The 1,007,051-nt window shown below is 53.1% G+C and overlaps 311 protein-coding genes and 6 non-coding genes across 317 annotated transcripts; 161 read left to right on the top strand and 156 right to left on the bottom strand.

Moving 5' to 3' along the window:
• Positions 1 to 349: 349 nt before the first annotated feature.
• On the top strand, positions 350 to 2,051 carry J3D65DRAFT_383726 (GPI anchored serine-threonine rich protein). The gene is made up of 5 exons (XM_066795794.1): positions 350 to 607; positions 658 to 901; positions 952 to 1,276; positions 1,369 to 1,417; positions 1,726 to 2,051. Exons 1-5 carry the CDS (start codon positions 494 to 496, stop codon positions 1,750 to 1,752), a joined length of 759 nt encoding a protein of 252 aa, XP_066655632.1. The 5' UTR covers positions 350 to 493; the 3' UTR covers positions 1,753 to 2,051.
• Positions 2,052 to 3,344: 1,293 nt separating this feature from the next.
• On the bottom strand, positions 3,345 to 5,400 carry J3D65DRAFT_383591 (purine-cytosine permease). The gene is made up of 4 exons (XM_066795791.1): positions 4,872 to 5,400; positions 4,603 to 4,819; positions 3,786 to 4,553; positions 3,345 to 3,726 (listed from the first exon to the last, which is right to left on the bottom strand). Exons 1-4 carry the CDS (start codon positions 5,121 to 5,123, stop codon positions 3,389 to 3,391), a joined length of 1,575 nt encoding a protein of 524 aa, XP_066655631.1. The 5' UTR covers positions 5,124 to 5,400; the 3' UTR covers positions 3,345 to 3,388.
• Positions 5,401 to 6,825: 1,425 nt separating this feature from the next.
• On the top strand, positions 6,826 to 8,622 carry J3D65DRAFT_625723 (DNA-directed RNA polymerase-like protein III subunit Rpc34). The gene is made up of 2 exons (XM_066800368.1): positions 6,826 to 7,398; positions 7,456 to 8,622. The coding sequence occupies exons 1-2, from the start codon at positions 7,169 to 7,171 to the stop codon at positions 8,243 to 8,245; spliced, it is 1,020 nt and encodes a 339-aa protein (XP_066655630.1). The 5' UTR covers positions 6,826 to 7,168; the 3' UTR covers positions 8,246 to 8,622.
• On the bottom strand, positions 8,439 to 10,776 carry J3D65DRAFT_383712 (alkaline-phosphatase-like protein). Its single transcript, XM_066795793.1, has 3 exons — positions 9,319 to 10,776; positions 8,979 to 9,269; positions 8,439 to 8,924 (listed from the first exon to the last, which is right to left on the bottom strand). The coding sequence occupies exons 1-3, from the start codon at positions 10,499 to 10,501 to the stop codon at positions 8,632 to 8,634; spliced, it is 1,767 nt and encodes a 588-aa protein (XP_066655629.1). The 5' UTR covers positions 10,502 to 10,776; the 3' UTR covers positions 8,439 to 8,631.
• Positions 10,777 to 11,744: 968 nt separating this feature from the next.
• J3D65DRAFT_625718 (26S proteasome regulatory subunit rpn11) lies at positions 11,745 to 13,048 on the bottom strand. Its single transcript, XM_066800367.1, has 3 exons — positions 12,802 to 13,048; positions 12,404 to 12,654; positions 11,745 to 12,352 (listed from the first exon to the last, which is right to left on the bottom strand). Exons 1-3 carry the CDS (start codon positions 12,862 to 12,864, stop codon positions 11,794 to 11,796), a joined length of 873 nt encoding a protein of 290 aa, XP_066655628.1. The 5' UTR covers positions 12,865 to 13,048; the 3' UTR covers positions 11,745 to 11,793.
• Positions 13,049 to 13,147: 99 nt separating this feature from the next.
• Positions 13,148 to 15,979, top strand: J3D65DRAFT_625717 (uncharacterized protein). The gene is made up of 4 exons (XM_066800366.1): positions 13,148 to 13,450; positions 13,505 to 13,805; positions 13,856 to 14,397; positions 14,445 to 15,979. Exons 1-4 carry the CDS (start codon positions 13,256 to 13,258, stop codon positions 15,663 to 15,665), a joined length of 2,259 nt encoding a protein of 752 aa, XP_066655627.1. The 5' UTR covers positions 13,148 to 13,255; the 3' UTR covers positions 15,666 to 15,979.
• On the bottom strand, positions 15,780 to 17,321 carry J3D65DRAFT_383470 (uncharacterized protein). Its single transcript, XM_066795789.1, has 2 exons — positions 16,314 to 17,321; positions 15,780 to 16,112 (listed from the first exon to the last, which is right to left on the bottom strand). Exons 1-2 carry the CDS (start codon positions 17,053 to 17,055, stop codon positions 15,895 to 15,897), a joined length of 960 nt encoding a protein of 319 aa, XP_066655626.1. The 5' UTR covers positions 17,056 to 17,321; the 3' UTR covers positions 15,780 to 15,894.
• An 11-nt stretch (positions 17,322 to 17,332) lies between these two features.
• Positions 17,333 to 18,557, top strand: J3D65DRAFT_553159 (uncharacterized protein; the record flags this gene model as incomplete). The annotated part of the gene is made up of 2 exons (XM_066797115.1): positions 17,333 to 17,810; positions 17,893 to 18,557. 2 exons carry the CDS (start codon positions 17,333 to 17,335, stop codon positions 18,555 to 18,557), a joined length of 1,143 nt encoding a protein of 380 aa, XP_066655625.1.
• A 2,473-nt stretch (positions 18,558 to 21,030) lies between these two features.
• On the top strand, positions 21,031 to 23,860 carry J3D65DRAFT_383481 (uncharacterized protein). The gene is made up of 2 exons (XM_066795790.1): positions 21,031 to 21,559; positions 21,610 to 23,860. Exons 1-2 carry the CDS (start codon positions 21,240 to 21,242, stop codon positions 23,456 to 23,458), a joined length of 2,169 nt encoding a protein of 722 aa, XP_066655624.1. The 5' UTR covers positions 21,031 to 21,239; the 3' UTR covers positions 23,459 to 23,860.
• A 2,680-nt stretch (positions 23,861 to 26,540) lies between these two features.
• J3D65DRAFT_552852 (uncharacterized protein) lies at positions 26,541 to 27,234 on the bottom strand (the record flags this gene model as incomplete). The annotated part of the gene is made up of 2 exons (XM_066797097.1): positions 26,541 to 26,761; positions 26,817 to 27,234. 2 exons carry the CDS (start codon positions 27,232 to 27,234, stop codon positions 26,541 to 26,543), a joined length of 639 nt encoding a protein of 212 aa, XP_066655623.1.
• A 276-nt stretch (positions 27,235 to 27,510) lies between these two features.
• J3D65DRAFT_625698 (tRNA synthetases class II core domain (F)-domain-containing protein) lies at positions 27,511 to 29,381 on the top strand. Its single transcript, XM_066800365.1, has 3 exons — positions 27,511 to 27,927; positions 27,975 to 28,429; positions 28,477 to 29,381. The coding sequence occupies exons 1-3, from the start codon at positions 27,613 to 27,615 to the stop codon at positions 29,318 to 29,320; spliced, it is 1,614 nt and encodes a 537-aa protein (XP_066655622.1). The 5' UTR covers positions 27,511 to 27,612; the 3' UTR covers positions 29,321 to 29,381.
• Positions 29,379 to 31,137, bottom strand: J3D65DRAFT_625694 (D-isomer specific 2-hydroxyacid dehydrogenase). The gene is made up of 3 exons (XM_066800364.1): positions 30,496 to 31,137; positions 30,405 to 30,444; positions 29,379 to 30,229 (listed from the first exon to the last, which is right to left on the bottom strand). The coding sequence occupies exons 1-3, from the start codon at positions 30,674 to 30,676 to the stop codon at positions 29,410 to 29,412; spliced, it is 1,041 nt and encodes a 346-aa protein (XP_066655621.1). The 5' UTR covers positions 30,677 to 31,137; the 3' UTR covers positions 29,379 to 29,409.
• Positions 31,138 to 31,312: 175 nt separating this feature from the next.
• J3D65DRAFT_625691 (uncharacterized protein) lies at positions 31,313 to 32,606 on the top strand. The gene has a single exon (XM_066800363.1). The coding sequence runs from the start codon at positions 31,590 to 31,592 to the stop codon at positions 32,442 to 32,444; it is 855 nt and encodes a 284-aa protein (XP_066655620.1). The 5' UTR covers positions 31,313 to 31,589; the 3' UTR covers positions 32,445 to 32,606.
• J3D65DRAFT_625688 (amidase signature domain-containing protein) lies at positions 32,549 to 34,887 on the bottom strand. Its single transcript, XM_066800362.1, has 3 exons — positions 34,563 to 34,887; positions 33,082 to 34,474; positions 32,549 to 32,977 (listed from the first exon to the last, which is right to left on the bottom strand). Exons 1-3 carry the CDS (start codon positions 34,601 to 34,603, stop codon positions 32,711 to 32,713), a joined length of 1,701 nt encoding a protein of 566 aa, XP_066655619.1. The 5' UTR covers positions 34,604 to 34,887; the 3' UTR covers positions 32,549 to 32,710.
• Positions 34,888 to 35,562: 675 nt separating this feature from the next.
• On the top strand, positions 35,563 to 36,615 carry J3D65DRAFT_625683 (uncharacterized protein). The gene is made up of 3 exons (XM_066800361.1): positions 35,563 to 35,931; positions 35,978 to 36,315; positions 36,362 to 36,615. Exons 1-3 carry the CDS (start codon positions 35,761 to 35,763, stop codon positions 36,450 to 36,452), a joined length of 600 nt encoding a protein of 199 aa, XP_066655618.1. The 5' UTR covers positions 35,563 to 35,760; the 3' UTR covers positions 36,453 to 36,615.
• A 338-nt stretch (positions 36,616 to 36,953) lies between these two features.
• J3D65DRAFT_625677 (major facilitator superfamily domain-containing protein) lies at positions 36,954 to 40,018 on the top strand. Its single transcript, XM_066800360.1, has 4 exons — positions 36,954 to 37,577; positions 37,825 to 37,987; positions 38,034 to 39,083; positions 39,138 to 40,018. The coding sequence occupies exons 1-4, from the start codon at positions 37,391 to 37,393 to the stop codon at positions 39,574 to 39,576; spliced, it is 1,839 nt and encodes a 612-aa protein (XP_066655617.1). The 5' UTR covers positions 36,954 to 37,390; the 3' UTR covers positions 39,577 to 40,018.
• A 648-nt stretch (positions 40,019 to 40,666) lies between these two features.
• On the top strand, positions 40,667 to 41,572 carry J3D65DRAFT_625670 (Mss4-like protein). Its single transcript, XM_066800359.1, has 2 exons — positions 40,667 to 41,128; positions 41,205 to 41,572. Exons 1-2 carry the CDS (start codon positions 40,983 to 40,985, stop codon positions 41,539 to 41,541), a joined length of 483 nt encoding a protein of 160 aa, XP_066655616.1. The 5' UTR covers positions 40,667 to 40,982; the 3' UTR covers positions 41,542 to 41,572.
• J3D65DRAFT_383080 (peptide methionine sulfoxide reductase) lies at positions 41,566 to 42,784 on the bottom strand. Its single transcript, XM_066795788.1, has 2 exons — positions 42,367 to 42,784; positions 41,566 to 42,243 (listed from the first exon to the last, which is right to left on the bottom strand). Exons 1-2 carry the CDS (start codon positions 42,623 to 42,625, stop codon positions 41,870 to 41,872), a joined length of 633 nt encoding a protein of 210 aa, XP_066655615.1. The 5' UTR covers positions 42,626 to 42,784; the 3' UTR covers positions 41,566 to 41,869.
• A 1,330-nt stretch (positions 42,785 to 44,114) lies between these two features.
• J3D65DRAFT_382884 (calcium/calmodulin-dependent protein kinase-like protein) lies at positions 44,115 to 47,110 on the bottom strand. Its single transcript, XM_066795787.1, has 5 exons — positions 46,857 to 47,110; positions 45,938 to 46,477; positions 45,758 to 45,808; positions 45,413 to 45,657; positions 44,115 to 45,346 (listed from the first exon to the last, which is right to left on the bottom strand). The coding sequence occupies exons 1-5, from the start codon at positions 46,869 to 46,871 to the stop codon at positions 44,200 to 44,202; spliced, it is 1,998 nt and encodes a 665-aa protein (XP_066655614.1). The 5' UTR covers positions 46,872 to 47,110; the 3' UTR covers positions 44,115 to 44,199.
• Positions 47,111 to 49,452: 2,342 nt separating this feature from the next.
• J3D65DRAFT_625652 (histone deacetylase 3) lies at positions 49,453 to 51,603 on the bottom strand. Its single transcript, XM_066800358.1, has one exon. It carries the CDS (start codon positions 51,307 to 51,309, stop codon positions 49,813 to 49,815), a length of 1,497 nt encoding a protein of 498 aa, XP_066655613.1. The 5' UTR covers positions 51,310 to 51,603; the 3' UTR covers positions 49,453 to 49,812.
• A 177-nt stretch (positions 51,604 to 51,780) lies between these two features.
• On the top strand, positions 51,781 to 53,608 carry J3D65DRAFT_625649 (inhibitor of growth proteins N-terminal histone-binding-domain-containing protein). Its single transcript, XM_066800357.1, has 3 exons — positions 51,781 to 52,139; positions 52,187 to 52,434; positions 52,483 to 53,608. Exons 1-3 carry the CDS (start codon positions 52,088 to 52,090, stop codon positions 53,404 to 53,406), a joined length of 1,224 nt encoding a protein of 407 aa, XP_066655612.1. The 5' UTR covers positions 51,781 to 52,087; the 3' UTR covers positions 53,407 to 53,608.
• A 625-nt stretch (positions 53,609 to 54,233) lies between these two features.
• Positions 54,234 to 57,336, top strand: J3D65DRAFT_382840 (cell polarity protein-like protein). The gene is made up of 3 exons (XM_066795786.1): positions 54,234 to 55,537; positions 55,587 to 57,032; positions 57,084 to 57,336. Exons 1-3 carry the CDS (start codon positions 54,317 to 54,319, stop codon positions 57,156 to 57,158), a joined length of 2,742 nt encoding a protein of 913 aa, XP_066655611.1. The 5' UTR covers positions 54,234 to 54,316; the 3' UTR covers positions 57,159 to 57,336.
• A 1,467-nt stretch (positions 57,337 to 58,803) lies between these two features.
• On the bottom strand, positions 58,804 to 61,234 carry J3D65DRAFT_603436 (N-acetylated-alpha-linked acidic dipeptidase-like protein; the record flags this gene model as incomplete). Its single annotated transcript, XM_066798213.1, has 2 exons — positions 58,804 to 60,260; positions 60,313 to 61,234. The coding sequence occupies 2 exons, from the start codon at positions 61,232 to 61,234 to the stop codon at positions 58,804 to 58,806; spliced, it is 2,379 nt and encodes a 792-aa protein (XP_066655610.1).
• Positions 61,235 to 61,941: 707 nt separating this feature from the next.
• J3D65DRAFT_646064 (benomyl/methotrexate resistance protein) lies at positions 61,942 to 63,776 on the bottom strand (the record flags this gene model as incomplete). Its single annotated transcript, XM_066802253.1, has 4 exons — positions 61,942 to 62,190; positions 62,267 to 63,089; positions 63,151 to 63,503; positions 63,582 to 63,776. 4 exons carry the CDS (start codon positions 63,774 to 63,776, stop codon positions 61,942 to 61,944), a joined length of 1,620 nt encoding a protein of 539 aa, XP_066655609.1.
• A 3,473-nt stretch (positions 63,777 to 67,249) lies between these two features.
• On the top strand, positions 67,250 to 68,646 carry J3D65DRAFT_625629 (3' exoribonuclease family, domain 1-domain-containing protein). The gene is made up of 2 exons (XM_066800356.1): positions 67,250 to 67,693; positions 67,786 to 68,646. Exons 1-2 carry the CDS (start codon positions 67,395 to 67,397, stop codon positions 68,258 to 68,260), a joined length of 774 nt encoding a protein of 257 aa, XP_066655608.1. The 5' UTR covers positions 67,250 to 67,394; the 3' UTR covers positions 68,261 to 68,646.
• A 417-nt stretch (positions 68,647 to 69,063) lies between these two features.
• J3D65DRAFT_382108 (fungal-specific transcription factor domain-containing protein) lies at positions 69,064 to 72,317 on the bottom strand. The gene is made up of 5 exons (XM_066795781.1): positions 71,980 to 72,317; positions 71,843 to 71,931; positions 70,789 to 71,736; positions 70,156 to 70,741; positions 69,064 to 70,101 (listed from the first exon to the last, which is right to left on the bottom strand). Exons 1-5 carry the CDS (start codon positions 72,133 to 72,135, stop codon positions 69,217 to 69,219), a joined length of 2,664 nt encoding a protein of 887 aa, XP_066655607.1. The 5' UTR covers positions 72,136 to 72,317; the 3' UTR covers positions 69,064 to 69,216.
• A 1,815-nt stretch (positions 72,318 to 74,132) lies between these two features.
• Positions 74,133 to 75,959, bottom strand: J3D65DRAFT_603432 (serine carboxypeptidase S28-domain-containing protein; the record flags this gene model as incomplete). The annotated part of the gene is made up of 3 exons (XM_066798212.1): positions 74,133 to 74,173; positions 74,223 to 74,656; positions 74,710 to 75,959. The coding sequence occupies 3 exons, from the start codon at positions 75,957 to 75,959 to the stop codon at positions 74,133 to 74,135; spliced, it is 1,725 nt and encodes a 574-aa protein (XP_066655606.1).
• Positions 75,960 to 76,085: 126 nt separating this feature from the next.
• J3D65DRAFT_382318 (uncharacterized protein) lies at positions 76,086 to 77,153 on the top strand. The gene has a single exon (XM_066795782.1). It carries the CDS (start codon positions 76,212 to 76,214, stop codon positions 76,884 to 76,886), a length of 675 nt encoding a protein of 224 aa, XP_066655605.1. The 5' UTR covers positions 76,086 to 76,211; the 3' UTR covers positions 76,887 to 77,153.
• Positions 77,154 to 77,313: 160 nt separating this feature from the next.
• On the top strand, positions 77,314 to 79,997 carry J3D65DRAFT_625613 (4-coumarate-CoA ligase). The gene is made up of 5 exons (XM_066800355.1): positions 77,314 to 77,739; positions 77,942 to 78,695; positions 78,874 to 79,111; positions 79,210 to 79,313; positions 79,440 to 79,997. The coding sequence occupies exons 1-5, from the start codon at positions 77,376 to 77,378 to the stop codon at positions 79,684 to 79,686; spliced, it is 1,707 nt and encodes a 568-aa protein (XP_066655604.1). The 5' UTR covers positions 77,314 to 77,375; the 3' UTR covers positions 79,687 to 79,997.
• Positions 79,753 to 80,492, bottom strand: J3D65DRAFT_382487 (uncharacterized protein). The gene has a single exon (XM_066795784.1). It carries the CDS (start codon positions 80,395 to 80,397, stop codon positions 79,879 to 79,881), a length of 519 nt encoding a protein of 172 aa, XP_066655603.1. The 5' UTR covers positions 80,398 to 80,492; the 3' UTR covers positions 79,753 to 79,878.
• On the top strand, positions 80,412 to 81,127 carry J3D65DRAFT_625606 (uncharacterized protein). The gene has a single exon (XM_066800354.1). It carries the CDS (start codon positions 80,587 to 80,589, stop codon positions 81,097 to 81,099), a length of 513 nt encoding a protein of 170 aa, XP_066655602.1. The 5' UTR covers positions 80,412 to 80,586; the 3' UTR covers positions 81,100 to 81,127.
• A 629-nt stretch (positions 81,128 to 81,756) lies between these two features.
• On the top strand, positions 81,757 to 82,095 carry J3D65DRAFT_625603 (uncharacterized protein; the record flags this gene model as incomplete). Its single annotated transcript, XM_066800353.1, has 1 exon — positions 81,757 to 82,095. One exon carries the CDS (start codon positions 81,757 to 81,759, stop codon positions 82,093 to 82,095), a length of 339 nt encoding a protein of 112 aa, XP_066655601.1.
• An 852-nt stretch (positions 82,096 to 82,947) lies between these two features.
• J3D65DRAFT_668101 (uncharacterized protein) lies at positions 82,948 to 84,730 on the top strand (the record flags this gene model as incomplete). Its single annotated transcript, XM_066803085.1, has 2 exons — positions 82,948 to 82,968; positions 83,021 to 84,730. 2 exons carry the CDS (start codon positions 82,948 to 82,950, stop codon positions 84,728 to 84,730), a joined length of 1,731 nt encoding a protein of 576 aa, XP_066655600.1.
• Positions 84,731 to 85,593: 863 nt separating this feature from the next.
• On the bottom strand, positions 85,594 to 86,814 carry J3D65DRAFT_603428 (uncharacterized protein; the record flags this gene model as incomplete). Its single annotated transcript, XM_066798211.1, has 2 exons — positions 85,594 to 86,495; positions 86,676 to 86,814. 2 exons carry the CDS (start codon positions 86,812 to 86,814, stop codon positions 85,594 to 85,596), a joined length of 1,041 nt encoding a protein of 346 aa, XP_066655599.1.
• Positions 86,815 to 88,056: 1,242 nt separating this feature from the next.
• On the top strand, positions 88,057 to 91,412 carry J3D65DRAFT_382091 (uncharacterized protein). Its single transcript, XM_066795780.1, has 2 exons — positions 88,057 to 90,821; positions 90,868 to 91,412. The coding sequence occupies exons 1-2, from the start codon at positions 88,278 to 88,280 to the stop codon at positions 91,219 to 91,221; spliced, it is 2,898 nt and encodes a 965-aa protein (XP_066655598.1). The 5' UTR covers positions 88,057 to 88,277; the 3' UTR covers positions 91,222 to 91,412.
• A 5,587-nt stretch (positions 91,413 to 96,999) lies between these two features.
• J3D65DRAFT_382078 (uncharacterized protein) lies at positions 97,000 to 101,808 on the top strand. Its single transcript, XM_066795779.1, has 4 exons — positions 97,000 to 97,402; positions 97,448 to 99,817; positions 99,865 to 100,005; positions 100,052 to 101,808. The coding sequence occupies exons 1-4, from the start codon at positions 97,096 to 97,098 to the stop codon at positions 101,536 to 101,538; spliced, it is 4,305 nt and encodes a 1,434-aa protein (XP_066655597.1). The 5' UTR covers positions 97,000 to 97,095; the 3' UTR covers positions 101,539 to 101,808.
• Positions 101,809 to 102,577: 769 nt separating this feature from the next.
• Positions 102,578 to 104,078, top strand: J3D65DRAFT_668097 (C2H2 finger domain-containing protein; the record flags this gene model as incomplete). The annotated part of the gene is made up of 3 exons (XM_066803084.1): positions 102,578 to 102,743; positions 102,794 to 103,191; positions 103,245 to 104,078. The coding sequence occupies 3 exons, from the start codon at positions 102,578 to 102,580 to the stop codon at positions 104,076 to 104,078; spliced, it is 1,398 nt and encodes a 465-aa protein (XP_066655596.1).
• A 951-nt stretch (positions 104,079 to 105,029) lies between these two features.
• J3D65DRAFT_381962 (uncharacterized protein) lies at positions 105,030 to 106,373 on the top strand. Its single transcript, XM_066795778.1, has 2 exons — positions 105,030 to 106,251; positions 106,334 to 106,373. The coding sequence occupies exon 1, from the start codon at positions 105,203 to 105,205 to the stop codon at positions 106,208 to 106,210; it is 1,008 nt and encodes a 335-aa protein (XP_066655595.1). The 5' UTR covers positions 105,030 to 105,202; the 3' UTR covers positions 106,211 to 106,251; positions 106,334 to 106,373.
• Positions 106,374 to 106,703: 330 nt separating this feature from the next.
• Positions 106,704 to 108,015, bottom strand: J3D65DRAFT_625570 (uncharacterized protein). Its single transcript, XM_066800352.1, has one exon. The coding sequence runs from the start codon at positions 107,536 to 107,538 to the stop codon at positions 106,816 to 106,818; it is 723 nt and encodes a 240-aa protein (XP_066655594.1). The 5' UTR covers positions 107,539 to 108,015; the 3' UTR covers positions 106,704 to 106,815.
• Positions 108,016 to 109,774: 1,759 nt separating this feature from the next.
• J3D65DRAFT_381503 (acyl transferase/acyl hydrolase/lysophospholipase) lies at positions 109,775 to 112,479 on the top strand. The gene has a single exon (XM_066795776.1). It carries the CDS (start codon positions 109,996 to 109,998, stop codon positions 112,225 to 112,227), a length of 2,232 nt encoding a protein of 743 aa, XP_066655593.1. The 5' UTR covers positions 109,775 to 109,995; the 3' UTR covers positions 112,228 to 112,479.
• On the bottom strand, positions 112,464 to 114,392 carry J3D65DRAFT_625561 (pyridoxal phosphate-dependent transferase). Its single transcript, XM_066800351.1, has one exon. The coding sequence runs from the start codon at positions 113,997 to 113,999 to the stop codon at positions 112,731 to 112,733; it is 1,269 nt and encodes a 422-aa protein (XP_066655592.1). The 5' UTR covers positions 114,000 to 114,392; the 3' UTR covers positions 112,464 to 112,730.
• Positions 114,393 to 114,418: 26 nt separating this feature from the next.
• J3D65DRAFT_625558 (peptidyl-prolyl cis-trans isomerase H) lies at positions 114,419 to 115,456 on the bottom strand. Its single transcript, XM_066800350.1, has 5 exons — positions 115,338 to 115,456; positions 115,269 to 115,285; positions 114,985 to 115,213; positions 114,819 to 114,925; positions 114,419 to 114,764 (listed from the first exon to the last, which is right to left on the bottom strand). The coding sequence occupies exons 1-5, from the start codon at positions 115,353 to 115,355 to the stop codon at positions 114,572 to 114,574; spliced, it is 564 nt and encodes a 187-aa protein (XP_066655591.1). The 5' UTR covers positions 115,356 to 115,456; the 3' UTR covers positions 114,419 to 114,571.
• Positions 115,457 to 116,269: 813 nt separating this feature from the next.
• On the top strand, positions 116,270 to 118,671 carry J3D65DRAFT_625553 (uncharacterized protein). The gene is made up of 5 exons (XM_066800349.1): positions 116,270 to 116,445; positions 116,499 to 116,559; positions 116,613 to 116,663; positions 116,712 to 116,793; positions 116,844 to 118,671. Exons 1-5 carry the CDS (start codon positions 116,364 to 116,366, stop codon positions 118,233 to 118,235), a joined length of 1,668 nt encoding a protein of 555 aa, XP_066655590.1. The 5' UTR covers positions 116,270 to 116,363; the 3' UTR covers positions 118,236 to 118,671.
• A 1,104-nt stretch (positions 118,672 to 119,775) lies between these two features.
• Positions 119,776 to 124,135, bottom strand: J3D65DRAFT_381426 (uncharacterized protein). The gene is made up of 4 exons (XM_066795775.1): positions 120,874 to 124,135; positions 120,630 to 120,827; positions 120,134 to 120,580; positions 119,776 to 120,084 (listed from the first exon to the last, which is right to left on the bottom strand). The coding sequence occupies exons 1-4, from the start codon at positions 123,938 to 123,940 to the stop codon at positions 120,008 to 120,010; spliced, it is 3,789 nt and encodes a 1,262-aa protein (XP_066655589.1). The 5' UTR covers positions 123,941 to 124,135; the 3' UTR covers positions 119,776 to 120,007.
• Positions 124,136 to 124,299: 164 nt separating this feature from the next.
• Positions 124,300 to 125,199, top strand: J3D65DRAFT_625547 (uncharacterized protein). Its single transcript, XM_066800348.1, has one exon. It carries the CDS (start codon positions 124,331 to 124,333, stop codon positions 125,168 to 125,170), a length of 840 nt encoding a protein of 279 aa, XP_066655588.1. The 5' UTR covers positions 124,300 to 124,330; the 3' UTR covers positions 125,171 to 125,199.
• A 2,303-nt stretch (positions 125,200 to 127,502) lies between these two features.
• Positions 127,503 to 129,231, top strand: J3D65DRAFT_553404 (uncharacterized protein; the record flags this gene model as incomplete). The annotated part of the gene is made up of 4 exons (XM_066797132.1): positions 127,503 to 127,812; positions 127,859 to 128,111; positions 128,160 to 128,475; positions 128,779 to 129,231. Coding segments are annotated over 4 exons (1,332 nt in total), but the record flags the coding sequence as incomplete, so codon positions are not given.
• Positions 129,232 to 131,112: 1,881 nt separating this feature from the next.
• Positions 131,113 to 131,910, top strand: J3D65DRAFT_697052 (histidine phosphatase superfamily; the record flags this gene model as incomplete). The annotated part of the gene is made up of 2 exons (XM_066804038.1): positions 131,113 to 131,288; positions 131,375 to 131,910. Coding segments are annotated over 2 exons (708 nt in total), but the record flags the coding sequence as incomplete, so codon positions are not given.
• A 786-nt stretch (positions 131,911 to 132,696) lies between these two features.
• J3D65DRAFT_381006 (mannan endo-1,6-alpha-mannosidase DCW1 precursor) lies at positions 132,697 to 134,541 on the bottom strand. The gene is made up of 3 exons (XM_066795773.1): positions 134,176 to 134,541; positions 133,422 to 134,125; positions 132,697 to 133,366 (listed from the first exon to the last, which is right to left on the bottom strand). The coding sequence occupies exons 1-3, from the start codon at positions 134,258 to 134,260 to the stop codon at positions 132,794 to 132,796; spliced, it is 1,362 nt and encodes a 453-aa protein (XP_066655585.1). The 5' UTR covers positions 134,261 to 134,541; the 3' UTR covers positions 132,697 to 132,793.
• On the bottom strand, positions 134,140 to 134,868 carry J3D65DRAFT_381035 (uncharacterized protein). Its single transcript, XM_066795774.1, has one exon. The coding sequence runs from the start codon at positions 134,822 to 134,824 to the stop codon at positions 134,354 to 134,356; it is 471 nt and encodes a 156-aa protein (XP_066655584.1). The 5' UTR covers positions 134,825 to 134,868; the 3' UTR covers positions 134,140 to 134,353.
• Positions 134,869 to 135,048: 180 nt separating this feature from the next.
• On the top strand, positions 135,049 to 136,637 carry J3D65DRAFT_625536 (snare protein-like protein Snc2). Its single transcript, XM_066800347.1, has 3 exons — positions 135,049 to 135,621; positions 135,946 to 136,177; positions 136,227 to 136,637. The coding sequence occupies exons 1-3, from the start codon at positions 135,511 to 135,513 to the stop codon at positions 136,247 to 136,249; spliced, it is 366 nt and encodes a 121-aa protein (XP_066655583.1). The 5' UTR covers positions 135,049 to 135,510; the 3' UTR covers positions 136,250 to 136,637.
• A 482-nt stretch (positions 136,638 to 137,119) lies between these two features.
• J3D65DRAFT_625531 (acetylglutamate kinase) lies at positions 137,120 to 140,329 on the top strand. Its single transcript, XM_066800346.1, has 2 exons — positions 137,120 to 139,566; positions 139,724 to 140,329. Exons 1-2 carry the CDS (start codon positions 137,191 to 137,193, stop codon positions 140,018 to 140,020), a joined length of 2,673 nt encoding a protein of 890 aa, XP_066655582.1. The 5' UTR covers positions 137,120 to 137,190; the 3' UTR covers positions 140,021 to 140,329.
• Positions 140,330 to 142,684: 2,355 nt separating this feature from the next.
• Positions 142,685 to 144,143, top strand: J3D65DRAFT_380980 (uncharacterized protein). The gene is made up of 4 exons (XM_066795772.1): positions 142,685 to 143,030; positions 143,291 to 143,394; positions 143,746 to 143,802; positions 143,913 to 144,143. Exons 1-4 carry the CDS (start codon positions 142,871 to 142,873, stop codon positions 144,042 to 144,044), a joined length of 453 nt encoding a protein of 150 aa, XP_066655581.1. The 5' UTR covers positions 142,685 to 142,870; the 3' UTR covers positions 144,045 to 144,143.
• A 1,525-nt stretch (positions 144,144 to 145,668) lies between these two features.
• On the top strand, positions 145,669 to 147,534 carry J3D65DRAFT_668082 (uncharacterized protein; the record flags this gene model as incomplete). Its single annotated transcript, XM_066803083.1, has 2 exons — positions 145,669 to 145,734; positions 145,786 to 147,534. 2 exons carry the CDS (start codon positions 145,669 to 145,671, stop codon positions 147,532 to 147,534), a joined length of 1,815 nt encoding a protein of 604 aa, XP_066655580.1.
• Positions 147,535 to 148,297: 763 nt separating this feature from the next.
• Positions 148,298 to 151,898, bottom strand: J3D65DRAFT_646049 (uncharacterized protein; the record flags this gene model as incomplete). Its single annotated transcript, XM_066802252.1, has 15 exons — positions 148,298 to 148,667; positions 148,730 to 149,340; positions 149,386 to 149,513; positions 149,561 to 149,633; positions 149,681 to 150,124; positions 150,149 to 150,311; positions 150,342 to 150,458; positions 150,480 to 150,511; positions 150,536 to 150,850; positions 150,872 to 150,897; positions 150,931 to 151,009; positions 151,031 to 151,177; positions 151,202 to 151,354; positions 151,376 to 151,687; positions 151,782 to 151,898. The coding sequence occupies 15 exons, from the start codon at positions 151,896 to 151,898 to the stop codon at positions 148,298 to 148,300; spliced, it is 3,087 nt and encodes a 1,028-aa protein (XP_066655579.1).
• A 265-nt stretch (positions 151,899 to 152,163) lies between these two features.
• On the bottom strand, positions 152,164 to 153,366 carry J3D65DRAFT_625517 (putative nascent polypeptide-associated complex subunit). Its single transcript, XM_066800345.1, has 4 exons — positions 153,323 to 153,366; positions 153,128 to 153,209; positions 152,745 to 152,918; positions 152,164 to 152,664 (listed from the first exon to the last, which is right to left on the bottom strand). The coding sequence occupies exons 2-4, from the start codon at positions 153,171 to 153,173 to the stop codon at positions 152,411 to 152,413; spliced, it is 474 nt and encodes a 157-aa protein (XP_066655578.1). The 5' UTR covers positions 153,174 to 153,209; positions 153,323 to 153,366; the 3' UTR covers positions 152,164 to 152,410.
• Positions 153,367 to 162,002: 8,636 nt separating this feature from the next.
• On the bottom strand, positions 162,003 to 170,243 carry J3D65DRAFT_625499 (putative pre-mRNA processing splicing factor). Its single transcript, XM_066800344.1, has 2 exons — positions 164,852 to 170,243; positions 162,003 to 164,739 (listed from the first exon to the last, which is right to left on the bottom strand). The coding sequence occupies exons 1-2, from the start codon at positions 169,977 to 169,979 to the stop codon at positions 162,350 to 162,352; spliced, it is 7,518 nt and encodes a 2,505-aa protein (XP_066655577.1). The 5' UTR covers positions 169,980 to 170,243; the 3' UTR covers positions 162,003 to 162,349.
• A 214-nt stretch (positions 170,244 to 170,457) lies between these two features.
• Positions 170,458 to 171,171, top strand: J3D65DRAFT_668077 (60S ribosomal protein eL34; the record flags this gene model as incomplete). Its single annotated transcript, XM_066803082.1, has 4 exons — positions 170,458 to 170,481; positions 170,541 to 170,554; positions 170,645 to 170,768; positions 170,989 to 171,171. The coding sequence occupies 4 exons, from the start codon at positions 170,458 to 170,460 to the stop codon at positions 171,169 to 171,171; spliced, it is 345 nt and encodes a 114-aa protein (XP_066655576.1).
• A 1,373-nt stretch (positions 171,172 to 172,544) lies between these two features.
• Positions 172,545 to 174,960, top strand: J3D65DRAFT_603405 (uncharacterized protein; the record flags this gene model as incomplete). The annotated part of the gene is made up of 4 exons (XM_066798210.1): positions 172,545 to 172,626; positions 172,676 to 172,717; positions 172,795 to 173,812; positions 173,883 to 174,960. The coding sequence occupies 4 exons, from the start codon at positions 172,545 to 172,547 to the stop codon at positions 174,958 to 174,960; spliced, it is 2,220 nt and encodes a 739-aa protein (XP_066655575.1).
• A 143-nt stretch (positions 174,961 to 175,103) lies between these two features.
• On the bottom strand, positions 175,104 to 177,530 carry J3D65DRAFT_380170 (uncharacterized protein). Its single transcript, XM_066795770.1, has 2 exons — positions 176,833 to 177,530; positions 175,104 to 176,734 (listed from the first exon to the last, which is right to left on the bottom strand). The coding sequence occupies exons 1-2, from the start codon at positions 177,185 to 177,187 to the stop codon at positions 175,248 to 175,250; spliced, it is 1,842 nt and encodes a 613-aa protein (XP_066655574.1). The 5' UTR covers positions 177,188 to 177,530; the 3' UTR covers positions 175,104 to 175,247.
• A 3,417-nt stretch (positions 177,531 to 180,947) lies between these two features.
• J3D65DRAFT_553921 (uncharacterized protein) lies at positions 180,948 to 181,724 on the bottom strand (the record flags this gene model as incomplete). Its single annotated transcript, XM_066797155.1, has 2 exons — positions 180,948 to 181,196; positions 181,329 to 181,724. The coding sequence occupies 2 exons, from the start codon at positions 181,722 to 181,724 to the stop codon at positions 180,948 to 180,950; spliced, it is 645 nt and encodes a 214-aa protein (XP_066655573.1).
• A 3,375-nt stretch (positions 181,725 to 185,099) lies between these two features.
• J3D65DRAFT_380180 (uncharacterized protein) lies at positions 185,100 to 187,353 on the bottom strand. Its single transcript, XM_066795771.1, has 6 exons — positions 187,141 to 187,353; positions 186,854 to 186,993; positions 186,408 to 186,637; positions 186,199 to 186,246; positions 185,705 to 185,958; positions 185,100 to 185,333 (listed from the first exon to the last, which is right to left on the bottom strand). Exons 1-6 carry the CDS (start codon positions 187,143 to 187,145, stop codon positions 185,237 to 185,239), a joined length of 774 nt encoding a protein of 257 aa, XP_066655572.1. The 5' UTR covers positions 187,146 to 187,353; the 3' UTR covers positions 185,100 to 185,236.
• A 1,261-nt stretch (positions 187,354 to 188,614) lies between these two features.
• Positions 188,615 to 189,634, bottom strand: J3D65DRAFT_625467 (uncharacterized protein). Its single transcript, XM_066800343.1, has 2 exons — positions 189,097 to 189,634; positions 188,615 to 189,035 (listed from the first exon to the last, which is right to left on the bottom strand). The coding sequence occupies exons 1-2, from the start codon at positions 189,357 to 189,359 to the stop codon at positions 188,699 to 188,701; spliced, it is 600 nt and encodes a 199-aa protein (XP_066655571.1). The 5' UTR covers positions 189,360 to 189,634; the 3' UTR covers positions 188,615 to 188,698.
• A 1,521-nt stretch (positions 189,635 to 191,155) lies between these two features.
• J3D65DRAFT_603401 (uncharacterized protein) lies at positions 191,156 to 192,174 on the top strand (the record flags this gene model as incomplete). The annotated part of the gene is made up of 2 exons (XM_066798209.1): positions 191,156 to 191,194; positions 191,242 to 192,174. 2 exons carry the CDS (start codon positions 191,156 to 191,158, stop codon positions 192,172 to 192,174), a joined length of 972 nt encoding a protein of 323 aa, XP_066655570.1.
• Positions 192,175 to 198,870: 6,696 nt separating this feature from the next.
• On the bottom strand, positions 198,871 to 199,525 carry J3D65DRAFT_379828 (uncharacterized protein). The gene has a single exon (XM_066795768.1). It carries the CDS (start codon positions 199,409 to 199,411, stop codon positions 198,941 to 198,943), a length of 471 nt encoding a protein of 156 aa, XP_066655569.1. The 5' UTR covers positions 199,412 to 199,525; the 3' UTR covers positions 198,871 to 198,940.
• J3D65DRAFT_379830 (kinesin family protein) lies at positions 199,526 to 202,897 on the bottom strand. The gene is made up of 4 exons (XM_066795769.1): positions 202,558 to 202,897; positions 202,236 to 202,472; positions 201,953 to 202,187; positions 199,526 to 201,904 (listed from the first exon to the last, which is right to left on the bottom strand). The coding sequence occupies exons 1-4, from the start codon at positions 202,746 to 202,748 to the stop codon at positions 199,640 to 199,642; spliced, it is 2,928 nt and encodes a 975-aa protein (XP_066655568.1). The 5' UTR covers positions 202,749 to 202,897; the 3' UTR covers positions 199,526 to 199,639.
• Positions 202,898 to 205,144: 2,247 nt separating this feature from the next.
• Positions 205,145 to 206,990, top strand: J3D65DRAFT_379766 (uncharacterized protein). The gene is made up of 2 exons (XM_066795767.1): positions 205,145 to 206,549; positions 206,685 to 206,990. The coding sequence occupies exons 1-2, from the start codon at positions 205,317 to 205,319 to the stop codon at positions 206,871 to 206,873; spliced, it is 1,422 nt and encodes a 473-aa protein (XP_066655567.1). The 5' UTR covers positions 205,145 to 205,316; the 3' UTR covers positions 206,874 to 206,990.
• Positions 206,991 to 208,372: 1,382 nt separating this feature from the next.
• J3D65DRAFT_603398 (C6 zinc finger domain-containing protein) lies at positions 208,373 to 211,007 on the bottom strand (the record flags this gene model as incomplete). Its single annotated transcript, XM_066798208.1, has 3 exons — positions 208,373 to 209,741; positions 209,790 to 210,733; positions 210,789 to 211,007. The coding sequence occupies 3 exons, from the start codon at positions 211,005 to 211,007 to the stop codon at positions 208,373 to 208,375; spliced, it is 2,532 nt and encodes an 843-aa protein (XP_066655566.1).
• A 1,413-nt stretch (positions 211,008 to 212,420) lies between these two features.
• On the top strand, positions 212,421 to 214,055 carry J3D65DRAFT_646044 (FAD-linked oxidoreductase-like protein; the record flags this gene model as incomplete). Its single annotated transcript, XM_066802251.1, has 3 exons — positions 212,421 to 212,452; positions 212,608 to 213,051; positions 213,107 to 214,055. The coding sequence occupies 3 exons, from the start codon at positions 212,421 to 212,423 to the stop codon at positions 214,053 to 214,055; spliced, it is 1,425 nt and encodes a 474-aa protein (XP_066655565.1).
• Positions 214,056 to 218,385: 4,330 nt separating this feature from the next.
• J3D65DRAFT_571751 (6-phosphogluconate dehydrogenase) lies at positions 218,386 to 220,341 on the top strand. The gene is made up of 3 exons (XM_066797640.1): positions 218,386 to 218,578; positions 218,627 to 219,313; positions 219,361 to 220,341. The coding sequence occupies exons 1-3, from the start codon at positions 218,552 to 218,554 to the stop codon at positions 220,168 to 220,170; spliced, it is 1,524 nt and encodes a 507-aa protein (XP_066655564.1). The 5' UTR covers positions 218,386 to 218,551; the 3' UTR covers positions 220,171 to 220,341.
• A 98-nt stretch (positions 220,342 to 220,439) lies between these two features.
• On the top strand, positions 220,440 to 222,623 carry J3D65DRAFT_571747 (putative peroxisome biosynthesis protein). Its single transcript, XM_066797639.1, has 2 exons — positions 220,440 to 220,840; positions 220,900 to 222,623. Exons 1-2 carry the CDS (start codon positions 220,538 to 220,540, stop codon positions 222,172 to 222,174), a joined length of 1,578 nt encoding a protein of 525 aa, XP_066655563.1. The 5' UTR covers positions 220,440 to 220,537; the 3' UTR covers positions 222,175 to 222,623.
• Positions 222,624 to 222,853: 230 nt separating this feature from the next.
• Positions 222,854 to 226,435, top strand: J3D65DRAFT_697006 (uncharacterized protein; the record flags this gene model as incomplete). Its single annotated transcript, XM_066804037.1, has 5 exons — positions 222,854 to 222,977; positions 223,022 to 223,367; positions 223,418 to 225,119; positions 225,186 to 225,482; positions 225,551 to 226,435. 5 exons carry the CDS (start codon positions 222,854 to 222,856, stop codon positions 226,034 to 226,036), a joined length of 2,955 nt encoding a protein of 984 aa, XP_066655562.1. The 3' UTR covers positions 226,037 to 226,435.
• Positions 226,436 to 229,406: 2,971 nt separating this feature from the next.
• Positions 229,407 to 229,824, bottom strand: J3D65DRAFT_625427 (uncharacterized protein). The gene has a single exon (XM_066800342.1). It carries the CDS (start codon positions 229,701 to 229,703, stop codon positions 229,491 to 229,493), a length of 213 nt encoding a protein of 70 aa, XP_066655561.1. The 5' UTR covers positions 229,704 to 229,824; the 3' UTR covers positions 229,407 to 229,490.
• Positions 229,825 to 234,179: 4,355 nt separating this feature from the next.
• J3D65DRAFT_625419 (RNA-binding protein 8A) lies at positions 234,180 to 234,872 on the bottom strand. The gene is made up of 2 exons (XM_066800341.1): positions 234,577 to 234,872; positions 234,180 to 234,453 (listed from the first exon to the last, which is right to left on the bottom strand). Exons 1-2 carry the CDS (start codon positions 234,862 to 234,864, stop codon positions 234,202 to 234,204), a joined length of 540 nt encoding a protein of 179 aa, XP_066655560.1. The 5' UTR covers positions 234,865 to 234,872; the 3' UTR covers positions 234,180 to 234,201.
• Positions 234,873 to 235,458: 586 nt separating this feature from the next.
• On the bottom strand, positions 235,459 to 236,189 carry J3D65DRAFT_668064 (Endoribonuclease L-PSP/chorismate mutase-like protein; the record flags this gene model as incomplete). The annotated part of the gene is made up of 4 exons (XM_066803081.1): positions 235,459 to 235,620; positions 235,693 to 235,860; positions 236,071 to 236,084; positions 236,147 to 236,189. The coding sequence occupies 4 exons, from the start codon at positions 236,187 to 236,189 to the stop codon at positions 235,459 to 235,461; spliced, it is 387 nt and encodes a 128-aa protein (XP_066655559.1).
• Positions 236,190 to 236,860: 671 nt separating this feature from the next.
• J3D65DRAFT_668063 (phosphoribosyltransferase-like protein) lies at positions 236,861 to 237,632 on the bottom strand (the record flags this gene model as incomplete). Its single annotated transcript, XM_066803080.1, has 2 exons — positions 236,861 to 237,018; positions 237,080 to 237,632. The coding sequence occupies 2 exons, from the start codon at positions 237,630 to 237,632 to the stop codon at positions 236,861 to 236,863; spliced, it is 711 nt and encodes a 236-aa protein (XP_066655558.1).
• A 1,689-nt stretch (positions 237,633 to 239,321) lies between these two features.
• On the top strand, positions 239,322 to 241,451 carry J3D65DRAFT_553053 (P-loop containing nucleoside triphosphate hydrolase protein; the record flags this gene model as incomplete). The annotated part of the gene is made up of 2 exons (XM_066797108.1): positions 239,322 to 241,034; positions 241,089 to 241,451. 2 exons carry the CDS (start codon positions 239,322 to 239,324, stop codon positions 241,449 to 241,451), a joined length of 2,076 nt encoding a protein of 691 aa, XP_066655557.1.
• A 525-nt stretch (positions 241,452 to 241,976) lies between these two features.
• J3D65DRAFT_553368 (glycosyl hydrolase-like protein) lies at positions 241,977 to 244,091 on the top strand (the record flags this gene model as incomplete). Its single annotated transcript, XM_066797129.1, has 2 exons — positions 241,977 to 243,715; positions 243,935 to 244,091. 2 exons carry the CDS (start codon positions 241,977 to 241,979, stop codon positions 244,089 to 244,091), a joined length of 1,896 nt encoding a protein of 631 aa, XP_066655556.1.
• An 874-nt stretch (positions 244,092 to 244,965) lies between these two features.
• J3D65DRAFT_603389 (uncharacterized protein) lies at positions 244,966 to 245,444 on the top strand (the record flags this gene model as incomplete). The annotated part of the gene is made up of 2 exons (XM_066798207.1): positions 244,966 to 245,018; positions 245,153 to 245,444. 2 exons carry the CDS (start codon positions 244,966 to 244,968, stop codon positions 245,442 to 245,444), a joined length of 345 nt encoding a protein of 114 aa, XP_066655555.1.
• A 1,296-nt stretch (positions 245,445 to 246,740) lies between these two features.
• On the bottom strand, positions 246,741 to 248,526 carry J3D65DRAFT_625402 (Bax inhibitor family protein). Its single transcript, XM_066800340.1, has 4 exons — positions 248,021 to 248,526; positions 247,723 to 247,962; positions 247,551 to 247,674; positions 246,741 to 247,501 (listed from the first exon to the last, which is right to left on the bottom strand). Exons 1-4 carry the CDS (start codon positions 248,314 to 248,316, stop codon positions 247,145 to 247,147), a joined length of 1,017 nt encoding a protein of 338 aa, XP_066655554.1. The 5' UTR covers positions 248,317 to 248,526; the 3' UTR covers positions 246,741 to 247,144.
• A 991-nt stretch (positions 248,527 to 249,517) lies between these two features.
• J3D65DRAFT_625397 (uncharacterized protein) lies at positions 249,518 to 252,074 on the bottom strand. Its single transcript, XM_066800339.1, has 3 exons — positions 251,713 to 252,074; positions 251,125 to 251,643; positions 249,518 to 251,027 (listed from the first exon to the last, which is right to left on the bottom strand). Exons 1-3 carry the CDS (start codon positions 251,927 to 251,929, stop codon positions 249,778 to 249,780), a joined length of 1,986 nt encoding a protein of 661 aa, XP_066655553.1. The 5' UTR covers positions 251,930 to 252,074; the 3' UTR covers positions 249,518 to 249,777.
• Positions 252,075 to 258,338: 6,264 nt separating this feature from the next.
• J3D65DRAFT_603386 (uncharacterized protein) lies at positions 258,339 to 258,821 on the top strand (the record flags this gene model as incomplete). Its single annotated transcript, XM_066798206.1, has 1 exon — positions 258,339 to 258,821. The coding sequence occupies one exon, from the start codon at positions 258,339 to 258,341 to the stop codon at positions 258,819 to 258,821; it is 483 nt and encodes a 160-aa protein (XP_066655552.1).
• A 732-nt stretch (positions 258,822 to 259,553) lies between these two features.
• J3D65DRAFT_379245 (uncharacterized protein) lies at positions 259,554 to 261,300 on the bottom strand. The gene is made up of 3 exons (XM_066795766.1): positions 260,931 to 261,300; positions 259,783 to 260,673; positions 259,554 to 259,730 (listed from the first exon to the last, which is right to left on the bottom strand). Exons 1-3 carry the CDS (start codon positions 261,075 to 261,077, stop codon positions 259,596 to 259,598), a joined length of 1,173 nt encoding a protein of 390 aa, XP_066655551.1. The 5' UTR covers positions 261,078 to 261,300; the 3' UTR covers positions 259,554 to 259,595.
• Positions 261,301 to 264,257: 2,957 nt separating this feature from the next.
• J3D65DRAFT_625382 (uncharacterized protein) lies at positions 264,258 to 265,187 on the bottom strand. Its single transcript, XM_066800338.1, has one exon. The coding sequence runs from the start codon at positions 264,872 to 264,874 to the stop codon at positions 264,311 to 264,313; it is 564 nt and encodes a 187-aa protein (XP_066655550.1). The 5' UTR covers positions 264,875 to 265,187; the 3' UTR covers positions 264,258 to 264,310.
• Positions 265,188 to 265,384: 197 nt separating this feature from the next.
• On the top strand, positions 265,385 to 266,470 carry J3D65DRAFT_625378 (uncharacterized protein). The gene has a single exon (XM_066800337.1). The coding sequence runs from the start codon at positions 265,594 to 265,596 to the stop codon at positions 266,437 to 266,439; it is 846 nt and encodes a 281-aa protein (XP_066655549.1). The 5' UTR covers positions 265,385 to 265,593; the 3' UTR covers positions 266,440 to 266,470.
• A 1,102-nt stretch (positions 266,471 to 267,572) lies between these two features.
• Positions 267,573 to 270,098, bottom strand: J3D65DRAFT_603382 (uncharacterized protein; the record flags this gene model as incomplete). Its single annotated transcript, XM_066798205.1, has 1 exon — positions 267,573 to 270,098. The coding sequence occupies one exon, from the start codon at positions 270,096 to 270,098 to the stop codon at positions 267,573 to 267,575; it is 2,526 nt and encodes an 841-aa protein (XP_066655548.1).
• Positions 270,099 to 270,737: 639 nt separating this feature from the next.
• On the top strand, positions 270,738 to 272,909 carry J3D65DRAFT_625374 (maintenance of telomere capping protein 1). The gene is made up of 2 exons (XM_066800336.1): positions 270,738 to 271,348; positions 271,464 to 272,909. The coding sequence occupies exons 1-2, from the start codon at positions 270,802 to 270,804 to the stop codon at positions 272,417 to 272,419; spliced, it is 1,503 nt and encodes a 500-aa protein (XP_066655547.1). The 5' UTR covers positions 270,738 to 270,801; the 3' UTR covers positions 272,420 to 272,909.
• A 172-nt stretch (positions 272,910 to 273,081) lies between these two features.
• On the bottom strand, positions 273,082 to 273,421 carry J3D65DRAFT_668053 (uncharacterized protein; the record flags this gene model as incomplete). The annotated part of the gene is made up of 2 exons (XM_066803079.1): positions 273,082 to 273,286; positions 273,357 to 273,421. 2 exons carry the CDS (start codon positions 273,419 to 273,421, stop codon positions 273,082 to 273,084), a joined length of 270 nt encoding a protein of 89 aa, XP_066655546.1.
• A 408-nt stretch (positions 273,422 to 273,829) lies between these two features.
• J3D65DRAFT_696996 (uncharacterized protein) lies at positions 273,830 to 277,652 on the top strand (the record flags this gene model as incomplete). The annotated part of the gene is made up of 6 exons (XM_066804035.1): positions 273,830 to 274,823; positions 274,920 to 275,746; positions 275,792 to 275,830; positions 275,877 to 275,981; positions 276,028 to 276,569; positions 276,623 to 277,652. The coding sequence occupies exons 1-6, from the start codon at positions 274,328 to 274,330 to the stop codon at positions 277,650 to 277,652; spliced, it is 3,039 nt and encodes a 1,012-aa protein (XP_066655545.1). The 5' UTR covers positions 273,830 to 274,327.
• Positions 277,653 to 278,217: 565 nt separating this feature from the next.
• Positions 278,218 to 280,489, bottom strand: J3D65DRAFT_625365 (uncharacterized protein). Its single transcript, XM_066800335.1, has 3 exons — positions 280,206 to 280,489; positions 280,047 to 280,156; positions 278,218 to 279,997 (listed from the first exon to the last, which is right to left on the bottom strand). The coding sequence occupies exons 1-3, from the start codon at positions 280,264 to 280,266 to the stop codon at positions 278,639 to 278,641; spliced, it is 1,530 nt and encodes a 509-aa protein (XP_066655544.1). The 5' UTR covers positions 280,267 to 280,489; the 3' UTR covers positions 278,218 to 278,638.
• Positions 280,490 to 312,832: 32,343 nt separating this feature from the next.
• Positions 312,833 to 315,448, top strand: J3D65DRAFT_625362 (photolyase). The gene is made up of 2 exons (XM_066800334.1): positions 312,833 to 314,423; positions 314,475 to 315,448. Exons 1-2 carry the CDS (start codon positions 313,009 to 313,011, stop codon positions 315,022 to 315,024), a joined length of 1,965 nt encoding a protein of 654 aa, XP_066655543.1. The 5' UTR covers positions 312,833 to 313,008; the 3' UTR covers positions 315,025 to 315,448.
• J3D65DRAFT_677371 (NAD-dependent malic enzyme 1) lies at positions 315,449 to 317,624 on the top strand (the record flags this gene model as incomplete). Its single annotated transcript, XM_066803643.1, has 3 exons — positions 315,449 to 315,686; positions 315,806 to 316,761; positions 316,821 to 317,624. Exons 1-3 carry the CDS (start codon positions 315,624 to 315,626, stop codon positions 317,620 to 317,622), a joined length of 1,821 nt encoding a protein of 606 aa, XP_066655542.1. The 5' UTR covers positions 315,449 to 315,623.
• A 117-nt stretch (positions 317,625 to 317,741) lies between these two features.
• On the bottom strand, positions 317,742 to 319,311 carry J3D65DRAFT_379062 (uncharacterized protein). The gene is made up of 2 exons (XM_066795765.1): positions 318,216 to 319,311; positions 317,742 to 317,913 (listed from the first exon to the last, which is right to left on the bottom strand). The coding sequence occupies exons 1-2, from the start codon at positions 318,979 to 318,981 to the stop codon at positions 317,861 to 317,863; spliced, it is 819 nt and encodes a 272-aa protein (XP_066655541.1). The 5' UTR covers positions 318,982 to 319,311; the 3' UTR covers positions 317,742 to 317,860.
• Positions 319,312 to 328,251: 8,940 nt separating this feature from the next.
• J3D65DRAFT_553010 (uncharacterized protein) lies at positions 328,252 to 329,087 on the bottom strand (the record flags this gene model as incomplete). Its single annotated transcript, XM_066797105.1, has 2 exons — positions 328,252 to 328,884; positions 328,953 to 329,087. Coding segments are annotated over 2 exons (768 nt in total), but the record flags the coding sequence as incomplete, so codon positions are not given.
• Positions 329,088 to 329,648: 561 nt separating this feature from the next.
• On the bottom strand, positions 329,649 to 332,422 carry J3D65DRAFT_625345 (UDP-glucose pyrophosphorylase). Its single transcript, XM_066800333.1, has 4 exons — positions 332,227 to 332,422; positions 332,016 to 332,144; positions 331,274 to 331,369; positions 329,649 to 331,223 (listed from the first exon to the last, which is right to left on the bottom strand). Exons 2-4 carry the CDS (start codon positions 332,112 to 332,114, stop codon positions 329,856 to 329,858), a joined length of 1,563 nt encoding a protein of 520 aa, XP_066655539.1. The 5' UTR covers positions 332,115 to 332,144; positions 332,227 to 332,422; the 3' UTR covers positions 329,649 to 329,855.
• Positions 332,423 to 333,341: 919 nt separating this feature from the next.
• On the bottom strand, positions 333,342 to 334,288 carry J3D65DRAFT_603372 (Dihydroneopterin aldolase-domain-containing protein; the record flags this gene model as incomplete). Its single annotated transcript, XM_066798204.1, has 2 exons — positions 333,342 to 333,560; positions 333,611 to 334,288. 2 exons carry the CDS (start codon positions 334,286 to 334,288, stop codon positions 333,342 to 333,344), a joined length of 897 nt encoding a protein of 298 aa, XP_066655538.1.
• A 233-nt stretch (positions 334,289 to 334,521) lies between these two features.
• J3D65DRAFT_651535 (armadillo-type protein) lies at positions 334,522 to 338,488 on the top strand (the record flags this gene model as incomplete). Its single annotated transcript, XM_066802446.1, has 6 exons — positions 334,522 to 334,686; positions 335,019 to 335,119; positions 335,168 to 336,074; positions 336,121 to 336,873; positions 336,919 to 337,342; positions 337,403 to 338,488. The coding sequence occupies 6 exons, from the start codon at positions 334,522 to 334,524 to the stop codon at positions 338,182 to 338,184; spliced, it is 3,132 nt and encodes a 1,043-aa protein (XP_066655537.1). The 3' UTR covers positions 338,185 to 338,488.
• A 492-nt stretch (positions 338,489 to 338,980) lies between these two features.
• J3D65DRAFT_658795 (uncharacterized protein) lies at positions 338,981 to 340,120 on the bottom strand (the record flags this gene model as incomplete). Its single annotated transcript, XM_066802550.1, has 2 exons — positions 339,680 to 340,120; positions 338,981 to 339,657 (listed from the first exon to the last, which is right to left on the bottom strand). The coding sequence occupies exons 1-2, from the start codon at positions 339,834 to 339,836 to the stop codon at positions 338,981 to 338,983; spliced, it is 834 nt and encodes a 277-aa protein (XP_066655536.1). The 5' UTR covers positions 339,837 to 340,120.
• A 295-nt stretch (positions 340,121 to 340,415) lies between these two features.
• J3D65DRAFT_625337 (mitosis protein DIM1-domain-containing protein) lies at positions 340,416 to 341,696 on the top strand. The gene is made up of 4 exons (XM_066800332.1): positions 340,416 to 340,805; positions 340,870 to 340,881; positions 340,990 to 341,019; positions 341,087 to 341,696. Exons 1-4 carry the CDS (start codon positions 340,625 to 340,627, stop codon positions 341,293 to 341,295), a joined length of 432 nt encoding a protein of 143 aa, XP_066655535.1. The 5' UTR covers positions 340,416 to 340,624; the 3' UTR covers positions 341,296 to 341,696.
• On the bottom strand, positions 341,551 to 342,859 carry J3D65DRAFT_625333 (60S ribosomal protein uL14). Its single transcript, XM_066800331.1, has 5 exons — positions 342,779 to 342,859; positions 342,609 to 342,656; positions 342,249 to 342,495; positions 342,091 to 342,168; positions 341,551 to 342,034 (listed from the first exon to the last, which is right to left on the bottom strand). Exons 1-5 carry the CDS (start codon positions 342,790 to 342,792, stop codon positions 342,002 to 342,004), a joined length of 420 nt encoding a protein of 139 aa, XP_066655534.1. The 5' UTR covers positions 342,793 to 342,859; the 3' UTR covers positions 341,551 to 342,001.
• Positions 342,860 to 343,065: 206 nt separating this feature from the next.
• J3D65DRAFT_625326 (FMN-dependent dehydrogenase) lies at positions 343,066 to 344,626 on the bottom strand. Its single transcript, XM_066800330.1, has 2 exons — positions 344,270 to 344,626; positions 343,066 to 344,200 (listed from the first exon to the last, which is right to left on the bottom strand). Exons 1-2 carry the CDS (start codon positions 344,510 to 344,512, stop codon positions 343,196 to 343,198), a joined length of 1,248 nt encoding a protein of 415 aa, XP_066655533.1. The 5' UTR covers positions 344,513 to 344,626; the 3' UTR covers positions 343,066 to 343,195.
• Positions 344,627 to 344,929: 303 nt separating this feature from the next.
• J3D65DRAFT_553021 (uncharacterized protein) lies at positions 344,930 to 347,224 on the bottom strand (the record flags this gene model as incomplete). The annotated part of the gene is made up of 2 exons (XM_066797107.1): positions 344,930 to 345,980; positions 346,950 to 347,224. Coding segments are annotated over 2 exons (1,326 nt in total), but the record flags the coding sequence as incomplete, so codon positions are not given.
• A 1,235-nt stretch (positions 347,225 to 348,459) lies between these two features.
• Positions 348,460 to 349,963, bottom strand: J3D65DRAFT_625316 (uncharacterized protein). The gene is made up of 3 exons (XM_066800329.1): positions 349,543 to 349,963; positions 349,000 to 349,490; positions 348,460 to 348,949 (listed from the first exon to the last, which is right to left on the bottom strand). The coding sequence occupies exons 1-3, from the start codon at positions 349,817 to 349,819 to the stop codon at positions 348,581 to 348,583; spliced, it is 1,137 nt and encodes a 378-aa protein (XP_066655531.1). The 5' UTR covers positions 349,820 to 349,963; the 3' UTR covers positions 348,460 to 348,580.
• Positions 349,964 to 350,301: 338 nt separating this feature from the next.
• On the top strand, positions 350,302 to 351,538 carry J3D65DRAFT_378636 (Alpha/beta hydrolase fold-1). Its single transcript, XM_066795764.1, has 3 exons — positions 350,302 to 351,043; positions 351,101 to 351,445; positions 351,502 to 351,538. Exons 1-2 carry the CDS (start codon positions 350,627 to 350,629, stop codon positions 351,443 to 351,445), a joined length of 762 nt encoding a protein of 253 aa, XP_066655530.1. The 5' UTR covers positions 350,302 to 350,626; the 3' UTR covers positions 351,502 to 351,538.
• Positions 351,539 to 351,575: 37 nt separating this feature from the next.
• J3D65DRAFT_677360 (uncharacterized protein) lies at positions 351,576 to 353,811 on the bottom strand (the record flags this gene model as incomplete). The annotated part of the gene is made up of 3 exons (XM_066803642.1): positions 353,422 to 353,811; positions 352,737 to 353,372; positions 351,576 to 352,687 (listed from the first exon to the last, which is right to left on the bottom strand). Exons 1-3 carry the CDS (start codon positions 353,504 to 353,506, stop codon positions 351,576 to 351,578), a joined length of 1,833 nt encoding a protein of 610 aa, XP_066655529.1. The 5' UTR covers positions 353,507 to 353,811.
• Positions 353,812 to 354,144: 333 nt separating this feature from the next.
• Positions 354,145 to 356,631, top strand: J3D65DRAFT_625305 (serine carboxypeptidase S28 family protein). Its single transcript, XM_066800328.1, has 2 exons — positions 354,145 to 355,234; positions 355,287 to 356,631. The coding sequence occupies exons 1-2, from the start codon at positions 354,627 to 354,629 to the stop codon at positions 356,485 to 356,487; spliced, it is 1,809 nt and encodes a 602-aa protein (XP_066655528.1). The 5' UTR covers positions 354,145 to 354,626; the 3' UTR covers positions 356,488 to 356,631.
• Positions 356,632 to 356,769: 138 nt separating this feature from the next.
• J3D65DRAFT_625302 (uncharacterized protein) lies at positions 356,770 to 357,791 on the top strand. The gene is made up of 3 exons (XM_066800327.1): positions 356,770 to 356,949; positions 357,033 to 357,289; positions 357,403 to 357,791. The coding sequence occupies exons 1-3, from the start codon at positions 356,906 to 356,908 to the stop codon at positions 357,729 to 357,731; spliced, it is 630 nt and encodes a 209-aa protein (XP_066655527.1). The 5' UTR covers positions 356,770 to 356,905; the 3' UTR covers positions 357,732 to 357,791.
• Positions 357,792 to 359,296: 1,505 nt separating this feature from the next.
• Positions 359,297 to 363,418, bottom strand: J3D65DRAFT_378585 (3-hydroxy-3-methylglutaryl-coenzyme A reductase). The gene is made up of 4 exons (XM_066795763.1): positions 362,830 to 363,418; positions 362,401 to 362,784; positions 359,907 to 362,353; positions 359,297 to 359,858 (listed from the first exon to the last, which is right to left on the bottom strand). Exons 1-4 carry the CDS (start codon positions 363,172 to 363,174, stop codon positions 359,501 to 359,503), a joined length of 3,534 nt encoding a protein of 1,177 aa, XP_066655526.1. The 5' UTR covers positions 363,175 to 363,418; the 3' UTR covers positions 359,297 to 359,500.
• A 19-nt stretch (positions 363,419 to 363,437) lies between these two features.
• On the bottom strand, positions 363,438 to 364,760 carry J3D65DRAFT_625295 (uncharacterized protein; the record flags this gene model as incomplete). The annotated part of the gene is made up of 4 exons (XM_066800326.1): positions 363,438 to 364,023; positions 364,087 to 364,271; positions 364,326 to 364,493; positions 364,584 to 364,760. Coding segments are annotated over 4 exons (677 nt in total), but the record flags the coding sequence as incomplete, so codon positions are not given.
• A 63-nt stretch (positions 364,761 to 364,823) lies between these two features.
• Positions 364,824 to 365,956, top strand: J3D65DRAFT_378267 (uncharacterized protein). The gene has a single exon (XM_066795761.1). It carries the CDS (start codon positions 365,114 to 365,116, stop codon positions 365,735 to 365,737), a length of 624 nt encoding a protein of 207 aa, XP_066655524.1. The 5' UTR covers positions 364,824 to 365,113; the 3' UTR covers positions 365,738 to 365,956.
• A 293-nt stretch (positions 365,957 to 366,249) lies between these two features.
• Positions 366,250 to 367,282, top strand: J3D65DRAFT_378260 (uncharacterized protein). Its single transcript, XM_066795760.1, has one exon. It carries the CDS (start codon positions 366,634 to 366,636, stop codon positions 367,234 to 367,236), a length of 603 nt encoding a protein of 200 aa, XP_066655523.1. The 5' UTR covers positions 366,250 to 366,633; the 3' UTR covers positions 367,237 to 367,282.
• Positions 366,903 to 368,917, top strand: J3D65DRAFT_378226 (uncharacterized protein). The gene is made up of 2 exons (XM_066795759.1): positions 366,903 to 367,249; positions 367,312 to 368,917. The coding sequence occupies exon 2, from the start codon at positions 367,397 to 367,399 to the stop codon at positions 368,660 to 368,662; it is 1,266 nt and encodes a 421-aa protein (XP_066655522.1). The 5' UTR covers positions 366,903 to 367,249; positions 367,312 to 367,396; the 3' UTR covers positions 368,663 to 368,917.
• Positions 368,918 to 369,043: 126 nt separating this feature from the next.
• Positions 369,044 to 372,433, bottom strand: J3D65DRAFT_668029 (uncharacterized protein; the record flags this gene model as incomplete). Its single annotated transcript, XM_066803078.1, has 1 exon — positions 369,044 to 372,433. One exon carries the CDS (start codon positions 372,431 to 372,433, stop codon positions 369,044 to 369,046), a length of 3,390 nt encoding a protein of 1,129 aa, XP_066655521.1.
• Positions 372,434 to 374,199: 1,766 nt separating this feature from the next.
• Positions 374,200 to 376,124, top strand: J3D65DRAFT_540478 (uncharacterized protein; the record flags this gene model as incomplete). The annotated part of the gene is made up of 6 exons (XM_066796720.1): positions 374,200 to 374,244; positions 374,294 to 374,602; positions 374,656 to 375,245; positions 375,295 to 375,578; positions 375,626 to 375,847; positions 375,895 to 376,124. Coding segments are annotated over 6 exons (1,680 nt in total), but the record flags the coding sequence as incomplete, so codon positions are not given.
• On the bottom strand, positions 375,940 to 377,704 carry J3D65DRAFT_378497 (uncharacterized protein). The gene is made up of 2 exons (XM_066795762.1): positions 376,608 to 377,704; positions 375,940 to 376,553 (listed from the first exon to the last, which is right to left on the bottom strand). Exons 1-2 carry the CDS (start codon positions 377,374 to 377,376, stop codon positions 376,228 to 376,230), a joined length of 1,095 nt encoding a protein of 364 aa, XP_066655519.1. The 5' UTR covers positions 377,377 to 377,704; the 3' UTR covers positions 375,940 to 376,227.
• A 16-nt stretch (positions 377,705 to 377,720) lies between these two features.
• Positions 377,721 to 379,450, bottom strand: J3D65DRAFT_625280 (transcription/RNA-processing factor Ssu72). Its single transcript, XM_066800325.1, has 3 exons — positions 379,401 to 379,450; positions 378,973 to 379,225; positions 377,721 to 378,690 (listed from the first exon to the last, which is right to left on the bottom strand). The coding sequence occupies exons 2-3, from the start codon at positions 379,164 to 379,166 to the stop codon at positions 378,033 to 378,035; spliced, it is 852 nt and encodes a 283-aa protein (XP_066655518.1). The 5' UTR covers positions 379,167 to 379,225; positions 379,401 to 379,450; the 3' UTR covers positions 377,721 to 378,032.
• Positions 379,451 to 380,795: 1,345 nt separating this feature from the next.
• Positions 380,796 to 382,085, top strand: J3D65DRAFT_543069 (uncharacterized protein; the record flags this gene model as incomplete). Its single annotated transcript, XM_066796725.1, has 1 exon — positions 380,796 to 382,085. A coding segment is annotated over one exon (1,290 nt), but the record flags the coding sequence as incomplete, so codon positions are not given.
• Positions 382,086 to 383,796: 1,711 nt separating this feature from the next.
• On the top strand, positions 383,797 to 384,821 carry J3D65DRAFT_603353 (glycoside hydrolase family 43 protein; the record flags this gene model as incomplete). The annotated part of the gene is made up of 2 exons (XM_066798203.1): positions 383,797 to 384,679; positions 384,736 to 384,821. The coding sequence occupies 2 exons, from the start codon at positions 383,797 to 383,799 to the stop codon at positions 384,819 to 384,821; spliced, it is 969 nt and encodes a 322-aa protein (XP_066655516.1).
• Positions 384,822 to 385,777: 956 nt separating this feature from the next.
• Positions 385,778 to 386,612, bottom strand: J3D65DRAFT_625274 (uncharacterized protein). Its single transcript, XM_066800324.1, has one exon. The coding sequence runs from the start codon at positions 386,312 to 386,314 to the stop codon at positions 385,895 to 385,897; it is 420 nt and encodes a 139-aa protein (XP_066655515.1). The 5' UTR covers positions 386,315 to 386,612; the 3' UTR covers positions 385,778 to 385,894.
• Positions 386,613 to 387,004: 392 nt separating this feature from the next.
• J3D65DRAFT_378209 (glycoside hydrolase superfamily) lies at positions 387,005 to 388,225 on the top strand. Its single transcript, XM_066795758.1, has 2 exons — positions 387,005 to 387,636; positions 387,694 to 388,225. The coding sequence occupies exons 1-2, from the start codon at positions 387,114 to 387,116 to the stop codon at positions 388,191 to 388,193; spliced, it is 1,023 nt and encodes a 340-aa protein (XP_066655514.1). The 5' UTR covers positions 387,005 to 387,113; the 3' UTR covers positions 388,194 to 388,225.
• A 1,527-nt stretch (positions 388,226 to 389,752) lies between these two features.
• Positions 389,753 to 391,816, top strand: J3D65DRAFT_552859 (chitin synthase-domain-containing protein; the record flags this gene model as incomplete). The annotated part of the gene is made up of 6 exons (XM_066797098.1): positions 389,753 to 390,320; positions 390,383 to 390,696; positions 390,776 to 390,949; positions 390,998 to 391,180; positions 391,232 to 391,541; positions 391,650 to 391,816. Coding segments are annotated over 6 exons (1,716 nt in total), but the record flags the coding sequence as incomplete, so codon positions are not given.
• A 118-nt stretch (positions 391,817 to 391,934) lies between these two features.
• On the bottom strand, positions 391,935 to 393,188 carry J3D65DRAFT_646014 (UDP-N-acetyl-D-mannosamine 6-dehydrogenase; the record flags this gene model as incomplete). The annotated part of the gene is made up of 2 exons (XM_066802250.1): positions 391,935 to 393,095; positions 393,132 to 393,188. The coding sequence occupies 2 exons, from the start codon at positions 393,186 to 393,188 to the stop codon at positions 391,935 to 391,937; spliced, it is 1,218 nt and encodes a 405-aa protein (XP_066655512.1).
• A 952-nt stretch (positions 393,189 to 394,140) lies between these two features.
• On the bottom strand, positions 394,141 to 395,266 carry J3D65DRAFT_603348 (uncharacterized protein; the record flags this gene model as incomplete). Its single annotated transcript, XM_066798202.1, is given in 3 exon segments — positions 394,141 to 394,737; positions 394,757 to 395,072; positions 395,133 to 395,266. The coding sequence occupies 3 exon segments, from the start codon at positions 395,264 to 395,266 to the stop codon at positions 394,141 to 394,143; spliced, it is 1,047 nt and encodes a 348-aa protein (XP_066655511.1).
• A 999-nt stretch (positions 395,267 to 396,265) lies between these two features.
• J3D65DRAFT_553256 (laccase) lies at positions 396,266 to 398,358 on the top strand (the record flags this gene model as incomplete). The annotated part of the gene is made up of 6 exons (XM_066797122.1): positions 396,266 to 396,559; positions 396,611 to 396,710; positions 396,759 to 396,884; positions 396,939 to 397,916; positions 397,973 to 398,146; positions 398,201 to 398,358. 6 exons carry the CDS (start codon positions 396,266 to 396,268, stop codon positions 398,356 to 398,358), a joined length of 1,830 nt encoding a protein of 609 aa, XP_066655510.1.
• Positions 398,164 to 400,166, bottom strand: J3D65DRAFT_378163 (uncharacterized protein). The gene has a single exon (XM_066795757.1). The coding sequence runs from the start codon at positions 400,105 to 400,107 to the stop codon at positions 398,635 to 398,637; it is 1,473 nt and encodes a 490-aa protein (XP_066655509.1). The 5' UTR covers positions 400,108 to 400,166; the 3' UTR covers positions 398,164 to 398,634.
• A 108-nt stretch (positions 400,167 to 400,274) lies between these two features.
• On the bottom strand, positions 400,275 to 403,868 carry J3D65DRAFT_571640 (uncharacterized protein). The gene is made up of 2 exons (XM_066797638.1): positions 403,175 to 403,868; positions 400,275 to 403,116 (listed from the first exon to the last, which is right to left on the bottom strand). Exons 1-2 carry the CDS (start codon positions 403,831 to 403,833, stop codon positions 400,422 to 400,424), a joined length of 3,354 nt encoding a protein of 1,117 aa, XP_066655508.1. The 5' UTR covers positions 403,834 to 403,868; the 3' UTR covers positions 400,275 to 400,421.
• A 132-nt stretch (positions 403,869 to 404,000) lies between these two features.
• J3D65DRAFT_625259 (molybdopterin synthase small subunit CnxG) lies at positions 404,001 to 404,816 on the top strand. The gene is made up of 2 exons (XM_066800323.1): positions 404,001 to 404,741; positions 404,794 to 404,816. Exon 1 carries the CDS (start codon positions 404,242 to 404,244, stop codon positions 404,500 to 404,502), a length of 261 nt encoding a protein of 86 aa, XP_066655507.1. The 5' UTR covers positions 404,001 to 404,241; the 3' UTR covers positions 404,503 to 404,741; positions 404,794 to 404,816.
• Positions 404,817 to 405,073: 257 nt separating this feature from the next.
• J3D65DRAFT_625258 (major facilitator superfamily domain-containing protein) lies at positions 405,074 to 407,591 on the top strand. The gene is made up of 5 exons (XM_066800322.1): positions 405,074 to 405,153; positions 405,207 to 405,513; positions 405,565 to 405,829; positions 405,882 to 406,199; positions 406,327 to 407,591. The coding sequence occupies exons 1-5, from the start codon at positions 405,111 to 405,113 to the stop codon at positions 407,374 to 407,376; spliced, it is 1,983 nt and encodes a 660-aa protein (XP_066655506.1). The 5' UTR covers positions 405,074 to 405,110; the 3' UTR covers positions 407,377 to 407,591.
• A 919-nt stretch (positions 407,592 to 408,510) lies between these two features.
• On the top strand, positions 408,511 to 410,429 carry J3D65DRAFT_696936 (FYVE zinc finger-domain-containing protein; the record flags this gene model as incomplete). The annotated part of the gene is made up of 5 exons (XM_066804034.1): positions 408,511 to 408,818; positions 408,980 to 409,193; positions 409,249 to 409,526; positions 409,581 to 410,154; positions 410,211 to 410,429. Coding segments are annotated over 5 exons (1,452 nt in total), but the record flags the coding sequence as incomplete, so codon positions are not given.
• A 2,113-nt stretch (positions 410,430 to 412,542) lies between these two features.
• J3D65DRAFT_603342 (uncharacterized protein) lies at positions 412,543 to 413,425 on the top strand (the record flags this gene model as incomplete). The annotated part of the gene is made up of 2 exons (XM_066798201.1): positions 412,543 to 412,568; positions 412,627 to 413,425. 2 exons carry the CDS (start codon positions 412,543 to 412,545, stop codon positions 413,423 to 413,425), a joined length of 825 nt encoding a protein of 274 aa, XP_066655504.1.
• A 464-nt stretch (positions 413,426 to 413,889) lies between these two features.
• Positions 413,890 to 416,490, top strand: J3D65DRAFT_377614 (uncharacterized protein). Its single transcript, XM_066795754.1, has 3 exons — positions 413,890 to 415,251; positions 415,301 to 416,006; positions 416,101 to 416,490. The coding sequence occupies exons 1-3, from the start codon at positions 413,983 to 413,985 to the stop codon at positions 416,118 to 416,120; spliced, it is 1,995 nt and encodes a 664-aa protein (XP_066655503.1). The 5' UTR covers positions 413,890 to 413,982; the 3' UTR covers positions 416,121 to 416,490.
• A 1,137-nt stretch (positions 416,491 to 417,627) lies between these two features.
• Positions 417,628 to 419,060, top strand: J3D65DRAFT_377616 (putative metallo-beta-lactamase domain protein). Its single transcript, XM_066795755.1, has 2 exons — positions 417,628 to 418,435; positions 418,488 to 419,060. The coding sequence occupies exons 1-2, from the start codon at positions 417,915 to 417,917 to the stop codon at positions 418,879 to 418,881; spliced, it is 915 nt and encodes a 304-aa protein (XP_066655502.1). The 5' UTR covers positions 417,628 to 417,914; the 3' UTR covers positions 418,882 to 419,060.
• A 780-nt stretch (positions 419,061 to 419,840) lies between these two features.
• J3D65DRAFT_377618 (putative cytochrome P450) lies at positions 419,841 to 421,950 on the top strand. The gene is made up of 6 exons (XM_066795756.1): positions 419,841 to 420,269; positions 420,324 to 420,452; positions 420,503 to 420,903; positions 420,954 to 421,034; positions 421,084 to 421,152; positions 421,204 to 421,950. The coding sequence occupies exons 1-6, from the start codon at positions 420,062 to 420,064 to the stop codon at positions 421,849 to 421,851; spliced, it is 1,536 nt and encodes a 511-aa protein (XP_066655501.1). The 5' UTR covers positions 419,841 to 420,061; the 3' UTR covers positions 421,852 to 421,950.
• Positions 421,951 to 422,390: 440 nt separating this feature from the next.
• J3D65DRAFT_696906 (fatty acid transporter protein) lies at positions 422,391 to 424,542 on the top strand (the record flags this gene model as incomplete). The annotated part of the gene is made up of 3 exons (XM_066804033.1): positions 422,391 to 422,861; positions 422,927 to 423,876; positions 423,926 to 424,542. Coding segments are annotated over 3 exons (1,926 nt in total), but the record flags the coding sequence as incomplete, so codon positions are not given.
• Positions 424,543 to 424,597: 55 nt separating this feature from the next.
• Positions 424,598 to 426,178, top strand: J3D65DRAFT_658764 (uncharacterized protein). The gene is made up of 2 exons (XM_066802549.1): positions 424,598 to 424,920; positions 425,053 to 426,178. Exons 1-2 carry the CDS (start codon positions 424,812 to 424,814, stop codon positions 426,066 to 426,068), a joined length of 1,125 nt encoding a protein of 374 aa, XP_066655499.1. The 5' UTR covers positions 424,598 to 424,811; the 3' UTR covers positions 426,069 to 426,178.
• Positions 426,146 to 427,326, bottom strand: J3D65DRAFT_625228 (uncharacterized protein). Its single transcript, XM_066800321.1, has 3 exons — positions 427,037 to 427,326; positions 426,753 to 426,980; positions 426,146 to 426,688 (listed from the first exon to the last, which is right to left on the bottom strand). Exons 1-3 carry the CDS (start codon positions 427,308 to 427,310, stop codon positions 426,189 to 426,191), a joined length of 1,002 nt encoding a protein of 333 aa, XP_066655498.1. The 5' UTR covers positions 427,311 to 427,326; the 3' UTR covers positions 426,146 to 426,188.
• Positions 427,327 to 476,846: 49,520 nt separating this feature from the next.
• On the top strand, positions 476,847 to 478,785 carry J3D65DRAFT_377480 (uncharacterized protein). Its single transcript, XM_066795753.1, has one exon. It carries the CDS (start codon positions 477,002 to 477,004, stop codon positions 478,628 to 478,630), a length of 1,629 nt encoding a protein of 542 aa, XP_066655497.1. The 5' UTR covers positions 476,847 to 477,001; the 3' UTR covers positions 478,631 to 478,785.
• On the bottom strand, positions 478,639 to 479,828 carry J3D65DRAFT_589546 (uncharacterized protein; the record flags this gene model as incomplete). Its single annotated transcript, XM_066797779.1, has 5 exons — positions 479,570 to 479,828; positions 479,465 to 479,524; positions 478,964 to 479,418; positions 478,837 to 478,919; positions 478,639 to 478,791 (listed from the first exon to the last, which is right to left on the bottom strand). The coding sequence occupies exons 1-5, from the start codon at positions 479,794 to 479,796 to the stop codon at positions 478,639 to 478,641; spliced, it is 978 nt and encodes a 325-aa protein (XP_066655496.1). The 5' UTR covers positions 479,797 to 479,828.
• A 573-nt stretch (positions 479,829 to 480,401) lies between these two features.
• Positions 480,402 to 482,035, top strand: J3D65DRAFT_552771 (general substrate transporter; the record flags this gene model as incomplete). The annotated part of the gene is made up of 3 exons (XM_066797094.1): positions 480,402 to 480,570; positions 480,617 to 480,918; positions 480,965 to 482,035. The coding sequence occupies 3 exons, from the start codon at positions 480,402 to 480,404 to the stop codon at positions 482,033 to 482,035; spliced, it is 1,542 nt and encodes a 513-aa protein (XP_066655495.1).
• A 1,605-nt stretch (positions 482,036 to 483,640) lies between these two features.
• On the top strand, positions 483,641 to 485,436 carry J3D65DRAFT_625222 (kinase-like domain-containing protein). Its single transcript, XM_066800320.1, has one exon. The coding sequence runs from the start codon at positions 483,707 to 483,709 to the stop codon at positions 485,027 to 485,029; it is 1,323 nt and encodes a 440-aa protein (XP_066655494.1). The 5' UTR covers positions 483,641 to 483,706; the 3' UTR covers positions 485,030 to 485,436.
• A 317-nt stretch (positions 485,437 to 485,753) lies between these two features.
• J3D65DRAFT_625219 (putative phospholipase/carboxylesterase) lies at positions 485,754 to 487,455 on the top strand. Its single transcript, XM_066800319.1, has one exon. It carries the CDS (start codon positions 486,155 to 486,157, stop codon positions 487,208 to 487,210), a length of 1,056 nt encoding a protein of 351 aa, XP_066655493.1. The 5' UTR covers positions 485,754 to 486,154; the 3' UTR covers positions 487,211 to 487,455.
• An 844-nt stretch (positions 487,456 to 488,299) lies between these two features.
• Positions 488,300 to 488,907, bottom strand: J3D65DRAFT_603331 (uncharacterized protein; the record flags this gene model as incomplete). The annotated part of the gene is made up of 2 exons (XM_066798200.1): positions 488,300 to 488,678; positions 488,738 to 488,907. 2 exons carry the CDS (start codon positions 488,905 to 488,907, stop codon positions 488,300 to 488,302), a joined length of 549 nt encoding a protein of 182 aa, XP_066655492.1.
• Positions 488,908 to 489,557: 650 nt separating this feature from the next.
• On the bottom strand, positions 489,558 to 491,047 carry J3D65DRAFT_377443 (uncharacterized protein). The gene is made up of 2 exons (XM_066795751.1): positions 490,533 to 491,047; positions 489,558 to 490,424 (listed from the first exon to the last, which is right to left on the bottom strand). Exons 1-2 carry the CDS (start codon positions 490,906 to 490,908, stop codon positions 489,868 to 489,870), a joined length of 933 nt encoding a protein of 310 aa, XP_066655491.1. The 5' UTR covers positions 490,909 to 491,047; the 3' UTR covers positions 489,558 to 489,867.
• A 1,645-nt stretch (positions 491,048 to 492,692) lies between these two features.
• J3D65DRAFT_377311 (uncharacterized protein) lies at positions 492,693 to 494,245 on the bottom strand. The gene has a single exon (XM_066795750.1). It carries the CDS (start codon positions 493,985 to 493,987, stop codon positions 492,809 to 492,811), a length of 1,179 nt encoding a protein of 392 aa, XP_066655490.1. The 5' UTR covers positions 493,988 to 494,245; the 3' UTR covers positions 492,693 to 492,808.
• Positions 494,151 to 495,260, bottom strand: J3D65DRAFT_377451 (uncharacterized protein). Its single transcript, XM_066795752.1, has 3 exons — positions 494,855 to 495,260; positions 494,562 to 494,803; positions 494,151 to 494,503 (listed from the first exon to the last, which is right to left on the bottom strand). The coding sequence occupies exons 1-3, from the start codon at positions 494,945 to 494,947 to the stop codon at positions 494,314 to 494,316; spliced, it is 525 nt and encodes a 174-aa protein (XP_066655489.1). The 5' UTR covers positions 494,948 to 495,260; the 3' UTR covers positions 494,151 to 494,313.
• Positions 495,261 to 495,344: 84 nt separating this feature from the next.
• J3D65DRAFT_625209 (Molybdopterin biosynthesis MoaE) lies at positions 495,345 to 496,753 on the top strand. Its single transcript, XM_066800318.1, has 2 exons — positions 495,345 to 495,865; positions 496,304 to 496,753. Exons 1-2 carry the CDS (start codon positions 495,730 to 495,732, stop codon positions 496,675 to 496,677), a joined length of 510 nt encoding a protein of 169 aa, XP_066655488.1. The 5' UTR covers positions 495,345 to 495,729; the 3' UTR covers positions 496,678 to 496,753.
• A 780-nt stretch (positions 496,754 to 497,533) lies between these two features.
• On the bottom strand, positions 497,534 to 497,956 carry J3D65DRAFT_529449 (uncharacterized protein; the record flags this gene model as incomplete). Its single annotated transcript, XM_066796660.1, has 1 exon — positions 497,534 to 497,956. A coding segment is annotated over one exon (423 nt), but the record flags the coding sequence as incomplete, so codon positions are not given.
• Positions 497,957 to 499,133: 1,177 nt separating this feature from the next.
• On the top strand, positions 499,134 to 500,152 carry J3D65DRAFT_625200 (uncharacterized protein). Its single transcript, XM_066800317.1, has 2 exons — positions 499,134 to 499,250; positions 499,305 to 500,152. The coding sequence occupies exons 1-2, from the start codon at positions 499,204 to 499,206 to the stop codon at positions 499,837 to 499,839; spliced, it is 582 nt and encodes a 193-aa protein (XP_066655486.1). The 5' UTR covers positions 499,134 to 499,203; the 3' UTR covers positions 499,840 to 500,152.
• A 162-nt stretch (positions 500,153 to 500,314) lies between these two features.
• Positions 500,315 to 504,647, bottom strand: J3D65DRAFT_377243 (uncharacterized protein). Its single transcript, XM_066795749.1, has one exon. The coding sequence runs from the start codon at positions 504,315 to 504,317 to the stop codon at positions 500,340 to 500,342; it is 3,978 nt and encodes a 1,325-aa protein (XP_066655484.1). The 5' UTR covers positions 504,318 to 504,647; the 3' UTR covers positions 500,315 to 500,339.
• On the top strand, positions 504,185 to 504,647 carry J3D65DRAFT_625196 (uncharacterized protein). The gene has a single exon (XM_066800316.1). The coding sequence runs from the start codon at positions 504,338 to 504,340 to the stop codon at positions 504,575 to 504,577; it is 240 nt and encodes a 79-aa protein (XP_066655485.1). The 5' UTR covers positions 504,185 to 504,337; the 3' UTR covers positions 504,578 to 504,647.
• Positions 504,648 to 504,842: 195 nt separating this feature from the next.
• On the bottom strand, positions 504,843 to 509,460 carry J3D65DRAFT_603324 (uncharacterized protein; the record flags this gene model as incomplete). Its single annotated transcript, XM_066798199.1, has 2 exons — positions 504,843 to 509,178; positions 509,231 to 509,460. 2 exons carry the CDS (start codon positions 509,458 to 509,460, stop codon positions 504,843 to 504,845), a joined length of 4,566 nt encoding a protein of 1,521 aa, XP_066655483.1.
• A 225-nt stretch (positions 509,461 to 509,685) lies between these two features.
• J3D65DRAFT_377213 (uncharacterized protein) lies at positions 509,686 to 510,816 on the top strand. Its single transcript, XM_066795747.1, has 2 exons — positions 509,686 to 510,115; positions 510,177 to 510,816. Exons 1-2 carry the CDS (start codon positions 509,873 to 509,875, stop codon positions 510,618 to 510,620), a joined length of 687 nt encoding a protein of 228 aa, XP_066655482.1. The 5' UTR covers positions 509,686 to 509,872; the 3' UTR covers positions 510,621 to 510,816.
• Positions 510,817 to 511,204: 388 nt separating this feature from the next.
• Positions 511,205 to 513,845, bottom strand: J3D65DRAFT_377217 (uncharacterized protein). The gene is made up of 2 exons (XM_066795748.1): positions 513,477 to 513,845; positions 511,205 to 513,370 (listed from the first exon to the last, which is right to left on the bottom strand). Exon 2 carries the CDS (start codon positions 513,350 to 513,352, stop codon positions 511,379 to 511,381), a length of 1,974 nt encoding a protein of 657 aa, XP_066655481.1. The 5' UTR covers positions 513,353 to 513,370; positions 513,477 to 513,845; the 3' UTR covers positions 511,205 to 511,378.
• Positions 513,846 to 514,233: 388 nt separating this feature from the next.
• J3D65DRAFT_625185 (alpha-galactosidase) lies at positions 514,234 to 516,582 on the bottom strand. Its single transcript, XM_066800315.1, has 3 exons — positions 515,712 to 516,582; positions 515,259 to 515,629; positions 514,234 to 515,190 (listed from the first exon to the last, which is right to left on the bottom strand). Exons 1-3 carry the CDS (start codon positions 516,179 to 516,181, stop codon positions 514,529 to 514,531), a joined length of 1,503 nt encoding a protein of 500 aa, XP_066655480.1. The 5' UTR covers positions 516,182 to 516,582; the 3' UTR covers positions 514,234 to 514,528.
• Positions 516,583 to 516,954: 372 nt separating this feature from the next.
• On the bottom strand, positions 516,955 to 521,712 carry J3D65DRAFT_377099 (uncharacterized protein). The gene has a single exon (XM_066795744.1). The coding sequence runs from the start codon at positions 521,531 to 521,533 to the stop codon at positions 517,208 to 517,210; it is 4,326 nt and encodes a 1,441-aa protein (XP_066655479.1). The 5' UTR covers positions 521,534 to 521,712; the 3' UTR covers positions 516,955 to 517,207.
• Positions 521,713 to 521,823: 111 nt separating this feature from the next.
• Positions 521,824 to 525,270, bottom strand: J3D65DRAFT_667991 (uncharacterized protein; the record flags this gene model as incomplete). Its single annotated transcript, XM_066803077.1, has 3 exons — positions 521,824 to 524,649; positions 524,788 to 525,169; positions 525,224 to 525,270. The coding sequence occupies 3 exons, from the start codon at positions 525,268 to 525,270 to the stop codon at positions 521,824 to 521,826; spliced, it is 3,255 nt and encodes a 1,084-aa protein (XP_066655478.1).
• A 932-nt stretch (positions 525,271 to 526,202) lies between these two features.
• On the top strand, positions 526,203 to 527,325 carry J3D65DRAFT_552880 (putative ER-golgi SNARE complex subunit; the record flags this gene model as incomplete). Its single annotated transcript, XM_066797100.1, has 2 exons — positions 526,203 to 527,238; positions 527,294 to 527,325. The coding sequence occupies 2 exons, from the start codon at positions 526,203 to 526,205 to the stop codon at positions 527,323 to 527,325; spliced, it is 1,068 nt and encodes a 355-aa protein (XP_066655477.1).
• A 1,032-nt stretch (positions 527,326 to 528,357) lies between these two features.
• On the top strand, positions 528,358 to 529,303 carry J3D65DRAFT_376916 (uncharacterized protein). Its single transcript, XM_066795743.1, has one exon. It carries the CDS (start codon positions 528,401 to 528,403, stop codon positions 528,959 to 528,961), a length of 561 nt encoding a protein of 186 aa, XP_066655476.1. The 5' UTR covers positions 528,358 to 528,400; the 3' UTR covers positions 528,962 to 529,303.
• A 64-nt stretch (positions 529,304 to 529,367) lies between these two features.
• J3D65DRAFT_625170 (uncharacterized protein) lies at positions 529,368 to 531,590 on the bottom strand. Its single transcript, XM_066800313.1, has 4 exons — positions 531,287 to 531,590; positions 530,873 to 531,232; positions 530,741 to 530,815; positions 529,368 to 530,688 (listed from the first exon to the last, which is right to left on the bottom strand). The coding sequence occupies exons 1-4, from the start codon at positions 531,515 to 531,517 to the stop codon at positions 529,645 to 529,647; spliced, it is 1,710 nt and encodes a 569-aa protein (XP_066655475.1). The 5' UTR covers positions 531,518 to 531,590; the 3' UTR covers positions 529,368 to 529,644.
• Positions 531,591 to 532,094: 504 nt separating this feature from the next.
• On the bottom strand, positions 532,095 to 534,272 carry J3D65DRAFT_553247 (Alpha/Beta hydrolase protein; the record flags this gene model as incomplete). Its single annotated transcript, XM_066797121.1, has 9 exons — positions 532,095 to 532,616; positions 532,666 to 532,961; positions 533,007 to 533,095; positions 533,148 to 533,283; positions 533,337 to 533,509; positions 533,562 to 533,632; positions 533,686 to 533,790; positions 533,843 to 533,922; positions 533,960 to 534,272. The coding sequence occupies 9 exons, from the start codon at positions 534,270 to 534,272 to the stop codon at positions 532,095 to 532,097; spliced, it is 1,785 nt and encodes a 594-aa protein (XP_066655474.1).
• Positions 534,273 to 535,797: 1,525 nt separating this feature from the next.
• Positions 535,798 to 537,599, top strand: J3D65DRAFT_552965 (cytochrome P450; the record flags this gene model as incomplete). The annotated part of the gene is made up of 3 exons (XM_066797104.1): positions 535,798 to 536,185; positions 536,241 to 537,323; positions 537,403 to 537,599. The coding sequence occupies 3 exons, from the start codon at positions 535,798 to 535,800 to the stop codon at positions 537,597 to 537,599; spliced, it is 1,668 nt and encodes a 555-aa protein (XP_066655473.1).
• Positions 537,600 to 538,878: 1,279 nt separating this feature from the next.
• On the bottom strand, positions 538,879 to 539,832 carry J3D65DRAFT_667986 (ferredoxin reductase-like protein; the record flags this gene model as incomplete). The annotated part of the gene is made up of 2 exons (XM_066803076.1): positions 538,879 to 539,513; positions 539,568 to 539,832. The coding sequence occupies 2 exons, from the start codon at positions 539,830 to 539,832 to the stop codon at positions 538,879 to 538,881; spliced, it is 900 nt and encodes a 299-aa protein (XP_066655472.1).
• A 1,407-nt stretch (positions 539,833 to 541,239) lies between these two features.
• On the bottom strand, positions 541,240 to 543,363 carry J3D65DRAFT_645993 (uncharacterized protein; the record flags this gene model as incomplete). Its single annotated transcript, XM_066802249.1, has 4 exons — positions 541,240 to 541,560; positions 541,594 to 542,380; positions 542,424 to 543,261; positions 543,312 to 543,363. 4 exons carry the CDS (start codon positions 543,361 to 543,363, stop codon positions 541,240 to 541,242), a joined length of 1,998 nt encoding a protein of 665 aa, XP_066655471.1.
• Positions 543,364 to 543,728: 365 nt separating this feature from the next.
• Positions 543,729 to 545,982, bottom strand: J3D65DRAFT_625146 (uncharacterized protein). Its single transcript, XM_066800312.1, has 6 exons — positions 545,674 to 545,982; positions 545,490 to 545,628; positions 545,257 to 545,441; positions 545,172 to 545,208; positions 544,674 to 545,124; positions 543,729 to 544,624 (listed from the first exon to the last, which is right to left on the bottom strand). The coding sequence occupies exons 1-6, from the start codon at positions 545,806 to 545,808 to the stop codon at positions 544,126 to 544,128; spliced, it is 1,446 nt and encodes a 481-aa protein (XP_066655470.1). The 5' UTR covers positions 545,809 to 545,982; the 3' UTR covers positions 543,729 to 544,125.
• Positions 545,983 to 548,734: 2,752 nt separating this feature from the next.
• On the top strand, positions 548,735 to 549,495 carry J3D65DRAFT_667983 (uncharacterized protein; the record flags this gene model as incomplete). The annotated part of the gene is made up of 2 exons (XM_066803075.1): positions 548,735 to 549,131; positions 549,182 to 549,495. The coding sequence occupies 2 exons, from the start codon at positions 548,735 to 548,737 to the stop codon at positions 549,493 to 549,495; spliced, it is 711 nt and encodes a 236-aa protein (XP_066655469.1).
• Positions 549,496 to 550,629: 1,134 nt separating this feature from the next.
• J3D65DRAFT_625141 (phytanoyl-CoA hydroxylase) lies at positions 550,630 to 552,330 on the bottom strand. Its single transcript, XM_066800311.1, has 4 exons — positions 551,434 to 552,330; positions 551,176 to 551,390; positions 551,034 to 551,126; positions 550,630 to 550,981 (listed from the first exon to the last, which is right to left on the bottom strand). The coding sequence occupies exons 1-4, from the start codon at positions 552,086 to 552,088 to the stop codon at positions 550,943 to 550,945; spliced, it is 1,002 nt and encodes a 333-aa protein (XP_066655468.1). The 5' UTR covers positions 552,089 to 552,330; the 3' UTR covers positions 550,630 to 550,942.
• A 380-nt stretch (positions 552,331 to 552,710) lies between these two features.
• On the top strand, positions 552,711 to 555,059 carry J3D65DRAFT_667981 (uncharacterized protein; the record flags this gene model as incomplete). Its single annotated transcript, XM_066803074.1, has 5 exons — positions 552,711 to 553,271; positions 553,352 to 553,613; positions 553,666 to 554,187; positions 554,318 to 554,524; positions 554,758 to 555,059. The coding sequence occupies 5 exons, from the start codon at positions 552,711 to 552,713 to the stop codon at positions 555,057 to 555,059; spliced, it is 1,854 nt and encodes a 617-aa protein (XP_066655467.1).
• Positions 555,060 to 557,753: 2,694 nt separating this feature from the next.
• J3D65DRAFT_667980 (fungal-specific transcription factor domain-containing protein) lies at positions 557,754 to 560,913 on the bottom strand (the record flags this gene model as incomplete). The annotated part of the gene is made up of 4 exons (XM_066803073.1): positions 557,754 to 559,506; positions 559,556 to 560,397; positions 560,488 to 560,593; positions 560,645 to 560,913. 4 exons carry the CDS (start codon positions 560,911 to 560,913, stop codon positions 557,754 to 557,756), a joined length of 2,970 nt encoding a protein of 989 aa, XP_066655466.1.
• A 1,394-nt stretch (positions 560,914 to 562,307) lies between these two features.
• On the top strand, positions 562,308 to 563,582 carry J3D65DRAFT_645991 (phosphopantothenate-cysteine ligase; the record flags this gene model as incomplete). The annotated part of the gene is made up of 3 exons (XM_066802248.1): positions 562,308 to 563,239; positions 563,276 to 563,384; positions 563,469 to 563,582. The coding sequence occupies 3 exons, from the start codon at positions 562,308 to 562,310 to the stop codon at positions 563,580 to 563,582; spliced, it is 1,155 nt and encodes a 384-aa protein (XP_066655465.1).
• A 213-nt stretch (positions 563,583 to 563,795) lies between these two features.
• Positions 563,796 to 564,726, bottom strand: J3D65DRAFT_376117 (uncharacterized protein). Its single transcript, XM_066795738.1, has one exon. The coding sequence runs from the start codon at positions 564,556 to 564,558 to the stop codon at positions 564,010 to 564,012; it is 549 nt and encodes a 182-aa protein (XP_066655464.1). The 5' UTR covers positions 564,559 to 564,726; the 3' UTR covers positions 563,796 to 564,009.
• A 1,140-nt stretch (positions 564,727 to 565,866) lies between these two features.
• Positions 565,867 to 567,644, bottom strand: J3D65DRAFT_645990 (uncharacterized protein; the record flags this gene model as incomplete). The annotated part of the gene is made up of 2 exons (XM_066802247.1): positions 565,867 to 566,988; positions 567,042 to 567,644. 2 exons carry the CDS (start codon positions 567,642 to 567,644, stop codon positions 565,867 to 565,869), a joined length of 1,725 nt encoding a protein of 574 aa, XP_066655463.1.
• Positions 567,645 to 570,345: 2,701 nt separating this feature from the next.
• Positions 570,346 to 571,590, top strand: J3D65DRAFT_376167 (uncharacterized protein). Its single transcript, XM_066795739.1, has one exon. The coding sequence runs from the start codon at positions 570,604 to 570,606 to the stop codon at positions 571,255 to 571,257; it is 654 nt and encodes a 217-aa protein (XP_066655462.1). The 5' UTR covers positions 570,346 to 570,603; the 3' UTR covers positions 571,258 to 571,590.
• A 1,563-nt stretch (positions 571,591 to 573,153) lies between these two features.
• Positions 573,154 to 574,361, top strand: J3D65DRAFT_376222 (uncharacterized protein). The gene is made up of 2 exons (XM_066795740.1): positions 573,154 to 573,778; positions 573,825 to 574,361. Exons 1-2 carry the CDS (start codon positions 573,335 to 573,337, stop codon positions 574,044 to 574,046), a joined length of 666 nt encoding a protein of 221 aa, XP_066655461.1. The 5' UTR covers positions 573,154 to 573,334; the 3' UTR covers positions 574,047 to 574,361.
• Positions 574,362 to 583,174: 8,813 nt separating this feature from the next.
• Positions 583,175 to 583,804, top strand: J3D65DRAFT_589495 (uncharacterized protein; the record flags this gene model as incomplete). Its single annotated transcript, XM_066797778.1, has 1 exon — positions 583,175 to 583,804. A coding segment is annotated over one exon (269 nt), but the record flags the coding sequence as incomplete, so codon positions are not given.
• On the top strand, positions 583,747 to 586,450 carry J3D65DRAFT_603307 (glyoxal oxidase; the record flags this gene model as incomplete). Its single annotated transcript, XM_066798198.1, has 4 exons — positions 583,747 to 583,892; positions 583,940 to 584,104; positions 584,152 to 584,454; positions 584,503 to 586,450. 4 exons carry the CDS (start codon positions 583,747 to 583,749, stop codon positions 586,448 to 586,450), a joined length of 2,562 nt encoding a protein of 853 aa, XP_066655459.1.
• A 181-nt stretch (positions 586,451 to 586,631) lies between these two features.
• On the top strand, positions 586,632 to 588,499 carry J3D65DRAFT_375269 (lipoic acid synthetase precursor). The gene is made up of 3 exons (XM_066795734.1): positions 586,632 to 586,755; positions 586,807 to 587,829; positions 587,890 to 588,499. The coding sequence occupies exons 2-3, from the start codon at positions 586,863 to 586,865 to the stop codon at positions 588,204 to 588,206; spliced, it is 1,284 nt and encodes a 427-aa protein (XP_066655458.1). The 5' UTR covers positions 586,632 to 586,755; positions 586,807 to 586,862; the 3' UTR covers positions 588,207 to 588,499.
• A 1,045-nt stretch (positions 588,500 to 589,544) lies between these two features.
• Positions 589,545 to 591,740, bottom strand: J3D65DRAFT_375760 (uncharacterized protein). Its single transcript, XM_066795736.1, has 2 exons — positions 591,056 to 591,740; positions 589,545 to 591,004 (listed from the first exon to the last, which is right to left on the bottom strand). Exons 1-2 carry the CDS (start codon positions 591,631 to 591,633, stop codon positions 589,789 to 589,791), a joined length of 1,794 nt encoding a protein of 597 aa, XP_066655457.1. The 5' UTR covers positions 591,634 to 591,740; the 3' UTR covers positions 589,545 to 589,788.
• Positions 591,741 to 593,423: 1,683 nt separating this feature from the next.
• J3D65DRAFT_667973 (uncharacterized protein) lies at positions 593,424 to 595,467 on the bottom strand (the record flags this gene model as incomplete). Its single annotated transcript, XM_066803072.1, has 4 exons — positions 593,424 to 594,146; positions 594,196 to 594,510; positions 594,556 to 594,998; positions 595,074 to 595,467. The coding sequence occupies 4 exons, from the start codon at positions 595,465 to 595,467 to the stop codon at positions 593,424 to 593,426; spliced, it is 1,875 nt and encodes a 624-aa protein (XP_066655456.1).
• A 962-nt stretch (positions 595,468 to 596,429) lies between these two features.
• Positions 596,430 to 598,604, top strand: J3D65DRAFT_375883 (major facilitator superfamily domain-containing protein). Its single transcript, XM_066795737.1, has 5 exons — positions 596,430 to 596,629; positions 596,674 to 596,818; positions 596,867 to 596,975; positions 597,022 to 598,150; positions 598,218 to 598,604. The coding sequence occupies exons 1-5, from the start codon at positions 596,569 to 596,571 to the stop codon at positions 598,403 to 598,405; spliced, it is 1,632 nt and encodes a 543-aa protein (XP_066655455.1). The 5' UTR covers positions 596,430 to 596,568; the 3' UTR covers positions 598,406 to 598,604.
• Positions 598,605 to 598,674: 70 nt separating this feature from the next.
• Positions 598,675 to 603,077, bottom strand: J3D65DRAFT_375630 (uncharacterized protein). Its single transcript, XM_066795735.1, has 8 exons — positions 602,791 to 603,077; positions 602,677 to 602,741; positions 602,436 to 602,629; positions 602,313 to 602,369; positions 602,172 to 602,261; positions 601,851 to 602,117; positions 601,616 to 601,796; positions 598,675 to 601,430 (listed from the first exon to the last, which is right to left on the bottom strand). The coding sequence occupies exons 1-8, from the start codon at positions 602,862 to 602,864 to the stop codon at positions 598,804 to 598,806; spliced, it is 3,555 nt and encodes a 1,184-aa protein (XP_066655454.1). The 5' UTR covers positions 602,865 to 603,077; the 3' UTR covers positions 598,675 to 598,803.
• A 789-nt stretch (positions 603,078 to 603,866) lies between these two features.
• Positions 603,867 to 608,462, bottom strand: J3D65DRAFT_625055 (uncharacterized protein). Its single transcript, XM_066800310.1, has 7 exons — positions 608,313 to 608,462; positions 608,199 to 608,263; positions 607,964 to 608,139; positions 607,778 to 607,912; positions 607,494 to 607,724; positions 607,199 to 607,445; positions 603,867 to 606,979 (listed from the first exon to the last, which is right to left on the bottom strand). The coding sequence occupies exons 1-7, from the start codon at positions 608,381 to 608,383 to the stop codon at positions 604,203 to 604,205; spliced, it is 3,702 nt and encodes a 1,233-aa protein (XP_066655453.1). The 5' UTR covers positions 608,384 to 608,462; the 3' UTR covers positions 603,867 to 604,202.
• Positions 608,463 to 612,036: 3,574 nt separating this feature from the next.
• Positions 612,037 to 615,642, bottom strand: J3D65DRAFT_625045 (putative coatomer subunit gamma). Its single transcript, XM_066800309.1, has 5 exons — positions 615,339 to 615,642; positions 614,930 to 615,288; positions 613,535 to 614,882; positions 612,701 to 613,489; positions 612,037 to 612,649 (listed from the first exon to the last, which is right to left on the bottom strand). The coding sequence occupies exons 1-5, from the start codon at positions 615,418 to 615,420 to the stop codon at positions 612,321 to 612,323; spliced, it is 2,907 nt and encodes a 968-aa protein (XP_066655452.1). The 5' UTR covers positions 615,421 to 615,642; the 3' UTR covers positions 612,037 to 612,320.
• Positions 615,643 to 615,770: 128 nt separating this feature from the next.
• J3D65DRAFT_375117 (phosducin family protein) lies at positions 615,771 to 616,838 on the top strand. Its single transcript, XM_066795733.1, has 4 exons — positions 615,771 to 615,908; positions 615,957 to 616,143; positions 616,189 to 616,540; positions 616,588 to 616,838. Exons 1-4 carry the CDS (start codon positions 615,850 to 615,852, stop codon positions 616,728 to 616,730), a joined length of 741 nt encoding a protein of 246 aa, XP_066655451.1. The 5' UTR covers positions 615,771 to 615,849; the 3' UTR covers positions 616,731 to 616,838.
• Positions 616,839 to 619,620: 2,782 nt separating this feature from the next.
• On the top strand, positions 619,621 to 620,748 carry J3D65DRAFT_667967 (uncharacterized protein; the record flags this gene model as incomplete). The annotated part of the gene is made up of 3 exons (XM_066803071.1): positions 619,621 to 619,722; positions 619,772 to 620,290; positions 620,350 to 620,748. 3 exons carry the CDS (start codon positions 619,621 to 619,623, stop codon positions 620,746 to 620,748), a joined length of 1,020 nt encoding a protein of 339 aa, XP_066655450.1.
• A 5,095-nt stretch (positions 620,749 to 625,843) lies between these two features.
• On the bottom strand, positions 625,844 to 626,777 carry J3D65DRAFT_625022 (uncharacterized protein). The gene is made up of 2 exons (XM_066800308.1): positions 626,030 to 626,777; positions 625,844 to 625,920 (listed from the first exon to the last, which is right to left on the bottom strand). Exon 1 carries the CDS (start codon positions 626,700 to 626,702, stop codon positions 626,331 to 626,333), a length of 372 nt encoding a protein of 123 aa, XP_066655449.1. The 5' UTR covers positions 626,703 to 626,777; the 3' UTR covers positions 625,844 to 625,920; positions 626,030 to 626,330.
• Positions 626,778 to 628,688: 1,911 nt separating this feature from the next.
• On the bottom strand, positions 628,689 to 634,102 carry J3D65DRAFT_374991 (uncharacterized protein). The gene is made up of 3 exons (XM_066795732.1): positions 632,893 to 634,102; positions 632,093 to 632,843; positions 628,689 to 632,050 (listed from the first exon to the last, which is right to left on the bottom strand). Exons 1-3 carry the CDS (start codon positions 633,966 to 633,968, stop codon positions 629,054 to 629,056), a joined length of 4,824 nt encoding a protein of 1,607 aa, XP_066655448.1. The 5' UTR covers positions 633,969 to 634,102; the 3' UTR covers positions 628,689 to 629,053.
• A 977-nt stretch (positions 634,103 to 635,079) lies between these two features.
• J3D65DRAFT_374964 (Sodium/hydrogen exchanger family-domain-containing protein) lies at positions 635,080 to 637,043 on the top strand. The gene is made up of 3 exons (XM_066795731.1): positions 635,080 to 635,398; positions 635,443 to 636,254; positions 636,303 to 637,043. Exons 1-3 carry the CDS (start codon positions 635,158 to 635,160, stop codon positions 636,957 to 636,959), a joined length of 1,710 nt encoding a protein of 569 aa, XP_066655447.1. The 5' UTR covers positions 635,080 to 635,157; the 3' UTR covers positions 636,960 to 637,043.
• Positions 637,044 to 637,127: 84 nt separating this feature from the next.
• On the bottom strand, positions 637,128 to 640,923 carry J3D65DRAFT_677291 (uncharacterized protein; the record flags this gene model as incomplete). Its single annotated transcript, XM_066803641.1, has 3 exons — positions 637,128 to 640,582; positions 640,629 to 640,679; positions 640,731 to 640,923. 3 exons carry the CDS (start codon positions 640,921 to 640,923, stop codon positions 637,128 to 637,130), a joined length of 3,699 nt encoding a protein of 1,232 aa, XP_066655446.1.
• Positions 640,924 to 641,688: 765 nt separating this feature from the next.
• On the bottom strand, positions 641,689 to 642,702 carry J3D65DRAFT_667963 (Metallo-dependent phosphatase-like protein; the record flags this gene model as incomplete). The annotated part of the gene is made up of 1 exon (XM_066803070.1): positions 641,689 to 642,702. The coding sequence occupies one exon, from the start codon at positions 642,700 to 642,702 to the stop codon at positions 641,689 to 641,691; it is 1,014 nt and encodes a 337-aa protein (XP_066655445.1).
• An 8,029-nt stretch (positions 642,703 to 650,731) lies between these two features.
• On the bottom strand, positions 650,732 to 652,503 carry J3D65DRAFT_696696 (uncharacterized protein; the record flags this gene model as incomplete). The annotated part of the gene is made up of 6 exons (XM_066804032.1): positions 650,732 to 651,288; positions 651,345 to 651,624; positions 651,724 to 651,775; positions 651,822 to 652,051; positions 652,143 to 652,294; positions 652,345 to 652,503. The coding sequence occupies 6 exons, from the start codon at positions 652,501 to 652,503 to the stop codon at positions 650,782 to 650,784; spliced, it is 1,380 nt and encodes a 459-aa protein (XP_066655444.1). The 3' UTR covers positions 650,732 to 650,781.
• Positions 652,504 to 655,976: 3,473 nt separating this feature from the next.
• J3D65DRAFT_534927 (uncharacterized protein) lies at positions 655,977 to 660,398 on the bottom strand (the record flags this gene model as incomplete). Its single annotated transcript, XM_066796700.1, has 4 exons — positions 655,977 to 656,657; positions 656,701 to 659,022; positions 659,059 to 659,269; positions 659,311 to 660,398. Coding segments are annotated over 4 exons (4,302 nt in total), but the record flags the coding sequence as incomplete, so codon positions are not given.
• Positions 660,399 to 660,676: 278 nt separating this feature from the next.
• Positions 660,677 to 662,221, top strand: J3D65DRAFT_624997 (uncharacterized protein). The gene is made up of 8 exons (XM_066800307.1): positions 660,677 to 661,089; positions 661,141 to 661,188; positions 661,242 to 661,273; positions 661,319 to 661,335; positions 661,404 to 661,415; positions 661,464 to 661,561; positions 661,615 to 661,631; positions 661,680 to 662,221. Exons 1-8 carry the CDS (start codon positions 660,891 to 660,893, stop codon positions 661,770 to 661,772), a joined length of 516 nt encoding a protein of 171 aa, XP_066655442.1. The 5' UTR covers positions 660,677 to 660,890; the 3' UTR covers positions 661,773 to 662,221.
• A 326-nt stretch (positions 662,222 to 662,547) lies between these two features.
• On the top strand, positions 662,548 to 663,005 carry J3D65DRAFT_553643 (putative translation initiation factor SUI1; the record flags this gene model as incomplete). The annotated part of the gene is made up of 2 exons (XM_066797144.1): positions 662,548 to 662,623; positions 662,713 to 663,005. Coding segments are annotated over 2 exons (369 nt in total), but the record flags the coding sequence as incomplete, so codon positions are not given.
• Positions 663,006 to 665,683: 2,678 nt separating this feature from the next.
• J3D65DRAFT_373864 (uncharacterized protein) lies at positions 665,684 to 668,276 on the top strand. Its single transcript, XM_066795728.1, has 6 exons — positions 665,684 to 665,960; positions 666,016 to 666,766; positions 666,820 to 667,043; positions 667,110 to 667,314; positions 667,381 to 667,686; positions 667,746 to 668,276. Exons 1-6 carry the CDS (start codon positions 665,872 to 665,874, stop codon positions 667,980 to 667,982), a joined length of 1,812 nt encoding a protein of 603 aa, XP_066655440.1. The 5' UTR covers positions 665,684 to 665,871; the 3' UTR covers positions 667,983 to 668,276.
• Positions 668,231 to 670,118, top strand: J3D65DRAFT_374814 (uncharacterized protein). Its single transcript, XM_066795730.1, has 3 exons — positions 668,231 to 668,349; positions 668,409 to 669,690; positions 669,752 to 670,118. Exon 2 carries the CDS (start codon positions 668,630 to 668,632, stop codon positions 669,686 to 669,688), a length of 1,059 nt encoding a protein of 352 aa, XP_066655439.1. The 5' UTR covers positions 668,231 to 668,349; positions 668,409 to 668,629; the 3' UTR covers positions 669,689 to 669,690; positions 669,752 to 670,118.
• Positions 670,119 to 673,260: 3,142 nt separating this feature from the next.
• J3D65DRAFT_374633 (uncharacterized protein) lies at positions 673,261 to 674,625 on the top strand. The gene has a single exon (XM_066795729.1). The coding sequence runs from the start codon at positions 673,521 to 673,523 to the stop codon at positions 674,403 to 674,405; it is 885 nt and encodes a 294-aa protein (XP_066655438.1). The 5' UTR covers positions 673,261 to 673,520; the 3' UTR covers positions 674,406 to 674,625.
• Positions 674,626 to 678,943: 4,318 nt separating this feature from the next.
• J3D65DRAFT_603285 (uncharacterized protein) lies at positions 678,944 to 679,972 on the top strand (the record flags this gene model as incomplete). Its single annotated transcript, XM_066798197.1, has 1 exon — positions 678,944 to 679,972. One exon carries the CDS (start codon positions 678,944 to 678,946, stop codon positions 679,970 to 679,972), a length of 1,029 nt encoding a protein of 342 aa, XP_066655437.1.
• Positions 679,973 to 680,252: 280 nt separating this feature from the next.
• Positions 680,253 to 682,145, bottom strand: J3D65DRAFT_603284 (histidine acid phosphatase-like protein; the record flags this gene model as incomplete). The annotated part of the gene is made up of 2 exons (XM_066798196.1): positions 680,253 to 681,572; positions 681,627 to 682,145. The coding sequence occupies 2 exons, from the start codon at positions 682,143 to 682,145 to the stop codon at positions 680,253 to 680,255; spliced, it is 1,839 nt and encodes a 612-aa protein (XP_066655436.1).
• Positions 682,146 to 683,924: 1,779 nt separating this feature from the next.
• On the bottom strand, positions 683,925 to 685,515 carry J3D65DRAFT_373801 (uncharacterized protein). The gene has a single exon (XM_066795727.1). The coding sequence runs from the start codon at positions 685,233 to 685,235 to the stop codon at positions 684,309 to 684,311; it is 927 nt and encodes a 308-aa protein (XP_066655435.1). The 5' UTR covers positions 685,236 to 685,515; the 3' UTR covers positions 683,925 to 684,308.
• A 1,001-nt stretch (positions 685,516 to 686,516) lies between these two features.
• Positions 686,517 to 687,595, top strand: J3D65DRAFT_667955 (uncharacterized protein; the record flags this gene model as incomplete). Its single annotated transcript, XM_066803069.1, has 3 exons — positions 686,517 to 686,670; positions 686,720 to 686,980; positions 687,033 to 687,595. The coding sequence occupies 3 exons, from the start codon at positions 686,517 to 686,519 to the stop codon at positions 687,593 to 687,595; spliced, it is 978 nt and encodes a 325-aa protein (XP_066655434.1).
• A 4,731-nt stretch (positions 687,596 to 692,326) lies between these two features.
• J3D65DRAFT_624973 (general substrate transporter) lies at positions 692,327 to 694,545 on the top strand. Its single transcript, XM_066800306.1, has 5 exons — positions 692,327 to 692,819; positions 692,866 to 693,160; positions 693,206 to 693,327; positions 693,372 to 693,749; positions 693,799 to 694,545. Exons 1-5 carry the CDS (start codon positions 692,611 to 692,613, stop codon positions 694,478 to 694,480), a joined length of 1,686 nt encoding a protein of 561 aa, XP_066655433.1. The 5' UTR covers positions 692,327 to 692,610; the 3' UTR covers positions 694,481 to 694,545.
• J3D65DRAFT_624972 (homocysteine methyltransferase) lies at positions 694,274 to 695,893 on the bottom strand. Its single transcript, XM_066800305.1, has one exon. The coding sequence runs from the start codon at positions 695,525 to 695,527 to the stop codon at positions 694,544 to 694,546; it is 984 nt and encodes a 327-aa protein (XP_066655432.1). The 5' UTR covers positions 695,528 to 695,893; the 3' UTR covers positions 694,274 to 694,543.
• Positions 695,894 to 696,425: 532 nt separating this feature from the next.
• Positions 696,426 to 696,551, bottom strand: J3D65DRAFT_t71. The gene has a single exon. It is a non-coding gene; the product is annotated as a tRNA-Ala (tRNA).
• A 1,136-nt stretch (positions 696,552 to 697,687) lies between these two features.
• J3D65DRAFT_667952 (uncharacterized protein) lies at positions 697,688 to 699,016 on the bottom strand (the record flags this gene model as incomplete). The annotated part of the gene is made up of 1 exon (XM_066803068.1): positions 697,688 to 699,016. One exon carries the CDS (start codon positions 699,014 to 699,016, stop codon positions 697,688 to 697,690), a length of 1,329 nt encoding a protein of 442 aa, XP_066655431.1.
• A 1,158-nt stretch (positions 699,017 to 700,174) lies between these two features.
• J3D65DRAFT_603279 (uncharacterized protein) lies at positions 700,175 to 700,774 on the bottom strand (the record flags this gene model as incomplete). The annotated part of the gene is made up of 1 exon (XM_066798195.1): positions 700,175 to 700,774. One exon carries the CDS (start codon positions 700,772 to 700,774, stop codon positions 700,175 to 700,177), a length of 600 nt encoding a protein of 199 aa, XP_066655430.1.
• A 343-nt stretch (positions 700,775 to 701,117) lies between these two features.
• On the top strand, positions 701,118 to 702,308 carry J3D65DRAFT_696641 (uncharacterized protein; the record flags this gene model as incomplete). Its single annotated transcript, XM_066804031.1, has 1 exon — positions 701,118 to 702,308. One exon carries the CDS (start codon positions 701,118 to 701,120, stop codon positions 702,306 to 702,308), a length of 1,191 nt encoding a protein of 396 aa, XP_066655429.1.
• A 241-nt stretch (positions 702,309 to 702,549) lies between these two features.
• On the bottom strand, positions 702,550 to 706,332 carry J3D65DRAFT_677278 (uncharacterized protein). Its single transcript, XM_066803640.1, has 3 exons — positions 703,815 to 706,332; positions 702,704 to 703,763; positions 702,550 to 702,626 (listed from the first exon to the last, which is right to left on the bottom strand). Exons 1-2 carry the CDS (start codon positions 705,998 to 706,000, stop codon positions 702,983 to 702,985), a joined length of 2,967 nt encoding a protein of 988 aa, XP_066655428.1. The 5' UTR covers positions 706,001 to 706,332; the 3' UTR covers positions 702,550 to 702,626; positions 702,704 to 702,982.
• A 522-nt stretch (positions 706,333 to 706,854) lies between these two features.
• J3D65DRAFT_553403 (aquaporin-like protein) lies at positions 706,855 to 708,286 on the top strand (the record flags this gene model as incomplete). Its single annotated transcript, XM_066797131.1, has 3 exons — positions 706,855 to 707,193; positions 707,218 to 707,518; positions 707,568 to 708,286. 3 exons carry the CDS (start codon positions 706,855 to 706,857, stop codon positions 708,284 to 708,286), a joined length of 1,359 nt encoding a protein of 452 aa, XP_066655427.1.
• A 229-nt stretch (positions 708,287 to 708,515) lies between these two features.
• Positions 708,516 to 709,498, bottom strand: J3D65DRAFT_373175 (uncharacterized protein). The gene has a single exon (XM_066795725.1). It carries the CDS (start codon positions 709,366 to 709,368, stop codon positions 708,646 to 708,648), a length of 723 nt encoding a protein of 240 aa, XP_066655426.1. The 5' UTR covers positions 709,369 to 709,498; the 3' UTR covers positions 708,516 to 708,645.
• A 1,924-nt stretch (positions 709,499 to 711,422) lies between these two features.
• J3D65DRAFT_667947 (N-glycosylation protein-domain-containing protein) lies at positions 711,423 to 712,709 on the bottom strand (the record flags this gene model as incomplete). Its single annotated transcript, XM_066803067.1, has 3 exons — positions 711,423 to 711,807; positions 711,860 to 711,915; positions 711,975 to 712,709. The coding sequence occupies 3 exons, from the start codon at positions 712,707 to 712,709 to the stop codon at positions 711,423 to 711,425; spliced, it is 1,176 nt and encodes a 391-aa protein (XP_066655425.1).
• A 319-nt stretch (positions 712,710 to 713,028) lies between these two features.
• J3D65DRAFT_373207 (uncharacterized protein) lies at positions 713,029 to 714,667 on the bottom strand. The gene is made up of 4 exons (XM_066795726.1): positions 714,238 to 714,667; positions 714,033 to 714,144; positions 713,871 to 713,981; positions 713,029 to 713,813 (listed from the first exon to the last, which is right to left on the bottom strand). The coding sequence occupies exons 1-4, from the start codon at positions 714,569 to 714,571 to the stop codon at positions 713,348 to 713,350; spliced, it is 1,023 nt and encodes a 340-aa protein (XP_066655424.1). The 5' UTR covers positions 714,572 to 714,667; the 3' UTR covers positions 713,029 to 713,347.
• A 28-nt stretch (positions 714,668 to 714,695) lies between these two features.
• Positions 714,696 to 716,082, bottom strand: J3D65DRAFT_624962 (putative RNA methyltransferase). The gene is made up of 2 exons (XM_066800304.1): positions 716,043 to 716,082; positions 714,696 to 715,996 (listed from the first exon to the last, which is right to left on the bottom strand). The coding sequence occupies exons 1-2, from the start codon at positions 716,064 to 716,066 to the stop codon at positions 714,752 to 714,754; spliced, it is 1,269 nt and encodes a 422-aa protein (XP_066655423.1). The 5' UTR covers positions 716,067 to 716,082; the 3' UTR covers positions 714,696 to 714,751.
• Positions 716,083 to 716,739: 657 nt separating this feature from the next.
• J3D65DRAFT_696629 (Phox homologous domain-containing protein) lies at positions 716,740 to 717,558 on the bottom strand (the record flags this gene model as incomplete). Its single annotated transcript, XM_066804030.1, has 3 exons — positions 716,740 to 717,052; positions 717,098 to 717,419; positions 717,481 to 717,558. 3 exons carry the CDS (start codon positions 717,556 to 717,558, stop codon positions 717,024 to 717,026), a joined length of 429 nt encoding a protein of 142 aa, XP_066655422.1. The 3' UTR covers positions 716,740 to 717,023.
• Positions 717,559 to 719,215: 1,657 nt separating this feature from the next.
• On the top strand, positions 719,216 to 721,445 carry J3D65DRAFT_667944 (uncharacterized protein; the record flags this gene model as incomplete). The annotated part of the gene is made up of 8 exons (XM_066803066.1): positions 719,216 to 719,327; positions 719,458 to 719,685; positions 719,732 to 719,957; positions 720,007 to 720,224; positions 720,272 to 720,459; positions 720,506 to 720,770; positions 720,817 to 720,890; positions 720,936 to 721,445. The coding sequence occupies 8 exons, from the start codon at positions 719,216 to 719,218 to the stop codon at positions 721,443 to 721,445; spliced, it is 1,821 nt and encodes a 606-aa protein (XP_066655421.1).
• A 657-nt stretch (positions 721,446 to 722,102) lies between these two features.
• On the top strand, positions 722,103 to 725,080 carry J3D65DRAFT_571508 (urea transporter). The gene is made up of 6 exons (XM_066797637.1): positions 722,103 to 722,242; positions 722,310 to 722,389; positions 722,505 to 722,537; positions 723,251 to 723,467; positions 723,534 to 723,661; positions 723,725 to 725,080. Exons 1-6 carry the CDS (start codon positions 722,181 to 722,183, stop codon positions 724,783 to 724,785), a joined length of 1,581 nt encoding a protein of 526 aa, XP_066655420.1. The 5' UTR covers positions 722,103 to 722,180; the 3' UTR covers positions 724,786 to 725,080.
• On the bottom strand, positions 724,849 to 727,031 carry J3D65DRAFT_624944 (uncharacterized protein). The gene is made up of 6 exons (XM_066800303.1): positions 726,865 to 727,031; positions 726,485 to 726,682; positions 725,966 to 726,344; positions 725,816 to 725,883; positions 725,571 to 725,753; positions 724,849 to 725,481 (listed from the first exon to the last, which is right to left on the bottom strand). Exons 2-6 carry the CDS (start codon positions 726,635 to 726,637, stop codon positions 725,341 to 725,343), a joined length of 924 nt encoding a protein of 307 aa, XP_066655419.1. The 5' UTR covers positions 726,638 to 726,682; positions 726,865 to 727,031; the 3' UTR covers positions 724,849 to 725,340.
• Positions 727,032 to 727,059: 28 nt separating this feature from the next.
• J3D65DRAFT_624941 (mitochondrial carrier domain-containing protein) lies at positions 727,060 to 728,860 on the bottom strand. The gene is made up of 3 exons (XM_066800302.1): positions 728,478 to 728,860; positions 727,684 to 728,431; positions 727,060 to 727,639 (listed from the first exon to the last, which is right to left on the bottom strand). The coding sequence occupies exons 1-3, from the start codon at positions 728,660 to 728,662 to the stop codon at positions 727,421 to 727,423; spliced, it is 1,152 nt and encodes a 383-aa protein (XP_066655418.1). The 5' UTR covers positions 728,663 to 728,860; the 3' UTR covers positions 727,060 to 727,420.
• Positions 728,861 to 728,988: 128 nt separating this feature from the next.
• Positions 728,989 to 730,021, top strand: J3D65DRAFT_624939 (complex I intermediate-associated protein 30). The gene is made up of 2 exons (XM_066800301.1): positions 728,989 to 729,155; positions 729,206 to 730,021. Exons 1-2 carry the CDS (start codon positions 729,074 to 729,076, stop codon positions 729,871 to 729,873), a joined length of 750 nt encoding a protein of 249 aa, XP_066655417.1. The 5' UTR covers positions 728,989 to 729,073; the 3' UTR covers positions 729,874 to 730,021.
• Positions 729,987 to 733,389, top strand: J3D65DRAFT_373095 (anaphase-promoting complex subunit 5-domain-containing protein). Its single transcript, XM_066795724.1, has 9 exons — positions 729,987 to 730,777; positions 730,823 to 730,916; positions 730,963 to 731,374; positions 731,420 to 731,543; positions 731,590 to 731,696; positions 731,746 to 731,882; positions 731,980 to 732,406; positions 732,473 to 732,704; positions 732,826 to 733,389. Exons 1-9 carry the CDS (start codon positions 730,099 to 730,101, stop codon positions 733,092 to 733,094), a joined length of 2,481 nt encoding a protein of 826 aa, XP_066655416.1. The 5' UTR covers positions 729,987 to 730,098; the 3' UTR covers positions 733,095 to 733,389.
• Positions 733,126 to 734,473, bottom strand: J3D65DRAFT_624931 (putative cytochrome c oxidase subunit VIa). Its single transcript, XM_066800300.1, has 4 exons — positions 734,234 to 734,473; positions 734,140 to 734,164; positions 733,815 to 733,974; positions 733,126 to 733,656 (listed from the first exon to the last, which is right to left on the bottom strand). Exons 1-4 carry the CDS (start codon positions 734,394 to 734,396, stop codon positions 733,612 to 733,614), a joined length of 393 nt encoding a protein of 130 aa, XP_066655415.1. The 5' UTR covers positions 734,397 to 734,473; the 3' UTR covers positions 733,126 to 733,611.
• A 238-nt stretch (positions 734,474 to 734,711) lies between these two features.
• On the top strand, positions 734,712 to 736,705 carry J3D65DRAFT_667937 (Endonuclease/exonuclease/phosphatase; the record flags this gene model as incomplete). The annotated part of the gene is made up of 3 exons (XM_066803065.1): positions 734,712 to 734,931; positions 734,981 to 735,690; positions 735,737 to 736,705. The coding sequence occupies 3 exons, from the start codon at positions 734,712 to 734,714 to the stop codon at positions 736,703 to 736,705; spliced, it is 1,899 nt and encodes a 632-aa protein (XP_066655414.1).
• Positions 736,706 to 738,024: 1,319 nt separating this feature from the next.
• J3D65DRAFT_667936 (uncharacterized protein) lies at positions 738,025 to 739,788 on the bottom strand (the record flags this gene model as incomplete). The annotated part of the gene is made up of 5 exons (XM_066803064.1): positions 738,025 to 738,348; positions 738,485 to 738,577; positions 738,692 to 738,724; positions 738,773 to 739,284; positions 739,782 to 739,788. 5 exons carry the CDS (start codon positions 739,786 to 739,788, stop codon positions 738,025 to 738,027), a joined length of 969 nt encoding a protein of 322 aa, XP_066655413.1.
• Positions 739,789 to 740,348: 560 nt separating this feature from the next.
• Positions 740,349 to 740,909, top strand: J3D65DRAFT_552923 (mating-type protein ALPHA1/MAT-1/A-1; the record flags this gene model as incomplete). The annotated part of the gene is made up of 2 exons (XM_066797102.1): positions 740,349 to 740,463; positions 740,515 to 740,909. Coding segments are annotated over 2 exons (510 nt in total), but the record flags the coding sequence as incomplete, so codon positions are not given.
• A 1,402-nt stretch (positions 740,910 to 742,311) lies between these two features.
• On the top strand, positions 742,312 to 745,340 carry J3D65DRAFT_373011 (putative integral membrane protein conserved region-domain-containing protein). The gene is made up of 2 exons (XM_066795723.1): positions 742,312 to 743,075; positions 743,128 to 745,340. Exons 1-2 carry the CDS (start codon positions 742,618 to 742,620, stop codon positions 745,211 to 745,213), a joined length of 2,544 nt encoding a protein of 847 aa, XP_066655411.1. The 5' UTR covers positions 742,312 to 742,617; the 3' UTR covers positions 745,214 to 745,340.
• Positions 745,341 to 746,371: 1,031 nt separating this feature from the next.
• On the bottom strand, positions 746,372 to 747,566 carry J3D65DRAFT_624916 (40S ribosomal protein uS4). The gene is made up of 4 exons (XM_066800299.1): positions 747,438 to 747,566; positions 747,248 to 747,346; positions 746,959 to 747,192; positions 746,372 to 746,894 (listed from the first exon to the last, which is right to left on the bottom strand). Exons 1-4 carry the CDS (start codon positions 747,500 to 747,502, stop codon positions 746,714 to 746,716), a joined length of 579 nt encoding a protein of 192 aa, XP_066655410.1. The 5' UTR covers positions 747,503 to 747,566; the 3' UTR covers positions 746,372 to 746,713.
• A 125-nt stretch (positions 747,567 to 747,691) lies between these two features.
• On the top strand, positions 747,692 to 748,720 carry J3D65DRAFT_624914 (60S ribosomal protein eL21). Its single transcript, XM_066800298.1, has 3 exons — positions 747,692 to 747,865; positions 747,915 to 747,962; positions 748,024 to 748,720. The coding sequence occupies exons 1-3, from the start codon at positions 747,762 to 747,764 to the stop codon at positions 748,352 to 748,354; spliced, it is 483 nt and encodes a 160-aa protein (XP_066655409.1). The 5' UTR covers positions 747,692 to 747,761; the 3' UTR covers positions 748,355 to 748,720.
• A 219-nt stretch (positions 748,721 to 748,939) lies between these two features.
• Positions 748,940 to 749,973, bottom strand: J3D65DRAFT_553654 (rho3 protein-like protein; the record flags this gene model as incomplete). Its single annotated transcript, XM_066797145.1, has 8 exons — positions 748,940 to 749,052; positions 749,118 to 749,334; positions 749,380 to 749,501; positions 749,586 to 749,600; positions 749,655 to 749,671; positions 749,729 to 749,746; positions 749,799 to 749,849; positions 749,924 to 749,973. The coding sequence occupies 8 exons, from the start codon at positions 749,971 to 749,973 to the stop codon at positions 748,940 to 748,942; spliced, it is 603 nt and encodes a 200-aa protein (XP_066655408.1).
• Positions 749,974 to 750,328: 355 nt separating this feature from the next.
• Positions 750,329 to 751,908, bottom strand: J3D65DRAFT_372870 (pre-mRNA-splicing factor Cwc25). The gene is made up of 4 exons (XM_066795722.1): positions 751,659 to 751,908; positions 751,470 to 751,611; positions 751,355 to 751,421; positions 750,329 to 751,307 (listed from the first exon to the last, which is right to left on the bottom strand). Exons 1-4 carry the CDS (start codon positions 751,726 to 751,728, stop codon positions 750,456 to 750,458), a joined length of 1,131 nt encoding a protein of 376 aa, XP_066655407.1. The 5' UTR covers positions 751,729 to 751,908; the 3' UTR covers positions 750,329 to 750,455.
• Positions 751,909 to 752,145: 237 nt separating this feature from the next.
• On the top strand, positions 752,146 to 754,368 carry J3D65DRAFT_696557 (PCI domain-containing protein; the record flags this gene model as incomplete). Its single annotated transcript, XM_066804029.1, has 6 exons — positions 752,146 to 752,189; positions 752,235 to 752,393; positions 752,443 to 752,503; positions 752,555 to 752,950; positions 752,998 to 753,097; positions 753,160 to 754,368. 6 exons carry the CDS (start codon positions 752,146 to 752,148, stop codon positions 753,873 to 753,875), a joined length of 1,476 nt encoding a protein of 491 aa, XP_066655406.1. The 3' UTR covers positions 753,876 to 754,368.
• A 661-nt stretch (positions 754,369 to 755,029) lies between these two features.
• On the top strand, positions 755,030 to 756,689 carry J3D65DRAFT_553190 (peptidase C65 Otubain-domain-containing protein; the record flags this gene model as incomplete). The annotated part of the gene is made up of 7 exons (XM_066797117.1): positions 755,030 to 755,107; positions 755,158 to 755,244; positions 755,291 to 755,354; positions 755,402 to 755,661; positions 755,707 to 755,999; positions 756,047 to 756,526; positions 756,572 to 756,689. The coding sequence occupies 7 exons, from the start codon at positions 755,030 to 755,032 to the stop codon at positions 756,687 to 756,689; spliced, it is 1,380 nt and encodes a 459-aa protein (XP_066655405.1).
• Positions 756,690 to 758,524: 1,835 nt separating this feature from the next.
• On the bottom strand, positions 758,525 to 759,590 carry J3D65DRAFT_624895 (uncharacterized protein). The gene is made up of 3 exons (XM_066800297.1): positions 759,259 to 759,590; positions 758,910 to 759,129; positions 758,525 to 758,810 (listed from the first exon to the last, which is right to left on the bottom strand). The coding sequence occupies exons 1-3, from the start codon at positions 759,474 to 759,476 to the stop codon at positions 758,778 to 758,780; spliced, it is 471 nt and encodes a 156-aa protein (XP_066655404.1). The 5' UTR covers positions 759,477 to 759,590; the 3' UTR covers positions 758,525 to 758,777.
• Positions 759,591 to 760,038: 448 nt separating this feature from the next.
• On the top strand, positions 760,039 to 761,866 carry J3D65DRAFT_645958 (40S ribosomal eS27 domain-containing protein; the record flags this gene model as incomplete). The annotated part of the gene is made up of 4 exons (XM_066802246.1): positions 760,039 to 760,058; positions 760,169 to 760,280; positions 761,570 to 761,632; positions 761,684 to 761,866. 4 exons carry the CDS (start codon positions 760,039 to 760,041, stop codon positions 761,864 to 761,866), a joined length of 378 nt encoding a protein of 125 aa, XP_066655403.1.
• A 1,285-nt stretch (positions 761,867 to 763,151) lies between these two features.
• Positions 763,152 to 764,202, top strand: J3D65DRAFT_553509 (uncharacterized protein; the record flags this gene model as incomplete). The annotated part of the gene is made up of 3 exons (XM_066797136.1): positions 763,152 to 763,247; positions 763,436 to 763,557; positions 763,704 to 764,202. The coding sequence occupies 3 exons, from the start codon at positions 763,152 to 763,154 to the stop codon at positions 764,200 to 764,202; spliced, it is 717 nt and encodes a 238-aa protein (XP_066655402.1).
• Positions 764,203 to 765,579: 1,377 nt separating this feature from the next.
• On the bottom strand, positions 765,580 to 765,842 carry J3D65DRAFT_667924 (uncharacterized protein; the record flags this gene model as incomplete). The annotated part of the gene is made up of 2 exons (XM_066803063.1): positions 765,580 to 765,671; positions 765,725 to 765,842. The coding sequence occupies 2 exons, from the start codon at positions 765,840 to 765,842 to the stop codon at positions 765,580 to 765,582; spliced, it is 210 nt and encodes a 69-aa protein (XP_066655401.1).
• Positions 765,738 to 766,759, bottom strand: J3D65DRAFT_372543 (uncharacterized protein). The gene has a single exon (XM_066795719.1). It carries the CDS (start codon positions 766,590 to 766,592, stop codon positions 765,945 to 765,947), a length of 648 nt encoding a protein of 215 aa, XP_066655400.1. The 5' UTR covers positions 766,593 to 766,759; the 3' UTR covers positions 765,738 to 765,944.
• Positions 766,760 to 768,594: 1,835 nt separating this feature from the next.
• Positions 768,595 to 769,477, bottom strand: J3D65DRAFT_667923 (uncharacterized protein; the record flags this gene model as incomplete). The annotated part of the gene is made up of 3 exons (XM_066803062.1): positions 768,595 to 769,072; positions 769,149 to 769,246; positions 769,307 to 769,477. The coding sequence occupies 3 exons, from the start codon at positions 769,475 to 769,477 to the stop codon at positions 768,595 to 768,597; spliced, it is 747 nt and encodes a 248-aa protein (XP_066655399.1).
• A 211-nt stretch (positions 769,478 to 769,688) lies between these two features.
• On the top strand, positions 769,689 to 770,960 carry J3D65DRAFT_552718 (COX1 assembly protein-like protein Shy1; the record flags this gene model as incomplete). Its single annotated transcript, XM_066797093.1, has 4 exons — positions 769,689 to 770,022; positions 770,102 to 770,638; positions 770,701 to 770,806; positions 770,861 to 770,960. The coding sequence occupies 4 exons, from the start codon at positions 769,689 to 769,691 to the stop codon at positions 770,958 to 770,960; spliced, it is 1,077 nt and encodes a 358-aa protein (XP_066655398.1).
• J3D65DRAFT_624875 (centromere kinetochore component CENP-T-domain-containing protein) lies at positions 770,772 to 772,915 on the bottom strand. Its single transcript, XM_066800296.1, has 5 exons — positions 772,784 to 772,915; positions 772,442 to 772,733; positions 771,967 to 772,384; positions 771,296 to 771,916; positions 770,772 to 771,242 (listed from the first exon to the last, which is right to left on the bottom strand). The coding sequence occupies exons 1-5, from the start codon at positions 772,880 to 772,882 to the stop codon at positions 771,074 to 771,076; spliced, it is 1,599 nt and encodes a 532-aa protein (XP_066655397.1). The 5' UTR covers positions 772,883 to 772,915; the 3' UTR covers positions 770,772 to 771,073.
• A 144-nt stretch (positions 772,916 to 773,059) lies between these two features.
• J3D65DRAFT_553546 (U3-containing 90S pre-ribosomal complex subunit-domain containing protein) lies at positions 773,060 to 774,050 on the top strand (the record flags this gene model as incomplete). The annotated part of the gene is made up of 4 exons (XM_066797139.1): positions 773,060 to 773,354; positions 773,442 to 773,617; positions 773,647 to 773,762; positions 773,819 to 774,050. The coding sequence occupies 4 exons, from the start codon at positions 773,060 to 773,062 to the stop codon at positions 774,048 to 774,050; spliced, it is 819 nt and encodes a 272-aa protein (XP_066655396.1).
• Positions 774,051 to 775,032: 982 nt separating this feature from the next.
• On the top strand, positions 775,033 to 776,404 carry J3D65DRAFT_372454 (putative Rho GTPase Rac). Its single transcript, XM_066795718.1, has 7 exons — positions 775,033 to 775,216; positions 775,295 to 775,434; positions 775,484 to 775,516; positions 775,572 to 775,630; positions 775,686 to 775,866; positions 775,917 to 776,149; positions 776,196 to 776,404. Exons 2-7 carry the CDS (start codon positions 775,402 to 775,404, stop codon positions 776,254 to 776,256), a joined length of 600 nt encoding a protein of 199 aa, XP_066655395.1. The 5' UTR covers positions 775,033 to 775,216; positions 775,295 to 775,401; the 3' UTR covers positions 776,257 to 776,404.
• Positions 776,405 to 777,033: 629 nt separating this feature from the next.
• On the top strand, positions 777,034 to 779,477 carry J3D65DRAFT_624863 (uncharacterized protein). The gene is made up of 3 exons (XM_066800295.1): positions 777,034 to 777,198; positions 777,308 to 777,360; positions 777,419 to 779,477. The coding sequence occupies exons 1-3, from the start codon at positions 777,120 to 777,122 to the stop codon at positions 779,072 to 779,074; spliced, it is 1,788 nt and encodes a 595-aa protein (XP_066655394.1). The 5' UTR covers positions 777,034 to 777,119; the 3' UTR covers positions 779,075 to 779,477.
• Positions 779,478 to 781,254: 1,777 nt separating this feature from the next.
• On the bottom strand, positions 781,255 to 782,472 carry J3D65DRAFT_645954 (RTA1 like protein family; the record flags this gene model as incomplete). The annotated part of the gene is made up of 3 exons (XM_066802245.1): positions 781,255 to 781,264; positions 781,343 to 781,959; positions 782,152 to 782,472. The coding sequence occupies 3 exons, from the start codon at positions 782,470 to 782,472 to the stop codon at positions 781,255 to 781,257; spliced, it is 948 nt and encodes a 315-aa protein (XP_066655393.1).
• A 2,190-nt stretch (positions 782,473 to 784,662) lies between these two features.
• J3D65DRAFT_667916 (transaldolase) lies at positions 784,663 to 785,850 on the top strand (the record flags this gene model as incomplete). Its single annotated transcript, XM_066803061.1, has 4 exons — positions 784,663 to 784,701; positions 784,814 to 785,128; positions 785,180 to 785,563; positions 785,611 to 785,850. 4 exons carry the CDS (start codon positions 784,663 to 784,665, stop codon positions 785,848 to 785,850), a joined length of 978 nt encoding a protein of 325 aa, XP_066655392.1.
• A 414-nt stretch (positions 785,851 to 786,264) lies between these two features.
• J3D65DRAFT_645952 (superoxide dismutase) lies at positions 786,265 to 787,135 on the top strand (the record flags this gene model as incomplete). The annotated part of the gene is made up of 4 exons (XM_066802244.1): positions 786,265 to 786,277; positions 786,566 to 786,745; positions 786,803 to 787,051; positions 787,113 to 787,135. The coding sequence occupies 4 exons, from the start codon at positions 786,265 to 786,267 to the stop codon at positions 787,133 to 787,135; spliced, it is 465 nt and encodes a 154-aa protein (XP_066655391.1).
• Positions 787,136 to 787,245: 110 nt separating this feature from the next.
• Positions 787,246 to 790,797, top strand: J3D65DRAFT_624837 (uncharacterized protein). Its single transcript, XM_066800294.1, has 4 exons — positions 787,246 to 787,576; positions 787,643 to 787,803; positions 787,910 to 788,276; positions 788,326 to 790,797. Exons 2-4 carry the CDS (start codon positions 787,663 to 787,665, stop codon positions 790,461 to 790,463), a joined length of 2,646 nt encoding a protein of 881 aa, XP_066655390.1. The 5' UTR covers positions 787,246 to 787,576; positions 787,643 to 787,662; the 3' UTR covers positions 790,464 to 790,797.
• Positions 790,653 to 790,939, top strand: J3D65DRAFT_624835 (uncharacterized protein). Its single transcript, XM_066800293.1, has one exon. The coding sequence runs from the start codon at positions 790,696 to 790,698 to the stop codon at positions 790,924 to 790,926; it is 231 nt and encodes a 76-aa protein (XP_066655389.1). The 5' UTR covers positions 790,653 to 790,695; the 3' UTR covers positions 790,927 to 790,939.
• A 276-nt stretch (positions 790,940 to 791,215) lies between these two features.
• On the bottom strand, positions 791,216 to 796,581 carry J3D65DRAFT_658675 (uncharacterized protein; the record flags this gene model as incomplete). Its single annotated transcript, XM_066802548.1, has 2 exons — positions 796,212 to 796,581; positions 791,216 to 796,158 (listed from the first exon to the last, which is right to left on the bottom strand). Exons 1-2 carry the CDS (start codon positions 796,447 to 796,449, stop codon positions 791,216 to 791,218), a joined length of 5,181 nt encoding a protein of 1,726 aa, XP_066655388.1. The 5' UTR covers positions 796,450 to 796,581.
• A 135-nt stretch (positions 796,582 to 796,716) lies between these two features.
• On the top strand, positions 796,717 to 798,156 carry J3D65DRAFT_553416 (Pre-mRNA splicing Prp18-interacting factor-domain-containing protein; the record flags this gene model as incomplete). The annotated part of the gene is made up of 1 exon (XM_066797133.1): positions 796,717 to 798,156. One exon carries the CDS (start codon positions 796,717 to 796,719, stop codon positions 798,154 to 798,156), a length of 1,440 nt encoding a protein of 479 aa, XP_066655387.1.
• A 325-nt stretch (positions 798,157 to 798,481) lies between these two features.
• J3D65DRAFT_371917 (uncharacterized protein) lies at positions 798,482 to 800,384 on the top strand. The gene has a single exon (XM_066795717.1). It carries the CDS (start codon positions 798,808 to 798,810, stop codon positions 800,062 to 800,064), a length of 1,257 nt encoding a protein of 418 aa, XP_066655386.1. The 5' UTR covers positions 798,482 to 798,807; the 3' UTR covers positions 800,065 to 800,384.
• Positions 800,385 to 801,012: 628 nt separating this feature from the next.
• On the bottom strand, positions 801,013 to 803,572 carry J3D65DRAFT_371915 (sulfur metabolite repression control protein-like protein SconB). The gene is made up of 2 exons (XM_066795716.1): positions 803,033 to 803,572; positions 801,013 to 802,986 (listed from the first exon to the last, which is right to left on the bottom strand). Exons 1-2 carry the CDS (start codon positions 803,468 to 803,470, stop codon positions 801,160 to 801,162), a joined length of 2,265 nt encoding a protein of 754 aa, XP_066655385.1. The 5' UTR covers positions 803,471 to 803,572; the 3' UTR covers positions 801,013 to 801,159.
• Positions 803,573 to 804,680: 1,108 nt separating this feature from the next.
• J3D65DRAFT_603242 (kinase activator) lies at positions 804,681 to 806,432 on the top strand (the record flags this gene model as incomplete). The annotated part of the gene is made up of 3 exons (XM_066798194.1): positions 804,681 to 804,974; positions 805,025 to 806,030; positions 806,092 to 806,432. 3 exons carry the CDS (start codon positions 804,681 to 804,683, stop codon positions 806,430 to 806,432), a joined length of 1,641 nt encoding a protein of 546 aa, XP_066655384.1.
• Positions 806,433 to 807,941: 1,509 nt separating this feature from the next.
• J3D65DRAFT_624825 (mitochondrial distribution and morphology protein 34) lies at positions 807,942 to 810,431 on the top strand. The gene has a single exon (XM_066800292.1). The coding sequence runs from the start codon at positions 808,271 to 808,273 to the stop codon at positions 809,981 to 809,983; it is 1,713 nt and encodes a 570-aa protein (XP_066655383.1). The 5' UTR covers positions 807,942 to 808,270; the 3' UTR covers positions 809,984 to 810,431.
• A 562-nt stretch (positions 810,432 to 810,993) lies between these two features.
• On the top strand, positions 810,994 to 812,711 carry J3D65DRAFT_553202 (TLC domain-containing protein; the record flags this gene model as incomplete). Its single annotated transcript, XM_066797118.1, has 4 exons — positions 810,994 to 811,198; positions 811,256 to 811,569; positions 811,650 to 811,937; positions 811,992 to 812,711. The coding sequence occupies 4 exons, from the start codon at positions 810,994 to 810,996 to the stop codon at positions 812,709 to 812,711; spliced, it is 1,527 nt and encodes a 508-aa protein (XP_066655382.1).
• A 1,191-nt stretch (positions 812,712 to 813,902) lies between these two features.
• Positions 813,903 to 816,463, top strand: J3D65DRAFT_677235 (uncharacterized protein). The gene is made up of 3 exons (XM_066803639.1): positions 813,903 to 815,118; positions 815,249 to 815,929; positions 816,053 to 816,463. Exons 1-3 carry the CDS (start codon positions 814,330 to 814,332, stop codon positions 816,239 to 816,241), a joined length of 1,659 nt encoding a protein of 552 aa, XP_066655381.1. The 5' UTR covers positions 813,903 to 814,329; the 3' UTR covers positions 816,242 to 816,463.
• A 1,251-nt stretch (positions 816,464 to 817,714) lies between these two features.
• J3D65DRAFT_624816 (uncharacterized protein) lies at positions 817,715 to 818,172 on the bottom strand. Its single transcript, XM_066800291.1, has one exon. It carries the CDS (start codon positions 818,065 to 818,067, stop codon positions 817,837 to 817,839), a length of 231 nt encoding a protein of 76 aa, XP_066655380.1. The 5' UTR covers positions 818,068 to 818,172; the 3' UTR covers positions 817,715 to 817,836.
• Positions 818,023 to 818,124, bottom strand: J3D65DRAFT_t70. Its single transcript has one exon. It is a non-coding gene; the product is annotated as a tRNA-Pro (tRNA).
• A 288-nt stretch (positions 818,173 to 818,460) lies between the features above and the next one.
• J3D65DRAFT_571427 (ketopantoate reductase PanE/ApbA C terminal-domain-containing protein) lies at positions 818,461 to 820,341 on the bottom strand. The gene is made up of 2 exons (XM_066797636.1): positions 820,089 to 820,341; positions 818,461 to 820,042 (listed from the first exon to the last, which is right to left on the bottom strand). Exon 2 carries the CDS (start codon positions 819,925 to 819,927, stop codon positions 818,707 to 818,709), a length of 1,221 nt encoding a protein of 406 aa, XP_066655379.1. The 5' UTR covers positions 819,928 to 820,042; positions 820,089 to 820,341; the 3' UTR covers positions 818,461 to 818,706.
• Positions 820,342 to 820,489: 148 nt separating this feature from the next.
• J3D65DRAFT_553286 (Sas10/Utp3/C1D family-domain-containing protein) lies at positions 820,490 to 821,374 on the top strand (the record flags this gene model as incomplete). Its single annotated transcript, XM_066797123.1, has 2 exons — positions 820,490 to 820,670; positions 820,722 to 821,374. 2 exons carry the CDS (start codon positions 820,490 to 820,492, stop codon positions 821,372 to 821,374), a joined length of 834 nt encoding a protein of 277 aa, XP_066655378.1.
• Positions 821,375 to 822,735: 1,361 nt separating this feature from the next.
• On the bottom strand, positions 822,736 to 824,561 carry J3D65DRAFT_677231 (uncharacterized protein; the record flags this gene model as incomplete). Its single annotated transcript, XM_066803638.1, has 2 exons — positions 822,736 to 824,504; positions 824,552 to 824,561. 2 exons carry the CDS (start codon positions 824,559 to 824,561, stop codon positions 822,736 to 822,738), a joined length of 1,779 nt encoding a protein of 592 aa, XP_066655377.1.
• On the bottom strand, positions 824,549 to 825,258 carry J3D65DRAFT_624810 (uncharacterized protein). Its single transcript, XM_066800290.1, has one exon. The coding sequence runs from the start codon at positions 825,205 to 825,207 to the stop codon at positions 824,623 to 824,625; it is 585 nt and encodes a 194-aa protein (XP_066655376.1). The 5' UTR covers positions 825,208 to 825,258; the 3' UTR covers positions 824,549 to 824,622.
• Positions 825,259 to 825,975: 717 nt separating this feature from the next.
• On the top strand, positions 825,976 to 829,019 carry J3D65DRAFT_371793 (uncharacterized protein). Its single transcript, XM_066795715.1, has one exon. It carries the CDS (start codon positions 826,086 to 826,088, stop codon positions 828,684 to 828,686), a length of 2,601 nt encoding a protein of 866 aa, XP_066655375.1. The 5' UTR covers positions 825,976 to 826,085; the 3' UTR covers positions 828,687 to 829,019.
• Positions 829,020 to 829,264: 245 nt separating this feature from the next.
• Positions 829,265 to 829,370, top strand: J3D65DRAFT_t75. The gene has a single exon. It is a non-coding gene; the product is annotated as a tRNA-Pro (tRNA).
• A 637-nt stretch (positions 829,371 to 830,007) lies between these two features.
• J3D65DRAFT_624806 (putative sulfate adenylyltransferase) lies at positions 830,008 to 832,143 on the bottom strand. Its single transcript, XM_066800289.1, has 4 exons — positions 831,938 to 832,143; positions 831,703 to 831,885; positions 830,939 to 831,645; positions 830,008 to 830,858 (listed from the first exon to the last, which is right to left on the bottom strand). Exons 1-4 carry the CDS (start codon positions 831,958 to 831,960, stop codon positions 830,218 to 830,220), a joined length of 1,554 nt encoding a protein of 517 aa, XP_066655374.1. The 5' UTR covers positions 831,961 to 832,143; the 3' UTR covers positions 830,008 to 830,217.
• An 806-nt stretch (positions 832,144 to 832,949) lies between these two features.
• J3D65DRAFT_571416 (Phosphoadenosine phosphosulfate reductase family-domain-containing protein) lies at positions 832,950 to 834,447 on the bottom strand. The gene is made up of 2 exons (XM_066797635.1): positions 834,123 to 834,447; positions 832,950 to 834,063 (listed from the first exon to the last, which is right to left on the bottom strand). Exons 1-2 carry the CDS (start codon positions 834,280 to 834,282, stop codon positions 833,315 to 833,317), a joined length of 909 nt encoding a protein of 302 aa, XP_066655373.1. The 5' UTR covers positions 834,283 to 834,447; the 3' UTR covers positions 832,950 to 833,314.
• Positions 834,448 to 836,384: 1,937 nt separating this feature from the next.
• J3D65DRAFT_603232 (uncharacterized protein) lies at positions 836,385 to 838,219 on the bottom strand (the record flags this gene model as incomplete). The annotated part of the gene is made up of 3 exons (XM_066798193.1): positions 836,385 to 837,934; positions 837,982 to 838,097; positions 838,152 to 838,219. 3 exons carry the CDS (start codon positions 838,217 to 838,219, stop codon positions 836,385 to 836,387), a joined length of 1,734 nt encoding a protein of 577 aa, XP_066655372.1.
• A 639-nt stretch (positions 838,220 to 838,858) lies between these two features.
• On the bottom strand, positions 838,859 to 839,392 carry J3D65DRAFT_553584 (mitochondrial 37S ribosomal protein uS14m; the record flags this gene model as incomplete). The annotated part of the gene is made up of 3 exons (XM_066797141.1): positions 838,859 to 838,921; positions 839,037 to 839,208; positions 839,286 to 839,392. The coding sequence occupies 3 exons, from the start codon at positions 839,390 to 839,392 to the stop codon at positions 838,859 to 838,861; spliced, it is 342 nt and encodes a 113-aa protein (XP_066655371.1).
• A 102-nt stretch (positions 839,393 to 839,494) lies between these two features.
• Positions 839,495 to 842,222, top strand: J3D65DRAFT_624792 (uncharacterized protein). Its single transcript, XM_066800288.1, has 5 exons — positions 839,495 to 840,083; positions 840,184 to 840,325; positions 840,379 to 840,663; positions 840,710 to 841,091; positions 841,142 to 842,222. Exons 1-5 carry the CDS (start codon positions 839,912 to 839,914, stop codon positions 842,132 to 842,134), a joined length of 1,974 nt encoding a protein of 657 aa, XP_066655370.1. The 5' UTR covers positions 839,495 to 839,911; the 3' UTR covers positions 842,135 to 842,222.
• Positions 842,223 to 842,288: 66 nt separating this feature from the next.
• Positions 842,289 to 842,371, top strand: J3D65DRAFT_t76. Its single transcript has one exon. It is a non-coding gene; the product is annotated as a tRNA-Asn (tRNA).
• Positions 842,372 to 843,223: 852 nt separating this feature from the next.
• Positions 843,224 to 844,741, bottom strand: J3D65DRAFT_371525 (o-methyltransferase-like protein). Its single transcript, XM_066795713.1, has 2 exons — positions 844,129 to 844,741; positions 843,224 to 844,077 (listed from the first exon to the last, which is right to left on the bottom strand). Exons 1-2 carry the CDS (start codon positions 844,638 to 844,640, stop codon positions 843,309 to 843,311), a joined length of 1,281 nt encoding a protein of 426 aa, XP_066655369.1. The 5' UTR covers positions 844,641 to 844,741; the 3' UTR covers positions 843,224 to 843,308.
• A 614-nt stretch (positions 844,742 to 845,355) lies between these two features.
• Positions 845,356 to 846,751, bottom strand: J3D65DRAFT_553925 (uncharacterized protein; the record flags this gene model as incomplete). The annotated part of the gene is made up of 3 exons (XM_066797156.1): positions 845,356 to 845,883; positions 845,937 to 846,181; positions 846,349 to 846,751. The coding sequence occupies 3 exons, from the start codon at positions 846,749 to 846,751 to the stop codon at positions 845,356 to 845,358; spliced, it is 1,176 nt and encodes a 391-aa protein (XP_066655368.1).
• A 256-nt stretch (positions 846,752 to 847,007) lies between these two features.
• J3D65DRAFT_624784 (ubiquinone biosynthesis protein coq4, mitochondrial) lies at positions 847,008 to 848,239 on the top strand. The gene has a single exon (XM_066800287.1). The coding sequence runs from the start codon at positions 847,102 to 847,104 to the stop codon at positions 847,963 to 847,965; it is 864 nt and encodes a 287-aa protein (XP_066655367.1). The 5' UTR covers positions 847,008 to 847,101; the 3' UTR covers positions 847,966 to 848,239.
• J3D65DRAFT_624782 (PDCD5-related protein) lies at positions 848,048 to 848,989 on the bottom strand. Its single transcript, XM_066800286.1, has 3 exons — positions 848,895 to 848,989; positions 848,685 to 848,791; positions 848,048 to 848,632 (listed from the first exon to the last, which is right to left on the bottom strand). Exons 1-3 carry the CDS (start codon positions 848,916 to 848,918, stop codon positions 848,344 to 848,346), a joined length of 420 nt encoding a protein of 139 aa, XP_066655366.1. The 5' UTR covers positions 848,919 to 848,989; the 3' UTR covers positions 848,048 to 848,343.
• Positions 848,990 to 849,591: 602 nt separating this feature from the next.
• J3D65DRAFT_603225 (uncharacterized protein) lies at positions 849,592 to 852,155 on the top strand (the record flags this gene model as incomplete). Its single annotated transcript, XM_066798192.1, has 3 exons — positions 849,592 to 849,818; positions 849,917 to 850,547; positions 850,593 to 852,155. 3 exons carry the CDS (start codon positions 849,592 to 849,594, stop codon positions 852,153 to 852,155), a joined length of 2,421 nt encoding a protein of 806 aa, XP_066655365.1.
• A 2,396-nt stretch (positions 852,156 to 854,551) lies between these two features.
• On the bottom strand, positions 854,552 to 854,638 carry J3D65DRAFT_t69. Its single transcript has one exon. It is a non-coding gene; the product is annotated as a tRNA-Pro (tRNA).
• A 455-nt stretch (positions 854,639 to 855,093) lies between these two features.
• On the top strand, positions 855,094 to 855,986 carry J3D65DRAFT_624775 (uncharacterized protein). Its single transcript, XM_066800285.1, has one exon. The coding sequence runs from the start codon at positions 855,588 to 855,590 to the stop codon at positions 855,804 to 855,806; it is 219 nt and encodes a 72-aa protein (XP_066655364.1). The 5' UTR covers positions 855,094 to 855,587; the 3' UTR covers positions 855,807 to 855,986.
• A 66-nt stretch (positions 855,987 to 856,052) lies between these two features.
• J3D65DRAFT_371457 (integral membrane protein-like protein) lies at positions 856,053 to 857,782 on the bottom strand. The gene is made up of 2 exons (XM_066795712.1): positions 856,996 to 857,782; positions 856,053 to 856,948 (listed from the first exon to the last, which is right to left on the bottom strand). The coding sequence occupies exons 1-2, from the start codon at positions 857,527 to 857,529 to the stop codon at positions 856,094 to 856,096; spliced, it is 1,389 nt and encodes a 462-aa protein (XP_066655363.1). The 5' UTR covers positions 857,530 to 857,782; the 3' UTR covers positions 856,053 to 856,093.
• Positions 857,783 to 860,541: 2,759 nt separating this feature from the next.
• On the bottom strand, positions 860,542 to 861,964 carry J3D65DRAFT_645936 (G protein-coupled glucose receptor regulating Gpa2-domain-containing protein; the record flags this gene model as incomplete). Its single annotated transcript, XM_066802243.1, has 3 exons — positions 860,542 to 860,766; positions 860,801 to 861,325; positions 861,377 to 861,964. The coding sequence occupies 3 exons, from the start codon at positions 861,962 to 861,964 to the stop codon at positions 860,542 to 860,544; spliced, it is 1,338 nt and encodes a 445-aa protein (XP_066655362.1).
• A 4,025-nt stretch (positions 861,965 to 865,989) lies between these two features.
• J3D65DRAFT_371383 (uncharacterized protein) lies at positions 865,990 to 867,163 on the top strand. The gene has a single exon (XM_066795711.1). The coding sequence runs from the start codon at positions 866,100 to 866,102 to the stop codon at positions 866,766 to 866,768; it is 669 nt and encodes a 222-aa protein (XP_066655361.1). The 5' UTR covers positions 865,990 to 866,099; the 3' UTR covers positions 866,769 to 867,163.
• A 1,512-nt stretch (positions 867,164 to 868,675) lies between these two features.
• J3D65DRAFT_371347 (uncharacterized protein) lies at positions 868,676 to 870,536 on the bottom strand. The gene is made up of 6 exons (XM_066795710.1): positions 870,412 to 870,536; positions 870,103 to 870,351; positions 870,022 to 870,050; positions 869,480 to 869,966; positions 869,137 to 869,430; positions 868,676 to 869,075 (listed from the first exon to the last, which is right to left on the bottom strand). The coding sequence occupies exons 2-6, from the start codon at positions 870,214 to 870,216 to the stop codon at positions 868,821 to 868,823; spliced, it is 1,179 nt and encodes a 392-aa protein (XP_066655360.1). The 5' UTR covers positions 870,217 to 870,351; positions 870,412 to 870,536; the 3' UTR covers positions 868,676 to 868,820.
• Positions 870,537 to 872,146: 1,610 nt separating this feature from the next.
• Positions 872,147 to 874,252, top strand: J3D65DRAFT_371302 (O-methyltransferase-domain-containing protein). Its single transcript, XM_066795709.1, has 3 exons — positions 872,147 to 873,193; positions 873,256 to 873,620; positions 873,728 to 874,252. The coding sequence occupies exons 1-3, from the start codon at positions 872,363 to 872,365 to the stop codon at positions 873,888 to 873,890; spliced, it is 1,359 nt and encodes a 452-aa protein (XP_066655359.1). The 5' UTR covers positions 872,147 to 872,362; the 3' UTR covers positions 873,891 to 874,252.
• A 310-nt stretch (positions 874,253 to 874,562) lies between these two features.
• Positions 874,563 to 876,475, top strand: J3D65DRAFT_624754 (cytochrome P450, variant). Its single transcript, XM_066800284.1, has 3 exons — positions 874,563 to 874,839; positions 874,914 to 875,624; positions 875,707 to 876,475. The coding sequence occupies exons 1-3, from the start codon at positions 874,614 to 874,616 to the stop codon at positions 876,165 to 876,167; spliced, it is 1,398 nt and encodes a 465-aa protein (XP_066655358.1). The 5' UTR covers positions 874,563 to 874,613; the 3' UTR covers positions 876,168 to 876,475.
• Positions 876,476 to 876,986: 511 nt separating this feature from the next.
• J3D65DRAFT_624750 (extragenic suppressor of the bimD6 mutation) lies at positions 876,987 to 879,128 on the top strand. The gene has a single exon (XM_066800283.1). The coding sequence runs from the start codon at positions 877,138 to 877,140 to the stop codon at positions 878,890 to 878,892; it is 1,755 nt and encodes a 584-aa protein (XP_066655357.1). The 5' UTR covers positions 876,987 to 877,137; the 3' UTR covers positions 878,893 to 879,128.
• A 158-nt stretch (positions 879,129 to 879,286) lies between these two features.
• On the top strand, positions 879,287 to 882,465 carry J3D65DRAFT_651439 (amidohydrolase). Its single transcript, XM_066802445.1, has 2 exons — positions 879,287 to 880,532; positions 880,579 to 882,465. The coding sequence occupies exons 1-2, from the start codon at positions 879,351 to 879,353 to the stop codon at positions 882,241 to 882,243; spliced, it is 2,847 nt and encodes a 948-aa protein (XP_066655356.1). The 5' UTR covers positions 879,287 to 879,350; the 3' UTR covers positions 882,244 to 882,465.
• J3D65DRAFT_624743 (40S ribosomal protein uS15) lies at positions 882,392 to 883,777 on the bottom strand. The gene is made up of 7 exons (XM_066800282.1): positions 883,602 to 883,777; positions 883,391 to 883,532; positions 883,294 to 883,326; positions 883,197 to 883,229; positions 883,033 to 883,057; positions 882,914 to 882,968; positions 882,392 to 882,848 (listed from the first exon to the last, which is right to left on the bottom strand). Exons 1-7 carry the CDS (start codon positions 883,626 to 883,628, stop codon positions 882,708 to 882,710), a joined length of 456 nt encoding a protein of 151 aa, XP_066655355.1. The 5' UTR covers positions 883,629 to 883,777; the 3' UTR covers positions 882,392 to 882,707.
• A 220-nt stretch (positions 883,778 to 883,997) lies between these two features.
• J3D65DRAFT_t77 lies at positions 883,998 to 884,114 on the top strand. Its single transcript has one exon. It is a non-coding gene; the product is annotated as a tRNA-Leu (tRNA).
• A 437-nt stretch (positions 884,115 to 884,551) lies between these two features.
• J3D65DRAFT_645931 (fatty acid desaturase-domain-containing protein) lies at positions 884,552 to 885,828 on the bottom strand (the record flags this gene model as incomplete). The annotated part of the gene is made up of 2 exons (XM_066802242.1): positions 884,552 to 885,730; positions 885,784 to 885,828. The coding sequence occupies 2 exons, from the start codon at positions 885,826 to 885,828 to the stop codon at positions 884,552 to 884,554; spliced, it is 1,224 nt and encodes a 407-aa protein (XP_066655354.1).
• Positions 885,829 to 887,224: 1,396 nt separating this feature from the next.
• J3D65DRAFT_624737 (uncharacterized protein) lies at positions 887,225 to 888,939 on the top strand. Its single transcript, XM_066800281.1, has 2 exons — positions 887,225 to 888,035; positions 888,089 to 888,939. The coding sequence occupies exons 1-2, from the start codon at positions 887,718 to 887,720 to the stop codon at positions 888,749 to 888,751; spliced, it is 981 nt and encodes a 326-aa protein (XP_066655353.1). The 5' UTR covers positions 887,225 to 887,717; the 3' UTR covers positions 888,752 to 888,939.
• Positions 888,756 to 889,499, bottom strand: J3D65DRAFT_371050 (Rpp20 subunit of nuclear RNase MRP and P-domain-containing protein). Its single transcript, XM_066795708.1, has 2 exons — positions 889,336 to 889,499; positions 888,756 to 889,284 (listed from the first exon to the last, which is right to left on the bottom strand). The coding sequence occupies exons 1-2, from the start codon at positions 889,397 to 889,399 to the stop codon at positions 888,761 to 888,763; spliced, it is 588 nt and encodes a 195-aa protein (XP_066655352.1). The 5' UTR covers positions 889,400 to 889,499; the 3' UTR covers positions 888,756 to 888,760.
• A 212-nt stretch (positions 889,500 to 889,711) lies between these two features.
• J3D65DRAFT_553311 (uncharacterized protein) lies at positions 889,712 to 890,446 on the top strand (the record flags this gene model as incomplete). Its single annotated transcript, XM_066797124.1, has 1 exon — positions 889,712 to 890,446. The coding sequence occupies one exon, from the start codon at positions 889,712 to 889,714 to the stop codon at positions 890,444 to 890,446; it is 735 nt and encodes a 244-aa protein (XP_066655351.1).
• A 411-nt stretch (positions 890,447 to 890,857) lies between these two features.
• Positions 890,858 to 893,460, top strand: J3D65DRAFT_370867 (uncharacterized protein). Its single transcript, XM_066795706.1, has 3 exons — positions 890,858 to 891,179; positions 891,232 to 891,281; positions 891,333 to 893,460. Exons 1-3 carry the CDS (start codon positions 890,986 to 890,988, stop codon positions 893,066 to 893,068), a joined length of 1,980 nt encoding a protein of 659 aa, XP_066655350.1. The 5' UTR covers positions 890,858 to 890,985; the 3' UTR covers positions 893,069 to 893,460.
• A 1,908-nt stretch (positions 893,461 to 895,368) lies between these two features.
• Positions 895,369 to 897,653, bottom strand: J3D65DRAFT_553871 (cytoplasm to vacuole targeting Vps64; the record flags this gene model as incomplete). The annotated part of the gene is made up of 2 exons (XM_066797152.1): positions 895,369 to 896,475; positions 896,526 to 897,653. 2 exons carry the CDS (start codon positions 897,651 to 897,653, stop codon positions 895,369 to 895,371), a joined length of 2,235 nt encoding a protein of 744 aa, XP_066655349.1.
• Positions 897,654 to 898,620: 967 nt separating this feature from the next.
• Positions 898,621 to 899,195, top strand: J3D65DRAFT_603214 (reactive mitochondrial oxygen species modulator 1-domain-containing protein; the record flags this gene model as incomplete). The annotated part of the gene is made up of 5 exons (XM_066798191.1): positions 898,621 to 898,672; positions 898,734 to 898,760; positions 898,822 to 898,851; positions 898,905 to 898,995; positions 899,051 to 899,195. 5 exons carry the CDS (start codon positions 898,621 to 898,623, stop codon positions 899,193 to 899,195), a joined length of 345 nt encoding a protein of 114 aa, XP_066655348.1.
• Positions 899,196 to 899,349: 154 nt separating this feature from the next.
• Positions 899,350 to 901,006, top strand: J3D65DRAFT_370999 (uncharacterized protein). The gene is made up of 3 exons (XM_066795707.1): positions 899,350 to 899,512; positions 899,590 to 899,919; positions 900,012 to 901,006. Exons 2-3 carry the CDS (start codon positions 899,632 to 899,634, stop codon positions 900,564 to 900,566), a joined length of 843 nt encoding a protein of 280 aa, XP_066655347.1. The 5' UTR covers positions 899,350 to 899,512; positions 899,590 to 899,631; the 3' UTR covers positions 900,567 to 901,006.
• A 72-nt stretch (positions 901,007 to 901,078) lies between these two features.
• J3D65DRAFT_624723 (uncharacterized protein) lies at positions 901,079 to 902,389 on the top strand. Its single transcript, XM_066800280.1, has 3 exons — positions 901,079 to 901,253; positions 901,338 to 901,601; positions 901,678 to 902,389. The coding sequence occupies exons 1-3, from the start codon at positions 901,152 to 901,154 to the stop codon at positions 902,149 to 902,151; spliced, it is 840 nt and encodes a 279-aa protein (XP_066655346.1). The 5' UTR covers positions 901,079 to 901,151; the 3' UTR covers positions 902,152 to 902,389.
• Positions 902,390 to 904,498: 2,109 nt separating this feature from the next.
• J3D65DRAFT_370803 (SUR7/PalI family-domain-containing protein) lies at positions 904,499 to 907,079 on the bottom strand. The gene is made up of 2 exons (XM_066795704.1): positions 906,768 to 907,079; positions 904,499 to 906,712 (listed from the first exon to the last, which is right to left on the bottom strand). The coding sequence occupies exons 1-2, from the start codon at positions 906,961 to 906,963 to the stop codon at positions 904,599 to 904,601; spliced, it is 2,310 nt and encodes a 769-aa protein (XP_066655345.1). The 5' UTR covers positions 906,964 to 907,079; the 3' UTR covers positions 904,499 to 904,598.
• Positions 907,019 to 907,950, bottom strand: J3D65DRAFT_370841 (uncharacterized protein). Its single transcript, XM_066795705.1, has one exon. The coding sequence runs from the start codon at positions 907,817 to 907,819 to the stop codon at positions 907,196 to 907,198; it is 624 nt and encodes a 207-aa protein (XP_066655344.1). The 5' UTR covers positions 907,820 to 907,950; the 3' UTR covers positions 907,019 to 907,195.
• Positions 907,951 to 907,981: 31 nt separating this feature from the next.
• On the bottom strand, positions 907,982 to 908,654 carry J3D65DRAFT_624714 (uncharacterized protein). Its single transcript, XM_066800279.1, has one exon. The coding sequence runs from the start codon at positions 908,641 to 908,643 to the stop codon at positions 908,188 to 908,190; it is 456 nt and encodes a 151-aa protein (XP_066655343.1). The 5' UTR covers positions 908,644 to 908,654; the 3' UTR covers positions 907,982 to 908,187.
• A 1,653-nt stretch (positions 908,655 to 910,307) lies between these two features.
• Positions 910,308 to 911,799, bottom strand: J3D65DRAFT_624711 (40S ribosomal protein eS4). Its single transcript, XM_066800278.1, has 4 exons — positions 911,727 to 911,799; positions 911,062 to 911,484; positions 910,669 to 910,963; positions 910,308 to 910,606 (listed from the first exon to the last, which is right to left on the bottom strand). Exons 1-4 carry the CDS (start codon positions 911,738 to 911,740, stop codon positions 910,553 to 910,555), a joined length of 786 nt encoding a protein of 261 aa, XP_066655342.1. The 5' UTR covers positions 911,741 to 911,799; the 3' UTR covers positions 910,308 to 910,552.
• A 197-nt stretch (positions 911,800 to 911,996) lies between these two features.
• On the bottom strand, positions 911,997 to 913,434 carry J3D65DRAFT_624704 (uncharacterized protein). Its single transcript, XM_066800277.1, has 4 exons — positions 913,298 to 913,434; positions 912,986 to 913,243; positions 912,201 to 912,932; positions 911,997 to 912,150 (listed from the first exon to the last, which is right to left on the bottom strand). The coding sequence occupies exons 1-4, from the start codon at positions 913,350 to 913,352 to the stop codon at positions 912,083 to 912,085; spliced, it is 1,113 nt and encodes a 370-aa protein (XP_066655341.1). The 5' UTR covers positions 913,353 to 913,434; the 3' UTR covers positions 911,997 to 912,082.
• Positions 913,435 to 913,436: 2 nt separating this feature from the next.
• Positions 913,437 to 915,683, bottom strand: J3D65DRAFT_624698 (D-lactate dehydrogenase mitochondrial precursor). Its single transcript, XM_066800276.1, has 4 exons — positions 915,351 to 915,683; positions 914,146 to 915,199; positions 913,908 to 914,095; positions 913,437 to 913,859 (listed from the first exon to the last, which is right to left on the bottom strand). Exons 1-4 carry the CDS (start codon positions 915,618 to 915,620, stop codon positions 913,725 to 913,727), a joined length of 1,647 nt encoding a protein of 548 aa, XP_066655340.1. The 5' UTR covers positions 915,621 to 915,683; the 3' UTR covers positions 913,437 to 913,724.
• Positions 915,684 to 916,302: 619 nt separating this feature from the next.
• On the top strand, positions 916,303 to 920,474 carry J3D65DRAFT_370659 (uncharacterized protein). The gene is made up of 7 exons (XM_066795703.1): positions 916,303 to 916,709; positions 916,767 to 916,914; positions 916,967 to 917,733; positions 917,788 to 917,940; positions 917,995 to 919,302; positions 919,353 to 919,490; positions 919,537 to 920,474. Exons 1-7 carry the CDS (start codon positions 916,638 to 916,640, stop codon positions 920,323 to 920,325), a joined length of 3,375 nt encoding a protein of 1,124 aa, XP_066655339.1. The 5' UTR covers positions 916,303 to 916,637; the 3' UTR covers positions 920,326 to 920,474.
• Positions 920,475 to 921,313: 839 nt separating this feature from the next.
• Positions 921,314 to 928,079, top strand: J3D65DRAFT_624692 (RNA dependent RNA polymerase-domain-containing protein). The gene is made up of 3 exons (XM_066800275.1): positions 921,314 to 921,988; positions 922,035 to 922,188; positions 922,415 to 928,079. Exons 1-3 carry the CDS (start codon positions 921,777 to 921,779, stop codon positions 927,581 to 927,583), a joined length of 5,535 nt encoding a protein of 1,844 aa, XP_066655338.1. The 5' UTR covers positions 921,314 to 921,776; the 3' UTR covers positions 927,584 to 928,079.
• Positions 928,080 to 928,504: 425 nt separating this feature from the next.
• J3D65DRAFT_667869 (RAVE subunit 2/Rogdi) lies at positions 928,505 to 929,650 on the bottom strand (the record flags this gene model as incomplete). The annotated part of the gene is made up of 2 exons (XM_066803060.1): positions 928,505 to 928,954; positions 929,009 to 929,650. 2 exons carry the CDS (start codon positions 929,648 to 929,650, stop codon positions 928,505 to 928,507), a joined length of 1,092 nt encoding a protein of 363 aa, XP_066655337.1.
• Positions 929,651 to 929,741: 91 nt separating this feature from the next.
• Positions 929,742 to 931,250, top strand: J3D65DRAFT_624687 (SUR7/PalI family-domain-containing protein). The gene is made up of 4 exons (XM_066800274.1): positions 929,742 to 930,137; positions 930,190 to 930,490; positions 930,541 to 930,723; positions 930,780 to 931,250. The coding sequence occupies exons 1-4, from the start codon at positions 930,128 to 930,130 to the stop codon at positions 931,024 to 931,026; spliced, it is 741 nt and encodes a 246-aa protein (XP_066655336.1). The 5' UTR covers positions 929,742 to 930,127; the 3' UTR covers positions 931,027 to 931,250.
• Positions 931,251 to 931,723: 473 nt separating this feature from the next.
• On the top strand, positions 931,724 to 933,442 carry J3D65DRAFT_603205 (tetrapyrrole methylase; the record flags this gene model as incomplete). The annotated part of the gene is made up of 2 exons (XM_066798190.1): positions 931,724 to 932,021; positions 932,070 to 933,442. The coding sequence occupies 2 exons, from the start codon at positions 931,724 to 931,726 to the stop codon at positions 933,440 to 933,442; spliced, it is 1,671 nt and encodes a 556-aa protein (XP_066655335.1).
• Positions 933,443 to 934,526: 1,084 nt separating this feature from the next.
• J3D65DRAFT_370564 (uncharacterized protein) lies at positions 934,527 to 936,774 on the bottom strand. Its single transcript, XM_066795702.1, has 3 exons — positions 936,070 to 936,774; positions 935,041 to 936,021; positions 934,527 to 934,771 (listed from the first exon to the last, which is right to left on the bottom strand). The coding sequence occupies exons 1-3, from the start codon at positions 936,656 to 936,658 to the stop codon at positions 934,656 to 934,658; spliced, it is 1,686 nt and encodes a 561-aa protein (XP_066655334.1). The 5' UTR covers positions 936,659 to 936,774; the 3' UTR covers positions 934,527 to 934,655.
• Positions 936,775 to 938,298: 1,524 nt separating this feature from the next.
• On the bottom strand, positions 938,299 to 939,876 carry J3D65DRAFT_370534 (uncharacterized protein). The gene is made up of 2 exons (XM_066795701.1): positions 939,597 to 939,876; positions 938,299 to 939,136 (listed from the first exon to the last, which is right to left on the bottom strand). The coding sequence occupies exons 1-2, from the start codon at positions 939,781 to 939,783 to the stop codon at positions 938,478 to 938,480; spliced, it is 846 nt and encodes a 281-aa protein (XP_066655333.1). The 5' UTR covers positions 939,784 to 939,876; the 3' UTR covers positions 938,299 to 938,477.
• Positions 939,877 to 940,672: 796 nt separating this feature from the next.
• J3D65DRAFT_696439 (uncharacterized protein) lies at positions 940,673 to 941,417 on the top strand (the record flags this gene model as incomplete). The annotated part of the gene is made up of 2 exons (XM_066804028.1): positions 940,673 to 940,788; positions 940,842 to 941,417. Coding segments are annotated over 2 exons (675 nt in total), but the record flags the coding sequence as incomplete, so codon positions are not given.
• A 355-nt stretch (positions 941,418 to 941,772) lies between these two features.
• On the top strand, positions 941,773 to 942,921 carry J3D65DRAFT_667864 (uncharacterized protein; the record flags this gene model as incomplete). The annotated part of the gene is made up of 2 exons (XM_066803059.1): positions 941,773 to 942,033; positions 942,088 to 942,921. 2 exons carry the CDS (start codon positions 941,773 to 941,775, stop codon positions 942,919 to 942,921), a joined length of 1,095 nt encoding a protein of 364 aa, XP_066655331.1.
• Positions 942,922 to 944,641: 1,720 nt separating this feature from the next.
• J3D65DRAFT_370503 (uncharacterized protein) lies at positions 944,642 to 945,923 on the top strand. The gene is made up of 4 exons (XM_066795700.1): positions 944,642 to 945,017; positions 945,105 to 945,160; positions 945,218 to 945,357; positions 945,429 to 945,923. Exons 1-4 carry the CDS (start codon positions 944,897 to 944,899, stop codon positions 945,907 to 945,909), a joined length of 798 nt encoding a protein of 265 aa, XP_066655330.1. The 5' UTR covers positions 944,642 to 944,896; the 3' UTR covers positions 945,910 to 945,923.
• Positions 945,924 to 947,928: 2,005 nt separating this feature from the next.
• J3D65DRAFT_553105 (uncharacterized protein) lies at positions 947,929 to 949,217 on the bottom strand (the record flags this gene model as incomplete). The annotated part of the gene is made up of 6 exons (XM_066797113.1): positions 947,929 to 948,018; positions 948,072 to 948,565; positions 948,601 to 948,738; positions 948,793 to 948,907; positions 948,979 to 949,077; positions 949,128 to 949,217. 6 exons carry the CDS (start codon positions 949,215 to 949,217, stop codon positions 947,929 to 947,931), a joined length of 1,026 nt encoding a protein of 341 aa, XP_066655329.1.
• A 228-nt stretch (positions 949,218 to 949,445) lies between these two features.
• Positions 949,446 to 950,637, bottom strand: J3D65DRAFT_624662 (uncharacterized protein). Its single transcript, XM_066800273.1, has 3 exons — positions 950,502 to 950,637; positions 949,842 to 950,448; positions 949,446 to 949,788 (listed from the first exon to the last, which is right to left on the bottom strand). Exons 1-3 carry the CDS (start codon positions 950,594 to 950,596, stop codon positions 949,702 to 949,704), a joined length of 789 nt encoding a protein of 262 aa, XP_066655328.1. The 5' UTR covers positions 950,597 to 950,637; the 3' UTR covers positions 949,446 to 949,701.
• Positions 950,638 to 950,812: 175 nt separating this feature from the next.
• Positions 950,813 to 953,790, top strand: J3D65DRAFT_645916 (uncharacterized protein; the record flags this gene model as incomplete). Its single annotated transcript, XM_066802241.1, has 8 exons — positions 950,813 to 950,952; positions 951,205 to 952,187; positions 952,394 to 952,422; positions 952,473 to 952,504; positions 952,554 to 952,644; positions 952,712 to 952,758; positions 952,812 to 952,912; positions 952,964 to 953,790. The coding sequence occupies 8 exons, from the start codon at positions 950,813 to 950,815 to the stop codon at positions 953,788 to 953,790; spliced, it is 2,250 nt and encodes a 749-aa protein (XP_066655327.1).
• Positions 953,791 to 954,462: 672 nt separating this feature from the next.
• Positions 954,463 to 956,802, top strand: J3D65DRAFT_624651 (catalase-like domain-containing protein). Its single transcript, XM_066800272.1, has one exon. It carries the CDS (start codon positions 954,626 to 954,628, stop codon positions 956,351 to 956,353), a length of 1,728 nt encoding a protein of 575 aa, XP_066655326.1. The 5' UTR covers positions 954,463 to 954,625; the 3' UTR covers positions 956,354 to 956,802.
• Positions 956,803 to 957,350: 548 nt separating this feature from the next.
• On the bottom strand, positions 957,351 to 958,259 carry J3D65DRAFT_370093 (uncharacterized protein). Its single transcript, XM_066795699.1, has one exon. The coding sequence runs from the start codon at positions 958,141 to 958,143 to the stop codon at positions 957,523 to 957,525; it is 621 nt and encodes a 206-aa protein (XP_066655325.1). The 5' UTR covers positions 958,144 to 958,259; the 3' UTR covers positions 957,351 to 957,522.
• Positions 958,260 to 958,304: 45 nt separating this feature from the next.
• Positions 958,305 to 960,353, top strand: J3D65DRAFT_624644 (uncharacterized protein). Its single transcript, XM_066800271.1, has 3 exons — positions 958,305 to 958,483; positions 958,559 to 959,465; positions 959,513 to 960,353. Exons 1-3 carry the CDS (start codon positions 958,408 to 958,410, stop codon positions 959,883 to 959,885), a joined length of 1,356 nt encoding a protein of 451 aa, XP_066655324.1. The 5' UTR covers positions 958,305 to 958,407; the 3' UTR covers positions 959,886 to 960,353.
• A 322-nt stretch (positions 960,354 to 960,675) lies between these two features.
• Positions 960,676 to 961,941, bottom strand: J3D65DRAFT_624640 (HAD-like domain-containing protein). The gene is made up of 2 exons (XM_066800270.1): positions 961,615 to 961,941; positions 960,676 to 961,545 (listed from the first exon to the last, which is right to left on the bottom strand). Exons 1-2 carry the CDS (start codon positions 961,621 to 961,623, stop codon positions 960,820 to 960,822), a joined length of 735 nt encoding a protein of 244 aa, XP_066655323.1. The 5' UTR covers positions 961,624 to 961,941; the 3' UTR covers positions 960,676 to 960,819.
• Positions 961,942 to 963,311: 1,370 nt separating this feature from the next.
• On the top strand, positions 963,312 to 966,389 carry J3D65DRAFT_370075 (putative membrane copper amine oxidase). Its single transcript, XM_066795698.1, has 5 exons — positions 963,312 to 963,847; positions 963,896 to 964,799; positions 964,925 to 965,149; positions 965,201 to 965,840; positions 965,914 to 966,389. The coding sequence occupies exons 1-5, from the start codon at positions 963,500 to 963,502 to the stop codon at positions 966,221 to 966,223; spliced, it is 2,427 nt and encodes an 808-aa protein (XP_066655322.1). The 5' UTR covers positions 963,312 to 963,499; the 3' UTR covers positions 966,224 to 966,389.
• The last annotated feature ends 40,662 nt before the right edge of the window (positions 966,390 to 1,007,051 follow it).

Here is a 1,007,051-nt window from a genome sequence, read left to right as displayed (position 1 = left end):
TTCAACCACCACCACCACCACCATGCCACTCCATCGTGACCTACCCTTTTGCGCTCGCTGCCCGCTCTCATCCTTCACCCCCCTTGGCGCCTCTGTGGCCTACCTAGGTACCATACCCCTCGCTGGCTGCCACTGCCACTGCCACCGCGCCGTACCACCAAGCCAGCACAATCTCCGCCATGCCTCCGCCTTCGCGACTCTTTGAGATTAGACTGTGCTCATCCTGCCTGCCGATACGACGGTGGGGCCCACTGGCACTGTCCGCTCCTCGGCTACGCGATGAAGGACCGCCGCGCTGACTTTTGTGAAGCATTCATTTATCCAACCCTCGTAGCCTCTTTCTTCCTGTCTTGAACACCACCCAAACATCAACTTTTCCAGAAGCTCTCGTCGGCTTCGTCCCTTCCTTCCTGCTTCTTGACCTCGCGCGCCGACAGTCTTTCCTGTCAACAGACACTCTTTACCCCCAGTCCTTCATTCACCCAACATCAACATGCTCTCCAACGACTTTTCCCTCTTTGCCCTCTTCACGGCTGGCCTGGCCACCCTCGTCAAGGCCGAGGACCTGCCCAACGGCAACGCCATCTACCTCCCTGGTACCGGCTCCGTAAGTCAATCAATCTACCACCGCCCTGCAACGCACGCTGACCATTGCAGATCGTCCCTGTTGGCAAGCCCTTTGACATTACCTGGAACCCGACCACCCCGTACTCCGGTGGTACCGTCTCGCTGTACCTCTGCAAGGGTCCTTCTTCCAACTGCGTCACCGTCGGCTCCATTGCTACTGGCACCGAGAACGATGGTCTCTACTCGTGGACCCCCGAGACCTCGCTCGCCGACAGCAACGGCGACACCGGCTACGGCATGAAGATTGTCTTCGACTCCAACGGCGCCTACCAATGTGCGTATATCCCTTGAACCAGAATCAAGACCTCGCTGACATGTCCTCAGGGAGCACCCAATTCGGCATCTCCAACAAGGGCTCGGCCTCCAGCTCGTCGAGCTCCAGCGCCGCGGCCAGCACCACTGCTTCGGTCAAGGTCGACAGCGTGACCTCGTCCGCCGTCCTGTCCGCCTCGTCGGCTTCTTCTGAGCGCGTCGTCACCGAGACCCTGACCGAGTTCACGACTTACTGCCCTGAGGCCACCACCTTGACGCACAACAGCAAGACTTACACCGTCACTGGCGCCTCGAGCGTCAGCCTCGACTGCTCCAACGGCGGCTGTGTTGTGACCCGCCCCGTCTACACCAGCACCGTCACTTCCTGCAAGGACTGGTACGTCCACATTCCACCCCCTGTGCCATGCAAAAGCGAAAATAAAAACAGACCAAGACCACAAGACAAAGAAAGCTGATAATCCCTCCCAGTGCTACCGCCACCCCCGTCGTCTCGACCCCTGCCGTCTCCTTCGCCACCTCGACCAAGTCCGTCGCCACTACGGCCGTCACGACCGTCCCCGCCGTTGTCTCCAGCGTTGCCGGCAACACCAAGCCGGCCGGCTCTGCTCCTCCTGCTGGCAACACCCAGCCCGCCGCTTCTGCTCCCCCGGCTGGCGCCACGACGCCCGCTCGCGTCCCCACGCCCGTCGCCGGCACCCCCGTCACCACTCCCGGCGCGCACTACACCGGTGCCGCCTCGGCCGTCAAGGTCGGCGGCGTCGTCGGCATGGTTGCCGGTATGGCTGGTGCCTTCTTTGCGCTCTAAGCGGCTCGTTCGTTGCGGTTTCGACCGATCTGGAGAGGATGGGATGAGGAGTGGGAAACGAAAAAAACGTGTCCGGATTATTGCTGTTGTTGTTGCTTTCTTCTTTTTTCGGCTCTGGCCCCATCATCGCCGCGCGCACGCGCGACACACGAACCGCGTCCATCGATGCCTTCCTTCTCTTTTCTCGCATTAGTCTAGGAAGGAGGGCCGCGGAGATGTGGTGATATCCTCGTCGAGCTGAAACATTCTTGCTGCCAACGAATTTTCTCTTCTTCTTCTTCGTCTGTATATCCTCTTTTTCCGTTTGTTCGTTTTTTTGTACTTGTTCTTTTTTCTCTCTGCTATACCCAGCCACGCCACGCTACGCTACATACGTAGGTAGCCCAACTCGCCGCAAACATCTTTGGATGGGGACGCGACGCGACGGCACTGGACTGGACAGTCGGTCGGTCGGTCGGTCGTGTCAATGAATGTGCTACGCTACCTCTCTTGCCTGCTTCTTGTTGCTTCTGGTCACGTTTTGTTTGTTTGTCTTGTCTGCTTATCTGCTTGCCCGTCCTGCTTGCTTATCCTGCATGCGATGCATAGCGTCTTGCCGTCATTTCCGTTACAACTCCCGCCGCTGCTTTGCGTCAAGCGGCGCCCATGTTAACAAAAACACGATGGCAGCACAAGGCAGACTCGAGGCCGGTCGATGGCTCTTGTAATAGTAATATGGCACGCCACGCCGGGAGCGCCCCAGCGCCTGCCTTGCCTGACCGCAGCCAAACAGACGATGTACGGTACGGCAGTCAGTCAACCCCATACCCAGCGCCGCTCTCGCATTGGCCTGGCCGGGTGGGAAGAAGAAGACCGTCCGCGCCGACGCTGCAGATGTACATTTGCTGCGTAGAGATGTAGAGATGGAGACAAATGATGTACGGGCGTAGACTAGAGAGAGGACAGGAAGAGGGGGAGAGAGAGAGAGAGAAAGAAAGAGAAAAATAGTAATCCATAATTCGTAATACGCACGAGAGGGAGATGGAGAGGGTTGTGGATGGACATACAGAACGAAGGGGAGACTGTTGGCCCTGTCATCATTGGCTTTCCTGCGCCGCACAGCATGCCCAGGGAGCGTTCATCACAACAGATAGCCACATGGGGGGAGCAGAGCATTGATGCATGACCAGCCGAGCTGGCCTAGGTAATTAGGTATCTGGGATATCTACATACCGAGGGAAGACACGTGTCTCATCAACCGCCAGGCTTGCCGAACCATAGACGAGAAGACAAGAACAGCAGGAGAGCAACAAAACCGACAATGACAATGACAGCAACAACAATAAGTATATATGATGTGGTATCTCGGCAAAAACGACGACGACGATGACAACGCAAAGAAATGCTACGACCAAGCAAGCATGCCATGCTATGCCATGCTATGCCCCACCCAGCGCAGAGATGCAATCAAGATGATGATGCGATGCCCAAGCACCTATCCCATGCCCGGAAAAAGACGTCCAAATGTGAAAGAACAAACGCGTGTCCGACTGAGAGGAGATGCATCCACCGGCGCCTTGCGTGGGTCCGTCCGTCCATCCTTCTATCCGTTTTAATCTTTTGATCACGCCCAACAATCGTCAGAGACAACAACAACGACAACAACGACAACGACAACCAGGCGCCCATTCGCCCCTGGCAGCTCTACCGGCCAAACATCTTCAACTCAACCATGCGCAACGGCACATACGCGACAGCAGCAAAAGCAAAGCCGAGCTCAAACCCAACATCGCCGCCAATGCCGGGCAAGCCAGCGTGGCGGGCGATGGGGCCGATAAACCACGTCTGCGACATACCGGTGACCATGCCGGCGACGCCGAAGCAAAAGGCGAAGATGGCCGCGATGCCCGGCGGCAGCTTTTCGGGCTTGTCGTAGTCGGCCGGGTCGTAGCCGCCGATGCCGCGCTTGAAGAGGAAGTGGTCCGACACGGCGATGCCTTCGTAGATGGCGAGCCAGTAGCCGATGAAGTTCATGAAGTTTTCTGCGAGGTTGCGTTAGTTGGGTGCGTGTGATGACGAGGAGAGAGAGGGGTTGGCTTACCGAGGACAATGTTGAAGTGCGAGTAGCCCGGGATGGCAATGGCGATGTAGACGCCGGTACCGATGCCGGTCCAGACCCACCGGGGAATGTGGGTGGTCCAGCGCGCAAAGACTTGCACAGTCAGGGCGATGGAGTAGATGTTGGGGCAGTTGTTGGCGATGATGGACAGAGCCAGGATGACGAGGCAGAACTCGCCGAACCGGCCCATCTTGTAGACGAGGACGGCGGCGAGCAAGCCACCGGTGCTGGAGCTTGCGTATCCCTCTGCGTAGCGGTTGTCACCACCGTTGAGCTGCGTGGCAGAGTAGACGGCGACTCCGAGCATCTGGGTGAAGAGGAGCGGAAAGATGAGACCAAGGTATGTGCTGACAAAGACCTTTCGGCGGCTCTGGTTGCTTGGCTGGTATACGGTGTAGTCGGCCGCGTAACTGGCCCAGCCGGTTGCGAAACCGTACACTGTGCAGCCAAAAGAGAGGACGCCGCCGAGCTCTGATTTGCCGACTCCCATGGGGATGGACTGAAAGTCGCCGCTGTGGGCAAAGACGCCGAGGGTGATCAAAAACACAATGAATGTCGGGATCCAGGACCAAAACTCGTAGGCGTGGACAATCTTGTAGCCAAAAAGTGTGACGAGGAAGGTGCAGACGGCAATAATGACAATGCCAGCCCAACCAGGAACGTCAGTGTTTACGGCGTGAATCAGCTGAGCACCGACGATGGAGTTGACGGAGGACCAGCCCATGCAAGCCAGAACGTTGAAGCAAGCAACTGACGTGACGTTAGTCTAAGAAATTGAGACGGACACCTAAAATCTTACTGAGCTTCACTCCATACCAGCCGTACCAGAAGCGGGAGAGCACCATCTGGCGGAGACCAAAGATGGGCCCAAAGCCGGAGAACCAGCAGACTGGAATGATTCCGAGCAGGTTGAAAAAGAGGCAGACCAACATGGCGTCGGCGACGCCCAGTTGAAAAAGCTCCGTTCCCAGGATACCAATGGCAAAGGACGAAACGACCATGTTTGCGGAAAGCCACTGAAGCCCCGTTAGCAGGAGGGCAGGAGATATTTGGACCGCGGGCCATTACCATGGTGCCAACATTCAAGAGAGAGGTATCGGTGCGCTCATTTTCAGGCACGCGCTCAATGCCTCTCTGCTCAATGTTGAACTTGCCGGCCAGCCTCTGCATGCGTGCGTAGAAGCTGTCACCATATTCGAAGCTCTCGCCAGGCACAGCATTGCCTTCGACGGTGTAGGTCGGGGTGCCGTGCTTGTTGGAAGAGTCGGCGGAGCCAACTTCGGCTTCGGCGGCCGACTTCTCGACGTCGAAGAAGGCCATGGCGCGACGCGGGGGACGCGAGGTCGCGAGGAGTTTTAGTGTCGAGGCTAGCCAAAGCTCCGCGAAGGAGTTTGATCTTCAGCAGCCTGGAGAGGGTGGTAGCCAGGCAGGGAACCGGGGAATTGGGGACGCGGGAAAAGAAACCAGGGAAGCAGAGACCGGCAGGACCATGATTAAAATAACAAAAGCGATTGACCGGGTTCGCATGCAGCTGGCGAGCAGAGAGGGTGCAGAAGCGGATCCAATTTTTGCTCGTCCCAATCGAAGGCAGTGATAAGGTAAGGCCGAAAGCCCGACCCTGGATCAGCAAATTAGCATCGTCTTGGGGCCAGCATTCGGCCATGCAAAAGCCTCGAGGCCGGTCGCCACGCGCCACTCGCGCTGGCTGCGTCTCAACATCGACATGCCACCGTGACTTGCAAGGATGACGGCAACGATAGGCGCAGTCTTGGCCGCCAAACAGGGCAACTGCCCACGCTGAGGATGAGCGGTGGACCTTGACCTTTCGAGAGCCTTGCCCGTCGCGTGATAAGCCCTGCGGCGTACAGCATCGGATGCATTTTGATGTTTGGCGCTTTGGCGTAAACGGCAGGCCGAGCCTACCCGACCGAAACCTAAATTGCCAAAACTGCCCTGGAGACGTACCAAGCAACGGGAACTTGATTGACCGGCCAGGATCCATGACAAGTTTGTTCCAACCTCAACCGGCCATCATTCAGGAGCTGCATCCCCTCGTCCGTCGTCCAAATGTGCGAGCAATCGCAGATCAGTGGGACGGCATGCGAGGAGCGGGCCCGGCCGACGCTCCCCATAAGCAGTGCACGCCTATCGACATGTTGCTCCGTATGGTGACGCAAGGCCGCCTCCAGAGTCCAGAAGCTTTAGATACGTCCGTCGGGGTTGACCGACGCATGGAATGGGAACACAACATGAATCCTCCTCTTGCCGTCGGCCATGTGCACAGACTGTCAACTACCCCAGATTCCCAAACCCCTGGAACTGCAAACACTGTGGGGATCCATCCACTCTCTAGTGGTCATGGCTGTTACTGTCCCCGGCCTTTTGGGACATGCAGTCTGCACTCACCCCGCTCGCAGCAGTGCGATCGTCAGGGCAGCCGCTGTCGACTCCATTCCCCGTGAAGGATGATTGGTCACCTGGAGTGCCATCCTAGCGCGGACTGATAGTGTCACTGCAGATTGCCTGGGCAACTACAGCTTGCTGATGACTCGCTAGCTTGTTGTACCTGTGCTGTAGACTTTGAATCACGCTGCCGAGCTGTGTGATGTGCCGGCTGTTTCGCAGTGTTGAAATCCTTGACTTGATCTCCGCAAGGAACAAGGGACAGCGAGGGTCGGGAGAATGTCGTGCGAGTCCAAGTTACATCCAAAAGCTTTGGACTAGCAGACGCAGCGCTTGGCTAAGAGACAAAGTAAAGTCCAAGGTGTCGATCAAGTAAGCATTGTGGAGGTCTTAAGCGAATGTGGCTGAATGCTTCTTTTCAGCTTTTGTCAATGAGTTGTACAGCACTAGCTTCTGGGCTTAGATATCAGATGAACAAGAAGCGAATGAAGCGAACGTTGATTGGCAGTAGAGCTGAGTCCGGGGAAAAGAGATTGCGTAAGAGGAGTCCCCTTTGAAGTTGAGGGATCCTAGACTGCATCAGCAAAGAATGAGGCTGTAGGTTTCAATAAAGCAAAAGCACATATTCATCCACCTGCTAGGATGTAATGGCGAGATGATGATCGAGACGGCAAAGGTCTTGGAGATGACCGGCGAGAGGTACTGATCTGGGTCTTGACTTATTCAGCAGGCACTGGGATTGGTCGGGGTTTTGAAGGCCGATTCTTCACCGCCTTGGCTGGGCACGGACCCTCTGCTGAATTTCCTGGGTGGTCGTCTAGGAATAATCGCGTCGCATCTTACTTGACTCTTTGATTCTGTCGCGTCCACCACCAACACGCCTCACACGCTCCGACAATCCTCTCCATGGTCGACAGATAGCCCGATAGCTTGGCCTCCGTCGACGAGAACACATCTTCAAAATGGCGAGCAAAAAAGACCTACTCTACGACAAGTGCGCCGAGCGCGAGCCGGGCACCATTTTCTTCCAGGAAGACCTCGTTCTGCTCAACATTGCCAAGGATGTCGAGGAGCTGGTCATGCTGTGCCAGCTTCTGGTCGACTCGCATCTGTTCGAGCTCCTCGAGTCTGGCCAGAATACATGGGACCGGACGCTATGCTGGCGGCTGCGGACGCGCGAAGATGCAAACAAGTGAGACGGCAAAGCCCACCACGGCAAGCAATCATGCTGACCCTAGATGCGCTTCAGACTGCGTTCCATGGATCCGAACGAGCGCGTAGTATATTCGCACATTTCCTCGACCAGCGACCAAGGCATGTGGACGCGCACAATCAAAGCCAAGACCAACTTCCACCAGACCGTCATCAACAAGGCGCTCAAGTCGCTCGAGGGCAAGCGGCTCGTCAAGTCCATCACCAGCGTCAAGAACCCCGGCCGCAAGATTTACATGCTCGCGCACCTGACGCCCGCCGAAGACGTCTCGGGTGGACCATGGCACACGGACGGCGAGCTCGACGTCGAGCTCATCGACACGATCGGGAGTGTCATCGTGCAATGGGTCGAGGGCGAAAGCTGGGTCGAGCAGCCGCGCCCGGTTGTGAGCAAGGAAGCCATTGCGCGCAAGAAGGAGGCCGCAGCCGCTCGCAGACACGACCCTGCAGCCGATCCGCCAAAATACAAACCTCCGACAGGTCGCGCAGGACGCCCGCTTGTTCCGCACCCCCCGGGCTACCGCAATTATCCCACGGCGTCTTCGATCCTGGACTTCATCAGGAACAGTGGCGTCATTGAGGGCGTCGTGATTCGTGAGACGGACCTGCGCATGCTACTGGACAATCTAGTCTTTGATGGTCGTTTGGAGCGCATCGGCGCTATGGGATACAGGAGCACTAGACAGGCTCCCGACGACGAAGAGCCTTGGGGCAACGGCCTTACGCAGGCGCCTTGTGGACGGTGCCCGGTCTTCAACCTGTGCGAAGAGGGAGGACCAGTGAGCGCGAGCAATTGCGTCTACTTCGAGGAGTGGCTTGCGCTATAAGCGTCGACGGCACTTGGCCTGTGAGGCGGTGCTCATTTCAAAAAAAGGAATCATTTTGCATAGCGACGGCGTTTTGGGGGATATCATTAAGGGCGACGAGCGAAAAAGAGAGTCATCAACAGGTTTGCATAAAAGGGAATATACCAACAGCCAGCCGGCCCAGCTCGGCTTGCTTGCAGCTTCATTCAGCGAGGTTTAGTCCTTTTATAATCTTGTTCTAAAATGGAACCCTTTCCAAACTGATCTGAACATTATACTCGAATCCACACTGTTCATACAAAAGGAGGCCAAATGGCAAAAAAGCCCTCCAACGCCTGACCTGACCGAGATCATAACTACAAAATCGAAAGGAGGTCATGGGAAACGATCAATCTGCGATCATTCATTTACACGCCGCAAACCTCGCACCTCTTGTGCTTCTTAAAGTCATGCTGGTAGTGGTCGAGATGGTCTTCCCAGCCGTGCTCCTTGTCTTGGCTAGGAGGCGCTCCCATCCAATCCACCGCCTGGCCCAAGGCATTGACGAAGCTGGTGCCCTTGGCCTGCAGCTCCTTGGTGATGGCTTCAACGTCAACGTCCAGGTATCTGCGCAGGAAATCGCCAACCTCGGTGTTCTCGTGGTTGCCGACGAGCGGGGCGGCGGCTTTGCGCGACGACGCGAAGATGTTGACGTCGGCAGCTGGGTACCATTGTCAGTGACTGTGGATTATGTGAAGGAATGCGTCCGACTTACCAGAATGGCCGTGCGTGCTCCATCCGATCTGGCTGCGACGGCTGACCATGTCCGCAAATGTGTACGGGGCGAGTTCTGGTTTTTCTACCAGGCTCTTGATTTCGCTGTCAGCGGCATCGTCAATGCCGAGGCCTTTCTTGACGTTCTCCCGGACCCATGACTCAATGGCTGGCTTCTTGGGCTGGCCGGACAGGAAGCTGTGGTAGTTATGGGTGACACGCTCCGCCGAGTGCGAGGTATTGGAGAGGACTCCAGGGTACCAGAGATACTCGGGGTAGGTGGAGTGGAGCTCTGCAAAGGAGTTAGCGGCGCACGCGATATGCAAGGGACAGGAACGTACGGCGGGCAGTAGCGAGACCTCCGGTCTCGTGGTCGCTCGTGCTGACCATGACACCCTCAGTGTCGTCCTTCTCGAGGAATTCGAGTACGCTAGTGAAGGCCTTGTCGTACGCCAATACTTCGTGTACCTGAGCCGCAGGATCGTTGGCATGACCGGCGTGGTCAATTCGGCTACCCTCAATCATCAAGAAGAACCCCTTGTCGCTGTCCCTGGTAGCGTCACTCAACGCCTTCATGGCCGTCCTCGCCATTTCATCCAAAGACGGGTAGATGTCTGCCTCATTGCGGCGGTCAATCTCGTAAGGAATATCCGTCCTTGCAAAGAGTCCCAGCAGAGGGAGGTTGACGGCGGTGCCCTCCTTGAGACCATCGAATCCACTCCTGCTGTCGACATAATCGAAGCCTTGCTCTTTTGCATACGCAATAATGTCCCTATCGTCATCGCGGCAGGATCCTTCGGTCGAGTTCGGGAGGAAGTGGCACCTCCCGCCACCCAACATCAAGTCCACCACGCGACCCAACGGATAGTCCCCGACCATTTGTTCAGCAATCCTATCTTCCTCCGACCGCATGTTCACATGGGCCGCAAAGCAGGCGGGTGTGGCGTCCGTAATCCGCGTCGTGACGACAAGTCCAGTCATGTATCCAGCCCTCTTCGCCGCCTCCAGCACGGTACCGCAGGGCTGGTGGTCTGGCAGCATGGAGATTGCTCCGTTGTAGCTCTTGTGTCCGCAAGAAAAGGCCGTGGCTCCAGCTGCGCTGTCTGTGATCAAGCTGCTCGAGCTTCGAGTCCTCGACTGTCCAATCAAGTGCCCATCGAGCATGAGCGTATTGTCGAAAGGCTCCGCTTGTTCATATTGTTTGAAACTCCGAGTCAGACTCAAACTCGTCGGACCCATTCCATCCGACACCATGAATATGAGGTTCCGCTTGCCGTCAGGCACTGGGGAGGGCGCCGACGTGGTGCGCTCCTTTTGGACGACGACGGCGAGGATGATTACGATGGTTGTGGCGAGGAGGGCCCAGACGAAGAGGCCAACTTCTCGGATCTTTTTCCATTTGCTCTGGGGAGGCTCAAACTTCTGGGTGTGCTCCCCAGTAAGCAGAGCGTCCTCTTCGGCCAGACCACGGTCGTTGGTGTGCTCGGAGGAGGCACGACGTTGCTCGAATAGCGGGCGCGCCATCGCGAAGGCTGCGGATGTCGCGCGTGAGTGATGACAGGCTCACTGGCGATGGGTTCAAAGGCTCGCAGGTGGGACAGGTTCGTAAACGCTGTTAGCGTGGATCCATAGAGAGTCGGGTGCGGAGTGGTTGGTCTCAGAGGAATGCTCCGGGGGCGACGCCGATCCATCCCCAGTCTTGGCGGTCAGCTGCCCATACACAGCGACCATCTGGCGGTCACGCAACTCCAAAGCAAGTCGAGAGCCAAGGATTTTGCTTTCTTACAGATGCACATGTTGGTCTTGTACAGGAGCAGAAAATGTGGCTCGTCCCATGTACCAGTACCTGGCTACGCAGCGGTGTGGATTAAATAGTGCCAGGTCGACCTCCCCTGCAAGTAGTAAACGAGCGAGACTTGATCCTGGTATCCTCACGCCCCACAAGGCTCTCATATCGACAAGAAGAAGAGCCAATTGGAGTAACGCTGACTGGAGCGAACCTGCTTCACCACTTCAGGTACCAATACAATCACCCTCAGAGCAAGCAAGACACTAACCCGCCAAAGAAATTCGAAATGTGCAAGAAGACGGAATACCAATACGCGTGCAGGCACATCGAGGCCCACGTTGAAATCTGCAGGCACAAATGCTACATCAAACAGCATCGAAAACAAAAGAAAGGACGGAAAAACGTCATGCAAATCGATCTCTACTCCGAGACTCCACAAATCGCCAACGCCAATTCCTGGCTCTACTTTGGCCGGCCAGTGACATGGATTCGAGCAAGCCTGGCTAGTAAGAAGCAAGAGTTGGTTGTGGACCGTTTGGTGATACGATACGACGAATGTTACGACTGCTTAGGAGAATTCATTGAGATTCAGCCGCGGGAAAGACCAAGATTTCTCAAGGTCGTGAGTCCACGGTCGTAAATGGTCGACACTCACCGGGAATTTCGGCTTGGCTTCGCATGTCTGTATTTCGGGATTGAGCGTTTTGTTCTCGCAGCGACCATTTCGGCATTTTGAATGAATTTGCAAAGCAACCTCGAGATTCCATAGTGGCGCTAGCCACGGTCCGTAATTGGATCTATCCTGTCCTGTCCGGCGCCCCATGCTGGAATTTAAGCACAAGAAAGAATTGTCGTTTACAGCTCGTCGTCGACCTCCATCTCCCCGTTGACCGCGCCGTTCGCGCCGCCGTTCTTGGGAAGACAGGCTTCCTTGTCAATCATCTGTCTCGACACGGCGACGATGTTGTCCTCGATCAGCTGCTGGCCGACGTCCTCAATGTCTGCAAATGATGGTCAGCGACAGTTTTCAAACCAAAGGGCAATACGCACGCTTCTTGGGATCCACCTTGCCCACGTATCTTGTCTTCAACTGGTCCTTGGACAGCTCCGTCTCCTCCTTGACCCTCTTCTCGTAACCCTCTGCCAAACCAACCAGCTTCTGCAGCTTGTCGACGTTCCTGTCACCTTCTTGCTTGAAGTCGGCCATCTGGAGAGCCTCCGTCCAGACGTGCTTGTGGAGGTTCATCAGCATGTTCTCCTCCAGGCCAGTCTTCCTGTAGTTTATGCCTATGCTGTAGTAGTGCCTGTTCAGGCCGTGGATGAGCGCTTGGATCGAAGGTTTGTTGAGGTGGCCGAGGTTGGACGTGGTTTGACGCGGCTCGTGGCCCATCATGAGGGTCTGAGCGCTGATGAGACGGAAGGCATCGATGACGACCTTGCCCTTGACGGATTGGATAGGATCTACGACGACTGCGACGGCGCGAGGAGTGAGTTGCTCGAAAGACTGCTGAGTGTTGATATCGACGCTGGAAAGCCAGCAGCCAAAACCAGGATGCGAGTGGTACCATCCGACGACGGTCTCTGGCCTGCGGAGGGCTGTTAGCTCCGCAACATCTTCGCTCCAAGCACCTGCTTACCGTCCCGTCTGTCTCAGCATGTCCATCATCTTGGTTTGGAAAACAGGATCCACGGCCTCAACACTGACACCAGTACCGCTCTGAGGCATGGCGAACACGTCTACGACTCTGACGGTGTAGTCGTCGACAAACTCTCCCAGCATCAGACCCATGACTTCCATGGGCACACCGGCGCGACCGTGCCTAAGCATCTTGAGGAGGGCGAGGGAGGATATGTAGACGGTCTCGGAGTTGTCGATGAGGTTGGTATCCTGCCGTCATCGTCAGCGCGGTCCAAGATGGCCAATGTTTGTGGTGAGGCAACGCGCGCACAAAGTACCAATCCGCGTACCATCCGTGTGGGTATGGGAATGCCTCCATCATTCTAGAGACTCTGGGCGATTACGGGGAAAGCATACCTGAGCTGGGCCGGCATCTCGCATGCCCTGCGCGGCGGCGAGCATCCGGTTTAGTCGGTCCATGTTGTATGATGCTATTTGTGGGGCGAGAATACGAGAGAGGAAGGTCGAGCAGACGAGGATTCGAGAAGCGGAGGAGATGAGAGAATCTTGCGGTGATGGCCGGGGAGTTTGTGGTGTCGCGATGTGGAAGAGTGGATGCAGTTCAGTGAAGGCGTCAGTAGCTTCGGCAGCTTGGGTCTGAGGTACGGAGGTCGGCGAACCAGCGGCGCCGACGCGCTAGCTGGCTGACCGCCCGCGCTAGGGCCTTCTGATGTAGGCGCATGTTCGCGCGTCCAACGCCCCAGGCTGCTTTGCCTTCATCTCTTTGCAAGGGCGCACTTTGGAGCTCCCTCAAACCTCCCTCAAACCTTGTCCTGTTTGCTCTCACCTACAAATCCGCACAGTCGCAAACATGGTGGGCGCCGGTCCTCCCTTGGACGAGTTCAACACCAATGGAAGCTCCCAGCCCAAGAAGGTCGCTTACTTCTACGATTCTGATGTTGGCAACTATGCATACGTCGCGGGTCATCCGATGAAGCCGCACCGTATACGCGTCACTCACAGTCTGATCATGAACTATGGCTTGTATAAAAAGCTCGAGATATACGTCAGTGTCCTTGCCCATGGACCACGCTTGAGAGCTCACTGACACTGGGGACAGCGCGCCAAACCTGCCTCCAAGTTCGAAATGACCCAATTCCACACGGATGAATACGTGGACTTCCTACAAAAGGTTACGCCCGACAACATGGACAATTTCTCGAAAGAGCAGAGCCGTTTCAACGTGGGGGATGACTGCCCAGTCTTTGACGGTCTTTTTGAATACTGTGGAATCAGCGCAGGTGGCAGTATGGAGGGTGCTGCTAGGTTGAACCGCGGCAAGTGTGATGTGGCTGTCAACTGGGCGGGCGGCCTCCACCACGCGAAAAAGAGCGAAGCCAGTGGCTTCTGCTACGTGAACGGTACGTTTGCCTCGGCTATTTGCAGAGCATGCAAGCTGACTCTGCGGCAGACATTGTCCTTGGAATCATTGAGCTCCTCCGTTTCAAGCAGCGCGTTCTGTACATCGACATTGATGTGCACCACGGCGACGGTGTCGAAGAAGCATTCTACACGACCGATCGCGTGATGACGGTATCTTTTCACAAGTATGGTGAATACTTTCCGGGAACTGGCGAGCTCCGCGATATTGGTGTTGGAAACGGCAAATACTACGCCGTCAACTTTCCGCTCCGGGACGGCATTACGGACGAGACCTACAAGAGCATCTTTGAGCCAGTGATCAAGGCCGTCATGGATTGGTACAGACCCGAGGCAGTCGTCTTACAATGTGGTGGAGATAGCCTGTCGGGTGACAGGTTGGGCGCATTCAACCTCAGCATGAAGGGCCATGCAAACTGCGTACGCTTTGTCAAGGGCTTCAACCTGCCGGTGTTGGTTCTCGGAGGCGGCGGATATACCATGCGCAACGTTGCCCGGACGTGGGCATTTGAGACTGGCCAATTGGTTGGTTCAGAGTTGGGTCCAGACCTCCCCTTTAACGACTATTATGAAGTAGGTACCCAGCACAGCCTGTCTCGAGCCATTGCTAACCGAAGCAGTACTTTGGTCCCGACTACCAACTAGATGTCCGACCCTCAAATATGGACAACGCCAACTCCCCCGAGTACCTGGATAAGATCCGCTCGCAGGTTATTGAAAACATCAAGCGCACCGCTTTTGCGCCCTCTGTACAAATGACCGACGTCCCCCGTTCACCGCTCATGCCCGGTATGGATGACGAGGCTGAGGACGAGATGAATGACCTCGATGAAGACGAAAACCCGGACGTCCGATACACCCAGCACCGATGGGACAAGCGGGTAGAGAAGGAGGGTGAGCTTAGTGACAGCGAAGACGAAGGAGAGAACGAGCGGCAGGGCGTCCGGAAGCAGCCCAGCAAAAAGCGCCGCATGAACATTATGGACTACCCGAATGCTCACGCAGAGGACGGAGACGCCACTCCGCTGGACAGACCAGGAAGTGCCAACGGCGCCGAAGACACAAACGACGCACCAGACACGGGCAAGTCGTCAAAGAGGGACAGCCCATCTGCAGGTGCCGAAGATGCCGCATCGCGAAGCCAAGAAGGCTCAGCAGCTGCATCTCCCGCACCGGACGCTGCAACTGGCACAGGCGCGGCCGACCAAGATGGTGATGTGGAGATGTCTAACGCACCCGAGGACGAAGCTCCCGGTACTACCGCAGAGAACTCTGTTTCGCCTGGCCCAGCGGCTCCTGCAACTGAGGAACCGTCCTCGGCTTTGACTCCTCCGGCCTCCCCGCCTGCAGCTCCTATCCAAACCGAATCAACAGCTGCTGAAAGTGCGAATGTCACCGCTGCAGAATCACCAGCGGCTCCCGAGGCGCCGGAGGATCGCTCGTCCCCGCCATCGAATGAGGCGTCAAAGTCGGAAGCTACCGGAGCCCAGGCTTCTGATTCTCCAGGCGGTCGGGGATCGACAGCGCCGGGCGCTGCAGATGAAGATGTAGAAATGGGAGAGGCCGAGCCTGAGACAGCACGGGACTCGGATCGTGAAGCAGCACCCGAAAAGACCACCAAGGAAGCGAGTGAGCAGGTTGCGGAGAAGCATGATGACGTGGCTGATGAAGAGCAAGACGCGGCCAAGCCAACGCAAACTGCGTCGGCAGCTGCTGATGAAAAACAAGAAGACAAGAAGGAAGCCTCACCGTCCAGAGGAGAGGAGCAAGAAAAAGAAGAAAAGAAGGAGCAGGAGAAGTCACCCCAACTCCCCAGCAAAGCTGGCGAGGGTAGCGCATAGCCGTGTAAATGTGCGGATGGTGGGTTGATGAAATTTTCCTTCGGTCGTTCGGTATGCTTCACTTTTTCGGTCAAGTCAGGTCACGATACCAATGGCGTTAGCTAGGCTCGTCGGTGGACGTGGCAAGGTCTACGTTACAAAAGGAATCGATTTTTTACTGTTGGGTAGATGATGACAACGGAGAGCATTTGTGAGATTGAGCTTTGCTAGACAGAAATGGAATAGCTGTCTACGATTGCGGCTGGTGTCGCGGCGGCAGGAGCTTGTTGAAGCTTGCCAATGCCTGATGCCTGTCCCGTCCTGACCTCCATCCACCTACATGTGCATAGCTTGCTTGTCTTTCACTCTTCGAGCTGCTCCAACAAACATGGTGAATAAACGGTGAGGTGGACCAGTCAGCTTCAATGGCAGCTAGACGACAGGTCCATATCCATATCGGAACCCAACCTTGACGATATCAGCACATTTCTGACAACATCGCAGATGCTTCACTTGATTGCGGGTGATTGAATGCAACTTTCCCCCGTTTACTCTGGGCGGCCATCAAGCAAAGTGGCATCTAGAAGCCAACGAAACGTCACTGGTTCGGCCGTCCGACCGACGGCGACAGGTGAGGCTCAACGGGAAGAAAGGAAGAAGGCCCTTTACCGCAGGCCCGGCCACGGCCCGCCGCGCCCATGACCGAATAACAAATGACGATTGACCGACCGTCCTTGGCATTTGATTCATTCACCCTTGTTGAGCCATGGGGACGGGAAAAGCAAAAGCTGAAAGATGTTGTGCAGCCCGACCTGCCGGACGACGTGGTTGCGGGCAAAAGGCAAAGAGGGTCTCTTTGCCTTTTCGCTGTTCTTGCTTTTCTCGGTCTTGCGCCAGAGCTGGAGGCTGCCGAGTCCCCTCCACGCCCGCCATGGCGTTCTCGTGTGCTCTGTCTTCTCTCCGATTGACTGGCACCACAGAGAAAAGCGCCACGAGAAGTAGTTCGGTATCCGTTGGACGCAACCAAGAAAAAGCATTCTCGTCTTTGGTTGGTTGTCGGCATGTCTATGGCCTGGTTCCAGTAGTTCCAGACTTGCTTGCCCGGTTGCCCGCCCTTCCCCACCGTGCCACCAAATCGTGGCTCGTGGCCCTCGCTCGGTCCCTCACTTTTTTTTTCTTCGCGTCTTTCTATGCGCGTCGTTTGGTTGGTTGGCATCTTGTGGGCTTGCGCGCTTCTGCCGTCGTCGTACCGCGTTTGCTTTGCTTGCACTTTCGTCTGACGTTCGTCTTCTTTGTCGGTCTCCGTTCTTTTCGTTTCTTCCCTTCTCTTCTCTCTTACTCTCTGTCTCTGTTTCTCTCTCTCGTCTCGTCTTCTGGAGCCCTTGGCCAGTTGCTCCACCAGCGCTTGCATATCCACAGCCTACCTATCTACCTGTCGCCACGCAATGCATTCCTCGCTGTACCTTGGCCATCCAGTTGTCCCTCAAGACATATGAGCACCCAAACGTGATTGATAGACTGTCCCAATTCGACTCCTTTCACCAGCAGAGCAGAAGCCCTCCAGAACCGCCCGCCCGCCGTTCAGCGTCGTCGACCAGAACGGCTGCCCTTTTTACCCCCTGGTTCCGCGTTCCCGGGTTCTTCACGAAAGAGACCGCCATATCGATTTCTACGCCATGGACGTCACCATGCAAGCCGTCAGTCCGGCTCTAAGCGCCTCCTCCTCCTCCCCCTCGTCTATCGATTCCCCGACGTCGACAACGAGCTACGACGGGGCCGCTGCCACATCGGCCCCGTCCACATCCGCGTCCCCCCCTCCTGGCGCGCCATCCTCGCACCTGTTCGAAGTGCGCGAGACGCCCTGGGCCGGCCGCGGCGTCTTCGCGACGCAGGACATTGCGCCGGGGACGCACCTGTGGACGGCGGAGGCGCCCAGCGCCGACGTCATACTGCGCGAGTACCGGCGCGAGCTGTGCGGGTGGTGCTTTGCGTACGACCGCGGGCGCGAGTGGAAGCTGCGGGACAACGGCGTGGGGTATGCGTTTTGCGGCGCCGAGTGCCACGACCTGTGGTGTCGGCACCAGGGCGATGACGGCGTGGCGGCGTGGAGGGAGGTGGAGAAGCTGTGCAAGGGCAGGCCGCGGGAGCAGGAGATGGTGGATGCGGGTACGTTGGCATTGCGCTCGCCGTGGGAGACGGCAACAAGTTGATAACAAGTTGGATGTCCGGACTGACGACGATGCCGCAGATGCCCCTGTCCCCACGGTCGAGGAGATAGACGCCGCGTGGGAGGTTGCCTCGCGCACCGCCGCTCTCATCCTCACGGCGCGCAAGAGCAAGACGGCCAACAAGCCCTCCAAACGCGCCCTCGCCTCGATCCTCAAATCGCCCGCAACGCCCGACACGCTGTCCTTCCTGCTCAGCGGCATCCTCCTCCGCGCACACCGTCCCTCCTCCTACGCCGCCCTCGACGCCCTCGCCTCGAACCCAACACCCTACAAATCGACCATCGACCTGACGCAACACGTGACAGCGTACCTCCAACTCGTGGCCACAGTGCCCGAGGCCCTGGTCGCCGCGACGACGCCGTCGACGTGCCGCACGCTGGCGGCGCGCGACAGCCACAACAGCTTCGGGCTGCGGTCGCTCGACGACCCGGACGGGGCCGAGTTTTTCGGCTTCGGCGTGTGGAGCTCCGCCAGCTACTGGAACCACGCGTGCGCGCCCAACGTCGGCAAGCGGCGGGCAGGGCGCGGGTGGAGCTTCTGGGCCGCCGGCGCCGTCGGCGCGGGCCACGAGCTGCGCATCAGCTACCTGGGCGGCGAGGGCGGCAAGATGGAGATTGCCGAGCGGCGGGACACGCTGAGGCGCAATTGGGGCTTTGAGTGTGCGTGTGAGGCGTGTCGGCCGTAGCGCTGTGCTGGTTTTGGTGTTGGTGTTGGTGGTGATGGCTGAGGAGTTGGACGACGACGACGACGACGACGACGACGACGACGACGACGCGGATGAGGCTTTGATGTGCCACGCGAGACCAACAATAGGTGGCGAGGGGACACAATGACTGCGATGACAACGAAGCCTACGACGACGACGCTGACGAGGAATAGGCATCAGATGGGACGAACCGCGCCGTGTGCGACTGCGACATGCTGTCAGCGCAGAGGGCTGCGCAAAGTACCACACACTTTTACAACAACAAGACAAAACTCCGTGGACTGAGCAGTTGGATATGTAGAACACAAGTAGAGATAGATGGACTTGGATATAAGACAAAAAGAACAAAATCTAGACCTACCATTTGACAACCCCCTTGGCCCTCTCATTCCACCACCAAACCCTTCCTTTGTGTGCAGAGAAAGAGGAGCGGGCGCTGGATGAGTCTCCTACCGGGGAACGCGACACGCCACGCCACGACGCGAACGCGGCGCGCATGTAGATTAGTTCAGGAACGCAGATTGAGATGGGTATCTGCCAAGGAAGGCAAGTGGCTGAAAGGGCAACCTAACCCACGGGCCACGACCACGACACGGGGTACCTACTACATTGCTTGGACAAAGATACAGAGATAGCGTGGGGGTAGGAGCAGAAGATGATGAAGAAGAAGAAGGGGTCGACGACGAGGCATGAAGAGGGCGGAGATTGCGCCGTCGGACTGCGGCGTAGGGCAAGCATGGGAAAGGAAGTTAGGGGGTGGAGCGGGGGCGTTTGCTGCACGCGATAGGGACATGGAGGGATGGATGGGGGTTGTGGCAGCATGTACAATGATGGCGGTGGCGCTTTGTGAAATTTTTTGATCATCAGGCTGATGATGGATGCTTTGGAGGCCTGCAAAAGAAGCGAAGGAGAAAAAGGCGGCGGGCACGTTGAATAATGCTCCGATGAGATGCCGGTTAGGAGGTCAGGGAGAGCTTGTCTGGGGGAAATTCGAGAGGTGGTGCAGTGGAGTGGAGTGGTTGTACTGTGATGGTGGTAGGTGATAGGTGGTAGGTGGTGGAGGTGGCATTTTTGCCGTGATTTGCTCCAAGGGCTGCCGTGGCGGGCTGGCTGGCTCTGGGCAGGCGGGCGCGGCAGGCGCCTCGACTTGTCTTGCCTGGTTGCCTGATTGGGGATAGGGGCGCTGGTCCGTCTTCCACGGCATGCCTCAGCAGTGCTGCTGCTGCAAGGTCGGCAGGTAGCGTGAGGAACGGGAATGAAGATGTATCGCGTCGTGTGTGTATCTCACATTTTGACGACAAGCTTTTTGCTCGAGCATGGCCGGGCCTGCTGCGCGACGCGAACCCTTGGATACCGCGCATCGAACGGGCGACATGCTAAAAAGCTAAAGAGGTGCACGGCACGTGGAGGAATGACGCAGGCAGGATGCAATGGATCCGTCGGGCGGGCGTGCGGTACGGTACGGTGCGGCAAGGTACGGTCGCAACAGTGATTGACAGCCAGGAGACTTTCACAATCCAGTTGGTGGCTCTCTTTTAGCCTCGTGCTATGCCATGGCATGGCACTATGGCATCAGATGGCAGGCGTCGTCAGCACCCGTTTCAGAGCCGAGCGCGTCGAAACGACATATGGCGGATCGAGGTTTCGTGCGAGCCGCCGCTGGTGCTCGACCATGTTGCAATTGATGAGCAGCCGGCCAGGCCAAAATGAGGGCGGCGCGCCTGGTCGTGGATTCATGGATGGGACTTGGGAGTAGGCCGCCCGCGTGGGGGGCAGTCCGGATATTGGTTCTGGCTCTGGCTCTCTCTGGCTCTCTCTGGCTCTCTCTGGCTCTCTCTGGCTCTGGCGGGCGGGCATTGCAACTGAACCGGTTGCCAGTTGCCACCCTCGGCTCTCTGCTATTTTCGTCTCTCAACGGCTACCTGGCTCTGGATGCATCATGTACATTAGCAGAGAAATACAGTGCGCGGTACAGTGCATGACTGCGACTCTGCCCTCGCACGCAATAGCAATAGCTGCACACGAGAGGCCTGATCATCTCTGCCCTGCCCTGCCCTGCCCTGCCCTGCCCTGCCTGAGTGAGTGGGTGGCTCCTCACCACCCCGACTCCGACTCCGACTCCGAGTCGACCACCGACACGACTTGACACCTTGCCCAACTTCAATCGCTCCGCTCCTCTCCTCCCTTTCTTCATCCCCTCGCCACTCTTCTCCGTCGCTCCATCCAACCATCTCCTTTTCATCGCCCTCCCTCATTGACCTGACCTGACCTCCCACGCCTGGCCTGCGCAGCCTTCCTTACTCGCGTCCGCTCGCTAGCCCGTCCCCCCCGAGCCCTGATCCCTTTCTCGCCCGCCAGCTGCAACCGGCTCTCCCCCAGCACCCACACCATTGCCTGCCCACACCGCCCACTGTTCATCCGCTGTCCCAGACTTCCCTGCGCGCGCCATTACGACGACCTGCAGCGCAAAGCCTCCCGCTGCGTTTCACCCTCCCTCCTCCCTGCCCGACAACACTCGCACCCTCCGCCCGGCCATCCTCGCAAAGCCAGGCCCACCGTACATTATCTCCCCCTACCGCCTCCGACGCCGTCAAGATTCGGTTTCGCAAGAACTCAGTGCGAGGGGAGGGGCTCAACGATCCTCATGCTCAACCCGGAGCCATGAAGTCGCCTCTCTCTGCACGTTTCCAGAACATGAACCCAATGAAGCTGCTGCCCATCAAGGCAAACTTCTCCTACGAGAAGCTGCCCGGCTACGACAACGGCAATGGCGCCAAAAAGTACCGCTGGCGTTCTCCCAGCCCTGGCGGCGACCGCTTCACCCTCCCAAAGCTCAGCTTCTCGCGCGTCATCCTCTTCGCCGTCACCGTCGTCTTCTTCGTCGGTCTGCTCGCCACGAGTGGCTACAGGCGACACCAAAACATGATACATCACCAGCAACCTCCGCCAAGAGAACTCTTTCCGTGGGAACACTTCCCCAGGTGAGTCGCCCCGACGCCATCGCCCTCGACGCAAAATCTAACTCCTTCAGATTAAATGGCTACTACAACGGCCTGCGAACCCTCGTATCGCTCAAAGACCACACCCCTGAGCAGCTCTTCGTCCGCCCCGACTCGGAAGCACCTCTGGACACCTTTCCATCCGCCACGCAAAAGGCCAAGTTCAACCTCCCGCCCGAGCCTTCGCCGTCCGCCCGCCCATTCCCATTCAGCCCTTATCCTCCATACACATCGCCCGAGTACCTCAAGGAATTCTTCCCCGTGCAAGAATGCTATCTCGACGAGGGCTTGAAGACGCCGACGCCCGACATTTACGCATACCCCGGCATCCCGCAAAACATGACCAATCCCTTTTTTGGATCCTACGAGCAGCTCGGCATCGCCCGCGACATGTGCTACGAGCGCTACGGCCGCCTTGGTCCCTACGGCTACGGCTACTCGCCCGAAGAGGGCGGGTTCGGCCTGGCAGACAACTCGGAAAATGTTGGCGCCGAGAGAGTCTGGGAAATGATCAACCCGAAAAAGGTGGACTACAGAAACGTTGATTGGGGTCGCGCGCAGCAGGACTGCTACGAAAAGAACAAGGTCCGATTCGACAACGAAGAAGCGACTTCATCAGAAAGCCACCGCCAAAGCGGCAGCAAGAAGACGAGGTCTCGGACTGCCTACGTGCTCCGTACCTGGACCGGTTATCAATACACAGAATGGCAAATCATGACGCTGCGGGCCATGATTAGCGAACTGTCGCTCAAGTCCGGCGGCGAGTACGACGTCCACCTCCTCGTGCACGTCAAGGACGACAGTATTCCGATCTGGGCGTCCGATGTTATTTACCAGCGCACGCTGGAGGAAAACGTGCCCAAGGAATTTTGGGGCATTGCTACTCTCTGGTCAGAGCAGCAGATGCGTACGTACTACCCCGAGCCTTTTACCGACAACCTCGAAAACGACTCGGGCCTGCCTGTGCACAGCGTCTACCGCGGCGCCCACTTTGCACTGCAATGGTTCTCCCAGCAACACCCTGAATACGACTTTTTCTGGAACTGGGAGATGGATCTGCGCTACACGGGTCACTATTACGAGTTCCACGAACGCCTCGGCCAGTGGGCCAAGCGCCAGCCTCGCAAGGGCGCTTGGGAGCGCAGCTCCAAGTTTTACATCCCCGACGTCCATGGCAGCTGGGACAACTACACCAAGATGGTCGAGGAGGAGATTGCGCTCGGCGACGACGAGCCCGTCTGGGGTCCTCCTGAGTACAAGGCCAGAGAAAAGGTGCCCTCACCTCCCGGCACCAAGCCACCTACATCCTACGAGGAGGACAACTACGAGTGGGGCGTTGGCGAGGAAGCCGATCTCATCACCTTTAATCCATTTTTCGACCCGGAAAAGACAAACTGGGTCTTCCGCCACGACATTACCGGTTACGATCTCTCTCTTCCTCCGCCGCCCCGCCGCGTCGCCATCATCACCGTGTCGCGGTTGTCCAAGCGTTTGCTCAACCTCATGCATGAAGAGACATTCCGCTACCGTCACACCATGTTTCCCGAAATGTGGCCGCCGACGGTGGCCTATCACCACGGTCTCAAGTCCCTCTACGCGCCGCACCCCGTCTTCTTCGACCGCAACTGGGATCTGGACTACATGAACCAGATTTTCAACTACCCTAAGAAGGACGTCGACAGCCCCTTTGGCTGGGGCGAGCACAACTTGCTCGGCAGCTCGTTCTACTACAACTCGGGTTTCTCGGGCGCGCTCTTCAGACGATGGCTGGGCGCATCCGAAAACGGCGAGGGCGGTCGCTATGAGGAGGAGAATGGAAGCGGCCGCATGTGCCTCAGCGGCGTCTTGTTCCACCCGATCAAGTTCGAGAGAGGCGACTAAAACAGCATGCCGCGGGGGAATGGGTAATAGTGTGTGTGCGATGCGCCTCTTTTGTTTTTTTGGTTGTTCTTTACGTGTTATATTCCGCCGCGCAGCACATGTCATAGACCATGCGAATTATCTTTCCGTCTCTGTTCGTTGTGGAGCGCGCTTTTCTTTTCTCATTTTCTTCCTCCTTTTTTCCGACTTCCCTCCCTCCCTCCCTCCACACCCACCCCCTCCTCTTTCTACCTACTTACCTCGTTACTCTGGCCATTGCGCGCGGGTTTTTGGGGCTGACCCTTTTTTCCTTTTTCTTCTCTTTTTCTCCCTTGTTCCACCACACCACAATCATAGGGCCGGAGTTTTGGATGGAGTCGCTTTTTTTGTTACTTATACTTGTTGGCCGCCGTCCGCGCTGTCTCGTCTTGTCGTCGTCGTCACCGTCATCGACAAGCTACTATCACAACCACGAAGTTTACCAAAACTGCGGAAAGCGTACGGACGGACAGACGGATAGGCGGCCAGACGTCGGATCGACGGAATGGGATGGGATGAGATGAGATGCCGTTGATGATTGTCGACGCAGACGGACGCAAGACGGAAAGAGAGAGAGAGATGAAAATGGCCCGAGGGAGCTCAGTGCGGACGACGTGTCGACGCATCTAGCGCCGGGAAGCGGCTTCTCCTCGGCGTCGTCGTCGTCGTCTCCATTGTTGTGATTATTGAGTCGAGGGTGTCGAGTCGAGTCGAGCCGTTCACGTCGTTGGCTACTACTCTCTTGGTTGCACTTGTTTGCGGGGAGGAGCTGCGAGCTGCTCTGAGATGGGAAGTGTGGTGTGCTTCTTGGATGAGTCGATGGATGGATGGATGGATGCAGCGGTTCATTTGGGAGGAGGGAGAGTAGGGGGTTTGGTCAGTCGGTCGAGTCGAGTAGTCGAGTCAAGTCATCAACTTTGCATGTGCGTCTGTCTGTCTGTTGCTGGTGCTACTGTCGTCGGTGTCGGTGCTATCATTGTCGTCAAGGCATCGTCCGCCTCGATTCTTCTTTTTCCCCTCTCTCCGTTTCTCTGTCTGTTCACAACACATTTGGGTGAGGCACGTGAGGTTGAGATCGAGGTCGAGATCAAGGTCAATAGCAATGTTATTGCGACGAGCACCAGCACCAGCACAAGCACCATCATCAGTGTCTCAGCAACAGGCGGCCGTCGTCGTGTGTAATATAGAAGGCCTGCCAAGTAGTAGTAGCAAGTACCGCGTAGCAGAATAGTAGGGGGAGAGGGCAATGCGATCCAATGGCAATCATGATCACCAAGTTCCGCTTTTGCGCGTCCGCGTCTATCTTTCATCTTCGTCTTCTTCTCGGAAGATTCTTGTGCGATGATTCTTCTGTGGTGGTGACATGGCTACACACACGCCGTACTTAATCAAACCGCATCTTGCCCTCTCTCTCTCTCTCTCTCTCTCCCTAGTCCCCACAGACGTATAATTCGTCCGTTCGCATGCCAGCACGACAGGTCATGTCAATCCAACTTTGCGTCCTTTAGTCCTCATACTCCACGACCACAGACATGTGCAATTCATTCACTTCATCTCATTCCATCACTTCAAGTCGACGCATGCGATACCTCCACATACTCTGTACACCAGCAGACCCACCACAGTAGAAAGACCGCACTATCCAGCCACACCCGACATTTCCGCCACAGCAGCAGCGGTCGTCACCGGCCATTGGGGACGCTCGGCCAGGAAATTAAAAGACGCCGCGTTGTGGCTGGCCGGCTGGCCGGCTGGCTGGCTGGATGGCGCTCCGTTACGCTCGCGCTCATTTCGTTAGGATACGGGATGGTCGGTCGGTCGGTCGGTTTAGTTTAGTACGGTAGATGAAACAAATTTCCTGCGCTGCGTTGCGTTGCGTTGCGCCGGTGGCGGTGCCACAGCGAGCGAGCGAGGGGCGGGAAGGGAAGGGAAGGAAGGACAGGGAAGGGTGGTGGGGGGTGGAATATGACCAGGTGGGCGCATCCTGGAGGTACAGTATGAAGGTATACTGAAAGGGGAGGGTAGGAGAGGGACAGGAGTGAGCGAGGTCATGTATCGTGAAGGAGCGCTGTACATGTACCTGGCGGGCATCTATAAGGCGGTGGTAGGTGGTGGTAGGTATGTAGGTAGGTAGGCAAGGGAGTGTGATAAGAGATGCGTGGGTGGCTGAGTCTGTTTGCCTAGTATGGCCGGTTTAGTTTTACTGCACTGCCTGGCAGGGAGGGATGGCAAAGGAAAAGAAAGAAAGGTGGTTGCGGGCATCAGCGAGCGCAGTGTGGTGGCTGATGTGTAATATGCCATTGGATGTTTTCCTTGCCATCAGCCATGCCATGCCATGCTATGCCGCCCACGCAGGAAAGTTATCTATGGTGGATGGATGCCAGTCAGAACAGGGAGCGAGCCGGCGGGCCGGAGGTGCATCCGTGGATCGCGGAGGATGGTAGGGGAGGGGAGGGAGCAGAGAGACGGATTGTTTCTATATTTCGACTGCTTGTTTGTTGGCCTGTCTGCCAAGGTAGCTAGCTATTCTGCACACGCGCAGGTCTGGCCGCTGCTCGTCAATCCACACTGTATTCGCCAACTCTCGCGTGCTAACGATGGTCGTGAACGGCAACAGCGGTGCTAAAGTGATGAAGAAGCCATGATAGATCGCGAAGACAAGGCAACGTCGTGTAAAAGGTGAGAGAGCCTCTATGCAAGACATGGGATGCTGTTTAGTAAAAGTCCGTTTACCCATGCTTTGCTGCCCACGCCCGAAACTCCTAAACGGTCTGGCGTTGGCGTTTTACATTGCAACGCATGCATCGGCCGCTGCTGGCTGCCTGCTGCGGACCCTTGCATGTCGTCTCGATCGGATCGTGAAAAGATGGATGCGCCAGCGTGCCGAGGTCTTCTCTGCTATACCTGTCGCTGCCGTTGCGACGGAGGTCGGCTTGCCGTGATCGCGTTCGTCTCGTCTCGTGACTTTGCCATGGTTGGCTGGCTGGTTGCTTGTTGCGGCTCCCCTGCTGCTGGATACTTGTTCAGCCTTCCGACCTTCTATTCAATTATCCGCCCATCGACGTCATGTCTGCGGCTTTCCGCTCGCTGGTTGCGGCACCGGCGCCGCGTCCGGGGCGCGCTCATCGGATCCCGGTGCCCATGAAGTGATGCCGCGCAGGGACTCGACGTATCCCAGTTTCTGCCCACGCAGCAAGCCCGTCGCGTCTTGCACAAGTCCGTACACCAGGCCGAGAAGCAAGCCCATTTTGGCCGTGCGCGCTGCCGCGGTGATGGGGAGACGATCTGCGGCCGCCGGGTCAGCCTCTCTGTTTGTCTTGATACCGTTGTCAACACTTACTCCACAAACTCCAAGCGCCCGCCGTCCCGAGCCCTGCGACCACCGTGCTGCCAAAGTCGCCCCTGGCCTGCTGCTTGTAATCTTCTCCCCCTAGCCCCCTGAGCCGGTCCACCGCCTGCTCGCACATGAGGAACCCGCACGCCCAGAAGCCCGTCTTGAACCCCGCATACAGCCCTTCCCGGATGCCACCCCACAATGCAATGTAGTTTTTGCGCTTGTGGTAGAGGAACCAGCCTGCGGGGTCGTTGGGCAGGCGGTGCGCGTTCTCGGCGCGGAAGCGCAGCCCGTGGGTTGTCACGCCTTGCGAGAGGCCGAGGAAGAAGCCCGTCATGGCGCTGATGGAGCCAATGGTCATCATGCGCGCCTCATAGGACATGGCGAGGCGGCTGTTGAGCGCCGGGCGGTGCAGAGGGTCCATGTGGCCTGGCTCTCCAGCTACAAAGACGCCGTCGTTGTCTGGGTGTGGAGTGGGGAGCCCGGGGGGCATGATGGCTGGCGGAGAGCCTCGTTGCGTCATGGGAGCATTGTTTTCGGAGGAAGAGGGCGACTTCCAAAAGTTGAACATTGTCAGGGTCTCAATCAAGAGTGCGTTGCCTGACGGGTCTGGAATCCAGTTGCCGTCAAGCTGTCGATGGAGTGATGGTAAAGGCGGTGTGTGGATTGGTGGCAGAATCTTTTGGGCAAGCTACGACTCATCACAGCCGACGAAATCCCCATACTCAACCCCGCCGCGCCTCCAATTGCTCTGCTCTCCACAACCCACTACGCTCTCCGCCCTCTTCACAAGCGCTCCAAAATGGTCGGCCAGCGCGGGCCAGTTCCTGTCCCCGTCAAGGACGGCGACCGCGACGTGACGCAGATTATCCTCGACCTGCTCGCCGAAAAGCCCCAGATCCGCTCCAATGTAGACCTCCCGCAGACATCGCAGCAGGACGTCAAGGCTGCCTTGGACAGGCTTGCCTCTAGGTCCATGGTCACGTACCAGACGGCCGAATCAGAGCAGGTCCTATTGACCAAGGAATCGCAAACAATAGTGGACGAGGGCTCCCACGAGTGGAAGGTGTGGGACGCGGTCAAGAAGCATGGCAAAGTCGGCATCAAGGAGCTTCCGGTACGTTTGAGCAAGTCTCTAGACAAACAAACGCTGAGATGGGACAGAGCGTGGTCCACAACGCCGATGTCAAGATCGGCCAAGGCACCGCCTTCCGCAACAAGTGGATAAAGAAGGACGGCGACTCGCTCGTGCCGCTGGTGGACGAGGTGCAGGACACTACGCGCGCCCAGCTGCAAATGATTGCCGAGACCAGGAGCGTGGCCGAGGCCAAGACGCTGGCCGACTTGAAGAAGAGGAAGCTCGTCACCACCTCCAAGGTCTTTACATACACGGCGGAAAAGGGCTCCAAGTATGCCAGGGAGATTCCAGTCGAGCACACCGACCTCACGGCCGACATGCTGGCCGACGGCTCGTGGCAGACTGCCTCGTTCAAGCCGTACAACTTCAATGCGCTGGGCGCATCGCAGAATGCGGGCGCTTTACATCCTCTGATGAAGGTGCGCGCCGAATTCAGAAACATTTTCTTCAACCAGGGCTTCGTCGAGATGCCCACATCACGGTAGGTCAAGCTAGAGGGGGGAAAGAGCGGAAGGCTAACGACAACAGCTTCGTCGATTCTGGCTTCTGGAACTTTGACGCCCTTTTCGTGCCGCAACAACATCCCGCCCGCGACATGCAAGACACTTTCTTCATCTCGGACCCTGCCGCCGCCGACCTTCCCCGCGAGGACACTGCTGCTGAAAAGGCCATGAATGAGATGGAGGAGGGCTCCCGCCGCCTGTACGCCTCGTCAGACCCCGAGAAGAAGATCAAGCCGCGTGACTACGAACAGTACTGGAAGAACATTCAAAACGTGCACCAAGACGGGGCCTTTGGCTCCATTGGCTACCGCTACCCGTGGTCCAAGGACGAGTGCCTGCGTTTGGTGCTGCGCACGCACACGACGGCCGTGTCGACGTGGGTGCTGCACCGACTGGCCGAGGACCCGCGGCCGGCGCGCTACTTCTCCATCGACCGCGTCTTCCGCAACGAGACGGTCGACGCGACGCATTTGGCCGAGTTCCACCAGATCGAAGGTGTCATCGCCGACTTTGGCCTCACGCTCGGCGGCCTGCAAAAGTTCCTCGAGTCCTTCTTCGCCCAGATTGGCATCACCAACCTGCGCTTCAAGCCCGCCTACAACCCCTACACGGAGCCGTCCATGGAGATTTTCGGCTACCACGTCGGCTTGGGCAAGTGGGTCGAGATTGGTAACTCGGGCATGTTCAGGCCCGAGATGCTTCTGCCCATGGGTCTGCCCGCGGACCTGCGCGTGTACGGCTTCGGTCTCAGTCTGGAGAGGCCGACTATGATCAAGTACGGCGTCAGCAACATTAGAGACCTGCTGGGCCACAAGGTGGACCTGAACTTCATCGAGGGCAACGCGGCGGTGAGACTGGACAAAAACTAGACCAAAGACGTGTAGACGACAATGGGGTTATGACATAAAAAGAATTCAAGAATTTTCAACACATGTGATTCCATTTGACTTTTGTCCATCTACAGTTTGGCCTTGTCGTCGAAAAAGTGCAAGTTTACCGGTGTCACAGCCTTGCCCGTCTCAAAGAAATTCACAATGTTCTCAATGCCCAACCGCTCAAAGCCAATGTGGCTCTCGACCGAGGCGCCGGCCGTGTGGCTCAGCAGCTCGACATTGTCCATGGCGGCGAGCTTGGGGTTAACGCGGGGCTCGTCGTAGTGAACGTCAAGGCCGGCAGCCTCCAAATGACCGCTTTCGAGGGCCTGCACGAGGGCGTCCTCGTCAATGAGCTTGCCTCGCGCAATGTTTATGAGGCGGGCGCCCTTCTTCATGCGGCCAAAGTGCTCAGCGCGGACGACCTTGTCGCCTCCAAAGGGGGTCGCGACGACGAGGGCGTCGGCGTCGGGCAGCATGTCGTCAAGGCGGTCGTAAAACTTGGCGTCAAGCGGGCCCTCGACGTCGGCGGGCAGGCGGCGGATGTCGTGGTACAGAATGCGCATGCCAAAGGCCGTGTGGGCCTTCTGGGCGATGCGGTGGCCGATCTTGCCCAGCCCGATGATGCCCAGCGCGTGGCCGTTGGGGTTGTGCGTGATGGCCGCGATGTTGCGGTTGGCGGCGACGAAGCGGTCAACCTGGCACGAACGCGCGCTCAAGCTCGACCAAGTGAACTTGCGGAACGTCGACAGGATCAGCCAGATGGCAGCGTCGGCGACGGACTCGGTGCAGGCGGCGGCTGCGTTGCAGTAGATGATGCCGCGCTTGGCCAGCGCTTGCGTGTTCACCCAGTCAAAGCCCGCGCCGGCTGAGGCGTAGATTTTGCATGACGACGGGAGCAGGGCGCTGGTATGGATGTTAGCTTGGGTTGGCAAGTCTCTCCGCAGGCATCGATGCTCGGGGAATGTTCTTCGACGTCTGGCGTGATGTCGTAGTACCGTGCGGGAAAACTTTCCCGATTCGGCGTGCTTGTTGTAGTCGAGATCCGTGGAAGTCGAGATGGTAGAAAAATACGACGTACATGAGCTCCTCGTCCCAGTTGCCCATTTCACCTCCCGTGTCTGCGAAGCGTGTTAGCTGGAGGCAGAGGAGTATTCATGGGGCCATCATACTCCAAAATGGTCTGTACATGGCAACAAAGTTACCAAACTTCTTGTCCTTTAGCGCTTGCTTGAACTCATCCCGGCCCATGCTGTAGCTCCGACGGATCTCGAACTTGTCCTGGAGCTTCTTGTACGGCTCATGGTTCCATTTGATGTCGTCGCCGAGGTGGAGAACAATTGGGTTGCCCATGGTGGATTTGGTGAATAACGCAGACGACGAGAAACAAGGCGGAGAGGTTTAAGATGGACAACTCATGATGGCAACAGCTGGAAGGCGCAACCAAGTAAATAAGAGCATCCGGAAACTGGGTTCCAAGGGTCCATGGCGGAGAAAGCGTTCCCCACGGGCTCCTGGTCGTCGACAGGCGGAGGTGCAGCTCTCCCCGGAAGTCATAGCTCCATGTCGTGTCGTGCAGCAACGTGAGAAGGCATCGGGCCGGGGCAGATGCCGACGCCAAGCATATGGTAAGCGAGTCCCCGAATCTTGAACAAAACGGCGTCGTGGTGTTGTTCCCTTTTCCTCTTCAGAAAGTTGAACACCCACGAAATTTGACGCCTCGCTCGCGGCTGTCCAGTGCTTCCACTCTGCCAGGAGCTTCGGCTTCTGATGGAACGGACTGCGCTGCTCGGCTGCGTGAGCGTGGGGTTGTATTAGTTGGGGAGAGCAAAGTCTTCCCGTTTATCAAGAAGCAGCATTTTTTATTTCGGTAATTTGCTGACTCCCGTTAAAACGGTACATCCAACGCCTGCCCTGAATGCCTTGATGCCTGAATCCATGCTCCCCGGCCATCGCACGTCATGCATTATTTTCCCCTCTCCCGCTCTCCCGCTCCGCCCGCCACACGTCCATCCCAACGCCACCAACTGTCAGACGCTGCTTCACCATTGCATTGCCCTGGCTACCATTCCACGCCGTCCCAATCCGCCATTGCTAAGACCTCTCACCCGCCTGTCGCTCTTTATCTCCTGTCCACCTCGCCGCTCCTCACCAACCGTCCAGATGGCTGCATAAACGTCCAGGTCGCAAGCCGACCGCCTTACCAACGCTGCCCTCGTGCTCCTCTACCCAAATCGTCCGTCCGTCCGTCTGTCTCGTCGACACCATGCCCGTCCTGGCGTCTATCAAGACGGAGGCTCCGTCCGCGGGCGCCTACACGCAAAAGACAACGACAACAACAACGGCCGTCTCCAAGACCACAATTCCAACCCACCACCACCAACCGCAACCGCAACCGCAACAGCCCTTCCGCCTCTTCGACCTCCCCGCCGAAGTCCGCCTTCGCATCTACGAGCACGTCCTCCTCGTCCCGCACACAATCGACCTCGACCCGTCCAACACCTACACACTCTCCCCACGACTACGGCTCCTACTCGCCTCGCGCCAGCTCCACGACGAAGCGTACCGCGTCTTCTACGGCGGCAACACGTTCCGGCTCTTCCCCGTCCACGGCCGCTTCTTCCACACGCGCAAGCCGCTGCTCGCGCGCCTGTCCCCGCGATGCCGCGCCGCCATTACCTCCGTCGAGCTGCGCCTGGGCCCCGGCTGGAACGGGCTGCCCTCGGCCTGGGGCGACGTCGCCAGCCCGCTGCTCGGCCTCGCCGACGCCTCCGCCTGGCGCAGCCTGCGCATCTTCGTCGAGTGCGACCCCGCCGGCGACGACGTCTTCGCCGGCTTCCGCCGCAGCGACGACTTCTTTACGCGCTTCTGCGGTGACCTGCTCGCCGACCTCTTTCCCCGCGTCCCTAGCATACGCAGCGTTGTCTTTGATGGCTTTCCTGGCGTCGCCAAGGACAGCCCGTTGATGGTCGAGTTGATCCGCGTTGCGCGCGCCGAGGGCAAGCGCATTGCGTGGGGCCCGGAGAGGGGCTGGGCGAACGAGAACGTCGTCAAGGAGTTGGAGGCGAGCATTGCGTCTTTGCGGTTGTGGGCGGGCCGTTTTGCGTCCATGGGACACTGAGGGTAAGTAATTCTGGTTTCTGGGATGTATGGATGGGCGGCATTGAGCGTTGATCTTCGGGCGTTTGAGCATTTAGCGGTGTCGTTTGCTTGATTGCATTTGAACTCATGTCAATTTTTCGTAAAGCCTATAGGTAATGACAAAGTCTAATGACAAGGTCCCATCACTTGCGCTATGACACTTATGGATCGGGAGTATCAAGCAAAACAGGAACTCTACTCATCATCAATCTTTCCCTGCCTCCAACAACCACTCCCCACTTCTGCTCAATCCACTTCCAAGAGCGCATACCGGCCCCCATTCTTGTCGAGGGCATCCTCGACGCGCTCCATGGCAGCAACGACCTTCTCCTCCTCGAGCCGCTGCCCGACGACCTGCACGGCGACCGGCAGGCCCTCCATCTTGATCGAGTCGTAGTGCGCGTAGGCGCCGCGGGCGACGCCGTTGAGCTTGCGCGCGCTAAACGACGCCGGCAGCGCGTCGAGGACGCGGTCGACGTGCGTGACGGGGAGGATGCCGGAGGTGTAGTCGAGCTGTGTGCAGCAGTCAGTCAGTCAGCCGGCCAGTCGAGTTGTGGTTTGATAATGCGCTGCGCTGATGTGGTGAGATGACAGGAAAAGGAGACGGCCAAACTCACCAGGTTGAAGAGGAACGTATAGCCGCAGCTGCTGACGGCCTGCTTCATCCCATCGTGGGGAACAGCGGGCGTGGCATTCGGCACCGTGATCAAAAAGTCCATCTGCGCTTCGTCGCGCCACCACGCATGCCAGCGCGCCTTGTACGCCTCGCGCTGCGCAACCAGCTGCCACTGCTCATACGCGCTCTTTGCGTGCCAGCCGCGCAGCAGGTCCGCCCACAGCGCATCGCGCTGCACGTACTTGACCCACAGGTAGTGCAGGTACTTGAGCGGCCGCGGCAGCCGCACGTAGAAGCTCAGCTGCGCTGCGCCCGCGTCGTTCCACTCGCCGGTCCGGAACCACGAGAGGAAGGTTTGGCAGCCGTCCGAGTTGAGGAGATGCGACGCGATCTTGAGCGCCTCGAAGCACGACGGCGGCGTCACGTCGTAGACGTCGTGGCCTTCGGCGCTCAGCGCGGCGGCCACTTGCTGCAGGGCTCGCGCGCATGCCGGCGAGGGGTCGACGACGCCGTCGGTCCGCAAGACGCCTACGCGGAACTTCTTCTTCTCTCGGTACTCTTCTTCGATGTGGTCGCGCCATTCGATGGGGTGCACGGAGTGGTCGTACTTCCACGGCTGCATCTGGATCAAGCTCCGCGTGAAGTACGAGAGGTCATTGAGGGTGCGCGCCATGGGGCTGAAGACGCTCGCAATCCCCTCCTGACCCGGCATACTTGTGTCCATGCCGGCTTTGGGCCAGCGTCCGGTCGAGCAGCGCAGAGAGTAGCAGCCGGAAAAGTGCGCTGGCACGCGTACCGAGCCCGCGACATCAGATCCAATACCAATGCGGCTGCCGCCAAAAGCGAGGAGAGCCGCTTCACCACCCGTCGATCCACCAGGAGAGTACTTTGAGTTGTGCGGGTTGGTCGTGCGACCCCAAACGTCGTTGGTAGACTCGAAGGACAGGAGCGTAACGGGCAGGTTCGTCTTGACAAAGGGAATGGCGCCAGCGTCCTTGAGGAGCTTGACCATGGGTCCGTCCTTGACGTACGGCTTGCCGGTCTTGCTCGAGTATCCAACGCTGACGTCGAAGCCGCGCACCGCGATCGAGTCTTTGAGCGACACGGGGATTCCGGCCAAGGGCCCGTTGAGGTTGACCTCGCCATTGACGACCCACTCTTCGGCCTCCGGGAAGAGGATCTCGGTCAGACAGTTGGTCTTTTCGTGCGCCTTGATGGCGACTTTGCCGTATGTGCGCAGCACATCGAGAGGGCTGGCGACTTGCTTGTGGACGTCTTGTACTAGCTCTTGGATGGGTTTGCTGAGGATTGTTCGTTCAGACGGCGACAACGGGTAGAGGTAGTCGCGCGGCAGAGTTGCAATCTTGGAGGCGCGATGGGACTGCTTCCGCTGGCTGTTTACCAGTCAGTTGTGAATTCAGGGCACGCGAGTCGTGAGGCGTGGGGAACGATGCGGGGTCGTGGAGAGGGTCCAGCACGTACCAGTCGCGCCTGTGCTGAAAGTAGTCGAGCGGGTAGACCATGGTGCTCGAGGCGCTTCAGTTGGAGTCTGGCGAAGTAACGCGGAGAAGGAACTGGATCATCTCAAGCAATTGAGAAGCTCGAGAATGAAGAAGGGGCTGCTCGGGAGAGGCTCAGCGAGCCGTTGAGCTATCGTGTGGAGTGGGAGCTTATCACGCCCGCCCTTCCGCGTCGACTTGCCCTTTTGGTTAGCTACAGATGTCAATCCATTTTGACAGACGACTTATGTTCTCTCTTGCAGCAGCTCGTCTTTCGCAGTTGCGAATTCTAAACTGATTCTTTCAACAGCCTTGTGTTACTTGTTCAACTCCGGCAGAATTTGCGCCTTTAGTAAGAATGCCCCTGTGCGCATAACAACAAGCGTCATGGAGCACTCATTCAGATGATGCGCCGTTCCGCGCGCGATGGATCTGAGTCGAGACCTCTGCGTGGCTCTCTCTCCACTGCAGCAAAGCTCCTCCACCAGCCATGAACTGCAACCCACAGGTCGGCAAGCCTCAGATCTCCCGCGGAGCTGCGCTGAGACATCCGGATGGCCGCCTCGTTGACTAGGACATGGAGACAGATGTAACACCACGAACGAGAAACATACCGAGGTGGCTGTGCAGCGCGAGCTGCGAGCGATGGTGGTGTCTCGACTGGTTGTCGTTGTCGCTGGCTGTTTGTGGTGGCCCCGGCGCCAGCTGCTGTCCCCAGGCGTTAAGCGCCGCGCTGGTGGGCCGCAAACCCTTGACCAAGATCTAGACGTTGCTTCATCTGGGGCTGCCAGATCTAGTCTGTCGTTGATTTTTCATTGGTTCATGGGGCGTCTGTTGAAGATGGCCGTGAAACCCTCCCATGGCCGTTCAACACCATAGCAGCAAGAATAGAAACAGTCCGTGCCGTCTGAATCTGTCTCTCAACTACGGTGTGTGGATGGGTATAAGAGACGAGATTCTCGGCTTGAGGACAAGATCCAGCAAACCATCAACTTCTCATCTCAGCAAACAGCCAGCTTTCTTTCCTGTTTCCTTGCTCTTTTCGTCATCTCCTTCTTCTCTTTCTGCAAACACTCCTTGAAGCTCCTTCAGCTTAAAGCACTCCTTAATCTGCCGGCAGAGTCCGACTCTTAATTGCTTTGACAGCATTCTCTTTCCACGGTTCATCTTTTACTTCCATCATGCCTGTTCCCGCCTACGGAGCTGCTCCTTTGAGCAAGACCTTTGCTCTGGTCAGAATTTTGGAGCTTGTCAGCATGATTATAGTTGTCGGTATTGCTGCCAACTTTGTCAACGACATTGTCTCGAGCGGTATTGAGCCACCAAAAGAAGTGGTCGGCACCCTTGTGGTGGTATGTTAGCCGTTTGCCGAGAGACATCAAAAACTGACAATGACAGACGTGCTTGGCGACTCTGTATTGCGCCGTCAGCATAGCCTTTTTCTGGTCCGAGGCCTATCTGGGCCTTTTCGTCATGGCAGGCATCGACTTTCTCCTTCTGATCGCCTTTATCGTTGTTGCCGTCTGCCTCGGCAAACCAGTTTCATTTCTCAACTGCTATCGGCTCTCGAACGCTTCCAACTCGCAGACAGCTGCGTCGGCCTACGCCTATGTGACGTCGATTGCGTCCAAGCTGAACGTCAGCGGTTCGCGGTTGAGCTTGGCATCGTTTGCGGGAGCCACAAAGGCAAACTGCTTCGAGACCAAGACCATCTGGGGCCTGAGCATCGCGCTGTGGTATGTTCATTGGTTGAGGTTGGGAACCATGACTGACTCTTTGCAGCATCCTCTTCAGCACGTCGTGCATTCTCCTCCCCACGCTTTTCATGAAGAACAAAAAGGCAAATGCCGGCCCTCCCAAGGACGAGCCCTAGACGGATAGATATCTGCGGGGAATTGGGAATTGCAGATGCCGAGAATGCGAAACTCGGACTCGACCCGTGTCAAGCATGATAGGAAACTTGCGGAAGTTGAAAAAGACTCAAAGAACGACGGTAGGAAAAAAAAAAAAAAAAAAAAAAAAGGTTCACGCGGAGGATGGAGGCGTCGTCAGATTGGACGCTGAGCATGGCGCGGCGTTGGATTTGGTTTCATTGGTTGTCGCGTTGCATTTTGTCTCGCTTTCGGTTCGGCTTATGGGTTGGCAGGGGAGTACCAGCGTGGTCTAATGTAATAGCAGGATCAATATTACAGGTCGCGGCAGTTGATTGTTCACATGGAGCGGAGGATGAGGAAATTTTTTGACGGGCGAGGGACACAGCAGCACCAGGCCATAGCTCTTTGCCCAAAGCAGCTAGGGCGGGCAGGGAAGCAGGCGGCTCTGGGCCCAGAAGAAGGCGGCGGCACCTCTGACCCCCAGCTATTACTCGACCACAATTGAATTGTACAACTATCGCGTCTACCGTGCAGCTCCTCTATTTTCTCCTCCCTCCGCCCGTCGCCATTCGCCCAGGCCAAGCCCCACCACCCGCCCGCCTCCCGTACCTGGTGCCTCAGCATCCCGGAACAGGCCTAGATCGAAACCCGCTACCCGCAACTCGTCCTGCGCCGTCAGCCCAACCAGTCTAACCATCACGCGCCCACCTGCTTTTTTTCCTTCTTCCGTCGTGGCGTCTGGCTAATCCACCCTACCCGAAAGACCTTCCGCCGCTTATTCTCATTACTAAATTTTTGCCTCGTCCATCCTTTATTCTCACCTTCTTCACTGCCTCCAACTCCCGCTCAATTATCTCGTCCCACATTGCTGCTCAACCTCGACCACCTTCCGGAAACAGCCCGAGGACAACTGCACATCACATCCCGAGCAGCGGTCATGTCGCTCGTCCACCGCTCGGGCTCAATCGAGCATGTCGAGCCCGGCTGGCGCAGTCGCTCCGTCTCGCCCGCCGGCAGCCATCGCCGGACGCTGAGCTTCAACCCCGTCGACGGCGGTGCCTGGAGCCAGCCAGCCCACGAGGAGTTGGTCCCCCCATTCGAAGTCAGTGGGACCAAAAGAGCATGTGAGTACCACTTGTCCCACGAGAACGCTTGCCGCTGTTTTGCAACAGGCAAATGTTGGCGAGGAAGAGCAATTGGGGCTACGGACAGCCTGGCGCGATTCGCACGACGACGGCGAGACGTCGCCGTGGCGGTTGGGTGTGGTGGGGAACGCGTACGGGCTGGCGGAGCTGCTGGCAAATGACGGAGCGGGCGTTGTGGCGCCGACTTGTACGTGTAGCGCATACTGACGGCGTTGAATGTGTTTAGTGCAGGTCGTTGCCGCCATCGTGTATTGCCTCTTTGCTGCAGGCATAGTCTTTGGGTATGCGGCGCTCAAGCCCGTGCTTATAGAAGAGGGCGTGTACAGAGATCGTTGTACGCAGGACGAACTGGAGAACGGCGCACACGTGTGCTACGAGCAGGAGTTGAGGTACGTTGGTCGGATCTTTGAGGATTTCTCTGCTAAATTATTCCAGACTCAACTTCATGTTCACCGTTGCTGCCGTATCTACCAACGTTTGCGCTCTGCCAGTCGGCGCGGTCCTGGATCGTTTTGGCCCACGAGTTTGCGGCGTCATTGGAGTATTCTTTCTCACGATAGGCGCTCTTTTCTTCGCATTGGCAGCAGACGCATCGTTTGACGGTTATATACCCGGCTATCTATTTCTCGCGCTCGGTGGTCCCTTTGTGTTCATATCTTCCTTCCAGCTCAGCAATACCTTCCCCAAGTATTCGGGCTTGATTCTGGCCTTACTGACGGGAGCATTCGACACCTCTTCTGCCCTCTTCCTGGTATACAGGTTGATTTACCAGGCAAGCCAGGGCTCCTTCACCCCGAAAAAGTTCTTCCTCGTGTACCTCGTCGTACCCGTCTACCTTCTCATCATCCAGCTCACCCTGATGCCGCGCCACTCGTACGAGACAGTTGGCGAGCTCATTACCCGCAGCGGCGATGCCGCAGCCGACTTCCACGACTCGGACGAAGACATCTCGGACCCAGAGATGGTCGAGAACCTGCGCATCGCCCGGCGCCGGCGCCGCGAAAGCGTCGCTTCCGAAGTGACGGCCCTTTTGGGCAACAAGGACGCCGTGACTGCACAGACGCAGACGGAAGAAAAGCAAAAGGAGGCCAGCGGCGTCTGGGGAGCACTCCACGGACGGAGCGCCGCGCAGCAAATCAAGTCGCCCTGGTTCATTCTGATAACGCTCTTCACCGTCATCCAAATGACGCGCATCAACTACTTCGTGGCAACAGTGCGAGCGCAGTACGAGTATCTCCTGGGCGACTGGGACGCGGCAGTTCAAGTCAATTCGTTTTTCGACGTGGCGCTGCCCCTCGGCGGCGTCATCAGCGTACCCTTCATTGGACTGGTTCTCGACAACACGAGCACGCCATTCGTGCTCAGTTTGCTGGTCGTCATTGCCACAACGATTGGTGTCTTGGGCGTCATTCCGCAGATGTGGGCCGCCTACGCAAACATCTGCCTCTTTGTTCTGTATCGGCCTTTTTACTACACTTGCGTTTCGTAAGCTGCCCTCTATTCCTCCTGACTGACCACCTACTGACTGATTCTCCACAGCGACTACGCCGCCAAAGTCTTTGGCTTCGCCACCTTTGGAAAGGTTTACGGCCTCATCATCTGCCTCGCCGGTCTTCTCAATTTTGCGCAGCCGGGTCTCGACGCCCTCACGCACCGCGCCTTCGACGGCAACCCGGTCCCGATCAACGTGCTTCTGACGGTGCTTGCGGCCGCCGTCGGCACCGCCCTCGCGCTCTTTGTCTGGCGTCGTAGCGGAAGGCTCGAGCGCGAGCGCATCGAAGCGGAGGCTGAGGAGGCCCGCGAGTGGCTCATGCCCGGTGCCGACGGCGGACGCGTTAGGGGCGCCATTGGTGGGAGGGGACTCGCAAATGCCGGGACGGGCGCTGAGGTCAGGCAGGCGGATCTGGTGGGGAGGATTGATTACGGGGCCATTGGCGGCAGTGTCGCCGTGGGGAGTCCGACGGGGTCGACGCCGTGAGGGCGATGTGAGGGGGTTTATCTGCCAGGGAGTGGTATACACGAGAAAAATAACAACACAATTTGCCTACCTTCGAGCCCTCGTTCTTCTCGTCTCTTTGTTCCCGCCAGACTCATCCCGTCCGGTCTTCTGCTGGGGTGATGTTCTGTCGAATGCGTTGGCAGACACCAGGAGCATTCATATCATGTCACAATTCCAGCGAACAAGCAGTGCGTGGCATGGCTTTTGCTTTGAACGATCAAGCGTTCAGCATACTCCGCATGGCGATGAAGAGCAGCTGAAATCTCATCCACGCATGTCAATACGCTTTCGAATGCGCAGTACAGAAAATCAGGGCAAGCACCGAGAACTGGGGAGGGCCAGCCAGGCAGACGAATTTGTTCATAGCTCACTATCAAAACATAAGAATGGAAAATGGGGTATTTGGAATATTCCTCCCGCTTTGCACACGCCACACGACACCAACATGCGAAAACAAGCAAGCCTAGAACGCATCATCAATCGAATCGTCAGCAAAACTGGCAACGACTCAAACCACCGACGCGGGGGGAGAGAAGAAATTTGGAATTGAATTTATGTAGGATGACCGGGGGACGCCACCACCATCAGCCAACGAAAAGCACAGCTCGCCGTTATCGAACGAGCAGAACTCATGGCCCTTGCATGCAAGCATGCGGTGCGTCAATCAGACCCAGCCGTCGATTGGCGCCGCTGCCCCGCACGGCTTCTGACATCATGGCGGGGCTGCTGGCTGGCTCTGCTGCTGCCGCTGCAGGCGCTCCACACAGCAGTCGTTCTTCGTTGACGTCCCGTCAGCGACAGATGGGTGTACGGCGAGTATTTGGAAAACAGAGCGCCTCGCCTGGGGGCGTGGGTGGGTCAGTGAGCGCGGAAGCGTCGGAGCTGGAGATGTTGAGGTGTGGATGGGAGAGAAAGAAAGAAAGAGAGGGCTGGAAGGGAGCTTGACAGCTACCTTACGTAGCCAGCTCGGGAGGGAGGGTCCATCGTTGTCGTTGTTGTCGTCTACATATAACAACGTTGGCCCGCTGCCCACTCTCCCGTCTTCTTTCTCTCACAATTGAAAGCCTGGCAATCAATCAATCTGCTTCGCATCCTGTCAGCCTAATTGATTGATTGATTCGACGGGGCCGTTTACGTTCTGCTCATCCCATCCCATCCCGTGCAGCAGACTCGACCGCCGCCTCGGGTTCCTTTCTCACCTTGCGTACGGACAGCAGCCAGCGCAGCAGCCAGCTCATCCATTGTTCGCCGTTGATAAAGTGAGCAGACTAGCCCGCCCTCTCGCCCTCCTTTGACACTCCACCATTCATCTTTCACTCTCAACTCGTCCAACCCTCTCATCTCCAAATCGACCTGTCTGTTGTCGACTCAGACTGAGAGAATTAATGACAGCTCCCTCGGCGCCACGACCGCCCTCGACGACCGCCTCCATAGCCGCTGCAGTCATGACGACGTACCACGGCCAGTGCGCCTGCGGGCAGACGAAGTGGGATGTCAAGCTCGAGCCGGACCAGGCGAAGCATATTCTTTGGTGCGTCGCCTCCCTCTCTCTTCTCTCCTCCACACACCCCCACACCAAAACCCTCACTAACCACGCCCCCACACAGCCACTGCAACACCTGCAAGTCTCTCAGCGGCAGCACCTACACGCTCAACCAAATCATCCCCAAGTCCGCCCTCACCTTCACGTCCGGCGGCGAATCCCTCAAAAAATACACGTACGCCGGCGAGAGCGGTAGCCCCGTGCACTGCTACTACTGCCCCAACTGCACGACGCACCCGTATCACCACCAGACGGTCATGGGCGACGACAAGATCGTGCTCCGGACCGGGCTGTTGGAGGGAGCCGAGAAGTTTGAGCCGGCGGCCGAGATCTTTGGGAAGGTGCGGTGGGGCTGGGTTAAGGAGGTTGCCGAGACTTTTGAGACTTTGCCGCCGGAGTAAGGGAGGGGAGACGGGAGTCACGGTGGGGGGAGAGGGGACGATGCGGAGTTGAAGGCGTAGAGGCGACTTGAACGGACGTGGAGTGGAGCGCTGAAGCCACCGGTGATGATGCGTTTGCTAGCAAATTGATGTCTTTTCTTTCACCTCCTGTGCAACGTCGAGCGCGCATGCGCCGGACCTTTAAACCCTTCTCCCCAATTGTTGCCATTGCACCCTCCACGTTTCCCGGACGGAAAGCGTTGATGCTGCATCCAGCAATCCGGTCCTCGATATGACAACAATGCTCCTTCCAAAACAAAAAAAACCTTTCCCGCGCCTCTTTCCACAATCACAGCTGACTCTCGCCCTCCGGCCTGCTCAACGGCGCCAGCTTCCGCTCAAAATGCGTCGGACACTCATACCCGCCAGGGTTCTTATCCAAATACAACTGATGGTACTCCTCGGCGCCCCACCACCTGCCCGCAGGGACGACGTCCGTGACGATCTTGCCGCCCCACCACTCGGCGTTGGCGCGCGCCGTGACGTCGCGCGCGACGGCCTCCTGCTCGGCCGAGTGCGTGAAGATGGCGCTGCGGTACTGCGGGCCCGTGTCGGGGCCTTGCGCGTTGAGCGTCGTCGGGTCGTGGATGCGGTAGAAGTATTCGAGCAGCGTGCGGTAGGAGAGGCGGGTGGGGTCGTAGGTTAGTTGGAGGGCTTCGGCGTCTGTGATGGCGAGTTTTTGTCAGTCAAGCGCCCGTCAATCGGGTTCAAAGGCGTTTTGGAAAGGGAGGAGGAGGAGCATGAAGCGAGGCAGAGGCAGAGTGAGAAGGAAAGAGAAAGACGTACGCCCCGTCCGCCCGCCGCACACGGCGCGATAGTTCGGGTCCTCCGTGTTGCCCCCCGTGTACCCGACTTTGGCGTCCAGTAGCCCTTTGCCCTGGAACGTGTGTCTGTACTTGTGCTCGACGCCCCAGAAGCAGCCGGCGGCCACCGTCGCGATTTCGTACTTGGTGTCAGTGCCGCCACTGCCATTTTCGACGACGCGCAACGAGCCGCCCGTCGACGAGAAGGGCCGCATGAGACGCGAGAAGAGTGTTGATGTCATGGTTGTGGTGGTGGTTGTGCTGGTGGTGGTGGAGGTGGAGGTGGCGAGGTACACGGCCAAGGCGAGAGAAGACAAGAAGACGAGAACAGAGAGAGCGAGACCGGAGGAGGGGGCGAAAGATCTAGATCTAGATCTGTTCGAAGGCGTCGCTGTCGTCGTCGTTGTCGCGGTACAGTTCGGCGTCGGCGGATAGAGAGGCAGAGCAGTCGGGTGGTGGCGACAGAACTGGAGCCCGCGGCCGAGACGTCCAGACGTTTGATCTGCGAATCCCGCGTAGTCTCAAATTTGACAGACTAGGAAGCTGTTTCCAATGCGCAATTCAGCAGAGTGCAATGAGCAGGTGAAGAGCGGAAAAGTGGTCGGCGAAGAGAAGTCGTAGACCAAGGTATATAGCTTTTTGCCGCACGCACGCACGCCCGCACGCCCGCGCGCACTGACTCAGCTCCATCAATTGCACCACCATTTCGCTATCGGATTGCTCCATTGCGCCGATGGCGTCATGGATTTCGCCGCTGCCCTCATCCTCCTGGTAGCCCCAAGGGACTCGAGACGAAATGCGGTATAGCCTTGCTGCTAGTAGCGTGTGTCAACCCCGCATCTGACAAATCCCCGCCTGTTTGTTGCCCGCCTGCTGATGTAGTGTTGCGAGGCAAGCCAGATGGTAAACCCCGTCGAGGTATATGTGTACAGTATACATGTATTGGAAAATCTCATGATCGCTGGGGATTGAATCAAGAAAGTCGCTCCTGGCACTGTGGCTGCGCCTAAGCACTTGAAAATGCGCGGATGAAGGAAGCTAGGGAGCGTCAATCCCGCCGTAAGAGCTGTCATTCATCAACGCGAAAAGACCAGCAAGTCTCATTCTGCCAACACCCACGGTGTTCCTGCTTGTCACGGAGCATGTCACTCAAATTCGTACAGCAGGCAGAAGAGAATCAACTACTTCCGTCCTTCATTCTTACTGTCTACCGACACTTTGCTCTGCCCTCACCAGCCGCTCATCATCCTCATGCTCCATGAAATCGCCGTAGTAGTCTCTCATGAATCAAAAAAAGAGAAAAAAGGGGGGGACTCGCTGCTGAAACCACAAAAGCAACAAAAGGAGGGCAAAAAGGGAAAACATGGAAAGAGAGGAAAAAGAGAGGGCGCCGTGTCCTTGCCTTGCCTAGCCGCATCACGAATGTGTGATGAGAACCCGCACTGGAGTTGGAGAAGGGAGAAGAAAAAGAAGAGTGGGAGTATCGATCCTATTCCGTTTCCACCTGTGTTACTGCCTGGTCTGAGATTCTGCATGCTCCAAACATTGAGGCAGCAGGCTCTTCTGAGAATACTTGTGGTGTGTTCGTCTATCGCAATTGGGTGGTGGAACTTGAGGCAAGCAAAGCCTTCGCAGGCAGTGCTCTAGAGAAGAAAACAACTCGTCTGTCGAGCTCGTGCACATGCAGGTAGCTAGCTGTGCGTCTGTCTGTTGGACGCTGGATAGCTGGTCGATCCTCGTCTACCCAAGCGATGATGGAAGACTATACGAGAGAGTGGAGTTGTGTCAAAGGAATGTCGATGCCTGGGATTTGTGCTCAAGGACCTGTTGCCGCGACTTGTTCACGCAAGCTGCTAGGCTCCGGCTTTCGCTGCCGCCTGCCTAGGAGCGTCGCATTGTCGAGGCTCAGTTCAAAGGGTCCCTTGCTGCGCACCTGGCGCTTTGCAGCGGCTGCGACACTTGGAGAGTGCTGCCCATATCCTCGCTGGCCCGCGCTGGTTGCTTGCTGCCGTGCTTGCGCCGCCGCGCTAAGCGATGTGTTTTTCATCTTTTGCTCCATGGAGCTAACGTCGGCAGCCTGGCTCTTAGGCAGCTTGGCGGGCAGGTCAGTGGCATTGGCGTTGTATGGTGCGCTTTGGGCTTCCTCCTCTTCCTCGTACAAGTCTTCTTCGTCCAGGGCGTTGAGGCTATTCATGGGGTTGGCACCGCGGTACCCTTGCTTGAAGTTCTTGCGGCGCTTGCCCTCTTCCTCCTGTCTATGCACGGCATAACTCACGTCAAAGACTTCGCGCAGGTTGACGGCACCAGGCGAGCGGAAGTCCATCCGCCGGCCACCGGCGCTGGGAATGTCGTCTAGGTATGCAAGTTGGGCCGGGGGGATGTTTGATGCTGCAGGCGGCTGCTTCTGGAGCGGCGTCGCGAGCGGGGGCGCATCGGCGGCTGCGTGAGTCTCTTCCTCCGACTCGCGGATCCAGGGATGGTTGAGGAATTGCTTGATATCATAGCGCTTTTCGGGATCCACGGTCAACAAGTGCGACACGAGATCCTGAGCCGGCTTGGAAATGTCGTCCCACCATGGCGACAGGAACGTGTACTGTCCCCGCGCGACCTTTTCGGTAAGAGTCTGGATGCTCTCGTCGTAAAAGGGAGGAAAGCCACACAGGAGCGTGTAGAGCACGCAGCCAAGGGCCCACATGTCGACGCTCTTGGAATAGCGCTCATCCTTGACGATCTCGGGAGCCGTGTAACCAACGGTGCCGCATGGCGTCATCGTTTGGCTGTCCCAGATAACCTTGGACAAGCCAAAGTCGGCAATCTTGATGGTGCCGATGCCGCCTGCACCAACACCCTTGATGTACTCACCCTCGTCCGCCTTGTCTTCCTCGTCAGAAGACTTGGGCTTGGGGTTCTTTGTGGGGATGAAGGGTGCTGGGTAAAACAAGAGGTTCTCAGGCTTGATGTCACTAGAGGCATGACGTCAGTACCATCGTGGAGACGAGCCAAGGGACAAAGCAGGAAGCATGACGAACCGATGGACGACTCCGGCCTCCTCGTGCAGGTACTCTAGTGCCTTTGCGACCTGGACGATGACGTGACGTGACAGGTTTTCGCTAAAGTACGTGAGGCGTACTATTTGGTGGAAAAGCTCTCCGCCAGGGCATAGTTCGAGGACAATGTAGTAGTACTGACTCGACTCTGAAAAGTCGACGAGCTTGACAATGTTTGGATGGTCCAGCTGCCGCATGATTTGGACCTCCTTGAGAATGTTTGCTCTCTGCGCGAACAAGTCAGCCCGTGCCAGAGGAGACACATATGGAGGGGGTGGGGATGCGTGTCCTCAACCGCCAGCACGCTCAAGTCAGTGGTATGCGCACCTCCACGGTCTTGGGGACCTTTTTGACATCCGGATGAAGGTGTTTGTCGCCCTAAGCCACCACCACGTTGGCACCAAGTTGCAAAGGGATGACGACAGAATGCGCAGCAAACACACCGACAATTGGACGCACTAGCGACGGACGACCTGGAGGAAAAACGGAAACAAGACGGCCACATACCTGGTTGGCATTCATCTCAAACTTTCGGACGACTTTGATGGCACATTCGGGGTATTGGCCCTGGCTGTCCTTTGCGCGGTAGACGTTGCTAAAGGCGCCGTCGCCCATTTTCTCGACCAATATCCATCGGTCGAGGCCGGGGTATCTTGGCATCTTGCCTTTGCTCTCGCGTTCCTCGGCGACGATGCGCTCGAGCACCGAGGGGTCGTAGTTGCCCTTTTTCTCTTTGGCGGCAGCTTTTGCTTTGTGGTGATCTCCAGCGGCTCGTGCAGCAGCGTCACCTGCGCGAGCTGCGACATTCTGGTTGTTGACAGCGGCAGCTGAGTAATCTGCCTGCGGAACGTGCGCTTGTTGCAACGGCTTGTGTTCGACAAAATTGGGATCGCTCACGGCATAGGCGTGGTCGCCGGCGGGGGCTGGTGCGTAGTTGCGCTGCTGCTGCTGGTGGGCGTGGACGGGGGAGACGTTGGTGGTAGGCTCGCCATGAGGCGAGTGGGCGGCGCGAGCCTGCTTCCCATGGCGCAGGAAGTTTTTGAAGTTCTGTATCGTGGCCATGTTTAGTGTGTGGAGGTGGAGGTGAAGGACTAGGCCGAGCAAGATGACAGGACAGGGCGTCGTCGGGCAGTGTGGAGCGAAAGAAGACGGCGAGGGAGCGGTGAGGGGGTGACAGGAGCGGAGACAAAGAGAAGTCGGGCGGTGGTGATGGAGGAGTGGAAGAGAGAGGACGGCTGAGGGTCGTCTTGAGGGAAGGGTATGACGAGTGGGCGGAGGGCCTATGACATAGGTCTTCCAGGCAGGGCGCGCGTTTCGGGTGGCAGCGAGCACCGTCTTGGTCTTGGTCCGCACCCCTCCAGATCCAGGTCGTCCGGGCACCAAGACGCCCTCCGCACGGCGTGGGCTGAAGCAGGATTATTCTCACCTCGATCATCGGCATGTTGTCTGCCTCTTTTGCTCCGTTTCACTGACTTCAGTTTGGGGGTCGGGCGAGAGCCGCAGCAAGGCAAAAGCAGCTGGCGTGAGGCGGTGCAGCGGGTGCTAAGGTAAGACGGCGGAAGCGCAACACGCTGGCGGCACGAGAGGCAAAAGAAGGATGAGGTGGTGTTGTTGATGCGGCTCTCTGGGGGCCTGGCAAGCATAAGAGACGGGCGACGGGCGGGCGGGAGATGGGCACAAGTCATAAGTCATATCTACGTCTGGCTCCGGCCAGGAGGGAGCACTGGATTATCAGGTATTGCCCTTTTACCACAAGAGCAGTGTAGTGGTACCTGTGGACGCCACAAAGCGACGGCGGCGGCGGCGGCGGCGGCGGCGGCGGCGGCCGACTGGCCAGAGGGGAGAGGTGTACATGAAGCTACAATTCATGGACATTTGCCATTTGCATTCGTCCATTCCCCAGGCGGACGGATCCAAGGAAGGCCAGGTAGCGGGCAGCGGGCAGTGGGCAGTAAAAGACACCCGGACGTGATGGACCTGCATGACGTAAGCCCATGCCTCTCCACATGAGGTCAGGTCCCTGAAGTGAAGCAGAGGCCAAATATTCCTTCCCCAGTCAACTTCCTCAACGCCTCAGCTCCACCACCGCACCGCACCACCTCCAGTCTTCCACCCGTGCCACCTGAACCGAATGCTCCCACTCGCCGTCCGCGCCAGCCAGCTCCTTCGCCAACTGAGGTGAACCGGATACCGCCACCCGCAGTCAAACACGTCACCGCTTTCTTTTCTCTCTCTTCACTCCCTCATCCCCCTTACCGCCCGTCGCCCGCCGTTGTCTCCTTCGAGCCCGTGGCTGTTGGGCCTCATCTCGGTCCGATGCATGGTGGCATCATGAGGGTGACGTCCTCGCTGCATTCCTGGCATCCAAACCAAGGGTCCTGTCGCTCGTCTTTGCTGCCCGGGCATCCGATCCTCTGTCGTCAGACTGGTTGAAACGGCAAGGATCATCCATACAAGCCCAATGTCACTGGTTCTCTTCGCCTCGCCTCGCCTCAGTCCTGCTCCCGCCAAGTTCGTGAGGTCCTGAGAGCTGGTGACGTGAGACTTGACGTTCGGCTCAGCTCTGTACCGGCATGCGCTGCGCTTGCTTTGCCATGCTACCATTCCTGATCTTCACCACTACGTCAACTCACTACCGCCCATGGCCAATTGTCGCCCGCACTCGAGGCGCACCGCAATGCTGCTGTGCACAATTCTCTCCCACCTTTCATTCGCCAGTCCCGCCTTTTAGTTTCTCCCTTCTCGTACTCCCACGCCTAGTGCCTGCACATTGACTCAAGCCGTTCCAGTGCCAGGTGCCTGACCAAAACAAATCGAGCCATGTGCCAACGACCCAACGCAACCGGATGCTCCCCGATAGCGCGACTTTTTGCGCCAGGCTTCAATTCGCGAAGCGCGAGGGCTGGCGCTCAAAACAACGGCCCTGCCACTCACCAAGCTGACAGGCCATCCAGTAGCAGCATCGGCCCACGGGCAGAAAGCGCACTAGCGCGAGCCCGGCGCCGGGAACCACACAGCAAGCGTGGGCCACCTGCTGCAAGATTGCATGTTTGAGCGGCAGAGATGATCCCAGGGGCACCAACCTTGCCGCGCTGAGTCCTCTGCTGTGTGAACGCGTGCTCCGGGGAGAAACAAGCACGCCAGACTTTTCTCCTGCCTGTCTGGCGCCATTCGAAGGCTCACAGCTCAGAGCGTTTTGCTTACCAACATCCCAGATGCCAGCCTGCAAGGGTCTTGTACATCCTGGAGCTATGGCCACCACGCGAGGCTGCTTATAGAGCTGCACAAAGTCCACCACCTTCTCCACCCCCACCGTTGGTCCCCTCCCGAGCCCGCACCCCAGTTTGTTGTCATTGGAAAATTCCGTCCGTTCCGACCTCATCTACCTGCCATCCTCTACAGCCAGGCCACCATCCGGCAAGGCATACCAACAAGAGTACGGACGTACTACCGCAGCGCACTCGGTCTCGTCCTTTCAGATGTCCGATCTCTTCAAGCCAACCAGGGGAACAGTGCACATGAGACGACATGTTTGGCGCTTTGCAGATGACCCCGCTGACGACGTGGCGTGCTCGAGCTGGCCACGGCCAAGAACGTGTCTTAAACACATGCTCCAGTCTGCAACAGGTACTGTACTCTCTACATGAGCTCTGCGCCAGTTTTCGAACCAATCAGGGCTGTCGAAACCGGTGAAACCGCCCTTCTTAGATCTGATGGTCAACTCAAGGCACTATTTATCATTATTCATGTTTTCTCTCTACAAATTCATCCGTCTCACGCCTGGATACTTGCATCCAGCTAGTGACCCGCCGCAAAACAAGCTCAAGACGTCTTGACCGAATGAATTGTCGGTTGGTCAAGCAAAACCTTCCGCGTCTGCCTAAGTTACACTACACTCCAGCCGCAGCTTGTGCAAGCGGGATGCTTATTGAGTAGAAGAGCTTGGCATATCTGCAATGTTCATTCGTTCAATCATTCGTACATTGATTCATTCGTTCGACTAGCCCAGCTACCTTCGCTCACCCATGTTTACTCTGAGGAGACGCTTTCTTCGAATAGGCCTCGCGCGAGTATCCCTTTTCGAACGCTGAGCAGTGTGGATCTAGGCTCTTCTCCGATTGAAAAATCGGGACCGTCTTTTGCGCCCCTAATTTTCTGTCTTCCTCTTACCTGTCAGCAAGCACAAACCCCGGATCTGGTGGTCGAGGCGGACAGGACGGCATGGAGAACGGCGATGAGGAAAGGCAGATGGAGTGTGAAGCAACTGTCGATGCTGCGAATGGTACTGCGTTGGCGCACTCTGCTTGAATTTCCATTATTTGTATTATAGCCAACCGACACGCAACTCGTCTTCTTCAGCAACCCGCTCTGCTCTGCCGGCTCTAGTGCACAATACTCCTATACTCGCCCCGCCGCCCCGTCGCGCGCTCCTGTTTCCGCCGCTTAACCTCATCCTGAATACCTCTATCCTCCAGCTCCTCGCGAATCTCAGCGTCGACCTCCTGCTTGGCGCGCAGCACGGTGCCTAGCTGGGGATAGCGGGCCATGGAGACGACCGGGTGGTGCATGACGCAGCGCAGCTGCTCCTCGCAGCGGGCGGCGCAGTTCTCGAGGTCGCGGCGCTCGTACGTCTTGGGGTGGGAGAGGCGCTTGATGTTGAGCTCCGGGTACAGCAGGCCGGAGCCGTGCGAGGGGCCCTCGAAGGCCTGGCGGTAGGGGATGAAGCTGGGCAGCTCGTCGTGCAGCGTCGCGCCGACGCACAGCGCCGTCTCGTGGCACCACGTGCGCGCCACGTTGCGCGGCGTGTAGCCGCCGCCGCCCAGCACGAGGATGGGCAGGTTGTGCGCCTTGACGAACTCGACGCACTTGCCGTGCGCCTTGATGTTGAGGTTGAATTTGCCCAGCCGGTCGCCGCCCAGCGAGTCGGCGCCGCATTGCAGCACGATGACTTGCGGCTTGTACACTTCGATGGTGCGCCCCGTGATGCGCCGGAACAGCCACTCGTAGTCTTTGTCGTCGATGCCGTCTTCGAGCGGCACGTTGAGCGAGAAGTAGGCCCCGGGCTCCGTGTACCCCTTGGGACCTGTGTCGTCGGGTCCGCCGGTGCCGGGGAAGAACTCGCCGTACTTGTGGTAGGAGAGCGTCATGACGCGGTCTGTGTTGAAGAAGGCGGCCTCGACGCCGTCGCCGTGGTGCACGTCAATGTCGATGTAGAGCACCCGCACGTACTTTTCCAGCAGGTGCTGGATTGCCAGAACGATGTCATTGACGTAGCAGAACCCCGATGCCTGTCGCTTCTTGGCGTGGTGCAGGCCTCCGGACCACGATATTGCAATATCGGACTGGCCCGAGGACAGCGAGTGTGCCGCCTCGAGCGTCGCGCCCGTGCACAACGTCACGTAGTCCCAGATGCCGTCGAAGATGGGGCAGTCGTTGAATTCATCGGTGAAGACGTAACGGTTCAGCTCCTCGCGGTGGCGTTTCTGTATGTCGGCCGGAGACTTGATATAGCGCAGAAAGTTGAGGTAGTCATTGTCGTGGAAGCGCGCCAGCTCGGACATGGACGCCGGTAGCGACTCATTCAGGTCCATGGCATAGTGTAGACCGTACCCAAAGACCAGTTGCTTCGTCAGCTGCAGCCGCCATGGCTTCATCGGGTGTTTGCTGCCAAAGTGGTGCTGCTCCACCTCCGGGTTGTAGTGGAAGGACACTGTGTAGCCCTGCGGCCGCTCGATGCCGTTTTCTTCGGCCTCCATCTGGTGCACGCGCTCCTTGTCGGCCGCGTTGAGCTGCTTGTAGCTGAGATACTCGACGCTCGTCGTCAGCGGCGATGGGTCTGGCGCCACCCATGCTTGGACGATTTCGTTGTTGAATGCCATTTCAGGGAAGCTGGGCGGACTCCGCCCTCGCGCTGTCTTTGCGCAGAGAGGCTACGCGTGATCAGGGCCAGTGCTGGTTCAGATTCTTGTAGTTTCAAAGCCTCGTGAATGATTCCTTGCTCTTTCTTGGTTTGGCAAGCGATGGCGTTTAGGTTGACGGCTGGCGTGTCAAACTGATCGGCGTTTATTCCAACAGCTTTAAGTTCCTTGGCTCGGTGTTGAGCTTGAATGGGTGACGTGTGAGAGGGCCGACTTGTAGAACAGTTGCAGTTTGGTAGGTGAGGTTTGGTAGTGCGACGCCGGCCAGGAACCAATCTGGGGGATCGTTCGGAGATGCCCAGACGAGATTGACGGCGGGCGCTAGGCCCGTTTGGGATGCGGCTACGCTTACCGAATCTGGATTTAGAACACCCTGGCACGTGATGAGAAGCCTCTCTCAGCCAAATGTCGCGGCGATCAACATTCACGACACTCGCCTCATTTCCACCAACTGCATCACTGACACGCCGACGCTTCTACTTTTTGGTGAACACTTTTCGCCATCTGTGGCTTTCACTGCGAGCGTTGGTGTTTCAAAAATCTCTTCTGTTTTTCGGCAGTCGCCACAGACGCCTCGTCATCCATCAATCAAGTGGTTTCGCTCATCGCGCCTTCATCTTCACGTCATCAACCTTCATTCGTCCATTCGATCTGCTCTCAGATCGTGTCATTGTGCCACCGTCTGCCGGAGTCTAGGAGCTCGTCCCTCCCTGAAACACCAGCCACCTAATCTCTCACCATGGCTCTCACCGACGATCCGGCCTCGGTGCTCGAGATGTTTATTCACGATGGTTCGTCTTTGGTATTGGTCGATTTTGTTCCTACTGACGCTTTCAAGTTGCAAATTTGCCTGCAGAGGTGACCCACTTGTATGAAGAGATGCAAGCCAAAGAGCAGCAGATCCAGGCTTGCTCCAACACAATCGAACGCCACGACAGCAGTCTCCAGAAATTTGTCAAGCTCAACACGAGCTTGGTGAAAAATCCCAAGGAGGAGGCTTATAGCAAGATAATCCTCCAAAACTACGACAAAGCACAGCTGCTCCAAGAGGAGAAATGCGCCTTGGCCGAAAAGGCTGCTTCACTTGTACGTTTCGTGTTTTTGTCATAACGCTGCACAACTGACATGGCACAGCTGGACCGCCACGTGAAGCGCCTGGACGTCAAGATCAAGGACCTGACAACAGACGGCTCCATAGCGCATGACCCTCAGCTCCCCTCTCTTTTGCGTGATTCACCTGGAAACCTTGTGCCCCCTGTTTCCTCGAGCGCAACAGGAGCCAACACTCCCATTCCTTCGCTTTCCAACACCAAAGTATCGCAACCGCTGGCAGCCTTGACGATGCAAAGGCTGGCACATGCAACAGGCCAAGCACGAACAGCAAGCTCTCCTGGAGTCAGCAGTTCTGGGACAATTCTCAATCAGAGCAACATGCCCCCTGGGTCAAACCTAGCAGCTGCTCAGAACAGGCAGCGAGAAATGTCGGTGAGCAGTGACACCAAGCGTCGACGCCTGCATCTTGGGTCGCTTCCCCCAGCTAGTTCCTCGCTCGCACGTCAGTCTTCAATAGGTCCTGGAACGCCCAAGGTAGCAACACCAGGTAGCCGCGCGGGAAGCGCCGGGCCGCGTCCTACGAAGAAGACCAAAACAGTGCTGCCTGGCAAGGCGAATCGCAAGAAGATTGGAAAGGCAGGCATCTCGAAAAAGTCGGCGCGGAGGCTCATGGGAAGCACGCGAGCATCACCATCGACGACGGGCGACGACGAAAGCATGCTCAGTGATGGTGACGGGTCGGATGAGGACGCGCCGGCGCTGGGTCACGATGGGGCAGCAGACGACGAGGGAGGCGACATGGAGGAAGACGCGGACGACACTGCATACTGCATCTGCGAGCGCGTCAGCTTTGGCGACATGGTCGCCTGCGACAACCCGAAGTGCGATATCCAATGGTTCCATTGGGAATGTGTGGGGTTGGCGCAGGAACCAAAGGGCGAGTGGCTGTGCCCCATCTGCGATCCCAACTCCAAGTACGACAAGAAGAAGAAAAAGATCCGGTAAGGCTGCGTCAGCAAGGGCACGATTGGAGAGCGAGATGTGTGCCATGAGGCATGATTGGTGTTCGCTTAAAGGCGCTGGCAGCAGATGGCGCGCGGCGACGACGTCCGAGGGCTGGGATTGGCGATGCAGGCGGAGGACGTGTAGACTTCGAAAATTATACCCATAGCGAAGTGTCCAATTGAGCAGACGTTCTAGAAGCAGTGCCCGTATACGCGTTGGCGGAGATGTGCCTAGCGTCCGCTGAGAAGGGTGCACCAAACGGTCCTAGGGAGAATGATTGCGACTGGGGACCCCTGGCCCCCGCGGCGTTGCGCAGCTTGTGGGAACCATAGCATTCTCCCTTTTTCCTCAACACCCTTTCTCTCCTTTGCATCTCAAACGCTCTTCGCCACAACACTCGTTAGGTCTCTGTTGTTGACGTTTGGACCGGGACCTCCCCCCCAAAACACCGCACGCCACACAATTACATACCGCCCTTGCAGCCGCTATCGATTGCGCCGACCCACCGACCAAGCAAGCCCCCTGACGCCGTGGGCCATCCCAAACAGCTCCCATTCTGTCACCGCTGACAGAATCCCTCCTCCTCCTCCCGCGCTGCTTGTTGGACCGCTCCGGCCCTTGCCATTCGCTCGACCCGTCCGCGCCGTTGTGCAAGTCGCGGCTGTTCCTGAACTAACGCCCTCGCCGCGCGCCGCCGGTCTCGCACCAAGGGCGCCGCTGCATTCTATTGAGCAAGCGTCATAGTCCGTTTGTTGTGCTCAATATCGCACACTGCTCCTCGTCGAATTTGACATTTGAATTCGAATGCCGTCGGCTCTCAAGTCGCGACTGCCGCCGCTCTGAACCACCAACTCTTGCACCAGGGGGACCTTGTTGCGGCTAAGCGCATACTCCAAACACCGCAGGCTTCATGGCTGGTCACAGTCCGGTATCCCCCATCTCGGTTGAGAATGCCAACGCCTGGTCTCCACCTTCGAAAAACCTCTACGCCGGAGCCATCGACAACCCATACTCGCCCAGCATATTGCCCACCCCTCGAAACCAGCTCGCGACGCCGCCTGCTTCCATCCACACTACCATAAGCAACGAAGGAGGGATGCCCAATGGCTTGGCAAGACCGAACGGGCAGCCTTCGCCGCCCAGCTCCATCGCTCGCTCGAGCGACGGAGGTGGATTGTACGCGCGCAGTCTCCGGGACCGAGAGAGTATAACCAGCCGAAAAGCCCTGATGCTGGAAGAGTCGCTGTCGGACCACTACCGCATGCTCAAAAGCTACTTGGCGCCATACCTCCGCGACGAAAAGGGCAACCTGCGTCCCAATCGCGCCAGAGACAAGCTGCTCCGCCTGTCGCCCGTGCAGTTCCAAGAGCTGAGCACCGACGTCTACGACGAGTCGATCCGGAGAGAGGACGAGCGAAGAAAGGGAGGCCCGAACAACCCAAACAATGACACGCCGAAATTCTTGCCGCCGAAGAGCAATTACCATCCCAAGCGCAACCAGGCGCGGCAGAAGCTCTCAACCCTCCCCATTGAGCGCTTTCGCCAACTTGCCACCGATGTCTTTTACGAATTAGAGAGACGCTTCCCTCACTTCGTCGATCGCGCAGACCTCTCTATACCCGGCAGTCCTACTGGTAGCGTTGCAAGCAGTCGGGGCCCCGGCAGGAGGGGAACACCGAGTTCTGGGAGCATGGGAAGAGGGCCACCTCCGCCTGGCTACCGTGGGCCTCCTCCGGGTCCTCGCGGACCAGGTCGGGGTCCTCCAGGTCCGATGCCGAAGCAATCACAATCACAGTCAAACACCATTGTGCCCACCAAGAGCACGCTCGTCGAAGACGACGATGATCCCAGCGGCATAGATGATGATGATGAGGATCATGACGCGTTTGGGCTGGAGGATGCTGTCCGGAGAACTAGCCGGAGGACCTCTGGCAGGAAGAGCGCCCCGGCTCAGGACGTAAGGCAAAAATTACTCCCCAAAAAGGCCGAAGCTCACCCTAAGCAGGACAAGGTTGTGGCGGATCTCAACCTGGAGATAATTCAACTCAAGGAAAAGTTCGAGGAGCTTGAGCTCAAGCTGAAAGACCGCGACGCTGAGATTGAGAAGCTGAAGACGGAGGAAAGGGACAATGTAACAGCTGCTTCGTCGCACCCAATTGCTTGGCACTGACACTTGACAGGATCTCAACAAGAATGCGCCGGACGATGACATGGAAAATAAATTGAGCCACGCACAAGAAGTCAACGATTCTTTGAGGATTGAGCTTGAGCAGGTCAAAGCCGACAGCGAAGCAAAGGCACGGGAGTTGCAAGTGCAGCTGGACAAGTTGGAGCAAAATCGCGGTGCTGAAAACGACAATGACTGGAAACAGCGCTATGAGCTGTTGGAGGCAGACTTTGAAGAGCAACAAAAGGCTACAGAAGAAGTCCGACGGGAGGCTTTTCAATTCCTCCAGGAAATGCGTTCTCTTTCCGAGAGAAGCACGTATCATCTTGAAAGGGAGGAAAGGCTTCAAAACCAAGTCTCTCAACTGGAGGCTGAAATCAAGGAGTGGAAGTCCCGCTTTGCCCGCGCAAAGGCCCAGGTTAGGCACCTCCGGGCCTCTTCAGCTAGCACCACCTTTACCCAGGATGCGTCTGTCCACACCAAGGACGGTGGAATCATTGACCCAGCCGGAATGGTCAAGGACGTCCACGTTACCAAGTTCCAGCTCAGCATCGATCAGTTATTGCAGACTGCCCGCAAGGCCGATCCGCAAGACGTTGTGGAATGCATGAAGGATGTTGTCAGCTGTGTCAGGACCATTACGGCAGACGTCGAAGTGGGTTACCACTCCAGTGGCGGGGAAAGCGATGACGAGGGCCACGCAAAGAAGCAACAGAAGCTCAAATCTCGGGTTTCTGCTACAGCGAGTAACCTCATCACCGCTTCGCAGAATCATGCAGCCTCGGCGGGTCTTTCGCCAGTGTCTCTCCTCGATGCCGCAGCGTCGCACCTGACAACTTCCGTGGTGGAGCTCATCAAGACTGTCAAGATCAGACCCACTCAGCCAGGAGAGGAAGACTACGAAGTTGTCGAAGCCCGGCCTACCCATTTGAGCAAAAGCTACTACGGCATGGCAAATGGGCGCCACTCCCGTCATGCGAGCGCCGTCAGCATAGACTCGACGAGGTACAGTCGGTCCGTAACCGGCTCTCCCCGTCCTTGGTCATCGAGAAAGTCTGAAGGACCAAACGGTCACCTCAATGGGTCTATTCCTATCGTAAGGGAGACGAGTGGCTTGGAGGAGATCAAGACCTACCTTCAAGACCAGACCACCGACCTGGTCAACAGCATCCAACCCCTGGTTCAGGAAATCCGCACCGCACCTTCCAACGGTCCTCTTCCCCAGTCCAACATTGACACGTACGTCAACGACATCAGCCGCACGGTCTACGAAATCAGCTACAAGACCCGCGAGGCTATCGAGAATGTCCACAACCCGGCGCTGTCGAAGCATGCCAAGCCTGTTGTTGAAGTGCTCGAGGACTCTCGCGAAGGCCTCGTACAGGCCTCGGGCGACAACGAGGGCATTCAGAGGGAAAAGATTCCACCGCTCGCCTTCAAGATTGCGCGGGCTACAAAGGTATGCAACAATATTACGAGAGCATCTTATTTGATACTAACAGCTGTCCAGGAACTTGTCATCCGGGTTGAGCGCATTGACAACCGGGAACTGACCGAAGACATGAGCGTCTCGAATGATTTTTAAGAGCGCCCTTCTTCGCTGCCGCCGAGCCTCCACTGAGCTTGTTCTTCACAATCATCCTTGGCATTGTCCTCGTGGCATGCGTTATCAAGGTTTTCTTAACACCACATCCAAGACCCCCTCCTCCTCCACCTCCACCTCCACCACCCCCGCATATTCGTCTTCGTTCTTTCCACTTGCTAGCCTACATGCGCGTATAACTGATATTGTAAAGCCTGTTTGTGTTGCGTTCTGTACAGTCGTCTTTTGGTCGTTTTGGTTTCGTTTTTACTCTTGCCAGTGCAGTTTCAGCGGACGAGGGGCGCTTCCTTATGCGCTCACGTACACAACGTACCTCTCACCATTTTGGCCCGTCACATCATATTTCCCATCTCCATGGTTTGTAGTGAGCAGCAGCATGCATTTTCCCCAGCGCGCGAAAATAAAAAGGTTCTTTCGGGGGCTCGGCGGTTTTCGTCGTGCTGGCTTCTTCGCACGGATGGATGCTCCCCATCAGCAGGGCTTTCTCCTTTTCCTCTCTGTTATTGAGGGAAAAGTTTGCAGATCTTTTTTCCTTTCTTCTCCTTTCTCCTTTTTGTCTCCCGTCGTTTTGTTCTATCCGGATCAGGAGTTGAGCGGCTGGCTGGCTACTATGGACACATTGACACTTTGCTTTGGAGGAATTCTCTTTTTCTGAGTCCTCCTGTTTCTTTTCTCTTCTCTTTCGGGGTTGGGGTGGATGCCGTTTCAACCAACAAACTGACTGCTTTCGAGATGGAGATGCCACACGCAAAACAGAACAGGATGCAGCCTTGTTGTCGCAGCAGCAGTATACCATGATGGGCCCTCTTTTTTGGTCGTCTAACGTCGGGAGAAGGAAAAAGTCTTGTAGTAGTCTAGTCACCACCCTCCTTCCATTTCACCCTTGCCGTCTTGGCCACTGCGGTCTTATTAGAGGACGCAAATTAATGTTTTTGTTGTTGCTGTTGTTGTTATCTTTTGTCACACTCATTCGTTCGTTTGGGGCACTCGGTGGATTCTGAAAAATTGTGCTTGCCGTCAGTCGTCACATCATTTGCATACACATTGTCGATTCGTTGCGGGACAAAATTGCTACGCGATGTCTTGTCATCTCACTTTTTCCCATTATATACCAATTCATTCTGCGCTTTGCCTTTTCGACGTCATCTCTTCCGTCGCGCGTGGTGCAGATGCTTCAGACTGGCTGATCCCCGTGGATGGGAAACGCCAAAGCGCCCGGTGACGATAGAACCTGCCAGCATTAGTACCTCGACGCTGTCTGCGTTTTGCGGCTTTAACGGTGATCTTCGATCGGACACACATTGCAGCCACGGCCATTCAACAACAAACGCCCGCTCGCGGATAGCACAGGCGATGGCGCCGGCCAGCAGGTTCCAAAGCACAGCGGATACTCCAAAAAAAAAGACTGACCATGCTTGTGGCGTTGGTGACGATGAAGACATAGTGTTTCAAGGTGATGTTGATCCAATACCGTGCAGGTTGCATTTTGGTTCTACGCCTCCTAGCCAATCCAATCCGTCCCTCATACTCGTAGAGTCATTCCAAACCTCATCGCCGTCCGTTGCTTTCCTCCGTCTGCAAACACTTCCACTATCTTCAATTTACCATCTGCACAACTATCCGCAAATCACTCCTTTAGATGCTCAGCCGCGCTCTTTAGCGTGCCTTCGATAATACCAGCCCACCTCTTCGCGTTCTCCAAATCGCCCGCATCAACCGACTCGACCAAGCCCGGGAACGTAGCGCCGGCATAGCCGGTCCACAAGCCGGGAGCAAAGACGACGTGCTTGAACCACTCGCGGCCGTCGAGGCCGTCCGGGTACAGGAACTGGCGCTCGAGGTACTTGTACTTTGTGTTGACGGCGCGCACGCTGTAGTAGAGCTTGACCTTCTCCCACCACTTCCACCACGGGATGTCGTGGTCGTCGATCTCCTGCTGCAGAGCGGCGGCCGTGGCGTCCGTGTCCGACGCCGCCTGCTCCAGCTTGTGCAGCGCCTTCTTGACCCCGCTGAAGATGGACGACGTGTCCCAGTCTTTGGCGCCGCCCTTGGTCGAGGCCGCCGCCTTGGCTTCGACCTTGTCGAGGTACGTCTTGAGGCCGATGGCGTAGTCGGTCGCGTTGAAGGGGATGATGGGACGCTCGATGACGTCGGCGGCGAGGAGCCCGTAGAGCTGGGTGATGGCGACGTGGTATTTGAAGCCCGGGTCGCCGAAGCGTTCCATCCAGGCAAACGAGTCGTAGTTTGAGTGGTAGTGATACACGGCCGATTTCGAGTTGGTCGTGAAGCCCAAGTCGACCGAAGGAATACCGGCGTAGTCCTGGAAAGCGGTAAAGTCTGAGCCAGAGCCAATGGTACGGATGTTCTTGTCCCAGACGTCTCCAATCGTCTGGTTAACGACCGTCTGGTTGGGCGACAGCACTTTGGAGGTAGCTTCAATCAGTGCCTTGTTGAGAAGTGGGGCCGCCGAGGTGGTAAGGGACGGGCCACTGGCGCCAACATCAATGTTGATGTATGCTACGGCGGCCTCGGACAGCCAAGGGAGGTACTCTTCGACCCACTCGGTCGATCCGATCAGACCGTACTCCTCACCATCCCAGCTAGCAATGACGATGGTGCGAAGAGGCTTCCAACCCTGCGAGAGGGCGACTCCAAAAGATCGAACAATTTCATTCATGACGGCCGAGCCGGAGTTGGGATCTCCTGCGCCGCCGGCGATCCAGGCGTCGCGGTGGTTACCCAAAACAACCACTTCGTCAGATATCGTGCCGTTGATGACGCCAATGACATCCCACTGAGGGGTCGTGACGTATTCTTGCTCATTCACAAGGTTCAGAACGACATTGTCGGGAGAGGGACCAATGTTGTACTTGATGCCCTTGTATCCAAGGCCACCGCCTTGCCAATACTTGCCAAAGCTATCAGCCTTGGGCCCATGCCCGTGCAAGGCCTTGAGCAGCGGCAGAGCATCAACATAAGAGATGGGAATGGAGGGGATGGTGGGGATTTTGCCCTTCGTGTCCTCACGCGGGGCACCAGGCTTGGAAGGGTAGCCCGGAGTGGTAGGGTCGCCAGGTTGGACACCTAAAGTACAGTCAATAGATTGGTCTGGAAGAGTAATGTCGCCAAATCTTACTCAAGTACTGAGTGCTGCCCCTCTGGACGCTGCTCGGGTTCCTCGCAGGGCCTTCTGGATAAGTCTTGTAGCCATTTGCTTCGGTGACCTCGCCATCGTCGCCGGGATCAGAATACAGGACTACACCAACCATTCCCAGGTCCTCGGCGCGCTTGACCTTCAAGCCTCGGAAGATACCGCCGTACTTGGCAAGTGCAATCTTGCCCTCCAGGCTTACATTGGCCTTGATGAGGTCCTCAAAGTCCCAGTACGTCCCGTAGTTGACGTAGACAAAGGGGGCTGTGACATTACCAGACGCACTGTAGCCGTGGAAGGTGGGGATCCTATCGACGAGTCCGCTGGTGGGGTCTTCTTCCAAGACGTCCTCCTCCAAGCTAGCTTCGTACGCGACTGTCCACGCCGACGTCTCACCATCGCGCTTATCCTTGGTGCTCTCCTCCAATAGCGCCAGGCGGTGGCCGGCAGGATAGTTGAGATAGGTGTCGTAGGCGACAATGTCGACTTTCGAAAGGCCAAACTCCTCCCATTTCTCCTTGGTCCATACAGCCTGGCTCAGGTTCTTACCAGCCAGGTGCGGTCCGGCGGTGTAGTACTTGCTCCACTCCCGAGCTTTTTCAGCGTCCGGGGTGGTCTTCAAAATGTCTTCAAGCTCCGCAAAGCTTATTCCCTCGGTCCGCGGCCATGAATCGCTCAGACCCGGTGGCGAGCTTTTGGAGAAGGGCGTTTGGTGCGTGGAGACGGCGCTATCGCCGGGGAAGAAGGGAGGCAGCAGGAACAGAGAAGCGACGACGGCTCCGAGTACAAATGCTGGGACAAGGGCGAGGGTGTAGGTACAGGCGCGGCGGAGGTTGTGGTGAGGATAACGAGGCGGACGCGGAGCTACGGGTACGACGGCAATCAACGGCGTGTGTTCGTCGGCCATTGCGGCTCGCTTTTCGGCGTCGGGCGTGATCATCAGGGGCGGAAGCTGGAGCACGAAAGGATGGCAGGACTCGGCTGCTCCATGGATCGAGGGAGGAGCGGCGAGGACGAGGTATCAAATAGTAGAGAGCGGTGTAATCCGATGGTGTTGACGATTTGGGCGGCGGGAATGACGTGCACGACAAGTCGTGGCCGGGGAGCTAGCTAGCTCAGGCCGTAGGGTGGGGGGTCCAACGGCATGCGGGGACCCAAGCCGAGGCGGCGATAGCGAGACAAAGAGCTTGTTTCGACCTCACTGTTTGCTCCTATCACATCTCGTATCCAATTTAGACATGCTCGACACGGCAAAATCCAACATCATCCTCCAAACAACTTGTGGACAACCATTGACCGGCAACACCTTTTCATGCATCAGATCCTCTCTAATGCAGTATGAGAGCAACTGTCGACCTCAAGATCACGCGAACAATTCACAAGGGCACGACATTTCTCCCCCAGTGGAAAGAGAAGTGGAGAAGGGCGCTAAGATATCTTGGAACCGGCGTCGATTTGGTACCTTTGCCGCCTAGAAATAATGCCATTTTCATGCACATTTGCACGTACAAGGTTGAACTGGCGTCTCTGACGCTCACGTCCTGCAGCCTCTGTTCGTCAGAAACACAACTACCACCCAGGCTTTTCACCTTCGCCCCGGACAAACAGACACTCCTACAGCTTGACAACGAATCTCGTCCGCAACATGGCGCCGTACTTGACAAACAACAGGGGAATAGGAATCAGGGCAATGGCGACAAAACCTAGTAGTGAATTGCCCCAACCTAGACCCAACGCACGATACATGGGCTGGCCAGCCAGCGGGATGAAGGCAGCAAAGACCGACCGCAGGACCGTGTTGGCTGCCATGGCGCTGGCGGCGTGCATCGTGTAGACGTCTACCAGGTATGTATTGGGAGCCATCTTTGTCGCGAGTTAGCAGAAGACATTGATCGGCCATCATCGCACGAACAAGGGAGATGGCAGAGCAAAAACTTACAAATAAGAGCATCAGTCCAAACCCAATGAATCCCGTACCTATTATGGGCACGATATAGTGCACCTGGTATTGCACACACCACCCGTAGATGAAGAAGCCTATTGGCATCATGATTGCGCCCGGGAACATGAGCGGCAATCTGTGCTCAGGGGCGAAGTCGCCTTTTTCCAAATGCGCGCGCGCGGTGCGGTTGCCAAAGACAGTGAACGCCCACTGACCCAACACGCAACCAACGCCCACGCCGAGGTAGGTGAGTCCCGCGATGCCTGGACTGAAGCCATACGACGTTTCGAAGACGGTCGTGAAGGTCGTGAAGAGGATGTAGAGGTACGAGTAGGCGACGGCCACGTACAGGGAGAGCAAAAACACAATTGGCGAAAAGAAAAGCATCTTGGCCGGGCGGATGATGCTGCGGAGAAAGAGGGCGCGGGCTCCCAGGCCAGAGTCGAGCTTTGATCGCAGCGCCGTGTTGCCTGTTTCCTTGCGCAACCGTCTGACTTTTGCATTGAGAATCGCCACTGGGTACGTCTCGCGCATCAGGATAAAGCCGGTAATGGTGATGACGCCAGTCGCGATACTGACGACCCAAAACACCCATCGCCAACTGACGGCCTGCGCAAGGAAACCACCTCCCACAGGACCGATGACGGGAGCGATGGTCGGTCCAGCGACCCAAATGGCCATGGCCGTCCCGCGATCTTTTGGGGGCATGAGATCAGCTATGGTGCCGCCTCCCAGTGTCAGGGGTGCACCACCGGCCATGCCAGCCAAGAAACGAAAGACAATCAACATGGCGAGGTCTTTGCTCAAGGCGCAAGCAACCCTGAACGACGTCAGCATTCAACCACCATCCAGACCAAGGGATATGCAGGGCAGTGACTTACATGAAGATGATGAACAGAACACTGCACACATGATACAGTGGCAGTCGACCATACATTTCGCTGAGCGGCGCAATGATCAACGGTCCAAATGCAAAGCCGAGGACGTAAATGGACACCACAAATCCCGCCAACACCTCACTGTCGGACCCAAACTCCTGCATCAGCTCGGGCACGCCCGGCGCAAACATGGACGATCCCAGCGGTATCAGGAACGTCAGGGCCGAGACGACGGAAATCATGAGCCACTTGCGGCCCTTGGGCCAGTTCATGGGATTGGCCGGGTCGTTTGGTCCATCCCAGTCGACGACGTTGGGGTCTGCTGCGTAGGGGTCCTCGGCCGCGGGCTCGTATCGCTCAGGCAGGTTGAGTGAGCTGGACGCCGTCTTGAAGGACGCCGTGCTCTGCTTTTCAATGTCGAGGTCGTTGTCGACCTCGATTGCGCTTTTTTCCATCCCATCTCCTCTTCGCCGCCGCCGCTCTTGCTCTTCCAGGGCGGCCTTGTAGATGCCATAGTCGGACGTGACGAGCACGGCGCCCCTGGTGCTGGCGCTGGACCGCTCCTCGGATGCGACCTCGTACTTTTCGTCTTTGTCTGAGAGAGACGTGTCGGAATTGAAGCGCGCCATGGCCGGCTGCGAAAGTTCACTGCAGCGGCCAGAAGGGGTCGAGGCGGCAGAGGTCGGGGAAAAGTGGCAATTGAGCTAAATGGGGGAATCTGGGACTCGGAAGGCTTGCTGCCAGCTTTTATCTAATGCTACCTGGCAGCAACAGCAGCTGCAGAGGCAGGCTTTGGCTTGGCGGTGCCAGTGGTGTCGTGATGAGGCTGAGACTAGCTTCCGTCGCCGCGGGCAGTACCAGTGCAGGCAGCATGCAGGTAAGCTGTGCGGCCTACAGATGCAAAGGGGACGAAATGAATGGGCGCTCTTGCCGTCACCGAGGCTGTGAAGACGGAGGAAAGAGATGTGCGCCAAAAGGCAGACGTTGACGCGGCGCAAACGTAGGCAGGGCGCAAAGAGATTGCATGGCAGGGTGGCTCTTGAAGCAAAGCAATGGAAAAAAGGACGGCGATTGTGTAAAAGCCGGGAAGTCAATTTCTGGCGGTCCCATGGCGTCTCTGCTCGTCGTCCCATTCCACAGGCTCGGACAGAGCACGAAGCCAGATGCCGAGCTGGCGGACGCTCCCAACCACCTGCAACCCACCGCTCGGGCGATCTCCAGGATGCGCGTAGCACAAGGCACACGGGCCCCACCCTCTGCTCCCTCTTGGTCGCCTTTGCCGAACTGAACTTGGGGGTGATGAGCAGTGGGGAAGGCAGAGGGCCAAAGCCACCAGCTCCTCGACCCAATTGGGGCCCGCGAGCAATCACAGCCGAGCCGCCTTCACCAGGCCATGGAGATGCGCCACAAAACCACCACCATCATATCATCACCAATGGCTGATGGATGGCTTCCCGTCATGCGGACCGTCGCGCGCGTGCCGGTTAGCCGACTAGCGCGGCGCTTCTCTCCGTGTGCGACGTCGGATGGTCGCTGCCATCTTCAATCCAAGAAGCAGCATAAAGAGTCGGAGAGAACCCAAGTCTTGATAGTTGAGGGGTCAATGTGTCGCTGCAGGTTACACGGATCAATTGTCGCTTCCACGTGCCTTGCAACTCGACTTGTGCTGTCCCTTTTTCTGCAAACGGCCAACTTGTGCCGCACAAGCTGACTGCTTGCGGTCCTTGTTCGCGCCCTCGGCCTCCATTGTGGCCGAAACAAGATGCTGACTGGCTCATCGCTCTCCCATGATGCAACGGCAACGCGGCCGTCCGGTCCTCTGACACAAAAATTATGCCATCGATAGCGATGCAATCTTCCTGTACCCGCTGTCGATTTTTTGTGCTGTTGCAACCACAATGCTGCTGTTGTGTGTTGCGAGCTTCGTATCTGTGCACTTCACGAGCAAGCTGCGGCGGCAATCCTGCCCGACCGCCATCTGGATTGCGAACGTCGTTGTTGCGGTCAAAGTCTCCGGCGAATTTTTCAGCGTCATGTGCTCTGCACGCTGCCATGCAAATGCTCGACGCACAATATCTGCCCGCTGTTGTTATCCCTGTGACGGTCTCGACTCGCCTAGGTCACGTCATTATCAGTAGCAACCTCCTCTCCACACCTCTCCTCGATCTCTGCGAAATGGATGATCAAATTGCTCAATCCAGAATCGCTTACCAACTGTTAGGAAGCATTCAGCCCCCTTGCGTTGCTAGCCGCACCAAAAGCCAACATGCCACGAGGTGTGAGTCTTGTGCCACCGTCACTTTTCAATCTTGATAACAACCTTGACAATCTCGTTTTTGCTTTTGCTTTTGCAGCGTGGCCAGCGCCTGTGGTGCGCCGTCAAACAAGAACGTGCTGCCAACCACTGGTCGAATGTCGTGCTCTTCGATAAACTCGACGAATCGCCAATTCGTCTCTGCACTCCCACATCCATCGACTCGAACTAGGTACGGGTCAGCTTGGGTCTCGGATCCTCTGTCGGCATATTCAATCGTGCGCCAGTCTTGCCTCCTCACCAAATGAGAGGAATCAACCCTGACTCCCTGCCAAGTCGGCACGACAGGTCGCCGTTTTTGACGCTCTTCGACCATTGCTCAGTGGTCTAGGAGCCGTCAGTGTCCATAAAATGATCGACGCCTTTTCCTGGGAGCCTTTTGTGATCAACTTTGTGCTTGGCGCCGAGTTCCTTGACAAGCTCAAGCTTCTCGTCAGACGAAGACATTGCCTTGACGGTAGCACCCGCGGCTGAAACAGCTCGTCTGACATCAGCATCGTAATCGGACGTGCCGTCGACATGGCGCCATGATGATCAACGAGCAGAGCAGAAGAAATACGCGGGACCAAGTGACAAAACAAAGCAGCTATCGAAACTCACCTGGTTCGCCAAGCGGCTCACACCGCCGCTCCCCTGAGTCCACACGGTGACTCTGTTTCCTGCCGCCATCGGCCCTTTGAACAATGGTGTGTTGCTAGAAATCAGCTCTGTTGTGGCGTGCGAGGCCGCCTCGGCCAGACTGACACTGGTCGGCGCACGCAGCAACACCGCATTCTTCAGCACGATGTATTGCTGCAAGAAGCCGTCGCATTTGCCAGCGCCAAAGCCTTCCGTCTGAGAATGTTCCCATCACATCTGCCTGTTTGGGTGAAGCAAGACGTGTGTGCCGACGCGTTCTGTCCAAACTGGGCCTGTCTATTGTGGTGCAGGGTACGTCTCTCAGTCGGGCCAGTGGTCAACTACAAATCTTCCGTGGTGAAGCGATATGGCAGCCATGCGAATGAGCGCCTAGCCGGGTCGGGTTCCGGGGTAGAACGAGAAATTTGGGGGAGTTTTCTTGGGGCGTCGATAGTCCATGTGCGACTTTGAGCGGTCATGACAATTTTGAAAAGTGGTGGGATGAGATGCCTAGGGCAGAGATAACACGAGAACTTTCCGAGCCTTATGTGGACCAGGATTGGACGACACCATCAAAACAGTCCAGAGAATGTCTCGCTTGATATGCCCTTCAGGTTTGAGCTTGAGAACGTAAATCTGGGCCGTCGTCTTCCGCCACAAACGGAGTCCAAGTTCGTGTCCCCTGGAGTGTTCAATGCTCCATTTGGAAGAGTTGGACAGCATCAGTGCAGCCCCTTGATTGAAGGTCATCATAATTGTCTGGAAAGTTCCTTCCGCGGCCAGGTCAGCCAAATACATGGAAGTCACACCACGTCTTAAGTATTTCGAAGCTGCCGTTTCGAACGTCTCAGCTCATGGGGGGTGGCGCCCACGCGCGGTGACGAATGGATCGGCGCCATTATGGGAGGACAGTGACTCTAGGAAGAGATGGAGGTAGATAAGTAATGCAAATAACGATGGCGATGGAAATGAAAGCCCGCCATTGACGGACGAACTGGCGCATTCAATGTTGCTGTCTGACACCTCACAAAAGTGCGATGAAAAGGAACACAGCCGGGAAAGAAGAAGAAAAAGCTAGCGGAGCGCGTCAAACGTCACCCCACTTTACGCTAGTTGCTAGCGCCGTCGATCACCCGCGTCGCGGGCAAAGCGAATTTCATCAGCCTTACCACCAAACCTACCTCCACCTCCTCAACTCCCATAACCACGCCAGCACCACGATACCCGCTTTCTCCTCGACTCGCCCAGCTAGAGACTCCTTCTAGCATCCTCGCTGCGCCCCTCGACGCGTTCTTCCTCCCCTCCGTACTTCCCAATGCCTCTCGACACATCGGCCTACTCGCTCGCGCTGCTCCGCCTGGACGGCCGGCGATGGAACGAGCTGCGCCGGGTGAATGCGCAAATTAGCACGCAAGCCGCAGCCGACGGCTCCGCATACCTGGAGATGGGCAATACGAAAGTGGTCTGCGTGGTGACAGGACCAACAGAGGGTCGCCGTGCACCGACGGGAGCGGCAGGCGGCGGCGCGGACGGCGACAGGGCAAATATCGAGGTCGAGATAGGTTTCGCAGGCTTCAGTGGGGTGGATCGCAAGAGGAGGACCAGGGGCGACAAGTGAGTCTCATTCTCCTGCACTGATGTCCTGGACAGATGCCAGGCCGTGGATAGGTGGATGGATGGATCTTGACTGACGCTTCACACCGCAGACGCACCGCCGAAATGCAACATACACTACACTCTGCCTTCGCCTCGACCCTGCACACATCGCGCTACCCACACAGCACTATCACCATCTCGCTGCACATCCTCTCTCAAGACGGCTCGCTGCTCGCCGCCTGCATCAACGCCGCCACGCTGGCCCTCATCGACGCCGGCGTGCCCATGTCCGACTACTTGGTCGCGTGTACATCAGGAATCGTGTCCAACGACGCCAACAACGAGGGCGCGGATCCCTTGCTCGACCTCAACGCCCTCGAAGAGTCCGACGTGCCGTTTTTGACCGTTGCCTGTCATGGCGACACGGAGCGCGTGGCCGTGTGCGTTATGGAGACCAAGGCACCGCTGGCACGGCTGGAGCCCATGTTGGCGGTGGGCGTGGATGGGTGCAAGCGGATGAGGGACTTGCTGGATGAAGTGGTGAGGGCGCATGGGCGGAGGATGGTTGAAGGGAGCTTGGGTTGAAAAAAAGAGAGGAGGAGCAAATCAAACCCATTGGAGTATTTTGGTCCTGTTAGCGATGAGTACGGCAGGTATATACATCAAAAGAATCCACGGTGGATGGTATCAGGCACGTTCCTCTCGCAAGGGTTCAGGAGCAGCCCAGGCACCGAGTAGAAACCACCCAGTCTACCAAATCAGAGCACATGTAGGCCAAAAACACAATCACAACCTAGACATCAAGCATCATCTCAAGCATTCATTCACCCTCAAACGGGTCATATCATTTCTCTTCTTTCCGCAACCGACATACGCCATATCTGAAAAACTCAGCCCCATCAATTTTTTCATCGCTCGCCAGGCAAACAGCCCAATGAAGATGAGACAAGAAAGACGAAAAGGCTCCAAGGAAAAGGAAAGGAACAGAAAATAGACAAGAAATGAAATCGCACAAGAAGAAAAAACGCCACAGCGCTCAACGCCGCCATCGCCATCGCCGCCGCCACCACCAGCAACGTGGCGAACCGAACTTTTTCTTTTCTTCTCCGACACGCACGCAAGACTCACTATTGGAAGTAGAAAGGGGCGTGGTTGAGAAAGGGCAGGGAAAAAATGGAATAGGGACAAGGAAAAGTTCGGAGGAGATCGCCACCACCGCCGAGACTTCCGCCTGAGAGGTTGTTCGCCACCAGAAGGGAAACGAGGCCAGGAGAGGGAAGGAGAGAAATGGGAGTCGGCAGCAGCCGACCGCGCGCGCTGAAGGAGAGAGAGAGAGACGCCAGAGCTGTGGTCGCTGGAAAGATTGGGGAGAGAAGGAATGGGGAGGGAGGTAAGGCGAGGTGAGGTGACCGCAACGCAGGATAAAGAGAGCAGCGCGGCGGCGGCGGCGGCGGCGGCAAATGAAACAGGAAAACCCGTGAATCCTCATGAAGGAAGTGTTGTTCCTCAATCCATCAGTCCGGCTCCTGCCTGGGTCCATCTCAACAGCCATTCGTCGGCGCCATCGCGTCCCTCCTGTCGACCCCCTGACACGCCGCACACTGGCACTGCGGATGATGTACCGACGCAGTGCCATGCGGATGTGGATGCGGATGCGAGTGGGGGTGCCAATTCGGCCACGCGGCAGTCGTGGAGCCATCGCTCAACGAGAGACCGACGTCGAGATGGTGTTGGCCAGGGGCAGCGCCGTCCGCAAAAGCCGCGAAGCTGGGATAGCTCATCCACGACGTGTCGGGCATGGTTGTCGCGGTTGGCGCAGATCCGGCCATGGTCCAGCCATTGTGCAAGGCCTGCGCCGGCGCCATTTGCACGGCGGCGGCAGCGGCGGAGGCGTTGGAGGATCCCGAGAGCGCTGCGGCGCCGTTCATGACCATGGACGCGCTGACGTCTGCGCTGCTGGGAAACTGCCACACGCTGCCCGTCGTGCCGTTTGGCGGCGGAAAGATAGGCGTTGTTGAGAAATCGCCGTTGCCTGATGAGTCGGACTGCGGATCTGAGAGTGGCGAGGCGTTGCCGGCGTTGACGACATTGCCGTTCAGTTGGGGCGGATCCATCCCGGCGTCTGAGGCCCTGTTGGGTCGAGTTTGCGAGCGCTGGCGCGGCCGCTTGAAGGATGTTTGCGTCTCGCCGTCGTCGGTTGGTTGACGCGAGGCGGGGACGATTGAGTTGTCTCGTGGCGGGCTCTTTTGGTTGATTTCAGAGAGGACGTGTTGGAGGATCATGCACATGCGCTCGGCTGGGCAAAAGGTGCTGGACATTTCGCCCAGAACGACGACCATGCACTTGATGAATTTCAGGATGTTGTTGCGCTCCTTGGTCTCGCGCACAGCGGCGAGCTCAGCTACGAGTGCGGTGCACGCAGTTCCCTAGAAAGGTGTTAGCACGATCTCAAAAAATGAAAATCTCATTGGTAAACGTACAGCGCTTGCCAAGGCTCCACAGAATATCTGCCACAAGGGAAATCGTTGTCGGTACTGCCAAAAGTTCTTGACGACGGCAATGGCGTGCGACGTACACGCCTTACGGGACGACACGGCTGTGCTATCTGCGGCAAATTCCTTGGAAGCCGGGTCCTCCGACTCAATGTCCTCGTATCGAGCAAACGGTCTGCGGAGCGAGATGTGGACACAGTGATATTGCTGGTGGAGAATGAAAAAGGCGCGGTGGCCGTCGCTGATATTTTCTTGCTCCCACTTGAGCTCTTGAGGAAGACGTGCGTACCACAACGTCAGCTCCTTGTCCAGAACAGCCAGCTGGCGGTAAAGATCTCGGTCGGCTGGGTTGGGCGAAGGGTGTTTTTGCACAATGTCGGATGCTCTGTTTCCAATCTCCATCAACTCAATGAGTGCCTCGTAGGTTTTGGTTTCCAGTGACGGCTCGGAGCCGTTGGGCATGCACGTCCCTAGTCGTTCGAATCGTTTGGCCAAAGTGTAGACTTCCAGATCCGCCGTTTTGATTGAAGTTGGCCGGCCGAGAAACATTGACCAATACTTGTCGAATACGACGCTGATACCATTAGTACACTCATGGGGACAAGACACGGAAATACTCACCAAGCCCAAAGTGTGAGTGAGCGGACCTCGCTTTCTCTTTCTGACAGTCCAGAAGCCCGCGTGTCCAGGTGGAGTCCAACGTCAAAGGCAAGCCTGACAGCCATTCCTGACAGCAACCAGCCAGAATGATCCCGCCCTACTACGCACTCGCAGTTGGCTAGCAACAAAAGCGCTTGTATCTGAGGTATCCCGCCCGGCGTCTCCAGCTCTACGTCCAGCATGAATTTTGCCTCGTTGTAAAAGGTGCTTTCTCGCGGAGCCACAGTGAGTTTTTGAATGTCCGGTCGTGACTTATCCGAATACCGATACGCAACGGATAAGATGGCAAGGTGGAGGAAAGGCGAGTAGAACTGAGAGCGGCCATGCTCATAGTCGTGCAAGAAGGCTTCCTGGTGAACGGTGTGCAAGACAGAGTTGTAGTGCCCAAAGAACAGGTCAAGGAGGTATTCGTGCGTCTCCTGGGGCAGGTGCTTCAATGTCTTGGAGCCCCGCCGGGTGTGGTCCAACCGCGTTTCCTTTGCCGCCGTGGCGTTGATGGCATCCGACCAGTTCATCATGGAGCCAAAATATCGAACGCAGCCCGTCGTCGGATCCAACCCCAAGTGTCCTCTGCTTGACAAGACTGTGCTCACAATGCTCCTGCGCTCCCCTGTTGGCAAACACAGCTTCGTTTGTGGAACCTGCCGTAGAGCTCGCTCATCTATCGAAAAGTCTCCGCAAGCACCGTCTTCCGACTCGCTCCGCCCATGCTCTTCGCCGAAGCCATTTGTAGACAACTCCGAATCGCTTTTCCTTCGCTCCGGAGATGTATCTTCGCTGCCTGGAAGGCCGGGCCTGATCTTTGGGGGGTGGATCGCAGGTGGCGGCTCGATGCCCTTTTTTCGTAGCAGCTCCTCGAGGAGAGCTATGCGGTCGGTGAGGGAGGCGACGTAGGCGCGCGATATGGGTCTTGTAGTCGGAGTGTCAGTTACACAAGCTCGCAAGCCACGGAGGAGGGACAAACGGCGCGCGGCCTCGGTCGCGGCGGTTAGGGGCACGCCGCGGCACCACTTACTTCCTTCGCTCGTCGTCATTCTTGATGACGCAGGCAGCGCCTGTCCGCTTGCAATTCACACACTCCTTCTCTCCCGGGTTGATAACGCACTGGAGGGCGTCAGTCGTCAGTTACCAGGCGCCTGGAAAGCAACCTACGCGAATACGCCGATCTCGACACGACGCGCACGCAATCGAGGCCCGATGGCGCGCTTTTTGCGCTTTGGGGACAGAAGCTCCGTTGGAGAGACCCTCTGGAGCGACGCCGTTGACGCCGCCGACGGGCTTTGGGACCTTTGTCGCCGAAACTTGCATTTTACGTGGGGAAGTGGATGTCCATTCTCAACGGGTACTGTTGTGTCACTAAACGTGCGCTGGTGGGCCTTATAACGGATGCGGCAGTTGGTGCAAATTAGGAAAAGCGTGGATCCCGCAGTATTGCTGGCCTTCGCCACTATATCACCACCTGCGACCTTCTGCCTCTGCTATATACAGTGGGGACCCATGAGACGGGCCCCAACCCTCTTGCCTTGCTCTGCACGAGCCTCGCAGCGTAAGGGACGACCGGTTTGATCCGACATGGCTTTCCAAAGGCGACATGGAATTAACTCTGCCCCTGCTTTGCGACGATCGGTCCTAACCGTGAAATATGTCCCGAACCGCGCGGGAGAATGGCCGAATCAGACATTGCTAGACGGGTCGAGCGGCTGGGAAGGGTCCACCAAGGGTCTCGAGCTATAGCTTGGTCGCTTGTTGACATCTGTAAGCTTTGACAAAGCCCACGGACGACCAACCAGTCTGTTGGCCTCGTTGCGACGGCCTTGGCCTGTGGCTGAAGCGGACAGGTGGGCGCCCTGGAGCCTGGTAGACGGACTACGTCGTCTCTCCAGGCATGCCCAACTGTTCCACCTTCTCCACAACTTCCTCATATCCACATGTGCCATGTCCTCTCTTTCCTATGAAATGACCACAAAGACAACACTCCTACTACCGGCTACCGAGACGATGAACCAATCATCTAGCCAGTCCAATACGAGGCGCAGAACAACGACCGTTTGTTCCTTTCTTGGGCCCGCGACCAAGACCTGGAACCCTTGTCTCCCCCATGCCAGCGAACTGCTCCACGTGCAGAGCTGACATAGCGTCTCGGTCAAGCTAGCAGGCATGTCGAGGGAGAGCCGCCAACCCCTGATGTCAGTGGCCACTCATGAGCAGACAAAGTCGATATCAACAGGCCCTGTTCAGAACCAGAATCACCCCATGCACGCAGACCATGCTTCTCCACGCGCGCATCAGGTTGCATGTTGGGCACCAGGCGTCCCGGACCGAGACGCTGCTGCTCACCTTTTTCGAAAAAATCCCGGTCTTGAATCCCCCACACAGGCAAGGGGTCGTGGTTGTTCGGCCGTTTAAACTATCTGCCAGCGGCCCAGGATCCGGGCAGCAGGGACTGGACCGACGCTTGTGGGAACGCCCTCTTGGGCCCTCGATGGCGATCTCCTTGATGCGGCTGTCAAGATCGGGACCAGATTGACGGCCGAGAGTTTCCACGCGTGCCACACTCGAACCACTCTCAGTTGCACTTTTGGAACTCCCCGGTCTTTTGCTCCTTCTCACGTGGTCCTGAAGCAAGGAGAAGATGCTCGTGGGTTGATTCTTCGTGCCGCGAGAAGTTGAATTTCGATACGTCACTGCCGCTCGACATTGTGATCAAAGGTATTCGGTGCGAGTGTCACCAGAACGGTGCAGAGAATGTAGACATTTTGTCCCTCTCACGATTCTAGAAGCCCGCGCACAAAATTCAAGGCTCAACACAAAAGCAGATGGGTGTTTGTGATTTGCGGACGCACGCGAGAATGCCGGTTGGCACGTGGAGAAGGTTGAAGATCATGGTGTTTGGCGGGGGACAAAATCAGACCATTTTCATGAGTCGCCAATTTAAAGTTCAAGGGATCCCCGTTTGCGCACGACATCCGCGAAAGCTTGGTCCGGCAAGGGAGCAGAGGTCCTTTCTGCGACTGTCCAACGCGCAACTGCGAGTTGCGAGCCTGTCTCGCGGATAAGACCTTGGCTTTAGCGGAGCTTGGAGGCTTTCACCCATATGGATTTGACATGAATTCGCGTATTATTTGCTCATCGGGACTGGCGTCGACCTTGAATGCTCCCCGTGCCCAAAACAGTAGCACTGAAGACTGGGATACATCTCCCAAACCCGGGAGAGAGCTCGTGGCTCAAGCGTGCACGACACTGAGGATATCATGCGGTCTGAATTGCGAAGACGAGATGCGAATAAGAGTCCGCACATTGGGCCATCATTGTTGCAGCCTTGCCTGCTTTGAATTCCGTTCTGAAACTGCCGGTCAGCATCAAGGTACAACATTCTGATTACTGAAAGAACATACCTCTGTAGTTACGCTCAGAAGACCACTCTTTGAGCCATTCCAACACAAAGTCATGCTCTGCCTGCTGAGCACTTGCTACTGGGGAAGGTGGGAGATCCGGCTTAGTCTCATTGGGAAAGAGGCCGTTCTCATCCCAGTGGTGAACAGCATCCTGAATCAGGATAAAAGGCTCGCTGACCGTTGAGGTCCTGTTAGGCGCAACGGAGGCGTGGGGGGTAGCTTGGCGCCAGGGATCAGCTTCTCCGTCTACAATTGCAAGGCGAGGGTAGCTAATGTCGAAGCCTCCATATTTGTTGATAGAGTCAACATCTGGTGGGGTCGTGATATTGAACGCATCCCGGCAAACAATGGAGAGATAGTCAAGGTCAAGCAGACGGGATACCAGGGGTAGTTGGTCACTCGGCACACCGCTACCGGTCTGAAGGTAGCCCCATCTGAATATCCGAGTCAGCCACATATTCGGAATCACAGCGATTGGACGACATACTGGGTGCAATACTGATACGGCCAAGCGCGCCAGGTCTGAGAAATGTCGTCTTGCGCATAGTACGTGGCGTTGTGGTTGGAAAAGCAGTAGTCCTGCGATTTGCCGACGCATTGGGAGACTTGGGTAAGGTTGACATAGCCTATGAAGTTTAGCAAGCGAGGCGCGAGACGAGACGCTTGCTCGGAGTATCCACCGGCGTCCAGCAAGTCGTAGGCCGTGGAGTTCAAGGCTGCGGTGCCGGGATACAGCAGTGAATCAGAGGTAATGTTGGCGCAGTATTCTGAGAAGGATGGGTCATTTTCTTCCGGATCCCAGTTACGGCTCTGCCAGCCGGAGATGCCGTAGCTGAGTAAATTGACAAAATCGTCATTGTAAGTCAAGTTTCCAAGCCCAAAGGCTTCCTTGAGCTTGGCCTCGTACGATGTTTGATTTTTGCCAATGAGGATGTTGTCCACCACATTGGTCAATTCCTGTGTGGTCTTGACACAATTTTGTGGAGCATGCAGCCTCTGAGCCTCGAAATACTCCCAGTAGTCATAAATAGCCTCCGTCACCCCCGAGGATGAGATAGCGCCAAAGAAAATCTCAGGGTAGAGTTTGCGGAGAAAGGCGACAAAGGCGCCGGCGTATGAGCCACCGTATGCAATGTAAGGCGTGTCAGGAGCGGTCAAGGTGAGATTGTCAAGACCGGGAAACCGAACATTCTTGGCGAAGTAAACGGTGTCGGCCAGAGCTTGGTCGGTGGTCAGGAAGCGAAGGTTTTCGGTGCTAAGGTCCGGGACCGGCCAGCTCTCTCCGTAGTAGCGATGCTCCAAAACAACGCCTATTCCATGAGTGGCCTTGGCCAATTGGTAAAGAATACCCTTTTGAAGGAACGGCAGGCGACCCTCTCCACTTGTCTCTCCGCTCTCGAGCACAATGACAGGTCCACCAGTTTCGTAATGTGAGGCGTCAAACCAGTAGCGCAGGCTGAATGTCTCATTGCTGTGCGGCTCGTATATTGAGTCATTGTGGAAGTGGTCTATCGGCACCGAGATGTTGTAGGCAGGGTACAGGGTGGTCGGGTCTACATCGAGATGGTTGGTCTTGGTGCTAGAGGACTTTGTCTGGATGGAGTCAGTCGGCCTGGCAAGGAAACAGTTGGGGCCAACGCAGACCTGTTCCCGGATGTCTGCAGAGAGACGCGAGACGCGGAGAGCATGTCCAGTATGCAGGAGGCAGAGCAATGCCGCGAGACGGGTCAAAGCCATGATGATGACCCAAACGTGTGGCGTCTAGCTCTTGCAGCAAGGCCGGCCAAGGGAGCGACCAATTTCAATGTTGGATGTGGACGAGCGGGTGGGGAGGGAGATCGCGGCATCATGTCGAGCTGGCATGGGTGCGATGATGTAGATAGAGGGCTGGTCAGGTCCACAAGTCGGGTGGTTGGTGCTAGACCCCAGCTGGAAGGTCCATGTCGGCGGGCTAGCCTGTAGCGACCAAGTCTGGTGGGTCCTCGGCAGATGGTCTGGCTCTGGCCTGGTATACTCAACAGTCACCACCTTCGGCCTTTTTCTTCGAATCTCCATCTCCACGACTCTCCAACTCCTCAGTCCAACTCTTGGTGGCCATCGAGGGAGCGTTTGTCTCCCTTGCTTGATCGTGGTCGGGCTGGCAGCTGCTGGGTTTGTGGAACAGCCGCCTCGTTTCTTTTGCTGACAGAAAACACGGTACCTTGCAGCTGTGGATCGGCGCTTTTGAGCCGCTCCGATCCTCTCACGGCTCTTCAGTCTGCGTTTGACCTTCCCTTTCCTATGCTCCTCCGAGCACTTGACTTGCTGTCTCGGGGTAGCCAAGTCGTTGTCGCTAAAGCAAACTGTCGGCCTTCCAATCTCGATTACGCCTTATTCTGCCTTGAAGATTCGAGAAATGACTCCTCGCACGTTTTGTGTCTTCAGGCAGTGACACCATCTATCTCCCTGCTCTTGCTCTCGGTCTTTTTGGGTGGATTCGTCGTGGCCGAGGGCGCGCCGAAACTCGTCTCTCGAGGAACGGCATTTCCGATTCCAACGATATCCGACATCTCTAGAGGTCGGAAGAGCAGGAACTGTCTTGGGCGACAGTCTGGAACAGGATCAAATGAACTCGCTGTTGCAAGAGTCTTCGGTCCACAGAAAGCCGATCCAGCCGCCGACTAACATTAATCGAGCCGTGGCTATTTGCAAGAGGTTGGAAGAACTTGTTCAAGGGTATCAGCTCGTGCTTTCGCGAGACCTGCCCTTTCGAAATTACAAGAAACGGGATCAGAAAAAGAATTAGCACTCTATTTCTGAAATTCCAGAGCGAACAGCAATAAGTATACTCACCATGGGGCCTCGGCCGCCAACGCACCGTAGCGGCTCGCACCGCCCGCGTGTCCTCCCCGCTTCCCGTCCCCACCACCCCACAACCCCACTCCAGCGGGTATCGTGGCTACCGACGACTGTGCTTTGATCATTTACCTCCTGTCAAAGTACCTCGAGCATTCGGCGGATACAGCGGAAAAGACGCGCATTGTCAGTCACTGTCGACCGCTTTCCCAACTGCACTCGTGGCAAGAAAATCAAACTAACAAATCGACCCAAGTCGTCCTTGGAATCGGGAACTCTTGCCAATTTGGAAAGAGCAAGAAAAACAAAACCACAGTCATGGTCCTCGAATCTCCGCACCCTCGTCTCGTCCTCCCAGAATGCAATGTCCTGGACTACCTTTTTCCTTCTCAATCGGCTCCGCCCCTGCCGTCCTCGTGCGAACCGGCCCTCCGCCCCAATGTTGACGAGAATGAACCCATATTGCTCGATGCTGCAATGCTGGAGACGCAGTCGCTTACGGCGGGGCAGATGCAGCAGTGGGTCAAGAGGTTTGGTTGTGGGTTGGAAAAGCTTGGAGTGAAGAGAGGGGAGATAGTGCTGGTCTACACGCCAAACCACATATACGTGCCAGTGGCGTACATGGGCACTGTCGCTGCTGGGAGGGTGTTCAGCGGCGCCAATCCGGCGTACAAGGAAGATGGTGCGTTAGGCGCTGTACCTGTTTGCTTTTCCTTGCCGGTGAATGGTGATACTGAATCGTTGGACTTACATGTCTGACCTATCGCCCTCCTCTCCTGCACATTGTTGATCTTTGGACTTTTGCTTCAAAGATTCTTGTCGGGGCTAGACGTAATCTGCTTGGAAGTAAACAAAGACCAAACGCTAACATGGCTCGCCGTCAGAACTTGCCCATCAACTCTCCAACACGTCAGCCCAAGTGCTGCTCGTGCACCCCTCACTCATCCAAACGGCCACAGTCGCCGCGAACAAGGTCGGCCTTGCCACGAATCGCATCTTTCTCTTCGATGATGTCCGAAAAGACCCTGTCAATGGCATCCGTGACTGGCGCGACATGATCGGAACGCCCACCGAAGCCTCGACTTACCAATGGCTCACCTTATCGCCCAGCGAGGCGCGCAAGACGGTAGCAACAATCAACTACTCATCAGGGACGACAGGACTACCCAAGGGGGTATGCGTGACACACGCAAACCTCATCGCCAACACGGCGCAAATCATCTACACGCGCACCATGTACAAGGAGCGGCCGCTGCCCAAGGAGCGCTGGGTCATGTTCTTGCCGCTGTACCACGCGTACGGGCAAATGTACGCGATGCTGCTGGCCATCAAGCTGCGGGCGTCGGTCTACGTGATGAAGAGCTTCGACTTTGGCGCCTTCCTCCAGACACTGCAGGACCGCCGCATCACCGATCTGCAGATTGCGCCGCCCATTGCCGTACTGCTGGCCAAGCGGCCCGAGCCGGCGCGCTTCGACCTGTCCAGCTTGCGCGAGATTTCGTGCGGTGCGGCGCCGTTGAGCCGTGAGCTCGCTGAAGAGGTGTCGAACCGCTTCAACGTGATAATTCAGCAGGGCTACGGCATGACGGAGCTGACGTGCGCTGCTATAACTAACCCTGGGGGCAGGCGGGTCCACGAGTAAGCGTTTTCTTCTCCTCTTTGTTGGCTTCTTATCCGCATGTCCTGCGAACGGGAAAACGGTGAGAAGTTGGACGTGAGATGGGATGAGATGAGACGGGAGAATCACCACCTCCCATCAGCTCCCCTACCACCACACGCGAGGAACCAACAGGCTCACAAAGCTGACCTGCTCCAGCACCGGCTCCGTCGGCCAACTGATTCCCAACACCGAGGGCAAGCTGCTCGCAGAAGATGGCCGCGAAGTCGGCCCCGGCGAGCCCGGCGAGTTGTATGTGCGCGGTCCCAACGTTTGTCTGGGTTATTGGCGCAACGAACAGGCGACGCGCGAGACGCTGAGCACCGACGGCTGGCTTCGCACCGGCGATGTGGCCGTCGAGCGCAACGGCTTTTTCTGGATAGTCGATCGGAAGAAGGTGCGTATAATATAGCCCGCAGCGCCTATAACCTTCAGATGCATGCCCGGGTCTGTATGTATGTGTGGCCGTCAGCTGACTGACTGATTGCTCGACAGCAATTGATCAAGGTCAAGGGGTTCCAGGTCGCGCCGGCCGAGCTGGAAGCCGTGCTCCTGGAGAGCCCGCACGTCGCCGACGCGGCGGTCACGGGCGTGCAAGTGTAAGTCATGTCTCGCATCTCATCCGATCCCCTCACCGGCCCACCGCACCGGACCCGATCCCATCTCGCCGTCTCCTCTCTCCTACATACCCCGCTGCCGCTTACCAACACTGAACCCCTGCCTAGCAACGAGCAAGAATACCCGCGTGCGTACGTCGTTTTGAAAGACACGGCGCGCGGCCGCGTCTCAGAGCGCGACCTCCAGGCGTGGATCGCGACCAAGGTTGCGCCGCACAAGTGCTTGACGGGCGGCGTGGCGTTTGTGGATGTGGTGCCCAAGCTGCAGAGCGGGAAGATCATGCGCAAGGTCATGCGTGAGTGGGCCAAGAGGGACGCAGAAGGGGTGGGCAAGACGGTGCGGGCCAAGTTGTAGAAGGTGAGTATGGTGAGGGCGTGTGGTCAGTTGCAGAAGAAAGAAAGTGGAAAGATTCGAGCAGGCTGCGAATTCAAAGAGCTGTGGTTGGGTAAACAATGAGCTTTCTCTGGCTCACCCGGGAAATTTAGATCGAGTCCTGTTGTTTTGGCGTAGTGGTAGGCAGGCAGGTGGGTAGTAGGTACGACACACTCAACCACACTCCTTATTTTTAGCTCCTTTGGTCTCCGGCAAGCCACTGTAGCATGGGAGATTTACTATATGACACCATGTACAAGCCGCCAAGCACAGAATCAGCCGCACTTGGGACATGGCCACAAAATGCTGCAAGTGAATGGCTCTATTGCCATTGGAAGCCAGTTCAGGGGGGCGAGGTATTACTTTCTGTGGGCGCTCGACCAGACAGCCCGGGACGCCGTCGAGCTTGGGATGATCGGCAAGTTCCCTGCAGGAGCTCGAGACAGCGGAGCCCGCCGACGAGAAGATCGCCAGCATGGAAGCCACGTCGATCGGGGGGCAGCGGGCGCGGACATGAACTCGAGCACGGGAGATCGGCTCTCGGGTGGTCAACAACAAGGTATCGAGCAGGATGTTGCTCCTGATATGCGTTGACGTGAGGGAGAGAGTCTGGATGGTGGCAGAGAGAGAAGAGGACGACCACAAAACCATGGGAGGCAGAGAAAATGCCTCGCGGAGAGTCGACGGCCTCATCACATGCAGGAATGGAGGGCCTTGAGCTGGACCCTTATTCGCTCGCAGCTTCTCGCTTAGCTCAGTCCGGAGCTTTGAACCAAAGGGAACGCCTGTCAGGGATCAGTGTCAGCTCTCAGCTCAAGAGAGAGAGAGAGCGAGAGAGAGAGAGAGAGAGCAGTGGTCAAGTGTGGATCAGAGGGGCGCGACATGTCCGAGTCCAGAGCCAAGGGATGCGCGGCCCAGCTCAGCTTGGCCTTTTGGCTACGGACCGATCCCGAGGCTACAGCGCGTCAGGGCTCCTTTGGTGGGGTTATGGGAATTCTAGCGCTGCGGGGGCGACAGTCTCTTGCTTCTATTCCGCTGGCGTGTTTTAGCGTGCCGCTGGTCGTTGTTGCGGAATGGAGGGCAGTTCCAGCTGGAGCTGCAAATGTCGAAGCATTGGGCGTGGAATGCCACACGGCGGGGGCTGTTCGTGCAGCCATGCTCTCCACGGACGATGAAAGCGTAACGCACATGCTTTCGGGGGCTGTTGGCGGTGGACAGCGGCATGGGGAGCTGAATTCAATCAACGGCCATAGCTCGAGCTGCCAGCTGTCAGTGTTGCGCCGCATTCGACGGCCGCGAACCCCAATGTCAGCCCAGCCGCTGCGGTCCGTCTGTCGTAAGCAGCAAAGGTTGGTTGTAATCCCCGATGGTTCCCCCATCTTACGGTCAGACTAGAAATGGTGGGCCATACGGCGAGGGTGGATGATGTTGGCCGGCATGAAACGCGGCCGCCAGACGAGCGGCGGTGCAACGCCTGTCAGAGACACGTAGGTGCTGGCGGAGAAACAGCTGACGGGCGAGATAGAGTCGAGCAACTGGGCCAGAGGAACGGTTTTGCGTTCGACATGGATGTTGCACGGCAGCCAGGTACACTGGGTAGGGTTGGTGGTTGGAGTCCGGGTAGCTAGTGCGGAGCCGTCCGCCGTCCCGAATTGCCAAATTGGGATGCCCATGCCACCCCTCCACCCCTCTCCGCGCCATTCCTCAGCGCACTGACGTCCGTTTACAACCTCATCCAGCCCCGGCGGCTGCTCTCTGGATCTGATGGGGAGCCGGAAGTGGCTCGGCGCCCTCTGTCCGCCGTGGTGCCGTTACCAACAGCTCCAGACCATCTCCTGAGTTGCAACGGCCACGGCGAGTATATATGTAGGCAGTCGGCATGGCAGCTCTCCCTTGGCCCGCCAGCAGCAGCAACAAAAAACCCCAAAACATCCTCCTCTCCTCAAACCTCAGCAAAATCATCCAATCATGTCGACCACGACCATCTCGACCCCTCTGCCCGCGGGCGTCACGCCCGAGCAGGTCATCAAGGCTCTCCACAACCACGAGTTGATGATCAAGACCCTGACGCCGACGCTCATCTCCCACGAGCTCGAGTCTGGGGATCCCAGCAGCACGGCCACGTACAGCGTCACCGACAAGAAGCCCATTGGGCAAGCAACGTACAAGATCACCCTGACCACGGTCCCGGACGGCCTCGACTCGCTGATTGACGCCAAGCCGCCCACGGGGCAGCTCAAGGTCGACAGCAAGTGGAGGGTCGTCGACGGGCAGCTCAAGGAGGATGTGGACATTGACGGCAACATGGTCACCAAGAAGATGGCCAAGGGCAACGTGGAGAAGCAGCACCCGGAGCAGCACGCCTCGCTGCTGGAGGCGGCCAAGGCCTAGACCAATCGCGAGCCAAGGAGTCGAGCCAGGCGACAGGTCGAGTCGGCGGCCAAGCAGGGACGGACGGAATGAGCGAGGATCGAGTCGGTGCCTGATGGATGGGAGGGACGAGAGGAGGGAGCGTGTATCAGCCCAAATCAATGACGATGCTTGGATCTTGCGATTGAATCCCGATGTTAATATTGTGTGCGTGCCTGAGTGAGTGACCTGGAGACTTTGATGGCGGGGCTTGGGAGACGAGGGGCAGCGGTGGGCCGGGGATGACCTGGTCGCCAGAGGGCTGAGCGGCTGGGAGAGCAGCGTGGGCCACTCGCGACCCTCTCGCCGTGCACGCGACTGGCAGCTGCACAGTGGAGTGCAGGACAAGGCAGAGGGTGCAGATGTGACGGGGCGTTGCATGCCGTGGCAGTGGGCAGCAGTGGTGTAGGCGTGACGAGGACGTCAGAGGGCCAGATGAGTCGAGGTGGTTGGTCTTACAGCCCGATCCCATGTCATTGCGCATCGCCGTCGTAAGGTTGCCGTGCCCGCACACTCGACTCGACCAAATCCCATCGTCACCTCTTCTTCCTCCTCCTGTGTGCATATTTCTCTAGCCAGTCTCTGTTCCCCTGGCGCATGAGTCGCTGCCTCGTTTTCCTCCCGTTTCTGCCTCGCACTGCCCAGCTGCGCCTAAATTCCCCCCTCCGGCCGACCATGGAAGTCAACGCTTGCTGAACTACTTGTGCCCTTTTACATCTTGCTCCCTCAATCGTCTCTCCCAGGCCTATCCGTCGTGGGCTCGACGCAGCCTTGCGTCACACTCTTATGCGCTAGCGCCTGTGCGACTTTGCGCTCACTCCCCGCCGCATCACCATGCCGGGAGAGGACCTTCTCGTGAGTAACTTCGACACTCAACTTTCTGCCCCCGCTAACGTAATTTCCCCAGGATATTGGCCTCGACGGCCTAAACACATTCGTCAACAGCAAGTACTACGATCGAGCTTACGACAGCTTTCCAGCTGCCAAAAGACGTCTTTCCCGGCTACGGCACAGACGCCGCAGTCGCGGCCAGGCTGACCAGCAAGAAGTCGTTATCGACAAAGATGGTCCTGCTCCCAGAGAGGCCGAGTTCGACAGCCACGGCCGAAACTCGCAATGGGACCAGGACCGAGGGGGAAGTATGGAGCTCGTTCGCTACGAAGGCCGTGAAGATGACCGAGGGGCAGCGTCGCCGCCGCCGCCGGCGCGGAGCCAGCGCGCAAGGTCCTCCGTCTATGAACAGGAGCGCTTCAGGGATCATTCTCCAAGGAGCATGCGTGATTATCGACGGGACTACGACGAAGCTTCCCTGCGCGGCCCGCGCGAACCGTCCACTGTCTACCACGAAGACCGGCCCCGGGAGCAGCCCAACTATCGAGTCGAAGCCGAGCGGTATGACGACGACTTTTCCCGTCCCAGACGTCTGCGTCGCCCACCGCCTCAAGATTACCATTACCGTGGACGGTCGAGAGAACGACCCCGGGACCGATCATATGACCTTGACCTCTCAGACCGACAGCTGCTGTCACGCGAGATCATCACAGAAGAATACTGGCCTCCCACAACGCAGCAACGAGCACGAGCACGCTCCGACTACGCGCGGACAGAAGCGCCAGATCGCACGCGCGCCCTCTCGGCCAGCGGCCTCCAGCAAAACCGCGAACCCTTCTCCAACCGCTACTACCAGGACGACACGGACTCGGAGGACGAGACGGCGCGCAACCGCAAGGACTTCACCCGCGCCTACGTCGAGACGGCCGCCTTCAACAACGTCGAAGCGGCCGCCGCCCGCGCCAGAAGTGGCCGCATCTCGCCAGCCACCACGTCCGACGCCGCTCCAGCGCATTCTGCCTTCCGCCGCGCCCGCTCGCGTTCTACCCGCCGGCCCACCTTTGTCGAGCCCTTGCCGTCGCCCCCGCGAAGTCCCATTCCCGGGGCCCGTCCCGTCAGCGACTACATGCCAGCTCCACACCCGCGCGCGGCGGCGGCGGCGGCTGCCATGTCGCAGAGCCGCGCGATGATTCTGCGCGGCGAGGGCGAGGGTGAACTCGACGGCGAGTCGTCGACCGTCGCCGTATCTCGTCGTGCCGGCGCGGACGAAGTGGGATATCGAAGCGGACCGCGGTCCTTTTCACACTCGCACCACAGCATCGACCGCGCCGAGTGGGACAGAGAACGAGACAGAGACATCGACCGCGTGCGCCGCGGCAGCGTGCGCAGCGTCCAGTCATCAACATACCCAACAGCAAGACGACGAGGGGAGCAGCAGCGCGAGCGCGATCGCGAACTGCTGCGCCCCCCAGCAACAGCAAACACGCCGCCACCTCCGCGAATTGGCGGCAGAAGCAGCAGCAGGCCGCCAGCTGGGGGAATAGCGTCGACGGCGCTGGGGGCGCTGGCGGGCGGGTTCGTCGGGACGGAGCTGAGCAAGGGAAACACGCTGGCGACGGTGGCGGCGGCGGTGGTGGGAGCCGTCGGCGCGCACGAGGCGGAGCGCAAGTACGAGAGGCGCAAGGAGAGCAAGGGGCGGCGCGAGGATGCGGGCGCGTATGCGGCGTTGGGGAGCGAGCGCGAGCGCGACGAGTGGGACTGGCAGAGGCGGCGGAGCAGTCGTTGATTAGGTCGGACAGAGGTGGGTGGGTGAGTGAGAGGTGACGATGTGTGTGATATCCGCCCATCTACCGGACCTACCGGACCTAACCAGAATGCGGAAGCTTTTGGAAGTGCGCGGTGTGGTGATGCCCTGCGGATTTGCGTGCGCAGCCTTGACACGTTTCGGCACCTATTATCGATCTTGTCCTTTTCTCCTATTTCTTCACTTTTCTTCCACTTGTTTCCTCTCCTTCTCCTTCTCCTATCCTTCCCTTCTCGTCTTCATCTTCCATTTCTTCCTCCCCCATTCTCTCTCCTATCTTCGCAGTCTCGGCAGTAGTAGTCCTCCAGCATGGCGTCCGTGGAACCCTTCCCTTCCGTTTGTTTGTTGGCCGGTCAGAGTCGCCGAAGAGAAAGAAGCAAGCGCAGAGATTAAGAGAGAAGGTCAGATATTTCCCGGCTCGCTTGATTCATACCTTAGATTGCTTTTTTCGGGGGTATGCGGTATGAGGCAGAGGAAGGGAAGAGGAGCAGGGAGAAGGGGGAGGGCAGAGGATGGATAGATGCCGGCGATCAGGCTCCGGCTCCGTGGCTGGGCGCGAGTGTGTGGATGGATGGATAGATGGATGGATGGATGGGTGGATTGATGGACGCATGAGGCGTGTGGGTCTGTCTCCCTGCAGACCTTACTTGACGAATGCTGCCGTATTTACATGTTAGGGAGGTAGGTAGGTAGGCAGGCAGGGGGAACCATTGTGTATGTCTGTAATATGTGAATAATACCTTGATGTGTGATTTTATTTGCAGCGAGTGAGGGCAGCAGGACTCAAGAGCGAAACTTCACTTGGCCCGCTAGCTTCAGACTGAGATAATCTCTCATCACGAGCGTCAACCCTCACATCCCTCTCTCCTCACTCCACTCCCAAACACGACATCCAGTCTGTCCTCTCTACTCCACACAACCTCTCCCCCTGCCCCTCTCTCTTCGTCTCCAACCCCCTCCCCCCTCCTCGCCCTCCTCACATACCTCACCCGATGCAGCGGCACCCACTCCTCCTCCGTGCTCTCCGCAACCCAGCGATCCGCACGCACCTCCTTGACGCCATCGAAGCGATCCGCATACCCAATGACGTACGCCGCCGGCCCGCCCAGCCCGTCGTCGTGCGCTATGCGCGCCAGCACGTCGTGGATGGGCCGCAACTTGGCGCCTGCAGTGGCGGCAGCGGAGTCACTGGTCACGTCACGGGAGCGGGAGAGAGACGCGTTGGGCGGGGTGAGTGAGAAGGGGACGGGGGTTGTTGGGTCGGCGGGCGGCATGCGCAGTGTTGCTTGCAGCGCGGCGATGGCGGAGAGAGGCAGCGCGACGTTTTGCGGCCTCGTGGCGTCGAGATGGGTGGTGAGGAAGACGCGGCCGTCGTCGTCGCCATCACCGTCATCATCATCATCATCACTGATGGACGACGCATGGCGGACGCGGTGGTGTGCCAGCGTGCCGCACAGCGGCGCCACGTCACCGCGCGCCAGCAGCCGCGCGTTTGCCCACACGCCTGAGCCCGCAGCTCTGACGTGCGGGGCGCAGTGGGCGACGAAAGACTGCAAACTGCATTCGAGGCGCGTGGGGAGGCCTTCTTGGTCGGGGTCGGCGAGGAGGGAGAGCTGCAGGCCGGGGAGCTCGTGGGTGGGGTCTTTTTGGAGGCCAATTAGGTAGCGCCAGGGGGTGGAGGCGCGAGAGGGGGCGAGTAGGAAGGGGTACGGGGTCAGAGTGAGGTCGGGAGAGGCGGCGTGGATTTCTGCGGGGTGTTAGCGTGAGTGGTCATGAGATGGGGCGATGCTAGTGGGGAGTGTAGTGTTGGTGGAGTCGGAGCGTGATGGTGCCAGTGCCAATCAAAAAGGCGTGTGTTGTCTCAGAAAGTGTGGGTGGAAATGGAGAGTTGGGTCTGCTCGTGATGTGATGGCTGGGGCAAACAAACCGGCGCACAAAACGAGGATACACCTTGCAAGCCACGTAAAAAAGCGACCGGAGAGGTCGAGATCCGGATTCGACTTGTGTACAGCAACAGCGATGAAAGCTTTGTGGGTCTGAAGAAATGCAGCAAGACGGGAATCCATGGTGGTTGAGGAGTAGGGAGCGAGATGAGCGATGGACGATGAGGCAAGCGTGCCAAAATGGACGTTTATACGTTCCAAGGCTCCTTTTGGCCCCAGCAAAGTGATTCGGGAGGATTCATCATGAGTCACATTGGGTCAAGTTGAATGTACTGTAGGTTGAGAGGGGAGTCATGAAGGCGATGGAGGGTGTTGTGCTGGTTACGACAAGCAGGCTGGTCCTAGAGCAGATCAGGATGGTGTGGTTGAAACAAACGTCTGGATGAGGGATAGCCGCGTATTGGTGGCTGTAAGGAGGGGGGCGTGGAGCCGTTGGGCTTAGTTCTGGGAGTAATGGTGCGTTGGTGCTTAGTCACATGGCCAAGGCCTCGCAACCCAGCAGAGCAGAGCAGAGCAGCGGTGATGTTTCAGCGGCCGAAAAAAGGAAACGCCTGGTTTGGCCTTGAGCAAAAGGCTGTTGTGCCATGCATGACGGCGCCAAGGCAATGTAGCGAGGAATTATTGCTTTGCTCCAGAAGTCTTTTCTTCTGCTTCTCCAGCGGATTCGCCTCAGGCACGAGCACGAACCGCTCCAGGGCGACCTAGGGTGAGCATCAACAGGACAGCGGCCAAGGCGACGTGACGGACGGGAAGCAGGGAACCCCTTATCATGGGCCGGCGGATGACATTTGGAGCTTGGAGCCTCACATAGCACCTGAGTGGCCTCAACTGTCCTGTCTTGTCTTGTCTTGTCTTGTCTTGACTCTTGTCCCACCCTCAGCCTGAACTCTGTCGCTCGGGTCGGCTTCCATCGCCTGCAGCCTGTGTCGCATCTCGGTCTGTGGCCAGCTTCCAGAAGCCCTGTCGAAAAAAGTCGTCGGCTTCGATAGCTTCCTTAGCACCGCACCGCATCACACATCGCATCGCATCGCATCGCATCGCGTGCCCCAGTCCCACCTTGACGTCCCGTCCAAGCCAAACAATTCCCCGCCAGTGACCAACCCGACCACGGCCTACGACGCTTCTCCTCTCAACACCACTCATTCCTATCCTCCTCTCCCTCGTCGCCCTCAGGTCGCTCTCCTCATCGTCCCGACTCCTCCCCGCCGGCTGCTGCCGTCCGACCGTGCTGTCCTATCCTGTCCTGCCCTGCGAATTATCCGCTCCGCTCCAAGTTCCCCTCGTACGCCCAGTCCCACTGATCAACGGTCACCGCTTGTCTGCCAACACCCTCGCCTGCCCATTCCTTCCACACTCCGGCCTATATAGCCGTCGCCCAGCGGCTTCGTTTCAATCGTCGTTACTCCGTATTCGAGCAATGTTGCAACAGGCGTTTCTCTGACCTGCTTCCACCCCTCCCCGCCTTACGTAACCCTCCTTGGTCGCCCTCCTGTCCCTCCCACCACGACGACGACGCGTCGACTCCTCTCACCATTCCTCCCGAACCCCACGCCCCTCGCCTCGCGCGACGACGCCGTCAGCCCCAGATGCGGCGACACCACCGGGCCCATGGCCCGACCGTCTACGCCAACAAGATGAATGGCGGCCCCGTCCCCGATCCTTTCGCCTTGATACGCGCTTTCGACTCCGAGACAAACCCCACCAAGCCCGTCCGCCCATCGCCTCTGGCCGCCTCCACCATCCAGGGTCTGCCCCTCGAGCTCATCGACCGTCTGCGCTCCTTTCCTCTCTTCCAGTCGGCTCCCGATTCCTTCCTGGCCGCCATCGGCGCCCACCTGCGCCCCCAGCTCTACTCGCCACACGACACAATCATATCCGAAGGCGACGATGCCAAAGCAATGTACTGGCTGGTGCGAGGCGCCGTCCGCGTCACCTCGCGCGACGGCGAGAGCACCTTTGCTGAGCTCAAGCCCGGTGCCTTTTTTGGAGAAATTGGCATTCTGATGGAAATACCCCGAACCGCCACCATTGTCGCTCAGATGCGCTCAATGGTCGTCCGTCTGGACAAGGGAGACCTCAAAAAGGAGTTGCCCGGCTTCCCCGAGGTTGAGCAGTCCATCCTGGACGAGGCCAAGGAGCGATTGGCCATCCTCGAGCGCAAGAAGAAGGAGCTCAGAGATTCCAAGAAGCACAACCGGGGCCCCTCGCGCAGCGTCAAGCGGCACCGGGAGACGACTGATGGTGACGTGGAAATGGGCGAGGCCGGCGAGCTGCGCGACGGAGAAGTCGTTGTCAACAGCAAGAAGCGCAAGTCTCCAAGCCCTGGTCTGGCCGAAGCAGCCGCCGCCAGCGCGCTCGGGAGCGGCTCTGTCAACGTTCGCCAGCTGCTCAAAGAAATGCCCCTCTTCTCCAGCCTGCCGTCCGACATTTTGCACTTTCTTGGCCTCAATGCCCAGCCCAGGACTTACCCACCATTCACCGACATTGTACAACAAGGCTCGCACGGCCGCGACGTCTTCTTCATCATCCGCGGCGAGGTCGAGGTTGTCATTGAGACGCCGCCGGATGAAGCCACGCGCAAAAAGCAATCCAGCCCCAAAAACATTCAACACGTGATTGCCAGGCTCAAACAGGGCCAGTATTTTGGAGAGGTTGTCAGCTTGGACCTGGCGCCGACGCGGACGGCCACTGTCCGGTCAATCGCGCTGGTTGAGTGCTTGACGATTGGCGGTGATGTTTTGAACCAATTTTGGCAAAAATGCTCGCCTGAGCTGCGCCAACAGGTCGAAAACACGGCCAAGGCCCGCCTCGAGGCGCGCAAGGTCGACGTTCCGGGCGAACACGACACGGCCATGCCAGATGTTTTTGACGGCACCCCTGCCATCAACGAGCTCGCGCTCAACGACCGGGCCCCAGAGCGGAGGAAGAGCCTGCCGGCCGTCATGTTTACCGAGACGTTTACCGAGACCAAGGACTCCACCTTTCCCCTGAGACCAAAGGAAGATGATTTGCTTATTGACCACTTTGACCCCGACCCGTTCCTGAATGTAGACTTGGAGAATGCACGCTCGAGATCTCGGCGGGCGTCCCTGGCACCACCAACGCCAGGCGCACCCCCCGTGCAAGAGCCGGCCCAGGAGACTCTCAAGGGCCGCGAAGGACCTGCTCGCAGCAGCCCCAGCCCAACGAGAAACGGTTTATTACCTTCCCCGATCTTTAAGCAAGAGGAGCGTTTGACTCCCGAGCGCTCCAGCTCTTTTAAGCGCCAAAAGTTGGTGCGTAGGCCGAGCCGCAGGGGTAAGGGCTCCCTGCCGGACGTCATCTTGGTCAGAATCTTTCAATACCTTGACATCAAGGAGCTCATGCATCTGCGTCGCGTGTCTATGCATTGGCTCAAGATCCTGTCTTCATCGCCCAGTCTTTTGCATACGTTGGACCTTGCTCCTTACAATCGCCGCATCAACGACCAAGTAATTACCAACATCATTTGCCCCTTTGTCGGCCAGCGCCCCCGCTACGTCGATATCAGCAATTGCTTCCACCTGACAGATGAAGGCTTCACTGCGCTTGCCACCGCATGCGGCGCGAATGTCAGATACTGGAGGATGAAGTCCGTCTGGGACATTACCGGACAAGCCGTCCTCGAAATGGTGAACAAAGCCAAGGGCCTCGAAGAGGTTGACCTCAGCAACTGCCGCAAGGTCGGCGACAATCTCCTCGCCCGCGTCATTGGCTGGGTTGTGCCCGAGCTGCCCCCTGGCTACTTGCAACAAGCGCAGCAACACCACATGAACGGACGCTACGGACGCCGGATGCAGCAGCAGCAGCAGGTTCAGCAGCTCCCGCCTGGCACCGTCGTCGGTTGTCCCAAGCTAAGGAAGCTTACCCTAAGCTACTGCAAGCACATTACGGACCGCAGCATGGCGCACATTGCCGTCCACGCGAGCACGCGCCTCCAGGAGATTGACCTTACGAGATGCACGACCATAACAGACCAGGGATTCCAGCACTGGAGCGTCTACCCTTTTCCGAACCTTACCAAAATTTGCCTTGCCGACTGCACGTATCTTACGGATAATGCCATTGTATTTTTAACGAATGCCGCAAAGAACCTCAAGGAACTTGATCTTGTAAGCACACCGGCTTTTGAGTGACTTGCAAGCGCTGATGATCTAGTCCTTTTGCTGCGCGCTGTCCGACACGGCCACCGAGGTCGTCGCCCTTGGGTGCCCGTCGCTCACGCACCTCAACCTCGCCTTCTGCGGCTCCGCCGTCTCCGATTCCTCGCTGCGCTCCATATCGCTGCACCTGCTCGAGCTCCGGTACCTGTCGGTGCGCGGCTGCGTGCGCGTCACGGGCACGGGCGTCGAAGCCATCCTCGAGGGCTGCTCGGACCTGGACGACTTCGACGTGTCCCAGTGCAAGAACCTGTCGCGGTGGCTCATGAACGGCGGCGTGGCGCGCAAGGGCCGCGGCGTCAAGTTCAGCACCGTCGCCGACGGCCGATGGCGCGCGCCCCGTTGCTTATGAATCACCGACCTTGAAAAGAAAGAAAAGGAGAAGCAACAGCAGACACCCAGGCCGCGCACGCCGGCGGCCAAACAACGCTGGCTCGGCCTGGGACGGCGGTTTGGCGGAGGCGGTTGGCGTTGGTGGGGGTGGTGGCAGCGGCGACGGCCGTCGCGGCGCGGCGAGAAAAAGGTCATGAAGGAATGATGAATCTTTGGAGGGGGAACAAGAAGAGAAGAAGGTTCTGTTCCCCGCTACTACATGAATGTTGCACTACTACTACGATACCGGCCATATGACATGACCATGGAAGGAGAAGGATCTGGGACAAAAGGGGTGGGGCCGGGGCGGGTTTTGGCTGGTTGGAAGGAAGGTTGGTCGGAGCGGCATGACATGATGATGCATGCCCTTGTCCCCATCCTCATATTTTGCGATTGAGTGTTGGATGTCATTACGTTTTTGCTGGGAGAGGGGTTCTTTTTGGTTTTGGGACACTGCTTGCTGTACTACCATCACACACATCATCGTTCGTCGTCATCATCATCATCATTACCCGGGGTCTGGCGTCTCTTGTTGGCGGTGTTGGTGTTGGGCAAGAAGAAAGAAAGATTTGGATGCCTCTTTTATTTTCTTCCCTATGCTCTTTTTCTTCGCTGTTCGTTTTTTTCTCCTTTGGTCTTTTCTCTGTTTTTTGTTATTTTCGACATTTTGAGTCACGACGGACAAGACAAGCCTCACATACCATAGTTACCGCCTCTTTTTTGGTTGTTTGTTGGTTTGTTGCATGATGAGTGGATGGTGGATAGGGGGCGCATTTGGATGGCGTTTTTCGTCTTCTTTACTTGCTATCTATCTGTCTGTCTGTGGGACCACGGTTTGGATGATGGATGATGGACTCTTCTTTCTCGCACTCTCTCTCTCTCTCTCTCTCTTTTTCTCTCTCTCTCTCTCTCTCACTCACTCACTCACTCCTTCCTCTCTCTGCTCTCTTTTTACTTCACGTACAGCCTAGCCTCTACGCGCGCTTCATAGCCGGTGCGCGTCTCTCGCCGTTGGTGCCACTGCGCAATGGCATGCAGGCTGTCTGCAAATATACATACGTTCACTCTCCTGCTATGTGGCCTCATCAAGCCGCGTCCTGGGCTCCTCGTTGTTGCTTATATTCTTTTGACTGTGTCGGCTGTCTTGACATGCATGAGATCACTGCATCCGTCCGCCAGGTATTCAAAATTTGGCTATTTTGTCATTCTACCGGTTATCATTCCAACGTGTGTCGTTGCGATCTGTCTGCCTGTCTGTCATCTGGTGATACCACGAATCACCATTGCTCGCCTCATCGATTGATTGGGGGGAGGGGGGGGGGGGCTCAATACATCCGTGTATCTGTCTCTCATGCACTCCCCTGATCTCCGTCATCGTCATTATCAGGGATGGTGGCTCGAAGAGAGGCGACTCTGTATTGCACAAAGATAGGCAAGCATCTGGTTTACGGAGACGGGTTCATGGAAATGGTTCTTTTGTTCTCGTTGGCTTGTTTGTTTTTTTCTGGGTTGGGTGTGTTGATGATACTGGGCGTGTGGTGTTGAGATAGCTGGGCGGGAGGTGAGGAGTAAAGGCTTGAACGCAAATAGGGACGGGTAGGTAGTGAATTGTCTGCCTGCCTGCCTGTTGCGTGATGTAACATGGTGCCCATCATTTTCTACATACCTACCTCCCTACCAACACACCTGCGCTCTTGCGTCGCGGATACCGCCAGTTTTGGCGCCCAGTGCGCGGCACCATAGCCGCTTCCAGCGTGAGGAGAGGGGGTTTGCTTGACACTTACCAGGCCAGGGACCTGCCTGAAGGGCGAAAAGGGGCAAAAAGAGCAACACCACACCACACAGTGGTACACGTGTGTCAAGAAGAGAGAGACCTCCCTCCCAGTATGGAGGGGCCATGATATCCCTGCAGAGACTCAAGAAAACCCTGGGAGGAGCTCTACAGCTTGAAAGAGCAGGGGAGGAGGCGGACTATATAGTTGTGAGAGGCGAGGAGAGGCGGCGTGCGCACATGTCTACCACGAGCGCTGACTTGCCACCAAGCAGGTCAGGACGGGAGGGCGGGTGACCGGCCGGCAGCGCATGTGCCTTTCTATATCTCTCTCTTTCTCATCTTCGATTTGCTGGCGCTCTCTCTTCTCTACAAAGGATGCCTCTTGCACTGCACCTTGCATGTCTCCTGTTCGCCAACCGTGGACTCGAAGCGAAAGCGACGAGTCAAAGGAGAAATCTACTGGGCTCGCCTGAGCACTTGCATCAAGTTGACTGCTGTGTTGGCTTTTGCATTGGCAATTTGCTATTTCGCCCGTCGTGCCCGTTCCCGTAGTCTCATGCCGCGCCAGCAGCAGTGGCATCAACAGCAGCGGTATATGGCCCTCAGAATCACTGCAGCATGATGGCGTTGATAGTCATGTCCGCGAAATAGAAACCAAAGAGCAGCTTTCCTAGGTCAGCAGCGAGAAAGGCACGCAGAGTGGAACGCAGCCATCGCGTCGCCCAGCGAGCGCAGAAGTCGGTCGATTTTGATTGCTCTCTCCCAGTAGCATTTCTCGGATTTTCTGTTCTGCGGGAGAGAGAGAGAAGGAGAGCGAGTCCACGATGATTGAGGCAAACGCAGGACACTGCGTTTTTATAGTCGAGAGCTGGACCGACCACCCTGCGCAGGCGATGGTCAAGTGACGGTCTCGCCCAAGCGACAGAGTACCAGAAGTCGAGGGGGCTCTGGCAGCTGAAGATCTTGTGAGCATCAACAGTAAAGGCGCTCGTGTCAGGAAAGATGAACGTGTGAAGGGACCGGCGTCGACTGCCTGGCTGCCTAGGTGGCGAGCCGGAGAGTTTGACACAAATACCTCTCCACACGCCGTCGTTGCAACGCGAGAAAGTCCGCAAACAGACGCCTAACGGTGAAGATACTGCGAGTGAAAGGAGTACACTGCGGGGATGCTTCTATCTTGCAATATGACTTGTCTCTCCTTCGCGCGACCTGCGCTGACTGCTTTGGCTTAGGTACTGCTTTCTTTAGGTAGCCAGCATCATCTTGCCGACACAAACATGCACGGCGTCTCATCATGGCACTGAGATCCAGCAGCACACCTTGACGGCGAGCAACGCATCGCTGTATTGGTGGTCAGCGTGTACAAACTCCTCCCCTCTCCGTCGAGTTCTGGATGACAAGGCCAAAAGAAAAGACAGTACTTCGTTTGCACTGTCTCTCGCTGGATCGAAGTAACTCCTGAATAATTGATAGATTTAAGAGCTGCATGAGGGCCAGGAACACAGTCGTGGCCAAAGTCACAGGCACTGTCACAGGCAGACCAACGTCCGGGCGCCATGAAGAGCGGAAGTGTCAACATATTGGCTTCTACTGCACAGCCGCTGCTGCGGCGTTATCAGCGTTTATTGCACATCAAGTGTAGGCATTCAAGATACGCCTTGGCTCGTGTGAAATGGATAAGCATGATATCTCCGATTTCGCGTATTTTGAGTTGGCGCGTCACACGCGGCTCTAGGCGACGATGTATGCCAGAGAGTGCGGCTCTGGTCAAAGTCAGTTCTCGTTGAGACAGCCCGGGTGCAATGTTAGGACTGGCATAAGAAGTCGGAGTCATGCCGGTCGATACAGTTCTGGTTGATTTGCGGATGATGAGAACAAGCATCGCTCGATAATGGTGCAGTCAGCCATATCCGTTTGCAACAGATACCCAGCATCCGGAGTACCGTAGATATTGTTCGGTTTCTGAAACAAAGCGGCTGCTCTCCAAATTTTTTTTCTCTTGGGTTGAACAAAGCGGTTGGTGTAGCTGGGAATGACCTTGCTATGGCATAGCATGTCCATGAGTTGGGGTCTAGCTACCCCATGTGACAGGCACTCATAGAGCGTGATTGGCGAAAACGCGTGGACTAGACAAAGTTTAAATGGGCGAGCCAAGAAGGGGGCCGACGTGCGCTGTCATCAATCCCATTCAAGACTCGGGTTGCCGAGTCGCCGATATTTGTGTAAAGACGGCTGTCTTCGGACGGCGAAGGTCCGAGAAGAGTGTCGACAGGTCAAGGCGAGCGGTGGAGATGGTGGCGAGTTTGTTGCCCTTGGCCGCCCCCTGTCGGCTGGAAAGCTATAGCGAGATGGGCATGGTAAAAAGGGGTTCAGGGGTGGTTTGCCAAGGGTGAGTGACAGTTGAACGGGCTCGCGAGAGAGGTTGGTGATTTCGCTTACCTTGGCAGCTGGATTGAGCGTGGTGGTGCAGGAAAGGGATGTGGTTGTGGACAGCAGGCAGCGAGAAGCTGAGCAACTGTCGTCTGTCCAATGAGGATTCGAGGTGGGTGGCATCTTCGATTCGAGGCCAAGATTTGAAGGTGGAGGACCTGCTGGGATGGTGTTTGAGTTTAGTTGGTGACTAACGGGGTGGATTTGGTGGTGCGTGGCTTCTTGCGAAACCCAGGAACAGTCGACGGGTAAGCCGAGGGGGGCCGTCTGATTGGGGCGCCAGGGGTGACACGGCCAGTGCAGCTGACGTCAAGTGGTTCCAACCAGGTAAAATTAGTCGTCGCTCGTTGGGTTTTTGGACAAAATATGTCGAGTGAGCGACCGGGAGCTCCCTTCGAAACTCCCACAGCTATCCATTCTCCTGCCGCAGCCGTGGCTGTGCGAGACGGGCTCAGGAGTGCGGCACAGGACAAGGCGACAAATTGCCCGCGCAGGCCAGCCGTCTTGTCGGTCTGGCGCCGACGGAGCGTGGTGCCGCGCAACAGGCGGGTTGAGATGATGGAGGACGTTGCGTGGCATCTGCAGAGGGCCATGTCGTGTGTGTGTGGGTGAGGCTGGCCAGGTTCTGTTGATCCGCAGGGGCCTGAGCGATCAGCGTCATCGTTGCGGTCATCCATGTCGGTCGCTCATGTTGCGACGTGGATTCTCTGGCTTCGTCTGGTGTTAGCTCAGGAACAGCAGACTCGGCGTCGTTGCGCAGCCGCCAGAAAACCGGCTGGCTGCTCGACGGGCGCTAGAAGGTATAAGATAGACTTGACAGCGCGGCCCTGGCAGTAGAAGCTGAGCTGTCTCAAGGCGATACATGTGAGTTTTGGCTGCCGCGTTGGTTAGGTTGTGTTGCGGGGGGCCCGGCGCTAACGGACCAAGCACAAGCAAGCTGCATGCCTCTTGGCCACTTCACTCTCCCCTCCACCTCCACCACCTCCCGATCGCCCGGCTCCAGAGCTTCCAGAGCTCGACTGACATCGCTCGCTCCTCTCGTCCCCCATCCACCCCGTTCCGCCCGCCGCCATTGATCCTATCCTGCCCTTCCATCGCCCTTCGCTTCCCCCCATCGTCCACCACACAACATCAGCTCCCGCATAGGCCGCCGACCTCTGTGCGGGCGCCATGGCTTCGAGAGACGAGGCCGAGCTCAAGCAGCAAGGGGCCGTCGAAGCTGCCCAGGACCCCAATTCTTTCGTCTCGGCCGAAGATGCGGAAAACAAAGTCGTTGAGGAAGCAAAGAAGGCCGGAGGCGCCGCTCTAGCCTTTGATCCTGATGCTTCCCCGGAAGAGAAGGCTGCCCAGGCCAGATCTGTGAGTGCTCTGTCCTCGTACAACGCAAAGGCGAACCAACTCCAGCTTTGGAGCTTGACTGCCCTTTGCCCCACCTCGGCCCTCCACGCCCGCGCATAGCAAGCTCGGAGACAGCTTCCTCGTCCACGTCCATGGCCCTCTCGCGCTGAAATTGGCGCCTGGTCGTTGCATTGCTCAGAGCACTGACGCGTTTCTATTGCCAGCATGTCCCTTCCGACTTTCACCACGAACATAAACCAAAAGCCACCGCCCTGGTCTCAGACGCGGTAAGTCGATGGATCCCCAAACGCCATGCGTCACCTTTTTCGCCACAAAACCACCGTCCCGCTGATCCAAATACAGGACGACGGCACAGGTCCGGATTACAACCTTCCATCCACCGACAAGGCTGTTGCCGCAGAACCTCCCACGCCCACCACCGACAAAGCCGAAGCAAACGGGCACGCACCGGAAGAAGATGACGAAAAGCGTTGGGAAAGGGTTGGCTGGGCACCCCGATTCGGCATGCCCGGCGGAGATGTCGAGGACGAGGGCTCATTGCTCGATCATCAGACGTGGATAGAGGGCAAGCTGGACGAGAAATTCTATGGAGGCATGTGCATGTGGCATGTTCCATCAGGAAGATCAAGCTGACTTTCTTCAGATTGGTACCACAATGCCGGCATCATCGTTTTCACGTCCCTCATGACGTACATTACAACGCTGCTAGGCGGTGGACTGGGCTGGATTTTTATCATCATGGCCTTTTGCGCCACATATTACCGCACTTCCATACGGCGAGTGCGTCGCAACTTCAAGGACGATATCAACCGCGAAATGTCTCGCCAGCGCTTGGAGACGGACACTGAGAGCCTGGAGTGGATCAACAGTTTCCTGGTCAAATTCTGGCCTATTTACGCACCGGTACTTTGCGAGACCATTGTCAACTCTGTCGACCAGGTCCTCTCTACCTCGTGCCCGGCTTTCCTCGACAGCTTGAGAATGAAGCTCTTTGTCCTGGGAACAAAGCCTCCGCGCATGGAGCACGTCAAGACGTATCCCAAGGCACAGGATGACATAGTTTTGATGGATTGGAAGTTTAGCTTCACACCAAACGACGTTTCGGACCTGACGGCACGCCAAATCAAGAACAAGCAAAATCCCAAGGTCGTCCTCGAAGTCCGCCTTGGAAAGGGCATGGTCAGCAAAGGTCTCGACGTGATTGTCGAAGACATGGCTTTTTCAGGCATCATGCAGCTCAAGGTCAAGCTTCAGCTTCCGTTCCCTCACATTGAAAAGGTCGAATTCTGCTTCTTGGACAAGCCGCATATTGACTATGTCTGCAAGCCTCTTGGTGGCGACACTTTTGGATTCGACATCAACTTTGTTCCCGGTCTCGAGTCGTTCATCCAAGACCAGATTCACGCCAACCTGGGACCAATGATGTATGCGCCGAATGTCTTCCCGATTGAAATCGCCAAGATGCTGGCTGGAAATCCAGTGGACCAGGCCATTGGTGTCGTACAGGTCCAATTCCACGGAGCTCAAGGCTTGAAGAATCCCGACAAGTTTTCTGGAATCGTTGACCCATACGTCACTTACTCTGTCAACGACCGCGACGAGCTCGGACGCACCAAGACCATTTTTGAGAACGCCAACCCCAAGTGGAACGAAACGCACAACATTATTGTCACTTCCCTCACTGATCAGTTGACTTTTCACGTGTACGATTACAACGAATACCGCAAGGACAAGGACCTTGGCCTTGCTTCCTGGTCACTCGATAAGCTCGAGGAGATTCACGAGCATGAAAACGAAGTCCTGGAAGTCATGGCCAACGGCAAACCCCGTGGTATTATCCACGCTACTATCCGGTTCTTCCCTGTGCTCGAGGCCATGAAGACTGAGGATGGTACCGAGCTGCCCCCACCAGAGTCCCTCACTGGCATTGCCAAGTTTACGGTTGAACAAGCCAAGGAGCTTGACGGCAGCAAGAGCATGATTGGTCAGCTCAACCCTTATGCGGTCCTGCTATTGAATGGCAAAGAGATCCATATTTCCAAGAAATTGAAGCGCACAAACAACCCAATCTGGCCCGACGCAAGCAAGGAAATGCTCATCATGGACAGGAAAAAGGCCAAACTGGGACTCGTAATCAAGGACGACCGCGACCTGGCTGCTGACCCGATTCTCGGCAAATACCAAATCAAGCTGGAAGACATGATGCGCATGATGGAGGAAGGCAAGGACTGGTTCTCGTTGGCTGGCGCAAAGAGTGGACGTGCCAAGATGACCCTTCAGTGGAAACCCGTCGACCTCAAGGGCTCTCTCGGCGACTCGGCCGGTTACCTTAAGCCTGTTGGTGTCATGCGTCTGCATGTCAAAAACGCACGGGACCTTCGCAATGTTGAGACCATGGGCAAATCCGACCCATACATCCGCGCCTTGCTCTCCGGTATTCAAATCACGCGCACCGTCACTTTCCAAAACAACCTCAACCCCGACTTTGATGAAGTCCTTTACGTGCCTGTTCACTCTGACCGCCAGGTCATCGTGCTTGAGTGTATGGACGAGGAAGGCATCGGCAAGGACCGGCCTCTTGGTCACATGGAACTGGCCGTCAAGAATTTCTTGCACAAGGAAGAAAATGGGGAATATGCTGTTCACGAAGACAAGACGATCAAGTCTGCTGGGCTCAAGACTGGTCCCACGGCTAGCTCGAGGGGTGTCATGAACTATTCGGCCTCGTTTTATCCATTCTACCCTGTCGCTGATCCCGAAGAAGAGGAGAGCGACAGCCGGAGCAGCATGGACACTCGGAGAGGTCACTCTGCCAAGCCCAGCAACGCATCATCCCTCCCTGACACGCCACTTCGAGCCGAGTCAACGAATGGTAGTACCACTGATCTTGCCAAGAAGCTGGCGGAAGGCGAGAAGGAGCAAACGGAGACGGCTCTGCTCAAGAAGGACTCTATCGACCTCAGACCTAAGGTGGAAAAGCTTGTTCTCACCCCGGACAACCTCCAAGAATACGGTGCGTTCTGCAGTCCCATGATCAACATCATTTCTAACAATGCGCAGAGTCAGGTCTTCTGGTTTTCAAGATCCTTGAAGGTGAATTGACAAAGACGGACTGCTACCTCGAGGTTCTCATGGACGACAATGTTTTCCCAAGCTACACGTCTACCAAGATTCGATCAAAGCAAATGACTTTCAACGACAGTAAGTGACACCAACATTCGACTCTTCATTCGCTAATCTCTTGTAGTCGGTGAGGCAATGGTGCGTGAACTCGACTTTTCACGAATCACTCTCCGTCTCATGGAACACGCCGACAAGAAGGGTGAAGGTGAAGAGGACCATATCCTTGGAAAGCTTCAAGGCGCAACATTGGACGTGCTCAAGCGCTGCCTCTACACCCCAACCCAGCTCACTCTTCGAGACAAGGAAGGCCATGAGAGCAAGGTCACCGTCTCTCTCAAGTACATGCCTCTCAAGATGGAGCTGGACCCCTCCGAGTCCTTCAACAACAGCGGCAACCTCCGCGTCGACGTCCTCGACGCTGCTGATCTTCCAGCCGCCGATAGGAACGGTTACTCTGATCCTTACTGCAAGTTTGTTCTCAACGACAAGGATGTTTACAAGACGAACAAGCAGAAGAAGACGTTGCACCCGGCCTGGAATGAGTTTTTCGAGGTGCAAGTGAGAAGCAGGACTGCTGCGAAGTTCGAAGTCGTTGTATACGACTGGGACTTTGGTGACAAGGCCGACCTCTTAGGTTCTGCTCCCATTGACCTGACGCAACTCGAGCCGTTCAAGCAATCCGAAGTAACACTCAAGCTGAACGGCAAGAGCGGAGCGATTCGACTTAAGATGTTGTTCAAGCCTGATTATGTCTTGCGCTCTCGCCAGGGCTCATCGACGTTTAGTGGAACCTTTGCCACGCCAGGAAAGGTCATTGGAGCACCCGTCAAGGGCGTTGGAAAGGGCGCGGCATTCGTTGGCGGCAATGTCATCAAGGGTGCTACCTTTGTCGGCGGTGGGGTGGGCAAGGCTTTCAACTTTGCTCGCCGCCGCAAGTCTCAGGGTTCTCCAGACTCGGACGATGAAGAGGTACCTGCTGCCGTCGCGAATGGTGAGCATCCCCCCAGCACTCCGCCCCAGATCAATGTCGACGGCCATGAACGGGACACCCCTGGCACTCCACACTCTCGCCATAAATCTGTGCACGCACCGTCCCTCTCGGGAGTAAGTGTCACGCCTGGCGCCGGCGAGCTCGGCATTGCCACCATCTCGATTCTCACAGCCATGGACTTTCCCGCGTCGGCCAACGTGCGCGTACACATTTCCAAGGCCGATAGCAAGGGCAACATGAAGGAAGTGCACAAGACCAAGGACCACAAGTCTCCCAACGGCGCTGTCGACTTCGACCCGAACCGCGAAACTCTACGCACCCAATGCGCGGCGGATACGCAGTTCAAGCTGACGGTGCGCGACCACTCGACATGGAGCGCTGATGCCGAGCTTGGCGAGGCGCTTTTCTTCCTCGACGACCAGGGACAGGGTGGCGAGAAGATGATCAAGGCTGGGCCTGGCTCCGTCCTCTTGAGGACAAGTTTCGTCCCTGCAGATCAAGTAAGCATGCAGGCAGACGGGGCAGGCGGGGCAAAGTCGGTCAGCCCCAAGAGCGTGAGGCGAGGTGTGTTGGCCATGGGAAGCCGAAGGGACAGGAGCGTCACGCCTAGTGGGCACTAAAATCGTACGACTTGAATGCGAAAGGCGTACTCTGGTTTTGGGAATTGAGTGGCGGGATTGGAGTTTGCGCATGAATAAAATATCCTACCCGTGTTGGGTGGATGGGCGGTTGTGTTGATATGGAGACAGACGGAACTCTCGGCTCCCTTCCTTTGTGTCCGTCTTGCTAGCACTGAGAGGCTTCCACGGTGGCCTGGCGTATTTTTACCTGTCCTTTTCTCACTTTCATTGTCTCCTTGTAAAAATGTCTCCTCTTGTCGCGCTCTTAACTTTCTACTATACCTAGGTGAGTTGGAGGCCGATGAGGCTCGAGTAATGGATTCCTTCGTATTTCACCAACATTCCATCCCATCTTCTTTTGGGAGTTAGAGAAGAAGCACTTTCCATTGGTCATGTAGGTACGCAAGGAGTCCCACTTGCTGTGAAATTTCTCTTGAAAGCAGAGCAAGAAGTGAGAACTATGAAGGTCCTTTGGATTGCTTTTGCAACTTTTGGGCGCCCTACGTCTTCCTCGCGAGAGAAGTCGGCAAGGCACCTGTATGTTTCCAGCCCACAGCGCTGCCTCGCTACAAGACGCAACGAAGACAGGCTGCTCCCGTAAGGGACTTGAATGGGGTCTCCGAGTGGAGCAAGTAGCCGGTATACTGTTGCGTGAGATATTCTACATGTGGGTGCTTGATAGAAGCCAACTTTCACAATTGAAGGTCAACGCCACTCGTCATTGGCGCATTTCCATAGCACGCCCTGCTGAGAGTGGTTGTCGGATGGCATGGAGTCGAGTTGGTCCGTCGTGAGTTGAAAATCCGGTTGCAGTGGGGTTTTTCCGATCCGAGCGACGCTAGCGTCATGACTAACCCAGGTCCGTCGTCACCACCGGCGTTTCTCATCGCGCCTTGACATCGCCGCGAGCCTGACCTAACCACTCCAGACCTTCTCCCTTGACCGTCCCACCCATTGCGTCCATCGCCATCACCGGCCTCACCCGCTCGACCTTTGCGCCGTCAAACTCCTCACCCCAAATCACTTATCAATCGTCAACATGGGCAAGAAGAAGAGGCACCACCCAGACGTCGAGGAGATTCTCTCGCGTCCTTGGTGCTACTATTGTGAGCGCGACTTTGATGATCTGAAGATTCTCATCAATCACCAAAAGGCAAAGCACTTCAAGTGCGACAGATGTGGCAGGCGGCTGAATACTGCAGGTGGTGAGTACGTCCAGCTCAACAGCTTGACCTCACGACTGATAACAGCCCAGGTTTGAATGTCCACATGACACAGGTCCACAAGGAATCCCTCACCCAAGTCGAGAATGCCATCCCGAGCCGCGCAGGTCTGGAATATGAGATTTTTGGAATGGAAGGCGTCCCCGAGGAAGTGGTTCAGTCGCACAACCAACGCGTCGTGCAGCAGTACTACGAACAGCAAGCAGAACACCACGCCGCCACTGGCAACCCTCCTCCGGGCAGCGGCACTCCCGGCTCTGGACCTCCAAAGAAACCCAAACTCGAGTCGAAGATGGACTTGAAGGCACGGCTGGCCGCGCACAAGGCCAAGAAGGCAGCGGAAGCTGGAGGGAGCAGCGGCGATGTGACGCCCATTACTGGTGCGCATGGTGGTCAGAGTCCGGCGCCAGTCCAAAGCCCGGCAACTTTCGTAAGTCAACCCAGGCGACCTTTTTTCAGATGGCAATTGACAGTGATGAGCAGCAGGCAGGTTCGCCAACGTACCCGCAACCGCAGATGCCTTACTCGGCACAGCAGGGCAGTCCGGGACAACCAGCATATGCGCAGCCATACGCGCAGCCAGGCTTCCCGCCGCACAACCAGTATCCTCAACAGCCACTTTCGGGCTTTCCTCCCCAGCCTGGATATGGCACTCCAACCTTTCCAACTCCTGGCGCTTCCCCCTTTCCAGGACAGCAATTCCCGCAAGCATCCGGCCAGCCTTACCAGGCACCATTCCAGGCCGGTCCTCCTCGCGCCCAAGGCTCGGGATCGCCGCCCGCAAACTTTCCCTATGGTGCTCACCATCCGCCAAACCGCACGCCTCCAACCAACCCTCCGCAGCCGGCACGACAGGGCAGCTTGCCTGCAGCTCCCAGCCTCCCGCAGCGTCCAAGCTTTGGAGCACCGCAAGTCAATCAGTTCCAAATGCAGCAGATGCATCAGGGCCACGTCCCCGCCGCTCCGGGCGCGCGTCCATCTCAGAATGGCCAACCTGCATCTTCTATTCCCGGGCTCGAGGCATCTGTGGACGAGCTCATTTCGAGCGCAGGTAGGCAAGCAGAGAGCGCCACTCCAGCAGCCAATGAAGCGGAGAAGAAGGAGCCCGAGACGGGCAAAAAGAAAAAGGACAAGGTGCCGACCAAGTTGGTGTACTCTGACAACGATTTCAGTCCGGAAGAGAAGATGGCCCGGCTGCCCAGGTACGCATTCAATCCCGAAGCTCGCAGAGAGGGTGAGACAGTGATTGGCACGCTCGAGCCCCCTGTGACTGGCGTTGTGGTTGGGCAAGATGACGTCGTGGATTCAACGGGATAGGTATCATCACGTTCCGGGCTGGGTAGCCACCTGAGGCCCACGAGCTCTTTGCATATGCTCCCGGGCTACGTCTTACGAAAAAAATCGATGTGGACCGGATGCATTCTCTCGACGCCGCAAAATCCCTGCGTATTGCGAAACATGAACTATGGTCCAGAACAAGGACAAGGAGCAGCTGAGAACAGCTAAGTTTGCTGGTACTGATGAGACTCAATACGCTGTTCTAACATACGGCCGAGGACTATCTTATTCGACCAGTTGCACGGCATCCATGGAGCAAGCAGCACCGCAGCACTACGGCAACGACAAAGCGGGCCTGAATTGTTTATGAAAAAAAGGACGGGGATATCATCCAGTCGGTTAGTCACGTTTCCTGGCAGCTTCGTGTCGGGCAGGAAGACTGATGATGATTGTGGCGTTGAGGAGACCGTAAGAAAAGCCGCGCACTACTTCTACTACTGGCGCTCGTGCGGCATGGCATACTATCTCAACCAAAAAAAGGTGGCTGTCCTTACTCCCACTTTTTTCCTTTCCTTCTCTTCTTCTCTCTTCTTCCTCCTCTTCCACCCCAATCACTCACTCAATCACTCCCCAGCATGTAAGTCCTATCAAACGGTTGGTCTTTTTTTCTTCTTCTTCCATAGTCTCCATCGCTGCTTCCCTTCTTTGGGAGTCTTTTTTGTTTCTGGGCGTTGGCGGGTGGGCTGCGTTCTTCTTTTTGGGGAATCTCAATTTTTGATTGAATCGTCGTCGTGCTTTGTCAACAGGCTTTTGTGATCCAATGTAAGTGATGCTACTACCTATCGCTTGATGGTAGACGCGGGCAGGTAGGAAGGTAGGCAGGCCGTCCTGGGTATGGTTGTCTTTCTGGCACTGCCGTGGCGGGCTCCACGCGGCCGTGCTGTGGGCCGTCCCGCCGATGATGTCGCGAGCCCGCCGGCCGCTGTTGTATACGCGATGATGGCAATAGGGGTTGGAGTGTGGTCGAAGCAGGCCCGCTTCGCTACGCTACGTCCGGCTTATATCTCTCTTCTCCCAAGAGTCTTTCTGCGTCCCTTGCATTTGCCTATCTCTTCTCTCGATACGTCCGCTTCTTCGATTTTGACCCACCCCCCCATGCATGCATGCATGCACGCATGCTACATGGGACGAGACGAGACGAGACTGGACAACATCAGATCAGACCGGACCGTTGCGGCGGCGGGTGGTGGTCGACAAAGCCAGATGATCAGGTAATGCAGAAGGTAGAGCACTCTCAAACTCTCGCGGCTCAAGTTGTTCAATCTCCCAGTTCTTTTAGTCCTTTTCTTATCTGCCTTTTCAAGACGTCGACGTCTCTGTCGCACCCTGCCCTAGCCTGTTTTGCCCTGGCCCCCCTTTTCTCCTTCTTCGCTGCCAACATTGCACTGGCTTTTTTCCGGCCAAAACACATGGCTGGCTGCTCGCTCGCTGCCGTTCCGGTTTTTCGTCGCCGCCCCTTTCCCTTTCCCTTTTTCGTCCCTGGCCAAATGGGTTTCTGTTTTGCCGTTGTCCGTCTGCTGCGGCTTTCATTCCGTTATTGTTGTACCGTGAGAGAGCATGTCGTCACTTTCGCTCTCGCTCTCTTTTCGACTCTGTTCTTCTCTCTTCTCTTCTCTCCTCTCCTCTCCTCTCACCGCGTCTTCCTCTCTCTAGTCATACTCGACACGCACCCTTCACACCTGGCCCTTAGCATGGCCTTCAGCTCTCTCACCCTCACCCTCACCTTCACCCAACTCGCCAACCACCGGCGGCTCCAAACACCACACCTCCCTCAGAACCGCCTCGCCCGCCCCATGCCAACACACCCACCCCAAATCCTCCGGCACGAGCTCGCCCCGCACCAACGCAGCGACGCGGCGCAACTCGCGCAGACCGGCGGTCGTGCAGCGCGCGCAGCTCTTGAAGCCGCCCGTGCTGTCGTAGGTGTGTGCGTGCGTCGGGCTGAGCGGGATGTACAGGAGGATGGTGGGGATGTGTGGAGTGGGCGTGAAGAGAGGGGTCAGGGTTGCGGAGATGGAGGTGGAGTGCGAGGAGGAGGAGGTGGTGGGCAAGGGGATGGGGATTGCGTGCATGGCTTTGGGGGCGCTGTCTGCGAGGGGTGCGTGTGTTAGCTGGCTGGCTCTCTGGTCGGCTGGTTGGGGTTTGGACGACGGTAAGTGTTTGGAATAATGGGATGATGGGAGGGGGTGGGATGGGACGCGGCTGAAAAGACCACTCTACTGACCAACGACAAGACTCCTCGGCCGCCACGCGCACCTCGACGTCGAGCGCTCATACACCAGCACCGGCCGCATCGCCTTCTGCCGCCGCATCGTCTCCTCGCCGGCCTTCTTGTCGATTTCATCGTCATCCTCGTCATTCAGACTCAGCCGCTGCCGCGGCGTCGCCCACGACTGGTCTGACCGCTGCCGGCGATGGCGGTGTGGCGTGCACTGCTGGTTGTTCACCATCTGCGGGGTTGCGTGCTGTTGCGGCGTTGCCCACGACTGGTCTGATCGCTGTCGGCGGTGGTGGTGGTGGTGGTGGTGGTGCGGCGTCGTCTGCTGCGGCGTTGCCCACGACTGATCTGACCGCTGTCGGCGGTGCAGGAATGCGCCCTGCTGCTGGCGTGGCGGCGTCTGCATTTGCTGCTGTTGGCGCTGCTCGTCCATTCTCTGTTGGTTCTCTCGTTGTTCTTGTTGCTTTTGTTGATGAGCCTGCTGCTGCTGCTGCTGCTTCAGCCTCTCTTGAAACGCCGTCTCGTTCGTCCGCGCTTGAATCGTGTGCAGATGTCTTTGCCGCCTTTCCCTTTCTCTCTCGCTTTCCACCCATTCTTGCTGCTGCTCTTCGCTGCGCAGATGTTCCGCGTCGTCTTCCATGTCGTCTTCCACACGCATACCACCACGCATACCACCACGACCCACGAACACATCCTGCACGCCAGGACCTCCCAGCATCGGCGCCGCCGCCAACGACGACAATAGACTGCGCCTCTTCGCCCTCTGCCTCTCCCTCTCCACCAAAGCATCAACACCGCCCTGGCCCGCCACGTACGGCGTCGGCGGCTTGTACGCCCACAGTACGGCCTTCGGATCGACGTGTGTCGGCCTCTCCGCGTCGTCCCGCGCCAGGCGGTCGTAGTGGTCGATGTCGAAGCGGACGCGGTCCTGGCGCTGGCGCTGGCGGACGCCGAGGAGGTCGAGGTTTTCGAGCTCGAGGATGGGGTGGTGTGTGTGCCAGGCGGTTGCTGATGGCGAGGGAGATGGGGAGATCGGCGAGGCTTGTGCGGGTGTGGGAGTGGTGTTGACGTTCGTGTCCGCTGCTGTGGTGGTGTCGGGGGGCGTGCTGGGCGCGCCGCCGTCTTCGCCATCGTCGCGTTGACCACTGTCGGCATTGTTTCTCTCGTCAGCGGTAGACGGGGTGGCAATGTCCATATCCATGTCCACGTTGCTGTCTCCATCCTCCTCCCCCTCCTCCTCAACCAAACTCTGCAGATCAACCCATTCGTCAAAGTTGACGCTGTCGTGCAAGGCGGAGGAGGACAGCAGCGGAGAGCGCGGCGGCGGTGCCGGTATCACGACCGAGTGGGCGCGAAGGTCGAGCGGTATGCAGATGTCGGACGGTGGTACGCCTCCGTTGGCGCAGCATTTGGGGATGGGGAAGGAGGTCATGGTTGGTCTGATTGGCGCGAGTGGTGGAGGTGATTCTGGTTGGCCGTGGAAGGCGCTGGAGCTGGCTGGCTTGATGGATGAGTTGGTAGATTGATGGGCAGAGGCGTAGAGGATGGTGGTGGACGAAGAGGATGGATGGTATTGGAAGGGAAAAGGTATTTTGACTGTGGCTCTTTTGCTCGACGCCGCAACTGACTCTCGGCGTGAAGGTCAGTGTTTACGCATCTGGAGGTTCTTCCTGCTTCCGGTGCTCGTGAGGTAGGCATACTGCTTCGCATTCTTCCACGCATACTAACAACAATGACAGTCCTTCTGCATGCTTCCGTCTGCTCGATGTTGAGGGACAGACAGACTGCTTCTTGCATTACCTGTGCCTGGCTCTTTTGTTGCCCCGTCTGGCCTTGAGCTTTCCACAGCTCACACTTGCTCCATCTGTCGAAAACACCTCAGCCTTTTGTTCCTTCCACTCCAGCCAACCCACACTCTTGTCGCTCGACACACCCAGCAAGAATATCGTACACGACCAATCCGAGACATACAACCAAGCCGCTGGCCGGCGGGGCAAAAGAGAAAAATCTAGCTCTCAATCGGCTTGTCAAAGACAAACAATTTCCTCACGTTGCCGGCGACGCGGCGGAAGCGAAAGCCCGGACTGATGCTGTCGAGCTCGATGGTGGCAGCCCACTCGCAACAGGAACAGCGCTTGGAGCCGGCGTCGTGCTTCTGGGCGCCAAAAGCCGTCGGCACGTAGACTTCTTTTTCGCCAGCCCAGGGATACCGCGGGAGGTCGACTGTGCTGAGGGGAGGCGTCTTTTCTGCTGCGCGGATGTATTAGCACGAGTCATATGAACGAGGGGGAGAAGAACGGAAGTCAGGGAAGGTGGGAGGGCTGACCTTGGACCTGGACCTCGGCGCGGTCCTTGAGGCAGACTTCGTCGGTGGAGCGTATGAAGACGACGACCTCGTCCTTTTTGCCGCGCAGGCTGGAGGTCGAGGAGCCGCTGTTGCGGCGGAAGGGGTGCAGCCAGCTCGACGACTGCGAGGACGTCTTGGGGGAGGACCCAGCTCGGAACGGGCTACTGTGGTGGCTGTACTCGTCGGGCGAGTGCGTGTGCAAAAGAGCGTCGTCCATGATCATCGACGAGGTTTGGTACGGGTCGGGTACCGGTGAAAGAGAGGGTCACGTGGACGGGGGTACGGTGAACAGAAGCAGGTAACGGCCGACAGGCCAGAGGCCGGCGACTCGGATGCTCCTTATACTGACCGTGGATTCGGTCATGCGGCGAGCGCGGTTGGTGTCCAGCTTATGTGACTGGCTGGGATCTGCGCCCTGGGGACGGCGTGCTGAGCCACGCGGTGACAGCACTGGACGACAGACTGATATTGGTGCATGGTAGCCGTCGACCTGTTCGGCATCAGCAGCATAGTGGGTGCCGAAGAAATGATGGCTGTGGGTGGGTCTGGCTGCGATGGTGGAAGTCAGCGCGACTGTGGTAGCGGACGACATCTCGCCCGCTTCAAGTCGCCCACGGCATCAAACGAGTGGCCCCTAGATGTAGGCGCATCTCTTCCGACAAGGCTCGAGGCTGACAGCAGACGGCAGACGGCAAGGCAGAGACGGGTCAATCAGGCTGCCTCGCGCCCTTCGATCCCTGCAGTCGTCGACCACTCACACGCCTCACACCCGACCATCTGGACAACCGCCATCGTCACCTGCGCCCTGACAAAGCCGCTCTTCGAAACATGTTGGCCTCGACGGTATGCGATTCCCTGCAAGGCAACGAGGCAATTTTATGCCTCCTGACAATACGCGAACCACATGGCCAATGTCAAGTCAGCCATTTGCATGCGTCATCTTGCAAACCTTCACCTTCCTTACACGACGGCGCAATTTGCCTCCTCGCGCATTGTCAAGAGACTCGGTCAGTCCAAGGAGCATTCATCAACCCCTGCAACGACGTCTTCGTCCAAGGAGCGTTCATCAGCTCATGCAAGCAGACCGAATTGCGGTGGCGTCTGGGGTCCCAAGGATACAGCCTCGCCCCGTGTCCTCCATTGCCTACTGACGGCCTCCACACCACTTGGCCAGTTAAAAGACCACCCGCATCGCCCTCTCTGCATGTTTGGCTCGGTCTGCTCACCTCTCGCCACGCTCCCCCACTCAACCCCAACCGACTCGATCAAAGGATTCACAGGCTACTGGACCGCCCTCTCATACGCCGGCTGGTCGCCGGCCACACCCCACAATGACTCGACCTCTCTCGCTTCACAAAAAAGCTGACGTATCCGACTCGGACGAAAGAAGCCCATGGGCTCGCAAGACCATCCTGTCGCTCGATGGTGGTGGCATCAAGGGGTACTCGCAGCTGCTCATCCAGAAGCGCCTCATGTACCGTATCGAACAGATTGAAAGAGGCCTCGTCCCAGGCCAAGACGTGTCGGACCCCGACCCCAAGAGGTCGCAGTACTATGTACCCAATAACAGCAGCGAGGACTACGGGTGGAACCCGACGCCACTTGAGCCCCTGAGCCAGAGGCAAGCAAGAGCATTGGAGCCGGCAGACACGCTGGCCGACAGTGTCAACAAGACGTTTTCGGGAGACTACAAAGCCACTGCCTTCAAGCCGCACCACTACTTCGACTACTGCGTGGGCACCTCGACGGGCGGGCTGAGCGCCATCATGCTGAGCCGCATGGAGCTGGACGTCGAGACGGCGCTGAAGCAGTACGACGTCGTCGGCAACCAAGTCTTCGGCCACCCGCGCCTGGTACCCAAGTACGTTTCGGCGTCGTCGCTCGTGCAGCCCAAGTACGCATCGGCGCGGATGGAGAAGGCACTGCAGGACATCACCAAGGCCGCGCTGCTCGACGAGATGCAGCAGTGGGGCACCAGCGAGAAGACAATTCCCTTCCAGAGCGACGCCGAGCGCTCCCGCACCGTCGTCGTCGCCCGCGGCAAGAACCTCGCGCGCAAGACGGGCGTCACCTGGCGGCCGTATCTCTTTAGGACCTTTGACCACCTCCCGCCTGCACCCTTTGCGTCTCCGGCGCGCAACAACCAGCACCTCAACCCGGGCCATGCCCACCGCATGCCAATCTGGCAGGTGGCTCGTGCGACGTCGGCGGCGCCCACGTACTTTGAGCCGCTCAAGGCCGAGGGCTTCATGTTCAAGGACGGCGGGCTGGGGACCAACAACCCGGCCAGTGTTGCACTTCAAGAAGTCACGCAGCTACACGAGCAAAAACCTCTGCTACTTCTCTCCATCGGGACGGGGCGGGCCACAGGGAACGACGACGACGACTCAGAGAACGGCGAGGACGACGAGAACGCCGCGATCCCCGGCGGCCCCAAGATCCCCTCGATCCTGGAGCCGTTCTTCGAGAACCTGGCGGCTTTCAAGTTCATGCGGCACCTGGTAACCGAGACGGAGCAAGTGCACGAACACATGCTCAACCGGTTCGAAGACGAAGCTGCCGCCTACACCTCCTCTCCCCACACCTCCCACGACGCCCACCCCACGATCTACCACCGCCTCAACGTCTCCCCCGGCATCGGCCGCGTCATCCCCCTCGACTCCTGGCGCCCCTCGTCCTCGGGCAGCGCAACCAAAGCCGCCATGCTCGCCGCAACAGTCTCCTACCTCTCGCGCGGCCCCGTAGACGCCGCAATCCACCACACGGCCCAGCTGCTCGTCCGCCTGCGCCGCCGCAGAGCTGCTACCGAGCGCTGGGAGCGCTTCGCCGCCCGCTACGCCTACTACTGCCCCGAGCCCGCCTGTCCGGCGCAGGGCCGCGGCTTCGAGAGCCGCGCCGAGCTGCGCGCGCACGCGCACGAGAGGCATGGGTTTTGGGTTCGTGGAGGTGGCGGCGGCGGCGGCGGCAGTGGCGCTGGTGGTGGTATCAGGGGAGCAGCCGTGTGCGTCGCCGGCCGCGGATGGGCGTGCGGAGAAGAGGGGTGTTGGGACGAGCAAAACGACGACGACGATGACGAGAGTGGCGGTGGCCCACGCACTTTCACCGACGAAGCCGCCTACCGCGAGCACCTGGCGCGCGAGCACCGCATCGTCGACTGGAGCAAGTTCGCGTCGCGGCGCGCGGCCGAGGCGTGGCTGGACGGCGGGCGCATCGAGCGCAAGCGCGCGTGGCGGAATTTGCAGCGCGACGGCGGTAGGATGCCGGAGGAGGAGCGGGAGCATTCGTCTGCTCGGGGGCTGGGGCTGGAGAAAGGTGAGGGCGGAGGTGAGGCGGGGAGTACGGGGAGTATGGGGACTGCGGACACTGATGTTGAGAGGTTGAAGAGCGGTGGTGGTGATGATGCAGATGGGGACGTCGTCGTCAAGAAACTGCAGTTGCGCGTGTGGAGGGCGCTGCTTGAGAGTCGACGGCAGCGACAGCGGCAGCGGCAGCGGCAGCGGGAGCAGCCGTCCGATCGCGGTTCGTCTTCCTCTTATTCTGGGGGAGGAGATGGTGGTGGGTGAGAAGAGAAGATGCAGTAAGTTTGTTTTGTGGGTTGGGCTGTTTGGCGTGTGTATTTTGGATAGGGTTTTGGTAGCTTGGTTGGAGCATCACGACATGGCATGGCATGGCGCATGGTTGGCATTGGCTTGTACAGGTTTGCTTTTCTGTCTCCTGTCTATGTTTTTTTTGGTTCATGTGTGGTGGTGTCTAGGTTAGTTGTCGTCACAAAGCATTGCAGCTAGAGAGAAGTCAGACTCAGGGGTTGGTTGGTTCATCAAGGCGTCGAAGGGAAAGATAGGTTTCCAAGTCTATCTGCGGCCATGAACAAACGCTCCTGGAGCGTAAACAGGTCAGTGAACGACGGCTCCCTATCTTCACTTCAGCCGTGAATAACGTGCTCCCTATGGAAAGTCAAAGTTCGGGGCTTTGTCATTCTTTTCGCACCCCTGTATCATAAGCAGTCTATCATCAAACCTTCCATTTCCAATTTCCCTCACAACCGTCACGACAACGACGCAAAAACCTACGAGCGGCTCTTCTTCTCCAGCGCCAGCGCCCTCAGGCCCTGCAGCAAGTCATCCCGCAAATCCTCCCAGTCCTCGGCGCCGACCGAGACGCGCAGCATGGTGTCGTCGACGAACTTGTCGCTCATGCGGCGCCACTCGATGAGGCTCTCGACGCCGCCGAGGCTGGTGGCGTGGTGGAAGAGGTGCAGCTTGCTGGGCAGCGCTTTGGCGTCGGCCACGTCGCGCGTCCACAGCGAGAAGACGGGGCCGAAGCCGTTGGGCATTTGCGGCTTGAGCCACGCCATGTCGGCCGTCTGCAGCGAGGCGTGCTTGATCTGCGCGACGAGGCTCTTGACGAGGCGCGCGTCCTCTGACTGTTCGTCCGTCGACGTGAGCAGCCCGTGCAGCCACGCCACCAGGCGCGTCGCGTTGCGGCTCTGCGCCTGTACGCGCAGTTGAAGCGTCCGCAAGCTGCGCACGCCGAGCCATCCCTCCAAGCTGCCCATAACGCTGCCCAGGAATACGCGCTCGTTCCAGAGGCCCCAGAACCAGTCGGGGCGGGCCTCGGGCACCGCGAGCACGCCGCACAGCATGTCGCTGTGGCCGCCAATGTACTTGGTGCCGCTGTGCATGACGACGTCGGCGCCCTGAGCAAACGGATCTTGTAGGCCCGGCGGCCCAAACGTGCTGTCGACGGACAGATACGCGCCGCGCGCGTGCGCCTTGGCCGCAAACGCGGCGATGTTGTAGGCTTCGCCGATGGGGTTGAGCGGCGTCTCGACGTGCACGATGTCGCCCTTGCCCAGGCCGGCCGCGTCCCAGCTCTTCTCGTCGTGCAGGTCGACCATTTTCAGGCCGTGCATCTTGGTGTGCAGGCCGACGACGCCGTGGCAGCCGTGGTAGCCGGCGAGCTTGTTCTGCCCGATGGCGATGACGTTGGGCCGGAAGAAGACGAGCAGCGCGTGGAACGCCGACAGGCCCGACGTGTACGTGATGGCGCGGCCGTTGAGCAGCTTGCTCAGCAGCGCCTCCAGCCGCGTCGTGTTGGGAGCCGACAGCCGCGAATAGATGGGCGGGAAGTCGGTCGTCTCGGCTTCGATCTCGCCGTCGATGGCCGGCACCAGCTCCTCGGGTGCGGACGGGTAGCGGAAGGTTGTCGACACGTGCAGGGCGGGCGCGACGTCGGTGTTTTTGGTGTTGAGCCAGTCGTCGCCGTGGATGGAGATGGTGGCGGGCTTGTAGGCTGCAGGCGCCGGAGCGCCGTCGGCGGTGGTTGCGGGAGCCATTGGGTGGATTGAAGAGGAGAGTGGATGGATGTGACGAGAAGAAAAGGCAGTGGATCAGCGGCAGACGCGCTGAAGAATTAAAGAAAAGTAATCTTTCGTAGAAAAAAGTTAAGCGCCCTACCGTTGACAAGTAAACATGAAGTGTTGTAGTCAAGCATGCCGGCCAGGGCCTGACTCGTTAGGCCGGAGCCCCACGTCTCGACCCAGAATTAGTGGGCGTCGTCGGAGACATTCGCGCCGACTTGTTGGCTGGCAGCCGAGCTCACTGACCGGCCGTCATCGGTGACGTGACATGGGGCGTTGGGTTGGCGTCGACCCTCCAACACGACGGAAAACCAGCCGGCCAGCCGCCAGTGGTCATTGACAATTGACTCAATTGCACGTCAAAATCACAGGCACAGCAGGAACAACAGAATTCATGGCGGGGTGAAGTTGATTTTGTGCAAGACTAGTGCCAGTCTACGCTTCCTTTTGCTACCCCGCAGCCCCGCCAGCTGCCCCTCACTTGAGGCCAACCCCTCAAATGACCATCGAACCAGCAACTCATGGCATCATCACGTCATCAGAGGCATTTAGATCTGGCCAGAGTTGACAATCGTAGGCGCCTTCTTGTACTTGATGGCGCCCGAGCCGGAACCGCAAGCCTCAATGGCCCTGATGGTGCGGAACGAGTCGACGTCACCCTCGGGGACGGCGCCGAAGACGACGTGCTTGCCGTCGAGCCAAGAGGTGACGACGGTGGTGACGAAGAACTGAGAACCGTTGCTGTGGGGATTGGGTTAGCCACGTCTCGCGTGTACAAAGCAACTGGTGTCTTACGTGTTGGGGCCGGCGTTGGCCATGGACAGGAGGAAGGGCCTGTCGTGGCGGCGCTGGAAGTTCTCGTCGGCAAACTTCTCGCCGTAGATGGAGCGTCCACCGGTGCCCTGCAAAGAAAGCCGTCAATACGATTGTCTGCACGAGTGTAGGAGGGAGGTCGACGTACGTTGCCGCGGGTGAAGTCACCACCCTGGAGCATGAAGTCGGGAATCACACGGTGGAACTTGGAGTCCTTGTAGCCGAAGCCCTTCTCGCCGGTCGCAAGAGCACGGAAGTTCTCGGCAGTCTTGGGGACGACGTCGTCGTACAGGTCAAAGTTGATGCGGCCAGACTGCTCCTTGACGGCGCCCTGGCTGATGACCTTGCCCTTGGAGTCGACCTGGACCTCGGGGCCCCTGTGAGGATGAAGTCAGTGGTGTGGGTGGCAGCTTGGGGGCGGTGGCACCATACTCCCACTCGCAGTCGAACTGGAGGCCATGTTAGCATGATGTCAGCAGGGCAGAGGGATTGGCAACGTACGAAAACCTTGACAGCCATTTTGTTAAAGGTAGAGGAAAAGTTTCTGATGGAAGAGATGGATGGACGGGAGGAGTGTGTTGTTGTTTGGAAGAGGAGGCGGGACGAGGGGCAGATGGAGGGGCAGAAAAGACGTGGACCCCCGCGCAGGAAACTCATGACGGGCCGGCACTAAGCGACAAGGGGTTAGCGTTGGTGCACGTGATGGGGGAGAGCTCCGGCCGGGGGGCGGTGCAGAGGAACGCCGCAGGAAAAAGCTGAGAGCTGCGCGGGCCCGCATCAAGCCAGACGTCAGGACTGCCAGACGTCACCAATGACGCCGGCGCTGCGCTGCGCTGTACTGTGCTGCTGTGGCCTAGCCTGCTCTGCTACTCCTACATGCTGCTGACCACTGCACCGACTGCTCGGCCACGACCATGACAGCCATGAACTGTGGCTGCCCGAGCTGGCTGCAACTCAAGCTGGAAAACAAGCCGGAGCTCCGTTGGGCGGGGAACGCCGAGTCCATACCTGGAAGAGGACTATGCCGGATGGCTCGAGGTGAAAGATGAGAACTGGAGGGAGCTAGAGCGGACAATTGGATCTGAGGGATGAGATGGAATTCTTGAATGATGGAGCAACCAACGGCCAAAGGAACCAAAGAACTGGACGGAAGCACTGGCCAGATCACGTGATGGATGCTAGCATTGCCTGCGGTCGGGTGGACTGCCCTGCCGCGGCAGCCCTGCGCCTGGCTCCTCGGCGAGCATGCAGTGCAAACTCCAGTTCGACCATGGAAACTCTAGTAGAAATGCAGGAACGGCGCCATCGGTCATAGACTTGTCTGGAGCGTAACCAAATGCCCAGTGCCCCTGGAGCGCCCAGCACGTGGATGGGTTGAGGTCGGCACCGGCAGGGATCGGGCACCGCGGCAGGGAACAAGGACACTCTACCACTGCCAACAACCGCTGCTCACGACCAATTCGCTGTCCTCAACGCTCCCCCCCGTCCACGACCAGTCCACCCCGCCGGCTTGCGCATACCGCCATCATGGACTTTGACAGCCTCAAGGACAAAGTGAGCAACCTCACAGTCTACGACCTCAAGGCCGGCGTGCGCAAGGTTCAAAATGGTGCGTCCACTGCCCGAATCCACAACCGCAGCACCCCGTCTGATGCCATGCAGCCGTCATGAACTACACCGAGATGGAGGCCAAGGTGCGCGAGGCTACCAACAACGAGCCATGGTCGGTTTCTCGCATACGGACAGCTGCCTCTCCGCAAGGCTAACCGGCTACAGGGGCGCCTCGTCGTCGCTCATGCAGGAGATCGCCAACGGCACTTACAACTAGTCAGTCTCTGGATCGCGGTCCCCGGACGCAGTGCTAAACTCGTGCAGTCAACTCCTCAACGAAATCATGCCCATGATCTACAAGCGCTTCACCGAAAAGTCTGCCGAGGAGTGGCGCCAAATCTACAAGGCAAGCACCCTGCCATTGTCCGCCGCCACACCTTACTGACCCAACACCAGGCCCTGCAACTGCTCGAATTCCTCGTCAAGAATGGCTCGGAACGTGTCATTGACGACGCTCGCTCCCACCTCTCGCTCCTCAAAATGCTGCGCCAATTCCACTTCATCGACCAAAACGGCAAGGACCAGGGTATAAATGTGCGGAATCGCGCCAAGGAGCTGGCCGAGCTCCTTAGCGACGTCGACCGCATCAGGTCAGAGCGCAAAAAGGCACGGGCTACGCGAAACAAGTACGTTGGTGTTGAAGGCGGTGTGGGCTTGGGAGGCGGCTTCTCGGGCGGCAGCCGATATGGTGGCTTTGGCAGCGAGGAGCACAGCGGCTATGGAGCATACAGCGGCGGCGTCTACGGCGACGGCGGAGGCTTTGGCGGAGAAATGGACAGTGGCTACCACGGCTCGGGCTCGAGCAGCAGGCGGGATCGCTTCGAAGAGTACGACGAGTACGACGAGGGCGCAGTCGCCGCGCCAGGCCGGAGACAAGCAGACACGCAGCAGCGGGCCGGCACAAGAAGAGAAGCTGGAGGGACCCCCGTCAAAAAGGAGGAGCCGCCCAAACCAAAACAACCCGAAGTCGACCTCTTTTCCTTTGACGAACCAGAACAAAGCTCCAACGGCAAGGCGCCCGCGTCAATGGCAGCAAACGACTTTGGATCCTTGCAGTCTGGCGGAGCCGACGACGACGACTTTGACGACTTTCAATCCGCAACCCCCGCGCCCGCTGCGAGCAGCGCGGCTCCAAAGCCTGCTGGCAGCAGTTCGTTCGTACTGCCTCCGCCCACCTCCACCACGCCGCAAATCGCGTCGCCACAGCCGCGCTCCGGCACGCAGTCGTCCAGCATCAACGACCTCTTTTCCAGCATCAACTCGCCCACCACCTCCGCCTCGAGCACCGCGCGCGTCACGCCGGCCCTCAGCTCCGCCACCAACACGTCGTCGGCCTTTTCCCCGCCGCCGCAACAGCAACAACATCAACAATTCCAACCCCCCAAACCCGCCGGCTACGCCCCCTCGGGCCCCAACTACTTCACCAGCGTCCCCGCCCTCCAGACCCACTCGACGGGCGGCCCCTCGACGCCTGGCGGCGCCGCCTCCGTCCTCTCTCCCACCGGCAGCATCGGCAGCAACGCAACCGGCGGCGGCGCCAAGAAGCCTGCTGCCGGCGGCGACGCGTTCAGCGATCTGCTCTCCGGCATTGGCTCCAAGAAGCCCGCAGCGCAGGGCCAGAAGACGACGATGGCGGATCTGGCCAAGCAAAAGACGAGCACCGGGCTGTGGGGTACGCCCGCCTCGGCTGGCACGCCTCCGGCCGGTGGCGCTGGTGCTGGTGCGAGCGGTGCTGGCGGCGCTAAGGCGTCGACGGGAAGCAGTGGGCTAGACGACTTGTTGGGTTAGATGATTCGTCCGTTTCTTTTGTTGGTGCGGGAGATTTTGGAGGATGGAGACAAGACGAGAAGAGTCTGCTCTGGGGTTGTCGTGTCGTACGGATCATGCTGGCCTCGAGAGCTGTGACTGAACGACAGGACAGGACAGGACAGGCCAAGTTCTGATTGGCCGTGCCTTGTGCCTTATGCCTTGTCATGGTCTTCATAGTCGCCGTTGCTGTTGTTGTAGACCGATGCTGGCACAAGGAGGGGGACATGGGGGGACATGGGGGGATACGTCATGCGTATGGATTGATTGATTGATTGATTGACGGAATGGACGGATGGATGGATGGATGGATGGTCACGCTTTTAAACCCCCTTTCACCTTTTTAAGTTTTGATGTTTTTGGACTGAGGAGGCTGAGGTACTATATTATATTACATTATACTATGTGTATTCTTCTATACACCTTCTACCTCTAAATCTCCTGCCACTACTTCTAAAATCCCTTCATCCTCTCCTCACGCGCTTTCCGTCGTGATTCACAGTCAAATATTGGCCGAGGGCTGATTCCCACTTGTTGTCACCAATGTGTAACGCCATTGTTGTTTCCGGTTTGGCGCTGAAAGACCAAACAAAAAGCATCTCTGGTGGCCTATGGTACCGGCAGGCATCTTGCGTAGAGCACGCCCGCACGGGTCAAACAACAACAACAACAACAACAACAACAACAACAACAACAACACAAAGCACAAGAAAATGGATTTAATTGCACATGCAGCCGACGTGACGTGATGAGATGAATTTGCTAGAAGACTGGCAGACAGCTAGCCGATTGGCAGGCAGGCTGGCTCGCTACTCTGTTCAACTCTTCCTACGTAAAGTGCCTACGTAGACAGATGGGGCGATGCGGAGCGTCAGCAATGATGCATGCCGTGCCATGACGGACGATTGTCTGCCAGCCCAGACAGTCTGCATTCCCGTCTATCCGTCCGTCCGTTCATCCCGGCCGTCCCGCTCGCCATTGCGCGATGAGTGAGCCCCTGACATCTCCCGGTGCATGGCTACTTTCCTCCCCACGTAGCACGCAAGAACGTATATGTGGACGTCTCCAGTCCTTCCGCACATAATCCCTAAACCCCTTCCTCCCCTAACCCCTCCTCTCACCCCTCACCTCATCAAACCGAGAAAAAAAGCAAGACAGCAAACAAAAAACGAAAACGCTTGTCCGAAACGCGCGCCGCTAATTCCACCCACCGCCCCACGCACTCCCAACGCCTGGTCGAAGAGCAAAGGAAACACAAACGAAAGGAGAAAAAAGTGCCTGCCTGCCTGAACGAGACGAAGAATGAACGCAAAGGGAGGGGGAAAGATGGGGTTAAGTGGGCTGAAGAGTTAAAGGGAGAAGGGAGAAGTGACGGGAGAGAGGGACGGAAGGACGAGTCGTCGTGTAGTGCTTTTTGATAGGTAGCCTGGGAGCGTGCGTACACGCCGCTGCTGAAGCTTCCGCTGCGGAAACTTCCGCCACAGCAGCGCGCGGAGACATACACAGCGTCCCAATGAAGACAACGCTGCCTGGCAGGCCGATCGACCGAAAGATTCGTGCGGGAATGCTGGTGACTAAGAGAGAGAGACAGGTCCTCCCATCGACGTCGACGTCGTAATGCCGAAAAAGTCCGAGTAAAAAACTTTTTTCGCCGCCAAAAAAAAAAAAACAAGCAAGCCGCGGCAGATGAAAACGTTGAAAAACATTGGGCTGAACCATGGATGATGATGATGACGACAATGACGACAGGGTGCTCAAATCTTTCGTTTGAAGGAAATCAGTCGCGCTAGTTGAGTCGCTGCCGGTAGGGCGCTGGCAAATCGTTCTCGCTCTGCTTGGCGTTAGCAAACAGCCATTTGAGGTCGTCTAGCCAAACTTACCTGCGTCGGTCTCGAAGCCGAGAGTGATGTCGTCGTGCTCGCCCGGGTATTCGGGCATGTCCAAACACGCAAACCGTCTCTTCGCCGCGTCCACGTCGCTGAGCGGCATTTCGTCCTTCTTGCGCTCCCTGGGCAAGTGGAACTTGGCGTCGACCAGCCTGAGACCAAACCGGCCCTTTTCGCCCTTGCTTCCCTTGAGCTCGACAATCTCAAACACATCCATGGATTTGAGTTGGAAGTTCATGGCATCTGCGTGGCTAAAGTCCTCCATGAAGGCGAGGAGTTGGGTGACGTTGGCTTGCTGGATGATTTGGATGCGCACCGTGCATGCCTCCCAGCGCTTGTAAATAGGGACGACCATGCGGCGACGCGAAATAGCAAGGGTGGAGGCCACGCCGTCGTATTTGACCTGGAATCCGGTGACGGCGAGCTGGAACTTGTGGAGAGCTGAAGAAAAAGTTAGCAGATTGATCGGGAGGCGGTGTTGGCAACTTGCCCTCGTGGTTGGGAAAGCTATAAGAGCGAATGGTGGCCGAAGTCTTGAGCGTCCGCAAGAAGTCGGCAACGGCCTCGGGCACGTTTGGTTCGGATCGCTTGCAATCGATGGCAGCATTTGCGTCGTCCTGGGGCAGGCGTAGCATGTGAACGTGTGGGCCTCCACTGTTGTCCAGTCTGATGAGCAGCTCACCCGGACCTACATCCATTAGTAAAAGCAAACACGACACACTGGGTCGTCTTACCAAGGTTCAGTCGATCCGTGATTGAACCGCAAGTGTGCCTCGTTATGATGCGCAGTTGCTCGGACAGAATCTTGAACTGTTCCGTCTCGTCTTCCTCTGGTTCGCCATCCATCACCTTGACATCCTGCCACTGGAGCTTCTTGACAATGTCATGCCCTTGGCTGTACACTTCCTTCATGCCCAGCTGCTCAATGTTGAATGCCGTCATTGGAACTTGCGCAGCGCAAACTTCATCACGGCCGACACGGAGACCGTTGAGGACCTGGAACAGCTGAACTCGTTCTTTGATCTCGTGGAATGCAAGCGAAGCGGTGCAGGTTTTCCGCTTGTCTTCCTTGATTCTCAAAATCATAAGGGGCACATTCTGGTCTGCGGGGTCGGCACGGAACTCAAAGACAAGTGGTCGCGTGCCATTGAACTCATGACTGACGCTGCTCAGAGTCTTGTTTCGCGGACTCGTCACCATCAGGAGACGGTAGCCGCGGTGCAACTTGCGCTCTCCGGTACCCTCGTTGAGGGTTAAGAACTTTTCAAAGACACGCACCATGGAGCGCTTGACTCTGTCGGGTGGGAATGCAGCGGCATTCTCCGGATCCTTGTATTGCAAGTCTCTTAGAGTTACGTCGTGAATCAGCTCTTCGTCATGACGAGGCTTGAGACTGGCCTCGACTGTGCGTGTGTAGTCCCAGATTCCCCAAAGCATCCTGTAGTCCTTTTCGTTCAGATCCACGCTCAGCGTGAAACCGCGAGGGAGGCGAACAAAAAGGCCCCGCTCGCGAGTCTTCCATTTGACACTGTCCCAGGTGACGCCCTTTTTGGGATCACTCTGGACGCACACTGTAAGCAGCTCCGTCTGACTACAGATGCCAACCTTGACTTGCCAGCTGTTGGGCTGGCGCATGATTGTAAGGACGCAAGGCACAGAAATCTTGTCGTCGCCCTGGTCCTCAATCATGACGCCTACTTGCGCAAAGATTCGCCCATAGCAAAAGTCTTCCTTGGTGTCGGAGAGAGGCATGACGGTTCGTGGATTGATTTGGCGTTTTGACGAGTCCATGACAATCGACCTGCTCTGTCCCGAGAGCACGGTTTCGGCATCTGGAGAGAACGTGGGATAATCGACCCAAATCGACTGATCCTGGCCCTGGATGAGCGCATTGGTCGGAGGCATGACGCCATTTCGAGCGACCGAAACCAAGAGGCCCTTGAGGCTGCTTAGAGCAGCTTCTTGGTTTTCAAAAACGTCGCCCATGTCGGCGTCCCCAGCAGCCCTGGCAGCCTCGGCCTTACTCGGCGTACTCCCGTACACTCTGACGCCTGGATGCGTGTCAATGACCTCGGTCAAAATCCACCAAGCCTTTGCCAGGTCGACATGGGCTTGCGTGAGGAGCTGCTCCTCTTGATTCAGCGGCTGGCCCCTCGGCCTGTTTCTTATCATAACTTCCAGACCTGCGCGGCCTCTCAGGAACCACCAGCTGGAGGCGCGAATCCACTGAAGCGGGGTGTACTGTGTCATGGGCTTCTTGACTTCGGCCGTCAGGCGAAATACACCCTTCATGTGGGCTACGCGTTCTCCAAAGTCGTCAAATGCGGCATCGCCTGCGGAAACCAAGTCAGAGCGGTGGCCGGACGATGTCGTGCTCCAGGGAGTGCGCTCCATGAGTTGCTGTGCGCGCGGGGGCTGCTTGGGGATTTCGACGTTTAGGGCCGGCGATTTCATGTCGGGCAATTCTTCTCCAAGGACAAATGGCTCCGGAGTATGCTTCACGCTACTATCAAAGTCGCGTTGAGTGGGCGTGGGAACGGTGGAATCGAAGTAGCCGTGAGGGGGAGGACGAGGCGCCAGGCCTGATTGTTGGGCGGAGGGGGGCGAGGAGAATGGACTGGGGCCAAAGTCGCGCTGCGAGCTTGAAACGGGAACGATAGGGCTGGTATTAGAGGCGGACGGCGAATGTAAAGCAGTAGATGAAGACGACGAGGGTCTCCGGCCGGTGGGGTCGTCAAAGGGGTTGGGCAGACGGGGTGCTTTGGCCAAATGGCCGCCCTGATCGTAAGAGGGTCTTCCGTAGGAGTTAGACGACATTGACTGCGGCGATCCCATTTCAAGCGTGCTCGAACTGGACCCTGAGGCCAATCTGGCGTCCTCGGCCGGTGGTTCTACTTGATGGACGGACCCCCTGCGAAGTGCCTGGCCCTCGTCGACGCGCATTTGGTGTTGGACCCTGGCAGACAGAGATTCTGCGACGTCGGGCTCCGAGGACAGATAGTTTTGCAACTCGTCGTGCAAGTTTGTATAAGAGTCGGCCGAGGCGACCTTTTCAAGCTCTGGGAGTCGAGGCAAGTCTGGGTCTTCCGGAGATTCAGGCATCATTTCCGACATTCCGGTCTGGGTGCGCTTCAATGGCCCTGGGCGGAAATCTGGCTCGTCGAGTGGTTGAGATATGGAGTCTTGGCTCCGGTGTTGGAGCTTGGCCGCGTCGTCGTCAGCCTCGGACTCTGGTGGGGCTTGAGGCGGCGGAGACTTGGGGCGGCTGAAGCGCTTATCCAGACCGGGCGAGAGCTCTCCCCACGACGCATGGCCCTTTTTGATTTCTGGCCGCTCGAGCTTGTGTGAAACGGTAAGGGAACGGCCCAGCTCGCCGTCGTCCAGCTTGCGGCCTTCCTTGGCGGCCCTTGCTGCGACTACGCGCCTCCGCGAGATTTCAATTGGAGGCGTATCAGACTCGTCGCCCCCCTCGCCTATGATCTCGGGCTCCTTGTTGAGAAAGCCCACGGTCAAGGTCTTGGCCCTGGGTCGTGACGGGCGGTCCGATCCGCGCATCGAGGATGGTAGGGACGAGGAGAGATTCTTTTGGGACGTGTTTGCCTTGGATAGCAACGAAGCGGCGGCTGGCCATCTTTGAGCAGCGGCTACATCTATACGAGGCGCCTTGGGAGAGCCCTTTTCGGTCGAGGGCTTGAGAAAGTCGAGGACGTCTTGCTCCATTGCCTGCTTGCGTTGAGCCTTTTCGGCGACATGCTCCTCCGTCTGGAATATTTTGCCCCTCCACTTGCTCTTGGAAGACATGATGAAGTGTTTGGTCGTGTCGTCGGCAATGGCGAGAGGAGCAGAGGGGGGTAGGTCGGCGGATTCGCGGTGAGGACGACGGGAGAGAGCGAGAGTGGGCCACGCGACAGGGCAGAGGAGATTGCGGTGGATTTGGAAGCGGATGGAGACGAAGCCAAGGGAGGGCCGTCGCAGAGAGGGCGTGAGCGAGAGAAGGTTGGGTCGCGGGAGACAAGAGGCTGCGAATGGCGCAGAGTGGTGGTTATCGTGCAGTCGGGGCGGGAGGCTTGCTAGGTGCAGGTGGGCTGGCAGTTGGCCAGGGTCTCCACTACAAGGCGTGCGGGCCGCAGCACTTAGGTTGCACTTGACAGCCCGGCGGCGAAGCAACAAGCGAAAACGAAACCAACGAGAATGGGTGGATGGACGGATGGATGCTTTTCGAGCTCGCTGGCTGCAACGAGGTCATCGACAGGTACCGTACAGGCGCCGTGGGCACGTGTTGTTTCGTCTCCTGAAGTCCAGTCCTGCTGTGGTTTCAACCAAGGTGACCGACTCCACACCTCCAACCACGACCACGACACGACACGACACGACACGTCCTCTCCAACCGCGCGGTTACTCCCATCACGACCTCTTCTCCGCCCGGCCGCGTCCTGCTGTCGTCACTCTAATTTTGGACCTGCCGCCGCTACCCTTCACCTGTCCATTTCTCCACCGCCATGTTGTTCCTGTGGCTGTGCGCCGTGTCCTGGCATCCATCTCCGCTCCCAAGCCACCTGCAGGCGTCTGAGCTTGACACCGTCGCAGCCCTACACGAGGGACAGTTCGAGAAAGTTCAAAGAGACGGCCCTTTTCTCGCGCCGCCCAAGCCAGAATTACGAGCTGCGAGTCTTGGCCTTTTTCTCGTCCAGCTACGACACCATCCATCGAGTGCGACCAAACCAGTGCAGGGTCACAAAGGGTCTTCCCGCCGCGTTTCAGCAAAGATCTGGCGTGGGCGTCAAGCCACAGCTGCCAGGACCCCCTGTCCCTGTCTGCACCCCTGACTGGCACTCAAACACCACCGGCGAACCATCACCAAATGTTTTTGGGCCAATGCGAGAGAAAAAAACTTCCTCGCCAAGCATCACCCGGTTGACGCGTTTGCTATCTATCTCCCGCAGACGCCAATCTCGCACTTCCCATCTCAACGTACGACCCATTTCCGCTCGTCCCCACACCTCGAGTCATCGAGGCCTCGAAAGATCCTGAAATCTACGATTGTCAGGAGTCGTGTGGGAGCCAAGCAAAAAAATAGAAAAACGAACCGCATGTGATGCAATTCTGCCACGCCGTTGCCAGGGGGCATTTGCCTGGTCGACACTATTGCCAACCTATTAGAATGGCCGCAGAGCACAAGCCTTGACCAGCATTCGTTCGCCGCACGGGTGCTTATCATCGGTCGACGCCTCGTCCCTTTTGCTATGACCACGTCGGAACGCCTAAAACGGAGAAGCCGACCCCAGAACAATCCCGCCGCCGTATCTGAGGACTAAGCCTTTGCTTCCCTGCAGCATACGGATACGGCTTTGAAGCCACAACTGTCTCTCGACCAAACAGCCAGCCTGAATGCTTTTTATAATCGGTCGGATGCTGCATCCTGTCCGAGGACTCCAAAGGTCTATGAAATTGCAACGAGCAATTCGATTACCCTTTTCGGCTTAGCGTCAGGATAGCACTAGCGAGCCATCACTACCTCTTGGAGAAAACGCTAGCTTGCACGGGTATGCGACTTGTCTCTCAACACCTAGCGCCATGTAGTGTCATCACGTCATGCGCCGGCAGTGTCATTGCTGCCTGATAAACATATCGGGCAACATCGTCTCTTGGATTTGAAGAACACGTTGCTTTGTGTTCTGTGTCACGCAGCTAGCACCGATGATCCTCTATGAATGACGTCGTGCTAATGTCGACCAGCAGCCGACGGCTATACAGACAATTGTCCTGCTGTCTTTCGAAATTGTCCGTTTTGTCACCGCTCACCCGGAAACCAGCCGAACAACTAGACGTCTTCATGACTGGGCCAGGGTCGGCCGGCCCCATATCCCGCGTGCGACCATCACATCAACCACGCCTGCAAGGCACTCTCGTGCCGTTCCGTCCGTCTTGGCCATGTTGATGCATTCCACGACGGCAAAGGCTCAGCTCGACCTAGATTGCGTGTCTCTGTATGCCGAGCTTCGACGAGACTCTTCAGCGATCGGGAAAACATTGCCCGATTATGCTGTTACGTTTTGCCAGGTGCAGCAAAGATCATGCAATGCTTGGTAACAAACTTCTCGCTTTTCAAGTTCAGCCCCCGATCTTAAGCATCCCTCTAGCCTTCATCTTGCCTTGTTGGTCGCTTTAAGTCCTCTAATCAAATCCTAACTACCCGAATGGCCAGTTCTACAGGTGGCCTGACTGTAATTTCGAAAGAAGCAGAATTGTGTGGATAAGCAACGGCAAGAGGCGGAAAGTGCAGCAGGCGGTCCCATCGGTAGTTGCTCGTTGGGATGAGGACTCGACCCGGCAATTGAGGGGAAGTGAAACCTTAATGCTCCAAGCTTTTTTTGAGCCCAGGTTGGCAACAACGGTACGGTGCGCTCTCAATCGAGGAAAACGTCTTCACGATGAAGTCCGTTGCATACTGGTAACTGGCGTCATTATACTCAAGCACTACTGTAAAGGATCCTTCTAGAGGCCAGCCAGAGCAGATGCCGAATCGGCATAGTTTCAAAATGCCGCGTCGGCAACTCATCGGCTCGGATCGAAGCGACACTCAAGCCCTACCACCTCGTCCATCACCACTTCACCGAATCTCGTGCATCAGATTCCCTTTTCATTCGATTCAAACTGTCCAGATGACATGCTGATTACTTCTCAGCAAATGCAGGCACGTCGTATTCGTCTGCAGTGGTGCGAAACTTCATGAGTCGCTTGTAGGATGCATCGTTCCGCGCCCAAGACGTGATCAAATTTGAACATGACTTCGGTGTTGAGGACGACTTTTCCATTGGACATCCTTCTCGCCGTTATTCCCGCCTCCCTGGAAAAGCACGAGAAGTCGCTTGCCTATGATGGTTAGCTAGTATCAGGAAAACTCACTCTTTCAGGGGACCAGGGTTCTGACTTCGACCTGCATCGTCCCACCTCGGGTCGACGCGAGTCGCATTTCAGCTGCGGAAAGCATCAACTTCAGTTTGGGATCATGACGACGAGCTGCTGAAATACAGCAACGGTGGAAGAAGCGGTAAGCATGTCAGAGTCGACCAAGGGACGGTACAGTTGAATGCGGTTTGGAGGGCATTTACCTTACACCAGTCCAGAGGATTCCGCGCACTTGCATGCGGGCACCCTCACAAGTGCGGAAGCTTTACGTACCTATAGTTGAAGATGTCTTGGTGGCGTTACCTCTAAAAATGTCTTTAGGTAATTAGCCAAAGGCTACTACGAAGCCGCTTGGCCTATATCACCTGCGCCGTCCTGGTAACCTGAGGTCTGCAACACAACGGCCCCCCACTATCCTTGATTTTATAGTCATTCCTTTACCAACACACTCATTATGCGGATTTACATCGGTCTCTGCCTGTTGATCTGGACTCTCCAAACTGCCTATGCCGCCATCACCGAGGCAAATATCAAGACTTACCCCAACACGTTTGCTTTGGAGTTCCCATTCAATGGCGTCAAGGACCTCTACTGGACTGGGATGAAGACCCACCGACGCATCTGCTTTGCTGCTTCACCCACTGGCAAGATCGGATTTATCGCGTATCTCGACGCAAGCGGAAAAGGAGTCCATGTGCAACAAGTGGATTTGAAAACCTTCAAAGCCATTGGGAAAGCCTTCACTGTTCCAGACGGGAGGGAAGGTATGTGAAAACATTTCTGCATTGCCCAGGTGCTAACGGAAATCAGCTGGTGGTCTCGTCGTTCCGGACGATGATGTCGGTTTCGCTCTCTTGACAAATGAACCGCTGGCCCCGGGTACTGCCGATGCTCCTAAGGATAACGTGCCCATTCCAGTCTTGTACAGAGTGGTAGGCGGCAACATCGCGTGGAAAACGTACCTCGCAGGCCCTGGTGTACATCCGGAAGAAGGCTTGGGACAAGCCGTGGATATGAATGGGGACCTGGTTTGGTCTCCTACAAAGAAGCTTTTCGCCGCATAGTAAGATCACATGGTCGCTGTTATATGAGTCTTTCCTAACTGCCGCAGCTTCGTCATCAGCTACTACACTGGGAAGTGGACCGGCCACTTTGCGGATTCGATCGAATACGTTGATGAAGATGGCAAGTTGCAAATAATCGATGGCGCCACGAGCGGAGGCGGCTGCAGTCACAACACGGGCATTGCCTTTGCGGAGGCCGACGACGCCCCGTTTTGTTCAGCCTGCTCTGAAGACCAAAAGGGCGGCGTCTGGCTCAACACCAAGACCCAAAACGCGGGGCCTCCGTCCCCTCTCCTCTCCAAGGAGCCCTTCATCAACGGCATGTCTGGAGAACCGTTCAATGGCATGGGTGGCTCGTGGAAGGTCCTCGTCCGCCTTGGGAAGACGCAGCAGTACGTCATTACCTGGCTTACGCGCAACACGCAACTTCCCAGCTCGGGCGAAACGACGACAGGAGGGGAGCAGCCGCCGCCAGAAACGAAGCAGCCCACTACTGAGACGAATACGGAGACGAATACCGATCCCAATGCCGTAAAGCCTGAAGATACCACCCAACTGCAGCAGCAGAACACGGAACAGTCCACTGACCAGACGGACAACACTGGTGCAAAACTACGTTTCGTCAGGCGCGCCAACAAGAAGACAAAGACCAATCAAACACCAAAGGGGACAACCGAACAGGGGACAACCGAACAACTGCAGCAGACGACTGACACTACTGATACCACCGATACGACTGGCGGAAAAGGAGGTGGCAAGGGCGGAGGAGGGGAAGGCGGCGGCGCACCACCACGCAACGTCGCCATCGCAATCCTGACCGACAAATTCACCGTGGGCGCCAAAAACATCATCACCAAAGGCCCCGCCGACCACTTCAACGCGCACGTCCAGGCCTTCGACGACAAGACCATCCTCTCGACGTACGAGGAAATTACCAGCCCGCAGTGCGTCAAGGCGGCCGGATGCCTGGGTCAATTCACTGGCACGTACTTCGCCCAAGTCGACACCACGGCCAAGGTCGTTGGCGAGCCATTCAAGAGCACCGAGATCACCGTCGGCGGCGATCTGGTCTTGCTGCCGTCGGGCTCGATCTGCTTCCCGTACGTCGCGATGAAGTGGGACTATTCGACGAAATACGACGCGGCGCCTCAGGGCCCGGTCAAACAAGACCCCCTGACCGAGAGCAAAACGACGACGGAGAGCACGGATGGCGCAGGTGGTGGCACTGAAAATGGCGGTGGCGCCCGCTTCCGCCGTCTCTTCCGCCGTCAACAGACTCAACAAACCCAGCAAACCAAGAAGAAGCCCTCGTCTACCACCGGCGACAACAAGATCACCGTGCCCTTCAACGGCGGCGGCGGCGTGGGCGACGACTTGAACCCCCCTGGCGGCGGCGGAGGAGGCGGCGGCGCGACTGGAACGCAGCAGCTCAGCTTCGCGTGCGTCAGTTCGCCCAACGGCGGCGGTGGAGGCGGCACGACGACGGAGACCAATACCAATACCAACACCAACACCAACACGGAAGGTGTCCAGACGGAAGAGCTCAAGACGGACCCCAATCAGGGCAACGTCAAGAAGCCGACGGGAGGAGATACGACGCTGCTGGACAACAAACAGGAGACGCCGCAGGATCAAACGACCAGTATGTTTGCACCCTTTCTTCTCTTTTACCCACCTCCTTTTCCTTGATTCAAGGAATGTATGCTGACGATGTACGCTTGATACAGACAACAACGCCCTGCACAAGCGCCGTCTGCGCCGCTTCTTACGCCGTTTCTCGTAGTCGGGGCTTTGGATGAGCTGACATGTCAATTCAACGGATGGATGGATGGATATGTATTCGTATGTTTCGGACGACGAGTCGACGGCCTCCTTAGCTACAAATATCGGGATTGGTTGTAGCCAGTGCGATGTGCAGATGACAGAGTTTGCGCCCATAACCAGAGGCCTCATCGACTTTTGCTCTGCAGTTTAATTTGCCTCCGTGTCGCTGTGTCCCAGATTCGTCGTGGGGGTTGTGATCGCACCACGAGTGTTGAGGAATGATACCTACCTCCAAGTGGCACCGTGACAGAGAAGCAGACGAGCCAATCAGCTCGCCATCGCGTCTTCGCCCTCGCAGAAGCCCGTCGATACCGAAAGGTGAGTATCGCCGCCGAGGGAAAGCCGCGACGGACAAATCGGCAAATGAGGACGTCGACAAAGAGAAGGCGAGAAATGGCCCAATGAGGACAGACCATGTCCAAATCCGAAGTGAACACTCAAAAGTCAATTGGATTTAATCAAATCAAGGCATATCAAACGACCAACAGCTCCAAAGCCAACCACAAGCCCTCTCCAGACGAACCCGCAAAACGCTGGTGCCACCGCAGCCAGGAGTGAAGGAAAGGTGGGGCTTGCCGCGGGGTCAGAACTGACATCATGCTCCTCCACCGCCGTCCCTCCCGAGCTCTCCGTCCTCCAGTCCTCTCCACACCGCACAAGCCAACGGCGACGTAAACCAACCTGACCAAGGAAAACATCCATCCGGGTTTCCCGCCCACAGGCCATTCTCCGTGTCCACTCCTGTCCGGTGCAGTCCAGTCGAGCCAGTCCATCCGTCAGCAGCTTCATCATCATCATCATCGGATGGGATCAATCGGCCTGAAGAAGAGCCTCATCCAGACCCGTCGGACGGATAGCGCCGAGCTCGGGTCGTTGCTGCTGCTGCTAACCTTCGAGGTACATGTAGCCAGCCATTGGCTAGCGTGTGTGCCTTGATTATCTCGACCCTCTTTTCCAAAGCCCTGTCCTGTTTTCCTTCGACCTTCGTCCTCCCACCTACATACCTACCGCAGCTGCCAACCCAATCCAACCCCCAAATCCTCGCAGCGCTACGTCCTTCTTCTGCACGTTCCCCCCAGTCCCCACCGTCCACAACCACGACCCCAGCCAAGAGAAGAAAAGAAAAAGAAGATTTCTCCGAGAAAGAAAAGCATTTGAACTTCTGGGATGCCGCCGCCCACGCCCCGCATCTTCATCGTGCGCCACGGCGAGACCGAGTGGAGCCTCAACGGGCGGCACACGGGGTCGACGGAGCTGCCGCTGACGGCCAGCGGCGAGAAGCGCGTACGGGCGACGGGGCGCGCGCTGGTCGGCGACGACAGGCTGATTGTGCCCAAGAATCTGGCGCACATGTGAGTTGGCCATTAGTTGATTCATTCCCCTGAGAAGAGGAGGGAGCCGGTTTACAAGCACACTGGCTGATACGGAACCTTTGAAGCTACGTCTCCCCCCGCCACCGCGCCCAGCGCACCTTCGAGCTGCTCAACTTCAACTGCGGCGCCCCTCTGCCCTGGCACCCGCACACGCCCTCCGCAAAAGACGCCGCCGATGACCCGCCTCCCCGCCAAACCCACGCCCACATCACCGTCACCCCCCTCATCGCCGAATGGGACTACGGCGACTACGAAGGCCTCACCTCGGCACAGATACGCCAGCAGCGCGCCGCCGCCGGCCAGCCGCCCTGGGATATCTGGCGCGACGGGTGCCCTGGCGGCGAGAGTCCGGAGCAGATCACGCAGCGGCTGGACCGGCTGATTGAGGAGATTAGGGGGCGGTGGCATGCGCCGTTTTTGGCTGGCGGAGGTGCGGAGGAGAAAGAGGCCGCGGAGGAGGCAGTAGGCAGAGGCGACGTGCTGATTGTCGCGCACGGCCACATTCTGCGGGCGTTCGCGGCGCGCTGGGTCGGGCGGCAGGTGTACGAGAATCCGGCGCTGCTTTTGGAGGCCGGCGGTGTGGGGACGTTGAGGTGAGTTTGGCGCCTTTTCTCTTCTCTCGTGTTTGCTGTTGTTGTGTGTGGAGGGTGGAAGGTGGACGATGTTGATGCTGACGACGAACAAACCGCAGCTACGAACACCACGCCCTCAACGAACCGGCCATCCTGCTCGGCGGCGCTTTCGTCGTCGAGCCCGAGCAGCACTGAGGCTCCTTTCGTCTCTGTCTCTGTCTAGAACAAGTCTTTCCCCGAAGACTTCCACAGAGCATCCATCCTAGCATCCCACGCGTCCTTCATGCATGTGTGTTTTGACGCTGCTATCGGTGTGCTACGCTACTCCATAGAGAGAGACATATATGCAACTGTATTACTCGAACTAGCCTTTCCGAGGACTAACTACTACATACTGCTTTATTTACTGCCACACACTCGACGAGAAAGGAAAGTGAAGAGACAAAGAAAAGGAAAAGAAGAAGGAAAAGGCTGACCTGCTATCGGCCAAGGCGCTCACGTGTGGTGCAGGCGGTGAGGATGAGGAACTAAAGGACGGCAAGGGGGAGGGGAGGGGGTATTCATGTGCATTGTGGTAGTCTTTGATGACGATGCCATAGCAGCGCCAGTGAGGAGTGTGATGGTTTATGTAACAGGACAGGACAGGACAGAAAGATATGCGTGTGAAGGTGTACCCATTGTCTACCTTGCGTGCCTTGGTCCGCTCCCAAGAGTGTAGGTGCCTAGTAGGGGGTAGGGGACATGACAAAGAGGAGAGAGAAGAAAAAAGTGCACCACGACGGCTAGCCAAACAACAACGCGACTGCAACCGCAACTGCAACGGCGGCAGGAAATACAAGGCCAGAAATATTCAAGAAAAAGCACGGCAAGAATCTTCCCCTCTTCTCTTCTGCAAGCGCCGTCGCCACCGCACTATGCTATTAACCACCAAGCGCCGCCAACAATTCCACCCAGAATGATAATGGTAAGGAACGAAGCGCCGGCCCTGTCGCCGCCGGTGATGGTGTCGATGGACGTCGGATCTTTGGCGCTGTTGGAGCCGGCGTTGGGGTCGCCCTTGGACGTGCCGCCCGTCTCGTTGGTGACGGGGCCCGAGACCTTTGCGATGAGCGCCGTGCCAAACACCTCGAGCGCCGCCATCTGCTCGCCGACGCCCGTGCTGCCGTCAAACGAGCCCGTCGTCCAGCGGAGCCCGCACTGGTTGCCGTCGTCGCCGCCGGTGCAAGTCTTGACGGCCGCCTCGCGCGAGGATTGGAGGATGGGCTCGAGCTTGGGCGTCGTCCAGGGCGCGACCTTGGTCGTGTAGGCCATCCAACGCGAGATGTAGGCCTTGAAGGAGCGCTGGTCGACGTTGCATTTGTTGTTGGGCTCGCACGCCACTTCGGACAAGATGTTTTTGCCATCGGGAGTGAAGACGCTGCAGCCGGCAATGATGCCGTCGACGCGCTCGCGCCAAATGTTGTTCACGTCACCCTTTTCGGCAGACTGTCACAGTGTCAGATTTTGAAGTTTTGAAACAACGATCAAAAGTGTTTCTTACCACGTTCCACATGGCGGCAGCACCCGCCAACATGACACCGGCATTGTAAGTCCATTGAATGTGGTTGATTTGCGAGCAGTTGTTGGTGTCGTCGGTTCCGTCGAAAAAGTGGTAGTCGTCGCTCATCAGGCCAATGGCGTGCGTCCAGTCCCAAGACTTGACGGCCCACTCTCCGTAGGTCGTGTTTCCCGTGTACTTTTCGAGGCGAGCGGCAATGTTGAAGAAACAGCCGGTCGAAATGGTGTTTTTGTAGTTGTACCCGTTGTTGAAGGTGAAAATCTGCCACTTGAGACCTCCTCCGCACGTTGCCATGTCCCAGCGCGCGACCTGGGTGTTGAAGACGGCCTGGGCCAGGGCGAGCCAAGACGGTTGACCCGATCCCGGATCAGGATACTTGTTTTCTGCGGCAGACAGGGCAGCAATTCCCCAAAAGGCTTGATCATCGTTTCCCAGTGTCTTTGTCTGGTTGGGTGGCATAAAGTCATTGTCGGGGCCGACCTGGTGCATCATGCCTTGAACGGTGATTTCGTTGAACTGGTCGTCTTCGGTGTAGAGAAAGTAGTCAATGAGAGCGCCAAACATGGCACCTGCCTCCCACCAGTAGTATGGGTTTGGCAGGTTACCGGGCACGTCTCCTGGCCTGTAACCGGTGTAGTATTTGGTCATGCCTTTGGCGGCAGTCTGCATGCCCTGCTTGATCGAGTCTAAAAGTGGTCAGTCGGTTGTGTGACGAAGGAAAATAATGGGCGCGTACTGTCATCTTGCCAGTTGATGGTGATTGCAGCATTGACGGTCGAGGCGCCGATCAGGGCGGACCCAGCGAGTTTGGATAGCTTCATGGCAGAGTTTATGTAACGTCAACCCGACGATCAATTCCGGAGGACCAGTATGAGAGCAAGGAGGGTCTGCGCGCGCGGGCGCAGATTGTATTTTTATCGGAATTTCGACGCAAGCTGGGGCGCAGGGCGAACGGGAGGATGATGGCGTAGGAGTCGATGGTGGAGTGCCTGGGCTGGTGGGTGGGGATGGCGGGTGCGCAAATCCGGGGTGACGCGCGGGCCGGGTAGGCTGACGGGCGTTGAGGAGTGGAGACGCGGTGGTGAAGGTGATGACAGCGGGACAAACGGCGAGGTGGTAACGAGTGTTTGTGAAGTGTTTCCGAGGGCTCTGGTGATGAGAAGTACAGGTTGCAAGGCCGGCAGGGGCAAGGAGGTTGCAGACTCAGGCTCAGTCTGCTCGCAGTTGCTTGGGGTGCCTTGGCGGGCTGGGCAGCGACGGGACCTAGGATTGCATGCCAATGGCGGGTGTGTCGTGGGTGGTCGTGTCGTGTCGTGTCGCATCTGTGGCTTTTTGCGTCTTGCCGCCGTCGCAATTATTGGCGGCGCATGATGGCGATTTGGCATGTTCGCGTCGTCTACTTCACTTTTCTTCCTGATGCGGCGACAGGACTCAAGTCCAAAAACGGGTGGAGCTGCGGTGTCTCCAAGCCGTGGCAGTCACGTGCCTGCAGCTCGGCTTCTTGTCGCTGAGTCAGCGCCTCTCCCTCTTTCTGCCGGCGGTCACCGCCGTCGCCACTGCCACTGCCACTGCCACTGCCACTGCCACCGCCAGGCAGCTCCAGCCGCCGCCCAGCCCCAGTCCCCAATAACCCAAGCGGACCGGAATGAACGAATAAACCACCAAATCATCCAACTTAACCTCGACTCGCCCGCCTCTTTCGCCCTTGAAACTCCATCTCCCCGACCCTAGCGACCGCCCCTTTCATCTGCTCAGTCACATACATAATTCTGCCCCAGCCCGCCCTCTTGCATCGCTGCGACCGACTCCGCGACAAAACACGAGACGCTGTCCGCACGGCCTTTCAGCCCGCCGTCGCCGTCCGCTCAGCCTCTCTCCTAGCCCCAAAGCCAAAGCCAATCCACGCCATTCGGTCACATCACTTCTGCCGACCGGCCCTCCACCCTTCCAACCCTCTCCTCCACAACTCACCTCCACCACCACCACCACACAAGAGATACCCCGTCATACCGACGACACAACATCCAACTATCATCGCCCAACCCTCTCCGCCTAATCCGACGTCTTCAAAATGGCCGACCGCGAACCGCCCTACGACCCCTACATTCCCAACGACGGCCACGCCGCCAACACCAACAACCAACAAAATGGCGGCAACCAACGCACTGCTGCCCTGCAGGCTGTACGTTTCCCTCGCCCTCTCTGCGCTTTCGCGCCGCCCTCGCTCGTCCCAGGAATGCAGCAGCGAGTAGCTTGGTCCGAAATATCGGTGTAGCCTGCGACCGCGTCTCCACAACTCGCTCGACTCCTGGAAATGCGTCGGTTTCGCCGGCAGCAGCGACTCTTTCGCCCAAAGAGGCTGTGCGTCGCGAAGCGCCCGCCTCCGAACTTCCAGCCTCGCACGCCGCTCCTTTGACCAACGGTTCTGCCTAGACTTGCTACTCGCTGCTGCCCTGGATGGCGACCACGCGTCGCACAACGAACCACGTACTGATGACTTGCACAGGAAATCGACAGCACCGTCGGCATCATGCGCGACAACATTAACAAGGTGTCTGAGCGCGGTGCCAGGCTAGACTCGCTCCAGGACAAGACGGACAACCTCGCCGTTTCTGCCCAAGGGTTCCGCCGCGGCGCCAACCGCGTGCGCAAGCAAATGTGGTGGAAGGACATGAAGATGCGCATGTGCTTGGTCATCGGCATCATTCTTCTGCTCGTCATCATCATCGTTCCTTCTGGTAAGTGAGCTGCCCACTCTTCCCAAACCTTCTGCTGACTGTGCCGCAGTCGTTGCTACGAATAAGAAATAAGCTACGATACGACAGACACGGATACACGGATACGCTACCCCCTCGGTTTACTCGGAAGATGGCATGTGTGATGACGGACGGAATGAGCTCTTTGAGGCTCATCACCTCGACGAGTGTAGTCTTACGTATTTGGCGAATATGGAGCGAATGGGTTCTTTTTGCTGCATGCAGTTCCGACTTGTAATAATTGATGGCTCTCTCTACGCGTCCTGACACCCATGCATGTTGTCGAGAGTTGGTCCTCTGGCAGCGACCATGACGGCAACAAGGTGCACACAAACATTGGCCTAACAGCGTGATGGATGACGTCGTCGACCAATCGAGCAACGATTGGCCATTAGACGACTACGTGAAACTCCCATTACACGACCAAAATATTGCCCGACTGCGCAAATGAGCACGTAGTCCTATATCGGAGCCCGAGCAGCTTCGAGCGCTGCCACGGAGACATAAACCCGAGTGCAATGAGTACACGAACTGGCCAGGGAGAGCGAGATTCTTCGCCTTATGACCGAGCGCTAGCTGCAGGTTTCAGCAAGCAGCGTGTGCCGAGAGACGGGGAGCAGTGTACAGTACATGCCAATGTGGGGAGCTAGCCCGATAACGCTGTGACGGCCATCGTAAAAACCCACCCGCGTGAAAAAACATCGTACCATAAGTCCAGCTCGCTCCCGCGTCCTCTGTTCCCTCTCTCCCCTCAGCTCCCGCGCAATTCCTGCTCCCTGCTTGTCCTGTCCCAGTCGATGCTCCTCTGGGCTGCTGACAAGCCTCGCATTCTCCCCGGAGAGAGATAATTCTCGTTTGACCGCAGGGTTCGTACGGCGTCTCGGGCGCTCTCAAGTCTTCCACGTCAGATCTGATAAAGTCTAGCTCTCAGGAACAACCCCAGTCATCCGAGAGGCACAGCTTCGACAACACCAAAACTCTCCTCTCCACTCAAAATGCTGTCCCTCCGCTCGCGCGCAGCCGCCGCTGCGTCCCGCGCCGCCTCACGCAGAGTCACATCCTCTTCGCTGCGCGCCGCCGCTCCAGCGGCCCTCCAGTCATGCGCCGTCCGCCGCTACACCACCTCGAATGAGGGTCGCCAGGAGGGTGCTCGCACTGCAATCATGAAAATTCTCAAGGACGTGGGGTCCAAGAGGGAGATTCAACAATACTTGGCACAATTCACCTCGGTTCAGTCGCAGCAGTTTGCCGTCATCAAGGTCGGTGGTGCCATTCTGACGGACCACCTGGATGCTCTCTGCACTGCTCTGCGCAACCTGACCACCATGGGCCTGTACCCGGTCATTGTGCACGGCGCTGGTCCCCAGCTGAACAAGATCATCGAGGACGCCGGTGTCGAGCCTCAATTCGAGGAAGGCATTCGCGTGACGGACCCCAAGACTCTGGGAATTGCCCGCAAGCTTTTCCTCGAGGAAAACATGAAGCTGGTCTCGGCTCTCTGGGCCGAGGGCGTGCGCGCTCGCCCCATCACTGCCGGTGTCTTGACCGCCGACTACCTGGACAAGGAAAAGTGGCAGCTCGTTGGTCAAATCACCGCTGTCAACAAGAAGCCAATTGAGGCTGCCATTGAGGCCAAGGAGCTCCCCATCCTGACCTCCATGGCCGAGACGGAAGAGGGCCAGGTCCTCAACGTCAATGCCGATGTTGCTGCTGGCGAGCTCGCTCGTGCCCTGGAGCCCCTGAAGATTGTCTACCTTTCGGAGAAGGGTGGTCTGTGGAACGCCGACACCAAGGAGATGATCTCCACCATCAACTTGGACGAGGAATATGACCAGCTCATGGCGCAGCCCTGGGTCAAGCACGGCACGAGGTTGAAGATTAAGGAGATGAAGTCTCTGCTTGACGACCTGCCCAAGTCCTCGAGCGTTGCCATCATCCACCCCTCTTACCTCGAGAAGGAGCTCTTTACCGACTCGGGTGCGGGCACTCTGATCAGGCGCGGCGACAAGGTCAAGAAGGCCGAGAAGATTTCCGACTTTGAGGACCTGGAGAAGCTCAAGGAGGTCTTGATTAGGGACCGTAAGGGTCTCGACGCCGAGGCCGTCGTTGAGCGCTACGTCAAGAGCCTGTCCCAGCGCCCCTTCAAGGCGTACTTTGACGACAAGATGGAGGCTCTCGCCATTGTCCTGCCCCCTGACGAGAAGTCCAAGACTGCCCACCTTGCCACCTTCACCATCACCAAGCAGGGCTGGTTGACCAACCTGGCCGGCAACATCTTCTCCCGCCTGCAAAAGGAGTTTCCCAGAATCATGTGGACTGTCGACACGCACGACGAGAACTTGACCTGGTTCGCAGAGCGTGCTGATGGCTCGCTGCGCCACGGTGAAGAGATTCTCTTCTGGCACGGCATTACCGACTTGGAGGAGGTTCGCCAGCTGATGCTCGAATTCAAGCAACACGGCCGCTCCATGTTTGGCGACATCAACCTCGAATCTCAGCTGCACCGCGCTGCCCAGTATGCCCAGAGCCTGAGGCAAGGCGGTTCGCAGCAGCAAACCCGCTCCTACTCGACCACCCGCGCCTTGTCCCAAAACTCGTCTCCCTTGACTGCTCGCAGGGTTCCCGTCATCCGCCAAACCCCCAACTCCCGGGGCTACGCTACCAGCACCAACCCAAACCCTCCCTACGGCATCAAGTTCAAGAGCAAGGACTGGCCCTCCAAAGTTGCCCTCATCGGCGCTCGTGGATACACCGGCCAGGCTCTCATTGACCTGATCAACAACCACCCTCAGATGGACCTGCGCCATGTCTCGTCGCGTGAGCTCGCAGGCAAGAAGCTCCAAGGCTACACCAAGCGCGACATTACCTACGAGAACCTCTCTCCTGATGACGTCCGCCGCATGGCTGAGGAGGGCTCCATTGACTGCTGGGTCATGGCTCTGCCCAACGGCGTCTGCAAGCCCTTCGTTGACGCCGTCGACGCGGCCGGCAAGCCCGAGACCGTCATTGTCGACCTGTCGGCCGACTACCGCTTCGACTCGAACTGGACGTACGGTCTGCCCGAGCTCGTCGACCGCTCCAAGATTGCCAACGCGACGCGCATCGCCAACCCGGGCTGCTACGCCACGGCGGCGCAGGTCGGCATCTCGCCGCTCAAGCAGTACCTCGGCGCCACTCCCACCGTCTTTGGCGTGTCCGGATACTCGGGTGCCGGCACCAAGCCCAGCCCCAAGAACGACGTCAACAACCTGACCAACAACCTCATCCCCTACAGCCTGACGGACCACATCCACGAGCGCGAGGTCTCGACGCAGCTGGGCGCCGAGGTGGCCTTCATCCCGCACGTTGCCGTGTGGTTCCAGGGCATTCACGTAAGTACCAACACCCAGTCGTCATCTCACCCACCTTGAGTCCCGATCCGCTCCACCAAGTGCCGCGCGGATCAACAAGCTCCCGCCTCGCCCATCCATCCATCCATCCACTCCCTCGCCACCGCACCACACACAACGCTGACCCTCGCACGCACAGCAAACCATCTCCATCCCGCTCAACCAAACGCTGGCGGCGCGCGACGTGCGGCAAATCTACCAAGACCGGTACGCGGGCGAGAAGCTGATCAAGGTGGTCGGCGAGAGCCCGCTGGTCAAGAACATTGCCGGCAAGCACGGCGTCGAGGTCGGCGGCTTCGCCGTGCACTCGTCGGGCAAGCGCGTCGTCGTCAACGCCACCATCGACAACCTGCTCAAGGGCGCGGCCACGCAGTGTCTGCAGAACATGAACTTGGCGCTGGGCTACGGCGAGTATGACGGTATCCCGTTGGAGTAAGGGGAATGTGGATGGAAATTTCAAAATCAAAAAAAGAGAAAAGGAGGCGAAAATGTTGTTTCTTCTGCAGCAGCAGCGGCAGTCTTGAATGAGCGAAAATAGCGTGCGCGCGCGTGGAGGGAGCAGTCGTGCGGTGTGGCGGATGGATTTGGCCACTTTATTCTCCTTTGCCTACCTACAGTAGGGCACGATGCTCGCTCAGGTTTGATCGAGACATCTGCCGAAAATTTTCTTACTTGCTAGCCAGCCAGCCGCTGTCCGGTGGTCAAGAGGTGGATGCTCGTGCTTTTTTTTTTTTTTTTTTTCTTTCCCTCCCCCTTTTCTCCTTTGCTGTTGCTTGCTTGCTCTCTTGACTACCTACCTAGCCGGGGCTTCACGCCTACTCATCTACCTATCCACATCTCATCTACCAGACTTTTTCAACAACGTCCCTTGGAGTCTACATTTGGCACCATTTTTTTTCGCTGTTTGACGTGCTGTGTGTGGTGTTTGTGAATAATGAGTGGGTACAGGGAGAGAACTGACGGTGTGCAGATGGGAGAGGCGGGGGATATGTGATCGTATATGTGTTGATGGAGGGGACGCAGAGGTTTTGGTTCCTGTTGGTAAGGTATGTATGGAGACAGATAAATGCAGCACAAACAATCCATGTACCATGCAGCGGCCCCAGTAGTACATGCACAAGACCACCAAGCTACATGTGAGCGACGAAACGAGATGGGACGACAGCCTTACAAACGGGACCCCCAGCCTCCCCCCGTCGTACATACACACGCCCGCGTACCTGTCTATCTGTGCCCCACCAGCCAGCCCAGCTCTTGAACCTCAAACTCGGCTTCCATCCACAGTGCAGACTGCAGACTGCGGCCTTTGGTTCGTTTCTGGTGTCTCTACCACCCGTACCAGGCGGCCGGGAGCAGTCGGTCCGCCATGCCCATCACATCACATGCATCACCGTCACCACCACCACCACCTCTCCCACTCTCCTCCACACCCACCTTCGCTTTTGGGGATGGTACGGAGGTATGGAGGTAGGCTGGTAGCGAGCGCCTACGCACACACATACATACGCGCCGGCCGGCCCACCATCATCGCCCTACATCTCGCCTCGCCTCGCCTACATACCCACAGCAACAACAAGCCGAGCAGACAGCACAGCGCCCGCCCGTTCGTTCGTTCGTTCGTTCCGTTGCTGGCTGGCTGGCCCCGCCCACGCGCCGTGCCGTACCGTACCGTATCCAACGCACATCACACATCATGGCCCCCAACAACCAGCACCCCAGCCACCGGCGAAGGCGACGTCGAAGGCGGGCGTCTGCACCACCCACCCACCCACCTACCAGCACAAAGGGCAGTTCGCGTCGCACTGTGATGTTCGCCACTGCGCGAGGTGCATGGATGGGCGATGGGCGGCGGGCGGCTGAAACGCGACATAGGCACGCCGACTGTCCTACGGAGCCAGCCTATAGTGTGCGCCGATTTGCTGAAAGGGCCGTCGGGCGTCGGCTGCTGCGGCGGAGTGACTGACTGACTGACCGTTGGTTGCGCAGTGCTGTGCTGTTGCAGCGTGTTGTGCAGACACGCCGGGAGGCAGGCGAGGCGGAGGTGAAGGGGCGGGGACGCTGTGCGCACTACCTAGGTACATGTCACAGCAGCACAGACACAGTACAGTGACTCTACTCTTTCTCCACTGCGGTCGGTCTGCGTATCTGCACCGGTTGTTGCAAGCGACGGACGCGATGCGCGATCGGTGGGTGGGTGGGTGGGAGACAGAACCAAACCAACCCATGCCTAGGTAAAGTGGTAAGATATGTACAGCACCTACGGTGCCTATAGCGTGGCCCCATTGACGAACAACGGGCAAGTGGAGCCATGCTGGGTGGTGTCGGTGTCCATCAGCTCCAGGCAAACGGGCGCACACAGCGGCCAAAAAAGAGTCTTCTCGTCTGCGCATCCCGTTTTGTTTCCCGTTTGCCACGGACGGAGGGGCGGGAGGCAGTTGGTGGGAGGAGGCTGCAAGGTACAAAGCTTGACCTGAGGCGTGCCACATTGCCGTGTGTGGTTAGACTGGGCGATCATTCGGGCGAGGGTAGGTAGGTTCATGTTGTCGTGGTACGACGACGACCAGTACATGTACCACTCGGTCGAACTGCCACGCTGCATGACAGGAGAGAGGGAGAAGAGGCTGCGGGCCAATGGCTTATATTCCTGGCTCCACCCAGTGCTGTATGTACGAGTGTTCAGTCTAGTCTGCACACCACCTCGACTTGACTTATTCCCCGATCGCCATTGCCACAGCCAGAGAGACAACCTCACGCTTCGCTTCCTTCGACACCGGCCCGTTCGTCAGCTTGAGGCCCGGTGGTTCTGATCTGCTCTGCTTCTTATCTTTTTAGATTGGGGCTAGCCTGTGCACACCTCTCCTACTGCACGACCTGCGAGCTTATCACCACCCTCGCCCACTCGCTCGTATCATAACCGCCTCTCTGACCACCCTACCCGCTCTCTTTGCCGTCCCTCGATTCCTCCATTCCTCACCCAAGGCCCAACAGGCAAAAAGGCTCTTTGACTCAGCAGAGACGGACGGTTGGCGCGCCGCCGTCATTGTCATTGTCTCGTCGTCCGGTCGTTGACGTCGGTCCACATTATTTACCTTTGGACTGCTAAGGTACCTACATTACCTACATCTTGGCCGCCCTCCTTCCTCCGCGTCGCCGGGCCCCGACACCACTCAGCCTTCCAAAACCCGCACCACCTGCTCCATCTGCGCCGTCACCAAACAACATCGTCGCCGACTCATCGCGTCTGCCGGGCTTGTCACCACACCCCCGTATCGAAATATTCGCCGCCATGAACCGCTATTCGCGTTACGACGAAGACTCCTACCGTCTGCCCGAGGGAATGACGCGTGTGGGCTACGATGCCGACGAGCAAAAGTACATCTTCAGAGACCGCTCGGGCAATGAGTGGGCTAGTCGCAGCGGCGAGGCCTACGGCAAACTTGAACGCAGTAAGTCTTGACCATCACATTTGTCTCTTTGCTCTCTCAACTCAATCACTCCACTCTCCTTCTGCGTCCTCATCTCCTCCACAACCTCGATGCACCCTCAGCTCGGATCTTTGGAGGCCGTTTGCATGCACTGCGCAGATCGTCGCCTGCCAGCCACTGGTCGGCTCGGCTGCTGTTGCTAGCTTCTCGCCACTACCACAAAACACCGCTCCCGTTGCGCTACTTTAGACTACTGGCTAACCAAACGCTGCGTCGAACAGTTGGTTGGGACGGTGGTCGACTCCTCAAGACGTCGCCTACTTTCAGCTCCGGCAAGGCTCCTGCCACCGACTTCTCAGAGATCATCGGCGCCGACGACGACAAGGTACGTTGCCATGAGCGCCTTGTTTTTGTTTTCATTTTGCTGCTTTGGCCGCTTTGTCTCGGGGCTTTTGGCTGTCGCATTCCGGTCATCTTGTCTGTCGCGTGCGCTGCCAGGGCTGCGTCTCGTCCCTTGCTTCCATTGTCTCGTCTCCTCCCCTCACTTGTCCAACATTCCCTGCCCACAAGACGACGGCCCACCTCAGACGGGGAAAAGGCTGAGAAGTGGTTCTCCCGTCTGGGGATGTGGGTGTTGGGCTCATCTCACGTCATGTCATCCCTCCTCCTCCACTGCTGCCGTCCGTCCAGTCCAGCATTGTATCCAGCTCGCTAACCACCACGGCTCGCCTCACAGGCCTCGACTGGCGACCCTACCAAGAAGAAGCGCCGCCTCAATCCCTTCCTTCTCCTCGTAAGCGACCCTGTCCTCCATGCCAGCATTGATCGAACCACTTTCCCGCCAATCCTTGCTCGTCGATTTCCACCAATCATGAACCAATTACTCACCACTTTGTTCTACAGTCTCCGATCCTCACCATGCGGTCCAAGATGAAGGCGCGTCGCGATTCGAATGCCTCTGCGTCCACCATGCGCAGTCCCACGTCGACCATTTCGACCGTCGACTCGGAACGCAGTCCCACCTCGCCCAACTAGACGACGCCTTTCTGTACAGTTACGACGTTTGCGCAACCGCTTAGCTTTTTATGTACGACGATGTGGCATCCTGCCAAAGCTACCACTCCGCCTGGTCTGGTCTTGCCTTGCGTCGAGTCCTGTTTGCGCACCGTCCCTGTTTTTGCGTCGACGTCAGTCACGATTTACGAGTGTGGTGAGATGGGGCTGGGCTCGCAATGGGTCGTCCCTGGGTCAGGAATTCTTCTTCGCTGTTCTCTTCTCTCCCTACATCCACCACCCTTTTGTGTTTTCCTCTGCTTCTTTTCTTCCTCTTCGCTTACGACTTGATGCCGGGATATGATTTCCCAACGTTGACACGGTTGGTTTGGCTGGTCGCGTGGGAACGCAGTCACTTCCTGCGCCACACCACACCACTCCTCTTCTCCTCTTTCTTCATCTCGCCTTGACGACGTATTCTTTCCCTTTTCTTTCTTTTTTCTATATCCGCTCTTCTCCTTCTTTCTCCTACGAGCATTACTCTTTCTCTCTCCTATAGGGCACCCTCTTTTCCTTTGGTTGGCTTGGTACGCTGGAACGCATCTCCATCTTTATTCTTATCATCACCCTCTTTGCATGCCAAGCTCTCTATCTTTAGCTGGTCAGCTAGCTAGCTTGCTTGCATTTTCTTGGTTTGATTTGGTGCATTCATTTGCATGGGCATTGGGCATTTGCATGGATTGGTATTTCTCGCCGAGTGCGAGAGGGGGTGAGTGAGGGAGGGTTGTGGGACTGAATCGTGGATGTGGAGTGGAATTGACTGTATTGAATCGGATCTGTGGGTTTGAGGATCAGTCGGTTGATTCGCGACTGTCGGAAATGTGGTTTGGGGTGGGTGAAAAGTGGCGGAGTAGGTAGTTAAAGTAACTCTTAATGTGTCAAACAATGATCACAACGCGTCGTCTGCAATTGATGCCTTTGGGGAATTCTTTGCTTGAAACTGTTCTTACCGTGATCAGCCTCTCGAATTGGCTCAAGCAGACGTCGGCAGGAGATTAGATGTGGCACTGCATGACTACCAGCGGTGGCGTCACTGTGGCTGATGTGCGCTAATGCGAGTGCGGCTCCGTCTGTTAGTGACCCTTGGGTCTTATTACAACCTCCAACAAATATCCCCCGTCCATCGCTCTCCCACTTTCGCAAAGAGTGGGCTCACACGTCTTGCGCCTTCTCCACTCCCTGTTTCGAAGCATCCAAGGCATGATCTACAGGCGCCGCCTCGCATAACGCGACTGCTGGGCTCGTGACGGGCCACCGAGCCCAGTTCAAGCACCTCCAACCGAACCAGACCGGAGACACTCTCCACCACCCCTCGCCGATTGCACCGGTTGTGCTCCTTAGAGACGACCACGCGACTTCGATCCGACTCGGCGCTGGGCGCTGCGCGCGATCGACCCTTGTTCGATACATCACCACCGCCACATCTGTCTGTCCGTCGCGGCTCTACAGCTTTGGGTCTGCGCCGATAGCCTACCTTACTTGGCCCCCGACCCAACAATTCGTTGGGCGGCTCATGTTCTTTGCGCTGGTGCCGACAAGAGCCACGCCATTTTACGAATCATTCGCCTTGTACAGTCTATAGATCGAGTACCTCGCAAAGGTCGCCATGTCGGAGGATAAAGCGAGCGGGAGCGGCAAGGGCCAGGGAGCCGCGCCGAGCTTTGCGGACGTGGTAAGTCTTACATATCTGGGCGCGAGGAAGAGAACTAAGAGCGCATGGCAGGCCACCGGCATTGTCGACGAGTGCCTGCGCAACATCATCCACGAAATCGTCCTGTCGACGCACCGCGACGAGAAGCTGCAGCGCATGCAGTCGGCCGCCACGCTCGCCGAGCAGGCCGCGATACAGGAGCACCAGGACAACGCGGAGAAGTCCAAGGGCGCCAGCAGCGCGCAGCCGCCGTCGGTCAAGATTGACACGCCGGCCGCCGTCTACGACAACGGCCGCGTCACGCTGCGCGGCAATCCGCTCAAGACGACGCCCGACATCATCTGCCCCTGCTGCAAGCTGCCTCGCCTCATGTACCCCATCGCCGGCACGGGCGCGCAGATGCCGGACCTGTCCAAGAACTACTGCAACCGGCACCCGTTCGTGTCGCGGCAGGGGCACGACATCTACAACAACCCGTTCCCGACGGACATGGCCAAGACCAAGAAGGAGCGCGAGCTGATCAAGCGGCAGGAGAAGGACAACACGCCGGGGAGCCAGGACACGGAGGGCACGACGGCGGCGGCGGCGGCGGCCGACCAGCCGGGCAGCCAGCAACAGTTGTCCAAGCTGGCCGCCGGCGGCAAACCCGCCTCGTACATCCCCTGGCACACGTGCCCGAATTGCAAGCGTAGTCTGCTCATCACGCGCTTCGCGCAGCACGCCGAAAAGTGCCTGGGCATCTCGGGCCGCCAGAGCAGCAGAAACGCCATGGCCAAGCTCAACAACAACAACCACGGCACCGGCAGCGCCAACACGCCGCTGGGCAGCCGCGTCGGCACCCCCGTGCCCGGCAGCGGCAGCCAGGCGGGCGGCGGAGGCAAAATCTCGCCCGTCAAGAAGGGCGCCAATAACGCTGCTGCCAATGACGACAACGACAACGACGACGCGCGGTCCACCGCCGCCGCCGACATCACGCCTAAGAAAATCAAGAAGAAGAGCAGCTACGTCAAAAAGGCGGACCGCGAGAAGGCGGCCGCGGCTGCCGCTGCGGCTGCCGCCGGCGGCGCAAACGACTCGCCCAAATCAAACACGCCCTCGTCGTCGTCGAACCTCAACCCCCACGCGTCGTCGAAAGACGCCCAGCGCGCCGGCACCAAGATCCTGAAGCTGAAAGCGCCGAGCGCGGCGGCGGCGGCGGCGGCGGCGGCAGCCGCTGCAGCGGCAGGCGGATCGGGGTCGAAACGGCCGCCGAAGGAGAGGGATGAGGGGAAAGAGAAGGAGGGCGGGAGCAGTAAGGAGAAGGCGAAGTTGTTGGCCAAGGAGAAGGAGAGGCAAGGCACGCCGCTCGCCGGCGGCGGCGGCGGCACCGGCAGCTCGACGGCAACGGGCCTCAACAGCAACAACAAGCGCGAGCGCGAGCGCGAGCGCGGCGATCGCGACAAGGCGGCGCAGCGGAAACAGCGCGAGCGCGAAAAAGAGCGCGAGCGCGCGACACCCAAAACGACATCCAAAACAACAAGCGCAGCGACGGCAGCCACATCGGCAACTGCAACAGCAACGGCGACGAGCGCAACAGTCAAGGGCGAAGACAGCAGCGATGCGGACGGCGACGTGTTTGTCGACGCGGAAGAAGCGGATGCGGATGGAGACGAGGACGGGGGGGAGGAAGAGGAAGAGGACGAGGAGGACGAGGCGAGCGACGATAGTAGCAGTGATGACGATGATGAGGATGGCGCGCCGTTGCGGAAGAAGGTTAGGCTTGGTAATGCTGGCGGCGGGGGAGGAGGGGGCGGTGTGGGGAAGGGTGGTGGTGGTGGGTAGAGGGGGCGGAGTGGTGGTGGTGGTGGGTAGAGAGGGGGAGAGGGGGGGCATGGGCAGGGGGACGAGGGCAGTAGGGCACTGCACGGGCACGGCGTTTGTTCATACCTATCGTCTTTCTCTTTACTGCATCGTTCGTCGTTCGTCGTCGTAATTCTACATCATCATCATCATCATCATCTTCTTCTTCATCCGTCGACATTTATCATTCGTGGCGTTTATTTGGGTTGTCTGATGACAGTTTTGGTCTCTCTGCTTGCTTGCTTGCCTACTGCTGCTTGCCTGTTTGCTTATTCTCTGCCGCCGCTGTAGTACTTGGTCCACCAAGGGAATAATATTGCAGGGAACAGTGGTGGTGTGTTGGTAGACTACCTATATAACGTAGGCAGCGAGTAGGGTAGTGGGCAGTGCAGTGCAGTGTAGCAAGCACTCGCCCAACGTAGCAAACATGATGAACAGAGTCTTAAAAGTAGTACGCAAACTGACTGACTACTCCACAAATGTCAAATACGTTTAGACGTAACCCGCACCCGCATCCCCCCCCCCCCCCAGCGTAGAGTGCGCCAAGTACTGCTTCATATCGAACCCACCATCAGACGACCGGAAAAACACCGTGCCATGAAGCCAAACGCCATGCTCATCCCATCCCATCCCATCCCAGCCCAGCCCATTCCAGTATCCCTTCAACCCCCTTTGCCCCTGACCCATGCCCGTCCATCTCCGTCCGTCCGTTCACCCCCCCTCAACTCCACCCACCTTAGCCCTCTCAAGCCCTCCCCTTGACAGCCAACGCCACATCCGCAAGCGCCTCCAAATCCAAGCGGCGATAATCCGCGGGAATGAACTCGCCAACGACAATGCTGTGCACGCGCATCCAGGGGTGGTAGTTCAAGCCCGGCAGGAGCTTGGGCGTGATGAGGAAGTACTGCGACGTGTGCTCGCGGCAGGCGATCTGCACCATGCGCTCGTGCACCATGCGCTCGTTGCGCGGGTCCATGCCCTGGTTGATTTCGTCGACGACGCGGAACGGGCTGCGCGCGAGCGACTGCAGCGCCATCAGGTAGAAGATTGTGCTGACGGCGCGCTCGCCGCCGGATTGCCGGTGCGATGTTAGGAGGGAGAGGGATTCGTGTTCGCTGGGCCGTGTTAGCTGCTTGCGTTCTGTGTCTGTGTCTGTGGGTTGTCGACGTCGACTCACCGGAACTTGACTTGGATCTGGATGGCCCATTGGTCAAAGTCGTCGGCCTTGTGCACGCTGACCTGGCCCGCGCAGCCAATCTGCTCAAAGTTGTACGAAAAGGCGGCGCTGATCTGCTCGACGAGCGCGTCCAGCTCGGGCTCCCACGTCGCCTTGATGGCGTCAATCTGCTCCTGCAGTTGCTCGAGCGCCTCGTCCATTTCGGCCAGCTTGGCCTGCTTCTCCTCGATGGTCCTGGCACGTTTTTCGTACTCGCGTATCGCGTTGGGGTCGCCACCGTGCAGCAGCGTCAGCCGCGTGCCGAACGACTCGATTTCCGCCTCCAGCTCTTCCATGCTGATTGTTTGCTCGACGTCTGCGACCAGCTCCACCTCCTCGTCCGTCCGTGAGTTGACCAGCCGGGAGACTTGTTCCCTGAGGCCTGTAGCCGCCGTCTTTAGACGTTTCCAGTCGGCGTCGAGGGCTTGCCACTCGCGCTGCCGCTCTTCGACCAAGGCGTTGACTTCCTCGTTCCTGGCTTGGATGACTTCGCATTCGGAAATGGCCTCGGCCTCTCGGATCTGCCAGTCGTATAATATTGCTTGGCAATCCAGAAGTTTTTGAACGAGTTGCTAGCAGCGTCAGCGAAAGTGTCTAATCACGAGGCGCAAACTTACAGCGTAATCGATCGAAGCTTGACCCTTTCTAAGAGCAAGCTGGTCGATTTGAATGTCGAGATCAAGCATTCGTGCACTTGAGGTGGCAAGCTGCTCCTCGATGCCAGCCAACTTTGTCCTCTGCCCCTCTGGATGCTGTCAGCTTGAGTAAACATTATCTTGGCAGAAAACCTACCGAGCTTCGTGGGGAGGGCAGCAAAACTGGAGTGTATCTTCTGCCGCTCGCCCTTTTCATGCTCAATTGTTTTCTGCCATACATTAGAACAAGTCGTAGACGAAGCTCCAGCGCACAAACCCTTTCATTCTCCAGCTCACTATGCCTTCCCCTGTCGGCCTGGCGCTCGTCTCTCAACTCCTGGAGTTGGTTCGCGATTTCCTCGAGCTCGTGGCGAATCTCGCGAATCTTGTCCCGAGATTCCTGGTCCGCACCAGTGTCAACCGCTTGGTCGGTCCAAACCCTGGCGGCATTGACTCGCCGAGTCATGGTGGAAGTCGCGGCATCGCCATACTCTTTGCGTCGAGACACCATGTAGCTCACGCGGCCTGCAACCCACTTGCCGATGCCAGACTGGACCACTCTGTCGAACTGCTGCTCACTGTGAGGTCCGCGGGCGACCGGTGTCTGGTGCAAGCGGACGGTATCGCACAGCATAGACAGGACAGGTTCTGGCCCTGTCAAGCAGTCGAGAATCCATCCCGAAAACCCAAGGTCGGTGATGACCTCCTGACTCAAGGGCGACTTCCAAGTGGACAATGGTCTGACAGCCTCCCTGATGTGGACATCTCTGAGTCTCATTTCGGCCATCTTCTCGCTCAAACGGCGAAAGTCTCGTTTGTCAGTGCAAGTAATGGCGCACATGTCGCCCTTTTGAAAGAGCGATTCGGCGGCATCGGCGAAGGCTGGGTCCTTGACTGAGCATGTAACGCTCGGCGGGCCGAAGACTTCGCTGCTGAACTGGTCTTGGTTTTGCTGGATCCATTGCCAGGCTCTGGCAGTTTCATGCGACATTCTCTGGAGCTTCTGTGTTTGTCGTCCGGCTTGAGAGTTGAGGCTCTCCATCTCCTGCTCGGCTCTGCGATTCTCTTCGGTCAACTGCATCTGTCTGTTCTTCAACTCCCTCGCAGTCTGATCAATTTCGCCGATTCGCACATCAATCTCCCGCATCCGACGTGCTTTTTCGCGAATCCTTTCGTTGAATTGTGCAGCGTCAAACGGCTCGGGCTGTTCCTCCATTTGCCTTTGGAGGCTCTTGATGTTGGCTTCGATTCTGCGGATCTCCTGCGTCTTTTCCTTTTCCATGCCCTTTTCTGCCTCAATCTCCCTTTCCTTGTTTTCAATCTCAGCCGCAATGCTTTTGAGTTTGTCCACTTGGACATTTGCATGTTGATTGAGTCGAACAACTTTCGATCTTTCCGCCGTCGTTGTCTTCTTTACTTGCTCAAGGTAGGTCTTTTTCGACTCCATCTCGCGCAAAGTTGGTTCGACTTCGTCTTTGAGCGCAACAAGCTCGTCTTTGGACGCCAAGGCTTTTTGTTTGGCTTCACGCATCTTTTCCATGGTGACCCGGTAGTTGACACAAGGACGGATCCGTTTGTACGCCTCGAGCTTGTCCTTCAGCTGCTGCTGCTCCCGCATGCGGTCGACGTCGGCCTTTTGTGCATTCTGCCGTTTCTCGAGACTGGACAAGTGCTCAGCTTCTCTGTCGCGGGCGTCCTGGTCGGCCTTTTGTGTCTTGCGCAGCTCCTTGAGCTGCTCATGGCGCTGAGTCATGTGTTCCGGAGCAGCGGCACGCTGCGTCTGCTCGAGCAGCTGTACAGGGCCCAGCGCAGCAAATTCGACGACTCGATCCTGGGGAAGGAACTGGCAGAGGTTGTCGATTTGGATGGAGAAGGATTTGCAAAGCTCCGTGATGCGCTTGTGAGGGGTAGGCTGGCCATCCAGGAAGAAAAACGACTTGTTGTCTTCTTTCTTGATGATGCGTTTGATGACTGGATTCCTTCCTCGCGTCTGTGGGCCGCCTGCGAGCTCAATCTCAATCGCTGCCTCGGTTGTTCCGTTCTTGACAAACTCGCCAACGCTTTTGGCTCGTCCCAAGTGCTGCGGGCTCCATCCGAGCCCCAGGCAGATAGCGCAGACCAGTGTACTCTTGCCGTTGCCGTTGGGACCAATGACCATGTTGAGAGAGGAACCACACTTGAATTCGCTGGACGTATAGGTGACAAAGTTGGTCATCTTGATGCGGACCACGGAGCCTGGCTGATGCGGAGGCTCATTCTCGTTGTCGTCGCCCGTCGCTCTAGGCTGGGTTCGAAAGCTGTTTGGCAGCACTGGGCCACCCGGTGACTGTGGTGGGCGTTAGCACATCTCAAGGGCAACGGACAGACGTAAGAATTACCTCGGGCGCATCGCCGTTTGTGTAGCGCGGCCTCTTGGCCCTGTCGTTGGCTTGAGAAGCGTACGAGTCCTCACCCTCTCCATCTTCAACGTCTGAGCTTGAACGGCGCCGAGCCATGGTTGGCAGAAGCCCTGGGTACGGGCAGAGTAGAGAGGTTGTATGGAGAGCGGGAGGTTACGCGGACGCGTTCGGTTCGCGTCGAGCACTTGATTGGGCAGGGAAGGAGATAAGATTGATTAGATCGGCTGCAAATCGTGACCGGCTGACCTCACCACCAGTTCGCTGAGACATGCGAATCCATGAGATGATTCCTGGCGTAGAGTAGTGCAGTCACGATAATCGACAACTGATGGATCACCTCTTCGGCAACCTCAACATAATGGACCGAATCATTTGAATTCATAACGTCCCAGCAACGAGACGGCGCGTCATTGCCGACACGGCTTCATCCTCAAGTTTACATGTACATGACTGGAACGAGGATTTGAATTCGTGGTGCTTTTCCCGTCGCCTCAACTTTCCCAAGCAAGTCCGAGGAAGCAATCTCACACGTCGAGCAGATGATGATACCCCATTCGTACATCCGCTGCTATGGACTATTCCGCCAACCCTAGCACGATGTGACTCGTCTACTCGACCTCGGCCTTGCCCTCAAAGTTCTGGCCCTCGACGAGGTCGGGGATGTCGTCCTCGTCGTCGTCCCTCTTCTCGTCACCCTCGCCCTTCTCCTTTTGCAGGTTCTGGTAGCTCTCGGCGAGCTTGCGGAGCGATGCCAGCGAGTCGGGGCCCAGCTGGTTGAGGATGCCGGGGACGAGCTCGGTGAGCTCCTTGTCCTCGCCGTTGCCGTAGATGGCAAAGGTGTTGGCGTTGACCGAGGCGTGAACTGCAGCGTGTGAGTGACATGCCCCACAGCAGGGTTTGGACGCGTCCGATGCATCCGTGGAACCACGGCCATTCACTCACCCTTGGGAGCCGCAAAGTGAATGACGTTGCCGTCGCTCTTGAACATGTTGACCTCCTCAATCGCCTGGATGGGCTGGACGTTCAGCTTCTTGAGAGCGCCTTGGAGCTTCTTGTCGTCAGTGCCACCGCTCTTGTGGACCTTCTTGACCTTCCTGCGCGGAGTACCCTTGCCTCTGTACAACAACCATTAGCTATCCCATCCTGTCGAGTGGCCGAGATGAAAGGTGTCGGAAAAGGGTGTTTTTGCAGTCCAGAGTGGAATGTGATGCGAGTTTGTAGGAGCTTCTTACCCTGTTCACGTCATCGTATTAGCGGGGCTCTCATTGAGTGAAACAGTGCTCCAAGGCTGGATTTTGGCTGTAAAGAGCCGGAATTCAACGTACCAATGCGCACAGAGGCCTGCATCCGCGCGAGCTTCGCCTGATCCATGATTGCGGGTTGGGTGAGAGTAGAGGGTTGGGAGGGCTAGAGCAGCAAAAAGCGACGTCAGCAGGCGAGCAAGTGAGACGAACGGGCGGCGGCGAGCGATTGACGACGAGCGCGCGATCGGGCAGGTGGTTGCAGGGGCGCTGGCGTACCTGGAGTTGTGGATGAGGCGGATGGGTTGGAGGCGCGAAGTTCGTGATGGTTTCAACAATCGGCTTCCTGGGCGGCGTGTGCGGCCTCGCTTAGGCGGCTCCCTTTACCAACACCATGCCCGCGATGTCCCTCGACTGATCTCTGCTTGCCTCTACAGCGCAAAAATACGATTCACACGCCAGCTCCACCGTCACTTCGGGGTACGTCGTCCTGTCGCAGAAAACTACCTGTTTCGTGGATGATGCGCTTCGGTCAAGTCGTGGAACAGAAACGCCGAGACGCTGAGCTGCCTCACCAAAACTTCCGGGACCTCTTCTGCATCCGCGCTCTTCCACAACATGGTTGCCATCTTAAATTCAATTCGTCCGTCTTCCAAGATGCGCATTCTACAATACGACCATTTCTCGTTCTGGGGGAGATTGCGACTATTGCAGTGGTTCTTGGTCGTGCTTGTTTCTATTTTCGTCTAAACGGCTGTGGTTGATGAGGTCTTCTTTTTGACTCTGCTGGTGTCAATTTCTTCTGGATGGGAAAAAGTCAAAGGTGATCCGCGCGAAGCCTGAGAAAGAGCAAAGAGAGGGCTGTTCAAGCTTGATTGCTTCCACGAGTCTGTCTCAACGTCGAGCAAGTCATGGGCGCGAAAGCACTTTGCATTTGGACATTGCTCTACAGTACAAAGTCGACGCGCAAGCTGAGGCGTCATGAGGCTAAGGGGTGTCTTCCCAGTTGGATGCTTGTCGCGACTTGACTGCTTCATCCCGCGCTTACACCCCCGACTTTTGACAAGGAATGCCATCCCTGTGGCGGCGCACATAGCGGGTGGTGCCAAGACGCACTACACGACGTGGGATACACCGAGGAGTCGAGGCACAGGGCTGCGTCTGATGTTGCCAAGTCATGATAGGACGGGGACGGAAACGAAATGTGGTTGATGAATGCTGATAGCCGCAAAGCAAAATGACCGCCCAAACGCCACCGGCAAGTCAAAAGGAAAATCATCAAGAAGCTCTGTCCGCGAATCGTACACTTCAAGACGCCGCAGCGAGAAGGAAAAAAGTCGTGTGTTATATGCCTCCGTACTGACTCCAACCAGACTGCTTGACCATCCTCAGGCTTCGTTTTGTCTCGGCGATACCGCAGTGCAGATCCATAATGACGAGGGCAACCACAAAGGCGCTAAAAGCTGCCAGGAGCTCGAACATCTCGAACGTCGGCCTCGGAGACTTGGGATGGTTTCTTGGCTCGAAACTGCTCTTCAATCTCGACAAAGGCGGCTGCGGCGCTAATGTTGAACTGGGCAGCAAGGTAGAGGGCGTAGCGGTTGCGGTAGCTGCTCGTGATGGTTTGAGTCGAGGTAAGGGTTGCTGTGCGAAGTGAGTACAGAAATGAGCAGGTGAGGAGAGTGAGACGCTACTTGTTGGAGGTGGACCACTAAGAAGGGTGGGTCCTCGAGCTTGAGCCGGTACAGTTGGAGGTGGCGAGGAAAGAGTAATGGAAGGAGTAGGCATTTAACGGAGAGGTGGGAAGAAGAGGAGCACGGCGGAAAATTAAGGCAAAAGGCCCTTGGGAGATGCAAACAAGAAAGCGACAGGGTCAAGCAGAGGTACGAAAAGATGACGACGGACTGCAAAACTTGTCACTCGGAGTGGGGTATCGAGAAGAGGATTATATAGATGCACATCACGATGGTTCGGCGGTGAGGAAGTAGTACGCACCCCACACTAGAGAGGGACGGAAGGCTCCCCAGGCGAGGGCGGGCGAGGGGGAACGGGCTGCACGCACCGTCGACGTAATTGGGATGGGGGAAAATGACGCTGGCTTGCGTTGTAGATGAATGGCAGTTTCAGGGCCAGAGCCGCTGTCAGAAGGCCACGAGAAGCGTTGGAGTTGAGAGGCGGGCAGTGCAGCCGTCGAAAACCACGCAGTCGACGATGCCGAAAGAGGCCAAGGTTGACGGCGGGGAGCATGCGTCTGCCGGCCAACGACTCGCGAGACCAGGGTCAAATGCCAAATGCCTCATCAGCTGCACTGGCTGGCTGTAATATTTGACGATGGCCGGTGTGCCAAATTCCAGGAAGTGGAGAGGGCGAGCAGAAAGGCTGACCTGCCAAGGCACAGCAACAAACATCATCAGGGAGTGGAGAGCTGACAGCGACCATCCATGAGGTGAGGCCTTCCACGAGCATCCGAGCGATTCACCTCGACCCGTCGACGTCTGGGGCGGATGATCGTCGCCGGGGTCAAGTGAAGTCCAGAGACAAGGACATTTTGATTGCGTTGCGAATAGCCTCAAACCCAAATTTGGTATCGAGTACCTCTGCGCGCATGCTGGCCAACCATCACCTTGCATCGTCGATTCGTCATGGACGAGGGTTGGGTTTGGACTGCAGGCGGGCGAGAGTAGCATCGCATGCAGTGCGACTGTCCGCTATTCATGATGGCCTCCGCTGAGGCATTTTCCCCATCCATCTCAGCCCTACAGCACGGCGTGAGGAAATTGTTGCTACATGATAAAGGCGAGGCGAGGCGAGGCGCGCCTCTGGTGTTGGCACTGCAGAGCACTGCCTCCCGATAATCCCTCATCTCGGGCCTTTGTCTACAAACCCCCTCCCTCTGGTACGTATTGTATCGTCTGCTTCCATCCTGTGACGCAACCCGCGGCTAACGCTGGTCGTCCTTCCTCCAGCACAGTAGCCTCGGGCCCAATCGCGTTTATAGCGCAGCCTCCAAGTCTAGCGCGCTGTCCCACGGCCGGAAGCCAAACGGCATCCCTCACACGATACAAGCACCCGACACCACCGCACCAGCAACCGTCATGCTCTGCCTGTAGATCGAGAGCCACCTGCTGTCGTCTCCTGATCCGTCCAAGGCCTCGTATTCTTCCCTATTTAGCTCCCTCTGCCCCGCCGACGGCTTGAGACCCTTTTTCTCGTCTCTCAGCCACAGCCACCACCCATTCGTCAGGTCCTCTCCCGCGCCACACCCTGTCTGGCCGCTCTGCTCTTGGGTCCGCCTCTATTTTACCTACAGTACCTGCTCACCTCTGCTCCTCCACCTCCATCTCACTCCACTCCACTCCACTCAACCTCACCTTTCTCCAACATCCACCATGCCTTGCTTCTACAGTCAGTATCTTCAGCGCCCGTGTCCTTGCTGCTCAACTCCCTCCCCTCGTAGCTCTACCTATTCAGAGTAAGTCGTCCTCTTCAACCACTTGCTCTTCTCTAACGTCGCCACAGAAAACGTCAGATAGACAGCAGCGGAAGCAACCGTCGTGGATCCCTCTCGACCATCGCAGACGCCTGCCCTGCCTGGTTAAAATACTCCAAAGGCTCTTCGGCACAGCAAAGTCTTCGACAGTACAAGTAGCATCGAAAACATCATTCCCTCAACGCCTCAACCTGCTTGCTACTGAACTGCTGTCTGCTGTCGCTGCCCATGACATATACGAATCCTTCGACTCTCCATCAACCACCACCATGACGCCTCTCCTCGATTTTACCTCCGATCCCGATTCGCGCCAACGGCCATGTGCCCGCCACAAAGCCACGGCTCTGTCGCACCACAACAGCTTGTCGCCTCGAACGCCTTGAACGCCACAAGTGTCTCCGGCTTATGACGTACCGACCACCACCACCACCACCACCACCACCACCACTCGCCTCGTTGACCACTCCGCCATAATGGTTGCTCAGCAGTAACGATACGCTTGTTTTTGTTTCCTACAACCACTTCCTCAAGACGATCCACGGGTCCGGCGTGTTTTAAAAGTAAAAAGGTTTACTGGGTATTGTCTGTTTGCTTTTCTGGGTCTTGTTTACGGTTGGTTCAGCGGCTGTTTACTCCTCGTCCATGGGTTATCATGTTTTGAAGCCGGGGTGTTTGAGCTGAGGTCATGTTGCACAACAAAAAGCTCCCTTTTTACGTCATTGAGTGTAATCCCTAACACACACCTATTCCCCCCATGACCCCACTCGCTCTGTTAATGTCTTTAGTCCTTGGTTCTACTAAGAAGGATCATCTCACCGTCATCATAATCAAGACAACTCTTTCCAGGTTTTGGTTTGGCTTGGTTGCGCCGATATGCAGATCGTGTATCACAAGATGTTCGCCCGGTGGACGAGTCATTCTGCATCGAGGCGCTTCCTATCCCCTTTCTTCCCGTCCCTCCAGTCCCTCCTCCCTGCAGCTACAACACCACCCACATATGCCGCCGCCGCCGCCGCCTCGAGTCAAGCCGTGCGACCTGTGGTCGTCGGCGGCAAACCCAATAGTTACGCTCGCTCGCTCGCTCGCCGCAGCGGCTCCCGTCTTCTCTCACCCAGCCAGTACACACGCTCCTGACCCTCGTGTTTACCCTCCTCCCCAACCAAACACGCGCCCTCATCAGCCCAGCGATACCGACAACCCGTCCCACGGCCGTCGCAATCGGGCGGGACAAGCCTAGCCTACCAATCTAGTCTGGCCGCCCGCGTGTTGTTGGCCTTTTGTAGACCCGGGTACCTCGCGCGTTGTACCCTCCAAGAGCCGCGCCCTTCCACCCGCCACCCTCCATCATCTTTTTTCTTGCTCGAGTCGAGTCGAGTCGACGACGTGCGCTGCCAACAACATCGAAGCGCAGATGCAGACGCCGACGCTGACGCCGACGCCGATGACGCTGCCTACCCTAGGTACCCTACCCGCCTGCCTGCTTGCCTGCCTGCCTGCCTGCCGCCGACCTGACGCAGCAGTTTGGCGCGTCCACTCGTCCACCTCCTCTACCTACCTACCAGGACCCCTCGGCGGACCGACCGACGCGCCCAGGCCTTCAAGGCAGTGTGCGCGTCGCGTCGCGGCGACGGCATTGGCTCGCTCGCAGGCAGAGCCCTCGTCTTCCCGCAGGCGCGCTGAAGAGTCGGCGCGCCGATCGAGAGATGGGCATGGGCATGGCATTCACCTCCACTACCACCATTACCATTTCTGCCCACCACCATATGTACCCGCCCACCCACCACTGACAGCGCGCCGGCAGTAGCGCGGCGACGTGGCCGCGCTGGGTGCCCGTCCCGCGCCTCCATCTCTGGCGCTGCGCTGTTTGATCTTGGGAGTGGAAGTGAGATGCTCGAAGACTGGAGTGGAGGATTGCGGAGCGTGCTGGTAGGCAGGTCATGGCGCGTCCGTTTGTCTCGCTCGCTCGCTGTCCTTGCTTGCCCAATGCGGTAATGGGATGCGTGCCGTACGCTCGAGCAACCGTTACTTACCTACTGTATTGACCGACTCACTGACTACACACCGCTGCGCTGCTGTATCGTACGGTATGGTACGTACCATAGACTCGCCCCGCTGGAGGCAGCGGAGAGAAGCAGTGAACGCGCAGAGGCGCGGCCAGCCTGCCCGCTCGAACCCCACTTCCTCCCATCCATCCCCGCAGCTCTACACACATACCTACCATGTATGTAGCCATGCAAACACGACTGACTGACGGCGTGCGGGCGGCCTGCAGGTACATCAGTTCTGTACCTCTCTCTCTCTCTCTCTGCCGCCGCTGACCGAACTGACTTCTCTTACAGCATATCAATCAATACACGCCAAGACGTACCTACCTCCCCGTCTTCTCGAGTGTCAGCAAATCTCGATCCAGCCAGGCCACCCCACCCCACCGCACACCCTCCCGCCCTTCTCTCCTCTCCTCTCCTCTCTCTCTCTCTCTCTCTCTCTCTCTATCTTTTACCCTTGCCCGTTCCGCCCTCGCGCACGCCACACACGAGACCCTGAAAACCCTGAAAACCCTAACTCCATGACGAGGAGAGCTCGCCGCCAGCCAGCCAGCCAGCCAGCGCACAGGAAAAAGATTTCTCGATGGCCCTGCATACACGCACGCACGCGGGGCTCTTTCGTCCACGCACCCCATCTAATCCAACTCTGCTGTCTTTTGGTTTCGACAGCTCTTCCCGCGTGGTGGCGTGGCGTTAGGTCGTCAGTGTTGCATCGGGTAAGCCGCTGATGTCAGAGATGTGAGGGAGGGCGGGACGGGAGAGTGTGCGTGTTTTTTTCCTGCTGTAAGAGGGCGGCCGTTGTTGGGTGGCTGGCTGTGAGAAAGTCGCAAGAACAGTGTCAGCTCTGCTCTTTTGTCGCAGAAGAGGAGAGATGCAGGCTTCCACAGGAGCAGCCATGGCAGAATCACGTCTTCTCCGCTGTCGCAGCCAATCGCTCTATAATCACGAATCCAGCACGCACCCAAGAATCAACCAAACCCCCCAAAGCGCAAACCTGCCTGTCTGCTTACCACTACCTATCTGCATTTACGCCTGCATCCGCCCGATCTAGCCCACCACACAACACACAAACACAAAATTAAAGCCTCGGCCATCCTTCCTCCCTCCCTCCCTCCAACCATCACCTCCAGATCTACCTATCTGCCTATCTGCCTATCTGCCATGTGGTACGGAGGTACCTGCAGACTTTTCACCCTGCAGCTGGGCTGGGCTGGGCTGGGCTGCATATACCCTGGGTGTGCCCCGCCGCCTTGCCATGCCATGTCATGCAAGCCCTCCATGCCAACCTCTGTCGCATAAGCCATAAGCCACACAACCGCTGCCGGGCGGGCGAGTGAGTTATCTCGATGGCTGGCGGCTTGGTTATCGTTTGCTTATCTGCTTGACCGATGGGACTGGCAGAGAGCGATGGTTGACTGACTGGCGGCGATAGTGCATTGTGCGCTGGCTGGCTGGCCGGCCGACTGACTGACTGACTGACTGACTGATGGTCGGGTTTCTTTCAATAATGGCCAGACCTCCCTCTTCTTTCTTCCCCGCGGCTCGCTCGCTCGCTCGATAAGCGGCGCTGCTGCTGCCGTGTACGTATCTGACTTTCTCATTTTCTCTCCTTTGGAACGAACCGTGTGGCGTGGCGTCCGCTGTTTGTCGCTGTGACTTCTGCCCTGCGCGGCAGCCCGCCCGCTGGAGGCAGTGGTGGCGCTGAGGCTGGCGCGGCTGACTGGTCTAGGCTTTGGTGTCAGCGTCGTGGTGGGTTTGTGAGTTGTGGATGGATTTATCGTGCGGCCTTCTGTGCGATGGGTGGTCGTCTACTTGCGCAATGTCTTCTTGCGTCTAACCCTCATCATGTCATTGTCACGCCTTGAGGGATTATTCCCCAGTAAACTCTTTTCCTGTTGTTGTCAGTGTGCCAGAACAGTCCCGCAGTCTATTACGCATCTGTAAATTCGTCACAACCCGCGGAGATAAAATGCCATTGTCGCAAAAGTACAACGGCGAAGGTTGTGGGAAGCTGGAAGAATTTATTGAAAGCTGGTATGATGTGTGATGATGCGGAAAACGACCAAGTAATCAACTTGTCTATGATTTTTGTGCAGAGAGATGATCGGACGTCGGGAAAAGCGTCGGTGGGAGAGTTGAAAGGACGGCGCTGAGCGGCAGCGACTTTCCCGAGCTCCACCGTGTTGACGTATCTAGTTGCCGCCAGCATCCGCTCAGCCACACGCTCTCAAGCCTCACCTAATAGACCATTGACATCTTGATGTCAACCAATAGTTAGAGCAGATTCAGACCCACCGACAGGTGGCTCTGACAACTGTCCATAATTAGTTCAGGCACGTCCAACATCAAACCCGAGCCTTCCTTGGCAGCTTGCGCGCCATCACCACTCCAATCCATGGTGTTGAGCATGTACGACGACGACGACACCCTACCGTTCCCGGTCCTGTGGGCAATCATTCGGCGGCTTCGTCGCAAGCGTGAGGCGGCAGACGAATTACGAAAACGTCGCCACCACGTCATCCCAGACAATTCCCTGGACACTACTGCAAGCATCGGGGGCGACGAGTGTCGACGTCGATTAGTCTTCACCGCGCAAACACCACCGCCACCACCGCGCAAGCACCACCAAGTCATCGAATCCACCCCGCCATGTCCCCCTCCAGCATGCGACCCGCAGCCACACACGCGGCGAGCACCCGCAGCTCTTCACCGTGGCAAAGCCGAAACCAAGTCCAACTCCAACAACAGCAAAGTACAGAAGAAGATCAGGACCAAGGCCAAAACCAACGGCTCTCATCAATCACGTCTACCTCCGCAACTTCCCCAACCTCAAACCCACCTCCACACCCAAAACCCCGCACAGAAGGAGAAAAACTGCCCAAACGCCCCCTGCGCAAACCACGCCATGCGCTAGCCGATCCGCGGACGGCGTGCAGCGTGAAGGCGCACGTGCCGATGGGGGTGCTGGCGGACGGTTTGAGCTATGCCGCGGAAGACGAAGATGGGGATCAAGATCAAGATCAAGATCATGACGAGTTCGATGATGAGGCAGGCGCAGCGACGACAGCAACGACGACGGCATTCCCGCGCAAAGACTGGAGTAGAGCTATGCGTACGTTCACTTCTTTGTTTGCGTTTACACCCCCCCTTCTCGCTGTCCCAAGCAAGCAGAGAAGCAAGCAAGGAGGCTGACGGCAAACGAGGACAGCCAAAGACTTTGATAATAGCGCCGCGCCGTCGCTTTTCTTGGATGCGGCGTACGCTGCTCGTCGCATTGAGGCGCTGAAGGCGATGCGGGGGAAAGGCGTCGCGGGGCGGTGAGGTGAGTGAGAAGGGGGGAGAGGGAGGAACTGTTGTGTGCTGAGGACGTTGGGGGATGAGGACGAGGACGAGGAGCATTCATGGATAACCCGACGACGGCTTTCACCTATTTCAAATCATGTGCATCCCACATCTTTTCTTGCCAATCAACTCGCATGCATAATGTACGAAGAAAAAAGCTCATTACCAAATCAAAGCCACTGCCTCCGCTCGCTCGCTCGCTCGCTCCGCTGACTGCCTTCTTCAAAAGAAGCGTGCTTCTGTCTGTACTGTTACAATGTTTTGTTGGCTCGCTGCACCCATCAATCCATCCGTCGATCCATCCAGCCAGAAAACGACTCCAACCAACGCCCTAAACGCTCAACCCCGTCCATTCCACCATCAATCCGGAGAAACGGGAAAAGAAACCACACATCATCAAATGCCGCAAGGCACCTCGACCACCACCGCCTACTCAAACTGGTTCTCGCGATCGACCCAAATGTCCTCGAGCTCGGCAAAGCTCATAAAGTGCAGCGGGCGGTGAATGTCGTCGTAAAACGCGCGCGGCGTGTCCAGCTTGACCTCGACCGGCTTCTTCTCGACCTGGCCGAATGCCGAGCCCATGAAGCTGTAGTTCCACTGGCCCGTCTCGGGCACCAGGAAGTAGCCGCGGATCTTGTCCGACAGTAGCAGCTGGCACTTTTCGCCGAAGCTGGTGCTGAAGCCCGCCGGCTGGTCCGAACTGAGGTCCTTGTTGTCGGCGCCCCATTTGTAGCCGTCCGGCGTCAGCGCCCACGCCGAGAGCGACACGGAGCCCGGCGTGAACGAGACCGTCATGGTTACCGTCTTCTTGTCCCACGTCGGGTGCTGGTTCATCAGACGCGCGTGCTGTGTCACATCCATTGGGCTCATGTATGGCAGTTCGTTTCCTGCGACGGTGTGGATGATGCCTAGCGGCTCCATGTCCTTGAGGTACTCGTGCTGAGGAAGCTGGTGCGGCAGCTGCACATCACGAGTGTTGCCGACTTGCGGAATCATGACAATCGTGCGAATCTCCTTGACTTGGTCGTTGTCGGGCGGAGAGTTGCCGTACAGATAACCCGCGACTTGGACGCGGAGATCGGCAATCGTGATGAACCTCTTCAAGACGTTCTTGGGCACAACGTAAGTGTAGTGGTCGTCCTCGCGCACGTCGTCGCTGCTAATGTAAATGTTTCCGGCCCTGGTGCGCAAATTGCTCGTGGCAATGGCACGGCTGCGCCACTCGGTCTTGGACGAAAACGTGGCCTGCTCGTACTGAGAAGTAGTCGTGACAACAATGTCCTCACCGTGGACGTTTTGGGTCTTGGTAGTCACAGCAGTGAGCTGCTGCTGCTCTTGCTGCTGCTTCTCAATCTCGGCGGCCTGTTGACGCTGCAGCGACGGGGCACTAATCTCCATACCGAGAATAATGTCACGGACTTCGCTGCTCGTCAGAGATGAGGTATTGACGTTGTTCTTCTTTCCATAGTCGTTCAAGATCAAGTCACGCAGCTGGACTTCGACCTTGATCCAGTCCTCATCCGACAGCGTCGGCCAGATGTGATGCTCTTGGGTGATGACAGTCTTGTCGGGCCGGAGGATAAGCTTCGTCTTGTCTTGGTTGACGTGCAAAGCACGCAGGATCAGGATCAATCTGGAGAAGGCCGTGTAAGACGAAATGGTCTTGAGCCACTCGTCGTACAAGTTGAAGAGAACCATCTGTGGCTCCGTCGCCTTGAGAATCATGTCTCCCAGCTTCTCAACCTTCATGGCAGCTTGGAACGGCAGTTGAAGCTCCGAGGCACGGATGGAGATGTTGGGGAAGTCGAGCAAGTGGACCTCGAGGGGATCCAACAGACCCTTGCGGGTGACAATCAGCTGCTTGGGCTGTTCCTCAACCGGCAGAGATCTGATCAGAGCAGCCACTTCTTCTGCCGTCTTCCACTTGGCAAGCTGGCCGAGACGCTTCTGGCCAGCCCAGACACTGGTGTGAATAATCTTCAGGAACAGCTGTCCTGTTCGGGGGTTGAAGATGAAGATGGCACCGTTGATGGGCTTTGTTGTCAAGTTTCCTTCAAATGTCTTGTGGATGGTAACGCGGTAGACGTTGGTGTCGTCGATGAACAGTTGAATCTGGTTGCTGAAGAGCTCCGAGTAGTTTTGAGAGTTCAAAAACTCCTGGTTGCTCTCAGACGCGTAGAGCTGCAGACCCTTCCTGATACGCTCACGCAAGACATAAAGAGCCGGGTTGGCCTTCATAATCTTGGCCATGGCCTGCTGCACAAGCTGCTTCAGACCAGGGAAGTACTGGCCGTAAGCAGAGTAGAGATTGTACGCGAGGTCAATGCCAATCATGAGACCGGTCGGGGATGGGTAGATCGACATGCTGTCCGTAGTGTAATCGAGGTACTTGGCGCGAACGTAACGCTCAATATCGTGAGAGTCATAATCGCCGTACCGCAGCTGAACATCAACCCAGAACTTGTTGGTCGTGGTTGCCGTCATCGTGTCCTTGGTGTCGAAGAGGAGCGAAGGTGGCGAGACGCTCCACTTGTGCGAGGCAAACAGCAGAATATCAGCACAAGAGCTGTTCATCTTGTACGACTTTCTCGGGTGAATGGTCTCCTTTTGCACGGTTTCAATGCCAAGAGCCTCGAGTTCCTGATCAAACACCTGGCACAGGTCCATCACAACCGATTCGTGAATCTTTTGCCACAAATGGGCGCGGAAGATCTGGATGAGCGAGATCTTGAGCGTGGGAATTTTGCCGTGCAAGAAGATACCGGTCAAGTCAAGCTGGACCTGGAAACCGACGTAGACGTTTGCGCGGTTGATAGCTGTGGTCAAGTTAGTAAGCTTCAATGTGATGAAGAGCTGGAAATCACGGGGAAGTCGGGGAGCAGTTGTGATTTTCAAGGGGTAAAGTTGGAGAAACATGGGAAAACTTACTCGGCGACCACCACAGCGTGAAGCGACGATTGGGGATCTGGTTGAGACCGGATCGCTGCGCGTTGGTGAGCTTCTTGAATTTCATCGACTCTTCGAAACCACTGTTGTGCAGCACAAGATGGTCGTGCCGCAAGTAGAGCTGGTCCTGATCGACACGGAAACCAGCCCACTCGGTGGGCTCGGATTCGAGGACAATGTCCTTGGCCACGAAACTCTGGGCCTCGGCGATGCGGCCAACACCTTCCAGACTGGGACAAGCAAACATCCGGTACGTGCCTCTCTCCGTGTTGTCAAGTGTAGCATACTCGGCGGCCGTCATCTCTACAGTATCCGCCTGCTGCTCCCTTTGGAAAACCAAGATGTGGTTCGGTGTAACGACGAGGTCCTCTTTGCCGGCGCCAATCTTAATGCGGTAGAGACGGTCTTGGCCGTTGACGATGTTGAAGGCACGGCGAGGTCCTCCATCAGGACCAAGGAGCAAGTCACCTTCCTTGACGTCTTCGACTGCGACCTTGGTGCCATCGTGCCGCAGCAGCAGCGTACCCTTGGCAAGACATGCCTTCTCCCAGAACAGACCTTCCCACGACGGGAAAGCAGTTGCCTTGAACAAGGTGTGCTCGAGAATGGTTTCAACACCACCAAGAGCTTGGATAACGTCGGTACGGTAGGCATTCAGGTTCCAAAGTTTTCCATCATGCCGCTGGCTCGTCCACCAGAACGGATTGCTCTTCATGTGCTGGTAAATCTTGAATTCAGTACGAGCGCGGAAACCCTTGTCGAAGCTGAGCGTGCTGCGGTCCTTCTGGAATAGCGTGTTGATACGAGGCAGACCACGGTCCCAGGAGTCTTCGAGATCCTCAAGGGTCAGGCGACGGTTCTGCTGGTTGGCCTCGAGACGCTTCTGAGAGTACTCGGTCCACACACGCTGCGAGTCGATGAACTCGGCTTCCCAAGGGATGATGTAACGGAAGATGTTGGGAATCAGAGTCTCCTCATCGTGGGACATGCCAGAGCGGTAGTGAGTGACGCCGGTGTCCGTTTGCTTAGACCAGCGCTTGTCGCTGGCGGGAATGAGAATGTGAGAGCCCGAAATCATTCCGAGACCACCCAGCTCCTTGGGCGTGTAAAACACAGCAGGAGGGAAACGTGAAGGCATCTTGGAATTGAGTCCAATCTTGACACGCGTCTGGATCTTGGTCTCGCACTTGACGATGGTGTCGAGCAGGTTGACCGTCGACGCAGCAGCTTCACGGTAGTACGTGAAGAGTGCAATCAGGGCCGTGTTCCACTTGTTTGCAATCTTGGTGAAGGTAGTGGATCCCGAGGACATCAAGATTTGCCTGATGCGGTTGTTGAACTTTTGAATGTCCTCCTCCGTGACCTGCAAGAACGCATGCGCCGTCCTCTCCTTGGACGAGTTGTCAACCAGAGACCACACGCTGTCCTTGACAGGGAATTCATCGTTCTGGTTGCGGATCTTGGGCAGGATGCGGACCTCAAATCCACACATCGAGAAGAGCAAGTTGGGGTTGTCTCTGCTGTAGACACTGGCAAATGTGTCATCCCAATCAATGGTCGTAACCGAACGAGGCAAGCGATTCTTGAGATCCCAGAACACAGCGCGACCAAGATTGACATCATGACGCATCAGACGCATGCGCGAGTCTCGGGGCCAGCACTTCTTGTTCTTGTAGCCAATGACGTTTTCAAAGTTGGGATCAGGCTGCTCGGTGAGGAAACGCTGGATCAAATCTCGGGAGTCGTCCGCGGAGAACCTGAAGAAGACCCAGATTCTGTCAATGTACCGAGTGTACAGCCTGATGGGGTGACGGGTCTCGGTGGCCTTGTCCCTAAACTGAAGGAAGTCGTTGGGAGCATTGGGCGGGCCAGCAATCTCACTGGCGCGCTGCAGACCAAGGAGCAACAGGTCCAGCATCAAACCGTAGTACTGGAAGACGAAAGCCGAAAATTGCAGACCGCGAATCATGCCGTAGCTGTTGGTGTGGTTCATGTCCTTGTAGTTGAGCTGAACGTTGTTCTTGGAAGTAATATAATCAGCCAAGTTGTGGTCCATGATCAAGCGAAGGAGACGGTTGAGAAGGGTCAAATCAATCTTTTCGTAGACCTTTGACAGTTTCGTCTCAATCATCACGTTGCATTCGCCTTCCTGGTGCTCCCACACATTGTCGAGGTTGTTGATGCCTTGGGCCCACTTGTATACCAACAAAGGCGGGACTTCGGAGTCGGATGGCTTGATCCACGGCGGGAACAAGTGCCGCTGGTCAGCTTGGTACCACAGATATTGGTCAAGGTAGGCGTCGGTAATCTTTTCAATAGGCTCGACGTCGTACACCGGGTTGATGTCGCTGTAGTTGTCGTTCATGTCGATCCCGACCTCCTTGAATGCACGCTGAGTGAGCAAGAATCGCTTGATTCTGGCAAGCGTGGTACCAGGCGAGTCGTAGGCTTGCTCGATGAGCGCCAACTCCTCTCTCTGACTCTGATTCAAGCGACCCTTGACGGAGTAGGCCTCCCGCAGGCGCTCAAGGGCCAAGATGAGAATCTTGGTGTCGTGCTTGTACGAGACACTGGGGAAAGGAATGGGCTGGAATTTCCTCGACTCCAACCAGTGGACCATGGTTGTGTAAATTGCAACGGCTTCCTCGGATGAAACGTACGGGCCGTCCTTCATGTAATTGTGCTGTCTCTCCTGCTCTGCCTTGAGCCACAGGCGAGTGAGACGACCCAGATTCTTCTTTGCCACGGTCTTGTCAACAGTAGCACCTCTCCGGATACGCTCACGGTTGTAGTGGGCGACTGAGACCCACCAATCGGCCTTGCTCTTGACGTACCGCAGAATGATGTTTTCAATAGGCGCCGGCAGACCAGGTACCTTCCAAGGGATGTTACTCTTCCAGCATCGCCATGCTTCCGAGAGATGCTGCAAGACAGTGTTGACCTTGTTCTGCTTGATGCCTTCAGGCATCATGTCTAAGAGATCAGCCATGACGGAAGCACGAAGCTCCAAATCAAAATGCGACTCGACACGTTGCTTCGTAACACTCTTGGCAACACCTTTGCTGTGGCGTCCTTCGAATTGACGAGAAAGCAAGTTTCCAAGCCAGCGCTCCAACAGAGGAATGATGCCGCGCATGAAGAACAGCCAGGTCCTCCAAGCCGGAGCCCAGAAACCGCATCCAGGACCCTTTCCAACCGGACCCGAGTTAAACCTGTAGTAAATCAAGTGCTTGAGATCCTTGCAGGTACGGATCTGGTGCATGAGCTTGTACTTGTACCGGTACATGCCCGTCAATTGGCCAACGTGGTTGAAGGCGTAAAGAATACCGTCTGCAAGTTGGAAAGCATCAATGTTTCCCAGCCGGTATTGGACTTGAGCGTCGACAATGAGCTTGGTCAAGCGCAGGATTTCGCGCATCAAGTGGAACGCGTTTCCGAAACGAGACTTTTTGCGCTCCTTTGTCGTGAGCGTCTTGATGGGCTTGAGGTTAAAGTTGTAGTCGAGGTGGAGGTAGGTAAGGTTTTTGCGGTGGATGAGGAGGTTGAGCATGTTGAAGCCCTGCCTGCAAACCTGAAGACCAGCTTCAACCCAATCAATGGTGGTCTGCTGAAAGAACTTGGTGCCCTTGAGCGTCTTCATCAAGCTTTGATTGTTGAGGGCCTTGGGCTGTTTCTTGTGCAGCTCATTCAACACATATGTCTTGAGAAGCTTCTGGTAAGAGACCCGGACCTTCACGGGCTGGCCCTGAGGCACGTGTTCGAGGTACCACTGTTTTACGAGCGGCACATCCTGGGCTCGGACCATGCGGCCAGAGCGGCGGTCGAACGGATACGGTGCCCACCAAAGAGCAATTGCAGACGAGGTGTCCTCGGTGTAAAGCTCCTGGTCCTCCAAGAACGGTTCAATCTCTCCCGGCAACTCAAAGTCGTCCTCCATCTCGTCGCCAAAAATCTCATCTTCGTGAGAGATGGTAATGTTCTTCGGGGCAACTGACCGAGATGAAATGGGGTTGATGACGGGGTCGAAGTAAAAGGCCGGCAGGCTGGGGTCCTCAGCACGGACATAGACGACTTGAGGGTACGAGTACCACGAGACCTTGACGCTCCTCGGGAGTGAGTTGTACAGGAATGGGAAAGCAACGCGGTATTCCGTCCGAATCGGTGCGCGGAAGATGATGCGCTCAATCGCATTGAATTCGCCAAAGTCTTCGTCATTCGGGTCAATGTCCTTGTACAATGGCTCGAACCGTGGACCACCGGGGATCGCCACATTGAGAGCTTTGGCAGTGAAGAAGCTGTTCAAGTCGAACAAATGAAAGTAGTTCTTGTCCACCAAATCGCTCAGCAGCTGATGGCTGAGGCGATACAGCGTTGCCATTTGAGGCAAAGACAGGTTCCAGGTCTTGTAGCTCGGTCCATTGACGTGTGGGGTATCAAGAAGGGGGCGGTGATCGTAAAACCATTCAAAGACCGGGCCATCCTCATTTTCATCGAGCTCCATCTGAATTGGCTCCAGCGGCTCGACGTCTTCAATGTTTTCTGACCACGAAAGCGGAGGCTCCTCGTCATCAAACGGCGGGAACCGCATTCTCTTGAAGTGTCTTCGGTCGCTCTTTTCTCTTCGCATGCACACCCACATTGTCGCCCATTGCGCGTGGAATACTGGTTCAATGACTCGTGGAATCTCGTTCACCAGCGTCAAGCAGCCGTTGACGTGGTACAGCACCTTGACATCTCGCTGACTTTCCCAAGGCATTGGCATGTTCTCAAGAAGCTTCAGCACCGCATGCGGCATAAATTTGAGGGCACCCAAGTAGCTGCGCTTGTCGCTGCTAAACTTCTTTTGAGAGACGTCGCCAATGTCCTTGACGATTTTCCTCAAGTGCTCCGGCGGCATATCTGCCTTCTGAGTCTCCACAAAGCCACCCTTTCTCTTTTCGCCAAATCTTTGCCTTTGCATCCGGAGCCATTCCTTCTTCTTTTGCGCAAACTTGGCGACATGGGGATCGGCGGGCGGCCGGTAGCCCGGAGGCGGCGGTGCGGACATGCCTGGGGGAGCACCTGGCGGAGGAGGGGCTGACCACCCAGGTGGAGGCGGAGGGATAGACATGGTGATGGGTTGGGAGTGTGGGGTCGGGTGGAGAGTACGGGGAGGTTATGTACACGACGCGATTCGGGAGTTGATGTCGAGAGCTCGATGGTAGTGGAGGCAAACCAAGCCCGGTTGCCCGAGGTGGCCGTCGGCGCCTGTGGTGTGCAATGCAATTGGCGCGACGAGCGATGCAGTCGAGCGTGATGGAAATGGACGGTGGATCGAGCTTCACCCTCACTCCGGCGTGATGGGTTGCGTTGCAATGGGGCGAGCGACGCGTCTAGAGTGGCGTCGAGATGCGACTTTGGAAGATTTCCGCGATGTAATCCGAGCTTGGACCAGCCGTCTTGGCGGGGGCTAGCCCTTTGGGTAAAGGGCGGAGAATTAAGCGAGCGTTCGCACGCAGTCGTCTGGAAAAACATCTCGACAGCGGCCTCTCTTCGCGCGACACCGACGACAACCACAGGCCGAATCAAACGACCTCGCAACCGACAAGATGCCGTCCAACAGACTGACTTACGTATGTCCATCTTGAGAATTGTCGAATCTGTCTTGCAGTGCTAACCCAACTTTCCACAGCGCCGTAGGAACCCGTAAGTCTCCAGCGCCCGCCAACGACGAACCCGCCCGAACCGATCAAGCCTTTCTCCCTTGCGAATTTGAAACTGATGCGTCCGATGCAGCTACAACACCCGCTCCAACAAGGTCCGCGTCATCAAGACCCCGGGTGGTGCTCTCAGGTACCTTCACCTCAAGAAGAGGGCCGCTCCCCCCAAGTGCGGTGACTGTGGCTCCAAGCTCGCCGGCGTAAGTGCACCTCGGATTCCTCCATTACGAACATCGGCCGCGACTTTCTGGGGAAAACGGCAAAAAGAGGCGTACGAGGGAAAATGATGCATGAGGCAAGACGGGAAACACACCAGACGCGTCGCCACTGCAGGGAGACGATTGTGTAGCCTGAAGCCATCCAGAAATCGCGGCCGAATGTCGATCAAGGCTCGAGCAAACGCTGATGGATCTTGACCAGATTCCTGCCCTCCGCCCCCGCGAGTACGCCACCATCTCCCGTCCCCAGAAGACCGTCCAGCGCGCCTACGGCGGTTCGCGCTGCGCCAACTGCGTCAAGGACCGCATCGTCCGTGCCTTCCTGATCGAGGAGCAGAAGATCGTCAAGAAGGTGCTCAAGGAGACCCAACAGAAGAAGCGCTAAGCGGTTGGAGATGGTTCGGGGAAAACTTTACTTTGAGCGGTCGGAGTCAGCGGGAAGATTCATCAGGATGGGCTTCATCGGCTTTCGGGCGCAATAATCTTGTGTCCCACGTCAGTTCCGTCGGTCATGGGAGAAAAACGGTCGGACTGTGGCATGAATAAAAACGATCTCCCAAAAGTCAATGCACGCGCAAACATTCCGGCCTTACCATGTCTTGTGTGCTTCATTTGGCTTCGTTTCATGGATGAAAGCTCACAGACAAGATGTCCCCAAAGGTTCTGGCTGCGAGAAATGGATGGTTTTGAGCTTCAACCTCGACTGCATTGGGCTTGGTCGATTTCTGTTGCTTTGAAAGTATTAATACTGACTCTAGCTCTGCAATAACTCCACCTTGTGGCCGAACAGATTGTCAAATTTTATCATCAAAGCGCAGATTCAGTTCCTGGGCGTCACGAGCAGCAGGGAGATTTCCAACTCGACTGGTCGACACGGCTCACATGAGTCCAACTATGAGAACATAGTCCGCAACATCATTGGACCCAAATCTATCAGTGCAAGGACGGGAAGCCTTTCCGGGTTGTGGCCAAGCGTGGATCCAGGCTGGCGACGCCCAGCGTTGAAATTGCCCATCAGACTCCAATCAAAACATCGTCATAAGGCTCGTCTCATTTTGTTGCCGCTACTATCGAGCCACACTGCGACGAAGCGCCACGCTCCTCAAATGCAACCATAGACAAGCGGCAAGTGAGGACCTTGGCTCCAGCAAACTTGGACGAGCGGATAGGGAGCAATAGGAGTGCCTCGTGATCCCCAAATCGGATATGTGGTCAGCAGTTGCGCCGCCTCCAGCCACCTGTGTCCGCCTATGCTGAAATGAAGACCCTCGAGTTCAGCCGCCCTGGTATGTGTCGGCTATGGTCCGTACGTGACATCACCACCACTTTTATACTCCTCGGTCTTTCTTTCGCGAGGCTAACGGCCCCATGCATATCATTAAGCGGTAAAACGACCTCGTACATGTAGTTTGCCTTGCTGACGATTAGCGCCATGCAACTTCCATTGGTCAATTTGGAGAGCGACGCGGCAAACCTGCATTTGGGGGCCAGCACAATTCCCAGCCGCTGGTCTACATCATGCTGCCAATTTCCCACAGGTTTGATGACCAAGGCTGAATCCGCCCCCAGCCTTGCGAGGGCACTGGTTGGGCGTCTTCGATTTGGTTTCTTGCCGGGGGGAAGCCTCGCCGGCGTCCACGGACATGGCGCAGCCTCTTCTACTCTTTTTATCATTGACAGCCTCGCTTCCGTTGCTCACGCCCAAACCGCAAGCCTTGCCTCTCAGGAATCTGTTCGACATCGGGTTCTCCGCACCCCATGGCGGCCCTCATGGAGGCCAATGATGTCCTTGCATGGGTGAAAGACGTGTCGGAAGTCGCGTTCAAACTTTCGGACGCTTGTAAGCTCTCGGCCAGACAACATTCGATTTGCTGACTGACATGATACAGGTGAGGCCGTGGGTGGTGAATTTGACGGTCTCAGTCGCGATGGTACGACACGTCCAGAAATCCGACCGTATCGCTATAGCAATGCAGGCAACGGCTTGTGTTGAACTGACCACGATCAGTCTACAAGCTTGAAAAAGCATTCCGCACAGTCAAAAGAGACTCCAAGATAGCAGGGTCTCCCTTCTGCCTAGGAATCCCACAACACAGAGTGGAGTTCGAGCAAGTCATCCAAGACTGCCACTGCAGTTTCCAAGTCTTGGACCGTATCCTTCAGGGAAATGCCATCTCTCAGGATGTATCACCAAAAAGCATCGATCCTCTTATCCAGATCGGCCAAGAGCTTCGAAGTCATACCACCAGGCTCAAGGAAGTCCACAGACGTACCAAGATTGCCTCCGTAGAAGTTCTCTATGGTCAACTTGGGACCCTTATCAGGGACATTCAGTCTGGAAAAAGGGACCCTCATGTTCTTGCAAGGATTGTCAACCTGGACGCGCTTTCCAGGGAGATGGAAACGATCCCACCCAATGCTCTAATTAGTCCAGATGAGACCAAATCACTTGAATTTCCCCCTCGGCTTCAAATCCCCCAATCAACGATTCATGAGATCAACACCCCTACCCCCTCTCCAGGTTCACGTTCCCCGGTAGTCCCTGCGCAGCTAAATGAGGCCAAAGCACCGGCACTACCCTCTCAAATCCAAAAGCCTCGATCACCCGTACAACAGAACGATTCGACTCATCATCTCCTTTCGCCAAAATTATCTTCTTCGGCGCTTCCCACGAAGGAACGCTCCCAGAACTATCGACCACCAACAGTTGAAGATTGCGAAGATGCGGATGAGGATGTTTCCGCATATCCACCTACGTCAGGATCTGCATCTCAGCGACCGTCTGATAGCTCGGTGGAATCCACTTTGCGGAGTTCTAATCAACCTCCAGTAGGGTCGAAAGGTGCTACTGCCAATTCTCCCTCGTCGCCCGCACCGCCACGAAACAATGGCGACTTCAGCCCACCGAAACGAGCCGATACAGACCTTCTTAGGACAAAAAAGCACAAGGAAAATATCAAAGAAGATATCGAGAATGTCAAGGAAAGAATCAAAGAGATGGAACAACAAAAGAACCTCGAGCACTTGTGAGTAAAAAGCGAACCTCGATAAAACCATCTCAACTAATTCCGTCACGCAAAGCCGTGAATTTTGTAGACGCTGGTCTGCAGAAGATGCGCTGGGTGTGCAGCAAGAATCCAGACCTTTACCTGATCCTACACGACGAACCTTTTTCGTCAAGCCTTCCGGTAGAATTGTGGAAAAGGGAGGAGGAGTTCCCCTTCGAGACAGCAAATCCAAAAATTCACTTCACCACGAACAGCGTCCGACGCCGCCATTGAGACGTAGTTCTACTATGGATTCTTTCAACTCCTTCCATGACCCCCGTTCGCCCCGCGGAAATTACTCCGACATCGATTTCAATGCCAATAACGTAGAATCTCCGAGGCCGGAAGCGCACAGAGCATTCAGATATGAGCCCCCTGTTGGCAGCTCTGCTGGATATATGCCCAGTTCCTATGGAGCGACAAGTAATGGATCCAGCGGCTACACGCCCACAGCATATGGGTCTCCAGGCTATGAACGTTGGAACAACAGCACCAACAGCTTCGATTCCCCCAGTCTTGGGTCTCCAGGGTACTTCAGCTCGTCCAGCTACAATCCCACACACCTTGCACCCTCCAGCTACGGTAGCTACGGGCCTTTCAGCCACGAGCCCTCGAGCTATGATTACTCAATAGGTAACCCGAACGACTACGACCGTTCTGCAGCTAGCAGCTACGACAGCTATGACGGCTATCCGCGCCCACAGCACACATCGCACTTCACAAACACTACCAACGCCACATCGACAGACCCGCGATACGTCCCCTCCTCCACCGACACTTCGTCGACCCAGCCCTTCTTCAACGTCTCCCCCCGTTCTTCCACCTCCTTGACCCCCATCCCCTCACCCACCGGGGCCACAACAGACAATAGTCCTGTTCAGATCCCCACAACCTCAACTAAAGGCAAAGAGATCTTCAACAACTGGATTGACTCGCAGCAACCAGCCCAAAATTCGCGTCACCGCCACCGTGGTCATCGGAACCGCAACGTCGAACCCGAGCCAATGGACCGCGACAGGTATCCGCCACCACTGCCGCCGAAGGAAGTGGACACAGAAGCGAGAGCGGGACGGAGCGGCGGGACGGGGAGTCGGCGACTACCCGCTTGGGGCGCGTTCAGGAGATGAGGTTTGTCAGGGCGTCTTGGTTGCTTGTGGCTGGAAAAATTTGTGCCACTTCATGTCTTACTTCGCTTTGTTCTGCCGATTGATTTGTTTGTCTTTGGCTTTTCTATTAATCGCCTATCGAAGCGTGGAATGCTCCCCATCTGCTCTGCTGTCCATTGTTGCGTTCCTGAATTTATGAGATACTTCTACCTGGCCATTTTCTCGCCGTCACGTACAATTGGTTCTACGAAGCCAACCACTCCAGATTCCATTACCATGTCACAATGTTTGATAACAAGCCTTGAGTTCTAGATGTTGTCCATGCGCACAAAACCATGGATTTTATTCGCGTCCCAATTTTTGGACTTAGAGCGGGCTTTTCCCCTCGTTTTCCTGAGGAGATTCAGCAGTGACCAGTGCAGATTTTCGTGCGGACACAACTGATGTCTCATGTGGACGTCGCAAGTCTGAACATGTGCATAAGCAAAGTCCCAGTCGTCTTGTTCCTCTGGCACGTAGTCGGTTCTTTGGAGAATGAAGTCATAGATCCTCTGTCGGAATTCGAGCTGGTAGACTCTGCTGCTGGCGAAGCCTTCGGAGAAATACTCTAGGGCGTAGGCGTCGTCCTCGATAAATCGCTTGTATTCAATGCCGTGAGATACTGTTTCCCCCTTCGAACAGACAAATCCAGCCTTTTGAATCAGGCCAGAGAAGAGGACATTCTTCAAGTTTCTGTTCACATTTTGGGCCCTGATCAGTTTGAAAATGGTCCACCAAACAGGGTCTTTTTCGTGCCTTTCCACGTGAAGAACAATGTCGATCAATTGTAGCTCACGCAGTCTAGAAGCGTACGATCTGAGGAGATCTACGAAGGACGGAGCAATCGATTGGATGCCGTTGAGGAGGAGGATTTGGAGGTCTTTCCATTTGGGAAGTGATAAATCAAGGCCGATGGTGACAATTTTGCCATTTTGGCTCCCCCACACATTCATCAAACTATCGTCGTCATCGGGGGCGTACTCTCGAGTCCCGTTGGCGATCTTGAAGCAGAGATGTTTGACCCCCTGAGCAGCAATAACCATATCCTGACCAGGTCCGCCCAAAAATTCAAGCTCGACATCGTCTCTACCAAGTTCAGTGTAGATCGTAAAATCCACATTTGTCGCTTCCGCGACGCTGTCAAGAAACAACGAGTAGTTGTGTGGGCCGTGGGAGCAGACGCTTCGCACCCCGAATTCCGGTTCTGTCTTCCACCATCCGATTCTCTTCAAAATTCGCTGCATTTCTGGCAGCCTGCAATCAAATTCCACTTCGATGTTCTCCAGTCTCTTTCCGAGGGAATTGCGCCATCCAAAGAAGCGCATCAGGTGAAGGACCTGATCGTGTTGATATGGTCTTGAATGTTTCCAGTGCGCTCCCGACTTGGCCCTGACAAATCCGTAGAATACCTCTGGAGGATGATGCTCACGAACATTGGGCGTGCGATGAGAGTTTGCCAGTAACCCTAGCACGTCGGAGCTTTCCACAGGGCCAACGAAGGAGCGCAGATTTGGCATATTCAAAAGAGCTTTCTCGAACTTTTCAACCACGCTCTGAAGGAACTTCTTCAGTTCTTCGTCGCCCGCCGCCGTGGATTGCTCACAACTTTCACAAAATTTAGGCAATGGATCTCCTCTTTCATAAATTCTGGTTTTCCATGCTTGGCTCAAATAGTATTGTTCATTGGCCCCTTCATGTCGACGCTTTTGGTATAGATTGCGATATTCTTCGATCTTGCTTCGTGACCATTGAGGAACTGTACATACCGAATTAGAATTGGTACAAACCAATGGTACGACGCCTGTCTTCCGACACCACCGACCTATTTTCTGATACAAGAACACGAGGACTCACATATTTCTTGACAATCAGGGAGAAACCTTTGAAAAATATCCGCCAGGGGAAGCGCTGGCAACCGGACCAATGTCAGTTGCTTGACACACCGGGCAAGCGGAAGATTCTTGGATATCGCAACGGTCCTCTCCCAATCATGAGGCAGCGCAACTTTCAAGTCTTGAAACAGAAGCGCGTTGGCTCCCGGAACGAATATCTTGGCGGCAAGACGCAGACATTTGATCGTGTCAAAGTCCAGAGGACTCATGATCAAGTCGAGAATCTCTTGCGGAAATGAAAGCAGTATTTTGCCCGCATGTCCGCGGTCTCTTGATTCGACGCCATGATGGGTCGAAATCTGATCAGGATCAGACATCGCCGTTGCTGGACCGGTCTTTGCAGAAAGACAGAAAAGACCTGGGGAGAGTGATGTATCGATGTATAAATTTATATATGTGAATTCTTCTGCAGGTAACAGCTGCCGTATGGCTGCCTATTGCCAACAAAGAGACATGAATGACTGTGGTGTATTTAAATTGGGAAGCTTTGCAAGGCTCCACGTACAGGCCCCACACCACGACATCACGAAGTCTTCTGATTGGTCTTCGACGAAGACCTACGCCGGACAGCGGCTACTCCAAGCGCGCGCAACTGGAACAACATTGGCTGTCGACGCGCTCTCAGCGGCGCAGCATTCTATGTAAAGCGCACAGCAAGCTCGCGTGAGATCCACCAACCGACTTGACGCACTTCTCAGCATCGAAACGAGGACGGACCAGAGCCAGTTAAACCGCCAACGTAGGCAAGGGACGACTATCCTGATCTCTTCCAGAAATCGATAACCAGCGCGTCAGCAACGAAAAAAACTGCAAGTCAACCTTTGGCCGGCAAACACAGAGGACGGGCGGCACAGCGCAACGCAAGGGGCGCTGCCCAACCAGACCGTCACAGAATGAGGTTCAACTGCATCCGCCAAATCTGCTCAGGCCGGAGAATTACTGGTTTCTGGGACAAGCTTGTCGAATGCGTGGACGCATGATGCCAACATGTGTAGGGTTGGATCTAGATGCGTGCAGGCCTGCCGCGCATGAAGCCGACCGGGCCGACGCGCCCATGTCGACGAGACAAGACAGATTGACAAATGGACAGTTCGTGCCGTTCATATTTGTCCGGGTTGGTAAGTTGAGCATGTTTTGACTGTGAAGACGTGGACAAGGACATGGGGATTGAAGCAGAGTCTGGTTCCCGCGGCGAGCTGATGACGACTGCAGGTCGTTCTTTCTTGAGACCAAGGTACTTCAGCGATGTTCCATGCCCGGTGGGCTAGTAGGAGCTGGAAACACTGGAGAGCTAGCTAGTCAAAATTCATGTGTCATGGACGGGTGAGCGGCTTCTTCAACTGGATGCGCTTCGAGTGTTGCTGGTTCTTGTAGGACTAGGAGCACCCCTTCATGACAGTGACCAACAGCTGTGGAGCATGGCAAAAGGTCAAAGCATTCCACGCACGCACAACTGCCATAACCCGTCAGATACAGCGCGATGTAGTTGGCCGTCTGGGAGCCAGCTCCAGTTACCGTGCTCTGTTGCTCCGCGTACCAGGCACGACGCCCTCGGTCCGCTTTCTCCACCCGCAAACTCCACGGCAGAACAAGCAGCAGCAGGGGCCAGTCTCAATCTGAGCGCACCCAGCAGCGTCCCGAGTATCACATTGTGGCGAAGAAGAGGAGACGGTGCTGCGGCCACCAACACCACCCAAGGCACGCCGGGTCCACTATTCCCACGTTGCAAGCTCCAGCTTCTATACCTCGCCCCTGCTATACGTCGCCACCTGACACTTCGCTGCCGTCCAATCACCCTGCTCTGTTTTGTGGCAATAGTTACTTGGCACAGTCGGGAGGGGCTTGCCAGTGCGCTCTTTGACGCCTGTGGACAGGATAGGATTGTTTTCTCAGAGGCGAGCACGGCCTGTGCTTTGCTGCAGGTAGACGGACAGCAGTGAGGCGCGCCGCGCGACCTTCGGAGGACAGAAGATGAACAATCACGCAAGCATCCTGGCTAGCAAGGGCTAAACCACCCATCCATTGCACTGGACATGTGGATGCTGGAGCGCTCGACAGCTCGCTGGTTTAGCGGCCGTTTCTCGACCCTTGACACAGAAACTCAGTAATCACGGGCCCAATGACATGGTGCCATGGCTGACCAGCGAGGGTGACAACTGAGTCCAGGCTGCAAGCATTCCATTTTGACATTTGATAGGCTCTCCTGATGAGTCGTTCTGACCGGTGGACGATAGTGGTCCTTCTTCTGAGCCGTCGAGGAAGGACGACCCCTCACAATCGCCGACCGGTCGACCTCGCCTCTGTACATGGCTGAATGCGTGCAAGCGATGCATCAGCACGGACCCAACAGCGGCTCTCGAAAGAGGGGCGGTGACGACTGCTCCTGGTAGAAGCGCGACCAGAGCCGTACGAATGTCGCGGTATGATGGGTTGTGAGGACGGTCAGGGTGGCGGATGATTCAGACGATCTGGTGGGCCAGAGCTGTACTGGTACGTGGTCGAAAGGGTAGTCGGAATGTGACTGATGCTCGGTGCGAGGTGATAGACACTGCAAGTTCACGTGCGTAGCTCGTGAAGAGCTCAGCCAGCAGTGGCCAATAGATCCTTGGATCTTCGATGTGACAGGGCTGTGACACATGCCAACTTGTTTATTCCCTTGTCTTGTGTCGCTGGAGAGGTTGCAGGTACCTCAAGAGGCGACGCGGTTGGCGCGGCAAGGCATGTCGATTGCCATGTTTGGGTACTCGGGAGGTGGCTGGGTCCCGTCATCGACTTGATCTCGAACTTGGAGGAGCTCTGGGTGGGACGTGTCCACAAGCTTGGCAGTCAGTCCTCTGCCTCATTCTAGGAAACCCGAATACTAATTCAGGATGGCGGTGCGATGGCGCTGTCAGAGAATCCGAGGGTTGGCTCAGCGAAAATAGATGGGAATCTGCACATTAGCACGAAGCCTTGGGACGACTCAGATCCAGGCCAACAAAACAGCTTCTATCCGGAAAACTGGCATGGGTTTCTGGAAAGAGCGGAAACAGAGGCTGTTTACAATTATATACCAGGCCGCAGCGTATTCGGGTTTGTCGATCTGACACGATAGTTCTCTTTCTGTGAAGAAATCAGGCACCAGAAGATGCCCAGACTTTGCTGTTTTTGACAGGAAATCGCGAATCCAGGCTGCAAGCCCAACGGTTGAGAGTAATATACAGCGATGGACATTATGTGCGGATTTCGCAACCAACGCGCATATCCATGGATCCGTCGCATCTACCGCGTGACGGAACAATTGTGAATGCGATTTCTCGATAATGTTGTTGTTCAGGGGTCGCAGCGAACAGTCGTTTCGGCCGTTGTTTCGTGCATGTGCAGACCATCAGGCCAAGAGATGGAGCATCCGCACCCAAGCAGGCAAAAGAGCGACCACAGCGAAATGGCCCCCCGAATGGCATATTCCTTGCTCATGCGACCGGACCCGAGTTGACATGGTCGATGGATCCGCGGACCGGTCCGAAGGGAAAAAAAGTTCAAACGTTGAAGCGAAGGAGAGTAGCGAAGTGAAAGGAGAAACGCACCGGCGTCGAAGCAGCGGTTTTACGGACGTATGGGTTTGCGAAAATCGAGATGGAAAAAAGGCTGATTGGCTACCAGCACCGAAAGAAGACGTATATGTGTAAACAAGTAGGGAAGACTACTCCCTAGTCTACCGACACCACAAAATGGTCAAAAAGCGGATCTATGCCGATGCCGTCTGCTGTTCCGGGGCGCGTCTGCCTGGCGACTCTCCTGTGCCACCCCCTCTCGAATTGCTTATTAACGCGATCGCCTAGATGGCGAGCAGTGCCTCCCCCTGGTGCCTTGCCAACGTTGTGGTAAAGGGGTATCGTTGTGTGGGAAATCCCTCAGAAACCAAGTTTCCGAGTTTCCAAAAGCGAAGGCGAAGAGCGGGAGGACGCGGATCGGGAAGGATGAGAAAATAACGGTAAAGCGAAATGTCCGAAAATATTTACAACGGGGTTAGATGGGTAATTGCAAATGCTCTAAGGGTTTGAAATGACCGACTTCTGAGACAAGTTGGCAAGCTGGTTATTGAAAAGTCACCGGTTGGCTGCTCGAGCTGGCCAAGCCGATAACCTCCTGCCCAAAGGTCGCAGGCCCGGTTTCATCTGGCTCTTGCGTGATTGATTCCAATTCGTCCTCGGCAGGTAGTTCTCCAGCTAGTTCGGCAGCTTTGTCCCGGCAAGCGGCGGGCGAGAAGCCACTGCCGACTTTGGAGGAAATGATGCGCCACTTGTCATTGTCGTACTCTTGCATTGCATTGCGAAGTTTTTGAATCTTGACGCAAGAATTAGCTTCATGTAATCCACAAATCCAAAAAAAAATGTACGTTTCAGCAGCCCGACAAGACGCAAGTTGCCTCAGAGCAGCATCACGACGTCAGGACAAGCTTTTGGAAGGAATACGCACCATTTCGTCCGTCCACACTGTGGTCTTGGCCTTGAGTTTCGTACAGTACCGCACTTGTAATGTGCCAGAGCTGCGACCTGGGAAAAATTCGGCGATTTGCTTCCATGTCAAATTCTTCTTCTCCTTTAGGTCCACGAGAAGCTGGTCGTCTTCAGGGGTAAACTTGAGCTTCGGTCCACGTGGCCGTGGAGCAGGCGGCGGCATTCCTTCTTGGCCAACGACGCTCGGGGGGCCGTGGGAGGTTGACGGCGGCGATATTTCTCCAAAAATACCTCGATGCAGTTTATGAGGCGGTCCTTGATTCGGTAGTCGGTGATGGTGGTGTGTCTGCAATTGCGGTTGTGCCGGGTGCGGTGGCGCAGAAAAGAATGGGCCATGCTGACTGTGGGGTGTCATTGTAACGGGTTCCTCGGGGCTATGTAGACCATATTGGAGATCCAAGTGTAGTTCATCTCCAGGGGGACTTCGTTTGCGGCCCCGCGGCGGATACTGATATGGATGTGTCGGAGAGACGTAGGGAGTCTGTGGCTGGTGATGGGCCATCTGACGGATTGGAAAGGTCGGATATAAGTTGGCGTGGTTCTCGGGCGAGGTGGTAAGGTGGACCAGTGTGTGTTGGTGCTGATGGCCATGGTGATGGAGCGTCTGGTGGGTCGGCGCGTGGTCCGGAGGTAGAAAGGGGTTTTGAGAAGGCTGTGCCAGGCCATAGTGATGGAGGCCATGCTGAATGTCAACGTTTGAGGATTGGCCTTCTTCTCCCGGGTTTTCGTGCACGGTGTACTCGAGGGAGAAGTCTCGATAGGATTTCGCCAGCGTTGCAAAAATGCATGGGGACTGCCAGAGCGGATTAGCTCTGGCAGGCTGCCCGTGTAAGACCTGAGCCAAAGTCTGCTGGAATTTCCCGGTTTGAGGCTCGGGGCCTGGGGTGAGGGGAGGCGTAGTAGCCGTGGTGGGCAGCGTTCAGGGTGTATCGCACGTGTTTGGGGTTCCCTTTCGCGTTTTGCTATAGCATAGCAGACGAACAGTCAGCGGGCAAGGGTTTCGTCCGGCACGGCAATAACAGGGGAGCTATCGGAGCGACGAGCGAGTAGTCGTTTGCGTCAGTGGTCGAGAGGGCGGTATGCGTTTTATCATAGCAGTGGCGCAGGTGGACGGTCCAGGAGCAACAGTGGTCAGTGTCCAAGAGAAAAGTGGCATCGAAATATCGCGGACTGGGCCTCTGTTCTCCACGTCCAATCCGCAGCCCTGTGCGATCACAACACGGCACAGAGGGTACAAGTTGCTCGAGCAGGCGCAGACGGCCTTGGTTCCTGAAGAGTGTTGCGCGCGAGCGCGCGCGAACGCTGGGCCCGGGCTGGACCAGCAACGCACTCCACCGCGAACAGATGCTGCGGTGATCATTTGCCTGGATCCGCAGTGGCCCAGTACCGATCCTCTGAGCCATCGCCGTCTCTGGTCATGTTGCAATGGCTGGGCGCACAAGATTGAAGGCACCGAGAAGACGACCAGAGCGACCGTACCAGAGCGACCGTGGCGGTCATTTTCTTACCTCTTGCCTGGAACGGCTGCAGCATCGCACTCTGTCCTCGACCACGCCGCATGTTGCATTGGGGGAGAAGTCTCACCGTCAGACGGGGTCGAATAGGAGGCGAGAAAACCGTTGCCGGCAGCGGGCCATGCCGGGGTGCGGGAGGCTTACAGCTTACAGCACATTGCGTCGTCTCAGAAACAAGGCGTAGGGAACAACTTTTGAGCGCGGCAGTCCCAAGCTGGAACGGGCGAGGCTTGCGGGCTGGCTGCGACGAATCCAACCTTGGGGTACGCAGGCCATCTTCATTGCACCGCAGCAGCGGCACGGGACCGCAGACGATGAAGTGCCGTGGGATGTGGACTTGGCCTTGGCCATTGTGCGGGCCATTGCCTCTCACTGACGCAAAGGGTCGCGGAGGCGAGGGTCAAGTAACCCAGACGAAAGCCGTTTCAGGCCGCACTATATGCGACGCCCCGGTCTATACTGGTCAAGGCAGCATAAAGGCCCTGTGAAGATCACCGCCGACACGGCCTTCGGTGGAGCGACACGCCGAGAACGCGGAACTTTTGACTTGTACAAAAGCCTCCAAATAGCAGCTCATGCGGCATGCGTGTAAAAGGCTGAGCGGTTGAATGTTTCGGCGACGAATGAGCCATGAATCGAAGGACGAATCTGACTCGGCGGTGGTCGAGGTGAAGGCCCGGCCGCAGCGTCAGCGCGGGGGCGCAAAAGGACAGCCAGGCATGCTGGTGGAAGCATGATGCGGGCGTAAGTCGAGCGCCATGACCGTCCGTCCAGATGAGGTACCGACAGAGCTTGAAGACGTTGGTCAGGGGAGATGATTGAAGGAAATGCCAGGCTGTAGAGTGGAAGGCGAGGAGGAAAGCTGACGGAAAATGGGCAGGACGGGAGTTGAACCAAGGTGGGCACGTGAGGCGCTAAGAACGTGGATGATCCCAAAATCCTCCAAGGCCTTGATCACCGTCATCGCATCGCCATCAACTCCCATCCAAACCATCCAGATGCCATAATCCATTGTCAGCAATATAATGTTGGCGACCCGTTCAGCTTGCTTTCCAACGGTCCCGCCCGTGCGCGCCTGATGAGCAGGGCACTCAGGCACGCTTCCCTCCCGTGTCTGGCGGGCCGTCAACGCCTTGACTCTTCACGGCACCGCCTGGGCCTGCGGCTGGTTTCTACCTACAGTGCTTATCCAAGCTGATGGGCGCGACCAGTAGAGCTCACTCATCCGAATATGGAGCGCTGCGTCTGCGTTTGTTCACGTCGCTTCGGCCCCTGGACCACGACGTTGAGCTTGTCGGCACCGCAACCGAAGCATATCTTCGCTCTGAACGCTCCCAAACCGGCAACACCGCGGGAAATCAGACTTTCTGACATCCCTTGAACTCTGGACAGCACTTCCTGTCTCAGAGTGCGATTTGTTTTTCGGATTCTGACCATCCGGCAGTTGTGATATGGGCAATCGCTGTGCCGGGGGCCAAGTCCGGCTTGCATATTCACAGAAATAGCCTTTGATGCCTTGGGACATGATTCGACCGTGCTCTACACCCTGTCCAAGCAAGTCCTCTCCTCCGGAATCCGACCTATCCAGTCGGCCCCCCTGGAGCTCCAGCCGCTTTCATAGAAGACTAAACCAGAGACGGTGGATTCCAATTTGGCATGTCTAAAACGGCCAATTTGACCCCAGTCTCCCGTCACCGGCCCAGGAATTCGAGCCCCGACAGCTTGGGAATGTAACAAGGTCGTGGAAATCTTATTCGCCATCTCGCGTAGCTGCCGCGCTGCTGCTGCTGCTGCTGCTGCGCCGCCGCGCACTGCTCTAGAGCGAATGTGGGATCATGACTCGGATACGCTTGCAACACTACACGTAGAAACTTTACTGGACAGACAGACACATCTATCGCCCAGGGAACGTCAGGCGACTAGAGCCGGCGCTGCGCTCGAGGGACCATGCACCGATTCGACTCCCGCCAGCCTGGTTGTCGAGGAGCAGGCCAGGCAGGGACAGGTGGATGGCTGCAGGAGTGGTGGGAAGAGAGCAAGCAAGGGTGAAGAAAAGCCAAAAAGACGCAGTAGAGGGTAAAAAAAAGTGCAGAAGCAACCAACAGCAGCAGCAAGTTTTTTGTGTTGCCCAGATGCGGAATCCCGCACCTCGCCATCCCTTCCGACTTGCTGTGTGCGTTGATATGTCGTGCCGTCCCAATTAGAAGAATGACCACTGGTATCATCATACTCGCCCAGATTGCCCAAAAATAAAAAAAATCCAGATGCGTGCCATGTGTTATGAGGACTGATGAAAGAAAGGGAAAGGAAAATGAAAAAGACCAGAGAATGCCCAAAGACTGGGATTCGCCAGCTACCAGCACCACCCGTCTGCCTCATGACCCAGGAAAGAAAACTGCCTCTTGTCAGAACTTTCCGCCAAAGTGTTCCTTCGCATACTGTTCGCAAGCCTGTCCGTCCCAAGTCAGCTCGTCAAGTCTCGTTCCAAAGCTTTTGTGGCAATCATGGGACAAGGCGGGCCAAAAGCCAATGTGTGATAATCGCGCAGTTCGCCGGCCGCCTTGGGCATGGTGCTGTGTTTCTTCACGACGCCACAGCTGCTTATCTCATCCGGGCTGGGGAACGCTCTTTGCTGGCCGAAGCGCGCAACCGTTCTACGACAGCACGGCTCGTCTGACACGCGTTGAACAAAAGGGAGAAATGAAAGGAAAGAAATCTGCATGAGCAACCGCGGGCACAATCAAGCGCCTCCTCTCGCAGAGCAGGGATCCGAATGGTCGATAGAACAAAGACGCGGGGAAAATGATTTGAGCGCACTCACCTTCGCAGGCTTGCCAACCTTGGCCCCAATGACTTTCCACTTGCTAGCTTCGTACTCTTTGATGGCGGCGAGTAGTGCGGCGCTCTGTTCACTCGCGGGCAGAGAGGAGGCCCGCCCTTTTGATCAGCCGAGCTCTTTGTCTTCCGCCACAGTCTCACAAACAGCAGTTCATGCGGTTGTCCGGCGGGCGCGGGATGATGAAGATTCTTTTTGGGGCTCACCTCGTCTTCGGCGAACTCGGCATAGTGCATGTCCTACAGCGTAACGGCGACACAGGTCAGTAACGTTGCGCGAAGAAGGGCAAGCCCTCTCATAGTCTGTGTGTATGTGTATGTGTGCCCGTGTGAGAGAGGGTCGACGTGTCCGAGACTCTTGCTCAGCTCTTTGGCCGCCGAAGAAGCGCAAACGGACGGAAGAGGAAATGGAGGGTGACGTGGAGAAAGACTCATGGGAGACAGACAGAGGAGGTGGTGGGGGACATAGGGGTAACGTACCTTGTACCAGTGCTTTTTCACGCTGCCCTCGGTCCGGGTAGGAAAGGTCTACACGCGCGCAGCCGTCAGTCCCCACCGTGTAAGTCGATACGTCACTTGGTCCGCGTTGATCGCCTTCTTCAAAAGCCCGCACCTGTCCCCCTCTTCTTGACCACAGTCGCCCTCATCTTACGTCTCCCCTCACACAAAGAGCGCGGGGTCCGCCTTACCTTTGCAATCTCACTCCAGCTGTTTCCTGCGTCCCTCATAATCTTCAGCCGCTGCTCCTCGGCCGCAGTCCAGGGCGTGTTCGTCCTCCCCTTTTTCGGCGGCGGCGGCTGTACCGCCCCAGCGCCCGCCACCACGCCCCCTTCTGCCATTATCGCCGGGTCCCCTCCTCCTGGCCCCCCTCCTCCACCCGCTGCTCCGAGTCCAGCCGGATCCGTATACGCTGTCGTCCCTGCTCCGGTCGCCGTCACGCTCGCCGGCGCAATCGTCGCCGTGTTGGGCGCGAGCTGCGCCGTTGCACCGGTTACTGCTCCGGACGCGCGTCGTTTGCGTGGGTTTGTCGGTGATCCGCCTGCTGTTGCCGACGTTGATCCAATGGGTGCAGGCTGCTGAGCGTAAGCGGTGCCAGCAAAAGGGTCAACCACAGCGGGTGCCGCCGTGGCATTGCCTGCTCCGGCTGCGGCAGCAGCTTGTTGGGAGGTAGCAAATGCGCCGGGCCCGGTTGCGCCGAATGAGTCGCCAGAGACGGTGAGCTGGGAGGGAGAAGCAGAAAGGGGTGTTGGTTTGAGGTTGCGTTTGGATGACGACCTAAGTGGACATGTCAAGTTAGACCTATCGGAGACAAAAGAAAAGGTACAGTCGAATACGTGACTGCTTGTAGCGCGAGGTAAAAAGTTGTCGTGAATAGATTCGTCTCGAGTCATGCTGAAGAGTTGTAGACCGGAAAGTACTCACGACATGGTTATTGACGCCGCCTATTGGTCTGTTTAGTCTGTTGCTGAGTGTTGACTTGTCTGTGACTCCTCTTTCTCGCAACAGTTTGGTTTTCTTCTCTTTCCAACGTCCTCACGATAGGGCTGCTGCTATCTCGGCGCTGCACCTACTTAGTTTCCGCAGCTCATACTGCGCACAGCCAAGTCTTATTCTTAATAGCCTACCGAGCCCGTAATCAACGGAGCGGGCCGGCTGCGGTTGAGAAGTGGATTTTAAATATGCTTGGTCGGGACCGTTTTCGTCGGATTTGACTTTGTTCTGTTTTGAAACACGCCGAGGGGGAAACAACTGGTCTTCGGCAGTGCTTGTCCTTCTTTCGGCGGCGCGAGCGGAAGTGTACTCGGCGTAGCAACCCGGCAAGTCGTGGTTGTCAATGATGTCCGATGTGGGAAAGTTGCTATTGTTGGCCAAGTGAAGTGACGCTGATCCAGCCTTGCAATTTGGTCCAACTGCGGCTCTTTTCTTGTCCGTCCAGTCGTTCGCAGGACAGGGGACTTTCAAGGTGTCTCTTCCTGGTCAGAGAACCAACATGTCGACTGCGCAGCTGCAGCAGGTTGAAGTGGTTGCGGGGATAAGGATGTTTGGTTGCGTTGAAGGCGCAACACGTACGGAGTCAGCAAGTCAAAGGAGGGGAAGGGACAAGGGAAGCTGCTGCGATTCGGCGGATGGGTGAGAAACGTGACCGACAGGGTAATTGGACTGGCAAAACGACGGCTACAAGCGGTTAGGGTATCGGGAGGTATTCTTTCTGGCCAGTAGCGGTAGAAGATGGCGCTGCCGAGACCAGCAGCAGGGACGCTAGACGAGCTTGCGAGTGCTGCTATGGTCGTCGTGGATAGCGTTGCTGGTAGCGCCGGTGGAGCAGCTGGCGGTGATGGGCCGAGTGGTGGTGATCTTGGAACGGCGGTCGATCAGTGACGCACTGCTTTTCGACTGCTTCTCATGCAGCAAGGGGGCGGAGGGGAGGGGCCTCAAGAGCGAGCTAAGACGCGGGAGCAAGTCAGATGAGGTTGAGAGGAAGGCGGAGGAGGCGTAGAAAGAAATCAGCAGAAGTCAGCAGAAAGACGAAGAGACGCGCGCGACACTGAGCGACAAGGCCAGACGAAGGCAGGTATGTAGAGAACAGAGGTCGCCGAGAGCAATCATCAGCAGCAAGCAGCAGCGGGTGCGCACGCGATGATCCAAGCCCGTACGCGCAGCCAGTTGCATTTTGCGAGCAAGGGTAAGGCAAGTAGGCCTCATTGCTCTCTTCCCCTCTGACCTCGAGACCGGGGGCTGGCGACAGTTGGACAGGGCACGCAAGCCAAACATGACAAGCCATGTTCAGGCCCCTTCCGCATTCATACACCACATCATTCATCATTCAAGAGGCGCGTTTCGTGTTCGGAGACCCTCCGATGTTTTCTGGACTGGTAACTCATGCCTCAGGTTGCTGTCTCTGCCCGCCGGACCGAACTCGTATACAGAGTTGATGCTGCCGGGTAATGATACAACTTGCCACCAGTTGCTCTGTCCCTGCCTACCTGCTGTGCGATCCAGTCGCTTTGTCAACGCACGGGTTTTGCCTTGAGGGCACGCGGATTCCGGCTAGCCACGCACGCGAGCGGTGCGCCGGCGCATAAGCATGGCCCGCGAGCAAGGCCTGCCACTCGCTGGGCGCAAAAAATTGGACATGGTAGGGTCTAAGTGTAATTGAGAGCGGACGGTGCGGAGACTCTGAGAAGGGAGGGGAAACGAGGAACATGTGTTGTGGGCAGAAACAAATACAGGCGGATCGTTTCCCTCTGGTTCCGTCTCCCTGTCGGTCCGCCCGAGGGCATAAAGTCGATCTCGGAAGCGGTCCATCGGACTGGACTCTACTCGTGGCCGTCAGTCGTGGCTTTGGTCATGACGCTGCCAGGATGCCGGGGCGCCGACAGGTGGTGATGTTTCTGGCGTATAGCAGGAGTAGCGGATACGCGGGATCGTGCCTGACGGAAGCTGGGAAAACGAGGTAGACAATACCTCCGGCCGACGTCTTGGGATGTGTGGTTTTGGATAGTGAGGGGTGGGCGTGCGGGGTAGGTCTTGGAGGGTGGTGGCGGCTGGGGATCCATTGGGCCGTGGGCGCGACGGTGCAAGCGATAGGACGGCGGGCGTTGTTGCAGCGACGACGCTCGTTCTCTCTCTCTCGTGAGCATGCAGACCAAACCTGATTGTCGTCACGCGCGTCCGCCAAAGCCGCAGCGCAGGCGGGCGTCGCCGAGCCGTGAGATTCTTCATGCAGCGCGCGACAGGCAGGCAGGCAGGCTGGCTGAGGTTGTGCGGCATCGGGTTGCTGAGGTCAGGTCAGGTCAGGTCAGAGAACAGCCCTACGAGGACGCAAACAGAAGCAATGGGCTGAGCCTGCGTGTTGCAGATTGCGAGTAAGGTGACGAGTCTGAGGCCGACGGGCGTGGTGTTCACTCGACGTTGGCCATCCATGGGGGAGGGGAGGTGACGTGGGGAGCGAGCTAAGCCCGAGGAGAGTTAGTCCCGAAGTCGCTCGCTTCCGTTGGTCGTCGTCGTCGCTGCGCTGCGCTGCGCTGCACGGCACCTCTTCATCCACCACGCACGCACAATGCCTCCTCCCGTCCAGATCGAATCATCATGCTCTCCAGCCTCGTCCAAAATGCGCTCCAGTCCATTGGCTGTTGCGCCACCGCATCTGACCCTTCACATGTCGACCAAACACGCCGACGTCTGCGCCATGGCAATGCTGACCAATGCCGCTCTCGCCTGTCGTCGCAGCAGCAAACAACGCCCTGCCTCGTCGTCCATTCATGGTGACATTTGACGTCTTGTTTCCCGCCGCCACACCTCTCGCCGACCCTTGAGACGGCCGTGGTGCCACACGTACGTTTGAGCCTCCTCGCTGCCAAGAAGGTCGACCTCGCGCCGTCGAAGGAGCGGACAACGAGACCGTCTGCCTATCCACCTGAACCAGAGACTGTCTGCAGTCGCGCAATGCCATCGCTCGAGACGTGTTCGGTTGCCGTTAAACTTTTGGCACGCACGTTGCTTTTTCGCCTGTCCCGCCCGTCTGCCCCGGCGCAGAGAGGACCGACTCTGGACCTGCACCTCACCTCTCCCCAGCGACAGTGACATGGCTGAGGTTAAAAAAGAGACACAGCGCGGCCCGCCGTGCGGCCAGGCTACCAACGCATGAGATTTCAGACATGGTTATATTTTGGCTGCACACGATCCACACGTGTTTCTCCATTCTGCTAGCGCCCGGCGCATCAAGGCTTGTTCGTTATCCCAGGGTCCGCAATCAGTCCCTCGCATGAGATGGGATACGGAGGCTCTCTAACCGTTTAGAAACTGCCTCCAGCCCTCCTCAGAACAGCGACTCCCTCATGCGCCCGTGCTTCAGCTTGCCCACGCTTGACTGCCCGCGCTTCCCAGGATGCCCCCCAGCCTAGCTTTCAACCGCCTCGCCCTACTGCCGGGACCCCCAGCCGCACTACTCGAAGCGGAAGTGCGAGAGACACAGCTTCGTCGAATGCGCGCTGATCCCGAGGTTTGCAAATCCTTGGTTTTGTTGCAGCTCCTGGCCGCATGGCTGTTTTGGAAACTCAACCTACATCATGTCTTTTCTCCAATCATGATGCGCCTAGGACACTCTTGAACCGGCCGTCAGAACAATCTTAGCTTGCTTGGTCCGCCGCCCAGGATCTATAGTTATATATGCACCCACCTCTGCCGCAGTCTTCCCTTCTCCAAAACGATAATTTTATACTGTCCCTCTGTCGGTTGAGGATTCGGCTCCAATTCCAACTTGCGTTCGTTACAGACCCACTGGCTGGGCTTATCAACGCACATTGCTGGCCAATCGATACACTACAACATATATCCAGGACCTCACCGACTAAATCAGATGGCGCATCACCGCAGGAACCCTTCTATAGCCTCGTTCAGTGATATGGAAAACCCCTCGCTGTTGAGATCCCGCAAAATGTCAACCGGAGGCAACAGGTCGTGGTCTGAGGAGGAGGTCAGTCAAGCTATTCCTCTCGCCTAGTTCTTACTGACTTGTACCAGGAAACCTATCTGCTTCAGACGCGCATGCAAAAAATGCCTTACAAGCACATTGCCCAACACCTGAAAAAGACCGAACTAGCTTGTCGTCTTCACTTTCACCAATTGAGCCATGGCTCACACCGCCGAAAACGGAATGCTTCCATTTCCTCCTCTGGTACTGCCGTGTCCATGGGCTCCACCGCGGACAATTCCCCCCGCTCGCAATTCTCTCTCCCCAACGACTTGGTGGAGGAACCTCAGAACATCACCCCTCCTCGACAGCAAACTCCAATGACGAGGCAAAGCCCCTTGCATCAACACCATATGGAAATGTCCCCTGCCCAACAGCAAAAGATAATATTGCCACGTCTCCATCCGAGGCTCATTACTCCTCAGCAATCTCCGGAGCCTAGAGCTGCTCTCCGCGTCGACACTGGCGTTGGAAGTGCCAGACCTGGGTTCCCCTTCCACCACCATGGCTTCGCTCCTCCAGGCATGCAGCCGATGCGCATGTCTAACCCCAGTTCCCTTAGCATGGACACAAGACTGTCCGACTCCCGCTCACACAGTCCCATGTCATCAGTCGGACCAGTCGACACTGCCCGCCTCCGTTCAATTTATGAAGCGCACCGTTCAGCGTTTTGGGCCACGATTGCAGCAGATTACGGTCCTGACGTGTCAGCCGCTCAGCTCGAAGACATTTGGAAAAGGGGCGGTATGAAGAGCCCTCTTGTCCCCAACATGGGTATGGGAATCCACGTCCCACGACCGCCGACGCCTCCTGATGCTGAAGGAGTGAGTCCCCTGGAATCGGGAAGACAACTGCACGTGCCACCAGGGCAAAATAGATGGTCATCGGTGAACAGTGCGGATCGAAGACCGCTTGAGCGCTCATTGAGTGAGCAGAGCGTTCCCGTTGCTGCGCTGCTCACCGAGGACAGGAATCCCCGGTAATGGGCCATGTTACGAGGGTATGGCGAAAGGCGTTTGGGCGCAAAGGAAGGCTTCGTTGCCGAAATGGTCACAACGGAGTTTCAGGAGTTAGATCTGATCGTCGTATTTGGAGATTTTTCTCGTCTTTCTCGACATTCTTTCAGCAGCTGATGAGATCAGCTTTTTTCCACAGCTTATCGCCGCTCGCTTGGGCTTAATTTCCACCTTGTATAATTTTTCTACCGCATTGTGGTAATACCCCGACGGGCGGCCAGTTCTACTTTCGAATTTACTCACGATTGACGAATGATGGGACCAACAACAACGCACTGCGAAACGTGGGGATGCATGATGGCGGAAAGCAATCATCATTTACTCGACAAAAATTTGCAAGTTTCGCTACACCTGGCTGCGAACGCCAGGCTATCTTGTCTCGGACACATTTAAGATGGGGGTTGCAGAGCCAAACCAAAGAGACGGGAGCAGATGTGACGCATGAACGAGGCGATCGAAGCGATTCCCATACTCGACCGGATATATGATGAACGGTTTGAGAGACGGTCACTGCAACCGTCGACCTTGGCAGTCACTCATCGTCAGCTAGTCGGCATGCTGGACTCTCAAGACTGAGCCGTCATCAGGATATTTGACAACGTCAACAATCCCTCAGCAGTCAGCACCTTCATCGGCCTGTCTCTGTTGCCATGTACGGCACACTTGCATGGTCGGCCGGAGTCGTGCGTCATGAAACGATCCGCCAGCCACGCTCCGTTTTAAGTCGAGTCGTCGGGCTAGCTTTTCTCATCCTTCGTTCGTTCCTTTGACGCAGACGCCAAGCCAGCCACCCCGTGAGCCAAAACGGCGACCTGGGAGAGTGGGCCATTCACAAGAGCCGCATAGTCAGCCGACGTGCGGCATGTCAAAGCTAAACGTAACGGTCTTTTTCAATCGTACTTCCGAGGCCTACTGGCACACACAGAGCTTCATGAATGAGAGCTTGGCCAAGCTTTTTCGAGACTCAAGCACTCCAAGACGAGACAAGCTTTTCCTGCCTGCCAAGGAGAGCTTGATATGGGAATTTTTTGAAGATGGGGTCCAGCCAATTGCTGTGGAAGGATTCGTACAGCGCAGAATATTCAGCTCTCTACCACAACCTCCCGAACACGAGACCGACAATCACGGGTTCTTTCTTTTCTCTCGTATCTCCCTCATCTCACCGCATCTTTCGCAGTCTACGCTTCCCCACGCACAACTTGCAGGAAGACGATGCCCTTGCCAAGTTTTGGTCGTCTCTTGGCTGCTCCCGAGCTAGAACTTAGCGCCCGCAACTCAACCCATTCCACCCTGCTTGCCCGCTTCCGTTACCTTAACGTAACCCTGCTAGCGTCCGCAATCTGGTCTGCCAACTTGCCCGGGTTCGCCGCTAATCCCATACTGGACTCTGGTAGGCTGTCGGCGAATCGGAGTTTGCAAGACGTACGAGTCTCGGGGCAAGGGGTCGCACGAAGGCCGTCTCCCTGAAACGTGGAAGCGTGGGAGAAGCAGAGCGAGTGGACATGCTGCTTTGGGTTCTAGGGGGGTTCGCGCGCCCGTCGTGCTCATGGCGTGCATACGAGGATCAAGGTTGGTTGAAGGTACCTTAATCCTACCAATCTGCTGGCCACGAACAACCATAACCACTAAGCCAGTCCCTGACCGACACCGACTGATGAGCTCAGAGACCTTGTCAATGCCAGAGGGAAGGTTCCGTCGTGGGCAAATCTTTCTTTTGTGGTCGAGATGCCGAGCTGAAAGAATGACTCGTAGTCGTTGGTTTTGAAGCTGCTGTCCAGTTGGCTCAGCGCTCGTTATCCACCGCGTGGTCTGCAGACCGCCCGTCGATATTGCTTGCAGCAAGACGGTCTCCGCTACAGGTGATTCGCGCGGTCGTCGGCGCGCGAGTACTTGCGTGGCAGGCAATCAAGCAAGCAAATTCAACGTTGCGACTGTCTGCGTAACTGAAGTGTACGAGTGGGTCGATATAAACTTCTGACCCATGCATGCATCCAACGGTACGGAAGATCCCTCCCTCCTGCATCTTCCCCCTTCACAACCACCACCACGCACCCCACAGAGATGTCCTGGTTGCATGTACAAACGCACTTGGACCCCATGGTTACCCGCCCGCCCGCCCGCGCGCATCTGCACCGTATCCTCCCGCGCACATCACGTACTCGCTCTACCACACCTGTGACGACATCCCCACGTGCCTTTCTGCCCTGCACGCTCGCTCTGCTGTCGATTCCTCCCTCGCTCCTCCTTTGCTCCATCTCCTGCCATCTTAGCTGCCGCGGCAACCCCAACTTGCTCAATCACACGCATCACGTCACCTCTTTTCATCCTTCGCGCGATGAATAAGGTAGGTGAGTCGAGTGCGCACGTGGGCTCCATCCTGTATGCACGCACTCGCGACTTGTCCAGTTTTATCCCAGGAAAGTGAGCCGAGCAGATGACACACAAGAATTGGCGAGGTGGGAAAGCGAGCGGCGCAGATTCGCTCCTCAGAAGAGGGGTTTGAGAGCGTCGGAGAGGGGTGCATGTCTGTCTCTGGATTGATCGGCGATTTGGCCAGCTTTGCGGCCGACCTTGAAAAAGAAAGAGAGGAGGTTAGACAGCAGGGGGGCTGGCTGGCCAGGTCACTGGTTGCGGTCGTGTTCGAGATAGGTGCCGCGAGCCCCCAGCAGCGGGAAGTGGTTGTAGGGTCCACTCCAACCCGCAAAGCTGATTGTTTTTGGGGCCAGCACCACGCAGCCTTCTGTTTGCTTTCTTTTTGCTCGGCCCGTTCATGACGAGCGGCAATGGCAACTTGGCAGAGCTTGGTGGTGGCTTGCGTTGTTCTACGCCCATGTGGAGGGACGCACACGCACGCGCAAATCCGACGAGTGGACCGGGTACACCCGTCGTCTGTTGCCAACACACACAAGAAGAAGCAACAGCCGTTCTCTGGCACACGTCCCACCCGGCACCCGCGTCTTGGCCCCCCTTGGGCCAGCTTCGCGAAAGATCTAACGTCGAACGTAGTGCGCGCATCAAGGTTTAGGGGCCGCTCGACGGAGAATTTTTGTCGAGTTTCATTCGGCATCCCATTCACCATCCATCTTCCTCCTCGTTCAGGATCCTCGTTCAGGAGAGGAGGTCCTGTCCGCACGTCTTGGCTCTCTTGCAACTCAGACGGTTGGGAGGTGGAGTGCGAGGAGAGCTTCAGCAACGGTTTCGCACCGTGTCAGTCCTCGTTCCCCTGAGTAAGTGTCTGCCGCTCAGGCTGGCGGTGGTGGGCCAGTCGCCGGCAGCGTAAAGGAACCACCGTGTCGTCGGTGGTCGGTCACTTGGCTGATACTTGGCCATCTCGACGGCTAAAGAGTGGCCAAGATCACTGATGTCTTGTGTGTGAAATATCATGCCTATGGACGATGGTGCAATGTAAACTGACGTTTCGCGGAGAGGTGGTTGAATGATATGCTGGCCTTGGCGTTGGAACGCCGTGGCGGGCTTGAAATTTTGGAATTCCTGCGGGAAAAGAGGTGGTGCAACGTGAAGTGAGGCTGAGGTAGACGGTAAGATTTCTACTGGTGAGTTCTGCACAGGTATTGCTGAACAGGGTAGAGGATCGAGCAATTAAATTTGGCAAAATTTTGGACCAGCGGTTCTATCACCTCGACCAGACGTCATCGGCATTCCGCGTTCAATGGTTAGACTTGGCAGAATTGATAACCTGATTTCGACCTTTTTCGTGTCGTTCAATTTGAGCCCGGTTTGGGGATGTGACGGCAGAGTGAAATGAAATCACCCCAGTCGCATGGAGGGGAGGCTCGCCCCCTGCGCGCGAGTAGGATGCCCTCGACCAACTTTTCCAGAACAAACCAGCCCTATGCAAACGGGTCTATGGGCAGGTGCTTGTGTCCGCTTCGAACTAAAACAGCGGCATCTCTGCCCCTCCACTGAAGATCCTGTCTCCAAGGAGACAATGTATGCGACTAGCCTGCCTCCTGGGTCATCCGGAAGTCGGCGAAGAGAGGGACACACGCCGACGCTTTGAGGCCAAACAGCCGACGACACTATCACTCCGTCGACTACTGCCGCCAAGCGTTTAGAGTCTCTGCAATGGAAACGCGGGTTCTGTGTCGACTGGTGCAAGACGTGTCTCGCTTGGCCCCGCCGCCCACCACTCACACCGCCGACGGTCGACGACGCAGCTCCCGCAGTATAAGCATCTCACTGCTGCTGCCAAGTGTTTCGAGCGGAGCGCCAGCGTGGTAGCCTGGCCACTCAGCGGCCGCATAAAGCCGCTGATCACGCTCTGGGCGAAACGATGAGCCTTGGGGACCACCTTTGGTGATTTGCATATCCAGATCTGAAGTGGCCCCCGTAACGGCCCAACCGCCACACTCTTTCTTTGCACTACTGCTGCCAAGTCTTGGAAGAGGATGAAGTGCTAAACGGACACGGCGTTTTGCTCTGCCTGCTGCGTCGCGAAAGGGAGAAGATATGCCGCCCGCCGCCTAGGACCGTTGCAATGACGTCGTCGACCAGACTCAGCAGGACTTCCGATGACTTTCTCAATCCTCCCACGGGCGAGCTGCGGCTAGGGAGGAGGTGATCTGAGAACCAGTCGTGCTATTTCCAACACAACGGGACAAAATTGCGAAGTGACGAAGGGCCCATTACTTTTGTTCAAACAAGCTTTTGAGCCTCGCCTGGGCCACCCTTGCCCAGAAGGCAATATACGCAATCGTTGAAAATCGAAATAGACCCCTTCAGCCTCACGGCCCTTCAATCACAGGCGTTTGGCGCAAGTGTTTTACTGTGCCGGGCCCGCCCGAGCACGCACCAAGACTCGCTCGCGGCACTTTGGACAAGGCTTCCCCATCCCTCCCTCAGACAGACGCTCCTTGAACAGAACTTCGACCCGATTCGTCCCTCTTACTAGTGCTCATTCATGCCCTCCCTCCTCCAGGACCCATGCCTTGCTGCGGATCGGCAGCCAGCCAATCGTCGCGCTGCTTACCCGGGAGCTGCTGCGCATTGAGCCTGCTGCGATACGTCCGGACCCTGAGGATGGGAAACGCGCCGTGCCTTTCCCGTGGCAAAACGCCTCACTTGTTGTTCAGGGAATTTGGATGCATGTATGCAGGCAGGCATGCATGCAGGCATGAGCGAGGAGGCAGAATATCCATCTGGCTGATTGACTGACTGACAGTGGCGCAGTGGGAGAGCGAGCAATGAAGCGGTCAGGGGGTAAAGTGCCACTGCGTACGCGTCACACCAGCACGCAGAACACCATCCAACCCCCCTCTCACTTTCTCAACTGACCCGTTTGATGAGAAAGAAACAGGTATTTGGTCGAGAACAGGAGCTCCATGCACAACCGAGCCGCGCTGACTTCCCCCATCTCCTCCTCTCCCTCCATCTCGTCCCCTCTCGACGTCACCGCGTAAGAAAATGGCCTTACATGATGGCGCATGAACCACACTGCCGACCCGGCATGATCGACAAGAGCAACCCATGAAGGAGTGCGACGTCACCGTCATCTAAGCAGCGGCAAGACCGCCTGCAGCCGACCTTCGTTTCTCGGGCTCGGTCATTCCCTCGGCCCAGCTCAGCTCAGCTCAGCTCACCTGCCCTCGTCCCTCTGCCCTCTTCACTGCAATTCCAAGCTCCTCGTACGAGAAAACGGCCAAAAAGTGCCGAAACCGTCCACGCCCGAAGCTCCGGAGCGAAACTTGATTTCGGCCGCTGCCCCTGCTTGCCTGCCTCCCTGTCTACCTCCGTGTCTCTGCGTCTATCCATTCGCCATGCCCGTCAACTAACTCATCCACCGCTGATAGAGCCAAGATACGCATGCATGAGCGGGCGATCAGCGGCTAAATGCGTTTATCGTTCGTGAAGACAAAGCAGATTGCATGGGCAAGATGAGTGAGTCGGTGAGTAAGGAGCCTAGGTACATCCATATAGGTAGCCAAGACGAGGCAAAATCAGAGGGAAGGAAGGCTCGGAGGGAGAGCAAAAGTCAGATCGATGAATTGGGGGAAAGACATGCATGTATGCAGAAAGACAGAACATTCAAGATTTTCCATTTGCCCACCGACCCACCCATCCATCCCCTCGCTCATCCACCCCATCAGTCTCGTCGCGTCCCCGCGTCGCGCCCTCACGCGTCTCCTTCCGCTCACTCACTCTCCCTCGTCTTCGCAGCATCCCCTGTCCATGCATGCCACTCTCCACACCCACCCCCTGCTTCCTCGTACCAGACGGCACGGCATACCCAGCACAGCCACAGCCCAAGACCAAGCAGCGCACAGCAAACGCCGACTCCCGCCGTGTGGTTTCTCAAATGGTGATGATGGTGATGATGCGGCTAATCGCGTTTCCGTTTCACGCAACGGAGTAGACTTTGCTTTTGCTTTCGACATGTTCAGTCAGTCAGTTCTGCTTGGCAAAAGATGGGAGGTGGCGTAGACGCAACAGAGGTGTAAGGTGCGAAACCGGAGGAGGAGGAGGGTAGAAAGGTGGAAGGACGAGGAAGCAATAGCACCGGCGGTTGAGGACGAGGGCGTAAGCAAGCAGACAGTAGTCCTTGTGTGCTAGGTATGGTAGACAGACAGATGCAAGCTCTATGCGTGAGCAGCCAAGAGAGAAGCCGCCGACTGGCCATTGAGGTGGCCGACAACGGCGCTGTCTGTCCGTGGTAGACGCGCGAGAAACGGACGCATGTATCGGTATGGCATCAACTTCATTCACTGGACCGAGCTCACTTCGACTCGACTCCATTCACGGCAAATTGATCAGCCTGGTAGCTCGAACTTAAAACGGGAAAACCCCACAAGACAAGACGAAAACCAGCAAGCAAGCAAACAAACCACCCCGCCCAACCAACTCCACTCCCAAAAGACTCCGCCCACCACCCCAAACTCCCTATAGTGCCAGCCAGACAGCCAGCCAGCCACCGACGCCGACACCGCGGCCAAACCGATGATGATGATGATGATGATGGATCCCTAAAAAAATGCGCACGCGAGCAAGCAAGCAAGCCAGCCAGACTCCTCCTGAATGACTCCTCGCATGGGATGGTGTTGCGTACATGTGTTTGGAAATGCCGCCCGCTCGTTGCAGAGCGAGGAATGAGGACGTCTGGCAAGCACGCGTAGAAGGAAAGAGAGATAATGAAAAGAAAGAAAGGGTTCAAGAGCAAGGGTAAGCCAAGCCGCAGGTAAGCAAGCATACGGATGGACAGACAGCCACGCCCGCATGCTCGTGCCAGAGCAAATAGAGGCAAGAAAGGGAGAACGATGACAGGCAAAAGAAGACATGGCGCGAAGAATAAAAAGAAGCGACGCCCACGAGGGCAAGGCAAGGAAAAGGCAAGCAGAAGAGGAAAAAAAGAGGAGTTGACGACAGACCGGCGGGAACTTCATCCTCCTACCAAATATCTACCTCGCCTCGCCTCATCTCACTTCCACACGCCCTTCTCCGCCCTCACGCTCCCACCACCAGCTGCTCTCGCCCCGCCAATCCGCAGCGCCCGCGCATCCAAGCCAGGACGGCCGCGGTCCTCGCTCAGCGTGACGCGCCGCGGCGCCTGGCCCGGCGCGCCGTTTTTGCTAATACTACTGCGGCGCGTCTGTGGGGGCGACTTGACGTTCCGCGTGCGAATATTGCCTGTTGAGGCAGTCTTGTGGTGGTGGTTGTGGTGGCTGGGACCGCCAGGCAGCCCGCCATTAGAGCTACGACGCATCGACGTCATGGCCGATCGAATACTGCGAGCAGCGTTCTGGTCTTTCGAGACGGAATCAAGCCACGACTTTTCGTCCTCTGAGCTGGGCGCGGAGCCCTTGTCCGAGTCATTTGGCGTGTTATCGGCGGACGAGGTGGTTGGTAGGGCGACGTTGTGCAACGGTGAGCGGCCGTGGGTCCTGCTGCCCTCTGCGTCGCGGAGTGGTGATATGTCCGAGTCGGACGAAAAGGCTGGGAGGAGAGATTGAGGTGATCCGGAGCGCGCCTTGGAAAGGAAGCCGGTTTGGAAGCGGCTGTTGCGGCTGGGCTTAATGTCGAGGGAGCCAAGGTCAGGAGGTGCTGGAATGGGAGAAGAATCGAGACTCGTGCGGACTGGGATGCTTGAGAGCGGAGGAGTGCCGGCGCGCGATGAAGTGCTGGACGGGGTGTAATCAAGGGCTTGCGGCGTGGCCTGAAAGTCTGCAAGAGCGCCGTCTTCAACGTCGTCCCGCCAGCGCACCCCACGCTTTGCGACCTTGGTTGGAGATTTCTTCGGCGTTACCTTGACGCCTTTCCTTGGGGCACCATACTTTTTCCGGCGAGGAGAAGACATGGCCTTGGAGGGTGACTGATTTTCGCTCCAAACGGGAACGGGAAGCTTCATCGGTGATGGGCCCATCAACTTGGTTGGATTCCTCCTCTTTGGTGTGCCCTTGCTGGTTGGCGGGAAAGCCTCTATAACGGGGAGACCACCCTCCGGCTTGATTACCTGTGATGCCGCATCAGAGCAAGAAGAGATTAGCTTGCCCAACATCTCCTTGGCTGCCCTGACAGCATCTTCCTCGCTCATGACCATGATTTGGCCGAGAATCGCGACAGTCTCAAAATGCGCTTGGAGCAACACCTGGACGACGGCCGCATCGCCTCCTCTCTCTTGCTCCAAAACAGCCATGAAAGCCTCTCTTTCGGCACACGACCTAAGTAATTCTGCCTCCCTCATCAAGCTGGCAACATCACTGCCGCAGTTGGCACTGTCAATCTCCCTAAGTTGACGGATGCCAGTCTGAAGAGCAGTATCGAGAGCACGATCCCATGCGCTTCTTGCGAGTTTTTGGTGGTAATGTTGTCTGCTCGCCTCCAACTCTGCCTGAATCCCCAGGGCTGTCTTTCTCATGGCGATGAGGCTTCGTGGAGGCTCCTCGTCCTCTCTTTGTTCGCAGACTGCGTCGAATCCAGCAATCCAGGCCGAAATCATCGAGATGCGGCGCTCAACTTGCCGTAATTTTCTCATGGTGTTGGCGCGTTCTTGCTTCTCGGCAGCGCAGTTTTCGAATGCCGTGCGAATCCTGGCAATGCCGTCCTTTGCGATTCCCTCCCTCTTCTCACTCTGTTTCTTGAACTTGACGAAAGAGGCGCCTTCAAAGTCCTTCATCTTTTGTTGCATCTCCTCAATCAGTTGTCTCTGCTCGTCAATCTTCTTGAGGTAATCCTTGACGTGGCGGTTGACGTTAAACACATTCTTGGTGACCTTTGTCTGAATGTTCTTGGCCCGGTTGGCGTAGCGTAAGGTATTTTGGCTCTCGTCAAAATGTGCGCTCGAAGGACTAACGCAAACAATCATGACAGTCTTGCAGTTACCACCGAGCGAGAACTTCAAGAGGCGAGTGAGTTTTGAATTCCTGTAGGGGACGTGGCTGTGTTTGCGGACATCGCAGAGCGCATTGATGCAGCTTCCGAGGGCCAGAAGCGATTTGTTGATGTTGGCGCCTTCGACAAGACGCTCGCCGCGGTTCTTCGTGGCACTAGCACGCTCACTGCCGGCCAAATCGATGATGCTGAGAGTGGCCATGGTGTGAGGTTCGTTTACTGCGGCGTTGCGATCTTTTGTTGACACGTTGATCTGGAGAACGGCATGCGAACGAGAAGATGTTGCGTTTGCTTCGGTAGGAGACATTGTGCGCCATTGATTGCCCCTCATTATCATTTCCATGACTTCGTTGACCTACGTCACAGTTAGCGATGAGGCGAGTATGTCTCGGGAGCTACCCACATTGTTGGGGTGGTGGCTCGAGAGTCCTCCAACTGACACGGTCGAGTTTGCATCCTCTCGCAGTGTCAGCCCTGCTTTGCTGCCACCTGGCACCAGCAGATCTCTAATTGTCTCGTTGTAAATCTCCAGGTAGGAAAGTGAAATCTCAGTCTTTTTCGTCTCCTGCAAGTCGTTTATCCTTTCAAAAAGCTCTTGCATGGTGAGGAAAATAATTCCCGGCTGTTGAGGTGTGCCACTGCCCTTGTTAGACGGCCCAAAGAGTCGTGGTTTGTCAGTCACCTACGTGATTGTGTGGGTCTTTCCGCATCCAGTCGCGCCATAGGCAAAGACTGTCGCGTTGTATCCGTCCAGCACATTGTCGAGCAGTGGTTTCGTGGTAGCCTCGTAGACGTCGCCTTGGGTGGTATTTTGGTCAAAGACCTTGTCGAAGGCAAAGGTCTGATCTTTGACCTTTTTGCCTTGTGGTACGACGGAGCGGGAAAAGCGGTGGACGGGGTTGTCTTCTGGGGGATCGAAAACTCTGAAAGTAAACACAGCAGTCAGCACCCAAGTGTTTGTGTCGTGAAGGACGGAGAGGGCCAAGATGATGTACGGAAAGTACGTACAGACATCTATCATCGACGACCCGGACAACGGATCGCAAGCCTTTGGAATGGAGCTTGGGGGGCGCCGCTGCAAGACTGCCGTCGCCGAGGAACAGCGGACCATCGTCGGTCTTGACGAGCTGGGCGGCCTCTCTGATGGTGAATGGGCGGACGCGGACGCAAACGGATATGGATGAGGCCCCGTCTAGCATTTTGTCGGTGGGTGGGAGGTGGGAGGACAAAATGAGGCAGCTGTCGTCGTGTGCAGCTTCAAGAGAGCCGTCGGTCGTCGCTGTTGAAGAGAACCAACATCGGCCAGCGCGCAGTGGGACCCCTGTCCTTGGCCGGCCGTTGCCCCGGCATCCACCCACCCACCCACACCCACGCCCACCACCGCATCCACACCTCGTCACCCACCCACCTCGGTCCAACCCGGCGGCCTTTCTCTACTCAGTTCCTTGAAGTCGAGTCCATGTCTCATACCAGATTCTTTGGCCCCTTTTGCCAGTGTCTCTCGGTCTCGAGGCAGCCTGCCGCATCGTAGCGACCGAGGAATTCTCCGGGGAAGTGAACAAGCACGCTTCCCCTTTGGGCCTAGCGCGGGGGACCTGCGTTAGCGCGCTCAGACCCTGAGACACGTCGGGTTGCTGGAGAGAATCGTCATCACCGCCCTCGCCCTCCGCCTGACTGCCATCACGCGTTGGACATGCAAGGAACATCTTGGCCACCTCTTCGACGACGACCTTGGGCCAAGCCGACGTCATCAGAAGCATGAGGGACCCGACGACTCTCCATCCGCGACACATCGACCACGGAAACATGCCATCGGACGTGTCGAAATCATGCAAAGTCCAAAGCGAAGACTGGAAAGACGCTTCACGATGAGCACATGGCAGAATCTTCATCAATCATGACAGCTCTTTGTCGATCCATCTCGGGAACGACTCATTCAACATCAACCGAGGCTCCACGGAAAGCGTCGTGAAGCACAGTTGACTGCCCCGAACGCGAAAGCTGTCCTGCTCCGACAGAAACGTGAACGTAGCTAAGCGCTGTCAGCGAGAACACTCGCAGAGCCGTGTCTTGCTCTCAGACGGATGTTGCCTCAGGAATATATACCACCTCTCTTTGGCCGGCTCGCAAACGTCATAACAAGCAGCGCGGGAAACACAAAGGGCGTGGGAAATGCTGTGGGGCTTAATCTGTTTAAGCGCTGAAAATCTCCAGGGTGCCTGTCCTGCAGGAAAAGCTTGACTGTTTCCCGTGCCTGCTATGTATACGCGCATCCCGAATTCAAGAAGAGGCACCCGAGCCGTCTCGTGTATCTCGCAGATGATGGACATGGCAGGCCGGCGCCTATCTGCCCCCCGCTTGGAGAACGTAGGACAAAGAGTGGACGCCTTGGCGGCAACGGCAGCCCCCGACGCGCACCAAAACAAAGCATGCTGCTATTTTGGACGCTGAGCTTGGGCGGTGAAGATGTTGGCGTTCGAGACTGTCTTGGTCGATAATGGTGCATGTCTATTCGGTCAGCGTTCTGCACGTCTTGATCCTCTTGGAGCCAAGTCCTTGGTTTCCTTCGCCCAACAAAGGTGCCAGACGATCCAGAATCGTCTCTGATGGTGGAGCTTTGCTGGTTTGAACAAGTCCAGGAAGCCTGGAGGTTGAGTCGCCGCCGATGACAAGTTCAGAGGAGGCGGCGTGGCTGCCACGAGCGACTGGTGCTCCCGTGGCCAATCAGTGCAAGCGAAAATTACCCGCTTGAAACCACGGCGGCGGCTACGCGCTGGTGCCACGGCCAACCTCGCTCCCTCAACACCACCTGCATCCACCAAGTCCACTGCTCGTCGCTGCAATTTCTGCCCGTCTGCCGCTTTTCATACACTTCTGATACATGAAAGATGATCCGCACGCACCCTGCAGCCTGCTGTGTCTTGAGAACCGCGCCAGCTTCCTGCCACGACGTCCTTGACAAACACTGACAGCCACTGGTCCCGCTGCCCTTCACGGCCTCTCCCAGGATGATGCTGCTCAGGCCATTCGCTTCGTCCGGAGAGCCTCATTTTGGTCGAGTCTAGCCGTGAGCTCATCTTACAATGGTCAAGTGCAGACATGGCCGAGTCCGCCGGGCCGCCTATTCCTGGTCTTGAACCTCCAACATCAGCCGATCTGGAGCGCCGTTTCAATGTTTCTGTACGGACCAGGGTCCATGTGCAGTTTTTCCGACGAGAGAAGAGAAGCTGCATGGTCTTTGGGCAACCGCTCCGAGGCCGGGGCAATCTCCCTGGCGGCGGTCGTCGGGCTGTCTTGTGGTCAAAGGAGCACTTCACATCGGTCGACAGTCGCACCGCATGCTCGGCTTCCATTGGCCCCCATGACTGTCTCTCCGACAGACGTGATTCGACGGGCGGCCTTTGTCCATTCTTAAGCCTCATACATCCGCCCCATGAGGCGCAACCGCCCTTTGTCCTCCGCCGTTTGTCTCCCTCGGCCCTGTTTCGTCAGTGTCAAACAATGCCATTTACCACCTAATACGCTTTGTTTCTTTCTCCTTGTTGGCATTGTTCTACTTTTCTTGTCGTGCTGGCCCTCGACGCATATATTGACGTGAACCTGATTTTCACTTTTACTGTTTCACTTTTCACTTTCGAACATTCACAGTATATCAAGAACAGTCTCTTCACGACATTCTAGAATTTGGAACGAGCTGGCTCTCCTCCACCAAACTACTTCTTCAAACCGACCCTCCACCTACCTTCGCTTCCTTAAAACCCGCCATCATGCAAACTCTCTCTCTCAGCGCCATTGCAACCTCTCTCTTCGTCGCCCAAGCATGCGCACACACCTGGATTGAGCAACTGGCCGTCATCAGCACCAACGGCAGCTACGTCGGCAACTATGGATACCCTCGAAACTACTTGGCGCGCACCGACCCTGGCTTTAGTGGCGACAAGGCACAGTACCTCCTCCCCACGGCGGAATCCGGTAGAACTCGCATCAACTCACAAGACTTGCTCTGCCGGGACTCGCAACGCAAGCAAACCCAGTCGGAAAAGTGGCCCCGTTTGAACGTCGCTCCTGGAGGTTACGTCGCCATGAAGTATGCCGAAAACGGCCATGTCTCGTTGCCTGACAACCAAATCGGCAAGCCTGAAAAGGGTGGCACCGTCTTCATTTACGGCACTCTGGAGCCCAAGGACGACGAGAAGATCATGGACGTCCTCAAGTGGACCACTGACGGCAGCGGCGGCGACAAGCGCGGGAAGCTCCTCACTTCGCAAAACTACGACGACAACCGCTGCTACCAGATCAACAGCAGCCCCATTTCGACGAAGCGCCAAAAGGAGTTTCCGGACCCGATTCCCGGTCAGCCCGGCACCAACAACGAGCAGTACTGCGAGACGGACGTCCAGATCCCCAAGGACCTCACCAACGGCAAGTATGCTCTCTACTGGGTTTGGCAGTGGCCGACGGCTCCCAACATGGACCCCGGCCTCCCTGACGGCAAGGATGAGTGGTACACGACGTGCTCCGATGTCAACGTCGTGTCGAACGCAGCCAAGGTGAAGACGTTTGCGGCCAATAGCGAGCAGCAGCAGTACAAGCTCGAGCAGCAGGACCCGCAATCCACGGCTCCGGGCTGGTTCAAGGAGCGCACCGCCCTCACCACCGACGTATGGAAGGGCATGGTTGTCTCGACATCATCTGGCTCTTCGCCTGCCCCGGCCGCCACGACTCCCAGCACCTCTGACGCCTCGACCCCCAGCTCCGTCGCCTCGTCAGCGCCTTTGAAGAGCACTCCGGCTGCTGGCAACGGCGAAGCAGGTGGTGACAACGCTGGCCCGGCCACCGTCACCGTCACCATGACCGGCAGCCCCGCCCCCGCCGCCACAGAGTACATCACGCAAATCCTGACCGTCACGGCCGGCGCGGAGGCGACCGCCGCCGCCGCAGCAGCTACACCCGCCTCCAGCAACACGACTGTCGCCGCGCCCACCCTCAAGTCACGCATCGTCGGCCGCCGCCCGCAACCGCTGCCCGGCGTCCCCTTCATCGGCGCCGAAATGCAGGCCAGCTCGTCGTCCTCGTCCTCGCCCGACGGCGCCGGCATGAGCTACCTCCACCCCGTCGCGCCGCCCGCTGCCTCGTCGTCGACCGGCGCCTGCGACGCGGCGGCCTGCGTTGACGCATCGCAAAAGGCCAAGGCTTCCATGACTCCTTACGTGGACCACGACGGCGAAGAGCAGAAGAAGAGCAGCGCGGCTGCGGCGCGCGCCGCTTTCCCGTCGACGCTCGTCGTGCTGGCCGTTGTGGCTGCCGCTGCCGTCTTGGTGTGAGCTGAGCGACTGGCTCGCCGGCCGTAGCATTGGGCTGGCTTGGCTTGGCTTGGATTTGGACTGCGTGGGCTGGATACCGTCTCCCTCTTTTTTTTTTCGCATTGGCATTGCATAGCGCGCGCGTCTTCGCTTGGGCTGTTTGGCTTCTAGTCGTTTGGCGCCGGCGCGTCGTCTCGTTCGTCGTGGCATTTCCTGGCGTTCGTCCGTTCGCTCATTCGTTGGTCTTTGTATATTTACCCCTTCCCCCTCCCTCCCTCCCCTGCCTCGCGTCTTTTACCCACGGTGCTGTCCTGGCGACACACACATCCATCACTCATCCATCTCTCTTTGGCTTTGCTCTTCCTCTTCCTTTCATTTTCACCAGATTGGGAATCCCGCAAGGGCTGGGAGGCAGACATGGCAGACACGTACATAGCCAACGTGGCGAATTTCCTTGGTCCTATTTTTTCGGTTCCTTTTGCAGTGGTGGTGGGTGGCAAGGGCACGAACGGCATGAATTGATGAACCCATATTCTTATGCACGTGTTTGCAGTGATCACAGTGCAGTCAGCGGACCGTTTTCCAGCTCAGCTACATAAGTAGGTATGGAGTAACTAAAGTAACTAGCAGCCGACCCGACACGACAGTGCATGCATGCATAGCTAGCTAACTGGCTACTACCTATCCCGTCCGTCCGTCTGTCCGTCGGCCCCCCACGCACGCAAGCCCATCATCGAACCTAGGCAGGAAAAAATGCCAAAGAAATGCTACCAACGCAAATACAACGGGTCAAACGCTCAGAGGAGACGAGTCCAAAGCGAAGATTGAATTGCATGGGTGGTGTGCGTAGGTGCGTCCGATGCCACAATGCCCTGCAGGTGTGGAAGTGCGGGCGGGGGACATGACCGCATCCGCATCGCATCGTGAAACGCACCCACCGCGTCTCGCCGCGCCGCTCAAAAGGAAAACATCTGATGAATGAAGACGTGAAGTGAACTGTGGTGGAGTAGAGTAGAGAGGTAACGAACTGCAAGATACCGTATGCGGCGCGCGCGCAGAGAAGACGAGGCCGTGAGTGATATATGTAAAAAGTGCGAGCTGAACTGAACTGAACTGAACTGAACAAGCAGCAAACGCCGCCAGGGAAAAAAAAAAAAAAAAAAAAACGTAAATGCGCCGCGCGCCGTCCATGGATGGATGGATGGATGTACAACAAACAGGTACGCAGTCAAATCGCTTCGCGCCAAGCGACAACAACGCGGAAGACGGAGAATATGTAGAAGAGAAGAGAAGAGAAGAGAGAAGGGCGAAAAACAAAAATCGTGGTATCATCAAAGCTCCAAAACAATCAACCGACCAACCAACCGACCGACCATTCCATCCGTGCATCCGTGCCTTTTCCGTATATGCCAATCAAATCCATTCCAGCCCAAGCCATTCGACTGCCCACGTCGCCTCATATCTAATTATTTTCGCGCCCAATTACAATACCCCGCCATCTACGGCCCGCGCCCATCAGATCAGAAGCGGTATCCCGAGTCCGAAAAGAAGATGGGGTCGTTCAGGATGCTGCTCATGGGGTCGAAGAAGTCGGTCGTGTAGTCTGCAAAAGGGCCGGGACCAGCCGGTCCGTTGCTGCTCGACAGGTCCGCGCTGCCCATGCTCAGACTGTTGTTCATGGTCGGCAGTGACAGGGTTGGCAGGTTTGGATCCAGCGACGTTGGCAAGGAGGTGGGCACGACGATGGACGAGGTGGGTGCGGCGGAGGAGACGGCGCTGAGGAGCGATGACGGCCCGCCGAGAGGCGTCGGTTGATGTACATGTGCCGATGTTTGTGGTTGGTGCTGCTCGCTGCCCGACACGGATGCATTGGATCCGCGGCCTGGAGGAGCGGGCGTCGTTGAGGATGAGGTGTCCGGGTCGGTGGGATTGGCGACTGCGGCGTCCAGGTTGCTGACCTTGCCTCGGAACTTTTCGCGCCAGTGCCATAGCGAGTCGAAGACGACAGACATGCTCATCCGGCACCGTACCTTGAGCTGAATGTCGCCTGCGCCATTGTTGCCGCCGTGGGCGGAGCGGAAGGCTTCGACATCGGCATGCTTGGGGTTTCCCGAGCCGCTGGCCTTCCACAGCTGGGCCAGGACTTCGGCGAGACGTTGCGGGAGGTCGTTGCCTCGCACAGAGGTGTTGCGGATGCAATTGATGAGCCGCGTAAAGTTGGATCGGGAGGCGGAGAGCTGAGGGTGAGGGATCGTGTTGGCAAAGTTGGAGTTGAGAAGTCGGTGCAGCGTAAAGCCGGATGCCACCATCATTTGCGTGATGTAGTTGGTGGTATAAGGCAGGGTGCCGGCTTCATCGAGGCTGAAGATGGACTCGAGGAATACGTTGGTGGCCAGGAGGAGATTGAGCAAATCCTGGTGCCAGCCGTGCTCTTGCTTGTTGAAGAATGCGTAGAGCTGCAGGTTGAGCCGTACGGCTCGGAGATGGAGCAGGTCGAATTCTAAATGGTCAGTCGAATATCTAGCTTTGGACATGGAGGTGATGCTGCGCGGCATGACGTAGAGAAGACTCGGGGAAATGAATAGATTGGTATTTTGTCTGGCAGGGTTTGCAAAATACTCTGAATACCTACCAGTGAAATTGACATGTCTCAGCCGAGCTTCGAGGTCGTTGAGGTTGGTCGTCTCGTAGCTGATGAGGATGGACTTGTCGTCGTAGAAAGATCGGCTCCCTGAATCGCTGTACAGAGCTTTGGTGATTCTGGCGGCCGAGCGCTCGAGCATGACGTGATTGACGAGGCTTTCGGGCAGTCTATCCATGTGGTCGTGCTCAAAGGACAGTGCCGAGTCGAAGAGGGTGGTCGACGGTTGCCCACTGGCTACCGAGACACTGTTTCACGTTGGCACCAGTGGCTGCAGAAGGGGAATAACGACTTACCAGTGAGCGACGGTGTTGCACACGGCCCACGTGGATAGGCGGTCTTTGATTTCTTCGTCCCTCAACTGGACGTGGGTCCTCGAAAAGTCTTGGGCGTGCGAAGGCTGATGCAGGCCGTGGTGCATCGCAACATGCATCATGACGCCCGAGAGCATAAATGTCTCGTCAACGGTCGTGTTGCTCGCTGGCAGCGGCCACGTGCACAAGAGACATAGCGCTTTGACAACATGGTAGTTTTGTGGCACCTCGGAAATGTTGGTCCAAACGAGCGCACGGTAGGCGGGGGTCAACTTGTGGATCAGTCTCTGGTCGTCCTGGAAGTTGCGGTCTTTGGGGTAGTGCCGCGCAGCAACGACGAGAATGGTCCAAAACAAGAGCTTGGACTGGATCATGTACGTGTCGACGCTCTGGTTCGGATCGAGCAGGGGCAGGAACGGGTGGTAGTTGGCAAAGTACTCGGCGAAGAGGTCCTCGGCCTGTTGCTCGGTGACGTACACGGGCCCCAAGTTGTACGCGTGGTTTCGACCGGCCGACTCATAGGTGCCGCCGCCAAAGCCGTGCTTGAGGCTGACGAGCGAAGAGACGGCCTCGTCGTGTGATCCTCCGGTGTATTGCGGTTGTTGCTGCTGCTGTGCGCCGAGGAAGCTCTGAAACATTGACGGCTGGGTGTTGTCGTGAGCGGGCATGGCCTGTGGTGGTGCGGCGGAAAAACCGGACGACGGAGTCAGACTCACACCCAGCGACGCGAGCTGCTGGCGCAGTTGCATCTCCCGGTCCTCCAGCTCCTTGACTCTAGCCTTGAGGTCTATGGCTTCACGCTCCATCTCTGCGTGACGGCTGCGCTTGCCAATGCGCTTGAAATTGGCCGAGACTTGACATGTGAGGCTCTGCTTCCTGCATCGCGAGCAGGGCGTGAAGGGGTCTTGGACGACGTCGCATTTCAGCTGCGGGGTGTTAGCAGGGCAAAAGTACATGTAGGCAGAGACGGAGGGAATTGACCTTTTGCTGGCGGCACTCGTTGCAGGCGCGCTTCTGGGCCTGCTTCTTGACGCTCGACTGGCCGTCGTCGTCGTCGTGCAGGCTGCCGGGCGAGCTCTCGAAGCCGGCGGTCGACTGGGAACGCTTGAGGCCATGGCGCGGGGTGGGCGGGCTGTTGTTTGAGTGCGAGTGGAAGGCGGCGAAGTGGGTGCCGTTGGTGGGAGAGGTGCTGTGAGCCATGGCCGGGGCAGCCGATGTCGCTGTGGCTCGCGTTGGGGAGCGCGGGGTGAGGGAAGTCGAGGTTTTGGCGGCTGAAGCTCATGCAACAAGGTGGTTGTTCAACCTAACGCGGCAGGGCAGAGGGGCTCGAGGTGAAGAAATTCCCAGCAGACTTGAGCGTCCGGCGCCCTGGTGGATTGCCAGCCCGGGTCCTAGCTCAAGCTGCCCGGGCTTCGTAACTCGTCGCGAAGACGCCATGACTCTACTGCACCGACGCATGCAGGGAGGGTTGAGTCCATCAGATACTACAGGAACAATGTGCCTCATGCTCTCATCATTCACAGCACCTCTTGTCCTCGTCCTCGTCCTCGTCCTCATCCTCGTCCCCTTCGCCCCCAACTCGCGCCGCACCGCACCGCACCGCACCGCACCGCGCTGCCTCGCCACACCGCATTTACGGCGGCCGATGGCAGCCATCAGACTCCCTGATATTTGATCGACACGGATCAGATAACTTTTTTTACGCTTGGGCCGCCGACCCCATCCAGAGCACGTTTTGCGACAAAATGGCCTCCCTACGTCACCTCACTTCCTAACCCAGTTACTCTGCCCGCCCTTCGCCTTCGCTTTACGTATCAGATTGACTGTCCCGACCTGCCCCATCGCTTCTGCTCAATTCCACACCCCTACGGCCCTGCTTTGGTATCCCTACGCGAGAGGAACATGCCGTCCGTCCAGGTGGACCTCGACGAAGAGCTGCCATCCGAGACTTTCAAAAAGTGGACAATGAGGTCTCGCCCGCCTGTTTGAATGAAACGGCGTTACTGCAACGTCTCGGAGATCGAGCGGAGATTCGGACGCCATCCATTCCGTCCGCCGGCCCATTCTCCCTGCCACGCTTCTCAACACCACGACTCTACAACATTGGTCTCATCTGTATACACCACTCCATTGGTGCCCTTCCTGCGATGATCACCCATTCCAGAATGTCTTGTAGAAGACGCCAGGCGTCCAACTGACTCCTGCATCGTCGACCGACGAGATCCGACCGATCCAGCAACGATTTCCAGACCCTTGGTTTGCTTCCACCCGCCGCCAGTCGCCGTCTCATGTCCATTCCATGGTTCGCGAGCCCTATCGAACCTCGCTACGGCAGCCTGGCATGACTTGGAGCTTGCTAGCCCAGTCGCCAACCATAATGTCGTCACGCCCTGGTATGCTTTAGCCGCGTGAGGGGTAGCTCGAGATAGGTTATCTTTACCCTCACGCCAGCTAGGCTTAAGAACCTCGTCCCAGGATACAGAGCTACGACGAGCCAGCAACTGCCAGAAAACGGCGTGGAATTGTTTTTGTCAGAGTTCAAAAAGCCATAAATGTTGTCTCGCACTGTCCAAGCCTACCGCTTCTGCCCTGCACCCCGGCAATCGCTGCTCCATGGCGGCCCGGAACGGAGGAGCCGCATCAGGGTCTACACAGCGCCTCTGACGCTCCATCGACTGGTACATCACGGCCGCAGACTATACGTCAAGCCCAGCGAATCCAAGTCGGCCACTGTCGCGACGTCTCCCGAACATGATCCCTTTCTTAACCATCCACCCGCCGTGGAGCCTCCCTCTCCCAGTCTCCCGCAACACGTGCTCTCCTATCTTCCCTTTTCTCAAATAGTGAAAACTTATCTCATAACGCTCGCCCTCGCAAATCCCTTTCTCTATCGTCTCTGCTTCTCTGCGCTCCATTTGCTGGCCTATCCGCCGCTCCCTGTCCTTGATCCTGACAAGAACCGCGCGCTCGGCTACATTTTGAAAAAGACGTTTTACTCGCAGTTCTGCGCCGGCCAGAGCAAGGCTGAGGTCGAGCGGACGGCTGCCAAGGTCAGAAGCGTCGGATACGATGGCCTTTCGTTGGAGTTTGCGCTCGAAGTGCTGCTCGACGACATTGAGGGCAGCAGCGCGGACAAGACTCCCGCCGCAGACAGCAAAGAGACGGCGCGCCAGATAGAGACGTGGCGGGACGGGGCGCTGCAGACGGTCGAGATGGTGCGCGAGGGAGAGTTTGCCGCGCTCAAGTGAGTGCATCGTCTGTTCCCGTCCAATGCCTCGAGCCCAACTGATACCGCACAGATGGTCTGGCCTAGGTCACCACGCGCTCCACCTCCTCAAGCAAAACCAGCCGCCAACGCCGGCCATGGCGTCCGCCCTCGACGCCGTATGCGCGCTCGCCTCGCAGCGCCGCGTCTCCCTCCTCCCGGGCGCCGAGGAAGAAATCACAAACCCCGGCATCGACGCCTGGACGCTCGCGCTCATGGCCAAGTACAACCGCCCGCCGTACTCGTCGCCCGCCCATCCCGTCATGTACAACACGTACCAGGCGTACCTGCGCAGCACGCCGGCCAAGCTAGCGCAGCACCTGCGTCTGGCGCGCGAGGGAGGCTTCGTGATTGGCGTCAAGCTCGTGCGCGGCGCGTATCTGGCAAAGGAGCCACGGGGCGCCATCTGGGCAACCAAGGAGCAGACGGACGCGGCATACGACGGGCTGGCGGCCGAGATGCTGGAGCGCAGATGGGGAAAGTGGCTGGAGATGTCGACGGATGGCGATGGCGCGGCTGCTGCAAAAGACGGCGAGCAGGAGTGGCCGCAGCTCGCCGTCATGCTCGCCACGCACAACATCACTTCAGTGCGGCGGGCACAAGCACTGCGCAACCGCCTGCTCGCCTCCAGCCGGCCTTCCCCGTCTCCTGAACTCGACCCCGTCCCCGTCGCCTTCGCTCAGCTGCAAGGCATGGCCGACGAAGTGGGCTGCGAAATCATCGCCACGGCCGCCGCCGCTCGCGCCGCCAACGCCGCTCCCTCCCTCTGCTTCCCCGTCGACGAGCCGCCCAATCGGCCGCTGGTCGACGTGCCGCGCGCCTACAAGAACATCGTGTGGGGCACGCCGGGCGAGTGCTTGCAGTTTTTGCTGCGGCGCGCGCAGGAGAATCGCGATGCGGTGGGCCGGACGGAGGGGACGAGGAGGGCGATGGGCAGGGAGATTGTGAGGAGGGTTGGGGAGATGGTGAGGTGGAGGGGTTAGGATGGGCTGGGGAGCTGAGTGGGGATTCCTGTGGTTTTGCTTTGGGTAGAGGAGACGGCGGTGTCAGTCAAGGGAGAAGAGGTGCCGACCTCGACGCAGGTAGCTGTGCTTACGCTTTCAGCGGCATGGTGTCTTTAGAAGCGTCCCCCGATCAGTGACCTACCCACCTCCAAGCTTCCTGCGTCCTTTTTCGCAGGTGGCGGAGACCAAGAGGACGGAACCAGATCTAGGTCCCGACGCAGAAAACCGGCCACGACGGAGGAGAAGAAAAAGAAAGGCGCAAAGGACGGATCCCCGAGTTCATCCCTCTTCCGCCAGCCAGCCACCTCAGCACCTCGGTCTCGGGCCGCGCCTCGGCTCGGTGCGAGACACTGCAGTGACGCAAAGCCTCTCTGGCATTCCTCTCTACTCTCATTCCGCCATGTTTCCCATGGAATAGATAGCTAGAGGCGGACGTGAGAGACGGAATAAAAGAACGAATTAAATCCGCATCCGCTATGCCGCGCAGCATGTACAGTACAAGCGAACCGGCCGGCCAGCCAATCGGTCAACCACCTAGGTACATAGCACCCGCGCGGGCTTCCTTACTCGCCCGCGCGGCCGGGCGCCGAACGCATGCGACTACTGGTCCGGGAGCCTGGGAGGGTGTGTGTGGTGGACGTGTGCCCGTGGTGTGTGTGGAGCGGGCCGACCGACGTGCAAACGGATACGAGCGACGAGACGAGAGGGTCCGACAGACAGACGTGCCTGCCTGCCTGCCTGCCTGCCTGCCTGTACATGTGCCTGGCCGGACCTCAGTGTGCACATATTGTGCACTTGCAGCTGGCAGATGGTGGTTGGCGAGTAGCTGTGTCAGTCGACCGGCGGGCTGCCGAAGCAAGCAGGTCGCGCCGGTGGTGGTGGTGGTGGTGGTGGTGGTGCTGCTGCTGTCCCAGGCGCGTGCGGGTGTGTCGTCGCGTATTGGACGAGCTGGCTGGCTGGCTGGCTACCTGCGTGGTGATGGTGGAGAGGCCAAGACGACAAAACGGGGCCGCGATGGCGCGGTTGGCTTGGGCCGGCTTGGGGCAGACTGCGGCTCGGCTATCGACGTTGTTGACGTTGTTGGCCTGGCACCGTGTTGTCTGTCTGTCTGCTGCTTGCTACCGCACGTAGGATGGCGGTCTGGCATGCGTACGTAGGTAGACCAGCAAGCAAGCAATCAGAAAACGGCATGGACGGCCATGGCGGCTCCAGCATTTCGGTTGGCGCCGCTCATCACTCGCTTGCGTGTTTGATGGTCAACAAAGTCATGTCGACGGTCGTGGTGGATGGAGGTGGAGCAAGCAAACGGGCATCGTCGAGCGCTGGCTCGCTGCAGGGTCCCGGACAAGCACCACACGCGCCATCATCATCATCATCACGGCCGTCCGTCCGTCAACCGTCACTCCTCTCCGTGTCGCCCAACATTTTCGGCAAAGATGGACAGTGATTCTCCAGACAAGCCGAATCAGATAATTCTCGGTCAGGCGCGCGGGCCTGTCCGCAATCCGCTCCCTCGGCCGCCAACCCGACGCCATCCCCGAGACGGCAGGCCCGCCAGGGATCATGGTTTTTCTGATTTTCCGAGACACCACCACGACCACCAGCGCAGGTACCGCGCCCGCTCGGCGAACGACTGGAGGAAGGCTTCTGGTGTGCGATCTTCGATCCCTGACGAGAGGGTCTGGGCATGAGTCGTGCGTTGCGCGCGTTTGATGTGCAAGAGGGGATCATTTCATTCCACGGACGACAATTTTTTTCTTCTTTCCCCTTTCGACCTTCCTTCCTCTCTGCTCTTCTTCGACGTCTACCGTTCTGTTTCATTGGATGGCGCGGAGATTGACAGCTGTACAGCCTGCGCATCAGGACTGGCAGGTCGGCTCGAGATGGGTCGCGGAGCAGGTCTGAGGAGGGTCCACGGGTTCGTCGAAGATGGCGGCTGCTTACCTAGCTACTGTGCGGGACTACTGAGCACCATGATGTTGCTTGTTGTAGGAATCTGTAAGTGAGCTTGGACGAGGAGGCTGGCTGTCTGCGCCCGTAGAATGCCAGTGGCATACCGGCATCTTGCTGGAGGCTGCATGCAGAGGATTCCTGGTCTGAGCGTCAACAACAAGTCTCCAAACTTGGATGGGTATGTTTCTTTCCGAGGGTTTGTTTGACCAGTTGTCTTTGCCTTTCTTCTCTTTCTTCTTCGACGTATATCTCTGCTTGCTGGTCGATTGTTTTTGCCCTGTGCTCTCTCGAAGCTACTCGTGCGGTGCGTGTCGAAACAAAGAGCAAGCTCTGACGCCGCTGCTGGACAAGGGGACCTTTCATTCACCACTTCAGGCTGGAGCCATTGATCTGTGCTTGCTCAGCGTAGAGGGAAGATACGACCTGCTGTTTCCTTGACATTCGCTGTTTTCGCTTCGTTTGGGTGCTGTGGTTGAGCTTCATGATAGCATGAGGCGACGCTTTGAATCCGCCCATCGGTTTCCCGCCACGTCGAAGCGATTCTGCTACAACGCCTCCGTACCGTACGGGTGCTTGCCTGCCGCAAGCCCGCCAACAGGCGCTGCCCAGCGGCATCGACTAACCGCCTTCGCAGTCTACCAGCGCCCGCCGCACAGACCACACCCACCAACGCCTCTATAAAAACCTCCTGCCAGCCCGCCCAACTCCTCTCCTCTTCTTTTCCTCTCCAGCTCTCTGCCTTTTGGCTTAGGTACGACGCCCTCCTCCTCCACCCTACCTCCCTCCGCTTGCTAACGTGCTCGGCCAGATCATGTGTAGTACCTGTTCTGTTCAGTTTAACCACTGAACCAAGGCTACGGCCTTCTTCTTGGTTAACCCACTTTTTGCCGCGCGACGCGCTGCGCCACTGGGCTTGCCCATGCGTGGCCGTCACTGTGTCGCTCCCGTAGCACTACTGGGGGCTGACGCGAACATTGCCTTTTTTCTTTCATTGAGTCGTTCGCTTGATGCGGGCGCTTGGGGAAAGACCTGGATGGCCAGCAGTGAGAGTGAGAGGTTTGAATCAAGGCTGTAGGAGGCGCGGTGGGTGTGGAGATGGGCGAGGACGCTTTTGCTGTGAGCTGCAGCGAAGGGTCCGGCATTTGCACTACTCTATCCTGCTCCGCTCCGAGAAGGGCAAGTCGGCAGGCATCTCAGCGTCTTTGGAATCTCGGTGTGTCTCCATAGACCGGGTTTTCGAAGCCTGTCGTGAGCGCAACCAGCTACCTCACTGTACGATCTTTGGAACCTCGCGCCCGTGAAAGCTGGCCAGTGATGCCTTGCTCGTCAAAGACTCCAAGACGCCGCCCAATATCCCAGCTGTGCCGGCCTTTCCATGTTTTGACGCATCAGGCAAGTTCTGACCGCCGTGTTCAGAGCCAGCTGCGTCGAATGGGTTGACGGAACCTCGCGGTCAGAAATTGTCAGGCTCAGCTACGCATCTAACGTGCATGCGGGCTTCGCTCAAACTTCAATGGGCAGCCCGTCATCAATTCTCTCCGAGGACCCGCACAAGGCGAAAGCCACAGTGAGAAAAAAAAGTAGGATGCGCCATCCCGCAGTAGTGCTACGCGGGCGACACCATTGAGATCAAAAAAGCGCAGACAAGGCCACCAAAAGCAGCCAGCCAATGGAAGCCGAAGCAAAGAAGAGTAAGCAGAAAAGGGTACGCATTATATCGGGTCCCCGGAAAAAGGTGCAGGTGCATAAAAAGGGCCGGTGGATTGGAAAACAAAACGAGGCGCAGGGACGCTGGGGCGGGGGCGGTGAATGGGGGAGGGCATCATCAGGGACCCCTTCCGTGATGCGCTAAAACCGGGAATGAAGAAGAAAGAGTTGGCGGAGGAGAGTCTGGGGGGTTTTATATCGGTCTGCTGCGCCGTGCTGTTGATGACTCGGCGACCATTTGCGGTTTGGGTTGCACCCGCTGTTCCGTGCGATGCGCTGGTTCTGATTCTGGGTGTTCGGTGCAAGGCGCCATGAAGTGCGAGGAGCTGCTCATGCGAATGGTGTTGTTCAGGAGATGATCACTTCCCGTCACTTGGTCCTCTGAGAAGACCGTGTCAAATCTTCTTGGCTACTTCACTCCACTTCCTCTTCAAAAATGAAGCACTTTCGCTTCGTCGACTTCAACCGGGATCATCTCAGCTGACATTTCTCTTCAGAGTTTACCGCGGGAACGCTGCTAACGTTGTGTCGCCCCCAAGTGGAGATCGCATAGCCGAAAGCAGTTAGCGCGGTCGCGGGTCGAGCGGGAGGCGTGAGCTTGACCACCGCACCCATGCAGTCAGCCCTACGGCCGGTTACGTCACGCTAGCAAGACCACCCGACCGTCGTCACTTGGGCATCATGGCGAATAAATCTTGCTACCCCGCTCCTCTTGCGCTGTACCTACCGTCGCTTCACTCTTCTCTTACCTTGGCTACTCTCCCAATTCAGCTTTGTCCTTTCTCTACGTTGGTTTTATTCTATTGCTAGACACCATGGTGCAACCTCTGGAGATCAAGAAGGTAAGACAACCCTACAATGCTCGTTGGACGGAGACTTACAGCTTGTAGCTCGCCATGATCGGCTGTGGCAGCATGGGCGGCGGCATGGCCCTGCTGTTTGCCGAAAACGGCGTCGAAGTCTCGCTGAAAGATCCATCCGAAGAAACCATGGACCGCGTTGTCGAAACCGCAAAAAAGGCGCCTGCCATTCCTCAAGGAGCTGTCAAGAAGTATACAAGCTACAAAGATCTTTGCGCCTCGCTGGGCAGCCCCAAAGTCTTCGTCTTCTCCCTTCCGCACGGCAATGTGGGCGACACGGTCCTCGGAGACTTGCTGCCGTACCTGGAAAAGGGCGATATCATCATCGACGCCGGAAACGAGCATTGGGAGAACACGCAGAGGCGGCAGGGCAAGTGTGTGACCCGCGGTGTGCGATACATTGGCATGGGCGTCAGCGGTGGGTACCAGGCGGCGCGGGCAGGGCCCAGCATGTGTCCCGGCGCCGATGACGAGAGTTTGGATCTGGTGATGCCGTTGCTGAGAAAGGTGGCGGCAAAGGACAAGAATGGAAACCCATGCGTGGGCAAGGCTGGAACTGGCGGTGCGGGACACTACGTCAAGATGATTCACAACGGGATCGAGCATGGCATGATGAGTGCCATAAGCGAGGCCTTTGCCATTATGCAAAAGGGACTGGAAATGAGCGACGAAGAGATTGGAGACGTCTTCGAGGCATGGAACAAAGAAGGAGAACTGGTGAGACTTCCCATTCACTGGATCGACAGCCATGCTGACCAGCGCAGCGCGGGACGTTCCTGATCTGGATTGGTGCCGACATTTGCCGCGCAATTGACAAGCGCAACAATGAACATATCCTCGACACCGTCGAAGACAAGGTCGTCCAGGATATCACTGGCGAAGAAGGTACTGGCGTGTGGAGCAACGAGCAGGCCGTGTTCCACCATATTCCAGCTCCCACCCTGACGGCAGCCCACTACTTCCGTCTTGCCTCTGCGGACCGTGGACAGCGCATCCGCGCCCAGGAGAAATTCGGAGGGGAAATTCAGCCCCATCCCCTCAAACTTAGTGGTCAGGAGAAGAAGGATTTCATCGAGGCGCTGCGTCAAGCGGTGTTCGTCAGCTGTCTCGCCAGCTACATCCAAGGCCTCAACGTCATCGAGCGCGCGGACCGAAAGAACCACTGGAACATCGACTACCCAGCAGTTCTCCAGATTTGGCGGGCGGGATGTATCATCCAGGCCGACTACATCGCTGAGCTCCTGCAGCCCATCTTCAACGAGTACCGCAAGCTCGACTCGATCAACCTGCTCTACCAAGGCTCCATAATGTCGGAAATCAGCTCGAAGCTCAAGGCGCTGCGGACCGTCGTGGCCAAGGGCGTAGAGAATGATTTCGTGATTCCGGCCATTAGCGCGAGTTTGGAGTATGTCAAATACCAGACTGGCACGCATTTGCCGACCAGCTTCTACGAGGCCCAGTTGGACTACTTTGGTGCGCACATGTATGATCGCAAGGGCGAAAAGGGAACCGACTTGCCGACCGAAGGCAAGTATCACTACGAGTGGAAGCCGGCGAGAAGCTCCAAGGAGTAGGTCAGCGGTTGAATCTTTTGTTTGATGCGGAATTCGGGCGCCGAGGGACCATGGGTTTCTTTGAGCAACACAATGTCTAATGCAGCGAGTCGTTTGGAGTAAGAGAATTTGGATCTTTGGCGCATGGAACATAGACGATTGGATAGACAGATGAAAGTTTTGTTGTGCTTCTATTGCTGTCGATTCATGTGGCACGAAATGGGAGCCTCGGCTCCGGCGCGCAAAACGAAACCCGCGGCAACGTCACTCGCCTTAGCTTATCGCGCGACCACCACTCCACCTCTTTTCCGTCGCGTGTCCAAACCTTGAAGAATGCCCCCAGATCCATAGGACGAGACATCAATGGTTCAGCCACATCCGCCTTGACATGTCCTCCGCCGACTTTGCTGCCGCGCAAGCCCGCCTGCATGCTCGGCGACAGCAGCGCGAAGCCGAATACCGCGCCCGAATCGAAGCCCAACGCGAAGCTCTCAACACCGCCAACCTCTCGCGGCTCCCTTATCCTCTGAATCGAGTCGGCACTGCGGGCCTGTCTATATGGGAGGGTATCAGAGGGAGAGAAGGCACGCGGCCGGCGTTTCGCGTCGGCCAGGTCGATGCGGAGCTTTTGGATGAAGAGCTCTTGGAGCTGCTCAAGGGCCAGGTCGGCGAGGGGCTCAAGTACTTTGGTGTACGTACCTCCGCAGATTCGGAAGTCTTGGGATCTTTTGATAACTGACTGGTCTTCAGAATCACCTTGCCAGCGATTACTCGCCCGAGATTCTACTCGCTCTACGCGCCATCTTGTTCAAGCTCAGCATCTGGGACCACAACGCCTCGTACGGCGCCGCGCTGCAAGGTCTCCGCTACACTGACACGCGTTCCGACGATCCCGCACGCCCGCCCCCGAGGAGATGGCAAAAGAGTGCATATGGCCTGTTGACCGTGGGTGGGAGATATGCGTGGACAAAGTGGGAGGAATGGCTTTCGGCGCGGACGTCCGACTACGAGCTGCCATCTGCACGCGTCCGCCTAGCCGAACGCTTGACGGACTATCTCAGCACGACGCACTCCTTTGCCGCCTTCATCTCGTTCCTCGTCTTCCTGACCAACGGCCGATACCGAACTCTGGTCGACCGTCTGCTCGGCCTGCGCCTGACCCCCGCCTCATCCTCCATCTCCCGTGAAGTCTCGTTTGAATACCTCAACCGCCAGCTCGTCTGGCACGCCTTTACCGAATTTCTCCTCTTTCTCCTTCCTCTGGTCGGTATCTCGCGATGGCGCCGCATCCTCGCCCGCTCCTGGCGCAAACTCAAGACCTTCTTCTCGCGCTCCTCTGCCGGCGCCGATGACGACTCCGACGCAGGCAAAGCGGGTGAGCTCGGCTTCCTCCCTGAGCGCACCTGTGCCATCTGCTACAACGACCAAAACCCCACCGGTGGCACCGCCTCCGAGTCTCAAATGATGGCGCAGTCGGCGGGGACCGGCGGCGTCGTGGGGTCCACGGCTACCGATGTTACCAACCCGTACCAGGCCATTCCGTGTGGCTGCGTATACTGCTTTGTGTGTCTGGCGCAAAAGATTGAGGCCGAGGAGGGCGAGGGCTGGACGTGTCTGCGCTGCGGCGAACTTGTCAAGTCGTGTCGGCCGTGGGATGGCGACGTGCTCGTTGACCACGGCCGACCTACCTCGTCATCTGGCAGCGGCGGCAAGAGCGTCGGATTTGCGGCTGACGCTGACCTCGACGCCGACGAGAAGGCGAGCCTGCTGCAGATGGACCCAGCGCCAGTAGAAGACGAGCGCGACATCGACATCAGCGCGACAATCGAGACGCTCGAGTCGGTGGACGGCGAATCACGTAGCAGCTTCATGGAAGACAGCAGGCGCGTTGGGCTAGGAGAAAGCGAGGAGTGGACGCGGGCTAGTCGCTACATGGCTGGCGGAGCCGGGCGAGACAGCTCCGACGAGGACGAGCAGAGCGAAGAGTTGGACGAAGAAGAGGAGGATATGGGCTACGATGATTGATATTATTCCTTCGTCGATGATGTGCTGGTTCTGCGCTGCGCGCCTTTGCTCTGGCGTTTTGTTTGGGATACCCCCTTGAATATTTACGTCGTTTGGTCTGCACGTATCCTTCTGACTTGATGGTTCCGGTCTTTTTCTTCTTCTCGATTCGAGGGGACGGCCGATGAAAATTGGTACTGGCTTGACTTGACGCTTTTGCCTGCGTTCTTCAGGTGGCGCAACGCAGTTTGCCATGGAAGGCGACTGCGAGACTTGCTTGCGGGTCGATCACGAAGCTCACGGCTACGAAATGCAAGTCTTCATCTCCAAAATCATCATCACGACTCCCCATTCAGCCTCAAAGATGAACGAGGCTGATTTCGCTGATTCGTGGCGTTACTTATCTGGCTGCATATCTAAGCCATCCAGTTGCGGTGATGAGGCTGAGGTGCATGCAGCCAGCCACTGGGTCCTGCCAACCGGGGGTGGGGTTGTGGTTGGGGGCTGACGAGGGAGGAGGCAGTGTGCTGTTGCCTCGAGAGTCTACACCTTCTGCTTTCGTGCCTCAACACACACTCGCTGTCCCATTAAACGATTCTGTCTCTCTCCTCATCAACTGACACCGACCTTCAACCTCCAGCCAAGACGCCCTAAATTTGCCTTTGCTTGTCTTGATCCCGGTCCCGAATGTCATTTCAACATGATCCCGATCGATGTCCTCAGCCTTACGGCCAACATCATCCAGGTCGTGGATTTTGCTCTACGAGTGTCCAAGCAGCTTAAAGAGCAGTACCGATCTGCGGATGGAATGGTGAAAGAGAACAGTGAGACGCTAAAGGTCAGTACCAGAGCCACGTTTCCACTTCAGCCCACGAAGGAAGACCTATCGGAGACGGCATATCTGACATCGGCCAGATTGTCCACGATATGCGCAAACAGCAAACGTTGCTCAAAACGAGGCTGTCGTCGAAAACAAGTCACACCGAGGAAGAGGAAGACGTATTGCAAATCTCCAACCTTTACGACGAAGTTGCGGAGAGCCTGGAAACGGAGCTACGAGCTCTAGTTCTCCCCGAAGATACGACACATCGAAGAAGGCAAGTTGTCAGGTCGACCTTCCGCGCAAGACGAAGAAAGAGAGCGATACTCGAGATTCATGAAAGACTCCAGAGGTTGCAAAAAGCACTCGACTCGAGACTGATATCAATGGTCAAGTACGTGGCTCCTCGATCGCCCTATTGGAGACACAACTAATACAAAACAGGGGCGACAATTCGTATTTGATGACGAAGCTCGATGAAGTCGCGCAAATGGACAGAACCCTGCAAGCAGACACTTCCAAGCAGCTGTCGTCAACAGGAGACCGAATTATCGAAAGTATCAACGCAAAATCCATTGACTATAGTAGGATCGCAGACTTGTTTATCAAGTTTACGAAGGAAGAGCAGGAGGCGGACAAGGCGTTGCAAATCCTGAAACGCTTACAGTATTTGGAACACATGGATCGATACAACAACGTCAGCGTAGCTCACAAATGCACTTTCCAATGGATATTCGACAATGAAAAGCGTGGATTCCCTGACTGGCTTGAGCATCATAGCGGCATTTACTGGATAAGTGGAAAGCCCGGGAGCGGCAAGTCCACACTGATGAAATTCATCATGGACCATAACGAGACCATTCGACTTTTGGAATCGTGGGCTGGAGACCAGAAGATCGCCGTCGCGAGCCACTACTTTTGGACATCTGGGTCCAGCATGCAGCGCTCTCGTGAAGGATTTCTCCGCTCCACTGTCTTTCAGATCTTACGGCAACACCCAGTCCTGATTCCCAAAATTTTCCCACGACTTTGGCTGGATCGCGACGAGCGGGAACTAGGAAATATTTCACCCAAAATGCTGGAAGCCGCATTGTGTAAAATCGTGGATGAAACTGAAAGACCGAAAATATGTCTTTTCATCGACGGGCTCGACGAGTACGACTGTACTCAGGATGAAATCACCGGGCTTCTCAAGAGATTTGAGGATGTGCCCTCAGTCAAGCTTTGCGTGTCAAGCCGGCCGTGGGAAAAATTCGAGCACGCTTTTCACACCAGCACCAAATGCCGAGTCCACGAGCTAACCGAAGACGACATTCGAAAGTTTACCAGGGACACAATCGCCGAAAGCCCGGATCTCATGGCCTTAATGGGTACCATGTTCGATGAAATGACAGATCATATTGTACAGAACTCTTCAGGGGTATTTCTATGGGTGTTCCTCGTAGTCCGAATGCTCCTGAGCGCGCCAGCTGAAGGGGCGAATTTCAAAGATCTGTGGACGAAGGTCAACAGTTACCCGACTGAGCTGGAAGCACTCTTTGATCGCATTTACAAATCCATCAGGCGCGAACATCGCAGGGATACGGCGCGGATGCTGAAAATATGCTTAAAGTCGGAAACTCCCCCTACACTTGCGACTTTTCAAGTATTGGACAAAGAGGATGATCCAGAGTACGTCTTCAGAAATACCTTCCATCAAGTCTCAAGATCTGAGATAGATGATTGGAAGAACAGCCTGGAAAAGCGCATCAACGCACGATGCAAAGATTTTCTCCACGTTACTGAGAAAGACCTCATCGAAGGCGCTGAAGTATCAGTATATCGGGTGGAATTCTTGCACCGCACAGTCAGAGATTACCTTTTGGACGAAGTAATGCCTGAGTATCTCGAAAAAGAGCTCGGCGGCATATTTGATGCCAACTTGGTCAATGCCAAAGGTTCTTTGATGGTATTAAAGTGCTTGGACCTCCCAAGGCTGTTGAGGAGCGAGGATAAGAACACGATGAAGTATCTTGATGGATCATTGGACTCAGTACTTCGTCCTGCTCGGAGCTATGAGGAACAATGGGCTCGGCCATTGACGCGGCTAATCGACGAGGTTGACCATCTATTCTCAAGTTCCATGTCGTCGCATATTTCAGCCCAGGTGAGATGCAAACCCTTGTGTAAAACAGACCAGACCAGTTGAGTACTGACTCAGCGAGTTCAACAGGATCAACACTGGAGTAACTTAGTATCGATTCCCTGTCGCCTTTTCAAAGCAGCTGATATCCTTGACGTGGCCTCCCTATTCGCTTTGGATTGGTACGTCTTGGAAAAGCTCCAAGGTCGCCACGTCCAGAGTAAGGCCAGTTTCAGCGTCTTAATGTGTACTTTGCTACATTGCTTTGGCCCTGAGACAAGAATAGACTACCGCATGTTAGTAGTTGAGGTTCTGAGACATCAAGCAGACGTCAACGAAACTGTGCCTGGTATGGCGTTGACATTGTGGGAGATGTTCCTCAACGAAGTAAGTTTTTCTCGTCAGACTCCTAGCCTTTCATCCCCCAAATCGGTGATCCTGATCAATACTGCTAGCTCCGATGCCACTCAGCCAGTCCGTACGTTTGGATAGACAGCGTCGTCATTGGAGACATTACTACTATGCTGCTCATTGCTGGCGCAGATCCGTATCTTGTCTTACAGCGACAAGATCCTGGCTTCTCTTTTCACCTGCCAGGAGACCCGAAGACGATCGACGAAGTAGTTCGGAGTACGCTCCCATCTCAAACGACCAAAATTCTCCCCGTGCTGGAACAAAAAAGAAGAGAGCGAGCCAGCCTGAGTTCCAGAACCCTCTCAGACCCGGGCGAAGAATCTAGACCAACCCCACGGGCCACCACTGACTCCCCGGCACCCACGACTCCGCAACAGAGCCCTCTGGCGAAGATGCTTAGCGCCTGGAACCCTTTCAACCTCTGGCCGACTGCACCGACACAACAGCGAATGCTGGAAGACAAACCCACAGAGCACGAAGAGGCGTCGGCATCTCAGGGGAGCAGTCGGGTCGTCACGGATGCCTGATGCTTCGAAACAATTGATTTGGCTCTCTTTATGCATACAGTCTGTTTCCTTTCGCTTTTTGGGTCATAAATTGATCAAAGGGGAACCGGTTTATGTTTTGGACGGATTTAAGATCTTGAGGTGGGCTTCGAATGGATTCGTGAGGGCACCGAGAATGGACGAATCGTGTTCTGTCAGACAACGGCAAATGTATCGGTCCTAGCTGGACGTTCAAAACTTGGCTGAGAGACGGGAGAGGCTTATCCGAACAGACTGGACGTCACTTACTCCATTTTCGGGGCCGGACAAAGCCTGTTGAGTTTGGGTTGCATACGAGGCGCCTCCGCTTCTGTCTTCGATGGTGGAGCCTCTCGTGGCATTCCTCCAGCCCTGAAACCAGGGAAAGAATAACAGCATGGCGTTGGACGGATAACAGCATGGCGTTGGACGGAAGCTGTCTGTGTGGATTCAAACAAACTCGGACCATTGTCTTGTCTTTTCTTTCCCCTCAATTCCCTGTTCCAGAGCAGGCACCTCGTGTACGTCAAGCCCGCCCCCTTACTCCACGCTATCAGCGACGATGATGTGGTGCACTGCCAGTCCAAAATGGTGGTGCTCAGATTGTTTTGATGACGATGCTGCTAAGCAGCATCCGCTGAATTTCTCTACCTGAGGACTGCCACACGACACGAGCACCGCAGTAAAGGTCTTCACCTCCCAAGCAAACCGGGAAGTAATCGATCGCGTCATTTTCCGCCCACGCCAAAGTTCCCTTTTTCTCGTTGCCATCTTTTGCGTCGGCTCTGTTGCGTTCTGCTGTCTGCCTTCGTAGCGAGGAGGAGAGCAGGGAGCTTATATACGCAGCCAGCCAGCGGTCCCACATGCAAATCACCAATGTCTGGATTCGCGTCCCCGTGCCAATTGCGCATGGGTAATCTAGTCTTGTTTGTGATAAGCATGTGCCGCGCGGCTCACCGCACCGATGAACAGTAGTATTTAAGACGCCCTTAAGACCCCGTTGTCCATCTTCTTTCCACAAGCTTTTCTCCCGGCGCTTGAAGAACTCGCGCGGATCAAGCTTTGACTGTGCTGGATCCGGAGCTGGAGAGGTCAGGACTGAGGAGAGTGCACTGTTTGCCGCGCAGGTTTGATCGCTGAATATCCACTTGTTTTTGCGCTTGGTGGATGGCGGATGGCAGACATGGTAGGGTGGGGTTGCGCGTGGTGACCGCGTTCAACAAAGAAGATGGAAGAGTGGTGCTTGACGGCATGGGAGAGCAATGGCGAGTCGCTGGTTTTGCGCTGGTGGCTGGGTTGCGGAAGGATGAGGTGCGTGCCGCGGACATGACAGGACAGAAAAGTGTAGTTCTCATTCGCAGCCGCTTGCCAAAGTGTCTATCTTCGTAGAGTACCTTCCTCAGCGCCCTTTGCGCGGTTTGTTGTAGTCATCCAAGCAAGAGGAGGATGCGGCTTTTATACTGCCGTGGATTCGAAAGCCACATGCTGAGAGGAGGCGAAGGACATGTGCCCCTGACGTGCAGCAACTGCTGGCAGCATGTTACTCGTGGCTGGCACATGCTATCGCCGCTGCTGGGGTGGTATAAGAGACCTGCTGTTTGCAGCCGATGAACCAGGTCAATCCGCATCGCTCCCAGAGCTCTGCAGATGCATGCCGAAAGAAGGACGGGTTGTGTGGGAGCATCCGCCACCATGGCTAATGACTTGCCTTTTGCGCGGTGGGTGAGCGGGTAGATGTCAAAACGTCCACGTCGACAGAATCTCGGCATGATTCGCTCAGAATGATTTTCGACGAGATGTGGCGATGTTGACGCACCTCATCAACAATAGAAACGGAACAGGAGCTTGGATAGACATGGGGAGTGGAAAACTGAACAGAAAAGACAAAAGAAAAGCCAAGTCTGCTACATGTGTGTTCTGGAGCCGCAAGCCAGTGTTACGGTCGTTGAGTGGTGTATCCCTCGAAGTCCGGAACGCGGCTTGGAATGGATTGATTCGAGAGGTGAAAAGCAATGCTGAAATACTCGCGGCGGAGGGCACGAGCGCCGCATTTCCTCGCGCCTGACCTCGATCGAATGCTCGTGATGCGTCACCACAGGCTGCAGCCTGCTGCCTGTGACTGCATGCGCGAGGATGCTCTGCCGGCAGCTATAAAAGCGCTCTACTTCCGCCGCATTCTGAACACCAAGTCACTTCAACGAGCAAGTTGCGGAGCACAAACTTCGACGACCCACTGGCGCCGCCTGTGTCTTTGCGGCAAACCGCCTACAACGATCTGACTTTGTTCTTTTTGTTTCCTGCGGAGTTGATTTTGCATGTTTCCAGGGATTCTCTGGGGTTGGTGTTTGAATGCTCCCGGTGAATGGCAGCGCCAGGATGGAATGTCGTCGACAAACGTTAAGTGTTAATGGTGAATGAGTAAGAAGCGGATGGCGGGATCGAGAAGAGTGTGAGCTGCATAAGGGTAGGAGGTAGGGGAATGAGAAACAAAAGTCTTGTGTTCTTGAAGTTTCAGGTGACCAAATAAAAGGGCACAGAGCGACAAGCCGTGACGCTATGTTGTTGCGACTTTGTGAGACCGGAATGCCTGGTTGAAGACTGAGTGGAAATCGAGCGATTGGGGCATTTTATACTCGCAGAAAGAGGCGTAAGCACGGCTCCCGCCGCCTGACGGCCATTCAGCGGCATCGCTATCATGATCAATCGCCGCATGTGATTCGCCTTGCCCTGAGCGTTTCGCGCAGGTATAAAAACTCCGCTTCGCTGGCTTTGCTGCATCACTTCAACCTCCTCTACTCACCCGCCTCCCTCAGCGAAGGAATACTCAACAGCATGTGGGAAACTGTGGGAGTAAATTCCGGTTACATCGATACGCACCTTTCCTTCTCTTTGGCTTGCTTGCGCTTTTTAGGGGTAGGAGGCGAAATTCTCAACACTGGCTGTGCACGACTCGGAGACAGCGCAGAACTTCGGCATGGCGCCAAGATGAAGACATATGAGTCGATGTACTCATGATGAGTTTGAAGTGATGGAAATGACCGCTGAGAAAAAGCAAGGCGATTGCGATGCCTTCGCCGCCCCGAGAAACGACAAAAGTAACTGGACAAAATTTTCGCTTGTCCTGTCTCCCCGCAAAGAAGCAAGAGAGAAAATGTATTGTTGAGCAGAGCTGACGAAGACTGCTGAAATGTAGCCGCGGAGTCGCCGATGGGGTTTGCTTGCCGCATGACATGTTCCCCCTGACCCCTGACTCCGCCACAAATCGCCCTTGATCAGTTCAGCGCTTGTGACGGGGCTACATTTTGCATGTGGCTCCAGCCGTCCTGGATATAAAGCCTTGTCAGTTATTCCTGATCTGTCCAACATCCGCCGCAGCTCCTGGCCTGTGTCGCGTTGCGGAAACCCCAGCCCATGCGTCACTTTTCGGATGTATAATTGTTCAATCCACCTCTAGCTGCTACTTGGTCTTGCGTCTTGGAGGCTTATCAATGTTTTGCCTATTTGGCCTTCCCCCGCAAAATATGGAATCTGCAGCGACATTTTGTGGGGGCGATGTTGAGCAGTTGGAGTTGTCGATGACGACCACCACCAACAAGAATTGACAACAAGACTGAAAGCCATGAACAGTTGAGCAGATGGACACCAAGAGCAAAACACAAGTACCGAACATGAAGAGACTGACTCGTTGGCCGAAAAGCAACGCAAAGCCGGACCAGTATACGTAAATCCTCTGCCTGGCGTTTCCAAGGCTCTATACAGTGGCAGGGAGGACAATGTGCTTTTATACTTAAAAAAAAAAAAAAAAGGGAATCATCTGGCGCGGCGCGGTTGATTCCGTCAGCTGACTCCTAAATCCTGAACCCCTGACCGCGCACTGGGGCAGTTCGGAACGTGAACTCGTGACGCGCTTCCAGAAGTCGCTCGTCGGTGTTTCGTCTATAAAAGTAAGTGTATCTCCACTGCAAACTGCCAATTGCGCAACCATGTCTACGCAGGAAGTTGACAGTGAAGAGTTGCATTTGGTTGGAGGACTTCGGCAAAATGAACACTGTGTTCGCGGTGGCCGTGCCCTGGAATTTTCAGCCTTTGGATTAAGCGGAAAGCTCCAGAGTCTCATTATACTCGAGGGATGGAAAGCAGCAATATTCATTAGGAGTGGTGGAAGTCGTAATCTCTTGATCGTGCCGAGCGGCGAGATAGAGCCCTGATCTGATCCGAAGGAGGTCTGCGCTAACCAGCGGGCGGGAATTCCAAGAAGGGACAAAGAGAAGAAAGAGTGGCCATAAGGGGATAATATGGTCGCAGTATCATCTTTGCGTGCTCATTGCTCATCCAGCTTAGCGACGACAGTGTTGAAGAAGCAAACAAGCAAGCGGACAGATTGAGTGTTTATATACCCAACAAGCACATGAAAGCTAGGTTTAACACATGCCTTCAGCTACTCGAACAGCCCAGCGGCTTGTGAAAGACAGGTGACGAAATTGTCGCCTGACCCCTGAACCCCTGACTCTCACCTACTTCGCCCCCATGTTCGCTGTTCTATAAAACGCGACCGGCTCTGCCCAGAGTTTGAGCTCTATCGACACAATCCTGATGGGAACACAGGTTAAACTGAACAAAGATGACAGATTTCGTTGACTTTGTCGGCCGTGTTTCTTGCGTTTCCTCGACTTTCTTTTTTTTCGGGAGGGATCGAGAGTTTCCGGACATCGGAATCTGCGTTCATCGCATCAACAGCCCCCAAAAGCGGCGAAAGACCTTACGAGGACTTGACAATGACGCGCAACATCTTCCGCGCCGTTTGATCAATGGAAACCCTCAAAGCTCCCAACACAAATTAGAAGAGACAAAGCAAAGAAAGACAAACAGAAAAACAGTGAGGGAACGGCATTGTGATCTCTACTTCACTCCAAGTCGCATGGAGGAGAGAAGACCGCTGCGCTGTGGAGGAGAAGAGGGAAGAATGAAGACATCCCTTTTTATACCTACAAAGACCGCAGAATCACGTTTAGCACATGCCAGACCGCTAAGCGCTGGCCCTGCTGCCTAAGTTTAGTCCGAGATCCTTGTGACTGACGCATCGCTGGCATCTGACTGCCCTCGCACGCGCCGCAGACTTGATCCTGAATCCAGCTGGACAACGAGTGTAAATAGACCACTGGAGCACCTCCTTATCAGCTCATCACCGATGCACCTCCAGTTCAACTATGAAGATCCTGGAATCATCAACTGTGTCGCTGCGCCGGCTCTGCGCAAAATTCGGGACTTCTCTCACTGGGCGGGTTCGCCGAGGCGTCCTCACTTCCCCGACACTCTTCTAACTTCAGCAATACAGCGATGAACGATATCTGAGACCAAAGATACGACGGAGCATTATGCTATGGCGATGCTCAAAATCATCACAAGACAAGTATGAATCTTTGGCGTTGAAGTGACATCAAAACCCACAGGCCGCGGAGCGACGAACGACGAACGAAAAGAGTCAAACTCCCCACCGTCGTCACCTTGCCATCCCCACGCCAGGACTTCGACTTCATGGACACTGCTCCTCAAAGAGAGCAGAACAGCTTCTTTTATACCCGCGGTCGAAGAGGCGGCGGCACATGCGTCGCCACCGTCACTTGTGACACCGCTGTCACATGGATAGTATACTAGGCTTGCTACATGTGAAGCCCACAAGAGGTAGACTGTATAAAAGGGGCGTCGATTCCTCGCTTCGAAGACTCATCGGCTCCAGCTTCGACGCGCAGCACTGTACGGCCCACCGGGTTGTAACTGTGGTGGACACCTGAAACACTGGGACCCGACTTGTTTGGTGCGCTCAAGAGACCAAACCCTATGTACTTCTGGTGTTTGGGAAGTGGAGGCAAAGAGTCGCGCGCAGAAGAGTAGTTTGTGGTGTGGATGCACAGCAACATCACTGCACAACAATGACGAGCGTGAGGTGCAAAGATGATGAAGAACCCCTAAATCCAAAACATTATCTCAAAGAAGCGGAACAGAAGAACAACAAAACAGAGAGTGTCGCGAGAAGGTTGAGCCTCCAGAGGAGCAAAAAAGCAGTTTCAGTATGTCTTAGAACTCGCCTTGCCACTGGAAGACGACCGCCGCTATCCTGGCACTTTGAGAGGGAGAGGAGGTGGTCTTATATACCCGCACCGCAGTCAAAGTGCTGACAGCACAAGCTCAACACTGCAGCCAATTGCACACCTCCATCCTAGAAGCGGGCTGGCCCGTCCGCGCTCCAAACTCGACTTCCTGCTATAAAAGCCTCTCTCTTCCCACTCGACGGGAACGCATCGACATCGTGGCCGACTCTACTTCTCAAAACGACGGTGGGCAGAAGCACACTGGGAGCTGGCGGAAGAAAGTTCAACCAGAAGACGGACTGGGGAGGTGGTGTGTCTGGCTTGAGCAGACTCCTCTTTGAGTCTGAGCGCGCTTTTTGCGAGTAAGGCAGAAGCAGTAGATTAAGATGCTACACAGCGTCATCGGAGCAAAACGGCGGCAATCAGCAACGAGCGGACGTGATGGACGACGTGCAAACGCCACAGAGAGCCTGAGACTTAGAAGAAAGAGTTCTAGAGTCCATGGCGAGCGGCGGCGGAGCAGGAACGGAAAGACAACAGACACAGTGGCGTTCTCTTCCTCGTCACAAAGTACAGTCCTCTGGGGTGGTCGTCATGTATGTCGACTCCAGCGCTGGCATTGCAAGACCGTCAGGGGAGGGTGGCGATCTTTATACCTGTCAAACAGTCACCGCAGTCAGGTGCCGACACAGCACTCGCCGCATCGCATCTGTCACATGCTGCGCTGCCCGGTCTATCGGAACCTGTGGCTGGGACTTGGGGTATAAAAACCCCTCCCTCTCCCCCCCTACTTCACCGCTCAACAACCAACGCACCCAGCGACAGTTCGACAGCTTACCCAGTCAGAGTGTTTGACTGTCTATCTGCCCGTGTTGGCAGAACCACGCCTGCATGAAGTACTTTTGGAGGCAGTTTTGTTTTGTTTTGCTCCGCCATTTCCGCCCCCTGAGGCCAACTCAAATCTCAGCAAAGCAACGACAACGAGCTGCACCATTAAGTATCGACACACAGCACCACCGTCCCGCGACGCTGCTGAGGAGGAGCAGCGTGGCGTGATGAAGTTCTTCGGGGAATGTCAGACTGACTGACTGACTCCGCAGGAAATGAAAAGAAAGAAAGAAACAACAACAAGAACAAGAACAGTGACGGTGCCCGCAGGCGCGAAGCCGACGGAGCGACACAGTCGAAGCTTAGTTTACCACCGGGTCGCAGCTGGATGGCACGCAAGCCGCCAGTGTTGTTGATGGAAGGTTGTCGGTGGAGGACGAGTGAGGTTTTATATGCACTGACCGGGACACGCGCAGGCAGACAGCGGGACTGATGGCTGTCCGACCGCTGAAATCTGACCTCCTGATATCTGCTTCTGACATCTGAGCTCCTGACCCCCTAGCTCAGCCGCTGCAGACGCGGGTATAAAAACCCCCCTTCTCTCCCCCACAGAAAACCCAGCATCACAGCGATGGCAGCGTCGACATTCGTGCCACACAGTCAGTCAATATCTACTGTCTGTCCGTCCGTCCGCCTGCATGGTTGACCGCCTTTGTCACTTTTTCCTCCGTCCGTCTCTCCTCGCCACACACAAGCCGCGAAGAACTGGGCAGGAGACTCAGCACCATGGTATCATGGCACCATGAACCTCATCGTCAGCATCATTGCACAAACGACAGCATCAGCATCGCCATCGAGCGATTGAGGCACCGTGTTCTGGCCGGCTGGCTGGTCGGCTGTTGATAGGATGGACAGGAGTGCAGGACATGGAGGTTGATGTGTTGGTTCGGTGATTCAGTGACGTATGTGTATGCATGTACCTACGCATATAGGTAGGTAGGTAGGTAGGTAGGTAGGTACGTAGGTACCTCAGCTATCCAGAAAGCGCCTCCTTGGTCGGTCTGTGTCTTTTGCGCCTGGCTCCGTCATCTCGTTCATTGTCTCGCCTCGCCTGCCCTGCCTTGCCTGACAAACTGGCTGTAGACAGTCAGCATCGTAGGATGCCTGTCTTCATCCGTCCAAGCCCATTTCAGCGCAGCAGTCCAACCCCTCCATCCCCCTCCCACTCCCCCATCCCCATTCATCGCGACACTACTCCACATCACTACCCCTACCCTCGGGACTACGACTCCTAGCCCTATCCTCCGGACTGCGACTGCGGCCCCTTCCACCTGCACCGCCACCGCCTCGTCGCGGGCCGCCCCTGGCGCCGCCCTGCTTGGGTGGCGGCCGCACGAACGCGTAGTCGACGGCGATGGTCTGGTCGAGCAGCTTCTTGCCGTCGGCGCCCTCGATGGCGGCGCGGGCTTCGGAGACGGTCGGGTATTCGATTAGCACGTAGCCCTGGGGAGTGAGGTCAGTGGGGAGTGAAGAGCAAACAGCCAGTCAAAATGAGATGATGGAGGGGGAGGTGTAGGTGGTGGAGGAGGAGGGAGCAGGAAGTGGGGAGGAAGCGGCCGAACCCACCTTAACATAGCCCGTCCTACGATCCAGATTCAAATGCAAGTTCTTGATCTCGCCAAACTCGCCAAACAGGTCCGTGACGTCCTCCTCGGTGGCCTCCTCGTGCACATTGGTCGCGATGATGATCCAGCCCTCGATCGACCGCACCGCGACCGCGCTGCCGTCCTTGGTGCGCGCCTCCACCACCACGCCTTGTTGTTGTGTTGTGTGTTTGGCGTTGTTGCGCGAGGGTGACGACGGCGATGCTGGTGCTGGGTCCAGCTCCATTTGTGTGTCGTCGGCGGCGGCCATGCTAGGCAGGCGGTGTGTTGAGGAGATGAGAGGGGTGGCGCAGAGGCGTAAGCGTTTGCTATGCGGCGGCGGCGGCGGCGGCAGCGGTTGTCGTCGTCGTCGTCGTCGTCGTGGGTTGTGCAGGAGGCTGCTGTTTGCTCGCGGGTTTGCGGTGCGAAGAACGGAAGTCGGTGTCGTGAGCGCAGCAGTAGAGTCGGCCGTGTAGTGGGCGGACGAGGTCGATACGTGCTCGAAACGCGCTTCGCGGTGGATTTGCTGTGTCAATGACGCAGGTGGGGAGGGAGCGTGTGAGTTGGGATGCTGGACGAAGCTCCAAAAGCTGTGGTGGTCTAAACACGCGCAAGCAGCGGTCGGGCGGTCAGCGGAAAATGGGCTTGGCGTGGGTCGGCGCCGAAGCGCGGGGACCCTTTCCGAAAAAAGTTACCCGGCGAGAGATGACGAGACAACAAGACGCTCACTTCGCTGCATTGGCACTTTGATTCAATTATGGGTGTTTGCAATGGGACCAATTGCTCGAACATGATTCATTTCAAGTGTCATTGATGACTGCAAGACTACGTGGCTGCTAGAAGACTCCGATTGGCGTTTACAACCTTAAGCCTTGCCCGCAAGGGCAATGCACTCAATCTCAAGGGGGATGCCCTTGGGCAGCGCCTTGGCGGCGATGCAGCTGCGCGCGGGCTTGTGGGCAAAGAACTTCTCGTAGACGCTGTTCATCTCGCCAAAGTGGGCCATGTCGTCGAGGAAGATGTTGACCTGGGTCACAATCGAGAGTCAGCCACTTATCTGCCAACAATCGAAGGAAAGATGTGAGAGCGGGTTGCGCACCTTGACGACGCGCGAAATGTCGCTGCCGGCCTCCTCCAGAATGGCAACAATGTTCTTGCACGCGGCCTCCGTCTTCTGCGCAATGGTGCCCTCGACCAGGTTGCCCTGCGCGTCGGCGGGCATCTGGCCCGAGACGTACACCTGCCCGCCAGCAACGACGGCCTGCGACTGTTGTGTGTCAGCTCCAATCGCATCGAGGAATGCCCAATTGAGCGGCATGGCGCGTCGGCATGGTTGACTGATGTTGATGACTCTGGCGACACCGAGCTCCGGAGCTCGACGGCCTCACCGGGTGGGGTGATGTAGGAGGAGATTGGGCAGTGGATTAGTGCGGCGACGATGGCCGCTGCTGGGGTGGGAAATGTAGGCCAAACGTACATAGGGGCCGACGGCTAGAGGTAGATTGTTAGTCAACGGGAGCTAGACGCGGTTGACAAAGCCGAGGGGTGCTTACGGGCGGTGGCTTTGTTGGTGAAGACCTTCTGCATGTCAGACATGTTTCTGGTGGTGGTAAATTGGCGGAGGGGAGTGAGGATCAATCGCGGACGGGCGATGCGAGTGAGCGACGTGGTAAGCTGGCGGACGGGAGCGCGGGCGAGCATGGTACAGTGCAGGTTGGTGGTAGCGGTGGAATGCAGTCCAGGTGTCGGTCCAGTCACGACCTGAGCCGGCCAATTCTTTGCAGAGGGCCAATGGTGGGGCTGCCACGGCGGGGTAGCACCACGACCAGCCATGGACCCTTTGACAAGCCAACGTGTTTCTCCTGGTCTGTATGTATATTTACGCCCATGATGCTGTATGCAGTGGCAAGCAACACAAGTCTCCGAAATCTATGGTAGAAAGATCCAGGCCTCTCGTCCAGTGGAGAGGAAAAAAAAAAAAAAAAAAAAAAAAAAGGTCAAAAGGTCCATCGCTCCATCCATGCCATGCCATGCCATGCAGATAAGCAGCATCATCCATGTGAAATGTCAAGGTCCGGCAAAGTTTCCCACCCAATCGAGCACCCCCTTCAGCCCTGCACCGCAATCGAGATTTTCACACCGTCTACGCAGAGATTCCCACGGTCCGAACTCCACTGCTCGCTTCGACGCACTGTGATGACGCGGTCCGGATTCCATGCAGCGACCGTTGGGCGCCGTCCTGCCGGTTGGTAGTCAGACTGGCTCATTTACGCCGAGCTCTCCTCCTGGCCCGATAGCAGCGTGTACACGGGTGCGTCGAGCTTGTCGCGGCCCTTGAGGAACTCGAGCTCGAGGATGAAAATGTAGCCGAGCAGCGAGCCACCCAGCTGCTTGACGAGCTGGCCTGCAGCTGCTGCAGAACCGCCTGTTGCACGCCGTTAGCCACCCCTGCCTGCGTCACGTCGAGCCGCATTATCATTACTCACCAGTGGCGATGATGTCGTCGACAATCAGGGCCTTTTGTCCCGGCTTGATGGCGTCGGCCTGCATCTGGAAAAAGTCCTCGCCATATTCCTTCTTGTAGCTGGCCGTCTGGGTGGGGCCCGGGAGCTTGCCCTTTTTCCTGACGGGGACAAAGGACGCGCCCAGGGCGAGGGCCAGGCTGGGGCCAAAGAGGAAGCCTCGGGCCTCGAGGCCGATGATGACGTCGGGTTTTTGGGCGTAGTTGGTCGAGACGTGCAGCTCGAGGGCGCGCAGGAATTGCTTGTGGAGGTCGGCGTTGGCAAAGATGGGGAGAATGTCTTCGAAGAGGATGCCGGGCTCGGGGAAGTCGGGAAACTGGCGCAGGGCGGCCTTGAGGTTTACTTTAAGACTGGCGAGTTCGGAGGGGCCGGCGGCAGCGGAGGCGGCGAATCCTCTTTGGGAGGCATTGGAGGTCGAGGTCGAGGTCGGGTCGGGGGCGCTGGCGGGCGGGTGAGACGAGGTCGAGGGTTTATCAGCCTGGAGCCGAGTGGCAGCGGTGGAGGTGAGTGAAGACATGGCGGAGAGAGGAGAGGAGGGGGCTTTATGCGGCGTGTTATCTGCACGTCGGTCGGCGGAGAGGGAGGTGGTGGAAGCGGTATGCGCAGCGCAGAGCCTGTGGGATGGTGGATGTTCCATTCGCTAAGCCGGGGATGGCAGCTTGGGCGGGCCGACCAGCGCAGACAGAGTCAAAGTGCATTATTTGTGGAACCCACGGGCGCCCCTTTGCTAGTGCACCAGGCCGTCTTGAAATACAATAATAAACGGGACACGCAATGCGATAAGCCACGGCCGTGATGCAGTAGGGAGCGTCAACGCCTTGCCTGGCCAGGTCTCGGGTGACGGAGACGGAGACGGTGACGGTGACGGGCGGCTGTGATTGTGATGGCCGCCCTTTGCACCTCGACAGCCGCGGACCGGTCCATTAGCACGCCATGCTGCAGGCTGCATGCGCTGCACGATCCGCGGCGAGTCGGGAGTCAGGGATTGTCTTCACGACATGGCCCAAGGAGAAGGACAGCCGGCGCCGTGTCGTGTCGTGTCGTGTCGTGTCGTCGAGGCAGTTGGCTGACATGGAGCCCCAGACGCCCCACCATCACACAGGCACGTTCGCGGCTTGAGACACGGCCAGAGCAATGCAAGCCATGTATGTATAGCTTCAGGTGGACCTGTGACGGGCCGAAGTCGAGAGGGGTTCAGTTGGCCGTGCCGGTGAATGTCGCAGTGACGGCGCGACGAGACGAGACGAGACGAGCAGACCGGAGGCTCAGGCGGCGGAGGCGGACAGCAAGGCCGACACGGGGAGAGTGGCGAGAGAGGCGTCAGGTCGGAGAGCGACACGCAGACTGATGGTGACCTCTCCGTGCAAATTCGGGCGGAGTCTGTTGTAGAAATAGAGGTAGAAACAAACTCGCGCCTCACACCTTATTCTCAGCGCCCAGGCCGTACCGTAGCCGTTGGCCCGCACCTCGGGCTGGTGGCTCAGCTACCTACTGTACTGTGCAGTACTGTGGCGGTGCCCTCGGCATCCCAACCGAAGCTCCCATCCCAGCCAGACTCTGGCCTGTTCCTGTTCCTGGATGTGTATCCATGACTCTCTCAACATCAACTCCTATTGTGTCCAACTCCAACTGATCCAACTTTGGGCGGCTTGGCCTTTCCGGGAGCGCCGTTATCGTCCCTCCTGCGCCCACCCGGTCACCCGGTCAAGGGAACAGTCCAACCCATGTCGTTACGCGAGCCTTGTGGCCACCATGTCCCCCATCTCGCCCTGGCGTCACCTCTCTCCTTCCATCTGAACCAGGGCGAAATTCACACCATTAAGACCAAAGGGTAGAGCGCGGCACGCCCTTGAGCGCCGTCCAACAACGCCCCACCGTCTCCTTGGGTCCACACAGCCTTGCCCATGTGGGACGCGCGCCGGTAGACTGCCAGCGCAGGCAGGCAGGCAGGCAAACAGGCAGCGGCGCGTCTTTTGGATGCATCACCGCTCACTGGACCGCTAACTGAATCCCATTCCCTTCCACCTCCATCCTTTGCCCACCCCAACGCTTACAACATCCCTGGGGAATGGACGACCACCTTGAACGACCAAGCTATTTTGGCAGAGGAGAGGGCCGCAATCTCCCTGCTTCAGTGGAATTGGATGCGCGCATAGCCCTGGCGCGTCAGTTGTCTACCTTGAGCACCACGACAATGCCGGACTCGATGCCGTTTCCGTCCACGTCCAACGGCGATCGCGCCAACAACAAGACAGAAACCCTCGAATCCTCGCTCATCGGCAAGGAATCTGGCATCAAAAACCTCTACAGCGGCAAGGAAGATAAGCGGGGCAAATTTGACTGGCAGGACACGCTTCCCGAAGATATTGGAGAGCCCGTCGAAAATGCAGAGACGGCCAAGTGGGCCATCGTCGCCCGCAAAGTTCGCGTCTACAACGACCCTCGCAGAGTTCTCAAGCTTCACTCCGTCGTCATCCAGTCTCCACTTCTCAAAAAGCTCCTTCAAAAGGTTCTCCACGGCTATCCGGGCGTCACTCTCACCTTGAAGCGTCCGGAGTTTGACGGTCTCTTCAAGCCATTTATCCACCGTTGGTCGGAGCTCATGTCTGCCATCGACGAGCTGGATCCCGAGTCAGAAGACGAAAATGAACGCACTACCAGGGAGCATTCGCAGTTGCTCAAGGAACTCTTGGAGTCCGAATTCAAAGAAATCATCGAGGCTACCGCGGACATGAGGCTGAACAACGTCACAACGTTCGAGCATCTTTGGACTCTCTTTCAACCGGGCGATCTCATCTACTGCCGCCTCCATGGCCAAGATGCAGCCATGAAAATGGGCAGCTGCCTCTACGCCAAGGACGAAAACGGCAATCCGTACTTGCGCATGTATTGCAGCAATGTGGAATGGGACGGCAATCGATTCGGTTCGTCTCCCAAGAACATGAGAATCCCCGTCTTCAGCGGAACGCGCCCAATCACCGACCTTCCATGCTATCCGGTCGGCTTCCATCATGATCCAGAGGGATTGTGCTCCAAGCTGCTGGATCGTGGTGCCAAGTTCGAGACGCTTGCTGGTTGCCACTACAAGGCCTACCAGGGAATGGCCTGGAAGGAGAATCACGTCGAGAGGAAAAAGGACAAGTACAGCATCAAGGGCCGTGTCATGATTGACACACATGGCTGGAACCGGTTTGTCCCAGAAGAAGCCGTCTTCACAACGCCCTTGTCCTCGACTGCCGAAGGCTCCCTCGCGCCCCGGGCTGGAACGGACCTTGTGAAATGGCTGTCGATGCGCTCCACTGGTGTTGAGCACGTTACCGAGGAGGATCTAGGCACGGATGATGGCATGCCGGATGGAGGTGATTTCGCCGAAGAAGAGTCCCGGGACGCAAAGCGTGCTTCGCTGACCGAGGAGCAAAAGCTGATTGCCAGTCCCATTGTCCGCGGCTACTCTTTGCAGACCAAGCAGTGGCTCAAGTTTTTTGTCAACTCGGTCAAGGAGATTGAATGGCAGGTGGATGCCTTTGAGTCGCTCGTGCTTCCCTCCAACCAAAAAGAGCTCATCCTTGGCTTCACCGAAGCCCAGCGCAAGCATGTTGATGCGTTTGACGACGTCATTGAGGGCAAGGGACGTGGCATCATCCTGCTGCTGTGCGGACCCCCGGGCGTGGGGAAGACGCTGACTGCAGAGAGCGTGGCCGAGGAGATGCGGGCTCCTCTGTTCATGATGAGCGCTGGCGACTTGAGCATGGATCGCATGTCAACGGAGGCCAAGCTGCAGCGCATTCTTGAAATGTGCACCAGGTGGGACGCGGTGCTCTTGATCGACGAGGCCGACATCTTCCTCGAAGAGCGCTCCCTGCACGAACTCGAGAGGAACAAGCTCGTCACCATCTTCCTGCGCCTCTTGGAGTACTATGTAAGTCTCATCTTGGCAACAGGGGGCAGATGCATTTGCTAATACAACCCGCAGGAAGGCATCATGTTCTTGACCACCAATCGCGTCAAGACGTTCGACCCGGCATTCCAGTCGCGCATCCACATCTCGATCGAGTACCCCGAGCTTTCGATGGAGTCGCGCCGCAAGGTCTGGGACAACTTTCTGGCGCAGTCGAGTCGGCCCCACGACATCACGGACAGGCAGCTCCACTCGCTGTCCTTGATGAACATGAATGGCAGACAGATCAAGAACGTGCTCAAGACGGCGCAGCTTCTGGCAAGCCGCAAGGAGACCGATCTTAGCTACAGCCACGTGATGCAAGTGTTGGAGGTCACGCAGCACCTGCACAACGCAAACATGGAGACGGAGAGGACTCGCTCGAGCATATTTTGCTAGATTCGACGTCGATGGTCCACGGACGGGTAGATTTGCCGCTCAGGCGCTGCATGGGAAGGAAAATGGTGGCACGCGACCAAAATGGATAGATGTTGTCGCGGGCTAGATCGAGCGAGGAGTAGATACCTTTAGTTAGAAAATGGTGGACTTGGAAATTCAGCAACTCGTCTACGTACCCGTGAAAGTCCAGCTTTGTTTTGTGACATGTCCAACAAAAAGATCACAATCAGCCCCCAGCACAACTGTGGAGAAGAGGAGGAGAGGGTGGGTATCATCTGAGGCCAAAGCGCCGCCGAGAAGATGGCGGGGCAGCTGATCCCGACCACGGGGAACCTCCATCGACCAGGAACAGGAACCCTCGACACTGGACCTGTTCCAGCCTGGATGTCCGCCTCGAAATCGCTCAGACATCCTCTCTCTTTCCTGCCTGCCCAATGCCCTCTCGTTGATGCTCCTCCTCTGCGCCGCTCCCATGTGGTTTGATTCTTTCCATCGCCACCTCCGCCAAGCCTAGTCGTCAGCATCATGGCCCCAACTCGAAGACGTCTCGTGCTCTCTCCCGCTCCCACCGTTTGGCTTCTTTTCGCTCTCGTTTCCCTTTTGTTGCTTTCGACAGGCGTTGATGCTTCTTCCGCCGACTCTCAATCGCCAGAGATTCAAAAACATGCGCATTCTGGAGCTCAAACCCCGTTCGTGTCCTTGGACGACGTCACACCTCACGTCTCGCATGGTGGTGCCCAACGAGACGCCTCGACAGGACAGGACGACCCCGAACAGGCCGAATGGCCTCTCAACCCGCTCGAACAGCTGCACTATGCGCTCGAAACAATGCAATCGCGCTACTTTGAGCTCTGGCTCGGGCAATGGCCCACAGCCATCGACTGGACAGCCGCCGTCCTGGCCACTTTCGTCTCGGCCACGCTCCATTCGCTCACGCGGTCGTTGGAATACATCATTGCAGGCAGTGAGCAGTGGGTGAAGGAGGGGCAGCGCATTGAAAACGAAATCAGTCTGTACTTTTCGCAGGTGGTGGCATATTATTTCGGCGAGGACGCGTTTAGCTTGCGCATGGAGGCCTACGACGACATGCTGTGGGTGGTGCTCGGCTGGCTGGAAGCCACCAAGTTCGTCACCCTGCACGCCAGTCGCCACTACACGTCGTTTGGGCCCGAGACCAACTGGTACGGGCGCCAGTTTGTCGACGCGTTTGCGCACCGCGCGCACATCTTTTACGACCTCGCGGGCGAGGGCTGGGACACGGAGCTCTGCGATGGCGGCATGACGTGGAATCCGCGCCTGACGCCGTACAAGAACGCCATTACCAACCAGCTCTGGATCTCGGCGTCGGTTGGCATGTATCTCTATTTTACCGGGGACTCCAATACTTCGCCGTTCATGGCGAATGGGGATATCCCGTTTGCGCGCCCTCACGACCCGAAATACTTGCAAGCTGCCGTCGACGGTTATGCTTGGCTGCAGTCCTCCAACATGACCAACGCGCTCGGTCTGTACGTCGACGGCTTTCACATCCACAACTGGGGTAAGAATGGGACGATTGGCACCGGCAAATGCGACACGCGCAACGAAATGGTCTACACGTACAACCAAGGCGTCATACTCTCTGGTCTCCGCGGCCTGTGGGAGGGCACCGGCAGTCTGGAGTACCTCGAAGACGCGCACAAGTTGATCCGCAACGTCATGAACGCGACAGGCTGGCGCGGGACACCTCCGCCTCGTCACGACCCAAGCGACCCAGGGTCCTCCCATCCTCCACCGCGATGGGCTGGCCTCGGCCGCGGCGGCGTCCTGGAAGATCTTTGTGACTCTCGCGGGAATTGCTCGCAAGATGGCCAGACCTTCAAGGGCATCTTCTTCCACCACCTCACCTCCTTTTGCACGCCGCTGCCCCTGGAGCCGCTCGTCACAGGCCTGACGCACCGCGCCTCGCCGGCCGTGGCTAGCCTTCACCGGCAGAGTTGCAAGCTGTACGCGCCGTGGGTCGCGCACAACGCCAGACACGCACTCAAGACGCGTGACGACGAGGGCCGCTTTGGCGCGTGGTGGGGCGCACCAAGCGGCAGCGCAGCCACCGACAACCACCCGTTTTCCAAATGGGAAGACATGTTTGACGTCCATTTCCCTGTCGGCGCCGTCGATTATAGAAACAACAAGACGCTCCTCCTGCAACCGCAGCCAGAGGACGCCGAGGGCGAAGGCGAGGGCGAACCCGGAAGCATATGGATCCCGCCCCGCGACGCGCCCTCGTCCCCCTCTTCCACGTCTCCCCTCCTGCACCCGCCCTCGCTGCTCTCCCTGCTGCATTCCGGCACTGGCAGCAGCGCGGCCGACGTCCGCGGCTCCATCGCCGACGCGTCGCGTGCCTTGTCGGCTGGCGCCATGCGCAGGCGTCTCGGCGCGACGCAGTCTGTGGTCCGAGAGCGCGAGCAGCAGCGGATGCAGGATGAGAGACATGGAAGGAAAAGGGGCCAGACCGGAGAAGAGGACGGGTGGCCGTCGGCTGGCGTGCGAGACGCTAATGATCGCGGGCGTGGGCGCACGGTTGAGACGCAGGGCGGTGGTGTTGCGGTTGTGAGGGCTATGTGGGAGTTTGTGGATATGTATAAGCGCGAGGAAGAGTAAGAGTGGGTCTGAGAGTAAGGGTACGAGCGAGGAAAGAGTGTGAGCAAGCAGCGTGAGAAGTGTGAGTATGCTGTAATATCAAGTTTCCCACGCTTTGTCTGGAGAAAGATAACTCAAGTCGTCCATCTTCCTTACCTACATGCAACCAACTAACCCAAGCAAAGCTATCTTGGTGCCAGATATCTCATCAACCTATTTACATCCCCTCAGTCTTCTGTTCCGCCGTCTCGTCTCGTCTCGTCTCGTCTCGTCTCGGCACACCGTTCGCTTTCCCGTTGGCAGTCGCAAATGGCAATTATTCCCGCCCGTCCGTCCGCCCTGGCGCACCTCATATCTCTACAGTATATTGAGCTAGGCACCGTAGCGGTTCCGAGGGAGCGAGCGAGTACGAATGGTATGTCATCATGGCTCGCCGGCTGCATGGCTCGCTGGCTCGCCAAGTGAAACGCAGCACGACGAGTTTGCGTTCGTACGTCTGTCTGTCTGGTGTGGCCGGAAGGTAAAGGAAAGGCAGTTCATGATGGCCGGTCCTTTAGTCTTGTCGTCGCGCTGTCCGCACTCCGCTCTCCGCTCTGGGCGAAGTGGACGGAAGCGAACTGGTGGCGGACAGCCGGACAGGCGTACAGGCGGATAGGCGTACAGGCGGACCGGCAGGTAGGTTGGCAGAGGTTTCTGTTGATTTGCTTCGCTCTGGCTAAGATACTCTTATCTACGCATAAGTACTTCTGTCTGTCAGCCAACCATCCATTCATTCGTTCTGTCTGCAAGACATAAAAGGAAAGGAGACTGCGTCATTGCACCATGCGTACCTGTTTGGCTATCTCACACCACACGTCTCTTGAGCAACAACAACAACAACAGCAACGACAACACCATGAAACACCCCTCCTTCACCATCCTCCTGACGTGTCTAGCTCTCCTCACGAGGTCAGCCCAACACATTTCCCCTTCCCTCTCTCTTTCCCTTTCTCCTTCTCCTTCTCTTCCTTACCCCTTACCCCCCCCTAACACCCCCCATCCTCACCCCTTACCACACCAGACTCCGCTAACACTCCCCATAGCTTCACAAGCGCCACGCAATGCGTCCTCCTCGGCCCTGGCCACAAAGTCGACGGCGAAGCAACACGCAAATGCACCTGCACCGCGTGCCACAACGCGGGCGGCCGTCCTTTCTGCCCCAAAGTCATGGGCACCGTCTGCTGCGACCTGCGCGACAGCAAGTACCGCAATCGGGACAAGGTTTTTGAGGTTTCGTGCAACACGTGCGACCAGAAGACGCTGTATGGGCCCCGGCTCGCGAGTTGTGAGCCGGGTGACCCGCTCCCGGGGTGTGCGGCCAATGTTTGTGCGTAAGAGGGGCGTCGTGGGGAAAGGGGTTTATGGATGGCGGATGTAAAGTATTTCTCTTTTTCTTTTCTTTTTCTTTTTTTTTTTTTTCCGTGTCCCACACATCCTTTGTGTGGTTTGTACCTACCTCCCTACCTACCTACTTCCCCAACATCTAGGGTTGGTTAATTGAGGTTATGGAGCGACGAGCCGCAGCAGCCAACGTGCTCCAACTGCCACATCCGTCACAAGGAGGGTGCGTCGCTGCAAACTTTCCCAATACAGTGCGCTTCGAGGTAAACCGTTAAATAGAAAGCTTGGCCTGATAAGAAAAAGCCATCTATTATTCAGACTGATGAAACCCAATGACGAGGCCTTGTCGGTCTATTTGATGAACAGTCGGGGGCCAATAGTCTGATGTGTCTACGCCCTCCCTGTTCGGCGCAGGATTGGTACTCATTGTATGCGCTGTGGGTTCCCAAGCTTTGCTTCTGTTGTTCTCATATCCCCCTTGGACAGACGGTAAACTCATGCTCGATACAAAACGAAACGCGGAGACAATGGGGGAGTGTGGTTCAGGTCTTGGTAGGCCGTGGCACGCGGGACTTACATACTTGCATAACCCAGGTATACGTAGGTACCGTACAGGTACATGTACACATAGCATTCGACGATACAAACGAACTACGCAGAATTTTACCTTTTCCTTTTGAAGACACTCGTCACGAAGGAAGCCTTCTCAGCGATGCTGGGCGTTGCTGTCGCTTTGATCAGGTTCGTTACCTCGATCAACACCACCGCCGCCGCCGCCGCGAATGACTGCCTGACTGACCACCCCTTTCTTTCCCTCTCGCAGCCTCGTCGCCGCCGAACAATGCACCATCCTCGGCAAAACCGCCGTCGTCCTAGAGCTCTGCGGCACAGCAGCAACAACGACCCGACCGGCGCTTTCGCCAGCGCCTGCCGCAACTGCGTGTACGCCGACCATTACAGGACCGAGGTCGCGAATTGCGTGCCGCCAGCGAGCCCGCCGGCAGGTCCGGGGGGTCTTTGCCGGAGTAGTGGGGGTGGGTGAGTGGGCGGGTCGCGTTGGTGGGCTGGTGGGTTGCCGAGTTGGTATGGTGGTTGACTTGGGTGGATTGAAGTGAACTGATGAAGATGGGAAAGATGGGAGGTTGATGTTGCTGCAGGAGCGAGTTAGGTTTGAACGGGAAAGGGGATGCGGAGGAGGCGACGGTAGGGCGAGCGTGGCTGTAGTCGGTTGTCTGATCAGACGCGCAGGTAGACGATGTAGATAAGGCGGCCCCGTCCTGTTTATACTGTAGCTTGTGGATAGCAGGTTACATCAAGGCGCATTGTAAGCGCAGAGCGGTCTTTGGGCGGCATACATATATGTATGTATTTCATACGCACGCTGCTTGCGGGATCCACGAGAGACCATTCTACACATGTAGCAGGGCAGATTCAATGCCCCCACTTGCATTACTTGAATCGTATTCGTTGCCCGAAATACTGGGTGACGATTTCAGTTCATCTGCCATCGATCAATCGCTATAGGAGCGGGGAGAGAAGAACATGCGTGCGACTTGACCAAGTCACATCGCCAAAAAGAGAAAAACCCAGTCCAATTATGGAAAACGCCGGTGATGGTGACTTCTTCCCCTTCTCTCGCCATTCAATCAAGCCTCACGGCCATTCCGCTTCATGTCCTTCCATTCTTGATTTCTTTACTTCCTCCGCTGCTGCATGCCCAAAATCTGCACCAGACGGATGAAGATGTTGATAAAGTCGAGTTCGAGGCTGATGCTCTCCTTGACGGGGTCGCGGGGGAGCAGGCCGCGCTCGGAAAGGCGCGCGTGGTGCAGAATCTTCTGAATGTCGTACAGGGTGAAGCCGCCAAAGACGGCAAGGCCACCGTACAGCCACAGGTTCTCAGTCCACATCAGGGTGCGCGTCGCGGTGGCGGGCAGAACCAAAGGAGCGAGGCCAGAGAGCGCGACGATGGCGACACCAGCGAGGAGGGGGCCGCCGAGGTAGAGGTACTTTTCTTGCTTGGCCGTGGCACCGACAAAGGCGATAGAGCCCTGGTATGCGTTAGTGTGTGAAGACATGCTTCGAGGCGCCCTTGCTTACCATCATGCCAACAGTGTAGAGACCGGCGCGAGCGAGCAGGGCAGGCTGCATGAAGAAGAGCGGAGAGAGCAGAGCAGCCTGGGTCAAGTTGAAGGCAGTCCAGAGAGCGTACTTGGGGATGTAGCTGGTTGCCGTTAGCTTTCATCATGGCATCTCATGGAGCCTAACTTACTTGTCCGGGTGGATGGCCATGCAGCCGTACATGGAGCCAATGGAGCCAACGAGACCAAGACCAGCGACGAGCCACGGGTTGGTGGCCATGAGCCTGTAGCTCCAGCCACTGCGGTGAAGAGCGCTAGCAGCGACGCCGATAATTCCAATACCAAGGCCCGTGTGAAGGAAAGTCTCGTTGAGGTATGCGCGTTCGAAGATAGGCATGCCGCCATCCTCGCGGGTCTCACGGTTAAAGATCCTGGGTGTGTTGTCAGTGCCATCGTCCTTGCCTTTGTCCTTGTCGCTGTGACTCTTACAGGTTGGTGGCCAAAATGGCACCTCCGAAGATGCCCGCTCCGTACAAGAGACGCTGCTTGAAGTTGCCAGTCTGGACAGTCGGAGTGCCCTGCATGTAGGTACGACGGAAGGTGTTGCGGAAGACATTTCGTGATTGAGCAAAGGTGGAAGCGGCCGTGGTGCGCGAGGTGAAGAAGTTGGATGGCGCCGACTTGAGTGGCGTGTGGTGGAATGCGCGGATCGTGGTCGATGAAGCGGTCGGAGCCTGCTTCAGAGCGGAGGCGATGGCGAACGGTCGCCTTAGGATGAACGCCATTGTGGACGATTCCTAGGAAACGGAGAGGCGGGTCGAGGTGTGGTAGTGGTGTTGAATGGAGATGGATGTCGGAAGATGGAGGAAGTGAAGCTAAGGAAGCAGTCGAGTGGGTGACGTCGAGAAAAACACGTGCAGAGAGCTTGGGCCAAGGGCCGGGGTTAGGCGCCTAAGTCCAGCTTACAGAACCTCGTCGAATCTTCATCACCGTCATTGGTCTTCATCACGATTCCATTGACAAGCCATTGACGGCTCAGATTCCTTTGGATTTCACACTGCTGACTTGCATTTGCATGGTTTCTGCCTTCGATTTGGAGCACTCGCTTCTCAATGGACGTCAGCTGTCACTCGGGAATCCAATCTGGCAGCGTTTTCCTCCGACGACATGCTCCGCCACGCTGTATCTTACGACCTTTTGACGCGACTTTGAAGAAGGCTTGACGCGAAGTCTCGACTGGTCGATATGGTGACAATGAAGAGGAACGTCGGTTCCGCAGGGTAAACCCAGAAAATCCTCAGGCGCCTAATTCTCCTCCAAAGAGACCTCTCGACCTCCATTGGGGTGTCGACAGAGCTCTTCTTCACTCACCAAGCGCAACTGCTACACATGGCGATCTGGTGCGTCGCGCCTTTCCAAACTGAGGCTGGGTACAAGCCACCCAAATCCTTTCGGTCTATGGATCTCTGGATCTCTCGCGCGCCTGAGCTCTTTTGTTTCGGTTTCTGCAGTATCGTCGACAAAAACTTGGAAAATTCGACTCCTGTGTCAAGGACTTCTTCCGCAAACCTCTGGTTGATTTCTCACAGCCAAGAGCTAAGCCACAGCATAAGAAAATGCCTTGGTGACAGCCATCTCCGCAACAACACGTCCGTCAAACCCGGACATCAAACGGATGAACAAACAAAAGACTGACACCGGACTCCGAACCACTCCCCAGGAAACGTCTCTTAGTTTCAGATTGAATTTCGTCGAATATATCTGCCCTCCAATCTACACCCAGTCGGAGATTTTCTCCCTCGTTTGAGAGTTACCACACCATCCAAGCCACACGTACAAGAGCATCCGTGCAGATGCACGTACCCGCTAGTCTTCCCGTCAGTGCCAGTTGCCGTTCTTGGGCACTTCTTCGGGTTGAGTCCCAAGAATTTGCATCGTTGCATGCAGGTATCGCAGTAGTGTCAAATGGTCTGCCCACTTGTTAGCAGGCTTTCTCGGCAGACTTGTCGCAACCTGAAATGATTTGAAGGGTATGTACGACTACATTCAGCGTAAACGGACAAGAAAGAGGAGGGAAGAGAAACATCCTGGCATGCCTCAACACAACGTCCAGTCAGGCAATTGTTTCCGCGGGAAACACTGCTGCAAATTCAAAGCCAAAAGTCTCCCACGAGTTTGGTCCATTTGCTCGCTTCCTCGGGATGCGACGCCGAATACGACGACAGATACCCCAACACAAACATCACTCATGAAGCTGATCGGGCACGACTCGACTCGGTTGAATTCATAGACTTGCCTTTCTCAAGCGGAATCGACGGTTTCCTGGAATGCATGGGTCTCTTCTGAAGCGGACTCGGCGTACTTCTTTCCCGAGCACTGTTTGTGCGGTTGAGTCCTCGAGCAACCGTGCCAGATTCCGTTCCAGTTCCTATGGTGTTTGACCTGGGCCTGCTCTCCAGGTACTTTTCGATTCCAGGCGACGCTGCACCCATGCTCAGAGGTCTTGGGGGCTTCTCCGTACCTGCTATCCTCCTCTTGTAAATCTGGGGATCGTGTGGGCCTGCTCGTGTCCAATACACTTGCGAAAGCCCTTCTATGTCTTCTTCTGAAGTTTCCAAGCGGGTCTTGTTGCGTGTGTACTGATCAAGCATCGCTTCATTTGGAAGCAACCTGGCTTCAAAGTTGTTTCGGCCTTTGACCTCTTTAATCGCCCACTCTTCGATTCTCACTTCCTTTTCCATGGGATATGTCCATAGCCACCCACTGAGCTTTGGAACCGTGGGTCTCATCCAGAACGCCCCATCTCCAGTCTTGGTATCGTTCCATTCCCACTCTGGCGCCGATTGGCGTAGATATGGCCAGTCTATCCTTTCGCCAAAGGCGATTGAGCGGTACCCGAACTGCGGATGGTCCATTTCAGTGGTCCGATGTATGACAGACGGATGTATCGATTCGTTTGTGCGAAAGCTTTGTCCCTTGTAGAGCACCGGCATCCCCGTGGCCTCTTGGATGAGGAAGTTGACGTCGTCGTGGCTTGGGCTGGAGACTTTCTCATACGGTACAGGGAATCGAGGCCGACGGATCAGTCTCCCCTCCGTCTTTTCGTAATGGTAGCCACCTGGTGTCCTTACAGCATCTCCTCCGGACATGGGCCAACGAGACGCCATGGTTGTGGTGTCGACAATTTTTCCAGTTGCCCAGCTGCTCTTCGCCTCGCATTTGCGCCCTAGGAATCTTTTAACGGCGCGGTCATTGAATGCAAGCATCCCATCCACTTGATCGCACATCCACGCCAGGCTCAGCTCGTCAATATCGGTCGAATCCTCTGTCCAAGTGTCGACTTTACTGGTACCGCCGCCAACGTTGTTATGATATCCGGGGAACCAGCATTGTTTCAAGTCAGTGGTAACGTTTGAAGTGGGCAAATGCCAAAGCGTCGGCGGCAAAGATCCACGGTGTTCGTCCAGTGCAAGAGCATGGAAAGCGTGCTCAATGTCTGTGTTTTGGACTCGTCAGTCTTGTCTCAAGCAAATCCGTCCAGATGATTGAACGCGCCTCAGCCGTCCGACTGATCAACCAAGAGTCCGACTTACTCTCATTCAACGCCGTGTCGTGAAACTTGAACTCTTCATTCACGCACGGCGCAACCTTGGTCAAGGAGCTCTCGGGAAGGCCTCTCGAGCCAACGGTATCCCACACTCCGACCACTTTCACCTTGACGGGGCCGTCGTGCATCGCGTTGCGCAACTGCCAAATTTCTTCCGGTCCACTCTCAACATTCTTGACCCCTCCCGCCCATGTCCAAAGTTTCTTCAATACGTGTCTGCTCTTGTCGTACCCATGGTTCTCGACGCTCACGGCCGTCGTGTCCTTTTTCCGATAAATCTCGTACGCTCGCGGAAATAGGGACAGCTCCTCGCCGCGCAGGAGGCCCATCTTCGTGATTAGCCCGGCGACTGTTCGTGCAGTGTACGCGCCACGGCTGAAGCCAAAGATGAAGATCTCGTCCGGCGGAACAGGGGGCTTCGCAAGGGGGTCGCCAGGGGAGTAGTTCGCGGCAATAAACTGGTACGCAGCAGCGACGTTTGGTTCCAGCGTTGCACTCGTCACGCCTGCGGACTCGCGACATCAGCGCCGCAATCTTCAAGGGTAAGCAGTTTTTCCTCTCGGTCTGTCGGTACCTGGCAAGATGTAAAAGACGGGCAGGGTCAGCAGCTCGCTCGCGCTCGTCGCGTTGCCGGCTTGGTAATGCACGATTTGCTGTACGGGTCTCCGGTTGCCGTCGTCGCCCTCGTGTGCTATCATGCGCGCGAGGCGAGCCACGTTGGACGGCAGGCTGTCGTCGCCGTGGTCGGAACTGATCCACGTGCCATCGCAGCACACGATCAAGCGCTTCATTTTGCTGCAGCAGTGTAGCAGAGAGCTCGCGGGATGGGGGATGAGGGGTTGCGCGTGCGAGGGGGAGGGGCAAAAAAGTTGATTCCAAGGCTGTGCTCAGGGAAACACCAAGTTTAAAGGACGGCAAGACGAGCGAGCGCCCGTGTTTACGGGCAGCCGGCCGGCTGGTTGTTCCCGCTAGACGAATCTGCAGCGCCTCCGGCGATCGAAAAGAAACCCGCATCCCCTTTCTGGCCGGCCGGGGCAGCGAACAGGACGACAGCTCCTCCCAGGAAACAGGAACGCAATCTCGACCAGTATGTCACGCCACGGGTCCAATCAGGAGCGCCGTCTGGCAAGGACGTGGGGATGGTGACGGGATGGTTTTCCGGTAGGCTAAGGAGCCGGCGTAGCCCAGCTCGCCGCCACATTTTGCGCTTTCGGGGGGGGGGCAATGTTGCGCGGTAGCGGCGTGGGTGCCAATCATGAGTGGGAACCAGCAACGGAATGAGGACCCTACTTCCTGTTCCTTGGTGGAAATTGGACGGACGGGGCAACGATGGTTCCAAGAGCGCGGAGAGAAATAGGAGTATTCGCGCCCGCGAAGAGACGAAGCTGGAGGCCATTCAGATGTTGCGCGATAGGAGAGGGAGATGAGGTTACTCGTCGACGGCAGTATTTAAAGTGCTCGTTACTGACACTTGGTGCGTCGGCTCGATCGATTCCAGCGCTGCGGAACTAACCCGACCGACTCTTGCATTCCACCAACTGCCCCACCAGCCACGGATTCGTTTTTGCCTGAGACCACAAGTCTCCGCAGCATGGCGACGGCTGCGGCCGTAGGAGTGGCAGCAAAACAGCAGCCTGCTCGTCCAGTTGGCTGGCCGTCGGTCGGCATGCGCACATGGTCAACGTGGGCGAAAGCAGCTGACTAGCCCAACGTTGGAACACTACGCAGACCATCCTACCTGGAGCGATGACAGCTTTACCATGCGGATTTGTTTTACTCGGCCGTAGTCACCTCTTGTAAAGGTCGGGACGGTGCTGTGCGGCTCCATTTGACGCCACTTCTTGCCACTTTCGCGTTGAGGGTGTTCAGTCTTTCGGATCACATTTTATGCTAATTTTGTGGGTGTCACGTCTCTTTTCTTTTCAAGACCTCGTCACTTGGCTTCGGTCGTATCGGTTTGATCTTCATCTTTGGGTCCATTCGACTTTTCCTGGCTCTTGTGCGGCTCCTATCCTCTCCGCATTTTGCACCGGTATTTTCTCGCCTGCTACCAAGATTATGGTGCTCGACTGGCCTGGGCTTATCAATTTTGATCTTTGATCTGTATTCCTTTCATGATAGGGGGTTGCTGCTCGTCGGAAACGATGTTTTCGAGAGGAAACAGTACTCCTGTATTTGTCGCTTCGAAGAAAGATTCCGAAGGCAGAGATCAGACACAGAAAGTGCTCTCTGCACAGATGGTTGTCGTCCAACAGGTAGACTAGCAGCGAGACATCGACGGTGCTTTTTTCCACGAATTCAGTAAACTCAGTGTGGAGGAGGAAGCTCAACGAAGCTGCCCAGAAAGACAAGGATTTAGGGATGACCGTTTGTCTTCTTTACTAAAAGCGGGTTCGAAAAGCTCGGCACCGGGTCTCATGCCAGGACAACGCCGGAGGAGAAACAAAAGCCAGCTGTGGCGTAAAGCTGGGAAGCTGGCTACCTGAACTATGCCGCGTCTTCAAAGAGTGTCCATGATCTGGTGCTGGCGGAGCAGTGATGCGGTATGCCAAATCTCGATGACGTGAAAGCCGGCTGAATCTTTGGAGGTCTTCCGCTGCATGTCCATCTATTTTTTGGGACATGTCGCCAGAACTGCCACCAAGGCCTGGAGCATACCGATACATACTGTACAGCAAGCCCTAGCTTCACTTCTCACTGTTGCAACACCGAAGTACCCGGATGGCATCACATCAGGCATGTGCACTCAAGCCATGCATCATCTGGTCACAATCACCAGGAAAAGCCGCGGAAGAACTTCACAGCACGCAATACCAAACAAAAGAAAACAATGAGAATTGTTTTGAAGAACCCCCAGGCTCGGAACACTGCCCGAAGGCAGGCCGACCGCTGGGTACCCGCCCGCCCAGGATTTTGACGAGCATCCTTGACTCGGAGGGGGGAGTGGGAAGGTGCAACGCAAGAACTGGGGCAAAAAAGCAACGCAGGGGAGGGGAGGGGAGGACACAATACTGGAGAGAAAAGGTCTTGGGGGCGGCGGGGAGGCTTTTATACGTGTATCTGCGTTGGCGCAGCGGAATAAGCGAGCGCCTGTTGCGCCCGCGGTGGAAGTGGTTAGGCGTGGAAGGCATGGGAAGGTGCGCGTAGGCGCGTGTGGTGATGTCGGCGGTGCGGGCGGTGTCGATGCTCGCCCGTGTTCTTGTCGAGCTGATACACTTCTCGAATCCGCCACGTGTGTCCTCGCCAGTCACCTCAAACATGCTCTCCATTTCATGGGTCGTCTCATTTGAGCAAGTGGCTCCCGCCGCCGCCGGGTCAGAGAAAAGGGCAGCGCTCTGACTTGAATCACGGCAGTTGAAACCGCTAATTGAGTGCACAGGGAGTTCCGAGTATATCCAAGAAACCTCTCGCGATCCCAGACACGATACATTCGAACACGCAGGCAGAGTACCACAAACAAAACAAAGTCAAGGGCGGCCAACGACCCACGCCAAAAGAGACTTTCCCTCAATCCCGATCTATGACGTCGACGCGTTCCAACAACGAGATAGCAATGATTGATGAGGGCGGACAATGTTTTCATCGTTCAAACCTATGACGCAGCGAGGATCATCTTCATCTGGAGATACTGTGGAAAGCATCATTAGCCGGGAAGGATGAAAACGTGCTGCAAGACTGCTCACTGATTTGTTAGAACTCTATGGTGTAGACATCCATGGCTGCACAAAGCTCACAATCATCATTGACAGTGTCCAATAGGAGATTCTATTATCCACTCAGATCAATGAGACCACCCATCTAATTCAGGAAGAAGCAAAGCCAGAAGAACCAGTATCTGAGATACTTTGTCCATTCATCTGCAAAGGACAGACAGGCGTCTGTGAGTGACTGACAAGATAAGAAACAGCCAGCGAACAGAAGCGCCGCTTTATACCTCGAGAAGATGTATTACAGCACGGTGAGTCAACATGATCACGCTGCTCCTCCGACCATGCGACACCGAAGATGCCCGCACACCTGTGGTCCGAGCGCCACTTCTTTCATACATAAGCCATCCACTTCGCCCTCGACGCTCTCGCCATGGAAGGAGTTGCGAGCTACCGATATCAGAGGAGCGGCCTCGACTTTGGAGACACGCACTTCGTTGATGAGTACGAAAAGGAAGGGATGACTGGTGCTGGCTGCGCTGGAAAACACAGTGGCGACGTCAGCAATATCAGTAGGAGGGGGCCTGCAACATTGCGGTAACAGTGATGAAGAGCAGCACCGGCTTTTGCCAGTGTAAAACTTTGCCGATCCATCATGATGATATCTGCTATTGAAGAGAACTGAGCTAGATGATCTGCAGTGACGGACGACTGCTCCTTGGGCGTGACAGCGACAATGGATGACTACTCCGACTGCTCCCTGAGTTTGACCGCGACAACGAATGACTGCTCCCTGGGCACGACCGCAACAATGGACGACTGCTTCCTGGGCACGACCGCAACATGGATGAATGCTCCCTGGGCACGCCCGCGATAACGGACTGCTGCTCCGACTACTTCCTGAGCACGGCCGCGACAACGGACGGCTGCTCCCAAAGCGCAACAGTGATTGCGGTGGACAAGTCAGCGGACGAATACTCCCAACATGCGACAGCGTCACCAGGACATTTCCTCTCTGTCGACGCCAGCTGTGGCGCGGCAGCAGCGAAATTGAGACCAGGCAGAAGAACAAGGAGAACGAGGCTCAAATGCCGCCGCAATCCCGCATCTACCGGCCATCCAGCTCGCTGCATGTCGTCCAGTCGTTCGCCGACGCCACGCTCGCTACGCCACACTGCGCCTCGCGACGACCTCCATGACCACCACCGCCGCTACCACGACGCGGCGGAGTTGCAGACGAGCTTTGGGGATAGGTGAAGGAGAAGAGGCTCAAGCGATGCTCGCGTTCTCCACTTTTTGCTTGCTCCGTTTGTCATGCGTCATACGCGTATCGTCAAGGCAGAGGGCGAGATTGGACTGCCGCGCCCTGCCCTGTCGTCGCTTGCTACATCGCATCTGAGGCGTGAGATTCGCCCAGTGCTCTACCTTGGTAGCTAGCAGGCGGAGAAGTCGGAGATTCGATGGCTCATCCCGAGTCGAGGTGTAGCTCTCAAAGTCTGAGATTCACCACGCCTCCGCGCGCCTCTTGCTCGATTGAGGCTTGTGGGACGCCTCCTCTTTGCTTTAACACCAGTCGTTCCAATTCCAACCGGCCCTCGAGACAGGCGCATGCGCAGACGGACCGCACCGCACCGCACCGCGCGGCGCCGTTGCACGCTCGCGTTGAGAAGTGCAATGCAACTCGAAAACCTGCAGGCGGGTACCTACCTTACCCACCCTGCCCTGGGTGAGCAGAAAGGAAGCCATTGCACATGCAGCCAAGCGGCGCTGGTAAGCAGCAGAGCAAGACGGCATGGATAGCATCTCTGCCGCACAGCCAAACTAGACAACGGGAGCGCCCTCGCCCTCACCCTGCTCGCATCAACGATGATGCGCTCCAGGGAGCGAGCGAGCAGGCAAGCACATCCTCCATCCATCCTCCCGCTGACAGTAAGATGAGCGGCAACAGCCCGAGGGAAGAGTGGGGAGCGACATGCCATAGCGTGGTGGTGTTGGGAGAGCAGACAAGAGACGGTGCCGCAAAGGGCCGCTCCACTGCTATCTAGCTAGCTAGGTGCCTTGCCGGCTGGCTCGATCGCGCGGCTACAGCGTCAGCGTCAGCGTCAGTGGCAGGAGAAGGAGGAGGAGGAGGAGGATAGGCGGCGGCGTCTACGCCGCTGGCTGCACGAGGCGCATATGACATGATGGTGCTGATGGAGGGTGGTGGGTACCGCACCGCACCGTACCTCCGCTACCCTTCGGATCCTGACTGGCCAGGAGGTTTCTCCCCATCTTCTCGTTCGTCGCGAGCGAGCACGGCGCTTCGTCCCGTTGGGCAGGGGCAGTGATGATCATGATGGTGTGGTGGTGAGACGGGTGCTGTGATAGTGGCTTGAGGCGCTTGTACTGGATTCGTTGATGACTGACAGTGTTGTCGTGTGGTGTGGTAGTGGAGGGTGGCCAGGGGGTGAGCGAGGCAGAGGCAAATTTTCCCGTCGACTTCGGGCAGCACCGCTTTGAGTCAGGCTTTCCGCTTCGATAGAGGTTGTCCCGCGTGTAAACTTGCTACCTCAGTGGCTAATTCTTGGAGGGGGAGGGGGGGTTGTCGCGTCGGCTAGCTAAGGAATGACGGAAGATGACCAGACTGACAGACTGCGGCGTGGGAGAGCGAGGATCGAGATGAGCGCGACGCATGGCACGGATAAAGTGAAGACAAGAAGGGAGCGCCTGGGTCAATCGACATCCTCACGAAGACAGACCCAAGGCTGAAGCTGAGGCTGAGGCGTAGACTTGCCGCACGCCTCTAGTACCTGCTTTGCACCCTACGCCTCTCGACGAGGGGGCGCAGAAGCGATTGCCGCAGGCAGGACCAGGCGAAGCATCTAGATGCTAGACTCAGCGCGCCGGGAGGATGAAGGAGTCATTCAGTCAGTCCCTGCGTCTGTTTAGGCCGTCTGTCCGTCTGTCTGTGTTGCGGCAGCGGCTGGCGGCGCAGCAGACATGATCGCAGCAACTGTTTGCCTTGGTACCAGGCCAGCGGCTCCAGCTGGCTGTGACGTGACATCTTCTGCTGATGTCGCTTGACGCAATGTCTGCAAGGTTCTGGGAGGTGCGCTTGATGTTTGCTTGACAAGTGATGGAGGGTCGTATTGGAGCGTTGCGCTCCCTGCCCTCCCCCTGCCCAACTCGTTCTTGGTCGTCGTTGGTTTGATAAACGAAAGCCTTGACAGTTATCTTTGAAGTTGAGAGACCTAACAAAGGTAGTGACTCGAGTTGGAATCGTGGCCGAGTCGCTCAAGCGGACTGGCTGTAGAGTCACTGACCAATTCAATTCCAGGCGCTTGCGGTGATTCTGCAGCCCACGGTCAGACCAACTCAAGACGCCGTAGCTTGATTGAGCAATGAGGAAGTGTTCGGCATTTCTGCAGCCGCTGAAACCATTGACTACGCTTCTGAGAAGACCGCAATCCCAGTCATGCTGCACCTCCCAAGCCAACGAGCCGGAACCGAAGCCCGCAGATAGCGGCAGCAATCAGCACCTGACCGAATTCCTCACCAGCAATCCATCGTCATAATGGACAAGCTGCGCCTCTTTGCCGCTCGTGGCCTTGGCCGGCTGCGGCTCTTTCAAGCAGCTTGCTCATGCCCACCAACACGGCTCACGGCACGAGGCAGCTCTCTCCCAACGGCCGCAGTGTCAATGAGGACGCTCTCCTTACCGCTGGGATTCATGGCGGTGGCAACAGCGACAGTGTCTCTGTGCTTGATCCTCCCGAGAAGGATGGCGATCGCGGCTCGCTCCATGGCGCAGAGACGAGACGCAGTCGAGCAGGGCGCGGGAGAATGGGCATGCGCCGCTGCCACCGCATCGAGCCAAGTAGCCTTGGATCTCCCGCGCGGCAAAGCTGCTGGTGCTGTTGTGAATGGCGCAGGAAAGGAGTCTCGTTTGTTGCGCTGGGCTTGCCATGTGCCCGGCATCCAACACTCCGCCACTGTCCGCACTCAAGCCAACTCGATCCAGGACCTCTGCTATCGACACGGAGGAGCAATCAGATAGAAGTCAACAGGCCAGCCTCTGCGGCGCAGAAAAGGAAAGCGCAAGTGCCACAATCGGCATAAGCAAGACGAGACAGACAACAGACGAAAGAGGACGACGAGCAAATGAAAGAGAGCCAAGCGGCAGGTTCCAGAAGTTGGACGGCCCAGTCTCCAAATTGAGAGGCGCGCGACAGCGGTGAAATTTGGACTGACTGATTGACTGACTCCCTGAGAGCTGCTGGCTGGGCTGCACGCCCTGCTGCCAGGTCGTAGAGCTGAGACGGCCGTGGCCGTTCGTGGCCCCCCTCTGTGCAACCGCGGACGCACCCATCAATATCCCCCTTTCCGCGTCTAAAGATAGCACACCATGATGAACGCAGCGCGCGCTGAACGCCGGATATGCGCAAACCTTCCCAAAAAGCGAGACCCAGTGTAAAAGCTCGATGCAATTTGCCCGCCGCAATTCATAACCAAACCCTGATCGAGTGAGATGCCATTCAGGGCGTACATATCTCCATTCAGCGACAAAAGAACTACTACGAAAGAGCAAAATGCCACAACCATGACCGACCAAGCAGTCGAAAGATCATCAGGGTATCCAACGAGGGTATTGATGAGAAAAGGAGAATGCGAGACTTTTAGCGAGCGGTCAAGAGACGAACATCTAGCGATTGTAGGAAACGGAGGGTATCGACGAAACCGAAATTGAGAGAGATAGAAAGCCGAAACCGAAAGAAAATCAGGCGTGCGCCGGCACCCCTGTTGTAGTCATGACTTTACGAGGAGTTCCAGCTCACTCGCTCCGCAGCCATGCCATGGATTGCACTTCTTCTGTCGACGGGGTCCTCTCAAGAGGATGCGCCGACAGCACTTGGGGAAGGGGGGCGTAAGGGTTGCCCAATTTGGACAGAATCTGAGTGTCGTGCATCTGGTCTCGGGTCAGCTCCGACTCTTTGAACGACCACAGGGGATCAGCTTACCCTCTCCTTGATAATAGCAAACTTTGTCATGTTGTACTTTCCTTGCTTGAGCAGGTCGTTGTCCTCTTCAGTCCAAAGTCCCGTGTCTCGGCAGAACCTGGTGAAGCGCATCTGCAACTGTTCCACCGTGCAGTCTTCCTCCCTCTTGGCGAGAAACGCCTCTCGGACACCTTTCCAAGGGATGTCGTTTTCCACCTTGACCTCGAGCAGGAACTTGGCCATTTTCTCCTTTGCAATCGCGTCCTCCGTCTTGGGTTGCCTGTAATGTCCTGGACCGAAAGAACCGGCTCGCTTGAGCGTCTGACGTTTAATGGACCCAATGCCGGCCCCCAACTTTTTTGGTTTGTTTGGCTTGGAGGCTCCCTTTCCTCTCGAGTTGCTCCTCGAAGCCCCTCTGATAGGCATGTTGTTGTTCGCGTTGGACGAGGGATATGGCCGCAGGGGTACAGGCGCAGCAAAGTGCGTAGCAGTGACTGTACTGCTCTGAGAAGAGGTCGCAGTGGGCTGGCTGAATGGCACCTGGTGATTTCTTGGGGCGCAAAGGTTTCCCTGGGTTGAGCTGGAGAATCCGTGTACCAAGGTCGAGGGCCAACAATCAAACGCCTTGGAACCACCTTGGCTGACGGGACTAAAGGCACAGGGGCTGCTCCGTGGTCTAACCGGAAGGCTGCTGTTTGGAAGACTCGGCAAATCGTGAGTGGCAATGGAAAGCTCTGGCGCTTTCGCTGACGGGCGGATCCAGTCAGTGTACGTCTCGAGGACATTTGCGAAGGCTGCCAGGTCCTCAGTGGTGGTTGCAAAGTCCATGGCCATCGACGTTGGTAGTGATTGATTGGGCATGGAGGAAAAGGCGCCCGTGTTATTGAGAGAACCTTGGTAGGAAAAGTTGTGCTGAAAGCTGAGTCAGTTGTTGCGACGGATGGACGTTTGAGAGACGTACAAGCATGCTCGAAGGCCACATGGAGTTGTACATGTTGATTTCGTCCTCACGAACTCTGGCCGGAGTGGCAAGCGGCATGGGTGACTCTGAAGGAGACATGATTCCAGAAGACATGAATCTCCACGTCCGATATGCAGGCACCTTGGGGCGGATATGTAGATTCGGCTAGCTGAGCCAGGTTGTTATGAGAATATGTGGTGCGACTCACGGGGCTGGCGCCACGGACAGTTTGTCCAGCAAGCAATGACAAAAGGGCTGAGCAGCAAGGCTGAAGGGACTCCAGGAAATTATTTGAAAGGATTGGAGAGGCGGCTACGGGTAAAGAGGGCTTGCGAGAGCAGAAGCTTGGGCACATGTCCACACACAGAGAGTGAGGTCAGACTGCGATGGACCAGGGTGGGCGAGGGCACAGGCCCGATTTAGAAAGGTGGTGGAGCTGTAGAAGGTTGCGTCGCCAACGCTGGCGCCGCATTGAAGCTCACCCAGAGCCCCGGGCTCCATTTGCAGCGCCGCAATGGCGGGCATTGCACGCACGGCTTGACAGACGTCCTGGTCGCGCGTGCCTGGGCAGAACAAATGAGAGATGGGTTTCGAGATCGACGCTGGGGTTGCGGCGCTGTCGAGCAGTTGGCCTGCAGAGCGTTGGGTTGCGCGAAGGATGGGCATCCCGGAGGATGAAACGGCCTCTTGGTTCGGCAGCCGACGCGTGCCCTTTGGTAATGGTTACCTACCTGGGATCCAGTGTCGAGTCGTCATCAGTCAGTCAGTGTCATTGACGGGTGACGGACTCTGACCAACTTGGGACCCACGCCTCAAGGCGGCGCCGCCGCGCTCGACATTCCAGGTACACGACGGTTGGGACACGACTCTCACAGCTCTTGCATGCCTCGGAGGCGTAGAAATGGCGCAGGGTGGCTCCGAAGCCGACATTTGGCGGTCACCCGATGCGTTTGATCAGAGAGGCGGCGCCATTCCCTCCAGCGCAGCCACGGCTGAAGAGAACAAAATGAACAAGCAGAGCGGGCGTGGGACAGGCATATCGATCCTCCAACGGGGCAAAGGCTTCTTGGCGTCGATGATGGCGGACGGCGAAGGCGGTCAATTGAAGAAGCGTTGATGGAAGGGGGGACGGGTGGGATGGCCGTGGGGGCGGGCAGAACACTAGGTCACTGCACTGCGTCAGGTCGGTGCGGTTGCACTGCACACAGCCCCGGCCATTTTGGCCCTTTTGCTGATCCCATGGGGCTCATTTTGGCGAATCTCGGCCCAAAAATAGCCCCTTTGGACATGCCGTCAGACTAACCTGACTCGCGCCCGATTCGTCACCTCGACCGCAGTCTCCTCGACTCTCACCTCAGGCCAGGCCGAAGACACGACTGACGACCAATTTCCCCTCTGCATAACCCCGCTTCATGCTGTCAGGGCCATGTCGATTGATGATGCGTGCGCTCCAAAAACAACATCACTCCTGTCGTGTCCACCTCGACCCCGACGCCATGGTAGCTAATGTGGTGATAGTGCCACCCCGCAATCTCCAAGCCTGCAACCTCCCGCACCCATCAACCATCACGCATGCATCGACAGGGAGACGTCTTCAAATAGCACGTTTGCTCCACGCTCAGGGCCTCGCAAACCACCGCCTGCAGCATCGCCATGTCCAAACCAGATTCACGAGCGAGAAAATGACCACCTCTGCTGACTGCGGTGACCTCGAAACGGCATCCTCCACCGCTGCAGCTCGCGAAACACTCACACACGCATCAAACACCAAACACGCTGGGCTGCCGCTGAAGCACCTGTTTCATAAACGCTCCGTCCGCCTTGTCTAGATGCCACAATCAAAAAGGATAGCCACCTCGCCTTCGAGAGAATGGCGGTATGTAAATTCGCGGCGGCGCCGTCCGCAAAGGCCCACCCGTCTGAACCGCACCTACGTACCACCACGGCAGCTAGCGCATCCTGTCTTGCGCGCCACCGCAGATTGGATTGGACCCCGTCATCCGTACCGTACTTTGGTTGATGTACCCACCTCGCCCGGGAGCAAGCGCGTGTCGATGCAAGGGGCCGGCGGCCGCAACGACAGCCGATTGACCACCATCTACTATAGTTACTCTTCTCTTCCGCGAGACTCTGTGGCTGACACCAATCCCTTCACGCATAGATGGCACCGAAACGAAACATATGTATGCTTCATGTACGCATGTCTGTCTATCTGTCTGCACATGCGCTGACATCAGACGTCAATTGATCCTTCATCTATTTTCTGCCACACATATGCGCATCTATTTTCTCCTCTTCTGTCCGCGCGATCCACCTCAGAGCAGATCCTCGTTCGGCCAAACGCATTGACGCTCATCGATATATTTATATGCGTATTTCCCCGCGTCGGCGCCGGCCTCTTACCGACTACTCTACCCACACATGCACTCCCTCACCGCTCACTTCATCATCATCATCAACGCACGCTAAGATACGCGTCGTCTATTAATTCTTCTCTGTCCATCCGTCCGTCCGTGAGTAAGGTAGGCGACGCATGCGAGAGGGTGGAGAGGAGAAGTTTTGCTGTCCTCATCTTCATCATCACCATCGCCGTCGTCATCGTCATGGCTATGATAATCTTCCCTACACATATAGACTCACTTCTCTTCTGCCTGCGCCACTTTTTCTCGTACGGACTGGCAAGTCAGTGTCACATTCGCTGTCGACACATTCACTTACCCACTCGAATTTCTCCTCTTTCACTGCTCACAGCAGCAGCAGCCCCGCGCGTACATACACATGTACAAAGAAAACGCCCTTCCACCCTAATCCTGCCCCTCCCCGCCAGCGTCATCATAATCATCATACCGCCAGGGCATCAACTACTGACCGACTGACCGACTGACCGACACCCTGGCCCCCACCACCACCACCACCGCCGCCGCCCCGCCCCGCCCCGCCTCCATCACTTACTCACGCACACGTCCCTTCCGCCCACCCACCCGTGTTCTGTTCCTTTTTCGTCTTCTCGCGTTAAGCGTGTGCGCGCTGATCCCTTCAACCCTGTGGGATAGAAATATATATCTGTATGTGCGTTTGCTGTGACATCGCAAACAGTATGGGAAGGAGAACGGGGCTGCAGAGGAGAACAGGGATGCTAAGGAAAAGGAAAGAAAAGAGAAGAAGAGTGTTGCCGGCCAGAAAAGGATCTTGGGTACATGGTTTGGTTAGTGGGTTGGTGTGTGGGTGGGGAAGAGCTGACGGCGGCGGACTGGACTGGACTTGACTGGGTTGAACGGGGGAGGAGAGTATGAGACGGGAGGGGTTTTCTGGGGTTGGAGGGGTTGCAGCAGGTAGATATGGTAGAGCAATTCTTGTTGATTTGTTCGTTGTGTTTTCCATTTGTGATTTGCCGTGGCTCTTGTCTTTTGTCTCTTGTCTTGTCTTGTCCACAAAGTCCCTCTCTCTCTTTTGTAGGTATCCGGGCACCATGCTGTAAGCCACCAGTCGCAAAGACCGGCATGTATGTACCTCCCCTCCCGGCCCCGCCTTGCGGCGCCCATGTAGATGTCGCAAACGCACCCCAACCAGCCCGCTTCATCCAGCACATCACTCCACGATGCCCTCGTCCTCCAGGCCATACGTATCCTCGTAGCGCGGCCACTGGACATCCCAATCCTCCCACTCCAGCACCTCAACCTCGCCATCGCGCTGCACCTCACCAGCCCAGCGGAAAGCGAGCGCCATGCCCTCCTTGACGCCCAGCTCCTTCAAGCTCTTGCCCGCGCCACCAATCGCAGAAGAAGAAGTGGCAGCGCCCTTGCCCTTGCCCTTGCCTGTGCTAGGCCGACCAGGGCCCTTCTTCCGCGGCGCCTCTTCTTCGTCTTCCGCGTCGATGTCGTCGTTCTCGCTGCTGCCGATGATTTCGACCCAGCCTTGCTCCGCGTCCGTCGGGTCGACTAGGCGCGCGATTTGCAGGGCGCCCGGCGACGCGGGGAGCGGGCGGCCGTGCAGGATGTTGCTGGGATGTGTGTCGCGCAGGGCGTGCAGGAGGTCTGATTGTAGTGCCGACGAAGAGAGGAGCGGGTCAGCGTGGAGCAGGACTGTTGTGCGGTGGAACTTGAGGCGGAGAGTTAGGGTTGCGGGCGTGGGTTTTGGCGTGGAGATTGTCATTGTGGTGGTTGTCTTCTTGTTGTTGTTGGAGGAGGGGCCTAGGGGCTGTTGGAGGACGATGTTGGGTGTGCGCCGGGAGCGGAGTGAGGCAGTGAGTTGAGGATGAGGTTGCGCTTGTGGTTGAGGTGATCGAGTGGGTTTCGTCGAAATTGAGTATCGGAAGAGGCAGTATCGTGTTTGTTCGCAAGGAAACTCTTGCTGAAGAGACAGTTAATCGTGATCTCAATTGGCGCTGAAGACGCGTGCCAAAGACGCGTAGAGGCGCGTCACTCACCCCGGGCGAACAGCAATTGGACGAAGCGACGTAAAGGAGTGGAGTGGTGAAGACGGCAACGTTGGAAAATGGCAGACCAGGATGAGCAGCACGACGATGCAAGGGTTCAAAGGCAAAGGGCTCTTGATGCCTCGGTGGTTGGCCAGTTCGCCGCGGGCCCTAAAAGACTTGGCGATGCATCATGCATCACTCAATCAGTGACTGGAAGCTGCTGCGTTTGAAGTTGCAGGGATCGCCCTCTTGCCGCTTCCGGCCGCGAGTCAGCCTCATGATGTAAAACATCGCTCCCACCACCACCGCCTACACTTGACATCTACCCGCTTTTTTTCCTTCCGCCAGGACGCCCTGTTGTTGCACCACCACCACCGCCGTCAGTTGTGCTACCCCGAAGCGATTGAGTCTCGATCGTCTCCCGTGCTAAGCTATTTCACAGTCCGAACACACTATGCCGCCGCAACCACCACCGCTCCGCCCCTCCACCCTCCGGCCCATCATCAACACATGCCTCTCGCAGCGCTCCTCCCACACATGGCACCCCGCACCCTACCTCTCCCAGCCTCCACCGCGTCAACCCTACAGCACGAAGCGCACGCCCTCGCCCGCCTTGCCCAAAACCAAGGCGCGACCAAACAGCAAAGCCGGCGGCGGCAGCAGAGCGCCGCGCACGGCGGACCGTGGGCCCGCCAGCAAAGAAACGACGCAGACGGATTTTGGCGCGCTGGACGTGCTGGCGTCCATGCCGCCGCCCACCACGGCTATTGACGAGACGCACCCGGACGGCTTCAGCCTCAACTCGGGCATCGAGGTCGCGGGCGCCGGCGTGCTGCTGTATGGCGGCGAGGCATTCAAGTGGCGGCCGTGGGTGCGCGGGGAAGACGACGACGCGGGGCCCGATACGACCACCAACGCAGGCAGCGGCAGCGGAAACAACACCAGTCGTACCAGCAGTAGCAGCACCAGCAGCAACACCACCCTCCGCGACGTCTCCGGGCTCCTCTGGGAATGCGGGCGGCGCGCGTGGGGCGTCCTCGACGTTGCGTGGCCCAAGCCGGACTTGCTCATCATCGGGACGGGCGCGACGATTGTGCCCATCAGCCCGACGACGCGGCGCCACATCAACGACCTCGGCATCCGGCTCGAGGTGGCCGACACGCGCAACGCCGCCTCCCAGTTCAACCTGCTGGCCACCGAGCGCGGCGTCAATCAGGTCGCCGCCGCGCTGGTGCCCGTTGGCTGGAAGGAGGAGAGCAAGAGGGGTGCTGTGAGGGAAAGGGGGCGGGGGGCCCGGTGATGGAGGAGATGAGGTGGTGGTGTGCGGGGGAGGGAGGAGGGGGTTTCTTGGGATCTTTGGTGCATGGCATTGGTTGTAGGTGTGCTGGAGTACTGGGATTCTTGCAGTGGGTCATTGGGATCAGGAAGGCTTGATGAAACATCCTTACGAACATCCTGCCAAGACATCAATACTTAGGCAGGCAGAGGACAGGCAGGGCAAGGCACGGCGCTGGACGGACGGAGGATAATACCACACTCTCAACTTCACACAACAACAACAACGTCCGCTCAAAACAGGCACAGACCAATCAACCACCTCAATGGAGGGCCCAATCAATCAAACAGAACGAGTCCATCAAATGCAAGCAATCTAGATGGCCATCTGTTTTGAGCGTATGCAAATCTATATGTGTGCTAGATGCATGTAGGTAGGCTGTATATAGATCCGCAAATTGGCAGATCAACCAATCGAGCACAGCCATACCACACATGCCGTACCTCTGCCTTTCCCCTTGACCCACCCCTTCACATGCATGCCCTGGCCCCCCTCGGCCGCCTTGTCCAGCCTCCCCCCCGCCTTGTCGCTTCGTTGGATTCACGCACTGCTTCTTCGCCCGGCGACGGCATACCATACATGCCAGAATGGGCGGCGGATAGCTAATTTGCCATGCCTTGCCTTGTCATCATGACACCCTTCCTTCAATGCGTCCAACAGCCCAACCACTTCTCTCCTAAGTAGACAGGCAGGCAGGCAGGCAGGCAGGCAGCATATACACCCGTCCATCAATCGCCTTCACCGTCCGCTCGTTCGCTCTCCTTCGACGGGCTCCTCCAGTCGGCGCGGCGGCGACGGATGTCTCCAGTCACCAGAACAGCGGCGCGGCGGCAGTGGATAGATTGGTATGGATGGATGGGTAAGAAAAGGTAAGGTAAGGTATAGTGGTGGACGGACGGAGCAATGAATGAATGGTGTGGGTGGACATCCACATCTGATCCTTGCGCGTTCTCGGCGCGTCCCTTCTTCTCCCGTGGGTACCTGTCGTGTACTGTACAGTAGACACCGCAGGGTAAGGTAGACATGGTACTCAGAGCAGCGAATGCGGAACACGCGAAATACATGAATATTCAGTAATTCGGCGCCGTCCATCCCACTCACCCCTCCCGCCTGTGCTCCGGCCGCCCCCTCAGCCCCAAAATGTCCCTCCGCACCTCATCCGGGACGCCCGACTCGACCGCCGACGTGGGCGGCAGCAGCGGCGGCGGCGAGCCCGCACCATCAAAGCCGAAGGGACTGTTACTGTGCGCATGCGGGCGACGGTTGACAGACGAGTGAGGAGGAGGCGCTTGATGGTGGAGCGGCGGGGCGGCCGAGGACGCGGGCGGGAGGGGTGGCGGCGCGTGATGGTGGTGGTGGTGATGGTGCATCTGGTGATGTTGATGTTGCTGTGACGGATGCGGCGGCGGCGGAGGCGCCTGGTGAGGCCCGGGGGCGATGGCGCGGTAGTTTTGGCCGGGAGGTGCGCCGCTGTGTCCGTATGCTGTCACGCTGTATGCGCCGTTGTTGGGCTGCCCTTGAGGAGGGGGATACGGCCCCGTGTAGCCATTGACTGCGCCAATGCCTCCGCCGACGGGGACGCCGTAGCCAGCTGGCGCTTGGGGCATGGCGGCGTTGAGTTGGGTCATGCTGCCGGCTGCAGCTTGCCGCTGTTGCTCGGCCTGACGTTGCTCGGCTTGTCGCGCTTTTCGTTCGGCCCACCATTGCGTCATGCTCGCACTGCGCTTTTCAGACTTGACACCCTTTTTCCTGCTACTTGCGGTCCCATTTGATGCTTTGCCCGAGGGCCCAGGTGCCGGTGATGATGTCGGCCCGGCACCAGGGACGGGTTGGATGTGGCCATTCGGTTGAGGGGCAAGCGACGTATGTCCAAACGGGTTCTGATGGGGAGCATTGCTAGTGCCGCTCATGTAGCTAGGGTCCAGAGTGATGCCGGGCATGGGCGACATGGACGCTGGCGGAATATTGGTGTGTGGTGCATGTGTATATCCCTGAACCATGAATGGCTGTTGCTGTTGTAGAGGTTGGTAAGAGGGCGTTCCAGAACCTGCGCTAGGAGGAGGATATGGAGACTCGTGTCGTAGAAGCTGCTGCTGCTGTGGCTCCTTGTTGCCACTTTCGTTGGGTTGAGGAACCATGTTTTTCTTGTTGCGCGGGCCCTTCTTAATGCCCGCGTCTTTACGCTGCGCCAAGTTCTTGCTGCCAGGCGGCCTTCCCCTTCTCTTACCCTTGGGCTCCGGAGTGCCATAGTTGTCGTCTTGATCATCATCTGAAGCGCTCGTGGTCATCATGCTTTCCTCCCTCATCTCACGGATACGAGCAGGAACATAGCCCTGCTTTTTGACCGCATTGGCGGCCCTTCCCTTCTTTCTAGGTCGAGGAGATTCGGGTGTCTCGGACTCGACATGCTCACGTTTCCTCGTCCCTGCAGGCTCCGCTGCGTCGAATCTCTGTGCAGTTCGCCTCTTTCTCTTTCCGACGTCTTCCTCGCTTTGGGCCAAATCGTCGGCCGTGACATCTCTTGCGCGGCGATGTCGCAATTCGCGGCCTCCCACGTAGTCGGTCCCGATTCTCTGGCTGAACGGATCCTGAGTTCCAGGGGGTTTCCTGGGGTCAAAGACGTAGCTGTAAATGTCTGCCTCTTTTTGGTCGTCAAAAACCTTGGGATCAATTGGCTGGCGGCCGCCGTTTACGGGCTTGCGCGGACCATTGTTAGCGTGGACCGCCACGCGCTTGTCAATAGTCAGGTACTCGTCTTGCCATGCCTTGAGCGCAGCTTGGGTGTTTTCGGCAAGGGCAAAAAGAACTTCAGTCCTGCGCTCTGTCGGGGCGTGCTTTGTCAGTGCGGCAACAAATTTCTGTGCATCCGTCATGGGGGCGAAGCGAGTTTTGAGGACAAAGTCGGCCTGGTCCTCAATGTCGGATTCGGCGGGACTCGCCTCGGTCGAGGCAAATGGCGGAGGAACATCATCTTCATCTAGCTCTTCGTCAAGGTAGGTCGGCTTCACTCTCGGCCGGGGTGGAAGTGGCTGTTCGGCGGGTCCCATTTCGGCCATGGACTCGACTGCATCAGCGGCAGCGTTGTTTGAGCTGCGCGAAGATTCATCACTCTGGGGTTCAGCCGAAGGACCATCGTGATTTCGCGTTTGCCAATCGGGGTCAGGCGATTGTTGAGCGGGAGCATCTACGCGTGGCCGATTGTTTGCTCGCGGCTCGGTCTTGTCAGCAACATAGTCGTCGTCGTCTGATTTGGCGGCGGGTGACACGGGATGAGAAGCGGTGCTGTCCTCATCGGCAACATTGGAGAGCTTGTGGTGGCGAGTGCGACGTTTCTTTGGCGTGAGCTGCTTGTGAACTTTTGCTGGGCGACCCCTGCCACCTCGCCTGGGTCTTTCATGCTCGTGACCCTCGAGAGTAGGAGTGGAAGGGTTGGAGCTCTCGCGCTCAATCTCAAGAAACTGCTCATAGACAGTCTTGGCGCGCGGCGTGTCGTTTTTGCGGGAACGCTCCTGGTCCTCGTGTGCTAAAAGGATGGCTGCAGGGACGTTGTAGATGGTCAGGATGCGATCTCCGTAGTAAGCCGTGACGGGCGGAGGGCCATGAAGGCGGGGTGAAGAGAGCATGGAATTGTTGGAGGAGATGCGGGTCAGGCGACGGGTGGATTTTGAAGATGCAGAGGACGAAGTTGTGTTGTTGTGGTCATGGTAGTGGCTGGCCTGAGGAGAAGGCGTGCCGGATTCGGAGGTTTTGCCTTTGCCGCTGCGCGTGCGCATGGTGGAAGACTGGACGGGCAGCCCTGCCCGAGCGTCCAGAGACCGACGAGCGCGAGGGACAATCTACGCAACTGAACCCAGCAGAGCACAAGACAGCCAGAGGTCGGCAATGCGCCGGGGCGAGTGCGGCTGAGGGAGGCTCCGTCGTGAGGCCGTCGCGCTGGTGATGGGCCCCGGACAAACCTCGCAAGACTCGGGACCAGACAACAATAGGAGACAACGGGTCGCTGCAGCTGCCAACAAAATGCAGAGGCGACCAGCTCAATCGATGCGCCGGCGGCCGTCAGGAAGAGCAGACGGCTCGAGGCGGCGTCTGGAGTGCGGGTGCGGGTGGGCGTGGTGATGATGGTCCAGTGTCTCTGCATAGGCGAAGCATTTCGTGTCGTCCGTTGATGCTCAGCCTGGCCCAGCCAATCACATTCCCCGCCCTCCTGCGGCCTCCCAGGGATGGTGCAGCGCCGCTGTTGACACTACCACCACCACCACCACCTCCACCGCCACCACCACTCCCAGCTTCACTCTTCCCCAGGGCATCCATTCCCCACCCGCCATCATGTCCAAGGCCCTCTCCAAGGAGGAGCTCCTCGCTCAGTTTGACGACCTCGGCGACGACCAACTCGCCGCCGCTCCCCCCCAGAAGCCTGCTCCCGCCGACCAGTCCAAGCCCGAAGCTGAAGACGACCCCGTTGCTGAGCTCGCCGCCTTGGCCGCCGCGCGCCCGCCCAGCAGGACTACCACTCCCAAGCTCTCCTCATCCACCACCAACAGCCGCTCCCCCCGCCGCACGGGCATCGTGACGCCATCGTCGACTGGCTCGCCGCGAAACAGCGAGGACAAGGGCTCTGCCCAGAACCCTCCCCGCAGGTCTGGCGAGGGCACGCGTCCTTTCCACGAAGGCACAACTCCTGCGGCCGAGAAACAAGCTCAAGAGGACGAAGCCGCCAAGTCGTCTGGCGGAGGATGGTGGGGAAGCCTCACAGGACTGGCCTCGGCCGCTGCCAAGCAGGCCGAGGCGGCCATGAAGGAGATTCAAAAGAACGAGGAAGCTGTTAGATGGGCCGAGCAGGTCAAGGGCAATGTTGGCGCCTTGCGATCCTACGGTAAGTCGATGCGCTGGTACATTGCAACTCGAGCTCTGGGTTTCGAGCTGGCCACTACAGCTTCGAAACCACAGCAAACTGCGTTTGCTAGCAGCAGCTAATGGAGTTGACCTAGGAGATGAGCTCCGTTCTCGCGCCCTCCCCACCTTTACGCACCTCCTCCACACTCTCGCGCCGCCCATTTCTCAACATGAACGTCTCCAAATCCACATTACCCATGACCTCCGCAACTACCCCTCGTTGGACCCCATAATCTACGCCACCTTCTCCCGCGTCATGTCCCAGGTCGAAGGCGGAGACTTGATGGTCATTCAGCGTGGCTCCGAGTCCCAACACCGTCGCTCCTCCGAGGCTGGCTACACTGGCGGAAGCACAGCTGGCTGGAATGACGGTCCCTGGTGGCGCGACGTTGGCGTGCAACGTGACATGAGCGCAGTCAAAGGACTCATCGAGGGAACGAAACTTGCGCGTGTGAGCGCAGAGAGCTACTCAAACGACTTCTTCGCGGGCAAGGGCGGAGTCGAAGAGGCAGCCAAGGCGGCCAGCGAGATTCTGTCCGAGACAAACCCCGTGCGGAGCAGCGACATCTTCCTCTCTCTGCAGGCCATCAGCCACGGCGCAGCAAAGGACCTGTTTGCCAGCTCCACCGCCGACCAGGAGAAGAAGGACGCCGGCGGCGTCGAGGAGCCCGACGAGACGGACGACCTCGTCTCGTTCGCCGTCTACCTGCACGACCCCATCCACAGCATCTCCTTCCACAGCCTCTCGCAGTCGTTCCCGCAGAAGTGGGCCGACTGGCTTGACGCCAGCTCCCCGCCCGTCGAAGAGGGCGACGCCGACCCCGTCGCCCAGCTGCCCCCGCAAATCAAGGAGATCATCGAGACGGGCGGCGTCGACCCGCGCGAGTGGGTCGCCGAGTGGATCGAGGAGGTCATCAGCCTGGCCGTCGGCGTCGTGGCCCAGCGATACGTCGCGCGCCGCATGGGCGTCGGCGAGGGCGGCATTGGACGCGGCAAGGCGCGCGAGCGGGTCGAGGAGAGCGGCGGAGGCGAGGCTGCGCGCGCCATCTGATAATAAAGCACGGGCAGAAATCGAGGAGAGTGCAGTGTCTGTTTGACGTGATTTTGCTACTCGCTCTCTGATGTTTGTTGCAGTATGAGCACGCACGCGTGTACGGCATTATGGATTTGGGGTCAACTACGGTGCCCCTTGGTGTTTTGGTTCATCGTCGATTTGTTGTTCTTTCCTTGACGCCCTTTCTCATGTTCGATTTGCGCTGGGCTTTTTAAGGGGATCTTTGCTGGGTCTTTGGGCTGGGGTGGGACGTGGAAAGTAAGAAAATGGACACTATCACGCGGTCGTCCTGGTGGGCTTGATACGGGCTGAGTCCCGGTAGGCAAGATGAGGCAAGATACCTAGGTAGGTACGAATCACGCTCTCTCCGTGTGTGTATGCTGTTCAGTTGAACCGTTGTTCAGCGCGGTATTTGGCGTAGTGTTTTGTATGCATCGATCCAACTCTTTTCCCAGCCCTCTCCACGTCTCCTTTTCCAAGGTACCATCGCATCTGAACTGTGAAAGTGATTTTTTCGACGCCTGCCCGTCCATCCGAGTATGTATGCAAGTCAATCAGAAAACGCCCAACGCCGCAACATGTGTCAAGGAGAGGGACTCCCGTCCGCTCTCATCCTGCCCTCTCCCCTTCCCCTCCCTCTCTTCCCTTCACTCATTCCCTCATTTCTTCGCCCCCTCCTTCTCCTTCGTCTTGTCCTTCTTGCCGCCGCGCAAAATCTCCAGGTGCCCCGCCCGCTGCGCCAGGCTCTTCTCCGTCAGCGCCGTCAGCCCGCCCGTGTGCTTCTTGAGCAGCTTCTTTTGCGCGATCAGGTTGGCCTTTTTGGGCGCGATTTGCCGCGTGCCGCGGGGCTTGAGGCCGGATGGTCTGAGGGGGAGAGGTTAGTGTGTGCGGTGGTTTGATGGGATGGGGTGAGGTGGGGGAGAGAGGTACGCACTTCTTGCCATTGCCCTTCGCCGTCGCGGCGGGCTTCGCTTTTTGCTTGATGGTGCCTTGCGCCATTGCGTCTGTATGTGTGTGCGTTCCGCGGTGCTCTGAATCTTCCGTCCGCAGATTCTCGTGTCTCGAGTGACGTCGACGTAAGTTTTCGGAGTGTTGAGGCGGTGATAGCGATCGTGCGGTGGATACGGTTTTGTTTGGTGTGTCGTTGTTTGATCTGGTGTACATCTATCCATGGCCGCCCGCCGGGGAAATTGTCGCCCTGTGTCATACTGCCGCCGCTCACCGCCTGGCCTCTGCTTTTCGGGGGTGGAGCTGCGGCGCGAGTCACGGCGCTAGCTGTTTTGGGCACTGCGCAAGGGTTTTTCGCGGCCCCGCATCCTGGTTCTCGGTCGTTGATGCTGGAAGACCAAACATCGGCGACTACCAGGTCTTTTCTTTCTTGCTCTCACCGCCGCTGCTTGCGCTGATCGATTTTTGATCACTTTGAATGTTGTGTGGAGGACGACAGATGCTCCGCGCCCGCAGAACTCGCCAAACCAAATTTCTGTGAGGGAGCCGAGTCCGACAGACGGCTCTGACGTCAATCGCCCCAGAGCAACCGAACGGCCATGGATACAAAGGGCAGGTGACAAGCAACCCAAGCCAGCCGAAGCAGCTATGACATCGATCGCAGGGCTCTGCGGGGCTAAATGCAGCGACCAATGCTCACTTTATCCAGCTGAATATCCGGGCTGCAGACGAGTGAGTGGCTGCGCCCGCCAGACGAATGGCCGCCGCGTGCTGCGAAGGTGGAGATGCTTGCGGAAGGAGATGTACCGCCGTGGTACACACGGGGTGCGGACGGTGGGTCTTGACGGTGGATTGTGGGGGAGTTGAGGGGAGGCGTGAGTGGTGATATTTATCCCATCCTCACGCGGTGGTCTCGTGCGTGGTCTTGCTGCGCTCGTTCTATCTCGCTCCTCCACGATGCGTTTGCCCTTATGTCTCGGCTCTGCGTCGTTCCTCTGTGCTGCTGTGGATGCTCTTGGCCAGCAACAGACTGTAGCCTTCAATGGCACCGCCGACGACTTGCTCCTCGCCAGCTCGTCCGCCTCGGTGCGTTTGATCCTGGATGCCGCGGATTGGCCTGGCGTTCTGCGCGCTGCGGACGATGTTGCGCTCGACTTTGGACGTGTTACTGGTCTGAACGGCGCCGTCACCTTGGATGAGAGCAATGACGTCCGCGGGAATGCGTCGGTCATTTTTAACGTCACTGGAAAGAGCAAGTGGGATGTTTCTGGGGACGGGGAAAAGACTGCTGGTGTCATTATTGCTGGGACTGTAGGGAAGAGCAGTCTGATTGATACATTGGTGAAAGATGGCAAAGTCGACGTTTCTGGTGTCGAAGGGCAATGGGAAGCTTTTGCTTCGGGTGTTGTCCACGCGCCGATCGACGGTGTGGACTGGGCACTGGTGGTTGCAGGTATGAAAGCTTTCAGTCGAAAGAGAGGGGGAGAAAGCGTTCTCTGAAATGCGTCTTCGCGCTGCCTCTACTCTTGATCGATGCTAAAGTAAACAGGCAGTGACAAGCGCGGGACGATATACGGTCTCTACGACATTTCAGAACAGATTGGCGTCTCCCCCTGGCACTGGTTCGCCGACGTCCCAACAAGACGCCAATCCACCATCTTCGCCTCGAACACGACCAAAAAGCAAGGCTCGCCTTCCGTAAAATACCGCGGCCTATTCATCAACGACGAAGCCCCCGCGCTGACTGGCTGGATGAACGCCAACTACCCCAAATCGGAGTACGGCTCTGCTTTCGGCGCCGACTTTTACGCCCACGTCTTTGAACTCCTTCTGCGGTTGCGGGCGAACTACCTTTGGCCGGCTATGTGGGGGAGCATGTTCAATGTCGACGACGCGCGTAGTCAGCCGCTCGCTGATGAGTACGGCATCGTCATGGGCACTTCGCACACGGAGCCAATGATGCGAGCGACGAACGAATGGACAACTTTCGGCCAGGGCGCCTGGCAGTGGAACACCAACAACGCGTCCATATACCCCTTTTTCGTCGAGGGTGCCGAGCGCGCCAAACCCTACGAGGGAATCGTGACCATGGGCATGCGTGGAAGCGGGGACACGGCACTAAGTGCAGGTATCGAGACGGCCATGCTAGAGAACATTGTCGACACGCAGCGCAGTATCCTGGAAGATGTGTATGGGAATGTGACGGCTGTTCCGCAGATGTGGTGTCTGTACAAGGAGGTGCAGGGCTACTACGAGGCTGGGATGCGCGTGCCGGACGACGTTACTCTGCTCTGGACAGATGATAATTGGGGGAATATGAGGAGACTGCCGACGGGCAACGAGACTGATCGAAGTGGCGGGGCTGGGATCTACTACGTGAGTGAATGCTACCGACTTGTAGCACGACTGACTCGAGAGTAGCATTTCGACTATGTCGGAGATCCAAGAGACTACAAATGGGTATGTCCAAATGAAACGAAAGATTTCAAATCACTGACTGGTTCAGATCAACACGATACAGCTAGAGAAGACCTGGGAGCAGCTTCGTCTGACATACGAAAGAGGAGCAAGGGACATTTGGATCGTCAACGTGGGAGATCTCAAGCCTCTGGTGAGTTTCTGTCGAGCGCTTTCCCAAGCGATGCTGACAAGCGCAGGAAATCCCCATCAGCCATTTCCTCGACCTTGCTTACGACATCGACAAGTGGTCCACAGTAAGCACCGAGCACTGGCTCTCGCTCTGGGCCACTCGCGAGTTCGGAGCAGCCGTAGCAAAAGACACTGCTCGAGTCGTCGACGTCTACGGTAAGCTTGCCGCCAGGAGAAAGTACGAACTACTCAATTCCACAATCTACAGTATAGTCAATTACGAAGAGGCGGAGAATGTTCTTGGCGAATGGGAAACGCTCGCACGAGATGCTCAGTCGATTTATGACTCTCTGTCCGCGGAGGCTCGGCCTTCCTTCTTCGAGCTCGTGCTGCATCCGGTGCTTGCGGGCTTGAGCGTGTATGATATACACATCAGCTCTGCGAAGAACTTGCTCTATGCGGCTCAGGGACGGACGAGCGCAAATGCTTGGGCAGACAGGGTTTTAAGCAAGTTCAGATACGACCATGAGTTGACAGTGAGATACAACTCGCTTCTCGATGGAAAGTGGAACCACATGATGGACCAAACCCATCTTGGATACGTTTACTGGTAAGTAACGCCTCGGGAGCATTCATATCTTGGGGCGTCTGCTAACGAGCCAGGCAACAACCAATGCGGCAAGTCACGCCTCCCCTTCAATTCGTCCAAACACTGGAAGGAGGCCTGAACGGCGACATGGGAGTGTCGGTAGAGGGGAGCAAGGCGAGCGTTCCCGGAGACGACCAATGGCACGATCTCTCCAGCGACACTTTGACACTGCCCCCTATCGATCCATTCGGCTCTCGACGCTGGATCGACATATTCTCCACCGGAACACAACCCTGTTCGTGGAACATCTCCGCCGCTCCGTTCTTGAAGCTGTCGCAAAGCTCTGGCATGCTTGTGCCGTCGGGAAATGCGACAGAAACTCGCGTCTACATCACGATCGACTGGGACGCCGTCGCCGACGCTTCGGGCTCGACGACGATCAACGTCACGTCCAGCACCGGCTACGGGACGCAGTACACGGCGCCGAAAGTCGTTCTCCCTTACAACCGCACGGCCATCCCGTCGGCCTTCACAAACGGCTTCGTCGAATCCGACGGCCACGTGTCCATCGAAGCAGCGCACTACAGCGCCGTCGTCGCTGCGGAGACGGCCAACACCACCGCCGAGTGGACCGTCATCTCTTCGTACGGCCGCACGCACAGCGGCGTCGCTCTCTCCCCCGGCACGCTTCCCTCGCTCACCACGAAAACCGCTCCGGCGCTCGCGTACAACATCCTCACCTTCTCCCCGCTGCTCTCGTCCAACGCCTCCGTCCCCAACGCCAATCTCACGCTCTACCTCTCGCCCAGCATGAACACGGACCCGGCGCGGCCGCTGCGCTACGCCGTCGCCGTCGACGACCAAGAGCCGCAGACGGTGCAGTTCGTGGTCGACCGGCCGGACGGCGCACTGCCTGCGGGATGGGAAGAGGCGGTCGCGGACGCGGCGTGGAGGAGTCGGACGGGTTGGGTGGTGCCGCCAGGCGCGCACGTGGTGAGGCTGTGGGCGCTGGAGCCGGGCGTGGTGGTGCAGAAGATGGTGCTCGATATGGGGGGTGTGCGGGAGAGCTATTTGGGGCCGCCGGAGAGCTGTCGCGTTGAGTAGGCTACATAGGCGTAGATGACCTTTGAGTTGTGGGAAGAGGGTGTGTGTGTGCTGCTCAAGATATCCTTGCAAAAGCCTCTACACTTTATAGAGTAGATATCTACTCTAACTAAATAACCTAGGCGAGGTGCAGTTGAAATAGGTGGTTTAGTAATCCAGTAAGCCGTGAGGTAGGTACGTATAGACTAGGCACGGTTAGACTTCATCCTATTATATCTTAGTAATGATAAATACTACTAGTCAAACAACTAGGACTCTAGCTGAGATATAGGTAACAACCCCTATCTCTCTCTACTTACCATTCCTTACCAGGCTAGGTAGGCATCGTATCAACCAATTAGATGGTGCCCTACTAGCACTGCTCGTTCAGCTCCCGGTCATCAGTTTTCGCAGTCGCCTGCAGGCACAACACGGGCAGGAGCTGTAGGTATCGAAAGAAGTGAGACCTGCTGGCAACATAAGTGCATCTAGGGAGCATTCATTCATGCCTATCATAGCCCTCAAGAAGTATTCATTTGCCACTATGCCTGCGCTTAAGGAGCATTCATGTACCACCTTAGTTGCGCTCAGGAAGCAGTCATTCGTTGCCACAGACGAACCGTGGGTGTCTCATTTCTTTCAACACCCACCCTGGGAGGTTGGAAACGCCACATCATGATGCGAAGAGGGCCTGCCTTGGCGTCAAAGCCTTCTTTGCTTCTTCAAACTCTGTGAAACAGACGTCTCGGGAGTTGCATCTTCAGTATTTGCAATAACTGACGCGCTACCGTCGCCAGCAACCGAGATTCCGAGGCTTGGTAGGAAAAGTCGTGGCACACACAAGAGTAGGTAGGGAATCGGTATCACCGTCAGGGAGCATTCAAGCCGCTCTAGACTAGAGTGTGTGCTTAGGTTATTTAATCATATCCTATACTAGTAACGAATAGGGAGCAATCAAGCATTGATGTACCACATCATCGGCAGTGCGAAGAGGGCCTGCCTTGCCGTTAAAGCCTTCTTGGCTTCTTGAATTCCCGGGAAGCCGACGTGTCAGGAGTTGCATCATCAGCATTTGCAACACCTGACGCGCTACCGTGGCCAGGAACCGAAGCCGAGCCTTCCAACTCTGAATGATGTTGACTTTCCTGGTCTTGCGGGACGTCGAAGTTGAGATCGGGAGGGATTTCGTCAACGGCGGAGCTGATCCGCTTGAGGTGGTCGGGCATCCACTTGTCATAGATATTCTTCGTGAACTTGTAGGCCGTCCATTTTTCCTTGCCGTCCCGAGCCGTGAAATGAAACTTGTCGATCAGATGGCGGTAATACTTGGTCTCCTTCCCTTCGATTACAGGATAGTGACCGTAGATCCGTACAGTGTCATGGCTGTGAGAGATGGAAAAGGCCAAGATCTCGCGGTCAATCTCTTTCTCGCGCTTCACCAGCCGGAATAGTTCCACGACGGACCGCACAGCGAGCGTCGCACTGTGTGCATTCTGTCGGTCTGCAATTTCCAGCGCAACCGCTCCGCATTTGACTTCGCATGTGAGGAAGGGGAAGTACATATACCACGTCGCTGCGAAGTATGACTCGTCCCAGGCGGTGCCGAAGAAGGGGTCCAGCAGCTTGAGCTGATCTGCTGTGAAGGCCTCGCGCCGGAATCCTACAGCGTAATCCGGTTGCGGGCGTGGGTTCGTGATGGGGATTGAGTTGTTCCAGCCTGCGTTTGTACTTTCAACCAAGCACTTCAGATTCGAGGCCCCATAGGTTTCCAAGGTTTCCGCTGAAGGAACAAGGAGAAGAGAAATATCCCTGATCACTCTCGCCTCGTTCTGACTTTCGATCTTCTGACATGCAGATTTGAACAGATCGTCGGAAAAAAGGGAGCGCTCTGGCACAGCCTGTTCGCCAGATAGCAATGCCATGTACTTCATTTTGCTTTCCTGGCTAATGCCCACAACATCTTCGCGCATAAAACTTCCGTGAGAAGCAAGCAGAGTATCGTAACGTGAGTCTCTGTATTGGGCGCTTTTTAATTCCCTCGGCCTCTGGTCAGACTGCGTGGAAGGGGAAGCGATTGACGACGCCGGGGAATTCCGGCGAGGCGTCGAAGGGGATTTTTTCCTTGCGAGTAAGTGGCTCATTTTGCTGCCAGACTCGAAGAATCGCTGGGGCCAGTGTAGATGTTTCCGCCAATAGTCGATAGGATTATTGTAGGTACCGCTACTCTCGCTCGCTGTTTCCTCGTGCGGTGCTTCTGTCGTAAATGAAAGCGACCGCTGTCGCTCGTGTGTGGGCTGGTCCAACGTGGCTCTCTCACGAGAGCGCTTGCGCTTCTCGCCCGCAGGCTGCGTCAATGTGGGTTGCAACTACTACTTCGTAAGCCCGGTGCGCGATACCGAGGGATAGAAGGCTCACCCGATCGTCTGAGCCGTTCCTGTCAGAGGTCTTGAGGGGTGGGAGGGATTGCTGGACACGCGCGCTTCTTCGGCTGGGCGATGCTTTCTTGATGCCTTGATGTCGCTCTCCTATGAAACAGGTTAGCACGTACAGCGAACGGCTTGTGTGTCGGCATACCACGCGTCGGTGTTGCTGAGCGGTAGCTTTGCGGGCTTTGAGCAGAAGCAGGCCGAGCCATGACGGATGTTGTTCTTATGGGACGTTGAGGGACGGAGTGTGGAATACGGTAAGCGCCATGGTGGGGATGCGATTAAAAGCGGAAGCTCCCGTAAGGTCCCGCCACGCGGGCACGGGCCTCACCGTCCGTCCATGCAACTACTCCTACCCCGCTGTAGCGGGAACCAAGCTAGCATCGTTCATTCGTGCGCGTTTGCCATGTTTGCTGCTCTTATAGGAGTAGTTCAGAATGCATGTAGTTGGTGTAAAGTAGCCGCGAAGCCCTTTAATCTACCTATTCCGTACCATCTTATCTAATCAGCTACTCATGCCCCCCTAAAGGCTTAATTATAAAAGTTATAGCATATATAACCGCCTATTACTATAGTTAACACTTATATACTCCCTACTAGCTATCTATTAAATTAAATAGATGCTCTATAATAGAAGAGACTAATTCTATAATACCTAATATAGTTACTATTATTATATATGCTATAACTTTTATAATTAAGCCTTAGATAGATATTATCTAATTATAGATTTAGTAGGGCGTCTATATATATAATTAATTATATAATAAGGGGAAGATATTATCTTATCTATTTAACTATTTACTATCTTAGCTACTTATATAGGAGTAAATTAGGTAATTATAAAGCTAGTTTATCTATTTATTTATTACCTTATAATTACTAAATACTTAGAGTTTATAGTATCTACTTAGTATTAAGTATATATAGTAGGGTAGATTATATAATTTACCCCCCTAGAATAGAAAGATTCTAATACCTAAGAAATATAAGAACTCCTTAAAAATAAAGCTATAGTCTTAGCTAAAATAGGAAATACCCTCTTCTTTTATATAGTTAAGGCCTCTCTAGGGCCCCTATTATCTTCTATTAAGTCTATAAATAAAACTATACCTAGACCCTTATCTTCTTTCTTAATACTATAGAATTAGCAGATTATCTCTTTATATCTAGTCTAGGTATAGGTTTTATAGGTAAGGATATAGCTTATATAAGCTCTATTAAAGAGGGGTTCCTTATTTTTAGGGTTTTTAAGAAGTCTATACTTAAAAACTTCTAGGTATCTATTATAGTATAGGGTTCCTCTAATTAGCTAAAATATAGAAGAGGTATATAGATATATAATATATTATAGCACCTAGTAGAGTAAATTAATATAGACTACTAATAAGTATCACGGCGCCTAGTAGAGTAAATTAATATAGACTACTAATAATTAATAGATAAGGAGTAAGAGTAGTTATTATATAGCCTATATAGAATAACTATCTACTCTTAAGCTAACTAGAAGTAGCTAGCATATATAGAAGAAGTAAATACTAAGTACTAGATACTATAAAATATAAGCTATATATATTATAGTATATAATACTACCCCCCCCCCCCTCTCCCCTTCCCTCCTAGTAAGTAATATCCTTATTACTTAGTTATAGGTCTAACTAGCTAGTAGGTAAAGGTTTAGGTGCCTTTTATAATAGTATAAGATAATATTATAAGTATTATTAAACTTACTATTATTAGTATTATAAAATACCTAGTCTAGTAGGTAGTTATTCTAGTTTACCCTAAACTAGAGCCTACTATTAGTTAATATCTAGTAGCCTATAATCTCCTCTACTTCCTAATTAGTATCCTTATTCTTATTCTTATTATCTTATAGGGCTAGGCTATTAGCTAGCTATTACCTAGGTAATAGGTTATTACTAGTAATAATAAGGTATAAGATATTAAATTTATTATAAGTATATAAACTAGTAGGTAGTTATAGTATAGCCTAGTTACTATATATATTAGTAACTTAATATAGACTATTATTATTAAAATTAAGTATAGTAGGGCAGCTATAGAGCGTATATATATAATCTATATAGATATATATATATTTATCTAGTTTAATAATATAATTCTAATACTAGTAGTTAGCTTAAATAGCTATTTATTATTATATAACTATAAGACTATACTTAGTCTTATCCTATACCTATTATATAGTATAAGTAATGGCTTATATAGTCTATAGTTATATAGAATAGGTATCTATAATTAGTCTATAGATACTATAAATAATAGTTTTAGTATTAAAATTAAATTATAGCTTATAGCTATAATAAATATAAAAAGAGGAGTAGCTATTAAGGCTCTTATATAATATACTATTAGCTATAAACTAGGTAATAGATAGTAGTAGTTACTAATTATTTTAATAGAATCTAATAAACTATCTTAAGTAGTTCTTAAGGTCCTAATTAGCTTATTTAGTCTAGCTATTAGTCTATAGATAATAGCTAGTAGATAGCTTTAGACTAATACTAATAATATAAGCTAGGCCCTCCTATAGGTAAGAGATAAACTAGTTACTATAGTCTAAGATAATAGAGAGAGGGAAACTATATATAGTAAAGATATAGTCTATAAGTATATAAGCTATAGCTTTAGTAGTAGTCCTATTATTTATAGTATCTATAGTAATAAAGTAGTATACTTTACTAAAATAGTTATAAATAACTAGAATAGTATCTATACCCTTACTATATAGTAGTAGGCTAATAAAGTCTATAGTAATATACTACTATAGCTATAATAGAATAGGTAGTAGCTATAGCTAGCCTAAAATAGCTAGGTAAGCCTTATAAATATAGATATAGTTAGGGTAGTTATCTATAACTTAGGATATAAGTAAGATAAGGTAAGGAAACTAAAGTTAAGGTACTAGAAGGTTATATAGTTAAGTTTAACTAGAGTAGCTAGTAAGTAGCTACTTATAGATATAATATATAAGGAGGGGCTAGAGTTTAGTAGGTATAATAAAATAGCTATCTATAAAGATATTTTACTACCTATTAATAGTAAATAGTAAGTCTAGCTTACTAGTATAACACTTCTAGTTATTTATCTTAGTATTATCTATAATATTAGCTATAAGTAATTACTAGAGTATAAATATATTATTATTATTATTATTATTATCTATAGGAGCTAGCTCCTAATACTTATATATATTAGCTAAGAGCTTATTAGCTAGAAGTAGGGTTTAGTATTATATTTATTACTAGGGGTTATTAGTAGTAGGGGTGTCCTAAGGATAGTAAGTAAGTATATTAGCCTTAATATTAGTATAGCCTAGGTAATATATAATCTTAAAGTTATATTCTAAGAGGAGCTTAGCCTAGTAGGCTTAATAATAAGTTAGCTACTTAGTTATAGTAAAGTATCTTAATATCTAGTAATCTATAAATACTATAAATAGTATCTAGTAGGCCTTAAGATTAGGCTCCTATAGCTCTAAGGTATAGATAATAGCTAGGAGCTCCTTATTATAAATAGTATAGTTAAGCTTAGCTAGTACTATAGTCTTAGAGTAGTATATAATAGGGTAAAGCTATTACTTATTATTATACTAGGAGAGAAGGCTACTATTAGTCTAATTAGATAAGTCTATTTCTATAACTATCTTATAAGCTAGGTTAAAGTAGGTAAGGACTAGTACTATTATAAGAGTATACTTAAGACTATTAAATAACTATTATTTAGTATTAGTCTACTACTAATTAGTACCCTTATATATTAGCTATATTAATAGCCTAGTAGTCTTACTATAGTCCTTAATAAATTACTAGTAGAAATTAGTAGTGCTAAGAAAGGACTAGACCTATTTTACTATTATAGGCTACTCCTAAGATATAATTATATTAATCTTAGAGGGGTCTATATAAATACTATTAGTAGAGATAATAATACCTAAAAACTAGGTTTCCTAGATATAGAACTTATACTTATTAATATTAACTTATAAACTATACTCCTATAGCTAAGTAAGGACCTCCCTAATATATTATTAGTAATCTATAAGTATTTAGCTATAAATAAGGATATTATTAAGATATATAGTAGTATACTTACTAAGATAGTAGAATAGGTACTTATTAATTAACTATTACTAGGTACTAGGGCTATTAGCTATACTAAAGGGTATAACTAAGTACTTATAGGTACTATAGTAGGTCTAGAATATAAGTAGGTCCTTAGTCTACTTATCTATAATATATATTTAGTAGAAAGCCTACTTAATATTAAGCTTAGTAATATACTTAGTACCTCTTATCTAGCTAATTATCTTATCTAGTAATAGGAGGGGATAGTAGTCCTTCTTAATAAGTTTATTAAGCTTATAATAATTAATATAGAAATAAATACTACTATTAGGCTTAGCTATAAGTAAAATAGGTAAGGCTATACCTACCTTACTATTATAACTTGCAGATTTCTTATTATGCAGGTGAGGGCTAAAGGTAAACTGCTAGAGAATGCGTATATATCTTAATTAAATCTAATAAGTTAAAAGAATAAAATATAAAAGATACTTACTACCTATATATTTTCTAGTCCTTCCTTTATACTATTCTGCCTCTTGTCCTTTATATAAGGGTCCTTAGTTATTATTAGGTAAGTTATAAAGGTGAGGTGTTAATGGGCTGTTATGTAGTATCTACCTAGGGCTGTAGTAGCTAGTACTAGGCTGTAGTAGCTGGTGCTAGCCTATAGGTTTTAGCCTGAGCTATAGTAGGCTGCTGCCTAAGGTGAGGCTTGTGCTTCTTATAACTGTGTGATACTAGGTTTATCTATGCTGGCCCTGGTGCTTATATAGGCGCGTGTATGCCTATTATGACATGCCCCCCCTAAAGAGAAGCTGAAATTATAGGAATTAGTAGCTATAGGCGCTTATATAGGCGTAGACTTATAATATATAATAGTAGTAATTTAGTAATTTAAGCATTCTATATAGTTATAAAGTATAATTATTAGTCTAGGGCTACTACTATACCATCTCTTTTTCTATTACTATCTCTTTTACTGCGCGACCTATAGAAGGTTGCCATCTTACTTAGCTATATCTAAAGCTCCCTATTAAAGTACATTGTTGCCCCAGTCTAATTTAGCTATAATCTAGTAAACTAACTATTGCGCGCGAAGGTTCTAATAATTTAAATAATTTATACCCTACTAATAGTAAAGTAGATATTCCTAGCTGCTATGTACTTAATGTGTCTGCTACTTATTATAGTCTAGTCTATTAGGACTTATTACTATTATATAAGAGTTGCGGTGTTAAGTTGTTATTATATAGTATTATTTATAATCTATTATAGTCACCACTTACTTAGAGAGCTGTTTTAGCTAGTAGTATCTATAAGGACTATTATATAGAGTCCTAAGGTAAGTAAACTTTAATTCTATCTCTAACTATTACTAATTATTATCTAGGCTATTAAGTAGTATTATATATCTAGGTTTTACTACTTTATCGTCCCATCTTACCGACTAATATAATTATGGAGGAGGATACTTATATAAAGACTTAGTTAGGCTAGGCTTTACTTATTTAGCTAGGAATAGCTGTAGGCTTATTACTTTACCTATAGTATACTATAGTATCAGGTTCTACTTAATTAGTATTATTAGTTGTCACGCGAGGTTTGTTATCTATAGCTATATAGCCTGCTACTAACCAGCCTATTATGCTATATTACTACTAGTTTACTATCGCGCAGCCTGTTTTAGAGGAAGAAGGTAAAGAGCCTACTTATATATACTATTATTATAATCCTATAGCTTATTAGGTTCTAGTAGCTAAGTACTTGCTGCCTGCTACTTTATATGATAGCAGTAATAGTGATATTTATATTATAGTATTACTAGTTAGCTCTAATAAGGTGCCTATTAAGTAGGACTTTAAGTTAATACTTCACATCTCTTATAAGAATATAGAGAGTGTCGCGCGAGTAAGTTTATCTTACTAATATAAGGGATTCTTATCTAACTAACTATATAGGTATACCTTAGTAGTTCTAAAGCGTAAGAGCGCGCTGAGTATATCTTGGCCTTAGGTAATAGCATGTCTTACTTATATATTATAGTTTCTACTTAGTAATTTAACTACTTATTAGTTAAAACTTAAGCTAGCTTATATAATGCTTTTCTTATCTAGTATACTAGAATTAATAACCCTGTTAGCTATACTAAGTATTATAATAACACTGACACTCGCGCGTTTATTAGTTATTACTACCTGCCTAGTTTCTTATAGGGCCGCTGTGCTAACTGCCTTTAGGGTATAGGTAACTTAGACTATACTATTAGTAACTTAAAGGGTGCCAAGCCGCCTGCTTATTATAAGAGGTATAAAGATAAAATTTATATAGAGGAGTTCTAGAACTTATACTACTAAGCTAGGGTAGAGGATTAAGCTAATTAGGCTTTAGCTAAGTAAGATATCCTACCTAATAAGCTAAAGGATCTAGAGGAGACTGTCTTATATAATAATAGTTATAATAAGAAGAAGGGAAAAGGAAGGAAGTAAAGGGTAGAAAGTAAAGAAGAGGGAAGTAGGGGATAAGTAGTAAAAAGGAGAGACTAGAGAGTAGAAGTTAAGATTAATAGTATTTATATAAGGGTAGATAGTAAACTAATTAGTCTACTTTCTATATCTTTATAATATTTACTATAGGCCTAAGTAACTTATTTTATTATTACTTTCTATTTTAATCTATAGTTCTTCTTAGAGGAAGGCAGTCTTCTATTTTTCTAGATTTTTTAGTAGTCCTGCTATAGTAGGGTATAATGAGTAGAATTCTTTAATTTTCTATAGTATGCTGCTAAAAGAACTTATATTATACTACTAGTTATCTTAGTTATATCTAGTCTATTTAACTTAATATTAAAGCTTCCTATATAAGACTTAACTAGCTTAAATATAGTCTACTTCCTACTTAGGCTTGTCTTAAATAATCTTAGGTTCTAGTTTAGTATATTCCTAACTAGGAAGCTATTCTAGTTCAGCCTTATATAGCCTATTAGCGTGGAAAAGGTTGACTATCTTTATATATAAGGGAAGATTAAGGATATAGGAGGATCCTTCTATTCTTATAATCTTAAAAGGTCTAGTATTAGGGAAGTCTAATTTAAGGTTTAGCTAATTAGTAGACCATCCTATTTTCTTAATATAGATATAATCTCTAACTATAAAGTCTGGTATATAATAGTATTTATTAGCTTATTAGCGTATATACTCTTAGGATTTAAGAATAAGTTTCTTTATAAATTTAAAAGCTTCTTATCTTCTTTTTTATAGCATTTATACTACTATATAAGCTATCTTTTCTAGTTACTAGGGGGTCTTGGTTTGTTATTACTAGTTATAGTGTATTTAAGGGGAATATCCTAACTTAATCTTAAAGGGTAAAAGTCTAGTAGCTTTATAGGGAAGTATTACTTATATAAGGTCTATTAATAGTAGAAGATCAGACTAATTATTCTAAAAGTAATTAATAAAAGGTCTTAATCTTTATATAAGATGCTAATTAACAATCTCTATAATACTATTAGTTTAAGAGTAGTAGGATAAGTTAAAATACTGCTCTATACTAGTCAGCTTATATAGTTTATTTATAAATGCTAAGATGAACTGAGGGCCTTAGTTAGATAAGATAGACTTAGGGTTTCTATAAATATAGTAGATATATTTATAAAAGAGCCTAGAGACTCCTTTAGTATTAATCTTTTTTATATAAGGTAAACTAAAGGTTCTTCAACTTAACTAGTCTATAATAACTAGGATTATATTATAGCCCTTTTAGTCTTTAGGTATCTCTTTAAAATCTATAGCTAAGTATTACTAGGGTTAAGTAGGAATCTCTAGGGGTTATAGAAGGCCTAGGTCTTTATTATAAAACTCTTTTATTTAGCAGTAAATATAGCATCCTCACCTATAAATATTAATTATACAATTTATAGCTAGCTAGTAGTAATATTACTTAAGGAGTTTTCGCATCTTTATAATACTAGGATAGGTAGTTATATAGGTAGTATATAAAGTATTAAGCATTCTCATGTAGAGGTTATTATAATCTAGTATAAAGAGGGTACTATATTATAGTAAAAGACCATCTTTTAGTTCCTAACTATTTCTTTATTTAAGGTCTTTTAAGAGGGCTTTCTATCTCTAGAGTTCTAATTTAGAATCTTCCTAGTTTATACAGAGGAGTTTGTCTAAAAATAATACTAGAGGAGGAAGTTCTTATTCTAAAATAGAAAGAGGGATGATAGTCTCTAGTAGGATAAGGTATATCTCTTATATAGCCCTTACTTTTTCTTTTTAAGTCTTTAGGTCTTCTTATTTTTAAGTAAGGTAATTAGTAATGATATTTTCCTTTCCTAGTTAATAGGAGAATTATATATAGAATTCTATAAAAAACTTAGACTATCTAGCTTATTATTAATTAAGTTGTTATTTAGTAGAGTAGTACTCTAATACCTAATAGTCTATAATTGCGAGAAAAGGTTTTTTAAGGCTAATAAGTATTAGTCTCTATTCTTCTAGTCTATTCTTAATAGCTAGCAGTTCTTTATCTAAAATTCTATAATAAAGTTCTGCATCTGCCATTACCTTAGAGTAGAAGGCTACTAGTTTCTAATTGCGCAAAGGTTATTAGAGCTATATTAAAATACCTATAGTAACTCTATTACTTGTATTAGTCTCTATATAAGTATTAAGAGTAGGGTTATAATTAGCTAGGAGTATATTACTATATATTAGCTTCTTAAGTTATTAAATTGCCTCTTCTTCTAGGGGTCCTAGTTATTACTATTTTACCTTAGAGTATAGTTTCTCTAATAGCCAGCTAATTCATCTATAGTTAGGGAGAAATTATTAGTAGAAATTATAGAAACCTAGGAAGGATTAAAGAGCCTTAAGGGTTTTAGGTATTAGCTAGTTATATACGGGTTCCACCTTATCTAGGTCTATTTAAATGCCTTCTATAGAAACGATATATCTAAGGAACTTTATATAAATAACTAAAAACTTACTCTTCTTTAAATCCACCTATAGTCCCACCTTTTATAGTCTTACTAGTACTTTTTTTACTTGTTCCTCATACTCTACAGGGTTTTTAGAGATAATAAGTATATTATCTATAAAAGCTATAATGAAATTGTCTAAATACTTAAAGAGAACCTAGTTAATAAAATGTTAAAAGGCTACTAGTCTATTACTTAATCTAAAAGGTAAGATATAGTATTTAAATAACCTATATCTTATATAGAAAGTGGTTTTGTCTTTAGAATCCTTAGTAAGATAGATGCAGTAAAAAGCTTATTAAATATTAAGCTTAGTATAAATCTTGCCCTTTCTAACGCGCTAAAGCAACTCTATAATAAGAGGGAGGGGATGCAAATCCTTAGTAGTTTATTTATTAAGCTATTAGTAGTCTATATAAAATCTCTATCCCCTACTAGGCTTTTTTACTACCAGAATAGGAGAAGTATAGGCGGTAAAGCTTTTAGTAATAAAGCCTTTCTAAATATTCTTAATAATATACTCTTTTGCAGCCTTAAGCTATTCTAGAGATATTCTATAGAGAGGGCTAGGTAGAAGCTCTAGTAGACTATTATATATAAGAGATATTTTATAATTAACTCCTATATAATATGGTGGTAGCTTATTAGACTCTATTTTAGAAAATATATCTTAAAATTCCTTATAAGTAGCTAGTAGCTTAGAAGCTAGTAATTCCTTAGTTTCCTTATCTTTAAGAGCCGCTTAAACTTGTATAAGGTTAATAGTATAGATCTCTATTAGTATAACTTGTATTTTATAGATAGAAAGCTTAAAAGCATCTTAAGTTTAAAATTTAATTCCCTTAATAACCTATACTAAGGGAAGAAGGTATTTATTAAAGTTTTTATCTCTATAGTCTATATCTACTTGATGTTCTTTCTGTAGTTTGTTACTTTATATAGAGATTTTTAGTAGGTATAAAAGATGCTAAAAGGATTAGTTAACTAGTAGCTATTTCTAGACTAGTTTGTATTATTTATAGTCTAGAAGAATATTATACTAGTTAAAAAACTGTTACCTAAGAATCATGTCATTATGGCTAATATTATAAATAAAAGTATAAGTAGAAACTATTTAATCCTAGAAGTAGAGTTAAAGATGAAAGTAAAAATTAACTTTCTTATTTATATATTAGTTAAACCTAGTAATATTAAGCCCTTTACCTATTATTCTCTTTTTTATAGTACCTATAGACTGGAGAGTCAGTAGTAGCTTAGGGTGAATAAAACTTATACTACTAGTACTAGTATTAGCTAGGGTATGAATTTCTAAGGTGCGGCTGTTAGATATAATTGAGGTTTGTATGGTAAAGGGTATACCTCTAATAAAGTGACTAAGATTTGTGTGAGAACCCTTAATATGTATTACTCTAAGTTTAGACCTATAGTAGGAGACTTTACCTAGGTCTTATTATTTTCTAATAAAGACTAATCTCCTTTATTTATATAGATATCTTTAGCACTTTCTTCTTTAACTAACTCTATTGCCTTTATCTTAGGTTGTGGGTATTATCTCTATAAATAGCTAAACTAGCTATAGTGATTATACGGTCTAATCTCTATATAGACTTCTGCTTTGCCTTTATAGGTTATATTATATAAGGGAGCCCTAGATATAGATCGCGCCTAGGCATGACTAGAAGATAAAGTACTTATACTACCTAAGGTAGTTATCTTTACTTATTCTTATTATCTCTTCTTTACTTATTCCTTACGCGACGTGAGTGTTAGTTTTCTATAGTTAGAATAGTAGTTACTAAGACTTTAAGTAATAGGGTAGGCTTATTAGAGGTACTTATAAAAGTTAATATCCCTATCTTGCTCTATAGTAACTATATAGGTTTAAAGGAGAGGATCTATTATATTATAAAAGTCCTCTTTCTACTATTCTTAGGGAAGATCTGTATCTAAGGCCAATTATATAAAGTTTAATTAAAACTTCTAAAGGTCTATAGGAATATAGTATATAAGAGAGTATAACTACTTCTTTATATCCTTATATTTATATAGACTCTAGAGGAGGTTATCTAGGAATTTAAAGATATCCTTATCTAGAGTGACTTTATTAGCCTTTATATAAGAAGTAAGGAAAGGAGTTAGGTAATATAAGACTTCTCTACTAATATAGGAAATAATATAACCTATAATATTCTATTTAGTCTCCTCTGCTATATCCTTAGTAAAGTGATTGTAGTTTTATTTAATTTTATTTTATATAAGGAGGGTCTAGTATTTATATAAGGGGTCTTCTCTATTAGTAAGAAGAGGAGGATTAGGAACCTTACTACTTTAGTATTTCTTACTACTTAAAGATAAAGTAGAGGTTTTAGTAGTAGTTTCCCTTATATAGGTTAGAGGAGGTCTAAGAGTCCTTATTACTCTACTAGTAGAAGGATCTTAAGAGAGGGTAATAGGTCTTAGATACTAAGCTAATAAAGAGGGCCTAATATATCCTTCCCTTAAGGCTTCCCTTAGTCTATTAGTATAGTTTAAGAGTATTTACTTAAGAGCCTAGTTCTGCCTTCGCGCGTAGTTTAGTTGCTACTGCACTTAAGACTTGTTTAAGGATATAATCTTAGATTTAAATTAATTAATATCTAAGCGCGGTACCTTTATAAATACCTCTATAACTAGAGCTTAAACCGCGCAAGTTGACCCTAGGTCTTAGGTATATTCTTTTACCTCTGCTGCTAGGACTAAGTAGAAATTATATAGGAGAATAGGGGTAGGTCCTCTCTTATTATTATTTAATAAGTATCTAGTGTTACGCGAATCTTTAGTCCCTTTATATGAATCTTATTAAGTTAATTAACTAGTACTAACACCTTTAGTAGTACTAGATATATTAGCTTTATTCTTAGCTATACTGTCTTTATAGTCTTCTACTTAGAATGTCCCTTAAGTAGGTTATAGATAGGATACCTCCTAAATATTTATATACTACCCTATAGCCTTAACTAAAGACTTCTATAGTTAATATATACTTAATGCTCCTTAGTCCTTAGATAACACTAATGCGCCTAATAAAGACAACTTAGGTTTACTAGGAAAAAGTAATAAGCAGTCTTATATAAGACTATAGCTGCGCATAATGTTACTTAGGTCGAATATTATAACACCTTTATAGGTAAAGAAGTAGGATAGAGCTGAAACTTAGAATAATCTTTTATATCTATTATAACTTATAGATTTCTTATTATGTAGGTAAGGGCTAAAGGTAAACTACTAGAGAATATATATATATCTTAATTAAATCTAATAAGTTAAAAGAACGAAATATAAAAGATACTTACTACCTATATATTTCCTAGTCCTTCCTTTATACTATTCTGCCTCTTATCCTTTATATAAGGGTCCTTAGTTATTATTAGGTAAGTTATAAAGGTAAGGTGTTAATGGGCTATTATATAGTATCTACCTAGGGCTATAGTAGCTGGTACCAGGCTGTAGTGGCTGGTACTAGCCTGTAGGTTTTAGCCTGAGCTATAGCAGGCTGCTACCTAAGGTGAGGCTTATGCTTCTTATAACTGCGCGACGCTGGGTTTATCCGTGCTGGCCCTAGTGCTTGTGTAGGCGCGTGTACGCCTATTATAATACTTACTAGGCTCTAATATACTAAGATTAATACCCTCCTATATATATTACTTAATCTTAGCTAACTAGATATTATTAGTATACTAGAGTAGTATATAGCTAAGATCTTTAGGTTTAGTACTATCTTTTAGTTCTATATAGAAGTTAGTCTATAGATAGGTATAAGGGAGTAGGTTAGTATTATAAAAAGTATCTAAGAGGTTATAATACTTATAGGGGATAATTTAATAGAGGTAAGGTTTATTACTACTAGTATTAAAAGCCTATAAGATAGGCTCTAATAAGTAAAGTTTAGTATACTCTAAGTTATTAATAGGAGTAAAGGTATAGATAGAGTAGGCCTTAGTACTAAGCTATTATTAGAGTAGGACTATATTAAAAGCTATAATTAGTACTATATTAGCTAATAAGCTTATCTAAAAATAGCTCTATTTATTAAGCTAACTTATAGCCTCCCTAATAATAGAAATATCCTTAGTTACTTAGTAGTACTATTATAATTAAGAGAGCTCTCTTAGTAGGCCTACCTTATAATATATTAACTAGTATAGCTGGCTAACCTACTTAGTACTAACTTATATAGGTAAGATTAATAGTTTATTATAGAGAGGTTTACTATAATATAAGATCTTAATAGGAGTTATAGTAGTAGGCTATAGTAGGAGTAAGGTAGTATTATTTATAGATAGTAATAATAGTAAGGTATAGTTATTAGATAACTAGCTACTAGCCTAGGAGAGAGTTATAGTTATAGTTATAGGTATTATACTAGTAGTAGATATAGGTAGATAGACTATACTAGGCTATAATACTTAAGATAATATTTAAGTATATAGTAAGGATTTAATTAGCCTAGGGGCTATTTAAGGCTATACTAAAATATCCTAAGATTTAGCTAAAAAATTATCTTATAAATTAGTACTATACTAATATAAGCTATCTAACTTTACTCTACTAATCTTTAATAATATATATCCTAGATCTAGTATAAAACTAAACTGGCATATATACTCTAAGCTAATAAATAAATTATATAAAGGACTAATCTAGGTAATTATTATAGAAGCCTATAGATTAAAAAGTATAGAATCCTTCCTATATTCTAAGCTAAATAATAGCCTAGTAATAAGCTTATAGGTAAGATATTAGGTCTAGCTATATATATAGTTACTAATAGTCTATAGCTTATATAACTATTACTTCTAAGTACTAGTAGTAATAAGTTTATACTTAAGGGACTAGCTTATATATAGGCTACTAGTATAGCTAGAGTTAATAAGAATATAGATAGGCTAAGGTAGTATATTAGGATATATATAGATATATATAGTATAAGAGTAGTAAGAAGGACTAGAAACTCTATTCTCTAATTATATTAAATAACTAAAAGCTATCTTATAGGTATTACCTCCTATAGTAGTTTTATAGGAGGCTACTTATTTTCTAATATCTTATCTAAGTCTATAATATTACCTCTACTAATAATAATAATGCCTAGGTCCTTAACTATATCTATAAACTTATTAGTAAACTCCTCTATACTAGTAGCTACGCGGGTATAAATTAGCTAATAATATATAGGCTTACTATAGGGATAGTCCTTAATCTAGTACCCTAGACTACTATAATACTAATAGCTATAATTATCTAGTATAGTAGTATACTCCTATTTAATACTACTAGTAGCACCTTTAGTAGTAGGAGTAGCCTAATAAGAGGGCCTAGCTAGTATAGGTATATAGAGTATACCCTTATAGTAGTAAGTTATCTATAGAGTTAGTACTAGCTTAGCCTAGCTAATATTAGTAGCCTAGCCTAAGATGTATAATAGCTTAGCATAGCCCTTTATAATATTAGTAATAGTAATATTATAGAATAGCTTATATAGCTTATAGATTAGCTAATCCTTAGCTATATAGCTATCCTAGCTAGCACGTTAAGCTAATATATAGAATATATATAATAATATCTTAAAAGCCACCCTAGTACTAGTAATATAGTCTATAGTAGCTAGCTAAGTAATAGCATAGCTTTACTAGTCTATAATACTATATAAGCTATCTAATAAGGTCTAGATAGCCTTAGGGTTATTAGTATCATCTTTACTATTATTATTATTATTATTAATAATAGTAGCTAAAGTAGCCTTACTAGCTAGGTAAGAGTAAATATATATAGCCTTAGCCGCGTTATCTAGATACTAGCTACTATTAAAGAGTAGCTTATCCTTAATACTACTATACTATATATAGTAGTTATCTAGTATACTATTACTAGACTAGTACTTAGGATTAGTAAATTAGTATTAGACCTCTTAGCCTAGTATATTACCCCTATTATAAATTACCTATATAAGCCCTAGGACCTACTCCTAGAGCTACTAAGTTATTAGTATAATAATAATAGGTAGTTTATTATTATTATTACCTAGAGGGGTAATAGGTTAGCTAGATAATAGGCTAGTAGTAGCTAACTACTAGCTAGCTATTAGTATAGTTTAAGAAGTAGCTAATAGTACTATACTATTAGTAGACTAGCTACTCTTAGCTATTATATAGGTTATTAACTATGTAATATAATAAGACATCATGTCTATATTATTAATAGGACTACCTTAGTCTAGAATCTTACTTATACGCCTCTAGTAAGGCTATAGACTATAAAAATAATAATACCTAGTACTTCTAGCATATCTAAAACCATGGTATTTTAACCTAACACCTTATAGGGCATGATTAAAGTAAGAAAACTTATTAGTAAGGGATAGATAATAAGTCTTATCCTCTTATAAGTAGTAAGAGACCTATTAATAGTATTATAGTACCTAGTAGAGTGAATTAATATAGACTACTAATAATTAATAGGTAAGGAGTAAGAGTAGTTATTATATAGCCTATATAGAATAACTATCTACTCTTAAGCTAACTAGAAGTGGCTAGCGTATATAGAAGAAGTAAACGCCGAATACTAGATACTATAAAATATAAGCTACGCGCGCTGCGGCGCGTAATAATATAAGCTATAGATAATTAGTAACTATATATATAGCTAGACCTAATATCTTACCTATAAGCTTATTACTAGGCTATTATTTAGCTTAGAATATAGGAAGGATTCTATACTTTTTAATCTATAGGCTTCTATAATAATTACCTAGATTAGTCCTTTATATAATTTATTTATTAGCTTAGAGTATATATGCCAGTTTAGTTTTATACTAGATCTAGGATATATATTATTAAAGATTAGTAGAGTAAAGTTAGATAGCTTATATTAGTATAGTACTAATTTATAAGATAATTTTTTAGCTAAATCTTAGGATATTTTAGTATAGCCTTAGATAGCCCCTAGGCTAATTAAATCCTTACTATATATTTAAATATTATCTTAAGTATTATAGCCTAGTATAGTCTATCTACCTATATCTACTACTAGTATAATACCTATAACTATAACTATAACTCTCTCCTAGGCTAGTAGCTAGTTATCTAATAACTATACCTTACTATTATTACTATCTATAAATAATACTACCTTACTCCTACTATAGCCTACTACTATAACTCCTATTAAGATCTTATATTATAGTAAACCTCTCTATAATAAACTATTAATCTTACCTATATAAGTTAGTACTAAGTAGGTTAGCCAGCTATACTAGTTAATATATTATAAGGTAGGCCTACTAAGAGAGCTCTCTTAATTATAATAGTACTACTAAGTAACTAAGGATATTTCTATTATTAGGGAGGCTATAAGTTAGCTTAATAAATAGAGCTATTTCTAGATAAGCTTATTAGCTAATATAGTACTAATTATAGCTTTTAATATAGTCCTACTCTAATAATAGCTTAGTACTAAGGCCTACTCTATCTATACCTTTACTCCTATTAATAACTTAGAGTATACTAAACTTTACTTATTAGAGCCTATCTTATAGGCTTTTAATACTAGTAGTAATAAACCTTACCTCTATTAAATTATCCCCTATAAGTATTATAACCTCTTAGATACTTTTTATAATACTAACCTACTCCCTTATACCTATCTATAGACTAACTTCTATATAGAACTAAAAGATAGTACTAAACCTAAAGATCTTAGCTATATACTACTCTAGTATACTAATAATATCTAGTTAGCTAAGATTAAGTAATATATATAGGAGGGTATTAATCTTAGTATATTAGAGCCTAGTAAGGTAGGTATAGCCTTACCTATTTTACTTATAGCTAAGCCTAATAGTAGTATTTATTTCTATATTAATTATTATAAGCTTAATAAACTTATTAAGAAGGACTACTATCCCCTCCTATTACTAGATAAGATAATTAGCTAGATAAGAGGTACTAAGTATATTACTAAGCTTAATATTAAGTAGGCTTTCTACTAAATATATATTATAGATAAGTAGACTAAGGACCTACTTATATTCTAGACCTACTATAGTACCTATAAGTACTTAGTTATACCCTTTAGTATAGCTAATAGCCCTAGTACCTAGTAATAGTTAATTAATAAGTACCTATTCTACTATCTTAGTAAGTATACTACTATATATCTTAATAATATCCTTATTTATAGCTAAATACTTATAGATTACTAATAATATATTAGGGAGGTCCTTACTTAGCTATAGGAGTATAGTTTATAAGTTAATATTAATAAGTATAAGTTCTATATCTAGGAAACCTAGTTTTTAGGTATTATTATCTCTACTAATAGTATTTATATAGACCCCTCTAAGATTAATATAATTATATCTTAGGAGTAGCCTATAATAGTAAAATAGGTCTAGTCCTTTCTTAGCACTACTAATTTCTACTAGTAATTTATTAAGGACTATAGTAAGACTACTAGGCTATTAATATAGCTAATATATAAGGGTACTAATTAGTAGTAGACTAATACTAAATAATAGTTATTTAATAGTCTTAAGTATACTCTTATAATAGTACTAGTCCTTACCTACTTTAACCTAGCTTATAAGATAGTTATAGAAATAGACTTATCTAATTAGACTAATAGTAGCCTTCTCTCCTAGTATAATAATAAGTAATAGCTTTACCCTATTATATACTACTCTAAGACTATAGTACTAGCTAAGCTTAACTATACTATCTATAATAAGGAGCTTATTATAATAGGCATATATACGCCTATATAAGTACTAAACGCCCGTACTAATAAATACTATATCACGCGGTTATAGGAAGCACTAGCTGCACCTTAGGTAGTAGCTAGCTATAGCTTAGGCTAAAACTTAGGCTACTACTAGCTACTATAGCCTTAGGTAGATATAGTATAATAGCCTATTAATACCTTACCTTTATAACTCACCTAATAATGACTAAGGACCCTTATATAAAGGATAAGAGGTAGAATAGTATAAAGGGAAGGCTAGGAAATAGATAGGTAGTAAGTATCTTTTATATTTTATTCTTTTAACTTATTATATTTAATTAAGATATATATATATTCTCTAGTAGTTTACCTTTAGCCCTTACCTATATAATAAGAACTCTATAAGTTATAATAGATATAAAAGATTATTCTAAGTTTTAGCTCTATCCTACTTCTTTACCTATAAAGGTGTTATAATATTTAACCTAAGTAATATTATATATAGCTATAGTCTTATATAAGACCACTTATTACTTTTCCCTAGTAAATCTAAGTTATCTTTATTAGGCATATTAGTATTATCTAAGGACTAAGGAGTATTAAGTATATATTAACTATAGAAGTCTTTATTTAAGGCTATAGAGTAGTATATAAACTTTTAGGAGGTATCCTATTTATAACCTACTTAAGGGACATTCTAAGTAGAAGACTATAAAGATAGTATAGCTAAGAATAAAGCTAATATATCTAGTACTACTAAAGGTATTAGTACTAGTTAATCTACCTAATAAGATTTATATAAAGGAACTAAAGATTTATATAACCCTAGACCCCTATTAAAAAATAATAAAAGAGGACCTCCTCCTATTCTCCTTTATAATTTCTACTTAGTTATAGTAGTAGAGATAAAGGAGTATACTTAAGACCTAGGACTAACTTATATAATATAAGCTCTAGTTATAGAGGTATTTATAAAGGTGCCATATTTAGATATTAATTAATTTAAGTCTAAGATTATATCCTTAAATAAGCCTTAAGTATAGTAGTAATTAAATTACGCATAAAGATAGAACTAGGCTCTTAAGTAAATACTCCTAAACTATACTAATAGCCTAAGAGAAGTCTTAAAGGAAGAATATATTAGGCCCTCTTTATTAGGCTAGAGCCTAAGACCTATTACCCTCTTATAAGATCCTTCTACTAGTAGAGTATAATAGACTCTTAGACCTCCTACTATCTATATAAGGGAAACTACTACTAAGACCTCTACTTCCTCCTTAGATAAGAAATATAGAAGTAGGAAGGTTCCTTATTCTCCTCTTCTTACTAATAGAGAAGACCCCTTATATAAATACTAGACCCTCCTTATTTAAAATAAAATTAAATAAACTATAACCACTTTACTAAAGGTATAGTAGAGGAGACTAAATAGAATATTATAGGATATATTATCTCCTATATTAGTAGAGAAGTCTTATAATACTTAACTCCTTTCCTTACTTCTTATATAAAGGCTAATAAAGTTACTCTAGATAAGGATATCTTTAAATTCCTAGATAACCTCCTCTAGAGTCTATATAAGTATAAGGATATAAAGAAGTAGTTATACTTACTTATATACTATATCCCTATAGACCTTTAAAAGTTTTAATCTAACTTTATATAATTAGCCTTAGATATAGATCTTTCTTAAGAATAATAGAAAGAGGACTTTTATAATATAATAGATCTACTCCTTTAAACCTATATAGTAAGATAAATCGATGTAGATAGAGTAGATAGGTAGTAGAGAGTAGGCGCGAGGTCTATAAAGATACTAAGGTATAGGGTTAGCTAAACCTTAGTTATATAGTAGTATAAGTACCTAAGTAAGCTATAGGCTAAGTTAGCTATAGCTCTATATCCTCCCTACTACTCTACCTTATAATTATTAATTATTAGCTAATTAACTTGCCTTACCTAGTACTAATTTACTACTTTATAATATTATTATAAGGTTACTTTATTATCTCCTTAAGTAAGAGCCTAGGTTTCTATTCTAGCTAAAGACTTAAGCTAATAACTCTTCTTTTACTCTATTAGGTAGGTTTAGATTAAAACTACTATATATATATATAATACATAAAACCTAGTTACCCTATAATACTAACTAGATAGGTTACTAAAATAAGATATAGTACTATAAGTAGTATAGATAGCTATATCTAGTAATATTATAGCTTCTAAGGAATAGGTTATAATTAGTATAGAGGACCTTAAATTAATAAAGGATATAATTAATAAAGTTAGAGGTATTAAGAATATAATAATTACTAATAGTTAGAATAATAAGTACTAGGTAGTCCTTAATTAGCTTATTACTAACTACTATAATAAAGATAAGTATTACTATAAGTATAAAACTAAAGTTAATATACTCTAAAACTAACTAATAGCCCTTTAAAATAAGTATAATAAGTATAAGGCTTAGTAGCCTAATAACCTATATATAATAATTAATAACCTTTATAACTAGTTAGCTATAAGTAAGGATAATACTAAAACCCTCTATAATAAGGCTACTATCTACTCTACTAATAATAGTAGCTCCTATCCTAAGCCTTAAGTCTATAACCCTAATAAATTTAATACTAACCTAGAGAAGTATAAAGACTAGTATAATAAACTTAATACTAAGCTTTACCTTAATATACTTACTTAGGATAATAATACTAAAGTTATAGCCTATATCTTATTCTATCTCTCTACTAAAGTAGGTAAAGCCTTTATTAGATACTAAAAGGATAGTATTATTACTATCTTATCCTTTAAGCTAAAGTATAAGCTTAATTCTATATATAGTATTAAGAATAAGTAGGGTAATACTATTACTAAGCTTAGTACTCTTATATAAGGTACTACCCTACTAAAGGAGTTCCTTATTAAGTTCTAGTCTCTTATTATAGCTACTAGCTAGGATAATAGAACTATAAAGGAAAGCCTATTAGTTAAGCTCTTATAAAGTAACTACTATCTTATACTTACTTAATATAATAACTCTCTTAATAATATAGTCTCATTCCTTATAGAGACTACTAATACTTAGGCTACCTATAACTATACCTTTAGTACTAAGACCTATAAGGATAGAGATAATAATATATATACTAGTAGATATACCTCTTATAGAAGATATAGTAGATATAGAGGATTCTATAGTAGTTAGGGTAGTAGTACTACTAGTACTAATACTACTTATATAGATAATAAGGATATAGATAAGGATAAGGATATTACTAGTAAATATAATATATCTATAGTAAAGTACTATAACTATAATAAGCTAGGCTATATCTCCTATAACTACCTAGATAAAATTAAGGATAAGGTCTAGTCTATCTATATTATTAATACTAACTTAGAAAATAAGTAGCCTTACTTAAAGTTATAGAGTAAGGTATATAAGATAATAGTTTAAATAAGGATAAGAATAGATTAAGTAATAATAGACTCTCTTTATCCTACTCTTATATTATCTATATATATATTATAGGATGAGCTATCCCTCTTTAAGTACTAGTAGATACTAGTTATAGAGGGCATATATATATTAATACTTTATTAGTAAATTATCTCTATTAGTATAGAGTATATAAGTAGCCTCTAGAAAAGCCTTATATTATAATAGGTTTTACTAGAAAAGACTACTACTAACTTATATACTAATTAAACTTCTACCTAAAGGTAGGACTATATTATAACCTTTCTATATTATTTATAATTATACTACTTAGTAAGGATTATAATATATATATTAGCTAGGAGTACTAAAAGTAGTATAGCTTTATAATTAATATAGGAGCTGGCACCTTAGAGATCTAATAACTAGTAAATATAAATATAGGGTTACTCTATAAAGATAGTAAGCTATAGATAATACCTAAGATCCTAAAGAGGATTCTACTAGTAGAATCTAGCTAATTAAATAATAGAGAGGCTTACTAACTAATTCTACTAGTAGAATTAGACTAATTAGAGAGTAAGTTACTAAGTTAGCCAGTTCTACTAGTAGAACTAGATAAAGGTAAAATTCCCCTAATAGAAACTAATACTAGGCGCACTTATAGTAAAGAATTAATTATAGTAATAATCTAATATAAGGCTCTATTACTATCCCTATATAAGATATAGATAAAGTAGGATAGTACTAAAGATATTACCCCTATCTTATAGACTATATATAAGAGGATAGTTAAGAAGTATAGCCTAAAGGTCTATAGTACTATATTTATACTTATAGATAAAGATAAAGGATCTAAGATAATAGTCTACTACCTTATTAATACTAACTACCCTAAAGCTATTAATTAGGTATAAGGTATAAACTATATTAGCTAGAAGGACCTTAATCTTTAATAAGATAAGTACTCTAAGGAGGCTATAGACCTAAAGACTAAGGTACTAAAAGAATATTATAACTTACTTAAGGTATTTTCTAAAGAGGCCTCTAATAAGCTACTATCCTCTTACCCTAGCCTAGACTTTAAGATTAAACTAAGTAGTAACCCTAATAGTATTAGGTATAGATAGCTATTATATATATCTAAGGTAATAGCTAGTAAGGTAAAGTAGTATATCTAAGAGAATAAAGCTAAAGACTTTATTAAGAAGAACTTAGGCTAATACTAGCTACTATAGCCCTAGGTAGATATAGTATAATAGCCTATTAATACCTTACCTTTATAACTTACCTAATAATAACTAAGGACCCTTATATAAAGAATAAGAGGTAGAATAGTATAAAGGGAAGGCTAGGAAATAGATAGATAGTAAGTATCTTTTATATTATATTCTTTTAACTTATTATATTTAATTAAGATATATATATATTCTCTAGTAGTTCACCTTTAGCCCTTACCTATATAATAAGAACTCTATAATATTACGCGTACTAGTGCGCCTCTAGTATTTCTAGGTTTTAGTAATACCTTTCTCCTATATACTAGCTATATATAGTTAGTATTAGCTATAAGGAGTAGATAGTCTTCCTATATAGGCTTTATAGTAACTACTCTTACTCCTTACCTATTAATTATTAGTAGTCTATATTAATTCGCTCTACTAGGCGCTATAATACTATTAATAGGTTAACTTTACTTATAGAGGGTATTAATTTTCTATCTACTCCTTACTAATAAGTTCTCTCCTCTTATCCCGCCCTATAAGGTATTAGGATAAAATACTATATTAATAGATATACTAGAAGCTCTAGGTATTATTAAGTTTATAGTCTATAGCCTCTAGTAAGATATATAAGTAAGATTTTAGGCCTAGATAGTTCTAAAGGTAATAGAGATAGTTTATCTTATTATATCACGCGGTTAGTAAGCTATATAATAGCTAAGAGTAGCTAGACCTCTACTAGTAGTATAGTACTATTAGCTACTCCCTAAACCTTACTAGCAGCTAGCTAGTAGTCTTTAGCTACTAGTCTATTATCTAGCCCTCTAGTTATTCCTAGCACTACTAGTATAAGGCTTAAAGAGGCAAATACTATATTTAGCTAACTAAAAGTCTAAGGTAAGGAGAAAAGGAGAAGTAGAGTAAGAGAGAGAGTAGAGAAGTAGTTATAATAGGCTAATTATTTAGCCTACTAAGTAAGTATATAGTTATATACTTACTTTTTACTAGGTAGGATTCTAGTAGACTAAATCTTATATAGGTATAGGCCTAATACTACCCCTCCCTCTACTAGGTAAAGTCCCTTAAGCTAGAGAAGTAGTAGTACTAGATAGTTTATCCCCTAAATCTATCTAATTAACTAAGTTATCTAGAGGTAGTAGCTTATTTAGGTTAAGGTAGTAGTATTCTAGGATAAGATTCTTTATATAGATAAAGTTAGTCTAAAGGAGCTATTAGGGGTTAGTATTCTAGTTATCCTAATTACTAATAAAGGTGGCCTTATACTAGATACTAAAATACTTTATTTTATAGAAGTTAATAACTTTAGTAACCTCCTACTTACTATAAGGGCTATCCTTAGGGCTATTATAGATAAGGATATTAGGGCTAGCTAGCTCCTAGATCTAATTAAGAAAAGGGGCTAGGATAAGATAGAGTTTCTAGAAGTAGAAGATTAGAGTAAGGCCCTTAGTAAGCTTATCCTTTAGGATAGTAAGTTTATAAGCCTTATAATTAATAATATACTTAATTAGCTAAGGGCTATACTATTTCTAATCTAAGCTCTTACTAGGCTATATTATAGAGAAGTCCCTTATATCTATATAGATAAGGTCCCTAACCTTATAGTTTAGGTATAGAGTATAGTACTTATTAATATAGAGGGCTTAGTCTTCTTAAGTAGTATAGATAAGTATCCTAAGCTACTAGTTAATAGCTTAGGTCTAGGTAATAATATAGTTAATATAATTAACTCTAGGGTCTTAGTTAATATTTAGTAGTAGTAGCTTAATACTAATCTATAGGTTATAGCTATAGTTAGTAAAGAATAGTGATATACTAATAGAAGAGTTAATATAATTATTAAGTATAAACTCTATATAGGGAAGCTAGAATATCTAATTATTTTAATAGTAGTTAATAAAGGTATAGAGGATATTTTTAATAGACTTATTAGTTACCTTAGTCTAGCTATTAGTCTTAGGGTATTAGGTAGAGGAGTACTTAATCTTAATACTATAGTAGTTATAGATATACCTCTAGACCTAGGCTAATATAGTACTTCTATAGTTATTAATAAACTCCTTATAAAAACTATATATATAGAAGAGGTACTAGGTAATTACTTTATATAGAGAATTAATACTATTATCTAGTAACCCTTCTAGGATAATAGCCTTTATAAGATAGTTAACTATAATAAGGATATAGGAGTAGTCTTAGTTATAGAAGTAGGAATTAGAAAGGTACTTAATAAAGTTAAAGCTAATACTAGTCTAGTAGTAGACTAGTAGGTTAAGTAGTTAAAGGAACCCCTACTTCTTCTAGTTATTAATAGAGGAATAGTAGTAATAGGTATAGGTATAAGTAAAGGTTAAGTAGTTATTCTTTAAGTTAGGCTAGTAGTAAGAATAGCTAATAAGTTTACTTATTAACTTATAGCTAAAGTGGCTAAGGTATAGTAGAAGATAATAAGCTTATATAACCCTTAAATAGAGCTCTATATTATTAGGGATAAAGAGCTAGTTTTTTATAAATAGTTAGTTATTCTCTATTTTTAAGTATCCTATATAGAGATAGTAACCCTTCTTAATAAGGAGTATAGGGATTTTTAGGTCCTAGTTCTATATAGCTATAATAAGGTACTATATATCCTTATTAGTCTTATAGGCCTTAGTAATAAGTTCTTATAGGTAGGTAGTACTAGGTACCCTATAGCCCTCCTCTAGTAGAGTAGGGGGTATAGCTAGAGAGCTCTAGCTAGAAGAGGTAGGAGTAGTATAGCTTATAGTATAAGATATTATAGAGAGGTAGGAGATAGTAGGTAGTAAAGCTAGATTAAGATAATATTATTTTAGGACTATCTAGTATTAGTATAACTAATAGGTATCTAAATTATCCTAGAAAAGGTCCTAGAAATATCTTATAAGAGAGTTAGGCTTCTTACCTTACTTACCTAGATAGTATATAATCTTAAAGTTAAATTTAGATAGGAACTTAGCCTAATAGGCTTACTAGTAGTTAAGGTTCTTAGTTATTATAAACTACTCTAGGTTCTTATAATTAGAGAAGATCTTTACTAGGTTATTAGGTTCTATACTAACTACTTTAAGATACTAGGCCTCTAGTACTTTAATAATAGTAAGGAGCTCCTTATTATAGATCTTATAGTTATACTTTATAAGGGATATCTTCTTAGAGAAGAAGGCTACTAGGTAGAGCTACCTATTAATAACCTATAATAGTATACTAGTAGTAATAAAGTTAGAGGTATTTATTTTAATCTAGGTTTCCTACTTAGGGTTAAAGTAGATAAGAATTAGGGTAGAGGTAAATATAGTCTTAAGGGCCTAGAAGGTATATTTATACTTAGGGGTCTAGTCTAGGGTAGTATAGATATAGTACTTCTTTCTTAAAGGAGTAGTCTTTAGCTCTCTCTTTATAAGTTCTATAAGAGGGTAGGTAAGTAAGGAGAAGTCCTTAATAAAGTAATAGTAGAAGTTAGTAAAGCTAAGAAAAGCTTAAATATCCTTAATAAACTTTAGGATCTACTAGTCTAGTATTACCTTTATCTTCTTAGGGTCTATATAGATACTATTAGTATTAATAAGAAGGCTAAGATATTTAACTTCTTTTATATAGAACTTATACTTATAGATATTAATAAAGAGTTTCCTATTAAGGAGGTAAATAATAACTTTCTAGATATATTCTCTATACTCTTCTAGTATCTTACTAAAGATAAGAATATTATTAAGATAGGCTATAGCCTAAAGGTTAAGGTAGTCTTTAAAAGAGTTATTAATATAGCTTTAAAAGGTTCTAGGGGTATTATATAGTCTAAAGGGTATAATAAGGTATTTAAACTATTTATAATAAGTAGTAAAGGCTATCTTCTACTTATCTCCTATAGTAATCTAGATATAATTAAATATAGTAATAATATTAAGTTTTATAAAGTACTTATAGCCTTAGAGATACTAGAGAGTTTTATTTATATTAGGGATTAGGTACTAGTTCTTAATAGTAATCTTATTAAGGCCCCTATAGTTAATATAAATATAGAGGCCTCTACTAGGCTTCTAAATAATAAGTACTAGGGCTATAGCTAGAGAGGTACTAGATTAGATATACCCTTTATAAATAAGGTTATTAATATAATAGTAGACTACTTCTATCTCCTAAGGGTTAAGGGGCCTATAACTATAAGTAAAGAGGGGATCCTTTCTAGCTTCTAGGATAATCTTATAGTCTTTAGATAAATAGCTAGGGAGAGATTTAGCCTACTCCTAGTTAAAGATAGAGATAAGGTTATAGAAGTAGCTAGGGACTTAAGACTTTAGTTTAAGGAGTAAGAGTTTAGGTTTCTCTTTCTTAAACTTCTTAAAGTCTTCTAGAGTAATAGTATTAGTTATAGTAGAGTAGAGTTAGATAATAGAGTTAGTAGGGAAGAAGATACTAGAGTTATAGTTATATTTATAGATAAGTTAGTAGAAGAAGGTAGTACTAATAAACTTTATATTAAAAGTAGACTACTCCTTATCCTCCTATAATAGAAGAGTATCTATAGTAAAGACTTAGACTAGTTTTCCTTTAGTAAGGTAACTAGTATAGATATAATCCTTAGAGGAGAGGGTAATAGAGTACTATTTATAATTAGTAGTAGTATTATATTTAGAGAGCTAAGGGTCCCTAATAATAAGGGGAATATATAGGATAGTTATAATATAATAGAAGACCTAGCTAATATAATTACTAAGGGCTAGGTTTACTAGTATAATATATTTAAGGATAGAGTTAATTAACCTATTAGTATTAAGGAGCTTTATAAGTAACTAGAGTAGAAAAGTATTAATATAATATTTATATATATAACTTTTATTAATTATATTTACTTTAGTACTACTATTAAGTAGGATCTTTATAGGGGAACTATCTATTAAGGAGTAAAAGACTAGGTAGCCTCTAATTTAGAGTTAGGTAATATCTAGTATTAAAATCTTATAAGATAGTAATCTATAAGTTAAATCTTATTTAGTAAAGAAGGAATAGAGAGATATAAGCTATACTAGCTAAGAACCTAGAAGGTAACTATCCTTTAGGTTTAATCTTTTAATTTAGGGTTAGTAGTAATCTCCTTATTAGTAGAGGAATTATTAGAAGAGCTAATATCTATAAGATTTAGATAAGTAGGGTAAGGGTTAGGGTCTTAGGTAAGGTAAATAGGATTACTAGTATAGTATCTAGAGCCCTAGTAGTAGAAGTAGTAGTCTTAAGTAGTAAGCTTTATATAGCTAGTTAGATTAAGCTTCCTAGGGAATAGCTTAGGCTTATACTAGACTCTAGTCTAATCTAGAGGTTTTATAGTAGTAGGCCTCTATTTAGGGCTAGAGGGGCTACTAGTAATTAGGACTAAGGAGTAAGTTATAGGATAAGAGGGGTTATTTCTAGCTAGCTAGCTTTACTAGTATAAGGACTAGGAGTAAGATTAGTAGATATTAATACTAAGTATATTCCTTTTAATATTTTAGAGGATCTTAAGGGTATTAAAAGTCTAGGTAAAGATTAGATAGAGGATATAGTAAGAGAGAGAGGGATAGAGAGAATAGATAAAACTTTAGAGATATTTATTCTCTATATACCTAGCTTAGAACTAAAGGGTAAGAAGCCTTATATAAAACTAGGAGGTATTTTTATCTCCTCTCTAGTAGATAGAGTAGAGTTCTATATAGGCTCTCTTAACTAGGTTAGAGGTACCTAACTAGTATTTAATTTTATAAAAGAAGTTAGGGAGGGAAATAAGGTAGCCCTTATAATTATAATAAGAGAACTATTCTTATATAGAGGTAAAGAGGGGGTTATTAAGGAAGTAGAGGATATAAAGTATCCTTCTCTTCTCTATAGAGTAGAGGGGGGTATCTACTTCTAGTTTTATTTTAATAATAAAGTACTATTAGATATACTTATTAGGGTTAGTACTATTAAACTTCTCTAATAGGTTTATACTAGATTTCTAGAAGGACTTTAGTAGGATAATCTAGGTAGTAGTAGAGTCCTTATAGAGAAAAGAGGTTTCTTTATAGTCCTAGTTTAGAATATAGGTAGTAGTTACTTAACTAGTAGGGGCTTAGTTTATAGGTTCTTAAAAAGTAGTAAAGTAAGGTACTTAGGTTAAATAGCTAGGAGAAAGGTCTTTATTATTACTAATAACTTTAATATAGGGAATATTAGTAACTTTATTAATAAGCTAGTTCTATAAGGAGGTAACCTCTATTTCTAGTATTTAGATCTCTTTAAAGAGAGCTTAGTAATCTACTTTTTAGGCTAGTATAGTAGTATTCCTTCTTCCTATCCTAGTATAGAGTCTATTAATAGTATAGCTAAGACTAAAGTTCTTTTTTCTAAGCTTATTAAGAATATTCTTTATACTATTATAGGAGGCCTAGAGTTATTTAAAAGTTACTATTTCTTTAATAGTAGCTAAAGAGGTTCTAGAGGAGGAGGTATAGTAGAGTATCTAATAGTAGTTAGTAATAAGGTTCTAGAGAAATAAGAATAGGGAGGAGGTAGTATTTAGAGTTTTAGAGATAAAATTCTTAAAGGTATAAAGAGACTCCTACTTTAAGGGGAATAAATAGTAGACTCCTCTATTATAGATAGAGAGGCTAGTAAGGTTTAAGCTAGGATAAAAAATAGATATAGTAGTATAATTAAATAAGGAGTTACTATTATTATTAATACTAATAGGTTCTAAACTAGGGAGTAGGATATTAACTAGGTTTATATCTAGTTATATAGTAAAAGGGCCTTTACCCTTATCTAGTTAAGGTCCTTATTTATTAGTAAAGAGTAGGTAGTTAGAGGCTACTACCTTAGCTTTATTAATATTAAGCTTAAGTATATTAGAGGTTAGGGGGGCTAGTTTATTTAAAGTATTTTAAGTAGGGTCTACTAAAGTATTAGTAGTAGAGGAAGCCTAGGATAAAACTAATTAAGAGTATATAATAGGGGTATAGTATAAGTACTCTATAGAGTAATAAGGATAGGAGCTAGAGGCTTTAAAAAATATAGTATTCTAGATACTAATTAGTAGGGTAGTTTTCTAAAATAGGAAGTAGGGGCTACTTTAAATATAGTAGTAAGGTTATTAGGTAAAGTTAAAGAGACCTTAGACTTATATAAGGCTTAAAGAGGTAAATACTATATTTAGCTAACTAAAAGTCTAAGGTAAGGAGAAAAGGAGAAGTAGAGTAAGAGAGAAGATAGAGAAGTAGTTATAGTAGGCTAATTATTTAGCCTACTAAGTAAGTATATAGTTATATACTTACTTTTTACTAGGTAGGATTCTAGTAGACTAAACCTTATATAGGTATAGGCCTAATATCTTAGCTCTAGTTTATAGATTTTATATAGTTTACTTTTACCTATTTTATAAATATAGGCCTTATAGCTGTATAAGTAAATATAAGTAAGGTTTAGTTTATAACTAGTAGCTATCTTAAATAGAGTCTTCTAGTAAAGGCGCTATATTAGAGTATAGTTAATAAGATATATAGTAGCTATATAAATTTCTAGCTAGAGGTCCTCTAGAAGACTAGTATAAAGCCTTATTAAGTATACTATCTAAATAATCACCCCTCTAGCGCGTTTAGCTAGGTCTTAAACTAAGGTGTATAGTACTATTTATTTAATCTAAGTACTATTTTAAAGGAGTATTAAGTTAAATATAAGGCCTACCTTAGGTTTATTATCTATATACTAAATATAAATATTTCTACTTAGAGTATAGATAAAGGATACTAGCTTATCCTAGATTTTAAGCTAGTACTAGCTATTATTAGCTAGATAAGAGGTAGTAAAGTAGGTGCTAGTATCTAGGTTATAGGTATAGAATAAGAAGAGGTCTCTATTATAGGCTAGGGTAAAGTATATTATATCTACTATAATCTCTTCTTAAGGAGTAGGAAGATAAGCTATTATATATTTATTATTAGTAATTATACTCTTAGATCTTATATAGGTCTTATACTTATATATCCTTAGAATATTATCTAAGAGAGTTATAAGAGAAATACCTTTAATATTATCCTTAAGCTAACTAATTTACTCTTAGCTAATATAGCTAAGGAGTATATACTAGGCTTATAAGGGAAGAGTATAAGTCTAATTATTACTATTTTAAGCTATTACTAATATAAAGGGTATAGTTTTATCTATATAAACTTAAGGCTAGTATTAATCTTAGAGAGTTATTATTTTAAGATCCTTTATAATTAAAGTAAAGGCTTATTACTTCTAGAGTTATAGAACTAAGTCTACTAGAAGAGGTTTTCCTTACTTATTAGCTAGCTAATAAAGGATTTATAGAAGTAGCTAAGTAGGAGTATCTACTTAGAAGTATAGAATATAGCCTCTAGAATATATAAGATATAGTAGTACTTTATTATTTTAAAAGATTATATCCTCTTTAGAGTCCTAGATAAACCCTACCCTTTTAAGGCGTCCTTTAGAGATAATATTAATATAAAAGTCTAGGATATAAGTAATATTATAAAGGATTAGGTTCTAGGGGAGGCTATTTATATCTTATAGATAGAGTTTAATATATCTATAGGCTATAATACTAATAGTTCTACTCTCTATATTAACATCCTTATAGGATAGGAGCTTTATTAGTTAGAAGTTTATCTAGGAGTAATAGTTAATAATATATAGGTCTAAGCCTATATCTAAGATCTATCCCTTATCTAGGTCTATTTAAACTAAGTAGCTTTAAGTAATATACGCGTTTTCTTTATATAGTATAGAGGTTATAGGAGTCTTAATAAGCTTAAGTACCTCTTAGTCTTTAAACCTTTTAGATATATAGTCTATCTATTTAGTCTTAACTTTATTAATATAGTAGGCTAGTTAGTTCTTCTCCTCCTTAGTATGCTCTACTATAGGTTTATATTTATATAGGTTAATAATATTATAGGAGGCGCGTATTAGATACTATTTCTTCTTAGATTTATCTATTAGGTCCCTATAGGGCTTCTTAGGTTTAGTTAGCCTTATAGAGTCTATATTTATTAGCTTAGAGGAGTCTTTATTTTAGCTAGAAACTTCTTAGAGAATAGCTATATTATTAGAGTAAGTATTAGTAGAGATAAAGTCCCTTTTATATAATAAGTAGATATTAATTACCTTAGGAAGATTAAAGTTAGAGATAAGATCCTTTCTTATTTAAAGAGAGCTAGCTACTTCTTACTCTCTAGTATTATAAATAGCTTAGATAAAGTAGTCTATTATTCTATCCTTCTCTAGGAGCTTTATATCTACTATTTATTCTTAAAGATACTTCTACTTACTTACCTAATTAATAGGGTCCTAAGTCCTAGAACCTTTTTAAAGCTTATAAAGCTCCTTTAGGAGACTTATTTCCCTATAGTTACTAGTTAGGGTAAAGTAAGCTTTAAGAGCTTAGAGTTTAGCTTTAAGGGTTTCCTTTCTATAGGCTTATTATCTAGTAATATAAGAGTATATATCTATAATTCTATTAATAATAGTAAGCTTCTTTATAGTAAAATCCTTATAGATTAGAATTATAGCTATATATATCTTTTATTTAGCTATACCCTTAGGTTTAGTAAGATTAAGACTAGTATAGACTAGTTTCTTAGGCTTAGGGTAAGCTTTACCTATTATATAGAGGTATATATACTAAATAAGTTTATACTAATTAAGAAGAGTAATAGTCTAATTAAGCTATTTATCCTAATCTTTAGTAGAGTTAAGGATAACTTTTAGTAGTATAGTTATTTTTAAAGTAAGTTCTAAGAGTTCTCTCTATATTATATAGAAAATACTAAGAGAGTTCTTAAAATTACCTTAATAGGAAAGATCTTAGTTTTTATAGAACTAGGGTCTAGGTTTAAAACTCTAAAGATTCTATAGAATTTTTCTAATTAGGTATAGTACTAAATATATACTAAAGGAGAGGGGCCTTCTAAGAGGTTCTAATTTATCTATTTAGTATATTTTAGTAATTCTAGGCTTATAATAATTATAGATTTAGTAGGGCGTCTATATATATAATTAATTATATAATAAGGGGAAGATATTATCTTATCTATTTAACTATCTACTATCTTAGCTATTTATATAGGAGTGAATTAGGTGATTATAAAGCTAGTTTATCTGTTTATTTATTACCTTATGATTACTAAATACTCAGAGTTTGCAGTATCCACTTGGTATTGAGCACGTGCAGTGGGGCGGATTACGCGATTCATCCACCGCTCGATCTCGCCCGCAGATCGATGTCGCGCGTTACAGATCAGATCCAACAGGGGTAGAAGCCACCATGCGCGCCTTTGTTCCTGGCATGACGATGGAGCCCTCAGCGGAGCTTCATCAAAAGCTGAAACCCTTGTGCACAACATCGTCTCTTCCTCTCCTCACAAACGCGTCGTCTCCTCATGCGCGTCTTCCACCACCTCTCGCCCTTGACTCGATCTTTTTTGGTTCCAGTAACGACGAGGACAGCTCGCTGCAGTCCAGCTCTCTGCTCATCCATCTCCGCCAGACAATTTAGCTGTGCTACACCACTCGCCATGCCCGACAAACGCAAAGCGCCCGCGTCGTCCGGGTACGCCGACTCGGCGGGCTCCGCATCTAATAAACGCTCCGCCGCGTCGACGCCCCGCAAGGCCATCAAGACGGAGCCGTCGAGCGGCAGCGCCAATGGCGTAAAGAAAGAGCCGTCACCGGCCACCTCTGACCACGCGCGCGCCGAGGAGCGCGTCGGCATCGTGCAGCGCGAGTTCTACCCGGCCGAGATGAGCAACGAGCGGTGCGCGCAGTACAACAACAACGAAATCCCGCGGCCGATCGAGGAGCTGGAGAAGACGATCGCGGCGACGCAGAAGGCGCGCGAGAAGATAGGCGTCGGCGACGCCGTGGTGCATTGGTTCAAGCGCGACTTGCGGACCAAGGACAACAAGGGGTTGAGTTTGGCGGCGAAGAAGGCGCGGGACGCCAAGGTGCCGTTGGTGTGCGTCTTTGTGGTCAGCCCGCAGGACTACCAGGCGCATTTTACGTCGGCCATGCGCGTCGACTTCGATCTGCGGACGCTGGAGGTGCTGAAGAGCGATTTGGCGGCGTTGGATGTGCCGTTGTTGGTGGAGACGGTTGACAAGAGGAAGAATGTGTCGGCGTGGTTGGTGGGCAAGTGTGAGGAGTGGGGCGCGAAGCACCTCTTTTGCAACATTGAGTATGAGGTGGATGAGCTGCGACGCGAGACGAAGCTCACAAAGTCGTGTCTTGAGAAGGGTATCAACTTCTCCGCTGTACACGACGATGTCGTCGTGCCGCCTGGAGCGTTAAGCACGGGCGCTGGCAAGCAGTACGCCGTCTACAGCCCGTGGTACCGATCGTGGATGGCACATATCCACAAGCACCCCAACCTCCTCGATGAATGGGAATCTCCAGGAAAAAATCCACCAGAAGCGCGGAAGAAGTTCAAGTATTTGTTTGACAGCTCCATACCAGAGGCGCCGCCAAACAAACGTCTCTCGGCCGAAGACAAGAAGAAGTTTGCGTCGCTGTGGCCGGCAGGCGAACACGAGGCACATGCGCGTCTGGACAAGTTTCTGGAATCCAGAATTAAGCCATACAAGGACAAGCGAAATCTGCCAGCCGTGGATGGGACGGCGAAGGTCAGTGTGCACCATTCTGCTGGGACTCTGGCTGCGCGAACGAGCGTGCGCATGGCTCGGGACAAGAACGGGTCAAACAAGCTGGACGCCGGAAACGCGGGCATCATGTGCTGGATCAGCGAAGTGGCATGGCGGGACTTTTACAAGCACGTCCTGGCCAATTGGCCGTATATCTGGTGAGTGTCTGGCAGAGTGTTTTTCTGACGCCAAATCTGACAGTGCGACAGCATGTTCAAGCCATTCAAATACGAGTACACCAACGTGGAGTGGGAATACAACGACGACCACTTCAAGCGCTGGAGCGAGGGGCAGACGGGCTTCCCGATTGTCGACGCCGCGGTGCGCCAGATGAACGACATGGCGTACATGCACAACCGGTGCCGGATGATCGTGGCGTCGTTCCTGGCCAAGGACCTGCTGCTCGACTGGCGCATGGGCGAGCGCTACTTCATGGAGCACCTCATCGACGGCGACTTTGCGTCCAACAACGGCGGGTGGGGCTTCAGCGCGTCGACGGGCGTCGATCCGCAGCCGTACTTCCGCATCTTCAACCCGCTGCTGCAGAGCGAGAAATTCGACCCCGACGGCGAGTACATCCGCAAGTGGGTCCCCGAGCTGAGGGACGTCAAGGGCAAGGCGATTCATGATCCGTACGGCAGAGGCGAGGGCAAAAAGGCGCGGAAGGCCGGGTACCCGGAGCCCATGGTCGACCACAAGTCGTGCAGGGAGAGGGCGCTGGCGCGGTACAAAGAGGGCATTGGGAGGAATACGGCGTGAGCAAGCTTTTTCAGGTGTGTGGATTTTTTATTCTGCCATTCGTCCATGTCAACACAGGCGCATAGTTTGCAGCAAGACGTCCAATCAGAAGCGCCAAACGCTGTGCTGCAGAGCGGCAGCGCAAAAGTGACAGCGGTCGGCGCCGGGAAAAACGGCGGTGCATGTGACGATGAGCTTAGCTGTCAGCCCAAGGCTTGATTCCTTGCATGTAACATGGGCACGAATGGAAGCGTGCGATAACTCGGTCTGCTCTTGTCGGCGCAAAAGCAGGGCGCGTCGTTATGCGGGACGTCGCTACGTCATGGCGGGGAGCTTCTGGAGCTATAGCCAACGTAACTCGACCTGCGCGGCATCGGTACCCGGACATGCAATAATGTACCCAGCGCATCACATTGATAAAGCTTGATTGAAGCGCGCGTCGCCTCACGGTCCCCTGCTCTTCGAGGTGCTGTCCAGGAAGCCTTTCGAACAAACCACCGCTCTGGGAGCTTCTTCCTTGCTCCGACCCCGCCTCGCTGCCCCTGGATCCCGTCCTTTTGCATTGCGTTTCTTCATCTACTGCAACCTCTGTACATCTTCAACACCAGAGCTTCGTCGTCATGTCTTCCAAGTTTGGAAAGCTGCCTTTGTCCACTTCTGGACCTATAGAATGCGCGTTGACGGTAAGTTTGGACAGGACCTGTGTTTGTCTTCTCCAAAGAGCAAGCATCCGCACAAGAGAATCCCATCCCTCCCAAGCCATTCTCACTCCTCATCCACTTTCGATACTAACATTGCGTAGGGATCCGCTCTCCTCAACGACCCATACTTCAACAAAGGCTCAGCCTTCACTCCCGAGGAGCGCACCGAATTCAAGCTGCACGGGCTGCTCCCGCCCAACGTGCAGACTCTGGACGACCAAGTCAAGCGCGCGTACCAGCAGTACCGCAGCCGCAGCGATGACCTGGCCAAGAACACGTTCATGACGAGCATGAAGGAGCAGAATGCCGTGCTGTACTACCGCCTCATCCACGACCACCTCAAGGAAATGTTCAGCATCATCTACACGCCGACCGAGGGCGACGCCATCGCCAACTACTCGCGCCTGTTCAGGCGGCCCGAGGGCTGCTTTCTGAACGTCGAGGACCAGGACCGCATCGCCGATGACTTGAACCAGTTTGGCTCGCCCGACGAAATCGACCTGATTGTCGTCAGCGACGGCGAGCAGATTCTGGGGATTGGCGATCAGGGCGTTGGCGGCATTCTCATCTCTGTTGCCAAGCTCGTCATCTACACGCTTTGTGCGGGCATCCATCCCGCGCGGACGCTGCCCGTCGTCTTGGACTGCGGGACGAACAACGAGGAGCTTCTCAAGGACGACCTGTATCTGGGTCTGCGTCGGCCCCGGGCGCGCGGCAAGGAGTACGACGAGTTTGTCGACAAGTTCATCCGCGCTGCGCGAGAGAAATACCCCAACGCCTACATCCACTTTGAAGACTTCGGCCTGCACAACGCGCGCCGCATTCTGGACAAGTACCAGCCGCAGTTTGCCTGCTTCAACGACGACGTGCAGGGAACGGGATGTGTCACGCTCGCAGCCGTCATGGCGGCGCTGAAGGTGGCGGACGTCAAGTACGAGGACCTGCGGATCGTCCTCTTTGGCTCTGGCACCGCGGGAACGGGCATTGCTGACCAGATCAAAGACGCCATCGCCATCAACACGTCACGCTCCAAGGAGGACGCCGGCAAGCAGGTCTGGTACGCCACTCACTAACTCCTTTAATCTACCCTTTTAGTGACTGCTGACCTCGTCCCAGGTGCATCGACAAGCCCGGCCTCCTCCTCAAGTCCAAGCAAAAGGATCTCACCCCCGCCCAACTCAGCTACGCCCGCGACGACGCCGAATGGGCGGACAAACCGCACGGCGACTTGCTGTCAGTCATCAAAGCCGTCAAGCCGCACGTCCTCATCGGCACGTCGACGCAGCCAGGCGCCTTCACCGAAGCCGTCGTGCGCGAAATGGCCGCCCACGTCGCGCGCCCCATCATCTTCCCGCTCAGCAACCCGACCAAGCTGCACGAAGCGACGCCCGCCGACCTGTTCGCGTGGACCGCCGGCCGCTGCCTCGTCGCCACCGGCAGCCCCTTCGCCCCCGTCACCCACGACGGCCGCCAGTTTGAGGTCGCCGAGTGCAACAACTCGACCACCTTCCCCGGCATCGGCCTCGGCGCCGTGCTGTGTCGCGCGTCGCGCCTCTCGCCCGGCCTCCTCGTCGCCGCCACCAACGCGCTGGCGCAGCAAGCACCCGCGCTCGATCCCGCGGCCAAGGGCTCCCCCCGCGAGCGCGCCCTGCTCCCCGACGTCACGGCCGTCCGCGACATCAGCGTGCGCATCGCGCACGCCGTCATCCGCGCCGCGCAGGCCGAGGGCTTGGCGACGCAGCGCGGCATCCCGGGGGATGATGCCGAGTTGGATGCTTGGATCCAGGAGCAGATGTGGGAGCCGGTGTATCGCCCGCTGCGGCGCGTGGGGCGGGAGGAGGCGAGTCGGTTTGCGAGGGGCGAGGCGGGGAGCGCGAGTACGAAGAGGGGGGCGGATTACACGGAGGGGGCGGCGTGAGGGGGGATGTGTATGTAGGGTTGGTCAAAGTGAGTCAGTAAGTTATTCAGTGTTTGAGAGACCTTTTTTAGAGTGGAGAGTTCCTTCATTACTTCGTCTACGCGTCGTCCCATCCCATCCATCCCATCCCATATCTCAGTTTCTACTTTACAAATAATGTACAACACCCCCCCTCACCCCCTACTCCTCATACCTCCAACCCCTCGGCCTCTTCTCCTCCCTCCACGCCATCAACTCCTCATCTGCGCCGGGGTACTTCTCGTCGAACTCCTTCTTGCCCTTCTCGACCCGCTCGTCCCACTCCGCCTGCTCGCGCGCCTTCTCCTCCTGGCCCGCGTGCAGGCGGCCAAAGCGCGCCGCGAAGGCGTCTTTGGTCTCGGGGGGTGGGGGCGCGGTGGGAGCAGTTGTGGGCTGCGCCGTGGTGGTGGGGACGGGGGTGGCGGCGGAGGTGCTGGCGGCGGCGATGGTGGTGGTGCTGGGGCCGGCGGTGGGAGCAGTCGTGAGCTGCGGCATGTTGGCGGGCGGGCTGGGAGCAGCCGTGACGGCGTACTGCGCCAGTGGGTTGAACGCTCCATAGCCGAGCGGCGCGCCACGCGAGATGGCCATGAGTATGAGCGCGGCCTCGATGGTCTCCGCGTCGTGGGTCTGCTGCGCCTGCTGGAGCTCGCGAGCTCCGACGCCGAGAGCTTGCGCCTCAGCCCGGATGGTGGGCGCGACGGGCGTGCGGGCACGGGGAGCGTTCGACGTGGGTGTGGGGTGAAGCTCCAGAGGCGTCGACGAGCGGTGGCCGGTGGCCGTGGAGGCAGTGGACGACTGAGCGGGCGACGCAGGCGAGGCAGCCGTCTCCGGACGCGTTGTCGTCTCGTCCTGCGGCGTAGAAGCAGCCTTGCCCTTCTTCGCGCCCTTGCGCTTCGACTGGCGCTTGCGTGCTGGCGACATTGGGGGAGGCAGAGTGCGTTGGGGTGGTGGTGGTCTGGCTGGCGAGCTGGATTGCTGGGGCTGAGCGGCGGCGGCAGCTGCTCTCTGTCTGGCTAACTCGGCGTTGTGTCGTTCAAGAAGTTCGATACGTGCTCGGATTTGCCTGGGCGTGGGCTCTGCGTTGCTGGGGTTGGCGACGCCGACGATGTTGCTTGGACGTATGTGGAGCTTGGCGACCTTGCTGGGTTGGGGACGCTGGGCGGGCAGCTTCAACTTGACGATGAGAGAGGGCTTGAGCTGTGGATCGCCTGGTGTATGCTGAGCTGGGGTGGGTGGAAGAGGAGGAGGAGGAGGAGGAGGAAGAGCGTGGCGGTGGGCGTTGATATCGGCCTCCTCTTTGACAACAACGAAGCGCCCGTTTCGAACGCCGAAGGATGGCATGGCGAAAGACAGAGTTTTCAAGAGCTGGGAGACTTCGTCTGCTACGCAACGGTATTCGAGAAGAGAACTAGACGGACGACCGCTCTTCTTGCTGTCTCTTCTGCTGCTGGAACACTTGTCAGTTATGCCATTCTGGACGCGAGACTCTGGGACTGCAGCGTTGGAGCCCCATACCTCGCCGAATCCGGATGAAAGCTGGGCGATGAGGCTTCTAGAGCTCCTCTCTGTTGGCAATGAAGATGAAACTGCTCCAGGGTGGGTTGCCGGCTCAATATCGTGAGCGATTGGCCGTCAGACGTGGAGTTTAGGTTGTGGGCAGCAGCTGGGAGCGTGACGTGAGCGAGCGGGTCAAGATCCAACCCCGTTTTTACTCACAGAAGCTCAACGCTGGACAAGACCTTGCCAGGATGAAAGGAAGACGTTGCGGGTACGTGTCTGGAGAGGTGATCGAGAGGTTCAGGAGAAGAGCAGGTTGTTTTGTGCTCGTCACGGCGGGTCACTGGCTCCCGCCTCGCGTCGCCGAGTCGACTCAGCATCACTTGCACGCCAACATCGACACCAGCAAAGAAGAGTACGCATTTAGGGCGCATTCGATGACGGGTGATAAGTACTATCGACGCATGCTATTCAGAAAGCGTTCGTGGGGTTGAGGTTGGCGGGTATGGACACTGAAAGAGTAGGGAGAACCCGCTGGCTGACTACCATCTACAGCACAACGAGGCGTCCCCACGCATGCCGCTTTCCAGCAACGCGACAACAGCTCAATCCATCATTATCACCGCTTGGACAGAATCAACGGAGCCTCTCTCAGCGCCGAAACCCTTGCACTTCTCTGAGTTGCGCCTCAAGGGGAGAAATCTCCAACGAGACAGCTGGCCGACACACCGCCCGAAAAGACGACGTGCGCAATGAACAGGAACAACACAGCGCTCAAATGAGAGCCAAAGCCCTTCAACGACCTTCAAAGTCAGCAAGAGAGACCTGGAAGTTATCCATTCGCCGCATTCGAGTCGACTTTGGACTCGAACACCGCCAACGGCAGCACCGCTTCTTTATCTCGCCAGGCCCCTTCATCGTGGCATAATGCTCAATGATGCAGAGTATCGGAATCTAAAAGACAACAAAGCGCAAACACTCGTCGACGGTCGCCCACCACTGCTTGCCATCCAGACAGGAGGACAAAGTAGGTAGGATGGAAAGGTTGGAGAGGTGCACACCAACCCCAGAGACAGTCAAGCAAGAGGGTAAGTTGTGTCCATGGTTGCGGAATCGACTCTCTGCGACTCTATGAGAGAAACATCGCACTCCAGGGATTAAGTACACGTTCCGCTGGCGGCAGCCAGGCTTTCACGAGCCCGACGTTCACAAGCCGACCCACCGACCACCCGTCAGGAGACAGCGCACCGACTCCCCTTCAGCATGTGGCAAGGCAACAGGAAAGGCTAGGCACGAGGACAACCCGCTGACCGCATCGCGTGTTCTACGTCTGCCGCCTGCTCTAGGATAAAACGCGCGCCGCTCGCTGCGTCTTCTCCTCTTCACTTTTTCGACACTGATTGCAGGCGCACTGCTTTGCCGACTACTATCGACTGAACTTACTGGCTGCTGTGAGCGGCTGTGCTGAGGATCGAGACTGCGGTGGGCTTGGAGGGCACTGGGCATGGCGGTCTGACTTCTTGCTGTCGATTTCCTGGGATGGCGAGTGCTTGCAACATTGCGTGTGGAGAGGAACAGCATTTTTCCTTCGGCACATTGTCCGTCATCGACACACGATACTGCTACGTCAAGAAAACCTTCAAATTTTCTGTCAATCACTTGAGAGAGCGCGGAACAGGCAAAAGGTCCAAGTGCGTTTGATCGTAATTTGTCGTACTGTCTCCATTGCACATCTGTAGCCCAAAATTTCCTTGTGAGTAAGGACAGACATTCGAGTGGGACGCAATTCTTTCGAACGCACAAGTCAGATATTCACGAGATCGAAATCCAAGATAGTCACACGACTGGCAACAAATCTCGTTCTACGGCTCCTTCGTCTGTGGGCATAAAACCCCCCGTCCTTTCTCTCCCTCTCTCTAACTATTCGCCTTTGCAGCGATTGCTAACGCTCTGTTCAGAGATGTCATCGTGTATTACACTGCTGTGGAGGGTCCGGTGTTTCTCATCCTACCCGTACTTCTTCCTCATCTCGATTCGCAACCAGAGCGACTGTCCACAGTATCGCTTGTCTGGACAACAAGGCATCATGCTTCCGTCACATCAGCCATCATCAACATCCGACAATGCTCTCCAGCGCATTCTAGAAGCTAAGAGCCTCCTGGCAATTTCAAAGGACCGAAAAGACACAGGACCCACCAGTAGGATCTCCAGGGGGTGCTTTCAGTACTCGTGGATTTCGGCGAAGAATTTTGGAATTCAACATGTCTTTTGCAGCTGAAGGAAGCTAATCAAAGAATACAGGCGCGCTTTAGATAGCCACAGGAGACGCGCAGTCAGGATATCTCTGAGGCAGGTGGCCGTCACGGGCCCCGCAGACACATGCCACACGCGAAACTCTGAAGCCTGTCAACATTCTGCAAGCCCCATCTCCGCCTCCGCCACGTATAAAAACCACGACCACCGCCCTGTCTCGCTCTCCCCAGCGTCCATGTCCTGGCAAACAGAACACCTTGGCCCTTTCACTAAGGGCTAGAGAGGTCGAATACCTATTGTTGGGAGCCAAATCTATTCTGGATTGCACTTTCGGGGGGCGGGTGCTTTGTCTCTCCACGCGGAATTCCTACCAGGTTGGAAACCGGCATCATATTCCTCTCACGACGCTGCCCGTCGTCACTTGTCTTTGCTTCAACACTGCATTATAAAAAAGGTGGAACTTTGCCTCTTCAGCAGCCATCTCGGCGACTAGCAGGGATTGGAAGAAGAAATATGGGGACAAACGGGTCCCAGAGTCATCGCGACCCTCAAAACTTTTCGGGACAGCGAAAAAAATCGTGAATACCGCGGAAGGTCAACACTCTCTCGTTGATTAAGCAAACCCAAGGACTCAAGACACGCTTTATATACCTCTCCGGCCGATAGTCACAAGCTTCAAGAACTAGACACGTGCGGCAAGCGATCATCATACCGAGAATCGGCGCTCAGCGGTCAGGAGGTCGAGAATCAGAAGCGAAAATGACAAGATGGGCATGTATCGTCCACTACGACTCCACTCTCATAAGGTATAAATTGCTGAGCTCAAGTCAGTGCAACTTTCCTCCTTGCTATACTGCCTGCACACCTCCCAGATTGTGCGACAAAGCACCAGGGGAAATCCTACTGCCTGGCCGCAAGTTCGTTCAAACATTGTATTGCGGGCAAGGGCAGGTAGCATTTTCGTCCCTTTTTCGCTTCGAGGCCAGGAATGTGGCCATATTCCTACTCCGCCGCTGTTCATCTTTGTCCGTCATTGCTGCGACCGTTCGCCGCACCACGACGCAAAGCGATGACCCCATTGACTTGCCTGACTGCTGTCATAGAAAAGATAAGGAGGCAGACGTAGGCAGAGCACAACAGTATTGCTCATTGCGTGAGTCTTGCAGACAGTCTGAAATGCTCAGGGTAGAATCTAGAAAGAAAAGAAGAATCATGTCTGGTTGACGGAAGGAGTTTGCAGGTCGAACTGGAGCGTTTAAATACTCCAGGAGAGAGGTGATACGTGCGACTGCGCCCCGTCTACGTGCCCCTGAAAGATACCTGTGATGAGGAATAACGCACACACATCTCTTTGGCGCCTCCGGCCGCGTATAAAACTCCTGCTTCTCCTCTTGCAAGTTCTGCACACGTTGCAGATCGCAAAGCTGCACCGTTGGCGAAGGATCCAGCCAATTTCGACTTCCTTCGGCGCTTTTTGCAGAAAATTCGAGCTGAGGCTCTGCTCCTGATTTCTCGAAGTTCCTAGAGGCCACCGTCACCCCATTGTCCCGCCATCCACTATTATCGGTCCTCGCTGCGGCCACTCAACGCAAAAAAGCGCAAAACACAAAAGAAACTCCATCTTTTCTCGCCGCCCGGTTCCGCGAAGTGAGGGCAAGGAAAGGAGCATAGAGACAGTGTATGAGAGCTTGGGTCTTGGTGGTGAACAGGCAGTCAGGCTGTCCTGTGAAACTCAAGATCCTGTCGTCGTTCTGGTAGTCAAAAAATGTCTGCCGGTGGAGTTGACGACCTAAATACCCAGGAGGTGAGTGACACGTGTGACGCCCCCGATCATCAATTGCCCCTGAGCACAGGCAGTCACGACTCACAAGGAGCAATGCGCGTGCGGACTTCTTCAGCGCCCTTGGTTGCGTATAAAACTGCCCTCTCCTCACTCAGTCAACGGCGCAAGGAGCGGCTTTTGAGACTCGTAACTCGCTCGGAAAAATCAAAGTTGTTACTTCTCTTGTGCTTTTGGAGAGGAGGGATTTACTTGCATCGTCCTCTGCAAATCCCCACTCAATTACCAGCACTATTTTTTGCTACGTCACTATCCATCATTACCTGTTGATGCGGCGACCGTTCATCGCGCCAAAACACAACGAAATCGAGTTGTCAGAATGACTCACTGGCTCAACAAACAAGAAGCGGAAGAAAAGAAACATACAAATTTTGCGATTGATAAAGGCAAGCAGTTGTCCATCTGTACGAATCTTTGCGAAGTCACTCAATGTCCGACTGTCTGGTTGACAAAAGATTTCTAGCACAGGGAGGAGTGGGTTTAAATAGGCCTCAAGACGCTGCCAGATGCCCTGAAGGACGACACGTGCAATGGCGAGAAGCTCAGAGTCACAAGGGCAGAGTTGCGCGCCCAGCGCATTCTACGCCCTCGCATAAGGTATAAAACTACTCCTTCTGTCTCTGTTTGCTGACTTGTCTGCAAGCCTCTCAGCTCTTAATGACTTCCCTCGCGAAGACTTTTGTGACTGTCGGCGAACATCTTCAGCGGAATGACGACTGTTTTGTGTGGAGGCTTTGTGCAGAGGTGAAAACACATTCCTCTCCTCCAATTGCTTTCGATGTTGGGAAATTGTCGTGGTTCTTCAACGCAGCTAGACATCATTACGGTGCCTCGCCGCAGTCCTTGAATACTCAAAAACACTGCCAAATTGAAGCTTCGCCATGGCGAATTGCGCATGCAAAAGGATGGCAAGAAGAGGAGAACAGAGCGCACCAGTCGCGTCGTTGAGTCCCTACCAAACAAAGACAGACAGTCCGACTACCTTATCATCCTTCGAAGCTTTGTAACTCTGTCCGTTTGATGCAGGAATCCGTTGAGAAGGGGGTAGGCAGCTTTTATACTCTGCAGCTTCAGGGGCAAGAGTACCAGGCAAGGCAGCAGGTAGGGGTGTCACATGCAACGCCAGCCACGTCGACACGTCGACACAGTCGCGCCGAAGCAGGAAATGGAAGCCACTGCATCATAAAGACACAGCACATATGACTTTGCCCACGTCTCCTCTCTCCTTTAAGGTATAAAAGAAGCTTCTTGCTCTTAGCTATGTCCTTCTTCTTGTCATTCCAGCGCGCTGAGCTGTGTGGCAACCACGAGGCTATTATGCCACTGTTGGTGGCTCCATTACCGAAAAGGATCACTCTTTGGCTGTGGTGGTTGCTCTTTTCATAACCTTTTTCCTAATACTCTTCGCGTGGAGACGCAGATTTATACCTCGACGGCGATAGTGTTCATCATGTGTCCTTACTAGTGGACGGCGACACTGTGCCATGGAACCCCTGGATTGCTGTCTGTTGCTGCGTCCTCTGACTCCCCAGGAAGAGAAAGGAAAGAGAGAAAAGGCAGCCGACGGAAACCAACAGTGGGGATCCTTTTGAGCTTCTGCAACAGTGTCGCTGGCAGTTCTCCTCAGCTTTTGGAAAGCCAAGGCACTGCATCCGCAACTGGTGAGAGAAGTGCGAGGTCAGTTCCTACTTAAATACTACTCCTCTGTCAGGGGCTCCAGCCGTTACATGGGCCGCATTGCCCCCGCGCGCTAGAAGTAGGAAATCACAAGCGCTAGCCCTCCTTCAGCGTATAAAACCCCCTACACTCTCCCGTTGAATCTGCTCCCTCATCCACGACATCAGCGCTGGAAAGCTCGGCTCACCACAAGAAGCCAACCAATCGAAAACTGTCGGCGTCTACAACTCCTTCCAGACGATTTGACTGCGGTGGCTGCCGCCCGTCTTGCTGTGTCAGACGTTCTACCAGAACCCCCTTATCCTCTCATTTCCCCCGTCATAAAGCAAGCAGCGCCGACATCGTGTCCCGTTGACACCGTGCTCCAGCGCTGAGTGTCCTCGCCTGCGTACAACATCGTGGCAAAACGACGCCCCTGAGCTGCTCTCCCGCGAGAAGGGAGCAAAACGGAGATAGAAAGACACTTACACCCACACACACACCAGCTGCAGTCTGACTTTCCACCCAGAGAGTTCCTCCACAGCAGTGTAATCATGTCCTTGATCTCTTGCGAGCCCACTCGCCTGCGTCTGCTCTGCTATACAGGAAAGATTTGCCAGGGAGAGAGGCAGGGGGTTTATATACCCTGCACTCCACTCCACTCCGGTTTTCAGGAGACAGGCTGAAACCACTGCTGCCAGGTTCCGGCTGAGGAGGTGGTCAGGAGGCAAGCAGTCAGGGGCACGAGGGTGAGGGCGGCGGTCAGGAGGTCAGGGGTTCCGGCCGAGCACGCGTATAAAACCCCCCTTCTCCCTGCACTGCTTTCTCTGCATCTCATTACCTACGACGCTTATTTGCGCGCATGGGACTAAAGACGATACACTCATGCTTTACTTGGGAGACCTGCCAACTCGCAATTCTCACTTTCTTTTTGCCCTTGTCTTTGCCTCCCTGCCATACGCTGTCTTCTACCGCCCTTCTACACAAAATGCTATACCTCAGCGTTGTGTGGGTATAATGGCTGCTACCATCCAACGCCGTTCTCCCGCAGCGGAAAGCGGATGCGTTGGCGATGATAGGAGAGGAGGCATGAGCACGGTGGACAGACCGCGCCCATGTGGCCGGCCGGACACGCTTTGCTCGTCCCGGTCTTCGCCAGCGGCTATAAAACCGCCCGCCCTTCTACTTCCCCGATGATTCTTCTGCGACACGGCACAGCGCGCCCACCGCCCCAGGAGAATGATGGGACATTACTGGTGGCCCACTGGTCATGGCGGCAAGATTCGATGTGACTGTCTCCCTCCCCTTCTCTACTTCTGCCCTCTCTCTCGCCCCCGCACCGCACAGCGCGACGTCCTTTCACATCCGCAGTTTATCATCACTAAAGCAAGAGCCGCACATCAACGACACAACACTGCAACGACACCAATCATACCTTAACGTCGAGGACAACAATGACGACGAGGAGAAAGAGGAGGGAGGTGTTGGTGGAAGAGGAGGAAGAGTATATGGTTCACTACCTAGAATCTCCGCGTATGCCCATGGCATGGCAAGTCATAGCATGACGACATGACAGACGATTGGATAGACGACGGCACGACGACGGCTCGACTGGATAGACACGCTACGCACATCCGATCCAGTCCATGAGACTGGCCGAAACCAAAACCACCCGCCAGTCCACACACGCACGCACGCAACAAAAGCAAAAGCAAAGCGCTCACGGAGAAGAGAGGCTCGAGCTCGAGCTGAAAACAGAAAAAGAAGAGGCGAGAAGAGGCGAGAAGACACGACATAAAACGAAACCAAAGCCCTCACTCATTCAATCAATACCACCCATCCCCGGCATAGCCACCCCGCCGTATCCCCCCGCCGCCACCACCACCACCTCCATCACCAACCACGACGCCCGGCGGGACGTACCGGTGCGGCTGAGCAGCCGCAGCCGCAGCGAGGCGATCGCGCTCGCGTTCGCGCTCGCGGCCACCTCCGCCGCGCTCGACGCTGCTGTTGCGACTGCCCCACGGACTGCCGGCGCTGCCGGGGGGCCCGGCGGCGAAGCGCAGGCTCTGGCCGCGGCTGGGCGGCGGGCCGGCCATGGTGTTGCGCTCGGCGCGCGGCGGGTAGCTGGGACGGCGGGCGCCGCCGCCACCACCGCCGCCGCCATGGTGCTGCGGTTGTTGCGCGCCTCCCCCGGGGGCGTGCGGGCTGTAGTAGCCTTGGGGGACGGCGGAGGGGGTCGCAGAGGCCGGGACGCGCGGGTCGACGCCGGGCTGCGCGTTGCCTGCTGCGGCGGGCGTGATGGGCGCGGTGGGGTGCATGTGCGCGACTTGAGTGGCGAACAGGGGGCCGTTAGTCGGGCGGAAGCCAGGGGGCAGCTGGCCTGAATTAGGTGATGAATTCTGCGGCGTCATCATGGACGCGCCGGGGGCGTGGGTTTGATTGCGGCGGTGGGCTCCGTGGCCAGAAGTGCGCTGGCCGGGACCGTGACCACCGCCAGCGAGCTCGCTGAGGTTGGTGCCGGAAAAGGTTTTGATGGGAGGAGGCGTTGGGGGCGCGCTGTTGCTCGCCGAGGGCACGTTTGATGGAGCTGGCATATAAGACTCGCGCGGACTGGGGCGCGCAGAGCCAGCCATGGGAGAGTCTGCCGGCTCGCGATCTCGTTTGGGGGAGTTTTGGGCCTCGTGGGCCCAGTCGCGTTCAACGTATCTCTCCCTCACATCTTTCGGTGGCCGTGAGGGATCGGAAGTGGCGTGTCTATGAGGGCTGTGAACTTTTGTCGTATGGTGATGCGTTGAATTTTGCTTTTCTTTATCGCTGTGACGCCTGCTATGCTGCGCGTGTTGCGTGTACTCGTGGAACGGCGGAAAATACTCTCGGGGCGAGCCTGGGGGCGAATGCGATCGACGATGGCGGAGGGGAACATTTGGATTGTACGCTTGCGAGTGAGTGCGCGCCGGACGAGGGCGCGTGTATGCCATTTGCGGACCATCGTCTTCAGACTCGGAAGACGGCAGACTACGTGCAGAACGGCTGCTGGCGCGTCTGTATGCCTGCGGCCGTGGCCGTGGCGGTTGCTTTGGCGGCGGAGGGCTCGACGGCTGCCGCGAGTGGCCACCGTGGTGTGGGTGAAGGTGAGCATGGCGATGAGGAGTAGGCGTAGGATCCAGATCGTCGTCATCATCATCAAACTCTCCAGCTGCATCCTCGGAGACTGGCGAGGTGCTGCGACGATGGGCCACGGGGCTTCTACGTCGCGGGTCTTCCCTCTTTCCCCAGGGTGTCCAAAAGTGCTTGCTCAAGGTATTGGCGACTACACGGCCGCGGTCCTGCACAATCTCACGTGGCGTCCGCGTCTTGTAATCGGGAACACGCGTGTAGCGGCGGATAATGGTGGGACGGCCCTCGCGATTGCGATACAGGGGATTGCGAAAGTACGCGGCGGCGGCGGCATGGGTGCGGTCTTCCGGGGGAAGCTCTTCTTCGCCGTCACTGTCGACGATTTCGATGCGCGGGCTGGCCACGCCAGGCTTGGGTGGCTCAACGGCTTTGGCAGCCTTTTCGGCTTCCTGGCGCAAGCGCTTGGACACGTTCTCGTACCATGTGAGCATGTCATCATCGGGCTTCTCCGGAAAGGCCTCCTTTGGCAGCAGCTTGGGAAAAATCTTGGACGTGGCCGGGTCGACAATGTCAAACTGGGCGACGGCGTTCTGCAGAAAGGGAACGTGCTCGTCTGGACCGAGCAGCAGCTGGATGGTCTGCCATGTCACGAATCCCTTTGGCTTCAGCGCGGGTATAGAGGGTATTGCGTAGCCGTCCGAGTCCGGGGCCGGCTGGAGCGAGTGCAGACAACCGAGAGACTTGTAGATGAAGCCGATGGAGGAGGCGGGCGTGTCGAGGAAGAGGATGTCGTAGTCGCCGCCGACGGCCTTGTAAAAGGCAGCGAGCTGTGTGGGGGTGATGTCTGTGCAGTCCTCGGCGGGGCCGAAGTTGGAGGCCTGTGTGGGGAAGCGGAGGTCAGTGGAGACGGCCGTGATGCGATGCGACGGTGAGCGGAGCGTACCACGTAGTTGGCGATGCCGGCCAGCAGGCGGTTGAGCAGGTCGGTGCCGCACTTGTTGGGCTTGAAGAGGTAGCCCCAGAACTGGTGGGCGTCGGAAGAGGGCGATTCGGGCTTCGCGGTGCCAGTCGTCTCTGCCATGCCGGCTCGGGCGGTGATGCGACGGCTGGCAGCATGCAGGGAGGCCAGAGGGCCAGGAGAAATCTGGAGAGAGAGGAGGAGAGGGAGGAGGGGAGGAGGATGAGGGCCGAGGGCGGGAGACGCTGGCAGCCGATCAGAGCAGAGCAGCAGAGCAGCGCAGCAGCAGCGGCGGCGGCGGCGCGGGTTGGCAGACGGAGGTGAGCGACCTGAGCGTCGACTTGGGCCGTGGTGGTTGGTTCGGGTGATCAGCAGCCAGCCAGGCTCAATGCCTCGTACAGTACAAGTCTTGTCATCCAGACCCAGACCCAGACCCAGACCGGATCTCCCTCAGCGAACTCAGCCTGAAGCCCGACAATAAAAACCCATCACTCCCAGTCCCGGTGAAGCTGAAACAGCCCTCGATATACTCCCCCCCCCATCACCGATCGCTCTCCCGCCAACTCAGCCTCAGCGTCGTCCCGACCCCGTCTCTCCCTGTTCGTGCCTCTACCGCTGACATCACTGCCGCAACTCACATAATCGTCCCTGTTAGAGACGGTAGTGCTGCATCGCACCGCATGCGCCCGGCTAGAAAAGCCCAATCATCGTCCATTGCTCCGTTCTATTACATAGCACTAGCTGCGCCGTTCCATGGCCCCCGTCCTGTCTTGCAGACCTGTAGCGAGCTCATTCCATGCATCTGCCGTCTGCCCTTGAATATTCTAACACGTTTTGTTGACCGCCTCACCGGCCACCCCCCTTCCCCGCCGTCTTCGCCTCGCCTTCCCCTTAGTGCTCGAGCAGCCTCAGGCTGCCCTGCACGACGACGTTCTCCAGGATGGATCCCGGAGGAATGTCGATCGTCTGGCCCTCGGTCGCCACAATGATGACCGTGCCCTTGAGCGTGACACCGCGGCCAATGTTGACCGCTCCCGTGATGGTGAGGTGGTCCAGCTCGCGGATCTTGGGGATCGACGGGATGCGCGACTGGAAGCTCGACACCTTCTTGAAGTCGGAGCCGAGCTTGATGAGAGGAGCAGGACCGAAGCGGTTGGGGTCCATGACGAGCTGGCCGTGCTGCAGCGTGTAGAGGTCAGACTTGACGAGCATGAGGTCGGAGCAAGTCTTGACGGGCAAGAAGCGCCTGCGGGGCACGTTGACACCGTGCGCGTTGTTGAAGTGGCGGATGGCGGCACCGACGGCCGTCTCGAGCTGGATGACCGAAAGGTCGGCCTCGCCCTTCTTGTCGGCCGGGATGCTCTTCTCGTTGGGGATGATTTCCATGGCCAGCTCGTTGTTCTCGACAACGCGCTTGACGGCATTGAGGCTGAGCCAGATGTTGTTGGTGTTGAAGTACTTGAACTTCTTGATCGACTTGAACTCGTTGACGTGCTCCTTGGGGACCTGGGCGATTTCGAGAAGACGGACCGAGCCCTCGTAGTCGATGATGGTACCACCCTTGACGTCGGCCTTGGTCTTGTCCGTCAGCTCCATGATGTACTCCGACTTGGTGTCAGTCATGTGCTGGAGGATGCGGAGGTCGACGACGGCGCCCAAGTTGTCGGCGTTGGAGAGGAAGATGTACTCGATGCCGCGGTCGATGAGCTTGTCGAGGATGCCAGAGTTGTACATGGACTCGAAAACGTCACCGTGACCAGGGGGGTACCAGTCGGAGATCTGCGACGAGGCGCTCTTGGGCGCGGGGAGAAGAGAGTCCTTGAGCACACGGGGGTACTTGGACTGGTTGAAGGTCATGATGTCAATGTTGTGGCCCTCGTACTTCTTGATGATGTTGGCCGTGTCGGCGTCTGTGTTGAACGAGTTCATGAGGACAAAGGGAACGTTGACATCGTAGGTGCGGTTGAGGTACTCGATCTGACGGACCGACAGGTCGAGGAAGGACATGCCGTCGCGGACCTCAATGACGGACTTGGGGCCAACGCAGCCCATGGAGGTACCAAGACCACCGTTGAGCTTGACGACGGCAAGCTTCTTCAGGTACTCCTGGGACTGGGTGTCGGCGAGGTCGTGGTAGTCGACGACCTGCTCGGGCTTGGGAGGAGCGATGCGGGACCACTCAATGGCGTTGCCCTTGGCCTTGTCGTTCAGGTAGCGGCGGAAGAGGGCGAAGAAGTTGTCCATTTCCGTCTCGAACCTCTGTTGGGAGTTAGCATTGAGGCATTGTATGAGAGGTGAAGCGTGCTTACCTGCTTCTCAGCAGGGTCCTGGACGGTGTCGACGAGCTGGTTAAGCGCATTGCGCATCTGCGAGGCGGCGACAGAGGTGGAGGTGTTCTCAAAGGCCTGGTCACCGTTAGTATTGCCATTGACGTAGGTTTGCGCCATGGTGCCAGCAGCGTGCCACGAGCTTGTCAAGTGAGGTCCAGAGTCGAAGCCGGTATTTGAGGTGGCAGCCACATTGGGCGGCGAGAGCATGGGACGGGCCGGTGGGCGGGACTGAAGCACCAGGGATAAGGGGCTGTTACAGGTTTCCACGTAGAGTGTGGGGCCAAACAGCTGGTCCCGCGCCGAGAGTGGCCTCGTCAGACGGCATGGCGACGATGATCTGGATGGAGTCGTCGACGTGCCATGATCGGGGCCCATCAGGTGTTTCCGACAGTTGCTCCCATGGTGCGTGTCCGTGGCCCAAGCCCCAAGCCAGCGCACTCGAGGTGGCGGTGGACGGGGGGCAAGGCGGTGTCGCATGTGTTTATGGCTCGTGCTGTCATGATCGACGGTGGTGTTGAGGGGTGGCGGCCGAGGAGTGGGGTGGGTGAGGCGGCGGATGTTTACTCGCAGGCGAGGTCGTTTGCGAAGGGTTCGACGGGTTTTGAGCGGCCAATGCAAGTCGCACGGCGTCGGCGTCAAGCGTGGAGTGACATTGTGTTCAAGAGCGGCGAGTGGCACGCCGCTGGCGGGCAACATGGCGAGGGGAAAAAAGTTGGCTTACCATGTGAGACTGGGTCTTGCCATGGTGCCTCGAGAAGCCGTCGGCGTCACCGTCGTTGGTGGAGGGCTTGAGGCGATCGGGGATGATGCGCGAGGCCATGTTGATGAAGGTGGGATGCAATGAAGTGAACTGCAAACAGAGGGGCAGAAAAGTCAATAAGGGGGTGGTTTGGAATGGTCAGTCACGGAGCCAAGGCGCGGCGTCGACTTACATTGAGCGAGCGGTGATGGGTCAATGAGGCCGAGCCGAGGAGTTGGACGTCGGTCTCTGAGGGTGATGGGTGGAGTGTGTTGGAGGAGAGAGATGAAGGCAGGAGGGAGGGAGAGAAGATGAGGGAAGATGGCAGAGGGCCTTAAGATGTACGTGGTGGGTGGGTGGAGGGGAGAGCTCCGCGGTGGCCAAAGCTCCTGCGCCTGCGCCTGTCCTGTGGCCTGGACACTGACAGCGGAGGAAAGTCGTGGCCGGTTGTCACTGCGTCGTCTCGCCGACCGCCCACGCCCACACCACACCACACGAACCGAACTGACCAGGCCAGGGATGGCTAATTTTGGCGTGCGGCCTCCATTCACGCGCCGAATGCTCCACCACTGCCAATTACCGACTGCCGTCAACTACATCAATTGTTGAGCGACCGTTACGGCACTGCAGATTCATGACCCGGGCCGCCTGCAACCCAACCGTCACGCAACGCAGCCGTTTCTTGTGCCCTCTCTGCAGTGGCAACTCGAGCGCGCGTCGGCGGCGGCAAACTGCTGATCCCCTCCCCCTTGGCCCCTGTCGCCTGGGATGCTCGTCGCAAGTAGACGTTTCTCGTCGACAGCGTTGGATGCAAGCCGCCGTGCGCCCCGAAATTGTTGGACCGAGACGTCTGTCATTCGCCGCGGCCCTCACACGTGGGGGTGTCGAGTCTGATGCGCGGGAGATCGCCATCTCACGCTTCATGTTGCGCCCGACTCGCGACCACCAGCTGATGTTGTGCCCCTCGTCGGCCATTTTATCTACAGAACACTACCGTACCTGCAACGCCTGCCGCCACCTACATATGTATTTACATCCTTGCAGACACGACCTGAAAGCCTTCCCTCCATGCCTGCTGCCACCCGCTGCCCAGGAAACCGGCCTTGTCGCCCTTTTCGTCGCCTCGCCTCCGCTTCGGGCCATCTTTTGCTTGCGTGGCTTCGCTTGTTGAACATCACAACTGCGCCATTGTCTTGGTCGAAATTGCTCCTTATCTTTCTTGAATCTCCAATCGAGTCTACAGCCTTCAACAATATGGCGGTCGAGAAGAACAAAATAAAAGAGATTGGGATCCCTCGTCCGCAAGCCCTACTGGGATTCAGCCGTTGCCCAATATCCCCAAGTCCTGGAAATCTCAATCATGGGCGCATCCGCCAGAGGCACAGCTGAAGGCTTCTCCAAACGGATACGCACGCTTGGGTACCCTGCTTGAGGGTTTGGCAGGGGTGCGTCGAATCCAGAAAGGCATTTCAAAGCCAGCTGCTCCGCCAACGCCTCCAGCGTCTCGAACGAGCTCTTCTCCATGAGCTACGCCATGATCAGCAGTTCTTCATCGAATTTTGGGCGCACACTCTCACCTCCACGAGCCAAGACTCCATGTCGTAGTATTCATCGAGCAAGTCAATCGCAAAGTTGTCTACCCAGACATTGAGCACGACTACCTGCTTCTTCTCACGCTCGTTGCTGTTGACTCCGATCAAGGTGGGAACACGGACGTCGCGCAGGTACAGACAGGGCGCAAGTTTGACGATTGTCCTCCTGTCGTCAACTTGTTCCGGCGAGCGGTAGAAGATTTTCCAGCTCACGCCTGCACCAGCACCCAGCGTGCTACCCTTGGGAAAGTGAACGTCAATGGCACTTGCTTCCAGCGCCTCGTTCTTCTTCGGTGCCGTTTCAAGAATGGCGGCACTAATGACGGAGCCAAGTGTCCACTCGTCTAGCCAGTTCTTGCTCGAGGCGGTAGAAACGGCGCGTAGAACATTCTTGCTGAGGGTTCCGTAGTGGACCGTGCTGGAATCAACCTTGTCGCTACTGGCGGCAGTCTTGAATGGCGCCCTGATGGCCAAAGTGACTGAGATTTGCAAGGGCTGCTCCTTTTTCCTGCCCCAAATGTCAAAGCCGGCGTTGGCAACCAGGCTCAGGTTGCGGACGGCCACCTTGTCGGCGGCATGTGGCCATAGACTTTGAGCCTCGAGCTCAGTAATGAAGTTTGGCGCACCAAGATTGGCGCCGTGTATGAAGCGCTCATCGTCCATGTTGTTGTTGTTTTGATTGATGGGTGCTGAATTATTTCCCGCCGACTTTCCCCCGCCGCCATTACATCATCAGCGCGCTAGTCCCAGGAGAGCTAGCTGCCGACGCGTGAGTCGCGACTTGGGTTCTGCTTCATCAGATGCCTGTCTTGTCCATCTCTCGCCAGCTGCATCACCAACACACCGCGCTGACAACTGTTGCTCCAGCCCATGTCGCCCTGAACTAGTCGCCCAACATGCAAGGCAGTGTCGAGCTTCCTGCCGAAACTAATCCTCTCACCGAAAACATCCTCTTCCACGTGCTTCGCTCCGCCGCCTCCAGCGACCCTCACCAAATCCAGACGGGCACCAAGCAGCTGCAGCAGTGGGAGAAGGAGAGAGGATTTTACCCTTTGCTACAGGTAGGCCAACCTTGCCCAATTTCTTGCTTCGTCTTGGGAATTCTTTTCCTCACCGAATAGCCCCTGGGTCTCTTCCATGCAGACATGAAGCTTGGAGTCGTGGTCGATTCGCTCAAGCGTGGCCCAGATACTTGAAAGTTCGTCATGAGCCACATGCGTTTACTGTCAAGGTTGAGTGACGCGAATCGTACTTGTGCAACCCAGGAAAAATCAAATGCAACGCTGGTGCTCTCACAACCAAGCTCCAGATCATAGAGTTTGCACGAAATTGGCCAGGTCGACAGCAATAAATGCCTCTTCTCTCAAAGATCATACACTAAGATGCGTGTCAGACAGTTTTCATCGACAGGTCTCTTCCCTTTGAAGTCCGCTATCTTGCAATTATCCAGCTCAAGAATGGCATAGACAAGTATTGGCGCAAGACTGCCACCAAGTACGCATCTCGTCCTCCACCGACTTCAAGTTGCTAAACCGAAAACAGTGCCGTCAGCAAAGAAGACAAAACCGTCATTCGCTCAAGACTTCTCGAGACCGCTGCCAACGAAGCCGACCAACGACTCGCCCTGCAAAATGCGTTGGTCATTTCCAAGATTGTCAGGTTCGAGTTTCCCAACGACTGGCCTGATGTGGTCAACCAGCTGCTGGACCTATTGCGCAACTCTGTCGCCCCCGGCGCTAATCCCCTCTACTTGCACCGCATCCTTCTTGTCCTCCTCCACGTCATCAAAGAGCTCGCCACTGGTCGCACAATCCGGATGCGTTCAAACCTCCAGTCGATAGCACCCGAGATATTCCGCACCCTTGGCCACATCTATGTCGACAAGGTTCGGCAGTGGCAAAGCTTCCTTCAGCAGGGAGGAGACGACGAAGGTGGGGCGCTCGAGAACATTGAGCAGAGCTTGCTCGCAATAAAGATTCTGCGTCGCGTCCTGGTGGCTGGCTTTGACTTTCCCAACCGAGAGAAAGATGTGCAAGAATTCTGGTTCGTGGTCCGCGACCAGCTGGGCCAGTTTCTTGCTCTGGCGACGCAAGAGCCAAACCCCCTGGCGCAACCCGTGCGTGATCTCTTGGAAAAGCACCTCATGCAGCTGTCGAAGCTCCATTTGGAGACTGCAAAGGCGCACCCTGCTGCATTTGTACTGCTTCCTGATTCCATGGACATCACCAAGGCGTACTGGGGCCTGGTCCTGCAGTTTGGCGAGGCCTTTGGTGCCAAGTCGCCATCTGGAGATGCTCAGATTGGAACCGACGGTGACGCAGATGATGAGGGAAAGTCGATTCTGGAGAGGCTCAGCTTGAAAGGTCTGTTGTTGATCCGCGCCTGTCTCAAGATGGTCTTCAATCCCAATCAAACTTTCAAGTATCGACATGACCAAGAAAAGTCAGAGGTACGTGTCCACTCTCTATGCGTGGGACTATACTGAGTGTCTGCAGCAAGCGCAGGCAAAAGAAATTGTCAAGCAGCAGCTCCTGGGCGAAAACTTTGTCAAGGAGATGATGGAGACTGTCGTCACCCGCTACTTTGTCTTTCGCCCAAGCGATCTGCGGCAGTGGGAGGAAGAGCCCGACGAATGGGAAAGGCGCGAGGACATGGAGGGCGACGACTTTGAGTTTTCAGTCCGTTCCTGTGCTGAAAAGCTCTTCCTTGACCTAGCCATCAACTTCAAAGACCTCCTAGTACAGCCTCTGCTTGGAGTGTTTTACTCGGTCGCCTCGCCTGACAATGAGAACATTCTCTTCAAGGACTCTGTCTACACTGCCGTTGGCCTGGCGGCGCCCGTTCTTCATCACCAGCTGGACTTTGATTCCTTCATCGGCTCGACCTTGGTCCAGGAGGTACAGAAGCAAAAGCCCGGATTCAGCGTTTTGCGTCGCCGCATTGCAATCTTGCTTGGACAGTGGATCACAATCAAGGTGTCTGCAGAAAGCAAGCCGCTCGTCTACCAAATCTTCCAGCACCTGCTGAACAAGAACGACCCGCTGAACGACCACGTCGTCAGAGTCACGGCTGGGCGTCAACTCAAGAACATTGCCGATGACTGGGAATTCAGCATCGAGGCGTTCCTCCCATATGCCCCCGACACTTTGGGTCATTTGATGGCCTTGATTGGAGAAGTCGAGCTCACCGAGACCAAGATGGCGCTGCTGAACACCATCAGTGTCATTGTGGAGAGGCTTGAACACCATGTATGTCTGCATCTCATTTTGCGATATTCGCGCTGACCATGGCAGATCACACCATACGCAAACAGCATTGTCAGTCTACTGCCGCCGCTGTGGGACCAGTCGGGGGAGCAGCATCTGATGAAGCAAGCCATCCTCACCATCTTCGCCCGCCTGATCAACGCCATGAAGGCCGAGTCCATCCCCTACCACTCCATGGTCATCCCCATCATCCGCAACACCCTCGAGCCCGGATCCGACACGCAGGTGTACCTCCTCGAGGATGCATTGGACCTGTGGCACGCCGTGCTCGTCCAAACCCCTGCGCCGGCATCTCAAGACGTCCTTTCGCTGGCCCCGTACCTCATTCCGTCGCTCGAACTCGGCACCGACAGTCTGCGCAAGACGCTCGAGATTGCCGAGACGTATCTCCTGCTCGCGCCGACGGAGATGTGCTCTGACGAAATGCGCACCTCGCTGCTCACCTCGCTGTGTAAGCATCCACCTGACAACCGCCCGTCCGCAGACTGACTGACTGACTGACTTGCCACAGCATCCCTCCTCGGCTCTCTCCGCCCCGAAAACAACGGCCTCGTCACGCACCTCGTCGAAGTCTTCGTGCGCACCGCGCAACTGCTGGGCGGCGAAGCCGCCGTCGAAGTGCTAACGGGCGACATGCTGCGGACCGACTTCCTGGCCAAGCTGCTCGACGGGCTCAAGGGGGCGTGGGAAGCGCACCAGACGACAGGGCCGAACGCGCGCGCCTCAGCCGTCGACGGCATCGTCGAGACGGACTACTTCGCAGTGCTAGCACGTCTGGCCCTCGCGTCGCCGCGCATTCTCCTCGGCGCGCTGGCGTCGGTGCAGCCCGAAGAGCCGCTGCCGCAGCGCATGGGCTGGCTGCTGACCGAGTGGTTCGACCACATGGACAACGTCGCCAGCCCGACGAACAAGAAGCTCATGTGCCTGGCGCTGACGGCGCTGCTGGACGCCGCGCGCGACGAGTGGATGCTGCTGCGCCTGCAGGACCTGATGGCGCTGTGGACGGCGCTGCACGTCGAGCTGACCGACGGCAACGTCGACACGTCCGTCGACTGCCTCGTCTGGGAGCAGGAGCCGCCGCTGCTCGCCGCGCCCGAGGCCCCCGACGACGCGCGCCGCCGCGACCTCATCTACAGCGATCCCGTGCATAGGGTTAATCTGGTGGCGTGCGTGCGCGAGACGCTGGGCCGCGTTGTCCTGGGCTGCGGCGGCGAGGAGCGGTTTCGGGATGAGTGGCTCGTCAATGTGGATAAGGATGTTGTGGCGGCTTTTGGCCGGTTGGGCGTTATGTAGGTGCGTGGGTGACAGCACAAGACCGAGCCACTTCGCTGCTCGTCGAAGCGGTCAACTACATCACAGACATACAAATATACAAACCATCCACAGCTTCTTCCCTTCGGCCTCATCATAAGGAGATGGAATTGGTGTTGATGCCGAGATTGGCGCTACTGTGTACTTGTACATGTCAAACATCAAAGAGGAGACATCAGACACTGAAATCAAAAGTAGAAGATTTCTATTTTCTCACTAGCTGCGTTGACTTGTTGAACAGAAAGAAAACGAAAGGAGAAAGGAGACAGTAGAGCCCCCAAGGCTGGCCGACGTGCGTGCGTGCGTGCCGTGCCAGACTTGGGTGTACCCGCCCGCCCGAGCTTTTTTAGGTACCAGGCAGCTCTGACCTAGATGAGATGGTGTGAAAGAAGCGCCCTGGAGAACAGATCGGAAGAGAGGTAGCGGGGAAAACAAACGGGAGGTGAGCGTCGTGGGGGGTACATGAGTGCGGTGGTTTGCGGAGAGGAGATGGATGCTGGATGGAAGGGGAGTCTGGATGTTAAACGAACAAACAAACAGGTGTAGATTTAGAAGACGAGCAGGATAGCAGCGGAAGAGATGAGACAACAAACTGCGGAGCTCCTGGACAGACCTGGACAAAGGACGAAAGAGAAACATGACGAGAAGCAGTCAAACAAGCAACGCCAAAACAAATTGGACCATGGACCTCCCGAGGTGCGGCCTTCAGGCGGAGGAGTCTGGGTGTCGTCGATGGAAGTCCGCCGTGCCATCAGCTCAGTTGACCTTGGTTCCGTGGTCACGACCGCGTAGGTGCGCCAGGTGTGGTCGTGGTGGTGGGTTTGGCCCAGGGGCAAGGCGTGGCGCGTGGCCGAGTCTTCTCCATCTTCCCGCAGTTGCACTTGTCGCCGGGGTGCGCCCACGAGGGGAGCTGGCACCACGTGCTGCGGTCGTTTTCGTCGCCGTGGTAGAGGCGGTCGTCCTTGGAAAACACGCTGATGGCCTGCGGCGTGCTGCTGGGGGTGCTGGGGGTGCTGGAGGAGGGCATGTTGGCGAAGACTTTGTTGTTTTTTGTTGTTTTTTGGAGTGGTTTGCTGAGGATGGGAGGGCGTCGAGGGTTGTCTGTTGTGCCGTGGGAGAGAGGAAGAGTTGCTTGTGCAGTTGAGGTCAGGCACGTAGTGGCTGGAGCGTAAAGCGTGTGTGAGCTTTGAGAGCGTGAGGAGAATACGGTCGATGGTGTGAGCACAAGAAAACGGGAGGGGGCCCATATTGATATACCCTTGGAATTCGAGTTCTGCCCAGGGACCTCATCTGTAACCGGTTGAGAGGGACCCTCCCTTGGGTCTGAGGGCTCTGGGTAAAACTCGAAGCCCGCGCGTGCCAGGGCGCGAAGAGGTTCCGTGGCTTGGTTGCAAACCCAACCAAGGCTCTTCGGAGTACGGCTTGAATGCTCCCTATGACTGCTCTCTTGGACTCCTGAATGCTCCTGAGCACGTACTCTGGTCTAGGGCGGCTTGAGTCCGGATGATCCCCATCATGTGTCTGTTGCAGTGTATGAAAGCTCCTTGCCTGATCCCTACCAATTCATGGGGGACATGACCAAAATCATCCCTGACTACTCCAGGGGACCAAAGTTCACAAAGGGTCGAGCTCATGGAGACACTGCGGAGAAACCAATGACGAGAGGAAACCACAAATATGTGCCTCACCTCAACCCAGGGGTTTTGTCAGACTCATCTCAACAGATTGAGGTTTGAACCAAAACGTAACTGGGGTGCGCGAATTCGGATGTTTGGTAGCAAAGACCATGGCATGCGGTGCCTTCCCGGGGGAGGTTGTTGTTGAGTATTAATTAGCTTTGTTGGACAACTGGGAGATGTTTTCAAGGTGCCATGGATGTAATTGTGTTGAAGTATTTGATAGGATTCAATTGTAAGGGACATGACTTTTCCATTCGCGCTGAGCTCCTACTGTACAGTGATTTCTGTTTGGTCCGTTGACGCGATGCTTGGGACTTGGTGCCGTCAATCTCAGAAAGGAAGACACAATATCAAGTTCATCTTCTTGTGATACAGCGGTTGATGCCAGAAAGATGCATGTGATGTCGTGAGAACAGAATGATGTGTATGGTGAGCAGCAATGCCCTGGGACGTCGTCGGGGCGGCAGGCGACCAGGCAGATCTCGCGGCGATCAGATAAGATGGTCCTCACCAACTGAACCCAGCACCCTGCCCACCAACGCTTCCACACACTTCTCCACAACCACCATCAAGCCCACCAGCCTACTCCGCGTGCGCCTCACTCGCCCTCCAGCTCGAACTTTCTCTCCACAACTCCTGCGCACTCGCCACACGCCCAAAAAAAACCCGCCTCTCACGCGCCGTCCCAAAAACTCGACCCCCGCCGCTTCCACCAAAACCGCACCCGCAACCGCAAAACAACCATGGGATCCGTCGTCCTGCCCCACCTGCGGACCGGCTGGCACGTCGACCAAGCCATCATGAGCGAGGAGGAGCGGCTCGTCGTGATCCGCTTCGGGCGCGACTACGACCCGGACTGCATGCGCCAGGACGAGATTCTGTACAAGATCGCCGACCGCGTCAAGAGCTTTGCCGTCATCTACTGTAAGTGTCGCACCCGCGCTGTCAAGTGTGTGTATCTGGGAGGCTTTGCTGACTTGAGAGGCAGTGTGCGATTTGGGTGAGTCCTTGCTCGGTTTCGATTGGAAGGCAGTGTTGAATGCTGTGTTGGGCGCGTTTGGGTGTCATTTTTCTTGACTATGGGTGTGCTGACGCTGTGTGCGCGCAGACGAGGTGCCCGACTTCAACCAGATGTACGGTGAGTACCAGTCCGATCCACCCTCACAATCTTCCCTCCCGCCTTGCTAACGCCCCTCTCCGCGCAGAGCTCTACGACCCCATGACCATCATGTTCTTCTACCGCAACAAGCACATGATGTGCGACTTCGGCACGGGCAACAACAACAAGCTCAACTGGGTGCTCGAGGACAAGCAGGAGCTGATTGACATCATCGAGACCATCTACCGCGGCGCCAAGAAGGGCCGTGGTTTGGTCGTCAGCCCCAAGGACTACTCGACTAGATATCGGTATTAGCGTGGGCGTTATGGCCATGGTGGTTGCGTGCGGAGGGGCTTTGCTTGCGTGGTTTCGTGGGGCTTCAGGGCATGGGCGGTGCTTGCGGTGTTTTGGGGTTTTGGGTCTGGCTTTGGGGTTGGGAATTCATGAGGCATTTCGACAGTACAGGAGCTCCTGCTGGAGGTGCGGCGTCACAAGCTTGTGGGGTCAGCTACAGGCGCTCATTGATTGGAAGCAAGACATCAAAAGTGGTCGCGAGTTGCGGCTTCAGCAATCTTTCATGGCACTTTGAGAGTCGACCATTTTGGACGGACCATTTGAGGCTCTCGGACTGAGAATGTAAAGCCGTCGACAAGCGGTATTCTGAATTCCTGCTGGATTCTCGAGGCGAATGGCGCTTGCTAGTCGTATCTGCTGGTCTTCAACTCGATACGAGATCCCGGCCAGGCTCAATGCGTGGTGCGTTCGAAGTTCGAAGCGTCAACATCCCTATCCAAAACTCCCAACTCCTACACGGCTGCGCGCAAGACCAAGGTCGAATCGGATTGGTTTGGGTATTGTGAGTTCATTCGTTTCTTCGATCGCTACCGCGCAGTAGTAGTCTTTCCGTCGCCCACCACTATGAACCCCGGCCCTGGCGACCAAAAATGCAACATAATCGCCTGTGTTTTGAATTCCCACGAGAACCGATGAAAGGAGCCCCCCCTTAAGCTTGGATCGACGTTTACATGACAACACCCGAGTTGGAGGCGATACGCTGTCGAGGTTGTTAGAAATTGCCATGATTTGAGGCGTGCGCGTGCGGAGACTTACGGGCCACAGCTCAGCAGCCTCCTTGCCGACGGGGCCGGTGATGGCCGAACCCTTCATGTCACCCTTGGGGTTGACAATCTGCGTGAAATTCCGTCAGAAAATGTGTACCCAAACCCTCGAAACCGTCCGTTTCCTCTGTCCGCCCAAGTTGTACGTACCACACCAGCGTTGTCCTCGAAGTAGAGGTAGATGCCGTCGGACCTCCTCCAGGGCTTGCTCTGGCGGACAATGACGGCGGGCATGACCTTCTTCCTGAGCTCAGGCTTGCCCTTCTTGACGGTGGCCATGACCATGTCACCGACACCACCGGCCGGCAGACGGTTGAGGCGCGCACCGAAGCCCTTGACGGAGATGATGTACAGGTTCCTGGCGCCGGAGTTGTCGCAGCAGTTCATGACGGCTCCGCTATTCCACAGTCAGCCCATCCATCCTCGGCGTGTCCTTGCGCGTGTTCGTTTCGGTCGTTCGGGCCTTTGGTGTTCCTGCTCGTCGGGAGATGTCATCGGTGGGCAACGTACACAGGGAGACCGAGGGTCATCTTCAGCTTGTTGCCGGTGGCGGCGCGACTGCGAAATAAAACGTCAGCATCTCATGTGCAAAGCCATTTCCCCACGCTCAAGTCGGGCGATCCGCGCATTTCGGTCGACGGGCGTCCTCGAGGACGGAATTCGCAGCGGGGGCGACGTACCCTCTGGAAGCCATTGTATCGGTTTACGGGGATGTAACGGTCGGTGGGGAGGAGGGTGGTGCGTCGTCGCGGGGATTGTCGTCGTCGGCAGCTCCAGACGTATATCGAAAAGTTGGGTGCGAAGAGCCCTCGCTCGGCGCCTCGCTTATTCTGATTTTCCGCCGCGCTAGCCTGTTTGGGTCGAGGTGTTGCGCGAGGACCAGACATCTTGTGCGGGCCTCACCTCGTCAAACTCGCACACCAACGATCAGACACGACAAGACTTTTGGTTTCAACGCTCAGTGGATCTCCTCGTTTTCACTACCTGGACCTCGAACCGACGCGCAACGGCACAGCCCAATCATACCGATGATAGCACCATGACGGCTGTTTCCTGTGGTCTACATGTACCTTGTCTAAGTGGCTTCATGTCCAAATTCAACTCGAAGACGCCTTATCTCCAGGATAATCAATCTGCCTCAGCACATCACGGTTGCAGCCCTTGGTGTTCTGGATGCCTGCCAAACCCATGCTTTGATCCAGGTCTGCGAGCAGTCCTTGCATCACGCTTTTGGCTCCGACTTTGCCGGCTATCCCTAGGCCGTACACCCATGGCCTTCCGATGCAGACACCCTTTGCTCCCAGAGATAAAGCCTTGATGATGTCGACAGCTGTCCTGGCACCGCTGTCGAAGAGCACAGTCAACTTGTCGCCGACCGCATCGGCAATCTCTGGCAGCATTGACAACGACCCAATGGCTCCATCGAGTTGCCTTCCGCCATGGTTCGACACAATGATGCCGTCCACGCCGATTTCCGCCGCCTTGGCCGCATCTGCTGGATGCTGAATTCCTTTGAGAACAATTGGGCCGTCCCAATGCTTCTTGAGCAACTCCACCTCATCCCAAGTGTGCGACGCTCCTGAGAATGCAGTCGCCGCCCATTCTCTGCTGGCCGTGAGAATATCTTCGTCGACTTCTTTGCCGTGTTTCTCCTTGAATTTGCGCCTGAAGACAGGATCCGAAAAGCCGACCGAGTTGCCAACGCCCTTGACAAACGGAACGTAGCCATTGTCCAAGTCCCACGGCCTCCAGGCTAGCGTCCAGGTATCGAGTGTGACGACCAACACCGAAAAGCCGTTCTCCTTGGCGCGCTTCAGAATTGAGATGGTGATCTCGTCGTCCAATGGCCAGTACAGCTGAAACCACCTTTTGCCATTTCCACTGGCTCGTGCAACCTCTTCAATGGTGGAGCTCGCTGCTGTACTCATAATGTACGGCACCCCGAGCTCTGCAGCGATCTCCGCGACGCCCGTCTCTTTGTCTTCATGAAATATGGATTGTACCCCGACCGGCGAGAAGAGAAGAGGGCTATCGTATTGCTGCCCAAAAATCGTGACTCGCATGTCACGAGGTGTTGTTGGCACAAGCATGCGCGGGACAAGCTACAGATTCGTCCCATGTCAGCTGCATTGATGCGAGCTGCTGATGTCAAATCAAAAAAAAAGACTCACCTTCCAAGATCTGAAAGCAGCCCGATTTGCATCCATGGTGGCGCGCTCCCCCGCTCCACCGCCCACGTAGGCATAAGCCCGCGCGCTCAAGATCTCCTTCGCTTGGGCCTCCAGCTTGTTCGGATCGGTCGTCACGTCGGAGAATTGGCTTTGAAACATGCCCTTGGCGTATATCTCGTTTTGATATTGGCCATATTTACGCTCAGGCGGGGCAGATGCCACGGGAACCGTTGCGGAAGACATTGGCTGTTCAATGGAAAGCTGGACGCTGCTGAGAGTACAAAAAAGGCTGCGGATACTTGGCTACATGAACATTGAGGACGATTGCTGATTTGAATGATAGCCAGCCGCTCCTCGGAATTCGGCAGCTAGCTTCAATCTCGCAATGCGCGTATCAAGTTTCCGCTGCCGCCGTGTGGACGAATCGGAACATATGACGTATTGCGGGGAAGATCGGCATCTGCAACAAGCTCGCCGATTTCGCACTCACATGCAATGGAAGCACTCGACAAAGCCAACAACAGTGCGATTGATCAATGCAGAATCTACTTGCAGCGAAGCAAAAATCTAAACGTCGAAAGGAAATGAACAATCAAACAGAAAACAACGCCAAGCAACTCCTCGCTCAATGCACCGCCTTTTCCGCACCAATGCATGTTATCAAGAAACGTCGTTATTCACATACGCCATCAAGGCCGGCTCGGTCACGTACTTGGGAAAGTAAGCCAACACCCTGATGCCAGCCAAGATGATCGTTCCAGAGGTCAAAATGGCGTCCGTCAGCGACAGCTGGGGAGTGATGTAGAGCGGGCAGACCTCGTCCAGGTCAATCCTCTTCACTTGGCCGGGACCACCGTTGATCAAGGCGTCCTTGACCAGGGCAAACGTGATGGGGTTGTACAGCATGGCGGCGTGGCCGTAGAAGCTGCCGGCAAGCTTCCCAGGACATACCAGCTGCGCCTGGTTGTTTGTCACGCCCACATCGCGAACGTCGAACCTGTATCCCGAGCCGCCCGAGCCCCCCTGCGGTTGCACGATCTCGTCGAAGAGACCGGTGTAAAACGTCGTCGTGGGCACCCAAGCCGACCCAGAATCCTTCTTGCGCATGGCCTTTACGTAGTCGGCTGTGTACTCTTGCTGGATGACGGATGGATCGCAGGGACCGATGCCAGTAGAGCCGCCGAGGTTGACGCAGAGCAGATTGGCCATGACGGTGCCGCGGAAGTCGGCCGACACGCCGAAGAAGTTGGACACGACGTTCCGAGTGGAAGGCCAGAAGGTGAGGGCCCACTGCGCATTTGGACCACCCTGGGAATACGTGAGGATGCTGACGTTGCGGTTCGTGATGCCGGCAACGTAGTTGATGGCGTATGCGACGTACTCCGAGTTGATCTGCGCATCCGGGAGCGAAGCCTTAGGGATGTTGAGCCAGAGGGGATCGGCGTAGTCGACGTCTTTCAACAGCTTCGCCCAGTTGTGCTCAAAAGTTTCGCCGCCGTAGACGCCAGTGCCCGGAATGAGAATGACTGGCTGCTTCTGCCCGTAGGTGAACTCTTCAGGGAAGTAGATGATTTCGCGCAGCTCGGCCTCACTCAGCGAGTAGGGCGCGTCCTTGACGCCTTTCTGGGGGAATACTGGCTCAGATGGCTCCCGGGTGTTACTGTTCGTGACAGAGCTGGTGCCCGTGATGGGATCGACAACAGTCGTCAAGCTGCCCAGAGAAATTTCAGGGATGACACCGGCCAAGATCTGGGCACCGAGCGCAGAGTACCAGTTGGAAGGGGAAGAGCCCCAGATCGATTGAAGGGTGTCCACGAGCGCAGTCACGTTCGTCGGCGCCGCAATGGCTGGGATGGCGGAGACCAACAGGTTCAAAATGTCGTTGGTGCTCGTGGCTTTGCTGACCTGCTTAGACAGCGTGTCGACTGAGCCAGTGAGGGCCTTGACCAGTCCTCTCTTTTCCATGGCGGTGAGATCGTCGGTTGCTCCCATGAAGGCATCCGTGTCCGCCAGAGAATTGATGCCTCCCAAGGCTTCGGGCGTCTTGAGGAGATCGTCGGTCGGCAGAATGCCCGATTTCAAAAGATCACGCGTGAGGATGTTGAGATTCGGAATTCCATCGGTCAAAGAGTTGGTGTCGGCCACGGAGTGAAGGTCTGGGGTAGGCACGAGTCCTTCGCCCTTGGTCGGCAGCAGCCCGCTGGGCAGAAGACCTCGGGTGAGAATGTTCAGATTCGGAGTTCCTCCCAGCGCGTCAGTGTTAACGACCGAATGCAGGTCTGGAGTCGGAACAAGACCCTCGTTGCTGGTTGGCAACAACCCGGTGGGCATGAGGCCCCTTTCGAGAATATCCAGGTCCGGAGTGTCTTCAGTCAGAACGTCGGTGTCGGCCAAAGAACCCAGCTCTGGAGCAGGAACAAGCCCCTCGCCACCGGTCGGCAAGATTGCAGAAGGCAAGAGGCCCCTCTTGAAGCTGTTGGCAAGCTCAGTGATGCCGGGAATCGCATCAGTCTCAGAGGATCCCGTCAAAGCACCCGGAGCGGCGACCAATTCATCCAAGGCGGGTAGGAGACCCTTCTTGACAACGTTGAAGCCTTGAGTGACGCCACCCAGGGTAACGGAATCCACACCTTTCGTCAGGTCAGGGGTCGTTCCAGTCAAGGCGTCTGTGTTCGTCAACTCATCTGTACCTCCCAGAGAATCAACACCGGCCACATCTGGGGTAGTGGTAAGTTCATTGGTGGGCAAGAGACCGGATGGCAAGAGTCCTTTTTTGACGACATTGAAGCCTTGGGTGATTCCGCCCAGGGTTACAGTGTTGGCCAACGAGTCGACGCCCTTGGTCAGATCTGGGGTCGCTCCGGTCAAAGAGTCGGTGTTTGCCAGCCCGTCAGTGTTCGCGACGGAGCCCATATCCGTGTTTGTCAACCCTTCTGTGCCGGCCAGAGAATCAACACTGGTCACATCTGGAGTAGTGGCAAGCCCGTTGGTAGGCAGGATTCCAGAGGGCAAAAGTCCCCTCTTGAAGCTGTTGGCGAGTTGAGTAACTCCGGGAATTGCGCCATTGTCCAATCCAGGCGCCAGGGAACCAGGAGCGGCGACAATCTTGTCCAACGCAGGCAAAAGACCCTTCTTGACGATGTTCAGGCTGTCGGTAGCTCCGGTCAAGGATTCCGTGTCTGTCAGTCCATCCGTGTCGGTCAGGCCATCGACGGCCGTCAGGTCGGGAGTAGCGACGAGTCCATCGGTAGGCAACGTGGGAAGAAGACCCTTCTTAACGATGTTAAGGCCATCAGTGGTTCCGGTCAAAGCATCAGTGTTTGCCAGCGAATCAACACCCGGCAAATTAGGGGTAGCGATGAGTCCATCAGTGGGCAATGAAGGAAGGAGTGCCGGAGCCGCGCTGGCCGAGTGGAGAAGCAAAGAGCTAACAGACAAAACACTGCCGAGCGAACGCATCTTGACAAAGTGATGCAATGCAAGAACTGCGTGAGAGACGGAATCCCGCGAGAAATTCCAATCTCTTTATCGTGCCTACTCCCCCACACAAAACTTCCGTCGCCTTTCGCACGAAGCATCGATCATGAAACCCACGATGGGGCACTCCAGCCATGTGATCTGGCTTCTAGTCCATGCCGGCGTCGCCGCACCGTGTATCCAGGACTGGCCTCGACCATCCGTGTTGCCAGGCAGCTGCGCCTCACAATCAGAGCCGACTTGTACAAATTTCGTTCTAGGTGATCGATGGTGGAGAGGCTGCCATGGCCGTTTGACGTGCAGAGACCAGCACGCAAACTGCATTGTGGAGGTGGTGTAGCGCTGACGAAATGGGGTACCCCAAACGACACCGGCGTGCGCCACAGCGACCACACTGCTTCCAGCCCTCTCCCCTTTCATTTTTCATTCGCTCTCTGCTCCTGTTTGTTTCTCAAATCTTGTGCTTTTTGAGCGCATTCTTTTTTCTGCGCGGTCTTGAAGCTACTCCGAGACGATGCTGCCGCGGTCTATCGTGACATCTTTCTGCCCCTTGCACGGTGCTTGAAAGACCGCTTCGACGCCTTGGACCGGACTAGTTGATGATGTTGTCCTTTGCAGCTGCGCCGGTCTTGCTACTCGTCGACTCCGACGTCGTTACCCCAGCGACGACACCACATTTAATATTCGAAAACAGAGCGCTACTCGAAATCATTGCGAGATTTACTGACCATCGGAATTCACTGAGTGCTATACCAATCAAATTGCGCCAACCTATTTACAAATCTCTAGAAGGCTCAAGAGGTCATTTCGTCGTCCAATCTATCTCGGCACATTCTAGATGCTACCATTTACTCCGTTTGCGCCAAACCTCTTCTTGATCTCTGCTTGCACGGCCGTAGTGACTTCCTTCGTCTTGGCGTTTCCACCAAGGTCCTTGGTCACGATGCCGCTGGCACAAACGTTCTCGACGGCCAGCAGCAGCTTCTCGCTCGCGTCCTTCTCGCCTAGCCACGCAAGCATCTCAGCGGCAGTCCAGAAAGTGCCGACAGGATTGGCAACGCCCTTGCCGGTGATGTCGAAGGCGGAGCCGTGGATCGGCTCGAACATGGACGGGTTCTCCCTGCTGGGGTCCAGGTTTGACGTGGGCGCGATGCCAATCGAGCCGGCCAGAGCGGCGGCCAGGTCAGACAGGATGTCGGCGTGCTGGTGGATGTTAGCGAAAAGGTATGCGGAGAGAGTCAACCAAGGTTTACCAGGTTTGTGGCGACGATGGTGTCCAGAGAAGCAGGATCGAGCACCATCCGAGTCGTCATGGCGTCCACGAGCATCTTGTCGACCTTGACGTCGGGAAAGTCCTTCGCGACGTCCTTGGCGACCTCGTCCCACAGCACCATTCCGTGGCGCTGGGCATTGCTCTTGGTAACAACGGTGATCAGCTTCCTGGGCCGGCTTTGCGCCGTCTGGAAAGCGAAGCGCATCAGACGCTCCACTCCGTGGCGCGTGAAGATGGAGACTTCGGTTGCAGTCTCCCAGGGCTTGCCGCGGTGCGATCGTCCACCTTGGCCGGCGTACTCGCCTTCGCTGTTCTCGCGGATGATGACCCAGTCCAGGTCGCCAGTGCCGCAATTGCGCAGCGGAGATTGCGTGCCGCGGAACACCTTGGTCGGTCTGACGTTGGCGTATTGCTGGAAGGTTTGGCAGATGGCTAGACGCAGCCCCCACAGCGAGATGTGGTCCGGTACGTCTGGGAAGAATAAGCGATTTGCCGTTTTAACTTAAGCAGCTGGCCAACTCACCGGGTGCTCCAACAGCTCCGAACAAAATGGCATCGTGCTTGCGCAACTCGTCGAGTCCGCCTTCGGGGATGTAGTGGCCAGTCTTCTTGTACCGCTCCGAACTCCAGTCAAAGTTGGTAAAGTCAAACTTGAAGGACTGCAGCGTCTCCGAAAGGGTTTGCAGGACCTCGATTCCCGCCTCTACCACCTCTGGACCAATGCCATCGGCAGGGATAGAGGCAATCTTGTAGGTCTTGGTGGTGGACATGTTTGAAAGATGTTGTTTGGACTTGACCATTCCCCAACAGCCGGGTCGATCGCCTTATATGTCGACGGCGTCTCGCCGCCATCGGAGGAGCCACCCTTGTCCCGTCCACGTCTAAAACGACATGACGCAGCAAATGTGCTCTGGTGGCCGTCGAAGAGCGCGAATGGAGTGATCAGTTCAGGCTGAACAAGGTACCGAAGCGAGCGAGATGCAGGAGAAAGCTGGGGAGCGGCGGCTGAAAGATGAGCCGAGCGAATGTGCCACCCGCAGGCAGATCATTCTGCCGAACACCTTACAATAACGACTGGCTTCCTGTCAAATAAAACACCAAATTCTGTCCACAAAGCATCTCATCACAAGGAACAAGAGTCACCCATGGCATTAGCCCCGAACTGTTGGCCCTTAGTCAGCATCCTTGCCCGCATCGCCTCGGCCTTGTCCAGTCAGACACATCAACTCTTCAACACCAGTTTGTCACTGGCAAACTTTCCACTTGCAGCTCTAGACTCGCAATTGTTTACGTACTCTGGCAGCATTTCATCCAATCCAATGGCCTTCCTGAGCTTACCGTCGCCATGCGGACATCCCCGTTTCTCGTTTTTGTTGTCTGCGGGGAGACTTCTTAACTCCACGCGAACTAACGGCCCGCACTGAACGCCGAACTTGCCGAAGCGACGAGCCGCCTTCCAAGAGAGGCCATCCGTGAGGCACAGCATCCGATAAAAGCGGGGCATCGTGTGGAGATTTAAACCACCTCATGGTCACCACCATGGTGTCGGTACGCATCCGCAACGCAAAGCATCCAGTCTGCAAGAGCTCGGGTCTCAAGAAATCAGAATGGCTTCGACACCCGAAATAGTCTTTGTCCCAGGAGCATGGCAGCCGTCGGACTGCTTCGATCCGCTCAGGGCCATCTTGAAAGAGAGGGGATATGTGACTCACGCCGTCGACCACCCTTCTGTGGGGGCGGAACCGCCTACGGGGACTTTGGAGGGCGACGCTGCATCACTGAGACGGCTCCTCCTGCAGCTGATTGAGGAAGAAGAAAAGGATGTTGTTGTTCTGCTGCATTCGTACGGCGGTGTGGTTGGATCCTGCGCCAGTGAAGGCCTAGGACTCAAGCAGCGGAGGGCGGAGGGCAAGAAGGGCGAAATCCTCGTCCTCATCTACCAAGCTGCCTTTGCCATCCCCAAGGGAAAGAGCCTCATGGACATGCTACCCGGCGGAGAGCCTCTGCCGTGGATGCGGAACGAAGTAAGTGCTCCTGTCTGGCTCGAATGTGTCGAAACGCAGTCGCTGACAGTAGATCAGGACGGCCGCGTCTTCGTCGATGTCGACGCCTCATTCTCAATGCCCGACCTTCCGCCCATCAAGCAGCAGAAGTGGCACGCGCGACTTACGCACACGTCGGCAGGCGTCTTTGCCGGCAAATCGACGTGCGAGCCGTGGCACGAGATTCCGACGGCGTACTTCATCTGCGAAAGTGACACTATCCTCCTGCCGGCAATCCAGGAAGCGATGGCTGGTTCTTTGGGCGATGTGTCGATCAAGCGCAACCCGGGCTCTCACAGTGCGTTCCTCAGCTACCCGGAAATCAACGCTCAGCACATCGAGGAGGCCATCAGGGAGGCTCGGGAGAAGCTTCAGGGCCAATGAGTAAGAAAAGAGGAGCAAACACGTTAAATACGGCGATTGGTTGACTCTGCCATGAGGAACGAAGAAATTTCACGTTACTTTCATGTCTATCCAGCTCCATACGCTATGCAAATTCCACACGTCAAGCCGCCTACAACAGCGCAATGCCAGTAAACGTGCAGTTGTCATCCAACAGAAGCCTCGTCCTGCCACTTCCATCCAGATTCACCCTGTACAGACTTCCGCCCAGATCCGACACGTAGACATGGCCGTTCTTCGCATCTATCCTCAGCCCAATCGCCTCGTTGAACTTCCTCGCCACAATCTGGTGCTTGAAGCGCCCCTCGGTGAGTCCATTGAAAGGCACAGCCGCGCCAGACGCATCAATCTGGATGCGGTTCAGCGAGTTACCAAACGGCAGCTCGCCACGGTCGGTCCAATAGAGCGAGCTGGTCTCGGCGTGGAATTCGAGATCGATGGGCTCCGGCAGACCCTCCAGGACGCACTGGACGTCAGTTCGGGAGCTGGGTGACTGGCCAGGCGGCGTGGCGATGTTTGCGCAAAAGATGCGGCCCGTGTTGCTCTTGGGCAATCCCTTTTGCGTCCAGAAGAATTTGCCGAGCTGCGGCACGACCGTGATGCCGACGCACCACCGGCTGAGGTCGTTGCGTTGCGCCGCGTCGTTGCTGTCGCCATTTTGGATCAGGGTCTCGAGGTCCGAGCCGTCGAAGTTGCAGCGCATCACGCGCAGCCCCTCGCGGTCGCTGAAGTACAGCTTTCGCGAGGCGTGCTCGATGACGAGCTGCTTGGGCGTGTTGATGACGCCTCCGGAGACGAGAGTGCGTCTGTCGCTGCCGTCGAGGTTGGCCGAGTAGATGGCGCCATCGTGTGCGCCGGGCATGCCCATGCAGGTCCAGAAGATGCGGTTGTCGGCGTGAGAAACGTCGACGCCGTCTGGCAGCAGTTCGTTCTCGAATAGTGTACGCAGAATCTTGCCGTCGGAAGAAATCTCGACCACTCTTCCTTGGGAAAACTTGGTTACTGGACCAGAGAAGCCCATGTCCAGGGCAATCAACTTGGGGGATGGAGCCGGTGGTTGAGAAGCGCTATTGAAGTCGATGAGTCCGCCCTTGGAGCCAGGCTTCTTTCCCAGCTTGCCCTGCTCAAGGTAGGTTTTGCGCAAGAAGTCTACAGGGAAAGAAGGGAGGCCACGCTCCTTGACGTAGTGCTCCTCAATCAAGGCGACCGTATCAAGACCGACGACTTCAAATTGTCAGCTCCCAAAATCAACAGAGAAACGGAGTGCGCTTACTGTCCATCATCTTGCAAGGCTCGCTCTTCGGGTCGAGGATGATTTGCTTCCACATCGCATCCAGCTCATTGGGAACAGAAACGCCCTCCGCAAGAATCGTCAAAATCTCGCGCTTGATTGCCGCCCACAGGCGATTGAAGATGAAGCCCGTCGACTCCTGCCTCGCAACATACGGACTCGCACCGGTCTCCTTGAACCGTTCGACAAGGAAAGGAAAGATTTCGGGAGCGGTAGATCCGCAAGTCATGAGCTCGACGGGCATCATCGCAGGAGGCATAAAATAGTGAGTGTTGAGCACGCGTCGTTTGGTGACATTGTTAATTTTCCCAATCAAGTCGGCGGACTTGTACGAAGACGAATTTGTGGCCAAGATGCAGTCTCGAGGAGCGAGCGCTTCCAGCTCGGCGAAGGTGTCGATCTTGATCTGTCGACTCTCGGGTACGCATTCAAACGCCATCCAGGCATTTTGAAGGGCGGTTGGCAGATCCTCGTGGACAAACGCCCTGCCGGGCGTCCTGCCTGTGAACTTGACATAAGTCGGGAGATTTTCTTCAATGTACTTCAGCGCCGCGATGCGCTGCTGTTCGCTTGGCTCGCGAATGTTCACGGTGTACCCGGCGGCCACCCAGCACGATGCTTTCAATACGTCAGAGCGAGCTCTTCGAAGGAGTAGGGATTTGCCCACCGATCCGACGGCCAAGGACACCGCCTCCAAGGACGGCAATAGGTCGCGTCTGATATTCACGAGGAGGACTCCATGATTCGGACATTTTGGCGGATGACTTGTAATGAACCGTACGTCAGGAAGAACGTAAAAAAAGGGGCGAGAAGAAAAAATGTGCTGGGATCCCACGTCGGCGATGGGACGCTTCGGCGCTTTCTTATACGGACACACCGAGCAGACGAAGACGCGATGATTCTACAGTGACTTGAGGCAGCTGGTCACAGTGACGACTATTGACGAGCTAGCAGCACTTGAACAGAGGAGGATCTCGGAACAGCGCTCCGCTTCGCCTCGGACTCGGGGGGCGCCGAGGTTTACTTCGTTCACTGATAAATCATTCCACATTTTTCCTCGGGGAGACGGATTGTTCGATAGATTCAGGCTGGAAGATGGCGGCGTGCACCAGTCAGGTTCGGCCCGACGTTGGCGGTGATTGGTTGGGATGTTCAAAGACCCCTTTCTGGATGGTCAGAGCTCACGCGGATGGCTCTGGACCGATTCCAGAGAGAAGACAAGTTAACTTGATGACTGTTGTCTTTGATAAGAAGTTCTTTCCGGCGGTGGTACATTGATCGAAGAATAAATCTCGCAAAAGGGCAATGCTGAGCGTGGTCTTTGGAAGTGAGTGTGAAGGACCTGGGCGCCTGATTACTTGACTGACCGCATGTTCGTAGACCCTCGGAGTTTTTTCCGTGCTCGACGTACAAGAAGAGCTGGAGTGTTCATCCTCGTGCCAGGAGACTTGGAAAGTTGTTCTCTTGGAACGTTCCGCATGCTGGGTGTGATATCGCGACTGCCTCGTGCAGCTCCTGCTTTCTAAACTCGACCGCCTCATTCATTGGCGAGGGGATGGATCGACTTGATTCGGGCAGTTCCAATGCAAAGGGAGCAGAGCAGAAGCCATGATGGAGAATCGTCCTTTCCAGATTGTCCACGAACTCGTCGTAGTCTGCTCGCTGCTGCTTAGTTTCCTCGCTAGGTGATGTCATTGGCAGGCTGAGGAGGAGCGCAAGCCAGGAAGAGGAGGAGCATCTTTGACAGAGCTCTTGAGACTCTCACGGATCCCTTCTCGACCAGCACTCTTCATCAACAGACGGCATCTCTTACAAGTCCTTGCTTCAATCCGCTGACTCGATCAGAGCTGTCCACTTGTCGAAAGCTTCATCATGTTTTCCGCAGGCAGGATCAGCGTATTCCTATCTCTCCTCTCTCTCAATATCCTCTATTCGCACGGTCAGAATCTCGGCCTCCATGGGTCGGCCGCATGGAAAAGGGACCAGATGGCCCAACAAGGCTCTTATCCAAGTTTGTTCCCGTCCAGTGAGATGAGACGAGGTTGTTACTTCAGTATGCTGATGCGATCCCCAGACGGAAGTATGCCAGGCACCCAGACCATACCACCCATTCTCTCCAGTATATTGGTCAACCTGCCCACCCAGGCGTGGCCTTCATTCCTTTCTGAGCTGTCTGAGCAGTCTGAGTTGTGTCAAAGTGGGACTACCCAGCCTACCGCTGGATCTGAATCAGGGTTCACGGTTGAATCCAGCGGCGAAAGAATCGAGCCGGAGTACATCAAAATGCCTCTGGATCACTTTGATGGCGGCACAAATCGCACTTTCCTCAATCGGTATTGGGTTTCTGATGCCAATTATTTGGGCCAAGGCCTTCCGGTCTTCGTCTACGATGTTGGGGAGGCAAACGCAGAAGAATATGCACCGAACATACTTGGGAATGGGTCTTCCTTCTTCAGAAGAATGGTAGACGACTTCGGAGGGTGAGCAAAGACCTCGAAAACCCACAAAAGTCGAAAAGCTAATTGCCGATAGCATTGGCATCGTCTGGGAACACCGCTACTATGGAGACTCTAGCCCAGTCAACATCACTTCAGAGACACCAGCGAATGAATTCCGTTACCTGACCATGGCGCAAGCCTTAAAGGACGTGGAGTATTTCGCGACCCGCTTCTCCCGTCCCAAGTTTCCGAAAGTCGACTTGACGCCAGAGTCGACGCCGTGGATATTTGTTGGCGCGTCTTATCCTGGGAATCGGGCGGCGATGCTGCGGCAGTACTACCCTCATGTTATTTTCGCCGCATATGCATCGTCCGCTCCTCTTCAACTAGGCGAAGCGTTTGGCCCCTACTATGATCAAATCTACCGCGGAATGAATGCATACGGCTTTGGCAATTGCTCCAAGGACATCAACGCAGCAATTCTCCACATCGACACCCTTTTGAAAAACCCCAAGACGGCCGCCGCCTTCAAGAGGCAGTTTCTGGGTGCTCGTGTGGGAATTACGGTGCCGAGCAATGACGAATTTGCGCAAAATCTGTCCGGGATTTTCGAAGGTTGGAGGGACGTGGGCATGGGGCATCAATTCCGCAAGTTTTGCGACTGGATTGAGACAACTGACAATGGCACTATTGCCGGAGCGGATGGATGGGCACCAAGCCGCGGTGCAAAATTTGTCGTCGACCAGTGGGCTTCTTTTCGCAAGGAGCCACAAAATCAAACGGACTGGGACGAGGCAGCAGCAACAAGTTGGCGTTGGCAAACATGCACAGAGTTTCCGATCGGCTTGGCAACTTCAAACAACAGATCGATGCAGCTGGTCAGCTCTTTCCGGCCGAAGTACTGTGAGGGCCTGGAAGATCTTGGTATACCGGAAGACGTTGCAAATCAAATGTACGGTGGATGGGACATCCGACCCAGCAACACTTTCTGGACAGCGGGAGAATTCGATCCCTGGACTCCTTGGACCCTTTTCAGTAAAGATCCCGCCGCACCGCATCCAAAAATCACCTCCAAAATCCCGAAATGCAATGTGTCAAAGAAAGACGAGATCTTTGGTCGAATGATGCGGAACTCGGAGCATGGATTCGACTTCGGTGTTAGCCCGGATGCGGCTGTGACGAGGAAGCTCTTCACGGAGGCCTTGAAGAAGTGGCTCCCGTGCTTCAGGCCGACGAAGCGGTATCCAAAGCAAGAACATGGAGACTCGGCGTGGGAAGGAAAATCAGGGGTGTGAGATCAATGGGTGGCGTGGCGTTGACGTTTCCTTGACCTGAGACCTGGCATCGATTCCTTAGTGTTGATCGTTTTCGGGGTGGTGGCGGCGTGTGAGGTCGATGGGAGCCGTGGGGTTTTCTTTTTCTTCGCCAAAGACCTAGCCTCAATTCCTTTCAGAGTATTCTTTTCCAATTCGATGAAAGCATTCGCAACGTTGAGATAGCATGGTCTCGGGTGGCAAAGCTGTGATGTGACAAGTCGGAGGCGGAGAGCGGAGAGGCGGAGGAACAGCAGCGGAAAGCTTGGCGCGCCGGCGTTTGTCAGCACGGACCGCATCCGCATCGCCGCCCGCATGGATCCAACGCCTCAACCACTGCCACCACGTCTACTTCACGCGTCGCCTCTCCCCCGTCACATCCTCACCCCAAACCGCAACCATGGCCAACTACCTCGCATCAATTTTCGGCACCGAGCAAGACAAGTAAGCCCCACCACCCAGGCGCTGCGCATCCCTCGAGAGCGCAGCAGCAACGGCGCAAACAGCAGCTAACGGCTCTTCTGCAGGGTAAACTGCTCCTTCTACTACAAGATCGGCGCGTGCCGGCACGGCGACCGGTGCTCGCGCAAGCACGTCAAGCCGTCGTACTCGCAGACGGTACTGCTGCCCAACCTGTACCAGAACCCGGCGTTCGACCCGAAGAACAAGATGAACGCGAGCCAGCTGCAGAACCACTTTGACGCGTTCTACGAGGACTTTTGGTGCGAGATGTGCAAGTACGGCGAGCTGGAGGAGGTGGTGGTGTGCGATAATAACAACGACCGTAAGTGCCCCGGGTATATAGGGTGACGCAGAAAGGCGTTGCAGCAAAGACAAGAAGAAGAAGAAGAATAAGAAGAGAGAAGAGGCTAACAACTTTTTGGCGGGCGACGACAGACCTCATCGGCAACGTGTACGCGCGGTTCAAGTACGAAGACTCGGCGCAAAAGGCGTGCGACGACCTCAACTCGCGGTGGTACGCGGCGCGGCCCATCTACTGCGAGCTGTCGCCGGTGACGGACTTCCGCGAGGCGTGCTGCCGGCTCAACAGCGGCGAGGGCTGCGTGCGCGGCGGCTTCTGCAACTTCATCCACCGCAAGATGCCCTCGCCCGAGCTCGAGCGCGACCTCACGCTCAGCACGAAGAAGTGGCTGAAGCTGCGCGGCCGCGATGAGCGCAGCGTTACGCGGAGCCCGAGCCCGGAGCCCACCCGGAGGAGATATTGAGGAGGTGGGTGAGGCGGGGCGTGTGTCTGGAGTGCGATTGGGCTTGATCGATGTCTGGGTGGGTGGGGAGGGGAGGGGTGGGAGGACACAGACAAGCGGCTAGTCGTTGGGCGGATTGGCAGTATGAGCCTCGTGAAGCGTCGCCAGGAGAGGCACCGGACAGCAAGACAGGCAGACTCCTCGAGTCTTGATCGCACGGGAAAGACACCCACCCGCCGGCCACTCAGACCCACACCTACGCCTCAAACGAACGACGGCTTCCTTGCTTCTTCCTCGGTGGCGCGCCAACAGCATGCGAGCAGAGCAAGCAAGCGTCTTCCAACGAACGAGCCTTTCCTCCTCTTTCTCTGCCAAGGACGGCATCTATCTATTCACACATATTCTGGCGTTTTTCGGCGGCGCAGGTGCGGTGCAGCGGATCCAAAAAGCAAGCGTAGCGGAGCGGAGAGGTTTGGCAGTTGGAGTGGCTGACGCGCATGGATTGATCGACGGAGCGAGCAGTGCAGATAGATATCCAACGAAGTCTTTTACCTTTCTTTTGCCTTTCCTCTTTTCACCTTCGCTAGTGACTCCATGTCGTCTCAATACCAATCACGACCGCCGCAAGGAGGTGAGGACACTGGATGTATGGATGCGTGATGGATGGATATGCATATATTACAGTACACCACCACCGCCACTACCGCCGCCGCTAGGCCTACATATACATGGTTGTGCTGCCACTGCTACGACCAATACCAATACCACTATGCCTTTACCACCTACCCCCTACCCCCGATTATCCCCATCACCTCCACCCGCCGTGCCCTCCCGCCCGTCTGTCCGACAACCAATCAATGCATGATGCTAAACCCCACCCAACATACCCAACCCAGCCCACCAAAGGCAATGCTTCCTAGATAGAATGAACCGCAGGAAAAGTGACGACCGGAGGAAGGGAGGAGATGCTACGCGAGGCAAGGCAAGGCAAGGCGAGGCGCGAGCCACGACCAGACCAGGCGGTTCTTGTCTTTTCTCTTTCTCTCTCTGCACACACCATCCCCGTCCTTTTGTCCGCCCGTCCGTCCGTCTCAATCCTCGCTAGCCACCAGAAGGAAAAGAAAAGGAAAAGGAGAGAAAACACACCAATCCACCCAATCAGCCATCCAGCCAGCCAAGCCAAGCCAAGCCACGACCAGAGCTGCTAGCCAGACGCGACAGAAGGTGGAGGACAAGCAGGCAAACCCTCAAGGTCGCAGGCGCACGTACGTACGTACGTACGCACTCAATCCCGTACCGTGTACCGTACAGTACAGCAGTGCAGCAATGCAGTGCGCAGACCAGCAGCAAGCTCCCACTCCCATCCACCCCACCTCCTGGCATCGTGTCGTGTAGACCAATCTGACGCCGACCCGACTGATGACGAAAAACCACACGTGCTGCGCGATCTGACTATTGTATGATTATCTGACTGACTGACCGACGCCGTTCTATGTATGCACCTGGCCCACCGACGAAGAAGAAAAGCCTAGCGATGCGAAGAAGAAGGAGAAGAAGAAAAGAGAAGCGAAGAATCATGCTTGATGGGCGGAGGAGGAGCGCCACGAGATGCGGATGGCGGCGAAAGTGTTGGTTGACTAGTAGGATGGGATGGAGAGACCAAGACGAGCGAGGCACCAAAGCTCCAACGGTCGAGACACAGAAGGGCCAGAGAGGAAGAGAGGAGGCGGAAGACTCATGGCAGCGGGAGCAGCAGCAGCAGCAACAGCAGACGAAGAAAGATACAAGGACTAACGACGCTTGGCCGTCTCCTGAATGCTCGTCATGGCCAGCGTCGTCGGCGTCTGCGTGCCCGTCGGGGCGGGCGTCGACGCGCGCGACGGCGCCTGGCTGCGGTTGTGGCTCATGTGCGCGCGGACCAAGTGGCCGGCGGCGAGAGCACTGCAGAGCGACAGTTCGCCGGCCAGGACGGCCGCAGCCACGATGCGAGCGAGTTGTCGGGCATTGTCGCCGGGGCTGGTCGGGTGCGCGCCCCTGACGCCCAGGAGGTCGAGCATGGCGCTTTGCGGCTCGAGGATGGTGCCGCCGCCAATGGTGCCGACTTCGATACACGGCATGGATACGGAGATTTGGAGGTTTCCGTTGAGGCTAGTCTAGGTTAGCAGCGGCACTTGAAAAATCCAGTGAAAGACTTACTTTTTCATGACGACGATGCAGTTGCTGCTCTCGACGTTTTGCGCAGGATCCTGACCAGTGGCCAGGAAAATGGCGGTAACAATGTTGGCCGCGTGAGCGTTGAAACCACCAATGCTGCCAGCCATGGCCGAGCCGATCAAGTTCTTGCTTATGTTGAGCTCAACAAGTGCATCGACGTTGCTCTTGAGGACGTTCCTCACAACCTCTCCAGGAATAATGGCTTCGGCCACGACACTCTTGCCGCGTCCGTCAATCCAGTTGATGGCCGCAGGCTTCTTGTCTGTGCAGTAGTTGCCAGAAACAGAAATGACTGCCATGTCCTCGAATCCGCAATCGTTGCGCATGATGTTCAAGGCGTGCTCAACACCCTTGGAAATCATGTTCATGCCCATGGCGTCACCAGTCGTAGTCTTGAAGCGAATGTACAGATACGTGCCGGCCAGCGCCGTCTTGATGGTTTGGAGACGAGCGAAGCGGCTGGTCGAGTTGAAGGCATTCTTCATGACCTTCTGACCCTCTTCAGAGTCGAGCCAAATCTTGGCCTGGCCCGCGCGCACCAAAGTCTCAAAGCCAACGCAGGGACCGCGAGTCATTCCGTCGTTGGTGAGGACCGTGACGGCACCGCCGCCAGCATTGATGGCCTTGGCGCCTCTACTGGTGCTCGCGACCAAGACACCCTCGGTAGTGGCCATGGGGAGGAAGTAGTTTTGGCCGTCAATCATCAGCGGACCAGCGACACCAACAGGCAAGGGCAGGTAGCCAATGACGTTCTCGCAGCAAGCGCCGTAAACCAAGTCGTAGTTGTAGTGCTCGTAGGGCAGCTTCGACTTTTCGAGCAAGCTAGAAGTGTGGCGGGTGGCGTGGGTGCGGGCGACGACGGCACGGCGAACCTTGACGGCGCGAGTCTTGCTTTCCAGCGTCTTTTCCAAAGCGTAGCCGGGAATTTTGCCGCAGAGGGACAGCTCGATGACTTCTTCGTCAGTCATTTCAGCCGTCTTCTTTTGCTTGAGCAAGACTTCCAACTCGCCCATGGGACGAGTGGGGCCGGTTGGGACGTGGACATGTGGCGGAGGAACAGTTCCATTGGCAATTGATCCATTCTGGGCAGGCTCAGGCAACTTTGGCTCGGAGACTTGGAGAGGGGTAGGCGGAATGTTGTCGGGGCGGTCCACGAGGCTGACACTGCTGGGCGACTTGTCCATGACCTCGTATTCTGCCGGGGGCTTGTCGGGAGGCGGGTGGGACTCCTTGATGGACCATCTGGCAGCGTTGAAGAGGTATCCGTTGAAGGCCAAGCTGAGGGCCAATGCGACAATGATCCACTTGCTCAGGACAGGGTCCTCGAGGCTCTTGAGAACACCTTCGACAACACGACCGCCCATGCCGTCCATGAGCTGGTCCTTGTATTCGCCGGCGAAAAGGCCCGAGGTCGCCGCGGGAGCAGCGTAGTGAATCGACGGGTACTCGAGCTCGTACTTGATGGGTGCCAGAACAGTTACGAGGGTAGCAGTGTCCTTGTCCTTGGCAGCAACCAAAATGGTGTCGAGCGCATTGCCAGCAACCTTGAAAGGGTCCATGGCGGCAGGGTTGACCATGCTCGAGAGTCCCGAGGACGCAATGTTGGATCCGTAGCCACTGCGGAAAGGAATGGTTGCCAGGTTCAAGACGTTGACAACGACGAAGCCAGTAACCATGAGCACCTTGAAGCGGGGGATGCTCGTCTCCCTCATCTTCTTGCCAAAGCCCGGAATCTCGGTCGTTTTGGTGGTACCGTCGCCGTCGGTCGAGCCGTTGAGCTTGGGCCAGTCGTTGATGGACGCAACGTTTTCGGCAACGGTGCGGCTGACGCCGTCATCCTCCAACGCCTTGCGCAGCGCCACATGACGCTTGATGCGGTTGATTTCGAGCTTGATGGTCAGAATGGCCGTGTAAAAGGTAAGCAGCAAGAGGGCGTCGAAGAAGAGAATCCAAGCGGCCAAGAAGCAGAATTGGCGCAGGCCGCCCTGGACGCCAGAAAAGGCGCCAGCCACGAGGATGAGAATCTCGACAAAGTAGTCGCGGACAATCTCGAAGCCCTTTTCCTTGACGGCCGTCTGGACGGCGTACTGGATGGTGAGCGGGGCATTCTCGCCGCTGTTGGAGACGCGGCGGCGCGAGTCGAGGGACGCAGAGAGGACGGCCTTGGTGAGGACAATGGGTTTTTCGAATCCAATGGTGACGACCAAGAATGGCAAGCCCTCGGACAATAGGACCATGTTGACGGGGACGCCGAGCTTGGTGGTGACGGTCAAGCCAAACAAAAAGGCAAAGACGGACTGGAACAGCACCGTGGCGGCGAGCCAAAAGTTTGAGCCCAAGCGTCTCATGGAGAGGAACAGGGAAACAAACGTCAGGTGCATTGACAGGTATCCCAAGGCCATGATGACAATGTCGAGGGTTTCGGCATTCTGGCAACGGTTAGCGCCGTTTCGCTTCTTGTCGACGTAGTACGCACCTTGAGAAGGTCCAAAAACGAGGTCCAGGCGTCGTTGATGCGCTCGAGCACGCCGCCCGACTTGCTGGGATTCCTGACGGCCTTCATGATCCACTTCTTCTCCTCGACCGAGCCGTCGTCGGCCTTTTTGGCATCAGAGGCACCCACGGGGGCGGGAATCTCTTGCATGGCGGCGAGAAACTCGGGCGTCTCATCGTAGGGTATGGAAAAGGCCAGGGTGGTGTCGTGGGAGATTTGCGAAAAGGCAGTCGAGGAGCTGGGCAGCAGCTCGGCGGACGAGTTGCGCGGCAGCGGAATGGCCTTGCTCAGAGGCGCAGTCTGGGGGGCGTTGGCGGGAGTGGACTCGGGGAACAAGAGGGTCAACAAGGCGACGTGGTCGGTGTCCTGGAGGGTCAGCAGAGAGTTGCAGAGTTGAGGAATGCGCCGTACCTGCTCAGAGGCTGTGGCATTGTGGTCGTCGTCGGCCTGCCACTTCCACTCGGTTGCGGGACCAGTCCTCAGGACCTTGCTGCCGGCCAACAAGGTGGTGAAGTCGGCCTTGCCGAGAGAGGTGGTGACGGAGCTGGGGCCATTGAACAGGCTGCTCTCAATGACGCTCAGGTAGGTGGTGCTGGCGAGCAGGGCGGTAAAGACGATGGTGTGGATGGGGTGGGTGCAGGCGCGACGACACACGGCCTGGAGCAGCGGCGAGACCTGGCGGTCGTACCAGCTGGGGCGCGGCGACGACTCGCTGCCGCCGTAGACGCGCGAGGGCAGCAGTTTCGCACCGAGCATGGTGGTGTGGAGGTGGAGGGTGTAGAGGCTTCGCGCTGGACCTAGGACTCGCGGCAACGGGCGAAGTTTTGCGGTGTGGATAGGACGGGGACGAGTGGATGGAGAGGGCGACGAGATGGGGCACTCGGGTCGTCTTGTGGCATCGGGAGGGACGAGGGTCGTGGCCGTGGGTCCTTTGTGGGATTTGGGATTTCCGGTTTGGCAGTGGGTGGAGTGGGTGGAGGCGTTCGAGGAGCACAGCACGCAGAAGAGAACTGAAGCTAGGGGCGCGCGCCGCCGTGGGCTCATAAATTTATCGCTGCGTCGCAACCTCCGTCGGCCCATTGGGGATGCTGATTGGCTGGGGACCACACCGCCTCTGCTGCACGCTTCATCCGTCTTTGTTGGCTCTGCTATGTATTGTCGCTGTACCCTTGTTGTCGTCTTGCAGCACTCAGCCACGTCGGTGACTTGTAGTCGTCGTCGGCAACCGAGCCACTCCCTTCGACTCTGCCTCAACACCATCTATGTATCTACTGTACAATCTACATACACTCGGCAGATGACCTGACCTGACCCAGACCCAGACCCGGCGCCCCTGTGCGACGCGGATAATCCAGAAACCTGCCGCAATCGGTCGACGGGCATGCAACCACCCGACAACCATGCGCCCATCTATCCGCTCGCTCTGTTTTGTTTCTGCCTTGCTCCGCCTCTCCCTCACTAAATCTCGGGCGCCTTTTTCGACAGAGGCACGTCGCCACCAGTAATGGCGTCGACAAAGGCCAAGTCCGGCCCATGCAGCATGACGTGAAAGTGCTCGACGGCATGCACGCTCTTGAGCGACCTCCAGTTCTTGAACCAGATAACCTGCGCCTTGTTCAGCAGTGCCACCATCAATCACAAACGACATGTACGTCAGAATCGCCCTACCCTGTCGCTGTCAACCTGCCCGCGAAACGTCTGCGTCACGTAGTCGTCAATGGCCTGCCGCGCCCGCCCCGTCAGGTCGCCCGTCGCTGCGTCCTCCTCGAGTTCAAACTTTGTCCACACGACCAGATGCACTATTCTCTCGTCGACGCCGTACGGCCAGTCGTTGTGCAGGATCTTGATGTCGGCTGCACCTCGTCAGCACCACCAAACAATCAACGCGACCGACAACAGCGGCAAACCTGGATTGCTAAACGGCGGCCCTCGAGGCGTCAGATCGTCCCATTTCAGCCGCTCCTTTTGCACAAAGTTGACAATGGACCCGTGGTTTCTGACCAGCTCGTGCGTGTAATGCCTGTATCGGCGCAGCTCGCTGGGCTTGCGCACCAAGTCGCCGAGACGGTTGGATGCTGCCGTGGACTTCTCAGCGACGGCGGCAAACAAACGTGAGGTTGGGCAGGCCTGATGATGCGCACGGCTGGGGCGCCCTACCTACATACCGACAATGTCCTTGACCTGCTCCCACGTATAGGGCTGGTACTCGGAGTTGGGCGTGCCGATGATGCGGCGGTCCTTTTCGTTGCAGTCCTGGAGAAAGTCGGGGCACTCGGCGGTGCGCAGCTGCTCGGGCACGTTGACCTGCCACCAGGGCAGCGCAGTCGCGGTCGAGGCCATGGTGTTGATGCAAAGAGTTGGACGTCGTCCACGTCTCGTTTTAGTAGCACTGGTGGGCGGTGACCAGCTGAATCGAGCAACGCATCCGACGCCAGGCCCACGCCTTTTCGCTCTTCCGCCTATTCAGCGCACACCAACCCTCCGTCATGCCAGAGCCCATCCCATCGTGCTCAACCGTTGGAGTAGCTCGTCCATGCAACAATGCCCCTGACGGAGACGCGCTGCATTTGGCCGTTTACGAAACCCTCTCGTCCACTCACTGATCAGCCTGCTATCATGGACCATCCTTGTCCCGTATGTACCGGTGGTCCACTTCCGGTCCTGTGCCACGACCGATATTACATGTTGTGTGAGTATGTATTATGCCAATTGCATGCTGCACACGAACTTTTCAAGCGCTCCTCTTTTCCGACTGTTTTTCATTTGCATTGCTTCAATTCTCTCTCTCCTCTCCTGTCCTGTCTGTGCTGGTCCATTCCACTACGCCCATCACCCGTTCCTTGCCCCCCGCCGCGAGGACGTCGAATTCCACCACCATGAAGTCGCCCTCCCGGTAGTCCTCCATACCTACATACGTGCCTGCACCCACCTTCCTTCCGCTTCCAACGTCACTCGCTCGCGTCTCGTCCCGCATTCGCTCGCTGCAATCCAATCCACGCGCCCACCACCACGTTCATTCTCCACGTTCGTTCGTTCGTCCGTCTGTCCACCACCGTCAACGAGAAACCAACCATCACCGCATCCGCCAAGGCGCATCCGGAAGCCCACTCACCACCGCACTTCATACGTTGAAGAATTCCTCTTCTGCTCCCGTCTCTCTTCAGCCCCTCCTCACTCCCTCTCTCCAAAATATCAGCACCGCACTCGCATAAAGTCCACCAGCATCCAATATTCCCCGGCCCCACAGCACCGTCCAGCGGCGTCAGAGATATACAGGAAAGCCAACCGAACCGAACGGACTCGGACCAGACGACCGTAAAGTGCCTCACTAGACAGAGACAGGACAGGACGCCGTAGCGCCGCATCGGATTGCATCGCATCGCATCACATCCCGGCGCGGATCCCGTCATCCAGTTCCAGTCCGTACCTACCGCTTTAGGCTGACCACCTACCTACCCACTGTATCTCACGCCAAGAATTATACCCGATTACTCTGACCACTCCACCCGAGCCGACTCGACTCAATTTACCAAGAACGACAACAACAGCCGCGGGCAGGGGGCCGGCCTCCTTACTTTCTCCCTCGCTTGCCTTTTTTCCTATTCCCTTCTTTCTTGGAGCAAGCAAGCCGACAAGCGAGCAAAAAAAAAAAAAAAAAAATGGCCGTCCGCGACCCCTACTTCTGGAAGCGCTTCAGCGCCGCCGTGCACGCGAGCGAGGTCGAACAAGCAGCGGCAGCGGCGGCGGTGGCAGACGCTCAAACGAAAGGAAAGACGAAGACGAAGATAAAAGTGAAGGCAGATAAGAGCGCGGACAAGGATGAGAAGGCGGAAGGAAAGCCTGAAGAACCAGGATCTGAGGCAGCCAGCAGTACCAACAGCAATAGCGGCAGCGAGACGCCTGAAAAAGAAAAAGAAAAAGAAAAAGAAAAAGTGAAGGCAAAGACAGAGGAAAAGAGAAAACCGTAAGCTCCCCCCTTCCACCCCGCCCTCACCCTTCCCCCTCACATCAACCGCTAACACCACGGCGCAGCCCACCAGCACGACCAGAACCCTCCTGGCTAGCACGCCAACACGCCAAAAAGGCGCGGCGCACGCTCATCTGCTGGCTGTTCTGGCTGCTGTTCGCCGCGCTGGTCGGCGGCGTCGTCGCCGTGTTGTTCGTACTGCGCGGGGGACGGGGGCTGCGGCGGGTGGTGTGAATGGGGAATGGGGAATGAAGTGGATGGGACGCCGGATGGATGGATCGATGCATGTTCACCCATGTGTATATAGTCATGTTGAAGAAGGGCGGGCGAGGGGACGGGAGTGTGGAGGAGATGTAGATCATCTGATGGCTGGCCCCCATCCATGTCCAGGTCGCCTGTGTATACCCTTATATGTACATTACCTAAGGTACCATCATGCTGCGCCACTCAGCGGAGAACACAAGAACTGTGGAGGTCTCTCTCGGCGACGCAGCGGGCGGCGCGGCGCGGCGGCGCGGCGCGGCGGCGCGGCGCGGCGGGATGCGGATTACCTTTCCGCTATGACGCCACGGGGCGGAAATCGCGGTACCGCGTCTTACACGCACCGTTGGGGCCAGACGACATTTCAAATCAACTGCAGCCAGCCAGCCGGAGATAGGTGTTGCAGTGCAGGTCTCACGGAGGAACGGAGGAAACGGAGGAGCGGAGATGTGGAGATGTTGATTGGTAAGGCTCGTGTTTCTTGGGCAAGGAAAAGTACATGTAGGTACTTCGGTACGGTTGCTTTCTGTCTTCTTCTTCATCTGGCATCTGTTGTTTGTGTGGTTTGTTTTTTGTGTGGTTTGATTTGAGGTTGGTGATTTGGTTCGTATGCACTGAATCTGCATATGTATGGAGAACGCAAATGGCTGACTGACTTGTCGTAGATTTGTGCTCTTTCTGGCGCTCAGGTCCCTTTGAAGCTACAATACCACAACGACAAACAACACCACAACAACTCAACCACCCACCATGGCCACCACAACACCAACCACCACCCCCCAGATCCACGCCTGGACCCACACCACCGGCCCCTACCCCGAGTGCCTCACCCTCACCACCCTCCCAGCGCCCCACCTGCCGCCGCCGCCCCCAGGCGAAAAGGGAACCCACCTCCTCATCCGCACCACGGCCGCCGCCCTCAACCCCGTCGACATCCAACTGATGAACTTCCCGCTCTTCACGCCCTCGCTCCTCCCCTTCCCCCTGTCCTCCCTCCTCACCACCTGGCCCACCAGCGCCCTCTGGTCGCTCAACCCCCTTGCGTCCCGCGTCAAGGGCGTCGGCGCCGACTTCGCCGGCGAGGTCGTCGCTGCGCATGCGGGCTCGGGCTTCAGCGTTGGCGACCGCGTGTTCGGTCTCGTGTTCGCCCCCGGCGCGCAGCGCGGCGCCCTTAGCGAGGCGCTGCTGCTGGACGCGGCGAGCGACGTCGTGCGCCGCGTGCCCGAAGGCTGGAGCGATGTGCAGGCGGCCAGTCTGCCGCTGGTGGCGCTGACGGCGCGGACGTGTGTGGAGCGGTGCGTGGGCCATGTTGACGAAGGCGGAGAAGGGGACGGGAATGGGGATGGACATGTCAAGAGGAGCAAGAAAAACACCACGCTCGTCGTCCTCGGCGGCGCCTCCGCCACCGGCCTCTACACGACGCTCCTCTCCGCCGCGCGCGGCTGGCGCGTCGTCGCCACCTGCTCGCCCTCCAAGGCCGCCCTCGTGCGCAGCATGGGCGCCGCCGAGACGCTGGACTACACGTCCTTCTCCTCGCCCGCCGCGCTGCGCGCCGCCGTCGCCGCCCGCCGCCCCGCCGCAATCGTCGACTGCGTCGGCGGCACCGCCCTGCTCGCCCTCCCCGGCGTGCGCCGCTACATCACCATCGTCGGCGACAAGACGTCGCGCAGCGCCGTGGGCGGCGCTGCGACGTACGCGTGGAACCCGCGCATGGCGCTGCGCGCGCTCGCCAGCAGCAACGCTTCCTACCTCCCACAAACGCTGAATGCGTGGATCCCGGCGTTTGCGCGGCGCTGGGTCGGCTTGGGCGATGAGGCGTACGCGTGCGTGAATTTGGAGACGCGGGGGGACTGGCTGGATGAGTGCGTGGGCGTTGTTGAGGCGGCTGAGGGCGGCGCGAAGGAGAAGATTGTGCTTGATTCTGTGTACGCGTTTGAGGATGCGAGGAGCGCTTTTGAGAGACTGGATAGTGGGAGGTGTCGGGGGAAGGTCGTCGTTGAGATACCAGGAAAATAGGCGAGATGATAGATGGGTGTTGTGGTCGCGGCGGTGGTGGTGGACAAAATAAAATAAACGCACATGGCATGAAGTGATGATGAGAGAAAGAATAATTTTGGTCTCCCCATTCCGCTTTGCTTGCTCCATCGCCTCCTCCTCTGACCATACTCCACAACCCAACTAACTATGTACTCACTGTACGTACGCTATTACGCCAACGCTAGAGTCGTGTCACTCCTTTTCCAAACAGTAACCCCTTACCCTACCCCTGACAGAACAACCAGGAAGAAAAATTGCCGATTGATTCCACAAGTCTACCGTTCTTAACGAAATTACAGAGAAGGAAAAGGAAAAGAACCACTCAAGACACACCAACTCCCCGCCGCCGCTCGACAGCAATCAACGGCGCGAGCTCGAGTCGTGCACAAACTCGGCCGCGCTCTCAAGATGCGTCCCCGCATTGTACATGCCCGGCTGGATGCTGTCCGACGCCTTGTGCTGGTGCACGTAGCCCGTGCTGAGCGGGCGCTCGCTGCCGCGGCTCGACGCCCCCTGGCGCGCCGCGTTGGTCGTGCTGCTCTCGCCGCCGCCGATGCTCGACGCTGCCGACCGCTCGGGCGACGGCGACGGCTCCGACGACCCGAACGGCAGGCTGGGCACGCGCTCGGCCGTCGACGGCCGCAGGTAGTCGGTCGTCGTCGGCTCGTCTGGCGCAAAGTCTGATAGCTGGTTGTCGCCGTACGACGAGTGCCGTTTGGAGCTCTTGCGTGGGATCTCGGGCGCAGTGTGCAGTGACGTGCCTGATGACAGTCTTGAGCTGGCGTTTGATGCCATTCTTGTTGGCAATTCGATGCCTCCTGCCGTCTCGATTGGTCCCAGCGAGGGTGCTATGCCCGACGCCCGCGCTTCGTCCAGGTCAAACGAGTCGCTGTCGTCTCCAATCAAGTTTTCACGCTCCGCGCTATCCCGACCTCTGCCTTCTTGGTTCCGAGAAGAGTTTGTGGTTGCGGAATCGCTGGAAGAGGTCGAGCTCCGGTTCGCGCCAGCCGTCGTGTCGGGATTGTCGCGATAGGGCTCGGGTCCGACGGCACCCAAATGTTCATCGTCTTCCTCCAGAGCCATCATGTGAGGGGCTCGTGTGCTCCGCACCACCTCGAAGCCCTTGCCCTTGTCTTTTCTGTTGCCCCCAAACAGACCTTTCAACCAACTTCCTGCCGAAGCTACAGGTCCCATGGGATCGGCAGGTCCAGTCTTGAGCTTTCGGGTGGGAACGCCCTCTGCTAGAGGTGGTCCTCGGGTCACACCGTAGTAAAAGTCTGATTCTCTTACAGCATAATCTGTTCTTGGTCTCCGCGTCTCGTTGACGTTTGGATCAGAGTCGTCCCTTAGAGTCCGAAGATATGCAGGAGTGAGACTGCCTCCAGTCTGGGCCAATGACGGACCTTCTCCTGCATCGGCACTCTCCACACCTTCGGGAAATCTGTTGGACCAGTCCCCGCTTCCCCATGACGCTCGACTGCGAGCTCCAGGAGTATAAGCTGCTGGATTTTGCTCCTTTCGCGGCCTAGGAGGGCGATAGTAAGGATCGGACGAGCCTATGACGACAGGTGCGCCTGTAAAGGTTATGCGTCGAGATCCAGCGGCCGTCGATGCGCTGCCGCTAGGGAGAAACGAATGTGGAGTGGCCATGCCACCAGAGGCCCCGAGTTCCGGACTTGCCTTTCCAAGGCTTACATCGCCCCCTTGGCTGAACCGATCAAAGAACCCGCTGATCCGGCCATCGGTACCAGCGCGACCAAGTAGGATCGTTGAGCTTGCCGACAAGCTTCGGGATCGACTCGCTCGACTTCCAACGAGGTGCACGGATTTGCCCTCTTCCCCCGCGAGCATGGCAGCGGTCGAGTTGAGACTGCTGCGCTGCTTTCGGTGGCGTCTTGACAACTGCCGCTTTCCAAACACCTTTGTGAGCCCTCCTCTTGCATCTCCCGCTCCTGCTAGCCTTGCTCCAACTTCGATGATGGTTTGGACAGCGTTGAGGAGGAATCCAAATATCAGGACGATGGCATGTAAAATCAAAATGACGTAACCCAACCAGCCTTTTGACGATTCCGAAACTCCCAAGTTAGGAACAAAGGCGACCATCAACAGCGTGGTCACCAAACGAATAATGCAGAAAAATGTGTGGTACGCGTTCATGGACGTCGGCGCTTGGAAAGGACGGAACGCGTGCAGCGTCAAAATGTAGATGACTTCGCAAATGGCCAAAATGATGAGCTGAGCAATGCCGGAGGGTTGGATCGCGCCAATGGCCACCCCACGAACGAAAGATAGCAAGACGGGTATAAAGGCAAACGGGGCCGCGTCGTCAGAATATGTATTGTACAGCGGTCCGTACATGAGGACCGTTGGCAGGTCATCAAAGAGGTACGCGCGCGGTTTGGTCGTGAAGATGAGGCGGAATATCCAAGCCGCAAAGCCGATGACGGCGAACAAGAGAACCACGGCCATGGCAACGACAGACGCCGGGGAATCGGTTGCCACGACCAGCTGAAAAAAGGACAGGGCCACAATCGGAAGGAGAAAATAGTTAAATGTCATACGCACAATTATTCCCGTTGAAAATGGCGCATTCTTGCTCCGCAGGTCCTCCTCTTGAGTGTTGGTAAGGAAACGCTTCAACCATCGCAGCATGAACCACCCCTGGCAGAGAAGCACAGCCGCGACGGTAAGGCCAAGGTACCAAACAGCCATGGTGGCCCAAATGTCTTGGTCCTCGCGCATTCCGACCAGCTCCCCGAGACGAGACAGACCGTACGTCCCATTGATGGCATAGAGCCCATCCACGAGGTTGCGGTAACTTCCGTTGCCATCACTGACGAGGCTCTCGTTGAAGAGCAGGCTGGACCAACTTGCCTGGCTCACCACGGGTTGGTAAAATCCGGGATATGCCAGGTTCAGACTGCCGGCGAGCACCACAAATTGAATGTAGGCCAAGCAGTCGCCAAACCCGGGAGTCACCAGTCGCAGCAAATCTTCATCCCTCCCGTAGTTGCTGGTCCAACGAAACGGATCCGAGGAACCCCAAGGACTGTACATGGCGGCAAAGACGGTCGCGGCGGCGACGAAGACGAGAATGGCGACCGGGATGAAGCAAAGCGCGTTGGCTATTGTGCTCCCCAAGTCGGGTGTGATGTTTGCCGAGATACAAGCCAGGTCAGGTGCGCCGGCATCTCCAGATTGAATGCGGATGGTGGTGGCCAAGGTCGCAAACGCATAAGTGCTGTAGAAGTTATGGGCCACGGTGAAGGCCGGGAGGTCATACGGGTTGCTCCGATTCATGTAAAACGCAGGCGCAATAGGGCACGTCGTGTTGAACGTTGCTTCGCAAAACCGAGAGGCTTCATCGAATGGTGTGTACGAAAGGACCTGGGACTTTGCGAACAGCGTGGTGAGCTTGTTGTTGGACACGCTCAGGTCCACAATCTTGCCAAACGTGTCATTGGGATTGTTCCAGTACGATGTATTGTCCGCAGAGGGAAGAGTGCCTTGGGTTGCCTGGCCCGAGACATTGCCGTAGATGGTGATGTTCAGGTTGTGGTTCGGGGCGGAGGTGTTGAAGCGCGCGTTGAAGAAGTAGGGGGTAAACTGCAATTGCTTTGGATTCGAGTTGACAATGGAGGGGTCCAGACAATTGTCGAAGACTATGAAGGCGGCATTGACGGCGCGGGTGTAAAAGGACAGGAGGAGGAGGAGCGTTAGCACAGTACTGCCATGGACTAGACGATGCATCTTCCGGCGGGCGCGAGGACGGGGCGAGACTGGCTGCCGCGAGAGCACATGCGACACGGAGCTGCTTGGCGCTGGAGCGGCCGTGGTCGAAGCTAGCTGGTTGTGCAAATCTTCATGGCTGTGCGAGGCATGAGAAGTCGACGGGCTGGGTGCAACGCGTTCCATCCAAGAGTTTGTGCGAGAAACGGCGCTGCTCAGGGCCACCAGCTTGGACGTCAGCGGCCTCTACGCCCTGGCGGGGGTGCGCCGATCAGTCGAAAGGGCTTGGATCCTGATTGTGCGAGCAGCTAGCAACAGCGAAGATGCCTGTTGGGCCAAACGCCGACTTCCCGGGGCAGACTGGCGCCGCAGAAGCAGCACAGCAGCGGAGAGGAAGCGTGCAAAGGGCCGTTGGCAGCGGAGCAGGGAAGGAGTCGAAGCCCAGCCGCTCTCTCAGGTCGCGCTCAGGTTCAGGGGCCGTGTCAGGGCGCGCGCGTAGGGGTTTCGAGGGTGGTGCTGGGAATCCGGCGGGACCGATTTGTGGTAGCGTAGCACCCGTGGGACTGCAGGACAGAGGATCGAGGAGCGCGGCGAGGGCGGCGGAAGAGCAGGCGGGCGTGTCGAGACGACGGGACTCGAGCGACGGGGCGAATGGGTACAAGACGAGGTAAATGCGGTCGACGAGGGATCAAGGCGAGCCAGGTGACGACGTGAAGTCGGGAGCGTGGAAAGCTGAGTGCGGTAGGTAGGTGAGGTGACGGCCGGCGGTGGGCGGTGGCATCATGAGGATCCCTGTCTTACCTTGGTTCGAGTGGCAGTGCAGCCAGTGCAGCTTCTATTTTCATCTCCCTCTGCGTTTGGACGTTTCCCTGTGCCATCGCCGTCCGAGGGGTTCACTTCACCTGCACCGCGATAACGTCCACGTCCATCCTCCTTCGCAGACTGCCGGCTGACACATGCTGTCGGCTCGCTTGCTGCGCTTGACTTGACTTGGTGGTGGTTGCCGCGATGCCTCGTCCTTCGTAAGCGCGTCCCGTCGTATACGGCCCTCGTGTGCTTGGCCAGAGCTCTTGAACACCTAGCGGCATGGAAAAGAAGCTCGCAAGCTCAACGCGGGCCGTACGCTCTCGGTGCGAGCAGCCATGTCGCCAAGGCAGGTGTTGGAAAGAAGGACGAGCTGATGCGACGACGGACAGTCGGAGGACAGGACGTGTCGTCTCCAACCGACGGCGTGTCAGACGGGCGTGGTTGATTTGAAGATGCAGGAGTCGAAGACGTGTGGCGTCGGGTCGTGGCGCAGGCAGGCGCACAGGCGGGTCCGGGTGTTGACATAAGACGGGGCGGGCTGTCGGGACATGAACACCACCGACCGCCGACAAAGCTCGCGGACCCATCACCTTCTTGGCCAACCACACACTCGACCCGACCATGACAGCTCCAGGGCCAAATCCCCCCGTGGTTGATCCCGCCCTTTACACCCAACAAGATCGCCCGGAACAAGACATTGCCTCGCGCTTGCACGACCAGTTCTTCGCCCGCCCGACCGCCACCTACTACCCAGCCTACCATCCCCAGGACCATTCGCATCCCTCCGCCGACAACACCGAGGCCGCCCTCCAGGCCATTGCGACAGCCGCTCAGCATGACCGTCGAGCTTCTTCCGCCAGCTCCGCCTCCGCCGGTGGCGCTGTCAAACATGATGCCGATGGCCACGGGTACGACGCAACCAAATTTCTCCCTGGCTTGCTTCTGCTAACTTGCCCTGCAGCCAGACGAAGCTCGGTCCAGATGGCAAGCGCCTGAGAGCTTGCGACCATTGTCGCGCTCTAAAGGTGCGCGATTCCTCCATCCGTCTCGATTCGCGTCACTGACGTCGCCTAGGTGCGCTGCGACCCTCAAGAAGAGAATGGCATCATCTCCGAAATCTACCCATGTCGCCGCTGTTTAAAGTCTAAGAAGACCTGCGTCACCACCGCACCAGCGAAGAAGCGCACTAAGAAGGCCGATACTCGAGTGGCAGAGTTGGAGAAAAAGGTCAATGAGCTGACAGCTCGTCTCGGCGATGCTCCAATGCCACCTTTCGTTGCCTCCGGTCCTGCTGCTGCAATTCCCGAGGGCCATTATCCGATCGACTACCTGGAGTCTCCTGCGCGTCCAGAGAAGCGGCGTCGGATCAGCGAATTTACAGATGTCTCGGTATGCCGTCCGATCCATCTACCAAGAATTTGGCTCACCATGAATAGAATGCGCACGAATCGCGCAAAGACGAGCCGCTCGTCATCGAGCCGTCGCAGTCTGACCTTGCTCCTATTTGCTACGACATTGACCGCTGCCTCTCCCCGGATGCGGTAGATCGAATCCTCCACCGATACGTCCACATCATGGCTCCCGCTTTCCCTGCCGTTCCCCTGCCGCCCGACACGACCGCCTCCAAGCTCAGAGAAGAGAAGCCGCTGCTCTTGCTGTCGATATTGAACTCTGCATCATATGGCATTGAGCCGCTGGTCCCTGCCGAGACGCAACGGCACTTGGCGGAGCTGCTACAGTCTTGGTTTGCGGAGCTTGTCTGGCGCAGACAGGACAAGAGTCTGGAGATTGTCCAGGCTCTCCAAGTGTGTGTGCTCTGGTATCGCCCTCCTGCGGCATTCGACCGTCATGCCTTTTACATGATGTCCAATGCTGCCACCACAATGGTTCTGGAGCTTGGCCTCGGAAAACGGGCTGGGAATGCACAGGCGAAACTGGGACTGGCGCCGTTCAGAAAGGCGCTCCCAAATGCGGGAGGGCCAGAAGCTCGCAGGGCCTATGCAATGTGCTACTACATTGGAACAAAGTGAGTAACTTCAGTTTTGTGAGACCTCATCGTCTGACTTGGTCGTTAGCATTTCAATGGTCCTTCGACGTCCCATCATGCTTCGTTGGAACCAGTACATGGACGAGTGCATCGCCGAGCTCGAATCATCCCAGGACGCGCTGCCATCGGACAAGGTTCTGTGCCATAGGCTCAAGCTGGCTGCCATTGCCGAGGAGGTCGCGTCGCAATTCGCCATGGACGATCCCGCTGAAAGCCCCAATCTCTCAGATAAGTTCAATGAGAATGCGCTTAGAGGCTATGAAGCAAGGTTGGAGCGTCTGCGCCAACAACGCCCGGTGCATTCTGATCCAGGTATGGAATGCTTCCTATCTTCCTATCTGAAAGCTGACATTTCGCAGCTGTCATCAAGTACTATGAGCATGTGATCAGTCTCTACATGCATGAAATTGCCATGCAGCATAACCAAAACGTGGACGAGACTGCCGAAGAGAGCCGGGCAATGGCTTCAGATCCCGCCAGAGTAAAGTGTCTGCAAGAGTGCATCTCGGCTTGCCACGGCATTTTGGAAAACTTCTTGTCCCTCGCCTTTGATGATTTTTACATCCTGCCATTGATGTATTGTGAGTACCGACATGTCCACATAACCTGCTGACTCTAACCTGCTTAGCCGTCCGCTCTCTCTACGCTCTAGTCTGCCTGGCGAAAATGTGGATAGAAGTCACGGCTCGTGGCAGCGAGTTGGGCGGTGTCGTCGCGCCCGGGTCTCTTCGCCTCGAGGACTACTCTGGTCAGTTGATGCGCCGCTTCACGGCAACCGAAGAACGAGATCCGCAGGGCCCGCACGTCAAGTTTCCTCGCATACTCAGGACGATGCAAGGCCGGTTCCGGCACTTTAAGTCTGAACACCGCCCGGAGACTGTGACGGAAGCCACTGCGCCGGGAGGCGTGACAGGCGCGCCAACGGACACCTCGAACTCTGCTAGCAGCAGCTTCCACGATTCTACGCGTCACAATGGCACCGGCAACTTTCACAATAGCAACCACCCCGGCGGCGTTGGTCCACCGGGCCCAGCAGCCCAAACGCAGACGCCGCTCCACCTGCTCTCCGAAGTAGCGCAGCACGCGCAAGCACCTCCAGCCGTTCAACAACATCACCAAGCACCATCCCAGCAAGGCGCCGGTGCGTACACATACGACGCCGCAGCAGCCGCCGCCGCAGCCGCAGCAGCAGCAGCCCAACAACACCAGCAGCAACACCAAACCCTCGGCACCGGATACAACTGGGACATGACCACACTAAACGAATTCGACATCTCGGGCATGGCGCTCGGCGTCGACTGGTCCGGCCTCTTTGGCGGCTGGTCCCTCGGCAGCGGCGGCCTCGGCGCCGACTTGGTCGGCTTCGGGCCTGCGCCCACTGCTGCCGGCAACGTTGGAGCACCAGCTGCTCCGCCGCAACCGCCTGCCCCGGCTTCAGAGCAGCATCCCCTTCCGCCGCCGCAGCCGGTCCATCATCACCCGTCTGCGCCTCCGCCGCCGTCGCATGCTGGAGCCGGCGATGCGCATTCGCATCATTCGCATCACCCGCATTCGCATCCGCACCATCCGCACCAGCACCAGCATCAGCATCAGTATTGAGCCGGCGGCGAGGCGGCGGGTTGATGTGTGTACGTGAGGCTCGACGCTTCTCGGGACGGGTGAATGAAGTGCTGAAGAAAGGTGGTGTGTGGCTAGCAAAAGGCAGGATGGTTCCGGTTGCTGCCAATCCTGCAGACGGACGGACGGATGGATGGGTGGATGATGTGCGGTGGACGGACGAATGAAATACCCCCTTTTTATTTTTTTCGTATTCTTTCTTCTTCTTTTTTCTTCTACATTGCTCTAGCTCTTGCTCTAGCTCTCCATCTCTAAAAGTACGGACGCTGCATGTTCTTGATTTACTCTGTTTTGCTCGCCAGCTAGCGGTGGTTGTGGTGGTGGTTACGGTTTGTACGACGACATACATCCATGTAGGGATGTTGTTTTGTAGTTTTGTGATGGTAGTGTAGTTGCCGTTTAGTGCCATGATATGGCATGGCAAGACAGGGCAGGCTGTATTTATATAGCACGGCTCAGCGCAGCGTAGGACTGGAAAAGCGAACCAATTCATTTGTTCGTGGCTCACTTGTTTATGTACCGTACCGTACCGTAGTCAGTCGACACTCCGCACTCTACTCCGACTGCGCTTACGCTGTTGCCGCGTAGCACTGCCGTGGGCTGTGTGGATCGACCTGATGGTATATTGAAGACTGACTGACTGACTGACTGATTGCTGGTTGGTTGCTGGTTGGTTGGTTGGTTGGTTGACAGACAGGCTACCCGCGCGTGGTCAGGGCTTCTATTCACTTATCTGTCTGTCTGTCTGTCTGTCTGTCTGTCTGTCTGTCTGTCTTTCTGTCCAAACTATACTACCGAAGCACGTGTCTATCCAGCCCGCGGCGGAGGCGCTTGCCGTTGCCGTTGTCATGCAGCATGTGTATAGAGAATTGTTTGATTTCATGTTTCGGACGTGTGAGTATTACTGCATAGGTACTTTTTGTTTTTGCTGTCCATCGGTGGTCTCTCTCATCTCGTCGGAGGAGGAGGACGTTTGGTGAGCTAGCTAGGTGGTTGCTTCTTCTAATCTCTGCTAGTGGAGGGGGCGTCGTGTACCACGCACGCCGCTCCGCATCTCCGTCTGTTTTGTCTGTGGTTGTGATGCCTCGTTCTCTCGGTTGCTCGTTTGGAGAAGGTGACACATGGTAGGGTAGGTGGTGTTTAGGGGGTCTAGAACCACGCCAGCGTCCACAGCGCCGGTAGCCCCGGCCACTTCTCCTGCCACTCGCCCAAAATATCCGGCACGCGCTCATCGAAGCCGACCCTCGCGGCGCCGTGGCCGGCGTCCCAGCTGCGCGGGCCCTTGAGGGCGCGCTCCTCGTTGGCGGCGTCGTTGAGGCGCGTGGCCAGATCGAGGATGGCCTTGCCGCCGACTAGGGCCTCCTCGTGGTTGTCCTTGATGTCGACGTTGAAGACGTGGACGGGCCGGTTGAGCGGGCTGCCGCGCGACAGAAGGTCGTCCACCACGGCGTCCCAGCAGCGCTCCTCGCACGTGATGACGACGTCGACGACGCCGCCCTCGACGCCCGACGCGCCCTTGTCTTCCTTGTGCGAGGTGCGCGGCGCCCCCACCCGCCAGTCCTGCCACCGCTCCGGGTACCGCTTCGTGTGCCGGTTGCGGTCCAGCATGTTGAGGATCCCGTTGGCCCGGTACAGCCGCGCGTCCTTGGACTCGAGCTCGCGGTACATGGCGTCGTACGTCGTCGTGTTGAAGGCGTAGACGTTGGGCTGGGTGATGGACGGGCCGGGCAGGCGTACTAGCGACCCCGTGCCGAAGGATATGACGGGGTACTGGGCGCTGGAGAGTTGGAGGTGGGCTTCCATGGATCTGTGAGCGTCGCCGCGTTAGTCGTGCGTGGGGTAGCTATGTGTGTGTATACATGGGCGGCGCATGGGTGGAAACACGAAATAGGACGATTGATTGACGCGTCGACACGGTGAGAGAGCAGGCAGGGCCACAGGTAGATTTTGCATAGATAGTCGATTACAAAGTATTTTACATGGTGTCATGGCACAGAAGATGGTGGGTCATTGGAATCAAAGACGTCGGAGTAGAAAAGCAGAGCCACCAGAATTTTTCGTCGTCACGCGAATCAGTCCTCGGACTTACCTGTTGTTGTTACTTGCGCAGACGGTACAGAACTTGAGCTTGTAGCCGCCGTCGCTGCTCTTTTTGTCGTTTGGGGGTGTGACTGCATCATTTGAGCCGTCCAAGCCAACCTGAATCTGCTCCGAGACTTCTTCCGGGGGAGGCGGTGGTGGGACGGGCACGGCTTTGGATCGTAATCTCGGGTCGGCAGACATTGTTCTAGTGGGGTGGACGGGTTTGAGAGAGAGGGGATGGAGAGGGGTTGGTAAGGAATCTGGATGCGAGGTCAGTCGGCAAGTCGAAGCAGTGTTTGAGCCAAGTGCGAGAGGTTGACGGTAGGGTCAGAAAGTTGCGTATACGGTATAGTTGTCTCCTCAAAGTTGATAGGACAGCTCCAATAAGGGTAACATCATGGAATTGGGCGAGGGGAGGGTGAAGAGGGGACGTACCTTGCAGGGAGGGAGGGTTGAGGATGAGGTGGTGTTGTGGTGGAGATGGAGGGCGAGAAGTTGGTCGACGCGCTTCGCTTGGTTTGACGTGAGGATGCCGAGTCACGTGGGCTTGGCAGCGCTGCCCCCGGCCGGGTGTCCAGTGACCTGAATGCCTGAGGACGCAGCTTGAATCAGGACACAGACACAGATGGTCGTCATGGAATTTCAAACTCAGCCCGGACATGTCGATGAGGTGGACCAAGAATTTTGAGTCTTGTTTCAAGAAGCGCCCTCAGCAGCATTTGCGGCCTCCCTACGTGTTGGGCTCCTGGTCCTGGTCGAGTGCCCTGCTCTGTGATGCAGTCTGCGACCGGGCGGGCCTCGGGTGCGCCCTGTGGGTGTCCAGTGGGTGTGAGGACCTGAGGTGGCGTCAACGGCTGTCTGTCTGTCTGTCTGCCACTCTCAACCGAGGTGAAGTTGTCGTCGACAGAGGGCACCTGTAGTCGTCGTGAACATGCTCACCACACACGGCAGCGGGACCAAGAAATGAAAATGAGGGGACAAGGAATTGTTTTTGTTGTCGTCTTGTCGTCTCGGCCCATCTGAAACGACCCCGTCTATTCTTAGCCCGCGAACAGAACAACCGCCCGTCAACCCTCGATTCTCTGAATCTCCATCACGACCAGACCAGACCAGACCAGACCAAAGCACCAACCCACCTCACCCACCTCCCGTCACCCACCTGCGCCCACGCCCACCGAGCGCCCTCGCCCTCGCCCTCGCCCTCGCCCTCCTCTCCGCCTCGCCGTCCCCGAGCGCAGGATACCCTTTGCGCTCGCTCTCGCAGCTGACCCTCGCTCCTAACGACCCTTGTCAGCGCTTCCCGCCAGCCCACCCGCGCTGCGCTGCGCTGCGCTGCGTTGCGTTGCGACATCCACCGACACAAGTCAACACCACTTGCGCCCGTCTCTCCACTGGGCCCCCTCCACGGGATACGTCCCGCTAAGCGCCACTCTCTTCTCCATTGGCCCTTTGATCCTCCACCTGCCTTGCTGCCAAACAACACCCGACCAAACTCGCGACGCTCCCAATTACCACCTCACCGCCACCCTTCACTTCTGCCCAACAACCACCGCCCTGTGCCTGCCGACTCAACTGCCCAAGGCCGAATCTCTACCCTCCTCTGCCTCCTCGCAGACCCGAGTCGCATCCTCTACAATCCGGCGCATTTCTCCCCGCAGGAACGCGACGTCCGTGTTGTTGGTCCACCATAGTACTGCACATATTGGTGCGCACACGACCTAGCTCTGCGGGAGCCCCCAAAACACCATGGCGGCGGTTGCGGTCGACCAAAAGCCCGAATCTCAGTCTCCACCGAACAAGGACGCTTCCCCACCGCCCTCCACCTCGCCCTCCACTCTCCCCCCGCTCGTCACCTCGCCCGAATCGCGACCTTCCAACAGCGCGCGCGCAAGCTTCTACGCCAAAAATCGCCTCTCGGCCTTTTCGCAGACCTCTGCCGCCCATCGCTCGCGCCCAACTTCGACGGCCTACCCAGTCTTTCACTCGAGCCTCAGCTACACTCTCGTCCGGGACTTTGCCTATCCGCCGTATAGTCCTCTGTTTTACGGTCCGCTGCCTGAGCAGCACTCGGAGATTTCCACCCCCGTCAGCGAATCGCAAAGCAGGCGTCTTTCTGACCCCCCTCTTTCGTGGGACGGTTCCAGGGTCTACTGGGGAACCGGCCCGTGGGAGAGCGCGGGCGAACAATTACCGTCGAGTTCCTTTGGCGATGGACCGCCTTGGAGCGAAGACGAAGACTTGCATAGCCCGGTCGTGACGAGCGCGAGACACAAAAAGCACAAGTCGAGCGCCGGCGAGTACGACACTCGAGGTCGCTCCACCGAGCGCGATGCCGGCCCGAGGCGGGGATCATTCACCGGCACCAATGGCGACGGCAGCCAAACCTACTACGTCAGCGACCTGGACGAGGCCAATGGTCCCGGCGGCGAATTCATCACCTACCCCGCGGGTGAAGAAGAGAGAAACCTGGCCCGGCGCGCTTCCGAAGGCTTGCCGCGCAGAAAGTATTCGGACCAAGATGGCCTCTTGTACTCGGAAGATGACATGTCGGATGCGTCGTCCCAAGGCGGTCACAATGAGGGGAGCAGATTTTCGCGCGACTACCAATTCACCATTGCCTCTCCAGACGAGGAGATGCACGGAAAAGCCGTGGCCTTGTTTGATTTTGAGCGCGAGAACGACAACGAGCTGCCCTTGACCGAGGGACAAATAATCCTCGTCAGCTATCGACATGGACAGGGCTGGCTCGTTGCCCAAGACCCTCGCACGGGCGAGTCGGGACTCGTGCCCGAAGAGTATGTGCGGTTACTTCGCGACATTGAGGGCGGATGGAACGGCTTGATGAACGGCAACGAAATCGCCCAGGAGGCATCCTTTGACGAGACCAACGAACCCGAAGCAGCTCCCCCCAGCGTGGCGAGCCCCGGCCTGGGCGAGGCCCTCACGCCGACACAAAACAACCACCGACGTGCTACCAGCGGCCTCAGTGGAACCAGTGGCCACTCTGCCAGCAACAGCGAGTTCTACACCCCCGTCGTCAGCACCTTTTCCACCAGCTCAAAGGATTTGGAAAGATTCCCTCAGCACCTCCTCGGCAGCCAAGTGACGACCCCGGTCGGCGACGGAACCTTTCCCCGGAGAGGCAGCAAGGCGTCGACCCAGATGAACAGCCCCAGGAAAGAAGACACGGATCAGAGGATGGAGGAGAATGGCCACGAAAAGGGCAGCAGCTGAGTGCGCCAGTGGCCGACGGCGGTGATACCCAGAGACCATGTCCAGGCATGTCGGGCATGTCGTGTATGTTTTCCTAACGTTGACTTGCATCAGTCGGAGTATCTGTTTGTAGTATGTCTTGCCAGTGTCAGGATCAGTACTGCTCCAAGTCTTGTCGGTTTCGTTTGCACTTTTTTTATATTTGTTCCTTTATGACGGCTCTGCTCTTCTTCTAGCATGCGGAGTGGTTCTTCAATTCCCACTTTTGAGATGACGGGCGCGCATCGCGTCTTTGGAGTTGTACACTGGTCTTGATGATCCATTCGTTTCTGCGCCGTGGAGCGGTTTTGGATCAGTGCTGATCGAAGGCGGAGGAGGAAAGCGTTGTAGCCATAGTGCGAACCAGACTGGGTAGAGACTGAATTCCATGTGAGTCTCCAGGCAAGTTATGAAGCAGCTTACCTTTCCACCAGTTGTTAGATTCGTGAAAAGTCACTTTAAGAGCACTCATCTTCGCTAGGTCATTGGCGGCCATTGCCACGTCGCACGCGCAAAGCTCTCCTAACGGGAGGCCGCACAGTTATAAGGGCGGCATCGACATGGCACCAAACATGCGTCGCGTTCCTCGCAGCACATCAAGCTCGCCTCGTCGCGGCTCGAGTCGTCCTCTTCAACACGCTCCTATGATCCTTACCCAGGCCAGGCGGATCTCCTACGGGTGGTCGTGCGCCGCCTGAAGATGGACGACGAAACAGGACAGGCCAGGTGGGTCTCGTGTAGAGCGACGGGCACCGTGCTTTTGCTGCTCCCGTAATTTGCTGAGGTGGTCGTCGCCTGCAGCAACAACATCCTTTTATCCCAAGGATTTCTCCGCGAGCTCCCACTCCCTCCCACAGCCGCGCTAGTTGACGAAAGGCAGGCAGGCAGCGAGCGTCCAGGGGCCAGCCACGCCGTAGTCGAGTGATGGACGCGGACCTGCGCACGCAACGGCCCGAGGCAACCGACGAACCGACGGTGGAACTTGCATGCCACCTATCACACGCGCAGATACGCTTAATCACACTTGCACTCGTCCAGCACGGATTAATCCCACTCTCATATCAGCCGCCGGCCCAGCAAACACACGAGGCACGAAAAAACCACCTTCCAACGCAAGACTGCGGGCCCGCAGTCCAGCGCTCTTGGCTGTCGAGAGTGGCCCGGATCTGAGGCCCCAATGGAGCATAAGCGAGTGCGTCCACCTTTTTTTCGAAACACGGCGCCGCCGACCTGCCCCCCCTGGATGGCAGCACCACAGCCGTCGCGTCTGCGATGCGCCCACCGGGTGTCCTGTGCGCTGTTTGCGACGGATATTGATTTCCAAGCGTAGGGCGCCGGCGCTCGCCCGCTGGCTGCCATGCGGTGTTGGGGCAGTATGTATATGAATGAGAGTGCTGGACGTGGACGCGTCTGAAAGTATCCCCCCTGGTTTCTATACTGCATTTTCCCCGGGCAGAGTCAAGTCTGTAAGAAGCAGGTTCTCCACCGTCGTGTTTCAATTGCTTCTATTTCTTCTTCCTGCTCGATACCTACACCTTCTTTCCGGACGTCAGCCCCAGCGCTGCCTCGCAACATCAAGATGAAGCTCCTCAGCAAGCTCTCCTTCAGCGCCGCCGCGCTGCTGCTGCCTGCCCTCGCGCACGCCTACGCCAACCCGGGCGCCTGCTCCGGCACCTGCACCAACACCCACGACCCGTCCATCATCCGGCGCGACAGCGACGGCACGTACTTCCGCTTTTCGACGGGTGGCAAGATCGCGGTGCACACAGCGTCGGACCTCACGGGGTCGTGGACGTACCTGGGAGCCGCCATCCCAGCCGGCTCGAGCATCGACCTGACGGGCAACGACGACCTCTGGGCGCCCGACGTCACCAAGGTCGGCGACACGTACTACCTGTACTACAGCGTGTCGAGCTTCGGGTCGCAGGACAGCGCCATCGGCGTCGCGACGTCGACCGACCTGGAGACGTGGACGGACCGCGGCAGCACGGGCATCCGCTCCAGCAGCAGCAAGAGCTACAACGCCATCGACCCGAACCTGATCAACGCCGACGGCACCTACTACCTGACCTTCGGCTCCTTCTGGAAGAACATCTACCAGGTCGAGATGAAGTCGACGCCGACGGCGGCGGCCGGCTCGGCCGCGCAGGTCGCCTACGACCCCACCACCACGGCCGAGGAGGGCGCCTTCGTCTTCAAGAACGGCGACTATTACTACCTCTTTTACAGCAAGGGCCAGTGCTGCGGCTACGACTCCAGCAAGCCGGCGGCCGGCGCCGAGTACAAGATCATGGCGTGCCGTAGCAGCAGCGCGACGGGCGGCTTCGTCGACGCCGATGGCACGGACTGCACGAATGGCGGCGGCACCGTCGTCCTCGAGAGCCACGACAACGTATATGGCCCCGGTGGCCAGGGCGTCTATGACGACCCGACGCGCGGCCCCGTTTTGTATTACCATTATGGTGAGTTGCGGATGTGCTGGCGAAGTGTTGGGGCGCTTGCTAATGTGTACGCGCAGTCGATACCACGATTGGCTATGCCGACGGCGACAAGCAGTTTGGCTGGAACACGATCGACTTCTCCAGCGGCTGGCCGGTCGTGTAAGGGGGCAAGGGATGCGTCGCTTGTGGGCAGAAGGCGGCAGGGGCCCGTCGGTGATAGTGGAAAGAATCCCTTCTTCGTTGTACATATTTTTCAGTCTTTTTACGCATGCATGCCACCTTTTCTGCTTTGCTGTTCTGCGCGTTGCTTTGTTTTGCTTTACCTTGCCTTTCTGTGTCGCTTTCTGATGCTGACACGTTGGAGTTGGGGGATACGTCGAAACGGGCGGCAGACGCATACTTTCCCCCCCATAATCACTGTCACGGTACAGTGGTGGTGGCCGTGTGTAATGTCCGGCAGGCACACCTCGGGGGCAAAACAGACAGACAGACCGACATACAGACGCACCTGAGCCCTGAAACGAACCCAGACATGTGTGTCTGCTCTCGCAACACTCCTCCGTACGCCTCCTTAAGAGATGAGGTGAGATAGTCAGGCATGAGTGCCGCAACGAAGGCACCGGTTTAGTTATCTAACAATGAATCGATGGCTCTAGCTACTGCGGCGACACTGTACTGCACACACGCACGTGGAGAGAGCTTTTCTGGGAGAAAAGCATGGTTTATTCGGGTATCTAGGTAGGTAGGCAGGGAGAGGGAAGAGGTGGCTGCTTTTTCGTAGCCGTGGTTGAGCGTTGCTACCATGGTTCAGCAATCTGGCGCCAGAGTTGAGGAGACGGGCAAGTTTCTGCAGGAGGAATTGGGCGCGAATGTCGCGTGTATTTACTGTTTGAAGAGTGACTGAGATCCTTTTACTTGTTGTGGCACTTCTACGAGCGGTGATGATCGATATTGGAAGCTGAGGTTTGGAGAGATATATGCGCTCAGGTAAAATAAAGACGACGCATGGCAGTCAGTCACCTTAGGGATGCGTTGGGAGGGAGCAAAAGACGGGCGGAACACCACAGTCACCACCGTCGCAACAATCTCAATAAGAACAAAAGAGAAAAAAAAAGTAGGAGCTGGGCAGGGGTATCGAACATAGACCTCTGGACAGTACGCGCCATGATAACCCCGTTATTAGTCGTCAGCACAACCGGTTGGTCGTGCCGACATATGTGTGTATGTACCAAGGTATTATGTCTCTGTTACGATATTGCTATTGCGATATCCCTTGTTGAGTCGTTGTGTGTATGGTCCTTTTCTTGTAATAATACCTCTCCGTGTATCATGCGCGCGTAGTAGTCTGCCATCTCGGCAGGTCCGATCGATTGCCTGTCGGCCACCCAGCCCCTGTGGGGAGTATGGGTCGCGCTTTGGGCTTTTATGGTCGCCATGGCGGATGATTTGCCCGTGAGGCGCCACAAGCCAATGAAGTGACTGGCCACCCATTGTCTCAGCCTTGAATCTCCTGGAGCTTGCTCCAATCTCCCAACGTTCGCTCTGTCCGTCGACCATCGAGTGCGACAAATAGCCATGACACCCACATGAGGCCTCGACACGACGGCACACAAGCTCTCCTCCCAACACTGCAACAAAACCACCCATCAGCACCATCCTTGCCCAGACATTACTCCACCCAAAAAACAACAGACATACCGTGACCACCTCCACGGCGCTCACGCCTAGCACGACCCATTCTGGTACAGCGCATCCACCTCCGAGTACGTCGAGCCCCGGCGCGCCCGCTCCGGATGCAAATGCACGACGGCCGGCCCCTCGCCGACGCTGGCTTTGGCAAGCTTGGTCGCCATGGCCAGCAGCTGCTTGGTCTTCGCCGCCGCCGCGCGCGCCGTCCTGGCTATCGAGGGCGCAACGGCGTCGCGCAGCATTTCGAGAGAGTTGCGGCGCTTCTTCTGCTGCGGTGGCGCTTGCTGATGCTGTGTTTGCAGACGCTCGCTACGACGCAGCTGGCCCGGGTTGGCTTTTTGGCGCGCCATGTGTTGTCGGCTGTGAAATCGGTTTGCGGTGACTGCAGATGGTGGATCGCGATCGGTGGACCCAGACGTCGGTCAATGAACGAAATGAAATGCCGCAGGACTGCCATCGACAGGACAATGCTCATATACCGCGGGGGCATCGATGACGTGCACAAAGACTCGCAAGCAGATGGTCTTTGGACAAGATGGAAAGATTAGGCGCGTAGGCCGGTGTGCGGGATTTATCGAAGCTGAAAGAATAGTCAGTTGATCGGGAGAGACGCTTGCGTGAAACGACAAGATGTGCCAATGCCTCCTGGTGGAGAACAAAGATCGCGCGGGCGCCTCGCAGTCTGCTTCGACGTCTCGAGTGGCCCGCATGAGATAGGGGTGCGCAGCCAGCGTGGCCGGTCGTGTAGGAGACGACAACACACACCATGTTCCTGCGCCATATTTTGTACGGGACAGTAGCAATCTTTTGCGCATTCCCAGCATCGACGGGGGCAGACTTCGACGCCGAAGGCGCGCAGAATCTCTTCGTATACTTTGCGCAGTCCTCAGGCCGCAACGCGAGCCTGACCAATCTTTGCAGCAACGCTGCCGTGGACGTCATCATCCTCGGCTTCGTTCGCAGCTTCACGGACACAGCCGGATATCCCACGGTTGACTTTGGGCCATGGGTCTGCAGTGACGCGAGACCGGCCAATGCAACAGTGGCCCCGGGAATGGCCGTGTGTACGGAGCTCGGAAGGCAGGTCAAGAGGTGCCAGGAGTTGGGCAAGAAGATTTACGTGAGCATTGGCGGCTCCACGTCCAACACGTCGTTCGGAACCGGCATCGAAGGACGCCAGGCAGCCGAAGATGCGGCAAAGTCGATGTGGGAGCTGTTTGGAGAAGGTAAAACAGTGCCATATTTGCGTCCTTTGGGCCGCGATGTCGTCGTTGACGGGTTTGACATTGGTAACGAATCCTCCCAAGGCGTTGCTGGGCGAAAGGCTGATTGACTGACCGTGGCAGACCACGAAGTCGGCTCACCCGCCCACTACGACACCTTCGTGTCAGCTCTGCACTCTTACCTCGCGTCGGCCTCCAAGCCCATGTATATCTCGGCCGCTCCAACCTGTGATACCACGAATCGACCCATCTCGGAGACAGCTCTGGCCCTCGTCGACTTCATCTTCATCCGCTTCTACAACAAGGCCTCGTGTTCACTCGGCACGCCAGCGTTCCGCCGATCGCTCAGGACCTGGTACGAAGACCTCGTGCCGTTGCCTCTGTCGCCGTCACCCAAGGTTTTGCTGGGAGGACTGAGCTTCGACAACGACAACCTGGGGTTCGTGTCTCCGGAAAGCTTTGGTGACGCAATACGACTGGCACGACGACCGGATCTGCTCCGCTGGAACGAGGCCAAGTTTGGAGGCGTGATGTTTTGGGATGGCCCGAGAGGCTTGGCCGTCAAGGCGGAGAATGGACTTGATTTTTTGGCGTACACCAAGGCTGTCTTGGCGGAGGGGTGAGAGCCGGGGTGAAGCGCGCGGCTATTGAGTTTGTTGCGGAAATTGTTGGTATAGTGGCGTCTTTCAAGGTCGACAGTTGGGCAATGGATTCCATGATGCCATCCTTGGCCCCAGTGACAAACAAAACTCTTGCCAATTTCTCTTTCCCCTGGCAGCTGGATCGCAAACAAAGCGCCGGCTTTGTTGTGTAGTCGATTCGTCGATCTCGCACATTCTTTTCCGTTTCACACACTGACCGGTGAAGAGAAGAGGCTTGGACGCCAAGCTGAGTTGATTCTGAGCATTAGTCCATCTTGCTATGCATGATATGGAAGATGGGCAGATGAGAAGGTGCGCGTTGGAAGAGGTGTCGTGAAAGATAGGAATATGGAGCTAACCAATTTCAGCAACATAGGCGAAGCGACTGGACAACTCCTGCGTTTGCGACTTCTCCTTTCGACAACATCCATTGTCTTTGTTGCAACCTCCATCTTTTCAGAACGTGCAACATCAACAAGCTTCCCGTTTCCGCGATGAGCAAGGAAATCCCCCTCGGCCGCCTCTGGTGGCATCCCGGGAAAAATCACTCCCCACACTTCTGCCGTGCCAATGCTTGGATTTCCGTGCAAGATTCATTGTTTTGCGCATGCTCTTGCTGAATTTCCCGGAATCAGTGCACTTTCTTTGCTCTTCCCCGCAAACGGGGGATCATCCACCCCACACTGCTTTTGCAATGCGGGTGTTGAGAGTTTCTCTAGCATGTCCCGCTCATATGTACAGACGGAACGTGTGATGTCCCTTGACGACGGCCACTCTGCAATGGCTGGCATGCATTAATGAGTAATTTGGCTGGTGTTGATGACATCAACTCCAATGCTGTTACAGAGACAGATCCTACCCCGCAAGTCTCGTCTACAGCCTGTGTTCTCGACAATGTTGCGCAACAGCCAGACCCGGAACTTGCGGCGACCCAGCAGATTGAGCTCGAAGCGACCGACGCGCCCAGAAGCTCGACATCGAGCTGGATTACCATCGAGTCGTCGCCTGCCCAGATATCCCCAGGAAAATCGACATCAAGCCTTGCCTTGGAGCTTTCTTCCACACTCACAGTCCTCGACGATGTGTCAACCACACAACTCGGATGTCCAATACAGACTATCAGAAGTGCAGCCTCGAGCTGGGCGACTATCGAAACTCCTCTGGATCTTGAGCGCTCGAATAAACACCATGACAATGGCCCTGGGATTACGACCACTGTGTGTCCTGTGCCGACATTCTTGCATACAAGTCTCAGAGACACACGGCCTGCGCCGACGCCGTCGCTTGCCTCTTCCGCCTACTTCGACACGGAGACGGCCGCGAGGGTGGATGAATCCACCAGGCCAAGTTTCGACTCATATTCCACGGCACCGCCCACCAGAGCTTCGTTGTCCACCATATCCTTCGCTACGTGCGCAGAAGAAGGCATCTCGCGTACAAATACACTTCAAAGTACTGGCAAAGAAAGCCAAGGAGGATACGTTACAGCGCAAGAAGATGCCGAAGGCGGCCAAGCGGAGAAGGAATCAGTCCGATTGGAGGACAAGGTCGAAGGCTGCAGATATCCCGAAATTCCAGACCCCGAAGACCCTGCTCGAATCCTTGGACCCAAGGACCTGCGCAACCAACGCATCTTCTTTTTCGGTGTGATCCTCTGCCTCAACATTGGCATGGCCATGGTAGCTCTGTTCGCCAACGAGGGTATGGTCGTGTTCTGTTTCATTCTATTCATCAAAAGCAAAGACTTTCTTTCCGTCATCATTTCAGCGCTTGGTCTCTTCGTCAGGAAAATATACCGTATCTTCAAGCCACTTCCGCCCGTTCCCACGCAATGGATCCTCACACTCATTCCGGCGTATTCGGAGAGCGAGGAGCAAATTGTCAAGACCATCTACTCGCTCCGGGACAACGATGTTGAGCCGCACCGTCAAGTCATGGTCGTCTTGCTCGATGGCAAGCCGCGCGATGTACGCAGACACATGACTCGCTTTGTACGCGAGTTCCAGCGGCCATACATCTCGCTGAAGCACAAACGAGGCGTGCTCAAGATTACAGCGGGATTCATGGAAGACGTTCCTGTCATTGTGATTGAGAAGCTGAAGAATAGCGGTGAGAAGAGCCGCCATTGGGAGCATATGGAAGCAAAGACGCTGACGTTAACCTACTTGTAGGCAAGAAGGATTCCCTCATTCTGTGCCACGATCTTTTCAACGTACCGCGCCACAACGTCCCGCTGTACACGCGACTATTAAGAGAAGAAATTTGGACGGACATTCTACCCAAGTTGACCGAAGGCCAGAACTTCAAAGACTTTGACATGGTCTTTTGTACCGATGCCGACTCGACAATCTACAAAGGGGCAGTGGCAAGTCTAGCAAACGCCCTCGCAAGGGACAAGAATGCAATCGCGGCTTGCGGACTGGTCCTGGTTGAGCTGGAGCCAGGATTCGAGTGGTCCTTCTGGAACTTGTACCAGCAATTTCAAGTGAGTACGCGCTAAAAGCGTTCAAGAGATCTTTTGCAGACCGGGCTGCGAGGTGCGTATGTGAACTGACAGATCATAGTACACTTTTGGACAGTACGTTCGCAGGCGAGCGGAAGGCTTTATTGGCAAGGTGTCTTGCTTGCCAGGTTGCATCACAATGATAGCTGTCCGCGAGGAAATGGCTGGTGCAATTCGAAAGTATGCGGAGCCAATCACCATCTACCCGGTCATCCACCACCAGGTTCAGTATCTCGTGAGTCTCGCAACCTTTTTCTTCCATCCGAGCTTGCTGATGTCTTAGGGGACCGATCGACGGCTCACGTACTCGATGCTCTCTCAAGACAAAAAGCTCCACACGCTCTTTGTTCCTGAGGCGGTCAGTGAGACTGTTGCACCGCAGTCTCTGCAGCACTATCTGTCCCAGCGACGACGATGGGGTTCAAACGCATACTTCAACAACTACTTCTACTGGATGGGCGAAAAGGTACGATGAGCAACACTCAGTTCGAAAGGCAGCCAACTGACATCGCCGCAGATGATAGTCATCACCCGCATCGCAGCCTCAATAGAAGTCGTTAGGCTTTCCATGGTCTACTACCGCATCTTCAACACGTTTCTTTTCCTCAAAGGGCTGACCGAGGGCGTGACATTCATGGAGCTCCTACCGCTGATCATAGTCAGCCAGCTGCCGACCATGTGGTTCATGTTTTGCGTCTTCTTCCTGGAGCACGAACTGCGCAAGCGGGCGCACAAGCTCGTCATTGGCTTCTGCATCAACAAGATGATCAGTCCGTTCATCTCTCTCACCGTCTTCACAAAGGTCGCCAAGAACTTGGGGAGCCAAGGTACGTTTGTTCCTGGTCACTGTGCTGTACTCAGGATTCCGAGACAAAGAATTTCCTCGCACTTTCCCCCTGGCCGGATTGAACAATGAGCTGACTTTGACAATGCAGTGTGGGGAATGTCGGGTGTAACTGCCTCGTCGGCTCCAGCCGCAACGTCAGTGGCAGAACAGGAGGCAGAGAAGCTGGAAGCAGAGAAAAAGGCCGAGAAGGGCCTGACAGGTCCGCAACTCTCGGGTTCAGACGAGGAACATGTACACGAGACAGAAGTCATGTAGAATTCAAAGCTCTTTAAGGATCATGAAATTGCTCTACCTTTGACGAACGAAACAAAATCAAATCTCAACTATCAACTATCAACAGTCTAGCGAAATCAAATCCTCTCAACAAAACCCTTTACTTAAATTCTTGCACCTTGATCCTGTCCGGCTGCAATTTTTCGACAACGCCAAAGTCGACGCCCGCCTGCCGCATGCAAATGGCGACGGCGTCAAAGTTGTCCTCGAGATACCGCGGGTCCCACGAGGCGTCGTCCAGCTTCTCCATCCAGTCGACGGCCTCGCGCTGAACGAGCGGGTCGTAGAACGCGAGACGGCGGCACCCCAACTTGCGCAGGCGCTCGGCGAACGAGATGCCAGGAGAGCACGACAGCACCGACTGGCCGGGCTTGAAGCCCAGGCCGACGACGAGGATGCGCGGAAGATGGTCGGCGGACGCGGAGCTGGTGCGGCGGTAGAACGTCCTTGCCTTGGTGTCGGGCCGCTTCCACATCTGCGCCGTCGCCTTCTCCAGCACGGGCAGGTTCTTGTTGTTGGCGAACAGGTAGAAGGGGTTGACTGGGATGCAGTGCCCGCCGACGCCGAGTCCAGGCGAGAAGGGCGTGTAGCCGTACGGCTTGCTGCTGGCCGCGCGAATCATCTCATCTGGGTCGACGCCGTGGCTGCGGGCGGCGTCGGCCATCTCGTTGACGTACGCAATGTTGATCATGCGGTAGCAGTTTTCAAAGAGCTTGGTCATCTCCGCCGTCTCGGGCGACGAGACAGGAACCACGTGATCGAAGACTTGAGCGTAGAGGGTTTGGATGAGGCTCAGGGCCTTGGGCGTCAGGCCAGAGACGAGCTTGGGAATGGCCTTTGCAGTGGGAGCGACGCGCCCTGGGTCGACACGCTCGGGCGACATGCCGCAGTGGTAGTTGTCCTGGTAGGCGGAGAAGAGCTGGCGGGTCGTCCCAACGCACACAGACGACTCAAGGACGATAGCCGCGCCGGGCCGCGCGTAGCCCATGACCAAGCTGACGGCGGAAAGGAGATGCGACAGATTGACTGAGCGGTCCTCTTTGAGAAGGGTCGGCACAGAGATGAGGTAGTGAGTCGCTCGGCCCAGCTGCTCCTTGTCGGCCGTGAGTGTGACATTGGGTAGGTCTTTGAACGCCCGTTTCAGCTCGTCGATGCGTTTTTGAGAGATGTCGAAGCCGATAGACTTGAAGACATGGCCGAATTCGCGAAGTAGCGATTCTCCCACAAAGCCGACACCGACGACGCAGACGCAGGGCTCAATCTTGTGAATGTCGATAAAGTCTCCCCGCGGAATGACACGCCGCAGAGCCGGCGTGATCTCATTTGAACGGTTGCGACGGTGCGTAAAAGGCATGATGTTTTGACAACAAGGAAACGAAGCCTTGCTCAAGACCAGACAGTGACACTATACTAATGACAGACTGAATGGAACACCCCGGAAGCCTCGACAACCGATCAAAGTGATCTATATAGCCGCCGCAGATGCAGTGAAGGCCTTCTCTTGCCGTTTGATGGATTCTTTGCCGAGTCCAGACCTTGGCAACGTGCTTTCATTATAGATCCTGCGATCGAGGCCAAGAAATTGAAGCGGACAGAACAAGAAAGGCCGTGATGGTGTTCTGCCACTTTCAATACCGGCAAGGGGAAACGATGAAGCAACAAGACGCCATCAAAGACGTCCAAGATGTCGTGATGGCGCCCAAATGTCCGAAGAGAGATTCGCCGCGGTAGTGATGTCGTAAGTTTCTTTCGAGTCCCGGGGTGATGTCAGAGGGTCCGAAAATCCCAAAACAAAAAAGAACTGAATATTAATATGCTTATCTCTGAGCACGAGAACCTGAGCGACCTCATTGACCCGAGCAAAGGGAAAAGCTGGAGAGAAGTGTCAAACCCAGGTTTTCAAACGGCTTGGGCCGGTTATTCCTGCCCAGGGGAAGGGCGCACAAAGAGCGCCAGCTGTTTGAACTTGCAGAATATGTTCCTGCATGGACAACGGACGTCAGCGCTAGAGCCCAACGCCAAAGGAATTCCTCACGCAAGTTTCGAAAATGCTCACGACCCAACAGACAGACGGCCCGTACCGGCTGACAGGTACCGATTGAGGGAGACAACGGCCACACGCAAAGAAGAGAGAGCGAATCCGAAGCAGTCATTGTCGTTGTCCGTTCGCGGATCAAGTGGCTCCGCGCCAGGTCGGCTGGAGGTGTTTATGAGAGCCGCGGACCCATCGCATATTGTGGGTATCTTAAGCCTTCTGCGTTGTTTTTTGCTCCGGGGGCTGGGGCTAGAATACAACCACTTGCCGCTCATCGCATCATGAGACTCGCTTCCTTTCTCGTATTGGCGGCTGGTTCATTTTGCGCCGGCGCCCAGACTACCGCGACATCGACTAGCACTGCCACGGGCCGCGGGAGTGGTAGTGCGCTGGCATCATCGTCGGCATCGGCATCACCGAGCAGCCTCAGTTCCGCGCGCCTAAGGAACTCAACCGTCGCGGCACCAGTCGCCACTGTAACAGAGACAGTGGCTCTCAGCATTGTCCTCGACATTCTGGACATGTCGGTGCGGGTCGTGACGTCTTCGTCCGAGTCGTCGTCTAAGAGGAGCAGCTCGTCGAGCAAGAAGTCGACAAGCTCCAGCTCCAAACGATCCAGCTCGACGCCTGCTTGCTCCACTGTTGTCACAACGGCCCCTGCTTGCTGCGCTGCTGCCGCTGCCACGGCGCCACCCGCAGTGTCCAACGTCACGCTGACTACGACCGTCACCCATTTTCCGGGTTCAACCGCACACAACACCACGTCCGCCGTAAAAGTGTCGAGCAGCTTCAATTCAACGACAGTCAAAACGACCATCTCCTCGTCGGGGTGAAGCAAAGTCCGGGGAGAAACGGGTCGCTCTATGCTCTAAATATAGCGGAGCTACCTGTCTTGGGGAGAACCATGGCGGTGGTGGAGGAGGTTGGTTGGGGGGCCCCATAGTGGCGAGGTTGGGCTGATCTTGGAAGCTTCCACCTGTCGTAGCTAAGTCGAGCGCGGAATGCGAATGGAAATAATGATTGGACTTGGAATGGAACATGTCAGTGACAAGACGCGGGTGATTGAGCCCGCAAGTCGAATTTGAGTGCGGGTGAATGTCGATCAGCTTGCCAGCGACGTAGTAGGCGTGCAGCACAGCCGCAGCGGCTAGAGGCTCAATAAGGTTCCAAGTTCGGTGCGGCTGCGGGATCGAGTATAGGAGGCTGGTGTTGTTTTTGCATCAAAGGGATCCCTGGGCTACGCGAACGACACTAAGTCGATACCGTTCTGATGGAGCGACCTTATCGCGAGTAAACGTGTACCGTAGAGGACAGTCGTCGTTTTGTCTTTCGCGTGAGAGGTCGTCTTGATATTTTGATCGGCTTGCATAATGACAGTTCATGATCACGTCCTTCATTTTATCGCGCCAGAGAGGCTAAATGCCATAGCCCCACTGTGGATATAACCGGGTTTTGCAGGACAGTGGTGTTGCAGGAGCCCGAGAACCAGGTATCAGCTTTGGGCTCAAACAGGCCTCGGTCTTGGCTGGGCCCAAGGCGGCGTCCACAGCGCGGGACGAGAAAGGTAGTTTGTGGTTAGCAGTGGTCAACTCGCAATAGAGTTGGCAGATTTCCCGGTTGGAGAGCCGACGTTGGTAGCCTTATCAAAGCTTGGCCTCGACGTCCTCTGCCATCACTTGAAGGGGATTTTTCTTCGTTGTCTTTTCGTCTACGAAAGCTCGTGGGAGCAAACGACTCTCTGAAGCACCTGGAAGCAAGAGCGCTAGATCGCAAGCCGCTGTTTCGTCAGCTCGCCGACCATGCACAAGTGACAGCTGGATGACGGCCGCACCTCAGCTGGAGCCAAGCAAAGCTTGTCAACGAGATGTGCACAGGGTTCTGGCGCGGGACATGGAGCATCCCAGCGCGGCTCTTGTGCACAGCGCTGCTGTAAATAGCGACAACAGTTGCCCGTTTAGGTAAACACGATCGCCTGGCGGCTCTGTTTCATTCCCATCAGCCCTGCTGCACAATCCTTGACGGCGGCCCGAATCTCGAGTGTTCGCCTCGGGACCTGATCTTCCTTTCTTCCCGGACCACAGTCTTGCCCTGTGGACATGGCTATGCAGGCTTGTTGCCGGTGCTCCAGCCTGCCGTTTGATGCCCACTGGTGCTCTGATCCTGGAAAGACTTTTTTCGACCACAGACGGCCCTGCCATGCGGCCAAATGTACAAGCATCAAAGACCTAGAAGACGTTCCGGATCATGGGAAATTGGACGTCCAGTCGAGTTTTTTTAAAACGCTGTTGCCGTCGGCGGGCGAGGCTGCTGTTAAAACTCAGTCTCTCGCTTGTTGATACTGTACATTGTGAGGCGATCCGACGGTTTCTCCTGTACCCCCTCTTGTGGATCCGAAAATGTTTCTCTTTCGTTTGAGCGCGTGCCTTTTGGCACTGTGCTCCTACACCCTCGCGGCTTCGTTGCTCCCTCGCTCCAATGACGCCACAGACGGTCTTTCATCACAACCTTCCGGAGGCTTGGTGGCGAGAACCCTCAAGCAGATCAAATCCTCGTTCAATCTCAAGTTGGACCTGCCAGTGCCAAAGCTGGGATGTCTTTTTTCCAGTCACTCGCGGTACTGCTGGAAAGACCACTACAACGTCTTGACAGATTTTGATGAAGACTTCCCCGATGAATCCAATGTGGTGGAGGTACGTTTATTGAGAACACAGGGCAGAGCAGGGGGCTGATTCTTGCCGCAGTACCATCTGGAAATCACCAACATCACTTTGGCGCCAGATGGATTCGAGCGTCTGGTGCTGGCTGTCAACGGACAATATCCAGGCCCCGTGCTTCAAGCTGGTACGAACTCTCGTGTTTCCGCAAATGTTCGAGGCTGATGACGAGCAGATTGGGGCGACACGATGGTGGTCCACGTCAAGAACTCGATGCAAGACAACGGAACTAGCATCCATTTCCACGGTCTTCGGCAGTTGAATACAAACGGATATGACGGGGTCAACGGCCTGACAGAATGTATGAATTTCAGACACAACTTGTCAAGGATCAGGACTGACGAAGAATGAAAAGGTCCAATCGCAGCGGGAGATTCTAGAACATACCGTTTCAAGTGCTCGCAGTACGGCACGAGCTGGTACCATAGCCACTTCACGGCGCAATACGGCGACGGCGTCGTCGGCGCCATCGTCATCAGGGGTCCTGCGAACGAAGACTACGACGTCGATTTGGGATCGTACATGCTGACTGATTGGTACCACACGCCCGTCGGCACGCTGAACTGGCGCTCCATCCACAGCAACCTGGGGACAGGGCCGCCAACAGCGGACAATGGGCTCATCAACGGGACAATGGTGAATCCAGACGGGCCTGGTGGGTCCTACAACCGGATCAATGTTGAGCGGGGCCGCAGATATCTGCTGCGCGTCATCAACTCGGGCGTCAACGACTTCATGCACTTTTCGATCGACAACCACATCATGACGGTGATTTCGGCCGACTTCATCCCCATCACGCCCTTCGACACGTCGTACATTTCGCTCGGCGTGGGCCAGCGCTACAACGTCATCTTTGAGGCGAATCAGGACGGCGACGACTTCTGGATCCGCTACGATCCTGACCGGACTTGCACGCGCAACCGCAACGCGGGGAATATCAAGGCGATCCTCAGTTACGGCGGCGGCGGCGGCGAGCCGAATACTCAGCGACATGACGACATTCCTGAGGGCTGCAACGACATGCCCAATCTGGTGCCGCGCGTTGCGAATCAGGTGCCACAAGATGGCTTACTGGAGTCGATTCGCTCGCTCGAGTTGGACGCTGGCGTGGTGCAGACCAACGACGGCCAGCTGTTCCACTGGTACCTGGATGGTACTGCCATGCGCATTGACTGGGGTCGTCCGACTATGCAGTACGTTATTGACGGCGACTTCAATTTCCCCCGCGAGATCAACCTCATCGAGCTCCCGCAGAAGGACAGGTGGTACTATTTCGTCATCCAAGAGGCGCCAGAGTTGAACATCACGGTGCCCCATCCAATCCATCTGCACGGTAAGCCCACCAGTCGACATGGTTTCGTTTGCGCGCAAGATGCTGACCACTTCCAGGCCACGACTTTTACCTCTTGGGCGTTGGCACGGGGCAGTGGGACCGCTCGTTGGATGGTCTGCAATTTGACAACCCGATCCGTCGAGACACGGCAATGCTGCCCGGTCTGGGCTACATGATCATAGCCTTCCCAGCCGATAATCCGGGCGCGTGGCTTATGCACTGCCATATAGGTAAGCTGAAAATCCGTGAAAAGAATCTCATATTGATACTAACTCGATTGACAGCCTGGCACGTGGGACAAGGCTTCAGCTTGCAGTTCCTAGAGCAGCGAGATCGGGTGCTGAGCACGCTCGGAGACCGAGGGGAATACGAGCGAGTTTGCGACGGGTGGAGAGACTATTACAGGAACCCCGTGTACCGCCAGGAGGACTCGGGCTTGTAATCAGAGAGCAGAATGTGGTAGAGAGACCTGTGGCTGACGGGGCGCTGCGATTTTGTCTTTATGTTTTGGTTGATTCGGAGATACCTTCACGCTGGATTGTTGAGAACAAGTCGGAATGCATACGGTAAATGGCGCGCGGCGGACGACACTTTTAGCATTAATACCATCCCATAAACTACCTTGACTCCTTGGTTGGTGACAACTCGATGCTGGCGTAGCTCTCAAACCCAATGGCGACCGACGTGCAGACAAAACTCCTTACAATGATGCCGTTGATTAATCTCTTTTTGACTGTTTGGGTGGCGACGGTTCAACGGGGGCGTCTTTCCTCATCTTGGCCAGTTTCCTCAAGGCGATTCCGACGGCGAACAGGGAGGCGGTGACGATATCCAACACGTGCACTCCCCACCAAATGTGTTGCACGCCCAGACTGCACATTCCGACCTCGTACTGCCATTCGCCCCGGCCTTGGTCGAACCAGATGCTGATGAGGCCGGCGTAGCCTCCGTACTCGCCCATCATGCTTCGCAGTGTGACTTCTCTGATGCCCGGCAAGTCAGCATCGGCGGTGCGATTGCCAACCGAGTCCCATCGTACAGCGTCCCATTGGTCTCCGCGGAGGTGGTGGTGGTAGACGTCGCAGCCCGCGTGGTCGTGGCCCGTCACAATCATGCCGTTGCGGCCCATTCCCCGCGCAGGCGCAAACTCGTTGCCACTGAGGCCAAAGAGCCCTTCGAGGACTCCTCGCGACGCGTCCGGGGACAGATGGTTTTGCTCCTTCACGCCGCCGCCGTTGTCAAAGTAGGAGAAGAACGGACCGTCGACGCAAACTCCCTCGCGCTTGTGCAGGGGAATGTGCGTGAGGAGAAGCGTGAAGTGGTTGCGCGACTCGACCGGCGAAGAGCGGGAAATGACGTCGTTGATAAAGTCGTAGGTCTCCTTTTGCAGATTTCCGTCCTTTGCGGGCGCGTCGAGATTCATGCTGTTTAGAACGACGACGCGCAGTTCGGGCACATCTGCGCTCTCCTCGGTCGGCGTCGTCTTTGGCAGGCGGAAAACGGTCTGCCAGTTGACGGGCCCAAAGTTGCGCTCAAACCGGGCGATGCGATTGTCGTCAATGTCTCCAGCGTACCCAATGTCGTGATTACCAGCGACGTTGATGACTCTCCACGACCAAGATGGATCGGCTCCAAGCTCTTGCGCGAGAGGCGCGGCAGTTATGGCATCCTCGACGCGGTGTCCATGCTGGAACACGCGATTCCAGAACCGCCAGCTGCGCCATTCAAACTCCTCGTCGCTTATCCACTGGCTTCCTAGCAAGTCACCGAGGACCGCGACATGTGTCGGCTGTGTCCACCAGTGCAAAGTGCGGTATATGTGGGCAAGGTAGTAGTCGTTGCCAAAGAGGTCGAGGCGTTTGCGGTATCCTTTGAACAGACGCGGGATGTCGTCGTCTACGAGTGCAACGCTTGCCTTGCGCGCCGCAGGCAAAAGACCGAGATCATCGACATGGCTTCGAAAGTCGCGTAGACTGGCAAAGGGCTCGTCCTTGGAATCCGGCAGCGACGTGTCGCCTTCGATTTGGGGGTCTCCTAAGGCCAAGAGTCGCAAAGGGGCCGGACGTGAATGCGGAGGCGTGGGAAAAGCGCAGCCATGGAGGAGAGGGTAGAGGTAGAGGTAGAGAGTGGCTAGCAGGGCGACAGGTAGGAGGCTGCGGCCCAGACGGAGGGCAAAGTCATGAACTGGCATCGAGGCATGGCCAGAAGGTTAGAAGTTGAGTTGAGGGTCCGCGTCGCCGGAGATTCTTTGGCGTTTTGCGCTCTTCCGTGAGCCGAACCTCCTGCATTATTCGGCCGGCTACGGCTCGCGCCGCGCGGGCTGAATGCACGACACCACCTGCAAACCAAACAATCCGCCGCTTGAAACGGTTTGTTTACCACGACGCAGGATGGAAGCTACCAAATATACAAAATTGATGTGTCTTTTGTGAAGAGTGGAAAATTCCATCGCTGTCTGAATGCACCATTTCAAACACCTCCATTTTCCTGATCCATGAATCACTCCTATTTGTACCTCCTCCGGATATCGCCAGGGAAGTCGTCGGGTATTGTTAATCTGTCAATCAGGCGGAGAGGTCTCGTTTCGACCCGCCGAGAAAACATGTGGACATCACGAAGCTCGACCTCCCAAACATCGCCAATCTGGACCTCATCATCAATCCCATTCAAGGTCGGCATGTCCATCTGGACTTCAAGGGAGAATTCAGGCCAGACTAAACCGACGGTTGGCGAGTCTCGAGAGGTCAAGTTGTAGACGATGCCCTTGAAAATGCGAGGGCAGTCCCACTCGCCGTGGTGGATGCCGCGCTGGAATACATTCGCCACCCACATCATGTTGGCCAAACGCTTCGTCTTTGTGATGAGGCGCTCGCGGGGGCTCATGCGTGTCAGGACACTGGCCACGTAGGCTTTGGTAAAGGTAAACTGTTTCTTGCCCTTCTTGGTCATCAAGTCCACTCCCTCGGCCTCTTGTCGCAGCGCCGACTCGATTTGCCAGTGCACCATCATGTCGCCGTAGCGGCGAAGTGGCGACGTGCACTTGGTGTAGCCTGACAAACCCAGGACCTTGTGGGGAACTATATTGGTGTCGACAGTCGAGTAACCCGCTGACTTCATGAAGTTGCCTGCCCATACCATGGACGCGTTCGGTCTTGGATCAGCCTGCATATAGCCAAACTTTTCCAAAAGCTGGTCTCGAGTAAAGTTGTTCGGATTGTCTCGTGTACCACGGTAGATGATGGGGACGTCGCGCGCTGAGCACCATTTAGCAGCGCTTTCTCCGGCAAGAAGCATCAGCTCTTGAATCACAAATCCCGCGTCGGTTCCGTGGTCAAACATGGACTCGCTCGGTGTGACGGTCATTTTGATGACAGGATCGCCTTCATAAAAACGCGCCTTATCACGAGATGGCAGCATCCATGGAAGTCCTGGCCTTTCGTAGTCGTTGAACACTGAAACTTCGGGACGCGACTGGTTGTAAGAGACACCGCCACCCATTTGTCGCTTTTTCAGAAGGCCCAGGGCGATCTCGTGAATCGACTTGAGCTCCTGTACATGCCGAGGCGTCAAATCATTGATGGATTTCATGTCTCTTTTACGGGTAGGCGGCACGTTTCCACCGACAATGATATCAAAGATTTTCGTAGATAGTGCGTCCGGGCTCAGCAGGGAAGCCATGGTTTCGGGAGTGATTGAGACCACATTGCGGATGAATCCGTTTTGGATCTTGATGTCCTTGACGGCGGCGTCTTTGCCCACCCGCGAACTGATGGTCAGACAATTCGTGTTGGGACCAAGACTGAAGCCGCTATCAACGGCCCATTTTGGAAGCATGGAAAACGTCCTTTCGGGAAAGTATATGGATTCGGTCATGTGAGCCGCCATTTTTGCCATGCCCGAGTCGATTTTCAAAAAAGCCGTTGGGTTCGCCACGTGGACATGCACCCAGTGGTCGTCGGAACCCGGAATGCTCTCCACGGACACTCCATCGTCAATCTCCTCGGCGCTTGCAGAGTCGACACAAAAGACTGTCATATCTCCCCAGTCTTTCCGTAGATCTTCCATCGAATCATCTCCAATCGCATTCTGGCGGCTCGGTTTCGACAGCCACTTATACATGGCGTCCAGCGGCTTCGAATACTGAGCTGTCGGAACCAAGAGATGTGGGTCATACTTCGATCGGTTCTCGAACGGTGGGATGACGCCGGTCTCGACGAGAAAACAAAACGCGGTCGTGTAGTCGAGGGACTTCTTCCCAGGGTACATTTCCGAAGCGGCAAGGAGAATTGGCGGCGTTGAAAGCATTTGCGTTGATCCGGATAGCGTGTTCGACAAAGCGTAGGCCTCCAAATAGCGGATGAGTACACGATCTTCCTTTGTGAACTGTTCCGATTCGACTGCCTTGATGGCGGCCGTCTGTGGTGTAATCTCACGCTTGATCTTGCTCGGCCCAGGTGATCCTCCTGCGCTCAACAAATGGGGATCGCGGGTTTTGCGACTCTTTGTAATGAGCCTGCGGGCCTTTTCGAGGTATTTTTGGACATGGACCGCGCCCGGAAGCTTTCTTTTCAACTCTGCCTCGTCGAATTGGCCGACGACCTTTTCTGCTTCGTACTCTTGCCACTCGCGAATCCATTCGCGAGCGGTCATGACGGAATCCTTGAACTCGTGGGAAACGATTTGATACATTCCAGTAAGGCGATGGCTTCTCTTGTCTGTGAGAAAAGACATTTGGTGGTGGTTGATGCCTTTGCGCACGGCGTAGAGATGTTCTGGCGAAGGTTTGGGGGTTTTTAGCAATGTCTGGGTGATTCTCTGCAGAGACCCAAATCTCAAATCGGTGGGGTGAGATAGCAGCGCATGCGCATTCTCCAATCTCGCAGCATTTTGGCGATAGATGGCATGTGCCTCTGAGGAAAAATCTCTGAGCTTGTCCAGAATAGGTGTCGACTCGTCGCGGGGTATGTTGATGGGATGGTTGAATTCCACGTCGGCTTCATACGCGTCGACCACTTTATCCGGCAGGTATTTGAGCACAGGCTTGACTAGAGACTGGGGCACGAAGTTTGAAACGGCAAACTGGATCTTGACTTGATTCACGTTGCCCCATTTGCCTTCTTCAGTGAAAATTTGTGCGAGTGCGGCGTTGTTGGTATACACGCGCATGACGATGCCCAGGACTGGATCGCGCTCTCCGACTCTAATTGTGCAAGTCAGTATATGAGCTATGACAAGAAGTGCCACGAAGCAATACTCACGCAATTTCGACCAAGTCTCCGGGAGTAAAGTGCATTGCTCCAAGCACATGCTCCACGCCCTCGTCCGGTGGGGCCAAGTCTTGAGGCTGGTCTAGCTCTTCATCATTGACATTTGATTGGTGTTCGTCTTTATCGGGAATCCCCGACTTGACCAGATTGCCAGGTCCCGTCGAGACTCCCGGATATGCTTGGAGACCCAGCTCGTCCAAAATGTCTTGGTTCGGCACGCCGTGTTCTTTTTGCCACTGGGCAAGGAATTCGCGAGAAGTGAGTCCATCGGGTCTGAGCTTGATGTGATCGTTACCACCACTAGTAATCTGCTGCTGGCGGGCGGCCGCCGTGGTGTGAAAGCTACGCGAGCCGGAATTATTTGCGGGAGTGAAGCGCGCGTCGGCGCTGCGCTGGTGTTCGAGCGCGCGCTTTCTGTGGCCATTGATTTGGCTCGAAAGCGAGACTCTTTGACCGGCGTTGTAATTGGCAATGGTAGTCCGTGGATGGTCTGGTGATTTGCGTTCCGGTGGCGGCTTGGTCGAGGCCTTGGATGAAGTGCTGGCAAGACGAGCGTTTCGGCTGATCAAGCAGGACCAGCAAACGGAGGGGAGATCATGATGGCGCGCGAGCGGATGTTTTCGAGCAGCCCTGACAGCGGCAGAGGGCATTGCGGAGAGGGTTGGGGAAGTAGTGTCGTGGCGCAAGATGCTTGACAAAAAATGGTCGACGAGGACCAAAGGCCGGAGACGCGCCACGGCGGAGGCCCGAGCTCCAGCTCCAAGCGACGACGCCGCGGGACCTGGGTGGAGGAACAAAACCCAACCGTCGTCCGCGTCTTCTCCGCCTCTTCATCTCCCACCTCAACAACACACACACCCATGGACAGCTGCAGGTACGTTCCATTTCCATTTCCATCTCCCCCCCTACTCGCATGATGAGATTCAACCAAAATAGCATGTATTATCCGAGGCTCTGCCTTTGTGGACTTTTCTTCACTTTCTGATCCAGTCTTGACCCTCCGCCTTTCTGCACATCGCGTCAAGACAATTTCGCTGACCAGCGCTTCTCTAGTGACCATGTCGACGTTCAAGCTTCTCTACTTTGCTGCCGCCTCGACCTACACGGGCCGTGACCACGATGACTTTCCCGCCCCCGTCAAGGCCTCGGAGCTGTTTGCGCTGCTGGAGGACCGTTACCCCGGCATCACGCACAAGGTCTTGACCACCTGCGCCGTGACTGTGAATTACGACTATGTCGACTTGGAGGAAGCCGATGCGGCTCTGGTCCTCGGCCAAGGTGACGAAGTGGCTCTCATACCTCCAGTCAGTTCCGGTTAAGAAGCCTGCTTCTAGTGCCGTGGTTCTCTCTCGTCTCAGCGCCCTGGCCGGCGAATCTTCTTCGAGTCTTTTTTTCAGCGTGATTCCCCACTTATACAACAAGTAGTCGAATGGACCGAATTGAGCAAAATTGAGTGTGACAAGACGTGGACAATGGATAGTACATCCCGTGAGCAGCGCATCTTCAGCGGATGTCCAAATGACTGCGACTTCTAAGCACAGGGTGCTGCTGTTCGACTGTACGGCTGAAGCATTGCGGCCTTTGATCACTACCGCTCACCCTGGCAGCAGCCATTCGACGCCGCGTCAGACCCGACGAGGCTACCATTTCTTTGACACCCATGTGCAACGGTCAGGTTGGATCGAATAGGACAGCAGACCGGCTTGCAATCTCTACAGGCCAACGGCGCAGCCAAAAATGAGCCGAAGCGGCAGTGGGAGAGGCAAAAGTGGTGCCGACATCCGGGTCAAGCGCCATACTAGGGATCCCTAGCCGCTGACGTGCTGAGTGCCGCCCATCCCCGCCCGTGCGCAGTCAGCTATCTTCGGTATAGAAACAACAACTTTCCTCCTCGTGCACTTATTCCCCATTCACGCCTCTCCCAGCCATGACCGAACGGAGACTGCCCTGGCGGCAGTTTGTCATTCTCTGTAAGCCCCTGAACCTTTCTCGACCTCTGCAAGTGGACTAATAGCCTCGGCAGCACTATGTCGCTTCGCGGAGCCTATTGCGCTGACTTCGGTCTTTCCTTACCTTCCAGAAATGATTGAGAGCTTCGGCGTTCCCAAGGACGAAATCGCAAAGTGGGCGGGCACAGCGTCGGCAATATTCAGCATTGGTCAATGTGCAACGAGCGTGTTCTGGGGACGCGCATCAGACAAATACGGCAGGAAGCTCATCATTTTGCTGGGCCTTTTGAACACCATGATTATGAGTCTGTTGTGGGGCTTCTCCACGTCACTTCCCATGGCTATGACTGCGCGTGCGCTGCAGGGCGCCGGCAATGGAAAGTAAGCAGTTCGCTATCTTGTCGTGCGCTATTTCAGCTAACTTTGGAAAAGTGTCGGCATCTTGAGGACAATGGTCGCGGAGCTGTGTCCGTGGCGGGAGCTGCAGCCGCGCGCTTTCAGCATTATGCCATTGGTGTTCAACGTCGGCTCGGTATTCGGACCAGCAATCGGCGGCGCCTTGTCCAACCCGATGCATGTCGATGTCTCAAAACCGCATGGAGATTCCTTTTTCGAGAAGTTCCCGTACGCCCTACCAAACATTGTCTCAGCCGCCCTGTTCCTTGTGGGAATCATCACTGGCATTTTGTTCCTCCATGTAATTTCCGCCAAACGTCATCTTCGGTTGACACCGTCTAACATCTCGCTAGGAAACGTTGGAGAGTAAAAAGGGCCAGAAGGACTACGGCCTCATTCTGGGCCACAAGCTCACTGTCGCCACGCAAAACTATGTGCGCCGCATCAAGAACACTTGGAGACAGGCAAGGGGCGAAGAGACGGAGCCCCTGATTCCCAAGCGAGCGGACAGCGCCTCGTCGCCGGGGACGACGGTTCACGACTACGGCGAGGGGAACCCGATCAAGGAGGAGCCCAAGCCCGTGACTGTACGCGAAGTACTGACCGTCCAGTCGCTGGTCAACCTCTTGATATACACGTTGCTGGCGACGCATTCGCTGGGCTATGACCAGGTAAGCATCTTTTCCGCTTCAAACTTGGAAGCCAAAGTCGTGGCATACAAGGACGGTACTACTACCAAGCTTCAGCCGAAGCTCCGCAGCACAGTAGACAGGCAAGCTGGGTACTGACATTAGCCAGCTGCTCCCCGTCTTCATGCACCACACAGCACACCCAGGATCGGGCAGCTCTTACGACGCATCCAACCCTCTCAAATTTTCCAACGGCTTTGGCATCAACTCGTCGCGCATCGGCGTCCTCTTTACGCTCTACGGCGCACTGGGCATATTCTACCAACTTTTCCTCTTTCCGCCCATTGCGAGGCGCTTTGGCGTGCTGCGATGCTTCCAAATCATCTCCCTCGCCTACCCGCTGCTCTACATCATTACGCCCTTCACGGCGCTGCTGCCTACGCCGCTATCGCAGCAGGTCTTCATGTTCGCCATCATGACGGTCAAGGGCGCCTGCACGACGTTTGCGTTTCCCTGCAGCACCATTCTACTGACGAACAGCGCATCTTCCCTACGCGTCCTCGGCACGCTGAACGGCATCGCGACGAGCGTCAGCGCTGTGGGTCGTGCTGCCGGCCCCGCTATTGGCGGCGCGCTGTTCACGGTAGGTGTCAAGCGTGGCTACGCCATCGTGCCGTTCTGGGTGCTTGCCGCCATCTCGCTGATCGGTGCCGTGCCAGCGTTCTTCCTCGTCGAGGGCAAGGGGTTCAGCGCTGACGACGAATCGACTTCGGCGTCCCCCTCGCCCTCGGACGTTGAGGATAACGAGGACGATTACACGGATGGTTACGAGGCTGACGATGGAGGTCGCCGTGGTCGTGGTGCTGTTTCTCACAGGGACCCCGAGGCTGGTGCTCAGCAAGGAGATGAAGATGAAGGCATATACGGCGTCCCCTCCGCGCTGCCCCTCTCGCGCACGACGACCGTGTCCAGCGACGCTGTCAGTGACACGGCATCGGTTCACTCTGCCTCTCCCGCAGACATTACCTCCCCACTGTCCGCCTCGCTGCCGCGACACCGGCCGCAGAATTCGAGAGGCAGTGTCGGAGCTGGTGTTGGAAGGAGTGTGCGTAGGAAGACGAGCGTGCCGATTGGCATGGGGACTGGGTTCCGCCGTCATAGCTCCAATTTGGGCATGAGCCGTGATGGGTACGGGACAGGGCAGAGCTTTGGTGGGTAGAGGTCCCGTTCTTGTTGTTTGGACTGTTTGTGAGTAAAAATTGTCAAGGCTCATGTTTGTGGACAAGGCGTCTGGTCTGGTTTCACTTGACAGCCGTTGTTGGATTCAGCAGGCGTTATAGAGGGTCTGCTTGGCCGATTGACTTGTAGTTTTAGACTTGGCAACTTGGGATTGGATATAAGAGACAAATACACACTTCCAGTACTCGATACATTGAGCACTGTGGACGACTCCCACATCAATGCCAAGAGCCCACAGTGCTGCAGGGGCAACGCATGATGCGGTGCCTGCGGTGGATTATCCATGGCCCATGGCGTCTGATGTCCCGGAGTGTAGCACGGCGGCGATAAGGCAGGCTTATCAGGCAGACTCCGGGCCAAGGGCGGGCCGTCGTCATTGCTGGTACAGAGGTACAGTACAACCACCCACTCCGCTCACCTCACCACCCCACGAGACCCATTCCCTTGCCTACCTCTGACCGCTGGATCCCACTTCGCTCGACTCCATTACCAGCCCCCAATCTTTCGCTCCATTGTGTCCGGCCCATCTTCGCCTACGACTGCCGCATCCTCCTGATCACCATCGCCACCCGTGCGCTCCCACATCCGCGTCTCCGCCTGCGTCTCGCCCTGATCATCGAGTCTGACCTTGCGCATGTGCCGTAACGTCTACAGCGTCTTTGATGGAAAGATAGTTTCCATCTCGCCATAAAGCCTTCCCGACACACGCTCTTTCTTGCGGTCCTGGATCCGTTCGCCCGCCTCTGGCTCCACAGCCGCTCAAGACGCCGCCGGGCATATGGACAACACGCCGGCTCTAGAGTCAGCTTTCCAAGCAATCGACTCCGATGACCACAGCTTTGCGAATGATTTCGACGCGACCGGGCCTGGCTCCTCAGACTCCGCCTCCCAGACACACGTCTCGCACGGCGAGACTGAAACACCAAGATACCGCAGTGCACCGTCAAATGCCTCTCGTGGCGGGGAAACATGGATGGACTTTCTGAGGGCAGATAATGGCAACACATCACAGCACGGCGAATTTCACCTTCCGCGAAATGGGTCCGGAAATCCGGAATCAGAGCTGCAATGGAGCGGCGCTCTGGAAGGAAGCACAGCGGACACGGCCAGGCTAGCGGACAGAAAGAGACGCTTGACTGTGCCAGAACCATCAGGTAGACGCGGTGGATATCGATCCTCTTCGAGCCAAGAAGAAGGGACGGAGCGTGCCACTCCTGGGGCATCGGCATCCAACGCCATAGATCTTACGAGCAGTAGTCCGGAACGACCAGCTCCGCCTTTTGCGCCGTCACAGTCTCATGACGGGCAGGGGCGGAGAGAAAGTGATATTTTTATTCCCACATGGCAGCCTGATAACGATGTTTCCAATTGCCCGGTATGCGGAACGCAGTTTAGCTTTTGGTATAGAAAGCATCACTGCAGGTACGTGAAAACCGTCGTCCCCGAGCGACGTTCTTCTTGTAGTCATTCAGTCTGCAATTTTCCAATCTTTCCCAAACATGATCTTCTGCACAGGCGTTTTCTGCAGCGGCCCGCCTTGTGCAATGTTTCCCAACAGCATCGCTTACCATTGGCCGATACAGGAAATGCGGCCGCGTCGTTTGCAACAATTGCTCACCCCATCGCATCACGATACCTCGTCAGTACATTGTGCGAGCACCGGATGAAATGACAAGAATACCGCAGGGTGGGAACACGGTCGACCTCACTGGAGACAGCGACACTGATCGACCGTCAGCCCCGCTAACCTACAATCCCGCTCTTGGAGGAGGAGAGGAGGTGCGCGTTTGCAACCCGGTAATCACGCTCTGCATCAAAGACAGCCAAGTTCGAAGATTCTGACAATTAGTAGTGTGTTCCTGATCCCAATTTTAACCCACCGCTCCAGCAAGACCTACAATCCCGCTTTCCCGATTTCTTCTCCGCCGGCTTCAACGATCCCTCTGCTCAGCCATACACTCCACTCTCACCCGGTGGACGATCCAGGAACTTTACCTTTGACAGCCAAGCCTTCTCACGTTTGGCCCCAACCATGTCAGGTCACAGGCCCTCTCTGAGCGATGTCAGTTCGCGTCATGGAGCAATCGGCAGCCGTAGCGACGACGGCTCATCTCGCGCTCGAGGTGTTGGGTTCGGACATCTTCAGCAACCATTCTCTTCGACACTGCCCAGCTCCGTTGGCAGTCATGACTCTGGCCGTTCGCCGTACTCTTACCCTCACCATCCAGGCTCATTGCCCTTTCTTTCCCAGCACATGCGCAACAGCCGCACTCAAAGCGCTGGTTCAACCGCACACCAGTCTCGCTACCGCCCCTTCGCGGCTCCCACATCCTCTCAACCGCCGTTGCCAGCCCCAAGCCGCCGGCTAGTACCAGAGGAAGACGAGTGCCCCATCTGTCACGAGGAGCTTCCGCCCAAGGGCCTTGACGGCAACACTACCCAGCGCGAGGCCCATGTCGAAGATTGCATTGCAGCCAACTTTGCTGGCCGCTCTGGTCCTTCTCAAGGAACTCCCGGAAGTGGCGGTGGAACTCCTTTGGCTATCTCGGCACGTCCTTCGCCAGCAGGAACTCCACCCGTAATTGCCGAGGGATCACGCGGACGGCGCAGAGCCACCCACGGCATGCTGCGTTATCGCGCGACAGAGAAGGACTGCGTCGACGAAAAGGGCGAGCCGCAGGAGTGCATTATATGCTTTGAGGAGTTTCAAGAGGGTGATGAGATGGGGCGGCTGGAGTGCTTTTGCAAATTCCATCGGGTAAGTCTGCCCCAGCACCCGTTCTCCAGAGGTCCTCGGCTGACGACGTTTTCCAGGCTTGCATACGCTCGTGGTGGGATACCAAAGGTGATGGCAGTTGTCCCACTCATCAGGGCAGCGTGACACTGGGATAAGGAAATGGCAGAAGGCACTGGGCTGGTGGGCAAGCTCGTCCAGCACATGAGCCGTCCCTTTGAATCTCCCTGGACCCGCCGTCGCCTGCTTCGTGTTTGCTCCCTCTTTTCATTGCCCCTCAAATCACAAATCCCCTAACACGTTCGGCGCTCAGGAGTTCTGGCGCATCATTACCACATGCACCCATCCCCTTTGTCTTTCGGCTCGCTTCCCATGACGCTTCACGGCCTCTGCTACTTTTTCGCTCTAGCTGCTTCCGGGTGGCGGTGGGCACAATCAATAGAATGGCGTTTTGTTCTCTTGATCTGGCGTTCGAATATTGACTTGGCTTCTTTGCTCGGTGTTGAATGTCTTTCGCTCATCGGCCACGGCACATCGCTCTTCTTCGTTTTGTGTGGCAGCGCTGTCTGATTTGGAACGTGCGTCTGTGGCTTTTGAACTTGTTGGCGTACGTGTACCGCCCATTTCCATCGTTTCATCCTGCACGCACGCTTTACGGAGTCTTGAATTACCTGCAGCTTGAATCTTCAGCGCTAGAACATACTATCTACCATATGAAGCTTCCATACGCAGAAAGTGCCCCGAGCATGCCATCAAAAGACGTGCGAATTTCGTACCATCTTCAGCATGATCTCAGTTTCGAGATTCAAATATGCAGTTGTTGTCAAGCCCGCGGTCTGCCGTTGTCGAGGAACCTCATTTACACGGCATAGTAAGCAGGTAAATTCACATCGATACCGGTGTCGACGGAAGAATACTACGCGGCTAGATATTGAATCTACAATCACAACTGCACGAGGCAGTGGAAGGGGGAATGAATTGACAGTGAGAGGGGGGGGGGGGGGGGGGGCTGCTTCGTCTGTTTGCCGGCTGCTTCTTTAGGCCAGAAATGCCAAAAGGGCATCTTTCGTGCTGGTAGCGCCCTGGCCTATGGAGGTCGCGTGCTTGTCCTCTCATGTCGTGCCGCATCTTCCTGGCCTGGGAGGCTCTTCGAGGTCTCGAGAACTGCCTGCGAAGCGCCAATATGGTTGGGCTGGTGCGTGGACGAGTGTGGGTGCGTTGAAATGCTCGTTGTGTGCTTCGGAAAGGATGTTTGTTGTTTGCGCGCTGGCACTGGCGCTTTTGATGTCGACTTTGATTTCTTTCGGCTGTTTCGTGCTTGTCCGGCTTGTGCTTGCTTGGTCGCCGCTGGTATAAGTGCAGATAGATGATCACGTAAGGTTCTGGAGGTTCTGAGTGCTTTGATTCTCACCAGGTGATTTCATCGTCAAGGCGGCACAAACAAAGGACTTTTGCATGCTGGTCAACATTACCCATCGTGACGGGGCTTGTTTGCTTCTCCCACGTAGTCAGCTAGCTAGCTTGCCTGCTCGTTTCTTCCATTCACATCGACTACGGCCATCGTGGATTCGTGCTCCAATCTTCGACCGGCGCCCGCCAGGTGACGGCGCAGCTCCAAACTATCCGCTTGTTCAACACCCGGAGCTCTCATCACTTCTCCATCCCAGGCTTCCCACTTGCAAAGACGCCTTGTCACCACTCTGAGCACCCAAACTGTCGGCATCACAGCTCTGCCCGAAGCTTCGAGGCGGGGCTTCGCGCACAAGGTCTACGCTTGCCAGCCAAGCGCTCGAAGAGACTCGGAAACCTCTTCGTCAACCTGCTTCTGCTTCGATCCACGCCTGTTGATACGCGCCTTCGACGCCTGGTCTTCACTTCACGCCACTTTCTGGCCAGAGCAAAACCCGGCCGTCTCTCTGCCCCAAACAAACCTCGTCACCGCCTACACAACCAAACAGCAACCCAGTCACCAAATCTATCGCGCTCACGACACAACACCCCGCTGTCCTCCTCCAGGTCGCACAGTACGTCCGCACCCTCCCCATCTCGCTCGCAACCTCCCCTCCGTGATGTCAAGAAATACAGCTACTTCACACTGACAACGCGTCTGCCAACGAGCTTCTGGCCGGCTTTGCGGCGCCGCGAAAGCCCCGTGCACACACACTTGCGCTGCATTTGATGACGTTGCACGTGTGGTCTTCGTGGCGCGCGCGGCCTGGGCCGTGGGCACATGCTTCTGAAGAAAATGGGCCTGAAATTCAACTGGGGTTTGGCTGAGATGGTGTGGGAGTCTTGCGGATATGCGCGTTTGCTGACTTGAGGGTTGCAGGAGACGCAATAACTTTACTCCCATCGTCCTTTTGCGAACCAATTTGAAACCGAAGAAAAGGCAGACACGCGGGCTTCCACTCGATGGCGTGGCTTGAAGAAGAACCTGTGTGAGCTTTTCCGATTCAGCCGTGAGACTACCCAAGAACAAGTCTGACCATCCTTCAGCGCCAAGATTCTTGAGAGACTGCAATCGCAACACTGGGGTGAGATCCGGGTCCATGAAGAAGCAAAGAAGTTGTCCAGGCCGAACCAGGGAAAAGTAACGTTTGTGCCTTTCCAAAAACCCAACACTTCTTCGGCCATCCTCAACGGCCTCTGTGGATATCCGGACATTACCGAGAAAGTCTTCCAGCACCTGGAACTATGTGAAATACATTCGCTCTACCACGCGGTACAGCCCTTGCGGAGATTGAACAAACTGGGCCGGCTTCTTCCCGGTCTCCGTGAGCTTCCTTACCTGGGACTCAATTCTTGGGCAGAAAAAGCAAGGCTACTGCCGCCGAGTCGACAGTGCGCCAACAATACGGACAGGCCAAGTCGTGACGCGATCGATTTCATGAGTGGCTGTTTGTCCTGGCACATGAGGAAGTTTCTACTTTGCGAGGATGCGGCAAAGATAGAGAGAGTGACGTACGTGAAATTGAGGGACTCCATCATGAAGGGCTGGCTGGTCAAGAAATTGGATCGGAATGCTGAGGCAAGCTGGAGGGTTGCAAGGTTGGCTGATGGAGTTTTCCAACATATCCGGCTTTTGGAGAGAATAAGAAGAAGGCATGAGGTTGCTGACAAGAACGAAAGAGAAAGGCTCATGGCTGAAGAGTGTGCCTTGAGCGACGCCATTGGAGAAAGGATTGACGCCCTCAGAAACGGCAACTTCGTCTGGGGTTGCCCAGTTTGCTTTCGTGGAAATCTACCCGTCTCGAAGCGAGGACACCATTATGAGCCGTGCGGATGTGGAACGTGAGTGGCAGCAAATAAGGGTTCAACTATGAGCTGGCGGCCGGAATGAGGTATTTCGGCTGAGGAACAGAGTCAGGCAAGAAACCCAATGCCTGAGCATTGAGGTGCTTACCAGGCTCTGCTTGGAGCAAATGGGAGATAGAAAATGAAGGAGATTCTGTGCAATCAGAAAGCGTCAGGAACCCGGAATTCTTGAAAACAAGCAGGTGAAAGTTAACTCGATGGCTGCTGGTGTGAAGATCGAAATGGAACCACACTCGATGGTATGGTGAGATGGCAAGCGCCGCGACTCCGCAGATTTGAAGCAGGACTTGAGCTTGAGCTCCGGGCAGGGGAAAAGATGTCCATGTCATGTCGTCCGGGTGGAAAGTTGCGGGAGGATCAGCTGAGGTCGCGAGGACGTGTTGGCGCTTGGACCAGATGAGCACAGGCCAGTCGCCGTCAACACCTCGCGCCGTCGCGACAGCCCGTCGACAATCATCGCCATCCTCTCCGATACTACGAAAGTCCCCACGCCTTACTTCTACGCGCTGGCTTCTTTGACGCCCGCGACCCCAATGGATGCTCTTCCCGCCCGTCCGCCGTCCGCTCCTCTTGTCCACCGCCATGGCCGCTGCGCGTGAGATTGTTGTCCTGTCGTCCTCGCCGCCGCGAACCATTCCAGACTCGGACATCATCGTCACTCCACCTTGTCTTCGAGAGAGAGTCCCGTCATCGCCACCGTCTCCCGATCTTCCTTCTCTTCCAGATCTGCTCAAGAGCAAACCGAGCGGCTTGAAGAGTGGCTCACGCGCCGCCGAGATCCCAAATGGCGCCACTTTGGGTTTCGGCACTGTCGCTTCGCTGCTAAAAGAGAGACAGATCTCGCTGGGTGATAACAACGACGCCGATCTTCCAGAGGCACCCATCGAGAAGAAGCCGCCCCCGAAGCGCACCAAAGCTGTCCGCAAACCTCGCACCACTCCCGCCGCCCTCGACGAACCCGCAAAGTCCACAAAACCCGCCGCGGAGGAGGAAGACAAGGATGGCGCTAAAGCTGCAAAGAAAGCAAAGGCCCCAAAACCCAGACAATCAAGGACAAAAAAGGCGAAGGTGTCGGACACAGTTGGCAAGGATGACATGGGCACAACAAAAGATGGCTCAAAGTATAATGCTGAGGCGCATCGGGAACCCAGTGCTGTCGGAGCCCTCAAAAAGCGACGTGCGAAGTCCAAATCAGACGTTTCCGATCCACAGTCTGCCCAGACCCGCGCTTTGGCGACGGAGGACGTGCTCGAAACCACTGAGCCAACCGTCGCCGCGGACGAATTATGCCACGAGAGCGAATTGCCTAAGCTCCAAAAGTCCAAAGGTCGGTCAAAAAAGAATGAAGGCGTCGAGGGGGCTGAAATAAAGTCGGGCAAAGCATCCAAACCTAGGCAGAAAAAGACAGCGCCGGATGAAAAGGAACAAGTGAAAAAGGCACCCAAGGCTAGGAAAGCAACCACCGCTGTGTCCGCGCACTTCTCGCGCGACAACTCCCAAAAGAATGCCGCAGACCCATTGCATGAAAGTCCCAAGAGCAAGTCTGTTAATGCTCCTCTTGACCTCGATCAGGCCATTGAGAGGCGAAGGAGTTGGACTCCCACCAAGGACACTACATCCAGGGCGCCAATCGAAATTTCAGGCGGCCCTTCGGAGGCCCCAGAATCCTCAGGCCAGCGTGCCGACCAAAATCAGTTCGCAACTCTTCTTGGTGGGTTCGGATATCAGAAGAGCCCGCAACGTGGCGCCAATGTGGAAGGTCGGGCTGAAACTGGCGAGGCCTTCACCAAGCGGAGGAAGCTTGAGGTGAGTAGCGCATGAGAGTTTGACATCAACATCTAACCCTTGTTCCTAGATGATCCCCAACCCCGTGCCATCAGCGGCCCACGCAACCAAAAAAGCCGAGATGGGGACCGAGAAGCCTACGAAGGAAAAAGCGCCTGTCAAAAAGAAACCAAAGACAATCACTGAGTTGGCCACGGCCGCATATCGTGCTCCGCCAGCAGAGACAACAATTGCGGTTGACACTCGAGTCTCTGGATTCTTTGCGCCTCGGCCCAGCGATGCCTCTGCCGAAAAACTAAATGATACAGGATCTGCTCCGCCGGAGAAACCCAAACGTGCTCGGCAGAAGAGCCCGTCAAAAGCCTCGATAGAAAAAGCAAGGAAGACAGCGGAGAAGGCAAAGAAACAAGCCAAATTGGCTGCAAACAAGCTGTTGTCTCCTGGAGCGGCGTTGCTCAAATACAACGACCAGGAGGTCTTGTTTGGGACTTCGTCCCAGCTTGTCCACGAAGAATCGCCAACCTTTGTGCGCCAGATACAACAGGCCTTGAAGGAATCCGAAGCGGCGTCCATGCAAGCGACCGGCCCAGAAACGCTTGGTTCGAAGACCGTTGCTGAAGGTGGAGAACTGTCACTGTTGGGCAGAAGAAAGGGTCTATGGAATGCGGCGGCAAGGAATCTTCTGGAGGAGAACTTCGACGTATATGACCCTGGAGCAGAGGAATACCAAGCAGTTGGAGACGATCCGGGTTCACCACTCTCGGATACAGCAAACGGTGAGGCCCACCCAAGTGCGCAGCCTCAGGATCCATCTCCATCTCCTGATTTTGTCGATATTGACGAGTACGATGATCTTACAAAGCGCTGCAGTGAGACATCCGCCACTGTGATGAATGTAGACTTGCCGGCCCAATCTCCTCCACGATCATCACTTAGGCCACCAATTGTGCAAACACGACCACTGTCATCTTCCACGACGAACATTCCATTGCATGCTGCACCGAGAGATATGACTCTACCATTACAAAGAAGTTATAGTCCCAAGCAGCTTAGTGGCGCTCGTGCCATTTCAACGTCGACTGCGGACAGAAGCCGTACTGCTGGACTCGTGGCCAGTGAATCCACAACAGTTCCTTCGACCCGCGCGGCCAGGAAAGGCTCCAAAGCATCGCGATTATTGCCTCAAGGCCTTATCAGCATTCCCGACGCGCTACCGCCGGACACACGAGTTCCTGAATCTCGACGTGAGCCCAACGTCGCAACTCGGAATGAACTCCCCCAAGGCTTGATCACACCACCCAAAAGACCTGGCCGCAAGAAGGCAAAACAGGACGAAGGATGGGTCCACATTGACGAGATCGAAGACTCAGATGTGGAGATCACGCCCTCTCCGCCTCGGCGGCGCAAGGTTCCTTCGGAATCTCCCAAATTAAAGCTGTCTGCGCATGGGGGGAACGAAGGTGCCGCATCAATACCACCTGCGCCGCGTGCCGCGCCCTCAAAACGTGTAACCAGTGTGCCTTCCGAGGAACAAATGGCCGGAGTCTTCTCAATCATTACGGACGCAATTAAGGCTAGTCGACCTCCAGTCCACCCTGGGGAGCCGTCTTGGCACGAACGAATACTACTTTATGATCCAGTCGTTGTAGAAGATTTATCTGAGTGGCTGAACGGGAGAGGAATCCGGATACAGATGGAAGTGGCTGTCAAGGTGAAGAAGACGAAGAAGAAGAAAAATGGCGGCAAGACAGCCGATGCGGAAAGCGATGAGGAGGCCACTGCTGCACAGAGCGGGTTAGAGGTGAAGGAAGTGCCTTTGCAGCCTTGGATTGTGCAAAGGTGGTGCGAAGAGCACAGTGTTTGTTGCATTTGGAAAGACAACGACAATAAAAGGAAGGGTTGGAAAGCGAGGACGGGTTGAGTAGGTTTTGGGTTTGCGCTGAACAGCCATTGCAGGCAAAGGATCAACAAGACAGATTTCTTCCTGAATGTGCCACTTGCGGAGCTGCTCACTGCCGGCCTCGCAACTCTGCGGCCGTGGCTTCGGGAGGAACGAGGAGCGTGGTCTGCACTCGAGATTGCCCGTGGCTTCGCAAGGGCTGCCATCATTCGTCTTAGCAGCTACTACCTTCGTCTGCCTTGCAGCATGCTTGTACTCTACTGCATCGGAGCATCCATAGCCTATCACTGCCTTGGCTTGTGTGTATGTATCTACTTCACGCTAAATCTATCTCCGACTGAAGCTACCCAACAGGATCTCTTCACAGAAGCTGACGCGTTGATCGACATGGCTGCAGATCTTGCAAGACATATCCAAAGGGATTGGATGACACTCCAGCTTTTTCGCTCTCCTACAGCAACAACCGAATGGGTAACTAGATTTGGAGCATTCTCAAGGACAAGGCTGCTGAGAGAAACTGCAGTCTTGTATGTCTAACGACTGTGTTGGCACATCCCAGTCGCAGCGAGTGGGGTGGAGGGGAAAGCCGGGTGTCCCCGCTCTACGACCCCACAACACAGAAAGCAAGATCAAGTGCCGTGCAGGAAGACGCGTTGAATCCTCCGGAAGCGGGCGCGTAGCGACACGGCTGAGACCCAGTAATCGAATATGAAAGGGCTCTTAAAGGCTGCTTGTCCGAGTGGCATTGCATTTCAACATCCACCGACAGCCTATTCAAAAAGACATGGCGCCATTGCAAACACACATCCACCAAGCCAGCGAGCGTGGTCTCTCAAGCGTCACGACGCTCATAACGGGGCCATCGCACTGCGCGCTCGTCGACCCGCCTTTCCTCATTCCCGACGCCGACTCCGTCGTGTCCTGGATTCGCTCCATCACGCCCAACCCGCTCGTCGCTGTCTTCATCACCCACCACCACCCCGACCACTACTTTAGCGCCAACCCCATCCTCGACGCGTTCCCCGCGGCCAAGCTGTACGCCGCGCCCTACGTCTGCACCGCCATTGACCGCGAGTACGACGAAAAGGTCCAGTATTGGCCGGCGAAGCTGGGAGAGGATCTCGTGCCGACTCGGCCGCGCAAGCCCGAGCCGTATCCGTTTAGCTTCTTCAACTTGGATGGGGGGGTTGTCGTTTTGCTAGGCCCGGTCCAGGGCGACAGCATCGACAACACGCTGTTTTGGCTGCCGGCCGAACGGACCGTGATTGTCGGGGACGTCATTTACGCGCGCAGCACGCATGTGTGGTGAGTGCGCTTTGCAGACGGCACTCCACCGTCAGTGTTGACTCGCGAGCAGGGCGGAAGAAATCGAGACGCCGGCCATCTGGGCCGGTTGGATGAGCACGCTCGACACCATCGAAGCGCTCAATCCAGAGACGATCGTCCCGGGCCACCTCGAAGAGGGCTGGAAAATGGATGCCAGAGCCGACTTGGCACACACGAGGAAGTATCTTGAACTGTTCCGAGAGAAGATAGCAAATGCGCCTAAGAAGATGTCGGTGGACGAGGTGTTCAAGACCTTCAAGGACGCGTTTCCGCAGGCGGACAAGAACTTGGACTTCTTCCTCGGCCACCTTGCGAATCAGTTTGGAGAAGGCGGCGAGGTTTGGGAGGCGAATAGGCACCACAGAGTCGGGCTGAAGGAGCGAAAGGAACTGCAGGGTTACATTCTTCCTCTTCCAGAGGCCTGAATGCTAGAGAAGCAAACGCGAATCGATGGATTTTCAACGATTTCGATTTCGCTGAGTCTCTTTGACACAAGTCTCGAAATTACTGCGCCTGGGACATTGTCAGCTCTGGCGTCTGGCCAAGGCTGGGACTGAGAGTGTGTCGAACACTGCACCATGTGCTGCGACAAGATCATCGATGACAGTTCTGCCGTTGGCCAGCTGACGACCTTCGACTTGTTGGCTTCAGCTTGACGATTGATCATATACTGAGTGGCAAGAGCTTGAGCAGGGAAAATCATGCCATGGGGATCGCTTTGGTGCTTAGGTGATGGGCGGCTTGCACAACAGACGGAGCCAAGCTCGTCGAGATGTTGCCAATCACCGCAGTCTCCGCTGTGGCTCATGGCGGGAAGAAGCATGGATTTCTGACCGGTGGAGTCGTGAGAGGAGCAGCTCTTTCAATGTCCTCTGAAGGGCGGAAGGCGACAGCTTGCATATGTCAAGTGGAGAATGGGGAGAGGCGATTGCCAGTGCCCTTCGCGCCGAGGCTTGGAACCTTTCTCTGGATGTCCGATGTTCAACCTTTATTTCAGCAAAACACAAAGCGTCGCATAGCCGTTGCCTGCGTGGATGACAGCAGAGCTGATAGGGAGTAGAAAAAGAGCGCTCACGATACTGCTGAGATCTGCGGAATCCAACGGCAGCGCGGTCGTTGTCTTCGGACTCGATCGCGACGAAGAGGAAAGCCCTGCAGGCCATCGAATGCCCAGAGTGCACAAAGTCCTGCTCTCAGCTTAGAGATGCGCCTTCTCATCTATTCGTCGTCGCACGACGGCCTCGTCGGACTAACGCAGGTCTATGATTGGCCCCATTTACGAAACACCGTCGGACGAGGAACAGTGCTGGCCGGTCGTATCGCAGATGATCTGTAACTTTGCCAAAAAGTCCTCATGATCCTGGATAGGGAGTCACCGGCAACTTGCTGTGCTGCGGCCAGGATAGAGCATGGGTCGACTCTGACCTCGTTGCTAGTGCTCGTCGCGGAGAAGAGCTGTCGCAGACATTTGTTTGGACGGGATGTGAAGCCGCAAAGGCCCTCATTTGGAGCAACGGCCATTTTGCTGTGGTATTTATGCATGCTCCAGGTCCTCCATCACACTGACACTTTGTAGAACCCCCATCTACTCGTGAACGATCCAGCATGGCCGAAATCTCGTTCTACTTGCTGTCAGCCTTGGTGGTGCTTGGGTACGTTGTATCCAAGATCGTGTACCGCCTTGTCTTCCATCCATTGGCTTCTGTGCCAGGGAACAAGATCGCAGCGGCAACTTTGCTTTATGAGTTCTTTTGGGACGCGATAATGGGCGGAAAATACGTCTTTCGCATCGCCGAGATGCACGAGAAACATGGTTCTGCATGGCCTCCGCCAGACTCGAGGTGACTTCGGCTGACACCCGGAATAGGTCCCGTAGTACGGATCAGTCCGCGCGAGGTCCACATCAATGATCCCGCTTTCTTCGACGTTCTGTACACCTCCAGGGATGAGAAGGACGAATGGTTCTACAACTTTGACGGAACCAATACCTCAGTTTGTACGCGCGTTGCACCCGCTGTTCCTCAAAACCGCTAACCGTGTGTGGAGTCGCCACCGGTCCCCATAACGCCCATCGTCGTCGCCGCGGCGCGCTCGCGAGGTTGTTCACCGTCGCAAATGTGGCCAAGGTCGAGCCAGCCTTGCTGCGACATTTGCAGAAGCTGTTTTCTCGCATGGAAGGAGCCCGGCGGACTGGCGAAACATTCAACTGCAGCGACGCTTTCCGATGCCTGACGATGGACACGATTTCGGGGATGACGGAACCGCGATGCCGCAACGTCCTCGATTCTCCAGACTTTGCTCGTTCGTTCCATAGGACTGTGAGGGTGGCTTCGGCTTCCATGACGTGGCAACGATATGTCCCAGTGCTTGCGGCCCTTGAGTGGACGCCGCGTCGAGTTTTGAAAGCGGTCAATCCAAACATCGCAGGACTGCTGGAGAAGAGAGAGGTCCGTAGGCTTCGCCGTCAGGTGCTAGGCATTACTAATCGTTGTCGCAGGAGTTGCAAGACCACGCAAAGAAAGAGCTGGACGCTGGCGGAGTACTGGAGGCTGGAAAATCTCCAACAGCTCTTCACGCAGTAAGCTTAAGGAACCCATCGTCTGCTGTGTCAGCTAACAGATCTCAAGCTCGGCGCTTCAAGACTTCTCCCGCAAGAAGACAAGAACGTCTGGAGAATGGCAATCGAAGCTGAAACGGTGAGCAAACGTTCAACACGATATAGAATACGGTCTGATCTTTGGTGGAAGCTGCTCAATGCCGGAACCGAAACGACCGGGCTCAGTCTTGCCATGATGGTGTACCATTTGTACCAACACCCTCATGTCCTTCATCGCCTGAAGTCAGAACTGCTGGCGTGTTCGTCAGTTTCCCCGGAAGAATTTGTTGACTTTCAAACGCTCAGCCGACTGCCTTATCTGCAAGCCGTAATCCAAGAGACGTTACGAATCACGTGTCCAGTATCTGGACGCCTCCCCCGCATCAACAGGGCACATCCGTTGGTGTTCGCGACATCCGACCCGAATGCGAGAACGTACGTCTTTCCGCCCGGCACAGTCATCTCCATGTCAATCATGGACCTACATCACGACGCGTCAATTTTTCCTAATCCGAAAGAGTTCATCCCAGAACGATGGCTGAATGAGCCAAAAAATTCTGCGAGTGAAGAGCAGCGGAGACTTATGCGGAAGTACTTGTTGCCGTTCGGCAAGGGCAGTAGGAGCTGCATTGGCCTCGAATTGGCGAAGCTCGAGTTGGTGCTCTCGGCCGGGAACCTCTTCCGGCGATTCGACCTGGAGCTCTTCGAGACGACCGAACGAGACATGGAAATGGCGCATGATTGGATCGCTCCATTCGGACATGCTGATAGCGAGGGGCTGAGGGTCAAGATCAAATGACATGCGAGTTGAGAAAATGCCTGAAGTGGGGTATAGCGGGGATCCAGTGGACCAAGGCGACCGGACCTGCCGACAGTGGTAAAGCGTAGGCGCAACGACATGTACAGAGAAAAATCGAACAGTCAAGCCGGAAGAGTGTAGACTCCGACTGAGATTCCTCCCGAGTAAAATGGCAGTCAACGCCACCGTTCCCGTCCATGTCGACACGAGTGATAGGAAGACTTTGCCGGAGGTTACTGAGGAACGGCAAGCCGCCGTTGACATCCTTGTGTAAGCAAATCGGAGTTTTGCTAGTGCCGTTCCCCGCGTTTTGGCTCGCGCCATCCTTACCATCCTTGTCCATCTCAACGGCAGCCGAGGCGTGGTACAAGCGTAGAGCGGCCGAGGTATATGATGGCATGACCTCCGCAATTTTCGTACTGATGAGGAGTCGTTCTCTTTGCACTGCGTCGATGCTGGTCGTGCGGTGACATTTTTGGGGTTTGAAACATGTCGAGTAAAGCCTCCAAAATTCCATGGTATTTTACCCGTCTCACTGACGACTCTTGCATGCAGTTTCTACCGCTGCCGCGGCTGCGGCCGTCCTCGCCGCCGGAGCTTACCTCAATGCCAAATTCCATATCGTTCATGATGTGACCACCAATTTTGGGTTGCACCGAATGTTTAGGGCTCTTCAATTCATCGAAAACAGGGTGAAGCAGAGGCGGTTTTTGAATTACCATCTCCTGGAGGAGCAAGCAGCGGCGAGACCCGACCAAATCTTCTTCATCTTTGAGGCAGGGAGTGCCCAGAAGAGGTCGTGGACATATCAAGAATGTCTCCGAGATGTACGGAAAATCGCCAATTGGTTGATGAAAGACTTGGGCATCGAGGTTGGCGAAGTTGTTGCCCTGGATGGGCAAAACAGTCCGGAATGGATTCTGCTCTGGCTGGCACTCGATGCGATTGGCGCCGTCAAAAGTTACATCAACTGCCATTTGACGGGTAAAAGCCTCGCGCACTGCATTCAGGTGAGCATCATACTGTCTTATCAGGTTGCTTGTTACCTGGCAGAAATCATGCTAAGATTCGCAAGCTCTGCAACAGCCGCTACGTGATTGGGGACTTGGAAGCTCGGTCGTCGATCGAGGCGAGCAAAGACGACTTCCCAGACGTCAAGGCGGTGTTTGTCGAGCCAGGTTTTGCAGATAGGCTTGGTGACAGCAGCCCTGTTCCAGTCGAGCGTCTAGAGTCCCTCGAAGCAACCCACGTTAGCGGACTCGTCTACACATCAGGGACGACTGGAATGCCAAAGGCGACCCAAGTGAATTACGCGCGCGACATCTTGACGGGTTTCGCAGTTTCTCAAACTATTGGGCTGACATCGGAGTCGCGCATGTACACTTGCATGCCCCTGTACCACGGTGCGGCTCAAATGTTTTGCGTCCGGCCCATTCTGGTCGTCGGCGGCTCATTTGTCCTCAGCCCCAGATTTTCCCACTCGCGATTCTGGCCTGAAGTCGTCGCTTCTCGCGCGAACGTTGTCCTGTATGTCGGAGAGCTCTGTAGGTACCTGATGAACGCACCACCAACCGAACTGGACCGGAAACACTGCGTCAAGACATTCTGGGGCATCGGGATGAGGCCGGACATTTGGGAGCCCTTCCGCGAGCGGTTCGGAATAGAGAAAATTCTCGAAACGTATGCCGCCAGCGATGGTGTTGGAAGGAGCTCGTTCAACCACAATTTTGGACCATTTTCTCGACACACTGTCGGCTGGAGAGGGCTGCTGTGGAAATTGATGAACAAGACGGAAGCCATTGTGAAGATTGATGTCGACCAAGACAACAAGATAATACGAGATGAAAGAGGCTGGGCTGTCAAGTGCGCAACAGATGAGCCGGGCGAGGCAATCTATAAACTGGACACGACGCTTCCTGACAATGGCTACTCTGGAAACTTCTTCACCAAAGACTCTGGGTACTTTCGAAACCGACAGGCCTGGGAGAAGCGGATGATTACTGACGTATTCCAAAAGGGAGATTTGTGAGTTTTGCCTTGGAGAAGAGAGAATGGCAACTGATCAGATGAGCAGGTGGTTCCGTTCTGGCGACATGTTTCGCATGGATGGCGATGGTCGTCTCTTCTTTGTGGACCGGCTAGGAGACACGTTCCGATGGAAATCAGAAAACGTGTCGACCAACGAGGTCAGCGACGTGCTCGGTCAATTTCCACAGATTGCAGAGGCCAATGTGTACGGTGTTGAAGCTCCACACGCCGACGGTCGCTGCGGCTGCGCTACCGTGACGTTGGCCAACGGTGTAACGGAGGAGACGTTTGACTTTGCGGCATTGGCTCAACACGCATTGAGCAGATTGCCACGGTACGCAGTGCCGATTTTCCTGAGGATAACGAAGGCCTTGGACTACACGGGGTCGATGAAGATGCAAAAGGTGCGCTTGCGGCAGGAGGGCATGGACCTGGACAAGGTGGAAGCGTCGGGCGACACGCTGTACTGGCTTCCGCCGAGAGGAACGAGTTACGTGCGTTTGCAGAAGGACGATTTCCAGAAGATTGTCGATGGGCAGATTCAGCTGTAGTCGGTTGTAGAATTAAGCATTCTCGAGCCGTTGTGTCGGTGCCGTGGTTGTGTTGAAGAGCGGCTCTCGCCGGAAGACCTCGAGGCGATTGCAATGAATAAGCGCTTTGGCCAATCAGACAAGACCGGGAATTCGCGCGTCGCCCGGCTCGGCCAGCGCCGACGACGCCAACATCTCCGCCGCCTCTCCCCCGTCCTCCCCCACGCCAGCTTTCTTACGCAACAGACGCCACTGCTGATAAGGAATCGCCTGCTCCTGAATCGACTTAAAATCCGCTCGCTCCCCTCTGGCCTCTCTCGTCCCCATCCTGCTTGACTGTCTCCGAGTTCCACATCCCGCTCCGACTTTTCCACCATCAAAGTACTGTCAACAAAGCCCGCCATGCCTTCCCGCGTCTCTACAGCCTCGCTCCGGCCCATCGACAAGGCGCCTGGGTCAGATGTCGACTTTGGCGCCGTCATTACCGGCTTGGATGTCGAGAATCTCTCCGGTAAGTCTGGGTGTCTCTATGGACTGTGAATGGTAAACGGGAACATGAAAAGGGAGCACTCCGGGGATCGGTAACCTCCTTTGGTAAGTCTGTTGAGTCTTGAGACGTTGGATCGCGTCTAATCTCTTGCAGATGACGACTTTGACTTTTTGCGCGACGCCCTGTACAAGAACAGTGTCGTGGTGGTCAAGAGCACCCCGACTCTGTCGCCCAAAGCCCAATACGACCTCACCCGTCGCTTCGATCCCTCTGTCACCACATACGGTCATGGCAAGACGCTCGACGCCAAGCGCAGCGTACTTCATCCCGACCTGAAGACCGTCCCGCACCAACCGCAAGTGCAAGTGATTGGAAACGGCTTGGTCAAGGAATATGAGGGCCTCGAGAACATTCGGCTGAGGCATCCTCACCACCGGACATTTCACAAGACGCGCATTCCCGAGGAGGAAGATTTGGACTACACTCGCTTCTACCGGTGGCACATTGACGCCGCGCTGTACGACCTCAACCCGCCGCGCGTCACCAGCCTGCTGGCCGTTCAAGTCCCCAAGGGCCGTCGGCAAATCTGCCGCTACGACGATGGCACTGGCGACGAGCTGGAAGTCCCTCTCGGAACCACTGCCTTTGTGTCTGGAAACCGCATGTATGACTTGCTTTCGGACGAGGACAAGGAGTTTGTGCGCACCAGCAAGATTGAATACGCGCCCCACCCGTACATTTGGATGAGCAGTGCGGCTTCTCGCTCTACCGGATTGGGCATGGTGTCTGAAAGCAAAGAGGTGCCACTATCGGATCTTCCTCCCGTCGAGCAGGAAAAGATTTTGGTTCTTCCCATGTGCTGGAAGAATCCCGTCACTGGAAAGTTGGCGCTCCAGATTCATCCTGCCGCTGTGGCCAAGATTCACCTCAAAGACGGCACCGTCATCGACGACTTGGAGAAGGTGAGAGACATTGTCTACCGCCTGCAGCGGCCGGCGATTGCTCCCAAGTACGTCTATCCCCACGACTGGCAAGAAGGCGATTTGGTTCTTTTCAACAATCAAGGCGTCATTCACTCTGTCGTCGGTGCGTTTGCCGACCACGAGGTCAGGCTCTTTCGCCAGTGCAACATGGCAGCGAGCACGCGGCCAGAGGGACCGGATGAGTAGGCGGCTGTCTTTTGCACCCTTTCAGTCTGGATACAGTCTTCTTTATTGGCTCATAGAATATAGAATGCGATCTTTGACACGATTATATTCGGACTGATATCTTGAGAAGAGCTCCTCAGATTAACCAATCTGCTCCGTCACTGTGAATTCGATTACTTGGAGATTGTCAAGCATGTAATCAAACTCGTCTACCGACAAATCTGGGTCAGGCTGATGCGTCCGCACCTGCTCGTCCCACAATGACTGATCGAGCGCCACCACAATAAAAGCCCGCTGACCGATGAACGCTCCGCCAGGCACGAAGATCTCGAGGCCAGAGTCAAGCTTGAATTGCGTCGGCGGGCTCTGCTGCTCGTCTCCCCTCGCACGCATCCTTTGCTCCGGCTCTCCTTCAGGGCCTTCGGGACCGCCAATACCCGGACCCGGATCTTCGGACTTAGGGATCTTGTCGTCGCCGGGCCCCACGACTTGGACATCTTCCTTCTTATCGCAGTCGCTGCGGTCATAGTACGCTTCGCAGTACTTGACGCCTCCAGGATTGGAGAAGCTGACGGTGAATTCGCAAGGACCGTCGCGGCAGTAGGACGACTTGTAGAAAGCGTTGATGATGCTGCTCTGTTCTGATCTGAGGTCAGTGTCTCGCCGCTGCGGAGGGCTTGTCGCGTCGTGTCTGCCAATACGTACTCGTGTTTTGGTCCCCCGGCACACAGCGACTGACGCGGTCAGGCATTTTCTTCTTCGTCGACACTGTGCTTAAGAACGGATACTGATCGCACTGCAACGGCGGATCGCTCTTTGCACAACGGTTGTCGTCGGGAGCACCACATCCAGCTGCTTGGGACCTCCTGGCCATTTCTGCACTGTCGGGCTTGTCGTAGCGTAGCCTCTCGCCGATGTATTGACAGTAAGCGCCTGAAGTTGTTTATGAGCTGTGTTTCCTTGAAAAGGTGGCTCGCAGGCAGACGGACCAAAGCACATGTTTTTACAAATTTCGGGAATCTCATTGCACAGGAAGATCATGAGGTCGTCGGGATTGTTTGGAGGAGGAGTCCGCCGGTGGAGCGCATTCGAGAACGCGAGGGCCATTCCGGCGCTCCCGAGGAGAGCTACCTGAGCCAGCAGTCTCATGTCTGGCGCTGCGGTTCGTCGGCGGTGATCTGCTTGTCCTGATTCTCCGACAAATGCGATCGCGAACGCAAAAGGAAATATGTCACAGCAGGTAGTGGGCGACTCTGCGACCATTGGCTCTGAAGAGAACGTGGGGCCTTAAATGGGCCGTTGGGACTGACTCATAAGTCTATTAATACAAGATCCTCAACCCTAACCCTAACCCTAACCCTAACCCTAACCCTAACCCTACTACTCTTCTATCTATATATTTACCTTAGCTATACTACCTAAATTTCTAAATATTATAGTAGTATTAATATTAGAGACTAAAGATATTATAAGTAATAATAGGGATAAAATATCTAGTTATAATAACTATAAAGACTCTATTACTAAAACTATACTCTAAATACCTACTCTATCTATAAAAAGTTACTAGAGGAAGTTATATAAGGTAGTTTACTATAGTATAAAGACTACTTATAATATAGCTATTAATTACTTTTAAAAAGTATTTAACTATTACTAATTAAGATAGAAACTTAATTATTACTAAGCTACTTAGAATAGTCTTCTAGCTTAGTTTTAGATATATAGCTATAGCTACTAAGCTTTATAAATAAAGCTACTTAATTATAAGAATCTAGAGTACTACTATATTATAAATTTAAGATATTTTTATATATTAATAGCTATCTTTATTCTATTAGATTTATTAAAGTTTTACTTTTTAAATTTTATTTCTATCTATCTTACTACCCTTATTACTATCTAGCTAAAATCTATCTACTACTTTTATTTTTTATTTATATAATAAGAGCTTACTAGTATATATATATATATATATATACTAAACTTACTTATATTATTTAGTAGAACTAACTTAACTTCCTACTCTATAATATAAGTTAAGATAGATATAGTAGAATATATTTATACTACTTAAAATAATAAAGTAGTAGTAGGCTTACTAATATATAATATTACTAGTCTTATAGTAATTTTCTAACTATAAGTATATAATCTATATTCTATTTATTATAAGTACCTAGTTAATAGGAGGATACTAATAAAGTATATCTATATTCTACTTTATAATTATTTATAGCTATTAAAAGTTTTAATATAGAGTTTAGTTATTTAATTAAGAAGTCTCTTTATTAATTTAGCCTTACTATATATACTATTATAAGGGCTTCTTAAATTATTTACCTACTTATTTACTATTTTTATATACTACTAATACTCTAACCCTTTAATAAATAAATAGTATATAAGATCTATTTATTTATATATAAGTACTAGCTTAAATAATTTATATCTTAATTAACTTCTACTTTAAATTTATAATACTACTAGCTAAAGATATAGTCCTATATCTTACTTATAAGCTATAAGAGTCTAACTATCTTTTATACTTAATTAGATATAGAAATATAAATACTATATACTATATTTATAAGTATAAAGATAGGGTCTTTATCTAATATTAGATATTAAAGTTTAAAAATAATAAGTAAATTATTTATCCCCTAATATTATATATAAGTACTATAGACTAAGCTCTATTAAATAGTATAGCTATAGAGCCTATAGTACTAGTACTTATAAAGATATTTAAGATAGAAGTTTCTTAATAAGAAAGAAAAGTCTTACTTACTTAATACTAGTCCCTTCTAGCTAAGAGAGGAACTAGCTTAGGTATTATAAATAATAGAGACTATTATAATAGACTTAACTCTACTACTTATAGTAGTACCTAATAAGGGGTATACCCTTATATTACCCCTAGTATCTAACTTACTAGATATACTATTAGGATATTATAAATCCTACTATATTTCCTAATAGGCTAATATTATAATAGTTATATAAAGGGCTATTATAAGAGGTAAAGGTATAGCTTATAAGTAAGAAGTAGATTAGGTTTAAAGAAGAAGATAAAAAGGATATTTCTTTTTATTAATTTAAATTAAGATTTATTCTAGAAGAACTAGTAAATAAAAGTTAGCTATTACTATTTTAATATAAAGAGCTATATAAGTACTAAGAAATAGCCCTACTTAAGAAAGAATTATATAGTTAGTTTCTCCTAAGATAGGATATAAAAAAAAAAAGAGAAATTTAGTACTTCTAGTAAATCTAAGATACTTAATCTAGTTAAGGTTTATATTATATCCTTTATATATTAGCCTTTTAGGCTACCCCTTATAATATAGATATAGTACTATTATAGTTAATAGTCTATATCTAAAAGAATTTATATATAATAACTATAATAGTAAGAGTAATAGCTAAGAGTTAAAGGTAGCTTATAACTAATAAATAAGTCTTACTAATAGCTAGCTAGTAGATTATTAGAGTACTAATTAGAAAGGTATATAAAGAGGCCTTCTAGCTCTTTAAAATAACCCTTTATTTAGTAGTAATTCCTTTATTAATTCTTATAGTAAGGATAGTAATTCTTCCTCTATATATATTCCTTATACCTAAGTATATAATAGTTTAGTCTATATTATTATATATTAGGTAACCCTTAGAGAATAGTCTAAGGTTATTTAGTTATAATAAGTAGTATAGTACTACTAGTTAGTACTAGTTTTATAGTTCTAAAAGGCTAATTTTAGTATTATTATTCTTATTCCTAGTAGTAATTTTAGCTTAGATATATATAGAAGATTAGGCTAGTATATAGATATAATAATAGATAGCTCTAGAATCCTATAAAGTTATAGCTCTATATAGTTAAGTAGTAGTAATAATAGCTAATAAATATTTAGGAGAACTAATTATCTTTAGTATTAATAGAAGGTCTTCTATTATTAGTATTTTAAGTAGTAGATTAGCTAGTTATATACCCTTCTTTATAGCTTATTATATATATATACTACTTATATAAATAATATCTTTTCTATCTAGTAAGACTATTATCTATTAAAGACTTAATTATTTATTCCTTTATACTTATTATTTACTCCTAAGCTTTATACTACTTAGATAATAAGATAATAGCTAGATAGTAAATCCTACTAGATACTACCCCTTATACCTCTTCTAGTACTAGTATCTTAGCCTACTAAGTAATTATATTAGTAAGTAGTTAACTCTACTTATAGCTATATAAATTAAAGGGGTCTACCCCCCTTTCTTATATCTCTTATCTACTAGAGAAATACCTCTCTATTCTATAAGCTAATAGACTAGATATTAGGTTATATAGTACTATCTACTATACTCTATCTTAGTATTTTATTATCTAGATATATATAAGTTATATATAATAAAAGATTAGGCTAGGTATATATATCTATCTTTAAGGATTATTATTTACTACTACTTATTAAGTACTATTTCTATATATCTAGGATAGTTAGTTAAGTCCTAAGTAGTATTAGTAATTAACTAATTAGGATTACCTAAAGTATAAGGTTATAATAAGTATTATACCTATTAGATAATATAATATAATAGTAAAGGTAAATAGTATACTATTACTAATAGTCTATTTATATAAAATCTTACTACTCCTCTTTATAAATACCTCTATTAGATATATTACTATATACTATATTTAATATTTCACCCTACTATAAATTAATTAATTATTATAATACTACTACTATAAGACTATTTATTAAATATTTTAGCCCTAATAAGATAATTTATATTAAAAGTTATAATTTCTCTATAACTTAGAGGTATAAATCTCCTACTTCTAGATCTTAGTTTATCTAATTATAAATAGTAATTTTAGCCGCTTCTATTATAGAACTAAGGTAGATATTATAAGTAAGTTAATTCTTATAATAATAGAACTTATAGTAAGACTAGTCCTCTAGCTAGATATATAAAGAGTATATAACTAATAGGTATCTAATATACTATATATATAGATAATTAAATTAAAAATCTATTATCTATAATAATAGACTAAGGGGAGGGGAATACTAATATTACTAATATATATTTTAAGTACTAAGAGTATAAGCTAGAGTACCTTAAAGATAGAATATATAGTAGGTATAAGAAATAGGAACTAGTATACTCTAAATCTTAAAGCTAAAATAACTACTAAGCTAACTTAGATATATAACTATTAAGCTATTATTAATCTATATAAGTATTATTAGATTTAGGTATAAAAAATAAGTAATATATTCTATAAGTAGGTAGTAGTCTAACTAGATATAAAGGACTTTATTTATATAGTAGTATATCTCTATAAGTAGCTATAAAAGCTAGTATATTACTAGTATTAGAAATAATAATAATAGTATATAACCTTCTATTATAACTAAAGATACTAAGTCTATCTATTATTACTATATTATAAAATAGTCTATTATTCTTTTATAATACTAGCCTTATCTCCTATTTATACCTAAGCTAAAGTTATTACTAAGAATAGGAGTAGTAAAGCTAGAATTATCCTTTTAGGACTTTAGAACTAACTTATACTAAATAAGGAGTAGACTATATATACTCTTCTTTATCTATATTAGGGTTATTAATATAGTAAGATATAAGTCTAAGATAGTATAACTTAGTTATATATATATAACTACTAAGCTTATTTTACTCTTACTCTATATTATTAGTATTAACTATATAGATATAAGTCTAATAGGTAGCTTATATTTCTAATCTAGAGAAGATAAAGATAAATATCTATATATAGATACTTAGCTATAAACTAGGCCTATTTATTACTAATTAGAAGATACTCTTAGGGAATATTCTAGATATATTATTAATTATCTCTTAAATTCTCTATATCTATTATATCTAGTAAATAAGTAATAGGTTTAAATTATATATATAGATAGTAAAGCTATTCTAAATAGAGAAGGATATAGATAAAAGTAATATACTTTAATAAGGCTATTATAGTAGAGACCCTAGCTAGATATAAAAAGCCCTAGGCTAGACTATACTTATTAACTATTCTAATATAATATAGGATTCTTATTAATAGTAGTAGTATTAGATATATATATCTTAATAATAATACTAAGGTAATTAAGGTATATCTTATCTAGAAGGTATATACTATAATTTAAAGTCCTATATTATTAATTCTACTAGTAAGCTTTTAAAAGTTATAAATTTTACTAAGGCCTTACTCTATAATAGGAGCTTTTATATTAGGTTACTAATTAGTAATTAATATATATATATATATATATATATATATATCACGCGCGTAGCTATAGTACTTATATTTTATAATATCTAGTATTTAGTATTTAGTACTTACTACTTATATATATAGTAGCCCTATTTAGTTAGTATAAGATAGTAGAGTAGACTTAGCTAGATAACTAACTTAGCCTCTACTAATATTATATATTATATAAGGATTATAGAAGAAGTATATAGCTAAGATAGGTAAATCTAGTCTATATAGTAAGAGGAGATATACTCCTTTTATAAAAATTCCTATTTAAGACTATAATTATAAAGATTAAGATCTCTATATTCTCCTCCTTTATTTTAAATAAAACTAAAGGTTAAGATCTTAATATTCTCCTTCTCTATTCTAAATAAATATACTACTCTTATTACTATAACCCTACTTAGAGAATTAAATTATATATAGCCTATTACTATAAATAAGCCCTACTTAAGATAAAGAAAAGAAAAGCTAGAAGGTAAATAAGTATTAAAAGTAGAAAGAGAAAGTTTTATTTATTATAAAACTAAGTTTATATAACTAGTTATATAACTATATCCTACCTCTCTCCTTTTATCCTCTTCTAAGAATACTTTTACCCTTTAAAGATCTATTCTTCTTTATTAAGTTATTTACTAGTTTATTATTTCCTAAGATTATCTTATAGGCTAATAATAGTTATTCTATATAAGCTATATAATAAGTACTCTTACTCCTCCTATATTAATTATTAGTAGCCTATAAGACTTACTCTACTAGGCGCTATAATACTATTAATAAGTCTCCTATTAATTATAGAAGATGTACTTTATTAGCTACTACCTACTAATAGGTATTATTACTTTAATTTTACTTTATACTATATTAGACTAAAATACTATATCTTTATATATACTATATATACTAGCTATTATTACTTTTAAAGTTAATAGTATTATTTAAGGCTAATAAGTAGGTAAATAAATTAAAAAGTTAGTATAGTAGTATAGTAAGAATATAATAATATTACTAAGTAAATAATAATAATAGGTAAGGCCTATATTAAAAGTATTATATTCTATATAGTATCTACTACTAAAATAAAACCCTAGGCTATAAGATCTACTACTACTCTACTAATTCTAAGTATTAGGATAGTAATAGTATATAAGAGGACTACTATATATAGTATAGTAGTATTAAAGATAAGCTAGTTTTAGAGTAGTATAGCTACTTATACCCTTACTAGTAGTAGTAATAATAATAAAAATAATCTATAAGCTATCTTAACTCTACTAGATAGATTATATAGTATTACTAGTATATATATAGCTATATACTATTATAGCTTACTTAGCTACTATAGACTACTAGTACTTATACTAGCTTTAAGTAGAAACTCTTAATATACTATTTCTTTTCTAGAATAGATTCCTTCCTTTTATATATTTAGATAATTTTACCTATTATATACTTTATAATTCTACCCTTTTTATTTATAATTATATAAAGAAGGCCTTATTTTCTATAGTACTTATATATATATACTACTATTATCTATTAAGTATTAGAAGTCTATAGGGCTTACTCTACTAGTTACTATAATAATATATATATATCTATATATATATCTATATATATATTTACCTTATCTTATAAAGAGAGATCCCCTATTTAGTAAGATAATAAGAAAAGGGATATTATATATAGTAATCTATCTATTACTTTAATAGTTTAGGCTTTAATATAAGAAGTAGTATCTATATATAGATAATATTTAATACTTTACTTCTTAATATATATAAAAATAAGGTCTTTACCTTAGATTAGATACTAAAGTATAAAGATAATAAGTAGATTATTTATCCCCTAATATTATATATAAGTACTATAGGCTAAGCCCTATTAAATAGTATAGCTCTTAAGTCTATAGCGCTAGTACTTATAAAGATATTTAAGGTAGAAGTTTCTTAGTAAGAAAGGAATCTTTACTTACTTAATACTAGTCTCTACTAGCTAAGAGGGAAACTAGCTTAGGTATTATAAATAGTAAGGACTATTATAATAGACTAAACTCTACTACTTATAGTAGTACCTATCTAGGGGTAAACCCTTATATTACCCCTAGTACCTAACTTACTAGGTATACTATTAGGCTCTTAGGAATCTTACTATATTTCCTAATAAGCTATTATTATAGTAGTTATATATAAAGCTATTATAAGACCTAAAAAGTATAACTTATAAGTAAGAGGTAATTTAGATTTAAGAAAGAGAAAAAGGAGGATATCCCTTCTTAAGAATTAAAGTAAAGTTTTATTCTAGAAGAACTAATAGTTAAAAGTTAGTTATTAATATTAGAATATAAAGAGCTATATAAGGACTAAAGAATAGTTCTAGTTAGGGAAAAATAGTAGGGTTAGTTCCTTCTAAAATAAAAGGTAAAAAGGAGAAGGAAAAGTTAGTACCTCTAGTAAATCTAGAGTACTTAACCTAGTTAAGGTTTATATTATCTCCTTTATATTTTAGACTTTAAAGCTACTCCTTAGAATAAGGATATAGTAGCGTTATAGTCCTTAGTCTAGATCTAAATAAATTAGTCTAGAAGAACTTTAATAGTAAGAGTTATAGTTAAGAGTTAGAGGTAACTTATAACTAATAAATAAGTCTTACTAATAGCTAGCTAGTAGATCAGCTTAGTACTAACTAGAAAGGTATATAAAGAGGCCTTCTAGCCCTTTAGAATAGCTTTCTCTTTAGTAGTAATTTCTTCTTTATTTTATTTATTAATTCTTTATTAAGAATTATTATTCTTCCTCTATATATTCCTTATAACTAAGTATATAATAATTTAGTCTATATTATTATCTATTAGGTAGCCTTTAGAAAATAGTCTAAGGTTATTTAGTTATAGTAATATAAATTAAAAGGGTCTACTCCCCTTCCTTATACCTCTTATTTAATAGGGAAGTACCTCTCTATTATATAAGCTAATAGACTAGATATTAGGTTATATAGCTCTACCTACTATACTCTACCTATCTAGGTATATATAAGTCCTATATAATAAAGGATTAGGCTAGGTATATATAACTATCTTTAGGGGTTATTATTTATTACTACTTATTAAGTACTATATCTAGATACCTAGAACTATTAGTTAAGTACTAAGTAGCCTTAGTAATTACCTAATTAGGATTACCTAAAGTATACTATTATAATATAACTTAGGAGGTATATTTAGCCTATTCTAATACTATATTATACTTAAGAGCCTCTAGTAGAATAAGGATTATAAGATTACTATACCTACTATTTAGATAATATCTTACTAGCCTTATTTAAGGCATTATTACTAGCTAACTACTATATATATTTTAATAAATCTTAGACTTATTAGTAGCTACTACTAGATACTACTCTTACTAGTAGTTATAGTAGTATATATCTAGCCCTTAAAGTAGCCCTAAATAGAGTCTCTAATCTTCTTATCTTACTTTATTAGTAGGTATTAAGTAGTCTACTAATAACTAGTAGATAGGAATAAACTAGTTATATATATAGTTTATAAGTAAGTATATTTAGAGTTTAGGCTAAGCTCCTAGACTATACTATTACTATATTTATTTTATACTCTCTCTCTTTCTCTCCCTAGAACTATTACCTATCTACTATAAATATAGGTATTAACTATACTACTATACTAACTAACTACTATATTAAATCTAGATCTATTAATAGCCTAATACCCGTCTATTAGAGCTAGTACTACCTAGTAGCTATTTAGAATAGAGCTTCTTAGGTACTAGTTCTCTATTCTAGATTTAATAGCTAAAGAATAGCCCCTCCCTAAGAGCCTATATAACTAGATATATAATACTAGTAGCTCTATTATTACTATATACTTTATAGTAGAGTAGGAGTGCTACTAGATATTAATATTAGTAGATATAAACGCGCTATATAATAATATCCTCTAATATAATTCTTTATAGATATATAACTCTTATAGTAAGTCTTACTATATAAGGTTTCTATATTTAATTCTAATTATCTACTAGTTATACTAGAAGATTAAATAGGTACGCCTAGGGTAATAGTCCTAGCTATAGTAAATTATACTACTAGAAATTAATAATATAGAATATAGTATTTCTAATATTATTCTTTAGTATAAAGAGTTTATATAGCCTTTTTACTACTAGCTTCTATAGGACATCCTCTATAGTAATAAGTTATAAGACTCTAAGTTTATCCTCCTATCTAGTACTATAGATATACTACTCTTCTATAATAGTAAGCTCTATACCCTACTAGTAGAGGTAGTTTCCTTTACTAGTAGTATAATTATTAGTAAGTACTAGTAGGGAAAGAAGACCCTAAGACTAAGAGAATAGATTATATCTATAGTAGATAATAGTTAATACCTTTAACTATTTAATAACCTCCTTATAGACTATAGTATACTAATTCTATCCCTAGGTAACTTTATATATCTACTATTTATTAGATACTACTATATACTAGACCTACTATATTAGCTATATAACTATAAGCCAGCTAACTATAATATTATAGAGAAGGATAGGTAGTAAGTTATAAGGTACTAAGCTTAGAAAATAGTAATACTATATTCTAATCTATTACTTCTCCCTACTATACTATTATTACCCTATAAGTTAGTAAATATACGCCTATTAAGCCTATTAGTACTAGATCTAGTATAAGTATAGATATAGATACTAATTATATAGATATACTAGCTATAAGTAGATCTAAACCCTAACTACTACTCTATCCCCTTATAATAATAATACTAACTATTACTAAATTTATTATAATAGGCGTATACGCGCCTATATAAGTACTAGGGCCAGTATAGATAAACCTAGCATTATATAGTTATAAGAAGTATAAGCCTTACCTTAAGTAGCAGCCCACTACAGCTTAGGCTAAAACCTATAGGCTAATACTAGCTACTATAGCCTAGTACTAGCTACTATAGCCCTAGGTAGATACTATATAACAGCCTATTAATACCTTACCTTTATAACTTACCTAATAATAACTAAGGACCCTTATATAAAGGATAAGAGGTAGAATAGTATAAAGAAAGGACTAGAAAATATATAAATAGTAAGTATCTTTTATATTTTATTCTTTTAACTTATTAGATTTAATTAAGATATATATATATTCTCTAGTAGTTTACCTTTAGCCCTTACCTATATAATAAGAAATCTATAAGTTATAATAGATATAAAAGATTATTCTAAGTTTTAGCTCTATCCTACTTCTTTACCTATAAAGGTATTATAATATTTAACCTAAGTAATATTATATATAGCTATAGTCTTATATAAGACTACTTATTACTTTTCCCTAATAAACCTAAGTTATCTTTATTAGGCGTATTAGTATTATCTAAGGACTAAGGAGTATTAAGTATATATTAACTATAGAAGTCTTTAGTTAAGGCTATAGGGCAGTATATAAATATCTAGAAGGTATCCTATTTATAACCTACTTAAGGGATATTCTAAGTAGAAGACTATAAAGATAGTATAGCTAAGAATAAAGCTAATATATCTAGTACTACTAAAGGTATTAGTACTAGTTAATTAACCTAATAAGATTTATATAAAAGAACTAAAGATTTATATAATACTAGATACTTATTAAATAATAATAAGAGAGGACCTACCCCTATTCTCCTATATAATTTCTACTTAGTCCTAGTAGTAGAGGTAAAAGAATATACCTAAGACCTAGGGTTAACTTATATAGTTTAAGCTCTAGTTATAGAGGCGTTTATAAAGGTACTATACTTAGATATTAATTAATTTAAATCTAAGATTATATCCTTAAATAAGTCTTAAGTATAGTAGTAACTAAACTATATATAAAGGTAAAACTAGGCTCTTAAGTAAATACTCTTAAACTATACTAATAGACTTAGGGAAGTTCTAAGGGAAGGATATATTAGGCCCTCTTTATTAGCTTAGTACCTAAGACCTATTACCCTCTCTTAAGATCCTTCTACTAGTAGAGTTATAAGGACTCTTAGACCTCCTCCTAACTATATAAAGAAAACTACTACTAAAACCTCTACTTTATCTTTAAATAGTAAGAAATACTAAAGTAGTAAGGTTCCTAATCCTCCTCTTCTTACTAATAGAGAAGACCCCTTATATAAATACTAGACCCTCCTTATATAAAATAAAATTAAATAAAACTATAATTACTTTACTAAAGATATAGTAGAGGAGACTAAATAGAATATTATAGGTTATATTATTTCCTATATTAGTAGAGAAGTCTTATATTACCTAACTCCTTTCCTTACTTCTTATATAAAGGCTAATAAAGTTACTCTAAATAAGGATATCTTTAAATTTCTAGATAACCTCCTTTAGAGTCTATATAAATATAAGGATATAAAGAAGTAGTTATACTCTCTTATATACTATATCCCTATAGACCTTTAGAAGTTTTAATTAAACTTTATATAATTAGCCTTAAATATAGATCTTTCCTAGGAATAGTAGAAAGAGGACTTTTATAATATAATAGATCCTCTCCTTTAAACCTATATAGTTACTATAGAGTAAGATAGGGATATTAACTTTTATAAGTACTTCTAATAAGCCTACCCTATTACTTAAAGTCTTAGTAACTACTATTCTAACTATAGAAAACTAATACTTATATTATATAAGGAATAAGTAAAGAAGAGATAATAAGAATAAGTAAAGATAACTATTTTAAATAGTATAAGTACTTTATCTTCTAGTTATATCTAGGTATAATCTATATCTAGGGCTCCCTTATATAATATAACCTATAAAGGTAAAGTAGAAGTCTATATAGAGATTAGACTATATAATTGCTATAGCTAGTTTAGCTATTTATAGAGATAATACCTATAACTAGAGATAAAGGTAATAGAGTTAGTTAAAGAAGAAAGTATTAAAGATATCTATATAAATAAAGGAGATTAGTCTTTATTAGAAAATAATAAGACCTAAGTAAAGTCTCCTACTATAGGTCTAAACTTAGAGTAATATATATTAAGGGTTCTTATATAAATCTTAGTTACTTTATTAGAGGTATACCCTTTACTATATAAACCTTAATTATATCTAATAGCTATACCTTAGAAATTTATACCCTAGCTAATACTAGTACTAGTAGTATAAGTTTTATTTACTCTAAGCTACTACTAACTCTCTAGTCTATAGGTGCTATAAAAAAGAGAATAATAGGTAAAGGGCTTAATATTACTAGGTTTAACTAATATATAAATAAGAAAGTTAATTTTTACTTTTATCTTTAACTCTACTTCTAGGATTAAATAGTTTCTACTTATACTTTTATTTATAATATTAGCTATAATAATATAATTCTTAGATAATAGTTTTTTAACTAGTATAATATTCTTCTAGACTATAAATAATATAAACTAGTCTAGAGATAGCTACTAGTTAACTAATCCTTTTAGTATCTTTTATACCTACTAAAAGTCTCTATATAAAGTAATAAACTATAGAAAGAATATTAAGTAGATATAGACTATAGAGATAAAAACTTTAATAAATACCTTCTTCTCTTAGTATAGGTTATTAAGGGAATTAAATTTTAAACTTAAGATACTTTTAAGCTTTCTATCTATAAAATATAAGTTATACTAATAGAGATCTATACTATTAACCTTATATAAGTTTAAGTAGCTCTTAAAGATAAAGAAACTAAGGAATTATTAGCTTCTAAGCTACTAGCTACTTATAAGGAATTTTAAGATGTATTTTCTAAAATAGAGTCTAATAAGCTACTACTATATTATATAGGAGTTAATTATAAAATATCTCTTATATATAATAGTCTACTAGAGCTTCTATCTAGCCCTCTCTATAGAATATCTCTAGAGCAGCTTAAGGCTATAAAAGAGTATATTATTAAGAATATTTAGAAAGGCTTTATTATAGAGAGCTTTACTATTTATACTTCTCCTATTCTTATAGTAAAAAAGCCTAGTAGGGGATAGAGATTCTATATAGACTACTAATAGCTTAATAAATAAACTACTAAGGATTTATACCCCCTCCCTCTTATTATAAAGTTGCTTTAGTATATTAGAAAGGGCAAGATTTATACTAAGCTTAATATTTAATAAGCTTTTTACTATATTTATCTTATTAAGAATTCTAAAGATAAAACCACCTTCTATATAAGATATAGGTTATTTAAATACTATATCTTACTATTTAGATTAAGTAATAGACCTATAGCCTTTTAATATTTTATTAACCAGGTTCTCTTTAAGTATTTAGATGATTTTATTATAGCTTTTATAGATAATATACTTATTATCTCTAAAAACCCTATAGAGTATAAGGAATAAGTAAAAAAAGTACTAGTAAGACTATAAAAAGTAGGACTATAAGTAGATTTAAAGAAGAGTAAGTTTTTAGTTACTTATATAAAGTTTCTTAGATATATTATTTCTATAGAAGGCATTTAAATAGACCTAGATAAAGTAGAACCTATATAAAACTAGCTAATACTAAAAACCCTTAAAGCTCTTTAATCCTTCCTAGGTTTCTATAATTTCTACTAATAATTTCTCCCTAACTATAGATAAATTAGCTAGCTATTAGAGAAACTATACTCTAAGGTAAAATAGTAATAACTAGGACCCCTAGAAGAAGAGGTAATTTAATAACTTAAGAAGCTAATATATAGTAATATACTCCTAGCTAATTATAACCCTACTCTTAATACTTATATAGAGACTAATATAAGTAATAGAGTTACTACTAGTATTTTAATATAGCTCTAGTAACCTTTATATAATTAGAAACTAGTAGCGTTCTACTCTAAGGTAATAGTAGATATAGAACTTTATTATAGAATTTTAGATAAAGAACTACTAGCTATTAAGAATAGACTAGAAGAATAGAGACTAATACTTATTAGCCTTAAAAAACCTTTTCTTATAATTATAGACTATTAGGTATTAGAGTACTACTCTACTAAATAATAACTTAATTAATAATAAGCTAGATAGTCTAAGTTTTTTATAGAATTCTATATATAATTCTCTTATTAACTAGGAAAGGAAAATATTATTACTAATTATCTTACTTAAAAATAAGAAGACCTAAAGACTTAGAAAGAAAAAGTAAAAGCTATATAAGAGATATATCTTATCCTATTAAAGACTATTATCTCTCTTTCTATTTTAGAATAAGAACTTCCTCTTCTAGTATTATTTTTAGATAAACTCCTCTATATAAACTAAGAAGATTTTAAATTAGAACTCTAAAGATAGAAAGCCCTCTTAGAGGACCTTAAATAAAGAAATAGTTAGAAACTAAAAGATAGTCTTTTACTATAATATAGTATACTCTTTATACTAGATTATAATAACCTCTATATAAGAATACTTAATACTTTATATACTACCTATATAACTACCTATCTTAGTATTATAAAGATATAAAAACTCCTTAAGTAATATTATTATTAGCTAGCTATAAATTACACGATTAATATTTATAGGTAAGGATACTATATTTACTACTAAATAAAAGAGTTTTATAATAAAGACCTAGGCCTTTTATAACCCCTAGAGATTCCTACTTAACCCTAGTAATACTTAGCTATAGATTTTAAAGAGATGCCTAAGGACTAAAAAGGCTATAATATAATCCTAGTTATTATAGACTAGTTAAGTTAAAGAACCTTTAGCTTACCTTATATAAAGAAGATTAATACTAAAGGAGTCTCTAGGCTTTTTTATAAATATATCTACTATATTTATAGAAACCCTAAGTCTATTCTATTTAACTAAGGCCCTTAGTTTATCTTAGTATTTATAAATAAACTATATAAGCTAACTAGTATAGAGTAGTATTTTAACTTATCCTACTACTCTTAAATTAATAGTATTATAGAGATTATTAATTAGTATCTTATATAAAGATTAAGACCTTTTATTAATTACTTTTAGAATAATTAGTCTAATCTTCTACTATTAATAGACCTTATATAAGTAATACTTCTTTATAAAGCTACTAGACTTTTACCTTTTAAGATTAAGTTAGGATATTCCCCTTAATTATACTATAACTAGTAATAAAGAACTAAAACCCCCTAGTAACTAGAAAAAATAGCTCGTATAGTAGTATAAATACTATAAAAGAGAAGATAAGAAGCTTTTAAATTTATAAAGAATCTTATTCTTAAATCCTAAGAGTATATATACTAATAAGCTAATAAATACTATCGCGCGCTAGACTTTATAGTTAGAGATTATATCTATATTAAGAAAATAGAATAGTCTACTAATTAGCTAAACCTTAAATTAGACTTTCCTAATACTAGACCTTTTAAGATTATAGGAATAAAAGGACCCTTCTATATCCTTAATCTTCCCTTATATATAAAGATAGTTAACCTTTTCTATACTAATAGGCTATATAAGGCTAAAATAGAATAGCTTCCTAGTTAGGAATATACTAAACCTAAACCTAAGATTATTTAAGATAAGCCTAAGTAGGAAGTAGACTATATTTAAGCTAGTTAAGTCTTATATAGGAAGCTTTAATACTAAGTTAAATAGACTAGATATAACTAAGATAACTAGTAGTATAATATAAGTTCTTTTAGTAGTATACTATAGAAAATTAAAGAATTCTACTTATTATACCCTACTATAGTAGGACTACTAAAAAATCTAGAAAAATAGAAGACTACCTTCCTCTAAGAAGAACTATAGATTAAAATAGAAAGTAATAATAAAATAAGTTACTTAGGCCTATAGTAAATATTATAAAGATATAGAAAGTAGACTAATTAGTTTACTATTTACCCTTATATAAATACTATTAATCTTAACTTTTACTCTCTAGTCTCTCTTTTTTACTACTTATCCCCTACTTCCCTCTTTTTTACTTTTTACCTTTTACTTCTATCCTTTTCCCTTCTTCTTATTATAACTATTATTATATAAGATAGTCTCCTCTAGATCCTTTAACTTATTAGGTAGGATGTCCTACTTAGCTAAAGCCTAATTAGTTTAATCCTCTATCCTAGCTTAATAGTATAAGTTTTAGAACTCCTTTATATAAATTTTATCTTTACGCCTCTTATAATAAGTAGGTAGCTTAGTACCCTTTAAGTTACTAATAGTATAGTCTAAGTTACCTATACCTTAAAGGTAGTTAGCGCAGCGGCCCTATAAGAAACTAGGTAGGTAGTAATAACTAATAAATATATAAGTATTAGTATTATTATAATACTTAGTACAGCTAATAGGGTTATTAATTCTAGTATACTAGATAAGAAAAGTATTATATAAGCTAGCTTAAGTTTTAACTAATAAGTAGTTAAATTACTAAGTAGAAACTATAATATATAAGTAAGGTATACTATTATCTAAGACTAAGATATATTTAGCGCGCTCTTATACTTTAGAACTACTAAGGTATACCTATATAGTTAGTTAGATAAGAATCCCTTATATTAGTAAGATAAACTTACTTATATAATACTCTCTATATTCTTATAAGGAATATAAAGTATTAACTTAAAGTCCTACTTAATAGGTACCTTATTAGAGCTAACTAGTAATGCTATAATATAAATCTTACTATTACTGCTATTATATAAAGTAGTAGGTAGTAAGTACTTAGCTACTAGAACCTAATAAGCTATAGGATTATAATAATAGTATATATAAATAGGCTCTTTACCTTCTTCCTCTAAAATAGGCTATATAATAGTAAACTAGTAGTAATATGGTATAATATACTAGTTAGTAGCAGGCTATATAGCTATAGATAATAAACCTTATATAATAACTAATAATACTAATTAAGTAGAACTATTATAATAGGCGTACACGCGCCTATATAAGTACTAGGGCCAGTATAGATAAACCTAGTATTATATAGTTATAAGAAGTATAAGCCTCACCTTAGGTAGCAGCCTACTATAGCTTAGGCTAAAACCTATAGGCTAGTACTAGCTACTATAGCCTAGTACTAGCTACTATAGCCCTAGGTAGATACTATATAACAGCCTATTAATACCTTACCTTTATAACTTACCTAATAATAACTAAGGACCCTTATATAAAGGATAAGAGGTAGAATAGTATAAAGGAAGGACTAGGAAATATATAGATAGTAAGTATCTTTTATATTTTATTCTTTTAACTTATTAGATTTAATTAAGATATATATATATTCTCTAGTAGTTTACCTTTAGCCCTTACCTATATAATAAGAAATCTGCAAGTCGTGATAAGAACCTAATACTATAGTATACTATAGGTAAAGTAATAAGCCTATAGCTATTCCTAGCTAAATAAGTAAAGCCTAGCCTAACTAAGTCTTTATATAAGTATCCTCCTCTATAATTATATTAGTTAGTAAGACAGGATGATAAAGTAGTAAAACCTAGATATATAATACTACTTAATAGCCTAGATAATAATTAGTAATAGTCTAAAGAGATAGAATTAAAGTTTACTTACTTTAGAACTCTATATAATAGTCCTTATAGATACTACTAGCTAAAATAGCTCTCTAAGTAAGTAGTAACTATAATAGATTATAAATAATACTATATAATAATAACTTAATACTATAACTCTTATATAATAGTAATAAGTCCTAATAGACTAGACTATAATAAGTAGTAGATATATTAAGTATATAGTAGCTAGGAATGTCTACTTTACTATTAGTAGGGTATAAATTATTTAAATTATTAGAACCTTTATGCGCGATAGTTAGTTTACTAGATTATAGCTAAATTAGACTAGGGTAATAATATACTTTAATAGGGAGCTTTAGATATAGCTAAGTAAGATAGTAACCTTCTATAGGTCGTATAGTAAAAGAGATAGTAATAGAAAGAGATAGTATAGTAGTAGACCTAGACTAATAATTATACTTTATAACTATATAAAATGCTTAAATTACTAAATTACTACTATTATATATTATAAGTCTATACCTATATAAGCGCCTATAGCTACTAATTCCTATAATTTTAGCTTCTCTTTAGGGGGGGTATATTATAATAGGTATATATATACCTATATAAGTACTAGGGCTAGTATAGATAAACCTAGCATTATATAGTTATAAGAAGTATAAGCCTTACCTTAGGTAGCAGCCCACTATAGCTCAGGCTAAAACCTATAGGCTAGTACTAGCTACTATAGCCTAGTACTAGCTACTATAGCCCTAGGCAGATACTATATAATAGCCTATTAATACCTTACCTTTATAACTTACCTAATAATAACTAAGGACCCTTATATAAAGGATAAGAGGTAGAATAGTATAAAGGAAGGACTAGGAAATATATAAGTAGTAAGTATCTTTTATATTTTATTCTTTTAACTTATTAGATTTAATTAAGATATATATATATTCTCTAGTAGTTTACCTTTAGCCCTTACCTATATAATAAGAAATCTATAAGTCGTAATAAAATTAACTAAGTTACCTTATTATATATACTATAACACCCTAGTCCTTCTTAAGTAAATATTAGATAATTATTAGATTAGTAGTATCCTTAGACTAGTCCCTTTCCTATAGTATAGTCTACCTAAATAAAGTATAGTAGAGTAACTTTTAACTAGGTAGATAGAGTAAAAGTAAATAATATAGAAGATAGGTAAAGTAAACTTATATTATTAAGATAGCTATATATCTAGTATTATCCTTAATTATTATAAATAATTATCTAATATTCCTAGTTAATATATCTAGATCTATAGATAAGAGGGTATTTAGTAAGCTCCTTATTAAGATTATTAATATCTACCTATCTAGTATTATCCTTACTCCTAGCCTTATTATTATTACTACTAATTATAATAACTTTAGTATTATTTAGATCTAATCTAGGTATACTATTATCCTATAGTAGCTAATACTAGCTAGGAAACTTATACTTCTTATTAGATAAAGTATAACTAGTATATCTACTATCTAGAATATAGCTATACCTATCCTTATAGACTAAGTAAGGGAAGTAGCCTAGCTACTTACTATAGTAGTTATACTACCTATAATAGGGGGCTTTAATAGTAGTAGTAGAGGTATAGAGTAATAAGTAGATAATATAGTTAAAGGTCTATAGTATAAGTTCCTTTCTACTAATTATAACTATATTAATATACTTTTAAGACTCTATATAGCTAAAGAGCTCTTTTATAAGCCTAGAGTTAAAGAAGTAATAGAAGTTATTAAGTTATAAGGCCTAGATAACGTACTAATAATAGAGGAAGAGGGCTTATAGCTAGTCTCCTAACTAGATATAGGACTTAAGGGGCACTCCTTAATATAAGATAATAAAATAAAAGTACTTAAAGACCTTACTAGGGCCCTAATACTAGAGCTAACTAAAGGGATAAATAAAGAACCTCTTAATTATTAATATAGTTTTAGAGATAGTATCCTTAGACTAGTAGTAAGAAGTAGAGGTTAAAGATATAATTTTAGTATTCTTTATATATAGAAGGATAAATAAGAGGTTATAATAATAATATTAATAAAGTATATAAGTAGTTTTAACCCTATCTAGTATATAGTAAAGAGGCTAAGATTTAGGTAATAAGAGAGTTATTAAACTAGAATTATTAGTTATAAGGTTATATATTATAGGGCTTACCTTCTATAAGACTAAATAGGTAAATATATTATAAGTAGTAGACTACTACTTCTTAACCTAAATTATATTATATAATATATATATAATAAAAATCTAGTAATTATAAGAATATATAAATACTAGAGTATATATATCTAGGAAGTCTACTAGGGCCTACTCTATAATTAAACTACCTAATTTAATATTATATATATAGGGGGGTCTCTATAAGTAGAGATAGTAAAATAGAGGGAGGTAATATATATAGGAGGGAAACTAAATAAATTAAATTACCTATACTACTACTACTAGTACCTATACTTATACCTATAGCTATAACTTTCTATAGTAGGTATAGGTACTAGTAAATAGCTAGTATAGATTTAGTAATATAAAAGAATACCTTACTAGTACTAAGCTATATCCTCTTCTAGCCCTATATCTCTCTATATAGCTCCTACCCTACCCTACCTATATTCCTAGCTTCTATAAGGACTAGTAAGTAACTATAATAAGAATAAGATAAGCTATAACCTTAAATAAGTAGTAGAGGTACTATACTAATAATTACTAGATATATCTACTCCTTTAACCCTATTAAGGTATAAGTATACTACTACTAACCTACTACTAGATTATAGCTATAGTAAGATAAAATAAGCTAATATTAAGACCCTCCTAGTAATAAGCTATAATAATACTACTATATATAATAGTCCTATCTTATATACTATAGTTAGCTCCTTACTAAGTATTATTACTACCCTAGACTTTTATAACCCTAATACTAGACTAGACTACTCTACTACTAAATATACTACTATATCTATTATTAGTTATTACTTAGATCTAGCCTTCTACCCTATTAAGCCCTATAAGGCCTACTTATTAAAGGGTAGTAGTATTTTTAAATCTTATAAGAAGGTAGCTAATAGGACTAATAGTAAGGAAAATAGTATTATATTTAGTAGTACTTATACTAGTTATACTTATATTAATACTAGCTATATCTAGATCTACTTTAAAGATACTAAGAAGGGTACCTCTACTATAAAAGCTACTACTTAGTTTATAGGTAGTAAGCTATAGAAGTAGAAGTAGAAGGTAGATAGTAATCTATATCTATATAGTAGGGTAATATAAGGGTTCTATTATTACTAACTTATAATATAGGGAAGGGCCTATTTTAAGCTAGAGTATAAGCCCCCTACTATATCTAATAAGAAGAAGCGTGCCTACTTAAATAAGCCTTAAAAGCTTAACTTATTTAGGTTCCTATTAGCTAATTTAAAGGATAAAGAAGAGTATAGTAAGGGCTTTATTAAAAAAGAAGGATAGGGTTAGAAGCTTAACTTACTTAAGGTCCTACTAGATAGCTTAGAGGATAAGAATAAGTATAGTAAGGGCTTTATTAAAAAAGAGAGATAAGACTAGAAGCTAAACTTACTTAAGATCCTATTAAATAGCTTTAAGGATAAAGATAAGTATAATAAGGGCTTTATTAAGGAGGAGGAAGAGTAGTACTAGGATAAGAAGTAGATCTAGAAAGTAGTAATAGACTTTATTTTATAGTAAAGAATAAGGGTAGAGTTAGTACTATAGTATTAGATACCTAGCCTACTAGTAGTAGGTAGGGTAGGTAGGGGATATAGTATATAGTATTATTACTTACTATTACTACTATAATAATAGATTTAGTATAATAAATAGAAGCATCCTATATATAAACTAATAGTTAGAGCTAGGCTTATAATCTTTCTAAGTATTATTATCTTTTTTATAAGTAGTATACTCTATAAGGTCTAGCCTAACTATATAGGCTAGATTAGTAGATCTTAAGACCTCTAGGTATTAGAAGTTATCCTAATTAGGTAATTACCTAATTAGACTAAGGTTAGATATCTTAGAACTCTATAGGGTCTAGCCTAATTAGGCTAGATTAGTAGGTCTTAGGAACTCTAGATATTAGAAGTTATTCTAATTAGGTAATTACCTAATTAGACTAAGGTTAGATACTTTAAAACTCTATAAAGTCTAGCTTAATTAGGCTAGATTAGTAGGTCTTAAAACCTTTAGGTATTAGAAGTTATCCTAATTAGGTAATTACCTAATTAGACTAAGGTTAGATATCTTAGAACTCTATAGGGTCTAGTCTAATTAGACTAGATTAGTAGGTCTTAAGACCTCTAGATATTAGAAGTTATCCTAATTAGATAATTACCTAATTAGACTAAGGTTAGATATCTTAGAACTCTATAGGATTAGCCTATAAAATATATTTAAAAGGATCTAATATAGTTAAATAAATAAGTAGTAGTTTAATTAGGAATTTCTATAATTATAGACCTAGATATAAATTAATAGATACTAGAGTAAGCTTTTTAATTATATTAGCTAAAGTAGGATACTATAAACTCCTTAAATATAATTTAAAAAGGTAGACCTTCTAGTTATTTATTATATAGCTATATACTATTTTAGTCCTTCTTAATCTTATTCTTATTCTTTTTATTCTCCTTATCCTCTTTATCCTTATCCTTATTCTTATCCTTCTTCTTATTCTTCTTATCCTTCTTATTCTTATTCTTCTTATTCTTTTTATTTTTATCCTTCTCCTTCTTTTTTTTTTTTTTTTTTCTTTTTTTTTCTCTTTCTCCTTCTTCTCCTCTTCCTCCTTAACTACCTTACTATCTAAGTTAAAGTAATTACTATAAGCTAAACCCTCTAAGTACTTCTTAGCTAGGTTACTATTAACTATATCTATAATTATATAATCTATTATACCCTTATATACTTTATATAAAGGGTAGTTACTATCCCTATAGAATATTTTATAAGTAGCTAAATAGTTATATTTCTTACCCTTAGAGTTATAGATATAGTTTATATAATATCTACTAAAGAAACTAGGTAGAGTATAGTAACTAATAAAGGAATAGCCTTATAGACTAGTATTATAGTAGTAGTTATAAGAGATCTTCTAGGAAATACCTACCTACTATAGAAATATAATATTACTAAAGCTAGACCTATAAATAATATTATATAGCTCCTACTTATATATTATTAATATATACTTATAACTATAAGGGTACTAGTATAGGGCTTTATATATATAAGTAAGGACTTTTCTACTAGTTAACTATACCTAGTTAGTAACTACTTATTAAAGGGTTAATTATATATATATATATATACCTTAGTAAAGTAGGTGTATCTACTAGTAATAGGGATATAATAGGTATCTAATAAGATACCTAGTAGTATATATAATAGGCGCTATACCTCCTCCTCTTTAGTAGGGCTATTATATATAACTATACCTAGATACTAGACCTACTATAGCCTTAAGTATAGGCTAGTATAATAATAATAACTAGATAGCTACTCTAGAGTACTAGTTTCCTTAGCTATAAGAAGATATAATAAACTACTACTTATATAACTACTATTTATATATTATATAGTAGTAGTAGTAGTATACTAAGCTATTATTACTATATAGATAGCTCTACTATAACTACTATAACTATTAGGTTACTATATAGTAGCTATATAATAAGTAACTTAATAACTAGCTATACTATTACTACTAGTAGGATATATTAAAAGACCCTCTCTATATATAGTATACTAATTTCTAAGCTCTTACTCTATATCCTTAGCCTATAGAAGTTATATAATCTTAGCTATATCCTCCTCCTATACTTAGTTACTAGGATTATAGATATTATCTATAGGTATATTTATTATAGTAGATAACTAGTAAGCTAAGTTAACCTAGTTATTATCTAAGCTACTACTAAAGTTATTACTAGATAGAGCTCTAAAGTGTTCCTCTTCTTTATTAATAAAAGGTATTAAACTATAAACCTTAGTCTAGTTAGGGTAATAAGTAACTATAACCTTAGAAGTAAGTATTATATTTAAAATATCTTAATACTAGTACTTCTTACCCCTACTATTAGCCTTAGCCTATAATAGGGACTTAGGTATTAAAGGTAAGATGCTAGCTAATAAATAGCTAGAACTAGAGGTAGTAGATAAGCTACTATAGCTAACTATAATAGCCTAAGAAGAAATAGAATAAGGTTTAGTATTAAGAAGTAAGGCCTTAACTAGATAGTAATAATCTACTATTATTAGTTTAGGCTATCCCTTTATAATAATAATAATAATAATAATAATAATAATAATAATAATAAAGGCTAGTAACTAACTAGAGGGGGTTCTATACTTATAGACTTTATAGCCTATAGAAAATAGTTAGATTATAGCCTACCCTAGTTTATATAGGTAAACTTATAGAGTTATATAGCTACTAGGAAGATATCTTCCTTAATAAAGTAAGTAGGAGTTATCTTATTATCTACTACTCTCTATTTACCCTTATTAGGGCATTTCTAGGATCTAGATATAGATACTATATAGTTTAAAGTTAATTACTATACTAAGTTTAGACTATAGAATAGGGACTTACTAGTACTAAACTAAGATAACCTTATTTAAGAGTTAGATAGGTCTTTAATAGAGTATAAAGGTTAAAAGGTATATAGAGTAAAAGGAGTAATAAGAAAGAGGAAAAGATTATATTAAGAGTAAAAATAACCTCTTATACCTTATCTCTTAGTATTAGGATAGAGGTTTAGTATAGAGTAGAGGTAGTAATAAAGAAGAAAAAAGATTAGACTAGAAGTAAGAATAACCTCTTATACCTCTTTCTTAGTATAGAGTAGATACTTAGTATAGGGTAGAAATAGTAATAAGGAAGAGAAAAAGTTAGACTAGAAGTAAGAATAACCTCTTATACCCCTTTCTTAGTATAGGGTAGATACTTAGTATAGGGTAGAAGTAGTAATAAGGAAGAGGAAAGATTAGACTAAAAGTAAAGAAGGCCTATTATACCCTATTTTAATATTAGATAGAGGTTAATCTAAGGAAGAATAAAGATTAAGCTAGGAGTAAAGATAACCTCTCCTACTAGTATACCTACTATATAATTAATAAAGCTATTAGACTAATCCTCCTCTCTATAAAACTCTAACTAATAGTATAGAGGCCTCTTCTATCTTCTCTAGTATAGCTAGATACTTCTCTATAGAGTTAGGGCTATAGTTAAGTATTATATACTAGTATTAAATAGTAGAAAGATAGTTACCCTCTTAGTAATACTCCTCCTCTACTATACTATAATTATATTTACTAGACTTATTATTATAGAGGTAGTTTAAATAGGCGCCCTTAAAGAAGCTAGGAATAATATAGTAGCTAATAAATAGGTAACTATTAGAGCCTATATTATAATACTAGGTATAAGGGACTTTCTACTAAAGACTACCCTAGTAAAGTATAGCTATACTATTAAAGGACACCCTTTTTATAAAGTTCTATACTTAGTTTTTATATATTATAAGGATATAGGTATAGCTATAAGGATACTTTAAAATATAGTTATATTTAGTATTAAGTACCCTCTCTTTAGTCTCCTACCCTAATATTAGCTTTAGTATATAGAAGGATTAAATAATATTCTTAACTTAGCTACCTATTTAAGCTCTCTAGCTATACTCTCTATTATAAGGGACCCTCTAGGTATCCTCTAGAATTAGGGGTAATATATAGCTCTACCTCTTATAGAAATACTCCTTAGTACTTTTAATACTATTATAGGTAACTATCTATAGCTATATTACCTACTATAGGTTAGATTAAAGGCTAGATTAATAATAGGTAATTATAGAAGAAGGAGGACTATATATAGGGGTAGGAGTAGGAATATAGATAGGAGTAGTATAACTTAAAGTAGTATACCTACTAGCTAATATTACTATAGAGTAGCTAGGGTAATAATAGAGGTATAATTTATAGTAACTACTAGTTATATAACTATAATAACTATAATAATAAATAGTTAATAGGCCCTTACTACTATTTATAGTCTATACTTACTCTAGCTCTATCTCTTAAATATAATATAAGACTTTACTTATATTATCTATATTAGTAAAGTTAGCCTAGTTATAGATATTATTAAAGGGGACCTTACCTAATATCTTAGATAAGAAGTAAGAGTCCCTATTATAGAATAGGTTATCTAACTTACTACTAGGCTAATTATCTAGGTATAATATAAATATCCTACTCTAGGCTATAAGGATACTTATCTAGCTAGGCTATCTACCTTCTATATCCTTACTAGTTACTAGTAATTCTAAAACTAGCTAATAATAATACTTTATACTATATATATATATAGTTATAGTAGTATAACTACTACCCTTCCTCTTTAGTAGAGATATAGGGCTATAAGATTTAGATAGGCTAGTACTACCTAAGCTTATAACCTAATATAAAATTATTAATAGGGTTAGTAAATTAAATTTATTACTAAGCTCTAGAATTATATTAGTATTTTCTCCCTTTCTTTCTTTCTTTCTCTCTCTCTCTCTCTCTCTCTTTCTATCTCTATTATAGGGATTACTTACCTACCTATAGAGGGTAAGATACTATAAGTATATAACTATATTCTATATATATTTATATACTTATATAACTATACTTACTTACCTTCTTAAAAGATAAACTAACTAGCCTACTCTAAATAATATCCTATAGTTTATTAGATTATAGGCTTTAATAAGTTATATAAGTAATCTTACCTAGTAAATATAAAGGAGACTTATCTACTAGTATAGATTATAGAGGTAGAGCTCTACCCTTCTTCCTATTACTTATTAATACTATATAGTCTAGAAGTTAAATTATTTATCTAAACTATAAAGGTACTCTATAGACTTACTAGTTAAATACCTAGTATTATATAAGATGCCTTATTTATTAGGTAGGTAGGGTTAGAGGGGAAGAGAGAGGGAAGAGTAAGTAGAAATAGCTAAAAAGATAATCTTAATACCCTATATAACCTTAGTAGGCTTAGTAAGCTTAGTAGGCCTAGTATATAATATATATATAACTATCCTTTAGCTACTATAAAGCCTATATAGATAACTATAGAGTAAGACCTTCTATAATATATTTAGTATGCTTATAGGTAAGAATAGTTAATAAGTTAGCTATAGTAGTAACCTTATATACCTAAGGAGATTAGTAGGTAGTTATATCTAGCTAAGATTAAGTTACTATTAGCTATAGCTAAGTATTAGTAGGCCTAGAGCCTAAATACTAGTTAGCTAAACCTAAATATTAGTAGGCTAGACCTAAATATTAGTAAACTAGAGCTAAATATTAGTAGGTAGTAGGGATATACCCTAATAATTAAGTAACTAACTAATTAATTAACTAATAATAAAGCTATAGATATCTCTTATTAAGGTAAAATACTAGCTTATATAACCTATAATACTATATAGAATCTACTATAGGAAGTTTTACTATTATAGATTAAAAGTATAAGTTAATTTATAGGTAAAGGGTATAGGCTAGTATTTTTATACTAGTAAGTAATTATTATATACTATCTACTTTTCTAAGTAATAAAGGCCCCTAATAAGATTAAATTATTAGTAGCCTATAAAGTAAGTAAATAAGTTAAATAGTTCTTATAGAGGTGCGGTAAGGCCGCGGTAATATATATAATAAGAAAAGAAAAAAAAAAGGAAAAAAATAAAAAAATAAAAATAAAGAATATATAAAAGCCTATACTAAGTCCTACTAATAAAAATAGAAAAGGTAATAGCCTTATTTCTAGAATAACTATTTTTACTTTTATAGCTAGAATTACTAGCATTATCTATAGCCTAGGTTCTAGGGCTATAGATATACTTTAGAGTAGGAGATACTATTAATAATATAGTTTATATAGCTACTACTAAAGTGGCCTAGAATCTCTATATAGATACTAAATAGTCTATTATCTCCTAGGTAGTAGTTATAGTAGGGTTTATAGATATAGGTATAGTTAGAGCTATAGAAAAGGATAACTATAGTATTATAGTAGGACTAGAGGGAGAAGTATATATAGATATATATATACTTACTCCTAAGCTACTTATACCTTATAGTATTATAAACTATAATAGCTATTAGGCTAAGAAAGTATCTACTATTAGGAGTAAGGATTACTTCTATAAGTAAGATAATATACTATAGCTTTTAGAGGAACTACTTTAACTAGTAGTAGTAGATCTCTTATAGGCTAAATAATATAATAAGGGACTAGAAGTTATAGAAGTAAATACTATTATAGGACTAGATATTTCTAGTACTAGTATTAGTAAGCTCCTAGATAGCTATAGTAGTAAAATAATAAGTATATATTATAGCTATTATTTATTATAGTATTATTAATTAGTAAGTAGTATTATTATTAGTAATATATAGCTAATTAATAAAAGGTAAGAGTATTAGAAGAGTAGGGAATTAAGAGTATTAGCTAATAAACTATAATTTATAGAGACTAAAAGAGAGCTAAGATAGTAGTTAAATACTATACTTACTAGCCCTATTAAAGTATTATAATCTCTAAGAAACTAGGTTCTCTCTATACCTATCTTAGATAGAGCCTAACCCCTAGAGTAGGGGACTATAGTAGGTACTAAGGTATATTAACTAAGCTATCTAAGAGCTTACTAGTAGTTATTATATAGTCTAAATAAGTAGATTTATCTTATAGGGTAATATAAGATAGGGTATATTATTAATAGACTTTTACTAGTAAAGATACTTATAGTATACTTAACTTAGGTATATTAAGGACTATATATAGGTACTTAGTATTAAACTAAACCCTAGTATTTTTATTTACCTTATCCTTATAAATTCTTTACCCTAGACTAGGTTATCTTAGTATCTACTCTAATATACCTAATATCCTACTTCTATACTATAGCTATATCTCTTATACCTCCTATTAATCTAGTAGATTTTATAATAGTTCTTACTTATAGCTACTAGGTATAATAGGCTCCTAGCTATATTTAAATAGGTTACTATTAGCTAGGGCCTTACTTAAATATAAAATAGAGATAATAGAGTAGATCTTAAGGTTAGATAAGGAGCTCTAGCTTATAAGCTTAGTATATAGTATATAAGTTAATATACTAGGTAAAGGTATTAGTAAAAGAGGGTATCCTAGTTTATAGGCTCTTCTTACTAGAATAATATACTAATAGATAGCCTATTAGTAGCGGTATATACCTAAGTAATAAAGGCGCCTAATAAGGTTAAATTATTAGTAGCCTATAAAATAAGTAAATAAGTAGATAAATAAATTAAATAGTCCTTATAGTAGTACGGTATAGCTATAGTAATATAAGTAAATAATAATTAATAGAATAAGTAAAACCCGCGCTAAAACCGTAATATTATAGTATATTAGTAAATTAGAGGAGTAGAAAGTATTTATTAATATTAATAGTTTATACTATAAATATTAGTAAGATATTAAATTAGCACCTACCTAAGTTATCTATTAATATCTAGTAAAATGTTCTAATAGTATTCTAATAGCTATATAGGCTGTAGGCTACTATTAAAAGAAAATATTATAAGCTTTAAGTACTAGGCCTATACCTTAGTAAGATACTAGCCCTTTACTATAGCCTTCTAGTACTTCCTATAATCTTAACTATACTAACCTTATAACTATAACCCTCCTTATTAATTAATTATTATTATTAACTATTACTATAGTCTAAATAAAGTAGACTAATTATAAGGGCCTACCTAGGACATATACCTATAAGTATATAAGGTAGGACTTACTATAAGATAAGCCTAGACCCTAATAAAAATAAGCTTACTCTATTCTAGTAACTATAGCTAACCTCCCTCCTACTTCTTAGTCTAAACTACTATACTTATCTCTATTCTTAGCTCTAATCTTATATCTATCCTTACCTATATCCTCTACTTCTATATTACTACTACTATTATTCTAATAGTTACTACTACTATACCCTATATAGTTAGGCTAGGAGGCTTAAAAGTAATAATACCCTTAGGGCTTAGCCTACTAGGTACTACTAGAATATTATACCTTACTACTATAAAAACTATCTCTATACTTACCTCTATTTTTAGCTCTAATCTTATATCTATCCTTACCTACATCCTCTACTCTTATATTACTACTACTATTATCTTAATAGTCACTACTACTATACTCTATATAGTTAGGCTAGAAGGCTTAAAAGTAATAATACCCTTAGGACTTAGCCTACTAGGTACTACTAGAATATTATATCTTACTACTATAAAAACCATCTTCCCTACTAGATAATATAACTATTTATAAGGAGGTAGGTTTAATACTTTAAATTCTAGCTATTATACCTACTAGGGATACTTATAAGGGCATCTTAGACCTATTAATCTATTACTATTAAGAGCTCCTATTTTAGGTAGGATTATTTATATTAACCTACTATATTATAAGTTACTAGTAGTAGTTTCTAGATAACTCCTATAAGGTAGATATAGGTCTACTTAATAGAATTAGAGGGAATATATATATCCTATCCTTTAAATAGCTATATAATAAGGTTAATAACTAGAAAGGTTATAAATTATAAGTTAGTATATAGTATAGTAAAAGATGCCTATATTAGAAGTATCTTATAAAATACTTTAACCTAAAGACTCTATTTTATTACTATATTATTATTACTAATACTAATAGTAAGGAGGCTATTATTTCTTTAGAAGATAACCCCTCTATTTAGAAGGTAGACTATAATAAGGCTATTTAGCTCTATATAGATAGGTAGAATAAAGTATACTTAGAGGTTTAAGTTAGTAAGTCTACTATATTTAATAAGAATATATAGCTTACTTAGTATTTTAGTATTTTAGTATTAAGAGGTATAGAAAAATAATTTTCTTAATTACTTAGTATTTTAGAGTTAGTAGGTAAAGAAGAAGAAAAATTAAATCTTACTTATACTTATAGCCCTTTCCTATTAAAGAGTACTTCTATAATCCTACTCTTATAGATATCTAAAGACTAATATAAGTATATTTCTAATAACTAGATAATATTAGTATCTAGTAGACTATCTTAGTATAATAGTAAGGTACTACTAACTAGACTAGCTAGTAATCTAGCTTTAATAGTTATAGAGCGGCTATTATAGGCTTATAGTTTAGTAGATAACTACTAACTACTCCTATTAAGTATAACTAGGGATGCCTTAGTATAGTAATAAGGTACTACTAATTAGACTAGCTAGTAATCTAGCTTTAATAGTTATAGAGTAGCTATTATAGGCTTATAGTTTAGTAAATAACTACTAACTACTCCTATTAAGTATAACTAGAGATGCCTTAGTATAGTAATAAGGTACTACTAATTAGACTAGCTAGTAATCTAGCTTTAATAGTTATAGAGTAGCTATTATAGGCTTATAGTTTAATAGATAACTACTATACTAGATTAAAGGTTAGGATTTCCTACTTAATTATAACTACTAGAGGAGAGGGTATTTAAGATAAAAGAGAGACTTCTAGTTCTTACTAAAGAGATTATATAAGGCTATATCTCCTATATAGCTATAGTTACTAATATAGCCTAGGTAAGATATTAGTATAGGGGTATATAACTACTACTAATTAGGTTAAGGGGTAGGGCTATACTACTATAATAATTTTATAATAATATCTAGTAACTACTCCCTTTAAGTATAACTAGAGACGCCTAGATAGATAGGTCCTTAGTTTTAGTAGGATCTTTAGTATAAATAGGAATATACTCCTATTAATAGAAAACCCTATATAGCTTAATTTTCTAAAAGAGTACTTTTATACTCCTACTTATAGATTAAAACCCCCTATATATCTAAGCCTAACCTATAGATATCTCTTATTAAAGGGTGCTTTTATAGTCCTACTTATAGATCTAAACCCCTATATATCTAAGCCTAAGCTACTAGGCCCTCTTATTAAAGGGTACTTTTATACTCCTACTTATAGATCTAACCCCCTATATATCTAAGTATCTAAGTTTAATCTACCTAACCTACCTCTCTTATTAAAGAATACTTTTATACTCCTACTTATAGATCTAACCCTCTATATATCTAAGCTTAAGCTACTAGACCCTCTTATTAAAGGGTACTTTTATAGTCCTACTTATAGATCTAACCCCCTATATATCTAAGCTTAAGCTACTAGGCCCTCTTATTAAAGGGTACTTTTATACTCCTACTTATAGATCTAACCCCCTATATATCTAAGTATCTAAGTTTAATCTACCTAACCTACCTCTCTTATTAAAGAATACTTTTATACTCCTACTTATAGATCTAACCCTCTATATATCTAAGCTTAACCTATAGATATCTCTTATTAAAGGGTGCTTTTATAGTTCTACTTATAGATCTAAACCCCTATATATCTAAGCCTAAGCTACTAGGCCCTCTTATTAAAAGGTGCTTTTATACTCCTACTTATAGATCTAACCCCCTATATATTTAAGTATTTAAGTTTAATCTACCTAACCTACCTCTCTTATTAAAGAATACTTTTATACTCCTACTTATAGATCTAACCCTCTATATATCTAAGCTTAAGCTACTAGACCCTCTTATTAAAGGGTACTTTTATAGTCCTACTTATAGATCTAACCCCCTATATATCTAAGCCTAAGCTACTAGGCCCTCTTATTAAAGGGTACTTTTATATTCCTACTTATAGATCTAACCCCCTATATATCTAAGTATCTAAATTTAACCTACCTAATCTACCTCTCTTACTAAAGAATACTTTTATACTCCTACTTATAGATCTAACCCCCTATATATTATTTAAGTATTTAAGTTTAACCTACCTAACCTACCTCTCTTACTAAAGAGTACTTTTATACTCCTACTTATAGATCTAACCCCCTATATATTATCTAAGTATCTAAGTTTAATCTACCTAACCTACCTCTCTTATTAAAGAATACTTTTATACTCCTACTTATAGATCTAACCCCCTATATATTATCTAAGTATCTAAGTTTAACCTACTATACTAGTATTAATACTAAACTTAGTAAAATTAAAAGGCTTATTAGGGACTATACTAAGAATAAACTTAATATATTTAATAATATTAAGAAGGAGCTATACTAGTTAGCCTTCTTAGAAGTTAATAAAATTATAGTCTAAAAAACTTAGATACTTTATAAAGATACTAGCTTACTATAGCTAGTTATAGCTAAGTATAGTAAAGGTATTAACTACTTATAGAATATCTAAGTAGATACCTTAGAACTATATAACTACTAGTATTTATAGATTTTCTCTACTAATCTCTTATAGGGAATTATTAAGTTATAAAAGGCCCTATAATAGGAGTATAGACTCTTATAGGGAATTATTAAGTTATAAAAGGCCTATAGTAGGAGTATAGACTCTTATAGGGAATTATTAAGTTATAAAAGGCCTATAATAGGAGTATAGATTATATTAAGCCTAGATTCCTAGGTAAGTTAGGTATAGCCTACTATAGCTAGGGTAATCTTATTAATAGCTAGTAGTAGCTAACTTAGCTCTATACTATTTAAGATAGAGCTTATAGGTCTACTTAAAGTAGTATCTACTTTATAAAAGGGAAGGCTGCCTTCTCTATTATTATATCTAGAGGCTTATAATATAATAATTATAATAAGGGATATAAGCTATAGTATTTAGATATAAATTTAACTAATAGGAAATATATAGAAAATATATAGAGCTTAATTTTAAGTATTAAGGATAAGAAGCCTATCTAGGTTATCTACTTATATAATATTTATAAGGGTATAAGTAAGTATTAGCCTATATATAGCTTCTATTATAATAGCCTATATAGTATTATTAGCTATTAGGTTATAGATAAGTTAAATAAAGTATATCTCTTCTATATAGTATATAGGCTAGATTAAGACCCTATCTATACTAGAGGTAAGGCTATATAGCCTACTAAGGAAGAGATTACTAAGTATAATAAGATTAAAAAAGGGCTTAATTTAGTAGGCTTAGAAATATAATAGAGTAGTAGAATTAGTTTAATAGGGTTTCTTTCTTTCTTTTTATCTTTCCTTTTTTCTTTCTTTATTTCTTTCTTTCTTTATTTCTTTTTTTTTTAATTTCTTTCTTTTTCTTCTTTTCTTCTTTCTTTTTTTCTTTCTTTCTTTATTTCTTTATTTTTTTCTTTCTTTCTTTCTTTCTTTCTTTCTTTCTTTCTTTCTTTCTTTCTTTCTTTCTTTCTTTCTTTCTTTCTTTCTAGGGAAAATATTTTAAAAGAAGAAAAAAAGAAAAAAGAAAGAAGGAAAAGAAAAAAGGAAAAAAAAAAAAAGGAATATATAGTATAGGGTTTAAATATAAATTACTTATAGGGTAGTAATTAATTAGAGCTAATAGTTAGGGCCCTATAGAAGTAGTATAGAGTAGCTATTTTTAATAGTACTACTAGATATCTACTTAAGTACTATAGAAATATATCTCTACCCCTATAAATTCTATTAGCTATAAAGGATACTAATTCTAGAGTTATAGTCTTATATCTTCTAGTTCTAGCTTTTAAGGCTCTTTTACTTATAGCCCTCCCTTCTCTACTAGCCCTTAAGAGAGATAAAGAATCCTCTAAATCTATAATAGATTTATCTAGTATAGAGTTAACCTAATATATACTTAGATTAAATACCTAGCTACTATCTAGTATCTTTAAATATTAGAATATAAAGTCCTATATCTAATCTAGTATAATACTAATAAATTAAAGGATAGAGTTATAGCCCCCTTTCTTTAAAACCTAGATACTATTATATAGGATATTATTACTATCTAAGAACTATAGGTTAATACCTATAGTTTTAAGTATACTATATACTATCTAGTAAAATAGTACTTCTACCTATTTTTTAGCCCTACTTCTATTAACTCTTCTATTTAGATCTACTTCTTTATTACTAAGTACCTCCTACTTAGGGTATAAAGGGTAGAGAAGCTAGAGAGAAATATTATTACTTTTTATTTTAACTACTACTTAGATACTAGGCCTTAGATAGTCTATATCTATAATATCTATAATCTAACTATTAATAGTAATAACTCTAGTATTTTTTTATATCTAGAACTTACCCTCTTCTAATATTTTAAAGAGAATTATATAGTTCTTAGTAACTTTAACCTCTACTACTCTATTTAGAGAGGGATAGAAGTTAAAAACCTAGATACTACTATTTAAATACTTCTTTATATTATAGACTAATACTATCTCTTCTTTCTTCTACCCCTAGATATATCTACTTATAAGGCTAGGGCCTACTTCTAGTCTATAACTATAGATCTAATTATAGCTACTCTATATATCTTAGACTATCTAATTAGCTATATAGTAGGCTCTACTAACTATAATAGCCTAAAGGACTATAACTCTAACTATTTCCCTATTAGTACTACTCTTATACTATTTATAGATAGTATAGAGAAGACCCCTTACTTTTAGTAGAAGAAGATAGATATTAAATAGTTTATATTTCTAGTATATATAGGATTCTCTTTTATCTATTATAAGTTCTACTAGAACTACTACCCTACCCCTAATAGTATTAATATTACTACTAGAGCTATTATTAATCTTCTTACTAATAGTATCTAAAAAACTATATCTATAATAATACCTTCCCTCTATATAGTACCTAGCTTTATACTAGCCTATAAAAAAGTCTAACTCTACTACTACTAGCTCTACTACTAGTTTAAATAAATCTAGTCTCTAGAAGACTAAAAGGTATATAAGTATACCTATAACTTTAAATTATATCTTATTAACTATACTACCTACTAGGCTTTTTAGTTAAAAATAGAAGAGACCTCTAGGGATATAATATAGCTCTTTTAGTAGATAAAGTAGACTAGAAATAGAGAGATACTAGTCTCTTCCTTTACTTTTCTACTTTACTATCTAGATAGTACCTTTACTATATCTCCTATAGAAAAAGCTACTATACTATATAATAGCTTCTTTATAGACCTACTACTAGTATAACTTAATAATATTATTAGTTACTACTACTCTAACCCCCTATCTTTCTACCCTATTATACCCTATAAAGTTTACTAGACTATCTAGTCTAGTTATCTAGATAAGACTCTAGGTCTTAATAGTCTCCTCTTTTATATCCTTACTATTATAGTAGAACCCCTCCTTAATATACTAGTCTAGCTTTTTAATACTAGCCTATAGAAGTCCTACTATTCCTAATATTTTAAAGTATCTATAATAGTTATCCTCTAAAAACTAAAAAAGAGGGACTACTAAGTAGTAAAGATATACTAACTAATAGCCCTCCTTAATATACTAGAAAAGGTACTTAATAAGGTTCTTATTTACTAGATTAGCTATAAGATTAAAATCTACTCCCTCCTCTTAAGGGCTATTATTAGTAGCTACTAATAGTAAGGGGTAGAAAATACTATATACTATATAATAGAAATAATCTATATAGTATAGAAGACTACTAATACCTAGATTATTACTCTACTTATACTTAATCTTAAGGGTATTTTTAATAATATTATCTATAACTACCTACTATATAACCTCTATAAAAGGTAACTCCTACTTTTAGTAGTTAATTAGATCTAGAGCTTCTTTATAGACTAGACTATAAGCCTCTATATAAATAAAATCTAGATAGACCTTATAACTATAGGATAAGTAGAGATTTTATAAGAGTTCTTACTTAGCCCTATCCTCTTCCTCTTCTATATAGTAGACCTCTTTAACCTCTAGAACTAAGCCTACTAAATAGTAGGCTATATTAATAATACTAATACTCTTACTATAGGCCTAGATATTAAGACTAATTACTACCTACTAGAGAGGAAATACTACTAGATAGAAGAGTAGACTAGCTACTATAGTACTACTTTTAAACCTAGTAAATATAAACTTATTTACTTTTACTATATCTTAGAATACTCTCTACTAAAGGCCGCCCCTCCTATAGCTAAAATAGATACTATAATTATAGTAGGAGGAGTTACTATTACTTTAGTTAAATATTACTAGCTACTAAGAGTAGAACTTAACTCTAGACTACTCTTCTAGTACTATATAAAGAAAATAGAGGCTAAGATAGTAGCTTAAGTTAGTACTCTCTTAGCTATTACTAGCTCTATATAGAGACTATTTCTAGCTTCTTTATAGCTCCTCTACTAATCTACTATACTTCCCTACTTCTTCTTTTATATATTAGCCTAGTATAACCCCTACTTAAGATATAGCTACTAGATATACTTAAAATAGACCCTCTAGGTACTTAAAAGAGTATAGAAGAGAGTACTTATAGTAATTACTAGTATCTTTTATACTACTATCTTTAATACTCTATAAGTTAAAGCCTATATCCTACCTATCTAACTCTAGCTTAATATAGTAGTAGTAGATACCTATATTAGACTAAGAACTACCCCCCCCTTCTAAGACCTTATCTATACTAGAACTATAATCTAAGGTAATAATATTAACTCTAAAAATAAGTTAACTTTTTATAGTCTATTAGAATAAATATACTAGTAGCTCCTTAACTTCTAGTAGTATATACCTATAAAACTAAACTATTTAGAAATAAGACTCCTATTCCTTTACTCTTTATAGTAGGAACTACCTCTAATAGTTATTAATAATTAGAAAACTACTCTAAAAACCTATAATAAGGTCCTTAAAAATATATAAGCTCTTATAGTATATATAGATAGTACTAGTATTTATAATCTAAGGGGATTAGTAGTAGTCCTACTATAGATCTAGATAGTAGAGATAGCCTACTATAGCCTAGTAATATACTTTATAGTATATACTACTAAACTCTATAAGATACTTATAGCTACTTAGATAGCTATTAAGTACTATATATATAACCTATATATCTATAACTACCTCTATATCTTTACTAATAACTAGGCTATAATTATCTCTAATAACTAACTATACTAATAGTCTAGCTAATATATTATTATCTAGACTAACTATACCTTTATCTAGCTCTAGGCCCTTAATCTTAATATTATAATCTACTAGATTCTAGTCTACTCTAGGGTAGATAGAAATAAGGTAGCTAATAATAGGACTAAATAAGCTATTAGTTTCTAGATAAAAGACCCTAATACTTCCTCTTTTTTTCTAGCCCCTAAGTTAAAAATCCTCTATATATCCTTTAAGATAGGCCTTAAGAACTAGCTAAAAGCTACTTAGATCTAAAAATAGGTAAAAGACTATATAGGCTAGACTACTTAGTAGTATCTTAAGCTTCTTACTAAGATAGTACTAAGACTATATAAAGGCCTCTTAAAACTAGTTAGCTCCTATCTTATCTAGATAAAAGTAGAAAAGATTAGTCTTACTAACTACCTCTACTATATTAGAGTAGCTAAAACCCCCTACTATATATATAGAGAAGCTAAGTAGACTATCTAGTATATCCTTTTAGACTACTCTATTTATAGTAAATAGGGCCTTTTTAGTACTATTAGATTCTATAAAATTCTCTTAAGTCTCTAACTAGCTATAAAGATATTATACTACCTACTATAAACTAGGCTCTTTAGGTAGTTTAGAGCTATACCTTTAGATATTATATATATATAGAATAAGGATACTAACTATACCTTACTATTAACTAGTAGCTAGAGGTCTACTAGGGCCCCTTAGTACTAACTTTAATATCTACTAAGACTAGAGGTAACCTTACTTTATAGACCCCTATATATATATAGATAAGGAGAGATTTTAAAAAAGAGGTACTACTCTTCTTACTTATAATCTCTTCTTATCTACTAGTAACCTATAAAGACTACTATTATAACTACTAAGATATACTACTCTTATTTTAATATCTAATCTATTTAGCCCCTTACTCTTATTACTAGTATCTATTTAAATAAGACTATTTATAATACCCCTTATAGCTTTAATAAGTCTTTTCTAGGCTATACTAACTACCTCTAGCTAGATAACCTCTAGAGGCTAGTAGTAGTTACCTATAAAGAGGTCTTTAAGTAGCTACCTAAACTCTTATATAATAATCTTTAAAGAATAGACTATAACTTCTACTCTTTTTTTAGTATTTTTTAAAATACTACTCTTAATTAAGACTATTAAATATTATTTAAGCTCCTTTCTACCTTCTTTACTTCTTTTAATATAGAACTCTACTATATCTCCTAGCTCTTTAACTATAAACTTACCCCCTAGTAGCTACCTTAAGAGGCTATATATATCTAAGACCTTACTATTAAATAAAGATATAGCTCTAGATAGATCTAGAATTCCTATTATACCTCTCTCCTAGGAGTAATAGTCTCCTACTATTAATAAGAGATATATAATAACCTAGATACTATAGAATATTAATATATAGAAGCCCTTATTCTTTATATACCCTCTCTATTTAAAAAGTTCTATTTTTCTAGTTTAAACTCTATTAGTAGTACCTTTCTTAAGGCCTCTAGCTATAGAAGTATCTACTAGGCCTTTAATAATAGAGTATATAACTACTATAACTATAACTCCTCTATAGACTATATCTATAACTATAAGGTTCTTATACCTTAGGCCTTTACTTAACTAGACTACTACTATATTTAATAAATTAATAATATAGCCCCTTTATTCTTTAGATACTAATACTAGAAGATAAACTATCTTAACTACTATATTTAAAAGGACTATATATTTACCTATATAGTCTATAAATATAAATTTCTTAATAGGGAGTTTAGTAACTCTCTTATCCTCTACTAGATCTACTAGATCCTATACTATAATACTATCTTAGTATTATTTAAGTACTAGCTCTAGAGGGCTATTATTACGACTTATAGATTTCTTATTATATAGGTAAGGGCTAAAGGTAAACTACTAGAGAATATATATATATCTTAATTAAATCTAATAAGTTAAAAGAATAAAATATAAAAGATACTTACTACCTATATATTTCCTAGTCCTTCCTTTATACTATTCTACCTCTTATCCTTTATATAAGGGTCCTTAGTTATTATTAGGTAAGTTATAAAGGTAAGGTATTAATAGGCTGTTATATAGTATCTACCTAGGGCTATAGTAGCTAGTACTAGGCTATAGTAGCTAGTACTAGCCTGTAGGTTTTAGCCTGAGCTATAGTAGGCTACTACCTAAGGTGAGGCTTATACTTCTTATAACTATATAATACTAGGTTTATCTATACTGGCCCTAGTACTTATATAGGTATATATACGCCTATTATAATATGCCCCCCCTAAAGAGAAGCTAAAATTATAGGAATTAGTAGCTATAGGTACTTATATAGGTGCAGACTTATAATATATAATAGTGGTAATTTAGTAATTTAAGTATTCTATATAGTTATAAAGTATAATTATTAGTCTAGATCTACTACTATACTATCTCTTTCTATTACTATCTCTTTTACTATATAACCTATAGAAGGTTACTATCTTACTTAGCTATATCTAAAGCTCCCTATTAAAGTATATTATTACCCTAGTCTAATTTAGCCATAATCTAGTAAACTAACTATTATATATAAAGGTTCTAATAATTTAAATAATTTATACTACTAATAGTAAAGTAGATATTCCTAGCTACTATATACTTAATATATCTGCTGCTTATTATAGTCTAGTCTATTAGGACTTATTACTATTATATAAGAGTTATAGTATTAAGTTATTATTATATAGCATTATTTATAATCTATTATAGTTACTACTTACTTAGAGAGCTATTTTAGCTAGCAGTATCTATAAGGACTATTATATAGAGTTCTAAGATAAGTAAACTTTAATTCTATCTCTTTAGACTATTACTAATTATTATCTAGGCTATTAAGTAGTATTATATATCTAGGTTTTACTACTTTATCATCCTGTCTTACTAACTAATATAATTATAGAGGAGGATACTTATATAAAGACTTAGTTAGGCTAGGCTTTACTTATTTAGCTAGGAATAGCTATAGGCTTATTACTTTACCTATAGTATACTACAGTATTAGGTTCTTATTACGACTTGCAGATTTCTTATTATATAGGTAAGGGCTAAAGGTAAACTACTAGAAAATATATATATATCTTAATTAAATCTAATAAGTTAAAAGAATAAAATATAAAAGATACTTACTATCTATATATTTCCTAGTCCTTCCTTTATACTATTCTACCTCTTATCCTTTATATAAGGGTCCTTAGTTATTATTAGGTAAGTTATAAAGGTAAGGTATTAATAGGCTGTTATATAGTATCTACCTAGGGCTATAGTAGCTAGTACTAGGCTATAGTAGCTAGTACTAGCCTATAGGTTTTAGCCTAAGCTATAGTAGGCTGCTACCTAAGGTGAGGCTTATACTTCTTATAACTATATAATACTAGGTTTATCTATACTAGCCCTAGTACTTATATAGGCACGTGTACGCCTATTATAATAGTTCTACTTAATTAGTATTATTAGTTATTATATAAGGTTTATTATCTATAGCTATATAGCCTGCTACTAACTAGTATATTATACCGTATTACTACTAGTTTACTATTATATAGCCTATTTTAGAGGAAGAAGGTAAAGAGCCTATTTATATATACTATTATTATAATCCTATAGCTTATTAGGTTCTAGTAGCTAAGTACTTACTACCTACTACTTTATATAATAGCAGTAATAGTAAGATTTATATTATAGCATTACTAGTTAGCTCTAATAAGGTACCTATTAAGTAGGACTTTAAGTTAATACTTTATATTCCTTATAAGAATATAGAGAGTATTATATAAGTAAGTTTATCTTACTAATATAAGGGATTCTTATCTAACTAACTATATAGGTATACCTTAGTAGTTCTAAAGTATAAGAGCGCGCTAAATATATCTTAGTCTTAGATAATAGTATACCTTACTTATATATTATAGTTTCTACTTAGTAATTTAACTACTTATTAGTTAAAACTTAAGCTAGCTTATATAATACTTTTCTTATCTAGTATACTAGAATTAATAACCCTATTAGCTGTACTAAGTATTATAATAATACTAATACTTATATATTTATTAGTTATTACTACCTACCTAGTTTCTTATAGGGCCGCTGCGCTAACTACCTTTAAGGTATAGGTAACTTAGACTATACTATTAGTAACTTAAAGGGTACTAAGCTACCTACTTATTATAAGAGGCGTAAAGATAAAATTTATATAAAGGAGTTCTAGAACTTATACTATTAAGCTAGGATAGAGGATTAAACTAATTAGGCTTTAGCTAAGTAGGACATCCTACCTAATAAGTTAAAGGATCTAGAGGAGACTATCTTATATAATAATAGTTATAATAAGAAGAAGGGAAAAGGATAGAAGTAAAGGGTAAAAAGTAAAAAAGAGGGAAGTAGGGGATAAGTAGTAAAAAAGAGAGACTAGAGAGTAAAAGTTAAGATTAATAGTATTTATATAAGGGTAAATAGTAAACTAATTAGTCTACTTTCTATATCTTTATAATATTTACTATAGGCCTAAGTAACTTATTTTATTATTACTTTCTATTTTAATCTATAGTTCTTCTTAGAGGAAGGTAGTCTTCTATTTTTCTAGATTTTTTAGTAGTCCTACTATAGTAGGGTATAATAAGTAGAATTCTTTAATTTTCTATAGTATACTACTAAAAGAACTTATATTATACTACTAGTTATCTTAGTTATATCTAGTCTATTTAACTTAGTATTAAAGCTTCCTATATAAGACTTAACTAGCTTAAATATAGTCTACTTCCTACTTAGGCTTATCTTAAATAATCTTAGGTTTAGGTTTAGTATATTCCTAACTAGGAAGCTATTCTATTTTAGCCTTATATAGCCTATTAGTATAGAAAAGGTTAACTATCTTTATATATAAGAGAAGATTAAGGATATAGAAGGGTCCTTCTATTTCTATAATCTTAAAAGGTCTAGTATTAGGAAAGTCTAATTTAAGGTTTAGCTAATTAGTAGACTATCCTATTTTCTTAATATAGATATAATCTCTAACTATAAAGTCTAGTATATAATAGTATTTATTAGCTTATTAGTATATATACTTTTAGGATTTAAGAATAAGTTTCTTTATAAATTTAAAAGCTTCTTATCTTCTTTTTTATAGTATTTATACTACTATATAAGCTATTTTCTCTAGTTACTAGGGGGTTTTAGTTCTTTATTACTAGTTATAGTATAATTAAGGGGAATATCCTAACTTAATCTTAAAAGGTAAAAGTCTAGTAGCTTTATAGAGAAGTATTACTTATATAAGGTCTATTAATAGTAGAAGATTAGACTAATTATTCTAAAAGTAATTAATAAAAGGTCTTAATCTTTATATAAGATGCTAATTAATAATCTCTATAATACTATTAGTCTAAGAGTAGTAGGATAAGTTAAAATACTACTCTATACTAGTTAGCTTATATAGTTTATTTATAAATACTAAGATAAACTAAGGGCCTTAGTTAGATAGGATAGACTTAGGGTTTCTATAAATATAGTAGATATATTTATAAAAGAGCCTAGAGACTCCTTTAGTATTAATCTTCTTTATATAAGGTAAGCTAAAGGTTCTTTAACTTAACTAGTCTATAATAACTAAAATTATATTATAGCCTTTTTAGTCTTTAGGCATCTCTTTAAAATCTATAGCTAGGTATTACTAGGGTTAAGTAGGAATCTCTAGGGGTTATAAAAGGCCTAGGTCTTTATTATAAAACTCTTTTATTTAGTAGTAAATATAGTATCCTTACCTATAAATATTAATCGTGCAATTTATAGCTAGCTAATAATAATATTACTTAAGGAGTTTTTATATCTTTATAATACTAAGATAGGTAGTTATATAGATAGTATATAAAGTATTAAGTATTCTTATATAGAGGTTATTATAATCTAGTATAAAGAGTATACTATATTATAGTAAAAGACTATCTTTTAGTTTCTAACTATTTCTTTATTTAAGGTCCTTTAAGAGGGCTTTCTATCTTTAGAGTTCTAATTTAAAATCTTCTTAGTTTATATAGAGGAGTTTATCTAAAAATAATACTAGAAGAGGAAGTTCTTATTCTAAAATAGAAAGAGAGATAATAGTCTTTAATAGGATAAGATATATCTCTTATATAGCTTTTACTTTTTCTTTCTAAGTCTTTAGGTCTTCTTATTTTTAAGTAAGATAATTAGTAATAATATTTTCCTTTCCTAGTTAATAAGAGAATTATATATAGAATTCTATAAAAAACTTAGACTATCTAGCTTATTATTAATTAAGTTATTATTTAGTAGAGTAGTACTCTAATACCTAATAGTCTATAATTATAAGAAAAGGTTTTTTAAGGCTAATAAGTATTAGTCTCTATTCTTCTAGTCTATTCTTAATAGCTAGTAGTTCTTTATCTAAAATTCTATAATAAAGTTCTATATTAGCTATTACCTTAGAGTAGAAGGCTACTAGTTTCTAATTATATAAAGGTTATTAGAGCTATATTAAAATGCCTATAGTAACTCTATTACTTATATTAGTCTCTATATAAGTATTAAGAGTAGAGTTATAGTTAGCTAGGAGTATATTACTATATATTAGCTTCTTAAGTTATTAAATTACCTCTTCTTTTAGGGGTCCTAGTTATTACTATTTTACCTTAGAGTATAGTTTCTCTAATAGTTAGCTAATTTATCTATAGTTAGGGAGAAATTATTAGTAGAAATTATAGAAACCTAGGAAGAATTAAAGAGCTTTAAGGGTTTTTAGTATTAGCTAGTTTTATATAAGTTCTACTTTATCTAGGTCTATCTAAATACCTTCTATAGAAATAATATATCTAAGGAACTTTATATAAGTAACTAAAAACTTATTCTTCTTTAAATCTACCTATAGTCCTACTTTTTATAGTCTTACTAGTACTTTTTTTACTTATTCCTTATACTCTATAGGGTCTTTAGAGATAATAAGTATATTATCTATAAAAGCTATAATAAAATTATCTAAATACTTAAAGAGAACCTAGTTAATAAAATATTAAAAGGCTACTAGTCTATTACTTAATTTAAAAGGTAAGATATAGTATTTAAATAACCTATATCTTATATAGAAAGTAGTTTTATCTTTAGAATCCTTAGTAAGATAGATATAGTAGAAAGCTTATTAAATATTAAGCTTAGTATAAATCTTACCCTTTCTAATATACTAAAGTAACTCTATAATAAGAGGGAGGGGGTATAAATCCTTAGTAGTTTATTTATTAAGCTATTAGTAGTCTATATAAAATCTCCATCCCCTACTAGGCTTTTTTACTACTAGAATAGGAGAAGTATAGGTAGTAAAGCTTTTAGTAATAAAGCCTTTCTAAATATTCTTAATAATATACTCTTTTATAGCCTTAAGCTATTCTAGAGATATTCTATAGAGAGGGCTAGATAGAAGCTCTAGTAGACTATTATATATAAGAGATATTTTATAATTAACTCCTATATAATATAGTAGTAGCTTATTAGACTCTATTTTAGAAAATACATCTTAAAATTCCTTATAAGTAGCTAGTAGCTTAGAAGCTAATAATTCCTTAGTTTCTTTATCTTTAAGAGCTACTTAAACTTATATAAGGTTAATAGTATAGATCTCTATTAGTATAACTTATATTTTATAGATAGAAAGCTTAAAAGTATCTTAAGTTTAAAATTTAATTCCCTTAATAACCTATACTAAGAGAAGAAGGTATTTATTAAAGTTTTTATCTTTATAGTTTATATCTACTTAATATTCTTTCTATAGTTTATTACTTTATATAGAGACTTTTAGTAGGTATAAAAGATACTAAAAGGATTAGTTAACTAGTAGCTATTTCTAGACTAGTTTATATTATTTATAGTCTAGAAGAATATTATACTAGTTAAAAAACTATTACCTAAGAATTATATTATTATAGCTAATATTATAAATAAAAGTATAAGTAGAAACTATTTAATCCTAGAAGTAGAGTTAAAGATAAAAGTAAAAATTAACTTTCTTATTTATATATTAGTTAAACCTAGTAATATTAAGCCCTTTACCTATTATTCTCTTTTTTATAGTACCTATAGACTAGAGAGTTAGTAGTAACTTAGGGTAAATAAAACTTATACTACTAGTACTAGTATTAGCTAGGGTATAAATTTCTAAGGTATAGCTATTAGATATAATTAAGGTTTATATAGTAAAGGGTATACCTCTAATAAAGTAACTAAGATTTATATAAGAACCCTTAATATATATTACTCTAAGTTTAGACCTATAGTAGGAGACTTTACCTAGGTCTTATTATTTTCTAATAAAGACTAATCTCCTTTATTTATATAGATATCTTTAGTACTTTCTTCTTTAACTAACTCTATTACCTTTATCTCTAGTTATAGGTATTATCTCTATAAATAGCTAAACTAGCTATAGTAATTATATAGTCTAATCTCTATATAGACTTCTACTTTACCTTTATAGGTTATATTATATAAGGGAGCCCTAGATATAGATTATACCTAGATATAACTAGAAGATAAAGTACTTATACTATTTAAGATAGTTATCTTTACTTATTCTTATTATCTCTTCTTTACTTATTCCTTATATAATATAAGTATTAGTTTTCTATAGTTAGAATAGTAGTTACTAAGACTTTAAGTAATAGGGTAGGCTTATTAGAAGTACTTATAAAAGTTAATATCCCTATCTTACTCTATAGTAACTATATAGGTTTAAAGGAGAGGATCTATTATATTATAAAAGTCCTCTTTCTACTATTCCTAGAGAAGATCTATATTTAAGGCTAATTATATAAAGTTTAATTAAAACTTCTAAAGGTCTATAGAGATATAGTATATAAAAGAGTATAACTACTTCTTTATATCCTTATATTTATATAGACTCTAAAGGAGGTTATTTAGAAATTTAAAGATATCCTTATTTAGAGTAACTTTATTAGCCTTTATATAAGAAGTAAGGAAAGGAGTTAGGTAATATAAGACTTCTCTACTAATATAGGAAATAATATAACCTATAATATTCTATTTAGTCTCTTCTACTATATCTTTAGTAAAGTAATTATAGTTTTATTTAATTTTATTTTATATAAGGAGGGTCTAGTATTTATATAAGGGGTCTTCTCTATTAGTAAGAAGAGGAAGATTAGGAACCTTACTACTTTAATATTTCTTACTACTTAAAGATAAAGTAGAGGTTTTAGTAGTAGTTTTTCTTATATAGTTAGGAGGAGGTCTAAGAGTCCTTATAACTCTACTAGTAGAAGGATCTTAAGAGAGGGTAATAGGTTTTAGGTACTAAGCTAATAAAAAGGGCCTAATATATCCTTCCCTTAAGGCTTCTCTTAGTCTATTAGTATAGTTTAAGAATATTTACTTAAGAGCCTAGTTCTACCTTTATATATAGTTTAGTTACTACTATACTTAAGACTTATTTAAGGATATAATTTTAGATTTAAATTAATTAATATCTAAGTATAGTACCTTTATAAACGCCTCTATAACTAGAGCTTAAATAGTATAAGTTAACTCTAGGTCTTAGGTATATTCTTTTACCTCTACTACTAGGACTAAGTAGAAATTATATAGGAAAATAGAAGTAGGTCCTCTCTTATTATTATTTAATAAGTATCTAGTATTATATAAATCTTTAGTTCCTTTATATAAATCTTATTAGGTTAATTAACTAGTACTAATACCTTTAGTAGTACTAGATATATTAGCTTTATTCTTAGCTATACTATCTTTATAGTCTTCTACTTAGAATATCCCTTAAGTAGGTTATAGATAGGATGCCTTCTAGATATTTATATACTACTTTATAGCCTTAACTAAAGACTTCTATAGTTAATATATACTTAATACTCCTTAGTCCTTAGATAATACTAATACGCCTAATAAAGATAACTTAGGTTTACTAGGGAAAAGTAATAAGTAGTCTTATATAAGACTATAGCTATATATAATATTACTTAGGTTAAATATTATAATACCTTTATAAGTAAAGAAGTAGAATAGAGCTAAAACTTAGAATAATCTTTTATATCTATTATAACTTATAGATTTCTTATTATATAGGTAAGGGCTAAAAGTAAACTACTAGAGAATATATATATATCTTAATTAAATCTAATAAGTTAAAAGAATAAAATATAAAAGATACTTACTATTTATATATTTTCTAGTTCTTTCTTTATACTATTCTACCTCTTATCCTTTATATAAGGGTCCTTAGTTATTATTAGGTAAGTTATAAAGGTAAGGTATTAATAGGCTATTATATAGTATCTATCTAGGGCTATAGTAGCTAGTACTAGGCTATAGTAGCTAGTACTAGCCTATAGGTTTTAGCCTAAGCTATAGTAGGCTACTACCTAAGGTAAAGCTTATACTTCCTATAACTATATAATACTAGGTTTATCTATACTAGCCCTAGTACTTATATAGGCGTATATATACCTATTATAATAGCTATTAAGAACCTAATTTCTATTTAGTATAAAGAAAGAGACTATCTTCTATTTAATAATAAATAAATAGTCTCTTACTATAATAACTTCTCTAGTTATATTAGTATAGACTACTTACTAGCTATAATTCTTTTTAGAATCTTAATATATCTAGTACTTACTTTCTATTTAAGCCTATACTAGGCCTTAAAGGGACTATACTATCTAATAAGAAGAGTATTTAAAGGCCTAGATAGTAGTATCTCTTACTACTATAGGTTCTTCTAAGAAATTAAGTAGGAGAAGGAGTAAGAGGAGGAAGAAGAGAAGAAAAAGAAAAATAGATATAAATCTATTAAAAAAGAGATAGAAGCCTTACTTAACTTATCTATTAAGACTAGCTATAAAGGCCTTATCTAAATAGACTAACTTTTTCCTTTATTTTCTCTATTTTCTTAAAGTACTAGGTATTATCTAACTAGCCCTATATAGCTAGGAAAGATCTTATCTAGTACTCTATTTATAATATAGTAATTACCTAATCTAGTTTAGCCTATATAACTAGGCCTATAGCTAAGGTTTAGAATAGAGTATAAATGAATTAATTAATTAATCAACCTAGTATCCATCATCTATCTTTGTCTATTTCGACGATACGCCCTGGATTGCGGTGATTAGTACTTAGTGCGAAACATCTTCCGGTCCTTACTCCATGATTTCGCTAATGTCCTGGAATTCAACAGCTTCACGCCGATGCCCTTTCCATCGCAACAATGCCTCGATACCTCTTCAAACCCTCCTGATGACCTTCCACATAATGGCGCGCGATCCGTGTCCATGAATTCCCACCCATCCGAATGAAAACTGTTGGCGCCTCAACTGCTGGCCCTCTCGTACCCACAACCTGAACTGTTCGCAGCGTAGGACACATGCCTCGCGCTCCTGGAGTATATGGTTGCTTCCACCTCTGGCTTGGTACAAACGCTTGGGTTGGGCTTCCGAGCGACGGTCGGAACAAGTCTCTGCGCACAACACCGTCGCCTAGGACCGCCATGCTACAATCGTCCCAATGGACAAGCGCTGAGCCATTGCCTCCACAATTTGGCGTCGGAATATCTGGAAAGCAGTCTGGGCTGATGCCTATGTCCACGAGAGAATGTATGAGCCGCCCTACCCGGGTCGACAGACCTTGGACGACCGCCTTGCTGCGAAAACATCCGGCGAGTCTTTGCATCATATTCGCCGCTTGATCGTACCCCACCCACGTGCCTTCTACGGCTCTCAAATACCCAGTACGGGCTGCCTTTCAAATCATCTCTATTTTTCAGCAAACAGGTTCCGCTCCATGTGAAAGCACAGCTCGTTCCCAAAAGTCGCGTCGGCCCGAGCCTCACCCCCATGTCCAACCCACCTACGGCCACCCCACATCTATCTCGGTGCGCATCTGTCTCCAACGAAGCCGCGTCAGGTCTTCGGCGCATCGCGCAGCAAGCCGGCCCAATCTCCAGGATGGTCACGACCGACAGACTTTCAACTTCCTCGACACCATGCCGCCAATCCGCTCATCCCAGCGCACTCCGCTTTCTTGCACTGCCTGCTACTCTCGTAAGGTAAAATGCAGCAAAGAAATCCCATGTCGCGAATGCACCAGCCGCGGTATCGCTCTCGAATGCCGGCGCGAAACTGTCCGAGTGCGCGGCCAGCTTCGTAGCGCCGGTCAGCCAAACCGAGACCTCAGCTACGAGGCTTTGCTTCAAGAAAATGCTCGCCTGGCCACCCTGTTGTCTCGAGACGGGCCTTCAAACTTCGTGGATCCTCCAGCGAGCGCCACCTTGGTGGACATGACAGAGCAGTACGAAAAGCGACTCCTCGGCGCAGTCAGTCGCTCGCAAGAGTCCAGAAGCGTCTTCCAAGAAAGTCATGTGCTTGTGCCGTCAAGAGAATGTAGCAATACCCTCCTGGAGCACGCCAACGTCTGGACATCGTGGCTCCATTTCGCCTTTTTCATTCCGGATTTCCGCCACGAGCATGACCAATTCTGGTCGCGGTTATCGGTCCATTTTTCGTTGAGCGCGGAGGATCCGCTTTGGTTGGCCATCTACTTTGGCGTCCTATCTTCAGCGCTCCTATTCATGGACGATGCGGAATTCGTGCTTTGCGACCCGCCACTCTTGAACCAAGAAGCGCTCCTGCGGAATTGGTACGACTCCGCCCTCTTCTTCTTGGACAAGGGGGATTTCATGCAGAAGACAAATGTTCGCGTTGTCCAAGCCGTGACGATACTCGGAATCGTCGCCACCAATATCGGAGACACGTGCCGCCATTCCAATCTGTGGGCGTGCGCAGTTCGCATGGCACAGCAGCTCAACCTTGGCTCCGACCACGAAAATCTTGCGCAGAGTGCAATCGATCGGGAAGCTCGTCGGCGGCTTTGGTGGACTCTGGTCATTTGCGAGTGGCTCCAAGTCCCTTGTAGAACCCCATGCATCAACGACACAGACTTTGACTGCGCACTTCCGGCCGACCTGGATGATGATCAACTGCAAGCGGCACATCCTGCTAGCAGACGAGGACCGCGCCCAATCCAGTATCACATTGCCATGAGCAGAATCGCCATTGTTCTGTATCAGCTTCGCTCGAAAATGCGCCTCAGACACTGGCGCGCTGCAGAAATCGCGCAATTCGTCTTCGCGGCAGACGATCAACTGGGCACCATCATCGGCGAGCTACCCGCGCACCTACAGAATGACGAATTGGAGACTCCCGCGACGCGAGAGCGAGACAGGCAGTTCCCGTGGATCCCATGGCAAAGAAAGAGTTTGGCAATGATTCTTCTATATTACAGGATCGCCATCAACCGCGTGCTACAGTCGCATTGGCTCGAGGGTTCAACAAATTACGCCCGGGCCAGATCCATTTGCTTGTCCTCCGCCGTTGCCATCACCCATTCAGCTTCAACAAACACGGAAAACTTCTCCAAGCTCCGTCCTTGGGGGCATGCGATGCTCGTCTTTTCGGCCACTGTCACCCTCGCACTCGAAGTACAAGGTGGCAACACGCTTTCTTCTTACTCGGAGAGCATAGCCCAAGGCAAAGAGTTTCTGGCCCAAGTGGAGTCACAAAACGAAGTCGCAAAGCAAGCTCTTCGAGTTTTGAACGATTTGATCGAAGACTGACAATTCATCTACTGACTGTACGGGAGAACACCAGCAAGCTTCAGCAAGGCTTCCGTCTCGTCTGGTTCCTCGTGCGGTCGCGTCCTCGAACATGGGTCTGGTTTTCCAAGTCGGAGTTTCTTCTCAGTGTGCTGGAAGATGTTGGCATGTGGCCAATGAGTCTACCATCGTCAGCTTCATTCTCAGATAGCCCATGGGCTACTTACTGTCCCCACTCTCTTCTCGTAAATTTCCTTCTTCTTCTCCAGATTCTCAGGAGTCGCAAAGGCAGCTGGTGTGTAGCAAATGTCTGTTCCATTAGCAAGCACCTTCAACGAGACAGGCGGAACTTACACATCACTGCCCGAGTGTTTTGCGACTCTGGAAGCACATTGTAGTGAATTGTCCTCGAGTCCCAAAGCAAAAGATCGCCCGGCTCAGCGCACACCTTTACCATTTCGCATCCGCGGTTCAAAAACCAGTCGACTTCCTCTGGTTGGAAGCCAAACCAATCTGTCGAACCCCACGTCTTTCTGCCAATCACTTCGTGAGCCTTGAAGAATTGCTCGTTCAACTTGCTAGATCCTTTGGCCACAATGAGACCGCCATCTTTCGGTCCGTTCGGTGCCAGGTTCAAGATTCCCTGGACACATTGCATGCCTTTGCGGAGAGGGCTTTGGTCGACATGCGGCCATGGTTCAGAAACAGGGCGTTCGGTAGTGGGGATGGTCAGGTTCATGCCGTCAAAAGAAACGAGGAGTTCATCCGTGCCCCACAATTTCGCAAACGTCTCGATAAGCTTCGGCTCCCTGAGATACGTCAACACCGGTACCCGAGCTGCGACTTGAGGCTCACATTCTGGCATCCCACATGACCTTTTCGTGTTGGACCGAGTAGCCGTGGTACATGCCGCCCCTATCACTGTTAGCTACCGAACTTACTCGATCGTTTTCAACTCACTTCATGTGCGCTGGGAGGTGCTCTGCATCCCATGTCGACTTGTCGTCGGTCTTGAATCCGTATGGAAAAGTTTCGAGCCATTGGAACATTCGGTCGACGTATGACTGAGCGCGCTCAGGAGAAAGGACTCCCTTGACGACGACGTAACCATCTTCGTACAACTGGTCGCGCCAATCGCCAGTCTTGACAGAGGTGTCAATGGATGGCTCGGATTCGTAATGAGGCATGATGGGAGCGGACTTCCAAAAGTGGCCTGGTATCTTCAAGGTGCTTATCTTCCACCACAACTCGACTCGTCGGCCTCACCTTTATGTATGCTTCCCAGGTCCAAGTCTCTACGGCGATTGCCACTTGGCTCGGTCGAGTCACGGAAGGCCTTGTCCAATCGTCGCATATCCGATGGGAAAGATACTACTGCTCCGCCCCACCGATTCTTGGTTGGCTGGACACCGTTCCTTGCGAGAATCTGGGGAAGCCGGCTCGGTCGAGCCACGGCCGAGTCCACAGGTGCCGCCGCAACACTTATCGATATCTTCTGTTTTGAATCTCGACGTCGCCTATTCCGAAGAAAATCGAGCAGATCTCTCCCCGCTATCCCAATCATGCAGTATCGCTATCTTCTCCATCCCACACACGCGGATTTTCGGTGGCATTGCTCCTTTTGTCGTCTCCATGTCTTGCTTACGCCTCCTCTCGCAATTGGTCAATTCGGGTGTTGCTTTACACCTTTTATAGAGCGAACCGGTATCCGCTTGTGGTCTGATGACCTGTGTCTTCAGTCTTGTCGATCTCCATTGTTTCGCCCAGAATGCCGGCCACTGCTGTCCGTCACATGGGACAGTTGGAGGGGCTTCAGAACAACACGAATCCCAAGTGGTGGCGAGATGCTGGACTCCGGCGCCTTGTCTTTTGGCAGAGTTGTATCTTGGTGTCGCAAATGACTGTCGGCTATGATGAAAGCGTCATTGGAAGTCTGCAGACCATGCAGCCATGGACAGAAGGTGAATTTGCTCAACTTGTCATCGGTCCCGCTCGCTAACGTCTCAGACATGGGAAATCCTTCTTCCTCGGATCTTGGCCTGATCACAGCCATTCTCTTCGTCGGTGGTGTTGTTGGAGCCTTTTTTGCTTCTTCTTTGGCAGACCGTTACGGTCGAAGATCCTCCATCGCCTTTGGATCTTTCCTCTGCATCCTCGGAACTGCACTGCAGAGTGCGGCTCAAGGCAAGGGCATGTTCATTGGAGGTCGGTTTGTGATTGGATTGGGGACGAGCTTCACCATCTCTGCTGGCCCAAGTCTACTCAACGAACTGTCGCATCCTCGCATGAGAGGACAAATCGCTTCCACAGTAGGTCCCCTTACAGCCCTCTGTCACTCCCACGCTGACATTCCAGTTCAACGTGCTCTGGTACGTCGGGGCCATCGTCGCGTCTTGGCTTACCTTTGGGACTGGCCATCTCACTTCAACCTGGTCCTGGCGCATCCCGTCCATTGTCCAAGGTGCCCCCAGCGTCTTCGTCATCATCTCCACAATCTTCATGCCCGAATCTCCGCGCTTTCTCTACGCCCGCGGCCGAACAGACGAAGCTCTCGCCGTTCTTGCAGAATACCATGCGAACGGGGACTACACCGATCCGCTCGTCACGGGGGAACTTTCGCAAATTGCCGCTGCTCTCGAAGTTGATCGCGTCAACGCAGCAATCTCATGGCGTCGCATTCTGGCGTCTCGTCCGAACCGTCGTCGGTTGGCCGTCGTCCTTGCAGTCGCCGTGCTGGCCCTCTGGAGTGGCCAGAGCGCCTTTTCGTACTACTTTTCTCAAATCCTGACCTCTGTCGGCATCACTTCCACGAATGCGCAGACTGGAATCAACGGTGGTATGCAAATCTGGAATCTATTTTGCTCCATCACGGGCGTCATTCTGGCCGAACGCATAGGCCGACGTCCCCTGTGGCTCATCTCCTTCGTCGGCATGCTGGCTGCCAACATCCCATTCACAATCGCTGCCGCCCGATACGCCGCCGAAGGTTCTCCTGCCGCTGGATACGTGACAGTCGTCTTCATGTTCCTGTACAATGCGGCTTTCAACATTGCATGCAACCCACTTGTGTACGCATATCCCGCCGAAATTCTGCCCTACAACATCAGGACCAAGGGACTTGGCCTTTTCCTCGTGGTAGCCGACGCGCTTCTGGTGTGGAACTCGTACGTAAATCCCATCGCGCTGGAGCGGATTGGATTCTGGATGTTTGTGTGCTACGCCGGCTTCTTGGCCGTCGCGATCGGAATCATCTGGAAGTGGTTCCCGGAGACCAAGTCAATGACTTTGGAGGAGTTGGCGGACTTGTTTGCCGATGACAAGGAAATCATTGGAGTGGAGTGCGGCAGCCAGAGCGACAAGGACGAAGGCAAGGTGACAGTGGTCCCGAAAGGAGATGTGCTTGAGGGAAAGAGGATGGATGAATGATATTGTCCTTATGACAAAACTGTTACGACCAAATCAAGATCTTCTTCAGCTGGATTTTTCGCGCAGCGGGTCGAATCGCAGCTGGTGGCTGAGGCCTTGGGACCGGTCTGGGCATGAGCCGACCGCCTGCGGACAGGCTTGACGTCAAAGGTGAGTGGTTGCTAGGTGGCGCATCCTCTTTCAACAGCACTCGATGACTCTAAGCCTTTGGCTGCCGACGGCGGTAGGCGACTCTACTCTTTGAATGAGGTATGAGACCTCCCAGGCAGGGCAGCCGTTAGTCAGCGGCGTGACGTCGCGTGGTTGCGATCGCCGTCACCGAGTTCATCGCATGCCCAAACCTTGAGGTTTTTCCATCAACGCCACGACTTCTGCTTTCGCCTCTTCTTCTCGTGGGCCTGTTCTTCAGTAGTCTTCCACTTCAACGAAGCTTCCTGTCGCCGAACGACCCCTCAACATACTACTCCCGTCTCCCCGTCACTCCTGTCTGCCGTTTCTTCGGATTTGCGCCTCAGGCAAGCCCTTCGACTCCGTTCCTCCATTTCCGCCCACGGCTCAGCATGCTTTACCCGCCGACACGCCTACAACACGCTCCACCCACAGTCTCTCAGCATCACCGACATCATCACAAACGACAAAACACGCATCCGACCTACCCTGCGGCCGGCTGCGGGCCCGTTTGAACACCCAAAGTCAACACCACTGTATTGGGAGTTCAAGCCAGACCCTGAATGTGATGCCATCATTATGGATTTCGTCGAAGGCGACACTCTGCATGAGACCTTGGGTGAAACTGATGCGGCGCACAAGGGCTTTGTCAAAGCTCAGTAGGCTGAGAGACTGGCCTTCACGAGTGCGCGCAATCAAATCCGAGTCCATCGGCCCTGTACATGGAAGTGCTTATCATGATCAAATATTCTCCCACTTTGCGGCACCTTTCCGGGTGTAGAGAAGTTTCGTGGGAGTTCCATGCAGGCGATGTTCGCCTTTCCGCCGCACCCATTGGTCTGCAAGTGTCGCACACCCCCCAATCACCCGGCGCGAAATGCTGTTCTCACACGCAATGAACTTCGTCCTGGCAACATCACTGTCCGCGAAGGTGAGGCTCTGGGCACCATTGACCGGGAATTGTCGAGATCTTGTGCGCAATACTGGGAGTGTGTCAAAGCTTGGTACAGGCCCGTCGTGTACAGTGGATGACGTTCTCAAGCCATCCTTTCTTGCTCTGGCTGTTTTTGAGCATACTCACGATATCATTTGGCATCGAAAACCGGCCGATAGCCGCACAAGACTCCCCCACAATGGTGCTCAGCATCTGCGAGAATAATAAAGAGAATTTGAGTGCGACAGCTGGGCCGAACGATTCGAGCAAAGCTCACGCCCAGGGGTCATTCTCGTCCCATTTTGCGTATTCTGACGGGACACAGCAGAAGTTTGTCGCGACATAGAAAAGAAAGGAGTTACAATCCTTGCAATTCATCGGCGACGTGATACGCCGCCCCCACTACATTGTTGCTTTCGTAAAATCTGACTCATCACAAGCAGGAGCTCGTTCTTAAGCGCCTGGATGTGCGTTTCGTCACCCGTTTCCTTCCATTTCTGGCTCATCTTCCTTTAAACCAATTCGAATCCGAACACATTCTATTTAGGTTGCGCCATCGAACGGCAGAAATGGACCTCGATAAGCTCCGGAGAGCTCACTTTTCTCGTGTCACTGACGAGTGGGCGCCCAACATGAGGAAATCAGAGATTCAAAAGTTGGCATCGTCCTACAAGGACGGTCAGCCATGTACTGTCAGCAACCGACTAAGAGGCTCGTACAATGTGGGCTTCCCCGTTCATTTCGAGGACGGCACGAAATGGTTCATCAGATTTCCCATCCCTGGTGGAGCGATGTGCCTAGAAGAGAAGTTTCTGTGCGAAATCGCCACGATGAAACTTGTTCAAGAGAAAACCAACATCCGGGTTCCCGCTCTGATTGCGTGGGCAACGGAAGGCGATCACCCAACTGGAGCTGCGTTCATGATAACAGAGTTTTTGGAGGGTAAAGCCCTTGGATATTGGAAGATTCCCGAGCTTCCATCCGACAAGAAAGAATTCGTGTATCGTCAGCTTGCCCAACTCCTTCTCAGTCTTTCAAATTTGAGATTCGAGAGAATCGGCTCCTGGACAATACGAGGCGAAAGTGAGACTTTGGCGCTCGATAATCGACCCCTTTCTCACGCCATCGATTCCCTCATCTTGGACGGAGTAGATGTCGACGCGATTCTTCCCGTTGATCAGACCTTCGATTCTTGCGCGGGGTACAAGACCTGTCTGGCTCGCATGATCCGCGCCCGCTTGGAACAGCAGCGTAACAGCATCTACGATAAAGAAGACGGCGAAGAAAAAGCATGCGCCATTCATCTGTTCGAATCACTCCTGTCGGACTGTGGCATCACTTGCTCTGGCGACGAACCCTTCGTACTTATCCACGGCGATTTACGCACGCCTAACATCTTGGTCGACCCAGATACCTTTCAATTTACCGGAATCGTCGACTGGGAGTGGGCTCAAGTCATCCCAATCGATTTGGTATTGCCCCCATTCTGGCTCACTGGGTTGAACGTCCACGAGCTTGCCATATCGGACACTGGCTCGTATTTTGAAGAGTGCGGTCACTTGATCGATATCATTGAGGAACTCGAAAATTCGGCAGACTATCCGCAAGATCACGGGCGGCTTTCAATAGCGATGAGAAGTGCAGTTCAAAATCCGATGAGATTCTGGGTTGCGATGTGCCTGCAAGACCCGTACAACTTTGAGCACATTTATTGGGAAAAGATCGACCCTCTACGCAGGCCTGCAGATCAGACTGAGGAGGATGTGATCGAAGATTTCCTCCGTGGACCATACAGACAAGCGGTTGAAGAACTCGTCGAGCGAAAGCTTGCCGACTTGGATGAATACCGCCGGGAATTTGACGCGTCTGATAGTTCCAAGCCTCAGCCTTGACTGCAGTGGACCTATTTCCCTTTGTCGTCTTGCTTTCCGTCGCTCTCCTTCTTACTTCCACGATCTTTGCGGCGACTTTGCGCCGCGCCCCCACTTCTCGTCAATTGTTTTGCTTCTTCTTCCGTCAAACCCATCTCCTTTGCGTAAGACTCTTGAGCCTTTCGGCTCTGGCTGTCTTTGTCGGGCATAGTCTGCGAGCTGTCAGCAACGAACATTTTGACTTGTAATCGAAAAGTTACCGAGGAGGTGTCTCGTATGGAAGATGACAATGGAATGGAGACTTGGGATCTTTGGTTACAAGAGTAAAGCAGCTGGTCGCCGCATTTTTATACAGGCAACAACTCCCTTCTTTAGCTCGGCCATGGATTTCCAGATATCCTTTTGAGTCTCAAAACGAAAGTTCCTGCATATACCTCGTCCAGTCATCTCACGCCTCGATGGAAGTCGTTCTGTTGAATCGTCAGCAAAGCGCCTTGCTACAGCCACTTTCGACATGGTCATCCGACAAAGATGTGAATTCCCCACAACGATTCCGGAACCAGGCAGTCGCTGCATATCCTTTCGAAGAATTCATGCATCTGAACTATCACTCCTGTATGATTGGTGTAAGCTGCAGTCCGTACTTTCGTTGAGGGAGGCGCAGAGCTTCGCTTGATATGCCGGACCAGTGCGAAGCCTCCTCTGGCCACTGGCGAGCTCCTGTTTGCCTGTGCCACTCGAAGCGCCTATGTATCGCTTAAAAAGATAGCCGCCACCCCATAACGGCGCCTGAATGGTCCACTGCTAATACAAGCGCCGCAGCGATCTCTCAGCCTCTCGATCGAAAGCGGAGAAGGTTCTGGGAATCAGTGGAATCGTGAGCGCTTCTTTCAAACTAGCCCCAACTACTGGCAGGGGTGGCAATCGAGGGAGCAAACCAAGGCGATAAATCACAGAGGCAAACGCGCTGGCTCGTGGTAAGGCTGCCTTCTCGCTGCAGTCGCCTTGCTGCCTGCTTCCGTTAAGCGCGCTTGTTCCTGATTGGCCGCACCCTGTGTGTGCGCACGGCGTTGGTTGCAATGACCATCAACAACAGTCGTCCAACTTCCCTCTGCTCAATCCTTCCACCACTGACTGCACCCAAAAATGGAAACAATGAAGCACCAAGATGCAGGCGACGGTCCTCCGCTCAGCAAAACCAAGCGAAAGCAGCTGATTTGGCCTGAACCTCTGATTGTCAACCCTACCGCGCCGCACACACACAGCATCATCCTCCTCCACGGTCGCGGTAGCAACGCCGAGCGCTTCGGTATCGAGCTTCTCAAGAGCCGGAATTCCAAGGACAGAACTCTCACCGATTGTTTTCCAGGAGCCAAGTTCGTCTTCCCGACAGCAAAGAAACGCCGATCTACTGCCATCAAGCGCATTCCAATCAACCAGTGGTTCGACAACTTCTCCTTGGACGACCCTTCCGAGCGACAACACCTCCAGTATGATGGCATCCGCGAAACCAGCGCCTTTGTTCATGATCTGATCGAGAAAGAAGCCAGCCTCGTTGGAATGTCGCATGTCGTCATTGGCGGGCTGAGCCAGGGCTGCGCGGCTGCGCTTCACGTGCTTCTCAATTTCAAGCCGAAGGAAGAAGGATCTGCATCGTTCGCCGCATTTGTGGGGATGAGTGGTTGGCTTCCCTTCGCCGAGAGTTTAGATCCGAGGGACAAAGACAAGAAGAAGGAAGACGAAGGGGAGAGCTCAGGTCGTGAGGACGACGACATCTTTGGCTCTGACGGCGGACACAACGATCATGGCGATGACGTTTTCGGTTCTGATGGCGAGCATGGTGAAAACGACGACGACGAAAACGAGAAAGACTGCGGTGAAACCGACAGCCTTGAGCTGCGCCAGCTGCGCGCAGTCAACATGGCGCGCGACATTGCCTCACTTCCGCCGCTTTCTGGAACGGACGAGGCCCTAGCCTTCGCCCGCACGCCGACCTTCCTGGGACATGGCAGAAACGACGAGAAGGTATCCATGAAGCTGGGTTCTCAAGCAAAGGACGTGCTCGAAGCCTTGGGTTGCAGGGTGCAATGGAAAGACTACGATGAGGGCCACTGGTACAAGGTTCCGGACGAGATTGACGACATTATGGACTTTTTGCGGACGGAGGCAGGATTTGGAGCGGCAGAGGCTGCGGAAGCCTGAGAGAGAACAGGATGCGAAAGGTGCTCTACTCGACAGTTGTCGCTTTATATCCCGAGGCTCTCCCTTGTGGCGCTTATGTAGCCACCGGGGCTCTGCGTGGCAAACATCGGCTTGGGGCCCATTATTTGACATAGAAACATGAATCCCTCTCCTGCACATACCGCATCACTTCATTCCCGTGGTGAAGAACTTCAGTCATTGTGGCCAGTGTCAAATCCTTTGGCCAGACAGTTCTGTACGGACAGGGCAATTTCAGCAGGGAACCGCTCGTTTGGAGCTTTATACCATCAACGGATACTTTTTCTGGTATATCATTACTTGAGCTTTGAGGCTTTGGTCACGCGCGCCGCGACGGTGCTGGCTTTCAAGTTCTCAAAATTCAGCCATGCTGCACTGTGCGCGGCTCCTCGTCGTGGAGGATAGATTCGGCTCACAAGTCAAACACTTCGTTGCTATCAACAGCTGCAAAAAAACGCCATTCCCTCGTGTCGTCTAGCATATTTGAGCGCCGTCATCGGAAAAAGCGCATCAGCAGCGATTCTGTCTCTCCCTCGCATCTTTTGCAAGCATCAGCGGCGTTTTTCTTCAAGGACTGTCTGTCTGTCACACTGGAAGTCTGCCATTGGTGCGACAGAGCAGCGCATGCAGTGAGTGCGCATACTGCGAAGCCGCAGTACACCAGTGCTGCACATGCTGCGCGGGCATTTATGTAAGGTCCAAAGGAGCGACAAAGGGGGCTACGGCACTTTTTGTGTACGGCGGCGCGTGATGCAGTAGCGTGCTGTTGAGGTGCTGCTGCTAGTTGTGTCTGCTGTGGTCCGGCTATGCAGGAACGGAGCAAGCTTTTCTTCCCGCTCGCTCGTCGACGAAGGGTGTTATGGTGGGATGGAGGGGCGGAAGGATCCGATGCGATGCACATGTATGAAGACCGACGGGTGGTTGGTTGGTTGGTTTGCTGGCCGGCTGTGAGACGTCGTTGCATCAATCCGTCCGTCGAGTCCGGCCTCATTCTTTGCAGAGATTTTCACTGCTTCGGTACAGCAGGTTCACCAGCAGTCAATTAAGCAATGTGGTAAGGAAGATTTTCACTCACTGCGACACAGACACGGGCACGGCGGCGGCAAAAGTATCGTCCCCTGTCAAGCTCAACGGCCATTGTGCCACCACGTCAAGGCAACCAACCTCTCGCTCGCTCGCGGCTCTCAAAAGCAAAGGACAACGCCCGCCAGCCTTCCTTACATCAATCATCGTTTTGCCCTGCGCACGCCGTGCTTCTCCCACGCCCAAAAAGCATCTAGCCAGCTTGCCTGACGACGGCACGACGGGAAGCCCGCTAATGTAGGCACGCGAACATGTCTCACTTCCACGCGAGGCGCCGCGCTGCGAGCTGAGGAATGCGACGCAACATCGCGGGGGACCGTAGCCGACGGCAACATCAACACCATCAGCGCTCCTACCTTCGTAATGGCTGCCAACCACCAAGCGTTTCGCCGTTCCTTGTTCGGGACAGCACCCCAACTTACTGACCTCCCCACCTCCGCGAACGGCGACAGCAGGAAACCCTTGACATCGTCCTCAACTGGAACTCCCGCCTGGTCGATTCGACGGCATTCTGTTGTTGGTCCGGAGCTCGTCGCCTTCCAATTCTGGCCATTTCCAGCACAGCAAACAGAACACCAGAAGCACGAAGACCACATGATGCGAAGCGCATGTCGCCAATACGGTCCCACCCCATCTCAGAAGCCTAGGCGGGCGGGTAGACAAGCAGGCACCTGCTCCTCCCTCCCTCCGGCGTCTCCTTGCTTCGGGGTGTCCACTCCGCCCCGCCCGCTGCATCTCGACGCTGGGGATGGCGCGATTGTTGCTTTTATTCCCTTCGGTCGTGGAGCAACAGCAGCAGCAGCAGAAGCCGTGGAAGCAAACCGCTTTAATTCGCATGGAGCAGAGCCGTGTGCGTAGAGGACAACGTGGGATACAACGCCAAACGCTGCGGCGAGATCGGCAAGCCGGTTTTCCGCCATCAATGGGCAGTGCAGTGGCAGGGAAGCTCGATCAAAGGGCTCGACTCTTGGTGGTCGTACTGAACACCTACTTTGCTGCTTCACTGCCCGTGCCGAGGCGCCGTGGCACTTGAGCGAGGGCGCCAAGTTCATGTTCCTGCCATTTTGAAAAGCGCCGGAAGGTGGGTTGATCGCGACGATACAGCAGGGCGTGAGCGTGGGGGTCTCGAACTAAGAGCTGCAGGCAGGTCAGTGAGCGAGTGAAGGGAAGAGCAGGAGATACACAGAGAAGAGGGGGAATAGGAGAAAGCTCAACTGCATCACCTCTCCCATCGTCGTCGATGGTTCGCGCGTCTTGTCCTGCACTTGGTTCGAGGAATGTTTGCCAATGGCTTAGGACGTCATGCAATTCGATCGGACTCTAGATCTCGACCTCGCAAGATTCCGCCCATGTCAAGCTCCGAGGGCGATTCTCCCGTCGCCGCGCCTTTTCCAATGGGCGAGGACCTCCTCACTCCTCGTTCCAAGCTTTCTCCCTGGCTCTGGGACCCCACCTCCACACGAGCCCGCCGCTGTTGCGTCACCACTGCTCGACGATCGCCCACACGCACTTTTGGCTCCCCTGGCTGGCGCTGTCTCCATCATCTTTTTTCTTTTTCATATTTTTCCATTTTCTTTCGTGTCTGCTGCGTTCAGGGGAAGCGGGGTAAGCAGGCTGTCAGTGATCGAAAATAAAAAAATAAAAACAGCGGTGTAGGCCAGTGAGAGAGAAAATGAAAAGTCCTGCATGTACGAGGACAAAAGGCGCGCAGACGCCAAAAAAACAAAAAAGAGAAAGAGAGAAAGGGCAAGAACAAGCAGACGACAACAAGACAATAAAAAAGAACAATTCCAATAAAAGCGATCAGGACAAGCTGTGGCTTGCTGCGCATCCTCTGCGGGACCCGAAGCCCGTGCTTCCTGTGAGTTGCTCCATCGAGTCGTTGTGTGGGCTGATGATGAGAGAGCTACGGCTGGTGAGAGGCTCAGGGCTCTTCCTCCTGGCTGGCGGCTGCTCGCACCCCCGTTGCCGCCCCGCTGCCGTCTCCACTGCTGGCGATATCTCCACACCAACCACGCAGCGCACATGCCATCGCGTGGCGGTGTGGACTCTGAGAAACGGTTCCGTGGCCAGTTGGATCGACGCGCTTTGGATGGATCGTGGTGTCCAAGGGCTGCTTAATCAACTTCAGGAATTGCGTCTTCACGGGGTTGGTTTGTGTGGTGGTGTGGATTTTTTCGAGTTGACATTTGCTTGACCCTGTGGAAAGAATGCTGCTCACCGCTAGACGGTGTTGGCTTTCTGATTCTGCCGATGAGCCAGCATACGGAAAACGCAGAAGCGACAATGGTGATGATGAGATGGTGGTGCGGTGGCCATACGCTCCCAAACAAACAACTCCGCCAGCGACAGCAACGTGAGGTGGCCGCGCCACGGAAAACGAGGCCGTTGCCATGTTGCGCTTCAGCCGTGTGCAACCAGCGGCTGCACCTGCCCCTGCTGGACAGTTGAAAGGTGAAACGGACGAGGCATGTTGGCAGAGATGAGAGATGGCTGGAGCGGTCGAGTATGTAGGCGTGTTGAGGCCAGGAGGTGGTCAAATGGAGATTGGAGATGGCTGCATCTGCGTGTGGCGTCGAGGCGGTCGGCTCTTGCATTGCCGTCGATACAGCTCACCACCATCTCACCATCATGGTTTGGTAGGCCAGTGCGAGTGTCGAGCGTTGGAGCGTTGTAGGGATGTGCCAAACATAGCACAAATATGCCGGTAGATGCAGGCAGGTGTATGTGCGATGGAATGACCTGCCATCATTGGTGGATCGAATTGTCAACAGCAACAACGGCCTGGTCTCAGACCTGCGCGGCGAACGCAAGATGCGGGATGCGAGATGCAGCCTCAACAGCAACCACGCATCCACAGAGCGCAGCATTCGCTGTCAGTGGTCGGCAGGATGAAACGGACGCTGAGCTTGGTCTATCTCAAACCCGGCCCGCCTGCGCCTCCCTGGTAATTCTCTCGTCAAGTCCAGACTCCAGAACCTGAGCCGCGGGTTACACAGGATGCACGCGCGATGATGGAACATGCCAGGAAAGCCAGCAGCCTGGCAAGCGGGCAGACGGGCTGCCATGCCGCCCGTCGCCAATCGAGAGAGCCAGGGCGACAAGGGGGCTGGGAGACGAGCCGACGGTGCGGTGAGATGCGATGAGATGAGATGGGCGAGGCGCGAGCCAGCCAGCCGACCCAAGGACACCAGCGATCGATCAGCCGGCCGTCCCAATCGCAAAAGACGTCGCAAATCCAACGAGCAAAGCTGATCGACCGCCGGGAAGAGAGGCGGCGCGTTCGTTCCGCCGACCGTTTTTGCGGTTGAGCCGTCAAGCCACGGAGACAGGCGACGCCCGCCCGCTGAGCCGCCGACTGGGATGCAGCACATCATATCACATTGGCGACGACGACCGCGGAGGAACCCCTGGCTCTCGCCCACACCGCTGCTCGCCAGCCGCCGTTCCGCGGACGGGCGTGCCGATCCTCCCATCCACCCCCTGCCCCGTGCCCTGCCTGGGCGGCGGGAGCAGGGGTGGTCGTCTCGTCCGGCGTCCAAGGGTCTGAGACGTGTGGTGCTGGAGGGAAGAGAGCGAAAAGAAAAAAGAACACGTCGGGGCTCGGCGTCTGTCGTCTATCGTCTGTCGTCTGTTTGAAAAGTTAGCTGGTTGTGGAGACTGGACGGGTGTCGTGTGGACTGCGCCTGCTGACCGGCCAAGTCGAGTGTGGACCCTGGATTTGGAATTGGGCTTGTAAGTGGAGAGTCAATATCGACCGTCCACCGGACCAGGTGGAGGGAGAAAAATTCGATTGCGTCAATGCCATCATGCGACGCTGGCGTTGAGGACGGGAGAGCAGACGGAAAAATAAGACGGACGGCAAAATTTCACAACAAGCGCGCGCAAGAAGACAAAAGCGTCCATGCAGATGGATAGATTCGTGCCAGAGGTCATCAATAAACACCGAAATGCGTCGTCTTTTTTCTTTCCGCCGTCTATGTGCGACCAACTCCAGAGTCTCTTCCTCCGCAAAGGGCGAAGGCTGCAGAAAAAAAGAAAAAAGCGAAATCAGCCGTGATGATAGCAAGCAATGCTTTTGGGTTTCGTTCGTCCACGCGTCCCGTCCGTCCAGCCGTTTTTCGTTTCTCCGTGACCATGACCGTAACCGTAGCCGTAATCCGTTATCGTGCAAAAGAAATCGTGGGATGCCGAGCGCCGTCAGACCTAGAGCCGTCTTTTTTTCGTCGTCCAAACACCAAAAGGGAAGTGCAACAAGGCCGTAAGAACCGAAAGACGCGCGCGAGGTGATAGACAGCAAACAGACGGAAAGGAATCAAAGCAACACTCAATCGACAGTGAACAAGCAAACAGAGCCGCCAAGCAGAAACCAAACACACAACAGTTGGGCTATATACAAACAGCAAAGAGGATATCTAGTAGAAGCGAACTATGCAAAGCCAAATCATGTCCCATGCCATCCAAACATTATCATGCGCCATAAACGAAACGACAAACTCATGGACTTTGTTCCGGCGTCTTGCCGCATCCAAACACTCGAATCACCGCCTCACGCATCGTGCTGCGCCTTCTCCTCCTCCTGCTGCTCAGCTTGACGTCTTGGTCTTCGTCAGAGGAACTCTTCGACCGCTCACTGGCAGCGCGCTCCCTCGACTTTTCCCGCTTCTCGCGATCCGATGATGTGCGACCAGACATGCTGCTCTTGCTGGCGTGAAGAGTCCGGCGGACATAGTGCAGCAGACCGGCGTCCTCTTCGTCGTCCGAGTCGTCCGAGTCCCACACCGAGACGGTCTGGTGCAGAGCAAACGAGGCGTTGTGCACGGGCGTCATGGGAGGCGAGAACTCCGAAGGGGACTTGGGGGCCGCCGAGACGGTAAAGGACGGGGTAGAGTGGGAAGAGCGGGGAGGAGTAATGTCATGGGCCTCGGCAATGGCGTTTTCCGGAATGCTCTCGGTGCACCGGCGACGCGATGCCGATGAGCGGTTGCTGCGGGTGGCGCTGGATTGAGCAGCCTGGCAGAGGCTGGGAATGAAGAGGATCTCGTCGGGGCGCGGCGGGCGAGGAGGGCACTTGCGCCGTTGAGAGGAAGAAGTCTTGGGGCGCGTAGGACTCAGAGGTGCCGGAGATGCGAGGGTTTGTCCTTCCCGCCGACGGCCAGAGGCGCGTTTGTTGGTAGGAGGGAATACGTGAAGAGTTTGGGAGCTCGTCTGTCTCCGAACCTCCTGGGGGCACTTGAGGGACTCGACGACGCCTTCAGTCTCGTGCGCCGAGTCGGCGCGATCCCGCTCAGGAAATCCAAAGTCGAATGAGCTCTGGGAGGAGCTGTCTTGCTTGGGCACGGGAAACTCGTCCTCTCCTTGGCTGGATATCATGTCCAAGGCGGCGCGGTTGTGACGGGAGTGACGGCTCGACTTGCTTGCCCGTCTTGTCCTGCGCTCCTTCAAATGCTTCTCGAGGGCGTGGTCCCAGTACTCGGCAGTGCTGGTAGGCGAGAGTGGTAATGCGGGAGATGTGAAGCGGTCCGACTCTGGAGTTGTGCACCTCTGGGTGCGTCTTCTTGTTGAGTGAGAGTCCATGTTGGTATAGAGAGAGGTAACCGGTGGCTGTGAAGTGGTGGTGAGGAACGGAAGCGGTTGGTTGGTGTCGAAACAAGGCACGATAGGCTGCTGGATCATATATGCGGACGGCGAGCAGCCAGTCAAGGGGGCCAAGAGACCCACTTGTTTACTCGGTCGTCCTTGTGGCTCAATGTTGAGCGTCACTGCCCGCGTTACCTGACCCTACGCCCTGGACTCTGGCCCGGTCGAAAATCAGGCAAATCCACCACACGTTACTTGGCCCTTGTCCAGTCCGAGCGGCATGGCCCGCCGGTCGAGACCAATCAGACGATCGAGGGAGCGCGTAATTTTGACGCTGTGTACTGGACCATCTCTCAGGCGTGTGGCGATCAAAGCAAGGGGACGGCGTATTGGCTGGTGCGTTCCTTGCGTGGGCAAGAAGCTCAAATGATGCATCGCAGAGCGGATGGGTGGCCCGCGCTGCGAGAAAGCAATACTGGTAGAAACTTTTGATGGCCAAAGCTCAACGGCGGATCTCTAGCATCGTGCATCGGGGAAGCAAGATTCGACTCCAGAAGAGATGTGGTGCGGGCCCTGCACCCAAGGAGCGATTGAGCAAACGACGTCGCACAACTACGAGGAATGAGACAGACGACTCCAACAACGTCCGAGACATTTCCAGAAAGCATACGTCCATGGGCCGCTGGTATACCTCATGCCTCGACAGCGAAAGGGTTTTTTCTCGACCGTTGGACCCGTTGGACTATCCATCGCGACGAAGCAGGGAACAAGGATTCCTTGCTTGCGTCCCGGACCCGCGCGTAGATCTCGCGGCAATCGGCTGACTGGCAGTATGAAGCAAACAAGCTGTCGGCGGTCGAGATCCCATGTGTTCAGTTGATACTCGAGCATGGGGTTGACGTCTCGAGTGACCTGGATGGTGGTTACCACATGTACGACGACCATGTCATGATTTGAATCAACTCGTTCAGCCCGCACGCAAAGAGCGACCAGAAGGGACGCTGCCATGACGTGCGAGCAAAGCCACGGCCTTGCAGATTCCTGCCACTCTTCCATTCTTGCTCGAAGGCGTCAGGTCGTCCGCAACGAGCAGGTCACGATGCCGTCGACGCTGACGTCTGAGACGGTGAATCAGATCTGAAGACCATGGCGGGCGTCATGCTCCAAGGGATCTCGCATCATGTATGCGACGCCTCGCAATCGAGAGTCGCAAATGTGATAGAAATTGAATTGGGGGAGGAGGTTTTCTGCCAGGGTCCACATATAGGTACGCGCCAGCCCCGCTACGATCGGGCCACCCTGGCAGAGGGTTGGGGGAGCGCGATCAAAGAATCCAGGCCAGACTGATTCAACCTGCGCAGGCCCGTCGGGCGGCTCTCTCCCGCTGCACGCTCTCTCGCCATCAAGACCGCCGACCGGGGAAGTTGAGTTCGTGTCCGGGGTTGTCGTCGCCATTGCGTCCGCGGTCGGTCCAGTCCATGAGACGCGGGATTCCTGCAATCACGACTCCACTTTGATGAGGTGGCAGCAGAAACAAAACAACAACGTTGTCGACGCTTCATTCCAGGAGACGACGGCGGAACCCGGCAGGATCTCTGTCGAGTCGAGGATGGGTAGTAGGTGGTGTTCAGAGCGAGAGTGAGAGTTGTCCAGTCGTCGGCCCAAAGAGGCCAAGCCGAGCCTCAGCCCCGCGTCAGCTCGCCCGAATCCGTCGCGCTGCGTCGTCTTCGTCTTCCAACTCTCCCTCTCTCTGTCTCAGACCCTCGTATCAACATTCTTTGGCCTGGTTGTCGGTGCAGCTTGACCGCGTACAAACGCAGGTTGCCGCTGACACGACCATGGCCAACCCTTCCGGCGACATGGTGCGGGAAGACGACGTCGTCCACGTCGAGTTGACCTACGACCCTTTGGACGCTGTCTCGGCCATGAACAGAGTCAAGAGCCCCAAGGCCGGCGCCGTCGTCCTGTTTGCCGGTACGAAATATTTTTTTCCGTCGTTCTTTTTCTTTTTCCTCATTTTCGTCCTCTTCCGCCGTTCCCCCCGTCGTCGCGCTCCACTCTCGTCCAGACCGCTTCGTCTGCCACCTTTCTTTTTCTGCCCTCCCGATGCCCGCCGCCCAAAAGGGGTTTCGTTTGTCATCCAACCCCGTGTTCCTTCTCGAACCCATCTTTGCCTCGATCGAGTCCGATTCCTGCGCGACAGACCCGGGCCGGCTGGCCGCTGGCAGTCTTTTTGGGCAAAGCAAAGCCAAATCGGCATCTCAAATCGAGAGACCCTGACGATAGATACCTGTCACTCTCGAATGTTGGCCCAAAAAACAATCAATTTCTCACTATTCCTGATTCAACGCCTCCTGCGTCTTCTTCCCCACTATACCATGTCAACAGCCCACGTCTAACCACCATCCAAAGGCACCACTCGCGATAACTTTGCCAACAAGGCCGTCGCCTCTCTCACCTACACTGCATACGTCCCTCTCGCCCTGCGCACCCTCTACTCTCTTGCTTCTGATCTCGTAAAGAAACACGACTTGACCGCCATCAGCATGACCCACCGTCTCGGCCCTGTGCCCATCGGAGAAGAGTCGATCCTCATCGCCGTCTCGAGCCCGCACCGTCAGGCAGCGTGGCGGGCCGGCGAAGAGGCGCTCGAGGTGTGCAAAGAAAAGGTCGAGGTGTGGAAGCTGGAGAGATTTGTTGGCGAAGAGGGAGGCATGTGGAAGGCAAATAGGGATGGACTGCAGGGAGTGTGGGTGCCAGACAAGAACGACGACGACAATCATTGAGAAAAAAGGGCGCGACGTTGAGGTTCGGGAATGCAGATGCAAATTTTTGTCGGCATTCGACAATGCCATTGTTTGCACTCGGCTGATTTCTGAGCCATGAGGTGAGCCGGCCATGCCATGCGCTGTCTGCCACTTCGACTGCGCCAAGACGTCTCCATCGACGCAGGAGGCTGCATTGGCCTGGAGAGAAATAAAATCTCTCCCTCTGCATGCTTCCGACAGCGCCATCAGCAGTCCATCCCGTTTCAGTCTTGGGGGCCTTGCTGCTGCTGCTTCGTAGAGATCATGATGCGGAGCATTTGACAGACCAGGGGAAGAAGCCAATGGCTGACGTGCAGCAGGCGGCTCGTCGGCAATGTAAGCAACTGCAGAGTGCACAAATTATCTTGTTCAACGCGGTACGGCGGTTATGCGCTAGCAAATTCTATTCTTGCCTGCTTCTGTGAGGAGATGCGCAGCCCGCGCCGCTCCCGTAGGCACTTCAGGTACCACCAAGGTGGCTGTCTGCTGTGGCTCCCGACCTCTTGGTCTGCCATTCGCGAATCGACCCCCACGAGAGTGTCGAATTTTGGTCGCCTCAAGTCCGATGTCGTCTGTTATTGTGCCGCTTGCAGCACTGGGCTTGGGGTATCGTCTTTTGATGGGTGAGGTCATCATCGCGTGATTCGGCCTGTTCAGCCTACACGACCATGTGTCCATCCACGCTCTGTCAAGGCTTCACCACGTTGTCCAGCATGTGGACCGGCTACCTCTTGGCGTCGTTGTGCTCCTCGCCCTCTGCGGCCTTTGCCTTCTCCAGCAGAGTGGCCACGTCCATACCCGTGGCCGTCTTGACAGCTTCCTTCATCTCTTTGCGTGCGAGTATACTGGCGATCCACTCTTCAATCTCCTCGTCCGACTGCTGGGTATCTCCGGTCCCGACGCGGTTTCGCACCTTGGCCCTCAAGTCCTCGACGCTGCTGACGTCCATGGCCCACATGGCTCCGCCGGTATACATCATGGCAACGCTGACAACGCTCAATGTGGCCAGATTCAGGGCTTCAAAAGCCTCAATGGCGCCATTGGCTTGGGCGTAAGTTTGTGTGTTTGGCTGGTAGAACTTGGGTTTGCAAGCAATGTATCGGCGGACGCGGGCGCGACGTGTGACGAGCTGAGTGACGGTCATGAAAGTTGCGCCTGCGCAAAAGAGGCCCAGCTGGCGGAGTGATCGGCGCGTCGCAAAGGCATTGGTGAGGGTGGACGTCAAGTCGGGTGTTTGTGGCTGGTCTTGGGGAATTGGCTGCGGCGGCTCTGCTGGCGAGGAGCTCAGCATGGCTGGAGGACGGACTGAGACTGGCTGTATGCGAGGATCGGGAGGAAGCGCTCCAATGCAGGTCGCGCGGCTTGTGCCCGTGGCCTGAGAACCTGCGGGGTACGGGCAGAGGGATCTGACGACAGTGGCCGAGAGGGCGGGGGATCAATGGCTCGGGGTCGCAAAGAGAGGCTGAAAGAAGAGCACGGCGGGACTGTGCAATTGCTGCGGTCAGCGGGCATGTGTGGAGTTCAAGTTGGCTGAGGGTTGGAGCAGCAAGCTATCCACGCCACGCGTGTTAGTCAGCAGTCTAGCGCGATGCGGCCCTTTGATTGGCCCCGCCGTTACCTCGACATCCACCCATCATGCACAACGAACATCTGCTCTCGCATCTCTGATTCAGCGGCTTCTTTTCTTTTGTCCGAGCCATTCGTCTCCTCAGAAACTGTCCGCTGGCTCCGAACGCCGTCATCTGCCCAACCTCGCCGTCCCGTAGCTTGTCCAGACAACAGCCATCCAACAACACTTTTCGCGTGCTTGTGCCTGGAGCTAGGTAATGGTGGTTGCTCGCGCTCATTTCAGCTATTTTGAGTCCTACTGTAAGCTACAGTGGCTAACTGCGATGTCAGAAATGCGACACGGTTCCCCGCAATCCCCTGTATGCTCCCTGTGACAACCCACATGGTGGTTGCCATGATCTGCGGACTCCAGCCATGCCGAGCTTGACTGATGATTACTTCTTTTGGCGCTGTTACTTGATCTTCCATGGGAAAAATCAGAAGATCATGCACACCTGTCCTGCTGCCGTCTGCGAGTTGATTTTGAACTCCCCAGGAGGCAGCTCTGCTGACCTGGAAGCTTACCACAATGAGACATTTTCTTTTTCAAACGCTCGTTTTGGCCCCGCGACTGCTCGTCTGATGCCGGGTGCCTTGCCAGCAACCTCAAACTTGCATGCATGGGCAGCTGGAACATCGTGAACGAAAACGTGAGGAGAGCCGTCGACACCACTGACGTCTACGCCGTCTCCCTGCCATCCTGGCTCGGAACCAGCCTCACCATGCAGCACTTTTGGTCTTGGTCGTTTGCAGCTCTGGTCGTCAAGACCCGAACGAAAAGTCTATAAAAGGACTCTTTGTCCATAGGGGATTCTGATCTTCACCAGCAAACACTTCATCGCCTTCGCTCAGTACCAAGCCCTGCAAATTCCATCGTTAGCTCAACCAGCCGCAAAAATGCTTTCCAACATGAAGCTCGCTCTCGTTGCTCTCCTGGCCTCGACGTGAGTTTTACTCGGCCCTCAACCGACTGGTCCCTCCACACTGACTCGATTCAGCTCCATGGTCGTCGCCGCTCCAGGCCAGCCCAAGTCGGAGTCTTCTCCCAGCTATGCTCCGCCTCCCCCGCAGACCTACCCTGCCCCAAAGACGTCGTGCACCAACGAAGTCAAGACCATCTACTCGACGGGCAAATCCAGCATCGTCGTGACCGAGACCAAGACGGTGCCGCAAGTCATCACGAAGACGGGCGTCAACAGCGAGACATCGGTCGTCACGATCCCCTACACGACCGAAGTAGTCGTGACCAAGCCGTACACCATCACCAAGCCCATCGTCGAGACGGCCACCAAGAGCAAGGTCATCACGACGACCTACACCGAGGTCTTCACGTCGTCCAAGGTCGTTACGGGCGTCAAGAGCGAGACTTCCGCCAGCGTCGGCCACAAGACGTCCAACACGGTCATCACCAAGCCCTACACCACCGTCTTGACTACCTACTCGGCCAGCCTCTGCCCCGTCACTGAGTATAAGCCGTACACCACGTCGTACGTCAAGACCGAGAGCAAGTGCGCCACCAAGACCGGCTGGTAAATTCGGTCCCGTCGTCGCAGTACTGCTATGTTGGCAAGCCTCCTGCAGCCGAGGCGCGACGGCAGAGTGTGAACTGCAGCGGGACGTGAAAGGCAGCTGGAAGTGGGGGATTCGCCGGGTGTTGGGGACTGTCTTCTATTCTTCGTGCGCTGTAGCCACACATGCGCTGGGTGCAGCGCCCTCTTGATCTTTGAGATTTGGCGGATTGTTGGGCGAAGAAAGAGTCTGGAAACACGCTCATTTGCGCAGCAGATATAGGTACATAGCTAGCGGGGCAGAGAAAGTGCTGGAAATGAAATACTTTATCAAAACATAATTGTTTCGCTTTTTTTGGCAAACAGTCTTTGTACCTGTGTTCCTGCAAGTGATGGTGTGGTCAAGTGATTTTCTTCCATTTTCAACACCCTGTGCTTCTACCTGTATCAAAGTACAACATGGTCAATAACCCACTATGCGGCTACGAGGTGGTAGTTCACTGGTATCTATTTTTGTTGGTCTATCTACCTCCTCACCATCCCCTCCGGCCACGCAAATACCACGCGGCGCTCACCCGTTGCGCAATCAAAATCGTGCTCGCCCTCATCCTCCTCCTGTCTCTCTCCTTCTCCATCTTCTCGGTCTACTTCATCCGCGCCCCGTCCCTCGTTACTATCTCCGACAATAAGCTTTTGTCTTGTCACTTTACCACTGAGACCGCGTCTCGACTTCCTCGAAGCCGGGGCTGTGCTGTGTTTCTTCCCTTCTTCCCGGTCTTCTTCATTCTCAGAAGATGACGATGACGACGACGACGACGATGGCAAGTCATCATCTTCTTCCCACGACTCATCACTGTCCTCTCCCGCATCATTCTTACTCTTGCTCTTTCTCTTGATCCCCTCATCCTCATCCACGTCTAACACTTCGCCGCCATGCCCATCTGTCAGGTCACCGCCACTCGCCCTCAATCGCATGCGCGCACGCGTCCACATCCTGCTGCTGCTATCGCTGCTACGAAACTGCGCCACAATGGCCTTTGCCTTTGGCTTTGGTTTGGCCTTCGTAATCATCTTCCCTTTCACTTTCGCCTTCGCCTTCGACCCCTTTTTCGACTTTCCCGTCGCCTCCGCAGCAACAGCGCTAGCACTCTTCTTGTGTGTCACTCCCATAGCCGTGGCAATGTCCCTCTGCCGACCAAAAGCCTGCGCCGACGGCAAAAAGCCAAGTCCATTGATCCAGCGCTTCGTGCGAAGAACAGGAGGCGCATTCACCGCCTGCGCCCCACTCTCGCGCTCATCTGGACTCTTGCGGTTGCAATCCCTCTCTTTGGACTTTTCTTCAACGGAAGGGGAAGAGGAAGATGGTGGAGGACACGCGCAGTCGAGCGCCACTTCGAGCGAGACAAACTTGTCGATGCGGCTCTCTTCGAGCGCGGCGCGCCGGTCGAAGCGGTAGCGTGTGTTGTGAGGCGTGTGGCTCGTGAATACGAGGGTGGGCTTGAATGGCGCGGTGGGTTGTTGATGCCTTTGTGCCTCGTCGTCTTTGTTGATGGTTTTGCTTGAGTCTGAGTCTGAGCTTGAGGGAGACGGTAATGATGAGTGTGTTTCGGTAGCTTTGTCGTTGGTGTGCTGTGGTTTGGTGCGCGAGGGGAGGCGGTGTTTGGCGTTTGTTGATGTTGATGGGGGCGTGTCCGAGTCTGATTCGGAGTCGGAGTCAGAATCCAGGATATCTGACCAGTCTTCTGCCGCCTCTTCTCGATCTTTCTCCTTTTTTGCGTTTGCATCGGTGCTGTTCTCCTTCGCTTCTGTCGGCCCTTCGCCACCACTTCCACCCGCAACCTTTGCCTCTTCACCACCACTGCTCTCATCGCTTGTTGCAGGTCCAGCAACGTCCTCGCCCTGCGGCGACTCATCCCAGACAAAGACGCCGCGATAGATCTTCTTGCCCATCAGACTATGCCCACGCTCTTCGACCTCGTCATCATCTTTCTCAGCACTCGGATCCTCAGCGCCGTCCCACAGACGCGCAAGAATCAAGTCTCGGCCATCGCGTATTGCCTCCGCCACAGCATCCGCCATGCAGCGATCAAACGTGGTAACCGATTCGCGCAGACAATTCAACGCTGCTTCATCCAGCCTCGGTTTGGTCCAGTTTTTGGCTCTGGGTCCTTTTGTTGCTGATGTTGTGACAGGAGAAGAAGCAGCAGTGCTCTTCTTAGCGGTCGTACCTCTGAGCCCGACAACGCGCACACTGACGCCCATCTGCTTCGCGCGGCGCCTCCTGTCGCGCTTGTCCTCACGCTTCTGCCGCTCCTCCACGCGCACTGCGACCATGGTGTCCAGTCTGGCCGCCAACCACCTGTACCTCCCCCCTCCCTCTCCCTCTGCTGAATTGCCCCTGGTGCGCAACTCCTCTGCCAGCAGCGCCAGCGGATCAACTCTGCTTTTGCGCCTGCGCCACCATTTGCCGCCCGCGTTGCGTCGCGCGACAGGTCCGTTCCATTCGCGGCTTGCGATACGCTCGTCTAGCACCCACATGTGGCCGCGTGTCCCGACGCCTGCGTGGCAGAGTTGCACGTCGCGGAAGCGGCAGGATTTGAGGAACGTGAGAGGGCCAGCGCGGAAAGCGTTGGACGACGGGGGCGGCGGAATGAAGGAGTCGAGGGCGGTCGTGGAGAGAAAGGAGAGCGCTGTGCCCTGGGCTGGAGGTGGCGTGATGGGTGGGATCGTGGTAGTGGTAGGGCCTGGGGCGGAGACAGGGGAGAGCGTTGTCGAGAGTGTGAGAGAGAGGGGCGCGTCGGACGTGTCGAAGTCGTTGTTCTTAGGCTCGTCGTCATCCTTTGGAGGGCTTTTCATCCTGCCCTCACTGCAATCTCCCTTTCCCTTTTCCTTTCCCCCTTGGCCTTCGTCCGGCGAAATTGTCATGTCTGGATACTGCGCCGGCAGCAGCGGTTCAGGCGGCGGAGGCAGCATGTTCTTGAAGACCTCACCATTGAGAAACCAGAGCGCGAGCACCGCCGCGCTGAGACTCTCATACACACTGTCAATACTCTTCTTCCTCCTTCTCCCATCCTTCTCCGCGTCTCCTGAGAGCTCAGCCAGCGTCTCGGCCGCCTTCGCCACGGTACCCGCGCTGCGCAGCGCCTTGGTGTCGAGGCGCACGTCGTAGGCGCAGCAGTTTGCCGCGATGGCGAGAATGTCGTGCGGCTGCGTAATCCGGCGAGCAGCCAGGTCGGCAAAGATGGTGGTGCTCATGGCACGCGAAAAGGGGCGCGACGAGGCCGTCTTCATGCCGCTTTTGTGACTCCGGTGATGGCGGCGCCGCCTATGCTTCTCGGCCTCGGCCTGCACGCGGATCTCGGTTGGCGACGTCGAGCCCGTCGACGACACGAAGCCGTAGCGGTGCAGCAGGTTGTAGCGTCCGGCGCGGTGGATGATGGCCTCGCAGGCTGCAGCGCCGGCGGTCGAGTGCGCGTAGCGCGCGTCGGCCAGGTACGCGAGGCAGAACTTGGTAGCGGCGTTGAAGAAGGCGATGCTGCGAATGTTGAGCTCGTGGGGAATGGAGCCAAACAGATCCACGGCGTGAGCTTTGGAAATGTTGCGCGCGTGCGGAATCAGGAGGCGCATCTTTGCTCCGGCGCAATAGTTCTCCTGAAAGATCCACGCACGCGAGAACCATGGGTCCGACGTCAGGCGCGTGAGCAGCAAGAGGACTTGTGTAATGAGCGACTGATCAGTGTCGGCGTGGAAGCGGGGATAGTCTGTCAACGGGTCGACCTCTTCATCGTCCCCCTTCTTCTCGCCGTCAGAAGGCGGCGCCGTGTAGTCGCCGTCGAACGACGAGACCTCGACAATCTGGCCCCTGAGCAGCTTCTCGAGAAGATCCACCTCGTCCTGACTCCACACGCCCTCGAATATGAGCGCCAGTGGATGCTTGGCCCACCGGTACACCAGATCCATGCTCTGCATGGCCGTCTCGTGCAAGTGCGGCCGCTCCTCCTCGTCCTGCGGCACGCACTCGCGGTCAATCCAGACGAGCTCAGTGCCGTGCGATTCGGCGTACGCAACGGCGCGGCTCAGCACGCCATCACGCACCTTGCTGCGCTCGAGCGCTCGCGGGTTCCCCAGCGTCTGAATCTTCCAGCCGCCCGCTCTGGCACTGTCGCAGTTGGTCGACGCGGTCGTGCGGCCCGTCGCCGTGTCGCACAGCGCCGTCGCCACGGCCGGTTTCCAGGGGTACGACACGGCGACGTAGTCGGAGTGGCCGTTGGTCGAGCCACGGCCCAGCGTCGTCGAAAACCACTCGCCTCCGTCTTCCTCCTCGTAGGCTCCGCGCCGCCGCTTGCGTGACAGCCGCCGCAGGCAGCTCAGGTTCCGCGCCCATTCCACCGACTTGAGGTCGCTGAGTTGGTAGTGGTTTTGCACCTGGATCATTTGGTCCACAATGTCGTGCTTGCAGCTGGCCTGTATGTCGGCCAGCGTTTCGCAGAGGTCCGAGTCCATGCCGTCATTGAGGTTTTGCAATGTGGAAGTTGACAGCGATAGCAGGTTTGCTTCTTTTCTGGTGCAGGCCGTTGGGATCGGGCAGTGTCTTGAGCCCGATAATTCTATTATTCTTCGCGCTGATGAAGGGTGATCGTATCAACGGCATCCGTACAGGTGTTGAGGCGCAATCGAGGACGTGCCAGGGGTTTTTCTACTACTCGTCAAGCTCATGGCCTGTGCGTATTGTGGAGGTCGCATGTGGATCTACACGACCGTGACACGATGCTTGTCGTTGCCTGCATTCTGCCTGGAGGCGGTGAGCATTTCAACTGCGCCAGTCACTGGGACATTTAGACGCAGTGATGAGGATTGGAAAGATTTCTTGTCTGTCTATTTCTACCCTCGCGTCACAAACACCACCAATGAACCTCGTCTCCCCCGATGACCTATGCGCCAATGCTATTCAAGAGAGCGGCAACCAATTGCCAGGGTATCTGAGCAAGTGCAACAAAAAGGAGAGACATGTGTATCGTACAACAGCAATCAGAGTTGCATAAACTCTTCAGCCGAGTTGAAATCCGGAGGTGGACGGGTAAAGTTCACCTTGGCCTTTGCATCCACCGACGAGTATTCGGTCGTGACCCAGAGGTTTTGGTCGCGTGGGATGCCAAGTTCGTGACAGAGGGCCTCCGACCGCCTGACTTCGTCCTCTGCAACCTTTGCAATGTCTTGGGGGATCCACACGGCCGGCTTCATCATCCGCAAAGCCTCGTGATGAAAGGCGCGCTGGACCAAGAGGTCGCGCTCGGCAGGCGTCAGGTCTTCCAATTCATCATGGTATCCTTCAAACAAAAATTCACTCTTCGAGCCCGATGTTCCCTCGGGGTCCGTCTCTTCAAATTCTGGGGCATGTTGACCGCCGTGGAGCACAAGATTTTGAGCCATCTGGGCTTTGGTCAGCTTTTTGTACTCGGAGAGTTCAATGTCCTTCTCCTCGGCGCCTCCTTTTGCCTTTGACTTTTGCAGCGCTGGACCGCTATCCGACGAGCCTGTAGTCGTAGGCGAAATTTTGGAAACATCTAGCGGAGCTCGAGGTCCTTCTGGAAGGGCAGCAAGGCGTTGCGTCAGTCTCTCGGCGTGAGCGTGTCTGGAACTGTCCGAGTTGCCACTCTCCTCTGAAGACATGTACGTCTCAGGAGACTTTATTTGTGATTCTGCATTGCCATCGAATGGAGCCTTTTGGGGTTGGGTTGCGCCGTCGTGGGATGGCGTGTTGTAATGCGGATTGCCCGCTGTGGCGCTTTCTGTAGCGGGTTCGTTTGGCGAAGCCGGTGACCGAGAGTCCTGCTGCATCTCTCCTGGACCCTGAGACCTGGATGACTGGCGAGGAGGCCACATCTCAGTGGATGGGCTTTGCTCTTGTTGACCATCTGCTTGATTGGCGGTGTAATGGGAGCCAGGAACGTGAGGCTGCTCCCCAAGCCTCACAAGAGGCTCGCTGGAGTAGGGATCCGGAAGCATGTGAGAGGGCGAAGTTGACCCAGGCTGCATTGCCGCGACATCCTCGGCGGAGCGTTGTGGGTTTAGAGCATCCATGAATCTGGTCTCGAGCATCTGTTCGTACGCATCCTGGCGTGCCTGGGCGTCATCCTCCATTGTGATTGGGACGTAGGTGAACAAGGGACCCAGCGACTTGTTGAGCATGTACTGGTAGATGATGACCCCCACGCCCACCACAATCATGACAATGGCGTGAGGAATGCACACCACATCGCCTTGTTCGTCACGGACGAGGAAAAAGAGTCCGATGAGAACGAGAACCATGACGTAAATGCCCGTAAAGGTCTGGTTGACTGCGCGGGGAAAGAATAGGCCGCCACTGTCTGTCCTCCAGCGGTTGACGTATAAGCAATTGTACCTCTGCACGAGCAGGTAGAGCGATGAGACGATGCACCCAAAGACCAGCATCAACGGAGCGATGATGGAGTAAACGAGGACGATGACGGTGAAGTTTGTGTGAAGCGCAAAAGCCACACCCCACGAAATGGCTGGGAGCTTTTTTGACCTTTCGAACTTTTGTCGCGCAGTGCTGTCGAAAGCTCTGCGCAGGACGAACCACTGGAATAGCGCGGCAATCTGCGACAGTGACATGGAGCTGCTCGTCAGAGCCTGTAGAATCATGTACGAGTAAAAGTAGTTGGAACCCTTGGGCAAGTTCTGAGCCAGAATCTGCGGGACGCTCAAAGGCGAGTTTGCAATCTGCTGAATGACGTTGGTCAAGCCAGACGAGAGCGTGACGACCAAGAAGACCTGCACGAAGAGGAAGATGAACCAGTACGCTTGCAGGTCAAGCTCCACTTGCATGCGAGTAGGCACGCCCGTGAATTCTACCAAAAGTCGAAAAATGTCTGGCAGGAGCAAAAGGAGAACGGCCTGAAGAGCGGGTGGCAAAACACCCTGGATGACCGACTTGAGCCATCTGGGCAGATTGGCAACCCAGTGCAACCAGGTCAACCTGGTCGAAATCGTGTCGAGCTGAGACAAGAGACCGACAAAAGCCATGGGAATGGCCCAAGTTATGATGATTCCAAGGATGATGGCAATGACGGAGGCTGTGCGTATGTACTTGTTCCACCAAGTGATGGACAGGTTGTCCCAAATGACGTTCTTTGGGTCCATTTCGATGATTCTGGGGCCCATGTTTTTGGGCTTGTGGTGGGTAATGCTTTGGCAAGCCATGTGGGCGGCTGCCTGGTGGTTGAATTGGATAAAGGCCGAGTTCATCAGGGGAAATTTGTCAAGATGAGCCTCGTCCGCGGCAATCTCCTTGTTGAGCTCAAGGAGCTGCAGTCGGCAGTAGAGAATGACGTCGACCTTTTTGCCAAAGGAAGGCCACCACGTAGGCCATATCTTCCACCAAATGATGGACCTGGGGAAGAGAGAGATGCGCATCGTCTCTCTATCCTTGGGCCGCTTGTATTTGGTCCATGCGGCGTTTTCGAATTCTTCTTTGAGCTTTGCATCGTAGACTTCCCAGTTGATGATCTTTGGCATTTTCGCGTACTTGTCCTTGGTCTTCTTGCTGATTTCTTGCTTCTCAGCCATGTCATCAACATTTTCGACTGCTTCTGTGGTGGGCGCCGCTTCCACTCTGTGCGTGTGTCTCATGTCGCTGGTAGTAGCCGAGGAGGGAGAAAAGTCGGGTTGTGGGCTGGCTCGCGTGATTGGATACTCATCATCCTGAAGGTGAGAGGGCTCCGGGCTCGGGAAAGAGCTGTGCTTCCGAAACAGACGCCGCGGATTCAGGTGGTGGCCATCCTGTTTATGTTTGTTCTGTTCCAACTCAGCGATTGTGTTGCGCTGAGGGTATTTTGGCAGGTTCAAAGCCGCAGACTGGGGGACCTCAGAGCCGGGCACTGGCGAAGTGTGGCCTCGGGTAGCATCATACAAGTGATGTTGCTGGCTCGACCACCTTTGTTGGAGGACACTTGCAGCTGACGGGTCGTCATGAACTGGAGGTGTTCCGGACTTGTGAAGGTAGTCGCTGTGGCGATGCGTGAGGGTATGTCTCACGTCAGGCTCAGTCTCATTCGAATCTGGCTGGACATCTGCTTGGTGGCCATGCGCAGTATCAGGACCATGGTGGAGACGGTCGCTGCTGGCAGCCAAGTTGAGAGTTGCGTGCTCGAGATCAGATTCTATTGCCGTGGCGGCTCTGGAGGCGCGGAAATTGGACTGGGCGTGTTGGTGGTCGTGGTGAATGTGGTCAGGATCGATGCGAGGTTCTCCATCAGAATCGTGGGCTCCGTCGTGAGTCTGGGGAAGGTGTTGTTCGGGGATTTGGCGGATGGGATCGTCTTTGAGATCTATGGGCCGGGGACCTTTGAGACGACTGGCTGCTCCCGTAACTTGACCGAGAGTGTTCTGCCCAAACTTTGTAACGCCGTGGCCAACTTTGCCAACTGCCCCAATTCCCCAATTCACCGCACCAAGACCACCGCCGATAAGTTTCTTGGCAGTGGAATCCGACACCTGCATCTGTTCTCTTTTGGCTTTCAGTTGGTCGACGAAATTGGTTGGGTTCTGGGGGTTGCCGGTAGAGTGGCCCGGCCTGTTCATCATTTCGACGGCAAGTGCGTTTAGCTCCATTTCGTCCTTCCGGACCATCGCTATTCTTTCCTTGCGTGTCGCCTGTTTAAGCTTAGGATTCTTCAGCGCATCCTTGCGCATGTCCCAAGCCTTTTCATGACAAGCTCGAACGAGGGCCGTCTCCGCGTTCTCGAGCCTCCTGGTGAGCTCGAGTTGCTTTCTCTTCTTGTCCAGCAAGTCCCCAAAGTCACGGTTGACCCAAATATTGCGGATGCCGCCGGGAAAGACGTCGAAAAGCTCGTCGAGTGCTTTGACGTGGCACCACTTTTCGGGAATGTTTTCGACCAGGACGGTAGTAGCAGAGGCTCGGATGCGATGTGACGGCGACGTCATCCATTTCTGGCGGACCTCGATGTAGTAAATGAGTTCGTTATAGATGACGTAGCAGAACCATACGATGACGACAATGGCCATGACGAGGTGACCAGAGTACCTGTTGGTGTGCTTGGCGTCCAGATTGCCCCAGGCAAATCTGTCGAGGCCCCCTTCGGACTTATCGGCCACGCCGACCGAGTTGAGAGAAACGACAATTGGTGTGACGACGCACGCCAGAGGGAGGAATAATTTGAGCTGCATGAAAAAGAAGCGGACAAAACAATAGGCGTCCAAGCCGGCTCTTTGGATGAACACATTTCTCCTGGTTTCGATGACGGGCTTGATCCACGTGAACAGCCCGCTCCTAGGGGGTTCCATTCGTTGTCTCTCAGGCACTAGACTGGATGCTGGTGCGCTGGAGGCGTGGTCAGCACATGGCAGGCGTGATATGGTTGGAAAGAACTCACTAGATGCGACGGATGTTGGTACGCAAGATGGTGAATACGAAAAGGCAAAAGCCCAGAGCCACAAGACCGACTGCGCAAGAAGCGGTAAGCTGTGCTAGAGACATGCCCTCATCTTCTTGCGCGGTGCCTGCAGCGGAATTCCAGGCGTCGCTGATGTTGACATCTGCCCGTTTCCAGGTTGTGCCTGCGCCTCCATCCCCGGGCTGCTTGAAGGACGCGGCGAGTGACATGGTGGCGGCTCTAGGACGTAGGAAATTTAGATTTTAGGATCTGAGGGGCGGAAGCGGCGACGGAGGAGAGGTAGCAGGATGCCGCGCTCTTGGAATTCAATCGAGGGTGAGCGTTGAAGGGTGCGTGGGTGCGTGGGTGCGTGGGTGCGGTGATTTCCTTGTTGAGAGGAGAGGGCGACCCCACCACGGTGGTGGCTGTCGTCACTGGAGAAGAGCAGTCGTAGGGCGTCTTTTGCAACTGCCGGAGGAGAAACAGTGGCAGCGTTCCTTCTTGAAGCTTCATGTACGGTTCATGTGCTTTGGAGTCCAGGTCCTGTCGTGGCGTCGCGCCTGCAGGTCAGCAGGGAGACGGAGAGCAGACGCGCAGTAGGGGCACGACGTACACCAAGTACTGCGAGAGGGGCCGTGTCGCATGAAGCTTGGTGAGAGGGCGGGTGAGTGGTGTGTGGAAGAAGCGGAGGAGGAGGAAGAAGAAGAAGAAGAGAGAACCAGAGTCGTCAAGTTGCTAAGGTACGTACCTTACGCTGTAGAGCCGGCGGCCGGGCGTTGTACCGGCCGACCAGTGCACCGGACCGTCCGGTCTGCCTCGACCACCGACATCATCACCACAAGCCATCCACTCAAAAACGCCATCAGGTCCAGGCCCATGCACTGTGTCTGTCAACCGTCAATTCCTGTTCTCGTCGCTCTTGTTCAACACTCACCTGTCCCTCCAGGTCCGCCAGTCCGCCAGTCCGCCAGTCCTCCAGTCTCAGCATCGTCGGCCTTGCGACACGCTTGATCGGCACCTCACCCACAGCTACCCTACCCTACCCACTACCCACAGCACACAGTCCACCTCCGCTCGTTCAGAAAAGGGCATGCGAGGCATGCCACCGGCGCCAGCTCGCCGGGCCATGACCTCACCCTCGCCGTCGCTGGCCAGCCAGGAAGCAAGGGAAATCTGGATCGGCGTGCACCACCAACCATCACAAAGGGACGTGTCGTTGGCGGCGAGGTCAGCACAAAGTTTGGCCCCAAGGAGTCGCAAAGCGGTTGAAACCTTGTCGCTGCGGGTTGAAACATGCTGCATCCCTGGGCCTCCCACCGGCTTCTCGAATCAAGAGCCACTGCCACCTCCACACTGCGTGAGCCACACTCAGATCCAGACCCTTTTCTAGAGTCGACTTCTTGTCTCTTTTTTGATCCTTCGTCTCTGCTCTTTGTTGCTCTACAACCTCCATCCTCCTCGCCAAGCTGCCGGCTCCCATCCGCCCGCTGCGCCTCACCCGCTGCCCTCGCTGCGTTTCAAACCGCCGTGGTCCCTGCGCCCGGGTCCCTCCCTCGACCCTTTGCGGGGAACATGCAGCTTGCAATCGACCTCGACTACGCTCGTCATTCCTCCTCGCATATGACCACCTCGCAGACCTGCTGAGAACAAGAATCCGCCTCCCCCCCTGGCAACGGCTCGAAACTCGGAGACAGCTTGTGGCGACCAGCGACTGGTCAGGTACGCGCGCACGTTCTTTGCAAACCTCGGCTGCCAGCGTGCGTGCCACAAGGCGGCAATCAAATAGACCAATCAACGTCATTCAGGGCGAGCCAAGAGAATGGCGTATCCGCATCGGCAAAAAAAGAAACGAGAAATTCATGGCGAGAAATCGTCAGTTGCACGAGGCCAGGCCGGACTCCACTTGTTGGTGTGCTGGCAGAAAACTGCCGGATGCACAGCCACAGCACCACCAAAGATAACCCAATTGGACTGATACAGCATGTAATTCCAGGACAAATCCACGATGGCTTTCGCAGTCTCCTTCGGTCGGCAATTCCCGTTGTTTGGCCCATTTCACTCTACATTTTTAGGGCGCAGATGTAGCGAACAAGGAACAAGGTCAGTCTCTTCCGTCGTTCTACACTCACGCATGAAATCTTCTACTCTTCACGAACCCCCATACTTGTATTCGTTTGGTGCCGGGACTGGCAGCTTTTGCAACTCGAGCTCGACCTCTCGGCCCTCTTGACACGCGCAGGCCGGCGTGGCGTAGATCATCCGTCCGACAATGTGTCCGTCTTTGACGAGAATTGCGATGCCATCGGAACGCGTCTGGGCGTATTTCAACCCGGGAATCCTGTACGCTACAGCTCCGAGAGTTTCGGAAAGGAGCTTGTATGGAGCGACACGGAACAGAAAACGGCCATGACACGCAGGACATGCGATGCCGACAATGGCACCAGAAGCTCCCATGTGCATCGTGCCGCCGTGGTGGTAGGACCATTTTAGCGGGGTGAGCTCTGGATTTCCCCCCAGTTCGGTCGTGGAGAGCCCCATTGCGTCCGCAATCCAGCATGCATTTGGTGCTCCCCACGGGTCTTCGAGCGGAATGTTGTATCGCAGAGTGAGGAGGTGTTTGAGATGCTGATATCGATCCTTGCGTGCCAGGCGGTCGAAAATGGCTTGAGGATTCTGGCCGTAGATACGCCCACCCACCGTCTCTACAAAAGCTTCGATATCGGGCCCCGTAAAATCCAAGGCCAGTCGCGCAATGTATGAAAACCCCAGAATGTCGGACGGATCCCTGGCCGCGAGCTCGCCGTAGCGGAACCTGCGCAGAAAATGGACAGTCCCAATCTCGACGCACTTGAGCAGCACCTTGTTCCCCCGAACGGTGATTCCGTTCTTGATGCTGGCCGGCAAGACGGGTCGGTCCAGTCCCCAGGTGTTGACGTCGTTGAAGCCGTGCTCGATCTGCGGATGCCCCGACTCCCTCACCGACGCCGGTATCATCAGCAGCGGACTGTAGTCTCCGCGACTCACACATGACATTGCAATCTGTAAGCACGCCGTCTGCGGATCGTTGCGCAGCTTCTCCGCCTCGATGTCTGCCGCCACCATGCCCAACAGCGCGTAGAAAAAGTCGCGCGCCTGCGTCAAGCGCCGCCGCGACAGCAGCACAAAGGCCTGCGCAAACTCGGTTGTCCCGCGCACCTTGAGATCATGGTGCACCTGGCACAGCTGGCCGAGCATCCACGGCTCGAGATTCCGGCCGCCGGCCCCGATGCTGTTGACAATGGCGCCAATCTTGCCCCCATCGCCCTGCTCGCGCACCTCTCTCAAAAACGCCCTGTCCATCTCCCCCAAAAACACGGTGTGCCCCGCGTCCTCGATAACACCGTCGCGCAGCATCACGCGCTGCCGCGGGCTCTGCACTAGCTCCATGGCCGTCCACATGCGGCTGAACCACGCCGCGTTGCACACGCGCACGATGCCCGTCAGGCGCTCGCGCGTTGTCGCGCCCCGCCGCATCAGCGCCAGTGCTGCGCTGTCCACGTCGTCCAGGTGCACCAGCGTGTACGCCGCGCCAGCATAAATCCGCGGGATCTGCGTCAGAATCTTTCGTTTGGCCTCGTCGGCCCACTGCGGCACGCTGATGTAGTCGTGCCACAGCTCGAGGGACGTGGAGTCGTTCTTGTGTGCTGCTGCGAGCCCGCGGTACACGCCCATGGGCAGCGCGTATGCCAGCCGTCGCGCCTCTTCTACGGCGCCGTCTGTTTGTTCTCCCCGCCTGTATTGCACCGCTGCTACCGTGCTGTGCCACACGTGCGACACGCTGACGTACGCGACGCCGGAGAGGCATGTGGCGTGTCGGTCGTAGAGGAGAAGGGTGTCGTTTTGCTCTGGCACGGTGATTTTGTGGGAGGGTGGCGGTGGTGGTCGGGGCGGTGGGGTTGGAAGGGTGGTTCGCGAGAAGTTGTTCATGATGTACGATTCCAGCGCAAAGGTGCGGACGAGGGGCTGCGTTGATGCTTCGATGCCGCGGTCGCAGACGCAGCACGTTAGAGCCGTGGGGGTAGTATTGTGCCATAGGGCGTCGAGTGTTGGGCTTTGGGATGAGGAGGAGGCGGAGGCAGCCATGGGATGGGAGTATGTGTACTAAGGTAAGGTAGGTGGTTTGTTTGGATAAGGGGTTGGGGAGGGGTGAAATGGGGAGGTTTTCTTTAGGTTTGGAAAAGTAGTGAGTGGTTTTGCTATGACTGACCTGATTGATGATGATGCGGGGAGGAGGGGTAGGAGGAGGGGAAGGCGATAGTGGGGGCCGATCAGGCGTCTGTGAATACTGTATATAGGAGCGAGTACAAAGTCAGCCTCAAGAAGAGGCTCCGTATGCACAATATACATGTAAGCAGAGTGCAGCTTGGCAGTTGATTGCAGGCATGAGCAGTTACCGATCACGATGATGATCACCATGATGGTTCTGTCAGCGCCGCCGGCCAGCCAGCCTCATCGGGTGCATATCTAAAGCCAGCGAATCGGAATGAGCGCTGTGCGTGAGTGAGTGGCCCCTATACTCTACTCGGTTGTCCATCTGTCTGCGTGATGGAGAGGGGAGAAGGGAGAAGAAGAGCACAGAAATAGGTAGATGCATGTTCTCAGCAGCAGTGGTAGGAGCAACGGCAGTAGCAGCGGTAAAAATCACCAGTGCCATGAGACGATGCTTAAAAGCTCAGTCCAAATAGTGTAAGTATTCTGGAAAAACATCACAGCATGTAGAGTACAAGATAGTAGACTAGGGCCGGCTTAATTTGTGTTCATTCTAAAGTTGTACTAAGCATAGTTTTGGAAATAAGTACGACGCGGCAGATAAAGGAAATAGGGAGGGGAAAAAGAGGAGAAGAGGAAAGAGGAGAAGGGGGGTTATATCTACCTATTAACTACCTAAGTATAGGCTTATTGTTATTCATTCTACTCCTAAGTACTTCTATAGTAAATAATAGATTAGGAGGAAAGTCACATGGGCATGTGCTAAGTATCCAGGCAAAAGGAGAAGATAAGAGGAAGAAAGATGTAGGGGCAGCCAGAGGAGGGAGAGAAGGTAGAATATATACGGGGTAGTAGTTAGGTGTTTTAGAGGCAGTTCAGTTGGTTTATATGGATACAGAGTAGCGGTGGTCTCTCTTAGAGAGGTAGGGTGAGTAGAGTTCGTGGTCCGTGGACTACATGGCGGGACTGATGTGTTTTATCTGGGGTCAACCGATTGACCGACTGACCAACGCATCTATAGACAGACGACAGAAGGACATGCCCTCAACACTACAACTCATCCCTCTTCCGCAACCCCGCCTGCGTCGCATTACGCAGCCTAAACAACCCCACACTATGCCTATCCACCTCCGCCTCCCAAACGCCCCCCGCCTCCAGCCGGCCAACCTTCTTGCCTAACAGCGCCGGATGCTCCTGCGCCAAGCCCTCCGCATAGCTGAGCGCCGTCGCATTATACCGCGTGACGCTCGTGCTGTTTGCACCGATGCTCGTCGCGTTGCCCGCAATGACGGCCGCCGCCTCATCGTCGCTCATCCGGTTTGCCCACAGGTCGTACACGTCGTACGGCGTCGACAGCTCGGGCGCGGGGACGTACGTGCCGGCGGTGGCCTGGTCGAGGAAGATGTGCAGCGCGGAGGCGCGCATGGTGCGCGAGCTGTTGCCGGCGTTGAGCAGCGCGACGGCCGTGTCGCCGTTGTCCAGCACGCGGGTCCACAGGGCGATTTCGCCCTGGCCGTCGTCGTCGACGTCGGGGACGAGCTCGCGCCACTTGCGCGTCGCGGCGGTGCCGGTGGGGTCTTGGTTGAGGGCGATGACGGCCGGGTTGGAGAGGATGGAGAGGTGCGCGGGGGAGAGGGTGGGGATGTTTGTGCCCATGAGGAGGGGCGAGGAGAGGAGGGCCCACATGGAGAAGTGCACGATGTATTCGGAGTCTGGATGGGGGTTAGTTAGATAGATGTGGTGGTGGGGTTGGAGAGGGAGAGGAGAGGAGGGGACAAACCGGATTGCCCGCCGTTGCCCACTTCCAGCATGTCCATGTCGTTAAAGGCGCCGGGCTGCGAGCGCGACACAATAGGCGCCATCTTATTAAGAATATTCATGACCGAGCAGTGGTAGCCGGGCCACGTGCAGGGCGTCTCGGTGCAGGGGCAGCGCGCGTCGGGCCGCTGGAAACTGTCAAAAATGTCGCCGCTCATGCGGTAGCTGTTGCTGATGGTGTAGGCCCAGTCGTACGGGTCGTCATTGCCCCAGTTGCACAGCGCGTACACGATGGGGCGGCCGGTGTTGTTGAGGGCCTTGGACATGACGTTGTAGCGGTTGAAGCTAATTTGGGGCGTTCCCGATTGGCCCTGGTTGTAGCAGTTGTCGTACCTGGTACAGGCCGCGGATTAGCACAGGGATCATTGGGCAGGCAAAAGGCGAGTCAGTTTTTTCTTTTCTCTTTTTTACGTACTTGAGGTAGTCAACTCCCCAGCTCGCAAAGATGTCCGCGTCCTTTTGCTCGTAGCCCAAGCTGCCCGGGTAGCGGCCGCAGGTGAAGACGCCGGCGGAGCTGTACATGCCAAACTTGAGGCCGAGGGCGTGGATGGCGTCGGCGACGTGCTTCATGCCGTTGGGGAACTTGACCGGGTCGTGGACGAGGTAGCCCGACGCGTTGCGCCCAATGCTCCAGCAGTCGTCCAGCACCACGTAGTCGTAGCCCAGGTCGCGCAGGCCGAATTTGACCATGGCGTCGGCCGTCTCGAGCAGCAGCTCCTCGGACACGTCGCAGCCAAAGGCGTTCCAGTTGTCCCAGCCCATCTGCGGGACCAGATTGAGCCCATTGTAGGAGCTGGCACCGGGAATCACGACGTCGCCGTCCTTGGTGATGTAGGCGGAGGCGGTGGAGGCGGCGAGGCCTGCCAGCAAGAGGGAAGAGAGCATTTTGACAATTGAGTCCAACAGGTCCAATGGCGCAGAGCACAGGAGAGCGGGAGCACAGGGCGTTGGCGATGGTTGGCTTTTAAGGGCGGCGGCATTTTGATTTCACCGCATGACCTGCGGCATGACAAGAGTGGTTCGGTGAGGAGAGCCAAAGTCGGTCATGTCGTATGCTGTGGATGCGTCATCTTGGCAAGAGTCCGGACCAGGGACGGAGGGGCATCCATGATTGGGGATTCAGTGAGGCACGGTGGCCATGTGCGGGGTGAGGAGCTGAACCAATGGCGGAGAGAGTCAGTTGAGCTGAATTGGAGTGTCTCTGTCAGTTTCCAGGCCAGTCTTGACGAGTCTGTCGCAGTCTCTGTCCTTCGCGAGCGACCTTGGCGACTGCGGTGAGGAGGTGGTGAAGTCTTTGTGTCCCCGCAAAATCAAAATTTCCCCGCGTTGGCGTCTGGGGGCGGAGGGCCGCTAGTCTGCATCGCGCTCTCGGTCCGAATGTGGGCCGATCATCGGCATTATACATTCATTCTGTCAGTTCGGTTGCTATGGACAAACTAAACGCCCTACTCCACAATCTATAGTCATTACAAAACTAGTGCTGTGCTGTGCTGTGCTGTGCTGTGCTGCTGTGCTCGCTGATGAGTCTGTGCAAGTCGATGATGAATTCAAACAGAAAACCAAAAACCAAAAACAAGAAAAGAGAAACCCGAAATGAACCACAAACGAACTGGAAAGCGCTAGATGCACAGCCGGCCGTCGCTATGTTGCCAACAAGAGAGACCAAGTGACCGCGTCCAGTCATGAACAGAGTGCCCAAGAATCTAGAAAAAGGGAAAGTGCTGTACGAATAAACACGATGGTGGCCAGAAGGGTATCTCGACCAGGAGGAGAGAGGGAAGATGATTAAACAGACTAGGCGCTTCTCGTGCGGGCGAGCGATCAACGCCGCCACGCAGTTCCAGCGCTAGAAAAAGGTGCAGAGTGTCGCGTATTAAAGGCGGATGCGAAGAAAAAGTCGAAGGAGAGGACTCACTGGCCATCCCATCCAGCACCGGGATGCCACTCCATGCCGGGATAGCTGCTCGCAAGCATAGGGACGGGCTCTTCGGCCTGTCCAAGGCTCTTCCTCCCCTCAGTAGTACCGTTCGGGGCACTGCCCTGGCTCAGCCCGCGAGGCCTGGCTGCGCTGCTGCCACCGGTGGCCCTGCCGCGGCTGCGACTTCGGCTTCCACGGCTTTGGCTGGCGCTGCGGCTGCGGCTCCTGCTCTGGGCGCGGACCGCCGACACGCGCGCGTCCGCATACGCCTCCGCCTGCGCCTGAGCCTCGGCGTTGGCGAATCCCGGCCACCGGCCCCGGCTGTCGCGCTTGTTGTCAAAGTTGCCATCATTGTATGTCGCGTCGTCGTCGGTAAAGTCGTACACGGCGCTGCCGCGATACGGCACGTATGTCTCGGGCCCGGGACGGTGGCCGCTGGACGAACGTCGTCGATTCTGCGGCGGCGCCATCCCGTTGCCATACGTCTGGTAGATGACTTGATCCGTGTAGCTGCGCGCCGGCTGTGGGAGATGCATTTGCGGTGGCGGTGGGCCGTTGTGAGGGGGTGGCGGCGCGTACGCAATGGGTGGAGCGGAGCCGCGGCGGTGGTACGGGTCTGCTGCCCAGCTCATGGGCCCGCCGCGCGAAGACGGTCGAGCAGGTGCGTAGAATGGCGTTTCGTACTGGCGCTCCGATGAGAGACGAGGTTGCATCTGCTTTTGCTGGAACTGTTGTATCTCTTGCGGAGACGCTTCGCGCCACCGAGGTTCGGGACGCGGTGTTGGTCGGAACGAATCAGCTGGCTCAAAGCGAGGATTGGAGCGAGATCTCTCTGGAACAGGGTTTGGCGGGAGCTGGAGCTGGTAAGGACGTTGCTGCTGTGGAGGCATTTCTGGCGGCGGAGGAGTTGGTGCATAGTGCTGCATGGAAGTATTATCGTGCGTAGGCGGGCCGGGCACATAATGCGTAGCTTCATTAATGCTGCCATTCCTGCTGGCACCTTCTTGATCAACCTGCTGCTGCTGCTGCTTCTTCTGCTGCTCATAAAAGATGCGCTGCGCAGTGAACGGGTCGGGACGTGGGATAGGCGGCGTCTCGCTTTGCGGCCTAGAGAAGCCCTGCCCCCCTGCCGAGTTTGGTCTCGACGGCATGTAGCTGATCATCGGAAGTGCGGGATCGGGGCCGCGACTTCTGGACCATTCTCGCGCAGGAGGTGATGCAATCCGAGTGTCTGGCGGCGACGCGTGCATTCCCGCAAAGTTGCTGAATTCGGGAAGTGTGTTTTGGCGGGCGATATAAGGCTGAGTGGGTGCGACAATGGGACCGTTCGTAAGACCAGGCTGCGGTAGTGGAGGCGTCGTTTGACTCAAAGGGCCTTGAGGCTGGTAATAGCGGCTTCGAGGCGGCTGAGGAACGTGATTTCCCGCGTCAACTGGTGGTTGGTTCTCAGGGCCAGAGGGAATGTAGTAATTTTGCGGCGGCGGCGGCGTCTTGAGACCTTTGTGTCGATGGAGGTCAGTGGGATTGACATTGGGAAGAGACGGCTCCTTGTAGTAGATGCGAGATGGCGATTCACCGCTCGGCTTGAGATGCAATGGAATCTCGGGAATCGCTTCGTACGGCTGTCCCTGGCTTGCCATCACGCCATCGACCGAAGGCTCATCAATTCTCGTCTCCGTCACGGCTGGCATCTTGGACAGACGCTTTCCTTCCGCCCTACGCGGCTTCTTTTCACCCTTTTCCTTTGCCTGGGAAGTTGATGCGGAGCGACCAAACAGACTCCCAAAGATGGATCCGCGCCTCTTGGTCTTTTCCTTGGGTTCCGGCGAAGGTGTGACTGCCACTGAATGGTTCCGCTGGAGCACATTGCGGCCCTTCTTGTTCGGGCTGGGGCCCACTGACGGTCCGCTCATGGGCGTCGGACTGGCTGCGGGAGGAGGAGCAAGGCTTGCAACCGCTGCCCCAAATCCAGAGCCAGAGCGTGATGTGGTTGGCGATTCTATCGTCGAGTCATTTGCAACCGAAGTCCTCCTAAAGGGCAAGAATCCTCTGGATCCGCGCCTTACAGGAGGCGGAGCATCGACTTCTTGTCTCTCGTCGTTGCTGGATTGGTACGAGAACTTGCGTTGCACAAGATCCAGATCCCGCGGGTTGATGCGCTCGTTGATGCGCTCGGCCGAGGATCCACTGGGTGGTGTCGAGTGTTTACTTCCTGGGAGGCCAACGCCGAGGAACGACTTGCGCTTAGTGTCAGACCGACTAAAATCAGGTGGACCGACGCCAGGCAGGGTGAACTCTGGAGTGTACGCTCTAGGATCAAACTCCTTGGCAATCTCCTGCGTTGTTGAAGAGCGATCTTCGATAAACGGCTGAAAAGCTTGTGGCGCACCACGACGGCCTTGTTGTGTGCCATATTCTACCAGTCCTGGAGGCGGTGACATGAACCTCTGCGGCATTGGTGGGTCGCCCTGCGAGGCTCTGTATTCGACAACACCCGGCGCCGACTTTTGGAATCGCGCATGGCTGCTAGCGTCAACCAATCCCGGTACAGGAGACGTGACATGAGAACCTAGGCGAGGGTCGTTGCGCAGCTTGCGAGTGCGTGGGACGAGCCATTCGCCCTGGTCTGGTTGCGGGGAAGGGCCAGACGTTGGAGTCTCGTCCATGACCAGGGAGACCTTTTTGCTTGGGCTGGCTGCGCGTTCTTTTTCCTCTTGACCGACCGGCTCCTTCTCTGGCTGCAACTCAAAGGGTTCTTCCTCGCGCTCAGATGCAGCAGTGTGGAATGAAAGACCTGGAGACAGTGGTGCTCCGGCCGAAGTGTCGGGTGCAGAAGAGTCTACCGATCTCACCGGAGAGACCGTCTTTTCTTCAACAATCTTGGCGGGTGGTTCTCGCTCATTGATCAATTCTTCGGCCATTTTGCCGTTTTTGGCAACTTCGGCTGCATCCTCGGCCCCCTCCCCCTCTTCTCTGGCCATGCTCCGGCGGGCAACCTCGTCCAAAGGAATGGGCAGCAGCGACGAAATCGACGCTTTGGAACCCCGCGTGCGAATGGAGCCTCTGGATGGAGCTGCTCTCAGCGACGGGGTAGAGCGCCTATCTCTCACAAAAGACGGCCTTGGTTTCTCCTCCTGGAACCCAGGCTGGAGGGCGGGCACCTCGCTATCGACATCCTGTAGCTTCGAGGGCTTTCTGGTAACCTTTTCGCCCTTGAGCTCCCTCGAACTGAGCGACGCACTGTGACGAACGACGCTCTCCACCACCCTTTCGAGTCGCTGGTCAGCCCCGACCGTCTTTCGCCGCTGTTTCTCCTCTGGCCAATTCATGGGCTCGATGCTGGGACTTGGTAGCACACCGAGGCGCTCAATCAGCTGGTCGCTTGGCTCTCGCTCCGGGGTTTCAGGAAGCTCAGCAAGGCTCCGCTTGCTAGACAAGAGGCTGGATGACCTGAGATTTTGCAGAACCTGGGGACTGGAGTTGCGCCTCAAACGCTCCAAGCTCCTCTGACTGGGCAACATGTGTCGGTCAGTTTGAGGAGTGCGCTCGTTTGGTGTTCCACGACCGCCAGTCCAGAGCGTTGGAAGCGTGTCCCACTCCTCGGGGGGAACGAATGCGCCGCCGCTGACTGGGCGCGAAGCAGCTGGTGAAGTATAGGCCGAGGCACCACGGCTGCGACTTTTATCGCGAACGCTGATGGGTCGGGAGGGGAGGCGCGCAAAAGGGTCTTCTTCAGAGTCCATGCTCGAAAGGGAGCGGGCGCGGTCTGCTTCAGGTGGGCTAGGACTAGCTGCCGGAAGTTTTGGATCGCCGTTCAAAACGCTGTCCAAACCATTCTCCGGCTCAGCTATGGGCCGTTTGCCTTTGCTTTTGTCCACGCTTTCTTCCTTTTCGTCTTGGTGCTGAGTATCATTGGCCAAGGGGTCCTGGGTCAAACCATCCAATGCAACGCTAAAAGGCCGTACTTGCACATCTTCGACAGGCGGCAACGGTGATGCGACTCGTTTGCCCTTGTCAACCGTGGGGCCTTCGACAAACATGCTGGCAGGTCTGCTTCCGCTTCGTCCATGGGCGATTCGGCTAAAGGCAGCTGAAAATCGTTTCCGCTTCTTGTCTTGTTTCTCATCGTTCGAGAGCGGGGTCTCCTGGTCGCCATTCGCAATCGACTCACTGCTGCCAACCACCGGAGGCAAGGGGCTGTGCGACGATACAGGGCGCGATGGCAAGGCACTGGATGAGAATAGCGAGCTTCTCCGGCTGGCAGTGTAGGGAGCGTCATTACTCGCGCTGCGTTGGGCCTGCTTGCACACAGAATACATCAACACTCATGTTCCATCAGAGCAGCGCGTACAATCGATGTGGTGGCGGACAAAAACCAGTAAGATTAGGAACTACAGAGTACACAATACAGGAGGGCTGGAAAAGACCGCCGAGCGACACGATGTTGCTTTTGCTAGACCGTGTTCAACGGCAAAGGGAAGATATCATAGGCCGTGTCAAAAACCAAAAGGGTACATATGCCACCGCCATCGATTGAACTCGCCGAGCGAAGAAAGCAACCGCAAGGGAAATAAGGGTATAGGGAAAAGGGGAGAAGAAAAGGAAATTCTCAATCTACCTTGCTCTCGTTTCTCCCGAATCGGCTTCGTCCCTTGGCGAACAAGCCCTTGGCCTCCTTCATGCCCTTTCCACCGAGGACACCGGCGCCCTTGAGGAGGTCCTTGCCCTTGGCCTGCATCCTCTCCCGGTTCGCAGAGGCTGACGCACTTGAGCCTGCTGCGCCGCTGGCCCCAGGGTGAGCTCCAGTGGTTGCAGACTCGGAAGTGGCAGTCTGGCTGGTCTTGCGCAGGCCGGTGGCAATGTGGGAGAGCGAGGCGCCGTGCTTATGACCGCGGATGCTGCCCGAGTTGGCCGACATGGGTTTGGGTGGGTTCCTCGGCAAATCCGCCAGCTCAGCGTGCTCGGGCTTCTTCTCCAGCGTCATTGCGACCCAGGCTCTGAGGCCCGTGTCCATGCTGGCAAAAGATTCGCGCGTCTGGTTGAACTTGGAGATGCGTTCGTGGGACGACTTGAGAGCAAGAATCTCGCGAAACAGCGGAATTCGCGACTGCTCAGTCGATGCCAGCGTTTGGGAAACCGAAGTCGAACGTTCGCCCAAGGTTGCGGCGGGATCGACGGCGGTGGACTGTGCACGCCACGCATCGGCGTCAAGTGGTTGATTGGGAGCTGCAGGGGCCGCCAACTCCACCGGCTCAGGTGATGGGGACGATTCTGGCTCAGGGTTGACCAGCTGGAGGCCGTCGGCGAGGTTCTCTCGGCTGTCCAACAGCTTCGACGGCGTTTGCTGGGCGGTGCTGTTTCCAGCGCTGGATTGCTCCCAGCTAAAACGCTTCATCAAGTTGGGTCTGCCGGGGTCGTCTCTCTCTGGCGATGAGAATGGGGACGGCTCGACGGGCCGGATGGTCGCATCGTGGACGGAAAGGCCAGTCTTCAGGGACTGTACATCATCTTCACCGCTGGTCCAGTTCTGGGAAAGGCCCGAGCCCGCACGGTTGAAAGGTTCCACATTCAAGCTTCCAAGGCTTGGGTTGCTCAATCGCTTCATAATCTCCTGCTCCAACGCTTCGCTTTCCACGTCCTTGATTGTCTTGCTGCGGGGAAGAGGAGTCCTGGCTTCGGGTTGAGTAGAAGGGCTTCGAGACGACCTGAGCGGAAGAGGTGCATCGACGGGCGAGTCGCCCAAGTGACTGTCCTTTGATGTCGCTTCGGTGGTGGAAGTGTTGGTCCTGTCAACCTGCAGCGGGCGCAACCAAACGTCACCAACCGCCCGTGCCTGTCGATCATCCTCTGCCTTGGTCAAGTCTTCGGAAGACGATTCAGCCGAGCGTTCGCCTGGTGAAAGCGCGGACCTGATGGATTCGCCGAGTGCAGCACCTGTCGCAGCAAGCGCGGCGGTCGGGTTCTTGATTGGATCAACAGGCTCTTTGTAGTCTAGCTGCTGCTTCGCGGTGGTGGGGGCAATGTCAAAACTTTCAGCCGTCGTTTCCCTAGAGAGTTTCATTGGCGGCTCTAGCTTTTCCTTTTCGGGTGAGCTCTGGCCTGGGGTGGAGTTGTAAGACTCCCAGGTTCCCGGAATCTTGGGCCTGAAACTGATTTCCCTTTCGGCCTGCGGTCGCTCGGCACTCTTGGTTGGCGACGAGGGTCGAGAGGACTTTTTGCCAGAGTCGTGGCTCTTTTGAGATGAGATGGAGTGGGTCGAGTTGCGCCTCGAATCGGCGAGTTGTTCGTTGAGCTTTCCTGCAAGGTCGCGGACCCTGCCCTTGGTCGGGGACTCGGACCGCGAGATGGGTGATGAGCGCTCCGGCGAGTCGGGACCTGGGCTCCGATGAGAGTCCAAGAAAGACGCCTGCGCCTGGAGCTCTTCCAGGCCAGAGTTGGACTTGCTGCTCTTTGAGGGCGGCGATGCGAGATCAACCTCGCGCGCGCCATAGTCGGCAGACATTTCGGCCACGGCTGGAGCTGCGACGGGCCTGGCTGGCTCAATGGCTGGCGACCTTGCGGGACTGTGGTTGGAGCTAGGTCGGCCCGTTGGGGTGCTGGCGCCAGGCAAGGTGCCGCCAGATGGGTTCCTGGAATGCGAGGTCGATGGCTTTTGCGATGGGTCAAAGGGTTGGATTGTGCCAGATGCAGAGCGCGGGCTAGGGCTGGGCTCTTCTGCAATTGCAGGGGTCGACGTGTCTGTCCTCAAACTTGGCAGCCCACTACCCGGCACCCCGCTCATGATTGGACTAATCCCAGCAGTGCTGTCCGTGTTGCTCCTCGAGACGTTGCATCCAGACGTCGAGAGAGAATTCGATTTGGAGACGGGCGTGGGCGGCACGGAATTGTCGTCCTTTCTCTCAAAAGCAGCGCGGACGGCAGAGCGGAATCCCGAAGACGGCTGGTGCTGCAGCTCTGGTTGCGCAGATTCACCTCCAGACTTGGCCAATCCTTGAGTAGAATCCCAAAACTCGTCCCCGAAAGTGGAGCCAGAGTGGAGAGGTGGCAGGGAAGGACTGATGACCCCACCTCCAGAGCCGCTGGCGGGCTGTCCCGGTGGTTTGGTGATCTCGAAGCCCGGCAGGTGCTCGTGCTGTGGCTTCGCTTCGACCGGGCTCTTTGTTTCCACTCCCCCCTCCACCGCGCGCTTGTATATATCGGCTGGGCGAACAAAGGAAAGAGGCTTGTTCGGGTTGCTGGGTGCGCGCTGACGCTCGGAGATTGGAGTCGAGTCCTGAGAGACGGCGGACGGCATGGCGGTGTCGGGAGCGAGGCTGCTGGTTCTGGGACGGTGACCAAGGGGAGTGTCGGGCGCGCTCGTGGGAGCTGTAGCGGTGCGCATCTGCAAGGGAGGAGGAAGTGCCGAGTGTTCAAAGTCACGACGCGTGTGAGGGTCCTGAAAGGCCGATTAGTCGCTCGTCACGGAGGTTGCGCCCCAGCTCAAGATTGACCCTCGACCATGAGCCGATGCGGGTTCTCTAGAACAGCGAGGGGCGCCTTGGTGGGAATACGTTGGGGCCTTGTTTGGGCTTACATTTGATCCCGCTTTTCCACCCTGTACAGAAGTATCAATCGGTGGCAGCGCATCCATTGGGCCCATGGAAGACGAAAATGCCCGCTTGTCATCGCCGTAGTCGAACGAGTTCCGGCGCTCCACTCCCGGCTGTGGATCCGTGAAGCTGCGAGAGCCCTTTTCAATGCTCTGCCCTCTTTGTCTCAGGCCGGTTGGAGCCTGGGGAGCCTTGGAGGCTTGCTCGGACACGCCGTATTCATCGTCCTCGTCATAGTCGCCCCAGTCGTCACCGTCGTAGCTGTAGGGCTTGGCCTCGACCCATTTTTTGGTCTTGTTGCGGTTTAGGTTGGTCTTGAAGTTGGGCGGTTGTCCCGAGGGGAACAGATTCACGGGCCGCTGGTCTCTGAGGGCAGGTCAGTATTGTGTTTGAAGGCATTCGTTTGCGACCTGGACTAACAGTGGCGACGTGACACGCTCTGGGGGAAAGCGATAGGGGCCCGACATGGCGGATGGACAGCCAGCGAGCTCGGAATCGGAGTGGGAGAGGAGGAGAAGGCTCAAGAGTAAAGATCGGGGCCAGACATTGGTCTTCGCGCGAGCGATGCGGTTGACTGGTTGGAGGGCGAACGAGGGGGGACCCTGGTGACGCGCGCGAGGAATGCGGCACGACCGGGGCGCGAGTCAGGGAAGAAGGCGCTCTTCAGCCCGTAGGAGAGCGGGACGGGGCGAGGGTCGACAGTCGTTTGTTCGCGGTGCAGCAGTGAGGCCGAGGCGAGTGGAGGGTGAATCTGGTGTTGACAGCGGGCCGTGAGACTAGACGGGGATGAGGCCGGCACAGCTGAGGTCAGGTCGGGTCGGGTCAGGTCAAGTCAGGTCAGGTCAAACGCTCGGTCCGACAGGCCTGCAGTCGAAGAGGTCGCGAAGATAAGAGGGAGGGTGATGGGAGAGAGGGGGACAAGGAGAGGTAGAGGGCAGAGGGCAGCCCAGGGGGCGATGGTGGACAGTCGAAGAGAAGTCGGCGCGGGCGAAGGCGCAGGCGGGGCTGATGGCCAGTCAAATCATGGATGGCGCAGGAGCTGACGCAGCCAACTCCAGTACAGTACACGGCAGTACGTATCCTCATCATCATCATCACCACCATCATCATCTCCTCTCCTCTGCGACCAGACATCCTCAACTCTTGTACCACCGTCACCGCCCGCGCCATCCATCCCTCTGACTCGCCAACCCAACAATCGCCTTCGCCTGGCCTCGCCTCTCCCTTGCTAACTCTCGCCCTTGGCCGCCTTGGCTCCATACAACCTCCAGTCTCCCATCGTCTCCGTCCACACCACCATCTCCCATCTCCCATCTCTCTCGCCGTCTCCAACTCCAGCGACTGGCCCTCTCCAACGTCCGCCCCCGCCGCTCCCTCCGTCTCCCGCTGTCCGCCCGCCATGGCCGCAGCCTCGATCCAAGACCGCACCCCCGAATTCCGCTCCATCCTGCAACAGGCCCAACGCCGCGTCGCAACCTCAAAAGCCAGCGCCCAGCGCCAGTCGCTCCTCTCCGCCTCCCAGCAAGCCGCCGCAAATGGTTCCGCCACGTCCCCCCAGAAGCAGCGCTCCGAGTTTGCGCGCAAGGCCGCCGAGATTGGCCGCGGCATATCTGGCGCCATGGCCAAACTAGAGCGCCTGGCCCAGCTGGCTCGCCGCAAGACGCTGTTCGACGACCGACCCGTCGAGATTGCCGAGTTGACCTACGTCATCAAGCAAGACCTCGCCCAGCTCAACAACAGCATCAAGCAACTACAGGCCCTGTCGGCCTCGCAACATCCGGCAACAAAGAACTCGTCGGCGGACCAGCAAGGCGAACACAACAGGAACGTGCTGCTCCTGCTGCAAGGCCGCATCGCCGACGTCGGCCTGTCGTTCAAGGAGGTCCTCGAGCTGCGCACCAAAAACATCCAGGCTTCCAAATCCCGCACCGAGAACTTTGTCTCCTCCGTCTCCTCCCAGGCCCAACAATCCACACTCGAGCCCGGCCGCACGGATTCTCCACTCTACCAGACCCCCTCCCGTGGGCGCAGCCCGAAGCCCGGTCTCCAAAACACGAATGCCGCTCAACAAGACTTGCTCTCACTCGAACCCAATGGTTCCGGGTCGTCGGCGCTCATGGGCGGCGGTAGAGGCGGGCCGGCCTCGGATCAGCAGCTGCTGCTGATGGAGGAAGCGCAGCCCACAAACACGTACATCAACCAGCGTGGCGAGGCAATTGAGGCTATCGAACGCACCATTTCCGAGCTCGGAGGCATATTCGGACAGCTCGCGCAAATGGTGTCGGAGCAGAGCGAGATGATTCAACGCATAGACGCCAACACAGAGGACGTGGTGGACAATGTACAGGGCGCACAGCGCGAGCTGATGAAGTACTGGAATCGCGTCAGCGGCAACCGGTGGTTGGTTGCCAAAATGTTTGGCGTTCTCATGATCTGTAAGTTCTGTTCGCTTTGCCCGTCTGGTAAAAGATCTAACTGACCTCTCTCTAGTCTTCCTCCTCTGGGTTCTGATTGCCGGTTGAAAACGCGGCAAGCCATTAGACTTCATTCGCTTCTTGCACACATGTTCCCTCGGCGACTCCTTCCATCGCATCTCAATTGGCGTTTTTCTTCAAAGTTGTTGGGCGGCATTGTTGCTCATGTTTTCTGGATACTGTAATGCTGTCATTTCTGCACGTCCACGACGTGCACTGGCGTTGGCGGCCGAAGCGAAGCGAAGCGAAGCGTGAGTAGAAGAGACGGATTGGAAGCCCTCTCATACCTACCTACCCAACTGCCTCACCACGCATGCACGCCATACATAGGCGGAACTTTTCCGGCCTTTCGTTGGCCATCTTGAGTGGTTCGTCACCACTTGCCTACCTGCCTACCTTTCTCTTCCACCGCACTTAATCATGGGCCGGCACGTCACGTCCCTGTCCCTGTCCGCAACCATTCTTGCACAGCAAAGCAAAGCAAAAAGACTGTTTGTTCTGTACCAGTAGGAGGGAGGTGGTAGTTGTACTGCAGCACATCCATCACAAGATAGATCCCGTTTAATGCCAAAGCGACAGAAAGCTGCTCGTCGCGCTGGTCGTCGACTTCTTCTGTTCTTTTTCATGTCGGCCTTTCCAACACTTCCATTGTTTCCATCACCTCAACCGCTTCGACCGCCAGTGCTGCGTCCCGCCGCGTTTCTTCGCCGTGCCTACGTACTGCATGCCCCCTTTTCGGAAGAGATGGCGCGTGTGGCGCGCCGCCCGTCAGCGCTGCCGTGCTGCCCCCGTGTCGTCCATGACGTCTGGCATTGCGCCGCATCGCATCCACACCCGGTCCGGGGTTCGGTGGTGTGGGTGAGATGGGCTTGCGGGCTTGTGGGCTTGCTTCAGCCACACCACACCACACCACACCGCTCGTTGGTGCTGGATTGGACTGGACGCCATACCACATCCATTCATCCAGCCTCGCACGCGGGACTTGCCATGTATGTGGTGCAGGCAGGAGGACTGTCGGCTGTATAGTGTGTAGATAAATGCACGTTGGACGGACGTATTTGACTGATTTGAATCTCACCTCCGGGCGTCGGGTGTCTCTACCAGGTCCTACAGCATCGACGTAATGCGAACACTGACCGCCGCGCATGCATTCAGATGGACGATTGGCTTTGCCTTTCTTTGCCTGCTCTCGTCGTGCAGCCTACCGCAGAGTAAAAGCAAACGAGCGGGCGCTTCCCGCGGCTGTCATCCCTCCCTCCCTCCCGTCTCCACATCCTTACCTTACCGCAGACAAGGTGGATATCTGCGTCTGCTACCTGTGAGCCTACCTTACCGGCTGCTGCTGCTGCCTTGCTGCCCTACGAACCGTACCCTACCGCACTGTACAACTCCCGCATCCTTTTACCTTTTGCGTGGTGGGTGGATGGATGGACACGATTGGCGAGTGGATGTGCATCGGTGTACGGAAGACGTTTTGGTGGCTCGTCTGCGGGGCAAGTTCTCGGTGTCTCCGATGAGACGCGCAGCGCACGGCGACGCCGATAGATGGATGGATGGATGGATGAGCGGAGCAGCCGGGGAGGCCGGGGCTCGGGATGGCCGAACGGCTGCGTCGTCGACGGGAGTTTTGACAGTCAGTGACTTCCTGGCCGAGGCACGTATGTATGCCGTGTTGAGCCACTGACGGATGCATGTGTCTGTCCTCTACCTGCATGTACACCTTGAACAGTACAACACACACGCGACTCCGCATACCACTCCGCGACTCCGCCCGCCTAGGTATCTCTCCAGCCCTCAAGAATCGACGTCCTTTTCGTTTCATCTGCACATGTCCCCAGCTTGTCAATCCTGGTTTGAAGCTCAGCCCACCCAGTCCAGCTCTGCCCTGTCTGCACACACAACTCAACTCTATCTATTTCGGGTTCGACGGCCGCGCGCCGCCCGCCCGCCCGCCGGCACGCAGGTTGGTGCGGTGTGGCTTAGCTGCTTTGCCTTGAGCTGAGCTAAACCAAACAAACAGAGCAGAGGTTTGATGCGGTGAGGTTGTGGTTTCTGTCATGTCGCAGGACAAGGTGGGTAGGAGAGTAGGTCAAGGGGGGTGATGAAGTGATGGCGTCTAAGGTAGGTATGCGGAAGTGGACTGTTCTCACTTTCACATTGCAAGAGCCTGGTGTCTCCTCTCAACCATCCAAACAGCAAGAGATTCTGCCAATGCCATGAACTATTATGGAAACTGGAAGCTGGAAACTTCGCAATGCGTAACCAAAATCCAAATGCAGTCTGCATGCACGCACAACCAAGCCCACCAGCACTCAAATGCCAAACCAAGCACAAAAACAACATTCGACGTATCCTCGATCCTCTCCCTTACAGCTTCGCCACCGCCCTCCCCTCCGTCTTCATCTCCTTCTCCGCCCACTCCCTCAACACCCTCTTCAAAATCTTGCCGCTCGGATTCTTCGGAATCGCCTCCACAAACACGATGCCGCCCTGCAGCCACTTATACCTGGCCACCTTCTCCGCAACGTAGCTCATCACGTCCTTGACTGACAACTTCGACGCCGCCGCGTCGTTGGGCCGCCGAACGATGTAGGCGCGCGGGAGCTCGGTAGCGTTGTCGGTTGTTGTGGCGCCAGAGGAGGAGGTGATGGTGGTGCTGGTGTTCGACGACTGCAGCGTCGACGACTTGACGCCGATGACGCCCGCGTCGACGATGGACGGGTGCGAAAGCAGGACGGCTTCGAGCTCCGGCGGCGCGACTTGGAACCCGCGCACCTTAATAAGCTCCTTTTTCCGGTCAACGATATACCAATACCCATTCTCACGCTTACAAAACGCGATATCGCCGGTATGAAAGTACCCCTCGTCGTCCCAGCTGTCCTGTCCCACGCCGCCCAGGTATCCGCGGATGACGGTGGGCCCGCGCACGCACAGCTCGCCGCGGACGTCGTAGCCCGTGACGTCGGCGCCGGCGTCGTCGACGAGCTTGAGGTCGAGGGATGGGCAGGGAATGCCGACGCTGCCCGTGGCGTCCATGGTCGGGTACGGCACCATGGTCGCGATGCACGTCGTCTCGGTCATGCCCCAGACCTGCGTGATGGGCGCGTCGGGGGGCAGGAGGCGCTGCAGGCGCTCCTGCGCGTGGCGGTCCAGCGGCGCCGCGCCGCACGCTGCGGAGCGCACGTGCTTGAGTGGGTATTTGGAGGTGAGGTGCGGCGAGTTGATGAGCACGATGGCGATGGGCGGCACGATGCCCATGTCGGTGATGCGGTACTCGGACATGTAGCGCAGGTACGGCTCCAGTTCGAAGCGCCGCATGATGTAGCAGGGGCGCCCGTTGCGCAGTGGAGAGAAGTGCACGCCTGGCGCGACGGCGACGTGGAAGCATGGCATGGGGACGAGATTTGAGCGCTGAGAACGCTTAGCTTGGGTTTCTCCTTGGTGGGTTTGTCACAGTACTCACAGCAAAGGGTTTTGGATTCCAGTCGTTGACCATGCGATACTGAGCAATCAAGTTGTAGTGCGAAATCACGGCAGCCTAGGAAGCAGTTAGACATGATCAAGAGAACAGGATAATCCTTTGATTTGCACTCGCCTTCGGCAGCCCCGTCGTCCCGCTCGAAAATAGCCGCGCGGCATCAGTGTTCTTCGCCGTCTCCAAATCGTCGAAGCGCTCCCAATCCGACTTCCCATGCTCCAGCAGCGTACGCCACGACCTCATGCCCGGCGGAACATCCTGGCCCGGCTTCTCAAAGACCAGAACATTCGACTTGGGAATGCCGCTCTCCTCAGCGGCAGTCAACACGTTCTTGACCAGCTCGGGCTCGACGATGAAAAAGTTGACGCGAGCCGCCTTGATGGCGTGTTTGATTTCGTACGGCGTGTAGGACGGATTGGTGCCGCAAAAGATGCCACCGAACGCTACGACGCCATTCACAATAACTGGATAGTCTACCTATATCGTGGGTGTGAGCACAAGTGTTTCAGGTCTTCAACGGTTGCGTCTTACGTCATTGAACGAGTGCAAGCACACGACGTCGCCTTTCTTGAGCCCGGCAGCCTTGAAGCCCGCGCAGAGCCTCTCTATTATCTCGCGAGCTTGTCGCGCAGTGTAGGACCGCGCCTTATTTGCGGCATCGATATAGACCGGGTCGTCGTGGTCAAATTGCGGATTGTCAAAGTACCAAGACAAGAGATCCTTGGTAGGTACATCAATGTGCTCCTTGGCGAGAAAAGGCATCGCGCTGCTGGTCAAGGAGAGGAACTGACTTGCAAGCAGAACTGGGAGACGGCTCCATGGTGAGACGAACAAGAGGCTGAAATACACAGGTTGCTGGTGGCCGGCGGCCGTGCAGTCGTCTCTATCTCCGCAACCCTCGGCTGTGGACGTGCCCCCCGCATTATGTACGACGATGTCATCTGGGGAAACGATCCCTGCCGCGCGTGCCCTCAATGCTTAGTCTGTGTAAGCCTCCTCTTCCCAGTGATGGCTTTCTTGGTAGGAAAGCGTTGTTAGTGGCCCCTCTTCAGGCGACATACGCAGACGGAAATATCCGTGAATAAGCGGTAAGTTGGTCATGCAGAACGTGTTTTTGGTTGATGCGAACAACACCATTTGCCTCGGAAGTTTTTGCTGTAGCAGATTGCTTCCTCGAAGGAATGAAATGTCAAGGATTGCTGGTTTTACGGCACAATCAAAAGGAAAAAGGCAAAAAAATCCAATGTTTTTGGCCGAGGTTGGAGAGTACGGCGGACATCGCCAAAAAGTATGCGCCTGTACACGGAAAGACGAGAAACGAAAGACTGAGCGCGACTAGCTAAGAAAGGACTGGAAGTTCCACGTAGCTGTCGTACTTGCCGCCAGTGTGCACAACATGCTTACCGACATTTTCGTCGTTCGGCTCTTTCAATTTGAGCATCTCCACCTCTGGTAAGCCCAAGTCGTGTCCGGCTACCCTGATCATGAGTCCTTCCCCCTCAGCAAACACCATCCCGATGGGCCAAATGGGAATCTCCAGAGGAACAATGGTGCCCGGGGCGATCGGCTCTCGCTTGTTGTGGGCATAGAACGGGCGACCGCCAACGTAGCTCTTGGTGCAAGAATGAGAAGCTCGCAACTTTCCTTGCGGTCCTAGATGCTTGGCGATGTTGACGTCTGGCACTTGATCGTCGGGGACCGGACATGGGTAGTTGATGGAGACGAGTGGTTCGCCTGTTTTGGATATTTTGCGGAGCTGCACCGCGACGTCCATGTCGTCTTTTTCAGCACATGACATCCAAAGCTTGACGATGGGATACCCGGAGAGTTCAGTGTAGCTCTTGAAGAAGATTCGAAAATCCTGGCGCAAATCAGCAGCTACTTTTTTGCGTTCTTCGAAGTGTACTCACCAAAGAGCCTTCCAGACTGTGTGCATCGTAAGTCGCAGAGGACTCTTGAGCAGAGGGATCAAAATTTCCCACCTTCTCGGAAGCGTCGAGATGATACTTGACGTTCTTGGTGCGGGCAAGAGGATACTGTTGCTCAGGGCGCTCAACGATCGACTTTACCATGCCGCCATTGAATCCGAGCAACGTGAGCCGCAGTGGAGGAGTGTCCTTTTCCCAGCCATTTTCAATACCTTTGCAATAAAAGTCGAAAAATCGCTGCAAGTCGTCACTCGCCTCGGGTTGATAAAAGTCGTACCCTGTGGACGTCAGCATTATTCAGCTTACCCACGGTCCTTACTGACACTCTTGGGTATTGTGTACACGCAGCCATTTCTTTGTCGTTGGGGCTTTTGCGAAAATCTCAAAGGAACCACGAGAGTGGAGGCCAGTCCTGATCGCATGTAAGCACACTTTCGGGAAATGGATGTTGGGCTTCTTCGTACGAGTAGGACGCCGTCTGATACATAGGGAGGTCTTTGCGTGGCATCTTCGAGATGTCAACAACGCTACTCTTCCAGTAATCATCGAAGAAAGGTCGATGCGCAATGGCTCCTGGCTGATTTTCGACACTGTTTGTTCCTGCGTGGCAGTCAGCATGGGAGCTTGTGCTCGCAGATAAGAGAGCTTGCAACCAGCAAATGAGGAGAGAATCATATTTGTCATCGCCGTGTTCGGAATGCCTCCACGAGCCACGGGATCTCGGTACGAATCCGTAAAAGACTCCCAGGGAGCTACAGCTTTCAGGGACGGATGATGGAAACGGGAGATGAAGTTGACTTGAGCTATCGCGAGCCATGAGTTGCCCCTGGAGTTTTGGCAATTAGCAAATGCGACGCGTGGAATCAGTGCACCCTTACGCCATGGCAACACCAGAGCACCAGGACTGCTGAGAAAGCCAGTCGATGAGGTCGTAAATGTCTTCAGCTTCCTGAAGGCAGGCTCAGTATCGAAAATCCTTTTTGCAAGTGAAACCACATTTACCTGTTGGCCAAAGAACATGATTTCGCCCTCAGAAGCCCCAGCACCGCGAGCATCCGCATTGACAATAGCGTAGCCACGCTCTGCCCATTCGGCAGGGCATGGCGCCTGGAAGCGATGAGAATGATGACCTTTCACAAAATCGTCGAAAGACGCTTACCTCGAAACTCTCGTATCCCGAAGTTTTGTCCAACGGCAAGCCGCAACGGAATGGCCCCATCATGTCATAATTCTGAACACCTGAGAAAATGAGAGCGGGTCAAGGATGCCTGGCAACTCACAAGCTGACCTCCACCAGTCTTTCCGTACGGACTCCACGCAATGACGGCTGGCACCCTGTTGTCTTTGCTCGTGTTTGCTGGTCGAAAGACATCGACGTAGATGTTTACGCCATCGCGGAGCTTTACCGCGGCGTCTCTTTGAAAGATTGTTTCAACGCCAAACGGACGGCGACCGGGCTTCCTGACGTGTCCCTTTGGCAGGATCGTTTCGGATGGATTGAAGCCCGCGTATGCATATGCTGGATGACATTCTGGTGGTGGCACCTTGACAAATTCAATGTCTGGAAAGGATTTGCGGAGCGTTTCCATTCTCGCGTGGATTTGCTGCAGTGATTGTTGCTGACCCAGGGCTGAAGCTGAAACCCTGCTGGATATCCCGCCTTTTGGACATGTTAAATACGCGCATGTTGAAGTGGTCCCGAATGGTGTTCATGCCGAACCGCCTGCCGAAAGAAGAGCAAGTCCGACGAGAACGTCCGAACAGACATGGTGAACGGCAGAACGGTAGTCCGGCAAGAACGCGACGCACGGGGAAGCCTCAAAAGGGCGTCGTGGTGTCACATCAATCATGGCCACGGCAACGGTCGTGGTTGTTGGACAAAGTGGGGGCGACTCGCTAAATCCGACGGGCACGTGACGTCCACCAATCCTCGGGGCTCGGACTTTGCGAGCGTCGCCAAATCCGACCCCTCAAACCTCAACACCACACTTCGCGTCGCCGTCTTCGATTTCGAGGCCTCCAAGCCATCTCGATGATTACTATGTCCTTCCGAGGGACGGCCCGTGCTTCCCCACACTCACCCAGCGAAAGAAATGCGGGGACAGGCTCTGCTAATGCGAAACCGAGCGCCCAATCATCAATTCACCGCGCTGGCCTTAGGTACGAAGCTTTAGGGTAATGCAGTCCATATACCTAGCTCGCGACCGTACCAGACCGCCTGTTTCGACCCTGTCCAACTTGGGGAACACGTTTGCCCGCCAACTTGAAGAGCGCTCGGCTTCAAGGCTGCTGGGGAAAATGCAATGTTTTCCTGCATGAGCGACAGATTCAACCCGTTCGAAAGTCGACGTCATGTTAGCTGGCGAAGTGCCAGTCACAACCAAAAGCTTGCCATATCAACAGCAACCAAACAAGTGCGCAGATTTGACGCGGGATGGCTTTGACAAACTTCTCAGAGCCGAGTAGACGCCTGGCGCCTAGGCAGGCAAGCATGTCGCGGCCATCTATTTTCCCCTCATGCCCGCCAACTCATTTGGATTTGGGGCTTCCCGCTCCCTCCCGAAGTTTTTCCTGTGCATCACGATTTACTAGGACCACCCTGCCCCTGAGTCCGCTCGTCAGCAATTTGGCTCAAATTCTAACCTTGATTGTCTAGGGCGTGACAGCGAGCCCTGCGAACTGCAGAACGGCGCACTAGCCATGGATCTGCACGTCGGCTACACCGATAGAGCTCGTCCAAACGCGCATTTCGCAACAAGTCGAAAGAGCAAAGTATCCCACAGGCTGGTCTACTGGTGACGCGGTTGTCACATTGCTGTTGTTTAAGCATTGGCTTGGTCGGGGCTTGGAACTGCATTCATAAGGCTGGCACGTCCGTGTATCGTCCGTCCTGCATAAGTCTGTCATCTTCAACTCACTGGCCAAGAAGCTGTACGACATACGGAGACTTGGCTGAGAGTTAAGCTGAAGTCTGACTCCTGTTCTCCCTGATCTTCAAATACTTATCGCGCACCGCTGTATTCTCCTTTCAATGATTACGCTCCTCTCTTCATCATGAATGTCACGTCTTCCAGCAGCGTGCCCCAAGACATGCCAGGCCCAGCGCCGTTAGCAATGCTTTCGCCCTGGTCCGGCGTCATCTTGGGCTGTCTCTTCCACCTTTCTACGCAATCCATTGAACTTGACCACCACGGCTGGCTTCTCACCGCAATGTTCAATGGTCTCATCTTGACAGTCGCTGTCCTCCAAGCCCGATTCAGCCAGCTGGGTCTGATTGCCGCTGCTTTCCGTGCAGTTCTTTTTTCCTGGGCAACACTTCTTGGCCTCTTCTTGAGCATCATTGTCCAACGTCTATTTCTTTCCCCGCTCAGAAAGTATCCCGGCCCGTTCCTTGCCAAGATTACCAAGTTTTACACCATGGTTTTGCAAGTCAGGAGCGGCAACCAGCTTTACAAAGACATCAGGAAGATGCACGAAGAGTACGGGGACATTGTTCGAACTGGTAAGGCTCCGCACAGCTTCTCGCGCTCTGGTTCAGAGTCTGACAACGGGCTAAGGACCCCGTGAGCTGTCCATTCTAAAGCCCTCTGCTATTCCCCTCATCTACGGTGCAAAATCAAAATGCACAAAGTCAACGTTCTACTCGCAAGCCAAAGTGTACGCGGAAGAAGACCACAATGTTTTTGCCCTTCGCAACCATCAAGAACATGCCTGGAGACGACGAAAAATGGACCGCGGACTCAGCATCAAAGCTCTCAACAGCTACGAGCCTCGCGTGAGAGCCAAGGTGGACCTACTTCTCGATCAGCTATTAGCGCGGCAGGGGCAGCCCATCAACACCACGGACTGGATGTCCTTCTTCTCTTTCGACGCCATGGGCGATCTTGCGTATGGACGTGACTTCAAGATGCTAGCCAAGGGACACGGGACGATCGAATCGGACGACGGCAAGGAAGCCAAAATCTCGCACATGCACTCCGCCCTGAAGATGGTCGGCGTGTTGAGCTCGGTACCGTGGATGATTCGCATGCTCGCGCAGACCGATATGGCCGGCGACTACAGCATCTTCATGAATTGGTGCAAAGACAAGATGCGCGAGAAGCAGGCCTCGTGGCATCCCGACCAGGTGCCAACGGACATTGCGTCGCACCTCATCACGGCGCGCGAGACGAGCGAGCCGGCCCAGCGCCAGACGCAGACGAGTCTCGACGAGGACTCGGTGCTGCTCATCGTCGCCGGCTCCGACACCACGTCCGGCGCCCTCGGCAACGTCCTGTACTACCTCACCAAGCACCAGCACGTCTACCGCAAACTACAAGCCCTCGTCGATGAGGCCTTTCCCAACGGCGACGCCGACTGGAGCTACGAAGAGGCCCGCAAAATCACCTACATCGACCACGTCTGCAACGAGTCGATGCGGATGAAGACGCCTGCCATTCAGGGCCTCGTGCGCGAGGTGCCGGCCGGCGGGCTGCAGATCGAAGACGAACACATCCCCGCCGGCACCATTGTCAGCGTGCCGACATGGTCGCTGTACCACGATCCGCGGGTGTGGGAAGACCCGGACACGTACAAGCCCGAGCGCTTCGAGGGCGTCGACGTCAATTCGGAGAATGTGCCCTTTTTGCCGTTCCTCAGAGGTACGTTCACTCTCCCTTTTCTAGTTACATACAGTTATGTGATACGTTCTTGACACTGACGACTAACGCTACGATGCAGGCGCCTACGCCTGTCCAGGCAAGAATCTCGCGTACATGGAGATGCGCAGCGTGCTCAGCCGCCTGGCGCTGCGCTTCGACCTTGCCTTTGCGCCGGGCGAGACTGGCGTCGCGTTCGACGAGGGGCCCATGGACACCTTTACCATGCTTCTGCCGCCGCTGCACCTGGTCTTGACGGAGAGGAAGAAGGGCGACTGAATGCTATGATGAACACGGACAGGATTGTTGTTCAAGATTGACTGGTCGGTATTTGGGAGTCAGGAGGCAGGACGTTCGTTCTTTTTTCTGAGCTGGCGTTGAAGTACGGCGTTATCGAAATAGGATGGGAGATGAAGAGCAGCGGGGTTCTCAATGCACCTTCTTTTTTTCGTCATTTACCCTTCACACACCTTATTGACCGAACAGGGGCGTCCAGTGAATTCAATGATGCTTTTATTCGCAGCATGCTTTCACATATTTTCCGCTATTGGTGCCTTGAAGATTGCTGCTATCACCGGAGACATGCGTGCATCTGTGATACAGTGGAGCTGATGACGACTGAAGACACTGTGAAAACAGCTTGATTGTGTTCATGGCGCAAGGGGCGCAAGGGGCGCAAGGTGCGCAAGACAGCGATAATAAAGCTCTAATGTACAAAGGAAACAAGAGAATTGTCCAGACGACAAGACTGCCTCAGACCTCAAAGCAAGCAAACAAGCAATCGAAGGTGCGGGCGCAAGCGCGTTTTGTCAGGAGTCCTACTCGTTAAAGACGAGGTTCCAATTCCAAGTTCAGCACAGATCACAGGGGGAAAACGACACAAGACCCCAAAGATCCATCATCCTCCAAAGTCCAAAAATGGCGGCCATATAATTTACTAAAGCGAGATCATCTAGCACCGGAACCAGGATGCGTCCGACGGTCGACGTATCTTGAGGAATGGCGTTATCTATTAACTCGCTTAGAATCTACAACAGCTGCCTTCTGTTCGATTCCGGGCGAGGCCTGACGATATTTGTTTGTTCTCTTTTTGCCTTTTGCCTGAGGGCTGCGCGGAGAGAGGCAGGGAGACAGAATCACCTCACGGACCCGGGAGTATGGTAGGTAAGTTTACCTCGTCGTCTTCATTACTGCCAAAAGGGAGCACTACCTCTAATCCAACTCGACTTGACTGTCCAAACCGTGTAACTCCACCGGGTCTTGCCCTTGGCCCCAAAACGCCGTTCGATGTGAGAGGAAAATGAAGAGCCTATCACAGGAGCTCTGCCCTAGAGAACCTGGGCTCTCGGCTGGTATTTCGCCCACGACTTCTGCTGCTTTGAGCACAGAATCGGCCTCAAAGACGAGCGGGCACGTTGCAGCCCCAACCACGAGCGGCTATACCTGCCGCTCGATATGATCTGACCTGACCAACCATCTCTTCCTCACGCGCCTTTCCGCCACGCCTCTCAGCATCGAAAATCCAACTTCGCAATCCCCTCAACGACGACCGATTCTTTCAAAGCCGCTCCACCTGACTCTTCACATAACCCAACTCCCTCAAAATGCCATCCTTGGAGCCAAAATTCCAGCTCCCAGCCACCGCAGCCTCCATGCCCGGCGGTCCGCACAAAAAGAGCTGCGTCGACTTATCCGGCGCGCCCAGATTCGCCTTCTCCAGCAGCTCCTTCGTAACGCGGCCCTTAGCATGCGGCGAGCCAGGCGCCGGATTACTGACAGCATACACGACGTTCAGGCGATCCGGGAAGCGGCGCTGCAGCGCATCCAGCTCGTCTTTCAAGAAAATCTCCGCGTCGTGATTGACGCCCCACACGAGCGTGACTTTGGTCGTGTCGGCCGGGTTCTTGAAGATGCCGTGGAGTAGTTGGTACATGGGGCAGATGCCGGTGCCGCCGGCGATCATGGCGACGTGTGGGTGCTTGTTGGGTTTCCATTGGTAGCGCGTCAGCGGGCCGGCGAAGAGCTGCGTCTGCCCTGGCGAGAGCGCGTGCAGGTGCGAGCTGAGTTGTCCGTTGGGGTACTTTTTTACGACTAGGTCGATGAAGCCGGCGTCGGTGGGATCGTTGACCGGCGTGTATTCGCGGAACATGGGTAGGATTCCGCCTGGCCGTCTGATTACTGTCGCCAATGATGCTGTATTGTAAATCAGCAAGTATTCCAAGATTCAACGTTGCATGCTAAACTCACACGTCAATTTCATGCCGCTCTGCGCCTGTGGATCCGGGAGCTCGAAACGCAGCCGCTTGAGATCCGTGCTGATATCCTCGCTGCTGTGCAGCCGCAACGACGTAAACTTGAAGCCGCTGGCAAAAGTCTTCTGCGGCTCCGAGGTAGACTCTGCGTAAACCGTTCGCGTGGAGTATCGGTTAAATGCAAAAAAGCCGGCGCTGGCTGCGGCGGACGTGGCGGCGACTTTGGTGACGCGTGAAGCAAAAAGCGGTCGTGCAGCCATTTTGAGATGATGTGACTTTGATGCCATGGGAGACAAAGAGAAGGGCGTGACAGCATGAAGTGAACACATGGTGGCGCAAATATAAATGTTTGGTAGGAGGTCGACGTTGTGCTCCGCGGAGCCTCCGCGGAATGCCAGGCAGGGATGGATGCAAGAAGGGAGCAGAGCAGACCGAGACCGAAGTCCGAGGGGTTTGGGTGACGATGGATTTGGGGGCCGCTCCCAGCAACACAAACGCTCTTCTTAAGCTCCGAGCGCCTGCTTGTTCAGAGCACGCCGGACTGTAAGAAACGCGGAGCTCGACCCCCAAACCGCGTTTCAGCGACATGAGCCGCATGCATTTCTCACCGAGTCTTGCATCGGCTTGCCAAAGCAAAGCGCGCTTGCATAAAGCAGCCGCTGAGGCACCACGGTATCAAATTGCTCGGCCTTTCGCAAACATTTTGCTCAGCGGCCTGCTTGGTCAATTGGGGTCTATCATTCGATTGGCTTTCAACACGTCAGGAGCTTGGTCGGAGTTTTGGAGCTCGGAGTTTCAAGGTACGTATGTTAACTGCAGTCGGGGACATGAGGCACCGTCGCTCGGTCTATCAGGCAGAGGCTGCAGGGCTGTCCGGATGAGCATTTCTTTCACGTGCTTGCCTTGAAGTCGTCCATCACGCCTATTCTGCTTTTTGGGCCAAGGGAATCGGAAAACACTGACGTGTAGGTCAAAGGATTGCAACGCTGCGTCTCGTTCCAGTCGGCCATCATGACTGAACCCGTGTTGCACTCTCTTTCAACACCAGTTTGCTCGTCTTTCGCGCCTTTGGATCAGTCGGATAACAAACTCCAGAGCTGACCTCGCGCGACAATTTCGACTGGATCGATCACCGTTGAGCTTTGCCTCAAGTACACTGGTTCGGTGAGTCTTTCATTTCTTCGTCCGCTTTGTTCAGCTTCTTCTTGCGCAGTCAGTCTCGCAGACTTCATCGAGATCTTTCGTGGCAAATCCAGATTATCAAAACATGAAGTAGATCCAGGCGCCTGTATAGAGCATGGGAAACGCGAATAAAAGAGCTTCGGACACGAGTGTACGACCCCGCCGCATACATTCGAGGTTGGAGAGAAAAGCGAGTCGATGATTTTCCATTGCCATAGCTGACGGGCTTCTTCGACCGTGTTGGCTTCGGTTCCATGGATGTCTGGCCCCGAGGTCTCGAGGTCCCGGTGCCCCGAGTCCCCGAGGCCCCGAGGCCCCGGCGCATCGACCGAAGATGAAGTTGGTTGCCTGCTGCGGAAAACAATTCGGCTGAACGGGAACATCTGGGACGACAGATTAAAGTTTGGAGAAAATGAAATAGGTACGTAATAAACACCCTGTAAATGCTCAACCAACTTCATCAATCTCCTCCGATGGGATCGCGATCACTCGTCGGTGCCGTAGAAGCTCCACTGCTCAACGGGAGCGCTTGGCCGAGTCTGCTGAGTCTTTGTGCCGTTGAGGTTCAACCCATTTGTTTTGCCAAAGACCGCGTCACGCTCTTGGTATTGGGCGCTGTCCTTTTTCGGGTTCTCGCTTTGGCCGTTACTTTTGCCGAGTACAAGTTCAGCCTTGCCATGGCCATTTCCAAGCCCGTGGCCGTTCGTATGGGAACTTTGCACAGGTGCCTCGGGCAAGACGGGCTCGGCATCTCCCGTCGGCTCCGCTTGCTCCGCAGGTTTGTCGGAGCCCAGGATCCTACCCACCTCTTCCTCGCTCAAACTGCGCCCGCTGTCGACTTCACTCCGCCAAATCTTCCGCTCCTCTTCCACGACACCCGGACCCTTGTAGACGCTGCCGTACACGCCACTAGCCCACTGCTCGCCCTCGCCCTGCTTCTTGGCTTTCCGGCGATACCACTTGCCATACACGAGCGCGTAGTAGCAGCGGAAGGCCAGCAAAGCAAACCTGTCGCGTTCGAGGTCCTCTGGGTACGCGGCGCCAAGGTCAACCGCCGCAGCAATGCCCGAAATGACAGCCGTCTCGTGGGCGTTGACGAGCGTCCAGGACCCGGCGAAGCGCGTACGGCAACGCCCTTGCAGTGCCCACAGCCAAGAGACTACGCGCGCGTAGTGCGTCCAGCCGTGGCAGAGCTGGTGCCACCAGTCCTTGCGGATGATCTTGCTCGGATCAATCTCGTTGTCCGTCCACAGGCCTCGGTCGCGGTCGTTATTGAGGAAAATGGTTTGAAAGACGTGCGAGGAATACGGCGTTGATGGTGGGAATTGCGCCTGATAGTGGGTGCAGTCGAAGCACATTTCAATCTTGGACACGTCTGCTGGGTACGACTTGATGAGATACATTGGTCGAAAGTTGGAGGCGGCAAAGTCGACGCGTGAGGACTGGTCGGTGCCAGCCAAAGTGCGCACGGCGGTTGACGGGTCGTAGGAGGTTTGGTAGTACTTGCGCATGTAGTCTGCGTCGTTGTGTGTAATGGTGATGTCGTCGGCAAATTTGGCAGAACCAAGGACGAAGCGCTCGCGCAAAGAGGCCGTCTTGCCAAGTAAGCGTTTGGTGGTGTCGGCGCTATGCTGTTAGCTACATTCATTTCTGAGAGCTGGGAACATACAGAGTGCAGATGACAATCTCGTCATAATCCTCCTCCTCCTTGGGCGCATCGGCATCGGCGTTGCTGCTGGGGTCTTCTGGTGCTTCGGCGCTGGCTGGATTGTGGCCATCTGGTGCTGGTGTCCGCTTCATCAGCCGCACCTTGACGCCCTTTTTATCCCTCTTCACCACCTCGACCAGCTCCGTCGAGAGTCTTACAGTCGCCCCTCTCGCCTCCAAGCTTTTGCGCCAGCTGTCGTAAAACTCGCCAAAGTTCGGAAACACTACCATGGGCGGAAGATTGCTAATGATGCTGTGTTTGTCTGGCGGATACCACATTCCATAAGTCGGACTGGTGCAAAGTCGCTCAAGAATTATGCTGGGTACTTCGGGGGTGTGGTTGCCAGTGCCGAGGAAAAGCGCCACCATTGGAAGGGCCACGACGTTGGCGAATTCGTAGGAGAAACGAAAGATTTTCAAGAGATACTTGATGGGCAAGAGCACGAAAAAGACCTCCAAAGCCCGGATGATCCCAAGCATCTTGAAGAACCGTTGCACCTCTTTTTGGTGTTTCTCAATGAGCTTCGTGGGGTACACGTTGGTCCAAAAGGTGTCGTCCTTCCCAAACGACACCTGCAGCTTGACCGGATTCGCCTGGTAGCCCTGGCGTGCAAACATGGTCATTGTGTGGTGGAAAATGTAGCTGCCGCCTTGTACGCCTTGGTTGAGCCAGCTCGCGCCATGTTTGTTCTTGTCCAGAGGAATGGAAAAGGCTTGTCCGCCGCAGTAGTCGACGCTGTCGATGAGGGTCACGTCAAACTTGTCGCGATGCTCGGCGAGGTGGTGTGCGCAGGCCATGCCTGTCAAGCAGCCGTCAGCGGAGAGTTTACGCGCTCAAGGATTGACTGACCTGCAGCACCAGCGCCTACGACCAACACCTTCTTCCTCCCGTCCTTGGCCATGGTGGTGGGTAGCAGCGACCTGGTCTGTCGTTTCATGCGCGTAAGACAAAGACGCGTTTGTTGCAGAGCTCGACAGTGACGGCTGTCAGGGAGGAGGGTTACAGCACGAGGGCAGACTGGCGTGAGGGCGAGCAGCCGAGCTTGGAGGTCTGATGTGCGTCATGACTTTGGTTGGCAAGGGACGAGGGCTGCTGAATGGAGACAAGCCTCAGCAAGCCTCAGATCGATCTGGCGTCGGCGGCCGGCCTGGGCGGACAGATCCGGAGCGGCCATCGGGAGGGAGCCCCAATGCGGCCCCGGCGACCAGCAGTCGTCGTCGCGAGAGATGGAGAAGCTGTTGTCGTCGTTTTCGGTGTTGTGAGGTTGGATGTTGGTTTGACGTCATCTGTCTGCGACGACCTGCAGTGCCCAAGCGCCCACTGCCACCTCCACCACGCGAATACGACGGGACTTATCCGACGACACTCTGCGCAACTGCTCGACAGACTGCACCATCCGGACGACGCGACAACCCGAGACCGACGTGACGACAATCGCGGACCGCGCGAATGGGAACAGTGCTGCTTCGCCATTTCGGATCCTATTTCGGCCATTCTCCAGGAGACTTTGAGTTAAGCGCCAAAAGTTTCCCCGACGAGAACTGATACGACAGCTGCAAGGCTATCCATCACCATGCCACGAGTCAAAAAAAGTGGACAGCCTCACAGCTTGAGATGTGTATGTATGCAACCGGCAAATGCTCGCCACACTGCTCCTCGCGCCCTACCGGTTGCTTCCCTCGGCTGCTCCCCAACAGGACGACTTGTCGCTGCGCTCCTCATCAAAGTCTTCTTCCACTGGCAAGATTGCCGCCTCGCTCCTCTCGTCGCTCTTTCGCCGTATTACCACCCGCTGGACTTGCGTCTGTGTCTCGCCTTCGTCTTCTCTGTTGCCCTTTCTCTCGCAAAACTCTACTCCCATCTCCGTGCACGTATCCCTCCTGTCGTTTGCGGCTGCTCGCTTCCCGTCCATCCCATCGCTCCGAGGCAAGCCGGGCATGGTATACCTCGACCTGTCCATCTCCTCGGGTGTGTCGCTCATACTTTGTGGGAAGAACACCTTGTAGATGAGGGCGCGCACGGCGGGAAGACAGGCGCAGGCGGTGGCTGTGTCTACTTCAATGGTTGACCAATAGCCGACGGGGACATAGTCCCAAGTTGGATTGTGGGACCGACCGAGGACCTTCATGTGTTTGATGCGAATGCAGGAGGCGACAGTTGCGCTGGCGCCCTGTCAGTGTCTGCCACTAGGCAAAAAGGAGGGCCACTCACAACGATCCAACCAAAAACATGAACATGACCCGAGCCCGCCTCCATCGGTTCAGTGTCAGCTGGGCCAGCTGCTGCAGTGGCAGCATCAGGACCAGCAGATCAAGGAAAATGTGCACGTACGCGCTCACCATGAACATGACGTTGACGTTGATGCATTTTCCCTTTTCTTCCCGCGTCCAGCCAGTCCACGAATGACTGATTGGCCAGCATTGAAACACGACCGCCAACCCAAAGCCGGCGCCATGCAAGAAGCACAGCAAGAGGCTCAGGTACAGCCATCGCCTGAAGCGCTCGTCCGGAAATATTCGCAGGTAGAAGAGCAGGATGGAGGTCTTGACAAAGTACAGGCACAGCGTGTAGAGGATTTCGACCCAATACGTTATGTGGAGCACATCGGTGATGTGGGCGAACGAGACGGTCCAAATGTCGCGGCCGAGACCAAAGTGGTTGACTGCATCCTCGTGAGTCGCTGCGATGGGAAAGATTGGATGAACTCACTGCAGAATGAAAGGATGGAGAGCGGGATCAGGGAGAACTGGTAGCATGTGAGTTGTCAGTCATCCTCTGCGTCGGTCCAACTTACGAGAAGAAACAGGACAAACAGGTCGTCCAGCCAGAAGCTTCCTCCCAGAAATGGCATGCGGTAAAGAACCCGCAATGCCACCATCACTGTGGCTACGAGCCCGCCGACACCACCGGTCCAACTCATTATGTACCCAATATCCCTGACTGGCAAGTCACAGATCTTAGCCGTGATACGTTTGGTCACTGCGCAATGTCAGGATGAGCCTCGATGTCCTCGTTGTAGGCGCTCACTCAGGGCATCTTTGACACTGCAGTTTGCCATCAAACAGTCAACCAGCCACTCTTCGAGAGGTTTCGATGCACAGAGACATGTTGCGTTCGTCAATTGGCAGTCTGTTTTCAAGTCCACGCCTCGAATGACACACGATTGCTGCAGTTCATTAGCCAGAGCTTCGACGGAGCTGCAGCTACCTACACCACATTCTGGTATCGACAGAAGAGTGCTCAGAGGATCGGTCGAATTTGCGCCCAGTGTCGAGCTTGCAGACGTAGCCGAGACCGACAGTGGTTGAAGTATCGACACAGAAAGCCACAGCAGGGCAACGTGCATGATGAAGTAAAGCCCACTCACTCCAACGATTCAGCGAGCGGAGAAGGAAGTATCGAACGTGAAACGTAGGGACAGTCGGAGGACCTGTCCGCCTGGTCTTCATCATCAACACTGGCTACCTTGGTTCCGCTCATGGACCCCACAGGACCAGCCGAGCCAGACTTGCCTCTCATCGTCCACTGCGAGTGTTGACACAATCACCTTCCACTGGAGGAGCTGAGATGCCGAGATATGCGAACGGATCAGGCTAGCGCGCTTGTGGTAGCGGCCAAGGATCGTTCTGTCATTCAGGGCGCGAGGCGAGGGATTCGAGGCGCTCACGTTCGATGTCTTGCTGCTAACGCAACCACAGCAGGAAAATTTGCCAGAAGCAACATTGCCCCGTCAATAGTCTAAAAACGGAGCGGAATATGCTACTTTCAGCATTTCCCAGTCCTGCGAGCAGAGCAACTCAAAATTGTCGACAGCTCGTGTGGCTCAAGTTATTTTGGTGATGTGGCGCCTCTCTGCCGCATGCAGCCGACCAACGACTTGACTTCAACGCCTCATCAGCGACCAGGCGCCGCCGGGCTTGGTCGTTGGCCAAACTGCAAGACGAAGACGCGTGCTGGTGGATAGTCTCTGTCTGCGCGGAACTTGACGTGACCGGAGGCAGGTCCTCCCACGCTCTTGGCCTCGCGGCGTGGTGGCACAAGCTTAACAAAATTGGATTCCCACCATTCGACCAAGAGATTGGCAGGTCATCTCGGCCGCATGCGGTGATAGCCGATCACTGAACGCGAAAAAGGGTCTTTTGGGCGAAAGACGCCAGTGGGATTCTAGAAGATTTCTATTAGGGCTGTCATTTCCACCGAAGATGGGGCGCGACCGGGAACTTTCATGACGTTGAACGTCGTTTTATGCTCTCGCCTGCCCGTTTGTTGCGACAAGGAGCCTACTCGTGCAGAGAATTTGCGCAATGGAGGTTTCCTGGAATTCCCCCTTGGTGGCGCAACCAAGTCGACGCACGATACAGAGAGCACGCAGCGAACAAAGGAAAGTCAGTTAGGAGTGATCGACTTCTCGCCCAACCAGCATGCATTCCAGGAAGCCAAAGGTTTGCTCACAACTTTGATAAGAGAGAGCGGACAATTTCCGTCACGTCGCCAACGATGGTGAGTCGAAACTCCAAGATGATGAAATGCGCCTCAACAGTCACAGTCTCGCAACAGCTACACCAAAGTCGCTGACAGACTCTAGGCAAATGGGAAGAGTCAATAGACGGTATAATCTTGCATCTCCGCTCAACCGTATCTTGCCATAGCACGCGTCAAACCTACCATGCTTTTGGCGGTTGAGTCTTTGTGCGGACCGAAGTCTTCATGTCGACAGAAACCCAAAATAATCACCCATTCCCGTGGACGCTTTCGGTACGCAGTACGAGTCTTTGGTCCACTGGAACTGAAGCAATCACGTACTCGAAACTGAAAACAGTCTCCGGTCAAGGCTCGAGCCGTGAGTAAACATAATCGAAATATTTACCCGATGTCAGACTGCATCACCAGCCGCGAGAATTCAATATGTCCCACGGCAACGGCAAGCCGTAAGCACGGGTCCACCAGCGGCAGAAGCGGCGTCAAACCAACGTGTATTGCGGAGCATCGGCGCGCACATAGCCGCACCGAGACGCTCGTGGATTTACCAGCCAGATGCTTCATTCAGGCGATGGTTGCGGCCTCGTGACAGTCCATCTCCGTGGCTGTTGACCGGAATATGCGGAGAAGCCGACCCCTCGTTCGATGCAAGACTAAGCTGGACCATCTGTTGTCGACAATCCCTGGACGATATTCCCGTCCTCGCAGAAGGCAAGGGGATGAAGCAACCAATTCGATGGACAAGACTGTCCAAGCCTGATGTGATGACGGCACAGACTTCAATATCCTTCGCCGAGGATTGCCATGTGCGGGCCTAGGAGAGGCGCAGTGTATTGCATACTTACTTACGAAGCGCTGGCCCAGCCCGACGCAAATAAGATTTCTTCTAGAGTACGATTCGGATCGCCGGTACAGCCAGCATCAGTCAGGGGCATCGTGGCAGTCCAAAAATAAGCCAGCAAATACGTGCCTACTAGCTGCTTTCCCGGCTTGGCCGCGTACCTTGTTGCTGCTCTCTCTCCTCACCAAGGGGCGGAGGCATTGCCACGGAAGAAAAGTGGCCCCACGACTGCTGCGTAGGCGGCAGGTGCCGCAGCGTCCCGCGAGCCCTACCGGTATTGAGGTGTTCATGTCGCAGCGGCAAATGCGTTTGCAGTCGGCATCGCGACCAATTTCCACCGACGGTCGAAGCACTTCGCTGCAAAGAATGCATAACCAAATAGGCCATGGGCAGCCGAGGTGTGGCGTCCAAGCTCATCACAACACCGTTACTTTCTCTTCGGCCAGTCGAGTAGGCCAACAAGACGCAGAAAAATACTTTGGTACCTTGGTGCTTGGTTGAGGCTGAATAGGCCAACGAAAAGGACAGGCTAAATCGATGGGGTGGCCTGAACATGCTTCCGCCAGACTCCGTGGAAAATGAGACAAGGCCAGAAGACGAAGTCTAAAGAATTGCTACCGACTTTCGGGCGGTGTTCTAGTGGCCAGGTCCGCTGCGAGATGCCGGCGCGCGGCAGCGATGCTGCCTGTCGCTTGCAAGGAGCTAAACCTTGACAGCGTTTAGAAACTCGGAAGCATAACGTTCTTCACGCCTTGGCTCTCGACCACGGCGACTGACTGCCAGTATTGATTGATGGTTTCTAATTTGATATTTGGCAAGTCACTGCGTCTATGGTTAGCCTTTGCGAGTATATATACGTTGCGTCTGCCCTGACTAGATCTCTCAGTCCGTCACATCAGCATCACTCGCTTCTACAAAAAAGATCCAATAACCAGAACGCCAATTCTTCAACATGCGTTTCGACATCCTCTTCATCGCCTCGCTGCTGCCTGTCTCCGCTCTGGCAGGAGAGGCCCTCGGCCCCGCAGCTCGTAAGAACAAGCAAAACAATCAGCAATCCGTCAGTCTTGCGAGTACTTCTGGAGGAGGCGGTCAGGACTCTCAAGGCAATCCGGTCTCGCCCGGTGGTAGACCGAATGACCGCGCCGGCCGCCCCGGCCCTGGTGGCGAAACGGAAGGGAAGAACCTTTGCGGTAGTTCTTCGTTCGACCCGGTCCCGATTGATACGAGCAAGGGGACGAAGTTGCCCACCAAGGAGGATGCTTTGGCGCTCGCCGCAAGCGTTGCAAAGGGCTCGCACAGATGGGAGATACCCACCGAGGGCCGTGAGATTGTCCGCTACAAGACCGGTCAGTGTTTCTCTGACGCATTAGGCCTGATCTATTACTGACTCTTCCAGTCGCTTTCTTTGCCAGAGCCAAGGACCAGCGCGCTGCTATTGGTAACCTGGATGTCTCGAACTTGCTTGAGGACTCGGCCAATCTGCACTCTCAGCAAGGCTATGTCTCAGTTTCGGGCAGCTACAAGCAGCTCGTCAACGAGAAGGGTGTCATGGCCTGCGACGACGACAATGAGTACAACGGTATCCAGGCTGTCGACGTTGAATGGCGCGTTGGCCCGCCATCCGCCCGTTACCCCACGGATCCGTCCAACCCCAAGAAGGGCTCTGACTCTGGCTCTGGCTCTGGCTCTGGATCTGGTTCGAAGAACTAAGGGTTGCATTTCGGACGGTCTTGCGAAACTCCCTTTTTGTTCTTTGACCAGTCGCCCACTTCGAAACACATGGCGGTAGTAATGGCGTGTTAGACAATTCTTCGTTGCTACTATGCTCGAGAAATCAATTTGAATATCTTCATAAACATTGCTATTTTTGCTGCCAGTGAAAGGACCTTTGGGGACTGATCTTCAGCGTCGATTGTCTTAATCTAGTGAGAATGGCCTTTGAACTCTTAAATTTTAGATTACTGAATGGACAAGGTCTGCCTGCCCAGTCGAGATTGATGTGGGGCATCAACGACGGCTAGGGCTGACGATCCAGGGGGACCCTGCCGCCATCAGGTCCGTCTGCCGGTCTTGTGAACGTTCAACACATTTACGCTCGAGATGAGAAGCCCACGAGAGTGTGCCGCGCACCAGCCGAAGTTGAAACCGGAAAGACCCTTGATACGGCAAGAGCTTGGGCAGGCCGTGAAATCGACCTCAGCACCTCGACTCAGACGCCCCCGCTTTCAAGAAAGGAGACAGAGCATGTGGCCTCACGCGGCCGCGCGGGCGAAGTGAAAAGACAGAAAGGCTTTGGCTGGTGCCGCGCGCAAATGGGCGCTTGTTCCTTTGGGTTCGCAGCGACCCAACGTCGATGACCGGGAAGCTTGCGCCCATGCAGCCGCTAGGTGACTGCCCGACTCGGACTAGTCCGCAAGCGGTCGGTCACGTGGCTGGGTGCTCGTCCGCCCACCGTGCTGTCGCGGGCGGGCATAGCCGCTCCCAATCAACACCACACTCGATCCCGCCTTGTTTGTTCGTCGGCTTTTACAATATATTGTTGACCCTCCCAAACTGCCGCCAAGCGAAACTTCTCCACCCTCTTGTCATCGCGTTTGCCGCTCGCGCCCGCGCTGTTTGCTGTTGCGCTGATTGCTGCGCAGACGTCTTGTAGTTTTCCGGGTCACCTCTTTCGCAAGGTTGAATGGCGCTCACTCAAATTGGAGTTTTTCGCTTTCGCAACTCTCGCAAGTCTTTATCGCTTCTATTTTTGACCTCTCCTTCGGTCACGGGACATCTTGGCCAGACTGCAGATAGATGACTATCGAAAGCAGCCTTGTTTCCACCACCAAACACGGAAAGGAAGAAATCCAAAGTGTATTATTCAACAATCTAACTAAAGCGGACGCGCCCGACGATGCGCGAAAGAACTTTCGTCACTCCGCCCACGAGGCGCACAGGCCTACTTGAAGTGTCAAGCATTCTCGAAGCTCTGTTCAAACTTTCTGCGTGCGCTATGACAACCACAGAGCAAGAATCCGGTCGCACGCTCTTCGGCCGTCTACTACGGATCTTCCGAGCACCCTCATGATATCGCCTCTTGTAATTTGCAAAATTTCGTGACCCAAGCGTCATGTGCCCAAACGAAGAATCGGAAAAGGAAAAATCCGTCACGTCGTCAAACGCCGTCGTTGAATTGGAAATAGTTGGTCCACCTCTGTCAAACTTCATCAGGTTGAGCCTTGAATCGCACGCTTTTGGCCACATACCTTGTCATAGGGACGCGCCGAGTTGACAAATCGCAGGTCAGTTCCCACGCGAATTTTGTTTTGCGGGTCGTGGTTGATGGTCGAGGCGTGGATCTAGACGCATGGTCAGCAAAACGAACGGCAACCCCACAGGCACACGTACAGAATGCGGTTGGTGGAGCACAGCATCGCCCGCCTCGTAGTCGGTCAGCAGCCACCTTGCGCCGTGTTCACGACCAAAGCCAGCTGGACCTTCGGCCAGGAATCCGGTCGACATCATGTTCCTGTTGAAGGCGTACTTGGCCTCTTCTTCAGTGAGGCCGTTTTCCTTGGCCTTTTCGGTGAACTCGTTTTCGATTCGTTGTCCGACATTGTGGCCTAAGACGTCAGACAAGCACGGGAGATGGGAGCAGCGACTTACCGTCTTCCATGTAAATCAATCCGCCGCCCTGGACGCTGACATCGCCCATGGGGACCCACGCCGTCACAGAAGTCGGCTCGCCGTAGCGGAGGAAGATTTGGTCGTAATGCACGCCAATGGCCTTGTTCCCCGGCGTGTTGTTCCGAAGCAGCGTCCGCTTGAGCGACAGAGTGTCGTTGCCCCACCCCGTCAACTTGCTGATAAAGTCATACAGTGCCGGGTGTTTGGAAAACTCCTCGCAATACCACGGCTCAGTGTGCTGCTTCAACGCCAGATCAACAAAAACTTCGGCCGACTCGCCGCCTGGACGGCCGTTGCCTGAAGCGGCACCCGCCCCAATGCCCGGGTAGTTGAGGCGATCCTTGGCGTCGTCAAAGATGCCCTCGACGGGCTTGGTTCCAGGCTTGAGGACACCGCTGGGTGCGAGCCCCTTGAAGTAGCTTTCCCGAGCCTTCAAGACGTCTTCCCGAGGAATGAGGCCCTTCATGAAGATGTAGCCATCCTCATTGTACCTTTTCCGAAGCTCTTCAATGGGCTCTGAGGGGTATGACTTTTTCAAGGGGGCGACTTCTGAGGCTTCCAAGGGGCCATCATTGACAAAGAGTTTGGCGCCGGGCCAGCTTGATTCAACTTCGGGAGATGCAGCGTGAGGCATTGTTGGTGTACGTCGTAAATCTGAAAACTGACAATGGCTCGTCTAGGATATTCTTCTGCTCGATTTTTATATTGTTCCTTGGCTCAATCCGGTTGCATCACAGCTCTCGAGGTGGTGCGGACGTGTTGCCGCATCAAAACGATTCGAGGCAAAAGCTCCGCCGGGGGCTTGGCTCACCCCGCAAAAGCGACCCGCTACGTGGCGGAGCGCCGAACCAGATGCGGCGTGCGGGCAGCGCAAGGCTACCTCTTTGGGTGTGGAGCTCTCCCCGCACTAAGCACGGGTGGGGCTGCCTTGATCCGATTAAAAACAGCAACTCAGCCCACGCCCAATTCACCAACGTCGTCCTTCTTGGAAATGTCCGACCGTCCATAGGCCAAATCCTCCGCGCTATTGTTACTCTCCGCGATGGAACCGTAGCTACTGAACATGTCTTGGTGGGTTGCCCGACAGAGAGACTGCTCGTTTTGGCCGCAGCGACTAATATGCAAATCAGCATCAGTTGCCGGACTCGCCACCACAAGTGTACGTGCGTCATTGGCTGGTGCTCCTCCGTCTAACGGCTACCCGCAGGTGACGAAAAGCGCCCACGCTGTTCGCGTTGTGAACAAGCTGACCAGCAATGCGTTCGAGAGCCACGACGTCGCTGGCGGCATTTCAACGCGCCCCCACGGCCCCTGAAAGACCAAAGATGGCTTCCAATCCCTCCGCAGAGTACGTCATCCCGACGTTCACAGGTCCCGCTAACTGGCAACTTTCTCCAGTCGACTTTGTAAATGAGACAGAGGAACTTCTCCAGGAGTACTCCAATGATGCAGGTTCAAGCGGCCATGCTCTCGGATCCACCTTCCCGGACATCCACTCCGCAACGCCTCCTAGTAATCGAGTTCCTCTGGCCAGCGTCGTGTCGCACATGGATGTGGCCTTGCCGTCCATGACCGCCTCGTCGCCTTCTCAAGGAACGGTGCTGACGGCCAGTCCGTCCGCCCAATCAGCGCATCCCTCGGAGCAGTACAACATCGTCACGCCCAATTCTATGCCACCTCCGCCTCTGTTGGAAAACAGTCCCCAGGTCAATATCCAACCTCGTTCGCAATCGAGAAAGGTGGGCGCCGAATGGCCGCTCAATGCCGAGGGCGAAGCTTTCCTAATGCGGCACTACATTGACGTCGTATCTTGTTTCGTGAGTCAGTCCCTCTTCCCCACGAATGGAATGAATATCCCGACCCAGAATTCTCCAGACGCGGCTGACCCAGACTGTAGCTGGACTTTACCTCGCCTTATCCGTATTTCAGATTCGACGTTCCACAGCGCTCCCGCACTAGCAGCACGCTGGCCAATGCCATCTTTGCCCTCTCTGCCCGGCATTTGGCATACACACACGGCTACGATCCCCTCGTCGCTGATCAGTACTACTCGGCATGTCTAGACCACCTCATCCCCGCCCTAAGCAATGAGGATGCCGCCCTCGATGACAGCCTCCTGACGGCAACAATCCTCCTGCGTATGCTAGAGGAAATGGACGGTACGTTGCTCACCATCACCACCAGCATTCCCAAACTCATGGCCCGCCACAGTCGACATTGTCGGCTCCGATTCGCACGGCCACCTGACCGGCACTGCGGCCCTGATTCGCGCCGCTCAGGAGCAGCTCGCCGCCAACAAGACGCCCGTCGCGCCCGTCCCACGCGGTCTCCGCCAGGCGGCCTACTGGATTGCCTTTCGCCAGGAGATTTACATGTCTTTGCAGACGCACCGCCCCATTACGCTGTCCGCGCGCATGTGCGGCTTTGACGAGGCCCACGACTGGTGCGAGGCTCCCGAGTGGGTATGGGCCCAGCGCGCCATAGCTCACTGTGGGGATGCTTTGGCCTTTGCGTTTGGGGGTGGCGGCGGGGGTGGAGCCAGTCGTGTAGTCGAGGGTGCAAGAGCAAGGGGGCGAGAACGATGGAGCAAGCTAATCGAAGACAACGCGGCGTGGAATCGAGTGAGACCAAGATCTTTTGATCCCTTTTTTGGACGCGTACCTGGACTGGATGAGGCGGAGCAGCCGCCAGAACCAGTGTTTCCAGAGTTGCGGGTCATGGGCAACTGGCAAGGTGAGTAGTCTGATGTCGGACTAAACTTCCCCTTCTAGCCGCATGTCGTCACTTATTTCATGAGTACTTCTCGCATTGTACCCGAACACGAGCATGTCCTCTTACTCATCAGCGCTGATACGCCAAGCAGTCCTCGGTTATGGCTACAACATCTTGTCGCGGTTGGTCCTCCTCGTCCACGACCCGTCGATCCCAAAGCTGGGTCCCAGCCGCAAAGCCAGCGTCGCCACTGTCGACAAGAAACTGCGCCGCGACGTGCGCACGCTTTGCAGCATCGCCAATAGTCATCTGGACCACGGACCGGCCAACATCATCGCGCTGGTTGCCATATCCATGTGTAAGTCCGTGTCTTTGTTCAGTTTTGTTTCTCTTCTCCCTCCTGCTTTTCGTACTTCTTTCTTTCTCCCGCTTCTCAACCGTCACTCTTCCTCTTGCAACGGTTCCTCAACTCTTCTTCTTCTTTCTTCGATTTTCTTGCGATGCCAACCTGTTGCTCTGTCCCGCTCTTACCCCCTTATCCTTTCTCTCTTCCAACCCTACCCAACCCACTGACGCACTCATGCCTCACAGGCGGCGACCGCTTCACGCACCCGCCGCACCAGCGGGCACTGCACGACCTGTTGACGCGCGTGCATCGGCTCCACGGGTGGCCAGTTCAAGAAGCGCGCTCGCAGCTCGAAGACGCGTGGGGCTGGAGTACGCCGTCCGACGCGTACGGACCGCAGTCAGCACACGCGCACGCCCAGGCCCAGATGGCTAGCCATCACCACCAGGAGGTGACGCCGGGCCACCATGACGAGGGCGCTGGGCTGCTCGGCACTGCGGCGCGAGATGCTGATGGCGATGTGCTGGTCGGTGGGTCGGGACCGTGAGATGGATTGCTGGCCATCGTTTGGCTGTGTTCCTTGGTGCTGCTGTTGGCAGTTAGTTGGGCTGGGCTGGGCTCGTGAAGGGGTGGGATGCCTGTCTGTCTGCTTGCTAGTCTGCCTGCTAGCCAGCATGTCTCCCCGATCTACCAGGCCAGCGCGCCAGCGCATCATCGCCCAAGCAGACCCAATCACCCCAAGCCTCCCTCACCTTTCTTATCATCACTTTTCATCCTTTCCTTCCTCTGGACTGGACTGGACTTTGCACCAATGTCATCGCATCGAAACCGCACGTGGCCGGCAACTGGTCATGGGACGACTATAACGACAAAGCTTAAACGTGAAAGCGAACGATTAACCGCCTTACATACCCCGTCATACGTTCGGGCAACAGCGACGGAAAACAGCGCCGCATGCACGGAAGAGCGGCTCACAGATAAGCGGACCCGCGACAGTGGCGCAAAAGCCAGACGGAGTCTTCCTGCTTCTGCCGCAACGCAACGCAAAGCCGCTCAAGTGGCAAACAAGAAGACGGGAGAAATGCGAGATGAATCGAAAAGAGTCGACACGAGACGAATAGAGTGAATGTGGGATGGCATGCCTTCAAGAACCCCCAAGAGACTTGCGCTAGGCCGAAAAAGAAAAGACGAGCCGACCCGCCAGATGCCGTATGGATTGCGCCATCTCTGCGAATGTGTGGGTGCTGTGACGATGAGATGCTGGACTGGGATGTTGGCCAGTCAGTCTACGACGGAGGATTTTGACTTGTTTCCTTTGCGTCGTGCTGGGAGAGGCTGAGGGGGGAAGAGGATTGAATGGGAGAGAGAGAAAGAGGGTCAGATGGTAGAGAAGGAAGAGAGGTAGGGAGGGATAGCACAACATCAAGAGGTTGTTGTTCGTTACCCGCCAGAATCTCTCCCCTTCACCTCCCCTTCCCTGCTGCTCTTATCGTCCATCCTCACCGGCCCAGTCAGCCTACCACAACGGAAAAGGAGGCTTCGAAATGCTTGTGTTTGACGAGAATCGAGGTGAAGGAGCATGACGAAGGGGCAAAAGGGACAAGAAAAGAAAGATAGGATGGGGAAAGGGGGATATACGAAATTGCAACGCTGTCGGTTGCGCTCTGTCTGTTTGTCCATCCGTCTGCCATCAGCCTCGCCCCCTATCTCTGCCCTGCTCCGCTTCCCCGATGCTCTCATTGCCTCGTTCAGTCCAGCTCAGTCCGCCGCAGTCCACTGCAGTCTTACAGAAATCAACTGGCAGGTAGCGATCCACCAGCAGCAGCAGTAGCAGCAGCAGACCAGCCGCCGCAAAAGTAACCTTCAGCAGGCGGGTGCCACGCGTGTGAGTTGCTTGCAGTGTGTTGAAGGCCAATGCCAATGCAAAGATCACGAAAGCGGCCAATCGGGCTTCGACGGTGTGGTGGGATGCGATGGGATGGATGAGTGGGTGCGGGGGTCGAAAGGAGAAGAAGAGGAGGAAGGACAGGAACAGGCAACAAAGCCGCGTAAATAAGTTGATGAACAGCAAACCTGCGGAGGTCACTGTCTATCTGGCCGTGTAGAAATAAAAATGCATTATGGATGGCTGCTTGTACGTACACAACCCAAAAACCACATGCTGTTTACCGTCTTCTCCGAGTTGTCGACCAAGAAGCTGGAATGAGGCCCGGTCCGATGCCGTTCCATTCGATCCAACTCCACCTCATCTTGGGCCGATGGTCCGGATGCCACCAGATAAATCCGTCGCGCGTCGAGTGAAAACACATGTGGTTACATGACGGGAAGGAACAGGCTAGACAGTTATACGTCAACGGCTTGAGTAGAAAGGACGACAAGACAACAGAATAGCAAACCCAAGTAGCATCCGGGACACAAAGGGCTGCGTAGATATAGCAAATCAGTATGGTCGGCAACGCAATGGAGTTGAGTTGATTCAATTGGTCAATTTGACAAGTCAATTGCGTTGCGTTGACATAATTGCTTAGTTTTTTATGCCGTCCGGGAGTGATTGAATATTTCCCCAAAAACCCACAACCCCTGAAAAACACCACCTGCTACTCTTACTCCTAACAGAGACCTCTACTTGAGCTTGCCTCCTTGATATATACACATTCAATAATGACACAACGATGTAAGACAGGCGTCAATCCGATTAAAATTCAACCACGGCCGCTACTATGCTAAGTTGACGCACTTAATCCAAAAAGGATATTGGGTTAACAAAGGAGAGAGGATACACGTTGTGGTAAACTGAATCAACACATCCCCGCCAGTTTTCCAGTCAATCCAACGTCAAAATCGGCCGTGATGTTACGCCTAATCCTACACTAGCACATGAAGCCTCTACCTACTCCTATTGCTCTTACTCCCAAGAGGAACCCCTCTATGTAAGGAAGTCATCGTGCAAACGGCCATTTCAGACGTAGCTACAGCCAGGCCTGCCTGCAGCTCAACACCAAAAAAGAAAGACCCCAACTAAGTAGCCCGTCAATTTTCGCCGATCAATCCGACCAGTCGGAACACTGGGTTGTATTGGGTTGACGGATTCTGAATTCATGGCCACCCTGAAATGCAATGATGGCCTTGAAAACAGCGATGATGGCGAGGAGTAATCAGCCAACCATCAAATTCCCATCTCCTTCTTCACTTCCTCACCCACATCCACACTGCTTTTCTCCAACCACAACTACGGCCCAATTCAATTACGGTATCTCTGTTGCTGCCCATCCAGAGGGTCGCGCGTGCGCCCCATGCCCTGCGTGTGCTCCTCCAACGCCACATTAGCCGTCTCATAGCCGTCGGTCATCGAGGACGAGGCGTCGTAGTGATAATCCAAGTCCACCTGGTCGGAAAAGGCATTATAGGGGAGCTGGTCGGTGTGAGTCATGTGCTGCTGCTGTTGTTGTTGTCCCTGCGGCGGCCATCCATCGAGATCCTGCGCAAACGCCGCCATCGCCATTCCCTGTCCGGAGACAACGTGCACGGCTGCTCCGTACTGTTGGTGATGGGGGTGCTCAGATGGTAGAGCACCGGCGCTGTCCATCGTTTGCTGCTGCTGTCGCCGCTGCTGCTGCTGCGCCAACAGCGGTCCGCTAGCCAAATTCGAAAAGGGGTTGAATTGGTCATGCGAGGTCTGCCACATGAGATTGCTCCACGTCGGGTCTGGATTAGTCTCCCACGGCTCGCCGGGCCCGGCGCCAAAGGAGCTCGTTGTCGCGCCAGGGGGAAAGTTGGTAGTGTTGCTCAATGGAGCGCGGCCCAAGTGAGGGCGCTGCCCACCCATGTGGTGCGCTTGCATCGCTTGATTCAGTGACACGCCGTAGTTGTCGCGATGGAACTGTCCAAAGTAGTCGGCCGATTCTGCTGCCATGAAAAAGTCCGGAGTCTGGCTCTGCCACGGCGACGGCCGGGACGTTCCAAGCGGCGACGCGCCTCCAGGACGTGACGACGGCTGCTTGGAAAAGACTTTCCTGGCAAAGGCCTGGATCTGGTCGTCTTTGTACGACGCAAAGCCCTTGAACTGCTCGCGAATCTGCTTGCACGCCCCGCGGGCAGTGGCGTTGCCCATGTCTGCCATCTTCTCCATCCACCGAATGAGCTTGTACAGCACGGGCAGGATCGCGTCGCGGTTGGCCTTGTGTTCCGACATGTGGTACATTCCAAAGGCGAGCTCCAGCATACAGACGGTGATGGCTTGCATGAGATGGTGGACGATGCACCACCATGGCCCGTTGCAGTACAGCCATAGCACATTGGGTTCCGCGTCGTTTGGGAGCAGGTTGGCCATGCTTCTGGCTGCCCTGATGCACTCGCGCGACCTCTCATCATTGACCGCCTTCGAACGCTCCCCAGTATTTCGGATGCGCAGGTCGATGCGACATAGACATGGACGATTGAGCAGAATCTTGGTGCCGTAGAAGGAGAAACCGAGAAGCGTGCGCTCGCGAGTCGGCGGCGCCGAGCCATGGCCAAACTTGAATTGAAGCGGCAGGTTCAGATACCACTGGTCAATCTCCTCGCTGAACCCGGTGATGGAGTTGCGGGCCGCTTCCCAGGATGCAGTCACGGTTTCGGCAGAGTACAAAGTGACAATGACTCTTTGAGCAATCAAACCAAGCAATACGTGGTGACGAAAGCAAATGGTCATGGAGGCGTCTTTGTTTTCTGTGACAACATCCCTCTTTACCCTTCCATCAAGATTCATTCTATCCAAAGCCGGCGACACGTTATCTTCATCGAGCGGGGCGGGAACGGGGACGGAGGCGAAGAGGTGGTTGATGGCTGGCGGGCGCCCGGTGATTTCACAGAGGACGTGGTCAAGCCGGTGGAGGGACCACCACACGCGGACTCGCTTTTCTTTTTGCGCATGCGGGATCGAAGGCGTCTCGGTTCGTAGGTGCATACCAAGTGCGACGGCGTGGCGACAAGCAGAGCCAATCATGATCCATGCTCTGTACCAAGGTCAGGAACAATGACGCGACAACTTTGGGGAAAGAGTACCGGCTTACCTGGCCAATGGCCAAGTAGTAAAACGAAATCAGGGCAAGCACCTGGATGCCCTGAAGGTCGGGGTGCTCTAGCAGAGTCTCCCCGTTGAACCCAAGATGCCGCGCACGCGTGTAGTATATGAGGTGGTCCCGTTCGTCACTCCTCCAAGGCGCCTCGCTGAGGTGTGAAAATCTGGCTCCGACGGCAAAGACGAGATTCAAAATGGCACGCCACTTGGCCGGCAGGCTCTCGGGATTGCGCGAGACCAAATACATTCTGAACTGGCCCATAAAGTCGGGCTTGCTCAGCGCCGGAAACATGCCCTGAACGTTTTCCATGTAGCACTCGCAAATGTTGGTTGCCATCTCGGCAGTCGGGAGTTCATCCTTGTCGACGTTGGACAGCAGCAAGACGTCTTCTTGGTCGACATGGTAGTTGTAGTCCGAAACCTTGTCTCGAGGGCCGTTGTCGGGCGCATGACGACGTCTGGTCGCATTCAGACGGTCCAGCTCCGCCCGCTCAGTGTCTCCCGCCATGCCAAAGACTGATTGGCCGTCACAGTCATCCCTGATATGCGAATTCTGCACGTGTGCGAGGCTCTGAGCCCAAGCAACGTCGGATACTTTGCCAACGAAGCCGGTGGCGCGTGCCTGTTCATCCTGCGTCAGGTCTTCGCCAACGAGGTCGACGGACCTCTGAGAACCCACATCGGCAGACATCGCGGCGTCTGGGTTCCCAGTCCGTTCAACGCCGGGTGAGTGTGAGCGCGGACGCTTGTTGCTGGCAGTGGCGCCAACTGCGAGGAAGCGTTTCTGCGAGGCCGTCGAGGCCAGGGAAAGAGCATCATCCGGGACCTGAGTAGCAACTGGTTAGTGCTGCTTCGAACACCTTGTCGTAGAATCTGACGAGTCCCCACCGATTTCTGCAGCGGGGCAACACTCTACCTCTGACTCGAGCGTCAATATCCTCGAGCGAATGTCTGCAGGTAGATGGACGGTTGCAGAGATGTCACGGATGAGCTGCAGCATGCGGTCACCGCGCTCTAGGCCCCTGGGAGCGTCAGCCTCGATGGAGGCCAGGTTATGGGCATCTCCCTCTCACTTTTTGTGACGCTCTCGCTTTCCGTCGTTGTAGACGCAAGAGATTTGGAGCTGGTCACAGTGGTCACACGTCGGCTGCCGCCCGCTGCATTTGATCTTTCGCGAGCGGCACTCAGCGCATGCCTTGGCGGTCCGCTTCTTGTCGGTCGCGATAGGGGGCGTGTGGATGCGGTGACGCAAAGGGGGTATTGCGACTTTGGCAGCCGTGGTGTTGGTTGATGGCGGACCCATGTTTAGAGACGACGGGCTCTCATTGCTAACTTGGCTCATGCTGGCGGGCCGGGGAGGTCGGATGGTGGTGCTAGGTCGAGGTGAAGGAGGTCGGCCAGACTCTCGAAAAAGTCTTCACTGCCGGATGGTGACTGTCTGGCGTCGCGGTCGAAGAGTCGGATAGCCGCCCTGCTCAGGAGGGTACTGTGAGTTGCTTCTCTGGATCGTCGCATTCTGCCATCTCACCTTTTGCATGCCAGCGGCCAGGCGAGACCGATCCAGGTCGACGGTCAGTGAGATGGAAGTTGTTGGCCGGGGGCCGGTCAACCTCCAGGCCGATGGTGAGGTTGACTGCGGTGGAAGAGACGACCTGGCATCAGGGCCGTCCGGGCAGAGTCTGCAGAAGGCAGGCAAGCCCTGAAGAACAACAACATGGAGATGTGGATCTGGGTGCTCACGTGGTGCCACGGGGATCAAACACTGTAGCAAAGAATTCCCGCCGCCATTGGGCAAAAGAGTCGGGACAAATGCAAGTCATCGAGAGCAATCAGATGTTCGGACCTGCTGTGGGATATGCGAGCTGTAAGAGGAGGCTCAGGTTGGTGGCACGGGGACGCGGGCGGTGCTCCGGACTGGGCTTGGAGCGGCCATGGCTGAGATGCCGCGACAAAGAACAACGAACTGGATGGCATTCTAAAAGATGGTCGTTTGCATGAAGCATAGGAAGCTGCATGTGGCGAAAGAGTTGCCGTTTGTGTGTTATGCTGTTGGAAACATTGGAGGGCTTTCTCGCCCGGACCCAGATCCGATCTGCCAGACGGGACGGTTTAGTTTGCCACATCACATGACCGGGACCTCAACACCATTGCAGGCAATCACCCTTCTTCATCATGTTGCACATTTACTGCATCAAGAGTTTTTCATCACTGTGTTCTGTCAGCCAAGACTCTTTCCGTTGTGGAAACTGACCGCTGGTAGCAGCAGACCAAGTGCAATTGAAGCCACCCCTACACTCACTCAACGGCCATCTACGATCGAATCGAAAGCTTGGTTCTTCCAACCGCAAATCACCGTGAACCATTTTGGAGCATTCCGTCGCAGCCGAGCTCCCATCGCTCAATCCTGCGAATTAAGCTCGGGCTGCAACGGACAGCATGCAAACGAATGACAGCCAGCCCATCCACCCTCAGTCGTTTGCGAAGGAAGCGAATGCATCGTGAAACTTCCAACAACACCATCCACGTCGTCTCGGGAATGCATTCCGTCCTATCAAATGCCTTCCATTTCCCGGGCCCGGCCGCTGCCCGTTTAGCGTCTAAACCCCGGCCCGGTCGCATTGCCGACACGACTCCACCGGCCGGTTCCCACCAGGGCACCCAGCCACGACCCAGCCCGCCAGCATTGAGACAACAACAACGACGCCAAAACTCAAGCAAACGCGAGCAACAGAAAGAATGGAGCAGCCAACGCCCTCGCCCACCCCGGCGGCCGCAGAGTCGCAGTACTTCAGCAGCAACCCGCCGCCCGCCAACCTATCAAACCACCTCACGCTCGCGCGCGCCTTTGTCGAGCGCCACGCCGCCGAAGGACGGCGCGTCGCGTTGGTGACGTCGGGCGGCACGACGGTGCCGCTGGAGGAGCAGACGGTGCGCTTCATCGACAACTTCAGCGCCGGCACGCGGGGCGCGACGTCGGCCGAGTACTTCCTGTCGCAAGGGTACGCGGTGATTTACCTGCACCGGCAGTTCAGCCTGCTGCCGTACAGCCGGCACTACAGCCACGACAAGCGGTCGTTTCTGGACTTCATGGCCGAGGATCCCGCGACGGGGACGGTCGTCGTCGACGCCGTGCACCAGGCCAAGATGCTGCGCGTGCTGCGGCAGTACAGCGAGGTCAAGCGCGCCAACACGCTGCTCATCCTCAGCTTCGTCAGCATCACCGACTACCTATGGGAGCTGCGCGAGGTGGCCAAGCTGATGCGCCCGCTGGGTGCCAACGCGCTGTTCTACCTCGCGGCCGCCGTGTCCGACTTCTTCGTCCCCAAGGACCGCATGGTCGAGCACAAGATCCAGTCGGCCGAGGAGTTTTCGCAATCGCAATCCACCGCGTCGTCGTCGTCCAACGGCCCGTCCAAGCCGCCGCCCGCCGCCCGCACGCAGGGCAAGTCGCTCATCATCGACCTGGAGCCGGTCCCCAAGTTCCTGAAGCAGCTCGTCGACGGCTGGGCGCCCGACGCCATGATCGTGTCGTTCAAGCTCGAGACGGATCCCGCCATGCTGGTGCGCAAGGCCGTGTACGCGCTGCGCCGCTACCACCACCACCTCGTCATCGGCAACCTGCTGAGCACGCGCAAATGGGAGGTGGTGTTTGTGAGCGCCGAGGAGGAGCAGGACCACGCTGCAAAGGACGACGCGCGCACCAGGGAGAAGTGGATTCGTGTCCCGCGCAGCCGGCGCGCGCGCAGCGCGTCGGGGATCGAGTCGCTGGTTGGCAAGGCGGCGTGGCGGGCGAGCGAAAGCGAGCGTCAGAGTGTGAGCCAGAGCCAAAACGGCCAACAAACACCCGCAGACGTCTACATGGACTCGGCATCGCAGCAACAGCTAGTTGAGGAGAAGAGCGCAGACGGCGGCGTCGGCGAGCCGTCGGTCGAGATCGAGAGTCTGATCGTGCCCGAGATAGCGAGTATGCACGGGCGGTTGATCGAGAGGGCACTTGCGAGGGGGGCGTGAGAGATGGAGAGAAAGGCGAAGAAGAGAGAGGAGAGGACGAGAAGGAGCAGAAAGGTGAGTGGTTTGATGAAGGCCGCGCTGTGGCGGTGCCATGCAGTGAGTGCTGTGGTCAGAAAAAAAGAGAAAGAGCATAGGCAATTTGACATGATGCAGACGAACGCAGTACAACAAAGAAGACCATCAGGACACCTACCTACACACCTAGACGCCTTCTGCGTGCAGCAGCAGCCAAATCAAAAGCAAAAAAGATGAATGAGTCTTTCGTCCGTGTTCAGGCGTCTCCCAGCACAAGCGCGCCCATTCCCACCACCCACCTCATCTTTAGATGCCGTCTCCATGGATGCCAGCCTCGCTCACGCGTCCAACGTCTAGTCCGTCATCCGTGATGCTACATCCCCGCCATGTCTCCTCTTTCTCGCTGTCCGCGCTAGCGCAAGCACCAGCAGAAGTCCTCGCTGCACGCGTGCATGCTGCATGAAACGTAAACACGCACGTGTCTCCAGGAAAAGAGGGAGAGGAGGAAGAGGGAGCAGGAAGGTGAGTGAATTGATGATTGATGGCGGCGCTGTGCTGTGGCCAGCAAGGAAGAGAGTAAAGGCAGTTTGACATGCTGCAGGCAAACGGAGACGCAAGGCAGAAAAACTACACACCGAACTGGGTACCCACAAGTCTTCTGCGCAGCATCAAGGCACCTAGCCGCAGCAAAGACAACGATGAATGAAGCAAAAGCCAACAACACAGCGCAGCAGTCTCCCTTCCTTCCTTTGGTCCGCTCCGTCATCTTCCAGCGTCTTCTGACAGCATTGCGACTACCAACACCAACACCACCACCACCACCGTCTTTCCGTCTACATGGATGCCTCTCTTCCGCCACCACAATGCCCAGTCTGCCTGCCTGTCGTCTCCATGCTACCTTACATGCCCGCCTTTTCCTCTTGTAGCGCCTCAGAAGCAAGTGCCTACCGCGCGTGTGCATGCATGCATGCTCGCGTGCATGACATGAGACTAAAACACCAAAACGCGCACGTGTCTCAATAGTCACAACCTGTACAGTAGGTACCTACCTTAGCTACATCTATCCTACCTATCCAGGCACCTCACTCACCTCATGTGACCAAGCGCCCGCCGCCTCTCCGCGTCCTCCGTCTCCCCTCCTGTCCCTCTCCCCGATTGCATCCTCTCACCCGCCCGTCAGTCTCCGACGCCTGCACCTGCACCTGCACCTGCACCTCCGCCAATCTCAAACAAGAACGTCCAGTCCAGTCCACCAGTCAAGCCAAGTATTCTGCCTCCCAACCCCCGGTGACTACGGACTACCTACCGCGGACGTCCTGAGCGGCCGTCGGGCTCCAGGACATGTGCGTGCAGCAGCTGCAGGCCGCGTCAATGCAGGTGCGGCGGCATCTCCACTCCACTCCACTCCACTCCACTCCACGCAGCAACCGACAAAGTAGGCGCGCCAAGGGCATACACGTCTGGCTCCCTGCCTTCAGCATCATATGCACAAGCAAGACAGGGAACGAACGGCGGCGGAGGAAGTGCGGGAGAGTAGTAGTAAGAGACAATGTATGTATACTCATGCGAGCGCCAGAGAGGAGAGCATGAGACGATATGAGATGAGATGAGATGGGTTGGAGTTTGCTCAGGCGCGTGCCTTGCGCGCCATGCGTGATGTGATGACGTGAGTGGGATGGGGATGAAAGGGAACAGAAGGAAAGCTCTTTTGCCAAGAGACCCGTGTAAAGGGCTTTGCAGTGAACTTCATCAACAGCGCTCACTCACTCACTCACACAACAGATGCCAGAGCATTTGACGAATTTTTGATATTTCTTCATGTAGTAGTAGTAGTAGTGATTGCACTTTTTCTCTCCTTCCGTCTCCACCCATCTACCCCTCATCTCCTCTCCCTCTCCTCTCTCACTCTCTCACTCACTATCCAAACAACCTCCCCATTTTCCTATCCAATCGTCCTAGCCAGCCCAGTACACTGTACTTCAATCCATTCGTTCGTCCCATCATTCAAAAACTTGACAAAAAAGAGACACGAGGATGAAAAAAAACGAAGAAGAAAAAACACCCATCCGCCATTAAACACCCAGTACGGTATGCGATGCGATGCGATGCGATGCGCCCATGCCAGCAAACAAAAGGAGGAGGATATCCAAAAAGGAGACAAGAAACAACAATGCGAGTAGAGAGAAACATTACTTCGACGCTCTTCCTTCCATCCCTCAGGGTCGGGACTGAGAGAAGAAAAGGTCGTGGTAGCGGCGGTGACTCCGGTCTAGACCGCACGCTCCACGTCCTTCGGCTCGGGCAGCGCCTCCTCCTGGTGGATGCTGCGGCCGCGCACGCCGCCCGCGGCCTCGGGGTCCTTCTGGATACCGCGGCCGCCGGAGTTGAGGTACAGGTTGTCGGTGTTGGGGGCGCCATCTTGACGGAGCGACGCGCCGTCCCACTTGGCGCTGGTGATGGGGTTGACGTGCAGCACGTACATGGTGTCGATCTCCTCGAGCGAGCGATCCTTGCTCTCGATCATGAAGAAGTAGACGATGAAGAAGAGGGCCAGGCAGCAGCCGCCAAACACCAGGCCGTATAGGTAGTCGATGGCGTCCGTGATGTACGGCGAGAAGAACGAGATCAGGAAGTTGAAGAGCCAGTTGCTGGCCGTGGCGAGCGCCATGCAGATGGCGCGGTAGCGGGCCGGGTACAGCTCGCCGACAATCGCCCACACCATGGGGCCCCACGTCGTGGCGAAGGCGCAGATGAAGAGGCAGGTGAAGACAATCATGACGGAGCCGGCGGCCTGCTTGTTGGAGCCGTTGCCCTCGGTCAGGATGAAGTGGCCAACGAACGAGTAGATCATGAAGCACATGAAGGCCCAGGCGGCACCGGCCATGAGCGACTTGCGGCGGCCGCAGTTCTCGACGATCCACAGGCCGGCAATGGTGGCGACGACGTTGACGGTGCCGAGGATGATGGACGTGACGAACGAGTCCTTGAGACCCGTCTGGGCGAAGATGGTCGTGCCGTAGTAGAAGAAGAAGTTGGCGCCCGTGAGCTGCTGGCCGGCCTGCAGGACCATGCCGAGCAGAGTGCGGTACAGCATGCGAGGGCCGGTGAAGATTTCGTACCACGGGTGCTCGCCACCGGCACGCTCGGCCTGCAGCTTCTCCTCGATGTCTTCAATCTCTTGGTTGATGAGGGGGGCGTCTGGGGCACAGCCGTTCAGGCGGGCCATTTGGATGCGGGCCTCGTCGATGCGGCCGACACGGTATGCCCAGCGAGGGGACTCGGGCATGAACAGAATGGTGCTACCAAGCAGAATGGCCCAGAGGCAGGAGAGACCGTTGGGGATGCGCCACTGAGCGCTGTTGGAGTAGTCCCTGTGGGTTCCGTAGTTGACCTGAAGGGTTGGTTAGCAGTGGCCAGGCAGGGACGGCAAGTTCCGCAACTTACCATGTAGGCGGTCCAGATGCCAAGCGTGATGAAAAGCTGGTACGACGACACAACGGCACCACGGATGCGCCTTGGAATCGACTCGGACTGGTACATGGGAACGCAGGTGGAGAGCGAGCCAATACCAAAACCAGCGACGAGACGGCCAATGGCGAACTGGTACCACTTGGTGGACGAGGTGATTTCGATGATGACGCCGACAATGTAGAAAAAGGCCCAGAAGGAGATGGAGTACTTGCGGCCAATGCGGTCGGCCATGGGAGCAGAGATCAAGCAACCGAGCAGAGTACCGATGCAGAGCAGACCGACAATGGTGCCCTGGCGGGCGTTGCTAAAGGCGCCGTCTTGACCGAAGCGGGCAATGAAGTCGGTTTCTTGCATGAAGCCAGAGATTTGACCGGACTCGTAGCCAAACATGAAGCCACCGACCGAGGCAATGGCACCAAGCAGGACGGAGATGAAGGGGACCTTGCCGTAGCCCTTGGCCGGGGCCTCACGCGAGGGGTTTCTGGTGGGGGAGTCATTGGGGGTGGTGGCCTCGGAGTTGTGCTTTTCGGGGTCGACGTCGTGAGACGCGTCCTCTTTCTTGCTGAAGAAGCCCATGGTGAAGGTGTGGTGGGTGTCGAGTGGGGAGGGGACTGAGGGATGGTGGGCAGCCGGGGAAGGGAGAGGGTTTTATAGCGGGAAGATGGGGGAGAATGATGTCGTTCGACGGCGCCGGGGCGTGCAGACGGACGGGGTGGACGTCTCCAGATGCCGGGCCTCCAGCCGGCTCCATGGGCATGGGCATGGGCATGGGCATGGCGTGTCGGTGGGGGATGCTACATGGGCAGCGAGGGCGAGAGCGAGGGCGAGGGCGAGGACGAGGGCGAGCGAGGGCCAGGGCCAGGAGAGGACAGACCAGGGCCAGGGCCAGGCAAGAGCGGCGGCAGAAGAATGGTTGAGACCCACTCCTCGAGCGACGGGCATGTCAGCCGAGAAAGCGCCCACGAGCCCCGAGACCTCACCACTTGCGCCCACCACCCTTGTACTTGTTGTCGGTCGGTCGGGCGGGCGGGCGATAGCGCAATGAGCTACGGCTGCTAGGCGCGGGATGCGGGAGAGCGACGTTGGATTGTTTGGGTGGTTGTGAAGATGGTCGTTGGAGCTACCGGCGGCGGCGCGCTTGGCTGACGCTCCCGTGATGGCCGTGCGCAGCACTATCGACGACGACCAGGACAACGCATCAAGCAGTCTCGTGCACTCTGCCTTTTCCATGTCGCTGTAGGGCTGAGTAGTTGACGATGACCTGAGTGATGGTGTGGGCGACGACGAGGGTCGTGATTGACTCGTCCCGTCGGACCCGTCGCTGCAAACGCCGGCAGCAAAGTTTGGAACTAGGTAGAGGTGAGTGCTGAGAGCAGAGCAGAGCAGAACAGAGGCTCTTCCAGAAAGGGCAGCCGGGGGCGACACGGACAGGGAGGGAGGGAGGGAGCTTGGCGAGGGCAGGCTGGCACAGCAGCTGGGGTCACCACCGCAAGACGACGCAGAAAGGGCCGACAGCGAGGTCCGTCAGCTCAAGTCGACGGCGTACCTGTGCTGGGCTGGGCTGCGCGCAAAACAAGGCGGATTGTTGGTCCTCGTTGCGGTCGCTGGTTGATGACTTCTCGTCGTCGTCGTCGTCGTCGTTGGATGCGGTCGGTCGGCGGCCGTTGGGCCAAAACCCGGGCCAAGCAGCGCCGCGAAGACCAAGGCGAGCGCCACACGCCACAATGCCATCAGCGGCTGAAGTGAAGACACTGCAGTCCTCAATCCATCACCAGACTGGCAGACAAATTTTCTCGGCCACCCTGACCGCTTCCGCCGCCGCCCCCAATCCAATCCGACTCTTCGAGAAGCTCACACCACGTATCGCCATGATGCTCCTGCACCAGCATGCCTGCGCTGCACTGCACTGCGCTGCAACCGCCCTCCCACAGACCGACGGACCTTTCCCCATGTCTGTGCCAGGCCCGGCCCGACAGGACACCTGCTCGCCTCACCACACTACCACCACGACCATCTCGAATTGTTGCCCAGGAGCCTCGAAACCTGCTGCAGAAATTTCAAGTCGTCTGCCCACTCGTCGCCGCAAGGCCCAGCGCGAAAATGGTCGAGGCCTGCTGTCGCTGCGATGCTGGTGGCCCTGGTTGTGGAGGTGCCAGGCCCCACACGACTGCAGCGCCGGTCCACGGAGGAATGGCGGAGAGAGGCCTGCGAAAAGTGGAGGTCGGGTCGCAAAAAAAAAAGGGGGGGGGGGGGGGGGGGGGGAGAGGTCACCGCTGCACTCCAGGTTCACTCCAGACTTCTCCTCCTTCTCCAGACACCCCGAGGGCAGGCTCCATCTCTCGCCCCCGACATTGCGATACCCCATCCATCACATCACATCGCTCTCGCTCGCTTCCACGCTGACCACCCACCCCCATCTCTTGTTGCTTCGCCCACCATTGTGATAAGTGACTTTTGCTCCGACTCGTCCGACCTTCCTCTGCTGTTCGTGTTTGCCGTGGTTCCGTTGGTTGCGCTCCCGGAATGCCTCGCGTCCGTCCGTCCGTCCGTCCACGCCCAACTCCCGAAGCTTCCCCATCAATGCCATGCCATGCCACCCACCACCACCCCTTGTGACCTCTCGACGCCGCTTCCTTTTCTCCCTCTTTTCGGCTTGCTCCGCCCATGAGCGCAATTTGCCCCGGGGGCCACGTCCGGTCTGGCCTCGCCCTCGCACACGTCGTCTCCCCAGCTTTCCCAAATCCCCGCGCCCTTCGGACAAAAGTGATACGAGTCTTCCGACCATGAGCCCACGCGCACGTCACGCGCCAGCCGGAAACTGGTTACCGTGGCGCCCGCACGTCGCAAACAGAGTAGGTATGCCCTGCGGTAGGTACCGTCGACGGCCGTGGCGGCCTGGCCTGGCCTGGCTGGTGGCACTGGGTGCAGCAAATTTTTTTTCAGTGGCCGTGACATGTCCGTCGTCGGCACCTCGCCCGCACCACCACCAAGCGCGAAGCTGTTCCCGACACCTGGCATTCCCGTTGGGGTAACCGGCGACGCGAACAAGCGCGGTGCATTCCCCCATGCGGCAATCCAACGTCGCTTCGGATTTGCTCCTTTGGTCGGCGCCTTGGCACGCGGGGTGCCTGGGCCCGATGCCTTGACGCCTGTGTGGCCCTTTTTTTTCGAATTCGTTGGTCATCGACGCCCCGGCACACCGTTTTGCTCGTCCGCTGCGCCGGGTTCCGCCGACTGCAACTCTGCTGCCATGGTGTGAGGCCTGCAGTACCAGCGCACCGCTCGGGCCGATGACGTCTCGAGGGACCGTCTTGGCTGCCCGGCGGAGGTCAGCTGCGGAGCTTGCGGTCCCCGGCCGGGGAAATTGTGGAAATGAGGCTGCCGGAGATGAGGCCATGGAAACGAGGAGGAGCTGGATGACGATGCTGACAATGCCGCTGATGGAGTCTGTGAGGTCAGCCGCGACAAATCAAGGAAGCACATCCAAACAAAAGTCGCGAGGTTGCCGGACTGGGCGACGCGTGATGAAGAGTCGATGGTGATGGGGAGGATTGACTGCTGCTCTGTGGACCACGGCGGGCAACAACGTTTCTTCTCCTCCACCGCATCCACGCTGGCGGTGTGCATCGCGTATCGCGTCCATCGCTGGCGTTGGTACGTCATGAGAGGGGCCGCCAGGTCACTGACGTCCGTTGGCTCGGAGGTTTTTGGGCTCCAGTTTCCTCGAATGATTGCCGTCCTGGTTCCCCAGCTCTTTTCCTTGCTGCAAGACCCCGGCAGGCGACGTCTGCTCGGATTCCTGTTTGCTGGCCTCGCTGCGTCCAACCTCGACCCGTCGACGGTGGTCAAGCATCATGGCGCTTTGGTTGTCGTCGTCATCGTCCTCATCCTGTCTCTCTTGCTGCTCGCGACGACGAGTCTCGATGCAGCTGGCATGCGTCGTGAGGGTGGTTCAGTGTGTCCATGGCCGAGTGGATGGCGCTATACCGCATTGATTAGGCGAGGTTCCCAAACGGGTCAATGGATGGGGAAGAGAGCGCGAGAGGGTGAGGACCACGACGGCCCCAGAAGCAGAAGGGCTGCTATATACATACCTGGTCGAGTGCAGTCGTCAAGGAATGACGTGCAGCATCCAGGCAGACGGGAGCGAGGTCAGGTCAGCTGCATGTTGGCCACCCACGGCACCTGAACAGAGCGCAGAAGCAAGCAGGGAGTCGAGTCGAGCGAGGAGACGGGGCCAACGGCAGGGGAGCACATTGTGTTATATAAGAGCGACAGGACATAGGCGGCGGTGAGAGGGCCGTCAGGTCGATGGAGGAATGCTGGGCTTGGTGTGCGGGTGTGTGTGTGTGATGGGGTGGCCTAGCGCGTCGTGGGGTAAGGTCCGTAGGTGCCATGGGGCCCCTCAAACGAACTCTATTCCCTGCAGCCAGACGCCAACGGGGGAACACCACACCGAGCCGCACTGCTGCATCTCCATCACCAACCTGGAACACCAAGCTGCTGCCCAGCTGACGACCCAGCCAGCCCCGTGGACTCGCCCTGTTGTTATACTTCGTCGCTGCTTCGGTCGGCTGCACTACCGTAACCGGTAATCCACCAGCTCCGCCAACACCAACTTTCTCTTCCTCTTCCGCCTCTCTGTTTGTCTTCTCAACAGCACGCCAGCCACGGCACCCATTGCTCCGTCGGCCATCCCCCTTTCTACCCACACGATTCAGCCTGAATGTCTGCGCGCAGCGCCTCCCGGCCTAGACCCCAGCCGCGCGGTGCCTTTCTCCAGGCTGAAAGGCGCCGCAAAAAGCGCCACACGGCGCCGCGGACCCTGACTGCCAACGGGGGGGTAACGCGCGGATGGGGGCTTTTTCGAGTCTCCTACCTGCCTGCCGACTCGGAGACCATTTCCCAGGCGGCCATCGGCAATGGTTGAAGCAACCTCGCCTCGCCTCGACTCGTCTGGTGGATGGCCACTTCACTTTGCCGCCGTGGTTTGTTGCGCGTGTCTGTTCTCTGTCGGTGCCGCGCGTTGCTTGCTTCGTCCTTGACCTCGTCGTCTTTTTCGTTCTTTTCTTCTCTGTCGGTCTGCTTTTCCATCCCTCTCTGCTTCTCCCACCTTTCTCTCACTCACCCCCGGACCCACTACCGCCGCACGAGATACGGCCTGTGGCGTTTCCCCCGGACCCCAACACAGACCCCACGGGCGCGCCTTCGGCCCTATTCGTCGCGCTCCTCCGCGTGCGTGGATGAGTGTTTTCGCGGGTTGCTGCTGTCAAAGCTGGCAAGAGGTGGATGACTTGGTCGTGTCTCTGTCGGATGGCACTGCCATCCTCCTGCTGGTCGTCGAGGAATGGCGGCAAGATGCGTCGTCGGCTTGCTGCTTTGAGCTGTCCCTTACTCTCTTTCTCTGTCTGCACTGGTTACTGTGACGGACGGATACGCCGTCCTCTCTTTGGGATTGCGGCAGACGACGCAGCGGGCCTGCGACTCGCCTTGCCTTGCTCGATTCATGCTCCTACATGTTCATCCGCCAGCGCATGCACCGCACGCTGCATAGACTCTTCTCGTGCCGAGTCTTCGCTTCCTCGCGTGCGTGCGTGCCAGCGCGCCGCGTCCATGCATCCATCCATCTGACAACTCTACCCATCCGTGCTGGGCTGGCTGAATCGCCGTTGTACAGTACACATGCTGCGGAGTACATAAAGCGCGCCCTCTCACCTCTTTCTACAGTATTCCGACGGGGTACTGGGCATTGTCGCGCAACGGCAGACGAGCAGCCTTTCCTGCCCGCCACTTCTCAGCAAACCTTCCGTCCTCGTGGTGTGCCGGAAAGCAGAGTCGCGCGAGTGACGCGATGCTTGTGCGCCACCCATCCAGCAGTTCCTTGGCAGGTGAGTGGCAGGTAAGTGGTTTGCTCGTCTCGTGAGGTGAGAACACAGGCTTGCTTGGCGCAGGGCAGGGCTGAGCCAGTCAGCCAGAACACTGCCACGGTGACACGGCAGATCTGTCGTGCCTGTTCGGTAAAGATGTGCAGATGCGCGTACGTAAACTCGTGGGGTGCGTTTTTCTCTTTCCAGCCCTTCCTGCTCTCTCTTCCTCTTCTTTTCTTGTCTTGTTTTGTTTCTTCTCCTCGTCTCCTATCTTCCCTTCTTGCACTCTCTCACTCTTTCTTCCCGTCCCCTCCTTTTCTGACTGTGAAGTGCGGCGGGCGAAAATACGGCGCGGCGTCATTTTGACAGCATGATGGCGAAGGGTAGCGTCAGCGCGCAATGAGCAGCTGCATCATCGTCCGCACACACTTCCGCCGTGTCGACGGCGCAGCTCTGAGAAATCTCAAAGCTGCGCGCGGAGACGAAAATGAAGAAAAGGTCAGTTGGAATAGATGGGGAAAATTCGGCAACAGCAGCAACCAGAAAAAAGTCAAGATGCCTTGTACACGCGATTGGTGGACAGTCACTTGGCTCCTAGGTTTTGTGGTGCAAGCTGCCGCTGTTGATGATGAGAGAGCAGTGGTTGCAGGAAAGGAGGGAGGGTGTTATACCTCCTCACTCACTCACTCACGAGCCGTTTCCAGCTCATTGGCTGAGGAGACGACACCGCACGGAATTAGTAGCACATGTCGCGCACATGCCACGCTCCCACGCGCCCAGACTACCGCGCGAGTCAACCACGAGACTGTGAGTGGATGGCATGTGGCATCTCCAGCTCCGCAGGTATAAAAGCGGCTTCTCTACTCACTCACTCACTCAGTGGAAGTAGATACCTTGCGCTCTTCTTCTGAGGAAGCGACAATGTCTCGACATCTGCGTGGGATGCCACTGGCGTTGGTATTGGGGCGGGAGAGGCGTTCGATTGCGTACTTGCGTTGCGTTACGTTGTGCCGGCGTTGCGCTGAGTCGACACAGCGCGACTTTGACTACGGAACACACTACAGGACGCCGGCGATCTGCTTCATCAAACCGCAATGATGGCCACATATAGCATTGTTTCTGCTGCTGATGTTTGACATTTGACAATTGACATTTGACAGGCAGAACCCGCAAAGACGGCGAGGAGGCGGCGAGGAGACGCGAGGAAGTGGACAAACGGAACGCCAAGAAAGAAGGAAAAGAAGAAAAAAACACCGTATCTTTCCTCTTCAATTTGTTCTCTTCTGGGGGTTTTGCGCAGACGTAGACGCACTCTTGTCGGCCTCCGGGAAGAAGGGGGTGGGGGGGATTGGGGGTTTTATACCTTGCCCGCTCCAGTCGCCAGAGTGCCGGTTGGTCGGCTTGTTGGCTTGTGCCTGGTCAGTCAATTGGTCAGTCAGTCAATTGGCCATTCAAAAAGGCCGACATGTGCTTTTGCATCGATTCCGTCGCTGCCACGAGGTATTTAAGCGCCGCTCCGGGCACTGGATCCTCTCTCTTTCTCTTCCACAACGAGCACCAGCGAGCAATTCAGAGTTCATAAGGTCTATCTGACTGGTGGGTCTGTGGTGTCCGGAGAGGAGGCGATCGACTATCGACTTGGTTTGCTGTTCGTGTCGTTCCGGTTGGGCTGGGGTGTTGTGTTGTGTGTTAAGGCAGACGCTGCGACTGCGATGGCATCGTCAGCATCAGCGTTGATTTCCTACGTCAAAGGCGCGAGATGATGGCGCACAGCATTTGCACTGACGATGCAGTAGACAGCGACGTCGCTGGTCTGCGAAATCAACTCCTCAAGTAGGTAGCAGAAAAAGAGCAGGGACAGAAACAAGTAGTAAATGAACTGGTTGTTCTCCGCAACCTTATTCCTGCAGGCTAATCATCTTGTTGCAAGATAAAGCTGAGCAGAAGAGAAGGGGCGGGGGTTTTATACCCTGCCTGCCTGCCTGCCTGCCGCACTCACTCATTACGGAGGTGCAAGGGGGTACAAAAGGCTCTTCTCCCTCCTACACAGCTTGTTCCTGTTCAAACACTCTGCGCAGGCGTGCAGACTACTGGAAATCCTCGTCAAACGACATACTGGCGGCTCTGCGATGTCCAGTGATCATCAACCACACCGACTTGTTTCCCGCTCGCGCGGTTGTGCTAGGGTGTCATTCTCCCCTACATTACAGGCGCATGACGGCGCGCAGCACTACCATCAATAACGCTCGTCAGCCAACCCTCCATAACGCGGAGAGGGCGTGAAAGAAGAGGCAATGGATGCACCCAGCGCCGGAAAAAGCGCAGGAATAATTACAGTGGAATGCGTAGATGTTGATGAAGCTTGCGCGGCGCAGACGCAAGCCTCCCCCTGCGGAAAGAAAGGGGAGCTGAAGAAAAGGGCTGGGGTTTTATACCTCTCCCGCCAGACTCCTGACACAGGGGTTGCGGAGAGGTATAAAAGGCTTCACTCCCTCTCCTTGACTCGTTGCTATTCGGGCGTTCTGTGTAGACCCACAGATGACTACAGGAACTTCCGCAGGCAGAAAAAGCACTCGCGGCTCTGCGGTGTCCAGAAATATGGGAAATGGCCTACTTGGTTTGCTGTTCGCGCGCTTGGACTGGGTTCTGGCAAGTCAAGAGAGGCGCTGCGACGACAGTTGCCAGCGTTGTGTCCTGCGTCAAAGTCGTGGGATGATAGTGAGCAACATTACCGCCGATGGAGTTTTTAAATTCTACAACAGCAGGAGGGGAAGTAAGACTAGTAGCAAGTGCACTGCTGGCGACTTGGGTGGTGCGGAAGCAAGTCCTCTTCTGCAGAATAAAGGTGAGTGAGAGAAAGGGGGGCTTTTATACCTCGCCTTGCTACCCTCTGAAATGCCGGCTTGTCAGCAGGTCTGTCAGGGACACGTGTACGTTGAACCCACATGCTACTGCCTGCGCTGCCTCCTGACGGCATCCGTGCTTTTGCTTCTGACGAGGCGCAAGTATAAAAACCCGCTGTCAGTCTGTCAACGGCGACCTCTTTTCATCAACACCTCGCCTGGCTTGCAGAGAGCTGCGCAAATTCCCCCACGCGAAGACATCGACTGGCGGTTCCACAGCCAGTACCCGTTCTCTCATGCTGGCTTTTGGAGTCGGTGCTCGCCTTTTGCGCATTCAGCCAGTCAGTCATTCCAAAAGAATTCAGGGGCTCAGGGGCTCAGCTAGATACTGTGACAACAACGACAAGCGCATATGTCATCTTCCATTGTTGATGATTGCGGGAGTCGCGCTTCCGCTGATGATGTTAGATAGTGAAGGATTAAGTGAAAGACTTGAACTGCTATACAGGGGATGTGTCGGCAAGAGAACGAGAAGAAAAAGTTAAACACTAGAAGAGGACGGTGAAGACAAGCAAGTGCGTAGTCACCAGAAATGATGACCTAAGGGCAGTGGATGACCGGCATATGGTGCAATCTGTCTTGCTTTGGAGTGAACGGCGAGGAGGGAGGCAAGCGAGGTTTAAATACCCGTCCGCTGAGCCGACGCTGGATGCTGGATCGACAGATTGATCGATAGAGTGCCGCTCACACGCCGAAGTCGAACGAATTTGATCCGAGGCCGGATTGCAGCGAGGTATGAAACTCTCGTCGTCTTCGCACTGCACCTTCTTTCTCATCGACAATTGACCTGTCGACTCAAACGGCTTCAGAGACAGAAATGCCAAAGATTTTGACTCGCGGCTTCGTGCCAGTCCAGCAACAAGGTCCTACTTGTTTTGCGGTCGGTTTGGTGCGCAGTCCACGCCTTGTTGTGTCAGTTCAATGAAAACGAGGATAGGAGGCATGGTGTTGATGTTGCGCTCCAGCAACGTGGGACAATGGCGGGCCATGTCAACGAAGAACTTGGGTGGAAAGATGGAAGGCTGGAAAGTTTCAAGTCTGTATCTCCTCTCCTCCACAAAAGGACCAGCAGTCGAAGGACGAGACAGGGACGATCGATATACGTGCGTGCAATGCAAATCTTTGCCGCGGAAGCTCCGTTGTCGAGTCGAAGAGCTGGGCGAGAAGGGGGATTTTATACCCACCACTGCCCGGGTCGATCGCAAGTGGGAAAGCGAATTGGTTGACACGTGCGACGCTGAGCTGTTTATTTGCCGCTTCCCGCCTGCGCCATAGTCAGGGGGGGAAGGTATAAAAGCTCTTCTCTCCCTCCTTCGCTTCTACTCACTGCAAGCAGTTCCCAGGCCTCTAATAACAAGGGGGAAACATTGTATAGAACATTGTCAAGACTCAACACTCGCTGCTTTCTCTTGCGCCGGCAAAGATGATCCACCTCGACTGAGATTCCAAGACGGGAAAAAAGGCCAGTCGCGATCGCAGAGGAATGACGCAGCGCGGCATCGCAGTTCAATGAAGACGGATAGTAGACTGGAACAGGAAGACCTGGAACTCTGCAAGCCAAAGACATTCCCAAAAGTCTGCATGGTGTTGTCTTGGGAAGCTAATGCAAGGGCGCCGGCAGGGCTGTCGTTGATTTTTAGGATAGAAAAGTACGGCGGAAGAGGGGGTTTTATACTGCTCCCCGCCTAGGAAGATAGTCAGATGTCAGAAAGCGAAAAGGGGGCTGTCATGTGCGGCCGTGCGCTGCTAGGCTGTCGCCGGAGCTAGGGCTGGGGAGGGAGGGGAGGTATAAAAGCGCGCTCTTCTGCGTTTCTACTTTGCGTCAGCAGTTTTGTCCTCAGTTTCACGAGATTCTAAGGAATGGAATATATGACCAATACTGACTGTGTTGCGCCGGGCCTTCCTTAGAATTACTGGTTTTTTGCACTCTTCTTACTGGCGACTGGTGGCTGGAGTAGAAGTTCTGGATGGTGTGAGACAGCAGAAGAACCGTTGAACTGGAGAATGTCTGCTGTGATTGCGGAGCGGTGATGCGGAGTAGCGCTGAAGAATGACGGAGACGGTCGACGAAATCCCACAACGACCGCTGCTATTGAGCACGGGAAACTAAAGATAAAAGCCAGGGAGGAATATCATCACCAGCGCACAAGACCAAAACCAATGTCTTCGTTCTCAAAACCGTGGCGGCCGCACCACCAGAAGTACGTTGACACCTGAAGCGGCGGGCAGAGTAAGCTGGCTGGATTGCAGGATGCAAAGGCAGTCAGTCCGACAAGGAGGTTTTATACCCGGGTGCGCTCTGTCACGCGCGCTCGTCGACCGAAAAGGGAGAAGTGCGGCGTCGCTGGTATAAAAGTCACCAGAGGCTTCACTCATCGACGCAGTTCGACATGCATAGAGCGACTGGGTACAGGAAAGAAAACCAGGATCCCAATCCACTTGGCTTTGCGACATCGATCGCAGAATCCGAGACTCGGGTTTGTGGATGGTTCGCTCGCTCCTCTGAACCCGACTCTCTTCCTCGTCCACGGAATATCGCGCGTCTGCGATACCATGGCCCCAAAACGACAGACCCCAGCACCGGTCCACAAAGATGGCAAACACCACCACTCACCTTATCTTTCTCCACACTATCCCAATCCTCACCACGACAAACCCCCCGCCTTCCCTTGCCAAAATCAAGCTCACCAGGCCAAACAAGCACCAGTACGTCGCCATTGTTAAAGTTGAAATTGCGCAGTTGAGCGCAGGTACACATCCTGGAAGTCAGTAGCAGGCCGCAGCAAACGGCGTCTTTTATCCTCCTCACACTGCACGGCGCAATCGGCAGTCACGCGCACGCATGGGGAGCATTCACACGTGACGCACGCTCCGTGCGTAACTGTGGAGGATAAAAGCGGCGCTGCTGCGTCTTCTCTGCTGCATACTTCCGGCACAAACGACAGGCTTCCTGTACACTTTCGACGAACTGTGTCAGATCGCAGAGGTAGAACTGACGTACTGTGGCGCGGGTTTTTGCGTGCGCTGCTTGGTTTCGCTTGGATCTTAGTAAGGCATTGCACCGGCGCCGTGTTGGCAGCTTTTGGGCTGTTTGATGGGTGTCATAGAGAGGCAGAGATGATGCGGAGTTGCGTTGTCATAGGATGGTGAAGTGAGGGGCGCAATTCTGCGTGGCGGACTTGAGGAAAAGAATGAATGCACGACCAAGCAGACAGACAGACCAAAAAGGTGCAGTGAGGTTGTTGTAGTATCGGGAAGGGAGAAAACCCCTAGTTTCAACTTTCTTCTTCTTCAAAGGACGCCGCGCAGTGTCGCAGCCGTCGAAGATGTCGAGTGACGGAGGGAGAAAAGACCAGACTTTTGTACGCACTGAGCCCCTGAATCACGGGCGTCATGAGCATCGCGAGCACCACGCGCGACGATTGCCTACGCTACCGCCCTCACCCCGGTTCCCCTCTTGCTCCAGGGTATAAAAAAAAGCGCTTCCTTGCTCACAAACTTCTCTCCAGGGCTTCCTGTGCTGTCAGAGCCACAGAAAGCGATTGCAAGTTGGCTTTTGTAGCCCGTGTTAGAGAGGAAGGACTTGTCGTTTGTTGCGGCGGTCCCGGACTCTTTTGTGTTTCTGTTGGCAAATTGGAGTTGACGCAGGTACAGTACAGAACATGCAGCATCTTCACACATTGCTGTTCCACATCGCAGCCCGAAAATGAAGAGAACCCACACGCTAGAATACTACATTTAAATTAGAGCATCAACATGCAGAGCGACACAAAAGAAATAAGGTATGGCGGCCAGTGTAACACGACAAGCAGAGCAAGGCGAAGAGTGAAGTTTTTGCCGTCTTGAGCTTCGAGAGAAGGCTGTGGACTGCTGCAATTGCTGAGGCACTGAGGAGACGAAGGAACAGTGGATTTTATACGCACCGAGACGAGCGCCTGAATCACGAGCGTCACTGGCGATGACTGCCCACGCGACCGCCCTCCCCTGGCTTCCACTCTCTCTCGCATGTATAAAAGACACCGCTTCATCGCTTGCAAAACTCACTCCAGGGCGTCCTTTCTACAGCCACAGAAACACATCGACCGCGTGTGGACTTCGCGGCTGCCGCCTTGTCGTTGGTTGGACTGCTGGGTTGTGCTTTTTCTGCGCTCTTTGACTTGTCTCCTTTTGCCCCAGTTAGTCTCCGGGTGGCGGAGGTACAGAACACGCCGCGTTTGTGTGTGATGCTATTCCGCGTCGTGGCGAGAGAGCGCAGACGACCTATTTGCAGGAATGCTGGACTCAAGCTAGGCGTTGATGAGCGGAGGGACGCAGAAGAAATAAGGGAACGGCTAGTCCGTCGGGGCAAACAGCACAGGGCGCAGTCATGTGTTGAGGAACCGGGAGGCAGACACAAATGGACCATGCGAGCCTTCCTTTGCCCGAGAGGAGACGCAGAGTGCTGGAGCTGCTGTAGATGCCGAGGAGACGAGGTTCAAGGGCAGTGGATTTTATACACGCTGGATGGGCTGCTGAATCGCGGGCTTACAGGCCAAAGGAGAATGCTGCCCGGTTGTCGCTGCGCTCCTGGAATTGTCTCCTTTTTCCTCAGTCAGTCAAGGTGGGACGTAGGTAGCGTTTACACGCATTGCTGTTCTACCTTGTTGGACAGAAATGATGGTAAGCTGCGTGCGGGCATGGTGGAATCGATTCAGCGGCCCAAATAGAAAAGAGAAGAGAGAGGACAGCACAAGCCACAGTACAACTGGAACGTTCCACTTGTCAAGGAAACAAAAGACCCAAAAGTACTTTTTCTTCACGATCTCAGGAGGCGCCCACAGACAGTCTGGAAGTGCTGGATGGTGTCGGAGAGCAGGACAGAGTCTGGGTTTTATACCCGCCGCACCGGCTGCCGGAGCGAGACGTCACAGGCGTCACGGGCATCACAAGCGTCGGACGCGCACATGATACTCCGCTGCTCCAACCTGTAAGTATAAAAGACGCCTCGCCGTCTTCCGTGGTATGAGCAACTCCAAGCACTGGCGCGACGTTGCTCCTGGCCAAAGACCAGTATGCAGGCAATGCTTCAACAACGGTGATCGGGGAATTTCACACTTGCCGCTCCTCGCGGCGGGTGTGTCAATCGCTTCCTCTTTTTTTTCTTCTCTCTCTATACGGCCGGGGTCCGGAGCGGTGCGGTTACAAACAATGTTTGGCGACAACGTAGAGACACAGTGACGGTGGCATTTCTCTTCGTGTGATGATGCGGACGGAACAGAAAGGGACAGAACTTACATTGCGAAAGTCTGGCGGGACGCCAGGCATATAGAGAGCAAGAGGGCAGCCATTTCACCCGTCCTTGTCAGTCTATCCGTCGGTCAGCCCATCAACGCGAAACAGTGCAACAGCCTTCCTCCCGTGCTGCAACCAAGTCTCTTTCTTTTTCTATACCCCGCTTCTCGTCACCGACAGGCGCCCACGAAGGATGAGGTGAACGAGAAGGATGGATGTGCCTGTGCAATGCTACCATGCGCGAAGCGTGAGCACTGCAGTAACCGCAAAACAATCTCTTTTCTCACTGTTGTCGCATCGAGTGCCGACGCCATCGAACCACCGCCTATCGTATCCCGAAATACGGGCCATGTCGGGCCCTCGTGAAGTCGCTCGGTTAGTTACCCTTCTCCCCACAGCCTCCACCCGCGGTGCCTGACTCCAATCCATCGTGAGCAAGCGACCTGTCCGACCCAGGCGATGCGAGAGCCACGTCTGACGGGCAGGATGCCGCGTGTTCCGGGAACGAACGAGGCGACGGACGGGCGCCGTCCGCGGATGCGGATCCGCCAGGGACGGACGTACCTGCCAGTCGACCGACTGCCAGTCTGCCACGCGAAGCGCAGCGACTCGGTTCGGTTCGGTAAGGCGAGGCGCTGGTACCTGGGCCGTCCCCCAGCACCGTGATGCGGTTGGGTGATCGCCGGCAGGGGTGCGTGCTAAATGCGGACACGAGCGGCGGCGGGTACGGGTAGACGCGATGGAGTCGCCGTGTCGAAGGGAGCAACCGCCTTTTTGCTGTCCCTGAAAGGAGGCCAAGCCGAGGGAGGCGCCGCAAGTGCCGGATGGCCAACCGGTCGGCCGAACGGCTGGTTGGGTGACTGGGTGGCGACCTTGGACTTGGTGGAATTTGATGAGACTCTGGGGCTTTTGCTCACGATGGATAGGCGCGGGGTTTGCTGAGTGATGCCGCGAGATGGGCTCGAGTCGAAAAAAGGGCCATTTCTTCTTGGGGGGGCTCCAAATCGTGAGTCTGGATCCGGCCACACGCCCACAAAAACCGGGTTCGGGATCCTCATTCTCCGCGCCCCGCTGTCTCGACAGAAAGAAGCGAGTCGAACGAGACGAGCATTTGGGATGCGCAGTGAGATCAGATACAGCGGGCCCGTCCGCGCATCAAGGCACGTGCATGGATGGAGGACGAGTGACGACGGCAGACGCGGAGAGGGCCGCAGGTACAAAGTTGTACCTCAAGGCAGAAGCCGGCGCAGGGGCGCGTCGAAGTTGACGCACGCGCGCGGCGGGGAGCAGTGGCTCGTGTTGGACTGGCCGGGGCCTTTTGGGTCCCAAAGATGACTGGATTTTGGAGATGCGATGCCTGGAGAGGTTAGCCTGACGTGCCGCTAACAAGTCGAGTGGATGTGGAGACAGGAAGAGGTTGATCCGCGGGGACACGAACAAGCCAGAGCGGAGAGAGGTAGCATGTGGCGGAGGTGAGCTGGCAGTCGTCGGCGAAGAGCGAGAGGGAGAGGAGGGAGGGGAGGTTGGTCTGGCGCTTCGCGGGTGCAGCGCGAGAGGGATGCAGCGTCGTGGTTGGTCTCGCTTCGACGTGTAACCAGACACGACACGAGAGAGCGAGACATGGAGGGCACGCCCCCAACGCTGCTCCATTCCAAGATAAGCATAAAATAGCCTTATTGCTTGCGCCTCTTGGCCCCAGCCCCGCGCGTAAATGGATGGCCTGCGGGATATGTGATGTTTTGACGGAGGAGAAGAAGCTGCATGTCAACAACAACGAGATTTGGACCACCTCGACTCTTCCTATCCCGACCTAGCCCCTGAACCCTCCAGCGCATAAGCTTCGAGGCGCGTGGCTTGGCCCCAGAGCCTACGACGATGCATTTGGCCTACTGCTCGACCAGCTGCCCCTTTGGGCCTGGCCGCCGCCATGGTGGCCCAAAATAGTGACGGCGAGCTGGGGAAAATTTGACAAGACGCACGACACCACATCTTACCGCGCTGTTGGCTGCTAGGGCTGCTACATGGCGCTGCTCTGCTAACCTCCAGGGCCGCCGTGGCTTGCATGCACCAAGGCCCCTTATATACCGCGTCGTCGACACGCCCCCTCAGCCTCAGCCCCACCCCAATCGTCCACCATGCGTCTGTAGCCGTGCGAATTTTGTTACGCCGTTTTTGCCTTTTGCGCGCCGCCCGGCCTCTCACTCGTTGACCAACCTCACGTCACTCCTTGCGCTCGTCCTTTGGTTGCTGGTATCACCGTCGATTAATTGCGAGTCCCTCCTTCCAAAACACCATCCCCACGTCCTTGCTTGCCTCTTGAGGCTTGTCTCCTGATAAGCTCCATCGTCGACAGGTACGTTTTGCTCTCCGTGGTCCTGTGCAACAGCCAGAGGTTCTTGCCGCTGTCATGCGCATGCAGATGGTGGCACCTGCATGCGAGCGTCCGCAGCGCGTCAAACAGAAGAACTTCTGCGCGTCATTCCATTCGCTCCGTTTGCCTCCATCACCTCGAATTTTTCTCAGCCTACGCCCCCCTCATATACCACTTTGCGCCGCTCCTCGTGCAGGCCTCATTGCAGAATCCCTATCCAGTCCTTTACTCACCTTCTTCCCTCAGGTTAATCGCAGCCTTCGGCCATGAAGGCTGCCATCTTTTCGCTCGGCCTGTGCCTCGCCACGGCCCACGCAAACATTGTCTTCCACTGGGTCCAGCCCACCTGCGACTTTTCGTCTGTCTACTCTTCTAGCTGTCTCGAGGGCCAGCGTTGTTCCGAGGACAACCTGTGAGTGTGGAGAATGCGCGACGCTCTTCATCGACTGACGCCTTCAGATGCGTCCCCGACTTGTCGATCAAGGACTCCCACTACGGCTCGTTCAGCCGAAATGCTGCCAGTCTTGTAGGACGCGCTACAGCTCCTCGTACTGATGGACGATGCGGTGCCTCTTTCGGAGGGGCTACTTGTGACCCCAAAGGTTCATATGGGGGTTGCTGCAGGTAAGCACTAGTTGGAAATGTGATCAATAGATGCTGACGTCGTACAGTAAATATGGATATTGCGGATCTACTGACGGTCATTGCTTGGTCTCAAATGGCTGCGTAAGTGGTTGCTCTGGTAGTGCTCCGTCCAGTGCATCCAGTGCATCCAGTGCTCCCTCCTCCAAGCCTACTACGACTGCTGCTGCGACCACTTCGGTTCGCGTTGCTGCTACCAGCTCTGCAAGTTCAGCGGCTGCACCATCCGGTACTTCGGCGGCCCCTCGCTCAGATGGTCGTTGTGGTAAAGACTTTGGCGGTGCAACTTGTGATGCCAATGGCGCGTACGGTGGATGCTGCTCCCAATATGGGTAGGTTTGTCTGAAGCTGATCTTGTCTCAACTACTTACCATTTCCAGTTACTGCGGCAAGACAGAGGACCACTGTCTCGTTGCCAACGGCTGCCAGAATGGCTGCTCTGCCGTCACGTCGTCTGGATCTCCGACAAAATCTGGATCTGCTTCGACAAAGCCCCCCGTCAGCTCCAGCACTCAGGAACCGCTCCTCGGTACTTCTATCAGCAGTGCCGCCCCGACCGCATCTGGAAAAGTGACGACTGACGGTAGCTGCGGCGCCTCGTATGGCGGCAGCATTTGCGGCAACTGGGCTGCTGGAGGTTGCTGTTCCATGTACGGATACTGCGGAAACACGACGTCGCACTGTGGCTCTGGCTGCCAGTCTGGACCCTGCCTTAGTGCGCCAGTGGTTGCAGCTCCTGGACCGAGCCCAGCTCCGCCAGCCCCTACCCCTGGATCCTTTGACGTTGTTGGTGACTCAGGTGTCCCCGTCATGCACGCCGGCCTGCTCCCCAACGGCAAGGTTGCGTTCCTGGACAAGGTCGAAAACTACACCCAGACCAAGCTGAGCAACGGCCAATACGCATACTCGGTCGAGTGGGATCCCGAATTCAACACCTACGTTCCTTTGTCTTACAAGACCAATGCGTTTTGCGCAGGCGGTGCGTATCTTGCCGACGGAACATTCCTTGCTCTTGGAGGCAACGGGCCTCTTGACTTTATCGATCCCACCATTACCGACGGCTTCAACGGCATCAGGTACCTCAAGCGCACTGTCAATGGTACCGAGCTTGACGGCCAAGCCTGGAGTGAGCCCGGCAACAAGCTCGCAAGCAAGCGGTGGTACCCGTCCGTCCAGACACTTGCAGACGGTTCCATATTTGTCGCTTCAGGATCCCTCAACGGCCTTGATCCGTCCAACATGACCAACAACAATCCTACCTGGGAGCTGTTGAATTCCAAGGGCGTCTCGGACGGTATCAGTCGACCAATGGATATCCTCGTCAAGAACCAGCCCTACTACATGTACCCGTTCATGCACCTCTTGAAGGACGGCTCGCTGTACGTCTTTGTGTCCAAGTCTTCGCAGCTTTTCGACATTGCGCGCAACAAGTCGACCAAGTCTTATCCCGACATGCCGGGCCAGTACCGCACCTATCCCAACACTGGAGGCTCCGTCATGCTGCCCCTGAGCTCGGCCAGCAACTGGACCTCGGACGTGATGATTTGCGGCGGCGGCGCCTATCAAGACATTACCTCGCCAACAGAGGCGTCGTGCGGCCGCATCGCGCCCATGTCGTCGAACCCGACGTGGGAGATGGACTCGATGCCGCAAGGACGCGGTATGGTCGAGGGAACGCTGTTGCCAGACGGCACAGTCCTCTGGCTCAACGGCGCCAACCGCGGCGCGCAGGGTTTTGGTGTTGCAAGGGACCCGACCTTCGACGCGCTGCTGTACGACCCGGCGCAGCCGCTCGGCAAGCGGTTCACGACTGCCGGCACGTCGACGATCCCGCGCCTGTACCATTCGGTCGCGCTGCTGCTGCTCGACGGCACGGTCATGGTGACGGGCTCCAACCCGGTCGAGCAGCCCGTCCTCTCGCCCAACAACAACACGGCGTTCCCGTACGACACGGAGTTCCGGGTCGAGATCTACACGCCGCCGTACCTGCTGGGCGACAAGGTCAACCAGCGGCCGCGGCAGATTGTGCTGTCGACGCTGGCGATCAAGGCGTCGTCGTCGTCGACGTTCCAAATCACCTTCAAGGCGCCGGCCGGCGCGAAGCAGGTCAAAGTCGCCCTGTATCACGGCGGCTTCGTGACGCATAGCGTGCACATGGGCGCCCGCATGATGTACCTCGACTTTACCGGGTGGAAGGCGGGCAATACGGGCCAGACTTTGACGGTGAGCGGCCCTCCCAGCTTGAACGTGGCGCCGCCGGGGCCGTACGTCGTGTACGTGGTGGTGGACGGGGTGCCGGGCATTGGCGAGACGGTGTTGGTGTCGTGACGAGCTTAATCCTGGGCGGTTTGGATCCCTCTTCTCTTTCTTTCCTTTGAATAGCTTACCCACTTACCTACCTTACTTTCTTCCATACATACATTGGACAAAAGGCGATTGGCTTGGAGCAGGCGGGATTTTGGACGGCAGAATGAATCAAAATTATCGACGGCAGACGCGTAGCCAGTTGCGAGGCGTGGAATGTGCATGACTGTTGTTGTCGAGTGTCGTCGGCGAGCCGCGCGGAACCGACATCGGAAAGACGACAGGCCGCCGCCAGCCGCGCGATTGATAAGATAACAGCGCCAAGAAAGGTACAACTGACGCGATTGACCACCCGACGCTTTGATTGATGGCCCGCGCAGTCTTCTTCCCAACACTGGCCTCGACCTCGCCGCCGCAACCCACGTCCTGAGCGACAATGGCCTCCTCGATACCACGCTCGCAATGCCTCCGCCTGCCCGCGTCGGCGCTCTCGTCGCGCGGCGCCCCCGCACAATGGCGCCTCGCCCGCGGCCTCGCCACCGCCGTCACCGAGCCTCCCACCGCGTCGTCGACCCCCGCGGCGAAAGTGTCGCGGCCGCGGACAGCCTTCCACGACAAACTCAACACGGGGCCGTCGCTCTCTGATTTCGTCTCGGCAAAAGAGGAGCCCATGACGACGGACGAGATGCTGGAGCTGCGGACAGCCATGGTGGGGCCGGAGGGCAAGAAGAAAAAAATCACGCGGCTGCCGTCGTGGCTCAAGACGCCCATCCCGTCGAGCGACAGCTTCAAGCGGATCAAGAACGACCTGAGGGGACTGAACCTGCACACGGTGTGCGAGGAGGCGCGCTGCCCCAACATCAGCGACTGCTGGGGCGGCGGCAACAAGAACGCCGCCACGGCCACCATCATGCTGATGGGCGACACGTGCACGCGCGGGTGCCGGTTCTGCAGCGTCAAGACGAGCAACCGGCCGCCGCCGCTGGACCCGCACGAGCCGGAGAACACGGCCGAAGCGCTGCGGCGCTGGGGGCTGGGCTACGTGGTGCTGACGAGCGTCGACCGCGACGACCTGGCGGACGGCGGCGCGCGGCACTTCGCCGAGACCATCTCCAAGATCAAGCACAAGGCGCCGACGATGCTGGTCGAGGCGCTGACGGGCGACTACGGCGGGGACCTGGACATGGTGGGGCTGGTGGCGCGCAGCGGGCTCGACGTCTACGCGCACAACGTCGAGACGGTTGAGGCGCTGACGCCCATGGTGCGCGACCGCCGCGCCGGGTTCCGGCAGAGCCTGCGCGTGCTGGAGCGCGCGAAGCAGGCCAATCCGGACGTCATCACCAAGACGAGCATGATGCTGGGCCTGGGCGAGAGCGAGGAGCAGATCTGGGCCGCGCTGCGAGGTGCGTCCCCCCCCTTCCCCAACATCCCCCCTTCCCCCTCTCAACTGACACACCCCTTAGCCCTCCGCGCCGTCGGCTGCGACGTCATAACCTTTGGCCAATACATGCGGCCGACAAAACGGCACATGAAAGTCGAGGAATACGTCACGCCCGCCGTCTTCGAGACGTGGCGGCAGCGCGCGCTGGAGCTGGGCTTCCTGTACTGCGCGTCCGGGCCGCTGGTGCGGTCGTCGTACAAGGCGGGCGAGGCGTTCATCGAGAACGTGCTCAAGAAGAGGGGCGCGGGCGGAGCGGGAGGGGGCGTGGGGAACGTGGGGATGGGGGAGGTGCAGGTGGGAGAAGTCAGCGTGGGCGGCGGCAAAGCCGAGGCGAAATGATTGCGTGCGGTAGCAGACTGCGTGCAGCAAACTGAAGGAAGAGCGTGTGTTTGCGGCGCGGGCAAACGCAGCCGATTTTCCCTTTCCTTCCCTCCCCTTTTCAACATCCACTGCATCCCCTCCTCCTCGACGATCGGCTGGCTGGCTGGCTGGCTTTAACTGCCGCCGCCGCCGCTCCTCCTCCTCCCTATTACCCTCCTCCTCGTACCTCTCATAGCGATACCTACCTTACCTCACACACACATAGACGGAAGAGGATCAATCCAATACTACTACCACTAATCATTCGCGGTAGAGTGTAGCACAGCAGCAGTGCAGCAGAAGACCGTTTTCCGTCTTCAACTTGAAACCACTGTCGCAGAGCGTGCGTGTGCGTAGAACACGGGCCGCGGAGCGTCTGGCACATCCAACATACATGGCAGATTATTCACGACCTACTGTATACATGTTGTATGACATCTCAGGTCGGTGGTCTAGGGTGTTTGCCACTCGCTGAAGGTCATGTCAAAGGAGGAAGGCAAGGCAGGTAGATATACTTAATAAATCAAGAGGTCAGAAAGGATCGATTGAAGAAGGAAGAATCCCATGCACATTTTCAAGTTCCTACTGCCTACTACCTACTACCTACTACCTACTACCTACTTCCTACTACCTATTTCCCTTACGTCTACTACCACAACTGCGATGCCCATCCCTAGTATTCATTCTCAAGGTATATCCATCCATCCATCAATCCCATCTCCTCTTCCCTTCCCTTCCCTTCCTTTCCCTTCCCGTCCCTCAAACCACACCACACAAAACACTGCCTCCTTCCGTGCCCCATAGCACACCAAGATACGATCGAAGAACAAGCAAGCAAAAAGAATCAACTCAACGCACTTCTCCCTTCATATCATATCCGATATCGCAGTCCAGCAGACGCAAAAAAAAAAAAAAAAAAAAAAAAAACAGAATTGAAACCAGCAGCAGCAGCAGCAGCCACGGCCGTCGTCGTACAAAGTAAAAGCAGTAAGCATCATCAGTCAGACAAACAGCAACAGCAAAAATAAAAAAAAACAGCCAAGTCATACCATACCATACCAGCAAACCATACATCGCGTGTCAGTGTCGCGGAGAGAGGGGAAAAAAAAAAAAAAGTAGTGTATCAAAAGAGGACGACTGCGCCGTCGATAGAAGAAAGAGAGAAGAAAGAAAAAAAAGTGTTGTAGAAGAAGAGAAGAGACGACCAAGCAAAAAAGGACACCCGTCAAAAAGTGCAAAGCTGCGCATACTCACCGAGTAATGCATCCATCAATCCATCAATCCATCAATCCATCAATCCATCAATCCATCAATCCTTCCATCCATCCGTATTCATGACCAACTTCTTCTCGACGAGTCGTAGCGGTATGCGTGCCGTGGTAAGGTCCGGGTTGTCAAGCTCGGGCCGGAAAAACGTCGCGCTGCCCGAAACCAAGCCTCGCCCGGTCACGGTCCGTCTCAGCGACGATCAAACAACGGCTGGAACAAGCCGACTCGCGCATCATCCCCGCGCATCCCACACACATCCACCACAATTCCACCACTTCCACCAATATCCACCTCAATACGTCGAAACGCTCTTGTACGCCATGGCATTGCCGTTTCCATTGCGCGGCGTGCCCTGCGGGCCCGGAGAGCTGGCGTAGTCCGCCCTGCGCCGCGGCGTGCCCGCACCACTGAGGCCGCCGCCCAGTCGCTTGAGTCGGTTGGTGCGCCATCCCTCATACCAGCGCTCGCGCGCCGCCTCGCGAAGCTCGCCGCGCCACTCGGAAAAGACGCTCTCCTTGAGTCGCAAAAAGTCGCAGTGCGTGTTGTTGTTGGGGTCGGCGAAGCCCCACGGGAAGCGCCGGCCGATGACGTGCGGCTCGTACATGTCGGGCGAGATGATGGACAGCGGCAGGTAGGGCAGCTCGTCGTCGTCGGGAGCGGCGGCCATGAGCTGGGCCGACAGGCGGCGGCCTTGCTTGACGGCCTTGGAGACGACGGGCGACTGCGGGGGCGGCGACGAGGCCGACGTCGACGAGCGCTGCGAATCCGAGTCGGAGCGGTCGACGAGCTTGTTGATCATGTCCGACTGGTCGACGTCGTCGTCCGACTGGGCGTATCCCGTGTCCGTGTCGTCGTCGAGGCCCGGGTCGACGTCCGACTCGTCGTCGAGGTCCAGCGCCTCGAGCAGGTCGAGCTTGGCCTGCTTCAAGCCGTCCCACACGGATCGCTTCAGGTACGCCATGTGGGCCGTGGTGATGCTGTCGGCCTTGCTGACGACAGGGATGACAGTCGTCTTTCCCTGCAGGCCGCGCAGAACCTGCAGATCGAGATCCTCGTCGAGCGAGCCAACCAGATTCGGGCGCACGGCAAACTTGTCGACGTAGCTGCCCGGGGTGCCGCGGGCGTGGGCAATGTTGGCGTCGAGGCGGGCCGGGTCGAGCAGCAGGAAGACGCAGTGGATGTGCGTGTCGCGGAAGCCGGCCGAGCGCACCACCTTTTGCTCCTCGGCAAACGTCTCGTCAAACTTGGTCTCGATGAACGACGTCATCTCGCGCAGCTGCAGGTCGACGACGCTGCGCTCCAGGCCCTGCGAGTCCCACAGCGTCAGGCCGACGCGCTCGCCGTCGATTTCGGTCTCGAGGTAGTGTGAGGTGAAGGGCGAGTTGGGGTCGTGCTGGCGGGGCGGCGGAGAGCCAATGGCGTGCTTGGGCTTGGGCAGGGCCAGCGACGTCTTGAGGAAGTTGACAAACGACGACTTGCCGCAGCCGCTGGCGCCAATGACGAGGACGCTAGCAGACGGTCAGCAGGAAGGAAGGGTTGGCGAGAAGGGACAAACTCACTTGAAGGCCGTCGGGTCCTTGCGCCTGCGAACGCGACGAGGACTGTTGACGGCGGGGCTGGCGATGCTGCTGGCGTAGCTGGAGCGGCCGCGGTGCGTCATGCTTTCAGAGCGGTGGGCGGGGTCGTAGGGCTCAGAGGAATGGATGTAGTTTTGAGTGGCCGACGAGGGGCTCTGAGGAATGGGAGGAGGGACGGCGAGGGGCGAGGCAGAGGAGGGATTCCTACGGTCCATCAAGGGGCGGCTAAAGGACGTGGCTTTGTGGGAGACGTAGTGGTACGAGTCGGGGCGCAGGTGGTTGTGGTTGTTGTCGCCGCCAAAGGTGCCAAAGGTGGTGTTGACGGCGGACGAGGCCATTGGAGGCATTTCTGGCAGCTGCGGCGGTCGCTTGGCCAACGCTTCCTGCTGCTCGCGCTGCTGGCGCAGCAGGTCGTCCTTGGCCTGTTGCTTTGCCTTTTTGCCCATTTTGGCGCCGTCGGTCGACTTTTGGCGGCGCAGGAAGGAGAAGCTCGAGTGGCGGGAGAGGTCGGCGGCGGCGGCAGGAGCAGCGCTCGAAGTAGTGGGATTGGGCTTGGCCATGGCAACGGCGGGCCGCGCAGTAGCAGAGGACGGTGTGTGTCGAAAAGAGTGCCGGTGGCTGGACGGGTGATGGGCGAGAGGACGGGAGTGAGGCAGAATTGGAGGAGAGAAGGGAAGACAGCTGGAGAGACGAGACGACAGCAGCCAGCCACCCGCTAGGCCCGTGGGCCAGGATAGTTGGGTATATTAAAGTACATTACCTGGGGCCGCGGGTCATGGATGGGTGGTTGCGAAATCCCGGTTGTCACTGGCAGCACGAGGAACAGGAAACGATGAAGGAACACGACGGGAGCGTCGCTCTGACCAAACAGCCCAGCCCGGGCGCGTCGTCCCGTCGTGTCTTGTGTCGCTCGTTCGCTTCACTCTGCTGTCGACCACCTCAGGCGGCAAGGCTGCCGTATGGGCATGTGGCATCCGGCGTCGTCATTTGCGCGCCGCCAATCAGGGCGCGTCGGGGGTTGATTGGGGGGACCTGTCTTGTCTGCCAGTCTGTCGGCGGTCTGTCTCGTCGCATTGAATCAATCGATAGAGCCATGCATATCAATCTTCAAGTGCTGGTAGATGCACTCGGCAATAGACGATGCAGCAGTGCAGCGCAGCAATAGTCGCAGCCTGCAGCATCTGGATTACTAGGTACTGTAGGTACTGTAGATGAGCGGATCGGACATGACCCTTGCGGCAAATTCCCCGCCTCAGGTCTCCACCGACGCTAAGCCCCTCTCTGCCTCTGTCTCTTTCTGCACCGCCATCCGGATTATCTCCATCCCTCCACGTGCAACCCCTGCCCCTGCCCTCAAAACACCAAAAAACCTTCTCCCGCTCCACTCCCTTGTACCCTCGGCTCCAACGCTTCCCTGCCACACCACACCACACCACACTACCACTGCCGCTGCCACTGCCACCCGCCCCGTTTCACGCCCTCTTCTATCCTTTCTCTCCTCTTCCCAACGCAACTCACGAATCTAGACACCGTCTCGTCGTTGATTGGTCGCTCGCTGCGGCTCGTGTGAGGCTGGCAGCCAGCCAGGTCGGTGCGTGTTTCAACGGCAAAAAGAAAAACGAACAAAAAAGAACCACAGCAACCGAAGCGCCCGGGACCATCCACACGCGAAAGCATCGGATGCTTGAACAGACTTAGCCGCGTTCCGCGAACCCGTCTCCTAGTCACCCAGCCCGTCCACACCTAACTTTACCTGTAAACCCGTCTCGCGAAGCGTCTGTTCGTGATTCGAGCTGAGCAGAGCAATGCAGTGCAGAGCAGAGCAGAGCAGAGCAGAGCAGTGCAGTGCAGAGCAGAGCAGAGCAGAGCACCGCGCGCTGGTAGCTGGTCCTTATCCGTCCCGTCAGCCTCACCCCCATTCCCATGCGCGTCTCTTGCTCCGTGGTTTAGCTAGATAGCTAAGCAGGTAGGTTGGTTGGCGAAGGAACCGTCCGCCCGCCCGCCGCCCGTCCCGCAAAACATTTGGCTTGGTTCTGCCGGGCGGCGGGGCGGCCGCGGCGCAGACGGACTAACTATCACCCTGGTACCCGCCTTGCCTTGCTTGCCTCGTGTCGCCTCGCCCCACCGTGCTCACTCTGTTTGTTGATGTACTTGTCGATGTTGATGTTTGCAGCGGGTTGAAACCTTTGTCTAGGATCGGGCTATGTGCATGCAGTCGCTGACGACGATACTCCCTCTCCCTCATCCTCTTCTGCTGCTCCAGCATATCAAACCCCAAAATCCAACCAACCAACGATACACACCAGAAGATCCAACGCCCCCTACCCCACCCAATCTACCTCTTCAATTTCTACTCCTTCCCCCCATCCCCCTCCAGCGCCTTGTACCGCTCCCGCGCCAAATGCGCCAACCGCTCCTGGTGCCCCTGATTCGCCACCTCATGCGCGAGCCCCAGCTTGCCGCCGACCGCCCCCAGCCCCACGCCCTCGGCGTACTTGGCCACCTCGATCGGCGCCGTGATGCCCGTCCCCGCCGCCCCCAGGCCCTCGCCCTCTCTGTACCCGGCCTTTTCGAGGAGCTTGGCGCCCAGGCTCTTGGTCGGCTGTGGCGGCGGCGACGACGACGACGACGATGGGGCGTGGGATGAGTGTTGCTGTGCGGCTTTGCCCACGGGCGTGCCGGCCATGCGGCTCTGCTGCTGGCGGCGCAGGCGCGCGCGGTCGATTGGCTTGGCGGCGTTCACGTTGGAAGCCGCAGCCGCCGGAATCACGGTGCCGGGCTTCTTCTCCTTGAGCTTCTTCCAGCCGGCCGCAATCATGTCCGCGTCGGCCGCGTTCTTCCTGTGCAGCTCCGACTTGTCGACGTGTGCCTGGAGGGTGTTGGGCTTGAAGTTGCGCTGGCAGAGGAAGCAGCTGTTGTTCTCCCAGTCGATGAGCGGCGACACGGGCAGCGTTTCGGGCGGCTGCTCTGCCGCGGCTTCTTCGACGGGACGCGCGGTTTCTTTTTCGCGGTGGCCCAGCTGGACTTGTGCTTTGGTCCACGCTTCGAATGCTGGGAGCTTGATTTTTGGTGCCTGTCGACTGTCAGTGTGCGGTCAAGGTGCGGATAGCTTCGTCACACACCTTGGACGACTTGCTGCTGCCGCCATCTTCAGCTTTCCTCTTCTTCTCCTTCTTTTCTTCATCCCTCCTCTCCACAGCCTCGACAGCCTTGGGTTCATCCGGAGGATTCTCCGACACCACGAGCTCGCTGGCATACAAGTGCGGTAACCGGTATTGAAGACGCATGTCTTCTCCGCCAGACTTTGCGTGAGTGAAGTTTTCCCGCATGTTTGGCACTGCTGGCATGAAGATACCAAGGTGGGCAAACGTGACCTCGACGTCTTCCGGAAAGATGCCGCTCTCGTGTGTAAATTTTTCAAAAGCCCCGGTAGCGTCCTAGCGGGGTCAGCGCCTTTCTTTCCTTCGGACGGTTTCCCCTACCTCTTTACTGTGATATTCTGCAAATCCGAACCCGCAACTGAATCCCGTCATTTTGTCGCGAACAAGAAAGATGCGCTTCAAACTACCGGGCTTGGCACCGGCGTTCCTTGGTATGGATGTGGATTTGAGACCGGTCGAGCGCAGTCCAGTCACCGGCTGCGGGTCCTTGACCTCCTGGGAGTCCTCCCTCTTGAACAATTTCGAAACAAGCTGGAGGAAGCCTTCTTCGTCGACCTGCTCGCCAAGCTTCTTGATCAAGAGAAACTGGGTCGCGGAGCCATCCGGCGTACAATCTCCATTTGCCTGGGGGCCATGAGTCCTGATGACCTGGTACGGAGTGGTTGAAATGGATTCATAATTCGACTGGCGAGCTGACGAGTGTCCCCGGGACGCACCATCGTAATCCAAAGAAGGCGAGTTGCTGCGGCCACGCCGGAGGTGATCTTCAGAGACCAAGTAAATTAGCCCATTTTGCGTCTTGACATCTCATATCAGCCATCATGATGCTATGAAGGTACCCGAGTATTGTTCGTAAGAGTCCTGAGATCCGCGACGTTCTTTGTAGTGTCCTCCGCGATTGCTGCCATGTCGAGGCGAGCTGGAGCGCGAGTATGATCTCCGACGGCGCTCGTCTCCGCGATAGGGATGCTCGGTGAATTGGTTGTGATAGTAATCATAGCCTTCGTTGTGGCGGTACGAATCGCGGTCCCTGTATTCCTCGCGGCTTTGATTTTCGCGGCGGCGGGGTTCGTCGTACTCGCGAGACGGGCGACGGCCGTAGTCAGATCGCGGACCATCTTCGTAGTCTAGGCCGTCATGTCGGATGGCATGGCGCTCGACGGGGCGCGAGTCTGCTTGGTGGTAGTTTTCTGGCCTGCGATGAGGTCGACTGCGGTCAAAGTCGCGCGACATGAGGTTCGATTTGGAGGTGAAGCGCCCAACGTATGGAGATTTATGATGTGGATGTAAGGAATGAGATGCGGATGCAAGGCTGAGATGCGGCGAGATGAGCGAGGTCGAGTCGGGTTCATGAAAGATGTTGATCGGTCGCGTCTAACGTGAACCGAGCACAGGGATCGCCGTCCCCGCAATCCATGCCCCCACGTGATGTCGCTTGACGTTTTCAGGGTGTCGTTCGAAAAGGCCGTCTTGAACAAAACACCACAAGTTCTCCGCTGCGCTTTTTCTTGCCATCATGTCCAGAGCCTCCAGCCATACACCACCCACTACTTTTGCAACACAACGGATACCCACCCCAACCCTCGGCACAACTGCCGTTCCTTCATCCCACATTCCGACGATGCTCCGTCCTAATCTGAGCACCGTCCCTTGTTCAATTGTTGTGCGACCGACCTTTTGATACTCGATTAGCAGAGATACGAGAAGCCGGAGATGGAAGCTTTGCCGGTCGATCTCCCCCTTTCAGTCACCACGCGAATAGTTAGCATGGAGATACGCTGCGATTGCGCGTCAACGTTGGACAATTCTGCAGCAATTTCGATATTGTTCCATCTCTCCAATCACTTCTCGAAAAACGAAAATCTCCGAGTCGTACATGGTGCGGCGAGGTGGCGCTGTCCGTCTCATTCTCCGATAACCGTGGCGTCGTACACCCGAGTTCCAAGGCACAAAGCTCCGCGCCCGAATATCACCACGGCCAGACATTCGTCCAGAATGAATCTCGATAAAATAGCTGCAGTAGTACCCTACTTTGCGCTCCACTATGCCGTTTGATTGGCGAAAATAACAGTTTCCGAGTGCCGAAAACCTCTTCGGACATGGGGACCCGAGCAGTCTGGCACACCACTACTGCCCAGCATCGACCACTCCCGCAGGAGTGAGATTACTACAACGCTAGCTCGCCAAGCCACCATGTACAGTAGAATGCACCCATACATATATGCGACGAGGCAGCTTGTGTAGGATTTGCTGGGACGTCGATTTCTCTTCTTGTTTTCGCCTCGGGAAGGTTGGTGCTGGCTTTTCATACTCCGACCACGACAAGACGTCGCCATGGTACAGCTGTATACCTTACACGAGCTGGACCAGACAGAGGGAACGGTCCAGCTGCAAAGTAAGCCTTTTGGCCCTGTCATGAACGCCTGCTGACCGCAAAAGCCTCGACCGACAGCAAAGACGCGGAGCTCATTTTGTTTCCTCGACCTTCGAAAACCGATCCCAATGATCCGCTTCGGTGGTCTCGGGTCCAAAAACATGTGTGCTTCTTTGCAGTGTGCTCCTTTACATTCTTCACAAATTATGCGTCAGTAGTCTCTTCCCCTGCACAATGGCCATTCTAACTCTTCTTCAGAATTGGAGGCATGGCACCCGCATTTGCTTTGCTTAGCAAAGAGTTTGGAAAATCAATGAACGAGACGAGCGACCTGCTCAAATGGCCTGTCCTTGTCTTGGGCCTTTTTGTGAGTTGCTCGCAATTTGACCTGGTCATTGCTAACCTGAAGCCAGAACTTCTTTTGGGTTCCTCTAGCCAACTACTTTGGCAAGCGGCCAGTCTTTGTTCTTGCGTCTCTGCTTTTGTGTGTTGCATACATCTGGGGAGCATTCGCGCAGAGCTTCAAGAGCTTGCTCTGGTCGAACATTGTGGCCGCCTTTGCTGGCTCGACCACCGAGGCGCTCGGCGCTGCCATTGTGAATGTAAGTCTCGACCAATTTCTCGAGATCAAGCTAACAAAAGTTCAGGACCTCTACTTTCTCCACGAGCGCAGCTCCAAAATGTCCATCTACATGGCCAGCATCTCAGGGGGCAACACCATCGGACCACTCATCTGCGGCTTCATTGCCGAGACCATTGGCTGGCGGTGGCACAAGGGAATCGCCGCCATAGCCGTCGGCATCAACTTCCTCCTCGTAGTCTTCTTCGTCCCCGAAACATCTTACGACCGCGACGGGCCAGACACGCTCAGTGCGAGTTCCTCCACCGACAAGGAAATCGCCAAGGAAGACATCCTCGCCTCGACAATGTCGCGCAAGACGGCCATCAGAGCCTCGCAGCCGCCCATGAACTTGCCCGACCAGATCCCAAAGAATACGTACGGCCAGTCGATCAAGCTCTTCTCTTGCCCCCGGCCTCAAGCCAGCCTGCTCCATCTCTTCGCGCGGCCGTTCCCGCTATCCGCATACCCGGCCGTCATCTACGCGTTCCTCGCCTACGCCGTCTCCCTCGCCCTCACCGTCGCCATCAACATCCTCTCCTCCTACGTCCTCTCCGCCCCGCCCTACTCCTTCTCGCCCGCACTCATCGGCCTCGTCAACGTCCCCGGACTGCTCGGCAACCTCGTCGGCGCCTTTGTGGGCGGCTGGTGCGTCGACCGTTACAGCGCGTGGCGCACCAAACGCGCCGGCGGCGTGTTTCGCCCCGAGACGCGCCTGCCGCTGCTGGTCGTGCCCGCGCTGCTGGTGCCCGTCGGCTGTCTGCTTTGGGGCTACGGCGTCGAGCGCTCGTGGCACTGGGTCGCGCTGTTTTGGGGCTACGGCTTGATATCCGTCGGCTTGACGGCCGCGACGGCGCCGACCATGGTGTACGTTTCCGAGTGTTACTTTCCGGTGCAGATGGACGCTTTGCTTTTGGTCAATGGTAAGGCCTCCCCTCTCTTTCTCCCTCTCTTCCGCGCTTTCCATCAGGGCTAGTGCTGACCCGCCAGGCTTCAAAAACATCGTCGCGTTTGGGTTCCTTTACGGCGTCGTGCCGTGGGTCGAGAACGTCGGCTACATTGACTGCTTCGGCACGCAAGCCGGCATCTACGTCGCGTTGCTCCTGCTGGGCGTGCCGCTCTACTTTTACGGCGAGCGCATCCGCCACGCGACGGCCAAGTGGCGCATCATTCTGTAATACCGTCTGGCAATCGAAATCCAAATACCATTTTTCTCGGTCGATCTTGCATGGGCTCTCATGCGCGTCGTGGTGATTTGAAAAGACTGTCCGGAGTGCTGAGAGGGCTGGAGTCGAGACCGTGTGTCGAGCGCTGGCATTGACGTTGGCACGTGTCAGCGCGAAACCTATCTGCATGGACGCTTGTCCAACGTCCGCGCTGCCGCAAATACCTATCTACAACCGTCTTGCCGTCCGTCATGCGCGCAACGTCCCGCTGCCGAACGGATACGAAGTCTGCCAATTCCGATCCTCGCTCTCCCTGACTGGCGAACCAAAATACCCAGCTCTCAAGCGCCGGGGATCCAGAGATTCCAAGAATAGATCAAGACAATCGCTACTCAGCAGATCCTTCTCCGTCACTTCTCCTTCTTTTCTCGCCATAATCTCTCCGCTATTTCCGGCTTCAGTGTGCGGATTTGAAATTTTTTGAAATAGTCTGTAAGCTCAGCGAACTCGTATTCTTGTAAGTCAGTGACCGGACCAACTCGACGATGATGAAGCAGAGAAACCAGGCGCCGGAGCTGGATTTCGGCACTTTTCCTCTTCGTTTTTGTGTGCCCCATCTCCCAGTACTTCACGCAATCGCTCTTGATCAGTGCGTCGGATTCTCTGTTTTTCTTTGAGAGGATTTCTAGCGCCAAGGAGAGCCTCCCCTTTGCGGGTGGGAGCTTAAAATCATCAATATACTCTGGCAGGTCGAGATTACAGCACACGACAAAATATGCGAGGATGTAAGCTGGCGTAGCATGATCGATCCCGCGCCCTAAGGATTCGTCCATTTTCTTGCAGAATCGCCAAACATTGGGGGAATCGCCCTCTTTACGATAATACGTCGTGCGATTTCTCTTCAAACCCCCCATCAGATATTGTTTCATCTGGACTGTTAAGTGCACTTTTGTTCTCATGTCGGCGCCTGCCAGGACTAGCTGAGTGAAGTGGCGTCCTGGTCCGGCTTCGGAGGCGAATTTCGCGACTGGTACACGGCAGCTCAAGAATCTGTGCCAGATTGTTTCATTGTCCCACTTTTCATTTGGATCTGCTCCTTGATCGTAGAGCATGGTCTCAAGAAGCGTATCAGTCGGACCGTCCTTTGGTTTATCATTCTCGATCTCCAATGAAGAGCGCCGCCGCTGCTGTGTCTGGCGAGGGATCTCGCCGAGATAGAAGTCAAGGTAAGGCTGAGAACGGTAGACAGTATAACATCGAGTCCTCATCTGACTTCGCAGGAAGTCTCGCCCAGCTTCTCTCGTAAAGAGGATGCGAAGCAGTTTCTCCTCCGCGGACGCGAAGCTGTCATCGTCTGGAAGGGAAGTGCGCTTTTGATCGATGAGGATGGCGAAGTCGAACAAGATGCTCAGGATTTGATTGTGGAATTCTGCAGTCTTGAGAACCTTGTTCACGCTTTGTGCGTCAAACAAGGACCCACCTGGTAAGTATCTTCGGGGTGTTCCTTGGGGCATGGCAGGGTTTTTCAAGAACAGGTTCCGAAATTCGCAGATGATAAGTGCAACGACTGCTCTGGTGTAGCTCTCAGATCTTGCCAGGCTTTTCTGCGGCTTGGATTTCGATTTTCCACTCAGGTAGGTCTCTCTCTGCTCTTCCAGGAATTCGCGGACTGTCTCATGTGCGAAGACGACAGTCCTGTCGCTTTCTTCACTGCCCTGAAGCTCCAAGAGACAAGCAGTATGGTTATTGAGCCAGAACTCTCCTGTCTTGGACAGGGCTTGACATTTTTCTTCTGAAGCCAGCACGGGGAAGAGCTCTCGCACCGACAAATTTCGGTAGCTTTCACTCCAACGTACTTCTTCGGCAATCATTAGGGCCAAGAGGCTCGGGTAAACCCGAATCCTGAACCCCTCTCCCCATAAGGCAACCTCTTCCTCACCGGGGACTAACATTAAGTCCAGTGTGTGGTAGAGCATGCGTAATCCTTGCTCGCGATGGTTCTCAGGGACCCGGTTTTCGAGCGCTTCCTGGTAAAGGCCCGTTGGACCGCAAAGTTCTTCTGGGGAGTTCTCCACTTCTTCTTCAAGCTGACGGAAATCGCGACAGTAGATCAACTCAACGCCCACATTACGAGCCACGACGAACACCCACATGAATACTCCCTGGGCCTTCGCCTGGATTTTGTTGGAAATGATCTCGCGTGGATTCGTCGTGTCTGTCTCGAACTTTGCCCACAATCCGCCGTATTCTGACAGCATCGTATCGGCGCATATTTTGATATCATCCTTGGTATGATCGTGTATTCTGAGGGAAGAGAATCGGTCCAGTTTCAATTCAACAGCTCGAATGGGCCGACTGGCGAGACAAATTTTGACGTCGGGTCGACCGTCGACTTGAAGCAGTTGGCACAGGAATCGTTCCAGTTCGTAGTCTTTCTCCCGGCGCGATTTCTGGAAATAGGGTCCGTCTATATCTTTCAGTGCCTCAAATTCGTCGAGCCCGTCGATCAAAAGGAACAGCTTCGCGTGAGGAGGCTTTTGTTGCAAGCAACCCTGAAATGCGCATAGCAGGTGATTCCACGACCAGGAGGACAATTTTGAAAAGTCTGAGTGCGGGTAATTCTGTTTGCAGACTAAATTGACGACCTTGACCAGCTTTGGTTCCTCGGATAGCATCTGGGAGAGCAATGAGCGCAGTATACCAGTTCCGCGCCGCAAGAGATGTGATTCGGCAGATCGTCTGATGAAGACTATCGCTTTGACGAGACTTCCGCCGTCGACCCAGTCCGTGAGGTGCTTTTCGAGGCTTTCGTGCTTATATATAAAGTTCATCAGTGTTGATTTTCCAGATGCTGGCTTGCCAGTTATCCAAAAAATGGATTCCGAGGAGTGCAGCCACTTGACGAATGAAGTGGAGTAGTCTTTAGAAGGCGCTTTGTCGAAGAGCCATTCAAAGGTCCCTTCACTGTGGTCACGGATGTTGTTTCGCACGTCGTCCATATTAGCAAAGCTCAATGATTTGAGGAGCTCATTCTTCTCTGGTGTGTCAAGTTAGCATACGATCATGGATATCCCACTTGTTGCCCTGCTTTGAACTCAAAGCGATTCGATATCCATGATATGCCTCTTATTTTGAGCCTCGGAAGCATTGGCCTGCATAATCACACTCCATATGGGTCCATTGTAATGTTTGTCGTCGTATAAATATAAATATGTAACTAACCTCGCGCATTCAGAGCCTCCTCTTCCCTCCTACCGTGAAGGACCATTTGCCACACCTGATGCGACACTTTTTGGTATCCTTCATCGGCAAGGTCGCTGAATTTGCACATGTTGCTGTGGTCTGCGTTGATTCCAAAAGACGTGTCGCAACCGTGGAGGATCGCAGACATTTTATTGACAATCTACGCGTCGTGAGCATCTGAAGCCTTATTTTACGAGCCTGTGGAGCTACTTACAAGTTTTCTGATGGGTCTTGGCCTCATACAGTGCGGCAAGAAGGCCGAGACGGGGAGTTTAACCGGCAGTGTCTCGTACGCGCACACAATCTCGAGGTCTTTCTGCTTTGATATCGTCGCAAAGTTTTCGCTTTGTCTTTCCAGATCACCTGATTCTCGGGACAAGTTGCTGAGCAGTCTTTTGTTCCTGCTTCCCATTGAGAGTCGAACGGCCAATTCCAGGCTTTCAGTCATGTCACTCCCTGCATGAGGCGTGCCCAAGAACACCTGCTTTGATAAGCGGACAGTCCCCTTACGCTCATAAAGCGAAGAAACACTCACCACGCCCAGAGTATAGGGAAATATTGTTGACCACTCATCTTCGCGTTTTTCCGTACTTCTTCCTGATCGGCTATTCGAGAGAACAAGCGCCTACACTTATGTAAGTGTGTCGATCGAGCTCATACCTCTCACCTCACGTACCTCTTTGATCAAAATTCCTCCAAGGCTGTGGACGATGAATACGATCGATCTTCTCTTCTGCTTGGAGTCAGCACCCTCACGAACCTGTTCGGATATCTTCCAATGACTTGAATGGATGGATACCTCTTCTTCCCGGGCCCTCAATCGACATAAATCCACAAGAAGACTCTGACTGTGTCCAAAGACTGTGTCTTGGCTCGTCTCCTTTGTCCAGGATGCTGCTTTTGAGTTGTACCCCCAGGTAATGATTCTGACGTCGCTCAATTCCTGGTGCTGCGGATCGTGAGGTAATAGGTCCTTCGGCCAGCACACATCACCTGCGCTTGATAAGTATGGGATGAACACTGCGTTTTCAAAGTCTCACCTTTCGAGGTCTGTCTGGTCCAGGTCTTCAGACGGTCCCCATTCAACCCGTGAATAAACCAGATGCTTTGATGGTAAGCGGCAGACCCATACCGTATAGGGTCGAAGCACTTACTCCGCTACAATCCGTGCTCTATCCTCGGGTTCGTAGAGTATTTTTGCGCCAGTCTCATAAGTCTTCTTCACCATGATTTCAATGAGCGTTGTCGAATTGTAAAGCTTGGGGCTTGGGCTTGGGCTTGAGATTTGGGCGGAGGATCGGTGCGGAAATGCGCATATTTAGTTTCGCAGCTTTGATTAAGACGTTCTATAAATTCGAATTGGTGCTCGCAAACGACGAGTCGATTCCGCGTATCGTGGCTGGTCTTCCCAGATAGTAACTTGCTCCGGGCGGCAGAAAGGCCCCACAGAAAATGCAGGTGCTTGCATTTCGCACTCTCAGGTCCGCGGATCTACTCCATGGCTGCACACTGTGATCCAATGGAATGCTTACCAAGACAGAACCTTGCTCTGCTGTGTAGATGATCTTCTCCTGCTCGTGCGGCCCACACGACGCTGGTCCAGTCACGACCAGACCCGTCCCCTCCACTTACGCGCTTGAGGCTCTCGTTCGACATGGCCCTGGCGCGTATTTGTTGCGATTTATCCGTGCTCTGCAAGATCGCTTCTTTTTCCTTCCAATTGGGTCCACATAGACGCCGGACCGGCCAGCTCGGTGGGTATCAACGTCAAGAACGCCACAGCGCGAAATCAAGGCCGGAGGAATGGGAAGGTAAGCGGCGGCTGGGGTACTGGCTGAGCTGCACTACTTTTGGGCGGAGTATCGCAGGTGCAGGTGCGGCTCAGCGCTTCGTCCAGTGTGTCGTCCAGGGTGCCATCCAGAACGGGTCACTTACATATGGGGACTGAGTGAGAAGCGCTGGATGTCGCGTCTGGGCCGAAAGACGACCAAAGCACCGGGAACTGCGACTGTGGGAGTCCAAATGAAACGAGTTCTTCTGGCAATACGGCTGGTGGATCCTGGTCGTTGAATTGCTTTGGACAGGACGCGTGCGAACACGCGTCAAAATGACTGATGAAGAAGGTGCAGAATGTGGTTGTTGTATTGTCTAGGAGAGCGCGGGCGCAGAGACGCGCCTCAATCAACTGGAACTGACTTGAAGGAGATCAGGTCCGCCGAAGGTGCGAAATCAAGGTGATTGTATTGAGTAGGTGAGTGCGTGACTGAGATATCCCTCAGGGCGACGCCCGCAGCACCACACGCTAGACTAACTACGGACTAGCGCGACGGCTGTCTAAGGACTCTACTGCCTACCACTGGAGACTCTGTCCTCCATCAAGACCGTTCCCCACTGACTTCATCCGTCTGCCGGCGTTCGACGTACAAGCCTCCCACAGTTCCATCCAGTTGCGCCGAGAGACTATCTTCCGATATCATGGTTGCACCGAAGGAGCAGTCGTTGACCACTCCAATTCGTCCGAACCGAATACTCCCTGACCAATCCATCCACTTTCAAGACTGTTCCCTCACTGCTCCTTTTTCCTGCGCCAAGGCTCCATTTCTTGTTCTCTGTTGCGTTCACGCATCTCCCTTTGCTTTTCTTCCTTTAGCTTTCTTTGAAGACGCTCCTCCTCCCTTCTCCTCTTGGCCTCAAAGTCATACCAGGAAAGGTCTTTCAGGAGAGGACTGTACCGCAATTCAAGCCGGCTTTGAAGTAGCTCCAGCTCTCCAGGTCGAAAGCCAGAAAACTGATGACGCTGTAGCGTCGAAGTCCAACGGAGCAAATCGCGTCTCATAGCAGACAGCCCCGCAAGGATAGTGCTGCTCGACTTGGTAGCCTCGAGTTCGAGGTCTCCAATCTTTGTATAGATGTTATTTGACTGTAGAAGTCCCTCGAGGCTTTTTTCTTCTGCTTTGATCACGTTGTGGATCTCCAGGAGATGTCCTGAGAGAGGTGGGAGGTCCAATTCGGGAAGCTCGGGCACCTTCCGCGACCCTTTCTGATCACACAGAATTACAAGGGCAACAAAACATGCAACAGAGTATGATCTGCCAAGTCCTTCGCCCCAGAACTGTGTCGGCTCACAGATGCGTCTCTGGCATGGCCTTGCGATAAGTTCGTCCAGCTCCCTGACATCTTTCCAGGTCATGGCCATGACCCCGTTCCAATGAGTATTGTGTGCCATCAAAATGTCAATTTCCTCAAATCTGCTACCCGCGAGACCGCGATGTAGGTATCTGTGCCAGACTGAGTGTCCTCCCCATACGGTGTTTAGACTCCGACTCAGAATGCCGTCTTGCTCTTGCAGTGCTTGCAGTGCATGCAGAGAGTCGTCGTAACTGTACTCAAATATCATATGAGCTCCATCAAGTAAGGCAATCCTGTGACCAGCCCGCACTGCCCAGGCCTGGAGCCGACTTAGATATATATCAATGAGAGGTCTTTTGCGAATCACCGTAGTACATGGTTCCTCGTAGATTTTGAAGACGAAAAGCATTCCGTTGCCGTATGTCAGACATATGTTGAGGAGCTTTTCTTCTAGGGTTTCAGAGTCTTTGGGGTGATCGACGGGATAATCTTGGAGGACATGAGGTTCCATGTATCTTGCTAGTCTGATCCAGGTCATCAACACTTTTTTCAGGAATCCCTTGGCCTTGTCGAATACGGCATCTTCTCCAATGCCTATCATTGCTATTTCCTGAAGTCCCGTGAGCAAATGGAGTGATTCATATAACGGGCCTTGGATACGACGAGGAATCAAAGACAGCCGAAAGTCGAAGAGGAGGAATGCGATGGCGACCCTAGAAGTGCTCTCGTTCTCATCGAGTGTTCTCCCAGGTTCCTGGTCCCACATCACTATCTTGCTGCGGTGCTTTCTTCCAAGAAATTCGCGGACTGTCTCATGGGCCCAGGTCACAGTGAGTTCGTTGGTGTCTGCTCTCCAGCTGCTTCTATCTCCAAGATCTCGACATTCAAGTAGACCGGCGGTGTAGTTCCAAATACGCCTCTTTTCTTTTTCGACGATTGCATGCCATTCCGTCCTGGAGGAAAGCAGATCGTACACACCCCGAGTTGATTCGAACACTTTGTCTTCTCTTCCATTGAGCTTTTCTGCAAGATAGAGAACTTGCGGATTCATTGGAGTAATTTGAAGCTTCCGGTCCTCTTTCAGGTTGTTGAAGTCGTAGAGGTGATAGAACATTCGGAGCCCCGTATCCCGATTGTACCCATCCTGGTAGTTGCTGAGCGCCTGGGCGTAAAGCCCATTGGCAGAAGTCAATTCGCCCGGAAACCCATTGAGCATTTTTTCAATGTCTTCAAAGCTTGCGTATCCATCCAAGTTCGCGTTCACCGCGCGTACAGCGATCTTTACCCACATGAAGACTCCTTCAGCTCCTATCTGAATCATGTGTGAGATGCGTTCCCGGGGGTCAACAATCTGTTCTGTGAGGTTTTGCCAAACACTGTCGTTCTTCTCGAGCACGCTTTCGGTGAACTTCTTGATATCGCCAGCTGTGAGCCTGTGAATCTCCAGGCGCGAGGATTCCGTAAAATGTTTTTCCAACTGGGAAAATGGTCGGCTGGAGAGACAGATCTTGATACCTGGAAATTTCGAGACTCGGATCAACAACGCCATCATGGGATCCCATGCTGAGGCTCGTGCAGCGAAAGTTGGCGGCCCTTCACTCTGATCTCTCTCTTCTATTGAATTGAGCTCGTCGAGCCCGTCCACTAAGAGGAATAATTTTGTCTTGGAAGGCTTTTTGGACAGACAGCGGATCAATGCAGCTTCCAGTTGTTCCCAAGACCATTCTAAATCTTTCGACGATTGCGGGGAGCTTGGGCTGTTTGCGAAGGCAGACTTGATGATGTCTTCCAATTCCGGGTGGCGTAACAGCTGGTATAGAAGAGAGCGAAGAAGGCCGGATCCGCATCGTGACAGTTGGGACTCGGAAGTATTTCTTATGAAGAAAGCGGCGGGGATGAGTAGATCGCCGTCGGTCCATTGCTTGAGGTGTTGAGTCAGTCTTTCCCACCCATCGTTGTCGATGTACTTCATCATTGTCGACTTCCCCGAAGCAGGCTTCCCGGTAATCCAGAAGAGGGATTGGGGAGAATGTACCCAATTGAGGAACTTTTGAAAATCCGCAATGTGGTCTGACTGCTCGTCCTCGGCCCAGTCACTTTCAGAAGGTTGTTGCTCGAATAGCCACTCAAAGGTTCCGGCTAATGCATTTTCAATCCTGCGAGGTACTCGGTCCATATCGGCGAAATATAACGACTTTAGGAGGTCGTCGGTCTCTGCTCGTTAAGTCAGTAGCTGATCAATATCACTTTGAATTCGCTGGATCCGCATCTAAACACCCTCAAGGAGCATTCATTCGCTGCTACGCCTGCGCTCAAGGAGCATTCATGTACAACTGCACCTAGGAAGCAGTCCTTGACTTTATTTGACGAATATTTTCTGAGGAAGACGGTAGGATGGAGGCAGTCAGGTAGTTCGAAACCATCGTGACTGACCTTGCCGGGATACTCTCGCTGTGCTTTCCTGTACCTCTCTAGCTTCTCTTTCTCGTCTCTCTTGTATTTCTTTAGCGGCTGTGTCTCTCTCCGTTTCGATTTTCTCCACAGCCATCTGGATCTCGTTGAGGACTCTTTGATAGTTGACGTCATTCTTGTCGTTGAATTTGCAAATTTCATGGTGATCTGCGTCCATTGCAATCCGGGTATGACAATCCTCTATGACGGCAAAGTCCTTGGGGACGATCTGGGAGCGGTCAGCCGTGGGACAAGATTATATCAAGGCAGATCGTACTGTCATCTTCGATGTAGGGCGGTTTTCGTAGAAGCATGGCACATCCAGGTCGACGGAGTGGCGCACAGCCAAGAAGGTTTCTCTCTGGTTGTACAAAACGCACGAATCAGATTTCAAAGTCTTCACGAGTTCTTTGTTGGATAGCCTGATGGCTAATGGTGCAGTGATTGTCGTGACCATGTCTGCCCAATTCGCAGCATTTGAGCCCCTGTGAGGAGTTGCCAAGAACATCTAGGTCCATAGGTAAGCTTTTTGCTGTGCTGCCTCCGTAGATACAAACTTACCGCGCACTTGACGGCAGGAAACATATCCCCCGATCGAGATGACTTGTTGTTGTAATGAGTATTTGACTGGATGATTGCCTGTTTGACCACAAGACCGCCTAGACTGTGTGCCACGAAAATCAAAGGTCTTTCCCGCTATATGATGTGTCAGCCGTTTGTGATTTTACATCACTGGATTGTACCTACCACTTCACGTTTTCGAAGTATCGAAAGGTCGTTGATGAGAGCATTCCCGAGACCCTGCAGACTTTCCTTGCTGTCCGTTCCAAAGAAAGCAACAATCGCTGCGTTGTAGCCCCAAGAGATGATTCTGACGTTTCCGATGTCTGTAGATAAGAGCTCTTTGGGCCAAAAACAGGAGCCTGGAGAAACGATCCCTGAATCAGTGTCGTTGATTTCTGGGGAGCCTCCCAGCACTGACCTTTTCCTTCTTTTTTCGTCCAGGTATCTTCCCGGTGGCCACCTAGTCCGTGGACAAAGCAGATACTACTGTGGTAAGGAAGGAGACGACACAGCTTGAATTATGTCAACTTACTCTGCAACGATACTTGACGTGTCTGTAGGCTCATGGACGATATTGGGTCCGTAAGAATAAGTTTTCCCCATTTTTACTTGGTTTTGGCCTTCAACCACGAGTTCAAACGAAATGTAGCATTAAGTCGTTCCAGGAAGCGCTTTTATAGCTCCTCCAGATGAATAGCTTTGGCCACACGGGTCCGAAGGAATGCTGAGACACGACTACCCCTGTGGTGTCATTCTCCAGGCGGTTGATGCAGCCCCCATTGTGAATGCGGGAACTCGTGCCATGCATGCGCTTGTCGCGTCGACAAGCACCATTGTCCAATTGAAAAGTGCCACAGCGCGAAAACGAGGCTGAGCAGAGCTGCAAATTGGGGCCGTAATCAAGACTTCAGTGAATGGGTGGATGAATCGCAGTACCATTTTCACCTCGTTGATTTGTCGCCGTAGGATTTGCTTGTTGATCCTGTGGTCCAGCCCAGGCTCTTTACCTCTGGGTCGATTTGCGAGATGATTCCACAGCTACGGTCTGAAATTATTTCACTGTGTGACTCAGCCTGGTCTCATAGGTCAACCCTCTGCAAGGTTCGCGCGGATGCGAGGTCCGTGATTCACGGGACGGAACTCAGTTGGCCCTCGGGGAATGTCTGAGGGTAAGTGTGGCGATGGACATATCCTCGCTCTGCGACATCGCGTCAGTGGGCCCGCATAGATGTTAGACTATGCAGCTAAATCGATACTGAGCACGACTGGGTTTTGGCGCTGAATTTGAGCCCAAATGCGTGGGTGGGCGGATTCTGGCACTGACACTGTCTCGCTTCGTTTGTTTTCCGCAATGTATCAACTGGTGGTCTTCGAATTGACGCCAGTAGTGGAGCAGCCCGCAGAGGTAAGTCAGGAGAGGTCGCGCGCAGAGACGCGTCAAAACAACTGACGGGACCACCCGGACCGTAACCGTCCGTGCCCGGCCGACCACCAATGACGTCACAACGCCCGTAGCGAGTGGGCGCACAGGCCTCCCTGACATCCCCGCCGTCAATTGGTCAACGAACTCCACGCTTCAGGACATCGACCCACCTCTGCACATGCTGAGCCTATTGCCCTACAGCGCAGACGTTTGACGCTACATGCCAATGCCGCATACCGAATCTGGAAGTGATGCTGTGGTCTCGTTTGACGGCTTCCAGTCAACCTCCAGTGACTTCCCGACTCAATCACACTCTAGCGTCAGCCATCACCTTTCACATGCAGCAATCGCACTTGTCCGGAAAGGATCCTGTCTAGGAGCGTAGAGAAAGCCAAACAACAGCGGAATCATCGAGATCATGCGGCGAGTCTCTCCAAGCGCCCAGCGAGCGTTGGCGCACAGTTTGTTCAATCAACTCAAAGTTCCCCAGCTGGTATGCTCATCAGACTCTCAACCTGCACTTTCTCAACTGACACCTCTTGCTTCCGCGCGGCAAACAGGGCGAGGCTTGATTTGACAACTGGCTTGTCAATGCAAGCCACCATGGACATCTACGCGCTTCGATCACTTCAATACCATGTGGAAATACAACCCAATTCCTCAAACTCGAGGTGTTTCCCCAGTTTGGCGCCTGCATGGAGTACGGCAGACCATTCAGCCTCGCCGCAAGTCTCCCATTCGATCCTCTTCTTGTAGAACGTAGCAGCGGAACAGGTGCGACACAACAACGCAGCTGCTCCAGCGCACTCTCTTCCAGAGATATCTCAGCCTTCCATACACATGCTGGTCCAGCAATTGATGGCTGGACTTGCTCAGGACACTGCCGTTTCCGCCCCGTATGTCTTCCCCTGGCTGAGCGAAAACAGTGTGCAGTTTAGCATGGGTCGATCGCTATCAAGGAGCATTCAAAGCGGCTGTCATGTCTGCCTTGACGGCGGGCCGTGCTGTAGGTTTCTCCCTATCCGTCAACTTGCCTACTGCTTTTCAGAAGATGCGGCACAGCAAACCACGAAACTCTTCACTCAACAAGGCACAAAATACGCCTCATGCTTTATCGCGGCGCAGCAAACCATGGGACAGGGACACGCATCCAGACTGCCACATTTCCAGCCATCGCGACGATCTGTTTACTGCATATGCAATCCTGCAAGACGCCGCACTCTCTACGTTCGACGTTGCAAATGCGCCGATTCCATTTGCTAGAGCCCCTGTCCGTCATATTTGCAGTGTTCTGGCCCCCACCTTCACTGCTTGACAATCTGTGCGAGCGATTGGTCCACGCAAGTCGTCATCTCTGGCCTCGCTGCTTTCGATTTCGATTTCATGCCGCTCAACTACTTGCGGTCGGACTTGACGCCGCAACCCAAGACGTTCAACATTGGAACCCGTGCCATCGATTGGTTTTTGGACGAGTGCCACTCCTCAAAGCTGATAGCTAGGCCGTTCGTTTCCATCTCGTGCGTTAAGCCGCGCGGAGAGGCGCTCAATGCTTTCGAACCCGCATGCATAATTAGCGAAAGCAGCCCCTTTACCCTGCCAATACCTGTAAGTTAGCCGCTGACCCATCTTTTCTGCCTGACGCCGCACTCTTCGACGTTCGAGGTTCGCCATGCGCCTGCTTGATAGGTCTGGGAGTATCCAGCATTGCTTTTGACGGTCCCGCATGTTCGCATGGCTGCAGATTGCGCCCTACGCCGCGCTCTGCCATGTTCAAAGTTGTCTCTCTACCTTGTCGATTCGGTTGGCTCCCGCGATATCGATATCCACCTTTGCAAACCCGCCTAGGCCACCCTCAGTTGGCGCCTTACACCACGGCGTTCGATGTTGTCCTTTCGTGGATGCAATTGGTCGAGAAGCCTTCCCTCGTGGCGCTCATCTATTCTTGTCTTCCTCGCTTCTCATGATCCGATTTTCGCAGACCACGCCCTACGCCGCTCCTCTCTACGTTTGAAGTTGCTCTTCATGTGCTGATTGATTGGCTCGAATAGCTGCAGTCTCGTCACTACGCCAGCCTCCTTTGTTGACGCCGTACACGCCGACGTTCAATGTGATTTCTTCAGCCATGCCATTGGCTGGGAATCTGGTGGCGTACGCTGACTTGGTTCTCTCGCTTCTCACATCCCCATTGCAGACCGCGCCCTACGCCGCATTTTCTCGCCGTTCGAAGCTTTCCCTCCCCTGACTTTCGCTGCTCGTCAATTGGCTTGCGCATGGATTCCCTTGCTATCGTGACCGTCGACGCCGTACTGCAGACGTTTAATGTTGCGTTCGAATGCTCCCTGATTGGTGCCATACTCCCTTTTGCCTGTCTTGTGCGGCTAGACAGGTCATAGCCCAGGATCGCTGATCCAAGTTGCCGCGGAGCAGAGCCAACGCCGCTCTCAACTACGTTCAAAGATGCGTTCAAACTTTTCCGATTGGTCCTTACCTCCATGTCGCCGGCCCAACGCGGTAGGCCACGACGTGCAACTTTGTCGCCGTCTTCAGGGCCGCGAATCAGGCTCCAGGATTCCAGCGCATCTGTCCCAGGACACTTCAGCCTTGTTCTACGCCGCCGTCCAGCGTGTCTAAAGTTGGCTATTCGCAAGCAGCAGGGTAACTGTTGTCTCTCGGTTGTCTATTTCTTGTGCAGATTTGCGGCCCCGCACGTATCAACCACGGACGAAGTTGCCAGTCCATGTGCTCGGTTAGCCCTGAGCATCAGAGTCTACAAACTCACATCCTGTGCTGCACGCAATGCCAATTGGATTCGCTGCAATTTCGCACTCTTTCAGCTGAGTGGATAGTCTCGACTGTAAACATTTCAGCTTCGTACCACACCATGGTCTACTCTGTTCGAATATATCATCAAAATAGACGGGGGATACACTCAAAATCTGGAAATGGGGAATCATGAGCCTCGCTGCCTGAGATTGCGATGGATTGCACAAGCTCAGGTCATCGAAGTGATTTCTGGGGATGAAGTGAAATTGAACTGGCAACCCATTCAAGGCTATGTCATGCAACTGAGAATTTTGCCCGTGCCCTGCGGACACTGAGGAATTTGACCCATTGCGCCTACTCATCCTCCATTTCCTGCTCCTCCTCCTCCTCAACCTCCGCCTCCGCCTCCGCCCCCTCCTCCTCATCGGGCTTCTCCACATAAAGCGGCATGGTCTTCTTAATCAACGTGGCAACGCCAATTTCCTCCGACCTGGCTTGGACTTTCACCATGTGATCAATCGGACCAGTGCTTGTCTGGCGCACGATATCCACCATCGCCGCAACCTTGCCGCCGTATATCGTTCTACCGTACAACTTAAGCTTGTGTACATATTTGCTCGACACAGTCCCTGTGCCATCGAAAGGTTCAAGCTGCAGCGCCTGAAGGGTTTTTTCAACGTATTCTGAACGAAATTAGTTTCTGTAGTCGATATGCAAAGAGTAGGAGATCCTACCTTGAATACTTGTCCGGGGAACTGTCCAAGTTTTTCCGACGTGGCGGATGCGAGGCTGTTGCCAAAAATTGTCAAAGCTTCCGGAAAACGCCGGCAAGAAGAAATCTCCGACTGTGAGAGAGAAAGGAATGAGACCCCAACCGTCCTCGTAGCCTTGGTCGTCGGGATGTTGTGTATCCTTCAAGATGCAGCTAAGCTTGCCGGCAAACTCGTAGGGGCCTGAAACGTATTTTCGAGTGTTCTTGAAACTGACGTAAAATATGCCGGACTGGTCTTTCTCGAGTCTTTCAATAGGAACCCTCCAATCTGCTTCAAGGTATTCGCTGACGGATTCGAACTGTACGTCGACATTTTCAAAAGCGGTGTTGTCCATGTCGTTTGTGATGTTGAACTGGAGCACGACGTGCTTGTCGTAAACGTGTTTGACCACAGTGACGATGTACTCTATACCCGATTCAGTGAGCTCGATGGCAGGTGAAGACTTCAGGAGTTTGCCGTATCCAGAGAACTCTGGGATAGCCTGCAACTGCTGCGTGTATTTCTTCTGAGCAGCAGCGTCAGATGGGGCCAAATCATCAGCGCCTTTCCGCCCAGGGTTCTTCGAGGCAGAAGGAGGTTTGGGAGTTGTAGATGCCAGGAGCTTCTTGGTACGACTCTCGGAGAGAGCCTTATCCCTGCTGACGATGGGCACCAGGGAGAGGTCGAAAGGCTCATTGAAAGCGGAACGATCGTCAGTCGACACGTACAAGGCTAGCCTGTCCTCGAATTCTGCAAGGGAGTACATGGAGTCTGCCGCATGTTAGAGACATTCACAGAGGGCCGAGGTGTCCTTACCATTTCTGACGAGCTCGCGCGATTTCTCGTCCTCGCCATCCATCAACCGCAGGCTCAAAGCTGCTCGATCTCGGACTTCGTCATCTTCGTCGTCCAAGCTGCGGCTGAGAAGGACGTGGACGCTGCGCTTGAGCTCGGGCTCCTTTTGGCCGACGCCGAACTTGGAAAGCGCCGTCACGGCGGCTGCACGGACGAGGGCATTCTCCAACACCAAGCGATTGTAGATGTAACGAATGAAAGGGGTAGGGTGATCTACTGTTGGCCCCTCAGTGCCAACGAGATGCAGCACCCGGATAGTGAGGTTCGGGTATTCGCAGTCCTCGATGAACTCGCAAAGCTGGGTCAAGACGTCCTTTTTGGTTTCTGGAATGGACTTGACTAGGTCAAACATGCCCTCGACCATGGCACGCTTGAATTCGTAAGACCCTTCATCCTTGAGATAGTCGCCGAGGAATTTGGCCAAGGCAGTCTTCTTCGCGGGAAACTTCAGGCAGAGCGTCGTGACTGCCTCCACGATGACGACCTTGAAATCGTTGGTCGCATTTGTCATGAGACTTCCGACTTCCTTCATGAGGGTGTCCACGTCGGCCTCGTCGGCTGTCTTCAGCAAAGTGGTAGTGGCGAAACTTCCAATGTCCTTATTCGAGTTCTTCATCTGTTTCCTGATGCTGTCGTTGTGCCGGCGGACCATGTCCGGGTAGGTGCTAGCAACGCTGCAGAGAGTCCGCATGGCGGCAAACTTGACAACCTGGTGGGAATTGTTTGCCATCTCCACAAGTTTCTGCACAGCTTCATCGAGAGATCCGCGGTCGATGTCTTCGATTTGGCAAATGGTTTTGGCAGCCTCGAGCGCTACCATGGAGCGCTTCAAAACGAAGGATTCTTTGTCGCCAGTGACCGTCGGATCGTACTCGATGGACTGGAAGAAGTCCAACTGCTCCTTTAGGAACTCGATCGCACCCTGTCGATAATTGCTCTTCTCGGCCATCTCGGCTGCGAAGCGGGCGAAGAAGATTTTGGACGCGGGCGCTTGAAGTTTTTTCAAGTGTCTGGAGCCTCCGTCGCTAGACCTGATGTAGTCCTTGGCCAGCATTTCGGGGGCAAGGCGGTTGCGATAGTCGAGTCCAAGGGCATGGTATTCCGGCCAGGCCGAAATCCCCCTCTTTTCCTTGAAAGCCTCTTGAATCTTGTTTGGGACCTCTTGGATCTTCCCTTGGAGGGGTCGGAGGTGCGAAAGTCCCAAGGGAAGTGTATGATAGAGGCCGACAAGAGCAGCAGACTGGATGCTGGGTTCGGGGTCGACAATCAAGGGATCGACTTTTGTTGAAAAACTTTGGGCAGTAGAAGCCTGCTGTTTGTTAGCACCCTTTCGTGATTCAGCAGCTTCTGACTCACCTCGGAGACACGACAGAAGGCCCTAGTAGCATTGGGTTGGAGAATCCTGACAGGATTGTTGACGGAACTTTTGCTCTGCGACTGATTTCCTCCTGCATCCTTAGAGACCGAGCTTGGAAGGAAAAGGCGGTAATTGTGGAGGTTGAGATTTTCAAGTTGGTACATTTCCTTGATGATCAAGTGGACAAGTTGGCGGAGCGCGGGAGATTCATGTTTGAAGAGTTCCTTGATCTCGTCAAGCATCTCGGCGACTTCTGGCGGCTTCAACTCTTCTCCACTGAGAATCAGTCGGGCGACTGAAGCAAGTATTGGGCGACACTCGAGCGGAGTGAGGCTGGAGTCGTCTAAAATCTCACGAGCTTTGCACGGTCAGCTCCCGTTGGCAACAGAAAGCAGTCGAAGCACGCACCTTGTGCCAAAACTTTTGATTTGTCAATGGCCGTGGGAGTCGCAATGCTCTGCGGCATGTCTTTTTTGTTGTAGTCCACCATTGTAATGCTGGTGGGCGCCAACAGGCAACCTGGGTATGCGTGGCCTCAAGTATGGGGTATAGGTGTCCTCGTTGGCCGTCCGGAGGTAGTTGCGCGACCGGGGTTGACGGCGATGTCGCGATGGAAGTGAGCGACGAGCGATTCGGTGCCGGGCAGCGAATCGTATCGTGTAGAGGTTGGCGCGAGCGGGTTGTTGGGAGGGAGTGGGCGAGTTCACCCTGGGTGTGTGGTGATGGGAGCTCTCTGCCGGGCGGTGGCCCATGATCAGGCCGGTGCACGGGCCACAACACCGGCAACGACTTTGCGGAGACGTCGAAGCCCCCGACGAGCTGCAGCTCCACAGGCATCGACAACAACCCTGCGCAGAAGCAGATTAGATTGCTTCAAGACACTCTGCTGCTCGCCGGCTACTTTGAATCTGCCACCACGATGAACATTCCAGACGTCCCCATTCCCGTAGAAGTCGACCCGAACGAGGACACTGAATGGTGAGCGTCCTTGGCTCCAGTTTGGGCTGCAGGCTGACGCAATTCCAGGAACGACATTTTGCGCAAGCATGGAGTCATTCCAGAAAAGCCCCCGTCGCCCACGCCCATGATCGAAGAAGCCCTCGTCGAGGCGAGGAGATTGGCACACGAGAACAGACTGGAGGGCAAAGACTTGGACGAGCTGGACGAGCTGGAGGACGACGAGGATGAGGACTTTCTCGAGCAATACCGGTTGGTGCTATCCGTTCGCCATCGGCAGTCTCTGACAAATGACAGGAAGAAGCGCATGGCGGAGCTATCAACCATTACGAAAGCATCAGTCTTCAACCAGGTCTACCCGGTCCAAAAACCAGACTACTCGCGCGAGGTGACGGAAGCGTCGCAAAAGGCATGGGTATTTGTGCTCCTCACCGCTTCAGACTCCAACGTGGAGTCGCGCATTGCGGAAGAGCTGTGGCGGGAGCTTGCGCGGGACTTTGGAGACATCAAGTTTTGCAAGATGCGCGGCAACTTGTGCATCGAGGGATATCCGGACAAGAATTGCCCCACGGTGCTGATATACAAGGATGGCGATATCAAGAGGCAAATTGTGACGCTGAGGGAGCTCAATGGGCCGCGGACGTCGACCGACGGTAGGTGCACACTCTTTGTGTCTCTACACTTGACTGACAACGTGCAGATATCAAGAAAGTCCTATTGGATCTCGGGGCGCTGCAGCATTCCGACCCACGGTTGAGGCGCAAAGACGAGGATACCGAGCAAGGACCCAAGAAGATTCGCCAATCCCGGAATGACGACGACGAAGATAGCGACTGGGATTGAGCCCAGCGGGCACACATCAACGCCATGCTCGAGCTGGCTCGGGAAGTTCGACCGTCAATGGTCCCAGGCCTGGCACCTAGACACAGCAGTAAAGGACCCGAATCTACAATCTAGAAGGCAAATAAGCCAACGAAAATACGAAAGCGACTGGAATGGATCAAAAGGATTATTGGCACGGCCGACCTGAAAACCTACGAAATCTCCAGCAGGTCAGCCATGACAGTGACACGTGCCAAAGTCCCTGGTGAATTCCCGAGCTCACACCAACCTTTCAGCTTCAAGCTCAAGTCTCCAACAGCGGCTGGTGATTCGCCCCTGAAAAGCCGCTCAGCTGCTGACCACGAACGACTACGTCTTTTTCCATTTTCTTTTCGTCGGATGTCTCGCGAAATGCTTTGGCGCATCATCTGCTTCGACGATGGCCATTCCTCCACGGTGAATCACGTCCGGCAGCCACGCGCGTCCTTCGGCCGACTTTTGCTGACTTGGAATATAGTGACATTGATACGGCGGACTCGTTTGCAATAGATGTGCATCGTGGGACGGCTCAATATATTCTGAGACCTCAACTTGAGAGAGATTTGAGCATTCGTGAGTCACCCATTCTCTCCAGCCAGCCTTTGTATATCGCCGCCGTCCATGGACAGTGCGGTTGAGTAGACGCGCTGTCACCACGCCACCAACACAACCAAATGGCGCCGCAGCGTCCAACTACGTTATCGCGTTTCTCCGGCTCTCCTTTCAGAATCACCCAATCTCGAGTCCAGACCGTAGCCCGTATCATGGCTGCATGGACATCTTCATGCATGCAGTTACCCGTTTTGGCCCCCTGACTCCTCCAACACTGGACCATCCATCTTCTCAACCGCACACGTGGGCCTGGGCGTAAACCATCGCGTATGCAACATCAGCCTCGCCAGCCCCTGGACCGTCTTGCCATTGGCCTCGTCCGTCGCTGACGACATGTTGGCAACGCTTTCCCTGTCCTTCCCCTCTTGCGGCGTCGCACTGCGTATCTTCACCCCTCTCTGCGGATTTCATCTCAGCCTCCGCCTCCGCCTTCTCAAGCCTCTGCTGCCCATCTGACCTCGATCGTTCCATTCCACCACTGGCTGTCGCCGTCTTTCGGAGCGTGGCGAGGTGCGGCGCGGGGTCGATGACCACGCAAGCGTGGGTTTCAGCCTCATGGTCTCGGCCATCTCGCCTACTCACATATGTTGGTTGAGGATCGCTGCCGGCCTGGCATAGGATCTGCCTAGGTAAGACGGGTTCGGAAGACATGGGACTTGATGATGATGCGCGAATCCATGGACCGCACGTCATACTGTGTTCTGCTGTACTTGAATGTACGTGATCAGGCGGGGCATCTGGATCTCTGGAGGCGATGGTATTCATTTATCGGTGTTGAACGGTTGGTTGATCCAACACTGGCTTGCTTCATCATCTCTTCACCTCGCTCCAGTCTTGTCATTCCCGATTTTGATGCCCCTGTTTTGGGACCACAGACTCTGCAGTGCGCTGATCTCTCTGCGCAAGTGTCTCGGGGCGGTGCTTTCCGGGTCTTTCGATTCGTCAATCGCGCTTGTCTTCCATCAACGCTCCTACACACATTGATATTCTTCAGAAGGCTCATGCTCAAGTTGTGTAGCGCAAGGTTCATCTATCGCGGCTTACATTTCAATGGGCATATGCATGAGCATATGTACTGCGGGAACCGAGTCCTGAAATGCTTGGCGCTTGTCTAGCTGCTTTGCTTGGATGTTTACCCCTGCAGCTTTTCTCCGACCAATCAGTGAAGATGTCGAGGCTTGTTGGAAGACTCGAGATTCGCAAGACTATTGCACGTCGGAGAGGATGGATTCCCAACCATACTAGATGGGAAAAGGCATTGATGTTGACGTTCAGTGGTAGACGACACTTGCTGCAAGCATGCCCAATCTGGACCCGAGTACTCCTACAACACCAGTCCAAGCTACGACACCACCTCGAGCATGCCGGATGACACTGCCATAGGCACTGGTACCTGAAGCACGTGTACCGCAAAGCCCGTCATCGCGGATCTTGGCCAAACAGCCTCACTTCTGCCTGGGGGCATGCCGCTCACCCGCAAAGAGGACTCGAGGAGCAGCCAAAGCCCGCGCCGCCGGCCCGCCCGCTTCCAGACCCATGCGCCAACGGGCAACCAACCAAGCGCGCGGATCGCACAACAAATGAGAAAAGGGTGCTTCTGACACCAAAATACAAAGCTTCTCCTCTCAAGCGGCCTCCCGCGGTAACGTTAATCAGCCACGTCTTCCGGCTGGCGGGGGAAGTGCGTTGCTCTGCTCAGGTGGATCCGCGATGTACTGTAGGGCGGAGGCGGACGGCGGGCCGGTTGTTGTGGTGGACAGGGACATGGTGGGGAGAGGAGGCGTTGGGTTGCAGAATTGGGATGGGATGGGGATGTCGTTTGAAGTAGTTGATACATGTTTCGTTTGTTTCGTTGCAGCGGCCGGTCAGATGCAGTGGCCAGTGACGATCGACGGGCGGATCAGCTGCAGGGATTTGTTCGTCCTCGTCATGACGGACGGCCACAGCCCACAGCACTGACTGACCGGCCGACATGGAGGACAGCGAAGAGAATACCTTACATACCTTACCTTACACCTCGTCGCGCCCTCAGCCTTACCTTAGCTTGTTCCTGTCGTCGGTGTCGCTGTCGCTGTCGGCTTACGCAGCAAAAGGTATATTTCGACGACGCTCCGCCTGGTTCCCCTCGCTCCGCCTGCCGTCCGAGCTTCAGGTCTGTTCGATCCCGACCCGGACACCTTCATTTCCTCCAGACCACCACCACTTCTTCGTCTGTCACCTCCAGCTCCCCCGCCAGCTGAGAGTCGTCGACACCATCGCCATGGACTACTCGTACTTTTCCGCCCCGCCCCAGCAGCAATACTACATGGGCCTGCCCCCTACGCCCTCGTACGATGGCATCGAGAACAAGATAAATCCCCACGTCCGTATTATCCCCACAGTTTCGCTTGCTGCTCACTAATCGCCCCCAGGACAACAACCAACACCACCACTTTGACCAGTTCTCGCTGCAGCATCAGCCCCAACAGCACTACTGCCACAACCTGCATTCCGGCTCGCCGCCCAATCACCACCACGCCGCCGTCGCCGGCCCCGCCGCCCTCCACCCCTCTGCCAGCGTCGACAGCGCCATCAACCTCGACCTCGACTCTGCCCAACCACGCGTCCCGCCATTCCAGCAGCAATCCTTCCCGCCCGCGCCCACTGCTCCTGCCGCCGCTCCCGCAGCCGCTCCCGCAGACGCCGCCTTCGCGCTACCGCCGCACTCGCCCTCGCGCACCCGCAGCGGCTCCTCGGACAACGACGACAGCGAGTCGGCGAGCGGACACACCATCGTCAAGCGGCCGTCCATATCGTCCCTCGCCACGGGGACCGCGGCCACGCCGACGGGCGCCTTGACGGCAACCGGCAACCTCACGCCCGCGCAGTCCCGCCGCAAGGCCCAGAACCGCGCCGCGCAGCGCGCCTTTCGCGAGCGCAAGGAACGCCACGTGCGGGAGCTGGAGGCCAAGCTGTCGGCGCTGGAGAGCAGCACGCACAGCCTGCAAAGCGACAACGAGCGGCTGAAGCTGCTGCTGCAGCGGGCCAAGACGGAAAACGAGATTCTGCGCGCGACGCCGTCACCGTCGTCACGGGCAAGGTCCCGCAAGACGACGACCACCACAAGCCGCCCGACACGGCCGGCCTGGGCCCCGGCGCCACCATCCTCTCGCGCATCCCCATCGTCGGCGCCGCCAGCACCGGCCACCACCTCGGCGCCAAGGAGACGTGGGATCTCATCCAGGCGCACCCGGCGGTGCGGCAGGGCGCGGTCGACGTGGCGGACGTGTGCGAGCGGCTGCGCGGCGCCGCGCGGTGCAACGGGCAGGGCCCCGTGTTCGAGGAGGACTTTGTGTGGCGCGCCATTGAAGAGAGCGCGAGGGCCGGCAGCGCGGACGAGCTGATCTGAGGACCAATGGCGTGGAGAGGAGTGGACGTGGTCGGTTCTGCCACCGTGTGGGCGCTAGGAATCGCCTCCGCTCCGCTCCGCCCCTCTCTCCTCTGCTGGGCTAGTTCAGGCCTTCCTCCGCCGGTCTCCACTTGTCTCCCCGTTGCAGTCTTCGGGTTGGCACGGGAATCGTGCTCCGCAGCGAGACATTGTCAGACTGAGAAGCTGGCAGGCGCTCGCTGCGGCTCCCGTCGTTCCGGATATCCCGTCGTGTGGGCGCGGTGCGGCAGACAGCACGCCACACTCCTCGCCGCACCAACGACCGCAGGCAGACGGCGCAATACTCCACGCCAGCATCGCCAGCTCTCGCCGCAGAGCCGTTGATCCCAAAAAGATCGAAAAGGATATGCCGCCGAAGAAGAAAAAGAAGACGAAGACGAAGACGAAAAAGAGCGCTCACCGCCGCCCTCAACGCCCAAACAGCTAGCCACATCTTCCCATCTTTCCATCTTTTCGGTTTTTCTATTTCCCTTGCCCTTTCTCTCCCCTGTTCATCTATTACTCACGCACTCTTACGCACTCACGCCATTATGCCATGTACCACTTGCTTTCTCTGCCGATATACCCGCTTCTCCTTTTCCTTCTCCTCCTCTCTTCTCTCCTGCCTCACCTTTTCTAAAATCCTCGCCTGTCCCGTTGATGGCCACGTTTCTCACGCTCTCCTTCTTTGCGCTCTGTAGATTTTGCCTCCTGTCACGTCCTGTTCTGTCCTACTACCCTGCTTGCGTTGCTGTTGTGCCGCGCTCCTCGGCTTCTTGTTTCACTGGCGTTTATTTTGGTCGGCTGTGTGCTGTTGTGCAGGAGCGACGGCGGTGACGGCGATGGTGGATATAGGGTGGTAGTGACGCCAACGCGCCGAAGAAAAAAAAGACTGCTTACTTGACTGCTTGACTGCTTGCTTGGTTGCTTGGTTGCCGGAAAATTCAAAGCGAAAGCGAAGGAAAAGGGAGGGCAGGAGATGCGTGGCGTGTCGAGTCGCATGGGCAGCGGACAGACAGACAGACAGACGAAAGCAGCGAACGAACGAACGAATGAAGAGATCAATGGATAGACCAACCAACGTTATTTTGCCTTGTCGATGCAGTGCAATCGGCCTTGGTTCACTGATGGAAGGCAGCGTGCAATGCTGCGTGTCGCGTTTGCGCTGTGGTCACGATCGCCATCATCACCTCGTCATCCTCTCGCCTGACTGCCTGTGTATCTATCGGCGTGCCAGAGCTGCCGGGCAAAAGTAAGAAAGCAGGAAGCAACAGCCAGGAGCGACGGAAAGACAGTACAGTACGAAGAGAATGGTAGGCCAACAGTAAATCTGACGTTTTCTTTGGTCGCTCGGCAGCGACGCTGCGAGCGATGCCGTTGTCGTTGGCGTTGCTGTTGTGTAGATGGAAAGGGGGGGAGGGAGAGGGAGGGGTGTTTTTATACTTGTCTACCTGCTGCGCGCCTGCCTGCTGCGCGCCTGCCTGTCTTCTGATGCAGGCGCTATCACGAGTGAAGGAGTCCGACAGGCATGTGAACCTGGCGCACTGCCCATGCTGCCAGTGGGCGTGAGCGGTGGAGGTATAAAAGCACCCACCCCCTTCTCCCGCCGGGGCTTGAACTGTACAATACATCTCTCATCGACAGGCAGGAGCACCGGGGCGCCGTGGGTACCAGCGGTCCAGACACGGACACTGCGTTGGTGGTGCATGCTACATATGGATGGCATTTCCACTTTCTTGCTTTTCTTGTCTTGCATTCTGAAGAGCGCGGAGGAGCGAGGGTGGTGCGGCAAGATTGGGTGATGATATTGAGATTGTTGAGATTGTTCAGTGGTGGTGATGTAGGTATGCATCACTGCAGCTTATCGCTGCATCGGTGAACAGGAAAGGAGAGTGGTGGTGGAGGGACATCGCGGCACGCCTCCCCACCGCCGAAGTAAGAGCTTGCCCAGATTCTGGAAGCTACAAGCCAGAAGTCGGAGATGATGTCATGTTCGTGCGTCGACAAGAGTGACACAGCCTGCCGGGCGAAAGAAGCTGGTGGAGCGGGCGAAGATGCAGTTTTATAGCCCGCCAGAGAGGATAGGAGAGCGGCTGTGCCAGCGCAGCGGCTTTCAGCTGCCAAGAAGTGCAGGTGGTGGGGGTCGCGGCGCATGTGCGTCATGGGTAGCGTCCGCTGGTATAAAACACTGCGTATCTCCTCACTTTCAACCCGCAACTGCATTACCGACAGAGGCAGCGGTCGACGAAGACTCTCAGCATGGGAAGTACTCTGGGAAAGGTAATCAAACAACATTACTTGTTTGTCGTGCCGACTCCCCTTTCTATCGATTTTGCAGCTAGGGCAGGGGAGAGTAAAAGGGGGACTATGTGGCGTCAATGGCTGATGGCGTTGATCATCACTTCGACGTACTGCCGCCGTCGCTTGCGTGTAATGATGAAGAAACTCGGACTGGAAATGCCGCGCAGCAGGCCTCGACCGCGCAAAGAGTGAAGAATAGCGTCGCTGCAGAACGCAAGTAGATTCTTTTGTCAATGTTTTTTTCAGGGTCGTCGCAGGCCGATAGGAACTCCTTGCAGTCCAAGAGCGTTGAAAGAATCGATTTTATACCCACGACAGACCGCGCAGGGGCCTGGCGACATGTGACTGACGGCGCATGTGACGGGCGGAGCGTGGCTGCGGGCTGCGCGCTGCGGGTATAAAGCCCTCCTGGTTGACCCTGTCTCTCTTCTGTAGGTCTGTCGTCGACGAAGGCAGCGGTACACGTACACCATGAGACTTCAAGCCACACTACTCCTGCGGGACAAATTTTGACGACACGCCCTACTTTTCTGCTTGGTGTTGTTTCTAGTTTTACTGTCGGCTTTGAGCGGGGGAAAAGGTGGGAAGGAGAGGGATGGGGAGGATGCGGTGTGGGTTGGTGATGATGGATGTTGATGGAGCGCAGTGGCGGTGTTTTCAGTCACTGCGCGTTGTTGAAGGGGTTGAAGGGATTACCGCAAAGAAACTCCCCAAAGTGCCGATAATTCCTGGTTCGTCGTTCCGAAGCACAAGTAGTGTTCTTCTGGGTCCATAAGCTTTGTTGTTGAAGGGCTGTGTGAGCAGCGACCTGGAAAGGGGGGTTAGAGAGTAGAGTTTTATGCCTTGAGAGGCGTGGCCAGAGGCTACAGCGCAAGCGCGTGATAGCTTCAAGACACGTGGCCGTCAACTAGCTAGATGCGGGCGTCATGGCGTATGTGCGTGCGTGCCCAAGGACTGGCTGCAGGTATAAAGCTAGTCCGCTTCTCCTGCGTTGCCTACTTCTCTACTTTCTGTGTGGCCATCAAAGGGGCAACTCCCTTAAAGCTATGGTATCAGACTTGTTTCTCTTGTCTGTTTTTCTGTCATTGTTTCTTCACTGTTGTTTGAATTGCATGGGGAGGATTCCACGGCGTCGATGCTGGTGTTAAGCATTAGTGAAGCGTAGCGGTGTTGTCCGTCATTTCAATTTGCTGACGTCGTGGACTGCGGGCGGGCTGCTGAAGGGGAAACTGAGGATGGCTACCACAAACAGCTCCCCCGAGAAGCCAAAGTAAGATTGTCAGTAGCCAGCGTGGGTGCAAGTCAACCCCCTTTCTCTTGAACTCCAAGAGTCGCGGAATACCGGGAAAGACTCGTTGGATTGCGGATTGGGCTCCAGGGGCAGATCTTTTATACCCGTGGCGGAGCCTTGACGTACCGCTCTTGCGCGCGGCTGATTGCGTGGCATGTGGCAGTCTTTGGCGTGATAGAGCGAGTTGCAGCGCATGTGATTGATGGATTCTTGCGGGTATAAAAGCAGACTTCTTTCTCATGTCTCTCTTCCGTTCATCTGCAGGACGCCAGTGCCCCACTTGGCAATTCAACATGCCACCACGGAAGACTTTGCTGGGGGATCACAGGATATTCGAGAACACTTGTGGGGAGCCTCTTGTCTGGCATTTCCTGCGTCAAGGAGAGTAGAAAATTGCAGGGTCTGGCGTTGGCGGATGGTGTCCAGCGCCTACGGAGTTCAATATTTTTTATTGTCGCTTCGACCTGTTGAGGCACGTCAGTCTCTCTCTATTTTGGGAAATTTCGACGAACGTGGACCATGCATTGATAGAGAAAAACTGAAGTGACTGTTGTAGAAGTGCCTCCTAGCCACCTAGCCAGTTATATTTGTCGGAAGGGCGACGACAATAGACAAGTCGGATTCTTCCTTTGTTTTGCGCCTCAAGAGCTGTGGAGAGTCACAGAACCTGTGGAGGTGGAAAAGGGAGGCAACAAACGGTGCCTTTATACCTGCAGAAGAAGTTGAGGGCACATGCGTCGCTCTCTGCGCGGTCAGTTACGCGGGACGTGTGTTTCCGACTAGTTGCAGACCTCTGTTTAGTGCATGTGCGCGACCTGGTCTTTTAGGTATAAAGGTGCGCTCCTTCGTCGCAATTCTTCTCTCCTAAAACCTCCTGCCTGTGGCGTATGAAGTGCTAAACACCACAAGTACTCTTTGCAGTGCATCTTGCTTTGTCCGAACTGTTGTTTGCGCGGTGTCTTTCGCGTAGATTGTTGTAGATTCGATGACTGAGCTGGAGGCATGATGGGCGATAGTGTTGTCCGTAATTTCGATCTGGTAGAGTAGGCCAGCTCGGCCTTGAGCTGGAGGGAAGTGATGGGCGGAACTCCTCGCAAGGAGAAAGGGGCGTGGTTCAAGCGGAGGCTCACTCTAACAGTGAAGTCAGGGTTAATGTACCAAACAAAAGGCACAAGTGTTGGAGCGGACAAGCTGAGACCATACGTCGCGAAAGAGTGATGAGAACTCTGGGGTTGCAGCAGATCCTCCGGGCGGAGATTTTGTAGTCGCCGTCGGGTCCAGGGCTGGTATGTGCGTCGTCATCTGTCACGCGCAATTCGCGCGAAGGGAAGTGTAAAGGATCCATGTGACTGCGGGCAAAAGAGTGCCTTGTGGCTTGTGGCGTGCTGCAGTCAGGTATAAAAAGGGAAGCATTACTCCTGGATTGCTTCTCTTGCATCCGCAACTTTTGGGCAGGCTGCTGGCAAGCAAAGTTCTTCGACATCACTTGCCTTTTGAGACCATGGTGTCATCGAGCGGGTACTTTCTCGCTGTGCTTTCTCCGTTTCGTTTCCAGCACAGTGGTGGGTAGAGCGAAGTCCTCGCTTCATATAGGCGTAGTAGTGTCGTCCAGCAGTTCAATACAATGAAGAAAGACGTCATTATTCCACGCGTTGGCTAATTGTGTGACAGAATGGCCCGCCAAAATTCAAGTCAGACCGCACTTCCAGGACTCCAGTAAGGTGCTGTGCAAGTAGAGGACGCAAAAGCAAGTCTTTCGTGACGGAGAGTAATCGCTTCTTCCTCCCGCCTCCGCTGGTGAGCGACAACTGCTTCCCACATGCGCCGTATTTATACTGCCGACCTCCGCAGGCAGCGACGAATGCTCCATATGCACACCATTCCACATGCGTCGATGCCCGGCCCGGAAGCCGGTAGAGGTGCGTTGGTGAGGAGCTGTTAGGGTATAAATACTGCCCACCTCTCGCGCCGCCTAGCTCGTCGACCACAGAGCATGGATGCACTGCTTCCACATTCCCTTTCGACAACTGACACTGTGCGGAGGGATGAAGGCAACATCGAACATACGGACTTGGTGGTTCTGTGTGTTGCTCTGCATGCCCCTGCTGGAGTGGAAGGAATTCCTTGTGGTGATGAAGGACACTAGTGTACGGAGGAAAGGGATGGTGGTGGTGTCCATCGTTGCGCCTGAATAGAGGAAAATGACGACACTCTGGATGCTGGGAATTGTGAGAGAAGACAGGACTGGGAAGCAGCAAAAGCAAAGCCAAAACGTACCAAAGACCGTCTCCATAGAAACGCAGTGTTTTATCTTGCTCAGTGATATCTCTTTCTGCGCATCCATAGACGTTGGACAGTTCGCCGCAAATCAGAGGTCAGTACAGCGCTTTTATAGTCAAGAAGCAGAGCACACAGACACCTCGTCAGCTAGCGCGTGATCGCCGTCCTTGTGATCTGTGCCGAGCGTCGCTGTTGATCGAATCTAGGGCCGTTGGGATATAAAACGCCTTCATCTGCTTCTCTTGGGGCTTCGTAGGGCGACACCTTGCACACATCGCAAACGCAAGTACCATTCCGTCAGATGCCACTTCGTGTCGCGGTCACGCTCTGCGAAACCTTCCACTTGTGTGTGTTTCTTCTCTCGTTCCGATCTCTTCGATTTCGATGTGGGTTTGGTATCTGCAGTCGAGTCGTTGCGTGATGTGGTTGTTGTCGGTCTTCGTTGTAGATGCTCCACGCCGCTGTTTTCGGTTGATGGTGGATCGCGATATAGTTATTTGCTGAAGTGAGCGTTGGCTAGAGGAAACGCTGGAAAAGACTCTTCTGTAGCGTACAGCGCAAGCCTCGAAAGTCAGAATTTCTGGAGGTTGTTTTCTGATAGACCACTTCTTTGCAAAAGACGCAAATAGATTGAAAAGGTGGAAGCAGAGCAGAGACGCGATTTATACGCACCCCTGCGAGGCACATGCAAGGACATCGCCGCCAGAAATCCATGTGCTCAGCGTGGCTGCCTGACGCTCGTGATTCAACCGCTCCAGTATAAAAGCACCTCTTCCTCGCTACGAGAATCATTTCGCCAGGCCATTGTCGAGCTTGTGGCGTACCAACCAGACAGCAGTTTGGTTTCACTTTCCGGTGGCTCCGAGCTTCACTTTCGAGGTCTACTGCCTTGTGTTTTCTGTTTTCTGTTCTCGCTTGCTCTGATTCCCAAGTCAGCGATTGATTTGCAAGAGAGATGTAGAGGCAGCACCCATCAGCATGATTCTGTGGCGACGACGGAAAACGTCTAAAAATTATGTTAGCAACTAGCACAATCCGATAGTTCTTTCCCATTGGCACAAATCCAGGCCAGCTCCATCTGTGACAACGAACAGGAGCCTCGGACAACCGAGAAGAACGAGGAGCCAACAAGTTCTGCGATTTCGGACTGCCACTCCCTTTTGAGCCAGTCGCTTCTTGCTGGCCACGGCTTTGGGGGACCGGCGGCGGAGGCAAGTTGACAAGGGAGCAGTGACAGCGGTCGCGCTTTTGTGTCAATTTCCGGAGGCAGTTCGCGTTCACATGCTCGGCAGCGCTTGGTTGCGTTGTCAACATGGTCGCAGATGAGTAGTGGCGGTGCTCGGGGGTGTCGTAGGTATAAAAGCCTCTCCAGTGCCTCACTCCTTTTCCATTTTGTGAGCCAGCGCCTTTGCACGCTCCCTTCACAGCGACCATGGGTATACCTCACTCCTACTGCCGGCTTGCGCGCTGAGCACACTCTCAGAGATGAGTGACACTGTAATTCCATGCGTACTTTTTTCCCGCTGCCCACTTCTCTGTCTCTCATACTCCGTTCTACGCCGTCGATGGATGATAAAGCTCGCCGCCGTCATTGTGCAATTGTAGGGACAGGGCAGAATTATGACTGTCCACCGAGAGCCTGATTGACCAAAAAGGGCGCCAGCCGTCGACAGTATGTTGCCGGCCTCTTAGGCAATGCCGAGTCACAGCAGTGGAGTGTGCCTTCGCGACCTTTTCGATGTAGGGACAGGTTGTGGATGCTGTTGCAAATCGAAGAAGTAGAGCGGCTGTTTTACACCCGCTCGGTACGCTGGCGATCATGTGCGGGACCACGTCGAGCGGCTATCACACGGGCGGCTGGCGCACGAGGTGGCGGAGAGCTTACTGCCTATAAAATCTCCCGAGTTCTTTGCGGATTGTCTGTTCACCGACAAAGAAGCTTTGTAGAGCGACGACAAACGAATATTAATTCCGAGGTAGACCCACCTCTGTCCTGGATCTGTACAGGTCGTTGTCACTGGAGAAGGGAGTCTTGTGAGCATTGAGCAGAGCATTGTGTGGCGATACTGTTCATTGTTTGTGGACGAAGATGTTGTGCTTCGGCGTATTCCCTTGATTGTGTTGAATGTTGAATTTCTGCGAGGATCTGACAGGTGACAGCAAAGAGCCGAGAACTGGACGAAAGCATACCGTGGAAAGACAGAACGCTTATTCCCGTTGACAACACTGTTGCTGCAGGATGTTCCTGCCCGGGATTCCAGAGGTCCATGAGATTGAGGAGACGAGGAGACGACGGCAAAACAACGACAGAAACGACAACAAACAAAGAACGCGGCAGAATTCTGAAGTCGCCAGCGCATCGCGTCAGCCGCTCACCTCGCCTTCTAGCCTGTTCTGTCCTCGTCTTCTCACCACTCATCTTCCCCTTCGACTAACGCCTGCTCGAAAGCCTGCCCACAGTTCGGCGCGACTCCGTTTCTTCTTTGCCTTCTTCTCCATATCGCTCGTGCCCGAAGAATCAGGTCTGCTCTTCTCTGCATCAGCGGCAGCGGATCCAGTACCGCCGCTTTCAACGCCCGCCGCGCTACCACGATTGCCGCTGCTCTCAGCGAGGACGCCGGATCCCCGAACAGCGGCGTCTTCCCGCTGGCCGTCCCTCGACGCTCGACTGCGGCTTCGCGCGCGCTTCTGCTTCTGCGTTTCCGCGGCCTCTGCATCGGCAGACCCATCAACCTCAACTTCCTCGGCGCGCTCGGTCTTGGTTTTGTCGCCTTTCCCAACTCCTGCCCCACCAGTGCTAGCTCCAGCGCTAAAGAGCCCTGAGATCGACCGCCGGAGCGACCGCCCTCGCCGCATCGAACCCCATGGCGATCGCCGAAGCCCGCCGCTTGTACCGCCGTTTGTGCCTTCAGGGGCAGGAGGGAGTGGTATGGATGACAGATCGGCAGCGGTTGTTGCGCGGGAAGATGAGGCGAGAATGGGGAAAGACGGCATGTGTGGCAGTGGTGCGATGACGCTGATTCTGTTGTCGGGCGCAGACTCGGCTGCGCCATGTGACTTGGCTGGGGCCGCCGCTTCAACAGTGTTGGAGTTCGTTGGGTTGTCTGAGGATCCGTCATCTTTGGCAGTCTCTTCTTTGTTGGAGTTGGTGGCAAGGTTGTCCTTCTGCGCGTTGGGCGCGCCCGTAGCGGAGTTCATGTTTGGTAAATTTGACTCCAATCTCAAACTGGCCGGGTAAGGTAGAGATGGAGAGGATGCTGTAGCTTTGAGGAGAGCACTTTCAGGAGTACTACCCACAATACCAATCAGTGTGGCCGATCGACGCAGACTGCCCGTAATCGAGCGACGAAGCGACAACGAGTGGCGCAAAGACATCGATGCCGAGCGCTTTAGGCTCTGGTGTTCCTTCTGAGGATCTTGGTCCGGCCCTCGTGACACTCGTGACACAGGTCCAACCGGCTCGGGTTGAGTCAGAGGTACAACAGGCGCAGGTGCTGATGTCGCTCTATCATTTCGATTCGGCATCGGGTTGTAAATGGGGCCAGGAGCAGGTCCAAGCATGCTGGCCACTGTGCTTGCAAGAGAAGGGGTGCTGCCGCTTGCAGTCAGCGGGCGTCGCCGTGAAAAGGAACCGTGTCTCGATATTGAGTTGGAGAGCAGCTGCAGTGAAGAGCGCGAGGCCGATCGTCGAGGTCGCGCGATGTGTGTCGGTATTTGAGGCGCAGGTGCCGACTCCGGCTCCCCATTCATTATGAGATCCTCGTTTGCGACATAACCGCCGTAGAGATAGTCATCAGTGGAGTCGAGAATGATGGATCTTGTGTCCGTATTCCGAGGGTTGAGCGTCAAAGTGCGAGACTGGTTGCCTTGGCTTGAGCTGCGGACATGATTCATTGTAGTGCGTGAGAGGCGGCGTGGCTGTTGTGGTGCGAACATGCCCCCATCAAGGAATTGCGTGGAAGCTATGGTATTGCGGCGAGAAAGAAACGTGGGCGAGGGCCGGCGTCGCTGGACGGTCGGGCCTGGAGCGGCATCATCCTCGTTATCATGTCTCTCGTAGGCGTCCGGGTCAACGTGCGGAGCTGGCCCAGGGAGGGACAGAGTTGGTGTAGGCAAGGACAGAGACAAAGACAGGGACAATGTTGATGGCAGGTCGAGGTCATTCTCGTAGACAGGAACATTGGGTTTGCGTCGGCGTGGTAGACGTCGCCTGGGAGTTTGGTCCAGCTTGGAAGGCGTAAATTGGTCAAATTTGAAGGAACCGAGCTGTGACGTCTGAATTTGTTGCTTTCGTTCTTGCAGATCTCGCTGGTCTCGTTGATGGCGGAATGGGAAGCGTGGGTGCAGCAACGAAAAATGTTTTCTCTCCACCACTGGACCCGCGGCTTCACGACCCTCACTTGCGACGCGACCGATTGGCGAGGGCGAGCTTCTGGACGCCGGCTCAGGCACATGTAAGCGGTCACGGTTCGTGCGAGGGATGCCGACATATTCAGCAGAATAAGGATTGAACTGGGCGGGCCATACGAAAGGTTTAAGCGTTACTTGCTTCGCCATCAGGACGAGCGGGTGGTTGCTCACAGAAATGGAGCTGGGTGCCGGAGATGCCGGGGTCGAGTCTGAACCCTTTTCTTCCCCTTTGGCCTCAGAATCAGATTGGGATAGTTTCGCTTTCCCGTCTCCCTTCCCATGTCTCACTTCAGGCAATGGCGACTCTTCTTTCTTGGGTGCTGGAAGAGGGGCAATGGCAATGTCTCTTCCAGGTGGATTGAGCCGGTGGAAGACGTAGCACGGGTTCCGCGTTGCATGGCCGTATTCATTCTGCAGGGTCATGTGGTATGCCAGATCCGAAGCGTCGATTCCAGACGTCGAGTCCAATAAAACCTGATTCATGGCCTCGGTGAACGACGCCTGCGGATAAGGTGTTGTGCGTCGCATGGTTAAGAATTGGAAACACCTGTCGCGCTTCTCTTCGCCAGAATTGTCGGAGGAAGCAGAAGAAGACGAAGATGATGGAGCATGCGCGTCTGGCGTCTCCAGAATCTGGCTAATTTCATTCCCGCTTGCAAAGTCAATTGCTGCGCTATCCTCAAGCACGGCCAGTACGTCGCTCTTGACATTGTTGTCGGCCAAAAGTTTGCTTTCGATAAGCTTCCATGACATTGAGGCACATGGCACGTCGAATTCGAAAAAGTCCCGGTTGCTCCGGAATTCGAGGTCCTGCGACCGGCTCAGAAATCTTGCGCGCCCCGCGTAGTAGATGATCATGAGGTCTGAGCGCCCTCGAAAGTCGCGGATCAGGTCGCTGATGCCTCGCGTAAAGTATTGCGATACATCTCCGTCTGTTGGGATTTCCTCGACGCGCACATCGAATCGATATCGGCAGCGTAAAGTGTGTTCGAGGTCGAAAAACTGATTTGTTAGCAACATTCGCCAGTGTCGGGTCACCCTTACCGATATTGCTGGTCGTGGATCAGACCACGTAAACATGAGCACTCCCACCCTCTTGTACGGCGTGTTGATGGGCACGGGTATCGGTGACTCTGATCGCGATTCCGATTTCCTTAGGAGGGACTGTGTTGTTGCAGTATCTTTCGGAGACTGACCAACAGTGCTTCCAGTGCCACATGTGGTGCTGTCATCGTCATCGTCGTCGGGGACGTTGGTCTGGAGACCTTTTGCTTCGATCAATTCCTCGAGCAATGAATCAACGTTGCCCCGAGCGGTCTTGTCATCTTCGTAGATGTTTGCTTTGTCTTTGCTGTTCCTTTGACTCTTTCTGACTGGCTTACTCTGCGGGTTCAGAGACAATCTTCGGGAGGCACCTCCGTCGCCCTCGTCGAAATCTGACCGAGGAATCGAAAAGAGTGCAAGCTGCTCCAAATGTCGAGCCACGTGTCTTTTCAGATCGCGCGCCTCGCGGGAGCAAAGATTGCATTTGCCGCCTTGACTCTTGACTGGTCTGCGGAATCGCGCCAGTAATTCGGGTTGGACTTGATCCGCATTGTGCTCGTCGCGCATGTGTGATTGAAATGCAGTTTGATCTCGGTAACGTGCGTGGCCGGGTGTGTTGCAGTAGAATTGAGACCGATGATGCGAAATCTCATGCTCCCACCAAGCATCGCGATTCTCAAAGACACGGTCGACGAGACTGCATGAAGCGAAGGTGCAGACGTAGGGTTGGAGGTCACGGAGGATGTGATTTCTGCGGCAGTCAATGGTTTGTCCTTTCAGAGGATTCCGTCAATACCTACTTCCATTCCGTATCGGACGGTACATATGGCGTCATGAAGCAGTACTTGCACTCGAATCGCGTCATTCCCAACCCTGCAGAGTTTCTTGGCCGAGGCGGTATTTGAGGTTGCTGCTTTCCCACCTGCGTGCCTGGGGGCGTCGAACTGCCAGACGCAGAACCAGGCTCAGACGGGGCGAACAGGACGCTGTCCCTGATGCTGGGTAGCGGTTTGTCGCCCTGTCCTTGGCTGTCGAAATTCTCTGTTGCCGCCGTGTTTGGGGGAGCGTCTAAGGCGGCGACTTTTTTCAGGCTTGGTACCGAGGCTCCAGCAAGTGAGACGCTCATCCGAAACTCGTCGCGTCGGCTCCTAAGTGATAGCAGTAGCTGCCGTCGGCGCGTAATCATTTTCCCCAAGCGCGTAATGACTTTGGGGTCAAGGTTCTTGTCTGGCAGCTTGTCTCTGACGTGCAGAATATCAAAGTGCTCCCGGGCGATACCACCTTCTAGTTCCTCATCTTTGATCTCGTTGATCGAGTTGCGGTTGCGAACGGGGACCTTTTCTAGTGTTGAGATTGTCGAATTGATTGAGCTCATCAATTTCCAAAAGTCAGCGCTGAGCTTCTTGGTAGCTGGCGTGGTTTCGATGTCGTCTGTCGGCTTGGCGGCCTTCGACTCGTCTTCCACTGCATCTCGTTGGACCTCTGCATCTTGAACATCCGCTTGGCAACCAGCTCCATCCGAACCTTTCAGTCCTTGAGTTTCCCCGTCTTTCGGTAGATCTTGACCATCCTTTTCATTATTGTGGCCATCCGAAAGCATGGAGAGTGCCTTTTCCGTATTTTCCTGGAGATTTTGCAACAGCTTGACGACCTGGTCTTTGTAGAAAGATGCTTCGCGCAGCTGATAGTCTAGCGAAAGTCGAAAATCCTTCCCGGAGCGCGCAGCGCCAGATTTGTCGGCCCATATGGTGTACTTGTCGAATTCACCAGCAATGACGGTCATAGTCTCTCCATGTTGCTTTTCCTTGTCCTTGGCCGCGGCACGGAGCGACTCGAAGGCAATGTAGCTGTCTGCAAAATTCTGAGAGATCGACATGATGAGTGGTTGGCACTGGAAGTTCCGACAGACCCGATGGCAAGTTGACAGGACTAGATTTGGTGGTGTCCGGACGAGGGTCCCGACAGGCGGCAGTGGGAGGGCGACGCGACCCTTAAAGTCTGAAGCGTCGAGCCATATTCGTTTCGCGAAACTGGACCAGCACAGCCCGCCGCATCCGCCGACTCCGTAGTCAAGACTGGTTTCGAGACAGGAGCTTCTCTTGGCGGCATATTTCGGGACAGGACCTTCATGCAGTCGAGTTGTTCATGGTCAGACGCCCGACGAAAGTCCACTCGGCGCATGCCAGTCGTTCGAGAAAGACGCTGCGGAACGTGGGTAGATTCCTATTCGAGGGATTAGAAAGCTCGCACGAAAGGTGTCATCGGCATTGCTTTGATGGCTTTGGAAACATCCCATGTCAAAGGGGCGTGCGCATCATCAAGCGACAGCCATGCCTTCGATCGCTCAAAAGCTGGGAGTTGGTAGCCGTTCCTCGGCTGCTAAGTTGTAATCCCAGCGAGAAGGATTCCGAGCCGCGTGCTTATCTGAAGGGGGACAGTCGTTTTGCAAAAATTCTTGCAACGCAAAACATTTGAAGAGTGGATGAACGAGGGCGGGCTGGATTACAGCGGGGCGGATCTGGGGCCAGATCTGCGACGGGATTTCTAGTGCCCGTTGATGCCGTGAGAGCCCCGACACCGAGTTGACAATTGAAACGCGTTAGCTGAGTGAGACATGACCCTGAGGCCATCCCACTTTCAAGATAGCCATGCCACGAGGGACCATCACTGGTACAATCAGGATGTCGCGTAGTTGTTCCTTGAAGGGTGATATCTTGAACCGTCACGGGGCTGTCACGGGGCTGCATTTGGTCGAAGTTGAAATTTGCGTGGAGGAAAGACCCTCATTTTGACCCTGCGTCTCTGATACGCTTGTAAAGGAATTGCAGGGCTCTTTTGCAAATGAATGACGCTGGTGTTGAGGTAGTCTGGTCATGATAAGGTTATGAGTAATCCGGCCTAAGCGAGTACGAGCGTTAGCGAGCCGGAGGTCCCTGCCACGACGTCATTAGTTCCTCCGCATCTCCTCCGTATCTCTTCTGGTTTGTCGCTGCAACTTTGGCGCTCGAAAGGGAATTCAGACTCTCCACGTCAGCCATCAAGCCCAGGATTACCTTCACGCGAACATGGATGTTTCGCTCCCCTACCACGAACCAGGAATTGTCACCATCCTGGTCCAGTCGTCTTTTCTCCTAATCCTCAACCTCATCAATGTAATCGTCGACAACACGCTCTACTGCGGCCTTCTCGGCCAGATCTTTATTGGCGTGGCATGTGGTACACCAGGTGCAAAGTGGCTGGGAAAGACCACAGAAGAGGTCATCGTCCAGCTTGGATACCTTGGCCTGATCTTGCTGGTATACGAAGGTGCGTCTCCTTCCTTACCACCGCAATGTGTCTAATGGAACCAGGCGGCCTGTCGACTTCGTTTGCATCGCTCAAGGCAAATCTCCTCCTGTCTATCGCCGTCGCCATAACCGGAATCGGCCTGCCAATTGGCCTTTCGTTCATTCTCCAGGACCTGGTTGGTGCGACTCCGCTGCAGGCCTTTGCTGCGGGCGCGGCGCTCTGCTCAACAAGCCTGGGCACCACTTTCACCGTCCTCAGCACGAGCGGCCTTACCAAATCCCGTCTTGGCGTGGTTCTCACGAGCGCTGCCATGATGGATGACGTCGTCGGCCTCGTCATGGTGCAAGTCATTTCCAACCTCGGCGGATCTTCTTCATCATTTGAAGCGACGACTGTCATCAGGCCTGTCTTTGTTTCTCTGGCCTTTGCCGTACTGACGCCTTTGGTTTGCCGTTTCTTTGTCAAGCCTTGCACGCTTTTCTTGAACAAACGCCGAGAAGCGAACCCGAATGGAACACTGCAAAGGATCTTTTCCCAACCAAATGCCCCTTTTGCCATTCACACGGCCATTCTTTTCGCGCTTGTGTCGGGTGGAACGTATGCGGGAACATCTAATCTGTATACTGCTTACATCGCGGGGACATGCATTAGCTGGTGGGACACTGAGCTCGCTCATCAACCAGTCAAGAAGAAGCCCAGGCAGAACAGCACCTGCGAAGAGCATTCTGCATCTGCAAGCCCTAGCCAAACCGACTCAACAAACACCGTCGACTCTTTGAGCATCCAAAGCGCCTCATCCCACATCACAGGCATTGAGGTCTACGAGCGCTTCTACCAGCAAGCCGTTGAAAGAATTCTTAAACCACTGTTCTTTGTGTGTCCCTCATTCCTTTGATTGACTCTTTTTCTAACGCGCTCGCAGGCATCAATCGGTTTCTCAATCCCAATTTCGCGCATGTTCGCCGGCTCCGTCGTCTGGCGTGGAATCGTCTACACGCTGCTCATGCTGCTGGGTAAACTCATCTGCGGTCTCTGGCTCGTGCGCTTTTCGATCCCAACGACGGGCGTGCTTGAGCACCTCAAGCGGTTTGGCTTCCGTCTGCCGTCTGTGCCGCATCTTGTGGGTAAGTCGGGAGCGACAGGCGGTGCCGCACCAAAGGGAAAGCAGATGGAGAGAAATGAAAATACTGCACCGCCTCAAGACGCAGCGCAGATGGCTCCCTCGAACGCCCCAGAATTTTCCTCTCAAAGCTCCACCGCCGCAGCTGCCGTCGCATCTCCTACGTCCACAACCACGCGAAACACCACTCCCAACCCCGCCACGCCAATCTCTCTCTACCCCGGCGCCATCATAGGCAGCGCCATGGTGGCGCGGGGCGAAATTGGCTTCTTGATCTCCTCTGTCGCGCAGAGCAAGGGCGTGTTGTCGGATGAGATCTTCCTCGTGGCGACGTGGGCGATTATGCTATGCACGATCATCGGCCCCCTGACTGTTGGGCTACTCGTTAGGCGGGTCAAGACGTTGCAGAGTAGTAGGGAGAGTAGGAGGGATGTGCTGGGGGTGTGGGGAGTTGATTGAATCACGGGTATGTTTGCTGGCCTGTGGAGAAGATTGAAGGCTTTTCTTTCTGAGCGCATCTAATCGCTCAGATGAAGAGGTAACTTGCTAGCTACTGTTCTACCACAACCACCTAGCCTTTCGACCACAACATTGACCCACCACTCCATCGTTCCGTCATCCCATCGCTCACTCCGGCACCTCCTGCTCATGGCACACCTTCTTGTGCTCTTTCCAGTGCTTCTTCTGGCAAGCGACATCGCAGTACTTGACCTGCTTGCACCGCATGCACTTCTTCAGGCCCTCCTTCTTGGCCCAACAACCCGCACAGCGATCGCCGCCATCCAGGTCCAGGCCATCACCAAAGAACCTGGCAAAGTCATCCCACCTCGAAGTTCCCTGCACATCAATCGGATCGACATACGGGACGGTGAAGAGGATCGGGATCGCGACGCGCGTTGCAAATTGCTTGGCAGAAGCGTAGGGCGAGTCGGGCGGAAAGTCGTCCAGCATGAGACCCTCACCACAGCGGCATAGGCTGGGATATGGGTTTCGCGCGGCCTCGGTGCCGGGATGGCCCAAGGGCGACGAGGTCCCGTAACGGCAGTCGCTGCGGTGGGTCCACGAGCGGCAGCGCTCGGCGCTTGCGATCAAGCATTGGTGCCAGATGGCTTCGTGGCTGGGCGTGTGCATGGTGCAGCCGGTGGCTTGAAAAGACTTGATGCCGCCTGCGCGCCGGGCGACTGTGACTTCTTTTCGCGCCAATGGGAAGGCATAGGCGTCGAGGAAGACTGAGCCCGTGGAGAAGTCGTGACGAAGCGCCGTGATGACGAGGGCAATGTGGGCCTCCTTCACTGACTTGTGCGGGCGGACGAAGTGAATCGTTTTGCCCGCAATGTGGAGGGGTGGCTTGCCAGCTGCGCAGTCTTTGGCGATGGACAACAGCATTCCGTGGACGGAAACCTTGAGCAGCGTCGTAGGGCTCGGGCGCTCGTGGTCCGAATGGCCGTGGTTGAGCCAATGGTGGAATTTGTTGCTGTCCTGTTTGCTGTAGGCGCGCCTGGCATACGCCTTGAGCACGTCCGCGTTCCTTTCAGAAAGGTTAAACTTTGGCGAAGCATGCAGAGCAACGTGCGGAAGCACCCAGAGGAAAAGTGATCCCAAGGGGTCTCGAGAGAACGGGAGCATTCCTTTCAAGGGAAGACCCACGAGCGCGTACGAAAGTGACGCAACAACTTTGATGCCATACTTTGGATGCTTGTTCACGTAGCAGGCCTTGACTGATCTGGGGGCGATGGGATGCGGAAAACGAACAAAAATGGGGTCGCAGCCGACGCTCTTCAAAGTGACAGACACGCTGAAGAACGTATCGACTCGCAGTTCCATTTCAGCGCGCCGCATGATGGCATACGCTGTGGCTGACAGATGCGGGAAGCACTGCTCCACAGTCATCACTATGGCCTGAGATTCGTAGAGGTCGAGCTTCGCCAACTGTCGGTCTCCAGTCGAGGGGGATGGTCTCCTTGGCACCGTCACGTCCGAGTCCCTGGCCGTCGTGGGAGGTTCCCTGAGGACCTTCAGGTGCGCTCCGTCGGCAAGGCTTGTCTCGAAGACGGTGGTCTTGCCTCCCAACTTCTTGATGAAGTAATCCGTCTTGGGAATCGGATCAAAGTTGAGACTGACGCTCAAGCCCTCTCGCGGGCCATGAAGGAGCGTAAAGAGGGGAACCTGGCAGACGACTACGAGATCTCCTGTGCCTTCCCAGCCGGCCTTGTTCTCCTGCACATGACAAATCCCCACCACTTCAGACTGGACAAGGGTGCCGAAGAAGCATTGGAAAGAGTGGAACTCATTCGTCTCGCCCAAGGTGTGAGAGACGGCCACGTGCAGGGGGAGCGCCACGACTTGTCCAAAGTTGTCGTTTGTGAACCACCAGAACTTGCATCTGGGGACGACGAGGGCGAGGAAAACAATGGACGGGACGTCAGACTGACCCAGTAGGCCAACATCCTTCTCATGTGGCGGGAACATGTCGAAAGGCTCGTCGCCGAGATCCCTGGGGTCGGCATTCAACAGCACATTGTCGAGGAGGCCGAGGGCGTGCAGTTGAAGCTGCAGCTCCAGGATGCGGTGCTCGCCAATCGACTCATGATCGACTTCCTGCTGCTTTTCGAGGAACAGAGACAGGGTCGCCTTCCAATCAACCTCCACACGCGATCTGAACAGGTTGAGTAGCAGTGCGAAGCTCGTTCGCGTGTAGTAGCGTTGGTCGCCGGCAACACCTGCAAAGAAGTCGTCTGCCATGGCAATCAAACTCGAAAGGCCGCTGCATCGAGTCTCGTGCTTGAACATATTCTCGTAGAGCCGAACGAGGTAGTCGGAGAGAGATGAGGGCTCGATGGTAGGCGTGCGAGCTTTCAATTTGTCGAAGAGATAGTCCTCTGCAACGGCCATGATGCGCCAGGGAATGCGCAGACGGTATTGGGCCTGCTTAAAAGCCTCCCACAGCGTAGTCTCAGCCACGAAGCTGTCTGCGCTGATGCCAGTCAGATACTCCACCGGAACGACACCTGAAAAGAGTGCGATGGTCGACACGTCAGAGCACAGCGCTTCAACAAGTGGGGTGAACATCTCGAGGCTGTTGCCTTCGGGGTCCGCCCTGAGGAGGCTCTCGGTGTACAAGATTGAAGAGCATTCGGGCCGCAGGAGAGGAACGACGGCCGGCAGGAGGTTGAGCATGCCCACTTTGTCGGCAAGGTTGGACGTGTCGATGACGTCGAAAACGAAGGCTGGGTCCTGAAAGAACTGGCTCGGCTCCGCACTCCAGGCATTCTTGTAGGTGTACGTGAAATTGGGAGGCTCCGACACCTGAGGGTTGAGGGCTTGGAGCGCGTAGCAGAAGTTGACCGCGTCTCCGCATTGAAGAGCAAAGCTGACGCACTTTGCCTTGGTATAGGCTCCAAAGGTTGTCGCCCAGGCTCGGAATTGCGCCTTGGCCGTACTGACAAGTCGATTGACTGCTTCTGGGTCACAGCCCTCCTCCTCTTCAAAAGCTGGCGCCAAGTGAAACCCCGCCAGTGGATCCATACCATAGGGGACAGTAAACTCGCCATCGATGGCTGACTTGACGGCGAACAGAGGATTGAAGAGACCTCCTTTGGTAGGCCAGAGCTGGGCCAAATCGCGCTTGTTGCCGCCGACAACACCAGTCTTCCAGAATGCATCGAGAGCCGTCGACAATGTTTTGACAGACTGCTCCGCGTAAAGGCCTGCGGCACGAACACTCTGGACGACAAAGCTTGCATCCCGGCTCCTCCGATTCAGCCGAGCCAGGCTGTGTTGGCCTCGCGGATCGTATCTATCGCGCATTGGAGCGGCGGTATACTCCTGCCACAGCGTGTGCACGCGGCTCAGGCTGTCTGTGTCGAGGAAACGAATCCATGAGCCGTAGGGGCACGAATTCCAAGCCTCAAGAGAGGTACTATATTCGGCGAGCTTCTCTGCCTTGCCCTGGATGAAGTACATTGCGCCGTCGGGAATGCAAATATGGAAAAAGACGTTCCACGCCAAAGCAAGCATGTCGTCCTTTGGGCCGCAGTTGTCGAAGCCATCGGCGATGAGTGTGAGGAGGAAGATGTTTCTTGCTGCGGCTGGGTCAGCGTAGCTCGCCGACTACTCGAGGAGACTTACCAATGATGGCTGGCTCGCTGTCGCAACAGGTAAAGTTGAATCTCTTTTGGGCTGTGCTTGAGGTCAGCAGTCGTCGACATGCGCGGACAACCAAAGACTCACGATCAAAGCCCTCGGCGTGCAATGAGAAGAGAATGCTGCGTGGGTCGCCCCATTCGAGCGAAAGGACGTCGACACTCGCCGGTTGAGGCTCAGCAGCGACCGTCTTGGGAAGATCACGGAGCAGATTCACTGCAGGCGTGTTGCCCAAGGGGTTGTAGTATAAACGAAGACGGGCATGACGCTTTGGAAACATGTTGACGATGACTCAGTCAAAGTTCCTGCTCTACCACAAGGAAGTCAGCTTTATAATGGGAGGGGAGGTTTGCTTGAGGTTTGGCCTTGGAAGTCGGTACTCACTCAGCTGGTTGGGACAAACACGATCAGGCACTGAAGAGAACGTCGAAATGTTCAGATCTCAAGGTGATTGCAGGCTTGGGGTAGAGTGAAGATGCAGGGCAGTTTGGGTAAACACCACAGACCCGAGAGATTGGTTAGCACCGGAAGCGAGCAACCCAATCGGGCAGTTTTGGCGAGACGATGACGTCACTGGTGGTGATTTCGGTTCAGTTCATTTCCATCCTTGTTGTCTCTGCCGGACCCGACGCGTCTTTTCGTGTCCTCTCTGGATGACACACTCCCTGACGCGTCGCGTAAACACAACCCTCCTCTACGCGACCGAAGACGAAGTACCTCAATGGAGCAATAGAAGTTCTCCGTCACCATCCAACACCTCTTTCTTTCTTTTCCATCGCTGTATGCTTACGATCGAAAAGACTCACTACAACCGGCGCTCGCCGCCATTGGCCATCAATAGCACCCTGTCGCCGTCGCTTCACTTCAAACGTTTCGGCAAAACACCCGGATCTTCGGCTGAAAGAAAAGAGACAGGAGTAATATGGATACCAGTAGTGACTTGTCGCCAATTTGCTTCATTCGTTTGATTTCCGGCTTCTTCAAGGACTCGATTGCTGTTCGAAGACCGCCAGACTATTTCCGTTCTTTGGAGTCCACCTTTCCGTCAAAATTGCAGCTCGACCAACCAAGGAGCGTTCACCGGCTCTCCGTCCTTCCATTCAATCGCCGCATTGACAAACAAACACTGCTCCCTCCCGCTTTCTTTCAAAGCTTCTGCGCTCGATGGGCTCAAGGAAGAGTATCCCGTACGCCTTGCCTGGTTCTTTCCGACAAATTCTTTCGGGTAGCAAAATATGCCATCTTCCTCGTCGCTGTCGAACCGTATACGCTGGGCGCCGTATCCTGCGTGGATGTGTCCGAAACAATGGAGGCGGGGTTGTGCGCGGATGATGGCATTGCGTAGGTGCTCGCAGCCGGAGCTGCGCCCGTCCTCGGCTTGGTCCAAAATGTACTGGGGAGGTCCGTGTGTCATGACGATGTCTATCCCGTCTGGTATTACGGAGTCAGGCTTTGACACATTTGTTGCCCATTTTGGCGTGACTTCGGAAGGGTTGAAGCGGTCTTCACCTGTCGGGTACTGGAATGCGGATTGTCCAAATCGGGGCGTGTGTGGAGAGGCGAATACCGTGAAGGAGGCTCCGTTTCGGAGCGTAAACTTGTGTGTACCCTCTTGGAGGAAGGTGACGCCATTTCTCTCTGCGACTGGACCAGTAACGGCGGCCAAGGAGCGTTCATGGTCCTCCTCGTTCCCTCCTTGGCTGAGGAAGTACTCCCGATCGAGCGAGATCTCGTGGTTTCCGGCAATTACAAGCTTGAGCTCAGCTGGAATTTTACCCAGCATCTCCAAGGCAGCTGTGATACTGGAATGGTCTCCGTCTTCGGTCAAGTCTCCACAGTGGAGAACCACGTCCACTTCTGGAGCTGGGAGTCGGAATGCCGCTTGTGGTGAGTCTTTTAGATCGAGGTCGTGGGTATCTGAAAGAACAAGGAATCTTACGTCCTTGGGAACTTGGCTGTCAGTCGCGTGAAGTACGGTAGAGGATACCTTTTTCTTGATGGGGAGTTCTTCATCGTCGACATCAGATCGTCGACGCTTTGCGCCAACTTTGGTCTCCATTGCGACACCTTGCTTCGTGATGATTGTGGTAGATGTCATGGCAAGATGAGTGGAGGACAGAGAAGAGCAGAATTGGTGGTGAACGCTGTTCGTGATGACGCAATCGGACGGTTTGACTTGAGGGGTGTGAGGGTGAAGCGTTCGATGTCTGAATCCAAGTTTTTGCGTCGGGGGAATCGAGCGGCTTGGTCGGTAATGTCTTGTAAGCGTGAAGGCGTAGCACTCGTCGGGTCGAGGGTCGCAATTCTCTTTATAGGTCCAATATGCAATTATTGGAATCGAGGGATGTCGACCAACAGTACCGTCGGTTGGGTTGGGCTTGTTATGCTTAGCGGTAGAATCATGCGCTTCGGTCTCTTCCGTGGTCAACGTGCATGTGCTTCGCTCCGTTCCCGTTGGTTTGTATGGTTCGTGGGTACTGGTCTCTTGTCTATGGCTGGGGTGACGCCTTTAGCGTTCGCACTGTGAATCCAAGCCCTTGTTTTTATAACGTAATGTGTCTCTTTCGCGTGTTAGGGGAGATCCGATGTGTTATTTGATCGTGGTCTGTACTGGAACAAGTGTGGCTGCGTCGGACAGGGTCAAAACAAGAAAGAAAAAACGGATCTGGAGGCCTTGAACAACTTGTCGAGTCGCGGTAGACACCCAGTTGTTCTGCGAGTAGATAATTGTTCGGTCTAGCTAGACTGTACGGTTGACGTCCCCATATGGCCTAGCGCCGGCTTAGGTCAGGAGCTCTTGGTGCCAAGAGCTCCTATTATAGATAGTGAGTAGATGAGGTGCTAAGGTTGTTTTATTAAGGTGGTGCGAAGGGTCGCGCGTCACCGCCGCGGCTGAGCGAGCAGCACGTGACTATCTAGCTTACATAAGCCTACTCCCTGCTCCCATCAAGTCCTCCACCTGCTGAATCCGTAACAGCTCCTCCCACAACACTGCTCCCTCATTCGAACTGTGGTCCATGTTGTCAGCAAAGCGACCCTTTTTGTTGGATTTCTCTTTGAACCGTGGCCCATGTTGTCTGCAAAGGGACACTTTTTTTGTTCTTTCTCTTTGAACTGTGGTCCGAGTCGTTAGCCAACCTGAATTGTTCAGTCATCGCGAAGAATTTCAACAGTGGATGGTTGACACCTACAGGGATAGCAACATGTGCAAGCTACCTGACACGTCTACATTCAACGTTTTTTTGGAGGCCAGCCAGCGAACACGCCATCCACCAACCGTTTCTGACGTTGGATCCCGTCCATCACACCGAGATGGCGACGGAAATAAGAGCCCAGGCACGGTTGAAGGAGATATATCTGATCGATTGAGTAGGGAGGCACGCTCGCGCGACGATGGAGTGCCTGAGATGCTTCAGCAAGGTCATACCGTCTCGGTACGGCGGCACCGACGCGTGAAGACGGAAGAAGGCAAAGGCAATAGTTGTTGAATCGCTCAGGAAGACAGAGCAAAGGTACTGGATTCTCACCACCAACATCACACCATACCTCCATTCTGTAAAAGTCTGCCTTTCTCATTGTCCTGCTTTTGAAAACTAATTTATCGATAGATCACGGCTCTGGTTCACCCAGACCACCAACGAAGGGACTCCCGAAGCTTGCAGCATTTACACGCCACGCTATTTCCCGAACACCGCCCATACGTACGCGGCTGGCAGTGGTTGTGCGTGTCGCATCAGAGATTTCGTGACGACATCATGCTCTTCTCACCTGTCGGTAGAAAGAAGGCTGTCCAAGTCTGCAGCCCGCAGCTCCGGAATGAGATATATTCTGTCATTGCCAACAATTGAGGATACCGGTATCGAGGAAAGTTCAGACAACCGGGTCGAGGAGCTGATAGGACGCGGAGTCGTCGCCAGCAATGACCCAAAGTAGAAAGCAGTGGTGCAAGGGTTTCAAGGGCAACCAATAGACTTGAGAAGGAGCAATGGCAGAACAGCATGTCTCTGAAGAAGATTCATTTGCTTTGACGCCCCTTTTATTCTGAATCACCATCTCCATCCCACCGACCAGCATATCTTAGCATCCTCAAACAATCCATTCTTATCCAGCCATGTCCTCCGCCGAGACCACCTTGTCATCCATTAGCCCAGTACTGCTCGCTGCCTTGAAGGAAGCATTCCAAGAAGCATCCATGCTGGTACCACCACCCATCCGATCTGTATTCGTCCTTGTGGGAGGGGCCGCCATGCTGTACCATGGTTCCACAAGGCGGACCGACGATTTGGATGTGGTGGGAACAGCGGAGGCGCTTTGGGCTTTCTTGGAAGGGGCAAGAGCAGACGAGCGGTTTTCGGTGATGATGGATGGCGGTAGTGCTTTCGATTGTCCCAGAATTTCCTCTTACGGCGGTATTGACGTATTTGCATAGCCTTCGTCGTCTACCACTCCCCGGTTGCCGGCTTGGCAGTGCAAATTGACCTACTCCGTCTTGGGGACGAGGCTGTCCCGGAGTTGAACTTCGCGCCGGTGGCCTTCGGTTCTGTCTTTGTGGCGGCGCTCCCTGATCTTTGACGCCAGAAGGCGCAGTCACACGCCGCTGGTAGGCGTGATGACGGGCGCTCAGATCTGGACGACTTCCTGTGGATAAGCGAACAGATGGCAGTGGCTGGGTTGGAATATGACGCTCTGAAGTTATTCATTGAACTTGGATCTACTCTTGGTTGGGATCAGCGCATTCGATGGCCTTGATACAGTTGACCGAAAGGCGGCCCAAGGACACAGTGCCGTCTAGCTTCCCCTAGGACGCTGTTTCCCATCCTCTCAGAAAACTCAAACGGGAGATGCTGCAGTTGCTCGTCCAACTTTCCCGAGAGATTGTCGGCGATGTCTTTGTCTGCAAAGTCAGTTGCCGTCTCCGAAAACGTCCAACGGCAGTCGAAAAGCTTCATCTGCATCCCAATCCTTGGGTGTGGAGATGACTTGCTGGGAGACGCTTGCCCATACAGAGTGACGGTGGGGAGCTTCAAGCGGCTCTGGCGAGGAGCAAAGCCCACGCGTGTGGTCTATCATCATATATACGCGCCTTGGAGTGACAATCAATGGCTGGGCGACGACTGGCTGTTTGCCCTTCCACTCAGGCGTTTCGAAAGAGCGGAACCTGTGCGCAGAAAGGATCGTCCGTAATACTGCTGCAATCAGTGCTCAGACCCGAGTCCAGTCTCCCGAAGCAAAAGCGCAGAAGTCTTCTCGTCGACGAGGCTGGACTTGGCGAAGTTCGACGGTGCGTATCGACCCAGGCAGTGGTGGTGGGATATATACGGCTCCATGCATCTCGCGGCGTTCGGCTGTAATTGGAGAGGCTGAGAATTCCTTGGTATTGGGAGCAGCCGATTTCGTTGGAAGCAGCAGAGAATAGTGGGAGGCACTGGCGAAGGAAGAGCCAGGTATGCGGCTTTCTCGAGACGGCGATGATGTCAAAAAGTCATCGACGTTGAATTGACTCCGCGATAACGAGGGACTGAACAAGATGCGGATGCTCCCACGAAGACGCCACAGACTATAGCAACAGCCCCAGGCCGTGACCTCGTCTGCTGCGTGATGGATCGCGACGCGGGCTATGAGCAGAGGAGCCTCAGCGTGGACAGCTGGACTTGCGATGGAAATTCGAGAATGGTGACTCCCAGGGCGATGCGATTTGGTCGTGGCAAAAGCATTGCAGATTCCCACGCACTGTGAGAGAATATAATGGAAGTTCTGATGGCTCCCTTTTGCGACAAGCGAGACGACCGCATGGTCTGGAGGGCACGATTGGCAGCTTCTGTCAACAAAGAAAGTCGGTCACGGACGAGGTCTTTATCGCAGGCGACAACTCCGTGGGTCCAGCTGTATTCGTTGCCTGGTGCGTCTCGTCTGCAGGCTTGGGACTGATTGTTCCGCACAGGTCTTCCCAGTCAGAGAGCGATGGTGAACGCGCGCCACTATAGCCACGGACCAGATCAAAGATGTATAGGCTGTACCTGAAAGAATTCATCAGTCCTACGTTCACGGAATGGTGTATGCAAAGTCAAGGGAAGCAGCCAAACAGGGGGTGAAATGCAAAGGATCGGTTTTCTCACTTATACTTCTTCAACAGGGTATTGCACGGTTCGAAGTGGGCCTGGGCCGACGAGGATAGTCTGCCGCCTGAGCCTCATGTTGGACTTCTCTGGCCGCGACTGATTCGTCGTGGTCAGTCTCGGGTGACAACGTCTTGAAGCGGTCGTATAGCTTAAGCAGGCGGTCGTGCGGCGTCAACGGTCGTGTCTTTGGAACTCCCCAGGACCAAGGCAAGAGCATGGAAAGCGGAACACGCGGTGGCGCCTCAACAGGTATTCTTCGCTAGAGAAGACGATTGACAGCGCTCGGAAAATGGTTGATCGTACCACCGACGGGGAGCATCCTGACATACCGCAGACCGCTGACTGGAAACGCGTGCACGAAGGGCGGTGACATCCCACATGAAAATTGCCCGACCATGCACAGCACTGCGTCAGGAAGTCATTATAAGCTCAAAAGACGGCAGGTCGAGCCACTCCAGGCATAGGGTCCTGCATTGCGGCGGTCGTGAACATGGTCTTCCCAGATGCACTTGATGAGGGCATCGTAGCCAATCTCGAGGAGAGCCATGTGGGTATGGCTGGTTTCTCCCTCTCTGTTGGCGGCGGCTTGGGTGGTTTGGTTATTTTGTCCAGACATCTAATGGTGGTCAACATGAGGATTCAGGATTCCGAAAGTTGTCAGTCTGGGCATGTGTGTAGGGGAAGAGTAATGGGTTCAGGGGTGACAGGAGGCTTTCAACGAACTCGCAATGAGGAAGTGCCACTTACATATAGAAGTAGCAAGACACACAAGAAAAGATTGACGTCGTCGAAGCCGGTGGAGAAGCTCTCGTAAACACAGGATCAGAAACCGCGCGCAAATTTCAGGCAGGAGCGTCGCCGTATTTGGAATGACGATTGATGCTGTCAGCCATGACTCCGCGGAGCTTCCAGAGTTGGGCGGCGAGACGTGTCGTGCAATATACTATCCGGTGTCTTTCGGGTATACAAGGGCAACAAGGCTGTGCATGGGATACGCAGCAGAAGATGGGAGGCTTCAGTGAAGACAGCGCAATTTCCTTTTGGAGTGGATAGATCCAATACAAAACAACCAGGCTGAGTCCATGGGAAGGCTGGAATCCCACGGTGATCTTGTGAGACGTATTGGGAGGCTCTCCTCTGTAACAACGTCGTCTGCGGTAATGTCCGGGAGCTGAATGAAGTTGCCGTTCACCCATGCGGATCGAGCATGCTCGTCGACGTCAGAGCTGCCGGCGTTGCTAATGCTGGCGGCAAGGCCAAGCAGGTTTTCCCCCGCCACCGAACAGCTTCTCGACCATTTTTGCACGGTATAACAGGGCAGCAGGTCGTTGCCATTCATCAAGCCAGTATTCAATGATTTGCCTCTCAGGAGTGATTGTTCGTTGAACCAAGACCTCGTCTCCGAGCGGTTTTGGGAAGTGGCGATTGCATCGTTCAATCCTGTGTTAACTTTTCAGCGTTTTTACTCCTTGTCGAGGCAAATGGGGCAGAGCAAGGCTTCAAGACTTACATTTACGAAGCACAACGGCGAAAGACAATGAAGATTTTGGAGAAGAAACAATTCTCGAGGAAGACTTTGAAGGTCTTCGCATTGGAACCACATCATCGTTGCGGATGAGGGCACAGAGCTACTCGGGGAGCATCTATTGACTTGGAATGCCGCGGACGAGATTGAGTAGCGGTTGTATACAAACGTGATGCGAAGAGGACCCGACGTTCACCGAGATCAGGAAGCGTGGAGGATTCTTCCTTCTCCTCCCAATGGCAGGGCGCGAGAAAACCAAAGGGTTCCGGAGGAAGGAGACGGCAACAGACACCACCAGATATGGTCAAGTGGATAGGTCCTGTTGTGAGGCGAAAAGCTATACATCGACGAAGGCCCTACAATATACATCGTCAGTCCATGCCTAAAATCCAGGCGCAGGAATGCCAGTGCACTCACCCAAGGACGAAATTGGTGAATCTTTCGGCATATTCGGGGCACTTCTCTTCTGCTAGTGCTTGGGATCTCGCGTCGGACGGTCGGTTGGATGGCTTGAAATGCAAGCAAAGCAGGCTTTTGAGACGAGAGGGCTTGTATATAAACCAGAGTCCAGGAAAGAATCGCGAGAGATGTGGCCATTTTTTCTTGCTGCTCAACTCATCCTCTCCTGGGAGGAATGTTAAAGAAGCGTAGAAGCTGCCAGGAGCGGCCGACGGATACCTGCAATTGGTCGGTAAGTTTTGGAACCGACCGTGTTGTGTCGGAGACCTGATCAAGGCGGCAGAGCAGAGAGTGTACTACGATCGTTTCATCAGCAAAGGGCCAAAAAGCACAAAGAACCTGACCCGCTCACCCTTCCCAGTGTACCTGGTTGCGCTGAGCATTCCGCATTGGCCCCCAACGTTGCAAGTTTCATCCACCATTCAGGGATGATGAAGAAAAAAGACTCCACAGTTCTCAATCTCGTGGCCCTGTTGCAGAAAATGCATGCGAGATGGAGAGGCTGAAGCAAGAAAGAAAGCCGTATATAACGCCAGCAACACAATGACAGGCGCGAAGAGTCCGGATCCGGAAGTGTTGCCTGACAAGGGCAGTGGGTGGTGGAGGAGTGGGAAGTCAAGCGTTTGCGCAGACCACAAGACGCACTGAATGCTCGTCTTACGTTTCGTCTCGTCTGCCGCTTTGGCTTCTCTTTCGCGTCGAGTTTCGAAGGTGCAAGAGCGTCGGCGATGGACAAGGAACGGACGGTTGAACGAGGCATTGTGTCAGGCACGTAGACTTTGTTCTGACGCAGATTGCCATGAGCCACGCCGAGTGCTCGAGGCGAGGGTCCCCATCATCTTCGTCTTCATCCTCATCCGGCGGCAGTGTGAACATGTCCCTGATTTGGTGAGTTGACAGCAATGCGAGAGTGAACTCTCCAATCATTCTGGTCGCAATAAACTCCCGTGTCCAGAGAAAGTCTGCTTGCGACAAGACAGGTTTTTTCAGAGGCTCTTTCTTTTGCGACCGTGCGTCCATTGGAGTTTGTGGATGAGCCAGAAAACCCAGTCGTGCGGGATAGCACGGATCAGGACACTTGGCACGTCTTGGAAAGGACTGGAAGCAATCGACACACCCATTTGCTTGCGGGTCCGGCCTGTCGTTAAACAGGGAGAACTGGGTCGTCACGTCGACATGGCAGGGCGGGTGGTCGTCGTATATACAGGTACCAGCACAAAGGCCGGCGCGAAAATCTTGTTGCGGTGCATCGCCAGAAGGGAGAGCCGTGAAAGGGTAAATGGCTTCCCGGAGAAGCAGAAAATACCACACTCTTGGTCTTCGAGCTCCAAAGTCAGTAAATGACAGCAGTCGACAGCCAGCTCCTTTAGGGCACTATTCAAGGTCGTCTGAGGAAGCGAAGGCCCTACAACAGTCTCATCAGCCAGATTCACGAAAGTCGTCAAAGGTTGCTAGCTTACCACCATGCAAAAGGCATTCCAGATTCTCACGTCAAGCGGATGGAAGCAAACAGCGCCGCAAATGGGGTTGGAGGACTGCCGAGATCGCAGCCTGGGTTTTCGTTGAGGCGATCTCTCCCAAAGCACTGCCTCGTCCCGAAATGATCGCTTTCCGACTCAGTGAAGCCGGTGGCTTCTGGATGTTGAGAACTCCAAAGCTTGTCTGCCGCACTGAGAGTGACGAAGAAGCCAGGACAACCAAGGGCACGAGTGTTCTGCCATGTCCGTCTCGGAAACAAGCGAGAAGCAGACGTCGTATTTACCATTGACGGAGGCGCAGGAATAGCGCGTATCGGAACCATAGAAGGACCAGTTGGTCGACCAGTTTGTCGAGCTTTTGCTTCTTGAGCTCCAAAGACACCAAGGAAAGAAATGTCTTTGGCTGTGGTACCGCCACTAGTCGTGTGGCCAATGCTTTGCGCGTCAAAAATCAACCAGCTTTGTTGGGGAAAGCGGGGACAGATCCAGAACAAAACAGAGCCCGAGGTTTGTCAATTCGCGGTTGTCCTTGACGGCCATCTCTTTCAGCCTGTGCATCATGGTGTTGTACGTGGATTCGGTGCTCCTCTCATGTGTCCCTGGGGCAGTTGGCGATCCTTCAAAGCGTCCAGTGAAGATCCCTGTTCACTGCGTCTGGCATGATCGAGATTTGCCACGTAAAGGTCCTCACCACCAAGGTCTTCGACTGTCTGCATCTGCCAAATTGCCGGTCTACACCACGTGCCGTCCAAAGCGCTCACGATTACTGCCCGAGCATTGCCCCAGTCCAAGCCATGAAGGATGTCAAGAACCGGTTGGCAAGTGCTGCATCCGCTCCCATCACAAACAGAAATCACGGGTGTCCATACCATGTGTCGTACGCACATTACGAGCCCGCATGGACAGTGAGAGGGTCCTTCTGCTGTTGTCAAAAAGGGAATCGACGAGGAAGGAGGCCGAATTGCGACGTAGAGCGGACGGCAGGCTACAGGCGAAGAATGGTGTGGCAGGATCGACAGAGGCTGGCTGTCAAGTGTTTTCATGACAGGCCAGGGCAGAGCAATCTGTGCGGACAATTTAGCACCATTTTTCCAAGCAAAATGCCGCCAATAGAACGTACATATACTTCAAATATACCGGCAAGCCACACGACTAGACCAGTGTTCGCAGACTCAAATGGCTCATCGCAAGGCGTCAGGTCCTCCAGATGGTTGTCAAAATTCCCGCGAATGATGGTGGTATAACTTTCATCCTCCGAGACCAGGAGAATGTCGACGTTGTCCTCAGCAACTTGGTGGCGTTGGTCCCCTCCACCAATGCTGATTTTTTTCCTCGTCGTATGCCCGATTGACCAGAACGTGGATGTCCAAGAAGGGAACAGCGCCACAAATGCATGGGAACTGGGAGAGATCTCAGTGACAAAACGAGAGACAGCCGAACGACGCCGAGCGCCGAAGTCCCAAGGTTTCATTCTCTCAGAACGATCGATTGAGGCTTACCATCGACGAGTAGACGCGGTCATGGATGTGTCCGCGATGCCGTCTGGTCTTTCTGCGTGTTAGCGTTGTTTCTCAAGCAACAAGGTCAAGAAACGTACGTATACGTGAGCAACAAAAAGGTACGCCCAAGACCGAAAATGACGGCTGAAATCTCATGCCGAAGCAGAGCCAAGAGCCGCGCTTTGGGCTGGCATGCTGCTCAGCACCGTCTTGCGTCTCTTCCTCATAGCAGCCCCAAGGACGCTGACTGAAAGTCTCAGAGCCACAGAGACGACCAGAATAAATATTCTGTAATCGTTGCTGGCCGGAGATGCCGGACCGGAAGGTTCTTGGACCGTAAACGGTCAGGAGTCAGGTTGTTTTGAACGAATCTACTCGTTCAAATCAGCGCTGTCTTTGGAGCAAGACTGCGAACCCACTCACATATACCGCGATCGCGATGGCAACGAAGAGAAGCCAATGCGCCATTGTGATGTGCTTGAATAGCCATGTGGGCGGCAACGACAGAGGTTGCAGGGTGGAAGGCCCATAGAGAACATACGGCTTTGGAGCCTTGCCATTGTGGATGAATCTACTTAGTTGAATCAGCATTCGTTCTAGAAAGACTGCCAGTAGACTTACATGTACCACAAGCAGAATCCAGCTACTATCTTTTGCCACTCCACCGACCCACGCCAAAGGGTCAAGGAAGTACTCTCTGTCTGCTCTCATCGCAAAAAGGGGAGAGCTCAGGGGGCAAATGAACAGCTGCGGCATGCTTGCGCAAGGGCGAGGAGCCATTCTGTTGTTGTAATTCATGAAAGCTCTGGGCGGCGGGCAAAGTCGAACTATCACAATAGGCTTCGGGTTTGATCGGCCAATCTACCCGGTCAAATCAGCAATGTCTCTTGAGCAAAATCAAGATTCTACTCACATATACCACAGCCACAACCTACCGATTCGTGTGAAACAAGCCCAGCGCTCCGGCATGCCAGCCCTGCGGCCGAATGCTCCTTCAAGCATAGACGACGCCTTGTCCAGTTTGAGGTTCTGGCTTGTCGACGCTTTTGCTTTTGCTCTCAACGTGTCGTCGCCTTGCCAAAAGGAGGCATATCATTCAGCAGGCAGACGAAAAACTGCGATATGTCTGCGCAAGGGCGAAGCACCATCCTGTTGTTGTCGTTCCTGAAGGAGGGAGGCAATACAGCTCTTGTTGACGGCGAATAACGAATTGCCACATTCGAGATTGTGATTGACCTTTGGAACCTGCTCGCTCAAATCAGCAATGTCTCTCGACCAACACTGTAGGAGATGAACGAACATATACAGCCGCGAAGCCACCACACACGGGCGTAGTCTTTGATGACGATGCAGGCGAGGGCGCGTATTGTCGCCCTCCAGCTTTCGAACTCCAGTCGCTTGGGTTTGCGACGCAGAAGAGGAGGGGCGGCCAACAGAAAGCTGCAAACTACATCCGAGAACACTGAGCGCAATGCCAGCGCGCTTTGAGATCTTCGCAGCACCATCAACATCATCAGCATCATTCTTTCGTCAAAAATCGCGAGCGTACTCACATATACCACCAGCACGACACCATGCTATGCCCTGCCATGAGACTCCTCCATCCAGCTGTGGTACCGGGATCGACTCTCCTCGTGCCTTGGGAAAACGACGCGCCCTTGAGCTCGAGTCGCAATTGGACAGGAGGACGGAAAGTGTAATGGCGCCGTGGTCTAGGAGGCAACCAAAAAGCCGCAAAAAAGTCACAGACTTCAAGGCGAAGTGTGCAAAGAGCCGGCGCGCTTTAAAATCTTCGCAGCACCATCAACATCATCAGCATCATTCTTTCGTCAAAAGTCGCGAGCGTACTCACATATACCACCAGCACAACGCCGTGCCATACCCTGCCATGAGGCTCCTCCATCCAGCTGCGGTACCGGGATCGACTTTCCTCATGGCTTTCGCTGCCTCTGACGGTCCGCGCAGACGTCTCCGACCAGCCCCCGCTTGTGTCCAAAGGTAGGACAGCGTAGCCGCGCGCAGCCATCGCGGCGTGGTCGAGGAAGCATACAAAAAGCGGCAGACAACATCGCAGACCTCGAGGCGAAGTGCGCGAAGAAATCTGGACAGCCCGTCAGCATCATACTTTCGTCAAAAATCGCGAGCGTACTCACGTATACCACCAGCCAGCCCAACCTCTTCATCCATCCGGACGTGATAGCCGGGATCATGCGGTACCGTTCCACAGCCCGCAGCGCGCAGCGAGAGACACGACATCGCCATCTTCTTCTCCGCCGCCTCGCTCCGCTCTGCTTGGACTTGCTCTTTGTTGCTTCGCCGACCAAAGCCAAGGGAAGAGAAAGGTCGGAGCGAAAAGCCTCGAGTGAGTGCGCGTTGGGAGACCGAGGTAGACAAGGCAGACAACAGGAGGCAGCGGGCTGCGGTGGTTGTATACCTGTCCGTCCGTCGGTCTGCGTGTCCTCATCGAGCACGAAGCTGCTCTGTCCGAGCCCAAGCACCCGCACCGCACGGCAGTGCCAGGGTGTCGTTGTGGCACGCCGGTGCATCCGTCTCCGGGTAGAACGAGTAGGAGGCGCGGCGTAGGCTGGGAGGACGAGACGACGAAGCCAGGGCAGGGCGCATGAGACTGCGGGCGGCGTAGGGAGGGGATAGAGGTAGGTAGGTATATACACCAATACTAAAAACGTCGAGGATGAGGAGCAGGAGAAAGAGGCAGGTGAGAAATATACGCAAGAGAGAAAGACAACCACGCGCCGCAGCAGAGCAGCGCTGCTGGAAGACCGATAGATAGATATACAGACAGACAGACAGACAGACAGGTGTATATACGTCTTTTTCGCTCTCTTCCTATTCCTCTTGCTCTCGCTCGGCGCGCGCTTTCGCGTTCTTTCTTCCATCACGGCTGCATGTTGATTGCTGCTTGCCGCAAGGCCCACAACCAAACCACTGCATGTCAAAAAACTGAGCTGGCAGAACAAAGCAGCAAACCAGTAGCGCAGCAGAACAAAACAGCAAAGCAAACAACGCCCTCCCTCCGCATACGCACATGCAGCTTGACGACCACCCGATCTGCATGCATGCATGCATGCACGCACGCTCGCACAGCTGGGAAACTGGGAAACAGCAAGCACGCGCGGGGGCCTGCCTGGATGGAGGAAGTTTGCGTGCGGCGGCGCCAAGAGAGAGAGAGCCATACTGCATGTGCAGGCGAAAGACGAAATGAAGCGGCCAGGAAGGCTAGTACGAGAGCTTGGAGCGCATCGACGCGGCAGAGAAAGTAGGGTCTTGTTTGTTGCAACGGATGACATCTTTAGATTCTCATGTGTCTGTCTGCTCGTCTGCTCTCCCCGCATCAACCACCACCACCACCACTTACCTAGATATCTCAGGGATAGCAATCAAAGGAGATACATGTGCCAAGAATATTCCTCGCCATAGCCAACTCTACCACAACTCAAAGAAAGCAAGAAAAGAGAAGAGAGAAAACGCTTCCACGGCAAAGACGCTCACGCTAGCAAACAAAAGAAAGGCAAAAGATGATGACCTGATGATGTGATGTGATGACCTGATGACGATGATAGAGACAACAATGCCGAACCGTAGCTGTAGCAGTCAAAGAGAAAGAGAAAAAGGAGAAGGTGTATATGTAGGCCGACAGCGGCGGCAGCACCGCTCGGCTCGGCTCGCTCAAAATCCAGCACCCGTACGCCTTAAATAGCAAACGCAAAAGGAAAGGTGTGTGAAGCGAAGGCAGTAAGAGGTGGAAATCACCGCACCACCCTGCGCCCGCCAAACAGCGTCAAGCTGAGACTCGTGTCATTGCCCGCGGCCGCGCTCGAGGACGCGCCAGGACCCGCTGCGCCGCCACCGCCGCCAACAGACGTGTCGGGCAAAATCTCCCAGCGGCGCAGGTGGAATGGGACGGGTTTGGTGTACTCGACAGCCGCATTGGCGGAGGCCTGCGCCGACGAGGCAGATGGGGCGGCGGCCGGCGTGCTCGAGGCGACGGGTGACGCGGCGCCGCCACCGACGGCGAAGCCGACGCTGCCGCCCTGCCCGGGCATGCCGGGGAAGGAGTGCAGACGTTGGTGCTGGTGGGCGTACGGCGGGTAGGGTTGGTGGTGGTGCCGCGCCTGCCAAAAGCCCTGTTGCTGGTGCGCGTGCTGCGGTTGGTATTGGGGGATTGGCGTGTGCGGGTACCCTGGGTGCTGAGCCAACAGTCCGCCACGCGCTTGATGTTGGGGCGTCGGCTGGGCGGGAGCCGGGGTCGTGGTGTTGGTTTGATTTGCGCCGTGGACTGGCGTGACGAGGCCGAGCCATGCCATGTCGTTGCTTTTGTCCGTCCGGCCCAGGAGCCAGGCGATGCGAGCGTCACCACTGGGCCGCTGCGACTCCATTTTGCAGAGCTGATTCCGCGCTTCCTCGGGGAGGTCATCCGACAGCATCGCAGCCACGTCGAGGGCATACTCTGTAGTTGCTTGGAAGGGCCGCAGCTCGGAGTTGAGGAGGTATGATCGCAGTATCCAGATTAGAGAGGCTTGGTGGGACGTGTTGGGTTTGCTGGGGTGGGGCTGATGCTGAGGAGAGGCCGTGGATGAAGTGGATGGTGAGGAAGATGAAGGTGTTTTGTGGACAATGATGAGATGTAGAAGAGCCTGGATCCATGGACAGAGTGCATCAGATGGGAGTGGTTTTGGGTTCTGCGACAACACTTCGAGTAGCCAGCGTAGTCGCTCCAAGATGGCGCCAATAGTCTGGCCCTGATGTCTGTCTTCGATACTCCAAGAGGTGAGGTTGATGACGGACAAGTACCGTTGCAACATCTTGTGAGACTCTTGTACATCTTGCAGGCATGGTTCCAACTCTTCTCCCTGGCGATGCTTGGCGATCTTGGTCAGGGCGGATAAAATGTGGGACTCGGCGTACTCTCGAATCTGCAATTGTTAGCATGAACCAAGACCAGGGCTAATGTCTTACCTTTCTCGTCATCTCCACATCCAGTCCGGTCAGCAAATCAGACCAGACAGACTTGTCCGACTCGACAGACTCTTTGATGGCGGCAATGATGGCATCTGCTACACCAACCTCGCCCTCTTCGTCAGACTCGGTGTGAATCTTGAACAAAAGCTGTAGTTCAAGTTGACAAAATGGTACAGAAAGATCATCTGCAGCGTTGACGAGCGTGCTGGCTTCCTCATCAGCGTCGAGAGTCGAGAGACGTAGTGCATTGTTGGGATCCATCATCAAGTCAAGCGTCTCTTTGATGACCTTGGTCCGTTTTTCGTCGAGCGGCGAAGCGTCAGTACCCACTGGCGGACTGATGCCCATGATGACGCAAAATTCTTGGGGTGTTCGAGGCGCGTGGTAGCGGAGAACCTGCAACAGGCGCTGGCTATGCAGCAAGGCATCGAGGCGGGCAGACTGACCCCGGCGCGTCTGATCTGTGCAGAGATCGATCGCCTGGCGTACCAGTTGCAGCGCCGTGCCTTGCTGGCTATGACAAAGCTTTTCCTGCTCAAGTCTGTAGCGGTAAACCTCTTGAACAAGGCCGAATCCCTTGAGTCCGTCCATGGGCAGAATGGCATCGAGGAGGCGGAGAGAGGCCTCGGCAGCCAACGACGCATCCGACTTTTTGAGGACCGTAATGGTGCGCTCCGAGAATTGGATGAAATTCTCCAACGACAGCGAGCCTGATCCCACAGCAGATGGAAGCATTTGACCAAGCAGCTGGTCTTTGTTTCCAATGAGGAGGCTTGAGATGGTGTCGGACATGTGTCGGTCAAACGTTTTTTCGTCGAACGCTTTGAGGCGCTGAAACCACTGCCCAAACTTGCTGTTTGTGCCCTTTTCCTTGCCAATCTGCTCTTCGATGCGCGTGACGACCTTGGCAAAAACACGGGCTACCATGTTTTCGTCCATGCTGGTGCCGCTCGCCAGGATCCGGTCGATTTCCTCGTCAAAGTACATTCTGGAACCGGTGTCGGCCATGTTGTCCGACGCAGGGGAACATGCAGCGACGGCGGACTTTTGGTCGAGCCTAGTCAGGTCAGATGTCAGCTGCAAGACCAAGTTGGCATCTCGCTGGAGACGGCAACACAAGTCTGCCAGAGCGAGGAGAAAAGCTCGGTCGAGTGGCTTTTCAAGCCTCAGTTTGACATAGTGCTCGGCGAGCTTGTTGTAGAGAGGAAGGAGAGCGCCAATGGCGGCAAAGGCGGCGTGGTGGTAGTTGAGCGTGTCTGCAACTGCGGCATATATCATGGTGTCGGTAGAATCCAGTGCGAGCTGCAGGACATCGGCAAGAATGGCAAAATCTTCGAGTTGCTCCAAGACATCTCTAACCGTGTAAAACCGGGACGGTGTGAGGACAAAATCGTCGCGCATCCCGTCATCCAACTCGAACGCTGCAGGATCGAGAAGGAAGATTAATTCTTGGCGTAACCAATGGCTGATTTCGAATCGCACACTGGTGCTGAGGTGATGGAAGGAAGTGTCAAAAGACATGGTCTCTCCGTCTTTCATGGTAAAGATGGTCTTCAACTCGGCGAGAATGTCATCCACATGGTCGTTGGAATCTTCTATCGGCGTACTTGTCAGGATTGTTTCTCGTAAATTGAGCACATGCTCGGGGAGGTCGTGAGAGGGAATCTCGGCAATCAAGCGAAAAGGACAGCCGTCGGAATTGTTGAAGAGACTGCCACTAGCGATCAACCATTGAAGATATCTCCCAACCGAAAAGTGATGTGATCGCACAAGCTCTGCCACGAGTCGGAAGAAGTCGCGGTGCTTGATGTCCCGCAGCCGTTGTTTGTCGCCCAGAAACGACAATATGGCGCTGTCGATATCCGCTCCTCTCATTCTCCACTTTCGCAGCAGGCGAGCAGCAACATAGAGACGGTGTTCTCCTTCGCGGTATAGAGAACATGCCCATTGAAGGACGGTAATGGCAAGGCTGTGGCGGTCCGGGACGAGGTCGAGGCACTTGGCGGAAAGATCGTTGATATTCAAGTCCAGTGAAAGTGAGTCGAGGGACGAAATGACTGCCTTTTGAGCAGACGCGTTGCTTTGCGCCCATTTGCTCTTCCAGCCAGTGAGTCTTTCGTTTCTTCGTACGACGTCTCGAGCGGCAGCCTGAAGAGATGGATTGCTGTCGGCTTGTAAGGCGTCGATTATGTGTTGATGCTTCTTCCACGTCTTGGGGATGATTAAGCAGTTGCGGTGCGACGTGACCAGATTGGAGACGTATTGACGGACTTGGTCGACCAAAGTCTGGGCGAATTCGGCAGTGTCATCGGAGGTCATCTTGCAAGTCAGTCGAGTCCAAGCATTACATGAGACACTCACAGCGTCAAGGTGCGAAAGCAACGCCTCGGCAAGCCGCCTACCACGGCGACGAACTGCAACCAAGTCTTGCCAGTATATCCTCATGAGAAGTAACCATATCGGTAGTTTGTCAACCTCGGCGGTCTCGAGAGAAAGTAGGAGCCAGTCGAGAAAGTGATCTTGGTCTAGGAGGCGTTCCGTGTATAGTTGGGTGGAAAGACGAATTCTGTCTCGTTAGCTTGGAATTTCGGGAGGAGAGACACTTACGTGTAGTCCATCTTGTCCCGCCAGCCTTGCTGCCCGCAATTGTTGATTGTTCCCTCGACAAACTGCTCCACGAAGATTGTCCACTCCCGCACCCACTTGAGCTCTCCGCCCATGCCTCCAGGGTTGCTGGCGCCCTTTCTCATCCAAGCGCGCATCTCGTTCGCGCCGACGCACTTGGCAAGCCAAATGGCCCTCGCGATGGGAATATTCTTGCCAAGACACTGTTCCAACAGCAGCTTACCGCGAATCCCGTGGGGAATCCGGCGCTTCGGCGGGAGGGCAGGATTCGCCAAGTCGCGCAGCCATTCCTCCCTCTTGGTGTCTGTGACGGTGATGCGTGGCGGTGGCTTGAAGGTGGAGGCTTCCTTGACGCGTCCAGCCGCCTGGCGCTTCTCGAGAGCCTGGACAAACAGGGACGACAGGGTCTGAAGGGTCGACTTGGTGCGCAATTGCGGGCTGACCAAAGTTTTGGCCGCATTAATGTCGACCTGGCCCTTTCTCTCCTCGAAATAGCCCACCTTGACCACGTCGGCAGTCAAATTGTCTTCCGGGTGGTTTCCATTCCAAGGATAAAAGTCGACAGCTTTGCCACGTATTCGTACAGCTTCGGGGGGAGTCGAGAGAGGGTCTTGGCGGTGGGAGGTCGGCTTCTTCGGAGCAGGCGCCGGCGAGGCTACCCTGAGAGGTGTCGAGGTTCTGGATGGGGCGCGGAAACCTGGTCGCGGAGGAACAGGCAGCGTTCCAGTGGGAGGAATTATGTTTGGACGGTGAGGCGTCGTCTTTCCGAGCCCAGCAATTGATATGTCGGGGGTTTCTTCGAACACGGCCTGGGGCCTGCCGCGAGCGGTGGGCTTGGTGACATCTTGCGCGGCGGACGGGGCGAACCAGGTCGACTCTTCAAGCAGCTGCTTCCTCTCGACGGGTGGTTTGGCGTCGTCGGCTGTCAGGTCGATGATGGTGTCGGGCTGGCGCAAGTTGGCAGCAAAGGCATGAGACTGCGGCGGGACGGGACGTGCTTGGGTCGACGGTCGCTGGAGAGGCCCACCGCCGGTGCGCTGAGCTGTTGACGGGCCAGGACGAGAAGTCATGGCACTCTGGGTCCATGCGTGATCAGGCGTCGGTAGCCATGTTTACAGTGGCAGCGATGAGGGTTGGGGCAGGCAGTCGGCACGAGGGTCGCACATCTGGGCGGTTCCGTTAGTTTGGCGTGGAAGAAGCCGAGAGCGACGTACCGGAGGGTGGCGGGCAATGTGAAGGTGGTGGAGGAGGGGAGAGGTGCGGTCAGGTCAGGTCAAGTCAACCTAAGGTAACGGTGCGAGCGGGTGGTGTGCTCTCTGGGGCCCTGGGCTGTCGGGACCGGCGACGGACTGGACTGGACAGGTTACGGCGGGTTGCTGGCTCGGCTCGGGGCATTAGCCGCGCCAGTCGAAGATGTTGCGAGAATGTCGATATAATTTGGAGAGGTGTAGGGCAATCTGACTGAGCGAAGGACGCTTCTCTCCAGCATGGCCCGGCCTAGTCTGTCATTATCGCAGTCATCTGCGTCCGGTTAGGCTGGTATCCGCAGCGCATCGCATCGCATGTCCGTTCCTAGGGCCCAGGCGCTCATCCTTGCTGGCCCGCTCTCCCGTCGCCGACGCCAAAGCAAACACCACGACGGGACTTCTCCATCACATCACATTGCATCCTCCCGCACCCGCTTCCCCCAGCCGTCGCCGTCACCGTCACCGCTCATCGCCATGGCATCGCAAAAGAAGGACATGCGGAGGGACGACCTCAGTACGTTGGCTCCCTCATCACGTGTCGCCTGCTAATGTCCTCCCCCTCCAGTAATACCCTACAGCCAGGTTGAGGCCAAATCCGATCCAGACTTTTCCGGTGACCATCTTGCGCACACCTTGGCCATGCAGCTGGAGCTGACGTCGAAACAGGCACAATGGCCAGCACGCTGCCAATGGCCGCCGTAAGTAGCTGCAACACCAAGCCCATCTCTAGCTAACGCCCCCAGATATTTACGAGAAACAAGTGAGTCTCGTCATCGCGATCGGGTCGCACTCGATTTGCGCCGTGCTAACTCCAAATCCGAAACCTAGAATGGTTGGCTGGTAAGCTCGTCACCAAGCATCCACCCCATCATCTAACCCCAAGATAAGGACGGCCGTCATCTTTGCCCTCCAGACTTGGCTGGCAGAGACTCCCGAGACCAAGAGCGCCGCCTCGACCCCCAGCATCTTCACGGTTGGCATGTCGTGTGAGTTTGCTGGCCTCCCGCAACCTTGTAGCCATGACTAACGCCCCAACCAGTCATGTCCCTGATTGTTGTGAGTTTTGCGGCTGCAGCAACGCCCGTTTCGAGCTGACGTTATAAGTCGTATTTGCCTCTTTTTCTGCCTCCTCCGCCGGTGCGCGCAGGCGCTGGTTCAGGCACAGAAGCCCCTGCTGCCGCGCCCCCTGCGCAGTGATTGTTTGCTGTACGGCGAGGAAGCGAAGCATGTATAGTCTGACAGTGCGGGTCGGCCAGGATTGGGCAAAGTGGCGGGCTTTTTCGAGTAGTGACAGGGAGTCGAATTCAATTCATGGAATGAGTATCGCAGTAATTCCAGACGGGAACGGCTGGCACGTGCAGGTAGGGCGAACAAAGAGCGAGCGCGGCTGCAAAGATGATGGAGACGAAGGAGAAGACGACAACCGTAGAAAGCATTACCGTGAGCCAGGCCAGCGTCGACCCGAGGCCAGATTGACCTGACGCTCCGTTCGGATGCGCTGCGCTTGCCTTGCCTTGCCACCAGTGGGTGTTGGGTGGTTGAGCCGGTCTGGGCACAGGCCAGAGCCAGAGCCAGGACTCCTGCGGCGGCGGCGCTAAGCGGATTCATATATTTAGCGGAGGCCCACGTCGACCTTCACCACACCAACTCTCTCCACACACACCACCCGCAACACCACCCACGACACACGACCAGCTGTCTGCCTCGCTTCAGCCACACCCTCACCCCGTCTTCTTTCTACACCACACTTAGAAAGAGTCTCCGCAAAAGACAGGTTTATGTCAACTATCGAAAACCTCAGGACCTTCGGTACGCTCAGCCCCGCTTCACTCAACCCACCCCAGCCCCTCGTCAGCCTCGCGCCCGACGTCAACCTCACCTGCCCCGCGCCGACAACACGCGGCGAGGCAAAGTCGTCAGCGCGATGCGACCGCCTCTCACCGACCCTCCCTGACCCCGCTGACTCTTTCCAGACCCCTTCGCCGAGGCCGACGAGGACACAGGCGAGACCAAGCAGTCTCAGAATTACATCCATATCCGTATCCAGCGTATGTCCCCTCCCACCAGCCTCGACGGCCCTCTTGCGTCATGCGCCTCGCGCCCCTTGGACCCTGCCGCTGATACGTGGCACCTGCAGAGCGCAATGGCCGCAAGACCTTGACCACGGTCCAGGGCCTGCCCAAGAAGTTTGACCAGAAGAAGATTCTCAAGGTCATCAAGAAGAAGTTTGCCTGCAATGGCACCATCGTCCACGACTCGGAGATGGGCGAGGTGATCCAGCTCCAGGGTGACCAGCGCAAGGATGTCCAGGAATTCCTCACCGATAAGAAGGAAGGACTGGAGCTTGACGCCAAGACCATCAAGGTCCGTCTGCTTCTCTCGTCTCCGCCGCAACTGCAACTGACAGCGACCCAGGTCCACGGTTTCTAAGCACCCGCCACCGCGCCCCGTCCGCCACCGCGACCGATACAAGACCCGTCACGGCTCGTCGGCACCAGAGAGCCACGAGCAACCCCTTTGCTCTCCCAGCTGTGACCACGTCGCTCGCATCTTCATCCGGCTCCGTAGATTCTGCGATTCGCGCCGGACTGGCGGACACACCGGGCCAAGGACTGCCTCGCAGGGCTTGGGCTAGGGACTGCATGCTTATGAATTCGGCCTTTCTTTCTCTACACCTCTTTTCGGTTCTTGACGACTGGAATGAACGTGTGTGCTCCTGCTTTTTTGCTCTTCTGCTTTTGCGCTCCCTCTTACAGCTAGTCTCCTCGCGCGGCTGGTGTCTCGACTCGCTCCGGCGTCGTCTGACTGAATCAGGGAAATGCTAGCCTGCTTTACGAGTTCACTCTCACAGTCTCTCCTTACAACTTTTTTTTCTTGCCCCGGGCGCTCCAGCGGCCAATTCTCCGGACTTGTGCCGATGGAGCGCCCGCCCTCCCTGCAATCAATCTCGGTTTCCCTCCCTCCAACTCTCTCATTTGTGATGTTTTGCACCGGTGATTCGACTGACTACGGCCGCGAAGCATGCTCTCCTCCGCGCATTTACCGCGCCCGCGCATTAGCCAGCAGCCGTCTGAGTAGCCAGCCAGCCAGCCATCCGCGGTAGAAAAGCGCGCCCAGAGTCTCCCAAGCGCGGGGACCGCGGGGTGAGATGAGGTAAGTGGGGTGTGGTGGGGTGCTGGTGGTGTGCTTGTGCTTACTTTACGAGAAGGCCGACCTACTTTCATCTGACTGTCCGACCCCGGCGCCCGCATACAGCTAGCTACCTAACCATGTGCCGCCCGCCCCCGTCATCCATGCGTTTCGTCCGTCTGCCGTGGGTTGGTGCGGTGTGCTTGCGTCGCGCACGTCGGTCGTGCATGGCCGCCAGACAGACAGACAGATAGGGAGACAGACACACACAATATCCCCGCCCGTCGTTCCGACTTGCCGCCTTCCCCGGCTGTCGTGCATGTCGGCGTGTCGCGCTGTGGTGCGGTCTGACAGACAAGACAGACAGACAGCAGGACTGGACTGGCTGAGCCAACGCAGCAACAGGCTGGACACGGGCGTGGATACAGCTCGGCCACGGACACAAACAACGTGACGAGCGCGTACAATCTTTGCGCCTACCTACCTACGCGGAGAATTTGATGGTGCGCGGGTGCGTGCTGCTGGCTGGCTGCACTCGCTGGCTGGCTGGCTGGATAGGTACCTACCGCTGGAAACACGCTCATTGTCGATGCCTTTGGTCTACGGTACAGCACAGGAGCTGTGCCAAACAGCGTGGCCGTTGAGCAGCGAGGCTTGCTTGCTTGCTTGCTCCCTCGCAGCATACGCACGGCCGCGAAGCTGCGGTACGGATGGCGGATTGCGGTGTCGCTCTTCTTATTTGTCTTGTCTTTGTCTTCGCCTGAGTGTATGCGCACGACGCACAGCATGCGTTGTGGTGTTGTGCGACAGGACCACCAGCGGCGTGCCAGCCAGCCAGCCAGCCTGGCCGGTCTGCACACGTTGTCGCTTTTGCTTGCCTGCCTGCGGTGCGTACGGCACGGCGACCGTCGTAGGTATGTAGAGTTGCTTGCTTGCTTGCTGCGTCCAGTGATTGTCTTCTTGTCCGTGGGAAAGGGAGAAAGAGAGCGTAGTCAGGGGTGCGGCTCCACGGGGTAGGTTTGTCTGCTTGCTCTGCTTGACTGCAGTTTGCGCGCCTTTGCTACAGCTGGTATTTCCCATTCGCAAGCAAGCTTCATCTGACCTCCCACCACCATCATCATCGTAGCTAGTCGCAGTCCAGCGCAGTGTCTCATACTTTCAGTTCTCGCTGTCGATTTATACAATACACGACGACCTCCCCACTGCTTCCCTCGTCTTTTTCTCGCTCGGAACTGCAAGTATATACATACATCGCGGCGGCATGTAGCCCCCAGCCTTCCTTCTATCCGGAGACGCAGCTAGCCTTTTCGCTCTCCGTCTGCTTCCCGTCCTACTTCTCCTAGCGGCGCAGAGGCTCTGCAAAAGATCCACGAAGAGCTTGCGGTCGTCTGCACGTATACCACGACCTCGTCACCTTTCTTTTCCTTTCCACCCGGTATATCGGTATATACCAGATCGCGCTCCCTCCGCCTCCGCGTCCCTGATCATCCTCATGTACGGCTTTTGGCGTCATGATGCAGCCAGCACCCATAACGTCGCCGCCGCCACCGCCGCTGCAGCGCATGGCACTCAACGAAGAGAAAACCTTGGTCGGTGGGTGCCGTGGACGATACAGGATCCCGCGATGTGCGCTCGAAGCAGCCGCCACTACTGTGAGTCTCGTTCGGGTTTGGCGAGGGGGGTTGAGATTTGAGACTGAGACTGATTTTTTTGCAGGCGAGTGAAGAGCTGGAGGCTACCTCAGAAGGTGTTGTGGGCTGGGCTTGGCTGGGCTGGGCTGCTTGTCAGTGAAGCTATCCTCCGATGCCCTCACGACGGAAGGGACCAGCAGCCTCGCATCATGCGGCTGCGCTGGCGTGGCGAGTGAGTTACTCCCTCCACGGCGAGCCGCAAAGTCGCGACGCGGCGGACGTACGTGTGGACGGCCGTCCTCGTCGACGAATGCCAGCGTTTGCGTTTTGCTGCCAGTGGAACGCAAACTTCCCCTGCCATCTGTTCTCGACACTGGGTCTAGCAAAGCAAACGTACGCCGAGGGTGTTGGAGAGGAGGGAGAGGAGAAAAAGGCGGCCATTCCCCTACAAAGCCAGTATCCTCAATCTCGGATCACCGGTTTACCAACTTCCTCACCTTACATCGCGTCTTTCCGTCGGTATATATCAAGGGCCCATGATCGAGTCCGGGACACTCGGAGCCCTGCTGCTTGGATCCTGGAGCGATATCATGCTCCGCGGTGTCTGGGGGAACGAGGGTCGTTGGTAAGTCGCAGCCCAAATTCTCTACCTCAATCGTCCAAGCTGATAGTCTCAGCAGCCAGCACTTCGGCATTGAACCGTTTTGGAAAAGAGAACACCGCCGAACCATCTCTGGTCGCGGGGCACCGCGACATGATCGACCACTACGATGGTCGCGCTTTCGCTGGTCCGCCTTTTCTTGCCGTCCTGTGTGCTCCCTTGGCCAGCCCAACGAAATTCTGCCGAACTTAGGGAGAGGCTTTGTTGCTGGAAAAGGCTCCGGCGACGTGAACTTCGCACCAGCCCCAAACAACTTCCGGCCAGGGAGAACTCGCGGCGGAGGCTGGAGACGGAGAAAAGACTGGTGGGGTCCACGGAAGCCGATATCACGTCTCGTCTCTGGCCCCCCTTCTGATCCACAATGTCTCACTCTCCCGCCCAGATCTTCTCAAAATTTGGCAAACACAGTGTCGCAATCATCCATCGACCGTTGTCAACTTGTACAACTTCTGGAGCCAGCCGGACGTCTTACCTTGTATATACGGCTTCCCGGACGGACAACTGCCCGACAATGTCGCGGAGCTCCGCGCGCTCCGCCAGACGTCCGAGAGCCCACTCAACGACTCCTGCACTGGAGTCTGAAGTCTTACGGTGGTGGTGAATTGCGGAGGATATCGCAAACCCTTCTCGCGGTCGTCGCCTCCATCTTCACCTACCTCGCTCTCGTGAAAGATGCCCCATCGAAGCGGTCTTGCGTCGAGAGCCGAGTGCGTCACTCGATTCTGGGCTTGGGCTGCGCTGCCAAGCTACTGAAAACGCCACTTCTGGATGTGAGTGCCGCATCTAGTGAATTTTTGCTGCTGAGACTGATGAGCTCGCTCAGTTACGGAAAGAATTGGCTGGCTACATATCAAGAAAGAGCCCAAGCTCTCCCTTCTGTTTCCCCTTTGACACCGCACTTTTCGTGTATACCTCCATCTTCACCTACTTTCCCCCGTATATCGACCCTCATGACCATTCCAGGCGCCCTTCAAAGTTCCTATTCGAGAGCTCCGGCGCAGGTGTTGGCTCAGCGAGCCGCAACACTCCGGCAACGAATCTGTCGCTGTGAGTGCTATTTCCATTGCATTTGACACCTTGTTCTGGTGGTTGGAGACTGACGGCTGTCTGCAGCACCCTCAACCTATCCATCAAGAACCAACAGCAGGCTGCACAATGCCGAGGCACGCTCAAAACCTTGGACTGCAAAGTGGACGAACACGACGATGTGGAGCCGGAGGATCCGGGTCTTGATCTTGCACCGGGCGCTCCGCCTCTTCTTTCTCCCAACGATTCTCACGTCGATCATCTCCTGCTTTCCTCCCGTATATATCGACCCGTGAGTGCCACTTCCGTCGAGTTTGAGACGCTGTGTTGGGGGATGGAGACTGACAGCTGTGTGTAGGCACGTTACGCCCTCAACGAAGACGGCGAATCAGAACTCCGAGCAAGTGGAGCAATGCCACTGCATCAACCCTGCCCAGGAAGTGTTCATCGTTCAGGACGCGTTCATCAAAGGTGGTGCTGCCCGAGACATGCAAATGGTGTGAAGCAAGAACCCCGGCAAACTGGTGTGGAACTCTCTCTCCCTACCATTCTACCTTTCGTATACACCTTCGTCGTGATCGCAAGGAAGATCGCACTGCCTTTCAATTGGTGTTTCGTCAACTCGGCCGACCTGCTCCTGACAAAAGTGCCATTTGTGTGCCTGGTCAGTACATCCATACATACAGTTAGCTGAAATTTTGGCTGACACGTGTGTGTATACAGGTCCACGAAGTCAGCTCTAACGTGACAGCACCGGCACTGAGCCAGATTACGCCGTGGCAGAGCAAGGCGCTGGAGGCGCCTCAAGAGGCGGCCGAGGCATACATGGTTGGCCTCATGGAAGACACCAATTACTGCGCCCAGCATGCGCGTCGCCAGACTATCAAGCGGGTCGGGAAGCGTTCATCAAGGACGATGCTGCCCGAGACAAGCAAATGGTGTGAAGCCAGGAGGTCCTGACTCACCCCCCACACCTGGCGCTCGGCCTCCTCTCTCCCTACCATTCTGCCTTTCGTATACACCTCCATCATCTCCTACTTTCCTCCCGTATAAATTGACTCTCTGGACCGTTCGGAGACCAACCCCTGCTGGTTTATTGCGAGCTTGCCCGTCACACTGCACGCCAATACGATGCCCTCTGCGTGCAGCAACTCGCCGAATGTACCGCTGGCTGGACCCGGAATTCCAAAACTTGTGCTGCCACGACGTGGCTTCTGATGAAGCTCGAGCACCTGCCACGGAGGTCCAGCAGAAAGAGCGCAAGGACGGGATGCGTGCAGAGACGGATGCTCCCCCAGATCAGCAGCAACACGACCAGGCTATTGTTGTAAGTGCCGCATTGATAAATTGTTGTGATGGAGAATATTTTCTGAAAACTGTCTGCAGGGCTGGGCACTCGGAGTCGACATCACTGGCGAATCCCTCGTCCTTCACGTCGGGGTAAAGGAGAAGTACCGCACCTGGTATATTTCTATTCCTCTGCTTCCTCTTCAACATTACCATATATACACTCATCTACGCCTACCTTTTGCCGTGGACCACCAGCAAAATCCACAATTTATAGGGCTGCGGTCCCGAGCCGCGACGTGGACGTCATAGACCGCACCATGTGCCCGTCTGAGGGCCCTCGAGCATCATCCAGCAATCAATGGCCGCGTGGTGTCCGCCTCGCGTCGATGGAAAGTCGCCAGCCTCTTGGATGCAGCATTCTTGCTCGGAGACACAGCCCTGGCAGCTCCCGAAGCAGCACCACGTGGGCCAGGTCGAGCTTCCGACCGGAGACGCCGAGACCACCCAAGGCACGATCGAGGAAGTCGAAGCGGAAAGTTATTGGAGGCCGCGCCCCGGAGGACCACGCAATCGGGGAACTCAAGCAAGGTACCCCATTCTTCGATCTGGCTTGGTCACTCGACACTTCAGTCGTTTCCTACACATTTTCGACTTTGCCTTCCCCGCGTATATATTCACCACTTCTCGGGAGATGTCGTCGCCGCCCTTCTGAGCCAGGCGGCTGTCGCCGACTCGGTCACCTTGTTCCCTTCAAAGCGGGGTCACCCGAGAAATCCTCCCCCAAGGACAGCAGACCCGCGCCGACCAAGAGAAGAACTGGAGGCGACGTCCATGATGCCGCAGTATTTCCTCCCGTCTTCCAGTTCCCAAGCAGCGCGACTCGCTCCAGAGCCCCCTCACCGGTTTCCGTCTCCGCTCGCCTCTGCTTGTTGGCATGTCGTCCCTGTGGTATATACCTCCACCTCCGCCTTCTTGTCTCTTCCGAGGAACGAGCCCGTGATCAAGAAATTCATTTGCACAACGGCACCGCTGCAACGACTATTGCCGGCGTTAAGAAAAGAGTGCTCGCGCCGACGTTCAACCCTCCTGTCGGTTCTACTTCCCAAGGCGTACTCATGAAGATGCCACCGTTACAAAGAGCTTCAATCCAAAGTTCTGGATGTCCGATGGCAGCCGGAATGACACCTCCCTGCCCAACAGCTGTCCCCTCATCACCATGGCTTGGATGGCTAACACTGATGTCACGCCTTGCACAAGTTCTCAAGCAGCCCGAACTCCCTCTCGTGTATATTGGCAGCTCGAAAGCCATGTTCGCCATCCACTCGCACGCAGCCGACCCATTCGTATTAACTGTATTGGGTTTGGGCGTCTTTTGAGAGTGAGTTTCCAGATCCATCAAATTTGGAATCGTTTTGAGAGAGGCTGACATGTTCACTCAGGGCTAGAGAAAGCTCCAAGAGAACAAGGCCGAGATGTCGTCTCTGCCGGATCACAGTCCAGCCCCAGAGGACGGTTGCTTTTATCCTGCACAGGTCTTTCTCTTCCTCAATCTGTGGGCCCAGATTTTCTTCTGTCCCGGGGCTGTATACCGCTATTTTCACCAACCCTGTTCCTGTATATATACAGCTCCTCGTACACTTTCCACGACGCTCCTCACGCTTTTGGAACGTGGATCCATCCAAAGCCATCCATATCCCTTCTTGTCTGGAACAATTTACGTCCGACTACACAAGCTGGGCCGGAGAGCTGGACATGCGTGGACTGGCGTATACAACCTCTGCGCCGGCAAACCTTGAAGTCGAAGCAGCGACAGTGGACGCACTCCATCTCAGTCTTGGGCGCGTCCTACGCCACAGCGATATGGATCGACCCTACGAACGTAAAGATCGATTCCAGTAAGGTCATGTGCAGCGGGCTGGAGCCTTCCAACGCATCACCAGTGAGACTTCAAAGCGAAGCCGCCGCGATGACCAGCTTGCGGGCGCGGCAAGCAGCAGATGAAGAGAATGTTGTGAGTACCAAACCTGTTGAGGAAGGATCCGGTAGAACTGACAAGCTTCTTCAGGACCCGAAGCAAACGGCCGAACGACGTGGCTGCCTACGTTGCTCCGCACTCTCAACATCCGTGCAGAGCCCCATTTGTCGTCCTGTGGAAAGACTTCCATCTCCTTTACTTCTATTTTTCCTCCTCCCATTTATTGACCCGGTTCTTTTATATACCTCCATCATCACTCCCCGCCGTATATAGCCCCGCTCGACGATCTCATCCTCAAGGGGTGGATTTGTCCAACTGAAAATTGAAGCCCTACTCGACGCCGAATTCTTGCCCTGGAGGCCGCAGGGCGAGCTGGCTTACTGCTGGCGTTCTTGGAGCCTCTCCATTCTTGCCCTGGGAAACGCAGTTGGTTTTGGCAACACCTTTCGAAAAGGAGGACGCGATCATGACGAGGGCGCGGACTTGGGATCCCTGTCAAGGTTAAACCCCTTTCGAGACCTCCGAGACGCCACAATGGGTGTCGAAAGAAATCAGACCTCCAGGCAATATGGGTGCGCTTAGGGAGCATTAATTCTCTGCAGCAGCTTCATTTCAGGAGCGTTCGGTTACTGCAACAGCTGCGCCTAGGGAGCATTCGCGCACTGCTGTTGCTACGCTCAAGAAGCAGTCATTCATTGTTGCAGCCAGATCCAGGGAGTCTCATTTGTTCCCGATTTCTTTCCATCGACGTCGACGAGGAGCTCAGGAGAGAGGAAGAGTCATCAACCATCCACACAAGGAAGCTTTCCCGGTCCACACAGCGGCGATCTGCGCCCAGCGAACGTGCAGTCTCCTAATCGCTCTTCTTCCCTCCTCTACCGCTTTTCTCCATCACGTCATCGCCGCTTTCCGTTTGTATACCCACTTCAATCGATGTATATACCCTTCCTGCCTGATTCCAAGCTGAGGAATGACCGGCTCAAACTGTCTCCGCCTCCCGGAGAGCTAGTCGCTTCGTCGAGCAGGTGACGAAGAGGAAGATCAGCATGCAACGCGGAACCCCAAGTACAACGATTCGGTCCAAGTTCAAGAAAGGCAAACAGCGTATTTGCCTCAGCAAAGTTGACTATGCCCAAGAACTTTCCCAATCGGCCTCACCCGCTCCGCTTATGCGGCTCTGTTCCGGCGGAAGAATCGTGCTCTACCTGCATGGATGAAGCCAGCGGCGAAAGAACGCCGGATGTTGACGACATGGAGACATTGGAGATTGTACGACGGCTTTTTGCGCGGCTTGCCAGTCCACCAGTCGACTTTTTCGCCACGCGTTGAGCGCCATCGATGAGCTCTTCCAGCAACAGCCGCTCACATCCACTTTTGGTGTGCGCCGGCGGCGGTAGACGTGAAAGAATGGACAACTCTTCCTTTGCTCGTTGTCCAGGTAGCAGGATCCGCGCAATAGCGTTGTGGGGAGACGAGGAGAAGTATAGCCAGACGCTGCCTCAGGTCTGGCCGCGCTGGCACCCCACCAGGCGGCTACTACTTGACCGCTGCCGAAAGGGCTGACGGCCAATTTTGTGGAGCTGCAGCTTTTGCGCAGACCACGGCTTCGGTGCTCGTCTCACGGCCCAGACAACGTACTGTGGATCCGGCTTCTTTGTTTCCTTCGCCTGCGTGCGCGTTGCGCGTCTTGACAACGACTCCATCACCGCGCGCGCGTCCTCCTATAACTCAATGCAACTGGTTTCGCTCCTGCAGACTCGCCACCGTGCCTGGCGTCCATCACGACCTTTCCTTGCTTCTTCTGCTCCAAAGACAATCACCTGCTTCCACACTGCACACTGAGGTGACGCCGTCGGCAAAGGTGACCAGCCACTGTGGACGTTCAGCCCGGAGATGCAACGGCTCCCACAGCTCTACGCAACCCGGAGACGGATCCTGGCCGTGATTCAAGAACTACCTGGCGGCGAAACGTCTCTCTTCTCGCAAAGCCAAGGCTCAAGCCAATGCTCAAGTCCGCTGGCGTGCGTCCTCGCGGGCCAATTGATGCGACGACCGAATCGGCAACAACCCATGCCATCTAGACCTTTGTCCGCCCCACGGCCTGGATCTCTCGCCCAGGCGCGGTCGCACCTCACGCTACCATGGGTGAAAGCACAACCCCTCGCCATGGGCCTGCGGTCTGGGGGACGGCTTGAATGTATAGGTGAGCCTTTTGGTATCTTTGGTGGAAATAATGATGCTAACGCGCATGAGATCGGGGCCTGCTTGTTTTATGTTCGTCCTATATAACCATCTCCACGCCTCTCGATGTCTGGGACTCTGTTGCCGAGTCTTCATCACTTTGCATGGAAAGACGTTGTCGATGAGTCGCTGACGCTCCCGCAGCGCACTTCCTCCACCATCTTAGCCCCGCGGATCAGGAACCAAAGGTAAGTTGTAGTTTCGAGGCCCACAATTGCAAGCCTGACCTCGCCCAGTCCGAAAGCGCGACGCGGAAGAGCAGGCGGCGACAAGCAACAAGCGGCTCCGAGAGCATGCTCCCAAAGGTCCCGACGCCCAGCCTTTCATCACCGAGGAGTCAAAGACCGTTTCATTCAAGGGACATGCCGCAGTGGTGGGCTTTGGGTTAAGCCCTCCCGGTGGAGCTATCTTGCTGTCTCTGTGGCGGACGGTCGAAGCGGAATGCGCAAGATGGGATGGGTCTCTGTGGGCTGGATGTCACTGGCGAAAGGTAAGATCTTTGTCTGAACAGGTGCGTCATCTGGTTTGCAATGTTTCCGGGTAATTGATGCTAATTGGTTGGACGCGAGCCAGATCTGTTTGGAGAGCCTGCTTGACCAGGATTCGGGGCTTGTCAGCAACCCCAAAATCCAGGCCGGTGGAGGTTGCCCATAAAAGTCTTTTGCGTCTTCCTCGGCGCGCAATGTCAACGGGTCCTGAAGAGGAGCGTAATGAACACTCAAACCCCAAAGGCACTTCTTCTGCTGTCGAATCCGGCTTAGCTTTCAAACTCCCACAGAAGTGGAAGACGAGGGCCGCGATCAAAAACATCAAAATTCTCAACTTTCGGAAGCGCACAACTTCAAACCGGCCGAGAGTTGCTGCGTCATCGACAAATTTTCCCAGCAATCCACGCGCTGTCACTCGTCACTGCAGCGAGGATCAAGCCAGCTGACAGCGAGAAGCACGCCATCGTGTACTTCTTCACGGCGCGACGCGTGGCCCTCGAGGACATGACTGATGGAAGAATCCATAGGCATGGCCGTATATACCTCTTCCTCTCTGCGAATGGTCAGCGAGACAACATTCCTCCTTCTTCTCTCGGCAAAGGCCCCCAAAGAAGACCTCGGTCACCCTTCTCGGACACATCCTATTCCAGGCTGTTGCCGAAGCTCACCTTTTCGGCGTCAGTCGGCCTCCGTTCTTTGTATGCCTGCCACCACCGGCCGCGGAGGCTTCAGGGATACTCCGAGCGAGAGGGAGCAGCTCACAGCAGGCGGCCGTATGTCTTCAGGCCTGTCGAAGACGCGATGACGTGCGAACTCCAGGAACTTTACGACTTTCCAGCCTGGTTTTCCCTGCTCCCCTGGTCGCAGCGCGACTGTCCGGGCTATCTGCCTGAACACCGGCAAAGAAGACCGAGTCCCACGAGTCCGTCAAGCGCACAAGACGCTGAGATATCGCATGTCGACCAAATCAGTGCCCAGAATCTGTGGGGAGCGCTCCTTTCCAGAAGAAATACCACTGATTTGCTCCCGCTTGGGAATCGGTTCTCCCGCTTACTTTTCCTCTCACTCTTTTATACAATCCACCGTATATACGCCTTCCTCTACTTCCAATCCCGATACGTCATGTTGTTCTGCGCGTCTTGCGCGAAAGGGCCCGGGCACTTAAGACATCCAGTCACCTGCGTCAGTGCCGCAACGTCATTTGCCTGTGGCCGGGACGCCAACACAACACCGGCTACAGAGAACTCCGCACCGGCGTATGTGTGTGCGTCTTGCCCCGGCGTATATCCGCCGTCGCGGCGACCCCTAACGAACACAAGGACTCGGTGGAACGCTACCAGGCCCGCCACGGCACGCCTCCCCCAATGCCGGTTCCTGCTGCTCCCCTAAAGCCCTATACCAACAACAATAGGCATGTGCTCCATCTGGGCTGGGACGCACTCATCTTGGTCCTCATTCTTTGGCGGGCGCTGTCAGGAAACCAAGGGTCAGCAAAATCCAAGTGCTCTCAACACGATGAGGAGTCCTGGCTTCTAAGAAGTGGATGGAACACTTGATCTGGAGAGACCCGGGAGCGTTCATGCACACGCGCAGCCCCCCGTCACCACCGCCGCCCGTCCCGTTCGGCGAGCCATTCCCCACGAAATGCGGCGAGCGACTCCGCGTCGACCTCATGTCTTTTACAACCCTACCATTTTTGTTTTTGTATATTGCAACCGGCACGGTTGGTCAAGTCAAGACCCCGGGAGCTTGTGCCCACATTCGGAGCGCACATTGCCCAGGGCATGACATCCTTTCGGCAGCTTCGAGTGGCCTTTGTATAGTGTCAGATGTCTACAATTTCACAGGTCTTGTTGATTCCTTCCCCCAGCTTGGTCTCTTGCCCTGTTGGCTCCGAACGGCGCATCGGTCGCGTGTCCAATCTGGCATCAAACAAGCCATCTGCGCCCAAAAGCCTGGAACTGAAAGACAGCGACAACTATTCTCCGAATTTGGCTGCACCAACAACAGGAAACCGGCTCAAGGGCTGTTCTCTTAACCGCCAGGGTGAGAATAGTCTTGGGGGTTGCTCATTGCAGCAACAGTCGGCGTTGTCACCGGCTCACGTGCACTTCGCACACGCAGTATGAACACCCTATCAAATGCCAGTTGTACGAGTAAGATGCTGCCACCTACTCCCAGCTTCCACGCCTTGGCCCCCAACGCCGTCAACGTCTTCGTCGAAGGTCAGCTTCGAGTCGCTCAACCGCGCCGGCGCGCTCCTGAGGAACGAAACGGATTCGGTGTAGCTAGACACGCAGCACGGGCCGGAAAAAAGGTGCTTCGTACCAATCCCTCTCCTCTGGTCTTACACATGACCTGCGGCCCGCGACTCGTCAAAGGACCATTCCATGGATGACGAGGTCCACGTGATGACCATTCATGAGTGGGAAGACTGGTACCGTCAGGCAAAGCTAATCACCGATCAACTCTCCATCGACAGCGAGTGGGCCACTCTTGCCGCCCAGGATTTCAACACGAGGAACGACGGGTCGACCTGGGCAGACTCCCAACGTCCACAAACAAATGATTTCATCTTGAGGGCACCGTACGTATCCAGAACTCCACACGTGCAGAAAAGTGGCCGACGGTCGCAGGTGTGGTCATTCGTGTGGTTTTTGTGGCTGACGTAGCCTCTTTTGTTGGAAGAGGAATGCAACGTCGAGTGTGTTGCGGGGAAGGCTTCCTGGCACATGCTTGTGGAGAGTTTCGTCCACTGGTCCAGATTAGAGACGTCTCTCACTTTCGACAACTGCATTGGCCAACGGGTCTTGTTGTATATCCTGCATATGGACATTTTTCCTGATTTCGGACCCATGCTGGTAAGTTTTCACAGCGCCCCGAACGCTCCTCTTGCTCACCTTCCCCCTTAAACAATGCAGGGCCCTCCGTACGACCCCCTCGCCACACGTTGCTGATTTGGTTGTTTGTTCATCAGATTCATTGATCGAAAGCCCGAGATACGACCCCGAGCATTATCTCTCTGAGGCGGATTCTGTCAGAGGCTGCACTATAGCGATCATGGAAGGACAAACGACCAGCCTTCCGCAATTCTGCAGAAGAGGACACCGAAAGATGCCCTCTGCGTGGATTGCAAGTCCGACCTGAACATTCCTTTCTGTTCCAGATCTCAGTCCATCACTGTGTCTGTGTTTCCCGTCGGCTCCCTAATGGGATAATGACTGATTTGTGTGTAGTCGCTCTGCGGGAGAGTGGACCTCTTGTGAAAACCTCAGGATTGTGACGCAGAACTTGTGATTTTTCGACCCGTCCTCAGGTACGTGTCTACAGCTCCCTGTCTTGCAGACTCAGGACTGACCGAATTGTGCGCCTTTAGTATATATCTCGTTTCTGGCTCCATTCGTACACGCGTCGATACTGAGGAAACTTCACTGCGCAACTACACTATTGGTCCCAGTTCCCGTTCGAGAGGCCGCGCTGTTCCCTTGGCTGTTTTCTTCGGCATAAAAGGATCTGGATTGGTTCCGCATAACCAATCCAATCGTCCGCGCCCTCTCCGCCAACAGCAAGTCGGTAGACCTTGGCTGCGGGAGCGTGCAAAATTGCATAGACTTGCAATCTGCAACCTTCAATTACATCGCTCGCATCTGCTACCACCACTAAGATGCCCCCCAAGCGCGTCATTGAAGGTGGAGAATCCCGACTCGTCGAAGTCCAGCTCGGAGCAGAGCGTTTCCATTGAAGCGAGGGCTGACGATCAAAGGAGCGCTCAAAATCGACTCATCGGATTTGTTCTGTCCGTATATCTTGTCCTTATATGTAAGCTTTCAACCGAATTTCTGACCTTGTCACCTTTGAATAGTGCTAATGACGCTCAGATACAACGGCCGATTAAAGCTTTCCGTGCGGAGAGAAAGGCATTCCAGGCGGACCACTTCAAGGAGAGGTCGACGATCAAGCGTTTCTCCCAATTCACTGGGTTGGTCAAAACGCCATCAAAAGTCGGACCAGCTTGAAATCTGGAAATCGAATCGAGGTCTCCAGCGAACCCCCGTAGGGCTTGGGACGAGGGTGCTTGAAAGATGATTGCACTGAAGCCGTCGTCGACCAATTCCGCCAATGCACTCCTTGTACAAAGCGCTGCGCAGCCCGAGAGCTCCCAGCTTTGTCGGCAACTACAAAAAGCCCTCCCGCTTCCACTAAGCCTTTGTCGACTCGGACAAAATGCACCAGGAGCCGGCCGTGCATCAAGCTCCGCACTGGCGATGGGGATTTCTCCGAGTCCGAGTCCGCTTCTCAGTCTACCTGGAGACACACAGTGGAACGACTCAAGTGTCCTTACTTTTCCCGCAGACTACCGGCAAATTCCGCAGTACACTTTCTTCTTTACCGATTAACTCGTATATCGACATGTATATCCACCCTTCCTCCGACTGCATCCGTCCGCTGCCATTGCTTTCTCATGTCCATCCAGCCAAAGATGCTTCGGGGACCAGGAAAATTCCCGCGACGAGTGGGACAATGACGCTCTGGTTGACGGGTTGACTCCACCCAATCGCATCCACCGTGCAGATATCCAAAGCGTTCCCGCAGGCCTTGATTGGGTCGGTGGGCCGGCTCTCTACGACACTCACTTCCCAACGCCTTGGTTCCCGTAACAGCTCTTGAACGCTCCATGTGTTGCGGCAGATGAGTGAGCACTCCCAAGTCTTGGGCGCTACCTGGAAGATGTGGACGAACAGCCTATTTCCGTCTGTTAGCGGCGACCGGAGCATGTAGAGATCGCCACTCAGTTCCTGAAGACCAACAGCGTACCCGAATGGGAAGATGGACCGGCCAGGGGTATACGTCAAGACAGGGTCGGCGTCCAGAGGGCGAGCCGCAGACATTGTCAACGACTTTGGAGTCTCCGCTCCACGTCTTGAGCCCAATCCACGTTCTTCCACTCGCCAGTGCCGGAGAAAGCGACTCATTGTGGTTTGGACTGCGGGAAATTGCCCGGATCACTCGCACCGCCTCTCGAATCCGAGTCCAAGCCAAGAGCAAAGTCTCTGTGGCAGGCTTTTTTCGACGAGGCCACTGCGGCGAGCTTGAGGCTACCGAATACCCTCGACCAAATTCAGGAATCTGAAGCAGACCGCGACAACCGAGCTGGAGCCCTTCACTTGCACTGCTTGCTCCAGACTGCGATCTTGATTATTTTCTTCGTATATATTCACTGCACATGTGTGGCTGTGGCACAGTCTGGGTCCCCCGCGACCGACGCCGTCCATTGGTCATCACCCGGCTATTGACACAGCAGAGCCCCTGTTCCGCCGGCTCTCTCTGCGCCTCCCCAGGTGCCAAGCGACAAAGAGCCTGCACATGGCCGTGTGTGGGGTTGCGGTGCGACGGAGGAGCTTGGGCAGGAGTCGGACTTTCGATTGCTCAAGGGCGGAGAGATCTCCATGGATTACCAAGTTGTTGGAGGCAGATACCTTTACAGTGAGAGAAGATGGATGCAACTCTCGCATTGGGAGCTTGTTAGTTCTAAAATCGGGTGTAAAGATAAAGATAGAATAAGTTAGGGAGGAATTCATCTGGACGCCCTGTTGAAGCGTTTTCCCATTCGGTGCGAAGAGACCTGTCTCGTGAAATTCATTGCTCTTTCCGCGCGTTCGATTTTGACGAATTTTTTTCCGCTGCGTTGAGTCGATCGAAGGTGAAGTCTTTCCAGACGTTCGATGTTGGACGTAGTTGCCGCTTTGGGACGTGCCTTCTCTTCTACTTACACTCGACAGCCAAAATCGTGACCGGTGCTCAAAAGCTCGCCATTCCTCTTCAACACCACTCGAGGCACGTCAATCGAATGGTCCTCATCCTTCCCAACGCTTCATAAAGTACCCTCCAGTCGTTCTCGTGTTGTACTCTTCTCTCGCCCTTCCACCATGGCTTTTCACTTCGGCACCGGCCGCTCCGCCCTGTTCACTATTAACCATGGGCACATTCAATTCCCGTATGACTACAGGAACCAGCGGCGCGTCGAGGAACACCTGAACTACCAAGATCCAAGCATTGACCACGATGGCATTGCAATCCGCGACACGTCGCTGCCACTGAGCATGCGCCTCGCCGCCTGGGACCGCTGGAAGGTCGTCGACGCCAGCATCACCAACGACTGGAACAACGCGGGCCGGCCACCCTGTGCCTGGTGTCTCCGAGTCCACGTCCCTCCGCACGTCAGCCGCGACGAGGTCGAGCGCCGCCACGAAACGCGCTGGGCAGGCCGCAAGCTGGAAGGAGGCAGGGGCCCATGTCGGCGTTGCGCGTGCCACCACGGCGGCGTGTGCCGGACGCCCCAGTGCCAGTTCTGCTTCAACTACCACTACGGCTCGATGCCTTGCGACAGGGCCGCGAGGAGGAGGGCCGCTGCTGGTCTCGCGCCTGTTGAGGTGCCGCCGCCGCAACGCGACCTGCAGCAGCAGCACGACGCCGCAGAGGAGCGCCGAATCGAAACGATTGCCTTCGAGGCCATGCGCAATACTGTCAATGCTATGAACGCCGAGCCGCTGGACTTTGCGACTATGGCAGCGTACTGGAGCTCTTTCTTGCGCAAAGGCGACATCGACACACACAACCTGCGCCTGGTCGTGTCCGGCGCCATGAAAGCGCTCGTCCACGGCGCCCACACGACGACAACAACGTCCGCCATGGCGATGTATCTCGCGCCGTTCCTCAGCGAGCTGTCCCGGGAGCATCCGTCACGGTTCCAGTCCGTACTCTCGGAATTGATGTCGGCCTTCGTCCACAGCGCCGTCGCCTCCCTGCGCGACCTCTCCCACATCGCCCGCCTGGCCGACTCGATTGCCAGTGAGGTGGCCCAGCATACGACGGCCAAGAGGAGGATGGAGGAGGGCTATGGCGACTGTGCCAGGAACAAGCGTGTCAGGGCGTACTCGGACGACGACGTCAGCTGAGTGGGGACCCTACTGTTCGAGCGGCGGAATGCTCCCTGTGCGCTGCCTCCTGATTTTTTGTCTGTTTTGCTCCAAGGGAAGGATTATACTGGCGTCGTGTGTGATGAACATTGCAAATGAAGATGTATGGCGAAGGGCCGCGTTTAGGGGCGCGTTTAGGGTGGGTATCTCGCTGGAATCAGATGGTAGCTTACGATCCGAACATGTCGCGGAAAATATGGCATTACACACTACCTACGTAGACAAAAATTATCTGCCAACTACTGATCCGCTCACTCCCCTACCCACACAACTCCTTGACCTTCGCCCCGGTGCCCAACTCGTCGAAATAAGCCAGCACGGCGTCTGCGTGCACCATGTCCAGCTTGCCGAGCGCCGGGTGCGAGCTGCGCAGCACCTGGCCGTTCCAGAGGACGCGCAGGAAGTATTTCTTCGTCGTCGTGGTCGGTTGAGACGAGAAGAGCGGGAAGGCGCGGGGTTCGTCTTTCGCGTTTGCGTCTGCGTCTGCGGACGACGGGGGAGCCGTCGATGAGGAGGTTGAGGAGGAGGCCGACTCCACCGGCACACTGACATTCTTTGCATACAGCTCAAACACGACCTCGGCGCCCATGCCCGGCCACACCATCTCGTCGACCTGCAGGAGCGCCAGCAGCCGCGCCATCGAGCCGTCGTGCGCCGTGTTGTGGCGAAAGCGCACGCGCTGGCCGCCGTCGGCGTCGACGACGCCGCGCAGGCTGGCCGCCAGCTCGCCGAGCCACACGCCGAAGCCGCCGACGGCGTACGCCAGGCTCTCGACGGCGCCGCGGTACAGGTAGCCGTACTCCCACATGCCGAGGCGGAAGACGGCGTCGGCTTGCGCCTGCGACACGCAGTCGGTGGGCGCGCCGGTGCGGCACGGCAGCGGCTTCGCGTGGCAGAGGCGCGCCGACAGCGAGTCGAAGTAGTGGTCCCAGCTCTGGTGCCAGGCGGCGCTGGACGCGTTGACGCCGGAGATGGCGTCGAGGGCGGCGAAGAGCGGCGACGACGCCGCGAGGTGCGCGGTCCAGTTCGACGACGGCGCGGCGCTGCCGACGCCGTAGAGCGCGGCGAGGGCTGTCGCTGCGCTGCACGTGTACGCCGGCTCGAGCGAGTCGATCGTCGCGGGCTGGATGTGGAGCGGGACGTTGGCTTGCTGCTGCGCGGCGGCGGCGGCGGGCGACGAGGCGTTGGCGAAGAAGCCCGGGATCAGCATGCTGGAGACCTGCGACGTGATGACGTTGTTGGTGACGCGGAACGCGCTCTGCTCGCGCGCCGTCTGCGGCTCCAGAAAGCTGAGGAGCTCGCCGTAGACGGACCACAGGTCGAGCCCGTGCTGGAACGCGTCGTCGAGGCCGCCGCGCGTGATTTGCGGGAACTGGCACGACCCGTTGAAGCCGCTGGTTGGCGCAAAGGGGTTCGACGGCGACGTGTAGACGGACCAGTACGTCGGCGCCGAGACGTTGCCCGGTGGGTTGAGCGGCTGCGCGTGGTAGAAGAGGCCTTCGTCGTCACATGACCAGGGGTAGTTTTCGCGGGGGAACGTGTTGGCGGCATAGGGCGTACGTTTGTGGTGGCGGTGGATCTGGTGGTGTTAGATTTTGATATTGAGATGAGACGAGCTTCTGGGAAAACTCACCACCTCGACGTACTCCAACTCGTACTCGTCACTCGCAACTGGATATTCCTGAGCTCTTACGTGCGGCATGTTGCACCAATTATACGTGCCATACGGCGTGCCCTCGGGCAAAAACGACGAATTGAAAATGAAGCCATGAACGCCAGTCCCATTAATAACGTCGTCAAGATTGTTAATCCACGACTGCGCCGGCGGATACCACGCGCCAGCGACGGAGCTGTTGAGAAACTTGGCCGCCATGGCAGCGGTCAATTTAGGCTTCTTCCTGGGCCCAGCGACGGTTGCAGCTTTTTGCCGTTCAAGGGGGATTTGCGCGGGCCGCAGCTGGAACGAGACGACGACGTGGTCGCCCGAGTGCAGGATGATGCCGACGGTGAGGAAGCTGACGAGGACGACGAGGATCCAGGCGAGCTGGTAGGAAGCGGTGCCCGCGGCCGGGCGGTCGCGGTCGTCGTCGGCAGGAGGCTTCTCGTACCAGGCGACGGCGTACCTGTGCCGCGTCTTTGATCGAAAAGCCATGATGGGCGGCGACGGCGTGCTGCTGGACGGGCGCCTCATTGGCTCAGGTCATGTCTGGTCGGATGCGGAGGCGGGCTGCCGATTTTGCATCTCATTTCCAAGACGGCGGCGGGCGGGGCAGAGTGACATGGCCTGGGACTCAAGGGGGCGATGGGACCATATATAGAGGCATGGGGTTCGATGGCGAAGCTGCGAGGAGGTTGTTGAGGAGACAACAAGGCATTGGAGTGAGCGGAGGACAGGCCCGGGTTTCAGATGGCATGCGGTGAATGTTCGGATCTCCGTCCGCATCTCGACGGCACACGGTCAACCAACGACATCCCTTCATCTTTCCGCAGTCCTTTGGCATCTCTCACGGCTCACAATTGTCGTCATTCATCAAAAGACGTGATGTTGGCCGCAGTCCAGCGGTAGCCTTTACAGCTTTGAGCATGGCCGGCACAACCCACGCTCCAACAGTTTTCTGCGAACAATGGGCCATCAGCAAGGGGCGCAAAGACGCCATCTGACAATCAGCAAATCTGGAATCTGCAGCTCACTGCCGCCTTTTCAGCCCAAAGGCTTCACAAGGACAGACTGGAACGATAGAAGAGCAGAGGCGGCTTCGTTTCGCGATGGCCTTTGGAGCTGAGCGAGCAATCGACTTCTGCAAAATCTCCATTTCGATGTGCCATTGCTCCATGTGCACAATACCTTCAGCGTTCAGTCAAAAGCCATCAGCCAGCCTAGAAACGCGACACCATGGACGAAGACTCTGAACACGATTCTTCTGCGCGAAGCATCCAACCTCTTCGCACGCTGGCCACCATGACCGAAGGATCGTCAGCTTCTCCTCCAATACATCGAGTGCTTGGAATGCCACCACTCAGCTTGTCCCTGCCCGGCAACTCAAGCCTCTCGATTGGCCGTCTAGGAATGCGCATCACGTCGATCCCATGCCACGGCGCAGCATCTTCTTGTCCTGCGCCGGTGGCAAAGACGGCAACGACAAGCAACCAGCGGCGGCATCCGGGCTCTCGGCCAGCAGCTTGCCTTTTCACGATCTTTGGAGTGGATGATGCACCGGAGGAGACGTTTGATTGAACAACTTCCCTATGCTAAGACTAGGCATGTCGCGCAGCGTATCGCAGCCCAGATTGGTATGGACGACCAATCGTGCTATCATCACTGCGCTTTTCAATCTCGAGGCCCGATATTCGTTCGCCAGACCTTGGGCAGCGCCATAATCTGAGCGAATGGCCGGGTAGTAAAAAAGGTAGAAGGACAGAAGAAAAGGTTGCGATTGTTTAGGAACGCGTACCAGACACCCTTCCGGGGTAGTGGCTGGCTGCAGGACCATGGTGAGCGCTGAACACCAAGAGCCGATCAACGTTTGTTTCCTTCTTTCGCAAGGCATTGGTCACTGGCTCTTTCATAGCACGGCGGATATGGCTGCATCTCAGTCTGACGCGCTCTCCAATGTGCTCGAAGAGCCAGGCCGCCCTGGTTGAAGACGTCGAGCCGACTCTGTTAGCAGCCACATGCGAGAGGCATGTGGCCACCCCCTACTGGAATCCCCCGAAGGCGTCCAGAACAACGTGAAAACTGTACAAAGAGTCAGCTAGTTGAGCTTTTGCACTCGAAGAGCATGGGAAGGAAGAGGGGAAGATTTCAGAAGCAAACTTACCGGAGCCCGGTCACGTCTAGATCTGGGTCGGCTACCCTGCGCCCCGACCCGCAACGGAAATGAAAGTGGGTGAGAAACAGGAAGCAGGCGCTGAAGCCTCGGCCGTGTTGAGATTTAGACAAGAGTCTTGATTGAGAAGGTTTGTTTCGCAGTCGGTCAGCCCAGCCAAGGCAATGCAATGCCAGGCGGTTTGACTGTCGCGAGTTTTGATCTGGCGAGGAGAAGCTTGACCTGACCAAGCGGCCAGATCAAAGACTCCATGTCGCGTGAGGAAAAGGTTGGCGCGTTGGTTCAGGAATCGGGCTCCATGCACCCTTCCGGGATAGTGCTCTCGCCAGGAAACCAAGGTGCGCGCCACTCACCCAAGAAAGCCACAGCTCACCATAACGTCCGGTTGTCGCGATCCGGACTCGCGGTACTAGCAAAAATGGCACTGCCGGTTCTCGCAAAGAGAAGGGAACCGGGCAAAGAGTAGATCTGTCCGGAACAGCGTTTGCTCAATGCTCTGGGCTTTCTGTTGGCCGCCGGGTAGGCAGCCCAGATCTGGATTCACCGCGAGGCGAGGTTCCAGAACCACTGGTGTGGTGGACGACGCGACGCTGCCAGGCATCAAGCGAGCAAGCTTCGAGCTGTTGCGTGGCTCCCGGCGTCGCGCCTCTTCTTGGCCTGCTGCCCTGCGCCCCGACCCGCAACGGGCAGGCAACTGGGTGAGAAACAGGGAGCGGACGCTGAGGTCCTGGCCGTGGATGAGATGAAGACGAAAGTCTTGAGTGAGAAAGGCTTGTTTCGCAGTTTGTCAGCCCAGCCGAGGTAATGCAAGTGCCTGGCGGTTTGACCGTTGCGAGTTTGATCTTGCAACGCAGAGACTTGACCGGACCGCGCAGTGTGCTGGCCATCAGATCGAGGAGCTCCGTGTTGCGTGCGGAGAAAGAGAGGAAGAGGTAGAAGAGAGAGAAGAAGAAGAAGGTAGGAAGAAGAAGTGCGCATTTTGACTGGGACGGGAAGCCTGCCATTCCGGAAAAGGCTCGGCCGCGTCCCAAGGTGAGAGCTGAACACCAAGAGACAACAGACACTTTGACTCTTACGGCGGCTATACCTGTCCTGGTCAAAGCGCCGAACCCGACTTGGGGTTGTCCGAAGACACCCACAAGTTGGCGAGCGGACAAGAGGTGCCCTGTGGCCGGCCGGTCCACTGGCTGTCGTCTTGTAATGTTGCCTCTGTTAGCAGCCACAGGGGCCCCACGGAGAAGCGGCATGTGACTGCCCCGAAAATCGCGATTACTACCAGGAAATGTGGTCAGCGAGTGAAAAGAGTGTGGCATTGGGGCAGACTTACCTGAGTCCGGTCGCGCATGAGATTGGGCAGAGGAGGGGGAGGAAGGCGGAAAGGAGACGCAAAGCTGTGCGGTTTCGATTGAACTCATGGAGCAGCAGAGCTTTTCCACGAGGCCGAAGCCAAGATGATCTTGCCGCCCTCATGTACCGCTCACCCATGGGAAAGGATGGACGAGACAAGAGGAGTGGCGAGTGGAACGTACCTGGAAGTGTCCGGAAATGTGGCGATCTTGGCGGGTGAGGGAGGAAAGGTGGAGGGCTGGGTGGAAGCAGCCTGTGAGAGCGTCAGCGAGAAGTCCGGTCAAGCTTGGGGAAGAGGGCAGGGTTGACTCAAGGTGAAAGCGACACAAGGTCGGAGGGTCCTGGCCGACCGGCTCAAGCGACCGGAGGCAGGCTTGTCAGCTTGCCGCAGGTACTGTGTCTGCTTGGAGGCCCGACGTACCTCAGCTCAAGATGTCTCGAGGACGGCTTTGTTTTGGACGCGCTTGGCGGTTAAGCCCCGAGGTTGAGCGCAGCGGGTCAAAGCGGCGAGCTTTGGGCAAAGATCTGTGGGCAAGAGGTCAGCGGAAGAGCGAGGATGAAGTTGGGTAGCTGTTACTTACCGGCGCTTCGCAGCGCGTAGGGCGACGAATGTGCGGTGAGGTTGAGGATCAGGAGACGCGTCGGCAAGGTGACAAGCTTGAGGGCGCGCCCCCACCGAGCCTCTGCGAAGCAAGGCCGCTTGTAGGAGGGACGGTGTAAGACGCGCTCAGAGCTTGATGCTTGCGAAGAGGGGAGGAGATGCAGGATGTCAAAAGATGGATTGGAGGATGGGTGGGTGGTGATCTGGAGGTGGTGGTCTGGTGATGGAGTCGGGTGGGAGGAGACTGGCGATGGGGACTGGAGGGCGCTACCATCACGGCGCTGTGGTCGCCTACACCATTTCAAGACGCGGCCTGAGCTTGTGATGGCGGAGCTTGTGAAGCGAAGTGAATGTCATTCACAAAGCGCATCTGGGTTCGCGTCATGTCCGGGAGCCGCCTTTGGTGCAGCATCTCGTCGCCATCACTACCGTCCTGAGATACGCCCCTCGACCGCAGCCAATCTATCTGTATTTTGGCCGCTTGTCTCGCAGATTTGGCTGACAGCTTCTTTGGCAGTGGCATGAGCCTCCATTTCAGATAGCGGTGTCATTGTTGTCGAGTTGGCAAAGCGCTGGCAGGCCTGGACTTTGGGAGTTGGAAGTTCATGATCCTGTCGTCAACAGGCCTTGGAGGCGGCGAAGTCCATTCGTCCGATTCGGGACTAGGTCGAGGGAAGAAGCCAGGCACTGGAACTTGGTGGAATTGAGTGCTTGCAGAGCTCACAGGTACTGATGGAAATGCAAGTAGATGACGCAAGAAATTTCTCCTCCAAATTCCACCAAGAACCCTCCCTCGGCCAGTAACTTGTCCCCCAAACTCGTCGCGTCGCGGTATCTTCAGAGTGCTAATCAAAGTCAAGACACAGACACCACCACCACCACCAGGCCTGGCCAGCCTGAAGGTAAGAAAGCGAAAGCTCTTGAATTGGAGTAGTATCTGATACTGTCAAGCAAACTCGGCAGTCAGTGAAGACGGCGCGTCGACCCCGACCAACCCCAAAATGTGGGATCGAGGTCGCCCGGAAGAACAGGATTGGCAGTACCCTGAGGGAGGTCAGCGCGACCCATTCAGGTCGTATTACAAGCGGAAGATGGCGGAGAAAGCTGTGCCTGGTCAGTCCAGTGCCCTGGAACAACAGGATTGGCAGATCCCTGAGAGGCTTCTGCGCCAACGACAGACGTCGGATCGGGAGTTGAAGAGCTCGCCCGAAGGTAAGCATGCGCAAGCTCTTGGATGCGGAAACTCGCTGATCCTAACCATCAGACTTTCCCCTTGAGTCTGGATGGTACGAGGGGAAGAGAGACGTGGCGGACTTCCCGGCACTGGGGCAGAGATACGCTCCCCCAAAATGGCTGGAAGATATACAAAAGCGGAGGCAAGAACACGCCGAAAGGCGCGCCAAAACCGATCCCAAGGTCCAAGAGATACTGGAGATGGCTCGAGGGATGCGATTGGGTCTCACCCCAGGTATGCAAGCTGCCACCGACCTCGACGACCTCGGATGTCTGCAACTGCAACCGGAGCAAAATCCAGAACGCCAGCACATGGCTGGAGGAGCGCAAGGCGCCCCGAATGCTCGAGAAACACCTGGAGCCATCCGCCCTGACGACGAACCCGCGCGGCAGAACCGCGAGATGCCTCAGCCTGCGAGAGGCCCCTCTCAAGAGAGGATGACGCGATCCGAACCCTACATTGAGGACGAAGAAGCGCAGCCACACTGCGAGGAGATCGAGCCATCAAGCGGCGCCTCTCAAAAGAGGACAACACAATTCGGAGTCAGCCCCGAAGCTTCTGAGGATAGGAAAGAAGAAGAAGAAAGCTGCTAGCGGAAAGCAGAGGCCTTCGATAGAGTTGCAGGTACAGATGAACGCCAATTTCTGGGGGCCGCGTCCAAAGCCAACCAGCAGAAAGGAGGCCGAGTGGGAAAGTCACCACACCTGCCGACGATGCGGGAAACGGAGCCAGCAAGTCGGTCGGTGGTTCCGGAGAGGACGCCAGTAAGCCTACGAGCGATGCTGGAGAAGGCGGTTAGAATGGGCTTCCTGTATATGTATCTCGCTGCTAGAAAATGCATGTCGACGTCAATGTTACCCTACTTTGCATGTCAGAATGCTTCGTGTCCGTCCTTGCTGTGTGTTGGTCAATTTGCAGCTGTAGCGTAAGAGCCTGCACCGCATGACCATGTTGCGGATATGTACCTGTGTGACTTCTTCTTCTCAGGTCTCTGCTGTCTTGCTCATGATCAACCTACAAGACATACGTCATGCCGTCGATACGCCAAACAGATGACACTATCGTGGCGAATACATGGGGGATGGTCGTATGGAGGGCAATGGCAGTCATCGAAGGCACAGGCACGGTGGCACGCGATTGCAAGATCACCAGTGGTTCAAGGTTTGGCGTCTTCATCCTCATCGCTGATATGCCGGGGTATCTTGTAAAATCGACTCCTCAAGCTGTTTCTCATGGCAAAGAGGAAACTGGTCGAGACAAGATGCTCAAGGAGACAATGTGTGCAAAGCAAAGGGAGTGGAGGACCCAGACAACTCACTTTCGACTTCGTCCATCTCCGAGTTTATGGTAGTCGCGCCCGGATGAATGGCTTGAGGCTCATCAGCGTGCACATCCTCATCAGGTAGATCCGCTGCTTCTCTGTCCATGTCATTGAAATGCTCTGGGCGGCCAGATTCGGCCTTCCGTCTCGTCTTCGTGCCCTGGGTCCCCCAGCTGTTTTGGCAAAGTTGCCAGATGCGTTGAATCGTTCCATGTTGAACGATTTGGTAGGGCAAAAGTGGTGGAGGAAGGAGAACGTGGAAACCAAACGAAGAGCAAACAGAGCTGGGGCGGCGTGCAGGCAGAGCCACCGCACTGCAGGGCAGGCAGTCGCGACGGAGTCACGTTCCCGCATGACTCGCATATGACATGACGTCATTGAGCACGCTTAGGGTATTGGAAGGGGAACTTAAGCCACCCGGACCCGACCAGCTCTGCAACACCAGTATCGTTCAATCCAAATTCCACAATGCTTTCTACTCGCAGATCGATTGCCCTCACAGTCCTCTTCTTGCTACTATCCTCTTCCGCAAGCCAGTGGGCACAATACTCGCCCAAGTGGCTACTTTGTGCTGGTGGTAGAGTTCAGCGCTTGGATAGGTAGGTAGCGAAGGAATTCAACGATTGCCTCGAGTGATCGATTCATTGCGGTCATGGCAGAGGCGGGAAGTTTGCATGTTGCGACTCTCAAATCCCCCAAGCGTACGCACATCCACGCGTGGACTCTGCTCATAATTGTGTGTGCGAGACCCCAGGGAGGAGGTTTTCACGAGAGTCACACGAACTTGGACAGCGCGTCTCCCTCTTTTCCATGTGGCCAAGGGGAGTTTCTACGGGAGTTGCGGACTGGGCATTGAAAATGAACGCGGCTCTTGTCTGTGTCTCTGGTACCAGCCAGCCTCTCATCATTCGATCCTGACGACGACGGGCTACAGAAAAGCGCATTGACATCCGACATAACAATTAGACATGTAGCTCACACGAGAATGGAAACACGCGCAGGAAGGTTGTGCGAATAAAAGATCTCGACCAAGAGGAGAATGAATTGGTCTTGTTGTGGAGACAACAGAATACAAAGCATGCGTGCAAACTTCACGCGCCTTTCGCAACCACGGCACCCATTTCGGTGCAGAGAGACCGCAGACGCAGTCAAGCACATGGGGGAGAAACTTGTTTTGCTCACCGTGCAACGGGAGTCCAAGGGATGGTGGCACGTGGCACAAGGAGCGACAGGTTAGTCAGACCGGACAGTCAGACCGGACAGTCAGACCACTATGCCGCTCGCAAGACATGACGTGAAGACCGTATTCTCCATCTGCATATGACAGGTGACGCGCTGACTTCCAGCTTGTTTCGATGGCAGCGGCTTTGGGTTGAGTGAAAGGGCGTGGAGTGTTGGTATTCGAGAGGGATAGCGCAACTGGATATTCCTCGCCATCATCCCGCCTCTCCTTATCGCTGCGAGCCCTTTTCGCCTCGAAGATGAGCTCACAGCGCACTTTTCGTCTTCCGCAGTCAGCTACGGGCTCATGGAAATTCTCTCCCTTGGACTGGGTTCCTCAACGACAAGGTGGACGGCAGGAGTTGAGAGATTCTTGATCCGTCGAATTCAGAGGTCGTCAAACATACAATGACATCGATTTCGTTGGAGTTTCCGAGAGAGGGAGGGAGAGAGAACAAAGGCCAAACGCCGTCGACGACCATACGCATCTGGAAGAGAGATAGCAAAGGAAGGCGTGGTGCAGGTTCTCGACGAGGGGGCAGGATACTATTTTGGGCACATTGAGGACCTTTGCTGTTGCTAATCCACCAGTGTTCCATATTTCGACCCAGCAGCAACGTCGAAAGGGTTTCCGCTGACCGCTCAATGATCCCAACTTCAAGTAAGCCCACGAGCAGTTGATCGGGGCGCAATCAGGATGGCGTTTCGATTACGACCTCGTTCAGTGGGTACCATGCGAATGCCGTGCGCTCTATCGAGCAAGCAGTATAGCCTGAGAAGCGGGAGTGATGGCCAACAAGCTGAAAGGATTGCGCGAGCCGGTTTGATACTTAGATAGAGTAATGAGTTGGGCTGACTGCTCGGCAGAAGAGACGAGTGGCCATGAGTGGGAGTGATGGTGGTATCGGAGAATCCAGGCGATGCGGTGCTGGGCCGACGGCCAGGTTGTATGCGTTGATCCGGTGTTGCAAGCGCCCACCTTTTCCGCAAAGTGTTGAGAGCATCCTCGAAGCGGACCCTGTCAATTTTGATACACGGACGCTCCATGTAGATAAGAAAGCCCGATGGAAAGGCGTGTGTCAGCCATTGCGGAAAGTTGAGGTGTTGAGAGTCCGAAGTGGCGGGGCATTATACCCTGAAGTCACTGGATGTGGCAGTTTCCTAAGCGTGGCCGTGGTCATCTGAAGCCTGGATCGACATCAAGGATTTGACTCGATGCAACATGCCCCTGCATGATGCCAGAAGACGTTTTTTTCGCGGTCAGCATTGGAATATCAGGATCGGTAGTCGACGGCGAAGATCTGATGTATATGCAAGATGTCTCGAGCTGTCTAGACAACTGTCGGCTATGTCGGCCTCGCGGCGACAAAGCGGGAACTTAAGCCTTTGGTGCAAGAAACCTTTTCCCGGGCCGGGCCGTAGTCCATCTTGCGCAATTCATTGCCTTTCGGGTCGTGTCGAGACCTCGAACTGCCTGGTATAAGTGGAGAAGTGCGTCTTTTGAAGACTCAACTCGCCGGACCCTGAACGATAAGGTGGATTATCAAGACGTGCATTGTTGGGTATGACTTGGCTGAAAGTACTTGACAACGCAGAATAGATACCGGTGCGGCTGGATGGCCACGGATGATGTTCGACGGGCGAGGCCTGGCCCTCAGTAGCAAGAAGGGAGAGTTGCATCCTTCTCTCCGGGGCACATCAAGACAGGAAGGTAGGTCATCGTAGTGTTGAGGACTGGGCGTACACGACGAGCTGGGATGCGGAGCCACCGGCACATGCCAGACTGCGCTTCAGCAAAGCAGCCAGACCACTGCAGGTTCAAATGCGGAGAAATGCGGAGAAGAATACTGGGGAATTGAAACGTTATCTGGACGACCTGTGCGATCATAAGCCGTCAAGGACGCACAGTCCGGAATAGGGGTCCCGCCGGGGGCTTTGCAAGGCCTGAAAATGATGGCTTGAGTGGAGACAAATTCGATCGGAAACTCGTGCCAACGAGACGCGTCCTGGAGGCCAAGTAGATGAAGCTGCCTTGGTCAATTGCACCACGGCTTGTTTGAAAAAGCAAAGCGTAGAGTTTGACTTTGCAGGCCAAAGGTCGCAGTCTAGAGCCGCACAACATGGACAGATCCTTGTCGACACTCGTCTTGAACAGGCTAGCGGTCGTTGATCTCCTCCCGTCTTGGTTGAGCAAAGGCCGAGTTCAGGTAGAGGCATAGACCGAGGACGAATCAAACGAGGCATAAGCCAATCCAAGTCCGTGTTGCTGCGGACAACCCAGTAGGTGATACAAGGATGGGTGGGAGGCGAGGTATGACGTTGCGCGAGATATGCTTCATTCTGAGCCTCCTTGCTTGTCGGGGCTTTGGTACCGGGAACGGCCTGGTCTCGACGGGTCTGCCCGTCCACATACAAGACTACTGCACGACGGCACTCGGAGAAGCGATTGGAAGAGACCAGAGAGGACAGGCAGGCCGGGCGTCAAAGAAACGACGAGTGTTCACGTGGTCTGGCTGCGGACGCGGCGGTGGCACCGACAGGGAGCCAAGGGCCAATCTAAGGCGAGTATTACGCAAAGTAGGCCCGTCGGCGGCTTGTGGAGTCTGGGGCTCCAGTTCTCCAGGTCTTGGGGGTGAGTGTGGAGAAGGAAACACGACCGCCGCTGACGACCGTCGGGGAAAAGCATGGCGTCGCTGATTGGCTGGCTCGGCGGGCGTTCGGCGCGTCTTTGGACCGCCTCTCTCGCTTCACGTCGTCATTCGCCCTCTTTTGGCCTGCTGCAGACGTCTGCCCCAGACGCCTCTGCTTGTCGGTCAAATTGCCCGTCTCGTCCATCCCACGGCTGTGGCTGTTTCCCGAGCTGTCTCCACGGGATTGTGCTTCCGAATAGGCAGTCTTCCGGTTTGCTGGCATCCACCATGGCCACAATCTGGACATGCTTTGTAGACCCACCGTTGTCGAGTACCTTTAATACGCTTGCATTTCCCCGTCTCTCTTGACTGTCCTCTCAATCCTTTGTCAATAAACAATCAAGACTTTTCTTCCTCCGCCGTCTTTCAAACCACAATGCAGCCGGAGCGTGTGCTCTCCGACAAGGAGATCAAAAGCGAGTTCGAGAGTGGTGCCACTCACGTCGAAAGACTTCCAACGTCTGATATCCCCGACTTTGTTGGTGAAGATGTTGCGTACGGTCCCGATGGCTTTAGCGGCATCATTGGCTCGCCCTTTGTCTGCGGAGCTGCCTTTCTTGCCTCTCTTGGTGGTTTTTCCTTTGGGTACGTGTGATTTTGCCCTGCACAAGACTTCTGCTGACCCAAACAGATACGACCAAGGCGTGATATCCGTTATTAACGTCATGCCACAATTCAAAGCGCAATATCCCGAGATCAACAGCGGCTTCTACAAAGGACTCATGACAGCAATGCTGGAGTTGGGCGCCTTTTTGGGATGTTTCTTCATGCCGTGGCTCGCCGACAAGATCAGCCGCAAGTGGGCGTTGAGCGTCGTCGTCGTCATCTTTTGCATCGGAGCCGTTATTCAAACTGCTGCTCCAACCTATGCCGTTCTCACTTTTGGACGCTTCTTTGGTGGCATTGGCGTTGGAACTCTAGCATTGGTAAGTAAATCAATGACGCTCTTTTGGCTTGGACTAACAAACCAGGGTGCCCCTCTGTACATTTCAGAAATTGCCCCACCAAATCTCCGCGGTGCTCTCCTTGTCCTCGAATCGGTGTCCATTGTCCTCGGCGTGGTGATTGCTTACTGGATCTCATATGGCACACAGTAAGACTGACAGACTCCTCCTTTTTCTTCGCTAACAGTTGCAGATACCTCGAGGGAGACATTTCCTTCCGCCTCCCCTTTGGCCTGCAAATGGTCAGCGCCATCTTCCTCGGTATCGGCATTCACTTTTTCCCCTACAGCCCCCGTTGGCTTGGTCTTGTCGGCCGCGAAGAAGACTGCATCGAAAGCCTCTGCAGGCTCCGTCGCCTTCCTCAGACAGACCACCGCGTGCAAACCGAATATCAGGCCATCATGACCGAGGTCGAGTTCCAGGCGAGGATGTTGGAGAAGCGCCACCCAGGTGCCAAGGGCCTCAAGCTCGAATGGCTGACCTGGACTGATCTCTTCAACAAGCGCACTTGGCGCCGCACTGCAGTTGGCGTGGGTGTAGCCTTTTTCCAGCAATTTTCCGGAATCAATGGGTATGTCCGGTGTGCTTCTGCCAAGGGAAATCTTCGCTGACGGTCCTAGCTTCATCTACTACGCTCCCACTTTGTTTGCCAGTCTCGGTCAGACTGATGAAATGTCGCTCGTCCTCTCTGGCACATTGAACATTGGCCAGCTCGTCGCCGTCCTGCTCTGCTTTTGCATCATCGACAAAGTCGGCCGTCGGCCCCTTGCCATTTGGGGAGCCATCGGAATGGCACTGCCGTACATCGTCATGAGCGCCCTTGTCGGCATGTACTCGCACGACTGGGCCGCAAATAAGGCCGCCGGCTGGGGCACCACTGCCATGGCCTACATTTACGTCATCATGTACGGCGTCTCATACTCGCCGCTCACCTGGGCGCTACCCAGCGAAGTTTTCAGCAACTCGACCCGCGCCAAGGGCGTGGCTCTGTCGACGGCGACGGTGTGGATCTCTAACTTCATCATCGGCGTCATTGTGCCGACCATGATTGAAGAAGCCGGCTTCGGCACGTACGTCTTTTTCGCCATCATGTGTCTGCTCGCCGCCGTGTGGGCTGTCATGCTGGTGCCCGAGACCAAGGGCAGGACTCTGGAGCAGGTCGACGAGCTGTTTGGCGACGGCACCGGCGCCGAGGAGAAGGAAGTCATGCGCGAGGTGTTACTGAGCGGAGGCGCGCGCCGGGCCGAGAATTTGCTGACGGCTGGAAAGGTGAATGATTCGGGCGATGAGACGAGTGTTTAAGCTTTGATACCCTTGCATGGTTTGGCGTTGCGTGGTAGTCATGACAATATGAAGACATCTTGATCACTTTCTCCCTCCTTCTTTTTCCCAAAGCTCTTCCACCACGCGTCTCACGATCTCGATGTCCCGGGGTCCCACGCGGCAGCACCCTCCAATCCAGCGAGCGCCAGCCTCCCACCACTCTCTGACCCTCTCCTCCAAGCTTGCGCCGTGGGACTTGTCGCCCCTCCACACCTTGGCTTCTGCATCCCAAACTTCGCCGCTGTTGGGATAGCAAAGCAGCGTCTTGGTTGAATGCTCTCTCAACAGCCTCAGCGTTGGCGTGACCAGGTCCTGCGGCACACAGTTGACGCCAATCGCCACGACGTGCTTCGAAGCCTCGACAGTGGCGCAGACAGCAGACAGCGGCGTGCCATCGCAAAGAGTCACGTCGCCCGCCGCATCTCTCTTGACGGACAGACTGACCCAAGCCGCGACGCCGCTCTCCGCAAACTCCTGCTCTTCGAGCAACTCAACCAACGCCGCGACCTCCTCGCCATTCGGCAGCGTCTCGAGCGCCAACACATCGACGCCCTCATCCACAAGCACGCGCATCCGTTCGCGATGAAAGTCCTTGAAGCCTGCCCGCGACAGGTCGTACGCTCCGGTGTACTCGCTGCCATCAGCCAAATACGCGCCATACGGGCCGACGCTGCCAGCAACGAAGCGCGCCTGTCGCTGGCCGAGGCCCGCCACCTCTTGCGCGCCGTCACCCAGCGCTTCCCGCACCGCACCGACGCTGGCGCTGACCACATCGCGGAGACTGCAGCCGTAGCCTTCTTGCTGCAGGCCCGCCGCGCTGGCTTGGTAGCTTGCCGTCGTGCCAACCTGCGCGCCGTGCTGGAAGAAGGCGGCGTGCGCGGCGCGGACGGTTTTGGGCGCCGTGAGCAGGGCAGCGGCGCTCCAGAGGCGCGTTTGCAATGGAAGTGAGAAGGGTGGCGCTTCCAGCGTTGTGGCGAGCCCGCCGTCCAGGATGAGAGGGTGAGAGGGGGAGGGCGGTGTCGGCATGGTGGTGAGATGGTATGGTCCGTTTGCGGGCCAGGAATCGGACGGTGCAATGGTGCGTTTGATGTACTTTAGCTCTTTGTTCTAGTGTCGAAATTTCCCTTTCTGCTAATTCCTCCGGATATTCGATCCTGCTCTTTGAGTCGCTTGCACTCACGCCCGGCGTCGATGAATCAAGGCGGCTGGCGACTGTCGATAGAGATGAATGCTCCTTGACTGAGCTGGGCGATTCCAATCGACGCGCACAGCTGTGAAATGAAGCAATCGAGGCGGTCAAGCGCAATTGCAGGGTGTTCGAGCTCAAACAGACGAGTTTGGTTGTTCTGTTGTTGAAAGAGAGTGGGTTGTTGATGCGCGCGCGGAGCGGGAAGACCGAGGCGCGCTGAGATTTTTGCGGGCCCGGCGGGGCTTCTGATGGCCGGCGTTGGTGCGCGTTCGCACAGTGCAGCCGGCCAGGACATTCCCGCCGCGCGTCGCACGACGTCTCTGCTCCCCCCTGGCGATAACAACCCCTGACGATGCAGTCGACGCGCAAAGCACTTCTGGATGCTGAGAAGGGGTGTACTCAAGTGGCAAGAGCGAACGGTATGCCCATGGGACAAAAGACGCAGTTTCCCACGCACAAAAACCCATCCGCCCGATTCCTCCGCCAACCCCTATCCCAACACCTTACCACACGCTCATAACCCCCATTATTCTGGTCATGCACTTCCCGCAGCAGTGCCAGCTCGTCCGTACTCGCTTCTCGCAAAAAGAAGCGCGCTCCCACGCCCAGGCGGCCCGTGCACGGTCCCCGTTCGGTCCCTTTCCCGTCTCCACCCCCTCGCACCGAAAATGCAAAAAAATCTTCACCACAACCTCAACACCACGCTTCCCATCACCTAGATGAAGGAGATAGTGATGGATCCGCCGGGAATTGAACCCGGGACCTCTCCCATTCGAGGAGCGCTATCAGAGACTATTCTAGACGATCTAGAGCAGTTTTGGATGTTGCTAAGGGAGTGTCATACCCCTAGACCACAGACCCGATTCGTGGTGTTGGTTCGTTGTAGGAACTTGTTGGAAACGATTCCGGCAAGTAGGTTTATGACTAGGATGAGGCGGGAGTCCAAGGGGCGTGGGGGAACTCGGTGGGTGCCCTTGGGGCGTCACTTGCTAATGGTGAGAGAATGTGGAGAGCCAAGGCATAGCGATGAAAAGAGACAAGTATTTTTGGCTTGTGTGCATCCTTCTGAGACCTGGAATCGGCAAGTCAGCAGCGGTTTCTTGTTTGGCAAACAGAAGAAAAAGTTGCGCATTGCCCCTGACCCAGACATTTATCGTTGTTGACTGATCCTGGCTACACTCTGCTCTCGGATATTACCTCGTACCAGTATTAAGACTACTCTTACTATCTTAGAGGAGCGAAGACGCATGAATGCTCCCGACGAGGCGCACCTTGTTTTGACACACATCATGTAGCCGACTCTTCCGGCGGAGCTTTGCAACAAAGAAGCGTCAAACGCATAAGAGATAAATTTGGTCCGTTCTAGAAGACATCTCTCGATCGATTGCGGCTGCTTTTGTCTTTTGCAGAAGCTTTCTCGTCGTCCCCTTGGCAGCTGTCCCAAAGGCGCCACCATCACTGCGCAATGGAGTGGCGTTGAATTGCTCAATGATGCCGAGCTCTTGAAATCGTGGGCCGCAAATCCTGTTGAAGAAGAGCTTGAAGTAAGAGCAGAGAATTCGAACAAGGAGAGAGACTTGTGACGCATAGAGCCAGAAAGAAGAGATATTGACACGCACACACAGTGCCAGCTGGGTCGGCTAATCGGAGGCTTCGCTAAGTTGTCGAGCGAAGATAGCGCGCACCACTACATTCATATAAGCAAAGAATTGGAATTGGAGGATGGAAGTTAATGATCAAGAGGGAGGAGACCTGTCCAGTGGCCTTCTACAAGATGGAAACTTATTCACCCACTTTTTTCAGAGATGTACTTCACTGACCGTAAGTACAGCACATTCTGGCCACACAACTCTCCTCATTCATGGGTACTTCTTGTTCTTGAACACTTCTTCTTGGACGGTCCTTTTACATACACGAATACTCTTTGCCATGAACACCTCTTATTTACAACCTCCTAGCCCGCAATAATCAAACACTATCTTCCACTACATACATTGTCATCCCCTCCTCCCTTCCTTCAAAGCCACCATCGTCCGCGCCGCCACCATGGTTTCCTCCCTTTCTGCAGCTTCCCGCGCAGCCGCCTCGAGTCTGTCGACCTTGTCATGCAACAACTCGTTGTGCGTTTCCAAGGCCTGATTCAAGCGTTTCAACAGGCCGTTCCGCTCCTGCAAGGCCTCGTGGGAGCGCTGCAGCCTCTCATACTCCGCACGCGACACGAATTCTTCCTCCATGGTGGCTCCTGCGTCCATGTCTTGATCGCCGTCGTCAGAGCCCATGACCGTGAGCGGAGAGGATGGCGGAGCCTCCATGGGTCTTTGCTCTCCCGATGTGCCGTATTGCTCGCCATCCACATCCATGTCGTCGTTTTCGTCGCTGACGCTCGCAGCATCATCCCACGACTGAGGCTGCGCCTGCGGGTGTGCGTAATGAACTGGCGTGGCAAGCTGATCGTTCATCGGCCGAAAGTTCTGAATCCGCGCAAACCGCAGCAAGCAAAACGCACGATAAACGTCCTCAGCGTCAAAGACCGGCTCACCCGTCGCATTCGCCGCGATATTGGTGCTGTTCCGGAACAAGTGCGGCAAACGAGCCATCAACTGCACAACCCCCATCGCTTGACCAACATAATGCATGTCATACTCATGGAACAGCATCATATTGTTCTCCACCCTCAAGTCCTGGAGGCAAGGCTGGCGGAAGAAGCCAACGCGCTGGCGGATGCGGGCGAATCTGTGGCGCCAACTGCCGCTGCCGTGGACGACGAAGAACATTGAGAAGAGGCGGTTTTCAACCCAGCGCGCTACCGAGCCTGCCGCGCGGATGTCGCCTGCTGGAAACCACTTGCGGTTTTCCGCGTCCTGGAATTGGCGGAAGAAACCCTCGTGGGCGCGGAGGATGGATTGGAGCTCGCGGGTGTGGGAGAGTCCCAAGTAGCCGCACAGCAGGGTTTTGGCGCGGTAGATCTTTTGGCGAGGCTTCAAGTCGCAGATGCGCACCACATTGGGCGGTTGGTTGAAATTCGCGGCGGGAATGGGTTGGTCGACGTGGATTGTGAGGTGAGGGTTCGCGGCCTGCTGGAGAGGTTGAGGGTTGGGATTCGCCGGAGCCTGGATGTAAGGATTATATCGGGCGGTGTTTATATAATGCTGCTGCACTGCCGGCATCGGCTGGACAGTGTTCGTGGTGTGGTGGACAGGTTGATGGTACGGGGCTGCCGGAAATCGAACGCCAGGATTATACTGGGTGGTGTTGATGTGATACTGCTGATACAGCTGGTTGTACGTCGGCGTTGAGTGGTGAGGATTCCTGTCTGGGAAAGCCATGATGATCTGTGTGTGATGAGCTTGAAGTATTCGAGACAGAAACACCATCGGACTGACTTACCTTGACGAAGAGTATATCTCCGTGATCTGGTCCAGAGAAAAGTGTGCTATGTTTGCCGAGTGACCTTGAAGCTGACGCTGAGGATGAAAGTGGAGAAGCAGACGCCGAGAGTGTGTAGAGAAAAGCAGACGCTGAGAGAAAAGAATCATAACAACAGTTAAATAGCAGTGCATCAGCGAAGGCGCAGGCGCAGGCGCAGGCGCAATACCGTGGCCGCTTCAGCGCACAGACCTATCACAAGACCATATTAACACTTGAAAGTGTTAATTGCAGGGAGTGTTAGGGAGCAGACCATTCTCCATACCATTTTTCCAAGTCTGCATCACAGCGGCTCCAGGGAGCATTCATCACTGCTACAGTTCCGCCCATGGAGCTGCCATTCATGACGACAGGCAGATTCAAGCCGCAAGGGAAGCAGGACGCTGGCTAATATACGTTGCTGCATTGGTCTTCTTCCACGTAGCATTCGTAATTGCTACCAGCAACAAGCAACAAGCAACAAGCAACAAGCGGCAGAAACATTCAAACTGGGCGAAAGATTGGGGCAGAGTTTCCATTGACTGACTGTCTTGTTTCTCTACCGTTGATGCCACCACACTTTGGCTTGATTTTGCAATGACCTTGCCTAGGCCTGGGTATCTCAAAGCAAAATCAGTGTCTGCCTCGTAGTGTTTTCGATCAGAATCCGTATCCCATGCTTTCTCGTACAATTCCGCAAACCATTTTTTTGTTTTTCGAGATTTGGACGACACGCACGCCGGCAGTATCTTATCTTGAGCAAGGGGCCTGTTTCGAAGAGACTGGATATTCTGTTAGCTGTCCTGCGAGGATCACAGTCCAGGGAGATTTGATCACGTACCATTGTGGATGCATTCCTCGATCCATTGCATTGAAAATCCGTCAACTCCCCGAAAGGCAGAGTGCAGTACAGGAGCTGTCGAATTCTTTTGTCTGGTGTTCAGCAAGGTGCGTGAAGGCGCAAAGACGCCACTAAGAGAGGCAGGACGATGCGCTGAACGTCCAGTCAGTCGATGCGAAATCAAAAGCTCATGGAAAGGCTAGGACGTACAGCATCGGATGAAACGGATCGGATCGGATCACTCGCTTCCAGACATGACTTCAGTCTCCGAATCCTTGGACTCCAGGTCGTCATCGCTGCAGCTTCCCAGCAGCTCATCGAGGAGCTCACCACTGAGAAAGAGCCAGAAACGCGAGTCCTCGGCATGAGCTGGAACGAGAGGCTGGTAGGCGGTCTTGGGATCGATCTTGTTGTCCACGTAGAAGGAATGAGGAAGATGGTAAGGAGCGACGCTGGCAGCAACCCACTTGGCAAGCTCCGAGCCGGGGGAAGGACAAAGATGTGGAACGATGCAGCCAGTCTGACTCAGCCAGTAGTAGTGGAGGGGATTCATGACCTTGAGACGCTCGATCCACAGGCGGTAGAGGAACACGTGCGTGCAGAACGTGCCGAGCGTTCCAAACGGACAGTCGAGATAGCCGGTGCGCATGCGAATGTAGGTGTCAAGCGAGTCATCCTTGAGAATCTTGTCGCTGAAGACTCCACCCATGAAGAGGCAGGCCATCTGGTGAGGGTCAAGCCTGCGGATCAACACCGTGGGGTCTGGCAGGTAGCGGTCCGGCGTGGCGTAGAAGTACTCGACCGGGTTGGCCGAGTCCGTCTTGCTGTCTTGACACATGTCGGTGACTAGGTATGCCGGATGCGGGTGAGCAAGCAGTCGAAGCCTCCTTGGACGCGGCCGAGCAAGCGATGGGCGAGCAGACGAGGGCTCGCGCGATCAACGGAGATGAGAAAGGTCGCACGAGTGGAGAGACGATGTGGGAGGTGGATGTAAAATTTTGAAGCGTCGCAGTCAAAAGAATTGTTTTGTGCGCCGGACGCTGCGCCGGTCGAGGCAGGAAGGAGCGTCGTCGAGGCAAAAAAGAGCGTCGCCGTTCGACCAACTCCAACACCACACAATAACCTTCAAGGTACGGGCACCACAAATCGATTCACGCAAACGCGTACTTACTCAACCACAGATGGCGCCTCAGTCTCCATCTCAAAAAGCTGACGACATGTCTTCCTCAGCCAGTGAGTTTCCCAATCACATCGCATCGCGTCGCCCTCTCTTGAGCTTGACTGACATGATTCGAGACCCCAACTCCACGAGGCCTGGCCAACCTCAAGGTGAGAGTGTATCGAGCCCCCGAGAAACCAAGCTCTTACTCTGTCTCGCAGAATCTTTCGCCGCAACAAACGCGGCAGACAACCCGCAGCAAGTCCCCAAATACACACCAGAGCGATTTAGTAAGTACTTTACGTATCCTCGACGTTTTATCCACGAATCGAGCACTCACAAATATTTTATCCTAGGGCATGCAATGATGCACATGGACAGAGTCGCCTTGCGGTACGGCATAGTCCTCCCCCGGCCAGCCATCGGCTGGGGCAAGCCGCGTGATCCAGTCGCATCGAGTGCGTGGCAGGCGGTCATGGTCGAAAGACGCCGACTGTGGGAGCCAATCCGAACCCTCATGGCCATCCAGCGGGAACAACTGAGTGGGCTTGCCCCTAGACCTGCCCCATCGGCTTCTTCGACTGCGGACGGCGCGGCGAAGTCTTCGGAGCTTTCGTCTGCCATGGCCAAAGGAGGACAGCCCCCGGTCAGCACATCAATCAAGGCCCAAGGACGACAACCCCAGACCAATGCTGGCTCCTCAAGAAGCAATGTAGCCACCACAAGCAAAGAAGGGCAGCCTTCCCCCAGCACCACCACCGCCGCCGCCGCCACATCCACCACAACCAATGGAGGCCAGCTCCAGGACAACGCACCCACTGTGGTCGAAGAGGGACAGCCCCAGGCCAACACTTGCCCCTCGAGAAGCAATGCGGCCACCACAAGCACAGAAGGATTGCCTCACCCCAACACATCCACCACGGTCAGAGGAGGGCAGCTCCAGGCCAGTGCTTGCCCCTCAACCGCGGCTGAAGGAGGACAAACCCCCGGCACCACCACCGCCGCCACCGCCGCATTCACCACAGCCAACGGAGTAAAGCTCGAGGTCAACACATCCATCACAACCGACGAGGGACAGCTCCAAGCCAACACAGGACATTTTGAACCGCACCCACAGCCCCGACCGGGGCTCGCAGCCAGTCGCCCCGCGGGCAAACCCGACGACGACGACGACGCTCCCCCCGCACCAAAGAGGAGGAGGTACAGTTACTAGAGCGGGGCGTGCAGTGGGGGTGACGACGGGAAGGAAAGAAGTGGCCGGGTAAGGTGGTATGGTGAGATGGGATGAGATGAGATGAGGAGAGGAGAGGAGAGGAGAGGAAGAGGGTCGGGGCATGTATGTATGCATGTAGGTCGTCAATGCAAATTAACGAACGCTCCTCACGCTCAAACTGCCCCCCCCAAACCACGCGAAAGAAGAAAGAAAACGAAATGTGGAGAAGGGAAAGGACAGACCACTTCAATCCAAGTCGTAATCCATTCATTCATGGCTAGCTACTCGACAAGCAAGCAAGCACACAACCACCTCACTCTATCAATCGATCGAATTGGCTTTCAGATACGGATAGGGGGGGGGGGGGGGGGGGGGGGGGGGGGGCTCAAACATACATTTCGCTCGTTCCGACCAAAGACACAAACGACGACGCAACTCACCTCAACTCACCTCAACACAGTTCAAGCCCACAGAGAGAGAGTGTGTGTATGTGAGCTCACTAGAATTCGTTGCGTTGCGTTGAGTTTCTGCTTCCTTCCTTTCTCTCCTCCTCCCCTCCTGTATCCATCCATCCGTCCATCCGTCCGTCGTCGCCGCCGCTCTTCGCTTCCATCCATCCATCATGACGCTAACACCAAGCAAGCAAACAAACAAACAAACACACAAAACCCTAGCTAGCGGTCGCGGTCTATATACTCGCCATCACTATCATACGCCCTGCCCCTCTCCCTGCGCGGCTCGCCCCCCACACCCACGCCCTCCCCTCCTCGTCCCCTGCCCCTCCCCCGGCCCGTCGCAGCCGTGCCCCCGCTCAAAAACCCACCAGCCCAGCTCCTGACCTCGCTCCATCCGTCGCGCGCCCACGCCACGACGCCGCCATCATCACCGTCGTCATCTTCGTCGTCGTCATCGTCGTCCATGTCGTGCATCAGGCCCTGCCGCTCGGCCGTGCTGCCGCGCTCGAGATCCAAGTCCAGGTCGTCGGCGTCAGCACTGCTGGCCCCGCCGCCGCCGCCACGCCGACGGCCGCGGCGGTACACGTCGTCGATGAAGGGGTCGTCGGGGGCGTCGTCGGAGCGCATGCTGAGCGGGCGCGCGGCCGAGGGCGAGTCGTTGCGGGCCGAGGCAATGGCAGACTGCGAGGGGAGCGACGACGTGGCCGTTTCGTAGAGGGCGGCGTCGGGGCTGGAAGACATGGTGGACGTAGGGCGGCGGGCAGGGCCGGTAGAAGTGGCCGCAGGGGCCGAGGCGCCGGCAGTGGAAAGGTAGAAGGGGGAGGTTGGGCCAGGGGTGTAGGATGGCGCCGAGGTAGGGATGGCGGTTGCGGTGGAGGAGTGGGGGTGCCGCGAGGGACGGTGGTGGCGGCGAGAGGACGACGGGGACGACGCGAGACTGCGGACCACGTCGCCTTTGCAGATGGGACAGGTGCGGCGGCGGGTGGTTAGCCATGGTGTTCTGTCAGGGTTGTTAGCGTTTGCGGTTTATTCAGGGGTTAGGACAGCTTACATGCAGTCGACATGGAACTCGTGGCCGCAAGGCAGACTCATGACGCGACTGACGCCATCCACGTACTCCTCCAAGCACACGACGCACTCTTTTTGACGTCCACCGTACTTGCGCCGCCACGCTGCCAGACCACTCGTGTCTTTTTCGGCGTCAGCGCTTCGAGAGCGGCTGCGTGCCGTGGGGACATCTCCTGCTGTGCGACTTCGCGGGCGGCTGCGAGAGGAGCCCGAGCTGGTTGCTTGCTGCAGCAGAGGCGTGCGAGGGCTGCCTGCTGCTGGTGTTGCGACAGGGCTGTTGGAGGCGGTGCTGTCATCGTCAAGAGTGTGGTACGTGCGAACGGGCAGCCGTTCGACTACGCTCTTGGGTGCGCGCCACCTGCGTCGTCTGATGCGCGACCTCAGGAGGAGCAGTGCGTAGACAACTGTCAATGTAACCAGCGGGCTTACGACGAGAACCACAAGTGTGTCGAAAAATGGAGAGTTGGACATGCTTGTGGGGGTAAGCGTAACCCACAGCCCTTCGTGAGGACCGTCTTTCCCTAGCCCAGGCGCATGACTCTGGACAGCGTATTGTGATTGCTTCAATGCCGGTCGCACAGAGGTTGGGCTTGGCTTTTGCGTCACCGAAGCTGATGGCTTCGATGGAGAGGCTCCTGGTTGCTTGCCCCAAGGAAGCTTGTTGAACCAGTTGCTCTCCTTGCCGTTGTTGTTTTTGCCAGAGTATTCGCCGCTCCCGGGCAAAGTGCTCCCGCCTTTCGGTTTCGACTCTCCAGGCTTTTGCTTGGATGAAATGTCTTTTGGGTTCTTGGCGAGGTCCGTCTGCTGCGGCAAGAGATCCGGGTCTCTCCAGTCCTGCACGCCAATGACGAAGTTGTCAGCCGGCCTCGAAGCAGCCTTGGTTGCCGTTGGCTTGGTTCTGTTTGGCGTCGCAGTGGCTTTGGGGGTTTTGGTATTTGGTTTGGTCTTTCTTGGCTCTTCTTCGTCCCAGTCCTCCACGAGAATCCAATCAATATTTCCACTGCTTGGAGGGCGTCGGCTATCGCTCTTGCTAATTTCCTTGTTCCGACTGGAAGAGAATAATGTAAAGAGAGAGCGAATCCAGCTAGGTCGAGCCTCGTCGGCGTGCACTTCCTCGCGCGACGCGCGGTTCGAAGTCTTGGCCGAATTTGCCGCAGACGTCGGCCGGGACCCTGTAACGCCCTGCGTAAAGGTCGGACCTGCCACGTGGGACTTGTCGCCGCCCTTTTGCTCCTTGCTCGTCTTGTGGCCCAGCTTGATGGACTCGTCGAGGGGCGAGTCGTCTGGCTGTCCTCCCGACGGCACAAGCGAAGATAGTAAATGTGCTGTCGTATGCGAGGTAAACAGTGCTGGAATGGTGATGTTGGAAGTATCGCCGCGCGCGTACATGGTCACGAGAGGGCCTCCGCGGATGTCATCGCCGACGATGACGGCCACGCCACCTCTTCGCTGAGCCCATTTGACCTTTTCCAAGAAGCCACAGCCGCCGCGACTGAGCAGGACGACCTTGCCAGCAATCTCGGCGCTCTCCTGCAGCGACTGTATGTCTGCGTGTTCGCTCACTTTGCCGAGGTCGAGGGAGCTGCGCGATCTGGTGCTGGCCCACGAATAGTCGGAAGGGTCTTGCAAGTGGTTGTCGGTACCATCTTGCAGCGACGGGTCCGTCTTGGAATCCGAGACACCACCATCGGCCGCTCTCTTGTTTTGCTTTTTCGCATCCTCGCCCGGTTTGGCGGCCTTTTTGATGGACTGGTCGAGGTCCGGGGTCTTGCCGGCGCGCCGCCTGTCCTCCCAGCCAGGCACGTCGCTGCAGCCCAGCTCGCCCTCGGCGCCGGTTGTGAGACCGCCGTGACTGAGGCTGTCGCCTCCGAAGCCGCTGCCGGTCCACAGCTGGCCACTCAGACCCTTGGATGGCAGGCCCGGGCCGAATGCCGCAGGTCGAGCAAGGAAGAAGGTCGAGTTGTCGTCGGTCAAGCTGATGATGGCCGACGGAGGGAAAAGCGAGGGAGCAGAGAAGGAGAAGAGGGCTCGCAGCCTGCCCTTTTGTTTTGCAGACTCGTTGGGGTTGGTGGAGGCGTCTGCGCTGTGGGTGGGGACGGTGATGTAGAGGAGCAGCGTGATGGCGAGGACGCAGGAGAGCAGCGACAGCAGGAGGCGGAGCGGACGCATGGTCGCGAGGGTGGCGACGCTGCCCGCCGCGTGGGATGGAAGCAGAGGTTTCTGGCTGTTGTTTTGGGGACGGACAGACTAATATGGCGTAAACATCTGGGGAGCACGGCGGCTGGAGGTGGTGGTGCGGGTGTGGAGAGAGGCCCGAGTGTAAGCGGCGAGCGAGGACGCGGAGGGACGCAGAGTGAGAGCGGGCCAGGCGGCGGGTTGCAGGAGGAGGAAGCGACGAGAGGCAAGAGTGAGCAGCAGGAGCAATATGTATGAGGAGTATAGACAGAATGGACCGGACGCGACTCGACTTGGCGATGCAGTGCGGAGGGTGATGAGAGATGATGTTAGAGGGTTGCTGCAGTTCAGTTGGCCACTGCAACCGGCCCGCCAGCGAATCAAACGGCGCCGGGATGGCGGCACATGACTGTTTCGACGACGACACCAAATCTCCACGCCAGCACCCGGCCACCCGACATCTACATTCTCTGCCTCGATGTAGTCGTTGACAACTGCCGCGACGCGATGCGACCACGACTCCGTCACGTCGGAGCCACCTGCTCTCTCTCGTTCACGTCATTCGCAACTTCTGCTACACCACGCTCCCCCGGCCGTCAACATGCTCTCCCATCTCTGCTCGCCATGCCTCGACTCTTCATCCCACCAACCTCTATTCCTGCGATCTCCATCATCTCATCCTACGCTCTTTCAGCCCTGTGCATCTCACTATTCCTGTTCCTAAAACGGCTTCATTACGCTTCAACAGCCGTACCCTGGGCCGCATCACCACCTAATCGAAAACAGCCTCAGAACTCGCCAAAATGTATACCAACCCTCCAGCCGTCACCCCGATCGTCCTGCCCGGCATGAGAGTCAAGACTAGCGAAGTCCCTCCTCCGCGCCCCTTGCGAGGCTTCAGCTGGCTGCCCACGACCATCAAGAACCACTTCATTGCCATGATTGGCGAGTTCACTGGCACCTTTCTGTTCCTCTTCTTCGCCTTTGCAGCCACTCAAGTTGCCAATGCCGGCGCTGCGGCGGCGGCCGAGGTTGCGGACACGGCCGTCGCTGACGCTCCAAACACGCCCGTCTTGCTGTACATCAGTCTGGCCTTTGGTTTCTCGCTCGCCGTCAACGTCTGGGTCTTTTTCCGCATCTCGGGCGGCCTCTTCAACCCAGCAGCAAGTGCTTTGCGGCCTTGCATCGTCTTGCCCAGCTAATTCTCGCAGGTGACGTTGGGGCTCTGTCTGATCGGCGCCGTGGGCTGGCTGAGGGGCTTCCTTGTCGTCCTCGCGCAGATTGCCGGTGCAATAGCGTCAGCTGGCGTGGTTTCTGCCCTCTTCCCTGGTGACCTTGCCGTCCGCACCACGCTGGGTGGGGGCACGTCCATCGTCCGCGGCCTCTTTATCGAAATGTTTTTGACCCTGCAGTTGATCTTTACCATCTTCATGCTCGCAGCAGAAAAGCACAAGGGAACTTTCCTGGCCCCTGTCGGCATTGGCCTGTCGCTTTTCATTGCCGAGCTCGCTGGTGGGTGCATCGAACCAGCACTATCTGACGCAGCTAACCGACCACATAGGCGTCTACTTCACTGGCGGCTCGCTCAACCCCGCGCGCTCCTTCGGCCCCGACGTCATCCTGCACACGTTCAACGGCTACCACTGGATCTACTGGGTCGGCCCGGCCCTGGGAGCCCTGCTTGCCGTGCTGCTCTACCGCACCATCAAGATCCTCGAGTACGAAACGGCCAACCCAGGCGCCGACGACGACCACGAAGCCCAAGTCTTTTACCCTGACGAGGAAACTGGCGCCCGCAACCCCGGTACCAATAAACCTCTCCCTTTCGTCCTGCACTCCACCAACCCCCCCATCTTTGGCACCCTCCCCAACCCCCTTCCACGCCCGCGGTCCTCGTATGCCACTCTCCGCTCGAGCACTGCTAACCGGAGCCGCCCAGCGTCCGCCGCCGCCCGCTACGACGGCCCGTACGCCGCCCCGGGCGAATCCAACCTCGTCGGCCGCTCGCACTCCGACCCAGACCCGCTGCTCGAGAAAGACTCGCCTCCGCTCCGCCGCCAGGCGTCGTTCGAAGGCGGCATCGGCGGCGCTCCGCCCGGCTCCGTCACGTCGGCCACCAGCTCCGGCACCGTGGCTCGCCATCAGGTCGACCGCGGCGACTCGTCCGGCAGCCCCTTCCCGGCTGGCGTGAACCAGGAGAGCCACGGCGGCGCGAGTGCGCGGGCGTGGCGGGCGTCGCCGGAGGCTGAGAGGGGCTTGGTCGGTGTGCGGAAGTCGTGATGGCGGTGTTGACGCTGCGTGATGCTGATGGCGCGAGGAGATGTTGAGGGGGTTGGTATGTATGTATGCTGCTTGCTCGTGGCGCTGTGGTAGGTACATGTACCTAATCTGATGATGTCAATGGAGAGGGAGGCGGTCGTTAAGCTCTGTCTGTCTTCTTGTGCTGGTCATCCGTCGACGTGGCCAGGTGTCCAACATTCGAGATGCTGCTCCCCATCCACGCACGCTTCGCTTTGGTAGATCTGCGTCCCGAGATGCTGCCCAACAGCATGGTCTTTCGATGTGCACGAATCAGACTTCCCCCGGCACCAACGAGACGGCGGTTCTCACAACGGGCGGGTGTGTGAGGAGCATTCGTACTACTGTATGTCCACACTTGCGCGGGCGAGGAGCATTCGTTCGTTTGGACTGCCTTGGACATTACCTGGGTAGACATGCACGTCACAGACAGGACAGTAAAGTGGGAAGCGGTCAACCTCGCGCCCGTCCATTCCATCGCCGAGTCGCGTCCTCTCGACTCCTTCTGCGTCGCGCATTTCGACGTCTTGGTTGTTGTTGTTGTTGTTGCTCCGCCTCGGCTGGTGCTGCAGCGCCGAGTCGAGTGTTGGCCCGCGTTGTCGGGGCTGAGAGACGTTGGGCTGGCATGGCGGCGTGGAAGCTCTGTCGAAAATGCTCCGCCGGGGCTCCCGTGGCGGCTGCGTATCGGATTGACTCCACCTCCAAGGTGGCCGGGCGTCGATTTGAATTTGGTTCGACCGCCGTTGGGTGTTGACGGGCGGGGGGTGCTGTGATGGCTGCGCGCCGTAGAAATTGATTGCCCCGACTGTCCCTTGGATCACGAGACCGTGGCCCAACCCAGAAGATTGCTGAGAAGGAGTCAACCCGTAGGATTGCTGAGATGTGCTCAACCCTGAAGGCTGCTGGTATGTACTCAACCCTGAAGGCTGCTGGTATGTGCTCAACCCAGATGGCTGCTGTGTCTGCCCGGACCCCTTCTGACCATGAGCATTGGCCCGCGTTTGGAACACGCGTTGGCCATGGATGACCCTGGAGGGGCCACCATACTTCTTGAAGTGGTTCATGGCCTGGGGGCAGGGCCTCCCGACGTGCCCGTTGCTGTTGCAGTGGCAGCACCTATTGGCGCAGTAGGTCCAGTGTCCACCGTGACGGGGCTGACTGCACCGGGTACACCTGTTGTAGTTGGCACGCCTAAAAGTATTGGAGTGTCAGCATTCAGAGGTGATGCGGACGGGAAGGGCGGGCTTCACTCACGTTTCTTTGGTTTTCCTGGTGGACCCAGGTCCAGTTGGTCTGCGGGGTGGCTCACCACCGCCGGCGGAAGATGCTGTTGCTGCGATCATGGTGGTGTTGCAGCGGTATGGTGAGGAGGAGAGGAAGAGGAGGGAGAGGAGAGGACGACGATTTTCAAAAGTGCGAAGCCCACCACGGCGGTACCGTAAGCGAGTCACGACGCGGAAGGAGCAGAAGCCTGGCCGGTCTTGTTTGCTTCGTGAGGTGGGTGCCGTTGCCCACCATGGGGCAGGCGCAGAAGGTGCGCGGCCGGAGCGTGCCTAAGGCTGCTCGGATGCCATGATCCAACACCATCGCGCGTGAGAAGGAAGTACATGAACCGCAAGCGAGCCCGCACTGAAGACGAGCACACAAGAAGGACGACGTGGTTGCAGAGCCTTAGATGAAGCAGTTCCGGTTCTCAGACCTTTTCGACCGTCTCGTCTTTTGACATACTCACTAAACACTTCGAGCCCTGCCCGACGGCTGTGCATATATTAATTCGATGACACCAGACTCGATTGAAAGAGTACCGCAATGACACGATGACGAAGATAAGCATCTCGAGAAGGACATGCCTGAAGCCATCGTTGTGGCATTTTGTCAATTGACGAGCTGGGACGGCGGCGTCAGATCAACGACCAACAAACAAGGTCTCTGGCAGTTTGACTACAATCCAAGGTGGAAAAGGAAGACAAACACGGCAGTACGTCTCTTCCAGTAGTTCGCTGTCAGTGGAAGAGCGAGTCTCTGGACATTGTCAATGGCGGACCGAGCACGCTTTTTATACCTCAACAATTAGGAGCTGTAAGAAGGCGAAGAGCCAGATGCAGTGCAAATGCTGTAGCATGTGGAGCATTCATTGCATCTGACATTTCATGTGTAAGCTCTGAGTCCTGGTTCCTGACACCACCAGGGCCTTGTGAGAGCTCTGTAGTCACGCCTCCAGTCCTGAGCTCCCGGTCCCCTGGATCCGATTCCGCCTCTGCCCCCGAGCATAAAAGCCGGCCTCTCCTATCGAGAGGCTCTGCTTCAGGAGGAAAAATGCAGCCAGCGCCTGCAGAGATGACCACCACTCTCAACACTGTGTCCTTTTCTCGTGGCACAAAAACACATTCGAGCTACTCTTCCGCGGCTGCGGGGCGAGGACGCCATGTCGACAACACCCTCTCTCGCAGCCGTCGAGGCAGCAGGAGCATCTCTCAATGTTCAACAACGTTGGAGCAAAATGGTGGATGGTTGCGGCGTGGAATGATGGTGTTTTGCTTCACTGGCGCAAAGAATCCAAATAATTTGGCTGGAAAATCGCAAGAAGGGCGACTGTTCGCGCGCCTGCCTCTTGACCTCAGGCAGACAACGGCACCCACGGGGCCCAAGTCCTCCTCCTCCTCCTCCCCCTCCTTGCGAGTCAGCTGGTGGGTGTGCTGACGGGCTTTCGAGAAATAGCCAGAGTGAAAGCGAAAGGAGACGGTTCTCTGTTCTCTCGCCTTTGGACGTTGAGCATCATTACTGCGCTTCAAATTTCGGTATGTCCGTCCGTACTGCCAGCCGTTGCGGCGGAAAGCACTGCTGACAGAGAGATGCCTAGCAAAAGTCGACTATCAAACATGTTGTGGATACACAATGTACTTACTTGCTCCCACCCAACCGACTATCCGTCCGTCCGTCCTGTACTAACGCCAGCCAGCAAGGAAGGAACATGAAGGGATACAAATATATACATACAGAGAGACGCCCAAACGCCGGTATTGCCTTTCCTTTCCGCTTGGTTACCTCCTCCCTCTCGCTCACTCTCACCAGTCCGTCAGCCCCTGAGCCCCGCTCAAGCATTAGAAAAAGAAGAACTCTACTGCGACGACGACGACGCCGCCGAAGCAGCAGCAGCACCCCTCCACGCAACAACAACATCCCTCCCAATCTGAAACAGCGGCATCTGGCGCCAACTTTCACGGGCAACATGCCGATGCAACAACAACGCAAACAGGGAGACGGAGGTGGAGAACCAAAAGGCACGCAGGGCGGCGCGGGTCTCTCTCCGGATGTTGACGTGGCGGTGCGTGAAGAGGTAGAGCAGGGTGAGGGTCGTGGCGATGGCGATCCACGCGGGGAGGAGGAGGCGCGGTTCGTCGCCCGCGCCGGACAGACGCAACCAGCGCGATGTTGTGAAGAAGTTGATGGCGACCACAGTCCACAGGCGCACGAGTGTGGCGGGGGCGGCGTAATTCAGGAGCCTGTCGTTTTGTATGAGCGATATGAGATGTCTCCGGGAAATGGCAGTCTTACCAGCGCGACATGAGGCAATCGAGAAAGTAAAAGGAGAGGTAGCCCGAAGTGGCACACTGCCAGCAATTAGCCTCGAGTCTCCGAGTTTCTCCAATAGCCCAATTGAACGACGCACCCAAAGCAACGCCAGGCCCACCTCGGTCAGCACCAGCGTGCCCTCGTCCGCGCCCTCGTACATGCGCTGCCCGCGAATCTCGCCCAGCAACAGATCCAAAAACGCAGAGCTGTGCCCCATGAACCAGTAGATGGCCGGCGCACAAGCCAACGCCCGCGAGCACAGCAGCGGGACGTGCCATCTGCGCTTGACGCCGAGCAAGCCCGCAACCTGCGGGTGGACGGCCGGCTTGCCGGTCCCCGTGCCCGCCTGCGGCTCCGACTCGGACGGCTCCCCTGGGTCCCGATCGTCCACGCGCGCCGCCGTCAGCGGCTGGAGGTCGCGGTCGCGCATGCGGGTGCCGGTTGCGCTGGAGCGGCGGCGCGGACGGCGCGGCGCTGGCGACGCGGCGCCGTGGGTGAGGTCCAAGTCGCTGTCGAGCGGGGAGCTGATGGCGCCAAGGGAGCGGCGGCGCAGGGGGGCGTGCAGGGCGGCGGCGGCATTAGGACTGGGCGGGGGGTCATCCAAGAAGGCGGCATTGCTGTTGCGCAGCGGATGGGCGTGACGAGGACTCGGCGACGAGGGACGAGAGCGCGAGCGGCGGTCCTCGGCGGCGATGTCCTTGTAGGAGGGCGGAGGGGTCGACGGCGGCGGCGGTTGCTGCTGCGTCTGCGTCAGAGGGGCCGGGGCGGACGAGTTGAACGTGTGGCGGCCGGCGGAGCGAGGGCGTAGTGGTTGCGGTTGGTGGAGAGACATGTGGCCGGCTGCGGCAGCCCACGGTCCGGCGGCGGCGGTGCCCTCGTGCTCTTTTTCCTGATCCAGAGGCCAGGCGAGGCGGAGGTGAGAAGATCGGGGAGGGAAATCGATACAAGAGAAGCGTGGACGGATGTGACGAGCGGAGACGAAACGAAACGAAATGGGCCAGGCGACGGACACCGGGCAGTCTTTTCACAGGGGATCCACAGGCGTCGGGGACCGAGTCGAGAGCGGCAGAGAGCGGCAATGGCGCGAGGAGCAGAGCAGAGCAGAGCAGAGCAGAGCACCGTGGTGGAAAGACGGCCAAGAGATGGGTCCGGCGGGGATTGCGCGGGCAGGGCGGGCGGGGACGAGGACAGGGCGGACGAGGGCGACGAGGGCACGCCAGGGTGGAGAAATGGAGGATCGGGAGATTTGAAAGGTCGAGACAGCCCTTGCTGTCGGCCGGGGAGAGCCAGAAAAATGGTGTTGATGAGGTTGAGCAGCGAGAGAGGTCAAATCAAGCTTGGGCAGGACAAGCGCCATGGCGCGCTTCTTCCCCACGTTAGCGTCAGGGTCTACCGCTGCTCCGTCGATCGCGCATCAGCGTCGCCCTCATTGGCTTTTGCCGCTGTTGTCTATGCATGCACTAGAAATCCCTATGCCAAAATCGCCGACACGGGCGTCTCCTGCGTCAATCCCCACGCATACCACTTCTCCTCCTTGCCCAGGAACATGCGCTTCTGCACCACAAACAGCTCCGTCACCTCGCGCGCCTCCTGCTCCATCCTTTTCAACGTCACCTCGCCGTCCTTGTCCACCGGCAGCTCCTTGCCCCACGCGTCCAACAGCTTCTCCCCGTGACGAGTCTTCTTGACCGTACCCTTGACCAGCGCCTGTTGTGACCGAATCCGGTAGATGACCTGCCGGTAGAAGATGGGCCGCTTGTTGCTGTCGCCGCCCGGGTATGGGAGCTGCACGCAGCGGTCGGAGACGATCTTGGGCTTGTGGCTCGACAGCAGCCTCCAGTAGAGGCGCTGGTTGGAGTCGCGCTGCGCAATGCGGTGGGAAAACGAATCGACAATGCCTTCGGTGCATATTTGACGGATGTGGTCCATGTCGCCGCTGCCAGCCGTTGCGTTAGCTCATGCCGTGCCATGCGTCGCACAAGTGCCTGCTTACAATGCAAACGCCGTGTACATTTGCTCGTACAGCGTTTTGGCGAGCTCAGGCACGCCTTTCCTGGTGAGCTTGGGCCGGGGCTTGACGCTCTTGAATTTGTAGAGGCCCAGACTGTACGCCGTCAGCTACGCGCCTGGTCGGGACCCAGACTGACTGACTTACGTGATGGCGGAGGTGAAGTAGCTTTTGACCAGCTTGTATTCGACCATGAGTCTCTTCTTCGGGTCCTCAAGTATCCCAGGCATGTCCGCGCGGCGCGGCCTTATAAACGTCCCTGCAGCACACCATCAGATCTCATTGTCCCGCCAGCTCCAAGACCCATGTGCTGCCACTGTGCACCGCCGGCGAGGAGACCAGAATCACCCACCAGGAAGCAGCCCGATATCTCTGGGTATCAGCTTGATGTTTTGCGCGTCCCTCTGCGCCGCCATGAAGCTGGGCTCTTTTTCTTTGCGTCCGCCCATGACCGCCTGCCGCGCGTCCTTCATCGACTGGCGCTGGCTGCTGGAGACGCTGAATTGTCGGATTGAGCCATTGCTGGCGGTCCACGACGGCGCCGTTTTCGTTCTTCGGTGGAGGGCATTGGGGGTGTGGACGAAGCGGACGGCGGCCGAGACGGTCGAGCTCGGGCTTTGGTGGAGGCATTGGAACGCAGCGTGCCTGCGAATTGGCATGGCCACGGGTAGCCGCCGCGGAATCATGGCGCTCGAGGTCGTAGAGGTTGTCGCGGACCGGCGTCGGGTGGGTTGCGCGGCGGTTCTCTGGTGATGCGCCGTCCAGCGGAAAAGCTGCGTAGTCACGTGTCGAGCGATATCAAAATTCCACGGCTGCAATTCTACATTTTCTGCAGGAAGCGTTTGATTCTCTATTTCTAACGCTTTTCAAGTCTCGCCAGCATTTCTTCGAACGTACTCCCGCAATCCCATCAACCCTAACCATACTGCCTCCTCCGTTCGAATGGTTCTGCTCCCCTGGTTCGGAACCAGATTGACCCACGCGTCAAACATGGCTCCCACAGACTTTCCATCAATGCCTTTGCCAGCCAACTCGGGGTCCGCATTGGCAGCCACCTCCAACCCCGCAACTCCACCAAAAACTAGCAACAGATGCTGAAACGACTGCGGCAAGCCGTGTGCCTCTTCATCGGACCCACCTCCTTTGGCCGCAGGCTCCCCCGCAGCAGTCAGGAGTGACGAGAGCGCCACGCCGCGCTCGGATGTGCCGACCGAAACATCGTACCCTCCGTCCCACGGGCACTCTGTGAAGACGGCGCTCAGACTGCCCGCCGGCCGTGTCTGATATCCCCAGTACAGCCCCGTCTCCTCGCGCGGCGCCGACGGGTCCACGGCTTCCGCCACCAGGTCGTCGTACGCGCCGGGGTCGTTCTCGTCCGCAAACTTGAGCGTCACACGCGAGTGGGGTGGTATCGCGGCCGGAGGGTCTAGCCGCACGGGCGATGGCAGCCCAGCATCGACCCAGACCGGGACGGCGGCACCGGCCGTGGTGTTGGGTGCGTCGTCGTCTCTTTGTTTCTTCTTGCGCTTGTTCAGAGTGGGGTCGCCGTGTTGCGTGGCATTGTCCACGTAGGACGACGGCTCGCTGACGACGCCCTCGCGGTATTGGCACCACTCGTCGGCGCGCAGGTGGTGCGGCATGTCGAGGCTAGGCAGCGTGCCCGCCGTGCGTAGGTTCGGGTGTAGTGGGAATAGCGCTCGGCGCAAGTGTGGTGGCGTCTCCAGGTAGGACAGCATGTGGAATAGAAAGTTGTCTGGGTCCGAGAACCCGGTGTAGCCTGACGCCTCGTCTTGTCTGCGCCGGTCGTTGTAATAGTCGTTGCTATAGCGCTTCTGTCTCTCGGCGTTGTGCTTCTGGCTCTGGCCGTCGTTGAAGATGATGATCTCGTCGACGCTAAAGACGGCGGCAGCTCGTGCAATGGCGCCAACCATGGCGGTCTTGAGATCGTGCGATTGAGCATTGGCGATGATGCTCCCCGGCAGAGCGATGCTCAAGGTACAGCTCCTCCCTTTGGTTGGCTTGAAGACGGCCGTGGGTTTGGATGTGTCGGCGCCGTCGCTGCTAGCGGCCACACCGGCCTGGTGGACCACAACATTGTTGCGCTTTCTTTTCTGCGAGCTATTAGTGGTGGAGACGAAGTTTGGTGGGCGATGGTACCTTGGATTGCGAATGCGAAGCCATTGTGTTTGGTCGTGGCCGCTTCAAGATTTCAAAGATCAACGCGGAGATCCCGGTCCAAGCTGCGAGCCACACTTTCATTCAGCCCTACGGGTGCACGGCCACTGGATGCAGCGCCACATGCACGTTGACGAATGTTCGATTGCAGTAGTCTGAGCCGAGGTGCACTCCTCTTTTCCACTTTGATTGAATTTGAATACAACTCCTTGCTGTGATGCATCTGCATTTGCCTGAGCGAAAGCAACATAGCGGCAGAGACACGCCTACATGTTTTGCCAGCTACATTAGCCAATGCATGGTCTTCAGACTATTCTCTGCATTCAGTCTCCAGCCGCCCGCACCCACGTCCCTTACACGACACGTAGGGTGTCCAATACGTTCAAAAAACATGGAATGAACGGTACTGCGTTTATATAGAGATTCGAGGTTGAAATCCCGGTTTTGGAAAACCAACCCGCGGCGTCGAATGGCATCAACTCGCCAGAAGTGCCCCAAAAGGTGAGAGTTGAGCTGCTAACGCTCTTTACACTATCAATTTGTGTCATGTCGCTCGTGAGGAAATCTACAATGCTCTCCTGCTGGATAGACGTTGCTCATGTGAGTGGAGATTCATATCATCAAATGTTGTACTGGTCGCGTGAGGTAAAATTGTCCTCGTATTGGAAAGCGAATTCGCTTTGATCGACCTACACGCCGCGCTTTTCCTTTGCAAAATCAACAAAATGACTAGTTGTGTACTCAAGACAAGAATGTATCTTCAAGTGCAAGCTTCATGTGCGTGTACCCCTTTCGGAGCGGCTGCCATGCGTCAGGGGAATGAGGAATTGGTGAACCGAGTCGTGCCAGCAATCGGCAAACGAGCTGGGGGCGCCATGTGAAAAGGGAGAACAGTTGGGTATCTATTGATCAAATCATCTTGAGAGACTTGGCAGCCCCTGGCTTCTACTGCCACTTGCGCATTCACCATTGGTTCCTGTCCCAGTTGGGGTCTGCACAGTCAGCTTTGACCTCTTGATTGGCTGGAAGCGGCTCACCCTGAACAAATGCCGCGAGGACCTTGGAACCAGTCTGCAGCAGAGGATGTCCCACCACAATCTGGAGGAATCGCTGAAGACCCTCTCTACGGTGTTCAATGACGTCGTCAGAGAACCTGTTTGTAAACACCTTGCCAGGAAGTGGTGGGATCGTCACGCGTGCTGATTCCCTTTCCAGGATGTCTCGAAAAGCTTCAAAGTCGGAATATCTTCGCCGCACCGTCGAGTGCTTGAGCTTGAAGGCGGGGATGTTGGTTCTCATGCTAATCTCGTACGTGGTGTACATGCCGCGGCCGGTTCCATGGGTCTGAGGATTGCGTACCTGTTATCTTGGGTCAGTATTACTGGAGCTCACCCTGAGAGCGGGGTAGGGAGCAGCTTACCTCAATCTCGAGAAAGTTCTCCGGGGGACCGTAGAGTTCCTCGTAGGTTTGTGGCCGAGAGTCGGGGAGTGATTGCATGATGAGGGTCTGACGCGAAGGGATAGTGGCCAAGGCGGCAATGGATGTCGTAAAGTCTACCGAGCTGCCCAGATCTCAAGCTCCAGGGCAATGTGGCTGCGAAGACCAAGCTTGGGAGTAGGAGTCGTCGGCCGCGTCTGCTGAAAGATCCAGCGACCGTCGACCAGCAACGAAAGTTTGAGCGATGGAGAGAAGTGCTTCGGAGAGCCTGGTGGGATGACGTGCTCAGAGAATGGTCGCGAAGCGCGGTACAGCTAGGAGGAGGACAGAGTGGGGTGAGCCACCGGTAGGGTAGGTGGGTCGAGCGGGCAACCATGAGTTAATCCGCGTGAGTTAATCCGATCCGAGTTAATCCGGCCTTATGCAACTCGGACCTCCCCCGGTTGGACAACCCAGCGACATCAACAACGGAAAACCTCCATGTTCAGGTTTATTTGAAGCTCTTGATCCAGAGGGGCAGCAGCCTCGTGTCCTGGAATCTGACTGTGGTCGTGCAATCCACAGCGTCGGCATCTTGCGCAAAACTCTTTTTTTCCTTCTTTCTCCCCTCTTCCACAAGTGTCGTCATGAGCTGTGTTGAAGCGTATTCCGAAAAGAGCGCTGTCGCTGATGCTCATCCTCCAGAATGTGCAAGGGGCTCTTGAGAAGGTTGAAAAGCTGGCAACAATGTCCCATGAGAAAACAGGCAAGCAGAAGCAGCCGACATGGAATCAACAGGCCAAGATCCAAGGGTCCTTCGAAAGCGTTGGACCTGTGAACAGCAACAGTCGTCAAGGAGAACAAGCATGGTATCCCGTACAAAATCCGTCAACATGAGGGCCATGGAATCGATTTGCAAAAAGCCAAGCACCATCTCGAAGGTTTTCAATCATTGAGCAGAAGAAGTGGACGATTCGAAAGAGCGAGGAAGGCCGCGCAGAGGCCGCCAACACGGTGGCCACGGAATCAATCGTCAAAGGCCAAAGTCATGATGAGAGCATCAGACTCTTGACCAGAAAAAGACTCTGGAGAGAAAGTTTAGGGGGATGGTGTCAGAGCCGTCAACGTGTTTGCCATGGAATCATCGAAGGGCCTGCGATCGGCAAATGCAACAGGAAGCCTTTGGATTTCATCTGGAATGCGTTAGACCTTTGGCAAAAGGCATGCATCTGGGGAGAAAGAGCAGGGGAACGGTCGCGGACACATTTACTGGCAGCTTTGGCAAAGCAGACTGCCTTGGGTGCTTTCCATCTCAGGCACGAGCACTGCGGAGGCTCGAGAGGATTGGCCGAGCCATTCCAGCAGCAGTGCAAGGCATGCAGGACTTCGAAAGCGCGTCCAAGGCCGTGTATGCACCTGTATCTCTCAAGAATTGGTCGCGAAGAGCCGAATTGGAGTGTTGTTGGCTCTGGGTAGCACTTGCTGCTCGACGTCGGGGTCTAGGTAACTCCGGTGCGTGACTGCCCGGCGAGGAAGCCACCAATTCGATTTGAAATTCTGGCCTTCGACCTTTTCCTCCCATTTCTCTCCTCGCCATTCCATCTCACCATCCCGCAGCGCTACAGCACTCATCCTGATTGCCATCTCTCTCAGTATCGCTGCACCTTCTCCATTGATTCTCGCTCCCTATTCTATTCTACTCCCATCGCTTCCTGTTGCATCACGCCCGGGAGCAGCCATGACCCCGATCACTCCAAGCCAGGCTGCGCCATCGCCGGCCAGCACCTACGGCCAGACTCTTGTCGGAGGCGACAGCGTCCCTCCAACGCCTGGATCAGACCTGATCAATGGTAAGATTCCTTCAGCGAAAGCTTCCCAAAACCCCCCAAGCAAGGTCCCCGAATCTACCCATTTTCACCCCTGCACCCTCTTCCGCCAAATTATCGTCTCCCTTTCGTCGCTGACCCTCCTGCCTTGCAGAGTCTTGCGAGACATCTGGCAGCTACGATGTGATTGATCGCAACGATGAGGCCCACGATCAATTCGACGACGCTCCCCCCTACAAGTTTGAGGTTTTGCTCGATCGCTGCAAGAATGCCAGCGCCGCCGTTCGAAGAGGCCTCAGCCTCAGCACTTGTGGCTCAAGCCCGGCCAAGCTGGCAAGCATGGTCCAAGACCTGCCCGTGAACCGTCTCGCCCGCTCCAACAGTAAGCCGAACTGCGCATCTCAGGACCATCGAAGCTAACGTGTCAGGCTGCTTCGTCCGTGGTATCGACGACGACAACGATGTCTTCGGTCTTGGAAACGCAGAACTGGCAACGATCACGACCCCAGAAGAGCATTCGGTCGATGGTTCCGACACCAAGTCTACGAACGAGGCTTCCAACCTCAGCCCCCGTGCAGACAGACAGGGACACAAGGTGACGGCAGACAACGCCCAAGCTCACTACAAGCCCGAGTGCTGCATCTTTGTCGCCAAGTAAGTTTGCTTCTACCCCAAGCTGGCAATGTGCGCTGACCCTTGCCAGCCTACCGAGCACTCGACCTGACGACGTCATTCGCAATGCTTTGAATGACGTCTACGCTCGCTTTGGCAAGTGCTTCATCAAGCTCAAGCGCGACCGTGGCATGCCAATTGCCTTTATCCAATACGACAATGCTGAAGATGCCTCCAAGGCCCTGGGCCAGGGTGCTGGTGTCTTTGTTCTCGGTCGCAAGGCCCGAACGGAGCGTGCGAAAGCGCCAAGTAAGTCATTCCCTCTTTCCATCGGCACTCAACTCAACCACGTGCAGGATGCGTCTACGTCTCCCGCCGAGACGGCAAGATACCAACAGAAGACGAGGTCATGGACCTCATTTCGAGCCGTGGAGAAATCGAGAAGACGTGGGCGGCTTCCGATACCGACCAGGAGGTCCACAAGTTGCCCCCTGGCTTCTTCGTCAGGTTCACTTACTACCAAGATGCGGTTGATGCCATCAACGTAAGTCACCACTTGCATTCGACCTCATCCACACTGACACCTCAAGGCTCTGCGCGACATTCCCATGTACAATGTCGAAGCCCAGCATACCCCAAAGTCGGCAATATCGTTCTTCGACTCATCCTCGATCATGACGAAGCCACCCCCAAACGCCAGGGCTCCGCTGTTTGACCCATCCCAGCACGACAGCCGCGCACTTTGGATCGGCGAACTTCCCGACACGGTCACCAAATCAGATCTCGCGCGAGTCTTTGGTGGCCCCGGGCGTCAGATTCGATACATCGAGCTCAGGATTCGCAGCAGCACGGACAGTGAGTTTACGAATGCTTCATTCCTACTTAAGTACTAACAAGTCAGGGGCGGAATTCATGAGCTATGCCTTCATCCACTACCTTGAGCCTCGCGCTGCCCACATGGCTGCGCGCATGACGGTAAGATTTCCAATCATGAAATCGTTCGTCGCTGACCTGGCATAGTACGGCACGCTCCGGCTCTTCAACCGGCGCCCCGTCAAGGTTCAGTACGCCCGGAAGCCACACTGGCAGCTGGTCGGCAACGCTACCGCTTCTACGTACAGTCAGAACGTGGTCAACCAAAGCATGGTTCCTCAGAACGTGGTCAGCCAAAGCATGGTTCCTCAGAACATGTCTCTCGCAATGAGTGGCTTCACGACTACGCCTCAGACCTACGACATGCGCCAACTTGTCCCAGCTTTCGGTGCTCAGCAGCCTCTGGCAGTTCTGCCCTTTTACGGTCCCAGCCTCTACGGTGAAAACCCTCAAGCTGATTTCCTGTACAATCCGGAGCTCGGCTACAACATGGCGTACATGACCAGCGACATGAACACCCTGTCCGTGGTATATCCCTATCAGTTTCAAGACATGAGTGGCAACTCCTACATGTACCTACAGCCTTACCCACAGCCTCAGATGAGCGTCGTTGCGCCTTCTTACATCCCGGACCCCCGCTTCTACTGCGTTCAGTAGAGCTCAGCAAGGCAGTCTTGTTACGACGTGATTTGCCCCTTCACACGACACTGGACGAGGATGCTCCTCGACCTTCACCAACACGAAAATGGCCGTGGATGCTCCTCGACTTTCACCCACACGACGCTGGCCGGGGATGCTCCTCGACTTTCACCATCGACATCGGACGAAAACTCGCTTTGATTCGACAACTAATACACGCGACACGATTGCTTTCACCTTGCTTCAACATTCACGGACCATCGCGCAGGTCCATTCGGGACCGACTGTCTTTCCACCAATTATTTCACGGTTCTTTTTTCTTTTCATTTTTTGCAGGAGGCATTCGCTACGCATTTGCTACGCGGGATTAATTTACCAAGGGATACGGTTTCCTAACGCAGCGATTCACGAGAGGTAGCTTGTCAAAGTCGGATTTCATTTTCGGGGGGGCGAATTCAAAGGGAACATGGGAAGAGCTAAAGGGAGATAATGGAAACGTGGGCATCGTTGCTTCTATTGCTAGTTCAAATACCCTCGCACGATATGCGGTGCTTTCTGACTCTTTTCTTTCGTCAAGTTGTCCCATATGGCATGATGCCGGCCGAGTTCCTCCGTTGAGTTTAGCGTGCGTCGGCTGCAGCGCGAGGGCCCGGGCAGATTAAAAACCTCGATCCACCGAAGTCGCATTGCATTGCCTCCATCACAACCACTTGCATTGGTTTACTTTCGAACAACTGACACGGTATCTTCAAGATGGGCATTCCTTCGTTCGAGGCGTCCAACGCCATCATATACCTGACCTACGGAGCATTGCTGTACGTCTCAGCACAAGCACCTTGTCTCCCAAACAACGCGCAAACTAACCGGCCGCACGGCGAGCAGCTTGAGCGGCGTGGCTGTAGCATGGCGGCTGCGCCATCAGTCCAAGGGGGACTACCTGTCGAGCAACAGGACGCAAAAGGGTAACATCAAACAACGCGGCGCCATTCTTCCCCGGACGGCGACAACCAATCGCCCCGCTATCTCCTTCTTCTTTTTTGCCCCCGCTCGCTGAACCGCTTGCTGACTGCATCCCAGCGATCCCCCTTGCGCTCAACTTCATCGCGTCGGGTGAGTTGATCTCCGGGCCCCGCGGATGCCGCTGCGCGTGTGCGTAACGGCTATCCACAACGGCGGCGGCGGCAGCCTCTTTCTCGCATGCTGTGGCAAAACGAACGACGCCACGGCGGCGCAAGCGAGCGTCCTCTCGCGGACTAGAAACGACGGATGGATGTGTCTCAGGTTCGTATCATGATCGATCTCTCGCAGAGGGTCTCGGCCGTGTTTTCTTTCTTCGTCATCGCTGTCCTGCCTTGCCTGGCTATCTGGCTGTCTGGCTGTCGCCGGGCGGAGCGCGCTGTTTGAGAGCGTTGTTGTTAAGAGCAAGGGTTTGGGGGGCGCGTGAGCGGCTGGATGCGCCGACGGGCAGGCAGGCAAGGTGGGTAGGTGCGTGAGGAGAAGAGCTCGGCCGGGGCTTTTCTGTGCGGCTTCACTGCGGGCGCCGAGTTGCAGAGAGAGGGAGTAGCAGCAGCAGCAGCAAATCAGCCCATGGCTCCATCCACCCCTCTTCTCAAATGGAGGGGGACATGGATTTCAAGGGCTGGCTGGCTGGCTACAGCTGCCGCTCCTCTCTTCCTCTGCAACGAAGCTGAGAAGAACCGTAAGAACTCGATCAAGATAATTCTTGCGTGAGGAACGTGCTGCCGCTGTTTACCCCCCTTCCCCTCCCCTTTTCTTCCCCCGTCTTTCTTGCTGACCAAGGCGCGCGCTTTCGCTGCCTGCAGGACTCGGTTCGGGAATCCTCTTCACGTACCCTGAGATCTCGACGATTGCCGGCGTGCAGGGCCTGGTCGTGTATTCGCTCTCGTCCGGCCTGCCGCTGCTGGCGTTTGGCTGGCTGGGCCCCGTTATTCGCCGCAAGTGCCCCGACGGCTTTGTGTTGACGGAGTGGACCCGCAAGCGGTATGGCGCTGTGACGGCGCTGTATTTGAGCGTCATGACGTGAGTGGTGGCCTCTATCAAGACGATGGTGGTGTTGATGGAATGGGGCTGATGCGGTGCGCACAGGTTGATTACGCTGTTCCTCTACATGGTCGCCGAACTCTCTGCACTACAGCAGACCGTCAACGCGCTGACGGGGCTAGACGGCTTGCCGGCCGTCATCGTCGAGTGCGTCGTCACGACCATCTACACCAGTACGCTGCCAGCCAACTCACCCCTATATCCAGCAAGACACGCAAACTGACGCATCCCCACAGCACTGGGCGGCTTCAAGGTGTCGTTCATAACCAACAACATCCAAGCCGCCATGGTCATCGGGCTGATCCTGATCGGCGTCATCACTGTCGGCTCCACGACGCACATCGACCGCAGCCTCATCGCGTCGTCCGGCCTGCTCGACTCCTCGCTCCTCGGCTGGCAGCTCATCTACATCCTGCCCGTCGCCGTGCTGACCAACGACTTCTTCCTGTCGGGCTTCTGGATGCGCACCTTTGCGTCGCGCACCGATAAGGACCTGAAGATCGGCACTGCCATCGCCAGCGCCAGCGTCACCGCCATCCTCGTGCTCGTCGGCAGCACGGGGCTGCTCGCGGCGTGGAGCGGGGCGCTCAGCTCGCCCAGCGCCGACGGCAGCGTGTCGTTCTTCCTGCTGCTAGCCCAATTGCCCGCCTGGGTCATCGGCATCGTGCTAGTCATGGTCGTCGCACTCTCAACGTCAGCCTTCGACAGCTTCCAGTCCGCCATGGTGAGCACGGGCTCCAACGACCTCTTCCGCAACCGACTCTCGCTGTGGTGGATCCGCGCGGGCGTGATCCTAATCATCGCGCCGACCATCGTCGTCGCGCTCAAGAGCCCCTCGGTGCTGCAGGTCTACCTGATCAGCGACCTGGTGTCCGCGGCGCTGATCCCCGTCCTGCTCATCGGCCTGTGGGACCGCTGCTACGCGTGGCGCGGCTTCGAAGTCGTCGTGGGCGGCCTCGGCGGCATCTTCACCGTCTGGCTGTTCGGCACCGTGTACTACGGCAACGTCAAGGACGGCGCCAACCTCATTCTGCTGGAGAAGGGGCTGTACACGGACGACTGGAGTGCGTTTGGCGCGTTCGTCGCTGCGCCTGTCGGCGGGCTGCTTTGGGCCGCTGTCGCGTTTGTGGGCAGGGTTGTTTGTCAGATGGTCTATGCCCGCGTCAAGGGCGTCCGGTTTGATGCGTTTGATGATCCGAGGGAGCTGGTGGTGGAGACGGATGAGCGCGCGGAGGGCGGCGCCAAGGTCGTGACGACTGTGCCGAAGGATGATGAGGAGAGGGGCAGGTTTGTGTAAGAGGCGGTTGTGCAAGGGGGCATTGTGTGGGGTGCTCTTTGCGTGACGATTGAGGACGCAGAGGGCTGAGCGGGGTGGTGCCATAACTTGCGATTGGCATTTGCCCGACGTATAGAAACGGAAGGGCTGGGAGTGGTGAGGAGCGTTCGTGTGCTCTCGCACTCGGGCTCCTCTGCAGAAAGACCAAAGAGAGGGGAAGCAGTACAGTGCAGGGTCAAAGTCAAAGCCAGCGGCATATCAGCTAGAAGACCAACGCAATACAAACAAGCCGCCTCGCCAAGTTTGGAAAGGAACCAAAGCTACCATCAGCATGAAGAGGCTCGTGCACATGATTGAATCGCATAGACGTTTGATATTCAGTTGACGGGTAGAGGATTTCCGCTTTGGGCCAAAAGTGACTCATGCTTAAGTACGAACAAGCTCTCGACGTTCGACGTTCAACAGCCAGCGGTGGATTGCCGTTTTGGGTCAACCAACCCATAGGGCGCTCTGAAGAAAGCCAGCAGGTTATTGCAAAGGGCGCGCCGGCCCAACGAAGCATCGCTCGGCTTCAGCCTACTGAGTCTGCCACTTGCTCCCCGTCAAGCGCTCGTACGCCTCGACGTACTTCTCGTACGTGCGCGCCACGATCTCCAGCGGCATCTCGACGCCCTCCTTGCCCTTGAGGCCTTCGCGCGTGAGCCAGTCGCGGAGGAACTGCGCGGGCGTCAGTACGTCAGTCATCCACCACAGAACGCCCACAAGAGTTGGAAAACTAGGGAGAAAGGGGGAGAAAGTAGACGCACCTGCTTGTCAAAGCTGTCTTGCGTCTTGCCCACGGCATACGCATCGGCCGGCCAGAAGCGGCTGCTGTCGGGCGTCAGCACCTCGTCGACTAGGATGACGGTGCTGGGGTCGGCCGGGTCGAAGCCGAATTCGAACTTGGTGTCGGCGATGATGATGCCGGCGGAGCGGGCGTAGGCGGCGGCCTAACAAGTCCATGGAGTCAGCGTCGGATGGGCGGTTGGATGATTGATCAGATGGAGCTTGCCTTTTTGTACAGCTCGAGACTGAGCTGCTCGATATTTTTGGCGGCGTCGACGCCGATGATTTCGGCCGCTGTGCGTGTCAGCATTCGTCACAGCATCTCGTCCCCCGAAACAAATGAAATGAAAAGATAGCACGATGGGAAAAAACTCACCCTTCTCCTTCGAGATATTCTCGTCCTTCCCGCCCACCTCCGCCTTAGTGCTGGGCGTAAAAACCGGTTCAGGCAGCTCCTCACTCTCCTGAAGGCCCTCCGGCATGGGAGTGCCGTGGACGGTGCCCGTCTTGCGGTACTCGGCCCAGGCGGAGCCGGTGATGTAGCCGCGCACGATGGCCTCGATGGGGTAGATTTGCAGGCGTCTGACGCGCATGCTGCGGCGGGCCAGCTGCGCGCGCTCGGTCTCGTCGAGCGGGATCGACGACGGCACCGAGGAGGAGAGGAAGTGGGTTCGCAGGGAGGGGATTTGCGAGGTGAGGTAGGTGAACCAGTGCGAGGAGAGCGCGGTTAGGAGGGCGCCTTTTTGCGGGATGCCCTGAGTGCTGCTGTTAGGGGGTGTTCGGATTGGAGGCCATCTCTTTTTTCCCTATCCCTCTGCCCATGTGCAAACAAAGACAAAGACTTTATTTGAGACGACCGCGGGTGAGAAAAGTGGCTGAGAAACTACGGACTCACGTTCTTCATGATAACATCGTACGCCGAGATGCGGTCCGTGGCCACAAACAGCAGGCTCTCGCTGTCCAGCTCGTACACATCGCGCACCTTTCCGCGCGCCACGAGCCGCAGCTTGCCTTCAAGCTTCGTCTCGACGACTGCGTATATTGCCATTTTGCCGTTTCGTTGATGCAACGCCGATTTCGGCCCGGGGAAAGACTGGAGAGGAATCAGAGATCAGGAGTCAAGTAGAAAATGACAGAAGTGAGGTGAGTCGCGGTCGAGTCAGAAAGTTGAGATGACTGGGATGGTAGCAATGCTGGGCGTGGTGTAGTGAATGATGCGGGGATACAGCAAACGAAAGCGAAGCACGCGTAGAGAAATCCAAATTCCGTCCTCACCTTTTCCAGTTGCGTTGGTGTTGGAATAGTCACGCGGTGTGAGAGAAGCGGAGTCAGTCTGTCAGTCAGCGTCGATGGTTTGAAGTCGTCAGCGAATCGCCGCAGTAGTTGCGCGAGCCGGCCGAACTTGGCGCGATGACATTTTTTTCCCCCGACCACAGACGATGAGCGGCGACGACAGCATCAAAACGTTCTCTGAATTTCAAGTACCATCCACTTGGTATCTACTGCAAAGCACCGTTTTTGCGTGCGTTGGAATCATTTTCCACAAAAATCATCCCCGAAATCTGCACACGTGACGACAAACTCCCATACGCACATTTTTTCTGCCACTCATAAGTACAGATACAAGCACAATCAACGCCAATCGCAAATGATGGAGCGGACTGCACTGTTGCTATGGACATTGGATCCAACTTCCGTCCCAGGGGAATAGCCTTCTCTAAACGCCGCGCATAGAGTACATGAAGACCGGCCGAGCTCAAACATGTAGCAAGGTGAGGAAAAGGGGAGAGGGCCAGTCATTTTACAGCGTCATTGAAAACAAACAACTTTTTTAAACCTTCGACGTCGTGCCCAGCAGCTTGAGCACCGTCTCGTATGTACCAAACATGATGGCTGCACTGGGCACCGTCCTGAGCAAATGCGGCGTCAACCCTCCGTACAAGCCTGCAAACCCTTCCTCCTTGGCGATGAGGCGGAAACACTGCACGAGACCGGTATATTTGGGGAGACCGTTAGCCTCGGGGGCCAGACGCAGTCGCGTGCGCACAACCTAGACTTGTCAGAATGATCCTCTCACGTCGGGCGATGTCATACCTCGTGTGGATACGTCAAGATGGTAGCGATGAACTTGGCAGTGCCAGCCGCACCAAGCCCTCCTGTCCAGGAAATGACCTTGTCCGAGAAGGTGGGTTCCCGCCCAGAGGCATCAATCCTCTCCTGTCTGTTGGCGAGTCCCATCTTCATTTGTTCGTAGAGCATCCACTGGAGTGTGCTCTCGGTGACCCCCAAATAGCTTGCGCTGAGACCCTTGTACAATCCGCGGATGCCTTCTAATCTGAGTGTCTGCATGGTGCAATCGAGCGCGTTCTTGTACTGTCTACCACCACCCAACTCCTTTGCGTGTGACTTGTCCAGCTGTAGCCGTGTCTTGACAAGCCAAATTGGGTTTGTCGCGGTACCAGTGACTATGCCGGCACATGCGGCCGCGCAGAGGTGTACCCAGGCTGCCTCCTGGCCGTCATTGAGATATGTACTTATGAGCCGCTTGCCATTTCCATATGTATAAAAGTTGATGGCGCGGGCCGGGACCACGCCAACTAGGTTAGGTCCTAATCCTTTGAAGAGCGCGCGCCAGCCCTCGGTACGCGGGATGGCAAAGAGGATTTGGAACGTCTCGCGGAAATGTAGCGCAGCGCTTCTTGTAAAGGTCATGGAGTCTGGAGAGGGTACACCGCGGGCGGCTCGGGAAGCTAGCAGCTGTTTGTGGTAATAGTCGGACTGAAGACGGGTCTTGAGGACGTCAAAAGGCGCCGTGAGGGTCGCCGCGGCTGTTCCGCCAATTCTAGGAAAGTTAGCCATGTTCGCGAGGGCACGACTGGCAGACGTACGCGCCGGCGACAAAGTGTGCCCATGATTTTGCAAATGGCGAGACCTTGTCGGCAGCTTCTGGGCCCGTCGGGTCTGTTTTTAACAAGACATCGCCAGTCTCGCGAGATTGTGACAGTGGTGTTTGCTCGATATGTGGAGGGTTTTCTCGAAAGGATCGAGTCTCGCGGCCGGATTCTAATGTCATATACGAAGCGTGTTGAAGGCAGCACTGGGTAAACTGGCGGTGCTGGGCAGCAATTTATCGAAGGGTTGCGATTGGTCGGGGCGTAGGAGCAGGACGGAGTGCTTGGATGGTGAGGCCGAGGAGGTAGACGGAACGGAGGAGAGGAGGGCGAGGATTAGGAACTGTTGCAATGGTAGTGGTCGAGTGAGTGGATGATGGTGGCGCGGGCAGAAATTCAATCGGTAAAAGGCCTGCCGACAGCAACACCTCAGCCACTCCAGCTGGCCACCGCACTGCATGTCCGTCGCGTCGGCCGTGCTCACCGCCTGCGAGTCGCGGGGATGACGCGCCGCACCTAGCCACACCCGGACACCGTCATGTCATGTCCGATGGCCGCAGCTACACCAGACATCACCACATTGCCCAATCGCCATGCGCGTCACGTCGCCGCTCGCCCGCCCGCCGGGCTTCTTCAAACGCAGCTGGGAGGAGCTCAAGCGGAGAGCCACCATAGGCATGTGCCATTCGCTGCCCACAACCATCCGCTAATTCGTCTTGCCGTAGCCTCCAAATTTGAAGGCTTGTACGAACCCACCAAGCCGTATAACCTGGTCACTTTTTCCAACCCAGATGCCGTCGAGCCTTGCAAGCGCATGTCCGACAAGGACACGGGCGGCTTCTCCGAGGTCAAATTCGACCACGTCCCCGCCTCCAAAGGAGTGCCATCGCATGCCCGCTTCCACGGCACCATATCCACCGAGCTGCCCAAAGACAGCATGAAGATTATGCGTACGGGATACGCTGGCTGGAGGACGCGAGACCAGGGACCCACGTTGTTTGGACGCTCTGTTTGGGACATTGACCCCTACCGGTACCTCGCGCTGCGCATCAAGTCTGATGGCCGCAAGTACTTTGTAAACCTTCAGACGGACTCGATTGTGCCGACAGACCTACACCAGCATCGACTCTATGCTCGCACTCCGGGCAAGTGGGAGACGGTGCTCATAAACTTTGACGAATTCGTGCGTACAAACCATGGCATGCGGGTGCAACCTGAGGGGGAGATGCTTAGGCAAAAGGTGCGCACCGTGGGGATTAGCTTGACGGACAGGCTGCCTGGTCCATTTGAATTGTGCATCAGCCAGATATATGCCACCAACAACGAACCTGAGGAGCGTGAAGCTGGGAGGGGCAGGCGCGTGGACACTACCGAAAAGCGGGGTGAGGATTGAAGGGTATTAAAATGGGGTTCAATTCAGATGGAAACGCGTAGGGTAAATGTCTATAGGAGTTGCTGTGGCGTGTGGCTGTGTCTCGGCGTCTCTAGCGCGGACCGCGCCAAACAACACGCGAACATCATGAACATGGACCATTCCTCGCTTGGACAAAGACATCCTCACCACTTGCTGATGATGCTCCCGTGTCCGTCTTCCTTCTCGTCACCCTAATCCATCGCCATGGCCCGATACCTCAATCCGCAAAAAATCAGCCTGTTGGCTCTCACCACTCTGTACTGTGACTCGCAGGTACCCGCATCCGCCGTCGTCCCCGTCCTCTCTTTCGTCACAAACCAAATAATCTCTCCTCCATCCGCCGAAGTCGATGCGACCACATGTCTTGGCCTCACTCTCAACGACTTTGCCGCCGTTCTCTCGCCTCACTTTTGTCCGGCATCTGAAGAATCTTTGCTTTTCCTTTTTCTCTCACGGCTGTGGAACATAGACTCGTTGCATGCTCTTCACCAATTCTTCGACGACCTCGGCAATCTTCTCCTCCGCCCTCCACACGATGCATCCCAGGCCCCCGACGATGATTCCATCAAGCTCTCGAGAACGTCGCCACTCGGCATGTTCGTGCGGCGCTCGCAGCTTGAATTTGCGCGCCTGCAGTTCCATGACGCCAGCAAGCTTTGGATGGCCTTTGTCAGCTACCGTCAGCCTACTGCGAGTCTCTTGCAGCAGAATTCCGCAGATTCTACCCTATCTTGGGACAAGAATCTCGAGGAACTCAATCTTCAAGCCTCTGATGGTCTATCCATGGTGGCATATGCCGATGCATGGGATGAGAGCCACGACGGTTACGCGAGTGTCGACGACTTTGAACGCCTGTTGACCTTTCAGTTGGACCAACTTCAAAGTACAAATTCCCTCGCTGCATAAATCTCGTACTAACTCGCTCCAGAATTTGGTAATCGCGTACCCGACGACATGCGTCAGGAGCTGCAGCGGATGCTCGGTCCGTCGACCACCATTCCCTCGCTTGCCCATTTTGTCAAGTGAGAAGACCCAAACATTCAATCCAGCAACTGCTGACGCCACCAGATTCTTTGACAGCTGGAGGGCCGGTGATTATACATCGGCATTTGATAACCTCCACCGCTACTTTGACTATACTGTCCAGACCAGGGAAAAGACCTTTTACCAGTACGCCTTACTGCACATGGCCATTTTGCAGGCCGACTTTGGATGCTTCAACGAGGCCATAGCGGCCATGAACGAGACGATAGCCACGGCGCGAGAAAATCAAGACATGAGCTGCTTGAACTTTGGACTCAGCTGGCTGAACCACCTCGCGAAATCTCATCCCAAAGAAATTGACCCGTCCAGCTGCGGTGGAATTCTCGGTACAGAAAGAGATGGTCTAGCTTTTCTCAAAGCAAAGGCAAAGGAGTCCAAGAATTTCAGCCTGCTGAGCTCAACGTTGCTGCGCGAAGCCAACATGTTGCTGGCAAATGTGCGTCGATGACACCCGATTTCGGCTTAAACTGATAGCATGCAGGGCTCTAGCATCCCCCGGGCTTTTGAACACAATGTACAATCTGCGTATCTTAACATTATGCATGACATCAAGAGCAATTGTGGAGCGCAGTTGCTGATGCAGTCTGCCTTGTATGGACGTCTTGGTAAGACTGCTCTTCTCACTTCAGTCTCTTTTCTCACAAGGCTCAGGGCAAACACACCTCTCGGAGGAATCGAGCGGCTTGCTCCAACAATCCTTCCGACCTTTTTGTCCCGTGGAAGAAGTCGTTCGCGCAACATGTTCCAGTGCTTTGACGGTAACTATTTCCTAAGCTTGGATTATGACGTGCAACTAAATAAACGCAGAAGGTCAAGTCTGGTTGCTATTCAGAAGCCTTTGAAATGATGCAGGCAATCGACTCAAAAGACCACCGCACTGTCAAGGTCAATCAGTACATTACGAGCTACATGGCTTTGCTCAAGGCGAGGCGCGCAATACGAAGGTATGTTGCCCTCCGCACATCTGGCTCCTTGACGAGCATTACTGCCTCGTCTCTCAACTCTTCTCCTCTCATTCAAACGCCACTAACGCCCAAACAGAAGAGACAGCCACAGCGCCGAAAACCTCCTCCGCCGCCTCCGCTCCTCCCAGCCCTCAGATCCAACCCTCCAATTCGACCTCTTCCTCCTCGAAATCGAGCACCTCGTCCACAACATGGGCGCCTACAGCGCAGCGCTCCAACGCGTCGAGGCGGCTGCGGCCGAGCTCAAGCGCGAGAACCAGCAGCTGCACGGCGGCGGCGACATTTACCGGCGCATCCAGCTGCTCATCCTGAAAGCAGCGCTCTTCGCGCACGCAGGCCACCCGCTCAAGGGCTTCAGCGCCGCTATGCGTGCGGCTGCCTCGGCGCATCGCGCGAAGCTGTGGCCAGCGCTGTGGGAGGCGCTGGCTGTTGTCGAGGGCGCGCTCGTCGCCATGGGCGAGTTTGAAGCCGCGGCCAGGTTGGGCGACGCTGTTATTCCGCAGGTGTGTTGACTCTCCCGCCAGACAACGCGACACGCCTTTCTCTACTAACGCTCCTCTCTTCTTCAGGCTCTCGAGGGCGGCGACCAGTATCTTTGCGGCCGCCTCTACGCGCTGCAAGCAGACGCACACATGGGCCTGGCAGGCAGCGCTTCTCAACACACCAGCACCGACGCCACGACCACCACCGCTGCAGCGAATGACGCGGCGGCGCCTTCGTCCAACAGCCCGGCAAACCAGCGCAGCACTCGCGCCGCCCGCCTCGCCGTCGCGGAGACGATGCTCGAGAACGCCAGAGAATGTGAGCGCCCACCCCATCCCACTCCTGACCTTCCCTCATCCTCCTTGCACCCGTCGTCGTCGTCGTCGTCGTCGTCGTCGTCGTCGTCGTCGTCGCATGCTTACCCCTTTTCTCCACACAGCTTTCGCCGCCGTCCAAGACATCGCCGGCGAATGCGACGCCATGGCCAAACTGGCCTTTATCAAGAAACTAGCTGCTGCGACCGCTACCACTCCTAATGCTACCACTGTTGTTGCGACCGAAGGCAGCAGGATAAATGACGGCGGCAGAACGACTGGCGGCAGCAGCAGCAGCGCCGCTACCGAAGCCGTCGACGCTGCGTCGGCGTTTGTGGCGCGGTATCGGACGGCGGCTGAGGTGCGCATGGCGGGGGCGGGCGTCGTGAGATGAGTTCTGAGAGGGAGGGGTTGGGTTGGTTGGACGTGTGTATGCGTGCTTGACGGGGAATGGAATAGTAGGGCGTGGTGTACTAGCGCGATTGTGGTGGTGGTCAGGGGCGTTTGGTCAGAGAAAGGACAGAAAAGATCAATTGGCGCTGTCCGGTACGGTAGAGTGAGAATTGCGGCGCTGAAACAAGTAGAAGTAGGGTGATTAATCGATTCGATCGACATTACCGCTGACCGACGGGGGCAACGCAAGTCGCGCAATTTGACAACACACGCACGTCTCATTCACAGCTCAACAATGAAATTCGACAGACTGCTGCCGTCTCACGTTTCTACACAGACCAACGACGCAGGGGAGACGAGGAAAATAGGATAAAGCGAGCTTGTCTTGTCAAAGATTTAGAATCTACACACGGCGGGCGGGGGAGAGGCAAGCAAGATCAGGCCAAACGGTGCTCGAATTCGCGCGGCCAGCCGAAATGGCTGGCTGGCTTTGACTACCTCGGGAAGAAAGGATGCGTCTAGTCCTTCTTGTGGTAGTTGACCTTGTCGTTCCAGAAGAGGGTCTGCGAGGTCTAGTCTCAGCACCACTGTCTATTCAAGCGCAACAAAGCAAAGAAAAAGGACCGCGCGAGCATTTCGGCCTGGCTCGCGTCCATGCGGCAAGAAACCAAGGCAAGGCAGGAAAGAAGGAGAAAATGGAAAGATGGGGTCCTCAACGCACCTTGTCGCCGTCGCCCCAGAAGTAGTTCTTGGTGCGGAGGTTCTGGTAGTCGTACTCAACCTGCTCCTCTTTGGGCGGCGCGTGGGCGGCGTGCTCCCAGTGCTCGTTCCAGAGCCTGTATGCGTTGGCGGCGCCGAGCATCACGCAGGGGATGACGAAGCTGCGAGGTAAAAGTCTTAGTTTGAGCTCTTCTGCTTGTGTGGCGCAATGGCGGTGGTGTTTTGGGATGCGCTTTGTCCACCACGGTTTTTTGAGATAGTTTGGAGTTTTGACGGTTGGATTGGCGTAGAAGCGGAGGTTTGTTGGTGGTGGGTTGTGGACTCACTAGATGGAGAGCTTGCGCCAGAGCTCTGCGATGCCATGCGTCAGCCAACGATTCTCCAATCTCGACACTCTCGCATTCAGGCCAGACTACGTACCGCTGCTCTCGGCGGCGTGGTGCTTGACGGCGGCGCGCTCGCGGTTAAAGGCATTGTCGGCAGCTCCTGTGAAGCCAGACTCGCCGGCCTGGGCGGAGTAGGGGCGGCGGAAGGCGGCGCGCAGCAGCGGCGAAGCGCGGGCAATGGCACGCTGGGGGAACATGGCGGGCGAGGTTGGAGGCGGAGTGGAGAGACTGCAATCGGGCGTGGTGGTTGGTAATGGATGCAACGAGGGTTGGCTGCTCGACGTTGAAGTTCGTCAGCCCACCGCTCGGCGCCATCGGCAATGAGCGGCCCGTGCGCTGACGCCCGCCGGCCCGCAGGGCTGAGTACCTACCATGGACTACAGCGTCATCAAATGCTAGAGGTATTTCCATCTCACACCTCACTCTACCGCTACACGCTCATCCATGCCCTACCTCGTCCCCTGTCTGCTCGCGAGCGGTCTGCACCCTCGGGCGCATCCCTCACCATCACCATGCCACTACGGATAACCACGTGGAACGTCAATGGCATCCGCAATCCTTTTGGCTACCAGCCGTGGCGCGACAAGCGGTCCTTCGACGCCATGTTCGATCTCCTCGAGGCCGACATTGTCATCATGCAGGAGCTGAAGATTCAGCGCAAGGACCTCACCGACGACATGGTCTTGGTGCCAGGCTGGGATTGCTACTTCAGCCTGCCAAAACACAAAAAAGGTGCGCGTGCTGCCGCTTTCTTTGGGACGACGGCTGCTGACAGTCTCAGGGTACTCCGGTGTAGCCATCTACACGCGCCAGTCTGCCTGCGTGCCCATCCGCGCCGAAGAAGGCGTGCTCGGCGTCCTCTGTCCTCCCGGATCCTCCACGTCCTACCGCAACCTGCCCGCCGACCAAGCCATTGGCGGATATCCAACCGAGGAACAGATTGCCGCCGCCGGTGTCGACCCTGCCGCGCTGGACGCCGAAGGCCGCTGCGTCGTGCTCGAATTCCCGGCCTTTGTCATCCTGGGCGTCTACAGCCCGGCCAATTCGAACGGGATGAGAGACGATTTCCGCTACGGGTTCCTCTGCGCGTTGGATGCGCGAATACGCAATCTGAACGCGCTGGGCAAGAATGTCATCCTGACGGGCGACCTCAATGTCTCTCGGCAAGAACTGGACACGGCGAATGCAGAAGAGACGCTCAAGAAGGAGGGCATCACGCACGAAGAGTACGTGTCGTCGCCCAACCGACGTCTTTTCAACCAGCTGCTTGCAAATGGCGAAGTGGTGGGCGGTCGAGACGAAGGACGGGAGCAGCCGGTGCTGTGGGATTCGTGCCGAGAATTTCATCCTACGCGCAAGGGCATGTACACGCATTGGGAACAAAAGATCAATGCTCGGCCGGGGAATTTTGGCTCCCGGATCGATTATGTTCTCTGCAGCATCGCAATGAAGGATTGGGTCTGCGACGCCAACATTCAGGAGGGCCTCATGGTTTGTCGAAGCACTCCTAGTCCTCAACCATTTCTGACTTTTCTAGGGCTCTGATCATTGTCCGGTGTATGTCATGCTCAAAGATCGTGTCACATTCAAGGGTGACGAATACGATTTGTCAGAGCTTATGAATCCTCCCGGAACGTTCCAAGACGGCCAGAGGAAACTCGAATGGAGCTTCAAGAGTTTGCCTGCGCTGTGTGGACGGCTGCTTCCAGAGTTTGACCGCCGGAGAAGCATCAAGGACATGTTTACACGCAAGGCGCCGGCATCCGCTGCTTCTTCAGGTGCATCCAATTCTGCAGCAAACCATTCAACGACTTCTTCGAATGGGTCGCAGGACATTCAGCGCTCCACCCAGCCCGAACCAAGCTCCGCGTTGGGAGTTTCGAATCAGGCACCGCAATCGTCCGAACGAAAGGCGCCGCCCCCGGAGCCCATGAAAAGCCCCGACAAGAAACGAACCGCGGGAGGCTCTACCACCAAATCCACAAAACGGCAAAAGCTTGGCCCCTCGTCCAAGACGAATCCCGCAAAGGGTCAGCAGTCGTTGGCTGGCTTTCTCAAACCGGCTGCACGGAGTAAAGGCAACGCTACCAATTCGCCTGGCTTGAAAAATACTCCAACAGAAAAGATGTCTCAATCGGAAGAACGACAAATGACGCCTGTCAATTCGCATCCGGACAAGGGAAGTCCGTCTCCCAAGGACAATTCATCTCAAGGGGCGGCGTCACAAACGGAAACCCACAATGGCAGGACCGCACGCTCTCCAAGCAACAGTGAAAAGATGGAGGTCGCGGGAGATGACCGCTTTACCGCAATCAAATCAGCCCCCGACTCGTTTGTTGCGTTGGAAGAATTCCGAGACATTCCAGATTCGAGAGAGACTTGGTCGCGGCTCTTTGCCAAACGCGATCCGCCGCGCTGCGAAGACCACGGCGAGTTCTGCATCAGCCTCACGACCAAGAAGAGCGGCGTCAATTGTGGCAGGGCGTTCTGGATTTGTCCGAGGTAAGAGCACGTTCAGCTGTTTGGTTGATGGCATGACGGCTTCTCGCCATGCTGCCACGCATCTGCTACTACATCTTTCCATTTGAAGCGTCTTGGTGACGTGAACGCTTCATGACCAGCCCCCATCCATCGACCTCTTCCAGAACGCGGTCATGTCGAGGATCCTGCGTGCTAACTCTTTGCTTTTGCAGACCCATTGGCCCTAGTGGTTCCAAAGAAAAAGGAACAGAATGGCGCTGCCCTACTTTTATCTGGGCGAGTGATTGGAACGGGTCCACTGCAGCGTCGTGAGGGCGAGCGTTCAATGCCGCAACGCATTTTGCAGGAAAAGGACGAGTAGAGGACATCTTCCTGCGCTCATCGGACCTGGCCATGTCGCTTCCCAGCATATCGACGCCACCGTCGCTGGCTTCTGCCAATCCCGCCGCATGTCACACATCACAGCCATGTCTTGTGCTGATCCTTCTCGAGACTGTCTTGCCTTACATCGGCAGAAGTTTCGTCCACGGCCAACGAAACATTTCATCGCCATGGTCCTCTTGCTGGTCTGATTCTCGCTTCTGCAAAGAGCGGGGAGGATTCTGTGTCAGCGAATGTACGATTGGCGGGCGGTTGTTTGCTCGAGGGGTTTGCCGTGTCTTGTTCTTTCAGTGAGATGCGACAAACACGAGAGGAGACACAGGCGGATGGATGAATCAAGACAACGGGCCAGCGAGCCAAGGCAGGACAAAAGAGACACGGCCACGTGGAAAGCAGACACACTGCGTTGCTATCATGACCGCGATGTAGCAGGGCATGGCTGGTGTGGCATTTGTCTGCAACACGCACTGCACGGTGTGCATATCTGCCGTTTGTTCAGTGTTGCGCAGACCTAGCAACTCAACCCGCGAACTGTAGCAGCTCGAGCCGGCAGCACTTTCATCGCATGCATCACAAGATCCACCGCGCTCGTCGTCGCTTGCACCATTAAAGACGTCAGCGTCGCGATGCTCATAAATCAGGCGCCTCCCTAAACGAAATCCTATGTAGCTTTTTCCCCCACACGTGCCACCCGTCAGTCCAGCCGTCATATGTCTGCCCTGCTCTGCGCATATCCGTAGCCCTCCCGCTGCCCCCGGCGTAGCTTGTGTATAAGAAAGAAGATACGAGAGAAGAGATTGCGCGTCCGTCTTCTTTCCGCCGTCTTTTTGCGCCGCCCCTCTCGTCCGCTGCGCGCGCCCTGCAGCCACCGCGCCGCCATGTCTCCCGCTCTTCTTGAAGAAAGTGTCCGCCTCTCCGCCGGCCGCCGCAGCGTAGGAAGCCGGCCCGCCCGCCGCCACCATGCTATGACGACGAAGACGCCGCCGCCGCCGCGGACCCCGAGCTCTCGCCTTGTTGCTGCTGCTGCTGCTGCTGCGGCCCTGCGCCCTGGATGACCTGCATCTTCCTCCGCCGCTCCTTGTCCAGCTTCTTCTGCCGCTCGGCCTCCTTGTTCTCGCGCTTGACGAAGCGCTGCGTGAGCACGGCGTCGAAGGCGTCGTCGTCGCCGGCGTCGTCGTGGTCGGGCGGCGCAAACGCGCCCTCGCGGCCGCTGACGCGCGGCATCAGCGCGCCCAGCCGGCGGTCGAAGCGCGAGACGTCGCGGAACGTGTGCGTCGCGTGGTCGAGCTGCGAGGAAGAGGAGGCGCGTTAGCTGGGGCGGGAGCGCGGGTTCGGGGAAGGGAAGAAGCGGAGGGAGGGCGTGGCGTGACAGGACAGGACGGGGAGCGAGGCAGCGCTCGACACACACGACGACGGCACGTACCTTGTTCCACGGGCTGGGCTCAAAGGTCATGGGCTCGAAGGTGCGCAGGCCAAAGTTGAGGCGGTGCATGCTGGGGTGGCCCCATTCGATGCGCTGCGTTTGCTCGTTAGCGCGTTTGCCTTTCTGCGGCCGCGCTTGCGCTTTTGGCTGCTTGCGCTGCGGCGGTGCCGCGAGGCGTCTTGCGCGAGGGGAGAGGGGTGGACGTACCTTGTGCCAGAGCGAGACTGATTGCGGGCGTAGCTGTGGGTGTGTTAGCTTGGGCTGTGGGGAGTCGTGGGTTGGACGTACTGAATCGATTGCTTGGATCAATTCCCACAGACGCTCGTCCCAGAATTGGAGGATTTTGATACCGCCTCGAGGGATGACTTGATAAGCATCACGCTTTTGATGAAGGAGACGCCTTATTTGTAAAAGAAGGATGCTGGCTCCAGGTGCATTCTTGTCAAGAAACTGATTCCAGCGCGGCAGGTCCTTGATGAACCCAGTCCTGGCTTTGTTCACACGTTCTCCTTCTCTTATTCTTTCCACGGTGTCGTGGACTTTTTCTTTGACGGACGTCAAGTGGATGATGTCCGTTGCCAATTTTTTGACAGTCGCAAAAAACCGCTGGCGAGTGTTGTCGTCCTTGATTAGGCTGGAAGACTCCAGTAGTCTTCGGCATTCTGCGATCAATTTATCAACAGTGGGCTCGAATTCACTGCTTGTGGGCTTTCCAAAATCGAGGATGTACTGATTTCGTAATGTCTCGAAGTCTTGAATCACGTCCAAAAGGTGTGCGTCGGAACCAAGAATTAAAGTGTCTGGAACTGTCAGCTCGGTCAGGACAGGAGATCAATTTTGGTCTTGCCTTGTGTGCCGGTAAGCCCAGAAGCCACAATCGCAGCCTCGGGGTTTTCAATCCTGAGCTTTGGGTGTTTCCTGACTCGTTCTAAAAGAGGCGCTTGTGGGTTCCAAAGGTCCATGACTTGAAAGGGTGTGACGGGCGAAGGTTGATCTCCAGGTGCCAGGTCCCAACGCAGATGTCGATCGGAGGAAGAAAAAACCAAGCGTTTTCAGTGGGCCGCCTTCGCTGGTCAAAGTTCGTGGGGTGATTATGCGCGCGTGGTAAGTGTGCGAATGCGGAAATGTCGCCAAGACTGCGAAACTGCATGTGTTGTAAAGGCGGAGGACGTCATTGAAGATGTTGAGGTGACAGAGGGCCAAAGGCGGGCGCTTGAATGGCCATGTCTAAGATAAGAGTCTCGCAGAAAATAGCCACCTGCTAGTTGTAAGTCTGTAGTCTATCAACTATTTTCACATCCCATGATGTCACACAAAAAAACCGAATGTGAAGTAAAGTGAAGCTCCTTTGTTCTGACCAGCCACCCTCCTTTTGGCGCACAATGAAAGCTTGCCCTATCGCCCAACCTACACCGTCCGCCTGCATCCTCATCAAAACAATCTTCTTTGTCTCAGCTCACCCGAAACACCAGCTACCTCCACCATCTTTGCTCCTCCGACTCCTTCTCTTCTAAGACCCAGCTTGCTCCTCAACTGCAAAATGGCTGTCGCTGCAAACCTCCCTCCTCACATCAAGTCGTACCTGGCTGCGTGCTCCCAAGCTCAAATCAACCAGCTTGTTTCCTCGCTCAAGGGCATCGAAAGCAAGCGGACGGTCGCCGCTGTGGTCGCCGCAGGCGATCCGACCACCGCAGGCGGCGCGCACTCGACGCTTTCTTCCTCAAACTCAAATTCTCCCCAAGCGGCAACTTCATCAACTTCGCAGTCGCCCTACATGACGCCTGCATCCTCGACAAAGCAGATCCCCTCAAGTGCCCAGGCAAAGGCCTTGTCAACGTCGCAGTCGAATCCTATCTCTAAGGGCATGGCCACCATCCAGCATGTTACACTGAGCTCTTCGTCCACCCAAGCTCCGCAACAGACAGACGCTGTGCAGGCAAGCCCTCTGCGGGCTCTCAACTCTTTCATGGCGTTTCGAGGTTGGTGATCTGGTCGAGAAACGGTTTCGAGGCTTGACTGACAACGTGTAGTTTACTACAATCCGATTTTCCACTCTTTTGAGCAGAAGGAGCGCTCAGGTTTCATGAAGACGATGTGGGCCGACGAGGAAACCAAAGCGAAGTGGAGCATCATTGCCAAGGCATGGTCGATCATTCGGGATGAAGTGGGCAAAGACTCTGCTCCGCTTGACAGATTCCTGGAGCTTGCCTGCCCTCACATCGACATCCTCGCTCGCGATGCATACCTGACAACCTTGGGCTGGGAGCTCGTGACGGACGATGGCAAGACCTCGCTTAGGCGAGTGTTCACGCCGAATTTCGAGAGCTTTCCTGCCAGCTTTCGCACAACCACAAAGTCAGTCCAGGACGTAATCGACTTCGTCCGCAACTCGGGATACGGCGTACCTACCATTGATACGCCTTCAGCCTCGAACAACACCTCGACATCTCACCTTACGATGGCCGCGCAGCCTGTCCATCATTCTACATCGACCACGGGTCCTGGATTTATTCCCTCTTCAATCTTCCACTCCACAAACTCCAGCTCGAGTGCCAACTCCCAAGCACCTGCAAATTCCGATCTTGGAGAGCCGCATGCGCCCAACTTCTCCGGGCCTGCCGCCCCCAGCACAGCGCAAACGACTTCGATGACAACTTCCGCTTCGCTGTCTCAGGCCGGCGAGGGTACTCAAGGTGCAGCTACACAGAACAACGCGATGGATCTTGGCAGCAGCTCGCAGCAATCAGCGGCTGGCACCAACTCTAGTTCTGCGGTCGGTCAGCAAGCAAGCAATGCATCGATGCCACCAGCTCCTCAAACAATCAGCGCCAATGGAGCTTCTGGACCTACACCAGGCAGTAATGTGGCAGCGCAGCCCACCGACCAGGCTCTGATGGCTATCATTCACCAACATGCTACCGCTGCCAATGGTGGTAACGGAGGCCTGCTGACTGGAGGTCCCATGACTCACCAGCAGATGCTGACTTACATGTATGGGGCCAATGTTCAACCGGTCCACCCCGATATGTACTCGCCACACGTGGATGATTCTATCTCGAACCCGGATCCAAATAGCTGCGTGATGCAACGAGCCAGCCTCGCCGACCCAGATCTTCTTGCCGTCTCGATCAACTCGCAGCATCCCCACGAAATCCTGAACTATTATCCTGCTTCGACGCGCACCCAAGGCGAATCGATGGCAAGCTCGGTTTTGCGTCCGACTCGGGGCGAGGACACGCAAAACGCCTGGCTTGACTGCGCTTTGCAGCTCATGGACACATCTTCCACATTTCCCTACGCAGAATTCTTCAATCCTGACCATGAGGGCTTGAACATCTTCGATATCGATGGAATTCCCGATTTTACCGCCGTGGACAGCATCGACTTCCAGTTGCCGGAGACTTCCTGGCCTTTGGTCACCAGCCACTGGGATGATGACTCCGATGGTCCGGAACAATGAAAGCTGAGCGGGCGGTCAAATTCCAAGTGTCATTGATATCGAAGAGTTAGTTTCGAAAGCGCAGGATTTGGGAATCGTTGGTAGGAAGGCTGAGTTTCCTCAAGGGCAACGACCATACCCCTTCCCCCCAGTAACTTCAGCATAAAAGGCGTTCTTCTTCTTTTTCTTCTTGATTAGCGTCGGAATGAGCAATGCAGAGCAATGAGTACATAGTGCGATGAATGATTAATCAAAAGTCAATGCCATGCATCGCATTACAGTCGCGGTGATGAACCGAGTGACGTCTCTTCCGGTCGGAAAAACCTACATTCCATGGCCCTACCGGAAGCGGGGGGAGCCCGGAACCCTGCGCCATGTCCATGTGCCTCCCAACCTCATCCAAGTTTCCACGACTTAGTACTTTATCCATCAGACACGATCATCAACTTCCAGCCCAGACACCTCATGTCCTCGCATCTGCATACACATGCCCGCCTGCATACGCGCTTCCCTGCAGGTCTTTCCACCAGTGCACGCATCCGAAGCTGCACAGTTGCCTGATTACCCACGTCTACGGGCTCCCCTGCTCGAACTTCTCAGACAAACCAAACCAGGTGCCTCGAAGCCATGGTACTCGCCTGAAGCCTTTCTCCGCTTTTGATTCCAAGCGGTTGGCCAATCTGACAACCTGGAAATGACCTCCGCCACAACCTATCTTCTTGTTTACCTGATCGGCGGACTGACTTTCCTACCTCTCTGTCTTGTGATAGTCTTGAGCTATGTCGTGTTTACCTCTCAAAAAACAGAGACGGACCGCGATATAGTGCTTCCAAAAAGACGCTCTGCCAGAATCACCACCGACGAGGAAGACCCTCGCAAAGTCTACCGTGATGAGAGCCAACTTCCAGAGCCCCACTTCGCCGCTGGCTACTTCGCAGTATGTCGAGAATACACACCTGGAGTCATGAATGGGAAGCCACTGGAGCGGACAACGTCAACCCGCCCAAACTCAGGTCCCGAGAGTCTGAGTGTCTACCAGAGCATGTACAGAAGCATCGTGAACCGGAACAAGTCACAAGCATCAAGCATGGGAACCAATACGACAACCAGTCGCGCCAGAGCAAACTCAAATTTCTTCTATGTTGTTCTCAGGTCTGTCTGCCACTGTCAACTTTAAAAGCCAGCTTAACTCATTACATATTAGACACGGTCGCTTGATCCTTTTTGACGACGCTGACGAGATCGAAGTACGGCATGTGATATCTCTAGCTGATCGAGCGATAGACATTTATGCCGGTGGCAATTCCATTCCAGAAGGCGAGCTCTGGATAAAACGGAACTGTATTCGTCTAAGGCCGATCAAGTCCGATGCAGAGCTGCAATCGGAATCCCGGTCTTTCTACTTCTTTTCCGACAACTGCTCCGCGAAAGAGGATTTCTACTTCGCCTTGCTACGTAACCATGGCCACCATAAGGGTCAGAACGGGATGTTGCCCATCGGCTTCGAACAAGGCCATATGACCAAGCTCGTGCAACAACTCCACAGCTCTGAAGACAATCTGCAAACACGCTGGGCTAACGCTCTCGTCGGAAGACTTTTTCTGGCGATGTACCGCACCTCTGTCGTGGAAAACTTCATACGAGAGAAGATCACCAAAAAGATTGGGCGGGTTGCCAAGCCAGCTTTCATAGAAAGCATTAGCATTCGGAGCATCGATATGGGCGACAGCGCACCTCTTGTTAAGAATCCGAGACTACGGGAATTAAAACTCGATGGGGACTTGACAGCAGAGGCAGATGTAACATACTGCGGCAATTTCCGGCTGGACATCATGGCCGTGGCTCGAATCGACTTGGGTGCTCGCATCAAGCCTCGTTATGTGAACATGGTTCTTGCCAGCATTCTCAAAAAGCTGGAAGGTCATGTCCTCATACGCATCAAACCACCTCCGAGCAACAGACTCTGGATTACCTTCGAGAATCCACCGACCCTGGAAATGGCGGTTGAGCCTGTCGTTAGCTCGCGTCAAATTACTTATGGTGTTATCCTCCGCGCTATCGAAAACAGAATTCGAGAAGTCATCGCTGAGACTTTGGTCATGCCAAATTGGGACGATATGCCGTTCTACGACACATTCCTTGACGATGTAAGAGGCGGACTGTGGCAGACCGCAGAGACAAGCACCCAAGACGATACACCGACAGATTCCATGTCCAATTCGAAAGAGGACAACCCCTTGAATGTCCGAAAAGACACGAAGAAGGGCAGCGGAACAGATTATCCCAGCAGTCAGGAGAAGACCATGAGCATGCCCAATCTTGGGCATGCCCTCAGAAACAATGGCACATCACAAAGGATGGCCAGAACCATGACTACCATGAGTAGCAAAAGTGAAACGAGAATACATGGGGCCGCGGGCGTGGACCCTCGCGATTCTCCAATCAAGCCGAAATCTATGAGGTCTGGTTCATTTTCCACCATTGCTCAACCAGTGGTCAACACTGTCATGGCCACGGTCGACTCCCAACAGCCTCTACTGAATCAATCCCCGCACGAGGCATTTTCAGCTGTGAAAGATTTGTCCTCGATTTCACAGTCAGCCTCTCCTTCTTCGTCCTCGGCTGAGTACGCATCGCATGCGAATTCCAATCCAGATTACGACGAGGAAAACATTGTTCCAGACCGCTTGAAGTCTAATATCACGCTGAACGAGGAAGAGACACAGTTGAGAGCTGAAATCCTTCCTCGTGAGAGTGTCTCGGTTCGAGGAGTGGAAATGAGCAACAGAACAACGCCAACACGCTTTTCGCTCTCGGGCTCATCTACGCCATCCAGTTTCGATTCGGACAGGGTAACCCCTACGAGGAAAACTCCATTTTCGGAGAAGAGACAAATGCTGAATACTTCTTTCAACACGGCTGCCACAGCTGCAAAAAAATGGATCTCTGCACGTCAAGCTTCACTCGGAAACACACAGTCATTGCCGCCTGAGCTCGGATCGTCACCGGAATCAGTTTCTTCGAAGGATTTCTCTGGTCAAGACGAACCAGAAGACCAAGCAGAAGTTCCTGAATTCAACTTCGATGACGTTGCGCCTACCTCACGAATCCCAACAATCAGGGAAAGTGAGTCTCCAAACAACGAAAAGGACGTGGAATCCCAAGCCACTTTGTCATCCAGTGCAGATCCCGGTTTCCAGCGCTCGCAATCAATGTTAATCAGAAGAAAAGTTGTACCTTCGAGTCCGCCTGCCGGAGAAGACGAGGTGGAAGAAGCTCCGAAGGTGTGAATGTTTTTAGATATGATGTTGTACTATTGTCGTCACCTAAGTAGAGAAACTCATGGGTTGGCAATCAAGGCGAGGCCTGGAATGACGAAGATACCCTGAAGGAGGGAGACTGGATGGGGCACACGAAATCCACACTGTTCTTCTGTTGGACAAAAGGGTTTTCGGAAGCTGCTAATTCCCCTTATCAAACAATTCCTCCGATGTTCTTGTCCCCCGACAACTACATCTCCCAAGACAGCGATTTTGATCTCGACTAGGTCCATCCTACCATCCACACGCCCACATTCCCCACAACCCCAACCCCGCTCAAGCAACACACCACTCCCAACCCCGGCACCACCTCAAGCAACCAACCCATCAGAAAAGCAAGCGCCGCCCCGCGCATCCGCTGCCTCCAGCCCCTGGCCAAAGCACGCCCCTCCCGTTCGCCGATCAGCGCAGCACAAAGACAGCACCGCGCAGCACAAAGACACCACAAAGCGAGGCAACAAAGGAAGAGAAGGAGGGGGAAGGGGAAGCGCAGAAGCGGGACGGAGGCAAATGACGAATGACCAGAGACGGCGGACGAGAGACGGGCAGGGCAGTCAGACGACGGATCTAGGCGGCGGCACGACAAAGACACGGTGGCAATGGGAAAGGTAAAGGCAAAGCGGAGATGCGTTTGCGCGCAAGGTGGCGTGGCGCCGACGGCACGGCGCGCTGCACGCACGTGGCTGGCTGGCTGGGCAGCGCGGCGAGCGTTGTGGATGGCGGCGTCATGATGAACGAGCGGGTCAGGCAGGCTGCTGCTGGGGAGGACGATGGGAGGCGTCAAGGAGAGGGGAGGCAGCTTGGGGCAAGATAAGGCGAGGTAGACTGGGACGGCGTGAGCGCGAGCATTTGTAGCGTAGGAAGGCAGACAGGCAGGTAGAAAGCGGAGAATCAGGAGAAGGGGTAGACGGGACAAGATGGAGACGAGGCCGTCGAGCCGTGTGCGATGGGGGGAGTTCTTTGTCTGTGAATGGCCGGGTGCTGTGGGAGATGGAGTGCCGAGCATGCCTGAGGGCTGCCAAGCTGGGTTGCTGGAAAGATGCGGCGACGGTGGTAGAGCGTGTTGGATGGCGGAGAGCATGCGGCATTGGAGGCAAGGGTAGGTCGGAGCTGCTTTGGCGGAGGGGTGACTGATGTGACTTTCTTGCTGGGCGGACCCAGCATGTGGAGTCCGATATCAAACAAAAGCATCGGGAGCGCAAACGGAATACGATCGTGACTTCATGACTTGAAAACTACTCTCGAACGAGGCACGGTAGACTTGAAAACGAACATGTCCACGACACGACCAGACGGATAACGGGCCACTTTTGATTGCGTCGCCTATTCGAAATGAGCCGCTGGCGGCGGGCATAGGTATTTGGGAAAAGAAGCCCACCACGCGCCGCCGGTGTAATTTTTAACCTCCCTAACCCCGAGTCGTGGTGCTGGACAACCGGACCATCATCGCAACGCTGTTGCTTGCTGGATCTACTCCTCGTCCTCCTCCTCGGCGCCGTCCTCGCCCTTGGACTCGGCGGCCTTGGCCTTCTTTCTCCTGACGCGGCCGGGGCGTCCACCGCCAAACGGCGAGGTGAGGGCGAAGTCGATGTGCTTCTGGGAGTCGAGACGGACAACGAACGAGGGGACGTTGACGATCTGCTTGCCGACACTGTGGAAGAGGTCAGTAAACTGCCATTGGGACCAAAAGTCCAAATCTTCAGGTTGTCGCGTACCGGATGTGCCTCTGCTTGATGAGGACACGGGCGTGGTGGATGGACTTGGCGAGGCCGAGCTTGTAGACGCAAGTCTGGAGACGACGCTCCAAGAAGTCCTCAACCTTGAGGGCCAGGACGTAATCGAGCTTCATGCGGGACTCGTCGAGGACACCGACGCGCACGAGACGGCGGATGAGGGCGTTGCCTTCGAAGAGACGCTTGGGGTCCTTCTCGTCGAGGGTCAAGAGCTGACTGTCGCGTGCGTTAGCAACGGCCAAAAATTGTGGGCCGCACAGCGCAAACTTACCGGGCAGCACGACGGATCTTGGAGAGGGTGAGCTGGACACGCCAGACCTCGCGCTTGTTGCGGAGGCCATACTCGCCGACAATCTTCAATTCGGAGTCCCTGTTGGTCGCAAATCATCAGACGAGGGTTCTCACCGACGTAAGCAGAGAAGCAAGCTCATGCTCAGTGGCCGCGAGAGAGGTGGACGTACAGACGAGCGGACTCGAAAGGACGACGCGGGACCTTGTAGGTCTTGGAGTAACTCCTAGGGGCCATGGCGTCGAGATGGTCGGTGGAGGTGTCGTGTCGTCGTCGGGCGGAAGCAAAAGATGGACAGAGGGAGATGGGGTTGGAGCTTTTGCGTGTTGTGGGAGAACGGTCCGTGCGTCGCTTGTCGGGTAAACCAGTCGCCGAGGGCGGCGGGAGCCACCGTGGGAATTTTGAACACCACGACGACCCCGTTCCGCAGCGACGACGACGACTCTGAGAAAATCCCCCCCGACCCCGTCACCTCTCGCCCTCTACAACCTTCGCAATGGGTCACTCCGCAGGTCTCCGCGCTGGCACCAGATACGCCTTTAGCCGGGGCTTCAAGAACCACGGCGCCATCCCTCTGTCCACCTACCTCCGCAACTACAAGTGAGCCGCCAAACCGCTGCAAAATCGACAACGTCTGACAGATTTGCAGGGTCGGTGACATTGTCGATGTCGTTGCCAACGGTGCCGTCCAGAAGGGGTCAGTCCGCGCCTCAACACCCGCAAAACGCACGCTACAGCAGTCCTGACACCTCCCACAGCATGCCCCACAAGGACTTCCACGGCAAGACGGGCGTCATCTACAACGTGACCAAGTCGGCCGTCGGCGTCATCCTCTACAAGCAGGTCGGCAACAGGTACATCGAGAAGCGCGTCAACCTCCGCGTCGAGCACGTCAACCACTCGCGCTCCCGCGACGAGTTCCTCCAGCGCGTCAAGGACAACGCCGCCAAGAGGCGCGCCGCCAAGGCCGAGGGCAAGAGCGTCCAGCTCAAGCGCCAGCCCGTCCAGCCCAGGAATGCTCGCACCGTCACCATGAAGGACAACATCCCCGAGACCATCACCCCCATTCCTTACGACACCCACATCTAAGCAACGAATCAGAAAAACTGGAGCGGGGTGCTTTTTTCCGGAGGTGGTGCTTGGGATTGGTTGCAAGGTCGGGTACAGCTCTGGCGCTGTCAAGTTAGGGACATGTTGCTTCAGTCCTAAAAATTCATGGGATTTTCTCTACAAAGACTGCTTGGGACGGATTCGACTGGCGGGGGACCTGCAGTCTCAGCTTGTGAATCAGTACTTCCCGCGTGCCAATCTCCAGGCGCTGCATTGTCAGAATCCCAAGACCTGCGCAATCCCGAGACAGATACCCTTTATGCAGATCGGATTGGAAGCAACGAAATTCATTCTATGTACAATGAAGTCGTTTATACGCAGCCAGTGAGACGAGCTCAAAAGAACGCGAAGAAAGTGAGTATGGAGGAAAGGGAGACAAACCAATCCTCCTCCGAATGCCCATATGCAGAAATGCTCCCACCGTGGAGCCGCAGCGCATCCGCCTCGCTGTCCAAAAACCAAGAATGAACGGGTGATATCATGACGCGCCTTCAACTCCGACGAGCCCGCTCAAGGTATTTGCTGAGAATGAAATCCACCCCGAGTGTCAATCTGTGTGACCTGCTACATTACCACGCACTTTTTGTCAGTATCCTTGGACGACTTGACGGAGAGGGCCACTCGGGCCGCCTCTGTAAAGGCTTCGTTGACGCCGCGGTTCTTCATGGCGGAGCATTCTATCAATCGTCAGCCACGTGACCTGACGTCGAGATGGCCTCGAAACCAGGCTGCCACAACGTACCCAGATATCTGAGGGCGCGAATTTTCTCGGCCACCTGGAGGCCTTGCTCGTAGTCTATGAGCGACTTTTCGCCTTGTTGCGCGCCGTCTTCGTCGTCGTTTCCTTCGCGGAGATCGCACTTGAGCGCGACGAGCACGAGCTTGACTCCAGGGCAGTTTTCGGCGATTTCGCCCACCCACTTGGTCTCGACGTTTTCCAGCGAGTCGGGCGAGTCGACCTAGAAACGTTAGGCCGCGCTCCATGTAGGGAAGAAAGATTGTACGCTGAAGCAGAGCATTATGGCGTGCGTGTCATCGTAAGAGAGGGAGCGCAGCCTGTCGAATTCCTCTTGACCGGCCGTGTCCCAGAGACTGAGCTCGACGTGGACATTGTCGATGAAGATGTCTGGAGCGAGACGTCAATACGTGGGGGCGAAGGAGGGGCCATGGCATTGGCACGCAGCGCTGCGCCATCAAGGAGGCTTGGTACCGTGTACGTAGTTTTCTAGGCAATGTCAGCATACCATCAACTCGGTGCTTGTGCGCAGCTGCGACTCACCAAAAACCGTTGGTTCGCTTTTCCATATACATGTCAGTGAAGGCAGACCACGGCTCCGGGGCGTCGAGACTCACTAGACGGTGGGGAAGTATCTGGGCACAGCCGTCAGCATACGCTCCTACACGAATCGTCATGATCGCTTACCCTCGCGTGAAGACGTTGAGCAGCGACGTCTTTCCACAGGCGCCGTCGCCGCTGTTGTCCTGAATCAGTCTCCTGTGTTGATGCGCGTGCCGGCCAAAGCTCGAACCAGTCCCAGTTATACGTACAGAAGCACGAGCTTCCGCTGCACCGTCTTGGTGCCACCACAGAGAGGCATGGTGTTGAGGCGCTCGGCGGATCAGCGGACAAGTTTGCGGACAGTAGGGAGTCGCAAGGGCATAAGGCGAGCGCCTGGCGCGGTCGGAGAGGAGTGGTTGCGGTCGGAGCAGAGGGTCGAGGGCGAGGTCGAGCGCGGTCAGGGTCAAGGTCAGGATCAGGGTCAGACGGTCGGCGGGGGCGGTCCAGGCAACGCACCTCACCTGGCAGGCACGGCTTGCGAGAGTGAGGTGGAAAAGTTACAATTTCGAGCAAAGAGAAGGCCGGAGTTGAGATGGGAGGGGGCTGTTCGGAACAACGCAGAGGCCACCACGGTGCGCTGGAGCCAGTCGCTGTGATGGAGATCTTCTCAGTGAGATCCGCCCGAAGCCTAATTTAGCGACCATGGTGGCTTACCCGACTGCTGCTGACAAGGGCCGCCATCCCAAACCATCAATACCACACTACTATGACTAAACGCTATTGTCCTGCAAGACCACTGCATCACAATGCTTCGAGTTTCTCCAGTCCTCCGCGCGACCTCTTCAGCCGATCGCCCAGTCCAATCTGCTCGCCGGCCTGTCGGTGTACTCCAGAGATGAATCTGCCCTTTTCGGACCTCCGCTTGTCCTCTTCCTCGCGTGCCCTTTGCTCCTGCGCCTCGATGGCCGCGAGTCTCGCCTTGCGATCTTCCTCTAGCTGTGACGCACTGGACTGCATTGCCGCTAGCTTCCTCGCGCGTGCATCATCTTCGTCTTGCCGGCGCGGCGGAGACCGAGACCTGCGGGGCTTGTGCTCTGTTGATTTGGTCCTCCAAGAGTCTTCACGTCGGTCATGTCGCCTGTCGCCACCGAACGAATCTGAGCGTCTTCTAGGATCGTCCAATTCCCTGCGATTCCGTCGCCGGTCTTCCTCGGAGACTGAGCGTCTTCGGCGATGGTAGTTGTCGTCGTGATAACGTCTCTTGCGATCGCCTTCAGCCGAGATTGAGCGCTCTCGGCGTCGGTAGTCGTCGTCTCGATGCCGATGGCGCCTCCGACGTTCCCCTTCCGCTGAGCGAGAACGTCTTCTCCGGTGGCTGTCGTCGTCGTGGTGTCGGTGTCGTCGCTTTCGGCGTTCGCCTTCTCCAGTTCCGGATGAAGCTTGAAGGAGCTGCCTACGCCGCACGGGATCATTCATCATGGATTCCAGTGTCGCCTGCTCTTGCTTCCTGATAGCCGCCATTGGGTCATCGCGAAGTTTTGATGTCACGTCCCGCGCCGTATTCGCATTTTGTGTCGTCAAGAATGACTCTTCGCCTGCGCTCTTTTCCAGCTTCTTGTTTTCTTCGTTCTTGACGAGATTGTCGATGCGACGCTGCGACAGTCAGCCTCCATATGCTCAGGGGAGAGGGCATTTCGTACCTTGCCCAGGAGATAGCCTTCGAGTTCCTCGGTAGTACCAGTCTGTCCGCTTGATGGGCCGGAATACCTGCGAGCCTGTTAGCACGTTCCTTCTACATCTCCAAGAACCACTCACATCCAGTCTACGCGATTTAGCCTCTTTTGTCCTCCAGCCGACTCTTGCATTTGTTGGAGCTCCTGAATAGCGCGTTCTTCTTCGCGCTCCTTCTTCATTTGGTCGATGCGCTTGCGCTCCTCGAGCGCCTTTTTTTCTTCCTCTGGACAAAGTTAGACGAGACTCCAAGCTAGCAGAGAGTCCACTTACCCCATACTCGACGCTGGTTGCTCATCAAGAGCGGATGCCAGCTCTTTTTCAAGTTGAGATCTCCTCCCATATTGGCGGTTGCTTAGGCAGGGTTGTAAACGGGCGGTGGTGGGGGTGAAGGCTGCGGGCCCTTGTTCTCGTCGGTCTCCGTGACGTGAAGCTTGAAGGTGTAAACAGTTGGTGTCTACAGTTGGTGTCTGCAGATGCAGTCGAGTGCGGCGAGAGGCTCGGAGGTGAGAGTCAGTCGGAGGTGGCTAGCGCAAACAGGTCACCGCCTTTCGGTTGCGAGTGCACGACCCACCGGCCCGCAAAAGCCCCGCCATCAGGGCCCGGCGGCCATGACTTTGGCACCATGCCACTGACGTCCAACCATTTACTGCATCACTCAACTCGCCTTACAATCACCGCCCTCTCTGGTTTTGCATTGTCGGGTGAACCAATCCTCTCAGACTGTTTCACGTCGTCGCTCCCTGAGTGCGCCGCCATCATGTCTTCCGACGACGATTTCATGCAAGAGTCGGAGCAGGAAGAGTGAGCTCCGCGGACTGTTGACATGAGCTTGACTGACCTGCTCAGCTACGACTTTGAATACGAAGACGACGATGACGAGCAAACGGGCGATGTCGACATTGAAAACAGATACTATGGCGCAAAACAAATGAAGGGAGACAACCCCGAGGATGCTATCGACGAATTCCTCGGTGTACCCGCGCTGGAGAGCGAGAAAGGCGACTGGTACATGGCGCTCTGTCGGCCTGAATGGACGGTTGCTGAGAGATTCTAGGGGCTTCAAGGGTCTCAAACAGGCCATCAAGCTGGAATTCAAGCTGGGCAGATATTCCCAGGCAAATGTCCCAATGCGCTCCTCGATTGCATCATTACTGACCCCTTTGCAGGCGGTGGAGCATTACCAGGAGCTTCTCACCTACGTCAAGTCGGCCGTCACGCGAAACTACTCGGAAAAATCAATAAACAACATGCTCGACTTCATCGAAAAGGCGGCCGAGGATGATGAGGCCTACCAGTGCATGGAGAAGTTTTATGCGCTCACGCTAGACTCCTTCCAGAGCACCAACAATGAGCGGCTGTGGCTCAAGACCAACATCAAGCTGGCAAAGTTGTGGCTGGAGCGCAAGGACTACCGACAGCTCACCGACAAGCTGCGGGAGCTACACAAGGCATGCCAGAGGGAGGATGGAACGGATGATCCCAGCAAAGGCACCTATTCGCTCGAGGTGTACTCGCTCGAGATTCTCATGTACGCGGAAACCAGGAACAACAAGCGGCTCAAGGTTTGTGTCATGCGTGTGCGGCAAGTGCATTGCTGACAGCGAATCAGGCTCTTTATCAGCGCGCGCTCAAGGTCCGATCAGCTGTTCCACATCCCAAGATCATGGGCATTATCCGGGAGTGTGGAGGAAAGATGCACATGAGCGAAGGTGCGGCAGGTTTCCTCGTTTTTGCTTTTGACGAGCGGTGAGCGGTTCTAACGACGGGACAGAGAATTGGAAGGAGGCACAGAGCGACTTTTTCGAGAGCTTCCGCAACTACGACGAGGCGGGCTCGCTGCAGCGGATCCAGGTGCTCAAGTACCTGGTGCTGACGACGATGCTCATGAAGTCAGACATCAACCCGTTCGACTCGCAGGAGACCAAGCCGTACAAGAACGACCCGCGGATCGCGGCCATGACGGACCTGGTGGACGCGTTCCAGCGCGACGACATCCACGGGTACGAAAAGGTGCTGCAAAACAACAAGGAGCTCCTTGCAGATCCGTTCATTGCCGAAAACATTGACGAAGTGACGCGCAACATGCGCACCAAGGCGGTACTGAAGCTGATTGCACCGTACACGCGGTTCACGCTCAGTTTCATCTCACGGCAGCTCAAAATCTCGCTTCCGGAGGTGCAAGACATTGTCAGCTTCCTTATCGTGGACAAGAAGCTGCGCGGGAAGATCAACCAACAAAAGGGGACGGTGGAGATGGAGAGTAGCACGGACAGGGATCGGGTGCATGCGGTGCAGGAGTGGACGGCGGCGATAGGGTCGCTGTGGGCGAGTGTGCTCAACGAAGGAGAGGGCTTCCGTTCGGAAGAAGCTTCTCAGTTCCAGGCGGCACAGGGCCTATCGGAGGGTGGAGGACGGCAGGCAAAGGTCAGGAGCGGAACCAAGGGCAAGGGTTTCTCGGGAAGACTGCCGGGAGCTGGGTTGAGGTAATGACTTGCAGGCGGTGGGCTGCAAGCCCTTGTGAGAGGCAAAGGCTGAAACCTCATGAGTTCTTGCTGCCCCAGGTCATCAGGGAAGGGCAGTTGCTTTTGGGTGCTGCAAGATCGGGGCCGGGCGAGGGCTGGTGGCACCAGGAGGCGTGGAGGAGGTTTGTTTTTCTTTTTATACCGAGGGATCGCATCGTGTCGCCTTGGACCAACCGGGCTCTGGTACATGACACGATGCAGTCGACCAGCGGGGCGGGCGCGTACCTTTGAGGCCACCAATCAGTCAGGAGCAGAGCTGCAAGCCCAGGCGTGACAGAGACTATTGCATGTTACAGCTCACTTTTATTTTGGTCGTGTTTGTGGTGTTGTGCTGCGTCGGCCCCGGGCCACCAGACCAGAGCAGCGTCGACGACGACTGCACGTTGGCATCATGGAGGCCATGTTCGGGAGACGTGAGGAGACGACGCATGACAGGACTTTTGCTGTCTTACCTGGCTGCCGCATCGCTCGCGCTGCATGCCTGGCCGACAGACCTTCTTTAATGCCTATCCCATTCATAGCGTCCACAAGTGCTACGGAGAGGCTCGCCGTTTCAAACCGTCTGCGCAAATGTGTTGCAGAGCGCTTTGGTACCTGGCAGCATAGTCCATGGCATTTCTACAAGCCCCCTTCCTTGATATATTGCCTCTGCCCCTGGCAAAAGCGCTGTGTATCACAACGACGTCGTCGTCGCTGCAACCGCCGGCCCGCCTCTCTGCGTCTACTAAAGCCCTCGGGACCTCTCGCAAGCTGCCACCTACACATCTCCTCTCCTGCTGATCCGATCTGATCGACTGCTGCTGCTCCGAGTTCCGTCGTCGCCGTCAACACCATTGTCGAGTCGCGCCGCCTCTCACCAGTCCCGCCCGCCCACCGCTGCCACTTGACGGCCCTGCCTCCGCTAGCGAGCGAGCGGCCATGGACCGCCAACCGATGCTGTCCCCCAACTTTCACCCATATCCTTCGCACTCATTCCATGACCCGGCCCTCCCTTGCTTGTCGACGCTCTCGTCGTACAGGCACCAATTTCAGCTCCCCCATCGCTCTGCGGAGCTTCCCGCCAGCTACACCCCATCGCCTCTGCCTCCTCGCCCGCCCGCACCAGCCCCAACTGGAAGGATGACCTACGCCATGCAACAAGACGACGACTTTGCCCAGCTGCAAAAGCTGTCCGACGAGTACCAGCCCGAGCTCTCTGTAAGTCTAGCTCGCCCCGCCGCGCGACCGACGCGTGCTGATCAACCAAGGGACCGCTGGTCGGCCCAAGACAGTCGACCTCGGCCATTGCCCAAGAGTACGCCAACAGCGACCCCATCTATCGCGCAAAGACCCAGGTCAGTCATTTTCGTTCCTTTTCTCTGCATACACTGACCAAACCAGAATCTCCCCTTCAAGTACTCGCAATACCGGGCCTGTCGCGGCGATGGACACTGCGGATGGAGAGGTACGCACGCGATCCGCACCACCACCAGCTCCCACTAACTCGTGCAGCGATTGCCTTTGGCTACTTTGAAGTGCTCCAACGTCTCGGCGACCGTACAAAGTTTCTCGAGGAGCAAAGCAGGTTGAGGTCGCTGGCAAACCTGCTCAACCAGGTCGGCTTCCAGGCGGACATGTACGAGGACTTTGCAGAGGAGACCTTTGCTCTACTGCGCAAGTTGTCGTCCAATGCTCACTCCACCGACGACTCGGTTTTGATTGATGCCTTCAACGACGAGATTGTGTCGCAGAGCATCATCACCCACCTCAAGGTAAGCGCACAACCTGACGTTCACGGCCAAAACTAACTTTGGTAGCTCTTGACGAGTGCTTGGATCAGGACTCATGCGGCTGATTTCGAGCCCTACCTCCTTGGCCAGGACATTCGGCAGTATTGCTCTAGCTCTGTCGAGGCGGCCGTTTGCGAAATTGAACATGTCAGCCTGACCGCCCTCTTTCAAGTCCTTCTACGCCCGGCGACTATTGCGTTGGAAGCGCTCTACCTCGACAGGAGCGATGGCGACGAAGTGACGACGTACGAATTCGATGTCTCTGGGCCAGATGACCTGCCAGTCTTGAACCCTCCAACTATTCGTCTTCTTTACCGACCGTAAGCTTACCCTGCCTATGTTTTCGGGCCATGCTGACTTGTTGCAGTGGCCACTACGACATTCTCTACAAACCAGAGGATTTGCCACCGCCAGTCGTCGCTTCGTCCATGGGTAACCAAGTGGCGGTGAATCTGGCGCCCCATCTCTCCGAGGACTCTGTGTACATTAACAGAGGATTCTCCGATGTGCTAGCGTACATTCCAGGAATGGGTCCCACAACGCTGGCACCGCCGCTCGAGCAACCGAGTTACCTGTCTGACCCATATGGGTTTCCTCAAAGTGCGCCTCCTCCGGTCCAGCCGCAGCCACAGCCAATGTACGCGCCATTGCCCGTGACACACGCAAACCACGACTACGTTGCACCAAGCCTACCAATGGACAATCGCGTGGGTCTGCCTGTCAACACATCTGGCCCCATGGCGCGCGATGAGCCGTTTCGATTGCGGCCGTCGGTCTACGAGCTGGCACAGGATTTTGCACCGGCACCGACTCATGCTGCCACTCTCCAGACGCCAATATTCAAAAAGTGAGTTTGAAACAATGCAACCGTGGCGCTTTACTGACTGATCAGTTCCTGTTACAACACCGCCCACTTCCTGAACCCCGACTTTCAACCCGAAGAGTGGACGCCGGATGCCGCCGACTACGGCTCCCACCCTCGCTCGCGTCACAAATCAACATCGCAATAGCCACGGCCAAATCCCGGCAGGGAAAGCTCGCTCTTTCAATCAGCCCGACATTTTTAACGACTCATGATCCGAATGAATCTCGTTAACCACCTCCATAGTTTGCAGTCTGTCTGAAATCAGCACCCGATCGATCCAATCGACCTGGCGAGATATTCAGACAGTCGGTATCGGAAGGTCTCTTTTCCGTCCTCATCTTACCCACAACATCATGTCTTAGCATCATGCCCCGTCACGAACGAAACTCGTTTCTCTACTACTCTCTCATCATCTGCACGTTGTTCACGCAAGAAAGACCATTTGCCTCAGGGTGCCCCCATTAACTTGCAAGCAAAAATTACCTGGCGTATTCTTTTCTCATTCTTTGCTTATCATTCATGAATCATGCTACTTCTGCTGCTGCCACTACTGTAGTCGGCCTGGAAAGCTTCCTCTCCAAATGGATTACTGATGGAACGCGAGAGATTTTTTCTTTTCATTTCGGTTTCCTGTTCTTTCCCTCCATGTTAATGTCGCCCCCTCGGTTGTAGTTCTTGATCGACTCGGTTAGGTCAGTCACCACAGGCGCGGCGCAAGTGGGATTCATGACTTAATTCTTTTCTTTTTCTTTCTCTTTCGTTTCGCTTCATGGCTTGTATGAATCGGCATCATCATCGGCTCATCATCTACTTCCTCATCATCATTTTTTATTCTTTTCCGACGACGACGACGCCTCCTATTTGGCTCTTCGCATAGCTAGCGTTGTAGCGCACCAGTCAGCCAACTTGCTTTCTTCTTCTCCTTTTCCTTTTCCTACTTCTTCCCCTTTCTTTCCCCTTTTTGCCTCGTCTCGCTGGGCGCCTGGTTGGGTGGAAGCAAGGGCGTTTGCAGTGAGGTGCAGCAGCGCAGAGGCGAGATGGCCAACCGACGTGGAAACGCGTGCATGCGTTCGACGCAGCTTCTGCCTCTTTGCCGTCTTGGCGCATGGTCGAGCTATGGGAACGAGATGATGACGGCCCTTGGATTCGGCGTGGAATGTGGTGGAGAGGAGGGAGAAGGGCGGGACGCAAGGGAAAAAGGCGGGCGGCATTGATCGTCGACTACTTGCTTGGGGAAGAGGGGGGAAGGGAGGGCAAGGGAAAGGAGAGGCGTCGGTTGTGGTCGTGGTGTGACGGTGATTGCTTTATGGGATATATGGGCTTCTCTACCTCCTACCTACCTACCTACTTTACCTTAGCCACTACTACGTGTATCTGCTGCCTACCTTACGCTGGGTACGCTACACTACACTACCCACCTACCTACTTAGCTAGTTAACTACTATTGCAACTACCACAAGTACTCCCACTTCTACTATTCAAATCTAGGATGAGACACTTGCAGTCTTTTCTGTTGCGCTGCCATCTTCCCCTTCCTCCTTCAACTCCTTTCCTCGAACGCCCGCCTTGCCACAGTGAGTGCGTGCCTGCTTCGTCTCGCCATACATCTCACAGCATGCACAGCCTGCAGTAAAGGACAAGCGTCCCCGACGCACGTCTCGCGTACGTGACTGGGTTGTAGTCGTGGCAAAGACCGGACAGCACACGGACGGCATAACGACAAGGCAAGCACAGTCTAGTCTCAAAGAAGACAAATGGAGAGGGGGTTTGGCAGCTGTTGCAACTGCGCTTGCATCCCCCGGCCGTAGCCGTCGTGCTCATTAGGCAGGGAGGGCGGGCGGCGGGAGGAAAAGAGAGAGGGCCTGCAGGTATGGTTAGAGGAGGAGGGAAGAGCGAGAAATTGAGGGATTGACGAGGTCAGGGGGAGTTTGTTTGGAGGAAATGGAAAGTTGACGGATGCAATTCTTCTTCGCTCTGTATGGCATGGGAAAGAGATGATTATGTTTATATGCCGCTGGTGCTGCGACGACTACTACAACTGCTACTGCTAATGCTGCTGCTGCTGCTGCCATTCATGCTAGGCGCAGCCAGCCAGCCGTCCGTCCATCCACCGACTTCAAGAGTTGAGAGTTGAGTGCAATGACAATGGCAGAGAGGAAGCGAGTCCTCGGAAGAAGTACAACAAAGTTATTTTTAAGCTTTTCTTTCGAGTATCGACGTAGCAGGGGCCGGTTTAGTAGTGGCTAGCAGCCTGCTGGCACGCTTTCTATTCACAAACGGTTCGTCAGCGTCAATTCCAATCGCCATAAGCATTCTTCCCCTTCGATCTCGCAGGGAATTCGGTTCGGTTTGGGTCCTGACTTACCAGCTGCTCCAAGTACCAGCCGCAGATGGTCAGCGAGCCCTCGTTCTGGTCCATGCACTGCTTGAAGTTCGTAATGTCCGTCTCGCACACCTTGGGTGCCTGGTACGCGTTGGACGACGCCTCGGCCGGGGCCTGGGGAGCTGCCTCGGCGGGTGCGGACGAGCCGCCGCCAAAGAAGCCGCCGATGGCGTGGCCGATGCTGGAGCCGACGGCGACACCGCTGTGGAGTGTTAGCCTGTGCCTCTCTTTCATTGTTTAGGTACCGCGCCACGGTCTGTGTCCATCTCTTTCTTCTTCCCGAGGAGGTGTTGGGCCGGGCTGCTCCGGGGGATGGAGGCTGGGTACTCACGCCGCGGTCGAAGCCATCTGGCCAAAGAGGCCGGGGCCCTGCGAGGGCGCTTGGCCAGCCGGCGGGTGCGGCTGCTGGGGCGTCGCAGCGGGCGGGTGGGCGGCGGTCGTGGCAGGGCGGTGCTGCTGGGGAGCAGGCGCAGGCGCGGTGGGACGAGCGGGCGCCGGGGCGGGCGCCGAGCGGCGGGGAGCAGCGCTACCGCGACCTTGACGAGGCATTGTTGCTGAGGTTTGCGAAGAGAGTGGGCGGGAGAGATGGGTCGGTGTTGATGCGATGACGCTGGGTGGGTGGTGGGAGTGGATTGGCGACGTAGAGGTTGGGTTGAGGTGTTGCGGCGGGTGGCGGAGAAATGGATGGATCAAATAATTTGGAGCACCAGCTGCTCGGCGGCCGGGAGAGCACAGACCTGGGGAGAGAGACCCAGATCCGACCAGGGAACCCGCAAGCAAAAGACCGAATCACGCTGCGCCGATTTGCACGCCGTCCAGACGCCATTGCTGAGGCTCTTTCATCCAGGACTACGTGCTACAATCAACGCCAACATAGCTCTATTGTGACATCTGAGGTAGGTCTATGTCCTCCACGTCTCCTCCACTTTACTGATGCTGTCCAGGTTGCCGTCGTGTTCCATCGCCTTCTCCAGTCAGCTGCCGCTCCTTTTCCGAGTCTGGCCGAGGTCTTGTGGCGTTGCATCAACAGTCATAATTCACGCGCCGAGTGTGGGGCACGGCACCCAAAAAGATGAAATTGATCAAAGAATCCATCGTCTACGATTTAAATATGAATGCAAACGTTGGGCGGTGAGCTGTCGACTCGGTCCGTCTGCTGGCCCTATCGACGGCATGCAGGGAGTATGGAGCCTCCCTGTGGGCACTTTCAGGAACACCTGCCCAAACTCGACAAAGCCCAGATCGAATCACGAAAAACAGCTTTGCCTCTTCCAGTGCCATCGCCACCAGAGCAACTCGCGCGCTCTTTCTAAGTCCCTCACGATCCAACACCTGCGGCGTGCGGCCCCTCAAGTCCAAATCTGAACAGCGTTAGGAGCATTCAAACGCGCCGATTCTTTTCAACTTACATGCAAAGAAACACTATAGTTGGAACGATGAACAATATGTTCACGGCCATTGCAATCTCGAAGCTGATGCGATGGAATCCAATGTCTCTACACCCGCCGACAGCGCGCTTTACAATGTAGTCGTGGAGGATGAGCATGAGGAAACTGATCACCACGGCTGCGATTATCCATGGGTCCTTTGGAGGCCACGCTGCGAGAAAAGCCAATCGGTAGGTGTTGATGCTACAAGCCATCCAGCCGAGGCAGGTAAGGATGGCGCGAGCTTTGTGCAAGCGCACCATCGTGGTTATTTGATCATTGTTGTATCCGGCTTCCAGACATGCCTCGATGGCGAGTTCTTCCACCGCCCTTGATTTGGAGAAACGAAAGTTCAGATGCTTCTTTATGCGGTCAAGTTCCTCCGTTGCGTTGTCGGAGCCCTGTATGGAGTCCTGCATGGAGTCCTGCATCTGGTGTTCCAGGTCACCGTGGTGTTTCTCGGATGACATGGCCGATTCTTTGGAAGATGTGTTTGTAGTTGGTGACTTTTGAGCTGTTCAAGAAGTGGTGTCCAGAGATGAAGACTGTCCAGAAGGGCAGGGGATTTGGCGTGCCTTTATATACATGAAGAGGAGCTTTCAAGAGTGGTAGCGAGTCTCAACGTATTTCCTGGGAGTAGCATGACCATGTACATGATGGTCGAGAGTCGAATGTGAATCGACAGCATTGTCAGTCGAGTTGAAAGGCGACGGATGAAACCAATCACTGGACCAACAATAATAGCAGAACCAACATGAAGTAGACAGCGGCAAGCATTGATGATGCACCTTGAAGTCGTCGCCAAATGGCGCTAGCGCGTCCCAAACGGGAAACGTTGGCGAGGCTCGCACTGTCTGGTTTTGCCGCCGGCCGCCGCGATTTCAACCTTTCTCTCCTCCGGAACCCCATCGACAATCACCAGCACCCGCTGTTTCCATTTCCCGCACGCCATCCATCCGACAATCAAGGAAACAGCTATCCAGTGATACTCTGACAAGCCGTCAAGATGGTGAGCCTACCCGCTGCTGCCCGACCGACAACTGCACGAGGTGGCGACACGACCCGATGAAGCACACGACATGGACACGACCGCGACCGACACAAACGACGCGCCTGCTTCACACCGGGACGAATCTCGCCTCGCGACAATCCGTGGAAAATTGCTGGCCGATTTGGATCACGGGCAACAAGACGCTGACGATTGTTGCCGTGCAGGTTCTCGCCGTTGACCTTCTCAACCCCACTCCCGCCGCCGAGGCCAAGAAGCACAAGCTCAAGGTTCGCTCTTCTCCCTCTCTGTCAACGAGCCAGCGCTGACAGAGCCCAAAGCAACTCGTCCCGGGCCCCCGCTCCTTCTTCATGGACGTCAAGTGCCCCGGCTGCTTCACCATCACCACCGTCTTCTCGCACGCCCAGACCGTCGTCGTTTGCCAGGGCTGCTCGCAAGTCCTCTGCCAGCCCACCGGTGGCAAGGCCCGTCTCACCGAGGGCTGCTCGTTCAGGAGGAAGTAAACGACTCGATCGAGAGCGAGGGGTGGCTAAAAGCGGAATGAGCGGTGCTTGGGACACGAAATTTTCATCATGGCTTTCCAAAATGGCGTGGTAGAGACATGACACGGAATCACCTTGCAGGATAGAAGAGGGAATCCATCCTGGTTGTCGAAAATATCGGCCAAAGCAAAGCAAGCCCAAGCGAGCAACAACAAAAACCCAAAGCCATTTTTCACAAAATCGGGAGTTCCGGATATCTTAGCGACATGAAGTTTCCATTCTGTGGTGTCGGCCGGCATGCCAGAGCGCAAAGCTTCTTCTGTCATGTTTCCTTTTTGTTCGTTTTTCCTTGTGTTAAACGCATGCTGGAGGGGAGATGATGAAAACATGCGCATGAGCCGCGCGGATTCTGCCTGGGCGCGTTTCCGGCGGCGAGGACCCGTCTGTTGTTGCATCGAGGATACCTGCAACATGCTCGCAGTCTTTCTGTACTGAAATCGAGGCTTGGGACGGTATACTACAAACGCGTCTGCAACCCATGTCGACCACGTCAAATGAACAGGTGCCCGTGATGTTGAACCTCTGTCCAATCATCTCTCCATAGGACGAGCTCCACCCGTCGTCGGCCGGCGGCGTTCCAGACTTTGGTTCGATGCTATTCGCCGACTGAAGGGCTCGCCAATTTTTTCCCCCCTTCGACCCCACGCACGTGGACCAGGACCTCGCTCAGCCAGCGGCGCCCTCCGCTCCGCACCCCATCCCACATGCAGCAAACCGGACGGACGCACCCGCAGCCGAGTTACCCAGGCCGGAAGCCGTGTAGATAGCCCAGCGAGAGGGAAAATTTTGACCGCATCTATGTACAAGAAGAGCAGCGCTTGTCTCCCGTCGTTACATCTTGCTCGAGCCGCCGTCGTCCCCGCATTCGTTGTATCCAGGGTCCTACGCTTCTCCACACGCCTGCTAACCACAGAGCATTGCCAGTGCCTCTACTGCCTTCCCCGCCCTAGCATCGCTGAACTACACTCCCTCGCTGCACAGTACCCACCAAACAACAACCACACGACTACACTAATCACTGCCCACCATGACCACGCCTATTCCCTCCCCTGCCGACACGCCTGCCTGGACGGCCCTCGCGACTAGCCTACTCTCGCAGCTTGAGGCCGCCGGCGCCCTTGACAAAGCGCCTGCGTCGATGGGCGACAGTGTCTTGCTCGCCTACCTCTCCCCTGCCGACGCCTCGCTAAAGAAGACAATTTCCAATGGACTGCCGGGCGAGGACGTCCAATTGACCCCTGCGCAGATGGCTAAGCTGATTGACCACACGCTGCTCAAATTAGACGCCACGGAGGAGCAGGTCAAGACGCTATGTGAGGAGGCGCGGACGGAAAAGTTTGCGGTAGGTCACGTTTCCCATTCTCTCCTCTCCTACATCTGTCTCTCCTTTTCATTGCAAGGGGAAGAGCAGGAGTCTGGTGACCAATTTTCTTGTGTTCTCTTTCCAGTTGCCATTGCTTTGCGTTGAGCTTGGAAGAAGAGAGATGAGAAGGAGATCAAGAGCTAGGAATTTCGCTGACGTCTCTGCAGACTGTCTGCGTCCGGCTGGGGTTTGTGGAGCAAGCCGTTGAGCTGCTCAAGGGCTCGGACGTGGGCGTTGCGTGTGTGGTTGGTTTCCACGAGGGCACGCATAGCACCGAGGACAAGGTCAAGTGAGTGATGTCCTGCCCCTCTCCCCTCCACTATCACTGTGCGTCAGTGTCAAGGCGAAACCGGGCATCAGCTATAGCTCACTCCACGCCCTCCACCTTTCACACTCCCTTCCAAGCAGCACTGGCCTTCGACTCACTTTCCCCAGCGAAGCCAAAGCCGCCATCGCCGCCGGCGCCACCGAACTCGACATCGTGCTCAACTGGCCGCTCCTGCAAACGCAACCGCCCTCGTACGCGGCAATCCTCTCCGAGCTCCGTGCTCTGCGCGCCGCCGCACCCTCCCCCGCCGTCCTCAAGCTCATCTTCGAAACCTCGCAGCTGTCGCCACAGCAAATCGTCGCCGCGACCGCGCTCGCGGCCGCCGCGGGCCTCGACTGCGTCAAGACGAGCACCGGCTTCTGCGGCCGCGGCGCCAGCGTGCAGGATGTGCGGCTCATGAAGGGCGCGCTGGAGGAGCTGCAGCGCAGGGGATGGGAGGGCGCGGGGAAGATGTTTGTCAAGGCGAGTGGAGGGGTTAGGAGTGTGGGGGAGTTGAAGAGAGTTGTTGCGGTTGGGGCGGGCAGGATTGGTACCAGTTCGGGGGTTAAGATTGTGAGGGAGGCGAGGGGGGAGGGCGTTGATGGACAGGCAGCTTCGGGGTACTAAGTGTGAGTGACGAGAGGTCGTCAACATTCAGCATGTGGATGGTGTTATTGGGGGACAGCGTGGCTACCTGAGGGCCACGAGCGGGTTTGGCTCATGTCAGAGCATAGGCACGGCAGTGTCTACAGGTATAAAATCTCCTACGCCGATCTCCCACTCTCTCTTTGGTCTCGCACCGCAGGAGGGCCGGCCTCTCTGAAGAAACTTTCTAAAGACACTGCACACTTTCTTTTCTCTCCCTCTTTTTCCCTCCACATTCCTTCTCCTCATGGCTCCATCATGGTCGCTATCACCATCACCCCTTAATGATGCTGTCCAGCAGCATGAATGCTCCTTGTCGCTCCCCTTCACCAACCCACGTCGCCGAATGAATGCTCCCTGTCACCCCTCTCCACAGCCACACGCCTGACTCCTTCCAGCCAAGCACACAGACAAATAAGTCATCAGTTTGTCGACAGCCATCCTCGCAAGCCACGCCGCCACGCAACGCACATACGGCGCCGCTTCACCCATGTCTTCACTCCGCCGTGAGGGAGGCGGCGCTCCTTATATAACCAGGAATCTAGGCTACAGCGCATCACAAGCAGCCAGAAGCAATGCGTCAACATCACGAGCAACCAGTCACAAGCCCATGCGCTCAGCCTGCCCTGATGCCGCGCAGGCGCCACCATCCTGTGACAGCCCGCTCTTCCGCCCGTGCGCCTGTGCGGATCACCCGCCGCAGTATATATACCGCCCTCCCCGCTTCCTAACTCCACTCTCTTTTCTGCACACAGCAGCGCCGGCAGCAGCGGCGGTCGGGTAAAGTTCTTACCAGAACGCTGACTGCTGGTGGGAAAAGTTCTTACCAGAACGCTGACTGGTTGGCTGGGTGGTTCGCGCCGGTGATGGAGGGAGTGGCACTTGTTTGTGCGGCGCTTTGGGGGGAGGTTGGGCGCTTGGGGAGCGTTCCTTCGTTGTTGTCTTGTGATGATGGTGGTGTGCAGGAATGCTTAATGATGGTGGTGTGCGTGAATGCTTCATGATGGTGGCGGTTGTGAGCGTGGGGTCGGGATGGGAGTCTTCGCTCGTTATTGACGGCGAGGACGGGGATGAGGAGCATTTGATTGCGGCGACATTGGAAGAAGGGGTAAAGCTAGGGGTACATATCCAGCCACCTTCAAACATACAGCAGCCTCGAAAAGTAAGTGATTCATAACCATATCAAATTGCCTCTTCTCATCATCTTCGTCGCTGACGCTTCTCTAGATACACTTCACAAACCCGCCAAAAAGATCCCAAAGCCGCCCAGCTGCCAACAGCAAAAGAAAATATCGAAGCGTCGTCGTCATGTCGTCACATTCGTTTCCAACAATTTGGGTAGAAGACTGAATGACTGGCTTAGACGCCGCCGCAGGTCAGCGTGCCGAGGCCCTTGTTCATGGCGCAGACGTTGGGCGAGCAGCAGTTGTTGAGGTCGTTGATGCACTCGACTGCGGCGATGGTGTCAGTGTGCGTACAGAGGAGGTGAGGAGATTGGACGTACCACCGCGCGCAATGCAGCGCTTCTCGAGCACGGCGGGAGCAGCTTCGGGCTCGGGAATGGCGACGGCGGTGGCCATGGAGGCAGCGAAGATGGTGGCGAGGAAGGCGGCGAACTTCATGTTGAGCGAGGCGGTCTGATTGCTTGAGGTGGTGATAGGCGTCGGTGGAGGTGGTGGTTGGAGCGGAGGATGGAAGTTGTGATTGCTGATGGTGATGAGGTGCTATGCGGCGACGAAGGCTGCCCTTCTTATACGCTTCTCATCCTCCTCTCTCTCTTTTTCTCTCGTTCGTCTCTCGCCTCTCGTTCTCCTCTTCTTCTTTCTCCACTCCTCGCCTGCATCCGGCCCTCCACCTCCAGGCAACTTCGCAGCCTCCACCAACACCACCCCCATCAACCGCAGCACCAACGCTCTTCGGTCTCCGTCCCACGTCTCCACGGCCCAGCCGTCAATCGTTGCTCTTCGCAGTGCCCGGACGTGGTTCAGGTTCCTCCTCTGGCCCCGGCCCCCAACCGCTCCGCGGCCTCCACGCCCATCAAGCAGGGCAAAAAGCGTCGGCGATCCCTCTCCATCTCCTGTCTCATGGCTCGATTTTACGATGATGTGGGGCTTCGTTGCCTTGTATAGCCGTTCTGGATTTAGGTTTGGCAGGATTGGGATGGGAATCGTAAGACTCCTTTCTGCTTCCTTCGTCTGCCTGGCGTCGCCTGCGTGCCGAGTCAGGGAAGCAGGCATTTTTGGGGCGAACGGTTGTCGTTGATGTGTTTTGCCGACTTCAGCGGTGCTGATACCGCTGGGCTGGATTGTCTGCCGCGAGTGGTGCGCTGAGAACGTGCAAGTGTTTGTCCGTCTGCTTGTACGCGTCGGCATGGCCGCCGACTCGATGCCAAACGCTTGCTTCTTTGCCCACTCGCACGAGATAAGATTCGAATACAGCGCCAGAGTGGAAACCACAAAGACTTGAGAAAATGGATAGATGAGGTGGTCGTGCAGGCACCACTCCACAGACCCCAACCCAGCTAAATCCGCCTATATTACCGCATCCGGCAGGCGATCGCCAGCAGCAGAAGTCGTAGTCAGTCTGACAACTCCACTCAGCGCGAAGAGACTAGGACGAGGATGACATACGGCTCTCCTCACCGCTAACGCGCCGACACTCTTCCTCAAAACCGAATTTCCTGCTTGGTCAGCGCATCACTTACCTCACCCGCCCGCGAACCTATTTCCCCTCTTCGCCCCCACAACAGCGCTCGAAACGACCACAGCAAACAAACAGCACGGCCGCGAAAAAGAGAATGTCATCTGAGGATCGCCGCAGCGCGCAGAAAGCGGCCCCACAACGAAGACACCGCCGACATCGTAACGGCGCCGCGCGAAGCTTGTTGCGGAGCTTAGTCGTCTGGGTTGGGGCGTGCTGGTTCGGGGTGTGTCTTGGCCCCTTGGCCCCCAGGTAGGGCTGGCAGGAAGATCGGGGATGTGACTGCCGGTGGTTTTGGCGTTGGTGGTCCTGGTGGTCGGTAGGGAGGAGGAATTGCTGCACACACGAAGTAGAGGCAGGCATGGGTCCTCCAGGCGAGCTATGCCTGCGCGCCAGACAGCCATACCGACCCACGCGTGCTCTAATTCTTCTGACATTGGCGGCTGAACCGCGTTGTTGAATGAGAGAATCCTGCAGTGTGCTGCGTATATGCGAGGGGATCCTCAATTTTGCACTTTACTCGCAGGCAGCACGGCGAAGAGTCCGGCAAAGAGAAGAGGCCGGGGTTGTTTTCCTAGGGAGTAGTGGTATGCTGGAAGCGTTTGCGGCTTGAGAGCGTTCATGACGTTGAAGTGTTTGTGGGATGGAAGTATGCATGGCGAGAACGGATCTATGACCTGGGAGCATCCATGACCTTGACGCGTCAGCGATTAAGAAGCATTCAACCTGTAAATTGGTACGCGACTAGGAAGTGTTCTTAGAAGCTCAACTCTTAGAAAATTCAGCACATGTAAGTGTTGACATTAGCAACCTCAAAGCCTTCACGAGTGCGTCCACCATCACAGCCCAATAAAACTCACCACCATCGTCTCTTCACGTCCTTCATCTCCTCTAACCAACATTGCATCAACCACGCCCAGCACAACCCCACCCAACAAGCCAAAGCCAGTTTGTGTTCGCTGCAGCCTTCTACGCCTCGCCCTCCACAGAAGAGGTGCGTCGACCTGTCATCTCAGTCAGCAGAAAGCGGCGCGAAGGCTTCTTATATAGCCTGTGGAGCAGGAGGCAGAGGCCAGAATCGGCGCGTGCATTGGCACAGGTGCGCCGTCATGAGGCGCCTATCACGCGACCGCTCCCTGTGCGCGCACACGTGCAAACGGGAGACATGTGCTTCTGTGACTCCGCTGCCGCCGCCGCTGCCATGTGGAAGGGGGATGTAGGGGTATATAACACTGCCTCGCGCCGCGTCTAGAGAGCGGACACAGGGCGGCAGTGCTTGACGACAGGCTCTGAAGGCCTTCCAGAAAGTCAGTACTGTGTGCGCTTGGGGAGAATCGACTACCGCTTCAAGGTACTTGTCGTGCTGGGACCTCGGTGGTTGGCTTGGATTACAGGCTCTTGGGTGTTGTGTAGGAGCCTGAAATGATGGTGGCCAGCGTTTTTGCAGTTTGCAGTTTTTCGTCATCGCTTTTGTTGCTGCGTGCCACTGATCAGAATGTGTGCTGTGGTCGAGGATGCCTGAAGTGCACAAGAGCAGCGGTCGACTGATGGGTACGGAAAGCGTCCTGAAGAGCGTAGTCGTATACACACACACATCCAGCACCTGTCTAGAATATATATATCTCAGCTTCTTTTCAACACGGCACTCACACGTCCGTCTCCCTGACATCCCCCCTATGCCCCGCTCTTGCGTATAGCTTTCCTCGCGCGCCCAATCTCAATCTCCAGCTCGCGCATCTCGGCCGCCAGATTCAGCGTCCGCGGCACAGCCGTCTCGACCGCCCCGATGAAGCTGCCCTGCGCGCTACGCAGCGCCTGGGGCACCAGGATGCCGAACCAGCGGATGGGATCGCGTTGGCGCTGTTGCTGCTGTTTGCGTTGTTGCTCCTCTTCGTCCGTCTCTTTCTGTCCCTCCTGTTCCTTTTCCTCCTGACTGGCGCCGGAGTCGACGCCGGACGGCTGCGCAGGATCGGACGGCGAGTCGGGCGGTGGCGTGGGGTACTTGGAAACTTCGGGGTCGGTGGGAGGAGAAGAGGGCCGGGGTGGCGTCGAGGCGGGTTTCCCATCCGCCTTTGCTTTCTCCGTGGGTTCGGAATCGGCGGCCAGGGCGATGGAAGCGCGGAATTTGGCGTCGTCTCTTTCTTCAATTGTCCTGATACCACATGCATGAGCCAATGTGCCGTCGAAGACGCTAGATCGCCATTGGCAACCGAATGGAGAAAACGCACACGGTCCGCAGCGCCTGCATGCGCTCGTCGTAGAAATCGCGGCCGTAGCGCACGCGGTTCGGCGCGTTGAAGTTGGCCTTTGCCAGCGCGATGTATCCCTTGAGACCGTTCAGTATTCCAATCAATCAATGGCAGTGTAGAGGGACAGCAGGACGCACCGCCGACAGCTCCGTGGACAGCTGTTCTCTCGCCTGCGTGTACTGGTCCAGCAGCTCGAGGTAGCGCTTCAGCAGGTCGTCGAGGCGCTCGACCAGCTCCGTCGTCGCGGCGGCGCCCGAGGGCTTGGGCTGGATGCGCTCGGGCGGCATTGCGTGCGTGGATTCGGCCATTGTCGCTGCGGGTGAGGTGGTGGGAATTGACGCTTGAGACTGCGTGCGGTGGAGGGGAGCGGGACGGACACGACATGACGCAGGTCCCTGTCCTCAGCCCTACGGCGAAGATCCCTGAGCTTGCTTGCGTTCGTTTACCTCACCGTCGGACGACTTCTGCTCTACCCACCTATCCACCAACATCGCCGCAACGGCACCACCGCTCCACCCAATGAACAAACCGCCCTCGCTGCTCCGGCATCTCCTGCGCACCGGCGCCAGCGCAGCAACGCCGCGCAGCAGCATTGCATTCTTCCACACAGCACCGCCATCCGCAAGACACCCCACAATCGCAACCACCACATGGCGCTGCCCGCAATGCACGCAGCGCGCGAGATTCCCGCGGGCCCAGCAGCGCCGCTACAGGAGCTCCGACAAGCCGAATGACGCCAATGCCTCGGGGAGCCCGCAGCCCGCCGACGACCCGTCCTTCACGTCCATCGTCGACCAGCCGGCCACGCTGGTCAAGACGGGGCGGCGCCATGGGCCGGGGCTCATCATTCTGGGTACGCTTTCTCCTCTCCTCTCCACCGCACCGCACCGCAGCTCGCGTGGAGCCAACCACCGGCTAACCGTCGCTCGCAGCGCTCATCCCCATCACGGCCTTCTTCCTCGGCACATGGCAGGTGCGCCGGCTGACCTGGAAGACCGACCTCGTCGCGACGCTCGAAGACCGCCTGATCCAGCCGCCGCTGCCGCTGCCCCCGCGCGTCGACCCCGACGCCATCAAGTCGTTCGACTACCGCCGCGTCACGGCCCGCGGCGTGCTGCGCCACGACAAGGAGATGCTGGTCGGCCCGCGCCTGCGCGACGGCGACGACGGCTTCCTCGTCTTCACGCCGCTGGAGCGCGACCCGGGCGGCGTCGACGCGGCCGGCCGCTCGACCAGCGTCCTCGTGTGCCGCGGCTGGATCAGGCGCGATCGTCGCGAGCAGAAGAGCCGCAAGGGCGACGCGCTGCCTGAGGGTGAGGTGCTGGTCGAGGGCCTGCTGCGCGAGCCGTGGAAGAAGAACTATTTCACGCCCGACAACCATCCAGACAGGGGCGAGTGGTATTTTGCTGATGTGGAGCAGATGGCGCGCGCGGCGGGGACGCAGCCCGTGTGGATTGAGGAGACGCTAAGTATGGTTTCCCTCTTTTCGTCGACTATCAAGGGTGGAAGGCGAGAGACTAATTGTAAGCAGGGCCCGATTATCTCGTCGCCATGGACCGCGCCGAAAAAGGCGTGCCCATCGGGCGGCCGGCAGAGGTCAATGTGCGCAACAACCACTTGCAGTACATCTTCACATGGTGAGCGATTCCCAAGAACATCCATTACAACGCCCGCTAATCCTGCGTCGCCAGGTACTCGCTCTCCCTAGCAACATCCATCATGCTGTGGATGGTCATCAAGAAGCCCGTATCGCGCATCGGCAGGCGCGTAAGACAGAGCAGGGAATGGTAGACGTACTGTATAGGTAGAAGAAGAAGAAGAAGAAGAAGAAGAAGAAGCGAACAGAGTGGTATCACAAGCAATGTACAAAACGAACGAGGAAATGATGCAGAAAAGGGGCACATTCACAGCTCCGTCGCCTCGTCGCCCTCGTCAATCGTGTCCAGCTTGCGTTTGCGCGGCTTGCGCTTGGGCGCCGCACGAGCGGGCATGCGTACGTTTTGCAGCAACTCGCGCGGGAGGTATTTCTGCGCCAGCGAAAAGGGCGTCGTCGACGGACCGAGCTTGCGCTGTCTGCTGCGTCGTTAGCTTCATACTCTCAGAATGGCATGTGCACCACTGCGTACCTCTTCATGAGCATGACGACGTCGGCCTCGTCAATCGTCTTGCGCCCCGCATGGCTGGCATAGCTCGCCAGGTCCTCGCCCGCCTGCTCAAAGTACCAGTCCGACGCCGTGGCAATGGCGTTGAGCGTGTCCTGGGACAGCTTGGCCGAGGGCCCGCCGTGCACGCGCGCGAAGCTCGTCGCGAGGCGCTTGACGACGCTGCTGGGGAGTGACGGGTATTCGTGTCCGAACCGCGACACTGGGAGCGTCTTGGTCCGGCCGCGCTTCTTCGTCTGTTCGCCGACAGGAGGGGACGCTTGCCGCAGCCGCGAGGGGCTGGTCTCAGCTGCGTCGCTGTCGAGTGCTTCCTCTTGGTCGTCGTCGAGTTCTAGTGCTGGTTCTGGCTCGTCGTCCAAGAGATTTGCTCCCGCGGTGGTGGCTTCGTCTTGCTCTTGAATGTCGTCTTCGCGGCCAGCAGCATCGCGGTTTAGATTCGCCAGGAGAGACCTGCGGGCAGGAGGGATTGCAAATCTAAAGGTCGGCTCTTCATCCGATTCCTCGCCCTCGGGGATGTTAATGTCGCTGGCTCGAGAACGCCGTCGAGACGCAAGCAGGTTGCGCAGTTCCTGCGTCGTATTCTCACTGGAAGGCGTTAGCACCACTCCAACGAATGGTTGATTAAAATGACGTACTCGTCAAACCGACGGGTTTCCTCGTCCAAAACATCCTGTCCCGCGTCGCCGAATGCAAAGGTGGCATCGTCCTCGGCCAACTCTTCTTCTCCCAGCGCATCCAAGTCGCCGAAACGCTCGCTTAGTCTCAACCGACCAAAGCTGGTTCGTGACAGGCGCGGTCTGATTGGATCCTCACTATAGGCGCGACGACCACCCTCGACAGATATTTGCGTCGCATCTATGTCTGCCTCATCCAGTGCCAAAGATAGCCTCGGGGGCGCTTCGTGAAAAGAGTCGTCCTCATCTTCGTGCAATGGCATGGACAACCTCGGCCGGGGGAGGTCGGGCTCATCCTCCAAATCATGATCTCTCGGTCTGGTACCCCGGGTGTCGACGGATGGTGACGGCTGGACAGGCTCAGAAGTCCCCGCAAGGCCTTTGCGAATTCATTTTTCAGCATTCCATCCGCACAATGCCTCATGATTAGACTTACGCCGGCTAAGAGCCCTCAAAAAGTCGCGCGGGGTTTCACGTTGCTGGACGCCGCTCCGTCGCCTATTCCTCCCACCCGAAGCTGCTAGAGCGGCATCGCGGCGGGCCCGGAGAGCACGTATGGCATGTGGTGTCGTAGGCGGTCCCACGCGCCGAGGGACCGGAAACTGACGGGCCCGCGGAGTGCGTTGCTGGGTTCGAGGTGTTCGACCAGGTGTGGGGTCCGCGCTCGTGGCGCGGCGGCGGGGCGTTGCAGTTGAGGGTTGCCGGAGACTCTGTGACAACTGACGGAGCTGCAGTTACGTCAGTGGTTTGACCGAGGGCAGTCGGACCATGGGCATACGTTGGAATACGGAGTCGCGTCTTGTTCGCCGGCAGTAGCCTGGTGCGCTTCCGAGTTGCGAGGAGTGGCTCGAGATTTCTTGGACGGTGGCTCGGTCATGCTGTCGCTTTGGCTGGGTTGGGTTGGTTGGAGAGTGTTTGGAGGTGAGCGGAAGCGCGCAGTCAGTCAGGTCCGCCGCGGGGAACGCGTCGGCGCTCTCGGCAAGCGCGCCGAGCCGCGTACCTTGGATTTTTTTTTTGCCAGCCCCGCAAACATCACACAAATCGCACGCACACAATGTCGGACTCTGAGTATGGCGCCGGCGTCCCGCTCATCGAGCCCATGCCCGGCTCTCCAGCAGATGGAAAGAGGAAGAGAGACGAGGAGGAGCCAAAGCAGAGCAAAAGAGCAAAGCGCAGAAAGAACAAGCAACCCAAGGACGTCCACGACGAGGACCTCGACGAAGCAGCAGGACTGAATCGATCCGTTGGTCGCATGGACAGTCGCTTGCTGGCCGACTACATGGCTCAGCGGACCAAGCGGTTTGAGCCTGACCTCAGCTTTGTGGAGCTTGAAGACCGCTACGTGCCAGGTAAGTCGGACGTTGCAAGTCGCCTTGGGCGTCTGCATCGTGTCGTCACGCGAAACTCGCTTTTCGAGGTTGCTGACACGGTTCTAGAAAACTCGATTTGCGACACGAGCAGCTGGGACGGCGAGCGGACCCTCGACCAACTACCGGCGTTCATCGAGAAATTCGCACAAGGCGACCTCACAAAGGCTCCCAAGAGCAACGGAGCGCCGCATACCATTGTCGTTGCGGCGTCGGGCATCCGAGCGGCCGACGTGACCAGGCATGTTTGTCCTATTTCCGGACACGACACTAGCTTCTAACTGGTAGCAGAGGATTGAGGAAATTTGAACAAAAGGGAACCAAGGTGGCAAAGCTGTTTGCCAAGCACATTAAGCTCAAAGAGGCGATAGAGAGCTGCACGAGGCTAAAGTAAGCGCTTCTCTGAAGCAGGCTGTCGAGTGTTTACTGACGGAGCGGGCGTGCAGGATGAACTTTGGCGTGGGCACGCCGCAGCGCATTTCAGACTTGGTCGGCGACGGAGCGCTCTCGACGAGCAATCTCAAGCGCATCATCATCGACGCGTCGCACATTGACGTCAAGAAACGGGGCATCATGGACATGAAGGAAACGCAGGTGCCCCTGGCGCAGCTGCTGGGGCGCGAGGAGCTCAAGTCTCGGTTCGGACAACCAGGGGGCATTGAAGTGGTCTTTTACTGAGGACTGATGCAATGGCGCGCGTGGATCTTTAATCTGCGCACTGATTGCGTCGGGGTAGCGGCGCCGGGCATTTCTGGGGAAGAAAATTTCCAGGGCTTCTGGAAACGAGAAATAGGGACAAGCGAAGAGGCCCCCGACGGCAGCATGTTTGCTCGCTTGTCTGGAGCTCGACGACGTGAGGAGCGCAGCAGAGCGAGACCCGAGCTTACTTTTTATGCTTGCGGACCGGACCGCCAAAAGAGCGGATGGAACCAACGAGCAGGCAGAGCCATCAGCGACGACCTGGGCTGACGACGTTGCAAGGGTGCACGTGGGTGGATTTGGCATCACCCATCAATGTTTAGCTCGGGAGGGACGGGTTAGGCGACGGAAAGGGAGCGCACTGGGCAAAGGGCATTCCCGGCAGCTAGCCGAAGACGAGGGAGGAGGGGCGTTGAAGCAAACGGACCAAAAAGTGCAGACGATGGTGATGTTGAGCGTGTTGCATGCATCTGGTGTCAGCGTCGCGCGACAGATGTCTGGGCTGCGTCCGATTGGGGGGGGGGGGGGGGGGGGGGTGATGGAGATGGTCACAAACACAACGCGTGGTGCAGTCGTAGTGTTGTTGTTGATGGATGCTAGGCGCTGCTTGGCCATTCGGGTTGATTGCCAGAGGGCGTGATGTGATGGGAAGACTGAGACTCAGCGACATGGACTCTGGTGGCTAATGTACAGTACACTACACGCAAAAGCCAAGCGAGCATCCAGGTTCTACTCCCATCTGCTCCGTCTCGAACATTTCGTCTGCTTCAACTGTGTTTGAGCATTGACTTCGGCCACCCGACCGCCCACGCTGGCTGTCCGTCTGTCCACTGCTGCATCAGCGGCGTCGCTCCTGGCCGCTCCACTCCAGTCCAGTCCGTCCCTCACCACCAACTCGAACCCCAACCCAACCCTACCCTACCCTACCCTCGTCATTGCGACCACCACCCGTCGACTCCACGTCCTCTACAACCCCCCGTCGACCCGCTCTCCTCTCGCCTGCTTCCATCGACCGTCCCACCCTAATATCCTCCCTCGACGCCGTGGCACACCGCTGCACCTCCTGCTGCGCTGCTCCTCTGCTACCCCCAGCCCCCCGACAGACCGCGTCTCTGCTAGCGCTCCGCGACGCGAGTAGCTGCTGCGTGAGCCTCACCTCCTCTTTGACCTGGCCCTCCCAGTTGTCGACGCTATTGCTAACCTCCGAGATCCTCGCATCGCAGCCTGTCCTCTCACCTCCACTGCCGCCGCCGCCCCCATTCCTTCCACCCGCAAACGAGCCCCTCGCGAGCTGCGCTCGTCTTGAATAATATCCACCACAACCTACACCATGGCTGCTGCTCCCGCAACGCAGTCGCTCAAGGTGCGCGACCCCACCGACATGCAAGCCCCCCATGCTAATCGCCTCGCAGTGCGTCGTCACAGGAGACGGTGCTGTCGGCAAGGTACGCTCACCCAAACCCACCGATACGCCCACACGCTCACCTCACCTGCCAACAGACATGTCTCCTCATCTCATACACCACCAACGCCTTCCCCGGAGAGTACATCCCCACCGTGTAAGCCCACCTCCCCCCGCCCCACCTTGCCCATTCGCCCTCTGACATGCTCCAGCTTTGACAACTACTCGGCCAATGTTATGGTCGATGGCAAGCCCATCAGCTTGGGTCTCTGGGATACTGCCGGTCAGGAGGACTACGACCGTCTCCGCCCTCTCTCCTACCCCCAGACCGACGTCTTCCTCATCTGCTTCTCCATCGTCTCGCCACCGTCGTTTGACAACGTCAAGGCAAAGGTGCGCTCGCCCGCTTTGGAGCTCGCGGCTCTAGCTTACAATTCGCATAGTGGTACCCGGAGATTGAGCACCACGCTCCTGGCGTCCCCATCATCTTGGTCGGCACCAAGCTCGACCTGCGCGACGACGAGGCCACGAGGGAGAGCCTGAGGCAGAAGAAGATGGCGCCCATCCAGTACGAGCAGGCGGTCCAGGTTGCCAAGGAGATCAAGGCGCACAAGTACCTCGAGTGCTCTGCGCTCACCCAGAGGAACCTCAAGAGCGTCTTCGACGAGGCCATCCGGTGAGTATTCCATCCACCCAACAAAGCCGCCAGCTAACCATTGCAGTGCCGTGCTCAACCCGAGGCCCGCCGCCAAGCCCAAGAAGAGCAAGTGCAGCATCCTGTGAGCTGCTAGCGCAGACGGCGCACGTTCGAAGAGCGACTTAGACGGTGGAGGACGTAAATTTGATTAGAGAACCCTGGCCGGCGTTCGACACTGCAGCCGAAGCAGGCTGGTTCCCCACGCTGCGCGCGTTGACGGCGCACACTGCACCCACAGGGCGCGCTGGTGCATGCCTACACGGGGAGTTTATCGACTGCCTGCTCGGGAGCTTCAAGGTTGCATCCAATCACTTTGCCTTTTGAATCTAGTTCATGGTGGGGGTTGAGGTGGGCAGGTTCGGCCGACGACGTGAACGTGGATTAGGATTTGAAAGGAAGCGCTGCATGCCCCCACCCACAATCGAAATTCCCACCCCAGTTTATTTTTTCCCTTTCAGTTTCCTTTTTGTAGATAGTGCGCCGGAGCAAAAGGGCATTCCGGGTCATCGGCAATAGTGGGTTCTCTCTGCGCTTAATTAGGCTCGAAATACTCCAGTAATTGTACATTTCCTCAAAGCATGTCGTCAGGCCGGCCAATGACTAGAGGCCGGGAGATCACTCGGCGCAGGCCGTGGTTCCTGGGGCTGACTCGTGGGCGGCGACGATGTCGACAAGTTGTTGGCCTCCAGACGTGCCCAGCGACGAGTGAGAGCTGCGGAAAGTGGGAGTCCTGGTGCGGGGAAGCCGAGAGGTGGTCGAGATGGGTGTTCCTGGATTTCGTCGTCGCCTGCTGTGATTGGCCAGGGCGAGCAGTGAGATCATGGCGCGGCAGCTCTCCACATCCCGCCGCCGCCGCCGCCGCCGCCGCCGCAAGTGCGCATCGTGTCTAGTGGAGCAAACAATCCATTTGTCCATTTCCTGCCCGCCCAACCAACGACCGCCGCAAGCCATGTTCCACCAAGGCGACCTCCAGAGCGGCATCTCGCTCGCGCTCCAACAGTCCAAGTCAGTGGCATGCTTCGTCACAGGTGCGTCACTCTCAACGGCCGCACGTCCCTGCAGTTGCGGTGCACGGCAGCGCAGGTCCCAATTCAACACTTGGTCTCGCCAGTGGCTGACGGAGCGAGCATGGGACAGATGATTCGGACGAGAGCAGATTATGGCAGGACGAATGGCTGCACGACGAGAGGGTAAGCCTTGCATTGCTCTCGAGCTTCGTCGCCTGCTAACCGGCCCCCGTCTTCGTAGATTGCGGAGCTCCTGGCCTCGAAATCGGTAAACCTTCGCCTGGAAGCCGGCAGCGTCGAGGCCGGATTCCTCGCTGCCTTTTGTCCCATCCACAAGACGCCGGCGCTCGTTGTTGTGTATAACGGACAGCTTAAATTGAGCCTGTTTGCGGGGGTTGAAAAGGAGGATTTTGTCGCCCAAGTGGCCGCCGTGTTGGAGAATGGGGGCGCGCCGCAGGTAGGCCAGAGTACGCCTGGCGAGCTGCAGTCCAATCCGCCGCAAGAGGAGGCTCGAGAATCGATCGCGGCGTCAGCGCCGACGCAGACAACTTCTCCTCCGCCTTCGACTCAATATACCGAATCCGCCCCCAGCCCCGCCGAATCGAATTCGACCCTCACTTCGCTCCTGCCGGACAGAGCTGCACGTCTGGAATCAGAACGGCGCCGCGCAGCAGAAGCCGAAGCGGCGGCACGGAGAGAAAAGGCTGCAGGCAAGAGGAGGGCCATCGAGGAAGAGACGAGCCAAGCAAAGCAGCAGCAGTCGTCGTCCAAGATGAGCTACGCGGCGCAAGAGAAGCTGCGCAAGCAAGCTCGTAAATCAGAACTTCAGCGCATCCTGGACCGCGTCGAGGCAGACAAGCGCGAGCGCCGCGAGCAGGCAGAGATGCGCCGCCGACTGCGCGAGGCAGAGTCCAGCGGCTCGCCGCATCCTGAGATGTCTGACGAATCGAGGACGACGACGGCAACGACGACGACGGCTTCGCGCGGCCCGGCCTCTAAGAGCGGCACCGTCTGCCTCCGCATCCGCCTCCTCGATGGCAGCCAACTGCGCGACTACTTCCCCCCCACGGCCACTCTCGCCACGGACGTGCGACCGCGCGTCGACGCCGCTATATCCTCCTCGCCATCATCCCGCGCACCGCCGTACACCTTCAAACTCCTGCTCGCCCCCCAGCATCCCAACCGCCACCTCTCCGCGTCGGACGAAACGAGTCCGCTCCAAGAACTCGACGACATCGCCCCCAGCGCGACCCTCGTCCTCGTCCCTATCCGCAACGCGGCCGCCGCGTCGGCGTACAGCGGCGCGGGCGGCGGGTACATCGGGTCCGTCTACGTCGCACTGGTCGCGGCGTACAACCTCCTCGCCTCCTTCATCGGGACGTTCTTTGCGCCGTTTGCGCGTGGTGGCGGCGGCGGAGGCGGTGCAGCAGCTGGCGCTCGTCCGGCTGCAGGCGAGCACGCCGACAGCGCCTCTGCGGCTTCGTCGTCGGGCCGTGACAGCAGTGCTGGGCAACGAGGCGCTGCGGCCGTCGACGCCGCGCGCAGCAGAGGCAACTCCGGCTCGCCCGCCGCCGCGGCCGTCAGTTCCTCGTGGTCCGCGAAGCACATGAGCGCCGGCGGGCACGCTTCACCTAGCAGCGGTAGCGGCGGCGGCAGCGGTGGCAACGAAAGCAGCGGCGGTGGTCTCGACGGACAGGCTGACGCCGCGGGTGGCTCGAGCGCGAGTGCGAGTGGGGCGGCAGGAAGCAATGGTGGTGGTGGATTAAGATTCCGCACGATGAGAGACCGCATGGGCGAGGACGACGATGACAGGCGGAATGAGTATTACAATGGCAATTCGCTGGGGTTTGAGGGCGATGATAAGGGTCAGGGGGGTGGTGATGGGGCTGAGCAGTGAACAGTGAGGGGAGGGCTGAGGATGGATGGTGGGAAGAAAAAAGGGAAAAGGAAAAAGGGGGGAAGGGAAAGGGAAGGGGTGTATGATAGTCATGTGCGCTCCACGACGTATGAATGGATTGGACGGGTCCGCAGACTCCCTTCCTTTCTTTCTTTCTTTCGCGCTCTGTTCTCCGTCTGTCTCGTCGATTAGACAGGACGACGTCTTCCGTCACTGTGCGTCTATGGCGGGCTTCTCTGTCATGCGACGCTGCCGTATGCTATATGGCGAGTCTACCCGCCCTGTCCTGCCACGCCACGGTTGGCAAAAACAGGAAAGACAGAGACAAGACAGAGACAAGAGACAAGTTTCACATCCCTCGTTCTCGCATTCGACAGACAGACAGACAGACAGACAGACAGACAGAGGGTAAGATTTTCGTGTGCTCTTCTGGCGTCTGTCTGTCTGTCTGCCGCCCCGTGGATGAAGCTGGTGTGGGCTTGTCTGTGGAGCCAGGGACGCCGGTTTTATACTCGAGAGAGTCGAGAGAGGCACCTGGGCTGGGCTGGGCTCTGTGCGGTCACGCTGTCACGCTGTCACGCTGTCACGCTGTCAAGTTGTCACAAAGCAGGGCAGCGGAAGGGATTGTGATCGGATTTGCACATGCGCTGTTTTGCGAGGACTGCCATGGGGCTTACACACGTAGAAAGAAGGAAGAAAGGTATAAAACACCCACACCCACTCCCACTCCCCACACACCCAGCCGGCAAAATGACCGAGCGCTCAGCACAGCTCTGCTCTTCTTCAACGAGACAACGCAAACAGGCCACTGTGGTCTGCGGTTTGCGGTTCGCAGAAAAACCGAACAAACACATCACTTGGCGTTTTTCTGTTTCTTGTGTCGTGTGGCTGCTGGGTTGAGTGGTTAAGTGGTTGGAGAGAGGTGATGAGTATCGCCAGCGTTGTGGTATACCGCTCCTCTGCACCACAAGGAAAAGCCAACTCAGGGGCGAGGGTGAGAGTGAGGGCTGCCCAAGCCAGTGGACCACCAGGCCAAGCCATCTAACACTTCTTATGTCAATCTCTCGCCTAATCTCAGGGGTAGAACAGCAGCCCTTTCAAGGGGTAGGCGGAGAGGAACCAAACTTGGCAGGTCAGCAAGTCTGCGCTTCCTGTTGACGAGACGATGATGATGATGATGATGCTGTGCACCACCACCACCACCACTGATATCATCATCATTCTCATTCTCATTCTCACTGGTGCCACCCATCAAAACCTCCCCTCGTGTCCGCGAACTAAACAGTTTCTAGTCTGACGGACAGGACAGGACAAGAGACAGGGCAAGTAATCTTCTTCGGTACTACCCGCGCGTCTGCGCTTCATTCGGCTGCTGGATTCAGGAGTGCCTGTTGGATTGGAGATACCGGGACAGGGCAGCGGAGGAGGTTTTATACCCGCTGACCCGACCCCTGACCACGCAAGCAAGCGATCTACCGCTCCGCCGCCTATAAAACCTCACCTTTCCGGCCTTTCTATCGTACTCTGCCAGCAACCCACAGCTATCCTCCCCGCGCAGGATCACCACACTGGCAATCAACCTACTGCGGCTTCCCCTCCCGCCGCTACGCAGCATAAACCACAATCACTTTGTTGGCTTTGGGGTTTGCTCGTTCCGCGGTCAATTGAGGCAGGAGTGCGTCGAATGTTTTGTTTCTATGCTGAGTGTCGCCGTTGGATCGTCGTGGTGGCGAGGATGGCGGTGAAGTGATGGTGCTGGTCGGCCTCTTGAGGTACTGGACTGGAGGAGTGTGGTTGGTGGAGAGGGAAGGACAGAGGGAGAGAGAAGTGGAATAAAGAGAGCAAATTTTACGACTGTTGATTCCCTCGAGGACGCAAAAGCGCTGTCCTTGGTGCGCGGCAGGAAGACGAGGGCGTCTGGTGAGGTTTATATACGAAATTCCGCGGTCTCATGCAGCACAGGAATCACGAGCGGGACTCAGGGGCATCTCGTGCGCAGCGTCAGTTAGGTAGCGCGTGAGGTTTGATTGAATTGACAGCGGTGGGTCACCGAGTCGGCGCACGATGCCAGGCAAGGATTCAGTCCATTCCATCCTCTAAACACGAGGGTATCTACAACACCGCAGCAGCATCTGCAACAAAAAGACGCCAAAAAGCGAGAATTACACCTGCACCTACACCTACACCACACTCGCCTTATCATCCGAGACATCATCCTCGGGCGTGCGCGCCGACACAGGCGCAACCTTGGCCCTCCCGCCAAACCACCTTCTCTCTTCATACCCCTCGCGAAAGCAAAGGCCGGGGTGGAAGAGATTCAGCGCGACCATGGCCGCGCCGACGATCGCGCCCTCCAGCCCGATGAAGTAGCTCTGCGTCTCGATCAGGTGGCCGGTCCAGCCCTCGCTGAGCTCCGCCACGCGGTACACGCTGCGCGTGAAGATGCACAGCGTGGCGAAGGCCAGCGCGGCGAGGAAGCCCTGGAACGCGCGGCTGGCGCGCAGGCGCGCGTGCGTCGGATCGAGTGCCTGCGTGGTACCCAGCTCGCGCACGCGGCGCAGCGTGCGGACGCCGAAGTCGGCGGCCAGCACGATGAAGACGAGCAGCGTGAGGACTTGGAAGGCGAGCCCTGCCAGCATGATGTTGTTGCCCGCCGACGGGTCCTTGTTGGAGTGGCTGGCGCCGCTGGCGAGGCCGCCGCCGGCAGCTTGCAGCAGCAGCGAGACGACATCGCAGGGGATGAAGATGCGCGGGTACGAGAGCGGTTTCAGGCGTGAGTTTTGCGCGCCGAAGGTGGACACGATGCGCGAGAGGCAGAGGTAGATGCCGGCGGCCATGAAGGCGGGGGCGATGGTTAGGCAGACGATTTGCATGAGGAAGCCTTCCTGTGGACTGTCAGTGACGTGCTTCGTACAATCCCGTCCCCCAGACTCAAGATGACGAAATCAGTTGGGAGTCTTTCGGCTTCGCTTGGGAAATTTTGAGAAGTTCCCAAGCAATCAATGAGAGCAAGAGGGACTTCAAAATCCAATCGGTAAAGACCGAAAGGTAGTGCCGCGACCATGAGGGTTGCTTACCTCGCCGAACGGATTGTAGTACGACATGATGCGACCTGCGTATCCAAGGACTTCGAGAACATCGCCAGACACCATTGCAATGGTAAAGCCGAGGAAACGCTTGCTGAAGATGCCTTGACACAGGTAGACTACGAGGGAGAGGGCGAACAAGGCGAGGAAAAAGCTATTGGCTGGGAGAGATGGTCGGTACGCCCAGTACGAGTCGGAAAGCGGGCATGTTGAGAGCGTGCAGTTGTCGCGGTAGTCTTGTATTTGCTGGTATGTTGAATTGTCAGAGGCCCGCTTGAGGAGGGCCGTTGCGAGGAAGGTGGTCGTGTCCATTTGAGGTCTTTGACAAGTGACAGGTGCGATGGATACCACACAAATAGGTGATGGCGGGCAAGGAATTTAGAGCGAGGGCGAAGCAAAGGTGAAGCAGGGTCGGTAGGAGCCCAAGTAGGCTAAGAAACGACAAAGACGAAGACTAGTCCAACCCACGAATTCGGATGGGAGACAAAGAAATAAAAAGGGTTGCCCGGTCAGAGAAGGATTCGCACTTTGCAACCCAAATAGTAATGTCAAGCCATGCTACTCAGCCCACCTGGTGAAAACGAAACCGAGATATCTCTGGCTTACCGCTCGTCATGACCTGGCGAATGGGACACGAGCTAGCGTGCAGGCGAGCGCGTATGGAATGGCGCAACTAGCGGTGGCCGGATCTGGTAGCTGGCTTACGACTAGGGTGGAGGCGAGGACGACAAGCGTCTTGCGCGACGAGCTTATCTCAACCGTCAGTGGCTTGTTCCAGCGCGGCGGGACATGCTTCCGGGCGGTGCAGTCACGTAGGTGCCTGTCATTCGGCCCCCCAGATGATGCTGCCACTGCTCAAGCATCGTCTTAAGCTTCGTGGCTCGGGACGGCCCTAGAGCGGTTCGGCGGCGATGCCGAAACCCCCTGGCTACTGGCCAGAGACCTTCCCGCCATCCTTGTTGCAACTCTTGAGCACGAGACAGTAAATGGCATTCCAGCCCGACGCTGGGCTTCTGCCTCGTGGGATTGTCTAGGGCTAGGTTCCACGACACTGCCTCCCGACCGCGTGGCTTTGGTAGTTTTCGCCCCTGGTCATGATCTGTTTATGGATGCATTGTCAGCCTTGCCAGCAAGTCAATTGTTGTTGCCTTGGCCTCCGTGTATTTCCCCCGACGTTTGGAACGACAGGGCTTAAGTATCCGGGCAGCTTGAGCATAAAGCCCATGCTGCTGTTTGGAGCATTCCTTATTACTCCCCGGTGCACGCATCGGGTTGTATGATGCGCCGTTTTTGCAGATTGCTTTGGCGGACTGGTGACAAGGTATTTGGACGTTGGCTGAATGCTCCACAGCGTGAACTTCAAAAACGTCTCAACAGAATGTGAGCATTGTTTGCTCAAGTTGCTTCTCGATGCGTGGTGGGCAGTTGAAAAACACTGCTGAAAGATGAGCAGGAAAAAGATGCACCAGGGAAAAAATTCCTTCGCCCGGTGACTGGTTGGAAAAAGACGTGGCGAGGCTGACGTCCAAGTGAAGATGTCGCTGACGGCCTTCGTCTGATCTCAAAGGTCGAGGCCACGATACTAATCCGCATCTTATCCATCTTCGCCTGTCGTGTAGTAAGCAGTCGGAGATTGGGTTCAGATTGAGCTATGATGTAGGCTAAGCATTGCTGACTCGCGGGATTGAAGACCTAACACCTGGACTTGAGACTGACAGATTGAGTTGTTAGTCCTACCTGTTGCCGGACTAAACGGGAGGCCTGCAAACTAGAGTGCCGCTTTTGACAGGTTGTGCTACTGTCCATCGCCGTCCACAAGGCATCGAAGACGGCAGACTGTCTGAAGCGCGAACAGCCGCCTACGTCGACGCCAGACTGAGGCCTCGGCCATGTTCGCGCAACATACGAGCGTCAGCGGTCGGACCGACTGAGCTCTGGACCTGGAGCTTATTCACTAATCCTCGAGAGCTGGAAAATATACCGCAATACATGGACTCCGTGGCGTGAGGGACATTTGAAGTGTGAGTGAGTCTGAGACGGAGGTTTCGAGCGCAGTCGGCGGCACCGGTGATCAACGACGGACTTTCGGTTCAAGGCCGATGGCATTGGCCGACACATGACGATGCAGGTCGACGGTCTGGTCGCGGCCTGGTGGTACTGACGGTTGGAATAGGCAAAGGCGGCCGCAGCAAGCCGTTGGATCGCATTCGGACGGGCATGATTTGACGCGAGCTGGCCAAAGGCGTCTGGAGAAGGCTCGGGGGGACGGGGCGCGAGAAACACGGCCCGCAGCCATTGGTCATTGGTGAGGATCTGACCGATGTCGTGGTCTTTTGTCTGGTCGACTCCCCGATGACATAATACCTCGTCAGGCAGGCCCTTGAAAACCCCGCCACCTGCACCTCTCTCAAACTTCCACCATCGCCCATCCATCCCTCACAACTCCTTTCCACTCTCCCAAGATACCCTATCCGCACCGATCCATCACCCAAACCATACACAATGCCTTCCTCCCTCGAGCAGCTCAAGGCCGCCGGCACCGTGAGTCCTCGCTGCCCCTCCTTGCCCCTCATCCGCGGAAGAATTGCCCCCCGCCGTCTTCGGAGTGGAACGTCGCGGCTTGTTGGGATTCGCTGACTCTTTGCTCCAACAGACCGTCGTCTGCGACTCTGGTGACTTTGCCACCATCTCCAAGTACAACCCCCAGGATGCCACCACCAACCCCTCCTTGATCCTCGCTGCCTCCAAGAAGGCCGAGTACGCCAAGCTCGTCGACAACGCCGTCGAGTGGAGCAAGAAGCAGGGCGGCAGCGTTGACCAGCAGGTCGAACAGGCCCTTGACCGTCTCCTCGTCGAGTTTGGCAAGGAGATTCTCAAGCTCATCCCCGGCAAGGTCTCGACCGAGGTCGACGCCCGCTACTCGTTCGACACCAAGGCCTCGGTCAACAAGGCTCTCCGCATCATTGACGTACGTCTTTCTATCCTGGACACCAATTGAACCCAGCTGACAATCGCACAGCTCTACAAGCAGGAGGGCATTGGCAAGGAGCGCATCCTGATCAAGATTGCCTCGACCTGGGAGGGTATCAAGGCCGCCGAGATCCTGCAGAGGGACCACGGCATCAACACCAACCTTACCCTCATGTTCTCCCAGACCCAGGCCATTGCCGCGGCCGAGGCCGGTGCCTACCTCATCTCTCCCTTCGTTGGCCGCATCCTCGACTGGTTCAAGGCTGCCACCAAGAAGGAGTACTCTGCCTCGGAGGACCCCGGTGTCAAGAGCGTCCAGGAAATCTTCAACTACTACAAGAAGTTTGGCTACAAGACGATTGTCATGGGTGCCTCGTTCCGCAACATTGGCGAGATCACCGAGCTTGCTGGCTGCGACTACCTCACCATCTCGGTAAGTTTGAAAGTGTAGTGACGAGTGCCTTGGCTAACGTTCGCCAGCCCAACCTCCTCGAGACGCTGTACAACTCGCAGGACGCCGTGCCCAAGAAGCTTGACGCCTCCAACGCGTCGAGCCTCAACCTTGAGAAGAAGACTTACATCAACGACGAGGCCGAGTTCCGTTTCTGGTTCAACGAGGACCAGATGGCCGTTGAGAAGCTGCGCGAGGGTATCTCCAAGTTTGCTGCCGACGCGGTGACGCTCAAGGACATCATCAAGGAGAAGGTGCAGAAGGCATAAATTGGGGCGGCCGAGCCGATATCGGAAAGGCGGGGTAAAATGACGACGGGGGCAGAATTTGAAGAGTGACGACCCAGGCAATAGTGCCATGCAGCAATTCGTAGTTTGATTTTTGTGCAGATAGACGGATACCAAAATGTTGTTAATGCCGACCTGAACAATCTAGTGTGCAGTTGCTTAGGAATAGGACGCGGCGGAGACGGAGCTGATGGCACGTGCAAGGGCTGTGATTGGTGTAGGGGCGGGGGGCGTTGTAGTTTCGTCATCAATCGAGCCCCGCAGTGAGCTGGTCTCTTCGGGTCTCCGTCTCGTCTCGTCTCGCTCTCGTCTTTTCTCTCTCATCGTCAACTCCTGTCCTGCTCATCATCACCCTCATCACCCCGTTCAATTGAATCAATCAATCAATCCGCCAAAATGGTCAAGGCCGGTACGTTGTGTAACTTTGCATTGATCAGCTGTATCGCCACTCCGGCTTGGGCTAGGGTGGGGCTGCTGCGAGGCCGTTTGAGCATGTTCTTTCGACACCTGGCGGCTTGCCTCGACGACGTCGTCTGGCAATTGGCTCTGGCCGGGCACCTTGTTGGCTGCGGCTGTTAATTACACTCGATGACTGGCGGCTGGTCCTGGTCCCGGTCCTGGTCGTGGTCCCCGTCGCTCATCAAGGTGCTCACCTACACATGTCAGTCCCAGTCGGCTAACGCGAATCCTCTCCTAGTCGCTGTCCTCCGTGGAGACTCCAACGTCAAGGGAACCGTCACCTTTGAGCAGGAGTCCGAGTCTGCTCCCACCACCATCTCATGGAACCTTTCCGGCCACGACCCCAACGCTGAGCGTGGCATCCACGTCCACGCCTTTGGCGACAACACCAACGGCTGCACCTCTGCCGGCCCTCACTGTGAGCTGCAAACCACAAACCACACCCCATCCGGCGTCGACTGCTAACACCAGCCAGTCAACCCCCACGGCAAGGGTCACGGTGCTCCCACCGACGAGGACCGCCACGTCGGTGACCTTGGTAACCTCAAGACCGACGCCCAGGGCAACGCGACCGGCTCCGTCACCGACAAGCTCGTCAAGCTCATTGGTGCCGAGAGCGTCATTGGCCGCACCGTCGTCGTCCACGGCGGCACCGACGACCTGGGCAAGGGCGGCAACGAGGAGTCCAAGAAGACGGGCAACGCTGGTCCCCGCCCCGCATGCGGTAAGTTACGGATACTCGCCATTGACCCGGTTAGGCCGAAGGCTAATGTAGCCATGCGTAGGTGTCATTGGCATCTCCAACTAGATGGCGCGAGCACTGTTGGTGCTGTAGGTACAATGGTACAAATGTGAACGAGGTCTACGATCAAATTGGCGGTTAGCGTAGCTACAATGAAAATAATTGTGCAGATGTGCAGACGTGCCGACGACTCCTTGCGTGAAATGACAAGCACACAATTGATGTACTCGTCGTGGTACCTGAATTGAGTGGCCGGACCGAACAACCTCCTCCGAAAGGCTGGCCGCTTGGACCCTCCCCTCGGCGCGCCGACTGACGACTTCCAAACGAAGAGGCCAGATTCAACCCCACAGCTCCTCTCCTCCACCTGCAACACCCCATCGACCCCCCGAACCCCTCCCCGTTCTCACCACGCTGCAACCCTGCACCTTGCCCCTTCGAGTTTAGGGACCTGCTTGCAATCGCCATCGCCGCACTACTCCGCTTCATTCCAAAAAGTCAGCTCGTGTGAGTCTCATCAAACCGACTCGCCAACCGTCCATCCGCGCTCTTCTGACGTCCTACGCTTCCCAGTCGATACCTCGATTCCCAAAATGGCGTTGTTCCAAGCAATGGTCAAGAGCGTTCTCTCAGGCGACACCGTCGTCCTGCACAACATCAACAACCCCAAGCAAGAGCGCGTCCTGAGCCTTGCCTTTGTCTCTGCGCCGCGGTTAAGGAGAGAGGGCGATGAGGTGCGTGGACAATTTTACTCACCAGACATTGACCCGCCAAGTTTTCAACGCCGCCGGCCTGTTGTTGAACATCTCAGGGCACCATGCTAACACGCCAGGAACGCAGCCCTTTGCCTTTGAATCGCGAGACTTTTTGCGCAACATCCTCGTCGGCAAGGTCGTGCAATTTCGAGTCCTGTACACCATCCCAACCGGTGCGAAGCGCGACTACGGCATCATCACCCTCCCCGGTGGTCTCACGCTGCCCGACACCGCCGTCGCCGAAGGCTGGGTCAAGCTCCGCGGCGATGCTGACCGCAAAGATGACTCCGAAGCTTCGACCATGATTCTGCAAAGGCTCGAGGTTTTGGAGGCACGAGCGAGGGCAGACTCGAAAGGCCTGTGGGCCGAGGCGGGAGGACACCTCGACACTGCCTACGAATTGCCAGACCCCAAGACGTTTGTGGAACAAAACAGGGGCGTCGAACTTAATGGTGAGTTTCAAAATGGTGGTATCGTGGGATTCACAGCTAATTCGAGCAGCCATCGTCGAAAAGGTCCTCAGCGGAGATCGCCTCATTGCGCGCCTGCTCCTATCGCCCTCCAAGCACGTCCAAACCATGGTACTAGTTGCTGGCATTCGCGCGCCGTCAACAAAGCGCGTAAACCCATCCGACGGAAAGGAGCAGCCTGCAGAGCCTTTTGGCGACGAGGCCCAACAATTCATCGAGACCCGCCTTTTGCAGCGCAACATCAAGTTTTCTCCGCTCGGTGTGAATCCTCAAAACCAGCTCATCGGAACCGTATCGCACCCCTTGCGCGGAAGCGTAGCGCCTTACTTGCTCGAGTCGGGCTTGGCAAGATGTATGGACCAACACTCTACACTTTTGGGCGGAGAAATGGGCAAGCTGCGGCAGGCTGAGAGAAAGGCCAAGGAACAGAGGCTGGGTGTCTTCCAAGGCCACGTGTCGACTGCTAGGCCGAGCGCTGGCGAGGTCGAGGCCGTTGTCAGCAGAGTCCAAAGTGCAGACACATTGTATCTCCGCAACAAGGCCGGCCTCGAGAAGCGCATCAACTTGAGCAGCGTCAGGCAACCCAAGACGACGGACCACAAGCAGGCCCCTTGGCAAGCAGAGGCAAAGGAGTTTTTGAGAAAGAGGTTGATTGGAAAGCACGTCAAGGTTGTGATTGACGGCAAGCGCCCACCCCAGGATGGATTCGACGAGCGCGAGATGGCCACCGTGACGCACAATGGCAAGAATGTTGCCTTGCTCCTGGTCGAGAACGGATACGGCTCAGTAATTAGGCACCGTGCCGACGACGCAGACCGCAGCTCCGTTTACGACGACTTGCTCCTGGCTGAGGACCAGGCGCAAAAGGAGCAAAAGGGCATTTGGTCGTCCAAGTCTCCTTCAACCAAGCCATTCGTCGACCACTCAGAGAGCTTGGAAAAGGCCAAGAGGCAGCTCACTCTCCTCTCGAAACAAAAGAAGGTACCGGCAATTGTCGACTTTGTCAAGTCCGGATCCCGCTTCACCGTCTTGGTTCCCCGCGAGAATGCCAAACTCACGTTTGTACTTTCTGGTATTCGTGCTCCCAAGTCGGCCAGGAACCCCAACGAAAAGAGCGAGCCTTTCGGTCAAGAGGCACACGACTTTGCCAACAAAAGGTGTCTGCAGCGCGACGTCGAGATTGACGTCGAGGACTGTGACAAGGTCGGTGGCTTCATCGGCACGCTCTACGTCAACCGCGAGAGCTTTGCCAAGCTTCTGGTCGAGGAGGGGCTGGCCTCTGTGCATGCGTACTCGGCTGAAAAGTCTGGCAACGCAAAGGAGCTCTTTGCTGCGGAACAAAAGGCCAAGGAGGGACGCAAGGGTATGTGGCACAGCTGGGATCCCTCGCAGGATGTGGAGGAGGACGAATCGCCAGCACAGACGAGCAACGGCACCAACGGCGACGCTGCCGCTGCAGAACGCCGCAAAGACTACCGCGACGTCATGGTCACACATGTTGAAGAGAACGGTCGCTTGAAGCTGCAAGAAATTGGCAGCGGAACCGCCGAACTCACCAACCTCATGGAACGCTTCCGCAACTTCCACCTGGACAGGTCAAACGACAAGCCGCTCTCGCAATTCAAGGTCGGCGACTTTGTATCCGCGCGCTTCAGCGAGGACAACGACTGGTACCGCGCGCGCATCCGGCGCCACGACCGCGAGAACAAAAAGGTCGAAGTCGTCTACGTCGACTACGGCAACTCGGAGACACTGCCATACTCGAGCCTGCGGCCCCTCGACGCCAAATTCAGCACGGCGTCGCTGCGGCCGCAGGCCACGGAGGCGGTGCTCTCATTCGTGCAGTTCCCGTCGGAAGCGACGCCCGACTACCTGCGCGACGCGGTGGCGTTCGTGGGCGAGCTGACCAACGGCGTGCAGCTGGTGGCCAACGTCGACAACGTGGTCGACGGCGCGTGGCACGTGACGCTGTTCTACCCGGAGAGCGAGTCCAAGGACCACAGCATCAACGCCGAGGTCGTCGGCGAGGGCCTGGCGCGCGTGCCGCTGAAGCTGCGGCCGTGGGAGCGCGCCGCCACGGACGTGCTGCCGGCGCTCAAGGCGCGCGAGGATGAGGCCAAGGCTGAGAGGAGGGGTGTCTGGGAGTATGGCGACTTGACTGAGGATTAAGTGCAGTCGTCTGGCCACCCATCGTTGGTTTGCTGTTGTTGCTTTGACGCTTGGAGGTGTCGTTGTCGTCGCAGTAGTTGTGGTGCTGGTGCTGGTGCCGGTGTAAAAGTTGGTTCTGCTTTGTATCTGTCCGTCTGTCTGTTGACGAGGCCCTGTGTGGTGGGATCAGAAGAGCTTGGCTTGTTTGCTGCCATTTGTACTGTATCAAGAGGAAGGAGGAGGGATCTGCTGCATGTTGGTGGGTGTGGGTGTAGTGTGGTTTGGTCTGGTCTGGTCTGGTCTGGTCAGTCAGTCATGCCTTGGTGATTGGGGGGTTTTGGATGCATGCATGCACGCTCGCACGCACGCCCGCGCGTACACGTGTGGCGGTTGGATATTGACTTCGTTGTTGTTGTTGTTGTTGTTGTTCTTCTTCTCTTCGTCTTGTGGATCAATCGGTGACTATACTGTGTACACTATTTAAGTCCTCTCATTCATCTCGTCGTCGTCTGGGAGGGAGTCGTTGCTTGCATGATTATGATTGTAGTTGTGGTCAGGTGTCGTCCTATTACTTGAGTCTATTCCAATACTGTCAAGTGCTCATTGACGGGCTGAGGGACTTGCCTAAACAAAATCCAGTCTGTCTACGCTCTTCAGGGGTGTATATGTGTGTGGTGTGTTGCGCAGCTCCCCACCCCCAATGCGTGACGATGCAAAAAACAAAAACCAATACAAACCCCCCTCTCTCCCCCCCTCCCCAGTACCTCACTCCCTCACCACTCCAACTCCATCTCCCCCTCCATCTCCCGCTCAACCCTCCCCTCCAACGCCGCAACAACACCGCCAAACCCGCCCCGCAGCGCCCTCGCCCTCGCCCCCTCCCTCACGCGGCTATAAAACACCGGGCAGTCGCGCGACGCGCAGCGCACCTGCTCGCCGAACGCCAGCCCGGCGCAGCTGCGGCACACGGCGGCCGAGTCGGCGACGCGGCGGTCGGCGGCGGCGAGGCGCGCGCGCAGCGATGCGAGGGTGGTGTGTGGGGAGGAGGCGCAGGAGGGGCAGAGGGGGAGGTCGGGGGGAGGGTTCGTGGCGGTGGTGGTGGTGGTGGGTCGATGTTTGGGGGGTTTGGGGAGCGCGGCGCGGCAGAGGAGGCAGGACGTCGCTTTCATGTAGTTTTCGAGGGTTTTCTTGGCGGGTGCCGGGCCCACGTTGTGGTGATGTTGTTCTGCTCCTCCTCCTCCTCCTCCTACGCCTCCACCACCACCACCACCATACGCGCCAGCCGCGGCCGCAGTGACGCTGCGCACGCGCTGCACCTTGGGCATCTCGTCCCACCACGCGCGCACGTTGGCGCCGACGAGGTTGAAGATGCGCTCGAGCGGCGGAATCAGGTTCTTGGAAATGTAGTAGTCGGCGTCGAGCTCGAGCTGGTCGTCGGCGAGCAGCTTGTCCGGCGCGACGCAGCGGTCGATGAGGCGCGCGCCGGGCGCCCCCGTCACCACGACGTACGGCACGCGCTCGCCGTACTGCGGCTCCGCGCGGCGGTCGGCCAGCATGCGGCGCGTCGCGATGAGCGCGCCGGCAGGCCCTACGCCGCGCTCGCTGTAGGTGCCCAGCTTGACTTCGCGCGCGAAGACGAAGTCTTGGATGGAGACGCGGCCGGCTTGGATCTTGGCGCATTGTCGCTGGAAGTAGCGCTTGACCTGCGAGAGGTCGGCGGTGCGGAACAGCAGCTTGAGCGCCGTCTCCTCGATCTTCTGCTCCGCCGGCGTGCCGTCGCGCCGCACCGTCTCGATGCCTTTGGCGTCGAACTCGGGCTCCGCCTGCGACCTCGTCTCGTACTTGAAGCCGACGTAGCGCTTTTTGGCCAGCAGCACGCACGGGTGGTACACCTTTTCGAACTTGAGCTTGACGGGCCGCGGGTTGCGCGCCGTCACGGCGGCGGCAATCTCGTCGCCAATGGCAAAGGCCTCGTCGCGCGTGCGCCCCTTGAGGTGCACAAAGAGCGAGTCCGTGTCGCCGTAGACGACCTCGGCGCCCCACCGCGTCTCGCTGTGGATCAGGGCGATGGCCTTTTCCAGCGTCTCGCGGCCCGTCTGCACGATGCTGTCGGCAATCTCGCTGCACGGCATGCGGCCTGAGAAGCTGGCGGACGTGTAGCCGTACGTGACGTTGGCAATCAGCTTGAGCGCCAGCTGCCGGTTGTTGAGCAGCTGCTGCAGCGTCTTGTCGTCCTTGTCCACCTTCATCCCGCTCTTGACCATGACGCGCGTCTCGAGAATCTCGCCCAGCATCTTGGCCAGCAGCGACTTGCGCATCTCCGGCTTGACGTACATGATGCCGTTGGGCGCGATGTTGACGTGGTCCTGCACCAGCTCCAGCAGTCGTGGCTCTCGCTTGAAGTCTGTGAATCCCATCTTGTTCGTGCCGCGCCAGCTGACGATTCGTCCCAGGCATGTCGAGTAGCAGTAGTTGTACGCAATCATGACGCTTGGGTACAGACTCTGAAAGTCGAGGACCAATACTGGCGAGTTGTAAAAGGCGCTCTGAGGCTCCATGACGAGGGGCAGGCACTCGAGCGCGTTTTGCTGGCCAACCTGCTTCCGACTGGGCGAGGGCAGGATGAAGTTCTCGGGCTTTGCTATCCGAAACATCAGAGACTCGACCTTGAACTGCGACCCACGGCTGGAGACGGAAAAGAAGTCGACGCCGAGCAGACGTGCCTGCTCCGACGTTCTCGGAATCAACTCGTTGGCATCGAGAATGTCCAAGTTGAGCTGTGTCCGCGAGAGAAAGTAGTCGAGCACCTTGGCTAAATCGCGCGGCTTTTCCGACTTGTACCATCGCGTCAGGTCTTGGTATTCGTAGCGTGGTATGCGACGGTGGAGAAGATGGAACACGACGTTTTCCATGGTGTACTGCAGCAGATTGAGCTCGCTCCTCATGGCCCGCCATATGTTGATCATGTGTCGGCCAGTGACGCGGATGGTCGACGTGTGCGTAAAGCCCCATCGATCCGCCTCTTTTCCGAATCGGCCATGCGAATGAGAGATGGTTCGCGCAATCTCATCACACAAGTCGTACTCGTACTTGAGCCGTGCGCGCTCTATCAGATAACCCCAGGACGAGTTGTGTACTTCGTAGCCAGTGAGAATGTCGGGGTCGTACTCGCGCACAATGCTGACGATTCGATTGATGATGTCGAGTTCGTCGTCTTCGTGTTCGACTTGGACATTGACTTGGCGGGATATTCTGGCAGCGACGCCATCATCCTCAGACAGAGTGAGGATACCGACCCGAGGCCCTTCAATCTCATTCACATCTGCCTGAATGCTCCAAAAGATGCTTGAGATTTCGTCTTCTGCAGGGTCTGGCAGCAATTGGCCTCGACTGTTGACGTGGACCTCTAGACTCATGATACTCATGTATTGGGTCTCGTGTTGGACGGAGGTGGACTTTTGCCGTTGGGAATACTTGAAGCCATGCCTGTTCTTTTGCGTTGGGCCCTCGATTTGGGAGAGGTTGCCCTTTGATTTTGCGGCCTTGCGCCGAGTCTTGGAGAGGTCACCATTTCCATCACCTGCGGTTGGCATCTCCTTGTCGGCCTCATCTTTTAACCACTGCTCGACCTCTGCAAATGACGGGGGAGCAGCCGCAATCTCCCAGTGCAGCAAAGAGCATTGCGTCCGGCGTCGTTCATGATGGGCATCTTCTTTCGTCTTGTCAATCACAACTCCATGCTTTTCGCCAAAGTTGGCAGGGTGATTTCCAGTGGGATCGAATGGAGGAAGGTAAGGTAGTGTGGTACTTTCAAGCCGAAATTCCTGTCCAGCATACTCACGGGGCCTCTCTGGAACATCTTTCTCGTCGCTGTAGTGCGCATCTTGGTAGACTACAGGCGGTAGGCCATAATCAAGCATTGTTGATGTGACGGTCTCAGCGGTTGGCGGCAGTTGTCCATAGCAGAGGACCTGCAAGTCCGTAGATTGGTAAAAGGACTTTGAAAGCTGGCGAGCAAACTTTCGAGCTTCGGACGATATCTCTGGGCTGCTAGAGAAAGTCTTGCTGGACCGAAAATTGCTCCAGGGAGTTACGGGAGAGTCCTTGGTATCAGAGCCATCCAGGCGTTTCGCAGGCGTATGAGGCGATTTCTGAGAATTGGACCATCCACTCCGTTGACTCAAACGAAGGGCAGTGTCACTGTCGTTGGGGTTCTTGACAACAGGAAATGACAATGTGTTAGCTCCATTTGGGCCGGCCTTGATGCTGTTCTGAGAGGATTGGCTCAAGGGAATCTCCTGGCTAGGACGTTTGGATATCGTGTTTTCGGCAGGCGTCCATCCATCGTCTTCGAAAGCGACGCGCCTCGAAACCTTAGGTTGGGATGATTTTGGTAGTGAAGAGTCTTGCATATCAAGTCTCTCATCTTCGACGGCTTCAAAATCTCTGGGGGCTAATTTCACTCTTTTCTTTGGCCGTCCCAGACGTGGAGAATTGGGTTTCTGCTTGTCGATTTCATCCAAAATATCTTCGTGGAAGCTTCCGAATTCACCATCCGACTTTGAAGCGGTGTCCTCCAGAAAATCCCGATTTGGATCATCTGCGTCAAATGTATGATCTTCTCTTGAACAACGACTCCTTTGTGGGTTCCGTAGTTCTGGCGCGAGATTGGGGTCGTCAAAAATGTCCCGTGCCACGTCCCTCTCAATGGCTTCGTCGGTATCATACGCGCTGTCGCCATCTTTGAATGCCGATGGGCTCTCGTCAAACGTCGGTAAAAGGGCTTCCAATTGTTCAAAAGGAAAGGGATTTTGCGTTGCTTGGTATTCTTCCAATTTCTTGGGATACAGATCCTCAACACTCTCCATGGCAGTTTGGACATGGTCTTCCTGTGCCGCCTTTTCGAGGAAGCCATCGAATGAAATGTCCCTGTCCGTATTCCTGCTCTTCTCCTGTTCTACCAATCTCATCATCGTCTCTCGGAATTCCTCTTCGTGTATCCAGCCTCCCTTGCTAGTATCCCTCGAATCGGCCGACATGCTAACAAGGACTTCCGGGGGAAAGGGGCTGCTCGACGGATCCGTCAGACCCATTCTTCGCTTTCTTCTTTTGGTTTCGTCTTTCCACAGTCCTGCCATTGAATGTACAAGCTTCTCATCCGGGGATAGGTAGCTGAAGCGCTCCATGAAATCCTGGTGTAGTGGCCTTTCTTTGATTTCTTTGCGGTTGAGTATGTCTTGCACACAGACGTCAACCTCAATGGCACAATGACTCTGGCGAGGAAAGTCATCCTCTGAGATGTGGGCGGGTGGTATAGACTTGTCATGCCACTTGTGTTTTGTCTGGCTAAGATTCTCCCATTCAGGCACGGGGGCGCGAAATTTGACTCGTGAGCAGTCAATGTATCCGCATCCAAACAAGTTGTAGTCACACATCCACTGGGCGAGGTACTGGAGGTGGCTCTCATGCGGCTGCATCACCTTTGCGAGAATGGTGCCTTGCTGAAGCAGTTCGGCCAATCGTGTCATGTGAAGTGGGTTTAACAGGTAGACCTTGAGGTAGTACTTGTAGCCAACGTGATAACCAAAAAACGGTACTCCTTTGACCAAAGAAATGTGCGCCACATAGAGGGATTTGCCGTCGTATGCGTTGCGCCGGTACGAAATCGCGAGCGCGTGGTCGATGGAGATGCGGAGGGAATTGACATGGGCATCGACTGACGAGGACCTGGTTAGCTTTGGCGTAGTTGCGATAAACAAGATTGCGCACCTTCGGCCGGCTCTAGGCTGCCGTCATAATCCAAGTACAGGTACGGAAGCGCGCCGTGAATGTGCGCGCATACCTTTTGGCCAGTCTCGGTGGCTCCAAAGACGCGTATGACGGGGACCTGAAAAGCATTTTCTCTCTGCGACGGTATTCCAAGGCCGCGATGGAGCTGAGGGTCGAATTTCGTCGTTGTGGCCTGGTAGTGATCAACGCAGTTGAGGCGAAAGCGAAAGACGTCCATCAAGGCCAGGGCCGATTGAGTTTCTCTCTGCTAGAGTGTTTTGAAACTGCGAGCATCATGCGACCAGGCCTCTGCAAAGTTTGGCGAGTAATGCGCGGGAGTGGCAAGTCGTTGCGGACGCGTTGAGTAGTGTTTGGTCATGGCAGCCTGACGGCCTTGACGCGCATCTTCCAGTTCGACGCGATGGGTGCACGGACCATGTCACTTTCCAACCTCTCGCCGCAACCTCCGTCCACTCTACACACCACATCCACATCTCAGCCCACCATGCCGCCCGCACAACCTCGAAAGCCCGGCGATCAGGACAAGAATGAGCGCAACGAATACATCCCCAGCTTCATTGCGAAGAAGCCATTCTACATCGCCGATGAGGCCGAAGACTCTGACTACCTTGAACATCAACGTCTCCAAAAGAACTCGCTCGCCACAGATTCGAAATGGTATGACCGCGGCAAGAAATCCGGCCCGGCGGCGACAAAGTACCGCAAAGGCGCCTGTGAGAACTGCGGTGCCATGAGCCACAAGACCAAGGAGTGCCTCAGCCGACCCCGCAAGGCAGGCGCACGCTGGACTGGCAAAAACATCGAGGCAGACGAAGTCGTCCAGGACGTATCACTAGGATGGGATGCGAAGCGGGATCGTTGGAACGGATACGATCCGCAAGAGTACATGAAGGTCGTAGAAGAGTACAAGGAGGTGGAAGATATGAAGAAGAAACTCAAGGGCGGTGAGGATGACAAGCCGGACGAAGACGAGGATGAAGATGGCGATGAGGATGCAAAATATGAGGCCGAGGCAGACATGGGGAGGAAACAACCGACGAGCACAAGGAATCTCCGAATCAGAGAAGATACCGCCAAGTATCTCGTCAGCCTCGACTTGAACTCGGCCGAATACAACCCCAAGACCAGAACTTTGATGGACGGTGGCGTCAGTGCAGACAAGACGGCACAGTTGGTGGCCGAGGAAGGCTTCATGCGGGCTTCAGGAGATGCCGCCGAGTTTGAAAGGGCCCAGAAGTTGGCTTGGGAGTCTCAACAGCGTGGCGACAGGAACAAGGTCCATCTCCAAGCAAACCCAACCTCGGGCGAATACTTTCGCAAGAAGGAGGCCGAGGAGGCAGAGCAAAAGCGCGAGGCAAAGAGAAAGGAGTTGTTGGCAAAATATGGTGGTCAAGAACATCTGCAAAGCAACCCCATCAAAACTGCTGCTCTGATGGAAAATGAGCGATATGTCGAATACGACTCCAAAGGTCGCATCAAAGGAGCACCCGTCACCAAGGCAAAATCCAAATATCCCGAAGACATTCACATCAACAACCACACTTCGGTTTGGGGCAGTTGGTGGTCAAACTTTCAATGGGGATACGCATGTTGTCATTCGACTGTCAAGAATAGTTATTGCACAGGCGAAGAAGGCAAAAAGGCTTTTGAGGAGGCGGAAAAAATGCGGGCGGGACTGGAGGAAGACGAAGAAGTACCCAAGGAAGAAGCATGGAAAGAGGAAAAGGCTCTTGAAAAGCACGTTCCCAACGCAGTGGATGGCGACGACAAGCGCAAGCGTCCTGACGACAAAAGCAAAAAGCGGCCGTTCGAAGAAATGAGGGATGGCATCACAGAGGAAGAGATGGAAGAGTATCGGCGGAAAAAGGTTCAGGCCGAAGATCCCATGGCAAAGCTGCTGGGCAAAGATGACCTGCTAGGTTGAGCCGCCTCGTCGTGCATCGAGCGTTCACGATTTGGAGTTGCGGCTGCATCGGATGCTTCATGCTTACAATTCGCGCCGACGATTGGCAGCCCTGGAACAGAGCTTGAGCCAATGTGTAGACGGACCCAAATTCGAAAGCACAATGCTGGAATGTTCGGAGCATAATTACCAATCAGTATGGCGCAGTTGCCGGCCGCTCGATGATTCCAACGTCCACGGTATCGGTTCTGATTTCTCCAGTGGGACAAAGCTCCCTCGTGCTGATCAGCATTGGATAATCAACGCAAAAGCCGTCAGGTTGCAACGGCTCTTTGTTACTAGTTCAGGCACAGATGTACACCACGTGGACAGAAAGCTGCGAGTCAGATGGAACCCTGGATTCTTCATTTCCCCGCACTGGCTCGACAGGGTCCCCGCCGCACACGTCAAGCCTGACAGTTCCTCGACGCAACGGGGCCATGCTCCAGAAAGAGGCTCCCCGCACCATCCTCCGTCATACCCCGCTTAGTTTACTCGTGGGGCCAGGATGAACGAGGAGGCAATACAGTCGTCTTTTAATTCTCAACTTCCCCCCCTTGCTGCCGTCATGCCGAAACGTGTGTGCTTCTGCCTCTTGCTGACCCAGCAGACAAACGGGACCAGGAATCTACCATGGCCGAAGTCGAGGACAATGCCGCCTCCGAGGGGTCGGTCGACCCTGCGCAAGCTCAAGGCGCGCAGATTCCGCTCCAAACTTTTGCGCTTCCCGTTTTCCCGCCCGAGGCGCAGGGGCTCAAGGCGCTGACACTGACGTCGGACGTCAAACTGGACGAATACACCAAAGAACTCGAGTCGTTCCAGCCCATTCCCGCTCTGCCGCCAGGCATCGAGAGCCTGACGCTCGAGCTGTTCAGCCTGGGGTATCCGGCAGGCTTCCTCAGCGCCCTCGCCGACGCACTGCCGCACCTGAAGAGTTTCGATGCGTACAGCCAGCTGCTCTGCGGCATCACGAAGGAGGCGCAAGAGGACGCGCTCGTCTTCTTCGACAAGCTCAAGGAGCTCAAGGCCATCCACCTGCTGGACGTGTTTGCGCGGCCGGGCTTCTTCGAGGCCGTCGGCAACAAGCTGGCGGCGCGGGCGCGCGAGCAGCAGCTCATGTTCCTGCAGTTCAACTACACGTTCCGGCACGAGGACGAGGACTTCCTGCGGCGCATCCCCGCGGCCGAGCCGCCCACCTTCATCAACAAGAACCTGGTCATGTGCAGCTTCAACATCGCCGCGCCCGACACCACCGACGACCCCGAGGACCCGACCAATGTCTCGGACGACACGGGCGACGAGTTCAAGGCCAAGGTCGAGGGCGTGGCCGCGTTCCACAAGAGCTCGGCGCGGGCGCTGGTCGACGCGCTGACGGGCGCCAACGCGCCAGACGGCCTGCGCGCGCTAAACACGACACTCTACACCTTCACGCTGGACGACCTCGAAGCCGTGCTGCGGCGGCACCGCGAGCTGCTCATGATCAGCGCGACGGTCGAAGTGGAGCCGAACGAGGCGTGCAAGCGGCGCCTGCTCGACGCCTTCGCCGTGTGCCCGGAGCTCGAGCGCGTCGAGATCGTCGGCAACCCGACGCTCGAGTTCAGCATGGCGGTGCTGAACCCGCGCCGCCAGACGCTGCGCTCGACGTTCCCCTCGGCCGCCGACATGCGCGCGCTCGAACACAGCTGCCCCCGGCTGTCGCACTTCTCGGCCAATATCCTGCGCACGCTGTCGACCGGCCAGGTCGAGTGGAATAAGGCGCCGGACGATGAGGAAGGCTGGACGGGTGGCGTCTCGGTGCCGGAGCCGGCGCGCCAGCACGACGACGATGATGATGTGCCGCAGGCGCTGCGGCAGCATTATGAGGAGGCGCCGCCGGCGGGCGCGGTGTGAGAGGGCTTGGGCCTGGGTTTTGGGTTTGGTTTCGGTGTTGTGAGGGGGTGGGCTGTAGTGGAGCCCGGCGGTCGATGGAGGCGAGCCACTTTGTCCATGCGTGTGTAGTTACCTGTAGATTGGAAGAGCAAGCAAGACTTGGGAAGAGGGCTTTCATGTATGCCAGCACGTCACGTCAGCGCGTGAGCGGCACTGGAATTGGAACTGATATTGGGACCTGAGACTTGGGATTACGAGCGGCCGGCTGGCACTTTTGTTCTTCATTACAGCTATGCGATTTGTCTGTCTGACTGTCTATCTGGCTGTCTGTCTTTCTGTACTCTCCTTGCCTGTGCTGACTACGCCGTGATGGCCGACGCGTGGCATTGTAGAAGTAGGTGTTAGAGTAGTAGTAGCTCTAAACCCCCGCTCTGCGCCACACCACTCCGCTACCACCCCCGCCTACCTATGCCTGGGTGCTACTTTTACCACTGCACGTGAAGCAAGCAATGCCACACCTGCCTCACCACCACCACACAAAACCAAACCAAGTTGAAAAATAGCACAGCCATTCATTCAGCAACACCTCACCCTATAGCCCGCTAGCCGATGTAGCTAGCTATGTAGCTACCACACAGCACCACAGCATGCTCACACCTCCATGACCGACAACCTTGCTTCAGCTTGCTACACTACACCAGACCAGACCAGACCAGCTACCAACGAAAAAAGAAAAAAGAAAAAAAGGAAACAAGAGATGAGGGGGTATTTTAGCTTGAGAAAAAAAAAAGTACAGTACCGCTATACTTTTTTTTGGGGGTGAGTTGGAAGCAATCAAGAGGAATGAAAAAAGGAGAAACCCAAGGTCAGGAAACAGAGACCGTATCTCGCCATAGCCGTGCCCAATAATAACCCAGTGCCGTACATCCCATTCCATGCCATGCCATGCCGTGCCAAGCCAAGTAGGTGGTGATCCGCTCGCTCCGTCCGTCCGTCCATCCGTCCGTTGAAGCCGTGAAAAGAAAAAAAGGTCCGTTCAACACCGTGCTGCTAAAAATCTGGGAGGTTATGTGATGTGACAAAAGAGAACAAGTAGAGATACACGAAAGATCAAAATCACGCCGCAGGCGCAGGCGTGGGTGTGGGAGCCTGGTCATCGTCTGTCGACTCCTCGACGCCCGCTTCCTCGACGACCGGACCACCGTTGCCGCCGGAGACGTCCTGCAGCGCCTTTGGCGAGTGGTCTGCGCCGCAGCCGAAGCTCATGACGCGGACCTCGCAGTCCTCGCCGGCGGAGACGAGGCGCGAGTCGCTGAGGCCGACGCAGGTGACGGGGCCTTGGTGGCCGGTGAAGGTGCGCTCGTGCTGGCCCGTCCGCGGATCCCACACCTTGACCATGCGGTCTTCGGCGCCAGAGACGAGGCGCAGCGTGTCGGCGGCGACGGCCCACACGCCCTCGACGTGGCCGAAGAATTTGCGCAGGCAGCGGCCCGTGGCGACGCTCCATAGCCGGATGGTGCCGTCCAGGGCGCCGGTTATCATGTAGCGCGGCGGTTGGGGCCGTTGCGGCTGGTCCGCGAAAAAAGGTCGCGCTTCATCGCTCGTGCTGCTGTGCGGAGGAGTGGTGACGCTGAAAAAGTCTTCTGGGGTCTCGGGCTCTGGCTCTTGCTCAACATCCGAGTGCGGGTCCGTTTCTTCCTCGTCAAGCTCAAATTCGGGCGGCATCAAGACGACTTGCTGAACTTGGCCGACATGGCCCTTGAAAACCTTGAGGCAGCGCTTAGTGTCGAGGTCCCAAATACGCGCGGTGCAGTCGTCCGAGGCGGAGAAGATGGTGCGCGACGCAGGGTCAATCCTAACCGAATTGACCCAGTCAGTGTGCCCCTTCAGGTTGAAGGTGGCCTTGTCCGGAAAGTTCCACACGCGAATGGTGTGGTCCATGGAACCCGTGGCAAGGATGTTGTTGGCCGAATGCAGCGTGACAATGCCGCCACTGTGCCCCGACAAGGTGCGCAATAGCTCTCCAGTCTTCCAGTTCCACAGCTTGACGGTGCGATCGAGACCAGCGCTAAAAAGACGGTTGTCCTCGAATTGCAGGCAGCGAACGCCGGCCGTGTGTCCAGTCAAAGTTCGAATTTCCTTGCCCGACTCAATGTCCCAGATTTTGATGGTAGCGTCGTAGGAACCAGTCGCAATGATACTGTCGTCAAATTGCAAACACATGATGCCGTTTGTGTGACCGCGTAGAACTTTGGTCGTGCAGCGGCCATACTTCCAGTTGGTCCCCACTTTGAAGCGGTCCTTGTAGACCTCCTTCCACGGACGCTTGGTGCGCTGCTGAAAGTAGGAATCTTGCGAATTTGCGCTGGGTCCAGACTGGCACTGGCGCTTTGAAGATCCAGCTTCTTCTTCCGAACCTCGGCGCTTCAGACTGCTTGAGGCCTCGGGCGCTCGGCTGACGCTGCTCGCTTCGTTATCGGCTGGAAGTGGGCTGATGGAGGGAGACCACTCGTTCAAGCCCCGACCAGTGGCGCGCAGCTGCATTTGTCTCTTTTCGGTTCGCAATCTCTTGGCCTCTAGCAGTGGGAGTCCCCAGCCACACTTGGTGCACTTGCGATCAATGTGTTGCTCGCACATTTTGTGCCACACGACATCGTCATCGGCAAGTTGCCTCCAGCGTTGGCTAACTTGGGAGGCTTTGCAGAGGGAAGTGGTGTCGAGGTAGCACAAGATTTTGAAGGCGAGTTCGGGGGGCAAGGCTGAGACGAAATCGATCTTGATCAAGTCACGGACCGAGGCGGCCACGAACGAGAGTTGGGGAAAACAGCACTGGGCGAGGATGCCCTGGAGCATGAGCTGTCGGTGTTTGGCCGGAGCGGCGGAAAAGAGAGACCACACATGGGCGATGCCTTGCTGGTCGGACTGCGATAAGCTCGCGAGTTCCTGGTCCTGTTAGCTAGGGAACACAGTTGGGCATGGGCGGGTTTACCTTTTGGAGCTGTTCCATGGAGGGCTCATTGGCCTGTCTTCTGCACTTTATATCAGGTCTATGTCTGTAACAGTACTTTGTGTTGGATTTTGCAGTGGAGCGGTCCATGGCAAATGGTGGTTGCGGCTGGGGTCCGAGAGGGTTATACTGGTTGGGAACGTGTTGGGCCAGAAAAGGCTGGATGGTCTGGACGGCCTGCTTGCTTGTCGAAGATATTGAAATGGCGTCGTCTTTGATGTCGGCCTTGGGACTGCCCTGTGCATGTCGGGTCCGCGGACGCGAGTGGTCGTGGTCATGGTCGTGGGCGTTGGGCGAGTCCAAGGCAGCATCGACGAGGCTGACGTCGGCCATGGCCTGGGGAGGATGGCGCAGCGACAGGCGCCGGCGGTGGTGGTGAGGGTCGTGGAATAGCGAAGGCGGTTGCGAGTTGGCGGACATGATGTGGAGGAGGATGAGGCGGGGAAGCGAGAGCAGGGGATGAGCAGTCTTGTAGGAATACTCGAGTGGACCGTGGTTCAGGCCATGCGCTGTCGGGTGTCGAGATTGGCAGAGGCGATGGCGTGCGAGATGCGGAGGTCAGGGTGTTGATGGAAGCTCGGCGAGGCAACGGGCCAGGGTGATTCGCAACGGTGGTGCAATGAGACTAGGGTGCGGACGGTTTCGGCTGAGGAGAGCGAGGGGGAGGGCCAAGGTTGGCGCGAGGGCGTCGAGTGGGTTGAGGAGGAAGAGGTGGTGGTGATGATGAGCCTGTGGGAGGGCGTGGCGCAATGTCTTGTCTTTGGGTGGCAGCTCACGTCCACCTCAGTCTGCGACCTGACGCTTATTGCGTGCTCGCCGCTTGGGTCCCGGTCCCGCCGCGCCGTCTTTTGGCCGTCACGTGCGGGTGCGCCATCGCAGCGGAATCCATGCCCATCGCAACCAGCACAAGACTTTTTGCGCGTCCCGCATCCGACACCGCTGTTGTTTCGTTTCCAATTTCAGCCTTTGCGTCCATTCCCTGTGCCCCGGACGAGCAGCGGGAGGAGCAGCATGCCCATCGAGATTCCCTCCAGCCAAGATTCCTTTTCCTGGGGAAGATGCACGAGCCACGGGCAGTCGACAATCCACTTCGTCACCAGACAAGGATGGCTTTTGTTCAATGACAAAGCAGCCCACGACGTCTGGATCGTGGCAAACACCCTGATGGTTCTGTGCTTCTCCTTCAGCTTTTTAATAATACACCAACAAGTGGAGAAGCCCGGTCCACTGTCGCGCCATGGCCACCGGACACCTGACCGCCAGCTTCTCTGCTAGGTGCTTTCATCTGAGTCGTGGTGAGGATCTACACTATAGCTAGGTACCTTGTATACAACGAGGTTTAGACAATCCGAAACCGGCACAATCCACGCCAGATCTCTTATGATCATACTACTGAACTGTTGGTAAACACTTTGAGCTGCGTCCACCACTTGCTGTTTGTGCTGCCATCCATGGTTGGTCGCGTGCCAGCGCCAGGGTAGGTCCGCCGTTATCAAGTCCGCCCGCTGACCTGACCGCCAACCTCAACACCACACCCGTTGCTCAACACCCCGCCATGCATCGCCCATCTCACCACCCATCCCGACACATCCTCCCTCCTTGATGTGACACCGTAGCCTTTGCCGCCATCATGGCATCGCCCCAGTCGCCGGCTGCCTCCGCTGGCAGCCTAGACGCGAGCCCGCCGTCTCTTGAGCAGCTCGTCACTCATTTCGTCAACGCGAAGCGCGCCCTCTCCTCCATTCACCACGTCTGGCGCGCAAACGAGGTCGTCACCCAGGCCCGTCAGCTGCTCGAGGATGACGCTGTCCTCAGCAGCAAGAGCTCCTTTTTGCGCAAAGCCATAGACGAGCAGCTCAAGACGCTCAAGGCTCTGCGCTACGGAATCGAGCTCGTGGGCTTGGAGGGGAGCTCCGAATTCAAGGTGTTTTGGAATTCGTCCAACTCAGCTCCGCAGTCAACTGACTCGTACAGGCCCTCCTTAACAGCCTCGACGAATCTTCACATAGTCTGCATTCCACTTTACAGACTCTACGTGATAACCTAATTCATCCCGAACTTCAGACCCCAGGAACTCCTCAAAAGTTCCTCTTTGACTTTATAGACTCGTCCAACGTCGACCAGCTCGAGGCCTCACTTCGACAATGCATCGATCGCACAAATGAAGCCGATTCAGCGCTTGGCGATACTATTGATGCATTTGATGCTTCCATCGGACGGCTTCAAGACGCCATGACCGCCTGTCCAGAGGTCTCCGTCCTCAACGCTCCCTCTCCACTCCCCGAATCCTTCCACTCGCTCGAATCCCACGCAACAGAGACTGCGTCGCTCCTCCAGTCCCTCGTCAGCCATTACGATCTCTGCGTGACGGCGCTCAAGCACACCGAAGGCGGCAATGAAGCCGCGACGCGCGCAACTTCGACCGAATCGCCCATCCCCACTGGCGCCGACCTCCCGCCAGACATGGACCCAAACCTCCAAGTCAACCTGCACCAACTCTCCCTCGACGTAGCCAGCCTGCAGTCCGACGCGCCCCCGGCTGCCCCTCTTACCGAGGCCGAGCGTGCCGACATGCTCGCCGTCCTAGCCAACGACGCAACCGAAGTCGACGACGTCGTGGCCGAGATACGGGATCGAGTGTCCGACATGGAAGCGCTGGCGTCTGGCATGTCGGCGCACATCGACTCGCTACAATCCTTTTACACGGCTCTCCTCGCCGTGTACAGGCTGCTCAAAGACACTAGCAAGGAAATCCCCACCTACCTGGACGCGTGCCGCGCCTTCCAGGCCAAATGGGGCGAGGAAAAGTCGCGCATAGAAGAGGGCGTGCTCGCGCTCGAAGGCCTGCGCGAGTTTTACGACGGCTTCTTGGACGCGTACGACGGGCTCGTCGCCGAGATGGAGCGGCGCCGCCAGGTCGAGCGCAAGATGGAAGCCATTGCGCGCGAGGCGGCCAAGAAGCTGGACAAGATTTATCAGGGTGCGTTGCCATCTTCTCTAATCCACTTGGACGCGTGACTTTCATGTACTGACGCCAGCAGACGAGCTCGACGCCCGCAACACGTTCCACATCACGCAGGGCACGCATCTGCCCTCGGACATTTGCCCCGCCGTCGGCCTGCCGCCTACGCGCTACGAGATTGCAGCCACCACGCCTCCTCGGGACGACGAGGGAGAGGAGGAGGCGCCGGTCGAGGGACAGGCCGACTGCGCGGATGACAGCCCCGCCCAGCCGCCTGGAGACGATGCCGACGACAAGACGGCACGCGAGGGGCTGCGCATGCCGAACCTGCCGAAACATGTCGTCGAAGCGACAAAGCAGCGCATGGAGCAGAGGCGCGCTTGGCGTGATGGAGGAGGGGGCGGCGGTAGTGGTGGGTAGGTGCCAGCGGAGACAGACAGGCGCGAGGAGTGAGTGGTGCTTGTTGGATGTATCTATCCCTTGCCTACCTACCTACCAACCTATATTCCCGTCTATCTACCAAACCAATTCTCCAACCAATCTACCTACCTACTTACCTACTTGCCCGCCTACTTTATCTACCCACGTACCTCTCTTTAATTCTTTCTACCCCTCATCCAACTCAACTCATGCATGCCCTGCCACCACTTCCTCCTATCTACCTAATATAAGCTCAAGCCCCATGAATGCCCTCCTCCCATCTCTTTCCCCGCATCTCTTTGCGCCTCGCCCCGGACAACGAGCAGCTGCGAGAAGAATCGTCCGTCCTGTCTCGTCCCCTCCCATCCCGTCACTCGGACACCGACAGGTCGAAATGGCAAGGCAGACAAGCAAACACTTCGCCAACACCACATGCTCGTCCACGCTCGTCCACGCTCGTCCGTTCGTCCGCGTCGGCTCGTTCCCTGTAGTAGCTGCCCGTCCTGTGCGTTGTCCAGGGTCCGCGTCGGTTGGCCCGTGGAACCACCCGCGCCGGTGTCCGAGGGACGGACGGCGGGGCGGGGCGGGAGAGCGGGCGGGCATGCCAGGTACCAGGGTGCGCCAGATAGGCTGCTTGCTGTGTTGCTGGAGAAAGGGTATGGGTGGCTGGGATCGAGTTTTGCAGATTTTGTTTGGGGTTTCGACGTTTCTTTGGCATGGTGACGCGAGGCGGCTCTTGGTGTAGGATAGTATAGGGCTGTTTGGAGACAAGGATAGGAGAGCGATTTTAGAGAATGATTTCAGAGTTGACTCGACTCCATTCACCACAACAGACACAACTCAGCAATGACTTACTCAAAAGACGCTCTGCACCAGGCGAGTTAGCACAATCACGGCAAAAACACGACGAGGCGTCGCCGGGTAGTCCAGGAATTGTAGGTTGCCAATAGTTCCGGTAAGCGCTAGCAAGCCCGCTTCCTCCCGAACAACCGCAGAGGCCGTCGGGGCTTGCTAGAATACGTCCATCTCCACATTGATCTCGCCGTATCCCGTGGTCGTGGCGAGACAAGAATTGGCAGAGGCTGTGAGAGGCGGCCGTCGTGTGCGCATGACCGCGGGAGGCTTCCTGCTCGTCAGTCGATAACCACGCGTGGGGTCTGTCTTTGAATTGGACATTATTCGAGGAGGTCCGACTGGGCCATGGCCGTTCGCCGTTGTCGAGTCGAGCAGGTGTCTGTGCGGGCATGTTGATCCGCAGCCTTCATTTGACATGCGACTAGAACTTGGGTCCCGGAGAGGAGGAGCTCGAGGTGGAGGTAGCCCTGTCAAAGGCAAAGGAGTGATCGCCGGTTGATGGGTCCGTCTCAAGCGACCGAGGATGGGACTGAAGCCGGCGGCAGGATGACTTCACACTGGCGCTGTGCTGGCAGATGGTCTGGAGACGGGGCGCAAGGTGAACGGTGTTGTTGGACTCAGCAAGGAACCGAAGTCATTTCACCCGGCGCGGGATCACTCGCGTCAAGCGAGCGACCCAGCCGTTTGCAAATCTTGCTCGACGCCTCCGCACCAAGACTCCGTCACCACCATAAACATCGTCCGCCCAGTCTTTCGTCACACCAAACACACCTCTCTCGCACTCCTGTCATCCCGCCATCAACAACACTCGACTGCCGCCCACCACCAGCCACTCGCATCCAGACCCCCGGCCTTGCTAGCTATGACCACGGCATGCGGCACGCGACACACTAGATAACCACCATCCACCCAACCTCTCTACTCGTCTCGTCTGCAGACCCTGCGCTTCAACGCCCAACGTCGACCGCCGCGAGAACACCACCATGGCCTTCAACTTCAACTGGTCGCCGCTGATCGCGGACACGTCTCGAGCCCGCGAGATGCTGACAGCCGCGCTGAACAAGTCGCCGAAGCCGCCGATCATCGTTGACGACATCATCGTCACCGAGCTCAATCTCGGCGCCGTCCCGCCAGAACTCGAGATTTTGGAGATTGGAGACTTGGCCGAGGACCGCTTTCGCGGCATCTTCAAAATGACGTACTCGGGCGACGCCTTTTTGACCTTGAAGACTCGCGTGCAGGCCAATCCACTCAACACCTACCTGTCGACAAAGCCTTCTTTTGCGTCACCACAGCCTCTCGCCGCCGCTGATGGGCTGACGATTCCGCTCCAAATCACCTTGTCCGATATCCGGTTGTCGGGCTTTGTTATCTTGGTCTTTTCGCGGCACAAGGGCCTCACGTTGGTGTTCCGGAACGACCCCCTCGAGTCGCTCAAGGTCTCGTCCACATTCGACTCCATTCCTTTTGTCAGAGATTATCTTCAAAAGGAAATCGAGAAGCAGCTGCGAGTGCTGTTCATGGAGGATCTCCCAGCGATTCTGCACAGACTGTCGTTGCGGCTTTGGTCTCCAGAGTACCAAGAAATGGACGAAAAGGTCATCAACACCAAGAGCAACAGCGGCACAAGCACTCCGGCACCGGTCGATCCCTTTGCCAGTCCGCCGCAATACCCCATCGATGCTTACGGCAATCCGTTGGACGATAGCCAAATCTCAAACTTGTCCCTCGACCCGGAAGCCGAGATTCACGCATCGTTTTCTCAAAAGAATCTCCTGCGGCTCGCCGCGTTGAACGACTCCAACCGAACGCTCTCGCTCTTCACTCCGTCCATTCGCGATGCCGTCTTCCGCGCTTGGGCTGGCTCAGCCGAACGCGCAGAACCGTCCACGCCGCACATTTCGCCCCTCACGCAGTCCTCCTTGTCACGCGTTCATTTTGCTGGAAACACGACACCAAGCGCTGGCAGTGTTTCAGAAGGCACTGATGACGGTAGCATTTCTTCGAGACCCACCTACTCAAGCTCCAACTCGGCGTACAACAGTCTGGGATTGGGGGCTGGGAGATCGCGAGCACATGCGCAGAGAAAGAGGAAGAGGAGGATTGTCAATCTCCGCAAGGACAAGACGGTTGCCGACGACGCGAGTACGACAGCCTCCGAGGCGCCCGAGTCTTCGCTCGAGCCCTCGGTCAGCTCGTCCGTCATCCATGAGGAACGGGAGGAAGATTTGGTCACGCCGCCTCAATCTCCGCCCCGCGAATCTGGCACGCAGACTAGGCGCAACAGCATCGAAAAGGCGCCAATCTCTGCGAGCTCGAAGCTTCAAGAAGTTCAAGCAACCCCCGAAACCGAGCAGTCCGCGTCTCGTCCATCACTCCAGCACGCATCCACCTCGAGCGTTCCGGTACGCCCTCATATCCGCGATGTCAAGAAGCCGTTTGCCCACTCGTACACGTCACCCTCGTCGTCCAGTGGCCGTCTCCAGGGATCGGCGCTCCCATACGGCGACGTGCCTGCGTCGGGAAGCATTCTTGAACAGGCTTGGATGATGAAGATGGCGACTGAGATTGCGCGCAAAGTGCGCGATGAAAAGGAACGAGAGGCTCGCGCGACGGGCAGCAGTGACGCTGGGTCATTCTGGGAGAGGCGCATGGAAGACGAATTGGATGCGCCCCCTGCGTACACTGCTGCGTAACGCTCGACTATCTTTCCACCCCACACACACAACCACACACGTTTTTGTCTTTTTTTTTTCTGTTGCTCACGAGTTATGATTTGCATTCTTTCGGTATCGAAGAGGTTCAAAAAATTGGGACGCAGGCAGGTTGGATAGAGGGCCTGGCATTGTTGGACGCAAAAGTCCCGGCGGATGTTTGAGATTGATTGCAGAGTCACGAGACTGGCGTTCGTTTACGATTTCTTTGCCCATTGATACCCTCAGGAGGAAACGCGAGGGTTGCGCGTTGGATGTAGGATAGATATTTGTCTAGGTAGATTGATGTTATTCGTCTCGTTGGCTGCAGAAGCACCTCGATGGTGACAGTGTAGCTGGGAGCACAGGTCGGTGGCGGTTGGGTACAAACGGACCAAGTTGTTGCGAGGCCCCCGATTCTGCATCCAAACCGAGTCGGCACGATGGCTTTCTCGCCGCCCTCATTCGCTGTGCTGCGGGCCCAACCCTTGCAGCAGCACATTACATGCGATGTATCAGGTTTGCCCAGTTTCGTGCGGCCCTGAGGTGCGGCGGTGCTGTGCTTTTCTCGCTCCACCGCCAGCCAGCGCTCGAGCGTCTACCGCAGTCCGGAATAGCTTCCCCGCAACAACACCACAACACCATCTGTCTTTACCAGGCGTCGCCCTGCTCGCTCTCTTCGTCTTCTGCCGTCCCGTTGCCCATTGTCGCTCCCTCGGCCGCGGCCCGGTGCACATACTCCGCAACCCTACCCTCCAGCTGCTGTGCCCTCCACCACAGGCCAGGTACACCGCCTTCAACTGAAACCGCGAAGCCCACCACATTTCGAAACCACCAATTGGCTGTGCCACAACCCTCCTCGAGCTTCAAGCTGATTTCAATGACCCCTTGAAGTCGACGTTGCCTCCTCCCTGCGCCCGGTTTGCACTTGGCTCGCGCCGCGTGCGTCTCTGCTCAACCTCAACACAATGGAACACCAACTCGCCTCGCCCGCCACCGAGGCCAAATTCCTCATGCTCGACCAAGACTCGAGGCCCGCGCCCGTGGCCAGCGTGCCCTCGGCCCCCAAATTGCTCAACAAGAACAACCTGGTCGCCAGGGTCGCCGTCGACGCCAACGACCACGTTGTCAAGGCGCGCAAGGCACGCCGCCGGGTCAACACCAGGGACGAGGGCTTAGCTGGCACATTTTGCAAGTGGATTGAGGAGCATCAGATTGGTACGCCGCAGCAATGCCCCCCAAAATGCCATTGTTACTAACCTGCACCCGCCGCAGGCCTTTCCATGAACCTGTTGCTCCTGCTCGGCCTCACCCACCTTTGCTTCCCTCGCGCCCGCCAGAGCACCTGGAAATTCTTCGACCTGTCCTACCACGACGAGAATACCAACAGATATACCCAAGGGTATGACGATTTTCCCTTCGTCTTTTTCTGGGTCGTCGCCTTTACGGCGCTTAGGGCGGGCACCATGGACTACGTGCTCAAGCCGTGTGCGCGTCTTGGGGGAATTCGCAGCAAAAAGGCCTGCGTTCGCTTCGCCGAGCAGGGCTGGCTGGCGATCTACTATAGCTTCTCCTGGGCCGTGGGCATGGTAAGGTTTCCCAATGGGTCGAGCAAAATTCCTGCAAAGCACAATCGTCGAGATTCTTTTGACTGACGATGGTTGTGCAGTACATATACTATCACTCGCCGTACTGGCTCAACCTGACGGAGATCTGGACCAATTTCCCAACCAATGCTGTTAGCGGGCTCATGAAGCGCTACTACCTCGTCCAGTTCGCCTTTTGGCTGCAGCAAATCTTCGTCATCAACATGGAGGCGAGACGGAAAGATCACTGGCAAATGTTTACGCACCACATCATCACCTGCGCGCTCATCTTCACGAGCTACAGCTACTACCAGACCAAGGTCGGCAACGTCATTTTGTGCCTCATGGACGTTGTCGACATTTTCCTCTCGGTACGCCCGAAACTCAAAATAAACGCGTCGTGTTGAGCTAACGAGTCAATGCAGGGGGCCAAGATTCTCAAGTACCTCGGATACCAGACGGCCTGCGACGTCGGCTTTGGCATCTTCATCATCTCTTGGACCGTTGCGCGGCACGTATTGTACATTATGGTGATGTACTCGATTTGGACCATCGTCCCGGTCGTCATGCCCTACGGCTGCTACGACTCGGTGTCGGGCTCTTTGCTTGGTGATTCGCCAACGACCCCGGCGAATGGTGGCGGGGAAATCATGAAAGAGATTCTGCAACCCTTCCGCGACCCGGGCGGTGTCGTGTGCTTCAACGACCGCATCCGCATGTCATTCCTGGGGCTCCTCGGCGGACTGCAAGTCATCACGATCCTCTGGTTTTACATGATCATCAAGGTCGCCTACAGGGTTCTTGCGGGCCAAGGCGCGGACGACACGCGGTCAGACGACGAGGGCGAGGACGAGGAGGAAGACGGCACCCGGCCGCACGGCACCGACGACCTCGAGGACAACCTGAGGCGCCAGGAGAAGCCGCCGGGCAAGGAGGCGCTTAAGATTGCACCGCTCGCCGACCAAAAGCCGCTCGAGCAAGAAGTCGGGGTCGAAGGGCTAGCCTTCAACACGCCGACGCGGCGGAGGAGCGAGCGGCTCTACAAGAGAAGCGCCCCGCGAGCTAGCGGCATCAGCATCCCTGGCCACAGCGACAGAAAAGAGTTGCTTGGCCGCATTGGCTGCGATAAGCCTGTTTCGGAATGAGGCTAGAGTGGTGGAACGGGCCGAGTTGCCAAAGCTTACCACACACCACCACACCATCCCACACCAGGCGATGCACTCGAGAGCTGGCGTTTCCTCCTTCCTCGTCTTGGAGTCTTGGACCCCCATCTGCTGCCACCGTCTCCTTTCGTCCGTGGAGCCTCTCGTTGGCTCTCGATACGTCTGATATCCTTTTTCGGCTTCTCGAAGACGCAGACATGGCGTACATAACATTCTTCATGCTCTCTCTCTTACTTCCTTCTCCGGCCCGACACTTTCTTTCGAGTCATCGCGCGCGTGCACATGCGTCATCATCTCATTGGGACGGGGGAACCGGGCAGCCAGCATTGACGTGGATGGATCGACAACAACGACCAAAAAAAAAAAGAAGAACGTGGGTTTCTTTGTGTCAGTCACTGCATAGAAGAAGAAGAAAAATATACCCCTCCCCCCGATTCATGATGCATCCTATCCATGCATCCCCCTTTGTCTAGCTAGATGCGACACACACGCTTTTTGTTTGGAGCATGAGATGGTGGCATTGCAAGGGGCCGGGGCGGGCGCGGTGGGGCGGGCCGGCATGGTGATGATGAATTGTGATGGTTTTCCTACTTGCTTTCGTTTTGTTTTCCTTATCGACGTCGTCCCCCTTTTTTTTCACTGTCTGAAAATGGTGTGAATGAGACCTTTCATGATGGATGGATAGGACAGGGCAGGGTGTTTGCGCTCGGGTGGGTGGGTGGGGTGGTGGTGCATTACGAACAGGGCTGGGTTTTCTGGTTGGAATGAAATACTGAACTGAACTAACTGACTGCTGCTGGCATCATTGATTTCGAATCGAATCCATGGTTTGTGCTTTTTGTTTTCCGTCGTTTTGTCATATGTCGTCTGTCTGGCTGGCTGGCTCTCTGGCTGGTTTTGCTTGTTAGAGGAGCATTGCATTCGTTGTTCGGTTTGTCTGTCTCTCTGTCTGTCTGTCTGTCTTGGAAGTCAGAAGTGCGTATGCATATCTTCGGTCTGGGGCACTGCGGGGGTGTGTGGTGGGGCTGGCTTCAAAAAAGTCTTTTCTGCGTCATGAGGGTTTCTGGTGAGTTGTTTGAGTGGATTTTTTTAGGTTTGTTGCGCTGACTTGTTTTTTTTTTTTTTTTGGTGCTAGGTCTAGGGAAGCAAGCATGAGTACTACCAATGATAATGTATCACATCACGACGGTATGCAAGTGCTTGCTTGGTTGGTGCTTGCGAGATGAAGTCCGTCTGCTCTTGAAAGATTGATTGTCTTTGTCTTGGAAACATCGCCTTGATTGGCGATTGACATTGCTACAGCAGAAAAAGATCGACTGAGCTTGCTGTTCGGACTGTTTTCTGGGACGGACGTTGTGGTTTCTCCCGACAACACTTCGATCGCCGCCCGACAAACTTGCCCACCAAGCCAAGCGTGCAGTGCCGACGCAGGAAACAGCCAAACGAAAACCGCTAGCGGTCTCTGGTATAAAAAGGGCGGGCGACAGGAGCACCTATCTCTACGGCATCGCTCCACCACTCCCGCCTCATCGCGCCTCATCAGAATCACTTCTCCAATCATTTACCCAAACCAACACCAGCCCCGCCGCCAACAAAAACAATGGGCGGCACCACCTTCGCGCCAACCCTCCACTGCCCGCGCATGCCACCGCCGCAGTACGCGGCCGTCAAGGCACACTTCGCGACGCGCCTGCGCGCCCTCTTCCACCACGTCGCCGTCGGCCGCGAGGCCCCGGAGAAGCGCGACTACGGCGACGTCGACTACGTCGTGAGCCGGCCCAAGGGCAGCGTGCGGACGGGCGCGTGCGTGCTGGACGTCAAGGACCGCGTGGAGAGGGCGTTGGGCGCCGTGAGGGGGCGCGTCGTTGAGGGGATGCTGTTTTTGGCGTGTCCGATGCCGGGGGTTGCGTGGTGTGGTGGTGGTGGTGGTGGTGCAAAGAAGAAGGGAGAGGAAGAGAAAAAGGAGGATTTTGTCCAGCTCGACATCATTCTGTGCCCCTCGCCCTCGCTCTTGGAGTATGTGCTCTTCACCCGCTCGCATGGCGACTTGTTCGGCTTTCTCAAGACCGGCGTCCGCCCCTTTGGCCTGTCGTTGCGGCCGTCTGGGCTGTGGGTGCGCGTTGCCGAGCAGCAGGACGGCGGCGGCAAGTTGTTGGCCAACGGTTGTGGCAGTGCTGAAGCCAATGGAGGAAACGAGGGCCTGCTCTTCCTCAGCAGCGACGTCGACGCCATTTTGCAGTTCCTCTGCCTCGACAAGCGCAAGTGGGATCAGGGGTTCGAGAGGCTGCAGGACGTGTTTGAGTACGCTGTGTCGGCGCGGTGGTTTTCGAAGAGGGATTTTGGTGGCCAGAATGTGAGAGTGGTGACGGAGGATGGGAAGGGGAAGCTGGTGAGTCTGCCTCTTTTGCTTCTTCGTTGTTTTTGTTGCTACCCCTGAATCCCGATCTCCCCCTTGCACGCCTCCTCTCCCCGCAACAAAAGCGTTGACGTGCTAACTTTTGCACTTTTTACGCTCGTAGGCTCAGCCGCAGATTCGACGTGCGAACCACTCCTTCGAAGCCTACAAGGCCACACGACGCGACGTCTGGAACGTCTTCACAGCCTTCGTCGCGCGCCACGACCTCCCCAACGACCCCTTCACCACTTCGCCGTCGCCAGACAAAGCCAACGGCGCAGGCACCACTGCCCCCAGTCCCACGCTGAGTGTCCGCTCAGCCAGCTCGCATGTGTCCAACGTCTCGTCATCGGCGACGCTCGTCGACGACAGCGCAGCAACCCAGTGCAACGGACACAAAGGCGCCGAATGCGACGTGGAGGCAAAGGCGACGCGCGCAGCCGTCCTCGCCGCCGCCCTCGCTCACTTCCCCGGCGCAGAGTCCCGCTACCACGTCCACCTGGCCACGTGCGCCGCGGCGCGCCGCGAAACCGCCTTCTGGGCGCGCGTCAAGCGCGAGCTGCCCGGCCTCGTGGCAGCATCCACGACCGAGTGCCACGCAGACGAGAAGACGAAGCAGGCTGGGGCGCAAAACAGTAATGTGTCGGCGCAGCGCATCCGGCGCGTCGTGCTGGCGCTGCGGCGGTACACGGAGTTCGCGCGCGCAGTCGACATGCGCGACCTCGGGGCGGACGAGACGGCGGCGGTGCGCGTGCCCAGGCTGCGGAGGGCGGGGCGGCCGGAGCTGGATGAGGAGGCGTTTTGTGTGAGTCTTCCCCCCTTTCCCGCTCTCTCCTTTTCCTTCTCCCCTTGCTGCTTCAGCTGTCTTGTGGGTCAAGGCGTAGACAGTGGTTGACTGGCTGACTGGCTGACTTGCGAGCGAGCATAGTCCTGGACCGCCAGCAGTCCCAATCTGACGGACGACGACCTGCTGGCTTACGTCGCCGACAACTGGGCTGTGGCGTACGATCTGGATCGCTCGCGGACGCGGCCGCGGCGCGTTGTGCGGCGTGACGAGGCGGCGAGGAGGCGCGCGGGTAGACGGAAGGGCGGAGCGGTGGGTGGTGCAGCGGCTTGAATGTGTTTTTGGTTTGCGTGCTGGATGGTGTCGAACGGTGTTCTTGTTTTTGCTCTTTTTGACGTTGATGGAGAACTGGCAAAGAGGATGTGGAGCAGGGAATGAGGGAGCAGGATGCGATTGATCTGGCGGATAGTGTAGCGACCTGTCTGTCAGTCTCTTTGTTTCCCTTCCTACGCAAGGTAGTCTGTCGTCAGAAATTGAGAAGTGGTGGCCCGAGAGCTTTTCTTTTGGTGTTGTCAGTCTTGAGGCTACTGACGAAAAAGCATGAGATCTTCGGTACTACTGCTGCATGTAGACGCATTCGTTGACCGCCATAGCCTTGCCTGGAGAGTCTGCCTCCTTCCCTCCTGTCCCACTCTGTAGGCAAGACACGAGATCAAGGTTGCCAGCCTCACATCCATGCCCTTTGCCCTCCAACTTTCCACTCCATCCACGAAAAGCCGTTCCCTTTTATGTCTTCATCAGCTCCACGACCAAAAGGCATCGCACAGGCAACGCCATCCAGTCTGCCCAACTCCCCAGATCACAACCGACAAGTCCACTCCCTCGCGGACATCTCACTTAGTATCGTCCATCTTCTCCGCATCCGCCTTCAAACGCTCCTGCGCCTGCGCCGCCTGGCGATCCATCTCATCCACCTGACTCTTGACGTCGGCGATGACGCGACTCTGCTGGCCGTCAGATGCTACCATCGCCAGCCAAAGAATGCTGTCTGTGGATCTGGGGCTTGTATTTACCTGCTCGTCGGCACCGGAGCGCAGTTTCTGCACTGTCGCCATGAGGCTCAGCATGTCAGTGACTTGGTCGTTGTGCGCCGCGGCGTCGCTGTTTGCGGCAGTGGTGTTGGTGTTGGGCTGCTGCGTGTGAGCGTGAGGTTTGTGGGGTGGAGGGGGAGCTTACGAGGGAAGGCATGGTGGTGATTTTGTTTGTGGGGTGATTGTTGTGGATTGGACTGGGACGCAAGAGTTCCGTCAATGTGTTGAAGTGATGGAGTGTTTGGTGAGGCTGTGGTGATGGTTCGATGGAAGAGGCAGAGTGAGTAGAGTGTGGTGAAGAGTGCATAGAAGCAGAGCTCTTCTGCGCCTGAGATCCTTTTTGTTTGTACAAATACATGTGCGGAGGTGGAGACTTGGGGGGGCTTTGAAAAGCAGGAGCGACTCGAGCACTTGGTTGGATAACGCAAACGAAAATGTAAACACTCAACCTTTTCAGTTGTTGGTTCCATTGGCGGAGACAAAATGCAGATGATGGTCTGAAAAGCCACTTCCAAGTTTGTCGTCGATTCTAGCAGTCTCTTGAAGGAACCGCCGGCATGGATTTGGGAAATCTTCAGGGACTTGCAGTCAATTCAAAAGCACCAACAAAGATCACCAAATTGCAATCAAGCGCTTCCTTTGCACTTCTTTTGCTATGATCGTCGTGGCCGAGTTCCTTTTTGGATGTATCTGTGGCGCCGACACTTTCTACTGTCCTACATTTTGGTTGGCTGTGCCATGCGATACTACGTTTTCCCAATTAAGCATATTTGAAGGTCCGTCGCATGGCATCGCGTAGTCTCGCGTGGTCTTTCCGCCCCCACGTGGCACCCAACCTCAACACCACAGCGTCTCATCACCACTCACCGCGGCACGCATCCAGAGCTCCAAAACGCATCTCCCACCTGTGTCAACCCGGCCAAAACCTCTCCTCACCACCTCCTTTCTCCAAAATAACTCCCTCGCCATCCCCAGCTCAGTAACGACCACCCAGCCAAAAAGAAGAGCAAAGCAAAAAGAATGGGGCCTGACCGGGATTCGAACCCGGGGCCTGTCACATACAGGCATGTCTGCAGGACATGCGGAGAACCCGAAGCGACAATCATACCACTAGACCATCAGGCCTGATCTGGAGGAGGTCAGGAAGCCCCTTGCGCTGGTCCGATTGCTCAGATCAACTTGTTGGAAAGCGACGCGGGTTGCAACGTATATGAATGCGTTTGCTGAGCGGATTGGAGAAGAGCGGTTCGGCACCGTGCCCGTTCTCGGATCGCAGATAGCGACGCCTATGACCTACGGCGGCCTGGATTTGGGACAGCTGTGAGCGATAAGAGTTTTAAGATATGTGAGAATATCTGCTGTAGGATTTCAATTTTGAGGAGTTGTGACACGCTAATTCTTAACTAAGAAAAGAAAAGAATGCACTCGAACGTGACCAAATGGAAATGAAAAAAGGCAATGGCGCGTTATTTGGTGAACAGATACACTAGCCCAAGGCACCAAGAGTACCTCATCTCAAATGACCCACTCCGGTAGAATCCATATAAATCTCTATGTGATTTTACTGACAAAACTTCCCATCTTATTCCCCTCGCTCACAATTGCTCAATGCTATGACAGCTGCGTGAAAGATCCAAGTGCTCTAAAATCGCCTCCTCCAATCATATGAATTCAAACAGCTCCAACACGCTTCGTACCACTCCACAACTACTCACCACTGCCATGCCGCACATCGTCCTCGGGCCTCAACACACTGACCTCCTCGTCACGCTCCCTCTCCACAATAGCACTCTTGCCTCTGACCATGGCCATGATCATGTAATTCATGACAGCGCGCACGCCCATCTCCTCTCCGCGACGCACAATGTACCCGTTCAGATACTCAATCTCGGTCTGGTTGCCGCGCCGCACGTCGGCCAGCATGCTGCTGACGTTGTCCTTGGTCAGCGCCGCCACGCGCATGGCCATGGCCTCGAGCCTGTCGGGCGCGAAGCGCGTCCGCAAGCTGGGCAGGCCCTGCAGCTCCGGGAGGGAGCGGATGATGAGGCTGATTTCGGACAGGAGGAGCCGCGTCGCCCGCGTCAGGTGGTAGTTGTTGAGCAAGTGGCCGTTGCGGACGTCGAGGAGCGACGTCAGCGGGTTGACGAGGCAGTTGATGGCCAGCTTTTCGAGCTGCGCGCTTTGGATGTCGGGGGGCGAGAGGCTGATCGCGCAGAGCGCAGGCGTGCGCGTTATGGTGCGCAAAATGTACCGGGCAGACTTGGCCCACGCCGAAGGCGGTTCCTGGGGGACGTCATGGTCTACCGCTGGGGATGGGTTGGGCGTTGCAAGACCATCCGGACGTGGCATCAGACCGAGCTGGATGGTGCCGGTGCCGTTGTGGTTAACCACAAAGGGGCTCGGCGAGGATACGCCGTGCGAGATGATGCCTTGAATGTATGAAGGACGTGTCTCTGCGTCGTCAAACAGCTCGCGGCTGACTTCGTCCGTTTGTCCCATGCCGTTTTGCAAAAACGCAATGGTCGAATCGCGCGAGAGACGATGTTTGACGGCGCTAATGGCGGACACTGTTGCGGGAGCCTTGACCGTCACTATCAAGTTGTGAATCGGCTCTTGCGACTCGACACCAAGTCCTCGCTGCGTGGCATACTCAATGTCGCCAAAGGTATAACGAAATCCCTCTTCGATGGCCGTGGGAGGAACATAGGTCCGCATAAAGTCTTTATCATAGTCGACTTCCTTGCCATGTTCGCGTCGTTTGGGCATCGCCATTTCCACGTCGTACCCACCCATCTTTTCTGTTACGCCTCGCGCTTGGAGCGTTATTTCTTTTCCGGCCGCATGCCATTTTCTGAGGATAGATGGCTTGTGGAATAGCAACGTGACGGGAGGTGGGTCTGGGATCGTGCGGAGGTAGAACGCCAGCATTTTTCCTACACTGCCGGTTCCAAGGATGTAAATACGACGGGCAGCGTCTCGACGATCTTCTGGTTCGTCCTGAAGTCGAGTAGACGTGCTAAATGATCGCGGAGAAACGACATGGCTGTGAGTGTGAGCATTGAAACCTTCAATGAATAGTCTGGACTGACCTGTTTTCTCTCCGACTGAATTTGAGGGATCGTGATGGTGAAATAGGAAAAGTCCAAGGTTGTAAAGAGGCCGCCCCGCCCAGGCGAGTGCTACCGCCGGCGCATTGTGACGTCGTGTATGGTATTCTCTGCCGCAGACGCGGGAGAGTTTGGGAGAGGCCGAGCGAAGACAGATTGAAGGTGGCGCTAGAACATCAAGGGATCAAATGTTTGAATCGCGACTCCAGGGTCAAGCAAAGGCGGGTGAGTGGGGCAAAAAGAGTAGAGAGAGGGACAGAGCTCGGAGGTCCGCCGCAGCATGTCGTCGATCCCGGCCCCGAGGGGATGATCCGCCCCGAAGGATTTCTTGAGCTGCGAACGAGCTCCACGACCGCAACTCGAACTACAACCCCGCCGTCGCCATGGACTCCGTCGATCTGAAGCCGCTGATTGAGGACCTCGAAGATAACATCGACGACCTCGAAGAAACGCTCGAACCGCTCCTCAAAGATGCGCTCTCCGCGAACGCGAGCAAACTGCCGCTGCTCGACAAGGCAAAGCTCTACGTCCTCGTCACTTACGCCATAGAATCAGTCCTCTTCTGTACGCGACCGTTGGCGCATTTTCACAGACTATGAAGCTAATTCGACGCAGCACACCTCTCCCTCGCCGGCGTCAAAGCCAAAGAGCACCCCGTCTTCACCGAAATCTCGCGCGTGCGCCAGTACTTCCAAAAGATCAAGGAAGTCGAAAGCGGGCCCGCAAAGCCGACACAACGGCTCGACGTCCCCGCCGCCAACCGCTTCATCAACGCCGGCCTGGCCGGCAACGACAAGTTCGACAAGGAGCGCGAAATGCAGCAGGCCAAGGAGAGGGCGATGGCGCGCCTCAAGGCGGATCAGCTGAGCAAGAAGAGGAAGGCGGCGGAGACGGGCGGCAGCGGCGCAGAGGCTCAGAACGACCAGCAGCAGCAAGAAGACTCGCCGCAGGTCAAAAAGTCACGGCGCTCCAAGGCGGCGGACTTGTGGGAGGAGGGCACGCCGAAAGACCAGGGCAAGAAGAAGGGCAGGGCGGAAGACACGTCGGACCAGACGGACGAAAACGTAGAGGACGCGGAGGAGGGCGAGGCCGACGACGGCGGCGAAGAAGAAGCGCGCGAGTTGGCGGTGCGCAAGAAAAAGTCCAGCCGCGTGCCGCTGGGCCACAAGGAGGCCTTCAAACAGCTGCTGCAAGGCCCCATTTCCAAGCCGGAGGAGCCGGCCAAGAAGAAGACGAAGTCACGGTCGAAGAAGAAGGCCAAGGCATAGTCGCAAAAAGGGGTCGACGGACGATACTGGCATGAGGTTGAGGCGTGCGAGGGGAGTGAATTGTTAGGTTGGGCATGGCGTTACGACGGCGTTGAGGGATTTTTTTTCACCTACACAAGATACCATAGCAAGCGTTGGTGTCGAAGAGCATCACACACTGCATGCATGTATGTATGCATGGGCGTGGCTCGCTTCGAGTCGCGGAAATCAACACATACACACAAACACACCCAAAAGCACAGAACCCAAGAAGCCTTCGACCTTCCTTTGTGAGAGGCCCTCGCAAACGGGCAGCAGCAGCAGCAGCGTTCAAGACTCTTCCGTTCAAGCGTTGCATCCCGAGGCATGCGGACCCTGACAGTCTCTACTCCTACATCACGCTCCGCCACCAAAATCCTCTTTCGATTCCGTCTTCAGCGGAGAGTGGCCGTAGACTATGTAGACGGCGGCATGGGCAGATAGATAGCCAGACAGACAAAGCTGCGTCACGTCCGCGGCGGTCGAAAAGGGGAAGATGGCAGACAAGCTGACAACCACCGTGTGCTTTAAGTAGCGACGAGGGCGGACAAGGCACACAGAGCGTCTCGTCCACTGGCTTGATTCTCATGCTGTCACCCGAGGTAGACAGATAAATGGACAGGCAGACAGAGATGGACAGACAGACAGACGGACACACAGGCGACGAGAACAGGTGAAACGACACCACTGCTGCCAGGATGATGGACTGCGTAGACATATCATGAGTATTGCTATCCTTCTTTCTAGGATCTACCTATCCTTCCTTTCAGTCTGTTGTCTGTTGTCCGTCTCTATCTCTATTACTCCCCCTGTCCCACCCACATCCAACGCCACAGTCTGGTCTGTCTAAACCCAAGACGCAACGAAGCCAATCAATCTATCAATCTATCCATGCAACTGCAATCGCTCACGCGCTCCCTCCCTCCTCGCCAATCTTTTGATGGGGTGTGCCGCCGACTCCGACTGCTGATAACCCCCCAGGATAAAACAAGAGCAAAGGAAAAGGGAAACGAAATGGAAAGGAAAAATGCCGTAGTCGTGTAGTGCGTACGAGTGTATAACGCAACGCCGTGCTTCCGTCCTTTTGCAGTGCAGTAAGAGCAACCCGAACCAACGAAACGAAACGAGAAAAGAATCGGGACAAGGAAGGCAAACAAAGGGAAAGTGAATGTAGAGCGAAGGGGATGCGGAGGGAGGAGTCGGCTAAGATGTGTATAACGCATTCTTCCTCCTCTCTCCTTTCACGGCGGCCGTGGTCTGGATCCAACGTTGCTTTCGCAAGGGCGAACCAACTGATGAATGGTCCACGGGATTGAGTGGTCGTCTCCGACGCTTGCATCCCCCTAGCGCGGCGACGCTTCGGAATGTGCCATCGCACCCTCGCCCTCGTCGTGGAAAACCCACTCGACACCCTCTCCCGCCACCGCGCCCCTGCCGTCAAGGGCCACACGCACCCCGCCGTCATCATCACCCACATCGCCCTCCGCCTCAGCATCTGCCTCGCCTTCGTCTTCCTCGTCCGCCTCCTCGCCGCTATCCATGTTACCAGGGCCCTCGTCAGTTCCCAGCCCGACACCGCCGCCCTCGCGAGTAAATAGACTCTCGTCGCCCCAACTGCCGCCCCTCTTCCTCCCCAGCCGCCGCTCTCTCAATTTGGCGCGCGCCGCGCTGTCGCCGCGGAATAGGACGACGTCGGGACTGAGGCCGTGGCGCGTGGGCGAGAAGCGGGTTGCGGCTTCCGTACAGCCACGGCGTCGCGAGGCCAGCGGCGACGGCGACGAAAAACGCGTCGACGACGCCGAGACGGAGCCTCCCACGCGCGGCGAAACGTGGTGGGCGCCTGCGCCGCGCAGGGCGGAGCGCAGAAATGGCGGACTAGAGGGGAGGGGAAGCGGCGACGACGACACGGGCAACAGGTGCGGCGTTGCGGGCGGCATGAGCGGCGTGGCTGGCGAGTCGCCACGCAAGATGGCCGAGTGGAGGCGCGGCGGACTGGGGAGAGAGGACGAGTCGCTGCCGGTGGAGAGGACGACGCGTGATGAGGTCAAGTCGTAAGGAAAGGGGTCTTCGCGTGGTGCGGCTGGTATTTTGGACGAAGCGGAGCCGTGGCCATGGATCGCTGCGATGGCGGACAGGGCGGCTGCGGTGAGGTTGGGGTTGGAGCTGAGGCGGCGAGGACGTTTGGGCCTGCGTTTGGACGGTGATGTCGACGCGTCAACGAAGGGTGTCTGCTCCGGTTTGTGTGGTTTGTCGAGGGCGATGCCCGGAGGGAGGCTTGCGCGTTTGAACCGGTGAGGAAGAGAGGGCGTAGACACGCAGACGTCGAGATTTACGTCCTGGTCGTTTGCAGGCGTCTGCAAGGCAGACATGGGAAAGAGTCCGCCAGATACGTATGTCTCGCGAGGCGGCAACGAAGGACGGCTTGGATGGCTAACGGGCAGCTGATGCGAGAGTTGCGCATCCATTCCGGCAGGCAAAGCAGCAATGTGTTCGGGATGGGCGTGGAGAGCGGTTTTAATCTTGCTCAGCGTGAAATTGGCCACGGCGCCATCATACTCGCGGACGTTCCTATTTACGGGAGCGTCAAGGTTATGGCGATCCCCCAGAAAAGAGTTTGGCAGACGGCGGGACCCTGCGGGCGAGAGACACAGCTCGGCCATGTTTGTTTGCAGCTCCTTTTGGACATTTGAAGACGGAGGACACTGGGATTGAAGCCATTTATTCAGGTAGGAGGGATCCGATTTGGAAGTGCGCGGCGCGTCTTTGTACAGCCTGTCATCGGACCAAGAGTCGTCGGACGGGAACCTGGGCAGGCTCCGGGCGAGGGGTGAGTCATCCGGGAGTCGAGGCAGTCCCGGTCGGCGGCAGTGGTTGCGGTCGACGGGCACACCTCCGGGCCGACCAAGAATCTCGTCCTGGACGGGAGAGGGGGAGCAGTTCCCGGGCGTCGAGTGAAACAGTTGAGCCTGTCTGACGGCGTGGCTTGGGCGGGCAGGAGAGGCGCACAGGGTGCCAATCAGAGAGGCACGGGAGCGTGCCGTAGCAACAGAGCGTCGAGTCTTTTTGGGGGTGCTGGGGAAACCATCCGGGTCATGGTGGATTGCTGTCACGTCTAGTCAAATGTCAGCCGAGGCCAAGACGACATGGTCAGCATCTGACGGTTTGGCATTCTGCGACGCGAGTGTCAGTGACGAGGAAAAAGAGTAGTGGACTGGACGACAACTCACGTGTCACATGCGATGCCACGGCAGCAGTCGGGGTGGTGGTGAGGTGGTGATTGGGCACATGCAGTCGGTCGACATGTTTTCTTCGACCTGATGGTGATGGGCGCATGAGGCAAGAGGGCTCTGGGTCTCGTCTTGGCTGAAGCAGTGCGTGGTCAAACTGGTCATGGTCATGGTCGGGCAGAGAGGAGTCGCGACGGGGGAGCCCGGCCAAGTCGGGGCAGGATGCGGCTCTACGGTACGGGAGCTGGAGTGCCATGGATGGCAATCACAGCGGACATGGGAATTGGTTGAGCAAGGAGGGACGGCGTACGCAAGGGCGGGGGGCGTGGTGCAGAGGACTCGGGTCGTCCTGAAATAAGGTGAGCTGGCCGGTGCGATCCGACACGAGGGGAGGGCGAAGATGAGGACGACGTCGGTTAAGTTGTGGGGAGAGGAGCAATATAAGTGAAGCCGCGATCCCATGTCGAGCCGGGGCCGAGCGCGGGAGGCATGACAGACATGACAGAGGAGTGAGGCGAGGCGAGAGCGAAGTTTGTGTTGGCTGGGCCGTCGTGCTGGTTGTTGGACGTGGTGCTGTGAGGGAGACATGTGGTGTAGCTCGAGTGCAGGCAGACGACGTGGACGTGGTCGTGGTCGTGGTGTGGTGTTTGTGGTTTTTGGTGCACTGTACTGTATTTTCTTCTTTACATAATCGGCCAAGGTAGGCCAGGGTCCTCTGTCCTCTGTCGCACCATAACCGATCCCTACCCAACCTCCGCTGTCTCCCGCGTGCTGTGGCTCACCCTCACCCCTCCCCTCCCATGGACCATGGACCATGGTTGATGACTACTGCGGTACCTGCCTGCCTATACTCAGCTCAGCGCTAGTCCGTTGGCTTCTCCTGTCTGGTCTGGTCTTGTCTTGTCCTGTCACCATCCATCCGTCCACCCATCTCTCTCTTCTCCGCCCGACTCTTCGACAACCTCCCCGCTTCTCTTCCTCTCCGCTCTCTTTTCTTCCCGTCTCTCTCCCTCTCTTCTCGGGCTTGACGTCCTTTCTCGTCTGTCGTTAACCCACTCTTCCCACCTCTTATCTTCTTTAATCCGCTGGTCTGGATCCCGCCCGGCGCCACTTCATCTCGCCCAATCCACTCCAATCCACCTCTCTGCCTACCTACTCTCCATTTCCCCTCCGCTCCGGCCTCTGCTGTGTCTCGCACAATTTAAAATCAGTAGGTACACATGCCATGACAGTTGCTCCGACACGTCTCCCGTCGCGCGCTTCAAACACTGGTTGGAACAAATCCTCCCGTTTTTTCCTTCTGTCGTCATGGCCCATGTTTTGTTGCTTCAAGCCCAATGCTTGTGCATTTTCTCTGCTCTCCCTCTGACCACCCACAGTCTTACTCTCCTCCCGCCTAGCCATTTTACAAACTCGAACCGTTTCGCCAGCCCTCCCGCATGCCATAACACCCAAATTCCCCGCCAATGAGCTACCCGGCCCGGGGTCCCGGCGCGCCCTATGGCGCTTCCTCTGGAAACAGAGGCGGTTCTGTAAGAGCTGCTCGACTGAGAGCCGAGCAGGGCGAGCCTCCGCAGTCTCGTCCACCACCACCCAACATGTCGCCTCAGTCGGGAACCTCGCGTAATACCAACTGGCCTCTGCCAGAAGGTTACGATCCCGCTGCCGCGCCCCGCCAAAGAGGCCCTCCGCCACAAAGACCCCCGAGGCCTCGCTATGTCCCTTCGATTCTCGATCCCACCAAGGTGTCTTCCACCGAACGTCTCGCTCCACCGGGCCAAAGTCCCGTGTCGCCAGACGGCGACCTGCTTTCTCCTTATTTTGCCACGCGCGATCCGAACCGAATGACGGGCAATTCGGTCAATTCCGCCTCTTCTCTTGGATCCATACCCGACTTTCCCGTCCCCAACACCCCCGGGAACTCTCGAAAACCTCCAGCATTAGGTCCTCCGCCCTCGGCGCGAAGAGGACCGTCCTCTTACTATTCGCAGACGTCCTACGTCTCGCCCATTGTCGAAGAGGCCGAATCTCATAGATCTCACAATTCTTTCGCTTCTAGTAATGTAATACCCGCCAACGCCGGCGACTTTTATTTCGATGAGGATATCACGGACGACGAAGACGACCTCGGCAGTCCCACCGAGCGCGGCGACAGCGACGACGGCCGGTCACGCCCGAGTGACGATGGCGATCAGTCTGGACTGGTGCGGCAAGCAAGCATGGGAAAGCGCGGGAAGCCATCGTTGACGACCATTAAGAGCATGGACAGCATGGACAAGCTGCGGGAAAGGGATAAAAACGGACAGGCCGCAATGGCCATGCCTGCAGCGGCGGCCATGCCCGTCGGTCTGGCCGTGTCCAAAAAGCCGTCGGGTGGGGAGTTGCGTGGCGGTACTGGGTTGATGCCCCCTTCGCCCTCGACAAGTTCGAGCAATTCCAACAGCGGTAGCAAGTCCCCCTTGTCCAAGGAAATGCTGGACGACGACCTCGACTCGCCCATTGATCCGCGAGTGGACGAAATCCTGGGAGGGTTGGAAAAAGGAGGCGCCCTGTCGGGTTTTGGCAAGGAGTCAAGAGCGCCATCGAAGCTTTCAGACCGCGTAGGAACCAGACGTCCGCCCAAGCTCAATGTGGACGCGGTTCAGGAAGCCGAGTCGCGTGGAAGCTTGACCAGTTTACCCGACTTGATCCGCCGCGCAACAAAGTTGGCATCAAATCTCGACCGCGGCAAAACGGCGAGCCGGCTGGGATTCGACCTGTGGGAGCTGGGTGGGCCGAATGCGGACGAGAAGCGCGCCGCCGTGGCTGCTGCGGTGCGCAGGTCGGACGGAGCCTCACTGGCAGACATGCTCACGTCCTTTCCTCGTCCCGCCACGTCGTCGCCACGCTCTCCGCCACGCTCGCCCTACGGCACCCGTTGGCCGACGGGCCTCGCTCACGAACAGCACTATGGCAGTGATCAAGGGCCTCCCAAGAAGCGCGGCCGACGATGCTGCGGCATGCCGTTGTGGGGGTTTGTCATTTTGATCATCGTGCTCTTGCTCCTTGTCGCGGCCGCCGTCGTCGTCCCCATTGCGCTCATCGTGCTCCCCAAAAACAACGACTCGTCGTCCAACTCGGCGCAACAAAAGTCGGTCAGCGGCTGCGAAAGCACCCTCCCGTGCTCCAACGGCGGCACGAGCATGCTCGACCCGACGGGCTCTTGCGCCTGCATTTGCGCCAACGGCTACACGGGGGCGAGCTGCACGCAGGCGCCGGATTCGGGCTGCTCGACGACCAACATGGGCGGCTCGTCCAACGCGACCATCGGCTCGGCCGTTACCGAGCTCATCAACGACGCGCAGGCCAGCTTCCAGATCCCGCTTAACGGCACGCAGCTGCTGGCGCTGTTCAGCCGCGCCAACATGTCGTGTTCAGCCGAGAACGCTCTCGTCACGTTTTCGGGCCTGTCCAAGTCCAAACGCTCGCTCGACTGGCTGCCGCAGATTGGCCTGCATCTCGACTTTGGCGACCGACATCGTCACTACGAGGACGAGGACGACGAGGAGGAGCCCCCCTTGGCCCGGCCCGCGCCCGGTCCTGTACCTGCATCGCCCGCCCACGGCTCCCCCGCACGCCCACCGCTCGTGACACCGCACGCACAGCTCCAACGCCGTCAATACTCCAACGACGCGGCCAAAACGAACCTCGGCATCGTCTACGACGCCAACGGCGGCAGCTCCATGTACAGCGCCACCTCCACCCTGACATCGTCCCCGACCTCCACCTCCACCAGCACCACGTCCGCCACGTCCGGCGTCAGCCCCAAGCGCCTCGCCTTCTGCAAGACGGGCGTGCTGTACGTGTTCCAAGCCAGCGGCGGCCGGCTCGACCACGCGGTGACGGCGCAGGAGAACCTGCAGACGTACTTTGTCGAGTACGGTGCTGGCGGGCAGGCGGCGATGAGTGCGACGGCGGTTAGTCTGGGCAATGGCTGGACGATTGATCTGACGGGGTGGACGGTGAAGGATGCGCAGGGGAAGAGTGTCGGCAATTCGGGGGGTGGTGCTGGTGGTGGGACGGCGTGAGGGGATGAGGCTTGTTTGTCTGTCTGTCTGTCGCTTGCTGCGCGCTCGGCCATGGCATGTGTGTGTGTGTGTGTGTGTCTTTTGCTGCTACAAGAGTTCCGCCATCTCGCTCTCTGTCCCTCGATATACCAACCAACCAACCGGTTGGCCTCCAGCGCTACCCATTTGCTACCACCACATATAGCCCCTTTTCACTTTACTTACCTTACTACTTATATATCCGCTTCTCTTCTCTTCTCTTCTCTTCTCTTGTCTTTTCCCTTCTCTTAATCGACCTACCCAGCTAGCTAGCTAGCTACTGTCTGTAGTCAATCATCATCATCATCATCAACGAAAGAACGAGTGGAAGAACAAGCGAACGAGCGCTTGCTGCCGCTGCCACCCACGTGCCATCGCGTCGTATACACCATGACTATGTATAGAGCCAAGCCAGCAGCTCCGCTCAGCTCCGCTCCGCTCGCAGGCTCCCAAACCTCGTGACCGTTTTTCCTTCCACTCTACGAGCAGTCCCTCCCTCTAACCCCCCTCCCTCTTTTCCTACATACATATTTTGATTAAACAATATGATTTTCCATCAAGGTCTTATGGTCTAGTGGTATGATTCTCGCTTAGGGTTTACTCTGAGTTAGCTGCTCTACGGAACAAGTATGCGAGAGGCCCCGCGTTCGAGTCGCGGTAAGACCCTTGATTTTTTTTTCGTTTTGCTGCCTTTCTCCCTCCCTCCCTCCTTCCCCTCCTTACCCCGTTTTTTTGCTCTGTCTTGTTTTGTCTTGTCCTTTTGGGGGAGAGAGAGAGAGGGAGAGGGAGGAGAGGAGAGGGGGTAGCCCCCTTTTTTTCTTCTTCTCCTTTCTGTTTCGCTGTTCAACAGGCAGGGCTGGGTTTTCTTGATGATGAGCAGGTAGGTAGGTAGGTAGGTAGGTAGGTGGGGGAGGAGAAGGAGGAGGAGGAGGAGGAGGAGAAGAATGGGAAGAATGTGGGTTAGTCGGTTTACATAGCTACCCCTCTCTCTCTCTCTCTCCCCCTCTCCCTCTCTTGCATCTAAGAACAGGAGAAAGGGGAAAGAAGAGAGAGGGTATAGATAGAAGGATAAGGATGGGGAGGGAGAAAGAGGATCCATTTACTTACTCAGTCTTCTAAACACGGAGGAATGATGGCGGCGGTGATGATGGGATGGATGGATAGTGTGGTACTACCACATGGTAGCATTCGGGCGAGAGAACCCGAGGCAAGCAGAAGAGTCGAGGCGAGAGAAGGGGACGACGCGAGGATGACGGGTAAGAAGGGGGGGGGAATGGCCCGCCGGGATGTTAAGAAAGCATGTGTTGCTGATGTCGTTCGTTGTAGTTGTTCATGTTGTTACATTTCTCCCAGCGGCTCTCTCTCGCTCGCCTGCTAGCTAGCTAGGCAGGTAGCGTCTAAATCCACGTGGCATGGCATGGCATAGGACAGGCACCGTTTTTCTACAACCTCGACCTCAATCCAAACCAAACGCACAGTCTAACCGCACCCCTCACACCCACACACCCATCATCTACAACTGCTCCAGAAGCCCCTCGCCCTCGAGCAACAGCACAATCTGATGCACAATGGTCCGCACGTTGGTCTTGCTGAAGTCGACCACGAGGTCCGGCTTGGCGGGCGCGTCGTACGGGTCGTCGACGCCCGTGAAGCCCTTGATCTCGCCGCGCCGCGCCTTGGCGTAGACGCCCTTCTTGTCCGTCTGCTCGCAGTAGTCGAGCGGCGTGGCCACGTGCACGAGGTAGAAGGAGCCGTACTTCTCGACGAGCTCGCGCGCGTGCGCGCGGCCGTCCTCGAAGGGCGCGATGGGCGCCGCGATGACGGCCGCGCCCGCCTTGGTCAGCTCCGACGCGACGAAGGCGATGCGCGAGATGTTGGTGTTGCGGTCGGCGCGCGTGAAGCCGAGCTCGGACGACAGGCCGGCGCGGACGGTTTCGCCGAGCAGCAGCGACACGCTGCGGCCGCCTTGCTGGTTCAGCGTCACGTTGAGCGCGCGCGCGATGGCGTCCTTGCCGCTGTTCTGGTAGCCCGTCAGGAAGACGGTGAAGCCTTGCTTGGAGCGCGGGGGGTGCGATTCGCGCAGCACGCGGACGACCTCGGGGTACGAGAACCACTCGGGGATGGCGGCGCCGGTGCGCAGGCGCTTGCGGAGCTCTGGAGGAAAAGCACGCCATCGGTCAGCTCAATTGTTCTCTGTCTGCGTGAAATCTGGGGGATCGACGAGCACGCCATACCGGTTCCACTAATGTCCAGGGTCTTGATGCCCGCGTCGACCTCGTCCTTGGGCTTGTACTCGTCCGTGTCGGGCAGGTACGTCATCTGCTGGAACGGCACCATCTCGATGCCGAGCTCGTCCTTGTACTTTGTGACGGCCTCCTGCGCGTCGTACGGCCCGTAAAAGTCGACGCCCTTGCTGTTCTTGCCGGGCCCGGCGTGGTCGCGGCCGACGATGAAGTGCGTCGCGCCGTGGTTCTTGCGGATGATGGCGTGCCACACGGCCTCGCGGGGACCGGCCATGCGCATGGCCAAACCCAACAGACCCAGCACCGCCATGCCGTTGGGGTAGCGCGGCAGCAGCGCCTGGTAGACGCGCACGCGCGTAAAGTGGTCAATGTCGCCGGGCTTGGTCAGGCCGACGACGGGGTGGATCAGCACGTTGGCCTGGCGCTGGCGCGCGGCGCGCACCGTCAGCTCGCGGTGGGCGCGGTGCATGGGGTTGCGCGTCTGGAAGGCGACGACTCGGGACCAGCCGAGCTTGTCAAAGTGCAGGCGCAGCTCCGCCGGCGTGTAGCGCAGCGCGACGTAGTCGTAGTGCATGAGGCGGTCAATGGCCTCGAGCTTGCCGCCGACGTAGAACTCCTTGACCGTGTGGTAGAGGTACTTGATGGCCGGGTGGGCCTCGTCGCCGTCCTTGTCAAAGACCTCGCGGGCCTCCTTTTGCCTGGTGTCCCTGTCAATCTCTGCTTCCTCTCTCACAAATCAAATTGTGGTGTCCTACTTGTCCGGCCTGTAAATGTCGTCGACGGTGATGATGGCGAGGTTGCGGTCGTCACGGAGGTCGCGGAGGACGATGCGAGCACCAGGCTTCACGCCGGCCTCGTCAATCGTCTCCTGCGAGACGTCGAGGGTGATGGGCATGGAGAAGAGGTTGCCATCGGTAAGACGCGAGTTTGCAACAACGCTGGTCCCCAAAATTAGCTCCAATCCGCCAATTCCAGTTTGAGCCAACTCACCTGTCGTAGTCCTTTTGGTTCATGAAACCTGTACGCGGCCGCCATGCTGTCAGCGGTGGAGCTCTCTCGGTGCGTCATCGGAGGTTGTTCGACGGTGCCGCGGAGACGCAGAGAATTGCGCCGTCGCGGGGCGGGGAGGGGGGGAAAAAAATTCAGGGAAAAAATAAAAAAAATGTTTTGACGAACCCTCGAGCGGCGAGAAGCCACCGTTGAGAATCAGCTCCAAGTCACAGAGCTGCCTCTCGGACAGCGTAATGGCGGGCAGGTTCTCGGCCTCGTCGGCCAGCTCCTGTCGGCGGGGAGCATCGCGGGCAATGAGGTCCTTGAGGACACCGCCTGGAAAACAATCAGTTTGGGGGGAGCTGAGACGGGGAGCAGCAGGTCCCACGTACCATGGGGAGGGTTGGCCATGATTTGGAATAAAGAATTGGAAAGGGGAGGAGGGGTGGGAATGGGGAGCAGACAGCGTCAGAGACGGAGGGGCCGTCGGCGGGACTATATATGGGTGGGTGGGTTCCGCAGTCCGCTCACTCAGGATTGGGGATGGGTGAAGGAAACCAAGCAAACGTCGCAGCGCCCGCGGGGCAGGGATGCGGTCGAATAATGACAATCGTCTCCGCCGTGCCCGTCGACCTTGGCCAAAGCCACGCCTGGCGACATTCTTGGAACCGTCGACGCGTTGCCCGCCCTCCTCGTCTCAGCTTCTCAGCTCCCAATTCGCTTCGTCTGGCCCATGCGAACGGCGAGCATACGTACGCCCCGCGCAAGCCACTTGGCTTGAAACCGACGTGGGTTGGTGTGATGAACAGGAGAGTCGTCCCTTTGTTTCCCTCTCACCAACAAAATTCCACCCGTCAACCAGTGCTTGGAGGAGCGGGCGGACCCACTACCATTGTTCTACAGGCTTGGGGCCTTGAGGCAGCCCAGCACAAATCAAAGGCTGCCGGCCTGGGCACTGCCGTTCAGGAGACAGGCGGTTCCAGCAACCACGGCCGCTGATGGCAATCACGTGTGTTCTATCTAAATGATTTGATTCCTATCTTTGCAATTGATGCTCATGCCCCCTACCCAATCTCTCGCCGGTGAATCTGTCACCCGCGGATTCAAATCATGCAGTCCACGCAACGTCATCCAGAAAAAGCGTTTCTCCGAGAACCATCGTTCCCGTTCCCCCTCTTGTCTACTAAAAAGCAAATATATATAGTCCGTCAAAATCTCAATCAAGCAAGCTGATGAAACGCCCGTTTTTCTCATAAGACCCCCATGGACGTGATGACCGTCGGATGCTCCAAAGATTCCCTTTCAACGCCGTGCTTCAATGCTGCAAAAAAAGGAAGAAGGAGAAAAAAAAAAAAAAAAAAAAAGACACCACTATTGCTATGCCGAGGGGCCGACGTGTGCCGACTCGAGCGCCCTGCTCAACGCCTCCTCTTGCCTCTTCCTCTCCTGCTCGGCGAGGAACTGGGCGTAGCGCGACTTCTTGTTGTGGATGCCGCACTCGGACTTCTCGCGGCCCTTCCAGCGGCCGGCACGCTCGTTCTCGCCGTCGGCGACGGGCTGGGTCGAGTGCCAGTCGCCGACGCTCTTGTAGCCGCGGTCGAGCAACTCGTTGTAGGGGACGCTGTGCTTCTCAATGTAGTCCTTGACGTCGGCAAAGGACCAGTTGGCCAGCGGGTTGACCTTGATGAGGCCGTCGTCGGCAATCTCGATGATGTCGAGGTCGCCGCGCTTGCCGCCTTGGCTGCGGCGGCGGCCCGTCAGCACGGCCTTGACCTGCAGTTCGGCGTAGGCGCGCTGGGCGGGCTCGACCTTGGCGACAAAGTCGTACAGGTCGTCGTTGGTCTCCCACAGGCGGTCGCCGTGCTTCTTGGCAAAGTCCTGGTCATTGTCGCATCCGGCGGGCTTGTAGACGTGCAGGTTGAAGTTGGGGTAGCGGGACCTGATGCGGTCGACGAGAGCGAGGGTTTCCGGAAAGTGGTGCAGGGTGTCGAGGAAGATGAGGTCGACGGGCGTCTTTGTGGGGTTGGGCAGTTTTGACAGAATGTCAAGCGTGACCAGGCCCGAGAGACCGAAGGCGGTGGTTTGGAACAGCGAGGGCAGGGTGATGAGGCACCATCTCAAAATGTCTGTGGGGGGCGTTAGCGCGCTGAAGAGGCCACGGAACAGACACGACGCGGAAACGCACCCTCGGGGTCGAGTTTTTGCAACTGGGCGTTGATGAACTTCAGGTGTGTTTTGCTGAAGAAGATGTCGGGCAGGCTGGCCTCGCTGCTGCAGCCGCTGGCGTAGCCAGACTCGACCTCGCGCGGCGACTGCATGGGAATGTCAAAGTGGGAGTCGGACATGGTGAGGGGGGGAGCCACGCGGCGAGTGTGGCTGGTGAGTGGCGGTGACGTCGATGTCGGTGGTGGTGGTGGTGGCAGTGGCAGTCAGTGCAATGCAATGTTGGATGCAAAGGTGAGGAAGAGTCTTTGCGAAGAACAGTCGTTTTGAGGAGAGACCAAGTGGAGTAGTCGATTGGATATATCAGAGGCAGCCCAAGTCCAAGTCCGTCTCAGTCTCCGTCTTTGAAATCATTGCTGATGATGCCTTAACAAATTGTGATCACGCAATTTTAGCGTCTCTTGTTTGGCTGGCCAGCCCCTCCAATCAGCGACGGCGCTGCGGCTGAGTCAGCGGGGCACCTGTTGTGCTCGCAGCCCTCACAATGACGCCTTTGGCTCTTCCCCAGGATCCCTCTGCCTCGCCCATCATGACCCATCCGCCGCCTCTCTTGCGTGCTCCACGCCCAAAACCGCCCGCTTTGCCCGCCTTCACAGCGTCGCGGCGCCCTTTTGGACGAGACCCAGTCCACCTCCGCCTCCATCACCGCCGCACCGCCCTTCGCTTAGCCTAGGTGCGCCCCCGCTTTGGCTCCTCTTCCGTCGGCTGCTCTCCACCCCAAGCCTGCAACCATCGTGATCCCCAAGCCCAACCCACCACGCCGCCTCTGCTTGCCTGTATTCGTCGAGCAGCAATCTGTGCCTGTGCCTGACCCTGAGCCACCACGTCGGTCCGTCACCAATCGTTTTGGCGTCTGGGGGTTGTTCGTTGGGTTCCTGAAGGCAGGTTGCTGAGGCGGGTGCTCGGCCGGCACGGCTGCCGTGAGCGGCATCCGTCTGCCTGTCGCGGTCCGACCCGGCCTCCCTTTGTATCCATTCCCAACTGACGTCGAGCCCGATATCGGCCCTCATAACGCACACTTCAAGCCCACACACACAACTCTCAAAGAACCACATTATGCAAACCATCTTCTCTCGCGCTGCGCTACGCGTCCCCGTCGCGCTGAAGATGCTGCGCGTCGGAAATGCCAGGGAAGAGATCAATGCGCCGATTGACTGAATGACTGACTCCGCCTGTCCGTCCTCCAACAAACCAACCGACCGACCGAAGACAGCAAAAGCCACCTACATGTACCTATCTGTCCAAGAAGCAGCGCCGGCGCGGCACGGCATCCCTCTCGTGTTCAGCACTTATCTATCACTCCCAAGACTCACTCCCTCGAGCACACCATTTCCCCCTCTCTGCCGCCATCATGTCCTAAGCCCTGCAATGCAGCCAAGCTGGGGTCCAAGGTCTTGGATCCTTTGACTGCATTTGGATGGCCGGATACATGCATCTTGCGCTGCTCACTCCTAGCTAGTTGCCTATACGGAATACCGACTACATACCCACCCACACACACACACACACACACGCGTACGCCGCGGCGCCTATCTATCCATTCGCTCCTCTATTTGTTTGTCCATCTGTTATTCATCAGCGGGCAGGCAAACCCGTTCGTCCGGATGACAACCAACAGTTTGTCGAGTGAGCTGAGCCGAGCTGAGCTGAGCTGACATGGATTATTCTCCGAAGCTCCGAAGATTCGGCTGCAGGCACCGCAGTCGTTCTGTGTACCTACCTCTCCATGCATACGTGCGTCGTGTAGCCAGCTCAGTCCGTACATGTAGAACGCTGGCTGCCATACGGTACCAGGTCAACTGAAGTCACGTGGAGCAATCGAGACGACCTGACATCTCATCTGCGATTTTTGATTTGCTTTTGGTGGTAGTCAACTGTCTGCCTGCCTGCCTGCCTACGAAGCCTCAGCAACCTCACCACCACCATCGAATGCTAATGTAGGCAGAGACCTGTCTGGTATCCACTCGACCGTCCGTCACTGCACCCGACTGCTTCTTCCTTCCTTCCTTCCATTCGTTCCCATCATATCCCAAGTCGTCAAGTCATTCGTTTGTCGTTTGTCGTCGTGTCTGTTCTCATGTATCCATGCCATGCCAATCCCGAAAGCAAACGCCATAGTCAACGCCCTCCTTTGCCATGTGTGGGCTCTCAACACCGGCGTCATTTGTGCAACCCAACCAGAAGAAGATGAAGAAGAAGAAAAGGGGGGGAAAGTGGTGCAACTTCAAGCCTCCTCGGCCCTCTGCTTGCCCTTGCTTCCCTCGTCAAAAGTCTCCGCCACATCCGCAGCAGCAGCACCGACATTGCCATCACCCTCAGCCTCATTCAGCGGGCGATCCGCCTCCGTGTCCTCGACCTGCGGCGCGACGTCCGGAAGACGAAAGGCAGGATTCTTATAGCCCGGTGTAGCAGCGACGAGTTCAAACCACGCGAGGATGAGGCGGTACGACGCGGGCAAGATGACCTCGGCGACACTGGGCTCGCCGCTCGACAGCAGCGGGAAGTAGTGCATGCCCCAGTCGACGCTGGCGTCGGGCGTGGGCCGCAGCGGCGTCGTCGGCGACGCGAGGATCGAGTCGATGGCCAGCTGGCTGATGGACGACGTGAGCGCGTCGCTGGTCGCGCTGCTGAAGAAGCCGCGGCGCGCCGATTCGCCCGCGCTGGAGACCGTTTCGAGCCACGGTGACGTCGAGTTGTGTTGAGGTTGTGGAGGCCCGCCGACCGAGGCTGCCGACTCGCGCCTAGAGGCTGTCGACTCGCGCCTGGAGGATGTCGGCGTTGGGTGCTCGCTGGTACATGGGACGGCGACGGGCGTGCCCGCTGGTTGCTCGCTGGGGACCAGGCCACGCGCGCGGTGGCGGAGAAAGGCGGCAAAGTCGTGGTCCTTGAGGGCGTCGCGGATAGGCGTCGGGTCGATGAAGGTGATGGCAGCAACGCGCTCCTTGTAAGTGGGCCACTCCGAGTCGAGAAAGTCGAGGATGGCGTCGCCTCCGTTGCCATTGCCGATGATGTAGACGTTGGCATCGCGAGACACCCACTCCGGGTTGTTGATGATGTTGTCAAAAACAAACTTGACGTGCTCGACCACGGTTCTGTTGCCGGGGATGGTGTTGAACTCAGTGTCGTAGCCTGGGACGGGATGAATGGCCGTCTTGCGCGGCTGCGAATTCCAAGACTGCCTCGTCATGGCCTTGTCCAGTCGGTGCGAGTACAGCAGCTGGCCGGGATTCAGCACGACAAGACCGGGCGTCTCCCAGTCCTCCGGAACCTTGAAAGGTGCATTGCTGGTATCGATCGGCGCAGGCTTCTTGTCCTCACCCGTACCGTCAGTCTTTGGCACGTCGTCCGTCTTTGTGGCTTCACTTCCATTCATATTCGGAGCTTGCGCCACGACCGCTTCAGTGACGCGCCGTTCCATGTCGCCTGCGGAAGCATCTTGACTTCCTCCAACTCCAGGAGCCTTGGGGCCCAGAACCTTTAGTTCTTCATAATGCGCGACCTGAGTTGCCTGCATAGCCTTGGCCAGCGAGACGACTGAGCCCGCCTCTACGCCTCCCTCTTTGCTTGCAATGCGGTACGCCCACATGCCAAGATCCTGAAAGTCATCATTGACCACCACAATGATTCGCTTCCTCTTCTTCAAGTCTTGCTGGTTGGTGACCAAGATTGGAGTGGCGGGCTCATGCTGTGGCTTGTCAGGTGACATGTGAGGGACGTAGAACAGAGGCATGCCAAGCGCGGCCATGCGCTCCCGGATCTCGCGCAGTATGCACTCTGTAAAGCTTAGCAAATGGCCCTGGTGTGGAAGAAGGTGAAGTTACCATGCATGGCATCACGAAAGGCCTCGTTGACACGCTCATTGTTGGAAATCCAGTAGGTGTAGTAAAAGTGCGGCGGCCTGATTGTCTTGATGACAGAGTTGTCGTCGATGAAGTAGCTGAGAAGCCATCAGCTTCGCCACTTGGTTTGGAGAGCACCATGATCAACTCACCCAAGCTCCTTCAGGTCCGCCTTGTAGTGCGGATCTTGAGGCATTCCAGCCTCGGTTAGGCGGTACATTGTGAAACAGCTCGGGTGCTGTGGGGCGACGAGGACGAAGCGGGCTGAAGGTTGGTCAAGTTAGGCGCAGGCAGATATTGTCGTGGTTGCAGATGTTTGGTCTTGCTTGGCACTGCAGTGCAGGTTGGTTTGCGGGTGGAAGGTGCCTGCCCGCTTGGCTGGCTGGCTGGCTGGCTGGCTGGCGGTGGAGGAGGCAAGCCGCGCGCGCAAGCGGAGAAACGGCATGGCATGGCATGGCATGACAAAGGAATCTACCAGTATAACTGCTGTCGAGGCAGTCACCCGAGAAGCCACATGATGTCGCTGGCGCGCGACCTCACATGAGGAGACGCAAATCCGGAGCCCCGCGTGGGGTCATGCATCAACTCCGGTTTGATTGGCGACAAAATGCCACAATGAGACGTCTAGATTCCTGCCGTGGACGCGATCGATGGTGGTGAGATTTACCTCGTACTTCCGCACTCTTTCAGTCCACATTCAAGACTTGTATTCGCCAGATTGATGCCAGCATTGAATTCATGAATGCTGCGTGTGGCGCATGCCTATACTTTGCCTTCCCAACGCCGCCCAATGACCCTCTGAACGAAGCAAATGCTGCAGCTCTGCTATTGTACAACAGTTCATTCTGAAGCGACCTGTTTACCAGCTGGCCTTCTTCACGCCCGGCAAGTTGCCCTTCAAAGCCTGGAAGCGGAATTGATACTGCCTCATCATCAGCTGCTACTCTTTGCGCCACATGGTGTTGTCGGCATCTTTCGCAAGTCCATCTCCTCGAACCATGGCCCGCTTGGATTGCGCCGACAAGAGCACAACTTACCCGGCTCAATCTAAAATCGCTCATGATACCCCTTCCTCTTCCTCCCATTATACATCTGTTCTTGATCTGGGTCGGGCGAGTGTAGGCGTGCATCTGGGTAAGCTCGAGCTGGGCCTGGGCGCGGATACGCGGTGCAAGCGTCGTGTTGCGAATTATGTAGCGGAGAGCTTGCCTGCGATTCTGGTTAGTGCTGCGTCCAAAATGCTTCAACGCTGTCGAAATCTGGGCGGCGAGGGCGACAGCGCTTACCTTTGGGGCTCGAATTCGGCAAAAGTCTTGCGCTTGGTGTGGTCGCGAATGTTGCGAATGTTGACGAAGCAGCCCAGGTCGAGCTTCTTGGCCCTGAATTGCGACATGGTGGGCAGGCAATGTCAGTGTCGATGGAGTGGTCGCGGTTGCGGAGGAGCGTTGAATCCCGTCCTCCGAGGGCAAAGCGGAGCGGACACCTCCGCGGTTCTGCCGCACCGGACACCACCACGGCACCAGCCCTTTCGTCTAGACTCAACTTTCCACTACTCGGACTGCATGCTTGAGAATTGGCTTTGATTCCGCTCTGCTCTTCAAAGGTAAAGATTGCCATTCTCGTCCAACGACGACCATTCTCCTTGCACCTGCGCGTCGGCTGTCTTTCCTTTGAGATCTCGTGCCGCCAAACGGCCCAATTGCAGCGCGTGTGAGTCAACCAACATCAGCACGCATAAAAGGCGATTGCGGCATCGGGAGCTTGATTCCTCCTCATCTCCATAAGGCGACTGCGCAAATGGGGGATTATTTCACCGCTATCCTCATTTGTTGATTTGGTCAATTATTTGGGGGTATCCACTTTGTGCCCGACACGCTCATTGGCCCGCTCCGACTTCTCTTCTTCCCCCAAAATGTTCACGACGGAGGACGTTCGCGAGCTTCTTGGAGCCTTTCCTGATTCGGAGAAATCGCTCAGTGGACGGCATGGAACAGGACGACCAGCGCTGGTTCGCAGTGCGTCTGGAGACGGCTTCATCCAAACTGACAAAATAGTACAAAAGGTCCAAGAGATCCTCGATGCAGGTACGTCAGCCGTCTTCTGGTCTATCACCAACCATTCCACTCAAAAATTCCGTTTCAATCCATCCGTCAATTTGACATGGTGTTTCTCACTTGCTTCCAGGGAAAGAAGCTCGTATGTCGGTCTCGGCTTTGGCATCGTCTTTTGATGTAGACCGCAACTCTTTTCTCGAGGTTCTCAGGGGATCTTCCCCTGAAGATTCAGAGTTCATCTTTAGCAAGGACTGCACCAAGCTCGTTCCGCTGTAAGTCCTAACATGGTCCTCAGTGGTACTACCCCTTACTTACCCCTGGACAGTGAAGAGGCATCGAGACTGCAGAAAACTCTATCCGACATGGTGAGTCGCCATGCAGTGCGTGTCCTCGACTTTCGCGAATCCAACGATGTATCCCCTGAAAGTCTCTTCAGACTGTCGAAATTGGGCACCTCCCTCTCCGACCCGATCCAAGATTCCAGGGGACTGTTTGAAATCAGCCGCGGCCAGGCAGACTGGAAAGATGCATACATCTATTCTCCAGAGGCCCAGGCCAATGCCATGGCCACTACCAAATCCAGTCTGGAAAGGGCTGAGCAGGCTTCAGAGTATGTTGTCAAAAGTATCTCCGCGGTTTATGCTAACAGTCAGTAGAATTGTCAAACTTCCCAAAGATGGCTACTTGGCTCCACCAACTCTTCAACTCATAATCGAGAGTCTCTCTGCCCTCGACGGACAGCTGGCAGAGCAAGACAACGAAGTTATATTCACACCGACTTCTTGCCTTACACGCCAACGGGACGAACGACTGAATGCCCTTGTCCAGGGCTCAGACTCTTCTTGCAGCCTTCAATGGCTTGTCAATCTGCTGCCGAAACAGTTTCCTGACATTATGAGCGCCGAAAAGTTTGTGAGAAGGACCTATGGCGAACACTTGGTCATCTTCTTCGACACGGCTTTCTCTCGCCTGTGTTTCGAACAAATCCTCCAAGCCAAGGTCACGCAACTTCGAGAAACGAAAATAATCAACAGCAGCGTCAGTCTCCAAAATCAACCAATGAGTCACTGATTCTGAATGTTGTCTAGGAACCCTTCAACGAACTTTCGCCCAACGCCAACCGTGAAGCTACCATGAATCTCAACACGCGAGTACTCGAGACGGTCCGCGATGACGACGAACACACCATGGCCGAGGGCATCTTTCCTTACCTCATCCGCAATAGCCTCTACATGAGCATTCGCAACGACGTCATTGATGCCGCGGTTCAACACGCCCGGGACCTTTACTCCAATCCCAACCCCACGACCGACGACCTGGCCGTCAACATACCCTCCATCCTCCAACCCACGGCAGACCGCCTGTCCTTATCGCAGCCCCTTTTCCACATTCTCCTCCGCTGCGGCCTCGAGTCCACGGCCAAGGCCGCCTTTGCCTCTACCATCACCACGCTCGACGTCGAGACGGACAAGACCTTTGCCATCTTCTGGCACGAACGGCTTGTCTCCCGCGTCGCCGTCTACTTGGCAGGCGCCTCGAGCGTCTCGGACGAAAAGTTGCGCTCACAGTTGCAAGACGTGCTGCGCGACTACATAACCAAAGAGCTCGTCCCGGACGTGGTGGCGCGAGCGGCAGCCAAAAACCTCATCCGCAGCGCAAAAGCCAAGCGCCAGGTAGGCAAGCTGCAAGCACTGCTCCAGACGCAAGCCAAAGACCTCGAGGCCGCGCTATCATCGCTGCACAAGTTCGGCGCCAAATTCGGCATCGCACCAACCGATGCCGCGGCGCTGAGCGCGCGCAAAGACGCCCTGGTCGCCGAACTGGCGCGCGGCGCCGCCAAAGACCGCGACGCCCCGCGCCTGTTCTTGACGTGCGTCGTGCTGCTGCGGGCGCGGCGCAGCGAGGGCGTCGTCTACGCGACGGGCAAGCTGGCGCCCAAGCTGCTCAAGCTGCTCAAGGGCGCGCTGGAGGCGGGCGTCTACGAGCGGCTCGAGGGCTTCAAGGACATGGTCAAGCAGGGGGCGCTGGGCGAAGCGGAGAGGGTCGAGCTGCGGAAGTTGGTCGGCGCGGTGGAGAAGTAATGGAGCGGTTGAATCTGAGCGTGTCTGCATTGATTGGAGTTTTGATTGAGCATAACTACGATGTGGAAGATGTGCAGTGAATGTTACCTCATTTTTGGTATATAACGTGTCGCTACTGCTAACCCACTATACAGCGCCCCACACAAACGTTTACGGATTGGTGGCGTAGTGGTAACGCATGTCGTGGTTAAACATCGCATCCACGACAAGTCCCAGGTTCAAGTCCTGGTCAATCTGACCTCTCTCTGGCGCTGTTTTTGCCCTTTCTTTTTGCCTGTTGCTGATGGCATGGTGTTGTTGGGTGGTAGCGAGGGGTCTGTGTCGGTGCCCTGAGCCGTGGTTGGCTGGCTGGTGCTGGCTATGCATCGTCACGCTGCGGGAGAAAGGAGAGTGAAGTGGGTGGTGAAGAGTAATGTAGAGGCAGAGATGTCAAGGCAGAGAAAATGAGAGTGCGCTCAGGGTCGGGACAAGGGGCTGGGTTTTATGTTAGCTAGGATTTTTGTCACGACGCGACTGATACTGCTAACGCGTTTCCTCGACACCGACTGCTGTGAGAGTAAGGGATAATTGAGCATGGCGCAAGGTTGTAAACAGATAGAGACGACGTGAACGGAGTGAGATGATGGAGTTGGAGTGGCTGGCAAGCGTGTGTCTGTATTTGGGTCCTGCTGTACTGTCCGTTTCTCCATCCATTCGCCCGGGCGTAGCCGCCTGCCTTAGATTCCACAGCTCGATAACAGCCCGCAATGTGATCGGTGAGTGAGTGGTGTCCTGGTCGACGGTTAGGCTCCTTGGTCGTCGACGTACGTAGATACGCCGGTCTCCGACGCGCGTTTGATGCCCGAGAGCCGAGTGGCGGGCGAGTTCTTGACGACGACGACACCTCGCCAATGGTCAGCAAGACAGCAACATGGACTGTGTCTAATGTGTTTACCGCGCCGAGGCTTTTGCACGTTTTTTTGGGTGTGTTCGGTTGTAGGAGATGACACAGAAGAAGATACCTAATGATGTTGATGATGATGCATAAAGGAGAATAGTAGACGACTCCTGCCAAAAACGCCGCGTTGCATCCCATAATGCGAAAAGTGAGAAAAAGAGAAGAGACCATAATCAAAGAAGTTCCCCAAAACCTGAACATGCAGTCCAAAGTTGAACCAATTGAACCCTCGGTACCTCACGCCTTGGGTCCAACAACTTGGACCGCGTCCCCATACCGCGTATACCGCACCAACCGCCTCCTCTCCAGCCCCACACTCTCCAACAGGCGATCCCACTCCGCAACGCTGCGCTCCCTCGCGCCGTAGTTGGCCATCATGAGCAAGTCGAAGCTGGCGGCGTACCAATGGGCGCCGGTATCCGGCAGCACGAGGTCGTCAACCAGGATGACCGAGTCGGGCGCCAGCGCGTCCTTGATGCGGCCCAGGATGCGCGCGCACACGTCGGCCGGCCAGTCGTGCAGGATGTTGCGCAGGTAGTAGACGCGCGCGCCGGCCACGGGCTGCGGCTCGCTCATGAAGTCGTGCTGCAGCGTCGTCACGCCGCCCTCGATGGCCGCGCCGCTCTTGAGCGCCGACGCGTCGACGTCTTCGAGGACGATGCGTCCGCCCGCCAGCGCTGGGAACTTGGACAGCACGCCGCGGCACTGGTGGCCGTGGCCGCCGCCCACGTCGACAAAGGGCGTGCGGGAATCGTCGGAGACGTCGCCGATGTATTCTTCGAGCGGGAACACGTCGAGCCAGCTCGACTGCCCGATGCGCTGGAAGCCCATGTACTCGTTGAACGCCTTTTGGTGGCGCGGGCGCAGCTTGAGCCAGTCGAAGAAATGGAGGTCTGTGTTTTTGGCCAGGTGGAAGGGCAGGTTGCGGTTGTTTTGCGGCTCCTTGTATTCGTTCTGTGCCATCCACTGCGGCAGCACATTGTACAGGCCGATGTTCCTCTCGGTGCTATCACGTACGTCAGCACTCTTGCTCAAGTGAAGAAGGCGGGATACTTACACGTGGAAGAGGACAGACTTCATGCCCGACAGCGCCAGGTGGTGCGTGATGTTGGTCGCGCGGTAGAGGCTGGGCCCAACCTGCTCCACCATCCACTGCGTCGCCGCGTACCGCAATATGCGCGACAGCAGCGCCTCCTCGGCGCCCACCTCGCGCGCCAGCTCGGTCACAGACGCAGGAGTCGTCCCCCGCGCCGCCAGACGGTCCCACAGCCCCAGCTCGACGCCCGCTTGCGCCATGTTGGGCGGCACGGCGCAGAAGATCAAGCGCTGCATCGTGTCCCACGGCTGCTCGAGGCGGAGCGACGCCTTGCGCGCCGCCTCCATCAGCCGCGTGCGCTTGTCCTCGTCGTCCCGCAGGCTCTGGGGAATGTCGCCGGCAGCGAGCTTCTCGAGCGCCTCGAGCAAGACGTCGACGGGCTCTCCGCTCTCAACGGTGGTGCGCGGGGGGCTCTGCGGAGCAACCAGCTCGACGGTCGTGGTCGAAAGCATTTTCTCGGCGAGGACGGACATGGCAGGTTGAAGATACCAAAAACGAAAGTCACTAGTGGAACCACCACCTCTTTTTCGACTGCGACAACCCCCCTTTTGCCTGCTCGATCCTTATATAGCATACCACCCATAGATTGAACTCCGACAATCCCCCTTCCCCATGTGGTTGCTGTGCAGTACAGCTCGCCGTCGGGGATATCTGACTCGCTAATCGCCCCGCTTGTATGGCCCGTCGGTCGATGGTGGCGATGCGTGCGTGCGCCGATCCCCCGTACATACCATCTTCAAGGACAGTCATTGTCGCTCAAGGCCCAATGTCTGTCGTCCTATTGGCGCTTAGTCGAGGGCGGGCCTTGCCGTCGTCGGGAACTTGGCTGGTTCATATCGACGACACTGAAGCAACCGAACAGCCGGCTGGTTCTTATCGCGGATTCGCCGCCTCACGAAGCTGGAGTGTCAGTCGTCGCTTTCCTGGTTCAGACGGGGCCAGCCCTGTGGCAAATTATCACAGCTGCAGTTCCTGTCTTTGAATGCATGTGCAGCGTTTGTCCTTTGAAAGTGAAATATGGATATGAAGCTTGTCGGAAGAGCAGGCGAACAGGAAGCATTCAGGAGAGTAGACTTTGAGGGTAGGAATAGTGAGATGAATTACCGACGAGTGAGATGGTCAAGAAACGACCATGCTCTCACTCGGGCTTATTTTCGTCAGTGCAGCATTTGGAAAGTTATCATTCTCTCACCTCGTCAACGTCGCTCTCAATCCCTCCAGCACTTGTCTCACCTGTGTCCATCTCCTTTGCAATGCACTTTTCCGTTCACCCTCGTCTAAACGTTCCACTTTTTGCTCCTTCTCCGCCATCATTTTCAAATACTCTTCCGCACACTCCACCAAAAATGCGTCCACCTGCTCCTGCTCCTTCTCGCCACTGTCAAGACCCATTAGAAAACCCTCGGCCCTCCCCTTTGACAGCAGAAGCGCGCGTACCGCGACCTGAGTACGATGGCAGCACTCGTCAGGCGTGACGGCATAATCGCCGAGGAAGCCGTTGGTGCGAAGGAGCTCCGTCTGGGCTGTGTTGAGCTTGGGCAGGATGACGGGGTCCAGACGAACGTCGTCCCACTTGTTGGCGGCGAGGACGAAGCCGTACTCCACGAGCAAAAACTCGTTGGTGTGCGCGCCATAGCTGACGTGGATTTCTTCGCCGGGGCTATATGCCCGATGGCTGGTGATGGTGAAGCCGGCTTTGGTGTGCGCGACGGTACACTGCAGCGGCTTAGCGGGGCGCCGCTCGTTGGTGTCGAGACGGATCAACTCACCCCTTCGTCGGCGTGGTTGAAGTACTCCATGAATGGACATAGCGCCATGCAGTCGTCGGGAACCAGCTTGCGCTTTTTGGCCCGTGGTTTGCTCGAGGTGCTAGTCGGGTAGTCCCAGAAGAAGGTGCGCGTGTTGACAATCATCCAGTAGTACGTGTAGAGACGGCGGTCCGAGGGGTCTGGGAGATGGTCGCGGAGGAGCTGCCAATCCGCGTCCAGCTTTGCTTCTTGTTTGGCCAGATGGTCTGTTTGGTGTCAGTATCTATCTGCCTTTTTCGGTGCACTTTTGCCAGCTCTTTTTTAGACCAAGATTCAGCAAACAAAGGTCATCAAGATCTGTGGTTCAGAACTTTGAAAAAATAGACCATGACATCAGACTGGTGCTCTCGAGGTAAATTCAAGCATCACACACCTCTCGCAGGCGCCGGCAAGCAGTCCTTCTCCCGCTCCTCCCAGCACAGCGGCATGCTCTCCTCGAAGCTCTCGCGCGACGGCCACACCCGCCTCCACACGTCCCACTCGACCTCGTCATCGGCGTGCATCACGGTCAGGTAGGCCGCCAGGCGCCCATGCACCGTCGAATCCTCGCCTGCGGGCAGCGCAGCGTCCTTGACGTGCTTGGTCTCAATCGTCAAGAGCGCGTTTGCTGGCACCGAAACGAGCACGTCCCCCTCCTTCACCTCACGCGTTGCGACGACGCCGAGGCCGCGGCCGGGCAGCCGCGCGGGCGCGACGCCGTTGATGGTGACGCCGCGGGCTTGGGCCCAAGCGATGAAGGCGTCGTGCTCGGGGCCGGGCGATGCGGGTAGGGGCATGGTGGGCGGTGGGGAAGCGAATGTCGGACTCGCAGTGTCACCGGAAAGGAAAAAGTGCGCTGGGAGTTTGATGCGCCATCATGGCAAGCGAAGGCGCAGGGCAGAGCAAGCAGCTCGGTGGAACTCGGTGGTGGAGTCTGTCGAGGTCAGGGACGAGCGCGAAATGGACGAAGCTTCTGTTCTGCAGGGGTCCAGCTGCACGGCGCTATCGATAAGCTGGCCGGCGAGAAACCTGGAGGAAGACCGAGGGCGACAGCTGCTCTCGACATCATACGAGGCAACAGAGCACATCTATCCATTGCGAGACACCAGTCATCTTCAATCCAGCCCACGGGCTCGACAATGCCAGCATGAAGACCACCCTCATTCGCCCCATCCAACGGGGCTTCGGTGGCGCCACGCCCAAGACGCGGCTCCCTCTCACCACGACCATCTCGCACCACCGAGCCTTTTCTCTCAGCCGGCCTCCGCCCAGTTACCCTGGCCATGTGCCTCTACACCCCATCGAGCGCACCGCCCTGGCCATTGGCTCCGCACTTGGCTCCTTCATCAACCCACGGAGAGCCGACCTCATCGCAGCCTGCGGCGAAGCCACAGCACAACCGTATTTCATCTACCGGCTCCGCGATGCCATGCTGCGCGACGCGACGGGGCGACGCATCCTGCGAGACCGGCCGCGCATCACGTCCAAGTCGCTGGACGTGGCATACCTGCGCACGCTCGCGCCCAACACGGTGGGGCGCACGTACGTCGGCTGGCTGGACCGCGAGGGCGTGAGCCCCGACACGCGCGCCGGCGTGCGCTACATTGACGACGAGGAGTGCGCCTACGTCATGCAGCGCTACCGCGAGTGCCACGACTTTTACCACGCCGTCTGCGGCCTGCCCGTCTATCGCGAGGGCGAGGTTGCGCTCAAGGCTTTCGAGTTTGCAAACACTCTGCTGCCCATGACGGGGCTGAGCGTTGGGGCTGCTGTGACATTGAAGAAGAAGGAGCGTGAGAGGTTTTGGCAGGTCTATGGACCGTGGGCTGTGGAGAATGGTCTCAAGTCCAAGGAGGTCATCAACGTGTATTGGGAGGAGTGGTTGGAGAGGGATGTCGATGAATTGAGGGCCGAGCTGGGCATTGAGAAGCCGCCGGATCTAAGGGATGCGAGGAAGAAGGAGAAGGAGAGGAGAAGGGCGGAGAGAGAAGCCAAGGGGGCTCAGGGATAGGGGTAAGGGGTCTTGCGATATCAACGCGTGTCTGGCACAATTGATGTGCATTCCACAAGTCGGACAAAATCATGCAAGTGGGGCTGCGTCAGGGTCCGTTTGTTTCCAGGGAAATGGGCGGCAGGCGTTGACCAGCCGCTAGGAATCAGGGCAGGTCTCGGAATTGTGTTGATAACCAAACACCATGAAACGTGATCAACAGCCGACATGCTCCAGCCGGCGCGGGCGGGACGAATTCTCCTTGAACCCTGCAGACGGCAAGTTTAATTCAACGTTTCCACTCTGGGTTGCTTGGGCACATGCATGATCAAGCGTGCCCGTCAAAAACAAGAGCCTCCCGAACCCCCAACGCCCAGCCGTGTTTTGTTTTCCTTCCCTTTACAAGTCGAGCAAGTCGTCGTCGTCGTCGTCCCAGCCGCCGCGCCTCTGGACGACGATGCGGTCCTGCGTCTTTTCCTCCTGCTCCGAGACGGCGCCCAGCAGGTCCTTGAGCTGTTCCTCGGTGACCTTGGAGCGCAGCTGGCCGGAGCGGGCCAGCATGATGAGCCTGTTTTCCATGTCGGTGGCACGCGACTCCTTGACCAGGCGGATACGGCCCAGGCGGTCGGCAGCCTCGGGAAGTAGAATTTGCGACAGGATGGACTGGCGGGCTTCGGCCTCGCGGGCGCTGTGGTACGGTTCAATATGACGCGCGCGAGACGACGGTGGTGATGACATACCGCGCGTCTTCCTGGCCTTCGCCTCCTGCGCCGGCAGAGGCAGCAGCAGGAGCAGAGCCAGAGGCGGCGCCCTGTTGGCGCAGCTGAGCCAGGCGGGCCTTGCGGATCTGAGTCGGCGAGTCGCGCGTGTCAGCGGAGCAGAGTCATGGCGCGGGGGCGGCAGCGGCAGGGGCTTGGGGAACGGGGGGAATGGGTTAGGTTAGGTCGTACCTCGTCGAGGTCGGCGTCAGACATTTGGGAGAGCGAGGCGGAGACTGGGAGCTGGGCAGAGGTCGGGGTCGGGGGCGGAGAAGATGAGAGCGGTTGCGGTCTGGTGGGGTCAATCAGATGCAGTGGGTGTCTGGATGGCTTGGCTGCAGTGACGCAGGGGCTTGTCAGGTCGGGTCAGGTCGTGGGTGAGGTGGACTGGCCGTGCCGTGCCGCCCACGCGTCAAGAAATAGAAACGCCGCCGACTCGACTCGACTGCTTGCACGAGCAGAGGCCAGACCAGGCCAGCGATACGACACAGCAGGCTCCATAAAAACACTATGGTGTTGCAGTTAGCGAGCGGATCATCACTCGTACGAGTAGAGTGCCAGCGGAACCATGGCGGCCGAAAGCCCCGGGCCGGCCGCTTGTTCGCGCCGAGTTTCGTTTCTGTTTCTTGAGCGGAGGTCAGGGCAGGTCAGGTCCTGGGAAACGCCGTCGCCCGGTGGCAACCAGAACTAACATGTGGCCCCGGGAATGGATGCGCAACTGGATTGCAATGATGCGCTCAGCAATGCGCAAAAATTGAAAAAAACCAATCTGTTGAAGACGGCCAGGCCAGACCAGCATCCTTGCTTGGAGTCGGCATTCCCATAGGTATCGGTGCAGTTCGGGTCGTGATTGGGTGATTGGAGGCTTTGACGCTGCGCAACCAAAGCCATGCCGCCGCCGCTTGCAAACAACCTGAACCTCCGCCCACCCATACATCATCGCCTCACTACCACCCGCCGCCGCCCTCTCCCTTCACTCTCGACACATACCATCCACCTCACCCACCCGACCTCTCCTCTCCCCCACTCAAAACCGCCCCGACTCCCTCCCTCGCCTGCGCGATGCACAAGTGATCCACTCACCGCCCGCCGTCTCCTTTCCGGTTCCCTCCTCCCGTCGCTCCGCTCCTCCGCTCTCTCCACCATCCGCAAACCTGGCTGAGTACGCCCTCTCACCTCAGCCCATGTCATGGCTTGCACTAACTCGCCACTAGCTACTTCTTCACCGTCGGCGGCTGGGGCCATGGAGGAGCCCTTTCCTCTCGCCTATCTGCCCAGCGACGTCCTGTTACACCAACATCCAAACCTCCGTCGTCCAACACCGGCGCCATGAAGGCCCTCACAAAATCCACGAGCACCCCCCACCTGCCTCGCAGCGTCCCTTCGCCCGGCGCCTCGACCCATCTCTCGCGTCCCGAGTCAGGCCTCCTCAACACCATTCCAGACCCGCGCACGCCCTCGCCGAGCAGGCGCCCGGCCACGGCCTCGGAGCGTCCCTTTACGCCGAACCAGCACCCCGACTTGAGCAACGAGGTGGCTGCCCTCAGCACCAAACTAATCAATGCCATCAACCACCAGACGAACCTCGACGACAATCTGCAGGCTGCCCGCCATGAATTGCAAGAGGCATACACGCGCATCGCCCAGCTCGAGGTCGAGGCCAAGGAGCGCCAGCGCCAGATGCGCGCCATGGTCAAGAAGGAGGAGTATGATCGCATGGAAAAGCAGCTGCGCAAAGAAATCGAGGCCGAGCGGAAATCTCGACTGGCCGCCGACAGGGAGCGCAAACGAATGGAGAACGAGCTCGAAACGCTGACGACTGCTCTTTTCGAAGAGGCCAACACGGTAGGTCGTCTGTTTTCCTCTCTCCTACGTGTCTAACTGTTGTAGATGGTCGCAGCGGCTCGCAAAGAGACCGAAGCATCCGAGAAGCGGGTCGAGCACTACAAAGCCCAAGTCCAGGATACGAATCAACTCTTGGCCTCTCAGCAAGAACAACTGCAGGACCTTAAGCGGGTCATGGCTCAAATGACCGCCGAACAGGACGAAAGGGACACCACGTCGTCAATCACCGATATTTCGACACCTGCGATTGCTCTGTCGGAACGGGCCAGCCGCAACTTTGAACAGGCCAGCATCCGAAGCTCACCAGACATGTCAAACGGAGAAATGGAGCCGCTTCACCCTCTGGCCTTTGCGCACCTCATCAGTCCAGTCTTGCGCACGGACATCCAGGCGTACAATGAGTTTCAAGAGTTGTTGAAGACGGCCAAGACACAATCGTCAGCCCCGAGCTCCCGTGCCGCGTCCGGAAACTACGGCGGCCTCAACGTCATGGGTCTTGGAACCCTGGCCAACCTGTCAACGGCCAGCCTGAACACAACCCAGACCAGCTCCGAATCGTCTCTGCCCGGATCAGCTTCTCCAAAGCCCGAGGCAACCATTCTGCCGGGACTCAAGGAGCTCAAGTTTTACAAACGCGCCTTGACAGAAGACATTGAGCCTACTCTCCGCCTCGACAGTGCGCCAGGTCTGTCGTGGTTGGCGCGCCGCTCGGTACTCAGCGCCATGACTGCCGGGTCGTTGACGATTGAACCACAACCGCACGTGGCATTCTACCGGGGCCCGGTTTTTGCCTGCAGTCTGTGTGGAGAGTGTCGCGTTTCTCGGGTCAAGGACAAGGCTGGCCAAGATCCATATGCAAGGAAACACCGCTTCCGGACATCCGATGAAAGAGATGCCCAGCGCTACCCGCTGTGCGACTTTTGCCTGTCGCGCGTGCGGAGCTGCTGCGACTACATTGCCTTTTTGCGCATGTGCCGAGATGGCCACTGGCGAGCCGAGAATGGCGATGAGGAAAAGAGTGCTTGGGAAGAGGCGGTAAAGCTCAGGGAACGCATGTTCTGGGCCAGACTTGGCGGTGGCGTCGTCCCCAACTACTCGTTGACCAGTGGCGGTGACAAGGAGGCCAGTCCAAGGAGCCCGTTCGTCCAGCGGAGGCGGAGCAAGGCAGAAAGCTCGCAGCTGCCCAGGAGAAGCCTCGAGAGTGAGTTTACTTCTCATGAGCAGGGTCCCAATGGCAATCACATGGGAAAGGAAGGCGAAGCCATCGACGCACACGACTTATTTCAGGATGCCCATGAGAAGCACCGTTTGACTTTTGACAAGACCATCGTCACGGACCATGCCGCACCCCTCATCCACCATGAGCAAAAGCAGGACTCGGCCATTGCCCTGGACTCGGACGACGAACGGCGCATCGAAGCGCAAGCCGCCAAGCAATTGGAAAACGAGACGCTGCGACGATCCCAGGACCTCCACGCACAAAAGCATGGCCCCGAAGCCGTCGAACATGTCGAGCGCGTTTCGAGCGACAGCGACCGACCGATGACACCAGATCAAAAGGCCAAGAGGCGGTCGGCAGCACCTTCGATGCCCGGCGGGTTTGAGTGAGGATGCTTCTTTTTTCCACGACTGTGACTAGTCCACGACCAACGGATGCCCTGGAGCTAACGTCGACTGCTTTGCCATGGACACAGCTTCGCGCCCTTTGTGGTCTCTCTCGGTATCATGTCTCTCTGAAGATGATTACGACTTGCCGCACGCCAACGACTCTACGGTCCGGAATGACCAAACCACGACAAGACGCCGCCGCCGCCGCACCACCGCCTCCAACTTCTACTCCTCTACTACCTACCTGACTTGTTCATAATTACGGCCGACATTTTTTAACCATCCTTGATCATTTAGCGTCCACCGTCTTTACCTCGACTCATCCATATTCGCCCATTACGGCCGGGCTGTCGCTCATTGCATAAGCGTTGAAGAAGCGCGTCTTTATTTTCTTTTGTTGCCAAGCAAGCGACGCTTCGGATTCCCCCACCTCTTGTTCTTTTGGATTCTGCGTTTCGTCCAGATGAGCGAGCGCTTTGAGCGGTTCTCCCCGCTCTTGATCTTTTGGAAGGAGGGAAAAGAGGATGAAAGAAAGGGGGCGCGTCTACTCTAGGCCCCCCTCTCCTCTCCTTTTCCCGCCTCGTTGATCCTTTTCTCGTTTTTCGTTTTTGAGTGCGTTTTTGCGGACGCTCCGCACCCCTCGATTGGAGCGTTCTCTCTCTCTCTCTCTCTCTCTCTCTCTCTCTCGGTAATGGAATTGTAATCATGGGTACCTGCCAGTACACTCTATGTAGTAGTCGAGCCCCTTCTCGTCTTTTTGTTTTTTTGTTTCTGCTTGGTAGATGGGGCTCCCTTTTATTTTCGTCTTGCTTTTCGTTTGATGCGGTTTCTCTTTCTCGTTTTTGCGTCGGTCTGCCCGGGCTTCGTTTTGCTAATATGGCGGTGAAGCGACGTGGGAGGAAAAGTTTTCTTCTGTCGAGTTTTTTTTTTTTTTTTTTTCGTTGTTGTTGGGATTGTTCGTACTGCGGTGATGGGAGATGATGCGGGTGGTGGCGGTATTGTCCAGGGGCGAATGAGGCAGCAGCAAGCGGTGGCGTGTGTCGATTGTCCAAATCCATGAATAAGAGAGATGATATGAGTTGGGTGGTGGTGCGGATTGGGGATATTGGCAGTAGATGAAATGTCAAGAGGCGTGTGTAAAGTGCCTGGGCTTGCAAAGGAACAGGACTACTATGCTACTTGTGGCTACTACGATGCGGGTGAGTGATGAAGACGAGAATGGGGAATGGATGGTGGGGAGGGAGTGCTGCCGTCGGGTGGATGATGGATATATTATTTTAGATGCACTGGCAATGAAGATATGGTGGAAGTACTGTACCTATGCGTCGCTCACTGCACCTCCCTCCTATATGCTGGGAGAAGTGCCGCGGCTTTTGGCCTTTGAAAATGTTCGACCGTGACCATGACAATATACCTGGCTCTCCCGCACCCACCTCAATCCAATTGAAGCAAGTCTACCTACGTCGAAACCAAAAGAAGAGTCCGGGAGCGAGCAAAACGCAGCAGGGCACATTGTTAGAGGGAGGGAGGGAGGGAGGGAGGGAGGGTTGGTCAACCTGGGGGTGTTTAAAGCAAAGCACGGGAGCGAGGGGCGTCTGATTGGTCGCATTGCTAACTTTGAACGTAGCAGTGAAAGTGCCACCGGGGGTAAGTTTTGGCGGGTCTGTGCGCTGTGGTCCGCTGTGTGCTCTCTGCTACATATCCAGGAACTGTTTGTTGCCTTTTTGAAAGCTTGGGTTCGTCTTGCGCTGGCTGGCTAGGTAGGTAGCTTGTAGAGGGGGAGAGTGAGAAGGGTGACTGTTAGTCTTGTGTGTGTGTGTGTATGTACAGTACACGTCCGACGCCTGCCTGTCTGCCTGGCACTCCCCCTCCTCCTGCTCCTCCCCCTCCCTCCCTCATTCCCAGACACACCACCAACGCCATCCATGAACCGCGCCCCTCGCCTCATCGGCGCACGCGACACGACACACGCCAGTTGCCCCAACATGTCGCTACGTCTGCGCCGTGATGAGCAAAAGAATGGGGCGAGTGCCCCGGCGTGCGGTTGGTCGTTAGGGTATTGGCTCAACGCATTCCGTCCCTCTCGTCTCGTTGCATTCCAACATGTCGAGTGTGTCGAGCGTGCTCTTCATCGTCTAGCGTAGTCGTTGTGGCGCTGCTGCTGCGTGTTGTCTGTTGGAAATAGTCGCGGGGGGGACAGAGGTGGCTAGTAAATGCGGCGACAAAACAAATGCGCCATCTCGATCAACCATCCTCAGCATCTTCTCCAAGGACACGGAGAACACACAACTCTCTCGCTACCGCAGACTCGCAAGCGCGTTCGCGGTCACGCAAGAAGAAGTCCTAACTGGGAGTGTGTGGGTGACAAAAACAAAGGGCAAAAAAGAAGAGGAGAAGGGCCCTGCCGCGATTCGAACGCGGGGCCTCTCGCAGATTAGGTGGAGTAACCCAAAGCGAGAATCATACCACTAGACCACAAGGCCTTCTTGAAAAGAATAGGGAATTATTGCCACTATGAATAACACATTGCGAGACTGCTGGCCTAACGCTGCGGGGGAAGGGGGGGTCGAGCACTCTTGCTAGGGGGCTGGTTCCATGGCATCGGTGCGGTTTCTTGTGCCTGAATACGTAACTGTATTGTGGGAGAGCTGTCTTGAAGCTTGAGAAATATTTCAGACGGGGATTCTTACTATTATGTGGTAGCATTCTGGATTGTCGTTTCTTCATTGCAATTTAGTCGATTGACCTACAGTTTCCCCGCAAAGTCAAGCACCAAACCCAGACCATCTCAAAAATTCGTCACCCATTCAGCACTCAGATGTTGTACAAAAACAACACTGTAGCATTTTACATTCAGTCCGTCTAATGCTCCATACTCGCTTTCCTCTCGACCAAGTGCCCCTCACTGATGCCCTCCTCCCTCCCACCCCCATCACCCTTACCCTCCCTCACCTCACCATCATCGAGAACAGCAGCCCCACCGCAGCAATTCCGCCCTCTCCAGCAAGTCCCGCGCACCCTTCCGCGTCCCGTCCGCCAACGCGCTCCGCGCAGCGAACTCCGCCCAAGCGAGCCGCGCATCGACCCACGCAACCACGCCACCACGTCTAGAAGTCCCAGCAGCCTGGATCCGCACGCATCGTGTCGTCTGCGTGTCGGATAAGCCGAGCCAATTGGATGACGCAGATTGACTCGAGCCGCGCCTGCGTGCGTACTGTAGGTACTGTATAGCGCGCGCGCGGAACGGGGTTGCGCGAACCGAACCGAAGCGGTTACAGTTGAGCCGCGGTTGCACCTTACCTTGCCTCGCCCTGCTCTGCCCGCGCGTTGCTGTTGGCTATCTGACGCGCGAGAAACGTGCGTAGGCGCCGTGTACCTGGTAGATATGATATATGGGGTTGAGAGATAGCTAGATAGGTGGAGACGGGGTCGATGGTGCTCGTCTCGGGGGTTGTGGCTGTTTTGGCTGTCGCCTCGGTTGCGTTTGCGTCCCGGCTTGGTGGTTTTGCATGGCTGTGGGCGTGGTGGAGGGCTGTTTTGGGGCTTCTGTGCTGGTGGGCGTGTATGGCGGCGGCGGCGGCGGTGATGGGAGTGAGTGGCAGTTGTGCCGAGCGCGGGACTGGCGAAGATGAAAGTGTGCCGCGGAGGTGAGTTTCGATTGAGATGGTGGCTTGGTTGTGTATTTGCGGGTTCGCCTTTGAGGTTCACATTCTGGAATTTGCGCGGTCAAAGTTGTCTTCACAACGACGGATGGAGTGGAAACAGCAGGAAATATCAACAGACTCTATACTATTGTATACATTTGGTTACAGGATGCCGGAAATGTCTAGCGGGCGGAAAAGAACACGGGGCGTGAATGTGCAAAAGGGATCATGAGTGTCGTGATACAGGAAAATCCAGCATCTGCATTGCATGTACGCAATGGAGACGACAGGATGCTATGACTTGGAATCTTCGCGATCAAGCTTCTTTCCATCAACGGGAACCTCTTCTCTCTCGACGTCAGTCTCCTCTTCGACAAGAGTCTCCCCTCTCTCGACGTCGGTCTCCTGCGAAGGTCTTCTTTCCCTGATGGCCCGCCTGGTAGCCGAATCGGCCGGCTCGCTGTGCACCGTCACCGTCGTCTCCAGCTTGACAGATAGCGAGTCCTTGCTGCCCTTGTGGCGCAGCTGCGCCCAAAAAGAGCTGTCCTGCGATTTGCCGCCGCGCGCAAAAAAGAGTTCCAAGCTTTCCTTTCTGCGCATGGTCGAAAACTGCAGTCCACCGAGCCCGACGCGACTGCTGTGGTTGAAAACCAAACACGGCCGCGTGGCTTCGATCGTGGTGACAGTGCCGAGGCGATTCTTGTTCTTTGCCAGGGGAAAGGTCGAGTGAAACGTGTCAATGGCCTGGTCTGCGGGTTGCGTCGGGATCTGATTTTCGGGAGCGTCGCCGAAGAGCAGGACGCGGCGCGTCAGAAAGTAGACGAGCACGTCGATCCAGCCGTTGCTGGTGATCAAGGTCCCGCCGAGGCAAAAGTAGGCGTAGCCGACTGAATGGCCCATGAAGCTGGCCACGCGGGCGTACACCAAGGGGAGAGTGCACACCACGTAGACAGCGGGGTAAATGACCATGAGACGAGTGACACGTCTCAGGTGCCGTGCCGAGTGCGAAAGGGAATGGCCTCGTTTGATGCGATAGTGTAGAGTGACAAAGAGTGTTGCGTAGAGAACGACCGAGCCGAATTCAGCCATCATGATGTACAGGTAGTGGGAATAGAGCCGTAGTCCTTCGTACTCTCTACTGATCCAGCACTAGAAAGTGTCAGTCATCTGACGAGAGCCAAGTGGTTACGACTTACCCAGGCCCCGGCGCGAACATAGAGATGATGCGGATGCATGGCAATAGGGATGAGGGATGCAACATAAACCAGCACCCAGTTGACGATTGCCCAACACGTAAAGACGAGTGGACTGATTTTGTAGTTGAGAGCAAGCGACACAAACGTGTGGACGCCAATTGAGAATGACCACACACCGCTCGCCAAGTCTCCAACAGAGCCAAACCAGGCTTGCGCCCAGCACATGGAGCTTTCAACATCGATTTTGTCGAGGGCTGACCATTTGAGGTTGACGACAAAGCAGAGCGACTGTTGAATGTCGGCGAACAAGAGGTTCAAAATAAGGTAATAGAGTTGCAGCTGGACACCTCGTGGGCTTTTACGCCACTTGAAGAAGAGCTGATAAAAGAGAATGAGGAATAGCGAAGAAGACGAAACGAGCGACAACAGAGCAAACGTGCCCACTACCGGAAGTCCATGAGAAAGCGTCTTTGGGAGCGGCGATAGAGTGGCGGCATCGTGAAGGGTCCCAGCCAGATTGCTGTCTCCGGTCATGATCGTCGAGTCCCTACCATGGGGAAATGGAAATACAGGCGGCAAGGACTAAGAAAAGGAACCAATGTATATCCAGCTACTTCAAGAGGGGGAGGACGGGTTCGAGTCATTGGGAAAACGTGCCAGCACCTCATGAGATTTTGACTGCAAAAATATTCCCAGCCAAGTAGACGGAAGGTTAAGCGCTTGACCCAGATTGGGCTGTGACGGCATTCCCTACCAGACAATGGAAGCTTGCTTGTTATCCCTCCTTGTGGAGCATGGAAGTATCACGAAGCGGACAAAGCCGGCTCGGCATGTGGAATGGTAGAGAGATGACTGCAAAAGTGCTCGGCCAAGCTCAGTGAAGCAACGACGTAGGAGCTTGGCCAGAGGCCCGAAGGAGGAGGAACAGGCAAGGCCCTTCGACTTCAGCTCATATTTGCGGGTCGCTGGTATCATGGTCGATTCTTTCGCGTTTGATGCTGGCCTTCGATTGCACAACAGGGTTGAATTTAACTTTCGGCGTCAACACCACATGTGAGGCAAATCCAACGGCCTTCGCGCCGACTCGTAAACGGCGGGAATACACTGACACAGTTGGCCATCGTCAGGTGTTTCCGGGTCATCCTGCCGTCTCATGGTCCGGCGCAGCATGAGCTGCGTTGTGTGAGGGATGTTGATGCAATGGAGTTGGCGTGGTGTCGATGGAAGAAGGAGGTGACGTCCTTTTCCGCTCTGGCGGAACCCCTCCACTCGCTTCCCGTCCGCCGCCACGCGCCGGTTGAACTTTTCCACCACCTTGGCAACCTTCCATTCCGCACCCTCTGCTGACTCAACCTGGGGAACAAAATCTCTTGGACCTTCCTGAACTGCTGTCGATGCCGTTGAGCGAGCGGCGGCATCACGGCCAAGATCTGTCGACCAAAAACAACGCACTATCGACAGGAAATTTGTGGTCCCGTCTCTCCACACAGGCATCGCTGATTATTCCGCTATAGTGGGCACTATGAGACCTATCCTCCGTTCACGAACGCGGCTGGCTCGGGGAGATTCCACTTGGTTGCCTGTGCTCCCACCGTTTCACCAAAAAGCATCCGGGCCCTGAAGAACGAGCACAAAGCCCTGGACCACACCGCTACAAGCGCACACATGGACACCGGACTAGTTGCCATTTTAGCAAGTCGACCCATCTAGTAGTCGAGCAGAGGACAAGGATAATGACATCCGCCACGGTGTGAACAAAATTCTTGGCTTGTTGACTGCGTAGCCATAGCGGACGTAAACTGCAAGATCACTGGAGTTTACTCTGCAAAGGTCGCAAACTACGCCAAAAACAAGATACTGGGGCCTATCCGTTGCAGAAAGCACCAAATGCATGTCGAGTCATGGAAGAGTACGCGTTTCCGGCGTTCGCGTGGGCACTCATCAAATTGACCCTCGGTCCATGCCCGAGCGGCAGTATAGGCTGAGACGCAGTGGCATCGTAGGGCTCGCTCAAATGACGGGTCGGAGCGGTCCTCGCCGTGACAATTTTCTCCACCATTGGAGTCGTCGACATTGCAGGAGAAGTGTGTGCCCACAGTCCTTCCAGCAGCAATATTCTAGTGTTTTGCTGCGTTCTGCCTGCGCCGACCCCACAACTCGTTGACAGCCGCACGGTCTCTACCAAGCCAGCAACAAGCCTCTGCCAAACGAACTTCGTTGGGCGCCCGCATTTTCCAAGATCTGGCGCCGGATACTATCGACGCCGAGCCCGATTGCCTGGCTAAGAATAAGACTCCCACGTGGCTTTGACATGCAGAGATCAACGTGCTTTTCGTTTTCCCCCTTGGCAGGCCTCGTTTCTCTCTCTCCAAGTCGCCGACTCTTCAAAATGCCGATACGGTGGCGACATGGATTTCTGGCCGCCGCTAACTTGGCCTGGCTGGCAGATGCACAGTAGTGGCGGAAATGGCCGCACAGCAACGAAATTGATGCCGGGCGATCATCGCCGCGCTTCGAGCCGGCGTTTGACTTTGACTCCGGGGGAGTCCACTCTTTGGATGGGCATCAAGTATCGGGACTCGGGAGATGGCTGTGAGGTGAGCTGGCGCGGCGTGACAGGCACTAACGACTCAGTAACGATGTAGTCTGTGCGACCGTCACTTGATCGACCTATATCCGACGGTCTAGATTGATAAATGAGCCGGAGCATTGCGAGAGCACCAGTAGAGGCTGTTCGTCGAGTCATGCTACAGCTCTCGAAAATTGTTGCTGGAACCACGCTCACTGGACGGGTGGAAGGATGAGACTGGAGAATTCTATTCAATTGGAGGGAGTGGGTGTTCTGCCGCCTGCTTCGTCGAGACTGCTCTGGTGTGTTCTGCAACGCTGTAGTCTAATAGACACTATATATAATTTTGCCTGTACAAACGCCTTTCTGCCATCATCTATCGTCCACACCGGTATTAGAGAAGCGCCATTGCTTGCACAATTGCTTCCTCCACCTCCTCCAACGGGATTCCTCCTCAAGGGATATAATTCCAGCCGTAACACCATGCCACGCCATGCCGTGCATTGAAGAAAGATCCATCGCCGACGCTCTAGTACCGCAACACCTTGGTCAAATCCAGCGCAACGCTGGTGCTGTATCCGCCGGCAAGGAGAACAAAAGAAAAACAAATATATACGTAGACAGAGCTGTACGCCTTTTAAATGAGCATTTTGGACCCCAGCATCAACGTCAATCGTCAACCCATCAACCGAGCAATCACTCCAACCCAAATTCAAACACGCCCTTCTTTTCCTCCTGACGCCGCACCACCGTACTGGCTCTCTCGCGCCGTGCCGTCGACGTATCCAGGCTCGCCCTCTCGCTGCTGCCTCCACTCTCCAAAAACGCACCTTCGCCGCGCAGTGTGTTTCGAGACAGGCGCTGATGTACCTGCTGCGGCTCGACGTGCTCAACCGTCACCGACACCTTTGTCTCGGCGCGCACGCCGCCCAGCGCCGCCAGGCTGCGCTCGTTGTGCCGGCTCAGGCTGTCGTTGGTCACGATGCCGTCGGTGCTGTCCTGCGGCGTGAGGGCGCCCTCGCGATCACTGTCGCCGCTGTCAGACGCGCGCGATCGCTGCCGACTATGGCTGTGTCGGTGCTGGTTCTGCGTGTGATGGCTGATTCGAAGACTCTTGCCGCGTGTCGCTCGCGGGCCGTCTGCACCACCTGCGCCGTACACTTGTCCTCGCTCCTTGGCCGCCGCGCTGCCGCCGCCGCGCCCTATCTCCTCGATGCTTTCAAACGCCCGCAGCACCGATTCGCGTGGCGAGGAGCGCGCGTCGCGGCCGCCTGTAATCGTGACTATGTTGTCGCCCATCTTGTTGCCGACCTGCTTGTCGAACGACGCAATTTCCCAGCCCGACCCGTACGGCCCCCGCTGCGAGCCCGTCTTGCGCGGGTCCAGCTCGTTGGATACGAGGACGCGCCGTGTCAGCGTGTAGAGGAAAACGTCGATCCAGCCGCAGCTCGTCATCAGCATGCCGGCGATGGCAAAGTAGGTAATGGGCAGTTGGTGGCCCGTCATGGCTGCCATGCGGCCCGCGGCGAGGGGCAGCGTGAGGATGACGTAGGTGATGGGGTAGATGAGCATGTAGCGGGCGGCGCGGTTGATGCGGTGGTGTGTTGCTGTGCCAGAGCCGGCGTTGAGTACGGCGGCCAGTTGGCGGCGGAGGTAGATGAAGATGACGATGTAGATCAAGACGGTGCCGAATTCAATGGTAAAGATCCAAATGTAATGCAGCCAGAGCCTTTCTGTTTCGTAGTCCGTCGATACCCAGCACTAGGCAAGACGTCAGTGGTCGTTCAGGGGCTTGAAGTGGTGGCTACTCACCCATGCTCCTGCTGCCGTAAAGTACTTGGAACCGTGTAGGATGGGGCCCAAAATTGACAGAAGAACGGCAACAGTCCAAATGAAGATGGTTGTGCAAATAAAGGTTCGGTACGGGAGCTGTCGGCCTTTGACAATCCCCCAAAATGTGTGCAATGCGATGGCAAGCACAAACATTCCGCTAGAGACGTCGCCAATCTGCACCAGCCATGCTTGCGCGTTGCACGCCGGTGAGGGCGCCATTATGCGGTTTTCTTGAATCCAATGGAATGAAATAATGAACGAGACTGCTTGTTGCAGGTCCGCCAGCAAGAGGTTGTAGATGAGCAAGACATATTGGTTGTAGCCGACGTAGGTGTGGTAGTGGCGCCGCCAGACGAGTAGTCGATATGTGATCCAGCCAAGGAGACCGGAACAAGCAATGACGGAAAGAACAGCAAAGATGCCGATCGGCCAGAGTGTGCGTCGCAATTCGTCGGGTAGCGGGTCGAGACTGGCCGGGTATGCAGCGTACGACGGCGAGGCACGTGGTAAAAGTAGATTCGAGGGCGAGGTCGCTGTGTCTAGGGGCAGAGTCTCGTGGGCGAGCATTTTGGGTCGGCTTGCAGAATCCCCAGGGGACCAGGCGGCTGGAAAGGTGGTCTCGGCGGTTTAAAGCTCCTGGACAGAGCACCTTGGCCGCATGTCGGATATTCTCTGCTCTCGTCACCACTTACAACCGACTCCAAACCCAACTCCGCAAGATCTTCCTGGATAACGGTTCAGAAAACGTATTGGATCTGCACGATCGACGGATAGACTTGACGAATCTCCCACGTGGGCGGATGATGGATAGCTGGGCACTATCCGATTGAGTGAGAATAAAGTGAATGAAGTGCAAACAAGCCTCAAAGGATTCGGCGCAAGGAGAGCTTGTCTTGTAGGGTTGGCCCTTTATTAAAAAACAGGGAACAGGCTCATTGCGCAGGGCTAGGATTTGCAGTGGGCTCGATCTTCGGGGTAACACTGCAGCACGCGTCCTCTGCCGTTCCAGATGCTACAGCAGCCAACGACATCAGTGCGCTTGCAGCAATTGCCGGGGGCCGACGGGAGCAAAGGGCAGCGTGGGGCAGATCAAAACCAAGCAACAGGGAGGAGCAAGGGATTAGCCGTTTGGTGCGTGCCTCTTGTATCAGGATGCCCGGAGATCGTGGTCCTTTGTAGCTACATGTACCATCTTCGATGAATATCCTGCGGCGTAGAATGGAGTCTCCGCAAAATGCCGATTTTGAACAACGCACTGCGTCGTGGAAGTTGAAGAAAAGAGCCGGGAACGAGTCGTGCCAAATGGACGGTTCACTGAATAGTCGGCCCGTAAAGCTCGTTGATCAAATACTCGGCGATGGCTCATGCAGAAGCCACCCACAGTCGTGCAAATTGGATTGAACGAAGCTACACCTTGGCGCCGATTGGTAGCAAAGCCGACGGAGGCATGAGGCCGTCATCGGGTCAGTTACAATGCCGTAGCGAGAGCCAAGATGACGAAAATGACCATGGAGATCAGTTCGAGTTGACAAAAATAAGGGACCCTGATACACAAGACTTGAGGCTGAGAGAAGCTTTTGGCAAGCCTTGGCTGGGCAACACTCCACAGCAAGCAGCGAGAATCTTCGTCGAGGCTCCGTGAGAACCTACCAATAGGTGAATTAGTAGAGACAGTCCGAGAATTGGCGAGAAAACGAGAAAACGCGGCAGCTGGCTGAAGCAGGAGGGCAGCGTAATAGCGAAGATCATCAGGGGCAGAGACTGGTGCTGCGCCGCAAGAGGGCGCTGTGGACGAGTCAAAGGGACGGAGGTTGGGGGCCCTTGGCTTGATGCCTTTGGTGCTCCCACATTTGCATTCGGCAAACCAGACGTCCCCGCTCTTTTGCTCAGAAACCGCGTCCCCCGAAGTTCTGCTCCTTGCTCGAATCTGCAATGATTGCCGTCGCTTCGTCAAACCGCGGGACGGGGAGGAAAAGCAAGAGGAAGAAAAAGAAGACATGGCCCGCTCTCGCCCAACGCGGCGCACACGAGTTGGAAGCAAACAGTCTGCCTGCAGCATCTTGGACGAAGCAAAGCTGCAGTTGTAACGGTCGGTAAAGTTTTGCCTTGGCGGACTTGTGTCTTTTCGTTCGTATCAGCTCCACCTGGCAAGTCGGTCTGCTCCAAGCTCATCCAAGCTCGGGTCTATCGAAAGCTTTGCAATGGCCCGTGGATCAGGTGGTGGCGGACGAGTCAAAAGGGGTATCGTGTTGATGTGAGAAACGTGATGGCGATGTGACGCATGACTCGAAGGGTGAGGAGCGGCAGTCTTCCGCCGTCCCCGGGGTGTGTCTGTGCAGAATCCGATGGCACCCTCTTGAATTTCGCCGATGATGCGTTTTCTGCTCGTTGATTGTGGACTTTATTGCGTGCTGTGTGGTTGAAGGATCCGGGCTTCGGCCTTGAGCGACCCGTCTCCGCCCTCGGTGCGGACCAGTGCGGTGGCAACCTGAGGTAGCCGCCAGCCGCCACACCACAACACCATCATCCCCTGGCTGTGGCTGGAGACTTGTCCTCTGTCCTCTACCCGGACTTCCTTCCCCCAGCGAATCGGCCTGCATCCATCCCCGCAAATGCAACACCGACATGAGATGCCCCTTTGAAGTCGGGTGACGCGTTGAAGCCCAATCAAGACTTCTCCACCGAAATTCCTCATGCCGCTGCAAAATACCACCAAAACAATGACCACCTCAATCAACGTGAAGCCAGAGCGGAGTCCAGCATCGCCACCAACGAGTACTCCGTAATCGTATTACACACCACTGGAACCAGAAATTTGGCAGCTCACTGTTCACGCCGTCTCTGGTTAGTGATCTCCGAGGCCAACCATGCGTGTCGTCACACCACGCACCCACCCATCTCTGGCATCGCCGGCAAGGTGGGGTCCCAAACTGAACATCAGCACCCTGATGGAAGCTGGCCGGGTGCGGCTGTGTCTTTCGGCATGTCCGACTCTGCTTTTCAGCGCCAAACAACGTCTCCCGACTGTCGACGCTTCCTTTCTTTGGTCGAGATTCAGGATTGCCATTTCTGAGATCTGTTGGCGGCCTGCATAATACCCAAGGAAGTGCCCTCTCTCAGCCTGCCCCAGTCGTCGTCATAATCATCCGAAGTCGCCCACGTTTGACGGCCACAATGCGAAATCCAACCCATCGAACCGACGAAGCCCACGGAAACATCCCCAAGGACCAGCCTCTGCGCCACTTCATCGTTCTCGAATCGAAAGGAAATCTATTGATTGATGTCGCTTTTCGCTTTCATCGAAACATTGTCACCACAAACATGTCTTTGAGGTGTCCAGTCGGCCGTTTGGCAGTTGTAGTCAGCACAAGCTCGTCTCCACGGGCAGATCCTCCACGGCGATCCTCCGCTACCAAAGGGCTGGACCGAGATCTTAGACGTGGAGTCACGAAATCAGGTGCTTGGCCTGTAGAAAAAATAGCCTGATGATGGGTCCAGGTGCAGGATGCATTTTGCCGGACGACGGGCGACTGAGGGACCCCCTCGCTCGAAACTCGGACATGGCATGGACAGATTGCCCTTTCGGGACCAGCTTATGAAATTCAACTGGATAAAGATCCCCTTTCAAGAGTGGCCGCCTGCAGTAAGAATTGGGACTGCGTCGTTCATGTTGAGAAAGCTCTGGATTCCAGGGTGACACTGGAGCCGACGATGTTCAGCAAGAGGAGGAGCCATTTCTAGCGCGTCAAGGGTTGATTCCAGCCGTCGCCTTATTTGAAAGAAACCCCCAGGACAGAATGGCCTTGTGCTGGACTTTATGCGACAAGTCCGATTCACCGGGCAGTACCATTCCAGCGGAAAAGTGGATCTCCTGGTCCTGTTTTATCCCGCAGTCGACTCACTCCCCCTCGCTGGTCCAGCGAATCGCGCTCAGAGCAAACAAGTGTATTTCCAGGACGGCACGAAAGCTGGAATTGCGACTTCGTTACATGGACCACACAGCCAATAGATGCTTTTACGGCTGGGCAACTCTTTGATTCTCAACCCATCGCCTCGGATCACGACGATCTTCACACGACACTCCCGTCGCGCATCTACCGTTCGTCCCGTGCCTCCCTCGCTGTTTCTCCACTAAAAGCTGCTGTCAACTCGTTTCAGATAACTCGCCTTGTTTCCACCCTGTTCCTCCGTACCTGGTACGAAACTGGTTCACCGTCGACCCGGCCTCCAGCTGCCAACGCGCTCCGGGAGGATTGGCTTCGCCGCTACCTCCGATGCCCGACGCTTGACCTCCGCAGCCTCTTGTTTGCCAAAGACCACCAACGATGGACCCACTCGCCAGCCAGCTGGCGTGATCTGACTTCGAACCGAAGCGGCGCGGGGTCTGGAGCTGATCTTGGCGAAGGGATCCGCGCTGCAACGGCTGTCGGGACGGCGCTGGCGATCTGCTGGCACGGTGTGGGACTGTTGCGGTGGCAGCATTTAGCTCGTGCCTTGCTCGCCGTTGGAGAAGTTGCCCAGTGCTTGGTAGGAGACAAACGGAAAGACCGCTTCCTCGAGGTGAGTTGAAGATACGTGTGAGCCTTGTTGACGCTTCTAGCCGAGCACTGTAAGAGAGTAGACTGTTCCAGATCCCAGTCTTCTCCTCTGATCAGTGCGCTCGTTCTGGCTAATTGTGTCGCTTTACTCTAATGACACTCCAATGACACTTCAATGCACTGTGAAATGGCAACAAAAAAGCTGGACCACCGGAGCCCATCCAAGGAAATCGACGCAGAGCAGTCGTATACATCTGAAAGAAAAGAAAAGGGGCGTTCGGGCTCACCGGTCCAGAGCACGACAATCCGCACATCTGGAAGCCGGAGTGACGGATGCTTCGACTCATCAACACCAACGACTGAGAAAGCCAGGCCAGGTCATCTCCGAAGTGCCCTTTCGACCCACACATTTTCCAATCCTGTCAGGCTGCATACTACGTGTCCGACACGCTGAAAGCTTAGCCGCCAGACTTGGTCTCTGCCTCGTGGCTTCGCATGTCAAGGAGGTGCAGACCCTGCAGAGCTCAACATCACTGTGCCGCTTGCATGCCCACGAGTCGCGCCAACTAGACTGCCTTGCGTTGCGTTTGTTCAGTCAATTATGCCAAACAAATGGCTTTGTACTGGCTGCTGGGTGCCTGGATACATGGAGCATCACGAAGCATTGTTCTTTCCCTGCATCCTCTACATCCTTGTGTCCTCTGCTGAGTCTGCGCATTCCTCCATCCAGTGAAGCAAAAGCCACCCTGCCTGCACTGGCAGCGTGCTGTCTAGAGAGAAGAGAGTCAAGCCGTCGTCAGCGGAGGTGTTATTTCCTCAGGGTCGGCAATTAGTTCCATGCTGATGACGTTGAATGCGCGGTGGGAGCATTCATGGCACTGGGTTCGGGGCTTGCCTGGGAACCATTCGTCTGTCTGCCAAAGCTTGTATGGCACAGACTTTGGTGCAGTTCTCTGGCTGATGCTTTTGACTGATAACACAGCATCAAAACTGGCGGCGGAGCCTTCTCGCCGTCTCGCCACAATGACATGCTCTGCACAATGAGTATAAGCATCGCAAAACCAGGTGTCGGCGCGGCCAAGAGGTCGAGTTCTTCGAATGACAGGCAAAGAGACCACAGGCAGTGAACCGACAGAGAGGGCCTTTACTTTGTACAACCACGCAAAAATTGGAGAGCTAGAGTGTGGGCGCCTCCCAACCACCTACTGTCCGCTGAATGAACACTGAAGTCGCAAAAGCTCACCGAACACAACTGCATCCAAGCAGAACTTCGATTGGAAACCAGACCGCCATTACACCAAGCCCTCCCAATCTCAAACTCGAAACCATCAGAACGCAAATCCGCAGCTCGTTCAGCGGTCCCATCCCCCTCACCCCTTGACGCCCAACAACGCTCCACCACCACCGTCTGCTTAAGTATCCCCACGTCTCAACCAACACCTCTAGACCTGTTCAGGTCCCTCCCAATCCTCACAAATCGTTTGTATTTCCGGCGACGTCGACGCTTCGCCTCTACGCACAGGCGGCGGCGTCTGTCCTGGTTCCGCCTCTTGGAACTCGCCATCTTGAAAGAAGAAGAAGCGGTTACCCGGAGTGTTGTTGGTGTTCGAGTTCGAGTTCGCGTTACTGCTTCCCCTTTCCCTTCCCCTGCCACTTCCATTAGTCCCTCCTCTACCACTGCCTCTTCCACCCGCACCTACCACGTGGGTACCAGCGCGCGTCTGAATCTTCGTCCTCAGACTCCCACTCTCGTTCACACCGCCGCCCTTTTTATTGGCTTTGCTCGAATTCGGAATCGGCGGCAGTGGTCGATTTGGCGGCGGGTTCGACGGCGGTCCCATCGGACCCAAGGGTGGCGGCAACGGTGGTAGCGGCGGCAGCGCTGAGGATGGTCGTGGCGGACGGCTGGGCTTCTTTTTCTTCAATAAGGAGGTCCCTCCAGAAGGCGACGCGGACGCGGTTTTCGGGGGTGCCTTGTGCGCCTTGGGTTTGTGATTACTGCCTGTCTGTGGAGGACGAGCTGGGGGAGTGGCGCTCTGGGGAGATTTGGTGGCAGTGCTGGAAGTCTTCGTGGCCGGAGCAGCGGGGGCAGGCGGTGGGGAAGGAGGTTTGAAGCCTTTCAGCGCCGGGTTGCGAGGTACGCGGCTTGGATAGCGCTGTAGCGGTATGCTGCGAGGGCTTAAGGTGTTGGGAGTCGAAGGGTTGGAAGGGATTCTGGAGGGGTACCGTTCGGCATCCGCCCGTTCTGACTCGAAGACACTGGCGTAAGGTTTCACAGAGGGACTGGAGCTTTTTGTGATGTTGTTTGGCGGAACCGATGGCCCGGTTGGACGCGGTGGCGGTGTTACTGAGATAGTAGGAATAGAGCTGTGAGGCTGTTGATTTGAATGAGGGTGCTGGAGCTGAGGTTGAGCCTCCTCAGATGGGATTGTGTTGCGAGATTTGCGATGCGAACTGTGTGGATGGCATGGCGCCACTGCTTTTGAGGATGATGCATGACCGTGACGACGAGGTGGAATAACTGGTGGCACAGACGCCGCCTTCGGGGATGTTTCGAGACGAGTTGAAGTAGAGTTCGGGCGACGAGGTAGGGCATCCGGGAACTGGTCGATGATATCGCGAGGCTTCGGAGCTTTGCGAGACGATGAAGTGGCCGAAAAAGTTGATCCTACCTGCGACGATGACGAGCTCAAAGGATTAGGCGTGGTATGACTGCGAGGCCGACCTAACAGACTCTTTTTTGATCTTGACTTTGGAAGAGTTTCGTTGCTTTGTATCAAACGTGGGGTCTTCGTGTTCAAATCCAATGGAGAGCGGCTGGGCTGTGGAAGCTTAGCCTGCGGCAGAGTTGTTCCGGAATTCTCTTCGTCGTCGTCTTCTGCCCGCTATGCAGAGATTTGTGCTAAGAAGTCTGCAGCCAAGGGCCTACCAGGCTCTTCTACCGGAGCAACAAATGTGGTGCTGCTATTGGCACTCGGGAGCTTATTCTCATACTCTGCTTGGTGGGTTGAGCCCTGACTATCCGCGTCATTTGCAGTAGATTCAGTCTCCTCAGAGGTTTCTTCCGTCGTCTTGGGCGTTTTATCGATCGAATGAGATGATTCCTTGGCTTTTTGAAGTATTTTCGATGCCCGATATTCCTGAAAGTGCCAGATATTTAGCAAGGCAATCTTGCAAAGGAGGCTGGACCTGTTCACTCACTGCTTCCAAGTGCTGCTGCAAGCGGTTTCGAAAGCTCTCGCATCGCAATGAAAAATTGCCAAAGACCTCGCGACTGGCCTCAAGCTTGTTCTGCGTCGCATGATGTCTTCTGAGGGCCCTGCGGGTGTCCAGGAAGTCGACGCGCGACGGCAATTTCGCATGGATCCAAGCCATCTTCTCCATTGCTCTATTGATGGCCCCGAGACGGGCGCGAAATTCGGCGTCGTACATGTTGGTCTTCGTTGTCAGGGCGAAGTCCTCCATTGCGGAAACTTGTTCGGTAGGGTTTCTCCTCTGGCAGAGATGTTAGCAGACGAATATGAAACGAGTGATATCAACTGACTGTTCGAGCAAGAACCAGGTCTTCAGCCACTCCCAAAGCCGTGTCCCACATCTCATAAACCACATCAAAGATCAGGGGATGCACGAAATGCGGATCCAGGTACTCTTCGTCACATTTGACGTCCCGTATACGGTCCCAGAGGTCATTTCGGATACTGGTGATAGCATCGCAAATGTAAACCCTGAGTGTATGTGGATGCCACCATTCTGTCAAGACTCCAAGACGTTCCCAGCTGAATCCCCTCAAAGTGCCTTTCCAGACGGGGAAGGGTATAGAAAACCAGGAATCTGTCCGTACGCTTAGTGCAGTCCCAGAATGCTTCCAAGAAGGCTCACGATATATTTCGAGCTTGTCATCCGTGCGACTATCATTCTTCAACATGGAATAAACCCCAAATGTGCGGTCAGGAACGAATCCGTATTCGTACTTCAAGGCTGTGAACTTTTCAAGGCTTTGTGGAAAGCCATCTATCATTGGGTAAATGAAGCTGGACATCGGTCAGCCGGGAAATCGAAACCGCTCGAGTGTGCTTGGACGGGTACCCAATGGCAACTCTGGGCGACTCGGTAATCTTCCACTTGATCAGCAAATTGGACTCCTCGGCGTCTGGTTGCGTATGGTACCCTTTCAAGCCGTTCCAGCATCAAACCATCCTCCTTGACCCATTTCGATTGAACTTGGATTTGGAAGCTCTTTTCAAAGACCGTACGACAGTAAAAGACCGCCGGTTCTGGCATAACGATGGAGTTACGCTGGAGAACTGCTCTGATATGCACTCAGTAAAGAATGATTGACGGGCAAAGCTGGGAACAAAGTCTTCAACGATGGCTGTGTCTTTGTGGAACCAGGCAGCGTCTCATTTGAGAATGTTGCTGGTGGCAGCTATCGTCAGCAATGGAAATGGAGCTCGTGAGCGGGAAAGAGGGACCCACGTTACTCAGCCATTACAAACGCTTTCCCTAAGAAGCCAGCTGCGATATCTGATCCATTTCGTCACTACGCACCTTCCGGAATGAGTGGTCAGCCGTGAAAGCACATGCTTCTCAACCGAACCACTGAGGTATACCCAGAGTTTGCATCAGGGACAACACGGCCCGGGCATCTCCGACCCATTTCCAGTGGAATCGGCATCACCTGTGGAGCAGCTATGCGACAAGCCCATTGAACTCCATCACAGTGAACCAACTCGGTACACAGCCGATTCGGAGGGTTGTGTGGACGAATCCTAAGCCAAATTGGACTTCAATGAGTAGAAGCGTCCCAGGGTCAGCGGGGCCAACTGGATTTGTTCTGCATTACGAAAAATTGGATGGCAGCTCAGACAGACAGGACCCATGCGTCGTTGCCTTCGGGACGAAGTACCGAAATCCTCTTGTAGATGGCGGAATTCACCGGTAGTCGTCGGATGCTTTTCTGTGTTATGCCGCTTTCTGGTAAAGTGATCTTCGAAGCGCTAAGCACTCCAATGACTTCTCGGGGCCGAGCATGCGCACGAATCCGCCGGAAAAGCTCGTGAGGGCGATTGTCCGGTTGTTTGGATCGCTGCCTTTTGACGAAGGACGGTAAGAGAACTGTTGTGCCTCCGCTGTGGCCGTTTCCGTCGTCTTTCTGCATGTTGACGGTTTCCGGCACATAAGTCGATCGAAAATTACAGCGGCGGTCGCTTGGAATTGGCGTGAAATGCAGAGAAGATGTTCGGAGAGGTCGACGGCCGACGATTACAGCGGGGAGGAGGCTAACCCCATTCGGCATGGGGTTGTGAGACAAAACGAACTTCATGCACTCGGGCTCCTTCTTCGCCGCTCTGTCAACTCTCTGCCTACACCCTGCTGTCACCTAAATGCTTTGAAATCCATCTTCCTCCCCCCGGCCGTTCGGAGAGTCTCGAAGCCCGTGCCGAAGAGTCGACCCATTACCATTATAGTCACCCCAGATCCGACAAGCGCGCGGACGCGCACGTGGTTCACCTCGACGAGCCACTTACGCCTGTCCTACGTTGAGCGAAAATGGCATGTGCAAGATCTTGCTCTCCTCAAAGACACTGTCAAAGTCCCAGGTAGCGATTTGCATCGCATCTTGGGAGGCATACGCCGGTTTGTCATTGGCTTTGAAGATCATTCAGCCTTGTCGTTGCCACCCATGCAGCCACAGTGCCAGGCGGCGTTGTTTCTATTGACACTTTCTGTGCATGAGAGTGGCACGAGAACATTGCCAAACTGGTGGGGACTTAGCCCGACCGTATTCAGCAGACGGTGTCTCCAGGCTTCTTGTGTTCTTGTCCACGTTCCTCAACTGCTTGGTTTTCCACTTTGCGTGAGATATGGGCTGAGGTCTGCTCAAGCTCAGCTGCGGCACGTCGCAGGAAAAAGTATAGAGGGCTTTTTGAGGTGATCAGAAAGACGTCACAAAGGCTCAGACGCGACTGGCTTTTGCGTCCCGGTGGGTGGGAGCTTTCCACTTGCGTCACCACTGGTTGATGGAATACTGACCTTGCTTTGGAAGCATAACGACTGGCCATCAAGATTCAGAATGGTCGCACGTTACATGCGCACGAGCATGCGCATTTGCGTCAATATCCGGCAACAAACGGGCGTCAGTCTAGTGTTGGAGTCTCACGAAGAACTAGTCTTGTCCCGTTTACCGCGGGGCGCGCCAGATGGCCAGCCTTCCCACCAGTCTCCGCCATGGGTGCTCACAAGTCGTTTGCTTAACCTACAAACTGATAGTCTTCGGATTAGCTTTCCCGAATAGACTTGAGGTTTTTCCAGAGTATCCAGGTCGAGCCTTAAATGCTCAGGGTCCGCTCAGCCTTGGACGGCCAAATCTCAACCGCATTGCAATCCTTGTTCAAAACTCCAACATCCATTCAAAAACAGCTCCACCATGGTTGCTCAAGCAATTCCAAAGCCGGAGAACCTCATGGTCCTGGCAAACAGTATTCAATCCTCTGCTCAAGCCCTTACAGATTACTGGAAGAAGAACGGTCTCCAGCAACCATCATTCGATGCCAATTCTCCAAAGACTTTGTTTCCTCCTGGAACAGACCCTGCCGTCATCGCCGTCCAACATGAGCTTCTCAGTGCGGCCGAAAAGCTGCGTGTGTTGGCACACGGGCCGGCAGACTATCTTCAAATCCATCTTTTGGGATTCCTCGAACTCGCAGCAGTTCGCTACATCCATTACTACAAGATTGCGTCTTTTGTTCCATTGCCAACACCAGAAGCTCCCCCCGGAATTGATGTACCGACCATCAGTTATGAAGATCTGGCCGCCAAGGCTAGCGCAGCTGGATACCCGGTCGTCACTGCAGACCTCAAGAGAATGGTTCGGGCTTGCGCTTCCAGCATGATATTCTGCGAGCCAGTGCCCGGCCACGTTGCGCATACTGCGAGTTCGGCCCAGATGATCACTTCTCCTGAGATGCAGGCCATGCTTTGTGTTGCCGTCGAAGAAAACCTTCCCGCTGTCGAAAAGACTCTCGAGGCGATCGAAAAATTCGGGCCTGATGCTCAAGAGCCATGGCAAACGGCGTACGGCTTGGCGTTCGACACCAAAGGGCAAGGATTTTACACGTATCTGACTAGCCAGGGCCCCGAAAGAGTGGCAAGATTCTCACTTGCCATGAAGGCAGCCAATGACAACACAGGATATGGAACCAAAAGTGTAGCGGATGCTTTTGACTGGGCCAGATTGGGAAAAGCAAAATTTGTGGACGTGAGTGCCTGATGTTTGCACGACAGGCCAAACGGAGCTAAAAAGGCTGACTTTCAATCCAGGTCGGTGGCAGCCGTGGCCACAACAGCTTTGCAATCGCCAAGAAGAATCCAGACCTGACATTTGTCGTTCAAGACCTCGAGTCAGTCATTGAAGAAGCCAACGCCACTGTCGTGCCCTCCCTGCCAAGCGACCTCGCCAACAGGGTCTCTTTCCAAGCCTACGACTTCTTGCAGGAGGACCAGCCAGTTCAAGATGCAGACGTCTACTTTTTCAGCATGATCCTCCACAATTGGCCGGATAAGTATGCCGCCAAAATCTTGAAGAAAACCGTGGATGCCATGAAACCCGGAGCGCAAATCTTTATCCTCGACAGCATGGTCCCTGAACCAGGCAGGATTCCTCTTGGCCAGGAAAAAGTTCTCAGGTACGTCCGTAAGAATGGCTGTAGCTTTGGGGGTATAAAAGGGCAGAAAGCGACACGCAAAGGGCAACTCTGTGACGAAACAAGCGCTGACCACATTCACCATGCAGATGTCTGGATTTGGCAATGAAGAACCTGCAAAATGCTCGCGAACGAGATGCTCAAGACTGGGAGGGATTGTTTGCGCAAGCAGACCCACGCCTCAAGCTGGACAAGGTGTATACTCTTCCCGGAAGTGTTTTATCGCTGACCTGCCTGTCGCTGGAGGCTTGAGACCTCTGCAGCTGAGAGGGCCCACGGAACGCTTTCTGTTTGCATCAGCACACGATAAGATGCAGCATCTATCTCATCCCATATGCAGTAATCAAACTTCTTCAAGCTTGCCGAATCTGTGCTTTCGGGAAGATCACGCCGTGGGACCCTGATTTGCCGGCAAGACCTGACGAGCTCCACGGAGATAGCTCCAGGATCAGGTGCAGATTCTACTGATTGGTAACGTTTTCCGCACAGACGTGGGGAACTCGCTTTTGACGTTTGACATGTGGTTCGATATTGGGGGCCAGAAGTTTGCAGGATTCAGGATTTCACAAGCTTTCGCTAATCTGAAAACTTCGTTGTTCCTTCGGAGAGCAACATTATCAAAGAGCAAGTTGCATGTCTGGATGTTTGGAGGGCTTGCTTCCTCATTTTGATCAAGGGCTTGGACTCATTGTTATCAAGCACACAATGATCTCCGTCCTGCTCCTCGGAGGTCGGAGGAGATTGCCACTTCTGTATTTTCCAACGTACATCCAAGGGTGTACACGTCTTCCGCTGGTGTCGTCTTCTGGACAGTATACCAGCCCCCAAACTGAGGAAGTGGGGTTAGTTACATTTGCAACATCGCCGATTGGACGTCTCCAGCGCGATTCTTCAGTACAAAAGTCGGCAAAAACCCCGCTGTGATATGGCGCGAAGAGAGCTCCAGCCTTCCTGGTTCGATCCGCTGGCCCGACAATGATAGGTCTCTTGAAGTTGCTGGGCGACCGCCCATTCGAGGTCCTCGCAGTGACGGCTATCATCTACTACGTCTCGGTCGCGATTCACCGGCTGTACTTTTCAAACATTGCCAAATTCCCCGGACCCAAACTCGCGGCGTTGACTTATTTCTACGAGTTCTATCACGACTTCGTAACGCCCTACCGGTTCTCATTCAAGATCAAGGAGCTGCACGAGCAATATGGTAAGGCCGCACAGAGTTTCGAGAAGACTGCGTTGAGCGGGAATCGGAGAGCTTCAGCCGCTAATGCTGAACAGGTCCCGTCATTCGCATTTCGCCAACGGAGCTCCATGTCTCTGATCCCTCGTTCATCGACACGCTCTACTCAGGCGGCAACAAGAAAAGAGACAAATACTGGATGGCGACGCAGAACCTAAACCTGGGAGAGTCGGCTTTTGGAACGGTTCCCCATGACCTCCACCGTGTTCGTCGCAGCGCTATCAACCGCTTCTTCTCCAAGGGAAGCGTCGCCAAGCTCGAGCCGACCATCGTCCGTCTGCTGAACAAGTTTTGCGCGCGGCTCGAGGAGAATGCTGGCACCGGCCAGCCGATCGTCTTCGATGCGGCCATCAGCTGCTTCACGACTGACGTGGTATCTCTGTACGCCTTTGGAATCGACACGAAGCTGCTGGACGTCAAGGACTTTAAGAACGACGTGCGCATCACGCTGGAAGGAGGCTTGAAGTCTTCACCGGTGACCAAGCAGTGGCCTTGGGTTGGCAAACTCCTCGCATCCCTGCCGGAGAGTTGGACCGTCAAGATGGCGCCCGAGTTTGCGGAGTACTTCAAGCTGCAAAACTCTGCGATTCAAAATATTAAGCAGGTTGAGAAAGAGGTGGCAGAGGGGAAAAGGCCTGAGACTGATATGGGAACCACCATCTTCCATGAGCTCATGGAGAGTAACCTTTCTGCGTTTGAGAAGTCTGCTGACAGACTGTGGCAAGAGGGCCAATCAGTCATTGGTGCTGGTAAGTCAGTCGCGGACTGGTTTCTTCTGTCCAGAGACCTGATCTTTCTGTTGCTGGGAAAAGTGCACTGACGGCCTTCTAGGAACCGAGACCGTTACCTGGACGCTGGCCGTCATCTTCTTCCACGTCTTTACAAAGCCGAGAATCATGAAGAAGCTCATGGAGGAACTCTACCCCATCTACCCCAACCCCGACGAGATCCCTTCCCAAGCCTCTTTGGAGAGACTTCAGTACCTGACAGCAGTCATCTACGAGGGCCTTCGTCTCAGCTACGGCCTCGTGACACGTCTTCCCCGCGTTTCTCCGGTCGAGCCCATGGTTTTCAGGAGCATGGACGGCAAAATCGAAAAAGTTATCCCGCCAGGCGTGGCTGTGGGAATGTCCTCGCTCATAGTCCACCATGACAAGAGGATTTGGGGTGACGACGCAGACGAATTTGTGCCTGAAAGGTGGCTGAATGAAGACGGCCAGAAGCGGAGAGACTTGGATGCCTACCTCCTGAGCTTCTCCAAAGGAACCAGAATGTGCTTGGGTCTCCAGTGAGTGAACATCGATTGTTGAGTCGCAATGCGTACTGATTCTTCGTTCACAGGCTGGGCTACTCGGAGCTCTATCTTGCCCTGCCGACAGTTTTGCGGCGATTCGAAGGCCGACTCGAGCTGTTCGAAACGGACATTACGGATATCGAGGTCCAGGCGGACATCATTGTCCCGAGGCCCAAGTTGGACAGTAAAGGAGTGAGGGTTCTCGTGAAGCCCAAGGCAAACTGAGGGATGAGAGTCGAGAGAGATACGTTTCACGAGTGACTCGAGAACTAGAATGAAAGCCCAAATTTAATACTTTTCGCTTGATCCTGCCCTGTGTCCGCCTCTGATCGCTGAAAGACGGGCGTCGAGTTGTGTTGAGCCTGAGGGTGAAGCCGACAAGGCGGTTCGGCCCCTCCCGAGCGGTTTGGAGAGACTGGTCTGGTGGTCGTCGATTCAACTCAACACTGCATTGAACTTGGAGTCAGCAAGCAGGTGACCAAATGTGACTTGACTCCTTGGATTCTGAAAGTGCGTGAGACGGATTCAGTACGTGGTGCCGCGTTGCATCAGTTCCAACACAAGCTTTGCGGATGTCTGCTGCTGTGGCCAAGAGTCATTTTCTTTGGGTGCGCCATTACGCAACTGATGACCGCATTTGTCAGTGATGATTGAAAGGCGATAAGGTATTTCTCAGAATGATGCAGTCTGATGTCGCAAAAGGAAGATGTGAGCAGAAAAAGGAGGGTCTGGACCAGGGCTCTGACCGCCTTCTAAGACCAGTTAGCGTAGGGCTACGATGACTGAACTGCCGTGGAATTTATTTTGTGCATGTCCAGCTTCCACAACACCTTACACCCAATTTTCCTCGCGACGAGCTTTTCTCTTTATTTTCCTCCGAGGAATCGTATTTGAATCCTCCATCGCAACGCCCAGAATTATCGGAATCGCTCCTCGACCCAAGACCTTTCCGAAACGACATTCCCGCCATGGCTTCAGGCTCGCCACACCATGCTCCGCCGGCCGCACCGAATGAGCCTGCCTACGAATACGTTCCCAACCAAGGCTATGAAAAATTAGAGGGCGGTGTTACTATTTCCGGTACTCAAGCATCAGACGCAGCGAACGACACTCACCGAAACGAGTATTCCGACGGCGAAGACTACGACGACATCTTTGACGAGGCAACGGACGAAGAGGCGGACGATGACTTCGCCGCCGACGCCCTCGGCTCCGGAAACCCCAGCGACTACACCAAGAGCTACAATCGACAGCGCAAACTCCATGACCACTCGGTTCCGGAATCGCAAAAACCCAAAACCAACCCGCAGAAGCCGAGCGCAAACACGAAATCTTGGGTCGACGACCAGGTCCGCTCGCTGAGTGTCCACGCGAGCAAAATCAAACTAGACGAATCGAAATATGGGCGAAGGGAAAACACGGACAAAGACAAGTCTGACAGGGCAACGTCAGAGCAAGTGCTGGACCCTCGGACGCGGATGCTGCTCTTGCAGATGATCAATCGCAACATTGTGTCTTCGATTCATGGCTGCATTTCAACAGGAAAAGAAGCCAACGTTTACCACGCACACTCGATGCCCGAAGGTGACGAGTCAGCACCCCCGATCCACCGCGCCATCAAGGTCTACAAGACCTCGATCCTCGTCTTCAAGGACCGCGACAAGTACGTGACGGGCGAATTTCGCTTCCGCTCTGGATATTCCAAGTCCAACAACCGCGCCATGGTCAAGGTGTGGGCAGAGAAGGAGATGCGGAATTTGAAGCGTCTGCATGCAGCCGGAATTCCATGCCCGGAGCCCATCTACCTGCGGCTCCATGTGCTGGTTATGGGCTTCCTGGGAGACCGCAAGGGCTGGCCGGCGCCGCGGCTACGCGACGTACCCTCGTCGCTGAACCTCGAGGATTCGGACGAAATCGAGGCGCGCTGGAAAGTGCTGTACGTGCAACTGCTGGGCTACATGCGCAACATGTACCAAGTGTGTCGTCTCGTCCACGCCGACTTGTCTGAATACAACCTCCTCTACCACGAACACAAGATCTACATGATTGACGTGTCGCAATCAGTGGAGCACGACCACCCGCGGGCCCTCGAGTTCCTGCGCATGGACATTCGCAACATTGGCGACTTCTTCCGCTCGCGCGGAGTTGACGTGCTGCCGGACCGCCTCGTCTTCGCCTTTGTGACCGACGCTGCTGCGCCCACCGACGTGCCGGGCATGGAGCGCACGCTTGAGGAGACATGGCAACGGCGCAGCGAAGGCGCCGACGGGCTCGAGGACGGCGCCGATGGCCACATAAGGGACGACGAGGTCGACAATGAGGTCTTTCGCAAGCAATACATCCCACAGACGCTCGAGCAGGTCTACGACATCGAGCGCGACGCCGAGCTCGTCGGCCGCGGCGAGGGCGCCAATCTCGTCTACGGCAACTTGCTGGCATCCAAAGCCAACGGCCGTGACGCTGGAGACGCGACTGCCGGTGCTGCCTCCGCTTCCAACTCCGACGATGACGGAGACGATGATGAGGATGAGGATGATAGTGAGGGCGCCGGTTGGGTCGACAAAGACCCAAAGCAGCCGCGCGGCCGCCGCTTCGAGGACAAGGAGGAGAAGAAGGCGCACAAGGCGACGATCAAGGAAGAGCGGCGCGAGAAGCGCAAGACTAAAATGCCCAAGCACGTCAAGAAAAAGCTCGTGGAGCGGGGCAGCAAGGGCAAGAAATGAATGAGGACATGATTCATGGCGGATCTTTGTTTCTTTGGTGTTAGAGTGGACACGGCCACAAAAGGATTGTTACAGCGTAGCATGGCATGGCCAAACGGACAGCGGCAAATGAAAAGCTTCACGATTCTTCTGCTCTTTGCGCACTGCATGCATCCTGCGTCAATGGTCTGAGAAAAACCCCTCCACCCAGTGACGTTCGAGTAAGCTTGGGAGTCAGATTACTTGTAGCGCCGCGGATCCTGAAATGATGCTGGAACCTCATCAAAGACGTGAATCAAAGACTTGGGTTGCGCGATGAGGAGCATTCGTGCACAAGGTGGGGGAGCTTGCATGCTGCTCGGACGTGCCTGCGTGCTTCGGCATCTCGCTGACGTTATTTGTGCCTCTCGAGAACCTTATCAGTAGGTTCAGCTGTGCAAAACAAAACAACACCAACAACACCACCTTTCCCCATCAAAATGAATGACTTCAAGTCATTGCCCATGGACAGGGAAAACCGTGGTGCCCGGTCTCCGCGGCCGCATTTCCGCAAGTCTCGCTCTCTGAAACTCGTTGCTGTTGCATGTCTTGTCTTTCTAGCCTATGCCCAATGGTGTCAACTCAATGGCAATCGACCCGCCAATCAAAACCTTCATTCCTCTCTTTCTGCTAGTCGTCTTCAGAGCGACTTTGCCAAATGTCCTGATCTGCGCCGCAAGCCCAATGACCCAAGCGGAGTCCGGCATCGCAACGCCCGCGCTGCTGATGAGAGCAAGCCCACTCTCATCAGGAACGCGACAGTATGGACAGGAGAGCCAGTCTCTGGAACCACTGCCCAGGAAGCATTCGAGGGCATCGGATATACCTGGACTCAAGCCGACGTGTTTGTGGAAAATGGTCTCATCAAGAAAGTTGGCGCCGCGATATCTGAATCCGAGCTACCTTCCGACTACCAAGTCTACGATGCCCAAGGATTTCAGCTCACCAGCGGCATTGTAGATATGCACAGCCATGCTGGCGTGGATCCCCTCCCACAACTGGATGGCAACGAAGATACCAACGAGCTGTCTGCTGACATCACGCCCTTTGTGCGGTCCATTGACGGCTTGGATCCGCTGGACCATCAAATCCAAGTCATAAAGTCTGGTGGTGTCACCACGTCCTTGATACTGCCTGGCTCTGGCAACAACATCGGCGGCGAAGCTTTTGTCATCAAGCACGCCGTGGGTAAACCGGACGGCCGGTCAGAAATCAGTGCTAAAGACATGCTTGCCGACCCCGAGGGAACGTGGCGCTACATGAAGATGGCCTGCGGAGAAAATGCGAAAAGAGTGTATGGGAAAGTTGGAGAGCGTGGCCCGTACAGCAGACTCGGAGAATCTTGGGAATTCAGGCACGCATTTGAACAGGCTAGCGCCCTTGTCAAGGCGCAGGATGAGTGGTGTGATGCAGCGTCAGCTCGCGGACCTGAGCTAATGGAAAGCTACCTGCCACAAGAACTGCGGTGGGAGGCTCTCGCAGCGGTTCTCAGAGGCCAAGTCCTTGTCAACACCCACTGCTACACTATTCCCGACCTGGAAGCTTTCGTTGACCACACCAACGAATTCAAATTTCCAATCCGGGCATTCCATCATGCTCATGAGACATATATCGTCCCCGAAGTAAGTATGACGCCTAGAAGGTTCAAACAAAGTGCTAATTCTGTAGATCCTGAAGAGAGCCTGGGGCGGACGGCCGCCAGCTGCAGCCCTTTTTGCCGACAACATGCTGTACAAAGCTGAAGCATATCGCGGCTCCGAGCAAGCCGGAAAGATCCTCTATGAGAACGGTATCACGCCCGTCTATGTCAGCGACAACCCAGTCCTCAACGCCCAGCACGTGGTCTTTGAAGCTGCCAAAGCATACCGCTACGGGCTACCGTATCACGCAGCTCTGGCAGGTGTCACATCTGCGCCAGCAGAACTGCTGGGCCTGGGAGAACGCATCGGGAAAATCAAACCGGGTTTCGACGCCGACATTGTGCTTTGGGACAGTGATCCGCTTAGCGTCGGTGCCGCGCCCGTCCAGGTTTGGATTGATGGGACGGCCCAGTATGAGGATCCGTACGTTTTGAAGAAGCCAAAGACTGGACCGATCAACCCTCAGGCAGCACCACCCTCGCCAAAAGATCAGTCGTTTGAAACCAGTTCGGTGGTCTTCACTGGAATCTCAAAGATTTTGACGACGGACTTGGGAGATGCCTTGCAAGTCACTGGAGAGTCGCCTCAAAATGTTGTCGTTGTGAATGGCACGATTACCTGCGTTGGGCCGTGTCACGCAGAGCTCTCCAGTGCGAGTGCTGCGGACGTGATTCACGTCGAAAATGGACACTTGTCGCCACCATTCACGCTCCTTGGATCGACGCTCGGTCTCAGCGAGATTGACGCGGAGGACGACACGAATGATGGCAGCAACGGCAAAGGCGTTTTTAGCAGAGCTGTGGACGGCCTGCTCTTCGACAACAAGCAGCTGGCGGCGGCATACAGACACGGTGTCACCAAAGCTGTCACTGCTCCCGTGTTCTCAGGAGGCGGCTCCTACGGCGTGAGTGCCGGTTTCCTCGCCCATGCCTCGCATGCCCTCGAAGACGGCGCGGTGTGGGCGGACGAAGTCGCCGTGCACTACACCCTTGGCCTCGGAGCCAAAGACGACACGACGCCCTCCATCTCCAGCGCCGTTGGCGCTCTGCGAGACAGTCTCCTCGGCGCCATCGATTTCAACGAGACCCTTTCAACCAAGTTTTCCGCGCAATCCTACTTCCACCGCGTCGTCACGGCGCAGCTGCCTCTCGTCATATCCGTCGACAGCGCCGACACCACAGCGGCCATCCTGCGCGTCAAAGCCGCAGTTGAGCAAGCTGCCAACAGTAAAATCCGGGTAGCAATCGTCGGCGGCGCCGAATCGCACCTCGTAGCAAAGGAGCTCGCGGCCGCCGACGTCGGCGTCGTGCTGGCGCCGCTGCTGCAATACTCGCAAGCCTGGGACCAGCGGCGGTCGCTCACGGGCGCGCCGCTCACCAACGGGACGGCCGTCAACGCGCTCGTCGACGCCGGCGTCCTGACGGCCATCGGCACCGCGGAGGACTGGGAGGCGCGGGATTTGGGATTGATGGCTGGCGTGGCGTATGCGAATGGCGAGGGCAAGCTCAGTGAGCAGGACGCGTTGGCGCTGGTCAGCGCGAATGTCTATAAGATTCTGGGCTTGGATCAGGCGGCTGCGGGAGCGGGGGGACCAAGGGGCGACTTTGTGGTGTATGAGGGCAGTCCCCTGGAGACTCGATCGCGGGTGGTGGCTGTTGGGAGCGGTCAGGGGGTTGTGTCCGTTTTCGAGTAAAAGTCTCTGTTTGCATGAGACTTGTCGAAAGGGGCACCCAAACCGTCTGGTTGGTTGACGACAATGTCTGAGGGGTAGCGTGCTCTTCCACTACTCTCAATTCCACATTTGCTCCACGGACATCAAGCTATGAGGTGGGGATGTGTCATGGCAGTCGAATTGCACGAGCCGTGGGCATTATTCAATGTATTCTCCTGCAGCAGCTGCGGCGTAATAGAGGATTTATCAACCCTCAATTGAACCATCTCAATCTCCTTCCATCTGTTCGCATATTACGCGGGACAGCCTCTTGAATAGCGACCCGCAGACTCACTCATCTGAATGAGATGGTCGTTTGACCCTCTGAGTGACTGTCGCGACGCTGACAATGGGCGGCTAAGCCTAATTCATTTTCCGTGCCCAGACAGTCCTCGACCCCTTTTGTATCAAGCCATCCATCCTTGACTTCCAACAGGCGTCATGGCTTAGGACACGAGGGTGCTAGCGGTGGCGCTCTCGTAGCGCCAGCTCGGCGGAAGGACGCCGACCTTCTTGTAGTAGCGAGAAAGGCGGTGGATGCGGGATTCGACCAGAATCAGGCGGAACTTGGAGTCCTTGTCCTTGCGCTGCGGTAAATGTGTTAGCAACGGGGGCATGTCCAGCCGTGTAGAGCGGGGAATGCGGAATTTACGTTGCGCTCAAGGTGCTTGCGGACCTGGACGCCCTTCTTGATGAGCATGTAGAGACTGCGCGCAGTTGGTCAGCAAATGGAAGGGCAGTCAGTAGCGGGAGCTAAGTCAATATACGCACTCTTCGGGGATCTCAGGAGCCAGGCCTGCGTGAGACCACAAAATCATTCTGTCAGCCGAAACCGATCAGAAGCATAATAGGTTTGTTTGTGGTTGGCAATCGCGTGCCAAGCAGCAGCAGCGCGATTCAAACAGGGACCATGGTGTTGTTCATGAGAGGCATACCGTTGCCCTTCAGGATCCTGAGGATCTTGTTACCTGCAGACAAGTCAGCGATCCGCGGCGGCGCGACCGAGTCGATATTTTCAGTTCTTGTACGCACCAGTCACGACCTTGACCTGCGCGACTCCGTGCGCTGTGATTGTCCGTCAGTCTCCATCCAGCCCGTCGTTGATGCGTGTGTGCGGAAGAGGTTTTACAGTCGCGGAGGACGACGCCAATCTGCGAGGGCGTCGCGCCTTTGCGGGCGAGCTTGCAGATCTGGTCAACCACCTGATCCGGCGTGGTCTTGAGCCATGAGGCGGGGCGGCGGCTGTAGGGGATCGCACTCGACGAAATACCCTGGGTGTGTTAGCTGACCCCGTTCGCATTGCGGCAGTTTGAATTGCGCGGGTCGGTCGAGACGCGTACCTTTCCCTTGCTGTGAAGACGGCCCATGTTTTCGGATTGTCAAAAGTGGAATGAGACTGTGGAGTTGGGCAGGAGGCGTCAATGATGGTTGAAGTGGTTGTTTGGTGGAGAATGCGCGTCGCCGGCCGTGTGTTCCTTGGTTGGAGTTCGCTTAGCCGACTGCGCAAGGTTTAGCTGAATTGTCTTCAAGTCGAACATAAAAACTTCCTGTTCAACACTGAAGACAGTTTGCCTTGGTTATCGCCCAAAATTGCTTTAATAATCATTTTCTGAACATGAATTGGCACAGAACGATCTGGTTTCGACAGCACCCGGACATGCTTGGGAGAATGTCACTGAGTCATGAAGACATGTTGAGAAATATAATGTAGCAAAACGAGGCACATTTCATCAAGCGGCAACGTGGCCGAGTGGTTATGGCGGTAGACTCAAGTCAACGACTTAGCTGCTGATACAACAGCAGCCAGCATTCTACTGGAGCAATCCGCATGGGTTCGAGTCCCATCGTTGTCATCATCTTTTGCTTTTTGCTCTCCACAGGCCTGTCTGACGGGTCTTTGGTATTCTTTTGGTGGTTGGAGTTGTCCAGCGGCATGTGATTGTGGTGGAAGCTCGAGCAAGCCTAACAAAGTCCCGGCGTTTGTCTTCTTTTACGCGGGCGGTCATGAGAAGAAGAACAAATGTAGTCCAAGGTCAATGTGACGGAGGTGTGGATGAGAAATGGAGACAACCATAATGCAGGCACTGCAACGGTGATAGGCGCACAGCGACTTTGAGGATGAGTTGAAGGCTGAGACAGAGCTCTGGGGGGAACGAGCAACGACAAAGGGTCAAGAATCACGTTTCACCAGGGACAGAAAGGTATCACAGAGTGAAAAGATCTATATCTATCATGTCTATAAAACGACCCGCTGTGCCGAAAAGAACTCTATCAAGACGCGCAAGTCGCTCTACTTCTCCATCGTCTTGCCGGCCCAGACGTAGACGCCCTGGGTGCCCTTCTCCACCTCCTTGACCCAGCGGCACGTCCTGAACGTGTGCCACAGGCTGACGATGAAGTTGGCCTTCTTGTCCTCGTTGTAGAATTCGCCGAGCAGCGGGCGGATGGCGTCGGTGGCCTCGTCGGCGTAGTAAAAGGGAATGCGGGGGAACAGGTGGTGCACGACGTGGGTGTCGATGATGCCGTGGAAGAGGTGGGTGCCGATCCAGCCAAAGTCGCGGTCGATGGTGCACAGGTTGCCGAGGGTGAAGTTCCAGGTGCCCTCGGCGTAGTGCGGCACGTTGGGGTGCGTGTGGTGGAGGTAGGTGATGGCGACGAGCCAGTGGTGCACCCAGAAGTACGATTGGCCGTACATCAGCGCCACCGTCTGCCAGCCGACCTTTTGCGCGGCCAGGTACAGCATGTAGCCCATGACGGCCAGGCCGAGGTCGGACAGGATGATGAAGATGGCCTGGCGTGGGATGAACAGGACGCTCCACGGGTCGAAGTGGCTGCCGCGCTGGTTGAACCATCCCGTCTTGCCGTTGTCGCGCACGCGACTCTGCTTTCCGGCGGAGACGTTGAAGAGGAGATACGTCTGCCAGCCAAGCAGCTGGTGGAAGAGAAGCTTGCCGGCGGTGACGATGGGAGTGTCCTCGGCGAGCTCGTCCAAGGCCTCCAGGGTGACCCTGAGCTTCGAGGCCATGTCCTCTTGGGTCCTGGGCACAAAGACGAGGTCCTTTTCAATGTGGCCGGTGAAGCGGTGGTGGCGCGCGTGCGAGAACTTCCAGGAAAAGTAGGGCACCATCAGGAACGAGTGGCCAAACCATCCAACCGTGTCGTTCAGCAGAGGGTGCTTGGAAAAGGCACCGTGGCCGCACTCGTGAGAAAGAATCCAGATGCCCGTGAAGACGAGGCCCTGGGCGAAGCCGTACAGAATCCACGTGGTAGCGCGGACCCAGAAGGTTTCAATTCTGGGGATTTGGAGGCCGGCCCATGCCAAGATGGCAACAAGGATAATGTCCCGCACCAGATAGCTCATGGAGATGGCCACCGAGGGCTCGAAGCAGTGCGGAGGAATGGCCCGCTTGATTTCTCCGAGGGTAGGGCATTTTGAGATATCCCTGGACGACTTGTCGCCTTTCACGGGCTAGAGAAAAGGGTGAGTAAAGGCTGTGGCCAGCTTGCTCATGGGAAGCGCACCTGAACCTCTTTTGTTGAGGTGACTGTAACGGTTTGGGTAGCCATGGTTGCAAGTCGAGAGCTCACGCGTCGTGGGCCAATTTCACACGGCGCAGACTGTCCCTTCGATGGTCCGCCGCCGACGGCAGAGCCCAGGCATGGCCGGCCTTTTAAACTGAGCGATAGAGTGCCAGCATCAGAGTCCGAGCTGCAAGGGATAAGGATCTGGAGTGAGGCCCGTTCCTCTCGGTGGGCTTTCAGGGCGCAGACTCTGCGCGCAGACGCTCCACCCACAGTACCATAGCTCAGCGATCTTTGTCGTGAGTGGACGCAACGAAACCCGTAGGAACGCCTCGTGGGCACGGTGATTGACTCGACCAGACGGCCATCGTGGCGGATGAAAGGGAGCGCATATTGTGGTGCTGTCTTCTCAAATACTGGGCTGCAAAGAACCATGCAGAGCAGATTTGCTAGAAGTTACACCAAGATTGCTAGCCGCCACAAGATGCGGGACCGCCGCGGTGGGCTCTGAAAGCAGCCATGGTGGTTGGCTTCGAAAAAGTGTTGAAGGGCGGTCTCGGTCCTTTTCGCTTTCGGCCCTTTTCCCGTGTTCTTCGGCACCAAGCCACCCAATCGCAGGGGCTGCTAATGAAGGGTCCAGGGGTAGATCAGGGTCCCTCAGGGCCTCAAGGCACGTCCATCACCCCCGAACTCAACACGGCATACGTGGTAGTCCGCCACGTAGCCACAAAGCCATTTCACTCGTGCGTCGAGACGGTCAGCGTTCGCACACGTCTACATGGCATGGCGAGGACACACGGTGGTTTTGTTGAGTGGCAGGGATGGGCCTTTAAGATAACGAACGCGTCCATCGCGGCGAGCATGTTTGGAAACCAGGGTTGGATTTGTGTCGTCTATTGCCTAAGTGTTCCAACGATGTGCACCTCCTGTAGATCAGACAGACTGGACAAAGCCCCTGTCTGCTCGCGCGCTTGGTTCGACCAATCTCTGTTGTGAACTGGCCTCAACGGGATCGGAGCCTGACACGAGCTCCGCATTGGGAAGGCCCGGCGCTTAAGACAGTATTCCAGAACACTTCGCGAATGTCGCACATTCCCTAGAATAATGCCCGGGCGATGATGCTTACACTCCGGGGAGACAAGAAATGTCCACGATTACGCCTCAGACACAGCAGTGTCTTGTAACGGCGACTATGCCACTTCTAAAAGTGTTGGCTCCGGATAAAATCATACGGTCGATCGAAAGCGCTGAGCCCGCTGTAAGATGATTTTCGACCGATGTTGGCGAAGTGAGCACAGATGTCCTGTATGGTGCTGCACAACGCTTCCTGCACCAGAACAGAAATAGCTTGGTATCATGTTGTGTGCGTGCTACCTGAAACGGCCTCGACGCATATGTATAAATAGGAGTAGAAAGATCCAATCCAGATCTTAAAGACACGGTGGGGCCGAAGGAAAAGGGTTGAGCTGCTGCATGGAGCAACAGATTCAGGCGATGTATATCGTACTCGGAACGGCACGCGAACTGTCGAACAAACAAGCCAAAGCCCACGTCATGGATGAGCTGGTGAGCCGCACCTTGTTCTCAGCGCACGGTACATGTCCAGGTAGGGCTTCAATGTGCCGCTAGCTGCCCGGCCGGTTCCGCTTGATAAGATGCGGAGTCCCGCGATCCCCGCATCTCTTTGGTGAAGCTCTGGTCGGTGCGGACCGTCGGGCTCCGTTTTGAGCAGAAGAAATTGGCTGATTGCAATTGGACGTGAAATGATAAGGTTAGGTGGTTTTATATCAAGTGCCGAAAGCTCCGATGGTATAAAGACCAGTTGACATGCAGCATGGGAGGAATTCAAGAATTTTGCGTCAAGACCTGCGACCTAGAGCACCAAGGAACCCTTCCAAAGGCCTGCCGTTAGGTCATTGTTTCCACATCACAGCATGCCTTCAGCGACGCAGGTCCCGGAATTCCAGATCCCCGTGGTGGACATATCAGCGTATTTGCAAAATCCATCTTCTTCGGAAGCGCGACACGTCGTCGATTCTGTTCGCGTAGCATGTACCACCTCGGGATTCTTCCAGCTCAAGGGACATGGGATTCCCGCAGACTTGGTGAAAGCACTCTTCCAAGGTGCCAAGGCCCTGTTTGCCTTACCACTGGAGGAAAAGAAGGCTCTGAAGAGACCCGGAACAAACAGAGGGTACGATATGATGGGAGCGCAAGCCTTGCAACAAGATGCCTTGCCGGATATGAAGGAGGTAACGGACCATTCACGCGAATCCTTTCGGAAGGGAGCTCACAAATCGTCAAGGGTTACTACATTGGCAAAGATATCGCCTTCGAGGATGAGCAAGCGAGCCGTTCTTTCATGACGCCCAATATTTGGCCGTCCGCGGAACAAGTCCCCGAGTCCTCGTTCAAGAATCCCATGGTGGACTACTATGACGCAGTCGAAGCCCTTTGTCTTCGTGTCCTGGAACTTGTCGCTGCCGCTTTGCCATACGGTCCAGACGCGCTGGACGAGCTGAAAGGGGAGCCGATTGTTGCTTCGATGAGACTTCTCCATTACCCTCCTCAAAATTCGTCCGCTGAGAAGCAATTTGGCGCCGGCGCGCACACGGACTTTGGTGTCATCACGCTCCTCCTGACCGATGGCCTACCGGGGCTGCAGGTTCAAAACCAGACCACCGGACAGTGGGTGTCTGTGCCGCCCGACGAAAATGCTTTTGTGGTGAATGTGGGCGACATGTTGCAGCAAATCACCGGTGGCTACTTCAAAAGCAACTTGCACCGTGTCTTGAACCTGGGGGACGCTGATCGTTATAGCGTGCCTTATTTCTTTGACGGGTGCCTGGACGCGAGGCTGAAGAGGCTCGACGGCGCAGATGAAGACAGAATTCTGACCGTCGAAGAGCACATGCTCGAGAGGTTCGCGACAACGTACAGTGTAGCGAAAGAGAGTCGAGTTGGATGATGGCCTGGTTCAACGTAGGCTGACGTGCACTTCCAACACGCTGGTGTGCCTAATCCTGGTCTCGGGGACTTGATCTCTCTTTGCCTTCTCTTGGGCGGCGGTGTCGAGTTCTTCGCGGGGCTTTGATTCCGCCTCGGTAGCATTTGTGTCCTCAACGAGGTCATCAATGGCATCCACTGTACCCGTCTCAAGCCTGACGTGACAATCTTCTTGCTGCTGAAAGAACAAGGCCAGTTCCATGGCCTTTTCGATGCTCCTGCCCGTAGCTTTAATTGTGACTCTTTCTGGCTTTTCTTGTCCGTCAACGGCAGCGATTGCGGCAGACATGATGGGATCGGCGCGACGGTTTCGCTTCTGCGCGAGTGCACTCTGGGCAGCACGCTTTTCCGCGATGCTTAGAAGTTTCTGGACGCGCTTGACGGCGGAGAGAAACGGCGTGCGGACATTGACGTAGACGACTTTCTCGGTATCGGCATTTCTGAAGGGTGAGGCAATGGGAGGGTGGAGGAGCGGGCGCTTTTGGATTTTGGTGTCTTGAGGAGGTCAGCAAACGGCGGCTTCTGTGCGCATGGAGTGAGTCGCACTTGGAGGAAGTCGAGGCAGCTTGTGCGGCCTTGGATCACCGGTCTGCTTCGCGGCTTTGGCCATCGTGTTGGCACGGAGTATTGACGCGAGAGAGGTGTGCGCTGGAAGACGAGACCTGACGCGGAGACCGACGCGCTCCAAATTCCGATAGCGCGGGGCACGCACGCGTCACTCTTCCATCAGTGCACCTCGGCCAACCATACAACCAGATTATCCAACACTTTTCGACTCCGTCATTCCTCGATTCTTAACTCTCTCACCCTTTTTTGCATGATTACCTTGTCTCAAGAGAAAAAACAAAGTGCTCTGCGCATTCGATCTTTGAAACCGTCTCTCTCTCCATCCTGCAATTTTTTTGGAGCGCCATCAATCAGCATGCGTTTGGGACATCTCCGCCTTGTCAAGCCGGAGAGGCTCTGGCGCTACCGAACAGTCTCTGAATTCCAGGACAAGGCGGTATCAAGGTATCTGGCTTCCAAGGCTGATTCCTCTCTGACTCCCCCCAACCCTACCATTATTTCCTGGGAGTCCAAACCGGTTTACACGTGCGGTCGCCGAGAACTTGGTACCGTGAGCCAGCAAACTCAAGAAGCTTTGCGCATGGAGGGGAAAGCCGATTTCGAAGAGGCTTTGAGAGGCGGCCAAACTACTTTCCACGGACCCGGGCAGCTTGTGGCGTACCCAATCATCGACCTGAGAAGACATAAAATTTCGCCTCGAGATTATGTTTGCCTTCTTGAAAAGTCTGTAATCGATACTTGTGCCGAGTTTGGTGTTTCCGCCATGACAACAGACAACACCGGTGTATGGACATCTCCAAAAGACAAAATCTGTGCTGTCGGCCTACACATGAGACGCAACATCACCAGCCACGGAATCGGTCTCAACGTCACAACAAATTTATGGTGGTTCAATCGAATTGTTGCATGTGGTCTACCCGGCACGCGAACAACTTCTCTAGAACAGCAAACCTCGGTGCCTGTAAGCGTCGATGATGTTGCACACGTTTTTGTGGACAAATTCTCCAAGAGACTAGGCATCGACGGTGTAGATCAGATGGACAACGAGGACAAGTACATGAAGTACATTGGTTCTTCAGTCGAAAAATAGCCACCTCAAAAGGAGCACACCGAACTCCCTTCTAGAGCGCAGAACTCAACGGGGATGTGCGGGAGAACACCGATCGACAAGCCAAGTACCCCCACTTCGTTCCACGGTCATTGTGCGAGATCTCGCGCAGGAACCGGCAACTTGGGTATGCGACCACGATCACGATCCCGTTGGGTACCCCCCCAAAGAATGTAACTTCCCTTTTGGAACACCACCAATGTGCCTCTTGGCCTTCCCAGATCTGGCGCCAGTGACAGGCTCCTGCCTTGCGAAAGAACAGCATCTTGTTTCCCTTCAAATGCTCCTTCCGCCGCTGCCTTGTTGCTACCTCGACGCCTCTGCGCCCGTCGAAACCTGGAGACTCTCGAGTCTTCCAGTTGACTCTGTCCGTTTACACCACGCTCTACCTTAGCCATCCCATCGTCTTTGAGGGTCTGATCCAAGTCCAACTAGCCCCCAGTCTCTTTTTCAGACCCACTGATCAAAATCACTACTCCATCAACCCATCTTCACTACTAGTCCTCGTTTGACTTCGAACTATGGTCAACCAGCATCATCAGGACTACAATAAATACACGACCAAAGGGTCCACATCAGACCGCCAGGAACCTCTCACTGGACACGAGGAATCGGCGCGCAAGTCTCGACGGAGGAAATCCTCTCTATTCGAGCCCCTGATCGAGCAATCTGTTGCGGGAGATACGGCCTCTGCTGGCAAACGGCGTCGTATCCAGTAGGTCGAGCAGATTTCCCCGCATTTGAGAAGATGCTGACCAGTGGTACAGACTATTTGGACGGGGAGTGATGCTCATGGTGAAATACTACTCTTGCCTTGGTAAGTGGATGCATTGTCTTTTGAGCCAATTCACTGACCTCGCTCGAACAGGTTGGCCATTCAAGAGCCCAGCCTCGGTATGGCAGCTATCGCACGTGGATGAGACGGTGGTTCCTCGAAGCCGACCATCTTCCAAAAACTCGAACCGCCAAGATGATAGGCAACAACCGTCGAATTACGGCCCCCCCACGTCGTCCATGGATCCAAATTCTCCCTCCCTCGGTGAAAACAGTGGCCATGCGCAGAACGACGAGAGCTCGAGAGCATATTCGTCTCTGAAGACTCCACTAACGTCTGACTTCTTTGAAGATCCCCAATCAACGCAGATGAACACCAAAAGTATCAACTGCCAAAAGGCTGCGTTTGAAATGGAGGATGAAGAGCTCCAAAGCCAGGCAAAACCGAATCTATCCACGTCAGGCGACTCGCCTCGAAGCAGCCTGCCAAAGGGAATGTCTGTCAGACGTGCCGGTCTACCAAAGCCGTGGATCGATACTTCGATACTGGACGGCATAGATGGTACCCCACTTTTCAACTGCGAAAGCACAAAGCCTGGCGACGAGGAGAGCTTCGAGTCCATTTTTCTGCAAGCCATCAGAACACCTCTGCCGGACGTAGGTCCTTCCGCACCAATTAGTCCACTGGAATCCCCTTTTGGGAAATTCGACCAAGAGGCGAGCATCGACGCTCTCTTTCAACAAGCCATCAGAACACCATTACCAGACGACACGCCAGCAGCTCAAAGTGGCATTCAACTGAAGCCGAAGCCATCATCTTCAAAACCTCCAAACTACTCGCTACCACGGCCCACAGCACCGTTAGTTCTTTCTACCCTGGACCGACCCGAGAAGAACACCATCTCCAAGGCGATGTGTGTCGCTCAAACCAACCCTGAGACTACGACTACCATGGCGGAGAATAAGCCACTCGGTCGTCCTTCCCTCCTCGACCCAATATGTCTAACACCGATGCCCACGATACCTTCACTCCAACTTGATGAACCTCCTATCGTAACGCCCTTCCAAGAGACACGATCCAGCGTTCTTCCACGCATCCCAAAACGCTATTCACTTCGACTCCGCAGCCGATTCGGCTCCAACAAATCGACAAAGATGGCCTCTCAAGCCACAACAAACTCGCTCAACCAAGGAGCGTCCGACCGCTTCCAGATGTCCCGCAACTCTCAACGCGACCGCCGCGACTCGACCCTCTCGATGCAAGTGCCCGCCAAAACAGTCTGGTCGCGGTGCTCCACTCCCCTCCCGCCACTGGACCTGCCCCGCGGCCGGTACAGGCCATACGTGCCAGACTTTCCGTCGTTCGACCCGGCGCAGTTTGCGCTATCACCCAACTTTGACGACGAGGTGTGCGTCGCGGCGGGGGTGCGCTTGCCCGACGGCGAGGACGACAACGACGACGCTGACACCAGCGTCTACGACGAAGATGAAGAGGCGGCGCGAGACGTGCCGGTCTCGCGGTCTGCGCCCTCTTTGCCGCTGCTTCTGCCGCAGCACCATCGTCAGCATGAGCAGCGTGCTCCGTCGAAGCCGCGGGCTGCCCGCGCGCTGTCGTTGAGGCGCCGCTCCAGAGACGGCCTGTCGGTCGTCGGTCTGCGGCTTTCGCGCAGCGGCAGCTGCAAAGTCGAGGCTGCGCTGGCTCCGGCTCCGGCGGCAAATGCGTCGGCGTCGTTGGGACACAGCATGCTGGAGGACGTGTGCAATCGATGTCGCGTCAAGCTGGCGTCGGTCTGGCCGGGCAGTGGAGGCGCGGCGGCCGTGGCTGCTTGATGCTCGGGGTTCTTGTCATGTCGTGTCGCGTTTTGTTGTGTTGTGCCGGAGGAGCTCTGAAGCGTTTGTTCTTGATTCGAGGCGACGAAGCCATTGTTCTCTTGCGAGTATCGAGACGGCTTGATCGATCGATTGCGGGTCGCTGGCGTTCAGGGTCTGTTGTCTGTCTTTGGTTTGCTTTCTTCCACTTCTTCTTCGTCGTCGTCTTCTCTATGGTTTAGTCGCTGGAGATGCTCAGGCTCATTCTTTGACCGACTACATGTTGTGTAGTCATCAGTGTAGTCATGGAGATCAGAGCTTCAGAGAGCATGCTATGAATGCGTGGTTAACCACACCTCACATTCCAACCCTTCAGATTTACTTCGGTGACTTTTTTTCCATTCGCGGGTGGGAAGTTTATGCTCCACGCTAGGGAGGAATCAAGCAAGCAAGCAAGCAAGCCCATTAGACTGCACGAGCAGGAAAGGCAAATGGTCTGCGGGTAGTAGAGAAGACGGTTTCAAGTATATGTTAACGAAGTAAGTCTGTTCGAGTTGAAGCCTATGCCGCCGTTGCGCTGCCCATCCAGTCGACTGATCAGCCTCCTACCGATGAGCGACCGTCTGTCAGCAGAGAGCAGCACTGCTATCTACCTAGGTACCTACCGTACCTTGCCTGTACCTGTGCCTACATACGCCCAGCCCCAGCCCCAGCCCCAACCCCGATGCCTTCTGGCCTGCCTTCCTGCGCCTTCTCGGCACACCTCCGCCCCAACCCAACCATACCAAGCACGTATTGCGCCCACCTATCGCCTCGCGGTCGGCGCGCCAATGAAAAAGAAAGGGAGCGAAGGAGCGAGAAAAGCGAAAAAGCAGGCAAGGAAGCGAGTAAGTGAACGACCGTAGTCGGCTCCTTGGTTCACCCAAACGCCGAGGGACGACAACGACAGAGACAGAGACAGAGGCAGAGACAGAGGATGACAACTGACTGACGTTTTGCGTTGATTGAGAGAGAGAGAGAGAGAGAGAGAGAGAGAGAGAGAGAGAGAGAGGAAAGGCAAGGCAAGGAAGGAGGAATGGAAAGAAGCGCGGCGGCTGCGGCTGGTATAGGCTGGCCAGACGGACGGACGGACGGACGGATGTACAGTACAGTATAGTATAGTTGAGCACCCAACAACGAAGAGACAACGAGAGAGAGGACGAGGGAGAGAAGGAGGGAGAAGCGTGCAAAGGTGGGGGAAACCGAAGAAGGCAAAAAACATCGGATGAGCAACCAACACAACACAACACGCAAGCGACAGGCTCAAAAAAGTGTAACCCAAGTTCGACGGCTCAATATATGGACGGTCCGCACTGTCAAGACCAGACAGAGAGGTACGAGTGAGAAAGAATCGAGGCCAAGGGCGGCGTGCAAGTAGCAACAGAAGCGGAAGCAAGTAGGGAAACGGGATTCGGGAGCGTAGAGGGAAAGCCCAGGAGTTTTTTGCTGCCCTACACCATCTCTGCCTCATGAGAGTGCAACCAATTTGTCCGTTGGCCGCACCCCCGACCGGCCGACCGGTGACTCGACAACAACGCGCCACCAACATATGAACTGAGAATGCGAACTGAAGAAGGCCCCCCCGCAACGCCGACGACGCCAAACTCAAACGCGCGCCCGCTTCTTGCAGGCTGAGGTGTCCAAATGCTCCATTTGTTTGTTTCTTTCCATCCGTGTGCCCCCATCCATGTGCCCATGATGCTATGAAAAGTCTCGGTCCGAACAGAATGGAGCGTGGAAAATGAATTCAAAATCCTTGCCTGGACACACAGGCCGAGAGGTCGAGAAGACGAGGAAGTGTTCTAAAGAGAAGAAGAATGCACGATCGAGGTACTCCCGAGCATGCCACGGCAGCCAGTACGAATCCTGATCTCCGAAGAAGAAAGCCGGTCCGAAGCGAGGGTATTTGCGTTACTCGTATTAAAGACAAATTTCGTGTCCCAGAGGGAAGAATGTGGAAAAAGTTTCTCCGACGTGGCCTGCGCCTCATGGCTCAGTTGTCGATTGTCTGGGCGCGGAATGAATCATCCCCTCATTGGGTTCAGCTCGATGCTGTCCATGGCTGGCTACGAATTGCCAGAACCAAACAGCGCAAGCATCCCAACCGAACGCGCTGTGTGCGTGGCTGCAGTGCATCCGGAGCGATTCGACGGCAGCATCTTGACCGGGATGCCCGATCGGAGACTTCCTGGGTCCGTCGGTAGTAAGGGAGTGTATGCCCATGACAGCGGGGTGCTGAAGGCGCGAGCCAAGGTCTTCTGATGCACGGAGTGAAGAGCGTTTCACCTTTCGAGGGGCTTTTGCCAGCCGTTGATGTAGGCCATGATGCTCAGACCGAGAACCACGACGCCAACCATGGATGCATACGGGCCAACGTGAGCAAGCTGCTCCCCACCTTGCGACTTTGTCGCCAACACTTGCGAGCGAGTGTCTTTGGCGTGGCCGTTTGTGTCTGAGACGGGCCGACCATTGGGCAGAATTGACTGCCGTGCAGCCGCACCATGCTCTGCAACTTTGTCGCCAAGGACAGCCTTTTCCGCCCTGTCAGCAATGGTTGGATCGACTGTTCCATCCACTCCCACGGCCGAGTCGATCGAGGCAGCACTTGCATCTTCGCGTGCGCGAGCAGACTTGGATATCCGCTTCGACTCATCGTTGCGAATGCTCTCGATCATTTCAGCCAGCGTCTGGCGATCGCGAGCGCTGTCCGCCTCTGCCTTTTCAGCACGGAGCTTGTACGACCCCATTTCCTGCTTCATGCGCTCCATCTCAGCTACCATGGACTCAAGTCGTTGTTGAAGCTGCGTAGTGTTTGCTCCTGCGTCCGCTGGTGGCGGCGGTTCGGCGATAGTCGCGTCTTCGCGAGCAGCTTTGCTTGTTGCATTTTCGTCGTGCTCGATGTCGTGTGTGCCGTTGGTCTGAGGTGATGTGATTGTCGAGACCGAGTCGTTTTCGTGTCCCCTTTCCAAACGCTGAACATGTTCCTCAGCGCTTTCTCGCAACTGACGCTCGTGCACCAACATGTCTTCCAGTTCCTTCAACCTAATGCTTTGAACGTCGAGCTCCTTCTTTGCCGACGTGAGGGCCTCGACGAGGGAACTGATCTGCGACGACTGTTCTCCTTTGGCGTTGGGCAGTTTCGGCTTCTCAGTTTCAATTCTGCGTAAAGGTGGTTGCGCAGCGTCTGGCTTCTCAGGCAGGGGTTGCGATGGTGGTGGCGCTGGAGGGTCAGAGAACCGGGCTTTGATGTCGGTCTTGAGAGATGGTTTTGTGGCAAGCGCCGAGGTTTTGCTCGTTTCCTTCTTGTGGTCGTTTGCGAGTATTGACTCGATGTACTGTCCCGTTCTGTGCAGCTCCTGAGTTTGCTGCCGAGCTTGTTTCATCTCCGACTGTATCTGTGTCAGACTTGAAGATTAAGAGAAACCACCACCACACTTACATTAAGCTTCTTGACAATCTGCTCCATGGTCACCGGTTGTAACCAAAAGCTGGAGTGCCGCTGCTGCGTCATGCTGATATTGTTTCCAGCCATGTTTTGTGCGGAAGGTCCGAGGCGTCCATTGCTCATCATGGACCCTGTGCTGCCGTTGCGCCCTCTCATTTGGCCTGGGCCAAGTGAAGGCATGAGATTCCCATTCCCTGCAGGATCAAGGTCCCCAAAATTCAAATCCAACACATTGTTCGCGTTTGGATATATGCCCGCGTGCTCAACCTTGGCAGCGACCTTGTGATGTACGATCGTCTTTTGATCCTCGCTGATAATGTCTATTCCAAGCTCGAGCATGTCCTGCTCGCGGAGTTCGTGAGCCTCAGAGTCTCGGTTCTCCGGCGACAGCCGAGTCCCGTTGACAAACGTGCCGTTGGATGACTTGACATCTCTGATCCAAATCTTGCCAGAACGATCGGCCCAGACCTCGGCGTGTTGTCTCGACAGGACCTTTGAGTCGAAGTAGCCATTCAAAGGGGTGGGGATTGTTTTGTTGTTTGTTTGGCGGCCGATGCGGAGAACCTCGGGAAAGTATGGTACGGTGATGGTCTTGCGCTCAAAAGTTCCATTCAGCGGCACAAGGTGCAGTATGGCGGGAGGATCATTTTGCTGTCGGGGAGTGCCGTTGGGCTGTGCTTGCGAGGAAGCACCGTGTTGCGAGGGCAGCATCGAGGAAGGCGAGTGCAGGGCAGATGTCGAAGAAGCGGCAGAGGAAGCCGTCGAGGAAGACGAAGCCATGGACTGGGGGCGAGCGGTAGACAGTCCAGCAATGGGTTCTGCTTTTAAAGCTGGCCACAGACCGCGGGCTGGTTTCTTGCGGGAGCCCCAGGAGGCGTCTGGGGGAGCGCTGGCGGGGACGCCGTTTGTCTGGACCGAGGACGAGGAGATTGTGGAGGATGAAGATGCAGTGGAAGCAATAGACGAGGACGAATTCGAACGTTGGACGCTTTTGCGAGAGGGCATGAACATCCTGGAGACGTCGTCGGCGGCGGGGGAGATGCCGTTCTGCGCAGCGCTAGAGGAGTTCCATCCCGATCTGGCAGTCGACTGGAAGTTCAAGGGAGGAGCGACGGCCGTCATGGAGGAGGTTGGCGTCGAGTCGATGGGACAGGGAGATGGGTGCAGCGCTGGAGCTCGCCGAGATTGAATTGGCGCGTGTCGGCGTCAGACAGGATGGGGCAGGGCCCCGTTCAGCGGCGTCGGCGACGGGGAGCGACAAAGAGGGTCGGGGGCATGAAGAGGCAGAGGCACGACGACGGCGACGAGGTGTTGTTGTGGGTGCAGAGCAGGCGAGGTCGAGTCGAGTCGCGGCGGCCAGGTCTCACGAGGGTCGTGTGCTGGCCCGTGTTGGTGACTCGGGGGCGTGTGAGTGAGGAGACGGCGGACGAGGCGAGCTGGGGCGAGGCGCGGCGCAGAGCGACGGGAGTCTAGGGGCGGCAGAGGGCGATGGCTAGGTAAGGTATGCTGGCTCGTGCAGGCACTGACTGGGAGGGCGAGGTGAGGGGAGTGGAGGATGGAGTAGAGGCCAGGGAGAGACGAGAGAAAAAGAGTGGTGTTGCAGCAGACGGACGCAGCGCAGCGCAGTGCAGAGCCGACGCAGAGCAAAAGCACGAAGCCGACGGCGTCGCTCAGTCTCAGGGCTCACTCGGGCTAGGATTGGTTAGGGTTCAGTGCAGGTTCAGGTTCAGGTTCAGGTTCAGGCTTAGGTTCATGTTCAGGTTCAGGCTCAGGCTCAGGCTTGCCTGTCAGGCTTGTTCAATCACAGCATCCCCATGATGCAAGAGTTGCTCTGCTGTAGGCCTGCTATTCGCTGTGTGTGTCTCGTTGCCAGTTGTCGCCCCGTCGCTTTGTCCTGTCGCGGGTCGCTTATTGGATCCCGTCCGCACTGCATCTTGGCCTCAGGCACTTTTCACGTGACGTCTTCCTGAGCTCGACGGACGGGTCCAAGACCAAGTCCCGGTCCCACCACCATCACCACCATCACCAGATCGCTTTGCGCCAGCTTCTGCTCCTCTGTCGCGTCGCCCGCATTCAATCCCCTGCCAAAATGCCCGTCGTAGCTGGTCCTGCCATGTCTGGCCCCTCGACTTTTGACAAGCGTACGTCAAGCCCGTTTTCCCCGCCTGCTCCGTCCTTCTTCACATGGCTAACTTTCTCCAGTCAAAATGGGTGCCATGATGGGCGGTTGTACGTAGCCTGCCAACCCGATTCTGGACACTTCTCCTACTCACACCTCGTCCCCGCGCAGCCGTCGGCCTCATCATCGGTTTCATCTTTGGTAATTACACATGCGCCTGCGTCGACGCCGACGCCCTGTTAACGCTGCTCCAGGCGCGACCAACATTATTCGCTTCGGTCCCGGGCCCAATGGCATGATGAGGACACTTGGACAATACATGTTGGGTTCTTCGGCCACTTTTGGGTGCGTAATCTTTTCCATGGCCACGGCGCAGAACTGCATGTCTGACCCGACCCAGTTTCTTCATGGCCATCGGCACCACCATTCGCACAGACAGCGACCGTGACACGACCGAAGCTTTTGCCAGGGCTCGCAGGCAACCCGTCATCATGCCCCGCTACACCCGCATCCAACAAGAGGCCATGAAGAGGAGACAAGAGTAGAGCGTTACGGCTGCAATGTCGCGCCGAGGCATTCTGCTTGTGAAAATGCATGGCGTTGAGGATAATGGCAAGTATGTATTTACCTTGCTCTCCCTAGTCCATATACCCACGCGATGCTCGGGCATGGGAGGGCTTGCCAGTTGAAAATTGGGTTGTTTCTGGGCTTTCTGTGGTCCAATTATTCGACGACATGCTGTCTCTTGTGAACCACGCTGAAAAATACCCACCACTGGATATGTATGTAGCGCCACAGGATTGAAGATGTCATCTGCAGTGGGTTCCGTTGTTGACGACGCTGGACCCTGGGTCTGGTCCGGGTAGCTCTTTCCCTTTGCGCTTCCTGCCTGTCACCCACCACACAATCAATCAAAACTAACCCAGCCCCCTCACAAAGCCTTTATTCTGCAACCCCACCAGCTCTTCTCCATTTCACCCAATGTTCGACCTGAGAACAGCCGTCACTCACATCTTTCAACGTGCGAGGCAGATTTGCTCTGCTCGCGGCCCTCCTGACCATGTCGCAAAAACCGTGCGCGACCTTCAATACAAAGTCAAGAGACAAGATCAGGAAGTGAAGAGGCGAGCACGGGAAGCGGAAAGACACGAGCGACAGATTCGCAGCTTGACGTGCCAAGTCCTCGACTTGCAACGGCAGCAACTTGCTCGAGAAGCTAGTGAGACTGCGTGTGGCGATGTCATTGAAGGTCAAGAGGAACAGGAAGTGATCCAAGGGTCGTCGACCATCATATATCAACACTTGCAAGTCATGACCATCTTTCCAGGCTTTCTAAGCTGACAAAACCAAGTGACAGCGACGATCCATTCTACTCGCCCAGACCAAAGTCCCACCACGAAGAAGTCGTGGAAGGCCCAGATCCAAAGACTCCCACGGGGTACGCGGTGACTGCACCGCCCAGAGTTCATCGTGGTCAGCGCCAGAGAATCCGCTCGCCGCTCACTCCCGGTAGTTACCTGCCAGCATCGTCAGCGCCCGTCGATTTCGACAATTTCGATAGCAGCTTCACCCAAACCAAAAAGAGACTCTTCGAATCCTTGGATGAAGAGGACCAGAATCACGGCCAGCAGCTGAGCAAGTACGTCAAAAAAGTTCGAACCGACGTGGGCGCGACCAGACCGGAGACTCTTCATGGCACTGCTAGGATGCGCAATGTGATGTCCCTTCCTCGCGCACAGCCAAACACAGATTCCGGCACCACCTTCAAGTCCCCGGTGAGCCGCACAATCTCAGCAGACCCAAGGCCCTCCGCGAACCTGGTCCGTTCGTCCCCAAGGACAAGATCGCAACGGCGGGCGTTGGAGGCAGACTTTGCATTTCAGGTGGGGGTTGCGATGAAGAGACCGTCCCATTGAAGGCAGGGCTTCGAATCTTTTGCGACAATGTGGAATGCTTCCGTTCATCACTGGGCGACGGGCTATACATGTATGCTGGATCGAGAGACATAGTGGGGAAGTCGGGTCCAAAGCGACTTGATTGGAACTCGAGCGGGGAAATGTGCTTGACATTTGCTTTCGATTGCTGAACGGACTTCCTCTGGGTGGAATATCGAGACACGGAAAAAGATGCGCTACATGGAATGAAGGGCACGACGACGCGGTATGGCTCAAGACAGCTACTGATTTGTGGTTGCTTATACTCCTGATTTGCCAGGCGATGCTGCACGCAGCATGGCACATTGACATTCAATTTTCTCTCGAAAGAAGTGTCAACTGAAATTCATTGTTTGATGCTCAAGAAACGCACGTGCCTTGATGCAGCGCCCTGCCTAACAATGACGTCGTTTGGCGGTCATCAACCTTGCCAGCAAGGTACAGGGAAGGCCGGCTGCAGCTTGTAGCTCACCTTGCTTTACTTTACCACTCACTCCCCACCAAACCACCTCTGATCCTCACATCTCTCGCTATACAAGCTCGACACGCCATCAGATCACATCCATCATGGCATCGCGATTGAAAGATATGGTTTTGGAAGAAGCAACCCGCGTGCGCCGCTTGACCATTGAAGCTGCGCGCGCAGGAACCTACCTCTACCCCATCCGCGTGAGTTTCTCTCTCTCTAGGAGCAGACACGGCAATCCACACCTTTCAGAATCAGAAAGATGGCTAACGGATATCACCATGCAGGGCATCTTCTACTTCATGACGCACCGCAGTCTGTGGAAGCCGCTGACGTCGCACCTGGGCGCCATCATCAGCACGGGCGTGGGCGTGACGACCTTCATGTTCTTCTTCACGTACCTGCCGCAGGCCGCCGTGCTGACGCTGGTCAACGGCCCGCTAGCGGCGTTGACGACCATCCTGCTCGTGCTGAGCGAGAGCAGCACCATCTCGAATATTGTGTGCCGGGGCCTGTGGGTCGAGGAGGCGGTCGTGGATACGTTTGACGGGGTGTGTTTGCGACTTCTATCCCAGCACTTGTTGCGCGTCATGGCTGTATGTACCTGTACTTACTTTCTTCTCCTAGACGCTCGTCACGCGCGACCAAACAACGCTCCTCTCCCACGGCCGCGCCCTCAAACCCAGCCGCGACCCCATCAGCGCCCTCGGCGCCGTGCTCAGCAAACCCTTCAAAAAGCTCTCGCCCACCTCCCTCCTGCGCTCCCTCATCTACCTCCCGCTCAACCTCCTCCCCGTCATCGGGCCCCTCCTCTACATCCTCGCGCAGGGCCGCAAGCGCGGCCCCGAGCTGCACGCGCGCTACTTCCAGCTCAAGGAGTGGAGCCCCGCGGAGCGGCGCCGCTTCGTCGACGCGCGCGCCGGCGCGTACGCGGGCTTCGGTGTTGCGGCTGTGGCGCTCGAGTTGGTGCCGGTTGTCGGCTTGTTTTTTGCTTTTACGAATGCGGTTGGGGCCGCGCTGTGGGCGGCGGAGTTGGAGGAGAGGGGCAGCACGGCGCCTGGGTTGAAAGCGCAGGCTGAGGCGGCGAAGAAGGCCGAGTAAGGTGGGTAGGAAATGGACGCATACTGTGGCGCGGCGTTTGGGGGCACTGTGAATGAAGGATTTTTTCAAGAGTCGGCTGGGCTGCGGCCTGAGTCGGATGGGTGGATGGTGCTGCTGCAAGGCGTAGTAGGGTAGGGAACGAGGTGTTGAACTTGCCTGCTTGTGCGTCAGGAATGAAGGCGGACAACCAGACCCAGTCAGTCATTCTACATAGTCCTAGGACTGACACAAAAGCGACCTTCCTTTTCATCCTTTTCATCTTTTGCAAGCTCCGCCGCGCCTGCTTGCTCGCGTGAGATGCCCTCTCTCAGTCCACTGCTTTCTCCTGGCCCGCTCGCACGCCTGCGACACTGTCCCGTCCCATCCCATCCCATCCAACGCGGCGTGCATGCGTGGCAAACCTACCGTAATGCGGTAAGTATGCAGGCCAGCCAGGCACGTAGGTAGGGGTAGGTAGCATTCCAGCGCCCCACGCGCGCGCGCACGCACGCTGCCCAGACAACCCCGACGCGATGGAGTGACGAATGCACATGCATGTCGCGTGTCGGTGTGGCAACGAGTAGGAGATGGCTGGCTGGCTGGTGGCTGGCTGACTGGTACCATAGGTATGGTACGTGTATGTATGCATGGACGGACGGACGGATGGCAGATGGGGGTTGCTTGATTGTCTGTCTGCCCACGCATCATTGATCCGTCTACCCTACCCATACATAGATCGATCCATCATCACTTTCGACCCATTGCTGACTGAGTTGCTTCACTGGCATGCCTTCTGCCCGCTTACCTAGCTATCTATCTAGCTATCTACCGACCTTCTTCCTATCCACCACAGCACACAGCAAAGCCAGGGGCGAGAGCGAGAGCGAGAGCGAAGGCAGGCAGGCAGGACAGCGAAAGACACCGAGGGTAAAAGTGCATGGCTGTTGAGTTGAGTTGACCAAGCAAGTTTGCATTTCTTCGATTTCGAGTTAACTTCGAGTCTCAGCTACTCCTACTACTGCTACTGCTCCACCGCCACCACTCCTCCCACCCTCCTGCGCGTCAAAGACTCATTCATCATGCGCCACCACCCACGGTCCGCCTCGCCTCGCCTCGCCGGTCCATCTGCGTCTTTTCATCCACAGCCGCCTTAGCATACCGACTACCTCCTCCTCCCCCTCCCCCTCCTCCTCTTTCTACAACAAACTTCCGCCATCCACCCGTCCATCCGCCACCGATAGAGAAGAAAGAAACGAGGCATCAAGGGGATCATCTTTTCATTAAGCGGGACGGCAAGACAAACACACGACAGGCTGACAGGCTGACAGGCTGACTGACTGACTGTAAACAACGACTGCTGCAGCAGCAGCAGCAGCAGCAGCAGCAAGGCTGGCTCCAACCTCCCTGCTACCTCGCCCACCACCCTATACTATCCCATCCTATCCTATCCACAGATTAAGAAGAGAGGAATCGAAAGAAGCGAAAAGAAGATTTTTGGAAAGAAAAGAGGTGAGGGTAGTAGTCATGAACGAAGAGAGAGCAGGAGAAAAAAAAAAGGGGGGGGGGGGGGGGGCAAAAGAGAACCGACTGGCGACTTTGATCGAGAAGACGCAAGAAAAAAGCACGAAAGAAGAAGGAGGAGGAGGCAAAGAAAAAGAGATCAAAACAGCGTGGTTGATCCCACGCGGTATCGACAGATGGGCGTAGCAAAACAAAAGTAGGCAAAGAAAAAGACAAGAAAGCATACAGCCAGCCAGCAAGAGGGTAAACAGAACAGAGTCAGAAATCAAGTCTACGCTCGATGAGAGGACGAGAGTTGTACAATAAAGCCCAAGGGAGTAGAAGATAGAGGAAGAGCCCTGGTAAGATCAACAGACGGAAAAGAGAGAGGAAGTGGAGGATGACCAGCCGGCCACTCTTGGCGGCCGGCGAGTCGAGTCGAGTCGAGGTTGACACGGCAAGGAGGAATCGAAGAGTCGAAAAGGACAACGAAAAGGAGAAAGGAAAAAAGGGGGTATGCTCAAGAAGAGGGCTCAAGGCAAGCCGCCGCCAAACAAGATATGCCCCCATGCCATCATCCATCGACCAAGGCAGAAATAGGCAGAAAAAAGGCGGCCACCCACCCAGCACAGCACCTATGCTCAGACAGATAAAAGGGTTGTTGATGAGAAGAGAAGAGAAGAAACCGGGAAATTTTTGTTTTCAAGATGCTGAGGTCCTGGAAAACGCCGCACACTTGGCGGCTGGACCGAAGAAGAGAAGCGGCTAAAGTGCAGCAGAATTCAAGCAAAGCTACCACCAACCTCCTCGTACGAACCCATCTCGTATCGAAATTGGACTCGGCAAGCACCAATGCTCATCAAGGCGCGGTATGGTCGCAGGCGAACGCAAGAGACGCCCTGCTCACATCAAGACGACTGCCGTTCGTCCGTGAGGTGCTCCGTCCGTCCCGTTCCGCTTACGCTTCTTTACAGAGCGCCAGGGTAACGGCTGCCGCCGGCACCGCCAAGATTGACGCCACCTGAAGCTGCAGCGCCCGAAGGCAACCCTCTGCCACCCCGACCCCCTCCTCTCATGGCGTTGCGCACGTCTCTTGTGCGACCAGGAGCGGGAACGCCGGGCAAGCTAAACTCGGGATTCGCATCCAGGACGACTTCTTCTGGCTTTGGCCGGCGGGGCGGTGCATAACCGTAGCCCGGCCGCGGACCAGACATTTGCGGCGGCTGCCAGTTGGGGTTGACGCCGCGTTGGCTGATGGACGTAAAGTGAGAGGCGTCAGACTCGCCGCCAGGCGATCTTGGTCCGTCAAAATCGGGAATGTCATCGGCCGTCACCATCTGCGGCGGTGGCAGAGGCGAAGGGGGCGCATTGCCAACGTTGAGCGGCGAGGGGACCATGGGAGACGTGTTTTGAGAGCGGTTCGGCGAGTAGCCGGGCATTAATGCTGAAGGTAGGTCGTTGGAGTTTTGGGCATTGTTGGGAGTGTTGTTTTCAGTAAATCGCGGGTCCATGTCCTCGACGTAATCATCACCGGACGGCTGTCTTGCGTGTCCAGGGTGTGGGCTCGATTTAGACGTATGCGGCATGGCAGCGGACAACTCTGCAGGATGTTCGCTGATGGGCGAGGCGGCGATGGGCGAGAGTCCGCGAGCCTCTTGAGGGCTTTCCTCTGGGGAGTGGTCCTGGCCGTTGTGCAATGCGGGGTTGATGGGAGGAGGCGACTCATCTTCAGTCCAATTACGGCGCGGAGGGACGTAGACTGAGCTTGGATGCGAAGGATGCGAGTACTCGCTCGTCGGGCTCATCTTGCCAGTCGACTGCGAGTCCTGTCTTTGCGGCTTGTCATCTCCGTTGAAGTTTCCCTGCTGCAGCCCTATCATACCACGGAGGTCATCGTCACTGTCCCGAAGTCCGTAGTTGTTGACGACGTTTTGTTTTGGAGTGCCGACCCGGGCGTCCATTTCCACCGCCTGGCCAATAGGCCCGTTTTCAGGCCCGGACATGATTGCGGGCTGCTCCTGTCCTTGGTAGTATGGGGCGCCGTCGAAAGCGCCTGGCGGCGGACCACGTCCATTGGGGGCCGGGTAGCCGTAAAACCGGTTTTGATACGGCGGAGGTCCTCCTCCCCTACCTCCTCTTGCAGGCGGCGGGCCCATGGCCATGCCTGGCGGTCCCATGCCTCTGCCACCGGGACCGTTCCACCCCGGGGGAGGAGGCCCGCGCATGCCGGGAGGAGCACCTCTTCCTCTCGGCGGAAACCCTCCTCTTCCTCGCGGCGGGAATCCTCCTCTTCCTCTTGAAGGCGAAGGACCGTAGAAAGGCGGTGGTGCGCCTCCTCGACCAGACTGCATCGTTCCATTTGAACCCTGGTGCCTCAACGGTTGGCCATATTGGTCGCGCGGTGGTCCTGGCATTGGCGGAGCCTCGCCGTAGTATCTTCCGGGATTCCGGTCCACGTTTTCTGTGCTCGAACTCCTAACAGACCCGTTCTTGGGATTCAGAGGGGTGCGGTCGTCCATCGACTTTTGCATTTCAAATGTTGCAAAGTCGGAGCCTCCCTTGTCCGAGGGCGACATTGAAGGCATTGGCGGGGGCGACTCGGCGCGCGGAAGGTTGGGATCCTCGGTGATGATGGTACCAGTGACGGGCGGCGGCTGCATGCGGTTCGCATAGTAGTTTTGGCCATTCATTTCAGCATGCTCTTCGATTCTCTTTTTCCTGGCCTTTCGGCTGACCAGAGTGCGCCTCATGGCGCATGTCATGACGGCGCCGACGGCAATAACAATGGTGGCTGCAAGCACAAGCCAACCTCCGTACGCCATGTGCGGCACAAACAGCAAGATGTCCACCAGGAACGCAAGCAGCGACACGAGAAGTGTCGGGAAAGTGAGGACTAGCAAGCCCATGAGGTATCGCGACGAATGCGAGGGCGAGTGGAAGTGGGCGGCCACGGCGAGAACGAAGCACACGAGCGACAAGAATGCGGCGACAGGGTGCACTACCAAAATGGCGGACAAGGTGTGGCGCGCGCCGGAGGGGAGGTCGAAGTCGCCATCGGTGGAGGAGGAAAAGAGGGTTGAGTCTGTACCAGTTAGCGTCGCAACGAGAGGGACGCGTCGGTGGTTGTGAAGACGTACCGGCCGTGTATCCAATGCCCATGGCACTGCAATCGGACCCCTTGCAGTAGCCAAAGACGCCAAAGTCGATGCCATTGAACTTGGCCAGGGGGATGGCCTTGATGACGGGGGTGGTTAGGGTGCTCAGCAGCAGCAGGACGAAGGCGGCGAAGAAGATGATGGACAGCGGCGTGGCGGGGCGAAGCAGCATGGTCATGGCCGGCGAGTGGGAGAGGAAGGGCCTCTCTGCCTATGGCTCAAGGCAGCAGGCAGAGAGACGATGGTCGAGGAGATCAGCGTTGGTGGATGGCGATCAGACGGGCTGAGGGGAGGATAATCAGAGTCGGGGAGGCGAAACGAGCAAGACGGGATGTGAAGCGAGCAGCCAAGGTATGGGGCAGTATTTGGGATGAGACGGAGCCGCGACGTTTTAGTTGTCGGTGGGCGGTCTAGCAAAAGCCTGGCCTGGGGGATTGGCAGCGGCAGCGGCAGCGGCAGCGGCGGCGGCAGCGGTAGAGTTGGTTGTCGAGTTGAGGGCAGCGCGGCGCAATCATGTCATCCGGGCGATAGAGCGATAGGAGTTGGACGAGGAGGACGAGGAGGCGGTGGTGGTGGAGGCGTCGCGGGAGAAAGTAACAGGAGAGAGCGTTAGAGAGAGTGGTTGGGGAAAAAAAGTGTGTATGCAGCAAAGCGACGCAGTCGAATAGGGTAGAAGGAGGAGAAAGAAGCGAGCGTCGGGGTGATTGGACGAAAAATGGGATGGGAGATGGTGGTTGTGTCGTGGGTGGTGGTACTGGAGAGACAGACAGAGGGTGGCAGTGTTGGGTGCAGCGCAGTAGCGTGCAGAGCGAAGCAGTGGATGGCCTGGAGGATGGATCCATTGCGGGGGTTCCTGATCGCCCAAACCCACGACCTGACGACCCGCCCGCCTGCTCCACTCTGCTCACGATGCAAACATGGTCCGAACGGAAGGCAGCGAACATGCACCCGGCGATGCAGCCAGACGATAGCAACATGTATTGATTGCGCTGCTCGTCGTCGTCCTCATTGTAGACATGGCCCTTCTCTTCCATTCCCTGTCACCTTGTCCGAGATTTGGACGGGAGCGCACGAGCCAGTCGAGGCAAAGCGAGTCAGGGGAGGGGAGGCATCAGCTCAGGCAGAATGTGGTGAAAGTGCAGTTTCAACGACCGAACGACTTTCATCATGAACTGTTGCACCTCTCAATTCCTGCACGGGAAAATCCCGTCACTCACCTCCTGGCCTCCTGTCCTCCACTCCTGTCAACCGTCCCATGAGGTCAGCGACCCGATTCAAATCTCCACATACATATGCACCCATGGGGCCGTACCAAGAGAGCAGAGCAGAGCCGCTGCATCCGCCCACTCTGTCGTACTCTACTCCCGCTCCAGCCTCTCCCATATCGCATGCATCACTGCCCTCAAGCTTTCTCACGCCCGAGCCGTCCGTCTCGCTTCTCGTCTCGTCTCGTCTCGCCGCTCGTCATCTCTTCAGGCACGAGGCAGGCCAGGAGCCAGCCAACACTGCCGTGGCCACGCTGCGCCCACCCTCTCCCACACCCTGTTTCACGGCGCCAGTCCCGTCCACCACGCCGCTGATGCTGATGCACAACGACTGCGGCACTGCTCCGGCAAACTGCAATTCTTCTCGCCGTGCCGGCCGAAATAAATCTTTTTTTGTCTGTCCGGCTGTCGTCGTTGCTCGCCTGTTGACGTGCTTCCTCCCTGGGTCCCTGACACCCACCACCACCACCACCACCACCCAAGGTAACACATGCCATGCCATGCCATGCAATCGCCCACCCGCTGGCTGGCGGCGAAACAAGATGCTGGAACCTTGTCTGTCGCCAGCTGCTTGCTCGCTTGCTTGCATCCATTTTTTGCGGTGCTTCCTTCCACCAAATCTGGTACCGCTGTTGTCCCCATCTGCCGACCATGCTCCCACCAGCCAGGTCAACAACCACCAGCGCCTTGCCATGATCCCACATCAACATGACACATTCACAAACAATCCACCCCAGACAGACAGACACGCACCTTTCCCGCGCCAACAGCACCCACCCACCCGCACTTAGCACGCACGCAACAACCTACTTGACCCGAACCGAACCGCCGCCCGCACGCACGCACGCACGCACTCCAAAAGAACCGTGCCGCGGCGCCGCTACCTTACCTTACCTTACCGTACTCCTGCCGCGCCCGCTGCCTGCCTGCCAAACCAATCCTCCGACTTGCCTCAACTCGATCAGATCCAGATCCCTAGCCACACACGGTACTGTACATACCAACCTTGGCTAGCTCTCCCTCCCAGCTAGCGGGGCGGCGGGCCACTACTTCTTCGCTTGCTCAGGCATGAATCCTGCCCATTTTTTTTTTTTTTTTTTTTTTTTTTTTTGCCCATGCCAATAGCGCCGCCGTTATCACCCAACGGCTTGCTTGGGGGGTAATTCGTTGCAGGTAGACACACGGCCTAACCGCCACTCTTCCTTGCAATGCGCCGTCGACGGCTGGCTGGCTGGCTGGCTGGCTGGCTGGCCGGCTGGCTTGTCGGCGGTAGCCATGGTAGGCAAGATACTGTGCTGCACGCACACAAGGTTGATATCGTCATCTGCCCATGTACTCACACAGTTTGGCGCGCAGAGGTGCCATGCAAAAACGACTTTACCACCTTTCCCCCCCCCCAAACTTGCTTGTTTGGAGTGCTCCTTGGTTGGAAGGCTCGCACGTGAATTGCTGCTCAGATGCCTTCCCACCCACGAAGGTAGATCCCGTTTTGCTCCAGATGGCGCTCGCTATGTATGCGCCGCTCGCACGTCCACTCGTTACAAAGGCCGTCTATGCGCCCATCTATGCGCTGCCTGGTTTTTAGGCACACAAACAATAGGGACTCGACTGGAAAGACACACGACCTACGTTGGACCATCCAGGCACTGAACGTAGCACGGCGAGAGAGAGTGCGCGCCATGAGCACCGTCTCGCCGTCTCGCCGTTACGTATGGCGTGAATACAGCTGCAACGTCTTTCTGTCTCAGCAACAGGCGACCCTGGAGCGTCGCCTGCATGTCGCGTCGCGCGTTGACGGGTGGGTGGGTTACAAGTAGATGGACATAGCACGCCCCGCGGCTTCTGCGTCACTGGCTGGCTGGCGGCTTGTTCTGCGCGCGCTCGCTTTCTGCTGGGCTGCCATTCAACAGGTAGGTAGGTACGGCCTGAGGGACTCACGATTGCCTGGCGCCCGTACCACTACCGCCGCGTCTGAGGTCGGTGGGTGTGGTGGGTGCCGTGGCGTTGAGGCAGCCGGTGCCGCGACTGGAGCACGGTGCCTGGAACCAAGCAGAGCTTGGGCAAGTGTCGGCCATGAGATCTGTCTCGGCTTCTTCGCGCGCCATGCCGTGCTGGTGCAAGACTTGGCCGTGTCTGGCTGATGCAATCTGTCTCCCTTTGGCTGTCGAGTCGATGGTGTGTCGGATCAGATGGCATGATAATGGTACTGTTCACGGGCACGCGGCATGGCAACAGGTGAGGAAAAGTAGAAATACGCTTCAGTGGTATCATGACATTGGGGTTCCGATCGAACGTCTTTCGACTTCTTGGACCGCGTTTGGTATTGTTGGAGAATTTTTTGGAAGAAACGCCGACGGCCACCACCCGCACACTCTTTTGGGTGAGGGGGACTGGCGACAACGGCATGGCGTGGCTATGGAAAAGCACTCTTTTGACTCCTCCCACTCTTTCGACCCTTGGGACAACCTACCATCTCGACTCTGGATGTTGGCCGTGAGCTGTTTACCTGGCAATGGCGACAGCGCGGCGGCGGTCACGCTCCTCGGCGATGGTGAGCTGGACGCGATGTTAGTATCTGGTGTTGTTGTAGACGATTTGGAGGGTCGACAGTTCCGTACCTTGACACCCTTGCCCTTGGGCAGGCTGATCCAGGGCTTCTCCTTGCCAATGACGAAGACGTTGCTCTCACGGGTGGCGAACTCGTTGTCAACGGCGTCCTTGATGTGGACAATGTTGAAGCCACCGTCGTGGCGCTCACGGTGGGTGATGACACCAACACGACCCATGTTGCGACCACCAGTGGCCATGGCGATGACACCAGTGTCGAACTTGATGAAGTCGGCAATCTTGCCAGTGGCGAGGTCAATCTTGACGGTGTCGTTGACCTTGATCAACGGGTCGGGGTAGCGGATGCTGTAGCGTTTTGCCCGGTCAGCAACCAAAATTCCTTGTAGACTCACCAGACATCGCCCAAACTTGGTCCAACGTCTGATGGATGCGGAGTAACTCACGTTCTCGCATCGTGCGTAACCAAGAAGGGGATTCCGCCCTTGCCGAGCTGGACGCGCTTGACCTTGCCAAGCTTGTACTCGGCCTCCTCGTTGGTGATGCGGTGGACGGTGAAGCGGCCCTTGGTGTCGTAGACGAGGCGGAAGTGCTCGCCAGTCTTCTCGATGGAGATGACGTCCATGAAGCCAGCGGGGAAGGTGACGTCGGTGCGGACCTTGCCGTCGACCTTGACGAGGCGCTGCATCATGATGGCCTTGGTCTCGCGACCGTTGAGCGCATACTTCAAGCGGTTGCGGATGAAGACGATGAGGGGCATGCAGTCGCGGAGCTTGTGGGGACCGGGCGAAGCCTTGGGCGCGTAGGCACCGGACAGCTTGTCCAGAAGCCAGTGGGAGGGAGCGCTGAGGCGCTTTTGGTGCTTAACGCTGGAAAGAGTCTGTCAGTCATGCTGCTCTAGAGTTGGTCCCTCTGCTCTGCTCGTCCGATTCGTCCCTCCCAAACTTCAACTACCCGACTGCGCCATGCTCCGCTTGTCTGCTGGTACGTCCCAAAACTGGTTTTCGAAGCGGATGTATCGAATTTGGCGCAGCGAGATGCGAGCGGTCGAAGTAGAGGTGGGATTCGGGCAGAGCGATGCCATTCGAGATCGGATTGTGGATAGACTTACGGTCCACGGGCCATGGTGTCGGTCTCCTAGATCACGGTGGTGAGAGGGGTGGTTGTCGAGTCGTCGCCGGTCGTGGTCAAGAGAGAAAGACGCGAAGGCAGTGGTCCTGGGCTGATTTTCGCTGTTGTGCGCTGACTAACGGGATGGAGCCGATGATCGCCCGCCGGGTCCGTGCGCAAAAAGTGGTCGCCCGGTCAGCTCCCGGTCCAGCACTTTTGCACGCTTTGCGGGGAAGACAGAGTCGCCATGAGAATGGTATTATGAAATGAATTTGTGGAACATCATTGATTCATGTGGGCTTTTGGTATCTCTGCGCGCTTTTATCTACCCTACTGGACCAGTACCAACAATCAAATCTAGGCGTAGCCCTTGAGAACAGCAGCCTCCGCATTCAAGATGGAAGATCCGGCAGCACCGATGACGGCTGAACGGTTGTCAGTTTAGGGGTTTGTGATATTGGGCAAGGGAACTTACTGTTGTGGCTGAGCGCAACAAACTTGATGTCAAAGATCCCGCTCTCATCCTCCCTTATCCTACCAACACTGACGGCGTATCCTCTGTCCGTCTCCCTGTCCAGCCTGGGCTGAGGCCTGTCGGGCTCGTCCATGACTACAAGGGCCCTCTCAGGCGCACTCGGGCAGCCCAGCTTCTGCGCCTCGCTGACGTACTCCCTCATGGCCTGCTTGACCTCCTCGGCGCTCGGAGCCGGCCTCTTTGCGAAGCGCAGGCTGACACACGCAGTGTGACCATCCAGAACTGGCACGCGGTTGCATGCAGCCGAGATCTTGAGCGGCTGGTCTACGAAGCCGGTGACGTCGCCGTTGACAGAACCCAGAATCTTCTGGGCCTCAGTCTCCAGCTTGTCCTCTTCTCCCGAAATGAAGGGCACGACGTTGTCAATCATGTCCATGGTGCTGACGCCGGGGTAGCCTGCGCCCGAGACTGCCTGCATGGTGACGACAGAGACCTCCGCCACGGGACCAAACTTGGCCTGCAGCGCAGCAAAGGGAATGACAATGCCAATGACTGCACAGTTGGAGTTGCAGACGAGGAAGCCCTTTTCGAGGTTGTATTGCTTGCGTTGGTGCTGGATGACATCAAGGTGAGGAATGTTTACGGTGGGGACAACGAGCGGGACGAGAGGGTCGCGGCGGTAGTTCTTCGCGTTGGAGAAGACGTGGAGTTCAGACTTAAGGAAGGCCATTTCTTCAAGCCTCTTGTCAGCGCCAATCCAACACTTTTGCCCTGTGATTACGCACCAACATCGCCAGCGACGTCGCTGTCCAGGCCCGAGAAGACCAAGTCGCAGTCAGCGAATTCTTCGGGAACGCACTTCTTCACGACAAGCTCGCCCAATTCCTTGGACATGGGCAGCGCCTGCTTCCACTTGACAGCATCCTTGTATTTCTTGCCGGCGGACCGCTCAGAGGCACCGACAGCGTGGAGGGTAAAATGCGGGTGGAGTGCGAGGAGGAGGATGAAGCGCTGGCCAACGGAGCCAGTTGCGCCGAGGACACCTGTGGTCAATCTGCGTCAATGCTAGCTCCAATTCAGCGTTGCAATTTACTGACCGCACTTCTTCTTGGGAAAGTTGCGGTTGGGAGAGGTGAAGCTCTGGACGTCCATTGTGGTGGTGGTGTTGCGGAGTGTGATGTGGAAGAGTCACTGGCCGTTGTCGGCGGGCACTTTTTCTCGCGGGGCAATGACGCAGGGTCTGGCGCTGGTGGTCTGAGGTGATGTGGTCCACGCGAACCTTTTCCCTACGACACCAGGCAAATTCTAAATGCTCAATCTATGGAGTCGTCTAGCTGTACAAGTGCAATTCGCTTCAATGCCGCTCAAGAAATTCGACTTCTAGATGCAGCTTCTCATCAAAACATGTAGGGCGACGGCTTCCAACAGTGCCAGATCCCGAGACTCTTTCCTTTTTGATGTCTGTCCTCCTGTCCTCTACGAAAGGGCAACTTGATGTGTCCCATATTTATCAAACTTTTGGCCTCAGTGGTCCATGATCTTACCGGGATTAAGTAGCCAGTTGGGATCAAGAGAACGCTTTATACTCTTCATCACCTCAATGGTCTGGGGACTGAGTTCTTTGATCAGGTACGACTTCTTTCCCAGACCAATAGAGTGCTGTACAATGTCAGCACCGATGCTTGCCCGTGGGTCGAGACGACTTACCTCTCCGGTGCATGTTCCGTCCATCTCCAACGCACGGTCTACCATGCTGTAGACGCACTTCTCGACCGCTGCACGCTCCTTGGGGTCTTTCCTGTTGTAAAGTACGCCCATGTGGAAGTTGCCATCACCAATGTGGCCGAGTATGGTTGCGAAGAGTCCCATTTCGTCCATTTCTTTCTTCGACAATTCTGTAACGGCTTTAGCTAAGGCCATATGTATTGCGTTCTTGAGCACTCACCAATGATATCAGGTAGCCTTGAAAGCGGCACTGCGACGTCCGTTGACCATACTTCTTGCTCCGGGGACTTGAGTGCTAGGGTACTCCACAGACTCTCCTTCCTTGCTGACCACAGTTCGTGTTGCTCGTGGGAATCCTTTGCGAACAGGAACTCGCCCCCCTTGTTGGCTTTTGCAATGGCTTTGACCAGACCAATGTTTTCGTGTACGCCGGCCTTGGTGCCAGAGAATTTGAAAAACACGGTCGGCATCTCTTGCCACTTGCGCGTCGTAGATCCGACCCTGTTAATGACTTGCATCTGTACATCGTCCATGATTTCCAGCGCCGCGACAGGAATGCCTGCGCGCATAATCTTAGAGGACGCGGTGGCGGCGTCGCGAATCGTCGGGAAAGTGACCACGGCGACGCTGGTTTCCTGGGGTATGACTGCCAACTTCAGAGTGACTTCGGTGACGATGCCCAGTGTGCCTTCGGAGCCGATGAAAAGGTTGGTGAGGTTGTACCCAGCGGCCGTCTTTCTCGGCCTCCTCCGAGTCTTGATCACTTGTCCATCCGCAAGGACGACAGTCAGATTGACCACCCAGTCCTTCATCGTACCGTATCTCACAGCGTTGGTGCCACTGCAGCTCGTGCCAACCATACCCCCAATCTTGGCGGATGGCCCAGGGTCGACCGGAAAGAACAGGCCTGTGTCCTTGATCTTTGTGTTCAAATCCATCCACGCGACCGATGGTTGGACAACCACATCCATATCGTCGGCGTGGAGTTCCACAATCTTATCCATGAATGCAAAGTCGATGCTCATTCCTCCAAAGGGTGCCGAGAAATTTCCCTCTAGACTGGATCCACCAGAAAACGGAATCATGGGGACTTTGTACTTCTGGCATATCTTGGCAACTTGAGACACCTCTTCGGTCGATTGTGGATAGGCCACGGCAACTGGCAACTGGTCAATGTTGATAGACGACCATTCGGAATAGCCGTGGACCTTCAGATCCTCGTCATCTGTGCTGATGGCGCTCTCTCCAAGGATTTGCCTCAATTCTTCGATTGCCTGAACAATGGCGTTAGCAACTTCTGCAATTAGGGAATGGTACTCCTTGGAGCTCCATATCGAGTGAAGGATTCTATTTGGTTCCACGATCCCTTCTGGAATAGGCAGCCACGTGAAAAGAAAAAAAAAGGGGTCCGCCATGCAGTGGTACCTTTTCCATCTCCTCCCTTGTAGCGTACACAGGCCCAATTGAAGCAGATTTCAACGACTTGGAAGGAGTGCTTGTTCCATAGACTCCATAGGCATAAGTAAGCGAGCCAGTTAGGGCAGTCAGAAGCAACACGCGACCAGTTGTCCAAAACGCAGTCTGATCAGCTTGGCGAGCTACATTTTGTGCTGAACTTCTCCGAGTCTGTTGGGTAAAAGATGTGCGGACTGGATTCGTCACAATTTTTGGAAGCCGCCTTGCTAACCGGAACATTGTGCTCGCAAAGTACTGTAATTGAAGGGACCAAGAAAGAGAAGAATGGCGGCAGAGGCTAATTGGAGAATGTTGTCGAAAGTCCAGCAGAGGGGGAAAGCTGCTTATGGCGTTATTGCTCGATGGAATCGATCGGCCTATTGCTACTCCGCAAGGGGACGACTAGCTGGCGGGGTATGGAGCGTAAGCCATTCAAGTGGGGCACTTGCAAGTTGACAACCGCAAGGCGTGTAACAGGATGGGAACTGATTGTGCCGGGCTCATGATGGCGTTGACCGGCAGATGACACCGACGAAGCAGGCAAGCCATTGGCCAAGCAAAAGATTGGTTGGTTGCGATTGGCCATGGAGAAAGCTTCGCCTGCGGTCCAAGCCGCGTGGGACGCAAAGCAATTCCGCACCTCGGACAGGATCAGCCACAGGGTGAAGAGCGGAGAGGACGGCGGGGAAGCTCATGGACGAGGCACAGTTCGCTTTTGATCAAAGCCCTTCGGCTGAATGGTATCTGATGCTCGATCCGAGGGAAGTTGTGCGACCACCTGGCGAGCAATTCGAATTCGAATTCTGAGCCAAGCGCACCGCTCAGCACTGTCCCGTCCAGCAAGCCCGTTGGTTCTGCAAAGATGAGAACCCGGACAGGTAGACGGCAATCATCTGCGGTGGTCCCTGGCTCAGGTCGGGAACGAGGCGGCTATCGCTGCGTCATTCCGAGGGCTTTGCGCTACGGCGCCGCGAGCCGGATGTCCCACAATGATCACGGCCCTGGCACAATCCGATAAGCGCAGCGCAAAGAGTGGGAGCCGAGAGGATGGACGTCGGATGTGTTCCTTGAAAACGACATCTGGTCAAGAATAACGAAGTCCAGAAAGGTGGAGCACTTCGGATTTGGCGCATGGTCCGTGCACGGCCGGTTGCCAGTGGAAACTGAAGACTGTTCGGGTCAAACAACGCGACCTGACGCGTCCCCAAGCCATCCATCTCAGGTCGACACTCGCGACTCCAACCCCGCAACTCCACCATGGGCTCGTTGGATGCCCTGACCGCCGAGGTCCACCGAGTCGTCTCCTCTCCCTATGCTGTCTCCCTCAAGGTGTGCCACCAGTGTCTGATCTGTTTGTTTGTGTCAGGGCTGACCTGCTCTATTCAGAAATTACACGACATTCTCCTAGAATGTGACAGCGCTACTATTCGGACCTGGGCTCTCAGCTCCAAATGTGTTGTCTATCCATTGGCAAAATGTGCTAGAGAGGCCATACAGCTTTGGCCCTACACCTTGCAGATTATCCAGAAACTCGGTACTGATGATCGACACCTCGCTTCCGTCCCATAAAGCTGACCAGTGTCTAGCCCTCGCTCCACCTTTTCGAGATGAGCTTCTTATACAGGACCCCAGCATTTTGAATTCACTTCTTCAAGAAGCAACAAGCTCCGGAAGCTCAAACATCTCAGACACTTGCATTGCGCTACTCTCGGAGCCTTTACCGGCTTCTATTCCGCTACCATCTAGTGCCCAGGACTTCTTCATCCAACTGTTCGAGAAGTCTGTCCATTGTACTAGTGAGGAGAATGTCAGTAATGTATACACGCTCTTGGACGGATCCTGCCGCGACCTGCTGAGCCTGTTGCCGGAGGAGTTCCTGGATCACTTTGAAGAGAGAAGCTACAGGTTTCTTAAGGAAAAGGGCACCACTGGTAAAGAGCTGGAAAGTTACCGAATGCAAATACTGTATCTGGGTATTCTTGCGACTTTATTAGAGCCGCGTTCTCGCCGCTCTCAACACAGCGACCCATCTTCCCAAGCTTCGCGATCATCCTCTTCTAGCCGATCCATCCGTAATGGATCCATGGAGGAAATCGTTCGAGTGTTCAAGGGCTCCGCAGCACATTCTACAGTCAACTGGATCACGACCATGGTCCTCAGAATATGCGCCACAGGTGCTAGGGACTTTGATGATGCTGCGCTCCGAAGCCTTAAGATAGCGATTGAGGTCTTGATGGTCATCCCGAGCGAAGTCAGACAGTCTTACGTGGAGCACAGAGAGTCTTCCAAGTTCGTTGGAAAGCTGATCGAGAAGGCCATGAAACTCACCGCCAATCCGGTAGTGCAACTTCAGGTGAGCCAAGATACTTGAGCTTGATTTGGAATCAGAGACTGACTCTGAACCAAGGGACTTGCAATGGTCGGTCTACTCCACGAGCAAAAGTCGATCCCGAAACATGTAACGAGGGCGTATTCCAAAGCTGTTATTGCCGCCGGACCTGCTATGGGCAATCTAAGTCTCCTACTAGTAGCCTTGGGAGCATCGTGGCCATATTATGCGGTATGCTGCCAATGATGGTTGACGGTTGATGAAAGCAATGCTAACCAATAGTAGCCGTACTTTGAGGAAGACTTCATCAAAGACCTTTTACGCCAATGTATCACTGGAGCGATGGACCTTTCAACCAGCGGTTTTGAATTGGGAAAGCTCAGAATACTAATCGACCTTTTGGACGGGGTGCTCCCGGAGTGCGCACCTGTCAGGAAAGGAATTCTTCTTGCAGTCGCTGCGGATGACTTTCGACCATGTCTGCAAAAGTTTTTGGCTTCAGCCCAACACGCGCCGACCAAACCCGAAAATTCCTGCTTAACTTTCGCGCTCGAACAGGGTCGCCTTCTCTCTCTTGGAATTTGTTCCACTTTACTGCGTGCTGCCCTATTGTCGCAGTCTGACGACGAGATTGGGATCGAGGCACAAACCGCAACCCAGCTTATTCAAAAGCAGATTGAGTCTGCTGCACCACTCAGTCCTTGTCAACACGAAATGATGACCGAGAGAAGCGGTGGCACACTTTCCCTGTTCCAACAAGCCTGCACGCCGCGCACCCAGCCCGAAAGCCACGATTGGCGCGGTCGGCTCGCCGCAGACCTGCAAAACCAGGATCGCCTTCGAATAGAAATAATCGAACGCAGGGTGGGCGAAGTGTGCCGAGACTTGGAGATGAGGTGCGAGACAGTCGAGGAGCCACTCCGAGTCGAAAAGCAGAAAAACCAGGAGCTTCAAGCAGAGATTCATCGTCTACATGAACAGAACCAAGATTTGGTCACACAAGCCAGCGAGCTTGAAGGGAGAGAAATAGACCGGGAGCTCTGTATGCAAGGGCTGGAAAATGAAAAGGCACAAGTAGAGATGGAGCTCAAGACCGCCTGCGAGCAAAACAATACCTTGGAGGAACGGTTACAGGAGTTGCAAGGCTCGATGGAAAAAGCCGTTCATCAAGCCGAGGAGACCCTGAATTCCGTTCGCCAGGAATTCGACAAAAAAGAGGCTGACCTGCGTGCTCTTCTGATGACGACCGAGACTGAAGCAGAAGAGAGGGGCACAATCATCGACCTGATGCGCACTCGTAACGAGCAATTGGATGCAGAAGTGCAGGAAAAGACACAAGCAGTTACGGATGAGAAGGTGGCTAAAGCAGAGCTTGAGAAAAAGGCCGAACTTACTCTCAGACAACTGGATCAAGAGCGGGAGCTGAAGAACAAGGCCGAGACTGAAAAGGCAGAGCTTGCCCAAAATCTGCAAGCACTCAGATCAGAGGGCAAAGACCTCTCCGAGGCCTTGCGTGAGGCTCGCGCAACCATTGAAGAAATGGAAGCCTTGCGTCGGGTGGGCGAGTCGGAGCTGCAAAAGACAAGAGACGAAGTGAGCAACGATCTGATAGGCTATTGTAGAGCGCTGCTGACATGTTCTAGGCACAAACTACTCAAGACTCCCTCCAAGCGCAACTGCAGACAGCAGAGGACGAGGTTTCAACCCTTGTTCAGAAACAAGAAGTTGATCGTCAGGAACTTGACTCTCGCGACAACAAGATCGCGCACCACTTGGAAGAGGTTGGTCCTTGCGAGTCTCCAAAAGGCCGGTCTAACATAAGAACAGATACAAGCCTTGAAGGAGACATTATCAGAAACTAGAGCTGACCTTGCTGCCGCCGAAAACGAGCTTGAGCAAGCTCAGGCAATGAAAGAGCGTCTCATGAATGCGATGGGTGTCGGACAGCAGACCAACGCCCGGCGGCAGCCCACCCGCCGTTCCCTCACTAGGGCTTCAACTGTGAACGTCCCTACTACACCCGGCCGCAAAAGCCGTCGACGCACGTTTCAAGACACAGACCTTGGCTCCGAAGTCGATGGATATGGCGACGCGGCTGCGTCGCAGCATTTAGATTCCCCTCTCACGGATGATGGGGACAGGAGGCAGCGTGGTGGGCCAACCCCAAAGCGCGCAAAGCCAAGAAGAGGACAGCAGGCGCAGCAAACAGTCCCGCAACAGCCATTCAAAGTACCAACGTTGAAGCCTTCAATCACAGCGCCGGCCACTGTGTCAGAGAAAGTTGGGGCGAGGCGACGGTCGAGCAGAATTTCCCAAGGCATGCCTTCTGGTGCTTTGGATTCGACGCGAAGACCCTTGGAAGATGTGAGCCTCGAAAAGGGAAACCAGTCGCCACAGAGAAGGTCGGTATCCGGCGGGCGTGTTGAGAAGAGTGTGGGGTTTGAGAAGATGGAACGTGAGGAGAAGAGCACGAAGTTTGGGGCCGAAGACGTCACCGTTGCCAGCTTCGACGCCAGCGAGCTGCTAGACGCCACCCCTTTCACGCCGAGTGGGAAAGTGGCCTCGCAAAGACAGCACGCGGAGGAGGATTTTGGAGACGAGACGACCGAACTCTGAGACTGGTCGCTCGGTGATTTCTTCTGGCTCAAGATTTGGCAAGCTTGAGATTTTTTGGACCACGGCCGCTGATACCCTCAAATAGAAAGGACTGATTGCAAGCATTACTTGAAACGGGTAGGGGTAGAGGTGAGAAAGGTCCAATTTTCATCAGCCCAGACCCATCCTGCTGTTTTTCTTTTCGCCGATTTCTTGTGACCAGTCACACATTCAAGAAACGCAATCGCGGCAGCTGGGCTTCATTCCACGCCGCCGGATAGTTGCATGGCAGAGCCCCACGCGAACCGTGTTGCTGGAGATGTATTTAGCTTGGCAAGCGGCGCGTTTGTGCCAACGATCTTTCAAAGCAGAGGGAAACCCGGTTCCGAAGCAAACGACGTCTAGCGGACACCGGGGCCCGGTCAAACAGCTTCAATTGTCCAACGCCAGTCGCACGCGCCCGCCTGTGTGTCTCTTAACCCCTTGGACTGAGCTAGTGCGTGGCCCGGTCATTTGGCTTTGCCAAGGGATTTTGGAAATCCAGTATTCAAGAGTGCTCGGTGCTTTCGATTCATCGATTCATCGAAGACTTGAGAGGAGACGAAGGGCCTTCAGACGCGAAGCAAAGTATGCCACTCACTGAACATGGGAAAAGGTGCTGATGATGGCTTAGAAGCAGTGGCAGTTGCCCGTTCAGCGAGATGGCTGGCTATGAAGTCGATCCGAGGAGCTTTCGCGGCGTAAGACTTTCAACGTCCAAAGCGCGCCACCTTAGTGGGAGCGTTCCACGTGGACGACCACTAAGGAGGGAGGACGAGAAGTTCCGGGTCGAGCATGTCAAAGGTAGGTGAGCGCAAGAGACTGGATGATGCTGCTGAAGGCGATTGCACGCTGCATCCCGTGGCCTTCCTTGGCTGGGGCCTCAGGATGTTGGGGGGGCTGCATCTGATGCTTTTGAGGCGTTTGATGCCTTCGGTGAGGGTGTGTAGAGACATGAATGGGGTCGTGATGGGGCCCTGGCTGCGCTTTCCACTTGCGTCCCGTCTGATGCACCCAGACAGGTGGTCAAAGACTCCGCACAGCTCCCAGCCCTCAACACCGACCTCCTCTCTCCCCTCACCGGCAACCCGGACATCTCAAGCACATGAAGACGCCGTTCAACAAGCATGTGGCCTTCAGCCTGAGGTCCGTGGCCTCGTCAAGTGCTAAGCGCACGGCCACGACGACGGCCACACGCGCCTGCAGCTTCCCATCACGCAGTTGCCTCTGCGACTGCGCCTTTGCCTACAAATTGTTCTTTCCGCCGCACCCAACCGCCGCCAACATCTTCCACCGCCTGGAAACTTGCTGACGGTCAAACACCCTGTCCAGAACCCCGTCGACCTTCCAGCCAACCTCACAACAACCTCACACCTCCATCATCCAGCTCCTCACTTCATTGGAGTCGCTCAAGCGCCTCTGCCAGTAGCGACATGTCCAGCTCTTCAAGTCCGCATCCGCGGCGAGTCATGACTGGCCGCACGGATTGGAAGTATTGGAGTGAGGTCAAGGTCAAAGTCATGGGCCTCCCGCCCAACGTGTCGACCCTGGACCTCTACAACTACTTCGCAGACAAGGGCGAGATCATCAGAATCGAAATCAAGCCCTTCTCGGCCAATCAGTCGCAGGCATACGTCTCATTCAGGTAAGTAAATACCAGATCATTCTCGGCATGCGCTAACTTGCTCCAGTCCTGCCCCAGGTTTGCCCTTCTGGGAATCTGAGTGTTGGATGGCGGATCAGAGCGGCGTATCCAAGAAGCTTCGAATCGACTTGCTGGGCCCCCCAAGACAGTTTACGATTCAAAGCCCGGGCGATGCACGGAAACGGTACCCAGAAGTAATGGTAAGTCACCTTTAAACCTCCCCACGTAGCCACCGACTTTCAACCTCCTCAACTTCCGATCCGATACCTCCTTCCAGCTGAGCCTCTTGTTGTGGGCCTCCAATCTCAAATTTCCTGCTAAACCCATGCATGTCGCGGCAAGAGCGCCTCTAGCTCGCACCAGAGTCCATCATGCTGCCCAACATACCTCACATGCACGCTGGCCAAGGCTGACTGAGATACACAGAATGTCAGCTCTCGAAAACTACAATTCGGTTTCATGTACTCGGGATCGGAGATGATGACCATGAAGGAGATCAATGCCGGTGGCGGCGGTCGCGGCAGCAGCAGCAGCAGCAGCAGCAGCAACAACAACAACAACAACAGAGACATTCGGGTATTCGTCAACCTCCAGCGACGTGAGATAAACATTCGCTTCTGGATGACCATGTGGAACGACAAGAGAATGGAAAACGTGGACCAGGAGTTCCGCTTCAGGCTTTCGCTGTCACAAATGGACGAGGTCTTTGAAGAGACCGGAGGACCTGGCGTTGGAATTCAGAGGATCACTCAAAAAATCTGGACGATACCCCTTCCACTTCCTCCTCTGTGTTTCCGCAAGGTGGATGCCAACACAACCCACAAGCCCGAGCAGACGCTTTGGAATGAAAACCAGACGTGGTACCGTGAGACTGACGTTACCAACAACCGGAGCTTTCTCAAAACATCTCCAATTGCTTTGAGAAAGAGAGACCCCGTCGTCGACATTGGCCGGTGGACCGTCCTCCGCCTGGAGTTTGATCTTGTGGGGACCAATGGCCACAAATTCAACACCATGCGCCAAGCGCTGATCGACTGGAACATCAAATTCAACGAGAACAAAATCGTGACCACGATATCAAGGCAGCCGTGCCAATTCTGGGAAATGTTGGATACTGATCGGGAGAATTCACCGACCTCCATGGCCTACCCGAAAGGCTTGTTCCAGCGACCTATCCATCTGGAATTCCCAGTTCGCTACCAGCTCGAAGTATGCCTCTCGAATGGCATTCTCAACGAGTACAACATTACTCGTGCCTTTATGGAGCATCTTGCTGGCATGGATCCGAACCGCGCGACAAACATCTTGGAAAAGGCCGCCGAAAATGCCAATATCCACTTCTTTGATCCGATGGACATTTTCAACCTTCCTCTGGGCCGAAAGCCAGCCGAGAGGACGATCCCACGGTACTGCGCTTACTCCCGATCGGCTACCATTACGCCTTCAGCCGTCTACCTTTCCACGCCAAGCGTTGAAATATCCAACCGTGTCATTCGCGACTATGCTCCGTGGCAAGACCGCTTCCTTCGTGTCAGATTCAGTGACGAAAAGCACGAGGGCAAGATCCACGGCACTGAGGGCGAGACCGAAAACGAGATTTACAGCAGAATCTGGCGGACTTTGCGCAACGGAATCAACATCGGCGGCCGTTCGTACCAGTTTCTTGCTTTTGGAAACTCTCAATTCCGCGAGCACGGTGCGTACTTTTTTGCTCCCTTGGGAGATGCCCCAAATCCCGATGATATCATGACGCCTTCAATCATCCGGGAGGAAATGGGACACTTCGGCAACATCCACGAGGTGGCAAGGTACGCTGCCAGAATGGGCCAGTGCTTTTCGACAACCAGAGCCGTCCAAGACATCGACGTGCAAGTTACGGGTGAAGAAGACATTGAGCGGAATGGATACACCTTCACGGACGGAGTAGGCAGATTGTCAATTTCGGTGGCGAAGCATATCGCAGAAGACTTTGGCCTGCCATTCGCCGCTGAGGATCCACCCTCGTTGTTCCAGTTCCGCCTTGGAGGTTGCAAAGGTGTCCTTGTCATCGACCCGCGCCTCAAAAGTGGCGAGGTCCGCGTGCGCAGGTCTCAACGGAAATTCGATTCGGCAAACGAGGGTCTGGAAGTCATTCGGTGGTCACAATATGCGCCTGCTACACTCAATCGGCAGCTCATCATTGTGCTTGAGTCACTCGGAGTGCGTGGCGCCGCTTTCATCAAGAGACAGAGCGAGCAATTGTCGGACTTGACAAAGGCCATGGACGACGAAGTTCTCGCCCAAGATCTTCTGCACAAGAACATTGACTTCAACATGATGACCCTTACGCTTGCCGACATGATCGCAAGTGGATTCATGGCAGCCAACGACCCATTCACAATGTCCGTTCTGCGGCTATGGAGGAGCTGGAATACCAAGTATCTCAAAGAGAAGGCAAAGATCTTCATCAAGGACGGAGCCTTCTTGCTTGGTTGTGTCGACGAGACTGCGACTCTCAAGGGCCACTTCAACCACAAGCGCACCCTTCCAGAGATTTTTGTCCAGGTATCCGATGCAGACAAGCAAGGCCACTACAAGGTAGTTGAGGGCGTCTGCATCGTGGCGCGCAACCCGTCGCTGCATCCGGGTGATATTCGCATTGTGCGCGCGGTCAATGTTCCTGCACTGCACCACTTGAAAAATGTCCTGGTCTTCCCTCAAACCGGCGACCGAGATCTCCCAAACATGTGTTCCGGAGGCGACCTTGATGGTGACGACTATGTGGTCATTTGGGACAAATCTCTGGTTCCCCCTCACGGATGCGAGCCCATGGACTTTACGCCCCCGGCAAAGACGTTGGTGGACGATGTCCGCATGGAGGATGTTGCTCGTTTCTTTGTGGAGTACATCAAGAATGACAGTCTCGGGCGCATCGCCACAAATCATCTTGCCCTCGCTGATTCGGAAGAAGAGGGTGTTATGAGCGAAAGATGTTTGACACTTGCCCAACTTCATTCCACTGCAGTGGACTACCCGAAATCGGGCATTCCTGCTCGTATGTCCAAAGACCTGAAAGCGAAAAGATATCCCCACTTCATGCCCAGCAAGTTCCGAACTGCGGACAAGACTTACCACTCCGGAAAGATTTTGGGCCAGCTCTTTGATCAGGTCCAGAAGGTCAATTTCCAACCGGCCTTTGATGCCCCATTTGACCCGCGCGTGTTGAGTGCCTACACTCATTCTGAGCAAACGCTGATCCGAGTGGCGGATATCAAGCAGAGCTACGACACAGCCGTGCACCGTATCATGGCGCAACATGGCATTGGCACCGAATTTGAAGTCTGGAGTGTCTTCATCCTTGATCACAACAACTCAAGCCGCGACTATCAGATGGCGGAAGAATTTGGTCGCATCAGCTCTGCACTGAAAGAGCGCTTCCAGAACATCTGCATCGAGGAAGCTGGTGGTAAAGACTTTAAGAGTCTTGCCCCCTTCGTCGCAGCCATGTATGTGGTCACGGCCCAACAGATCGAACATGCCGTATCACTGGCAGAGCAGACGACTGATCCCGTCGAAATGCCTCTGATGAGCTTCCCATGGATTTTCTCGCACATACTGGGCAAAATTGCCCTAGGCGACTCCATGATGCCTGACTTTACCGCTCAACAGCCGACCGGTCAACGCGCAAAGAAGGCGAAAATTCCTATCCTCACAGCAGATGAGATGACTGAGGAGGACAAGGTTCTGATGCACGGAGAGCGCAAGCACAACCAGGACCTTTTGGATTTGTTTGGCGATGTCCCCAGCGCAAGCCAGCAGCCTTACAAAGATACGCTCAAGGACGTCTCGAACATGCCCACGGAGCCTGTCTCTTACGAGGACTTTGTCAAGAGTGATGAGGCGAAGACGAAGGAGGACTTGATGTCTCTTGACGTCAAGGAGACCAAGCCACAAGAGTCGAAGGAGAACACCTCGCCAGGTGGGCAGGAGAGTTTTGATGAGAAGACTTCGCAAACAGAGCTTCCGCTTTCCTCCAAGACGAACCCCGACGAACCCTCTACCAATGGCAGTACCAAGAATGACGGAGACGGTGACAAGCTGAACATTGGAGGTTCCATGCCAATCAGGTCGAAGAATGTTGCAGACACCAGAACTCCCACGTTGTCACCGGTCCAGGACTCCCCATCGCTGACCAAGCCTTCAACCATCGCCGAAAAGGCATACCTTGCCGATGTCCTTGGGTTTGAAAAATCACCGGCTCTTTCGGAAGATGTTGCTTGGAACAAGTCAAGCCCTGAAACCTTTTCTCCATCCTCTAATCGCCAGCTCGGTGGTCTTCAATTCCTAAGTCCATCAATTTCAACTCCGAGAATGACCCAACCCACGACTGGACGAGCCGCATCCTCCAGTGTTGGTCAGAATTCAGCAAAGTTGTCCCAAACGGGTGCTACCGATACGCGAGATATCGAGTACCTGCGCGAAGTGCTCTCTCCAACCTTGAGCTCCTCTGAATTTGGATCGCCCATGGTCCGGGGCAATTCAAGGAGCAGCACCGGCACAGTAACTACGATGCCGCAGCAACAGCTGCTCGACGTGTTGATTCCAGGTGGTCCAAACAGCAAGCCAAAATCGATGAGAGCTTCATCGGGCACTGGATCTCTCCCCAGTGGACTGCCTTTGGGACAACGCCTTGATAGCTCATCGATCAACTTCCAGGCTGGACCTCCGGACGCACCAATCGTCGGAATCGATCCGCAGTCGATGAATCCAAAGAAAGACACGCGTCCGCGTTGGAGTGAGACGGCCAGACCGGCCGCATCACCAGGCACCATTCACGAAGTCCTTACAGAGACAATTACTACAGCGGATTCCTCGTCGCCAGTCACCATTGTTGGTGATGGCTTCGACTCAGCTGTACCCCCGGTTCCGCCAATGGGTCCACCATCGTCGCTGCTTTCGCCTCCGCAAAGCCAGACTTCAAGGTCACCATCACCGAGTCCCGATTCCAGCAGACTCCCGGGCTTTACTCCCTTGGGCCAGAGAGCCACGCCACCGACGCAGACGCAGACTGGAGAGTCTATTGGAAGCTCAAGCGCGGCGACGACTTCGGCTACGGCTGCGGCTGTGGCTGCGCCTCCGCCTCCGCCTCCCACTGTTCTTGATCGCCAGCAAGAGCTGAGCTCGCGGAGCGTGGATCCAGTGCCGTCAGCCGCCAATCGAAACAACACGGCTAGCGCTGCAACCCAGGCTCCCGGTCTTGGACGTCAGAATTACATTGCACAGTTGAGGGCGAAGCAGAAGGAGATTGCTGATAGGAAGGACGCAGCTTCGGCGGCGACCACTACTACTTCTGCAACCCAAAGCCAGCCGACTCCCCAGCCTGAGCAGCCTACGCCTGCTCCTGCGGCGGAACCGAATGTCGAGTCTCCGTCTCCGCTTTTGACGCAGGCTCCGACGCAACATGAGGAGCCAACTCGACGCGCAACTGAAGAAGACGAGAGGGAGGAGGGCGAGGTGGTGGAGGAGGAGCAGCAGCAGGAGGGAGAAGGAGAAGAAGAAGTGACGCTCGAGATGAAGCCCAACTCGACGCGCTCGCTGCTGAGCAGGTTCGAGTAGGTGGTCTGTCTGGTGACGGGGTGGCGATTCAGGTGGCTCTGTTTGTTTCTTTCTTTATTTCTTTCTCTCCTCTCTCTCTTTCCCTCTCTTGCTTTTCTCCATTCCTTGCGGGGATGGGCGTAACGGGTGACCTTTGGTGGAATCTGGTTACAGTCATGGTGGATGGGACTGGTCAGGGGGTGGTATTTCGACCGATGATGCGATTAACGGGTTGGGTGGTCGAATGGACAGGCAGGGCATGCATGGGATGAGGCGAAGTGGCTGGCTGGCTGTCTTGTTTCCATTTCTACATCAACTTTTGCTTTGATTTTCTTCCTTTGCTCATTTCATCTCTTTCATTTCTATCATTCAACTACTCGTCCTCCTCCCTTCCCCCTGCCCCTGCCCCTGCCCCTGACTTCATTGTGAATGAGTGAATGTATGAATACATCATAGATCGAGTCTTGAGCACAATCTGCTGTTGAATGGGTGAGGTAGTGAGGTAGTGAGTGGATGGGTCGGTGTGTGGGTATAGGGTGACAGCCCGAGTCTGCCTGGTAGAGAGTCATTGACAGATGGTGAGAAGTCTGCTTGTTGAGTGCAGCCCTTTGCGACTTGATCACAGGCAATGAAGGCGGCGAGCTGGGACGAAAGAAACGCGTCTGATCCAATTAACTGCATTTCCGAGGATAACTACGCCATGTGGTAAATCGTGTATCGTGTAATCATCAGACTCCGTACTCCGTGCGCCGTGCCTCCGTCCGATCTGAACGCCAAAGATGCAACCCGTTGCCCCGCCTGACTCGCGGCCGAAAGATCCAAAAAATCAACCCCTGATTTTTGTGCAGCAGCGCATTTACAACAACAGATCTGCCGCCCAAGTAAACAGGCATATTCACGATGCTCGACTTACCATGCAAGTCCCGCAGCTACCTTATCTACTCATGCAGCCTCGTCCTCGGGCTCCCTGCCCATGACAATGTCGAGCGCCTTGCGACTGAGCGCCAGGTGGTGCTCGAGGGCATTCAGCTTGGCCGTTGCGGCGATCAAGTTGGGATCCTGACTCTCGACGCGGACCTTTTCGCGGACCTTGGCCTGCCTCGTGACCATCTTGGGCGGTCTAGCATCGCGCTCTCCTTCGTTGTCGTTGCTGGCGTTGGAGCTTGGCCGCACGGGGAGGGGCCCGTAGTCAAACACCTTGTCGGCCTCGTCGTGGACGGGGGACGACGAGACGCCCAGGGCGCCGGCAATGGCGCGACGGATGCCGAAGATGGAGGTCGAGTCGGACGAGGTTGCGTCAAAGGGTTCGAGGGTGCGCAGTTCGAGGATTATGGCGGCGTCTTGTAGGTAGATGTGGAAGGACAGGTCGGCGGGGAGAGGAGGGTCGAAGATCTGTTTGGAGGATGAGTTCGACGTGAAGGATTGAAGAATTGGAAAGACACTCACCTTCTCATCAACAGGGCAGTTCCACCACTGCGGGCGCACCTCTGGAGCGCCGCGCAGCGCCTGGCGGGCCTCCTCAATGTTGTCATACAACAGACCAAGCTGGCCCGAGATGAAGTTTGCATTTCTGGCGTCGCCGGTCCAGGTCGTCACGTCGATGACGTCCAAGCACGAGTTGATGTGGGTGCGGGCAGCCGTCAACTGGTGGACGACCAGGGTCGGGGCTTCGGGGGCTTGGGATATCGAAAGCGGGTAGCTGGCGGCGCCGCGCGGCGGAGGCAGGCTGGGCAAGCGCAGCTTGATGTCCTGGACGGAGGAAAGAGCTGGGTTAGAAGGAGAGTCTGGATGTGTGGTGGTGGTAGTAACGAGGTCGCGAAAAAGCCACAGACGTACGCCCTTGACGATGCGAGCGCCCACGCGCGTCACGAAGCCCTTGAGGCTTTCGGATCGCACCGTGGAAACGACTAGCGTCGATCCATTCTCCGAGGGCGCCAGCAGGGCGGCGCACTCTTCCAGGCCGGCCTTGAGCACCTTGAGCGTGTCGCGCAGCGACGACAGCAGCCATTGGAGCTCGCGGGCCTGGGCGGCATCTTCTTGGCGGGCGAGCTGGTCGGGGGCGATGGGCGGCCAGACGGTGGTGGCCATTGGGAGAGAGGTGCCGTGGTGGCGAGGAATGGAGAGAGAGGGTGCTGAGGGTGAAGAGTGGAGAGTGGAGAGTGGAGACGTCTGTGGTGGAGTCTTGGATGTGAAGTGAACATGGAGGCCCCGACCTGTCGAAAGCGGAAGCGGAAGCTTGGCCTGGGATCGACGGCAAGGGTGTGTCGTCACTGGTTGCATCTTTGCTTCTTTTGTTCAATCGTTTCTTCTGTTCTCTGTCACCGCATCCAACCCAACTCATTGCACGTGGCCTGCATTCTTCGGGCCCAGTCAAGTCCCACCGCAGTCAGTCGCCATGCCATGGCGCTCACACAGACGTCACTCGACCGTCGCCGCCAGCCTCTTCAAATACTACCAACGCGCCCGTTCCCTTGACCCTGGACTGATTCCCTGCTCCTGCTCCTGCTCTGCTCTGCTCTGCTCCCTCCCCTCCTGCAATCCATCACGCACATATTCTGTAGCGCCATGGTAGCCAGTAAGTCGCCTTCTTTTCTCCGCTGCAGGGTCCATACTGACATTCCCCACAGGACCTGTCCTCGGCCTGCTGGGCCAGCTCATCCTCGCCGGAGGCATCGTCATGCAGTTCCTCGTCATCCTGTCGGGCGGTGTCTCTGGCGACCCTGAGAACCAGATTTGGTTCCTGCAGGCCTCCACCTCGGGCGTCGCAAACTCGCCTCGCGACCCTTCGCGATGGACCTTTTGGGCCATTTGCGGCGTCGACTCCAACACGGGTCGCAACACCAACTGCGGTGCGCCCGTCCCTGCGCTGCCCTTTGACCCTCCTCGCAACTTTGGCACCCGCGAGGGCCTGCCCGAAAAGTTTTACGGGTCAGTTTGTTCCTTGTCGAAAATGGTCTCGCGCTAACGTCCGAATGCAGCACGCACCACTACTACTACCTCTCGCGCTTCATGTTTGCCTTTTACCTCATGGCCATTGTCTTCGCGGCGCTGGCCCTCTTCACCGGACTGCTTGCCATGTGCAGCCGACTGGGCGGATACATCTCGGGCTTCAACACGTCGCTGGCCCTCTTCTTCCAGACGATCGCTGCGGCGTTAATGACGTAAGACGACCATCCTTCCCTTTGCCGTGCATACCGCCAACTAAGTTGCCTCGTAGCGCCTGGACTGTGCAAGGCCGCGATGCCTTTCGTGGCAACGGTCAGTCGGCCAAGCTCGGCGTCAAGGCCCACGCCTTCACCTGGGCCGCCGTCGCCTGCTTCCTCACGTCGACCGTCCTCTTTTGCATAGCTCCCCGCGACAAGACGACGACGACGGCCAACCGCGGCTTCTGGGTCCGCCGCAGGACGAGCACGCGCAGTCGCGGCAGCTTCGCCGACGTCCCTCCCAAGGACGGCTACGCGTAGAACAAGTGCCCGCCCGACGGGACGTTGGATGATTTTGCACGTGCCTATGATACCACTTTTGCGCCGCTTCCAAGTTTGCATGCCATAGTACTGCAGTTAGCGAGCCGTGCAGTGTCGATTGATGTTACGAAACGAATGGACAATTTAGATAGCTTAATACCGAATGGAAGCAGAGACATTGCCTGTCAAGGAATTCAAGGAGTGAGGTGACGCGACGAGACCGGAACCTGCTTGCGGTGTTGTCGAAAAAAACTTGACGGCCAGCAAAAGCCACGGCCCGGGTCGCACATCAGACTTCAGCCTCGCGGAGAGCAAGCAGGTTTGGCCGCGGAGAACAGAAGCGAACCCTGAGTTCCCTGACCCCGCCATGTTGGGTTGGTGTGCCTATCTCTGTCGGTCTTTTCCGCGGCCACTGACCTCCGCGGCAACAAGATTTGCTATCGATAAGCAATTGCGCCATCGCTCATTCGCTGCCGTCGCCCAAAACTTTACGCCGCCAGTCATTCGGCATCTACGGCCACGCCATGGTCCTTTGTCTTTTTGCCCGCTCCTCCGTCTACTGACATCTCCTGATTCTCCTCCCCAGAAACTATTTGGACTGACCCTGTCCCGTCCTGACACTCGCCATTGTCCCCCCCCCCCCCCATTCTTCTTTGTCACCTCGACCTGTGTGGCCCCGCCGCAAACACTCCCACTCATGGCGCCCGCCCTCCTCACGGCCGTCGACTCGACTTCCCACGTCCACTTGATTGTTGGATCCAATCCGCTTGCCGGCGCCCGATGCTCCAAGTCCGCTGAAGTCGGCGCAAAGCCCATCCTCATTGCCCCCGAAAACTCGACCTTACACTACGGCCTGTTGAAGCGCATAGAAAATGGCGAGGTCGAATGGCTCAAGAGGGACTTTCAAGACAGCGACCTGACTTCGCTGGGAAGAGACGACGTCGACGGTGTAGTGGATGCCGTCTTTGTGACATTAGGTGGCAAGAATCCGCAGAGTACGTTGGACTTGGATTTGCGACAACATGTTGCCTAACAAGGTTCAGGCACTCACATCTCGACTCTTTGTCGGAGGCTGAGAATACCAATCAACGTCGCCGACGCACCGAATCTTTGTACATTTACGCTCCTCTCGACACACTCGGACGGCCCCCTGCAAATTGGCGTGACGACGTCGGGCAAGGGCTGCAAGCTCTCCTCGCGCATACGCCGCGAGATTGCCTCTTCTCTCCCCACCGATATTGGACAAGCAGTCGAAAGACTCGGCACCATGAGGAGGCGGATATGGGAGGAAGACCACGCTGCCGAGCTATCCATGGACCCAGAGGCTGGAGAGGACGAAGCAGGCCAAAATTCCCAATTCAACAAGCTGGTGACTCCAGAGGACGCCGAAGCAGCTCGAGGCCGGCGCATGCGCTGGCTCGCCCAGATTTGCGAATACTGGCCGTTGCAGCGCCTGGCATCCATTACGGATGAAGACGTTGAAACCGTTCTCCAGAGCTACACGCACTCCGACTCGTCCTCGATAAATTCAAACTCCATCGACGCCCGGCGCACGCGCGGGCGCATCATACTGGCTGGCTCTGGTCCCGGACACCCAGATCTCCTTACGCGCGCAACCCACAAGGCCATTGTCTCTGCAGACCTCATCCTCGCCGATAAGCTTGTGCCCGCGCCCATCCTCGCCCTCATCCCCCGCCGCACACCCGTCCACATCGCCCGCAAGTTCCCGGGCAACGCCGAAGCGGCGCAAGAAGAACTGCTCTCGCTCGGTCTCGCTGGCGTCCAAGCGGGCAAAATCGTTCTCCGACTCAAGCAAGGCGATCCATACATCTACGGCCGCGGCGCCGAGGAATACGCCTTCTTCTCGCGCCACGGCTACGCACCCGTCGTGCTGCCCGGCATCACCAGCGCCCTCTCCGCGCCCCTCTTCGCCGCCATCCCGCCAACCCACCGCAGCGTCGCCGACCAAGTCCTCATCTGCACCGGCACGGGGCGCAAGGGCGCCGCGCCGACGCCGCCTTCGTACAACCCTAGCCAGACCGTCGTCTTCCTCATGGCGCTGCACCGGCTGTCCGCGCTCATCGACAGCCTCATTCAACCTCCTGAGGGTAGCAGCGCCGCGGCGTGGCCAGCATCCACACCCTGTGCGGTGCTCGAGCGCGCCAGCTGCCCCGACCAGCGCGTCATCCGCAGCACGCTGGGCGACGTGGTGGCCGCCGTCGAGGAAGAAGGCAGCCGGCCGCCGGGCCTCCTCGTCGTCGGCGCCGCCTGCGAGGTCCTGTTCCGCCCGGGCGGTCAGCGCTGGGTCGTCGAAGAAGGTTTCCGCGGCCTCGACGGCTGGGTGGGCGACGGCGACGCCGACTTGACGCGCTTGGTCGACAGCGTCGACGTCGATTCCGTCAAGGTTGCTGCGTAGAGTAGGAGCAGAAACCGAAGCATGAAAAGACTCTCCAAAAGGCAACCCTCACGAAACAGAAAGGACAGGAAAGCCACGGAGAAATGAGAGTATACGAACGAAACGGAAGGTACGCGAGGTGTTCCACTCACTCTTCCTGTAATGTCGATATTTGCGAGGTGGGATTCATTTTTGGCGTTCATGTCGGGCGCCACCACTACGGAGGCGGCAAAAGGGCAAAATGGCAAAACGGCAAAACGGCGCAGTCTGTTTTCTCTCGGCGCGGATTGCTCTGCTTTATTCAACATCTGAAAAGCACACGGTAGCAAGACGGAAGAGCGATATGCGGTGTCTTTGGATTTGGGTTTCATCGTTGGTTATCGGGGGGACGGGCGGTCTGTTTAACACACGCACATGTACGAAGGAGGTCTGTCTGTCCGTCTGCCGACCTACACCACGCGGCGGCGGCGGCACGGGCAACGAACAACGAACAACGACGAATACCAGAGGAGAAGAAGCGTAGAAAGATATTCAGAGCGGACGGATGGTCTGGAACCCGCTCTACCTTTGCATTAGGTCACTACGGTGCATAATCCAACCATCGTTCTCCCTTTCACATGCTCCTAAGCACTCCCTCCGCAATACCACGGACCAACAATCCACCCCCAACGACCAATCAGCCAATCAACCAATCAATGCGGCATAAATACGCAAAACGAAATCCCCCGCTACGACTTTGCTACGCATGCATGTATATATAGGGTTGTGGGCCTTATTTTAACTTCAAAAACGGCTTGTCAGGCTATGCAGTGGACCGTCCGGCGTCCGGGCCAGCGAGCCAGCCGTCCGTCCCCGAGTCCGCTACCCGCCCCGATTGCGCCGACCGAGAGCGTACGGCGGCCGCGGGCCCGTCTGCCGTCGTAGCTGTACGAGTGTCTCCTGCCGTGCCGTACTCCCTGTCTGGATATGGTGCGCATGTGCCGTGTATGCCAAGCCGCCCGTTGCGCCGGCGGAGGCGAGATGATGGAGTTGTCGGACGTCTGATCCAGATATATTCTGTCCTATAAAATGGTACTGGTACCTACTCTTCTGTCTGTCATATATTTATGCCTCCCTGCTCGTCATCTCTTCCATCCGCCATCTCTGCTGTAATATTCACCGTCTGTATTGAAACTCAAAGCCACCAACCTGTTGAAGATGCAGCAGGAAGAAGATGACGCGAAAAGGAGATACTTCACAGATACCGACTCCGCAACGCCTGGCTGATGGTGCTCATTTTGCTCAGGCCGCCGGCGTGCTGCATGTGACTGAGGAGCTGCTCTTCGAGGGCCGATTGGGTTACGCTGGCGTCTGTTGAGGAAAGGTCTGATTAGCTGTGGTCTGCACTTGGATGGGAAAAAGGTGTGCAGTGAAGAAAAACTTTGGGAGGAGAACGAACGACGAAACAAAGTGAGATGAGAATGACCAGGGACAGGAAGGGAGAACAACACTTCAGCCAAACCGTCCTCCAGCCCTAGGCGCATCCTCATCCACCCAATAGTCGTCATCGTCGTCGCTATCCCACGCCCACTCATCTCCCACTTCGTACTCATATTCAAGGAAAGTCCAATTCGACTCACCATCCAAATCGCTAAAGCTGCTGCCCATGCTGGGCGCGCCCTCGCTGCCACCACCTTCGCCTCCCCGCTTGGACCCCGAAGCCGAGCCCACGCGTGGACTACCCAGCCGTGCGAGCTCCGTGCGGTGGTGGCCACTGCCAGGGCTCAACGCGCCGGTACCGTGCCGATGGCTCGCGCGGCTCTCGGGTGGCGAAAAGGGGGATGGCTGCGTGCTACGTCGTTGCAAACGGTGGTTGCTGCCGCTTCCACTGCGGCTGCCGTTGCCCGTCGTCGTACCAGTGCCTGGCCGTGACAGCTTTACGGCTTCGTCGTCGGTTCGCGGATCGTTGGTTGAGGCTGAAGTTGCTGACGAATCGAGCCGCATGGGTTGTTTGCCGGCAGCGACTTCGCTGAGAGGGCGGCCGCCGCGTCGAGCATCTGCTTCGGTGGTTTGTGTGGAAGGGTTTCCCTTTCGATCGTGGTGGTGTCGGGTGCGGGCCGGCTCGAGCTGCTGCTCTTTTGCTGCGCTAGATAATTGGTACTGCTGATTCTGGTTCTTTTTACGGCGTGAAGTGTGCGCAAAAGGCAAGAAACCACCGTCCTCTTCCTCTTCATCTTCCTCATCTGGACGCGCGCCGTAGCCAGCTGCATCGTCATATTCGACGTCAATATCGTCTAGCCGTGCCAGGGTGGGCTTGTTCTGACGCGTCATGAAGCGCGGTGGACGTTTGAAGAGCTGGCTCCTTCTTATTGGATTGTCGTTGTCATCATCACTGCTCGACGACTCCGACTCTGATTCAGAGAGTATAGGCGATGTCGGACTCAGGGTGCGACTGTGCGGGCGCGAGGCTTCCGCAGTCGTTTCTAAAGTAGGCGAGGCACGACGAGGAGGAGGGAAAGAAGATCGAAACGAAGATCGGACTGGCTGCCGCGGCGAAGCTGGAGTCGGCGGACCGCGGGACTGGGTTATGGTAGTCGTAGATGGAGTACGAGAAAGTTGACCTGCAAGTGTGACTGGAGAGTTGTGAACATGGCCTCGGCGAAGCTTACCTCCTGTACTCGGCACTCCTGTGGATATCCTGGCCACAGGCGGAACAGGACTATCTCTCGATCTCATGCTCAGCGCAGATGTCGTTCTTGGTGCCGCATTGCCGCCTCCACTGCCTCCCCTCTTCATTGGGACGCTGCCAGGCGCAGTGCCTGTCCCACTGGCGCTGCCGCCACCGGAGGCACCGCTTCCGACCTTGCGCATCTGGGCCCTCACATGGTTTAAGTGACGTTCGTAAAGCCAGGCAGCCTGTTGGAGTAAGAAAGCAGACGAGCAGCCAAATCTCGAGGCCAGGTCCTGCCAGTCAATGTCGTCTCTTGCTCCCTCCTTCGGCCTGCTGATGATTTTCCAGAGAGCCTGGTCCTTGGTCTGGTCCCAATCCACCTGGGCAGGATCTACAAAGTCGCGGCGAGCGAATGGCAGTCTGATGAGGACTGTGTAGTGTACCTTTTGCTCGACTAGCGGCGTTCCACTGCCGCGTTTTGAGAGGCTAGCGGCATTGGACGAGGTTCGAGTGCGGGCATGGGCGACTTGAGGCTTCGAGGAGGTTTGAGGCACCGCGCCCTGGCCAGACGACGAGGGCGGCGACATGGTTGAAGCAGATGGAGGAGAGAGACAGCTGCAGGCTGGGAGGTTGAAGGTGAAGGTGATGTTGAGGAGGAAGGGCAGGTGACTCGAACTAACGCCGACCTGGACCTGACGTGACGGGCAAGCTGCGATAAGGCGCGATAAGCTAGCGTGCCCCGGATTTGGCTTTGGGAAGCGGCGGGGACCCCCAGCCGGATTCCGACTCCGGCACTCCGGCTCCGATCTGAATGCCAAGACGGACTGCCGGTGTGTACCTGCCGATCCGCCGTGCCACCGCCCGCTCCCCTCCCGTCCTTTTTCGTCACCAGCTTTCTCCGCCCCTCGGTCTTGGTTTTTCTGGAAGTCTGATTCCATGATTACTGATTGCAGTCGTATCTCCAGACTTCGAAATTGGGTACTGCGTACTCATCATCGCCATGGCTCATCTCCAAGAATTTCAATTCCTGCATGAACATGGACTCATCGGGTGTCAAGAACAGCGCATCGAAAAGGCCAAGATTCCACAAAAAGCTTCATTCCAGTCTTGTCTTTGCCCTGTCGTTTCCATTCCGCATTGATTGGCTCAATTTCGCTACTTTTGGGCCGGCACACCAACGGCAGGCACCAAGTCCTTGCTGCGTGGCTCAAGCACTACCTCTTTGAGAGACCACCTGAAGTTTGTCGGCTCCGATTCATGAGTGATGTTCATACCGAGCGGGTGTCTTGCCGCTTGAGCCCTGCGGTAGTTCCCATGTTACTGCTTAAGCTCGTTTCCTGGCAAATGGTGCCGTGAGCGCCGTCTTCTCAACTGTACCAGCGCATCGTAAGCTCTCATAGCCCTGCTACAACATGACCATGATACTTTCAAGGCCCGCATCGTTTGGGAATCAAAGAGTCAAACTTCAGCCCAGAACGACAGCGGTGTCGACGCTAAGTGAGCAACCCGCTTTCATTGTGCATTCCGACGCTAGAGCCATCGAACACGCACGAGGGAGGTAAGTGTCGGCGATTTGAAAGTCCCAGGCCGACATGGGTTTGCCTAAGTCTCGAGTGTTGTTTGATGTAAGACATGAGACTGAACCGTGAGCAGACTACAGCAGCCATTGAGAGATACGGGGATATGACTTCCATTGGAGCAGGACACATCCCGCGTCGAGTCCTCCCACTGAACCCACACAAGTTCACTGACTTTGAGAGACAAATCAGGCGGCGAGTGGCATAGGGCCGATTGGTGAGGCCACATGGAGTTTTGATTTTGCCCACTGCTGGGGCATGCGTATCGCCAGGGCACTTGCCGAACGCTGTCTTGACTAGTCTCTCTTCTGAATAATGGCCCCATGATTCATGACGACACTTAATAATGCTGGCTGAGACATGGGTCCAACGTCCATTCGCAGTCTTGGTGGTGCACGCGTCCCGTCTTGGGTGTTGGCGGATCGGATATACGAGGTCACTGTCTCCGGGACATCTTGAGTCTTGCATCTGATTCGCTGGAACGGAATCAATTGTTGACAAATGGAGGCTCTAGCGGCTCTAGTGGCTTGGTGTCGAGAAACGAACGGCTGTGATTCAAACGAGTGTGAGGTGTGCTGAAGAGCAATTCAAACGAGTGTGAAGTATACTGTGGAACAATTCAAAAATTCTGGATACAATCGAAGCGCACATCTCATCGCTGATCGTACGAAGATCAAGCACAAAAAACCCAATCAAGCCAACAGCATACTCAACATTGGCGTACGTGAGAAAGGGACGACCATAATGTCGGATCCGGCTGCGCCTCTCATCGATGCTGAGCCCCCGCCATCTTGATCCTGAGGCAGAACCTACCACGAAAATCCGCCGTCTACTGCTCTTGGCCCATCTGCATGCTCCTCCTGGCCCACGACTTTCTTGCAGGTCGCGCATTGCTCGGAGGCGTCCTCGCCAGTAGTTGATGATCGAGTCCACCTTGAACTCTTTCCGCCAGGTCATCATGAAGGGAATCGGGGTCCGCATCGGCATCCCTCTTGAGCATCCGCTTCCTGTGGCCGACTCCACAAGACGGATGAGACCACGCCGCTTCGGGGTCTGCGTCGCGCTTCTTGTGGCAGTTCGGGTCGTCCCAAGCTTCGGCGTCGGCTTCAGCGTCAGCGTCAGCGTCAGCTTCGGGAGCTGGAGCGCGAGGCACAAGTAGTGGTTTGTCTGGAACAGCCTCGGCGTCCACTCCTGGTCCAAGAGCATCGCGAATCTCGAGATGTTTGTTCGGGTTGGGGGCGGCAGCATTCTCGAGCGTTCGACGCCTGTGGCCTACTCCTCCGCAGGAAGGACCTTCCATTGGCTCCGCTTCAGCATCCGCATTGGCGTCACGCTTCTCCTTGCTGCTGCAAGGCCCGCGTTCCCAAGCTTCAGCCTCGGCATTGGGAACTGGAGCACGAGGAGCAAGCAGCGGTTTGTCTTGAGCAGCCTCAAAGTTTGGGCCTGCCTGAGGAGTGTCCCGGGCCTCGAGATGTACGTTCTGGGTGTCTAGTATCGTTAGAAAGGTCCAAGGGAATGATTTATGTGCTCGGCTTGGATTAAGAGGGAGAAGTAGCAAGTGCGTTGTCCGTGGGTTGCGGTCAGACAATCGAAGTGAGTACAAGGTTGGAAGACCAAGGGAGAACTCCTCTGAGCTCGTGATAGAATCGAAAGCTCTGCAACATTGCAGCAGCTAAGAAGATTTAAACTGAATTGACCTGCCGAAAATAAAAGAGCACACTCTCAGGAAACAACCTCTCCAACTGAGGTATTCTTTGGAAGAGCCCCTTGGCCACGCATGGTGTATCCAGCAGTGACTGAGTCGACGGTAGGAGAGTTGAAGAAAGCATATGGAACTTGACGACGCACGTAGACAAGGCTGGTGGCCCAGACATACGGGCGAGGAACGGGAAACAGGCCACACGGACGAGTAGAGCCAGACAGGTAAGGAGTAGAGCAATGTACGTACCTTCTCCTGTGGGAGCGCCAAACACCTTAGTTCCGAGGAAAATAGCGGCGAGTGCAAGTAAAACGGAAATCGCAGGGCCTCTGTGCATGGCCATTGTCTTGAAAGGATTGTCTTGGAATAAAGGTGGTATGGTGGCCTCTGTGTGGGTAGTGGCGGTTTTTCTAGTCACGATGTCAATGCTTCCCATTCCGTCTCATCATCTAAGCTCGAAGCCAGAATCAAGTTAGTTCGTCGGAAACGGGACATGACCCGCCTACCAAACTTGTCAAAAAATGGTGAAGGCTATGGAGAGGGTTAAATTGCCGAGCCATCTGTTCGGCTCCACTTGTCGTGAAGCTGACACCCGCCGTAGACTTCTCCTGCGGACCTCATAGTTATGAAACCCAAGGGTCTGCCTTCTTTTTAGGGCACGCAAACGGAAACCTTGAGCGAATGTTGTTGAGTCCAACCTCGACACCACGGCATTCATTTGAATTACCTCGCGTGGTGCTGCGGTGCAACGCAGATGGGTGTGCTAATGGATGCCTTGGATGAACTGTGAGAGCGATATCGGAGATGGACTGTGAAGCCCATGGGCTAGCCAATCTCAGTTTGTTGCCAACTAGATGGATCAGATGCGCTCTCTACGCTGTACATACCCAGGCTGTTGGACGAATGAAAATGCCGACCCTTCCGGCGGTGCCAAGTGCATCTTCCGCCAGGTGCCGTTCCACTCAGTCTTCGACCTTTTAACTGTCAACTGAACTCGCCAGAGCGACGCAGCCGTGCAAACCGCAGTCACGCGAGCAGCGCTTCTTTCAGATCAAGTGCTGATCCCATTGTTTCCAATCAATTGCCTTCAATCCGAGTGGTTCTACGCAGAAGCGTTCCTTGGGCCATTGTCGGAGCCAGAAATGGAATCCAAAGCCAAGCAACAGACGGGAGAGGACCAAAATCGGAACCAGCGAGCCTTGCCCCGGAGAATCCTGCTGTTTGCGGTCCTAGTCCTGGGGTTTAGCACTGCGCTCCTCAATCGGCCACTCGAGCGAGGCCTCAATGGTTTCCGTGCGTTGTTTGGTGGTTCTTCGTCTCCATCGGACTACGTATGTGACACAAAGCGGTTCACTACTTTCCTCCTGTCGACGGATCCGCTAGTCATTTACATCGAAGGTTTTGTGACTGTTGCAGAGGCCGACCATTTGATTTCAATTGCGTAAGGTTCTCCGAGTTTTTCGTAACGATTCCGATTGACGAGAAGCAAAATAGCAAATTTGAGCCATCCACAATCGGATTGGATCCGCGAGTACGAGTTCCATCCGACTATCGCAAATCATGGAGCGCAGAATTGCCGGACAGTCCTCGCGACAACTTTTCTGACCCCGTTATCGAGTGTGTCGTTGATCGAGCATCAGCATTTCAAGGCTTCGTGTCGCCGCTCCGGATGGAAACTCTTCAGCTTGTCAAATACGGCCAAGGAGAATTCTATGACTTCCATTACGACGCGTTTGGCAATTTGAACAAGACGCAGGGAAACAGAGAGAGCAGTTTCTTCGTCACCCTCAGGGCAAAAGATATCGTCGGTGGAGCAACATCTTTCCCAAGAATTCCAAAGCCTGCCAATCCAGAACTTTGTAGCAGGTTCCTGGACTGTACTGGAACCCAGAAAGGCCTCCTCGTCAAGCCCAAAACAGGCAGCGCCGTCTTTTGGAGGAACCTTCAATCAGACCACTCGATCCATCCTCAAACTCTCCATTCCGGGTTGAAGGTGAATTCGGGGGAGAAGATTGGGATGAATATCTGGACGTGGAACAAGGCTTTTTTCTGAGCTCAGTACAGTGCAGTGAGGGCGTCGGACAGTTGTCATGCTCTGTAAGGATTCGACGCCCTGAAGTCAAGGTCGTCAAGGGAGGGCTGGTTGAGTGGATGACCGAACGAATGCTGTCTTTTCTGGAAAGTTCCGAGAAGCGAGGAGGGGGGTGTTTGAGGCTGAAGGAAAAATAGAAGGTAGAGGCGCTGAGGTGCAGTCAGCCTACGTGTGATGATTGGTCCATCAAGTAATTGCCTGCTTTGTGGGGCGCCGTTGGCGCACAGGCCGGCCAAGACTATCCCCGCAGCACCAACACACCGGACCCAACCCAACCCAACCCATGCCCCGCCAAAAACTCGCGTCAGGTCGCGTCCGCAACTTTCGCCTGACATGCCACCATCCTCGTCGCGCATTCCGTCTCTTCTGCAACCCTACATCCAAGGCCTGCCGGAAGGTTCTCTTCACCTCCTCACCAGCGTTCTCGGCGCCAGCGCCAACTGGCTCCTCATTCGATATATATCTGGCGCTCTCGGTGACGTTCAACCTGCCAACGGCCGGCGCGCGAACGATCACGATGGCACCACGGCCGTTGTATTGGTCAGCTTTCTACGGGACTGGGACTTTTGGAAAGTAGAGGCGAGAAGAGCTGCGGTACGTCCCCAACAGCTGTGAAAAGTATATGTTGCAGAGCTCACTGTTTTCAAGGGCCTGGATCTCGCACGCTTAGCACAGCAAAACCGCTTTGTATTCGTAGATGGTCTCTCCAGTCTATTCCTCCCTTCGGAGCCTGAGAATGGACTCGCAAAAGCCACCACGCTAGCACCCTCGACTGGAACGCTGCCGGTTCGCGGCCCTAGGACCGTAAACCCTCGAGGCCAATCGTTACCAACACACACGCCCGCATCGCAACCCAAAGCGACGGTACCCTCGGGCCCAGTCATCTCCTTGACCTCTGCAGCTATCGAGCATCTGGAATCTACCCTGTCCTCTGTCATCTCGTCTCTCTCGGCCCAGGGTCGCCGTATTCACCTTCTGCTTGACTCCCCGGACCTGCTCCTCGCCGCAACTGCCAGCTCGGCTCCGTCCGCAGCAGTAACACCCTCGATACTCAATTCTACCATTCTCTCCCTCCGCGCCCAAGTCTATGCCGTCACTGTAGCGGTGTCGGCTGACACGCCGCTCATGGGCGCCGCCTCAGATGCCTCCGCTTTCGCTTCAGGAATGAGTTCGACGAAACAACATACACCGCTTGAAACAAGGCATGCGGGCCTGGTATTGAGTCTGGCGCATGTGGCAGATTGGATGCTGAGTCTGCGACTTCTGGACACGGGCTTTGCCGCAGACGTCAGCGGGGTCGTTAGGATAACGAGGGGAGACAACCAAGACGAGGACGATGGAGAGGAAGGAGAAGAATCTCAAGAGACCTGGGAGAAGGAAGAAACCAAGAGAGAAGAGAAAGAGCTTCTCTATCACGTGGCTGGAGACGGAGGCGTCAAGGTCTTTGAAAGAGGCGCTGGAGGTGGAGCTGGGCATGGGTGATGCTTTACACTTCCAAGGCAAGCTTGCCAATGGCGGTTAATTCGCTCCAGGACCCATCACCGCTGCCATGCGACATCTAACTAGAAGGTAGGATACCACATCTGAAAGAACTCGATTCTCCAACATCTTCGCGGCCCCTCGCCTATCCTGTCATGTCATGGTATGGGTCGAAGCACTACAGAGCTCAAGTACCCAGACCTCAAATTCGCCGAAGCTGGCGCGTATCCGGCTTCCGTCTGGCGATTCCCAACATCCTCGACTTTTAGGAAACAAGTGGACTGGAATCTGCCATATATTTTCACCGGCGTGTTTTCATACGGAGCTTCCCGTCAGGCATTACAATAGGGGACCGAGCTCTTGGCAAAAGCCTTCGTTGTGCCAAGTCCTCCCTAATTGATAGGAATGAAGGCGTATCTGTCTTACGGGCATCCGAGAGCAAGTTCAAAAATACAGCTACGCGTTGCCGATGGCGTTTTGAAACCAAGCTAGGTGCTGTTCCTGGTGCAGTATATGTGGAGGAGGTCGTGTCCTGACGAGCTAGTTCTCTCTTTGCTTGCTCCCATCCCAGCCGGGTTGACAGCCTGAGCTGGCCTCCGAAGATTTTCAATTTTGAGTAAACAGCCAGTATTGAATCTGCGATAAGGCGCTAGTGGTGTTGGTCAGCTCTGTGGCTTCGGGGGCCGAATGATTCCTGGGTTCTCAGCTGACGCCGTCATTTCTCGAGCCTCTTGTTCCTTCGTCTCGCACGCACCTTCACAGTCTGGGACGGCACGACCCGCAATCAAACGGGCGCTTTACGAGCCGGTGGGTTTGCCCCCAATTTCGCGAGTCATTCTCGAAATATTGGGCCAATCAGACACCCCACTCGAAGCGGCTCTCAGCGCCTGCATATACACAAGCAGCCTCGGGCGACGACGGCGCAAGCATGGCATCGACGTTCATGTTTGAATCAATTAAAGAGGCTGTGCTCCACGTGGGTGTTCGCAGAGCCGTGGCGTCATGAGACGTCGGCAGCCAACAGCTCCTGCAGGAAGTGAGTGGTTGGAGGTGAGCCACTCCAGCCTTGTCAGGCAGAACTCCCCAAAACTATCTTCTTGTCGCTTCTTCCAAAAGATTTCTTCATGTGGCTGAGATGCCTCATGTCGAGTCCTAGCATAGTAAAAATGACAGGGGCGTGGCAGGACTTATTACAACTACTTTTTCTTTTCACTTCGCCCGCACCCCTTTGACCACTGCGCCTCAATGAGGAAATGAACGCTTTTTGACTGCTCTTTGCTCAGACTTCGCTCAGGCACCTTCCAGATTTGGGTCACTCAAGACCTCGCACAAAGGCTCCAGCGATGCCTGCTTCCGAAGGTTGGTGGAGGCTGTCAGAAAAGCTTCAATGACAACAAAAGCATGTACTCATTGGAAATTGTTTTGCGAGCTGGGGTAAACTTGTCCCTTTCCACTTTCTTGTCAGACAGAGCAGATTCCATGGGCTTTCTCAACAGTTCTTTCAGTCGTCGCCCTCAGTCGAGACCGTCCCTTCTTCGAATTGCAGCCGCAAAGCTGCAGGACGACATCACCACCAACACCGCCACAGGTTACCACTGCTAAACCATCACGAGGCCAGGGCCTGTCATGGTCCGTAAGCAACGAAGTTAGCCACAGTGAGGCGCATTCAAGCCTTGTCGCCAGCTTCCAGACTCTCATTCCCTCTATCGTGGAGGCTTCGCTCCATTGCGGTGTGGGTGCAAATGTGTCATGGCGACGAGACGCGTGGGCAAGAAAGGTCAGATGGGTCTGCGCCTTCCTTTGCCAACGGCGACTTTTGGTACAGAATGACTTGAATGAAGCTAGCGCGGCAACATTTCCTCCTGCTCTTGCCAGCTACCTCTTCGCATTTGATCTTTAAAATGCCCTCCGTATCCGGTATACGACTCGAGTTTCCCTCCAGCACTGGCCAACTACCTCTTCGCATCTGATCTACAAAATGGCCCCCGGAAAGCTCGAGTGGGTGAGACGCAAAAACAAGGACGGCACTTCCTCTACCTCCGTCCGCCGGTCTGGTGGGCAAAGATCCGAAGCCGCACCACAGGGCCCAAGGCGTGACGGTGCGTCTACCTAGTCTCATTATCTCTTTAGTTTCCTGCTCACGCTCGGTTTCTATTTGCTGTTGGAGAGAGACTGACGGAATGTAGAGCTATACCAAGCCATCCCTGAGACCCTTCAGAGGGGATTTTTCTGGGTTGGCAGAGTGAGACACCCTATCTACAGTCACCCCTGGCTACCTCGCTGACACATATCAACCAAGATCATCCATGTCGAGGTCTTCGAAGACGAGTATGAGAACCGAACCAAGCGCATGATTAAGACGCAGAACAAAGGGTCGCCGCACAAGATCTTCCGTCGCGGAGTCATCATCGCCCAAAATGCAGAAGCGATCAGGTGCCTGTTCGTCTCCCAGATCCCATCCATCTCCTACCAACCCAAGCCGCACAAACCCAACTGACATTCCCATACAGCGTTATCAAAACCTACGAAGGCCAGGGGACAATGCACCCCGAAATCCGACCCCACCAAGACAAACACGCAATTATCTACACGACACAAAGACCTCCCAATCCGCTGCCCGGCGAAGTCAACCTGCGCGAATCCATCCGCGCGACGCCAATCCCTCCCGACAGCCTCTCCACGAAGGCCCGCCTCAACTACGACGGGGAGTTCCTCGTCCCATATGACCGCCCTGTTCGCGCCATCGCAGAGGTGCCGGAGGACGAAATGAGAATTCTGCGCAATACCTACTTCCGTATCCATGGGCACAACATTGACCACGATGGGGGATATGATGGACCACCCGGTCCGCCTGGTCCACCTGGTCCTCCGGGTCCACCTGGTCCACCTGGTCCTTCGGGTCCGCCTGGGCCACCTGGTCCCCGTGGACCGTCTGGACCGCCTGGAGTGCCGGGGTTCTACTACAACACCCGTGAAGAGCTTCCTACATGATCGAAGATAAGTGACTGCGTAGTCAGTGTCAATATCTCAGGAGGGGATGAGAAGGTCGATGTTGTGTTAATGAACATAACGAGGCCATGACTCGGCGATTGTACAAAAGGTGGATTAACGGCTCACTGTGTATATGGTCTAGGTTTGGTTTTCGTGTTTTTTCTGATGTCTTCCGTGTCGGCTGGTTTACAGTGCTTCTTACATCCATGGAGACAGAGCTTCGTTTGGCTGAATGGAATGATGTGCTTCTACGGAGAACAATACGCGCTTGATTGAGTACCAAAGCCATGGTGATCGCACAGCGCCAAATACTTGCACTGTGCAAGTGGTTAATACTTGCTCCCTAGGATAACAAAAGCAGACATCACTGTTGTCTTCACAATCAAATGCCAGTTCACTTTTACCTACTAGACCACAGCACAACGCGACCAAAAGCAAATCAACAAACAAGCTCCAGTGAAATCGACAATGCTTTCCATCATCAAAAAGATTCCAGACACGGCTTCTTTCATCGAACGCGAAGAGTATGACGTCACACCCAAGCAGGAACCGAGTTGCATTCCCACCGGTTGAAACAACAGCAAATGATAACTGCACTCTGTAAACTTTCCACGGCCTTCCGACCCCGCGCGGAGAGGTTTGCGAGCTAATTAGATGGAGTCGTGCCTGCGTATTTATAGAGCCACTTCCGCGTTCCGGAGGCTTTCTCCTTTCTTCCTCTGCTCCTCAACCCGCGAGTTCAATCACCACCACCACCATCACGCTATTCACTGCCTTCCGGACTTTTCGTCTACCAGCCTCTGCCGCGATAGCCGTCACCATGAGCAACATCACCTCCACCAACGCAGCACCCACACACCATCCGCTGCCCGAAGGACCTATAACCTACCACTTCCATCCGCTCGCGCCACCTCCCGCCGCCCACGGCCAATGCACCTGCCTCCACTGCAAAACGCACACCACCTCAATGCAGGACGTCTCCGCTCTCTGGGCCCACCTCGAAGCGTGCCCCGCGGCGCCTCCCTCCAAGGCCGCACAAGACATGCAACTCTTCCCGGACTGGGTCCTACACCGCAGCGGCGCCAAAGGGCTCGTCGCGATTCGCATCCCGTTCGACACGTACGAGAAGAGGGACTCGCCGGTCCGCGCGTACGTCGAAGCTGTTGCGCCGCCGGGACATAAGCCGCCGACGCGGCGGCAGGTGTTGGAGTGGTTGGGTGATGTGGTGGATGAGTTGGAGGCGGAGGGGCATAGGGTCGACCACGCGTACGTTGCGAGGGAATTGCGGCGAGCGGGGAGCGATGTCCCAGAGGGGTTGAGGTCTCGATTTCTGGGAGCTTGAGTCACTGTTGATGGTGGAGGCGTTGGGAGTTTGATTCTTTTGGGACTGGTTGCTCAGGGGGTGAGTTTTTTGGATCTGCTGGATGATGGACTTCTCGGAATGAGGACCGCGTCCCACTAGTAGCAGTGAAGTGAGACCCTGATTTTGAATACTGTGACTCTCTGACAACGACGATGGGGCGGGTACTGAAGTTGGGAAGACCTGGGCGCTGATCAGAATATGTCCGACCAGTCCTTTGACGGTCCAGAGTGAGTCTGTCTGATGAGCTCCCTTAAGCTGTTAGTTTTTTGCGCAATCAGACAGGAAGGTTCCCATCACCGCGAAGAGACCTGCAACTGTGTTATTCATGTCCAGGGAAGCTCTGATGCTCTGGTGCTCCGGCAGCTGCACACATTACCTTGCTCTGTCTCTGCTGACTCGTAGCTCTTTCATCGTCAATTGGACTAAGAGCGTCGTTGGATCATATATGGTGAAGGCACATTTTCAGAATGGTAGGTCCAAATGTTCGAAATTTCGTCGGCTGCTAACTCGCAGGAAAGGTATCTCCAATTGATCCCAAAATTGTAGATATCCTGTTGCTCTTTGCATCCTGTATCTTCTCTAATAAGACCGCCAGGAAAATCGTCCAACATGCTTCGCAATCGCACTCAAGACCGTCATGGGGTCTAGAAAGCAACCTATCGCAGTTGTTCTGGAACCTGGGTCTTGAGTTTTCCTTCTTGTACACCAAGCTTGAGATTCTCGAGCACAAGGAGCTCCATGTCGCGCTGTTATCAAGAAGTTAGTCAAAGTTCTACAAACAAGGGACGAATGGACGAACCTGAGTTTCAATCGTTGCCGTTCCGATATGTGGCAACAAAACCACGTTCTCATTCTTCAGCAGGCCTGGGTGGATCTTGGGTTCTTCCTCAAACACGTCCAATCCAGCACTGTAGACTTTGCCATTGTCCAAAGCTTCGACGAGGGCGGCTTCATCTATCACGGGGCCTCTTGCGGTGTTGACAATCACGACGCCGTCCTTCATGCTGGAGAACTCCTTAGATCCAATGATGTGTTTTGTCGCGGGCGTCAAACTCAGGTTGACGCTGATGACATCGGACGTGCGGACAAGTTCGTCGAAAGAGACGTAGGACGCATTGCCACCGGCAGCTTCCAATTCCGCAGACAACCGCGAACGATTGTGGTATTGAATCTTCATGCCGAACGCAGCGGCCCGCACACCGACGGCTCGTCCTATGCCGCCCATGCCAAGGATTCCGAGCGTCTTTTGACGCGGGTCATGGCCAATTCGAAAGCTTGATCCTCTCCATTGGCCTGCGACGCGTGTCAGAAGAAGCTCGCTGGAACACGAGGTAGAGCGTGAAACTTGCCTTGGCGAACGGCGGTGAAGGGAATGGTCACGCGTCGAAGAGCCCCGAGAAGAAGGAAAAGGGCAATGTCGGCAGTTGCGTCGTTGACGGCAACGGGCGTGTTGGCAACCGAGATGCCTGATCCGCGTTTAGCCCAAAAAATACGATCCTGGTTTAAGCTTCGCATCTCACCTTTTGAGCTACAGGCGCCAACGTCGATGTTGTCGTAGCCAGCGCCGTTGTGGCATATGTATGTCAACGACTTGGGGAGCACTTGGACCAGCTCTGCGTCGAAAGGACCGGTAAACTGTGGACGAGTTGATCAGTACGTGGGCGGAGTCGGCGTGGCCCGAGGTCCGCGTCAGGCATCAAACGCACTTTGGTCGAATCGTTGCTTCTGTAGATGGCGACGACATTATCATACTTCCCGGCGCGGAGGTTTGAGAGGAAGTCGTCGCGAGTGCCTTCGGGAAACTCCTGCGCAGCAAGGTCAGCGACGGTGTAGGAGCTCTTTGCGTCCGACTGACCAGCAATCCGACCAATGAGCTGAGCTCTTCCCATTCGCGTCTCGCGTGGGCAAGGTCGCCAATGAGTAGAGCTTGCTTTGCAGAAGACATGGCGAGATGGTGAGGCCAGAGAGGTGCGAGGTAGGAGTAGTAGAAAAGATGGGCAGACGGTTAGGGTGGGGACGTGATTGGTATTTGAGCAGCCATGGTCCTGTCATCAGGCGGGTAAACAATCGTGAAAGAGGGCATGGATCGGGTCGCGTCGACGGGGAAAGCTTGGCCGGGGAGAGACATGGAGATGGTGACGTGACGGTGGGATTTCAAAAGCCGGCGGCGACCCCCGACTGCTGTGCCCTGGCTGGACGCCCTGCCCTGCCCTGTGGACCCTGCCGTGCACATCACCACCTCACTTACACGGCCCGAGTCAGCCACGACACTTCTCCACCATCACAACTTCACAACTCGTCGCATCGACCAAAGAATCAATCGATTGCCAGTCTGTCTACGTTGTATCGTCTTCGCGGCCCGGCCATGTTTGTACACTCAACCGCGCCAGGCGCCATTTATTCCACAACCCAGGAACCCACGGCTTGTGCTACTTGTGATTGAGTCCACCAGCGACAATCAGTGACTGCCCGGTTATGTACGGCGTTTTGCAAAACATTTCGACCGCATTGGCAACCTGTCGCCGTTAGCCCCTCAGCATTGCCGTCATCGCGAACGCAGAAGCCTTACCTCTTCAGGCTTGCCGAACCTCCCAACCGGAATCGTCTTTTCAATCTCGGGAACCGTCTCTGGGAAGAGACCCGTGTCTCCAATCATTGCCGGCGCCACGTCGTTGACGGTGATGCCAAACTCGGCCAGCCTGGAGCTGAGGTTCTTCATCATGCCGACTTGGCCTCCCTTGCTAGCGGCGTAGTGGGCAGCGTTGACGCCAGCGCCGTACGCTGCAATGCTCGAGATGAAGATGATGCGACCCCATCTCTGGTCTCGCATGCCCTCGGCGACGCCCTTGGCCAGCAGAAAAGACGCGCGCAGGTTTGTGGCAATGGTCAAATCAAACTCGTCGACGGGCACATCCCAGATGTGCGGAAACCGCTTTCCTCGGCCCGCGTTGCTGACGAGGATGGAAACCGGCTTGCCGTGTGTGCTCTGTGCATCTTTGCACAGCTGCAACGCCTGGTCCGTGGCCAGGTCGGCCTGGTGAATGGAGACCTTGATGGCTGGGTGGTCCGACTGAAGCTGCGCAGCGAGTTCTGCCACGGATGATTTGTTGCTGGAGTAGTGCAGGGCCAAGTCGGTCCCGTATTCTGCGAGCTTTCGCGCGCAAGCACCGCCAATTCTATCCCTGCATCAGCCAAAAGCAAATCGGAGATCAGGGCGGTGTGTCTTCACCCTCCAGACGCGCCCGTCACCAGCGCAAGGCGTCCGCGCAGTTCGTTCGGAGCAGACATGCCGTTGTTGAGGGAGTGCAGAGGCTGGGGGCTCATGATGGGCAATGTCGTCAGGTATTTCAATTTTCCCTCTGAATCCTTCGACGCGGACCATCATCTCAATCGGGACGTGCGGGCCTAATAACCTGGGGATGTGGTGCCGCTGCGGGGTAGAGAATCCGCGAAGCCGCCGGCCTCCGTCGGCGAATATCTACTTCTGCTGTCGCGTCGGCCTTTGATTCTCCATTTCCTGTCGCCTTCGTCGTTCTCAGCATGGACATGCAGCCTCCACCGCCGACGGTGCCTCCGTCCGAATCTCTGACGCCTGAAAATGGGCCCGAAAACGAGGCCAAGAACAAAAGGGTCAATCAAGCCTGCCTGATATGCCGCCGCCGCAAATCAAAATGCCATTTGTGAGTAGCACTTTTGCAGCACGCGCCATCACCGACCCTCGGGGAATGAAAGCACGCACAAAGGCCGACGAAGTGCAGTTCGCCTGATGGGGTCTCCAGGACGTTGCCAATCCTTTGCCGACGGTCCTGCATCCGCCTTGATCAGTGCCATAGTCTTGTATCCCGTTGGCGTTTCTGTTGGGTCGTGTTTCATTTGCTATTCCCGGTTGATTCGTTGGCGTCTTCTCAAGTCGCAAAACTTAACAAACTTAGGGACTATAAGGACGGCAAGGCACAGCTACCTTGCCAGCGCTGTAAGCGAGAAAGCCTGGAATGTGTACTTGGAGGATCCAACCGAGGAGGCCGTCGAGTAAGAAAGAAACCTTTGCCACAGATTGGAGACGCCCACCAAGCGTCTTCTGGAGTCTTCTCTGTGCCACCACCCCCTCCGCCCCCTGCTGCCGGCGAAAGCAACAGCGTGGGCTTCCACGGCCTTGGTACGATTGGCACCACGACAAACGGCTCGCCGACGGAACAACGCCTCAACTTTAGGACCATTGAGACCAATAATGCTAGACCGCCCCCCGAGACGGCACCTCAATCCACAGGAACCAACCCCATGGAGTTTGACAATTTGCAGAACCCATCGGACGCGTTGGGCATCCTGGCCCGCGTGGCCGAGGAGGACACGCCTGCGGCAGCGCAGGACCCAACGCCCATGAGGGCCATGTTGCCCGAGACGACGCCCAGATCTTCGTACCGGCTTTTGGCAGAGGGCAAGCTGACGTTGAATGACTTGGTGCAGCTCATCCAGAGATACCGCACATGCTACCACCCCTACTTTCCGCTGGCACCTCCCCACGCGTTTGACGTTTCTAACCTCATCGACTTTGCCCACAAGGAGCCGCACCTGCTGACGGCCATACTGGTCATCGCGTCCAAGGACTTGGCCGAGGAGATGCACTTGTACGAGTCGGCGTCCGAGTTTATGAAGATTCTCATGTCGGACCTGGCGGCGGGCGGCAATGGCGGCGTCGAGGCGGTGGAAGCGCTCCTGTTGCTTGCCGAGTGGGCGCCCTTTACACAAAGGGTGCACGTCGGCAAGATAGGAAAGGGGGAGGAGGACAGGGAGGCGTGGAACTCGTCCGGCTTGGCCATCCGGCTCGCATACTACATGGGCCTGGAGAGGTATTCGTTCAAAATCATCAACGACGGCAAGGACCCTCAGTTTAATCGGAAGTTACTTGTTTGGACAGGTGAGTGGCGTCAGTGCTGTCTTGATGCCGTTGCGGAGAGGCTTGATGAGTTTTCTTGCTTTGAAATCTTGACTTTTCGCATTGCAATCCCTGAGCAAGAATGTCCTTGTGAATGAGCCCACCAACGCATTCTATCTTGCCGCACTCTGTCTCATGCATGGATCTTTTGTGCGACGCTTCTTGGTTCACTGCTGACATTTGATTAGCATGCTACATAGCAGATCGGCAGATATCGGTTCGCACATCTCGACAAGACTCTCGGAAGACGCGGCTGACGCGCGGCAGATTCGCATAGGAAAGGCGTTTTGGTCAAGAGGGTGAGTTGTTGGCACTTACAGCAAAGCAGGAGGTCTGACAAAGGAATAGGCCTGGACCACTGACGACACTTCGCCGAGAAAACTACCCGTACTTGTTGCCGCAACGGCCCAACGAGGAGGATTATGCAAGCATTTTTCAGGTACGCGGGCCGCTCTGGAGCTGGGCCCACATTAATAATCACGACCATGACTGACCTTGGTGGCCAGGCTACCCTGGAGTTGACGTCGCTTTTTGGCAACGCGCATGATGTCCTGTAGGCGCAGCGTCTCGTTGGGGTCAAGTGTCTCGGTGCTGATGCAGGGACAGGTACTCCAACGTCGGGACGAGTTTCCGGTCGAATCTTAGTGGCAGCTATGTCAAGTTCATAGACGACTTTCGAGCGGCGGCGTACGGATGGAAGGCAGTTTGTAAGTGGCTGGCAGGGTGCGTGCCGAAAAGCAAAGACTGACACAACCCAGGGGGCTGTTTGAGCTGCTCGCCCAACCTCAAGGCGATGCTGGTCATGAGCTACGACTACCTGCGGCTCTACGTGAACGCCTTTGCTTTCCAAGCAACGGTGCGACGGGTGCAGGCCAAGCTAGCAGAGGACAAGGCCAGCAGTCCGATCATCCCGCAGTCGCCGTCGCGCGTCTTTTACAACAACGTGGGGGCAGTGGGGGACGCGCGGTTCATATTCGAGGCGCTGGACGCGGCCAAGGCGATTTTGACGACGGCCAACAGCTTCATCCCGGCCGAGACGGCACTGCGGTTCATGCCGCTGCGGTTCTACCTGTATCTGGTGTATGGGGCCGTGTTCCTGTTCCGGGCAAAGATTGTGGGCGTGTTTGCAGGCGACGAGGAGCGGCTCATACGACGGCTGATTGACGAGACGATTGAGAAGCTGCAGCGCAGCGCCGTGGGCCCGCAGCACATGGGGGCGCGCTACGCAGAGCTGCTCAAGCTGCTCTGGCAAAAGGCGGACACGCACAAGCCGCCGGGGTACATGCGCAGCAGCGGACACTCGCAGTACCAGCAGTACGGCGAGGGAGGAGGCGGCGTGTCGCAAACGACGCCGGCGCCGTCAGCGTGCAGCGGAAGCGGAGCGGTAGGCGAGAGCCCGCTGGGCGGCAACGACAACGGGGCGACGGCGGAGCAGCTGGGCGACTTTTCCTGGACGGACCTCAACACGATTGGCGAGTTTGCGACGAGCCAAGGGCAGCTGACGGACGACGCGCTGTGGAGCGGGTTCCTGCCCCTGGAGGTCGACTTTGCACAGTTTGACGCGGACATGGGCATGGGGTTCTGAGGAGGGCGAGAGGGGATTAAGGTTCAGTTGGGTTGGACCCTTTTTTGGCAGGAGCCGGGGGCGAGTTTGAGGTGGACAGAGTTTGCGGAAAGGTGGAGGTGGAGGCCGACAGTGGACGTTTGACGAGTGCAGTGGGCGAGGTTGTGCGGAGAGGGAGCCAATGGGCGGGCGGGCGATGTCATGTTGGCAGGCAGGGCGTGGCGAGCGAGGTGGGGTGCATCAGAACATCCATCCATCCATGCGGTATGAGTGCAGCCCAGTACATTCAGATGGTGATGACGGCGATGGCTTGGAGCGAGCGCCTGCGCGAAGGAAGACGGACGAAGAGGAAGACACAAAAGAGGTTCGGCAGCGCAGGTACCTTGCCGTACCGCGACACAGTACGGTAAGCGAGCCAATGGGCGGCGGGGCGATGTAAAGACGGCGACCTGGCGGATGCTGAAAAATGCGCGACTCTGGATTGCCCGTCGATCCGCTAGGCGTTGGTCGCCCGGGTTCTCGACGACAAGACGACAAATCCAGACGCTCTCTGCTGACAGAATGCGGGGGAACAAGGGTGCTGCGCGGATGGCTTGCACGCTAGTCGTCATGCTCTGGCCTGGCGCTCCTCGACACGCTCGACTCGACTCGACTCGGATGCTACCTATAAAGGTCCTTCCCACTCGCCCGGCGCCTCCCTCCTATCGATCTTCCGAATCTCCATCCGCAGGCATCTGAGACTGTCTGACGCCCATCCAATCCACCGTACCACGACATCTCACCATGGCTCCTGGTTACCAAGGTACCGTAACTGAACAATGCTCCCTCCCCTCCCCTCGGGCTGCCCACAGCTAACATGCCGCGAGCCCACGCCGCCGACGGCCGCAAGAACGGCGACCTCTACCGCGACTACAACGACGACCGCGACGCTACCTCGCAGGACACGCTCTACTGCACCAGCAATGGCGCCCCTTACCCCCACCCTTACGAGACACAGCGCGTCGGCGAGAACGGCCCTCTGCTGCTCCAGGACTTCCACCTGGTAGATCTGCTCTCCCACTTCGACCGAGAGCGTATTCCAGAGCGCGTCGTCCACGCCAAGGGTAGCGGTGCTCACGGTTTCTACCGCACCACCGACCCCCTCGACGACCTCTCTGTCGCCGACATCTTCAAGGCGGGCAAGTCGTGCCCCGTCACCGCTCGCTTCTCCACCGTCGGCGGTGAGTCGGGATCTCACGACTGTGCCCGTGACCCTCGCGGCTTTGCCGTCAAGTTCCGCACCGACGAGGGCAACTGGGACATGGTCGCCAACAACACGCCCGTCTTCTTCTTGCGCGATCCCGCAAAGTTCCCCCACTTCATCCACACCCAGAAGCGCGACCCGGCCACTCACTTGACCGGCGCCGATGACTCGACCATGTTCTGGGACTACCTCTCCCAGAACCCCGAGGCCGTCCACCAGGTCATGATCCTCATGGGTGACCGTGGAATCCCCGACGGCTACCGCTTCATGAACGGCTACGCTGGCCACACGATGAAGTTGGTGAACAAGAATGGCGACTGGGTCTACGCTCAGTTCCACTACAAGAGCAAGCAGGGGATCAGGTTCCTCACCGGCGAGGAGGCTGCCACCAAGTCTGCCGACCACTCGCAAAAGGATCTTTACTACGCCATCGAGGCCGGTGACTACCCCGGCTGGGACTGCTACGTCCAGACCGTCACTCCCAAGCAAGCCGAAGACTTGTGGGAGAATGAAAAGATCAACGTCTTTGACCTCACACACGTCTGGCCGCAAAAGGACTTCCCTCTGCGCAAGTTTGGCGAGTTCTTCCTCAACGAAAACGCAAAGAACTACTTCTCCGAGATTGAGCAAGTGTGCTTCAACCCAGCGCACATGCCGCCCGGTGTCGAGCCTTCTGCCGACCCCGTCTTGCAATCGCGTCTGTTCTCGTACCCGGACACGCACCGCCACCGCGTTGGCGTCAATTACCAGCAGCTCCCCGTCAACGCGCCGCGCGTGCCGTACCGCTTCGCCAACTTCCAGCGTGACGGCTCCATGGCCTTCTACAACCAGGGCGGTCGTCCCAACTACCTGTCATCGATTGAGCCCATCAGCTTCCGCAACCGCACCATCGACTTGAACAAGACGCATGGCCACTTCATTGGCGAGGCCGTCACGTTCCTGTCGGAGATCCGCCCTGAGGACTTCAAGGCGCCCCGCGCATTGTGGGAGCGCGTTTTCGACGATGGCGCTCGCGAGCGCTTCATCAAGACCGTTTCCGGCCACATGGCCAACTGCCGCAAGGAGGAGATCATTAAGCGCCAGATTGCCATCTTCCGCGAGGTCAGCGAGGACATTGCGTCGCGCCTCGAGAAAGCCACCGGCGTCAAGGGCTACCCCGGCATTTCGGGCCTGCGCTTCAACGGCTCGCACAACGGCATGGCCAAGACTCCGGATCTGCGTGCGGCCAACGGCATGCTGAGCAAGGTTTCGATCAGCGCGACGGACAACAATGGCGCGCCTGCGAGGGGTACCCACAAGGATAGTCTGCTCAATGGAAACGGTGTGAAGAACGGGGCATGAGCGGTTTAATTTGACCAAAATGGAATTGGACTGCTTTGAGAAGGAGAGGATACGTTGACGGGAGCGCGTTCTGAACGGGATCTTTTCTTTTGCGTCGGTTGGTTTTTGTGTCTTCTTCTGCCGTACTCCTAGCCTTTCCTTCTCTCCACCATCTATCTACTACGAATTGAATGGAATGAGAGCGCCTCGTCATTCTTTGCCATCTCCTGTCTACCTGCCCATGCCAAATATCGAGATCATCCAAGCCCGAATCTGCGAACCTGTCACGCGCTCCACCCTCCACGCCCTCTGCCCTCTCGGCATCTGTCGCCATGGCCGGATTGGAGAGGCTTCGCCACCAGTCTAGCTTGCCCACGGCTCACCTACCGCTCTCAACCACTGGTGACGCTCATGAGCTGCTCAACCGGCTAGCACGTCTAGCGTGCTTCTGTCGCCACACGACGCCGTCACGCGCCGTCGTCTCTTTGTGTGCGGTGGCGCCACCGCCACTGGCTGTGTTGCGTCATCTTCCACCTCTTGCCGTACACAGGTACCCTCGCACCTAGACGGCAACAGACAGATGGTGGTGTTGATAATTGCCGACTAGCCTCTTGTCGTACGAAAACGAGACTTCTTGCTTCTATTTCCTCAATGTGTTGGCGCCACATGTGGCTTTATCTCTGCGGTGGATATTCGCCGCGAGACACGCATGCATATATGACATGTGCCGAGACACTTGACTTGCTGGCTGGATGAGACAGCAAGAGCCGGACAGAGACGCAATTTTCTTCAGCTCGCTGCTGTTGTTTGGGAAATACCTAACCAACCAATCAACCAATAAAAGCATGTGTCTGAATCCTCATCAGAGTAAGTAAGTGCGTGCGACGCTGAGTTGGATCGAGTAGACGTTGCTCTTTGCCTCGCGTGGTTCTCATCTCTGCCATACATCGCGCCCTCTTGTTGTAGTCTGTCTGGAACGCTATGTTCCTGTCCTGTCTTGTCTCGTCTCGTCCAGCACCACGGCTCTGGCTCCGCTCTCACACACATCCACGCTGTCTACCTCTCGCTCGACCGCGTACCCGGATCTGCCGTTACGTCCATTGGTACGTAGGTAGTCGACAAATCTCGACTTGTTCTCAAGCAAGCCATGCACACGGTACAGAAAGCAGCACATTAGCAACAGGAACGAATCACCTACGTGTAGCCACAAGGACTTCCCGCGGGCGTCCTTCAACAACCCCCACCATCACCACCAGCGAAAAAGAGTTGGGCAAGTCGTCCTCGCAGACCTTTCTCGCAAAAGCCGCAAACACGCCAGGGGGTGGGGTGGAGTCACCGCCCGGTCTAGCCCCCTGCCGCGCCCCAACGCACCCCCACCCACGCCCAACGCGAAAAAAAACATCGCCGGGCCCTCCCCAATACGATACAGGCAAAACGTTGCGTCCACTGGGACTCGAACCCAGGCAACTTGCTGGCTCCATCGTGGATGAATGGAAGGCAAGTATCATAACCCCTAGACCATGAACGCATAAAAAGATTGGGCGCGAAAGTGGTATATGAAGGGAAATCTGGGGGGAGGAGAAGGGAAGGCAAGGGAAGCTTTCTGGATTGGAAGGTTTGAGGGGGTAATGTGCGTGAGAGAGGGTAGAGAGAGTGTTGGAATGGATTTGGGAAGCGTGGTGTGGGGAGTGGAGGCGATGACCGTGCCTCGCGGCCGGCCGGAGTTGTTTTTCTGGGAGAGCAGGTCGCCCGTCTGGCTGTGAGCAGTGAGAAAGAAACAGGGGAGGCTGCGAGATGGGAGCCGTTGCCATGACGTGTGCGGAATGCTGGCAGACGAATTGATCAAGTTGGTCGAGGTCGTTGTCGTGAGCCGGGCGAGGGTGATGGTCGGAGTAGTCGACAGATCGGCGCCGAGCTCTCGCGTAAGGATCCCGGAGCTGGCTGGAGCACCCAGCAGAAGCTCAACGCCGCACCGCCAAGGTCAACATCTCTGTCGTCGCCAGCGCCGCATCGCAACCCATCAGCCTCGTCGCCCAACTCTGCGTCGCCAGTCATCGACAGGCCAATCCGCGACCATGGCAGACTTTCTCAACAACCTGCTGGGCACCAAGCCGAAGCCCAGCGCGGCGCCCGTCGCCGACCACGACGCCGGTACGTCACGCCCGCAGGCCGAACCCCCCGACTTGACACTATGGGGCCATTGGGTCTAATCGAGTGCTTTTGCAGACTTTGCCGACTTCGCCAGCGCCCCAGAGCCCACGCCAGCGTCGATATCGGTGGCGAGCGCATCGACGGCCGCTGCGGGCGTCGTCGCTGGCGCCACCGACGCCCCCCGCGTCCCCTACACCAAGTGGTACCGGGTGTGGGAGCGGACGCAGCTGTCCGATTTCAAGCAAGAGGCCTTCATCCTGCCATTCATTCTGCTGGTGCTGCTGGTGCACGTCTGGGGCACGCGGGCAAACCGCCGCCGCGCGCACGGCTGGGCGAGGGCCCACGCGCCGGTGCTCAAGTCCGAGTTTGCCAGCGTGGGCTTTGGCGGGCGCAGGGACAAGAAGCCGCCGACGGTCGAGGAGGTCCAGGCGAGCGGGCTGGCCAGGCTCAGTGCCGAGGACATGGAATCCATTGAGCCGGAGAAGCTGGTCAAGGAGGTTTCGCACAACGAATACCAGTCGTACGCCACGGGCCGCCAGAACATTGCCTTTGTCGACGTCAAGCTGTCCATGTTCAAGCGCTACAATCCGCTGGTGCGCTACGGCGAGGCGGCGGCCAGCTTCTTCTTCGACAGCGTGTCCGCGCCCGTCGAGCGCATGGAGGCCACGGCCTACACGTTTGACGGCAAGGAGAGCACGCTGGCACCCGGTGCGGCCAAGGTGCCCAACTCGACCTTTGACGGCTTCGTCTTTGCCATTGTGCACAAGGACTTGATGAAGCGCCTGCGCGACGACCGCTACGACCTCTCCCTGACCACCACCAAGGACCACCCCAAGCTGCCCATGTGGTACACGGTCATGAGCGAGTCGGCCGAAATCACCGACGCCATGCTCACTCCCGAGCTCCTCAAGGTCGTCGAGCAGGCCGGCGACGCCCTCGAGGCCCTCGTCATTTCCGACCAGCCCATGGACCGCCCCAAGACGTGCGTCTCATCCTCTTTCCCCATGTGCTCCCACTGACCAGCCACAGGCTCGACGAGACCAACCCACGCAAGCGCGTCACGCTCGCGCTGACGCTCCCCTCCAACGGCGACTACAGCGCGACGCTGCCGCTGTTCAGCTTCTTCCTGCGGCTGCCGGACCGGCTGGCGTCGTCGGCGCACTTCCGGCCCGAGGCGCTGCGGCGCGTGCGGCAGACGCGCGAGGACGAGGTGCGCAAGCTGCGCAAGCTCGACGACGAGGGCCGCGCCGAGGAGCGCCGGCTCGAGGCCGAGAAGCAGAAGAAGGCGGACCGCGAGCGCAAGCTCAAGAACATGAGCGCCGACGACCAGCGCAAGTACCTGGAGAAGGAGCGCGAGAAGAATCTGAGGAGGAGCCAGAGGCAGAAGACGATGAAGGGGTAGGTGCGCTGCGGTGTGGTACGGTGGAGACTTGTAGTCGGGGTCAGTTGAAGAGGATGTAGGAGAAGGGTGTGGAAGGGAGCGTGTTGTCAAAAGAACGCCATGTCAGCAGCGAGACCAATGACAAAAAGCATTTGTTCGGATGTACGTACGTAAGTAGGCCCTGCACAGCATTTATACACTCAGTCAATCCTCTGGCACATTGCCGCTTGAATGCCTCGTCACCAGCCCATGTGCCATTCTCATGACCCTCCATCCCACCATCGCTGCCTGTCATGGATGCTTCAGAGGCGCGGGCGGGCGGCAACATCACCCTCTCTTCCTTTCTCCTCGGCATTCGTCCCAAGCTGCTCATTAGGACCGGCACTGGCAGTAGGTAAACCGGAGCGCAGCCACAGTGACTTCTTCGAGAATGCTTCCATGGTCTGAGCGATATGTCGGTGTTTGAGCAAAATGGAGGTGACTGCAGAGAGGAAGCAACAGCGATGGAGATGCCGTCAAGTACAGTGTCTGTCGAAGAGTTGACTATGTGTGCATTGTGCGCTCCTGTGATGGCGTGTCAGTTGTCGAGCTGCGCAAACAAAATTCTATCCGCGTACGTACAGGAAGGAATGGGTAAGGGCTGAAGCTTCCATGTCAAAGTCCTCCGCACTTACTTACTTATGCTCCTCGCAACACTACTGCCATGCTCTTAAAAACACACTCGAAGACCTCAAAAAGGCCAAGACTCGCACAATTGAATCACTTTCAAGCAACAGATCAAAATTCACGGCAAGCAAGAGATTGGAGTGATGGGAGATTGTTTCATTCAAATCGTCCATCCGTAATCCTCGTGAACCCATTTTCGTCCCTCATACATGGCCAGATTTGGCTGTCGTCGTCAGTGAAGGTCTATCTGATCCTTCGTCTATCCGCCCGTGATGTCCGAGTTGGAAGTCTAGGACTGCTCGACCGCCTTGAGAGCGTCGAAGAACTCGTTCCAGTGCTTCATGACGTAGATGGCACCGCACTCCTCCTTGAGCATCTTGTACATCTTCTCCTGCTCCTCGCCCTCGTAGGGACCGACGTAGCCAATGAGGGGGATCTTGGCATTCTTCGCGGCAGTGGCACCGCTGCGGCTGTCTTCGACAGCGACGGACTCGGCAGGAGTGACGCCGATCTGCTCGCAGGCATAGAGGTAGATGGCGGGGTCGGGCTTGGAAGTCGGCTTGGGGAGCGAGGTGGCAGCGCTGTAGACGTGGTTGGGCGGGAAGTACTTGTCCAAGCCGACCTTGCGGATGGAAGCCTGGACGCGGGAGAGGGCAGAGGAAGAGACGACAGACAAGCCGTACTTCTTCTCGTCGTAGAGCTTCTGGACGACGGGCATGACGCCCTCGCAGGGCTGGGCCTTCTTCTCGAGCGTCTCGATGACCTTGCCAAGCTCGCGGTCGACGTAGGTGTTGAACTCGTCGTCGGGCATGGAGAAGCCGTACTTCTTCTGAAGTGAAGTCATCATGCCGCGGAAGTTCTGGCCGACGAAGTCCTTGAGGAGAGCAGGGCCGGTATAGCGGTCAGAGATGCCGTACTTCTCGAGGATCTCATTAGACAGCTCGGCGCAGGCCTCGAAGGCGAGCTCCTCAGAGAGGACGAGGGTGTTGTCGCAGTCGAAGTGGATTTGCTTGATCTGGCATTGGGCAAGTGAGGTTAGTGGACCCGGGTCAGGCTGAGGGTTGGGGAGAGCAATTGAACTTACGGCAGGCATCTTGGGTAGTGGATGAAGCTTTGATAGAAGAGGAATGTTGGTGAAGAGTGGTGAGGGATTGAACAGGTGGGTTGACAATTGTGGGTGCGGGTGTGGAGAGAGAGTTGTTGTGGAGACGGCGTGGGGAGAAGCTCGACGAGTTTAAGTAGCAGGACGCGGGCGCTGGTGCAGGCGGCAGTGACGTAAGCGGGGCACAAGGAACTGGAAGGGGGTGGTCCAAGCGGCGACAGCGAGGGCAGGCGCGAGGTGGAGCGGCCAGCAGACAGAGAGAAAAAATCAAATGGGCGGTGCTGGTGTTGGACGAGCTGGAGCTGGAGCTGCGAGGTGTAACGAGTCTAAGTAGACATCAGTAGAGGGTACATGTCAGGCTGGCGCTACGCGTGCATCCCTCTACCCTTGTTCGCTGCAAAGACGGACCTCCACCCCTGTTGATTGCCGCCCCGCGGGGGTGCCAAACCAAACCCCTCCACGCTGGCCCTCCCACAGCGGAGACATCCCACAGACATCCCACCTCCCGGCATACCATACCATACCGCTTCGTCCTCAACGCTCAACGGCCCTGCCCCGAGCCGCAATCGTCTGCGGTGAAACCGCGAGACATGTGCTCTTAAGCGCCCTCTGGATCCTGGCCGCAGCCCGATGCCATCAACGTGCGACGCACCGCCTCTGGATTGACGCACTCGCTCGCCAGCCCATCTTTTTTTGTCTCGTTTCGTTCCTGCCCCTGCTCTTCTTGGGCTGTCGACCTTTTGGACCGATGCCGCCGCATGCGCTGCATCTCGTGGGTGCCAATTTACCCACGGCTAAGCTCTTTCTCAGGCTCTGAGGCACCATTCCAGCCCTGCCTGTCTTTGGCCCACGTGCTCGGCCAATGCTGCCCTTTCGTGGCACCTCCCCATCCTCTTTTTGATACGCAGAATCTCTCCTTGCGGAATTGTGGGCGTCTTTGCTGCATCGTGTCCGTCTGTTGAAGTCTCGATAAAGTGTCAATCTTTCTTCCAGGCCAGGTCAAAACAGGCAAAGTCGGGTCCCAAATTGACGCCGGGTCCAGCAACTTTATCTTGACGTCCACTCAACAGGGTGCTTTCGAAAAGGGGCGAAAAGAACAAATACACCACGTTGGCAAGTCCCGATCATCTCTCGTGGGCAAAACAATAGAGCTTGCTCCCGGTCCCATATTTAAAGAGTGTATTCGCAAAGAGCATGAGGGGCGCAGTGATTGCTCGGAAGATGGGAACGAACCTCACACGATGATCAAGCTGTTTGCGACCCTAATCTCAGGAGTCGACAGCTAAGTCCCTCCTTGCGCAACGCGCACGGCGCCCTGAAATATTTTCAGGCCTCCGCATTCTGGACGCAGATAGGTCGAAAGCTTTGACGCCCTGAAGCTGGGGCTCAGAATCGTCAGGTACAAGAAGCCGGAATCCGGGGCTGGCAAAGCCGAAATCCACCTTCTTTCTGATATCGCTTCGTATCGCTTTATCGTGCCCGGCTGCCATGTCGATTCCTGGACTCTACCTCTGAAGACCCAATGAGCAGCTTCGACGAGGTCGCTTGCGAAAATCGGTGGAGTTGCGGAGAAGACCATGTCCGATTCCATTGGGTTGTTATCTACAAGAGTGGGCGTGAAAGCAATCGAGAAAACACCACAAACCCCACACCGTAACTGCCAAGAGTTCCGGACATCGTGACCACGACGAAAAATGTCCCTATCTACTTCGCCATATTGACCCACAACTGCAGAAAGCGTGATGGCCTTTTCTGCACTGAGCAGGTCCATGCGAAGGGTCACAATGTCAAAATGTATAAAGAGGGTCTGTTGAGAGACTCGTAATGCGGCATCGACCGGAATTATTCCACAGTTGCAACTGCGGCCATGAAGTCGGCAATCTCAGCCCTGGCGACCGGTTTGGCGGTCTTGTCTTTGCTTTCCAATGTCGTTGATCACGTCTCGGCAAGGCCCAATCCAAAGTCTGGTTCAAAATGGATGAAAGACAGTCGGGCAAGAGGAGGACTTGGTGGCTCCAGGAGTCATCCAATCAGACGCCAGGACTCGGGTGCCTCTTGCGCTGCTCCAGTCGCTCAGTCCATCGCGGCGCCGAAAAGCAACATTTGGGCTGGACTGACTGATGCCGAAGCTGCACCGGTGGTTGCCTGGCTTTTCAGCCAAAAGGACCTGAATTTGACAACAGCTAGTGATGCTGGCGAATGGGACAATACAATTGTAAGTTGAATGTACCAAGCTCATCGTGTCGAGCTGACCATTGCAAAGACGCTTGTAGAGTTGATGATTCCAAACAAAACTGATTCTCTTTCGTACCTGGACGGCAATGGAACAGCCCCGGCAAGATACGCTCACATCCAATTGGACCACAGAGCATCTGAAGAACCCTACTTTCAGGACATCCTGGTCGGCCCCTTGCCAATCAAGAACGGGACCACGCGGTACGAGCCGCTGACGTACCCCTACACAAGACAGACCCAGGGAAAAGTGCGCAATCTCGAGGCTGATTCCGACAGCCTCTCCGATTGGAAGCACAACGTCAGTGCCTCTATTGCTGACATTACCCTGGAGCTCTTCAATGGCACTTCGACTGGACTGGACAACGACACTATCGACGCATGGGGTCAAGATCCGTACTGGCAAGAGGATGGCATCATCCAATGGAATCAGTTCTGGGGTCTCCCAACGGATGGCTTCGATGAGGGAACCCTCTTACCCCTTGGTCTCTATTTTGCGGCCAATCTCACTGGAAGAGACCCAAGCAAATGGGCCTTGCTTGGCTGGTTCTACAACGACGTCTTCTACCCAACCACCGAAGAATTCAAGACCGCATTTTACTCTGAGGGATTCGAAAAGCTGAAGCCCAACATTGGTGGATCCTGGGCAGCTACGGACCAGAAGGGTCCCGTGCTGCCGCTCGACACGTTGACACCACCTTTGGCTGTAACTCCCCAGGGCTCTCGCTATTTTGTCGACACAGAGCAAAAGTACATCAAGTGGATGGATTTCGAGTTCTATGTCGCTTTCAGCCGTGACACAGGCATGAGACTCTTTGACATCAAGTACAAAGGTCAGCGTATCATCTATGAGCTGGGGCTGGAAGAGGCGCTTGCCCACTACGCGGGCAACGACCCAGTCCAGTCTGGCACAGCTTACTTGGACACCTATTATGGTGAGTTTAGTCCGGATACACCCTGGGTCTAGCTGCAGCGGGGAAGAACGTTGTGAACGGATGCTATGCAGCCAGGAGGCATCTTTTCCTTTGGTAAACACTGCGACGTGCTGACTCAAAGCCAGGATTCGGCCCCTATAGCTTCCAGTTGGTCGCTGGCTATGACTGCCCCAGCTATGCTACCTACTTGAATACCTCATTCTACACGGCCGAGACGACACACACGCACATAAACAGTATCTGTCTCTTTGAAAGCACGGCCGACTATCCGCTGCAGCGACACAGTACTTCAGACTACGTCAGCATCACCAAGAACACCTACTTTACCATCCGTAGCGTGGCAACCGTTGGTGAGCACTCCAAGCAAAATCGACTCGGAATATTTCTGACAATCCATCCAGGCAACTATGACTATGCATTTACTTACTCCTTCCACCTCGACGGCAGCGTCCACGTCGAAGTGCGCGCCTCTGGCTACATCCAATCCGCGTACTGGGCCAACAACGGCGACTACGGCTTCCACATCCACGATGCCCTCTCCGGCTCTATGCACGACCACGTCCTCAACTACAAGCTGGACCTTGACGTCCTCGGCACCGCCAATACGCTCACATCGACCAAGCTCGTGCCTACCACCGAAACGTACCCGTGGTCCTTTGGCGGCGCACGCAACACGATGAAGCTCGCGCGCTCGCACATCGCCAATGAAGACGAGGGCAAGCTGTCCTGGGGCGAAAACTCGGCGACCATGTGGAGCGTCGTCAACACTGACGCCCCGAACGACTTTGGAGAGGCCCGCGGATACCGCATCATGCCAGCCACCAGCCCAATGCACCTGACGGTCCAAAACAGCACGAATCTGGCCAAGGCGGCGCAGTGGGCGACCCACGACTTGTTCGTCACGCGACAGAAAGATACAGAGCCAAAGAGTGCGCATCCGGCGAATAGCCAGGACGTGCATGACCCGATAGTGGATTTTGACGCGTTCTTCGACGGCGAGAGTTTGGAGCAAGAGGATTTGGTCGTGTGGTTTAACCTCGGGTAGGCAGTATCTCCTTGCTTACACCCCAGCGTCGCCATCTCTGTCGCCTTTGCTAACTTCAGGTCTTGTTAGCATGCACCACGTTCCGCACACCGGCGACCTGCCTAACACGGTCTTCACCTCTGCCCACGCCGGCCTGCAAATCCTGCCGCTCAACTACCTCCCCGGGGATCCCAGCCGCGCCACCATCAATCAAGTGCGGGTTGAGTACGGGAGCGGCAACAAGTCTTCCATCACATCGTTTGGCCAAGCGCAGCCGACGTGCGCGGTAGACTTGGCGGCGTATGAGCCTGACTTGAGCAATTATGTGGGCGATGTTGTTATTCGCAAGTTTCCGTTTGATCCAAATGACCCGTACTTTGCGATCACGGGGATTGACTGAGCGAGCGTAAGAGATGAGGAGAGAGGAAATGTGGTACGCGTGTAGTAGGGATGTTGATATGGATTAAATATATATAGAGATAGACTAGTAGTAGATTAAAGAGTGTTCCTATAAAATTATAAAAATAAGGTCTTTACCTAAGATTAGATACTAAAGTATAAAGATAATAAGTAGATTATTTATCCCCTATTATTATATATAAGTACTATATTATAATAGGCGCTTACTATTAAGCGTACCTATATAAGAACTAATACTAGTATAGATAACCCTAATATTATATAGTTATAAGATACTAGCTACTATAGCCTTAGACTAATATATTATAATAACCTATTAATACCTTACCTTATTCCTAGCCTAATATAGACTACTAACCCTTATATAAAGAAACCTATAAAATAAGAAACTTATAAGTTACAATAGATATAAAAGATTTTTCTAAGTATTAGCTCTATTCTATTTTATTACCTATAAAGATATTATAATATTTAATCTAAATAATATTATATATAGCTATAGCCTTATATAAGACTACTTATTACTTTTCCCTAGTAAATCTAAGTTATCCTTATTAGGTATATTAGTATTATCTAATAGCTAAGGAGTATTAAGTATATATTAATTATAGAAGTCTTTATTAAAGGCTATAGGGTAGTATATAAATATCTAAGAGGTATCCTATCTATACCTACTTAAGAAATATTCTAAGTAGAAGACTATTAAAGATAATATAGCTAAGAATAAAGCTATTATATCTAGTATTATTAAAGGTACTAGTACTAGTTAATCTATCTAATTAGATTTATATAAGGGAACTAAAGACTTATATAACCCTAGATAACCTTTAAATAAAAATAAATAAGGATCTCCTCCTATTTCCCTATATAAGTTCTATATAGTAGAACTAGTAGAGGTAAAAGAGTAAACTTAAGATCTAGGACCTACTTATATAATAAAGGCTCTAGTTATAGAAGTATTTATAAAGGTACTATATTAAGAAATTAAATTATTTAAGATTAAGATAGTACCCTTAAATAAGCTTTAAGTATTATAGTAATTAAATTATATATAGAGGTAAAATTAGGCTCTTAAGTAAACCCTTTTAAACTATACTAATAGCTTTAAAAAATCTCTAAAGGATATAGTTATAAGGTCCTTATTATATAATATAGCATGTATAGTTTATATATTATAGTATCTAGTACTTAGTATTTACTATTTATATATATACTAGCTATTTCTAGTTAGCTAGAGAGTAGATAGTTATTCTATATAGACTATATAATAACTACTCTTACTCCTTACCTATTAATTATTAGTAGTCTATATTAATTTACTCTACTAGGTATTATAATACTATTAATAGGTCTCTTACTACTTATAAGAGGATAAGACTTATTATCTATCCCTTACTAATAAGTTTTCTTACTTTAATTATACCCTATAAGGTATTAGGTTAAAATACTATAGTTTTAGATATACTAGAAGTACTAGGTATTATTATTTTTATAGTTTATAGTCTTAGATAAGGTATATAAGTAAAATTATAGATTAAGAAGGTTCTATTAGTAATAGAGATATAATATCTTATTATATTATATAGTTAATAACCTATATAATAGCTAAGAATAGCTAGTTTATTAATAGTATAATACTATTAGCTACTCTTTAAACTATATTAATAGCTAGCTAGTAGTTAACTACTACTAGCCTATTATCTAGCTAACCTATTACCCCTTAGGGTAATAATAATAATAAATTATCTATTATTACTATACTAATAACTTAGTAGCTCTAGGAGTAGGTCTTAGGGCTTATATAGGTAATTTATAATAGGGGTAATATACTAGACTATAAGGTCTAATATTAATTTACTAATCCTAAGTATTAGTCTAGTAATAGTATACTAGATAACTACTATATATAGTATAGTAATATTAAGGATAAGCTACTCTTTAATAGTAGCTAGTATTAGGATAATATAGCTAAAGCTATATATATTTACTCTTACCTAGTTAATAAGGCTACTTTAACTACTATTATTAATAATAATAATAATAATAATAATAAAGATAGTATTAATAACCCTAATATTATCTAGACCTTATTAGATAGTTTATATAATATTATAGACTAGTAAAGCTATACTATTACTTAACTTACTATTATAGACTATATTACTAGTACTAGGGTAGCTTTTAAGATATTATTATATATATTCTATATATTAGTTTAATATATTAGCTAGATTAGCTATATAGCTAAGGATTAGCTAATCTATAAATTATATAAACTATTATAATATTACTATTACTAATATTATAAAAGGCTATATAGAGCTATTATATATCTTAGACTAGGCTACTAATATTAGTTAGGCTAAGCTATTATTAACCCTATAGATAATAAACTATTATAAGAATACCCTTTATATAGCTATATTAGCTAGACCCTCTTATTAGGCTACTCCTATTAAAGATACTACTAGTAGTATTAAATAAGAGTATACTATTATACTAAAAGATTATAGCTATTAGTATTATAGTAGTTAAAAGTACTAGATTAAGGACTATCTATATAGTAAGCCTATATATTATTAGCTAATTTATACCTATTTAGCTACTAGTATAAAGGAGGTTACTAAAGAGTTTATAGATATAGTTAAGGACCTAGGTATTATTATTATTAATAAAGGTAATATTATAGACTTAGATAAGTTATTAGAAAATAAGTAGCCTCCTATAAAACTACTATAGAAGATAATACCTATAAGATAGCTATTAGTTATTTAATATAATTAGGGAATAGAGTTTTTAGTCCTTCTTATTATTCTTATACTATATATATCTATATATATCCTAATATACTACTATAGCCTATCTATATCCTTATTAACTCTAGTTATACTAGTAGCTTATATATAAATTAGTCCCTTAAGTATAAACTTATTACTACTAGTACTTAGAAGTAATAGTTATATAAGCCCTAGACTATTAGTAATTATATATATAGCTAGACCTAATATCTTACCTATAAGCTTATTACTAGCTTATTATTTAGCTTAAAATATAGGGATAATTCTATACTTTTTAATTTATAGGCTTCTATAATAATTACCTAGATTAGTCCTTTATATAATTTATTTATTAGCTTAGAGTATATATACTAGTTTAGTTTTATACTAGATCTAGGATATATATTATTAAAGATTAGTAGAGTAAAGTTAGGTAGGTTATATTAGTATAGTACTAATTTATAAAATAAGTTTTTAATTAAATATTAGGATATTTTAATATAGTCTTAAATAGCCTTTAAGCTAATTAAATCCTTACTATCTATTTAAATATTATCTTAGATATTATAAACTAGTATAGCCTATTTATATATATTTACTACTAATATACTACTACCTATAACTATAATTATAACTCCCCCCTAGACTAATAGCTAGTTATTTAATAACTATACCTTACTATTATTACTATCTATAAATAATACTACCTTATCTCTACTATAGCCTACTACTATAACTCCTATTAAGATCTTATATTATAGCTAACCTCTTAATAATAAACTACTAATCTCTCCCTTATAAGTTAGTACTAAGTAAGTTAGCTAGCCTTACTAGTTAATATATTATAAGATAGGCCTATTAAGAGAGCTCTCTTAATTATAATACTACTACTAAGTACCTAAGGATATTTCTATTATTAAGAAGACTATAAGTTAGCTTAATAAGTAGAGTTATTCCTAGATAAGCTTATTAGCTAATATAGTACTAATTATAGCTTTTAATATAGTCCTACTCTAATAATAGCTTAGTACTAAGGCCTACTCTATCTATACCTTTACTCCTATTAATAACTTAGAGTATACTAAACTTTATTTATTAGAGTCTATCCTATAGGCTTTTAGTATTAGTAGTAATAAGCCTTACCTCTATTATACTATCCCTTATAAGTATTATAACCTCTTAGATACTTTTTATAATACTAACCTACTCTCTTATACCTATCTATAGACTAACTTCTATATAGAACTAAAAGATAGTACTAAACCTAAAGACCTTAGTTATATACTACTTTAGTATACTAATAATATCTAGTTAGCTAAGATTAAGTAGTATATCTAGAAGGGTATTAATCTTAGTATATTAGAGCCTAGTAAGGTAGGTATAGCCTCCTCTATTTTACTTATAACTAAGCCTAATAGTAGTATTTATTTCTATATTAATTACTATAAGCTTAATAAACTTATAAAGAAGGACTACTATCCCCTCCTATTATTAGATAAGATAATTAGCTAAATAAGAGGTACTAAGTATATTACTAAGCTTAATATTAAGTAGGCTTTCTACTAAATATATATTATAGATAAGTAGACTAAGGACCTACTTATATTCTAGACCTACTATAGTACCTATAAGTACTTAGTTATACCCTTTAGTATAGCTAATAGCCCTAGTACCTAGTAATAGCTAATTAATAAGTACCTATTCTACTATCTTAGTAAGTATACTACTATATATCTTAATAATATCCTTATTTATAGCTAAATACTTATAGATTATTAATAGTATATTAGGGAGGTCCCTACTTATCTATAGGAGTATAGTTTATAAGTTAATATTTATAAGTATAAGTTCTATATCTAGGAAACCTAATTTTTAGGTATTATTATCTCTACTAATAGTATTTATATAGACCCCTCTAAGATTAATATAATTATATCTTAGGAGTAGCCTATAATAGTAAAATAGGTCTAGTCCTTTCTTAGTACTACTAATTTCTACTAGTAATTTATTAAGGACTATAGTAAGACTACTAGGCTATTAATATAGCTAACTTATAAGGGTACTAATTAGTAATAGACTAATACTAAATAATAGTTATTTAATAGTCTTAAGTATATCTTTATAATAGTACTAGTCCTTACCTACTTTAACCTAGTTTATAAGATAGTTATAAAAATAGACTTATTTAATTAGACTAATAGTAGCCTTCTCTCCTAGTATAATAATAAGTAATAGCTTTACCCTATTATATACTATTCTAAGACTATAGTACTAGCTAAGCTTAACTATATTATCTATAATAAGGAGCTCCTAGCTATTATTTATACCTTAGAGTTATAGGAGCCTAATCTTAAGGCCTACTAGATACTATTTATAGTATTTATAGATTACTAGATATTATAGTACTTTACTATAACTAAATAGCTAATTTATTATTAAGCCTACTAGGCTAAACTCCTCTTAGAATATAACTTTAAGATTATATATTACCCTAGCTATACTAATATTAAGGCTAATATACTTATTTACTATCCTTAGGATACCCCTACTATTAATAACCTCTAGTAATAAATATAATACTAGACCCTACTCCTAGCTAATAAGCTCTTAGCTAGTATATATAAGGACTAGGAGCTAGCCCTAATAAATAATAATAATAGTAATAATAATATATTTATACTCTACTAATTACTTATAGCTAATACTATAGATAATACTAAGATAAATAATTAGAGGTATTATACTAGTAAGCTAGACTTACTATTTACTATTAATAGGTAGTAGAATATCTTTATAGATAGCTACCTTATTATACCTACTAAACTCTAATTACTTCTTATATATTATATCTATAAGTAGCTACTTACTAGCTACCCTAGCTAAACTTAGCTATATAATCTCCTAGTACTATAATTTTAGTTTCCTTACCTTATCTTACTTATATCCTAAGTTATAGATAATTATCTAATCTATATATATATTTATAAGGCTTATCTAGCTATTTTAGGCTAGCTATAACTACTACCTATTCTATTATAGCTATAGTAGTATATTACTATAGACTTTATTAGCCTACTACTATATAGTAAGGGGATAGATACTATCCTAGTTATTTATAACTATTTTAGTAAAGTATACTACTTTATTACTATAGATACTATAAATAATAGAACTATAGCTAAAGCTATAGCTTATATACTTATAGACTATATCTTTACTATATATAGTTTCCCTCTCTCTATTATCTTAGACTATAGTAACTAGTTTATCTCTTACCTATAGGAGGGCCTAGCTTATATTATTAGTATTAGCCTAAAACTATCTACTAGCTATTATCTATAAACTAATAGCTAGACTAAATAAGCTAATTAGGACTTTAAGAACTATTTAAGATAGTTTATTAGGTTCTATTAAGATAATTAGTAACTACTACTATCTATTACCTAGTTTATAGCTAATAGTATACTATATAAGAGCCTTAATAGCTACTCCCCCTTTTATATTTATTATAGCTATAAGCTATAATTTAATTTTAATACTAAAGCTACTATTTATAGTATCTATAGACTAATTATAGATACCTATTCTATATAACTATAGACTATATAAGCTATTACCTATACTATATAATAGGTATAGGATAAGACTAAGTATAGTCTTATAGTTATATAATAATAAATAGCTATTTAAGCTAATTACTAATATTAGGATTATATTATTAAACTAGGTAAATATATATATATCTATATAGATTATATATATATATACTCTATAGCTATCCTACTATACTTAATATTTATAATAATAGTCTATATTAAGTTACTAATATATATAGTAACTAGGCTATACTATAACTACCTACTAGGTTATATACCTATAATAAATTTAATATCTTATACCTTATTATTACTAGTAATAACCTATTACCTAGATAATAGCTAGCTAATAGCCTAGCCTTATAAGATAATAATAATAAGAATAAGAATACTAATTAGGAAGTAGAAGAGATTATAGGTTACTAGATATTAGCTAATAGGAGGCTCTAGTTTAGGGTAAACTAGACTAACTATCTACTAGACTAGGTATTCTATAATACTAATAATAGTAAGTTTAATAATATATATAATATTATCTTATACTATTATAAAAGATACCCTAACCTTTACTTACTAGTAGGTTAGACCTGTAACTAAGTAATAAGGATATTACTTACTAGGAGGGGGGGATAGTATTATATAATATAGTATATACTACTTATATTTTATAGTATCTAGTACTTAGTATTTACTTCTTCTATATATACTAGCTATTTCTAGTTAGCCTAAGAGTAGATAGTTATTCTATATAGGCCGTGTAATAACTACTCTTACTCCTTACCTATTAATTATTAGTAGTCTATATTGATTCACTCTACTAGGTGCTATAATAAGCCTTTATTAAAGTACCTATTCTAAAGATATTTAACTATACCTTACCTATTACTCTAGAAATAGATACCTTAGATTATACTATAGGTGCCTGCCTAAGCTAACTAGATAAGGATAATAAGCTATATCCTATAGCTTATTATTCTAGAAAACTATCTCCTATAGAATTAAATTATAATATATATAATAAGGAGTTACTCTCTATAGTAATAGCTTTTAAAGAATAGAGATATTATCTAGAAGGAGCTAATTATTAAGTAGAAGTAATAATAGACCATTTAAACCTATACTATTTTAAAATAATAAAATAATTAACTAGATAATAAGCTAGATAGATAGAAATTCTAGCTAATTATAACTTTAAAATTACCTACTAGAAAGGAAAAGAAAATAATAGAGCTGATACTTTATCTAGAAGATTAGATTATACTAATTTAGAGCCGCCTCTAATATATATAATATTTAAACTAATAAAAGAAGGAGATTTACTACTTAATAAAGTAGAATTAAACCACCTTCTCTAGCCTAAACCTAAGGAAAATAAACCATTATATATATAGAATAAAGTTAGATCTATATTTATTAGTACTAGGTCTAGTGTAGCACTACTGGCCGGCACGGTTTTTATAGCTTTTAAGGGTTACTTTTAGCGGTTATTGTTCTCATTCTTAGCTGCGGTTTTAGCTTAGATATAAGTAGAAGATTAGGCTAGTAAGAAAATAAGACTATAGGCGGCTCTAGAATACTAGGAAAATATAGTTCTGTGCGGTTTAGTAGCAATAATAATAGCTAATAAAAGTATAAGTAAACTTAGCACCTTTAGTAGTAATAGGAGGTTTTATATTATTAGTATTTTAGTAGTAGATTAGCTAGTTATATACCCTCTTTTATAGCTGCTTATTAAGAGGTACTACTTATATAAATAAAGTCTTTTATACTTGGTTAAACTATTATCTACTAAGTATTTAGTTATTTATTTATTTATACTTATTATTTATACCTAAGTCTTATACTACTCAGATAATGAAGTAATAGCTAGATAGTAGCTTTTAGTTATTTATTTATTTATACTTATTATTTATACCTAAGTCTTATACTACTCAGATAATGAAGTAATAGCTAGATAGTAGCTTATTTTAGTTAGTTTAGTAGTTATTTTATTCCTATCCTATAGAGCCTACTTATTTACTACTAGTTACTATCTCTTATACCTCTTCTAGTACTAGCATTTTAGCTAGCTAAGTAAGTATATTAGTAAGTAGCTAGTCCTACCTATATTTTATAGTATAGCTTCTATAGATTAGGAGCTTACTATCTAATTATATAAATATATAATAGTAGTAGAAATTAGGTAAGTAAAAGGCTTTAGGATATTACTAATAAGTACTATTAATTTTATCCTCTCCTACCTAGCCTATTATTATATATTTACTATACTAGTTATTACTATTATACTAGTATTTATTTACTTATTTATTCTAGGTACTATTTTATAGATACTATATAAGCTATAAGATTAATACTTATAATTTTATAGTAGGTTAGTATATACTTTATAGAATAATAATACTATACTATTTAACTTTACCTAGTTCTATTTTTATTAAGTATAATATTATTCTAGGTATTTCTACCTATAAAGTATAGGGATAAGCCTAGATAGTTAATTCTCTAGTTTTTATATAGTTATATTATAGATATTAGATTATTAAGGCCTATTAAGTTTTTAGGACTATTCTATTATATTATAAGGTTAGTAGTTTATATAATAAATTATAAAGGAGGATTTAGATATAATTATATAATAAATTTAATAGCTAGCCTATAAGTACTATAAGTTCTTCTAGTAGATTAGGAAGAAATAGAAGAGGAGGAAGAGGTATATTAAAAGGAGATAAAGGGAAAGGATAATAATCTAGTTCTTATAGTAGTAGGTACTCTTCTAGGGGCTAATAGTAGGGGCCTATAATTACTTAAGGAGGACTATCTATAGTACCCCTATTACTAGTAATTAGTACTTAAACTCCCTTATAAGGTATAGTATTAGCTATAGGTTTATTTAGACCTTTTACTAGACTAGGTATACCTCCTATAATTATACTACTATTAGGGATAGATAGTAATAAAATAATAGTACTAAGCTAAGCTAATTAGCTAATACTAGATACTATAGAAATAACTCTCTCCTAGTCTAATAGAGAGTTATTAATACTAATAGAAATTAACTAATACTATATAAGAATAGCTTCTCTAATATAGATAATCCTAATAAGCTAGATACTAGTACTAAAGTAAAGGCTATAGTTTAAGGGAGATAATATATTATTATTCCTTAAGATATATAAATACTTTTATACTATAGCTAGGAGTCTCTTAGAAGAGTTTATACTAAAGCTAGTTTAATATTATAAAACCCTAATTAGCCTAGAAATCTACTATACTATTAAGTTCTAGATTAGAGACTAGAAAGGTCTAAAAGTCTAGATACTAGTATAATATAAGAACTAAGATACTAGTATAATTAGTAGGAACTAGAGCTATATTAAGAACTTAGCTAAAAGATATAAGGACCTCTATTACCCCTCTAAGGTAGATAAGTTCTTTAAACTTTATAGGATACTTAGTAATAAGGTAGTAGAAGAAGGATATATTAATAAAAGCCTATAGAAGATATAGTTCCTTAATACCCTATATATAGATATATAAACTAGGTTCTTATAAAAGGGGTATTTAGCCTATAGAGCTAGGAATATTTAGTATCTCTAGTTATATATTAAGGCCTAGCTAGAATATAAATAGTATATAGTATTATACTCTATAGACTTATTAGAGATTATAAATATAGTTATATACTATATTAAGGGGCTAGACTATATTATAGACCTTATACTAATAAGGAGAGGATATCTCCTAAGATCTTCTCTACTATTTATAGTATTATCCTCTAATAGCTCTTCCTCTATAACTATAGCTTTAAGTAGATAATTAACCTCTAAGATTAGGACCCCTTTAATAAAGAGTAATAATACTATAGTTAAAGACCTAGTAGATAAGCTAGCTAAGATATATATTAAATTAATCTAGGAAGCTACTAGCTATATCTATAAATAGCTTATAGATAGTAAGAAGTATAGGTATATTATAAGTAGTAGGGACCTATATATAAGGGTTATCTAATTATTATTTCCCTATAATAGCTCTATTAGAATAGGCTAGCTAGCTAGATAGTATATATTATTACTAGGATAATATACTCTATAAATAGGTCCTAGTCTTCTATTAATAAAGCTACTACTATCTAGGATAGCTCCTATAGGCTAACCTTAATATAACCCTAACTCCTATAACTAGGCTAGACCTACTAGTTTAAATATAAACTAAAGTATAGGAATAGGAGAATATTAGAGTTATAATAAGATAGGCTATATAGTTAGGAGTTACCCTATTCTATTACTATTTATATATACTAGCCTTATATCTATTAGTTAAAATAGATATATCTAGGACTTTAATAGCTAGCTAATATTAACTTATAAGAGGAATAAATAGCTAGATATTAAGAAGTACTTATAGTATTAGAGGTAGATAAATAATAATAATTTATTAAAAATACTACTAGTACTAGAATAATAAGTAACTCCTTACTAGGCTAGGAGAGAGTTATTATCTTAATCTATAATAAATAAAGAACTATAAGGATATTAGCCCCTATTATAAATTAATACTAGATATAATATACCTTTAGACTATAGCTAATATAACTAAGACTAATATAACTAGGACTAAAGCTAGTATACTTAGATTAACTATACTTAGGCTAATATAAAGGATAGCTAGCCTTATTTCTATTAGATTTACTATTATAATAAAGGGATAATATATAGTATATACTATTTTAAGGCTAAAGTACCTCTTAGGAATATAATCTTTATAAACCTAATAAAGATTATAAAATATATAAGGAAGCTAAAGAAGCTAGCTAGGAGAAGAGGAGCTAAAATCTTATAAGCTATAGTTAATAAAATAGCTATTAATAAATAAGTTAGGAATATAGCTAAGTAAGTAATATCTAATAAGACTAGGAATATATCTAATAAGGATATCCTAGGTATAACCCTACTAGTAAATATACCTTAATAGCTAAAATAACTAGCTATTACTAGTCTATTAGGTAGTAATATTAAAGAACCTACTATATCTAGTAAAGAGCCTATTTAGGAACCTAATATAGATAAACCTTAAAGAGTAACTATAGAGGATACTAATAAGGATATATTTAATATTAAAGAAATTCTATAAAATAAGCTAAGTATTATTCTTAAGGAATTAAAGAGTAATAAGCTAGAGCTACTTAGTAAAGGGGCCCCCCCTAAGTAATACTAGGTTAAAACTATTATATTTAGAGACCTATTCTATTATAAATAGTATAAACTAGGTCTAAATAGCTAGAGATATAGAGATATCTTTAATAAGGAGACTATTAGGTATATAAAAGGAATCCTTAGCCTATATAATAATATATAGAAGTTATTTTATACTCCTATTAATACTAAGATTATAGAAGAGGTCTAAGAAATACTTTATAATAACCTATAGGTACTAAATAAATACCTATATATAATAGATAACCTATAGAAGCTAATATATACTATATATATAGAACTAGTTAATAATATTAAAGGGTACTAGTTTAACTCCTCTAATAAGCCTATAAAATTTAACTTCTCTTAGTATTACCTATTTAAATAAGAAGATTATTTCCTAGATAGGATCTTTATATATTTAAATATACTAACTAATATATTAGTTACTAAGGGTAAAACTATCTCTAGAGTTTTTAACTATATATATATAAGCCTAGTATATACTATAAAGTATATACCTACTTAGAGCTTTATTTTATATAGGCCTAATAGTAAGCCCCTTTAGGATAGTAAGCCTATAGACCTATTAATATATAAGATATACTTTAGTATTAAATTATTAGAAGGCTAGGAGGATTCTATAATTATTAGAGGAGACTATAAGCTAAAGCTAATAATCTATAAAGAGGTTATAATACTAGTTAAGTAATAGGGCCTTATTATCTACTATATCCTATTACCCTTTATCCTAGTATCCTTTAGTAGCTATATAGTATAAGTACTAGTAGATACTAGAGTAAATATAAATAGTATTTCTAAGGCCCTTATAGCTAAATTTAATATCTTAGTATAGGATATACTACCTAATAGTTTTAATATAACTATAGGATTTATAAATAGTTTAAAGTATAAAATTAAATAATAGATCTTAAGTTTAGCTATTTAAATAGGAGATTAGTCCTAGAGTACTTATTTCTTAGTATATAATTAAACTACTATCCCTATTATATTAGGAATACCTTAGATTATCTTAGTAGGTAGTAAATTTAAAACTATACCTACTAGAGTAGTTAAGCTAAGATTTACCTACCCTATTAACCCTTACTACTATATAGAGATTATTACCTACTAGGTATTCCTATTTATTAAAGGTATTAAAGATACTATATACTATATTAGTCCTATTAGAATCTAAAGTAGTAATAGTATATAAGTAGTAGGGCTAGGAAACTAGCTAGTATAATAATTTAGGGGCTAATTAGTATATAATTACTATACTAACTAATAAGAGGCCTATATAATTAAAATAAATAAAATACTAAAAATACTAATTTAGTATTAGATAATATATTTTTAACTATATATATAATAGGAGAATAGAGTATTATTTATTATAGAGTATCTTAGTATAGTATATTTCCTAATTATCTTAATACTACTAGATAATAAAACCTATACTAGTATATAGTATATAAATAAAAAGGTATAAAAATAGAGCCTATAGATAACTTAATACTATAGGAAGAGTTATTAAATATAATTAAGGGGTAGAAGACTAAAGAGACTATAATTATTAAATAGACTACTATACTAATAAGGGACCTCTAGGGCTAGGGATAATTTACCTACTTATTCTATCTAAGAATTACTATTTTTTAACTAGGTATATACCTTATATAGGGAAGGCTAGCTAGCCTTATTACTAGAGATAATCTCTAGCTAAGAGAGTAGGAACTAATACTAGAAATACTATATAGTAGAGAAGGTACTATCTTATTTAACCTATTAGAAATAGGATAAGTTAAGCTAATAGTAATATATAGGTTCCCTATTAGGATAATACTATATAAGGCCTAGAGAGTTAGAGTATTATATATTTTATAAGCTAAAATATAGTATATATTTAACTTACTTACTACTTAGTAAGATATAGGAATTATTAAGTACTACTCTAATTAATATTATAATTCCTAGATAGTATTACCTAAGAAGAATAGTATATATAGGTAGATTAATAATTTATAAATACTAAATAATATTACTATTTAAGATACTAATATACTAGGACTAATAGATAACTATATAGAGTACTAGAGAGGCCTTATAATATATACCCTTATAGACCTATACTCTAGTTTTAATTAATTTATAGTTACTAAAAAGTATTAGGATCTTATTAGATTTATTACCCTCTAGAAATACTAGTATAACTATATACTTTCCTAAGGTATAATTAATTCTCTAGGATAAGTAGTTTATAGCCTAAGATATATACTAGATAATTAATAAGATAAGGCTAACCTTTTTATAGATAATATTATAGGAGGCTAGTAAAGGAGCTAATATAATAATATAGAAAGTATAGTTATAGGAGTTAGGTAATTTATACTTAAGTATATCTAGAATATTAATAATATACTATAGAACCTAGAACTAGCTAGACTTATAATCTTAGGAGAGAAGTCCTTCTTTAATATACTAGAAATAGAGGTTATTAGATTTAGATATAGAGAGTTTAGATACCTATCTACTAAGTCTAAAGTAGGTAAGATTAATAATTAGGATACTTCCTAAGATCTTAAATTATTAAGGGGCTTTCTAGGAGTAACTACCTATTTTTACTACTAGATTAAGGAGTACTTATATAAGGTAGTACTACTATATACTCTAATAAGGAAGAATATACTATTTACTTAGAAAAGTAAGTATAATAAAGCTATAGCTAAAATTAAGGAAGCTATTATAATAGTACCTATTTTAGTATCTATTATATATAGAGAAAAGTCTATAGGAGATATTATAGTAGCTATAGATAATAGTAGTATAGGATAGGGAGTAGTTTTAATATAAGAGAAGGATAATACTAGGTATCTAGTAAGGTATAAGAGTAGTATTTAGTCTAGGATAGAATTATTTTATAATTTTAAAAAGCTAAAATACTAAGTACTAGTATATATAATTACTAGATTTAAACTATAGCTATTTAGATAGTACTTCCTTATTAAAATAGACTATTATATCCTATAAGACTACCTAAATAGTAGGACTAAATCTATAATAGGTAGAGTCCTTAAATAGTAGCTTAGCTAGCTATCTATATAGGATTTTAAGATACTATATATTACTAGGATAAAGAATAGGGTAGTAGATACTCTATTAAGAAGGCTAAATTTTAAGGAGTTAAGTAAGGAAGACTTATAGAAATAAGTAGAGAAGATAGAAGATAAAATTAATAAGTTATTATTATCCCTATAATTAAGTATATATATAATTAGTTCTATAGACCTTTTACTAACTATCTACTAGGCTAGAGGAGAGTTAGTATTAGCTAATTAAATATTAGTACTAGGCCCCTCTAGCCTATTAAAAGAGGTTATTCTATATAGAGTACTATATAAGGAGTACTCCTAAGAATCTAAGGATCTAGCTAAATTTATTACCTATAGACTACTCCTACCTAAAGTTATATAATTAGAGGCCTAGAAATAGTAATAGAAGGCCTATAGATACTAGGTCTATAACTAGTATCTATTTTAGTAATTATTTAAGAATATACTACTAAAATAAGTAGTAGATAATCCTATAGCTTAAAAATAAATAGTATAATAACTATACTATAAGTTTAGCTATTATACTAAAGAAGGAATATTTAGAAAAGTCTTAGATTAATACTTTTAAAAAGGACTATAGGCTAAGTATAAGTAAGAATACTAAGATTATTAGACCTATATATTTTATAGTTTATTATATAATAAGGAGGCCCTCTACCTATCCCTTAAAATACTAGTCCTAGATAATAAGTAGTATATAAATATTATCTATATATCTAGAGGTTTCTATATTAATATATAAGAAGTAGTTTCTAGCTAGGTTAAAGAATAGATCCTATACTTATTAAAAGCTACCCTAGTAGCTAACTTCTTATATGAAGAGTTAATTTATTACTATAGTACCTTTTAATATCTTATTATAGATAGAGATAGTAAGAACCTAAGCTATATTAAACTTATTATAGAACTATACTATATATCTAAGGTTAATATTTTAGTATACTACCTAGAGTTAAATAGTATAGTTAAAAGAGGGTATAGGTAAATTAATAATATACTAGCTAAGCTATCTTTTAAAGGTACTAAACCTTAGAGGTTATACTTTTATAATATCCTATAGGCTAATAGGACTATAATTTATAGAATAACTAGAATAACTCCTATAGAGGTCTTATATAGGAGGGACTATATACTCCCTATTAAGATAGAGATACCTATATAGTAGCTTATACTATAATAAGATATAAAGAGTACTAGAGACCTACTAGCCTTATAGATAAAGTAGATTAACTTATATAATAAGAAGCTCTAGGAGATTATATTATAAGTATATTACTTATAGAAATAGAATAAGGAATAGTTTAATAGCTACTATCTATAAATTAGAGAAGTAATAGATAAGGGATTTAATAAGAGAGATTAGGTACTACTTTATTATACTAAGCTTAAGGATAAGTATAATATAAAGCTTTACTTCTTTTAAAAAGGGCTATTTAAGATCTATAAGGTTAATAGGGAAACTAGTACTTACTAGCTTAAAGAACTTAGTAGAGAGAAGGTAGTAAATCTAGTTATAGGAGATAGGCTTAAAAAATTTACTAGTAAGGATAAGGAATTAGCTAAGATAGTTTATTAGTAGGTTAACCTACTACTAAGAACTAATAGAAGCTAGTAGGACTAACTATTATACCTATTATACCTATTAAATAGACCCTAGCCTAAAACTAGAATTATATACCCTAAGACCCTAAAGGGTATATATATCCTATAATATTTTAAGTAAGTATTAGACTAATATAAGGCTATTAATAATAGCTAGGATAATAAGGATAAAAACCTAGATAAATTAAATAAGTAGGATATCTAGATCTTTAGAGTTTTAGTATTTTAAGGTAAAGTTTATATATTTAAGGAGAGGTAATAGTATTAAGAGAGTTTAAATTAATAAGGGTATAGTAAGTTTAGTATTAATAGGCTAATTATAATATTTACCTATTATAGCTTAATATACTAATAATAACTCTCTCCTAGAACTAGGGGATAGTTATTAAGCTAATTAGGAGCTATAAAATAACCCTATACTATACTTATAAGCTTACTTATCCCTAAAAATCTTTAGGACCTTAATAACTAAACTATTAGGTCCTAAGCTAAAAATATTTCTTTATTAAGACTATAAGTAGGAATAGAGTTTTAGTATTATTATTTAGTTTACTAGGCTAGTAAGGATATAATATATAACTATAAGCTAGCCCTCTTATTAATTTAGTACTATTCCTTACTAAGTATTTTACTTTTAAGTAGTTATTTCTCTTACTTATAGTAAGATATCTTAGAATTTTCCTAATTAGGCCTAATATAGGTAGTACTCTTACTAAAGAATTACTATTTAACTATTATAACTACTACCCCTATAATAATCCCCCCTTACTATTATAATAGAGGATATACTTACTAACCCTACTATAGACCTTACTACTACTAAAGATACTAATAATACTATTATCTTAGCTAATTATAATATTATCTATCTTTATAAAGCTTCTATTACTAATATTATCTAATATACCTATAAGGCTAATCCCTATAGGGCTATAAAGGAGCTTATTTATTATTAGTATATTCTTAGTACTATTACTTAGAGAGACTAGAAAATAATACTAGACTATATTAGTATCTACTTATCCTATAAAGAATACCTAGATAAGTAATATAATTTTATTTACTAGCTATATAACTTCTATAAATTATAGTAAGAGGGCCTAGTTAGGCTAGGTATAATTATTAATAATACTATTAACTAGGGAACCTTATTCTATAATCTTAAGAGCTATAGCTATAATATAGCCTAGGACTTTTAGATCTTTAAGAGGGACTATAATTTATTAAAGGAGGACTAATAGTATAAAGATAAGTACTACTAGGATATATAAAATATAATTAATAGTAACTTTAACTTTACTAAGCTTAATCTAGATAAGAATAGTAAAATTAGTATATATAATACTAAGGTAGGCCTATAAAAATATATTAGTAGCTTTATAAAGATTATAGATCCTTAGAGGGGTATTATTTATATAGATTTTCTTAAGAAAGAGCTAGCTAAGATTATACTACTAGAGCTAGTAGTTAAGAATAGAGGCTATAGGGCTCTACTATTAAAGTTAGCTACCTAGACTATATTAGATAAGCTAATCTACTATATTAATTAATATATTACTATTATAAAGTTATCTTATAACCCTAAGGTTATAGGTACCTAGCTAGTCTATAATAAGTATAGAATACCCTATCTATACCTAGACCTCTTAATATAATAAGGGTCTCTATAATAAGGATACCTATATTATATAGCTATTATTACTCTAGAGCTTATAGAGATACTACTAGAATAGGCTACTTATTATAATTCTCTAATAGATACCCCTATAGAGATAGATACTAGCTAGTTTACTACCTTATTTAAAGAGTACTTAGGTAAGGGAGATTTTATTAGGATAGTAACTATAGGTTTTAATAAAGATATAGATAAAGCTTTTTATTACTCTACTTATAAAATAGGAGTAATACTTAGTAAGGCTACTAGTACTTTATTAGTATAGCTAAGTACTAGTATAATAACTCTCCCCTAGGCTAGTAGTAAGTTATCTACTACCTAAACTAATAGTAATATTAACTTAGTACTTTTTATAAATAAATTAGCTACTAGTTTTACTAGTCCTAGTAATAATTTAGTAGACCTCCTTAATTTAATAAGGTTATCTAATAATATTATAAATATAGCCCTAAGCTATAACTTATCTAGTAATAATATCTAGGGTACTATAAAGTAATAGAGGTCCCCTCCTTAGGAGGAAGAGCCTAATAAATACTACTATCTTAATACCCCTCCTATTATCTCTAATATATACTAGTAAATTATACTAACTATTAAAAGTTTAGCCTATAAAAGTAATTATAATAATACTATTCTCCTAATAAATAAGGATAATAAGGAAGAGGTCTATAATAATAAAGAAGTAGACTTAGACCTAGAAGTTATTATTATATCTCTAACTAATAGTACTAAGAAGATTTATATAGCTAAGTACTATACCTATACTAGAACTAATAGCTAGATCTTATCTACTAAATTTTATAAGAAGTTTCCTACTAAGGCTATTCCTATATCTAAGGAGTCCTAGTAAAAGAAGCTTTATAAGCTTAATAAGGCTAGAGACTAGTATAACCTAAATAGTTATTATAACTCTTATATCTATAGGATTAGTAAGTATTTAGGTCTTTAAACTAAGTAGGGGATAGATAATATTATCTACCTCTACTTAAAGTATATTTAGTATAACTATAAAAAATTTTCTAATATCCTATCCTATAAGGATAGGTACTATTAGTTTATACTATCTTTCTACCTAGTTTACCCTACTAATACTATAGGCCTATATATATTTAGCTATAACTATAATACCTAGTTTAAGGCTATTATAGCTATAGTTTAGAATATAATCCCTACCTTTAATAAGAGTCTTACTACTCTATTTAGTATAGGTTATAGCTAGTATCTAGACCTTATAGATACCTTACTTAATAAATTTAAGGCTACTAGTAATTTAGTTACTAATAGCTCTCTCTTTAGCTTCCTAGATAATATATACTCTAAAATTAATAAGGAGTTTAGCTACTACCTCTAGTACTAATAGAAAATTAATACTTATTAAAACCTAGGCTAGAACTATATAATATTCTACTTATTAGTATAGTAGCTTATCTATTAGTATCTAGTATACTAGCTCCTATATATTTTACTTAGGCCTAATTATACTTACTAGCTCTATATAATACTATACTATATAAAGGACTAGAAGAAGGGTAACTATACTAAGTTCTACTACTTTAATATTAACTTAAATAACTATACTAATACTAATAGGGGTATTAATATAATTTAGGGTACTATCTCCCTTAATAGTAAGACTAATATAGACTATATAATTTTAATAGAGGGCTTTATACCTTATTTTAAGGATTATAGGGATAGTACTATTACTAAGAAGGTATATAACCCTATAAATATAACTAGTATTACTAATATTAAGAAGGGTCCTATTCTTAACTACCTTATTAAATTTACTAAAGATAGAGGCCTAAGCTAGTCTAATAATAAGGTAATAGCCTATAGTACTAGAATTTCCTACCTAATAATACTATATAGAGCTAAGGGCCTAGTAAAGGGTATATATAAGATAATCTTCCTATAATACTATAAAGTTAACTAGGACTATAATTATCTAGAAATTAATAAGATAGGTACTTAGGTAGAGTTAGTAGTATACTATAAGAACTAGATCCCCTCTAAGGTTATACCTACTAGTTTCCTATATATATATAGCTATTACCCCTATAAGTTTCTAGTATTAATAGAGGTAGTTAGTATTAATCTAATAAGTAATACTTTAGTCTACTCTTATTACTAGGACTCTCTATTAGTTATAAAGGAAGTTAAGAAGGTTATAGATATAGCTAATAATTCTAAGGTACTAGCTAGCTATTTCTATAATATAGAGCTAGATATAATTAATACCTATAATAAGCTATTCCTAGTCTTTATTAAAGAGGAGAAGTATACCTTTAATAAGAAGTCTTACTTCTACTATAAGGATAATAATATTACTAGGCCTACTTCTAATAAGCCTCTATTAACTAATAAGGATATTATTAAAGCTATAGGTATCTAGTACTATAATAAGTATAGTAAGGATAAGGACTAAGATAATATCTTACCTACTAGCCCTATTTATAGGAGTATATATAATCTAGATAAGTAGTATACTAATTAGCTACTCTAATCTAGCCTCCTATAGACTATAGCTTATTCTCTCTCTCTTACCTTTTATCCTTATTTCTTCTTACTTACTAGGGGATAGTAAAATAAGGAGTACCCCCCTATATATAGTACTACTAGCTAGTATAGTTTTTATAGCTTTTAAGGGTTATTTTTAGTAGTTATTATTCTTATTCTTAGCTATAGTTTTAGCTTAGATATAAGTAGAAGATTAGGCTAGTAAGAAAATAAGACTATAGGTAGCTCTAGAATACTAGGAAAATATAGTTCTATATAGTTTAGTAGTAATAATAATAGCTAATAAAAGTATAAGTAAACTTAGTACCTTTAGTAGTAATAGGAGGTTTTATATTATTAGTATTTTAGTAGTAGATTAGCTAGTTATATACCCCCTTTTATAGCTACTTATTAAGAGGCACTACTTATATAAATAAAGTCTTTTATACTTAGTTAAACTATTATCTACTAAGTATTTAGTTATTTATTTATTTATACTTATTATTTATACCTAAGTCTTATACTACTTAGATAATAAAGTAATAGCTAGATAGTAGCTTATTTTAGTTAATTTAGTAGTTATTTTATTCCTATCCTATAGAGCCTACTTATTTACTGCTAGTTACTATCTCTCATACCTCTTCTAGTACTAGTATTTTAGCTGGCTAAGTAAGTGTATTAGTAAGTAGCTGGTCCCGCCCATACTAGTACTATAGATGAGACGCCTATAGAACTAATAGAAGATATATAACTATCTCCTAGTATAGAAGAGCTACCTAATTAATAACTATACTCTAAAAATTCCTTATTTTATAATTCTAACCCTTCTACTATTTATCCTTCTAGTCTAGAGGATAATATAGAGTTTAGAGCTTTAGAACTAGAGGAAGAATTACCTAAAAGTTCTATAGAATCCCTACTACCTAATATAATATAGGAAGAACTATTTAGGGATAACTATACTAAAGATTCTATAGCCTAGGAGCTTATTAAGTCCTATTAAAATATAGATATTAATATAACCTATACTAAGGAAGGCACTCTTATATATAGAGGACTTATTTATATACCTAAAAAGTACTATAAGCCTTTACTTAAAAGCTTCTATAAATCTACTTTAAACAGCTATCCTAGAATTATAAAAATAGTAGAATATATTAGTAGAACCTACTATATCCCCAGATTATATTAATAAAAAAGGGAAATAATTAAAAAATATACTATATATATTAAGTCTAAATATACTAGGCATCCCCCTTATAGAAAATTAAACCCTATTACAGTACTAACTAAGCTATAATAGTTAGTATTATTAGATTTTATAACTAAACTACCTAATAGTAGGGTACCAGGCTTAGAAGATATCTATAATACTATTTTAGTAGTAGTAGACTACCTTACTAAGTTTAGTTATTTCATCCCATATAAAGAAGATACTAATATACTAGCTATAGTATATACTTTTATTAGATATATTATAAGCTAGTATAGACTACCTAAAGTAATTATATCTAATAGAGATCCTAAATTTAGCTCTAAATTTTAGTAGACTCTAATAGAATAACTAGGTAGTAAGGCTAAATTAAGTATAGCCTTTTATCTATAAATAGATAGATAAACTAAGTAGATAAATTAAGTTATAGAGTAATATTTAAGAATATACTCTAACTACTAATAAGATAATTAGGCTAGCTTACTACCTTTAGCTTAATTTACCTATAACTCCTCTACTATAGAAATAATAAGAATTAGCCTATTCTATACTAATTATAGCTTTAAACCTACTTACTTTAGTAAGCCTAGTCTCTATAATTAACTCTCTTAAGAGGGTATTATTTAGGCTAAAGAGTTAAAGTTCCTATATAAATCTTTAACTAATAATATTAAATTTATTACCTATAGAATAGCTAAATATTATAATTAATAGCGCGAGGATATACTAGACCTTAAAGAGGGGGATAAAGTTTACTTACTTAAGAAGAACCTAAAATCTAAATGCCTATCTAAAAAACTAGACTTTATAAAGATAGGTCCTTTTAAAGTAATTAAGAAAACCTCTTCCTTAAGCTATAAACTATAACTACCTAAGGATTTAAGGATATACCTAGTCTTCTATATATCTCTATTAGAGCTATATAATAGCTCTATCCCCCTAATTACTACTAAAGATATCTTTAGAGAATTAGAGGCTAAGGAAGATTTAGAGGTAGAGGAAATAAAAGATTATAAAAAGATTAAGAAGGAAAATTATTATTTAATTAAATAGAAAGGATACCTAGATTATAAATTAATATAGGAAGTAGAAGATAACCTTATAGGTTACTAGGATCTTCTATAGGAATTTAAGGAAAATAACCTATAATATTTCTCTAAGAAAAAGGGAAAATATAAGCTCACTCTTTAAGAGTTAAGCTCTAGATTTTACTATAAAATACTCTTATATTAGAGTATACCTATAGATAAAATAACACCTTACTAGATAAACTACTAGATAAAAATAATAAGTTAAGCCTAACTATAATCTAGATTAATTATAGAACTATAGAATTTACTACCTAGATAATAAATAATAACCTATAGAGTTAATACCCCTTTATACTATAAAGGAGAAAAAGAGTAGTTAACTTTACTACTTAATTACTAAGGATCCTATAGATAAAAATCTATAAAAATCTTAGGATATAATCTTTAATACCTAGAGAATTTTTCTAGCTAGAAAGCTAAGATAATATACTATTATTTATTAGGCCTAGAAGAATACCTACTTTAGTTCTAGCCCTAATACCTTAGCTTCCTATAGTTAGATTTACCTAAGAATTTAATACTAGGTACTTTAGACTATTATATATTCTTCTAGCTATTCTACTAGTCTAGTACCTTACTAGTTCTTTAGATAATAAGAAGAATAGCTAATATTAAATTTAGCTTAGCCTAGTTAAAGGTCCTATACTACTAATACCTAAATTAATAAAAAGATCCTCCTCTCCTATAAAAACTAAGGAAAAATAAATAAAAGAAGGAAAAAATATAATAAAAATAACTCCTAATAGTCCCTCTAGCCTAATTTACTATAATAGGTAAATCTTAGGACTTCTCTACCCTTAGCTAGACCTAAGTAGATCCCTAGATAATTCTTAGGGGCCCCTATAGTCTAGGTCTCCTATTACTAGTAGAACTAGTTAATAGGGTCCCCCTATTAATTAGGGCTAAGGTTAGTAAAGAACTAGTACTAGAGAAAATTAGGGATTACCTAAGATACCTTATCCCTCTAGGAATACCCCTTATAATGCCCTAAGGTAATATAATTTCTATATCTTCCTAATTTAACCCCTAGTTAAATCTAATAGCCTATAAAAGGTAAGAGAAGGTCCTTCTAGTACTTAAGGTAGTAGGAATAAGGTATATATTAGGTAAGTCTAATAGATTAGACCTATAACCTATAAATTACCTCCCTACCACCTAGAAATATAAAATAAATTTAGTAAAATCCTTAATTTTTAAGGAAATACTTTACTATTAAGTACCCTAGGACCCTAATAGAGGACCTAGGAATAGGCCCTAATATAATAAGTCTAAGGAAGCCCTATAACCTACTATATATAAGTTAATATCTCTTATATATAAGAAAAAGGAAGTTACTCTTAAAAACTTACTATAAGCCTTCTTACTTCTTTAAAGGGTACTATAACTAGGTTATCCCTTTTTATCCTTCTATAACTAAGTAAGGTATATATATACCTAAATACTAGGTTAGGAACTCTTTTTATAATATAGTTATTCTATATCTATATAGAATAAGGAAGATCTATATTAGGATAGTAAAAAAAAGGTAGAATTTATAGAATAGGGATTTAGAAGCTAGAAACCTCTAAATCCCTATTATTAGCTAAACTAGATTCTACTATTCCTAAAGAAAAAATTAGTAAGAAAAGTCCTAGAAAGGATATATAAAAGAAAGAGAAGGAAAATTAGAAATTTACTAGGAAAAAAGGTCTAAATTTAATTTTTTCTAATATTTTCTAAAAGTATATAATAGAAAGTACTTAGGAATTAAAAAAAGTAATTTAATTAACTAATAGTTAATTTTATAGCTATAGAGTTATATAGATAGGGGTATAGGACTATAGGCCAGTAGAGGTATATAGTCCTATAGAAAAATATTATTCTAGCCCTAGTATAGCTAGGTAGCAGCTCCTACTATAACTAAGGCTAAGTATATAGCTTAAAATACTATACCTACCTAAGTAAGCTATATTAAGTAAGCTAAGAGGAATACTAAATTAACCTCCTAAGGATAAATAATTTAATAACTTAATAACCCTAGGACCTATAATAAAAAGGACTTTAAAACTAGGTTATTCTAGGCCTAGAATAATATAAAGTTTAAAAGAAATTACTAAAAATAGATTATTCCCTATAGAATAAAAGGATTCCCCTAGAAATACTAATATAATAGCCTATATTAAGCCCTATTAGGAATAATAAACTCTAAAAATAATATAGGATAATTATCCTCCTCTAATAGGACCTATCCTATATAAAATAATTCCTAACTAGGTAAAGAGGCTACTAGGAAAAAAAATAAAAGGAAAAAGACCTACCTATTAAAATTACTACTAAGTATATCTCTTAGATATACCCTCTATAACTTTATATACTAGATTATTAGACTTAGTATAATAATATATATAAGTTAGGGATTATAGGAGGTATACCTAGAGGTTAAAATAAAGTACTCCTTCATAATCACCTTAGTTTAGACCTCTAGGTTAAAGAGTAACTATAGTTAGATTATTTTATAGACTTTTCTATTATAGACTATTTTATACCACCTATAACTCCTATCCTATAAGAAATTATAGTTAAGGAAATAAGAAAGCCTAAGATATAGGCCTAGTTAGTCATATCTTTAAGGAAATTAGGTAAGGAGATATCTAAAGATCCCCTTAGAGAAGAATATAAAGTAGAATTATTTAAAGATTAGTTATTAATCTATAGAGTATTATAAAGCTTAAGTTTAATATCCCTCTTCTTATACTTAAGGGAAAAGACCTAAGAAAGAACAGAGTCTCTTTTAATTAATAAGGTAGTATTTTTAGCCCTAATATCTACTAGCTTATAAGCTATAAGTAGGGTATACTTAAGAAACTCCTCTCTATATTTAGCTATATCTTTAGAAGCTAGATCTTAAATTTTAGTATCTTTCTTTAATATAATAACCCTTATAGACTAGATAGAGTCTAATTATTTATTAATAATATCCTAGAGCCTAGAAGTAATTAAGATAGAGTTAAGAACTTTATTCTTAATATTAAGAATAGGAATATAAGCTAGGATTATTAGTAGAGGTACTTCTTTAAGATATAAAGAAGTATTTACTTAATAAATAAAGTTCCCCCTTATAGAGATAGGCTATATAGCTATAGATACTAAAATTTAGTCCTAATAGAAGCTTTACCTAGAGGGGCTGATACTTAATATAATTAGTAATATAGGAAAGGTAAGTTAGAGCTATTATTCTTCCTATTAGGGATACCTTTACCCTAGTAGATAGCTCCTTCCTAGAGTAAGTTTAAGGTATTATAGTATATTAATAATACTCTTCCCTAGCTAGGCTAATACTACTATATCCTAAAAACCTATCTAGACCTTAGGATAAGTTCCTATAAAGGAGGGGGATAGCTATAAAAATAAGGTCTTTACCTAAGATTAGATACTAAAGTATAAAGATAATAAGTAGATTATTTATCCCCTAATATTATATATAAGTATTATAGGCTAAGCCCTATTAAATAGTATAGCCCTTAAGTCTTTAGTACTAGTACTTATAAAGATATTTAAGGTAGAAGTTTCTTAATAAGAAAGGAATCTTAACTTACTTAGTACTAGTCCCTATTAGCTAAGAGGGAAAACTAGCTTAGGTATTATAAATAGTAAGGACTATTATAATAGACTAAACTCTACTACTTATAGTAGTACCTATCTAGGGGTAAACCCTTATATTACCCCTAGTACCTAACTTACTAGGTATACTATTAGGCTCTTAGGAATTATACTATATTTCCTAATAAGCTATTATTATAATAGTTATATATAAAGCTATTATAAGACCTAAAAGTATAACTTATAAGTAAAGGGTAATTTAGGTTTAAGAAAGAGAAAAAGAAGGATATCCCTTCTTATAAATTAAAGTAAAGGTTTATTCTAAGAGAACTAATAGTTAAAAGTTAATTATTAATATTAGGATATAAAGAGCTATATAAGGACTAAAGAATAGTCCTAATTAAGGGAAAATAGTATAGTTAATTCCTTCTAAAATAGAAAGTAAAAAAGAGAAGGAAAAATTAATACCTCTAGTAAATCTAGGGTACTTAATCTAATTAAGGTTTATATTATCTCTCCTTTATATTTTAGACTTTAAGGCTACTCCTTAGAATAAGGATATAGTAGTATTATAGTCCCTAGTTTAGATCTAAATAAATTAGTCTAGAAGAACTTTAATAGTAAGAGTTATAGTTAAGAGTTAGAGATAACTTATAATTAATAAATAAGTCTTACTAATAGCTAGCTAGTATATTAGCTTAATACTAACTAGAAAGGTATATAAAGAGGCCTTCTAGCCCTCTAGAATAGCTTTCTCTTTAGTAGTAATTCTTTTTATATTTTATTAACTAATTCTTTACTAAGAATTATTATTCTTCCTCCATATATTTCTTATAACTAAGTATATAATAATTTAGTCTATATTATTATCTATTTAGTAGCCTTTAGAAAATAGTCTAAGGTTATTTAGTTATAGTAGTATAAATTAAAAAGGGTCTACTCCCCTTCCTTATACCTCTTATTTAATAGGGAAGTACCTCTCTATTATTTAAGCTAATAGACTAGATATTAGATTATATAGCTCTACCTACTATACTCTACCTTAGTATTTTATTATCTAGGCACATATAAGTCCTATATAATAAAGGATTAGGCCAGGTATACATAACTATCTTTAGGGGTTATTATTTATTATTACTTATTAAGTACTATATCTAGATACCTAGAACTATTAGTTAAGCACTAAGCAGCCTTAGTAATTGCCTAATTAGGATTACCTAAAGCATACCGTTATAATAAGTTTCTAGTATTAGTAGAGGTAGTTAGTATTAATCTAATTAGTAATACCTTAGTCTACTCTTATTACTAGGACTCCCTATTAGTTATAAAGGAAGTTAAGAAGGTTATAGATATAGCTAGTAATTCTAAGGTACTAGCTAGCTATTTCTATAATATAGAGCTAGATATAATTAATACCTATAATAAGCTATTCCTAGTCTTTATTAAAGAGGAGAAGTATACCTTTAGTAAGAAGTCCTACTTCTACTATAAGGATAATAATATTACTAGGCCTACTCCTAATAAGCCTCTACTAACTAATAAGGATACTATTAAAGCTATAGGTATCTAGTACTATAATAAGTATAGTAAGGATAAGGACTAGGATAATATCTTACCTACTAGCCCTATTTATAGGAGTATATATAACCTAGGTAAGTAGTATACTAATTAGCTACTCTAATCTAGCCTCCTATAAACTATAGCTTATACTCTCTCTCTTATCTTTTATCCTTATTTCTTCTTACTTACTAGGGGATAGTAAAATAAGGAGTACCCCCCTATATATAATACTACTAGCTAGTATAGTTTTTATAGCTTTTAAGGGTTACTTTTAGTAATTATTATTCTTATTCTTAGCTATAGTTTTAGCTTAGATATAAGTAGAAGCTTAGGCTAGTAAGAAAATAAGACTATAGGTAGCTCTAGAATACTAGGAAGATATAGTTCTATATAGTTTAATAGTAATAATAATAGCTAATAAAAGTATAAGTAAACCTAGTATCTTAGGTAGTAATAAGAGGTTTTATATTATTAGTATTTTTAATAGTAGATTAGCTAGTTATATACCCCCTTTTATAGCTACTTATTAAGAGGTACTACTTATATAAATAAAGTTATTAGTACTTAGTTAAACTATTATTAACTAAATACTTAGTTATTTATTTATTTATACTTATTACTTATACCTAAGTCTTATACTACTTAGATAATAAAGCAACGGCTAGATAGTAGCTTATTTTAGTTAGTTTAGTAGTTATTTTATTCCTATCCTATAGGGCCTACTTATTTACTACTAGTTACTATCTCTTATACCTCTTCTAATACTAGTATTTTAGCTGGCTAAGTAAGTATATTAGTAAGTAGCTAGTCCTACCTACACTATTACCTAACTTACCTTAGGAATTATAATAGAAGGAAGGTAGGTACTATAAGAGAATAAGACCTTATCTTAACCCTATATTATATAGTAGTTTTACTAGCTTATTAATAATAATATATTTCTTAAAACTAACTACTTAGTTAAGTCCCTACTATAGGTATAAGAGGTTCTATTCTTATTTCTATTATTATATTAGTATTATATATATAGGTACTAGGGTTAAATTATCTAAGTAGCTATAGCTCTTAAGGAGTTAGGTAACTTTAGTATATATAGCTTATAGCTATAGCTAGTAGTTATAGTATAGGTATACCTAGTACTTAATACTAAGTAGTATTTAATATAATTATAGGTTTTTAGCCAACCTATAATATATAGTAAAGATATAGTCTATAAGTATATAAGCTATAGCTTTAGCTATAGTCCTATTATTAATAATATTTATAGTAATAAAGTAGTATACTTTACTAAAATAGTTATAAATAATTAGAATAGTATCTATATCCTTACTATATAATAGTAGGCTAATAAAGTCTATAATAATATACTATTATAGCTATAATAGAATAGGTAGTAGCTAAAGGTAGCCTAAAATAATTAGATAAGCTTTATAAATATAGATATAATTTAGATAGTTATCTATAATTTAGGATATAAGTAAGATAAGATAAGAAAACTAAAATTATAGTACTAAGAGGTTATATAGCTAAGTTTAGTCTAGATAGTTAGTTAGTAGCTATTTATAGATATAATATATAAGAAGTAGCTAGAGTTTAGTAGGTATAATAAGGTAGCTATCTATAAAGATATTTTACTACCTATTAATAGTAAATAGTAAGTCTAGCTTACTAGTATAATACCTCTAATTATTTATCTTAATATTATCTATAGTATTAGCTATAAGTAACTAATAGAGTATAAATATATTATTATTATTATTATCTACTAGGCTAGCTCTTAGTCCTTATATATACTAGCTAAGAGCTTATTAGCTAGGAGTAGGGTTTAGTATTATATTTATTATTAGGGGTTATTAGTAGTAGGGGTATCCTAAGGATAATAAGTAAGTATATTAGCCTTAATATTAGTATAGCTAAGGTAATATATAATCTTAAAGTTATATTCTAAGAGGAGTTCTACCTAATAGGCTTAATAATAAGTTAGGTATTTAATTATAGTAAAATACTATAATATCTAGTAATCTATAAATACTATAAATAGTATTTAATAGGCCTTAAGATTAGGCTTCTATAACTCTAAGATATAAATAATAGCTAGGAGCTCCTTATTATAGATAGTATAATTAAGCTTAGCTAGTACTATAGTTTTAGAGTAGTATATAATAGGGTAAAGCTATTATTTATTATTATACTAGGAGAGAAGGCTACTATTAGTTTAATTAGATAAGTCTATTTCTATAACTATCTTATAAGCTAGATTAAAGTAGGTAAGGACTAGTACTATTATAAGGGTATATTTAAGACTATTAAATAACTATTATTTAGTATTAGTCTATTACTAATTAGTACCCTTATATATTAGCTATATTAATAGCCTAGTAGTTTTACTATAGTCCTTAATAAATTACTAGTATAAATTAGTAGTACTAAGAAAGGACTAAACTTATTTTACTATTATAGGATACTCCTAAGATATAATTATATTAATCTTAGATAGGCCTATATAGATACTATTAGTAGAGATAATAATATCTAAAAACTAGGTTTCCTAGATATAGAACTTATACTTATTAATATTAACTTATAAACTATACTCTTATAGTTATATAAGGACCTCCTAGATATATTATTAGTAATCTATAAGTATTTAGCTATAGATAAGGATATTATTAAGATATATAGTAGTATACTTACTAAGATAGTAGAATAAATACTTATTAATTAGCTATTACTAGGTACTAGGGCTATTAGCTATACTAAAGGGTATAACTAAGTACTTATAGGTACTATAGTAGGTCTAGAATATAAGTAGGTCTTTAGTCTATTAGTCTATAATATATATATATAGTAGAAGGCTTATTTAATATTAAGCTTAATAATATACTTAGTACCTTATATCTAGCTAATTATCTTATCTAGTAATAGGAGGGGATAGTAGTCCTTTTTTATAAGTTTATTAAGCTTCTAATAGTTAATATAGAAATAAATACTACTATTAGGCTTAGTTATAAGTAAAATAGGTAAGGCTATACCTATCTTATTAGGCTCTAGTATACTAAGATTAATACCCTCCTATATATACTACTTAATCTTAGCTAAATAGATATTATTAGTATATTAGAATAGTATATAGCTAAGGTCTTTAGGTTTAGTATTATCCTTTAGTTCTATATAGAAATTAGTCTATAGATAGGTATAAGGAAGAGGGTTAGTATTATAGAATATATCTAAAAGATTATAATACTTATAAGGGATAGTATAATAGAGGTAAGGTTTATTACTACTAGTACTAAAAGCTTATTAGATAGGCTCTAATAAGTAAAGTTTAGTATACTCTAAGTTATTAATAGGAGTAAAGATATAGATAGAGTAGACCTTAGGGCTAAGCTAGTATTAGAGTAGGACTATATTAAAAGCTATAATTAATACTATATTAGCTAATAAGCTTATCTAAGAATAGCTCTATTTATTAAACTAACTTATAATCTCCTTAATAATAGAAATATCCTTAAATACTTAATAGTAGTATTATAACTAAGAGAGCTCCCTTATTAGGCCTAGCTTATAATATATTAACTAGTATAGCTAGCTAACTTATTTAATACTAACTTATAGGGAAGAGATTAGAGGGTTATTATTAAGAGATTAGCTATAATATAAGATCTTAATAGGAGTTATAGTAGTAGGCTATAGTAGGGATAAGGTAGTATTATTTATAGATAGTAATAATAGTAAGGTATAGTTATTAAATAACTAGCTACTAGTCTAGGGGGGAGTTATAATTATAGTTATAGGTAGTAGTATATTAGTAGTAAATATATATAAATAGGCTATACTAGTTTATAATATCTAAGATAATATTTAAATAGATAGTAAGGATTTAATTAGCTTAAAGGTTATTTAAGACTATATTAAAATATCCTAATATTTAACTAAAAACTTATTTTATAAATTAGTACTATACTAATATAACCTACCTAACTTTACTCTACTAATCTTTAATAATATATATCCTAGATCTAGTATAAAACTAAACTAGTATATATACTCTAAGCTAATAAATAAATTATATAAAGGACTAATCTAGGTAATTATTATAGAAGCCTATAAATTAAAAAGTATAGAATTATCCCTATATTCTAAGCTAAATAATAAGTTAGTAATAAGTTTATAGGTAAGATATTAGGTCTAGTTATATATATAGTTACTAATAGTCTAGGGCTTATATAACTATTACTTCTAAGTACTAGTAGTAATAAGTTTATACTTAAGGGACTAATTTATATATAAGCTACTAGTATAACTAGAGTTAATAAGGATATAGATAGGCTATAGTAGTATATTAGGATATATATAGATATATATAGTATAAGAATAATAAGAAGGACTAAAAACTCTATTCCCTAATTATATTAAATAACTAATAGCTATCTTATAGGTATTATCTTCTATAGTAGTTTTATAGGAGGCTACTTATTTTCTAATAACTTATCTAAGTCTATAATATTACCTTTATTAATAATAATAATACCTAGGTCCTTAACTATATCTATAAACTCTTTAGTAACCTCCTTTATACTAGTAGCTAAATAGGTATAAATTAGCTAATAATATATAGGCTTACTATATAGATAGTCCTTAATCTAGTACTTTTAACTACTATAATACTAATAGCTATAATCTTTTAGTATAATAGTATACTCTTATTTAATACTACTAGTAGTATCTTTAATAGGAGTAGCCTAATAAGAGGGTCTAGCTAATATAGCTATATAAAGGGTATTCTTATAATAGTTTATTATCTATAGGGTTAATAATAGCTTAGCCTAACTAATATTAGTAGCCTAGTCTAAGATATATAATAGCTCTATATAGCCTTTTATAATATTAGTAATAGTAATATTATAATAGTTTATATAATTTATAGATTAGCTAATCCTTAGCTATATAGCTAATCTAGCTAATATATTAAACTAATATATAGAATATATATAATAATATCTTAAAAGCTACCCTAGTACTAGTAATATAGTCTATAATAGTAAGTTAAGTAATAGTATAGCTTTACTAGTCTATAATATTATATAAACTATCTAATAAGGTCTAGATAATATTAGGGTTATTAATACTATCTTTATTATTATTATTATTATTATTATTAATAATAGTAGTTAAAGTAGCCTTATTAACTAGGTAAGAGTAAATATATATAGCTTTAGCTATATTATCCTAATACTAGCTACTATTAAAGAGTAGCTTATCCTTAATATTACTATACTATATATAGTAGTTATCTAGTATACTATTACTAGACTAATACTTAGGATTAGTAAATTAATATTAGACCTTATAGTCTAGTATATTACCCCTATTATAAATTACCTATATAAGCCCTAAGACCTACTCCTAGAGCTACTAAGTTATTAGTATAGTAATAATAGATAATTTATTATTATTATTACCCTAAGGGGTAATAGGTTAGCTAGATAATAGGCTAGTAGTAGTTAACTACTAGCTAGCTATTAATATAGTTTAAAGAGTAGCTAATAGTATTATACTATTAATAAACTAGCTATTCTTAGCTATTATATAGGTTATTAACTATATAATATAATAAGATATTATATCTCTATTACTAATAGAACCTTCTTAATCTATAATTTTACTTATATACCTTATCTAAGACTATAAACTATAAAAATAATAATACCTAGTACTTCTAGTATATCTAAAACTATAGTATTTTAACCTAATACCTTATAGGGTATAATTAAAGTAAGAAAACTTATTAGTAAGGGATAGATAATAAGTCTTATCCTCTTATAAGTAGTAAGAGACCTATTAATAGTATTATAATATCTAGTAGAGTAAATTAATATAGACTACTAATAATTAATAGGTAAGGAGTAAGAGTAGTTATTATATAGTCTATATAGAATAACTATCTACTCTCTAGCTAACTAGAAATAGCTAGTATATATATAAGTAGTAAATACTAAGTACTAGATACTATAAAATATAAACTACGCGCGCTACGTCGCGTTATAATAAGAGGTATAAGGAAGGGGAGTAGACCCTTTTAATTTATACTACTATAACTAAATAACCTTAGACTATTTTCTAAAGGCTATTAAATAGATAATAATATAGACTAAATTATTATATACTTAGTTATAAGAAATATATAGAGGTAGAATAATAATCCTTAATAAAGAATTAATAAATAAAATTACTACTAAAGAGAAAGCTATTTTAGAGGGCTAGAAGGCCTCTTTATATACCTTTCTAGTTAGTACTAAGCTAATCTACTAGCTAGCTATTAGTAAGACTTATTTATTAGTTATAAGTTACCTCTAACTCTTAACTATGTCACGATAGGCGTACACGCGCCTACGCAAGCACCAGGGCCAGCACGGACAAACCCGGCGTCGCGCGGTCACGGGAAGTACGAGCCTCACCTCAGGCAGCAGCCTGCCACAGCTCAGGCTAAAACCCATAGGCTAGTACCAGCCACTACAGCCTGGCACCAGCCACTACAGCCTTAGGAAGATACCACGCAACAGCCCATTAATACCTTACCTTTATAACTCACCTAATAATGACTAAGGACCCTTATATAAAGGATAAGAGGTAGAATAGTATAAAGGAAGGACTAGGAAATATATAGGTAGTAAGTATCTTTTATATTTTATTCTTTTAACTTATTAGATTTAATTAAGATATATATATATTCTCTAGTAGTTCACCTTTAGCCCTTACCTATATAATAAGAAATCTATAAGTTATAATAGATATAAAAGATTATTCTAAGTTTTAGCTCTATCCTACTTCTTTACCTATAAAGGTGTTATAATATTTAACCTAAGTAATATTATATATAGCTATAGTCTTATATAAGACTACTTATTACTTTTCCCTAGTAAACCTAAGTTATCTTTATTAGGCGCATCAGTATTATCTAAGGACTAAGGAGTATTAAGCACATATTAACTATAGAAGTCTTTAGTTAAGGCTATAGGGTAGTATATAAATATTTAGGAGGTGTCCTATTTATAACCTACTTAAGGGACATTCTAAGTAGAAGACTATAAAGATAGTATAGCTAAGAATAAAGCTAATATATCTAGTACTACTAAAGGTATTAGTACTAGTTAATTAACTTAACAAGATTTACATAAAGGGACTAAAGATTTACATAATACTAGATACTTATTAAATAATAATAAGAGAGGACCTACCCCTATTCTCCTATATAATTTCTACTTAGTCCTAGCAGCAGAGGTAAAAGAATATACCTAAGACCTAGGATTAACTTATACAGTTTAAGCTCTAGTTATAGAGGTGTTTATAAAGGTACCACACTTAGATATTAATTAATTTAAATCTAAGATTACATCCTTAAATAAGTCTTAAGTATAGTAGTAACTAAACTATGCATAAAGGTAAAACTAGGCTCTTAAGTAAATACTCTTAAACTATACTAATAGACTTAGGGAAGTTCTAAGGGAAGGATATATTAGGCCCTCTTTATTAGCTTAGTACCTAAGACCTATTACCCTCTCTTAAGATCCTTCTACTAGTAGAGTTATAAGGACTCTTAGACCTCCTCCTAACTATATAAGGGAAACTACTACTAAAACCTCTACTTTATCTTTAAGTAGTAAGAAATACTAAAGTAGTAAGGTTCCTAATCCTCCTCTTCTTACTAATAGAGAAGACCCCTTATATAAATACTAGACCCTCCTTATATAAAATAAAATTAAATAAAACCACGATTACTTTACTAAAGATATAGTAGAGGAGACTAAATAGAATATTATAGGTTATATTATTTCCTATATTAGTAGAGAAGTCTTATATCACCTAACTCCTTTCCTTACTTCTTATATAAAGGCTAATAAAGTTACTCTAGATAAGGATATCTTTAAATTCCTAGATAACCTCCTTTAGAGTCTATATAAATATAAGGATATAAAGAAGTAGTTATACTCTCTTATATACTATATCCCTATAGACCTTTAGAAGTTTTAATTAAACTTTATATAATTGGCCTTAGACGCAGATCTTCCCTAGGAATAGTAGAAAGAGGACTTTTATAATATAATAGATCCTCTCCTTTAAACCTATATAGTTACTATAGAGTAAGATAGGGATGTTAACTTTTATAAGTACCTCTAATAAGCCTACCCTATTACTTAAAGTCTTAGTAACTACTGTTCTAACTATAGAAAACTAATACTTACATCGCGTAAGGAATAAGTAAAGAAGAGATAATAAGAATAAGTAAAGATAACTACCTTAGGTGGTATAAGTACTTTATCTTCTAGTTATATCTAGGTATAATTTATATCTAGGGCTCCCTCGCATAATACAACCTGTGAAGGTAAAGTAGAAGTCTATATAGAGATTAGACTATGTAATCGCTACGGCTAGTTTGGCTATTTATAGAGATAATGCCTATAACCTGAGATGAAGGTAATAGAGTTAGTTAAAGAAGAAAGTGCTAAAGATGTCTATATAAATAAAGGAGATTAGTCTTTATTAGAAAATAATAAGACCTAGGTAAAGTCTCCTACTATAGGTCTAAACTTAGAGTAATATATATTAAGGGTTCTTATATGAATCTTAGTTACTTTATTAGAGGTGTACCCTTTACTGTATAAACCTTAATTATATCTAATAGCCGCGCCTTAGAAATTTATGCCCTAGCTGATACTAGTACTAGTAGTATAAGTTTTATTCACCCTAAGCTACTACTGACTCTCTAGTCTATAGGTGCTATAAAAAAGAGAATAATAGGTAAAGGGCTTAATATTACTAGGTTTAACTAATATATAAATAAGAAAGTTAATTTTTACTTTTATCTTTAACTCTGCTTCTAGGATTAAATGGTTTCTACTTATACTTTTATTTATAATATTGGCTATAATGACATAATTCTTAGGTAATAGTTTTTTAACCAGCATGATGTTCTTCTAGACTATAAATAATATAAACTAGTCTAGAGATAGCTACTAGTTAACTAATCCTTTTAGCATCTTTTATGCCTACTAAAAATCTCTATATAAAGTAATGAACCGCAGAAAAAACATTAAGTAGATATAGACTATAGAGATAAAAACTTTAATAAATACCTTCTTCCCTTAGTATAGGTTATTAAGGGAATTAAATTTTAAACTTAAGATACTTTTAAGCTTTCTATCTATAAAATATAAGTTGCGCTAATAGAGATCTATACTATTAACCTTATATAAGTTTAAGTGGCTCTTAAAGATAAGGAAACTAAGGAATTACTAGCTTCTAAGCTACTAGCTGCTTATAAGGAATTTTAAGATATATTTTCTAAAATAGAGTCTAATAAGCTACTACTATATTGTGTAGGAGTTAATTATAAAATATCTCTTATATATAATGGTCTACTAGAGCTTCCGCCTAGCCCTCTCTATAGAATGTCTCTAGAACAGCTTAAGGCTGTAAAAGAGTATATTATTAAGAATATTTAGAAAGGCTTTATTACTAAAAGCTTTGCTGCCTATGCTTCTCCTATTCTAGTAGTGAAAAAGCCTAGTAGGGGATAGAGATTTTATATAGACTACTAATAGCTTAATAAATAAACTACTAAGGATTCGCACCCCCTCCCTCTTATTATAGAGTTGCTTTAGTATGTTAGAAAGGGCAAGATTTATACTAAGCTTAATATTTAATAAGCTTTCTACTGTATCTATCTTACTAAGGATTCTGAAGATAAAACCACTTTCTATATAAGATATAGGTTATTTAAATACTATATCTTACCTTTTAGATTAAGTAATAGACTAGTAGCCTTTTAATATTTTATTAATTAGGTTCTCTTTAAGTATTTAGACGATTTTATTGTAGCTTTTATAGATAATATGCTTATTATCTCTAAAAACCCTACAGAGCACGAGGAATAAGTAAAAAAAGTACTAGTAAGACTATAAAAGGCGGGACTATAGGTAGATTTAAAGAAGAGTAAGTTTTTAGTTATTTATATAAAGTTCCTTAGATATATTATTTCTATAGAAGGCATTTAAATAGACCTAGATAAGGTAGAACCTATATATAACTAGCTAATACCTAAAACCCTTAAGGCTCTTTAATCCTTCCTAGGTTTCTATAATTTCTACTAATAATTTCTCCCTAACTATAGATAAATTAGCTAGCTATTAGAGAAACTATACTCTAAGGTAAAATAGCAACAACTAGGACCCCTAGAAGAGGAGGTAATTTAATAACTTAAGAAGCTAATATGTAGTAATGTACTTCTAGCTAACTATAACCCTACTCTTAACACTTATATAGAGACTAATATAAGTAATAGAGTTACTATAGGCGTTTTAATGCAGCTCTAACAACCTTTATATAATTAGAAACTAGTAGCATTCTACTCTAAGGCAATAGCTAATGCAGAACTTTATTATAGAATATCTAATAAAGAACTGCTAGCTATTAAGAATAGACTAGAAGAATAGAGACTAATACTTATTAGCCTTAAAAAACCTTTTCTCATAATAACAGACTATTAGGTATTAGAGTACTACTCTACTAAATGACAACTTAATTAATAATAAGCTAGATAGTCTGAGTTTTTTATAGAGTTCTATATATGATTCTCCTATTAGCTAGGAAAGGAAAATATCATTGCTAATTACCTTACTTAAAAATAAGAAGACCTAAAGACTTAAAAAGAAAAAGTAAAGGCTATATAAGAGATATACCTTATCCTACTAGAGACTATTATCCCTCTTTCTATTTTAGAATAAGAACTTCCTTCTCTAGTATTATTTTTAGATAAACTTCTCTATATAAACTAAGAAGATTCTAAATTAGAACTCTAAAAATAGAAGGCCCTCTTAAAAGACCTTAAATAAAGAAATAGTTAGGAACTAAAGGATAGTCTTTTATTATAATATAGCACCCTCTTTATACTAGATCGCGATAACCTCCGCGTGAGAATACTTAATACTTTATATACTACCTATATAACTACCCATCCTAGTATTATAAAGATGCGAAAACTCCTTAAGCAACATTACTACTAGCTAGCTATAAATCATATGATTAATATTCATAGGTAAGGATGCCATATTTATTACTAAATAAAAGAGTTTTATAATAAAGACCTAGGCCTTCTATAACCCCTAGAGATTCCTACTTAACCCTGGCAACACTTAGCTATAGATTTTAAAGAGATGCCTAAAGACTAAAAAGGCTATAATACAATTCTAGTTATTATAGACTAGTTAAGTTGAAGAACCTTTAGCTTGCCTTATATAAAGAAGATTAATGCTGAAGGAGTCTCTAGACTCTTTTATAAATATATCTACTATATTTATAGAAACCCTAAGTCTATCCTATCTAACTAAGGCCCTTAGTTCATCTTAGCATTTATAAATAAACTATATAAGCTAACTAGTATAGAGTAGTATTTTAACTCATCCTACTACTCTTAAACTAATAGTATTATGGAGATTATTAATTAGCATCTTATATAAAGATTAAGACCTTTTATTAATTACTTTTAAAATAATTAGTCTGATCTTCTACTATTAATAGACCTCGCACAAGTAATACTTCCCTATAAAGCTACTAGACTTTTACCTTTTAAGATTAAGTTAGGATATTCCCCTTAAATATACTATAACTAGTAATAAAGAATAGAGACCCCCTAGTAACTAGAAAAGATGGCTTATATAGTAGTATAAATGCTATAAAAGAGAAGATAAGAAGCTTTTAAATTTATAAAGAATCTTATTCTTAAATCCTAAGAGTATATATACTAATAAGCTAATAAATACTGTCACGCGCTAGACTTTATAGTTAGAGATTATATCTATATTAAGAAAACTAGATGGTCTACTAATTAGCTAAACCTTAAATTAGACTTCCCTAATACTAGACCTTTTAAGATTATAGGAATAGAAGGACCCTCCTACATCCTTAATCTTCCCTTATATATAAAGATAGTTAACCTTTTCTATACTAACAGGCTATATAAGGCCAAAATGGAACAGCTTCCTAGTTAGGAATATACTAAACCTAAACCTAAGATTATTTAAGATAAGCCTAAGTAGGAAGTAGACTATATTTAAGCTAGTTAAGTCTTATATAGGAAGCTTTAATACTAAGTTAAATAGACTAGATATAACTAAGATGACTAGTAGTATAATACAAGTTCTTTTAGTAGTACACTATAGAAAATTAAAGAATTCTACTCATTATACCCTGTTATAGTAGGACTACTAAAAAATCTAGAAAAATAGAAGGCTGCCTTCCTCTAAGAAGAACTATAGATTAAAATAGAAAGTAATAATAAAACAAGTTACTTAGGCCTATAGTAAATATTATAAAGATATAGAAAGTAGACTAATTAGTTTACTATCTACTCTTATATAAATACTATTAATCTTAACTTCTACTCTCTAGTCTCTCCTTTTTACTACTTATTCTCTACTATCCTCTTCTTTAATTTCTACCCTTTACTTCTTTCCTTTTCCCTTCTTCTTATTATAATAGTTATTATATAAGACCGTCTCCTCTAGATCCTTTAGCTTATTAGGCAGGATGTCCTACTTAGCTAAAGCCTAATTAGTTTAATCCTCTAACCTAGCTTAGTAGTATAAGTTCTAGAACTCCTCTATATAAATTTCATCTTTATGCCTCTTATAATAAGCAGGCGGCTTGGCACCTTTCAAGTCACTTATAGTGTAGTTAAGGTTGCCTATACCCTAAAGGCAGTTAGTATAGTGGCCCTATAAGAAACCAGGTAGGTAGTAATAACTAATAAATACGCGAGTATTAGTATTATCATAATACTTAGTATAGCTAATAGGGTTATTAATTTCAGTGTACTAGATAAGAAAAGCATTATATAAGCTGGCTTAAGTTTT

This window comes from Phyllosticta citribraziliensis (assembly GCF_038025025.1).
Source record: "Phyllosticta citribraziliensis strain CPC 17464 chromosome Unknown J3D65scaffold_6, whole genome shotgun sequence".
Classification (NCBI taxonomy): Eukaryota; Fungi; Ascomycota; class Dothideomycetes; order Botryosphaeriales; family Phyllostictaceae; genus Phyllosticta; species Phyllosticta citribraziliensis.
Note: the sequence above shows the minus strand (reverse complement) of the source record. Positions and strands in the feature narration are given on the sequence as shown.

Excerpts from the sequence above, each read along its gene's own strand:
- J3D65DRAFT_383726 (XM_066795794.1), top strand. The coding sequence starts at position 494 with ATGCTCTCCAACGACTTTTCCCTCTTTGCCCTCTTCACGGCTGGCCTG. Across the intron at positions 1,277-1,368 it reads GTCACTTCCTGCAAGGACTG|TGCTACCGCCACCCCCGTCG; the intron begins GTACGTCCACAT and ends AATCCCTCCCAG. Across the intron at positions 1,418-1,725 it reads CTGCCGTCTCCTTCGCCACC|TCGACCGATCTGGAGAGGAT; the intron begins TCGACCAAGTCC and ends TTCGTTGCGGTT.
- J3D65DRAFT_383591 (XM_066795791.1), bottom strand. The coding sequence starts at position 5,123 with ATGGCCTTCTTCGACGTCGAGAAGTCGGCCGCCGAAGCCGAAGTTGGC. Across the intron at positions 4,820-4,871 it reads TCTTGAATGTTGGCACCATG|TGGCTTTCCGCAAACATGGT; the intron begins GTAATGGCCCGC and ends ACGGGGCTTCAG. Across the intron at positions 3,727-3,785 it reads GCACTTCAACATTGTCCTCG|AAAACTTCATGAACTTCATC; the intron begins GTAAGCCAACCC and ends GCAACCTCGCAG.
- J3D65DRAFT_625723 (XM_066800368.1), top strand. The coding sequence starts at position 7,169 with ATGGCGAGCAAAAAAGACCTACTCTACGACAAGTGCGCCGAGCGCGAG. Across the intron at positions 7,399-7,455 it reads ACGCGCGAAGATGCAAACAA|ACTGCGTTCCATGGATCCGA; the intron begins GTGAGACGGCAA and ends GATGCGCTTCAG.
- J3D65DRAFT_383712 (XM_066795793.1), bottom strand. The coding sequence starts at position 10,501 with ATGGCGCGCCCGCTATTCGAGCAACGTCGTGCCTCCTCCGAGCACACC. Across the intron at positions 9,270-9,318 it reads AGGTCTCGCTACTGCCCGCC|AGCTCCACTCCACCTACCCC; the intron begins GTACGTTCCTGT and ends ACTCCTTTGCAG. Across the intron at positions 8,925-8,978 it reads GAGCACGCACGGCCATTCTG|CTGCCGACGTCAACATCTTC; the intron begins GTAAGTCGGACG and ends AATGGTACCCAG.
- J3D65DRAFT_625718 (XM_066800367.1), bottom strand. The coding sequence starts at position 12,864 with ATGGACCGACTAAACCGGATGCTCGCCGCCGCGCAGGGCATGCGAGAT. Across the intron at positions 12,655-12,801 it reads GAGATGCCGGCCCAGCTCAG|GATACCAACCTCATCGACAA; the intron begins GTATGCTTTCCC and ends CGATGACGGCAG. Across the intron at positions 12,353-12,403 it reads ATGCTGAGACAGACGGGACG|GCCAGAGACCGTCGTCGGAT; the intron begins GTAAGCAGGTGC and ends AGCCCTCCGCAG.
- J3D65DRAFT_625717 (XM_066800366.1), top strand. The coding sequence starts at position 13,256 with ATGGTGGGCGCCGGTCCTCCCTTGGACGAGTTCAACACCAATGGAAGC. Across the intron at positions 13,451-13,504 it reads ATAAAAAGCTCGAGATATAC|CGCGCCAAACCTGCCTCCAA; the intron begins GTCAGTGTCCTT and ends CACTGGGGACAG. Across the intron at positions 13,806-13,855 it reads TGGCTTCTGCTACGTGAACG|ACATTGTCCTTGGAATCATT; the intron begins GTACGTTTGCCT and ends ACTCTGCGGCAG.
- J3D65DRAFT_383470 (XM_066795789.1), bottom strand. The coding sequence starts at position 17,055 with ATGCAAGCGCTGGTGGAGCAACTGGCCAAGGGCTCCAGAAGACGAGAC. Across the intron at positions 16,113-16,313 it reads GGGCCGTGGCCGGGCCTGCG|GTTGGGTTCCGATATGGATA; the intron begins GTAAAGGGCCTT and ends GATATCGTCAAG.
- J3D65DRAFT_383481 (XM_066795790.1), top strand. The coding sequence starts at position 21,240 with ATGAAGTCGCCTCTCTCTGCACGTTTCCAGAACATGAACCCAATGAAG. Across the intron at positions 21,560-21,609 it reads CCGTGGGAACACTTCCCCAG|ATTAAATGGCTACTACAACG; the intron begins GTGAGTCGCCCC and ends TAACTCCTTCAG.
- J3D65DRAFT_625698 (XM_066800365.1), top strand. The coding sequence starts at position 27,613 with ATGGTCGGCCAGCGCGGGCCAGTTCCTGTCCCCGTCAAGGACGGCGAC. Across the intron at positions 27,928-27,974 it reads TCGGCATCAAGGAGCTTCCG|AGCGTGGTCCACAACGCCGA; the intron begins GTACGTTTGAGC and ends GAGATGGGACAG. Across the intron at positions 28,430-28,476 it reads GTCGAGATGCCCACATCACG|CTTCGTCGATTCTGGCTTCT; the intron begins GTAGGTCAAGCT and ends TAACGACAACAG.
- J3D65DRAFT_625694 (XM_066800364.1), bottom strand. The coding sequence starts at position 30,676 with ATGGGCAACCCAATTGTTCTCCACCTCGGCGACGACATCAAATGGAAC. Across the intron at positions 30,445-30,495 it reads CATGTACAGACCATTTTGGA|ACACGGGAGGTGAAATGGGC; the intron begins GTATGATGGCCC and ends CACGCTTCGCAG. Across the intron at positions 30,230-30,404 it reads AACTGGGACGAGGAGCTCAT|CGCCCTGCTCCCGTCGTCAT; the intron begins GTACGTCGTATT and ends CATCCATACCAG.
- J3D65DRAFT_625691 (XM_066800363.1), top strand. The coding sequence starts at position 31,590 with ATGCCCGTCCTGGCGTCTATCAAGACGGAGGCTCCGTCCGCGGGCGCC.
- J3D65DRAFT_625688 (XM_066800362.1), bottom strand. The coding sequence starts at position 34,603 with ATGGTCTACCCGCTCGACTACTTTCAGCACAGGCGCGACTG. Across the intron at positions 34,475-34,562 it reads TTTCAGCACAGGCGCGACTG|CCAGCGGAAGCAGTCCCATC; the intron begins GTACGTGCTGGA and ends ACTGGTAAACAG. Across the intron at positions 32,978-33,081 it reads ATACGTTCCTCTTCAACCTG|CTCGACTACACCTCCGGCAT; the intron begins GTGAGTTTGGCC and ends TGCTGCACACAG.
- J3D65DRAFT_625683 (XM_066800361.1), top strand. The coding sequence starts at position 35,761 with ATGCCTGTTCCCGCCTACGGAGCTGCTCCTTTGAGCAAGACCTTTGCT. Across the intron at positions 35,932-35,977 it reads TGGTCGGCACCCTTGTGGTG|ACGTGCTTGGCGACTCTGTA; the intron begins GTATGTTAGCCG and ends TGACAATGACAG. Across the intron at positions 36,316-36,361 it reads GGCCTGAGCATCGCGCTGTG|CATCCTCTTCAGCACGTCGT; the intron begins GTATGTTCATTG and ends GACTCTTTGCAG.
- J3D65DRAFT_625677 (XM_066800360.1), top strand. The coding sequence starts at position 37,391 with ATGTCGCTCGTCCACCGCTCGGGCTCAATCGAGCATGTCGAGCCCGGC. Across the intron at positions 37,578-37,824 it reads CAGTGGGACCAAAAGAGCAT|TGCAGGTCGTTGCCGCCATC; the intron begins GTGAGTACCACT and ends GAATGTGTTTAG. Across the intron at positions 37,988-38,033 it reads TGCTACGAGCAGGAGTTGAG|ACTCAACTTCATGTTCACCG; the intron begins GTACGTTGGTCG and ends AAATTATTCCAG.
- J3D65DRAFT_625670 (XM_066800359.1), top strand. The coding sequence starts at position 40,983 with ATGACAGCTCCCTCGGCGCCACGACCGCCCTCGACGACCGCCTCCATA. Across the intron at positions 41,129-41,204 it reads CAGGCGAAGCATATTCTTTG|CCACTGCAACACCTGCAAGT; the intron begins GTGCGTCGCCTC and ends GCCCCCACACAG.
- J3D65DRAFT_383080 (XM_066795788.1), bottom strand. The coding sequence starts at position 42,625 with ATGACATCAACACTCTTCTCGCGTCTCATGCGGCCCTTCTCGTCGACG. Across the intron at positions 42,244-42,366 it reads GTGCGGCGGGCGGACGGGGC|ACGCCGAAGCCCTCCAACTA; the intron begins GTACGTCTTTCT and ends TCGCCATCACAG.
- J3D65DRAFT_382884 (XM_066795787.1), bottom strand. Across the intron at positions 45,809-45,937 it reads TTGAGATGAATGCCAACCAG|GGCGACAAACACCTTCATCC; the intron begins GTATGTGGCCGT and ends GTGGTGGCTTAG. Across the intron at positions 45,658-45,757 it reads AGGTCCCCAAGACCGTGGAG|AGAGCAAACATTCTCAAGGA; the intron begins GTGCGCATACCA and ends TTGTTCGCGCAG.
- J3D65DRAFT_625652 (XM_066800358.1), bottom strand. The coding sequence starts at position 51,309 with ATGGCATTCAACAACGAAATCGTCCAAGCATGGGTGGCGCCAGACCCA.
- J3D65DRAFT_625649 (XM_066800357.1), top strand. The coding sequence starts at position 52,088 with ATGGCTCTCACCGACGATCCGGCCTCGGTGCTCGAGATGTTTATTCAC. Across the intron at positions 52,140-52,186 it reads CGAGATGTTTATTCACGATG|TTGCAAATTTGCCTGCAGAG; the intron begins GTTCGTCTTTGG and ends GACGCTTTCAAG. Across the intron at positions 52,435-52,482 it reads CCGAAAAGGCTGCTTCACTT|CTGGACCGCCACGTGAAGCG; the intron begins GTACGTTTCGTG and ends GACATGGCACAG.
- J3D65DRAFT_382840 (XM_066795786.1), top strand. The coding sequence starts at position 54,317 with ATGGCTGGTCACAGTCCGGTATCCCCCATCTCGGTTGAGAATGCCAAC. Across the intron at positions 55,538-55,586 it reads AGACGGAGGAAAGGGACAAT|GATCTCAACAAGAATGCGCC; the intron begins GTAACAGCTGCT and ends GACACTTGACAG. Across the intron at positions 57,033-57,083 it reads AGATTGCGCGGGCTACAAAG|GAACTTGTCATCCGGGTTGA; the intron begins GTATGCAACAAT and ends ACAGCTGTCCAG.
- J3D65DRAFT_625629 (XM_066800356.1), top strand. The coding sequence starts at position 67,395 with ATGCCTCTCGACACATCGGCCTACTCGCTCGCGCTGCTCCGCCTGGAC. Across the intron at positions 67,694-67,785 it reads AGGAGGACCAGGGGCGACAA|ACGCACCGCCGAAATGCAAC; the intron begins GTGAGTCTCATT and ends TTCACACCGCAG.
- J3D65DRAFT_382108 (XM_066795781.1), bottom strand. The coding sequence starts at position 72,135 with ATGCAAGTTTCGGCGACAAAGGTCCCAAAGCCCGTCGGCGGCGTCAAC. Across the intron at positions 71,932-71,979 it reads GTCGAGATCGGCGTATTCGC|TGCGTTATCAACCCGGGAGA; the intron begins GTAGGTTGCTTT and ends GACGCCCTCCAG. Across the intron at positions 71,737-71,842 it reads AATGACGACGAGCGAAGGAA|ACCCATATCGCGCGCCTACG; the intron begins GTAAGTGGTGCC and ends TCCGACTACAAG.
- J3D65DRAFT_382318 (XM_066795782.1), top strand. The coding sequence starts at position 76,212 with ATGGTCTGGCTCTGGCCTGGTATACTCAACAGTCACCACCTTCGGCCT.
- J3D65DRAFT_625613 (XM_066800355.1), top strand. The coding sequence starts at position 77,376 with ATGGTCCTCGAATCTCCGCACCCTCGTCTCGTCCTCCCAGAATGCAAT. Across the intron at positions 77,740-77,941 it reads TCCGGCGTACAAGGAAGATG|AACTTGCCCATCAACTCTCC; the intron begins GTGCGTTAGGCG and ends GCTCGCCGTCAG. Across the intron at positions 78,696-78,873 it reads GGGGGCAGGCGGGTCCACGA|CACCGGCTCCGTCGGCCAAC; the intron begins GTAAGCGTTTTC and ends GACCTGCTCCAG.
- J3D65DRAFT_382487 (XM_066795784.1), bottom strand. The coding sequence starts at position 80,397 with ATGAGGCCGTCGACTCTCCGCGAGGCATTTTCTCTGCCTCCCATGGTT.
- J3D65DRAFT_625606 (XM_066800354.1), top strand. The coding sequence starts at position 80,587 with ATGTCCGAGTCCAGAGCCAAGGGATGCGCGGCCCAGCTCAGCTTGGCC.
- J3D65DRAFT_382091 (XM_066795780.1), top strand. The coding sequence starts at position 88,278 with ATGCGGCGACACCACCGGGCCCATGGCCCGACCGTCTACGCCAACAAG. Across the intron at positions 90,822-90,867 it reads ACCTCAAGGAACTTGATCTT|TCCTTTTGCTGCGCGCTGTC; the intron begins GTAAGCACACCG and ends CTGATGATCTAG.
- J3D65DRAFT_382078 (XM_066795779.1), top strand. The coding sequence starts at position 97,096 with ATGCGTCACCTTTTTCGCCACAAAACCACCGTCCCGCTGATCCAAATA. Across the intron at positions 97,403-97,447 it reads GAAATTCTATGGAGGCATGT|ATTGGTACCACAATGCCGGC; the intron begins GCATGTGGCATG and ends GACTTTCTTCAG. Across the intron at positions 99,818-99,864 it reads GGACAACCTCCAAGAATACG|AGTCAGGTCTTCTGGTTTTC; the intron begins GTGCGTTCTGCA and ends AACAATGCGCAG.
- J3D65DRAFT_381962 (XM_066795778.1), top strand. The coding sequence starts at position 105,203 with ATGCATGCACGCATGCTACATGGGACGAGACGAGACGAGACTGGACAA.
- J3D65DRAFT_625570 (XM_066800352.1), bottom strand. The coding sequence starts at position 107,538 with ATGGAGACAGCAACGTGGACATGGATATGGACATTGCCACCCCGTCTA.
- J3D65DRAFT_381503 (XM_066795776.1), top strand. The coding sequence starts at position 109,996 with ATGACTCGACCTCTCTCGCTTCACAAAAAAGCTGACGTATCCGACTCG.
- J3D65DRAFT_625561 (XM_066800351.1), bottom strand. The coding sequence starts at position 113,999 with ATGGCTCCCGCAACCACCGCCGACGGCGCTCCGGCGCCTGCAGCCTAC.
- J3D65DRAFT_625558 (XM_066800350.1), bottom strand. Across the intron at positions 114,926-114,984 it reads GTGACTTCACCCGCGGCAAC|GGCACCGGTGGACGCTCCAT; the intron begins GTACGTCGACCT and ends CTTTCTTTGCAG. Across the intron at positions 114,765-114,818 it reads GCCAACGCCGGCCCCAACAC|CAACGGTTCTCAGTTCTTCG; the intron begins GTAAGACACCAG and ends CAATCCCCACAG.
- J3D65DRAFT_625553 (XM_066800349.1), top strand. The coding sequence starts at position 116,364 with ATGGACTTTGACAGCCTCAAGGACAAAGTGAGCAACCTCACAGTCTAC. Across the intron at positions 116,446-116,498 it reads CGTGCGCAAGGTTCAAAATG|CCGTCATGAACTACACCGAG; the intron begins GTGCGTCCACTG and ends GATGCCATGCAG. Across the intron at positions 116,560-116,612 it reads GCTACCAACAACGAGCCATG|GGGCGCCTCGTCGTCGCTCA; the intron begins GTCGGTTTCTCG and ends AACCGGCTACAG.
- J3D65DRAFT_381426 (XM_066795775.1), bottom strand. The coding sequence starts at position 123,940 with ATGTCTTCCAAGAGCAAGTGGAGGGGCAAAATATTCCAGACGGAGGAG. Across the intron at positions 120,581-120,629 it reads TAGCTTTCCCAACCACGAGG|CTCTCCACAAGTTCCAGCTC; the intron begins GCAAGTTGCCAA and ends CTTTTTCTTCAG. Across the intron at positions 120,085-120,133 it reads CGGCTTCGAGACCGACGCAG|AGCGAGAACGATTTGCCAGC; the intron begins GTAAGTTTGGCT and ends AACGCCAAGCAG.
- J3D65DRAFT_625547 (XM_066800348.1), top strand. The coding sequence starts at position 124,331 with ATGGGTGGATGGACGGATGGATGCTTTTCGAGCTCGCTGGCTGCAACG.
- J3D65DRAFT_381006 (XM_066795773.1), bottom strand. The coding sequence starts at position 134,260 with ATGAAGCTATCCAAACTCGCTGGGTCCGCCCTGATCGGCGCCTCGACC. Across the intron at positions 134,126-134,175 it reads CATCAACTGGCAAGATGACA|ACTCGATCAAGCAGGGCATG; the intron begins GTACGCGCCCAT and ends GACCACTTTTAG. Across the intron at positions 133,367-133,421 it reads CTGCCGCCATGTGGAACGTG|TCTGCCGAAAAGGGTGACGT; the intron begins GTAAGAAACACT and ends ACACTGTGACAG.
- J3D65DRAFT_381035 (XM_066795774.1), bottom strand. The coding sequence starts at position 134,824 with ATGCCAAATCGCCATCATGCGCCGCCAATAATTGCGACGGCGGCAAGA.
- J3D65DRAFT_625536 (XM_066800347.1), top strand. The coding sequence starts at position 135,511 with ATGGCCGACCGCGAACCGCCCTACGACCCCTACATTCCCAACGACGGC. Across the intron at positions 135,622-135,945 it reads GCACTGCTGCCCTGCAGGCT|GAAATCGACAGCACCGTCGG; the intron begins GTACGTTTCCCT and ends TGACTTGCACAG. Across the intron at positions 136,178-136,226 it reads CATCATCATCGTTCCTTCTG|TCGTTGCTACGAATAAGAAA; the intron begins GTAAGTGAGCTG and ends ACTGTGCCGCAG.
- J3D65DRAFT_625531 (XM_066800346.1), top strand. The coding sequence starts at position 137,191 with ATGCTGTCCCTCCGCTCGCGCGCAGCCGCCGCTGCGTCCCGCGCCGCC. Across the intron at positions 139,567-139,723 it reads TGTGGTTCCAGGGCATTCAC|CAAACCATCTCCATCCCGCT; the intron begins GTAAGTACCAAC and ends TCGCACGCACAG.
- J3D65DRAFT_380980 (XM_066795772.1), top strand. The coding sequence starts at position 142,871 with ATGAACCGCTATTCGCGTTACGACGAAGACTCCTACCGTCTGCCCGAG. Across the intron at positions 143,031-143,290 it reads CTACGGCAAACTTGAACGCA|TTGGTTGGGACGGTGGTCGA; the intron begins GTAAGTCTTGAC and ends TGCGTCGAACAG. Across the intron at positions 143,395-143,745 it reads TCGGCGCCGACGACGACAAG|GCCTCGACTGGCGACCCTAC; the intron begins GTACGTTGCCAT and ends CTCGCCTCACAG.
- J3D65DRAFT_625517 (XM_066800345.1), bottom strand. The coding sequence starts at position 153,173 with ATGGATCAGGCGAAGCTCGCGCGGATGCAGGCCTCTGTGCGCATTG. Across the intron at positions 152,919-153,127 it reads GCAGGCCTCTGTGCGCATTG|GAGGCAAGGGTACTCCGCGC; the intron begins GTACGTTGAATT and ends GGTTGTTGTACA. Across the intron at positions 152,665-152,744 it reads TCACTTTGCGGCTCCCAAGG|TTCACGCCTCGGTCAACGCC; the intron begins GTGAGTGAATGG and ends CACACGCTGCAG.
- J3D65DRAFT_625499 (XM_066800344.1), bottom strand. The coding sequence starts at position 169,979 with ATGTCTATCCCTCCGCCTCCACCTGGGTGGTCAGCCCCTCCTCCGCCA. Across the intron at positions 164,740-164,851 it reads CACGCTGTGGTGGTCGCCGA|CTATCAACCGCGCAAACGTC; the intron begins GTAAGTTTTCCC and ends ACTTGACCACAG.
- J3D65DRAFT_380170 (XM_066795770.1), bottom strand. The coding sequence starts at position 177,187 with ATGTCTGATCCTGATCAGATTTCGACCCATCATGGCGTCGAATCAAGA. Across the intron at positions 176,735-176,832 it reads CCCTGATTGTCAAGAAATAT|TTCCTCAATGGTCACGAAGC; the intron begins GTGAGTCCTCGT and ends CGGTATGTACAG.
- J3D65DRAFT_380180 (XM_066795771.1), bottom strand. Across the intron at positions 186,638-186,853 it reads TGCTGCCGCAGCCGGAGCAG|GGACGACAGCGTATACGGAT; the intron begins GCAATGCCACGG and ends CGACCGGAGCAG. Across the intron at positions 185,334-185,704 it reads AGGTTGGCAAGCCTGCGAAG|GCTTGCGAACAGTATGCGAA; the intron begins GTGAGTGCGCTC and ends TGGGACGGACAG.
- J3D65DRAFT_625467 (XM_066800343.1), bottom strand. The coding sequence starts at position 189,359 with ATGCTCACGAGAGAGAGAGAACGAGCGTCGTCGCTGCAACAACGCCCG. Across the intron at positions 189,036-189,096 it reads CGCCAGAAACATCACCACCT|AGTCCAGTCCGATGGACCGC; the intron begins GTCGGCGCCCCG and ends GGCCACGAGTAG.
- J3D65DRAFT_379828 (XM_066795768.1), bottom strand. The coding sequence starts at position 199,411 with ATGCTTGCTTACCTGCGGCTTGGCTTACCCTTGCTCTTGAACCCTTTC.
- J3D65DRAFT_379830 (XM_066795769.1), bottom strand. The coding sequence starts at position 202,748 with ATGCTAGACGGGGCCTCATCCATATCCGTTTGCGTCCGCGTCCGCCCA. Across the intron at positions 202,188-202,235 it reads GGAAAGACCCACACAATCAC|TGGCACACCTCAACAGCCGG; the intron begins GTAGGTGACTGA and ends TAACAAGGGCAG. Across the intron at positions 201,905-201,952 it reads CGAGCCACCACCCCAACAAT|GTCAACGAAGTCATGGAAAT; the intron begins GTGGGTAGCTCC and ends ACTGTGACGTAG.
- J3D65DRAFT_379766 (XM_066795767.1), top strand. The coding sequence starts at position 205,317 with ATGCAAACTCTCTCTCTCAGCGCCATTGCAACCTCTCTCTTCGTCGCC. Across the intron at positions 206,550-206,684 it reads CCACCCTCAAGTCACGCATC|TCGTCGACCGGCGCCTGCGA; the intron begins GTCGGCCGCCGC and ends CCCGCTGCCTCG.
- J3D65DRAFT_571751 (XM_066797640.1), top strand. The coding sequence starts at position 218,552 with ATGGTGCAACCTCTGGAGATCAAGAAG. Across the intron at positions 218,579-218,626 it reads AACCTCTGGAGATCAAGAAG|CTCGCCATGATCGGCTGTGG; the intron begins GTAAGACAACCC and ends TACAGCTTGTAG. Across the intron at positions 219,314-219,360 it reads GGAACAAAGAAGGAGAACTG|CGCGGGACGTTCCTGATCTG; the intron begins GTGAGACTTCCC and ends TGACCAGCGCAG.
- J3D65DRAFT_571747 (XM_066797639.1), top strand. The coding sequence starts at position 220,538 with ATGTCCTCCGCCGACTTTGCTGCCGCGCAAGCCCGCCTGCATGCTCGG. Across the intron at positions 220,841-220,899 it reads AGGGGCTCAAGTACTTTGGT|AATCACCTTGCCAGCGATTA; the intron begins GTACGTACCTCC and ends ACTGGTCTTCAG.
- J3D65DRAFT_625427 (XM_066800342.1), bottom strand. The coding sequence starts at position 229,703 with ATGTTCGGTACTTGTGTTTTGCTCTTGGTGTCCATCTGCTCAACTGTT.
- J3D65DRAFT_625419 (XM_066800341.1), bottom strand. The coding sequence starts at position 234,864 with ATGGCCGCCGCCGACGACACACAAATGGAGCTGGACCCAGCACCAGCA. Across the intron at positions 234,454-234,576 it reads GTAGGACGGGCTATGTTAAG|GGCTACGTGCTAATCGAATA; the intron begins GTGGGTTCGGCC and ends CTCACTCCCCAG.
- J3D65DRAFT_625402 (XM_066800340.1), bottom strand. The coding sequence starts at position 248,316 with ATGGCGTTCATCCTAAGGCGACCGTTCGCCATCGCCTCCGCTCTGAAG. Across the intron at positions 247,675-247,722 it reads ATGGCCATCCACCCGGACAA|CTACATCCCCAAGTACGCTC; the intron begins GTAAGTTAGGCT and ends AACGGCAACCAG. Across the intron at positions 247,502-247,550 it reads TCTACACTGTTGGCATGATG|GGCTCTATCGCCTTTGTCGG; the intron begins GTAAGCAAGGGC and ends AACGCATACCAG.
- J3D65DRAFT_625397 (XM_066800339.1), bottom strand. The coding sequence starts at position 251,929 with ATGAAGCGCTTGATCGTGTGCTGCGATGGCACGTGGATCAGTTCCGAC. Across the intron at positions 251,644-251,712 it reads CGTCTTTTACATCTTGCCAG|GCGTGACGAGTGCAACGCTG; the intron begins GTACCGACAGAC and ends GCGAGTCCGCAG. Across the intron at positions 251,028-251,124 it reads CGACACGGCGTTGAATGAGA|ACATTGAGCACGCTTTCCAT; the intron begins GTAAGTCGGACT and ends TCCAAAACACAG.
- J3D65DRAFT_379245 (XM_066795766.1), bottom strand. The coding sequence starts at position 261,077 with ATGTGCCCAAGCTTCTGCTCTCGCAAGCCCTCTTTACCCGTAGCCGCC. Across the intron at positions 260,674-260,930 it reads CTGTCCGTGGCGCCAGCCCC|CACAACTTTTCCTACCAAGG; the intron begins GTGAGTCGCACC and ends CTCAGCTTTCAG. Across the intron at positions 259,731-259,782 it reads TTGCTATTATCAAGGAGAGG|ATGCACGACACTCAGATTCT; the intron begins GTAAGCTGATCC and ends ACCCGAGACCAG.
- J3D65DRAFT_625382 (XM_066800338.1), bottom strand. The coding sequence starts at position 264,874 with ATGACAATCTCCACGCCAAAACCCACGCCCGCAACCCTAACTCTCCGC.
- J3D65DRAFT_625378 (XM_066800337.1), top strand. The coding sequence starts at position 265,594 with ATGCCGCCGCAACCACCACCGCTCCGCCCCTCCACCCTCCGGCCCATC.
- J3D65DRAFT_625374 (XM_066800336.1), top strand. The coding sequence starts at position 270,802 with ATGTCCAAGGCCCTCTCCAAGGAGGAGCTCCTCGCTCAGTTTGACGAC. Across the intron at positions 271,349-271,463 it reads TGGCGCCTTGCGATCCTACG|GAGATGAGCTCCGTTCTCGC; the intron begins GTAAGTCGATGC and ends GAGTTGACCTAG.
- J3D65DRAFT_625365 (XM_066800335.1), bottom strand. The coding sequence starts at position 280,266 with ATGGCTCGGCCTGCTTCTGCTCAAAGCCCGCAAAGCTACCGCTCAGCA. Across the intron at positions 280,157-280,205 it reads CTCAGCAACACCGACGCGTG|GAGAGCGACATCAAGGCATC; the intron begins GTATGCCGACAC and ends CCTGTTTCATAG. Across the intron at positions 279,998-280,046 it reads GGAACGGCTCAGACGATCGG|TTGCAACCCACATTGACGCA; the intron begins GTGAGCCTTCTA and ends ACGAAGTAGTAG.
- J3D65DRAFT_625362 (XM_066800334.1), top strand. The coding sequence starts at position 313,009 with ATGCGCGTCTTCCACCACCTCTCGCCCTTGACTCGATCTTTTTTGGTT. Across the intron at positions 314,424-314,474 it reads GCCAATTGGCCGTATATCTG|CATGTTCAAGCCATTCAAAT; the intron begins GTGAGTGTCTGG and ends ACAGTGCGACAG.
- J3D65DRAFT_379062 (XM_066795765.1), bottom strand. The coding sequence starts at position 318,981 with ATGCCATCCTTCGGCGTTCGAAACGGGCGCTTCGTTGTTGTCAAAGAG. Across the intron at positions 317,914-318,215 it reads CATACTCATGGCCATCTCGC|CGGGTCGAGAAGGGCAAGAA; the intron begins GTGGCGCGCCGC and ends GAGTGGGACGAG.
- J3D65DRAFT_625345 (XM_066800333.1), bottom strand. The coding sequence starts at position 332,114 with ATGGCCTCGCGCATCATCCCCGATCGCCTCAAGCCCTCCACCAACGAC. Across the intron at positions 331,370-332,015 it reads GCAAGACCCAGTCTCACATG|GCCTTTGAGAACACCTCCAC; the intron begins GTAAGCCAACTT and ends AACGGTGACCAG. Across the intron at positions 331,224-331,273 it reads AGGACCCTGCTGAGAAGCAG|AGGTTCGAGACGGAAATGGA; the intron begins GTAAGCACGCTT and ends AACTCCCAACAG.
- J3D65DRAFT_625337 (XM_066800332.1), top strand. The coding sequence starts at position 340,625 with ATGGGATCCGTCGTCCTGCCCCACCTGCGGACCGGCTGGCACGTCGAC. Across the intron at positions 341,020-341,086 it reads CGACTTCAACCAGATGTACG|AGCTCTACGACCCCATGACC; the intron begins GTGAGTACCAGT and ends CTCTCCGCGCAG.
- J3D65DRAFT_625333 (XM_066800331.1), bottom strand. Across the intron at positions 342,496-342,608 it reads ATGACCCTCGGTCTCCCTGT|CGGAGCCGTCATGAACTGCT; the intron begins GTACGTTGCCCA and ends ACTGTGGAATAG. Across the intron at positions 342,169-342,248 it reads TCGAGGACAACGCTGGTGTG|ATTGTCAACCCCAAGGGTGA; the intron begins GTACGTACAACT and ends AATTTCACGCAG.
- J3D65DRAFT_625326 (XM_066800330.1), bottom strand. The coding sequence starts at position 344,512 with ATGTCTTCCGCAACGGTTCCCGTGGCATCTGCCCCGCCTGAGCGTAAA. Across the intron at positions 344,201-344,269 it reads CTGCTTTCAGATCTTGGAAG|CTTGTCCCGCGCATGCTTGT; the intron begins GTGAGTCTTTTT and ends ACGAATCTGTAG.
- J3D65DRAFT_625316 (XM_066800329.1), bottom strand. The coding sequence starts at position 349,819 with ATGGTCAAGTCCAAACAACATCTTTCAAACATGTCCACCACCAAGACC. Across the intron at positions 349,491-349,542 it reads CGGAGCTGTTGGAGCACCCG|ACGTACCGGACCACATCTCG; the intron begins GTGAGTTGGCCA and ends TATTCTTCCCAG. Across the intron at positions 348,950-348,999 it reads CCATCGTCGCCACAAACCTG|CACGCCGACATCCTGTCTGA; the intron begins GTAAACCTTGGT and ends AACATCCACCAG.
- J3D65DRAFT_378636 (XM_066795764.1), top strand. The coding sequence starts at position 350,627 with ATGGCTTCGACACCCGAAATAGTCTTTGTCCCAGGAGCATGGCAGCCG. Across the intron at positions 351,044-351,100 it reads TGCCGTGGATGCGGAACGAA|GACGGCCGCGTCTTCGTCGA; the intron begins GTAAGTGCTCCT and ends ACAGTAGATCAG.
- J3D65DRAFT_625305 (XM_066800328.1), top strand. The coding sequence starts at position 354,627 with ATGTTTTCCGCAGGCAGGATCAGCGTATTCCTATCTCTCCTCTCTCTC. Across the intron at positions 355,235-355,286 it reads ATGGTAGACGACTTCGGAGG|CATTGGCATCGTCTGGGAAC; the intron begins GTGAGCAAAGAC and ends AATTGCCGATAG.
- J3D65DRAFT_625302 (XM_066800327.1), top strand. The coding sequence starts at position 356,906 with ATGGCCAACTACCTCGCATCAATTTTCGGCACCGAGCAAGACAA. Across the intron at positions 356,950-357,032 it reads TTCGGCACCGAGCAAGACAA|GGTAAACTGCTCCTTCTACT; the intron begins GTAAGCCCCACC and ends GCTCTTCTGCAG. Across the intron at positions 357,290-357,402 it reads GTGCGATAATAACAACGACC|ACCTCATCGGCAACGTGTAC; the intron begins GTAAGTGCCCCG and ends GGGCGACGACAG.
- J3D65DRAFT_378585 (XM_066795763.1), bottom strand. The coding sequence starts at position 363,174 with ATGCTCGGTGCGAAACTGCTGCCCTCGCGCGTCTACGGCGGCAGCGAG. Across the intron at positions 362,785-362,829 it reads ATGCCACAGCCTCTGAGCAG|GACACCGACCACGTCGCCTT; the intron begins GTACGGCGCATT and ends CTGACCCTCCAG. Across the intron at positions 359,859-359,906 it reads TGCATCGTCGTCATGAAAAA|CCTCAACGGAAACCTCCAAA; the intron begins GTAAGTCTTTCA and ends AACCTAGACTAG.
- J3D65DRAFT_378267 (XM_066795761.1), top strand. The coding sequence starts at position 365,114 with ATGTATTATGCCAATTGCATGCTGCACACGAACTTTTCAAGCGCTCCT.
- J3D65DRAFT_378260 (XM_066795760.1), top strand. The coding sequence starts at position 366,634 with ATGAAGTGGATGGGACGCCGGATGGATGGATCGATGCATGTTCACCCA.
- J3D65DRAFT_378226 (XM_066795759.1), top strand. The coding sequence starts at position 367,397 with ATGGCCACCACAACACCAACCACCACCCCCCAGATCCACGCCTGGACC.
- J3D65DRAFT_378497 (XM_066795762.1), bottom strand. The coding sequence starts at position 377,376 with ATGAATTGGTTCGCTTTTCCAGTCCTACGCTGCGCTGAGCCGTGCTAT. Across the intron at positions 376,554-376,607 it reads CCGACCAAGTCGGCGCCGAG|CGCCATGCCCGAGATGTCGA; the intron begins GCCGCCGCTGCC and ends GTCGACGCCGAG.
- J3D65DRAFT_625280 (XM_066800325.1), bottom strand. The coding sequence starts at position 379,166 with ATGTCTGCCGACCCGAGATTACGATCCAAAGCCGTGCCCGTCCCACCA. Across the intron at positions 378,691-378,972 it reads TGCGCAAGTAACAACAACAG|ATCCATGGAAGCCCACCTCC; the intron begins GTAAGTCCGAGG and ends CGACGCTCACAG.
- J3D65DRAFT_625274 (XM_066800324.1), bottom strand. The coding sequence starts at position 386,314 with ATGGTGCTGATGGGTGGTTTTGTTGCAGTGTTGGGAGGAGAGCTTGTG.
- J3D65DRAFT_378209 (XM_066795758.1), top strand. The coding sequence starts at position 387,114 with ATGTTCCTGCGCCATATTTTGTACGGGACAGTAGCAATCTTTTGCGCA. Across the intron at positions 387,637-387,693 it reads CGTTGACGGGTTTGACATTG|ACCACGAAGTCGGCTCACCC; the intron begins GTAACGAATCCT and ends TGACCGTGGCAG.
- J3D65DRAFT_378163 (XM_066795757.1), bottom strand. The coding sequence starts at position 400,107 with ATGCCAGTTCATGACTTTGCCCTCCGTCTGGGCCGCAGCCTCCTACCT.
- J3D65DRAFT_571640 (XM_066797638.1), bottom strand. The coding sequence starts at position 403,833 with ATGCCCTCTGCCGCTGTCAGGGCTGCTCGAAAACATCCGCTCGCGCGC. Across the intron at positions 403,117-403,174 it reads GGAGACTTGGTCGAAATTGC|AGTCGGAGAGCGCGATCCAG; the intron begins GTGAGTATTGCT and ends TTGCACAATTAG.
- J3D65DRAFT_625259 (XM_066800323.1), top strand. The coding sequence starts at position 404,242 with ATGTCGACGTTCAAGCTTCTCTACTTTGCTGCCGCCTCGACCTACACG.
- J3D65DRAFT_625258 (XM_066800322.1), top strand. The coding sequence starts at position 405,111 with ATGACCGAACGGAGACTGCCCTGGCGGCAGTTTGTCATTCTCT. Across the intron at positions 405,154-405,206 it reads GCGGCAGTTTGTCATTCTCT|CACTATGTCGCTTCGCGGAG; the intron begins GTAAGCCCCTGA and ends TAGCCTCGGCAG. Across the intron at positions 405,514-405,564 it reads CAGGGCGCCGGCAATGGAAA|TGTCGGCATCTTGAGGACAA; the intron begins GTAAGCAGTTCG and ends ACTTTGGAAAAG.
- J3D65DRAFT_377614 (XM_066795754.1), top strand. The coding sequence starts at position 413,983 with ATGCTCTTCCCGCCCGTCCGCCGTCCGCTCCTCTTGTCCACCGCCATG. Across the intron at positions 415,252-415,300 it reads CCAAGCGGAGGAAGCTTGAG|ATGATCCCCAACCCCGTGCC; the intron begins GTGAGTAGCGCA and ends CCTTGTTCCTAG. Across the intron at positions 416,007-416,100 it reads ACTCTCGGATACAGCAAACG|TGAGACATCCGCCACTGTGA; the intron begins GTGAGGCCCACC and ends AAAGCGCTGCAG.
- J3D65DRAFT_377616 (XM_066795755.1), top strand. The coding sequence starts at position 417,915 with ATGGCGCCATTGCAAACACACATCCACCAAGCCAGCGAGCGTGGTCTC. Across the intron at positions 418,436-418,487 it reads GCGCGCAGCACGCATGTGTG|GGCGGAAGAAATCGAGACGC; the intron begins GTGAGTGCGCTT and ends ACTCGCGAGCAG.
- J3D65DRAFT_377618 (XM_066795756.1), top strand. The coding sequence starts at position 420,062 with ATGGCCGAAATCTCGTTCTACTTGCTGTCAGCCTTGGTGGTGCTTGGG. Across the intron at positions 420,270-420,323 it reads CGAGATGCACGAGAAACATG|GTCCCGTAGTACGGATCAGT; the intron begins GTTCTGCATGGC and ends CACCCGGAATAG. Across the intron at positions 421,035-421,083 it reads CTCCAACAGCTCTTCACGCA|CTCGGCGCTTCAAGACTTCT; the intron begins GTAAGCTTAAGG and ends ACAGATCTCAAG.
- J3D65DRAFT_658764 (XM_066802549.1), top strand. The coding sequence starts at position 424,812 with ATGCCTTCCCGCGTCTCTACAGCCTCGCTCCGGCCCATCGACAAGGCG. Across the intron at positions 424,921-425,052 it reads GGATGTCGAGAATCTCTCCG|ATGACGACTTTGACTTTTTG; the intron begins GTAAGTCTGGGT and ends AATCTCTTGCAG.
- J3D65DRAFT_625228 (XM_066800321.1), bottom strand. The coding sequence starts at position 427,310 with ATGGTCGCAGAGTCGCCCACTACCTGCTGTGACATATTTCCTTTTGCG. Across the intron at positions 426,981-427,036 it reads TTGTAAAAACATGTGCTTTG|GCGCTTACTGTCAATACATC; the intron begins GTCCGTCTGCCT and ends AAACAACTTCAG. Across the intron at positions 426,689-426,752 it reads GCCGGGGGACCAAAACACGA|AACAGAGCAGCATCATCAAC; the intron begins GTACGTATTGGC and ends ACCTCAGATCAG.
- J3D65DRAFT_377480 (XM_066795753.1), top strand. The coding sequence starts at position 477,002 with ATGCCGCCAATCCGCTCATCCCAGCGCACTCCGCTTTCTTGCACTGCC.
- J3D65DRAFT_625222 (XM_066800320.1), top strand. The coding sequence starts at position 483,707 with ATGGACCTCGATAAGCTCCGGAGAGCTCACTTTTCTCGTGTCACTGAC.
- J3D65DRAFT_625219 (XM_066800319.1), top strand. The coding sequence starts at position 486,155 with ATGGAAACAATGAAGCACCAAGATGCAGGCGACGGTCCTCCGCTCAGC.
- J3D65DRAFT_377443 (XM_066795751.1), bottom strand. The coding sequence starts at position 490,908 with ATGCAAGAGCCGACCGCCTCGACGCCACACGCAGATGCAGCCATCTCC. Across the intron at positions 490,425-490,532 it reads AAAGCCAACACCGTCTAGCG|CCCTTGGACACCACGATCCA; the intron begins GTGAGCAGCATT and ends TTGATTAAGCAG.
- J3D65DRAFT_377311 (XM_066795750.1), bottom strand. The coding sequence starts at position 493,987 with ATGATCCAGCAGCCTATCGTGCCTTGTTTCGACACCAACCAACCGCTT.
- J3D65DRAFT_377451 (XM_066795752.1), bottom strand. The coding sequence starts at position 494,947 with ATGGAAGAGTGGCAGGAATCTGCAAGGCCGTGGCTTTGCTCGCACGTC. Across the intron at positions 494,804-494,854 it reads TTTGCGTGCGGGCTGAACGA|GTCACTCGAGACGTCAACCC; the intron begins GTTGATTCAAAT and ends ACCACCATCCAG. Across the intron at positions 494,504-494,561 it reads TATACCAGCGGCCCATGGAC|TTGTGCGACGTCGTTTGCTC; the intron begins GTATGCTTTCTG and ends CATTCCTCGTAG.
- J3D65DRAFT_625209 (XM_066800318.1), top strand. The coding sequence starts at position 495,730 with ATGGCCAACCCTTCCGGCGACATGGTGCGGGAAGACGACGTCGTCCAC. Across the intron at positions 495,866-496,303 it reads CGCCGTCGTCCTGTTTGCCG|GCACCACTCGCGATAACTTT; the intron begins GTACGAAATATT and ends CACCATCCAAAG.
- J3D65DRAFT_625200 (XM_066800317.1), top strand. The coding sequence starts at position 499,204 with ATGCTTTCCAACATGAAGCTCGCTCTCGTTGCTCTCCTGGCCTCGAC. Across the intron at positions 499,251-499,304 it reads GTTGCTCTCCTGGCCTCGAC|CTCCATGGTCGTCGCCGCTC; the intron begins GTGAGTTTTACT and ends GACTCGATTCAG.
- J3D65DRAFT_377243 (XM_066795749.1), bottom strand. The coding sequence starts at position 504,317 with ATGGACTCGGACCTCTGCGAAACGCTGGCCGACATACAGGCCAGCTGC.
- J3D65DRAFT_625196 (XM_066800316.1), top strand. The coding sequence starts at position 504,338 with ATGTGGAAGTTGACAGCGATAGCAGGTTTGCTTCTTTTCTGGTGCAGG.
- J3D65DRAFT_377213 (XM_066795747.1), top strand. The coding sequence starts at position 509,873 with ATGAAGCTTGGTGAGAGGGCGGGTGAGTGGTGTGTGGAAGAAGCGGAG. Across the intron at positions 510,116-510,176 it reads GGTCCAGGCCCATGCACTGT|GTCCGCCAGTCCGCCAGTCC; the intron begins GTCTGTCAACCG and ends CTGTCCCTCCAG.
- J3D65DRAFT_377217 (XM_066795748.1), bottom strand. The coding sequence starts at position 513,352 with ATGGCTGCCTCCGCCTCCTCCTCATCCCAAAGCCCAACACTCGACGCC.
- J3D65DRAFT_625185 (XM_066800315.1), bottom strand. The coding sequence starts at position 516,181 with ATGCTCTCTTCCCTCTTGCTGGCAGGCCTCGCCGCCTCCACCGCCTCC. Across the intron at positions 515,630-515,711 it reads TGGGGAGTTGACTACCTCAA|GTACGACAACTGCTACAACC; the intron begins GTACGTAAAAAA and ends GGCCTGTACCAG. Across the intron at positions 515,191-515,258 it reads GGGCAACGGCGGGCAATCCG|ACTCCGAATACATCGTGCAC; the intron begins GTTTGTCCCCTC and ends ACCCCCATCCAG.
- J3D65DRAFT_377099 (XM_066795744.1), bottom strand. The coding sequence starts at position 521,533 with ATGTATTCTGTGTGCAAGCAGGCCCAACGCAGCGCGAGTAATGACGCT.
- J3D65DRAFT_376916 (XM_066795743.1), top strand. The coding sequence starts at position 528,401 with ATGCGAACACTGACCGCCGCGCATGCATTCAGATGGACGATTGGCTTT.
- J3D65DRAFT_625170 (XM_066800313.1), bottom strand. The coding sequence starts at position 531,517 with ATGCCTTTTCTCGCCAAGGAGCACATTGATGTACCTACCAAGGATCTC. Across the intron at positions 531,233-531,286 it reads GCTTGCACTCGTTCAATGAC|GTAGACTATCCAGTTATTGT; the intron begins GTAAGACGCAAC and ends CCCACGATATAG. Across the intron at positions 530,816-530,872 it reads GGACGACGGGGCTGCCGAAG|GCTGCCGTGATTTCGCACTA; the intron begins GCGAGTGCAAAT and ends ACTGCTTCCTAG.
- J3D65DRAFT_625146 (XM_066800312.1), bottom strand. The coding sequence starts at position 545,808 with ATGCACGTTGCCCTGCTGTGGCTTTCTGTGTCGATACTTCAACCACTG. Across the intron at positions 545,629-545,673 it reads TGTCGATACCAGAATGTGGT|CAATCGTGTGTCATTCGAGG; the intron begins GTAGGTAGCTGC and ends AATGAACTGCAG. Across the intron at positions 545,442-545,489 it reads CAGTGTCAAAGATGCCCTGA|TGACCAAACGTATCACGGCT; the intron begins GTGAGCGCCTAC and ends GACATTGCGCAG.
- J3D65DRAFT_625141 (XM_066800311.1), bottom strand. The coding sequence starts at position 552,088 with ATGCCTCACGCTGCATCTCCCGAAGTTGAATCAAGCTGGCCCGGCGCC. Across the intron at positions 551,127-551,175 it reads TGCTCCACCAACCGCATTCT|ATCCACGCCTCGACCATCAA; the intron begins GTACGTGTGCCT and ends CCATGCGTCTAG. Across the intron at positions 550,982-551,033 it reads CGGCGCGTCCCTATGACAAG|AGGTGGACCAACTATTTCCA; the intron begins GTATGTGGCCAA and ends GAAGTTTGACAG.
- J3D65DRAFT_376117 (XM_066795738.1), bottom strand. The coding sequence starts at position 564,558 with ATGCACACGCGCGGTAGGCACTTGCTTCTGAGGCGCTACAAGAGGAAA.
- J3D65DRAFT_376167 (XM_066795739.1), top strand. The coding sequence starts at position 570,604 with ATGGTGATGGGGAGGATTGACTGCTGCTCTGTGGACCACGGCGGGCAA.
- J3D65DRAFT_376222 (XM_066795740.1), top strand. The coding sequence starts at position 573,335 with ATGAGCAGCTGCATCATCGTCCGCACACACTTCCGCCGTGTCGACGGC. Across the intron at positions 573,779-573,824 it reads TGGCATCTCCAGCTCCGCAG|ATACCTTGCGCTCTTCTTCT; the intron begins GTATAAAAGCGG and ends CAGTGGAAGTAG.
- J3D65DRAFT_375269 (XM_066795734.1), top strand. The coding sequence starts at position 586,863 with ATGGCCTCCTCGATACCACGCTCGCAATGCCTCCGCCTGCCCGCGTCG. Across the intron at positions 587,830-587,889 it reads GATCTGGGCCGCGCTGCGAG|CCCTCCGCGCCGTCGGCTGC; the intron begins GTGCGTCCCCCC and ends CACACCCCTTAG.
- J3D65DRAFT_375760 (XM_066795736.1), bottom strand. The coding sequence starts at position 591,633 with ATGGCCAAGCCCAATCCCACTACTTCGAGCGCTGCTCCTGCCGCCGCC. Across the intron at positions 591,005-591,055 it reads AAGGACCCGACGGCCTTCAA|CGTCCTCGTCATTGGCGCCA; the intron begins GTGAGTTTGTCC and ends ACCGTCTGCTAG.
- J3D65DRAFT_375883 (XM_066795737.1), top strand. The coding sequence starts at position 596,569 with ATGGTACAGCTGTATACCTTACACGAGCTGGACCAGACAGAGGGAACG. Across the intron at positions 596,630-596,673 it reads GGGAACGGTCCAGCTGCAAA|CCTCGACCGACAGCAAAGAC; the intron begins GTAAGCCTTTTG and ends TGACCGCAAAAG. Across the intron at positions 596,819-596,866 it reads ACATTCTTCACAAATTATGC|AATTGGAGGCATGGCACCCG; the intron begins GTCAGTAGTCTC and ends ACTCTTCTTCAG.
- J3D65DRAFT_375630 (XM_066795735.1), bottom strand. The coding sequence starts at position 602,864 with ATGGTGAAGAAGACTTATGAGACTGGCGCAAAAATACTCTACGAACCC. Across the intron at positions 602,742-602,790 it reads AGAGCACGGATTGTAGCGGA|CATCTGGTTTATTCACGGGT; the intron begins GTAAGTGCTTCG and ends TTACCATCAAAG. Across the intron at positions 602,370-602,435 it reads TGAGGGCCCGGGAAGAAGAG|AAGAGAAGATCGATCGTATT; the intron begins GTATCCATCCAT and ends GACTCCAAGCAG.
- J3D65DRAFT_625055 (XM_066800310.1), bottom strand. The coding sequence starts at position 608,383 with ATGGGGAAAACTTATTCTTACGGACCCAATATCGTCCATGAGCCTACA. Across the intron at positions 607,446-607,493 it reads GCCCTACATCGAAGATGACA|ATCGTCCCCAAGGACTTTGC; the intron begins GTACGATCTGCC and ends GACCGCTCCCAG. Across the intron at positions 606,980-607,198 it reads AGCGAGAGTATCCCGGCAAG|AGACCGACGACCTCCTAAAG; the intron begins GTCAGTCACGAT and ends CTTAACGAGCAG.
- J3D65DRAFT_625045 (XM_066800309.1), bottom strand. The coding sequence starts at position 615,420 with ATGGTGGACTACAACAAAAAAGACATGCCGCAGAGCATTGCGACTCCC. Across the intron at positions 615,289-615,338 it reads ATCAAAAGTTTTGGCACAAG|CTCGTGAGATTTTAGACGAC; the intron begins GTGCGTGCTTCG and ends GACCGTGCAAAG. Across the intron at positions 613,490-613,534 it reads GCGCGAGCTCGTCAGAAATG|ACTCCATGTACTCCCTTGCA; the intron begins GTAAGGACACCT and ends AACATGCGGCAG.
- J3D65DRAFT_375117 (XM_066795733.1), top strand. The coding sequence starts at position 615,850 with ATGAACATTCCAGACGTCCCCATTCCCGTAGAAGTCGACCCGAACGAG. Across the intron at positions 615,909-615,956 it reads CCGAACGAGGACACTGAATG|GAACGACATTTTGCGCAAGC; the intron begins GTGAGCGTCCTT and ends ACGCAATTCCAG. Across the intron at positions 616,144-616,188 it reads TTCTCGAGCAATACCGGTTG|AAGCGCATGGCGGAGCTATC; the intron begins GTGCTATCCGTT and ends AATGACAGGAAG.
- J3D65DRAFT_625022 (XM_066800308.1), bottom strand. The coding sequence starts at position 626,702 with ATGGATGCGCAGAAAGAGATATCACTGAGCAAGATAAAACACTGCGTT.
- J3D65DRAFT_374991 (XM_066795732.1), bottom strand. The coding sequence starts at position 633,968 with ATGTCGATCTCTCAGAATTTTGCAGACAGCTACATTGCCTTCGAGTCG. Across the intron at positions 632,844-632,892 it reads CCGTCCGATACGGAATGGAA|AAATCACATCCTCCGTGACC; the intron begins GTAGGTATTGAC and ends TGACTGCCGCAG. Across the intron at positions 632,051-632,092 it reads ATCCACGACCAGCAATATCG|TTTTTCGACCTCGAACACAC; the intron begins GTAAGGGTGACC and ends CTAACAAATCAG.
- J3D65DRAFT_374964 (XM_066795731.1), top strand. The coding sequence starts at position 635,158 with ATGGATGTTTCGCTCCCCTACCACGAACCAGGAATTGTCACCATCCTG. Across the intron at positions 635,399-635,442 it reads GATCTTGCTGGTATACGAAG|GCGGCCTGTCGACTTCGTTT; the intron begins GTGCGTCTCCTT and ends TAATGGAACCAG. Across the intron at positions 636,255-636,302 it reads TTCTTAAACCACTGTTCTTT|GCATCAATCGGTTTCTCAAT; the intron begins GTGTGTCCCTCA and ends ACGCGCTCGCAG.
- J3D65DRAFT_624997 (XM_066800307.1), top strand. The coding sequence starts at position 660,891 with ATGTCCGTTCCTAGGGCCCAGGCGCTCATCCTTGCTGGCCCGCTCTCC. Across the intron at positions 661,090-661,140 it reads CATGCGGAGGGACGACCTCA|TAATACCCTACAGCCAGGTT; the intron begins GTACGTTGGCTC and ends CTCCCCCTCCAG. Across the intron at positions 661,189-661,241 it reads ATCCGATCCAGACTTTTCCG|GCACAATGGCCAGCACGCTG; the intron begins GTGACCATCTTG and ends ACGTCGAAACAG.
- J3D65DRAFT_373864 (XM_066795728.1), top strand. The coding sequence starts at position 665,872 with ATGATCGAGTCCGGGACACTCGGAGCCCTGCTGCTTGGATCCTGGAGC. Across the intron at positions 665,961-666,015 it reads TGGGGGAACGAGGGTCGTTG|CCAGCACTTCGGCATTGAAC; the intron begins GTAAGTCGCAGC and ends TAGTCTCAGCAG. Across the intron at positions 667,315-667,380 it reads CCTCCCGTATATATCGACCC|GCACGTTACGCCCTCAACGA; the intron begins GTGAGTGCCACT and ends AGCTGTGTGTAG.
- J3D65DRAFT_374814 (XM_066795730.1), top strand. The coding sequence starts at position 668,630 with ATGTGCCCGTCTGAGGGCCCTCGAGCATCATCCAGCAATCAATGGCCG.
- J3D65DRAFT_374633 (XM_066795729.1), top strand. The coding sequence starts at position 673,521 with ATGACTGATGGAAGAATCCATAGGCATGGCCGTATATACCTCTTCCTC.
- J3D65DRAFT_373801 (XM_066795727.1), bottom strand. The coding sequence starts at position 685,235 with ATGAGTTCAATCGAAACCGCACAGCTTTGCGTCTCCTTTCCGCCTTCC.
- J3D65DRAFT_624973 (XM_066800306.1), top strand. The coding sequence starts at position 692,611 with ATGCAGCCGGAGCGTGTGCTCTCCGACAAGGAGATCAAAAGCGAGTTC. Across the intron at positions 693,161-693,205 it reads GCGTTGGAACTCTAGCATTG|GGTGCCCCTCTGTACATTTC; the intron begins GTAAGTAAATCA and ends CTAACAAACCAG. Across the intron at positions 693,750-693,798 it reads CAATTTTCCGGAATCAATGG|CTTCATCTACTACGCTCCCA; the intron begins GTATGTCCGGTG and ends TGACGGTCCTAG.
- J3D65DRAFT_624972 (XM_066800305.1), bottom strand. The coding sequence starts at position 695,527 with ATGCCGACACCGCCCTCCCCCTCTCACCCTCTCATCCTGGACGGCGGG.
- J3D65DRAFT_677278 (XM_066803640.1), bottom strand. The coding sequence starts at position 706,000 with ATGCGTCCGCTCCGCCTCCTGCTGTCGCTGCTCTCCTGCGTCCTCGCC. Across the intron at positions 703,764-703,814 it reads GAGTTCCATGTCGACTGCAT|AACACCATGGCTAACCACCC; the intron begins GTAAGCTGTCCT and ends CAACCCTGACAG.
- J3D65DRAFT_373175 (XM_066795725.1), bottom strand. The coding sequence starts at position 709,368 with ATGAACCACTTCAAGAAGTATGGTGGCCCCTCCAGGGTCATCCATGGC.
- J3D65DRAFT_373207 (XM_066795726.1), bottom strand. The coding sequence starts at position 714,571 with ATGATTCCGCGGCGGCTACCCGTGGCCATGCCAATTCGCAGGCACGCT. Across the intron at positions 713,982-714,032 it reads TACTTCACCTCCGCCATCAC|TCTGGGCCTCTACAAATTCA; the intron begins GTAAGTCAGTCA and ends GACGGCGTACAG. Across the intron at positions 713,814-713,870 it reads ATGTACACGGCGTTTGCATT|CGGCGACATGGACCACATCC; the intron begins GTAAGCAGGCAC and ends AACGGCTGGCAG.
- J3D65DRAFT_624962 (XM_066800304.1), bottom strand. The coding sequence starts at position 716,066 with ATGGCTTCGCATTCGCAATCCAAG. Across the intron at positions 715,997-716,042 it reads CTTCGCATTCGCAATCCAAG|AAAAGAAAGCGCAACAATGT; the intron begins GTACCATCGCCC and ends AATAGCTCGCAG.
- J3D65DRAFT_571508 (XM_066797637.1), top strand. The coding sequence starts at position 722,181 with ATGGGCATTCCTTCGTTCGAGGCGTCCAACGCCATCATATACCTGACC. Across the intron at positions 722,243-722,309 it reads CTGACCTACGGAGCATTGCT|CTTGAGCGGCGTGGCTGTAG; the intron begins GTACGTCTCAGC and ends CACGGCGAGCAG. Across the intron at positions 723,468-723,533 it reads CTGTATTTGAGCGTCATGAC|GTTGATTACGCTGTTCCTCT; the intron begins GTGAGTGGTGGC and ends CGGTGCGCACAG.
- J3D65DRAFT_624944 (XM_066800303.1), bottom strand. The coding sequence starts at position 726,637 with ATGGCAATATACGCAGTCGTCGAGACGAAGCTTGAAGGCAAGCTGCGG. Across the intron at positions 725,754-725,815 it reads GTCTCGAGCTGTACAAAAAG|GCCGCCGCCTACGCCCGCTC; the intron begins GCAAGCTCCATC and ends TGGACTTGTTAG. Across the intron at positions 725,482-725,570 it reads AAGACAGCTTTGACAAGCAG|TTCCTCCGCGACTGGCTCAC; the intron begins GTGCGTCTACTT and ends ACGCCCGCGCAG.
- J3D65DRAFT_624941 (XM_066800302.1), bottom strand. The coding sequence starts at position 728,662 with ATGACATTAGAATCCGGCCGCGAGACTCGATCCTTTCGAGAAAACCCT. Across the intron at positions 728,432-728,477 it reads GCACACTTTGTCGCCGGCGC|AATTGGCGGAACAGCCGCGG; the intron begins GTACGTCTGCCA and ends TAACTTTCCTAG. Across the intron at positions 727,640-727,683 it reads TCTTGACGTATCCACACGAG|GTTGTGCGCACGCGACTGCG; the intron begins GTATGACATCGC and ends TGACAAGTCTAG.
- J3D65DRAFT_624939 (XM_066800301.1), top strand. The coding sequence starts at position 729,074 with ATGCGCGTCACGTCGCCGCTCGCCCGCCCGCCGGGCTTCTTCAAACGC. Across the intron at positions 729,156-729,205 it reads CAAGCGGAGAGCCACCATAG|CCTCCAAATTTGAAGGCTTG; the intron begins GCATGTGCCATT and ends GTCTTGCCGTAG.
- J3D65DRAFT_373095 (XM_066795724.1), top strand. The coding sequence starts at position 730,099 with ATGGCCCGATACCTCAATCCGCAAAAAATCAGCCTGTTGGCTCTCACC. Across the intron at positions 730,778-730,822 it reads TCAGTTGGACCAACTTCAAA|AATTTGGTAATCGCGTACCC; the intron begins GTACAAATTCCC and ends AACTCGCTCCAG. Across the intron at positions 731,375-731,419 it reads CCAACATGTTGCTGGCAAAT|GGCTCTAGCATCCCCCGGGC; the intron begins GTGCGTCGATGA and ends GATAGCATGCAG.
- J3D65DRAFT_624931 (XM_066800300.1), bottom strand. The coding sequence starts at position 734,396 with ATGTTCCCCCAGCGTGCCATTGCCCGCGCTTCGCCGCTGCTGCGCGCC. Across the intron at positions 733,975-734,139 it reads TGGCGCAAGCTCTCCATCTA|CTTCGTCATCCCCTGCGTGA; the intron begins GTGAGTCCACAA and ends TTTACCTCGCAG. Across the intron at positions 733,657-733,814 it reads TCTGGGGCGACGGCGACAAG|ACCCTCTTCTGGAACGACAA; the intron begins GTGCGTTGAGGA and ends TAGACCTCGCAG.
- J3D65DRAFT_373011 (XM_066795723.1), top strand. The coding sequence starts at position 742,618 with ATGACCTCCGCCACAACCTATCTTCTTGTTTACCTGATCGGCGGACTG. Across the intron at positions 743,076-743,127 it reads TTCTTCTATGTTGTTCTCAG|ACACGGTCGCTTGATCCTTT; the intron begins GTCTGTCTGCCA and ends ATTACATATTAG.
- J3D65DRAFT_624916 (XM_066800299.1), bottom strand. The coding sequence starts at position 747,502 with ATGGCCCCTAGGAGTTACTCCAAGACCTACAAGGTCCCGCGTCGTCCT. Across the intron at positions 747,347-747,437 it reads CCTTTCGAGTCCGCTCGTCT|GGACTCCGAATTGAAGATTG; the intron begins GTACGTCCACCT and ends TGCGACCAACAG. Across the intron at positions 747,193-747,247 it reads AAGATCCGTCGTGCTGCCCG|TCAGCTCTTGACCCTCGACG; the intron begins GTAAGTTTGCGC and ends CGCACGCGACAG.
- J3D65DRAFT_624914 (XM_066800298.1), top strand. The coding sequence starts at position 747,762 with ATGGGTCACTCCGCAGGTCTCCGCGCTGGCACCAGATACGCCTTTAGC. Across the intron at positions 747,866-747,914 it reads ACCTACCTCCGCAACTACAA|GGTCGGTGACATTGTCGATG; the intron begins GTGAGCCGCCAA and ends ACAGATTTGCAG. Across the intron at positions 747,963-748,023 it reads AACGGTGCCGTCCAGAAGGG|CATGCCCCACAAGGACTTCC; the intron begins GTCAGTCCGCGC and ends CACCTCCCACAG.
- J3D65DRAFT_372870 (XM_066795722.1), bottom strand. The coding sequence starts at position 751,728 with ATGGGAGGAGATCTCAACTTGAAAAAGAGCTGGCATCCGCTCTTGATG. Across the intron at positions 751,422-751,469 it reads CTAAATCGCGTAGACTGGAT|GTATTCCGGCCCATCAAGCG; the intron begins GTGAGTGGTTCT and ends ACAGGCTCGCAG. Across the intron at positions 751,308-751,354 it reads AAGGCTATCTCCTGGGCAAG|CGTCGCATCGACAATCTCGT; the intron begins GTACGAAATGCC and ends TGACTGTCGCAG.
- J3D65DRAFT_624895 (XM_066800297.1), bottom strand. The coding sequence starts at position 759,476 with ATGCCTCGTCAAGGTCGCGGTAGCGCTGCTCCCCGCCGCTCGGCGCCC. Across the intron at positions 759,130-759,258 it reads CAGATGGCTTCGACCGCGGC|CGGTGTCGCCGTCGGCTCCA; the intron begins GTGAGTACCCAG and ends AACACTCCACAG. Across the intron at positions 758,811-758,909 it reads GCTGGTACTTGGAGCAGCTG|AAAGCGTGCCAGCAGGCTGC; the intron begins GTAAGTCAGGAC and ends GTTTGTGAATAG.
- J3D65DRAFT_372543 (XM_066795719.1), bottom strand. The coding sequence starts at position 766,592 with ATGCCGACGCGTACAAGCAGACGGACAAACACTTGCACGTTCTCAGCG.
- J3D65DRAFT_624875 (XM_066800296.1), bottom strand. The coding sequence starts at position 772,882 with ATGACCGAGCCACCGTCCAAGAAATCTCGAGCCACTCCTCGCAACTCG. Across the intron at positions 771,917-771,966 it reads GAAACCCGTCGGTTTGACGA|TGAGAATACGACGCAGGAAC; the intron begins GTACGTCATTTT and ends AACGCCTTCCAG. Across the intron at positions 771,243-771,295 it reads GTCGTCATGCTCATGAAGAG|ACAGCGCAAGCTCGGTCCGT; the intron begins GTACGCAGTGGT and ends ACGACGCAGCAG.
- J3D65DRAFT_372454 (XM_066795718.1), top strand. The coding sequence starts at position 775,402 with ATGGCTGCTGCTCCCGCAACGCAGTCGCTCAAG. Across the intron at positions 775,435-775,483 it reads CCGCAACGCAGTCGCTCAAG|TGCGTCGTCACAGGAGACGG; the intron begins GTGCGCGACCCC and ends ATCGCCTCGCAG. Across the intron at positions 775,867-775,916 it reads TTGACAACGTCAAGGCAAAG|TGGTACCCGGAGATTGAGCA; the intron begins GTGCGCTCGCCC and ends CAATTCGCATAG.
- J3D65DRAFT_624863 (XM_066800295.1), top strand. The coding sequence starts at position 777,120 with ATGTTCCACCAAGGCGACCTCCAGAGCGGCATCTCGCTCGCGCTCCAA. Across the intron at positions 777,199-777,307 it reads AGTGGCATGCTTCGTCACAG|ATGATTCGGACGAGAGCAGA; the intron begins GTGCGTCACTCT and ends AGCATGGGACAG. Across the intron at positions 777,361-777,418 it reads AATGGCTGCACGACGAGAGG|ATTGCGGAGCTCCTGGCCTC; the intron begins GTAAGCCTTGCA and ends CCGTCTTCGTAG.
- J3D65DRAFT_624837 (XM_066800294.1), top strand. The coding sequence starts at position 787,663 with ATGGCGTTGTTCCAAGCAATGGTCAAGAGCGTTCTCTCAGGCGACACC. Across the intron at positions 787,804-787,909 it reads TAAGGAGAGAGGGCGATGAG|CCCTTTGCCTTTGAATCGCG; the intron begins GTGCGTGGACAA and ends CCAGGAACGCAG. Across the intron at positions 788,277-788,325 it reads CAGGGGCGTCGAACTTAATG|CCATCGTCGAAAAGGTCCTC; the intron begins GTGAGTTTCAAA and ends TAATTCGAGCAG.
- J3D65DRAFT_624835 (XM_066800293.1), top strand. The coding sequence starts at position 790,696 with ATGTTGGTGGGTGTGGGTGTAGTGTGGTTTGGTCTGGTCTGGTCTGGT.
- J3D65DRAFT_371917 (XM_066795717.1), top strand. The coding sequence starts at position 798,808 with ATGGCCGAAGTCGAGGACAATGCCGCCTCCGAGGGGTCGGTCGACCCT.
- J3D65DRAFT_371915 (XM_066795716.1), bottom strand. The coding sequence starts at position 803,470 with ATGTCCGCCAACTCGCAACCGCCTTCGCTATTCCACGACCCTCACCAC. Across the intron at positions 802,987-803,032 it reads CCATGGAACAGCTCCAAAAG|GAACTCGCGAGCTTATCGCA; the intron begins GTAAACCCGCCC and ends TAACAGGACCAG.
- J3D65DRAFT_624825 (XM_066800292.1), top strand. The coding sequence starts at position 808,271 with ATGGCCTTCAACTTCAACTGGTCGCCGCTGATCGCGGACACGTCTCGA.
- J3D65DRAFT_677235 (XM_066803639.1), top strand. The coding sequence starts at position 814,330 with ATGGGCGGCACCACCTTCGCGCCAACCCTCCACTGCCCGCGCATGCCA. Across the intron at positions 815,119-815,248 it reads AGGATGGGAAGGGGAAGCTG|GCTCAGCCGCAGATTCGACG; the intron begins GTGAGTCTGCCT and ends TTACGCTCGTAG. Across the intron at positions 815,930-816,052 it reads TGGATGAGGAGGCGTTTTGT|TCCTGGACCGCCAGCAGTCC; the intron begins GTGAGTCTTCCC and ends GAGCGAGCATAG.
- J3D65DRAFT_624816 (XM_066800291.1), bottom strand. The coding sequence starts at position 818,067 with ATGCCTGTATGTGACAGGCCCCGGGTTCGAATCCCGGTCAGGCCCCAT.
- J3D65DRAFT_571427 (XM_066797636.1), bottom strand. The coding sequence starts at position 819,927 with ATGCTGGCGTTCTACCTCCGCACGATCCCAGACCCACCTCCCGTCACG.
- J3D65DRAFT_624810 (XM_066800290.1), bottom strand. The coding sequence starts at position 825,207 with ATGTCTCCCTCACAGCACCACGTCCAACAACCAGCACGACGGCCCAGC.
- J3D65DRAFT_371793 (XM_066795715.1), top strand. The coding sequence starts at position 826,086 with ATGAGCTACCCGGCCCGGGGTCCCGGCGCGCCCTATGGCGCTTCCTCT.
- J3D65DRAFT_624806 (XM_066800289.1), bottom strand. The coding sequence starts at position 831,960 with ATGAACCAAAAGGACTACGACAG. Across the intron at positions 831,886-831,937 it reads AACCAAAAGGACTACGACAG|CGTTGTTGCAAACTCGCGTC; the intron begins GTGAGTTGGCTC and ends TTTGGGGACCAG. Across the intron at positions 830,859-830,938 it reads CCTGGACATTAGTGGAACCG|AGCTCCGCAAGCGCCTGCGC; the intron begins GTATGGCGTGCT and ends CTTTTCCTCCAG.
- J3D65DRAFT_571416 (XM_066797635.1), bottom strand. The coding sequence starts at position 834,282 with ATGTCCGACTCCCACTTTGACATTCCCATGCAGTCGCCGCGCGAGGTC. Across the intron at positions 834,064-834,122 it reads GCAAAAACTCGACCCCGAGG|ACATTTTGAGATGGTGCCTC; the intron begins GTGCGTTTCCGC and ends CGCCCCCCACAG.
- J3D65DRAFT_624792 (XM_066800288.1), top strand. The coding sequence starts at position 839,912 with ATGTTCACGACGGAGGACGTTCGCGAGCTTCTTGGAGCCTTTCCTGAT. Across the intron at positions 840,084-840,183 it reads CCAAGAGATCCTCGATGCAG|GGAAAGAAGCTCGTATGTCG; the intron begins GTACGTCAGCCG and ends ACTTGCTTCCAG. Across the intron at positions 840,326-840,378 it reads TGCACCAAGCTCGTTCCGCT|TGAAGAGGCATCGAGACTGC; the intron begins GTAAGTCCTAAC and ends ACCCCTGGACAG.
- J3D65DRAFT_371525 (XM_066795713.1), bottom strand. The coding sequence starts at position 844,640 with ATGTCCGTCCTCGCCGAGAAAATGCTTTCGACCACGACCGTCGAGCTG. Across the intron at positions 844,078-844,128 it reads AAGTCTGTCCTCTTCCACGT|CACCGAGAGGAACATCGGCC; the intron begins GTAAGTATCCCG and ends CGTACGTGATAG.
- J3D65DRAFT_624784 (XM_066800287.1), top strand. The coding sequence starts at position 847,102 with ATGAAGACCACCCTCATTCGCCCCATCCAACGGGGCTTCGGTGGCGCC.
- J3D65DRAFT_624782 (XM_066800286.1), bottom strand. The coding sequence starts at position 848,918 with ATGTCTGACGCCGACCTCGACGAG. Across the intron at positions 848,792-848,894 it reads CTGACGCCGACCTCGACGAG|ATCCGCAAGGCCCGCCTGGC; the intron begins GTACGACCTAAC and ends TCGCCGACTCAG. Across the intron at positions 848,633-848,684 it reads GAAGGCCAGGAAGACGCGCG|CGCCCGCGAGGCCGAAGCCC; the intron begins GTATGTCATCAC and ends ACCGTACCACAG.
- J3D65DRAFT_624775 (XM_066800285.1), top strand. The coding sequence starts at position 855,588 with ATGGTGCTCGTCTCGGGGGTTGTGGCTGTTTTGGCTGTCGCCTCGGTT.
- J3D65DRAFT_371457 (XM_066795712.1), bottom strand. The coding sequence starts at position 857,529 with ATGACCGGAGACAGCAATCTGGCTGGGACCCTTCACGATGCCGCCACT. Across the intron at positions 856,949-856,995 it reads ATGTTCGCGCCGGGGCCTGG|TGCTGGATCAGTAGAGAGTA; the intron begins GTAAGTCGTAAC and ends GACACTTTCTAG.
- J3D65DRAFT_371383 (XM_066795711.1), top strand. The coding sequence starts at position 866,100 with ATGACACTTCAATGCACTGTGAAATGGCAACAAAAAAGCTGGACCACC.
- J3D65DRAFT_371347 (XM_066795710.1), bottom strand. The coding sequence starts at position 870,216 with ATGCCAGAACCGGCGGTCTTTTACTGTCGTACGGTCTTTGAAAAGAGC. Across the intron at positions 869,967-870,021 it reads TCGCCCAGAGTTGCCATTGG|CTTCATTTACCCAATGATAG; the intron begins GTACCCGTCCAA and ends ACCGATGTCCAG. Across the intron at positions 869,076-869,136 it reads TGCAGCAGCACTTGGAAGCA|GAATATCGGGCATCGAAAAT; the intron begins GTGAGTGAACAG and ends TGGCACTTTCAG.
- J3D65DRAFT_371302 (XM_066795709.1), top strand. The coding sequence starts at position 872,363 with ATGGTTGCTCAAGCAATTCCAAAGCCGGAGAACCTCATGGTCCTGGCA. Across the intron at positions 873,194-873,255 it reads GAAAAGCAAAATTTGTGGAC|GTCGGTGGCAGCCGTGGCCA; the intron begins GTGAGTGCCTGA and ends CTTTCAATCCAG. Across the intron at positions 873,621-873,727 it reads GGCCAGGAAAAAGTTCTCAG|ATGTCTGGATTTGGCAATGA; the intron begins GTACGTCCGTAA and ends TTCACCATGCAG.
- J3D65DRAFT_624754 (XM_066800284.1), top strand. The coding sequence starts at position 874,614 with ATGATAGGTCTCTTGAAGTTGCTGGGCGACCGCCCATTCGAGGTCCTC. Across the intron at positions 874,840-874,913 it reads GGAGCTGCACGAGCAATATG|GTCCCGTCATTCGCATTTCG; the intron begins GTAAGGCCGCAC and ends AATGCTGAACAG. Across the intron at positions 875,625-875,706 it reads CCAATCAGTCATTGGTGCTG|GAACCGAGACCGTTACCTGG; the intron begins GTAAGTCAGTCG and ends ACGGCCTTCTAG.
- J3D65DRAFT_624750 (XM_066800283.1), top strand. The coding sequence starts at position 877,138 with ATGGCTTCAGGCTCGCCACACCATGCTCCGCCGGCCGCACCGAATGAG.
- J3D65DRAFT_651439 (XM_066802445.1), top strand. The coding sequence starts at position 879,351 with ATGAATGACTTCAAGTCATTGCCCATGGACAGGGAAAACCGTGGTGCC. Across the intron at positions 880,533-880,578 it reads AGACATATATCGTCCCCGAA|ATCCTGAAGAGAGCCTGGGG; the intron begins GTAAGTATGACG and ends CTAATTCTGTAG.
- J3D65DRAFT_624743 (XM_066800282.1), bottom strand. The coding sequence starts at position 883,628 with ATGGGCCGTCTTCACAGCAAGGGAAAG. Across the intron at positions 883,327-883,390 it reads TGGCGTCGTCCTCCGCGACT|CGCACGGAGTCGCGCAGGTC; the intron begins GTAAAACCTCTT and ends GGACAATCACAG. Across the intron at positions 883,058-883,196 it reads CAGGATCCTGAAGGGCAACG|GCCTGGCTCCTGAGATCCCC; the intron begins GTATGCCTCTCA and ends GGTCTCACGCAG.
- J3D65DRAFT_624737 (XM_066800281.1), top strand. The coding sequence starts at position 887,718 with ATGCCTTCAGCGACGCAGGTCCCGGAATTCCAGATCCCCGTGGTGGAC. Across the intron at positions 888,036-888,088 it reads CCTTGCCGGATATGAAGGAG|GGTTACTACATTGGCAAAGA; the intron begins GTAACGGACCAT and ends CAAATCGTCAAG.
- J3D65DRAFT_371050 (XM_066795708.1), bottom strand. The coding sequence starts at position 889,399 with ATGGCCAAAGCCGCGAAGCAGACCGGTGATCCAAGGCCGCACAAGCTG. Across the intron at positions 889,285-889,335 it reads GCTGCCTCGACTTCCTCCAA|ACACCAAAATCCAAAAGCGC; the intron begins GTGCGACTCACT and ends GACCTCCTCAAG.
- J3D65DRAFT_370867 (XM_066795706.1), top strand. The coding sequence starts at position 890,986 with ATGGTCAACCAGCATCATCAGGACTACAATAAATACACGACCAAAGGG. Across the intron at positions 891,180-891,231 it reads GGCAAACGGCGTCGTATCCA|ACTATTTGGACGGGGAGTGA; the intron begins GTAGGTCGAGCA and ends CCAGTGGTACAG. Across the intron at positions 891,282-891,332 it reads GAAATACTACTCTTGCCTTG|GTTGGCCATTCAAGAGCCCA; the intron begins GTAAGTGGATGC and ends TCGCTCGAACAG.
- J3D65DRAFT_370999 (XM_066795707.1), top strand. The coding sequence starts at position 899,632 with ATGTTCGACCTGAGAACAGCCGTCACTCACATCTTTCAACGTGCGAGG. Across the intron at positions 899,920-900,011 it reads GTCAAGAGGAACAGGAAGTG|GATCCATTCTACTCGCCCAG; the intron begins ATCCAAGGGTCG and ends AGTGACAGCGAC.
- J3D65DRAFT_624723 (XM_066800280.1), top strand. The coding sequence starts at position 901,152 with ATGGCATCGCGATTGAAAGATATGGTTTTGGAAGAAGCAACCCGCGTG. Across the intron at positions 901,254-901,337 it reads CCTACCTCTACCCCATCCGC|GGCATCTTCTACTTCATGAC; the intron begins GTGAGTTTCTCT and ends ATCACCATGCAG. Across the intron at positions 901,602-901,677 it reads TCGTGGATACGTTTGACGGG|ACGCTCGTCACGCGCGACCA; the intron begins GTGTGTTTGCGA and ends TTCTTCTCCTAG.
- J3D65DRAFT_370803 (XM_066795704.1), bottom strand. The coding sequence starts at position 906,963 with ATGACCATGCTGCTTCGCCCCGCCACGCCGCTGTCCATCATCTTCTTC. Across the intron at positions 906,713-906,767 it reads GGGCATTGGATACACGGCCG|ACTCAACCCTCTTTTCCTCC; the intron begins GTACGTCTTCAC and ends TAACTGGTACAG.
- J3D65DRAFT_370841 (XM_066795705.1), bottom strand. The coding sequence starts at position 907,819 with ATGGAAGAGAAGGGCCATGTCTACAATGAGGACGACGACGAGCAGCGC.
- J3D65DRAFT_624714 (XM_066800279.1), bottom strand. The coding sequence starts at position 908,643 with ATGGATGCAAGCAAGCGAGCAAGCAGCTGGCGACAGACAAGGTTCCAG.
- J3D65DRAFT_624711 (XM_066800278.1), bottom strand. Across the intron at positions 910,964-911,061 it reads GTTACGCACGATGCGAGAAC|CATCCGCTACCCCGACCCGT; the intron begins GTGAGTTACTCC and ends AAAACGCTACAG. Across the intron at positions 910,607-910,668 it reads CCAAGGGCAAGGGTGTCAAG|CTCACCATCGCCGAGGAGCG; the intron begins GTACGGAACTGT and ends CATCGCGTCCAG.
- J3D65DRAFT_624704 (XM_066800277.1), bottom strand. The coding sequence starts at position 913,352 with ATGGACGTCCAGAGCTTCACCTCTCCCAACCGCAACTTTCCCAAGAAG. Across the intron at positions 912,933-912,985 it reads CGACGTCGCTGGCGATGTTG|AAATGGCCTTCCTTAAGTCT; the intron begins GTGCGTAATCAC and ends AGAGGCTTGAAG. Across the intron at positions 912,151-912,200 it reads TGTTGCGCTCAGCCACAACA|CCGTCATCGGTGCTGCCGGA; the intron begins GTAAGTTCCCTT and ends ACAACCGTTCAG.
- J3D65DRAFT_624698 (XM_066800276.1), bottom strand. The coding sequence starts at position 915,620 with ATGTTCCGGTTAGCAAGGCGGCTTCCAAAAATTGTGACGAATCCAGTC. Across the intron at positions 915,200-915,350 it reads CAAGGGAGGAGATGGAAAAG|GCAATCGAAGAATTGAGGCA; the intron begins GTACCACTGCAT and ends GCCATTGTTCAG. Across the intron at positions 914,096-914,145 it reads AAGGCTACCTGATATCATTG|AATTGTCGAAGAAAGAAATG; the intron begins GTGAGTGCTCAA and ends AAGCCGTTACAG.
- J3D65DRAFT_370659 (XM_066795703.1), top strand. The coding sequence starts at position 916,638 with ATGGGCTCGTTGGATGCCCTGACCGCCGAGGTCCACCGAGTCGTCTCC. Across the intron at positions 916,710-916,766 it reads CCTATGCTGTCTCCCTCAAG|AAATTACACGACATTCTCCT; the intron begins GTGTGCCACCAG and ends TGCTCTATTCAG. Across the intron at positions 917,941-917,994 it reads CATCGTGGCCATATTATGCG|CCGTACTTTGAGGAAGACTT; the intron begins GTATGCTGCCAA and ends AACCAATAGTAG.
- J3D65DRAFT_624692 (XM_066800275.1), top strand. The coding sequence starts at position 921,777 with ATGTCCAGCTCTTCAAGTCCGCATCCGCGGCGAGTCATGACTGGCCGC. Across the intron at positions 921,989-922,034 it reads CAGGCATACGTCTCATTCAG|TCCTGCCCCAGGTTTGCCCT; the intron begins GTAAGTAAATAC and ends AACTTGCTCCAG. Across the intron at positions 922,189-922,414 it reads AACGGTACCCAGAAGTAATG|AATGTCAGCTCTCGAAAACT; the intron begins GTAAGTCACCTT and ends TGAGATACACAG.
- J3D65DRAFT_624687 (XM_066800274.1), top strand. Across the intron at positions 930,491-930,540 it reads CTGCCCGAAAAGTTTTACGG|CACGCACCACTACTACTACC; the intron begins GTCAGTTTGTTC and ends GTCCGAATGCAG. Across the intron at positions 930,724-930,779 it reads ATCGCTGCGGCGTTAATGAC|CGCCTGGACTGTGCAAGGCC; the intron begins GTAAGACGACCA and ends GTTGCCTCGTAG.
- J3D65DRAFT_370564 (XM_066795702.1), bottom strand. The coding sequence starts at position 936,658 with ATGTCGCCGCCCTCGTCGTCTGGCCAGGGCGCGGTGCCTCAAACCTCC. Across the intron at positions 936,022-936,069 it reads AGGAGTGCCGAGTACAGGAG|GTCAACTTTCTCGTACTCCA; the intron begins GTAAGCTTCGCC and ends TCACACTTGCAG. Across the intron at positions 934,772-935,040 it reads CAGCTTTAGCGATTTGGATG|ACGCCAGCGTAACCCAATCG; the intron begins GTGAGTCGAATT and ends TTTCCTCAACAG.
- J3D65DRAFT_370534 (XM_066795701.1), bottom strand. The coding sequence starts at position 939,783 with ATGGGAAGCATTGACATCGTGACTAGAAAAACCGCCACTACCCACACA. Across the intron at positions 939,137-939,596 it reads TGGCGCTCCCACAGGAGAAG|ACACCCAGAACGTACATCTC; the intron begins GTACGTACATTG and ends TAACGATACTAG.
- J3D65DRAFT_370503 (XM_066795700.1), top strand. The coding sequence starts at position 944,897 with ATGGCCCCCGGAAAGCTCGAGTGGGTGAGACGCAAAAACAAGGACGGC. Across the intron at positions 945,161-945,217 it reads GATTTTTCTGGGTTGGCAGA|ATCATCCATGTCGAGGTCTT; the intron begins GTGAGACACCCT and ends ATATCAACCAAG. Across the intron at positions 945,358-945,428 it reads GCAGAAGCGATCAGGTGCCT|CGTTATCAAAACCTACGAAG; the intron begins GTTCGTCTCCCA and ends ATTCCCATACAG.
- J3D65DRAFT_624662 (XM_066800273.1), bottom strand. The coding sequence starts at position 950,596 with ATGAGCCCCCAGCCTCTGCACTCCCTCAACAACGGCATGTCTGCTCCG. Across the intron at positions 950,449-950,501 it reads GTGACGGGCGCGTCTGGAGG|AATTGGCGGTGCTTGCGCGC; the intron begins GTGAAGACACAC and ends ATGCAGGGATAG. Across the intron at positions 949,789-949,841 it reads GGTTCGGCAAGCCTGAAGAG|GTTGCCAATGCGGTCGAAAT; the intron begins GTAAGGCTTCTG and ends TAACGGCGACAG.
- J3D65DRAFT_624651 (XM_066800272.1), top strand. The coding sequence starts at position 954,626 with ATGCCGCGAGCCCACGCCGCCGACGGCCGCAAGAACGGCGACCTCTAC.
- J3D65DRAFT_370093 (XM_066795699.1), bottom strand. The coding sequence starts at position 958,143 with ATGGCAACGGCTCCCATCTCGCAGCCTCCCCTGTTTCTTTCTCACTGC.
- J3D65DRAFT_624644 (XM_066800271.1), top strand. The coding sequence starts at position 958,408 with ATGGCAGACTTTCTCAACAACCTGCTGGGCACCAAGCCGAAGCCCAGC. Across the intron at positions 958,484-958,558 it reads CGTCGCCGACCACGACGCCG|ACTTTGCCGACTTCGCCAGC; the intron begins GTACGTCACGCC and ends GTGCTTTTGCAG. Across the intron at positions 959,466-959,512 it reads CCCATGGACCGCCCCAAGAC|GCTCGACGAGACCAACCCAC; the intron begins GTGCGTCTCATC and ends GACCAGCCACAG.
- J3D65DRAFT_370075 (XM_066795698.1), top strand. The coding sequence starts at position 963,500 with ATGAAGTCGGCAATCTCAGCCCTGGCGACCGGTTTGGCGGTCTTGTCT. Across the intron at positions 965,150-965,200 it reads CCGTAGCGTGGCAACCGTTG|GCAACTATGACTATGCATTT; the intron begins GTGAGCACTCCA and ends CAATCCATCCAG. Across the intron at positions 965,841-965,913 it reads GTCGTGTGGTTTAACCTCGG|CATGCACCACGTTCCGCACA; the intron begins GTAGGCAGTATC and ends AGGTCTTGTTAG.